The sequence below is a fragment of the Camelus dromedarius genome, chromosome 31, assembly GCF_036321535.1.
Source record: "Camelus dromedarius isolate mCamDro1 chromosome 31, mCamDro1.pat, whole genome shotgun sequence".
NCBI classification, from domain to species: Eukaryota; Metazoa; Chordata; class Mammalia; order Artiodactyla; family Camelidae; genus Camelus; species Camelus dromedarius.
In genome coordinates, this window is record NC_087466.1 from 12698838 (window position 1) to 13782655 (window position 1083818).

Below are 1083818 nucleotides of genomic sequence, written 5' to 3' on the forward strand. Positions count from 1 at the left end.
CTGGAGGCTGGTGGTTCTTGAGTGCCACGTCAGATTTATCTACATCTAATTTGCAAAATACTTTAACGCATTTGACAGTTTTTCTTACCTCATAGAGATTCAGCTGCTGTGGCCAAATTGGTACAGCTAATTTAACAGTGGTTATAAAAACAAAGTTTCTTATATAAATAAATCTAACATTCACTAATTGTTGCATAAAGTGTCATCCACTGTATGAGGACAGAATCCAAGCTAATAAATTGCTTGGAAAAATACCACCTAATCCTGCTTTTTCAGGAGACACAGGAATCATAGGACTGACCTGATTGATTACATCAGGATCTAGGAAATACGTGGTTCTTTAATAATGCTAAATAAAGCAGATTATCAGGAGTGCTAAGAACTATACACAAGACAGTGGTAACTGGACGAGACAGAGGCCAATACTATCTTTTAACAGAAAAATGGCCCCACTTTTCTCAGCCTTCTTCCATAGTACAATAGTAACAACATGGACACGCTCTTTAGTTTGCAGAGCATTTCTCATGGACTCACCCTCCTCCCTCATTTGTGGATGAAGTATCTGAGGTTGAGTAGTCTCAGCTCCAGATCCAGACAATGTCAGATTCAGAACAATGTGCAATTCCGAAGAGTTGGAGGAAGATTTAAAGCAAGGTCTTTCGATTTATTCGAATTTTGACAGTGGGCTCTGCCGCATCCTGGTGTTGACCTAGAGTGGTTTTTCCTACTGAATGGACCAGAAGAGGAGAGAGCAACGAAGTGGGAGCCAGGCAGTCACGAGTGCCTTGCTTGCATGTGGTGTGTTAGGTGGTGTACTGCTGTCACCAGCCTGGGAACTGGGAAAACAGCAGAGAGAGATGGAAGTGTTATTTCTAAGGAACATCAAAAAGAAACTGGCTGGGACCATGAAGAGAAAGGAAGTGGCAAACAGACGGGTAATCTTTTCTAGGGTTGACCACAGTCTTACGAGGTAGGAACACTGTTAGATGTGATCTGCTCAAAACAATTAAGGAACTAAACACCAGGGCTCCAAATTCAATGCCGTGTGTGTGTTCTACAAACTGACCTAGGGATGCACTTGTACCTTGGAGTATGTGAACACCATCTGAGAATACCTATTAGATGTGGTGACTAGGGGAGTGAAATTTTACTCTGAAAGGTCGAGCCTGGCTCCTGGTCAAGGACTGTTCAATCCGTAATACCTAACACCTTTTGAATAGGTGTAGATCATTTTTATTACAAAGGCAGGATGGAAGGGGAAAAAAGCCACTCAACATTTCAGTAATTCAATAATTTATTCCTCTAAAAAAGTGTGTAAAAGTATATAGCTCTCATTCACAAGGTATATATGAATGACATTTAAAATGGAGGCCTTTTAGTATTGTTTCTTTTTATCAAAGTCTTTTAGTGTACTGTACCAGCGCTATACTGTAGTTTTTTTAAATGAACTTCACATATTTTTGTATTCTTTCAAATTGTTTGCTATATATAAAAGAAGCTCACTGCAAAATGCCTGAAGGAAAAAAGGAAACAAAAGAAATTCAGAACTTCCCAGAAATGTACAGCTTTTACATTTAAAAAAGGTTCTGAAATATACATACAAGCATGCTGGACAATCCCACCCCTCTCCCCTCCCCGCTTCCCCTTTTTAGTTCAAACCATGGTAAGAGTTCAGATTTCTGCAGAATTTCCAAAATTAAAAATTAAAAAAAAAAAAATAAAATAAGTTCTCACTCTGTAGCAAATCCAGGGCTTGTACATTTCAGATTAATTCAGTAAAAAACTCACAAGTAAAATAATGCATATTTAAGGGATTATTATACAGACTTTTTCACACAGAAGTACATAATAAGATTTTTTAAAATCTATTGCCATTCATTTATTTTTGCACAAAAACGTATAAATATGTCACCAGCTTTTCTTAACTTAAAAAACTTAAATAAAAGACACCAGATGAAAACTACCCTTTGCTGCCTTTTTTTTTTAAAATTTTTGTAGGGGTTTTTTGTTTTTTTGTGGGTTTTTCTTTTTTTTTTTTTTTTTTTTTTTTGCTGAGAATTGGGTTTCTAGGGAAGAAAAGCCCCTGCATTAAAAACAGCCCATTTAAAAAAAAATTCAAAGTTCTGATGAATTCTGGGGAAAAAAGCAACCCCAAAGTGGTAAAAGATTACAAATATCTACTTTACAATTTGTCTTCTCACCAAGATAATTTTATACAAGTTTACAATCTTCATCATCTTATGCTCTTCAAAAGGCCTTGAGAATTTTTCCTTTCTGATTAAGAAAAAATAGCACTGCAATATTTTTAAAGTCAATTTTACACTGTACATATTAGATACAAATGGTTTGATATATCAGATTTTTTTTTTAACCTATACATTGTGAAAGTCAAACCCACCCCCCCCATCAATTGGTGGTACAGAGAACAAAATTACCCATTTACAAGTTACTTCTCTGCTTTCACATTCCCACCACACAACTTTTTTAATATAATGTTTTAAACGTTAGATTATTTCAAGAAAAATACTTTTACAAAATCATATCAGTTATTACATTTTTCCTTTTTTTTTTTTGTTAATAACCAGGATATGGAAGTCTCTTGGAAGAACTTTAAAAATTTGCATGATTCTCTCCACAGACGACTAGAGCTCAACAGCCTGACCGGAGCGGCTCACAGGAGGGAAGCCCACGCCCGGCGCCCTCACAGACGCACGGCAGCGCGGGGGAGAGACGGAGTCTTAGAGACAACCCTCTCGGGCCTGGAATGAGGAGTCATAAAACACTTCAATTAGCCGTAATGCTTTAAAAAGGCGTGGTTTGTTTTTTTTTTTTTTAAAAGTCCCACCATGAAGGCTCAACTTCAAGTACTAATTTAATGGTTAAGTTGCAATATTTCTTTGAAATAATATTCCTATGGTCCAGAAAAACTTCACCATATTTATAACTGATTTTATGAGCAGACACTTTGGATTGTGATATGTACATGAGTCCCTTTTGATCTAATGAGAGGAGAGACCTGGCTTTCAGTAAGAATTCACTAGAAAATATATTTCCTTTGTGACTATATAAAACTAATGAAGGTACTTGCCTCCATGGCTCTGGGTTAAACTTGACTGCCTTCTGTATAAAAATGTTATCCTTCATGAAACGCTGACCACTTTGAATAAGGAATATGGCAGAATGTTTACCCAGCTTATTCTCAACACCTACTGCTGGGTGGTTTTGAATATATTACTTTGTAGGCATGATCTCCCCCATTTGTTTCCACTCCTTTTCCGGCTTCTAGGACAGAGGTATGTAGTTGAAGAATCCTATGGTGGATCTGAGTTGGGTTTCAGCTACTGTACCTGGTCCTCGTGAATTAAAAAAATTAAAAGAAAGTCACAGAAACCATATGACAAAACAAGTTAAAATAAATAAACAAAATGAAGATGTCTCCAGACCTCTTGTATCTACACACAGGTATGAAGTCAACCCAAGCACTCGTGCCAGCCTAGACGGGAGCACTAGGGAGACAGAAACCCCAGTGTGAAAGCGTGCACTTGAGCTGGTTCTTAGTTTTCACGAGTCCCCGATGATGGAGTTCAGGTAACCCACAGGCCATACACCAGTAACTAGAGGATTTCATCCAGAGGCTAAACTGCCCTTATTAAACAGAGACTGAAAACACAGACTCTTGTGCAAAAGGATACTGTCTCTTCTGGTTCCCTCTTAAAAACCAACAGCAAAAAAAACTTCCTGTGGACCAGTGGTTTGGGGCCACACACACCGTAACACTGGCTGAAAGTCACTGCTTATGGAAGTTTCCAGGTTCCACGAGAGAAGTGTCAGTGAGTCACTCTGGTAATGAACACTGCAGAAATGACACGTGCCTGCTGAGAAGTAATCACAGTGCAGGACTGTGGAGAGTGGTCTCGGAGGAGGATGTGGGGCATTTGCAGAGTGTAGCAGGTTCCTTGGACTGAGATTGCAGGGAGAAGGAACTGAGCCAGAGAGAACAAGTGCTTTTCCAATTAGAGTATATTCATGATGGCATTGTACAACTGAGTGAGCACCACAAAGTGGACGGGAAGGCAGGAGGTACGGTCCTGGGTGGCCGGATTGCACGTGAGCCAGGACAGAGCGTTGTACTGCTCCAAAACAAACCTGCCGGAGAGAACACACGGGTCAGGGCACCAGGCGTGACAGAGGTGGGGCTGCTCCGGAAGTCCTAACATGCCAGATGTCTGCAGGAAGAAAGCCTAAGGGCATTCCTTAGCTTGGCCCGGGCTCTGCCCTTGAGTTTGTTTTCTCAGTTCACCTTCCTGCTAGCCCTGCCCCACCCCCTGCGGCAGCCAGCGGCCACACGTGAATTCAGACAGGCTGTCTGCAGAGAACAGGGGCAGGGATTTCAAAGACTGAGCATTAAAAAAGTATGTAAATAACAGCTCATGACTATTGTTACATTGATTACTGTTGAAATAATATTTTTTTGATATTTTGACATTACTACCACGTATTTTTGATATAAATAAGTTTATTAAAATTAACTTCACTGATTTCTTTTTACTACTATATTGTGGCCACTAGAAAAATTTTAGTTATATATGTGGCTCACATTGTATTTCTACTGGACAGTGTTGCTCTAGAAGTCAAGTTCAGGTTCCTGCTTAACTATAATTTTCAAATCATTTAAGAGTTAGAAAACATTAAAAAAGCCTGCATATTTTCTCAAGGTACAGGAAGAATGTTTGCAACCTGCTGAAGTGCAGGAGCATCAGTACACACTCTGGGAGGTATTTCCCAGGTATGGAATTTGTGTCTGTCTGAATTTCATCTATATAATCTATGTCAGGCAGGGTAGAAAAGGTTTCCAAAGTCGAGTGCTTTAAGTTCCAGACTGTCTTCTACCTACCCACCCCCTAATTCTGTTTTCATCTCCATGAAATGCTCCCTCTGAACAGGACGCAGGGGCGACTGTCCTGGCACATGAGGACCGGAGGTGACGAAGCATGCCCCACCGTCCGGCCTGTGCGCGCACCAGGGACTGTGGCTCTCCCTGGCCAGACAGTGCTCCACTGCACAGAAGGCAGCACCTCGTCCGTGACTACCACAAGTCTGTAATTTCAAACTGCACTGCTACGTTGCTGAGGTCTGAATCTACCTTAAAACATCAGACGTGGTTTTGGAGTCAAGAGGATGTGGAACCCGCTGAGAATTCCTGGCAGGGAGAAGTTCGTCCGTCTGTGCTACAGAAATGTGGTGATGCAGCGAAGCCTGGGGAAAGAATGAAGACAGTTACGTCCTGGTCTAGTCAACCACCGGGCCGAGGTAAGGCAGGACCACGTCTGCCAGACGCAGACGCGTTCTCAAGTCCTTACAAGCCAGGGCTTCTATAAGTCTACGAATTTTAAACTGCTCAGCAACCCCAAGGTGATCCCCACATAACTCCGTATCCTAGAGTTGGGGGAAGAAAAAGCTTAACGACTGCAAATAATTCAATAGTATCTCTCTTCTGGTTTAATCTGCAGAGGCCCCAGGCTGGACACGGCTCACTGTCCTGGTGGCAGGCTCCTCCCTCCCAACCCCTACACTTCAGCGCTGGTGCTGTGCCGGCTCATCGCACCTAAAGGCCCCTGCTGTCAGCTGTCCCCTTGAAGCAGTAAGACGGATCTCTGGATTCAGCAGGTACCAGCATGCTCTATCCACTACTTAGTTCCCCATCAATGTTTAATGTACTGGTTTTAGCACAGTTTTACTTTATTAAATAACTAAAAAATATAGTATGTAAAGAAGAGGCAATATAAATGCTTGATCCTCTATTTTTCAATTTTTAGATTAATGAGTTATGGCTCTGGCCTCTTCAAAAGGAAACTTATAAATGCTTTGTTTTTCAGCAAAATTATGAACCCATGGATTTGTATCAATCTGCTGCTACCACTGTTCATGTTAGTGATCAAATGATGCCATCCCTGGGCCGCGGGAACCCCTCCAAATTGGTTACTGGGTCCTCAGATAGGACTTTAATAACCTTTGGTAACTTCCTTATTTTTAGGCGTGACAAGATGTCTCACGTACATCTTGAACATTTCTTACTTCAGACTGGGATCTGTCATTTCCTCAAAGAACTCTGGTTCTTTTGAATTATAAGTGGTATTTAGGGACCACAGCTGTGTCAAGGGTATTACTGCCGCTAAGCTATCACTGCTCCTCAGTCTTTTCAGGAGGCAGAGCTAAGAAAACAAAAAAAAGTATACTTTTTTAGAGAGGAAAAAATAAATCTAGGTTCATACTGATAATTCTAATTGGAAGTAAAGACTACATGGTTTTTTATATGAATTCTCTGATTTCATAATACTGTGTTAAGTCATCAGGAAAAGAAAATGACTTCAATTGTTTCTGGCTTTAACCTTCCAGATTTGCAGGTATGTCTGTGTGTGTATCTTAGTGATTACTCCATGGCCATCTATTCTCCATAAAACAGTTATATAAAAATATTCCCTATTTTGTTACGAATGACTAATACTCCACCGTGAGGATGTACCATATGGTTTGGTATACATTTGTTCCTAATCTTTTACATACATCATATTTGGTTTTTGCCGAAGTTTCTTTTGAATAGATTTCTAGAAGTGGGATTTCTGCATCAAAGGGAAGTGTGCAGGGCTGTGCTATCTGGCCTTCCCACCCCAAACACCAGGGCCTTCTCCCCGGGGCCCTGCCAGTAGAGTATGTTATCATGCTTTGGCTTTTTGCCAATCTGTGGATGAGAAATGGGTTTTATTTTGTGTTCTTTCACCCAAACTGGAAGTGAGAGAGCTTTTGTTTTTAACCTTTAATTTGGATTAAAAATTCCCAAGAAACATACAGGAAGGCGGGAGCGTAAACGTGGACTCAGTAGCTGGCTCCAGCCCTACTCTAGAAAAGAGCGCCGCCTGCCTGTGGCAGGGGAGGCAGAGGACAACCGGTTATCACCTCCGCCCAGGCTCAGCCTCACTGAGCGCGGTACGATACAGACTTGGAGAAGGACCGTCACGCAGAACCACGTGTCCTCCCTAGATGGACCTTTGGGTCGCAGGACGCCTCCTCCTCGGGTTAATGTGATTCATTTCTTTGTGACATGGTTTAGGGTTCCTCTCCTAAATTCTACTTTCTACCTATAACTGTAAAATATCCTCAGACTGTAAGTAGATGCGAGAGAATCGGGGAACAGAGTAAGACTATAGTGACTAAGACATTTCTTAACAAAATTGATTTTGGTCAGTTTTGGTAAGAAATTTTACTCATCAAAGAAAAGTCACTCATCCCCCACAAACTTCAAAAAATGACACCAAACCACCAACCTTTAGGAAGAGGGGGCACTGGTTCTGAGCCTGGGGACACGATGACCAAAACCACTGGGGGAGATTCTCAGCTTTGGCAGTTGATACAAAGTACCCCAGGGCCAGAGGCTGCTGCTTCAGCTCCTCGGGTGCTTCCCTAGAGAGAAGGCGCTCACCCTGGCTCTGAAAAGTAAAGTTCCAAAAGCATGATCAGCCCCTATCGCCGAAGAAAGCTTTTTTTAAAAATTAACTTTCTTTTTTAAAGAAAGAAGTTGTGTTATAATTTAGATATATTAGTTCTAGGTGTACAACACCATGATTCAAATTATGGGAAATAATCACAAGTCTGGTTAACATCCACCACCATATATAGTTACAGCTTTTTTTCCCTGTGATGAGAACTTTTAAGATCTACTCTATTAGCAACTTTCAAGTATACAAGATAGTAGTATTAACTAGAGTCAACCCGTTGTACATGGTGCATCCCAGGACACTTATAACTGGAAGTTTGTACCTTTTGACCACCTTCATCCAACTTTTTATCAGTTCACCTGGCACCGTGTAGTGACTAATCCCTCTCCTGGCAGCCTCTCACACAAAAATGTCAAGTGACCAAGAAAGGTCAAGAGGGGAGGCAGTCCTTCCTGCACAGATACGCGACTGCGGCTCAGGCAGAAGGTACTGGCAAAAAAAAGTCAGTCAAGTAAGTAGATTTTTTTTCCTGGTTCCTTTTCTGCAGAATGTAAAGTCTGCTCCATAGCACTGTGAGGTAACAAAGTAAAAATGGAAAGAGTGGAAGCTGACAGCAGACGGCACCACCACACCCATGTGTTCTTTCACCAGCAACCAAGCAAAAATACATGAGCGGTGGCACCTGACCATCCACTCTCAACACCTGACCAGTATCTGACCTGCCAGTGGTGTGCGATCTGCTGGTGAGGAAGCCCTGCTTCAAGTCACAGCAACCCTGGTGGTCAGGCTCCTGTGAGAGCCTCACAGTGCGTTTCTGCCACTGACATTTCCCTCATCTGTGACTGCCTTAGCTAGCTTCGAGAGATGAGAGCGTACCTTTTATGCAAGCAATAATAAGTAATCCATTTGTTCCCAAAAGCCTTCTGTTTCAAGGGGGAAAAAAAATCTCAACTACTACACCAAGTTGTATTAATTCTGAGTTGGTTAAAAAAATCAGCACTTCCTGCAACCTGTAATGTCTTATTAATTGGGTATCAAAGAATGGTTAATGGTTCAGAAAGAGGAAATGCAGAAACTCTTAGGGGTCACCTGGCTCCAGGATGCTCAGGACTGGAAAAGGCCACCTGACCAGCTTCAGCAGCGTGCTGTTTCAACTGTGACATTCAATAGCTTGAGGCCCCAGCAAAGGGACAAAATACAGCAGGCCTCTGTTTCTTAAAAAACTAACAAACATTACACTTCAATTACCAATTCTCTGTTAATGGAGAAGCTGAATCACAACAGCTGGTACTGACAGGTCCACTGCTGTTACTTCCATTTCACAGGGAAGGTAACTAAGGCTGAGAAAAGTAAGGTAAGAAAGCTTGTCCACGGTGGTAACGCCAGTAAGACATCAGTCAGGCTGTGATTCAGAGCTGTATTTATCAAGCTTCAGGGCCTGTGTTCTTGGCTGCTATGATATTTACCTCTAGAATTCACATTAATCCTAAAGTAAAACTATTCAGTGTAAAGTTTGCGTTCTTGGTCCCGACCACTCCATCTCCAGTGAACCAATAAATTGTCATTAACTGGCAAATGACTGTGGAGGAAATATAAAGACATTTAAAATCTCTTCCTTCCAGAAGGGAGTAATGTGAGTTGCCCTTCCATAGTGTCATCTGCTCTGTACCTCAAGTTTGCAATCTTTTCTCTTGATTGTTCTTCAGGAAACACAGGGCTGGCAGGAAAAGTCCCACCCGACAGAAACCTGACTCCTCTAAGCACATCTTTGTGTCTAAAAGAGTGTGAGCAGAGTTGCTTATACTTGTCCAGTTTAAGACGTTAGACATAGCTATTTCTCCGTGTCTTAACCCCTCAATCTCTTAACATTTTAAATAAAAAGTATAATACAGCAGGGAGACACGAATCACCTAGCTTTTAAACAAAGTGAACATGAGCGATGGCAGAACCTTTAACTCTTCAATCTCCTGCTAATCCACCTCCACTATCCCTGAGATATTAAAGGATGAAACTAGTTGTAAGCTCTGTTTTTTTCCCTTAATACTCTGGCATTAATCTGGACACTTCTCCGAAATCATCCTCCTGCAGGCTCTTCCCAGTCCTGCAGGCTGGCCACAGGGAAGACCTGACTGCCTAAATGAAGGCTCCCCGACACGGAACAACAGTTAGGCTTCTTTCAGAATAATTAACCAGCAACAATGTGTTCTTCAATTAACACAGTTACATCACGTGTTAAATACGCAGGGTTATTGAACTAGCCTCTGAAAAGCCACCATTTTGGCAAAAAATTTAAAAATAACTGGGAAGCAGCAAGCAAAATTAATTTTTGCTCAGAAAACAATAATTGCACAAAACCCATGCAGCTGTAATAGGACTAGTCTTCTGATTAAACATACAGATCAGGAATAAGAATACATTACTTCAGAACCCCTGACTTTAGTCAAAGTGGAGCCACCACAGCGTCACTTTCCCACTTGCTGTTTCTCTCGTACCAGGGACCGCGACCACCAAGAAGAGAGGTGCGTGTCGTAAAAGATGATCATGCTTCTAGAGGATTTTCTTAAAGGCTGACGGTGCTTTAAACAACCCATTTCAAACTGTCCTTACCCGACTGTGCTGGAAGTGAGAGCCCACGCCAATCCCAGAAGGAGAGCCTGGGGAGGGAACTGGGGAGGAGTTGGGAGAGGAATGGAGGTTCCCAGTCATCAATATGCCAATATCATTGTCCATATCATCTGGGAACGGAAGGTCAACAAACATGTCATCTAGAGGGGAGAGGAAAAAAAAGCACAAAAATTAAAAGGAGACCCCACAGCCCCAACTTAACCAACATACTGCGTGTGGTGGTAACAACTTAGTAAGATTTAATGTGTGCCCACTGGGGATGAGGCGCTGCGACCATTCTTTCACTTTGTACTCTCTGGTGATCTCCGAATGTGAAGTATTAACAGAATGGAGAAACAAAGAACATAAAATTCAACTCCATACTCTGTATTGCCTCCAAAGGCACATAAAAAGATGGCAAAACAGCTAGAGCAGCAACTTGATTATTAAACAAAGTTAAAACTGGCACCATCCAAGAAAACAGCAGACTCCACGTATGTGTCCAATTAACATGCATTAATTCAGCCTTCAGTATTTTAGATGTTAATAGGTACGAACCTGCCCTGAAACTGGAGGCCTATTACACAAGCAGATCAAAGCATGTTTTCGCTGAGAAATCCTCTCCCGTATTATAAAAGTAAGGTGCACACAGAAAATTTGGAAAGAAAAGTGTAATGGGGAAACCCGATCACCACGAACATTTTTGCTAAGATTCAGTGTGATCATACAATGTATGTTATACATACATACATGCAGGATGGTTTCCTTTTACCTCCCCATTTAATGGGCGTAGCTGCTGGCAGCTGTGCAAAATTCTTAAAAAAAGTGCAAATGGCTACATAATAAGCATTTTACAGTTTATAAGTAATCATTTCTTAACAAATGCCTTAAGATATTCAAACCAAAACAAATCTACTCAGAATAATCAAATAAGGAGTTGTTTTAGAGCAGATTAGATTCCCTTCGACTAGCTCAAGGCAGGTGCTATCTTCATACATTTCAAATGAGATCAGGACATATTTATTCCAAGAGTGACACTCATGTACAGGAGACTACCAAGCAGATATGACTTTGCCTTTAATGAAAAACAAGATAAAGTTAATTACCCAAGAGAGGAAAATGTTTACTTGGTCTTGGTAATAGTGTAAATTAAATCTTCAAAACCACACGGGTTTTTCAAACTTTCATATTTCGCCTGTTGTTCACGACAACGCTGAAAACCTGCAGCAGCCCAATGACTGACTCCATGTGCTAGTAGCTCTGTGTCTTGCTGAAGGAGTTAAGCTCAATACAGACAGCGTCTTCCACTCACCATTGTTGGGGCTAAACCCATCTTCGTTGGGATAGTTGGCTGGAGCCACTTGGATGGTTGACGATGTTGGGAACACCAAGATGTGTGTACAAGAAGCATCCTGAGGGGTGTTAAGCTGAGATGACTGCATGTTCAGTGCAGTGCTTCGGCCAAAAACCGAGCCCATCGTGACAGCATCTTAAAAAAGGAAAAAAAACTAATGTATCAATTCCTTTTACACAGCAGTGAACAACTCAGCAATGAAGTTTTAAGAGGACCCGAGCTGGAGCCATGCAGGTCTGACACAGCTACTGTGAGAGATGAACATTGTAAGTTGAGTCCACTTGTTTAAATATTTCCAAGAAACTGACTCAGAGCACAAGCGATGATAACTGAAGCCACATTTCACACTGGGAAGGCTAAGATAAAACTGGACTGAGTCCACCAAATATGTTTTAATTAATTATTGAAAAAGTATCTCTAAAAATAAAACTTTCTTTCCTCCTGTGATTGCTCACAATTTATAAAGGACTGATCTCCTAAATGACACAATTCTACGGAAATGGTACCATTCAACTATTAATTGTTACAGCTAATATTTATTGAATCCTCACTACATGCCAGATTCTGTGCTAAATTCTTTATTCGTAGCATCTCATTCAATCATCGGGGTAGAAAGTACTATCCCCATTTCATGAGGAGGACAGAGCACAAAGAAATGCTGTAATCTGCCCAAGAGGTGCAGACGACAGCTAACTCCAGGTCTGAGGAGCAGGCCGGTACAGGACATCTGTCTCTCTGGACCGATCGTAAGCAACCCCATTCTCTCACCACAACACTATTGACTTTTACAGGGAGTGGACAGGGTCTCTCACTTGATCAAAGAAACATTTAGATAGTAAAAACAGGTTTAAAAAGGATAACAGTGCTTAGTAATAAAATTATAAAATAGCTTAGTTGCTAATTTTTTAAAAATTCTGTGGCCACAATGTTTTGACATTTAACGCTTACTGAGAGTTACTGTGGCTACCAGCCCCCTGTCTGCCTCATGTTCATCCTCAACATGTGTCACAGAGACTCTAAATGTCCTCAGGCTGCTTGGGGAGCCTGTCAAGTACCCAGCATGCCTGCTGCAGTCATTTCTGAAGGGCGATCTTCATGCACTGACAGAGTGGGGTCAGGCAACACTAACGCGGCCCTGACGCTAAGAGCGCTCAGTCATATCCAGGACTTAGGCTCTCTCCCCAGCGATGGTCAACAAAGGTAATAAAATCATAAATCACTCCCCTTGGAAGAAACCAAATGGTTTCCATTTTTGAGTCCTAAGTACAACCTTTTCTCATAAAGATAAAAAGGATACATTCCACACTTGTGTGTGGACTTAAGTCTGAATGCACTGAACTGCTCTGATACCTAATTAATGAAAGTATCAGAAGTTTACCTGGCATCACTACAAAGGACCCCTGGGGTTCCATGGCAACCAGGCAGGCACTAAGGATAGAAGGAGAGTCTGCGGCAGAGATTCCACACATCCGGCACACGTCCTTGAGCCGTTTGCTGATTGTCTGTAGTGAACATTCTCCAAGGAGGATACTCCAATCTGGAATCAAATATCACAGTCACACATACTCTTTAGAAATTCATACTGATGTGAGGTTTGAGCGTTTTACCAGTTCTGCCTAGTAATTGCACTTCCAGGATCGGGCCCTAAAGGGAATACGGCTTTGCACAGGTTCCCCTCTTCGCTACAGAGAGAATGTGACTTGACATCTGTTACACTTCATTAACAAAGAAACACAGGTCTACAACTGTAGAATGAAACTACGTCCGAAATGACCTGTGACTCCAGCACAGACCCAGACAGACTCAGGCACTTCAACAAATGCCTTCTGATGGCGATGCCAGTCTGTTCCAGCCTTTCTCCTCTATCTCCAGGTCTGGTTCTTGCCCTGCCCCTATCAACGCTTCTTGTTAGAAGAGGGCACGGTTGGGGCGAACCTGTACTGTTTACGGCTGTAGGTTGGCTGTTTCACAAGAGGCAAGCAGCGGAAGTGAAGTGGACCCTTCCTTAGCATGCCCGAGAACTGATGAACAGTGGGTGCGAGTAAGGTGCTCCAAGTGACGTCACACTAACTGCTGACTAAAAAATCGGCACAAATTTTCTTCCTATTATTTGTTTACTGCCTCCAAACAAGGGCACTATGTCTACTCAGAGAACCGTTGAGGGTTATGTTACTCCCTGAACTGCAAAGTACTCGTCCTCTATTTTGACCCCGACACACACAGAGCATGTCACATCCCACTGACATGTCACTCCACTGCAGGCTTCCCTACTTTCATACACTTTCTGCAAACAGGCTGCTCTCCCCTTAAAAAGCAGGTGGAAGAAAAAAACGTTTCACATTTCATATGCCTAATGAGCATCAAACTGAAGTGGCTGAAATTAAAGTGGCCGGGAACATGGAGGGTGAATTTTAAAAAACCACAGAAAAATCAGATATGAGTTCTGTATTTAAAATGCTCTCAATCTTTTGATGGAGTCCTCAAACTTATACTCCAACAGATAAGAAGAGTGTGTCTCTTCTAAAAAATACTAACACAGGAAGGCAATGGCCTTAATAATCTTCCAAAACACCAAGTGACTAGACTGCTAGGCTACATTTTTATCCCCTCTTCTTCTTTTCTATTATAGTACAACTTTTCCCAAGGGTTAAGTGTGGCTCAAAGCCTTTAAGAAGTAAGATTGACTAAAAAGGCATACTAGGAGAGAAGATAGGAATTCTGACAGAAATGAAATGAATCCTCTAATGTATTAGACCTCCAGGCTACTGATACAGATTCATTATAAGAATAATATTCTTTAAAAAATGAAAAGGGTAATATTTTCTATTCAGCTACAGTGTAATTCAATACTAAAAAAATTCTGTGTACAACAGATTCCTAACAAAACACTTATTTAATACATATTATATAAGACTCGTATGAACTGCTGTTAAACCCTAATAAATAACTCACTTGGGCACTTGCTACAATGCCAGGTACATCTGTATCAGGGGTTCCACAAATACCTGATAGAACTATGCACACTCTAACGCAAGGGTCAGCAAACTATGGTCTGCAGGCCACGTTCTGCCCACCACCTGTTTGTAAACAAGGTTTTATTGGAACACAGCCACACCCATTCACTGGGGCTGCTTTGACATTACAATGGCAGAGCTGAGTAGTTACAACAGTGAATGGCCAGCCTGCAAAGTCGAAAATATTTACTATCTGGCCCTTTACAAAGAAAGTTTGCCAACTCTGCCCTAATATACTTGGCATTTACAAAACTACCAAGCTAATTTGTGACATATGCTTGCTCTTGTGTAGACCTTAGAAAAAAAACTTCTCACAAATATGCATATATTGAACTTTTTATAATGTGTCATGAATTGCTAGGGCTTAAAAAAAAATAATCTAGGCCTGTTCATACTGCTCATATAAAACTGTACAAGCAGCCAGACTAGGATAATAAATGAGCTGGGCTCGATGCCAGGCAAGGCAGCTGCCAGTGGTCAGCTGGGCTGTGTTGCAGTTACAGTGCTTTGTGACTGTTAGGCGTATGATAAGGAATATAAGCAGTTGGCAGCTACACCGGGGGGTTCAACTTAAAAGAATCTGCCATCTCTTAAGTTTCCAGACTGAAGAAAATCAGACAGTGGCAATGAGAACAAAGACTGCTTCAGTTTGTAACTACTTGTCCTTGTCTGACTGACAAGGGTTCTCCTGCTGTTATGCCACCAAGACAAAAACAGACATAGAACCCATCACCGCCAACCACCCAACACAAATGAAAGACACTGAAGGCTGTTCTCACACGACTTCTACTATCATCCATTGCCTCTGACGTAGAATTTTCCAGTTAAAATGGACTGGTTCTTCTCACTGACTCAATATATACGTAAATGTTAGAAATTCTAATTTAAGTACCACTTTTATATTAATAAGACATTCTTTTCCTGTTGTATATATTGGGGTTCAATATTTAAGATTTTTTGGGGAGCAGATGATTCTGTTGCTAGTGAAAAGTCTAAAAACCACTGGTTTATCCTACACTGTTAAAAGAACCAGAATACATAATCTGCTCTATTCTTACTACCAACTTTACAACTTGCTCCCTCAGCTCGGTTAAGGACACTAGCTCAGCCCTTCTCCTTTGTTCCAGGAATTTCTCACCTTTAAGCTCCCCATGGCCAAGACGCCCAAGTCGCCCGATTACAACTCTCCAGGGTAGAGATGTCATCTGAACAATACCTATGCACCATTCCCATAACTTCTGTAGTCCAATTTTACGTGCAGACACTTTACTCCTCCGTGATCTAAAACAGAAACGGAAATGGGTTCCCCAGATCAAAGTTACCACTTAGTGAGACAAAACCAACAAAATTCCAAAGAACCCACCCACATGGTACCCACTGCATGTAGAGACAAAATTAGGACAATCCACATCTGAGAAGAGGCATAGCATCAATTTACATGCACCAAAAACACCAAGGCTCCTCACCTGTTTGGTAAAGCAATATTTACAATACAAGTTTCTAATAATTCTCCATGGAGGTCAGTGCAGGAAGCCAAAAGCCAGCGCTGGTCGTGAGACAGACAATAGCCCACAAAGAGCACGTTGTATTTCTGGCTCGCTTCACCAAACGTCTCTCCCAGCTCTGTCTGCTTGTCTTTGATTGGGGCCAATATAAAAGGAGGGGAGTAAAGCTGGATTGGGCTGGGCCGCTGAAATCAAAATCAGAATCAGTATCAACACAAAGCCACTCGACCTAACACCTGCAAGAAAACCCAGAACAGCACTGAGTGCAACCAACAGGGATAAATGACAGCAGACTGCGCCTGACCAATGCTATATATATAAATAAGAATGATACAAAAAGATTGTTTAAGGTAGGGAACCCAACCAAGCCAGTATTTCCTTATTAAAAGAAATTACTATTTTAGGAAGTAAATTGACCCAACTTCTTTAGTCATTAGGAAAGTGAATTAAAACCACAGTGAGATACTATTACACAGAAGAATGTCTGAAATAACGAAAACATCAAGTCCTGGTGAGAATACAGAGCAACTAGAACTGTCCAATGATACAGTCCCGTTGGAAAGGTGTCTGACAGCATCTGCTGAACTGAACATACACCCTGTGACCCTACAAAATGCACATACGTGTTCACAGAGGACGGGGATAAGAATGTACACAACATCAATCGTAACAGCTCCAAACAGGAAAAAGCCTAAATACCCATCAACAGTAAAGTGGATAATAAACTGACAGAGTCACACAAGACAAACACTGAACAGCAGAGAGAATTAAAAAACTACCACTACAAGCAACAGAACAGATGATTCTCAGCACCGAGTGTTAGAAGCCAGACACAAAGGACTGTAAATTACATGATTCCATCCATATAAAAATCAAAAACAGGCAAAATTATGTTGTAAGTCAGAATAGTGATTACCACTGGAGTGACTAGAAGGAACATTAGAGAGCTTTCTGGATGCTTTTTATGTTTTGTTTCTTGTGCTTGTTGTTAAGTAATATTTTTATTTAGGGTACAAGCAATATACTTAAGACTGGCTACTTTTAAGTATGTGTATTACACTTTAATGTGTGTGTGTGCGCGCGCGCGCGCATGCGCGCGTGTGTAATTTAAGAAATCAAAGCACTAGCTGTTACCTAAAACAAATATTTTAGATAAACTGTGATGAAATTTAATTCTCATCTTTGTTTACTGCTATTATACACATTTCAATATCTAGTAAACTACAGCAGGGGTCGGCAAATTTAATTAAAGGACCAGATAGTAAATACTTCAGGCTTTATGAGTCTTTGTCATATAATCTTCTCTTTTTAAAACTGTAATAATCATTCTTACCTAGCTGGTCCCACAAATACAGGCTGCAGGCCGGATTTAGCCTGCAGAGTTGCCAACCCCTGAAATACACAGCATGAGAAATAGTAATAATGGAATTAAAGAATTTTAAAGCTAAGAGAGACCTTGGAAATATTTTAATCCAGTTCTTTCATTTTAGAGATACAAAGATACTTAATGATTTGCTCAAGTTTCAAAGTTAACTTCATCACTCATACATTCACTCTCCATAGACCCAGAAATTCCACTCCTAGGTATTTACCAAGAAAACTGAAAACATATATCCACACAAAAATTCATAAATAAAAGTTTAGAGCGCCATTATCCACAATAGCCAAAAAGTGGAAAAACCTGTATGTCTACCCACTAATACATGGATAAACAAAATGTGGTCTATCCATACAGTGAAATATTATTTAGCCACAAAAAGAAATAAAGTACTGATACATGCTATGATGTGAATGAACCCTGAAAACACTATGTTAAGCGAAAGAAGCCAGAGATAAAAGCTTACCTATTGTACGATTCCATTTATATAAAATGTCCAGAACAGGCAACCCCCCAGAGACAGAAAGCAGAGAGTGGTTGTCAGGAATTAAAGGGAGGAAAAAATGATTGACTGCTAACAGGTACAGAGTTTCTTTCTGGATTGATGAAATGTTCTAAAATTAGATAGTGGTGACAGTTGTACAACTCTGTGAATAAACTGAAAACCACTGAACTATACGAGTAAAAGGATTAATTTTATGCTTTGTGAATTACATCTCAGTGAAGCTTAAGGAAAAAAAAAGAGTCCAGATGAGGTTGCCTTAAAATTGTGTGTAAAACAAAATGTTAAATGTCAAATATTTTAGAAGAAATAGACAGCTTTTGATACATCACTCACTAGGTAAAACATTATTCCCAAACTCTGTTCTATGAACAACAAAAGTGATACCAGCAATAGGACTTTTCTTCTAAAATTTGCATGACAAATACTGAAATACACCCTTTCTTATGTGAAATGTGCTTGCAGGAGACTATGCCATCGCAGAGAATGAGAATTCCCGGAGTCAGGGGCCTGGTGTTTTGTTCACTGTTGCACCATCAGCACCAAAAACAGCACCTGGCACCCAGCAGACACTCAGCTCTATTTACTGAATGAAAATGCAAAACTCCAGCTTCAGACTGAGGGAGAGGCAGTATTTAGCAATGCGCCATTACCTTAATGCAAATAAAAATTTATAAACCTCAATAAATATTCATAACATTTGGTTCTTTTGTTTTTAATAAAATCAAATGATAGATTTCTCTCTTCCTGTCCCAAAACAAAAGAAAAAAAGCATAGTTTTGCAATTTATTTTAATCCAAGTCCCACTTTATCTCATGAACTCTCATAGTATTCTGCCAGTATGTTATAATCTTTAAAAATGTTACATAACACCTTGGGCTATCGTAATGCAGGTAGTCAGCCTTTCTTTTCTAGGAAAATGCACACTATTACCAGTTATCATTTGAAATTGTGATAATTTCTTACTATAAGCATAAGGAATGATTGCATCTGCATTGCAGAATAACCACAAGAAGTAAATAAGTAAAAGATTCAAAGTTTATAAAGGCACAAACTCATAATTTCTAGGCACAAATGAACAAGTAGAAACATATTTTGATTCTAGAAAAATCTAGTAGTAGATAAAAGAGATGAACTGCTTACAAAAACAATATGGGAGGGAGGGTAGAGCTCAGTGGTAGAGAGCATGCTTAGCCTGCACGAGTTCCTGGGTTCAATCCCCAGTGCCTCCTCCAAAAATACTTATAAATAAATGAATAAACAAACAAACCTAGTTACCTCCTGCCCCCCCAAAAAACCCCAGAAATAAACAATGCAAACTCAAAAGAATAAACTAACCTAAAATTGCCAAAGACAGAAATTTTCTGTACGCCCAGAATGAATGTAAAGTTGTCAGCTAAGTAGCTCCCTCTCTCGGGGCCAAGCTGACCTGACCCACGTTACAACAAATGCAGTATTAAGTAGTGCATCACGTTTTTTCACTTATAAGCATTTCATAGTTTCCCAGAAAAATTTACATTATTAACTAAAATTAGCAGTTTTTTGTGTTTTTAAGTTTCTCTTATGGTGAGGAGGTGTTTGCTGGCCTTTATTAATAGGTTTCATGCAAAAGTTGTGGGAACTGAGTTTAGAAGGCTTTGAAAATTCTAAACATTGCCCTGTACATCTGTCTTCAGGATAAGGCGACTGGCAAAAGCAACAGTGTACGACTTCTGATTTGGTGTTTTAAATTCCGCTTGAGGTACACAGCTGTGGGAAGTAGGTGTGTGAAGATGGAGCGATTCATTTACATTCAGCAGCACCGGGACAAGCAGAGGAGAAAGCAACTCCCTGTTTGAACGCGCGTCAGAGGACGGGGGGCCCAGGCAGAGCAAGCGCACCTGCAGCGGCCGCTCCTGGCGGGGGGGGGGGGGGGGTTGGCGGCTGGGCAAGTGGAGGGCGACTAGGACGGAGATTCGCTTCAAGGGGCAAAGAATAAAACAAATGTAGGCAAGTCGAGCATTGTAAGTACAAGGGGTAAGGGTATTATTGCCTTAGGTTCTACCTCAAAAAATAGCCAGAGTGTGCCTCTTTTCTCAAAACATTATTCAAGTGCATAGAGGTTGCTCCTCTATTTTAACTTAAGGATTAAAGCAAGCTGCCGCTCTCATGTGAAGGTATGAGGCCACCAAGCAGCCACCTCTCCCGGCGTGCGTCCTTAGTGTGACAGTACTCTCTCTGAAAACTTCTGCTTTGCTGCAACCTACCTCCGGGTTCTTGAGGGTCATCTCGATGCTGGCGGCAGGCCCAAACCCGGTGAGGGACTTAATGTGGATCTGTGTAGGCAGAGGCCGCCTGCACCGGCAGTACACTGAAAACGCCATGGACTTCAAGTATTGAATGTAGAAAACTTGCTCATCCTTCATTGTCTGCAGCATGTACTGGCAAGGCACAATCTACAGACACAAATACAAACACCACTCGAAACAGATCTAATATGCTAACAGGAAAGTTGGGAAATGAAATGGCATGAATTCTTTACTTGCATGGGGAAGGGAACTGTAGTCTTAAAATACAGACATGCCAAACATAATATAATTCCCCTTAACTGCTTTCAGTGACAGAGTCCTATATTCCAAATGTACACCAGCAATTTAAGAAGAGGTGCCCCTTTGCCGGTCAAGTCACACTGTTGCTTAGAAATTACCCTGTTCCCATTTTAGGGATAAATTCTCAATTTATCGTTGCTATGCCCTGAAATTTAAAGACTTGCTTTTTAATATATTTCTCATTTTTATAATGTATACACATAGTATACATAGAATCTTTGGAATTACTGTCTAATCATTTGAGACAAACTTTAAATCAATAAAAAACTATCAACAACCTATACTGGTAACTTTAATTTCAATCTTTTGATTCTGTAAGATGGCTTTAATTAAAGTGACAGTAAAACAAAATCCAAACATTCAAGAATATAATTTTTTACCTATTAATTATAAATTAAAAAAAATTACTACACTATAAAGCTGATGAGGGTTCAGTGACAATGGATATGCTCACTCACTGCTGAAGGAAATGTAAGTAGCTATAGCCTTTTGCAAAAGGAATGTGACATTAGTTATCACTATCTTTATCTAAGAATTCACTTTAAGAAATGACCTGAAATGTGAAAAGAGATTATTCATAAAGATGTTATTACGGTTGTATTTATAATAGCGAAAAGGTAGAAAAAAGTAATCATACCTCACTGTGCAGGAACGGTTAAACATGGGAAAATACACAGTCAGTAAGTACGCTGCTTGTGAGAACTTTAAGTAACATGGAAAAGTGTTCTGAATGACTTTAAATACAAAAATACTACAAGTTACATTAAAACTATGATCTCAACTGTGTAAACAAACACAGAAAAAAGGCTAGAAAAGCATCAAAATGTTAATAATGGCTGACTCTAAAAAACAGAATAATTTTTTCTATTCTGTATACTTCCAATTTATGAAAAAATCATGAACTTGTATTTACTTTCATAAAAACAACAACAATAAAGTAAAAAAAACTTGCAAACAGTTACCTGGAGAATGAAAGAATTTCTCATATGCTCAGGTAAATTATCCAGCATTTCTGTGTAGCAGCGCATCAAACTCAACAGCCAGAAGTTTCCGGAAGTGGAGTCTTCCTCTGCGGTGTAAGTGAAGGGGTCCACCATGTAGACGACCACAGCTGGAGGGTAGGCCTGGCCGTCTGCGGAGTCAGGCTCGGTGGGGATTCCTATCCTCTCCCTTTCTGTGACACTGCAGAGAGAGTCCCTCGTAAGACACTTACACAAAATAAACCCATTCCAGAGCACACTGACTCCCTGGACAATGATTACAGATTAAATGGAACAATAATATGCAGCAAAATGAAGGCAAACCAAACCAGCTGGCACCAAGATCGACGGAAAACGACGATATGCTCCTCCAACATGGGGGATGGCTTTTCCAGCTGTCTTTCCTTCCCCCTGTGGCTAGATTCTACAAAGATGCTTTATAATACTGTTGTGTTAACAGCAAGAGTTTACTGTTACTATCCATATATTATATTTAATATAATAATATTAATAGTAATTAATATAAACTTACTAAGTATATCAATTAGTAAGTATACTGATAGTCCTATTATACTAGGAATAGTTTTAGGCTAAAAAGTTTAACAATACTAATAATAAGTTTCTAAGAAGTCTCAAAGTTCTAAGTTACAGACTGACAGCTGTTACTTTCTCTTGGGAAGGAGAGAAACAGAGCCCTTTACTGGGTTTAGAGACTCGTGTGGCTGAGGGGAAGGGGGCACAGGAAGAGCAGACAGGGGTCCAAGCTGAAGGTGCTTGTCATGGACACTGAGTACCACACCTTTCCTGTCCATCCTGCGAGGGCTGAGAGGAGCTCTGCCCAGGCTCCGTGTCTCCACCACAGCCTATGTTCCCTTGTGTTCTCTCTGCAGAGCTGGCCCCGGAGCTGGGGTTCTGCCCTCCGACACTACCGCTGAATCCTGAGGAGGAGGCAGTGCTTATCTGGTTGACGACGGGAGCAGAGGCAGATGAGGAGGCCGGCGGCACAGAGGAACCAGGTGCAGAGCCGCCTGCTGCCGGGTTCGCAGCGCTGCCGCTAGAGGCGGGATTAAACGCGCTGCCAGCGGAGGGAGCTGCAGGCCCTGAACTTGAAGCTAGAGGCCCGGCGTTCCCAGGTGCAGCTTGTCCCTGCGCTGCTGCTGGTGGGGTCTGGTACTTAGGTGGTATCAACAGGCTGCTGTCGAGCTGCAGAGTGGCTAGATAAGGTGCTGAAAGAGTATGCAGAGAGGCGACGTTAGGCACGTTCTGCAGTGTCTGGCTGAGTCAGAAATTCAGAATGGCCACTTTGTAAAAAATTACGCTTCCATGCTGCGATGCTCTGATTACGACACCCAAAATGCTATCTCCGCACTTGAACATAAGCTTATATGTTCTGCAAACATAGAAGTGAGCATGGAGCTACTCATTATAAATTCTGGAGAAAAGCTTCACTTGAAAAAAAGAAAAGAATATATGTGTGCGTAAAAATTAACATTTAACTACCTAGAACGCAAAAATTCGACCTAAATAAATACAGTGACGGAACGCTACCATCCCCTGACACCAAAGAAGCGTAATGGTGCATCTTGACTGGGGGGCGGGGGCAGTCTGCCATTTGACTTCCCAAATTCGACTTGACCAAATAAATCCCCACTTACCTAGGTGATGGCGGCAAACTTGCGCATAAAGTTTGAGTCTGGAATGATTGTCGTTCTCCTCGCTGCCCCAGGGCTGGTTAAACCACTCACTCACAAGCTCGTCCGGCAGCTTCTGCGCAGCGGTCCTCCCCACACGCAGGATCCCATCGCGCAGCACTTTGCAGATGGGCTTGTGCTGCCCAAGCCTGCACATCTGACAGCACAAACCAGACCACTGTTACAAGAGCTGCTCCTTGTTCAGCAGCATCACTCACTATGGAGATTCTTAACCACACACGGGGAAGCATCTTCCCTGTTCTCTCAGGGCTGCCACAGACGACCAAACCATTGCAAGCTGGTCCTTTCTAGTAACTGTAATGTGCCCTGCAATTGCTGTCTCTCCAAAACCTGGACTAGCCTCTCGAAGGAAAAATAAATGTTTCTTCACTCCAGCCAATTCCTCCTACATAAGGGAAGATTGCTGAGCACTACCTGATTGCTAATGGTCAAATAAAGAATTAACCAGATTCCTGCCTACAAAGGCTGACTGAGACATATGTCCACTAAAACCTCTTAAGTAATCCGTACTCATGATTTTTCCCATAAGACGACATTAAAATTTTATGGGCCATCTGTTACGCTGTTACAGAGATTTGGAGATCACTAATAGCAGAGGCCACTGAAGCAGTAGATATGCTGATCACTTCTTAAAAGTAAGTAGTTTTCTTTAGCACAATGAGATTCTGTTATTAACCTCCAGGACATCAAATGGGTGCTTACGGCAGAGAATTAGCAATACACACCTGCAGAAAGTAAGCTACTTAACTACTTACTGACCAGCAGAAGAGGTCATACTAATGTGGAAGAACGGAAGGCTTAAAACCTCTATAAAATGCTCTAGTGCACACTCACCTGAAGCAGATATGCATTACTGCCAAATGAGCAATCCTAATAAAGTCATTAAGATCTAAAAATCCTGCAATCCTTTTTTGTTTTGTAACTTATGTTGAAAGCTTCATTCAAGAGAATGGCCAACTTTAAAACTGCTTTGACAAGTTTTCTGTCAGGGTAATCATGATTTAATATTATTAACACATTCATGGACCAGGCACTGTTCAGAAATTACTGTATCCAAGAGTCTCCTTTAGTGGTTTAATTAACACCATCATCTGACACATTGGCATCTTCTCACTTCTTTGTAGCAACACATAAGTTCACAACTTCATGTGTACTCACACACACAGTGATGTTCTATTATGAAATATTTTTGAAATTTAACTTGGCATCTGATTTAACAAACACTTTCATATGCTTATAACATGCCTATCACAGTTCTAAATACTTTATAAATACTAATTTCACTGAATCTTGTCAAATAAAAGATACCGTAAGCATAAGGTACAAAAAACTTAGTGTATCTGTACTTTAGCAAAAGATATGTGGCACCTGCTCTTAGACAGGCATGATTCTAATTTTTCAACAGTAACAGGAATTTATGTACTGAATATATAAAATTCTCTAAATGGCTTTTAGACATTGTTAGACATTATCAATATGTATCAAAATTTTACTATTACAATGAATGCAGTGTCAAATATAACATGAGAGACATGATTCATTAAATGTCTTTTGATTCAGAAACTGTCAAGCTAAACATTTTTATACTGTTTTCAGGAACTGCTCCCCGCCCCCTCAAGAGATGTGCTTTCTTTTTGTAAAGTTCATCTTCTGAACAATCACTATCCCCTGATGAGCAATACTTTTAAACTCAAGCACATAAATGGGGAAAAAAAACAGCTGATGGGATATTAAGATGTATGTGGTAAAGCTGGTAGAGGGAATCTTTTAAATCTAATGAAATATAAAGCTAAGATGAGAAAGCAATGTACTTCTACAGACACATGCCAATTTAATTCTTTTCTTCATCCTCCAACTATTTGCAAATGTTCTCTGAGACCTCCTTTGAAGATATTTGTTCTTTAAAATTTAGTCATAAAAACGAGAAACCATCTGAAGACTCGTATGATAAAAACAATCTTCCTATCCTTCTCACCTCGTATACAGCACTCAAGTCCCTGAAAAATGTTTTGGCTCCTTCGAGCAAGGCCTCATTTTCTGGACACACCACAATATAGGCAACATCACGGTGGCCTCCATATGGGTCCAACAACAGCCTCTCCCAAAACGGCAAGGAGAACGGCGAGATGGTGAGGAAGTCCTTGTCGTAGCCGACCAGCAGGGTGGGGATGGGCAACGGCTCAGGGGATTCTTCTGAACCTGAAACAAAACTGCAGTTTAGGAAGCTGCTCGAAAGGCTGTCTCCCACAACCTGGACAGTGTGGAGTTTCCTGGCGCATTAGTCTTAATTATGGCATCAGAAATTTTATTGTAGGTTGACGTGATACTTTTCTTTAAATCCTCTGATTAAATGGCCTCTGATGAAGAAACTTAATTAAATGAGTCAGAACGTGCTTATAAAGGTTCAACAAAATCAGAGGGCAGACTAGAGTAAGTTAAAGTTAGTTTTCCAAACAGTACTATGTCCTTTTTTTAAGATCAGCATTATAATCCTAACTATGAAGAAGCTGACAGAACTGATTCAGAAGTTCATCCAGACAAAAACGCAGTGAGGACTGGAAGGGCGAGGAGACTCTAATGATGACTCTATTTAGGGATTGTTTGTGACCGTGACTGTGCCAAGGATGTTTAGAAACCTTATCTCCAAAACTGACTATCAGAAAACAGAGATTATAAAACTTAATAGTCATGAGGAAAAAGATGCTGTTTTGTCAGGGAAGCAAGGACTTGACAGTAACTAAGCTGCTTTTCATGAACAAAAAACCGGAAGGAATTTTAACAGGGAAAAGATACTACCATAGGTTCCCCGTCCTGCCATTTTGTGGAACTGCTGCCAGGTGAGTGGCCCCTGCACATGCTGGATGTTCTCCCAGGTCCTGCCCGTGCGCTTCTTCTGGATGGCGTCCTGGAGAAAGGGCTGCAGGGACAACAGCATACGGACCACATCTTGGGAGGAGAGCATGCTGATGTCCAGCACTGGAAGAAGAGAAATGAAAAGGACCAGAAATCATAAAGGGGGCTGGCATTCCCCTCTTTCCTGCCGTCATTTTGGACCACAGTTATAGTCCATGACAAAGACATCACTGACAGCAGAGTCTATTTATAGTAGATTCTAAAATACTTGACTTAGGCATCAAGAGGGAAGATATTCTTCTCCTAAAGTGGAGAAAATATAAGTTCTTACTGGAAGTAATAAAAGAAGTTAACTATTGGATTGCCTAAAAGTGGAAAGGTAGATAGGTCTGAGTTTTGGGAACCATACAAACCTGTTTCCAAAGTTGCTAATAAGAAAAGAGAGCTGTAAAAATTTCTTAATTATTGTTTCTTACTTTAAGTTTGTTAATTTGTTTATTTACAAATATCAGTGTTCTGATTATATGATGAAAAGGAACTTAATGGAAACTTTAAAAAACTTTCAAAAATGCTCTTAATGTAAAATATTTTCACAAAATACAAGATGCATAAACAGAGAGACAACCTTCTGCACAGGCAGAAGCCCATGAAAACACGGCAGAGGCAACATCTGTACAGAGAGGAAGGTAGGGGATTCGTCGTTTCAGAACATATATTCTTCCTGCTAGCAGGAGGGGCCCTCACTCTAGAATCTGAAGAGTCTGAAACTCTACCCTAAACTGCACATGCATGCACGAACATATGTGTATTTCTCCCCGGGGAGAAAGTCCATAGTCCTCATCAAATTCTCAAAAAGATCTGAAGAAGGATCTAATTAGGTAGGAGGCGATCAGCTATGAATCTGCACAGCTAGCTTCCTAAAGACCTTTCCTTCCTCTTACTTTTCTAGCTGATTAGGAAAGGGGCACGGATGGAAATCTATGACTTATCTACCAACTAAATCTGAAACACACGGGGCTCAAGGGGGCTCAGATGAGTCCCTAAATTAAACGCAGGTTGCAAATTGATGGCCAACAGAGGTTTTGTTTTTAATTTGGAATGTACCTCTCCAGGAAATTTCATATACAAATCTGAATTTCCAGCTTCTCTTGAAAAACTGGAAGGCTGCCTGACAACCCTGGGGCCGAGAGCATACTCCTGCGCGAACACCGCCTGCTGGAGCCGAGGAGCAGCTGCCGCCTTCAGACAGTTCTGGACGGCGCCCGCTCCGCAGCCTGCCTGAGACTGAAGCAGCATTAATCGCCTCCATCTTCAAGCCTGTGCTTCTTGTTTCGTTACAGTAAAGAAAAAAGTAAAGCACTTCTCGTACCTATGGCTCTAACAAAAGTAGGAAAATGACAGACCAAGAGAACCACAGGTTAGAGAAAAATAAAAGCACACATAATTCTTTGTGAACTCTATTCTTGTGCATACAAAACAAAGTATGTTGCTAAAGGACACAATTTAGGACATAGCTCTTCGCAAACCTGGCTCTGCACATTATTCATTTACGTGATGTGTACTTTTACGAATTTGAATTTGGTATCCCTAGCTCCCCTGCAATAAAATGTGCTATTCTTCATATCCAAAGATGGCACTACTGAGCCACCCACACAATCTGTTTTTCTCTCTGAAGGCCACTATCTAGTAAAAGGAACCACCTGAGATAATCACCCACAATTCTTTAGGGGAAAGACAGCACTTTCTTTAATTCATAAATTCAAGCAGCAGACTAATTAAAGGCCTGCTAAGCATAAGGCACTGAGCTCAAACTCAAGCAGTTATAAAAATGAATACGCCCTTGATATCCTTCCTCAAGAGCCTCCACCTCCAAGAAGCTTCCCCGCCTGGCCTCTGCAGAGAACACTGCTACTCCCTGCTCCACTGACCCCTGTCCTCTGGACATACTTTTAGTATTCCAGATTCCAAACTACGTGTATTTAAGAAGCTTACGGACCCTTCCCCTCTGCAGCACTGAGGACTATTCAAAAGCAGGGTCCATGTTTCACTCATGGAACCCCTCCAGCCTGGCCTCTGTGCCCACCGTTCCACAGAAACAGCTCTCACTATGGTCAGAAGACGTGCTTAATCCTTATCTTAAAAGCTCGGCTGCCTCTGAAGGCCTGATAACCACTCTCTCTTTCGTGAAACCTGGTTACATCGCAGAACTCACCAAGCCCTGTTCCAGGCCCTCCTCCTGCTCTGTGCTTTCTCCTGCTCAGCGAGCTCTCCTCCTCCTCAGTGCCCCTGACCTGAGATACTGTCCGCATGCCGTCTACTCCTTTTCCCCTGAGCCCCAGGCTGTGAAGTCCTAAGTGTCGACCTGACGCCTCTACCTGGACGTCTCAAAAGAGATCTTTAAAACTTCCAAAACTCAATTTATGGCCTTTCTCCCCAGACCTGGTCTTCCTCTAATACGCTTATCTTTGAATGACACCACTGTCGGTCCAGGTATGCAAATCACAAACTGGGACTCTTCCTTAATATCTGGCTCTCCCTGATCCCCGGACTTCAACTCATTACCAAGTCCTGCAGTAATACTGCCCAAACATCTCTTAAATGTTTCCACTTCTTTTCCATCGTCTTTGCTCAGACACTAAGCCAGCCTGTTGCTTCTTATTTCGTCTACTGCAACACCTTCTGTCTCCTCAAGTCCATTCCTGCCATTTTCTAATCCACAGCCCACATTATGGTCAGAGTACATTTTCTTCTTTTTTAACTACACAAAGCTGATGTCAGCCTCTTCAGAAAACCCATCAATGACCTACATGAGGAAGACCCCATCCTCAACATGTCTCAAAAGGCTCTTCACAGCCTAGTCTTGCTGGCCTCTAAGCCTCTGTGAGCTCTCTGAAGGGCCTGTGCTCTACATAATTCTGGGCCTTCACACTTTCCACTCCTGCCTGGGACACAGTTCTTCATGACCCTCCCCCCTTTCCCAGTTAACCTGCACTCACTGTTGCAATCTCAACGTTACTACTTCTTCAGAGTGTCCCTTTACCTCCAGCCTAGGGTGGCCCTCCTACTCCATGGTTTCATCACTTATAATGGTTTGTAATAATATGCTTATTTGTGTAATTTTTTATTCATATCCATTTTCCATAATAGATTAGAAAGTCCCTGAGGGCTGGTACCTTGTCTCTTTCAGTCACCATTTTATTCCCCAGGATACCTCACGGCACAGATAGCGAATGAGTGAGGAAAGGGAAGCTTGGCACTCTTATAGCTCAAGTTTTTAAGACAGTGACATGCCCCAGTAACCACAGCACGAAGTAAAATGTGATCAGTTACCAGAGACACAAAATACTGGGAAACCAGAGGAAGGAGAAAATACTCTGTAAATGGGCAGAAGGCACCATGGGAGAAGCATCACGGAAACTTGACCCAGAAGAACGGGCAGGCTTGAACGTGAAAAGGTGTGCAAAGTATCAGTTTGCATATTCTAGGTGACCTGATACTCAGCAGTCACAGGCTTCCAGTATGAGCTGCTTATGTGAATTAATAATACAAGAGAAAATTTTCATAAAATAATTAGTCTTCTCCAAAGATGTTTCAATATGAAACATTTCCCCATCCTTAAATTTAGGGTGATAACAAGATGGCTCTTAGTTTAGCTCTGTCTTTTTTTTAAAGAAATGAAATTTAAAATTTTGTCATGTTACAAAGCAAAGAAAGTCTGCAAGTTATCCTTGCACCATGATAACTTTCAAAGTACATCTGCCTTCTGGGAAACCTACCGTTGCTATGAGGCCAGGAGTGCACAGTGGCACTTCTCACCAGAGCTTCATCCACTTTGCCGCCTGTGGGATTATCCACGTACTGCCGGCCCTGCTCCAAGGCATTAAAGCATTCCGTCCAGTAATCATTATTATCTGCTTGCACCCGGTCGTAACTCCAGCTCATGCAGGGAAGAGTTTGGCGATTGTTAGAGGAAATGTAGTCCAGGAAGCTCAGTGAAGCAAAAGGTTGTGTATGCTGATTCTGCAGGAGGAGGAGAAGGCTTATTGGTGGCTCCTGGGATTTTCTGGCTCCTTCCATCTGAGGAAGGAAGGTGGTCTGACACATCATTAAGCGCCTCTCCGCAGCCTGACCAATATCAGAATTCTTCCCAAAAATATCCAACTCATCTTCCAGGAAGAGTCCCGAATTGTAGCCAAGTTTGCGATTCATGATCGCACTAAACCCACAGGTACAGCGGTACTGGTCCTCGTTGGAAGAATCAGGGATGTAAAGCCCGACATCCGCCCCTTTGATGTTCATGTTGCAGGCGCAGATGCAACAGCTGTCAAAGTTTCTGTCTTTAAAGATATTCATCACAGAATCGGAGAGAATCAGGGTGACATAGAGACTGTGGGCTTCAGGGATTGGCTGCATGGTGGCAGGCTCCACAGAGTTAAGGGGCCGTGTGGTAGAAGGGGTAGAGGCTGGTGACCCCTGATCGGTGCTGTCATATTTAACAGACCCTTGACCACTGGCAGTGCCCCCACCTCTGGGAGTTCTTGGGGTCCTGGGGGTCCGTGGTGTGGGGACAGAGAAGCGAGGGGTTGCTGGAGATGGCAGAACTCCTGCTCCGCTGTTGCTGGCTGGGGCAGCGCTGTTCAATGTCACCGGGGTGTTCATCTGTGGTGTGTTCAGATAGTCTGGATCAGCTAGGCTCCCGACACTAGGCACGTTACTGCAACAGACAGACGGCACCAAGTGAGACCAGGCGGCAGGACACAGGTGCTGGCAAACACACAAAATCACCCCAACCTGACCGGTGCATTTCTTATTTATGCTTGCTGTCACTGGCATATTCAGTTTTCTCTTAAAAAAAAAGATGAAAAGTGGTCAGTGCAGTGTGTGGAAAATCAAGAAGCGAGCTATGAAGAGGAACTCACTACAGCAATGTCCCTCTGCTTATTCCACATTTAAGCAACTCTCAATCTTTTGAGGGAAGTTTTACTATTTTTACAAGAAAATATGACTCTGGGTTTGGACACTGTAAGTTTGAAAACCTGTAACTACTAAACAGAACTTTAACACTTGAGTTCAGATGCCAAATTAGCTAGAAGACCATAGGATGAAATTTCGATCTAATTTGCAATTACATTTTTGTCATTTTTTGAAATTGAAAGTCTGCCAGTGTACTTGTTCTCTGAGGCTATAATCTATATAGGATTCTAAAATAGTTATACTCAAATGCACATGAAAATTTAACATTTTTTTAATTTTCAAAATGCAGTCCTATCTAGACTTACTAGCATTTTTAAAGTAATGAGTGACCATGAGGGGATTCTATTTTAGGAAACTCATTGGCCAGTACTATACCCACAATTAACACAAATATTACACATGCTGCTAAGAGGCCTTAGTATTAATTAGGCAGTTGCACAGAAGTACACCCTGCATCATAGTTGCCAGACTTCTAACAGATTTCTGTAGGGTGGTAGGCAATTCTAGTTCTTTTTTTGTTTGTTTTTCAACATGCTATAAATTATATAGCACAGTAATTTTTAGATTGATCACACTGTGCTGTTTTCTCATAAGCAGTGACTTCTATTTTGTTTTTTTGGGGGAGAGGTAATTAGAGTTTTTTTTTAGTGGAGGTACTAGGGACTGAACCCAGGATCTCATGCATGTTAAACACGTGCTCTGCCACTGAGCTATATACCCCTACTTCCCCATCATAAGCAGTGACTTCTTGGAATAGCCACATAGAAAACAAAATAGTATCTGCAATGTTCTGCCTTTACATTATTATTATTATTATAAAATTTTCTTGATACACATTCTTAAATGTACATGTAAAACATCATGAGACCATTCTTTCCAATTAGAAGGCAACAAAAGAAACAGATTTTTAATGCTTAAAATTCTTCTGAAATCTACTAATGTTGTGCTTAAACTAATGTTCTTCCAGTAAGCTACATATTCATTCACTTACAATTTAAAAGAATGTCATAAAGTAATGGCTTTTCAAATCATTTTCCTGTAATTTTAATTAGCTATGCCTAAACTATCAACCTGAAAATCCAAATCAGGCACTGTGAAAAAATGTTAAATCTGAGGCACAGTGATATCTTTGAGTACAGATAACAAATGACCCAGAAACTCTGATTAGCAATCACTGATATCTCAGAGACCAAAATACTAAGTATGTAATAATGATCTTTACTCTAATTGGATTCCTTTCAAATCTTCCTGTTCAACAAAACCCAAAAACTATTATGCAGTTCAGATCAGAAAAGGAACTATGGTGATTAACTGAAAACCTAAATAATTAAATTGCTCCCTAGGCAGTAAAAATGGTTTATCTTGTATAGTTAACTTGATTTTTTCCATTCAATAAAAGTGAAGTGAGGACCAATCCCAGGTTAGATGCTGGATATGCAACAGTGAAAAAGAGGAAGAAAAGTTAGCTCACAGCAAAAGTGCCAGGACTCGCAGTGCTAGTGTGCTGTGACAAAGCCAGGGGCCAGGGCGAGGGAGACCACAGCAAGAGGATTTCTAGAACCGTGCTGTCCAGGGAGGTAGCCACCAGCCCCATGTGCTGAATTTAAATTAACCTAAAAAACCCTAAAACTGCAGTCCTGGTCTCAACTAGGCACATTTCAAGTGGCACACAGCTACAACCTGGGGTAGCAGAGGTCACACTGGAAGATGCAGACACATCCCAGCAGGTTCTACTGCCAGTGCCAGTGTAGAATACCAGTAATTGAGGGGCAGTGATAGCAAACGATAGATTTAATAGATCCAAACAATGATCTAAATTACCTGTTACTGATACTATCATATGGCAAAGGTTACAGGTCACTTTTTTGAGGATCTTGTGTGTGCGGGAGATTGAGCTCTGGGAAGGTTCTGAAGCGGCTGCACCGTTTGCTGGTGGCGTGCTAACCCCTGCCTGGCTGTGCTGCACCTGTAAGCCAGGGCACCACCGGCGCAGAGATACGCCAAGCCCTCCCGTCCAGGGCGCTTCCGCGCACACGCGTTCCTGCTGCTGGTGAGCTGTGAGTCCCACCTAATTCCACAGGCATTAGTCCTCAGAGCCTTTCACAGTCTTGCATGGGAGGTGGGGCGACACAGCCCGTTTTAAAGAAGGGAAGACCCAGATAAAACAGCCATTTAAGGTCACAGAGACTAAACAAAAAAGGCAGGTATGACTCTATAGCTGAACGTCCCCAAGTCTAAGGTTCTTTTCAACCATTTCTGTCAGTTTTCTTTCCAATATGGACTTCACATACCCAAGCATAAACCCTGTTTATAATATTCAAGTTGATTTCGTCGAGATGATTTTTATATGAGGTCACAGAAAAGTAGCTACAGACTGGGTCTGGATCACAAACTTGTCTTAGCTCCTAAAATGTAACTCTGGATTAACTATCAACATTTTAAAAGAAAATTTACATTAAAAGCCCGATGTCAGCCTCCCACACTCCTGTCTGAACAATCACCGCGGCTGAGCAGCAAAGGCCCCTTTAAATGGGCGTATGCGACAGCTCATCAGTGACCCTGCCCACCGCACTGTCCCTCACAGTGACCCTGAGCATCAGCAGTGCCAAGTCTTTTGTTCTGTCCCGTCCATTTCATCCACAAATTGCTTACCTGGTCCTGATAGAAATTTGAGTTTGTGGTCTTCCATTTTATAGAATTTAATTATTTTATTAAGAAATTATTAATCAAAGGGGAGACAGATTCTACATCGATGAAATAAGAACTTTTTGGGGGACAGTATGAAATACGTCCAAGCTACGAAAATACATCCTTTTCCTTCCCTTGCTTCACAGCACCATTCTGTGCTGCTTTCTTACGTGGTGTGGGGTCAGTAACAGAGACACTATCATGTGAATACTTAATTTTAGAAGTATTTACCACCATCACCCCCAAAATATTACCCACTCCAATCTAGTGCTTGATTTGGGGACAATGATTTGACATTTAATGAGCACGAACACCATGGTTCTCTATACAAATAACGCCCTTACTTCTTCCACGTACATAAAATTCAGTTTAGAAAAATCATGACATTTTCAACACACAAAAATAAGCACAAAAACATGAATGACCAATAAAGGAAAGTTCCAAATGTGATGCTACTGTCATCATTTAACATGAATATTTAGTTAAGATAAAAGTCATTTTAACATGGCAGGTGACTAGACACAACCCCAGCACGTACTTGTAGCCGTCTCTAACGAAAGTGGCTGCAGGGGGCATGGGCAGTTGTTCGATTTTAGGAGGGATTGCCCACGAAGGCCGAAACAGACAGGCATCAGGAATCTTCAGAGGTAGCAGGCATTGGCTCGGCAACATCTTCAGTGGAGCAAACATGGAGGATCCCACGAAGGGTTGAAAAGTTGGAACTTTGTGCACATATGAAAAGTCCTGTGATGACAAAATGTAATTCAATATACCTCTTGTCCGATCAACAGAAAAATGCCAATGCCAAAATTTTAAACTAATCAAGACAATGTACCGAACATACCGAGTGGCCCACCTCATGATCTAGTTCAGAGAACTCTCAGTAAGTTATGCATACAGATAAAGACGCATATATCTGCCTGGAAACCACCCTGTCTCTGTATAATTAATATACTGGCAATTACCTTTATCTCCTCTGGCTTGGGACTTCCTAATCCGTCTTCCACTTCCATTTTGAATTCAGTGAGCTGTGCTGAAACCATGCTGACCATAGGGCTCTCCATCATGCCTAATGCTGTCACTGTCTCTGAACTGATTCCGTCTTTATAATTCATCACAGGAGAAAATGCAGGATGCTGTTCCAAAGAAGGAGGGGTGGGGAACATCCTTTGCAGGTCTGCAACTGCTAAAAAAAATAAAAATAAAAATAAAAAATTTCTTTTAACAGGCCCGACTTCTTTTAAAAAAAAAAAACACCCCAAAACCCCAGTTCATAGCCAGGTACCTGATTTGGCATCAGAAATAAGTTAACTGAATGGTTGGTCATATCAGTTACATAATAGAATATTAATAATGGAAGTCTCGAGAAGAAGGCCATCGGCAGAAAATTACTCTTTCTGGAACTTTATCACTATCTTCTTGATGCTTTATAATTTGGCTTCACATTAATTAAGTGAATAAAGTCCACATAAGATACTTTTTTTTTCTTTCAACAACTGATTTCCCTGGAAAAATCTAAGGAGATGAACTAAGTAGAAGCTGGAAGCAATTTGATGAAATAATCACTTTATTAAAATAAACTTCTATCCCTGCTTACAAGTATGTATGAAATATTTCAGAATTATGTAACAAATGCTACACAGAAAATTTTAATGGAAAACCCATTAGGCATTTTATATCACAGAAAACAAGAATTGTTCAGAGTCAGAATGCTGGTTTACATGTAGTAGGATTACTCAGCTAGTTTGATAAATCCACTATACTCACTGCTTTTTTGGGAAACAGTCCCATACTCTTTTCAAATTGATATTAAAACGAAACTTCATTGTTAGGATTAATAATCCTATCCAAAACCAGAAGACAATTTAGTGAAAATCAACTGAGGAAAAAAGGTATCTTTTAAGAAATACTCAGAATAGTGATTCTCAACCTTTAAAACAAACACTGTTACATACCTGAGGTTAACCATCATCAACAGGGCTCATTAAGGCACTAATTCTCACAGCAGGAACGGACAGAGTGAAATGCAAGCTGTGACTGTGATTAGGGAACCTGGCCACTAGGAGGTGTCCTGTACAGCAAATTTATTTAAACATTTGGAGCCCAAGTTTAAATCAGTGATTTGGAATCACATCCCTTGTCTCAATTTCCAACTATATTGCTCTTTCTAGCAACTTCAACATTTAAAAAGGTAAACAGTAACCACTAAATGGACTAAGATACGATTTCCAGCTCTGAATCAGAACTCAACAGAGTGCAAGTGCGTCCTGCTCTGACCAGGTCAGAGTAAGGCAAGGCCAAAAGGCAGCAGCAGCGGCCTGGGCTCACAGCCGGGCGCTCCCAGCACAGCGCTGCGGTGGGCGGGCCACTTCCTCCCTCAGGGCCTCAGGGCCTCAGTTCCTTCATCTAAAACGGAAGCCTTGACCAGGACGTGTGATTCCCACCAGGCTCTCTTTCTTTCCTTTGTTTACGGGGGGAGGGGAGAGCCTCTACCATACAGAGGCAGAGAGGTGAGAACCTCTTGGATTAGATGATTTTTTACCTTATATCCTAGTTAAACAATTACATAATCCAGAATACATTGCCCTCTCTTGGCCTCCGGTGTTTATCTGTAAAACAAGGGGAGGACAAGGCCAGCAGACAGGGTTTCAGATCTAAACTTTCATTTCCAATAGAGAAGCTCCGCTTCTATTTATTTCCTATAATTGGATTCTGTGTAAGATGTCGTTAGTAAAAATGGTACCTGCTACTGCTAAGAAAAAGAAAAGAAAAAGAAAAAGAAAAAGAAAAAGAAAAAGAAAACCTAAGCCCCCAAGTTGACCTTCAAGGCACCTTCTTGCTGTGACAGTATTGTACCATTAAGGAGCACAGAGCTAGGGATACAAGCCAAGCCAGAAACTACCACAGAACTACTGGACGTACTACGTAACTGGTACGTCCCGAGGCTGAAAAACAGGTCTTCAGATGTAGCAGCAACTAGATCAGTAAGTTTTCTTCAAAACAAGCTTAAAGACTTCAATATAGTTAGCTTACACTTGAAATACACTCATCACCTTTAACTTTTATAGTCCCTGTTCCTTTTTCCAAGCCAAAGAGCAGCTACTGGTCAATTTTAATATAAAATTAATTTTAAGTGGAGCATTTTAAACTGTAAGTCTGCTTCATAGGATCGGCAAACTCATATCACACTATAGATCTTAACTAACAAAGTAGGTATTTGGAAAATAATGAAACTACATAAATTCACTTTGAATTAACATGATAGTGAACGTAGACTAGCTTTTCCTTCACTTAAGTATTCTGGCTCTGGTACAAAACTTTGCCCTAAAATTAGTTTATTAAATTAGTCTTTAAATTTTCTCTAAGAAATGAAATAAAGGGATTTTTCCACTTAGGGATACTCAACTTTTTTGATGCTACATAACAGTGTTACATTATCTGAGGTTTCAAAGCTTCAGCCACCTTGATCATTTTTATCAAAGGTAAAAAATAACAAAAAAAGTATGGATAAAATGAGATTCCACCTGCCAGAGATTCACATTAAAAAGTGGTCTTCACCATTCTATTATCAGGTATTCTTCAGGAGTTAACCTCTCTAGCTTTAATTCCTTCATCTGCAAAATGGGAATAATATCTACCTCACATTGTTTTGGTGCATGTTAAATGACATAATGTATGCACAGAAGTGAACACTTTGCCAAGTACACCTAAACACTCAGAAACTGATGAGAGTCAGCAATAACCGGGCCTCCCTCCCAATGCTAGTTAGATTAGAAAAAGATGGAAATGCTGTTAAGTCACAGGGAATTTCTGAAGAGATGACCCTAAAGAAATTGTGAGGGAAAAAAACCTGGGAACTGGACTCAAAGTGGGCAAGGCAGAAAGAAAACAGAAACCCACAGAAACATCACGGTCCTCCAGAAAGTAGACTGTTCCACTTACTTGCACCCTGCCTATTCTCAAGACCCACTACACCTGCGCAGGAACTCACCATTAAGGACACTGTTTCCCACCCTGTACTTCGAGTATTTATGCACAACGCTTCCAACAGAAGCATCATCACTTTCTCAGTCAACTTCTTGGTTTTCTTCCCCCCCCAGAGCACCTAGCAAAGTCCCTGACAAACGGTATGTTTTCTTGTAGAATAAAATGAAGCCAACTCAAAAGTCCAACTCATTCATTTTGCCTCCTCAAAGACTCATACTTCAACTGAACATGCTTTTCAAAGACAAAAATTCATAATCAGCTGATTAATAATAAAACCTAAGAGAAACACTTGTGTTTTTATCAATATAACACATATGCCCTTAACACAGTCTTAATGCTGAATTAAACCTCACTGTTATTGTGTGTTGTGGTCTCCATTATTACATTCACAAATGAGTAATTACGGACCTGTGCTATCCAACACAGCATCCCCTAGCCATATGTGGCTGTGGAGCATTCAAAACAGGGCTCATCCAACCTGAGGTGTGCTGCGTGTATACAATATACCCTACATTCCAAACAGTTGGTACGAAAAAGGAATGTAAAGTATCTCAATATTTTTATGCTGCCTACATATAAAAATGACAATGTTTTGGATACACTGAGTTAACTAAAGTATATTCTTATAATTAATTTCACATGGTTCTTTTTACTTTCTTAAACTGTTAGAAAACTTAAAATTACTTATGTGGCTCTCAGTGGTGGCTCACCTTGCACCCCCGTTGGATGGTGCTACTCCAGACATGGAATGTTTATGTCTGTCAGTCCACTTCAGCGTACACTAAGCTACTGCAGAGATGAGAGCTTCCTGCCATGCTACTTTCATTGTCATGTCTTGGGAGGAAATATTACGTATACGTCCCCGTACACACATTTATACACACATACTTAGACACGTTAAAAAGATCCTCTTGAATCCTGTGTATCTGTATTTTCCTCATGTTAATATTTTTGCTGTATTTCAGATTCATTAATTCATATAACCTGTACTTTATAACAAAATTTTGAGTAGCTTCTTTTTGAAAAAATTCCTTTCTGAATAAAATGAGAGAAAGAAGAGAGCACACCATATACTTTACTAGGCAATGACATTAACTAGCAGGATGGCTTCTGAGTGAATAATCTTGGACAAGTTATCAGGACATTCTAACACTTAACATCACTATGTATCACTTAATGTCAAAAAAAAAAAAAAAAAAGCAGGAGTAACTGGTTCAATACAAGGGGAAAATTTATTCATCTGACCTATTCCAAATGACTCTACTTTAATAATGTTTCTTTTAATCTGTGAGTTTCATGTTTGTAAAATTCTGCAGTGCAGAGTAATAAAAAAAGAAAAATGTTTAATTAAAAAAACCACAGAAACTGGCTGGCTATCATTATTCATTTTCATACATGTCATGCTTGAGAAAGCTTTGCATATTTTAAAAAGCTATGGATCCACTAAAGCTGTCAAAATCCAATCTCTGTATACTTCACACTTCTACATTTGAGTAAATCAGTACTACATTTATAGGTTCATAAAACTTTTTGACTCATCCCTATGACATGGTGGTTTTTCCCCTCAATTTGTTCTCATTACCAGCTGAAGTTAATGAGAAGGTATTAAAGAATGATTTGCAATGGAATTATGTTTCTGCTTCAGAGTATCCATATAAGCTACTCTGACTTTCTTTTCTCTTGTAGAATAATGTTTCTTAGGGTAAAGAATAACTAGAAAAAAAAAGTTTCTCCTCTTATCTGCATACATAGTAAAAACTTGTTGCTTTTTTAAGGAAACATAAAAACTTCAGAATGAATTGGAAAAAGGACCATAGAAAACAAATATTCATTATCCTGTGTGAATTAAATTTATGAAAATTGAAACATTTTACACAAGCTCTTACAGCTTTAATATCGCTCTGAAAAACCCCCGTGCAGCATGTATCCTACTAGGAAAGGGTTATTTGAAAAAAAAACCTAAAGCATGTTTTTCCATATTTTAAACCATAAAAATTAATTCTTATTTTGAAAAGGAATTCAAATTTAAATGGTCTCTTAGCTGCCTGCCACCTTAGGAACACTAATTTATATAAGTTTTAATTCATAGTTGGTATTCTGTTAAAAAGATTAAAAAAAAAAAAAAAAAGGAGGGGAATCTCAGTTAAGGCACCACTGAGTATGAGAACATTATATATTAGCTGTAAGTACTGAGCCGAAGCTCAATCTCCCTTTCTTACTTGGTGGGTAAGGAACAGCAGCTCTTCCATCCTTCCCAAGAGGTCGGTCTTCTGTCCCAACCGTAGGCATTTTTGACGAGCGCAGTGCAGGCGACACAGCCTAAGAACAGATTATTATTATTAACACAGAAGAACGCATTTGCATGCAAGTAGGGCAGCAGGCAAGTATGTCTTAGAGTGTATGCCTATTGGTATTTTAAAATAAAGATGCTTCCTTAGTGTTCGCCAGGTGAACTTCTAGAAACACCAGCAGACAGTGACATCAAAGAGACAGTTACAACCTTATTAAGTATGAGAAACTGAGTGACTGAGTCTTTTCAGGGATCTGGTGAGGGCAGACTGTGCCATCAAAGCAGAGCTGGCAGATCCTCCTTCCTTCCCAGGTCATTAGGGAAGCAGTTTTAGGGACACAATAATTACATTAGGGTGGTGCCTCCGAGTAGTAATTGGCTATCAGTCTGGTTTTCCTTCTGTTTGGAAGCAGGCAGCTAAAAGAGATGACCTCAAGTCCTCTCAAGCTAAATATTCTTTTATTTTTCACCACATATATATATGTACATATGTATGTATCTCCTAATTTTATTTCTAAAGTTACTGTTTATCTGCATAAAAAAAACCAAAACCTTGTCTCACACAGGAAAGCTTTTTTCTTTGACTTACTATTCAAAACAAATTAAGACTCTTAATAGGCAAGATTATCTTTAAGAGAGCAAATGAACTGGTGGCAAAACAAAATAAAGTGGAAAAAAAAAGATTCTCAGAAATAGAAAGCCCTTTATTTATGCATAATTATTCAATGTCATAGATCTGAGATGTAAAATTAAATTTAAAGACTTGTGAGATGAACGCTTGGACAACAGCCTCCCAATGCCAGTCACTAATAAGATGAATTAGCAAAATGACCCTACGGGTAAACTGCTCCTTTGATTAAATGTCAGACTAGAAATCAGAGTAAAGTAGAAACAATCATTTCAGAGAAATGAAAATTAGATTAAAAATGTCCAATTCTCCCTGGCACAGTAACATTACTAAGAACATATTCAAAAAAAAAAAGTAAACATTTCTTCTCTTAGTCCACCAGTAATTCACAGCTCACACAGAGAGTAAGCAGAATGACTCAGAGGCTAGACAGCAACCACTAGGGATGACGGCTGTGAACCGTAACTTGCTTTTTCCTTTTCTCACATCTCTACTTCTTTTTGACTCCTTTACCGTCTTCCCACCATCACCAAAGCATCTAAACTACCCTCAAGATCATTAAAACCAATCCTAGGTGATGCATGGCTTTATGGAGACAGTCAAGTTCAAAAAGGATCTCCAGTGCAAATAGTACTCCTGCTTTGTGTGTATCAGACTGATGGGAAACGGCACTCACTTCTACCAGGTCCGTTCCACACTCGCCAGCCTTCAGACGAACACGTGACCAGTGGAGTTTGAAGTTCAAAGCCTTAAGGATGGCCCAGACCCTTCCTAGCCCCATCAATCTTTACTGTTTAGGAAACAGATGCATGGTTTGCTCACTGTCCCTCAAAGCCCATCTAGTTCATTCTTGTTGCTTAACCAAGGCTCATTCCAAGCTCAAACTAACATCCCATCCCTGCGTCTCACTGATCCAGTCTTTCCACATTTAATGTCAGTTCCATTCTTCAAGGCCATTATGATCGCCTCATCTTCTAAGAAATTATAATACTAATGGTGTACAGTATCTGTTAATCAGTTACATTTTATTTAAAATGATAATGAGTTTTAGACGTCTGATTCCTACCTAACTTTCAAGCTATTACTTAAACACTGCTTGCTTGTCACTCTGTCCTAGGTGCAGTGCACCGTCTTTAGAGTCAGGTCAATTAGAGCACTTGCAGGAGGAAGTATACTGCAACAGTGATACCCATCTGCCCATTTAAGTGATTTTTCGTTTGTGTAGCTATGGCAGACTCACCCCAAGTTCGTCATCATCAGAATTATCAAAGATGTTGTCTAAGTCATGAAGGGAAGGTGCCAAATCTGTCACTTGAGTAAGGCTACTGGAGCCAGCTCTGCCAGCAGCATTATCCTGCCGGACATCTGTGGGGAAGGAGGCAAAAGGCACAGAATGAGCAACTTGGTCAAGAGAGAAGGAGTGAGGAGAGGACACAGATCTTTATGAGCAAGCCCTGCCTGTGAATTGTTTCCCTATGTTTTCAGTTAAATTTAGAGACAATTATTGCCAAATATGTTTATCAGTTTTGAAAGGAACTGAAAAACAGACTATGAAAAATATATTAAAGATGAGATCAAATTATTGCTATCACAATAAGAAAATAATTTTAAATAGAGAGGCATCTCCCTTGCATTTTATTTTAGCAACAATCCAAGTGAGGCAAATAATCATGGTACACACCTGTTTTAGTAGAACTGAAAAGGGACATGGCATTTTTCCCTTCAGGCACCGGCGTGGAATGACCTGGTGTAGTGACATCCTTGGTACCAAATCCATCCTCTGACTGTATAATAAATTCAGCCAAACAAAACACATGAACACCAACCCAAAGTGTGGAATATGAGGGAGAACACAAAGAATTAGAGGGTAGAATGGAACTTGTTATGAGCACAAGTATGATAAACCATGGTCTATGCAACCAAAGGAAATAAAAGATATGTCCTTTCCCCTGAATTTAAACTGAACCAAATACTACCACACTTTCCCTTTAATCTGAGTCAGTCAGGGTTTCGTGCCTAAACAGTACTGGTGGTGTTTGATTACAGGCCTGTAATGTGTTAAAAGCTGCCTTTAATATAACATTTTGGATGGTGAACTATGGTTCAAGATTTCTGGGTCTAGACAGAACTTTGTAAAGGAATCTGAGAAGCATTCTCCTAAACTATACTAGCCTCTTGCAACTGTCTTATTTCCTCTATTCTTAAGAATACCTCTTTAAATGGCCCAGTATTTTAGAATGTTTTAAAATTTAAAGCTAAAGACAGCAGACACCCCCAGTACTCATTTTTATGACAATGAAACTAGTAAAATTAATACTGACACAGTCTTGGAGTAGGGCTGACATTAATTCGGAGAGATATATAGGTAAAGCGCTTGGCAAAGTAAACACAGTGAGCGCTCAGTAAACACTAGATATAGTTACCAACATTTTTTCTTTACATTTTGGGCATTTTGGAATAATAATTTAAAAAGAAGTAAGTAGGGAGCATAGGCCAACAAGAATTAGCATATGAGAGGAAACATGCACTGTACAAGCTATAGCCTGGAAAATATGAGGCTTCGCTTATGTTCAGCTGACTTTTAAACAAAGGTGAGCCATGACATAAAAAGGAACAATACGCTGTTCGATACAATAGTACCAAGAGCATGAATATGGGGACAGAGCAATCAGGCAAGACTATCTCAAACAATCTGCCTCCAAGTCTTCCCACGTGTGTTGTACTGACACAGACTGAAACCCACACCAGGCTGGACTCCATCTATGTTTAATGGTACCTTATTCTTTTTCAGGGAATCTTTCTCTGTCCCTTGTTTGCATTTCTTGTTTGCTGTAAAGATGTATTTTATGTCACCGTCCTCAAAGGTATATGGGTCATTGACTTCGCCCAAACTGTCTCCAGGTTGTTGTGATAGAGGCATCGTCGGATCGAGGAAGTGGAGTGGCTGCATCTGGGGCTGCTTGTCTTGCCAGATTTTAAACCGTTTGTTAGGTTGTGCTAAGAGTCTGAAAGGGAAAATAAATGACAATTTAAGCAAGATAAAGTAAAAAGGTTACACTTTTAAAAAAGCAACATTTACAATTTAAAGCACTTGTAAAGCTTAAACTAAACATTAACAAAAAACCCTGAAAATTCACCTACAAGTGAATTTTAGAGATTATAGTCACAATTAAATAAAACTTAGTAGATTCTGTCAAGAACATAGGCTTTTGTCTCTGATTCCATGGATTCCACTTTAGAGCACAGATGGACTCTGAAGACAAACTGTCCAAGTTCAAATTCCATCTGTGTCATTTACTAACTGCATGACCCTAGTTTCTTTCTCAGCTATGAAATTAAGGTAGTAATGCAGTTGTGGTAAAGATTAAACGAGATAATCTATGTAAACTGTTTAGAATAATGGGTAGATCAGAAAGCACTCTGAAACCTTTATATGCCAGCATTTAAATAATGACATGTGTTAAACCTCATGACAAAGCACTTGACTTTTAAACATTTTCCAAATGTAGAGTCTAGAATGGTGAACAAAAGCCTCTTTCATTTTGGATCTGAAGTTGTAGCAGGGACAAAAGACAAGGGAAGCCCCTGACCCTTGGGAACCTACAACCCTGGCCTCCCGGTGGGCGATCAGGTGGATGGTGCAGAGAGTCGCCTTACCTTTGCAACGCAGTGCTCTCTGAGTTTACCTCCATTTTGGCATCACATCTCTCACCCTGGAGCTCTGGAGGCCGGAACTCAGCATCGTCAATGGATGGGAGATGGTAACTATGCCACCACTTCTCTGATGACTCGGGGTTTGAGGGCCTAATCCCACAATATAAGGCGGTCTCACTGACCTCTGCCATCAGAGGCAGTCTTTGGCCTACGAGGACAGTTCTGTCGTCCAGGCTAGACAACTGCTGGAGTTCTAGCCCGTTTCCATAGAGGGCTGGGTTCACAGGGACAGATGGTGGGTCCAGACTCTCTGTTTCCTGACCTCGTGGCTGAGGGCTGAGTGTTGGCGGCAGAGGGGAAATAGGGGAATGAGGTGAATCCATAGGATTCAGATTCATTTGCTTGCTTGTATTTCTGGAAGGCACAGCCATTTGCTTATCATACTTCCTACTGCTAGACACCTCTAAGGAGGAGTCTATCCCTGCCAACCCCAGCTTCTGCCCTGGTGTGTCTTGTTCCATGCATAACTCTTCGGCCACAGAGGGCCTGTGGTGAAATGGTATCAAGGGTCTCTTTTGCAACTTGTCTCCTTTCTCTTGTCTTTCTGTCGTTTTGTGCTTAGAAGAAGCAGGAGGTGGTAAAGATGAAGATGATGATGGTCCTGCACTGAACCCTGGTTGTGATACTGTGGGAGGTCGACTGGGTCCTACTGCACAACGTTTTAAAAGTTTATGCCTGAAATAAGAATTCAAATAAGTCAGTAAATAACTCAGATGAAAATAACCTCATTTTTCTATTACCAAAGAGATGCCTCTGACAAGGTTATGTCTTTTAAAGTACACATTATGTGTGTTAATACATCAAAATGGACTCCAGGTGTTAAATACATTCATCATGACAAAAAATTGCAACACACCCTGAGAGAAAATGATGAACTCATCACACACAAGTTAAGCAGATAAAAGAGCAAATTAAGAAATATCAATTAATATACTGCTAAACTCTACAAACATACTAATTTGAAAAATCCCCAAATCTTTCAAATTTGGGGGGGGGGCCCTCAGGTAATTTCTTCATACTGCATTTTAAAACCAAGAGTAAAGACATCATCTGCCAAGAAGAGAACCCAAAAACACTTCCAATTTCTATTTTACCACACTCTACTAACTCTAGTATACAGTGGTTTATAAACGCTTACAGTGCTATAAATCAAGAGTAAGACAACTATGTAACTCTCCTGCAAAGTGTGAAACTAAGAAAAGAAGGCTCAATCCTAAGAATATTTAACAGGATAAATACACTAGGATCTTTACATGCCACTATTATCTAAGAAAGAAGGGATAAAGGACAATTTTGGATCTTTCAGAAACATGTTAAAATGAGGCAGAAATAAAGAGGCTATAAGTCAATATTAGAACAACACACACACAAATGCATTTGTACTATCTAAGCAGGAACAGCAAGTCTGCTCACGTCCTAACACGCGTCTTGGCAAGCGTGGGTGTGAGAAACTGCTCAGTAAGGCCTACTAGCTTTACTCTGTGCAAAAGAGTTATACAGCAGGTCGGCCAGTTCCTCCCAATATATAAATCATTCCCAGCAAAAAATGTAAGCTCTCCTGCCGGTGTAGCAGTAACTCTCTGAGGCCACTAGGGTGGGATTAAATTACTGCTGCATTGCACTGAACGATGCCCTAGTGGGCAGTAAAACGGATTTGTGTGGCATAATGGGATGGTTTAGTGGGACAGCAGGATGGCCACCCTGCCCCATAAGGCCATTAAATAGTGTGAGGAGTGGACCATTCCACAGTGGGTTTGGTAATCCCGCAGTAGATAATCTGAAAACACTCTTGCCAAAGTCTTCGCCACTCTTTAAAAAAAAAAAAAAGTCCTGACACTGAAGAAGGTTGCCTATGCATAAGGCTATTGTCAATAAAGCAAAAATTGGGCTTTAAATCTCCAGGGCAAAGTACCACAGTAAGAGATGAAATGTCTCATCTGAAACTATCTCAATTATATCTTCTCAGGGTACTTATTTTAAGATCTAAGCTCTAAAAATCTTTACATAAAACTTTTTGATTTGGATTTTCTCAAGAAAGTATTTAACTACACTAGTCCTTTGATGGATATTTTATGGCAGCCTCTTTAGTGTAAGGACCTTTTGCAAAGTGGATAATCTTATGAAGCCACTTTTCTATTGCATTTAATGACTCAGCTACATTGTGGAATGGTTAGAATTAGGGATACACCAGTAAGTAACAGACCATCACTGCATATCTGTGAACAGGTAAGGGACCTTGCTGAAGCAGGCAACAGGCAGATCAGGCTCAGAAGGCTAATTATATGGGAGGCTGGTTGGTGGGAAGGAACCAGAAGCAGGCCCAAATAGCGTAGAAACACATGGTGACCAAACGGATGAGGAAGGCAGAATGACAGACATTTCAAAGGAAGCCACCATGATATACAATGATATAACTGATCTAGAAAATTAAGAAAAAAATTAAAATGATAGTTTCTAGGCTGAGAAGGGAAAAATTGTGACAAAATGACTTCAGTAGGGTACCTGGTTTGTCAGGAAACAAATATGTCAATATTAAGAATATATTTTAAAAGCACTCCCCAAAATACAAGACTAGAAAGTACATGTGAGAGGTCAGGTCTAGAGATAAATATTTACAAGTCAATGGAATGGAAGGCATAGCTACAAAAAAGACCTGAAGGCTCTAAGAATTTCATGAGGAAATAGAGCAGTAACTCCACAGGACAAAAGAAAAAGTGTTATTTATTTATTTACACTTCAGGTAAAAATAATTCAAGGTAGCAAATGAAACAGAAATCAGTTAAACGGTTTTTTTTTTTAAGTGAAAAAAAACCTAGATTAAGGAAAAGAGCAGGAAAAATAAGATGACACAAGTGAAGTTAAATACTCAAATTTTTATCCTATGTACTCCCTTAACAGCTGTAAGCTGTTTAGAAATCAGTATTAATAGGAAAATAGTTTTTGTCACAGAATTTACAATGGTCTAGAGACAAAAGCAAACCATGTGTTCAGCTGTTATACCACACTTATCCTGAGACTAGAGAAAGACTCTCACATGCTAAGAGAAACTTTAATGAGCAAGTAACATTGTCAAAAACATCCTCCTTGAAAGATCAATCAAGAGTTTCATTAGGTACTTACAGCATCTCTCAACAAAAAGCTGACTACCAAGGCAGAGCTTGATAAAAGAGAATAAATTTACTGGGAAGCGGGGGTAGGGGACAGGAAGCAGGTGTCAAACTGTCACCTAAGTGTACACACACACACACACACACACACACACATTTGCAGGGATTCTCAGGGGCACAGTGACCACCTCCTACCCTGAAACCAATTCATTTATGCCACATTAAGAACCCGTTGATCTAAATTAGAGATGTGAATGACCATTTTCTAGATACATGTATCTCAATTTTTTAAAGTACTGAGCAGTATCAAATGGAAGCAGAACTTTTCTAAGCTGCTCATTAAGTGAATAATCATCACCACAGGCTCTAACAGTCAGTTGAACTGGGGGTAAGGCTGGTGTACACTTGAAAAATTTAAGAACCCTAATGAAAATCTGTGACAATAAGATTCTTTACTATCACAAGGAGCAAGTCGAGGGAATCTAAGTGAGGAGTGCAAAAATTTTCTACGGAAGACAATTTGGGTTTCAACTCAAATATCTAAATGAATGAGCAACAATTTTAGCTTTTGGTACGCACTATTACCATCTACCTGCTTCAGTCATCAAAAGACACCAGCACCAACAATTAAACAAATTTTCCATGGAAGGGTCTACTTAATCTAAATTCTATTAACTCAGGCCAGCTTGTTTGATACGTATCCCTATTTTAAAATTAAGAGTAATTAAATAAACTCATTGAAATGGCAAGAGACTGTTTTGTCAAACTGATGCCTTTAGCCTTAAAGTAGTTATCTTGAAGAAATCAGTGGGAGCAATTTCATAACAGGGCCAGTTGTCTAAAAAGGCTTATTCTGAGTCCTGACAATAAAACTGTATCATCTGCACATAAGGAAAGATCAAGCTTTTATTCCCCTTTACTGAAGGGAGAAGAAAATCTAAAACAAAACAAAACTAAACTAAATGATATGGAAGTGATCTGAGAAGCCAGGAGACAGCCAACAAAATGTTCTATCATTCTACCTGACTGCCGTTCTGCCTGGGCCACTACCTACCTAGAGCAAGAACAGCTGACTCTTTGGGTTGGATCCACAAAATCCCAAGTAGCAGGATTGTTAGCAGGTTCTTCTTCAAGAGTTGGAGTTGACATTTGGCTCCTCCTAAAAAAGGTTGAAAAACGAGGCTTGTGTAAATGTAATATTCATACCTCCGAGGGGAAAATACTTAAAAGACATACATACATTTTACACAGTAACGTATCCTGCTGACAGACAGTTCAGAGGAACCCCAGGTGTGTGTGTGTGGCAGGGCCCGGGGGGTGGGGGGCAAACTACTACTTGCATGCACTAGAAGAAGCACTTTTAACACACGTGGTACACACACCAATTAAAACACTATCTGGCAGTATTAGCTGTTTTTTTTTTTTTAAGTCACCTGAATGAAGTCTGTAGAAATAACCTAAAATTTTAAAAATTATCTTTTCACAGTATCTGTGAATCATTTGCCCTCCAATAGACTGTTTAAATCACTCTTAAAATGCCTATATTTACTAGCATTTAGGGGTAGGACTCCACATTTGTGAACTAAAAGACAAGAATCAAAAATATCTTCTATATGTCACTAATAATTGGTGGCAAAAGCAGATGACTGTTATTGCACAAATAAGAACACTCGGCAGCACTTCTGTCCTGCTGATTTTGCTACAGCTGATGCTGCAGTGTTTCACTGACGGCTGTGCAGGGACTTCACTTGCTCTCCATCCTCCTCTATCTTTCTGGGTGTCTCGCTTCCCTGTTCTGTGCTGCTGACAGAAGGGCTCTGCTCTGGTGATGGTGGCAAGGTTAGTGGGGATAAAAATCAAAGATGGTAAATCAAAGGAAAAGGGAAAAAAATGTTAGTCTGGATACTGTCTAGGCATTGCAGGTGGAAATGAAAAGAGCTGTACCAATAATTCTAAAGGAAAGGGTTGTTTTTATGTGACTAGAGATACCTTTTAAATTCTAGAACGTGACATGGTTTTTAATTGCAATTATTTTAGATTCTCTTCTACTGTATCTTCTTTAGTAGCCTATTCTTGAGCCAGTTAATTAGGAAATATATGTATAGTATGAATTTGCTAAAAGCGAGGTCCAAAGGACAGGTTTTAAATCTGTATTTAAAATTTTGAATAGTAGTCACTTAAGAAACATATAATTGGCTTCTAAAAGAGTTCTTAAGAGTTGCTGATAAGAATGTCCATTTTATTCTGCTCTAGAGAGTCAAGACTCATAGGTTTACTTGTATCAGTCAAGAAGGTGGACATCTCAGTCATATCAAAACAGATGCGAATATGTTGAATTTGTTTACATGTAAAACAGAATTTACTAACTACTGTTGTCATTATCACTCACCCAATTAAAATAATCACCAATAGTCTCTTCTTGGAATCAATTCCTCCTCTTTTTTAAGAGACAAAGGAGGGAGGCGGGTGGGAGGGGGTAATGGGGAGGGGTTCAGGGCAAGGAAGGGAAGGAAGGGAAGTTGGGCAGGGGAAGAAAAAAATTTCCCCCAGATCAACAAACAGAAGCACAATAACTACTAAATACTCCTCTAACTGTCATCAGTTCAGTTTAGAAATGTACTGTCAAGTAAAGTATAAGGCCAATGTATAGTAAAAAAACATGACAAAGAAGGGCATTTCCCTCTGTAAACAGGAAACATTCATCGATCGGTATACAGGGAAAAATCAAACCCACAATTATTGTCCTGATACTCAGGGTAAATCGCTGATTCACTTGTGCTTAAAAAAAAAAAAAAACAAAGGTCAGATGAACACCATGACAATCTTGAGATGATCAGGAACTTCAAAATTTTCCTGGATAATCAAATCATTTCAAAATCTCTGTTGTGAATCTGATTCTATTTCGTTCAAAAAGATGAGAGAACAATCCAACGACCGCTCAGGGTTTGATCACACAACAGTGCAATCTGATTGATCCTCTTCATGTAGTTACTAAACCCAATCCAGACATAATGCAAAAAACATACTTGGACTGGGTTCTGTTGAGGATGCATTCCTTCCAGACTCGATGGACCATATGATTGTGGAGTTTTGGAGGAATCTTCCCCGATCTCTTTGGACTGTGCATAGTTATCATCCCCCCGTCTTGGGAGCCTAGGTGACTGACAGCAGTCTGAGTACCTCCACTCTCACCTGGGAAAGAAAGACAATTTGGAATGTCAGAACTTCCTGGAAAGGTCTTCTAGTGGATAGACTGCTGGCTTATTTAACATAAATATTTTAATTGCTGAAACTCATCATGTAGCTTTGCCACTACCTGTGACAATAACACTCTCTGAAGCATCAGTACAGCTTTCGAGCACATGAATATTCACACACTCACATACCCTCAAGGGCATACCAATCCAGAGGCATTCCTACTCCACAGGTACTAGAGACAACTTACATGGGAGGGTTCAAACATGACAATATTAAAGATATAAACATGCATGGATTGTTTCCATTTTTAAATCCCAATGAAATAAATAAGTTTTGAGGCAGAACAAAACAGCAGAGGGAGCCTTGAGCTCATGTAGCTAAATGGCTGTGTAACAACTGCACACAGCGCTCTGGGTAGGATGAAGAATTTAATGGCACAAAGCTTTTAACAAGGTCAATTTTCGAATTTGTGTGTGGAACTGTTTGTCCTTATGCCTGACACTATGAAAGCTTAGTACTAAAACACTGCAAGAGGTAGACTCAGCATTTTGTATCAGAGGATTAAAAATTCACTGGTTTCTAACACCTCCCTTAGTTTTTCCAACTGTACTTGGTATGCAATCCATTTTCTACTGTGTCCACTATAATTGCTGATAATACTGGTTATTAGTTATGAGTATTTTACTTTAACTTCCATCTCATACGAGACAAATACTGAAGCCAATTTCCAGTTTCAAATTCTGATCCAATTACTTTAATCAATTTGATTTCATAAATATTTTATTCTTGACATAACTACAACGCAAAATATCTTGACTGAAATATTTCTGAGCATTCTGAAAGCCTCCACTCTCATCTGGAAAAGAAAGAAGCAAATTTATATCACAAACTAATATTCTTGGTATCACTGCAGACTAACCATCATATAAGTTAAACGGTAGGCTCAACTCTATTTTTTTAAAAAAGAAAAAAAAAAACCAACCCTAATGCTTACATTCTTAGGAACTGAAGATTTCTTTGTTCCCCAGAAAAGTACTGATATATTACAAATGAGATAAATTATGGAGACAAGGAATTTGGTCTTTCATTGCTGCCTTTTATCTTTCAAGTTCCCTGACTTGTTTCATGATGCAAAGTAATTCAATTTTACAATGGATTTTCAAATGTCTATTATAAAATGAGGCAAGGTGAAGAAACAAAGAGAAGTAGGTAACATAGCCCTTTGCCCCCAAACACAATAATTATGACCCAAAACAGGGGAGGGCATGGGGAAAGCAAGTCACAGAATCTTTTCTGATTCAAGTTGGATTAATGCTTTTCCTTTTGATGTTTTAACTAAAATGTGAGTGATGTTTTACATGGAATTAAATGAGACTTGCACTCCATGCTGTTAAATGCATATTGAATACTGTTTCTCACAATTATCTCCACAAACAGAAGAGGCGAGCTGACATACCTATCCACATGAGGCAGAACCATTTGGCCCGCCTAGGTCCCCTGCTACTCTAGGAGACTCTTGGTCATTTTAGGGGGCAAACTAACCCACTCTGTCTATTTCTAGGAAAAGATGGCAATTGTCAACATTAGTCAAATGGAGAATGACAGGGCTGTGCAGGATTCTCGCTGTTAGAACATTAGGAGTCCTAAGCTGTAATTCAACATTATTATGGTGGACAATTTGGACAAATTCATTTTATGACAAAGATACTAGTTGCTTTTATTTAGCTTTTTTTTGTTTGTTTTAGGGAGTGAGGAGGCATCAAGAGATTTATTTACCCAAGGCTTATTAACACCATGGCACACACAGTTAAAGGGGAATAAATGTGAAGACTGTAGTTATGAAGTCCACACTGAAATCCACCATAACAAAACTTTTTTTCTTTGCATTATAAAATTTAGAGTTCTGAACTGATGAGAAGTCAAGGCATCATGCACACACCAAGCCTTCAATTTTAAGTTGAACAGAAATTTCACTAAGTATCAGGCAAAACAAAAACAAATATAAACAAACAAAACCTGATGTTTTTGTGATTTAATTGTTAAACAACAAACTCAACTAAACAGATGTAGTGTAACTGTTACAAATCCAAACTTTGATATGAAACATGATAAAATACTTTTCTAAATACTGGTAATTCTAGACTACCTCTAGAGGCTACGTGGTATATCCACTCATGTCTTCCACACAATATCTGAGTAATTCCTTCCAGATAACTCAATAAGTGTGCTAAAACTGGACTTCTGAGCGCTGCTTTAAGGTTTTACACTACTGCTTGTATTCTGCTTTACTGTTTATAGAGCAAAAGTACGTGATCAGATAAGTGTGACAATCCTGTAAACTATATAGTATTTAACAGAGAAGGGAACTGATGTTCAGAACAGGTATAACAATTAAATAAGGTAACTCACCTAGTAAAATCTATAGCTAGGTTTTAAAATTAGGTGTGTTCAGTCACAAAGGTAATACTTTTCCCCAATATAGTGTTTAACCATGAACATTTATCGAAGACCCACTACATGCCAAGCACTATGCTAGAAACTTTGCAACACTGTCTCATCTAATCCTCAGGAAAATTACCATGTAAGCATATATCACGCTTGATAGTCCGTTTCCAAAGTTTTGCAGCCAAGACTTTATTTATTCTGATGCTACTGCCAACATGGCCCACATTAAATACCTACAAATAATCTCATTTCAGTGCAAGTATGATGACTATCCTTTTCTTAGTGACTAGATTTTCAATTAAAATGAAGTCAACTACAACAACAAAAAAGTTAATATAGGATATATACCACTCAACAAAGAAGGCAAATCCTCCCTATTTAAATATTTTGAATTTTTCCATGAAGGAAGACTGTTTAAATTGACAAAATTTTCAAATGTAGTTAATATGTCATTAATATGGACAGATTATTGAAAGGACAAAGCATTTATTCAGAGCTTCTTATTATTAGACTAACTTTATAATATAATAAGGAAAGAATTGATCCAAGACTTGTCCCTGGCTGGCAACAGTCAACTGGGGAAAGGCTTCAACCATTCTCTCATTTAGTGTTTTCCATTTGATTAAAAAAAAAAATGTGCAACTTACATCTTGCCTCCTGTCTGTGAATGCAAGCGTGCACATCAGTACGAAGGGGCAGATGTGTGTGTGGAACTCAGAAGAAAACAGATAAGCTGTTTAACCGGAGTAACTAATATGAGCACAATGAAAATTCTGAAGCACATCAATTCCGTTTACAATTTCACTTCTCCATTTTGTAAAACCTCCATGTTATTCTACCTCTACCTCGTCTACCAGAAATTTCTCAGTGTGAGTTTCCTCACCTGTTTCATGGCAAAGGGAACATGATTTTCTGGGATCTCTTCCACCCAGGACATTCCTGGATTGTACTCACCTATGACAGCCTGTTCTGGAGACGTGGGAGGGGTAAGAGGCATCCCACAGTTACTTGGGTCCTTCACACTACCAAGGCCCTGCTGCCCGACGGTAACATGACCTCCAGTACCGGCAACATTCTGAGGAACTGGGATGTCGTTCTGAGAGATCAAAACAAAAGCTGAAGGATAAACCATCCGAACACCACCTGTGAGGAAAGAGAGGAAGAGGAACAGGCCTGAGAAAAAGTTCACACTAGACTGCCAGATACGTTGTTCCAGTGGTCAGAGTCAAAGCTCAACGGCGAAAGGAGACGCTCATTAGGTACTGCCGAAAGTGACAGTGATAGGTTTCGTGTTCTCGTAAGTTAATTGCTATTTCAACATGTGTTCCAACATTATCATAATAGCATTTGGAATACAGGGACCATTGGTGCTTCAGGCAAGATAACTACTCAGCAAATACCATTGTGTCAAGAGAATACAAAAAGATGGGGAAATTTTGATGAATCTGAATGATTATCTTTTTAAATTAAGGAAGATGAAGAAGATAGAATAAAGTTCTTCAGGCAAAATATTTTCTCTTACCAACAATTACTTCTACTGCCACAGGGAAATCATCGTCATATCCCAACTCCTCCTCTTCTTTCAATTCTTCTTTCTTTTTCAGCACCATTGGGTAGAAATACTGCCATTCTTCGATCAACTTACGGGTGGCTGGGTCTGACATCTTGTATGCTTGGCCTGTTAGCGTGCCATTTAAGCCGTAAGGACTTACCAGTACTGAAGCAGAGAGGAGAAATACATGTCACATATCGGAGTAATAATTCCTACTAAGTGTAACGTTATATATGTGGTCATTTTAGGTTGAAGCTTAGGATTACTTAATGTATATTGCTCTTTATTTCCTAATTCCCTTTTAAAGTGTGATTTTTTAAAGTTCCTCACTATAGTACTTCTTATTTACATGCCTGTCAACTCAAATCAATTTCTGAAGGAAATCAAATGGAGAAGGTGTAACACTGTCAGGCAGCTATCTCAACGCACAATATACAAACGATCTACACATTAAAGCATATAAGCATCTGTTTGATAATAGCTTATGCGATGTGAATACTGACTCTTCCATGACAGAAGACCATTTAATACATGTACTCCCAAACCAGACTGGAACTTGAACACTCTTCCTATGGTTTCCTGAGACTTCCTAAAGAGTTGAGGTAATTTAAAAATATATCAGTAAACCTTCTACTAGCAGGAAAGTCTTTATGTGCCAAGTCTGAAACATACTGTTACATGTAACTTCAATTATGACTATTCTGGAAGTCTGTTGATGAAACAACTCTAAATAAAATTTATTTTACTCAAAGTGAAGGACTCAAAGTCCCTCTATCTTATTCTGTGACTGTTTGACCTTGATGTCATTTTCACAGACACAAAAATGTAGTTAATGGAATGTTGTATAACCCAGCCAGTTCTTAGTCACACCGTATTTCAGCACTTTTGTGAGGATAAAGGTCACTTTTCCTTAATCCTGATCTTTACCCAAGGAGGGAAAAAAAAATCTCAGCATAAGCAGTAACTGGGAGATCCTTTCTGAGGGGATGGTTTTATTTTTTTAACAGCTGGATGATGTATCACAATAATCAAGACACAGACAGCTATAGACAGCACATATTTTGTGGTGCCTTTCTGCTGTTCCTCACTGATCATAATGGGATAAAAATACTGATTCCAACCAACACAGCTGATCAAGAGTGATTTTTCTGTACTAACACTTCTAAAAACTCCCTACATCAATTCGGTTAATTTTGTTCACTATAATTATCTATAGGCCAACACCTGCCCTGAGAACATACCTTTTCCACACCAGTCATAGAAAATAGGCAGGACAATGCCCCACAAAGTCTTCCATGATTCAAGGCATTAGTAACAAACTAGTAAGATTTAAAACAAGTAATCTATCAGGACCTGGTATGCTAATATTTTTCTCAGCTTAGAAGGTTAGTTTCTTTTTCACATGACTAGTAACTCCTTTTGCTATTAATATAAATAAATGCTTTGATTTTGAGTAACAGAGCTTATAATGAAGTCAGATGATCCTCAGCACTTTCAAAGTCAAGGAAACAGTATTTTTAATAATCTTGACAATCCATAATATGCACATACTGTTCAACTTTAAGTGTACAGTTTGAGAATTACATGGTTTTGAATATTATAGCAGTTCATAATAAAACATCCAAAATTATAGAATTATAAAGTACACAGCTTAAAATGTGTTGCAAGAGGAGTGAAATGTAGGTAATAATCAGGACACAGTTAAATGAGGCTCAATGTCCTTTTTTACCTTAAAACAAGAAAAAGACCTTTGACCTTTAGGGCAAGAAACAGATGCTTTCATCAAGTTAAGTCAGAATCATTTGTAGAAAACCAAAAAGCAATCATAAATATTACTCATATGACAGGCTATTATATCAATAAAAATACTTCAGTCAATTCTATTCAAATATTGGTTTTTTAAAAATTACATTGTGTGATACAGTAGGACTATTTTAACCAGGCATCTCTAGTAATGACAAGTTAGACTGAAAAAAAAACAAAGATTTTTCTAAATGGTTCAATTTAATATCATAATATTAAAAGAGTTATTCATAGAAAATACTGAATTCCAAAGACAAAACCAAAGCTTTAGAACGCACAGCTAGAGGAAAAGGACACGGAGTTATTTTGGTGCTATCTAGGGGATAAGCTGAGAATTAATAAAAATATGAAGGTAAGTTAAATTGCAACCAAATATCTATAACCAGTGTAGTCTATAATTAATAAATAAGAAAGATATTAATATCAATGAAGAAACTATATACAACTCTAGAAATCTGATTTTGGTTGAAATTTCAAATACACTAAGTTTAATAGTAATTTTCTATAAGTCATTACATTCCTAAAACTATGGGACAAACAAAACAATGATTTGTCAATTACTTATTGGACTATATACTTATTGGTCCTCTTTTGATCTAAAGAAAATTCTCCACATTTTATTCCACAATACAGACAAGACTATGTTGCATATGTGAGATGCTTTCATCAGAAAACTAGCAAGCCATTATCACTTAACTGTGAAATGGTGGTCTTCTCTTTGTTCTTCAGAAACTGACTCTTACTGCTTAGCTTAACATGCCCATTTAAGATAACATGCCATTTAAGATAATATCTCATTCTGTAAAATCTCACTGGGCAAGGTGGCTATCCACTTGGTGGGGGCCGGGTGGAGAGCAGGGACACCATCATTTACTTACCTTGAAATGGTGCAGGTGAAGACTGAGCCATGTGTATATGCTCCTCATTGATCAAATAAATTGGCTGGTGTTGGGCAATCTCCACACTTGTGCATACATTACTTTCCCCATGAAGAAAGAATGTGAAAGCACAGGACAAATGCTCACTAAAAAAGAAACAATTAGAATCTCAGCTCTACATTTTGGAAATAGGTGCTAAACACACTCATGTAGAAAACGGGTACTAAACACAGGAACTACAGATGGGATACAGCTTTATCAGTCATCCAGCAAACCTTGCCCCTGATAATATTCATAAATATAAACTTCTAGGTGATTGTGGACAAATAACGTAACAATAACTTGTTAACAAACTAAAGATGCCAGATAAATATGTCTCATGTACTATTTCCTGAACTGGCTTTTAAGTGAGCCTGGGGACAATGACAAAATAATTTTGCTTACGTTCTGTATGACATAAAAGAAACAACAAATTTATAAGTTTACAATATGTATTACAATAAGGTTATACTGTTGATCTAAAAGTAGCAATTAAGGAAAGTGCTGTATGTAAATTGCCAATATGCAATTGCTAAGGTAACACAAGTCTCTAAATGGGCTGGCAATCTGTTACATTTAATTTTTACAATTTACCTCTGATCACAAGATTTTATTAAAGCATTCCACTTCTCCATTTTCCACACAATTAGCTAAAATTTGATAAAAATGATATGTCCTGGAGAAAAATAATTTCAAAATTACTTCAGTGGCACATTCTGTCAAAGTTGTTAACTTGGCTCTAAGCCAGCCATGACATCTCCATTTCTCAAGACAGCTCATAAGAACATTTGCCTTATGAACCAAAATAACTGTATTCCAAGCAACCACCATTTAAAAACCCATTTCCAAGATTTGCTTCTTTTCAGAATTCTCTATTATAAGGTGTATTTTGAGTACTACTCAAAAAATTAAATTTTAAGTATAAAATTATAATGCTTTATGGAAAAATTAAAAAATGATAAAATTTTCACTCTATCCCAGAGTGAAGCATATATATTCTTCCTTGACAAGTATGCTGAGATAACCTGAGAAAATTTTGTGTTTTACTAGAATGTGAAGTTTCATCAATAAGAAGCACCCAGTCTTGATATTTGGGTACTCAGGACAATAGAGTAAACATAAGATAGTAACTAAAATTTTTAAAGAATTTTGAAAATTTAAACATCCCTGTAACACGATACTTCTAAGTTTCAAGCTCACAAAAAGGAAATGATGCATATAATGTAAATGCATACAGGTATAAAACATTCTCAATAGTAAAAATACGCTTCTGTCTTTTATTTATGTAAATGACACTGAAAACATATCATCCTCAAAATATAACATTAGTCCCGGCACATAAGAAGACCAAAATACAGATTAAATGATTATGGAGTTGTAACTTTCCACTTGTAAAGTTCAGTGGAGGAGTGTGAGCCAGCTTATCCCTGTCACGCCGACCATCCCATGCAGTCATCAGAGTATTTATAAGACAACCAGTGAGAGTCACAGACACTGAATGCAGCACAGAACATGTTCTCGATTCCACTGAATTACACCTGTGCGTGAGCACAAATGCAACCAACATTTGTCTATCAACTAGAAAGTGCAAAGAATGGTGCAAGAAGCTTGAAGTGACAATGACTAAAATATGGTCCTTGCCCTCAACGAGCATATAAACTAACAAAAAAATTGGTAAGAGTGCACATCAGTAAAATAAAACCAGGCACAAATACAGAAATAGAAAACCAAAATGCCAAGGGTAGGCTAAGGTGTACTAATTTTTTTCAATTTGGAAGATCCAAACACTTCAAGATAAAAACAAATGAAAATAGAGTTTTAGTGTAAAGGAAAAAGTAAAGGAGGGAACATGAGGCAAGGAGTATCTGTAGTTAAGAATAGGCTATAGCCTAGAAATTCTAAAAGGAGGAGAGACATGACACGATGGGAAGGGAGTATGAAAAAGAAGTCAGAGGTCACCCCTTGAGACAACCAAAAGTCTTGCATGTAAAAAACAGCAGGGGGCCAATTTAAGTTTTGGTTTTTAAAAGTCAGCTAAATCTAAAGAATCCAGATGAAAACCTCAAAATAGTATTCATTTGAATTTGCTATGTCCTAAAAGACACAGAGAAGAAGCACAAATGAAAAAGGTAGGAACAGAATCAATGACCTATTTTTTATATTGCTAACTTTAAAAACAAAATGTCTTCTTTGAAAGAGACAAAACTACGTAAGAAAAATAGCAAGTTATGATGGAAATTAAGAGAAACTGCCAGTAACTGATGTTTGGTAAGTTACTTCACCTTTGTGATCATAGTTTCCTCACATGTAAAATTAGCTGTTAGCACAAGTTGCTGGAGTCCCCAAAGTTCTAACTCAGGAAGTCCAGGATGGGCCCCAAGAATCTGCTTTTCTACCAAGTTCCCAGTGATGCTGTTCCTACTACTAGCCCAAGAACCACACTTTGAGAATCACTGAATTTTATGGTACATAAAATCTTTTCCAGCCATAAAATCCTTTTTTTTTCTTAAATTACAAGAAACAAGAGGGCAGGGAATGACAATATTGACACTAGAAAGTAGAATTCCCCTTTGACCTAATAATACTACTTCTAAGACTTTATTCCATTATACATATACATTTATTATTATACCCATTATACAGTTATTAACCACAGCATTACTTGTAATGTTAAAGACTAAAAACAGCCAAAATGCCCATCAGTAGAGGACTAGCTAACTAAACCATGATACATCCCTACAAAGTAATACCGTGCAACCACTTAAAAGAAGATAATCATACTGATATGTAAAAACCTCCAACATAAACTGATAAAGATGGGGGGGGGGAACGAGGTACAGAACACTTGTGAGTAATATACTCCCATCTGTATACAAACGGGAAAGTGGGGAGGAAAAAACATATGCATACACAATTTGCTTTCACTGGCATGAAATTCCTCTGGAAGGATACACTGTAAAAACCTAATAATTTTGGTTGCCTTTGGGGAATGATTTGGGAACAAAGGGAGAATTCACAATATTCTTTTACACTTTTTGGATGTGGGGCCGTATGTCACAGAGAAAGTAATGGAGTCAAGATCTGAAGGAAGCCCTGCCTCCCATCCTGTGCAGTGTGCTTGCTGGCCCAACTGGAGGAGTGCCCTAGAGGAATCCATGTGTTTCATCTTGTCACATGTGGCTCTTAGTAGAAGCCTGCTGAGATCATCTTTGATTCTGATTCTGTTATCCAACATGGTGGCTATTTAATCAGTAAGCCATCAATATCTTTACCCATGTCATTGCTAAAAGTGGTGAATGAGACTGCACTGAAGATAGAATCCTGTGTCATTTTATCAGGTAATTCCCAAGTTACAAATTCTCCCAAGTGCTGCCAGACATTTACTATTTCTTGTCTATAAATGATCATCTAAAGGGTTACATCAAATGTTTTGATAAAATGCAGATACACAACAACTACCATATTTCTCTGATCTAGAAACCTGCCTAAAAGTAAAATTCAGGTAGTCTGATACAAAGAACAACCCTCCTCATTTTACAGATGAGAAAACAGGGCTAAAAAGTGGGGCTTGAGAATGGCATTTCTGGAATCACAGCTGGAATTAGACTTGAAATTCAGTGAACTTTCCTTCAGCTAGTCTATAAATGAAAATACTAATTTATATCTCTACTAACATTTTTATGTAGGTCAATGAGATCAGATTCATGAATGAAAACAAGGGGCTCTATAAACACATTTATAGATATGTTATATCATGTTACTACAAAGTTAGGAGGTAAAACTTATTACAAGCTTCATCCTTATTCTTGCTGCTTCTCACTTATCATCCACTTTTACCTGAACCTTTAATCACTCAACTCCATCTATTTCATACACTCTCATTGTTTGAAAATTGGAAAGGGCTTTAGAGAGGATCAGGCTCATCCCTTTTCTAATTCAGGGGGAAGGTAAAACTGTGCCCATAGTTACAGCAGTTTAGAGCACAGTTGGAATGAATCCAAGTCCCCTTCTTAACATAGTGTTCACAGCACATTGATGATGCTTCTACATTTGCTGTTTCTACTTTAGGTCAACGCTACCTTCACCCTGTATAATACAGCCCCCCTCAGCAGCAAGATCACACACACGCTATGTAATTTCAGTCACTCTCTGCATCATTTCTATTAACCCCCTACTGCTGTAGACTAGCAGGCACTATTCGAATGAATACACACTGTAATTTCACTTAAACTACAATCAGAGCCTCACCCCTGTTCTTACGGTGCTCCACTTGACAAATATTTCAACCTTCTCAACTCCGTTTATTTTCCCCTCTTTACTTGGTATATCTGGTCTGACTCAGGTAATTATTTAATCTCTTTTTCACCTTAAACATGCCTGCAGTTACACTTATCTCATCCTCCCCCAGAGTCCTGGAGGACTACACAGTTCCTTTTCTCTGTAAAGGTGCTCCCATACTTATTTATGAATAGTTTTTATTTCTACCTCTTTACTTGCTCCAGGTTTCCAAGCCCTGTGATACCTTTACTTGACCATGTTGCTCCTTAAGGGCTACTGTCATATATTTCTCCCTCTACTGACTAAAATCAAATAATCAACAACTTAATAAAATGATTAGTATAAAAGTATTAATATCACTAAACAACCTATCTATAAATATCTTTTATGTTATAAAAGAAATAAACAAGGTACTAAGACATAATGGGGTGCTATTTTAGAAAGGAACAGGCCAGAGAAGAGCTTCTCTGAAAAAAAGCGGGGGGGGGGGAGCATTTAAATAAAAAAAAAAACTGTACGTGTTAAAGATACTGAATTAGAGAAATTGACATTCTAAGGAAAATTTTTTAAAATTTAAAAGGCTGCATCATTGTGAAAATGAAGACAACTGTAAAATGAATTTGGAAATACAGGTATAATTTGTTCACTTTCTGCCTTCAAAAAGATAAAAGATTCTGCCTTCAAAAAGATAAAAGATCATCAGAATGGCTAAAAAATAAAACAAGTCCACCTATTTACTGCTTACACAAGGCACACAAAATTAAACTACAACCCCCCCAAAAAGGAAGAAAATGATACGCCAGGTGAATCTAAATAAAAACAAAGCTGGTACAGAATAGCAACAAATAAAATATTTTTAAAACTTAGGTTCATCATTACAGAATAACAAACAGAGGAATTAAATAAGACATTTAAACAATCTTGAATGTGTATGTACATTCAGGTTATATGGTATGCAATATAACTTAGAAATATATAAATAAAAAATTGGTAGAACTACAAGGAAAAACTGACAAGTCTTTAATAAAGATTTTAACATATTTTCCTCAGTGTTTAATAGAATAAGCAAATTATTCAGAATACAAAAAAAAAAAAACCATGAATGACAAAAGTATACAAACTTAAGTATACATGTAGGGTTTCAAGAAATAAATAATCAATTCTCTTTCCAAAGACACATGGTTGATGTACAAAACAGGACTGGGGACCAGGACACAAGTCCTAAATTTCAAAGAATTAATATTACAGAAACCGCATGTTCTCTAATCACAGTACAACTTAATTAGAAATCAACAGTTAAAAAAAAAAAGGTTAATAAAATCCCTTTGTTTGGAAACTTAAACGTGCACTCCCTAAATAAATCATGGGCTATAGAGGAAATCACAATGGAAATCACAAAATATTTAAAACTGAATGACAACAAAAGTAATACATGTCAAAATCTGAGTGATACAGTGCTTCCAGAGTAATTTATATCCTTATATGCCTAAAATGAAGTCTTAAAATAAATGAGATCAGCATTCAAATCAAAAAGTTATATCCAAAAGGAATAAACTCAATGAAAATAATGACAAAAGCACATATTAATAAAGTAGAGGGGGAAAGAATAGGAAGGATTAACAAAATCAGATCTTGTTCTTTGAGCACACTAAAAGAAGACAAACCCCAAAGCAGACTGATTTGAGGAAGGGAAGTAGAAAAGAGGCCTGTGCAAGGAGGGAATGGCATCACCAAACAATCCTGAAAAACAAAAAGAGGAAGTAAGCACAAGGCACTCCTCTGGCCTCCCATCACCACCGCGTATGCTGTGCTGCCTCATCAGTCTTCCCTACCCTTCCTCTGACTCTTACTCATCTTTTCCAATAAATCAGCCTTAAGGTCCCAGAATAAGAGAAATGCTCCCAAACTACTCTGTGTATAACTCAGTCAAAGCACTTCAAAGTTTCTAAGTTTTACTCCTAGTCCATCTAACTTTTGTGTTAGAGGACAAAAATCATGTTTTTTCTATCATTTTGGACTCCAGTACTTTGCACGGTGTTTGGAGTGGGCAGATACCACACTAATCACTTACTTGAGTTTGTGATGCTTTGTACCTTTCTCTAAAATTTTCTGGCATTTTATTAGGAGAGTCTGAAATAAGCATGGAATTCTGAGTTATGAGACGGGGAGAACACAAGAGTAAAGCTGTGTGTGACACTGCAGCCAAGAATATAGTAGGGGAGACTGACTCCCTAGTCTTGAGAAGTTCTGACTCTCTCTCTATTGGTTCTCATACAGCGAAACTGCTTGGAGTGTATCACAGCTACGAAGTATAGTAAGTTATGACTCTCTTTGGGACTCAAGGTAGTTTATATTCTCTGAACTACAAAGGAGACTAGCACAGAATAACTAAGGACTAGAAATATACACCAACAGGGTATCTCTTCAGTGAGTGCAATTAAGGAATTCTGTTCTTTTATACTCTATTATCTACTCTAAGTAGTATGGTCAAATCAGTCCTCCTAAAACACATTTATAATCAAAATCTATACTACTCCATCTATCCCATGTCATAGTCCCCCACAGCCCAGAGGCAAAAAATCTACACCCCTCTGCATATCAGGCTAGGTCTTCTAGACTCTGCTGCAACTCACTTTTTTTTTAAGGTAGTATTTGAAATCTTACTTCCTTGGACAAACTCTCAACGACAGCCAATTTGGAAGGGTTAATACTCTGTACATCCCACCTACATTCCTGTAACTCCACACATTTTCCACTCCTTCATTCCCCTTAACTCCCATCTTTCAAAGTCCAACATCACTGCTACCTTCTCCATGCAGCCTTCTCGTATTAGTTCTTTTCACAGAGATCTCCTTATTCTTTGCTACCAAGAGTACTTACCTCTTGTTTGGCAGTCATACTATCAGAAGAACTCATTTAATTAACAAGTACTTACTAAGCACACCTATCTATCTTGGACCAGACACTCAGCTACCCTTAGGCATGTGGAAATAAACTAGACTAGAATCAGCCTTAGAAACTATTTTATAGTTTCTTAGACTATTTAAAACTTTTAAAGGAACAAAAGTACTAAAATGGAACTATGGTACCCACCAATCATGTACAGCAAATGTCCCAAAGATTTTAAAAGGGACAGAAATATGAAGATGAAGAAATTCTGGTAGGACATCCTCAGTTAAAATTGGGTACTTTAATATTAAATCTAAAAAAAAAATGCCCTCATCATATAATTATAATATCTTATACTGGTTTGTACCCTATGTAATCTTTAAAAATTATCAGTTTATAAAAGGAATGAAATGAACCATGGGGGGGGGAACTTTCCTATTACTTCTAAAATATCATATATTCTATCTTAAGTGTTATAAATGACTAAAATTTTATCTTCTCAGAGGTCCAGTACGAAAAACTAAACTACATTCCAAAAAATCTGATTTCATTCTATCTTTCCGATGTCATCTTTTGCTCTATTAATTCATGTATCCAATGCTGCCATCCCTCAAATTGTTTCCCTCATAAGGCTTTGTCATAATTTGCAATTATTTACTCTGATAGTCTCCCCCACCACAGTATCTGTCCCACTGCCCTCTGTGTCCTTGCACAGCACATGACACACAACACTTAACAGTTACGGAAGGGATGAACTACTTTTCTTCAGCAAGTTCTATCATGAGGAGAACAAGAACAGTTGATGTGCACAATGAATATTTTCCAAGTGGGAAGAAGATTAATTATTATTAATAGAAGGAGGTGTATGTAATTTCCAGTGATAGAAAAAAGGAAACTTTCAAACTGTTTACTTAGGAAAGAAACACAATGGGTTGGTGCAGGTTGCATCTGTGTAGCTGGGAAAAGACTTGCAAAAATGCAAAGAAGGAAGTAGTGTTCCACATCATTTTATTCTTATAATATTCTAAATCTTAAGAATTTTTTTTTCACTTTTTACATTGAGTTTTCAAGAATGCAAGTAGTACATGTGCTTTCAAAATGTATTATGAATATTAATAAACTCCTGTTCTTTTCACGGTATAAAAGTGTTTTGATAACAGATTCAAAATGTAGAATGCATTTAGATAATTTTATCTAAATGCTTTCTGTGTTATGAACTTATTATCTTAAAAATTTCCAAGTTGTCATTAACTAAATCTCTTGCCAGAAGTAATTTGCCTCACTCTATAGATCCTCATTTGGGAATATTCTCCTAATGTTACTTTATCATTTTCTTTCCTTAAAAATACAGCATTTACTTTGGCAGTCTTCAGAAAGACTACATTAAGATCTGTCGCTCACTAGCATACTGACCTTTCTCTTACTGGACAAGCCTTAACTTTCACCTCCTTTTTAAAAGAGGGTGACATTATAATATTCAAATAACAAGAGTTGATTAAATTATTTCATAAAATCCTGAGATGCTTTCACTATTTCATACATCTTTCCTTTAAATTAGAAGTTAAACCTGATTACAAAGCGAATGAAAATGTCCAGGAAAGCTAACGGCATTTTTTTTTAATATGACAGTATTTGCATTATAACTGTTAAACTACAATTACAATTCTATGGATAATCATCCTTTGAAGAAAAAAGTTACCAATTATATTGTTACAATACAAAATTGCCTCAGTGAACAATTTTTCTTCATAAATAGGTATATACATATGCAATACATACACATATATATATACTTACAAGTATATACACACACATGCACATATATAAGAGAAATCAAACTATCAAGTTCTATGACTGCTCCTTTCTACTCTTCCATCCTCAAAGCTGAGTCGTTCCCTGGCAATAAATTCGGCATAGGGCAATGCATTAATTCTTCCCAGTCACAAGGGTAAATGATCCTGGCACTGTAGTGGTAACAGAATAGCAGTACATCTTACATTAATACAAAAATAGTGCCCTAGTGGCCTAAAGGAATTAATGTTTCTCCCTGGGTACTTCACTTACTAGAAGCAAATGGCAGTGTGTATGTTCTGACTCAGTATGTCCTTGATCCAAAGGCTAAAGAGTGTGAGGATTCCCATCTTGATGGTACAAACTATATAAGATAATTTTCAAGACGCCAAGATAGACATAAGACTGCTCTAGACAGTGATGTGTGCTTGAAAATAAGCAGCAGCTATACACAAAATTTGAGGAGGCTTATGAAAGTCTTTTTATTAAAATCTCTCTTGAGGTTACTAAACTAGGCCAGATTATCTAGTCATTCTCTGGGCAGACTAGAATTTCTTTGAAAATTCAATGGGAGTGTGCCTGCAGAGACTATAAAGTGACATTTATATTAGGTAACTCATCACCACAAAAGTACTTTTATTACTCACTTTAAGACATGCTTGGATTCTTTTTTGAATTTAAATATAAAACAAAACCTTTAATCCAGTTTTTGCTTACTTTAAAAGACAGTAACAAAGTTGAGGGAAGGAGCAGGGAGGATAGATTAATGAAAGGTATAGGGAACCACACAAATTTTCTACCATTTTCTCATTAAATATTAACTAGGCATTATATACTACTAAGAACAAAAAAGGATCAACTGACACTAAAATAGCTAAGACTTTATATATATGCCTGACAACACAAACTACATAAACTAGCTTTTCTCCATTGTTCCTTATTGATAAACTGAAATGCTGTTATCATTCCAGATTTCAAAATACATTTGTATAGTACATCTAAAAATCAATGAATGTTTCAGTATAGTTTACACAAATACCCACTCACTGTAACAGATCCTGCTGCTGGCCGAGGAACCTGAGTGCAGACCTGGCAGAGTTCTTGCCAGCTTCAAAGAAACCCAGGGACAGACCTCTGACATCTGCCTAGGTTCCCACACACAGCTCACAGTGGGGGAAATGACCCCCCCACCAAGAAGCTTAAAGCAGATGGGAATTCATCTGCTTTCATTCATCAGGTGAATGACAGCAAGTATAACTTCACCTGCGTGGCCAAACGACAACAACAACACACAGAAGCAGAAAAGGAACGCCTGTTGACAAACAGGTGCTAACTATGCAGCCTTTTTCGCTTTCACAGAGTGTTACTTCTCCATACTCCATCACTGCACTTTTCATCATGTATGAGTATCAACCCTTCTTATTTCTCCCTGCCTCACTGTATTTATTGTATGCAAACTACCTTAAATACTTCTAGAAAGAGATGAGGCAGGAAAAAGAGGGAAGGACCCATGCTGAGATTTTCTATCTCACTCAAACCCCAATTCTGTTTAAGGAACTGATAGTGTTAACAATGTTAATGGGAACTAATATAAAGTAAACAGTACAGCATCATAAAATTATTTTATGTCTCTACTCACAGTAATGGTTCTAGTTATACCTTTAAAAGACAATGTCTACAATAAACAAAGCAGGAAAAAAATACCTAACTTTTTACACCGCTCTATTTCAGACTAGCAGCTGACACTCAGTGTGGCTTGGCAAGTTCTGCAAAGGCTCCCAACGTCTGGCATCAGCCTGCCAGAGAGCGGGCCTTTTATATTCGGCACTGTTGCAAAACGTCTCACTCACCAGTACTCAAAGGAGGGCACAGTTTTCCTAGCAAAAGGAAAATAAAATTGGAGCTGACACTTACTTGGTAGAGTGCTGTTATTAGCAAGTATTCATCTTCCATACTCTTCCCATGCCAGAGGCCTACAACAGAAGCTAGATTTTTCTTTTTCTTTAATCAAAACACAGTGCAGCCTTTAATCATCAGCATTGCTCATGATCCCAACTTCCCTATCCCTAACATACGAAAAATAAATCTGGTGGCTAAAGCCAACAAAAATAAACATAAGATGCTGCTATACTTTTCATGTAGTCTCCTTAACAATATGAAGTCAAAGATAGTTACATGTTTTGCAATATGCTATACAAATACTAAACAGAATTAACTTTGATTCTTAATATTTAAAAGCAATTTCTCCTAATAAGGTAAAGTTCAGCTGAGAGGATATACAAGAAAAAGGAGCTATTGGAACTAATGGAGTCATTAGTAGCTGAAAATCTAAAAGACAATGTTTATTCAATATAAGGATGGCATTAGCATCTCACTGAAGGGTCCAACAGAAAATACAAGATCCTTCAGGTGATGGCTATAGCACCTAAAAAGTTGGTGTGTACCCTAGAGGTACCAAACAAATACCCACTCTTAAAACACTCTGAAATGTACAGTAGTGAAGCTAACACTTATCTAATGACAATGACATACAGTTAGCTCTGGTCACTACTAAAAAATGTAAATGCTTAAAATTACGAAAGCTTTTTTTTTTTTTGAGAGCGCTAATTTGTAAAAGGTTTAGAGGAAACAGAAGATTCTGACAGAGAACCTCTTTTCATTATCAAGAGTCAGTAGCTTAGGCAACTTTCAGTTTTTTGTTCATTCCACAAATGTGCAAGCACTGCCCTAAAATGCCAGGTGTACCATAGTGAAGAAGGCCCACAGAGTCCTGATTCTCACAGAGCTTGAGGCATCAGACAGTTCAAACGTTTTTTAAAAGATAATTTCAGAGGGGGCAAAACACTCTGAAGAGAACAAAACAAGATGCTGTGTTTGAGTGGCTGTGGAGGGAGGCAGGGGAGAAGAAATGACACATTAGATGCGGGGCAGTGGTGGGTGTGGAAGACTTCTTCGAGGAAGAGCAAATGAGAAGCTAGCCCTGGTGACATGGAGAGGAGTTTAGAAGAGAGGGGAATTTAGACAGAGGGCATGTACAAAAGCTGGAAGTACAGGAACAAGCTTAATGTGTCTGGGTCAAAGAGGTGAACAGGGGCTGGATCACGTAAGCTTTTCAACAATAGGATGGGGCTTAAATTTTATTCTAAACACATGGATAAACCCTGCAGGATTTTAAGCAATGGTATTACCATGGTCTCATATTCTAATAAGACTACTTTTAGTTACTCTCTCAATAATATGTTATGAAGGGGTTAAGAGAAGCAGCAGGAAAAACAACTAGAAGACTATTTTGGAAGCCCAAGTCAGAGAACAGCACGGCATAGAGTAGACTGGTAGCAGTGGAAATTAAGGGGACATGGATTCAAGATGTTTTTCAAAAATAGAGCTGACAGGACATGCCAGAAGACACACCATGAAGGAAGCTGGACACAGTAGGAAGAAAGAGGCAAGGGTGAGAGATCATATTTGGAAGATGTCCACTTAAAGATGGTACTTAAAGCCAACAGAATGAGTGAGAGCACACAGGTCTGAGTCTGAAAGACTCCAGATACTGAAAATGTGTTACAACTCAACCTCTGTTTTAACATTCTCAGGTTCTTTTAAGGGGTGGAGAGGGGGAAATGCTACTGTGTAGCCAGCATGTGAGGCGTATCTTTTAATGATCTTTCTCCAAACAATAGGTAAAAAGAAAAAAGAAAGTTATGGTATATTTTTCTTAATTTTTGTTTGTTTTTGTGACAGAAGCTTCCTTCTTTCTCTCTCTCCCTCCCTCCTCTCTCCCCAAACACAAATACACACACCCCTCTTCATTTGGAGTTTAGTGAATTTAACTGAATCAAACATTCATATTTTTTTCCTTTCAAAATCATCTTTTTAAAATGTAGAATTCACTGAGTAATAAAATTCACTGAAAACAAATAATGAAGTTATAAAATACTATTAGAATCAAATTATCATCTGAATAAATACCAGTTTTTCTAATTAGTAATTATATCTATGAATCTGATTAATATCACAATCTCAAGAACAATAAATGAGGCAATCACACAATCTATTTTACATTAAATTCAGAGATTTCCACTTAAAATAATTTTCCCTTTTCATAACAATGACAAAGGTGGGGGAGAAATGTGGTAGTCATTGCTTTTCTCTGGATCAGGCTGGGTCATCTACTTAAAACAAGAGATACCATTAGCTCTACTGCTTTCTCACTGAATGACTCTGACAAAGTCTTATTTACCAACTTTAAACATATATCAGGACTGAAAACTACCCCAAATCCCATCAATAGTAGAACAGATAAATACACAGAGGTACATTCACATAATGGAATACTATACAGCAACCAGAATAAATGACCTACAACTGCACACAACCTGAATGACTATCACAAACAGTGTTGAACAAGAGAAGCCAGAAACAAAAAATATATATATGTGTGTATGATGCTGTTTACATAAAACAGAAAAATTAAAGTAAAATAAGCTTTACAACACTGCTTATACTTGGGAGGGGAGGTGCAGTGACTTGAAAGGAGAATGAGGGAGGCTTTGGGGTGTTGATAATATTCTATTTCTTGATGAGAGTGCAAGTTACATAAGCATTCTCGATTTGGAAAAACTCACTGAGCTACATACAATTATGATACATGCACTTTTTGTACTATATATTATATACTTCAATAAAAAGTTTTCCCATGCAATCTGAAAGAAATGTGGCAAAATACTAACATTCTGGATTATAAAAAACTTTAGGTTAAAACTTTAGGTTAAGTCTGAGTTGCAAAAGCTGAGTATTTATCTTAGTGACTATGTTAAGCAGAATAATGGTTTCCCAAAGATGCTGTGTTGTAATCCCCGAACCTGAGAATGCTCTGTTCTACGTAGCAAGGGGGAACTGAAGTTAATGACTGATTAAGGTTGCTAATCAAATAACCTTAAGAGGCAAAGAAATAAGATTTGACTCTAGAGTGTTCAAAAAGGAATGCAGCCCTGCCAACATTTTTAGTTTAGCCTGGTGAGGCCCATTTCATACTTCTGATTTCCAGAACTGAAAGAGAATAAATCCGTAAGAGCGCTAATGATCTACTCTGCTCCAGCTGTATGCTAGTCTGGTTTAATTCTGGATACCACACTTTAAAAGGATATTAAGCAAACCTGAACACATTCAAAGGAGAAAGACCACAAGAACTTCAAACCATCCAACATGACAATGAAAGGAAGTGAAGATATTTAACCAAGGGATGAGAATTTAGGGAAGAGACAATCTTTTGTACACAACCCACACTCAAGTACACCATATCATGAAACCTGTTTGTGCTCAGCTTGGTATTTAACAATCATTGTTGCAATGGCATGTGCCATCCTCAACTGTGGCAAATCCCAGTTTTACACACTGACCAAAATGTGGCAAATGTGGTCAAATACTTCATGGTATACCAGAGGACTCAGGCAGACTGATCAAGCACCATGGAGACAGAGACTATAGAAAAACAGATCTAAATTCAATATGATTTTCTAACTGAGTTGTTGTTTAAATAAAAAATGGGCTTACAAGAAGGGTAATATATTTGCTATACCTGAAGCTGTGGTGGAGGAAACTCCAGGAAACTCAAGCATACTGAAAGGGGAACGGGACAGAATGACCTTTAATGGTACCTTCAATCTTGAGATTCCACATTTCGATTCTCAGATCTAAGTTGTGCCTATTTAAAAATATCCCATATGGGCTGATTATTCAGAAGCAGATAGAATACTGAAAGGCAAAACACAGCAAATTATAAGAAAGATGTACTGAGACAGAGTAAAAAAAAAAGTATCTTGAAGATACAATTTTTGAAACTTGGAATGTATACTGCTAGTAAAGTCACAATTACATGAATTCTTAAATCTAGTCAGCCAAACCAAACTTTTCTGCTCTCCTTTTTGCTACCAGGATTACTTTTTGAAAGCAGAGTGTACATGAATACCTATTTATAAAAGCAGCAATATAAAAGAGGTGAAGAAACATGATTTATGCTCCCTGGAAAGGAGACATGAGGCTGACAGCCTTCAACAGCAATATCCTGTCAGACTGAAGTATCAACCTGGGAGTTGGAATGAGAAAAATCAGTATCATTTGGGTAGAAACAGTTATAAAAAGAAGAGAATTTTCCCTGGGTGTGGTGCCTTTACACTGTTTACCCTCAAAAGTTCCTCTCAAGGATAGAGGGTTGTATTTACCCACTGTTAGCTCATGTTCATCTTGAACTTACGAAACGTATACTTTCAAATTTCTTATTCAGTAACACTTAACTTTTGTGCCTGGAGTCATTACTGGTAGGAGTTCTTAGAAATATTCTTTCTCTGGAAATATTTTCAGCTATCCTGGAAGAACTACCACCTTAAAACTCGATGGATGACTCCATCTCTCTATCCCATTTCAACTTTATACACTGAATCCCCTCTGCATCAATTAAGCAAACAACAGAGTGCAGTATATAAAACCACAATAATAAGCAATACAGAAAAAAGGATTAAAGCCATGAAAAATGTATTAATTTATTCTACACAATGCACTTGTAATTCTTCCACTTTCAGTCAAGATCACAGTACAGTTTAATAGTCTGGTTCAGGGACCAATTAATCCTTTTATATTTAAATCAATCACCGACTCCTCTCCGAATAATTTAGCTTCTACATGCTGCCTCCCATTTGATGTCTTTGGGGGAAAGAGCCCAGTTAACACTATGTGGCACATTAATCATGTTTGGTAATAGAAAGAGAAATGCATTATCAGAGAAATCTCTTACAGAAAGTAGTACATGCTCTAAAACATGTTAGTATAATCAGTATGCATGTCGTCATTTTCTTAATTAAACCAGGAGAGTTAAACCTGGAGCCAAGAGTGCACCTTTCATCTGCCTTTTCATAGTATATGTGCATACATGTATCTTATTTGATTCTCTATAAAATATATATCCAGAAACAAAACCACTCTACACAAGCCCCCCAACTGTTGTCAGATTCCTCTCCCCCATCCCAACCAAAAGCAGGACTTTTTGATGCTCAAACAATGGGAAAGGGGAAAAGTAACAGAAAAGCGTGCATTTTATTCAAACTGGCATGTATTTGGCACCTTGCCACAAAGCTGTGTCCTTTTCCTTGAGTAAATCTACAGACTAATTAATAGGGTTGATTCAGTGCAATAGTCACGTGTTGTCTTAAGATCCTTACCCTACATATAAAGCAGTTGTCCATATTTTAAGGATATTTTCTCTAAACAAATTTGTCAAGAAAGCATTAAGAGTTCATGTGACTAAGAATGGCAATGTTATACTAAATACTACTTCTTACTTTGACCAACAGCAAATAAGGGGGTGTTTCTTTTCATTCCTGGATCTTATTCGCCACAGGTCAACTTTGTATTCTAATGGCCACACCATGGATTACAAATGCCAGATTTAGTTTCAGAAATTTCAAAGCAAACATAAGCACTTTTCAAATGGTCCATAAGTAAGTGTTTTCCAAAAAATTTTAACCGATTAACTCTGGATGTAGATCCAGCACTTAAAAAGTGCAGTCTGTATCTTGGCATAACCCAAAGGCACTGCTGACTCAGGAGCTCTGCCAGTTCAAACAATTACAAAGGGAAGAAAGCACAGAGTGAATGTTAGCTCTGTGTTCACTTCACACCAACACAGAGAAATCAAATGGTAAAAGTGTAAGATCAGGTCTATAACACTAGTAGGAAGAACAGTGAAAAAAGAAGCCATGGTATAGGTGATAATCTGAACTCCTAAGAGCACACAGCATCTAAAGACAAAAATTCAAAAGGCTGACTACATTAACTGTCACACTGAAGAAATATTTCTCTGGGTCTATGAGCTGTGACAACCTCTGAGAATTTGTTTGACAACTATGACCTACAAAAAAATCATCAGGTGGGAAAACAGTGTCATTCCTCTCTAGGCCCTAGAATAGTTGCATCAAAGAAACATATAGAAAGAACACAAGTCTTCTGCTTGTTTTTTATCTTGGAATGGAATGGAACACTGCTAATCAAGTTAAACAAGTGAACCAAAGCTCATCATCAAAAATCATCATCTTGTGCCCAGAATATGAAGTCACACCAGCTAACCAGCTACCATCAGCAGGATGTGTCTGCCTTGTGCGCAAGTTCATGGTGGTTGGGATTCATTCACACTCTCCTGTCTAGTTTCCCCTTGCTAAACTAGAATTAGCAGTGCCACACAACGACAAGGAGATGGTAATAGACCCCACAGATCACTAAAAAACAAAAAACAGAAAACAAATCCCAGCAGTTAAATGCAAGGGCAGGTAAATCTCCTGTATGTGTTTGGGTAAAATGCACTCTTCTATTTCCGTGACTGTACCTCTCAGAGGGAGAATCCCAAGGGGAAAATGCTTCATGGATTCAGTTTAGGATAGCATTCAAAAGAAGATCATAAAATGCCAGTCTTTTTTGAGCACTGGTGTATCTTTCCTTTTCCTCTCTGCTTTTAATCTAGCTGTCCTAATTCTGGACCCAGATAGCACTGGCACCCTCTGGCTGAGACAACAAATGAAAACCTTTCCACACCCCCCAAGTGCTCCTCTCTCAGGCTTGGCTCCCACAGGAGTAGCTCGGGACAAGTCCTTCCCATCACCCTGCAGCAGAGGCTGCACAGCTTCTGGATGGGGGTTTCAGGTACTTCTTAAGTGCCCCTGGCTTGGTAGGTTCTTGGTTATCCCTTTCTTTACTAGGCCGTGTGGGCTTATGACCAAGTGTTCTTGTATCTATGGGTAGTTAGTATCGAAAACTATAGTACAAGACAATGTATGAGTCAGAGCATATTTGGTAAAGGTTTATATGAGGGGGAATGCTCTTCTATAAACCTCAAATTTAACATAATTTGATCAACATCAAGACACAGATTTTAAAATAGATAACCCAAGCAACACGATTACCAAAGAGGATCCAATTTAGAGTCACTATCAGCAGCCATCTTTAGACAACTTACAAGTGAAAAGTAAAAGGGGAAAGAAGAGCATTAATGCAACAAAAAACACTAATGCACAAAGACAGGTTTTAACCAGTCTTTCAAAATCACTAATAACAACACATTTTGGGTAATCAATAAAAATTAAATGAATGAATGGTGACATTTCTAAGACAATGGATAAAAGCTACTCTGGAAAGAGACTAATGCTTAAAAAAGGAAAAACAGGCTTATAAACTATCTTATTTGTAAAACTAAAATTAAAATTTAGTCACTGTCCTATATATTCTTTAATACACCATGTCTAAATCAAAATATAATAAGATGGTTTATAGTCACATGAAGGATAGAATTCTTCATTAGTCCCTTACTTTCAAAAGTTGAATCAGTTAATTTTAGACAGTCATTGTGAAAAAACAAAACCAAACACAAACACATTAGTATCTATATGAAAGGCAGTGGAACACCCCTCCACTGACTCATTAAAAACACATGCACACACACACACAAAAGAAATAGTTAATGCTGTAATACAAAATCTAAAGCCAAATGGACGTAAATAATTCTACCTGTCAAAATAATAGCTGGAATGACCATTTAAAAGAAATTTTGTGTATTTAATGCATTTACCTTATATTCTGTTATCTTCTTTGTTACATGGAACTAATTCAACATTCAAACACAACTCCAATAATATTTTATATACATTAGAACATTTTAACAATGAATATATATGTAGTAACACATAAAAACGCAATTAAATATATCTGTTCAATTCATGAGGAAATTTTTAATAGCAGGGGAAATCAGTGTACTTATTTTTTTTTTCATTTCCACCTGTGTAGAATGAATTAAATACTTTTTAAAAAGAAAGAAAAAAAGAAAACACCTCTCTTTACTCAGTATATAAGTAGGCAATCCACCCAAGTTAAGCAACTGATAAGGACATAAAAAAATTAAAGACAAAAACACCCAGCTAGCTGTTTTACAGATTTATAGAAAAACGTTGTTGATAGTGGAAAAATACTATTGCTTTCATTTTTAAGTAGGTTTTCTTTATCCAACAAATCTGCCTAGGTTAGCTACATGGTACAAGTGACATGTTCTTGACAGTCGATATAATTTAACGTAAAATAATGTCAGTGATTAAAAACACAAAATTAGAGAAACTAGATTAAGATGATGGGGAAATAGAAGCTGATAGCAACACCATCCAGAGGCAGCTCCCAAGGATATTCCCCAGGGTCTCCTAGTCAGATCTAGCAGTTCCTGTCCCATTCCTCCTCCCTCCAGCAAGGGTCTCCAGGCCAAATCCCAGTCCTTAATGCTAGAACTCTTGCCCCTGCCCTTCTATCTGAATAACCTGTACATCATATCTGAGACACTAATAGGGTTCTAGTCTTCCCTCTTGCTTCCTTTTTCAATAGTATAGAAAGGCTAGATGGTGTTAAGAAAAAAATAAGAGAAACTTAACTATCACATTTACTGAATGTATTTTTATTCAGTTTAGTTTTTATTTGGTCTTATGAGAAACCTACAGTAAGAGCTGTAAATACAAACATATGTTACTTTTAATTGTTCCACTTAAAAATTCATATACTACTGTCTGAACAATCTGGGAACAAAAACTTGGAAAAGAATAAATAAGTCCATAACTGTCACTAGTCACAAACGGGAGCAGGCACTAATCACCACCCTGAACTGAGAGTGGAAACAGTCATGAGAGCAGCTCCTCAGAAACCACCATTTATCACACTGGGCTGAATCAGGGGCTGAATCAGGCGTGGGAACCTAACCCACCCTGCCAATCGGGGTTCCTTTTCCAGCACTTGAAAGCGCGATAGAGAGAATGAGTTCTAGTCTCTGGCAGATCGTACCTATTAGAACCTATAACCCTGAGATTTATATGTGATCACTTCGAGAAAGTGGTGTGAGGTGGGGAGTTGGGATGAGACACAGGGAAAGGAGTAGAGAGTCAAAGTATTAAAAGGCTAGTGTAGCATCTCAGAGTGAAGTAACAAAACCTTAAGATTAGGACATGGCAGTGAAAATGGAAAGGAAATACATTTTACAGGTAGACAAACCAAAAAGTATAACCTTGTGATACTATCTGGGTGCAGCTGATAATGTTTAAGACATAAACTCATCTATGAATCAGAATGAAGCTTGAGGGGGGTGGTTATTAGGTTTATTATTTATTTTTAGAGGAGGTATTGAGGATTGAACAGAGGACCTAATGTATGCCAAGCATGCACTCTACTACTTAAGCTATACCCTCCCCACGAAGCTTCACTTTTTTAAATATCCAGAAAAATTATTTTTCTGCAGAAAAATGAGCCAAGTTATCCATATCTTATCTGCAGTCTTTTCTTATGCCTTTTAACTGGGAGGTGGGACAGTGCATCAAGTTACAGTCATTATTATTACTGATTTCTGTTTTTTAAATTGCTGTTTTAATAGTTTTATTGAAAACTGAAGAGACAATGATATTCTAGTTCCTGCATTGTCTCCACTTAACCTTGTTCCCAAGGAAACAGCTAACGTCTCAAATCAGACCCTGCATAATTATTGACTACAAAGGAAGTATGCTATAATGAGACATTTGCACTTTAACAGAATGAAAATGACCAGCTTGTTTTTTGCCTTAGCATCAAATTGAAGTCTCTGATTTTCACATAGAGACCAGCGTTTTCTACTAGACATATGCTGACAGGAACAGGTTACATTACTTAACATGTTCTCAAGTGCAGAATGTTACTATTTTCAGTGGCACGCTATTCTAAATTAAAACAAAGACATAACTGAAACCATCTTTATTTTTAGATACTAGTGACTGCCTCTTTTGGAAGAAGCACAGCTTTGAAGTCATTCTGTTAAAGCATAAGTGGAGACATAACTGCTCATAAACTATCATGGATGAACATATTTCCCATGACCAAGAAGCTTGAAATTAAAATGATTTATTTTTAAAAATTGCATACATTTTTTATTACTAAAAAAAAAAGAACTAAGCACAAATCTTGAATATACTACATAATTTCTATAAAACAACTGCAAATCTCCTACCTTTTATAAACAGCCCTTTTCTAAAGAAAGTACTTTTGACACAGTGAAAGAAAGTGATACATGAATCATCTGCAGTTAGAAAAAAAGATAAATGAAATACTGAGAATTCTTTTTCATAATCACTGTCAAAACTTCTAACTTACACTTCTAAATAAATGTTTTTAGTTGAAGATTTACAAATGTTCAAATCAGGCAGTTCTATCATAACTGGAATTGTGTCTAAAAATATAACACGCATGGACATTTTATTTTGCCCAAAATTCCAAATGGTAAAAGGAAGGCTGACTAATTCAAAAACCTAGCCACATTTACCACTACACTTGAACAAACTAAAATAAACATTACGAGAACACCTGGGAGAGAGAACCTTACAGAAAGTGCACCCATTCAGGTCCCTTCCATGTGGGGAGAAATAGTTCTGGGAGAATAATGAATGACTGATGGTATGACTTCAGATGTGATAACTGAGATTCATAATGAAGGCCCCACATCCTTTGGGAACTATTAAAATATATTCTGAATATTCTGATTACAGACAGAATTAGGGAACATATTTGAGAGAGGAAGAAAAGGAAGGAAAGAGAAAAGAAAAAAACAAAAAAAGAAAATACCTGAAGAGTAGAATTCTAGGACAGGGTTTTTCCAATGGTAGGGATCATGAAGCCAATTAAGTGGATTTCAACCAGTATCTTTTAACTAAATAGAATAGCATAAAATAGAATAGAAAACATAACAGAATTTCAGACCTGTTTTAAGAGAGCACATGAGAGTAACACAAAGACCACATACACTGGGTTGCAATGGAAGGCTCATTTCTTTGAATGCAGTTAAGAATAATTTAAAAGTTCTTTGAAAGATCAAATATTGTGGTAAACCTCAATTTAATATCTCATTAACATTAAGGTTTTTCATTATATTGGCCTTTAAAATTTTTGTTAAAGACCCAAACCATAATTCAAACTAGATTCTTTCAGGTGTAACTCCATGAAAGTTAAAGTTTTGACTCTTGAGAGTTCAATTAACTCCTTCATGACATTAGATATAGCACTGCTTTCCCAATACTGGTAACCTAGCAGGCCAGGATAGTATACAGATTTAGAAAATAATTGAGAAGAGACAAAAAAAATCTGAAAATTTTAATGACAATTTCACTAAAACTTTATTAGACAAGTCTGCATGCTATAAATATAAAACTTCTCTGTGCACACACAGGATAGGCACCATCAATACTAAAATTCTCTATAAACTAAATGTATCCACTGAATGGGAAATTAAGAACCAACACCACTGAGACAGTCTAATAACCAGCAACAGGAAGCCAAGCCTGGCTAATAAAAAAAGCAATAAATTTAACTAAAGACTTCTCATTCTGAATTAAAAGCATACCAAACTTAGAAGACGGTAATACTTTATTCTTCATTATATAGTCATACAAGTTCCATTTATAGATACCCAAATTCATTTGTTTAAAGTTTATAGTTGAAGAAATATACATTTCTCAAACAATAAGAATACTCATTTTCAAATATGACAACATACTTTTTAAACATATACTGTACAAAACTGTATGCATAAAACACATAAAAATATCTAAGTTAGGAAGCCAATGTATTATAAAGTCTAACCCTAAAGAAATGGGTTGTTAGTAGATTCTTCTACAGTATAAGCAATTCTCAAAGAATTAAAATATGAAAGACTATCATATAACATTTTACCATCAAGAAACAAAAGAGGTATTTTGCTAAGATGAAATAATAGAATTCAATTAGTATTTCATTGAAATAAATTTTTTAAACTAGGTATACAGTTTTACTCTCCTCATAAGAGGAGTAAACAGTCTGTAGAGTCTCTGGGATTTAAAAATCATAATAGAATAATTAATTCTAATTAACCTAGATAATAACTCTGTCAATGAGGAGTAAAAGTTGGCTATAGGGTCATATGCAGAGAGTAATGATAAATGGCAACCCAGTCTATCAAAAGAGATAGCCACTAAGGAGCCACATCAATTAATATGAAAGTAAGAAACAGGTGAACCACAGCCACATTTCTAGCTTTTAAAGAGAATGTGTATGTTAAGAAATCACATGCCAAAAAGCCACAATCAAATGCAACTTTGCCCCTCAATTTAACAATAGCAGCCAACCCAGTTTTCTGTTTTTGAAGTCTAAAGTTTACTAAATGCTTAACTAACTTTCAAAAGTATACTTCATATGGATGAAAAGCACAGAGTTTCTTAGGGTAAATGTCTTACAAAATGCAAAGAGGTCATTGGGGGCAAGGATTAGAACTCAATGACATGAGTGACTTGTCTTTTGTGAACTCAAAGAGATGACCTGATACACAGGACAGAGAAACAGAAAGGTCAGACTGAAAGGATACTGAAAATCTTTAGGAAATCTAAAGGTTGAGAGAGAGGGAGTGTTGTTACGGCCAATACTATTGGAAGTCGGTCTTACTGGGCCAAAAACTCAATTTCTGATGCCTAAAAGCATCTGTTTGGTTCTGCAAGGGATATAATCTAAAGGCATCAACCAATGGGAAAACTGCTCTGAGATATTACTGAGCTATGGCTTAGAAATGAATTCTTGGTCATCCATTGTGAAAAATGTCTTGGTATCATTCTAAAAGGGTGTTAAATCAATTGTGATCTTTCTGGAAAAACAGCTGGAAAGCATCATTCACTCTTAAATGTCGGCCAGTTAAGAACAAAAATCACTAATCGTGTTGGACTGTGGTTTGCATTACACGGTTTTAACAAATTAACCATTCCAATCTTGTTTTGCTTAAGCTAATATTATATTATAACCTGGTTATATACTATCTCTGAGACATACTGAGAGATTGGGAAGAGGAAGCAGTGGAACATGGTTTTGGGTGATAGGAAAAGATAAGCAACTATGAAAAATTAACAAGGAAGAATTTAAAACAATAATCGATATGTGAATAATTCAGTTTAATGTATTTGGATTCAACGAGGAAGTCAAATACATTTCAACAAAGTGACGGGCATTGCAATGAGTAGGGTAAGGTAAACATCATTAGTATCATAGAAGAGCACTGAAAAAGCCTGACATTTTCTAGGAGATACATATAATCCATTATTCCATGTATTATGCAAATATCTATCTTTCTGAAAGACTTAGAAAAAACATTTTCTCACTGTGTAAGAAATCAAGAAAACCACAGTGCTAATTTTAGAGTTTCTTATTAAAGAATAAAAATCATTTATTATCGGGTGACTTCTAAATTCTTGTAAAGCTGTCACATAATTAGGGAGCCAAAAACATAAATGAAATATAATTTCTGCCCTCAAGGAACTTACACTCTAGGAAAAAATAGAAAATACGGCCACAGATAAGTATAACAGAGGGTATAGATAAGTGTCACAGGAAACGTATGGGTTTGTATAAAACTTCAGAAAAGATTATTCTACCTGGGACAATCAAGAGGCTTTGTGGAGGAGTCAGGACTAAAGTTGACCCTTGAAGGATTCTTGATGGGATAAAAAGCCGAAAGCTTGGAAGGAAGTCACTGCAGGAAAGGAAACACTAACAAGTAGCTAACGTTTATTGGGTGCTCACTTTGCCAGGCACTATTCTAAGTACTTATACACACATATACATATGTAATACTTCTTCATTCCCACAGTAACTGAGGTAGGCATTATGTTATTATCCCTACTTGAAGTGATAAGATACAAAGAGTTAAGATTACTTGCCCATGGTCACATCATTTGTTAAGAGTTGGGCCATGTTTCAAATTCAGATCTGACAAGAGCATTACACTCTCAAAGCACTGAACTTACAACCTTAACTGAACTGGCATGAAAAAAGCTCCTTATAATTTGGTGACTACTGTTAAAAGGATTTTACTATACACCAGCTCATTTAAGCTCTTTCTCCTTTACAGTGCTCATCAGAGGTACATTAGTATGCCCATTTTAGATACCAACACACTTACGGAGGGTCACAGAGCCACAGGTCGAGCAGACAAACCTCACGTTCGGCCAGCAAGTCTAGTGCTTCCTCACACCACCTCTTCTTTCACGTTAGAACGGATGCTTACAAATTGTGTCCCATGAAGCCCAAGGGTTTCCCAGTGATGCCCCACAGTGTGCCACAGGAAGGTGCGGCATTCTCACTCTGCACCCCACTTCAACACAAATGGGAACGAGTCACAGGTTTCATCTGAAAAACAGAGTTCTACTACTAACGGAAAGTTAATAACCATCTCTCTCTCACACATACATCAAAAAAAAAAAAAAAATGTCATTTCCTATCTTCTGCTACTCTAGACTCTGGCATCCAAGTTCTACTCCAGAAAATATCTCCCATTCATTACTTAAACAATCTTTCCCTTGGTTTAAAGTGTGCAATACTTCAATCAAAACCAACATGTATTCATAATAAAAAATTAATCTAAAAGGACAACCGAGTAACAGTAAGAGCTGCCTATGACCCCTCACCAGTCTACCTGCATGCGCTCTGTGTGTACTGTGATACTTCTAGAAATGCTGAGTACTTATCATTTGTGCATAGCTTTATAAAAGCCTAGCTTTCAAGAATAACCAAAAATGAGTAGCTTTCATATAATAAATAGACACTTAAGTCCATAATGCTTCTGTCAAGTTGAAATGTTTTTAAAGTAGCACAACCATTAGTAAAAAGTTCATGGGCACCAAAGTGGTTAAAATAATTAAAACAGACAATTCCAAGTGCTGGCAAGATGTAGGATAACAGAAAATTTCAAACCTTGCTAGTGGGAATCTAAATTGGTACAGCCACTTTGGAAAACGTAAAAGTGTCTATTAAAGCTGAACATGTGTCTACTACTCTATGACTCAGTAACTCTACTCCTAGGAACATACCCAATAGAAAATAATTACAAGAATGTTCTCAGGAGGATTATTCATAGCCCCAAAGTGTCAACAAGTGAATTTCCATCAGCAGTTAACATAAGTTAACTGTGGTATATTCAAAGGATTACACAGCAATAAGAATGAACAAATTGAAACTGCACACAATATAGATGAAATCTCAAGAATGCAATGTTGGGAGCAGCCAGACACAAAACAGTATAAACTGTATGATTCCACCTAAATAAAGTTTAAACACTTGTAAAACTAATCTATGGTGCTTTTGGGATAGGGGTTCCTTTGAGAGGAGGCAGTAACTAAGAGGAGGCACAAAGGGGGCTTCTGGAATATTGGTAATGTTACATTTCTTGATCTGAGTGCTTAGACACAGCGTGTGTTCACTGTAGTGGATGGAGCTAAACTGTTATTATGTACAAACATATTTTTATACGTATATTTCACTTATAAGATTTTTTAAAATTCCATTAGGAATATGATTATTTATAGAAGGCCTACAGCAAGTAGTATAGTTAAAATATGTGCCCCTGAGAAGAATATATTACCATGTAAACGTATGGCTCCACTCTCAGTGAGTGAGTGAGGAAGCATAGCACGTTCACATGAGAAGTTACTTCTTTAAAAAACATTCCCTTGTGTGAAAATGAGTATTTTAACACTGCTTCCAGGTGGCCTTTCAATGGAAGAGTCACAGAACTAGTGGATTTAAGAGTTGGGAAGGCATTCATTAAATATCTGGGATGATAAATATGAGGTCCATGTCCATAAACAATCATAGCAAAGGATTAAAACCAAGATGTGATGGGCAGGTTGGCTGTTGGCAACCCAGAGATAAGCTGGTTAGGATAAGACCCTGACCATACCACCAGCAACACCCTGAGGAATAGAGGAGAGTGGGAGAGCACAGCAGGTACAAACAAGGGTGTCAGAACCAGACCCAAATCTGAGATCTGGTTATATATATAAACAAAATGTATGACCTTGCATAAACAAGTTGGTTTTTATCCCAGTCTGCACAGTTAGCACAAGGAGACCTACTACTAGATTATAACTAGGGTTACTGCTAGGTTTAAAGGCTATGACATATACAAGTACTCATACAGAATACACAGAGGCGATGACGGTGATGACGACGGCGATGACAACATGACTCAATGGCAGCAGTGTTCTGAATAAAGGATGCAAGTTCGACAGAATTGGATCTGGGGAGGAACTGAAGTGGCTTTCTAGGGTCAGAGAGGCCAAGAAAACAGGTAAGTAAGCACAGGTAGGACTGCTCTGAGGACTCTCACAAAGAGAGAACTACAATCTGGCTGCAGTACACCACAGTGACTAAATAATTTTTTACCTGAAAGAGCTTGTACTTCCTGGTTTATAAATAAAATTTCTGTATTCATAATGCCTATATACATCTCTAGGTCCTTAGTTAAGACATCATTATTAAAGTATTAAAGTATGAGAATCAGTTCAACCACTGCTGGTGATGATAAACTCACAATCTAACTACATTTGTTTTCTATGAATTCTCTAAGCAGCAATGAGATGCATAAGGGAATCATCATCAGATGAGATTCTCTAAGATTCTTTAAGAAATTAATTTTATCTAATCTTAAATGATTGCATAATTATAGGATAAGATTAATATCTTGGGTACTAATTCAAATTGCACTTAATGATCCTACAGAAATGAATTACTAGAGATAAAAGATAAATTTTACCTTGGTTTCTGATCTTTATTTCTTTCCTTAAAACTTAATAAACCTCTTTAATTTGTCTTTCTAATGTGGCAGATTTACTAAAATTGGGAATATGCTGCAGTTACTCGCATGTATTTGGTTATTGTATTTCCTGCACAACTGACATAAATAGTAAAAAAAAAAAAAAAAAAAAAAAAAGCCAGATAGTTCTGGTAAAGGAATAAAAACTGTCCTTTTTTACCCCTCCCCAGAAATTATGTGAAACAAAATTAACCTAGAAGCAAAAGTGATCAGCAACAGAATCCCTGGAGAAAAGTACTACATACTAGAATCATTTAACAGAAAATGAAATTGGCTAACACCTGAAGGATTAATTGCAGTAGATTATTTCAAGTTGCTTAAACATACAGCCTATAAAATAAAGCCCTATGAGGCAGACAAGAGTCCAAAAGAGATTACACTTAATAATCCTCCTGAAATGGCAGAGGCACATTCCACATGAAAGGTACAATGTACTCTTGAAGGATGACAAAAATTGCAGAAGAGAGGCCAAATCTCCAGCATCCAAACTCCAAAGCTCTAATAATCCTTATTTTGTACAGGAGTATAGCTAATATTTGCATTATATGAATAGTTCAGTATTCACATGCCATCCAGAGTTGAGTACCATCTGACTGACTGACACCAGAATGCCCTGTCATCAGCACGTAAATTCCAAAGAGTGCTTTCTAGGCAATGAACTAATAAAACTAAGATGTAGCACTCTGTTTATGAGATACTGGTGATTACTATTCTGCTGCTGGATAAGCCTACTTTGTCCCAAACTCAGACTAATGGTCTTTATTACAGTCACTGAAACTGTTTACACATGGAGATAGCCCAAAAGTCAATTTCAATGACTTCACATTCACCTGGTAAAATATGATTATTTCATTCAACCATTAAAGTTGACTCTCAGAGGTCAAAATATGCCCTAATTTTCAAAATTTTGGTATTCAAAGTACCCAAATTTAGGAAAGAGACTTGGTTTTCCTCCCCCCCTTTATTTTTTAAAAGCTGTGATGGTTACAAAAGGAAACTTTACAGGCTTATTTTAAATCAGTGAGCTACCTATAACTAGTACATTTATAAATAGGATTCAGTTCATTAAAATGTATTATGTCCTCTGTATTTTGATCCAATGTCCTCTGCATTCTGAAACAGATTTATCATTTAGCCAAAGATTCAGCCAAAAATTTATCTTTCTTACTTATTTCTGCCAAGGTATATAACAGAAAAAGCTTTAAACTCTCTATATTACTAAAAGAATTCAACTACAGCCAGTGTGCTATCTTGTTAACCATTTATATAGCTATTTTTAACTCCCCAAATATTTTTGAAGGTTATCAAAAGATGAAATGGGAGGCCTTTCTTTCTGAGAAAAGTTGCCAGTAACTGTTTTTAATCAATATTGCTGGAAAGAGAATCCATCCAACAGGGAAAGCTGAATTTAAAACAATCTAGCCAATTGTTAAAACAAGGACAGCATAACAGAGTACACAGTAGTTTACAACTTCCAAATTTAGCATTTATGTACTCTCACATATTATCACATTCCTCCATCCCCTTCAGTAACATTCTAAAACATAAGTAGCTTTTCATGTCTTTTAGTAGACTGACCCATGACCACAAATGTAAAACACAAATACATTAATTAAAGATGGTACAAGTATGTGCAGATGTTACTAATAAAGTAATAAGGTGTTATGCTTATAAAGACACATGAAATAATCATTTCCACTTACAGGCTTATATTATAATAGATGTAACAGAATAAAAATTTACAATTTGTGCATCAAGTCTCCTTAAATAAGCTTGATTTCATAGATAATGCCTCCAAAAAATCATACTCTGCAGAATGATTTTTATACTATGAAGACGTTTTGTGGTATAAAATATATTAAGTAATTGTTTAATACTGGGGGGGAATTTTACAGTAAAGAAACAGAAAAAACATTGAGGAGCAAAAAAGATAAATGAGACACTAAGAAAAATGCTTGAAATTATATTTTATTTCTGATTTACGTGCTATTATTTTTAACATAAATAAGTTAAGTTACAGAGTAACAAATATAAATCAATGTCATAAAGTCCAACATTATCCCCTTAAACAAAATACTTGGAAAGAGTCTGCCTTTTCTCAACTACAGGGCAAAAAAACCCCTTCAAATGTTGGAGTTATACAATTCCAGAGGAAATTCTCACATTGTGAGAGAAAAGCAAAGTAAGTTCAAGATTATTCCTGCAGGTTCCACAGGAAACAGCCCACGATCACCTCTGAATTTGGAGAATTTCTCTGTATCACTCAAGGTATATGGAGTGGTGTCAACTTAGGCAAATTTCTAAAATGCCTCAAAATTTTTTAATTAATTTAATTTTGAAAAGTAAAAACAAACAAAAGAGAAAGACAACAATCAGGCAATTTTTTTCAGATCAGGATTAAGTGGCCAGGAGGTGTCACTTTGCATTGAGAATACCTAGCATTAAAAACTGGAGAAATATTTTAAGGCCTGAGATGCAAAAAGCAACAGTTGTACACCAATAGTTTGATAACTCAACCATAGATTAAAACTATTAGATTGCACTCAGGGATAGATTGTAGATTCAACCATATCTAGGTATACATACACAAATGACACTTGTTTCATGGAGTTTTGACTTTCACAGGATTATTAATTCACTGAAGATAAATGGAAGTGAAAGCACAGAGATGAGAAGAAAAGTTGAAGACATGGAACCATGGTGTCTGTCATCTTTAAGAAGTGGAAGCTGAAGACAGTGGTGTAACAGCATCTATGCCTCCTGTTACTCTACCTTCTGCTTTCCTTCCCCTTCCATCTCTGAAATTCAGCTCACATCTATAAACATGCTAACCACTAATGCAAAGGCTTCTTCTCATCACTAACTTGATAAGAATATAAATGACTCTTTCCATCTTTAATTTTAAAAATTCTAAGTTAGTAATTTGTGGGCAGAGGGGAGGTTTCTTTCTTTCAAGTCATGAGACTCACTTATTTCCAAAACTAAATTTTCACTTTTTGTCTTGACTTTCAAATTCCATCTTCTAGAACTGCCCACATAAGCATTTTTACCCAGATGTATTTTGTATTTAAAAATAAGTTGTTGTTACAAATAACATGCCTATTTTTTACAGCCATGCAATCAATTCTCAATTGTTCAGCACTAAGAAAGGCAATGTCAGAGGATCTTGCAATCAGGCAGACCTGAGTTCAAATGCAATCCTTATTAGCTGCCTTAGGTTAATTAACCTTTCTGTATTTCCGTTTTCAATGCTATAAAATAGAGATAATAATGCCTAACTCACAGAGATACAAACATTAAACAAGATAAGGTGTGATCATGCTCTGGACATAATAGTTATTAAAATTAATGAAAATCCCTACCGCAAATCAGAATGAAATCATCTATTCAACAGCAGACATCTCAAATTACCTAATATGAGTGTGGGGACATAAGTTTAAATCTTACAATTCAAATAAACATACTAGAAAATATACTAGAAAGGAAAATCCATTCCAAAATCCAAATAACCAAGTATTACAAAGCCATACCCAAACACTAATACCGTCAATCAATTCTGTGCTATTGGTTTTCAAACTCTTCTGAACAATACTGACTTCCTTCATACAAAATTTTACACAGTACCCCAATGCATCTTAAAAAGGAAAGACGAGAGTGGCCCTGGCTGGACTGCAGGCTATTTTCACGCAGATTGCCTAACAGTCCTGCACAGTGCACAAGGTCCCAGAGTGCTTCAGACCCCTTCCTGAGAACTGTCTTCTCTCTGCTAACCAAGTCTGTCCGCATGCTGTCCTATACAGAGAAGCAGCCACACTTTGTGCCTTTCCTGCCCTCTTGCAAAATACTGGCTCCTCCTCATTTCTGTCTACTTTATTCCTCAAAATCAGTTCAAGATTGTTTTCAGGGGCTCCATAGGATACAGCCCAGAACAATACCCTGCTCTGAACTTGAGTTCTCTTTCTGTATCACTCATCTGGACCCTCAAGATAGCATCTTGCTTAGTATTATTCAACTTGGGGCATGTCTGTCTTCTCTCCCACCCAGGAGAGCAAGGTACGTGTTAGCCTCTGGACAGCTTGAAGAGGATCCGGTAGACCTCTTTTTGGTATTAGTGGTAGGCACTGAGTATGCTCTGAGAAAGGAAAAAAATTGTCACTTTTAATTAAGCACTGTTTTGGATTATCTTAGCTAGTGGTAGTTTCATATATCTCCAAGACAGAATCTCACTGACCTAGATAAACTAACATCAGTAGAGCCTAAGACTAATCAGGCAAAAGTCTTTTTTAGCCACTACCACAAAAAAAATTTTTAATTGAGATATACAGCTTTAAAATTGTGCGCGCTCTCTCTCTCTCTATATATATATACTTAGTGCTGTTAGCCGTGATACTATTAATACTAACACAAAAATACAAACTATAGTTAGTACTTATTTCTTATGGAGAGAGGTTAATTTGATTCAACTTCTCTGCTCTTAAAAACTTTGGAATCTGGTGCTCCGTACTACTGGAGCATGACTCCCTGAGGAAGAAAACACGACTGGGGAAGTGGGAAAGCAAGAGGCTTTGACAACAGCTTCGCCAAGTCATAGACTGCGAAGGGCATTCCCAGGGTCTCATTAGTACTCAGCATGTCTAACAGAGAGCTGCTTTGGTGCAGGCAGACAAGGAAGACTGTTTAAACACACAACAAAGCAGCCGAGCCCTCTCAGTACTAAGAGCAGATTCCTCTCCTTACAGCTTTTCCATCTGACACTCCTTCGGCGCTAAGTCTCATCACACCAGTACATGGTCAATCTCCGCTCTACAGGGTGTTACTCAATTATAAACAGTGTGAGGACACGGGCCACAGCAGTTTTATCCACTGCTAAACCCTTTGCATCTAGCACGATGTGTGCCACATAGCAGGCTCTTTTCAAAGGGGGTGGGGGTGGGGGGATCTAGCTATATGTAACATACATGCTGAGTAAAATAAACAGATGGAAAGAATAAAAAAAAGCATTTTTACTCTCAACCATCACAATGTTACACTGATTGTTTTTTACAATGACCTGAAGATACAGTTTTTAAATTATGTTAAATATAATATATTACATTAATAAACTTCCCTGTAAGGCAAGACTACGTGTAGGGCATTTAATGTTATTTCTGACCAGATCTGAGCTTTACTTATAGTTTTTAAGAATATGAAGAAAATACGACTGTAACACACTAGAATCTCCTGCATTCTGGCAGCACATCAAAAAACCTGTCCCAACAGGCCTAATGTTGCATGGTCAGCGAAGAGGAAAAGTGAAAGGAGTCTTCTACTTTGCTGCTTCTCTGAAAAGAGAATCACATTAGGCCATTAAGTAGTCAGATACATTATTTTATTGCTTGCAAAACCCTTGGGTAATAAAGAATGAGTACAAATTGCCATAGGCAGTTTTAGAGGAAAAACAGAACTGTGCAAAACAATGACAGCTGCTCTATGCAGCCCTGGACAACTGCAGTCAAGAAAACAGTGCATTAGTTGTAGTTTTTCTGCTCAAGTAGAGTACTCCGCCATGTGTGAGAAGGAGCGACACAAGCACGTAATTCTGCAGAATCTGGGTGTGAATGCATAAGGATGAGAAAGGTGAGGCAAGAGGGCAAATGCATTTTGTAAAAGAGACCAAAAGTCAGATTCAGTCACACACATACGTTTCCATTCTCTCCTAAATAAACTTACGGGCATCCGCCGTGAAAAAACGCACATGCCTCATCGAAGCACAGAAGTAAAAAGGTCAATACTTTTTAGTGGGTGGGGGGGACAACATTAATTTTTTCCATGAAAATAATAAGGAATAAAAACAAAGAAGGATATTTCTTTAACATGGTCTATGATCTAAGAAAACAACTTAATTTCTAAGCCAAAAACCCCACCAATTTGTGTCACATTTTGTATAGGTAAATAGCAAGAGTGAGTATTTTCACAGGATTCAGAGAATAAAATTGGACTCTCCTCTTTAAACTTGCTTGAAAGATGTTATAAAATATCATGTTTTCTTCTAAAGACCATTGCTCCACTTTAACCTCTTTATAGTGCCATTGTAAAGTCCTATGTGAGATCTTTATTTTATATACCAGTATATACCACTTAAATTTTTAGAGAAAATTATAAGAACCCTTCGGTACTATGGTTATAAACAACATAAGAGCTTTATTTTTAATTACATATTAGAATCTCATTACAAAACCATGTAACAATTTCATCCATAAAAAAACCAGAAAACTCCATTTATGAATTTTCAAATTTCACATTGTCTTTGTAAATTTAGAAGAAAGAAATCTCTATAGAGTAAAAGAATCAACTCTACCAGCTACCAACAGGTGGCGCCAGCGGTCACAAGCAGCCACTCCAGCATCTGCTACTTCACCCTCTGTAGTCCACAGGTTCATTCTTAGTTTTAGGGAGTTTTAATAAGATGACTGATCCTGTCATGTTTAACAAAGACAAAAGCAGTCCAAGTAAAAAGTGTGCAGTCAACAAATGAAGTCCAAGACCATTTTAAAAACTAAAAGTGATGAGAAAATGATGTCAGTGGAAATAACTGTGGGGGACACAAAGTGAGGCCTGCAATACCGGAAATAACAATAATCAATAAGAGATGAGGAAGAGGAATAAGATGGGAAAACACCACATGAAGATCAGCACCAGTGTTTGCTTAATGGCGCAGTAATATGGATTCAGGAGAAATAAAAATACAAAACAAAATAAAGAAAAATTTTAAAAAATTTGAATTCAGGAGAACTGAGAAGACAGTCAAAATATTCAGAGGAAGAATTCAATGAATGAGTTCAAGGCCAAAGGAAATCTAGAGCAGCATAGCTCTTTATGACACCTTTGTTGATCATCAGATGGGAGTTTACCTGCCTCAGCATTCCTAAAATGGTCCACAGCAGAATGCGTTGGGAAAAGACACTTGGATAGCACTCATACTGGGAAGAACATACCTAGTCACGCAGATGATGGGAGATCAGAAAATTCTAAGCAGGAGAAATAAAACTCAGAAAAACTATTTTGATTATACACTCCTATCAACTAAAAAATAAGTGAGTACACATCCCCAATATGTATCTATTTGCTTACTTTCTAATTTTCTACTTACTGTAACTCTATATTTCACTGACTGTAAGACTCATAAATTGTAAACACTGTCATTTTATTACTCATTAAGGAAGAAAAAACACTAATTATAATTCTTAACTGAGAAATACCATAATTTGAGATGTTAAAATGTGTATGTGAGGGGATACATCTTAGAGCCAATGAAGCGTATGTAGTTTGTGACTAACAGTAATGTATTTTGTAAACTCTTAAGCATACACAAAGTTGGAATTTTAACAGAAAGGAAAAAAGACACAAAGTTACATTTCTATTCGTGTATTTAACAGTTTGTCTTTTGCACAAGTTTGGAGATTCCTATCAGAATAGAGGATGAAAGAAGGAAACTGGCACAAGATGATGTTAGAGCTCAGTAAATTCTTACTGAATGAAGAAGTAGTTGCTCAAATACATTTATTACACATCACATGAACATGATCTGTGATGAACGCAACAAGGAGAGAAGGCAGACAAAAATACTCCTCGTGAATTACACCCCCTTATCTTTTTCATCAGAGCAATACCACGACGGGGTAAAGAGCACAAATTTCACAGCAGAACAACTCTGGGTCTGTGTCTATTTATATGCCACTCGTTATGAAAAACATTATGTAACTTCAGTGTTCTCACCTATAAAATGAAGATAACAGTTTTTATATCACAAGATTAAAATGGGGGATTAAGTGAGTAAATGCACATAAACCTTTTATCAAACTCTCAGAACACAGCAAGACTCAATAAATGGCAACAAAGGGATCATTCACGGGAATTAACTTCATCTTTTAAATTACTTTAGATTATCTGAGGTGTTAGATGGAAAGATGATATTCAAAAGTATTTGACTTAAAACCAGACTTTTCACCAAGATCACGTCTACATGTGACTCTCACTGACACAAATATTTACGGGATGAACCCTTAAATCAAAATCTACTTTTGCCTATAAATCTGAGTGAAGATCAAATAAGGGAATTACACCAAAAATTACATACTGCCCTCTTCATTTGACATCAGGTTCAGGGTGGTAGGGGTACTTTGTTAAACTAGCACCAGGGAGCTCTTGGGGCCTCAGATGTGTCTGACAGCTGACAATACTAATGGTACAGCGTAGCACACTGTTGACAACACAAAGCCAGAAGACTCTCCAAAACAGCAAAGCCCATTTAAACAGGACACAGTCTCTTTAACTAGTGCCTCTGAAACAAATGCCAGTAAAATAAGAATTCATTGATAATCTGTTCTGTAAGACTGCATTCGACTGATTACCTCTTCAAACATTTTTCAAATATAAACACTCCTGATACATGGTTTAAAATTTCTAAAACGATCAATTAAAGAATTTCACCTTGGCATAAACCCAAATGTGGAGGGCAAAATACTGACAAGATTTGTGGTAAACAGGACAGTAGAATCACTAGCCTATAAATTTGTTCCCTAGCCCCTGATGCCCGTTTGTTGTCTTAGGATTGGCAATAGCTATTCTCAGAATAAGAAATCTGAATTCCATGTACTACCTTGAATTGACTTTCCACATATGCTTTTCACAATGTCAGTTGTTTTGGATTTGAATTCTTAATTTACATTTTAAGGACATTCAGTCTGTGTTCTTTCTGGAACTCTTAAGATGCTAACCTAAAATAATACTTATTGTTGTTGTGCACAACCATATGCTAACACTGGCATCAGCACCCTGTATGTACTCATGGTGGCCCATGTTGAGTTTATGTTTCCAAGACATAAAAAATAATGGAGGTGGGGAAGGCAGGGCCCTAAATTAAGATTCACAACCTGAGAGCTCTGGTTTTAACCTGGGAAATAAACTGGACACAAGAGTCAAGGTACTGAAAAGAATGCAGCACCAATATCATGATCTAATTCATGAGAATGATGAAGGTGCTGCCTCCCAAAAATGACTGAGAAGAAGTCAAGGCCCAAGGAATACAGAGAGTCTATGTCATTTGACTCAGACATCTTCTCCCTGTAACAGCTCACAAGGCAGATGCTTCTTACAAGCCAGAAACTTAGTAGTGGAAATGGAACATAATAATGCCAAAAGAATCCCGAACGGCCCTATTAAAGTTAATACCTGGAACCAGGACTTGTTGACCAAACTCATCCTCCACTTAGAACAATCTTAGCTTTTATCTTTTTCTCTAAAGATGATGCCTATCCTAGCTTCCTTCATTCTTCAAGTCCTGATGAGTTTTTTCAGTTGGTCTGGGTTCCCAATCTCCAATCAGCATGTGAAGTGCCTGGTCTAGTGGTAAAAACCTTCCTGAACCACATTCTTGCCCAGGCTCCCCAGTCTCAACAGATGTCTATCAGAACCCACCCAAGTCAAGGGCAGTGAGGAATGAGCAGTTATGGCAGAGCAGAATGCAGGCTCAAAGTCCAGCCCCCCTTAGCTTGGGTAAGTTACTTAACCTCTCTGCACTTTAGGTTTTACAACCATAAACTGAGGATAATTGTTACTTAATAGGATTGATAGTAAGATTAAACAATCCTTGAAAATGCTTAGAAAAGCAGTATACAGTACTACTTTAATCAACAAATGTTAAGAGGATATTTCATTTCTACAGTTTTATATGAACGAGAGGATTACTGGAAAAGAAATACTGCAAGAGTATCATTTGTTCCTTATTTAACCAGCTTCACAGAAAAAAAAAAATACTAGTTAAGGTCAATTACATCTCAATAAAAGTGGGAAAAAATTAAAAAAAAAAAACTACAAGATAAAAGTCATTGATTCACCTATCCACCTATTATCCATTGACTTATTGAAATCCTACACAAAAGACTGGGCACTACGCTTAACACATTCGTTATCAGTCACGTAGGGGTGGGTAATTATAAGAATCTATCACCTCTTGCCTTGGTTCACAGACTTCATAGAATCAGTGTCAGAGACCATTCTGTCCCACACCTTCATTTTACAATTAAAGTTACTGGTATCCAGAAAGATTTATATAAAATCTTTGTAATTAATTTTATATTAATGTAAGCATCATGTACATTTGGTATTCTTAGAAATACATTTTAGATATTATTAAAGATCTCAACAGTGAAAAATTCGTATTTGAACAAATATTTTTGCTTAACTATTGAAAATTAGGGGGATCCCAGTTATTGGCTAATTATAAGTAATACAACTAGAAACATCTATAAAAAAAGTTTTTCCCACAATACCATTTGTCAAAAATGATATTATTAGGTGAAAGAATAACAGGAAATTTACAGTTCTCATTTTGTGGTACCATATCACTATTTAGAAAGATTGGACTTACTGACATTTTCCACACAGTAACAATGAATAAGTGTATAGGATACTCTTAAATGTCACCAGCTTCGGTTTTGTCCGGTTTATTTATTTTTGCTTCTTTAATATATGTGAACCTGTATTTACCATTTGTTTCCATCTGCATTTCTTTTAAGTAATAGGATGGGTGAACAAAATACTTTTCTTCTAAAGTTTGTTATAAAAATTATTGTAAAGACTGATTGAGGTGTTTTCCAAAACGGCGGCAGCGATGGACCTGGATACCCTGAGCGGCACCAACAGCAGTGCAGGCAAGAAGCACTTTGAAGTGAAAAAGCACACTTCTCACTTCCACTGCATCTGCATCTCTTGCTGGCTCGAAATATGGCAGGTGAGTCTCTGGACAATAGAGTGGGAATTCCAAAAGTATGGGCACTAGAAGAAGAATTCTTCCATCAAGCTCAACTGTTTCGTTACTCATTTAATGACCTGCCCTCCTGTTACTTGATTATAAATTAGAACCATGGTGGGGGAGGGGGAGAAAGATTGACTAAAACTGAGTCTTTGCTTGATAAATAGTGGTTGTTTTTATTGATCAATCATTTATACAGGGGGGAAGGGTCTAATTGATGTGCGCATTTTTAGTATTTTCTGGATATTATACTTGATACATTTATCATGATCAGCCTGTTGCTTTTCTTTTTTTAGTACCGCTGGTTTTCAAGTACTTAATGAAACCATCAAAATGCAGATAAGTTATTATTGCTTCAATGGGGCCTTTTTTTTTTCACAGTTTTAAAGTACAGCCAAGATAAATTCTTCTGGTGTATGTTTTTTAATGAGACTGTTTCATTCCACATTTAACTTTAGTGCATGTATTTTGAATTATCAGTTTCAGGGTTTTTAAAAATATTAACATACATTTTTCTCAGATTATTATATTGTTTCCTTTCCCAATAATGTTGTTTCACCCAAACAGGGATTTGCCATATTCAAATATCGTTGACTCTATTGTAAACTATGTATCTTATTTAACTCCCCGGCCCAGGACCGGAGGCTGGAGGGGGTGGAAGAGGGGGGTTCATGGGTTTTAAGTATCATAAATTTTAGACAACTTTCACTTTTTAATATCTTAGCAATAGGTAAAGCAATCCCACATGTCCTTTTTACCCACTGGAATCATGTCCAATTACTTTTTCACGCATACTTGACTATAATTATGTCATTTTATAAAGCATAAGCATCACTCACTGTTGACATAATACATTAAGGGCTAGACTAGATAAAATAACTGCCAGGAGATATGTCCAAGTGCAAGGGGCTATTATAAGAAGGGCATTTACAATCCCAACACACATTTTTGGAGTCTGACAGCCCAGAACTTAAACTCCAGATCTACATCACCAGCTATGTGACCTTAAGCAAATTACATAATCTCTCTGAGCTTTACTCTCCACATCTATAAAATAATCATCTCTCTCTAAATGTTATTATGAGGATTAAATGAGATGTTCATTTTACTAATAAGCAAACATAAAATATGTCAGGCACTCTTCTAAGCACTCTGTAAATATTAACTTATTTAATTCTTATAATAATCCTATGATGTAGGGATAGTAATTACCTCTCTTTTACAGGTAAACCGAAACAAAGAGGTTAAGTAACTTTTACTTGCCTAAGGTCACATCACTAGCAAGTGGGAAAGCTAGGATTTGAATCCAGGGGCAGTCTGACAAAGTTCACACTCTTGAGCACCATACTGAAGTGCCTCTCAAAATACGTAAAGCACTTGCCTGGCACCCAGTATAACGATAAGGATGGTGATAAACCACGTAGTGCCACACCTAGCATAGAAGCATACAGTACTCCAGAGCCTCAAAGATGGCTGGGGGCCATGATGTTGATTAAGATGACATACAAAACACACAAGTATTTCTAGATTAAACTTACATAGTACAGAAATCTCTAAAAAGACTAAGTGCTTTAGGAATTTCAAAAGAAATCACTAATGAACTATATTTTAAATTACTTTTTCAACACTGAGACCCTGGGTTATCTCTTAACATTGTTAAATGAATCTTATAAATAATTAGAAGTTGATATTTTGGTCATATCTACATTTAGCACTCAATTTCAATTATAAAGTAGAGTTACTACTTTTTAAAAGAGAGTACTAAATGTGCTTTACTATAAAGATTCAGAAGAAAATTAAATGTATTATTTCATGTTTACTTAAAAAAAATAGACCAGTATTTTTTTTTCTGATTAATAGTATATTTTCTTTATAAAAAACTAAGAAATACAGGGGTATGGAGGAGAAAACAAGAACCATCAGTCATTTAATATCATATATAGTTGAAGGCATTTAATTTTCAGATGATGACAACTTCATTTTTTCAATTCTGAAAACAGAATTTCTTAACTTTTTATGCTTAACTGAGTTTATAAACAAAGTCAGTCAACAGACATGACTGACTGAATCCAACTGTTTTTTAAAACAATTTAAACAAATTTTGATGAAATGAGAACTGATTACTAATTAACGACAAACAATGGAATTAAAATTCATTCTCTTGCACAGTACAGATAAGGCCAAATAATTCAATTAGTTTTGCTCAAGTTTAACATGTTTTAGCTTGGTTCCAGATATGCTAACACACTGGAAAAGAAAAGTAACTTTTGTTCTTCTAAATAGAGTACCCTATGAAAATAAACTTTCAAGCAAAATCAATACTACTTAGATGAATACCTACTCAAAAGGCATTTACAATTTCAGTATGAATGGTCCTCAAAGGTCGACCTTCAAAATCCAAGCCCTGTATCAGCCAACAAGCAAGGAAAGTAGTGGTAAAAAATTAGTCAAGTAAATTGTGTTTCTCCTCTCACACTCATATCCCGATATTTATTTACTACGATTTTATCTTACTCTAATTTACAGAACAGATAAAGACTCTACGTACCTTCCAATTTTCCAAACTAGTAACAATTAATACTTAATGTTCAAAATAAAATTTTTAAGTATCTTTTGTGGAGGGGATCATTTAAAATCTGTTAATCAAATCAGTGAGTTCAAATAAATCGGATTAGTAAAGGTGCTCCAACACTGTGGTAATTCAGTGTTCCCATCAGTTTTGGGAAGTGACTCCTTACACTTCAGAAAATTTAACTTGTAAAAGTTTTCAGCTTCTGTACCTGATTTGACTTAACGTTAATGAAGCTAGCACAGGTTTTTATTACATGCTCAAATAGGTTTCTAAGCAAGTTGTTGATTTGCTATTTGAAGAATAAGCAGGCTTATTCTGCAGATACTCTTGTTAATGACCCTTCATGCCCTGTTTTTAATCTTACTGTTTAAACATAAGGAATACTTTCGTTATGTTTCACATATAGTGATGAAATAAAGCAAGAATTCTTTAGATGAGTTTTATGAAAACTTAGAGATCCTTTATTTTTTTTCAACATTTATACTGTTTATTTCATCTTCTTGTCTTTTTTTAAACATTTTTTATTGATTTATAATCATTTTACAATGTTGTGTCAAATTCCAGTGTTCAGCACAATTTTTCAGTCATTCATGGACATACACACACTCATTGTCACGTTTTTTTCTCTGAGTTAGCATAACATTTTGTGTATATTTCCCTGTGCTATATACAGTGTAATCTTGTTTATCTATTCTACAATTTTGAAATCCCAGTCTATCCCTTCCCACCCTCCACCCCCCTGGCAACCACAAGTCTGTATTCTCTGTCTGTGAGTCTATTTCTGTCCTGTATTTACGCTTTGTTTTTGTTTGTTTGTTTGTTTGTTTTTGTTTTTGTTTTTTAGATTCCACATATGAGCGATCTCATATGGTATTTTTCTTTCTTTCTGGCTTACTTCACTTAGAATGACATTCTCCAGGAGCATCCATGTTGCTGCATTAGAGATCCTTTAAACTCCACATACGTCTAGGTACCATAAACTGATTAGACTAGTGCACTACATTATACAGTCTGTCAAGGTAACTAGTAGAGATTCCTACCAAATCTTGGCCAGTAAACATTATTTTACATGGGCCATGCTCTATCCCCCTAAGACTACACCACCACTTAAATTCCAGCCAGCTTTCTGCCCCAAACTTCAAACCCCTATTTCCAGCTATACTCCTGGTATGAGAGGGGACTACTGGCTTATAAATCAGCGCACTGCTGTATGCAGAACAGAGTTGTGATCTGATCCGAAATGTGTGGGATTTGCAGTGGACATTGCCTAATCAATCTTGGTTCCATTTTGCAACTTTCTGCATTTGTGAAATTTCCCTTTAATTGGAACAAGCAACTGGAGGAAAAGGATTAACAGGAAACCTGGCCCTTGAGCGCAGCAAACACTGCAGGGCACAAGGAGATTCATGCCTGCTGGGAAAGGACTAGCCACCCAACACGGTAGCTTCTGACACTGAAGAAAAACAGCCTGATTCTCTGAGGATAAAATGAGACTAAAATATAGACATTTACTGTGGAAAGGTCCTTAAAAATGATCTGGTACAACCTCTCATTTTCTTGACGACTGTAGTGAAAAATAATTTCAGTACAAATATTCAAGTATGTGCTGTGCACTGGGTATTAGCTCATGGATTAGCTTTTGTAAAGAGACTCCTTTAGTACACACATGAAACATGTCTGTTTATGATACATGGTTCACTTTTAAGCCTATAAAATCAATTGAGAGGCAGTATGGATTAGTGGGAATAAAAGAAATCTAAACGCTGGAACATTTAGTGAAATTAAATACTGTGGTGCTCTATGCAAATCACTTCACCTCTTATTTTAAAAAGCTAAGGGACTGTCTTACCTCACAGGTCCTTCCAACTCCGGTAACATAACAAATCAGATTCCCTTGTTAAAAAATAGCATTGAGTAATTTGAAAGTCCACACTTGAAAACTAGGAAATTGGATTAAAATGGAAAATGTTTAATTTTCCTTAATTTAATGGCAGATTAAAGAAAAACTGATAACAGAGGTACAACATTAGAATCTTTTGAATAAAATTCTGAAAGAATACATAAGCGACTATTCATAGGAACTGTCTCGTGAGCTTGGGAGCAAAAGAGGGAGATTTTTGTTGCCTTCAAAACTACCTAATTTTTTCAGGGACATGTATTACTTTTATAATTTTTTTAAAATGCCAATTAAAAAAAACTTACAAGTACTTAAATCATAGAAGGCAATGTAATATAGCAGAAAGTACAATGAACTACAGAAGCAGAGGAAAATTATAAGCCTGGCTCTGTCTAGCTCTGTGACCTCGGAAAGTATATCTGAGTTACAACATTCTAGCTTTCTTATGAAAATAGGAATGAGACTGCTCACTGGGTTACCGTCCTACTGGAGTCAATTTTATACTAACTGGTCTTAGGTTACTTTTCTCTCATGTAGTCATTAAGTATATCCATCAAACACTGAAAGAACAGCAAGAACTAAAAATTAATTACCCTATAATAAAAATAATTAACAGCCAAAAAAGATATCAGAGTTCAGGAAATGTCTGATTTGCTGAAGAAAAAGAGAAGCGGTAAAAGATAAATTTGCTGAAAACCCAAAATCTATTACTGAGAAACGTAAATAAATATATACTCAGACCTTGACCTAAATGTCTTATTAGAACAATTTCCAAATATACGTCAGTAAAGTCATTAAATAAAAAATTACTATCAATCACATAAATTACAACTCTGCTGGGGTTAGGATATCGTCTTCTGTTCTTAATTGACTGATGGCCATCCTTTCCGTCTCTAAATATCAACCCAATTATTGATCTCCCTAACAATGGAGCTTGATGCATGAAATTATTCTTCGTAGCTTAATGTTAATTCACTCTGTATCAGAGAAAAATAAGGTTTGTTATTGCATTTTTCTTCCCAGCTTTACGTGACCAATAACAGGGCCATGTGGTTATCAAAGCAGCTTTCTCATAATTTATTATAAGCATGCATCTCTCTACTGTACTCTTCTCCCATTTCACAGCCCTTGAATAAAACATACTGTTAAACACTAAGTCTTCCAAGCGTTTTAGCTATGCTCAACTTTTGAGCTTCAAAAGAATGCTTTTTCATGTATCTCACCTAATAGATAAATGAATAAAAGACGGAAAAGTAACATATTTCTCCTCTGTAATTCTAAATTTGGCTAAATGCCACAAATAAACTGTATTTTTAAACTTATGATTAAGCACCAGTCACTGAATATTTAGGCAAACTTTGAAGAGACAGGCAGAAACTCACCTCTCCGTACTCCTGATATCTACTCTTCTGACCCAAGGATTCAAATTGATTTGACATACCTGTTACAGTTTGACAGCTATAGGAAAAGATGCAAACCACGTGACTACCGGCAGGGAGTCTGGCATAGAGTAGCTTCCAGCTTAGCCCCTTAGGGCAAGTGCCCAGACCACCTATTAATTGAAAGAAAGCCCAAGGCCAGGAACCTCTCTCTTCCTTCTAAATGTGCATTTAAATACCCTTCTTGGGGCTTTCTTATGCAAGCAAGGTCCATAAAAGAAAAGTGTGATTAGGAATCTCCTTCAAAGCCTTGTACACAGCCAGCTCTGGAGCTCTCTCTTTGTGTCTCCTCTCCACAAATTGTTTTCCCATTGCTCGCAGTTAGACTTTCTAGCCCAGGAGCTAAAAAGTGAATCATTTTGTTTTTTATTTGCTCTTTCTTTACTATTTAATACTTAACATTCAACGTCTACATATTATCTTTCTCTACCTTTTTTCATTTTTTGGAGAAAGACAGTACTTCTCATTTGTTTGCTAAGATTAAGGGCAAGAGGCTTGGACGTAGGCTGATCTAGCTCTGTCCCTCAGAAGCAGTCTTACCTCTCTACAGATGGTCTCTCTCACCATCTCCGTGCCTACCACCTATCTCCCAGCGCTGCTGTGAGGAATACTGCTGTGCATATGATTTATTATGATAAAGACACTCATCTAATCATTTCTTGGGTAATCAGAGAGATTCTAAATGGGAGCCCCTATATAACTTTGTAATTAATTTTATCTTAAAATTTATTTATAATCAATAAACACTCCTATATTAAATCTGTAATCATTAACCTCATTAGTTATGACAGCATGAAGAGCTGAGGAAAAACAGCGGCTGTGAAATTAGGAATGCCTCAATCTGAGTCCTCCACTTTCCAGCGGTGTGGCTTCTCAGCTAGTCACTGAACCTATCCAGGCAGCACTTTTCCTCTTAAGGGCAGAAGTCAGCAAAGTTAGGCACCAGGGCCAGTTTCACTGTGTTACCTATTTTTTGGTAAGTAAAGTTTTATTGGAACAATCTATTTACATATTGTCTATAGCTGTTTTCACAGTGCAATGTCGAACCTGACTAATTTTGATAGAAACCACATGCCCTGCAAAGCTAAAATATTTACTATCTGACCATTCACAGGAAAAGTTTACTTGAACCTGCCTAAGAATAAAATGCAGACAAACCACATCTTCGCTGAAATTTTTAAAATATAGGAATGTAAAGCTCCACTCCGAGCAGGCAAGCAGGTCAAAACTATCTTAAAAATAACATGAAGACATTATTTATCCTTTTCACTCTGATTTATTCCAAGTGCACAATGCAGTTTTCCAGAGGATACATGGTGTGTGATGTCACAGCAGACTACATGCAGAACTAGACACAAGAATGCAGCTGTTTTCCCTTAAGCCAGACATTAAAGGGATTTGCAAAACCAGTGCCACTCTTCTGACTAAATATTGTTTTCTTTTAGAAAAGTGTTATTTTAGTTTAAAAAGGGGTTATTTGTGTTAGCATATAATGGGTTTGTTATTGTTATTTTTCAAAGTCATAAATATTTTAACTTTTCTCAGGTTTTCATCCTTTAGAGTAAATATCAATAAGTACAACCTACATAAACAAAAGCTCTCTTGGGGGCTCAATAATGTTTACAGGTGTTTTGAGCCAAAAAGTTCAAGCATCTGCTATACTGTAGCTCTAGTGATCACAGTGGCATGGTTAACTGGCCTTCTATAGCAGTCTATACACTCTGCACGGTTTGGATAAACACAATGTAGTTTATTGATCAATGGACACTACCAGGATAGTCAATGACACTAACACCACCGCCACCATGTAGCAGGTAAGTTAAGAAGGGAAATTTGACAGTTCTACTTAGAAGCTCCTCGGGGTACTTTTTAAAAAATTTATTCAAAACAATGGAAGGCAGTTTGCCCTTTCAGTGTCACATATGGGAAATTCTTACAGGATTATCTGCTGCCTCAGTTCCCCAACTGTGAGCCAAAACACTCCAGAGCACTACAGCAAATTCACAGGGGTGTGCTGGGATATTTTAAATTTGACGGGGAAATAAAGCAACATCTGTCACACTCTACACGAACTACTAGCTCAAGGTAGTCCAGTTTCCCCATTAGACTGTACTGCATTCCCTGCAAACAAATCAAAGCTTTGTAAAACTGGTTTTTCAAATCAATATGGACAGAAAATAAGAGAAGTGGCATCCAATCTGATTTTAAGGTTGGAGAAGTTGTACAGTGCTCAATAGGCACACATGTCCTATTTATAAGCAATTCTGGTTACTTAAGAAGAAAATAAATTTTATTCAATTTCTGTGCATTATTTGTTCAAACAGCTACTAAGTTGTTGGTACATAAATACTTATTAATTTTCTAGGAAAAAAAATGCTCTGAACTGGTTTTCACATCTTACCTGTTCTTTCACTAGTCAGAGTTGATTAAAATGTCTGGCATTTGTTCCTTCTATATTTGCATTAGAGACTCAATTTTACCTTTTTGTAAATTATAGTACATTGTGCTGAAGTTGTTCTTTTCCAGTGTATCTAGAAATAACTCTATTTTTAAAGGCTAAAATTTAAAGATTTCAGTAACTAATCATCAAGCACTATGGAGGGATGTATGTATAGGAATACATAAAGTATCAAAAAAAAAAAAAAAAAGAAACAACAACCCATGCACAGTCTTGTGTTCAAATAAAGGACATATCTATGTGTTAGAATTCAATTTAAGTGTCTCATAATTCTATGTGGTTTTCTAAAATTTTCAATTTTTAATAAATACATTCAATCCTTTGTTACAGAAAAATACACAAGAGCTTTTTTAATGTTTGGGATGACTTACGAATACATTCTTGAAACAAAGTAGTATTAATGAAAGCTTTAAAAAGTGAATGAGTACTATGGGATTAAATTCCCTCCAAGGAGACATTTCACTATTATTCATTAAACAGAGGGCTAAGCACAAAAGAACAAATGGTCACATTTATATAATTATTAACTTTTAATGTCAGACTATGCCAGTAAACTAATAATACAGATAATAATTTATTTTATCAACCTCTCATTTATTTTCTCTATTATTCTTCAATCCATGTCAAATGTTCTTATCTAGACTATCCTCACTTCAAGCTACAAAAGTGAAAAATGTGTTTAAGGAGGAAAAAGAACAGGAAAAATCCACACCCTCCTCCGTATCTTTATGAGGAATAGTAGGGGAAAAAGCAATGCACAAATATGTTTCTGTATGTGTTGAATGATGCCTACCTCAGTGAGAAGAAAAGTCTGGAAGTGTTCGTTGTTTCTAAGGAGCTTCCCTCCTTCCTCATCTGGTAACTGTGACTGCTGCGTCCATTTGTCTGGGTCGCTTTTCACCTTTACTGCCTCATTTTATTACCCAGAGTAGCTATCTCATCTTACTACTAAAGACACTTGGCTTAACACTACCTAGAACCTGTCTTTTACATATGAAATGCCAAATACAGACTATTACACTTATAGTGAACCTTAATAGTCAAAAGGCCTCTTTATACGTATCTAAGTATCTAAGACCAAAATCAAATCCATGAAAATATTTGGTATAAAGGAGGTGAATTTTATGGAAGTTCTATCATCTGCTTTTAATGCATGGTTTATATAAAATATACAACTTTGATGTATATAAACAACATCAAATGATCTGAAAGAGGAAAAATAAAATGATGCACAATGCTATTCCTGAATTATGATCATTTAATTTTGAAAAGTTCAGTGGTTTCATCTGTAATGGAGTGAACAGTATATAAAGTGCAATAGGAACCTAGGAAGAAACTTATGAAACAGGCTAAATGATTTGCTTATCTGGTCACTGATTTAGTCATTTACATTAATTATCTCATTTAACCCTCAAAACAACCTATATAAAGTAGACATCATTATACCTTTATCATTATTCCTACCAAGAGTTTAGAAAAGAAAACACAGGAATAGAAACACAGGCTGTAGTAAGTGGAACCGTTTGACTATGTACACTAACCGCGTAACTAGAATCGGAGTCAAAATAAAGTCCTAAACTTCTGTCATTTATTTCCAAAGGAGCAGTCTGTTGGGTGGTAGATTCAAGCCCATCATTAATACTTGTAATAATGTATATATGTACCACATACCTGAAAAACTCACAGGTACAAAAAGTTCTAATTCCTAAAGTCAATATTTATAATTCTGACTACTCACATCGTGGGTCAGTACAACTGGCCCCTCACTCATCTATCTCACCTTATCTGATGTCACCCCAGCTTCAGCTCCAACTTGGCTACTCAGTAATTTCAGCTGTTTCTAAAAGCATCTGAGTTGTTCAGAGGAGTTACAGTTGGGATACTGCATGCATCCTTAAAAGAGATCAGATACACAAGTTGCCAGTGGCCCAACTAAAGGCTTCTCCATGATGTACTCAGATTTGAATTAAAAGAGGTCTGAAACTTGGATAGCTTAGTTTATAAAAAATCAAAGCACAAATACAGAATGCTTTGTTCTACAGCATCTACAGAACATACCCTGTATTATACTTCAAACACAGAGCCACATTCAAATATATCAGTGATATCCTTCAACTAAAGAATCCTCTGGTTTGAAATGTACTGAAGAATTTTATCGAGTTTTCAATGGGTATTTTTAACCCCATGTGTTTCTAAAGACTGGGGGGAAAGGAGGCTTTGCCAGTATCAGTGTCCCTTACTAATTTACCTTTCTTAACCTACAAAACATGCTTAAAATGATCGAGGTTGATACAAAACAATACATAGTCAATTTAATACTTGATCATAATCATGTGTCACAAACCAGTACTATACGTTTTTAGAGACTGAGTAAAGGGAGGGCTATAGGATAAAGCTGAAAAGTAAAAACATGTAATCCCAATTTTTCTTTTTTCACACACTGGGTGTTTAAAAGATATCACAATGTCTTCCACTTTCCCTAAGAAACTCCAATGAATTCAAGGCCTGAAAATATTTAAGGACACAACAAACCACTAGCAGAAAAACGTTATTTCAGAAATGCAAACCATACTCTGATATAAAGCTTAAATTCTAGATCTTGAAATTATAAATAAGAAACAAAGAAGGGGGGGTGGCATGCTACACTGAAATGGATATAATACTTTAAAGACCATTAATACAAAGCTTAAAATTCTCCAGCTAATAGTCCAATTTCCTCCTTCAGTGAAACTTAACTTCCCCTTTCTTTTTCTTTAATTCAGCTAACCTAGAAATACTTTCATCGACTGTCTTCAACTATCCTGCTAAGATGTTCCTTTGCTTTTTATGTTCTCAGTACCAGGTAAACTCTATATATAAACAATGCTGGCCAATTTCAGTGAAACATAATAATCCTTCAAATGTTTCCCAACAATGTTGCCTCTAGGCTCTTCTGTGTGCAACTGATCAGAAAGGCCTCCTTCTTTCTATGTGGCCTGTTAAGATCTCAAAATGTGTTGAGGCTGTTTCCACAAAGGAGGATTGCAATTCACAGGCCAGCACTGGGGTACAGAGTCCAATAGTGTAATGTATGTTTTATACTAGGGAATACTTGAACTAAAAAAAAAACATCATAAAGAGCCCAACTGCTCAGACTTGAAACTTGGAATAAACTACTCAAGTAAGAAATCATATGGGGGGAAAACTCATGAAAAAATTGGTAATTATAAGAAACAAAGATTTTAATCCATTATAAAATATAGTATTTTAAAGGATCATCTTTTAAAATAAGAATGGTGAAAAGAATGTTGTTTCTTTTAAATTTTTAAACAATTAAAATTTTATTTTATTTTATTATTTTTTTAATGTAGGTATTGGGGATTGAACCTAGGACCTTGTACATGCTAAGCATGGGCTCTACCACTTAGCTATACCCACTCTCACCCCCAAGAATGTTGTTTTAATGACATAACTTCATATTTTGCTTTATGTTAGATGACTTTTAATATCTCATTTTTTATTTTGCTCCTAGGGCAAACTAGATTTACAACAGAAAGAAGTAAGTTCCATTCAGTTCAACCAAACCTGTAATATCCTTTGTACTAGGAATTGAAAGAGATGTTGAGTCGAATAAAAGGAAGAATGATGACGCACAGTGAACACCAAAATAAGTATGATTTTGTTTTAAAGATTCAGTTTAGGAATAAAGAAGGAATAGGGAAAGGAGGAAGGAGAGTAAATTCTCATCTTTCTTACTACAAATTCAGGAGAAAAATAAAATTTTTAAAGTAATAAAATAAAAACAAGAAACAAGAATAATAATAAAAAACATACCATTGATAAAATTAGAGGTAAAATGCCAGGAAAAAACAGCTAGATAAGTTGCCTCAGGGGAGCAGCTCAAAGAAGAGAGATCAAAGTTAACTTGAGTTGCCAGGGAGGACAGAAAAGGGGGGGGGGGGTAGCAAGAACAAAGGAGAAAAGGAGTTTAGACTATGTGAGGAATTGTGAAGGGCCACTCTGATCGGACAAAAGGCTTCTGCTGGGGAACAGGAATGCCAGATAAAGTTTGGGTAACATCCTAAACACAACTGGCACCACATTATGTTCTTACACAGGAGACTGCCTCACCGAAAGCAGTCTGACACAAGGATACACAGGGCAGAGTGTAACACGAGCAGTTTAAAGTCAGAAGACCCAGACAGGCAGAAGACTGAAACAAAAGACCACGTACCAACGTGATGACAAAGACCAAGCTTCAGTTACATAATTTAATATTTCATCTTGGCACTCACACCTTTCCATATTCTTTAGCCATAAATATGAAGCTACAATACTTCAACTTACATAACTATCAACAAAATCCTTCATGAAGTATATTGTCTCACTCTACCGTCAAGTTCTCAGATAGAAATTTCAATACTTTGTAAGAACCACACTTAATAAAAGCTTTATTTTTATAATATCCTCTAACACTAGAAATATACCACAGAAGTCAACCAAATCCTTCATGTAAATATTTTAGGGGTAAAAATCAAGACACAATATGAGATGCTATAAATAGCATATTGACATAAAGTAGAAATACCTAACTCATTTAATACAAACTATATGTGTATGTATGTGTATATATAAAGCTGATTATTAAATATTTGAGTAGTAAGCTTATTCTAGGACAAGAAATTATCAGGAACACATAAGAAAGGTACGTATCTTTAATTTTTTCCTAAGTATTACTACTATAACCTCCACTCCTGGTGGCAACCAACCACCACTGAACAACCCCCACATGTTGGGTTATGTGCTAGTATTTATGTTATCTTCTGTAACACTCGACAATCTTCAAAACAGTCTCCAATTTCAAAATAAAAGGGCAAACCTAGGCTCTAATTTTAAGTAGAGTAAAATTTATGTAATTTTCTTTCTTTAACAGTGTAAATTATGTTTTATTAAACTGATAAAGGGGAAATGTTAGGAAGAAAATTATATAAAATCAAGCAAAAGTAAAAATCTCAAATAGTATTTTTAACCTTCTTTTAAGAAATGAACATTTGTGTCTAATGGGAAAGGAAAATGTTCTGAAATCTAACTCTAATCTCTAATGCTTCCCCCCTGCTGCCAACATGCTACACAGATGCCACAGTCACATTTTACTGAGACCCTGATCACACCTTTCAAAGAAAGGACCCCATTTGGTCCTTCCCTTGGCCTTGTCACTTCCTGGGCCTGCCTTCCTCTTACTCTCCTGTCTCATTTCTCATCCTACCTCATTCCCTAAAGGAAATTAATAAGGACTGTTTAAGAACATTTTTTATAAAGTGACTTAGGAAAAGGCTTATATAAAAAAGTCAACCCAGAAAAGAAAGACCTTTCATGCCTTTACATTTTAAAAAGCTGTTTAATGTCTATACATTTGGGGGTAAGTCTATAAACATTAATACTTTTGAAAAAATATAAAGCACGAAACTCATTAATTATTTGAATAATTGGGAAAAATTCATATCCCTCAAATATTGGAATTACAGAGAAAACAGGTGTCATTTCTTTAATCAACTAAGTAAAAAATAAAATGGAAGTCTCCCACCACTAGGTGATTCAGCCCCAGAGGCTAAGCAATCCCGTTTTAATAGACAAACAACATTAAGTGTAAGTGAAGCACAAATAAGAGCAGGGTAACAAAGCAACGTCAAGTTTTTTGTCCTGAAATATTCATCAGGCTCCACTTGGGGTAGCAGTCAAGTAGCTCCTTGCAAACAAATATCTGTCTCCCTCCAGAAAATTAAACAGCAAGCATAAATTCTGAAGAAAATATTAAAATCTGCTAAAATAAATTTTACTAAAGTTACCAAATGCAGGCAGGAACTTAGAGAGGGACAAGACTCTACACTTGAAACAAAGGAATGGCACTGAGTTTTCCTTTTTTTTGTTTTTGTGTTTAAACAGCTTTTAGCATGAGGGCAGACTGAACCATATGGGGGGTGGCTAAAACTGATAGAACTCCAGTCTTACTGGTCTGAAGAACCAGAGTACCAAGTTCAAAGAGACCACAGCAAGCTAGGAAATGAGAAAGGAAATCCTGGAAAGAAGAGAGTCATAGATAAAATTGTTCAGATCTCTGGTTGACGCCCTGAATTATGTGCATGGGTCAGATTTAACCCAGCTAAGACTGAAAACAGTGGTTCTTAACCAGAGGAAATCTGGCCTCCCAAGGGACATTTGACACAATCTGGAGACATATTGGGTTCTCAAAACTGAAGGAGGAGGGTGTTAGTGGCATTGTGTAGGTAGAGGCCAGAAAAGCTGCTAAGCATCTTACCATTCACAGGGCAGTGCCCAAAACAATTATCTGGCCCATAATGTCACAGTGCTGAGGCCAAGAAACCCTAGGTCAAATGATTTACAGAGATTTCAGCTGCTTCCTATGATAGGTGAGGCAAGAGCCTGGAGTTTGACTCCAGCTAAAATAAACTGTCAAACAAAATAAAATCAAATAAAAATTTTTTAAAAATAAAAATACAACAACAACATAAACTAAATCAACATTCTCCCGAGAAATATAGCAGAATCTAGAATCTTTGTATCATTTACAATTCCCAAAACACAATTCAAAATTATTCAACAGATGAGGAAACAGCAAAACTAACCCATACTTAAGAGAAAAGACAACCAATGGAGATAATTTTATTTAGTGCCCAAGATTTTACAGCAGTTATTGTAATTATCCTTAAGGAAATAAAGGAAAATGTGCTCATATACATAAAAATACGAAATCTCAGCTGAGAAATAGAAATGATAAAAAAATCAAATCAAAACTGCAGAACTGAAAATTACCATATCAAAATAAAATATACATTAGCCAACTATTTTTACTCTCAGTGCTTATTCCAGAATCTGCCCTCTTTTTTGATACTAGAAAATGAATGGTTCACTTAAGAAATATATTGCAATATTATACCTTTTAGGGTTAATAATCTAGGTAGCAAATATATAGTAGACTTTACATCTTAGTTTTAGTCCTCTAGCAGGAATAAAAAAGATACTCACCCAACCTCTCTAGTATATTAAAAATCCATTATTGATAGTCAGAGTATCCATTTTTATTATGTACTTTTTAGACCACAAATAGAACAAATAAAAAACAAAAACTAACGGTGATAACTTCATCTTAGTTATTAAGAAAATAGGAAATAAACTTTTAAAAAAGTAAATAAGCTATCTGGAAAGCAGACAACTATCATCACCACTGGTTGAGCCGGTCTACATTTTACCACTCTACGCATAATGTTTGTGACAGTACAAAGCAGAGTCCCTGGTACATGAATGACACTTTAAAAATCCAGAGACAGTATCACTCAATTTTATCATAGGCTCTTACTAAATATTTGTCTCCTCCTTCCTGAGATGCAACAGCTTTTCACTTTGCAGCTACTTGTAACAAGATAGAGCAAGAACTCTACATTCCTAGCTATTCAATTCCCATTCATAACTCAGGCTACATAACCTGAAATTCACCACTCCACTGAAACTGTTCATGTTATGGTCACCATGACTGCCCAAATGCCAAATCATTAGTCCTTTTAGAATGTCTTTTACAGGCCTCTCAAGAAGACACAGCTGATTAATCTTGAAACTTTAAAAATCGATGGTTCTGGTGACACCAGTCTTCCTGGTTCTCATTTCTCATTGACCTTTCCCAGTCTCCTTTATGTATTCCTTTCTCCACCCAACCTGTAAATGTTGATGCTCCCTAGGATTCTAACCTTCTTTCTTTTCACACAACTGTCAAATACATTCAAGTGACAAAATACATAGTATCTTTTGATATATCTTCCATCAGACAAACTAGCAGAAAATGACCACAAATTTTATAGAGCCACCAAAAATAAAGATGGTAAAACTACTATCTATGATTAATAAGACCAAATTGTCTCATTAATATTTTTTATGAATTTCCATCAGCTAGTCCTTGTTAAATGCACCACATAATACAAAGTAAATTTATGAGGAAACTAAAAAGTTATCATTGATTAGTTTTTTGGACCCTAGGAAGAGACTCCCTTTATCTTTCACACTGTAAGTAACTGTTTGCATGTCTGCTTATCCTCTCTTTAATGAGAGATCCCTTTCCCTGACTTTTCATCTTTGCATCTGTAGAAGAAAACAGGGATGACTGAGCCGTAACAGGAAAAGGACAGGAAAGAGGAGGATGGGAAGAGAAACAAGAGGTGAAGACACAGGGGACAGTGAGGAAAGAGAGGGAGGGGAAGTTTCAAAGTGCTAAAAAAAATTCTCCATCAAAATATTTCATCTTGTTACATAAAAATCATTTTTGCTACTAAAATCAAGATAAGGGCATTCCTTGTATGTTAGGTCGTGTAAGAGCATAAAAAAGGAATTAAAGCACTCAAAGTAATACTCTACCAATTGTGTTAACAGCACATACAAAAGTAATTAGAGTATTTGAAAACATGTGAGGCTATCTGGAGTATCATCCAAGAGCAGGGCAGGTTTCCCAATAAGGAAGAAAGAGCCAATTAATTCAGAAATCAATTCAATAAAAGCAAAAAATAAAAGTTCAGCTCAGAAAAACTCAACAACTTGTCTAAAAGCAAATCACTTGTAAAGAAAGGTATGAGACGTGACCCCCAACTCTTCCAATTCTAAATGCACTCTTCCCCAAGGTCACTCTGTCCATCCAAAATGATGCTCTATTTTCCACTCAGAGAAATAAAAGTAGAAAAGATGTTACACCTAATAAAGTTTCACTGTAGCAAATTCCAAATTTTTTAATTGAATCTTTGCCTTAAAATGTTTTCTAATTGTAAACAACTTCAAAAAGTTTTTTTATCATTAACATTTATACACTACAAGAAAACAAAGTTCCATGAGATTCAATCTCAAGTACAAAGTCTAAAAATAATAAAATAACTCAATTACATTGCTCCGAAATCAACAGCCCCCCAGTTACACAAATCAAATGGTCAAATACACTACATGCATTATTTACGTCTTATCTGATGAAGTTCAGAAAAAAAGGATTTAGATCTGAAGATCTAAATGAAGTGTAAAGCTATACAAACTGTATGATATAGACTGATAACTACACTTGACTTTTAAACATTGTTTTTTACCATTAAAATACTAATTGCCACTCTTTTGATCCTTATTTTATTTCTATATTTCCTCTAAACTCCCCAAATTCCTGTCACATCATCACACAAACATCTGTACCTACTGATCCAAAGTTTTAGGACTTGTTCAGTTAATTCAATAGCGGCCAGTTCTGAGGACGCACACTAAGCAAGGAGAGGTACACGAAGAATGGTAAAGAAGATCACTGCGCTAAGACAACTCCATATATAACCATTCAGACTCATCAACATAAAAGTCAAAACTTTAACCAGTCAGAAAATCTAAGCCCTCTGTAAATTTAAGGAAAGTGCTAAGATGAATTATGTCCATGAAACATGTTATTAGTTAGACCAAATCAATATAAATAAAAGAAAAAAAATTGTCTCCATCAATCAAAGCACCTGTAAAAAGAATCACACCCATACACACTGGTACCTTTTCCTAAAAGCATTATTATCTTTTTCAGGCAAACTCTGATGCACATAATACCTACTGTCTATTTAAATAAAATTTTTAATAAATCCTTTAAGACTTTTAAACATACTAAAAAGGGAGAAAATATTCCAAGAAAGTTCATGGTGACTTGATCCCTGCCCCCACCAAAAAAAAAGCCAGTCCCAAATTTATGTAATTTGAAAAAAGAAATCCTGATTTTCATAAATTAGGTTTGGTTACTGAGGAGATACCACAACCATTTCGTCAAAGCTTTAAGACATACAGGTAGGAGGGAGGGCTGCTAATTAAATCTCTTGTATGAACAAGAAAGTTAAGAAAGTAAGGGTTCCAAAAAAGGCAGGAGTTGCCAGGTAAAATTCTGGCCAACTACCCAAAAGATCTAACCTTAAGACTACCTAAACCGTATAAGGCTTCGAGAGCTCCTGTCGGCAGCCAGGAGCTGGGACCCTAAACTTTGGGCAAGTTCATGGACAGTAAAATACAATCAAGATTGTGTACCCTTGACCTAGAGAAATGAAATAGGCATCAACTTCCAATTAAGTCCACACTGTGTTCAAAGGAAAGTGAGATAAATATTAGATTCTGAGGGCTTTGTTTTTTGATTCTGGCTTGATTGATCTAAAACTCCACGTTTGTTTAGTATCAAGGACTGCCTTTAAAGCCAGGCATATAATAATGATTAAAAGTTTAGGATTGTTTTAAAAAAGTAATTCCCAGTCCTAGTTTGACAACTCTCATGGATATGTTGACTGATTTTTAAGGGGCGTCAATCAATTCTATAAAAATTGTCACCATTTGAATTCACTTGACAGTTTATTTGGTTTGGGGTTTTTTGTTTTGTTTTGTTTTGTTTTGTTTTTGGCAGGGGGAGGTAATTAAGTTTACTTATTTATTTTTGGAGGAGATGCCAGGGATTGAACCCAGAGTCTCGTGCATGCTAAGCATGTGCTCTACCACTTGAGCTACACCCCCGCCCCACATGACTTTTTTTTTTTAAAGTTATGCCACATAACACTTTAAGGAAGAAAGATAAAGAAGGATAATGAGAACAACACAACAGAGTCATTCAATTCCAAATAGTGTGGTTATAAGAGACTTAGACACTGGTTACTGATAATCATTTTTCTAGTCCAAAATTTAACATTTCACAAAAATTTAATAATAGAGTGTTTTAATAAAGTATGTTCTAGGAATCTAATTCATACATCTAAACTACTAATGTGATTGGAAAATAAATAAATAAGCTGCTTCCTCCATCCACCTCTTTCCTAAAGATTGTTGTGATCAAGCAAAAGAAACCAAAAACCAAAAGTGTTCCAAAGACTCACCTTTTGTTGACCTGCTTTTCATCTTTTTCATAAGGTCGGACAAACCATTTCCCAATCCTAACGAAGTTCTTATCCATTAGGCACCTACAATAATTACATCAAAAATTATAGTTTCAATAACAAATTAGTAAGTCACCAAATCAATAATCACAGATGAGATCCACCACTGAAGAGAAAAACACCACCAGTTAAACTGCAAAAATGTTTTCCTATCACTTAAAATGTTTACACTATACTAATTGAAGGAACGTTCTGACTTTGTGTATAGATTTTTATTATGTATTATTCTTGTACATGTAAAAAAAAAAGCAAAATTAATCAGTTGATGCATTCCTGAAGTATCTTACACTTCTGAATTACTTCAAATCCAATCACAATTCTGTATTACTTTAATTATTGTGTCATCGAGAATGCTGGTATGTAGGCAGCGCTTCTTATAAGCACCTCAGGGATATTCTTCCAAGCCACTGATGCCCTTCTTGGAACTTTTAATGTGGGATCATTTTGCTTGGTGTGTGACAGTCAATTCTTTAGCAGGGATTTCAGTAGCAGAAGCATAGCAGAGCCTCTTCTACTTAGGTATTTTCCTTTTGCAGATATGGTAAAGCACTTGACTATGGCTTTACAAGAAAACGAGGAACTGCAGTCATTTCTTCAGTAATGGATATTTGCTTTCCTTCTATCTAAACTGTGCCCCACTTCTGTTACCATATAGTTCTGTGTACACTGTTTTTCAGTGTCAAATCACAGGGTACTCTTTCTGAAGACACGTTAATGGCAACTGAACTCAACTTGTATAATACCAAAAATGCACACAATTCAACTGACGTGACAACAATACATATAGCTATGACCAAGTTCACTCATATATAGGCAGATGACAACTATATCATAACTGCCATCTGGTCAATTGTGAGACGCCATCATTTGCAAGGAGTATCCCTGATTTTAAAAATATAAAAATGTGGGAGAAAACATGCATTTCAAAATTGATCAAATACAACAGAAATCTCTAACACTATTCAACGAGATGATGCATGTTCTGCAAGAAAGCCTGTCAGAAAGGTGGATGTAATTTTTCTATACGAGGTTCTACCTACCAGCAAAAGAGCTATATAGCAATTCTGTATTGAATATTCAGGCAATTCTGCACGTGGCTTTTGCCTGTGTAATTACCACTCTATCAAGGAGGATGGAAACAATTCAAGCCTTCAATCAACTCATTACAGATTAGATGGGTTAGTAAATGGCAACAGTTCGGCTGACCACAATGTCACTCCCTGTGGGCAGAGCTAATCTGGAGCACTGTTGCATCAAAAAGTCACTGGCTTCAACTTCTTTTATTTTGCAAATGAATTTCTGCAACAATTTTCCTTGTTCACAATGTAAAAAATCATTTTCAAACCCCATCTGTTTTCCTGAAATTATACGTTAATCTGCTTTATAGGGTTAAAGACTATGTGACTCCATTAAAGTTACAATAGAAAATATGGAATATCCAGTAAGGTGGAAGTGCTCAAGAAGCAAAACTGAAAAGTAAAAACTCCACAGATTATTCCCTAGTTAGAAGACTTAATTGTATTGTATTTTTTTAGCTAGACTGCCTATAGATACTTCCTCTGAAAAACTGTAGCTTTTATAATCTGTTTCCTTCCTCCAATAATACTACCAACAACTATTACCAGAACCACTTCTATACCACCACATCTGATTACCAGGCGCAGTATATCACTTAATTATTGTAACAATTATATAAGACAGATGTACAATGTCAATTTTTATATACGAAGAAGCTGGGGTACAGTGAGAATGTCACCTAGACAAGGTCACACAGCTAATCAGCAGCAGAGCTGGGATCAAGCCCAGGTATATCTCATCACAGAGTCAGGACATTTAACTATTACCGAGTACTGATTCTGATGCTGTCTCATTTTCTCAATTCCTTGCTCATTTTTAAAGTCCATATGTATCTTGTAATTGATGGGTCTATTTAATGTTTCTTTATTTTCCAAAAGCTGTTATTAAATTGAAGGTGAATCTTAAAATCAATAATGCTTAGAATGAAAGCAACAGAGCATGTAATAAATACAGAATCACATCAAATACTAAACACTGTCTTCTACTGACACACATCCTCACTTAATAAATACCACTTTTAAATAACATATTCATTCTCTCATATAAGTCTTGAAGGTCAGAATTAAAAAGAAGCATTTATTCAGTAACAGAAAACATGAATTTACAGTTTAAGGATAGAAAAAAATCCAACGGTTAGATAGTATAATATGAAAGAAAAAACAGATAAAATGTCTCATTAAAGAGGATAATATATAAATTTTCTTTCAAAACCCTCGCCCTTCTATGATGTAAAAGCCACAAATTCTATTTACTGATTTCATTCCAGAACAAACGACGGACTGGGGTGGAGCAGCACACAGTGAAGATCACTCAAGGACAAAGGCAAAAGGCAAAAAGCTAATGAAAACGCTGAGAATCTAACTCTCCGTGCTAACATATCTCCTGGAGTTCTCACTAGAGATCATATTTCTTTGTCAGGCAATGTCTACAAAAGGTTATTATCACTAATACACAAAACAGCCATAGAAACTACTGATCCTTCAATCCAAAACCATCTGGTTCCAAATGAGAGTCATAAATGACTTATGCGATTTTCAACTGCTAATCAGTTTCTATGTGATCAGTGATTTCTCTCACACGAAAAGAAACCATGAGAACACGTAACTGCACTGGATGAAGTACTGCTTTCACAAAGCTTTGGATTTGCAACTGACCTAACTCTGCATAAGGGAGCCGTCACAAGTCATGCCGTTAGCAGTGATGAGGCAGAAAGTTGGAGTCACCAAGTACCTCAGAGGAGGTTGGGAGCAAATTAGTGAAGATGCTGAATACTGTGCTCCCGTTCTCTATCCTGACCCCCAGCTCAATAGAGAATTATATAATTGCTGAGTTAGATGCAAGGATGGCTAAGTATGAGGGCAAAGTTTCTTTTTACTCAAGAAACAAGTAAAAAGAACACAGCAATTATCACTACCGATTTTTACACTCCTCCATCTCAACTATGGCTGGTCCAAAAACAAACTTGTCCCTTCCTCCCTCACACACACACAGACAGAGATACAGATACACGTAGCTCCTCCAAGACTAATGAGCAGTACAGAAAGCATTTCCATCTGGTGTTTTGTACTTTAAGTTACGAGAGAAAATGAGAGAAGACAGGATGTGTCTTTGCTAAGAAAGACAATTCCACCACCTGAATGAAAACTGGGACTGTGTTGACTTGACTCAGTAGCAGACAATATACTGAGATATTAATAAGTCCTTGGTTCTCAATCTTTGGGGGTCATGACTTTATGGAAAAGGAAAGGAAAGAAAAAGAAAGAAATTTAATGAAAGTTATTATAAACTTTCCTAAAAAGGCACGGAAAAGCAAAGTACTGCGTATAAATCCACAGGTTTAGTGAACTCCCTGAAGCAGATCCTAGAGTAAGAACTTCCGTACTAAATACTCCCATTAATTGCTACTGACCCTGCTTTGGCCTGGAATCCCTTCCTCATCCCACTCTAGCCCTTCCTCCTCTGATGTAATTCTGTTCATCTTTCCTGTCCCAGATCAGCCTGCACAGCACTCTAATCTACAGATCAGCACTTTCACCACTGAGTGGTAATGACTCATTTCTGTGACTCTTTTCTCCCAAGAAACAATGGGCAATTTGGGGGCAGATACAGTTATCTATCTTATTTACTGGCAATATTCAACAAATATTTAAGTGCCTATTATGCAATATGCTTTATGTTCTGCTCTGCACTAGCAGGTGCTCAATAAATATCTGAGAAATAAATGCTATGCACCGAGTGTTTTACTATTCACAATAAAACACTGTTACTCTTCTTGTTTGTAACCACTAATATGAGCAGCCTCATATTGTTATTTGAATTTTCTTGTGTGTATATGTTCCTACTAGTGAGAAAATCAATGTCTGAAAGAAAAAAAAAGTATTTCATTTCTTTATAGTCCATCACCACATACTCCAGACTAAAACCATAGTAGATACTCAACATGTGGGAAATCATATAAGTGCTAAATAATGTTTAGGAAGCCCAGCAGCTGCCCATTTATTTTAATTATACTTGAAGAATTGAATGAAGCAACTCTTTTTAAGAGAGATAATGTTAAGGTATAAAATCTACAGAACATCAGAAATATAATTTCCCCCTTTTATACTCTATCAACCTTTATTTTATTGGCAAATATATAAACCTAGCAGACATACTTCATCTGCCAAAAACTGCTTCAAATCAACATCATAGTGTTAAATATATATATATATATACACACACACATATACACTCAGATTTATAAAATGTTCTTAAAGCAAAGTTTTTGTAAACTATTTCTCTTTAGAAATAATTCCAAGCCCTCTACTGCTATCCAAAAATCACTGTTTCAAGAAGAAAAGAAACAGCTGCTGAAATATAAAAAAGAAATTAGGCTGTATGTATGTGTACATGTGTGTATACATAACATTTCTGTGTCATGCCAAATGGCTCTAAATAATTAAGTACAAGAACAATTTGACTCTGAAGTTGGTAAACCTTACTCTCTAATCCCAAAGCCAGGAGCAGACTTGATGTAAGATTACAAGAGCCACAGGAGCAGCCACAGCCTCAGCCAGCACACCGTGTCTCAGATGGAACCATTGGGAGGTTTAGAAGGGAGCCACCACCAGCTCTGGCTCCTTCTGTGCCCCTCAAACTATAGAGGTATGACAGTTTTCTAGATGAAAAGGTCCAAGGATAGTGTTTCTCTACCACACCGTCAACTAAACTGCAAGTTAGTGTTATCATCTAACTACAGAGATGCTTAGACTGCATTTTATATAACTTCATACCAGAACACCCTCACCTGCATCACACGTGAAGACTTCATAAACCCTAACATACACCAAACAGGTATGCAAACAAGTCTCCTCCCTAGAAACTGCAGTGCTCCTAATTCCCAGACAAATAAAAGAAACCCATATAATTTAAGGCTGAAGAAGCCTTTTTCAACTGATCCCTTCTACCTTCATTACTTTGGGTTCCTACTGTGTCCTAAAGTAGATGCTGTCACCTCCGGCCAACTAATTCCTATTATTTTCACCCTTTCCAAAATTTCTGTAAGGCTAAGCTCTTTTGTAGGACTAGCCTCACCTGAAACATCCATTTTAATGCAATTTCAAAGAACCACATAGCTCCTCTAATTTCAAACATTTTGTGTCTAATCATCCACTAACAATAAACAAACAAACAAACAAATATTTAAAATAAAAAAGTAAAGTTTTAATCCTTTCCTAGTCCTAAAAACATTAAAGTGATTACTCTTAGTGTGTACATGTTTCTCTAGACATTTACAATTAGATACATGCTCTCATTCACTTGTCAATAACATTTGTAGCATCTCTTCCTTTAAGGCATAAGCCCCTTAGATCTAAACGCTCATTTTTCTACTTCCTTTGGAAAAGTACACACTGTTGCAATTCAATAAAATGGGAATTTACTAACTATTCATTTCCTGCTCCTCTTATCACATTATTTACCCAGGGACCCTCATGTTGCAATGGTATATCATCATTTCTTCAACTAAGGCTGTACAAACACTATGCTCTAGTGAATAGATTTATAATTTTGAAATCCTTGAACCACCACATCTAAGGACATTATTCATTTGCCCTTTGATAATCATCTCCAGTGGATCACAAGACCACAGGGCACTGAAAGCTAGTAATTTACAAATATAATGTTACTGTTATCACAATTATAATTCCAATTTTCTCCATGTTATTTTTACTCTACTTTTCCAAATGAGTATCTTCACTCTAAACACCAACTCTTGGCAAACCAAGAAGCTCCAGGCCAAAGGCAATTTTACAGCTGTGCTATAAACTACCATGGGGTGAATATGCTGACAATCCATTAGGAAAGCAGCACCAGTGGACTACTCTGAAGAGCCATTATGTTTTATAACTGTCAAATACCCACAGATTAAAGTCTCCCTAAGTAAGCATGGACAGGACAGAGCATAACAGCTTCAAAAGACCCATGTAATCTTCCATTGTGCAAAAAGCAATGACCTGCATTTTAGAGGGGGGAAAAATCCTCCCATCAAAATAAGCTGTGTTTAATTCTAAAAACTTAAGAAAGTTAAAGTTAAAGTTAAGGTATAGTACCATACATAATGCCGATTTGACAGCAATACGCCAGACATTTTAAGTGTTTCTACAAAGCTACAAAAGCAAGATTTTCACAAGTCCCATTTGTGGTGCAAATCACTGAGGCAACAATGAATCCCTAGGTGATATGCACTACACACGTTTCCTGGATTTTTAAAAAAGCTTTTCAACCCACTTTTGCTTCATTTAGATAGAGATAGGTGAGAAGATAAGGTGTATCATGAACACTATACAAATAATAACATAATAGTCACTAAATCTGCAGTATTAAAAAGTGCCAAATGAAGACACTACTGAAAAAGGATTGCAGGTTTCTGTTTTCCAAAATCCATTCACAGCTAAGGTACTTTTCTGTTAGTGAAGAAGATGAGACAACCTAAACTTAAAATATGAAATGTAACCTTCGAGAAGCTCATTGTAAGTACATACAGAATCCTACTAAATTACGAAGACTGACAAAGATCAATCTGAACTAGTGCATTATTTTTTAAAAGGAGGGGGCAAAAGGATAGCAGGGTGGGAGGAGAGAAGAGTCATGTCAAATTAGCAGATTCTATTAAAAGTAAAAAACCAAATTAATGGTATTTTATTATTCTGAGCATTTTGCCAAAAACAGATAATCATTAATAGGAAGCACATTACTTTCTCAAAAGAGAGGAAAGATAAGCATGATAGTATGAGCCTAAAACCATAAAACTTAGAAGGCCCACACACTTTCAGATACTGAAATTCAGACTCAGAAATCACAAGTGAAGAATACCAAAAGAAGCCAATAGGGCTCAAAGCTTTTAAAGACATGTATTAATATACTATAGTTGTATTATAGAAACATATCTGTTTGAGTAATATAACCAGCACCAGTTTGAAGGGTAGATTATTAGAAGAAAGAAGACCTCAATTAAGAGGTATGGTAGATTATATCTTTTTCCCAAATATGTGCTATCCTACCCTGACATCAAGCTTGGCCATGTGACTTCCATACCTCCCACTGATGAATACTACTTTCCTGTCCATTTGACTTTAAAAGCTTGGTGGTAAATGTCTTGGTTAATGAAATACACCACTTCTGAACAGAGGCTTCAACAGGCTATTACACATTTTGCCACTGCTCTTTGCTCTCTACCAGGAGCCCAACAAGTCTTTGGCAGGGGGTCCCCCACAGCATAATTCCTGCCTGGAGGGAAGTGGCTAGAGTAATGTTGTAGTAAATGACTCACAATGGACAGGCAGCACGACCAAGAAATACACCTCAACTGCCATAAGTAAGATCTTTCCGGTCTTTTGTTACTGCAGCATAACTGAGCCTAACCTGATTGATTAAAGAGGCCACTGCAATACTTCATGAAATACTTACAATGTCTTAAGTAGGCCAGTGTTGATCAAAATGAAGAGAATTGGACTGACTAGAGGGATTTCTGGAAGTTTGGAGGAAGGGGGAGAGGAGTCAATAATATATGATAAGAAACACAAACAAGGAAAAATAAATAACTCAGGAGACCAACATAATAAACAGGCTACCACATGGAAGTAGAATTAGATAAATTATATATGACCCCCAGTGAACAGAATTAAGATAAGGAAGCTGTGCTCACAGAATCAGAAGTAGTCAAGGAAAGGATGGATCACCACATTAAAAAGGATATTACAGAATGGGATTCCAGAATTAGCTGGGTAAACAGACTAACTGACTTTTACTGTTGTGCCCAACCCTGGAAATAGTAACATCAATACTTCTGTTAGCTAATATTAACAGGTGTTAGCCATTTACTGAGCCTTCACAATGAGAAAGGTACTAAGCTGAAAAAGACAATCCTTCACCATTTTAGAGGTAATGAACAGGGGCTCAGCAAACTTAAGTCATTTTTCCACATCATATAATTATATAATTGGCAGTCAAGACCCAAAATATCTCGTCTCTGCAAGTAGGGAAGAAACGGACGTCTAGAAATGTGTGCCCCCATAAAGATACATAAAATTAAAGCCAGATAATGTCAGCTTCTGTCTGACACCTTGAAAATACTGAGGTAGGCAGCAGAGAGGTGTTTTGGTTTACTTTTCCTTTAACGGTCAGATAACACTAGCCAGATGTATACAACATACTGTATGCAGATACTAAAAAAGTACTGCAGAAATGAGTAAATGAAATATTAATAAACCTCTGCAGTGACCCATCATTCTGCACACACTAGCAACCACCTCCTTTTGTAAAGAAGATCAATTCATATGACTACTGCTGAGCTGCAAGTGAGAGTGTCTCAGAACAGTTAATGGAATACCTTTTTAACGAAACAAATTTGTATGCTCAAAAAAATTAAAAGCAGAAATAATAAATCAATTGTACAGGCTTTGTTCATACGCAAACGAAAGGGGAAAAATGGTTTAGGAAGCACTGACACCTTCAAGTGATATATTCCTTGATGATGTATTTCAGTAACCTCAATTCTGGCTTTCATGCTAGAAATTCAAAACATCCAAACTGGGAAACCAAGTCAATCTTATCTAAATAGAAATGGAAAGACATAACAGAAGAGTGTCAAGGATAAGACGGTAAACTGTATTTCAATAAATTTAGGTTGTAAACAGGTAAGCTACAGTAAGTTGTCTAAACAATGAGAAGAACAAAGGGGCCAGCACATATGAGCCAAACCCAGTTTCTGTTGACAATGAATAAGTATCTTTATATTTTGCTCAAAACAACCATGTAAAATGCTTCCATGCCTCATGAATAGGGTAATTTTTGTTCATAGAACACAATTACTTAAAGTTTGATGAAGAGAGGACATTATTTTAAAGAACAAAAGAATTACTACAATTTTTCAAAAGAATCTCAACTCTCCCATTCTAATTGCAGGAAGGTTGCCGAATAGCTTAATTCTTCTTTTCTAAAGAAACACTGTTTTATTTGTTTCAAAATAAATTCTTATAGAATTCAAATCAAAATATATAAAACAATAAATGGGAAAAGGGAATTAATAACTACTGAATATTAACAATAGGTCAAGTATTACATGGCATGCATCATATACATCATCTAACAAAAACTCAAAATGCATAGTATCCTCTACTTCAAGGGCATCAACTACACCTCAGTGCGGTTAGGGTAACTGCCCAAGTAACAGACCCTGAAATCAAACTGAGGTCTAACCCAAAGTTCTTTAGAACTACCTCAAGCGTAATTGCATGAATACTGAATATGACACAGTTAAGTTTCTTGTGAAATAATAATTCAACTAGACCTAGAATACAGTTTCTATCACAAATTATGAATGCATGAGCACAAAATAATCTGCATTTCTTTTTTTCTCCTAGTTTCCCTGCTTTTCTAATTTTCTCCCCAAAAAGAAACATGATATCACTTAAAATACAAAATACTAAAAAAAAAAAAAAAAAAAAAAAAAAAAAATTCAATCACAAATTCATCAATATTTTTTCTGAAAAGAAGAAATTATAATATAAAAACATTACAGTTAGTTACAATTTTTAAAGATATGTACTTTGTTCCATATACATTAAAAATTTATGTAAAAAGGACTGTGTTTAAAGGTTAAAGAGCTTTATTCTGGCATAGGATTATGGAAGTAGTAAATTATCCACATTTTCCTGAAGGGAATTTTGTGTAACCTTGTTTTGTTTTGTTTTGTTTTGTTTTGTTTTGTTTTGTAAAGAGACAGAGAATTACCAAATATTTGAAATATTTAAGAGTACTCAACTCTTAAAATCAATGCTTCTAAATTATCCTGCCTTGCCAACAGCCTCTAAGTCTGCTCCAAATCATAGAATTAGAAACAAAAATTCAGAATGAAAAAGAAATTTGGTAGGAAAAATCTTTTTGACTGACTTAAATTATGACAACTAATCAACTCTAACTTGAGAATCCTAAACGGTGATACTGTAGTGATGCTACCCTAAATAACAGCTTGGATAAGAACTTGGGGTTGGGTTATGGCTCAGCGGCCGAGTGCCTGCTTAGCATGCGCGAGGTCCTGGGTTCAATTCCTAGTACTCCATTAAAATAGATAAATAAACCTAATTAACTGCCCCCACAAAAAAATAAATAAAATAATTTTAATAGATAAAAAAATAACTTAATGGTACTAGAATGTCCTTTCAAAGGTGTCCTTTTGATCACCCAAGAGGATTATACAAAAACTGAGGAAGAGAAGTAAAAAAAGTTTTTCCTATCGAAGTTCTTAAATAATCCATTGTTTCTCATCTATTTCTCCCCTTAAAGCACCATCCAGAACGTGGGACATATTGTCATCCCAGGAAGTGAAGAGGTGCTCAAACATGATGAGGACAGGTCAAAAAACCACAGGAGCCATCAGAAAGTGCTTTCCCCTAGCCAAAGCTAGAAGAACTTATGCATCAAAATAAATGACAGCAATAAATTATAATTCCTTGGGTAAAACGGGAGTCCCTTTTCCCCAAATTTATAAAGAAAGAGTAAGGGAAGTTAAACAATTCATACATACAGACACATGGGGGAAAATGAAAAGCTCTTTCTCACAAAAGAATGCCAACTAATAAAAATAGAAGGAATGGTGATATTTGAAAATTAAGATTGCAATAACTAATATAGACAAAGACTACCAACAGAGGATAAAACAAGTGATTCAAAATCTGACAACAAGGTGGATAATTACAAATGTCACCAGATCTGGCCGAAGATTAATTATTAATTACAAAGACAGAATTAACAAACAGAATTAACACTGAGAAGGACACCTATAATATTCCTACTAAAAAAGCAAAACTTGAATCCAATAATGATGGAACGATCTCAAATTGAGGGGCATTATGTAAAACATATGGCCTGAACTCATCCAAAATGTCAATGTCAAGAAAGAAAAAGGTTAAGGAACTCTTGTAGATTTAGAGACATGAGAACTAAATATAATGTATGATCACAGACTGATCTTGGGGGTGGGGTGGGGGAGTGGTTAAGCTAAAAAGAACATAACGACGACAGGTAACATCTGAGTTAAACTGCGGACTGGATAATGGCATTTTATCAGTGTTCCATTTCCTAATTCTCATAATTTTACTGGGCTTATATGAGAGGATGTGCTTGTCCTTAGGAAATACTTTGCAGTCATAAAAAGAGAAGAATCTCAAGTGTGCAAATTACTCTCAAGCAGTTCAGGGAATAAACTTAACCACATGCATGCATGCGCACACACATGACACAAGCTGGGGGGGAGAAGGTAGGATGGGTGAGAGAGTGAGGAATTACACAAATTATAAAGCAAACTGGACAAAAGAAAAACTGTTAGTGAATCTGTGTAAAGGGATATATGGAGTTCTCTGTGCTAGTCCTGAAAATTCTCTTAAGTTTGAAATTAAATCAATATAAAAAGAAATCAGATTTACATAATTTTATTTTTATAAAGTTGTATGTAAAGTGTTTTGAGAATTACAGGAAACCATCCGAGTATCTAGCATTATTCTTGTGTGTCTCAAAACCACTGTGATGCTGTTCCTTCTCTTACCTTTCTAACAGATTGTGGATTGCTTTGAAGAGCAGCGTCCGGCATTCATAGGAAAGGCCATTTTCCCAGAGTCCTTCTTCCACAACTGAAAACAAAACAAAACAAAAATGGACCAGTGAGCAGGAAATCCAAATAAAAATAAAAGAAGCTTTTAAAACATTTTTCTAAAGCAAAGTTAATGAGCTAATTTAAGTAGATTAATTCACACTGAAACAAAGAAAATACATTAAATTCTTGCCCAAAGATATAAATATTTATATACAGAAGTGAATGATGTGTTTTAATTTTAACGTCATTGAAATACAGGCATCCCCCTCTCATAAGGTCTTTCAAGCTGCTTCTTCAAAGTTTGAAATCACTCAAAATTCTCAAATTAATCTTTCTACCTAAAAGTGTCACCAGGAATAATTTTGTTAAAGTTCTATTTAAAGTAACAAAATGACACAAATTAATACAAAGGTTATCATAGGTATTTCAGAGAGAAAATCAAAAGGAAAAAACACCCCAAAATGACATTACACAAATTTATTTAAATGTTTTAAAAACAGTATCTGAACAGGATTTTAAGGACATAATTTTAGGGAGATTGTGAGAAAATTAAATCTTAATATAACATCAAATTTATTTCCTGAACTTATAGTTCCACTGATGTTTGACATTTTGGGAAGTATCATATTTGCCTTTGAAATATGCTGTAACATTAAGCCACAAGTAACTCAAACACAAGAGAATCTAACAGATTAACAACGCCTTCTGCATTCCTAATGTTCTTTTCATATGTAAAAAGTATAAAACACCCTAGAGAAAATAGTTTATTTTCTTCGAAATTATATAGTTCATTTCAACACAGCAAAAAATCGAAAGGATGCAAACATTTGCAAAAGAAAATTTCCTCTCCCTTTTAGCTATTGTCTGGACAAAAGCATTCACAAGAGAAAATTATGACAAAGAATTTAGATACATGTTAAATCCACAACGCATTTTTAATGCATTTACCACATCAACTGACATCTCAAAATGCATCTCCAAACTCTCCAATTAGAATTCAAAAAAGTATAATAACATTCAAGAGCTTTATCAACAGGACTTTTCTAAAATGCTAAAACTGGATAAATATTTTTTTCTTAGGATGTCAGGTAGTTTTTTTTTAATCTTCCTGTCTATGTGGCCAATCATGAATTAGCAAATTTTTCCAAATTAACCTCTGTCAGAGACATTTTATATTATTTATAGCTAGAGATACAGAAATAAAGCACAGGAAATGAACAAACATTCCTGCTAGCAATGGATTATCTCTATTCAAGACAAACATCCAAAATTTTTCTACAATCCTCTAAAGAAGGAGTCATGAATCTCTATTCACATACATTTATCTTTTGGGTAGAGCTTTTCTTGAGTGAGAAAGAAAGCTAACATTTCAGTAAAAGGAACACCTCATATTCATTTGCTTTTCTTTCCTAATGTAAGTTTAAAGTTCTTAAAACTGTATCAACCTTCGAAGTCCAACTCTTCTGAATTACTCTTCAACTCAGTCACCAGTTTCAATTTTTTCTACATAATAGTCTTTTGTGCCATAAAGAGTACTGGTGATGCAGCATTTGTGAAACAAGTGTCTTATTCTTTCCAAGATTTTCTTCCAAGTTGGTGACATGTATTCTGTACATTTTAAAAAAACTTTTATAATTAGCATCTTCAAACACACTTTAAAATAGAATAACAGGCAATAACAAGCCTCAAACAACTGTGATCAAAGATTAACCACTATAATAATCACTATCAATTTAAACCACAAACTTAAGGTTAAGGCATTAACATGCTAACTCTTTTAATTACTGTCTATATATAGTAATTAAACTTGTGGAAAGTAACAGTCAGATCATACTTTATTTCTTATTATTTTTCATACAAAATTCCAAGAGTGATATATGTTTCAATGAATGTCTAAATAAGTTAAATCCAGAATGGAATTTTTGGAATGTAATAATAGATATTTGGCCAACATTCACTGGCCAATACTTCTTGGCTGTATTATATCTCAAGCCCCGGGCCAGAAATTAGGAATGCTCTCAAAAAGCAAATAGAGACTTTGAAAACCACTGAGAGGGAAAATTACTTTGAATCATTTGCATAATAGCTATTGAAGACTAAATGTCTTTTATTTTAAAATAATAATAAGAGTAAAATAGCTTACAATCAAGATGAGTTTTCTATCCAGAAAACAATCTTTCTCATTTTCTGAGGCTTTATTCTATATACCAAGTTTCATTCAAGTGCTATATACAAATGGGGGGGGGGCTGCTTTACATCACAACACTATGAGACAGAGCAGGGCATGTGATATTCACTTTAGCCACTCAGTATCTGACTTCTTCCAACTCTGGGAATTGCCTATTTCATAAGTTCTGGTTGGGGACAAAGATGGTCAATCATCCCTAACAGGAACTGAAAATACTGATTCTCCTGCAATAGGGACAAGGATATATAACCTAAACTCTACTGATGCTCCTGCAACACACTTTTGAGTCTGGATCTCGTGACACAAAAAGCAGTGAAATGGAGAGATCTTTCTGTCAGCACTAAAAACAGAGGCCGCAAGATCAAGTTTCCTGATGTTGAAGTAGCAAGAAGTACTGCAGGATCTAGTGCTCGGTGGTAACAGCACCAGTTTTCTCACCAAACCAGTTTTGAGGCACTGATCCTACAAGTGAACACTCGATATTCTCTTAATCAACTTCTTTTCAGTCTGCAACTGAGAACTCTGATCAATACAGGCAGTTTATTCTAATCTCCATTTTATAAACAAGAAAACTAAGGCTTAAAATTCTTAAACTTGCCCAAGGTCACATAACTAATACATTAAAAAATGTATTTATTAGCGTTAAATGTAGTCATACTCAACAGCTAACAACATCAAATGAATTTTATATCTACTTTTACAAATAGTACATATACAAATTATTCTATTAATTATACTCCTCAAGGGGAAGCAATTTATTTTCATAACTGCACTGACTATGACATTTCAGATATTCATAAACATGTTTTGAGTTGACTTGTTATTAAGTGTGCACATACGTTTCAAATTTCACTGGAATTAGCTTCAATCTAAAATCACCTTGTATCTAGTAAAGAGGATTAGCAGCAGAGATGGGATTCAAAGCCACGTTTTCTAACTTTTAACACAACATGCTCTTTCCATTACATCACACTTCTCCCTAAGGTTTCTGTTGTTAACCCAATCCACCCCACTCCTTCTTTTATTCTTAGTATTGCCTAGAAAGGCAATCTTTGACACTTAAGCTAAACTTCCCCTTGGATCCACAATTTGCCCCTTAAATTAATGTTTTCTAAATAGCTGCATATAATCTTTTCAAAGTTTAAACAAAACTGAAATTGCTTCTGCAATCTATTTGTACAACTCCATAGTAAAGTCAAAAAAAATCATGTAACACCTTTTTAAGCTAATTTATCTGAGACACTCTTCCCAAGGTAAAATTTAAACCAACATTTCATTTGCTTGATATTGAGATTCTTCAGAAAGCACTGGAGAAGCAGGGGTATGAGAATCAGCCAGAAAGTAGTTAATCTAGGTTGTTTTCTATCAATGAAATAAGATGCATTTATTGTTTAATTATCTATCTCCCTTCCAAGGTGGACTGAGAAGTAAAGCAGCTGCTAAGAATTTTACAAGAAGGTCAGCAGGTGTTGGGCCCTATCTTTATGAAACCTATAATCTCCCAGGGTACACTGTCTTCATCTTAAAAAAAAGGCCTCTAATTCTTTTGATCTTTCAAGTTTCAACTTAAATGCTTATTAACTCCTTAAGAATATAAATTAGCAAGAAGGCTATCTCTATATTATTTGTAAATCAACTTACATATAATGGAAGAATTTCTCTAAAACTTTATTAATAATCTGGGGGGTGGGGCATCAAGAGAATTAAAATGTATGTACAATACACTGGAAAAATCAACCAAAATAAAGAATACCTAAATTAAAACATTCTGTGGTCTATTATAGCCAGACTGAAACTGAAAAATAAAACTAAGTAGTACCACAGCTGCCTACTTAAAAACTATTCTGGCACTAAAGTTATCTCACTTAAATTGCAAAAGCTATAATCAAAATTTGTTTAAATTGCTGTTATTCAACCATTTTTAATATAGTAATACTCATAATCAAATATTTAAACTGCAAACGTACTATATAAATGTTTTTCTTTGGGGAGAGAGACACTGTTTTAGAAAGGAAATTTTAAATAGCAGTCATTACTACTTGGTGCCCAAGTAATTTTTCAAAATCCTCACAAACTGTAATACAACTTCTTTCAACTTTGAGAAGCACGGCTCCTTGCAGAATTAATAAGCTTCTTTGAAAGAAAAACCATATAAAAGGTTGAAGAAGAAAGTCAATATGGCAAAATATCAAAGCAGCATACACTTCAATGATTTTGTGTTTCCCAGCAGAGATCTTTGGAAAGATCTCTCTTCCAATTGGGCAAATGAAACTGACATACTTTACTTGAAGGGGAAAAAATGGGAGGAGGTAGAATGGAATAGGGTAGGGAGGAGCATTAAGATTGTGAAACCTTGAAGAAATTCAAGCTCATGCTTTTAGAATTCAGGTCACCCTGTCTTACACAGTTTAAAAGTAGAATTACTTTCAAAGAATACATATTTCCTCTGAGCTATGATACATATTTCCTTTTAATGTATCACATTGCAGCAACAGCTGAAATGAACGTCTAGACATCAAAAACACTTCTTACTCCCACCTACTGCTTTTTTACCTCAGGCATCAAAACTAATGAAACCTATTACCCAGAACATTGAGTTCAGTAACCACATTGGCCGTTGCAAACACTGAAGGGGGAGGTACACTCTCACGATGGCACTCCTTATTCAGTCATTAAAATTACTGAAAATCAAATTGTGCTCCAAACTCCAGAAATACAAATAGATTAAAGCAAGGTACATGAAACAAGAAGATTATTTCCAGTTAGATTTCAGTGACAAACTGCTCGAGATAATGCAGCGCTGAATCTAGGATTTATAATTTTCCCACTGCCTTTGTGTTCAAACTTTATCTGCAATATATAAAGCCCACTAGTTTTTTAACTTAAATCTATAAAAGAACTGCACTAAGCAAACATTATAATAAGAAAACAGTTATCAATTTAATTTTAAGGTTTGCAACAAATGAAACACTTTAAATATATAGAGAATGTTGAAGTATCTGCTTTTTAAAAAAAAATGGGGTATAGCTGATTTACAGTATCTACTTTCTTAAAATTGACTTACAAAAAATTAAGTAACAAAGTAGCACAATGCTACATTAATTCTGAAATATAGCATTATACCCACAAAAATCCAATTACATACAACACTATTGATTGATCACAGTTATGTTATTGACTGCCTTGTAAAATCTATACTTGAAGTCATTAATAACTAAATGGACTTATCACTTACATCAAATTTAACCCACTTAGAGCCCTGATTTCCTTGAATTGCTCATGGGTGTAGAATATTTGGTATCACTTAACATATCTATGTTGAAATGGATTTTAACTTTCCCAATGTCAATTCACCAATCAAGTAAGAATTAAGGATAGAAGAGATGTATCGAAATGCTCCATTTGTTTCGACCTGCTTGCCACTTTAAATAACTACCAACACTGATAACGTTCATCAGACAAAATCACAGTTGTGATTCTAAATTTTACCAGTCTAGTGCCTAACTAAGGAATCTCTAACAGCATGAGTTCTCTGCCAGTTGCAGGATAACCAGAATTTTAATGACGGTTTCTACACAGCACTGTAGCAGTTGAGACATGACCCAAGTTAGCATTTCAATGGATCATAGAACTCTGCGTAAAGCCACTAAACTTTCAATTGAAGGAGACCATAAAACTAAATTTCTAGATAAATTGAACAAGAACTTCAAAAGACAATTGCTACAGAAAACAGTCAGGCTGCAATGTTACTGTAATAGCTACACAATGAAAAAGAAATCTTTCTTGCACAATGGCTGTTACTTGACTTCTAAGGACTAAACTTGCCCCCATTTGCTACTCCTTTCAAAGATTTTAGAGTAATTATTACATTTTTAACCTTTCAAGCTATCAATATGTTCTTAACTGTCATATAATACACATAAGTATAAAAAGGGCCAGAAGAACAACCATCAAAATCACGTTATCTTTGATTACTATAATAATTATTTTCTTCTCTGCCTCTTTGTGTATATTAGAGCTTTTCAATGAACATGCACTACCTTTAAAAAGATATATCATATTTGAAACAGATTTTTAAAAATAAGTCTACTATTATTTATTAAACAGCTGTATACTTAAAAAATAGCTCAGAAATTATAAGGAAGATCAACACTCTTAGGACAGGAATCACCACAAGATAAAATTAAACTCCAAAAGAGGAAAACCAGGTATGTGATTCAGTTAGAACATTTATATTTAAATCCATCAATACTACAAAATAAACATTTTATAAACTTCCTCTAAGATAGACTTTCATCAAGATGACTCAGCTAATGATTTCCGCGTGGCACAGTTGAGCAATAAGAATTAAAAATATTTCCTTCCACTCTTCAGACACAACCTGATTTTGCACACACACACACACACACACACACACACACACACACGATTGCTACTAAAATTCTGACAGGGCAAGTCCCCAAATTGCCTTTTACACTAAAGCTCAAACAGCTGTCTGTCACTGCTATTACAGTGAGTAATCCTTGCAGCTGTAACTGTTTGAAATGCAGCTGTCTCGCTGGCATTCTCTCCCCACCCCCACTCATCCAGCATTTCTGTTCTTGCTACAATAATCTTAAAGAGCATTTTACAGGAGGCTTAGCCCTGGCTGAGGGCACTCTACAGCGTGACCGAGAGAACATGGAAACACGATTCATTAGACACGCCTGGAGTGATAACAATGGTGCTGCTTCTTGCTTCCTTTCATTTCGTACATCAGGCTGAGACTAATGCATTCTCGTTACACAACAAGCACATTTACAGACAGGAAAAAACTGTAATCACCTTTGATTAAGAGACAGCATATTTTTCCTATATGAGCCGCCAGCCATACTGACATAGTAATTATTTTTTAACTGACAGGTTAAAACAGCAAATGTAGCAAAAATAACATCTGCCCAAAAGAGAGAGAGAGAGATGACAACTAGTATGAAGACTTCATACACAAAGGTTTCTTAGACGAGGCTCAGTGCCATATCCTTGAGACCTGATGGTTACCTCACTTGTACTTGAGCTAGACAGTCCATGACAAATAGAATAGGCCCTAATTAAGCAATCTCACTCTATATACCCAATTCTTTACAAGTAAAAATTACAGAATCTTTTTCAGTCATTTTAACTGTAACTATTATTGACCTATCTTCTTTTACCATAAGACTACAAAATTCAACAACAGTATTAATCCCTTTTTCTTTTCCATTAGCTTACTTTTATTACAAAATAATTTATCTTCTTTTACGTAAAAATGACACACCAAAACAGAAAATCTGCTTTTTATTTAAAGTAAAACAGCAAAAAAAGGTAACTTTGATTAAGAATGGGAATATAGAATAATTATTTTATATTAGTCTATCATTTCACCCAGCTTCCATCAATCACTGCACCCAGCAAAGGTCTGAATTATAAATATAAAAGACCTAATTTAAACTGAAAAAAAAAAGTCATAAGCCACATTATATTGACAACATGTAAAGTCAATCATCTTACAGGACTTTGAAAAGTGAAGTACTTCTCCACACCCCCATACAATTACCGTCTTTTGTGGGTTCATGCATTATGCTGCTGTGTTATTGTTTATGGGAACTTTGGTAGTCGATAGGAAAAATACATATACTAGGCAGGAACTGAAAGATTATATGTTAAACCAAAATGCTGAAAAGTATTTTTTCAGGTTAGCAGACTCTGTATAGTTAAACATTTTTTTAAAAAAATGGTTAGTATCTTTTTAAACTTTCTACAACACTACTGTATTTTACGCTAGGAATATGCTATAAAACTAACAAAACAATTTGTACATGTGAAGATTTGTTAAAACAGTAAAGAATCAAAAATAAGCAAATAATTGAAAAGGTTAGGTCTGGTTCACAAAAATTTGAGGCCAAATAAACAGCTTTTTTAAAATATGGTTATGCAGAGCAAATGAGTTTTTGTGAAACAGCAAAATGCTTGAGCAACTTTTAGCTGTTGGATTTCAGAGTTTGCTGACCTGTGCTACCACACCAGGTTAGAAACTAGGAAATTCACAGCCTGGTCTGTAAGAGGACCACCAAAACCTAACATGCATTTAAACACTGTGTTTCGAAGAGAAGTCTGACATACACTGTATTATAATTACACATGTCTGAAAATTTTACCATCTAGAATAAAATAACAAGTCTCACTACAAAAGATTACATCTATATAGTTTATATTCCATGAGTGTCCCAAGTCTCATTTTTCTTATTTTAGTCTTTATTTACTGTATAAAAGCTCCCCCAAAACTATTCAAGCTAACTCCATAAGCATTTCCTGCCTGTCTTTTGTTTTGAAAGTACAAAATTAATCCCCAATATCAAATATGTCACCACAAAAAATTACTTTAAAATATTCAGTTTAAATGAATTCTTACTTTAATTAGCAAAGAGGTTAAAATACTTGGCTTACATATGAATTTCCATTATATTAATCTGACTCTTAGAAGAATCACAAAGCATTATTCAAAAGCACACAATGTATAGTTCTCCCCTCAAGTCTTCAAAATTAATTTATGGCTTTAAAAAATTTTTTTTAAACAGTCTATTAGAAAGCAATAAAAGCTTCTCAAAACTTTAAATTGAAACATATCCAGAAAGATGTTGTCTTTATTCTAAAACTTTTAATAAGCTAAGCAGTTTTCAATTCACAATTTATAAATGACCTAAATATTCCAATACTGTCAACGTTTTTACTCCATGTACACGTTTCAACACTAAAAGATACGTTTGCAGTAACACGATTCAATTACGAAAACTGCAAGTGCTTTGGGAAATGAAGACGAGTTATTTATACAGAGGTGTGAGTGAGTTCAATCCTATTTTCTTTCTAAACTTGGCCAGAATGGCATTTTGATTGGAGGGTGCGGTGACCCAGTAATTTTGGATAGGGCACAATCTGGAGCTGGGAAGCGCTGAGTAGGCTCAGTAACACATGGGGCAGTGGTTTTCTCCCTGTGGTCCTGGGAGCACAATGTCCTGAGGAAAAGCCCCAGCAAGTCTCTGGCCCTTTCCATCTCCACATCTCAACTAGTATGGCAGCAATTTTATCAGTTAGAAATAAGGGAGTTCTACTATTGAGGGTTCATTTGAAAACATAAATAAGTACAAAGAGTTTGTAAAGAGGACAGAACTTGCAAACCACTGGAAAAGGGAAAGGAGTAAATAGGACCAGAACCCACAAAGCCGGGGTCGCTCCACACTCCCCAGTGCTGCTGCTTCTTTCAGTTATCTCCACTTTCTATGAGATTCTTTCCAGCTTTCCAACTGTGTGATTCTAACAATGTGCACTAGAATAGGGGAAAGTCTTCCAAGACAGATTGTGAGGACTTCAAATATAGAGTCAATTCCCAGCCAACCCACCGGTTCTCATCACAAAACCAAGTACACAACTCAACACTAAAGTTAAGCATTACTGGTTAAATCAGCTCATATAGGCTAGCCTTAGAATTTATCCACCAGTTAGCATAGGTGTTTCATGGGGAAGGGGAGTGGTGTATGTATTTTGGATTTTCGAGTAATTAACTTATAAATAACCTTTCTGGAAACATGGTATTAATACTTACTTTGTCATCTGGTGTTTGCCCATGTTGAGTCTCCTTTCCAGTTTTTAAAATCGGCTATTATAAAGTATAACAATTAAAAATTACTTTAAGTAGCATTTATCACTTAAAGGGAAAGGAGAGCATTTTGACAGTGAAGAAGTAACTCAGGAAGCTTCCTTTGTGCCTGTAATATTTCTTGGGAGCTATATATTAGATGTCTGTTGTACAATAATGCTCTATTGTAGCTCACAACTTTAAAGTTTATTTTCAACTATGTTTCAGAAACAAAAAATACATATGAAATAATACGAAGTTAAAAGTTCAACTGTATATATACTATAATAACAACATTTAAGATGCATGTTCAAATATCTTATAATGGAATAAACAAAAGTTATAATGATTGCTATAAATTTAAAGTACCTGCATCTTAAAATAACAGTGAATACTCCAACTAAAATATGCATATACTCAAAGGCAATATTATCCTTAAAAATGACTTGGCAATTAAAATGTTTATCAGATAATAAAGGAAAGAGCCTAAAGACAAAATACAGTAAACATGAAACAGATGATGTTTGGACAACACATACAACACTCTGTAAAGTACAGATACTGTTGTTAAGTTTCTTTTACAATCCAGCTTCATCAAGAAGCAAAAGCTTCTAAACTGCTCTCACTGCTTTCACTCCTAGCATCCTAAGCCCATTCTCCATGATAGATACAGCCTAAGTGATCTTTTCAAAACTGGAATCACACCATAGCATCCTTCTGCTTAAAACTCTACTCCAATGGCTTCACATGGCATTAATAATCCATTTAAGCTCCTTACCATGGCCTACAAAGTTCCACATGATCTCATCTCTAGCTATCTCTCCCATCTCCAAAGGGTCTACCAGTTTCAATAGCTTTGGCCTTCTATCTTTTCCTCCAACAAAGTGAGCTCAAAGCTTTTGCCCTTACTCTTCCCTGTGTCTGTATGTCTGGCTGGCTTCAGGCCTCAATCCAAAGATTCGTCATTTCCTCTCAGAGGCTTTCCAAAGCCCTTTATCCAAAGTAACCTTGCCCTTTCCTAGTCATTTACTTTCTCATCATTTGCAATGTGTAGCACATGACCCTAGGAAATTATTTGTTGGCTTATTATCTCTTTTACCCCTACAGAAAAATACCATCTCCATATGCACAAGGGGAATCGCAATAGTTGTGTGCTTACTATATACCACACAGAATTTTCCACAGGAAAACACTGGCCTCAAAAAAAAATTAAAAAAAAAAATTCAAAGGGAACAAAAGGCAATCTATCACCCAAAGACAACTCTTCAGACAAGGGAATTATATATGACATAGCAGCATATGAGTTTGAGGATTCTGACACTATGCAAAACAGACACTTCCATAGAAGGCTTAGCTTTCTTCCTACAGATGATTTAAGGAAAGTTGTACACATTCTCAGAATTGTGATTTTATATGGTTTCCATGGAAACTAAATAGGGTCATAATTAAAGCACAAAAACATTTCTAGAGAAGCAAGTATAAATAAAAGATGTGATGAAAATAAAATCTTATTTGAAGCTATGATTATAAGCAAGATCAGAATGACTAATAAGGATTCTTGAGGGGGGAAAATCAATTAAATTATATTAAATTAAAATGCTTTATAATAATGACAATAAACTATCACAATTTAAAGCAGTTTACGTAAGGAGGTGTGTCTCCTATTGAGTTTTGTGTGCCAAAATCAGATAACTCCAAATAATAAAACTTCTATCCCAATAAGCAATACTTAGAAATATAATTATTAACTTCTGGTCTTCCCTAGGCATAACTGATTCTAGTTATCAACTCTATACATGTTGTTGTTGTTATTATTATAAGGCCTCTTTATCACTATAAGTTCACAATGTCCTCTAATTTTTAATGACGATCAGTCATGTTCATCAAATTTAGAATAACAAAATAAAGTTATACAATTATGGAGTGACATTAAATTGTTAAATTCATACTATACATTGATATAACTGCATATAAATGTGTTACTTGCTCCATTCTATATGATGTTCAGTGAGCCAAAAGTCTCTCTATAGTTATCTGAAGCCACATCTACAAAGAAGACCAGAGGAACTTATTTTCCTGGGCGGGGGGGGGGGGGGGGGGGGCAAAAATTTTTTTGTACAAAAATATTGTAAAATCATTTCTGTGTAAATATTAGCAATTTTATGTGATTTTCTTCCTGGAAAACCACTTTCAATATCATTATTCTTATCTCTTGACTTAATCATGGACATCAAACTTCTGTGATTCTCAAAAAAAATTTTAGTCAGTTGATTCCTTTTAATCAAGTATAACTTGATCAATTTATCAATGATAAATTCTCGATTTGGGAGACAATATTTAAAATATTTATTTTATCTATTCAAGGATAACTCAAGTATTATACTCTGAGCTAGTTACTAAAAATTTCATTTTCAGCAGAGATATTTAAAAATGAAGGTGAATAGAGAAGAAACTGGAACACAACGGCTCTTCACATTCATTTTGTATCCTTCAGTCTGGAAAAAGTAAGGCCTCTTCTAACTTTCAATTAGTCATACATACACTGTCCTTTTTAATTTTTTCACTAACCATTTTGCCCTTTTGAAGGTGAACTCAAATTAAGTCAAAGACATATAATACAAAGACAGTAATTTGGAAGTGGATTTTTGCCTCCCCAAACCAGACATTATGCCTTGCCAAGGGAGAAACTCTATAAATAAGGCTATTCACAAGATAGGAAGCATCAGCACATGCCCATTTACCTCCAGGGTAGTCAGTGAAACTTCAAAGCGCCATTAAGCACAGCATCAATGCTTTTGTCTAAAAGATCTCAGAAACTGTAAGTGATCTTGGTATCATAATTATGTAAGACTTTCCAGGAAACAAACAGGCTTCTTAAACTCACAAGAAACTGCCTAAACATTTCTCATCAACTATTAAAATCACAACCTCCTTCTTTGAAGGTGATCATACTTACACAAGTTTAAGAAAAAAAATCTTGGTTACAATGGAATAACATAAAAATGTTTTATACTTGCTTTACTTTAGTTCAGGTTAAAACAACTATTATAAAAATAAAACTCCAGATTGTGCAGTTTCAATTTTCCACTGCTCATTTTCCATGACAATCTGACCAAGAATTTCCCCGGGTGAGGAGGGGAGATGATACTCTGAAACCTTATTCTCAGAAAAATGTATCTGATAACATAACTAGTTTGCCTGAAAATAACTAATGAAAAGGTAACGATACCATAAACTGAAAGTTGGTTTTAGAAATGAGCAAGTCAAGCTTCTCTAAAGGCCAGAAAGGACTTTCTGGAAAGAATGATAAGCATCTTGGAATCTCACTACTTCTCTCACACACTGAGCTCCAATCTGCAGCCATTTCCCTCTGAGCCAATGCACTTGATGGGTGTGATAACAGATGGATCATTGTATCTGCCAACTTCCTGTGATGTACTGTATGGGGACTGATAATTTAGTGACTACAGAAGTCCCACAACAGACAATGCAAGCAATCCTGGCATTCAGTTAGTAGCTGCATGCAGTCCTTTGACAGTCTGTAGGTGTTGAATATTATGTGGATCATTGTACAATGTAAGCTCTCTGCAGTATCTGTGGCACTTTGAAAAAAATTAAAAGCTGGGCAAGCTAAGAACTAAATGAATGAACAAATATATCTTACACTTAAAGTGACATTTTTCACTTAAAAACATATGAAAAATACATATTGCTCAAATAGTTGTTAGAGTTTTGTGACCAGGTTAACTAGAAATACATGTGTACACTGAAAAAAGCATCTGTGGACTTGCTTTTCAGGTTTCACAACCTGGATAATATTGACATTTTGGGTGAAATAGTTCTTTGTTATAAGAGGCTGTCTTGTGTATTATAGGATGGTTAGCATCAGCCCTAACCTCTACCCATTAGATGGCAATAGCACCCTGCCTCCAGTAGTGATAACCAAAAAATGTATCCAAATACTGCTAAATGTGCTTTGGGTGACAACACCCCCACCCCACCCCCATTCCCACTGAGAATCACTGGATAAGATAGTCTAGAACTGCACTCTTCCAATTTTACTGTTTATTTTGAAGGAGAGGGAGAGTGTACAAGGAAAAGGGAATGTTTATTCATGGAAATTACACACAAAATACTAAAACATAATCTATATAGTGTAGATCAGCTAAGCACACATTACTATGAAGAGAAAAGGCCATCTAAAGATTCAGTGGCTGGAGGGGAGGGTATAGCTCAGTGGTAAAGTGCAAGCTTAGCATGCATAACGTCCTGGGTTCAATCCCCAGTACCTCCATTAAAAAACAATAATAATAATAGAAAGAAATCTAATTATATCTCCCCCCCTCCAATACCCATCCCCGCAAAAAAAAAAAAAAAAAAAAAAAAAAAGACTCAGTGGCTGAATTATTCACCAGGCTGCACAGGGACCTGGAGAGGTAACTTCCATTAACAAACATGATAAGTGTGCTTGAGTCTCTCTGCAAAATAGAAAAAAATTCATAGCTCTGCTACAATACTATATACAAATGATCAAATAAACTGCATTATGCTGGGCACTGATTTACAGAACTGTCAACTTTAACAGATGCTTAAAGATGAAATACTCTAGGTTTTAGGTTCTGGTTTTTTAAAACTTCATATTTATGCATATACATATAAATGTGTGCCTGTATATACTCGAAATCCCAATGTAATCACATTTTAGAAATATGGGTACCAAATTAAGTATGACCATGTTATTTTACTGCACATCTCTGGAACCTGCCAAATGTACTCAAGTTATTGGGGAGAGGATTAATTTGTCATTTTTGCAGCAACTCTAATGTAATGCTCTTCTCTAAGTCTAAAGCACAAAATCTCTTTTAAAATACTATGTTAGATACTACGCAATATTAGCACTTGGAGTAAATGTCCTATAATCAAAGTAAATATGCTATTTGCACATGGAAATGTAGTTCTCTTTCTTTTTATTTTCTTTCTGCCTGCTCTTTTTGCAATTTCACTTCTTGCCAATCCTGGGCTACAAGGCGGATGGGGCTGGTGGACAGACTAACTGGGGGAAGTGAACTTGCTCCACAGTTGCAATTCTTCGATTAGGAAAAATTAAAACTAGAAATTCTTGAAAACCATGAGTGAATGGAATTCACTGATGATAATACAGACATACAGAGAAGAATCCTTGGTGATCTGACAAAGAAGGAACATGAGCAATGGGGCAAAATTTCCCCCAACTAGTAGAGGCCACTAGTACTACTGAACGAAACAAGAACTGATTTCTGGTAGGCCCCACAGATTTTCTTCTTCTTCCTATATTTCTGTCTTCTCCACTACACAATCAGTCTTTATTTTCAAATTCTCAAAGTGCATCCGTAAAACATAGCACTTCACTCTGCAACAATCACCCTGCCAGAAAGTCCATACTGAGCCTCTCTCGTCCAGCCTATAAGACTCCTAACACAAAGGCTCAATCTGATGGTAAGCTCCTAGCAACCTGGGAATTGCCTACACATGGAGGAGAGCTAGAGACAGTGTGGCCGTTGACCAAGCTGGTATTAAGTGCATGCTCTGCTCAAAAACTGGCCTCAACAGGTTCCAAGACCATGGTGACTAATTCGCAGCCTCTGGATACAGGTGGACAGGTCCTCGAAGCATAGCTCACCTAGTCTGACACAGTCTATTTCCAAAGATGGCTGGCACAACATATCCCATCCTACACGTTCTTTTTACATTGTGACAATGTTACACTTCCTATCAAGTGATGAGGTATAAGTCACCTCACCTGACTCTAGGTGGCTCTTTGTGACTGCCTCGAAAATTTGATGAAAGTGACACTATGCCAGTCTCCAGGTTCAAAGCTTCAGAAACTGGCAGTCTCCACGTCCTGCCTCTTGGAATGCTCATTTTTCGAATCCAACCACCCTGCTGTGAGGAAATGCAATCCACATGGAGAGGCCACATGTGGTTGTTCTGGCTGACTGTCACAGCTGAGGTCCCAGCCAACAGTCAGCATCAACCACCAGCTACGTGAGTGAAGATACCTCCAGAAGATGCCAGGCCCTAGTGATATAGTCACTCCCTGCCTTGGAGTCTTGCAAAAGGATATCCTGGAGCACAAACTAGTAGTTCCTGCTGTATTTTAAGTTCTGACCCACAGAATCCATGGGCATAATAAAATAGCTGCTTTTTGCCACTAAGTAACTCATCCAGTACAACCACTGTTCCAGGCAGAGTAGATTCAGTATCTCATTTACAAAAACAAAACCATTATAGTACTTCATACTAGTTTTGCTAGAACATAATCTGGATGACTTATCACCGTGTGACAAATCATTAAGGTAGAGGTGGTATACTGATGGTGAAAATATTCAACTTTAAAGGTACACGATCTCATTACTAACATAATACAAACAAAGATACAGAGATTCAGTGACATCAAATACTAAGTTTGTAATTTGTAACGTTACATATTAATATAAAATTTTATGAGAACTATTATCATATAATAGAGAGGATACTAGAATGGTCTCAGCTCTAACACAAACTGGTTGTATGGCTTTTAACTCATGCATTTATCAACTCTACAAGCATTTACTGAGTGCCTATGATTGGCTAGGTACTACTTTAGGGGCTGAAAATTCAGCAGTGAAAAAAACAGACAGGTTCCTGTTTTCACAAAACTTTCATTTTAGTTGAGAGAGGCACATTAAAAACAATAAAAATTTTATTTCTATAAAAATTTTCTAATCCATGTTAAATACTATGAAGACAGAAAAATATGGTTATGAATGTCAATGGAAGTAGGACTGGGATGCTACTTTATAAAAGATGACATGGCAGTTTTAAAATATGACCCTAAAATTTTTGATACTCTTCCTACTGAGAGTTAGGATCTGTATCTCTTCCCCTTGAAGCTAGGAGGATCTGTGATTGCTTCAACTAATGAGTAGGGTGAAAGTGAAGCCATGTAATCTCTAAGGCTGTGTTATAAAAGGTCATGCAGCTTCCACCTTGTTCACTGGAACGCTAGCTTTGGAAATCCTGATGTATTAAGTCTGACTACCTTGAGGCCACTGTTCCTGAAAGGAAGCTCAAGTAACAGGGAAAGGCTACTTTCAGGAACTCTACTTGGCAATCCTAGCTGAGACCAGCCCTCAGGCCATCCCCATGGTGGAGTCAGACAGATGAGGAAAGAAGCCTCCAGACAACCCGAGCACACAGAGCCATTCAGTTGCTCTAGTTTCCCCAGCTGAGGCCTCAAACATCATGGTGCAGGGACAAAACAGACCTAAAGTGATAAAGAAAAGACCACTACATGGAGGTAGCATCTGTTCCAAGACCAACAGTCAGGCTCTTGAGGATGTAAAGAAAAAACGGTCCAAAAAGGGAGAACTGTAAGGACAAGTCCTTAAAGCAAGAAGGAACTTGAAGGCACGAAATAAGTCAGTCAGGTGGCAAAAAAAGACTAGATGATACAGTGCTTTGTATACCTTAATGAGTTATTCAGAAATTACTTTCAGTGTACGAGAAAGCCAGCCACTGTAATGCAGGCAAGACAGTTTTTTAAAAATCTCTTTGACTTCTGTGTGTTTCTTGACATTAAATGAGGAAACTGAACTAAATGCTACACAGTTCCTTTGGATCTACCATGCATACACTCAGTATTTCTCAAACTGGGTCTCTAGAAAATCTTTAAGCTCCCCACAACACATTTACCTTGTATTTTCACAAATTTAAGTAATTGTTCAAAAGTAATGCTTATTTGGGTTCATCAGGATGACCTCCTCATAACTGAAGGCCCCCACACAATTTCTGTGTGCGTGCATTTACACGTGTTCCCTCACCAAGTGCTAATGAGAAAAAAATACTTTGTATACACATGATGCATTCACATCACATGAGGACTAAATGAAGCTACAGTAAGCTGTGCAAAGGAAAGTTTTACAGCACTTCATATAGGAGGATATGATGGAAGAACTGAGTCATCACACCATCCACCATAGAATAGGCAAGCCATTATTAACAGATCTCTTTCAAAGCACACAGCACCAAATTCTTGCAGAAAGTTACATTCAAGTAAACATCAGGTAGCATAAAATATTATGTTGTTAATCTGTATTTTTATTGGTTATATAATTTTGATCGTTTTTAACCTGTAAAAATGTTTTACAGTTTCAAGTTCTATAATTATATATACTATAAGCATAAGGCATTTATTTCAAATTCGTGGTATCTAAGTCTCTAAAATTGTAATAAAATGTTCTCATATATAATATGAATATATTATACATTGGTGACTTTCACAACATCACATGTTATATGCACATTTTCCTCAACATTTTTTTTCTAAGTAAATTTAAGATTCCAGCCAACCTATATCAATTATTTTAGAAGATAACTGAGGTGAATCAACAGCAAAAAATAAATAACCCAAAGTTAGTTATTTTGAAATAACTCTGTGTTTAATGGAATGGCCTTCTCCTTCCAACTTTGTCTTTACTTGGCTAAATCTTTTTCATTCTTCAAAGTCTAATTCAAGTACCATCTCTCTACATGAACATCCCAGATAACTCCAGCACAAATTCTTTTCAGTACCTCTAAACTCTCAGATCACATCCATGCCATTCCTAGGCATGCTGCCTGACACTGTTAGTTATTTCATTCATTCCTGTCAGTAAGATGGCAAATGATGAGATGAGAACAATGGTGTAGGTGTTGTGATAATGATGACAACAATGACAGAAGCTATCGTTTACTAAGTGATAATTTATGTTCCAAGCACAAAATTAACTCTCCATAATAATCTCCACTGTCCAGATAAGGAAACTAAGGTAACAGGAATTAGTAATTTTCAAGGGCACAAAACTAATACATGAACTAGAATTCAAAAACTTTCAATTGTCTTATAACACTAGTGTTAATTAAAGCCTGGGCTTTGAAAACTCAAATTAGAATCACAGGGCTGTGAAAGTTAGATAGAAATTCCCAGCTACTCCAAATGACATTAAAATCTCAGAGAAATGGGCTTAAGAATCTATTAACAAGCTTCCCAAGTACATTCTTTTATACCTTTAAGATTAAGAAACACACTGTACCTGAACACCCCTGGAGGCCTCTATCTATATTTTTTGAGACTACTAACATTATATAGCTCTTCCTTGTCAAAAGAATTTAGTATTGAACCTGGCAAAACGGTAAGAGCTTAATAAGTGTTGACTGCCCAACTTTTATACATAAATAAATAAAAATAAGCCGTTATTAAAATTTTATAGTTGTTTAAACCTAAAAGGTCTATTTACACTACAAAATAAATTTTATAAAACACAGCCTCCATCCAGTATTTATAGCCTAGACTTTTTAACATATCAGAGTTTGTAGATGTTATTAGGTACAGCAACTGGAGGAGTGGAGCACAGGATAGAGAATGGATGGCAACGACACAGAAGGCTGACAGGGGGATAGACTGTAAAGAAAGTGGAAGAACCAGAGACCTCTTGGGGGGTCCCTGGAATTCTCTGTCAATGCTCTATTCTGTAGAAGAAGCAAAGGCCAGGCTGGAATGGACCCAAAGCTACAGCATCTTTTTACTGGTTCCATCTAGCTCTAGAGTTTTATGATTCAGTGAGGTGGGTGTTGAGTTAAACTGCTGTCTTCCTACACTAGACACTTGTCTGTGGCCATCAGGATAAATTTTGAGAAGCTCAATTAACATGTGTGACCTTGGTCATAATTCCTCAAAATACATCTGCAATATTGTGATCTATCAGAAAATTCCAAGCAAAGCTTACTAGCTGGTGTGAAAAGGTGTGAAAATTCTATTCTGTAGTATCTTCTTTGTTCTGTTTTGCTTAACCAATGATTCTTAGGGCACTACAATCCAAGGTGTTTTAAGACAACTAAAATCTCTGCCTTAGGATGTTACCTAAGAAAAAAGGAAAGAACCAGTATTTTCAAATCAAACCACCTCTACATGCCTATTTTACTAGTAACTGCTGAGATTCATACCAATTAACACATTTGGTTAATGGAGGATACTACAAAACCATAATATAGTTGAGAAATATTTCGGGATTCTCTGAATCCACAATAATTACACCTTAGTGTTAACAAAGGGGTTAAGAAATGACTGGCTACAGATGATAAACTAAAATTTGATCAGAAAAACATAAATGCAATGACACGCCAACCCTTCACACTGCTTAACCAAAGGCCCTCTGAACCAAGAACATCATAGAGCATGTTTCTCCAATTTTAAGTATGCCAACATTTCAAAGTTTGAAAAGGGGAACTTTATATAGTGTCCTAGCTTACTGATTGCATAGACTAAAAGAGTGATTCAATGAGGATTGATGAAAACTTGGTAGGTTTTCCAAATTATACTCAGCAGGAAACAATCATAATGCAGATTCTCCTTTTTTTTTTTCAAAGAGATACCACAATCTCTACAGAAAATGCTGATTTTCAGCAGTCAGTATTAAAATCCCACCAAGGGATCTCAGTTCATAAATGAATTAGTTCATCATAAAAAGTCAAAGCTAAAATGTTTTGTTTCATCCACTTTTTAGTTTTTTTAAGGAAAAAGATAAACAACTCTCCAAATTACCCCTGAAAATATTTTCCCAATCTGATTTTAAACTCCTTAGGGGTAGAGGACAAGCGTTTTTATTCCCTTTGTTTCATAGAGTAAGTAGGACAAGGTGATATGCTTGCTGAGCACTTACTAGATGAACAGATGGATGTAAACAGTTCCAGTGTCCAAGGCAGACAGGACATTTAAAACAATTTTAAGTACACTTTCTTTTTAAAACTCACCTAGGAACAGAACTATCATAAAAAGGAAAATTTGCATAAAGTAAGCAAAAAACATGTTCCCTCCCTTTTTCCAGCATGCTCTATCTTCTTTATCCTGATTTATTTTCCTCCAGAGCACTGACTACCATCTGACTCGCTGTGTGTTTATCGTCTGTCTCCTCACTCCACACCCTATTAGAATGTAAGCTTAAAGAAGACAAAGATTTGCATGCTTCATTTCAAGGCTATATCCTCAGTGCCTAGGGCATTCCCTGGGACACACTAAACATTCAATAAGTAACTGTCAAATCTACCTTCAGGGTTCATTAATGGTGTTTTTATTTCTTCTGGCAGCATCTATGGAGCTCTAGTTTTACACTAATAAATGAGTAAGTCTTACAGACATATATACATGCAAACAAAAATTATTTCATCCCTCATGAAATACTGCTACCTTTGAGTTCCGGTACCTGGAGAAAGGCATGTTTGAGATAGCAAGCCATCACATCCTCATCCAATCACAAAAAAGACCCAGAAAAACAATTACTTAAACTGGTCTAAAACCATAACCTTCAGTAACAGTTGCTCATCCCTCTAAAAGGATAAAGAAGATGTGTAATGCTACTCAGCCATGAAAAAAAAATGAAAATTTGCCATTTGCAGTAACATGGATGAACCCAGAGATTGGAATACTAAGGAAGTAAGTCAGACAGAGAAAGATAAATAGCATATGGTATCACTTACATGTGGAATCTAAAATATGATACAAATGAACTTATTTACAAAACAGAAACAGACTCACAGACAAAGAAAACAAACTTACAGTTACCAAAGGGGAAGAAGGATAAACTAAGAGCTCAAGATTAGCAAATACACCCTACCAAACATAAAATAGATAAACAACAAGGTCCTACTGTGTAGCAAAGGGAACTACATTCAATATCTTGTAATAATCTATAATGAAAAAGAACATACATACACATATATCTAACTGAATCACTGCTGTACACCAGAAACTAACATAACACTGTAAATCAACTGTACTTCAATAATATGTGAAAACAATTGGTCATCCCTCAAGTTAAGTATCTCTCATGCAGCATCAAAAACCCAATTCAGTACTGACTTGGAAACTATCACATTACTAACACCATTCCTGCAACATCTTAAGTTGCTTCAGGGAGGTTTCTAACTAGCTTATTCCAATGCATCAGGAAAAATGGCTAAAATGATACAGTCATAGCATTTTAAATGTTCATCTACCTTTTTCAACTATAAATTCCTGTTCAAAGGGTCTGTACTTATTGCCCAGTTCATTTTCTTCAAATTGTTAATTATTTCATTATTTGTTCACTTAAAAAAACCCACAAAAAACCTGTCCCTTATCCACTAGCACATAATAATCATAAGGGCAGAGAGATGACAGGGCTGAGCATAACAAACAAATATTTGTTGAACTGTATTCAATATAAAGATCAAGATGCCAATATAATTAATCTTCAATCTATAACCTTATTTCTAGACAATTCAATTATTGTACTGAACATCCATACCAGGAACCTAATATGAAAGCAATTAAGTAAGCCTCAATTAATCTGCTAGCATTTTATTCTATTTCAACCCAATATTAAAGCTATGCATAACCAGTTATTCTAATTATATAAATGAAGGGCGATAAACATTAGGTGGCAGCAGCAGTACACTGTACTATAATCCTGAAATTGATTTTTTATATCGTCATATATAGAAATTTGATCCATAAATGGGGCTACATAAATAGTAGCCTCACAAACATAAAATGTGCAAAAAGGAACTGAAAATAAAATAAAACCCACAGATAATATTATCTCTTTGTATCCTGATTTTTCAAATTATTTCTGTAATAAAATAATTGAGCAATATCAAAAAAGCACTGGCAATTTCCTATAAATGTATTCAAATTTTTGCTTTCTATTTGCTCTCTCACAATCCATATCCAACCAGCCAACTCCTGCCCTCAAAATTACATCTACAATATGACCACTTCTCACCACACTGACCGTAGTCCAAGCCACAACCAGCATTCAGTGGGACAGTTACAACAGCTCCCCTGTTCTGTGCTGGTGTCCCCACTCTCAGCTCCACCCAGTCTACTCTCCACATGGCAGCTGCAGGGATCCTTTAAACAAGTTGTTAGTCACCTTATTCCTCTGCTCAGAACCCTTCAATGGCTTCCCAACTCAGAGAAAGGTCCTACTTTGCCTTCAACACCCTTTGTGAACTGTTCCCCCAACACACACCCTACCCCACACCCCACTGTCACCCCAACTAGTCTCCTCCATGCTGGCTCCACTCCAGTCATACTTGGCCTTCGTCATGTTAACAAGCACTCTCCACCTCAAGGGCCTTTGCATTTGCTGTTCTCCCCTCAGTATGCTCTTCTGACAGCCAACCATACAGTTTCCCCCCAACATCTTCAGGTCTCCACGCAAAAGCCACCTTAATCAGTGAGACTTTCTATGACCACTTTATTTTGATAGCACCTGTACTTCTTACTGCTTCATTTTCCTCCATGACACTAATCAGCATCTGACATTGTTTGTATTTTGTGATTACTTCTTTACTATCTCCCCTAGTACAACTTAAAATCCACAACAACCAAGATTTTAGTACATTTTCTTCAGTTTAGTTCCAGTACCTTAAACAGTGCCTGGTAAGTAAGTAGTAGCAGTCAAATATTTGCCAGTAAATGACTCCTACTGTCAAACAAGCATATAGCAATAATTGTACAGCTGTTTCTTAAGACATAAGACTACGCTAAAAGTTCAATACTACTACTGATTTACTTACTACTTTCAAGTTCAAGTATGCACAATTTGTGTGTATATAAAAATGAAGTGGCATTTTTAATGTGAACATTTTAAAGCTCTATGAACTTAAGTCAAATGTGTTATAGTGGCCATTATAATATGTTAGAATTATAGTTTTTAAAAATAAGAACTATTTTCAGTGTCTTAAATATAAGAACTGCATGCAGGCAAGCTCTTCCACTCAAATCAACAGGTGAACTCTGTTTTTTATCTTATCTACTGACAAGCTTTGTGGGTTCAGGCTCTGCTGGCTTCAGAGAGAGAATGAATTACAGGTTTGCTCTCTGCCAAATGACTCTATAATCGGTGTTGATTGCTTAATTCTGAACTACACCAGTAGCTAACCACTGATTATGGAATGCCCAGATTTAGTCTATTTTCATTACTGTTTACATTCTATAGAATAAACATTTGGGCAAGAGATGGAAATACTAAAAAACCTCAAGAAATTTTCAAAACATAGCACACCTTTGGAATTCTCCCATGCCCTTTGTTAGAATGATCAGCATTATAGTTAACCTCCTAAAAAGTGACTTTGAAAACATACAGATGAAAAAGCCATCACTGTCACTCCTTAATTGTAATACACAGTAAGAACTTTTTCACACAGCATACCTGTGCACATTCCAAAGAAAAAGTTACAAAATTGCTTGGAAAAGGTTCTTATTTTTTTTTTTCCTTGTAATGTTTTGTTGTTGTTTGGAGAGAAGAGGCAAGGGGACAGTAGCAGAGCATGAAGAGATATTTTAGAATTTAACAAATACAGAGTATTTTTCTTCCTCCTCTGGTGTCAAACTAAACGAGGCCATGTGCTACTTTGCCACATTGATGTACACAGAAAAGATAATTATCATGCCATATTTTATGCACACAAATAAAATACAACACAAAATTATTTCTCAGTCACAAATTATCAGTTTAACAAAATGTTTACAATTTTCTTACAATTAACAGAAAAAGAAACAATTATAACCAGAGCCATGGAAACTTAGGCATACCCTTGCTTCTTGAAAGTTGGCTTAGAAAGATCTCAATTACCAATGGGTTGTGTTCCAAAATTTCACTTGTAAATCACTGACTTGGAATTCAAACTTTGTTCTCTCCTTAAATACACCAGTTAGGTTCCCAGATTGTCCAAACAGCTGATATTACCTTAAATTATACTTCTTGAAGTTGACTTAACCTCCAACATTCTCTGGAACCTGCTTCTTCTAAAATGTTTTATTTAAATTGTATACTAATTGACTTCTGTGGTCTAAGCTAGATACAGTCACCATGCTTTCTATACACTGCTATGAAAATAAGCAAACTGCATGGCAAGGCAAAAAAAGAAGAGTAATCAAGAATACTTTCTGTTTTCATGTCTCTGGACAGGGCTAGACCCCCATGAGTTGTTCGTGTTCATCAATGGGATATATTAAAGTTACAAATCCTAAACCATGTAAAATGAGTACACAAAACCTATTTTCAAGCAAAAAGAAAACCACAGCAATCTGTACCTTTAAAATCAGGTTACTGAATGGCTAAAAGAGACCACACACATACACCTCCTTTAAATTCCCATTTACTTAGCTAATGCTACAGAACTTAATAAAAGCCAGGAGGCTACACAGAGCCACAGAATAGGCACATATGCAGCTTATCTTTGCTTGGCTTTTCCTTCGCCCCTGGGTCCACATGCCGAACACTAGCAAGGGTCCTGACTGAGCTGAGAAATTCTTGCTATTCCACTGTCCCAAAGGTTTAACTCACCATTTGGAAGTATTCACATCATGATTCCACTTAGAGGAATGTTTGAAAATAAACATTCCTGATTCCTAAATCAAACTTAGCAGCAACAAGGCCACATCCTCATCTAAGGTAAAAAAGCAAAGTTAGGGGAATTCCCGAAAATTCCCCTCGCCTGCCCTCCACTGTTCCAAAGAGCTTGGTTTCCCACAGTTCAACCCCAAGAGTGAGTTCAGATTCCTTTTCTGAAATTTTGGATGATTTTTGTCAGTGACTCCAGTCTAAGAATCTTTGTCCCAACTCTGTTTTCTCACAAAAAATTCCTTTACTGAGAGAGCCTACCCCAAAACATGGAATTTTTGCTCCAAGCTTTCTCAGTATAAATTCTCTATGTTAACAGTTAATCAATTTGGCTAATATAACTAGTAGAGTACCTACTGAACTTTCTAGTATGAATTCATAGCAACTATGAATGTATGAAAGCTCCAACTACTTCACAGAGAGACTTCTAAAGATTAACTTGAGATAACATCTAAAGGTACCCAAAACAGTGTCTCCAGCAGAGAGTAATGTTCCATAAAAGACTGCGGCTGTCTGTGCACATAAGCAGTATGACTGCTGTACACTAATATATCTAAGGGATTTAATCATTTGCTATCTAATAATCAACATCTATGCCACACTGCTTTCAAGCTGCACTTCACCGCATTGCTATAGTGCTTCTGCCCTGTAGTGGCTCCACTTAATTCATCCCATCCCACTTACAAAGGTAATTACATGTGCCCGCGTGTCTAACAAAATAGCATTGCTGGGCACAGTAACTTCATATTAGGATCCCATTACCTTCATATGGCCATTTAAATAAAACTGGCTTATCAACATCATCTCCTACAGATCAAGAAACTAGCATCCATCTGATACCAAATAGGGCAGCCAAACGTCTAAAAGACAAATTGCTCTTTGGAGGAGATGGAAGGAAGTTTAGTTCTTCTATATCTACTGGTACAGTGTTTGATAAGGCAATGCTAATGTCAACCTAATCAATGGCAGGTCTAAATGGCAAATCAAAATCTTTTAAAAGAGAATTCTGATGCTTAACCTCTATGCATATCACTATCTTTGTACATACAAAGAGTTCCTTATCACAGGCTGAAAAACAACTTAGGATGGATTTTCTGGAGCTGAGTCCCAGGGTAGCTGGGTGCTTGGCCTAGCTCATCTTTAAAAGGTTCCTTCCAGACCTGAGAGTCTATGTTTTCTCCTACTACCATATGGTTTTCAAAATAAATAGTGTATAGTAGTTTCAGAGTAACTGCTTCAAGTGCTTCATCAAATTTCTCCACACAATAACATGTTTTAATATCATGTTGCAGGTTTTTTGCAGCATCTGAACAAATCAACAAATAAGAAAAATGGTACCCTTTTCTATTTGTGACAGGAAAGGTTTAAAATTTTTGCTGGCAAGAAAATTACAGCTGATCCTTGAATAATGCAGGTCAGAGGCGCTGACCCTCAGTGCAGCGGAAAATCCACCTTTCTGTGCATCTGTGGTTCCAATCCCCACCCATGCATTCCACCAGCAGAGCACCATGATGTACTGCAGTACTTACTGCTGCACCTGTGCAGTTCAAATTTGTGGTGTTCAAGGGTCAATTGCACTTTAAATTTTGATAAAATTCTCTAAGTAGCCCCAGTCCAAGAAGAGTGGCAACAGTACAGACCAAAATATCAAATATATGTTTACTACAACAAAGACTACTACCTCTCAAATATCTGTGGTGTCCCTTAGATGTGCAAGGAAGTATTACTGGGGCTATGGTAATAATTATTCCCTGGGCCTATGCCTTCAGAGACAGTGAGACGTGTATCCATTCAACTAATATTCACTTCTAGAGAAAAACCAGTTATATCCTATCAGACTCTTCACATCATGAGTAATTTTTATCAGTAGCAATAAATATAAAACAGAGCTGTTTTACTGTTTCTGCTATCCTTGCTGAATACAACCACTGTAAAAGGTATGGGGAAATACGTCCACACCTGTAAACATTCCTCCAGACAACAAAGCACTTTTTGGTTTAAAGGCAGAAGAAGGCAATCTTGCACTGACAACTACGCTACAAAAAGCTTGATAGCAGATTATTAATACTCTGTATGATGGTAACAAAATTTTTCCCTCACCATATGTAAGGATCACCCTTGTCACGATGGCACTGAAATAACAGCAACAAGATCAAAATCAGAGAATGCCAGCATGTCAGGGGAAGGGGGTGTTGAGGTTAAGACAGGCACAGAAAGATAAAAGATTCAGTCTTCCCCTACAAGCTGGGAGAACAGGTGGTTCTTTCTAGGCTTTAAAGTAACTCATCCTTAATATTCCAAACTATACTTTTGTTACTTTATAGGTGGACTGATGTGGACTTTGATTCCTTAATCTAAGAAACTACCCTAGTAATACTACTGGTGTTAGATAACTGGAGATTATTAAACATCCTGCTAAAAGATGAGCTTTCTTCAAGCTGCTAGGAATGATTTAGTGTTAAAGTCACTTATTTCCATTCATTCATATATACCCATACACATATACACACACATTCATTTATTTAATTACATGGAAGTTCAGGACATGAAGAAAAAAGTATTAAAGGAATTCAAGCATTTCCCAAATTTCTCAGTGTGCCAGTACTCTCAACTCTCCACTCTACCATTATATTTTGTTTTAAAAATACATCTATAAAATTCTGTAATTGTTATTGCTGAAACTTAGCAATTCTCAATTTTAGATACTTTGATCATACCTTTGCTCATACACTGTACCATGTACCTGGAACAGGCTACCCAGTGCCTGTCTCTGCCCACTACTACACCATGTTTTCCATACAATTTCCCCAATAGATTATAGGCTTATCAGAAGAAGCTGGCTAGAGTTCAGCAATCATTTCCTATCATTAAAAATACCCTCCAATAACCCTAAAAAAGAATTCCACATGTCTTACACAATAAAAATGTTCGATTCACCTGTCATTCTGTAAATCATCTTCCACATTTTCACTTTTTGATTCTCATCTGACAAAGTGAGCTAGCCTCAAAAAAAGGGGCCAGGATATGTCCAAAAAGTAAAATGGTTTGTGACTGAACAAGCAGGCAACTTAAAGATTGATATCTGGCATTTGTGATAGAAGTTTCTCATAATTTATCTAAATGCCAAATCTTCCACCAATATTTAATCAGAACTTGAAGAAGGTAATAATTGGAATAAGGGAACAGGGAGATTAAGGAGAGATGGGAGAAGAGAGATTATCCAAGCAGAGGAAACAACATGATTAAAGGCACAGAGAGAACTGGCCCTGAGTGTGGTTTGGCTAGAGATGAGTGAGTGGAAAATGTCAGGTTCCTTTCACATGGCCCCATGGAGCCTGGAACTAGTTGTCAATGCAGTATATTTGGTAAGTGAATGATAAAATAACATTTAAGGAGAAAGGGCTGAGGGGAGGGGAGGAAGGGAGAAGAAGGGGAAGAGAACAACAGAAGAAGTATGACATTTCTTTCATTTTGGCCTCTGACAATTCCATAAGGACATAAATGGATGTACTCATTTCCCTTAAACTGAATCATATACCATCCCCGCCAAACTCCTAAGTACATACATTTAATATATGCACACATGGAGAGATTTAGCTGTCAAAAGTACGGCTCTAACTTCAAAAATCTTTCAAAGACCTAACTGGAATCGGAGCTGACGCTGAGATCGCTGCTACACCAACACAGCCCTAAGCCAAAACTCTTGTTCTGGCTGACCATGCAGGCTGTGTCACTAGACATTAACTTCACACAGCATGGAACAAGCCACCAAGTGTCTAGTGCTCTTGTGCCTGCCTAAGGCCAGATCCTACCTTTGCTTCCAATAGAGCTAGATTGTCAATATACTCAAATTATTACAACAAAGTCTTGGAAAGCAATCAAAGAAGACAAAAATAAAAGTCACTTCTACTCTTCTTATGAACATCTAGATATTTTCATCATTTAGTAAATCAAATTTCTATGAGTGAAGTAAGAAAGCCTTAACTGACCAGGTTGGCATTCCAAATCTCCCACGACAAAGCCCAAGCAACCATCCTGGTCTCACCTCCCACTGCTCCTTGAATGCATCTCTATCTCTAGCTAAATTTCACTGTCTGCTTCCTGTACAAGCCCTGCTGACACTCAGAGTCATCTATTGTTTCTCTGACCTCCCCTACAACTCAAGCACATTGCTCTCACATTTGGCATTTCCTAACTTTACTGTTGTCTGTGTAGGACTTTAAAGCTGGGAAGACAGTGAAGACTTACTTTATTAATGGGCATTGTAGAACAATAGAAAAAATACATGTTTTGGAATTTGACAGGTCTTGATTTAAAACCCAGATCTGTTAGTTTTTGGTTGTTTAGACGGGTCATTAAATTCTCTTTCTTTTTCTGTAAATTCAATCTACAGTACATCACTACTAGTTATTCAGATAATTAGAGCTAGCGTATGTAAAGCATCTGGCACTATACTAGGCCTACAAGTAAGAATCTAATACGCAGTAGTTATTACTACTATTCAACTTTGTACCTTCCTTCACCCCACTCCCTACAGGTCTGTCATATCATCTTATTGTTTAAAAAAAAAATGAGGAAACTAAAGTGATAGAGAATATACTGGGCCCACAATTTAAATTTCATCTTAACCAGACTTGCTGCAACCAGGATCACTGTGGGAAAAAAACTGTTTAGTTATAACATTATTATTCAAAAGAAATGTGTGTAAGAGGCCTACATGAAGAAGCCAATTTTCACATATAATTGGTTAAAAGATCAGAGATGTCTTGTTACTATAGAAATGTCAGAACCGTTAAATGCTTTAAGTGAAAATGTTTCTTCACATTCTATCTTTAAATTGGTTCATTGATGAAAAAGAAAATTATTTTAAAAGGTATCATGAAGAGACTCCATTACCAAGGGGCTAGGACAGAGATTTAATAATAAACATATACAATGTAATTTCTTTGTTACACTGATTTTAGAATAAAACAGAGAAACAATGTCATATATGGCCTTTAGGAAAACGTGGGTGTGATGCATCCTAATGGGTGGCTGAACCTGAGCAACAAAAAGTCATGTTACATGAGACCTAACTGCAGGAACAAATCTATAACAAGTTTTGGAAAACCAGAACTAACCTTAATGTCAGAAAGTAAAAATGATGCCTTTGCATGGCAATGGAAACCATGCAAACTCATGTATGTGTATTGTTTACAAGGGTGAAGGTCAGTAAGTACCAAAACACAAAAAAGGGAACAAAAGGTAATGGAGGCTTTTTAGAAAGAAACCTCCTAAATCTAAGTTAGGTATTTATTTCCTAAATTCAAAGGACATGTGAATAATGTATTAACACTCAACTTTTATTCCCTGTTCTTTTCACCTCCATACTTCTGTTTACCTTCTTCAGTTTGTCCACGATGCCTAAATGCCTAATTCTGCCTATTTGGACCAATCAAATAAGATCTCTTCCTGCTTCCCTATACACTCAAACAGAAGTGGTTCCCCTCCCTTCAGTCTCCTAGGCATTTTCACTTACCCTGACTTGTAGTACTTTCATGCTCCATATTATATGGAAACATCTTTTGTCTCACAGTGGTTCTCTCTTCTGCACTGGATTATAAACTCATTGTGGACAGAATGTTCTAATAAAGCCCCAAAAGGGTTGTGAAAAAAGTAAATATTCAGTAAATGTTTCCTGAATGAAAGGGAAATAAAAGTAATTTTTGCAAAGTCTGAAATTATTTTTAGCATAATTATGTTCTAGCATAATTGTATTATTGTCTCCATATCTAAACAAACTTCAACAGCAACAATGGTTCATATACTATTAACAAAAAGATACTACTTTGTGGAATTTTTTTGGGGGGGTGGAAATAGGTGGTTAAAGTGTCAAATTTTGTCTGCAGGTAAAGTTTCTTCAACCTCCAGGATATATCTACTATTCAAAGACTGCAAGCTACAATTTAGTACATTTTATACAATACCTTAGGGGCTTCCTACACACTTGTCCTCTGCTTGCCACCTACCTTGCACTGGGGCCTCAAGAAAGCAGAAGAGGGTTGTGGGTAAGACTTTGGAGCCATAGGACCCAGTCTTTTAAAAAACCCAATGGTATGGGGAAACAGGGGAGTAGGCGATGGGTGAAGGAGGGTTGTTCAACAACCAAAAGCAAATCTAAGAGAAATACCTAAATGAAATGTGTGAACAGTGTAGTGTGGTTATATAAGAAAATATCCTTACTTTTTAAGGATTCATAATAAAATAAAAAATGTCATAATTTATAAGACTTGTTTTAAAACTTTCAAGGAAACGATGAAGCAAAAATGGCAAAACATTTTTAACTTTTAAATAGAGGTGAAATGTATGTGAGGTGTTCAGTATAATATTCTGTCTAGCTTTTAATATATTTCAAATTTTTCATAACAGAAGTTAAAAAGAATGAAAAAATTGAAAGAAAAAAAAAAGAGAGTTTGAGATGTGAATTTCAGTCCCACCTAGGTCACATACTGATGGACAGAGGTAAGTAACTAAACCTCTGTGTTTAGTAAGCTAAACTGTGGGAGAGGGGGTACCTGGAGGAAAAGATGAACCTCCCTTCTCTGGTCAGTATTTGTTAAGACACTACTGTGGCAGCTAAAAGCCACAAAATGGAACAAAGGAAGAAGGAAGCTAAAGTTTCACCAACATGAGCAAGAGAAGACCCAGAGCTCACTACTGATTGACAGCTGCCACAAATTCCCCCACAGCTGCCAACACCACCTCCACCTCCACAAACAAGTAACAGAAAAGAGAACTGGAAGAAATCAGTTTTTACAAGAGCAATAACCTGATACATCATTAACAACAAAAATCAGTTGTTATCTATACAATAAAGAATTAAAGGCAAGGGTTCTGTACACTTAGAGACCCAAAGCAAGTTAAATGCATTCTCCTAGAAGAAATGATGGTCAGTATTCTAATGGCACCTCCACAGGAGAAGCCAACTATTTCTCTTCTCTCGAAAGAAACAGACCGGACACATTTGCTTCTACTTTCACCCATTCCTCTTACTGCAGGAAATTCTGTAACCAAACACAAAAATCTTCTAACTTAAATATGCAAAGACTATATTTAGCTTAGTTCTTCCTCTTGTGCTTAGAATATATTTGCCCATAAGCACACTGAAGACTTACTTACATACACCACAGATAAACAGATTCTTCTGCTCCCCGTTGACAACATTTAGATAAAAGGAAATGCAAATATTTTCATTAAAAATAGAAAAGACCATAATACATATACACACATCAATGTCACTGAAAGGAAAATTAATGAATAGTAGACATAACAGCAATAAGTAGAAAAGCCACTGCTGCCTGGAGCATTGTTCTTGTAGCAGTAGCAGAAATAGTGATGATGTTAACATTAACAGCTTATAGTTAGTTTTTTATGAACTAAGTGCTGTGCTAAGTGATTTTCATGTGTTAACTCGTGTAATCCTCAAATTCAATGAAGTATTACGACTTTAATTCCCCACTATGCAAACGAAGAAAATGAAATTTAGTGGTTTGCCAAAGGTCATACATCTAGCATCCAAGAGAGATGGGATTTGAACTTGGGTCTAACTCTGAAGCCCATGTTGTTAATTACTGAACTACAAAGCCTCTCACGAATGGATTCCCTACATTTGCTATAAGCCTGGAGCTATGACTCTGGTAATGCCAAGGCCAATTAGGGGCACTGACAATGATAAACCAGACTCATCATCCCACTACCCACTTAAAAAAAAAAGTTAAAAGCTAATTCTAGTTAGTATACTTTAAAGGTAAAAGTTCTACTTTTTTTTTTTCTTTCAAGAATTGATTCAATGCAAAACATTTATCTTTCCCATGTGAGTTCAGACTCACCTTATCCAGAAACCTGTCTACAATGATTTACTCTCCCAGGGTTTCAGATCATTAAAGTGTTACTGTACTAAAGAATGGTAAATAGTGCAGATAATGATTAAGAAATGCACCAGAAATTCAACAAAATAACATGTAAAGTACCAACACAGCATAAAATACACACGCTGTTAACTTTCACTCTATAAAGCCTATTAAAAGACAGATGTTTAATCCCATCCACAGAAAATAAATATTCAACTTTTAAAAGTCCTATTTGGGGAGGGAAAAATACTCTTTTTCAGGCTCTGTATACTTCCAAATCCCATATTTACCTTAAATTAATTAAATCTAGTGAAAGAAGGTCAACACAGTAGACAGAGCAAACATGCCACAGTTCAGACGCAATATGTGCATTTCATATTTGCTCACGAAAAACGTTCACAGCCTGAAATAGGACAGACCTGATCTGAGTTTACTAGTACTATGGGCAGTTCTGGGGTTCATGTAACTACTGGGAGTAGCATTTTGCCATACCAGTCTTAAACTAAATAGGTGTCTGGTTCACACTTATCCATAACTAAGATAAACAAACTTGAAACTGTTGACTTATTTAGTATTCTTTATGGATTCTATTCATAGAAACTTTTTTGGCCTTCAAAATAGAAAAACATAAATATATTGATTCCTGGTTCCAAGTATTCATTCTTTCATTTTTAACAAAATAATCAAAGATACATATGTATACATATTTTATGATTACATCATATATATTTTAATGAATAAAATAGCAAGGTAGTAAGCAGAATTTAAAACACTATTTCCACTATTATATATATAAATTTATACTCCAGTAATTTTTTGCTGAACTCAATTGAGGAAAAATTTCTGCACATCAATTATTTCCATGTTTCTATGGACAATTCACTCTAGAATGGTTTTATCTTAAAATTTTTATTTAGCATAAGAATTTTTCTCCATTCTGTTACTGTCATGATTTTATTTCTCAAAAAAATTAAGTGAAATTATTTAAGTCTGTGTTACTATTAGCAATGTTAAGGTTCAAGTTCATTAACTTTATTTTTGAAATGGTCCTAAATATCTCTCCAACTCTATGATGAATGTTCTCCAGCAAAAATAAGATATAACTTGTAACTTTTCACTAAAGCATGTATTATACATAACGCTTGAGTACATCCATTAAGATGCCATTTTTTACCCTAAATTAACTAAAGAATATGAATTAAAGGCAACAGAATATAAATGTGAAGAATATTTAATGCCTAAGAAAAAACTTTAATAGTCCAAAATTAAGTTCAATATATCTGATGTTCATTCCAAGTCAAGCACCAGTGATAAGTTAAGGGAGGGGTGGCTGTGCACTGCAGGCCAGATTTCCAAGTACCAACCTTCTCGTTATACACTAGTATAAAAGTGTCAAAGTATAAACAACAATTTTATGTGTATGTATGCAGAAGCAAGGCAAAGTTAAGTCACATTTGGTGTTATTTAAACTAACGCATAATATTAACTCTGAGAATCTAAACGAAAGAGAAATGGAGAATATATGATGCACTCTGAGAGAACATTCATAGAAGATCTAGCATTTGCAAATAAAACAAAACATTTAACACCAACAAAATGGCAGACATAAATTAGAGATGAAATGGAGTAAGGAGAAGAGAAAGAGATAAGGACCCAAAACTACTTTTCATGTGACTAATTTTGATAATGTTGATGATGATTTAAAGATACTAACCAGTACCTCATTTATTAATTTCTATAATCCTATGAGGGAAGTACTGTTAATATTCTGATATTACAGATGAGGACACTGAGGCAGAGAGAGCTAAAGTAACAATTCCAAGGTCACATGGATAGTGAGTGGTTCATCTGGATTTAAATGTTCTTCTACTCTGCAGCAAATCCAGAAATTTAAGAAGAAATGTTCATGTCAATCAATTAATAGTTCTTAACATCTTATTTCTCTGGGGAAACCAAAAAGCACATTCAATTTCACCTTCCTTCAAAAAGAAAAACAAACCCCCCTCTCCCCCCCCCCCCCAAAAATCAAACCAAAACAAAAACAACACTCCTACCATCATAACTTTCTAGGAAACATTTTTCTTTTTTGAGTTTTTCTAAGTTTTAAATGAAGGGCCACATTAAGAGTTGAGGATCCACAGTATTATACTTATTTAGAAGCTTCTTAAAATAAACAAATGAATTTTCTTTCCTGCATCATTGAATACAATAGGGTCAAAGTAGAGGCTCTTAGATTTTACATGCAACAAATGAAGGTCCCAATCTCAAGAGTTTATGTAGAAATTACAAAAACTGTTTCAATGGTAAGCGTTTATTTTAGTATTGGCTGTCTGCCCAGAGAATGCCAGAGTACATTTTAACTAAGTGGACAGAAAACAAAGTGCGACAGATCTGAACTTCACTTTGAATCTACTAAGGTCTATATAACACCACAATACAATTTCCTCTCATTACTTTTATGTGTAATTAGTCTTAGGAAGTGAATAGGTAATTTTTTTAAAGTTCAATAATTCATTTATCATTTTAACTTAGAGTTCACATTCCTATATATTTTAGAGCTCACATTCCTATATAAAGTTATATTTTAATTGAATTTTGAAGATTTAAAGAAAAAAACACTAAACCACCAACACTAGTATCTTGTTTTGTGAGGTAACATCTTTTGTAAGGTAACAAAAGGATATAAGATTAAAAGAACACACACAGGTTTATTTAACAGCCTGGAAAGAATTAGAAAGGTTGTGTTGCGTTTGTGAATACACATAAATATATAAAGTTATTTATAGATCATATGTGCAGCATCTATATATTTAATTCCATAATAGCAGCTTCTCTTGCTTTTAAATTAAATCTTGAACTTTACACTAACCAATTCTCAAGAGGAAAGAATTATAAATGTGCCACATCCTGTTCTTTATTTCAAAGCATCAGGGTGAAATAATAAAGAGCTAATGTGGTCCTGATGATTACTGTATGTTTCATTAAAATTTCATCTCTTTGTCCCATTTAAGGACTTACTACATGCTTCTGGCCATATGGAATCAGTTATGCAGACTCTGTGATTTCTTCTCCATAAACATTACTTCACTACTTACACAGGAACAAAAATAACATAAACTAAGAAATAATTTACACCATTTTATAGCTGAGTTTTCCAGTGATTCTGTTACAATTCAAATCATCAACATTACCATCAGTTCAAATTTCATGACAATAAAATTCAAAGAAATTTCAAACATTTCACAAAGGAATATGGAAGTATTCTATAATATATATATATATATATATATATAAATAGTAACAACTAATTTTTCAGCAATAAGTTTTTTAATTGCTATGATGCTTTTCAACATATTATTTCAAACCTACTGAATGAAATAAACCTAGTCAACATGGAACAGTTTAAGTGAACCATGAAAGCATCACAAATGTGACCAATTCTTACTCCTCAAAAAGTCTGTGAGCACTGAAACAGTCACCCCAGAAGAACCATGGTGAAGCTGGAAACAGCACAGAGCAAAGCCATGGGAACCGAGATTTCCCTGCCTACTACTACGTCTTTGCGTGAAACTGGACAAGCTGTTTAGCCCCTTTGGGCCTTGGCTCTGATCTGCAGGAGGAAACTCGATTCTTAGTTTGCAAGCTTTTAAGGCAGAATCCTGGCTACAGTTATGTTCCCAGAATAAAACATAAAAGTAGACCTGCACTGAACTCTCCGGCAGCAACTGTTGAAGAGGTTCTGAGCAAGCACTCACAGCCTCAGCAGAGAGCAAGCAGGAATCTGGGAGTTTGTGAGTACCTCCTCCAACAGTGACACCTTCCAGCACTAACCCCCAAATTCTTTGTATTGTGATTAAATTAACATGACCACATGCACTGCCATTCCCCAAAAACATCAGTCAAAAATCAGATAAGGCAATTACACTCAATAAATACTTACTGAGTACCTACCAGGTGCTAGATCCTAGGGACTAACGGCAAATAAGACACAGTCCCTCCCTTAAAAACAGCCTACCAGCTATAGGAGAGGCATATACAACCAATTACAACACAAACAAGCAAAAGTTACTGTGGAAGTAGCAGAAGGTACTACTATGACACAAAGGAGGGGCAGCTTACTCAAACTGGAGGTGTCAGGAAAGGCTAACAAACCAAATATATATTGAAGCTATATGTGCCACGCATTCTGACCTACTCATCCCTAACCTACTGTTCCGAGTAAAACTGACAATTAGTACGTCCATGTGAGTGTTCATATAAAAAAAAAATCCATGTGGATGCGAGTTACTACAAGAAGGCTGAGGAGGGGTAAGACTGCATGGGTATTTATATACACTATATCCATGCATTTCTATTGAGGGTGAGGGTGACTTTATGCTCAATATATCCTTAAGATCCAAAAATACTTTAAATGTTTCAATGTTGTCACATGTCTCAACCCAACATAGGAATTAATTAATGTTCTGAGAAGATCTAAATCAGTACTATACATATTAACTATGAGAGTTCTTCAGAACCAATAAAATCTCCTATCTCTACCTTTTATATGTAATCATACAATTATTTTTTTTTCAATCAGTCTTCCAAAAGCATATTACAATGCATGCTTAAGAATACTAGCCTTCATATACCTGCCTTGGGCTTATGTGTCCATGTTAATAAATGCAAAGAATCCAGCAGTCTTCTGTACTGGTGCTGCAGTAAAACTCTGGGAGAAATAACATCCAGACCCCTGACACAAAAACATGCTAGACTTTGTCTCTGAGAAAGGACAGAGGACCCTTCTGAGAGTCTGCACAAGACTGACAAAGGGCTTAAACATTTATTTTTTAAGGCACCACCATTTCTTTGGACAACTACAAGAGCTCTCTGTCCAGAATGCTCATGTCCCCTTTTGGCCACATCCACTTTTGCCCATTTGCACAATGAAGCCTGCCAGGGTCACACCATTCCTGTCTCATTCCCCCAGCTCCCCCAACCCCAATTCTTACTTACAATATGTAACATGGATTCTGCTTGTTCTTAAGATAAAGATCCAAGTCCTTATCACGTCTGGAAAGCCATCTGTAATCTGGCTATATCTAGTCTACCCCACTGACACTCAGATCTGCCTCATCTGATACCACACTCCCAGGCATTCTCTCCTCTACAGCTACATTGGTCTTCTCTCATTCCTGCAATATACCAAGCCTCCTGCCACCGAGGGCGGCTGTCTTAGAACTACTGTCACTCCTCTCTTCATCTACTTCAAGTCTATTCTACTGTTACATCTCAGTTCAAACACCACTTCTTCAGGTAACTGACTTCCTTTTACTAAGCCCCAAATTATCTACATAGCAGCATACAGTTCACAATTTCTGTACTTACCTTAGTTGCGATTTTTAAAATTTATTTATGTGATTTTATTAATGTCTACCCTTCCCCCACAGTCCAAATTCAAAGACTGCGAAGCCCCAGTTTGTCTATACTCACCACTATATTCCGCAGTGCTTACAGCACAGTGACTGGTACAAACTGAGCACTTAATAAATATCTGTTGAATGAGTGAGTGAGTGAAGAGTTTAAAATCAATATGCATCTTTCAGAAGGAAAATTTATTACCACATTTTCAGTTGCAATCCCACAACAATTTATTTTCATTGAATTGGAAATTAGTGAAAAGTACTCTTTTGGGATCAAATTTTTCATGTTTTGACTTCAAGCATGAAGATTAAATTCTTTATACATGACCCCATGAATTTACATCACAAAAATAATAGACTTAAATCTTTAAAAACCAGCCTGTGAGAAACAAAGGATTAAAGATGAGTCTGTAAAGATAAAGAAATGGATAGAAGAATGGATTAAAAACTCAGACAGTAAAGAAACTCCCTAAGGGGAATAAAATGGTTTATAGCAAAGAATATACTTCAATTTAGACTTAAAATTAAAAAAAAACAAAAACAAAAACAAAAAAACCAGGGTTAAAGTTGTTGGCAAGAAAAGATTAATATAATGTTCTTTATACATAAAAGAATTCCTCAGATGAAGGCAGATTAAACAACTGATGTTTTTAAATTGGGAAGCAACAGACTAGATGCCAGCCTGTTAAGGGCATAATATTGTATTAAAAAAATCAACAGCCCAGCAGATATTGCATAACATTCATTTTCCCTTGTTAGAGCTATGTTGACTTACAGATTTGGAAGTATAATTTTTCCCCATAATATTTACACTTCTAAAAATCTTGTTCTCTAAGTAAAGGCCATCACTTACAAGTACTTATTTTATGTAGAAATCACTTTGAAATGTCACGGGAGTAATTCATCATATTATGTGTATTCCTTTAAGATACAATTTACTGGAGAGACCAAAAGACAAATCAAATGGTAACCATTTAAACGTAACTACCTTAATAAAGATAAGTACCATATAGATATCTCAATGTGTTATATCCTCACCTAGATTTTTGTTTTCTTGACTTCCTTATTCATTATTGCTTCATTGCTAACATTTACTTTTGATGTGTATTGATCATGCTAATAGCTAGAATACTGCTTTTTGTGCTGGAATTGATGGACTGTATCTTCCAAAAATCCATATGAACTGACAAAAAAGCTTATTTAATGATGTTTATTCAAAGGAATGACATTTTCTAGACATTTTCACATTTAAAATATTCAGGATAAAATATGTTAGCTTTTTAAAAAGCATAACTTACAGAATCATTTATCACTTTATAATAAATTCACCACTTGTAATTTTCATAGACCATATAAGCTACATGTACTGAGTTTATCATCACCTGTTAAGCCAACCTAATCTTGTGCTGCCTACCTGCCAGGAATACAAAATAAAAAGCCATATGCAAATGTAGTTCTCAAAGTTCAAAATGAAAAAATTTTCATTCTTACATATAAAAAATGAATGGACAAAAGAATGGCACAAATCTTTGTAACAAAAAGCTACTAGGCTCCTTCCACACTTACTCCCTCACCTCCAATCAGATAGGAGGTGAGAAAACTGAACCTGTCTTAAATGTGAGCAACACAAAAAAGCCTGTAGATTCCAACTAATTCTTCATGTACAACTATTTAATCCTGCCAGACTACTTCTTGGGAGTCTCCCTGTTATATAAACTCCTATGATCTAAAATGCAAACTGCAACAAGGATTTTTTTCTTCAACATCCCTGAAAAGACAGTCCTCTGTTTAAACAATTCCAACAATCACTTCACAAGGAAACACACACACACACACACACACACACACACACACACACAGCCAAAAGAAATTAATTCTGACTAGAAATGGGTACTATAAAAAGAGTAACAACAAAAACTAAAGTACTGAAGAGCAAAAGATAAATTTAAACAACATGCTGAGGAGTTCAAACTTTTTCTAAATACAATGGGGAACAAGAGTTTCTGAATCCACTAACATAACTATTTAAGAAGTCTCAATCCCAGAGAGATAACCAGAGAAGCTATAGGAGTGGAAATGTCTTCTGAAAAATCAAACTGGAAGTGCGGTAGGGGGTGGGGAGTAGGGGTGGGAGCAAGAACAAAAGTGGAAGAACTCACTACCTGTAACAGAATACAGCTAAAGTGAAGAGGACGGCCTCTGAACCCAGACTGTCTTCAATGGGCCCCAGTTCTACCACTTAACCTGTGTAACCTTGGGCAAGTTGTGTTAAATTTTTTGTACTTCAGTTTTTTCACCTGTAAAATGGAGATAATAGATCCTCCTTTGTACTTGAATTATATCATTTTTGTATTCACAAAACTCACGTGTAAAATAAATTTTAGAGAAAACAGTAAAGCTGACATGTAAAGTACATGTAACAGTGTCTGATTCATTCTAAGGCTGAATAAATGTGAGCTGCCATCATCATCATCATCATCAAAAAAAGAATTGTGAGAAGCAGAGAAACAGAAAAAGTACCAAGGAAAGAAAGACAAGAGGATACGAAGATGTTAGCTGAATCTGAGGAAAACTAAGAAGTGACCCTGGGACAAGGCCTTTGGAGCATCCCAGGGAGAATGGGATCAGTAGGGAAAGAAGTAGGATTACAATGGGCTGAAGAGGAGCAGAGGCCACAGAAGAGTTGCCTCTTTGGAGAATTTTGAAAATGAAATGAAAAAAGTATAGACAGAGCCTTAAGGAGCAAAATCAAAAGAAAAAAAACTGGATGAAGGGTTAAAAGGTTTTGGACCAAGAGAAAGAGGCCAGTAGACAAGGAGTAATGGAAAATAAAAGAGAAAACAAATGAAACAAAGCCGTGAAGGAGGTGAGAAAACTTGGGAACACAGCTGGCATTAAAAAGTCTCTGGTACGTTCAAAGGCTGGAGGAGGAGGGGTGGGGACAGAAGAGGATCAATTATCTCAGCAGTTCTGACCTGTGGTATGAATGAGGGATTATGAGCTAAAAACAAAGAGGGCAAGTTTCTTGTTTATTTAATTAAATACCTAGAGTACAAGACAGTCATTCCACCTGTCCCCCTTCGTTCTTCCTCAAATTGTGGAATAACTTGATTAAATTAGCTCCTACTACTTTTTTCTTAATTAGGTAAATTTTATCAAAGTATCAGAAAATGAGAAGTACAGTAAGGGTGCAACTCCTCAATTTTCACAAACTGAACACACTTGTATAATAAGTAACTTCCCTCCCCCAGCCAAACCACCACCATCATCCCAAAATTAGAATATAATCAGCCTTCCAGAACCTTCAGTTCCCACCCCCATCATGGCCTCTCCCAGGCATTACTCCCCACCAAGTGCATCCACTATCAAAGAAATCAGAATACCATGTAATTGGAAAGAAAGCAATTCTCCAGATCATCACAGCAATTGAAAATCTTTCAAATCTGAGGCATCCAGTCTCAGATAAATTCTCAAATAAAGACAAATTTGTATATAATTTACACCCATTTTTATAGTTATTCATCTGTTTTCCCAATGTAATTCTTGTTCTCCCTGTGCCTAAGTACTTAGAAATATCACTTTGCCTCAAATCTCAGTCATTCCATGTGAAAATTTCTCAAGTAATGATACTTAGTATAATTTTAAAATTTCATTTTATACTGATATAATTAACTTTGCTCCCAAGCATACAATTCTTACTTACTTTAATAGGCCTCTTTCATTACTGATTTTATCTCCCTACATATAGTTAATTTTGTGTTATTAAAAACACACAAAAAGATAAATCTCTCATACGAAAAAATTAGTACATTAAAAGAGTACATTATTTTATTTAGAAGGAAGTCAGTGTCAGGAAAGTATTTACTAACACCAACTTAAATTTTATAACATCAATTCTTTCACTGGAATTCCCAAGACAGAATTCTTAATATAGGTCACAGAATTTTCAGAGTTAGTGTCACAGATGTGTGTTATGTTTATGATGGCCAGTTATTACAGTACTCTTTGGTACTCAACCAAAAAGTTTTATAACAGAGTGTTTTGTATTAAAATAGTTGCAGAAACCTCAATTTATATAATTTGACAAATTCTATTTGCTACATAGTTAAGAAGGCCTAGAGTCCTAAACTTGCAGAACAAACTGTTCTTTAAGATTGAGTTGCATTGACATTACATTGTAAAATGACTATAACTCAATAAAAAAAAGTTAAATAAAAAGACTGAGTTGCAAAGCTATATATAATAAATAATTATGAAAATTAATTAAATTCTGAAAATTCAATTCATACATTTAAGAGCTAAATTCAACTACATAACTATAGAAAGCTATGCAGTCATTTGAAAGAAAAAAATCGATTTCCCTAACTCATGTTACAAGTATCCAATACATAAACAGAAGAACATGAATATATGTTTTATTAAGAGCAAAATAAACACTTTAACCCTGTGATACCTTTATACCATTCTTGCAACCTACTTACCTTGTCTTCACCTCATGGTAAAGAATAGCGTCCTTCCTTATTTCCCTATTAGCCCCCTGAAAAAGGGGTGTCTTAATCAACCTGGTAGTAACCAGCACACATTAGGAATTCCAGGCTTTTTTGTTGAATTGAACTCAATATTCACTCCTAAAATAGAATTCTGATTATTTAACATTTGAAAGGCAGTTTGAAAATGAGAAAAAAAAAATCTAACATCTCTTTGTTAAGCAGGTTCTGAATTAATATAAAGAACTTACTCGAGACTATACAGTTGTGCTCTGGTAGGAAAGCAATCTGTATCAGAATGAATCTTTGTGAAGTGAATTAATGTTCTGCACTACCTATTTTAAAGTATACTCTTGTTTCTCCACAAAATTTTGAAAATACATAAATATATTATTTGTATAAAACAAAAGTAAAAGAGGAATACTGAAAACAAAACAGATTTTCAAACTGGAAAGGTAATGAGTAACTATGGTTACTTCTTTAAATGAAGATAAAATTGTTAAAGAAGTTCTCCCAATAAAAGACTGAAAATCTCCAATTTATTTATGTGTATATATGTACACAGTTTTTTAGAAAGAGAATAGCTTGGTGTCAAGAAATATCAGAGATTATCTTTTTCTTAACTCATATTACAATACAGAATTTTAATATAAAACTGATTTCTGCTTACATTTAAATTCAGGGAAATTGTGAACACAGATTTTTTTTTTAAATGTTATGTATACAGGTTAAGGATAACTGGGAAGACTTATCAAGGTCAAATAATTGTGTCTAGTAATGGGGACATTCATGTACCTGAGCAGGGAAATACACTTTTCAAAATGCTACAGGAGAGCAGACTGGAAGAAAGAAAAGGGAGAAGGGAGGAGACACCAAAGAGATCAGGGCAAAGTCTTGAAACACAACCACAGACAATTTGCTCATTTTCCATGGGACTGTCCCTCGTTACAGAATTAGTAGCTATTTACCCAGCTACAACCAGCTATATTCTTAATCTATAACCGTATCTAATAAGAGGAATTTAAGTAATTACCTAAAAGGGTTGTTGTAAAAGAGTCCAATGACTTACCAGTAAGCACCAGTTAAGATGCTGGTCACATTTCATAACTGTTGACGTCCTTTATTTGAGTATCTCTGTAATCTTAGTGACTTACTTCTTGGGTTTTTCCATCTCAAATTGCTAACAGGAGCAAATGAAAGGACTTCACCTCAGTCTTTGTGGCTTGGCCATACCGTCTTGGTCATAAAACTCCAATCTAATGCCCTTTACAACAGAAGACTCTTTATTACTATTATTGGCTATCTGTGCAACGAAGCTCAAGAAAGTGGAGAAGACACAAAGCCAAGAAAGTGAGGCTTAACAGAAGGCAAGGACAAAAATATTTTCTAGGAGGATCAAATGGTTAGATATGCCTAAAGTCAAATAAAAAAGACTGAGGACTTTATTTTTTAATAAGTCCACTGGATATACACAGAAAAATGTGACTTGTCGAGTAAGTCTATAAAGATTACAGCTGTCCATGTCAGGCTGAAGTGCTACTGGGACCGTATCTCGACCAGCCAACATAAATTTCTAAAATTTCAACTACCATGCAACAAAGGCAAAGCTAAAGAAATATTCACCTGGCTGCCACTTCCTCTTTCTTTCATGACCTCACTTCCAACTTCAATAAGAAAAGCAATTGAAAAATAATTTCCTCAGACTCAGAACTCAGCATCTACCGAAATACCAGAACCTTGGTCTCTCTTCCACTACCATAAATCACTGGTACTCAACCTGGTGCAATTTTGACCTCTTAGGTCAAAATTTGATTATCAAGACTGAGGGGAAGGGAGTGTACTACTGGTAAGTAAATCAAGGCCAGAGATGCTGCTAAAATCCTACAGTGCACAGGACAGCCCCCAAAGAAAGAATTATCTAGCCCTAAGTGTCAACAGTGTCAAGACTGAAAAGCCCTGGCATAGATGAATTATCCATGCTCCTATCTAAAGCAAGTCCCTAAGAGGATGCACTAGATTCCAGCCCCCTCAACTACTACAGGACACCAGTCCAGCAATTCTGTCCAATTACATCTATTTGTGTGCAATAAAAGGCACAATCTTAATTAAGGGATCCAACAGAATTTTATTTAAAGTAATATATATTTTAAGATATCTACAGTACTAATCAAATCTAATGGGCTATTCAAAACTGTAGCAGTTCCTCCTTATTATATAATTACATTGTTTATATGTGGAAGGAATTTCTAAAGAACCTGGAAAGGAGGAAATTTAAATACATCATTTATGAACCTTTTCTTTTTGAGAAAAACAAAGTACAATCTAACTTTTAAAAAAATTCTCATTCAAGCATTTGGTCTTCTGTCTGAGAATACACATGACATCAGCTAAACCTGAATTGCCTTTGCACATCATCCAACTGGAATTTGGCACCAGCAACTTAGACAACAGGAACACAAAACACTCTCTCATGTCACTACAAATTACACTGTAAAGCAATCATTTCTTTAAAGTAAATCAAAGGTTTAACTAAAATAATGTTTGTAAGATAGAACAAGGTGGGGGGGTTGTTTTCTACAAGATTATGCTTTTGTTTTTTAATTGGAACACTAGAAAAATCTCAAGCTTTTTTGGGGGGGGGTGGATGCTTAAGCACACTGTTACTATCAATGCTATACCTAATATCATATAACAAATTGGTTATTACCACAGTGAACTTCAGGGAACTGGAAAACTCCTTGTGGAGTTCACAACCCACAGATCCCACCATCTTCCCCTTTTCCCCCTCTGTCATGACTTCTCTTTGTTTAAATTCCACAGTTCTCATTACAATCACTCATGTGCATAAGCCTTCATCTCCCTTGGTCCTCTCTCATTTTCTTGTGTGCTCTGGTAAAACCCTAGTTAAATTCAACTCCCCAACTAATCGGTGCTTCAACCTATACAGGTAAATCTGTCTACAAAAAACCTGAACACGCACAAACCAGTCATACTTTAAACTCAAAACCACAACTCAAGTGGGCCCTTACCATCATGCAGAGAATTAAATCAGGTTTCACTAGGCCCTTCACTTTACTGCTCTCCTTAGAAGACTAACCCTTTTCTTCTTTACTCTCCACAAACCTCTGACATTTCTATCTTTGCTCTCAAGTGACAAGCTTGCTTTCTTTTTCAATTACAGTTAGAAACCACTGAAAGAGAAATTCCACATTTCACATCCACTACCTACCTGCATATGTGCTCAACTCTGCCTTTTCTCTTATTACTATAGATGACATACTGCTCTGATCTAAATCCAACCCCTCACTTCTGCACTTCCCCAATTTCCTATAGCTTACTGAAGAACACTGCTCCAGCAAATTCTACACATCCTCCCTGGTATTGTCAATTTCTCATTCTCCTCCGTATCATTCCCAACATATAAAACAAGTAAAGAACAGAAGGGAGAAGCAGAAAGACATAGATACCTTCTCATAAACTTAGAGACCCACCAAACACAACGTGGGAAGCAATGGATTCTAAACAACAAACATCACATTATCCTCCCCACCCTGAAATCTTGCTTACTATTGTCCCCTTTATAAAGTGTCCTCTCCCCACTCCATCTCTGTCCCTGCCTTGCACTTTCAGAGCACTTTGATCACCCTGCTAATACACTGCTCTTCAAGTACTGCAGAAAGATATGTATGTTTATCTTCTCTCTTGAGATTTTAAGCTCCTTGAGGTGTGGTTTAGTAACCTCACTATTTGGTACATAGTGGGCAGGTTGCGAATGTTCACCAAAGGAAGGAATGAATGAGTTTTTGCATATATGTCCTGTAGTTTACAAATTTGAAAAAGTACAACCAAAAATTTGTTATGAGACAAGCTGATTTAAATGTATTACAAGCACCTTTAAAAAGGATCAGAGAAGGATTTGAATTTAACGGGAATCCAAAAAGTGACAACAGTTTGTAACAGCTACTGGTCTGGGTGTAAATACTGGGGAAAAAAACTCATAGTGGTTAAAGCAGCTGTGCAGATTATAAGTGTGCTAAAACTTCTGAGATTTTCACAAAACTTGCTGTGGGCAAACAAATACTTCAACACAGTTTTTAAGTGCAACATTACCTATGAGCATCTCTGCAGTTCAGTGATACTTAAATATACTTAAAGATTGGTGGGCTAAATTTTTAAATGCGCATTTTAAAATCTCAATCTGTAAAACTGAGTTAATGTATAAAATAGTATTATAAAGCATACGAAATAAAATGACTAAGTATCACCAAGAATGACATCTGATTTAAATATATCAAATTTCTGAACACCACCTTATAAATTCCTGACCTGCCAGTTTATAAATAAACATGTACTTTGGTACTAAGACCCTTTAGGTGAATTCTGTAATACAAGCAAAACATCCATTAAGGTGCAATGTCATCTTTCAACTATAAGACAAATACTCCATATGTTCACAGTCTCTGAAAGTTTACTTTATTCCTGTTTTAAAATTCATAGAATTCAATGAAATTAAACTGTACTACTTTTTTAGTGTAAGAAAGAGGAGCAGGCGATCAACATCAGATTCTTTCCATAAGTGGGTTATAAATTCACCTTGTGTAGAAAAAAGGGTGTGGGTGTGTGTGTGAAGAAGATGAAGAACAACAACAACAAAAAAAACCAATGGCTTCTCTGGAAATAAATGAGAGAACTTTCTTTGAGATAACTGGGTTAGGACAAAATTCCTAAGGTTTGAACATCACACTGAGTGAAGTCAGCAAAGCTCCAAATACAGTTTACAAACCATCATGCCAACTCCCCTTAAGCCTCATTTAAGGATTACTGCCTGCAATCTAACCTCCCTGTGCCACTGCTTCAGTGGTGAGTCCAAAGAACTGATTAAACAAACATGGGGTTTCAGCAAATATACTCTTCATTAGCTACAAAGAACACACTGGAGAAGGCTATTCAACATTCACAAAGTCAGACCCCCTCTGTAAGGTTGCCACAATCTTTAGTTAAACCTGAAACTTTTAGAATAATTACAATCAATCTGCAGTAAATGTGGTAGATGATATTCTGTTGCAATATTAAATTTAAAAACAAACTAACAGAAGTAAATTAGCAGTTATAGTAAATGGATGGTATGCAAAATAGTTTTTAAAAGTGCACAAATGGAAACTGAATACTTTCAGGAAATGTGGAGTTTGTATAACAAAGAAGAGAGGGATGTTTTCAGCTAAGTGGCAACTAGCCAATGTCTCACTTTGAATCAAATCTGTCACTGAAATGAGGTTTTCCAGGAAGCACTAAGAATAATAAAACTTTAGGCTTCAAAGAAACTTAGCTTAAGAAAAAAATTCTATGGCAAATACTCAAAAAGTAACAATAAATCATTTATCCAACCTGAAATCTGAACAATTTCCGGAGATGTCAATTACACCAGACCTCTATTGGAGCTGCAGGTTTGAGCTACTTTTCTGATGCCAAATATTCACACACACAGTCAATAAAAGCCATTATTTTGATTTAAATCACATATCTAAAAATCATTAACTATTTATCATTTGAATTGGCATTCTCAGTTTTATAAGAAGACTAAAAGTCATTCCTATTAAAGTTTCAACACTAGTTAAGGCTTATTTGACAACTACTACCAAATATTTATGACCCATGCCTATTAGATACGGTATTGTACAAAGTGGTGGGATTTCATACATTCAGGAATATCATCATAGGAAGTGTCTCTGGTGTTAGGGAATCACAAAGGGCCTAAGAGAAGCCAGCACATCCAAAAGATTAGTTTCGTATTATCAGCAGGTGGCAATTCACAGAAATTTTCTCCAAAATGTACACCTAAAAATTTTAACACACAAGTGCTTATTCTTGAAGTGTTTCATTTGGTTAAAATAAATAACTGGCAAAGACTGGGATTCAATTTAATCCAACTGTGAAAAACTATAAAATTTGTACTCTCCAACAAAGTAGTCAGTAGAAAGCATTATTACTGAATAACCAACAGGAGCAGTTAAAGACAGCAACAAAAATACAGGAAACCTATATAACTAATTTGAATATCAGTAATAAGACTCACTGTAACAAAAGTTCATTCCTGAAGAGTTATTTCCAACACATATTTTACAAGGACATTTCAAAGATTTTTCCAAGCCTGAAATTGCTCTCAGGTAATACCTTATGATAATCAACAGGATTGTTGATCATGACATTTAATAACATGCAGAGTCCAAAGTACCTGAGCTTACTAACCAAGGTCCTTGATAACCTGGTCCCATCCTACCTTTCTGATCTATTTCCTAGTACTTCTGGCCAAATCCACTTATAAAAATACAAATCTTTGTGGTCACATACTTTCTTTTCTCTGTCCCTTTATTCACTGTATTCTCTTCTCCTAAAATAAATAAATCTCTTCATTTCAGCAACTCAGCACACTTTTCTTTCAGTACTATCTCCTCCTCCACAAAGCCTTCCCATTTCTCCCAAGCAGCAATAATCTCTCTTCTGAATTACCACAGCATAGCTATAATTATTTTGTGAAACATCACTTCATATGTAGTTATATTTAGTTACATGTATTAATATGTTTCTTTCCCCTACTTGACTGAGTGTCCTGTGAATAGAAACCATCAGTGAACCATAAAGCCCAAAGCCAGAAAGATTAGACATCAGGTTTATAGAAAGAAACAAAGTCTTCCCACTCACCTGTATTTTCATGCCCATTCAGGGGCTTCATTGCACAGCAAGTTGGTTCTTTTCTGTTTCTTTTTTGGGGTGGGGAGAACAATTTATATGGATCCAGTAAGTTAAAAGCCTTAGAATATCTCACAGAAATCCCTGTCACAGAAATCCTAAATTATGCATGTGACAGCTGAGGAAATTAAATCTCAAATGATTAGGTAAATCATTACACGGTCACTGCAGTAAGAAAGTAGAAAAGCTGGTACTGGAGTCCAGCTTTGTGGTACTTGGGTTACTGCTTTTGTCTCACCACAGCACCCTGCCTCTGGTTAACTGTAGCAAAACACAGGGTAGGGGCAGACAGATTAACAGCACCTTTACAGTTTTCTCTCACTCTAAGGGTCCATATTTAATGTATCTATGATAGACTTTGTTGTTGTTCCTCTAAACAGCAACCTAGAAAATGTGTTCCCAAGTTTACAGTTTAAAATTCAAAATTCTTAACCCAACTTTTCTACTGCTCTCCCAGACAAACTTCCAGCTCCCAGCAGCTGCGTACTGCTATGCCACACGCAACAATGCTCATTCATACTCAATGCTCCGTGCTCAGGCTGCTGTCACTTTCCTATGCACACTCATCCTAATTTTTTGTCTTCTCTGGGCAAACTGCCTTAATGACTCCAGCCCACAGATTTCACCCTCCTATTACCTATGAAATCACATTTCTTATTATTACATGTGCTCTTGGCTCTCTGCAGAAGTAAGTATAAAGCAGTCGTTAAAGCCAAAGACTCAGAGCCAAATGCCCTTCTCTTCCACTTACGTGTCCTTTGGGAGATTATTTAACTTCCTTATGCCTCAGTTTCCCCATCCATAAATAGGAAATCATAGTATAGTCTCTACTTCACAGTAATGATATTATGATAAAATAAGTTAATATTTAAAAAATGCTTTGAACAGTGCTCAACACATAAATAATGCACCAATGTTCGCAGCTATCGCTGCCATATCTTCCAGTACCATGGTTAGTTTTATTTCCTCAAAACTATCAACTGTCCCACAATGCTAGACACATATTGTTTCATTTTATAAGTTATATTTTAATAATATGCTTTTAAGTCTTTCCAAAAAAGTTCAATTTATCATATTTTCTCTGACATTTTTATTTTATAATGCAAAACAGTATGCTTAAAGTTTATTTCTATAATATAAAAAATATAACTATGTTAATCATAGAGGATGAACAGAGGTAAGTATCTGCTCCATTAAATCTGGAATTTGTACTAATTCAACTGTTCCATTCATTTAATCAAACACCATGCAAACTATTAAAGAGTTCCTTCTGACTTTAACAGCCAATTTCCCAGAAAGAGCAAGTGCCTGCTAAAAGATCTTAATAATCCACAGGGCCTGGAGAGTACTGCCATTTTTCTTTTTCTTTTTTAAGTTAAAAAAGGCTTTTCCTCTCAATAGAAATCAATGAAAAGCCTCTTGAACACAGCAAGAAGATAAGGTTGATTTTAGCTACAATGTAAGTCCCTGTAGAATTTCAGAGTGTCAACAATAGTGTCACTCTTCTCATTCATTGAATTTATTCCTGTCTTTTCAAGACTATAATAATCTGTGCATTACCAATCTTACTAGTATTACATTTTACATAACATAATTAAAAAATTATAAAAATCACTGTCATATCACAGCTATTATTAGTCCTGAAAAGAAATTCTAAACATGAAGGAAAAAATTATATTATGACCAATGAGACAAATTTTATATCCCTAAAACCATGTTTTTTGAGTACGGTGAGGATAGCTAAGTATTCATGTAAAAAAGTAAAGAGGGGAAAATCTGTGCCCAGATTAAAGGATATACTGTTCAAAGATCCTCAATTTTCAACAACCATAAAAGGATGGAAACAGTCATGGAAATAGATATTGATTTGAGTTCAAATTTCATATAGCAAACAAATAATATAGATGCCAAGAAGCTAAGTAAAACAGAAAGTAAGTCCGTATTTAATGAAAGGGAAAAATAATTCACTTATATTAATTTTTAATTAAGCACTTATTTTGAGATAATTGTATATTCATATGCAGTTGTAAGAAAAAATACCAAAAGATCTCATGTACCCTTTTATCCAATGCCCCCCAATGGTAACTGGTTGCAAAACTATAGAACAATATCACAACCAAGATACTAATATTGACACATCAAGATAGAGAATATTTCGTAACTCAGTCACTGTACACCTGTACATCTGAAGCCAACACAACATTATAAATCAACTATAGTTCAGTTAAAAGAAAAAAAGATAGAGGACATTTTCATCACCACAAGAATCCTTTTTATATCCCTTTTTATCTCCCTTTTATAGCCATACTAGGTTTACTCCCCTCCCACTCTGACCTAAACTCCTGGCAACCACTAATCTATTCTTTGTGTCTATAATTAAGTCATTTCAAGAATACTGTATAAATGGAATCAAACAGTATATAACCCCTGGGATTTGCTTTTTCACTCAGCATAATTCTCTGGGGTTCATCCAGGTTGCCGCATGTATCAATAGCTTGTTCTTCTTTATTACCCAGTAGTATTCCATTGTATGGCTGTATCACAGTGTGTTTAACCTTTCCTGTGCTGAGGGACATCTGAGTTGTCTCCAATGTGGAACTTCTATGAATAAAACAGCTATAAACATTGGTGTATAGGTTTTTATGTGAATATACATTCTCATATATCTGGGATAAATGTCCAGGAGTATAACTACTGGGTTGTATGGCAGCTGCATATTTATTAAGTTATTTAAGAAACATAGTTATTTAAGAAACAACCCAACTGTTTTCTACAGTGGCTGTACCATTTTACAATCCCTCCAGAAACATATAAGTGATCCAGTTTCTCCACATCCTCTCCAGCATTTGGTGTTAACACTACTTTTTTTTTTTAATTCTAGCCATTGTGATAGGTATGTAATAATAACTGATTATAGTTTTAATTTGCATTTCTTTAATGGCCAATGATGCTAAGCAGCTTTTAATATATATATGTGCCTTGTGTACTTGTCTCTTCCATGTCTTTTGGCCATTTTCTAATTGGACTATTTGGGTTTTTACAACTGAACTTTGAGAAATCTTTACATACTTTAGATACTAGATCTTTGCCAGATGGTTTGCAAATACTTTCTATCACTCTAGCTTTCTTTCCATCCTTTCAAAGGGTATTTTTAAGTTTAATAATCAATTTTGTCAATTTTTCCTTTTACAAATTATGCTTTTGCTATTGGGTTTAAGAACTCTTAACCCAGTCCTAGATCATAAGACTGTCATACATATCATTTTTTCCAAAAGTTTTCTCATTTTACACTTTACATCCAAAGTCTATGACTCACTTTAAGTTAATTTTTGTATAAGGTGTAAGACCTGGTTCAAGGTACATTTTTTTGGCTTATGGACATTCAATTACTCCACTACCAATGGTTGAAAAAATGTATGAATTTTCAGCATATGAGACATGTAAATATTTTGTTAGATATACACCTAAGTATTTGGGGGGCAATTATAAATACTGATGTCCCCGTGTCCCTCATTTTTAGAAATACAAATGATTTCTGTATGTTATCTTGGATCCTCACTTATTAGTTCTAGACTTGTTTATTTGTTTTTGGTAGATCCCCTGGAATTTTCTACAAAAACCATGTTATCTGAAAATAGGGACAGTTTTCTTTCTTTCTGATCTACCTCTTCTTCTTCTTGCCTTACTACACTGACTAGAACTTCAACATTATACTCAGAAAGAATGGTTAAAGTACTGCCTTGTTCCCAATCTTAGGGGGAATGTATTCAGTCTTTCATTATTTAATATAATGTTAGCTATGGGTTTTTACAGATGTTCCTTATCAAGCTGAGGAAATCCCCGCATTACTGTTTTTCTAAGAGCTTTTATCATGAATGGATACTAATTTTTGGACTTGAGTCTGTCACAATTGGCAAAGGGAATTCAAGAAGCAGCATTGCTCTGAAACAGTTTCCAACTGTTTGTTCTTATGTATGAAGTTTGTGAATACAGAAAAATCATTCATTCCATGAAGTCTGAATTAAAGTACATTCTTCTTTATTATACAACATACGCCTTATATCAACAGCTTCAACTCTAATTTTTTTCAGGAAGCAAACTAAAACAAGATCATTTGGACAACATGTCAACAATCTGATACTTTTTGTTAAGTCAATTCATCAAAACTAAGCATTCCTTTGCATTCCATGTTTTTAAAAGTTCACTTGTTTTAATATCAGCATAAAATGTGTTGTAGTATTCTATTTTAAACACATGAAAACAACACAATTTGACCTTGTAAATGGATATATAAGTGACTTTCTTATCCTGTAATGTTTCTGCTGCTACCCTGAAAATCACAGCTTAGTTCAGTCAAGAAACAGTCATTTCCTGTCAAATACCCCAAACAAAATTCTATCCTCTAATCACTATTTAGCTGGTGTTTAAAAACTGCAGAGGTACTCTCAAGGATTCAGTGGTGAAATACTAATCAAATTCTAAATTTAAACATGCACTTTTTTAAACTCTAAAATACAAAACTGAGAATTTAAGAGTGCAGAAATCTAGGTTTAATTTAAATTTAAACTATAGCATCAAAATTTAAAAGTCTAATTATTTCAAATCACCAATGGAATATGAAAGGCAAGACAAAGGAGAGGTGAAAACATCCAAAGTATTAATAATCTATATCATACCTAATACCTAAAATATTATTATTCATTTTCTTAGTTAACAAGGACAATAAAAAGAAAAAGTAGTTAAAAATGGGTATGCTAAAATAAAATAGTTAGCATTTAAATGCTGGAAAAGCAGAAAAAATAATTAATTTTTTTATGAGGGGGAGGTAATTTTAGGTTTCTTTGTTTGTTTAAAGAGAGGTACTGGGAATTGAACCCAGGACCTTGTGCATGCTAGGCATGCACTCTACCACTGAGCTATACCCTCCCCCTAAAGCAGTATTTCTTTAAAGTTTAATATTCACTAAAACTATTCATGAAAGAACACATAAAACAACAATAACAAACTTACAGGGCTATAAAAAGGCTTGTGGCTATTGCCTTTGTAGAACCAGCACCCTCCATATACTCCTTCCATTGACAAGACCCCACCCCTGATCTTATGCAGCCAGGCACTACTGCATCCCAAATGACAGAGCATAATAAAATACTTTTTTAAATTAAATGCACCAAAATTTGAAAACTCCTAACATAGCTGAAGAAAATTTGACTCTCTAATATCTATGTTAGTTATGTTTGCCTTAAAGATAAATGAAATAAATTAAGATTTCTACCTGCTTAATCTAAAAGAGTAAACAAAGAAAGAGTAAGAAAACAAATACAAATGCAAAAAACAAAGCTGACAAGAATAACAGAAATGAAAATTAGAAGTTAATCTCACTTAATTAACAGTATACTGCTATTAAAGGTTTTACTGTTGTCTATGATATCATAGGACTTACTCTAGAGATGTAGAACTGTTCTTCCTTAAGTTACATAAGATATACTGAGGACCTGATCACATTAGTGTTACTTGTGTTACAAGTCTACTCAGGAAATGGACAGTCCAATACTCATCAATTTCCAGAATAGTGACAAGAACAAGTGAAAGGAGTAAGAAAAACTAACTCTTGTTTCTATACTTCACCCAAATTAAATAGACCTTTTTTTAAAATTGAAGTATAGTCAGTTTACAATGTTGTGTCTATTTCTAGTGTACAGCACAATGTTTCAGTCATACATGTACATACATATATTTGTTTTCATATTCTTTTTCATTATAGGTTACAAGATATTGAATATAGTTTCCTATACTATACAGTATAAACTTGTTTATCTGTTTTATATATAGTAGTCAGTATCTGCAAATCTCGAACTCCCAATTTATTCCTTCCCACCTCCTTCTCCCCCTAGTAAGTGTAAGTTTGTTTTCTATGTCAGTAAGTCTGTTTCTGTTCTGTAATGAGTTCATTTGTGTTTTTTTTAAGATCCCACATATCAGTGATATCATATGGCTTTTTTCAGATCATTTTAAAACTAATTTCTTTTTAAAGTAATCAGAAGTATTTTTCAATGCAATAAAAGTATTATATTGCCAGCGCCTTGTCTTAGTACCTGAACTTAAATAAGCACAAATATCTCTGAAAATAGTCTATGTACTATTATTTTAGAAATAACTTGAAATGTGAGCTAATTGTTTTTCAGTATTTCTACAAAAAAAATCTCAGTGTATTTAAATACATTATCAAAGCTATTCAAGATGAAGATTCAGCATTAAACAGTAATCTCAGGAAAACCCAGCTCCTCAAATTGCCAATACCCCCCCAAAAAATGTAAGTAAGAATTCCTAATTCCTCATAATCAGAGTCCCCAAAATTAAAGGAAAAGGCACAAAGAAACGAAAACCACATGTGTATTCCTCAGGAGTAAATCATCATGGGAATAGTGAGAGTGACAATCAGAAACTGCCTCTAATCCAGAGGAGAACTGCAATTCACCAGGAAACTAATTACTTGACAAGTGTCTCATAAAAAAAAACAAACAACAAAACCAAAACTCTGTAACAGTGAAAAGAGAAGCTATTATTTAAAGCTTACAGATAATTACTTAGAGTAACCAGCAAACAGGTATTAGTTCAATTTCATTATTTAAAAGCTCCAATTAACTTTCTACCAACTTATAAAACTTCAAATAACGAGAGTCTAAATAACATTAAAGCAGACACTTTTCTATATTCCATTTTTTAAGAGAGAGACATAACTGTCAAAAGGAGGGAGAGAGGAGAAAGGAAGGAGAAGGGAAGAAGAAAATCTTGTCTGAATGTACCCACTTTTTTTTAAGGGCAGGGTGATTTCTAATTATTAGAGGGATACTAAAAATCATACATTTTAAGACTACTTCATCTGTAAATTTTCAAACCATCGGATCAAATACACTTTCACCACACTGAAAAGTACTTCAAAAACATAAAGCCCACAAAGTAAAATAAAGTTTGGCTGAATTTACATGTCTTACAGAATGTTAAATGATTCAGAAGATTGTTTAAAAAAAAATTAAAGGAGTGGTAAATGAATATAATAAGCTAGAATCCATTCTAATTTCTTAATGAACTTAGTAATACTTAAAGTTATAAACCTCAGGATTTCCAGTCAAGATAGCAACATAAATTGCTTTGGAAACCCACTCTGCTCCAAATAGATAGCAATGATAGACAAAATATAAAAAGGAGAGGTGTACAAGGCATGACTAGACTTAACAACAACAACAAAAAAAAGACAAATAACATGACACAGAAACACAATAGTAAGGGGAGCTTAAGCTGTGAGACTGCAGGGCTCTGGTTTTAGGATACCCAGTGGAGGTCTAGATTTCAGATCCTGTGAGAAAAGGAATAAAAATGGCCCACCCAAGATGAGAGACAAGCTGAAATTGCTAACAGCTGCCAATGGGGTAAGCAAGCTGTGTGTATGGAAGTGTGGCTTCTAAACTGAGTGCCTACGAGACTGAGAATATACATACAACTTTATAACTAGGACGTGAGTCATACCATCTAGTTGCCTGGCCAATGGAACAAAGATATATCTAGCATGAGTGGGGGGAGGTGCTGTTAATGCGCTGAGAACTACCAATCTAAGACTTGGTTTTGGATTGGGGGTTGAGAGGAGAGAGCAGTAGGGAGAGCCAGTTAAGAACACCTGCAAAACCACCAGATAAGGGACTGTTGCAGGGGAAGGGGGGCGTCTTGGCAGTCAAGTTGTACCATGACACATGAAGAAAACTAATTAAGAAAGACAGTCTACAAATACAGCAACTAAAATGTGAAATCCCTCCTAACAAAAAAGAATCAGAATAATCTGAAAAATATCTGAAAATAATTCCTAAAAGAGAAATGTTAGAAAATTTGTAAAACTTCGTTTGTAAAAGGAAAAAAATAACAAAATGAGCAAACGTGGAATAAGACTAGGTGAAACGGAGAAAAATCAGAAAGCTTGAAAATTATTTTTAAAATTTAAAGTAAGTAATGAAATTAAAAATTCAGTAGACGAGATAAAGTTTAAACTGGAAAAGCTGGAAAGGAATTAGTGAATTAGAAGATGATAATGAAACATGTTAACAGGATATAACAGTTTTTAAAAACACATACAATGAAAGACAGATAATGAGGTTCCAAGATGTACTGCAGCAGTTTCAGAACAAGCAAAGAGGCAACGGTAAGAGATTAAAATAACCTTGTATTAGGAAAGAGAAAAACTGCATTGAATCACATATTATCCACACAGATGAACAGTGTAAGAAATCTCACACAAAGGGAACATTCTAAATTAATGTATAATCTTTCAAAATGCAAGGGAAAAAATACTTTTAACTCACCTAACCTAATTTTTAAACTATATTTTGTAAGTTTTTTAAAGGTGATTTTGTCTTGGAGAGCCAAAATCTGTAGAGTCTACATGCTACTCATGAACACCACAGAGATCTTCTGGGTGTTTGTACAGAGTAAAACTGAAATGGAGAGCCAATAAATGAGATGCAATTAACAAAAAGGCTCTCTACTGGTCCAGTCTTGAGCTGCAACCCAGGAGTCCTTGAAATTCACAGTTTTTATACCTAGAGAAATAAGGCATGAGATGAGAGTACTTTTCTTTTCAAAAGTGGTAATAAAACTTGTGATTGGGGTAGAAGAGTAACAGGATTAACAGATTCTAGAATTGAGTAACAGGATTTCCAGCAAAGAAAAAAATTTCTTGTTTACTAAAATCACATATATAAACAAAAGGCAAAGCTAGTGCTGTCAACAATAAATTATTCAATCAAAACTATCTACTAACTATCCCCTCTAAATTTAAAACAAGTAGGCAGAAAAATAATAATGCTGACAATGAAGTCTGCGTTTATTTACATTAAAGTTTTAACTCTCTTTTTGGTGGTTCAGCTATCTATAAGGCTGAAGAATCTGATGATTTTATCTGAATTGGTTGAGATACAAAACTGATTAAAGTTTTGTGTGTTTTAGCAGGACCACTGCATTAATAAAAGTGAATTAACTTTAGTACTATGCAGACATGCCTTCAAATAATCATCTAATCACCTATTTTGATGGGAATACATATCATTAGGAACTGTTCAAAGATGCAGAGTAGTTTGAAAAGTAACCACACAAGAATGAAACACAAACTACAGATAAAGCATCAGTTCAGGGTCCCTGTCATGACAAAGCATCTTCTTTGCTGCTTTATTCACTTTGGTCTAAATCTCCACCCAAGTGATCCATAAAATTACACTGAATTCCAGTGGATGAAAATATAGCAGCAGACATGCAGCTAACTGCAAAAATGGAACTCTCTATGCAGCAGAAGGTCTGGCCTTGCTAACTAGCACAGTTCAGGCAGCATCTATGTCAGCAGATAAACACTCCCTGTGCTTTTTCAGTTAATCTGTAAATGTCAGTAGGCCTTTGGCTCACTGCCATAAGGAACTCCTATCTCTGTTCTCTGCTTTATCTCTTCGTCCATTCTTCAGTCATTTAGCACAACTACTACTTTATTTTCATCAGTAAAATGTTCTTCTGGGACAAAACTGGGAGCTCCAACTGCTTCAAAAGCAGTTACTCACCAGCTGCTTGCTAAAATCATGAAAATTAGAAAGCAACACTTTATGATTTTTTAATCAAAGGAGAATAACATTTCAAATTGGCATTTAACATCCAGCAATCCATCCTCTTTTATAGAAGGCCAAAAATATATATTACATGTTCACATAAAAGCAATCACTTTGATAAAAATTTTTTTACATAAGAGAACATTTACTTACAGAATGTCTACGAAATCACAAACTCATTAACAATAAGAAACACCACCAAGCATCAACAGTGTTTAAGTATGACAGATAATCAAAATATGAGCTGTTATTTATTACTTCCTTCCACACACCAAGAACTCAACAATTTTTCACTGAAAACAAACAAACAAAAAAAGGGAAAGATTTTTAAGTATTTCATCTTTTCTTCTGCTTAGGTCTGAACTGTACCATCAATTTAACATCACATCCTGGCCTCAATCTGCCTTTTCCTACCCTCCTGACATAAAATTCTATGTTCAAGTTACCCAAGAGTATCCAATGTAAACTGTGCATGCCATATACTCCAAAAAAAAAAAAAAAAAAAAAGCCTTTCTTAAGTTATATTATCTGCTTTGAGTAGCTTTTCCTTCCTCTTCTCCTAGTGAAACCCTACTCTTTTTAAAGACAGTAGCTTCATCTACTTTTGTAAAGTTTTTATCAATAATCAAGTAGAATAAATAGCTTCCTTCGTATGACCCCCACACAGAATTTAGGTCTGTCTCTTTCCACTGAGACCTGTCTGACAACTTCATTCATGGGGTTAAGGACAAGCAGAGTGTTTCAACTGGAAAATATCCTGAAACAGTAGTTACTGTCACCATAACTTATAGAATTATAGTTACCTCTTTTTTGGTGTCTGTCATCCTGCCTCTAACACCTCCTCTAGACTAAGAGCTCCTTAAAGGCATGACCTCAAGAAATGCAGTCATAGCTTTTATCACGTAGAGCTCATAGCTCTCCACGTAATAACCATGCAAAAACTATCTGATGAATAGTGAAAACTGAATGCATGAACACACTTTAAGAAAATTAGTACAATGAATTATAGCTATAATTTTAGATAAAGACACAGATGCTAAGGAACATAAGACTTTAAGAGTACAATGACACAAGGTTAATGTCTCCTACTACTTCTCTCTAAGTCCCCATTTCCACCCTCTCTGCCCCTAGGAACCACAAAAATGTATATATCTATAGCTGACACACTGACTAGGGACTGTAAAATATTCCATTCAGAGAAAAAGCCACCATCTTCTTATCTGCTGTAAGCATCTGGTACTGGCTACCCTCCATGATTCCCTTCCCTCTCCAGTCCCATTTGTCTCTCTCATCTCTTCTATCTTCTCTCATACATCAGCTTTTTACATGAGAGGGCTGACTTATTTTATACAATGCTAATTGGCCAGAGAAACATATTTTCTTCTATGCAGTAAAGCAAATTTTGATTTTAATAGACTTTGTAAACATAATCTCAGCCATTTCTGCACAAGAAAATTGAGAAAAGAGTTTACACAAAAATGATTCAGGCTTCACTTGATGCACACTTTATTTTTATGTCAAGCAGGTTCCTAAACAAATTCCTAAGTCCTTATTTAGGACTACTAAATTGTGTCCCCCTTGAGGCTTACAGAAGCTTATCATCTGACTTTTAAATATTCTCTATCTATTAGAAAACACTTTAATCAAATGCCTAAATTTCTACTTTCAGTGAGTGTATAAAAGTATTAGCACTGATTGCCCTAAGGCACTTTCAGGAAAACAGTTCCCATTTGGTTAAACAGTCATCAGATTCTAAGACTGGGACTCCATACTCACACGCCCTTTTTTGTTGGGGGTAGGGAGGTAAAACTTGTACCAGGAGAAATAATACTTTGATCCAGTATCAAATCCTACTCTTCCCCACATCCCCCCAAATACCCAAATAAAGAAATGTATCTGCCCTAACACCATACTTCCCACATTTAAGCAGCTAATGTCTTTATACATACAGTAAAGGGCCTCGATTAGAAGGACAAATTTTTTTCCCCGGAAAATAATTTCAAGGTCAAGATTACATGAGCATTTTCTACCCTAGACTGCGTTGTCTAGGTAATACAATTTAAATTAGCAGAGAGCCAAAATGCTTTGTTATGTTTGAAATAAAAGAGGAAAAACATATTCTAAGCAGCCTACTTGAAAAAGTCATATTTAATTAAATTCACTTACCAACGTAAGATTTGTTTGATAAAGGGACACCACTCCTCTGCCTTTATTGTCTCATTTGCTTCTTAGACCAGGAAAAAAGCAACGGCCACATGGCAGTCACTCAACATTTCTAAAGCACTTTTATATTTTACAGTGTTAACAATTCAATGTAATTCAGCCACCTTTCTCATCACACGCTGCATAAATGATGCTAAACCAAGACATCAATTATATTCACAATAAATTATCACACTTATTAGAACAACATCATTTGTAGCTCAAAATAATTTGAAAAGTCAAAAGAAACAGGTGAAGAAAAATAATCTTTCCTACCACGTCTAAATTGTAAAGCTCTTGGGAATTCATTCAACTAGCAACTGTTCAACTACTGCTGAATTATTTAGCAGGTGCTATGTTAATAGTGCTGACAATATGTGTGGGGACTGTCCTCAATGAGCCTATAGCCCACTGGGAGGGAGAGGAAGCAAACAGTTCTCATACATGAAGCCTATGATAACACAACTGATATATATACAAAGCACACTTCAAAGACAGTATCCGCACTGAACCTCAATTTTAGATCAATAAACCTGGATTGTTTTAATGATTAAAGATAATTGATAAAATTAGAGAATACTAATCAGCAAATTAAGTTGAAACAAAGGGCTGGATGTAGAGAATATCATAAAAGTTCCTGTCACACAGCAGGCATGTTCGCTACTGCTGTTGTAACTTAGAGGCGGTTGGGGGTGGCACCCAAATGAGCCCATCCTCTGAGTTTAAAATAGACAGAGATCCAGTTTAGACATGAGGTTACAAAAGAAGAACCATCCTCAAAATAAATTAGTAAACATACGTGCTAGCCTTGAAGCAACTGGCAAGATTCCAAACAATAAAAGAAAACTAACTATACCAAGACTACTGGAGCAATAAGTATAATAATACACATTCACTGGTTTGATAAATGAGTGCCCATGGCTTGTCATATGACAGCATCTATCTCCACCTAAGTCTCAGTTTTCTCTAAAGTACTCTATCCCAAATTGAAAACATTACTTGGAAAGATTATACGCAGAAAGCATAAAAGAAAGAACTTCTACAAGACGAAATGGGTTAAGCATCTAACATACAAACTTTGATGATCAAATGCATCCAAATAAGGGCTGTGATAATAAATCAAGAAACCCTGAGATGGCTATGTTTCCTTCACTGAAATAATTGTAAGGATAAGGAAAAAAATTAACATAGACAAAAAGACAGGGAAATAAAAGTGATATATGTGTAGATCAACATGAAACATTTTATTTAAATATTCCATAAATCTAAAATCTGTGTAAAAAGAAGGTTACTTTGGTTCATAGTCAACAGCATTATTAACATACCTAATAACACATGTGAAGCAAAGGACCTCAACCAGGAGGCAATGGACTTCAGGGGATCTGCCCTGAAGAGCTCCACCTCCTCACAACTGTGCACAGTTCTAGGAAGAATGTGCATAGGTGCCTTTCTAGATCATCTAAAGCTTTCTACAGATCTCAAATGGATAAGTGAACTAAAAAAGAGCCACTCACGTTAAGACTGTAAGTTTTCAACATGGCTAATGTTAATTTTCCTTGACAATGAACAATAACAGTAAGAAAACAAGTTATAAGAAGAATTAGCTTAAGAATAAATTTAAAACAAGCTATCATCAAAACTCAGTTGAAATCTTTGTACAGCAGAAAAGAAATACACTTTATTCTATGTGTAAGCTGTAAATTTGAAAATTTAAAGTTTTAGGAAACTAAGCTAGCTTCACAAAACAGATGTTGCTGCCTGTGTCATTTAATCAATTCAAGTCACATTCCTAGAAGACAATACAGCCATCTGATGAGTTCAGCGTCAATGGAATGAGCCAAATCCACACAACAGCATTTTACAAAAATAATCAGTGGTTTAAAGCAGGGCATGTGCAAAATTCCTGAAATAACACATACACAATTCACTGCCAAACTCAGATCAATTCAAAATCTGCAGAGGCAAGAAGCATTATTATGGTTCTGAAATCCATATTCAGTAAGGCTGTGTTCAGAAAAGTTTCGTATCAATTTCAAGAAAATAAATGACTAGAGAAGCTTGATAATGATTTTGGCAGATACCAGTACCCTTCATTCAAAGCAGAATCATTTTACACAGCTCAAGATTCTTTAAAAGATAAAGAAATAAATCAAATTATAGGACCTAAGTCTTGAATTTAAGGATGAAATGTCACCTACTTGAGAAATATAACACTGCATCTTCTCAAATATTATAGCCATCCAGACAACACTTAGGGGCAAAAAAGCACAATGGAATAGGAAAAAAGCACAACTTTATTAGAGATTAGGCTGTAATTCTGGTTCTGCCACTAGCAAACTATATGGCTTTCAGCAAGCTTACTTTACCTCTTTGTGCCTTGGTTTACTCATTTCTAAACTGCCCGAGGCTGTGATGCACAAGGGACCTCTAATCTCCCCTAATATACCATCTACTGGGTTCTTCATAATCAGCATCTTTTCACAGGTTCACTCAAGTCTTCCCCAATAAGGCAATATTAATGCTTTAGGAAAATTAAAATTTCTTCTCGCAAAAAGCCTAGGAGTAAATAGAAAGTTAGAAGATTCTCAAAAATGTAGAAAACATCTTGCAAAAGAAGGACAAAAGAAAGAGAAATTACAAAGTTTTACAAAAGCACTGCTGTTCTTGCCAGAACTCAATGCTACATACCTGGAAACCAGAGGAATGGGCTTGGCTAATATTTTTCAGATTTGTTTCATGATTGCCCTCCACAGTAATCTATGTAGGACTTTTAGGTTTGAGTTTCCTCACCTGTCAGGGGGTGAGGGAGGAGTTGGACTAAAATCAATGGCTTTCAAATCATACTCTTCTGAACTCTGTTTCTGTGAAAGGACCCTACAGGTCTCAGCACCTTCAAACAGAAATAGTAACAGCTGTATTATTTTATATATGATTTGGTTTTACATTAAGGTAAAACCATGTAAGGGTTCCATGTAAGATTTGTTTCTGCTTATAAATGTTTACAAGTGATGCACAAAATAAACAGTTCTTAAAATTCTGACATTCTGTAAGTTGATGACTATCATTTTGAAATGGAATTTAACAGTAAAATGAGATTTGCTTTGCAGAAACTTGCTTTGTAGTAGATACACTGATTGGCTATATCTATTTAAATCTACAAGAGATACCTGGCTACATCCATTTAATACAAGAGATACCTGGCATTACTTTTCAAGTAATAGCATGGTGTGTTACTACCTGTAAAAGTTAATTAAAAGCCTCAATATAATTCAGAGTGGGTAAAATAAAGATGAATTTATTAAACGTTAAAACTCTTACTGAAACTCATTAATTCTATCAATCAGAACTGAGAAAAACAAAAGTTAAAAATGCCAGAAACTTGAAAGCCTGACATTACAACTAAAAGGACCCCATTAGCATAGGGAACCCCAAAAACAAACAAAATGATGGACAGATGAATGGTTAAATAGTAAGCCCCAATAACTGCAGCATCAAAATATTTAGTATTATGGTATATAACATTTAAAACCAAACTTTGAAAGAAACTGTAATTTGAAAATTACCAGACATACTAAAGTATTTGATAGCAAAAGTTAAAAGAAGGTGAGGAAAGAGATAAAGTCCTGGTACTTAATTAAATATTTTATGGTCATAAGTTAATTTTATTTCACCAAAAGAATTTCTAAATGACTGAATTCATTCAACAAAATAGAAAATAAAGATTGTAAATTTCAAAATTCTTCTATATCAAGAATTTTCAATCATACAGTTGAAGTACTAAATATACTTAACCAGGGTTTTCAAATACAGTACCAAAACTGATCTATGTATTCTCAAAGATAATGCAAGAGGTTCACCATACTTTTAAAGATGTGTAAGAAAACCCAATAAACATTTAGCCTTTCCTTAATAACAGATCCAAACAATCATGCGTACTTTCTTCCTCCTATGGGCAGGAAATTAAACTCACTAAATTACTGATAGTTTTTAATGAAAAATGGTGGTGGTAGGATGAAGAGTAGAAAACATGGATAACAAGGGATGCACCAAAATATGACAACAACTATAGTTACTTATAAACTGATGAAATTTCCAAATTAAAAAAAAAAAGGTAAGCAATAATCCAAAGAAACCAAACATACAGTTCCATATACACAGGATGCCAGAAAATAATACCATTACGTTTATCCCCAGAGCTAAACACCCACCTCGGGACAAAGGGACATCTAAGTGGTATCTTCATGAAGTTTTAAAGGGAAACCGTACCAGAAAACTGACAACAAAGTCAGATACAGAAACACATGCTATTCATTTCCTCTATGTCTCTTAAGAACTTTACTTAACATGGTTAGAATCATAAAATCCCTGCAACCTAATTATTGCTAAAATTGTTAATTTACAAATGAATTGCTTTAAATTTTTTCAAAGAAAACCCACATATGGAAGGAAGACCTTCAGCATTGATAGTTTCCAGTTTCGACTACTCAAGATGCAAAGAAAGGGCCAAGGAAATGTAGTAACCTGCAATTTTGCAGGATGTGAACTGCTCGCACAGTGAGGCTGGTGAAAGGGAGAAGTCAGTGCTTGGAAATGAGCACACGTGTGGGTGGTTTGTGATTTTGTTGTTGTTTATTTCTCTACACTTGTTGCCAGAAAAACAGTAACTTTCCAGAAACTATTGTTTTACAAGCATTTTTAAAAATCAGAAATGGGCATAAAAATTATAAACCAGCCAACTGCTAGAGCTAGTGGTAGAAGAAGTGAATAGGTTTTAAGGAATGACTAGTGTTAGCCAAAAATACAAGGGAGGAAAGTCACTGGGGACCACTCTAACTTAAGAACTGAACCAGTGAACCATATGGTTAGTCAGAAACAACAAAAAGCCATCTGCAAAAATATTTTTGGTGAATGGACCAGCCAGGGCAAAAGTTATATTTTATGGAGGAAAATTGTATGTCATAATGGTATCTGTAAAAATGGGACTTTCAGAAGGCTTCAAGATGCACCTCTTCCAAATGTCAATGATGCACTCTAAGAGATCTGCCTCCAAAAGTCAACCTAGCTCAAAGTTTCTGCATATAAACAAATTAAGATTTTATGGGCCACAATCTAGAAACCTGTCTACTTCAAGAGAGAATAGAACTTAACAAAACCTAACTTAGCATAAAGCCCTAGTGATTTGGACCAGCTGCTCAAGAGCCATGAGCTGCCGGATGTAAAGAGCATCGCTGCACTCTGCTATCATCTGGGATAGGGACAACCTCTAGGAACCTTCCTGGCTAGGAAAGACCTCTGAGGAGCCATGCTGCAGATGGCTCAGTTCCAAACAGTTCTCCTGGCAGTCCTCTTTTTCAGTGTAGATGAATGTTCTGATTCCCAAATTAAAACATCTGACAAAAATCATGGCTCTAGTATGTGTCCTGGCGTTTGACTAAAATGCCATGGCTTTATTTAACACAGAACCTTGCCTCATTTCCCACTATATGCTCTCCTAGTCACCACCCATTACTTCTCTATCTTGCTATCCATTATGTGTATCTTCCTTTGGTCTACTCCTACTTTGTTTTGACCCACTGTATTCCCCACACCTGACTCCTGCTCTTAATCCTCAATTTTCCTTGTCTTGTGTGTGGATCCCAGCTTCTTTTCTTACTTTCATAAGCTAACCCAGCCAGAGTCCAAGACAAATTAGTAGAGGATAAGACCTGATTCCTTTCAGAATATATGAAATGGCTTAGATGAAAGAATAGGAATAATGTCATTGCATCACTGGTGGTAATCAGTTGGCACACATTCACAAACATCACTTCTTTACCATCTCCTCTCGTGGCTACCTAGGATAGGATCAGACAGCGGAAAGAGACAGCCCTTACTTCCTATTGCACATGGCCTCCTACAATTACCCAATTACATACCTGGTTTTTGCCTTCTGGAGACACACAGGTTGATTTTCACACTGCTGCCAAAGCCTAACCAAAACTGAAAAAGCAGTGATGGAAAGAGCAAAGGGAGAGAGAAGTCAGATTTTACCTTCATCCATTTGTTCTCGAGTTTGGCCTCACAAGCACTTCAAAATGTCACTTAAACATGTATTCCAATAATGCATGAAAAATGAGATGGCACTTCAAGAAGACATACTATAAAACATTGTTTTCCAAGTCCTTTTTTTACCTTTTTCCCCAGCTGCTTTTCACTCAAGTGACACTCAAAGACGACTAGGCCTCTTCTTATTAGTTACTTGGGACCAAAGACATGGGTTATTACTAGATTCCCTGACACCCAAGAAGAAAGCACAAATGCTCACTCCACTCCCTTTCCACTCCCACCCCCCAAGAATCACTCTCTCAACTGTTCTGTCAGAAAAAAAGAAGAGTCTTTTTAAAAAGAAGAGCTCCTTTTCTTATCCTTTCCATTCTGGGTAGCCCCTTCCCTATTTTCTCTGGCCAGAGTGAGGACACTCTGGGCTACCAGTTCCATTAAAAAGAAACTGGATTACAGACAGAATTATAAAAACAGGTATGTTTTGATAAACTGCCACCAATCTAACCCATTTGAGATTGATCTCAATTATTTCCCTACCCTGTCCTTTCATTCAAAGCCATCTTTTATCATCCCTAGAGCTTGAGAAAGCAGTAACACTTCCTGTTTTTAGAAAATAAAAGCTTCATCACTGGGATAATCATAGTCACACATATTAAATCTCCCATAAAAATATATTTAATACAATTAAATATTTTCCTCTTTGAAAATTTATATTGCATTAACTAAAAATTGAGTTGTTTTGTCTTAGTTGTATAAAGAAAACATGAAACTTAAAACAGCAATGATAAGCTGGACAAAATTAAGAAACCTACCAATCTCAGGGGATTTCCTTCAGCAGATGTAGCAATATTAGGTATTCTCATTTTTCAAAAACTGTCAAAGCACAGGAACATCTAAAGCCTTACCTTAAAATCAAGCTAACAGAGCCAAGGTATACTATTTTTGATACACGGAGAAGGAAAGATGCTTCTTCACATGGGAAACAGAAGTACAGTTATTTATTCGAGTATATTCAAAACTCACCAGTCTCAGAAATGAACATCTAAGAGTGAAGGATGAATATGACTTACAGAAAGGGAAAAAATTATGAGTTTCAAAATTAGTAAGCAAAGGGCCATGGAGACAAAATGGCAAATAGCCTATCCCCCATCCCCCACTTTTGTTAACTTGCACTCATTTCTTTATTATTAATTATCTGGGGATCCAGAACATAAGGAAGTTACAAAAGCATTGATTTGCAACTGTGTATCTGTTCCTATTTAAATATTTCAAAAGAAGACATAACACAAAAATAAGTCTGCATTCTTTATACAAGTCGCTGTTTACCAAGTTAAAAAAAAAAGTGTATTCTTGGTGGGAGGGTAGCAGCTCAGTGGTAGAGCGCATGCTTAACATGGTCGAGGTCCTGGGTTCATTCCCCAGTACCTCCATTAAAAAAAAAAAAGAAAGAAAGAAAGAAAGAAAGAAAGAAAAGGTATATTCTTGCCAGACTTCTTTGAATATGCCTCATTTTAGAGATTTGATTTTGGAATTACATTCTACATATTATAAAACAAGATTAAAATTTTTAAATAAACCCTAAAAAAAAATCAAGACTAAAATGAAACAAACACACCTCTAACCAGGTGGTAATAAAACCACACAGAGAGAAATTATTCTGAGTGACTTCAAAGTACATTCTTAATGAGATATACACAAAGCAAAACAACAAATATATATATGTAAAAACACACACATATCAGTAACAGATCAAACAACAGAAAAGTATTGCTTTCAGTAGTGATACTGTTGATAGTAGTGTGTTATTATTCCAAGACGACTGTATTTAGAGTGGGAGGAAGCAAATGAGAAACTGTGGTAAGCAGAAGCAGTTTTAGCAGAGGAGAAAAAGATACAAAAGTAGGAATGACATCAGTAAAAACCCTATAGTCCTGAACCTGAGTTGCTAATGTAAGTATGAATTACTACGTTCTTTAACTTAAAAAAAACAAAAAACATGCATCTAGGTGTGTTCACTGAAAAATCCTAGAAATAATGACCTAGCTAGTAGCAACAAGAATCCCCAGTGTTCAGACTGTGGTCTCTACACATCATACTCTGATTAAAGGAATCAGAATTCTTTGGCAAAATGGCTGATTCAGATTTGGAGCAAAAAATGTTCAGTGTAAGTCTGGAACATCTTATTATGCCAAAAGCAAGCAAAGTATCAATGACTACTAGGGTCATGTCAAAAGGACCCAGAAACCAACCTGAATAGGCTTCTACAGACCAAAGACAAGACAATTTAAAGATCAAGAAGAATGACAATTGCAATCAATTGAAACAAAGTGTTTAAAGCCATGAGTTCAAAACATTCAAAAATAAAAACGCACAGGTTATTTTTGGAGGAACAGTTGACTATCGCTCCATAAATTATAAAGAGTTTTCTTTAAATACCAGTCATATCACACCTGCTGTTTCAATAATAACTCAAGTAAGATTCAAATGTTCTACTCACAGGGGAAAGGAAACAAAACAAATTCATATATTCTGTATAAAAAGTAAAGCATCAGAAAAGAAAGAAGGGGGGGTGTTATCTGGTCAAAAGTGTGACATAAAGACGGAAATGTTAACATCCTCTCCCAAAAAAAGAGTCATCATATGTATTCTATGCATTCCAATCTACATGTTAGCATATATATGCCCTGGTTAAAAAAAAATCTATGCAAGAATCATCAATGATTAAGGGGAGTGCTCAGAATCTAATGGTTTTTTTCAATTGTCAACATTTTAAATATCCATTACCAATGGACTTTAAATACTGCAGGTATATGACAGAGAAGTAAGGCTCTGAATTTTGATTCCTGAAGAAAAATTACAGACCAAGGAGATATCAATGTTCAACATCCTTTAATAACTTCTACTTTGAACTAAATTAGAACCCTCAGGACACACTGAGAAAATATTTTTAAATTGTCCCCAGGGGGGAGAAAAAAAATCACATAGGCTAGAGGTTACTCCTTTTAAAATTCATGGCTTTGTTTTAAAAAAAAAAAAAAAAAAAGATTACTACTACCGCTTACCGGTCTCTGGTCCCTTCTGATTCCTTGACCAGCGAACCATCCCACACTTTTCTGAAACACTCTAAAATCACTGCTCTTCACTTAGTTTACATACATACTAAAGTATGTAAACCGAACTATCCGCTACCATGCTTTCCTTCCTGAGTATTTTCCCCTACTATTTCTCACTGCTTCCTACCAACTGCTGAGGAAGTGGTCAGATAACTATAAGGGCCAACCTCCTACCACAGTGAGATGTGTTCCAGACCTACTTACAAAATAAAACTCAAACTGTGGTAAGCCCAGATTTTCAAGTGGTTCTGCTATAATCTAGGCTCTTAATGCTAATAACAGTTAACCATGGCTTAACCAAAATTAGGCTTGCTCCTGAATCACTCTTCTAAAAACTCTAAGAAAGTTAACCATTTTCCCCCTAAATTTCTCTAATGTTATGGGCAGTCAGCTACCACAAACTACACTAAGCCAATTTGAGTGAAGACAAATTCAATTGCTTTCTCCTCCTGTTGCAACTTACACACTACATTAGATACAGCATCATGGGAGGGAAGGCAGGCAGGTTTAGTCTAAAGAAAAAGTCTCATAAGTATGGTTAGTTAGCGCAGGCACCTCAAAATGAATTCCAATAACCACAACAGCACACAGACATTCTCTAGACTACATTCAAAGGATTAGAATCTTCAGCAAAATCATTTCAGGATAGAGTAAAAGTTATCAGATTGCACATCTGAATCTTCAGCTACATTCAAGGAAAGCAGACTGCTCTAAAATCCTGCCATATTTTCATTCCTAAAGGAAATCAGAAAAACCACTAAGTAAATGGTATGAAAAGATTCTTACTTCTCCCAAATCTGAGGCCATTTAATAAACGCTTATTGAATTAATTGCCTTATTTCATGGAATACATATCTCATCTCCTAGAATTTCTCTCCATCATTTCCCCAAAATAAAATAAACAATCTAAAATCAATCTTAGAAGGTAACCAACATATACATATATGATGTTTCTGCAGTGGTATCACGGAGTCCTAAAATCCAACCACATGTCCTTCAGGGAAAATGTGTATGTTCGTACAGCACCTAACATTGCACTGCACAAACAGACTACAAAACAACCACCAAGGATTCTAAAACCCAAACCTAGCACAATTAATCTATCACATTTATTTCTGCACACAAGCAGAACTGTACCAAATAAGCCTTCACAAATCCTGCCTGGGTTTAGGAAAAATGTAAATAGTAAATTGGCAAGATAATAAATAAAGAAACCTCTAAATAAAGCTAATGGCAGTGATATTTATAAATGAAAACTCATCAGTGATCAAGATAAATCGTGAAAAGTAGATGCTGAAAAGCACTTTCATGTTTACTACCTAAAGCTGTCAAATTGAAAAGCCTAGGAAAACAATCAAGAAAACTAATTCCCTACACAATAAATAAGATCACCACCATCTCAAAAAGGAAGAAAACGAGGAAAAAAGAAAAGAGGAAGGGGCCAAGGGAGGACTTAAGGAAAACTTCAGGACACACTTATTAAGCCCCCAGCCAGATGAAAAAAACTTTCCACCATATTCCTGTTCAATGGCCTTCTGTTAAAACACTTTAGTGCCTCTTCCTTAAGATGGTGTCAAAAATAGTCTTTCTGAAAACCTTCCTACACTGTTGGTAGGAATATAAATTAGTGCAGCCACTATGGAGGACTTACCATATGATCCAGGAATCCCACTCAGGGTCATATATCTGGAGAAAACTATAATGCAGAAAGACACATGCACCCCAACCCAATGTTCACAGCAGCACTATTTACAAAGGCCAAAACATGGAAATAATCTAAATGCAGATAGACAGATGAATGGATAAAGAAGATGAGGTATGTGTGTATACACACAATGGAATATTACTCAGCCATAAAAAAGAATGAAATGATGCCATTTGTGCAAAGCGGGTGGACCTAGAGGTTATCATATTAAGTGAAGTAAGTCAGACAGAAAAAGACAAATATGATATCCCTTTGATGTGGAATCTTAAAAAAAAAAGGTACAAATCTTATTTACAAACCAGAAATAGACTTGTGGACATAGAAAACAAACTACGGTTACCAAAGGGGAAAGGAGAAGGGAAAAATTAGAAATTTGAAATTAATAGATACACACTACTATATATAAAATAGTTAAACAACAAGGACCTATTATATAGGGAAGTATATTCGATTTCTTATAATAACCTGTACTGGAGAAGAACCCTAAAATACATATATATGTATATACATAACTGAATCACTTTGCTGTACACCTGAATCTAATATTGTAAATCAATTATACTTCAGTTAAAAAAAATAGCCTTTCAGCCATTTCCACCCATTGATGGTTTTGCCCCCTAGACTAGCATACTGCCAATCAAACTTTCTGTGGTAATGGAAAGGTTTTGTATCAGCAGTGTCCAACAGGATAACAATTAAGCACCTGAAATGTGTCCTGTGATTGAGGATCTGAGTTTTTAATTTTACTGAATTTTAATTAATTTAAATTTAAATAGCCACACGTGGTAAGTGGCTACCATAGCAAATAATGCAACTCTAGAGTCAAAGTGAGTAAATCTGTTTTATTGTTGAAGACACTTTTACTGACAAAATGTACCTTTAAGGTAGAAGGATGGCTGGCTGACTTAGAGAGGCATAATCTCAACAGAAACAAGAAACTTTTCTTGAATACTTCCCTAAATATCAGCCATGCAGGCTCCTAAATACTGAAACGCATACCCTGAAACTGCTTTAAGCTATACTTTGAGACAGCTGAATTGTGTAGTCAGAAATAATTTTTATGACATGCAAGAAAGATAAATGACAAAAGATAGGATATAAAAATAAATCTTAAAAGTTCCAAGACTTTTCTTAGTTTAATCTTTTTAAAAATAGAAGTAGCTACTCATCACAGGTCCCAAACTGCCAACTGCTACACTCCTAATTTTAAAAGTTTCCTTCTCTTCTCAGTTATACTCCTGCCTGTCTCACATTTTAATCGTTCATTACCTTCTATTTAAAAACTTTGTTATAGATGGCTCTGTTGGGTAGCATTTTCTGAAAGTAATGTGACATCTTTTTAAGAACACTATAAAGCAACATGAGAATAGGACTACAGTTGTTCAATAACTAACTACTGAAATAAGGTGAAATAATGAAACACAGCTTTTAAAATGCTTACTAAATTAAGTGTATATATAATATTTTCTCTGAGGAAGCCAAATCTACCAGATAATCATATTATACCTCTGTAATTAAATTTTAAAGTTTGCAAATAACATCCTCTTAGAAAAACATGAGATTAAGTTGCTAATTGTTTAATAATGATAATTGAGTTAATTTTTATAAATGATTAAAACTGATACTAGTATTATTTCCCTATCTGAACAAATGTAACTCAAGAAAAATAGATTCCCTCACGTAAAAGCATCAAAACTTCTGAGTACCAGAAAATCTAACCCCACAATTTTCTTTGGTCTTTTCATCCGAGTGAGTATACTATGATGGTATTTCTTCTAATAGGGCCCTTCTACTAGAAAGACTATTTTGAAGGCCAAACAATTACAGATAGTTAAAATTATTCCATAAATATAGCATATAGGGAGCATGTTAAATAAAATCTACCTCTCCAAACTAATATGGTATTCAAAGTCTCCTACAGCTCAGAGAACCAAAATCAAATAAACCAACCCCCCCACACACCCCCACACACAAACGTTAACCTACAGCCTGAGCAAAACACATGTACGGAAAACAAAATCAAGTATTTTCTGCCCCAACAATCAAATTATACAAATAAAAAACCCCAACACATTTTATATAATATCAAATCACAAGTGATTCCTAAAAATACATAGTTTTTACAGATAGCAAAACTACAGCAAAAATGGCACCGAGAGAACTATAACATACATTATCACCTCCCTTCTGAAACTAAATCCCAGTACAATCTCAGAAAGTCAAGAGTAATGCTCAAGGCAGCTCCCTGACATGCTGCCATTAGATCAAGCAGACTGTCTTCTGGGATGTTGCTATGGCAATCAGAGATGGCTATCCTAAAAAGAAAAAAGCAACCACTACTGTCAATTACAGTCTCAATACTAACATCTAAAAACAAATCCAAGTCTGGAAGAAAAACCACTTTACAGATGAAGTATAAAGTCTACTGCTCTGACAATCTGCATGGTCTGATGAAAACTTTTACAGTTTAGACTTCAGTTTTTCACTCTCCTTCAATAAACCAAGCAGGTTTCCTTCCCACCAATTCCCCTTCACAAGGACACAGGGACCAATGAGCTGAGAGTTGGATGGGAAAACAAGGGGAACAGGGAGGGAAGAGAAGACCTCCCAGCTATATAAAAACAAACCAGGAGTTTTTACTGCTTCCAAATCAAAGGCAAAGGCAGGTATGGAAGGGCAAATATTTTAGAATTAAAAAATAAATAAACACTAAAATCATTTGCAAGTTTCTCCTGGAATGCAAGTTATTTTTTTCCCTAACATTTTGCAATTTTTTCTTCCAAATTCCGAAATTTGATACTTCTGATTTACTTGCACATAATGATCACTACCAAATTAGAGTTCCTTTTACTTCAAGGGGCATATTGCTAGTGGAGAGTTAATTTAGCTACAAGGTAGAAAAGTTAGAAATGCTTTCTTAAATCTTTGCTCATAAACCCAGAATTTAAAGTTTTTATCTAGGGAACAAAGCATTATATTCATCTTGTATAGATTCCACTCTGTAACAGCCGCACACACACACCCCTTGAGGAAAAAACAAAAACAAAACACTAGGGTATCTTTAAAAGCACAATTAAGTCACAATTAAGCACAGAGTAAAGTGTAGGATTCCTTAGTGATGTAAACAATTCCACTGGATACAAAATTCTGAAGCTACTTATTTTTTTTCTCATCAACAGGTCAGGTTAAAGAACAACTACAAAATATAATATTCTCCTGCCAATATGTTGTAGCCATGGTAACAACAACAACAAAAAACTAAACTGTTTCTTGGACCATCTGACTCATCTTGTTATGTAATAACTCAGTTCTGAGAGTCGAGTCATTTAATGAAACTGGAATTACTTACCAAGAAACCATCTTTATTCCCTTAGACTGTCAAAAGGTTAATAAAAAAATTTTTAAAAAAAGGAGGAAAGCAAGCAAACAAGCTAACTTTTGCAACACCTATGTCAAAGGTATGGTGCTGGATCAAATATTTTCAAAATACTAACTAAAAACTAAACTAATACAGAATCAAAATGTCAATACTATATTCATATTCATCTCAAATTTAGATGTAATATAAGTAACAGTAAAATTTCCCCCTATTTAGGTACCAGCAATGTCTAAGAAAAATCTGATTTTCAGTAACAGCTTCTCTTGGTCTCCTTCAAACAACCTAGATAGGAATGAGGAAGAATGGCTGGCTCAAAAGCACTTCATTCAACATGTTCAAAAGTAAACAAAACAGCCCAGTCCACACCATACCTAAAAACCTCCTAACTCACTGTAACTTCTATAAAGTGGCCAAAGAGTACATTTGGTTAGCTCTGTACTGCTTTATCACTAAAAAAGATCCTCATACATAATAGTCTTTGCTGCCCCATAGATGTATGCATTTATTGGACTGATAAAAGTAAATTCAAGCTACCTTATTTGAGAATGTATGCCAACAACCAATCTGTTCTCATACAACGGCTATCAAATAGTGTATCCTAATGTTTTTGGAGCACTCTTAATTTACAAATTATCAAAATCTACATAAAAATTTCAAAGGATATCATTATAAATACATATATACAAACTGAACTAATAATAGGTTAATTCTTTAAATGTTTCGATAAAAAGGTTTTTCAGGTGAGGGGAGCAGTTAAAAATACTTTGTTTTTGCCTTAGTTATGCTCAATAATCTAGCATATTATAGTATGATCTTTGTTCTTTTTTACCCACAAATGAAGTTGTGTAAATGATAATCAATACCTCCTTTAAGTGAAGATTGCCTAATATCTTTCTTCCAGAAGTGACAAATGCGTATTTACAAGCTATTTTTCTCAGCAGTCTTAGAGAAACCTGAGACCACCTCGCATTCCATATAACTTTCAAAGGCTTTGTCCACTGTCTAAAGGATAAAGTCAAGGAAGTCTTACACAATCTGATACTCATCTACCTATCTTTTCAGCCTCAACCACTCCCCCCATCCAGTCGCCTCCTCCACCACATATCCAATAAGCCCTGAAACATGGGAGTTAGCTTTAATTCAGCTTCTCGATCCCATTAAAATACAAAAACCAAAAAGTGCTGGGATCATAACTTTCTTACTTTTAGATCCACAATGCCTAACACAGTATTTAGGAAAGACTAATTGTTTGATGTATGCTTAATAGATAAAATGTGGATCCAGCCTCTTTCCCTACACTTCAGGTTGATTAATTTTATTAATAAATTAAAACTTGCACATAAATTCAATATTAAAGATTCAAAAAACAGATGTGATTAAAAATATACAAAACAGCTATTTAAAGGCTCTCATATTTCACCCAGAAAGAGAACAGATTCCTGATACTCTTCTTACCAACAACTCTCTTGCTCCAATTTATTTAACATATTGCAGCCCAGAGTAATCCTTCTAACTGCTCAAGACTCTGACGAATCCCTGCTTATGGTCTACTGAGTGGTGGGAATGCCTTAAACCACCTTTCAAGGTCCCCCATGATCTGATTTGAGCTACCTTTCCAAACTTACTTCTTCCTCTTCTCTTTATCACACCCTTCTCAACACGCAAGCTGAAATTCTATCACCATCACTCCTATTACCACCTAAGCACCTTTAAGAATCAACATTTGGCTCAGGAAAGAAAGGGACAGAGATGCTTCTGGAAAAAGCTATGAAAAGGTCTTAAATCTGTTGGAAAAAGTGAAAACTGTGGCAAAGGCTGCAGAACACCATGTTTAGTTTAAACATGTACTGACTGGTGAGGTAAATACTGGGGGAAAATATGAAAGGTCACTTTACAGGTCAATGTAAGAAGCAGGCAGCCACGCCGAGTACTGAATCCATCCTCCTGTGTGCCATACTCAACAAACATCCTATTCAATGTAAGAGGTACAGCCGGTCAAGAGAAATTTGGTGGTTTGAGAGTCAGTAACTGTAGCAAGACTAACGTGCTATTACTATGATATGACACTGAAAATCCTCAACAAAAATGTATCTAACTAGCAAGGAGATCTGGTATGTGTAATATATAAAAACGCATCAAATAATATATAACAGCAAAGTTGATACTAAAGACAAAAAACTTTGGGCAACATCCACTTGTCTTCCACTCGAAGAATGCTTTAATTTTTTGACAAAACAGATAACTTGGGAAGTCTTAACTTTTAGCTTTATAGAAAATTAATTGAAGACCTTCACTCAATTAGGTTGAAATGACTGCTCTCACCCTCTGAAGGTTATCATGCCCAAGAAAGACAGCACAATACACGAGCATGACTAAGAGGTTGCTTGGGTGCCTATCCACCTAGATGAAAGTAACAACCTATGTAGGAAAGAAGCAAGAGCCTGGTGAGAGAAGTTGAGTTTTTAAAAGCATCTGTCTCTTGTAATAAGTACACAACATGAAAAAGCAAACTTGGGATGCAGGAGAATATAAAAACCTAAGCAATTTTTTTTTTAATTTTATATTTTGGACCTGCAAATTTAGCTGTCTTGAATCATAACTATATGCCCCTTCAGTTTCAAACATAAGACTAGTAAAGTCCTATCATCCTCCTCCCACAAAAAATAAAAAACCAAAAATCATGTCTAGCTCATCATTCTATCATCCCAAGGTAATGGCATCTTACAAAAGGCAAAACTGAAAAAAACCTTAACTGGCTAAACATTTTAAACAGAAAAAACAAATGCCTACTATCACAGCAGGAACAAGAACTTGGAGGAGGAAAAATCATGAAAAGAGTTAAAAGTACTATCCCTATCAGAGCATTTACCACACTGTATTGTGTACTTATCTAACTGTCCTACCAAAGAATAAATCTGAGACATCAAGAACTGAGTTGTTCAATTTACCAGCAAATGTCAAATACCTAGAACATTATCTGGCCCATGTTCAAAGTACCATAATACCTGAGGACTAAATAAAGAAAAAGACACACCAGGACAGAAAAAATTCACTAAAACCTCACAGGCTCCTGAGAACTACATAAAAATACAATTTCCTAAATTCAGGTTTTCATTAATTAAATTTCTGAAAAAATGTAACTGATTATATATTTCAAGCTCCTGGAAGGCAATAACTATGTCATTCCTAGCACACAACATAGCGCCTAACATTCAATAAATGCTTGTTGAAGTGATTTCTATACTTCCCTCTGCCTACAAACATGAAAGATAATATAAAGAGATTTGATAAGATAATTACCTAATCAGTCTTTTTCTAACTAAACCTTTGCCAGGTTATTTTAGGAGGTACTGAATTTTATTTTAACCCAGGGGCATTCAGTGATCAAATTTACCTCAAATAATACTTTTTTAAAGCCAAAACACAGAATAAAAGATGGGGTTTTAATTTTTTCCAATTTTCTTAATAGCTAGCACCTTTAATCTTAACTTTAATCTAGCTCTAGAAGTAAAAAAACTCTCTTTAAATCTATTATTTAATACATTAGGTAATTATTAGCCACTGCCCCCAAATATAACAAAGTGAGGATCAGTTTTTACTCTGTTCAAAACAACAGGCATTTGAAAGCAAATCCTGTAATGCCAACAATTATAATTATGTCCACTAGCCAACATTTACAACAAAAACATACTTTTTATACCCAACATGCCTTTAATCTAACTCTGGAATTCACAGTTCAGTACTCTGTGTACTTTTTGGCATTTTCCAGAAATTCAGCCTTCAGAAAAGTTTCATACTTAAGACACCAGCATTTTTTTTTTATGACATTAAGACTACACTTTTGAGAAAATAATGAAGTTGTGAAAGACTCTCTCCAGTATCAAATTTCTTTTCCAAATAACCCAAGACAAATTCTGTGATTTAACAGAGTACTTATCAGCATTTTACAAAGCACTTAGACTAGCAGTAAAATACTTTAACGCTGATTTTTCCAAAGAACTGACTACATTTAGAATTCATTGGTAGTTTATATTTTCTTCACTCTTTTGAGAAATCCAAAAGCTCACAAAGGATACCCTTAAAGACTTTTTCAATTATAAAAGGAACACAAATGCATTGGATATATACATAATTTCTAAAGGATCTAAACAATGTATACCTTTAGGATTACTGATTAGACTGAAAGTGTCAATGGATATTTAAAGTATAATGGTCAATTCCATACATCATTTTAGTCAGTTCAAAATATTTTGGAAGTAGACAGAATATTAATAATAAAGAGATAGGATTAAAATTTTTTCCTTCCTATATATAATAACTTATTTTTAATTTATATTTAATTTTAAAAGTATATAATCAAGGAAAATGAAATAAAGAAGGTATCTACTCATAAATATAAAGAATTAAATTTAAATTATATTTATGTCATTAGTGTAATACACATTTCTGTCACATTTATAAAAAAATCTAACAAACTGTTAAGGATAAAGGCAGATGTCTATTTTTACCAGTGTTCCAGTATTATGACAAACTATTTAGGGAATAAACTTAAGACAGATCACTATTACAAATATAAAAATGATGAAATAAATTTATTTCAGAAGAAAATACAGACTTCTACACCAACTCATTCATTTTATGAATCTTTAAATCATCTTTAGGACTTCTTTACAAAAAGATGTATAAATATGGAGATTGATTCATTTTTTTATATTCATTATGTGACCCAAATTAAAATCTCTGGATAACCAACAACCACCACCAAACTAAACTTTCATCTACTGCATTGTAAATTAAATTTCTGTAATTTCAAATTTACATCATTTCCAAGGCAAAATAATTTTGAGACTAAAATGTTAACACCAAAATTGAACCACAGTTCTTCAAAAAGTATTCAACCTTTTAATGCCTAGAGAATGAACTCCAGAAATCTCTTCTCAAATTAAGTTCAGCCGTCAAACATCTTTTCATGTGAAATAGTAAATATCTGTAAAGCCACCTTTATAGGCTAAAACTATAATATATCAATTACCCTAGCTTGTTAGTGCTATTATAACTGATGAATTTTTTCACAAAATAAATATTCAATAATCAGAGGATCATTTAAAATCTCCATGAAACAATAATCTGAATTATCATTCCAGTGAATGTTTTTCCCAAACTCTATTTTCTTCCACTCAGAGATTTCCAAGAGCAAACTATGAACTCATTATTTATACAGCTGACATCCATACTCCCCACTTCTTTCAGAAGGCCATCTAAATACATAGACTCACTTTTAAAGGAGGGTATAAACAATGAAAGGGTTTTTTGCTTTGATATATCTAGACTGGCAGAGGTTAAATTTTATAGTCCATACATCTGAGTATTAATCAACCAAGTAAGATACCAGGTAAACTTTTAGGCACAATACTTAAACCTTAGGAAAACTAAAAAAGCTAGGAAAAGCTGTGAGTTCTGCTATTTAAATAAAGCATCTCAACTAATTAACTACTGAACTAAAAAGTCAGTGGCTTTAGTCTGCAGTCTCTCTAGTGTTCAACTAATAAACAGTTTCAAGATGATAAAGACTGCTACTTATTTATTTCGTTACTAAATCTGTTCTATATAGTAAATAAAGATGAATTTAATAATCACAAAATAAGGTGCAAAAACAAATCAGAGAATCTTAAATTTCTCCCTGTAAATGACTTAAGATTCAGAAAGAAAAAAATAAGCCCAGAACTATTTTCCAGCTCAAGCACCCAGCATGATGCCCAGCACATAAGTGAACTATAAATATCTGATTATTGTCTGGTTCCTAGTTCCAACATATAACTATTTCAAACCATCATCCATTCTTAGTTTATGACTACTATAAAATTAGGAACAGTAAGCCTAAATTAAAACTATTCTGCAAATAAAAAACCAAATGTGGAAAGAGAAATAGGCTTATTATGGCATGCAACATGTACTTATAATAATCCTCATTAATCAAATATTCTTTTTTTTTGCATTCATTAACCAAATATTCTTGATAATGCTCTACATGCAATATTCAATAAAAAGTCCAAAGTACTCTGGTCAATTGATTATTAACCATACACTTACTGTAATTTTCAAGGATTAGACCACAATCCCTACTTAAAACAGTAAGGGACACAATTTTAATTTTTTGTTCTAAAATCCCTTCAGCACAGGCATGGATATTATCAGTCATCCTTGTACTGCCAAAGCCAAAAAAATAGTCAGTTATAAGAGACCACTTTTTAAAAAAATCAAATGGCTACATATAATTTAACTAAGATAATACTGACAATGCCAGGTGAAAACGAATTCAAATTTTATCTACAAGTAGAAATTCTGACCAAAACTATGAATTGTATTTTTTTTTAATTGAAGTATAGTCAGTTACAATTGTAAAAATAAGCTCATAAAGATTTAAACATTTTGACAGTGGAGTTCATTAAAGGAAAAGTATGACTATGAAATGCATTTATGTAACATTTATATCTATGAACTTTTCATATTCACTTCATATTGTATCATAAAATGAAGCTGTAATCCCCATATTATATTATAGGCAAGAATAAAAGTCAAAGCAAATTTAAATGACTTGTGTCTAATGACACGTCACAGGTAGAGGCATAGTATGAACACTCTTATTTTTAGTTACTTACCATACTTATGGTCTCTACCTTTCCAAAGGTAAATGGTAACAAAAGAATGGTAAATTTCTTCCTGACCTGTTTCATTTTGTGATATGTGATGGTGAACAGAAGGGAGTAATCGACAATCCATGACCTATACTTCTGCTGAATGCCAGCTGAGCTAAGGTTACAAATGGAAAAAGAGAACGATAGATGTTTCCTAGTCAAGGTGTGATTCACTGATGATGGAAGGATTCTTCAAGCATCCTCTAGGAGACATGGCTGCATTCCATGTGCTGCCAAATGAAATTTCAACCAATACAGGAAATTCAAGTAATTGCGGGTATGTGCGGGAGTGTGTTTTGCAAGCATCTTTGGAGGGGACAGATCAACTTTGTTAACAGTCTTTGAAAAATGCCGTTTTATAATTATAGAACTTACAAAGTACTAACTTGCTATCTTAAATATTTAGAATGTAGATGGAACCAAATGACTATCTTTATAACAAAAGAACAAAAGACGTATACTGACACTAAAAAAAATCTATCAAGGATTTCATTGTAAATGTTTGCCTAAATCACATACTAACTCATTTTATCATGTAGTCTATAGACATGATATTTAAAGAGATTAGCAATTACTTCAAGATTTCAGGGTGAGAAAGCTCAATGAAAGCTTTCAATCAATTTGATTCTATAGTGAAACATGTAGTTTCCAGTGAGAGCTTCAGTCAAGCAATATTGGCTAACCATTTCTACACAGCAAATATGAACTCTACTGTTGGGCTAGCAATTTATAATATATGTAGGATAGCCAAGGTCATTCAATCCATGTTATATTTAAAAAGTTAACAAGACTGCTGACACAGAAGTACCATCAAACACTTTAACCTCGTAAGTAGTTCTCTTTCATAGACCCTGTTCTACACGGCAATTAGAACACAAGCTTTTTGCCAACTGCCTAAACTACCTGCTGTCTACAACTCTAATAAAAATAACTTATAGAAAATAACTCAATTAAGTTTACTAGAACTTTTTAAATTAAACTACAGAATACAAAGTAAATAAAAATTAAAAAATAGGCAGTTACCCAAAAACATGAAGAAAATTATATCACTGTCTTTTTCACATGCAGTTAAAAAGAAATCAATACATCAAGAAAGTCTTTCAGATGTGGTCATGCACTTTACTTAAAACAGTCTTCTATAACAGCATGTTTTCCTATGTGATCCAGAATAGCAGGAGGACTTCGGAATAGTGTGCAATGACGCTAGACTGACAATCTTTATATTCACTTCTCTTACATTCACTCATTTACTAATTAATTTATCCAACAAATACATGCCAGGAATTATGCTGGTCCTGCAATTACAATGATGAGCAAAGTCAGATGCAGGTCCTGCCCCCGGTACAGTTTATATTACAGCGAACTTCTCATCTTATCCTACCTAAAACTCTCAAAACCCCCAACCATCTATTAAGCCCGAATTCCTTAGCCTAGTGTTTAAGCTCCATCACCATCAGGCACAAATAAGCCATTTCAATCAACTTCTCATCTTCAACTCTTCCCTAATAAATACTCCAAACTTTCCCACTCTATCTTTACACATGCAGTTTCTTGAAATGTTCGTACCCTGACATGGTCATATATCCAAATACCCAAATTCTACCCATTCTTTAAGGCTCAGCTCAACAATCAACTCTTCCTCAAAGCTCTGAGTCCTTCCAAATAACTCCAGTAATACTGTGTGCACCTCTCAGGACATGTGTAATAATGCTGTTTGAATTTATGCTATCTCCCCCTATTAGATGGTCAGTTTCTGAAAAACAGAGTATGTTTCTAATTCATTTCAGTGTCTGCACAGCACCTAAAACAACGTAGGCTCAATAAATATCTGCTGAATAAATGCACGGTGGTAATACTAAATATAAAAGATCATTAAACAGTTGTAATACTTTATAAAGCTCAAAGAATGCTTTTAAAACACCCTCTCATACATTACTTTATTGCTGCTACAAACATGATAAATTTAAATGTGTGGGCAACTGAGCTGAATCAGTATTGACTCCAGGACATCCTATGAAAATGTTTTTGCCCCCTGAGTATCCTCTAGCTCACTGCCCCGACCATACTGCCTGTCAAACTGACATCTGTGCATTCTGGGACTTATTGCTGATAATGCTGTATTTAAGTCATCTCATCTTTTTTATAAAATGGTTTCTGCTTACTGAGAATGGGTTAAAGGGGAGAAGTGTGTATTTCAGTATGTTTGAGGGCTATGGCTGAGTTCTGGTTAATGAAACTTTGACTGCAGCAGTGGGGATACTTGCCCCAGCCCCAGATTTGCTACTCAAATCAAGAGTCACTCCTTGTTACACTCTTCATGAAACTAATAAATGGCATGATACATTTTTCCATAATAATGAGTCATTGTCAACAAATGTTATTTCCTCCGTAAACATCAGAGTTCTATGTAATTTGTCCAAGGATGCCAAGGCAGGCATCCTTTTCACTGTTAGTATCTAGCAGGCTACTTCTAAAATAAAAATGTATTGCCTGAAACTGAACTGATATATCTAAATTTTTCTTTTAGACTATATTCCAATATGAATAACATGCCCTCTTATAAACAGCAAATATCAAAACTGCTTACATTTAAACAAGCCCAAGATTATCAGTGGAAAAAAAATCTTAAGAGACCTCATCTTGACGAAGTTGACATTCCTTATTCAGGCAATCACTCCACAAATACTTACTTATTTCCTACTGATGGCAGAGAGAAAGTCTTCAAAAAGATTAGCAAAAAGCCTTATGCCCCCCAAGGCTAGCAAAGCCATAAATAAAAGTAATTTTTTAAATGGAATGTATTTTGCATATGACATTATATTAATAAGAGAAAGAGACTTCTAGTGACAAATTTGTGAATGCTCCATCCTTCACTTTACCACTGTATACACACAATCTTTTTTATTATAAGACACTTATCTTTATTCAATTTTTATCTTATTCTTAAATTTTTTGAAATCAAGCCAGTTTTGCTGCATGACTAACTGCAAAGCACAGGGTATTACTCTACCACAACACCCTGGCAACCAGCTCATATTCAGTTACACTATCACAGCACCAAAAAAAAAAAAGAAAACTAATTGTATGATCATGTGGATATTGCAGAAGCCCTTTAGTTCAATCCTAGATGGGCCTCAAGAGGATAATGCTTATTCTGTCGAACTCACTGCCAAATCACAATATCAAAGAGCCAGGATCAAAACAAGACCCAATTATACAAAGAGTGCATTTTATCAATGTTGGGTTTATATGGGAAATTATTCAAAAATATTTACAAAGATGGAGTGGTAAAGAAAATTATCCAACACTTACTAGTAATAATCATATTCAATGACAGACTCTTCAGGTAGCATCAGGACAGCTTAGGCATGAGATATTTAAAGCAACAGAATCCAATTTCATAATTCTCTAGTGTTTAAATTATTTCTAAACCTTTGGGATCTTTTGGGAGGAGGGAGAAGAAGCGTATTTATGTGTTATTTCTGCCATTAAAATATTTTTCATACAGAATAAAAAATTTCAGCTCCCAGTAAGGCTTATGGCTGAGTACATCTACACCAAGTTCTATTTACCATTTGTTCAAGCATCAGGAAACAAAACAAAACAGAAACATTTGTAAACACTTTTCCAAGCGACTATTCACAAAAGTTAAGATGCCTATAAATTGGTTTAGTCTAGTATAATATCAACAGGTCCAGAAACCATGTAACTTAAATAAATGGTAGTCTATGCAACCATCTCCTGCTTCACATAACAGTCACCCTGTTCTTTTATATTTCTGATTTTTCAAGATCTGGCCCTATGATAAAAAAAAAAAGGAGGGGGGGGAAAGACCTCTAATAAGAACAGATAGGTAATTCTAGCTTTTCAGTTATCTCAGTAAGACTATAAAAGCAAATGCTAATCTCCTATCAAGTCTAAATATTCAGAGGTGTTGTTGTATTTATGTCACATTTCTATGACTCCCAAACTATTTTTATTTATTTTATTTTTACTTCACTTTTATCAATTTGGTGTGCACTCAGTTTAGAGGATCTGGACTAAATGTAGGAGCTGACATTACTGGAATTAACATTTGCCAAGTATCATAGAAAACATTAAAAATTGAAAAAAAAAAAAAAGACTTTTGTCCAGAATTATGCAAGCCAGTGTTCTTTCTGTAAGTTCAGGAAATGGATTTGATTAGATATAAATAGAATTCTAACAGGTACATAGGTTTTATTTTAAATGGTATGGTAAATTTGATTGATTCATTTTATATGGCACAATCACGTAGATTCATGTTATCTACAGCTTTGCAGTCAACAACGGTTTTAATTTTAAAAGGTACAAGAAACGGGTTTGAGTTCCACTACAACTAGAGACATTAGTAAGTCATGGACTTTTTCAAAGCTTCAGTCTTCCTTTGGGTGTGCTGATTTCAACTCTGGGTGTGCTAATTTCAATAAATGGGAGAAGACACTCATTGCATCCTCTCAATGATAACCCACCAAGATTCACTCCCACTTTCTTTTTCCCTTAAAAAAACAAACAAAGAAACAAAAACCCTCCAGTTTCATTTTAGACATTTTATTTCATCGCTTATATAAAATACTCCAAATAGTTAAGACTGACCTGATGCTATCTGAATGTGCCAGCAAAGAATTTGCTTGTAAATTTTGTAGCAAATGGTATAGGTATTGTTCTCTATATATGTAAATTTTTATCTCTATATTATTCAATTTTTGTTTTTTAAAACAACTTTACTGTAGTATAATTTCTGTACAATAAACTACACATATTTCAAGTGTATAATTTGACAAATTTTGATAGATGTATACATCTATGAAATCACCACAATCAAGATTCAAATACATAATTTTTCTCTAATTAATTAGGCCTTTATACTTTATTTGAGTGGGGGTGATTAGGTTTATTTATTCATTTGTTTTTAGAGGAAGGTCCTGGGGACCAGGACCTTGGGTATGCTAAGCATGTGCTCTACCACTTGAGCTATATCCTCCCCCGTTGATTAGGTCTTTAAATTCAACTAATACATTAACTTTTTCTCCAATTTACCACATTCAGATTCTTAGATCAATCTCTCTAAACAAGAGAAAACAAAGAATTTGTTTTACTGGGCAAAGAAATCTTTATACAATCTTATCAAATCTTAAAGTTTTCTATTAAAGAACAACATTTGGGAATATACTCATTACTAACCTAATATCAAGCCCCCCCCCCCCAAAAAAAGCTGTAACATTAAATAACAGTTTACCTACTTTTAGGCCTAATTTTCAACACTACTTGCAGTGGTGACTTTAATATCTCATTACTAGGGGGTTTTTACTCAGGTTTACTTTGGAGTAGGTAGGTGACTTTATTATATCGATGCAAATATTAGACCATAATGCCTATACTTACCAAAACATTAATCTCCAACCCCCAAATGATTAGATTTAACTTTTCCCTAAAGCAATAATCTTTAGATTATAATTTTTTACCAATTGTTTAATTTTCATATCATTAAACATATGCCCTTTTACATGCTATTTCACTACAATCTCAATACAAATGTCTCATTTTTCATAGAAAAAAACTAATTACATGGTTCAGTAAGTTGCCTGTGGTAACACATCAATTTATTATTTACTTTCGAAAGTTAGACTTTAGCTTATTCTCTCAATTTCAAGCACATATAGCTTAATAATTCCATCTAATCAATTAGATCTTTTCTTATCGTTCATATGAAAAAATTCTGAAGTCATTATGATCTTTCCATAATTTTACAATGCAAATTTATTGCTTACCAAAGTCTTAATAAGTATTTTCCCTTTTAAGGATAAAATTTCTAATTTTCTATTAAATCTAATATTTCAGTAATTAAACACTATTTGAATAAGCATCAGACAATGAAAACTATTACTATTTTATAGCATTAGCAAACTAATTCTTTCAAAACTGAACACAGGAAAATATAACATAACATACATAATTATTTTAAAAATCACAAACTTTATATCAAGATTTGAATAATTTAGATTTCAGCAAAAACATGGAATATTACTTTATAAATACTTAGATCTACCATTTAGCACTGGGTACGTTTTTTTCCCTAAAAGTGTGTGGTTCTCTTGAAACACAAATGTATTTTTCTATTATTATCCATGGAATAATAGCAAATATGAAAGTTAAAGTTTACTTTTCAGGTGCATGGTGTTAACAATCTCAAGAATTATTAACCCCATGTAATAAAATCTCCATCTAAGTGTTGATACATAAAATACTACAAATCATCTGTTTTCAAAATCATCAGATTCTTATACTTGAAAAATAAGTAAATGCAAACAATGTAAAAATTATATTTCAATTTAGTCTGAGATTAATTTTAATGAATCATAAATTGACCATCAATAATGAAAAAAAAGGATATAAAAAAAGGGTAGAAAGTCAGTGATCAGATTTTCTCTCCAGAAGAAATTTTCAAACTAGTGACATTTACCTAAAGATAATTTCATTCCTGCTAGTTTTATATATAAAAGGACCATTACTTTCACAGAAAGCAATTCTTTTTTATTTCAATTGAGAATAAATCCATTTATAATGTTAATTAAAATTGATTTAGTCAAAGATAATCAGAATCACCAAAAATCAACTGAAGAGTCAGACTATATGATACATATACACAGTAATATGTTCATACATACTTAACTGTCTATGATTTTTAGATAATTCAATGTCGACATTTCTCTTTTTAGTATGCTAAGCAGTAAGTGGCTATTAATTTTCAGAGTCCGGCTTTATCATCATAATTTGCCTTTGCTATATGTTGAATGCTTTTCTTCCCTTCTCCTCTCTTCTGCCCCCCCCCCACCTTTCCCAGGACTTAAGAACAGTCTTCATCTGATCTTTTAACTGCTTGTGTAAAAGCAGATGATTCAAGAAGTTTTCTGTTGTTTTTAAATAGGATCAAAGTTAAGTTTTTCCTCAAGCTAAAGTTTTTGGAGAAAAGAATCATCACACAGTTTCAAAGCTTTGTCCCAAATTTACTTAATTAATAGTTACAAAAGTAAAGGAGTATTTTTACACTGGAGAAATCTGACAGACAGTACCCTAACCAAGCAATCAAACTTAGTCGGATGAATATTGGGAGAAAATGACATGATGTGCCTCCAGTGTGATGCCACAAAAAGTACCCATCACCTAGTCAATATTCTTGCCAAAAATGTTTAATCTGAACCTAACCATCAGGAAACAAATTTAGAATATAGTACATTTCACAGGACAAATGACCTGCTCCCTTCAAATAACATCAGAATCATTGAAGGGCACCCCCCCACACACACACACACACAAAAAGACAAGTTGGGTAATATTCTAAACTAGGGGAGACTAAAATGATAAGACATCTAAATGCAACATGTGATCCTTGACTGAATCCTAGATCGGACAAGGGGGCTATAAAAGGCCTTTCATATTGGGAAAGCTGAAATGTGGATATAGATCGAATACAAGATAATTTAATTATATTAATGTTAAATTTCTTGAGTATGATGATTATACAATGGTTTTTTTTTAAGTCCCACATTCTTATAGGAGATACATGCTAGAGTATTTAAGGGTAAAGATTCATGAAGTCTACAAATTACCTTAACAGGGTTTAGCCAGAAAAAAAAGGTATATGTATATATATATGTGTGTGTGTGCGTGCGTGTGTGTGTTTGTATCTGTAAATATTTTTCAAAACAAAAAGTTGGGGGGGGGATTAAGCTCCTCCTTGGAGGTATCTAAACAAAGGTTACATTAATCCCATCATTTGAGATTATATATGCAGATCATAATAATAGCAAATTGGCTCTCCATTCTTTCAGTCTTTCTCCATTCCTACAAAATTCCCACTTCTTTCAAAGGCTGCAATCAGCTCAGTGGCATAAACAATAGTATTAGAGTGTCTTAATTTATCTTACACTGGTAAATGTCACAAAACCAAATTCATTTCTCCTAGCTCTCTAAAGTCTAATGCTGCTTTTGCAGTGGCCCACACCTCCTGGCATAGGTAGCAGCACGATAAAAAATGGAAAAAAGCAATACTTATAACTAAATACAACAACAAAAGGTAACAACTGCCAATCTGCCCCTATACTGACAGTAAAGCCAATTCCTAAGATTTCTAATACTGATATTGGGACAATCACTTTTTAGAGGTGGGCAAAGGCATTCCCATTATAATTTACATGTCTATCTGTAATAAGCAAAAGGAAAGGGGACAACACAGATAAGATAAATTTGAAAATTGCAGACAGTGTATATTTACAGTTAAATTTCTTTATAGAACATATATCAAAAAAATGGATATTTATACCTCTTTGAGAATTAAAAATAGAAATAATAATGCCTATTTTAACTAGATTTCAATCTCACATTATCAAATCACTTAAAATTTGATGCCTATTTATTATAAGTCAACCTTATAAGAGTACAAACTATGTCAGAATTATAAAATATAGATTCCATTCGTTCATTCATTCAACAAACATTATTAATCACATATACTACTAAACTATATCTGATACTTCTACTGGATCAGGGACTCAATGTTTTGGGTCAAGCCATCTCCAATCCCTTGAAGTCTGTACTTGTTCTTTGTACCATCTTGGGGTTTCAGGATTGCATGTCTTTCCCATTTCTGACTAATAGGCAATGAAATGGCCAGAAGATTATGTTTAGAAAATGATTTTGTTTGGTAGGTAAGAAGAAGTCAATTTAGCATCCTATATTAATCTCTAAAATTCAAATTGAAAATGTGGGAAAGAATTCAGTCAAACAAAAAGAGAAAAGGTATTAAATTGGCAAAGACTATCAATATAAAGTTCAGTAATAATCACTGATTTTTTTAATTTAAATAACTCTGTATCCTAAACTAAACAGCATGTTTAAGTTCATAGCTCAATTCAGAATAAAACAATATATTACAATATTATGGTCTTCCTGTGCATATTCATCTTGTGTATAATCTTTCTAATTATATCTCTTTCCTGATTAGAACCTACAACTATTCCTCAAAACCTATCAGATTAAGTCCAGATTCCTCACCCTTGCTTCAATGTATCCACACTACTACCCACGTTTCCAGTCTTTCAATCTTTCCCAGCTATCTCAATTATTCGTACCCTACTCTCTGTCTTTCCCACAATTTATTCACTGTCCGCAGGCCCTTTTAGAGGCTACTTCTTCCTCTGACTAGTACAAGTTCCATCCCAACCCAGATAACATATTTATTCTCTATGACTCACCTCAAGTCTCACCAACTTGGGGCTTTACCACTGTCTTCCTATTCTTTGCTCCCTGAGGTTGAATCTGACAGTTCTACAAGATCCCCAACTTAATCATTTGCAGAGTACTCCACTGTTACCATAATTACAGACTCACTTAGCTACCTCGCTGGTAAGACTATAAGCTCCTCAAGGATAAGGACTCATTTTACATATCCAGACTGATCCCAACTCTTGCCTAACAAAGGCTAAATAAATGAACCAGAAACCAAGGTTTCTCACTAGGGCTCACAGTGTTCTTGTTATAAGTTTATAGAACACTTATTTATGCATTAGTCCTGGAACTGAATGTCTGCTCATTTGAAAAGTAGTCCATCTACAATATTTCTCTTAAATACTTACTGTTCTCTGCATTATACATATCTATGAACTTGTCTTATACCCTATTCTCTGTGATGTTCTAAGTACTTTTTTTTTACTTACAACCCAACTGAAGAGAGAGGAAACTGAGGCACAAGAAAGTTAAATAACTTGACCAATGAGACACAGCTAGCAAGTGATCAAACAGGGAATTCAAACCCAAGCCCAATTTCTGAACCACTATGCCATACAATATAAACAGCAATTCCCCAAACATAAGCCCAAAAGTGCTTATCCAAGTGACAGGAACAGGTTAGAAATGTGTCTTAGTCTTCTAGCAGACTATTTCACAGTAATTTTAAGCATTTAAACAAAAGTTTAATTTAAAACTGTGTATCCTATAGGATTATTCTCTTTCTATAGGGATTACTTTATGCATTTAAATATAAGATGGTGCTTTGTGAGGTTTCTCAGTAGTATGCTATTTGGGGTACACTGTAATGACAAAGGGAAAAGTCTAATAACAACTAAAAAGCATTTTAAGGAAGAGAAAGATGTCCCTGTAATATAAAGAATGGTACCACTGTGCTTAATGTTAAAAAGTTTCCATTAAAGTTCATTTTAGCCAAAATGAAATGACTCTTACATATACTAGAGAATGAAACAGATTCCAAAATATCCTGAATTTGTAATACTACCAATTAAAATATTCCCTTTGTATCCTTTTTTCATGATTACTCTACCTGTCATATTCTCTCTCACTGGTAACAAAGTTGTCTTTATGCCACTCATGTTTCTAATTAAGTTTCAAATGTTTTCCTGTATTAGGGTGAAACAAAAAAATTACCCCTTTCAATCACTTTAACCTACAGAAATGGACACTTCATGTGCTTCGATCTAATAACTTTCATAAATTCAACATATTAAAAAGGGTAGAGGTACTTAACAAAGTTATGATTGTTGCCTCACTGTAATATTTCCCTGGTGGCATGCAAAAGAATAAACAGTTTATACCATTTCCAGACTCAATAGGAAAGAAAATTAAAAAGTAATCATTCTTGTGCAAAAACATTCACAAGACACTGTTAAGTGAAAAAGACTGAGTTACAAAACAGCATGATACCACTTCCATTTATACATTACAAACACAAAATATTAAAACTTTGCTTTAGTAAAATGTAGTATTTCTGTATTTATTAAAAGAATTTAAAAGAAGTTAACCTTTGTTTAATTCTTTACCACAAAAACACAATATACAAATTAGTCTGCATATGCAATCTAAAGGAACCATAAAAAAATCTAAATAGCCTACATCTTTTTGTTAACTCAGTAACAAGGTCCATAAAAAATAACAAAACAACTTAAATTATTTCTAGGAACACTGATCATGTGCTTTGTTGGTATGGATAAATAACTTTACTCCACACATCAACTAAATAAGCCTAAATAACAGTTGGGTTTGATTTCATCATCATTATAAAATGATGATTTATGCTGCCAACAAATTAAGACCAGACCAAAAAGTTAAAACACAAGGGATCTGTATGGTATAGAGAAATAGGAGATTAAGAGTCAGAAACAATCATGTAAAATGAAGAAGAAACTAAAGCAAACAAAAATGCCATATTTCTCTACTACATGTGTAAAAAATTTTAAAAGAACAAAAAAAATATGTTTTGGTACTTACATGGACAAATACAAATATTATAAGTATCTTCTAGGAGGTGTTTTATTTTTTAAATTCTGATACAGAAATCAGATGTTTAAAACTAATTTTACCTGAGTTCACTAACTACATGAAATGAGCTTTGAGATGTGTATAATTCTGAGATTTTGCTAATTAGCCAGCTAAGTAAGCAATCTTACCCAGAACAGGTTCTTATACTTATAAACCAAATACTCTAAAAACTATGGGAGAAAGGTTTGAGTTGAACAAATGGAACATAAAGTAAACAGCTCAATTAGTCCACTGTGGTTTACTGCCCTCTGGCTGTTGTGGCAGGAGATATCACAAATTTAAAAAATGGCTGCAAAGAAAAGCTAGGAAGGTGTCAAGCAGAAACTGGCAAGAAATCCTTTAGGCATATTTAGACATTTTAGAATAGACCCTCAACTAAATACATTAGTTAGTTTTACTCTTTCCTTTAAAAAAAAAATTAAGCGTATCAACTAACAAAATATTTCAAACACTATCTGAAATCTTTCAACTACAAATTAACAAAATATAGAGTAATTTAGACACAATAAAAGCTGGCTCTAGGAGACTAAGTCAAAAAGAGTTAATACTCTACCCTAACTAAAGATCAGAATTAGTCCTGATTTAGAAAAATTCTTTAGATGGAAAACGTTTAGGTGAAGAGGTGAAAATTTTTTTACTAGAAATTCAAAGAATATTTATTAAAAATTGCCTCTGGTTATTAATCTGTGGTAAATACAAAAAGCAGCTCAGAATAATGAACCTTACATTAATTCAAAGTTTCCAGGTATCAGACATAACATGAAATTTAAAAATAGGCAACACTGGAGCAAATATTTCCAGGAATCACCTAATTACATAAAAAGCAGGAACAAAGCACAGGAAAACTTGTTATGTCAAAATCAGAGAAGATCCTTTATATTAACGTTTCTTCAAAATACTATCCGATGTCATCTTATAATTATGTCCAATAAGGCTTGCATTAAGTTTCTATTAACACTTCGTAATTTTCCACTGGAATTCAACTGCCAATAAACCAAAACAGCCACAGTCCAAGAAAAAAAAAACTCATTCCACTGACTCACATTTCACTATCATTTTATAACAGTGGATTTTAGCCTCAATTACAACCCAAACACCCAGGAGGACACTATGCTTTTCCTTGAATAAGAGTGGCTCACAAGGTTCCGATTTCAAGCATGACTGGGAAAGGACAAGAGAATTTGGAAAAAACAGGGGTGGGAAGAAGAGGGGTGAGAATGAGGATGTTCCTTTTGACACACACCCATTAAACATTTGGATTTTTCTTCTCAGCAGGTCTCAATCTCTTCAGAATTTATCACTATTCAAAAAGTATACAATGCAAATAAGTTAAAAACAAAAAAGAAAAAACTTACCCTGTAGTTCATGATGTATTACACCCACTAGGTTGGGTTCGTCTCCCCACCAGAATATCCATAACTCTTTGCAATCTGGTTTGACATCACGACGCCATACACACAGCAAGTTGGCTTGCAGACAGCGGATAAAACTTAACAGGATTGGATCATCTTGGGCTGGGGCTGAAATTATGGGTCCACAGTCCCCATGCCCTCCAAAATTGTACCTACGCCATTTGATTCCCGTGAGTTCCGCCTGGAAAAAGACAAGAAAATTACTATAGTTTTGACTGTTCCTTTCACTTAATGAACACTAAAAACAGGCTTCCATACAGATAAACAAATTTGCTAAAATAAATATTTACAGTACACCTCATGTCATAAGATTTCTCCCACTGAAGAATGTATGTCAATCTCTGATTTTAAGGGGGGAAATTTTCATTTCTTTTCATTTTGACATAGTTCTTTAAATTAAACACCAAAAAACAGCAAACAGATAATCATCACTTCCTGTTGAACCACTTACTACCTAAACATTTGCTATAAAGTCCCTAAATATCAAGCTATTTTCTATATTATTATTCCTTATTTAAGTCATAAATTATATTTAGAACTCAGGTAAGAGTTTAAAAAATAAGTTTGTACAATTGAAATAATTTCTTTCAATGAATGTTCACAATTTCTTCCCATTCAGAAGCTACAGTTTAAATCCTTTTTAATCAGGGAAACAGTATGCAGTACCATAGTGCTTCACTATGAAAGCCAAAATAACCTGCTAGTAAAACTGATAGAAAGTTATTGGCAATTTATTCATGTTATTTAACGTGCAGTACACAGAAAAGCTTTACTTCTGTAATAATTCCATAACATAGTTTGGTCTTCGGCTTTTTACACACACTTTAAAACTTGGGAACTTTAAACCAGTGAAGAGCAGATCCTGTATCTTTGTTCCTTTACATACATTTGTATTTTAAATTTGTTTTTAATCTTAAGTTAAAAGGAACTAAACTTCAAAGTTGTTTCAACACAAATGGAGCTGAATTCTTTATGTAACTATAAACTATAACTATGTATTCAAAACTGATAGTAAAACTGATTCACAATATAATTCTGTATCAAAGAGTCCATGTGTCCCTTGCATTTAATCTTTACTCATCTTCCCCCTCTCCAACCTCCCACCACCACTAAGTCAGTAACTTTTGTCAAGAAGTTGTTTTTTCAAAAATAAGTACCACAGGGGAGAAAAATAACCATATTTTCTACTAATAAAACTGAAACAAATTTAAAGTGCTAAAACAATCACTATAATGAACACATTTAAGAAAAATATACCAATTTTCTTCAATCCCCAAAAAAGCTCCATTTAAAAAAAATGATTCCAAAAATAATAATATACAAACTAAAAGTGTCTGAAATTCAGTAACTTTTCCTTTCACATTATGAGAAAATGTAAATTTAATTCTTAATGAATACTCTTAGTTTCTGAAAGCTGATTCTCGGAGCATTTAGGCTTACTCTTTGTGCCATTTGGTTTCCTCTGACTATAAAAGCACAATACAGTCAATGAAAAAGTACAAAAATAAATAGCAAAAGTAAACTAATTATGTCAGAAATAATTATTTTCCATAATCACAGCAGAAATTATTAGCATCTTAAGTATGTACTTCCTATTTTTCTGTACATTTTTAAAGCTAGAATCATATTGCATGCTTTTATATTTTGCTTTTTCACTTACAAATATTTTATATATCACTAATTATTGTTCAAAAACAATTCTTGATGTTTTCATAATATTCTATTCACTGTAGAAAATGATTCATTTCATAATAACTGGACAATCTTCTCTTTTTCACTATTATAATTACTATAATTGATGAACATCCTTGAACATTGTTATTTTCCTGATTATTTCCTTAGGAGAGACTGTTTGACATAGAACTATCAGAGAATATGAATACTTTAGGACTCACAGGTGAGTGCCATCATACTGCTTTTTGTTAGTCTTACCAATATAAATAACCTCCTCCCAAACTGCGTATCATTTAAGATACCTGCCAATTTAATAAAATGCTATACTATTTAGTGGTCTCTTTTCTACTTAAAGGAAATCATTATCATATATTTGATAAATATAACCTGGGGCCAGTCTTCCTGGGTTTGATTCCCAGCTCTATATATACTCACTAGCTCTAAGTAGTAAGTACCTAGCAAATTATTTAATCTTTGTCACTCAGTTGCCTCAGGGTAAAATGAGAATAATGGTATTCATAGAGAGTAGATGAGTTAGTATATATGGAAAGCACTTATGACAGTTCCTGGCACATCACAAAAATTACAGATACTGTTACCATTACTAGCAGTATTAGCAGTACTATTTCCCTTTAGTTGTCTGTTCACATCCTTTGTGTGTTTTTCTATCATACAAGTTCATTTTTTCAAATAAAAGCCATGTGTGTGTATGTTTTAATCAGAAAGCCTAAGATGAATTTTTAAATAAATGCCAAAGAGAAAACTAAATTAAAAGACTAAGAGGGGGCCGTTGAAATCAGAAAAGTTAAGTAGAAAACTAACTTTTCTAATTAACACCTAAGCTTTCTGTGCCTTAGGATCTTGAGGAAGTGAGAGGAGGAAAAGAGGGAGAATTAAAAATATACCAATAAATGTGATCACTAATATTCACATTAACCATATTTAACAGGTTGGAAAATTAAGATATGTCAGAGATATAAACATCAGGTGAGTCAGTCCCCCAGAAAATCTACAAACAGCAATTTACTCACTAGAATACTTTCACCTGTGTAACACCCACCATGGTTCAACAAACAAAATATTTGGCTTTGATTCAGGAAAATGGTTTCCTAATCCTAGCACTTCCACTAACTTCCTATCAGTGCTTCTATGGTCTCAGTGGTAAAAGGAAGCTGCTGCCACCTGCTCTGTATCTTTATAGAGTTGTTCTAGCAAGTGATATAACACAAATGCAAGTGACACACAACATCAAGACTACGAACTTAATCTCTTCACAGCTAATTCAGCCAGAAGAACTAAAAAAAGTCCCATTATTTTAAAACAATTTATCCCTCTACCTTAAAGATAAAATTAAATATCATCATACCAGTCTTCATTGGAAAATTTAACAATGAAACGCCATTCAAGCCTAACAGAGATAACTAAGTATAAAATGAAGGTTCAAAGACTTCGCTTTAAATTTTGAATTAATATTTGATAAGAGGAAAAAAGACTGAAACACTTCATCCAAGAAGAAAAATTCCTATCATGGATGTATATTCAATTAGATATTAAAATGTGTCCTCATACACTATGATCATGTTCATAGTTAAAAATCAAACCCACACAAAGTTATATTGACCCAATTTCTCACAAATGTACATTTCCAAGACTCAAAATTCTTGAAGCAACTCTTTAAAATATTTCTTGATGCAAATTATCCCCCAAGTGCAATTATTTCTCACTGCCAAAGATGAACAATCCATATTTATGTTCAAGTTTAAGATTATATGGTTTTCAAAACATAAAATCAAAAAAGATAAAATATACAAGGAACAAAACCAGTACTGCATATCATTTATTCATCACCTGTTTAATACCAGACACCATACTAGTGTCTTCACATATAATTTCCAATATGAGGCACTATACTAGAGTTTTCATATATTGTTTCTAATCTTCACAAACAGACAGCTAAAGAAATTAGAACTCAAATAGGTTAAGTAAGTCTCCCATAACAACATAGGTAGCAAATGGCAGGTCCCAAATATAACTGGATTTAAAGCATAACTGAATTTCAAGCATAAATTCTTTCCACTCTGCCATGGTGCTTCATATAGCTAAAGGTAAAAATTAGCCCTAGAGGATTATAAAATAGTACAAAGAAATTGTCATCAACTCAGTTTAGCAATGACAAGAGCTCATGGCAACACTTTCTAATTTAGGAAAGTTCATGAATCCTTCTTTACTCTTCCTGAGGTACCAAGAAAACTATTATGAGTCCCACTATACCATCCCATAAACAGAAGAGACTTAAAATTTCACTTCGATCATACGCCTTCTTTTACATGTTACCACTATAAGATTGCATCTGTACAAGCTAATTCTTGGAGAATATGTATAACAAACCAAGAAAATAACTATTCCAATAGCAAGAGAGACTGGAGGGAAATTTTCTCAGCAATGGCTGATATCCAACGTACAGGTAGTCAAGGTCCTCAGGAAACTATACTTAACTGACAGAAACTCCCCTGGCCTAAACAGAAGTTCAATTCAGAATGGTTCTAGTTAACTAAATTACAACAGAATCAGGATAACTGCACTTTCTTATGGTATAAATGTATTTAAAGAAAATTTGTATTGATTCTTAATGTCCTATTCTTTAGCTACTATACGTAGGAAATGAGCTGATAAATTTTCCCAGTGGAGGTCACTTATTTGCACTGACCCATTGCATTCAGATCCCTCGTGACCAATGTGGCTCTCAAAAGTTAAACTGTATTCAGAGGTCATGGAATAGAGTAAAACTAACATGACTTGAGAAGAAGGAATCAAGGATGTAGTATTATGGAAAGACTACTGATTGGAAGCCAGGAGATCAAGTTCAAGTCCTAGCTTTTCAACTATTTACCTGTATGATATTAGGAAATCTCCATCTCAGGCCATCTCAGCTTCCCACCTTGTAAGGGGATATGGTTGACCTAGACATCATAAATGAGTTCAAGTCTCCTGGCCCAGGCTAATTACGTCCCGTCAACAAAGGCAACTTGTAAATTAGACTGAACCCTTATTAAATGCCTTATAATGATCAGCAGGAATAGGAGAGCTGCCAGAAAACATTTAAGTTTTCAAGAAATAGTTGAAAGAAAGATTTCTCAAACTCCAGAACAATTAGCTTAGTATCAGTCTTGGGCAGGAGTCTAGGATGGTGTGCAGAAAAGGCAACTGTGATCATTTGGGACTAACATAAGTATACTAGGAAATTCCAATTCGGCCTCACCTCACTTCCTCCTCTGATACAGTTACTACTCTAGAAGATCAGAGAATACAGTTAACATATTAAGTCACCTCTCAACTCAAGTCACAGAAGGAAAAAAGCCAGGGTAATAGAAAACGTCTGTTAAAACATAACTAATCAGCTCCAGGTAAAGACGGAAGAGTAAACACACACATCTGCTTTTGCTCTCTCTTAAATTCCTCAAAAACAAAAACAAACAAAAAAAAAAAAAACCACACACATACACACATACAAATCCCCCAAAACAACAACAACAAAAAAAACCCAGTAAAGAAGTTTCTTTCTTTGTTTTGTTTTGTTTTTTCCTTAAATCATAAAATCACAATGGTAGGTAGTAGTAGAGATGAGCACATCCAGATTTTGAAAGTTAAAAAGCAGATACTCAAGAGGTCAAGAGACTTATACCAAAGTAAACAATCTTAGCTGTGGAGAAAGTGGAGCTACAATCAAACCTATACAAAATTATAAACACAGGTACAGTCATCCATGGGAAGTTGGTTCTAGAATACCCCATAAATACCAAAACGCATGGATGCTCAAGTCCCTTATATAATACGGAGTAGTATTTTCATCCTATGCACATCCTTTAAGTAATCTCTGGAAAATTTATAATACCTAAAACAATGTAAATACTACATAAATAGTTGCAGGTGCACAGCAATTTCAAGTTTTGCTTTTTGGAACTATCTGGAATTTTTTTCCTATTTTTGGTCCACAGTTGTAAAACCTACAGATATGGAGGGTCTGACTGTATCCTATGGAAGTAGGGTTGAAAGGCAGAGAAGAGGTCAAATAAGGAAAGCTGGTTGAAAGTCTCTTAGAAGGCACTCAGAACCAGGGTACCCTTCCCATTGCCCATCTTTATACCAGCAAATCACTGAAAGGGTATTCTCTGGGACCAGTAAAACACAGGGTATCTGGACTGGGGGACACAGGCAAAAGTGAAGGCAGGAAACCAGAGTGAAAACAGTACATCAGGTGAGCATGTACAGAATGAAGGTCGAAAATCACCCTCTCCAACCTTTTCCCTCTAAGCACCTAGAAAGTTGGCAGCCAGCCTTTCATCACCCAGAAAGGAGTCTGGAAAAGTCTTCTCTGAGAAATCTGACCAGCCCAAGAGAAAGACCTCAAGATATTAACAACAGAGGTTCCCCAACTAAGGAGTCTACCCAGATCAGTGAATTACACAGGAAATAAATGTCACTCACATACTCAGAACTTCCAAGCAGTTTTTTAGTTCATCATTACTAAACATGAACAGACAACCAGGAATTACTAAATAGTTGAGGAAGTCCACCAAGGAATTACAGAAATAAAAACACAGAAAAGCAACCTGGAGGAAAGACTACATTGGAAGAAGAAAACTCTTAAAAAATCTATCATTAATATTCTCAAAGAGATAAATCAGTGCAACCATTACAAAAGAACAGGAATGCTATTTCAGAAAAGAAGCACAAAGAACTAAAAGAGAGATCCTGGAAATTTTAAAACAATGATGACAAAAATGATAAAACTCAATTAGAAAGGCTAGAAGATAAAGTTTCTTCCAGAAAAGAAAGCAAATAAACAAAAATTTAAATTAGAGGAGTGGGGGGAGGTAAAATCAGAGGAGCAGCCAGGAAGTTCAAAACCAAATACAGAGCTTTCAGAAAGAGAAAACACAGAAAATGAAAAAGAGGAAATGACCAATAAAATAATTAATGAAAATTTTTTTGGAAAAAAATGTGAATTTCTAGATTAAAAGGGCATGCTGAGTATTCAGAACAACAGATTCAAAGAGACTCATAGGAGGCATATTATTGTAAACTTTCAACACACTGCAGACACAGAGAAGATCCTCAGAGCTTCCATAAAGTAAAAAGAGGTCACATACAAAGAATCAGAAATCAGAAGGATTTCTGGTTTATCAACAGCAATACCTGAAGCAAGAAGGTAATGGTGCAATAACTCCAAAATTCTAAAGGAAAAATATTCCAAATTAGACATCTATGCCAATCTAAACTATCTATCAGGTGTAAAAGTAGAATGAAGACATTTTAAAATATGCAAAATGTTTAAAGAAAAAACGCACCTTTTCTCAGGAAGCTACTGGAGGTATACCCCACTAAAAGGAGGGAATAAACCAAGAAGTTATGAGATTTAGGAACTAAATTCAACATGGGAGGGAGCAAAATGAATCCCTATGCTTACAGGCAATAATCAGATGACTCAAGGTTGTGAACTGTGCACCAGTGTAGAAGGCAACTAATACAGATTATGAAAGGTCAGATGGCTCTAGGAAAGACTCTTGTTAAGAATTTGAAACTGATAAAAAACACTTGATACACCTGAAAGTCTTAAAAGGAGATTCAAATAATAGGCAAAAAGTTTAGGGATGAGTTAGTTAAAAACACAAAGAAAAGTAAACAATCAAAAAAGGGGGAAAAAAAAACCCAACAGATCATTAACATCTTCAAATTACACAGAAAAGGAAAACTAATCAGGGTTTACTAGATGGCTCACCATACATTAACAGAATCAAGGGAATGTTGACACTGAATATTAAGCTAACCAAAATTACTATACAACTACATGGTAAAATAGAAAGATAGGAAAAGCTTGTTTACTTTGTATAAGGGAGAGAGAATGAGCTTAATCTTTATCTGCAATAGTGGAAGATCCAGAATTTAAAAACTTCACAGTAAATGTAAGCTTTGTATTTAGAAACATTTAAGAACCAAGATAAGCAACAAAAGGGATGAAAGTGTGCATCTCTGGAGAAGGTAAAACAGGGGCCAGGAGAATACTATTCATCTAAACCTTGTAGAACTATTTGATTCTTTAACTAGGTAAGAGTACAATTCCGTTTGTTTGTTTGTTTGTTTTAAACAAAACAAAACTAATCAATTTGAGGTAACAAAATATATTTAATATATACAGAAAGTTACTACTAATGTTGAGAACTCACTTACACAATATTACAGACTGATTCTAAAGAAATTCCTAAGTCTAAGAACAACTTGGTATCCCATAAATTGTGTTGCAAAAGCCGAAAGGTTATTTACCACGTGTTAAAATAGCTGCTGTTGTCTGTTTCTTCTCTCCATTTTTTTGGACTATTAAAAACCTAGGTGGGCAGAGACATACTTCCAGCTACATACTCCCTCCCACTTAGCTCTGCTCAAACTCTTCCTTCTCTGAGCTAAGTGGCTTGCCAGGGAGTCCCTCAACAGAGGAGCTGAGGACAGCAAGACACTGGGCTTTCTATGTGACTCTCATCTAACACAGTATTTTCATACTGTGAGAATGCAATGTAATAATTCTCCACACAATAAAGCTGTGTATCAGAGATGCTTTCTAAATGTATATACTTTTGCTGATTCATAATAATTTCTTTCCTCAATTGTAATTTTCTTTTCAGCCCTCAGTTTACCAACATTAATTCAGAACTATAAAGACAAAAACTGGGAAGCTGGTTTAGCATAAGTGTAAGTAAAAAGGGCTGAGGTTGTATTTGACAATAAATTTAACACAATTAAACAATGTGAAGTAACTGTTTTAAAAGTTACTGCCATCTTAAGCTATATTGATAAAAATATAATATCTAAATCCTACATAACAGATCTTACCTATCAAGTGACAAGTCAATATTGCTTTCAACTCCTGGCTACATATTTTGAGAGTAATCTAGATAAAATGGAACAAATTAACAGATGAAGGACTGGGTTAGTGAGGAAATCTAAATATGTTGTATGACTGGGGGCTTAATACTTTCAAGCAAATAAACATAACAGCAAAAATAAATGAAAGAATAAAGCCACAGCTGAATTAAGTTAAATGAATTTTAATACAAAGTTAGGATTCTGCAGAAATTTGAAGTCTTCAATTATAGAAAAGACTCATATATGTAAGATGAATTCGATTTGCTCAGAACTGGCCCAAATGATAGGAGAGAATCAAACAGAAAAACCAAAACAATAATACTAAGAGCTCCCTCAAGAAAAAATCCCTGACTGAAATTCTTGAGAATCACAGATATGGGAGGTGTGGGAGAAACTGGTCAATACTAGATGTGGCTCCAAACATCAAAGGGTTGGCCGGAGAATATGATTTAGAAGGTTCCTTTCAAGCCTAAAATATGAATCTCAACGATTTCTTCCTTTCCAGAATAAAGTTTCATAACTCTAATATCATTTGTATCCCAGTCAACTAGCTCAGGGGTTGGCAAACTAGGGCCTACAGGCTGGCCATTTGTTTTGTAAATAAAGTTTTATTAGCACACAACTATGCCGCACATTGTGGCTGCTTCCACACTACAATCAGAATTGAGCCTGAAGTAATTAACTCTCTGGTTCTATAAGAAAAAGTCTGCTGACCCTCGACAAGCATGACATACACAGGCAAATATGACATTTAAAATGTAAATAAAAAGCACCAGAATTATCCTCCCACCATAAACAACTTGAAAACTTGATATAAAATATGAAACTATTGTTTTCAGGTACTGGACAGCAGGCAACACAGAGCTGGGATCTCTGACAGAAGGAAAATAAACAGCGTGGGTCCTGTAAAGCCTAAGGCAACTAGAATTTGTGAAAACAGATCACCAGAAAGGAGAGGGTTAGGCAGAAAAAGAGCTCCAGAGACCTGATACAGGTTCCTTTGAGACTGTTCCAAAATACTAAGTTGCATATTCACACAACAAAATTAAATGGTGCCTGGGAAAGAAGTACTAGAGAGCTATCATCATTCTAACAGCTCACACAAAGCTGGGAGATAGTCTGGTTCTGAACAGCCAGAGTAATAAACATCATTAAACACCTTGGACATGATACAGAGACCACAAAGAGTCAGCCTCAAAAGTAGAAAACTGGGCCTAACATAAAGAATGCTCTACCCCACCCTAATAATCAATCTTCAGTCACCATCATATCATCATCTGTAACTTAACTGCCAGGCAAAATAAAATTAATTATTTAAAGAAAAATAAAATAAAATCCAGACTTTCAACAACATAATATTCACAATGCCTAGTATCCATAAAAGAATGTCAGATATTCAAAGAAATAGCAAAATAGGAGACCCATGGTCAGGAGAAAAAAGTCACTAAAGAGAAACAAACCCAGAAATGAAAGTGATGATCAAATTAAAAGTCAGTTTAAAACAGCTATTGCAAGTATGGTCAGGGATTTAAAGAAAAATACAAGCTTAAGGAGTGAAATGGAAGATAACTAAAAAAAAAAAAAAGAAGTAAAATTTCTGGGCCTCAAATATGCAGAATGCAAAATGACAATTTCACTGAATGGATTTAACAGCAGATTAAGCACTGCCACAAAAAAAAAAAAAAAAGGCCAGGGGACTTCAAAGCATACAATATAATTACCTAAGCTTAGGAATAGAGTTTTTAAAGCTCAAAGAGTAATGAGTAAAGCCAAAGCAGTCATAGTATTATCAAGCAGTCTAACATACAAGTGACTAGGGTCCTGGCACACAAAGGAGGAAAGGAAGGACCAAAAAAATCCTCCAATATTATTTAATTATGGCCAAAGTGTCTCAAAATTTCATGAAAACAATAAATCCCAGAACCAAGGAATTCAGTGAACCCAAAGCAGTATTTAAAATAAAAGTACCAAAACACATAGAATTAAATTTCTGAAAACCAGTGATAAAAAGGAAAATCTTAAAAGCTGTCAAGAGGAAAAAAAGACACACTACAGAAGTGGAAGCAAACACAATATTTACAACAGACCTCCCACCAGAAAATATGCAAGCAGGAAACAATGGAACAATCTGAAAGGAAAAATATCTCATCTAGAACTCTAGGTCAAGCAGAAAGATCTTTCTAAAATGAAGGTAAAATACATTTTTTTTTAGATCAAAAAAAGCCAATGGAACCACAATATAATAAATGTAATTAGAATAGATGCTCTTCAAAAATTTCAAGTGCAAGGAAAGTATCAGATGGAAACCTGGATCTACACAAAAGTAACAAACACCAGAAACAGCTAATATATAAATAAATAAATATAAAACATACCTTCTCATTCAAAATTTTTCTTAAAAACTAATTAACTGTTTATGGCAAAAATAATGGACCGTTCTGCATATTAGATACAGAAGAAAATTTTATAACAACAATGTAACAAAGGCCAGAAGGAGAAAATGGATGTATATTGTTCTAAGGTTTTTAACATTATTAGTGAAAAAATTTGTTATTTGAAGGTAAACTGTAATAAGTTGAAGATGTGTATTATAAACCCTTGACCAGTCCTTAAAAAGTAAAACAAAGACATATATCTAAAAAGACAATATTGAAGGCAAAATGGAATCATAAAACAAAACAAAACAAAACAAAAACAAAAACAAAAACAAAAACAAAAACAAAAACAAAACCTCAAATAATCCAAAAGCAAGTAGAAAAAGGAAAAAAAAAAGGGAGGGGGCGACAAAGAACAGATGGGACAGAAGAAAAAAAAGCTAAGCTGAGACAGTAGACTTAAACCCAACCATTATCAATATAATTATATTAAATATAGGCAATCTATTACAATTAAAAGACATCAATTTGCAGAATGGACAAAGTTTTTAAAGGCACAACTACATACTACTGAAAAGAAATGCACTTAAAGACAAGTTAAGAGTAAAATGATAGAAAAAGGTGTATCATGCAAACACAAATTGTAAGACAGCTGAAGTGACTAGATTAATACCAAATAAAGTCCTTTACTAGGAATAAAAAGGGAAATTTTGTTGTGATAAAAATGTCAATTCTTCAAGAAGACATAAATCCCAAATGTATAGGTACCTAATAACAATGCTTCAAAATATATGAAGCAAAAAAGTGATATGTCTAAAAAGAGAAACTGACAAATCCAGAATTATAACTGGAGATTTCAACAGGCCTCCTCTCAGCAACTGATCAAACAAGTAGACAGAAAATCAATAAGGATATAGAAAACATGAGCACTATCAAGCAACATAACCAAACTGCATTTATGAAACATTACAGCTCAAAAGAATACACATTTTTTTCAAATGCACATGGAACATTCATCAAGAGAAACTATATGCTGGGCCATAAACTTTTTAAAAAATGAAATTTCTGAATAGAATTAACTTGGAAATTAACAAAATATCTAAAACACTCCCCTCTCCCACAAAATATGTAAGCAAATAATATTCCTAAATAATGTATATGACTCCCCCTCCAAAAAAATCACAAGGGAAACTAGAAAACATTTTGAACTGAATATGAAAATAAAATATACCAAAATTTGAAGGAGACAAATAAAATAGTGCTCAAAGAGAAATCTGTAGCTTTATTTATATTAAAAAGGAAGAAAAGTGTTAAAATTGCTCTAAGCTTCTTGCTTCAGAAGCTAGAAAAGGTATAAATTAAGCCAAATGTAAATTGATAGAAATAAGAAATAAATGAAATATAAAACAGACTAACAATAGAGAAAATCAATAAAATGAAAAGCTGGTTATTTTAAAAGATCAATAAAATTGACAAACTTCTCACTAGGTTAATCAGGAAAGGGAAAAAAGACAAATTACCAGTATCAGGAATGAAAGATGAGAAATTACTTCACATCCTAGTAACACTGTAAAATAATGGATTATAAACAATGGTATGCCAATAATTAAAACTACTAAGATTAAATGGACTACCTCTTTGAAAGAATTATCAAAATAATACACACACACAAATAAAATATGAATAGCCCTATATGTATTAAAGAAATGGAATACAAAACTTAAAACCTTCCCACAAAGAATTCTCCAAGGCAAGATGGCTTCACTGGTAAATTCCATCAAACATCCAAGGAAGAGATACCACCAGTCCTATACAAACTTTCAGAAAACAGAGGAAGGATTACTTTCCAAATCATTTTATGAGACCAACATCACTAAGACCAGACAGAGACATTACAAGAAAAGAAATCTACATGCCAAAATCCTTCATGAATACAGATTTAAAAATCAGTAACAAAATATTAGCAAATCAAATCCAACAATATATAAAAATGATGACACACTCTCCACATGGAATTTATCTTGAGAATTTAAGCTTAGTTACATTAGTTTGAAAGCCCATCAATTAATTTAAATCAAGCTTAGTTCAAAAACCCATCAATGAAATTTCCATATTAACAAAACAAAAGCTGTGGTCACCTCAGCAGATGCAGAAAAAAATTTTAACAAAATTCAACACCTACCCATGGTTTAAAAAAAAAACAACAAAAAACACTAAGCAAACTAAGAATTAAAAGGAACTTCTCACTTCATTAAGGGGATATTTGAAAGCCTATAGTTAGTATCACAGTTAATTACAGAACATTTTCCACCTAAGACCAGGAACAAAGCAAGGATGTACACTCTTACCACTTCTATTCACCTTTGTACTGTAGGCCCTAACCAATGCAATAAAGAAAGAAAAAGAAATAAAAGGCATTCAGATTGGAAAGGAAGATATAATATCATCTTTACTCACAGACACACAAACAACATTATCGTGCACGTTTACAAAAAATAAAGGACTTCAGGGAAGCTCTAAAACTAATACAGTTGACTCTTGAGTAACATGTGTTTGAACTGTGCAGGTCCACTTATATGCAGATTTTTTTTTAACAGTAAATACTACAGTACTACACAATCCATGGTTGGTTGAATTTGTGGATGCAGTACTGTGGACACAGAGGAACTGCAGGTATGTAGGTTGACTGTAAGTTATACTCGGGTTTTCAACTGTGGAGAAGGTTGGTTCCCATAACCTCCATGTTGTTCAAGGCTCAACTGCAATTGAGTTTAGGAAAGTTACAGTATGTAGAATAAATATACAAAAGTTAAGTATATTCTATAATATAATGAACAATTATGTTTAGTGGTGAACAATTTTAAAATAGAATTTAAAAATCATGCCACTTTTAAAAGCATTTAAAAACATGAAATACTTAGGAATAAATTTGATAACGTATGTTCCAGACCGGTATACCAAAAACTACAAACATTGAGAGAAATTAAAGATCTAAGGAAATGGAGAGCTAGAACATAATTCATGGACTTGGATACCTAAAATTAACATTTCAATTCTCTCCAACTTGATCCACAGATTCAAAAAAAAAAAAAAATCACCATCAAATCTCTGAAGAACTTTTTTTTAAATCAATTGACAAGTTGATTCTAAAACTTACATTGAAATGCAAAGTATCCAGGAGAGCCAAAACAATTTTGAAAAAAACAAAGTTGGAGAATTTACCCTGATTACAAGACATACTATAAAATTTCAGTAATTATGACAGTGTGGTATTGGCATAAGAGGTATGGAGATCAAAGGAAGATAATACAGAATCCAGAAATTAGCCCATGCAAACACATACTCACATACATTCAGTACATTCAATTGATTTTTGACAATGATGGGTAAAACATGGTCTTTCAACAAGTGCTGCTGGAACAACTAGATACTATACGATTTCATTTACAAAAAAATTCTAGAAAAGGCAAAATGAATTTCTAGTAACAGCTGATCAGTGGTTGCCTGAAGGTGAGGGGAGTGTGGTTTCACTTGTCAAAACTGTACTTGCTTAAAATGGGTACATTTTATTGTATGTACATTAAATCTCAATAAAGATAATTAAAAACTTATGTATTAATGGAAGAATCCATGTAAAGAATATCTCAAAGAAAAAAAATCTATTTTTAATATAACCAAAGTAATCATCCCGTGTATCTCCAAGGTAACTGTGAATCTCTTTCTGAAAGTATTCAGTATTTTCAAAAAAAAATTATTTTCATGGCTAACTACATCAGAACTCTAGTTAATGATACATACTTATTAACTTTAAAAGGGAACTCTTCTGAAATTTCTGGGAACTGAACTATTTAATAAAAGTTCATTAGTGACATTAGGATGATTTCTTACCCAACTGCAATAACAAACTATAAAAGCGAATTTGTATTATTTTCGCTGTATAGCAGATATTGTTGGTTGCCTACCCAAACATGAATGGCTCCTTTCTCCACAGTAACATATACTCTATTACGGGGGATAACCATGTGCTCACTTGAAGACCTATATATCCCAGCCTCCCTGAGGTTAAGTATGGCCAGATGTACTGTAAGGAACTTCTTTGAAGTTTCCTTACAAAGGAGGGGTGTGGCCTTCCTACATTTCCTCCTCCTCCCCATATAGAATGTCAACCATGATGACTAGAGTTTGAGCAGCCATCTTGGACAATATGCCTCTTGCGATAAACTAGAGAACGTGGAGTAACCAGAAAGCTGAGCTTGGGTCCCCTGATGACTGAGAAGTAACCAAACCCGTTCTGAAATGCTGCCTCCAGGTTGCTTGTCTACAAAAGAGAAATTTCTATCTTGTTTAAGCTATTTGTCTATTTTTTAATAAGCACATGATCATGTTACTGTAATAAATTATTTCTGATAAGAGCATTTCAGCAACTGGCTTTTTGTTTTTTAAAAACTAGAAGAGACTTAGTGAGGTGATGAACTGATCAAAACAATACTGATAGAAACAATAAACTATCCTAACTTCACTTTCCAACTGATTTCTCAAATTGGAATAGTCTAGGAGAAAAAAAATCTGCCTATCTGTGAGAAGAAATTTTAAGCTGCATTATTACTCCATTAATCTCTGATGAAACTTCTGAAAAAAATGTAAACTGAATTATCACTCCATTAATCTCAGGCAAATCTATATGCTCCAGTGATTTCTACCGTCATGCTTGTGCTAAATTATATGGTCTACACTGTTAATTTTTAAAAGGCTCAGAAAAAGAAAGAGACCAGTAATGTCTGGAATAGCTAGGAGGAGCTTCATAGAAGCCCTAAAAGGATTTAGACAAGAAAATAAAGAAGAGCATACAATACAAAGCACTGGTTGTGTTCAGGCTCTGCAGTCAGTGACTTGGCTCCACCTCTTGCTAGCAGTGTGACCTGGGGAAAGTTACTTTAATCTTGCTTCAGTTTTCTTATCTGAAAAATGGGAACAGTAGTACCTATCTCAGCAGGATCTTGATGAGAAAATGTATGTACCTGGCAAGTAGTCAAGCAATTCCAAGCATTCAGTAAGCATTCTTAGAAAGAGTAAAAGCTGAGATGAGAATGGGCATAACACATAAAAGTCTGACTTGAAATACAGATCCTGCTAGTGAGTGATTGGCAACTTTAAATAGAAAAAGAAAACAAAAGGCTTTTTTGAGATTAAATGCTTTTGAAAAGTAAGAACACTCACAAAATATGTACACCCATTTGCATGAAAAGATGCTCCTAACCTCATGAGAAATAAAGAAACTGAAAATTTAAATACTGAGATATTTGTTGCTCAGAGTGGAAAAAATTAAAATGAGTAAGTGTCATTACAGGCCAGGATAGAAGAATGGGCATTCATATACTGCCCAAAGGAATGTAAACTGACACATCTTTTTTAAAGAATTTATGGTTATAAGTATCAAAATGCATAACTGTACTGTTACAGAAAAAAACTGAATCTTAATGTTTTTCACAGTTGGTTAAATAAAAACACATCCTATCCTATGAAATAAAATACAACTGCTTAAACAAATAATAATAAAAAAGAATGAGGTATATCTAAATTTACTGTCTTAAAAATATTTGGAGACTTTGATTATGTCTTTTATATTTTTTAAATGTTAAGCACAAGACACATCTTGCAGGAAAAGTTGGAGAATTACCCTTACTTGTAATTCCTTAAACAACAAATATGTCCATCATCAATAGGATGCATAAATAAACTGTGGCATGAGTAAATTACAACTGCACATTGTTAGAACATAGTATTAAACTAAAGAAGCAAGCTACAAAAGAATATAGTTCATTTCTTAAACATTCAAAAGAAGAACTATGTATATACAAACACACACACACACAAAATATACATGATTAAAAGTTAAAAAAAAAAAAAAAGGAAATGATAAACACAAAATCCAGAATAACAGTTACCTCTCCAGGGAGAGGAAAGAGAATGGGAAGGAAAGGTACCATAGGACTTCACAAATGATAAATTTTTTTTTCTTACATTGGGTATTGGGTACATGGGTGTTCACTGTATCGTGATTCTTTCTACCGTATATATAGTAGAAATATATGTTATTACCCAATGAAAACAATTTTGAAACTGTAATGTTTATAGGCACAAAAACATACAGAAAAAAAAAATACCTTGTATGATAAAAATTAAACTACTGGTAGTTACCTCCCCATAAGGGAGGAGAATCTTCGTATTTTTTGTCAGATCCTTCAATACTGTTTGAATTTGAGACAAATTTAAATTTTTATTAAATTCATAACATTTTTCTCTTAAAATTATAATTATGAAAATGGTAACCACATGAAAAATGTTAGTGCATACAGCTGAATAAAAAGCTATATTTACACTGTAATTACATCTATTTACAAAAAAATGTGCACATTAACAAGAATAGAAGATCTGGGGTGTGTATCCGACCTAGTGGATCAGCTGGATTGCGGGTAATTTTTTTAATATGTAGTTTTAATTTCTGGGAAGTTTCATTTCTTGGAAATATTTTATATTTCATTAGTACGACCTCACTTGGAGAGAAATTAAAGGAAAATGACAACTGCAAGAAAACCAACTCTCTACCTTCAGGGTAGCCAAGTGAAAAATCTACCCACATGGGAAAGCTGAATGAATTACAGCCAATTGACAATGGATAGCACACGCTGTGCCAGTAAGTGCACTCAAAACAACTGGAGAGGATCCCCACCACACCAAGGAGATTACATCAAAAGGTTCTGAAGTGCATATGTACAATTTAGCGCTTAACTGAGAACCGGTGCTGCCAAGGAAAAGTGCAGCAAGCCAGGGAAGGCTCCAGAGGACAGGGAGCCCAGGAACGTGCTGAAAAAGGAAAGAGGTTTGGAGGGGCGGGCAGAGAAGAGGGGAGGAAGGGAAAACTTCTCCCCATATGTGAGGTAAAAATATGACATGGTATAACAATTTACACTCTCAGTATCTACAAAAATATTGCCTAATCAGAAAGCTAAGTGCTGAGGGAACAAGAATAGAATGACAGTAATAAAAATTTGAAGGAACCCAAAATCAGAAAGAAGAATAGGCATCAAAGATACACACTGAGTATCTACAAATGTCCTTTCCATTCTATCCACTATGCCAATTCCTAAAAATTGACAATTTCCACAAAGGTAAGAAGAAAAAGAGAGGTGAAAGTCTATTTTAACCTTCTATCAAAAATATTACTGATATGACATTAATATAAATAAAACCTTAATTTAAAAAGCTCAATTAAAACATTCTAAAGCAGATTTACAGAGGGAAAAATGTAATCTGCTTTCTGAGCTTACCACTATTAAAAGCAGAGGTTCTATGTAACAAAGGCTGATAGAACCAATTGCTGTCAGGGTACTCCCCCATCTTTTTCTCTTCCTATCACAGTTTCTCCATGCCCATTTCTGATCATCAAGATTTCAAGAGCTCTTCCCCTACCAAAATATTCTCATTCCCACTACCTACCACCACCATCATCATCACCCACACTCTTCAAAGCCCTTCTCCCCTCACCCTACCAGTCTTGCCTTCCCGTTTCTTCCTCACCTTTTTAATCTATCCCTCCTTATAAATCTTATTTTCAATTTAAGAGAGAAATCTGGTTCTAACTGCCTAAAATCTTTTTTGAAAGTAGGCAGATTATAAAGGCTAATGTTTGCTTTTACTTTCTTTTCACTTTCTCCTGCCTTTCTGACCCAGCTCTTGTCCGTAATTAATTTTAAAACTTTGAGTTCCACAGGGTTTAATTTAACTGCAAAAACCCAGGCTCAGTGAATACTTTCATGTATACACACCTGTGATCAAAGCATAGGTCTTCTGCTAACAACTATAGCTCATGGATATTGCCAACTGTTCCTCTTTATTTTGTATACACAAGAATGAAAATCCTGTAAAACCAAGAACATCTGTTTGCCATTTGATTCCTCTCCTATGACATACATAATTGGTCACCAACTCCTGTCAATATTACCTCCAAAATATTACTTAAATCCATTTCTTTTTCTCCATTCCTACTGGTCCTGAATAATTTCTCACATCTAGACTATTCTAAGAGCCTTCTTTCCGCCTTGGGTTTCTCTGCTATTGTAATCAACACTACACAGAGCCCATATGAGTTTTCTCTCTGAAACGTATATCTGATCATGTCATGATCCTTCTCAAAACCCTTCAGGTATTACCCTGTGCATACCGAATAAACTTCCAGCTCCTTCATGTCATCTAATCTGGAATCAAACATCACTTTTCAGGCTTGTCTCCCATCTATTAAAGACTAAGCATTACACCTCAATGTTTATAACAGCACTATTCACAATAACCAAGACATGGAAGCAAACTAACTGTCCGTCGACCAATGACTGGATAAAGAAGTTGTATTATACACATATACAATGGAATGCTACTCAGCCATAAAAAAGAATAAAATAATGCCATCTGCAGCAACATGGATTGACCTGGAGATTGTTATACTAATTGAACTAACCCAGAAAGAGAAGGAAAAATACCATATCACTTACATGTGGGATCTAAAATAATGACACAAATGAGCTTATTTACAAAATAGAAATAGACCCACAGACATAGAAAACAAACTTATGGTTACCAGGGGGGAAGGGGGAGGGTGGAGAGATAAACTAGGAGTTCAGGATTTGCAGATACTATTACATATAAAATAGACAAACAAGGTCCTACTGTATAGCGCAGGGAAATGTATTCAATATCTTGTAATAGCTTATACTGAAAAAGAATATGAAAAGGAATATACATATGTATAACTGAATCACTAGGCTGTACACCAGAAATTAACACAACACTGTAAATCTACTATTATTTAAAAAAAGGACCAAAAAAGGCACCTAAAAAAAAAAAAAGACTAAGCATTAAATAAAAAGTAAATTTAATAAGAGAATTTCCAAGAATGTCTAGAAATGTTGTATGACTTGTTAATGTACTATTTATGCAATTACTTAGGTAACTGATAAACTTATTCATCTCAATCATATATTACTATCTCCAAACTCAAACTTTTACAAAATAGCTAAACAACATTCTATCCACCCAATGTATTAAAACTGGATTAGGCTGTTTAAAATATTTCCATTTTCAAGCCCAATATTTAAATGTAAGCTGGATTGCAAGGATTCTAAATCAATAGTTATTTTTTTAAAAGAATGTTAACATATATATTACCAAATTTCTCACAGTTGTCTGGAAATTGTTAAAGTCAGCTCCTGGAGTTCTTAACAGTGGATCACACTTACTATATGAGAAAGTTTGCCAACAAAAATCAAAGTTATTTTAGGAGACAGGCACCTACCTTAGTGAATCCCATCTGTTTTCTTTGAGTTTACCATTTAAACTACCAAACCAGGCTATTCATCTTAACAGATTCATTAGAAAAGTTTCCTAAGAGCAAGTAAATACTTCTTTTTCAAATCAAATTTATAAAATTTACTAAAGACAGTTTATTAGCTTATACATATCAAAGTATGGGTTCTCAGGAGAATCATTCTGTTGTTTAACTAAATGTTATAGGATCTTGCAGACAGACTCAAGAATAGCACCATCTGTCTGGGTTGCAAAGCTCAGTTTCACTATGATACCACCAAACAGTAATAAAATATTATTTTCATATATATCTCAAGTAATTTATAGAGAACTACAGAATTTAGTCTATCTGGGATCACAACACTTGATTCAATCCATGCAGATGATTACACTTTGTATATAAACCAACACACTCTGAAAAATGTTTTTAGTAACTTGAAGACTTTTTTACCTTCAGAAGGTAAATATTTATGGTCTTCAGTAGCTACGATGTAGATTTATGCTCTGGTATAAATTCTAAATGTTAAATTGCCCAAGTGTTATATAAATCTGTAGAATTTAAAAGTGCCTGTTATTTGTTTAGATTATCATGTAAGTAAATTTTCCTGAAATATCTATAGCTCTAGTATTATACTGCCATACTCTTTGACAGGATTTCAGTTCCCATTTTTTAATGTGAAAAGTACTTAACAAGAAAAATAAATAAATAAATAAAATCATCTATCATAAATAAAATCGTCTATGTAATGTGAAGAACATAGTAACAAAGCTGACTGAGAAAAATCTCATCATATTCCTGAACTCAAAAGTAGGAAATAATAACTGACCACTGCAATTTGTAATCTGAGTAACAAACATAAGCATGCCAGTAAGAGATCCTCTGTACCTCCCATAACACTGAATCCTAAATACACAAGTGCTACTGTGCTCAGCTCAGCCTGTGGAAGAAGCTGCTGGAAGAACATGTATCTGATACTAGATGACTTTTACCAGGCAATATCAAATGAGTAAAGCAACGCTAAGTGGGTGACGGTACTACAGTCTCACAGACCTAACTTTCTGTTAAGACCTTAAGAAATTATCTCAACAGGATACTTTACGTATCTCAAGGCTTTTCTTAGTGATTACTTCAGTCTAATCAAAATGGACAAGATGATACCTGACACTTGCTAGACAGACGTTAAGGATAGAACACAACTTACCGTTCTACTCTTCCCCTTATAATTGCCTTGATCCCCAGAAAGCAAAAATGCGACCCCTACTTATTTTGTCCCCAAATCTACTTTTACCAAACAATGGACCACTAAGTCCACCTCCACTGAAACTGTATGAGAAAAGTACACTAAAGCACTAGACTCAGAACCTGGGAGGCAACCATACAAGCAAGGCAGGAATTCTTGGCACACATGCATAATATATGCATGCCAATACAGTTGACCCTTGAACAACTCGGGGGTTAGGGGCATCCACCCTGCAGAGTCAAAAATCCACATGTAACTTTACAGTCAGCCCTCCTTATCTACAGATTCAATGAACTGCAGATTACATAGCACTGTAGTACACATTTACTGAAAACACTCCACGTGTAACTGGGCCCATGTAGTTCAAACTCATGTTGCTCAGGGGTTAGCTGTATATCCAAAAGCAGGGTTCTTCCTAGGATTTTTGCTTACCATCAGTAAGGCCCCTATCAGATGGTACTAAATTGTTAATTTAAGAGCAAAAAATCAGAACCAAGATAAGAAAGGAAAAAAGACACTGACCAAAGAAGCATTCTTTAAAATAAGATTTTTTCTGAGGTGGCTAACTAAACGTCTCTTAAAGAAATTCCAAGGAAAAAGACCAAAAAGTATTACAGACAATAACATCGATATCTGATCCATTTCAAGGGTCTTAGTTTGAAGAAAACTTCTCATTTGGGCAGATATGTATCAGTTCTGGTGTGACTAACTCAAAATCAGTTTTGTAACTGTGAAGTGTACAACCTGAGGAGGTGACATGTGACCTACTTAAAATAATGATTAAAGGAAAATAAAACAAAGATGGTTGACTGCAACAAGTACATCAATTAAAATGCAACTTTTTTAGCAAAAAATTTTTAAATGTTTATTCAGGCTCAAGCTCAATACCATCTTTGAATTTAAAAAGCAGTCAAGGTACAATTGAAACTGTCCCCACTTCCTTCACACTTACTAATTTCTTATATCCTCACATCTTTTATTACCCAGATGTGTCTTACTCTTTTCCAGTACAAACTCCATCACCTGAGTTCTTGATACCATTTCCAGCTAGACTTCTTTCATCAATGACCAGCTTTTCCTACATTTTTCATCTTTCTTTCTTTCTCTCCACTATTGTTGCTCCTAAGTCTACAAACACAAATGAGGCTTCTGAAAAAACACCTTCAAACTACCTTTCAATCGCTTACCCTCCCCACTTCCACATCAGTGCCTGCTCCGCAATCAACTTTCTTCAAATGGAAAGTGTGCCATTCATTCATTGCACAAGCCACTATAATCCAGATTTTTACCCTCAACAGTCAAATGAAATGATTTCAACTAACTACCAAGCTGCCCAAACAACAAACTTCCTCATCTTTCACTCTTTATCTCTCCCCTTCAAGGTCCACCGCAATTATATTTGAAAATCATCATTATTCTCTTTTTTTCACGTTTACGTCAGATAAAGCAAATTATACTGTCTACTGAAAGTACATGTAACATATACATTCATGACTTAAATGTCTAGGCTTCATGAGAAGGAATTCTGAACCAAAATCTAATGTGTTTTAAAATATACAAAATTTAAAGAATGAAAGGTTACTCAGTTCAACAATTCCAACGTGTCTATGTAAGAGAGCAATCCTAGAAAGGCTTTTAAACATATTATTAAATGTAATACCATTTAACACATTTGTTTTTCCTCAATTCATTTCTCATAATAGTTTCTATATCATCTTGGATTATCTCCCACTTTTAGTTTCATATCCCATCTGCTCATTTAAGATTTCACGTCTGTCCAGTTTCTGAAATATTTGTCACTTTAGTCATTAGCATTCTGTGTAATATAGCACTGTTTTTTTAAAGTTTAGAACTGAATTATTTTAGAAAACTGATTATTTTAACATCACCATTTCTTAATCTAAATCAGCCTGCCTACACTTCAAATTCTCCACCTAACAAAAATTAGATTTCAGTAAGTTTTTGTACTGTTTTTTAAAAAGAAACCAAGAACCAAGATCGTAAATAAGAAGTGCTCTCCTATATCCCACTTCAGGAAATATTCTTAAGGACAGACTCAGAGTTGTCAACTAAGCTTCCAGAGAATGTCTTTTCCATTCCCCTCTAGCAAACCACATCCATACATTCCTTCACGATCCAGTTTAAATCACCTTCTGAGTTTTCCTGACTGCCAGGTACCATGCTATCTGTCCATGGTGCTCTCCTTCTGCACTTACCATACACAATCTTAGAAATTAAATAGTACATGCAAGCCTTTTTCCCACATATCAGACACCTAATCTTTTTGTAAACCCAAGCCAGGTTTTAATCATTTCCAATGTATGTACATTATTTGAAAATGAATTACATATATCATAAATTTCTCAAATATAACATATAAAAAAATTAATGCTTAATACTAACTTATTGGCTACCTCATCCAATCTCACACCCAATTTCCTTTTTCAGTTCACTGAGGCTTGTAAGTCCTCATTTACCACACAAAATAGTACGTAGAAAACTTGTCTCTAAGGGTGAGTGAAGGAGGAAAGGGAAGGGAAGAGCTAAAGGGCAAAGAAATACAAAATCTTTTCCTGATGACATCACAGGACTGAACACTGTTCTCAATGTTTCAATAAAAGCGTATCAGCAAAGAGGAAGCAGCAGCAGATACCTTCAGGAAGGGAAGGGAAAATTTGCTTCAATCCTTGTTCCAAAACTGGCTCTTTCCGTGGAGCCAGGAGGGGCATCCTCACCTCTCAGCACTCTCTTCAAGCCGCTCTTTCAGATAACAACCCTCTCCTAGGCCTAAAAGTGGGCCCAGAGCCTGGGTCGTCCTCACTCCCACTACCTGGAGCCAAGATGGATTTTAGGGAGTGTCTGCTCTGATTGCCAACACTACAGTCAGAGGAAAGGTACTCCTAGCATGCTAAGCAGGAACAATAAATGTAAGTTCATTCCCATAAAAATGCTACCATAAATAGCATTTGAGTTCTATAACACAAGTAATTAAGTACAATACAATAGGCTAACCATCATTTGTACCAACAAAATTCAGGGTGGGTTTTTATGTGAAAGCAAACTTACACACAAATTAACTTTTTCTAATATTTAGAATGCTAGAGACCATCTACATGTAAAATTCTACACTTTGGATATAAACTTAGGACACTATTCATATTCATATTCCATAAGACTAATACAAAAACTATAGACTGGGGGGAGGGGATTTCCTTCAACAAAGTCTAAACAATATTTTTAGATGTTGCCGTATTATTAAATGGAAAACAGAAATTGGCTGGCAGTTGATGATATATACTTTGTTCAAACATAGTAAGGGTTGTGACATGTGTGTCAGACTAAAACATAATTTAGTCTTTAAGAGGAAAAAGATATTTATTAAGTACTATTTCTGACATTCCCTGAGACAAATCTCAAAATGTTAATAGAACTGCTATTTAAAGTTCAAAGAGCACTCTGGAGCTGCCAAGGAATTAATAGCTTAAAGTACCAAACAAGAGCCACAGTTCAATCTCTAGTCTTAGCCAATCAGAGCTCAGGGTTGATACAGCAAAATCACCCAGCTTATTAAAGACACACCACACAACTGTGAATCATATACACAAGTGAAAAGCTGTAACATTTAAAGATGAATTTTAAGTTTTTCTTCTCAATCATGGTTTATGAAGAAAGACACAAGAACAATTTAATCTTCTGCTCCCCCTACAAAAAGCACAAATACAACATAACTGCCATATTAAAACAAGTAATTTTGCCATTCCAACTTCCTCGATAACTGCCTAGGGCTATTCTATAACTTCAGTTGTCATTTGCTAGAACATTCTTCCCATTAAAGAACATTATCTAGTCATCCAAAGTGCTTTACCTAAAAGATACTCAAAATGATTTTTCACACCTCCTGACTTCCATATTTCCATCAAGTTGATAGGAGAAACTGAGGCACAGAACCATTATGCAACCAACAAGATCTAGTCACTAATAAAAAAACAAAGTTTGAATACAACTCAACCTTCCCTATTACCAGCTTACTACCTATTTTACTGATGGAAAATAATCTTATAACTAAAGGTTGAGCAAAAGCCCTCCTGCACAGCTTAGAGAATTAAAAAATGAAGGAATTCTGTATCAAGCCCCAAACAAAATCTCCAACAGGTTCCAAAAGCCACAGATTGCCTACTACACTATACAAAATCTAAATACTAACCAAATTCCTATTCCTCTGAGGTATAAGCATACATCTCTTAAACAGTTGGAATTCTCTTTAATAAAGATTTCCTGGAACTCATCTAAAATATTACCAAGCCACAGTACATACAACCTAGATAATACATATTCAGAATATAGATCTTAACAGCTAAATAAGTTCAAAAAAAAAATAATAACATTGCGATCAGGACCTAAAGAGACAATGAGAACTCCCTTAGGGAGAAGGATGGAGAAGAGAATTGCTGTCGGGTAATTTATTCATTTAACAAATAGTTAATTAGCACTTAACTATGAAGAGAATGCACAGATGACTTAGTCAGGGTCACTGCCCTACAGAAGCTCATATGATTAGCAGAGGCAGAAGGAGGCGGCACACATGAGGAGCAAGAGTGACAAGTTTTATCTGTGGGAGTCAAGGAAAGCTTCACAGAGGTGACATTTGACCTACTTAAAAGATGAGTAGGATTGTGCCATACATATATATACACACGGAAAAAAAAAAGAGGAGCTGGTTCCTGAGTCAGATACATGTATGCTTTTCCTTACTTCTCTTTAGGACATTAAAATTCAATCATGAGAATTGTCAACACAAAATGTTTTTTCACACCAATTATACTCTTTTGAATACCTTATTTATTAACTCTCAAATTAAGGGTAGATGGATTTAATCATCTTTCCTATTTAATGAAACAATGTGTAACTATATGAGGAAGCTTCATCTGTCTTATGCAAAAATGCTTCCTCAGAAATTTATCAATGCTCTTCAGAGGGAAAAAAAAAAAATCACAGTTTTAATGCAGTTTAATACCTTGTAGATAATCAATCTTTGGAATTTCCGCTCAATATTATAGAGAACTCTATGCACAATTAATTGTATATTTTATGTGAAACAAATCATTTCCTCAGATTTAATTTTAATATCAAACATCTTAAATATATCCAATTAATACAGTGATTTAAAATAAATTAAGACTTAATTATTATAGTAAAGAAATCTAGTGAAGACTGAGAAAAAAAGAAACATTTACCTGCAAGTTTACCTAATTCTCTTTACCTTCCCCTTTTCATTTTTTTAAGTAAACTATGCAAAATAAGACACATATGAAAGTTTAATATAATCAACTCAGGAGGTTCCTTTAACAGTAATGGAATTTTACTGTACTGGAAAAAGTACAAAATGCAGAAAGCTGTCAACCAGGGCTCTGTGCTATTTCACAGTAGCAGAAATACGGTTTTAGTAAGATTCTACCACAATTCATCTAGAAAGAAAATAAACACTCAGAAATACACATAATAAACTGGAGTATGGAAATGCCAATGATGTAAACATTCTCCCTTGGACACCACTGATTCTTCTAATTTTCATTTAGAAAGAAAAAAAAAAAACTTCATCCTTTCTTTCAGACTAGAATCCAAATGTACTCTAAGAAGACATTTTATCAGTTTAAAAAAGGAAAACAAATCTACTCCAACAAACATAACTAAAACATGCTATTATAAATGCAAGTAAAACAGGAGTTCCTAAAAGAAGACTATGAGAGCCACTTTATGAGAGTAAAACCCGATCTATATATACTACAGATGATTTTAAAAATTAAGTAACAAAACAATACAGTGGGGTGGGGAGCTGCCTTTGAAACAAACACCAATCACAACATTTTAAGAGAATTTGAAACTTTCTGTAACAGCTAAAGCAAAGATAGAAAACTGTGCAGATGTACATAAGTGATTCTATACTAAACAAAACTTGGGCAAGCATACATATTTCATTCATGCAAATGAATCTGAATTTACAATTCCTCGTTTATGTTAATATTTACCAAGATTAATGGAAAATCATCTCCCCTATGTAATGAAGTGAATTCCCCCAACAGAACAAAGCTAACACCTTCAAATCTTTCAAATAAACAATGAAAGCATATACTATAAAAAGAAATTATCTGAACAGGATCAGCAAGAAGTTAAATGATTCAAGAAGGAAGAAAAGTCCTAAATTTCAAAACACATTACAAATATTGATTCATTAATTCCAAATCTCTAAGCAAGTTCTATGAAACAAATGCGTGTGTGTGCTGTGCGCACACGCGCACATGAAAAAAAATTTTAACTATCCCCCACAGCACATTTTTAGGCTATCTGCCTAATTACCTCACTTTGCAATGCATTAAATGTAATTTCTTGAAATAGGAATGTTTATACAGTGACAAAACAGAAATTCTGGTGGACATTCACAATTTATAAAAGCAGATTAGCACACAATACATTTTAAGTAAATGACACTAAAAGCAATGCTGCAGAAATCCTTTTTCTCCATTTCTAATAAATGATTGCAATGCACAGTTCAGTAGTAATAATACCTAACATTCAACGATATTACTAATTTTCATAAATGTCTAATCTCACTACCTAACTTCGGTGAAATAAATGTATCACCTGCTTTCAAAAAAAAAAAAAGTACTTCTTATTACTATTTCAAAGACTATTACTTTCTTCTGTCCAAAATAAGTCAGATCATTTCAGAACAGTATCTAGTCTATCTCTGAATCAAACTTTGAGAGTTGAATTAACTGCTCATTAAAAAAAATCTAGATAATCTTATAAGTATTTCAATGAATTTCATCTCAAATTTAAATAATTTAACAAATACATACAGAATATGCTTATCTTTTGGAAATAGTTATAATATATAGAATACAGTACAAACTAGTGACAGAGTATTTCCTTATTAATTTTAAAAGCAGAAGAGATCTTTGAAAGTGTTTGATGAATAAATTAACGAGGCTAAATTATCCAGTGAACAAAAAAGATGAATCAATTTTCCCATACCTAATTAATATAATTCACTACTATAACCTAATGTTATTTAATGAAATGCCTTAAGAGATTTTTTTTCCAAATACCTAATACAGCCATGAAAAAAATGACCATAATATTCCAAAGAAAGTGCTAAACTACATAAGCACCTGGCATAAACTCAAAAGACACTCACTGTCCTAATGGTACCCCCTGTCTTTATTCTCACAAAGAAACAGCCCTAACCTAACTTCCTCTCAGTGAGCACTTCAAGCAATAACACAGCAACATACTTTCTAGCATACCAGTCATAGGTACATTATTTTCCCTTTAAAATTATGAACTCATCACACGTACAAATGGCTCCTTAAAACGGTCCAGTAAACTGCTACACTATGCCTTAAATTGCTGTCTATTATGTACTTAAAAATATTTACTAGCAATTGGAGGTTAATATGGCAACTATTACCGGGTGGCAATTATTGCTATTATAAATATATAAATACTTTAACACCACGTGCTACTAACAACAAGATGCTAAACAGAAAACATACATTAGCAAATAATAAATATTTTCATTAAAGACAATGAACCATCATGAAAAAAAGATGCTTTATATGTAAATATTAAAATTGGAAACTGGGATGAGAAAATACCCCGGATACGTACAGGCACTTGAGAAGATTAATCACTCCTCCGTGATCATTTTCAACTGAAAGTCCTCCCCATCTAGTTCTAACTCAAAAGAATAGATTTCAAAGTTTCTACATTTACAACTATCTTCCTTCTCTGCAAAAAAAAAAAAATCTCTAAAGAAAAAAGAAAGCAGGTCAACAACAGATTAGCTCAAAATCTTCAAATATAGAATGAACAGTCCTTAATAGGAATTATGTTCTAATGCATGTTTCAATTCAGGAAGGAAGAATTTTATATCACTCAATTATCCCACAGTCAGGAAGATTATAAGCAAATAAAATAACATGAATGTGGAGCATACATGTCTAAGAATTAGACTGCCTCATGTCAAGAGTATACACTAAAATCTAGCTGAAGGACACAAAATCACTTTTCTCCGTATCATCTCAATTAAGAAACAAAAGAAACAAAACTAAAGATACACTTACATCTGGAAATTATATGTCTTCCCACAAGGGTGAGTTGACATACCATAGGGAACACTGTTACACTTTCCAAAAGGGCAGATTTAACACAGTTAACTGTATTATCACTGAGTGAATATATAACAAGAGCCTCCCAGAAATGTGATGGACAGCATGAGAAAACAGTTTTGAGTCACAAAGGCACAGCCAGGCATGCATTTAATGCAGTAGCTACAAATCTCGTAACAGTAAGAATCAGAGACACAGATAATGGCCCATATCATATATACATAATGGCATTTTTCACATGTTAGGAAAAGGGGGCGGGACTTGACAGAGAATTTAGGAAATGTGACGCCACACAGAAAATCAGGAAGAAAAATAAGAAAAGGACTAACAAAAATCTTAAAGCACCTGGCTGCACAAATCAATTTTTACTAAGCCATATGAACACCTCAAGGTAACAGAAAGTGGGTGGGTTATTAGCGTGGTACAGAACTTTATAATCTCCAGTTTACATTTCAATCCACATTAATATGACTACTTACACAGATTCTCTATAAGCAATACTTTGCTCAAAAAAACTGCAGGCCAAAAAGAAAAATATATGCTATTATTTAGCACAAAGAGTTCTTATAATACGTGCTTTATTTTGAACAAGTGATGATTTTATCTCCTTTGGAATTAACTACTCTATACAATGTACGTTAGGCAACATATTTTTGATATTTTAGGTTGCCGCTATGCCTAATTTTCAGAAAATTCTCAATTTGGAATGATAAAAATTTACAGTATCAGCAGCTTTTTAACTGATTCATAATTTCTTAAAATTAGCACCTATCCACCCTCTACATAAGAGAATGCAGACATTCTATAGTTCTTACAAAAAACAAATCCATGCATTTCTGCACTTCGGCATTTCTAAGTTGCTACCTAAAGAGTAATCAGGTTTTTTGGGGTTTTTTTTTAAAGCATATTCAAAAATCAATTCCTGATTTACAGAAGTTTAGGAGAGAAATACCCAAAGCACAAACCTTTAGTTAGTCATAAAGCACAGAATCCTCTCCTACAAATTGTTTCTCCAAAAGAATCTCAAGCATCTTATCTCTATAACACTATCATCCTTACTTAAGCTTAAAAAAAAAAAAGATAAAAGAAATGATTTATCTTAAAGACTGGCTACACATGTAGCACACTTTCGTTCATCTACAAAACATACTGTATATAAATTAGCCACATATATACAAGCAATTACCAGTCAGCATGATATATGGTAATTTGGGGGGATCTCTCCTCACCAACATTGGTTTACTTGGTTATTTTAATTCCCCGTTGAAGTGTCAACGTGGTCACCAGCTGCTAAACAAAAACCATTTTAAAAACCCCTTAATCAATATGTTTGCTAATCTATGAAAGTCCCTGAATCTGACTGATAGTAAATGATAGACTGAGAGAAGAAAAAAGGAGGCAAAAGGAGTTTTATTCCCATAAATCAAAAGATCAAGAGAAAATTATCACAGCACTGAGAGGAAAATCACAACTTATAACTGAATTTTAAGGTTAAATATCTGAATAAAAGTGTTGGGGAAAAAAATTGACCTGACCTTATTACAGTGTAAGCACAGATACTGTCACTCGGTCTTTGTAGGTAAAAATCTCACGTTTTGATTTTTTTATCTGCATAATGAAATATATTTAAGAAAATAACGCTTCTATTTGAAAAGTTGGCAAGAATCTGTATCTCTCCACCAGTCTCAAAGGAAAAAAAAAAAGAATCTATGCTACCCATAATTAAATGTAACTAATTACAATTTGAACACTAAATTATTTATCCAGTGTAAACAAGGATTAAGAGTAAATAATGCTCCTATCTACAGCAGAGGTTACAGAAAACAATTTCCAAAATGCATGTTCCCCAAAGGCAGTCCCCCCAAAAAGGGTACACAACTTAAAATAAGTTTTTTTTAAGGCTAAATTAAATAAACCGTTCAGCCAATTTTCCAATTATATTCTACGCTTGAAACATAATTGTCTTACATCTGTTTACAAATCTTTGCTCAATATTTAAACAAATTCGTAGTCTCCCGGGCACATAGCTATACATACAGTAAGTCAAGCATAAAGCACATATTTAAAGACCACGCACTGCAATTATTAGCCTAAACGCAAGGTTTAACAACGTGAATGTTTTCAGAGCTAGGTAATACGACCCAATAAAAAGCAAAGATGGCATTTACCACCAAATGTCACTGCCACCGCCAGGAAAGAGTTGCAGGAGCCCTACACATTTTTAATTTCGATGAATCTAGACGCCGTCGTCGGGTGCCAGGCTTCCAGGAGAACAATTGACACCCTAACTGCTTCGAGATTAAGGCAGGCGATTCAAATCCGAAGGAAAAGTTGTCAATTATCAGAGAGAGAGCGCGAGAGAGGCGAAGGCAGATAAAAGCGATGTTATCAAACCGCCCAGCTTGTTGTTTTTGTGTGTGTGTGTGGATTCGTTGTTAGGAAAGAGAAAACAGTTTTTAAAAGACCCAGGAGGAGAGAAAGAAGAAAAAGCTTTCTCCACCTTCCGTCGGCTCGATGCAATGGCTTAGCGGCTCTCCGGCGTAGTAAGCCCCGAGAGGCAGGCGGCTGTCGATGTTTACAATCGCGGGAGCTTCGGGTGCAAGAGTCCTTTACTGACACAATCGCATTCAATCAACTGTTTTCGGGCGAAATTGCAGGTGTCATTATGGAATTTTTTAAAAATTCAAAAGGCGGGCGGGCGGGCAGCCGATCCGACAAGGGGGAAAAGACTGCTTATCGCAGGCGCGGGCAGCACAAGGCAAAGCCTTCCACATTTAGGGGAAAATAAGGGGGGGGAAGGGGAGGGTAAGGGGAGTGCGATTGCAACAGAGGGTGGGCGTTCGAAGTGCGACCCAGAATCCGCAGCTCTGAGACTTCCACATGCAAATTCCACGCCGAGCGCCGCGCTCACAAATGATTTTTAAAGAGCCAAATAAACACTGGATGGGATCCAAGGCGAGGGAGAGACGATCCAAAAGGGGGAGAATCGGCGAGAGGCGAACGGCGGGGAGAGGCGAGGGAGGGGCGAAGTCCCAGCGGCGGGAGGAGAAAGTTGGTCCGCGGCGGAGGTCGGGGACCCCCCCCCGGCACAGCCCCCTCCCGCAGCCCGACTACTCACCAGCGAGAAGAGGTTGGAGTGACAATCCTCCAGGCTCGCCCCGTTCGCCACCCAGTTCGCTGCCGCAGTCATGATCCTCCGCGAGCCCGGCCGCCAGAGCGGGGCATGTCGGAGCGAGGCGTCCGAGGCGAGGCCGGGCCGGGCGGCGGCGCCTCGCCGGGGAGCGCGGGGCGGCCGGGCCGCCGCCGCCGCCGGGGGAGAGCGCGAGGGCCGGCGGGCGGGCGGGAGGCGCCGCGGCGACGCCGCGCCGGGGGCGGCGGGCCCGGGCCGGCGGGGGGGTCCGCGGCGGCCGCGCGGCTCCTTCCTGCTCGGGCGGCGGCGGCGGCTCCCGCGGCTCCGGCGGCGGCGGGGGGCGCTGTCCGCGCGGCCCGGCGCCCTCCCCGCCTCTCAGGGCCGCCGCTGCCTCCCGGGCCGGCGCTGCGGGCCGGCCGCCGCCTCCGCCTTCCCTGTTCCTCAGCCGCCGCCGCCGCCGCCGCCGCCGCCTTGTTTATCTCCAGCCACCGACTCCCCCTCGGCCCCCGCCGGCGAGTGAGGGGAGGCGAGCCCCGAAGCCGCCGCCGCCGCCGCCGCCTCGGAGCCGCCGCCGCCGCGGAGCGCGAACTCGCGAAGGGGGGGGTGCGGACGAAGCCAGCGGGCGACCCCGGCAGCCGAGCGACGTCCCCTCCTTCCTCTTCCTCCCCCACCCCCCCCTCCTCCCCAGTCAGCCTCGCTTCTCTTCCCTCCCCGGGCTCGCTCGCTCTGACAGCAATGGCGGCCGCCGACCGCGGCTCGGCCCGCCATTGGCTCGCACAGCGTCACGTGACGGGCGCCGGCCGCGCGGGGGGGCGGTGGCAGGGCGGAGGGCGGGCGGGGGAGGGGCCGGAGCGGCAGCGGCGGCGCGGCGGCTCGCGGGCGGCGCTGCTGAGCCGAGCGCGGCCGGAATCTCTGGCGGAGAGAGGGAGGGAGATGGAGAGGGAGAGAAAGAAGTGCAGGCGGCGCGGCTCCCGGGCGGGCGGCGGCCGGCCGGCCCGAGGCCGCCGTGGGCTGCCCCGCGTGGGCGCCGCGCTCCGCCCCCTCGGGTGCCCTGATCTTTGCCGGGCGCGACCTCGAGCCCCGGGAACGCCCGTGGCGTCGCCGCGGAGGGCTCGGGGCCCCTCGCTGGGCCCCCGACCGCCCCGGCGGGCCAGTGTGGTGGCGGGGACTCGCTGTCGGCCAAGCAGCAGGTCCAAGTGCTCCCGGGAGTGTTTCTTTGAGATCTCACTCTATCGTTGGCGTTTTTTTGCAGATGACAAATCTGAAGCACAAAGAGGCTGTCACTTGCGCGAGGTCGCACAGCTGGGAAGAGGAGAGTGTGGGATTCGAATCCCTGCACCCAGGCACTGCGAAGCTGAACTCTTGCCCGAAGGTTTACAAACCTCGCCCATGGAGCGCTTACTGTGTACCAGGCACAATGCACTGAATACAGAAACGCCTTCTGAGCCCTTACTACTAGGCACTGTGTGCATTCACTGCATAAATGCTTGCTGATCTCTTGCTTTGTGCCAAAATGTATTTTAACTACCAGGCACTATACTAGGGCTGTGTTGGGAGCAGACTTTCCCACTTGGCTCCATTCAGTCAATAACCAGCACTTCCTGAGAGCATATGGCCTGGGAGTTCAGAAGAGTACCAGTAGAAGGAGGCTCTTCTCTAGTCTTTAAGACGTTTTCTCCTTGCAAAGGTGGGGAGTAGGTGACTACTTCACTAACAAGCCCCCAGATGTGGAAGAGCCAGGTGGACTGGGCTAAGAGAGGAAGAGTGGAAAACAGCAGGAAGATGGAGTGTAATGAAAGAGAAGTCCTGGACATGGGAACTGAACTTTGGAACTACCACAAATAACTGCTAAAGCAAAACCCATGAGCAGCATGTTATAATGTGTATTATCACAGCGGACACTCTGTTTTAACCTACCGATATTATGTTATAATGAATGTACCTACGTTATTTAACGTAGTCCTTACAACAACTACATAAATAAGATATTGTTATTATCCTTAGACTATAGTAAGAGACGGTTCAGAAGTGCAATGACATCCCATGCTCTCCAGTTAGTGAGTGGCTTAAACCCAGGTCTATCTGGCTCCACGGCCCAAGCCTGAATCTAGAAGGCTCTGTGCACAGATGACTACGGATGGCTTTGGCACCTCTGGTTGTGTTTTCTTGGCCACTAGAGCTTAACTCTCGGAGCCTCATTTCCTAATCTGTCAAAAAGGGGTTCTAATTGCTGACCTACTGACCTCAGGCCAATTGTGTGCATTTCTGTTAAGATACTGTTGATGAAAATGTTTAGGGAAAAAAAAGCCAAAGCACTTTATTAGCATGCATGGTGCTACTTGGGCCTGAGCAATCAGTATGGTAGTCCATCATATCCAGGTTCATTCATGTCCCAGGAGGCCTCATCCTACACACCTCGTCACCAAATTCTCATTCTTCTGTAAGATTTTTTTAAAGTCTCTCAAAGCAACTTAATAGAAAAATGAGAAAAGGACATGGACAGTTTAGAGAATAGGAAAGATGTGGCTTTTAAATATACAAAAAGATGCTTAATACTTGTTGCTATGTACAGAATGTTTGTGTCCCCCTAAAATTCATATTCTGAAACCTTAATTCTCAGTGTAATTGTATTTGGAAATAAAGCCTTTGGATGGTTATTTAGGTCATAAGGATGTAGCCCTCATGATTGGATTAGTGCCCTTGTAAGAAGAGACAAGAAGGATTTCAAGCCCTCACACACTCTCTCTCCACACTTCCCCCACCCTTCCCAACCCCTCTGCCCGCTGAAGACATAACCAGGAAGAGGGTTCGAACCAGGAACCAAATTGGCTGGCACCTTGATCTTGGACTTCTCAACCTGCGGAACTGTAAGAAATAAATTTCTCTGGCTTAAGCCACCAAGTCTATGGTAATTTGTTATAGCAGCCTCAGAAATTAAAACCGTAAGAACTATTGACAGTATTTTAAAAGCTGAGGCAACTATAAAGGGAAGCGGAACTCTTAACACACTGTCAGTGGGAATATAAATTAGCACCACAGTTTTGTAGGAGTTATCCTACAGAGATATTTACACACATGTATAAAGATCGTAGTGCAAGGATGTGAACTGTAGTACTGCTTGTGGGGCAAACACAGGAAGCAACTTACCTGTCCATCATTTGGGGAGTAGTTAACAGTATAATCCCATGCAACTATTAAAAATAATGAGTTAGCACTACGTGTACTGGCAGAGAATAATCTCCAAAAGAGACTATTAACTGAGATGTCCCTGGAAACTTACAGGAGACAATGGTAACACCAGTTGCCCCTGGGGATGGAGAGAAATTACTTTTCACTGTATTGTTTGCAATTTTTTTAACCAAATGTGTGTATGACCTATATAATGCAATAAGTTATAAACAACACAAATCAATCAATAAATGGAAAGCAGAATAATCAGTCAAACGGCACTATAAACGTAAATTAAAAAACAAACCACACAGGACAAAAAGGGAAAGAAAAAACCTCATCTGAGGTGATTACCTTGGCTGTCAGAGCCAAGGCCCCAGAGTGGAGGAGAAAAGACCAGAAGTGCAGTGTGCAATTGCCCAGGCAACATGAGTACAGAATGAGGACCCAGGGGAACTGGGTTCTACTCTCAGATGTGCCAATGAGCAACCCTGTTATCTTAGACAAGCCGCTCAACCTCTCTGGGCCTCAGTTTTCTCCTGTGTGAAAAGGCAGCCTGGGTGAGTCTCCAGGTCATTTCTAGCAAAGAAACTCTTTTGACTTGCTGCATTGAGATGACTGATAAAGATCTTCAGAGTTCTTAATAGAGAAAGCAATGGGAGTTGATGGAGAGCCTCAGGAGATAAGATGAAAACAAAACAAAACCCATCACTGGCAACTAGAAAGCAGCGAGGTACCATCCACTAGGACTTCTGAGTCCAGTTCCCCCGGGAACCGGGGCAGAGTGGGGCTGGCGGGGGGTGCTCATCAGATGCATCCTCTCTCATGTCTGAGTTTCCCCATTTGTGAAAATGCCTACTGCCCAGGCAGGAAACAGACGTGCCCCTCTGCCCAAGACTCAGGCCTTATTCTGAGAATGACAAGTTAGTTCCCTTTCATGGTTACCCACTGTAATGGCAGAGAGAAAATGGAAGCAAAAATATGACCAGAGGAGGAACCACCCTGTTAGAAAGACCACAGGAAGCCGCCACAGCTGCAGGGTGGGAGTATTTTGGAGGAGTTAAGAATACTGCTTCAGAGCAAGATATACCTGGGTTCTAATCTCTGCTCTGTCGTGCAGCTTTGAGCAGGTCACTTAGCCCCTGGGACCCCCATTTCTTCCAGTGTGTTGACCTCCCAGAGTGACAATGCGGAGCGAGTTCTTAGCACAGTGCATGGCCCCATCAGCAGTGATCAATAAATTACAGCAATCACAATCACTTGGCTATTCTCATACATTGGGAAACAGCATCAAGTCACATCACTTGGAGGGTTTTTTCCCTTTAACCTCAGCTTTATTGGGTTTATTTTATTGTAAATAACAAAAGTAACAAAATTAACTTGCTAGCTGGAGCAAGTTGAACAACACAGGAGTACGCCAATGCAGAGGGAAAGTCTTCTCTCCACCACTGCGATAACCAAGCTCGTCAAACTGTTGTCATGCTCGCACCAAATCATACAATTTAAACACACGTTTCTATGGGATTTTTTTCTTTTTTCTTTTTCTACTTTTTAAGAAAATGGGATCGTGTCACATATATTACTTCACAAGCTGTTTTTTTCACTTAACCGTTTATCACAAGTGTACCTCTAGGCCTATATATCTAGATCCAACTCAGTCTTTTATTAGTTGTATAGTGTTTCATAGAACACCTGTGCCGTAATTTATCCAATTATTCCCCTACTTCTGAACCTTCGGATGGTTTCCAGTTTTTTCCTACTCTAAATAAGGGTGCAGTAAATATACTTACCCATATATCCTTATGTAGTGACACTTTTATTTCAGTTGAATAAAGTCCCCCAAATAGGATTGCTTTTTTATTGTTAATAAATGTGTATTTTTATTGTTAATAAATACAGCAGGAAGACTTTCCCCAAAGATTGTAGCAATTCACTCTCCCTCAAGCAATACCGGAAGAGTGTCTACTTCCTTTCCACCTTGTCAGCATTTGGATGTTGCCAATCTTTTTAAATTTTTGCCAACCTGATGATGGCAAAATGGTTTCGTTGTTGTTTGAATTTGCTTTCCCAAATTCCAGCGAGGTAGCTCTCCTCTTAGGTCTCTTGACCACTTGCATTTCCTCTTGATGTGTTTTGCTACCCAAGTCAGCAGCTGAGGACGAAAGAGAAACAAAGGCGGTACCAATGAGACCAGTACCGGGTTTGGCACAACAACAAACACCTGTCTTGGGTCCCGCTCACCTGGTGTGGACAAGGTCATTCATTCCGTAATTCCACAAAGATGTTTCCAGACGTTTCCGGGCGGCAGGCCTATTCTTTTCATTCCTTCACTTTCATAATTCAATTTTTTAAGTTGAGGCTTTAAGTTCCCTCTGAGAGAATGGTCTTATACCAATCAAGCTGTGTTGCCTTGGGCAATAACAGCTCTGCTCATAACCACCAAGGATTTCCTAATTGTTCCAACCTCTCCCCTAAGACAGTACAGAGGATGAAGTAGAAACAAGGGCAGTCTTTGTGGGCTCGGAGCACGGCTGGAGGTCTGGGTCAGGGCAAGAACTTGAGAGCTGGACCACACCTGGTCGAGATCCCAACTCTGCCACTTACACTCTTGACCCCTTGGACAGTGATTAACCCTTTCTGTGCCTCAGTTTCCTCATCCCTAAAGCAGGGTCACACTTGTATCTGCCTCCTAGAGCCACTGTGAGCATTCAATGAGTTGACGGAGCACTCAGCACCAGCCCGGCACATAATAAGTGTTCAATAAATGTCAGTGACTATTAGGACACAGGACTTTTTATAAAATGTAGGCGGAAACTGAACCCCAAGAAACAACACCAAAGACATCATGTAAAGAATGGTTTTAGTTTTAAAAAATTTCAATGAGGTTAAATTAACTGTATTCAGTGGCATTTTACCTATATGCCTGCATACGAACGACTCTTTTGCTTCTGGTAATGCTGATTTTTGAATGAATTTAGCAGTCCACGATGAATGGCTTTCAAATAGCCAATAATAAGGAAGTGTGTGAATGATGTCCCCTGATATTCTTCTTTGACTATAAAGAAAGAAACTGCTGCTGGACCAAAGACAAGCGACTATATTCATAAATTCTCAGCCTCCACTAAGGTTGCGTATTGCAGACTACAGCACTGGCAGGTGGTGAAATATATCACAAGAAACTAAATTCTGTTTCCTCTGGATGGACACACATACATACACACACACTTGTATGTTGGAATCGGAACAGCCTTATTTACAACTCTGGTATGAGGGTGAACAAAAAAAATCATCTCTAAGAGAAGAGGGTGTTCACGAGGTGGATTCTGTAACTTTTCCTCTCCAGGGCTGGGCAAGTGTGAAGTCAATGCTCATGAAAGAAATGGCCTGCTCGGATGGCCCAGAGCCAGGCTGTGCTCTGGGAGGGCAGATGCCAACTTCTCTGGCAATTCTGCCAGGACATCTCACCCTCCTCGGCTTTCTGTGCTCTAGACCAGACTCAAGTGTCCAGGGGCTTTGTAAGGAAGACAAATGTCTTTTCACTGGTGCCCTAAATCAGGGACTTCGGCCGAGGTCTGGAGACGTGAGAAGGCAAATGATTAAACCACCCCACCTGTGTGGTACTGCCCTTGGAGAAGTGACATTCAGGTCCTCGCATGTTAGACAAAAGCCACCCTCCTCCAGAGACCATCCCAGTTCCCTGCAAACGGTATGGCATTTTAAGTTCCCAGCCTGAGCTCCCACTTTTCCTGTTCCCGAGCACAGGTATACTGGGTCCCTGCCTGGGGACCAGATTTTGCTTTCTGCAACATAACATTTTATTTAAAAGCAACCCCTGGAAAGAGCACAGTCCTTACTCAGGCAACAATTCGGAGGCAATAAAAAAATGCCACATGTGAAATCTGAGTCATCACTTTATCTTCACCTGGCCCCAGTGACAGGCTCACCGGGCTTCTCAGGTCACCTGGGTTATGTGTTCTCACGCAGGATGAGGCACATAACTCACCACTCCCGCTTGAGTCTCAGTTTTTCCTTTTTAAAATGGGCTGCCAACCTCTTAGGACGCTGGTGAGTTATAATCAATTGGTTTTTTAAATTGCGTACACAATTTCTCAATTTTCAAACGTGCTGACGGCAATAGTCTATTGCGGATGGAAATGAAGTACATCTACAGAGTCACTCTTGTTGCTGTCGGTACAGATCGTTTCCCTGAGGATATAAATTACATTTCATTCTCTATATATTGTTTACTTTATAGTCTCTTGATCTTACTTTGCTGACTTCTTGTTGTAGATTTTTCAGTGGCTTGGTTCCCACTTAATCACAACAGCTTCTGTAAATGTTAGCAAGTTGTGTTATGGGGATTTGCTACTGGCATTTCACAACGGTTACTGAACATAGAAGCCCCATCTTTATTCCACCAGAAATACCTCGGTAAATATTCCCCTCACTTAAAAAAAATAATAGACCCTTAAGATGATTTTCCAACCAGCAGACTTTATTTCATGTTAACCATGCAATAACTCAAAGCACATTTTGCATTGTTCTGTATTTGTGGTTTTATTGAAGGGGTCACTGTTTACATAGCACATGCACCCTGATGAGCTTGTTCATTATAATCTAATCAGTCACTTCTCAAAATCCCAACAGAAAGCAGGCTTTCTTTTCCCTAGCAGAGCTGTGTGATGCAACGAGAAGGAGGCCAGCTGAGACATGCCAACCATATACTTAGTTACATGTCTTCTTACTGTACCATCTTTTCAGGAGGGGGCTGTTTTCTGAATGTGTTTATGGAGTTCATTTTATGCCAGGCATCTAACTGTCATGACTATCCTATGAGGTAGGTCCCATCCCAGGCTCCATTTGAAATGAGACAGCTGAGGCTCAGAGAGGTGCAGTGACTTGCCTGAGGTCACACAGCTTGGAAGTGCCAAGCAAGATCTGAAGCTTGGCTACTCTGTACTAAGATGAGGTTAGAGGGCTCCCTTATGCTGAGACACTCTCTGCCCCTTATTCTGGGCTTCCTGTCTTCACCAACCAAGTGTGCTGCCCCACAGATGTTCCATGGGGGCCTGAAGCAATACAGCTCTGCCTCTGACCGGTCACCTGTCTCGGAGAAGCAGCCTTACTCCTCTGAGCCTCAGTCTTCACATCCATAATGTGGGCATAATTATCCTGGCCTCACAGGGAGGTTGGTAATAATATAATAATAATAAACAGAGGCATATTTAGTGAGCACTTTCCATGTGTCAGATACAGAGTGAGTGAGCTACTTTAACACCCAAAAGCTTATTTAATCCTCTCGTGAGAGGTATTCTATTATCATCCCATTTTGCAAATGGGGAAAGTGAAGGATTAAATGGAAATATCCAGAATGTGCCACCATCCAAGCCTAAGCCCCTGGCCTCTCTGTGGCTGTCACTCCTCCTGCGCTCCCCACCCAAACCCCCCCGAGTATGTTCCCTTTTCCACACAGCAGTCAGAGAGATCCAATCAAACCTAAGTCAGACCATGTCACTCCTCTGCTCTAAACCCTATCATGACTCCCACCTCATTTAAAGTAAAAGCGAAGTGCTTTACCACCGCCTACAGGGCCCTGTGTGACCTGGCCTCGTGGTCACACCAGTGTCCCCCATGGACACTCTGCTGCAGGCCCATGCCCTCCCTGTGGCCCTCCTCACATACTCAGCCTCAGGGCCCTGGCCCTTGCCGGGTCCTCCTCCCCCAGAGTCAGATAGCCTCCACGTTGAAAAGGCGCTCTCAGACCACTTGAAACAGTATGCCCCCTGCCTCCCTCTTGCACCCCTCACTCTATTTAATTATCTCTTATTTCTCTTATCATCTAAAATCCCCTGACATGTATTTGTTTTTAATGTATGTTTGCCTGTCTCTCCCTCCTCCCAACAGAATATAAGGGGATAGAATTCAGGGTTTTTCCCCCCTCTTTGTTCATGACTGTATCCCCAGTGCCTAGAACACTATTGGTGTTTAACAAATGTTTGTTAAATGAAGCAATGTCAAAATAATACCAAGTAAAAAGTCCCTGGCTAGTGCCTGGCACAAAACAAGTGTCAATAAATGTAGGCTGTTAACATCAGAGGTGCTAAACCACCTTGGGCCACAGACAGCACATATCCGTGGCTGGAGGACGAAGGCCATGTCAGCTCTGAGCTGTCAGCTCCACCTCCGTCCAGAAAGATCTGTCCCATGGGAACTACTGAAGGGCCGAATCCCGCCCCCCCCCCCCCAGTAGCAGCTTAGAGGGGACAGCAACACTTCTTTGCCTGGATGGAGTGGGGGGCGGGGGATCCCAAGCCAAGGAGGAGGGAGTCTCCCAGGCTTCTCAAGGGGTCTGCAAAGTCACAGTGCATCTTCAACAGCCCAAGTGGATAACTGCCCTCCAGAGCCAGAAGTGGGGTCAAGTGATGGGGCCTGAGCATCTAAAGTGAGTCTGTGCCACAGCAGCTTGGCCAGCACCGAGGATTAAACTTTGTATCATAATTCGATTTTCCGTGTAATTTTGAAAGTTACACATGCCCTATAAAATATTCAAACATCAAAGAAACGTGTAATTTAGAAAATGAAACATCCCTTTCCCAACCCAGATAATTTACTGTTAACAATATGGCATACGGGATATTCATCTTGATTTTTTTTCCCCTAAGCATATTCTAACATTCATTATTATTCTTATTACTTGCAAAAATGGGATCATACCTACATAAATTTTGCATTATACTTTTTCCCCTTAATCAGGTTTATTGCGGTGTAATCTACATATAGTAAAATTCACTGGTGTTGGTGTAGAGTTCTATGAGCTTTGATGAAACATCTACAGTTGTGTGAGCATCACGACAATAAAGATGTTACAGTTCTAATATCCTCCCAAGTCCCTCTGCCCCTTTGTAATCAACCCCTTCCTTCACCCCTCGCTTCTCTGTCCCTGTATTTTGCCTTTTCCAGAATGCCATATAAATGAAATTACAGGGTACATAGCCCTCCACTCAACTTAATGCATTTGAAGTTCCTCTATTTTGTTGCATGAATTAGTGGCTCATTTCTTTTTATTGGTGTATAATATTTCATTATACGGATGTACCATGTTTTGTTTACCTATTTATCAGCTGAAGGACATTAGGGTTGTTTCCAGTTGAGGGTGATTACAAATAAAGTCCCTATAAACATTCACACGTAAGTTTTGGGGTGAATACAAGTTTTCATTTTTCTTGGGTAAATACCCAGGAGTGGGATGGCTGAGCCATATGGTAAATATATATTTAACTTTATAAGTCACTGCCCGACTGTTTATCCAAGTGGCTTTTCCAGGTTCCTTGCTTTTTATTTTTTTTAACCTAACAGATATGTTATTACCAGAAAATATGTATTTATGTGTTTGCAAAAAACTGTCCCATCAGAATGTGAGCTTCTTGAGGGCAAAGACACTGTCTCCTTTCTTCATGGCTGCATCCCTGCCTGGTACAGTGCCTGGGACGTAGTAGGTACTCAAGAAATACATGTGGGATGAATGAGCCCGCAGACCTCCCTCCATGTGAGGAAATGTAGAACCATGTTATTAACCCGCCAGCATCAGCGTCATGTATGTTGCCGTCCGGCTGTGTCTCACTTTTCTCCGCTAGCCCCCTTACTTTGAGTCCTTGGTACCTGCTAGGTTTGCACGTCAAGACAAGGTTAGATGGATGGGCTTGCATATTTCTTTGCAAACTCATGTGAGTTTTTCATTAAAACAAATTCCTGGAGGTAGAGTTGCTGGGTCAAAGGATACGGAAGATCACAACTTTCACAGATACTGCAAAAAGGTTATACTAATTTATACGTCCACCAAGAGGGGAGGAGATATCTCTGCTACAAGAGATTACCTGCTTGGCTGCAGGCTTACCTGAGTACTACCAGTTGGGATAAACGGTGAATCTTCACTGCTGGAGGTCTCAGAGTCATCAAGACCAGGGCTTCCCTGATTTTTGGACTTTACACATGGGTACACTCTGCAGAAAGAATGATGGAGACTAACATAAGACTGCCAGCTTCTTGTTTTGCTAAGAAAAGACTGGGGAAAAAAATCAAGACTAAAACAAATCTACTCTCTATAAAACATAGTACCTCCTATGGTCTCATAAATAAAAGGACACTTTGCTCCATTGAAAAACTGGAAAGGCAGACTCTGAGAATAAAACCAATCTAATTGTAATCCAGTTGGACTTGGATTTTTGATTTCACTGTGAATTGGGGAAAAAGAATGCAGCCTCCGGTCTTGTGGATGAGTTTGGATGGGAGCCTGGTTGCTACCAGCAGGCCTGCGTGGGTGACCCTGCGAGGGCTTTAAATGAGAACAACAAAAGGTAGTTGGGGGAAAAAAATGAAACCGAATGGGGAAGAAATGAAAGTGTTACAATTAGCTAATTGGGCTCAGTTCTTCTGGTTGTAGCTTTATCTCCCCCACTGTGCGTGGAGTTCTTCTCTACATCAAAGACCCCACTGAATGCCTGGAGAATTGGAACCAATGTTTATGGAGTGCTTTGAAGATGTAAAATACTGTTTAAATGCTAAGTATTATTATTATTATTATTACTTTAAATTTTAAATACCTTTTTTTTTTTTAGGTGGTGGGAATTTTTCATGTTTGCTGTTCTTATTTTATGCTAAAAGGGAGCCTGTCTCTTAAATCATACCTCAATCAGGCTGGGGTGCGGTAAGCAACCCAAGGTACCTTTGGAATATGATCCAAATTCGCCACTCTGTTCTTGTAAATTGTGTTCCCTGCGAAGATGAACACTGTCAATCCAATGCTGTCAGTTTATGTAAGAACATGTCTCAGGATCTAATTGAAATACAGTATCTTTCCAGGCAGAGTTGATAGAGTTATCACATTACAGATTTTATTTGACTCTGCATCTCAATTCATTCCTTTGTATAGTTTCCAGATTTCTTCATAAAACAGAAATTAGACACAGTCTTGACATTAGAATTTCACGAAGAAGCAATCAAATCCAAATTACTTCGAAGAAGGAAAGGACTATAAAAATGAGTAAACAGAATGAAAAGAAAAAATATTCTGGAGGGCCCGAGTTCATGAATTAATTTTCTTATTCGGTCCTTGGGACAAATCCAACTTAATTTAGGAGGCTGCCTGACTTAAAACACAAGCAAAGACTTTTGCATCTGTGGGTACTAAGAGCTTAATGATAAATATTGTAAAGTTTGAAAGTTTTATTTACTTTTCATCCTTTTTGGGGGGGGCATAGGACTCAGACAATGAACATGACTGGTCAGCATCCTTCTCATGTGTTCACCGTGTGCTAATAGATTTTTCTTTTAACATTAATAGGGAATTTTTTAAATTAAAAAATCATCAAAGCTTCAATGAATCACCCGGCATAAAACTTGCATCCAGAATGGAACGCAGTCATTGGGCCTTTGCAATTTCCTATGGTAACCAAAGAACAAACTGTGTTTTAAAAACTCTTCTAGTAATGAGATTCACAAGAGGTCTCAAGTTACTAAGTGGCTTTGAGCCGCTTTTGAAACCGAAGTAAAGGAAAATCTCATTAATTTGAACTGTGCTAATAATGGAATTTGTTATACGTTAGCCTGGCCTAAGCTGCAAGTTTACCTTTTGCTCTACCTGTGAAGAAAACTTCACCACAGTAACCGTGTAAAGAAGACTGTGCGAGGAGTGTTCCATGTCTTTAAAAGAATAAACTGTTTTAAGGCTTCTAGCACCTCATCTTACCCAAAGAAATTCCTGCCAAATCCAGATGAGGTTTAAAGGTTGATTAGAGCAGCGGGGAAGTTAATACTACTTGGGAACTCCTTCTTTGTCAAATTCTCCTCTGTACTCAGAAGAAAGACAAGTTCATTTTGTTTAAGGATTCTGAACAGTCCCTTTAATGCAGACAGATCTCTTAACCTGCCCTTCGTACATATTGTCATGAATGAATGAGGTTTTCTTGAAACAGTAGCAAAGATCCATAATTACGACCACCAACAAAGGAAGGCACTCGATATAATGTTTTTTCTATGACACTTATATGTGTCAGGCTGTGTGCTAAGCACTTTCTGATTTCTTCATGCTGCGCCTGGTAACCGAGAGGTTCTTACTAGATGGTCACATTTACTATGAAAGTAATCTGCGTCTTCTTCCAGCTATAAGAGGACATTAACATCTATTGACCTCACGGGTATCAATGGACAGATAAAGAAAGGTCAAAGGAAAAGGAAGAAAACATACATAAATAAAGAAGTAGATGATAGATGATAGATATGGATGGGGAGGCAGATGGATGGATGGATGAACGGATGGATAGTTGGGTGGGTGGATGGATGGATGGATAGAGAGAGAGAGACAGAGACAGAGACAGAGAGATACAAAAGGCAAAGAAACAAGGAGAGGTGGCACTTTGGACATGCTAACTGGCTGTCAATGAATGGTTTACTCTCCATCCAATCAAGAACTATGGCAGGGTACATTAGAAAGTCAGCCATGAACCAAGAATGATACAGCCCTCCTGGCAACTGCAGCAAGCTGGCTTAGGATTCTGTATTTGGTGCTCCTCTGATGAGGTTCCAAGGTCTTGCTAAACTTAATCATTTCTCTAGAGGCAGACATGTAGGTTGTTATAAGCTTTTGCTATTAAATATAAATGCCATGATGAACTTCCTTACAAAGGTTCACATCTAAAGGGAATGAATAGATAGGTAGATGAATGACAGATGATAGATAGAAAGATAGATAGATAGATAGACAGATAGACAGAATGAAGGGAGGAAATAAACAAACAAGAAACAGATACATAGATAAATGGTGGTAAGTCCATACAGTAGAATACCACTCAGCAATAAAAAGGGATGAAGTATTGATACACACAACAATGTGGATGACTCTAACATTAATTACGCTGAGTGAAAGAAGCCAGACTTCTGTATGTTTCCATTTATATAGTTTGAGATAGAAAGCAGAGCAGCAGTTGCCTGGGTACCGGGATGCGAAGCAGGCAGGAAGGAAGACAAAGAGGGACCAGGAAAAGTTCTTGAGTGAAAATACATTTGTCATCTTTGATTGTGGTGATAGTTTCAGAGGTGAATACATATGTCAGCACTTGTCAAATTGCAAAGTTTAAATACATGCAGATTACTGCATGTCAACTATAATTTAGTACAGCCATAAAGTAGATGGTGATAGACAGACAGACAGACAGACAGTTGGTGGTGGATGGTACACTTGAAGGTGAACAAGAGAAAAGAGATCCAGCAGAAACTGGTTTAGGCTGCTGGGCTGAGGACTGGGGAGGAAGGCAGAGCCAAGGATAACATCGACTGCAGTGGGATACCACAGAGTGGAGGAGCATTTGAGGGGTACCCTTGGCAGGAGGGCTTCTAAGGATGAGGACATGGGAGAGGCAAATGGCCTTATACCTGAGCCCCAAACCATACTAGTTTCCACCCATCAGATGGACTTGTTCTTGGCCCTCGGCCCCAACATAGATTACCCCAGAGCGCAGCACTGTGCCTGGCACATCGTAGCCACTCAGCAAATGTTTGTCCACAGGAACAGACCCCATCTAAGCCCCACCCCAAACACACAGGTGTCCCAGCCGTCCTCCTGGCAAAGGCCTGGACTACCTTCCACTTCTGGCCTCCATTCCCACAATCCCCCAGCCCCTGGCTCTGCCCCCCCATCTTCCACACAAGCTTGTTTATGGGATGCGATGAACAAACAAGCCCGCTTCTCCAGCCCTATCCCCAAAGCTCCTGTTGGAACATGGATCCCGCTGTCTCTCCTGGCTTCCAGCGGTCCCCACAGGTTCTGCGGAAAGCAGGTTAGCTGAGGTCAGGATAGGAGGTTGGGATAGCCCTGAGTTCGCGCCTCAGCTCTGCCTCTCTTTAACATTGTGGCTGTGGGCCGATGAATTCCCCTTTCTGACCCTCAGTTTTCTCATCTGTGAAATTGGCATAGTAAGTAGTATTGGCCACAGAGTGCGTGTGACGATGCGTGAAATGAAGGCATGAAGGGCTTGGCGCACTGCATGGCCCACAGCAGGTGCTGAATAGAAGCTTCTTTTTTGTTTGTTTTGTTTGTCCCCTCTTTTTTGGGGGGAGGTAGTTAGGTTTATTTACATATTTATTTTAATTTAAAAAATTTTAACAGAGGTACTGTGAGTTGAATTCAGGACCTTGTGTATGCTTAGCACATGCTCCACCACTGAGCTCTACCCTCCCCCTATAAAAACTTCTTTATCCTAATTTTTATATAGTAGTTAGCAGGTCAAGAGCTTGGACTCTGGAGTCAGGCTGATCCAAATTCAAATCCCAGATAATTGCCCCTGGGTGAGTGACTTAATTTCTCCAAGCTTCAGTTTCCTCCTCTGTAAACCAGAGATGATATAAATGCCTTGGTTAGCAGCCTGGCGGGAAACAGAGGGCACCCTGAAACAGGTTAATCTGAGGAGCATTGAGTAGATTATTTGCACAGGTGTGGGCAGGGTTTGGGATCAGTAAGGCAGAGTGCAATACCTGGGGCTAGCAGACGGAGGCACTGTTCTTGCCCCGGGTCTGCAGGAGCAAGGAGAAGGGTTAATTCCTGAACCTGGAAAGGGGAGCTGAAGGGAGAGAATCACCCAATGGGAGCTGTGGCTTTTGGAAGAGGCACAGCCACACAGCAAGGAGGAGTCTGGGGGATTCATGTCCTCCCTCGATTCTCCTGCCAGTGCCTCTTCTCTTCTTGGGCAGAACCAACCAGCAGCCAGGGTGCATGGGATCCCACTGATGCCATCGACCCAGGTCAGCCTCCTGGGCTCAGAGCAAACAGTGAAAGGGGCAAGTAGGCCTAGGGGGGCAAAGAGATGAAATCCAATATACAAAAGTCCCACCCCACTGGATCAATAGGATAACTGAGTGCGTGTCCATAAGGCATTTAGCACATAAGAGGGCTTCGCTAAGTGGCAGCCCGTGGTTATCCCAGAACCCACCCTCGCCTGGGTTCTTGAGGTTGGTACCAGGCCAGCTTTGACCCAACCTACAGTGCTGGGAATGGAGCTGAGCTGATCTTCTGCTACATTCTGTGTTTACTTAGAGAAAACTTGGCAGCTGAGAGCAAGAAGAGGTTGACTGTGGTTTTCTGCAACAGCTGGGGGTGGAGGGAAGGCAGAGAGAGGGGAGCTGGAATCTATTAGGACTCCTAAAAGCCAAGAGACCCCAGAGCCCAGGAATCTGAGAAGAGTCCACGTCAAGGGCTGCATTTGCCTGCGTTCTCTTGGCCAAGGGGGCTGTGGATTTCAAGGCTGAGTGATGAGCTCTGGGACCTTGTCCCCAGGAGGCAGGGCCACGGGGCAGCCCCCAGTGCTGGCCACGTGGAATGTGCCACTCTTGGAACCAAGGCTTTTGCTTTTTTAAATTGGCTTGTAAATCTCTGTATAGTTTTCAGGGTTTAGGAATTTTATTTTATCTGGATTAAAGTCATGTTCTGCTTTGGCATCGGAAGGCGTTTATGACTGTTAAAACAAGAAATGAAAAATATAGGCCTGGAATCAGCAAGGCTGCCTCCTGCCAGACTCATAGGGATTTGTCTGGGGAGCCAGGCTAAAGGTTTTCTGCCCCTTCTCCCTGACTGCTCTGGTCTTTCTCGGTAAAGCTGGAGCCGAGCAGCAAATACAATGGGTTGGGAGGGAGGGTCCATTAGGAAGAAAACTTTTATCTTTGCTTAGGTGAACTTTACCACTTTCCCCTCATTCTCTGTCCCTGCCCCCAGCACACCCTCTAGGGCATTGTTTAAAGGGCTTTCTCACTGTCACTGTCACTTGGCTTCACTTGGTCTAAGGGAGCAGATGGCTTAAGACTTTTGCTTCATCATTTTGGGATAACTTTGAACTCCCCAAATTGCCATTTTGGGCAAGATTTAAATAACTGAGATTCCAGCTTCATTGACCTACTTTGCCATCTTCCCTATTCCCTCCTGCTTTTAAAGCACACACGTGTACACACACACACACACACACACACACACACACACACAATTTCTCTCCTAACGGCAAGAGTTACGCACATTTCACGAAGAAACCTGGAAGGCAAAGAAAAGCACCACGGGGGGTGGGGAGGGGGGAGGGGGGAAGAAAAAGATCATGAGAGAAAATCACTCAAGTTTTTGGCAAAGATTGCTCCAGTATTTTTCCTCCTATCTATCTATCACATATCTGTTCTTAATAATATCACAGGCTATGCGCAATCTTATTGCCTGTATTTTCGCTTATATGTTGTGAGCATCTTTGTGTTCCTGCAGATAAGGTGTTGTGTTTTATGATAATAACAATAATGATTGCCGTTTGTTAAGCACTGAGGTTAAGAATTCAGCCTCTGTAGTCAGAGAGATTTGGATTCTAATCTCACCTCGGTCAATTTCTAGCTGTGTCTTCGGGCAAGTGACTTAATCTTGCTGGACCTGAGTTCCCTCATCTGTGAAGTAGGGATTAAATGTGGTCTACCTCAGAGGGATGGTGGCTGGGAAGATCAAATAAAATTCTGGTAAAGAAATAAAAGCCTGGGGAGTGAGAGGTATAGAGTAAGTGTTCAATAAATCCTAGTCTATTCCTACTGCCGTGTTCAGCAGTGATCTATGTGAGACATTTGTCTGTGTTTTTCTTTTCATGAGAGTGTTACATGCGGCATTCTCTCTAAAGCAGAACTTTGCGTTCCACAGCATTTGTTTCATGGTAAGCAGCTAGATGGTTTTAAACTTCTATCTTCCCCCAAGAACACTCGACAAAATTGGCAGTCTGTACTATGCAAAAATTCACCCAGAAATGGAAGAGAGGGACATTTGCACAAGCTGGGTTGTGTCTACAGAATTAGAAGGCACAGTTGGACTAATTTTAGTGCCTAAAAATTGGAAACATTGGAATCATGCTTCACAGGAAAGGCAAGTTCTTGAAAGTGGCAAAAGGAACCGTCAGGATGGGTTGAATTGGGAACCATTCCCTCGAGGCTTGGGCGCTGTCCCAGGCTGTACCCCGACTCGATCGGGCTGGAAGTTAAAAGGCTCAGGCAGGAAAGGGTTAAATGTCCTTCAGGTCTGCAGGTTAGAAGTGGGGGTGGGGACCGCCTTCACATTGCCCCCTCATTGTCTTGGTTTTCCCAGCTATCTGCTTTCCTTTGTCTTGCCAGAGATAATTTTGCTGCTGCGACCGGGCAGTCGGCCGTCTGCTGTGCTGGGGGCTCGCTGGTATTTTGTCCTCTGGGATTTCCGAGAGGCACAGGCCCCTGTGATTGGCCTCACGTGGGCAAAAACTGCACACAACTCACTTTGTATCTGAGGAGCCGAGCGGGGGCCTAGCTCCCTTTCGTCGCGGCCAATCAGGCCGGGGCTGGGAATTTATGAGATGAAGGGGAACCACTTTGAAGAAAGGCGCCCTTGTCTGCCGCCTCACCATTGCTCGGGGGCGCGCGTGGGGCGGTGGGGAGGGGTGGGCACGGCCGGAGGGCCGGCGCCCTGGGGATGGATGGGGAAAGAAAAGAATCTGAGACATCAGGGTCAAAAGTCTTTTCTGTGAACAGGAAAGAAAACCGAGCGGGCCGCTTTCCTCCCTGCAGGTGTGTTCTCACAGGGCGGAGCCGCCGCCTTCCCCAAGGGTCAGGAAGAATGAGAGCATCCCAGCCCCTGCCTGCATTTGCCCCCAGCCCCCAGCCCTCCAAGAGAGCACAACCAGAGAGGGCGAGAGCCAATCACTTCTAGAGGCAATCATGGCAGCCGATATTCTAGAAGCAGCAATATCCCCACCATGGCAGAGAGGTGCAGCCTCACCTCTTGCTAGCCTCATACCTTCCCGCTTCTTGTCTCTGAGCCTCCGTCTCCTTGTCTCTAAAAACATGTGGTTAATCATACTCCCTTGCTCACAGGGCTGTTGGGAGAAACGTGTGTAAAGCACTCAGTGCGGCGCCTGGTATTCAGTAAGCGCTGAATAAGTAGAAGCTATTATTAATGGCAATATATTTGGTTTCAAAAGAGGCATTCCACTTTCATTAAAGCCAGAATTAAAGTCCATTCATTGACTTGTTCTCTCACTCATCCAGGCAAAAAGTAAACATTTATTTAGCAAGGCCTACTATGTGCTGGTTATTTTCCTGGAGACGATGATTACGGTAGCTACCACCTGCTTGGGGCTGACTGTGTGTTAGGCTCTCTTTTATGCCCTTCGTGGGCACTAACTTACATAAGCTTCACAAGCCCACTGTGGGGTGGTAGGTACTGTTTCCCCCACTATCTGAAAGCAGAGCGTTCCTGTGACACGTTTGTAAAACAGACTGGCGTAAAGTGAAGAAGCAATTACCTTAGGACACATCTTGCTAACGGAAGCACAAAATACATCGAGACAAAGCACAGATGCTCGCACAGTTCAAAGCTACGGTGGCTTGATGCTGAGTGTGGATCCCGGGGAAGGAGATTGGCGGTGCCAGTCTTGCTGCCTCGGGCACGCATTTTCTCTGTTGCCTCTGTAAACAACAAAACAGCAAAACAAACCCTGAATGCTATTTTGGCTTTTAGCCTTTTTTTCCGTAAAAGCGAAAATCCTCTTCAGATTCCTTTCGGTTAGCAAAACAGGTACTAACGTAGGTCTTTGAAGTGAAGTGGGATAAAGCGGGCTTCTGATAAGCAGGGACTACCTGTATTGAGAAAATGAACTTGGCCAAGATCACACAGCTCATAAGATTAGGAGCTGGGATTTGAACTAATTCTGCCTGCTTCTCAAGTCTATGTCTTAAACACTCTGCTAGCTCTAAACTAATAAATAACACATGATTCCTGTCCTTCACATCCCCGGTGGGAGTTCTGTCCTCTAGAACTTCCTGCAATGAGAGAAATATTTGCTATCTGTGCTGTCCAATACAGTGGCCACTGAGAATTTGAAATGTGGTAGTGCAAATGAGGGGCTGGATTTTTAAACTTTATTTAATTTGTATTAACTTCAATGTAGATTCAAATGGCCTCACTTGGCTAGGGGCTATTTTATTAAACATCACAGCTCTAGGAATTCAGAGCCTAGGTGAAGAAATTCACATTAATCAAGGCGGTGAGTGTTATCTATTGCTCTGCCCAAGTTCTAAGGGCAGAGAGAGGAGAAGACAGCCTTGGTGTGGGGCGTGGTCCGGGGCGAGGTCACAAGAGGCTTCCTAGAGAAAGCAATTTCTGAGCCAAGTCTTGAGGAAGGAGGAGTTGGGGTTGCGGGGGAAGGGAGAGGCCACGTATCTTAAATACACCCAAATATGCTGGATTTCACAATAGGGACTGTGCTCAGCCCGTACTTTGGTAGATACTGAAACCTATAATCAAGACCCAGGGTCTTCTTTGAGCTACGAGATAACCAGAGCTCACCCACAAAGGATGAAAGAATATTGGATTCAGGAATGCATCCACTGTTGTTTTTCTTTCCCCCTTCAGTTTACAGGTATCTGCTTGTGTTTAGCTTCTAACCATCACCTCTCTGAAGATGTGAAAACACCTGGAAAACAAATTTTAAAAATTCACCGGCTCCTCAGAACGCTTTGTCAGTATCGTGTGAAGCTAAATGTCCAAGAATCGTGAGCCAGCTCCAGGCAGACAAAAGAGCAGTAATAATAATAAGGATAATGATGATAATAATGAAAAACAGTTACCACTTATTAAGACACTTACTTTGTGCCAGACCCAATGTTAAGTGCTTTCGTATATTGATCGTCTCACACAATCTTACAATCCATTCTCTACGTGACAGCAAAGTGGCCTTTTTAAGACATAAACTCTAAATCAGATCATGCTAGTCTGTGGCTAAAAACCCTTAAGTGGCTTCCCATTATATTTAGAGTGAAATCAAAGTTTCTTGCCCTGGTCTACCTCTCCCCATCTGCTCTCACTCTCCACCTACTCACTAAGCTCCAGACACGTAAGACCTCCCTCTGATATAAAGTGCCAAGCTATTGCCTGCCCCAGGACCTTTGCTCTTGCTGTTCCCCCAATAATCAACTCATGTCCCTACCCTAACCCTCCACTAGCATGAAAGTGCTGGAGGACAGGGACCTTGTTTCTTTGACCACTGTTTGCATCTTCAGTCCCTAGGACAGTAGGTACTCAATAAAAATTTGTGATGTATTTGAAAGAATTTCAACCCTATGTACTAGGCGTTATTATTCTCACGTAATAGGTGAAGAAATTGAAGGTCAGAGTGGTTAATTTGCTCAAAGCCACGCAGTTTCTGAGTTTCCGACTACACAGCTGGAGGATTCTGTCCATTTTCTCCTTGTCAGCTGGCTGGGCTGAGGCTGCACAGCTACCTCTGGAGGACAAGCATCCGTCAAGATGCAGTTTTCATCCTTTCACTCTGCAAACGGCCCTGGTTTGCCTCACTTGGTCCTTTATTGCCAGGATCTGTCTATATAATAAGAAACCCTAGCCTGCAAAACTACCCAGTCTTCCTCTGGCTTTAACTTTATGTTTTTCTTTGATCATAAATTAAATGAGTATTGTAGACAGATTGGAAAGTATAGAAAAAAACATAGAAAGAAGCTTGGAGTAGGGGGAGGGCAGGAAACCACTCATGACTTCACTACCCAGAGGCAAGTTGGTTAACGCTTTGGTTTCTTGACGGTCAGTCTTTTCAATCGTCTTTATAACAGAGTTGATACTGTCTCTCTGTGTAATGTTATATCCTGCTTTTGTCCCTTAATGCAGCATTAAATTTTTTTCATAAGCATTACAGCTAATGGTTGCATAATATTCCTTCACTTGGGTACACCCAGTTTACTCAACCAAATTTCTTCTTTTCGGGGGAATTCCCTTTTCTCATTCTGCAAGTCAGCAGGCCAAAAATACGGCTTCACTGTAAGGAGGCACACATTACAATTTCAACTTAATGATAAAGAGATGCTTGGACAATTATGTTTCCCTTTCAAGATCAGAAGAAGGCATGCCTGTATTGCATCAGAATAATTATTGCTGTTATTTTATCATTTTCTGAGATTTCATAGTATCCAAAACTTGTGGCTATTCCAGAGAAAATCCTGAATTATACCTAAAAGTCTTCACCCAAAGCATACGTTTTAGGGCTGTGTTGACTCCCATCAAAATCCCCTTGGTTGCCTTGTCATCTATACCTTCTCAGCCACTGACCATTCCCATGATACAGCAGCTGCCACTGCAGCCAACAGGTAGGGTGAAAAAGGGCCAGGAATCTGGAGGCTAGAAACCAAGGTTTAAGGCCCAGCTTCAGGACCTAACCACTTGCTCTTGGAAGTGGCACTTCTCTTTCTCCTCTGATCATAGTCCGTGCCTCTGAGAACTGTGAAGGTCAAATGAGGGATCAGATGGGGAGGGTGTGTAGTAAACTCAAAAGAGCCATAAAGTTGTTTGGAATTCTTATGATCCAATGAGTTATGACCACAGCGGCTATTTAAAAAGACTTAAAGGTCAGCAGAGCCAATGTTCTCCAGCCCAAATCTTTAAAAGGCTGGCTCTTGTTATAAGACGATATATATAAACCGGATTAGCAGGTCCTCTGTCTGTGATAAATTCATGAGGATTTGAAAGAGTCGGGGTAGCAGGCTTTGCTCATTGCCTACCCAGTATCCACGTCCTGCCTGGCTCTGTCCTAACACATGCTCAGTTAGCGTCAGGCATTCACGCAGTCTCCATTGGGCATGTGACTCAGAGCAAGGTGACTCCACCCCCAGCTGCAGGGGTGGGCCTGATTGGTCAGAGAATAATCTCGCCCTTTGCTAGTGATTGGTCCTGCAGAGGCCATGTGATCTATTCTGGCCATTAAGACAGTGGGTATGTGGAGGGAGATCTCCTTGCTTCTAACAAAGTATCCCAGGAAAGGAGAGTGTTTCTTTTCTTTCTGGATGCCCCACCTTGAACTCTGGCCTCCATCTAGCTTTCAGACTTGGGGATGAAACCAACACGGAAAGGGGAAGAGGGGCAAGAGGAGGATGGTGGATGATGGTAAAATAACAACAACAACAGTAGCAGCAAACATTCATTGCACATTTAGAGCTCGCCAGGTGCTGCTTGAAATGTATCATGTGCTTTAGCTCAGGGGGTGGCCCCACCTATTTTGATGGCCTGTGAACCGAAAATGGTTTTTATAGTTTGTAATGGTTGAAGAAAAATCAAAAGAAGACTATTTCACAACACATGAAAGTGATGTAAAATTCAACTCTAGTACCCATAAATAAAATTTCCCTGTTACACAGCCATGCCCATTCATTGTTGTCTATGGCTGCTTTCATGCTACAATGGTGGAGTTGTGTGGTTGGACAGAAACTACCAGCTACCTTGCCAAGAGCGAAGCATCTAATATTTACTACCTGGCCCTTTTGCCCACTCTTGCTTTAGCACATCAATAACCCTAAGAGTTGGTGTACTCTTACTATCCTGTTTTGCACCAATGAGAAAACTGAAGCTCAGAGAGGTTAAGTAATTTGTTCAAGGTCACACAGCTATGAAGAGGTGGACTTCAGATTCACTACCAAACAGTGTGGCTCCAGAGCCAGTGCTCTTCACCACCACTTTGGGAAAGAACCTGGATTCCCAATGACATTGTTGAGATGCTGAGTCAACTGACGCCAAACCTGCCTCCCCTTGGGATTTCCATGCTGAAGAGGTACATGACATTACTGTATTGGCAAAACCAGTTTGAGACTGTGTTTCTGTTCTTTGAGGGTAAAAGCATCCCAGCTGATTCTATGAGAAAGCACATAAAGGAGGTAAGAGCAGAAAGGGAAGGCAAGCTATCAGCCTCTCGGCCCAACTGCTTTCTTTCCCCAGTCAAGAGAATAAAAGCTTTCCTTCTCCAGATACTTCAGGTCTCCACAAGTTCTTCCCTTTAAAAGGGATTAGGAAGGAAATCCTATTTTAGAATAGCTGCTGCTTTTGGCAATCTGCAATATTAGCCTGATGAGGAATTACACTTGCTAATAAAATATCTCAAGTTGGGTTGAGTCTAATTGTTGCAAGTGCGAGTTGTAATAGCCTGTCGCGGGGACTTCTGTGCCGGCGCATCCCTCGCTTGGCTACAGCCCATGTGGAAAATCAATTTCCTCTAAATGTTTGAAGAATGGCACAGAAGGACCTGATTTCTTTTCCCTCTGCTGGAGTCAATCTGGAGACAGTGAGCCTATAAAATGAATGAAAATAGCTAAGGTTGCAAGATGTTGGGTAGAACGCCGAGCTAAGCAAAGCCTGATCACAAGCTCTGAGTTCTAGCTTCTTTTTTTTTGGTTTGTTTTTTACGTTTTGGGGGGAAGCAATTAGGTTTATTTATTTACTTATTTATTTTAGTGGAGGTACTGGGGATTGAACCCAAGACCTCGCATGCACTCTACCACTGAGCTATATACTCTCCCTCCCCACCAACCCGAGTTCTAGCTTTTTGTCCTAAGGCCACAGACAATACACATTTGTTTCCCAAATAGACACGCTCTTGAAAAGTCACAGAACAGAAAAGATCTGACTTCTACCCAGCAATTTCACTTCTAGGAATCTCTCCCACTGAAAAACTCCCACCACTAGGCAAGATTAGACAAACAGGGTGTTCCTCTTAACCTAGTTTGTGAGGGTGAAAAATTGGAGGTAAGATAATTATCCAACAAGAGGAGACTGGCTAAATAAATGGTGATATTTCCATGCTCTGTAGCCATTAAGAAGAAACAGACAAATCTGTATGTATTCATAGGGAAAGATTTTTGTGATATGGTATTGAGTGAAAAAAAAGCAAGTTGCAGACCAATGTGTACAGTATAGGTTTGTTTTTATAAAAAAAAAAAACACTTCAACAGTGATGTGCACATTTTTATGTAGATGTTTGTACATGAGTAGAGAGAGGTCTGAAAGGATACACACCAGGTTGTAGATGGTGGCAACTTACACTCAGAAGTGGGAATGGTGCAGATGAGAGGGGGAACTTCCCTTCTACACTATTTAGATTATTTTTACAACAAGGGTATATGACTTTGGTAATGAAAAATGAAATAACAAATTGGCTTTCCAGCATGTGTGATTAGCACTGTACTCACCACCATTTCTGAGTTTTACAGAGGATCAGGTCTTGATTCCACAGTGCCACTAGCCAATCAAGCTGCAGATGCAGGTTTGTTACACAGCCTGACCTGAGAGCTTTTCTTAGTCTACAGTTGCCACAAAGAGACTTCAACCTTAGCTATCTGCCTACCAGGTCAGAAGCAAACCAAAATGTCCTTCTGCCAAGGCCAGAATTTAAAGATTGACTTTTAAAAATTGTGGCAAAAAATATGTAACATAAAATGTACTATTTTAACCATTTAAAAGTGTACAGTTCAGTGGTATTGGGTACATTCACAGTGCTAAGAAATCCCCAGCACTGTGTGGTTCCAGAACTTTTTCATCACTCCAAAAGGAAGCCGCCTACCCATTAGCAATCACTCTCCATTCCCCTCTCCCCTGGCCCTGTTAAACCACTAATCTGCTTTCTGTCTCTATGGATTTGCCTATCCTAAACATTTCATAGAAATGAATTCATACCATATGTGGCCTTTTGTGCCTGGCTTCTTTCCCTTAACTTAATGTTTTCAAGGTTCATCCATGTTGGGGCAGGTGTCAGCACTTCATGCCTTTTTATGGCTGCATAATATTCCATTGCATGGATAGAGCACAATTTATGGACTCATCAGTTGATGGACATTTTAATTGTTTTTATCTTTTAGATATTATGAATAATGCTGCTATGACCATTCCTATACACATTTTTGTTGAACACTTGTTTTCTACTCTTTTGGGTGTATACATAGGAATGGAATTGTGGGGTGATATAGTAATTCTGTGTTTATCCTTATCAAGATTTGCTTTTAAAATGCCAGAAGGCTAGTCTCCTGACCATAGTGGGAAAAACTTTCCCTAAGTTTCTCTAGTATGTCCTCTGTGTCTAGGCAGTTAAGTACATACATGGAGATAATTACTGTATAATTACTTTACATACACTTAAAAAACCATCTGCTAAGATCCCACTTCTAGAGTATTCCAAATATTGCTATTACATGAGCAATTGGGGAACTATTATTCAAAGTACATTAATCAAATGATTAATCCAGGATTTCTTGTGTAAGTTTCACTTTCTGTCACACTTGTGGAAATTCAACAATTCTGACTATTCTTAAGCTCAATGGCACTAACCTTGAATTGTCCAAAAGTTAGCCCAGGTGGGCAGGGTCTTGAAATGGGCTTTTGCTGAATGGTAGCTTGCAATAATTAGTGTATTTCAAGGTGGACTTAACTTGGGATCAATAAAACACAGTAGTTATGTGGCTTTGGGATGTAGGTTGTGGGTTCAAGTCCCAACTCTGCCATCAACTAATTTATCTTGGGAAAGTCACTTTCCCCTTCTGAGTCCCCCAGTTTCCTCGTCTGTAATATGGGACTGATTATAGAACATAATTCATGGTTCAGTCATTTAACAAACATTTATTATACACATACTATTTACCAGCCCTGACTAAAACAGACAGGAATCTCTGGCCTTGTGGGGAGAGACAAAAAATAAACATAACAATAAGTGATTTTGAGGTAGTTAGACATACATTTTATGAGGAAAAAATAGAACAGGAGTGCTGAGGAAAGGTCTGCGTTTTAAATAGTGTCATCAGCATAAGCCCCACTAAGAAGGTGATAGGTGAACAAAGATTTCAAAGAAAGAAAGAGGATAAATCATGGGAATATCTGAGAGGAATGGGAACAGACAGTGCAAAGGTCCTGAGGCAGGAGTGTTCCATCATGTTCATGGAAGGGCAAGGAGACTGGTGTGCTGGGACCAAAGTGCACGTGAGGGAGGATAGAAGATGCTGATTTCGTGGGCTACTGTGAGGACTGTGGATTTTACTCTGAGAGAGATAAGGAGCCCTTGTACGTTTTTGACCTGAGCAGACTTACATCTCAGAAGCATCATTTAAGCTGCTGTGTTGAAAGCAGACCACAGACAGACAAGGGCAGCAGTGGGCAGACCAGTTAGGATCACACTGCAGTAACCCAGGTGAGAGACGGTGGGGGCTTGGACCAAGGTGAGGGGCACGGAGGTGCTGAGATACTGTCGAGTTCTGAATACATTATGAAGGCAGAGCCAACACAGTTTCCTGTTGGGACGATTAAATAAGATAACACAGGCAAAGCTCTCATCACAGCATCTGTATGTGTTTAGTACAAAATAAGGGCCACCATTATCATCAGGGTGGGTCCCTTGCAGGGACTGATCAGGAGCCAAAAAGAAAGTAAGCAAGAGAGAACCTACTCAGTTTCCTGTGTGATTTACAGTGAGTTTTAAGGTCACCAAAGGTAATGAGGCTTTAACACAATGAAGACAAGGGCTTCTGCACCTCCCAGAGAACTGGGAAGCCCAAAGCATCAAAACCACATACTTTTGACCAAAATAGAGATTTTAAGGTCAAATTTTTCAGATAATTGCAAAAGCTTTCTTCTCACAATGTATGGAAGGCAATATCAGTTGGGGAAAAATGTTTCTAGATTCCCTGGCTTTGGAAATACTTACCGGCAATAGCATTGCAGCCCAGGTATTTATTTCAGGGTTTTCGACTGAATGCCCGACTCCAGAATTCCTTTCAGAAGGTGAAGCAATGGCCAAGAGACAACTGGATTCTTTTCAACATGCCTTCTTGTCACTCCAAATTCCAGAGACGGGACAAGAGGTCGTTTCAGAGGCTGATCAAGATGGATTTTTCCAAGGGGGATGCCAAAATCACTGCTCGAGCCTCGGGTAAATATGCCTCCCGGAAGCCCTCTGCCAACCTCTTCCCATTGGACATCTGGCCCCAGCAGGGAGAAGCAGACACCGAGGCACTTTTGGTTCTGACGCTGGCAAAGAAAGGCTGACTAAATTCATCATGAGTGCAAATGAAAGTCTACCAAACTGTACCTCTATCTCTGTTGTATCACCTGCCTTTCTAGAGCTGGCAAAGGTCTTGCTTCCACACCACCCCCCCCTTTTTTTTTTTTTTTTTTCATTTTGCTCTGGATTAAGGTGTGATTTTTTTTTTACAGTTAATTAGAAGATAATAATGTCAGTGAGCTTATTGTTAATTATTTGTATCTGTACTTAATACTTATAAGTGTGCTCAGTTTCTTGCAAGCTAATATTTGACTTGTCAGATGTGTTAGTCACTGTAATTAATTGAGCCCATGTACATTTACTGGTGCTGTGGGGAAAGTTACAGGAACAGCGGCAGATAAGAAATGTCTCTGCCACCCTGCACTTACCCCTTGGATGAGAACTTTGGGGAACTGGATCTTTCTTGTGACATTCATTCTTTACCTGTCCAGCTTCTTTCCTCACTTTTCTGTTAGACCTCCCTTGTGTCTGTTAATTTCTTTTGCACCACCAGACCCAGCTGCATTATTTGCGGGATCTAGTGCAAAATTAAAACCTGGACCCTCTTCTCCCTCAGTTATCAAGAATTTCAGAGTATTAAATCCAACGTGGGGTCCCAGTGACTGCATAGGACTCACGCCTGTGAAGCCCACCCTGCATACCATGATCAACTTTTGCCTTTTCCCAAAAGGCATCTCCCCACCAAAAAGCACCCCATCCCTCTTCTCCACAGCAGGAACAGTGCACAGCACCCAAGAAGGTCTCAAGAAATAAGCAAAAGAATTTTCCAAATGCAAGCTTGAAAAATGCAGAGTGTAACCATGGAACTCCCCTGTCCTCCTGTGGATGGGACAGAAGGAACTTTCTGGAGGCACAAAAATGCTCTATATTGATGTAGGAGTGTTAGTCATGGGTGGGCAGGGTAAACATTTGTCAAAACCCATCAAACTGTAGACTCAGAAGAATACATTACACTTTGTATCATTATACATCAATTAAAAAAAAAAGCCTGCCTATAAAAACACGTAGGGCTCCACATTACCCTTCAAATAAAGTCCACTTTTTTTCACATGTCACACAAGGTCCTACCCCAGGGGACTGGTCTTAGTTTTCCAGCCTCACCTCCAGCACCTCTGGGGCTCCCTGTTTTCCAGCCGTGCTGGCTGCTAGCATGCCCCACCTACCTGCCTTCTCACTCAACTGCTTCCCGGTGGCCAGGAGTGAAGAATCAAATACTAACACTGACACCAACTGGAAAGGCCTAAGGAGATGGAACAGAGTCCTGGAGCTTCCTGCCTTCCCGTCAACCTTTTTGTTTCCTCATTCTGGGGAAGTGGGTGGAGTCCCAGTGGAGGGAGGCACTTGGTGGGCTGCAGGCACCGGCTATTTACCAATCAATGTGGAGGTGATCAAATACAGTACGTGGCATTGCCAGATTTGTATGACCCTCCTGAACTTCAATCCACTGCCTACAATTCAGGCCAGCCCTTCCTCCTCTGCCTCACACCCTCCTCCTCCTTCAAATCTTAACTCAAGAGTCTTCTCCTCTTGGAAGCCTTCCCTGATCCCCTCTTCTGTCTTGATCTCGCCTTCCATATCTCTATAATAGCAATCATCACGCTAACCTAGAGTAATTGACACCTGCCTTCCCCATCTCTTCAAGACTGAGATTGTGTCTTCCTATTCCCCAAGTCCAGCAAGATGCCTGATACACACAGACCCGGGTGCACCCGTATGAGTGAAGGGGTTTTCTTGGTGGCTTTCCTGGCACGTGGTGCAGACACAGCTACACACGTGTGGATGAATGAATGAATGTGTGAATGAATGAATGAATGAATGAGTGAGTGAATTTCTTCTTTCTATTTCCTCTGATCGAGGCAGTGGGGAGTCTAGTACTTGGGTTTTGGAGAGGGTACTGCAGCAGCTAAGGTCTCAGACCTCGGACTCAGGCAGCCTGGAGAGATCCTAGCACGTGACCTCCCTGAGTATCAGATCAGGTCAGTGTTGATCTGGCTTCACAAGCTTGTTGTGAAGCTCACATGAGGCAATACCTAAAAAACACTGAGCCACCGGCAGCTCTGACTGAAAGAGAAGTTGGATCTTATTCACCAGAGAGCCTGAATCAGTAGGTGTGGTTGCCAGACAACAGGAAAGAAAGTCATCTGCCATTCACAACTATCCTCAAAAAAGCATCTCTGATTTTGCTTTCCATGATCTACCCAGTCTCCTGGGTCAGAAGATTGCACAACAAAAGTGAAAAATTCTCTGCAATAGGGATATAACTGTTGGCGGATGTCACTGAACTGAAATCTGAAAGACAGCAAACATGGGCATTTTTTCACTGGCCTCCAACTTCCTGTTTCTCTGCAGGAAGACTCTAATTTCAGCCAAGAGAGAGAAGACAGTGGTCCTCAGTCACAAAAATCAAGACAGACACCAACTGGTTAATTGCCTTCCCAATCAAAACGCCTTGTTTTCAGCCTTTCTGGATATTCCGCCCAAGAACAGTTCTTGGCTAAACACGGCATAAATTGTCCCATCGCCCCATGCTTCTACCTCCTTCCAAACCACCGTCTCCCAACCGAGTCCTAAATTTCCAAGAAAAGGCAGTTTTGCATCCTGCCTAAGAACTCAGACTCCAGAGTCAGACAGATTGGAGTTCCAATCCTACCCTTACCAGTTCCTGGCTCTGAAATCTTGGACAAGGCTCTTAATCTTTTCATAGTTTTCTTTTCTTACCCTATCCAGCAAGGGAAGATCAGCGTCTATATGACAGAGTATCTGTGAGGACTAAATGACACTGACTAAGTGGCAGAACTCAGTGAGACCTCATTAAAAGCTGGTTGTTATTATATGCATTGTATTAAAAAGAGGATACAGGATGGTGAAAATATTTTCAAATGTTATAATAAACCCTGCAGACCTGCAAAATCGGAAAGACCCTTTGGATAAATCATCTCGTCATCTCCCGATGTGGGAAGCTAAAAAACACACCCCACCCCCCACCAAAAGATTCAGAATCAAATCCCTGAAATCTGGGAATGTGACCTTATTGGGAAAAAGGATCTTTGCAAATGCAAATGGAGGGAAAGATTGGAGGGATGTGGCCACAAGCCAAGGAAAGCCAGCAACTACCAGAAGCTGGAAATGAGGAAGCATCATTCCCCAGAGCCTTCAGAGGCAGCATGGCTCTGCCAACACCTGGATTTCAGAATTCTGGCCTTTAGAATTGTGTGAGAATAAATCACTGTTTTAAGCCACCCGTTTGCAGGAATTTGTTACAGCTGCCCCCCAAAATTAACACACCCTACGGCATCCTTAATGGGGAATGCAACAACTTGCCTCCGAGGGACGGTTCTCTGAGGATGAAGGAGATAATTCTGCAGCTTTCCTGCCTTGGTCTGTTTTGGGAGAAGCCAGCACGGGACCCTTAGCAGCCTGATCATTAAGAGCAGACAGACTTGGGTTCCTATTCCAGCTTCCCTTTTGATAGTGGTGCAATCTTGGACGAGTGACTCAACCTCTCTGAATTTCAGTTTCTTCATGTAAGAAATAGGAGGAGGAATATACCTACCTCAAGAGATAATGGGATGATTCAGAAAATATATCCAATGTGCCCGGTATGCAGAAAATGGTACGATGACTCTTTTGGGGAAATCCACTTATCTTCTCACACACGTGGCAAGCTGCTGCTGTGGTTATGGGATAGTCTGTGGCCGTGGGGAACCCACAAAGCTAAATGGCATGGGTGGGTTGACCCTGTGGCTGGCTCCTGGTTAGCATGGCTCTTTTTCTTCTGAAGGAAAGGCCCGGCTGTCTCCGGGTGCCTTGTGAAAGAGCCAGCACCCAGGGCTCCTGCTTTACTGTTTCTTGATGAAATCATAGGGGACAGAAAGCCTTGAAAGTCAGCCCTGTGCTCCGAAGGTGTCGCTCTGTGTCTGCCAGGAACCTCGGAAAGGCAGTGACTTCTAAACCAGCAGTACCGACGCCCCGGCCATTCCTGCTTCGGCGTCCCGAGGATGTCTGTGTTCAGAAGGCTCCCGCGCCCATGACCCTCCTACTTACTGCCTAGAAGGGGCACATCCTTTCCACTCAGTTAAAAGGACATTTTTCCAATGAGAGCAGGTCATATTTCAAACTGCATTGCCAAGGTATCAGGAGCCAGTAAAAGGGGGCATTTAACACCGTATTTATTTTGACTGGCAAAACAGGTCATGGCTGTAAAAGAAACAGCTCTTGAGAATGAGGCAGCCTCACCGGCTCTGGGCTCACTCTCTCTACCCACACACACACTGTTTAAAGCATTCCAGGGCTGCTGCCAACTTTCCTGGCAGAGCTCTTATTTCTTTACATGTATGTTGCATTCCATCTGTTTAATGTGCTCTCTGTGCCATTCGTGGATTTTGGCAAGGCCTGGCGAGGTGGCATGGCATGCCGAGGCTTGTTCTAAGCAAAACAGGGCACGAGGCAGATGGAGGCTGGAGGCCGAGGAAGGGGTCCTGTTTCCCCTTTGGCTCAGGGGGGCCTGGAGTTGCAAAGACCGAAGGGGAATGGCAGGGGAGTTTTTCTCCAGATGTGGTTGAATCACGTGCGTGCCACTCCAGCATTTCACCCTTCCCAGGGATTTGGGGGCGCGCTTTTATGGTTTCTGATACATGGCCAGAAGAGTTAAAGTGATGCAGAAAGGTAACAGTGGGGAAATCGACTCATGCTCCTGACTCTGGGGTTTCCCTAGAAACCTTCTAAGGCGAAGGCTAGAAAGCGCCAACACCTGGATCCGATAGGCCCAAGGCCTAAAGAAAACTGAACTCAATCTTTACATTATTCTCAAGAACCATTAAGTACTTGGTGGGAGAAGCTGAGGCAACGTGCTGAGATTTGGATCCTATTTCAACAGCTATGGAGGACAGGAAAGCCAGGTTTATGCACCGCCAAAACATCTGGCGAATTCAGTTGAAAAGAAAACGTACCACTCCAGTTGGGGTGGGGGTGGGGACAAAACCCTATAGGAACAGTTGTTGGGTACTGGGTGACCAAAAACATTCCATTGATTGACTCAAATGTTCGCTTTTCCATTGGTTCCTGCCCAGTCGAGCTCTTCAGAATGGGGAAAGCGACAAAGAGAAAGATTATAGGGTTAAAAAAACACAGAAAGTTTCTCAACTTAAGAGAAAGTTTGAATGCACTTTTTTTTTTTTTTGAGTCCAGCCAAGAGTGTAAACAGAATCCCCTTCTTAAGAAAGGGAATTATTCACCTGAATCAGGAGAAATGACACGGCACAGGAAAAAAATAAGATACAGATCCCTAATAAGAAACAGCCACATGTGGAATAAAATTAGTGCGAGTTGTGTAATCCCAGTTGGCCGGTTGTAAGAACAGGGAGGAGAGAGGAGCATGGGGAACATGTTTCAGATGTGATTCAAAAGGTCCTGGAGCCTGTCCTGACCCTCTGGGTTGGAATTTCTGACTCCCTTCTTTGCCTTGACTCAGAATAGGAAACCGTATCCTGACCGCGCGTTTCTTTTTATAGAATTAAACTTTCTTGCCAACTTCCTCCAGAGCACAAGATCATCCCTCCTCGTCTCTAAACAATACGCCAATCATCAGAATGGAAGTGAGGGGGAGCGCTGACCTGTTTGCACCAAACATAACCCAGGCCCCGAGCAGAAGACAAACAACAGGAACAGAGCTTGGCTTTCGTACCCGACCTGGTAAATACAACGTGTTCTTACAGGTTGGAAAACCGTCTGGCTCATCTTTGTACTTTCTCTTCTTTCTCCCGCTTCTTCTAACTTGGATCTTCCCATCAGGCCTTGACGTGGGCCAAGTTCGCATTTGCCGGTTACCGAGTGGATAATGGATGGTTTGTGAGGTTAGTAATAGGCTAGGGACGAGGAACCAGGCAGCCAAGAGTACACTGCCTATGCAATGAAATGACTTCTCTTGGTCCCGATTTCTCACCCAGCCCTAGTAGGCTGGCCGTGTGCTGATGGGAGTCAAGGAGGACGGGAACAGGATGACTTCATTCCCGTTCATTCGGTTGCCGTATTTGCCCTGGCGACAAAACCCCAGGACACCCCCTTGCCCTGGCAGATCAGCTAGTGGGGGGTGTGTGTCATTTCTTATGAGCAAGATCTACTGGAGCTTGGAGGCCCAAAGGGGACATTAATAGAACGTAAAGTGTTTAGTAGTCCCTCATTAAAAATGGATTTTGTTTTCAATGCTTTGAGGACGGAATGGTGAAGTTGGAAACTGTGCTTGTAATTGGGAGCAGGTCTCCTGCCAGATTCTAACAGCTTTAAGGGATATCCAGTTTTAGGTTTACAGTACTACATTCTGGCTCATTGAAATTGCATCTAAATGTTGCCAGAATGTGTCATAAACTACAAAATCTGTACAAAAATACATCGACATAATGGCTCTGTAGCCTTAAGTCAGAGGGGTCAGGAGCAGCATTTGTCCCCAGCAGCACTGTTCTTGCTCTGTCTCATGGCAGACTTGGGGCACCTGGGACAATTATCATTCATGAGATTCCAACCCTGGTCTGACCAGTCCGTGCAGCTGCTTAGAACACCACGGTAAAGGACTCGACACAAAGCACCTTGTTTCAGAGCCTCCATTGACCAAGCTCCTTCCTGCCTCAGAGCCTTTGCTCATGCTATTCCGCCTGCGAGGAACCCTATTCTCCTAGCTGAGTCCTAATCCAGCCCTCAGTTTACAGGCTGACTTTTCATGGAAGCCTTCCCCGACCCCTCGGACTGGGTTCCTTTGGAGCTGGTTAGTCCACTCAGGCTGCTCGAACAAAAGTACCATAGACTGGGTGGCTTAAACTACAAATATTTATTTCACGCAGTTCTAGAGGCTGGGAAGTCTGAGATCAAGGTAAGTCAGTGTCTGGTGAGGGCTCACTTCTTGGTTCATAGATGGCTGTCTTCTTGCTGTGTCCTCGGATGGTGGAAGGGGCGAGGGTGCTCTCTGAGGTCTCTTTTATAAGAGCACCAAGTCTAGTCATAAGGACTCTGCCTTCATGACCTGATTGCCTCTTAAGGACTCCACCTCCTAATACTTTCACACTGGGGGTTAGGATTTTAGCATTTGAATTTGGGGTGGGGGGACACAAACATTCAGTCCATGGTTAATAGCACTTATGAAAATTATCACTTAAAACTCCTGTTTTATGTCTGATTAGAGCTGTAATTTCTCTAAATGTAATGTCCACAGGAATCACCTGAGATTGTGGTGAAGTGCAGATTCTGATTCAGCTGGTCTGGGGGGGGGGCCTGAGGGTCTGGATTTCTAACAAGCTCCCAGGGGATGCTGATGCCGCTGGTCCACGGGCCGCACCCTGACAGCAGCGGTACCAACCTCTCTCAGTCATGGTTCCATGAGAGAAGAAAGCCTGGCAGAGAATGAGCTGAGCTACTATTTTCTCAGTTCTCCTAAAGATGGTGCTTAACTAGAAGCATTAGCTAGAAGTGAATTCCTTACCCATCTTGAATGCCTTCAGGCAAGGTTTTTCAACCTCCGTACTGTTGACATTTGGGGTTGGATAATTCCTTGTGGTGAGGGACTGCCCTGTATATTGTAGGGTGTTTAGCAGCATGCCTAGCCCCTATTCACTAGATGCCAGTAGCACCATCCCCCAATTGTGACAACTAAAGAAGTCTCCAGACATTGCCCAATGTCCCCTGAGAGGCAACGTCGCCCCTACAAGAACTACTGCCTTAGGACATTAGGGCATCATTCTCTGGCACGCCCAACTGAGAAAAGTGGGAAGTGTTTTGTTCATGGCTATCGTCCCATTGTCAAGCACAGTGCTCTGTATATTATGGACCTTCAATATGTGTTTGTTGATTGACTAAGTGGATGAATGAATGAATGAAAATAAATGAATGAAAATGAACTCCCAAATCCTGTTTGGCTGGTGGTTGAACAGAATTGCCTTCACATAGCCTCCAACCTCCTCCGCCTCTCTCTCCCCCTCAAAAAACTTAGTGGACCAGTTGTCATCCAAGGCACAAGTTTTCTAAATGTAGCATTTTCCAAAGTAAATATCCTTTTGAAAAAAATGCAAAGATCCTCGCTTGAGATCTTTTTTTAAATATCTCCAATGACTAAAATCCTCTTACAGTATGTACCCAGAGAATTGCACTTGCTTTAAGGAGAAAAATGCCATTTTTAGTCTCAAGTGTAGAAAGTACTTGAAAATCATAAACTTTTTTCTTCTTTTGCATCTGACTGGGCAAATTATAAAATCGTAGAATTAATTTTGATTCTAGATTGTTTCTAAAACTCCACCTTAGACTGAGGTTTCATAGACAAAGTAACATCAGAATCTTATTTGAAAAAAAAAAAGAAAACAGGAATTTGAGGAAAAACAGTAGTTGTAGGATTGGGGGGGCATTGATGGGGGAGATAATCTTACAGGATTTCAAGAGGAAAATTGCAAATAAATAAAAATAAATCTGCACCTTGCTCAAAAGCTATGGACCAAGGTTCTATTAAGAAAAAAGGTTCAATTTGCTTGCTTCTACACACTTAGAGACTCTGAGACAAGTTTCCAAACCAAATTGCTATGTAGAAAGCAAAGTTGACTTCTCCCTCGTCTCTTCCAAACCTTTGGGCAAATGGGATTTGGAATGCTGAAGAAGTTTCTGGAAAAGGATATGGGGGGGTAACATTCCAATGCTCTTTTGGGTATATCCTTCTTTACCTAGCAGAGGCAGAAAATCTTTTTTATCTTGGGTGCCTAGTCTGCAATCAATTGGTAGTGGCTGTATGTGTGGTGTTTGGAAGAGTGCTGTGATGGATTGATAATGTCTGCCATAGGCAGAGGAGTGTAGCAGTGGTGAACCAGCTGTGTATTTACCATTCCTGGACCTGGTATAGTCTTTTCTATTGTAGGTATCTTAGGAAAAAGGAGAGCATCAAGGAGAAGGCACTGCACATCTGAGCATAATGTGTCTCACTCCATGTCACACAGACACACCAAGACAACATTTCAAGAAAGCTCCCAAGACCAATACGATGCAGAAACACACTTTGGGGGGAAATTTCCCTTCCTTCTCTGGACATACTGGAAGAGGATATCACATGTGTGACTCCCTCTCGGGGTCAGCATGGCCAGCACCTGCCGTTTCCCCCATCCGTTACCCTACATCTGACTGTGTCACTGTGACACAGTATGCTGCCGAAACGACACATCCTCCTTCCTTGGAATGAAAAGGTCTTTTCATAAGACTTATTTAGTCTGAATATTAATCATATTCATCAATATTCAATCTGCTTGCTGTCCACAATATTTAAATAAAGAGAAATGAAAAAATAGAAAAAAAAAAAAAGACGAGTTTAGGTTTTCAAGATACTGATGAGTAAGTAATGATGGGGAAGAAAGCAACGGTGACCATAAAAAAAGAAACATCTTAAAGTGAAAAAAAAAAAAATAGAATCCACAAATAGACTCAGCTTTCAATATTAGCCTGTATTTCAAAAAATAAGGGGAAGGATGATTAAAGAGATGAATTCACATTTGAGTAGAGTCCAAATGACTTAAGAATTATTTGGATTCAAATATTTCAGTTGGACAAGGAATGATATTAGAGTTATGTGATACATTAGGGGCTGAAATGAAATGGAAATATTTCTTTCATTTAAAAGCAATTTTCTGGCCTTTGTGGTCCTTGAGAATTTCTTAGGTTGTGAGTGCCAGCCACCATCCCCCACCTTTGCTATGGATTCATGGACTTTTATTACAGATCCAGCCTGTTTTAGGGGAAAATGGAGTTTGTATTTGTGAGAGCTCTTTTTTCTCCCCCCTCAATCATGTGGCTGCGAGGGAAGGCTTTCCATGTAGAGTTGAGAGGTCAGTTATTCTAAATCCAAATTAGAAAGTTTTGGTAATAGTGATATAGCAGAATCATATCTGAATTTGGTGCTGGCTTCAGAACCTCCCCCTCGTGGAAGATACCCACATGAGGAGCATCACTGATTAGTGGGGCAAAAGAGGAAGTGCCAGCTTGGGAAGACAGGAAGCAGGTGGCCAAGTTCTTCTCTACCACATCTCAAAAACAGAGTGTTGGGGGTGGGCCCCATAGAAAGAAATTTAACTTTAAATCCAGCAAACATTTATTAAGCACCTACTTTGTGCCGGGCTCTGTACTAAGGGCTTTTACATATGGCATCTCATTCATCACCCGCTGCCGCCCCGACCTCCATGAGAAGCAGAACCATCCAAGTGGACTTCACCCATCTCTCATTCCTAAGTGTGGATTTGACAGTTACCTTACAGCAGGGTTTCTCAACCTCAGCGCTGTTGGCATTTCAGGCTGGATAATTCTTTGTTGTTAGGGACTGGCCTGTGCCTAGTAGGATGTTCAGCAGCGTCCCTGGCCTCTACCCACTAGATGCCAGTAGCATCCCTCATCCTAGTTATGATGACCAAAAATGCCTTCTGGACATTGCCAAATGTCCCCTGGGAGAATGAAACTGCCCCCACTTGAGACCCTCTTCTTTAGAGACAACGGTTTGAATCCTCAGGCAGCTGCAGATAAACATTCTTTTTGTTCTCTCCTGATCTGACTCAGTGGTTCTCAAACCTGAGTGGTTTATATGCAATACCATATCTACCCTACTTTTTGCGCAGGGAATTTTCAAGGGTAACTTGACTCCACCTTTTTTTGCCTCATGTGCTGACATGAGAACCTAACCCTTTCCTTAAATTTAACACCTGTGATGGTCACAAAGGTATTTCCAGCACAGAACCTCTCACATGCCCAAGCTTTTTCCATGAAACCAATGGTGACAACTGCCCTCATTGAACACTTCCCATGGGGTCCCACCATCCCCCCAAATCATTCATGTCGACACTATGAGATAGGTCCTATTTTTGCCCCATTTTAAAAGGAGACACTTAGGGTAAATAACTTGCCACACATCACAAAGCTATGGTGGAACCCATTCGATGCCAAGCTGTATCGCTTTTCAAAAGAAAATATGCACAGCATACACTCAGTAACAATTAGCGACTGTTTACTAGTGGGAAACAAATCTGTCTAATTTGATCATAAGCAGTTATTCAAAAGTATTTCCCTGAACCAAAAAAGCAGGATTGTATTGGCCAATCATCCCATCATGGCTAGCAAGGGATATTCAGGATGTATGTGTATATAAACCCCAAATTGTGTTTCTCTTCTAAAACGCGAAACAGAAGCTACCCAAACATGCATTAACTAACTGTCAAAACAAAACAGATCATTTCCTTTGGAACTACAAAAAGACTGGAGCGTTGGCAGGTACCATAAAATAATCACGATCACACTTGCAACATCATAGTATCGTTGTACACTTGCTACTACATTTTCCCACATGGCTGAGTGCTTCTTGAGGTCAGGGACCAACTTACTCATCATCACTAGATCCTGGTCCCACAGTACAATTGTTGGGTTAGTGAATAATACATGAATATGCTTTTTAACCTAACACGTATGCATACTTTATCTCCATTCTCTCAGTAACTGTGGGTGGTGTATATTTTCAAGAGCCTCTTTTTCATAGGAAGAAACCGAACTTGAGAGAGCTAAAGTGACCAGCAACAAGGTCACCCCGCAGAAAACGATGCACTCCAGTCTCACGCCTTGCACCCCAGATCTCATGCTTTGTACAGTAAGGGCTTCCAAGGTAAAGGTGGGTTGGGGACCCCAGGTGCTAGACTTGGCCCCAACGTCTAACATTTCTGAACTGTCCTATTAAGCAAATTAAATGTAGGGAAATTGCTTCTTACAAGCCTTTTAATGTTCATGGATTCAGCCAAGACTGCTTGTGGAGAGCAAGAGAGAACAATGTAACAAGTACAGGTAGTTCCCACAGCAGGCTATGGGATGTGTGCCTGTGCAGGGTGAGTTCTGGGTGGGACCCGAGGGTGGCTGATCTCTTGCCAGTCTCAGGAATCATCAGCCTCTTCTCATGTGTGGCCTTTGGCTGCCTTGAGTGAGAGTCCAGTGTTTATACATGTTTTTAAAGTGTTGAAGGATCATCATTTCTATTACAATCTGACCCCTAAACACAAGGATATTGCTTCATCTGATACTCAACCAGAGAATAATCTGGGGTAAACTGGCTGGGCAGAAATTATTATATTGAGCAATGATTTCTGAATAATCAATGTGACTGCTTCCTATGGGATTTTTGACGGATATATGTGACTATCACAAAATATGTTGACTTTTGATCCAAAGGTATACCTGAGAATTACTGGGAACACATCAAAACCAGAACTTATGCAAGAGATCTATGAAGACAAAAACAAGAAAGACAACTTTGACTTTTTTTTTTTTTTTTGAGTGCTAAGAGCTGTTCTACGAGGTTCATACATACTAATTCATTTAGTCATCAGACATGCCTATTTGGTAGGTACTATCATTATTATTCCCATTTCACAGATGAAAAGACTAAGGTATAGAGAGATTCAGTAGTTTGCCCAAGGACATAGCTACGAAGTGACAGAACCAGTATTTGAATCCCAGTAGACTGGGCCCTCTACATTAAACCACATTCCTCTTTCCCCAACCAGGCAGTGATCCCCAGGAGTCTTGGTTTAGAGTTCCCCATCTTTCTATCTCCCCCAAAACCTGACCCTGTCCTGTAAACATGGGGAATTCAATAAAGACTTTGTTTTGATGTGAATCAACCTCTTAGATTGTTGACTGTCCTTTAAAACATTTTGACAAGGGAAAAAGAACAACTAGCCAGGAGCTCAGCATTTTCAGGCAATCTATAGCTTGGTAAACACACCAAAAGGAGTGGAAGCAGGGCGATAAAATGAAATTATAAATAGCCCTACCATTATCTACAGAGTACATTCTAATGCGTAACAGTGGCTGGTCTGGATCCCTGTAGAAAACACCACCTCTTTGCAGTGTTTTGTTTGTGTTACTGTTTCTGTTCGTGTGAAAGGATTATAAATAAAGAGCTAAATATTTTACTGAGAATTCTACTAATTGGGGCAGGGGCTGAATGCGAGCTTATATTTGTCCTAACTCTGAAAAATGCTTGACGAAGCCCAATCGCGCCTGCGAGGTAGCAGGGGAAAGGCTTAGACTACTCCAGACAACTGTTTTCAAGCAAGTTGACAACCACTTTGCCAGGGTGCCTTTAATGAGCTAATTACAAAGGGCTCTTAGGTGTTTTCTGCAGCCAGTCCTGGAGGAGCTCTCTCCTTAAGAAACACTGAATGAGTCATTAGCACCTGAAATGCTATTAACACTATGGACTCTTAGAACTTAAAATGAAATGAATGTATCTGCCACTTCAGACTGATCTTCTGTAGTGGTCAGGACTCTTTTAGTTGCAAGCAACAGAAAACCAACTCAAATTGGCTTAAACAGAAAGGAATGTTTGTTAGCATTAAGCAGGGCTGAATCCCTGTGCTTAAAGGATGTCAGCAGGAATCTGACTCTGTCCACTTCCTGGCTTTTCTTCTTTTGTGTCTGCTCCGTGCTCAAGCAGGCTTCTCCTAAATGATGTTAAAAGAGTTCCTGGCAGTTTCAGCCGTATATCCTCCAGCCCAGCATCCCAGTGGAAAGAGAGCATCTATTATATCAATAGTTTTGGCAAAAATCCCAGGGCTAAGATTCTTTGGTTCTGATTGGCCCACCTTGGGTCACATGCCTATCCCTGAGCCAATTCCAGTGGCCAGAACAATGCTGTACTCTTATTAGCCGGGACTGGGTCACGCCTATTTCTAAAGCCAAGACATGGGCAAGTCCACTTGGAATCACAAGGATCAAGGGGGAAAGGAGCATGTTCCCAGAGAACTATCCAGATTCACATGCCAGACAAAGCAGGCAGGGTACAGAGCAGGTGGATGCTGGGCAGGTAAAACCAGTGAATGTTCTCATAACCTTCTCTCTAAATTATCTCCAACAAGCAAGGTGTTATCAAGCGGAGGAATTTTACAAGCATAATTTACATATTTGCTTAGATAGCCAAGGTTTAAAACATGACCTGTATTGGCTACAACATTTTGGAAATATTTTCTGCAAATTGTACTCACCCACATGGCTTGAAGTTTTGGGACTTTTCTTTCTTTTTATCTGTCTGCTTTTTTTTTTTTTTTTTTTTTAATTCTTGGAACAAGTCCTTAAGAAAAAGAGGAACAGAAATGCCACAGAATGATTCAAAACAGACGATTCTGAGAGCAGACAGAGATGGCAAGTTAGTAGACTGTTGACATTCCTCCTGTCCTGATGACATTTCTTATGTTGAATAATATTCTCAGGGTTCCTTTCTGCCTCTCCATTTTTATGTTGATGATTTTGTTCCTAATTACAAAAGCAATATCTACCTAATTCAGGAAGAACTGAATGCATCTGTAAAGCACCACAGTGAGCACAAACACAAACACATACACCATCGCCCACCATTTTAGTTAGAAACATCTATTTAATGAGTACATGCCCTAGATATAGTCCAGGCACCATCCGAGCCCCATTTCACAGATGAGGAAGCTGAGGCTTACAGCATTCAAGCTCATAAGTGGTGGAGCAGGAACTTGAACTCTTATCTTTCTGACCTCCAAGCCCTCTTCCTTATTCCTCCACTCTATCCTATTACTCAAAGATTTCCAAAATTAACCTTACAAAAATGGCATATCATTCACAATGTTTTACAGCCTGCTTTTTCATATCCCACATTTCCCCACATTATTTAATATGTTTCTATGCAATTTTTTGAACTGCACTGAAGCTATCATATGGATGTGCCATAATTTACTTAAATAATCCCCAATTATTGGACATTTAGTTTACTTCTAATTTTTCAGTCTTATATAAATGCTACAGGGAGCCACCTTGGAGGAACATTTTTCACATATATCTCTGATTACATCCTTAGGATAAAATCCTAGAATGGCTGGATCAAAGGGATTGAGTATTTTTAGTGTTTAATACCTATTGCCAAACTGTTCTTTGGAGAGGCAGGCCCAGTGTACAATCCCACAGCAAGTGGGAGTTTCTGTGTCTCACTCTGTCTCATACCTCTTCCTCAGAGATGACTAGTCATTAGCTAATTGTGCCTCCCATCCTCTGCCATGGGGAATGGGGACCTTTTCAAAGTATAGATCATGTAGGGGGGCAGGGTATAGCTCAAACGGTAGAGCGCATGCTTAGCATACACAAGGTCCTGGCTTCACTCTCCAGTACCCCCTCTAAAAATAAATAAATAAGCCTAAATACCTCCCCCCAGAAAAATAAAAAATAAAAATAGACATTAAAAATAAATAAATAATAAAATTAAAGAGTTTTTTTTTTAATTAAAAAAAAGTATAAATCATGTAATAGTGTTCAAATGGTTTAACATAAATGCAGTGGTAAAACTGTGTTAGTAGTAATCTGCATCTCTATATCATTGTTACTGCCTGTGTTGAGAGAGTTCATAAACCTTTTTCCCCAGCCTGTGGGACTGAATCCAGGACTCTGCCCAGTACCATTAGGACAACTCTGGGTACCAGTCAGGAGTTTCGCACTGGCTTCTGTAAAGGAGGATCTGAGGCTGACCTGCTGTAATGATCCTCGCTTACAACTGTAAGTATTAGGTTGACCTGGAGCCCATTATACCCAATTTCCCTTTCTATGGAAGCCCCCATGCTTTGGGGAGCCACTGTCAGCTGTTTTGTGTCCCATGGTGGGTCCTGATTGGACCAGCCCTTGGCCTATAATGTAGCTGGACTCAAAACACAAGAGAATCAGAGGACTTTCAGGGATTTGATCTTGAAGAACTGAAACCACTGAAGGCAAGTGGAGAGTAGCTGAGTCCCAAGAGGGGGGCTTGGGAGGGAAGATTCTGTCGCCTAAGATTCCATGGCTGTATGTCAAGCACAAGCTTGGAACTTCCTAATGGGTCTTCAACACGTATTTGTTGTTGAATGAATGAATGGATTTGCTTACAACGGATCTCTTTTTCAACACTGTTCAGCACTCCTTCCTCCTTTTTCTGGTAGCAGCCCCTCGATGGGTAATTCTAAAATGTAACTGTAGCAGGGGGAAGGCAGGTCTGACTTTGTGTGAGTTGAGGCGTGCACTTGATCCACTTGTAATGAGAGATGAAGTATAAACCCTTCTGCTCTTAGGGCCTCTCCATGGTGTGATACCAACATTCTTAACACCCACACTCCTCCTTGGCTTATTTCCATTCCCTGGAAGTGCCCTGTACTTTCTGTCTTTTGTGCATTTTCTACTATTTCTCAAGACTGGTATGTTCCTCCTTTCATCTGTCTCCATGGAAATCCTACAAGCCTATCACAAAGGCCACCTCCTCCAGGAAATCTTTCCTGCTCTGCCCTATTTTATTTTCTTCAAAGCACTGGTCAAGACCTAAGATTCCCTTACTTGTTTATGGGATTATGGCCTGTCTTCCCCACCAGAAGGCTCCTCAGGTGAGATCCTGTCTCCAGCTCTTAGATCAGAGCCTTGGATGCTGCAGGGGCTCAAAAAAACCTGTCTTGACTGATTTAGACTTGGGGATGTCACCCAGGCAAGGCTGGTGAAAGATTCCACCCAGGAGTTGGGCACCTGCTGAGTCACCTGATGGTCATCTGTCATGAGTCTTCGCAGGTCTGTTTTGGTCCACCCTCTTCCTGGGACCCAGGTGCTCATCTCTGCCTTAATTCCAGAGCTATGCCACAATCTTCTTTGTCCATTTGACTCTGTTTTTGCTCCATGCCATCATGGAACCCTAACCAGATACTGATCTTTATAGCTAATGTTCATTTGCTCATTTGCAGAGGAGGAGACTGGGGCACTGGCTTGCCCCATGTCCCAGAGCTAGCATCACTTCTGGGCTTTGGGAGCTTTTCCTGAGTCTCTGTTGAGCTTGGCTGATTAACAGCTGACTCAGAACAGGATGAAGCCCCTTCACTCTGTATTCCAACTGAATACCCTGTTGTTTGGGTTCCTCCTGGCTCCCACATCCATCACAGACCATGTGATGTTCTGGGTCCACATGCCCTTAGCCCCTCTCCACTCTCCTGTCAACTCTGATTGGACTCAATACAGAATTCTTAACATGGCATTGGAATGATTTCTTGATCTGCCATCTGTTGGGACCCATGTCTTTGCATCGTTCATTTATGCATTCATTCATTTACCAAATATTTACTGAGCACCTACTATGCATGCCCTATTCTGGAAGGCTGGGCTATATCAGATCCCTGCCCTTATTAAGCCTACAGCAGGGGGAATAAATAATAAGTAACAATTCATAATAAATGAGCAAATTATCTAGTATCTTAAAACGTTATAAATCCTCTAGGAGAAAAAGTAGAGCCAGGTAAAGAGATTAGGAAAAAGTAGAGGGGTAGGTTACAGTTCTGAACAGATTACAGGCACACCTCGAGATGTTGTCGGTTCAGTTCCAGACCACCTCAATAAAGTGAATATCTCAATAAGGCAAGTCAACACAATTTTTTTTTGGTTTTCTAGTGCATATATAAGTTATGTTTACACTATACTGTAGTCTATTAAGTGTGCAGTTGCATTATGTCTAAAAAATGTACATACTTTAATTTAAAAATACTTTATTGCTAAAAAAATGCTAACCATCATCTGAGACTTCAGTGAGTGGTGATCTTTTTTGCAATAGTCACATCAAAGATCACTGATCACAGATCGCCATAACAAGTATAATAACAATAATGAGAAAGTTTAAAATATTGTGAGAATTCCGAAAATGTGACACAGAGACGCAAAGTGAGCAAACGCTGTTGGAAAAATGGCGGCAATAGACCTGTTTGAGGGAGAGTTGCCACAAACCTTGAATTTGTAGAAAATGCAGTATCTGTGAAGCTCAGTAAAACGAGGTCTGCCTGACCTCAGGAGTGGCCTGGTTAAGGAGGAACTGGAGGAAAGAATGGCTGGGTCCCACGGGTGCCCGGGGGAAGGGTGTTGCCGGCATAGGGACCACCACATGCAAAGTCCCTAAGTGATGAGCTTTAGAATCCAGCAAATCTGGGTTCCAATCTCTAATTCTCTACTTTATCTCTGTGAGCTTGAGAAAGTTCATTAACCTCTCTGAGCCTCGGTTTCTTTATATGGGAAATGGAAATAAAAATTGGATAATACCCAGAGAGCAGGTAGAACAGAGCTAATGCTCAGGAACTGTTGTTAAAAATGGGTCCTGCCCAACCCCAGAGGTTTGGGAAATAACAGCAGGAAAGCCCGAGGCCGCAGCGGGCAGTACAGGGCGATGATTAAGAGCATCAGCTGTCACTGAGTGGCCCTGTGACCTTGGGCTAGTTTATGTAACCTCAGTCTCCTCACTTTTAAGTGGGATAATAATAGCAAGGACATCAGAGAGTCATTGTGAGGAATCAGTGAGCGAATCCTGGAACGTGCGCAGGAGGGGGGCTTGGCTCTGAAGAAGCACTCAATGAATGGCAGCTATTTTTTGGCTGAAACCGTGGGGAGAGAGGCTTTCTTCTCTTCGTAGGGTTGCTACACTGGTAGAATGTGTGCCGGGAGCTGCTGGGGCCATGTGTGGGAGGTCTGGCCTGTAAAGGAAGCGGCCCCAGAGAAGGCAGAGCTGAGAGGTGGACAGAAAGGGACTTCCGAAGACTTTTTAAAAATATATAACTTTAAAAATTAACCTGAAAAACGTATTACCTGGGGCATGCACCATACCCGCATTTAACTTATGCAGATCCACCTCTATGTGCTTGCCTCTGTGATGAGGCAGCGAGCGCAGTCCCCAGGAAGCAAAGGGCCGGGAAGGAGGTGTTGAGTGCTAGCTGGAAAGGTAAGGATTGAATTTGTCCCTTGGTGGCTTCCGTAACGGAGGGAGGCTCCAAACCAAGCCGCTTCCTTCTCCCCTCTGGTTCCCAACCATCCCAATGTTGAGCACCATCGGATGCCCTTTCAAAACCCTCCCCAAATCTCACCAGCCTGCACATGAAACAGTTGTTTGAGAAAAGGCAGAACAACAAAAAGCCCCTATGAATTATTCTCTGCTTTTTAAAGGGATTTTTTTTTTCATTGCACTAATGCTGAAAAGCTAGTCATATGTCTCTGTGTGGGAGGTATTGTTTATTCATTCTACGGACAATTCCAGCTGCACTCTGGATATGCAGGCCTTCGCTGTGACTCCAGAGCCCAACCGCCCCAGACCTCTGCCGCCTGCAGGTCATAATGGAGCAGTTCTCAGCTTGTGGCCCGCAAACCACCAAGAGGGTCTACAGCTCCCTCCTGAAGCCCCCAACCTGGTCCCGGAAGGCCACACTCTTCCTCTGCTTCTTCTGAGCAAGTAACACATACATCCATGGATTTCCAGCTTTGTGCATGACTAAGCGCCACTTTCTAGGAAACTACTAAGTGAGTTACTACAATTTACTAGTCATAACTAAAATTAGTATGTTACTAGGGTTTACCAGGAACTCAGCTGCAGTGTTCTTCTTGGAAGTCTGGCTCCTGCTCCGTGTTTGCCAACACTGCAAAACTCAACTGCACAAATCAGAAAGTGGGAATTGGTGATGCAGACGGGAGGAAGGGTCTTTGGCTTTGCCTAAGTGAGCCAAAGGTCAAAAGAACTTGAGAGCCACAGTTCTAGGATCTGGATATTCAGAAATGCCCTCTCTGGGGTGCTTTCGGCCCCCCCCCCCAACACACTGCAATAGCCCTGACATTTCCAGCTGCCCCTATGTCAATACTGACTCCACACATTTAAACCACAATGAGTTACTCACACAACACATTTTAGACAAGTATCCATAAATAACATTAAAATTCCAGTTCTGACCTCCAGATGCCTAAGAACTCCTTCATACATTTATAAATATTCATTAAGATTCTAAACTACGTCAAGCATGTGTTAGTTCTGGGGCATACGGTGGCAATGGGGTCTGTCACATTCCCTGTCTGCATTGAGCTTCCAGTCTCGTGTCAGAAAAATACATAAGCAAAGCTTGTATACAATTATTTCAATTCTAGGGGCTTAAAAAACTAAATGATGTATTGAGGTAGAGAATAGGATAGGAGGCCCTATTTAAACACCATGGTCAAGGAAGGTATTATCAGCCAGGGTTCTGTGGTTGCAAGCAACAGAAAATGATGCTGGAATTTGCTTGGTAAGATGTGAGGTGGCTCACAGAAGCAAGGAGAAAACTGGAAAAGGTGCAGGAAGAACAGGAACCAGGGAAATGCTGGGGATGGAGGTAGCAGGAAGGAATACAGTGTCCTAAATATCTCACATGCAGGATATATCAAGGACAACCGTTTCCCATCCCTAGTTCATTTGGGTCAAGGGCCCCTCCCTTGCCGGAGAAGTGGGTGGAAGGGCAGGGCACCTTGATTGGCAGTTGTTCCAAAACCACATGGAATGGGGTTTGGGGAGGGAAATAGGGGTTCTATGGCAGATCCCATTGGCTGGCCAAACCAATACATTTCCACTTCCTTCCCTACTGCCTGTTTCCATTGTCAAGGCCAATAATAGCTAAATTCATGCCTTCCCTGCCTCTGTTGCAGGAAGGAGTGGCCAATGAGACAAGCTCCTGGGGGTGGAGGAAGGGTTCTGGAAAAGCTTTTGCCTCTGAATAAAAGGGACAGATGTTGCGGGTACCACCACTTCCCATTTTTTCCTGTATGAATGTGGGGAAAAAGCTTGGAATGGCAGCCACCAGCTTTCTTACAACCATGAGAGAAAACCCAAGAGAATTCCAGAGATACTGGTCTTGATATTGCTGTGTCACCAAACAAATTCTGGAATCACCTGAGATTTTGTTTTGTGAGAAAAATTAATTGCTTTTTCTAAAGCTATTTTTTTGTCAGGTATTCTCCTGTTACTTGCAGGCAACCATATTCTCAGCGAATTATGGTAGATTGTATTATTGTTCCCAACCATTTGCCCTCTTTCCTATGACAGGATTAAACAACCCTGTTCATTGCCATGTGAAATGCAGTGTCTCCAGGAAGTGGTCTATCCTTCCCCATCCTGACAGACTTGGGCACGTGACTTCTTTTGGCTAATGGAATGTCAGTGGATGCGACTAACATTCATATGCCAAGTCTGAACTAAAAGCTTTAAGAGAGATGGTGGCAATTCAGTTGCCACCTGCTGTTTCTTATCAACCACAAAGGCTACTTGTCCCAAAGAGAGGCTTCTCCTTCAGCCTGTGTCCCAGAATGAGAGATGAATGAGGTGCAGCAGCTGAAATGTACCCAACCTGAAATAAATGTTGTGGTAAGCCACAAAATTTGGGGTTGTTTGTTAACGCAGCAAAACTGACCAATACGTTGAAAATGATGCTGGTGCCCCAAAAATTGGTATGGATGTTGGGCAGGCACAATTAATGGGTATTAATGATTGAAGGCCTTACTGAGAAAGTGGCAAGAAAGCTGAAGTATCCAGCCTGCAAAATAACCAGCCAGTCAAAGAATTAGGTGAAGTGTTCTAAGTCAAAGAACCACATGCTCAAAAATCTGAAGTAGAAAAGTACTTGGCATTTTTTTAGGAATTGAAAGGTCAACATGACTGGAACATCCTCATTCTTACTCCTTACCCTGTTTCCGTTTTCTATTTCTTACAACACATGATGTTCAGACTGGACCACCTGCTTTCAATTTTGCCCACAGCAGTGTTATGCAGTAGAGACCATGAAGTCATTATCTGGAGAAGCGCTGCTCACCCACCCTAAGCTGGCCCTTTGGGAGAAAGTTTGGTTTGAAGTTTTGGCTTTCTTCATAGTGGAGTCAAGGTGAACCCAGGTAAAGAGGAGCTGAGAAAGGACAGGGAAGAGGAGAAACAGAAACATGAAGTTGGAGGTGGATGGAGAGATGGAAAAGGCTGGTGGCTCTTCTGGAATTCATAAGCTGGGATGACTGGGGGCCCAACTTCAGCCTTGCAAATATGTTTGGTTGGGCTGGAACTATGATTTTTAAACATTTGAGTGTAAATGCTTTGGGGCAGGAATGCACTGTTTTGTTCACCATAGTCCTCACCATTCCCTATTGTCTTACATCTAATGGTTTCCTTCACTTCATCATATTACCTGTCTGGCTTCTGCAGCCAATTGAGATTGTCATCTATGCTTTATGTAAAAAATACCTGAAAGAAAGGATTGGAAGGGATCTACAATTAAATTCAATTCTGACTTCACACTTGAAATCTTTCTACCAGAGTCCCTCCCACCTCAGTAGCCTCTATTCATCATTTTAATGCAGCTAATGTGCTAAAGAGTTTGGGGCAAACATATGTTGAAAGTAAAGGGAGCACCTCACATTGTTTTGGACTCAACAACAGATGAAGAACTAATATTTCTCATCAGTTGCTAAAGCTTGAGGAGGAAAATAACATCAAGTGTCCCCCCTGGGAGGAAGAGGGTTCTCAGTGGGAATCGTTTCTGCCTCTGGGACCATCTAATTTCTCATGGGAGGAAAGGCCAAAAACGCCTCTCCCAACCAGAAGAGGGGGAAAAAAGAAAATACACTTGGGGACTGCCATGATGGAGAAGGCTGGTCCAGGGGCAGTGCTGAGGGCAGGGGGCAATGTGTCCAGGGCTGGTAAGAGCCTCTCAGGCCGCATTCCCCAGCTCAGCCTGAACTTTCGACCCCATTGTCTACTCTAATTACTAGAACCAGCAGGATTAATTCCTCGACCTACTTTCCAGTCCTTTTTGCTGCCACAGAGCGATAAGGCCTCACTGGGTTTCTCTCTGTCTTTTTAATGCAGCAGAACTCGCTGAGAAGTTACATGCAAACTCAAATTTGAACCAAAGGAGCATCTCATCTTTGAACTGAAGAAAGGGGCTCAGGAGAGCTCCTCTTCAGCTGATTCTCACTTTTATCCTCTCTAAAGTTACTCAATGAAGAACAATCAAACACATGTGGGAAAAAATCCCCTACTTTGAGAACTATGGGATACAGAAATAAAAACAAGATATTTTCTATTTATAAAATTAGCATAAGATTCAACCTCACAAGTGCTGGTGAGGTTGCAAGAAGCCTGTATGTTCAAAAGTTGCTGGTTGGCACAATTTTACAAAATGGCAATATATATATCAGGGGCCATTAAAAACACTGCTGTCCATTGATCCAGTAATCTCATTCCTGGGAAGTTATCCAAAGGAAGTGGTTCAAAAGAAGGAAAAAGCTGTACACATAGAGACCTTCCCGGCAGCATAAAGACCGGAGTGGCAAAATAACCTGCAGGGTGGCAAACCCATGGGCCAAATCCAGCCTGAGATCTGTTTTTATATGGCCAACAAGCTAAAAAAAAAAATTTTTTAAAGCACTCTGAAGATTGTTAAAGCAAACAAAGGATATGTGAAGTGCTGACCCTGAAGGAAGAGAAAACTGGATGAAGACTATAAAACCACACGGGTAAATGTTTATAATACATTAAGCTTTGCAAAATAAAATGGAATGTTCGCTATGGTATCAACTATGTCAAAATATGTCATGCCATACAGACAGGAAGAGAAGGCAAAAAATGAAATCTGTTGTTTGGGAGTAATTTGAAATTATTAATTTTTCTTAAAAGAATTCCTTCATATTGGTGGATGCTCAAGGGTAGGGAGTTTATTTTGTAAATGCTGCAGCCTTACAATGGAGTACTACACAGCCATCAAAAGTGATGCTGTGGGTCTGTATTTACCAAGATGGAAAGATGTTCATGATGTACTGTTGAGTGAAAAGGCACATTATAGAGCAGCATGCAGCGTGATCTCATTTATATACGGGCAGACCTTGTTTTATTGTGCTTTACAGCTATTGCATTTCTTCCTTCCTTCCTTCCTTTCTTTCTTTCTTTCTTTTTTCTTTCTTTTCTTTCTTTTTTACAAATTCAAGATTTGTGGCAACCCCACATTGAACAAATCTATTTGCACCATTTTTCCAACAGCATTTGCTCATTTTGTGTCTCTGTGTCACATACTGGTAATTCTCACAACATTTTAAGCTCTTTCATTATTACTATATTTGTGGTGGTGATCAGTCATCTTTGATGTTACTGTTGCAAAAAGGTTACGACTCACTGAAGGCTCAGATGATACTTAACATTTTTTAGCAATAAAATATTTTTTAGTTAAGGCACGCACATTGTTTTCTTAGACATAATGGTCTTGCACACTTAATAGACTGTAATATAGCATAAACATAATTTTTACGGTCACCAGGAAAGCAAAAAATTTGTGTGACTTGCTTTACTGTGATAGTCATTTTATCACAGTGGTCTGGAACTGAACCCCAAATTTCTCCGAGGTCTGCCTTTAAACTGAATACGGATCCATCTCTGTGTATAAGATGGAGAACAATCTGGAAGGAGAGATATCAAATATGTTTACAGCAGTTATCTCTGAGTAATGGATTTGGAGTGAACTTTTTTTCTTTCTTCCACTTGAAGGTTTAGAGTTTTGAATGTTTGTTTCGCAAGGGCCATCTATTATTTTTAGAATCGGAAACAAAATATTTTCATAAAAACTTTTAAAATGTTGTTAAAAGTGTTTTTACAATGAAAAAGCAAACTGTGCCATTTACAATGCAGCCAAAGTCATGAGAATCTAAGCAAAAATGTCCCCTCCCAGCTGTTGGCCACCTTGTCAGTCTACCTCCACTTTATTTTTTGTTTTTTTTTCTTATTTTTTTATTTTTTAAACTTTTTTGTGGGGAGGAGGTAATTGGGTTTATTTATTTTTAGAGGAGCTACTGGGTTTTGAACCCAGGACCTTGTGCATGCCAAGCATGTGCTCTACCACTTGAGCTATGCCCTGCCCCCACCTCCACTTTAAGTGCTACTTCCTCCAGCCTGAGGCTCTCTCGCCCAGGCCTGAGCTCACACTGGAGGGGACTGAAGCTCTTCCTTTGGGTTCAAAATTTAAGGCAACACCCAAAACTCAGTAGTCACGATAAATATTTTAATACCATATTTTTTAAAAATTAAAATTAATGGGAAAAATCCATAAGGAACAAAATATTAACATTTTAAATAAAGACGGGATTACTATGACTGATTTTTCCTTTTGCCTGAGGCCACAATATGGCTTGGAACTGCACTGTTACTGATCTTGCCCTCATTTAAAATGCTGATATTTTACTCATCATGGATTTTTTGGGCATTAATTTTTATTTTTAAAAAGTATCATATTAAAATATTACTTATGTTGATCTTGAGTTTCTTTGGCAGCCCCTTAAACGTACTAAAAAGCATTGAACTGTACACTTTCAAAAGACCTTTGTAATATACAAATTACATCTCAATGGAGCTGTTTAAAAACTATTTGTGGCCACTGAAATTTGAATTTTATGTAATTTTTACATACATTCCTGAAATGTATAGGTATATAAAACATTCTTAGCTCATGGATGATACAAAATAGGTGACAGTCCCAATTTGGCCCATGGGCTATAGTTTGCTGACTCCTGAGTTAAACCATGGGAAATGCTTGACACAGTACCTGATAAGCAATGGTTTAAGCTTAAAAGGAGTCAACTGGCCTCTTTGAGGCTGTTTCCACCAACAGATGATGGGCTAATACATACCCATCTCTATAGCATTCGTACGTATAGTACTTGGGGAGATGCCAGAGGAATGCAGGCTGAACAACGAGACAGAATTTCCCTTTGGGGTGTCAATACTTAAGCTTCCCCACATAATCAGGAGCAGGTGCTGAGCCAGGCCCCAGGCAGCTTGCTCTGGAGGCCCCGGGAGCTGCTGGACCGGCTCTGATCACTACTTCTATTCGCATCACTGTTCTGTTCTTGGTCTCGTTCTGCCACCAATAGTCCCACTTCTCACTCATATTTCTCAGCAGAGTTTGTAATGACTGTCCTAGCAGCTTATCAGCTTCATTACTGCATGACAGGGCTGTAAAACTGCAGATAACCCTGGCTCTCCGGGCGGGAGGGCAGCTGCCTTATCAGACACTGACTACAATAATTAACCATGTGGGGAAATAAAAACAAATATTGGACAGCGATGCCTCAGACGTGACCGAAAGCCCCTGACTCAACAAAGCCCCTGGGCTCTGCTGTTTCCTTATCATTTTGCCTGCCTCTGTACTCACTGCGGTTTTCCTGAAATTTCTACCACCTGAGCTCCTGTTTCACCCACCTGTGACCTCTGAGCTGAAAACTCCACGTCTTAACCTTCCATTTTTAAAATCACCCTTACCAAATCTTTCATGCCCTCTAATTCTTCCACTTCAATCTGTCTCAGCAGACCACCAAAAAATAAAATGGACTACTGAGGCCTCCATCTGAGGCTTGCTGGGAGGATTACATGAGGCAGAGCACATGAAGGACCTGGCTTGGTGCCTGACCCAAGGTGGGTCTTGGTCGACAACTGTTAGTATCATTTCAGTAGGTGTGTTGAATAGCAGTGCCCAGGATTTGCGGGCCTGTCCTTATTCCCAGGGGTACAGACTGTCTGTTGGTCAAACTTCATCACCCCAAATGCAACAAATATCTTGCCATACCCAAATGGTTCATAATCAATTCCATTCATTCATTCATGCAACAGTGAGGGGCTTCTGTACAATGTTAAGTGATTCGGACTCTTCTGGAGGCACTGGAGGCACTGGAAGCATTGACAGTCTTTAAAAGTTAAAAAAAAAAAAGGGGGTTAGTAAAACTATGTAACTGAACATCTAAGCTCCAGGCTCTGTTCTAGACAAGAGTGGCATGGCTCCTGTCCTCAAGGGGCTTAATGAAATTGAGAAGAGCAACCAGGCACACAATGCAGGGAGCTTGTAGGAGAGAGGAATCAGTTCAGCCTAAACGTTCAGCCCTAGGGGCTTTCTGTAGGGCAAACAGTGTGAGTTACCCTTGAAGGATAAATGGGGTTGGCCCAGATGCTAAGGGGGCTCAGGCATCCAAATCCCAGCACAAGGGAAAAGTACAGATGGTCCTCATGTTTTTAGCATCTTGTTACACTGGCAGCTGATTCTTAATTTTTTTTTTCATTTCATTTTTTTAATGGAGGGATTGGGGATTAAACCTGGGACTTCCTGCATGCTATGCATGTGCTCTACCATTGAGCTATATCCACTGCCCCCAGAAAGTTTTTTTTTAATTCAAATTTTTTTTTTTTAAATTTTTCATTTTATTTTTGGCAGCTCATTCTTTAGCTTTAATGAGGTACTGGGGATTGAACCAAGGACCTTATGCATGCTAGGCACATACCCTACCACTGAGCTGTACCCTCCCGCTGGCAGCTCATTCTTAAATGTAGTTTGAAAGGCCTGCTAGGCTCCCAACTTTTTTGTTGTTGTTAAACCCACGATGTCTCAGCCTTGGTTGCTGTGGGAGGCAGAGTGAGGTGCTGAAGCTTTCTGTGCTTCAGTTTCCACATCTAAGAAACAGAGATGATGAAGACAGTCCTACAGGGGTGTTATCAGGATAAAATGGAACAACTTAGCAAAACATTTGGAGGCTAGTAAAAGCTAGATGTTGTTATGCATGTTTATCTTTACCAACTTCTCCCACTTGGCTTTTCCCCACCCACAGGCAAAGAAGGTGGGATGAATGCTAGACAGTTACTGAAAAAAAAATTTTTGTATCACCTATAGCACGCAGTGGTTCATTAATATCTCTCAGAGATGAATCTGACTCCTGCCTTTTAGCTGCTTTGACAGTTGTGTGGACTTCTCATTGTTTACCCAATATCCATTCCCTCATTCTTCCTTGCTCACAGAATGCAGTTTTGTTTGTGGTAGCAACGTGCCAGACTCCGAGGTTGGACTGTGATGGGTCTAAGCCACCCTGGCTATATGACCCAGTTTTGGCCAATGAGACCTAAGCAGAAAGTTTTGGCTTTCTTGACAAATGAGGTCCCAGCTGGCATTGCCTCTGCCATTGTCTCCCTGCTTTGAACTGGGAAAGTGATGGCTGGAACTGTGGCAGCCTCAGTGTGATCATGAGCAAGTGGTCAGGAGACTCTCAGAGACTAGTTCTGACATGACTGAACCACTCAACCAACAGCACAATCTTTGACCCAGTGTTTAGCCACCATGATGGTTTTGGTCACAGTGCCAAGATGATCCTGACTGGTTGAGCAGGGTTGACCATAGACAGGTTTTTATTCAGAGCCAAGAGCACTAAACCAAAGCACTAAGTCATGGGTGTCTGGGGCCCAGAGTCAGGTTACCAGGCAATCTCAGCAACCAACTGAGGTCCTGGCAATGAGGCTAGGACTGGAACATAGAGAAGCTGACTGCTCCCCATCCCCCCAGCCTGACTTTGCTAGGCCAGAAACATGGCAGCAGACTGGTTGGAGGAGGAAGCTCCGTCCAACCCAACAGGCTAGGGCATGGGTCTCTAGCTGGGACAAGAAGGGCTCAAACACCCTAACACCTGACTGGATCTGGGGTTCCCACTCACTACATGTCCTGTTTCCTCAATAGATCTGGCACTTTGTTTCTCTGAGGATCTCTCATGAGTTCTCATTTTTACAACCTTCTCCCTTTATTGGCTTGCTGTTCAGAATAAGGTAGAAAGATGATAGGGCAGCGGGCTGAAAACTCCAAGGGGCTGTAGTTCCTTCTCCCCGCTGCCCCTCCCATGCATAAACATTTGCTGAGCGAGTGACTGAATGCACGGATGAGCGGTCCTTCAGGTTCCATCCTGCTACTATCTGCACTAATCCATAATCATTTCTATTTGACTTTGGAATGCATTATGTAATTTGAATTCTGCAAATTTACCTTCCTAATTAGGTTCTTCTTTGGCTAACACAGAAATTACTTTGCACAGATTGAGTGATGGCAGGGGGAAGTTTGCTAGGTGTTGGTATCATTAGGTAGATAATCCATATATTGGCAGTCAAGAGTTGTCTATATCAGGAAGGCCAACGAAACTGATATTTGAAGCATGGTGAGTGCGTGGGCATGGTGGGGTGTGTGTGTGTGTGTGTGCGCACGCATGCGCCTGGTGCCCTGTGTCTACATTAACTAATCCATGGAAACTGGGTCTACTTAAAACCCTACCTTCTAGCTCAGTCTTGGTCTAGACTTTCTGACCTATCCTGTCACTGTTTTGAGGGTTCCAAGGTATCCACAGCTTCAAAGATCCAGGAATTGAGTGCGATTATACCTGGTCCTGTTCAGCCTTCAGGATCTCAATACCAGGGACGAGGTTCCCAGGTGAGAGCAGCAGACACTGGGGTACTGTGTTATCCCCCTGCTTGCCCCAAACAGAAAACATTGAATGAATGAATGAATGAATGAACAAATGGATGGTTGGATGGATGGATGGGTGGATGAACTCTTTATACAACACTTCCCCAGTCTCAAATCTTGGTTCTCCAAGGATAACTACTGATGTATTGACCCCTGTGCCACACATCCACCTGGGTCTCCGCTGACTGACCCTCTGTCTGGGCTGGGGCTGGGGTTCACTTTGACCTTGATTAATAGGTTCTCTGTTCCCCTGGAAAGAATCCCAAGTGCCCAGTCCAGCTGGGGATTCTTCATCCTATGTGCCTGGGTCTAGGATGCCTGCTTCCTGGGCTTGTTTCAATGTTTAGAAATTTGATGGGGTGGGGCCTGGCCTGGCTGGCCACGTGCCTTTTAAGCTGGCAGGTCTCACCCCAGCCACACAGCCAGCATTCAATACAAATGAATCATTGACATTGTCAACTCATTCACAGCCTTTGTCCTGGATCATTCACCTTGACCTAGCTAGCTTGGCTTTATTTCTAATATCCTCTAGGTATCTTGGCTCCAGCCCCTATATTAACCCCCAGATTGATTTATGTTTCCACATTGGCTGTGATCTCATAGTTCCCTCCTGGACAATGGGTCACACTTGACTTCCTACCCCAAATTGTGTCACTGAGCTCTGCCTTCTCTCCTCAATGAAGGTTCATGCCAATCCCTTTTATTACATCACCCTTGGCAGCTTTGGGTTAACACTTGGCCAAATCCAGGACCCTACATCCATAGCATCTTGTAACCTTCTCTCTCCTGGGTCCATCTGGCCTTGGGAACGAGAGCGGGATGTCTATACCCATGGATCTTCTTAGATCCCTAAAGCCAGCCTTTCCTGACCTCCCTTGGCAGCTTTCCTTCATCAAACATTTATCAAATTCCTACTATGTGTCAGGCATTGTGCCAAGCCTGAGGGATTGAATTGCAGCCTGAACGTACATAGTCATTACACGAAAAGGTCTTGGAGAGACAGACATGTAAACAGGCAACTGCAATGCCACGTGCTAAGAGCCAGAACAGAAGGACGAGAGCTCTGTGAACCATCATAGCACCTCCCAACAAGAAGTCAGAACTAGAGTAAAGGAGATGAAAATGGTGCCAGAGGCCAAATGGGTTCCAAATGGAAACCCCAGGGAATTACTGCCCCAGAGTTCCCTACCCTGGAAACCAGAGCCACTTCCTCCTCTGGAGGGGAGCACTGATGATCCAAGGATGGCAACCACCATCACAAGAGCTGATCCGATAACCAGGCTCTGGACGGCCAGCCAGGCACTCCCCGCACAGAGGAAGAATTTATCGAGCCTCTTCTCGATAAAAAAAGTATTGCTCCAAAGCAAATGTGGGGTTTCTGCCTAAAAGGAAAGAGTTGGAGAAATTACTGAAAATACAATGACAGCAAATCCAGCCCCCAGATAAAGGGGACAAGGGCTTTGAAAGAGCGCCGTGATTCTAAGAAAAAATTAGAAGGAAGCTGAGCTGTCTCCGTGAGATGAGGAACCAAGAGACAACGCAGTATGGAAGTCTTGGTGTCAAACCATGACAAAGAAGAGAGCGAAATAAATGCTATAAAAGTAAGGTTTGTCCCGGGCTAATACTCACGGCATGGCACCTGGAAATCTGAACTCACTAATTTGCACTGTGTGAGGAGAGAAAGTCTAAAAGAGTAAGTGATTCAAGTGACAGAATTTACTTGGGCAAGAAATGATTTAATTACTGGGAAGAAAGTATAGTTGACAAAGAAGTAATATCAGGAAGTGGTGGAGGGGTCTTACTTAAACGAATAGAGGAGGTTTCTTTGGTAACAGAACATAACTGTTTTCATGAAATGATGCTTAAAGTCCTCAAGAAAGTGCTTTCCCTTCCTCTTCCTGCCTGGATGGGCTTCCCCTACATCACATGATCTGCTTTCTTGAGATGGCATTCACTCTACTCTTCCTCTTAGAACATAAGATGGACTAGGTGCGGAGGGGAGAGGCTTCTCAATAAAGGAAGGTCCAAAAATGCCATCCCTGTTCTATTTGTGAAGCTATTAATTTCTTTGTCAAAACCTGGTGGGATTTAAAGCAGAAGGATTTTATTAGGGAAAAGGTCTGGGTGAAAATAAACAGAGAGGGAGTCAGAGGAGTGAGGAGGACCATCAGACCTCCAGTGAAGAGGAGAGGGAAGGAAGGTCCTGGGGGAGCATCCTAGACCATGCAGTCTAAGGAAGGTTCGGCAAGGCCCTTGGAGTTACAGCTGCTGTGCTCAGTCACTGCCTGGGAGCGGCAGCCCTGGGGATGTCAGAGCCAGAACTGGGGCCTTTGATCAGTGACAAGCCCTGAGGTAAGAGGTTCTCAAGACACAATGTCATGGTTGCTCCATCTCTCTTCATAGTTAGAGTGGCTCCAGTTTCAAGTTCAGACCTGAGAATGTCTGGACCACAGGTGTCTCCATAGCTTTTGGGTATGAGACGCAATCGAAGAGAGAAAGTTTGGGTGCTAAAATATTTCAGTTGCTGAGATATTTCAATGGTTTGAGAAGACCATTGGGGTAAATACTTAAAAATTAAGGCAGAACTTCTCAAGGGTAGTCCCCTTCTGGCAGAAAACACTTGGGACACCTATTGAAATGTCTTTATTCTGCCCAGATCTTAGGGGCTGAGAACCAGAGCTCAAATAGATGCCATATTAATCAATAGCACAAAGGTAAAGGGAAGCTGGCTTGGTGTTATTAACACTAGATCCAAATTAAATGACACCTAAGTGAAATCTGACTATATTTTAATATCACACTCTTCCTACTTCTTTTTCTTGCTGCTGGTAGCTACATACACCCGTCTGCTTCAAATGCCTTCTATCTTCCAAGCCCTCCTTTCAGACTGCTGGGGGAAAAAAAGTTGCAACATTCTCAAAAAACTGAGCTTCAGAGAAAGCAGTAAGATTACTCAATTGTTTCCCCCTTGTTAATTTGAGGATCTTAAATTATGCATGTTGTTGGGCTCACATTTGCATGTTCAATTCACATGCCTGAGCTACCAGTCAGCAAGATGAAAACCGAGCACAATAATTTAAGTAACCTGTGTCTGATTTCTCCTCACCCAAATTTTAGGGCTGACTGTCTTTGAGACAAAGAATAGATAATCAAATCACGTGGGAAGTGCAGGGGGAGTGCTGGTGAGGTCAAGAAAGGAAAGACGGGGTCACCGAGCCAGCTCCTGCCTCCATCCCTTCTGGATTGCCAACAGTTTCTCCTTCCACGCCCTGCTGGGTTTCATAACCTCCATGAGGCCCCTTTCCCAGAGGAGACTGACTGCCTTGATTCTGATCCTTAAATCTAGCTGGTCAGGAAGGCCAGAAGTGGAGTTTGTCCTCTGCCTGATGTGGGTAACCTTGAATATAAAGACGCCACCACAATACAGATGGTCCTGAAATTTGATCCAATGCGATGGCAACATGCAGATTAGGAAGTTGGAGCCACCCGTCTATTGGCTGATTGCTAATGTGATGTCACAAAGGCCTAGCCCAAACGTGGCTAGAACTGCTGTGGGCAAGTTTCTGGACAAGTTGAAAAGCTTTTATTTATTCATTTATTTAAAAATTTTTTTATTTGTATGTGTGAGCCCTTTTTTAAAAAAAATCGCTGGTGCTGGTTTCCTGAATTTCCTGTGATAGTAAAAAAAAAAAAAAAAAAAAAGTTCATGTACAGCCAGAGCTGAAGGACTCAGGGCTGAGAAGCATTTTGTTCTGTGTGGCAGCTCTGTCCCTTTACTTAGGGTTGACCGGTGTTTTGAACAAAAATGACATGAGAGAAAACTGTGAATTCCAAATGAGCCATGGAGACTTGACGAACCTCTGCAGCTGAGTGGTTTCCGAGAAGCCCCAGTCTGACCCAAACTCTGTGAGTCAGCTAGTGGAAGTCTTTGGCTGTGATCTTGACTCCAAAGCTAAAGAAATGCAGGCATAGGCGGTTGGGGCCTCCCTGACTTTTCCCTACCTCTCTTTGCCTGGTTCAAAGCAAAGACAGAATGAAGTTCCCTGACTTATGAACTTCTGGCAATTGGCCCCTCAATGTGAACTTCCCCATGTCAATACCTTTGAAGAGGTGACGTCTATTAGAACCGAGAGAGAAAGATTACACAGAGATAACCAGATAGATAACTTCAAGCTTCACACACCTTGAAAGCTTGTCTTTCCCAAACAGTTGCCCTTGAAATGTGTGGCAGCTCCTATGACACTGCCTATATGGTCTCCTAAAGCTACTGGGAATTTTTCTAACATCTCTCACCGCAAGGAATCCATCCTCCCCAAGTTGGTGCCGGCAGAGATAGAAGACAGTGGGAATGTTTCATGGGGGTGGGATGTGTCGGGGGGGAGGCGCTCAATGTCGTTTGTTTGGTTTGCCTAGATACCATTTTACCTTCTGGGACTAGCATCCATGTTTCCCTTTGGGAAAACATCCCACACTCACTGTCAGTCTTTGGATGGAGGGGATCCCTGCCCCCCAGCTCTAGAGGTAGGTGTGTGTCCCAGACCCAGCTGAGCTGCATGTTCCATTCTCCTGGCTACAGTGACTGATCAGGACTGGTCAATCCTGGGAATTTGATGAGAACTCTTTGAGACTAGGTGCTCTTATTTCTCACTGAGATTGCTAAACTTTTGGGAGGCAGCCATGAGCTGATGGGCTGGTGGTGACCATTTTTACCCTGACAAAGAAAAAGGTTATTCAACGATGAAGTAAATACCAAAAAAAAAAAAAAAAAAAAAAGAGAGAGAGAGAGAGAGAGAGGGAGAGCTAAGAGAGAGAGAGAAAGATTTCTGATAATGTTTGAGCACCTGGATCCAACTGTGCCTGAAACTAGTGCCCTGCACATTGTAGTTAATGGAGCCAATATATTTTCATTTTGGTATGTCAGATGGGATTGAATGTTAACTTGGTAAAAAAAGAGTCCTCACTTATACATCCTAACCACAGGGCAAGTCTTACTCTTACTCTCAAGGATGGATTTACGGCTGTTAGTCCCCTTCCTGTGTGGTTTCTTACTGGTTCTTTCTGCTTGGTTGGTGGGGGAGGGTTGGTGTGATGGCATATAGGTGACAGGTAGAGGAGATTGGTTATCCTGGAGTGGTACAGCACAGGGATCAAATGAAGGGTACTGGGCTCAGACAGTGCTGGGCAACTAACATCACCTCTCTGAACCCCACTTCTCTCCTCTGTAATGTGGGGAGAATGAAAGCCTCTCTATGTTGTGTGGGCATTTTATGCACAGTGTCTCTGCATAGTAAATGCTCAAGAAACAGCAGCCAGGAGCTGATCTGAGACAACCCCCTACAGAAGATGGGCTCTCTTCTCCTGGCCTCCGGTGCAGCATTGGCACAACGGAGGGGAGGGCTCTGAACGCCTTCGCTGCAGTTCTAACCAACAATTCTGAGCCTCTGTTGACATTGCCAGCCACAAGCACCTGCCAGGCGGGCAGCGTGCACCTGCCACCTGCCACTCCAAGAAGGGATTCCGATCCAGCCAGAGCAGGCGGCCTTCTTTCTAGGCCAGCTCCTGGCTGTGTGCAGAGTCTGCGAGCCCGCCCACCTGTTCTGAAACCCCAGCTGGGCTCATACTTAGCCTCTCCCACCTCCCACCGCCAGCTTCCTTCCTTGATCCCATGCCTTCCACGTCGTAGGCGCAGTGCTAGGATCCACAGTGGATGCAAGGAAGGAAATCTGCATTGGTAAAGCACCTACCACCTGCCACACGATTGTCTATGCTTACCTCTCAGCCTCACAGACCCTGGGAGTTGTGGTAAACAAGCCCATTTCACAGAGACGCGGACTGAGAGCACCGCCCGGGGTGGGGGTGGGGGGTGGAGTTCAAATCCAAATCCTGGTGTGTTTCTTCAAAGCCCGCATTCCTCTCCTCTCACGAGCTGCCTATCACAATAGTGTGTTGTGAAATGATGTCACATTAAAAAACGGAGTGCAGCGTCACACTCATGGGCCTTTATCTCAGAGAAATTAAAAAAAGAACCTATGTTCACACAAAAACCTGTACACAAATGTCCACTGTAGCTTTATTCATAATTACCAAAAACTAGAAGCAACCTCAATGTCCCTCAATTACAGAATGGACTTGGAAAAAAAAAAAACCCAGTATATCCACACCATGGAATATTACTCAGCAATAGAAAGGAACGAGCTATTGATACATGCAACAGCTCCAATGAATCTCCAGGGCTTCAAGAGAAGTGAGTGAAAAAAAGCCAAGCGTGAAAGTTTGCATACTGTATGGCTTCATTTATGGAACGTTTTCAACACAGCAAAATGGAGAATGAATGAATGGTTCCCAGGGACTGGGGAAGCTGCGCGGTAGCTGTAAAAGGGTAGTGTCGGGGAGCTTTGTGGTGATGGAACGGTTTGGTATCTTGATTGTGATGATGTTTATACAAATCTACATGTGTTAAAACTGCACAGAACTGTCCACATACATACAAACGAGTACACCTGAAATGGGCAAAAATCTGCATAATTGATCCATTGTACCAAGGCCAATTGCAGGTTTGGATATTATTCTATAGTTACGAAGGATGTTCTCACTGGGGGAAACTGGGTGGAGGGTATAAGGGACCTCCCTCTTTCTCTTTTTTTTTGGGGGGGGGAACTTCCTGTGAATCTATTATTATTTAAAAACATGTTTTTACGTTAAAAAGAAAGCACAGTTCCTAACACAGAATAAGTCAATAAATAGTTGCCATAAATCCTACTAGGATTCCAACTCTTATACAGCCATGTACACAGAGTAGGGAGACAGATATATTAACAGCTGACTCAAATACTGGAGCTAGAAAGCAGAGATGTGCGACAGAAATATACTCAGAGACACATATACAATTAAAAGTTTTCTAGTAAAGCAACAGATGAAATTAATTTTAATAAGGTATTTTATCTAACCCAATATACCCCAAATAGTATCTATCATTTCAACATGTAATCAATATAAAAATTAATGAGATACTTTACATTCTTTTTTTTTTGTACTATATCTTTGAAATCTGTGTGTAAGTACAACCCATCTCAATTCAGATGCTAAATTTTCATTGAAAATACCTGATCTGTATTTAGACTTCATAATTTATGGTTGAAAAACTAGATTCACATATCTGAGCTGTTCCAAACATAAAGTTTTCCAGTAACTGAATGCAGTATTAGTTTTTCTAGCTTCAATTCAAATTAATGAAATTAAGTTATTTTAATTAAAAGTTCGGTTACTCAGTTGCACTAGCCACACTTCACTGCTCAGTGGACACATTTGGCTACTGTGCTGAGGTAGAAAGGGATGTGTGCTAGATAGAGGATTCCAGATAAGCTTTTAGGGAAGTTGTGGCATTTGAGCCAAGCCTCAGAAGAGCACTATGATTTTAACAGGGAGTGAATATGTCAAGTACACAAAACACCATGGACTAAAAGAAGCAGAGTCTGCTGGTGCCCACCTAATATCTATTCCCCTTTTCCCTAGCAACCTAACTTTGATTTTTTTTGTTGAGTGGCAACAGACCAACTAAGAAACTACATTTCCCAGATTCCTTTGTAGACACTGTAGCCAAGTCATTTCTGATAAAGTATATGTGGGAAGTAAATGGGTGGAGCTTCCAGGAAAGCCTCCTTAAAAATGGGGCTGACTCAGCCAATGTATCCTTTTGCCTTTCCCTCTTCCTCTTTCTGCATGCCTGAAATGAAGACATGATGGCTGGAGTTGCAGCAGCAATTTTGTGACCTTGAAAATGGAAACCATGCACCAAGGATAATCGAGAAAGAAAAAATGAACACTGATGATTTTGAGGACATATTCTGCCAGCCCTGGGCTTCTTTTTAAATGAGAAGAAAATAAACTCCTACCTTGTTTAAACTATTGTTATTTTAGGTCTCTGTTACTAGCACCCAAGCATAATTCCTAACCAATACAAGGTGTAAAAGTGTTAGGAGACAAGAGAATAGTTTGGTATGATTGGTGTTTCATAAAATCATCCTGGGAAAGTTATTTATTTATTGACTACTGCTCATAGGGCATAAAAAGTATAATTTATGTAATCATCGCTGCAATAAAATTTTGTAGATGAGGAAACGGAGACACAGAGAGATTAAGCAACTTACTCAAGGTTACAAAGCTAACAGGTAGTGGATCTGGGCTTCAAGTCCAGGCAGTTTGACCAAAGAGCAGCTGTCTGGGATGAAAGTAAAGGAACTATGGGTGAATAACGTGAAGGAACTTAAATTGGGTTCAAACACACGAACCTGATGTTCAGGCCTTACTTGCTTTGTTGCCTCCAGGCCCATGTGGGTCTCTGAACACCAACCTCAGCTCCTCTACTGGGATTTGCCTGGCCACGTCCCTCCACTTGACTGCACCCAGACTCTGGGTCTTGCTCCTGGGATTTGCCTGCTCCTTTAAAGTGTGCTAACTGACCTCATGGAGATGACCTCTTGGCTGAAGACCATATACTCTAAGCCCTGGTGCCGGGGCCAGCTCCCTGGTCTTCTCCCAAGCTGTCTGACCCAGCAGGGAGCTCCCTCATTTTTCTCTAGGGGGGACCCACAGCATCATGGATTGCAGTCAGCCTCACTGGGGTTGACGTTCAGCTGGTAGGCATAGGAATGCCATGCTAGGTGTTCATAGCTGATGTCTGTTCTGATTGCCCAGTGGCCATGCTGTGCCAGTTATTAAAGATGCAATATTCCCCCTGCTTGGGTTACAAACTCTGTGTCTTCCCAGGTATGGGATCTTGGACAAGTCACATTGCCCCTGAGTTTCAATGTGCTCATCTATGGAATGGGAATATAACACCTCCGCGGTTACTGAGACTGCAAAATCAGCTTATGTTTGTAAAGAATTTAGCCACACACCTAGCTCCTTGACAGTGCTTGGTAGCTGATAGTTACCATTATTCCACTGGCGATATCTCAGCCCAAGAATGGGAAGGTCAGCATTATCACTCCCTGGGTTTTGAACCCGAAGGGTGGATCATCCTTGAGAGTGAACAACCATAACCTCAGTCTGGTAGAATGGAGGAACGCTGGTCTTGGATTTAGGCTATCTGGGGTCTGGTCCCAGCTCAGCTGCTGATGTGGACAAGCTGCCACTGCCATCTCTGGGCAGCCTTCAGTGAGAGCACTGTAGACAAAGGCCGAGGGAGGGGGGTGCAGGTTGGCTGTATAGATCGACAAGTGGGGCTGGGGAAGGGGACTTGGGATTCAGATGCAGGAGAGGGGCAAAGGTAGTGGGCATGAGGCATGGGGGTAGAGAGGGTCCTGTCTTAAAGGAGGCCAGTCCTATCAGCCTGCGGTGTCTCCTAGGAAACTTGTGAAAGGAAGGGAGGTAGAAATGAACATCTGTTAAGCTCCTACTATGTACCAAATTCTCTCTCTCTATTATCTTATGTAAATTTAATAACACAGTTCAAGGAAAGCATTTTAATCTCCCCTTTAGAAAGATGGAGATTAAGGCTAAAAGAGAGAAATGACTTGCCCAAGGGTCACACAGTTGGGAGGCAGTGAGGCGAAATTCAAGCCTGGACCTGACTGTCCAGAGGGATGTCTTTTCAGCTCCGTGAAAAATGCCCTCTGAGGGGTTTCCTCTTGTGTGTGCTGCTCCTCTGGCTGAACTCTGCTTTCCAGGCTGGCTCCTTCTTGTCCTGCAGGCTTCAGTTTAAACATCACCCTCTGGGGAGGCTTTCCCTGGCCACCCACACCCCTGGGCCCTGAACAGGCCACACCTGTCCATGTTATCCTCTCTCACTGAGCCGCTCACCACGTCACAAGCCACAATCACTTATTAACTTTTTGTTTGCTTCCTTTATCTAGACAAAGGCTTTACTTTCAAGAAGCTGACATTTGCATGAAGAAGAAAGACAAGGAACCCAAAAACCAGTAGTTATTCAGGATGGTGACAAGTGCTGAGAATAAAATAAAAATAGGCCATGGGCTGGAAAGTGACAGAGAGGGGAAAGGAAATTTAGATGGGGGTGGTCAGGGAAGACTTCTTGGGGATGTGATGTTTTTGATGAGATTTGAGAGGTGAGAAGGAGAGAGTCATATGAAAATCCAAGAAAGTGCTCCAGGCAGAAGGAACAGCAGGTGCAAAGGCCCTGGGGTGGGAATGAGTTCAGTGTGTTCAAGAAATAAAGGAAAGCCCAGTGGCTAGAGCTGGGTGGTCCAGGAGAGGATGACAAGAGCTGAGACGAGGCCAGGGGCCAGATCATAAAAGGCCTTAGAGGCTGAGATAAGGAGTTGGTTCGTTACTGATGGTTTGTCTGCCACTTAGACTATAAGCTCCATGAGAACAGGGACCTTGTCTTGCTCGTCACTGTATCCCTAGACTCCAGACCAGTGCTTGGCACATGGCAGGTACGCAGAAAATACTGGCTGAATCAATGAATGCATGTGTTACCACCCTGCCTCCTACACTCTCCCTACATGCCCTATATGTTTTCCAGCATCTCCTTCTCCCCAGGCTTCCTGTCTTCCCTTTGGTGTCCCATTCATCCCAGGCCCTACCTTTGAGAATGTACCCCAACTACGTGAAATTATTTACCCCTAAAGGCTCAGGGTGGATCTCCCTTTCAAGGAGAGCTGCATTTGTAGAGTGCATTTCAGAAAGCTCCCCCCAGGCTTTATGATGCCAAATGGTGGGATTTCAGGCCCATGCGTGTCTGGGCTCACATGCACATGTGTATACTTCGAGGTCCTAGTTCCCCGCTCAGATTGGTGCAGAAGGCGACCCCAACCCACCGGCAGCTAGGAAACTCGGTCACATCAATAATTCCTATGCCTTGCTCTACACTGGTGCCCGGGGGAGCAGGGAGTTAATTAGCTTTGCTAGAAAGGGCCTGTGAAATGTTTGGAACTCTGCAGCCTGAGCACCCTGCAGACTCAAGGCGCAGCTCTGCATTCCAGCCCCAGCCTGGGCTCCCCCAGCCAGATCTTACACCTGTTCACAGCACTGGGTGGTATTTACAAACAGTGGACACTCATGGGTCAGCAGGAGGACAGGACTGGGTTGTCGCAGAGTTAACTTAATGATGAAACAATCACCGTTCATCCTCCCTTCTCCAGGGAGTGCAAATGGCTTTATAAACACTAGGCCTAGGGCAAGCGAGGGAGACGGGGTGAGTGGTTTACCTTGGGTGGGGAGTGAGCCTTCAGTCCATTAAGGGGAATCTAAGAGCAGAAGTTAATGGTCCCTCCAGGCCTGGAAGTTAATTCGGCCTTGAAAATAGTTCTCAAAATCCATTTGCCAACCACTTCGTGGGCCCACACTGATCTCCATGCCCTGCCCACACCTCCCTCCACTCGCCGTTCCTTGGCCTGACTTACTCCAAGACGCCGGCCCAGGAAGTCACTGACCTTGGACTGGCTTTTCAAAGTGGGAAGCATGCTCCTTCTGTATGTGACACAGGGCTGCACTAGGGTGGACGCAACACGAGTGAGGCACTTGCCTCTTGTCCAAAACTTAAGGGGCTGCCAAAACACTCTGTCATCAAGATAAAATAAATACCAGCAATAATTTTTTTTAAATGAAGATGAATGAAAAATATTCATAAGGAACAAAACATCAAAATTTATAATAAAGACAGGGATCCTATCCTCCTCTCCCTACCCAGATCCTCACTCAAATGACCTTGACCCTCACTGGTATCACCTTGACCTTCACCTGCATGGTCTTGACCCTCACCTATCTCCCTACATCAGCCTTGCATCAGCCATGATGCAAGATGATTTTAGGTGGTCCACATGTGAGCATTTAAAATGTTAATACTTCGGGTTTTTTGGTTTTTTTTTCAGATTAGGGCAAATGATCTCAGCTTTCTATTCATAGTGGAGATATACCATTTTTCTTTTAAAATACATTAATTTCAGTAAATAATTTGAAGAAATGTATTGAGTAAATGATAGCACACGTGGTCTGTGGATGGGGTCAAGACCTGGAAGGTGGGGATGCTTGGGCAAAGTCTCCACCTGTGACCCCATCAAAGGCAGGCCAAGTTAACCTTCTCTTCTACTCCTTGGATGAAGGTGACTTCTGATTTAAAGCAGGAGCTTGACAAGAAGGGAACAAGGCTTATCAGAAGTGTGGCCTTGACAGTCACTGAACCTCTCTGAGCTTCAAACTCTTCACCTCTAAAGTGGGGCTCACAATGCTTGCCACAGAGGGCTGTGAGGTTTACAGGAGACAATTATAATGTGCTTGGCGGGGACCAACAGAGCCACCACATCCTGACTTCCAGGGGCTCCTTTCCCCACTAAAAATACTAAAAATTATTTTTCATGACTGCATGGTTATGAAGATAAATGCAATCTACCTCAATTATATTCACCTTTATACCAATGCAGTCAAGGTATGCACCTTGCTTATTGCAAGAAGTAAAACATTTGGGGGGGGGTGCTCCTGAAAGTTTCACGACTGCAGGCACTGTGCTTGCTGTGTCCAGGGGCCAGCCCTTGGCACTACAGGCAAGCACTAAATCTTTTCATCTTCACAGTGCCACAAGGCAGGCATTATTAGCTCCATTTGCAAAGAAAGCGCAGAGAGGTTGAGCAATTTGCCCAAGGTCACACAGCCACTTAGTAGCAAGGGCAGAGATTTGACTCCAGATCCCCCTGATTCTGGAGTCTGCCCTCCTGGCATGCCTCAGGAAGTGAGATAATTTGGAGGGCTGCCAACTCTGAGTGATCATGTCCCTTGGTAATGGAAACTATGATTACATTCAGGGCCCGCTCCTGCGGGGCCTGTAAGGTGGAAGTAGTCTACAGGAGGGCCCCTGTGTCCTGGCCTCTTGGTTGTCTACTAATTTGGGAGGGGGCTGGGTGACACACTCAGGCTGGTTGTTTGAGAGTCTCTGGGCATTTGAGCTGCCACCCCCAGGCAGCAAGATGTCCTCAGAGCCTCTGGGACACGGAGCACCAAACTCCAGCAGAGCGGGTTGCTGTTTGCTTCGTGCCTCTGTGTTCTTGAAAAGGACAAAGGAAAAGAGAGAAAAAGAACTTTGGACACAGACCAAAGCCACTCAGGTTTTCGGCTGGGTGTCCCCGTGCCATCTTCTCTATGAGGAGGGTCTGACAAGTGTCACCTGAGCAACGGGTCAGAGCCATTCCCTTCCACGCACGCGACACTGCAATTTTAAACAATTGTGGCTTGAGACAAAGATCCTCCCGGGGAAGGAAAATCTAACCAAGTTTGCAGTTTCCAGCTTCGGTGCTTCTTGAATTATACATGGGCAAAACCCCCTTGAAGGCTGCTTTTTAAGCCGTGAGGGGAAGGCATATAATTTTGGTCTCTGGCGTTCTGCTAGAACACTTGCTGAAAATGGGGCCCCTCCCCAGCCAAGTGGCGTTTGCCTCGAGACCAAATGGGGGACGTTTGACGCCTCAAATAGCTTCAAGCTGCCAGCAGAAAGGGTGCCGAGGGAACTGGTTCTTTTTCTCTTGGCCACAGTCTTGTCTCCTTAAGGCTTCTGTCCATAGGAGGCCCCTGCCTGGCGGTGGCAGCTGTAACACAGGCCACAGGCATTCTGCTCCTGCCTGGCTAGAAGGAGGGAAAAGTACTATGTCCTTTGGGGAGGGGAGGCAGGGGACTGGTTCCGGGCCTGCAAGGTGCAGCAGGTTTCAGCCAGGCCACGCTTCAGCCTGCTCTGGGAGATGGCATCTCCAGGCCCAGACTGCCCCAACTCCATGCTGGGTCCAGAAAAGACAGAGATATTTTTGGCCCCTGTAATCTGTCTCTAGTTGTCTGTAGCTGCAAAATGCTACCCAGAAGGGGCTCGCTGGCACTCTTCTCTCCCACTGGGGTTTGCCCAAGGACAGTGGACAAGGGCATTTGAAGGATCTGAGTCAGCTGGGGTCATTTGGGTCATTGGTGGCTTAAGAATGTGAGCCCTAGTGACTGTTATGGGGGTTGGGATGGAGCTTTGTAACTTATTAGCTGTTGGAACTCCAGGTGGTTACTGTACCTCTGGGACCCTCTGTTTCCCTGTCTGTAGAATGGGCTGATTACCTACTTAAAAGGGTTGCTGTGAAAACGAAGTTCCTGCCGAGTGCCTTTAGCACAGTAACTGGGTAGAGTTTAAAGCACTCCAAAAATGATGGCTATTGTGATCATCTGCACGTTGAAGATGAGGAAATGACCAGTGGTATGACTCTTGGTAACTCAGAGGGGGTGTGTGTGTGCGTGTGCACGCACGCGTATGTGAGCGCCTGTGCCCACGGAGTGTGAATGTGTGTCTGTGCACACGCTCCAACCAAAGGTCTGGGGAAGAGCCCTAGACGCAGAAACCTGAGAAGGGCAAATACTTCATTATTTAGAGTCAAAAGCTACTCATTAGGCGAGACTCACTTAGAAAGAAAAGCTGACCTACAAGTGTAAGATGTTATTATAAGTGATGACAATGATTATAGGATGAGGGTGTGAGCGGAGAGAGGGAGCCAGAGAGGTTAATGTCCATTAACTACCTCAAATTAGGAGATGGGCTTCTGCAGACACTTCGGGGCGAAACCTAACGGTCTGTTTATTTACCTCACGGGGAGCTCTTAGCACATCAAAAAGGTATTTAAAACACAACCCCCCCCCTCAACAATTAGCTTTAGGAAGAAGAGTAAATATGGACGCAATTTATCACTCCAAGAGAGCCCTGCTATCAGAGACAGATGCCGTCAGTTAAATAAAACAGACCCTAAAACCCTCCGGAAAGATCAACCCAGAAGCAGTTTGCTAATTTGCCGATCATCGGAGGACAGTAGGACTTTGGCGGCATATCAACAATTCATACCTTTCTGCTAATTTTTTCTAACCTAAGTTACACGCCACTTTTCTCATCCAGCAGGGGAAGGATGACTCAGGAATGAGTTGATGGTGATTTCACTGGCTTTGTCCATTTTTTTTTTAAAGGAATTCTAGTAGTTTCTTTATTTATTTTAATGCAGGTACTGGGGATTGAGCTCAGGACCTCGTGCATGCTAAGCACACATTCTACCACTGAGCTTTACTCTCCAACCCCCCAAACCTGGCTTTGTCCATTTTTAATTTTAAAAATGTAACAGAAGGAAGTTGAATACTGAAAGAGCCACGGGATTGGGACTTGACTATAGGGGCACCAGTCACCCCAGTTTGCCAGGGACTGAGGGGTTTCAGTGCTACAGCTGGGAGAGTCCCAAGCAAACAGAGATAAGTGGTCACCCTGCTTATGCCCCCCCTTCCCCAGGCCCCAAGTTGAGTATCAGTCAATCTCAGTTGGAGTAATAGTGGGCAGAAGCTGGCTTGCGGCTTCCCTGTTAGAAATTCTACCTCCCCCCATATGGCAAGACAGACTGTGAACCCATTAGCAACAGGAATGTGGGGTCACGTGGGGCCGGTGCCTGAGAGCCACACACACGGAGCTAAGCATCCAGGGAGACCTCTCATAGGTGAAGGCACGGGGGGCCGAAAGCTGATCTTGTACAGATTGCTTTTAACTTCCCAGAGAACTCTTGATGGAAAATTGCAGAGCCTGGCGACTCTCCGCAGACTCCAGAATCTCTGCCCCGCTGCTCGCTGTGTATCCGAGCGTGTTATATAAACCGGGGCAAGAACGCACACGATATACTGGAAATGCACCTCGTCCTACCATTTCAGCTGTTTCCACTGCTTCTGAGATTTCGTATATAAATATCTCTGTGTGTGCGTTTGTGTGTACGTTTCTTGACATATTTACGAAGTCCCAGTTTGCCAACCTTCGGGGCATAATGCAAGAACTATTTTTCATCCTAATCTGCTGTAATGGCATGTTTTATTATACTTTTTCAGCTGTTTCCATTGCTTTTGCTGTTTCATGTTTTATGTATTTTAACAAATGCTTTAATTTTAGGATGTTGTGCCCTAAGATGTTTTCACAAAGGCTCACTTTGGAAAATCGAGGGGATTCACAGTGATGGCCTTGGAGGCTCTACCCACACACAGCCCGGCACAGAGGAAAGAGGGTCCAAATACAGGGTAGGAAGCAGACACCCTTGAAGGCAGACCCAGGAGGCTGATGGCTTAAAGGCCTGGTGTCCATAACATCAAGATGTAGGGGGACTCTGTGTTCACCTGGGGTTTCTGCCCTGTTTTAGCCCTAAAAGTCTGGCACCCTGGAACCCCTTCAGTTCTGGACAAAGCAGGATGGTTGGTCTCCCTACCAAGATGGCGGGTTTGATGCTTGAATAGGCTGGTTCTTAGCAGGTGGGGAGGGCTCTCAGTGTGACACAGAAGAAGCTCCGGGTTTGCAATGCCCTCTTCTTAGTTTAAAACCCCAGCTCTGCCAATGCTATCATCACCGTTTGAATCTGAGGAAGTCACTTAGACCCTAAGTCTCAGTCTCCTCATCTGGAAAATGGGGCTGGGGAAAGCGTATCATCGTGCAGAAGTGCTGTAAGGGAGGGATGGAGGAAGCAACGTGTGTTCTTCACCTGGTACACAGTCTCCCTGTCCCCCAGCCCAACAATGAGGGAGTCACACCGGATGCTTTTGAAGTGCTCAAAAGCCATGTCCTGTGCCAGATTTAGGCACCAACGTGTCCCAGTAGCCTGTTCAGACCCTTTGGTAGTGGGGGCTGAGAGACACAAGTGGTATAATAATAATAATATATTATAAAATATCTTATAAATATGCTACTTTATATTGTAAAGTATTACAGTAATAATGGTAATAATAATAATAATAATAATAGCTTCTGTTTACTAAGTGTTTACTCTGTGCCAGGCAAGCCCTGTGTTAAGCATTGCCCTTCCTCATCCCATGTAATCTCCCAGCAGGACACTTGCTGGGTAGGTGAGATCATGATTCCCATTTTGCAGATGAGGAAATGGAGACTCAGAGAGGTGAAGACATTTACCAAAGACCACACAGCAAGCAAAAGTTCAATGGGGCATTTGCGAGCACATCGGTGTTACTCCAACATCCCTGCTTTTTAGCACGACACCCTGCGGTGTCTGTGCCTGGAAGGAGTGGAGAGTCACCTGGGGCTGTCAGGCATTGAGAAGAAATACAGAGGGAAGGTCAATGGGCAGAGCTGAGAAGCCTTTTGGTTGTTGGGCCTCACACACCTGCTCCAGCCTGGAATGATCCCAAAGTGGGGCAGGGGGTGGGGCCCAATCTTTGATACCTGCCCTTCTCCTTCCCCTTTCTCTCCCACACCCACTCCATACCCACAGCCCACCATGGACCCTCCTGCCTGTGTCTATGCATACATGTATGTTCCCCTGAGCAGGAACATTATTACTTTTCCTTTACGCCCTATAGCCTCTCTCTGAAAACTCCTATTCACACTGCAAAGCCCAGCTCCTCAATGTCCAGGCCCTTATCCCTTTAGACTCCCACTAGTGGCTTCTTTACTAACTTAATTGTAGCGTCTGCCCGTGCCTGACACAAGATGATAAAAGTTGGAATGTTTGTTGGTCAGAGAAGTCTCAGTTGTCTCACTCCCTCCATCTGGAAGACAATCAGCCAATGCGTTTCAGACCCTGACAATGTGCTACATACACCACTGTGTTTAATTTAATTAATGGAGCCTCAGGAGCATCATCATCTCTGTTTTCTAGATCATGGGTAGGCAAACTACAGCCCGCGAGCCGGCTGCCTGTTTTTGTAAATAAAGTTGTATTGCACACAGCTGCGCTCATTCATGTGCGTATGTCCACGGCGGCTTTCACGCTACAGCAGCAAAGTTGAAGAGTTGCCACAGAGACAGCATGGCCTGCGAAGATATTTACTGTCTGATCCTTTGCAGAAAAACTGTGCCAACTCTGTAAACCAAATGAAGACCTGAGGTCAGAGAGGCTGAGCAACTTGCTCCAGTTAACTCAGCCAGCCAAGGACAGCCCTGGGGTTCAAACCTGGAACCCCAGGTTTCCAAAGCAGTGCTCTTTCTGTGTCCCCAGATGCCATCCTTACTTTCTTCCAAGTCCCCGTCTGCAGAGGTTCCCCATTGCTCTGCATAATGCCACACGGAGAAGGCTCCCTCCTGCCTGGCTTGGGGGCCGAGAGCAGTCGCTGCTACAGAGGACCCCCCTGCACTCAGGTGTGAGCTGTTAAGGCACACTGGAGCTCAGAAAAAAGGAAGTGGGCTGGGGAAGATTTGTTTTTTTTTTTTAACAGGATGAAAATGCATTTGATAAAGAATCTCACCTCGCCTGCTGATCTCATTTCCCAAGCACTTTACGGATAAACCAGTGGTGCCAAGTGAATCAGTCCTTACTTAACTGCTCTGCTGTTCCCAGTTTTCAGGGGCCGGATCCAGGACAGCTTGCAGGGGGCAGGGCCTTCCTTCGGCCTTGAGACCGCCCCTCAAAGCAGGAGACAAGACTCCTTCCCATATCCCAGAGCCCAGCTCCTCTGATGCCCCCATGGCGCCCCCAACCAGCGCCCATCTTCCCCATTCCCACCCTGCAGCTCCGCCTGCCCCACTCTCCTGGGGTCTGCTTCCCTAGCCGGCCCTGGGAGCTTGATTTCAAACTGAGATACAATTACAGATCACGTTCCTTTTCTTCCCCACTTTTTCTTTCTAATAAAGCTGTTTTGTGTCTCCAACCCCCCCCCCCTTTTCCTGCATTCCTCCCATTTTAGTCTTCCCGCTCCCCCTCCTGTAGGAAATGTCTTGGATTCTCTCACCGGGGTGTAATGGTTAAATTGCTACCAGCTGATTAAACAGCAGAAGTTGAAGCTGTAATCCTTGGGCGTTCAGGAACCCGGGGATTCAGAGACGAGGGCCCTGACCCGCTTGGCCCCTGCTGACCCCCCTGCGATGTGCTGCCTGGGCTCCACTCTTCTCATTGTCCCAGGCCGCCTGGTAGAATCCGAAGGGAAGGGAAGGGAAGGAGCAAGGGGAGGAAAAGGAGAGGGGAGGAGGGGGTGGATGCCTCCCTGTCCCCTGGCCCAACCTCTGAGGAATGTCTGCTTCCACCCCTGTCCCTTCCCTGCCCCCCTGTAAAGCCACACACACACACACACACACACACACACACATTCTTGCATACACACTCACACTCACACACACCGGGATCCCCAGTCCCACACCCCAGGTTTCTCACTCTGCAGAATGCAAGCCAGAAAAAGACAGGTCCGCCTCCCAGAAACCCTTCCTCCCGCACCTGCCCCCACTCCCCCGGGAAGGGTCGGGAAGATAGAGAGGTGTGAGCTGGGAGAGGCGTCTGGGGACAGGGAGGAGGATGGCTGTAGGGCTGTAGGGATGGCAGACTTAGGTTCAACCCTGGCTCTGACAGCACATCATTGTGCCCAGCCTGGCACAAAGCACGTCTCATTTCAAACGGCCGGCGCTGAGAGCTGGGGGCAGTGAATCATCAAAGCCCCACCCTCCATAAAAGCTGTGTGCCCCTGGGCTCCTTGCTGGACTCCTCTGACCCTCAGCTCCTCCTCTGCAAATGCCATCACCATGCTTTCCCAATGGGCCTGTGACAACTGGACATGACACTCCACAAGCCAGGCTCCCACGAGGGTGTCTCTCCAGTTCTGACTCAGGCTCTGGGTGAAGACTAGCAAGGGGTGGTGAGCCTCCTTGGGAAAGTTAATTCCTATGGAAAGCACAGTTCAGACGAGTGGAGGATCTGGCCTGGATTCCTCCTGTCTCACACTGACTCAGAAACCAAAGAGCAGAGCCTGTGGATGAAGAGGGAACTGGCTACAAGCACAGGGGATGGCTGCGACCTGTCCAAGTACACTGCTCTCAGAAGCATCTTTTCTCTTTCCATAGGGGGAAAGAAAAGCCTCTGTATTAGTCAGGGTTCTCCACAGAAACAAGCAGAACTACCTCTAGGTAGATAGAGATATGAGATAGATATCCTGGATGTAGCATAGGCAGAACACAGATAAATCCATATCTAGATGCAGGTGTACTATCAGCCCTCCTTATCTGCTGATTTCACATCCGCCGATACAGAGGGCTGACTGGATTCATTGTACTAAGCCACTTTGTGTAGGGGACTTGAGCATCTTCGAACTGTGGTATCTGCTGGGGGTCCTGGAACCAGTCTCTACGACACCAAGGGACAACAGATATGCCTATACAGGTATTACACATACCCAAATCTACCTATCTATTGAGAGGAAGAGGCAGAGAAAGAGATTTATTATAAGAAATTGGCTTGCACAAGTATGGAGGCTGTGAAGTCCCACGATCTACCGTCTGTAAGCTGGAGACCCAGCAGAGCCAGTGGTCTAAGTTCCAGTCCAAGGGGAAGACTGACTCCAGCTCAGAAATAATCAGGCAGAGAGAGCGAGCTCCACTTCCTCTGCCTTTTTGTTCCATTCAGGCCCCTCAAGGGATTGGAGGAGGCCCGCCACAGAGGGGAGGGCCATCTGCTTTGTTCTGTCTGCCCATCCAGATGCTAATCTCATCCTTAAACACCCTCACAGACACACCCAGAAATTGTGTTTAACCAAATATCTGGGCACCCTGTGGCCCCGTCAAGCTGACACATAAAACTGAATATCACAGGATCCGAGTCAGGTAGGAGAGGGCAGAGGGGCGGGCTGCTCGAGGGCTGTAGGTCAGGCCGGTCTCTGTGCAGCAAGGTGACTAGTGTTCCCCCAAATCCATGTCCGCCTGGAAACTCAGCGTGTGACCTTGTTGGGAAATGGGGTCTTTGAGGACACAGCCAAGTTGGAATTGAGATGAGATCAGACTGGATTAGGTTGGGCCCTACATCCAAAGAGAATGTCCTTATAAAAGACAGAAGGGGCCACAGACACAGGGAAGAAGGCCATGTGAAGACAGAGGGGGAGACTGCAGGATGCTGCCACAAGCCACGGAATGCCTGGGGCCCCCAGAAGGTGGGAGAAGCAAGGAAGGGTCCTTCCCCCGAGACTTGAGAGGGAGCATGGTCCTGCTGACACCTGGATTTTGAACTTCTGGCTCCAGAATTGTGAGACAATACTTCTTTTTTTTAAGATTGGAGAGATGAGACCTGCAGTCTTAGGCATCCTTTCCTAGGTTTTAAGCCACCCAGTTGGCGGTAACTTGTTAGAGCAGCCACAAGAAACCGATAACACCCTGCAAAGCATACATCATTGGTCCCATTTTACGAAAGAGGCACAGAGGGGGAAAGTCCTCTGTCTCAAATCACATGGCTGGTTGGAAGCGAAGGCAAGATTCAAGTTCAGGTCTAACTCCAGTGCCTGGAGTTGGTTCCAACACTGAGTTCACCCAGATGGGACATTTCTATGGGAGAGAGACATGCTTTTGATGGAAGGGAAGACAAGCACTGGATTTCTCTGCCACCAGCTAACAGGCTGTCAAGGGAGCTGTGGCCAGGGTTCCGAGAGATGGGCCCCACAGTCTCAGGCATCCTTTCCTAGGCTGAGTTCCCAGGAAGGGGTGGGTAGGGGGAGTAGATCTAAAAATTTCAGTGATGGAATTGTGAGAGAAAGAAACTCTGGTCACAGCTGGTTTGACCAGAACATTCTTCTTGTCTGGGAACTGCCCTGACCTTGGTGGGGGGAATAAGCTACTAAAACTGGGTATTTACCTAGAAGTAGGGCTGGGGCAGGTGACTGGAGCATAGAATTCAGGAAGGCATTTGCTCCTGGGGTTGTGCCAGGACCCAGCCCCGGGTGGTGTGAGCCTGAGAGTAAATGCCTCCTTATATTTTGCATGGTGCTTGCCACACCCCTGGCCTGTCCCGTCCCAGGGGAAACTCATCAGAGGAACAGAGGACTTTCTGGGCCGTGGACAGCTAGTGAGCTGTGGAGCCACAGCTTACACAGTTTACATCCTGGCTTTAGCCACTTACTAGCTGAGTGACCATGAATGGGTCTGTTCTCTTATCTGAACTCAGTTTTCTCATCTGTAAAATGGGGATAATAGATTAAAACCACTTGTTGGCTGCGGTGGGGATTAAATGAGAGTCTGCATGTGGAGTGCCCAGCACTCAGTAATGTTAGCTGTGGTTGTCACATCTGCAGCTCAGAAAGAGGAAGTTAGCTGGGGAGCTGCCTCTGGAGGCAGATCAAAGGTGGCCAGCCAAGTTGATGAGCCGGTTGGGTGTATCTTCAGAGTGAACAACAACTGGTCATTTCTTGTTTAAGAAAAAAGCCAAGCTCAGGCTGGAAGGGTGAGGCTGCAGCCTGTGCACACAGCCGTTTAGGAATCTTCCCAGCCCTGTGCAGGGAGCCACAGCTTGCCAGCCTCTTCCTTCTGTCCGGATGGGATCCATGGAGCTCCTGGAGCACCGCCCGGACCATCTCCTGGTGGAGGAGCACTGGAGAGATTTCCGGCTCCCCACTAGTTTCAGCTCCAAATACATGAGCTGGTCACCTCCCAGTGTCCTGGTGTTTCCGGCTGAGCCAGAGAGGACACTGGGTTGGGTCTCTGGTGATAAAGACAGGTTGGGTTGAGCAACAGAATCTGCTCCTTATCCAAGCAACAGATCTTTTCTAAAGTTCAGCTCTGGTCTGATGCCCTGCCTGTGGCAGTGGTTCCTACTCCCACCATCATGAGTTCACAATTCTCCAGGCTGACAGTGGTGGTCCACAACCCTCCCCATAACCACCACCAGCCTGAGGAGGAAGGCAGACTGGACCTTGCATCAGTTCACCTGCTTTTACTCTCAAGCTCATTGACTTTCTCTCCCGACCCTTGTTCCCACCCCAGAGAGAGACACGTACATCCAATGCAAGAGGTAGGTTCAAAGTTCCTATTTGGGTTTGGTTTTTTTTTATTTTAAAGGTGGGGCTGCCCATCTGCCCAAGGCAACCCCTTTCCAATTTTCCAGCTTGAACTATAGCCCCTGCCTGCTTTCTCGCACCTGGCTTGAACCCAGCTCCTTAACCTGTCCCTCTGCCAGGCTCCCAATGCGACATTCACACTTTTCCATTAGCACAATTATCACATCCTCAATGAGAGCATCTACCATTTATTGAGCTGTTACTATGTGCCAGGCACTGTGCTAAAATCTTTCCCCACGTTATCTCATTTAGACCTGGCAATAACCCTAAGAGAAGAAGATTATTTTACAGATGAGCCTAAAGTAATTCTTTTATGTGAGAAGATTACTTTATAGAGAGGATAGACTGCTTGACCAAGTCCACCCATCTCGGGAAGCTGGGTTTGAATACAAGTCTGTTCGATGTCGCATTCGGGGAACCTAAACTTCCCAATAAGCTATCCCGTACTTTAGTTACCTGCAGACTTCTCCCCATGCTCAACCTTGGGTCCCCATGTCCCCCAGGGAATAGAATCTCAGAGAGAGAGGCACAGCTATTATTTTTTAAAAAGAAATTATATAAACTCACAAATGAATTCTATTAAAAACAAAGGAAGTAAGTATTTAAAACTCCTCGCTTCTAAATCAATTGAATGCATTATCCTATTACTTATGCTCTTGAGATGATTTCTGTCTATTACGTCTGTACTGGGAAAATACTATACAGTATTCACTGCTACTGTACACCTGCACAACTCTTCCCAACTCTGTTCAATGACCTCATGCTGGTAGCTTAAAACTGGCCGTGACAGGAATATTTACACCACGGTAATTGGCAAATGCTGCAAATCAGGGTTTTGCTCCAGAGAGCCAATTATTAAACACTTACCCGCACACCTCGGATCCCAACTTTTGTGGTCAGTGTTAGTCATCTCCTTTGAAGAGATGAAGCAACTGAGTCTCAGAAATGCAAGTGATTGGCCCAAGGTCAACTGCTAGAAAGTGGTGGAGCCAGGACAAGCCCCGAGTTCATGCCATTTCCACTGCACTGATACACCTTTATGTCTACTGAAGACAGAAAAATTTTAAAAATTTAGGAGCTCACTCCCTTCCAACCTACCCCAACCTTCAGCTGCTGCCTTGTGTTTGGTGAGTAAAAGCAGAAGGTGGTTGAAGATTCCAGCCATGCAGAAGGCCTCTGGTTCAGAGAGAAGCATGGTAGGTAAATCCTTGGCCTGGGAAGGAGGGGGAGAGAGAGAGAGAAAGAAAAAAAAGACAAGATCAAGTTTTCAACAGACTGAAATCTCATTCCATTCACCTGAGCCTTTAACAGCTAGGGCTATGCTGGCCAATTAAAAGCAGTTTCATCTCTGGCGTCTCTTAGTGGGTTATTTAAAAGACTTAAAAAAATTAATCTTTCATTTATCCCAAGAATAAAACAACATTCCTGCCTCACCTCCTATCCAGCCATTCTTTTCAAAATGACGAGGTACAGTTAAATAAACGTTATTAATCGCAGACCGGAACTGCAATTTTTCTGAACTCTGTGGACCTAGCATGATTTGTTGCTTCTTTCGGTTACACGTGTATTTTTATGTAGATTCAAGGTCCCTCTTCTGAAAGAATCATGAGCTCAGCAAATATCAGAAAAGCCTGAAACTCATCGGTTGGTAAATATCATTAGTTCCGTCTCTAGGAGGGCAGAGAATTTGGCCTGGGTGCCCTAGAGGGACCTGATCCTTGCTCCTGGGAGTTTGATAATCTGGTTGGGGATTTAAAGGCAAGCACAGCTAAATGGCTAAAGAACAGTGAGAAGAGGAAATGCAGGTATTGAATATATCTGCAGGGCGATTCAACAACTATTACTTGAGAGAGGTAACCTCAAACAACACTTAGAAATCATTGGTATAGACTTTCAAACGAGCAAAGTTGAGGGGGGAAGAAAAACCCCAACGGCGTTCAATACTGGTAAGGATCTGCGGGGATTACGCCCTCCACTCCCCATCCATGTAGTTCAGGAGGAGCTGATTCCACCTCTGGCTGGTATGGGTGTGTGGTAGACAGACTTCCAAGGTGGCCCCTGGTGATCCCTGTCTCTCGATGTTCACACCCTTGTATAATCCCCTCCTCCTGAGTGTGGGCTGAACCTAACAACTGGCTTCTAATCAACAGAATATAGCAAAAGTGATGGGAGGTCACCTCTGTGATTTCCGTGATGCTGGCAGACTATCTCTATTTCCATCTCATACTGCTTGCTTTGATGAAGTAAACAACCATGTGGGGGAGCCTATGTGGCAAGGAACTAAGGGCAACCTTCAGCCAAGGCAACTGTCAGTGAGAATCTGAGACCCTTGGTCCAAAATCCTGTGAAACACCGAGTCCTGCCAACAACCACTAAGTAAGTTTGGAAGTGGGTACTTTCCCATTCGAGTCTTCAGATGAGTCTGTGGACCCAGGGCCAACACCTTCATAGCACCCTTATGAGAGGATGTGAAGCAGAGGACCCAGCCAACCTGTGCCTGGATTCCTGACCCACGGAAGATTGTGAGATAATAAATGTGGGCTGTTTTAAATTGCTAAATTTGGGGGTAATTTGTTATATAGTAACAGATGACTAAGACATATGATCCTGGATAGACATATGATCCTGGTCTAACCAACCAGAGCATTGCATTCCCCTACCTACAATGATTAGTTCAGGGCTGTCCATGTGATTCAGGGTTAGGGCCAATCCTGGGACTTTTATAAGATCAGAGGGGGAAGAGACGCTCTGTCCATTGGTCTTGCAGTTGAGAACTGCCAAAGACTACCTTGTGAAGAGGATCTACCAGAGAATGAAACAATATAACACCATAAGACAGAGATTTCAGGGCCCTGACAACATTTTGTGGAGCTCCTAGATCCAGCCTTGCCTGAAACATTCCCTATAGAATTTTTAGTTATATAATCTAATCAATACTGTTTACTACTTAAGTTGTTTGGTGTTGGGTTTCTCTTATTTATTAAAGCCTCTTTTAGTCATTCATTTGATAGGTATTCATTGAGTTTTTACATGTGCTAAGGGCTGTAGGGGTAAAAAGGATTAGAATTAGTTATTGAACTTGGTCTCAATGTGTTTCCTTAAGGGAAAAAGCTATACATGTATCTATAACATCTATTTGAAAACATAAGCTCCTCAATTTTAGGAGTACCATTCTTTTCATGATTTCAGTACAATCATGAAAAGTGAGTTAGATACTCTCACTATCTAACATACAGTAGGTGCTCAATAAATGTTTATTGATCCTAAAATGATCCAAATGCTCTGGAAGAAATCCAGAAAGAGGACAAACCACTTTTAAGGAGGACTGGGAAAGACTTCATGAAGAAGAAATCTGAGGTACTGAGTTTGAAAGGATAGATCGGATAGAACTTGGAGAGATGAGGGAGAGGGTATTCCAGGCAAGGGAGCAGCATGAGCCTAGAAGAGTGTGATGTCTATGGATCAAGTGGGCTGGACTACAGGGTGGATGAAGGACTCTATGGAAGATAAGGCGAGGAACACAGGATGGGATCAGATCTTAGACAGTTTTGGATAACAATGTATTCTTATGAACAACAAACTTAGCAGTTCATAATAATAAACATTAGTGATTTCACAGTTTCTCTGCACCAGTAATTCAGAAGCAGCTTAGGTGGTTCTGGCTCAGGGTCTCTCATGAGGTTGCAGTCAGGATGTCAGCTGGGGCTGTAGCCTCATCTGAAGGCTAGACTGGGGCTGGAGGATCTGCTTCCAAGATGCCGAACTGATGTGTTGGCAAATTGGTGCTCGTTGGCAGAAGACCTCAGTTCCTCAACACGTGGACTTACTCCTAAGGCTGCTTGAGTGTCCTAATGATATAACAGCTGGTTCCCACAAAATGAATGATCCAAGAGAGAGGAGGGATCAGAAGCCACCATGTCACTTATGATCCAGCCTTGGAAGTCATGTTCCATCATGTCTGCAATATGCTATTATGCAGCTCAGCACTTTTCAATGTGGGAAGGAACTACAGAGGTATTCATAGAGGGGTGTGACTACCAGGTGGCAAGGACCGATCATTGGGGTCCACCTTGGAGGCTGGCTGTCACTAGTAATAATCAGTTATGTATTGACTGCCCATCACAGAAAACCCCACTAATAGTGGCTTATGCTATATGAACTTTTACTATTTATTTAACAAACGGTCAAGGTGCACATGGTCCCATTGCTGTCAGGGCTCAACAATGTCATCAGGAACTGCAGGCTATTTCTATTTTTTTACTCTCCCAATCTCAGAATATTAATTATGTCTGTTCTTATGGTTGCAAGACAGCTGCCACAGCACCAGACATTACATCCTCACATAACAGTGTCAAATACAAGATGAGAGAAAAAGGAAGAGAAGGAAAGAGAGGAATTATTCTTAAGCAATTCTTTTTCCCTTGGGAAAGAAAATCTTTCCAAGACTCCTCTGCCCCCCTCCCCGAAGACTTCCTATTACATCTATTTGACCAGAACTAGTTCACCTGCCCACCTCTACACCAATCACTGTCAAAGGGAAACAACACTGCCTTTGTTTTTTTGTTGTTGTTGTTCTTGTTTTCTAATTTAGACCCATTTGCTGGGCCTGGACAGACTGCTGCCCTGAACAACATCAGAGGAATTTATCAAGAAAGAAAAAAGAAAGGGTCATTGGGTGAGCGACCAATAGTGTCCACGATTATAATGATGATTATCCGAGGTCACGTTTCTTTGGACACTTATAACCCACCAGGCTCTGGACCAGGCACTTTACATGTATTACTTCACTGAATCTTTGCAGCCACTATGTGAGACAGGTTCTACCTAGCACCCATTTATTACGGGTTGAATTATGTCCGCCCCACCTCCCACCAAGTACTTCAGAATGTGACCTTATTTAGGTCATTGGAGATATAATTAATTAAGATGAGGTAATTAGGGTGGGCCCTTATCCAATATGACTGGTGTCCTTATACAAAGGGGAAATTTGGACACAGATACAGACACACATAGAAGGAAGACAATGGGAAGAGACCCTGGGGGAGAGGGCCATCTCTACACACTAAGGAGGGAGGCCTGGGGCAGAGCCTTCCCTCCACAGCCCTCAGAAGGAAGCAACCCTGCTGTCACTTTGATTTCCAGCTTCCGCCCTCCAGAATCGTGAGACAACGAGTTTCTGTTGTTGGAGCCACCCAATTTGTAATACTTCGTTACGGCAGCCCTAGCAGACGAGTACGCCATTTTACAGAGTAACAGCTGGAAAGTTAAGTAAATTTTCCAAGTACTGATTTTTAACCCAGGTCTCTCTGACCCCAAAGCCCATGCTCTTAACCACAGGTCTGAGATGGACCGTATCCTGCAGCAGTGGGGAGAAAGTCTGAGTGGCCCATCCGAGCCCTGTTTCAGGTGGAACCTCATCACTGCAGAGATCAAAAAGGTCCTTTTCGTGTCTATCATCCATCTCTTTTATCCCAGGCTCACTGCCTCTGGCCTGGTTTCTAGGAGACAGGCAGAACCCCTCCTAGAGGCCTCCTCGTAAAACCCCACCATGCGGATGAGAAGTAGGTAATTAAGTCCCTTCCTTTCTAGGACCTGTGGTCTCAGACTTTGATCTTTCTTCTCTCTGCCCTGAAGCTCCCCCAGCCACTGAAGGAGGCGTGAGCAGGCTGTGAGAATGGCTGGGTAAGGGCAAGCATCCGAGGGGACCGAGGACACACCTGGAGCCAGTGGGATAAGGAAGGAGCCCGGGCTGGAGACCTGACCCTGCCATGCTCCATGTGGCCATGATAAGAGCCCTGGGCCCCTGTCCACCCAGCGAGGGGCTGACAGTGCCGTCTCTAGGCCCCCTTCTTGGCTCCTGATACCCAAAGCCACTCGATAGCTTGGCGCCTCTATGTCCCCAACTCTAAAGCTTCATTGTCTACATTTATATACTACATTTTTGGTTAAAAAGGAAGAGAGAGGGAGAGCAGGAGAATAAGAAGCTGGCTCTTCTCTCTCGAGTCATTACAGAGCTCCCTCCCATCTCACCCCCAGTCCGTGGCCTCCTCCCTCTCTGTCTCTATTCAGTTTGCAAGGCTGTTATTCCTGCCAAATGAGTCACTGATGTGGGAAAGTTACTTTATTTTGGCAGACTTCACCATTGCTCCGAGAAATGGAGTCTGTGAGCCTACAGTCACAGAAGACACAGGTTATCGTTCATCCCTCTCTGCATTCACTCATTCATTCATTCATGCCCAGAGCACGTGATTAGCTCCTTCACATACACACACGGGCAACTTTACTTACTGCCTTTTATCTCAGGAAGTAAATGGGAAACTTAAACGAGGTAATATATGTAAAAGGCTAATAATAATAATTAATAATAATAATAATAATACCTAAGCCTCATTGAGTACTTATGTGTCAAGCTGCATGGTAAGCTTTTTCCTTAAATAAATAAGGCAATAAATCAAGCAGGCTTCATTTAATGCCTTTAATCCTAATGCTGCCTTCTGGGGCAGGGATGATTATTATCTTTGTTTTGGAGATTCCAAGGCTGAAGCTCAGAGGGGTCAAGGTGACCTGGCCACGGTCATTACACGTCTCGTAAGTGGCATAGGGAAGTCAAGCCCAGCTTCCTCTTCTCGTGACCCACATTTATAAGGTGCTGACCGCACGGCAGGCACTGAACTTACAACTTAGTTCTCCACTCCCAGCCCACTTGTTCTTCACACGAACCTGTGATGTCAGGACTGTGATTAGCATCTCTGTTTTCCAGCTGAGCAAACTGAGTTTTGGAGAAATGGGGCAACTTGCCCGAGGGGGCATGGCTATTACCCAGAAGAGCTGGGTGGAAGGCAGGCCGTCTTGGCTCAGAAGACGCTCTGTCCTCATTGTGAGCAGAGAGCCTGGCACTTAGCACTGAGCGTCCCACTCTTGTCGGCCACGCTCACCATCGGCACCATGGACACTCCTTCTGGTGTCCTCACATGGTCCTGAGGACATAGACCCTGTGACAGAGACAGTGCCGTGCGCTCACCAAACTCCGCGTCCTCATTCTCTGAGACACACAGGTGGACCTGGCAGTTAGGCAGGTTCATGTCACTGAAATCTGACCAATGGGGTCTGAGGATAAGTGAGAATTGTCACTTCCAAGCCTGGCCCTAAAAAAAAAAGCCTGTCATTCTATATCTGCTGGTCAGATGCAGAGGATCCCATGGAAGATTCTGAGACCCTAGGGGAGGGTGGAACCACTGAATTGGAAGATGCCTGGGCCCTGAGTGACTGCATGGAGCCAGGCTCTTCCAACGTGAACGATACTGGACTGTGATGTGGACCTCAGCCTTTATGGGGGTAACCACTGGGATGGGGCTGTTTGTTACAGCAGTCAGCCTATCCTCACTCATACAGATGTTATTGGATGGATTTTTAATATAAATGAGATTCTGGTCTGTTTCCTTGGAAAAGGGCTCACCTCCACCAGAATTCAAGCTCCATAAAGGTAGAGTCTCCTATGTCAAGTGCAGAGCCTGGCACACAGTAGGTCTTCAGGAAATATTTGAGGAAGTGATGGAATGAACCTCCCATCTCAGAAAGCTTCCTGGATGGTGATGCAGGAGGAAGGTCTTTATCATGCCACCTGATTCTCCATCCCTTCCCAACACTCCCACCAAGTAACCAGCATCTACCTCCCTGCATGTCCCTAGTATGGTGCTGGGGCAACAACCCCAGCAGTAATATCTAGAACCTGCTTGTCAAGGCTGATGTCACTGTATAAATATCAAGCTGACTTCATTCCATCCTAACTGGCTGTCAAATCTGGGAAAAGCCAAGTGGAGTGGGCTCCAAGCTGCACACACTATATTCAGATGTTTACAGAAAACCAGCGCACGAGGATTTGCTCGAAAGCTAAATTTCCTCTTAGCCAAAGCCCAGAAATACCTTTTAAACCCTGAGCAAATAAAGCCAGAGAAAAAAAGGCATTTTCCCTCTGACGGAGCCCTCGAAGCCTGGGAGATCTTCAACTCTGGCAGGAAGCGAGCTTGCTGCAAAAAGTGTGCTACATGGTGGAGCCACTCGCTGCCCACAACCAGCCCCTTTGAGAACTTTCCCTCTGGTCCCAAAGCACATGGCACAAACAGCCACGAGCCCTAGCCCTGACTTCAGACTTCAAATAGAAGCCCTGAAATGCACTTGTAGGTCCACTAGAACAGATAATATTGGCTCAGAATAAAGTAAAACTGAGCATTGTTATTTTTTTTTAAGTTAACCAACCCAACAAAACCGTTTCCCTATGGAGTATTGAACAGAGTGGGATGTACGCCAAACAGAAATTTGCTAGAACCATCACTGACGTTGAGAATACTGGCTGACATTTATCGAGTACTTCCTAGGTGCCAAGCGAGGGCTTTCTACAGAAACCTCATTTAATCCTCACAGCTTCTGAGACAGAAATGGTCATTATTATGTCTTTTACAGATGCAGAAATGGAGGAGCAGAGAGGTTCAGTAACAGCTTTGATTTCACAGAACCAGTGAGTCGCTCTGCCAGGATCCTCACCCAGCATGTCTAGAATTAGCCAGGTCCAAGTTCAAAGCCCAGCTCAGTCTGGCTATATGATCTTGGGCAATTTCTTTAACTTCTCAGAGCATCTGAAGACAAGAATAGTAATTGTACCTAGTTCATAAATGTAAGTGAGAGGATCTATGGGAAAGGAGCTAGAATGATCATTTTCTCTTACTGTGTTTCATCTCGTGTGTTGTTTTAGTTATAAGGCATTATTCGGGCTGCTGGCAGCAGGAAGCAGCTGCTGCCCATGTCCCAGTGGGTAAGAGATTCTGGGGCAGTCAAGACCAGGAAGGAGCCAATCAGAAGGGGCCTGAGTGCAACTGGCAGGGGTTGGAGGTGACAGGAAGCAGCCACAGAAGCGGGAAGAGGGCTTGGCAGGACAAGCTATGAGATCATCAAATCCAGCAGCAAAACCAGTGAAAATGGCCCCTTAGGTCAAGTGAAATGTGGCTCCCCTTGGTTATGGCCACAAAGGCACCTCTCCTTTCTATTTGTAGCAGGGGAAATGACTTGTTGGTGCAAGAAGGAAACTGTGGAGCAGAGAAAGGCCATGGACTTCTGGGATGGTCAGATCAGTGCTTGGGAGAAGACAAGGGCCAGCTGAGCAGGAAGAAACAGGCAGTGTATGAGTTCCTGTAGCTGCTGTAACAAGCAACCACAAATTGGTAGCTTAAAACAATAGAAATTTTTTCTCTCACAGTTCTGGAGGCCAGAAGTCAGAAATCAAGGTGTGGTCAGGTCCACACTCTCTCTGAAGGCTCTGTGGGAGGGTCCTGACCTGCCTCTTCCAGGTTCTGGTGGCTCCTGGTGTTCCTTGGCTTATGGCTACACCCCTCCAACCTCAGCCTCTGTCTTCACATGGTCTTCTCCTCTGTGTGTGTCTCTCCGCCTTCTATTTTTCTCTCTTATAAGGACATTTGTTATCAGAGTTAGGGACCATCCTAATCCAGGATAATCTCATCTTGAGATCCTTGACTTTATTACATCTAGAAAGACCCATTTTTCAAACAAGGTCACATCCACAAATGGAAATATCTTTGAGGGGCCACCATTCAACCCACTACAGGCTAAGGAAATAGAAGGGTTCATTTGACCCCTAGAACTTATAATCATTAATGATTTCAAACATTAAAAAGTACAGAACATAAAATAACAGACATCCACGTACCCAGAAGCCCAATCTAACTGATGTTAACATTTTCCTGTAATTGTTCTGATGTCTGTCTTGGAAAGAAAAAGATACATTACAAACGTATCCCTTCCCTTCCTTCTCTCCTTAGGAGAGAACCACAATCCTGAAGTTGGTATTTCACTCTTACATATGTTGTTATATTTTCACTGCATGTGTATGTAACTTTATTTTATTTTTTAAGAAAGAAATGGAAAATTTTATTTGAGCCAAATCTGAGGATTATAACCCAGGAAGAGCATCTCAGAAAGCTCTGAGAACTGCTCCCTGTAACTCGAAATAATTGATAGTATTATGTCCTGTGCGTTTATAAAATTTTACATACATTCCTGTCTATTCCTATACTAGTGCCACACTTGTCTCGATTATGTTAGCTTTGCGGTAAACTTTGAAATTTGGAAGTGTCAGTCCTCCAACTTTGTTCTTCTTTTTCAAGAATTTCGGCTCTTCTGGATTTCTTGCATTTTCATGTAACTAGAGGATCAGCCAGTCAATTTCTGTGAAAAAGGCAGCTGGAATTTTGATGGAGATTGCATTGAACGTGCAGATTACTTTGGGCAGTATTGCCATCTTAACAATATAATGTTTTTTGATCTATAATCTTGGGCTTTATTTCAATTTATTTATATCTTCTTAAATCTGCCAATGGCATTTGATAGTTTTTAATATTCAAGACTTGCACTACTTGTGTTAAATGTACCCATAAGTATTTTATTTTTTTATGCTATTATAAGTGGAACCATTTTCTTAACGTTATCTTCAGATTGTTTACTGCTAATGTATAGAAATACAACTGTTTTTGTATATTGGTCTTGTATCCTACAATCTTGTTTAACTCGTTTTAAGGCTCTAATAGTCCTTTGGTTTTGTTTTTTGCAGTTGTAGATTCCTAAGGATTTTCTACAGACAAGATGATGTCATCTGCACATAGAGACAGTTTTACATCTTCCTTTCCAATCTGGTTGCCTTTTCTTTCTTTTTCTTTCTTTAGTTGCCCGAGCTAAAACCTTCAGTACAATGTTGAATAGAAGTAGTGACAGTGGATATCCTTGTCTTGCTTCTGATCCCAGAGAGAAATTATTTAGTCTTTCATCATTAAGTATGATGTTAGCCGTGGGTTTTTCATAGATGCTATTTATCAGATTGAGGAAGCTCCCTTCTATTCCTAGTTTTTAAGTGCTTTGTGTTTTTTTTTTTTTAATCATGAAAAGATGTTGGATCTTGTCAAATACTCTTTCTGTACGTACTGAAATTACTGAATTTTTCCCTTTTATTCTATGAAGATGGCGTATTATGTTGATTACATTCTTAATATGTTACACCAATCTTCCATTCCTGGGATAAATCCCACTTGGCCATGGTATATAATCCATGTTCTAGGTTGCTGGATTTGGTTCGCTTTGCTGAGAAATTTGGCACCTATATTCACAAGAGACACTGGTCTGTAGTCTTCTTTGGATGTCTTGGTTTTGGTATCATAGTAATACCGGTCACACAGAATGATCAGGGAAGTATTTTCTCCTATTTTGGGGGGAGTGTGTATGAAGGATCCGAGTTAATTATTCTCTAAATGTTAGGCAGGATTCACCAGTGAAGCCATCTGTGCCTGAGCTTTTCTTCATAGGAAGTTTATTGAATTACAGATCAAATCCTTTAAAATTTAATGAGCATTTTTCAATGATCTCCAGGATATGGGCTATCCTGGAGAATGCTCCATGTGCACTTGAGAAGAATGTTTTCTGATGTTGTTGGCTGAAGTGTTCTATGGATGTCTAGAAGCCTTGCACTGTTCAAGCTTTCTATTTCTTTGTGAATCTTCTGCCTGTTGAAAGTACAGTGTCAAAGTACAGTGTCCAACCTTTATTGCTGAATGGTCTCGTTCTCCTTGCAGTTTTGTCAGTTTTCGCTTCATGCAATTCGAGGCTCTGTTGTTATCTCCTAGATTAATATGTCATTATGAAATGTCCTTCTTTGTCTCAAGTAGTTTTTTTCCTTAATGTCCATTTTATCTGATATTTTTATAGTTAATCTACTTCCCTTTTGGCTACCATTTGCATGGTGTATCTCTCTCCATCCTTTTACTTTCAATCTACTTGTATCTTTTCATCTAAACTGTGTCTATTTGTAGACAGCATAGAGTTGGATTTTTAAAATTTATCCTGCTCATTTCTGCCTTTTGATTGGCCTGTTCAGTTCACTTACATTTACTATAAATACTGATATGGTAGAGTTTAATGTAATTATAGACAAGCTATCTATAACTAGGCTTTTTCTATGAGTCTATGTCTTTTTTTTTTTTAAACCTCTATTCCTCTATTATTGCCTCCTTTTGTGTTAAATAGATATTTTCTAGTTAAATTCCACTGTTCTTTCCTTTACTGTATTTTCTGACGTATTTTCTTAGTGGTGCCCTGGAGATTACAGATAACACCTTAATTTAAAGCAATCTAGTTCAGATTAATACAATTTGATTTCAAAAATACACAAAAATTTTGCCTCATATTCCTTACCCCCTCCTTTGTGCTTCTGCTGTCTTATAATACAATACAAAGAAAAATCACATCTTTCACGTTATAAGCCCATCAGCTGAGGTTGGGAGTTAGACTTTATGCAGACGTCTTTTAAATAAGAAAGGAAAAGAAAAATATACGTATGCATTATTTTATATTTACCTGTGTAATTATCTTTACTTGTGCTCTTAATTTCTTTTGTGTGGATTCAAGTTACTGCCTAGAGCCCTTTCATTTTAACCTGAATGACTCCCTTTAATATTCCTTGTAGGGCAGATCTCCTAGCAATAAATATTCTTTTTTTTTTTTTTTGTCAATGTCTTAATTTCATTTTCATTTTTGAAGGATAGATATACTGGATATGGACTCCTTTGTTGGCAGCGTTTTCCTTTCAGCACCTTGAATATGTCAACACCCTGCTTCACAAACTTTGTGATTCCTGATAAGAAATCCACTGTTAATCTTATTGAGGTGATGAGTTACTTTTCTCTGCTTTTTGCTCTTGGTCTTTACTTTTGACAGTTTGACTATCAGTGGCATATCTGTGTCTAGATATGGATCTCTTTGAGTTTACCCTACTTGGAGTTTGTTAAGTTTCTTGGATGGGCAGATGGATTTCTTTTTTTTTTTTTTTTAATCAAATATGTGATATTATTTTTTTTTTAAATATTCCTTCTGCACCTTTCTCTTTCTCCTTTCCTTTTAGGATTCCCATTATGCATAGTTGATATGTTTGATGGTATCCCACAGGTCTCTGAGGCTCTGTTCATTTATCTTCATTCCTTTTTCCTTTCTGTTGCTCAAACTCAATACTCTCAATTGACCTGTCTTCAAGTTTGCTGATTCCTTCTTCTGCCAACTCAATTCTGCTGTTGAGTCCCTTCACTGAATTTTTCACTCCAATTATGGCATTGTATTTATCAACTCCAGAATATCTATTGGGTTCTTCTAAAGTAATTTCTATCTCTTTTTTGATGTCTCTATTTGGTGATATAGCATCTCACACTCGCCTTTCATTCTTTAGACATGGCTTCCTTTAGACTTTTGAACATATTTAAAATAGCTAATTTTAAATCTTTGTCTAGTAAGTCCAATGTCTTGGCTTCCAAAGGGACGGGTTCCTATGTATGAGCCACATATCCCTGTTTTTTTCAATGTCTTTTTTAATTATTGAAAACTGGACAATTTTAGTAACATAATGTGGCAACTCTGGAAATCAGACTTTCTCCCTCCCTAGGGCTTTTGCTTTTGCTGTTTGCTGTTGTTACTGTTTGTTTAGTGACTGTCCTGGACTAATTCTGTCAAGTGTGCATGATTACTGAAATCTCTGCTTGGTTAGCTTAATGGTCAGCTTTTCATTGAACAGAGATTTTCATAAATGCCTTGAACCAGTTAGTTGCCAGCCTTTTCTGAGGGCCTGTGAGTGTTGGGGTATACTTTCTGTGCTGTGGCAGGTGGTTTATAACTGCCTTAACCTTAATTTCCACTTGTACAGATCCTCAAGGTCAGCCAGAGTTGAGACATACGGTTTTGCTAAGGTATTTCTTGAGCATACACCCAGCCTTGCATGTGTGCATGGTCTTCTGGATGCCTAGGTCTATATTAGAGCTTTTTGAAGCCACCTTTGGAGAGCTGACAGCTCCTTTCTTTTTTTTCAGTTGTCTGTCAGCTTCTTTCAGCCCCAAACAGTAAAACTGCCTCAGTGACTGTGATGTTAAAAATTGCCACTGATTGTTTTTGACAAATGCTGTGGGGATAAAACTGGGTGAGCTCTGAGTCAGGTCAGATAAAGACAAGCCCTAAGAATGGAGCTTTCCAGCAAGCCATGAGACAGGTTAAATGTGATAATTCTCTGGGGATGGAGCTTTTGGTGAGCTCTAAACCCATCTGACTCCTCCAGCAGCAGCTAGGCTGCTGGTTTTCATAGCTATCCTACTTGCAAGGCTGTTGGTTTTCAAGGCCACCACAGAGCTGAGGGAGAAGGATGGGATTAGGGTAAGTTAAAACACAGCAAAATTCACTACTGTCACTGAAATTCAGCCATTGAAAAAATTCCTTAGGTTGTTGTAAGTATTCAGTTAATTTCCAGAGTCCTCAAAAAGTTGATTTTGACAATTTTTGATAGTATTCTTGTTGCTTTTATGAAGGAGTAGGGTTTAAGAGGTCCTTTCTCTCTCATTCTAGAAGTGTTTCTATCCATGTACAAAATTTGACAACCTGTTTTGTTCTCTAATAGTTGCCTTTTGTAAAAAAATTGAAGTACCATCTGTTACAATGTGCCAATTTCTGGTGTACAGCACAATGTCCCAGTCATGCATATACATACATATATTCATTTTCATATACTTTTTCATTTAAGATTATTATAAGATATTGAACACAACTCCCTGTGCTATACAGCAGAAACTTTTTAAAAATCTATTTTTATATATAGTGATAGTTGCCTTTTTATATGTGTGTTGAGACCTAATTTATTCATGTTAACTGCTGAATAGTATCCTAATTTATAAGTAAACCACCATTTGTTAATCAGCCTTCTTAGTAAGAGACAGTTATTATCTTCCAATTTTTGTTCTTATCAATAATACTATAATAAACATCTTTGTGCACGTCTGTGCACATGTGTGAGAGCTTCTCTAGGGCATACATCTAGAAACCTGTTTGCTGAGGCATAGTGTCTGTGCCTAAAGGTATCCTTAGGTTTACTTAATATTTCCAAGTTTCTAATCTGCCAGCAACTGCCAACCCATCAGCAATGAAAAAGAGGTTCTTGTTTCATCACATTCTTGCCAACACTTGGAATCATCAGATTTTGTTCAGATAATCCAATGGGTATGAAACAGTATCTCATTGTTTCTTTATTTGCATTTAAAGGAGGATATTTTGGAATCTAAGTCAAGTCTATGAAGACGATAGACATGCTTTCAGCTGGTAAGTTGTCAAAAAACCAATGGGAGTTAGTTTTCCTGGTAAAGAATGTATCTTTGAGCTATTCCCGCTGAGGCCAGACCCTAACGGGCACCTCTGCCCCCTCCTTCTGCAGCTGCCGATCTTTTCCTGGTTGAGCTTCAGATGACATCACAGCCCCAGCTGACCTCTTGACTGCAGTGAGGGGTGTTAAGCAGAAGGCCAAGATAAGCTTTGCCTGGACTCTGAATCTGCAAAAACTATGAGATAGTAAATATATGGTGTTTGAAGCCTCTAGGCTGTGGGAATATTGTTAGGCAGCACCACATAACTGATATGGGAGGGAAGGACAGACTGCCAACCTTCGGGATTCTATGGGTATCCTTTACTGGGTTTGGGCTCCACCCCATGAGAGAGCAGTAGATCTGGGTCCTAAAGACCATCATCTGTTTACTTTTCTGTCACCTGGGGCAGGGACCTGTCTGTAACCTCAGTGCCCGCACAGTGTGTGTGGCACAGCATGGGTGACCCATCGTTATGTGTCAAATGCTAAATTGAAGAGTGGGATGACCCTTCAGAGGACCAGGGAAACCCAGCTGCAAAACACAAAGAGCCAGGCCTGAAGATCCTCAGAAACAAGGTCAGTCTGGGGCTGAAATAACCCATTTGTCTCCTTTTATGAGGACCATCAGAGAGCCCCATCGGAAGTGTGAGCATTACCGAAACCATGATGGTGTGACCATGGGTTTCGGCATTAGGGGCAGTGTAGGGCAGTGGTTAGCACATGGGGGTCTTGGGCCCATGGGATTTGGTCCAAGATGCTGACTCGGCCCCTTCCTGGTTCCCTTTCACTGCTAAACCTCAGTTTCTCATCTGTAAAACGCGGTCAACAGTGGTGCTCATCTTGTAGGTCTGAGGATTCACTACCTAAAATTCGTAGCACATAGTAAATGCTCAGCTAACGCATCTCATGAGAAACAGATTTGAATAGAGCACTGCTGTGTAAGCTGGTGAGCCCCAGGCAGCTAAAATCGTGCAGACTGGAGCCCAGTTTTCCTTTCCAGGGGCCACAGGAAGCTGGCTCCAAACATGTGCCAAGGAGAGGAGAAAGCTTGGAGGGGGACCCACGGAAGCCAGGTGGGACGATGCTATCTAAGAAGTCACTAGTTCCTCTTTCCCTTTCTTAGGGAAAAACTGCTGCCCAGACCCAAAGAGGTACTGGAGACAGGACTAGTCTGACAAGTAAACAGAGAAGTGGTTGTGCGATAGAGATAATTGATGGGGCGTAGAGAATGCCCGCCCTCCCACCCCCTCACCCCAGAATTACCCACAGGCTGGCCAATCACTGCACCTGACATTGCCACCATTCGGTCTGTTGCTAGAGGCCCCGGGAAATGTGGTATGTCAACTTACACTCATCCAGCATCTCCTTAGTGCCTACAGTGTCCAGACCATTGCGGGAGAAAGAGCCACACACATTTGTCTCGTAATTTACGAGGTACTTGAATTGCTAATCTGATCATTGTGACAGTGCTCCCAAGCAGGTATTTATGATTATCCCCATTTTGCAGAGGAGGAAACTGAGGCATCATGAGGTTAAGGGTTAACGGGCTTCTTGCAAGTCAAGCATGCAGTAAGTAGCAGAGACAGAAAGCAAATTGCATCTGGCTCCAAGTTCTTGGTGTTTTGGTTTTTTTTTTTAAGTCCTAGCTGCTGTCAAGAAGTTTACGGAAAACAGGTAAGTCAGCCAATTGAGAAAATGTTCAAGGGGTTTTCAAACTTGGTTCCCTGGTGCTCTAGGGGTCTCCCTGGGTGCTGGGAGGTGGGAGGGTTGACAGGTGGGTGGCACTGGGCCTCCGGCTCCCCAGGCATGGCGACCAGATCTACTCCCCTTTCTTCTGTCTCTGGAGGTACAAACTGTTCGATTTTCCAGGAGAGATAATAAAACAGTAAACCAAACGAGAATTTCTTGAATACCTGTTGTGCATCACACCCGGAGTGGCGGGAAGAGCCACTTCAGGGAGTGTTGAGAGGAGCTTACAAAACAACCCTCTTGTGATAGCTTGAAGAACAATAAAAAATTAAATAACAGCTCAATTTAGCAACAGATGAGCTGTCCCACGGCCGCATCTGGCTCCCTAATTAATTGCTTCAGCAGTGACTTGGGTGGTCAACGGAGAGCGAGGATCTGTTTAGCTGAGTAACCCAGTACCACCCATTATCAGCAACAGGGAGCAGGAGCCTGGAGCGATGAAACCCAGGCCGGGCAAGTTTGGACAGGGAGGAGACAGATGGGAAGGAGGGAGGTGGTAAGGACCGGCAAGGCGCAGGATTATGGCAAGAGGTCTCTCTGAACAGAGGGCGGCACCAAAGGCTGGTATAGCTCGGGGATCACTGCAGGTCTGCACCCCGTTGATGAGGGCTCTCCTCTTAAAAAGCCCTGCCCCACCCCTCTCCCACGCCCTCTAATCCCCCTGCCATATGCTGGCCCTCTGGACCCTGCTGGACAGAGACCAGATGCTGGCCAGGTGGAAACCCCATCCCTGCCTCTCTGTAACGTAAATACACGGGTGATAACGACACCCACCTTATGGGGCTGCCTGGAGAGCAAACTGGATCACGCACCAGAAAGGGCCTGGCACCGTCTGCTGCTGGCACCTGACGTGTTCTCAATAAATGTTATTGGCTACTCTCTGCAGCTACATTCAACATGGGCAGGCTGGGAACAAGCTCTTCTTGGTTTTTATTCACTCATTTAACAAGCATTTAATGGGCACCTACTCTGTGCCAGGCACCACGCTGGGAGCCCAGGCCAGAGACTGAAAAAGTTCATTTTCCTTAAGTAGCTCCCAGTGCACTGGGGAGGCGGAGGGCGGCCAATCCCAGTTCCGGGTAAGTGTTGGAACGCCTTCCTGGTAACAACGAGGTAAGTTCGCATTTACTGCTTGCCATGTGCCAGTGAGGATGAGCTTTATGTGTATTATTATCTCACTTGAGCTTTACAAGGGGGGAAGCTGAGGCTCTGAAAAGCTCTGAGGGCCACGTCTTTGGCCCAAGGGCACGTGACCCATAGGTGGCGTGAAATCTTAGCTATTATTTATTATTAGAGCAGTCCTTGCTTTTGCATGGTTCTGATATGCATGAACTTCAGTTACCAAGTTTAAAAAAATAACACTAACCACTCGCCTCCCCCTTCCCCCCACGACCAACGTGGTTCCAATTTCACCGACCGCGGTATATGAAGTGTGAGTGATTGCACAAAGTACAAACTTTGCTGCCAGCTCTTCAGGCCACAGATCACTATGTAAATAATCGATGTGCGTCACAGTCAGTGACCCATCACGTCGCTTCTTTCCAAGTCTGCTGGCGACTGGTCATTGAGCATCTGCCGTTCAGTTCACACGCAGACAGTGAGTGCTGACTCCCTGTCTCTCAGGGACAACCCGTGTGACATTTTATACAAATAGACAATAAAAGGAATGAACTGGCCAACAGAGATGAAAGAGCAGTGCAGCAAAGAAGCGAAAAAGTGACGCTGGAAGTGAGATCTGAATCAGGCTTCGGTGGGGTTTGTCACTGGAGATAATCAAGGGTCGGGGTTCTCCAGAGAAACAAATTATAGAAGACAATTGTCTATCTATCTATCTAACTACATATATATCAGTTATGATGCACAGAGATGATATATATATATATACTCTAGACAGAAAGACAGACAGATAGATAGGCAGATGGAAGGATGGATGGATGGAAGGATGGATGGGTGGGTGGATGGGTGGATGGATGGATAGGTAGGTAGGTAGGTAAGTAGAAGGATGGATAAATGGATAGATAGATAGATAGATAGATAGATAGATAGACAGACAGACAGATAGAAAGATAGAGAGATAGAGAGAGAGATAGAGAGATGAATGGATAGATAGACAGGTAGATAAAGGAGGTTGCTAAGTCCAAAATCTGTAGGGTAGGCCAGCAGGTTGCAGACACAGTTGATGCTGCAGCTTGGGTTTAAACGCTATCTGTAAGCAGAATTCCCTCTTCCTTGGGGGGAAATCAATCTTTTTCTATGAAAGCCTTCAACTGATTGGATGAGGCCCACTCATACTATGGAGGGTAATCTGCTTTACTCAAAGTCCACCAATTTAAATGTTAATTGCATCTGAAAAGTCTCTTCACAGAAGTTTCCAGAATAACGTTTGACCAAATATCTGGGTACTGCGGCCCAGCCAAGTTGACATAAAATTAACCATGAGAGGATTACAGGCTTACAGAAGAAACAGATGATCGTGGGAACGTTGACACTGTCTCTATTTAAGAGGCTCTAGACCTGCTGCCAGAGGAAGACAGATTTACTGACATAAATGAGGGAAGTGGTTGTGACGAAAAGGATGAAGATATCCCAGAGGAAGTGAGGCCAGCAGGAACGCTCCAAGATATTTCACGACATTGAAAGTACAATGGATAAAATGTTGGAAACTGACCCAGTCTTAGAGAGGAATATGACAGTTTGCTAAGGCCTATAAAAGATGCTCCCTCAATATTACGAGTTAAACAACCAGAAGAAAGCAAGCGCTGTTCAAACTATTTTTGATGGCTTTTACACAAGGAAATACAAGACTTTAATTCTCAATGTTTCCAATGGTCTAAATTAAACTATACTAAACACATGTTAGTTTTACTAGTTTCTCATTTCCTTAAACATTTATAACTGACAGTAAGAGAGTTTTCAATGTTTGGACAGAAAAAAAAAGTTAAAGGTCACAGAATAATCTTATTTTATCCCATTGATTTTTAAGATCGTTTTGCACAATTTGAGCTTGTACGTCCTGAAGGTCTGCATGACCATGCGAAGCAAGGACTGTCTGCTTTATTTGTAACATTAACATCATTATGATCATCACCATCATCAACACCATCATCTCCTCCACTGGCAAATGCCCAGGGTGCGGGGCCAGGCGTCAAGTTCCTTTTGACACCTTTTTCTGACTCTGGACAGGGGGTTTCATGCAAAATCCCCGGCCAAGGCCTTCCCATGCTCTGGCCAACTCTCTCTTCCCTCTGCAGGGGATTCAGGATTCTCTACAGCCTCAGGAAGTTCCCAAGAAGGAAAGCTCGGTTTACACACCAATAAAAATAACCCAGGGGTGATAAACAGCCCCATGTCTCCAGGGCTAGCTGCTCTTACGCAACGTGCCTTGATTTCAAAAGCCCCACATGGCACCAGGACACGACTCAGACTGTGATGTACACCCTGGTTGACAGCACAGGGAGGGGCCCCCTCTGTCCGCAATGTCTGGTGACTTTGGCTGTGACATGAGGTGGTCCATTCACAACAGAAGGCACACAGAAAGAGCACAGCCAGTTGGATTGACTTAAATACGGATATTTCTTTTCAGTTTCTATTTTTGGTAAGATATATAAGGAATGGATGATCTTAGCAGAAAACTCAAAATACACATAGACCAAAAGGAAAAACATCAAAACCACCTATAGTCCAATCACCAGAGAGCATTGCCGCTGACTTCATCCATACAGAGTTTTCTAGAAGCTACATACCAAAAGTACATAGTGCAGAGCATCAGATTGCAGACTCTGGAGTCACTTTGTAAGTCTGTTGCCCAGATAGAGGGTTTCTGTGTTCTCTCCACTGCAAAAGAAGGCAGGAGGAGGTCTCTGTGTGCATCCTTGTTTCTTCAGGATAAATTCTTCAAGGGCAACTTAAGTGTCAAAGAGGATGCACATTTTAATGGATTTGTTCATCCCTTCCCCAGTCAGGAAACTGATTAAAATGGGTTACCTGGAATTTTTGAAGTAGGAATTGGTACCCTAACCAACCACCAGAGAGAGGGGGGTGCCCAGAAGGGCTGAGCCTCCTACCCAGGGCACACAATAATTGTCATCACTGGAATATCAGCTCCGTGAGGGCAGGGACGGTGTCTGCCCTGCTCACTGCTGTGTGCCCGCTCCCCCAGTGATGGAATCAGAAGAAGAACCAGAATTTTCTGGAACCAACTGGAGCCCTGAGGTCTCCACATGGTTCTGCTAACCACTTTTTAAGAGATACCAAGCTGGATTCTTTCACAATGCAGGCTTTGTTAAATTCTATAATGAATAAAATATCAGCCAACTCACTTCAAAGAGAAAAGGAGGGCGCCAGAAAACCCCCAGAAGGAGGACACGGAACAAAGCCAGCCAGCTACGAGAGGTGAAAATAAATAAATGCGTCATTTGTATTGTCATTTGATTGACATGTCTTGAATCATTTATGGCGAGCTCCACCTCTTTCTAATAATATGGAAATCGGAACATGTTGCTTTCAGTCATGATTATGAGTGCGTTTCAGAGTGTGTTCGCAGGTGAGGGAGACGTGTTGGTGGTGGCACGGCCGCTAAGGTACACGGTGATTTATGGGTGTCAGCAGGCGGCCATTCCTGCAGTGTGGTGGCCTTCAACATGTGGTCAGAGAGGGAAATGTCATTTGTCCTTGTACAAGTGATCACCCAGTCACCGCCATGCACCAGGGCTTTGCAGAACTGGTCGTTCACTTCGCTGGGACCGAATGCTGCATGAACGCCTACTGTGTACTGGGCCCCATGTTGGACGTTGTGCCAACAACAAAGTCTGGAGAGCAAGACAGACAGATACAGAAACAAGTAGCCACCTCTCCCACCTGGGTCGGGCTTACTCTTTAAAAATAATGTTTTTTATGCATCAACTACTTGGATTCTCCCAGAAGCCTTAGCTGGGGAGTCTTCTAGACTCAGGCTGACCCAGCTTGAGCTCCTGGCTCTGCCACTCACTGGGGAAAGCGACTCACCCTTCCCAGCCTCCTCTTCCTCCTCTGTAAAACGGGTGCTGGTGATGCCAGATAAAACATGAGATGCTTTGTTAGTGTAAGTATATCCCAACTATTGCACAGGTTATACTTATACCACAAAATATTATTCACTATTCCTCTGAAACTCCAATCGAACTGGGGCCTGCTGTCTCCGTTTGCTAAACCTGGTGATCCTGGAAGGGAAGACTGGGATGCTTTCTGATGGATGCCTCTCAGGGCAGTCAACACTCGCCTGGTGCTCCCAGAGCAGGGGGCAGACGGGCCACAGTGGCCCCATAAAGGGGTTCTAAGCAAGGCACCAACAGCATCCCTGAGCGATTTCTTACTCCCCATCCCCAAACCTTCACATCAGGCAGATTCCCAGGCCCAGCAAAGCTGCAGGTAGATCGTCAAGTTTGCAGCCAAGTATCACAGGCTGTTGACTGAAAAGACAAGACCCTTCACGATCGGTCAGCTAATCCACCTCTGATTTTGCTGAGGAGGCCGGGAGAGGTTTGGTCACTTGCCTAAGGCTGGGGTCACCAACTCCAGTACCGCAGGGGCCAACCAGGAGAGATAGAGGCTTTCTAAGATGGTAAGAAGTGGTGGAGACTGGCAAACTGGAGAGAAGGGGCCCTCTAATGGGGCAGTAGCAGTGGCCTATTTCCCACAGCCATGAGGGAATGAGGACCCAGAGTAGTCAGTGCCTCTGAAATTCCCCTGGGAAGCTGGAAATCTGTGTGTGTGTTTCCTGTGAACTCTCTCAGTTTGGAAATGTTGGCACCTAACTGGAAATTCTTAAGAACACTGTATGGGCCAAGGAAAATATGTCAGCAGGCCAGACTGGGCCCTGGGGTCACCACGTGCAATCTCTGGTCTATGGCCCCACAGGACATCGGAATCACAGCCAGGGTTCCTGGGCCAAGGTACTTTCTATCACGCCAGGAAAAGGCCATGAGAAGAAGCGCCACATGGGAGGAGGGAACTGGGAGTGGAAACATGGGGCGAGGGGTGGGGGGGATGGCCAGCAGCTCCTACCCAGTCTCCAGTGGGGGTTTAGAGAGGGAAATCCTGTGCACTACTTTATTTTAAGAGAGGTGGAATTTATGGAGCATAAAATTAACCACTGTAACATATACAGTTCAGCAGCATTTACTACAATCACAATGTCATGCAACCATCACCCCAATCTAGTTCCAAAACATTCTCATCACCCACAAAAGGAAACTCTGTACCTGTTAAGCAGTCCCTCACCATCCTCCCTTCCCCTCCAGCCCTGGCAACCACTAATCTGCTTTCTATCTCTACAGATTTACCTATTCTGGATATTTCATATAGATGGAATCCTACAATATGTGGCCTTTTACATATGGCTTCTTTCACTTAGCATCATGTCTTTAGGGTTCATCCATGCTGTAGCAGGTGTCAGTATCTTATTCCTTTTTATGGCCATATAATATTCCATCATCTGAATGGGCCACTTTTTGTTTATCCTCCCATTGACAGATATCTGAGTATTTTCACCTTCCAGCTATGGTGAATAGTCCCCAGGCTCACTTTTGAAGGGAAGGTAACCCCACGCTGGTGTTTGTGGTCACAGGGTTGACAGACCCATTTACACACAGCCAGCATAGTGCTAGGGCCCACAGAAATGTCTTAATTCCTTTGAAAATCAGAAATAAGAAACCTGACTTTCAGAGTCGAAGAAAGTGTTTTGATTTTGAATTTGGCCTGGATTATATTTGTCTTTTATACCAAACCAGCCATAAAATACAAGCGTGGAGGAAGGAACTCACAAAGGCAAAAGAGACTAGAGCACACAAAAAAGTGGCCCTGCAGGGACACAGAAAAGCCAAGGACCTGGAGTTAGAGAAACCACAGGGGGACCCCTGTTCTCTGACCCACCGGTCTTGTGAGTGCATGCCCAGGGGTCAGGTTCTTTGTCCTGTTCAACATGGCATCCTCCACGGCAGAACAGGGCCTGGCATGCAGTAGGGACTCAAGAAATACAGAAAGAATGAATGAATCTAAGATGAGTCACCGAGATTCTCTGTGCCTTGATTTCCTCCTCCAAGACATGGGGAAAAAAAATCATCTTTGTCTCTGTGGCTGGCTGAGAGGGTGAAAAGGCTGTGCCTGGTGCCAGGAAGGGAGAAAGCCTTCCAGAATCTCCTTCCTCCCCTTTGTTGTTTCGGCCGGGTGGGGGCGGGGTGAAGTTGACAGCCGACTTACGAGAAGCAAATTTCCATCAAACCCAAGGTGCATTTGCTCCTGTCTTTGAGCAAACACATCAGGTATTTCGACATCTGGGCTGAGGAGCCTGGGGTCTGGGGAGAGGGGGTGATTAGCAGGCAAAACCACAAAGAAAACGGCAAAGAAAATGATGCCAGAGAGAAACAAGTACTAACAGGGAAGGGCCAGTGAGTGAGTGTGTATGTGTGTCTGTAAATGCATTTTGTGTGTCTGTGTGAGAACCGTGTGTGTTTGTCAGTGTCCACATGTGCACGTGGGTGCGTGCACGTGTGCATGTGCACATGGTGGGTAGAAGGGGTGGAGGGGGATGCGGGGGGGGGCGTGGCAGGGTTGGGGGAAGCAGCTCTGTGATCATAGACGTGAATTCTGCTTTGACTTAAGTCAAGTCGAGACTGCACACTTCTAGGGGCGGGCAGCAGGGTGGGGTCTGAAAGCAGGAAATGCCCATATCTGGGTTTTGTCTAGATGAGAAGAAATTCTTTGCCCAAGGCAACAGTCCCCCCCTGGGGTGTGACCTCCTCTGTGGGTGACTGGGAACTCGAGAAAGCCCGGATCCTCTTCAAACTCAATTTGCATTAGAAATCAATGTGGGTCCTTTTTTTTCTTTTTCTCTTTCTTCAGGCCCTGAGACGCCAAGACCCTCAAGCGGGTAATAATGATGCTTTTCAGACCAGGACTTCAAACTGCTGAGCTGTGATTAGTCTCCTTTCAAAATCAGGAAAACTGGGGTGACTTGAAGGAATCCACTGACAGGTCAAAGGGAGGCTCATGGAAACATCGGCCCCACGCAGGGTCCCACTTACGAGGGGCCACAGCACAAGGAGGCCCTGCTGGTTTCTGGACAGAAGTAAACTGAATCTCTTATTGAGGTCTCCAGGGCAAAACTCTGCAGGCCAAGGAGGCAGGCTACTGTTAGAACATTCTGGAAGACCTTTCTGTGATCAGCACTGTCCAGAAACCTCCACGTGTCATGGGAATAAGAGGCAGCTTATTGGTCGGAATAAAGTTTGAGTCCTGTGAAGGGAGCTCAGTTTTCTCATCTGTGAAGTGGGGATCGTGTCCTTCGGTGTAGGGTTCATTGTTTGAGGACTAAACAGATATGGGGAAGTTTAGCACAGTGTATGGCGCAGACCCGAGAAGTGGTAATCATCAGTCATCATCATCTCCCAGAAGGCTACCTCCCTAGCAACGGAGATCCCTGAGAATCTCAAAATTCAAAGACCTGAGGAGGCTAAGAAAACTCAGCCCCCACTCCTGGTCACTGCTGCTGAGGGATGAGATCAACTCCATAAAAACAGTGACAAGATTTCCTGATAGGCGGTCACTGTCCCCTGGCTTCCTGGGGAACCTTGGTGATGTGGGCTGAAGAGGGTCTAAGAAACCTTGTGTCAAGAATGTTGGATTTCAAGTTGGAACTTCCAAAATTTTACTCTCTGGAAGAGCTGGTCTAAGGGTGTGTGTCCACAGACCCCAAACAGATGACTGGCTTTGGGGGAGTAGGTGTCCTGGAAAGGGGCTGGGTTTGGAGGGAACCTCAGAGTTCTGCAGACCTGGGTTCAAAGCCCACCTCTGCTGCATCTCTGCTGTGTGGGCCCGAGCGAATGATGTCGTATTAATATGCTATCTTGGGATGGCAAATAGCAGACAGTAGGCACATCGTAGGAGGTCTAAAATGGTGGTTCTGTTGGTTGGATCAATTCAATTGGTGAATGGACTGGTTTGAGACAATCAAAATGATTCTCTACAGTGAATTGGGTTGTTTTTTTTTTTTTCAGTCCACAGACATTTACAAAGAACCTGTTGTGTGCCAGATCCTGGGGGCTCAACCGGAAATGAGACAGGACCACTGTTCAGGGAAGAAGGATGCCACTGAATGCTAGTAATGTATGTAGTCTGATCACCATGCTTCTCCTGAGAGGCACTCGCTCAAGCAGAGAGTGACATACTCCCCTCAGGTGCTTCCCTGCCAGAGGGGCCTCCTGGGAGGGTAGACCCAACCACAGATCTTTGGAACTGCTACAGTAGTCCCTGGGGACACGAGGTGACAGCAGATGGCTTTCCAATCCCAGACAAACAGAAGAAAAAGGTTGCTGAGCCATCAGTTGGGAGGGTTTCCCTGCAGGTCAAATACTGAGGTGCAGCCCAGTTCCTCAGGAGCCTCTCTGAGATAAAAAGACTCATCCAGCATCAAGCAAAATTGACACGAGGGCATCTGGGCCACCACCTACCAGCCAAGAAGCCCCCAGAGGGTTGTTTACTGACAGAGATGGGCCTTTCCCCGACCCTTGGGTCCAACCTGCAGCTGCAGAGGTCATAGGGTTGGCTGAGGACAGGTTCCCGAGGAAAAGGAAGGGGGAGGGGAATGGGGGTCATTTGGCCTTGGGTCTTCAGGCCCAGTGAGAGCTCTCTTTGGGTTCTCTCTGGTCCCAGGCCGGGAAGCAGCCTGGTCCTCCAGCTTCCCAGGTGTGTGCTGGCCAGGAGGAGAGGAGCATGGATGAAGTTAGAATGCTGGAGGACCAGGTGTGTGCGAGCAGCCTCCCCTGGCATGAAAGCTCATCTTGCTAAAGTACCTGTTCAGTCTCTGAGTGCTGCCGTAACAAAGTACCACAACCTGGATGGCTTAGGACACTAGAACTTGTTCTCAAGTTGCGGAAGCCAGAAGTCTGAAATCAAGGTATCAGCAGAGCCGTGGTCCCTCCAAAGTCTCTCGAGGGGGACCCTTCCTTGCAGCTTCTAGTCTCTGGTGGTTGCCTGATGTCCTTGGTGTTCCTTGCCTTTGTAGACGCATCCCTCCAATCTCAACCACCTACTTCCCATCTCTGCCTCCCCATGGTCTCTGGGTCCAAATCTTCCTCTTCTTACAAGAACACCAGATTGGAAGAGGATCCACCCCACTCCAGTCTGAGCTCACCTTAACTAATCACAAATGCAGGAACTATTTTCAACTAAGGTCACATTCACAGGTTCAGGGTAGACATGAATTGGAGGGATACTGTTCAACTCTGTTCACTACCCAAGCATTGGAACCATAAAGTCCTGGGTTCAAATCCCATCTTTGCACTTGTAGGCTGCGGACGTCAGGTATACCTCTTAATCCCACCAGGCCTCTATTTCAACATCAGAAAAATGGGGATGTAGGGCATGCCCAGTAAGGTCACTGTGAAGATTTGAACTAATGTATGTAGAACGCGTAGTAGGTCTCACAAAATGGAAGAGGTCTTTATCTTTATTTCTGTAGGACTCTGTCTTGGATGTGTCCATTCCCTGCAGCTGGAGCAAAGCTCTGGCTCCAGGTGTTTCCATCCTGACACGCAGTGGCGCTCCCCGGGAGCAGTGGAAGTCGGGCATGGGCGCATGCGCAGCCTCCTGCTGCGGTTGCCGCCAGCATTCCTGGTGCACCTGCCCATCTTCTGGGCGGAGGCCAGGATGTGGCAGTCCTCGCAAGAGGCAAGCACGTGTCCAGGGGAAGCCAGAGGGACTGAGTGATGTAATTCCAGAAGGGAAACGTCCCCAGGATTCCTTCCATTTTTCCCAAGTTCCAGGCTGAGCAGGTGGTAGTGAGGATGTGTCTTCAGACACATCCCAGAACTCTGAGAATGTGGGATCTGGCTGGAGCTGTGCTCAAACAGCTGTGTGGGCATTATAAATCTCTGCTGGAGATGAGGCACCGAGGCTCTCAACGAGTCCTGCTAATGGTAAATCTTTCAGCACCCACAGCGCAAGACCTGGACTCTGAGAACATCAAGGTGAGACTGTCTGCCTCCCTCAGTCTATGCCCCTCCAAATGTGGAGGGTTGTCTCCTTCACTGAAAGCATCAGGGGAGCGTTAACTGCAAAGCAGACGTGCTCCAGATCCAATCTGAATGCCTCGGAACCTAGGCTCTTACCTGCAAACTCTCTACCAGGAAGGAACCCTCTTCTGCAAGATCCTGGGTGATTTGGACGAGTTTAGGCCAGACAGTGTCCCTTGGGTATTGTGGAGTTTTGTGTGGTTTTCGTTGTTTGCTTTTCAGTGCAGCATATCTTTAAATCCTCACTTTCAAAAAAAGTGGTCATTAGCTTTGATTTACAGGATGGGAAATCAGAAGTTCAGGTCCCTGATTTATCACCTCAGAGACATATGACTTTGAGTAATCCCTTCATCTCTCTTAGACTGCTCACTGCAGAAGGATGAGGATAAAATCTTACTGGCTGGATACAAGGGTGAAATGAGATACTCTGTGGCTATCAATCAGAGTTTTAGTTGGAAACAACCTGGGGTACTGCTCATAAATCCATTCCTCAAAAAACAAAAAACTCTGATTTGTAGCACTTGCCAATTTCCATGGTGTAAATACTCCCATCACTGCTGATTTTAAGCTACCGATGTGACGTTGCTAAATGAGGAGTTGGGAAGAGGAGTCAACCATTGGTTCTCCTGAGCTGAGCTGAGCCAGCTCCAGCACAGCCCTGAAGACAACAGACACAAATTCTGGCTAATTGTATCACAGAAGAAATGCACTCAAAGGATATGGGATAGCATGCAGAATTCCCAGCTGGTAAATTAAACTTGGAGTTTGTGCAGGCGGGAGTCACACCCCAAATCACCTGAGAAGCAGTCCAATGGTGAAGATGCTGCTACTGTCCCCTCTGGCACAGATACAGTAATGTGCCCTGTCATCACCAACAATTCTGTACACTGGTCAGTGCCACTAAAACTGCAGCCACTGACGTCTCTGAAAACACCACATAGCTCCTGCGAATGCCATCCTTGCCAGCATGGAAAAGGCACGGAGAGGTGTGGTTCCTGCTTCCTCCCACTCTTAGCTTCCATGTAATCTAGGAAGGTGCATCTGATTGGTTGAGCCAAGTCCCATGTCTGGGCCGAGCTGCAAAGGATGCTGGGAAAGTGAGTGTATTAGTTTCCTGTGGCTGCTATAACAAATCACCACCGACCAGGTGGTTTAAAACCACATAATTTTATTCTCTTACACTTCTGCAGGCCTGAAGTCCAAAGTCCAGGCGTCAGCCGGGCTGCTCTTCCTCCGGAGGTTCTAGGGAAGAATCTTTCCCGGCCTCTTCTGACTTCTGGTGGCTGACAGCATTCCTCGTGGCTACATCACTCTAGTCTCTGCTTCGGTCTTCACATGGCCTTCTCTTCTTCTCTCTCTGTGTCTCTCCTTTGTGTGTCTCTTATAAGGATACTTGCCATTGGATTTAGGGCCCACTTGGATAATCCAGGAAGATCTCATCTTGAGATCCTTAATTACACTGGCAAAGACCCTTTTCCCCAAATAAGGTCACATTCACAGGTCCCACTGCAGTTGAGTATCTATGTTTTCAGTTTCTATTTTAGGCAGTGAGCTCTGTCTCATAGGATAGGAGATTCCTTAATTATAAGAAGGGGGATCAGCAGCTGGGCAGTCAGAAAAACATCCAGTGACTCTAGAACTAGGGTCACAATTTTTTTTCTGTAAAGAGTCACAGGGTAAATATTTTTGGCTTTGAGGGTCACACAGTTACAACTACTCACCTCTGCCCTTGTCAAATGGAAACAGCCATAGACATTCTGTAAACAAATGGGGGAGGCTGTGTTCTCATAAAACTTTATTCACAAAAACAGGTGTCTGTCTAGATTTGGCTCAAGGGCAATAGATTGCCCACCCCTGTTCTAGAACATAAAGGGGCCCAGCATGTTCCAGAACATGAAGGAGAGCTCAGCAGGTGTTGAGTCGTCAATGCTCGGTGTCTTTGAAAGGTATTGAACAGGGCAGACAGAGCTAGGGCAGAAATGAATAAACAATGAAACCTCACCACAATGCCCCGTGACCCATGCTCTGGAATATACAAGGGTGAAGAACGGTGGTGTCTAACAACATCAACAACAGAAAATTCAAGTTTGTGAGATGAGTTTTACCTGTTTTTGAGCCTAGTGCTAAGTGTGGCCCAAATTTTGATTCCTGGTTTTATACCTCACGACAGCACCCCTGAGCCAGCCAGAGACCCGGGCGCCCACAGTCACAAGGAGGATCAGGGAAGAGTGCAGAGGGATTTATACAAATTAACCCCATCAGAGAAGCACTGGGGGCCGAAGCCCAGTCTGTCCTGCTGGCAATTGGGAGGAGCCATCAATAGCCTCCATGTGGGGTGAATCGCATGAAATCCAGATTTCTCCCTCTGGGATGGTAAGAGAGCACAGGAAACAGTGTCTGAAGGGCAAAGGGGCAATGCTGGTGCTTGTAGTTAAAAACAAAACAAAACACCAAAAAAATACATTGGCTTTGAAGGCTGACAGATCCGGGTCCAAGTCTCAACTCCCTAGTGATCCAATACAGCACTCTCTACCTCTCTGAGACTCAGTTTCCTCATCTGTAAAATGAGAAGAGTTAGAGCCATCCCACCAAAAAGTGACCAGGATTAAACGAAATAATTGTCATAAAAATCGTGGCCCCCAGTTACTGAATGCTCAGTAATGCACACTCATCTAGCTCCTGACAAGTCTGACTGTGGAATGAAGAGTGAAAGTCTTCATTTTTGAAAGTCAGCACAGCAGAAAGTAGCTGTCAGGGTCAGCGGGCTCCTTCAAGGGAGGCCCTGGGGAAGCCCGCCCTCAGCCCTCCAGGCTGCCCGGACAGCAGCCCTGGCGCAGGATTTCGGAGCTGGCTGCCGGCTGGCCTTCGCCCACCCCCTGGCCGTTTCTCCTGACTTTCCTCAGCAGGCGGCAGGTCCTCACTCTTGGAGAGGGGACTTGCTTTCTGGATGGAGCCCAAAGTTAAATGGAGCCAGGTCTGATGAACAAGGTAGGAGATGAAGCTGGCTGGGATCGCTTTGAGAAAAGATCCGTGATTGCAAAATAACGAGCAGGGGTCACTTGAATGGCTTAGAGCCTGGCTCTGAAGGAAATCCCCAGAGAGGAGCTCCAAAAGGGCTTTAAGCACGGGGAGCTTGGCTGGAATAAGTAAGTCCCTGGAGAGGTGACTATGGCAGGGGAAACACTTGTTTGGAAGGGCAAGTTCTGGGGTGTTTGTAGTCTCTCTACGCTATAGTCGTATCTTGCACGATTCATTCATTCATTCATTCATTCAACATGTATGAAGCAGTAGGCCCTGAGCTAGGCACTGGGTGTGGTTGCCAATCTTGACTTCATCCTTACCCTCAGATTTACAGCCATAAACAGACATTATTCCAACTCATATACGGGAACATTGAGACAATGTCACTGTGGTCTTTGCAAATGTTGCCTCTAGCGTTGTGCAGTGCACAACCTGTACAAAGGTACGTGGCAGCCTTGCGTGAATGGGAGAAAAAATAAGGGTGTGTGAGTTATATACCTAGGGTCAGGGAGACACTTGATCTGGATCATTAAGGAAGTGAAGTTTTCGAGGAAAGGGAAAACCAGACAGGAACAGTGTGTAACAAAGCACCAGGAGTGCAAGGTGGGTTCAGCAAATGCTGAGACCTTGGGAGGATTTGGAGAGGAGGCAGGCAGGCAGGCTCCAGGCAATGAGGCTGAGGGGACTGGTTTCCTGAGCGTGAGTCAAGATCCCCTGGGGGCTTCTGGGGGAGTCAGAGAGGCCCTAGAATGTCAGACATTCCATTCCTCTGTGTTGGCGGCACAGTCTTTGCCTGAGGGGAAGATGCCGGAAAGCACACTGGCCTTGGCGTAGCACAGATCAGGTCTGGATCTCAGCTCTGCAGCCCTGGGCTGTGTTCTCCAGCCAGTCACTTAACCTCTCTGAGCAGGAGTTTCCTAAGCTGCAAAATGGAGGTCACAGCAATGCTGGGGTTGGGGGACTTGGCAAGATTGGAAGTCAGACATATAACAGGTGTCATAAAAGTTGTTTTCTTTCCTCTCCAAGTTCTGGTCTCAGCCAACCTTTGTGTAGGGGACAGAAACCAATACTTACGGTGCTGACAGCACCAGCCTTCAGTAGGTTGAGCCAGTAGGCGATTATTCTCATTTCAGAAAGTCTTTCTAGATAGTTGGCCCAAGTCTCCTGGTTTCATTCATTAACATAGCATTAGGAGTGCTTTCTCTGTGTTTAGCATCGCCCTTGCTCCTCAGTGGTCTTTTAAAATGCAAATCTGCCCCTATGAGTCCCCAGTGCCTCGGGGTAAATGACTTTTATCAGCGTATTCCATCTACACTGAGGTGGAGGGGTGGGGCACACAGAAATGGGGGGTGTATGTCTCATGTTGAAAGAGAGGAGATGGGGACTCACTCCCCCCGCCCCCGCCCAGAGATAGCCAGGAAGCTCTTGGGATTGGAATCTAAAGAAAGAAGGAAAGGAGCCCCGAGGGCAGACTGAACCCCCAACTCCACTCAGCTACCCGGCCCCTGCGTGGTGTTGTGTGGGGTCCAGCAGACATTCCATGTTCACTGGGGCTGCTCTGTTTGCTAGGCTGGGACTGTAAACACTAGGGAGCCCTTGGGGGACTCACAGTCTGGCTGGGAAACCGAGCATAAATGGAAAAGCAAGGCACAGAGGCCAAGTGCTACTGTAATTGTAACTGCGACGGCTACCTGTCGCCGAGCCTTTACCGAGTCTGGTCCTGTGCTAAAAACCTTGTTACCTGTTATCTCCCCCTGGAGGTGGCGAATAGTAACCACTTTTTGCAGATGAGGAAACTGAGGCTCAGAGCGGTGAAAAATGCCTTGCCCAAGGTCAGAAAGCTAGCAGGTGGCAGAGACTACAAAACCCAAGTTCTCCACTGCTAGGTTATTTGGCCAGAATTGGAAAATTAGCCCACAAGTATGAGTCCAAGCAGGGATTTCCCTCTGTTACCTTTCATTGAATTTCAGTGCAGCATCTTGGAAATAAAACCCTCTGAGCCTCTGTTGTCTCACCAGAGACCCCAGAGGTCCCATCTCAACCACAGGAGTCTTCCCAAGACACCCTTCCTACTACAATGTCTCCCCTTCTATGTACGTGCAGGTCCAACATGGGAGAGACAGAATGTGAAATAAGAAATCCTGCAACATAAAAATATGTATGAAATAAAGCCTCCCCCCATTAGGCGCAAAATATGGAATCATGCAAATCTCCCCAGTTTAAAAAAAAAAAAAAAAGACATCAGTAACTGCATCATTTCAGAGCCAAGTGGCTCCAGTGAAATTTAAATGGTGGTGCACAGTTGCCATGTGCTAGTGACATTTTAATGGATATAAAGAAACAGGCTCACTACCCCTTTCAGGGGTGTGCTGGGATTAGTTGCGGTTCTAATTACGTCAAGATCTTCAAGAATACATTCCTTTTAAAACTGTGACCTCCCTCATGACTGTTTGTGCACGTGTATAAAAATATGTAACCCGTATAAATTACAGGTCTCCAAATGGCCCCTTCTGTGGACTTAGTTGCTTGCAAACAACTGCCGTTTAGCTATCAAATAGGAACTAAATGCTTACTGTATGGAGCCTAAACCCCACAGCAACACTGAATGCAAGTTGTCCCCTCCTCTGCTCCATTCTCTTCTCTTCCATTCCAAACTCTTCAACTCCCAGACTACATTTCCTATTTCATTTTCCCAGCTCTTATTTATGTAGATGAAATAAGTCTCTCTACAAAGTCCTCCTTACTTTTCCCACTTGTCCCATCGCACGTCTGTATTAAATGGAGATTCTACTGAGTCTACAGGGCTAAGGACTTAGACCTGGGCTGGCAAACACTCTAAGGGGAGAAAGGGAAGGAGATAGAAATTCCATCATTGGTACGTAGGTTGGAGATCTAGACTGTCATTACCCCTTGGTCCTATCTCTTTGTACTCTCCCCTGGGCCCCACCATACCTTGCTGACAGCCATTCCTGGCTAGGGGTCATCGCCCCCACCCCCATACCTGCTGCCCACGCCCACCCTAGGCTGCCCCTCTGCCTAGCCTGTCCATCTTCTCCTTCTTTAGGAGTCAGATCCTGCATTGTCTCTTCTGTGTCCCTTCCAGGCCCCCAGGCCCGTTTAGCCACTCCTTCCTCTGGATTCCACCCTCCACACACCCACATTCTTGACAACCTCCTGCAATGGTTTGTTTATAGGTCAATTTTATCTCTAGGCAGTGAGCTCCCAGAGAGTGAGGACTAACTCATTTTCATGTCTCAGTCCTCAGCCCTAAGCCCTGCTTACGTACTAGGTGCTCCATAAACATCACTACCTAACAGTTGCCTAAGAAAGGCTTTTGGAATCGCACAGAACTGAAGAGAGCAAAAACAAAACATTCCAAGCATAGGGATGGATGTTCCTTGGGAAAGGCTGATTGCACAGTTTCTCATCTGAACACTCTGGGTGAGTAAGCAGGCACCTCGGTGTGCTCAATTCCCCAAAATGGCTAAGCAAACAAGTCTCATCTGACATGCTCTTATCCAAAGGCAGGTTATCTCCCCTCTGCTTTAATCAAGGCTGCCCTCAGAATAGAATGCAGCAGAAGTGAGGCTGGTCTAGTTCCAGGCCTCAGCCCTAGGAGATCTTGAGGCTTCTCTTTTCACCACATCAAGAAGCCCAAGCTATCCGGCTGGAAAGGTCACACGGAGGAAAACCAAGCACCCCAGCTGACAGCCCACACCAACTACCAGATAGGTGAGTGAGGACATCTTGGATCTTTTAGCCCCAGCCAAGTTCCCAGCATACTACAGCTACATAAGTGAGTCCAGCTGACAACATGTAAAGAAGAAGAACCACCCAGCTGGGCCCCACCTGAATTCCTGAACCACAGAATCATGAGCAATAAAAGAGCTGTTCTTTGAAGCCACTGTGTTTGGGGATGGTTTGTTACACAGCAATTGATAACTGATACATTGACTTTTTTCTGAATGAGCAAAACAGTTGGTGGTGGGGGTTTATTGTGGCTTCTGAGCTGGGAGTTAGAGAGGATATGGCTAGAATTCGAGCTTCTCTATTTGTGTTTGTTTGCTTGTTTGAACTTTAAAATATATATATTTTTATATGTTTATATAGGAACTTTATTTGTAATTGTCCCAAATTGGATCCAACTCAAATGTCCCTTCCCTGGGGAATGGAAATAGCTACTTTGATTTTGGTGGTGGCTTCACGGGGTGTAGATATCTATCAAAATTCATCAAATTGTACATCTGAAATATGTGACTAGTTTACTGTACAGGAACCAGACCACAATAAAGGTGATAAAAAAAATAAATAAAAGAGGCTGACAGATATGATAACTGAATGCCATATGGGCTCCACCATTTCCTTTTGTTATAAAGGACATTATAGGGACAAATGGCAAGATCTGAAGGAAGTTTGTAGATGAAATAATAATGCTGTATCAGTGCTAATTCCCTGATTTTGGTAATTATATCGTAAGACTGTATTGTAAGAGAATATCATTTGTTTTTAGGAACTACACGCTGAAGTATTTAGAGGCAAGAGAGGTACTATGTCTGCAGCTTACTGTGAAATGGTTCTGAAAAAAAAATACATCTTTCTCTTCTATATGTATCTATCTAGAGAGAAACAGACAAGAATAAAGCAAATGTGATAAAGTGTTTATATTTGGGGAATCCAGGTGAAGGGTATATGGGAATTCTTTGTACTGCTCTTGCAAGTTTTTGGTAAGTCTGAAATTATATTCAAATAAAAAGTAATTGGGGGAAAAAAAAAAAGAAGAAAGAAGCAAATTGTGGTGCATGCACAGTTGCCCCCAGAGAGAAAAGAATGATCAGCTTTGAGGGCGGGACTCTCCCTGGAAATGCCTGACTCAGACCTGCCTTCTGCCCCTTTCTCGTCTCCCTCCGGTGGCATACACGTGACAGGGGCCACTGGCCAGCCTGGGCTGTCTGTTCCGTGTCCCACGGGCAGCCCAGCATCTGGAAACGGATTAACAGCTACGGCTAAACTCACCCCCTCCCCCTTACTCACACCCAGGGTTCTCTGAAGGTAAGGCTGGGTTTTGGATCATTAACTGTTTGGGAAGGTTTTTCCTGGGTGATCCCTGGAGCCCTGGGCCAGGGGCTCAGTTACAGCTCCGCCTTCCTTGCCCGTCTCCATGTGGGGGATTCCTGTTCGGAGCCACAAAGCACTAGCCACAAGGATAACGGAGGTGAGGGGCTCCAGCAGTCCCCACTCTGTTAGGATGCATTGCTGAGAGCACGTACCTGGGGTGGTTTTGCTTTTACCTGCCTGGGCCAGGCAGGGCTGAGAGGAGAGGATCTAGATGGCCCAGAGGAAGGGCGGCACAGGCAGCGTTCACAGGATCCAGGCCACCCGAGGCTACCAGGCTGAGCGATGCCAACTGTGCATGTTTCTGGGCAGAGCTTCCTTCCGGAGGGGAGCTGGCTGGGCAGGAAAGAGCCATGAGGGCAGTCTCTGACTTGCCGCTTCCTGGCTGGGTGACACTGGCCAGGAGACTTCTCCTAGTGCTGGGTGAAGGCCCCCATCTGCAAGGAAAATGATCAAACACACCGGAGACGTGAACGAAGCGTTAGGACAGTGCCTGGCACAAAGTCAGATCACCCATAAAATCGATGTTTCGATTCTACCTATGTTTATGGAGCGCAGACTCAGAGCCAGGCACGGTCGGACCCTAAAGGGGGTGTGCTCTGCCTTCCTCGGCCCCCAAGAATGGACACAAGGCCTTCCCCTCTTGCTCCTTCACCCTGATCATCCCCTTCTCATATGCCGACAGCACCACTGAAGCCCAGGTGCTAGAGCATCTCAGTTCAAATAGGAGCCCCGCCTCCGAGGGAGTGAGGGTGAGTTCCCTGACCGACGCATGCCTAGGTTTCCCCTCCCAGAGCTGGGTATAGTAATAGCATCCATCCCTTAGAGTGTGCTAGAAATCAGCTGAATCCACCCGTGCAAATTAAGAGCAGTGAATGCTTGTATAGCAGTTACTGTGTGCCAGACACGGATCTACACTTTTTACTAGTATCAATCCCATTTTACAGATGAGAAAGCTGAGGCATTGAAAGGCTGCATAATTTGCCCCAAATCATAGAGAGAATAAAAGGCAGAGCTGGAATGTGATATAGGAGTCTGTGTTCCTAACCCCTGATTTTTCCTGTCACGGGCATACAGTAAGTGCTCAATTCTCGTTTGCTGTGACTAGTGCTCAGAACGTGGGCCAGCTTCATGGCTGCCAGACCTGTGCAGTTCCACAGGGCCCAGCTCTACGAGACATCTGTCGATGTGTTGAAATTCTTAATTTTTAACGAAGGGCCCCCACATCTTCATTTTGCACTGGGGCCCTGAAGTACGTAGCTGGTCTTGCTCAGAATCTTACAGGAGGTGATCAACTACTTCTTCTTTCTCCCTCCCTAGACTGTGAGCCCCTTGGAATCTAAGATACAGCTACCTTATCTCTCCATCCACCTGAGTCCATGCCCAGCAGGTAGCAGGTGTTCACGGTCTGGCTGGGGGGGACAGAGGTGGCCAGAGTCACAGCTGTTGTCCCCACCCCGCTATTTCCCCTCAACACCTCGAGAAGAGCTTCCAGCCCAGGGAGCCTCAGGAACTGCCAGAGAAGGAATTTTCCTGAAGTGTGCAGGGCCTCGCCGCCATTCTGGGAAGACCACCCAGACCAGGTCTGTCCAGAGTGGCAAGGAGAGAGAGGTGAGGCCCGGAGACACTGTAGCTTGCTGCACCAGGGGAATCCCAGGCAGGCCCAAGAGACCCTAATAAACACTTAATCATGATGCTGGCTCTGTAAACAATGGCAGTGAGACTGAGCTGGACATGTAATTAGGCTGGCTGGAGCTGGGCAGGGTTTTCTCCGGCGTCGCTGGAGGTAATGCAGTTCCCAAAGTGCCGGCTTGTGGTCAGAGCACAAAGGTAAACAAGACCCTCCCTAAGGGCAGGCATGGCTTAGTCCAAAGGTTCAAGTGCAGCAGTTATGGTGGTTAGAAGGCTTCCCCCCTCCCCATTTCTATAAGGATGGGGGAAGGGTATGGTTCAAGTGGTAGAGTGCATGTTTAGCATGAACAAGGTCCTGGGTTCAATCCCCAGTACCTCCTCTAAAAATAAATAAATAAACCCAATTACCTCCCAATGCCTCCCCCAGTCAAAAAAAGGGGAAAATCCATTAAAAAAAAAAAAAAAGATGATAACCATTTCTGTAGGGAGCAGGTAGTGTCAGGGGAGGGGAGGAACAAACATTTGTTCAGCACCTAGTCTGTATCAGACTCTGTGCTTGATTGATGTTACGAGAAAGGGGTCCGGGGCCAGGCAGGAGCAAGGCGCGGGCATTTCTGGGACTGGATGTCACGCTTCTCCCCTGCCCGCCTGCCCTTCCCTCCTCCACACACATTTCTAATTCCTGATTGAGGTGAAATTCACATAACTTAAAATTAGCCGTGTTAAAAGTGTACAGTTCAGCGGCATTTAGTACATTCTCTTGTGTAACCACCACCTCTATCAAGTTCTGAAACACTTTCTTCACCCCAAAGGAGACCCTCACCTGGTACCCCCTGCCTCCTCAAGTCCTCCCCTTCAGCCCCTGGCAACCACTAATCTGCTTTCTGTCACTACGGATTTGCCTAACTCTGGACATTTTCTAGAAATGGAATCATATCATACGGGACCTTTGGGGACTGGCTTCTTTCATGATGTCTCCTGTTAGCAAGGTTCACTCACCAGCAGCACGCGTCAGTGCTTCATTACTTTTTATTGCTAAATAATATTCCACTGTCTGGATATGCCACATTTTGCTTATCCATTCACCCTCTGGTGGACACGGGGTTGGTTCCGCTTTTTGACTTTTATAAATAGTGCTATGAACATTTGTGTGCAAGTTTTTGTGTGGACATGTTTTCAGTTCTCTTGGGGGTGTATACACCTGGGAGTGGGATGGTGGGGTCACAGGAGAACTCTATATTGAGCTTTTTCCTGGTTTCTATGGCACCTGCACCATTTTTCATTTCCACCAGCAATGTGCAAGGGTTCCCGTCCCTCTATACCCTCGCCAACACTTATTTTCTTTCTTTTTTTAAAAAAATAATTACTGCTTTCTCATGGGGGCCAAGGTAAGCCCCTACCTGCCACTGGGGCTCAAACACAGTGGAATTCTGGAATTACAGGAAAGCCCTATAAAAGCCAGAGTACAGGAGGGCAAATTTGCACTCCCCCCCACCGCCCCTCACCGGCCAAAATAATTCATCACACAGGAGAAGCTGGACAGGAAGAGCAGCTCCAGGCTCTCTACGGGGCTCCTACGGGGCTTGGTGATGATTTGAGCATTGCGAGCTTTCCCCGGGAGCCCTGTGGGTGCCATGGGGGGAAATGGCTGTGTGTGAGCTGAGAGACAGCCTGGACCCTTGGCGCCCAGCTGGCTCTGCCACAGACACCTCTGCCTGAGTGTCACCAAGGGAGGCAGTGTTTCTCCAGCTCTCCCAGGGCACTGATGGCCTGGGGGTCCTGGCACAGGGCAACGCTGATGAAAATGACAAAATGGGAGGTAGTGGGAAGAGGGCCGGCCTGTGTGAACAGTCACATGGCTCCTCCCACCCACAAAGGGACCAAAAAGCTCAGTCATACTCCGTTTCATTGCACTTCGCAGATAGTGCATTTTGTTGTTGTTGTTGTTGTTCTGTTTTGTTTTTTTAAACAAATGGAAGGTTTGTGGCAACCCTGCCTTGAGCAAGTCTATCGGTGCCATCTTCCCAACGGCATTTGCTCACTTCCTGTCCCTGTGTCACATGTTTGTTCATTTTCACAATATTTCACGCTTTGTCATTATATCTGTTATGGCGATCTGTGGTCAGTGATTTTGATGTGACTATAGTAAAAAGATTACGATTCGCTGAAAGCTCAGATGATAGTTAGCATTTTTTAGCAATAACGTATTTTTTAGTTAAGGTATAAACATTGTTTTCTTTAGACACAATGCAGTTGCACACTTAATAGACGACAGTGTAGTGTAAACGTAACTTTCCCATGCCCTGGGAAACCAAAAAGTTCACAGAGCTCCCTTCACTGTGCCAGTCGCTTTACCATGGTGCTCCAGAATGGAGCCTGCAGCATCTCGGAGGTCTGCCTGTACTGTTGCATTATTCTTGCAAGGGAAGAGAACCAGAAATACTTGGCACACAGCGCCAATGATTACCATACAAGACTGGCTGTAAATAATGTATCATCTATGATATTTTGATACATCAGTAATAATTACACTGATGCTTATGAGTGCTTGCTATGTACTAGGCACTGAGCTAAATGCATCCTTTCATGAATTCTTCTGGCAGTCCTGGGCCACAGGCATTATGGTCTCTAATGATTCTTGTCTGTTGTTTAGGAGGCTTTGGGCTACAAGTTATAGACAGCACAACTTAGGCTCGAATGCCTTAAACACTAAGAATGGTCATTATTTCACATAATAAGAAATTGGAGGAAGGGCACACTCAGGGCATCATGCCCATGGCTGAGTGGTATCTTCAACGTGACAGTTCTCCCCATCTCGGATCTGACATCTTCCAGGCTGAATCTGTCTCGGGCTGCAGGATTCGCAGCATCACATTCAGAGACAATGACTGTCCAGTATCATCACTTTCTTAGGAGGGAGGAGGAATTTCCCAGAAGCCCCAGCGCACTTTCCTATGTGTCCCCTTGGCTGTCATTGGATCACGTAACCACTGGGGAACCAATCACAGCAAGAGAAATACGAGCCCCCATGCTGATGTCTTCATCTGGGTAGAATAGATATTAGGGAGGCAGGAGGGGTGGGGTTAAGCACAGTGAACAGATCCAGGGTCTGACCCCCTGGCAAGGGTGGTCCTGAAACCTCCAGTCCAGTCACCTCCCCCTCCACCTCAACTCCTGACTTCCTTTTAAACCATGGTTTCCAGCATCTGGACATCACCCGCCTTCAATTTGCCTTCAGCTGCACCCCACCCCCGGTGTCCAGCCAACCAGTGACCCCACACGTCCATTCCAATCAGCCAGCCCAGCTCAGAGCCAGCCAGAGAACTTTCCGTTCTGCTCCTGGATCATGTGTCTACCCGCATCAGCCTTTCCTGGCTGCCCGCAGGGCCGAGGCCTCTCAGAACTGCTCCTGTGCAGTCAGACATATCCAGCTGATCAGCAGTTCTGGGCAGGGGCGGCAGGGGTAAGGGCCTTTGGATCCTCCGTCCACATGCATCAGCTGTTCCCAGCCACAGCTCCAGCACCGTGGGGCAACACGGCCGGGCCTGGTCCCCATAGGTGGAGGGGGCCACACAATTAGCCTTTCTTGTCAGGAGGCTGAAGCATGAGATTGGGCTTGGAGATGGACAACTGTGGGGAGGGTTTTGGAGGAGTGAGAAGGAGGGATGACAGAGAAAGAAGAAGGGGAGAGAGAGAGAGAGAGAGAGCACAAGGAGATTCTGAGACATTCCCAGCACCTAATAGCATGCCTGGTACAAAGTGGGAAAGAGTTGGTTCAACTGGCCTGAAAAACAGAAGAGAGAGAAGATCCCGAGAGGGAGGAGGGGAAGGAAGAGGAAAGAGATACAGAGGAGAGTGGGTCAGGAGGGGGTGAGTATAACCCTCTTGTCTTTACACCCCATCACTGTCATAGTCCCGGGTACACGGTCGTGGTCCCACAAATGTTTATCTTGTTGAACTAAGAGAAGAGGAGACGGAGCCAAAGTCAGAGAGGAAAGAAGACAGAGGGAAGAAGACCATGGGCCAGGGGGTTCTGGGGGGGGGAGATGGGGAGACAGAGAGAGAGAAAAGGGGGAGGCGAGGTCAGTAATTAAGAAAGAGAACGGGCAGGACCAACTTAGCAAAGAAAGCGGAAGCAAAGAGGTTAGGCAGGTGATGGGAGCTGGAGCTGGCTCAGCCCTTTGATGAAAATGCACATTAGCAAACGTGCTGGGATCTGACAAGTGCCAACAGGCCCATTGCAGAGTTAAAAAGTGCTCCATCTGTCAGGGTTTCAATTTTTAAGTCAGCACTTCCCTTGTCCTTCTCACGCTGAGATTCTCAACTGAGGTCTTCCCCGCGCGTCTCCCACAAGCCCACAGGGCTGGTTGCGGAGCCCTCAGTCTTCCAGGGAGCCTGGGAGGGCAGGGTGAGCGTGTCAGGAGGGGCCCTGGGATTGGGGGGAAAGGGGGTGTGGCCGCCGCCCCAACAGCAGCTGTTGCAGGGGTGTCTGGTGGAGGGAGGGCACGGGAAAGCAGGTAAGGTTTTCAGCAGGCACTGGGAGGACCCAGGGCAATGAACCTCTGTCTGTACTGGGTTGAATAGGGTCCCCCCAAATTCATGTCCATCCGAAACCTCGGAGTGTGACCTTATTTGGAAATAGGGTCAAAGATCTTGAGATGAAATCATCCTGGGTGTATGTTAGGCCCTAAATCCAATGACTGGTGTCTTACAAGAAGAGGAAAGGACACAGAGACAAAAGAGAGGAAGGTGATGTGAAGACAGAAGCAGACATCGGCAGGATGCAGGTACAAGCCAAGGAGCGCCAAGGACTGCCTGGAGCCACCAGAAGCTGGGAGAAAGGCAAGGAACAGACTCCCCCTAAAGCCTCCAGAAGGAACCAAACCCTGCCAACACCTGGGTGTTGGATTCTGGCCTCCAGAACTGTGATAGAATCATTTCCGTTGTTTTAAACCACCCAGTTTGTGGTAACTTGTTACAGCAGCCCCAGAAGATTACTATAACCTGCTGGCTTCAGGGGACCCACTTGCCTGCTTTTGGGACCATGGGATGATGGCATGACTATTAAAGACGAGGGAGGGTTCCAGCCCTCAAACCTGGCCCTGTCCAGTCTCCAGAGTTGGAGAGTGACTTGCTCTCTCCCCACTTGCGAATCATGTTTCTTCTCTTCCTTTCAGAACTGAAGTCCCAGCCCTGCCAGCATCTGTCACTAGGGGGGCAGGCTTCCATCCAGCTCTGCAATCAGGGGCTAAGGGAAGCTCAGGAAACCACCAGACTGTACGGGGCCCAGGGTGCTGGAGAGGGGCTACCTTTGTGTGCTCCTTTAGCAAAGACTGCGACCTCTAACAGTCCTGGGTTCAAATCCTGTGACTTCCTAGGTATGCCAGCTTCCTTTGGCCTTGCCTTCAACTCTGGGCTTTGAAAACAGCCTCACCTATAAAAGGAGAAAGAAAACCCCTACTTTGTGCGGTCACTGGGAGAATCAAAGAAGAGAATGTGTAAGAAGAGCCTAGACAAGGCCTTAGTGAATGGTGATGAGGAAGATGAAGACCTCTCCAAGGTCGCTTCCATCTGTCCTGGAATGGTATAGACGGTTGTAAAGAAAGATGGTCTCTGCCCTCTAGTAACATGGGGAGACTGGCCTGTGTGTGAAAGCATTAGGAAGCCATAAAACACATGACAACACCAAGTGACAGGTATTTAGCGCAGCATGACTGGGGTCAGGTCTTACAGGGGCCACGTGGGTAGTAGGTAGAGCAGAATGACTAACTCGCCTGGGTTTGCCTGGGACTTGCCCAGGTTAAGCCCTGGACGTCTTGCATCATGGGCCAAATGGGACAGTGGTCACCCTAAGTGGAGGAATCATGCATCCATTCATTCTCTGAACAGCTTTTGAGAGCTCACCAGAGGCCAGACTCTTTCAGGCAGTGGGGACACTGGACACAGCCCTTGCCTCCAGAACACTCATATGCAGACTTGCACACATGCATCCATCATTCAAGAAAGCATCTACTGAGCACCTACGGTGTGCCAGGCCCTCAGGTGCAGCGATGGCACAGAGTATCTGATCTCAGGATGCTCACATCTAGTAGGGGAGAGGGAGGCAGGTAAGTCCCTCCAGTGCAGGAGGGGCTTTTGCAGCATCCAGTGGGTGGAGAGGCCTCAAGAGAGAAGAGAGACTCCCAACCCCATTAAGGCAGGGATGGGGTAGTTCAGGGAATCTTCTGGAAAGGGGTGGCGCTGAGCTGACTGAATGGAGAGCTGGCAGGAGCCAGTCAGAGAAACGGGGAAGGGTGCTGAGGCAAAAGGATCAACCTGAACACAGGTAGGGTGCTCATAGGAAACACAAGTATGGCGCTCTGGTGCAGACAGGAGGTGCGGGCCCACAGCAGGGAGGTGGTCAGGATGAAGACAGGCAAGGAAAGGGCAGGGGAAGGAGGGAGTCGGGTTTGCAAAGGCACGGAGGCAGGAGCTGGCAGGACGTGTGGAAGGGTCTTGGCTGAAGGTGTTTAGACCCAGTGCCCACCCTGGCTGGAGGCGGGGCAGCTGTCCTGGCTGCTGGACATTGTGGGAAGGTGCAGGGGAAGGACAACACACATGCTCAGCTTCAGGACCAACAACCGCTGGGAGAAACAAGGAGAAGAAAGAAGAGTCAAGACAGACTGGACAGCATCCTACGCCTGCGCCCCAGTCTAAGGGTGCTGTATGGTGACACTGAGTCTTCCTTGGAGTTTGTGTCAAAGATGCACATTGTCCCTACTTGTCGTGTAACTGTTTCTGTCCAATGAATAAACATCTGTTGAGCATCTTGGAGCTGGCCTCACTGTGGAGAAGACAAACTGGATACTGTGAAGGAGAGAGACCTGGGGGTCTCACCTGGGGGCTTGAGGGGGCGCACGTGGCCAGGGAAGTTCTCCCTGAACTGACCCCCAGTGATCCAGCAGTGCTCGTCTTGGGAAGATGTGGGGAGACGGGCATATCCCAGGCAGAGGGAGAAGCACATATAAATGCTCAGAGGTGGAAACAAGCAGCTTATATGCAGGGAACAGAATAGCCAGGAAGGATGGGGTAGGAGATCAGGGGACATGGGAAGCGATGCAGGTACAGAAGTGGGCCAGGGTCAGATCAAGGCTGGCAGAGGTGAGAGGTGAGTGAAAAGAGTCTCCTTCTCATTGGACCCTGAGACCCAGACAAACAAGCTGCTCATGGTGACACAGCCTGTTAGCATCAGAGCTGGCGTTAGGACCCAGGACCCCGACTTTCTTATTTCCTCTTGATCTGACCCTGCCTCCCCTTCTGGGGGAAGTGAAGACAGAGACTCAGCAGGCACTGTTGGAGGAGACCTGTGTTTCAAGGATCTGTTGTGGCTTCAAGAAAGGCTTGGCTTGTCTGGGCAGTGGGGCACTGCCCCTGGAGCCCGAGAGCCAGCCTGCACTCTGCTGCACAGCCTTTATGTCTGCCCCTTAATTTCCAGGCCTTTCAATTTCCTGATCTAAGAGAATTTTACAGACATGGTGTGGCATGGCTGGCTGTAATAACCGTCTGTTGAATAAATGACCCCTTCTGTCTTGACTCATAGGTAGTTAAACCTCATGCTGAGAGCAAAGGTGAAGCAGTCGGGGCTGGGGGGCAGGGGTGGTTTGCTTTGCCAGTGACCTGCCGGCTGTCTTCACTCTTGGGGGCTTCAATTTATCATTGACAGAACATGACTAACAATGTTTACTTAACTCCTTTGGTGTTTGGTACCGCTTAAGCAAAAATATTTGGCATAAGAAATGCTTCCTGAATTCTGTTCTTGGGTCCCCCTGGTCTAGCTCCCCAATTTTCCACTAGGAACCCACCTCTCCCCTGCCATGTCTAAGCACAGTCCCTGGACTTTGGGTACCATTAAATGCATCCTTCATCTCCAGGGACCATGTGACTCTGGACTGGCCAATCAGAATGCTGCATTCTCCTGGCCAAAGGAACTGAATCAGAAGTGGGCATATGGCCCAATCAGAACCAATGGGACAAAATGATTCTGCTACCGCCTTTGGAAAAGGTTATTCACTCTTCTCTGCTGGACTTGAACCTGGGAAAATATGACAGGAGCTGCTGGCAGCCATTTCATGGAGATGGAGAGTGGAAGCCATACAGAGTTCTGGTGACCTTTGTACCTCCCAGATCCAACAGTGCCTGAAGCCCACCCCTCCTCTAGACTTTTCAGTTGTGTGCATCAAGAAATTCCTCATTTTGCCTAGATCAGCTGGAGCTGGGTCACTGTCTACTTGAAATCTAAAGAATCCTGATATGATCATCATGTAGACTGGGGTCAGCAAACCATGGCTCAGGGGTCAAATCCAATCCACTGCCTATTTTCCCCTCTCCATTAAGGACTTTTGTGAGATATAATTTACATAAATAAATTCACCCTTTTTAAGTGTAAAATTTATGTATTTTTGTGAATATATACAGTCACACAACCAGCACCAAAACCAATTTTTGGAAGGTTTCCAATCACTCCCAAGATTTCCCTCATGCCCCTGCCTTATCGGTAAATGAACTTTCTAAATAGCAGCTTTCTTGAGATACGATTCACCTACCATAAAAGTCACTCATTTAAAGCGTACAATTCAATGGCTTTTAGTATAGTCACAAACACGTGCAAACACCACCACAGTCAATTCTGGAATATTTTCATCACCCCAAAAAGAAACCTCATCCTTTAGTCATCAGCTCACCACCCCCAACCCCTTGACTCTCCCCACTCCAGCCCTAAGCAACCACGAGTCTACTTTCTGTCTCTATGGATTTGCCCATTCGGGACACTTCAAATGAAGGAACTCATACTGTATGTGCTCTGTGTGTCTGGTGTCTTTCACTAAGCATCGTTTGAAGATTCATCTGTGATGTTGCATGTACCAGTACCACATTCCTTTTTATAACCAAATAATATTCCACTGTATGGATAGACCACATTTTGTTTATCTGTTCATCAGCTGGTGGATGTCTGGGTTGTTCCCACTTTTTGACTATTATGAATAATGCTACTGTGGACATGAGTGTATATGTTTTTGCATGGACATATGTTTTCAGTTCTTTGGGGTATACACCTAGGAATGAGGCTGCTGAGTCACATGACAACGCTACCTTTAATCCTCGAGGAACCACTAGACTATTTTCCAAAGTGCTGTACCATTTGACATTCCCATTGGCAGTATATGAGGATTCTGGTTTCTCCAATTCCTCACCAACACTTGTTATTACCTGACTTTTCAATCATTGTCATCCTTGTGGATGTGAAGTGCTGTATCACTTGCGTTTGTAAATAAAGTTTTATTGGAACACAGCCACGCTCATTTGTCATTTCCACATTGTCTATGGCTGCTTTTATGCTACAAGGGCAGAGTTGAACAGTTGAAAAAAAGATGCTGTGACCCACAAAGCTTAAAATATTCACTATCTCACCTTTTACAGTGAACTTTTAGTTCACCAACCCCTGACTAAGACCGATACTTCCATTTTTTTTTTTTTGTAAGAGGAAACTAAGGCCCAGAGACATTACATCTCTACCCTAGGGCACACAGCCTGGACTGGAATCTTTCTGGGCCTCAGTTCCAACATCTATAAAATGGGAAATGATTTCACGAGACATGGTGAGAATTAAATATAGTCCATAAAGTGCTTAGCTCAGGGGTAGATATTCATTAGGTATGACACTTCCCCAGAAGCCAAGGTGCCTGACACCTAGTTTAATGATCCATACCCCTCAATTTCCCATATAGAAGCTTTTTCAACCAGTCACGAATTACTAACCTGTGAACTGAGCCTTCCTGACCCTGATCTGGAAAAGCCTAAATGTGCATCGTATGTACACCTCAGATTCACACATCTGGAGATGCCCCTCGGCAAGCAGAACAGGGTCCTCTTTCCTCTCCCACGTCCTCTCTGCTCTGTTGCCCCATAGGCCTCTGGCACACCACAGCTCCTGCTGACCTACAAGCCGGCTCTCGCAGCCCTGCAGCCTTCTCTCCTTCCTAGCTCCGGGTCAGAGGGTCAGCCCTCTCTGGTCCCCAGTGCCACCCCCTGGGCCAATGCAGCCATGCACCATGGAACAGGCCACGCTTCTGTGGTGGAGAATGTGGGCTCCATTTGAATTCAGGGTAGGTCAGGGGCGGAGTCTGGCCCCAGGACCTTGGGCACATTACTCAACCTCTCTTGGGCACATTACTCTGAGGCCTTATCTGCAAAATGGGAACAGCCATGTCTACCTCTTAGGGCTTCCCTGAGTATTAAAGGAGCTGAATGTATGAGAAGTCCAAGGCACAGTCCCTGGCAGGGTTTAATAAATGTGTTCTTGGAAAAGGAGTAGAAAAGAGTGACTGTTGCAGCTGTGCAAAGTGCTTTCTGACCCTCCTCCCCATTTTATAATGATTATGAGGGCTCAGAGATGTGAAGTGAGCTCCCCAAGGTCACACAGCAAGTGAGGGGCAGAGTTCTATACCTAATTCCCTGTGCCACTTCAGGTCAAGACTTTCCCCTCTCTGGGGCTCCCTGTCCCCATCTGTCCCCATCATTGGACTGATGATCTAGAAGACCTCATCCTGTTCTAGGTCCAGGGTCCCAGCTCCCTCAGTGTCCCTCTCCTGGGAAGGGTGGGAATGCTTTACCCCCCTGTCGCTCCTCTGGCCTCCTTACCAGCTGGCAGTGCCTACATCTGTCCCACGGGCCACCCTCCCTTCCTCTGCCCTTTCCTCTCTCATTTCTGCAGCTTAAGAGTATCACCTGCTTCCTGCACAACTGACTCAGCCAGGGAGAGCGGGCTTGGGCTCCTACAGGTGTTTCTACTTCTGGCTAGGCTGTTTCCACCAAATGCCGAGCTGACAGTTCTGCAACCCTCCCTTCAAGGTGGAAATGGGGTTGTGGTGGCATGGCTGTGGAGGCTGCAAAAAGAGTCTTTACTCAACTCGGATTCACGAAATGACTCCTCTTTTACAAGCCCTCCCCTCTGAGCCAGCAGTCCAGGAAACTATAGAATACGTGGGAAGAGACCCCTGATGGGAACCTAAATCTCGACAGTCAGTCTCCCTGGAGCGGCTGTCCCTGATCACTTCCTGCCACCTGCTCCCACTCTTTGGGGCTGATTCTTCTCTTCCTTTGGGTTTTCTCTAAAATGTCACCTCCTCAGAGAGGCCTTCCCAGATTGCTCCTCTAACTAGCCTCCTCCCTCCATTCTTCTCATCCTCATTTCCTGTTTGCGTCCCTCAGCACACTTCACCCACGTTACAATTTTACACATTCCTGTTGATTTATCTGAGGACTTGTTGAGTTGGCTAGGTTCTGAGAGGGGCAGGCTTGCATCCGTGTTTTTCATCCATCTATAGCCCAGCTCTCAGAGCACCTGGCGCATAGTAGGCACTCAATGCATTATGGATGAATGAATGAAAACCTTGTTTGGGGCAGTGAGAGAAGCCTGGGGAAGCTGCTCTTTGGCAGTGAAAACACGCCAAGCCAGAGGGTCCTCCTGAAGGGCGCCGACTTCATCCCCCTTGTTTCCCTCACCAAACTTGTCCAGAGGCCGCGGGGCTGCAAGGAGAGTACTGTGTGTACAACTATTTTCGCAGCTTTTCAGACTTCCGAACAAGCTGCCTTCCCAAGAAAACACATTACGCAGGGCCCCCCCCCCCCCCGGCCCCCTTCTCCTGCTCAGACAGCCAATGTCCCAAAGATCAGCCTTTTGTTTATGATAATAGAGCAGGGGCCATGGCAACGCACTGTGATGTCATGGAAGTGTGAGGTCATAAATCCTTCCAAAGGAAGAATGGGACGGAGAGGACACAATGGGCTCTGAGCCTCCCCTGGCCTGGCTGGAGCTGCTGCTAGACGTTTTCTTATACCGAGTGGCCTATTTCTTTTTCTCTTTTCCTCCCTTTTTTTCTTTTCCTCTCTCACTTTTTTTTTTTAATCCCTGAAAAAAGGGAAATTAAAATAAATAAATAAAAATTTTAAAAGACTCTGAGTGGAAAGATTTGTCCCAGGAATTTCCTGTTGGCTCACGTCCAGGTAACAGGGAATACCAGCAACGATGTGAACAATGCTTCCTCGTCCCAAACCTGCCACGGGAAAACTTGCCCGAGTCCCCAGTTTCGTGGCTAAAATATGGCAAAGCCTTGGAGAGTTACCGGGCTCGGGACTGTGGGGTTTGCGAGGAAATCTTTCTCTTGTTCCCTCTCCGTCTTCCCTTCCACTCAGTCCTTCTCTCTCTGGCTTTTTCTCATTTTCTCTTTTTTCTTTTCCCTAATCTCAGTCTGTCCTGCCTTCTCTTTGCCTGGTTTTCCCTCTGTTTCTCCCTGACTCTAAATATGTCTCTTTCCACCTCAGTCTCCATCTCTCTCTCTCTCAGTCTTGGTCTCTCTGTGTTTGTCTTTCTCAGGGGTTCCTTCTCCTGTAGAGTCCGTCTGTCTCTCCCAGTCTCTGTCTTGGTCAGCCTCACTGCTTTTGACTCACTATTGCTCTCTCTCTCTCTCTCTCTCACTCACTTTCCTCTCACAGTCCCTCCCCTGTGCTCATGTTACTATAACAAATCAACATTTCTGACTCAGAGGACTGAAGGGTAGGCCCGCTGCCCGGGCTTTGTGATCTGCAGGCTGAACGGCGAGGGGTCCAGGTTTCCGGCTGGGGGCTCCAAGTGGCGAGAGGCGCACGGATGCGGGACATCTGCACCCACTCAAGGAACACGTTGGGCCTGTGATTCGGGAGCTGCGTGCACAACAGGAGAGAGGGTGGCCCACCATCTGTCAGGGCCTGCAGACCTATTGGTGACATGCATCTCCCTCAGCCAGCCCCTTCTCTGATGCTCCTTTGGTAGGGAAGTAGGGCATGAGGGAGGGGGAGACTCTCCCAGTCGTTGGCCACCCCAGGAACCCTTGTCCTGTCCAGAACCTCCTTCTGACAACCTATACTGTGTCCTGCACCATCCTCCATATTTAACCTAAACCCAGGTTTTCCACCTCAAACCTAGTGACATTTGGGCTGGCTCATTCTTTGTACTGGGGGCTGCCCTGTGCACTGTAGGATGTTTAACATCATCCATGGCCTCTACTCACTAGATGCCAGCAGCACCCCTCCCCACAAATTACGACAATCAGAAATGTCACCAGACACAGCAGGCCAATTGTCCCCTGGGGCAGGGGTAAATCAACCCTGGTTGAGAGTCACAGCTCTAAACCATCTCTTGTCTATTCCTTCCACCCAGCTTCCTCACTTTCATTTCCTCCCTTGCTAAACTCATCCATAGCGCCCTATTATTAGTATTACTATTTACTGTCAGTATCAGAGTGAACATCTTTATGGGACTTTCTATGTGGCCAGGGACTGAGCTAAGTGCTCTGTATATGTAAGAACTAATTTCCTAGCACCTATCTCACAGGGCTGTGGTGAGGTTGGTCATGATAAAGCAATGCCCCTTAGCCCAGGATCAGCCGGTAGATATTATTATTATTGCTGTTGTATGTGGGCTTCAGTTTCCCTAAGCCTTTTCACGCTTCTCTGCTCTTGCACGTGCCTTTCCCTCCGCTTGCACCGAACTCGCCCCCTTTCTCCACCTGGCACCCTCCCCCACTTCCCCCAGGACCTAGTTCTGATCTGATTGGTTCTCTAAAGACTGTCTTGGGTTCTGGAGCCCCCTTGGCCTTCTCCTCTGGAGGCTCCTGTCTCTTTTTCAACTTTTCCCACCGTGACCCTTCCAGTGAGAGCTGGGAGCTGGAGTGGGGGTGGGGGGCAGGAGCAACAGCTGACGTATCTCTGCGTCCTTGTGCCAGATGGGGTTGGCACTTGGTGACCACTGAAGGTTCTGATGAGAGTAGGCCAAGTACCTTGGATGGGAAGCCTATGATAGGGACAGAAAGAATAGGAGGAGCCAGCCCAGTTCCAATTCCCCTCAGTCCATCTTGGTCCACGTGGTCCAACCACTCTCTCACTGGCTCTAGGGTGGTCATGTGAACCAGGCCCAGATGATCAGGGGCAGCCCTGCTCCCAGTCTCAGTAATTGGCTCATGGAGGAGTATAGAAGTCAGCTTGATTCAATGACATTTTTGGAACAAAGTGGACTAAAAGGTAAACCAGAGGCTTCCTGCAGCCTCAATGGCACCAGGAGGGGTATCCAAATGAGAGAGGCAGGATTGGGAGATGGGGCAAGAGACTGGATGTCACCATGTGAAACCCTAGGGCAGGTGATGCCTGAAGTTTCCATCTTGAACTCCCCACTTCTGGGGCTAACAATTTGCCTATTTCATTGAAGCTCTTTGGAGTGAACTGGCTGTCCTTCTATGCCATGCCTCTTAACTCCCAAACTAGTGCTCTCTGCCCTGCAGTAACTCCTACACTGCTTTTCCAAGTGGACCTTGCTAGAGAACCCTTCATCCTTCTGATCACAGACCCAGGAGCTCCAGAATTGATGAGGAACACCTGGGGGTCCCCTTAGCTCTGCACAGTTTGCTGCCTGCACTCCCTCAGCAAACTCAAGGTGATACTTAGATCAGGAACTGAAAACACAACCCCGGGTCCCCAGGGAGGCAGACGGGACTGCTGAGTGGCTCTCACCTTGGGGTATGTCTGCTGGGCGTCAGATCAAGACAAGAGGCCTCCCCACAGAAGAACGCAAGGCCAGGCATGGGGGCGAGCTCACCGGGCCCACACCTGCACGTCTCCCCGCAAGAGATGAAGATAGGACTTCCCCCACAGCCCCAATGTATCTGTGCACAGCCCTGCCCCCACCCCACCCCACCCCACGCCGCCGCCAAAAGCTCGGTCAAAGGTAACTCACTAAAAAGCCATGGAGGATGGGGGAAGTGGCACAAAAATCACTACTGCACCTTCTAAAATGAAGTACAGATGGGCAAGTGTGTGCATGTGTTTGCGAACCCTGTGTGAACTACCGCGCACTGCATGCTGCAGATCCCATTTTCATACTGAAGAGCGTGGTTTGGGCGCACTGGGCACAAGCGCGCATGCGCCCGCGCGCAGACACACGTTGTATTAAGCACTTGGAAGTACCGCTCCACGCAGGATTCTGAAATCCGAAATGGGGAACAAACAGGGGGCATGGTGCCGTTAGGCAGTGAGTGCAGGTAAAAGCCAACAGACAGACACCTCCACGGTTCCCAAGGTGTCCTCCTCGCCGTCCAAACGTAACCATCTCGCGGTACCTGGGGTTCTGGGAAGCACCCCAAACTCAACTGCTTTCCTACTCCTTTCTACCCTCCTACCCAGATGGTACCCGTGATATAATCACGGTATAACCCCCCTGAAGGCTGCGAGCCATGGAATAAATTTCGAGCCATGCTATAAACTGTGCTTTTGGATGTCATTGAGCGCTCCCATGCCAATGACATCACTGTTTCCATGGCAACTAATATAATTAACATGAGAGAAAGTGCAAGGAGAAAGAGAAAGAAAAGAGGGAAAACACCAAGTCTAACCCCAAACAGAGCAAATTACATGGTGGGGGAGAGGAGGGGTGCCGAGGGGTCTATAAAATGTTTTACTGCCACTTGTTAGAAAGGCCCGACATAACTCTGTTCATGGCTGCGGGGGTAATGAGATCATTTGCAAACTGTATCTCTTGCAAAACACAGAAAGAGCTTTGTCGCCTTCACAGTTTATGGAGTTGAAACAGAGGAGTCTGCTCCAGGTGAAGCAGGAACACCTCCACCTCCCTCCCTGTTCAAGGTTCTTGTTAAGCCAGAGTCTACTCTACCCAGGGACCAGAGGGACTTAAACAGACGTGGGTTTGGCCCTCTGGGCATTCACGTCCTCAATCAGGCGGTGTGGACACACTGAAACATATCCAAGCATAAAGCAGAAATGGGCAAATTGATGAAGCAAACACTTGTAACTTGGCTGTGCACAGTGATGACACCTCACATCCAAGTCGGGCTTTCCAGCACCTAAAAGTCCTGTGTGCATTATCTCGATCAAGCTTAGTCCTAGGCATGTTTTATGCCCATTCTGCAGATGTGCACATCGGGGCTCAGAGAGGAAAGCGTGCTGAGTTGGCTGAGCTGAGTCTCGAACCCAGCTCTGACCAACTCCTGACACAGCGTTCTCTCCACTGTCTCAGGGTTTTCCCGACTCTTCCACAGCTGTCAGCCAACTGCGTTGAGCTGGGAGAAACCCCTAGTTCAACCCTTGCTTTCATGCTGCATGCAGAGTAGGATAAGTCATTCTTTCTCCCTGACCTCAGTTTCTCCAGTTTTCCATTACTTGATGATGTTGAGCTGGAATGGCCCAGAAAGGCTGTGCCCTCTGGGTCCTTGGCCGGCCTCAGGTCAGAGGCAACTGGGCCCACAAAAGCACCTCATACAGGGCTCCATCCTACGGAGATGTGGGGTTCCTCAGAAAGATCTGGGGTGCAGTGTGGGGTGGAAACACTCAAGACAGTGAGGGCAGGACTGGCTATATAATTTGTGGAGCCCAGTGCAAACCGAACATGTGGGGCTCTGTTCAAAAGCAAGGAACAGTGCTGCTAAAAGTACTAAAATATAAAGAGCTTCTCCTTTCTTCTGCAGACTCTCTCTCCACCCGTCAGGGTGTTTTTATTTGCTATTTAATGTTGTGCTCTCTTGGGCACAGGGATACTTGGGAGCAAGTGCAGACTGTCACAGGTTCCCAGGGCCCTGCCATGACTTAGCATGCATGCCTGCGTGGACAATGACTGCTGGGTCTCCCTCCTGCCAGGCCCCGGGCCAAACTGTCCTGGGAAGGGTGGGGAAATTGATCAGGACACCTACCCTTCCCAGAGGGCTGTCACCCCAATCCATGGTGGACTGGTGACCCCAAGGGGATTGCAACCTCTGTGCCTGGTCGTGCTTAGCACCTGGATTGGAGGTGTGCAAGAGGCTTGCCCCGAGTTGCCTGCTGAAGGCACCATGGCACTGCCAGTCTGGGGTACAGATGGTGGCCACTCTGCCCTCTCTCCGAGATGCTGCAGGACATGGATGCCCAACATCAACTCTCCCTGTCCAGCCCTCAGTCCCCTGCCAGGGACAGGGTGGCAGCAGTCACTGAGTGGGGACGGGGAGCAGGTGGAGAGAATCCATCCTGGTGAGATGGGAAGGCAGTGGGAGCCAGACCCCAAGGTCAATGCTCCAAGCCCCCTGTGCATGTTGCATTATCCCATCCACTTCCATTTATGAAAGAAATACAAAGGTAAACGTATTAAGAATTTCAAGATGGTGACAGCAGAGCCTGAATCCCCAAGTGCATGCCCCGTGTGGTTGCACCTGTCGCCTGCCCATGCAGTCGGCCCCGACTGTGAGCCTTGTCAGCTGTGATTCTAAGCAAGATTTCATATGGTGGAAACAAAGAAAGATTTCCTAGCTAGAAAGAATGTTAACTGTAAATGATAAAAAGATAACCCCCAGAGGGGGAAAAAAAGTAACTTTACAGTGGAAAAACCTGACAAACCCTACCTCAGCCAGGTAGTCAAGGTCAACATCAAGTGTGAATCAAGTTGCTAGTATGCACCCTTGATGGGATGTGAGGAGCATGGTACTTTACCTCTGTGGTCTCCCTCCCCAAAACCTATGACCCCAGGCTAATCAAGAGGAAAACATCAGACAAATTTTAATGGGAGGGAATCCTACAAAATCCCTGACCAGTGCTCCGCAAAACTGCCAAGGTCATCAAAAACAAGGAAAAGTCTGAGAAACTGCCACAGAGCAGAGGAGGCTAAGGAAACACAATGACTAAATGTAATGGGTTTTAGTTAATAATAATGTATTACTATTGGTTCCTTCACTGTGACAAATGTACCAGACTAATGTAAGATACTAATTACAGGGGAAATTGGGTGTGGGGTGTACGGGAACCCTCAGTGCTATAATCATAATTTTTCTGTAAATCTAAAGCTGTTCTTAAAACATGAAGTCTATTAAAAAAGATATCCCCCCAAACGCCCCCACGTTCCCCTGACCTAGGCCAAGGCCTTCCTGTACAGATGAAGGCTGTACAGTGCAGTGGTCACAACCATGGGCTCCGGAGGCAGGAAATCTGGGTTCAAATTCTGACGCTGCCACTCTGCTGTGTGACACTGGGCAACTGACTTCACCTCTCTGAGCCTCAGTTTCCTTGTATGTCAAAAGTGGGTAAGAGAAACAGAGTTTGGGGTTGTTGTAGGGATCAAAGTGGGAACTTCAGGTGAAACTCAAGCATGAAGCCTGGCCAGGCTAGTGGCTGCACCCAGGGGTGGTGACAGACGCGAGCTAGCGAAGCCTTTTCCATCCACATCAGGGCACTCCAGGACAGTACATGTCTTTTGAACAGATCCACATACAGAAAGGGCTTGATTTACATGATGGCCCTCTTGAGTCAAGGCGACCCTTAATTGGAAATGCCAGAGTCTACACCTGGTCACTGGGTTGTTTGCTTGGACTTCAAAAAAAGATGGTGTGATACGATTGCGATCTCTCTATGCTGAATCCACATGCAGAGAGGAATGTGGGTAAATCCAGCCCCAGGAGCCGCAGTATTGACAGGAATAATTCCCCTAGGTTTCTCAAGAATTTCTCAAAAAGGGAACGTTCGTCTCCCCACCCCCACCACCTATGAACTCTTGATAACGATGTCCACATTCAAGGCCGTCATGATGACTCAATGAGACAGGACATAGGGTGAGGCTAGCACAGGACAAGCACTCAGATGATGTGGGCTACTACTTACTGGCCTCCAACTAGGAGCTAGGCCAGGACTTGATGTTATTATCCCCATTTCACAGACAAAGAAACTGAGGCTCAGAGAGGATAAATGACTTTGTCAAGGTCAAATAGGGGGTGAGTAGAGGCTGGACTCAATGGTGTCCTTCTGTAGAATGGGCCTCCTTTCCAAATTCCAACAGTGGGGACAGATGGGCTGGTGGCAGCTCTGTAAGCAGAGAGGGGATTCAAACTCACACTTATGTTTCTCCGGAGCCTCAACTCTTAACTGGATTACTCTACAATAAGGAGGCAATGCTACCTTCAGTATTTTCTATATCCTTGGAGCAATTCACAAAATCATATCCTTGGAGCTGCCTGGGAAAGGGGAGTTATTCAAATCCAAGGTGATAATTTTCCTTTTCATGCATGGTACAAGGTCTGCTGTTCAGGGCACTTGTACAAAGTGTGCAAACACCACTAGCTGTAAATATTAATGTTGAGAGTCATAGCTGGGCCATCATCGGCAGGGCTGTGTTCAGGCTGACTCACAGGTGGCATCTGAAGGATGCATAAGGCACCACTTGCCCCCAGCCGTCCCTCTGCTGCCTTCCCGCTGGCTGGCCCCTTCCCCTATTTGACCTTCATGGGCTCTGAGGCAGCCTGTGACTGTCTCCTACAGGTTGCTGTGAAAATGCGTATTTCCCAGGAAGGATCCGGCACCAACCTGGCTGGCAGCTGGGATTGTTTTAAAAAGCAGTCCCGCCCACATTCCACATCCAGAACCCAAACGCTGGCAGGCTCCATGCTTGGCCAGAGAGTTGTACTTCCCCTGCCCTCCGCCGGAAAGCACTTTGTGCAATTATAGAGCCCCAGAGGAAGAGAAGGAATTGTTACTCCATTTATGTTGGTTGGGGCTGCCTTCTATGATCACGTGTCTCAACTTCTCTGTCCCCCACCCCAGACAGTACGGTTGGGGAGGCACTTACACAGAGTATATGCTTCATCAACATTCAAATCACCATGGGAATAGCGCCCATCCACTCCTCAGCGGCTCTTGCCGCAGCCCGCTTTCCTGTACATTTTCCCCCACCACCCTGGGTCAGATCTCCGGCCCCTGGGAGACCTGGGTGACAAGCAAACTTCACTAGGGTGCACTGGGGATGGGGACAGGGAGAGATCTTTGGCAGCGGTGGTGGTGGGGGGCAACCAGATGACTTTGCAGGATGGAGGGTGCCATAAAGTTGGGAGCAGACCTCCACCAATCCCGGCCAGGATGATTTTTCCCAGGGCTGCCTTGATTGACTGCCCTAACATAGCGGGAGCTCTCCTGGGCAGCGTATGTGACATGCGTTCCTCGGTAAGAAGGGAGGAGTAAACAGCGAGGCATGGAAAGCATTAGCACCTTTCCTGATGCATGGTGTTGTTGTTGTTGTTTTGTTTAAAAATTTATGTCCTAATTTATGCCAGAATGTGTCCTTTCCTCTCCAATGCTCACCATTGCCCACAAACATTTACAAAGCCCCCATCTGGTGCAAACCCATCACGTACCAGATGCAGTGAGTAATATTCAGCTGTGGGAGGGAACTTATTGACTGCTCACCTAGGAGCCACACGCTTGACCTGTATTTCTTTGCTTAACCCGCCAAGAACCGTAACAGGGAGACAGACTGACCCTTATTTTGTAGATTCACAAACTGAGGTGCAGAGACATTAAAGTTTCTAGCATAAAGCGAGAGCCCGTGGGCTTTCCTCTGTGGCACAGAGTCCCTCGTGCAGAAACAGAGTCCCTCCCTTCATGGAGCCACAGTCTGCAGTGGAGCCGAGAAATGAACCCATGGGGAAAAAAGGACCACACGTTGGCTCAGTGACCCAAGTGAGCACCATAGGGGCCATGTGAGCCCAGTGGAGGCAGACTCCCTGTGAACAGAAGGCTTCCAGGAGGCCCTGCCAAGTGGCCGCGGGAGGATTTAGGTAGAAGCCAGTAGACAGGACACAAAGAAAACACAAAGAGAATTCAGGTGCCAGTTGGGCTTGAGTGCAAGAGAGCGGGGGCGGTTCTGATGGAGGACCAAGTGCAAAGACTTTACTAACGAACCGAACGAGCTCAGATTTTGCAGGCAATGGGAAACCTTGTTGGTTTTTAAGGAAGAAAGTGATAAAAAAAAAAAAAAAGCAGTCCTTGGGAAAGTCCATCCAGGTGCACATCATCATAATAAGTACAAATGCTCCTACTATTGCCTTTCATCAGTGCATTTCTTTCTTTATCAGCCAGGCTCTGTGCTAAGCCTGTTAATGACTTATTTTACTGTCCAAATGACACACGCTTTGCGAGAGGTTTTTATAATCAGCCCCATGTTTCAGCATCCATCCCTCCAAATCCAGATTGCTAGGACAGGGTCAAAGTATTTTGCATTATGGGATAGATGTGAATTTGGGGGGTCCAGAGGGTGGACTGTAATGGGTTTAGTAGTGTCCCCTCCAAATTCATGTCTACCTGGCACCTCAGAATGTAACCTTATTTGGAAACAGAATCTTTCCAGATGTAATTAGTTAAGGATCTCAAGATGAAGTCATCCTGGGTTTATGGTGGACCCTAAACCCAATGTCTGGTGTTCTTATAAAAGAGGAGAGGCCACAGAGACAAAAGGAGAGGAAGGCGATGTGACTATGGAGGCAGATTGGAGTGATGTGGTGACAAGCCAAGAAATGCCCAGGACTGCTGGGAGCCACCTGGAGCCAGGGTAGAGGCATGGAACAGATCCTCCCCCAGAGCCTCCAGAAAGAACCCATCCTACTGACACCTTTATTTCAGACTTCTGGTCTCCACAACCATGAGAGAATACATTTCTGCTGTTTTGAGCCACCCAACTTGTGGCAAAAAGACTGGGGGGTGCCCAGTCTTTCTCTGCTTTGGTCTGACAGAGGGGAAGAGGGGACAATGGACTGGATCCCAGTAAAAGCCTGCTGTGGTTGAGAGCTGCAAACAGGGCTTCATCTACAGGACTATGTGCTTGGGCTGTGCACAATGCCCGGCACACAGTAGGGGCTCTAAATATGCCTGCAAGAATGGGAACTGTCCACCCTACTAGGTGCTGACCTATGAATGGGTACGTGACTACCTTGGAGATGGACTGAGTGAAAGGAGGGAAGTGAGAGAAGATAAGGGGTCTGGGTCAAGGCTTGGGAACCAGGAGAAAAGCAAAGACTGCCCCCCTCTTCTCTCCTTCAGCCATCAGACAGGGCTTGGCTAATTTGGAGGCTATGACCTCCACGACACATTTCAGGAGAACTTAAACCTGCCTCTTTCTCCAGCCCAGAGAACCAAGCTAATTCTAAGTGCCAGCCTATGCAGATCAGATTCCCATACCCTCATCACTCACCAAAAAATTCCACACAACTCTCAGAGCACAAAGTCTTAAATGATCCCTGTGACTCTGAATGGCCAGAAAGCATATTTGACTTAAAAAAATTCTCATCTCTCAGCAGAAGGAGAGATAGTAGATACTTTTCAGATAGGCTGATTTTTTTTAATCAAAAGGAAATTAGAGAATAGGGAGCAATGTATATTTCTTAGGGGGAGAGCGGGAGCCTTATTCCTTGCCTGTCTTAAAATAGCCTGACAGAACGCAGCATTTGCATTATGCTCAGGGTCAGCTGCTCTGGGGACTGCAGCCCAGCCCTGCCTGGAGAAGGGAGCGAGGGGCTGAGTTTTGAGATTTACTGCATTAATGCTTCTCCAGTTTCCGTGGAGTGGCCACTGGAGAGACGCTTGGCTGTGGATGTAGTGAAAGAAACACATGCGGAAACGCAGTATCAATAACTAAATATAACTCACATCTGAAATGCCTTTCACTGCACCAGGAGTGCTTTCCAAATATATTATCTCATTAAGTCCATACAAAAGAGGAGGGAGGTAGGGTCCTCTCTCCCTCCTCTTATGAGGGGATGGAGATTCAAAGCCCAGGTCTTGTGATTGCACGAGGTGTATCCTTTCATCTACACCTGTGTTCTTCCATATGGCTTCCCAGAGGCCCAAGAGTGAAAGTGTCCTGCAGGCAAACAGCAGGGATGGGCTAAGGCAATGCCAGCTGCTGTAACAAACTGACTTTCAAATATCTATGATTTAACACAACAGACATTTATTTCTCACCATGTGAAATCCCAGATGGGAGTTGCTGATTGGCAGGCAGCCTTCCACATAATCATATGGGGACCCCAGTTCCTTCCAACTTTTGACTCTGCCCATCTCTCAGCCTCAAAATCCTCTGCATTTAGCCTAGAGATGAGGCAGGGATTTATGGGCCAGGCCTGGATATGCCCCCATCATTGCCACCCTTTTCCATTGGATAGGGCTCAGTCACATAGCTATATCTACTTGCAAAGGAGGTTGGGAAATGTAGTCTAGCTCTGTCACATGGTTACACCCACCTGCAAGGGAGTCTGGGAAATGTAGTCCAGCTCTGTTACAGGAGGAAGAGGTGTGGTGAAGAGCCAGCCAGTCTGGCTTGTGGGACCTTCCACTCCCACTTCTGGCTCCAAGCAGGGTGGTTCCTATTTTATCTATTTTATATACAGCATTCTGCATAAGATTTAGTTTAGAAAAAGGACCACAGGATTTTTTTAAAATATGTCAAGGCTTTTAGATAAGTAGTCCTCAGACAGGGCTGATTATCTGGACCACTAGGGGAGGTTATGAAAAACATAGATTCCTGGACTGCTCCCTTGACGATTCTGATTCAGTAAATACAGGGTCCAGTGTAGTAGGTACCACCAGTGTATATGCTGGGCTTCTCCATTCACCTTTGCAAAGCTATGAACAAAATGGTGAAGGATAGAGATGGCAGATGATCCTGGCGAAGAAAAGACAGGAGATGACAGCAGAAAGTGCTGATGAGGACGTGGAGGAACAGGAGCTCTTGCACAGACACTTATCTAGCAAAGCTGAAGGTACACACAGCCTATGACCCAGCAATTCCACTCCAAGTTAATGTTCTAGAAAAACTCTTACCCATGTGCACTCATGGACGCATGTAGCAACGCATCACTGTCACGACTGCCAAAATCCGGAAGTGACCCAAATGTCCATCAGTAGTAGAAGGGATGGACTGTGACTGTATGGTCATAAATGGGGTACAACATAGCAATGCAAACAGATGAACGACCACTATTGACAAGAGTACGTTTGAAAACTCTCATTTTGTTGAGCACAAAGAAGCAAAGGAAGAAGGAATTTATGAGCATGAGTCCACTTGTATAAAGTTCTAAATCAGGCAAAACTAAACAGAATAGGTTAGGGATGTAAACATGTGTGGCAACACAAAAATGTATTTCTAAAGAGTTGTGATGATGGAGACCTCTAGGAGAGACACCCAAGGGGCCCGGAGACACTGACTGTGTTCTATTTACTTGCCTAGGTGTTTGATATGTGAGTATTTATAACTTATAACTATTTTTATACTGACATGTATGTTTCATGCACTTTTCTGTATGTAGGTTATCCCTCTTAGCAAAAGAAAATGCAAGGAGGGAAGGGGACATCTGTTGGCCCACATGGCTCAGACGGTACAGCACAGGGTGCAGAGAACAGCCTTTGGAATCAGAAAGTCCCAAGCACAAACCCTAGCTCTGCCCCCACCACCTGTGCATGCCTGGACCCACTGCTTAGCCTTTGGGTCTCTTGGTGTCCTCATCTCTTTAGTGGAGATGAAAAGCCTTCCTTATAGGAGAAGAATAGACAATGTGTTTAGTCTTCTTGTTGGAAAAAAATATAGAACATATTCAGCATAGGAATCAACACATAGTAGGTGCTTGATAAATTGTAGGTCACCTCAGCAAATGAACACCTCCTGTTGTGAGCCAACAGGAGGCTGGATCTGACATAGCAAATGATGATGCTATGGTCATTGTCATTGTACCAGCCTCACTTCTGTCTTATTTTGTATCTCTAGAGTTCTGTTCGTCTTGCCTTCCCCCATTCACCTCCTTCCAGCAATGTCACTGGGCTGTATTCTTCAGCTAACTCAGATGACTGTGGAGGAGGCAGGCAGACATACAGACACTAGACATCTATGCTGTCTTGCTGCCTTGATGTAGGTGACATTTGGTTTCTTCCAAGCCAGTAATGCCCATCTGGGGAGCATTTCAGAGGCTCCTCACCTTAGTCCTAACCTAATCAGCACTCCTGGGGGACAACATCACTCCTTGTTTTCTTGGCTCCATCTTCATTCCCTCCTTAGGACCCTCCTCAGTTCAATCCAACACTGGCCCCAAGGTGACTCTTCCATCAATTTCAGTGCCAGGCAACAATTCTACCCTAGTTTAAAAATGGTTGGAAAATACTGACATAAACCAATGGGCTAGGGCATCCTTAAGGTCTGGGGGCTTTCAGGTTCATAGACATAAGGTATTTGTTAGAGGTGGGGAAGGTTCCCCTTTAGCTGTCTTGCTATCTGATCACCAAGCCCATTCTCCAATAATGGCCTCTGCTTCCTTTACCCCTGACTACAGGGCCTCTCTGAAAAAGTTTTTGGGACAACAGAGATTATTTAGATATCTTAAACAGAATTACCAGAGGACATACAGGGGGTGTTAAAGGCTTTTTGCAAGTTTCTGTGGTCAAGTAAGTTTTGGAATGATCTGGTTAATCACAATTTAAAAGATGCCTTTATTACAGGACTTCTCAGAGCCTTTAAAATGCTAATGACTTAAGAAAATCCAATGGAGGACCAGAAATGAAGCATTTTCCAAGCTTACCATAGAGTTTCTTATGACACTAGGGTTCCCTAAACATTACTTTTCCCCAAAAAATCTTAGGGGAAATTCCTCTGTAGCTGCAATTTCAGATTGATGGCATAGAAATAAGATTCCTGCTTTTAGTGAGCCCACTGGACAAGTCTCCCTGCTGAGGGAAGGTGAGCCAGGCTCCTGGTCTCTCTTTGCCTCACTCTACCCTGCAGCAAAATGGGTGCAGGGCCATTAGCACCAAGGCTGTCAAGAGAGTTTATTACACTTTGTTATGTGATCCTGGAAGGACAAGTTATTATTATCATCAAGGGCACATAATAGTGGGCGCTTCACAGCATCATATAATTTCTGGATGACAAAAATGGTTCCCATTAGATCATCTAATTGGTTCCTTTGGTTAGAACAGGAAGGTCCTGGCTGATCTAATCACACCCTTGGTTCTGCAGGCACAAAGGCATTCCTTCCTCCCAGGAGCTCAAAGAGCTTCACTTTTATTAGGGTCAAGAGTCTTTCTGGAGGTGAGGGAAGATGGTAAGGGGTGGCATCCTCAACTGCAAAAATATACTCATTCTTTTACGTTACAAGAGAAGCATCATTCTCAAACGCAAAGTGGTAAGCCTACTGGCGTCAATGGTTAACACAACCCTCCAGTGGAAATGACTCCATCAACACTCAGATTCTCGGGTTTCGAAGCCTTCACTTTGCCCACAGCTCAGGATATGCCAACCTCTGCCCCTTGAAGACAACACAGAGCAAGGAGCCATGGAGGCCACACTTATTACTTGTCTTGGATCAGAATCATGAAGGCAGAAATGTCAATCAACAAGCAAGAGCCAGTTACAGACATTTTCTTTACCCACTAGTGCACGCTTTCTATTGAAAAGCACTACAACTTGGGGTCCCATGGCCTCACCATTCACTAGCTGTGTAATGTGGGGCAGGTTATTTAAGCTTTGTGAGCCTCAGTGTCTCCTCTGTGTGAAATGGGGCAGTAATAGTGCCCACCTCACAGTGTCAACATGAGGATACAGTGGGAGGGCCCCGTGCCAGGGGAAGTGTTCTCACCACTGGCCTCACAGGAGCAACCTGGGCATAAAAGAGGTTCTGGGCTGCAAAGACCTTTGTGACCACTGCAGGGTTCTTCAGGAGACCAGCGGTGTTAGATTTAAGGGAGAAGTTAGGTTCTCATGTCAGCACATAAGGCGAAAAAGGATGGAGTTAAGTTACACTCGAAAATATCCTGCCCATAAAGTGTGGTATATATGCTATTGCGTATAAACCACTCAAGTTTGAGAACCACTGAGTCAGATTAGGAGGGAATAAAATGAGTATTTGTCTAGAACTGTCTGGGCATTCAAACCATCCTGTCTCTGAGGCAGTGGGTTTCTGACTTTGTACCCCTAGAGGACATCTGGCAATGTCTGGTTAAGGACACTCCCATGAACTGCTAATGCAGACCTGCCAGCCAGCTGTTCGGGGAGCACTCTGGCAATAAGGAGCAATAGCCTTAAAAATATGTCTGTCCCTTGACTGGCATTTCCACTCCTAGGAATTCCGCCCAAGGAAATCAGAGTGTTCAATGTGTCACTTAGCTGTAATGATATTCACCACAGTTTTGGCAAAAACAGCAAAAGATGAGGACCTACTTCAATGCCCAACAATAAGGAACTGATTGAAAAGTGTGATACTGACGCACAATGTAGCCACTAAGACTGATGCAAAAGTGCATGTGCTGACATAGAAAGATGTCCTTTTTGCACCGCAAAGAAAAAAAGCAGATTACCACAAAGCAGTGTAATACATTTAAAAACTGTATGTGTCGGCATATGTATAGAAAGGAAGGCTGATGGCCAATAAACATATGAAAAGATGCCTAGCTTCACAGTAATCAGGGAAATGAAGATGACGTACGTACCCCTGAAATTGACCAAAAAAAAAAAAAGATGGATAATTTCCAGTGTTGTCAAGGGCATGGGGGATCAGATTTTCTCGTGCGCTATAAGGAGAGATATAATTTGGTACAGTCTTTTTGGAGAGGCATTTGACAATGTCTATCGAAATTTAAATCAAGTGATCTACAATTTCATTTCTATGACTCTTTTCCCACAAAAATGCTTGCACAAGTGGACAAAGATGTACGCTTTGTATTAGTGACAAACTGGAAGCAACCTAAGTGCCCATAAGTAGGGGACTGGCTCTGTAAACCACAGTCTGTTGATGCAACGGAATGTTATCCAGTTGTCAAAGAGAATCAGGAAGATCTGCATGAGTTGGTACAGAAAGCTCTCCAAGTCACGTGGTTAGGTGAAAAAAAAAAAGCAAATCAAAGAAACATACACACTGCACGATCCTGTGCGTGTTTTTTTTAAAAAATACTACATATTTATCTATATATCCATGCACAGCTACAAAAAAAACAAGAGGTTGGACAAGTCCACACTGAAGAGTTAACAGCAGTTACCTCTGTTGGGAGGGACTGGAGGAGAAGGAAAAGGGGTGCTTTTTTTTTTTATATTCCAACTCTTCTGGAATAGTTTGCATGCATTCATGCAATACTTGGCTGAACTTAGAAAACAAACAAAGAAGAACCATGGAGAGATGTTAACACCGGACCTTTCTGGGTGGAGGGGTTAAGGGTGATTTTTTTTTTTTTTTTTTTTTTTTTTTAGTTTTCTGTGGCTTGTCAGGATTTTTCTGATTTTTCTACAATGAATGTGGGTTATCTGTGCAACTTTAAAACCTTTTTTTTTTTTTATTGTAAGAGGAATGAGATTGAATGAATACCTTACAAAAGTAAGGTATTTTGTAGAGAAAGCTACTGCAAGGTATAGGACACAGCTTCCTACCCTCACAGATACTGTGATCTAGTTGGGACTTTCTCTTTCTCTCCACACACACACACACAAACACACACACACACACACACACACACACACACACACACACACACACGACAGAACAGAGGTAGGGAGTGCTGCTAGAGGTCAAAGGATGGTGAGAATGGTATGCAGTGATGTGGCGGGGAAGGTATCCTGGGGGCTCTGGTAGTTAAACACTGCCTTGTAGAAACAGGAGAGCTTTAACAGACAAGAAACCCTCCCGTAATTGAAATTCTATTATCTGTACTGGTGGCAACCTGCTCTGGGGATTAATGACCCTTGTTATCAATTAATTCTTCCAGGATTCCAAGCTAGATATCATCTACTACAACTTAAGTGGCTTTTTTTTTTTTTTTTTTTTTTGGCTTCTGTCCTTTGCAGACACAGAGACCCTTCTGGACATCTCAACAGGAAAAATAAGTTGTGTGTCTCATCCATCTCCTAGATTAAGACCACAAACAAAGGAGAGGAAACGCTCCCCAATGCGAAAACAGTCCCATCCACCACTGCCCCACGCGGCTGGTTTTCGACAGTGAAGAAATGAGCTCTCCGAATCCTTTTCTTCTGCTGGGTTTGCACGCCTGCTGTCCGACACATGTCTTTATCATGGGCAACTGCTCAGGGTGCATCACCCCCCACTGCCCCCACCCCCGGCCTCAAAGTAACCCTGGGAGGTTTGCTGGGATCATCGCCATTATACAGATGGCAAAACTGAGACTCTCAGAGTTGACTGACTCTGTGGGTCACAGAGATGGAGTTTGAGGCCTGGGGACAGGGCATCTTATCTGCATCATCCCTGCCTCTGACTGATGAGGTCAAGGATGCGGGCGACGTCCCCTGAGCTAATGAGCTTCCCGGCCTCTCTGTGCGGACTACACCCAGGCCAGACACACGGGCTTTCAGTCTCTGAGGATCAGATCCGAGTATGTTCCTACCAGCATGCATTTTTCCACCCCAAACAAAAGCTAAGCATGAACGCAGGTGCTGGGGTTAAAGACCTCAGCCCATTAGGGTTCATAGGCAGGTGCGGGACAGACTCTTAAACACACAACTTCAGTGCGAGGTGGGACATGCTGTGAAAGAAGAGAAACATCCAGGATTTGGGAGAGGTCGAGAAAGGCTCCTTGGAGGAGCTGAAGGGTGAGCTGAATGTTGAAGAACAAACACAAGTGTGCCACCCAAGAGAAGAGGGAGAAAGGTGGCGGCAGGAGAAGCGACCGCAGGAATACGGAACAAAACAGGGCATACAGGCACTGGCCAGCGTTTATTACGTGCTGGCCATGTGGTAATTTTCAGGGATCAGCTCATTTGACCACCAGTCCTACAAGAGAGGCACCATTCTGTCTTCTTCTCAAGTGATTTGCCCAGTGCTGTGTAGCTTGGAGGGCCAAGTGGTGGATCCACGTCTGTCTGGCTTGAGAGCAGGTGGTCCTGACCCTTCTGTCCAGTGGTTCTCAATCAGAGTGATGTGGCCCCCAATCAGAGTGATGTGGCCCCCTGGGGACACCTGGCAATATCTGGAGACATCTCTGGTTGCCACAGCCAGGATGGAAGGTGCTACTGGCATCTAGTAGGTAGAGGCCAGGGACAGTGCTCAACATCCTACAATGCACAGGACGGCCCCCTCCCCAAAGCACAGAGCCGGGAGGGTGTCTGTGGTATGCGGGGCACTTGGCAGGTAGCTGGGGAAGATACTGCAGGAGATGAAGCCCTGGAGATGGGCTGGGTAAGGTCCAAGTGAGGCTTGGAGACAGGAAGGGCTTGGAGGCAGAGCAGATTTGTACTTTAGGATGACTGCCCTAGCACCGCAGGGGAGGACATCTCAGAGGGGAGAGAGAGAGCCCCGTAGCAGGTTGCGGCAACAGACCAGGGTCCAGATAAGGTTTGTGGGCAGAGGTGAAGGGAAAGGAACAGAGGAGACAGAAAAGCAGCTCCTCTGAGCGATGATGGGCTGACATCGCGTGTCCCACTATGAAGGATGGTACATTAAACCCTTTAAATGAGAGTAGCGACCTGATTAGAGATGGAGCCTAGGGGCTCCCCCCTCGGGATGCACACATATTAACACGGTTATTCAAGCAGCCGGGGCTCGGAGCTCAGGGAGAAAGCGTTCAGCCCGGCAGCCACATCTGGCCTGTGGGCACTGATGCTCCCCTCCAAGCCTCTAGTCTCCTGAAGTCTCCCTACGCACTCCCCCGCCCCGCAGGCCCCCACTCACTTGTCCTGCTCTTCCATCCCTTGCACTTGCTTGTCTCCCCCCACCTACCCTGGGCGAGGCAGGGGCTGATGCAGGTGGACCCCGGCCTCCTCCAGGTGAGGACTCACTGTCTGTCTGGCCCTGCACCGGAGCTTGCTGGGGGACCAACTTCTAGGGGTGGGGTGGAATTTATTTGTGCTGGGGGTCCAGATGGAGATGTTTGGGCTGAGCTTAATCTTTTTGCCTAATTCTGAGAACAGGTGGTCCTGGAAATGGATCCCCGAGGACTCCCCAGGCTGGGTTAAGCTACTGGTTGCTTCCTTCAAAAAGGCTGGAGTATCTGAGCCCTGGGACGCCAGCCGCTGCTGCTGCGTGTGTGTGTGTGTGTGTGTGTGTGTGTGTGTTTGTATGTGGTATAAATATTCTGGGCGTAAGGACAGCCTCACTGCATCTTAAATCATGAAATCACGTCAGCCCCCTGTGCAAAAGCCTCTGAATGCACACAGAACTACAAGATGAAATCACGGCCACCCAAAGACCCCCATGATACTACCCTTTCCAGCACTCTGGCCTCATCTATCATTTTTCTCCTATAGTGAACCTGCTGCTCCAGCTGGAAGAGTCTCTTCAACGGCCCCCAAATGCACCCTGGTGACTCCCAGCCCCACACCTTTTCTGGGATGGGCTCCCTGTGGCCCTCCCTCAAGGCCCCACCTCCTGCCCTCTCCCTCACAGGTGAATATGCTAGCTTTTCTTTCGCTCCCACCTGTCTCCAAGGCTTCCTCCAGACCCTCAGCCCACTCCTCCAGTTACCTCCTATAACACTCACAAGTTTGAGGGTGCATATTTCTATTCAATGGTTACTCTTGAGGGTAAATGTCTTAGCAGATGAGTGAGGGCAATGGACATGCAAAATCAATGTTGTTTATTATTATTACTATTATTATTATTTCAATTTTCCAACTTCCAACCGCCCTTCCCTGCCTTCATCTCTAAGCAACCACTAATCTACTTTCTATCTCTATAGATTTCCCTATTCTGGACTTCTGTGTGAACAAAATTATACAATCCCTGATCTTTTGGGACTGCCTTTTTTCACTTAGCATAATATTTTCAAGGTTCATCCATGTGGCAGTATGAGTCAGTACTCCCTGTCCTTTTATGGTTGAATAATATTCCATTGTATGCATAGACCACATTGTTTACCCATCCATCTTCCACCTTTGGGCTACTGTGAATAATGTGAATAATGATGCTATGAACATTTGGGTAACAATTCTAATGTGGACATATATCTTCATCTCTTAACAGTACACACTGTTTTAACTGCTTTCTTTTTTTTTGCTAGCCACGTTTCATTTATTTTGAAATTCCGAATAACATCAGAACATAGGATCCTTGAGTGGAGGAGGAGAAGGCACAGGTTTAAAAAAGTGTCTTCCTGATGCCATCCGGATAGTAACCCTCTTGAAGGGCAGCAACCACATATTTCTTTTGGATCCAAGAAATTGCTCAACAGATTCTTGTTAAGAGATGTGAATGACTGCATGACTAAGTCAGACTCTATAAACGTTCACCACATCGGGTCCCTTCACACTCTCGCCAGGTGTGGGATACTGCAGAGTGCAAACATTCATGCCCATTTTACAGATGAGGAAACTGAGTGAGGGGACGACTGCCACAGCCCTGTGCCTGTGAGGAGTTCTGGAAGACAGCTGTAGGTGTGGCAAATTCCCCTTTGATTTTGCTGGGCTCCCCTGTGGGAGTGAGAAGCTAGGGGCTCTGCTTTCAACAGGAAACTCTGGATTGTCCCAACAGACACGCGATCTGGTGTGACTTGTTTTACAAAAGGATACTTCATTGTACCAAAGAACCAAGGATCCAATGATTTGCTGGGTCCCGGGGGGCGTGTGCTTTGTGGCACCACGGGCCCCAGAACGCATCATCTTACACACCAGCTGGGCTTCGAAAGGAGTTGTAAGTCAGAGTTGTGTAAACTGGATCATATTTTCGAGAATAGATAAAAGAATGAGACTGAATCTTTGGGAAGGATCTGTGCATGAAGTGATAATCAGAACCAGATTTATGATTTCTGTGAAGACAAAAACCATAGATAAATGTCGACACTGCCTGGAATCCTGTGATGATTAATTAAGAGCCTCCTCGGCTAAGAGACACCGTCCGAGCCTTAGAGATATTCTCTCACTTAAATCTGACAAAAGGAAAAAAAAGGGGGGAAAAGAAAACAAAAAAACTTTTCAGTTAGGTGTTATTTGCCTCCAGTTTAAGAGCTGGGGAAACGGAGGCTCGGTGATATTAAGCAACTTGCCTGAAGTCACAGGGCTCAGAGGTTAAGCTGGGATTCCAACCAGGCCCACCCTTTTCTGGAAGCTCTGGCTCCTTACAGGAGGCAGTGCAGGGTTGCATGTCGACTCTGAGGTCACTCTGCCTGGCTGGAGTCCCAGCCCCATCCCTTCCTCAAGGTGCAACTGCTTCCTGGACTGTAAAATGGGCTGCAGAAACCCTCCCTTCACAGGTTACTGTGAACTTTCAATGAGATAATTTATTTAAAGCCAGAGCCCATAAATGATAGCAAGCATCAAGTTGAACTGTCCCCCCCACCTCACCCCATCACGGACTATCATGACCAACAACGGCATAGGTCAAACACCTAAAGTGTCCAGCAGAGCCCAATGGACCCTAAACAACAGGCCTGTGCTTGGATCATCTGTGGCCCATCTCTGCCCTGTCACTCACACGGGATTTTGGCAAACTGCTTAACCTCTCTGGGCTTCAGAGTTGGGGCTACAGACAGCACCACCCCAAAGGGTAATTGTGAGGATTAAATGAGCCCCATAAAGTGCTATAAACCAGGAATCACTCAATCAGTAGCTTTCGGAATTATTACATGCTAGGAGCTTTACAGATGCTGTTTCAAATGGTCCACGATCCCAAACAAGTTTTTATAGAGGAGGCAGCTGAGATCAGAGAGGTTAGTAGCTCTCTGGTCCCACGAGCAATCCAAGTGGAGCTGGGGTCCGTGCTCCTCTGACACTGTGCCCGCCCGGTAGACTCTTCACCCAACAGCCGTTCTTCGGTACCCCTCTCTCCTGATTTTGTTTGGATGTACACCATTCCATGCATAGGGAATGAGGCCTATTCCTAGACCCAGAGGGATATGTAGCAATTTGAGTCCCCTGGGAAGCAGATGCCAAGACAACGGACAGGTTCTTGTGTGAGATTTATTACTGAGCCTCCTGTGAGGGTCAGAGGAAGGGAGCAGGAGGAGGCAGGGAGAGCCTTCAGCTCAACATGCTGGTCTGATGCCTGGGAACGGAGAGGGGGAAGGAAGGAAGAAAGGAGGACTAGGGAGGAGAAACCTCAGATTGCAATGCAGCTCTGAGAAAGTCTATAAATCCCCCAGTTCTAGGATCCCCACCATATACAGTCACTGTTTCAGAGCGGCCTTTGGGAGCAGGAACCTTGCATGAATGTTGCAGATCTGAAGGGGGCAGTGCCTGCAGGCTGTCAGATAACTATCCCCATTGCATCAGGTTCTCTGGAAGGGAGATCTGAATAGCACATCTCCATGGCCACCACTGGTGCTTGGCAAGCCATTCAAAGTGATTCCACTTCCCCCGGCAGTGCCTGGTTTGGGCGGGAGTATGTGATGTGCCTGGACCAGTAAGATGTATGGAGAAGTCTATTGGGGTACTTGTGGGAAAAGTGATTTTTCCTTTTCCACTCAGTGTAGTTGTATAGAGATGTGATGTCTGGAGCTGTGGCAGCCACTCTGAGACTAGGAAGAGACAACCTTGAAGACAAAAGCCAACATGTTCAAGATGGCAGGGTGAGAAGATGGAAAAAATGTGGGTCCTTGATGGCATCAATGTGTCACTGAATTAAGCACCCTGGAATATCCTCCCTCAAGAGGCTTGCTATGTGAGATAATAAATCCTTTATCATTTAAGTCATTTATCGTTATACAACAAATTACTTCCCTAAATGGAGCAGCTTAAAACAACAACAATTTATTATCTCACACAGTTCGGAGAGTCAGAAATCTAGGAGCAGCTTAGCTGGGAGGTTCTGGCTCAAGGTCTTTCATGAGTTCAGTCAAGAGGCTGCCCTGGACTGCAGTCATCTGAGGGTTTGCCTGGGACTGGAGGATCCCTTCCCAAGATGGTTCACTCACAGGGCTATTGGCACAGGGTCTTAGCTCCTCACCACATGGGCCTCTCCACAGGACAGCTTGAGTGTCCTCACAACATGGCAACTGGCCTTCCCCAGATCAGCAATCAAGAGAGAGAGAAAGGAAAAAGCCACAATGCTCTTTATGACCAAGGCTCTAAAATAACCCACTGTCACTTTCGCCTTTTCCTATTCACTATTTGCAAGTCACATTGGCCAGCTCATACTCAAGGGGGAGAGACACTAAGCTCCAGTTCTTAAAGGGAGGAGCAGCAAAGAATTTTTGGACTTCAAGCCACTACAGATACTTGTAGTTGGGTCTTCTCTACTTATAAAGATTTGCAAAGACAGTATTCTTTCTACCACACAACACTGCCAGCTTGGTTGGGGGAAACTGTGTGCTGGGAAGGAGACCCAAACCCTCCAGAGATTTTCCAAGTTGGAAACTCTCCAGTTCCGTAAGATTCTCACTGAGCGGGCCTCCTTAAAGATAGGTGTACCTGTAAAACATGCCCTGTCTAAAAACAAGTGTAAACGTTATACTTTATGAGGAAATATTAAAAATATACAGCAAAGGATAAAGAATAATTCAGCAACTCCCATGAACCTCTACCACCTAGCTTAAGAAATGAAACAATTCCCACGTAAGGAAGCCCCATATGTTCGCATATCCTGATCACACTGTTCTTACCTCCAGTGGGACACATTCTCTATATTTCAGTGTTTTTCATTCCCATGAATTTCTTTATACTTTAACTGCACATAGGGTAGCTCTATGAAATCTATGGTATTGTTTCCCACATTTCAAAACTTTGTAGAAATGGGGTCATACTGAATAGATTCTTCTGTGAGTTGCTTTTTTCTCTACATTATGTCTGTAAGATTCAATCACGTGAGGACATGAAGAGATTGGAACCCTCATTCATTGCTGGTAGGCATGTAAGATGGTGTAGCCACTTTGGAAGACAATCTGGCAGTTTCTCAAAAAGTCCAACACAGAATTGCCATATGACTAGCAATGCTACTCCTAAGCATTCTAAAGAGTATGAAAACAAATGTCCACACAAAATCTTGTAAGTGGATGTACATAGCAGCTTCACTCATAAGAATCACAAGACAGAAACAATACAAATGTCCATCTACCAATGAACTGATAAACAAAAGCAGTCCATCCATACAATGGAATATTATACATCCATAAAAAGGGGAAAGTCCTGATACCTGCTACAAAGTAAAAGAACCTTGAAAACATTATGCTCAGTGAAAAAAAGCCATTCCTCAAAGACCACATGTTGTATGATTCCACTTACATGAAATATCCAGAATACGTAAATCCATGGAGACAGAAAGCAGATTAGGGGTTGCCTGGAGCTGGGGGAGAGAAGGAATAGGGAGTGACTGCTAATGGGTATGGGGTTTCTTTTGGAGGTAATTAAAGTGTTATGGACTTAGATAGTGGTGATGGTTGCCTAGTGTTGTGAATATCCTAAAAACCACTGTACTGTACACTTTGAAGAGTGAATTTTATGATGTGAGAATTATATCTCAATTTAAAAACTCCACCGTGTTAATGCATAGGCCTGGTCATTCATTTTCATGACTATATCATAGTAATCCATTAGTAGGAATATTCTACAGCTATCCATTCTCTCGTTAATGGCCATTTGTGTGGTTTCTCTCTTTGTTGCTATTTCAAGCCACGCTGGCACGATCATCCCCTGTGTACTTAATTGTGCACGTGTGAGGGTTTCTTGGGGGTACCTACCAAGGAGCGTGGTCGCTGGAGGGTAGGGCATAGTCATCTTTAAAGCTACACCACTGCTCTCTCAAACTCCTTATGAGTCTGGGAAGAGGAGGTAAGGAAGCCAGTTCTGCCTCCACCCTTGGCCCCTGCAAACCACCCGAGGTCTCAGAAAATAGGGCAATTGAAATGGAAAACAAATAACAGAAATCAAGTGGTGGGCTGCTTCCCCTGCCGCTGTTCCGAGACCCGCCGGACAGGCAGCAGGGCCTCCCCCACCAGAAAATATTAACAGCATTTAATGAATATTCACAAGGATTCATTAAACATTTCCCCATGTGGCTGAACAAAACAGTGTTCAAACCCCCAAGCCATTAACAAAAAAGGAAGAAGAAATATTACAGGGATGATGTGCACAAGCCAGGAACGCCATGGGCAAGAAACAGCTGCTGCTTTTTTTCTTTTTTTAACTCAACTTCATCTTCTTCATCTTACTAGTGTTTAAAATGGGCCCAGTATCCTAATCTCTGCAACTTCTTTGACTAGGCCAGTCCTGATTGATAGGACGATGATTACAGTTTTCTACTTCATGTACACAGAAAGCTGCCTTTGTCACAGCAGTCATATGTAAACGAGACATTTCTGTTGAAAGGGCTTTTCTCTGAACTATCTCATTGGACCCTCGCAGCTACCCGATGGGTGGTCCAAGTCCTATGATAATCCATCATTCGATGGACAAGGAAACAGGTCCACGTTTATTAGTGGACCCACCCAAGGGCACTACTGAGATAAGACTATTATGGCCCCCGTGCTTTGGCCATCTTCTAAGGAAAGCTGACCTCGTGACCTCATGACCTCGCCACCCTGACCACAGCCCACGGGACCAGGCGCCGGCCTGAGCCACAGACTGAGGCTCAGAGGTGGTCTGGTGTGCCAGCGCTGCCCAGCCGCTAGAGAGCCAGTGAGACCTGCTCTCCGGGGGAATCTGAGGTCAGGCTGGAGAACAGGTGGGAGCTTGGGCAGAGGGTGACAGACCCACAAGTGCACAGTCTGACCTGGTCTTGAAGTCACACACTGTCACTTAACCACATTCCATTCCTTCCAAGTGAGCCATTAAGCCTGGCCCGCACTCGAGAGGAGAGGAATCAGCCTCTCTCTTTGGAAAGGAGGAGTATCAGAGAACTGGTGGGTATTTCAAAACCACTCCAAGACCCAGGTCATATTACCAGGAAACGGTGAAGGTGGGATTTATCAACCCGTTCCTTCTGTAAAGATGGGTGCTTTTGATAGCTTTGCTTGCCAATATGGTAGTCACTAGCCACATGGGCTACGGAGCACTTGAAACATGGCTAATGTGCCTCAGGAACTGTATTTTTTATGTTATTTAATTTTACTTAATTTAAAGTTAAAAGCTGTTCGTCCCCCTACTGCAAAAACTTGTATGTATGTTAGGTACAACTTGGGTATGTGAATCGACGCTCCCTGTGAATTTGATAAAATCCAAATAAGATCAAGTATTTCCAATGAAAATTCAACATGCTGAGATGTGCCATGATATAAAATACACACTGGACTTTGACTACTTAGTGTGAGAAAGAAGAATGTAAAATATCTCATTAGCCTTCTTCGTATTGATCGTATGTTGAAATGATAATATTTTGGATCTATTGGGTTAAATAAAATCTATTATTAAAATTCATTTTGCATGTCTCTTTTTTGCTTATCGAGCTGTTAGGAAATTTTAAATTACAATTGTGGCCCACATTATATTTCTACTGAGGCACCGCATGACATACTAAATACTATGAATTCACAGTTCCTACCTTCCTGGAGCTTACAGTCAAAAGGGAAAGACAGATATTAAGTGATTAATGCAAAGAATAATGAGTGCAAACAAGGCAGAAATCGGGGAGTTGTGTGAGTTTCACAGGGGACCTAACCCAGATCAGTCTGTCTCCAAAGCAAGTTTGTGACTGCAGAGGGAAGGGGAGAGCCCCGAAGCCCAGGGCTGGGAGCAGCGGGTGGGAGGTGAGGGGCTCTGTGCTGGGCGGCACGGTGCCAGCCCCGTGGGTTCAGGGCCAAAGGAAGCGGATGTGCCAGGAGCACTGTCACTTTGATGTGCAGGTGGTGAGGCGGCAGGGAGGGGCCGGGCAGCATCAGCTGTCAGGTTGGCACTTGCTGGCTCTGCCCACACACTGGCCGGGGCTCCAGAGGCCCCCAGGGCTCCCTGGGTGTGGCTTCATGTGGCTGTGCTGGAAAGCACCTGGGCTCTGGGGAAAGCCAGGGCACTGAGCAGGGGGCTGGCCCTGGCTCTGATTCAGGGTCTACCCTGAGCTCTGGTTCGCAGGCTCCTTCCCAAGCACAAGCCGGAAGGTAACTGACACCTAAGCTAGGACTGGACTCAGACAACAAGGACTCATTGGTCCCTGCTCCTGGCCAACGTGATGTTCATGACAGCTCCAGATGATTCAAATTCCATTGCCACCTACCTGGCCCCTTGCCACATCTTTCCTTCCCCAAATCTGCCCTTCGCCTTGTCATCGAAATTCTCACTGTTCCTAAAACCTGCCAAGCATGTTGTTGCCTCAGGGCCTTTGCAATCGCTGTATCCTCTTCCTCGAATCCTCCTCACAGAATTTACACAGTTGGTGTCTTCTTGTCACTTAAGTCTTAGCTCAAAGCTCACCTCTGTCCCTGACCACCCTTTCTAAAGTTACCTCCATGCCAGGCCTCTCTGTACAGTGACTCTGTCGCATTTCCCTATTGGATCTCCTTTCATATCACACTCCTTGCCATCAGAAGTGATCTTGTTCATTTGTTTGTTTGTTGTCGTCTGTCCTCCCAACCAGAAAACAAGCTCCAGGAGAACAGCGGCCTTGTCCAGTGCCTAGAACAGTTCCTGGCATGCACTCAAAAAATATTTGTTGAATGAATTCATTCATCTTCTCAGAACTTGGATCTGAAAACAATTATGGAGACCTCATAGGAATGTGGACAAATGTTTGTGATGAAAGGCTAAGTTTAAAAAGGAACAGAAAATGATACTCTCCAACACTACACATATAAAACCCATAGGTGCAGGAACAAAGAAGGAAATGTGCAGGAAAGAGAATCACCGTCTGTTGGGGGCGGAGGACTAGAGATGATTTCTATTTTTCAAACTTCTACTTAACATGGCTATACTGTTTTTTTTTAATAACAGCATGACTAAGATATAAGTCACATACCATAAAGTTGACCCTTTAAAATCGGACAATTCAGTGATTTCTTTTTCCTTTAGTACATTCTCAAAGTTGTGCATAGATCTAATTTCAGAGCATTTTCATCATCCCAAAAAGAGACCCTACACTCAGCAGCAGTCAGTCTTATTTCCTCCGCCTACCCAGCCCCAGGCAGTTGGTAATCTATTTTCTGTCTCTATGAATTTGCCTATTCTGGACATTTCATGTAAGTGAAATGATATAATATGTGGCCTTTTGTGCCTGACTTCTTTCACTTAGCATCATGTCTTCAAGGTCCATCCATGTGTTAGTACTTCATTCCTTTTTATGGCTGAATTCTATTCCATTGTAGAATCTCCAGTGTGATGTACCACATTTTGTTGATCTAGGCGCTGATAAACACCTGGGTTGTTTCTGATACTGTTTTTACCATGAGCAAAATAAAAAGGGGGTGGGGAGTGAAGTGGGCGCTTCCTTCTGTAGCTCTAGATTATCTTACTCTCCTCCAAAATCTTTGAGGCTTCCTGATGCTTACCAGTTACAGCAATCCAACCTCCTTTGCTTACACCTGGATGTCTTTCCAGCATTTTCTTCAACTCCTTCCCCTGAGCCCCTCTGCACTTTTTGACGCACTAGGCATGCCCTCTCTGCCACTAGGCCTTGGCCAACGCTGCTGCTCGTCCACCTCTTGGAAAAAAATCATTGCACTCCACTCCAATGTTACTTCCTTTGTGAAGACATCCCTCCTCGTGGTCCTCTGTCTACAACCTGCTCCACTCCTAAAGGACTCAGTATTTTGTTCATTCCTCTGCCTGGTCCCGGCCTTGGCCCGTGATAGGAGTTCCCTTGGGCTCTCATTCATCTTTGCCTCCCTGGTATCTGACATGGTCCCTGGCACCATCGGGTACCCACCCAAGTCTGACTGAATGTACAGATGGGGCTGTGATCTGCTGTGATACACTGAAGAGGCATCCTATGACAACACCCTTTGTCAAACAGGACATCAAAATGTCGAGGTTAAGAGAACAGGCTTTGGAGTCAGATGGACTCAGTTCGAATCCTGACTCAGGTCCTTGCTAGCTGGGTGGCTGCTCAAAGATCACGTCCTCATCTTTAAAACGGGGATAATTTCTCCCACCTCTTGGAACTGTTGTGCAGATTAAGTGCAGGCACAACATTTAACAAAAAGCAGTTGCCCCATAAGTGTTATTTTAAATTGAGGCAAAACATACATGACATAAAATGGATCATTTTAACCGTTTTTAAGGGTACAGTTAGATGGCATTAAGTACCTTCACATTATTGCATCAATAAGAATTTTGATGATGATGATGATAATGATGATGTTGGAAGCCTTAATGGTGTTTAGTTTGCTAGAGACTGGAGGTGCTTTTCTGAACCAGTCATGGACTCTAAGTCTTTGCTTTAACTAAATCATTTCACCTTCCCAAGAATGCTAGGAGGTTTTATCATGCCCATTTATAGGGGAAGCTCTGAGAGTTCTAATGACACTTCCAAGGAAGCAGGCGGGAGAGCTGGCACAGCCCCCAGACCCACTGCCTCCCCACCACCTATCTACAGCCGCCCACTGGGTTTTGATGACCCCCTTTTGACAAGCCACTCAAACTGCTTCTCTGAGATTTTGACTTCAGCACTGGCAGGGCTGTAGCTGAACGGGAAAAGAGGTGGTATCTTTTGGGGACAGGGTGAGTGAGTCTGGCATCCACAGCTGGGACCCCGTGTCCCATATGCGGTGACAGTGATGGGGCTCAGCCCCAACAAGCTGCTGATGTCTTTATGCGGCTGGGCTGGACTCTGCCGGGGCAGGCCCAGCGTGCATCGCCCCAGTGACAGATGATAAAGATCTCATTTGGCTATGAGATCCACTCGAGGAACTGAATGGAGACAATTGAAAAGCCCTGCACACCAGCCACCGAAGCTGAAAGCCCGCAGATTCTGCTGATTTAAGGTCTTCTGTGTGGATTTGCTGATCCTGGAGAATCTCAGCTATTTGGGCTTTTTAACAGAGTCTCCGGGCCTCCTCGCAGGGAACCGGAGTGCCAGCACGAAAGGAGGACCTGTGTGGTTGAGTCCGTAGCATCCAGATGGGATGAGCGTCTAACATTCGGCCCATTGCGTTTCATTCTGAAGACTAATTATGATTGCTTTCTAATTCCTCACTGCCTCCTGGGGAAACTCTTAAAGGGACCCCTCTCCCCTTTTCCTTTGCCACAGGGCTGAATATCTGCCCTTGCAATTGGCATGCCTCCTCCCGCCGTCATTGCTATATTTCAGCAACTCCTGAGAGCCCAACAAATGCTAGTTAACCAGCTAATTGCAGCTACAACTGACCCCTTGAGTGTGTGAATGAACGTGACAAGTGGCTGGTGACATGCTCAAGTCACTCATTTGTGACACCGAGTTTACCATTTGACTGTGCTCCTCTAAGTAAAAGGGTCTCACATCAGGTGATGCCAATTCACAGTGCCTTTGGAAACAATCGTGAAATTGGCTAATAGAATTTACAGTCATGGCATTTATGGGGAGAGGATGCTGGATAAAACCCAATAGAGATCTGATCCACTGCCTTCTAGGTGCTGATGCTCTGAACACACCAGACCAGCAACAGTCTAATTGCTCTTACAAAAAGCATTTCAAAATGAATGGGACTGGGTATGTAAACCACGGTTAGTGCTTAGAATGGAATGGCCTTTGGGCAGTCAGAAGGGAGCAGCACATCTCCCTGGCACAGCTCGCCTGACTTCCCACCTGCACACCTTTGCAATCTGCTGTTCCTTCTAAATAACTTTCCATCTTTTCTGATCCCCAAGCATACGTGTGCTTGGCATTCAGTGGCTGTCCAACAAATGAGTGGACGTCTACGGCTTTCCCTTCCTCAGGGGTTCACAAAGCAAGGTACACAAGGGGTGCGTCTGTGGGGGCAGCTGGGAGTGGAGGGAGGATAATCTTGGTGTATTAGAAAGAGGTCTACAATGTATAGCTAAGTGGGAAAAAGTAGGTTACAAGAGGTGTCTTGTGACCCAATTTTTTGTAAAGAGAAAATTTCATATTTACATGTTTGTTTTACGTGCAGTAAAGTCTGGAAGGGTACACAGCACATTAACAGTGATTACTTCTAGGGAGTCAGGGGTGGTGGAATAGGGAGTATGAATAGGAACTTTTTGCTTTTCATTTTATACTTTCTAAAGTGTTTATTTTTTTCCAGTAGGCTTTGTATTAATTTTATAATTAAAAATCTAACGAAGATATTTAAACGTGCTTGGGGAACAGAATAGCTATGTTTCCCAAATATTTGCAACTGGCCTTTGTCCCAGACATACCAAGCTGTTAGTTATCAAGTCGGGTGCATGTGTTTCATTTATTGAACCAGACTATGAGCTCCAAGAGGGCAGGGACTGAGTCTAACAGCAATACGGTTAACAGAAATCCCAGCACCAACTCCACCATTCCTCAGTCCCAAATGTGCTACATACATCGCCTAGTTAATGCCACTTACTTGTAAGTCTTCAGAGCCCCTTAATGCTCTGGGCAGGCAGAAGGGTTCAAGAAATATTTTAGATTAAAGAATGAGGTTGGCGATGCTTTGAAGAAATAGATAATCGGGGCTCCCTCGTTCAACTGTGACCACTTTTCTATCAGAGTGAGACTTTAAAAGCATCTCTGCTAACAAAAGGAGACAGTGGGTAGCAATGCAGAGGTTAAGCTCTACCCTCAATCCAAACCAGAATTCTAAAGGCCTGAGTTCTAGAACACACTCAGTCATGTTTCCCACATTGGGTTCTGTGGAACCTCAGTCCTGTACAATGCTCTGTGAAAAAGAGCTCCATGATTTGGAAAATCCTTCTTCTTACCAACCCTCTTGGTGATTCGCACACCTGTGAGCACGTTAAAGGCTCTGAAAAGTCCTGCAGTAAATAAAGAAGCAGGTTTAAATTTATTCAACCTCAATTTTCCCCAAATCATTTGATCAGAGAGCCTGTGTTTTATGGGCTATTCTGGATATGTTTCATGTAAAATACTTTGTAAAATGCTGCCCTGGAATGTCCTCAATCAGCTGCCACCAAGAAATGTTTGCTTTCCCTTGGAGGCAGATCAAGGCTCTACCCCGGCCTTGAAATGGTCAGTACTGGGTGCTTCCAAATTGCATCCAATCTGGTGAAAGAAGAAAAGAAGAAAGAAAAGAAAGAAAAGAAAAGAGAGAAAAAGAAATTGGGCAAAGGCTTCGTGGCATGGATGGAAGCAAGATATCCTACCTGTCAACTACTAAAAGGGCACAGCACACAATTCTTGGTGCTTTGGGAACAGATGATCTGACCACTGTTTAGCACCACATGCACAGCTCCATGAAAAGGATGAGATATCTGGGGTCAGAGAGTCCTAGGATAGTTCTACCATGGACTCACTGTGTGGCCTTGGGTAAGTCACTGTACTTCTCTGAGCCTGTTTCCACATTTAAAAATGAGAATTAAAGTGCCTCCCTTGAAGAATTTTTTGAGGAGTGGACACACTACACAGGGAAAGTTTGAGAAGGGAGAGTTTCCCTAAGGTTATTCACGTCTGCCACTGCTCTACTCTCCTTTGGAACTGCTGGGCTCTCTCTTTGCTTCCCTTGGTTTCTATCCTCTTTTGCACAGACCTACTGAGCCTGGAGAGGGATAAGACTCCCAAGGGCTGTACGGGGAAATATGGCTGATAAAAATTTCATAGGATAGAGTGAAAACCCGAAATGAAAAACCTGGCAAAGAATTGTCATCTTAAAACTTTATGCATTGTTAAAACCAACACATCTAAGGGTATGTCTAAGGAGAATCTTGCAGGTACTTTTAAAGATAGGTAAGAAAAATTTTTTACCTACATGCACTGTTTGTGGCAGAAACAGATACAGTGATAAACGTCCGTTGTCGCCCAGCCTTGGGTTATTGTGTCAGCTACAAGGTGTCCTCGCTGGACAACCCTGGGTAAGCAACTAAACCTCTCTGTGCTTCGGTTTCCACATGTGTAAGATGGAAAGAAAGAAGTAGCAAACCTCACAGGAGTCACGATGAAAATCCGTGCAACGTGCCGGCAGAGGACCTTGCCCTGGGGTCAGCGCCCAACATCACTCTCATTACGACTATTAATAATTACGTGCCGGGTTCTCGGTTCCTTTTGCTATCTTCCCTCACCTTTCCTTTCCCCTGGCCATCTCCTCCACACCCTTTTATTTTTCCCATCGATACAAACAACAACAAAAAAAGCCAGCCAAGGCGCTGCTCGGCCACTGAGGTGTTTGCAAGGAGCAGGGTCATCATCGGGGCGGGTGCTGAGAGCCGCTGTCCCAACGCCGGGTCCCCAGCGGTGCTGCCGGCCGGGGTTGCGCGATGCGCGTTCCCAGGCCATGTCCGGGTCCTCCGATGGGCGGGGCCGGCCCGCGGGCCGCAGGGGCGGGGAAGGGGGCGTCGCCGGCCGAGGGGTCCCCGCGCGCCCCAGCCTCTCGCCAGCGGGACGCCGCGTCCCCGGGGCGACTGGGCTGCTCCGCCCCAGCGGGCCCGCCGCGCCGCCGCCGCTCTCGCTGCCGCGTGCATGCCAATTAGGCTCTAATTTGATTTCCCTTCTATCTGTGCGAACCCCATTAAAACCCAATTCCGCTTATTACCAACAGCTTTCTTGCATCGCAACGCCTCGCCCTCCCAGGGCCGCTCCCGCGCAGTGAAGAGCGGGGCTCCGTGCGCCCGGCCGGCGGGGGCCCCGTTCCCCGGCGCCGCACCGGCCCCCGCCTCCCCCGGATGCGCGGTGACTTGCGGCGCCACACCCGGGTTCCTCAGGCCCAGGTCCGGGCCCAGGCTCCGCGCCCCCGCCGTCACAGGGCCGTATCTTAGGAAACAATGGAATCGTAGAAAGCTGGAATTGGGCGTTGTTGGGTACTCGGAGGTCATCAAGTCCCGCCTCCCACGCCCTGCAGGAGGAATTCCCTAGACGCCGGGCGATCCTCAGCCCTCCGCCTGTATCTGGGCTGTTCCCAGCACGGGGAGTTAACTCCCTCTCTCGAGGAAGCCTGGCTGGGTTCACGTTCCCCCCACCGCTGTGTGACCTTAAACAAAGCTCTGGACCTCTCTGGTCCGAAGTAGCCTCATCTGTAAAACGGCCGCGATGATAGTACTTGCCTCCTAAAACTGTTGGGAGTATAAAACGAGACAGGCAAAGCAGAAGAGCGCCAGACACAGTGAGCGCTCAATAAAAGACCGCTGTGAGAAGTAGTGCTCCCGGGCCTGTCTAGGTACAAAATGTTAAGTGCGGGCCAAAAATCTCAGTCATCAGGGTTAATATTTTAAAACAATATTTTTAATAGCTGAAAAGTAATGCTAGAAAGTCAATGATGAACAAATCATGAAAATTTTAAGGACAGAACTAGGGTTAGGATGTGTCAAATGAGATCCTCCTGTGAGTTCAGAGTGGAATCCTGTCTTTCTTTAAAATTCGGATGTTTTGTTCATTGTGGAGTTATTGGCATTCGAGTTTTTTTTTTTTAATACCGCATTAAAATATTATTATTCATCTGGATCAGTGAGTTGTTTGGTGCCCTTTTAACTTTTGCAGCCGATAGCCCCCGCCCGAAGTAGCACTCACAATAAAAGTCTCTGAGTCTTAGGTTTCTTATCTACAAACTGGGGCTAAGAATGACTACTTATAGGGGTGCTTTGAGAATTAATAAGCAGGCAGCATAATTAAAAGCATCTGCTCTAGAATCTGGCAAGTTCAAACTCTCCTCTGCCACTTACTAGCTGGGGGAGGTCACAGCCTCTCTGTGCCTCCGTGTCCTCATCTGGATGATGGGGACACTGATAGTGTTTAGCCTGGAGAGGCTGCTGGAAGTTTAACTCCAGTAACACTCACAAAGCACATCAGCACATAACAAGAGGTAACTTGTGTCCTGCAATTATTAGCTGAAAGTATATACTTGAACTTGACTGACTGTCCCTGACATAGCACAAGCCCTCAATAATTCGGGGTAGTGGGGATTATTTGACATCATTTTTGTAAGGGGCCTGGCACATAGTAGCTGCTCAAGTTGACTGAAAGTGTGAGAAGGGCAGATACCACTTCTGACTTGTTCCCTATCTCAGCCCCTAAAGGCTCTGCACAAAGTGGGTTTGCAGAATTTTTTTGCGGAATGAGTTAATGGTTAGCTGACATGTCCCCTCCATTTTTGGTTTCTGGAACAACTGGAAAACGTTGTCCTTTCACGGCCCCCACATCCTCATCCCTGTACAACAGCAGTAATGCTAATGACCAGGGGTTGGCTCCGGCTTACCAGTGGGGCTTGTCCAACTTCAATTCTCGAAAAATACATGGAAGGGCCCCAGAAGCTTTCATGTTTGGCCCCTTGGCCTTGTAGAGGAAACTAAAGGAGGAGAATAGAAATGCACTCCTTATAGGTACCTGCAGCCAATGACCTGACATGTTTGTGAGCCAGAAGCCCTCCCATCACAAAATACTATTGATGCTGCAAGAATCATAGAAATGGCTTTGGGAAGTGTGTTAAGATTGTCCCAATATTAGGCTCAGGAGACTGCTCCACTACTTAACCTGGCTGCCTGGCTCCTGTGGGCATTTGAGTTGACAACCTCTGGTCCCTCTGGAACCTCCCCGACCTGAAGCCAAGATCTGGTCCTGCCTTCTTGCCTGCTGGCTCCAGACCCTGGACTTTCAGCAGAGCACACAGACAGTGGGGATTATAGCCTGGACTTGGCTTCTGACATTTCTTAGATTTTGGCAACTTGCAGGGATGGGCCTAACCATTCTGTTCACTGGTCTGGGTCCCAGAGCTCTCCCCAGTGCTCCCTTTTCAGTGCTCTTGGGGGAACTGGTGATATCTTTGAGGCTACTTTCCAGGTGTGGAGGAGTGATGTGGGCAGACCAGACAGTCCATCATCGCTCGTCTTCCTTGTGCCTAAGGCAGGCACTTTCAAGATGACTAACTGGGGTTAAATAGCTGAGATACACAAGTTCAAAGCCAACCTCTCATTCTCTTGGCACTGAGGTCTAGTCAGTGATGATAGTCAAAGTATGTGACACTCAGGACAGCAGGGACCAGTCAGAACAGATCCTGGCTGTAGCACAGAAGCAGGATCCTGGATGCCCCCTCTGCTATACCAGGGTACCATTATCCCTTTATTGCTGGATTGTAAAGAGGTCCGTGGGGTCCTGCAATGGAAGGGGCTGGCATAGCCAAGGTGGCAGGCGGTACTTAGGGGTTCAGATCAACAGTTCCTTACCAACTGCTACAGACAGAAGTTCCATCATTTCAACAAATGTCACCATGTCAGTACATCCCAGTGACTCAGTGCCGCCTCTAAGCACGGGGGCTGTTATCACTGCTCCCCCATTAGATTCTGAACCCCACAGGGATGGGGCTGTGTTGTACCCTTCTTCAGCGCTCAGCACAGGGCCTCCCAAGGAGCAAGCACGAGAGCACGCGCGCACACACATGTTGTGGAAGAGGAAGGGATGGAGGCATTCTTGGACATTAATGAATAAATCTGGGGTTGATGACACCTTTCTGATGAAGGTGCCTGGAGCAACCTGACTGCTTGTCTCTGTCTAATTACCCCACTGACTTGTCGGCTGCCTTCTTTCAACAGCTGGGAGTTTGAGGTTGGGGGATTCTGTTGCATTTGCTTCAGTGACTTTCACAGAGAACTCGCCTGTGTCATTCTGACAGGGCATGAGAGGGACGGTCTGTTGCACTGAATTTTAATACATGCTACCTGGGTCATCTCACGACCAACACCTTTTTTTTTTTTTTCCTTCATTCTCAAAATGATCCCATTACAGGATATATTCTTTTCTTGGGGCAGACGTAGCAAATGACCACTAACTGGTAATTACTGGCTTAAAACAACAGAAATTGATTCTCTCACAGTTCTGGGGGCCAGAAGTCCAACAGCAAGGCTTTGGTTGGGCCTAGAGATTGTCATACTAAATGCAGTAAGTCAGGCAGAGAAAGATGGTATCATATGATATCACTTATTTGTGGAATCTAAACGAATGATATAAAGGAACTTATTTCCAAAATAGAAACAGATTCACAGACATAGAAAACAATCTTATGGTTACCTTATGGAAGGGTGGAGGGATAAAGTAGGAGTTTGGAATTAGCAGTTACATACCACTATATATATAATAAACAACAAGGTCCTACTGCAGAGCACAGGGAACTATATTCAATACTTTGTAATAACCTGTAATGGAAAAGAACCTGAAAAAGAATATATATATATTCTTTTATATTCATATATATATATATATAGCTAAATCACTTTGCTGTACACCCAAAACTAATACAACATTGTAAATCAACTGTACTTCAATAATTTAAAAAAGGCGGTGAACTCTGAGATATCATTGGGATGACTGCACAGAGAAAGCTATCACCTCGAGAGAGGAAATCAGGTGTGCACAGACCAGCGGGTCTCAAATGGGGGCGATTTTGCCCTTCAGGGACATGTGGGCAATGTCTGGAGACATTTTTGGGTTGTCACGACAGGGTGTAGGATGCTACCGGCCAAGGACACTGCTAAACACCCTACAATGAACAGGACTGACCCTCACAACAAAGAATTACCTGGTCCCAGAGGTTGGTCATGCTGGGTTGAGGATCTCTGGGGTAGACAGATCCCTCGTCCCTCCATGTGGGGCCTGGGATAGCACACAGCCAGCACACCCTGCACAAAGCCTGCAACTGACGGGTGTTCCCATCAGCAGGAGGAACCCCCTAGTGCAGCCCCGACAATGTGAGGTGTTGTCAGCCCTCAGCTAAGACTCCTAGAAGGAAAGACTCCTTCCATTCAAAGCCTGCTCTGCTCCCTGATCTGCTGTGGCCACTTCTCTGCGAACCCTGGGAACTGGGACCAGAAGACGCCAGAACTTCGGCAGGAATTTCCCTAATCAGCCACTGGCTACTTGGGGCACTAGAAGTCAAGGTACTCGTTTCTGACAGCTCTGTGAAAATCGACTCTGGGTGGGAAATCAGTCTTTGGAGTTCCCCAGAATATGTGAATATTTTCACGGGGGAAAAGAATCCATTAGCGGTGAGGGCTTTTCTTGCTGGATGGCAGACAGGAACTGAACACAAACCCTTATCCCTGTGACACACCGAAGATGAGCTCCAAGTATCCATCCTCCAAAGACACATGGCGATCTGCGCTGCACTGGGAGGCCCAGGAGCATGGGGACCAGCTCTTGGCATGGCAGCCACAGTTGTGTCTCTCCAGGCATCTGGCAGGCTAAGACCTGTACCTCTTCTTGCAGAGGACACTGCGGCTCAGCTGGCTTGGTCTCTGGGAGATGTTGTGAGTTCCAGCATCAGCTGGTTCATGAGATGCAATTTCTGTGTGTGCAGTGGCCTCCTTCTGCTCTCTTTCCGTGCTCCCAAAAGGAGCTGGTGTCAGTGGCTGTTGCTGTCTTGCCTTGACCCTAAGCTTTGGAGACAGCTCTCTGGGTAGCATATGGCTTCATTTCCTCACCTCTCCAAGAGGCCAAGAGGGATGTGACATGACACATGCTGGACACAAAGCCAGGACCCCTTGCTCTACCATCAATACAGGGAGGGAGTTTGCACACCTCGTATACTGACTTCCCAGGGCAGCTGTCACGAAGTTCTACAAACCTGGCTGGCTGAAAACAACAGAAATGGAGTCTCTGATAGTTCTGGAGCCTGAAGTCCAAAAGCAAGGTGTTAGCAGGGCCGTACTCTCCCACGAATCCTTCCTGATTCTTCCAGCTTCCGGAGGCTCCCAGCGTTCCTGGGATGGCGGCCGCATCCCTCCAGCCTCTGCCTCTGTTGGTCACATGGTCTCTTCTCCGTGGGTTTGTAAAGATACATGTGATTGCATTTAAGGTCTACCTGGATTATCCAGGGTTATCTCCTCATTTCAAGATCATTAACTTAATCACATCTGCAAAGACCCTTTTTCCAAACAAGATGCCGTTCACAGGTTCCAGGGATTGGACGGGACCATCTTGGCTGGGAAGAGGGGTACATTTTTCAGATTATTGCACTCACTTCCCTTCTTCTGGGCTCTTCTGGAAAATGGCAGGCTATTGAGCCATGAGTTCCCTTCTGGTTCCAAAAATCTGTAGGTGATCCTCAGAGAACAGACTGCGTCTGTCCTGATGTTCACAGCAGCAGCATCACAACAAAACGTCTGATTGTTCCAGAGCACTTTCACATCCGTCTGGCTTTGTGCTGCTGACCTCCTAATGAGGCACACGGGGTGGCTCATGGTGCACCCACTTAAGTGATGAAGCAACCAAGGTCAGGAAACCCCCAACTCTTTCTCTCCTTGCGTTATTCAGCTAATTAATCAGAGCCAGGAGCAGACCTCTCGGTTTCCCTGGGCCATGCTGCTTCCCATGGAACAGCCCCTCACCACCGTGGGCTTTGTTCTGGAGACGGAGGAAGGTGCTGCCACGGAGACCCAAGCCCACCAAGGATCCCTGACTCACACTCTCTGGGCGTGTTGGAGGGGCTTCACTTGAATTCACGGTGGTCCAGGTGGTGGCAGGTTCCCGTGTCTCGGCGCATCACACTGTGAGGGACCCCTTCTTCCCTGTGGGGCCTTCCTAATAAGCAAGGGGGTTTTCTCAGACCTCAGAAACTGAGAGAATATTCTGGGACATTAGCAGAATTAGAAAGATCTGCTTTGCCTCCAAGCAAAAAAAGATTCCCCCAAAAAAGTATCTTCAATGTTCAATTAGAACAGCTCAGATTCAGGGATGGGGACCTGGGGGGCAGGTCCTCATTCCTAGGTCCACCTGCCTCTGACTTGCAGATCGGGCAAAGATTTTCCTGTCCTCGGCCTCAGTTTCCTTGAAATAGCATCAATTTGGTCAGAGGGGTAAGGGGTAGGAAGGAGAGCACCCCAGTCCTGCCTTTTGAACCTAACTCAGAAATGAGGATGAAGAGCTAGTTACAGCCAAGTGTTCCGAGTTTTTGAGAAGAAAGATGTAACATCTACACAAAGTATCATTAACTTTATTACTTCTCGGGAAGAGGCAGGGGAACCAGTTAGGAATCGGCTAGATGAGAGGTGAGTGCACTGCGTTAAGATCCCAGGAGGGTGTGGGGGGTGGATGGGAAATGACCATTACTTATTTATTGCTTTTGTTAAGTGGCTGTAATGTGCTGGGTGCTGTGCTGGATGTGTGTGGAACACAGACATATATAAACCACCCAGGGTCAACCTCCTGTGGGTGGGTGGAAGTTAAAAGCTCTCACATCTCCTCTTCCCGCAAACAGGACCATCTTCCGCACGGGCCGAACCTTGTGCCAGAAATCCCCGCCATTAGCTACCGTTCCCTGGGGGTAGCCGGCAGAGGCTGTGTATCTGGGTTAAGGCATCTTACTACCTGGGAGGAGTATGGCAATGCCCCGCTCACGGATAGCACACACTGATTTAGCTCATTTCCCCTGCCTTCGGCCACTGATGCAGCTGGGACCTGGGCCTCCCGTGTGCATGGCGGGGAGGGACTGGCCCTGGGCTGACGAATTGCTGCTGGGTGGGTCTGTGGGAAGTCAGGGGTCAGCACCACTGGAAGGTGGGGAGGGAAGGGTCAGTGAAGGCAGACTCTTGCCACCAATGGGCGCAAAGACTCTGGACGAAACGACACATTAACAAGCAAATGTTTAACTAGATCTCATAGCAAGGGAACAACTTCAAGGGCCAATAGCAGTTCTAACTGCCAGGTGTAGGATAACTTTCAGTCTCTGATGGATCACGGGTCTCTGAGAAACTGAGGAGTTTTGGATTCTTTTCCTTTGAAAAATGCACTGCCCTGTGTATGCATAAGTGTACACACACACACACACACACACACACGATGCACACTTTGTATGCAATTTCAATGGGTCCACTTATCCTTGAAACCCACCCTAGAACCCCTGTTAGGAACCCTTCTTTAACCACATTCAAACACTGTTCACTGCCTTAGTTTGAAACTTCTCAACAACCCTGGGAGGCTAGTGCAGCACCATCCTCTTTCATGAAATGGAGGCCCAGAGGGAGCACAAGATTTGCCTCAGGTCGTGCAGTTAGTGAGTGTCCAAGTTGGGACCGGGACCCCTGCCTGTACAAATCTAGGAGGCACTATTTCATCCAATTCTACACTCCAAGGAATGCATTTACAATGAGAGTACAATGAGAGTGGTAACTCCTTGGACTCAGCCAATGGGGCTGCCCTGGTAAACCTATGCCTAGATCTTCCCATAGCCATGTCTTTAGAGCTCATTTATAGGTATAGAAGCAAAAGGGCCAATGGAGAGACAGAAAAATGAGTCCTGGGGAAATTTTGATAGGGATTCATTTACTGAAGACTTTGATGCCTAAGGCCCCAGATGGAAGACTATTTCTACATCATCCATTGATCCAATATATTCATATATGGAGCACCTCCCAGGTAAATTTCAGCACCCAACCAACTTGAGTAAAATCCAAACTCTTTACCACAGTCACCATGGCCCCTTGCCTTTCTCCCTCCCCTCCCCTCTTGCAACTCTCTTCCTTACACTCCAGCAGTCCTGACCTTCTGTCAGTTCCTAGCTCTTGCCAAACTTTTCCCACCCCAGGGCCTTTGCACTTGCTGTCCCTGCCACCTGAGAATATTCCTACCCTGGCTCTTCCCACGGCTGACTCAGTCTCATCCCTTAGATCTCAGCTTGAATGTCACTTTCTCAGAGGGATTGTCTTTGACTTTATCTAAGAATATTCCTCCACCATTCTCCAGCCATCTGTTTCTGTCTTCCTAGCACTTATAACAATCTGTAGCTGTTTTATGTCTTTATTTGCTTATGTACTCATTCTCCCTTGACCAAATAAAGCTCCATGAAGGTGGGAGCTGTGCTGTCTTGTTCGTGATTATATTCCCGGCCGCTAGCATGTAATAAAGGCTCAACTGTTGCAGAATGAATGGTTGCAAAGTATATTTGGAATCAGGAGTACTCCTCAGCCACCACTTTACCCTACTTAGTGCAGTAACACAATCAACATTTGGCTCCAGTGTGAGGCTGTCCTCATCTTGAGCTGGTAGGAACGTGACTCTCCCAGATGGTGGCCTCTGGGGCCAAGCGAGAAACCAAGTGGAAAAGAGGAACGTCCTGTGACTTCAGCTTGGAGAAGCAAGAACAAGTGCAGTGTAAGGGGAGGGTCGGGATGCTCCTAACTCAAGAAAGATGAGACCGTGATGCTGGCTCAAAAAAAAAAAAAAAAAAAAAAATATATATATATATATATATATATATATATATATATATATATATCTTGCCAACTGGATCCATCGTCACAGGAAACCATCCTATAGACAGTTTTAGGACATAGTGGCACAGGGAAGGGGGCTGCACGTGGAGTGTCAGGGGACTTTTAGAAGTTGTACTGCTTTCTCAGGGAAATGCTGCTGGCTTCTGGAACTGCAGTTTAATTAAATTCAGTTGGCTGGATACCTTCAAAGGCTGTTCCAGGTTCTTACCAGCCCTTGCAGACACAGACATCTTCCAAGCAAATGTGTGAGCAAGAGAGTGGTGAAGCAATCGCTGGCAAGATAAGGCAGGCGTTCTCCAATCACAGGTCATCCCACCTGGGCTTGCAGAGGGACTCGACTGTCCAGTCCTTCCTCCTCCCACCTCTCCCTGCCTCCATTCGGGACAAAGGAGGTGAGACAGTGCTTTCTCCAGGGAGGGCACCGGGCTATGAGGGAGGCACCAAAAGTTGCAGACAGACCCACATAGACTGCTTTCTCGGGCTTGAACTCTGACCCAGACCCTCCCAGGGTGACTCACCTCTACCCTAGGGGTGGAGCCTGTGGGGCAGGTTTCTCAAAGTTGATCTCCCAAAGAAGAGAGCTTTGGGGGCCCCACAGGCTGCTGCTTTGTGAAATGACCCTTATGACGAGCCCAGGACTGTGCTAGATGCATGCACGCCTTCATCCCATCGTCTTGTGTCAACAATGTTGAGAAAAGGTTTTGCTAAGCCCCTCTTCCAGGGGAGGAAATCAAGACAGAAAGGTCATCATCACTGGCCCAAGATCACTCAGCTTGTAAGTGGCTAGTGGCGTAAGTTGAGAGGCTGAGCTCATGCATTTGGCACTACTTGTTAATGACCCGTCACTGGTGACTAGCAGGCACTGTTTTGGGTGCTATGGATATGAGTATAAATATTCCTCCCACCCCCTGCCAAGAGTGTAACTTTTTTAAAAGCAACCCTTGCCCTCAAAGAGTTTGCTCTCTCTTCTACACTTAAGGTTGCATACTACATATCAATGTGTGTCTCTGTCTCATTCTCTGATTAGGCTGCACACTTTTTAAGAACAGGTGCCTCACCACAGCTTCCCAGGCATGAGCTTTGGACCCCATGGAGAAAGCAGTTTGGTGTAGCCTAGGGACCCTTTTCAGAACCAAGTTTTTCATGAATAAAATTAAGCACATCGGATTGCAGAGGAAACCAATTATACTGTACTCCAGATTTCAAAATATGAAAACCCGAGTTTGTGAAATAGTACTCTGTGAGCATCTTTATTACGTCTTAAGTATCAAGATCTACTACTGCAACTTCCAAGTTGTGAGGAGCACAAACAATACTTGGTATCTGTGCAACTAGTGTTAATGATAGACGAGTCTGCGATTTGCACGTGTGCTGAAGTCACAGGAACTGCTGATGCCACAGTGGTTTGTCACCTGCAGCCCTCATAGAATAAAATGCGCCTTTCTATTAGAAGTTAGTGAAAGTAGAGATGTTGGGCTTTTTTTCCCCGGCTAAATTCATGGATCCCTGAATTCCACCTATGCACCTGCAAGGGTGTCTGAGGACGCCAGGTTTAGGACCCCTGTCAATCAAGTGGCATTTCCACACACTGTGCTACTTTCCACAAGCACCCAGGGCTGCTGAGGGCCTCAATAACCCAGCTGGGAAGGCACTGCCCAGGGTCGCTGTCCTACCCTGTTCTGTGATCGTTCAGTTTATCCACATCATCTAAGTGGGTACGGTGATGTCACATGGGAATGAAGCAATAAGTAAAGGCAAGAGGGCAGGGGGGTCAAGAGCATGGTTGAGGGGGTCGGGGGTGGAAGGGTCACAGGCAATCAGATTGATAACCAGATGCTCCCCTCCCCACTCATTAGCTGTGTGTCCTTGGGTGGGTCAGTAAGGGATCAGGACTCAGCTCTCTCACCTGTGCAGTGGGGCTGAAGCACATGCCTTGGTTGGGGAGGCTGTGAGGACCCAGTGAGGGAAGGGATGGAAAGTTCTGGTACATTGCCGGTGCCTCCACACTCAATAAAAGACAACTGTTTGAGAGCCACCTTGCACTTTCATTGTTTATCAAGGGCCTCTCTCCTAAGCCCGTAGAGTACAGCCGACAGGATTTGAATCAGAACATTCCAGATCACTGCTTCTCTCTGTCTCACCCTGAATCCCACTCTAGGAAGTGGCTGTCCACAGTTGGAAGAGGCTCCCCGTGGGAACCTCGAAAAGTTTGTCTCTTCCTCCTAGCACAGTCCCAGCCGATGAGTTTGGGGAGTGCATGTTTAACCATCAGTTCCAAGGCTTTTCTTTTCTTTCCTTTCTTCTTTCTTTCTTTCTTTTTTCAATTGTCCACCAAAGCCGAGTTGCTGAGTGAATCGTTAAGGGAGCAAATTCCAAGAGCGTGAGCTTCTCTTGTTTCCCAGGACAGGTTTGGGCCAAGACAAACCTCGCTGATGCCAACAGCAGTTGCTTAAACAGTGGAGCTCAGAGCTGGCTTCCCGGCCTGGCTTACGGGACTCTGTTTGAACTTTCTCCTCTCTCCTTCCACCCGGTGATTAAAGGAACCACATGGAACTTTCTCCTTCTGCCTCTTCCCCCTTCCTATCCCACGCGCCCCCTTGGAAAGGCTCTGCAAAGTCCCTGTTTCTCAAAGAGCCGGGAGCTGTGGCCTCTTGATTTATGTTCACTTGGCAACGTGAGGCTGCAATGGCCCGAGCAGCCTGAATAACTGGAAAAGGGAAATGGAGAAGGGTGGGGCTGATGGGAGGGTCTGACTGTGGCTTGTGCTAGGCCCTCCCCTGCCACCCCCACCATCAGGCCAGAGCCAAGGACCCCAGGACCTGTGGCCAAACGAAAACCAAACCAAGTGGCTGGAGTTTGAAAAAGAAGTCAAAGTTGTTCCGAGAAACAAACAACATCTGTCCTTTCTGGGTGCTTGGTGATTCCTTGGGTTTTCTCCTTGCACGGATCCCTCCTCCTGGCCATTTTGGGTTTAAGGTGTAAACATGAGGAAATAGGGGAAACCTGGATCTCCCAATCTGACCCATTGTAGGAGCTCCATAAATGTTATCTGAATTAAGTACTTTATAAAAGAAATGGGGGTTGGCTCTTTTTGGTTTGGTTCTGCTCTGTGTCTTGCCTGAGCCTGCAGGACATGAGTTCACATCTCTATAAAAGCAGGGCTTTAATCCCCCATTCAGGGCTGTGTCTGTTTCCTGAATTAGATCTTATGTGACTTGAGGGCAGGAACGATTCTTTTTTCCTTCTCTCCCTCCCTCTTTCCCTCTCACAAATATTTACTGAGCACCTACTGTGTGCTCCACTCCCACTCTAACACTCAGCATGTCTGTCTCCTAAGAGGTGCTTAGTTAAGTGTTGGATGGATGGATGGACGGACAGGTGAATGAGTGAACAGATGGAGTTTTAGGTGGGACTCCAAAAAGTCAGCCAGGGTCTTTGGTTCTCCTAGAAGGTCATGCATGTGATTAAAATCTCAGAATTGGGACCCCAGTCAGCAAAGAGGTGGGCTCGGATTGGAGCTGGGAATAAGGGTCCCTGGTTGCCAGTCCCAACTTGGCCCCCATCTTGCTGTTTGTCTGGGAACGATTTATTTAACTCTTTGGGCTGCAGTTGTCCTATCTGTAAAATGAAAGCAATCTCAAGACTTCTTTAAAGTTCTGTTATTCTCCATAACCTTTACCCCTAAACCAAGGAAATCAGGTCCTCCCACAAAACAATGATGAGACCACCAGGTTCACTCCCAGCTCATTCACTTCTTGGACTGTCTCTTCTTGGTTTGACTTGGAATTGCCCATGTCTTTTCCTGTTCAGGAATCTACAGTGGGTGTCACTTTCAGCATACTTTCCTTTCTTTGGCTTTCAAAGGATTCACAGTCTGTCCACAACCCACAAATCCACCGCATTTCTCAGCATTCAGCATTTGGAATCTCCCACTGCTTCCTCCCTGACCCTGACTTGCTTCAAGATCTTATATGTCCTTCCTGTTTCATTTATGACTTCTAAATCTTGGGGATTTCATAAAACTTCTATTAGCATCAACCAAATTTAAGTCAGTTTTGAACAGATCATCTAAAAACAAGATCTTACTACAGGAAAGGAAAAAAATGACCCATATTTGCATACCCAAAGACAAATTCTGTGGACATCTTGGTTTATGTCCTTCCAGTCTTTTTTCTTTTTAAATCTGAGCAGGGTATTTTAGGGGATGAACCACATAATGTACTTATCTATCAACCAGCTATGGTTGGTACTGGTGTGGAGACTGTTTCTAGTCTTTCACCAGAGTCTATGTGTTGTGAGGAACATCCTGTCACTAAGTCTTTTTACACGTCTTTAATTATTTCCTTGGGCTAAATTCCTAACAGTACAATCACCAGGATTAAAGGCTTTTTGATGCTGGGGGAGCGGAGCGGGGGCGTGGGAGTAAGGGAAGAGGAACCACATTGAGATCCAAATCCTTTTGTGAGTCCAGGGAACACAATGAGTGAGAAAGTGCCATCCTCACCTTTTCTTTGGGAACTGGCCAGGTTGACAGGCATCCCAGCACCCTTGCTTTCCTGCCTACTCATGTTCTGGCCCAACCTCAAGCTTCTGAGACCTCTAGGGGGCTTTTTAAAAGTAATATGCTAAAGAAAAAACCACCAGTGTGTCCTTAGCTGGGACTGAGGCTTCAGAGCGATGTCTCTCCTGGGTCTCCCTCCCACGTCCCTGCCCATGTCCCTCTACCCCCTTATTGGTTGATGGAACTACGCACTTGGACATGTGTGATTGACTGTGGAATTAAAAAATATGTATGACACAATGTTTTTAGGCTTTTCCCAGAGATATTTATATCACACAAATGGCATGTTGGGTTTTTTTCCTCCTCTCAACCACGAAGAATGGATAAATCAATTGTCTTAATCAAGCTAATGGAGAGGGCATGGACTAGAAAGATGGGTGAGGGGGCTCTTTGCCTGAGCCTGCAGCTTCTTTATCGGGGGTAGAGGGCAGGGGTGCTGGCAAAGTCACTTCATATCTCTGGGTCTCTGTTTCCCTGTCTTTGAGATGGGCGTGGAGATATCTGAACGCTAATGACTTCATGGGATAAAGATCATCTTCTAAGCATTTAGAACTCCTTGGAAGGAAGGAGCTGCATGAATTTTTAATCCTCTATTTTCAGCTCTTTCGAGCTATGTGTAGGAGCAAAGCTGTAAACACAGAGAACTCACCACTACATTCTAGTTTATAAGGTTTTTGTCTCACACAGTCCCATGGATCTGACCTTATGAACGACTCAGAATGTGGGGGAAATGCAGTTTGTTGTGGTGGCTGTTAATACATAAAAATTAATAGCTTGGCAAACACGGGGATCACCCTGTCACGCTGAGGTCATGTTTACACCAAGCAAATATATTTCAAGTCCCTAAACCTTAGGCAGCTCTGCAGGCCAGAATCGGCACAATTCCCATGCAAGACACAGAATCCCGTGCCAGAATCACCATGGCTCTGAAGGGAGATGTTAGTGAGAAAGAATTCTGCAGCCAGAACCCCATCAGCCTCCAAATTCCTTATAGATGAAGCAGGATTTTCAGTTTCTCATTTATTGAGGCCTACCAACTCCAATGAGCAGTGAAAAAAAGAAAAAGGAAATTCATAAAGATCCAAACTGGGAATCTCATTCCTTGTTCATCCATCCATCCACCAAATATTTACTGAGCACCTAGAATCTACCTGGGACTGTGCTAAGTGCTGGGGATCCAGTGGATGGCCAAAGCAGAACTGTCCTTGACAGGGGGGAGGTTGTAATCAAGTCAAGAAGACAGACATTATCAGTCATCACGCAGGAAATGTGCATTTACAGCCAAGTTGGGAGCTGTGAAAGGAAGGCTGTGGGGCTGAGGTGCATCATCACTGGGGGACCCCATCTAGCCTTGGAGATGAGGGAAGGTGGAAGTCACTGTATATGCAAAGCCCCCTTTTAAGAGAGAGTGGTTTGTTTGAGGATGTGAAAGTCCAGAGTAGTAAAAGTGAGGGAGAGAGAACTAAAAGATGGAGTGAGACATGCCCATTGAGATGGCCATTTAAAAAAAAAAAAAAAAAAGGAAAGTAACGAGTGTTGGTAAGGATGTGGAAAAATTGGAACCCTTGTGCTCTGCTAGTGAGAACGTAAGATGGTGCACTCATTGTGGAAAACAGTTTCGGTGGTTACTCAACAAGTTAAACGCAGAATTACCATATGATCCAGCAATTCCACTCCTAAGTATACACTCAAAAGAACTGAAAACAGATGTTCAAACGAAAACTTATATACAAATATTCATAGAGGCACTATTTCCAATAGCCAAAAGTGGGAAACAACCCAAATGTTCATCAATGAATAAACAAAGGGTGGTCTATCCATACAGTGGAATATTATTCAACCATAAAAAGGAATGAAGTTGCTACAACATGGATGGACAATGGAAACGTTGTGCTAAGAGAAAGAAGTCATAAATGACCACTGTTGTAGGATTTCATTTATACGAAATGTCCAGTATAGGCAAATCCACAGAGATAGAAAGCAGATTGGTGGTTGCCAGGGACTGGGAAAGGGTGGGATGGGAAGTGACCTCTTATGAGTAAGGGGTTTCTTTTTGGGGTGATGAAAAAGTTCTGAATTAGGTAGTAGTGATGGCTGCACAACAGTGTGAATCAACTTAATGTCACTGAGTTGCACAGTTTAAAATCATTAAATGGTAAATTTAATGTTATGTAAATTTAATAATAATAAATAATAATAATAACAACAACAACAAAGTTGGAGCTAGGGAGGCAGGCTGAGCCAGTTGGTGAAGGACTTGGATAGTGTTTTCATGCTGAGAACAAGGAACAGATCATCTGTATTGCTGGTGGGAAATGGATGGGAGTGGGCAACAGGGGGACCCACGAGGAGGTGGGAGCCATGGTCTAGGAGCCAGATGGCCAGGACCAGGGGGCACAGTGGTGTTGGAAAGAAGGGGGCAGATTTGAGGTATATGCAGCAGGTAAAAGCAAGAGGGCTTGGTAAAGGATTGCAGACACCATCATTCCAGACAGACTCAACTCTGCTCCCTCATATACATTTGTGCACGTATCATTCACGGGGCTTGAAGGGAGAAAGTATGTATTCTCAGAGGGAGTCTGGAAAGCATGCTGGAAGAAGACCCTTAGATTCAATTTTTTTTATGCTTTTTGCTGCCAGATCTCCAGCAAGTAACTTCATTTCGTGGTGCCTCCATTTCTTCCCCTGTAAAATCGGGACCTTAAGACCTACTTCATAAATTGTTATGTGGAGACGAGAAGAAATAAGCGTATCGGGACAACAGCACCTGCCCTAGCTTTCTTCCGGATTCTTGGGAGACCCAAAGGAGCTGTTAATCTGTCAGAGACAACATAGATCACCCAGGGAAGGCAGCCCGCACTGCTGGGGCTGATGTCACAGCTTTTAGAACGCGGGTCTCTTGAACAGATTCTCCAAAAACGGTGACTTTATAATAATCTCGAAGGTAACCGATTACAGCTGTTACGGCTAGGATAAAGGCGGAGGACTCTAGGAAGCTGTGCTAGACGAGAAGCAAAGTCGCCCACCACGTTACTGTCTTTCTTCTGTACTCACCCCGGCTCCCTCCAGCGCCGGCTCCGCCCCTGGCTAAGCCCCACCCAGGCCCCGCCCCCGACTTTAGCGCGGGCCACGCCCCCTCAGCTCCCAGCTCCCAGGGTTGGAGGCTTCCACCTGCGTTAAACATTTGGTACCCGGGAGGGGACGAGAGGGCATTTGATGGATGAGGATGGAAGGGCTAGAAATTGACAGGGTGAGAACGGGGGAGACGAATCCCTCCCTGTCCCCGTTATTCACTCACTCCCTTGTTGAGGGCTTTGGCTTTTGCATAATGTAAGTACTTATTTAATGCGTGCTCTGGCTCGAGAGCTCTTCATTTGTCTTTCTGTCCTTCATATGCCAATATGCTTCCGCCTCGTGTCTGTCTAGGTTGAAGCGCCTGAAGAGGAGGGTGCTTCCCAACAGCTCTTGTTCGACCCCAGCCCCGGGCCAAGGGCAGAAAGGCTGAGGCTGGGGCGGGGGAGCGGGGGCGAGGGGGACGAGGGAGACGAGGGGGAGGAGTGAGAGCACCATATGACTGGCTTCTGGAACCAGATCCGATGCCAACTTGGATTCTGTCCTTTCCTCCAATAAAAGGAACTTTTCACTTGTTTTTTCCAAACATCCTTTAACAATTTTTATTTAAATAGACTGGTTCCTATCCATCTGATTGAAGGCATCACAGCGCAAAAACGAAGCTAAGTCCTACACACACGCGCGCGCCCGCGCACGCACACACACACACACACACTCCTCTCGAGGTTTTCCCGAACGTATCTACTCCGGTTACAACTAGACGCGGCCCCTCCCCCACCTCGCCTTTCCCCTTCCTCTCCTCAATCTTGGGAGGAGCATTCTCTGTGTCTTCCCAAGTCCCCGAGGGGGACCTCCTATGTTGGAGTGGAGTGGGGGGAGGGTCACATAACGAAGACCAGAAAGAACAAATTAGATAATCAAAAGAATTATAGTAATTGCTTTCACTTTCCCCGAGCCCACTCTGAGGATTCTCTCCCCCGCCCCTTCCCTGGCGTTCTGTCTGTCGGGAATACTCGGTCTTTCCAACCCTCTCCCCTCCCCCAGGCTCCTCCTCTCCTCTCCCTCGCTCCCGCGTTCCCTCTCTTCCTCCGTTTTCTGGTGTGCTGGAACGTTCAGCAGAATATGATGAATGATCACCTGTCACGGCTTGTTTATTATAATGCAGGCAATCAATTACACATCCCCAACGCTGGCCGGCCCGCAGGAAATTTATATGCTCAGCACAAACCAATGTGAAAATGGAATCTCATTTGCCAAATGTCTTTCTCCCCGTACAGCACGATGATTACAGTCTGTGTTTGTTTCAACAGTCGTGTACAACTGACAGTGCCATCATTTACTGCCTGGCTCAGGTCACGTTTCTCTAAGGGTTTATTTATTGTGTTACGAAGGCCAGCACAGGAAAAGGACAAGGGTGTCTGTCAGGGATGCCACCGTGTTAAAAAGTGGGCGGGTTGGACTGCATTCCTGGGCGGTGCTGCAGCCTCGTCAGCCCCTGGGCCCTGCCTCCCCAGGCCACCTCCCCCAGCACCCTGTTGCCCAGACTCCTAGGCCCTCCGTGTGAGGCAGCTTTGGGGACCAGAAGCTCCACAGGTCCCAGTATCAGATAGACCACAGCTGAATTTTGGGTTCTGCTAGTTGTGTGTGGTCAGTGATTCAGCCTCCTCATCTGGAAAATGGGAGTTTCAAGCACCCCACCCCCACAGGAATATTGTGATGTCTGGGATATCAGAGGGGTTAATAAATGTTAGTTCTGGTGACTTGAGATGACGCTCTGGCCAGACTAAAACCTACCCACTGGGAGGCAGAGAGGAAAGGTCCCATTTGAAGAGATGTGAGTTAGAATTCTCGCCCTGTGTCATAATTTCCCTTAATTTCCACTCTCTGAGACTTGCCGGTCTCAAGATCTTCTATTCTCCTTCTGGGTGGAATTTTGCATTTACGTTTCCTTTGCTCCGACACATAGTATGACTTTGGGAAAATAAAGTGGCTACCTCACTCTGCTTCCCTTCCTGTGGTTGTAAAAATAGGCTTGGCACTCCTGGCCTTCCGAGCTGTGTGACCTCAGGCAGGCCAGTCCCTTTATCTCTCGGGGCCTGGGATTCCTCCCATGGGAAGTGGAGAGAATAACTCCTAAACAGCCAGCTCAGTCGTGCTGGCAGGATCCAGAGTGCCCATAGTGTAAAGAGAGCCACGTAAACTGTAAAGCACCATTGTCACCGCTGTCCGGCTTCTTTCTGTCAGGAGTTCTGCTTGGTCCTTGGGCTTCTGCTGCACAAGGCATTGATTCAAATTTGTGAGCCCCACAGCACTTGGCATAAAGTGGGAGATCAGTAAAAGAGGGGGCAGGAAGATTCTCATATGTGTATTCGATTGTTCTTTGTTGTATTGTACATTTCTTTGTCATTTTACACAGGTATTTGTTTAATGGCTGTCTGCCCTGCTAGAGTGGAAACTTTAAAAGGAAAGGCACCAGATTGATTCTGGTCACCTCTGTGTCCCCAGCATATAGCTTCGACTTGGCATATCTTAAAGAAATCAGTAAATATCTGTGGCTTTAATAGATGAATAAATGAATGGCTACATGAATAAATTCATTACTGGGGCAACGTCTGTCATGCAGAGGGTGGGCCCTGACAAATGGATGTTTCCAGGTATCTTCACTAACCCTGAATCTCATAGAATCGGGCTGTTTCACACGTGCCCAGCCTTGTCTGGGTGCCTGGGGTTACGCATACCACATGTGCTCAGTGCCAATCTGCGAGAGATCATGGACGTGTCCACCTGGCTACTCCTACCTACCCCTCAGACTAACATCCCCTGGATATACTCCCAGTTTATCCCTCTCCACCCCATGTTGCCTTGAAATCCCTAAACCTCCCTAAAGTCTCTCCACCTCCATAGAGTATTTGGGTCCCTAAAATGCACAGTGCCTGCCTAAAACAGATGTCTTCAATCAATCAATAAAGATGATCATTTCTAAGCACTGATATATGGAATACAACTTAGAATCCCATTAAAATATGCTGGATCAGGGAAAAAAATGATACGAGTTCTTATTTAAAGAGCAAAAATTTAACAGCTGCATTGTATATTTCAGGCAGTGCTTTGGACTTGTAGAAGGGATTTCTTTCTATAAATACAATTATTAGTTGCCATGACTATACTAATAACCAGGGGGGGTGGCACAGAACGGTACCTCCCCAGCAGGGTGGGCTGGGGAAAGCCCAGTATTCCCTTTGCTGATTTGCTTCACTAGTTGACTAACAGACCTTATTCCCTGGCCCAGTGGATCACATCTTGCCAACGCCAGCTTCCCAACGTGGAGCCGGAGCAAGAGCAGGCGTTGAGGGGTCCTGGGGGAAAAGCAGCCTGTGTTTGCTGCCGCTTTGACAGTTGAGGCTCCGAGAGGGGCTGGCAAACAATGGGAAATGAAACATCTGAGTGGTTGCAAAAAATTCCCTGGGAAATCCCCCCTGGTGGTATTTCTGTGCGACGGCAGTGACAAGGGGGAGCTTGGGGCTTTCGATTTCAAGGGTTCCTGAGCAGACCGCAATAGTGTTCCGAGATGGCAGTCCCCAGAAACAGCTCTTCCTGGACACAAAAGGCCAGCCTGTGTCTGTCCAGGGAAGATTTGGCCACGTGCATGATGTTGACTGTCAATGGCTGTGGCTTGTCGGGGGCTCACCCACCCTTGTAGAACTCATGCCTCTGAACCTTCTGCTCTAAGACAAATTCCTCTCATCTCTTGCCCTGGATTTTCCCCTGGTCTCAAGAGCTTGGGGGGGGGACTTATACAACTGGCGGGGTTTCCCTTGGGCTCAGCCCCACCTGCAGAACTGTGAGAACCTTAGTCCCCTGTGGACCCCTCCCCCACCATCTAATAGAAAAAATCCAAAATTGAGGCCTCATATGCATTCCCCTGGCCTTTTCCCATTAATAGGTAGCCTCCTCCTGTTTTCTCTGTTCCTGTTTATAATGGACATTTATTTGTCTGTTGCTCTCCCCCGGCCTCATTTAGAGAATAAAGTGAACTGATATTAACCAACTCTTGTTTTGCTTCCCTTAGAACTAATAAATATTCAAAGTCCTTGACCACTCTTGCTAGTCTCTTGCTGCCGCTGCCGCTGCTGCCGCTGCTGCCGCTGCTGCTGTGATGGAATGCATGTGTTTATAGATCCACTTAAAGGTGAGGTTCATGGATTTTTAGAGACACTTAGTTGATGAGAGAACCAAAGCTTAAAGGAGATAAATAACTTGCCCATGTGTACTAGTCAGGAAGATTCAGTTGCAAAGTGACAAACTCTTAACTTGAATGGACTCAAGCTAGATCAGAAATGTACTGGAGTTTTTAACTGAGAAGCAGGGGCTGTATTAGCTCAGGCATAGCTGGATCCAGGCTCTCCATTAAGTCTCCAGGGTTTCCTCTCCCCATCTCTTTGGCTCTGCCTTTCTCTGTTTTGTTTTCATTTTGAGATTGGCTTTTTCTACCTGTTTTACATTTTTGCAAAGTCATATCAAGACTTTCTCCTGGTTGCCTCAGTAAAAGTTCCAGGGTCAGGTCTGGTGGGTTCTGATAGGTTCAGATGCCCATTGCTAACCCAATGACTATGGCAAGGGGGATAGAACAGAACAATCTGATTGCCCAAGCCCCAGTCATGTGCTCACTGCTGAAGCCTAGCCAAGCCATACAGGCAGAGTGAAAGTGAGTGGTTCCCCAAAGAATACTGGGGTGCTCTTACCAGAAGGAGGAATGGATGCTGGGAGGGCAGAAAGCCATAGTGTCCTACACTCCCATGTCATGCTGCCAGGAAAGGCCAGGCAGACCTGCACACAGATCCGAGCTCTACCTCCTCCATGCAGCTGGGGACCACCTCCAGGACCCCCTCATACTCTATCTAGATCTGGGACTCTAGTCCCACCCCCCGCCCCATGAATTCATTCATTTGGTGGTTTTCAAAATGTGCATTCTTGGGTGCTGCTGGAGGGAGGAAGACAGTGAATGGGAGCAAGGAAGACGGGTGACAGAAGCTCAGTGGCTGGGACTATAGGACCCCTTACTGCCCCTATTTCAACCAGGTGGCAAATCTCATGTCCATTTGTATATGTACCTTTGCACATTTTTATTTAAACAAACCGCTCCTCATATTTTTAAACCTGAAAATCTGATTTTTCTGCAACCCCTGTCCACTCACACAGTCACAAATGAGGAACAGTAACCAGAAAGAAGCACGAGCCTGACCAAGGCCACATGTGCCGCAACAAAGTGCAGAGTCTGAGAAATCACACCCCTGGGCTCCCGTGTCCTTCCCTTTCCACTCACAGCTTCGCAGGTGGGTTGGAGATCTGTGGACAGAGACCACTACATACAACCCTCCAGCACACATCACTGGTTAACCAAGGACGCAAATCTTAACATTAATAGAGCAGCTTCCCAGAGCAGAGCAGAAAGAGGAAAACTTTGTGTGGCTTTTTGTCTGGTCTCTGGGGACAGGCAGCTACTGGGGACTCTATCTGTAGGAAACATCCTGCCAGAAGGGAGAAAAACAGCCAGATTCTGCTACTCCCGCCTCATACTCTGAGCTTACATCACCATCCCAGAAGAACCTACATGAGTAAGCCATGTGCTTCTGTTTAAGATGTTTACAAACAATTCCTCCGCTCTGTCCTCCCATGTCTGGAAAGCTGGTATCCGTGCACCAGCCCTGCCATGCATTTCAAATCCACCTCTCCTCTGTGCTGGTCACTGTTAATCATCACAGCTAACCTTTCTGAGTGCTTACAATGCTCTCGAAAGTGTGTGCTAAGCACTTGACAGGAACTGTTTGATCGAGTCCTCCCCAGAACCCTGTGCAGTGGGTATTATTTTCATCCTTATTTTAGGAGGAGATGAAGGTGCAGAGAGATGAATTAATTTCTCCAAGCTTCAAACTCAGGCAATCAGAGTCAAGGGCATGAGCTCTTGGTTATATTGCTACGAGAGGTGCACAAGGAGTGCTTTGGACAAGGGAGAAGTAGACTGCAGCCTCACCTGTACGTAGACAGACCAGGAAGTTCTCCACTCCCTTCCACCATCCAGGGGCTTCCAGCTGAGCCTGAGGACCACTGTGTTTTCCTTTTCTCTTCTCTCCTACTATCTTGCCTCCTGCAAACACACACACAGCGGATGCCAGGGGAGGAAAGGCTTACCAGGTGCCGGCGGAACACAGCTAAGTCGGGTAAGGAAACACGTGGTCGCATCACTTAGACTACCTTGCAGCCGCTTATTGAATTAGTGTGATTCCTAACATCTTCAACTTGGATCTCCTCCAGGCCAGCCAGCTGGTGCATTCAGTACGACTCAGCTCGCCTTAACTCAATTAACTAAGCCGGGCTGAGCTGAACTCAACAAGTATTTCTTAAGCACTGAGCTGGCTGCAGGGGGAAAAAAAAAACAAAGGAGGGCAAGACTCAGACTCTGCCAGACTCTGCCCTTAAGGAGATGTCTTGCGCTTTTAATGGATAAGACGGTGCCATGTTTTCTAAGTACCACCTTCGTACTCCCCCTGTGCTATGATTTACTTCATATTTTTCTTTAAATAAAGGAACATTTAAGGAAATTAATTTTCTTCTTTAAACTTAGATAAGTTAATTTTTTCCTTATTGAGGTGAAATTGACATAACTTAAACGCAATCATTTTAAAGTGAAGAGTTTAGCAGCATTTAGTATATTCGCAGTGCTGTGTAACCACCACCTCCATCTAATACCAAAACATTTCTATCACTCCAACATAAAACCTCATACCCACGAAGCCGGCTCTCCCCGTGTTCACCTCCCCTTAACCCCTCATGGCCACTAATCTGTTTTCTGTCTCTATGGATTTGCCAGTTCTGGACATTTTATATAAATGGAATCATACAATACGTGATCTTTTGTGTCTGGCTTCTTTCACTGAGCATCGTTTTCGAGGTTCATCCATGCTATAGCCTGTGTCAGTGCTTCCTTCCTTTTTATGGCTGAATAATACTCCATTGTCAGCATCCACCACAGCATGTTTATCCATTCATCTGTTGATGGATAATTGAGCTGTTTCTACCTTTAGGCTATTATGAATGCTGCTATATAAGTTTACTTCATTCATTCATTCATTCATTTAGATATAATTGACAATAATATAACATTGTAAAAACAAGGAACGCCTCACATATTTGCATATTATCCTTTCGCAGGGGCTAATCTTCTCTGCATTGTTCCAATTTGGGGATTTTTGCTGCCGAAGTGAGCACTGAATGTTATTTCAAAAGGAAAATTTAATCACTACTGTAAATAGAAAACCTGTATTCTTCTAATGGAAAATAGAATGGATATGTAACTATTAGGAGTAAAAATTCCATACTTGTAGCACATAAAATCACCTTGTGCACTATCAGATGCAGTAGTAAAAAGCCTGGACTCTGGATGTGATCAGTCTTGACTCTGAAGCCTGGTTTTGCCATCTGTGGGGACCCTGGCTGATGTCCTGTCCACAGCCTCAATTTCCTCATTTGTAAAATAAGAATACAGTTGACTCCTGAATATCATACGGGTTAAGGACACGGACCCCTCGCACAGTTGAAAAATCCAAATATAATTTTACAGGTGTCCCTCATATCCACAGTTCCGCATGGAGGATTCAACCAACCGATAGCATAATACTCTAGGATTTACTGAAAAAAAATCTGTGTGTACGTGGACCTGTGTAGTTTAAACCCATGCTGGTCAAGGGTCAGCAGTACTTGTAATTGCTTCCTTGAAGTTGTTGCAACAATCAAAATCATGTCAGGTCTCAGCATTGTCAGGCACGTAGTAAGCACTCAGCATGTGGATGCTGGTAGGTGGGCTCACAGGTCATGAACAGGACCAGGAACAGTACAAAGGGAGAATGCGCTCTGTGCCAGGAACCGGGTGAAGCACTTGTGTGTGCATTATCTCACGGAACCCCCACAAGGTGCTACAAGCAAACTTATTACCTCCATTTTACAGATCAGAAAACAGGCTAAGAGAGGTGGAGCTGGTTGTGGAAGGTCACAGAGCAGAGACTTGAGCTCTGGGAATATGAGAAGTGACCCCGAGTCCACTGGATTGTCAGGCTGACCCTGAGCATACATGATTAGTTGCAAAAGGGCTGCGTGAGTCCTCGAGGTCCAGATCTGGCAACTCGCTGCAGCCCAGCCTGGGGGCTCCATCCTTGCTGATCTCCTCCCAGCTGTGTCCCTTTAGCAAGTCACCCTTTCTCGGGACTGCCAAGACGAGGCTCCTCTCATCTTTTCTAGTTGACTTATCTCTAAGAGTTAGTGGGATTCACCTGCCCTCCTTGTACCCCACCACCCCTCAGGGTCCCTCAAACTGCCCCTTTGCTCTGCAACCTCTCCTCTTCCACGCTACATCAGAGCCCTCGGGACTGTCATGCAGCCTCTCACTAATTATCCACTGTTGCTGCAGAAATTAGCAAGTCTCAGGTTCACATGTATCCATCACATTTTCATCGATGGGAGGTGTTTGAGTCACAGTTTCAGGCTGTGTGGGGAGTCCTGTCCCACCTGAGGCTGACACTACCAGCGGGTTGTATTGATTTCCTGGGGCTGCTACACGAATCAATGCCAATTTGGTGGCTCAGAACAACAGACATTTATTCTCCCACAGATCTGGAGGCCAGAAGTCCAAAGTTAGGGTGGCAGCAGGGCTGTGCTCCCTCCGAAGTCTCTGGGGGAGGGTTCTTCCTCATCTCTTCCATTTTCTGGGGGCTCCTGGCGTTCCTTGGCTTGTAACCACATCACTCCAACCTCTGCCTCCATCTTCACAAGGCCTTCTCCCTGCGTGCCTCTTTTCCACCTCTTACACAGACACTTGGTGTTGGATTTAGGGCCCACCCTAATCTAGTATGATCATCACCTTAATTACCTCTGCAAAGACCCTATTTCTGAATAAGGTCACATTTCAAGACTCCAAGTGGACACAAATTTTGGTGGGATGCTAGTCACCCCACTACGGAAGTCCTCAATTAGACTGATGTTCTTTGTGACAGGTTACTGTGTATTTGAGCCCAGTGGGTGTGAACAGAAAAGAGCTGACTTTCCTCCAAAGACAGTTATCAGCCATACTCTTACAGATCTCCCTCTCCCAGCCCTTAGTGGCACCCTGGGCAGGTCCTGTAGTTTTCTAGACAGTTTCCAATAATCGTAAGTCCAGTCCAGGTCTGGCCAGTTGAAAACATCCACTTTAGCCGCCACTCTCCAACTCAGTTTTGCCCCAGGGCCTAAGAAACCCAGGGTCTAGCCACCTCTTGCCCTGCTCCTCCCCTGTGCTTCTGGTTCCCAAGGTGCACCAAACAGGATGATTCTGTGGGCTACCAAATTTGACCACTGCTGCATTAAACCAAGTTGCCCAGATGTCTTTACTTCAGACTCATTTGATGTGAGAATACACATCAAAAAGCAGGTAGTTTCCAACCTTATTCAACCCAGGAAACTCCTTTTCCACAGAACACCCCACCACCCTGGTGTTTCCCAGAGCATGTGTTGGGAAAAGCCACACTACATAAAATAACAGCAAAATGCAAAGTACATTCACAACTATTATGGGTGCAGGGCAGTAGAAGACAATCTTTTGGGTAAATATATCAACTCTGGAGCAATTCTGTGATTTATTCAGAAAGTTGGCTTCTGTATCATGGTGGACAAGACCCAACTTGGCTGGAAGACTGCAATCCCTCAGCAGAGCCACATGGACACCTAAGCGGGCCAAATTCCACTCTGAGAAAGGACAATTCTTATACTGAAAGGCTAGAACTTTCAAGAAATATTTACGTTACAGTATAGTCCTATAATGTATGCAATCAGCAGAATCATAATAATAAGTACACTAATATAATAGTGATAGAAAAGACAGAATAAACACACATACAGGCCAGGCAAGGGTTCACCTGCCTTTCTGCTCCAGGTGTGGATCTGGGGTCCGTGCGGTAGTCTCAGCCCTGAGCACCTCTCAGCCCCCGGGGTTGAGTCCAGTGCTTAAATATCTGCTGTTTTCATATAATACAGCCTCTAAAATCTGGTGTTCAACTGAGCATCAACAACCTTTTCCAACAGCATAGAAAACCCGGCTGTGTTGGACTGACTGGGAGAAACCAATTAAACATCTCTCCAAGGGCCTTCAAGGCTAACTGCTGATCATACTCTGAATTCTAGTAACTGTAGAGCTGCACTGTCACCTCAAAAGTGACTCCCCTGTAGTCTCAAAGATGAAAAGAAACTGGTTTTGTCCATATCGGGAAGGCAAATATTTTCTGAAAGCCAGGACCAACCCTACAACTGGGTTCAGGAGGGGCTATCAAAGTGGTAAGATTTGAAAAGTCAATCACATCACTGCAGTCCCGTTTCCCATTCTATCCTCGCCCCATACTAAAAAAGTCTAGAGGGAAAAAAAAAGGTTTTAATCTGATGGTGTTACCTGAATGGGGTAACTCTTCAATCCTCAGTCGTCTAGCAAGTTTATCAGTCTTTCCATTTAGCCACCAGCCTCTAAGGGCCAGAGAGGGCAGGGATTCAGAAGGTTGAGCAGGCTGGGGAACCCTGAGCTGGTTCTCACTCTTTCTCAATTTCATCCCCTGTGTAAAAACTCCCACAGCCCACAGCCCACAGAGTGATGTCCAGGCTCAAGGACCTTTGTCTGCTGAACCCTGCCCACCTCATGAGCTGAGCCCCCCTGGGGCAGGGTCTGGTTCTCTTTGATCCGCAGGTCTGCCCAGCACCAAGCACAGATTTTGGCAGATGAGCCAGAGCACAGGGAGTAAATGTCAGACGAGTATAAAAGTAACCTAAAACACAGGTACCACACGTGCAAGTCTCAGCACTGTGTCACGTCAAAACTTTTTTTTGAATTTAAACTGGTGAGCAATTTAAATCTTTAACAAATTTCTCGGAGAACACCCCAAAATTCCTACATATAAGGTAAAGCAAAACTCTAGAACTTTTGTATCCCTCCTCCACAGCATCTGGCCCTCAAATTTCAAATTATCTCCAACTCTCCTTCAGATCTAACTTCCCTCGTTTTCCTTCCCATCTCCCTTTCCAAATGCAGCTTCCACTCTTTTCTAGACGCACAGGGTAGCTGGTTAAAAGCATGACCTCTGGGGCTCACCTTGCTGGGTACAAACTGAGGTCTGTCACTCCACTGGCACAGGAACCTGGTAGGTGCTCCCTATGGTAAGGACTCCATAAATGTGAATTGTTATTTAAAACCTATTGGCTTCTCCACTATTTTTTTTTTTTTTAACTTTTCCCCACTTTTCCATTAATGCAGTAAGAAACATGCATGGCTTTCCCAGGGCTGCCAAACAAATTGCCATAAACTTCATGCCTTAAAACAACAAGAACTCATTCTCTCACAGTTCCAAAACCAAGGTGGCAGTGGGTCCATGCTCCCTCCAGAGGCTCCAGGGGAGATCTCTGTCCCTTATCTCTTCCAGCTCCTGGTGGCTGTCAGCATTCCTGAGCTTGTGGCCTCATGACTCCAATTCCTGCCTCTGTCTTCACCTGACATTCCCCTGTTGGTCTCTCCTCTCTGTGTCTCATGAGAATATTTGACATTGGATTTAGGGCCCACCCAGATAAATCCGGGACAATCTCATTTCAAGATTCTTAATTTAATTACATCTGCAAAGACCCTTTTTCTAAATACGGTCACATTCACTGGTTCTGGGGGGTGGGGTGGTCAGGATGTGGACACACCTTCTGCAGAGGCCATAATTCAATCCACTACAAAATGACATTGGGTCCTTCCTCTGGTGGGTAGTTGGTGGGGATAAGGCTGTACACTCCTGTAATTTTTTTTTCAATTTTTGAATTCTTGTCATGATGGATAAATCAAGTCAGCAGCCAGCATCAGGTACTTGGGAATGTGGAAGGTAAGAGACAAACAGCAGAAAGGCACAGGCAACTTCTCCATTTCACTGACATTCATCAACTCTTTTTAAATGATGCAAGTTTGCAGCCACAGCACACCTCATTGCAAGGGCTGCTGCAGCCTTCGGGGGTGAGCTAGGTGCAAGAAGCAGTGAGTTTCAGCCACAGGGTGCGAGCCTCAGGCAGACACATTCTGTTGAAGGACGAGGGACAGAGCATCTCCGGTTTCCCACTGAGAGTGGTGAGCTGCATGCATCGCTGGCTGGGGGGCGGTTCAGGTTAGTTATTTATTGATATCCTGTGTTAAGATTCCTGCCTAGGCTGAACTGAAGGGATCCAGGAGGCAGTGACTTCACGCGACTCAGATTGCAATCAGCCAGCCTCTTGGCGCATGTGTTTATCTACCCAGAACTATTTTTGGTGTGTGTTCATAGACAGCACACACCAAAGTATTTGGTATTTGAGATGCAAGCGTTAAAGATGATTAAAGTTAGCTGCTAATGAGCATGCCTAGAATAGATATACTCTGTGTGTGTGTGTGTCTGTGTGTGTGCGGGTCCCATGTGTGTGCTCTATTGTGTGTCTGCCAAGCAGATGTCTACAAACCTGCCCTTAGGTGACCTCACCAGTGTCCCAGATCAGCTAAGATGTCCATGGACAGAAGACAGAAATGCATGAAAACTGGCTTGTCTCAAAATACTGCCTTAACAGACATCCCATCTCCCCCAGCTATATTCTGCCCATCCTTCAAAGCCTAGCCCATTCTGCCGTATCAAAGAGCCTCGCTTGTACTCTGAACTCCCAGACCAGGGATAACAAATAGGTTTCATCCCCAGTACTAACCTGGATCCACCTGGCAGGGATTACCTGGAGCACCGTGTTGAGCCGAATGCTCAGAACATTCAGACCATACCAATAGCTTCAAGCCTTTGTATGTCCCCGTTGGCTAGCCCAGAATCTGGATGGAGTAGGCACTTAACAAATACTTGTTCAGTAATTAATTTTCATTGTCTGGACTCTGAAATTAGGTCAGAAGAAAGGTTTCTCTCTGTAGTACAATCCCCTAAGGGCTTCCAAGAGAAAAACCTGGATGCCCACTAAAGGGTTGGGTGCCTGGGCTTGCTGGTCTACCCTCTATCTTCCCAGCTCCTCCTTGATTCTGCCAATCTCATTAACCAAATCCTGCATGTGTACTGGGGTGTCCCCCTCCAAGAGAATGACCCTGTAATTGTTGGGCAAAATACTAACGTCAGGCTCATCCATCAAGCCTTCCTCTAATAGTAGTTTTGTTTTCCTAGTGGAATGTAGTATCCTTAAGAAGAGACACACATACTATGAGGCTTTATGTAGGCTGGTTTCTAGCTGTGAGCTATGGACCTGAAATGAGAGTTAAATTGATGGAGAGCCACTAAGCTATTGCCTCTGAATCTGGGTGTCTGTAAAACCCAAGTATTGACAGCCCTGAGTGGATATGTTGCAGGCTGGCTCTTCCAGCCTTGACTGAGGCGTGATCTCTCTCTCTCTCTCCCGAAGCAGCCCAAAAGAATGGAAATAGGATGGCTAGCTGATTGTTTTCACAGTCTGCACGACAGACCGCCCCCACAACAAGACTCTAGGTCAAGTGCTCTTCTCCACTCTGTGGATCGAGTGGGGAGAAATTAGCTCTCGGTGGTATTCCCAATTATGGAGAAAATGATTCCTCCCTGGCCTGGCTGTAATGTGCCTGGCAATGGACCAAGAGGCAGGAAAGCCTGTCTTCTTCCCCTGCCTCTCTCCTCGTCTCTCGGTATGACCTTGGGAGGGGACATAACCGATCAGCTTCTTTGCTGCTTCGTCTATAATGATCCACCTTGTAGCACTTCATAGTCCTGCTCTAGGATAAATGAGACAAGCCTCTAAAAGCCATCTTTTCATCTCCAAGAAAGACCAGAAATAGGTAAATGCTAAGGATAATCATTTCCTTTGTTTATGCTGTATGTGTTACTAACTTGTGGGATTTTTAAATAATGGCAAAAATGAATGGATTACATTTGTTTTGTTTTTTCCCTAGGTGCCTTGAGGCATTTCCAGGGTGTTGTATTATTATCACTCACCTTTTTTATGGAGTGGATATTGTTGGGCCCATTTGTTACTCAGCAAACTAAGGGACTGGCTTTGAAGTGTGGATGGGCTGGAACTCATTTCTACACTTCATCTAGGGTGGTGCTTTGCTGCCGACGCACAGATCCCCAGGGGACCCTCAGGGTTATTGGCTTAGCCAATTATTAAGCCGCATCTCAGACATCTTCCCACCCTCCCTCCACTCCAGCTGACTTTCTGTTACTTCTTTACAAGCACCAAATGCTTTTCCAATCTCCAACTATGCACACTTGTTCTCCTCTACGTGGGAGGCTCTTCCTGCACATGCTTCCTCTGACCAATTCCTACCCATCCTTCAGGCCTCAGCTTCAATGTCACCTTTGCAGTGAGGTCTTCCACGACCCCCAGGCTTTGCCAAGTCCCCCCGTTCTCTGCTCTCAGAGGCACTATATTTGTCCTTTACAGAGCTTATCACACTTGCATCTAAATAATTGTTAGTTTAATGTCTGTCTTCCCCACTAATGATAAGTTCCATGAGGGCAAGGATCTGTTTGTCTTGTTCATTACTGTGACTCCAGAACTGAGCAGGCACTCAGTAAAAATCTGCGGAATGAGCAGATGGATGGATGACGGATAGAGGTATAGATAATGGATGGATGGATGGACTGATGGAGTGTGTTTGTATATGAGAGTGATCCAAATTGCCAGTATTCATCATCTAGAGAAAGTTTTAAGTTCCAAATGTTCCGAGAAGTTTATGGATGCAGACCTAGGATACATGTCCCACAGATTCTCTGGGGAGAACCCTTCTTTGCCTCATCCTAGTTTCTGGTGATGGCTGCCCATCCTTGGCATTCCTTGGCTCGCAGCTGCGTTACTCCCATCCCTGCCTCCATCGTCACATGGTATTCTCCCTGAGAGTCTCTGTCTTCATGCTGTTTTCCCTCTTTCTATAAGAACAACAGTCATACTGGATTAAGGGTCCACCCTAATCCATCATGACCTTATCTTAACTAATTACACCTGCAACAACTTTGTTTCCAAACAAGGTCACATTCTGAGGTACTCCGGGTTAGGACTTCAACATATCCTGGCAGGGGGCACTCAATTCAAGCCATAACAATCTGTGAAACAGCGATGCCTCTCCCAGGTGTGTATTGTAGACACCCCTGCCTAGGATGACAAGGAGACATGTGGGAGGATGCTGGTGGCAGCCAGGTTTGTCACAGCAAGGAGCCAGAGGTGACCTACCCATCCATGTTGGGGGAAATGGATAAACCAAATGTGATAAATGCAGATGATGGGATAATACGCAGTGGGCAGGAAGAATACACTGAATTTGCATCTGTCATCGTGGATAGATCTTAAAATATAGTACGAAATGAAAAAAGTAGGAACTAGACTGAGATTTATGATACAATACCATTGACGTAAATTTAAAACACACCCAAAGAACAACATTATATATGTTTCATAAGCACTGGAAAGCGGGTTGGAAGGATTTATTTTGAATACCCTGGAGTCGCTACCTGTGGGAGGCAGTGAGAAGTGGTAACACTAGATGGAGGCAAGAAATAATATGAGAAGGCACAAGAGGGACTAGAACAGACAAGCGCCAAACCCATGGCGTAAACGGTTGTGTGATTGTGCGAACGGGTCCAAATTGTACAAAGAGGAAAGAAATCATGTAAGGGATTAATTAGTGACAATTGTGCTGAGGATTCGGGGGAGTCCAGGGTCTTACAAGCACACACAGCAGGGATACCTGATCTGCCCTGGGGCATCAGGGAAGACTTTGTGGAGAAAACAGTGTTCACACTAAGACTTGGGGAAGAATTGGAGTTGTGCTGGGTGGTGAAGAGCAGGACGGAAAGTTCCAGGCAGAAGGACCACGTGCCTGGGTGTATCAGCCTGGGGTCAGTGGCACGGTCCCCGCACCTCTGCTCTGCCCTCCTTGCCACCCCTAAGGAAGGAGAGGGGACAGAGCTGGTGGGGGGGTGTGTCGCCCACTCAGACACCCATACGGACCAGGTGGCAGAAATGAGTAAATGATGCAGGCACACTGAAACACTTCCACAAAGAATTAGGGGTCTTCCTCGATTTCAACACCACAGGGCTCCACAAGTCTCCTTTTCCTCACTTTTAATGGAGACACGGGTGCTGGTTTCTTCTATTAAAAAAAACAGTGCTGCAGATTTGCAGATATAGTAAACAATCTTATGGTTACCCGGGTGAGGAGAAGGGATAAATTTGGGAGTTTGAGATTTGCAAATATTAACTACTATATATAAAAATAGATAAAAACCAAATTTCCTCTGTATAGCATGGGGAACTGTATCCAATATCTTGTAATAATCTTTAATGAAAAAGAATATGAAAATGAACACAAGTATGTATATGTATGGCTGGGACACTATGCTGTACACCAGAGATTGACACATTATAACTGACTACACTTCAATAAATAAAAGAGAGAGAGAGAGAAAAGAAAAACAGCAGTGCAGTTTGATAAGAAGCAGCAGGTGACTTGGAGTTGGGGGGATGATAGGGAGAGACGGGGTCTGTGGAAGACCAGGAAGGATCATTTCAGGTAAGGGACCAGCTGCCACTGAGCTTCAGACAAGGCCTGCCCCTCCTGAAGGCGGTCCCAGTCTTGACAGCTCTTTCCTTTTGCAAGAAAAACTGTTGATCTGTATTCGTAAATGAAGTCTTCCTTTTGCCTGTTACCATCTAATCTAACCATAAGGAGGTACCAGTTCACAGCCACTAGGATGCAATCATAAAAGAAAGAAAATGGAAAGTCACAAGCGTTGGGGAGGATGTGGAGAAACTGAAAGTCTCATGCATTGCTGGTGGGAATGAAAAGTGGCTCAGCCGCTGTGGAAAACAATGTGATGCCATCTCAGAAAATTACACCTACAACTACCAGGTGACCCAGCAATTCCACTCCTCGTTATATGCCCAAAAGAATGGAAAGCAGGTATTCAAACTAGCACATCTGGTCTAGTTCATACTAGACTTATTCACCAATAGCTAGAACATGGAAACAGCCCAGAAGTCCATGAACAGCTAAATGGATAAACACAATGTGGTCCAGCCATACAATGGAATATTATTTGGCCTTTAAAAGGAATGAAGTACTGATACCTGCTACAACATGGATGAACCTCGAGTCTATGATGCTGAATCAAAGAAGCAGACACAGTCATGGAGTGTGTGATTCCATTTACATGGAGTGTCATCCATCACAGGCAAATCCAGAGACAGAAAGCAGACTAGTGGTTGCCAGGGGCTGGGGGGAGGAGGGGAATGGGCACGAATGAGTAACGGGTACGGGGCTTCCTTCTGGGGTGATGAACATGTTTCTTCACAAGATTGTGAAGGTACTACCACTGAACTGTTCACTTTAAAATGGTTAATTTTATATTATGTGAATTGCACTTCAATTTTAAAAACTGGGAAAAATGTAGTTCATATATTTAAGGGAAAAAAATGTGGGCCACATGAAACAAGCCCACAGACTGAACCTCAGACCTGTGATGCCCACGTGTGAGTTTGGTGCACAAGCCCCCCCACCCCCGACGATCTTGGGCAGAAGTGCAGGGTTAGGATCCCTGTTTTCCTGGGAAGGAAAATGAGGCTCCAAGAAGTAAAGGGATTGGATGGGGGTCAAGTGCAGGAGCTAGGGCTGGGGGCCAGAGGGTGGTCTCTAAGCAAACTGATCCCACATTCCCTGCAGTTGGGGCCCAGGGGTGGGAGAAGTACAAGAGGGGCGACAACTATTGAAGCAGGTGGTGGTGGGAGGTCCTGTCTGAGCTGCAACCCCCAACAAGAACCGTGTGTGTCGAAATCCCCTCGGAACTGTCACCTCCTCCCTCACAGGGCCCAGAGCACCCTTATGAATTTAAGGCAATTCAGCAAACCCGTGTTGAGCACCAAATATGCACAAGATTTACACTACGTGTGAGAACAATAAAAGTAGCAGGTGCAATGCCTAAGAGTTCCCTCTGTGCAAAGCCCATTCTGCACAGGGGCCTCTGATGCTCGCAGTAATTAATCTGAGGCAGGAGCGGAGCTGGTACACCCTGCATGGGTAACTTACACCAATTCAACCGCATGCCGTTGGCCAAAAAGCAAAGCAGATAATGCTTTTGAAAGGGTGTGGACAAGGCCACCTGTCTTGTCCCTACGTGGACTTGCTACACAGGAAGCACAGAAACAGAGTATGTGGACCTGCTCGTCTGCAGTTTCCAATTCCAGGACCCTTCCCTATGATGAACAGCTGTCTGTGCTAAGTGTGATTCTAGAGCTGTTTCTCAACCCTGCAGGGGGAGGGGAGTCTGAGGGATTTTCATGGATGTTTTTGCCTTCACACTGGCTTTAGTACCTGTACACACTGCAATTCACCTATAGTATTAACATCCCGTTCCACAAGTGAGAAAACAGAGGATCACAGGGAATAAGTTACTTGCCAAGGTCTCTGAGTTAATAAGTGATGAAGAAGAGATTTGAGCTCAATCTGTTTTATTCTAAAACTCTTTTTTTTTTTCTTCACTATATTGCCTCCCTATCTGCAAGAGGGGCCCAAAGGAAATCAGCACGCCAGAAAATACAGACTCTTCACAGACTCTCACTCCCGGAGATGGCACTGAGCAGTCATCTGCCTGCCTCTTGCTTCTGGATGAGGCCACAAGTAAATTCAAATTCAAAAAGCAACGTATTGAGCTGTGTGATTCTTAGGATGCACCTGATTGCAAGAGATGGAACCTAACTCAGATTGACTTAAACCAAAAAGGAAATGTATTGGCTCATAGAACTGGAAAGTTCATGGGGTGATGGCTTCAGGCATGGCTGGGTCAAGGGGCTCAAATAGTCAGAACACAGTCACTCCAAGTTTGTCTTCCTCTGTGTTGGCTTTATTCTCAGACAGATTTTTCCTTCCTTTACATAAAGAGAGCCACTAGCAGCATCAAGGTGAAAATCTGACCACTCAGAAACCCAAAAAGATTTTCTCTATCCCAGTAATTCTGTCAACATCCCTGAAGTTGGCTCTGATTATCTCCACTTGGGTCTCTCATGCATAGCCAGGAACTAATCACTACGGTCAGGGATGTGTGAGACCCTCCATCATCAGGCCTAGGCCACGAACTCACCTCCAGAGTGTGAGAGTAAGGTGAGCCCCAAATCTTTACAGCTAAGAGAGAGGGGCTGCTGTGGCCAGAAGGCAAGGAAATGGGCCTAGGCGGGTGAAACAGATGCCCTGCCCGCCATCCTGGCACATCAAGAACTGAGCGAGGCGTGTTCAATATGTGATGTCACGTCCTGACAGCCTCTTATATCATTACTGCTGTTCCAAGAGGCTCAGAGAGGCTTAAGGTTTTGGCCGACACCTCACTTCCAGGTGAGGACGTGGCCCACCTTGCCCAGAGCACCCTGCCCTTAGGTAGCGGAGCCAGGACTTGAACCCGGATGTGTCTGACATGGAGTCCAGAGCTTGCCCTGGCCCCATAGGAACCTCTGCACACCAGTGAGGCCCATGGAACCTCTTCAGTGCCTCGTTCCAGTCTCTTAACTTGCAAACCCTGTCAGCGAGTTCTTTATTTCCACAAACAGTTGTACTGATGGCTCTGCGATCCACAGGCTGGCCTCAGAACAGCCTTCCCCACGCTCTGCCTTCCAAAGAAACACATCAGAGATTCCAGGAGTCGAGGCCCATGTGGAAACATTTCTCAGCTACCATTTTGTTTCAGGATGTCAAAAGGCACCCTACACCTTGAACTTGAGCTCCTTGTAGCACCTCCAGCTGAGAGCTAAAGGCGGCCAGGGTCAGTCACCTCCTAGAAAGGCCCTCTGTCGAGGGCGGTGGCAGACCTCACCAGGTAGAAAAGCTGACGAGCCAGGGTTGAAACAGAGGCCTCTTTCTGTTTGGTCAATAAGCAGCTGTGAAGGATGCGTAGGATGGAGCTAAATTTATTTGTTCCTTTCTTTCTCGGAACAGCAGCAAAGAGTCTCAGAACGCAGCTGTCTTGCTCTCCCGTGAGCCTTTTGCAGGCACCAGCATGCACAGAGGTCGGCTCTCCAGGACACAGATTTTTTTCCCGTTGGTTCCCTTCCTGCTGTGGGCAGGATTTCCAGTGCCTCTCTCCAGTGGGTAGAACCTCGGAGCTGCCTCCCAGGCCCAGGGTGAAGTCACTACCTTTTAAAAACAGACAGGCTGCGGAACACAGATACCCTGGCCCTTGCGGCCCCACCCTGGAAAACCACATTAGTCCCTCCCGCCCCTGCTTTCACTGCTCAGACCTGTGGGAAACTTGTAAGACCCAAGCCGCTGGGGAAAGGTGGGGCGGGGGGGGCAGCCTGGGAGGGGCCTTCCAAAGGCACAGCCAGGCTGGTTTGGCAGAGTCCTTTCTGGAATCCATCTGCTTTCGGAAAAGCCTAGCCAAGGGCCACCTTCAGCCGGGCCTGGAGCCTACTGGTCAAAGCGGGGGTTCTTTTAGAAGAGCTTTGTTGAGACTTTCAAAAGGTACCCGCGGGTGGGGAAGTGAAAGGAGGGGGGCACGCCGGGGAAGAAACTGCTTCTTTATTTCTAGCCTTGCTTGAACGGCTTCTTGACGGTTACTGCTACAGTTTTGCTGAGTCAGAAGCATCCCCCAGCTGCTCACCGGAAACACAGCTGTTAGGCGAAAATAACCACAGAGCCCAGCATTAAGCATCGTGCACCTTCCAGAAAAGAGGGCAGAAAACCTCAAAACAAAAGAGAAAAACACAAAACAATAAAAGCGGCACCGTCGAAAACCCACCATGGCTCGCTCCCTCAGCCAAGCCTGTGGTTCTCTCCTCAACGGTCCCAGCTCAGAGACGGAGCAAAGTTTGGCAGCCTTTTCACTGCAGTAGGTTAAGTAGTGTTCCACCCTGCCCCATCCCCCACCACCAAAAAAAGAGAGATGTCCATGTCTTAACCCTGGGGACCTGTGAATGTGACCTTACTTGGAAAAAAGATCTTTGCAGATGGAACAAACTTAAGGATCTCAAGATGAGGCCATCCTGGATTTCCTGGGTGGGCCCCACACCTAGTGACAGGTATCCTTACAAAGAGCGGGCAGAGGGAGATTAGGCACACAGAGAACACACACAGACACCAGAGGGGAAGGCCAGGGGAAGATGGAGGAAGACGAGTTATGCAGCCCCAAGCAAAGGGACACCAAGGATTTGTTATGGCAGCCACATGGCTTCCATTTGCCAGGTCTTCTCCCTGCCACCCTTTCCCCCTCATCCAGACTGGAAAAAAGTTCTCAGCATCTTGGGTGCAAGGTGTCTTACATAAACATGGAGGCTTCCTTTCCTCAGGGCTTAGTCATTGCCAGGAAGTAGGATGGTGCCTCGGGGACTTCAAGGTCAAGGAAGGAGCTGGGATCCCTAGTTTGAGATAAGACTATGCCACAGACAGAGACACAGGTGTGTGACCTCATTAACCAGCCACCATTCACTGAGGTAGCTGAGTGTGATGTGTTAGAAAACGGCTCTGGGTTCGAATACTGGCTGTCACTTACTAGGTGTGTGACCTGGGGTGAGCTATTTAACTTCTCTGGGCCTTACTTTCCTCATCTATACAGTGGGGAGATGACCCATTGTACACAGTGGACCCTTGGTGCAATGGAGAGATGACCTGAAAATCATCCTATTAAACATACAGTGATGTTGGAAAGAATTATTACAGTTACTGCATAACAGAGTTTTGAAGGAAATCAGGGTAATTCCCAGGGGCGAAAAACAAAGAAGGAAAGAAAGCCCAGAGCTGATAGGGAAGCTCCTGCGGTGCCTGGGGACAGGAGGCACCTCCTTGAGTCAGACAAGGCTGGGAGCTGAAACTGGAAAACCATCAAAGAGCAGAGTCTTTCATGAGCTTCCACCCTGATACAGTTGTAAAGATTAAGTGAGTGAATGCATGCAAAGCTGTACTTGGATGAGGCTGTATTTGATAGCTCTTACTGTTTGGTGCTTTATACACCATAGTAAATGTCTTTTGTTTTTGAAAGTGCAGCAACCATGACACTGTACTTTGGTGACAGCATCACAACTTACCTTTGGGAGATCATCTCTTTCCCACCCCCTTGTTCTCAGACCTGGCCAATCAGAGTCAGGGATTAGTTCAGGGACGGGCACGTGATCCAAAGTGGGTTAATCAGAGTGAATAAATGCTGAAAATATTGGGAAAGAGGAATTCACTTTCTCTTGGATTTACATATGAGAGGGACATGAGCCTGGAGCTGCTGGAGGCTCTCTCTGCCATGACCTGGGGAGATGCCAAAACCAAGGAAAGAAGACACAAGACAGAGAGAAATTCCCAGTGACACTGTCTGAGTCCCTGGATCCAGCAGAGCCTGAAACCATCCGTACCTCCAAACTTCTGCCCTCCTTCCCTATGGACACTCCAATTACATGTAGGGTCAGCCATCTAATATTATTGCAAAGGTCTTTGATGCTGTGGTCATTTTTCTCTAGTTCTTTTTTTCTCCCTGTGCTACAGTTTGACTGTTATTGTGTCAACATGTCTACTAATTTTTTCCTTCTGCAAATATTGATATGCTGTTATTTAATATGTTAAGAGTATGTTTTATATGCTGTTTAATATGCAAACCTATCCAGTGAATTTTATATTTTAGAATTGTATTTTTCCTCTCTATAAGTTTAATTTGAGTCTTTAAAAATTTTTTTCTTCCACTTCTCATTATGTTCACGTTTTCCTTTAAATCTTTGAATATATTTGTAATGGGTGTTTCAAAGTCCTTGTTTGTTAATTGCACCATCTTTTTCATTTTGAGTCTTGTTTATAGTGACTGATATTTCTCCTGTTAACAGTTCACATTTCTATGCTTCCTTAGATGTGAGAGCTCTGGGAATTATTCAGCTTATACTTCTCCAGTAGTTGTTCTTTGCCATCTTTGGAGCACTTCATCCAAAGCCTGAGCAACTTATTATTCAGCCAATGACTCAACGGAGGTCTCCTTATACAGATTCCTGGCACGTGTATCTATACAGTGCCTTCTCTGGAACTCTGCCTCACAAATTCCTGCTTCTTCAGCCTCTGCATATGACAGTCTATGTCCCTTCAACTCAAAGAGGCCACCATGCTCTGCTTGGGATCCTCCTTCCTGTGCTGCAGTCTGAAGAGTATTTCTGGGCAGAAAGCCAAGGGGATCACAGGGCTCACTCTTTGCTTCCCTTCCTTTAGGGCTCATAGTCCTGCATAGCCTGTTCCCCACTGTCTGAAAACAGTCATTTAATATATTTTGTCCAGTTTTCTAGTTGTGTGCAGCTGGAAAACAAGTCTGGTGCCAGTTACTTCATTATGGCCTGAGGCAGAAGTTGACTCTAGTTTGAGAGAGAAAGAAAAAAAAAAAAGTATGCATTGGAAGGGCCTAGGGGGATTCACAGAATAAATGTAATAGCCAAAGAACAGTCCTCGGAAGGGACAGCGGCCAGAGCAGCTCTGGAGACCCAGGGGAGCTAAGAGATAGTCTCTTCCGGGCACAGACACCTGGATGAATGGGCTCCAACCCTGTCGAATCCTTCAAGACTCAAATTTCTGGGAGAGTATGTCTGGACTAGCCACAGTCATGGGCTTACATCTTGGCCAGAGGAGGGCAAGGCACTCTGAGGAATGATACTACCAAGACAACAGCCAATGGCGGAGGATGGATCGCCCAAACAGAACAGGGTTGCTCCTTCCAGAAGAAAGGAGAATGGCTGATAGGCAAAAACAGCAGACACAGCACCCAATGTCTACCAGAGAGCATCACCTTTAAGAGGTGCTGGCTTTTACACTCACAGCCTGCGGATTTATTTTTGCTTTTTCCCCACTAGACTGCATTGCTGTCCTTCCCTTGACATCCCTGCCTCTCCCTGCAACACAGAAAGGCTTGCTCTGGGACGATTCCACTTTATGGGTAACACATATAGGCAGTATGAACTTCGCATCAGGCCAGAAACACCGGTTTAGGGCTCACTGGTAATGGATTCTCTAAGTCCGCCAATGTTCAAGGACGACTTCCAGAGGATAACACTCAGGGGGTGGGGGTGGGGAGGGCAAGCTTGAACCTGCATCCTGGGAACACAGCAAGAAACAAAACGTGTCCATTCCCCTTCCTCGGCTTGTAACCACCCAGAGTTGGAAGCTCCTTGCCTGAAAGAGAATGCTTTGTGTTTCAAGAGTGAGTATGAGGTGGCTGCAGGCCAGTTTATCAAGCAGCTTAATTCAACCAAACACACAGACAAATGCATCAACAGGTAAGGGAACCAGATGTTCTCTGCTTAGACTGTTCTGAGGAAATTCCGCCGCCCCCACTCTGCCTAGAGGCTAATCAGACAGTGTGTGTGTGTGTGTGTGTGTGTGTGCGCGCGCGCGCGTGTGTGTAAGTTCTACAAAACTCATCACCTGAGGTCCTTAAAATTTCCACAAACGTCACTTTCTTGTATAATCATACCCATTTCAGAGATGTAAAGTCAAAGGAACATTTCGTGGAATGGTGAGTCAGTGATAAAAACCAAGAATCAAGTTAATGACTGAGGGTCAGATTCTGATGTGTCTTGAAAACAGTTCTGAAAACATGAGAAGGGAAGGGGAGGGAAGGGAGAGACGGGGAAAGGAGAGAAAGGAAAAAAAAGGAAAACAGATCTTCACGGGTGCTGGGTTTTCAGAGACTTAGGGTGTTGAGAGATGCGAACAGTCCAGGTTTAAATTGAAATCATAGTCAAGTAAAAGCACATCGCATCACATGGCTACTTTTTTTTTCCCCTCCAGCTTTGTTTATTAGCTCTGTCCATTGTCTGGTTCAACTTAGAAAGAAGCCTTTTCATTCCTTATTGGGGCTTTTTCCTTCCCAAGAAGGAAATCATGAAACGTTCGTGCTGATTGAGCTCGCCTCCCAGGCCAGCGGGAAGAAGGTCCAGGGATGAGGACAGCCTTCTGGGAAAGTGTCTAGAGCCTGTGAGGTCTGTAAAGGGACAAACGATCATGTCCACTGTTGTATTTCTGATGCCAAGCACAATGCCTAATCCATAGTAGGTGTTCACTAAATTATCTGCTGAATGAAAGAATGACTGGCTGAACGTGAACCTCCAGTCTCTTCTATCCTGCGAATTCACCAAAACAGACTCCAGTGCTTCCAGACCTTTGCACATTTTTCCCATTCTTTGTCGTCCTGGCAACTGTTTCCTCACCCTTTTAAGGCAATGGACCTTAACCTTCTGTGGGAACTCTTCTGATGGGAGCAATGGAACCTCTTCTCAAAAAATGCACAGACTCACACACACGGTTCTGCAGACCCTTTCCAGTCGTGAGCAGATGCCCTGAACCCCCACCTACAGTCTCAGGCAAGCAACCCCAACCTTCCTCTCCTCCTTCCCTACAAAGGTATTTGCTCCTTTGCACCAAGTTCCCAGAGCACTTTCTTTTTCCTTTTAGTTCAAAACAATTTATTCGGCTCACACATCTGTCACTTGGGCAGGGCTCAGAGGGGACCTCCACTCTGTTAGCTGGGGAGGCTTGAGACTGGGGCTGGAATCAACCAAAGGCTCCCTCACTCGCATGCCTGAAGGTGGATGCTGGAAAGGCCTGGACAGCCGGGAGCAGTAGCCAGGGTCCTGGGGAAGCTCTGCCCGTCTCTCTCTGTTTCTCTACTCAGTCTCTCTGGCATATCCAGGGCACTTAGCAACATACTTTTCTTATTACTTAACACGCAACGTTGCAGTGATTATTCATGCCTGTTGATTGTGGTAATTTACTTAGTTTGTTTCATCAGCAACAACACTGTGTGTCCCTCAGGGATGAGAAGTACAACATGTTCATCTCTGTTTCCGAGGGCCCTAACAGGTAGCTTGCACACAGTAAGCATTTAATATATTCTAGTCGGAATCTGTATGTAAGGATGCCCCCACTATATTTCAAAAACCTGTTAGAAGGTAGCCTATTTACATACATCAATACAATAAAATAAAAAATTTAAACAAGGAAATGGGGACTAAGTGAAAATAGAGGTAGGAAAATGTGTTGAAATAATGCATAAGATCAGTACCCAAAATATATATCATGGATTTCCATACCATTATTGGCAGTGGCCCAGAAATCTGGTTTGAGCATCCTGGCAGTAAGAGTAAAGAGGGAAATAAAATCAGTTGCAAAATTCATGGTGTTAGATATAAGCAAACTGATTGCTTAGGAAAACACAGCTTTTACTAGTAATAGACTATATAAAATTGCAACCTCCTGGCATTAAAAATGATAGCAAGTTTATACCCAATGCAGGTTAAGGGAAGTTCAACACAAGCTGATCTATAAATGGCCAAAACAAAGGTATTAAAGGCTGCAGTTCTCTGAGACTCTGGCTTTATCTACGGGAAAATGTAAGGCTATCTAGTCCAGCGTTTCCAAAAGTGCATACAATACCAGTCCTGGAGACCGCTCCACCCACAAAGCATTCTGCAGTCAGGAAAGGTGAGAAACCCACCCATGGCTACCCCAGAACTTCATGGTGAACACTAGCATTTTAAAGGCTCTGAGAAGTCCTGCAGCAAAGAAAGCCAGCATTTCCTAAGCTCCTTTGACCACTGTTGTGCAAGAACCTAGGGACACTCTTCAAATTGGACCTAGGTCCACTGATTCTACTTGTAAAGGTTTTTTTTCCCCCTCTAAGAACAGATAAGATTAACAGACTGCTATTCTTAAGCAAAGCATACCAGTATCTCTTTCCTTTGTCCCTTCTTAAAAGGATGTAAGAAGGAAACAAAGTAATATCTGCAAATCTCCTGCCGAAAACACCTTTATTTAAAATCCTATTTGCTCTTTCTCCTAGGTATGACTCCAAATAAATAAATGATTTTTAGAAGAGAAATTGGTTCTTTTGAATTCCAAATAAGGCAGAAAAAAAGTATGACTGAACATCACCAAGGGCTCACAATTTCTGCTCCTGAGAAATTAAAAAGGGGTCAGCACATCCCTTTTCCTTGCTGGTCACCTCTGTAGATGTCAGGCAGGACCCTGCGGTTATCCACAACCACAGCCGTATCCTGGGTTGTCCGTAACTGGCCGCTAAATGAGCAGCACTGGCTCAGGCCAGTCGGAAAACTGAAGAGTCACACCTTCAGCAGATGGCAGAGAGCAGCAAGGGCAATAACTGTCTGTTTGTTTTGGCATCGCTTAGGAAAAGAAATTAAGGGTGTGTGCTACCCTTTGTGCAGTTCCTGTCTCTTGGTACAGTAGCATTTCCATCTCAAAAGAATCCAAGTGTGAGCTAGTTCGAAAAGGGAAAGCGTGTCTCGTTTTGGCAGGCCATAGAACAACCCCACAGTCCTTACTTCACAAAGCACTCATTAATATCCTACCTAATATTCCATGGAACGCATGGCAGAAAACTAACGAAATAAATGGAGGGACTGCAGGGCCTTTAAGGTCAACGATTCTCAAACTAGGTTCCATGGGGCACTAGTGGTTCCCACAGTGTTTCAGGGGCTGCTAGAGAGAGAGGGAAAGAGGCCTCTCTGGCAGGCAGAGATCTGAGCCCCCAGACCCAGTCCAGTCATGGTAGTTTCTCTTCTTTCTACCCAAGAACGTGTCTGGGGGGATAAAAAAGGGGCCGAGGTGGGGTTCAGTTATTTAAAATTAGAAAGCTGTTTGAGAATCAGTGCTTAAACAAAGCTCCCAATTCATTATTTCTCAGAGCTGACATTCTGATAAGAATTGAAAAGCGAACAGTTTTAGTTATATTCTTACCAAGAACCTAGGGGGCAGAAATTTAATTTTTTTTTTAAATCAAAAGCAGAGCCATGGCATAACATATGATGAATGAAGAAAATATTTGCAGCTGTATCATTACTAAAGAGTTAATATACTTAGGTTATAAAATGATCCTACAAATTAATAAGGAAAAGACCAATAACCCAGTAGAAACATGGGCCAAGGCTACAGAATTCACAGAAGCAGAAATGCAAATATTCAATAAACATATGAAAAGATGCTCGGGCTCACTTGTCAGGGAAATGCAAATGAGAACAATGAGATACTATTTTTTACCCATCAGATTGGCAAAAATGGAAAATATGTGTAACATCCAGAGCTGGCAAGGGTGTAAGGAATCTAGTTCTCTCAAATGCCGTCGGGGGAGGACTGTAAATTATTATAAAGTGGTGGAAAATCAACTGTTGGTATTTTTGAAAATTTAAACTGTAGCCCGGCACTCCCACTTCTGGGAATATATCCACCAGAAATGAAAATGCCAGTGTATAAAGACATAAATATATGAAGAAATGTATTGCAGCATCGTTTGTAATAGTTAAAAGAAAAAAACCCAAAAAAACCTGAAAGCAATTTGAATGTACATTAATAGCAAAATAGTTGAATAAATCATGATGTATTTATATTAAGGAATACAGAGCAGATACTAAAAATTATAAAATAAAATTGTACATATTGACTAGGAGATATGCCTGTGACACTTTGTTAAACAGAATAAAAGCAAGTGTGATCCTATTTTTATTAAGAAAAAAAATTGAAAGACTGAAAAAAAAAAGTCATACCCTGTAAGTGAGTTTCTATATGTTTTTATAAATAAAGAAAACAGACAGGATACATTTATACCTAACTGTTAACAGTGATTGCATTAGGGAGCTGGATTGGAGATGAGTGGTGAGGCTATTAATTTTATTTTAGACACTTCTTTATTATTTGAAATGTTACAAAAGATATGTATTACTTTTGTAATTCAGATGATTGGAATTTTTAAAAACAGAATTAGGACAGGAAATTCAAAGCAAATCATATTACTCTGACAATCACCGGAAGGCAGAGTGGGATTAGCCTCCTGGTGTGGAATCTTAAAGCATAGAACCCAAGGGGACATAGAGCTAATAGAAGGCAACCATTACGCCTGGGGGTGGTTGGAAGAGGGAGAGTCTTTTAATGGGGCTGACACTTTCCTTGAAAAACAGTCTTGACTACTCTCTAATATATGCAGAAGGACTGAATGAGACTCCAAAGTAATATATACTTACTACAGAACAGGAGTCAGCAAATTTTTTCTGTAAAAGACCAAATAGTATGTATCTTAGGGTTTGTGGCCCGTTTGGTCTCTGTCACAACTGCTCATCTCTGTCATTGTAGCACATCAACAGCCATAGACAGTGTGTAAATGAAATGGGTGTGGCAGCGTCTCAATAAATCTTTATTTATAAAACAGGTAATAGGTGGATTTGACCCAGGGGCTAGAGTTTGCTGACCTTTGCTACAGAACATGGGCATAACTATTTTTTAAAAGCAAACTTTTTCATTGAAGTATACGTAATATGCAAGGGTGTAAGGTACACCAATAAAAATACACCAATCTGAAGAATTTTTATGAAGTGAACACATCTTTACAATCATCACCCAGATTAAGATGAACATAACCAACCCCTTAAAAGTGTTCCTCATGTCCCTCCTCATTATCCCCATCCCCCACCACCAAAGATAGCCACTAATTTTACTCATTTCTGTCCTCACCATTCATTTTGCTAGGTAGTAGACATTATGTAAATGAAATTATACAGCACTTTCTTTCCCTCAGTGATATGTGAGTGAGATCTCTCTATGCTACTGTGTGGGTTTGTCCAACTTCATTGCTATACAGTGTTCTATATATAGTGTTGCAATTATCACATTGTAAGAATATGCCACAATTTATATGTTAGTTCTACTATTGATGATACTTGGGTGGTTTCCAGTTTGGGGCTTGCTATAGACTGAATGTTTGTGTCCCTCTAAAATTCATACGTGTTGAAACTCAATCTCCATATGATGGTATTAGGAGTTGGGGTTTTGGGAAGGAAAGCAGGTCATAAGGGTGGCCCTCATGAATAGGATTAGTGCCCTTATAAAAGAGACCCTAGAGAGATCCTTGCCCTTTCCACCATGTGAGGACACAGTGAGATGATGGCCATCCATGAACCAGGAAGTGGACCCTCACTGGACACCAATTCTGCCCACACTTTGATCTTAGATTTCCCAGCCTCCACAACTGTGAAAAATAAATATCTGTTGTTTATAAACCATTCCATCTATGGTATTCTGTTATAGCTGCCTGAATGGACTAAGACAGGGCTATTACAAATTATGCCGCTATGAATATTCTTGGCCATGTCTTTTGGTGCATACATTTACTTATTGCTACTGAACATATTCCTAGAGTACATGTGCTACATTCAGCTTTTGTAAAATACCAAGTAATCCTCCAAAATGGATGTCCTGATCTGGCCTCCTATCTTCAGTATAGGAGAGTTCCAGCTGCTCCCAGCACTGTCAACATTTGGTATTGACAGATTTCTTTGTAATTTTAGCCATTCTTGTATGTGTATGTATAAAATTTGTATACAGTACAGTTCAAAAGTCTTAGGTGTCCACTAAGAGCTTTTACATACATAAAAATTCTCACTGTGGCTTGAATCACATTCCCTTAATTACTAATGATGTTGACTCTCTTTTGCAGGTTTATTGGCCCTTTGAACTTTCCTTTGTGAAAAGAGTATTTCTATGTTTTGCCCATTTTTTAAAAATGGGTTGTCTATCTTTTTCTTATTGATTTACAAGAGTTCTTCAACAATTCTGAATATAATTCCTCTGTTGATATCTTTATTCCAACTATCTTCTCCCACTCAGTGGTTTGCATTTTCATTGTCTTAATGGAGTCTTTTGATGAACAGAAGTTCTTAGTTTTAATGAACAATTCATCAATTGTTTTTTCTGGTTAGCTGTGTGTGGGCCCTGTTTCAGAAATATTTGCTAAAAGAAAACTGATTCTCTAATCATAACACTTCTGAACCAAATGTGTCAGATTTCTTCCCCCCGTACCAATCAATTTTCTAACTCTGGGGACACCAACTGGGTGTCCTATTATTTAATTCAATTCTGCATCAGACTCCACAGGTTAATAAGGGCTCAGTCCCACAAGACCGCCCCAACTCAGATGCCTGCCACAAGTAACAGGTTGCCAGGGTGCCCACACTTCTGTCTGACATGGCTAAAAAACCAAGACTTCCCACAACTGCCACTCCCCATATTCAATAATTTGCTGGAATGGCTCATAGAATTTACCAATTTATTATAAAGATAGAAGAACAAGATGAAAGGTACACAGGGCATGATCTGGAAGGGTCCTAATCACAAGAGTTTCTGTCTCCATGGTCAGGATGCATCATTCTCTGGAATGTGGATCTGTTCATCCACTCAGAAGCTCTCCAAACTCCACAGTTTAGGAAGTTTTACGGAGTCTTCATCATATGGGCATGATTGATTTTTAACTCAATCTCCAGTCCCTCTCTTCTCTCCAGAGGATGGGAAGTGGGGCTGAAAGTTCCAAGCCTTTAATCATGGCTTGGGCTTTCTGGGAACCAGCCCCCATCCTGAAGCTTATCAGGAGACCACCAAGAGTTGCTTCAGTCAAACAAAAGATGCTCCTATCACCCAGGAAATTGCAAGGGAGCTCTGTGTCAGGAATCAGATGCAGAGACCAATACATATTTCTTATTATGTCACATTTGCCTATAGATATTCTCCTATGTTATCTCTTAGAAGAGTTCTTGTTTGACTTCACACATTTGAGTCTACAATCATCCTAATAATCTCAACCAGGAATGTTTACGAGTTACCACTACCCACTGCAATATTTTCAGTCCCCCATGGTCCTTGCCATTTGCCATTGACAGGTAGAATCTATTTCCCCTTTCTTTCAATCTTAGCTGGCCTCTCTGACTGCCTCAATCAACAGAATGTAGCATAACTGACAGCACGACTTCCAGGGATAGGTCACAGAAAGTGATAAGGCTTCTACCTGGCTCTCTCTGTCTCAGGACACCTGCTTTGGGTGTCTTGACCACCATGTAAGACGTCCAGCTGCCCTGAAGCCCCTATGCCAGAGAGACCACACTGAGATAAAACATACACCCTAGGATCCCAGCTGTTCCACTGCACAGCTGTACAAGTCTTCCTAATCCAGATGCCAGACATGAGTGTGAAGAAGACTTCTAGGGAGTCCCCTCCCTACCTAGCCACATGAGATACCCTGAGCTAGAAATGCCCAGCCAAGGGACCTGTCTTTCCAGACTCGGACTCAGCATGAGTTTCACTGGGAGAACTAACCTGTGGACCAAGGTAGGCTGGTTTCCACACCTGCTGTTTATTTCAGGGGCGTGTTTTCAAACCCCAAAGGCAAAGGAAGCTTTGACTTTCCTTTTTCAAGGCTCATTTCAATCTACTTAGTATCTATGCAAATGGAAGAGCCCATTCATGAAAGGAGAGACTCCTGGAGATTAAACAGATGGGAAAGATGAGATAAGAAGTCCCCCTTGGAAACCCTTGAAGGGTAGTGAAGTCCTGGTGCTCATCCAGAGACATGAGCTAGGGATCACTTCATGAGCTTTGGTCAGAAAGATAAGACCCAAAGCGGGGCTGGAGGTGGGGCCTTACTGCATCCAACACTGGAATAAGGCTGACTTCACAAAGCAAGACTCCTTGCTCCGGAGTCCCTGTCACTCAGCCTCTGACTCCAGCCATCTAGCAGTTCAGGTTAAAGAAAAAGCTCCTTCCAACTAGTACCTGGGGATTAACCAGGCCTCTGAGATCCAGCCCAAGGGAAACAACCACTTCGACTTCCCGGAGGTTTAAGTGGAGCAGGCAAATCAGGGTGGCTGATTAATTAACACGACTGCATTTTTCACTCTTTAAACACACGCGGGACTTGCTAATAATGGCAATAACACCAACCTCTAGCCACAATCATATGATTTACCTGTTTATTCCCCACCCCCAACCCCAGCCCCCCAGACAAACTACAGGAGATCAGAGACCTGGGTCACCTGCTTCTCACCACATCTCCCCGCCTAGGCCAGTGGCCCTGGAATTACTCCCTGAATGGATGGGTGAATGAGTGAGTGATGAATGGTAATAACAGCCCTGTAGAGGTGCCTACTTCATGCAGACACTGTCCCTTATTTCACGGCCTCCTTTGGCTTCCCTTGAGGCAGGGAATGGTTCTCTTGCTTTTATGGAAGTTAGGAAATTTGTCAAAACCTCGGACTCACTAAGAGGCAGAATCTGATTTCGAAGCCAGCCTGACTCACACACCTTGCTCTTTGATAATAAGCACACTCTTGGCCACAGAGGGGCCTGGCAGGAGACTGCTCACCCTTTTTTCTTTCTTGAGATAAGAGTGTTTTCACAAAGGCCCTGGAGACCAGAGTCTAAAACTCCAAGCTGCTCTGCTGGGCCTGGACCAGGCACCATAACCCTGCCCAGAGCTTCTGGCTTAGGCCAGGGCTCCTGCCCCACTTCTGTGGCCTGGGAACTCAGGGGAAAGGGCAATTAAATTAACGGGGTCACGGAAAGAGGAGGAGGGTGAGAGGCTGGTGGCCGAGTCCAGAGAGGCCAGATTCCAATTTGCATAATAATTTTGTTAGCAACAATAGGCATCCAGGACATCTATTTAAAGGCTGTAATGTTAATTTAATGGGAAAAAAGCTAATACAATTCCCCCAGAATTTTTCAATTAAATTAATGTGATGGGCTTTAATGGATAGCTTAAGTAGAGAGCGCAAATAGGAGAAATATTGCATAAATTATGTATACATTTATATCTATATGCTGCCCATATATATAATCTCTCTGCTCTAAGGTTCTGACGTATGAGAGGCCCTATGCTTAAATCTGGCAACCAGTTATAACGCTATTTCAATTAAAGTGACCCTTTTATCATCCAAAGAAGGGGAGGGCTCCTCCCTGTGGGGTTTCCGCAAACCCTTCCCCTTCAACAACACACTAGGAGATTCAGGTCTTAAAGGAACAGAAGACTCACAGAATCATAAGCCACGATAACACACAGGTGCACAGACAGTCAACAATAGGAGAAATCTAGCAACGCGAAATCCTCTCCCTCAGTCGCTGCTCCCTAAAGACATCTAATGGGACAGTAAATAAAATGGACTGAATTTCATTACTCTCTCGAGCATGAGTTCATCAATGCATCCTGTTCAGTGAGTGGTTACTGAAGAGCCACTAAATACTAGAGACTGTTGCAGGTGCTTCCAGGAATATCACAGTGAACAATCAGACCTGATCCCTGCCTCACAAAAAAAATTCGGGATGTGTTCTTTGCGCTTCCATTCGATCATTTGTAAAATAAAGATAATGACTTGGGGAGCCATGAGTTAGTGTCCAAGGTGGCCCCGAAGAATCTCATCACCTGGTACCCACACCTTCGTGTGGGACTCTTCCACATTGAACAGTGTAACCGACAGTCGACTATTGGAGGAATTGGGGGAGTGTGGCTGCTAAGGCAAGGTCATAAAAGACACTGCAGCCTCCTTTTAATTCTCTCTCTCTCTCTCTCTCTCTCTCTCTCTCTCTCTCTCTCTCAGTCTCTCAGCTCATCTGCTCGAGGGAAGCTGGCCACTATGTTGTGAGGGTGCTCAAGCAACCCTAGGGGGAGGTCCACGTGGTGAGGAACTGGGGCCTCCTGCCACTGGCCAGCATCACCTTGCCAGCAGCTACTGGGCTGGGAGCAGATCCTCCAGCCCCAGCCAAGCCTTCAGATGAGACTGCAGCCCCAGCTGCATCACAACTGCTCCTTCATGAGAGACCCAGAGTCAGAAACACCTTGCTGAGCCATTCTCAGATTCCTGACCCACAGAAACTGTGTGAGATGATAGATGTTTATTGTTGTGTTAAGCTTCTATGTGTCAGAACAATCTGTAATGCACTGATAAATAGCAGGCACAATACTTTCCCTTTCCAGCTGGCCTGGGGCGAAACCACAACCAAGACAAAGTCGGCCCCCTCTTCGGGGTCCACACCGCTTCCTGTTCACCTCTGTGCATCACGTGCCCTTGTCCTAAGGCCACACTCTCTGCTCCTTTGCTTAAGCTCTGAGCTGACGCACAGGCTCAAAGTTCAACATGACCATTCTCAGAGGTATTGTCATTTTAATTAAAGTCTTTGTAAAATCAAAAAGGATTCCAGACCCTGAGAAAGGAAGGTCTCCTGAAGAAATCTCAGGAAACAGGAGATGTTAGGTGATGGGAGTTCTCAGGGCTCCTCAAATCACTTCTCCCAGGGCCCATGCTTTTAACTCAATTTCAGCAGCCAAAACAGAAAGGGCACACAAATGCTAATATTGACCCGTTTCCAGTTTTTAGCATCAGCCTTTGTTTCCGTGGGCAACTTTTCTCCCTCACAGGCTATGATGGTTTATAAATTGCTGATAGAAAAGAGAAATAGCTAAGTGAGGTTTCCATTAATTAAACTCCATAATGGACCAGGAGTGAGCATCAGTGGAGTCCTGGCCGTGCCAGTCCACGGAGGCAGCTGTGAACTTGCAGGGAGCCCTGGATTGAGTCTTGGCTCGTGCATGAACATGAGTGAGTCCACCCATCTCTCAGAGCCCATTTTCTTTTTCGTAAAGTGGGGTTATTAATAGCTGTCTCACGCGGGTAGGAGGGAGCCTGGCACGCAGGAGAGCTGAATGCACGCTGCTCTTGCAGGGCGCCCCGTGGAGAGGATGACAGAGGCAGCGGGAACTAGCCTTTCTGTTCAGCATCCAGTGAACTATTTCACTGAACCTCATAAGAGCTGGCACCTCAGGGAGACGGTGGGTCTGCTGTGCTTGGTGGTGAGTGCTCTCTGGCTGGCCAGCTGGACTCTAGAGGGTTGCCCAGCTACCAATAGCTCTGCTGCCTGCCAGTGCAGGTGGTCCCTCTGGGCTGTTTCCCAAGAGGGTTTCCCTCTGGGACTGACTGCTGAGTTGGCCCCTTTCCCGGGAGGCATGAGGGCGACAGCAAGGGGAGTAGGGAAGCCAGAGTTCCGCAGGGCAGAGTGCGATGCTCTCCCTGTTGGGATCACTCCCATCTGAAGTGGAGGCAGGCTGGGTCGCTAGGACAGCACACTTAGGAAAGTTACAGCAGGACTGTCTCCAGAGCATCAGCCCCAGAAGGCTTGGGTCCTTCTGGTCTGTACAAACCAGGGTAGGAGTGCAGCCTCTCTCCAAGGAGCCGGAAGGATGTGACTTGAGGGTTACCCCACCCGTCTTCACCACCATGTGGATAAAGTCCGTCTGCAGGAAGAGAGAGAGGGGCACACACACTTCTGAACCATTTCCTTCTCTTTTTAAGCAGACAGCTGGATCCTTGTCCTCTGCAGCCTGGTTCATCACTGTCCTTGATGATCAACAGCAGAATCAGAATGGAATTCAGCAGGCAAGTGAGCATTAACACCCTGTCTTGTAAATAAAGGTGAGCGGCTTGTGTTACAAAAATCAGGTAGCCAGACAACAAAAGCATCACTGAGTTGTCTGCCCTTCATAGGAGCTGCTCTTTGCAGTGGAGGCTGTGATGGAGTGATGATCACAATAGCACCTGTCAACTCACTCCTCCATCCATGCATCCATACATCACCTGGTCCACCCATCCACCCATCCACTCATGCATCCACCCATTCATCAGTCCAACAGTCTATTGATCCATCTATCCATCCATCCACCCATCTATTCATCTATCCACCCAGCCATACATGTGTCTCTCCATCCATTCACCCATGTATCCAACCACTCATGCATGCATTCATCCATTCATCCATCCACACATCCATCCATCCAGCCAATCATTCACTCATTCATTCAGGAAAATTTTATGAAGTACCTAGGACATCCTTGGCTCTATGAAAGAGCCCCAGTTCAGTGGACATTTACTGAGCACCTACTCTATGCCTGCTGTGCTAGATGCTGATTTGCAAAGCAGAATACGCCAGGGCCCTCCAAGGAGTTTACACTCTGGCTATGGGTGGGAGACAGAAAAGCAAACATCCACTAGAGTGAAAGGAGAATACAGAAACACAGAGGAGACCCAACAGCCCATGGTTCATACTGGCCCTTCAGTCTCTGCCCAGTCACCAGTGTAAATAACTGTGTATTTGCTGAAGAGTCAGTGAAGGGGCAGCAGAGATAACTCACCACTGTGGACACACGTGTTTCACCTGACTGGCACCTTTTGGGACAATGAGTGCTCTCTCATCCTCAGCCACCATGGTGCAGGTAGAGCTGACCCCACTCACCTACTCCAGGTCTGGCCAAACAGAAAACCATATACTGCTGAATGGGTTCTGGGATGTGGGCAGCAAGCCCTTCTCGGTACCTTGGTGGGAGCCTGGGGAAAGGGAAGAATCTCCTTTGGATGCTGATGAGCCTGGAGCTGCCAGCGGGCAAATGCGTCTGAGAACGATGCCAACACAGGAAGTAGGACCAAGAGGAGGAGATCGGAGGCCAGCATTGCTGGAGCTCCTAGATCCAGCCGTGCCTCCTCTGATCCATGAGCCAGTGAATCCCTCTTTTGACTTCAACCAGTCTATGGTGGTTTCTGTCAAGTACAACCCACAGTCCCAAAGAACACTCTTGGGAACATTCAGAAATAAGACCCGTGTCCACAAAAATAGGAACTGCTCCATCAGGTAGCTCTGCCCACATGTTAGGAGATAAAGTAGTGGGATGGTGGGTGGATGGATGGATGCGTGGGTGAGATGATGGGTTGATGAACGCTATCTTGATCACCAGTCAACTGCAACCTCATATACAAAGAGCAGCTCCTGTCAAGGACAAACAGGGCTCACTGACTCTTCCAGAAGAGAGGTGACCTAGATTTTCAGTTCAGCCCTGCCTCTGATCTGCTGTGTGATCTTGGGCTAGTGACTGTACCCCTCTGGGGCTAAGACACCTCAGTTGCAAAGTGAAGGAACTATAATATGAGATCCATGCTTCTTGGAACATAATCAAGAACGGCAGTCTTTCGAAATGAAATGGAAAAACTATTGACATATGTGTGTGCTTAGGAGTTGTTATGAATTAAACAGTGTCCTCCTCAGCTTCCATCCCAGAAAAGATATGTTGAAGGCTTAACTCCCAGACTTTCAGACTATTTCCTTATTTGGAAATAGAGTCATTGTAATTAGTTACAATAAAGTCATAGCGGAGTAGGGTGGGTCCCTAGTCCAATATGACTGGTGTCCTTAGAAGATGATGGCCGTGTGAAGACAGACATGCAGGAAGAAGGCCGTGTGGTGATGAAGGCGAAGACTACAGGGATGCAGCCACCAGCCAAGCAATGCCAAAGACTGCCAGAGACTTCCAGAAGCTACAAAGAAGCAAGGCAGGACTCCTCCCTAGAGCCTTCAGAGGGAGCACGGCCCTGCTGACACCTTGGTTTCAGACTCCGAGCCTCTAGAACTGTGAGACAACAGATTTATGTTGTTTTAAGCCCCCACTCCTGTGCACAGTGCTCTGTTATGGCGGCCCGAGGACACTGCTAAAGGAGTTAGGACACCTGCTGATTCTGGACCGCACACCCCGTCAGAGACCACCACTCATACTTCTGCATTAAACGCTCTAAGAGGTCCTCCTGAAAACACCCACCGAAATGCATCGAATCCAGCATTTCCACGACCCTTATGATGACTGCTAGGACCTGATGATCTCCAAGATCTGTTCCGACTGTGACTTTGTGGGACTGCTCTTAACCTAATCATCTCAAAGGGAGAAGACATGGCTAGGAAGGGGCCAGGGAGGGAATGTGGGGAGGTCTGGTCAAACTTGCATCCTTTTCCTATTCTAATTTTTTAAAGAATCCATGTAGGTGGTTTAAAAATATTCAAACAGTGGGAAAAAAAAAAAAGCTGTACAGTGAAAATAAATCTTCTACACCTCTCCCCCAGGCCTTCACAAGACACAGCTCCCCACTCTCTTATTTATTCATCCAGAGATAATTCTATGCATATATAAGCACATATATAGATATGCTCCTTGTTTTGCACAAATGGTAGTCTACTATATTTATTGTTTTCCACAGTGCTTTTTTTTTTTTAACTTACACTGTAAAGATTTCTGTATCAGCGAATACAGATCAGAGTTTCTCAGTCTTGGCACCACAGATATCATGTGCTGCGTCGTTCTTCGAGGTGCGGGCTGTGCTGGGCACTGTAGGATGTTTAACAGTATCTCTGGGCCCACCCACTAGATGCCACTAGCACTGCCCCACCCCACTCAATTGTGACAACCAGAAATGTCTCCAGACATTGCCAAATGCCTTCTGGTGGGTAAAGCTGGTCTGAGTGAGAACTACTGATATAAATCTACTTCATTCTTCTGAATGGCTGTCCAGTCTTCCACTGCATAATTTACTTACTCAGTCCCTTCCTGCTGGCCGTTTAAGTCACTTCCAGTCTTTGGTTAGTATAAACAATGTTATAATGAACATTCCTGCACACGTGTCTTTGGCGCATAAACATACGTTTATCTGTTGGCTAAATCTGTAGGATCCTGTCTTGTTCATCACTCAGTAAATATTGGTTAAGTACACATACAAACAGAAGAAGAATGGGCCCTGGGTGCTTCCAAGTCCTATCTTTTCCACCAAGTAGGGGAAATTCTGCCTATGGTTGGAGGAAATGAGGTCAATGCAGGGAGAGAAACAGTGCCAAGAGATGAAGTGTTTCTCTAAGCCCCTTGATCCAGTCATGCCTGAAGCCAGATCCTCCTGGAGTCACCCATTCTGAGTCAGTGTTATTTTCTTTATGGCTTAAGCCTGTTTGAGTCGGGGTTTTGTAACCTACAACTAAAATACTTCTGGGTATCAACAGAAGCGGCGCTCGTCCAAGAAGCCTGTCCTGACCCAACCCTCTTTTCTAGGCTCCTACAGATCCCATGCTGGGTACTCAGTCAAGTACTTCCACCATGAGAGTCACTGTCCCCTCCTTGGTCTCCGTGCCCCTGATTCCACAGCCCTTGCCCAGACTGGAAGCTCAGAAGGCTCTGTTGAATGGGTGAGTGTGAGTACCACATGACTTGCAGCCTCAACGCCTCTGCTATGTGCGGGCTCAATAAAACCCTGCAAGGAGCATTCTGGCAGCAGAAGAATCCTCTTAACTCGATTCGAGAAGCTCTGCCAAAGGAGCAAAACAATACCAGCTCCAGGGCACGAGGCTGTGAAGGGAGGGAGGGGTTTCTGGGGTGAGGGGCTGTCTTCCAGGAATCTCTGCCGTCCTGAGCCGCCCACTGAACGTCACAGGGCAAATGGCCCAATGGCCCTGAGGTCCCTGACTGTGCTGAAACTTTCCACTCACTTCCAGAACAGGTTTGGCTTCGCTGGGAACCATCCTGCCTCAGCGAATCACGCCCCACCTGCCACAAACAAAGCACACCATTTACGTCGTTAATGTTTATAAAGCTCTCTGCGCGCCTTGGACCGGAGCCTCCGCACAAGCACAAAGCTTTACAGGCTAGCAGAAAGGAAAAGAACCTCCCTCAACAGCCTCCAATCTGTAAAGTAGCCCGAAGCCGTGCCACATCATCCAGGAGGACCCCGAGGACGGAAGAAGGCAATAAGCACACATGCACATCCGAGTGCGAGGTGTGTTCACATGCCTTCCACACTGTGAAATGAGCACCTACTGTGTGCCGGGCACTGGTCTAGGCACCAGTCCAGGTATTCAGCAGGGAACCAAAGTTTTCGTTCTAGTAGGGGAGGCCATGAAAGAAAGGCATTTCAAACACAAATAAATGTGATAAAGAAAAGAGAACAGTGAGAGGGGGATAAAGAGGGACTGTGGAGAGATGCTGCTTGAGGCTGGGGAATCAACTCTGTCACCAATTCAATCCTCACAACCATAAGATGTCACTGTCCCTGTTTTGCAGGAGAGGAGGCCACAGGTAAGAGAAGGCAGTGACCTGCCACTGTCACACAGTCAGAAAGAGCAGGCGTCTTAGGGGCACCTGGGATTTGCTCTAAGCAGGTTTGGTAGACACTCAGACACAGGCGTGGCTGTCACGAAGGAGGAGGTTTATCGCACTTATAGACCCCTAGAGACAGGAGGCACGGCCCACCATGCAGGGTCACACGGGGAAGCACCGGGGCAGTCAGGAGGCAGAGGCAGCAACGGAAAAACACAGGCAAGAGCTTTTATGGTGGGTTCTCATGGCAAGAGTGAGTGAGGCAGGTAAGCAGGCTCAGGATGGGCTAGTTTGAATAATCTGTAAGATCCTGGACAGAGGAGCTGTCCCCAAGTTGTGTGCTCAGGGGTCATTAGGGCGGGTAGATAGTGGCTCAGAGTGTGAGAGTTTCATATAGAGGAGGAAGGGAGGTATGAGCTGGGGTTTGGTTGGTTTGCATCTGAAAGGTGTACTTCCCGGCGAGTTGTTCACCCTCTCTAGGAACTGGCTAAGCCTGGGAGGGGCAGCCCCGAATGGGTAGCAGGGTCCCACGATGTTCAAAGCATCAGAATACAGAAACTAAAAGACACAGTTAATACACAGACTTGGCCTGGGGCTCAAGCTGCCCCCTTGGCTACCCATAGTCACTGCAGGGACCAAGACCACGGCTAAGAGGGACTCTCCACCTGTAGGGAGGATGCAACAGGTAAGGTTCAGCTGCATCTGGAAAGAGCAGTGTTGCTCTTGTGTCACTTAAGACACTCTCTTGGCACGGGCTCACTAATCCTCGTAAGCCTACAGACAGAAGGGTAAAACGAGACAGAGACAGGTCCTTAAACTGTGAAGCTGATGAGAAGGAAAACGAGTTTTTGCCGGGATACCCAAGAATTGTTTTATTTCCTTATAAATCCTGCCCCATTTCAATTCAGAGCTTGTTGTCCAGGGCAAAGGACGGAGGAGGTGGTGTCCCTGATTAAAACAACACAAATACTGTTTTCAAAAATGTAGCTGGCTGATGCCCATGTTGTTTTAATTTGCTGGGACCAGATTGTCCAGCCCTCGTGGATTTGATCCCAGACAGGCTCGTTTGACTTATTCAGAGAAAAACTCTGCTTTCAGCCACACGCTGTCCCCCTCACCCTGGCCAAATGTGTTGTAATCCTCACTAAAGGTCCCAACAGTTGTCGTCCAGGAACCCTGAACCCACCTTCTGGTTCCCATCTCCAGATGCTACTCGCATGTCCTCCATGTGCCACTGGCCCCAGGAGGACACCACAGAGCTGGTCTAGGCTTAACCTCCGAGTGAAACAAGACGAGCTACAAGTGTATGGTAGGTACTCCATAATTGTCTCCTGAATGAATGAGTGAGCAATTGGACGGATGGATGGATGGATGGATGGGCGTGTTTTCTTTAGCCTTTCATCTGTTGATGGCTCTGGGCTCTGGGCTGGGTTCAAGTTCTACTGGGCAGGGAAAAAGAATTTTCTGTCTCGTTTCCAATGAAATACTTCCATCCCCATATTGACTAGAAAGCTCCCTTCTTTTTAAAGGGGCCACCTCCTTCCTCAAAAAACTAAAAATAGAACCACCATAGGACCTCAGCAATCCTACTTCTGGGTATATATCCAAAGAAAATGAAATCAGGATCTTGAAGAGATATCTGCATTTCCATGATCACTGAAGCGTTATTCACAACAGCCAAGACATAGAAACAAATGTTCACTGACAAATGAGTGGCTAAAGAAAATGTGCCATATACACACAACGGAGTATTATTGGGCCATAAAAAAGGAGGTCCTGCCCTTTGCAACAACAAGAACCTGGAAGACATTATGCTAAGTGAAATAAGCCAGACACAGAAACAGAAATATTGCATGGTATCACTTATACGTGGAATCTAAAAAAGTCGACCTTGCAGCAGCAGGGGTTGGGTTGCCAGGGGCTGGGTAGGACAAGAAATGGGGAGATGTTGGTCAAAGGGTATAAACTTTTGGTTCGAAGATGAATAAGTTCTGGGGATCGATTTAATAATACTGTTATTAGTACTATTAGTTAACAGTACTGTTTTGTATACTTGAAATTTGTGAAGAATGTAGATCTTAAATGTTCTTACCACAGACACACACAAAATTGTAATCATGAAAAATAAAAATAAAAGGATCCACCTCCATCTCTTTCATTTTATTCTTTTCTCTTACTTTATGCCTCAAAACAAGCTTGGCAGCCTGGAGAACACTGGGAGATTATGAAGACAGTCTCTCCTTTAAAAATGACCATGATCTCACTCCTCCTCCCACCCCCATGGAAACTGGAGCACAGCTCAAGGAGACCCGCTGTCACAGGATCCTGCTTACGGGCACAAAAGCTGGGAAATTTCAGAGCCAATCTGGGCCAAGGGAGGCCGGAGCTCGTGAGCCGGGCTGAAATGGTTCTTCCAGACTGCAGAGAAAAGCGTGGCCTGCCCGCCGGCCAGCCTGCCCAGCGGCAAACAGGAAATCCCAGAATTTATAGATGACCCCGTTACAAGGCAAATGTTTTGGAACAAATTGTTCTTCTTTTTAAATCCTTGTTTTCCACTAGTTTTTCTTTCTGGATTCCCCCCTCCTTTCCACCTTCCCGCTGTCCTTGTTAAACTGGGGCCACAGCGCCACCTGCTGCCTGTTGTGGGCGGCGGGACTCCGCTGGGACGGGCCCTGGGTCCTGTCCCCAGTTCCCCTTCCCTACACTGGGTGGGACAGTGGCTTTCCGGCTCCTGTCCCGAGAGTCTGTGCTTAAGATCACGTACCAAGCTGCGAGAGAACTGCTCCCGTGGTTATTATGTGACCTGAAGATGCGCAGTAAACTCTCTCCCTACCACCCGTCCTCTGGGAGGGCCAAAACGGGTGGAAAAAGCAAATCACGTGGCCACCATCCAAGGCCAGGTCTCCACTCCCTGCACACCAGCTGTACCAGCTCTGGCCAATCCTGTCAACCCAACGAGCCTCAATGTCTTCTGGACCCAACTGTGGCTCAACTCGACCCAGGCGGCGTGGAAAACATAGGTGCGTGTGCCTGGCCCATGGACAACGCTTCATCAACATTTGTCTCCTTTCCTTGCTGTCTGGAGTATTGCTCATGGGCCTCAGAAGATTGGCATGTCTCTCTCCTTATAAGAGTGGGGGCTCCACAGGAACACGGTGCACCAGTGCCCATGATGAACCTCGGCAAAGCCCCCACTTGTGAGCTGATTGACCTGGAAGGGTGGCTTCTCCCTCTTTGGTCTTGGTTTCCTCCCCTGTATCTGGGACAGTAATCATACCCATATTACAAAGCATTGCTGTGAGCACTGAAGTCAAGGCACATCCAGAATTTAGCAGAGGGGCCTGTAGGAGGTGGATCGTCTCCCACCCTAGCTGTTATTATAAGACGAACCGGCACCTGACACATGGTAAGCATTTGATGAATGAATGAAAACATCATAGGACCTAAGTCAGAAGACTGACGAGTTACAGTCCAGCCAAGAGACACCAAACATCACTGTGTCTGATCCTCCTCATCCAGAAACTTTTCCTTACTGACTGTAGGACCTTCTGCCCGGGACCTCAGTTTTCCCACCTGTCAGATGGGCAGGACGCCTATCCTATGCCTGGTGCTCAGAGATACAGATGGATCTGTCCAGGCGTGTGCATGAAACTGCCTTGAAATGTTTAAAGAGTATAGGAAGGAAGGGAGGCTTTATTCTCATGCAGGGTGGTTCCATGTGCCTGGAGGCTTCACCCTCATCCTCCAAGGGTTCCTGGGGCACGTGGGGTTTCTCTTTACACAAAGTGGTAGCCACATCCCCGAGCCCCAACTCACTGGCAGAATGTGGGAGGAGGGTCAGGTGAGTTTCACACTACAGAGTCCAGGCTAATTAACTCGTTTGCTACTGACACAAGTTGAATACATTCCAAGAAGTGGGTTGCCCCTCAAGGAAAGCTCCTCCTCTGACCGCAAGAGAGAATAATGTGTCGTGGCTTAATGCTACCGCCAATATGGCAACTAGTTGGCGTGACTCGTGGCAGGAGAGCAGGGGATAAGGTGACAATGGGAAGCAAGTCCGGGGCCACCTTGAGCACCATGAGGGAGAGTCCCAACCTAGTTCAGCGGGCCCTGGGGAGCCACAGAGGACTTACAGGCAAGGGAGGAACATGTCCAGAAAAAGAACACAGGCAGCTGCAAGAGGGATGAATTACAGCAAGGACGACATAGCTCCTTCCATGCCACGTGGCCTCCAGGTAGGATAACCAACCGCCCTGGTTCACCAGGGACACAGGGAGTTCCCGACACATGGGATCTTCAGTTTTAAAACTAGGAAAGTCCCAGGATGAGCTGGTTACCCTAATTAGTGTCAAAAGTGCCTCCTGGAGTTGTGCAAGACCGACTCTGACTCCTGCCCTATAAGGCATGTTTTTCCTCCACTCTTCATCTGCTCTCAGAAATAACCTATCTCCTGTGCCACTCCCTCTCAGTTCTAGCCTGCTGAGCAACGACTGGCTTCCTGGATGAATACACAGGGATGGACTGCATGCCGATCCCTTCTGGGTATTCTTTGTGCATTTAAACAAAGGCCTCCTGGAGACAGTGTTTAATCCAATGGAGTGACTCTAACAGTAGGCATTCTTAACCTAGGAGAGATGGGGAAGACTTCGGTGGGGGGGGGGGAGGTAAGTGGGGAGTGGCATACCCACATTACATCCCGTCGGCAGCTATCCATTATACCTTGCACAGAGCCGGCTCTGTCTTCCTGGCTCTCCACTAGCCCCCCTGCCCTGCCAAGCAAGCCTGCGGGAGCCTGGGCTGCTTAAATATTCTGTAAATAATGCTGACTACAGAACTTTATAGATAGACTCACAGAATCAGAACAATAGAATCACAGAATGTCAGAGCAGAAACAGATGCGAGGCATTATAGAGTCCAGGGTCAGAAAACACACTGCACTCATGCTGCCACTTCCCCTGCCAGGCTTGTGGCAGACATCACTAATCAATCATGACATGGTCTCGCTGAGCTTGTTTGTAGCCGTAGAATCCTTCGAGGCATTCCAGGAAGCAACTACCAATTATCTTGGGTCTACTAATTAAAGCTAAGGTTTATTGAATGCATTTACTATATTCCCTTTCCCACACCCTTTTTCATTATTACCACTTGAATCACCAACTGTTTGCCATGCCCTTTTTATCAGGGTTTCTCAATCGCGGCACCGCTGACACTTGGGCCGAACAATTCTTGGTTGCGGGGGGTTGTCCGGTGCATTGCAGGATGCTTAGAAGTGTCCCTGGCCTCTACCTTTTAGATGCCAGTAAAGCTGCCCCCCACCCTGCCCCTGCCAATTCATAACAACCCAAACTGTCTCCAGGCATTGCCAAATGACCCCTGGGGTTGGGGGGGAGGCAAAGTCACTCCTGGTTGACAACTATTTGTTTATAGATTTTCTCTAATCTTCATAATACATCTCTAAAGCAGATTTTTCTGGATCCTTTATTTTACAGATGAAGAAACTGAGGCCAAGAAAGGGTCTGAGCCTAGCCGGTGACAAAAGCAGGATGCAGGGCCCAAATTCCCCTCTGAGGGCTCTTCCTCCTCCAGCCATTTGGGAAATTCCGTTCGGTTCATTGTCTGTGGTTGCAAATTCCCAGGGGAAGGCATGGAACCTGGGAGGCTGAGAAAAACCAGATGTCTAATCGATGCTCCCGCGTGGGACCAGGGCGCTGGAGGTGAATGGGGCCTGGTGCCGTGCAGCAAACATCTTGGGCTCTACTCCACCCTGAAAAGGGCTCTGGGCGCAGAGGCAGCCCAGAGGAGAGGCTGTCTGGGACCCTGTGATGCTTGCCACTGGCAAGGAGGCTGTGAGGGAAGCGCTGGCAATAGTATTACTAATACCCAACAATACCCCCCATCTTGTGAACACTGACAAGGCTCTCCCCACTTCACGGGAGGCATATGAAATCTGGCTCTGCCCCCAGAGATTTGGGATTGAAATCCTGACAGTTTGGACATACAGCCCGTGGGCAATGTTTCCCTTCTCCGGGGCTTGTGTCTGTGCCAAGAATTCCTAACAAAGGGTGGGGTGGGGCAGGGGGGATTAATTATTTTTAAAAACCCATATTTTTTTTAAAAAAAGGCTCATGAAACTGACCGGTAAGAAACTGTCCATTTTCCTCCTTGGTAGCGATCAAAATGTCGTGAGTTTCTACACACATATTTTACAGACGTTCCATAAATCCTCTGGTTATGCTTCTTCCATATAAGTAAGGTCCCCTGGGAAGTCATTGAGTTTCCTCACTACATGTATTCAAGAGAAAATTGGATGTAACACTTAGAGAAGGCAGCGGTCAGGGGGGAGGAGGCGGGGGAAGAGGGGAGGGCGTTTGAGGAGAGCGGAGACTGAAAGTTCAGTGCCAAGGACAGCGACACCCCTTGTCTTGGAAATTCCTGACATTTTCGAACCATCTTTGGCTTCGAGTGCACAAATAATCTCTTTGTGCTATCTTTTTATTCCTTTTATGTATTTATTTCCACCCGCAAAAGTAATACTTTCCTCTTTTTTGCACAAAATCTGAAAGGGGAGAGAAAGTAGAAAGAAAGCAGGATTCCTGCCACCCCCCACCATCCCCACCCCCCCCAAAAAAAACCCACCTTGAATATCAAGGTTTCTTGCTTTGTTCTGCTTTGTTTTGAAGATTTTTCCTGGGCAGTGTGATGGCACCATTTCAGCCATGGGGGTCCCACTTTCAGTGTGGGTGACAGTCACCCAGGGAGCTTGCTGAAACTGCAGAATCCCCAAGGCTGTACCCCCTCAGAGTTGGGGGGGTTGTAGGTCAGGGGTGGGTCCCACGGATCTGCGTTTTTAATAAAACCCTTGGGTGACTCTGATGTGGGCGGACATTGGACCACACTTTGAGAAATAATGAGTTTCAGGTTTTTCAGACCCTCAGCAAATCAGAGACGTGAAAATCCAGATTTAAAACAAAAATCGGGGTTGGGGGAAGATGATTTGTTTTCTGCAAGGGCTCGGCTTAAATAGGCATTTCCCTTAGTGCCGTTAACATATGATTCCGTTCACACTCGGTGATTCAGCGACGCAGCCAGGACTTCATCTGCACTCTGGGCCAATACGGCAAAACGCCACCTTTTTACAGAGCAGTGGTGACACCCATCTGCTCAAATAAATTAACGTTTCCATCTCAAATAACTCATTTGGCTGGATCGTAGAGATTGCACACCAACTCAAAGGGAGAGGGGAGGAGGCGATACAGGGGATGGGTGGGGGGCAGGAGAGGCATTTTGCAATGGATAAATTGCAACACTGGCTGCATTTTTATAGCCAAAGGAGGGGGGGTGGATAAACACAGTTATAGTGTAAGTCACATGCGCCCTGTTACTACCTCCTTCCATAATTCCTATTGATGCCTTGGGGTAGGTCATAGGCAGGGCTGCATCAGCTGATGGGTGCAGCGAGCTAGGGCTGACGTTCCTGCTCAAAGACACTGGAGTGTGTGAACATGTGTGTGTGTGTGTGTGTGTGTGTGTGTGTGTGTGTGTGTGTGTGCTTGTGGGGTAGGGGACGGCATCGAGATGTGGGAGGTGTTCTGGACAATAAGATCAAGAAGTGCAGTGAAGGGCACAGAGTACATAGTGGAAAGGGCAGGTATTTCTTTCTTTTTAAAAAATTTTTTTACTTTGAAATAATTTTAGAGTTGAAGAAAAGGTTCGAAAATAGTACGACAATTTCCTGTATACGCCTCACCCCAGCTTTCCCCAATGTTAACATCTCACACAACTATTGCACAATGATCCAAACCAGGAAACTAACATTGGTGCTTTACCGTTAACTAACCTTCAGGTCCTATTCCCATGTCACTGGTTTTTCCACTCATGTCCTTTTCCTGGTGAATAGGTACTTTCAAGTCAGAGAGATCTGGGTAGGAATCCCAGCTCTGTCACTGTGAAACTGCCCAAGCTCTACCCATCTCTCAGAGCCCTAGTCTCTTCTCCATAAAATGGGAGATAACCATCTTCACTAAATAGGATCCTGGTAAAGATTACACGCAAAACTGTGTGTCCAGAGAGATTGGCACACAAGTAGGCACCAATATTGGTTTTCTCCTTCCCACCCTCTTTCAAAGAAAGGAGCACACTCTGTCCTCAAGGACAGATGGACATTTGTGTAAATTCCTGTTAGATCGGCTTGATTTAATCTCAGCTGCTGGATCAACTGGCTCCGTTTTGGGGGGAAAAAAAAAAGACAAGACGGGAGACGAGGAAATTAATTAGGAGCCTATTGCAACAACCCATGTAAGCTAAGTCTGCAGAGGGGCAGCAGAGGGGTAAAGAGAGGAAAGGTTTAATAAACATTTCAAATGCAGAGTCAAGAGAAGCTGATGACGGTCTGTTTGTGGAGAGGGGGAAATAGGAGGAAGCAGAGATTAGCAGATTGTACTTTTGAATGACTGCTGATCCCTTTCACTGAGATGACAAGAGGGAACCAGCTCAAGGGAGGAGAGAAGCCAGAAGCAATAATGATCCTAACCAGTACTTGTTGAGTGCCTGCTGTATGCCTGCCAGGCACCACACTTAGCACTTTCCGAGAACAATGTCATTGAATTCTCTTAATAACCCAAGAAAACTGTGACACATAGAAATTAAGTCACTTGCTCACATAACCTTTTTTTTTGGATATATTAAAACAAGGTACCTACAAGCAGGACTGACTACACAACTTGCAGAGCTCACTGCAAGATGTAAATGAGAACACTTCGTTCAAAATGTGTTAAGAATTTCAAGATGGTGAGCGCAGAACATGGAACCAAGCACAGAGTCCTCCTGAGAGGGGGGCCCTGTGTCACTGCCCCGGTCTCAGGCTCTGCTGCAGGAAATCTGTACGAAGGCAGGCGCAAAGAAGGACTTTGAGACGAGAAGAAAGCTAAGGGAGAGTGCGGGGGGCACACCTGCTCGGGGAGCCACGCTCACTGCAACCAGCAAGAGAAACTCACAAGAAGTAGCCAGCAAGTGGGAGCAGGGACAGGAAGACGCAGTCAGAGGCACCAAGGATGAAGGCGCCCCTCCGTCTGCCAAATGGGACATTGCTGTTGGCCTCAGAAGCCCAGTTTCTCAGGAGTGGAGGAGGCAGAAGCTGGATTGCGTTACCCAGTGGGCTGAACGGAAGTGCAGGCGCTGCTGGGCAGCCCTGGCATTCTTATCTCAAGAAGTTCAGAGGACAAGTGTGTGGCACCACGAAAGTGATTTTTTTTTTTTTTTTTAAATCAAACCGCTGAAAGACGGTTTCTCATTTGGGTCCCCTGGGCACTAAGAAATGCCTTCCTCCTTCTGCTTTTTCTCCTCCCACTTAGGCACACAAATGTTTGGCTGACTCGATCCTTAAATTGTGGCTGGGGACTGGAGCTGAAACGCCTTTGAGGATTCTTGCACGGCAACCACTAAAATCTCTTTCTGGGGACTCAAGTGCTGCCAAGGCTTCAGCGTGGCCGGGAACGGGCTACTTTCCTTTGTTTGGACAATTGCAACCAGGAGGGACAAATCGTCATGGGCCATTTATTTATAGACACTGGCTGGGCTGTTGGTCTCATTCTGAATAAAGATAATAAAGGGTAAGAGGCAGCTCAGGGCTTCCACAGAACCCATCTCACAAAAAGAAACCTGCCTCCCATTTTTCCATTTCACAGCCTCCTGCTTTCAGTGTCGTCCTCCTGAACGTTTTCACTCCCCTTTTCCTTCCTAAGCCATAGAGTCCCCAAACTACTGGAAGCCCCCCTCAAACGACTGGCCTTCAACCCAAGTATGTAGATTGCCCTGGACATTGGCACTGAACACCTAGACTTTCCATGACTGGTTAGTTCCTAAGTCTAAAATAATCGGTATTTTCAGGAATGTGTGTGTTTCTAAAGTCACAGTTTTACGTTTAAAAAATAGACTTCATTTTTGGAGCAGTTTTAAGCAAAACTGAGTGGAGAGTATGGAGTTCCCATGTACCCCTGGTCCTCAACACACACAGCCTCCCCCAACATCAACATCCCCCAACACAGTGGGACATTTGTTACAATCGATGAACCTACCCCAACGTACCATCATTACCTGAGTCCACAGTTCACGTGAGGGTCACTCTTGGTGTTGTACACTCTGGGTTTGGACAAATGTACAGTGACATGCATCCACCATTACTGTGTCATACAGAGTGGTTTCTCTGCCCTACAAGCCCTCTGTGTGCCACAGATTCATCCCTCCCTCAACTCAACTGCTGGCAACCACTCATCTTTTTACTGTCTCCGTAGTTTTGCCTTTTCCACAATGTCATATAGTTGGACTCAGACAGTGTGTAGCCTTTTCAGAGCAAAGTTTAACTTTTAAAATGCGTGCTTAATGTGGAAAAACCCAACTGCACAGAAGTGGATGCCATGTCCATGTGAACTAGTCTGTGTGAACTAGCTATGCAGGGCTGCAGTAACTAGTAAGCCCTGAAATCTCAGTCACTCCTAACTAGTCCACTTCTCACTTGGACAAAGTCTGATGCAGGATACCAGGGACTCCCCTAACCTCAGCACACGGCTTCCAGAGTCACTGCAGCAAAGGAGAGAGAGAAAGAGTTGAAAAATCCCACCTGCTTTTAAAAACCTCCATCCAGAGGGGACACATAGACCTGCTCACCCCGAAGGCCAGACTTAGTCACTCAGCCCCTATCAAACCACACAGAGATGAGGAAACAGATGTGAACACAAGGGTTATGCAGTGAGCATGACTGTTTTGCCACAAAGTGAAAGTTACCTCCACGCTCCGATCCCACCCTGCAGAGGTAACTACCTCCTATTAACAGCTGGGTCAGTATCCTTCCAGGTCGTCCTCTAATACATGCGTATTTATGTACATTGCTCATAATCTATTCCACTACATATTCATGTGTAATACATACAACCTCTTCTTTTACAAAAATGGGACCGTGCTTTGCCTGCGCTCTTGCAATATGTTTTTTTTTTTTTCTTTCACTTGACAGTGTGTCTCGGACATCCATTCCAGTAGGGTTGAGAGTAAATGTGATTTAACAATAAAACAGTGACACTAAACTGTGTTCTCTTCGGTGCTCTCTGCACTGGCTGTAAGCTCTCAGGCCACACATCTCCGGTGTCATTAACTGGGACTTTCCTGTTTACCAGGCATGGTGCTAAGTGACTTATCCCCTCCCAACAATACCATAAGGCCCATGCCATCATTCTCTCTCCCCGGTATTCAGATGACGCACTTGCAGCTCGGAGAGTTGAAGAAATGTCCTGCTCAAAGTCACACGGATGCTGAGTGGCAGGAGGCGATCCACTGGACTCCAGAACTTGGGTTTTCTCCTCCGTCTTGTCTATAGTGCCTTTTCAAAGCCTCAGTGCCGACCTTGGCCTTGGAACATCATAGGTGCTAAGTAGTATTTCTTGAATAAATGGCTCAGAGGTGCCCAAAGACTGAACGGAATCCCCAGCGCTGTATGAAAATGGCTGTAGGCATCTATAGTACTTACTGCCAATACCAGCCTCATTATTATTATTCTACATTCAGAAAAATGTAAACAGCTTTGTAATCCCTGGACACAGAGTGCAAAGGGACAGTGACGGACAACAAGGCTGGCTGGGAGGTAGAGCAGCATTATTTCTGACTAGGAGAGGATACAGAGGCATACAACCTTAGGGCAGAAAAAGAGTATTTGCGATTATTCAGTTCAACGCACTTTACAAGTAAGGAAGTAAAGGTGAAGTATGCAGATGTGGGGAGAAGTGACTTGTCCCAGGTCATGTAGAAAGTGAAGGGCAGGCCTGGCCGGATGGAGCTCAGGCTTCCTGACTCCCAGAGGCGGCTTCTCCATTGCCTTATCTATCACTGATGCATGGACAGAAGGGAAGTAGCTCCTCCCTCGATGTAAACCAAGTCCATGGTCACAGACAGATGTTCCAAAAAACGCTGCTGGTGGAAAATTCAAGTTGACGTATAGTATTTTTAAGGAATGTTTCCATAGAGATGCACAAATAATTGGAACAATAATCCCTTATCCAGACAGAAAAGAACCATTCATTTGAACAGGACGTGTAGAGGGGGTGGGGGTGATTTGCCCGTTCTCCTGGAGCGCTGGACAGAAAGGCCAGGCTGAGCTCTAGAGATCTGGGTTTAAAAGCCAACATTTCAGAAGTGGGGACTGAAGTCTTCTGACAGTCCTGCTCGTGGCTAACCCCTAGCCTGCACATCTTCACTGGACAAGCACATCATGGGTCTTTCTGTAAGCCGGGCCCTGGCTGTGGTGCTGCCCACAGAGTGCCAGCTCCTCTCTGGAAGAGCATCTCCACCTGTATGAGCTTCCTCTTGCTGCTGTAACACGTGACCCAATCCCTAGGGACTTACAGCAACATAAATTTATGTTCTGGATGCCTGAAGTCTAAAATCAAGGTGTTAGCAGGGCTGGTTCCTTTTGCAGACTTCGGGGAAGCATCGATTTCCTTGTCTTTCTCTACTCCTGGATGCCGCCCGCTTTCCTGGGCTCATGGCGCCTTCATTGCATCCTTCCAACTTCTTGTTCCTGTTGTTACATCTCCTACTGCTGACAACACCACAGGTGCAGGCGTGTACAAGCCTGGGGGCCATGGGAAAGGTACTTAACTTCTTCAAGCCCCAGTTTCCTCTGAGAAAGACAGCAGTGATGGGAACACATTAAATGAGGTATGTGTAAATGCTGAGCACGGGGCCCGGCACACGGTAAGGATCCAAGGAAGGCTGCAGTTTTAAGGGTAGCAATGATTCTTATTACCACCGTCAGCATCAGCTGACACTCTCATTTCCACAACAGGGTTCAGAGAACACAGAGGGAGGGTGTGACGTCTGCTGGAGGGCTCAGGAGTCTCCAGAGGAGGAGACCCCTGAGCTGGCCCTGATCGGATGACTGTGATGGAAACCGGCCAACACACAAAGGAGAAAAGGGATGTTCTGGGCAGAGGAACCTGCACAGTGAATGGCATGGGTGTCAGAAAGTACACAGGCGTTTACAGAAATCAGAAGGGCTCAGGTACCAGAGTAGAGGGTCAGGGGTCAGTATCAGGAGGCCGGAGGGATGGTGAAGGGCTCCAGGCGTAGGTCTTGGGCATCAGAGAGACCTGGGCTTGAGTCCCACGGCTCCACCTGAGAGCTCCAGAGCCTGGGCATCTTCTCTGTACCTTCTCTCCCCATCCTCCTTTATAAAAAGTGGGTGATGACAGCGCCTACCTCCCAGGGTTGTTGCAATAAGTGATGGGGGAGCTGCTGGGAGGTCCCTGAGAAAGGGCTTTGCAGACCTGAGGTGTTGGGACTTTCAAGAGCCACTTTCTCCTCTCTCGTTTACCCTTCACTCTACACCCTCCGTCCCTTCTCCTCGGCCAGCAGAAACTCTGAGCACTGACCTTCCTAATCTGGTGTTTCTGTCGCCGTCCTCCTGAACTTAAAAATAACAGATCTTTCACAGGTGGAAAAGATGTTAAGAGAACTCTGCTCGTCTATAAAGTGTGGGTAATGACAGCATTGACCTCTGATGGTCGCTCTGAGGATTCGCAGAGACTGAGCACAAGGTGTTCGGTATCATATTGTGGGAGGTTAAAAGCGTCAGCTCCGGAGTCGGACGGATGGAACCCAGATTCTGGCTGTGTCAGTTACTGGCTCTGTGACTGTGGGCAAACCTCTCTCAGCCACAATCCCTCATCTGCAAGTGAGGATGATAACGCTGGTCACAGAGGTCCCCACAGAGAATGTCTAGAACACGCTCATTAACTATTATTATTATTACGCTCTTTTCATTTACATATGAGAAAAATTAGCCTCAGAGAGGGGAAGTGCCTTGTCCAAGGTCACACAGCAACTTGGTGGCCATCCATCACACAGGAGGCAGCTTCCTGTAGGATCAGAGGTCCAGGGGAATTCTTGGCACGAGTTCCAGGGCTTGGAATCTGATACTCTGCAGAGCACACCCCTTTGAGGCTGTTTTCCTGTGTGAAGGGCAAGGTGGTACCCATCCACCCGCAGCCTACAAATCCACCTTGGTGGCCACCGCATCCTAGGGTTGTGCAGCGCTGCCTGCTGACGAGTCAGATGGCACCAGCAGACGGTCTCTCCATGCTACTGGAGCCTGCATCGCTCCCATCATTTATTTTGGACAGGACACAAGATGGGATATCAAAGGAATCAGCTGCTGGTCAGAGGAAACAGCTAAGGGGCCAGACCTTGTCCTGGGGCTTCCAGGAACAGAGTCAACACCCCATGTGGGTGGGAATTTGCCCCCCCCCCCATTTTAATCTGACTTTATGAATTGAAACAATCCATTCAAAGATATGAGGCAAACTGTTTCTTGGTATACAGCATTTTACTAAAAAAAAAACAACTAGTTATATAGACCTTTTTAAAATTTCTTTTGTATACTTTTTTTGAAAACTGGAGGTATTGGTACTAGAGAGTTTCTGGCAACAGTTGGGGCAAATGAAGGAAAAGAGTCAGGACTCCTGGTTCCCCACGTTCAAAAGAGCCAAAGGATGACCTTACACACAGCAACTCAGGGTTGCCTTTTTCCATCATGCTCTGCCGAATAACTGAGCTTTTCAGACTTCTTGGGAGCAGATACGGGTGTGAGTAATGCCTTCCTTTGCTCAAGGCACAACATAAACACCCGCTAGTGCCCAGTCAGTGGGCCCACAAGATTCCAGCTATGGTCCAGGCCAACAGGCACCACTGCCATTCAGAGGTGACTGCCACCTCCCAGCTTCAACAGCGAGCACACGTGAGGAAGAGGTTCTGGGGAGGGTGGCTCATAGGGGCCACAGACATCAGAGTTCACAGCTTCCATTCTGGGTCTGGGCAACCAGGTCGTGGACGGGTTGATGCTGACATGTCCTTGGCGGGTAAGGCGTGATAGAAAGGACAATGACCTCAAGGTCAGCAGATCTGGAGTCAGATCCCTGATGCAGGCTCAAGTCTACCCTCAGTTTCCCCATCTATAAATTGGGCATCTCCAAGAGATGTACCCTAATTTTTTTTTAAATAACCTTTAATTTTTAGAGCGGTTTTAGGTTCACAGTGATGCTGAGCAGAAGGTACAGAGAGTTGCCATATACCCCCAGCCCCACACATGCACAGCCTCCCCCATTCTCTACAATCCCCCAGCAGAATGGGACGTTTGTTATAATCACTGAACCTACACTGGCACCCAGAGTCACAGTTTACATTCAGTTCAGTCTTGGTGTTGGACATCCAGTGGGTTCTGACAAATATATGATGACATGATCTGCTGTACATGTACCACACGGAACAGTGTTGCTGCCCTAAAAACCCTCTGCGCTCTGCCCAGTCTTCCCTGCTTCCACCCAACCACTGGCAACCACTGGTCTTTTTACTGTCTCCACTCTTCTGCCTTTTCCAGAATGTCATACAGTTGGAATCATACATATGTAGCCTTTTCAGAGGGGTTTCTTTCACTTAACTGATATGCATTTAATTTTCCTCCATGCCTTTTCATGGCTTGACAGCTTATTTCTTTCTAGTGCTAATAATGGTCCACTGTCAGGATGGACTACAGCTTATTCAACCATTCACTGACTGAAGGGCAACTTGGTTGCTTCCAAGTTTTGGCAACTATGGATAAAGCTGCTATAAACATCTGTGTGCAGGGTTTTGTGTGGACCTTTTTAACTCCCTGAGTTTGAAAACCAAACCGGCTGTGCATCCTTTTGATAGTTTGCAGTCTAGAAGTAAGCCCGGAGGAATTTACTGTGTCAGTCACATTCGCCACCAGAATCTGAACAAATGTAGCTGAGAATACCAGGGAAATGGTTGAAGTGGAGATCAGAAGGCATGAATTATCTTTATATCCGTGGGAATATCAACCTTTTGTTCAACCAGGTTTTCATAGCAAAATCAAAATGTTATCAAGGAACCCCCACCACCACCACCAATCAATTACAGGCGTATCTCGTTTTATTATGCTTCACAGATACTGATTTTTTTACAAATAGGTTTGTGGCAACCCAGCGTCGATGAAGTCTATCGGAGCCATTGTTCCAACAGCGTTTGCTCACTTCCTGTCTCTGTGTCACATTTGGATGATTCTCACAATATTTCAAACGTTTGCATTATTATTATATTTGTTACAGTGATCTGTGATCAGTGATCTTTGATAAAGGCTCAGATGATGGTTAGCATTTTTTAGCAATAAAGGATTTTTTTAGAGGGGGACGTAATCAGGTTTATTTATTTGATTATTTTTTAATGGAGGTGCTGGGGATTGAACCTAGGACCTTGTGCACGCTAAGCACGTGTTCTACCACTTGAGCTAAATCCTCCCCTCAGCAATAAAGGATTTTTAAATTAAGGTATGTGCATATTTTTTGAGACATGATGCTATTGCACACTTAACAGACTACAGCAGAGTGTCAACATAACTCTCATTAACACTAGGAAACAGAAAAATCCGTGTGATTCACTTTACTGCGATACTCGCTTTCTTGAGGTGGTCTGGAAACAAACTCGCAGTATCTCCGAGGTCTGCCTGTACTATTGTTAGGAAGAATAACAACAGAATTGCCCTCCACTTTAGCCTGTCAGGGATTCAAAAGTGCTTTTGAATGCTAATCCATTCATCACCGTAGCCCTGGAAGCGTTCCATTAGGTAAAACCTGTATTATTTTTACCACTGCAAAGTATGTAGTGTGGTTCTCTTGATGGAAAAAATGCTCAGAGCTATGATCTGAGAGGAGCAACGGGGAGAAGATGCTCTGGGTGGCCTGAGCACATGAGGACAGTCTGAATAACTCCTGGACGTCAGAGCTGCCCACAGGCCTCTGTCGTGCCTAGGAAGTGCTGCTTCTGAAGGGTCAGGGCCCGGAAACACTTTCCGATGAGCTGAGTACTGTGGGGCCCTGGGAAGCTCACTGACCGTGAGTCTCCTGAAATCATATTATTTATTATTCTTGGCTATGCAGCTCGCTTACTGGGAGACTTGAGGGAACCATGTAACCTCTCCACTTTCCTCACTTGTAAATGGGCTGGTTTGTTGTTTTGCCCACCTCGCAGAAGTGTTGTGTCACTAAAACAATTGACGGCAGAACAGAAAGACCGTTTAACCATTTGGTGCCCTGCCTCAGAAATCCCACCTGCATGCAGTGAAAGAACTTCCCTAGGTGATCACAGTCCTGGCCAGCAGTCACCAACTGGGGAAAGACTCCAGTGCCCAGGCTGGGGGGAGCTGGGGCAGCGCAGGTCTGAGGGAAAGGCACGGGCTTCTGAGCTGGAAAGACCTGGGCTCAAATTCCAGCTCTGCCATTTACTGCCTGTGTGACCTAGCGTAAGTCGATTAACCTCTCTGAGCCTCCATTTCCTACTCCACGAACTGGGAATATCCAGTCTTTGAGGGTTGCTGTAGGGATTAAACGAAGCACCTGACATTTAGTAGGTACTTAATAAAAGGCAGTGGTTACGAGGGCCTGTCATTTTCCACCAGGTCTTACACATGTAATGCAGTGTTTCCAAAAAGTACAGAAATCATTCCACTTACGGGAAACGAGGAGAGAGTTTTAGGTGGAACTCTTAGGAATTCTTAGATATATGGAATTAGTAACAAATAAGGCACATCAGACTTGTGATTTTATGACTATTTCTGATTAGAATGGGGCTAAGTTTTCAAAAAGTGAGTCAACTTAAAAATCATAGTAAATAAGTGATCACATAGTTGGACTTGCAGTAACAAAATCTGAAGGTGGCTGACAGCATAGAAACAAAGGCGCTGGACTAGGGGCAGGCTCTGACCTCAGTTTTACACTCATCAGTCATACAGACTCATCTCTCTGAGCCTCAGTTTTCTCATCTGTAAAAATGGATAATACCTAAGAAGAGTGAAAATAAGGTAACAATAATGAAAGCTCTTAGAAAACTGCAAAAGCACCCTCCAGCATAAGAGGTTTGCCTGTTATTCCTAACGTGTGCTTTGATGGAGAAGTGGTCCACACTTGGCTGCCAGCTGCTAAGACTGCAACAGAGATGAAGTTCAAAACCAAGGATGGTTTCAATCCCCACCCTGTCACTGACGGCCCTGCAGCCTTGAGCAAGCTGTTGAAAGTTTCTATCGCAATCTCTCCATCTGTAAAAAGGCGTTAATAATAACAATACCATTTGCAATTCAACTCAGAGGCCAAAAAAAGGCCAAGAACCCAACAGAAAACGGGCAAAAGATGTGACGGGACAGAGGACCAAAGATGAAATATGAGTGGCTCTTGACATACAAACACATTCTCTATCTCACTCATGAGAGACGTGCTCATTCAAACCACACTGCATATGACTTTTGTTTATCATCAGATTTGCAAAGATCAGTTTGATAAAGCTGCACTGGTAAGGGATGGGAAGCAGGTATGCTGTTAGACTGGTGGTGGGGAGGTAAACTGCTCCAGCTCTGTGGAGGGCAATTTACAATTTGTCCAAAGTGTAAAGTACGCACCCTTTTAGGAGGGCTGAATGCTGGGGTCCACACCCTAAGCTGTGGAATGTGCCAGTGTTCCCTTACACGGCCAAAGGACTTAAGAGCAAGTGAAGAATCCTGAGGTGGGGAAATCATTCTGGGCTTTCCAGGTGTGTCTGATGTAATCACACGGGTCCTTGTAAGAGGGAGACAGGAGATCAGAGAGGAGGAGGCGATGACCTGACAGAGCAGACAGCAGAATAGTGTCCTCTGGAAATGGAGGAAGGGGCCACGAGCCAAGAAAGACAGACAACCACCGGAAGCAGAAAAAGGCAAGGAAACAATTCTTCTAGAGCCTGCAGAAGGAATCTGACCTGCCAACACCTTGATTTTGGCCTGATGAAATAGATTTTGGACCTCTGACCCCCAACAGTGAGGGAATACACGTTGTGTTGTCTTAAGCCACTAGATTGTGACTAAGCGTGACAGGAAACGAACGCACACCCTGCCGCTCAGCCATCCCTCTCCTAGGGCTTCATCCTGCACACACATCCCAATATGCACATGATGAGGAGGCACGAAGTTCTGTGTTGATCTCAGCAGGTCAGCTTTTCTGTGGATGAGCAGCTCGGGCTGTGACTTCACGCCGTCTGTAGGGCTCCGGTGAAACGCAGGCACGCTTCATCCTTCCCACTACACTGAAACTGGCAAGGTGACGCTTCTGCCAATCCCGCGTCCAGTATTCAAACTGCAGGGAGATCGCTGTGGCGGAAGCAGGTTTCCAGCTGAGATCCCCAGGGTCAAGTGCCATGGAAGTCCCTCATTATCTAATCCTTAGAAGCCTGAGGGTGAGCCCAAACGCGGCCCTCCTCTCTCTGCAAACACAGCAACACACAGCTCTTTGTCTTCGCTGCCGAGTGCGTCTCTCTCCTGATACGGGAGAAATACTCCCGCGTGATGGATTAAAATTTCTCAAAGAGGGAGGCAAAATAAACGTATTTCCATGACTTCGAGTACAAATCCCCATGCAGGGTCTCGTGCCATCCTCAGAGCTGGGCTAGAGAGCTATTTTAAAATTAATGCCGTGTGGGAGCCAGACCTACTCGATGGAAAAATCTTCTGCTACAGGATAGAGATGGGCAAGAAATCAGTGCTGGGGCTCCCCGAGTGCTTGACTGTGGTTACAAACGTTCCCGGCTGCATCTGCAGAGCTGCTCGGAGTCAACCGTAAACCTTTTGCCGGGGACTCGGGAGGCAAGGCTGACAAGGCAAGTTGAAAATCTGAGCCCCTTTGACGAGGAGTCTTTCCAGACTGCTAAAAATACCCAAGGATCTGCCTGAAGCGGGGACAGGCCAGGGAAACCTTCCTCCCCTCCCTCCTCCACCTCCCTGTGCCTGGTAAGAAAAGGGGCCAGTGAAGCAGGTGGGGATGATGGAGCAGGAGAACTCAGCAAACATGAGGTGAAGCACCTCTTGCCAGACCTGGTGCTGTGTGCCAGGGATGCAGAGGTGTCTCCCTGGACTAAAGGAGCTTAGATGGAGGTAAGGGTCCAGCGTGGACTTGAGAGCCAGAGGGACCTAAGTTCGAATCCCAGCTCTGCCACTTACACTCATTTGTGTGGCCCTGTGCCCAAAGCATGTGGCTTTATAAGCCTCAGTTTTCCCATCTGAAAAGTGGAGCTAATAATATGAATGTATGGACTGCAAGCTTTAGGCACAGTGTGTAGCGAGTGCCTGGCATGGAGTGGGCCCTTTATAAGTGGTAGCTCTGACAGCCTAGTGAAGAAAGATCCATAAAAGCAATGGGAAATCCAACAAGGAGGAAAATCGCACACAGTGTGGTTCGGGTGGCAAGTGTCAGAAAAATTCTCAAGAAGGAAAGGTTCCTGCTAAGACCTCACCCAGTCTCTAGTCCTTGGAAATCTCTTCCAAGCTTCTGAAGCTGATGAATGCTACATTTCTTCCAGCCTGCCCAGATCTGCCAAAGGTTTGTCCTTCTTTGCAGCACCATTGCAATATTCATCCGTTTGGTATTTGTAGAACTGAATGGTATCATTCCTTCTCTGACACGCAGGGAACTAGAAAATAGCAGATGTGTGACAAATGAGTCGATCAGAGGGTTTGGGAGGATAATGAAGGATACCCTGGGTAGAGAAGGCAGGGAGCGTTCATGGACATGGCACGTGTATCACTCAGAGGTCAATCAGAAAGGCTGAGCCACTATATACACACTTAGCCTCACTTCAGACACCAGCCACCAGTGGGGTCCCCAGGCCACCTGCATGTCTGACCAACTGGCCACAAAACTGAAGGGTTTCCCATGACCCACTTAGGTTTGATAATTCCCTAGGATAGCTCACAGAACCCAGGAAAGCTCTATACTTATGATTTCCGTTTTGTTGTAAAGTTACACAGATCAGGACCAGCCAAAGGAAGAGATGGATAGGGCGAGGTCTGAGAGGGTCCCAAACGTGGAGCTTCCTGGCCCTCTGCCCGGAATCGGGGCATCATCAGTGTGTTTCATCAGCAACTCGAATCCTGGCACATCACCTGTTCACCAACCAGGATGCTCCACCGGGCTTTTTTGTGCAAAGAGTTGAGATTTCATCACATAGGCACGATTGACTGAATCATTGGCCACGTGACTGAACTCAAGGCTCCAGTTCCTGTCCCCTACCCAGAGGTCAGGCTGGCTTAAAGCTCCAATGCTGTTATCACGTAGTTGGTCTTCCTGGCTGACCAACCCCACGCTGGTCAGATGGGGTCAGATGACCCCATCTGGAATCGTCGCACCTCTTAGAATCAACTCAGGTGTGGTCCAAGAGGCTCATGAGTTAACAGACACTCATGTTATGTCGGAAATTGCAAGGATTTAGAGTCTCATTTATAGGAATCGGAGATAAAGGCCAAATTCTTTGTTATACAACAGACGTGAAGTGGGGGAGAGCAAGGATGTGCTGGAACTCCATGAGAATGGTTCAAAACCCAGGACTGATCTTGTTGCTTCCGGCATCAGTGGCGTGGAGGTCTGGAGGAAGCCGGGCCCTTTCTCACAGAGCGGAACGCACACACCTGGCCCAGGAGCTGGAGGAGCTGAAGGTGGGTCCAGGAAAAGGTGGGGCAGTTGCAGGCCTGGCATCATGTCACACCCGTGGATAAGCAACACCAAGCATGAGCTGTGTCACTTCCACCCTCGCAATCTCCCACGGGGATCCATCCCTCTGTGGCCGCCCTTCTCAGAAACATACAGAGATGACAATTCTGGGAAGCATGGGCGAGCCCAGCCAAGGTGTACGTGAGACCAGTGAGAAGCCAACTCCAAAGCAAGAGGTAGTGGGGGAGGGGAGGGGAGGGAACACAAATGTGTGCATTAATGGGTGGTAAGAGGGGTGTTCCTAGAACAACTCTGGAGCCCATCAACTCTGGGATAACACTGACTGTCCCTTTGGTCTTTTTAAAGAATGCAGACACCCTGGGATGAGAAGTCATTAAGACACAAACTTAGACTAACTAGAGTCTAGGTGGTTTCTGGTCCTTTCTCTGCATCTAACTTGTTTTCTTGACCTTGACAAATTCAAACCTCCAATGCCACACCCCCAGCGAGTTATTCTTGGGACTGTGTTTCTATGTGAGCCAAAGGCAGACCCATGAGCCCGAGAGATGATGGCTTTGCATCTCCCTCACAGAATCCACACACTATCCCCACTAAGGGCTAAGTACAAAGGACCCGCCATGCAGCACAGTCTGGGTGCAGCCTGAGTCCTGCTTCCAGCAGGAAGGACCGGGCTTCTCCTGCCACCTCTTCAGCCCGCCTCTCAGCCATTTCACAGCCAGTTAGCACTTCTGTCACAGAGAAGCTGAAACTCAAAACAGTCCATTTCACCGCCTGGAAGCCCATTTAGAGAAAAAGATGGAGGGGAGGGAAGAGACCAGGAGCTAACATGATGACCCGGGTGATCAGTCCCTTCCAGGCGTTCATCACAACGAATCTGGGGATAACTGAGACAGACAAGGAAAGGAGATGCAGAAGGATCTTGGGGATAACAGACACGCTGCTAGGTAGACAGGCCCGGTAACATCCTCAGTTTCCCAGCCATTGCTTCACTTCAAAACTCTGTCCTGTTGTTGAGTGCACTCTCTTTATTTCTGCTTAGAAAAATACCATAGTCAAAATATCTACAGACTAGAAGCTGGCACCTTGGCGGTCGGTCATCCTCGATTTTTCTCTCCCTGTCCCCCCGACATCTGAGCCATCGACGAGTCCTACGGCTGCCACCTCCAAAGGACTTCCCAAGTCCGCTTGCTGCCCCTCCTCTAGCTCCAGGGCACCCTGCTGGTCCGAACTCCATCAGCTCTTGCCTGTGAGACTGTAACCGCCCCCCAGCTGGCTCCGTGTACCCCTCCCTGTTGAGGTAGGCTACTGTTACGCGCTTTCAACATGACATATTCTTGGCTGCCCTCTTGTAATAAAGAATCCCCATCACATGAGTCCTACTTCCTCAATGTTTTAGAAATCAGAATGCAAACTTCCAGGCCCCTGTGGGTGTGTGACCCAGAACCCACACATCAGCAGCTCCCCACGCGGTGAGACTCGAAGGTCCGTGTTCATTGGTGTAGGTGGCAGAGACTCTCGACTGCCTGTGGCCAGAAGAGGGGCAGCGGTGGCCCAGAGGCTGCCAGGTGGAGCAGAGATGCTGGTGCTGGGGCAGCAGCAGTAAGGAAAGCTAGGCTCCGAGCATGTGGTGTTCAGCCTCAGCTGCACAGGGATTTCTGCGTCGGCCCCTCTGCAGGCATCATTTTGGGGGCTGCTTTTTTTTTTTTTTTTTTTTTTTGGTGCTGAAACCCAGGAACAAACTTGGGGGCTACTCTTGGAAGCTTCCTTTCAAGTCTGGTCCTCTCCAATAACTTCTGGAGTGACCTCACATCCTTTAAAAAATAAATCTCTTTTCTGCTTAAAAGCCAGAGTGGATTCCGTTGCTTGTCCTAGGAATTGGCTGAGACACTCCTCTCCAGTCTATTCCCCAGTCGGCAGTCAAAACCAGCTTTTTAAAAACTGAAATCAAATCTCACCCCTTGCCTCCTCGGAAGGCCCCATGTGAAGGGGCTCAGCTCTCCAGCCTCATTCCGTCCCACCCTCCTCCTCTCGCCTGCTCTGCTCCAGCTACACTGGCTCTAACACAAGTTCCTCCCCAGCTCTGGACTCGGTACCAGCGATTCCCTCTGCCGGGCAAGTGTTTCCTTCAGTCCTTCCCATGTGTCATCACAGGTCACTATCACCTCTTCGGAAAGGCTGGCCTGGATCACGCTGTAGCCACCGCACACGCCTTCTTCATTATCCTCCATCTGATCACACTGTTAACTCCTTTAGGGGATCCACCCTGATCTGTCAGTATTTCCCTTGTTCACTCGTTTATGGTCATGTTACTATTTACTGACCATCTCTTTCACTGGATTCCAGATTCCAGGAGGGCAGAGACCATGTTTTCTCATTAACGCAGAGTCCCCAGAGCAATCCAAACAAAGGAATTATAAAGAATTAGCACTGACTGAGCACCTATGTGCTAGAACTCTTACAGAACATGCACTAGATGGCATCCTGGACCTCACACCAACCCTAAGAGGTAGGGACTATCAGTCTTCCTATTTGACAGCTGAGAAAGCTGAGCACAGAAAGGTTGAGTAACTTGCCCAAGGACACAGTAAATGGAGAGCTAGAGCTAGCAAATGGAGAGTGGCGTTTGTACCCAGGTAGCCTAGCTTGGGAATCCACAATCTTGAGTAGATATGTCTCCTAAGAAGGAAGGAAGGAAAAGTAATGAGTGAACAAATGAGTGAAAAGTACGTAAGCCCAGTAATGTCCAGCAGCAGGGCCATCTCTGCAGATTCCTTCGAGTCCTCGGCCTCTGTCCTTCAGGTGGGTAGAAGCTGGCTGGGGCTGCTGTACGTAACAAGCACTTGCACTCACGAGCATGCAGGTGTTTTACCCGCCCCCCGGCCTGACTCTGGTGAGTAGTCTGACATCCATATCTCACAAGGGAACTGGGGTTCCAAACTCAGAGTCACGGATCTTTTACTGTGTGCTGATTCATAGACTCTCCTGTGAAACTCAGAGATCCCCCGGGGGAGAAAAAAGAGTTGAGCTTACCAACGTAAACCCTGTGGAAGTAAGTGCCCTGGTCAACAGGCCTAGACTTCGGCCAAGGAGAGCTCTCCGAGACATCTCATGTCACACCCTGAGCACCGTCAAATTCACACATTCAGGGAAAGATTCTCTTAGTTGACCCTCAACACCCCTGCAACCCAAATACTTTCTGAACTGAATTCTGAACAAGCTAAAGTGCCTTTTTCATTAGCAACGGTAGAAAATCCCACTTTGTCATGATCATCACGTTGCTGTCTATCATTTGTTATGCTGTGATGTTACAATATACTGTTACACATTATGTGATGAACAGCAGCATCTCCATGTCTGGCTCTCTTCTGAGTATCTAGAATAACCAAGATGCAGAGACAGTGGAGACCACAGTCATATTTTCGCCAAGTCCACAGAGAGTGAATGAATGAAACTGGACGTTGACCAGAAGATCTGTGACTTCCTTATTTTAAAGATTAACAAAGGGGTCTGCACAAAGACACAGACAGTGTTTTCCCTGAGAGCTAAGATTCTCTGTTTTGCTCTTCCTATTTATAGTCTCCATATTATTTATAGTCTCTTTATATTTTTCCGTACTTTCTGAGTTTGTTGGTATTCTTTGTTAGTGAGGATGTTCTAGGTGCTTTTATCGCAGGGGGAAAAATAATAGACCTATTGTCGAACAAGCAACCTAGGGAAGGCATTTGATAAGTCACTCTGGACATCCATCAACGTGGCAACCTTGCCATTCTGGAAGTTCTACGGAGCCCTGAGGCTAAAAGATGGGCGGGGTGCGGGGGGGGGGGTGGAGGGCACTGCCAAAGAGAGTTGAGGGGAGACTGAGGCAAATACCTGGAGCCCAAAGGAGGCAGGAAGTGGAAAGAATCAATCTAGAGGGTTTAGGGCTCGCCCAGATAGGACACTGGGCTCTCCCCCTTTTAGCACTGAAAATCCCACGCCCCAGGAAACCCTCAGTCCCCGGCACACACAGACAGCTGGTCATCCTACCAGGGAGCGGGGACAGGGCTGTAAAGAAACAGCACACTTAGAAGGCAGCAGTTATTGCCCTATGACTTGGATCTGTCACCTCTATGAACGCTCAGACTCCTATAATAAATCAGCTCGTCCCGACAGATCTGCTCTCTCTCATTCCCCGAGAGGCTCCCTTCATTTCCTGAGAGATGACTTTATTCTCTGTTTGTTTTCACAGTGGTCTCTTTAAAGTCTCAGCTGTTCCAAGGAGAGTAAATAGGTTTTAAAATTAATTATCAGTTAAAGAGAGGTTAACTAGCACCGGGCTAGCCATCTATTTGGTTTGTGACGGAGGCAGCCCACCCCTCCCCTCTCCAGAACCCAACGACCTACATGAGGACCGATAAACCCCAACAGCAGAGGCTGTTCACGTGTGATCTGTGGACTGATGAAAGTCATCCTTGGTATTCACCTCATCCCTGTTGGAAGGTGAATTCTGTGGTCATTTTGATTTTCCAGCTCATCAGTATGTATGCCAGCCTTCTAGGTAGGCTTACCAAATTAAAAAAAAAAAAAAAAGTGGCTTGCAAATATTCTATTGGCATAAAAATTTGTCACCAGTCCCTGCTGCACTTAGGGTAACTACTATGATAGAGGAAATGAGGGCAGCGAGGCCTAGAGGAACAGCACATTTGTCACCCAGCGTGTGTTTCTCCCTGAAGTTAACATCTGGCACATCTTCTCGTGTCCTGATTTCAGCTGGGCTCAGTCTGATTTCTTAGTCTAAACTCTTGACATGTGATCCCGTGCCTTCCCTGCTCCTATTGGAAGTCCCAGGGTCTCCTCAGGAGGGGACGAGGCTGTGGTTTGTGTTAATAACAATCCTTCTGCTGAATTCCACAGCTTCATCTGATCTCATAGTTAATGAATATTTATAAGAAGCTGACAGCGTTTGCAAAATCGGCTCAGGCCAGGCAGGTGAGCACTTGAAACCAAGACGATTACGTCATTGGTGTTCTGATGGGCACGCACAGGAAAATACACAAAATTACAAACAGGACGCAAGAGGACGGGCGCTGGCTCTCCTCTGTATTCTGTCACTAACCCGGAACTCCTTAGAATGCAGAAAATAGAACTTGCAAAAACCATGCATCATCTGGATGTCCTGGAAACGTCAATTGATGATCTGAAGCCCAGGGAGTCTCTTGGGAGTCAGTGGAGTGAGAGTCGGTAGCGTCAGGAGGAGATGCATTTGGGGACCACAGTCACACCGTCTCCCCACTCTCACCTCCCGCCCCTCTGTGTTAGGCTCAGAAGGCTCGAACATATGCTGGTGGGTGACCTAGCGGTGGTCACAGGCCACGAAGGTCAAGCATGTTCGACTTCTCGAAGCACCTTATGAAGTCACTCTCAGCCATGGGAAGGAGACTGGGCTCACTGAAGAGGCAGGAGAAAAGGGCCCATTCATTTCCTGACCCCCAGGATGCAGGTGTGTCTGCACTCCCTGCGGTGTAAGGATTCACCGCTCTTTCTTTCCCTCCATCCCCTCTTCTCTGGGTCAACATCCATGTCTTTTCCCTCCTCTTCTCTTCTTCCTTGCATCTCTTAAGCCAGAGTTTCTCATCCATGGCACTATGACATTTAAGACCAGGTAATTCTTTGTACTGGGGGGTGCGCTGCACATTGCAGGATGTTTAACAGCACTGGCCCCTACCCACTAGATGCCTGCAGCATCTCCAACCAAGTTGTAACAATCAAACATATCTCCAGACATCACCATGTGCCCCCAGGAGGCAAAAGCTCCCCCCGTTGAGGACCACTACCTGAGACTAACCAGTGACACTGCATTCAGCATCCAGCCTACATCCCACTCCTCATCCCTTGATTCTCCTCAAACTCCGATGGCTACACATTTGGCTGTGGTTTTGGGGATCCCAAATCACCCTCCAAAGTCTCCCCAGGAGGTACCACCTCACTCCTTCAGTTTTACCTCCTCAGATGACACCAGTTTACAACTTTCTCCATAAACAAGGCGACAATATAACTTCTTGTCCAAACCAGCATCCTTTTGAGAGTGAAATGGTGTACCAGGAATAATTACACTGGGACAAGAGATGTAAACTGGGACTATCCTGGGCAAATGGAGATGTATGGTCACCACTACGTAAGCCTCTTCTTACAAGATGCTCTTGCTTGTGTGTCCCAAGTTGGACAATAGGACATAACGCACATCTTCTAAGTCTCTGGCTTTGCATACCTGGGTTGTGTTCACCCCATCATTCTCCTGAGGACTAGCTCACCACGGGAGGTCAAGGAAATAGCTGAGGGCTAGATTTTAATAAAGGAACTGGGCTAACCCGTGTTCACAGCAGCACTCTTCACAATTACCAAAAGGTGGAAGTAACCCAAGTGTCCATCACCAGATGAATGGATAGATAAAATGTGGTCTATCCCTACGACGGAATATTATCCAGCCACTAAAAAGGAAGGAAATCCTGACACATGCTATAACGTGGTTGAACCTTGAGGACATTATGTTAAGTGAAATAAGCCAGTCACAAAAGGACAAATACTTTATGATTCCATTTATAGGAGGTACCTAGAGTCGTCAAACTCACAGAGAGAGAAAGTGGAATGGTGGTTACCAGGGGCTGGAGGGCGTCGGGAAAGGGGAGTTAGTATTTAATGGGTATGGAGTTTCAGTTTTGCAAGATGCAAAGGGTTCTGTGAATGGCTGGTGGTGATGGTCACACTAATGTGAATGTCCTTAAGGCCACCAAACTGTACACTTAAAGGGGGTTAGAATGGTAAATTTTACGTATGCATATCTACCACAACTAAATATAATAGTAAGACAAATAATTTAAAGAAAAAAAGAACTGGAGCCGTGTTCAACAGAGAAATGCCAGGGACAAGGCAAAAGCACTGTGGTAGGATATTTGAGCTTTTGTGCTCATCCAGTGCAAAGGGAGGAGAGCATAAGGCCACAGCTGCACTAGGCCTAAGAAAGAAGTGAAGCCGTCCCAAGCGTGAGGGACCCCCATGATCAGCGAGAGCCTTGGAGAACACGCTCTGTGTCTCAGCTTCTACTGGTCTCCCCTTGCCCCCTCCATTTAAAAAAAAAATCACTCATCACCTTATCCCAAGCAGCAAACAGAAACAGTAACATCCTCCTTGCGTGTCTGTGTAACATTCCCGTGGTTCTCTGGTTTGCAACGATTTTCTTGAGACACAATTTTTAAATCCTCTGTTGGCAAAAAGGGAGACTGCCTCTTCCCCATCGCCAACCTCCCTGATCCGCCCAGCCCAACCCACTGACTCCTCCAAAGATGAAAACTGAGGACAGTCCATTGAAACTGAGTGACGATGGGGAGGCCCCATTGTCACTGTCTCAGTGGGCTTTCTGCAAAGCGCTCCCTCTGAGGCTGTGCAGGTCAGTGGTCAGACTGGCTGCACCCGGGCGCTGAGCGGAATTTGCTGTGAGTGGGGTTAATCTATACGATCCAGAAGACAAACACCAGAGGACTCAAGAGCAACAAGATGCATGTTTGGAAAACCTTGCCGCCGCAGTCTGCGAGAAGCGAAATGGCCCAGGTCAGTAATTAGAAGCCGCTCTGAAGCAGCCTTGCAGGGCAGAGTGTGGTGGGTTACGCAGTGTGTACACAATGGGTATGAAATCAATTAACAAAGTGGAAAGGCGGCGCGTTTTCCCGGTTGCTTCAGCACTCGTTAGTAACCCTGCAGAAGGAAGTGTGAGTGACCTGGACAGCTGATGATTCAGAACAGAACTACATGTGGTATATGTGTGTGTGTGTGTGTGTGTGCGGCGGGGTCTAGAGTCAACTTAAGATTTCAGGCAGAAGTGAGACGCCTTGCTGCTCTCTCTGCTGAGCCATGAAAGTCTGTCTCAAACAGCTGAAGGTCAGAGCTGGTGAGTCTGGGTGACAAATATTGGCGTAGGTTTTTATTTTGAGCAAAGTCAGGCTACTTTATCTTCCACTGTGCTCCTTGGGAAAATATTTTCCAGGAGCCGAACTATTTCCAGACACAAAACAAAACCAGTTCATCTCGTTGGGAGTTAAGTATGGAGGGAAATGGAATTTCGCATGTTTCCGTAAATCTTTTTTTTCATGTGTCCATAAATCTTCATTAATTCAACGAAACAATCTCAGCACAGGCAAGGCGCTATGCTCTACAGCTCTGTGGATATATCAAGATAAGAGCGTTTTAAAATGACGTATGTTTAAGTAAAACTACGTTATGTCTAAACACCAGTGAATCTTCCCCAGTGTAGGACAGGGTAGCCCAATGTGGCAAGCAGGGGACATACCTTTCCCCGGTGACAGGAATAGCCTTCTTGTTTGATGCTACTTCTGCTAACTATGTTTCTCGGAACGAAGGTAAACATGCAGGCCAAGGGAGTTTCACAAATATTTGCTCTTTGGTTAATATTAATGTATGTCCGTGTTTACTTGAATTTTCTAGTATACCCGGCATTGGTACCGACTGGCCATAAACGAACTAGTAGCAAAACCCGTAACAGCAATGAGGGGACAGGCGCGAGCTTCTTCGGAACTATTTTCAGAGCCCTTAAATGGTGTCCCGACGTTTCTTTTTCCTGTTTTTCATCTTTATCGCCAACTTTAAGCCCCGATGTTAAGGAAGAAGAGAAGTTAACATTTTTCTAAGCACTCCTATGGAAGCACTTTAAATTCCTGTCCTGTTTCACAATCCCAGTCCTCAACTAGCCTCCGAGAGGGAATTATTCCCATTTTACAGACTGAGGAAATGGGCACAGAAGTGGAGTCCTTTGCCAAAGGTCAAATGAGCTGAGCCCAAGTCTGTCCAGCTATAAGCTCTCTATAACAACGCAAATAAATCAGAAGATACACTTCTCTTCAAGTAGCATGGAAGTATGGAAAATCAATAAAATCAGAATTTGCTTCCCCTAGTGCATTATAAAAGTTTATTTTTCAGACCATTAATCACTTGATAGAGAATAGGGAAGGGAAGGGGAAACTGAGAATGCAAATGTCCAAAACCACTGGTGGCTGCAGGTGAAGCAGCGCTGAAATTACAATGCTGATCGGTGGGAAAATACAACTCGATTTGGAATGTTCGGTCTATACCCAGCTTTCTGTAAGCTCACTTACAGCGTAAATTAAAAGAGATCAGCAACAAGGGCAGAGAAGCAGGGGGCGTATTACGAAGAGCCGGGGCTTTGGAGTCAGATGATCCGGGATCCTGGATATGAATGCCTCTGCTACTTCTATGCTGTGTAACCTTAGGCAAGCTGCTTACCCTCTCTGACTTTCAGGGTCCTCATTTATGAACTAAAGGTAGTAACACTCACCTCAGCAGGGTTATGGTGAAGCTTAAATTGGATAAAGTGTACAAAGCACCCATCCCACTGGGGATAATCAATAAATGTTAATTTCCTTCTCTTCTCTATTCACTAGATATAAAATTGTTACTGATGTAGGGGGAAGGTATAGCTCTGTGGTAGAGTGCGTGCCTAGCATGCACAAAGTCCTGGATTCAATCCCCAGTACTTCTATTAATAAATAAACAAATAAACAAACAAACAAACCTAATTACTCCCGCTCCACACACAAAAAATTGTTACTGATGTGTCTGAGGCCAGACTGAAAATGGTATTAATAGACTATGAAAAGATTAGGAAATAATCACACTGAGAAATTTATTTGAGGCAGCAAAAATGTTATCTATCTTTGTGACCCAAATGTGGACCTCTATGACCCAGACACATGTACTTGGGACCCAAACGTGAAGACGTGTCCATTTCTAGGTTGGTGCCACCAAGATGCCAACACACATAGACCTGCTTTCCAAGTCAGAGAATTCGTTCAACACAGTCCTTCCCAAAGCGTGTTCCTTAAAGTTCTAATCTCATGAATATTTCTTAAATGGAAAACCAAAATGAGCATTCAACCTCTAAGACTGGAAATCACAACATACTGTATCTCTCCCTCAGAAATTTTAATACAGTCTAATGGCAAAAACTGTTTGACCACAGAACCCTTTTCTACTTAACATCTATTATTCATCTTATGAAACTAGTGTCCCAATAACACATGCCAGAAAAATGCTGTTTTTAGACTAGTCAAAATCTACTGCATTTCAACAGTGTGAAAAGAAAGAAATATAAATTTCTAGTCACTTCTGACTTGACCTCTGTTCCCTCTGGCTTTTTCTTTCAAAGTCATTTCTACTTTCACATGTGCTCGCTGTGGTTTATTTTACTTACTAAAACAAGAGGCAATTTATTCCTGTTTCAGAATGTGAGAGCTAGACTCTTATACATGGGAGGGAAATGACACTGCCAAGAGTGAGGAGCGTTTCCTAAATCTAATGTCCACCAGAAGGAACAAAAATAAAGTGGGGCTTACATCAATAAGGGCAGATACTAATTATCTGTGCTTAAAATTCCTTTAAAGTTCAACTGTCCACATTTGGCACATCAAAGAGGCTTTTATTGGGCACATCAGAAGGGCATTCCTTTCAAAAGAGCCACAGAATCAAGCGAAGACATAAACGTGCTATTTATCACTTTGTCAAGGTTCAGCTAGGTCCTAGTCCCCATGCCAAGAGCCCCTGAAGCCAACAGGAGCCATCAATTCAATAATCAACAAGAGTCAGTAGAGACAGTATCAACGAATTTGCAGAGTATCGTCATATCATACTTGAAAACGGCTGTTGGCCAACGTCAGCTGTAAAGCTGGAACTTGCTGCACGGCTGGTGCATTAAAACATTTTGACACCTGGTCAACAAAAGACCCATTTTAGTGTCTGTGTCAAAAGCCTTGTGGGAAGAAGAATTCTGAGATGGTCCCTCGAGACGCCCAGCTCTTGCTGTTCATACACCTTTCCCAGTTCTTCAAACACTAACCTAGGTACTGCTAAGAAGGGATTCTGCAGAAGTAAGATTATCCAGGTGGGACTCACCTACTCACATGAGCCCTATAAAGCTGAATCTAAATGTCAGAGACTCAAAGAATGAGTATTTTATATGCCACTGCTGGCTTAAAGATGGAGACGGCCACGTGGCAAGGAATGTGGGCAGCCTTTCAGAGCTGCCAGTGGCTGCCAGCTGACAGTCAGCAAGAAATCTAGGACCTCTTGTACTACTGGGTTGCAAAGAAACTAGGTTTTACTAAAATAGTCAATGAGCAGCTTAAGCCTCGGTATGAACAACAGGGTCAAAGAGTCTTCTGAATTAGGTAAGTTAATTAATGCATTAAAATTAATGCTCTAGGCTTATCACCCAGTACAGAGGTGAGAGATAGGGTTCCCGGACTGGGAGGGGCTGCCTGGAGCGCTGGTTTGCCATGACTGGTTAGTGATGTCTGCCACGGCACTGGCTGGGCTCTATTCTGAGTGGACACATTTTGCACATCCAGTCTAGATTTATAAACAGGGCATGAATGCAGAGTAGAGGCCTGTCCAGTCAAAAATCAGTTTTGATAAAGACGTCTAGGTTCTTCCTAAACGTTCTTCACTGTGCCCTACTTTCTCTCCTTGGGGTCATGTTACTGCTCACCTAGGCAACCTCCCACTCACATTCTTCTCCCATCATCCATGCTCTATTACCCAGATGACAGAAACCATGGAAAGTTAACGTGGTGTGATTGCAACAAATTCTAACACACTGATTACGAATGCCCAGAAGCATGAAGAGAATGCTCATCACCGTAAGGCGTAAAACTTCCCTTCCCTTCCCACCTCAACTGGAAACAATTCAGCGTTTCTTCTTGTCCTTCCCTGGAAGTGGCCTCCAGGTATCATTCCTCCAACACGAAGATTTTTTAAAGTATCTACATTGGAACCTTATTCAGCATCTGAAGTGAAGACTCAGCACTCCAAGCCAAGGTGTTGATTACTATGAATATTTTAGCATTTAATTCATGGTACTCAGTTAAGTCATCTCTTCTTTCATATGCAGACTTTCTTTTGAACCCACTCGAGACCAACAATAACCCCTTCCATCTATATAACAATATTTTTCAAAGAATTTTCACCAAAAAAATTCCCTAATTTCATCTGACTTAGATCAGTAAGAGGATTTTGTGATTCTCATTTTACAGATTAAAAACTCAGACACTGAAGTATCTGAGAAACTAAGTGAACTCCCTGCAGTCACATGGGCTGGTCCAGCCTGGTCCAGTACTTCTCCCATGAACATCCTTAGCAGGTGCATAAGAAGTACAGCCAAGAGAGTAAACCTCCCTGAGCCTCAAGCTCCTCATCTGTATAACTTCAAATGTCATAGCTGCCTTTGAGGCTTGATATGAGAGGTGGAAATGTATAAAGTGCCTATCCCCTTGTGGTACGCTGAAAAAGGGCCCTCCGAGGGGAAGAACCTTGAAAACATTATGCAAAGTCAAATAAGTCGGACACAAAAGGCCAAATACTGTATCCATCCGTTGATAAGAAATGCCCAGAACAGGCAAATCCATTGAGCCCTCCGAGGATATATATTTACTTCCTAATTCCCAGAACCTGTGAACAGTAACTCATACGGCAAATGATGTGATTAAGCCGAGGATCTGGAGATGGGAAGGTCAGCCTGGATTGTCCGGGCAGACCCTAAATACAGTCACGTGCATGTAGAAGAGAGAGGCAGAGGGAGATTTGACGCTGACACGCAGAGGAGAGAAAGAGACATGAAGACGGAGGCAGAGACAGAAGTGATGTGGACACAAGCCAAGGAGTGCCGGTGGCCACGAGACACTGGAGGAGGCAAGGAATGGATTCCCGGTAGAACCTCTGGAGGGAACATGACCCTGCCGACCTGTTGGTTCTGGACCCACACGTATGCACACGTATGTACCATATAAACGTGTACACGGTCGCACATACACAGAATAAGGGTAGAGATGGTGCCTGTCCAGTAGCGTCGCTGGGAGGATGCAATGAGAGTGTCTGTCCCAGGCCTGGCACCGTTCCCGGCACGTCATGTGCACTAGTAACTCTGAGCTGCCATCACAATAGGGAAAAGCCCTGGTCTTAGAGTAAAACTCAGACTGAAGGGAGGAACCTGGATGAGCTTCCTAGGGCTGCTGCAGCAGATGACTGCACACTGAGTGGCTTAAAGCAACACAGACGTATTGTCTCTCGCCATTCTAGAGGTCACATGTCTGAAGAGGGTGGGCAGGGCGGCCTTCCTGTTGGAGGCTCCAGGGGAGAATCCGTTTTCTTACCTTTTCTGGCTTCTACGGGCCACTCTTGTTCCTTGGCTCCTGGCCCCATGTCACTCCCACCTCCACTTCCGTGTTCACACCTTCTGTGACTCTGACCCATAAGAACCCTTGTGATGACATGGCGCCCACTTCAATAATCCACCCTAATCCTCCCATCTCCAGATTCTTAACCACATCCGCAAAGTCCCTTCTGCCATCTAAGGTAGCATGTTGACTGGTTCCGGGGATTGGGCTGTGAACATGCTGGGGGGGCCATTATTCGCCCCCCACAGAAAGCCTGAGTGCCCTGCTCTATCCAGCAGAGGGGAGAGAAGTCCTCTAACTCAACCTGCTGGGGTTTTTTTCTTTCTTTCTTTCTAATTGAACTTAGTGGGAAAAGATGGAAATCTGCACTTCGATACAATATTTATACTCAGCGGACATGTTTACAAGTTCAGGAGCCTATTAAACTAAATTCCAACGGGCAGATCACTTACCTCATACGCACAGCAACAGGGGATGGAAAGAGGACCTTGGATAATGCTCATCGCTTTCTTTTAAAACGTCAGGGGACCGATGACGCAGCAGAACTTTTGCTGCAGCTGGTCAGCAGCCCCTGTAATCAAACGGGAACAGTCATCCCAACAATATTCCTAGCCGTCTAATTTCCAGGACATCTTTTGAAACAAAAGAACCCTGCCAAGTTTCCCAAAGGAATACGTTCTGGCTCTCTCTGCATTTTCATCCTTCTTTTCTTCTAAGAATTTCCTAAGCCAGACGGGCCCAGTTTCGTGCATGTCGGCTGCCTCTCTGCCCCAGAGCGTCTGCCCCTTCCTTCCTTCCTCTGTCTCATCCTCTGCCTGGAAAAATCTTCTCACTAATGCAGATGTTCAAACCTGGCATGCCAAGGGGAGGAAGGGTGTCCACTGCTCGGAGTATTTATGACTCAGTCTGAGAAAGGAGAGAAGTGGCTGCCTAGGGCAGGGCAGGGGTAGGGGCATGCGAAGTGACTGCCAACTGGTGTGTGATTCTTTGGGGGGAGTTGCACAACTTTGTGAATAAACTAGAAACCAATGATCTGGACACTTTACATGGGTAAATTATACCTCCATAAAGCTATTTTTTAAGAAAGACTCAGTCTGACAGGCTCAATAAATAAGAGTAGGCCTCATTTCCTTAGGAAGTGTACTGTTTTCAGTATGGGGGGTAGGCTCTGTCTACTAGAGGAGACAGTCGGATTAGCAGACTGTGACACAGTGACGAGAGCTGTGACAGAGAAAAGCAGAGAGAGCTTCCGGAACACAATAGGAACCGGCAGACCTGGGCTGTGTTTAGCCCATCTGTCCCATTAAAGCCAGAAAGCCACCTAGTGAAACTGTCCCTGCCATCCCAACACCATTCACGAGGCCACCGTGCCTCACTGCACCGTACCCTCCACCACCCACCCTGTTCACCAGGGCCTGGGTTCCCGGGTCCACCCCTCACCTCTGCCTGGCTACTCCACCTAAGCCAGCGAGGCATGCCAGCTAGAGAACCCTTCCCAGCAAAGGCAACACTTCATCCCAGTCTTGAGGGACACCTAAGAGGTAGCCAGAGGACAAAGGGACGGAAGAAAGCACTCCAAGCCAAGGGCGCACCAGGGCAAAGACACAGGAGCGGAGGCATAATCAGACTCGTTCCAGGGATGGGAAGCAGTTCTGCGTGGCCAGGCCATGGGCGGCCACACGTCGCGGCCAGGGGAGCAGAAGGGGCCTCACGGTGAGTGTCCTGCTGAGGAGTTAGGACATTGTGCTAAGGGTTGTGGGCAATCTGCAAATGCCTATGAGAGACACGGATATTCACAGTAGCCACAAAGGGGAAGCAACCCAAATGGCCATCAACAGATGAATGGGTAGACAAGATGTGGTATGTCCTTGCAATGGGACATTATCCAGCCAGGAAAAGGAATAAAGTACCGACACACGCTGCAACGTGGAGGAAGCTTGAATACATTATGTGAAGTGAAAGAAGCCAGACACAATGAACAGATATTGTATGACTCCACTCGTATGTATTATCTGGACTCAGCAAGTTCACAGAGGCGGAAAGCACAGTGGAGATTACCAGGGGCGAGGGCAGGGGGCAGAGGGAGTTGCTGCTTCCTGGATATAGGGTTTCCCTTAGGAGTGATGGAAAAGATTGGGAGGTAGACTCTGGGGATGGTTGCACACCATTATGAATGTAATCAGCGCACTTTAAATCAATTGTACACTTGTAAACGGTTAAAATGACATATTTTGTGTACATATATTTTACCACAATTAAAAAAATTTTTAGTATGAGAAACACAAATGTTCATAGAGTATTATTCCCAACAGCCAAAAGGTGGAAGCGACCCAAATGTCCATCAACAGACGGATGGGTAAACAAAATGTGGACCACCCCCACAATGGAATACTATTCAACCATAAAAAGGAATGAAGTAATGACACCTGCTGCAACACGGATGAACCTCCAAAACATATGTAAAAAGCCAGACGAGAAAAGTCACATACTGAATGAGTCCATTTACATGAAATGTCCAGAATAAGCAAATCCATGGAGACAGAAAGTAGATTCATGGTTGTGAGAGGCTGGGGGAGAAGGAACGAAGATTGTTTAATGGATACAGGGTTTCCTTTTGGGGCAACAGAAATATTTTGGAACTAGACGGAGGTGATGGTTGCACAATACTGTGAAGGTATAAACACAAGTGAGTTATATACCCTAAAAGTGGTTAATTTTATGTTATGTGAATTTTACCTCATTTTTTTTAGCAGTGTGAAAGGAAGAGCTTCCTGGTTCAGTAAATATGTGTCCCACAACTTGCAGGGTTTACATCACAGAGCAGAGCCTAAAACCCAAGTCAGGATCTCCACTCCAAGGCAACATTCTCCCAATTCCTCAGGAACGCCTGCCAGTCAGTCAAAAGAAGAGGACCTTAGCACCCCTCCCTAAAACGTGGCAGCTTTCAGACTGAAACCAAGGATAAGAGATGAGAAAAGTAGGCAGATTCAAGGCCACTTCCAAATGGGAAGCCCTGCCTTCTCCCTTCTTCTAGCTGCAAAACAGAATTTACTTAAAAGGGTCACGATCTGGCCTCCCTGGGAGTGAGGGCTGCCAGGTCTGTGCCTGGAAACCGTGGCAGGAAGTACCTCTGGTTCTGGAGAGCTCGGGGCCACCGCCTGCATCCTTTCCCCAGTCCTCCCATCCACGTGTGTACTGTTTTCATGATTTCCACCCCCGATTCTTGGTCTTTCTTCCCAAACCACAATCTTATTCTTCCTAGTTCAGTGGGTTGAGGAGGAACTCAGCAAGGGCTTTGGGAGATTCTGGGGTGAGAGTGAAGGCAACAGGGCTCTGCACACTGGAGCACTGGCTTGGTTTCCCACGTTCCTCGAGTCCTTGAGTCCTTATGAGAAGCAGGGGCATTCATTTCTCCCTCTGCGTGGACAAGGCCACCCACAGGCCCCAGATGTACAGGGGCAGGAGCAAAGGAAAGCCGAGCCGTGCAATTTATTCACGACGTCAGCGAACTCAGGACAGAGCAGCCTTATGGGTGGAGGAGAGTACCAACAAGAAAGCAGAATAAAGGGAAATTTGGATGACTTTTATAATGTTTACATTAAGAATTCCAACTGCTTTATGATATTCTACAGTGGTGAGCTCTCAACTGGAGAGATTCTTGGCTATGTGACAATTTTGGTTGTCACAGTAGGGAGGAAGGTACTACTGGCATCTACTAGGTAGAGGCTGGGATGCTGCTCAACATCCTACAATGCACAGGAGAGCCCCCCACTCACAACAGAATAATCCAGCCCAGAATATCACTGGTGCCAAGGCCGAGAAACTTGGTTATATTGCATTTACCTTACAAGACTATTTTCATTTTATATTTTGAACATATAGGAGTTAGTCAGAAAAAGGAATTTTACATAGGCAGACATTTAAAGGGGACCCCAAATGTTTATCCAGAGTATTTCCTAATGATAACATTCCCAAAATAAAAAAAAATAAATAAATAACACAGAATCTCAAAATCTTCCTCATGTTCTTCAACAATCTACAAAGCTACAGATTAGGGACTGTTTGAATATGTGTGTGAAATGCCCACAGCTGGAATGGCTACGCTGTAGAGGAAATCTAAGTGGGATTCTGGGACTCTGAGCTCTACTCTCAGATAAGTAAGACGGCTCCTGCCCTCAGGTGGTACACAATGTGAGAAACTGTCTAATAGTAATCCAGAAATGCTTATAAAGATAGGCAAAGAGGCGATTCACTTCTTCTGGGGATTCAGGAAAAATAATCAAGAAGGTGAATTTTGAACTGAGTCCTCTAGAAATTCTTCAAGAGAACAAAATAGGTAAGAACACTGGAGACAAAGAAAGAGCTAAGACACTGTTAGGTATTGAATTGTGTTCCCCCAAAGAAATGTTAAAGTCCCAGTCTCCTGAGAATGTAACCTTATTTGGAATTAGGGTCATTACAGATGTAATCATTAGGACCTACTGGAGCATGCGGACCCTTTATCCAATATGACTGGGGTCTTTATAAGTGGAGAAGAAACACAGTCACACACAGGAAGGATGCCATGTGAAGATGGAAGTGGAAACTGAGGTATGCAGTTGCAAGCCAGGGAATGCCAACGATTGCTGAGAACCATCAGAAGCTGAAAGAGGCAAGGAAGGATGCTCCCCTACAGGTGTCAGAGGGAGTGTGGCCCTGCCAACCCCTTGATTTTAGACTGCAGCCTCCAGAACAGTGGGCAAGTAAATTTCTGTTGTTTTAAGCCACCCAGTTTGTGGTACCTTGTTACAGCAGCCCAAGGAAACTAACATACCAGAGTTAAATAACATAAAATTCCTTCATTTTGAACAAACAATTGGTTAATTGTTTCAATCAATGTGGGGGTGAGTAATAGAAGATTTGATGTTGAAAAGATACCAGAGAACCTGTCACATCCTTCTTGAAAGCTGTATGGAGGAGGTGTTATTGTGGGAGCTGTGAAAAAGGAGGAGTGATAGAAGGGAAATGGTTTGATAAGCTGAGAATTATGTTAAGAATAGCTGTAAGTTCTGAGATGAGAGGCAAGATATGGGGTAGCATCAATGCCAATTCCTGAATAAAACATCAACTGAGAAATTGTCAAACCCTGGATATGTGTCGAGGATAAGAAGATGTACTTAAGGCTTTGATATCAGGTTAGAATCAAGAAGGAAGAAATAACTGAAAAAGAAGAAGGAAGAAAAGAAGGAGGAGGGGGCAATGAACAATTTGAAACCAATAAATATAACTTCACATTTATAATACCAAAAAAAAATGAAATAAATGTAACAAAGTATGTACCCAGCCTGTACAATGAAAATTACAAAACACTGCTAAAAGAAATGTTTTAAAGACTAAAATAAATGGAATGATATACCATATCCATGGATGGGTAGAGTCATATTGTTAAGATGTTGATTTTCCCTGTATCAATCAATAGATTCAACATGACCCCAACCAAAATTCTAGCAGAGTGTTTAATAGGAACAAGCTTATCCTAAAATTTATGTGGAAAAACAAATGACTTAGACTACACAAAGTAACTTTTTAAAAAGAAGAACAAAGCTGGAGTACTTATCTGACCAGGTGCTATTGGTTGAAAAGACAGACATATAGATCAATGGAACAGAACAGAGAGCTCAGAAATATATCCACAGGGATACGGCCAAATGATTTTTGATAAAAGCATCAAGGTAATTCAATGAGGAAAGAAAAATTTCACAACAAATAGTGAAGGGACAACTGAATGTCTACACGAAAAAAATAAACTTCAAACTTAAGTACGTAATATACACAAAAACTAACTATTAATGAATCACAGATTTAAAGGTTAAAGATAAAACTACAAAACTTCTAGAAGAAAACATAGGAGAAAATCGTTGTGATCTTGGGGTGGGCAAAGATTTCTAAGGTAGGGCACAAGAGACAAAGACCGTAAAAAATTGAGGAATTAAATTTATCAAAATTTAAAACTTGACTCTGCAAAAGACACAGTTAAGAAGATGAAAGGGGAAAAAAGCCAACCAACAGACTGGTAGAAAATACACATATTTGACAAAGGACTTGTGGAGAGAATCTAAAAAGGACCCTTACAATTTAATCATAAGACAAACAATCTGTTTCTTTTTTTAATCAGCAAAAGATTTAAACAGTACTAAAAGAAGGTATATAATGATCAATAAACACATGGAAAAGTGCTCAACACTAGTCGTCAAGGAAATGCAAACAATAACAATGAGATACCACCACATACCCATTAGAACGGCTAACATTAAAAAGACTGACAATACCAAGTGGTGCCTAGGATGCAGAACTCACACACCCGGAACTCATATGCTGTTGGTGGAAATATAAAAATGACACGTCTACTTTGGATAAAAGGTCTGGCAGTATCTTAAAAAGTAAATATATACCTGCCGTACAACCCGGCTATTCTTAGGTATGTGTCCAAGAGAAATGGAAACATATGTCCACACAATCTTATACACAAATGTTTATAAAAGCCCATAATAATACCCCAAACCTGGAAACAACCCAAGTGGCCATCAACAAGTGAAAGAACAAACAAATTGTGGAATGCTGTTCAACAGTAAAAGGAAATGAACTACTGATATATGCAACGATGTCGCTGAATCTCAAAAACCAGTAAAAGAAGCCAGACACAAGAGTACATACGGCCTGATTCCATTATATGAAATTATACAAACTGTAGAAGTGGAGTGACAGAGAGCAGAGCCGCGGTTGCCTGACGCCAGAGGTGGAAGGGGGACTGGCTTCTAAGAGGCTGCAAGGAATTTGGCGGTGGGGGGGTGTTGAAAACATTCTCTACTTTGATTAAAGTGATGAGTATACACATTTGTCAAAACATCAGTGGGTACACTTAAAACCAGTGCTGTTTGTTGTGTCTAAATTATACTTCAATAAAGTTGATTAAAAGAATAATGAAGGCAGAGGCAAAGATCCCCTTGATATGCTGGGAGCCTAAGGGGGCTTGGCTGGGTGGTGGTTGGGTTCTGCTCTGTGTCATGGCTGACGACATTATTCTGGCGTCTTGTTGATGTGTGGCTGGAGACCAGGACTCTTGAGTTTTTCTCTGCTGACTTATGTGTGTGTCTTTCCAGTACGCGGTAAACGGTGACAGTAAAAGGTTTGAGATCAATTCTCATCTGTGTGCTCTGCAGCAGGGAACTCTGATTGCGATTCAAAACGTTCTCTGTCTGTCAGCCTCTCTTTGAAAATTCAGAGAGAGTGAAAAGTGTGTCATTTACCTAAAAGAGGGAGGCTAGTTTGGGTAAGAACCAGCCCAAATCAGGAGCCATTTGGCACAGGCTCTGGCTGGCAAGAGTTGTGACACCTGGCTCCTCCCTGTCCATCTGCAAACCATGAGCCGTAGTAGGGTCACATGGACCCAGTGTGAGAAATCTGACGTCCTGGGAGGTGCCAGACTCCTAGGGCCCATCAGCACCGTGAGAATCCCTGAAAGCATCACCCCATTCTCAGGGCTGATGTTATATAACCATCCTGGACAGGTGAGAGGATAGTTTGCCCTACACTTTCAGGGAGGATGAGTCCTTGGATAACCAACTGCCGTGCTGGCAGCAAACGACAGTGTGAGATGGTAAAGGAGCAACGGAGATCTGCAGCCCAGGATGTGGACAATCCAAGGGCCAGTGTCAATCCACCTCTCATTCTGGGGTCCAGGCAGCCACCACAGGAGGGCCTAGATGACCAAGGAGAACCCAGCAGGGGCCATGGGACTGGTTCATAAGATAAGGGGTTAGTCTACCCAGTACTGCAGGCAGGGAGGCAGTGTGGACTTCTGCCCGGGCCATCCAGGTGTTCCTTCCACTTCCCCCCATCCCATTGCACTCAATACCTACCCAAGATGCAGAACAGTGTCTTTAAAATCTGCATCATTTCTCTTTCCCAAACCCTTCAAAAGGCTCCTTTTCATTTGGGATAAAATCAACAGCCTCACTCAGAGTAGACTCTGAGGCCCGATTCATACAGTAATGCTCCAGGGCGCTTGCTTGTAAAGCAGATTCCAGGTTCCTTGTCCAGAGGTGCTGATTCCACTAGCCTGAGATGGACCCAAGCATCTGCATTGGCAACAAACCCCTGAGATAATCCTGATGCAGGTGACCCACGAATTGCCCTTCAGAAATCCTGGTCTCCCCGTCTCTCCTCTCAGCCCATGCTGTTCCTCTGGCCCATGATCTCCAAGTGCATGAGCTCCCTTCCCTTCCTTTGAAGTCTTTTCCCAATGGTGGGGCCCAGGAGGGCCCTTGCATTGGCTTCGGCCACCACCCAGAACTCCATTGGCTCCCCCAGCCTTCCCACGTGCCTTCTTTGACTTGGATGTTTTCATTGCCTCGAGAGGCATCAAGTTGGTATTTCAAACTGTTGCTTCGAGACAAGTTATCAATATGTGTCTCTGAGACAGAAAATTCTGGAGCCACCGGTATTCTTTCCTCTTTCAAGACATTCTGACAGCCTGTGTTTCTCTACCTAGAACTTCAGTCTCTGCCCCACTCCACCTCGTCCCATTCTTTGAGTTAAATGTTGAGCTCCCAACAAGACTGAAAGCCCTCTGAGGGCAAGAACTTTCTCTCTCTTCTTCACTGTACACCAGGAACTGAGCACACCACCTGGCGTATCATTAATACTCAACAAGTGTTTGCTATGTGAACATGAAAAAAAGCAGGAGATTTCATGAGTGTCTCTGAGTAAACAAAATGAGTCCAAGACTGGGGAGGCCACCAAGACAGGAGGCAAGAGCCAGGCTAAGAAAAGTGAGCTGATGAACAGCTTCCAGGCCAGAGGGGAACAGTGGCCTGCCCCCCTATACTCCCTGCTGGGGGGCAGTGGGAAGTCTTCCCTGTGTTACTTGGGGAAGTAAGCCCCACACATACCAGCAGCAGAGGGGACTCAGTCCTAATACCAATTAACACTGGCAAATGGCCCCAGGGCTCCTCTTCCTGACCTTTTAAATCCTATCCCAGATGTCACAGCTCAGTTCTGATTCAGGAATCGCCTGCCATGGTGATCCTCCAGGCTCCCCCTGCTCAGCCCACTCCCCAGGGGCAGCAGTGACACAAGCTCAAAGCCCCAGGGACCTTCACCAGCCTCACCCCACCTCGGACCCCTTGGAGACCAGATTCAACTCACCTGGAATCAAAGTTTCCTTATGTGTCTTTTTTGGGAGGGAAAAATCCTAAAGGAGATGCTCTACTGAATGTCTTTTCCTTCATTTTAGGGTTGGGAGTTTGGGGGGTCATTTTAAAGATTCCTTCTCCTTTTTACTAAAGCTTTATTTGTTTATTTCCCCCGCAGGTCTACTATGATAATTCACCGGGATCCCTGGGCTTTTCATAGGAGGGGCATGGTTTTAGTAGGTCACGAACCCCTCGTGGATATTCATAGGTTTTGATCCTGTTTTACAAGACTTTATATCATAAAGGTAGAGAAGCAGCAGCAGCATCTTTGTAAGCAGAACGCTTTTGCTCAAATCCCAGCTCTACACCTGACAAATGAAGTGACTCTGGGCAGACCATTTACATCATGTGGAAGTCCTACAGAGGGCTGCTGGGGGGCTCTCCCTGGATCATCTACATGGAAGTCCTCCTGGGATACCTGGTCAGAATGCACACATGTTCTCTGAGAACCCCAGCCAGGCGCCCCTAGGCAGTGACATTAATGCTATTCACCCACACCTGTGCAGGTGATTCCCATCCTACAGATGAGGAAACTGAGGCCAAGGTAGGTCACTGAACATCCTTGATCAATGATTGGAAGAGGCTGAATCCTGCAAGTAGAAGGGAAGAATTTTAAAAAATGAAAAAAGAAAAAAAAAAGCCCAAAATCAAAATCATGCTTCTTTGTTCGCCTTCTGGAACTCAGACTCCCAACTCCCTGGAGCGAGCATGACGTTGAGTCCTGGAATGTTTTTCAAGACGAAGATAGCTTTCCCATTCTGTCGTGTTTTTCGCTCTCCTCTGATTCCCACCTGCTTGTTGCTGTCTGCTGGTGTCACACCTTCTGCACACTCGGAGCTCAGAGCAGAGTTGGGCTGGGTGAAACCGGGGCTCCATCTGCCCGCATGCTTTCTGGGGGGTGTCTGAAGGTAGTTTTGTGCCGGCACCCTTTGCCAGGAGGCTGAGAAGCCTTCTGCAGTGCCACCCGGCTCCCATCCACTCTCAGCAGAAGAAGCCGGTACCAAATCCAGCCCCTGGTGCCACTCAGCCAGATGGCAGGGGAAGCAAAACAAAAGTGACCTTGTTAGCAGACGATGTCTTCCCCGGGAGAAGCTATTTTTGTTGTGGTTGTGAACTGAAGTTGTCTCGGCTGAGTCTCCTTCTCTGCGAGGGCTGTGGAATGTTAATTTGTTCCAAAGTTCAGTATTTTGATTAGAACCAGGAGTGCCAGATTTTGTCAGAAACATTTTGGAATAGGGTAGGCTCATGCGCGCTCACTCTTGCTGGCTGGCTCCCTCTCCCCCCACCCCCCACCACCACCTCTCTCTCTCTTTCTCTTTTGGCCACTGTACAAAGTAAATGTTGCTGCAGCAGCTGCTCTGGAGGAACAGCCCATCACAAATCAGAGCCGAGGGGTGAACCGGCTCCTCCCTGCATGTGGCTGTGACCTCATGCCCACAGAGGCACCCGGACAGGGGACAGACGTGAGACAGTGCTGTTCACAACACACCCTGCGTTTCTGTGGAAAGAGCTGAGAGCCTGACCCAGAGTCTGGGACATCAGGGTCCCAGACTGAGTGAGCTGGAGAAAAGAGGCTCGAAGCTGTCAGAGATTCTGCAGCCAAGAGGTCAGGTTCAAAGGCAGTTCTGGATTCTGAAAACCTTCCCTCTTTCTTTCTCTTTGGTTCTTTTTCCCTGACCATCTTCACTTCTCTCTCCCTCTCTAATGAGTTATGAACCCAAGTCATGTGCAACTATATTCCGCATTACAAAATAAACACAGGTAAGATGAAAGTGCCCCCGGACCCTAGCCCCAGTCCCAGCCTGCCAGGCCTTCCCAGGCCTAAGTAGGTGCAGACCCCTCACCTGCCTCATTGTCATGCTTGATAGTATCAAACCTATTCTCTGTTGTCTGTCTGGTGGGTGAAAAATGCTTTTAGTTTTGGTTTGGCTTTTTTGTTTGTTTTGTAGCACAGAGCAGTGGTTAAAAGCATGAACCTTGAACCTGGCTTCCCTGCGATCTGACCCAGGCCCAGTAGCAGCAGCGGCGGCGGTGGCAGCCATGTGCACGAGGTACACAACCTGGCTGAGAGTCTGTTCCAGCGTGTGTGCAGCAGGATGGGTTCCGGGGCGAGTTCCAGGGCAGCTGGGGTGCAGAATGAACTTGCATGGGTGGAGCGCTCAGGTCAGGCTGGCCAGCGCGGGGGCTCTGAGGGGCTGGCTTTCATCAGACTGCCATCGTCTCCCCATCACTCGTGATGTTGGACACCCACCGCCCCCCTCCCCGAACCTGCACTTTCCCTTTCAATTCGGAGTAGACAATTTCCCACATTTTCCAGGTTCCACACCACGGCTGGGAAAGAACTCGGGAGCAGAGAATTTTGGGCTTCTCTTCCAGTGGCCAGGCAAAGAGAGGACAAATACTCGGGGTGGAGTAACTTTCCCATTTCTTCCAGCTGGGATAACGAAGGTCCCTAGGGTGGTGGGACTTCTCCAGAGGCACAGAGGCCCCTGAGGCAGAGCCAGGACCCACTCCCTACAAGACAGCTCTCCCTCTGCCTCTCCAGGGCCAAGGCTAACTGGCCAGTGGTAGCTTCCTGAAGAGCTGGGTTGAGGAGGATTCTGAACTACAATAGAGATGCTGATGGGAAGAGATGCTCTGCCGTAAATATAAGAGCGTGGTGGTGCCCACTGTCCCAACACCCACTGCTGGTTTGCCTGTCAGGGAATAATGCCTTCACTGAGAGGAAGGCATGCAAAGTCTGCTGTACCCAGGCTGTTCAGGCTTTGTTTCTGGGCCTCTTTTTCCCTCTGCCTGATCTAAAAGGGCCTGCCTAGTCACAGGGTTCGGAAGGGCAGAGCAGCCTGTGAGCAGTCTTCTCCAGCTGGAAGAGCTGGATGCCCTGGGCCGTAAACTTGCCCACTTGTCGGCCAAAGTGGAGGCTCGGTGGGCCTCTCGGGTGGGTGTTCAGAAACGCAGCAGCACAGCCCCTGGGCAACAATCATTTAGAAGCACTAGTAAGCCTGCAGCTAAGACTAGGTGCTCCGAGATGCCTGTATCCTCTCGGCCTCAGATCAATACTCGGGAGGGGAGGAGCAGAAGTACAGGCTACATACACAGAGGTGGGCACTGCTGCTCCAGGCCGCAGCTCAAGAGGAGGCTGGCCGGCCTCCCCCCGCCTCAATTCCCCTCGCGGGGCCAGGAGGACTATGGAGGGCTCCTCTGCAGGCTGCCATCTGCTGCCGCAAGCATCTGTGCTCACTGCCTCCCGTACAGACGAACTGCCTGTCCCTCTTCCCCACTTCCCTCCAGCTACTTCTCCTCCCCTTTCCCGCAAGAAGGCCTTCTGAACGGGTGTGCAGGCTGCAAGCAGATGTTCAGGATGCTTCCCGGACTATCCAGGTACAGGGCAGCCAGTGCTTCCTCCTCGGTGCCCCAGCAGCCAGATCTGTGAGCCTCTGGATAGCTTACAGGTGAGCCTGCTTTAAGAAAATCCAACAGGAACAAAGCCCACATTTGCACAGCAGACACCTACGGGCAAAGTGTCCCCACACTGCGCAGTGACCCTTCTAATCAATTTCATGATTTCTTTCCTCTGTGGTTCTGTGTTCTCAATCAGAAGAAGAGGGGCCCAGGTATCAGATCACCTGGAGTTTTGTCAGTATTCACCTGGCCAGTCCCCACGTTTCCCACTCCCAGGCAAATTGGGGCGGGGAGTTAGTGGAAAGATGTTTGAGGGCCCAGGTGATGCTAACAGCCCCCTCCTCTACCACCACCACTGCTATTCTTGTGCATTTCAGCTCTGATTTACAGTTCAGTATTTACCTACACGATGGGGAAAGGACGGTCTCTTTGACAAATGATGTTGGAAAAACTGTGTATCTACATGCAAAAGAATGAATTTGGATCCTTAGCTTACACAATAGACAGAAATTAACTCAAAATGGATTAAAGACCTAAATGTAAGACCTTAAACTATAGACTTTCTAGAAGGAAACACAGGGGAGAAGATCCAGGACATTGGGATTTGTGACGACTTCATGGGTATGACACCAAAAGCACAGGCAACAAAAGCAAATACAGACAAACGAGATTACATCAAACTTAAAAGCTTCTGTGCATCAAGGGAAACAGTAAACAGAGTGAAAAGACAACCTACAGAATGAGAAAATATTTACAAATCATACATCTGATAAGCAGTTAATATCCAGGGTATGTAAGGAACTTCTACAGCTCAACAACAGCAAAACACAAAACCCAGTTTAAAATGGGCAAAAGACTTGAATAGACAATTCCCCAAAGAAGATACACAAATGGCCAACAGGCATATGAAGAGATGCTCAACGTCATGAGAAATGCAAATAAAAACCAATGAGGTATCACCTCACAGCCATCAGAATGCTACTATCAAAAGAACAGAAAACAAGTGTTGGCAAGGATGTGGAGAAGCTGGAACCCTTGTGCACTGTTGGTGGAAATGTAAAACGGGGTAGTCATTATGGCAAACAGTAGGTTCCCCCCAAAATTAAAAATAGAACTACCATATGATCTGGTAATCCCACTTCTGGGCATATATCCAAAAGAATTCAAAGCAAGATCTTGAAGAGATATTTGTACACCCATGTTAAGTGCAGCATTATTCGCAATAACCAAGAGGCGGAAGCAACCCAAGTGTCCACTGACACGAGTGGATAAGGAAAATATGCTTTATCTATATTATGAAATATTATGCATCCTTCACAAAGAAGGAGATTCTGTCACATGCTACAACATGGATGAACCTGGAGAACATTACGCTTAGTGAAATAAGCCAGACGCAAAAGGTCAGATAGTGTATGACTTCACTCACATGAAGTATCTATCTAAAATAGTCAAAATTAAAGAAACAAAGTAGAAAGGTGGTTACCAAGGGCTGGAGGAAAGGGGCAAGGTGAGTAAGCATTTAGTGGGTACAAAGTTTTTGTTTTGCAGGGTCAAAAAAATTCTAGAGATTTGTTGCACACAACCTAAATAGACTTAGCCCTACCAAACTGCACACTTAAAAATGGTTAAGTTGGTAAATTTGTTAAGTGTTTTTTTTTTTTAACCACAGTAAAAAAGTTAGCAATTACCTATGGTGGAGGAGGGTGGGCTTTGACACTGAACTGTTCCCATATTGCTATGATCATTAGATCAATTAGAAATGAGGTTTAAACATCTCAGAAAGAATATGTACGTTTATTTGATAGTGAGATTATACATTTAAAATTTTTTTTATTTGTACAAATTAGATCCAGAACACATTGTTTACATAAAATGGGCATCTAAGGCATACTCTTGCCTCCACAGAAATAATTGCATTCCATAGAACAATCCATTTGTGAGCAGGAAAGGGATTTTTAAAGATTCCAACCATCTCCTGTAATTGAAGGATGATGACTCTGGGGTTTGGCTTGCTTCTCCCAATATGTTTTGGGAGACACAGTTCTCTCAGTTCATTTCATTATATCCACATCCACTGCCCAGGCACTATGTCTGGTCCACTCACTATTATATCTATTCTGGCCGCTGGTTCTGAAATGGGCCTTCAGTAAGCGGTTGTTGAATGAATAAACAAGCACGTGAGCAGATCTACCAGTGAATGTTGTGTCGTGGGGTATCAGTGAGAATGCATCGCTACATATATCTGTGTCATTTCAATACCTCCACTTCCGTGCATGTCTGCACTGCTAATGCACGTCTCTGTGGACTGACCATTTATTCTTAGAGACGACCTACATAGACAATCAAGGGCAGCTACAAAAATAACGCTACGGAAGCACCAGGCACTGTTACATTATGTTCTATAAACAAGGATACAAGGTATACAAATTAACCTCTCAAGTCATGGAAGACAAGTTGTGTTCTCTGAGAACAAGAGGTCCAAGGTCAAATGAGTTTGGGAGATCTGGGAGATTAAACAGAGCTAAAGAGGTCTCTAAATGTGGGATGTCTCAGAGTCTTTAAAATGCCAAAGTGCATGGTTACTCCTGAAAAAATAGTAGGTAGCAGTCCTTGAACTTGTTTGATGTTGGGACCCTTCTGCATCCCTCCTCTGAGAAGGACTTTGCAGTAAATACAGGTACATGCTGAACCAGAAGAGTTGTGCTTGGAGTAAGAAGAATTCATTCTGGCTGGGGTTAGAGAGAGCCGGAGGCAGGCAGAGCCATGCAGAGTTAAAGAGTTTCCTCCTTTTCGTTCCTTCATTCACTCAGCGCACATTGGTAAATGTGCGTTAAGAGCCAGGCCTTGTGATAGACAATGAAGATGTGAACATGGATGAGAAATGGGCCACCATCACCCTCACTCAGTCCAGGAAAATCCGAACATCAGGGCTCCCACCTGGCCCACCAAAAGGACTTAGCCCCAAAAGTGGAAATTACGGGCTCAAATATTTGAAACGTCCAGGGAATAGGGAGGAACATGAAATAAGAAATTATTATAAAGGCCCGTGAAACAGATGACAAGGGCCTGGGTGGCAGAGGGCAGGTGGGTTCCAAGAAATACTTCACCTGTGGCATACTAGACCCATCCCATCAACCAACGGGTGACCCTAGAAGGCTATTTTATTCAGGGCACTGCAGGGTTACAGGAGAAACAGACACAAGAGGTGGTCCTGAGTCTGTGGGAGGTTATATCTGATTGATCCTCTATCCATTAACTGTCTTCTCAACAAGGCTAATCAACTTTGTCAGAAGCAAACACATTCCAGGACTGAAGGGACCAAAACGAAAACGGCACTCGGACCCAGGCATGCAGAACGCAGAAAGGGAGGGGAAGGACTGGCCAGCTCCTTCTGTGCCAGTGGTCACAGATGTGCTGCCTCTGGGGACCCAGACAAGCACTGGGTGACAGATGGAAATGCTGTACATTTTCTTCTCCCACGATAACCAGAATAATTCCAGTGAAAGAGAGGAAGGAAATCGAACAGAACAAGAACAAGGGTGGGGTGCAAATGAGCAAGCTAAACAGGACAACAAATTACAAGGCGCAGAGGCAGCCGCCAAGTCGCGCTGTGCCTGGAGAGAACGGCACCAGGAGTCAGGTGTGACCACAGACATTTGGAAGGACTGATGACTCCCGCAATGCACTTTGGGGGCTGCAGCTCCCCAAAATGGCCTTCTGCCCCTTCCCAGTCACCGCCTAACCTCTCCAATCAAACAGCAGCCAACAGTGATGTGAACAACAGTGCAGATCATGGGGGGACACATACCTGGAGAAGAAGGAGGCCAGAGTCAGAGGTGAAATTCAAAGCTGATGTTCTATTACTTTCTCCCTGGAATTTGTGGGTCTTAGGGTCACAAATGCAGACTGAATGGTCCCTTGGAGCATTCTGGGCTGTGTGATGGTTCTTCCCATTTGCGTGGGGATGGGGGAGAGGAGGATACTAGAGAGACCGCGTCCTTTCATGTGGAAGCACTAGGAAGCTTCCTGCAGGCAGCTGTGGAAACCTAGCCCTGTGGAACGCAACGTAGGTTGGGACACTTGCAAGGGCTGCTTCAAACACATGCAAGATGAAAGGGTGAGAAGTGAAGGCAGGGGAGGGAGGGAGGTGGGGGGAGGGGAGGGTTGGTCCCTCCAAAAACAGAAAGAAGAAAGGAAATCGTCTGGTTTGGGTTTGGGTCCCAAGTGACTTTCACACTGTGAAAAACTGCCCAAAATCCTCAACCAACCATGACTCCACTCCCCCTGGTGCATTTTTAGGATGCCACCAGACTCGTCATCAGACACACGCGTCCTCTTTAGACCCATGCATGACCTGGGCCTGAGGGATGGTACTGATGGTGAAATGCACCCATGGTACGTAATATTCTGAAAGCGATTCATGACTGCATTAACAGAGTCTGCCCCTCAACCCCACTCAACCCTCACCTCAGGAGCTTGGGATTTAGAGTTACTCTTATTTTACTGACAAGGAAGCTGAAGGTAGAAGGGAAAGGTCCCCTGTCAACCAGCCTACAGCTGACAACTCAAAGACCAGAGATTCCAACCCCTGTATCTCCTGAATCCCTCTGGGCCAGGGGTGGTCAAACTACAGCCTGCAGGCCAAACCTGGTCCAATGCCTGCAAGCTAAGAATGTTTTTTGCATTCTTAAATGGTTGGGGGGAAAAAGCAAAAGAAGACTACTTTGTGAGACGTGAAAACTATACAAAATTAAAATTTCTGTCCATAGAAAGTTTTATTGGCCAGCAGCCACGCCAACTTACGACGTAGCATCTATGGCTGCTTTTGTGCCTTAATAGCAGAGCTGAGTAGTTGCAACGGAGATTGTATGGCCCAAAAGCCTGAAAATATTTACTAGCAGGCCCTTTATAGAAAAAGTGCATTCCCTAGTGGCCTGTGGGTTGGTTGCTGGAAGTGGAGACCCTCCCCAGGAATCACCCTCAGAGCTGCTTGCCCACTGCCCTCCCTGTGGCAACCTTCATCCAGCAGGTGCAAAGGCCCTTCTCCCCGGCCTCCACTGGTGATGTTTCTAAAGGCCATCACCACTCCAGGGAGCCCTGTGGGAATGCCTGACACATCTGCTGCATCTGCTCAGTCCTGCCCTTCCTTCCTTAGAGATGCTGCTCCCCAGAGCACACCCCCATAAACCTACATGTGAACTGTCTCAGAAGCTATTTCCTGAGGACCCGATCCAGGATGGAGGAGCATCAGGACATTTAGGGGGAAACGCTATCTTTTCTTCTCCAGTAATCCACAGACCAGCAGCCATGTCTCAGTTTCTTCTTAACAGGAGTATCACTGATGCCCAATCAGTTCCAGAGCAGTTCTCCTTCTGTTGATCAGATTTAATAGAGAGAACTGATGGGAGGGGGCATTCTGGTTTTCTAGTCTGCTTTTCCTTTTGATGTCTTTAGAAGACATTCAACCCCACTGCTTAAAACATGTCAGTGATTTCCCACTGCCCTGGGGTAAAGGTCACAATGACCTTCTCGGTCCATACAGTCCTGCCTTCTCTGCAGCTCCATCTTCATCCCTGTGACCCCTTGTTCTCTGCACTACATGGCACTGACATTCTCCAAGTGTTAGTTCCTCTACCACAGGGCCTTTGCACATGCTGTCTCCATTGTCTAGGCCCCCACTTCACACCTGGTTCACTCAATTCACTCTTGATAATTTCTTAGATCTCAACTCAGTTGTCTCTTCCTCAGGACAGCTTTTGCCTTTCCTTGGGCTGGTTTCTCCATGAGACACAGCCGAAGACCACGATACCTTTAGGGGCTAGTGAGAAAAGTGTTTAATTTCTTTTAAATTCAAAAAACAAAGTGACTATAATAATGACTATATATTGATGGACCTAGTGAGGGTTTATAACTAACTCTACTGTAACATGTAATTTTTTTTTTAAAATAAGAAAGGGGCCCATCGAGGCCTGAATAATGCAGCCAGGCCTCTTCTGACCTCCTCTCAACCTCCCAGCACCACTAGGTCAGGTCTTCCCATTAAATGCCTGCAAGGTGCCCTGAACTCTTCCGTTAGAGCACTTACCACAGTTGTCATTTTGCATCTGTCACCTAGACTGTGGGCTTGCTGAGGGCAGGGACCACATTAGACTTATGCTCCATACAGCAACCAGTCTGACACTGCACCTGGCTCATCGTATGGGCTCAAGAGGAACCTGCTGCAGGCATGACTGCGTGAAGCCAATCCATCTGCACAACTGAGCCTACTTTTTAAGCAAGATCTGCTTTTAACTGCCTGCTTGCAGGTCCGCTGGGAGAGGACAGGACGGAAACCAAGAGGAAAGACTCACAATGGACCCGGGAGAATGGACGGTGCCAAACTTCTCCCCTTGGGGAGCTGGCGAGGGGAGGGGATGGCGGAGATGGAGTGTAAACAAACATTTCCTTGTCTGGTAGGTCATTCTGTAATTATACGCAGGTCAAGCACTTTGGACTCCCGGAAGTCAGACAATATCTGCTTCCAGAGGCCATTAATGCTCAAGGGCCCCCCAGAGTGAAGGGGGACTTTCATTAGCAGGTCTTGTCCTGTTCGGGCAGGAAATGTGCTCAGTGACAGTCCGAGTGAAACAACAGAGCAAGCAAAAAGCAATAGGCAGGGGCGCTGACCTCGGAGTTCGGAGAAGTGGGGGGAACAAAACAAATACGTTAGGAACTGGGGGAAGGGGCCGAGCACAGCTGGAAGCCCTGGGCAAGGTACTCTGGAGGAAAGGGGTGAGGATGACTCTGACCTGCGTCTTCCAGGGAGGGACTCAGCAAGAGGCCTGAGGGTGGTGCCTGGCTCCAAGGGCCAGTCTGCACTGCCACAGGTGCTCCCCACTGATGGGAAGTACCTGGAACCAGGTGGAGGACAACAGATCGCTGAGAGAAAGCAGGTGAGGCTGTTGCCAGATGTGGGAACCTGGCTTTTGCCACCCGGCTGCCCTCATTCATTTCCACTCAGCCAAGGTGGCGGGACAGTCTGGTCCCTTCATGGCTGGGCTTACATCGACAGGGCTGGAGGATGGGGGATAAAGGGGAGGCCTGACGGGCTGCCCAAAGAAAAACACACATACACACAACCCCCCACCGGTAGCAAACAGGATGGACGGGTGGCTGTGAGCCAAGATCCCCGGGTTTGCACTTGACTCCAGCTTGGTGGCATGGTGGCCAGGCTTCCCTTTGCCGGAACGAGGCAGATTATGGGAAGAGGCACCGGCATTCTTAAAATTCCCCAGGCCTCACAGATCTAAAATTAACAAGACTGTTTACAGTGCTGGACGTGGACTGGAACATAACATTAGTAAATAACATCGCAATGACCCAGTGATCCAGTGTCCCAACTGCTGTCATCTTCACCTATGACAACTAATGCGTCCGTCACAATTATCAGTAATTACATCACTGTCCTTTGTATTCAAGCCTGACTGATGTTGTCCCTGTATGTGACAAAGAATGAATCATATAATCTTCTTTAAACAGCTTTTGAGATATCAGTCGCATACCATACAATTGAATGGTTTTTGGTATATTTGCAGGGTTGTGCAACCATCACCACAATCTAATTTTAGAACATTTTTGTCTCCTCTAAAAGAAACCCTGTACCAATAGCAGTTAGTCCTGAGTTCTCCCTCTCTCCACCCCCTGAAAACCACTAATTTTCTGTCTCTATGGCTTTGCTTATTCTATATATTTCATACAACTAGAATCACACATTGTGGTCTTTGGGGGACTGGATTCTTTCGCTGAGCATAATGTTTTCAGGGTTCATCCACGTGGTAGCATCTATCTGTGCCATGTTATTCATTTTCATTGCCAAATATTATTCCAGTGTATGGATATGTCCCACTGTGTTTATTGACTCATCACCTGATTGACATTTGGGCTATTTCCACCTTTGGGCTACTGTTCATAATGCTGCTAGGAATGTTGGCACACTCAACCAGGTGACACGTAAACTGCAAGTGCCCTGATGATCCTACAACTTCAAACACTGCGTACCCTTCTTCTGACCCAACGGTGTATGACAACACATTATGCTTTCCACCTCATCTTGTCCCAAAACGCAGTTTTGTGCGAAGGGATCATGGCAGCCTGTGAGGTGGAATAGTGCAATATGTGAAGAGACAACACCTGAATGACTTGGAAAAATAAAACTGCTCAGCTCTGCAATGCTTCTTATGTGACAATACTGCGATGTCTGCTCATTCACACGCCCATATGTTTATAAGAGAGGCCAAATGCAGAAGGTGCAGACCTGGGGCCCAGAGGCCAAATTCATCCCCACAGGCATGCTGTGTTGGGCCAGCATATTATCTTAAAATTACTGTATCTGACATTAAAAAAAAAAAAACGATACAAATCTTGATTTCTGCTTTCTCTTGAAAACGTAGCAGCTCTCGCCTCACAGGTACTTGCTCTTTCAGATGGGGCCACCCCCTCCCAGCTGCCAAGACCCCATGGCTCGCTTTCGTCTCCGTGGTTCTGAAGCCAGGCTCAGCTGTCATTGGTCATTTACAGGCACTGTTGTTTTTCTGATGATGAGAACCACTTGCAGCCAGGCCTCCACCAAACAGGAGAAAATCCAGCTGAGCAAGCCTCAAGGCAAATGGAGAAAGCTTATTTCTTTACGGAGAAAAAGATGACTCCCTTGTGATTTAATGTGCTCAATCACACACACACACGATGCATCCAGTGCACACGCTCCTGAATAATGCCTGTCTGTCCTCTACAGGTGTGAGAGTCTGCAACCTAGGCCTGCGGTCTTTCCACATGTGTGTGTGGCATCTCTCCTATCTGAGTGTATCTCCTAAGTTCTCTGAGGACCATCCTTCTAATCTCTTTCTGTATCTACCACCCATGGTTCCCTGAAGTACCTCCTACGCGACCGCTGACCAGAGATGTATCAATATATAACAGGCGGTCAATTCCAATGAAATCTTTGAGGATGATAATAGATACATTTATCAAGCACTTGCTGTATGCCCGGCTCTGTTCTAAGCTCCTTGCTTAGAACAGGTACTCAGGTACTCAGGTTTTCACCCAACCCACGACAAATAGGTAAATGAGTTGTCCAAAGTCACCCAGTAAACGGTGGAGCTGGAATCTGAAGTTAGGTGGTCAGATTCTGGAACCCATCCTCTCAGCTTCGAGTTTCAACGGCTATTCTAGATTGATTTTTCTTGGGGGTGAGGTCTTTTTTTTTAACCTAGTGGGAGAAACTGAGGCACAGAACAGGACCAAGTCTCACCCAGGATCAACTGAAGCCTGAGTGCCCAGGACTTTCTTCCGAATGAACCGTGGGTGAATTCCCCGCTCTGTGCCCTGTAAGTACCTGATTCTGCTTCACAGAGACCTTCCCATTCGAGCCCACCTTTACTTTGTCAAATGTCAGAGGTCTGGGGATAGCAGTGGACAACATTTTGGGGGTACAAGAGCGCTCTCAGGAAAAAAAATAACTAGAAGCTGCCTTTTCTCATTACAAGTTAAAAAAGAAAAAAGCCGTGTCCCACAAGGAGATGAATTGTAATTTTTACAACTCAATTGATTACAGGCTGGACACATCTGAGACACATGAATAAAGAGCAGCAAAGAGGTGACCAGGAGTTTCAACTTTCCATCCACAGAGCTCACTGGGGTTTGCCAAGTGCAATCACACCCATTTCTCCCTTTTTTCTAGAAACCTCTTGAAATAGCTCCTAGGGGGGTAGATGTTGTGACCACCCATCCTCTCTTCACAGATGGGGACAGTGTGGCTCAGACGTGTGAAGGGATGCACTCAAGGTCCCAAAGTCACACACACCAAATCAGCAGCAGCCTGGGAGTCAAAATTAGTTGACTCCATACAACATGATAATTACCAAGCTTGTGCCAGGGTCTGCGAGCAGCACTGGGAATATACAGAGACAGATAAGATGTGCCTTTCTCCCTATGATGATAGGGTCTCTGTGTTTGGCTCAGTTATGCACCCCAGAGAAGCCCCCATTCCTCCAGGTACCCAGAAACGCTGGTAGCTCTGGGTTCTGGCAGCCTGCTGCCGCCCCAGCCCTCCCTTTGGAAAACTCCCCACCAGTTTCAGCCTCCTGCTAGTGGTTCCCCCAATCCAGTGAAGCCTGGGCACCAAGGAGTTCAAACAGGTTCCCCTCAAAGCCAAAAAATTAAGCTGGACCCCTATAGCACTCCTTACACCAAAATAAATTCCAAAAGGGTTAGCATTCAATTTAAAAATTAAAGTCGTAAAAAGACTAAGGAGAAAAAAATTGGTCATTAAAAATATATATAACCATGGAGAGGAAAAGGCAAACACAAAACCAAAAAGCCATAAAGAAAAGGTTAATATATCTAACTACATAAAAATTAAGATCTCTGTGGTGAAAAAAAATTACAAATGCAAACAATAAACTGGAAAAATATTTGTAGCACATTTCTTTAGTATTCAAAGAGCTCCTATATATCTCTATTAAAAAAAAAGAACAAAGCCAAACACAAAATGTGCAAAGGACACGAAAAAACATTTCATAAAAGAAATATAAATGGCCAAATAAACATATGAAAAAATGCACTCATAATGCATGCACGTTAAAGTGAGCCAATTTTTCAGCAGCAAGACTGTCAGAGATTAACCAGGTTGATAATGCCCAGGTAGGGTGAGGATGTGGGGCCGGTACTTTCAAACATTCTTAGGGAGGGTAAACTGGAGCAGCCATTTGGAGCACAATTTAGCAACATCTACCAAAATGTAAAGTGTGCGTACCCAGTAACTAGCAAGCCCACTTCTCGTCATTTGTGCTCCAGCTATGTTTGCTCCACCACTGCAAGGTGTACATGCAAGGACGTTTCAGCAGCAGCACAATTTACAGGCAAACGTTAGACACAACCCAGACGCCAATCAAACAGGCAAATGATGAAGTTAAGTATCCAGCCACATAAAAGAATGAAGAAGTCTACATGTGCTGATCTGGAAAGATTTCCAAGGTGTGCTGATAGCCCCAAAAAAGCAAGATCTGAACATCATCAGATGCCCTGATGACCACTGGCATCTCCTCTCCCACCTTATTTCAACTCCAGCCCAAGGTCATGGCTAATTTACTAACAGAATGACGGTGCATGGTGAGTCACTCAATCTCTCTGTGTCTCAGTTTCCTCTTGGTGAATGGGGACTGTAAGCACTGCCCCGCCATACAATTCAGTGGGATAATACAGGAAGCACATAGAAGAATTCACGGCACTTGGTAAGCACTACCTAAATGCTGGAATTTTTAAAATTTTCATGAAGCGGAAGAGCAAGGGGTAGAATAGTGTAGGTAGCGTGCTATATAGCTTTTGTACTTACAGGAAAAAGAGACATAACACGTGCAAAGTATGAGCCTGCATTTGCATAAACACAGGAAGATGGTGACACTGGAAGAGAACAGAGAGGCTGGGGACGGCAGCAGAAGAGGGACTTTTCGCTATAAAACCCTTTTGAATGCTGACACACATATATGTATTAGCTGGTTAGAAATAGGTGAAAATAAAATTTTTTAAAGGTTATACATAAATACATATCCTTACACATGAACAGAAAATTTCAGGAAAGCTATACAAGAAATTGTTACCGGTGGTTACATCTAGGGAGTGAGAAGAGCAGGAAGGCGATTTTTATTTTCGCTTCTCTTTTTATATATATATATATATATATTTCTATCTTAGATGCCTGTGTGAGGTTTATAGCAAAAAACAAAAAAAAAGCATACCCAAGCCTAAAAAGACAACGGTCAGTGCTCCCTTTCCACATTACTTGTGAGACCTGCCGTCTCTAAGGCTCTGGTTCTTCCAGCTGAGCGGCCAGCCATCCCGGGGGCCAGGCAAGAAACTGCTGGGTGGGCAGCACTGGAACCTAAAGGGCGGTCAAGGCTCTGGGCCTCAGTCCGGCGTGTGTTATTTCTCCCATCCATCTCCCATCGGTAACAGAATCAATACCCACTTAAAACCCCGTGCTGGCTTCCTCCTGCCTACAGGATAAAGTCCAAACTCCGTAACACAGCATGAAAAGTCCTTTGCAATCTGTCCCCCTACACCTCTCCTGCTTCATCACCTACATTCAAGTCATACTAAGCAGTGCGGAGCTGGGGGAAAGCATGGAGGGGGGTGTGGGGGACAGACAGGCCTGGGGAGAAACCCGAGTGCTCCACTTGTTAGCCTTGACCTCAGCCAAGTAATGCGGTCTCTCCCAGCATCATCTGAAAAACCAGGGATAACCCCACCTACTCCTTGCAGGATGTTGGAGGATTCAGCGAGCAAGCAGTTAGCATACTGATCGGTGTATAACCGAATGATGCTGTTTGATGGTTCTGGCCTTGGGAGTAGCCCTTCTTTCTGTCCCCTCATCTCCTTCCTCCTCTTCTGCCTGGCAAACTTCTCATGAAGCCTTTCCTGAATCCCTCTCTGGTTTCCCTTAGTATCAATGCACTTTCCCATGGTGATACTCAGCACTTCGTATTATAATTACGTTATATAAGGGTCACTGGTGGTGTTGTCTGTTAGTACAGATCTGGGTGGAGCAGGTGTTCAGTAAATATTTTCTGAACGAATATACTTAATCACCTGCCCTCAGTGAACCTCTGGGTACCAACGTTACCATCATGAGAAGGGAATTAACTGAGAAAAGGAAACAATGCTTCCAATTCAAGGAGGCCGACAGGGCTGCAGTCAGCTCCCCAAGACTGGTCTTTTGTCTCAAAGAAAAGTCGCACAGACCTTTGCCATGGGTTTCATAATGCTTTGCCATTTCTCTCTTTCCAGACTTCCCTTTAATGCATACCTGTTTGCATACAATGTAACCCCTGGGCACCATAACGCTGCCTTCTCTTTCAAATAAAATATTGATGACAAATGGAGAGGCAACCCAACCATTCTGCTTTCCAATTACAGGTGCACTAGGGCACCAGCACCTGAGAAATATCAACCTTGTTCTCTTCCTGTCTGTGACCCGGAAAATGTCAGAACAGATGTTTCAAAATGTGTATAAAAATAAACAAAGCCACAATGGAGGGCTCCCTAGCTGGCCCCACGAGGCCAGCATCAGCTTGGAGTGCAGTATGATGGCTGCGGTGCAAACACTAGAAACACACTGGGCACACGTGCTTTGCTGTGTCTGCAACAGCCTGTCGGGTGGAGAGATTGGGGTCGCAGTGCCCTGAGCTGGGGTTGGGGGGCACTCTTCGCTGCCTGCCTTGGAGATGGGAGGGCAGGAGGCTTGGCAGGATTTGGATCTTCTCGTGACTCTGGGATCTGAGTCCCCGCTGTCAAATCGAGCCCTTTCTAGCACAGATTCTAGCGCTGGTGAAAGGAATGGGAGGATGGGGGAGCGGAGGAAGGAGAGGGCCTAGTGCTGCGCTGGGGACTTTTGCATATGTGATCTCATTTCACACTGATGTCCCTTCTGGGAGATGGGTATTCCCATTATTCAGATAAAGAAACTGAGTCCAGAGAGGGGCAGGCAGTCAGCAGCACAGTCAGAATCCGACCCTGCTCTATGGGGCACCAATCCCAGCCCTTGTTACATTCCCCCCATCAACAGCCAAGGTCAGACCCTCACCCTCTGCAAACAGGGGGCACTCTCCCTTCAGGTGCCTGTGACCTTTATTCTGGTGGAAGCCAGGGGCTGGCGCTCTCTCCTCTGCCCAGGCAGCGCTGGCCTTCCTTCCCGCAAGCCAAGCGGAAAACTGTTTCTAGAGAAGCCACACCTAGGGTGGGGGAGGAGGTGATACTGCCCCCTAGTGTTCAATGGACTGCACACACCTCCGCATCTCATGGCGGCCCTTTCCCTTTAAGGCTGCCCTGTGTACCCATTTTACTTAGATGTCGACAATGTAATAATAATGGAGAAGCACTCTTCTTATTCACCTTGTCACCCACCCAGAATTGTAGGGGTAGCCCTGGCCCAGCGTGATAACGCACATAAAGAGGCCATGTGTGGAGGTGTCCTGGGTACTCAGAGTTAGTGGAACTGGACTGCAGGGCTGTCTTTCCTTTAAAAGGCATGTCCACCAACTTCAGTACAGCAGAGGCTCTGATCCCAAGCACGTCTTTGCTGAAACGCAGTGTTCTGGGCAGGTAAACACTGCCTCTACCCCATCTTTAAAGACAGAGTGACGACCCACAAAAGCCAGGTGGAAATCCCATATTTGTTTGGGGGGTGGGGAATGGGCAGTCCTCTGGTGGGGAAAAACCAAGGTTTATGTATAATTGATGCAAGATATCACTTTTTTTGGATCAGATGAAAGATTTTTCTGGTCTTCAGCCTGTTTAAGAGACTTTCTATAAATTTCTTTTTACAGAATAAGTGCTCAGTAATCAGAAAAGGATCCAATTCCAGATAAAGCCCATGCTTTAAAACAGAATCTTGGGCATCTCTTCTCCCCCATCCAACAAGGGATGGATCCCAGTTTCATAACACTCATTTTGGCTCTGCCACTTTTCTGGAAATTTCCCTGACCCTTGTTAGCCTCAGTTTCTCCTACTGTAAAATGGAGCCAGGCTACCTCTCATCTGTGAAGAGATTCAAGGAGATGGAAGGCTCCCGAAGAAGGTTTCAAAGATCCTGGACTTGGAATTCTCATTACAAAAGCTCCTTTCACCTTCAAAGCACCGTAGCATTAACTAGACCTGCCTAATTACATTGCGGAGAAATGCCTTGCATTTATTTCGCCTGAATGTGACAGAAATTGGGGTGGTCATATGTCAAAAATGTTCCTGTGCCCGAGAGACAGATACATAAACTTTCAGTCTTATCTGATTATCAATGAAGGTTCTATGTAGGTTTTTTTTTTTTTCCTTAAGGTCTAAATACTAGGTGCATGATAAAAGAACAGTTCCTTTTTGCAATATGCCGGCTGTCATGGGCTTCCAGGCAAGATATTATTTCTGATAAATAGGTATGGACAATAGATAATGTCTATATTAATATCACTAAAACGTGGTCCTCTCCTGCAGCTCACCCGAGACGGGGACGGTGGTGTATAAAGAGGCAGATGCCAGACAAGAGACTTTTTTCTTGTGACAGTTTGAGCTCCCCTGCCGCAATTAACTTTTTCTCCCCCTCCCTCTCCTCCTTCATCTCATGCAATGCGGTTCAGTGAAAGGGGGCCTGTATTTTCCTCCTGCTGATGGAAGTTGATTAGCAGTCAGGTGGAGTGATGCTCAGGGGACAACACAGCAGATTAATTAAATCACTTCTACTGGCTAAGTGGTGACACTTTGATTTATAGCAGAGCTCACTCAACCAGACAGCAGCTTTTCTTGCATGCCGAAGGAGAGAAGGGCCACACTGGCCACTGGTTGGAGGCCGAGGGCTTTGCAAACTTTAAAGACAAGCATCCTAGTCATTAAAGCAGAGGCTCCCTGCTGGGCTCTTCGCTCAGGGGCAGGAGGACCTGCAGGCTCAGAAGGGATGCTGAAGAGAATGGAGCAGCCCAGGCAGGCCAGCAATCTAACAAAAAGCCAGGGGATCCATTTCAGAGCGTGCAGAACCCGACCACATTTTTTTCAAGCAGAAAAGCAGGCTTGAAAAGGCTCAGCACGGTTTTCTCCAGGTCTGTCTCTACCACGAGATTCGCTGGCATTGTACCTCAGCTAGCCCTAAAGACACAGCCCTAGGATGGTCTCGTTGAATTGATTCAGGGGGGTTTGTGATTATTTTCCATTACCTCACGGGGTCTTCTCAATGAGGAGCCCTCAAAAGAAAATGCACATGATAGCTGTGCTTCTGGCAGTATGTTTCATGTTGAGCTGGGTACATTTTGTGGCTGATCTTATTTCACTCTTTGCTTGGGCTGCTAAGAAGCTCAGAGCTGACTGTGCAGCCAAAACCGCAGTCCCCTCCCCATGCCCCTGTGTATGAACTCCTTATGGATTCTGTGCATAAGTCTCTCCTAACTCTCCGTTTCCCTGGAAAACTTTTGCTTATCTTATCTGAAACTGTCTGGGGGGAAGCGGCCTCCAGTTCCCTTAGGAACAAGGTCATACCGGACAGTAGTCAAAACCTAGGCTCCCCAGCATATTAAGGAAACTCCAGTTATCCAATAAACTGTATTGGAGAAGGGCGCCTGTTAAGACACAAATTCCTGGGTCCCAGTGCAGACTTTCTGAGCCAGAATCAGTCAAGATGGGGCCCAGGCATCTCCTAAGCAATCCTGGAACACTTGAGAACTACAGTTTTACAGTCAGATAGCCCCCAAACCAGATCTCAGTTTCACCAATTAACAGCAGGTTACCTCAAGCAAGGTCCTTCATCTTTCCAGGCTTCCTTTTCTCGACTATAAAATGGCATTGGCGAGAATTATATTAGATGTCTGCATGTAGGCAAACACCTCCCATGGCTGGCTGGAAGCTATAGGAGTCAATAAATAGCAGATAACCCAAATGGCCATCAACAGAGGAATAGGTAAACCAATGAAGTATGTACATAAATGGAATATTATTCAGTTGTAAAAAGAAAGTTCTGACACCTGCCACAACATGGATGCGTCTTGAGGACATTAGGCTAAGTGAAAGAAATCAGACACTGAGGAATAAATATTGTATGATTCCACTTACATGAGGCACCAAAGGAGTCAAAGCCATAGAGACGGGAAATAGAATGGCGGTTGCCAAGGGCTCGGGGGAAGGGGAGTCAGTCCGTGATGGGCACAGTTTCATTTTTAGAAAATGAAAAGAGTTCTGGAGACGGATGCTGGTGACCCTTGCACAATGACATGAACGTACTCCATGCCACTGACCTGTGCACTGAGAAATGTTTAAGGGGGTGGGGGCATAGCTCAGTGGTTAGAGCACATGTTTGGCATGCACATGGTGGGTTCAATCCTCAGTGCTTCCATTAAGGGGGAAAAAAAGAAATGGCTAAAATGATAAATTCTATATTATGTATATTTAATCACAATTGAAAAATAAAATAAATGATCGATACTGTTACCATTACCACCAACAACAAACCAAATTTATTCTGGACTCCCCACCTCCATTTCCCACCTTGCCCCCTCAGAAGCTCTATAATCAATCAAAGCATCTGGTGGAGGTGTGGGAGGAAGAACAGATGAGGAATGGGAGAGAAATGACAGAATCCAGACCTCTCATTGTTTTTCTTTTAACCCAAGAAGTCCAAAAAGTCCCCAAGAAGCCACAGAATGCTTATCCCAACTGTGAAGGAAGCTGACGCGACATCAAATATTAAAAGGGTTGAAAGAACCGGCATAGCTTTCCATATAAATGAATCTACTAACATATATGAAGATTGCTTTTAAAATTCAAATATAATTATTTTTTAAAAGGCATCCTGTGAGCTCTGTCTCTCTCCCAACACTGACACTTCTGGGCCGTTGTCATGCTCCAGTGAGGTGCCTGTTGGCAGCCGGCCCAAAGCACTTTGTAACATGCCCTCCAGATCCTAAGTGAAGACTGATCAAAGAATTGGCACCAGCAAAGACAAGACTGAAATCAGCTCTCAAAGGGGTGGGGCTGGGCTATTGTCCCTCTTTGTGGGAACAGCTGCTTAACGGGGAATTGGAGCGGCGTGATTATAATATGCATACGGACTGCTCTGTTAACAGAAGCCGGCTTAACGTACTCCAGGGGCCTCCACCTTGCGTTTTGGCAAAGGGTTCTGCGAGGATGCTGTGTCAAACGTTTTTGAAAATGTCTCCTTGACACGGAGGGTGAGTAAGGGCGCCGGTGAATCTCATTACAGCCCTACGCCTCCCTCTGTTGCTCCCCAGCTCCCTTTTCTTGGCTGCTGCCAGCGGGGCACAGCACCGGGGGTTCACCCTGCACCCAGTTTTAATCAGGACATAGGGAATGCAAGAGGGGAGAGCTGCATTTACCTGGGTGGACTGGGGAGCCCAGCTCCTGAGTCCAGTGGGGAGGGTCACTTGTTGGTCTGCAGGTCAGAGTACGCAGGTTTGCAGATGCCCCGGGATTAGGGGGGAGGGGCAGGGAAGATGGAGTGAGTTTCACCTAAGTTCTCATAAATGATTAACACATCACTGAACAATTAATTCATCTTCATCGTGCTCACCGCCATCCCGACACTGGGGACCTCAAGGAGCCCCATGGACACCCCTGATCTCTGGTTCCCAGGAGGGGGGAGGGGGAAGCAATCCTTGAGGCGTTAGGCTCTTCCATGTTCATCTTATATAATCCTCCCCGTGATGGCATCCCCTTCACCAGAGGAGGAAACTGCACTTTAAGAAGGTTAAAGAGACTTCACCAAGGTCTCCTAGGAGAAAGTGGCAAGGCTAGGACACACCCCCGGTCTGCCTCACTCCAGGGCCTTTTGTTTGTGGGTTGGTTTTGTTTTTAATTGCACCTGCTTTAAAGAGACGGATGCATTTCTTTTCTTTTTCTATGGGGAAAAGTTGGCTACTCCCCAAATCCTGCCTGCCCCAGTTCGGGACGATCTCACTGCCTCCTCTGCCCATTGGCAACTAAAAGGCCCCCCGGTCCCCATGTCTGCAGTGACTGAGGGGAAGACAGAGTGAGAGGGGGGAGCCACGGAACAGTTTTAAAATGAATATATGCATGTGTCTCTCCTGCTAATCACTGGAATGCATTTTCAGGAGAGGTGAGCAGAGGGATTAGCTGCAGGACTCCCATTAATGTTAACTTTATTTCAGTAATGAGGTGCCAAGGCATGGAACAATCACGGTGGCTAATACGGTGTAATCACAGTGATGAGACACGCACGCTGGGAGAGGAGGGGGAGGGGGTGAGAGTCAGGAGGAGGAAGCCGCTGGCTGGTGGGGACGATGACACCGAGAGGCAACAGGAGCAAAACGCGGGAGGAAGAGAGAGGAGGCAGGTGAACCCTGATGAGGGCTGAGCGGGTTAAAGGAAAGCCCCCGTAGAGGGGAAATAATACTAGCGACGCCTCAGTGAAGCTGCCATTGGCCAGGCCAGGTGAGGAACCCTGCCAATTTCACTGAATCCTCATGAGGAAGCGGGTGTTCGGTATTATCCCCATGGTAGAGATCGGCCAACCGGGTTTTAGGACAGTTAAGTCATTTGCCAAAGTCACGCAGCCAGTGGAAGAGTCTCAGGTTGAAGTCAGATTTCTCCTAACTGCTACTACACTTTACAGTACGCCCCCTCTGCTGTGAATGGGGCGGGGGGAACAATGTGAAAACACCAGGAGCAGCACCAGAAGGAGGAAGAAAGAAGTGGCCGTGCACGTGGGCACCCCCACCCCATGGACTGGTGCAAACTGTGTTCGTAGGGCTCCCCACGCCCAACCTCAGCTGTCCATCTGGATGTCCTGGTGATGCTGGGAGCGGGGGATCAGCCAAGTTCCAGGTACCACCTGTAGCCAGAAAAGAACTCAAAGCACCAGGAGCAGAGGCTAGCATGTTCGCTGGCTCTCCAGACCACCCAAATCCTTTAGTTCAAAAAATGCCTGTTGGCCAGAGACCACTCTCAACAGGGCCTAGTGTCTCTCCACATGTGGTCTGCAGGCTCATGTGGGCGCCTGTGGAAAATGCAGCTGATCCCAGAATAAGGACTTCAGGGGAGCGGCTCTGGAGCTGACCCCTACAGAGCTTGCAGGAGTCCAAGGCACTACATTTCAATGTCCATAACCAGTAAGACACACTCTGCAGGCCAGTCCTGCCCCAAATCCATGACCCCATTGCCCCATGGGTTGCTCTGGAGCACAGAGTTTGTAACATTCAGCACATTTATGGAGGACCTACTGTGTTTGTCCCAAGCCCTACTCTATGCCCTGGGGATACAGAGCTTACACTCCAGTGAAGACAGACAGACAGACAGGACATCCTGTCCGACAGGGAGAGTGCTGTGAACTAAAAAAAAGAAACATTTAGAGGAGAGCAGTGATTCCCAACAGGGATGACACTGCCCTTCAGGGGATAGCGTCTGGAGACATTTCAGTTGTCACAATGGGGTGTGTGGGGTGCCCCTGTCATCTGGGGATGCTCTCACTTACCCTTCCAGAGGGTGCCTCTGGCTGTGGGGCAAAGGGGAGCAGGAGGACCAATTGGGAGGCTGCTGGCATCTTCTAGACCAGAAATATGGGGACTTGAACAGGAGCAGGAGAGGTGGGGTGGCAAGAAGTGGTCTGATGTGGAATGTACTGTCAAGGTGGAGCCTGTGGGACTTGTTAACGGATTAGATAAGGGTGTGACACAGAGAAGGGGCAAGAGTGATGCTTGGAGCCCACTTTCCATTAGGTCCCTGGTCCAAAGGTGTCCCTGAAATATGTGACTCCATGCCCCACTCCTCCCCTTGACCCAGTGGTTCTCAACTAGGAGTGACTGACCCCTCCAGGGAACATGAGGCTGTGTCTGGAGACACTGTGGGCTGTCACCACTGGGAACGAGGGCAGCTACTGGCATCTAGTGGGGAGGGGCCAGGGATGCTGCTCAACACCCTACAGAGCCCAGGACAGCCTCCCACCTTTCCCATCGCAAAGAATCATCTGGCCCCAAATGTCAAGCATGGCAAGGCTGAGGAATCCTGCCCCACCCCTGCCCCCGCTGCCTCCTCTCACACAGGGCCCGGCCCTGCCAATTTAGCCGGACTTCATCAGAGACCAGAGATTCCAAATCAATGCACGTCCATGGCTAAGGTCCATATTAACTACATCTCACTTGCTTCTGACAGTGACACAGATCAGATGCTGCTGCTGTCACCGCTGCCACCACATGAAACAAGAATGTTGGAGAGCAAATTCATTATCCAGCTGTTAAGAGCGACAGAGCATACACACGTCTCTCCCAGACTCGGGTACCTGGGAGCTGGCCCTGCTGTATGATTGAGTGGCTGCCAGCCTCCTCCTCTCCGTAACCTTGACACGCCGGGGCAGGGGCTCCGCTGCACAAGCTAAAGATCCAAAAGGCAACATCGGCGGCAACAAATGGATGGGTTAATGCGTTTCATGCCCCCGTCGCTACCAGACTTTCATGGGGGAAAAAAAAAAACCCTCCGTTTGCAGGGTTTAATATCCCAGCTGCTAGGAATCAGTTTCGGCAGAAGGAAGAAAATGGGACGTCGACATAGAGATCCGTTTGTATTCAGTTATATTTGCTTAAAAACCGGTTTTGGGTCTGCAGGTTATTCTTGCTGGCTTGGACCTCAAGCAACAAGATATCACACTTCCAGGTGGTATCTTTAAGGAAAGCTAATTAGGATTCTTGGCACTTGTAGCATGAAACACTTTACAATTTTCTTCAAAGCAATTTGCCAACATTAGCTAATTAAAACACCCAGCCTTCCGTTGAGGGACAATGAGAAGAGAGCAGAATCCTCATTTCTCGGCATCTGCTGGAGGGCGAAAACTCCAATTCCCGTTGCTTCCACCTGGTGGAGATCTTTCTCTGAAGGTGGCCTTTCACAGGTTTTGGCAACCTTGGGAGCACTGAAGATCCAGCTTTTCTAGCACTTAGTCTCTAAAACAAGGGACATGGCTAAGGAAGGAGTTTGAGCAATTATGACTGGTCCACTAAGCCAAAGGTCGGTACACTATAGCCTGCAGGCTGAACTCGGCCCTCGGCCTGTCTGTGTAAATAAAGTTTTATTGTAACATAGCCATGCCCATTTGTGTACATCATGTCTCTGGCTGTACTCAAGTTACAACAAAGTTAAAAATTTAAGATGTTTGTTGAGGGCAAAATGATGGCTCGGGAGAGGGGCCTGGGTGGACTTCAGTGAGAGCACAATGCTTTAGGGTGACCTGGTGGATGGTGTATTTCTGGTTTTCCAGATGGGGAAATTGAGGCTCTGAGCTAGGAGGTGGGACTGACCCCGTGTCACACAAGCGATCTGGCTTGCCTTCAGACATCTAGAAGCCCAAACTAGGGCTCTAGCAAACTAAGTTATCCAGCTTCTCAGTAACTGATAGTCAGATGATCTCTCTCTTCCTCCCTCCCTCCCTTTCCTTTGCCTTCCCTCTTTTCTTTCCTTCCCCTGTGCTTTCGGTAAAAATAGTAATCAGAAGAGAAGAAAGTGGGAGTAATGAGTATGGAGAATTGAAAAGCAAAGAAATGACTGAGAGAAAAAAAAGCAAAAACATAAAACAAAAACAAACATTAAAAACCGAGCCAGTGTAACACTCAAAGCTGAAAATACTATTGGGCCCTCTTCAGAGAAAGTCTGTTGACCACTGCCCTGAGCTGTCTCCTCACTTCTGCCTTGACTGTGATCTTCCACCTGGGAGGGTCGAACTGCCCCCAGCCCTGACCAGGCTTGTCTCAGCTGACCACCTCCAGGTGTCTGTGTCATCAGTGGGGCTTCTGGGATTCAGCACTCTAGGCTGAAACACGAGAACCAACAACCAATGTGGGGAGAAAACCTTCTCCATACATAACCGGGGGCTCAGCCAGGACTCACGCATGTTGTCAATAGAAGGGCGGAGAGTCAGGAAAGAGCACAGACGGTCTTCATTTTAAGTCACCTCTTGACTTAACAACATCACATCGCGTCGAAATGCAGAGCTGGGTCAGAGCCCCACTTCCTCGCTCCGGGGCCTGGGTAAGCCAAGTCCCTCTCGTGGCTTGTTTCCTCCCATGTAAAGTGGGAAACATTGCCCGCTTTGCAGGGTGGCAGTGCTATTTCACTACATCTTTCGAGACCCTGTTGTCAACACTGTCACACAACACGCCCTCCATCAAGGGCCAGAGAAGGAGACCAAGCGCTCTTTCCCGGTCTTCCCCCCCACCCCCCCATTCAACCCACCACTCGAGGGCCTGGCCTTGCAGCTCCCAGAGTCTCATACGGTTATCAGCATGAGTCCCCAAATGAAGGCCTTTGAGTAAGTGTCTTGGACAGCAGTAGGGTTATGTAATTTTTAAAAGGGAGACTTTGAATTTACTCCCCCAGTGTAAACGAAAGAACTAGGAAAATCCAACAGACTCTCTCCCTTTTATTTCATTCTCGTTAAGACTCGCAGGATCACACTCCCCTGCAATTTATCCCCAACATCCCCCTGCCCCAGACCCCACCATCCAATTTGAAAACGCCACTGTGTTCAGAATTCACTCCTCCCTCTTGAGTGCCGCCTGCTGGGTGAGGCCTCTGTTTGGAGGAAGAGCATGGGCTGGGGCTCACCAGGTCCCCAGAACTGGACGGAGGCATCCGGGGTCACCAATGGAGCTGATGTCCTCTGGTCCTGAGGTGTCTGATGGCAAGACCAATGCGACTTGTTGGCTTGGGGATGGCAGAAAGTCCAGACACCCCCTTTGATTTTCTCCCAGCCTCACTGGTACACGGTCATCTGCCTTTATTCCACATACTATTTGTATGGAGCAGCTTGAAGGGTCCTTACTCATCCAGGACAAAACTGCTCTACAAGGGTGCAGGAAAACTCTGCTGCTGGCCACACTCCCAGTGTCACCCTTATAACAAGGCCCCTCTGCCAATCAGCCCCTCGAAGGAGGAGCTGGTGGAGGCAGGGCTGGAGGTCATTGGCAGACAGAAGGGCACTGCCTACAGAAGCTGCACAGGACTTTCAGTGTAAGTCAGAGGCATGCGCGTGTCCCACAGACTCGCACACAGCCATGTACAGGGACAGTCTTGCTGTGTAGACCAGAGTGGGCTCAAGCAGACCTTTAACCTAGGGTAACTAAATGAGGAAACGGAGACTCCTGCAAGTGGCCAGGCTTTTAGCTTAGTCTCAACGCCTCATTTCACATCTTGGATCCACTCAGTTGCACTGCTCACGAGAAGCTTCTGAAGGCAAAGGGGCTTAAGAGCTGGTTCACCAGCCTGAAAGTCACAGAATCATGGCATCTCAGGGTTGGAAAATGGAAATAAATATTTACAGAGCGTGGTACATGCAAGAAACTTTACAAACGTTATCTATTTAATCCAAAAAGAGCTTGTCATGCTTGTTTCACCAGTAAGGAAACCAAGCTCCAGAGCGACTAAGTATTAGGTCAAGATGACGCTACTAGTCAGGGGCAGAACCAGGGTTAAGCCCAGGTCCTTTTGGCTGAGCCCAGCTCTCCGTGTTGGGCTGCACTTCCTCCATGGGGGTCCCCAGTACAACCCCCTACACACTAGCTCTTTGCAAAGCTTTACTGTAAGCATTTTTTAAAAAGGCTTTATTGGGATATAAATACAAAAGGTACACTCAACTGTATGCTTCATATATTTCTTAGTATATTCAGAGTTGTGCAGCCATCCCTGTCATCAATTTTTGAACACTTTCCTCACCCCAAAGGAAATCCTGTATCTATTAGCTCCTAACTTTCCCCCAAACACTAAACTGCATCTGGTCTCTATAAATTTGCTTATTCTAGACACTTCATGTAAATAGAATTATACGATTTGTGGCCTTTTGGGCTTGGCTTCTCTCATTTAGCATCATGTTTTCAAGGGTCGTGCATGTTGGAGCTGCATCAGCACCTCATTTCTTTTTACGGCCGAATCATATTCCACTGTGTGGCTCGACCACTTTCCTGTTTATCCATTCATCTGCTGGTGGGCACTTGGGTTGTTTCCACTTTTTGGCTGTTGTGAATGACAACATGTGGTATGGCTATTCCTGTAGGTGTTTTTCTTCACATTTCTCACAAATGACATTTTTACTCCTTTTATTAAAGACTGAAAGTTAGAAGCACCTGTTCTCTCCTTGCACAACACTGCAAATATTTGTTGAAATGACTGAGGCACTTACAATAGGAGAAGCAGCTGGGTGTGGTGAAAAGACAGTAGATCAGGAGTCAGGACACAGAATTTCTCTATTTTTTTAATTTATTTATTCAATAAAAACTTACTGAAATAGAGTGTAAGGCATTATACTGGATACTAATGATTTCACACCCTGTTTTATCAGTCATTAAAAACAAAAAAGTTGCCCATTCCGTTCTAGAAAACAAAGGTCAGTCATTCATCTTTCCAGGGCCTCACTCTCCTCATCAGCAGAGTGGGGACAACACATACACCGGGTATACCTGGGAAGGCTGGGAGAAGGAGGCAGAATGATCCACCTGAGAGAGTCCTAGAATATCAGGAACTCAACAAATGTAATAATATTGCCCACACGACATGAAAAACGACCTGCATTCATCAACCTCACCTGAGGTAAAGTACTGGTTCCTACTCAATGATCAAGTTTTTCACACACCTGGAGTTGCCCGTGAAAGAAGAACCACACAAGCTCCTTACTTTGCAGAAAACAGATTCGGCTGTTCTAAGTGGCTGAACATTTAAACACTACCTCCAAAGGTGGAAAGACCTTATAAAGTAGTAGGTCAGAATGAGCAGAATTAGTTGGTACCTGATGATCCACTGTGGAGAAGGGAAACAAGGAAAAAGACCATCCGTAGAATCTTCAAGCTCCTGGCATTGCACTCTCCCATCTTTGCCAGAAGATGGCGATGTGGTCCCACGAGGTTGCATTAGTGCAACGTTGGCGATGAAATGTCAGGGCACCTGAAGTCATGCTACCTGGAGACTTGTGCACCTACCTTGTCTACTGCATTGCAGAGCTCTGGGCATCACTGAACACGTTCATAGGGGAGAAAAAGAGGCACACAGAACAGTGTTTACAAAGGCTACAGGGCTCTGACAAAACTGGCAAATGGCTTGAGGTCTAACTCCAGATGTCACCAGAATAAAGATTTGGAGGGTGCGGGGGGGGGGGGGGAGGCAAATGAATTAAAACAAAGAACATTATGCAAATTAGAATCAAATAATTACCCCTTTACGTTACATCTATTCCAAGGAATAGTATCATTCATTAAAGATCAAGTAGTATTAAATAAGACACCAAAAGTACAAGCAGTCAAAGAAAAATTAGATTAATTGAACTTCATTAACATTAAAACTCTAAGCTTCAAAGAACACCATCAAGAAAGTGAAACGACAACCCACAGAATGGGAGGAAATGTTTGCAAATCATGTATCTGATAAGGGACTTGTATCCAAAATATATAAAGAATTCTAACAATTCAAGAATAAAAAGACAACCAACTCAAAAACGGGCAGAGGACTAGGACAGACATCTCTCCAAAGATGTACAAACGGTTACTAAGTACACGAAAAGATGTTCAACATCATTAGCCATCAGGGATACGCAAGTCAAAAAGCACAATGAGATACCACTTCATCCTCACTAGGATGGCTATAATCCAAAAGGCAGACCATGACAAGCACTGGCAAGGATGTGGAATAACTGGAATCCTCATACATTGCTGGTGGGAATGCAAAATGGTACAACTGCTTTGGAAAACAGTTCGGCAGGACCTCTGAAGGTGAAACGTGGAGTTACCACGTGACCCAGTAATTCCACTTCTAGTATATGCCCAAGAGGACTAAAAACGCATGTTCACACAAAACTCACACACAAATGTTCACAGCAGCATTATTCACAACAGTGAAAAGGTGGAAACAACCCAAATGTTCATCAAGTGATGAATGTGTAAGTAAATATGGTTAATCCATATGAAGGAATATTACTCAACCATAAAGAGGAATGAAATACTGACACAAGCTACAAGAGTGAACTCTGACAACATGCTAAGTAAAAGAAGCCAGTCACAAGAGACCACATGCTGTATGACTCTATATGAAATACCCAGAAAAGGTCGATCCATAGAGACAGAAGGTAAATTAATCATCGCCAGGGACCGATGGGGAGGAGGAATGGGGAATGACTGCCAAAGGGTATGGGGTTTCTTTTGGAGGGATGAAAATGTTCTGAAGTTAGTGGTAGTTGCTGCATAACTTTGTAAACAACTTGAACTACACTTAAAAAGGGTGAACTGTATGGTATATGACTATTTCAAGTAAAAAAAACAGTTTTTTTAAAAAAAGAATGAAGTACTGATAACATGCTACGACTTCAGACAAGCATTGAAAACATGATGCTACGCGAAAGGAATCAGACACAAAAGACCACGTATTGTATGATTCCATGTATATGAAATGTCCAGAACAGGCAAACCTACACAGGCAGAAAATAGACTAGTGGCTCTCAAGGGCTGGACAGATTGGGAGGAATGGGCGCAGGGTCAGGGGTGACAGCTAATGGGTACGAGATTTCTTTCCAACATGATGAAAATGTTCTAAAATTGATTGTGATGATGATCACACAACTCCATGAATAGACTAAAATCACTGAATCGTCCACTTTAAGTGAGTGAATTGCATGGTAAGTGAATTACATCTCAACAAAGCTGCTACAGAAAACACAGTTCCAGGGCTGCTGGGCAGCACAATGCAGGAGAGGCGAGGGGTGGCGGGGAACACACCAATCTCTGTAACCACGTGAACGCCCCCTGGTGCTTTGCAATGAAAAGTGGGCCTTTACCCATCTCCCTGGATCAATGTATTCTTGGTGGGCCATGACCCTGGCTACCTAACTCCACAGCCGACCCGGCACGCAGGCCTCGTGATCTCCCACTCAGATGTCAAAGCCCCATTCAAGGGCCATTCATTTGGTTACAAAACGGAAAACAGGATGGCAATTTCCTTTTTTGTTAAATATATTAATATACGTGTACGTGTATGAAGAGACACACACCAAATAGCGGTTATCTACAGATGGAAGGATTATGACAGCTTTTATTCTCGTTACTTCTCTAATTTTTTTACAATGCAATGTGTCACTCTGTAATTAGAAAAAATCACAAAAATTAGAAAACATGTCATTCTACTCATAGGTCTTTCCCGTCTGCCTCGCTCAGAGTAACACTCCTCTATTCTCACGTGTAAAATCCCAAGTAACAAGTAGTGACATAACTGCCTGTGTCCCCCAACAGACATTGTTATCTGAAATCAGAGACCATTTCTAATTTATCATTCTATCCAACATCCAAAAATGCCTGCTTTTGGTAGGCTTGGTACACACAGTATATGTACTAAATACCAGTCGGTCTCCTCTGTCTAAAGCCCGTATGAAAATTTTATTGTAGACTTTGCATCCTCTGAGGAAAGATCAGTACAATGTCATTAATGCTTTGTATTAACATGAGGGAAGTATTTCCCTTTTTGCCATTGCTGCCAAGAAATTCAATCGCATCAACTGTACTGCTGTCTCATATCTGCATTCTATTTTAGACTGGTTCTAATTTAATTTCTGTTTTGCTAATCAGTATTACATACAAATATGTAGAGTTTCCTCAAATCCTTTTTGGAAAGAAACAAGCTATACTAGTGTAGACCTATGAATGAGGTAGGACTAAATAAATGGTGTCTGTGCTGTCCAGGCATAAAAGACTTTCTCTGGAAACCCAAACTGACAGTTTATCCTCAGGGGGATGGCAGCATCAACACCTCAGGATGTGATTAGGTACCACGTTGCCACAACCTGAGGCTCAGGATCAACTCGATTTTAAATTCCAGGAGGCTGTCTTCCAGTCTGTACGCTCCCCAGCAGAGAGCCGGGCACACAGCAGGTGCCAAGTAAGTACCTGCTGAAGGAACCACTGGGGCCGGCAATTCCGTGTCATCACCATTCAAGGGGCAACAAAGTGTAACCCAGGGTTTCTCCACCTCGGCACTGCTGACACAGGCTGGATAACCCTGGGGGACGTGCGGGGCATCTGCAGTGCACTCTAAGATGCTGAGCCGCATCCGGGGCCTCAACGAGAGGCCAGCAGCCCCTCCACACACACGTTATGACAACCAAAACTCCTCACACATCCCCCGGGAGGCAAAGCAGCCCTCTCCGGGTCTAGTAGCTACCGGCTAGAATCCCAGAAGGCCAGGGCTGGAAGGAACCTGGTGCACACTCCCGTGTACACTGTCGCAGATGGGCAAACAGGCCCAGAAAAGAGGAGACACCCTAGAGCCAGGAAGAACTCCAGCAGCACAACTCAGTGCTTCCCCTGCCCCTGCTGTCCTTTGGGTTTACGTATCAACTCAGCAGCGCTTCCTTCAAGGGCTGTATCAGCCAGTGCAGCTACCGTCACAGAAATACCACAGACCCGGGAGCTCAAACGACAGTTTATTCTCTCACAGTTCTGGAGGCTGAAGTCCAAGATCAAGGTGTCAGTAGGCTTGTTTCTCCTGAGGCTCCCCTCAGCTTGCAGACGGCGGCCTTCTTGAAGCCCTGGTTTGCTCCCTCTTTTTATAAGGACACAGCCCTATTGGATTAGAAGCCACTCTCAAGGCCTCACCTCTTCAAAGACTTTCTCTCTAAATATGCTACATTCTGTGCACTGGGAGGTCGGGACTTCAGCATGCAGATTTCGGGGGCAGTGGGGGGGAACCATTCAGCTCATTATAAGGACTCTGCTTGGTGTTAAAAACAATGTTAAGATAAAGCCTTCTCACCAGGGCTGTGCTGAAAGGCTAAGTTTACCTTCCAGGGCATTCTTCAAAAACCCTTCCTGGAAGGACAAGCAGTGAAAAGGTGAAACATTTCGCTTAAATCAAGGATGATCCAAACCCAGGGCCAAACAGCAAGCTTCGGAACAGATAACCCCGCCTCCTTCTAGGACCCCCTCCTCAGTGCTCAGAGCCCAGTGTGGCACTTACTACATCACAGGGGATAAAAGCACAGGTCCAAGAGCAAAAAAAGATCTGGGTTCAATCACTATCCTGATAGCATTTCCCTATGCAAAGAAATTAACTTCTGACTTTATTTCCTTAGACTGAGGATAAAAAGACCTACTAGCCTTGTAAGGGTGGTTGTTAGAATTTAAATAAGAAGCCTTTTGCACCAGAAATGATGGGAAGACAGTCGCTGCTATCACAACAGGCCGAGGCTGGGCTCACAGGCGCCTTCAAGGGCTCTGAGGCTGGCACATGGCTCCACCACCTGACGGTAAAACCTGGAGCAAAATTTAGCCTGAGCATCAGGTTAAATCCTCTTAAAATGAAGATAAGAACACCTGCCTCGGAAGGTGGTGCCGTGTGAAAGTGATGACGGGTGTGCAGGATGGTACATTGTGAGCACTTTCCAAATGTTTTCCATCTGGGCAGGAGTCCTCCAGAGACTGTCCTATGTTCTGCCTTGGTGAATGGGAGAGCAGGAGGAAGGAGGGGGCTGTCACGCACACTGAGTTAAGCCTCAGGTCTTTGACAGCACCAGCAGCAGACCTATTTCCCTCTCCCTGCAAAGGAGACTCCCCTGAGTCCCTGAGCACAGAATCAATCGACAGGTGCCGGGAAAGAACCATCACCACCAGATGGTTCTCCGTCCGTCCGCAGAAACAGCTTCATTGTCTTGCAGAGAGGGAGCCCGCAAAGGCACGGGCCCCACGGTCTCCTGACAGGAATTATGCTGAGCACAGAAAACCTATGGAATTGGTGCCACCAAGTGGCACAGAGAGCAACTGTTGGTTTTCGTACCACCAGCACCTCATACTTCTCTCCCCTTCCTCTTCTTCCCATCTCTCCATTCTCTCTCCCCTCTCCTGCCTTTGACATAGCGCCCACGAGCATCATCGTTTAAATCGCGTCTGTCCTTGAAAGTCCGAAAAGGCTGCGGTGAAAAGACAGGGCTTTAAGATCACATTGGGCTGGACTCCGTGGTTCCTCCCTGCGCTAAATCAGGTCAATGAGCTTATTTGTGTCAAATAAATGAGCCCAGCCGACTGCTAAGCTGCTGCAAGACTATTTATCTCGGGCTTCCAAGCTGGCACTTAGCAGGCTGCAGACAAAGCTCAGGAAGGGTGCGGGTGCCAGGGGCTGAGCTCTTGGGGCACGCCCTGGACTACTGCCCAGATGAAACCCTCCCTGGAGAAACTGAGTCCAGTGTTGTGGGGGGGGGACTCTGGGCCTCCGAGACTGTGGAGGGGAGCACAGAAGATTCCAGCTCCAAACAGCACCCCATGGAGCAGCTGTGAGAATCCTCAGAAACTGACATCCCTCATGCCCTCAAAAACCATCAGGTGGACCAGACATCTGACAAAGCAGAGCTGGCATTGGGCGGAACGTGGCTGCTCTGAGCTCAGATCATCCTTTCCCTGCACCAGACATCCAGTCTCCACGTGTCCTTCCCAGTCGTTTTATATATATATATATTTTAAATTTCTGTATTTAATGAGTCACTGAAGTGGATGGCCTGCATGGGATATTGTAAGCAGGGTTCCCCATCTTTTCCTCTTAGCTCCCTCAAGAAAGTGGGAGTCTCTTGCGATTGGCTTTGTCCTCTGCATGCTTCATGCAGGTCAACTCCGGCCAAGGTACAATGCCTATTAACTTAGTCATGAGGAACACAAAGATTTGTTTCTCTACTGTAAAAACCAGACAAGGAAAAGGGATGCAGAAACGCAAGGCCAAACTTGTGTGCAGTTCTAAACGGGCTCTCAACCCTACCCAGGCTTTAGTTAAGAGGCCAGATGATTCAAATAAAATGTACACTTTCTCTGCTCTGGAAATGAATTTGCTATAATTGGGTTAAGTTAATCTAACAGGATCTGTTTACTTGTCTGTTTATACTTTAATTTGCGTTTATTTTTTGCTGAATTTATTTCCAGGCCATAAATTTTTATTTCCTCAGTTTCTTCTAGGGTATCTTTTTCTTCTGTGCAAACTCCTCTTCTGGTTTAGGAACAACCTGCTCTTTTTCAGCAGGTATCATCTCCACGCGGCAGGGAGAGCTTGTGTAAGGGTCGATCTGACCATGAGCTCTGTAAGTCCTGTGTCGCATCTTGGAAGCTTTGTCCACCTGGATGTGCTCAGTGACCAGAGAATCTACATCTAAGCCCTTACGTTCAGCATTACTCTCTGTGTTTTTGAGCATGTGCAGTAAAAATTCAGCCCTCTTTTTGGGCCATCGACCCTGCATCCAGCCCCACTGTTCTGCCTGGGCACACCTACTAGCTCCACCACTGTAACGACGGAACGGCACACACTGCTTCTGTGACGTGACATCCTTCAGATACTTGGTGGCTTTTCGGATATGCATACCCTTAATGGCATGGGCAGTATTCACGAGTGTTCTTAAAGTGAACATAAAGGTATGAACCTCTTGATTTGCATGACTTTGTGGGATTTTCTGGGTCAAGTGAATAGCGAACCATTTTTAGAGGTCACCTAACGGAAAAGCTGTTTATTCTTAAATAATATGTACAGCAGGATTATACTTCCATTTATGTACTAATGGAAAATACATGTTTATGTGCAAAATACAGGCAAAACTTTACAGTGAAACTTTCATTAGTGGTTATCTTTGGGAGGATAGGAATCTACTTTGGCACAATTTAATTTCTTTGTAATTTCATACACTTTAAAATGTAATTTTCTACATTGTCAGGTTTCTGCCTAGCAATCACAAAAGAAATGCCATGAAAACCTTTTACTGAGCGATGACTGCAGAAGCCCTTAACGGGAATTCCAAGATGCTCTGAGTATCTCGGGTCAAGCAGGCCTAAATAACTTAGCACTGTTAGGTACAGCCACACAGTCCAGTTCCATGCCTCCCTGCCAAAAGGCAGCTGTTTTTATGATGGAAACCACAGCAGCTGTCTTCACAGGTGCAGAGCAGCAGTACAAGATAAGTTGGTCCCAGCAGAGAATACAGTGTCTATCTAAAATTTGAGGAGAAAGAGGCAGAAAATAGGGAGCCCCAGTTGAAACCCTCAAGAGAGAAGGGGAAGCCCTGGGTTGAGGAAAACAGGCTCCGGATGGCTGGTTTCCACTCCCTGTGAGAATCAAAGCCAACGCCAAGCTGCTAGGCCCTGGCCTTGCTGTAAGACAAAAATCAGAATTTTGGATCTGCAAGATACCTCAGCGATCACCCTCCTCTGACAAATGAGGAAAACCAAAGCCAAAAGAAGTTAATTTACTCAAAGTGACTAACGCCTGTGTTCTTGTCAATAAAATTAGGATGCTACTCACAGCTCAGACTGCTGTTACTAAGGAGTGTGTGTTAACAGTGACATGTGGCCAACACGGTCTGAAATCTTGAATTTCACTGGCAACACCACTTTTCTCTTTTAGCGAACACTTTTGATTTTGTGGTAATCTGGATGCAAGCTGACCCGAGCTTGCCTACTCTATGCTGCATAAAAAACTTACGAATTTAAAAAGTTCAAAGACTGGAGGAGCTATTGACCCTACCAAAAACTCTGGAAGTACCCACTTACAAATAATGCATTTCTAGCAGTGATGTGTTTTGGTTCCTCTGGGTCCACAGAACGCACAGTCCTGAGAAACAGTACAGCTGGACCCCTGTCCAAACGTGTGATTGACTGCTTGGCCCATGGGTGTAATTGGCCAGTTGTTTTGTTTCTTTATGGTAATACTGAAGGCTGTACTTCTGTATGTAACAAGTCCAGCAGTTCAGCTCTGACAGCAGACACGAGGCGAGCTGTGCACAAGCATGAAGATAAGGGGCGAGGGTCTGCGGGGCCGGCAGGCACGACTCCCGCTGTTCGCTCACCGTCCACAGGGTCACCTGTTCCTCTCCGTGTCTGTGAAAGCGGCCTGGACGCGAAACGTCGCAGACATGTGACTGAGCAAAAACAGGGATCCTGGACCCAAAACTGTCCTCAGACCATGAGGACAACCTATGCTAGAAGAATCCGAACAGGAAAAGGGCCTGGAGGGCAGTGCACTGATGCCGCCATCGGGAAAAGTGCTGTGTAGGAAAGAACTCTCATCATCCCACCAGCTACTTTTTTTTTTTAATTATTACTATTTACTTATGTGGTACCTTTTTATAGTAGAGTGACTAGCTTTCCAAATGTAATCTGTAGTGACATTTCTCCTCCCCCGACCCACAAAGTCATTCTGTGCAGAGAGCTGCTGTAGGGCCTGGGGAGAGCCGATCTGCCGGGTGGGGAGGGGGCTGTTTGTAAACCTGTGGGTCGTTCTGCAGACAGGAGGGTGTCTGAACTTGGACTGTGTCGGCGCACGAGGGACGCTGCAGCAGAGTAATGAAGCCACTCCTGGAGACAGCACTGGGCTGGTAGAGACCTGCGAGGAAGCAGCAGGCCCTGTGGGATTTCAGGGTAATTTAATCAGCAGCACTTGGGCACGGCAGAAAGCAAGGGCAGGGATATAATAAAGTCGGCTCTCAGCTCCTGGCAGTTTTTCTATATAACTGAAGGGGGAAATGTGACCCGAGGGTAGGGCCTCTCCACCTCAGCACTGCTAATGTTTGAAGCTAGATGCTGCTGTGTAGTGGGGGCTGCCCCGTGCACCACAGGGTGTTCAGCAGCAGCCTTGGTCTCTGCCCACCACCTGTACTACACCCTCTCTCAGTTGTGACAAAAATGTCTCAGATGTTGCCAACTATTCCCTGGGGGCAAAACTGCCCCTGTTCCCCGTCCTAGATTAACTGGAAAAGTTAGTTTGTTAATACATAAGCCACTTGCTTCTAAGTAATGCAGGCCTGAGGAAGACAAGAGGGGTTTAAGGCCTCCTTCAGTGAAGGCTGTTCTGTAAGAAAAAGACGAAGAGAAAAACCAGCCAAGGTCACAAACAGCACTTCACCACATCTGAAAGATAAATGGCCAGTCAAAACATGGGAAGGGGTTCATCTCACTAGAAATTAAGTAAATATCAAGTATAACATTGAGATCCATTAGCAAGGAGTTGAAAAATGATAACACGGGGTTCTCAGGGATGTGGCAAGAGACACTCCCACAAACTTCAGGTGGGAGTACAAACTGAAAATAGTTCTGAGATAAACATACAAATGTGCACATGAAAGCAAATCTCAGTGCATTATTTGTAGTGGCCAAAAAAAAAAGTAATAAGCTAAATGTCCTCAGCAAGGGATGAATAACATTAATGTCATGAAATTGACACCATGTGGTCATTAAAATTATTAGATAGGCCTATGTGTAACATAGAAAGACATCCACCAGAGGACTGTTTTCAAGAGGAAAAAATTCTCATTTCTGTCTAGAAAATCATGAGGGGGGAAAAAATGTCTGAGGCTGATCTCTAGGTTGTGTGATTTCAGTTATTATTTTCATCTTGATGTACTTCTGAATTACCTGCATTTTTTAAATCTTTAGCATGATTTCTTCTAGAAATAGTAATAAAAATAATACCAAGAGCTCTGTAGTTGCCACCCTCCCACCAGAGGGGCCCACCCATCCCCACCCTGCCAACTACCTGATGTTAGGCCCCCGCTGGGCTGCGGACACGACCTCCTGCCCAGCACTGGGCCCTCACTCACTCTGACACCTCACAACAACCCCACAGGAGCAGATGTGATCCCATGTTACAGAGCAGGGCCTGGGACTCAGAAGAGGAAAGGAAACTGCCCAAGGCCATGCGTTAGTCCACCTTAGGTAGAATTCTCTCCTGCCTGTAAAGAACAGGCCAAATAAGCAACATCTCTGCCCACTTACAATCCCCAACGATGGGAACAGCTTGCCCGGAACCTGCACGCAGCTCCCCCACAGTGCCTCTGCAGGCTCACCCACCTAGGCACTCCCCAGCAGGCCTTCAAGTCAGCTCTAGGAGCAGGCTGAAAGCTGCAAACCCTGCTCTAAAATCCTACCTCCTGCTTTTCCAAGAGCTTGCCAAGCTTGCCCTTCAAAGTCAGCTCCAATGCCACAGGATCCAGGCCACCCCACATCCCAGGTGCCATGGAGGCAGGTATCCACCCTTTGACCATGCTCATCTCAGGGCCCTTTTCTACAGAATGTTTCTTTCCCTGTTAGGACCTATCTTATCTTTATTGCTCCAGCAATGAGCATGGCAATTAAGATTCAGAATCATGGGAAATGCTTTGAATTACCCAATTACCTTTAGCCCTAAACACTTGGGATTAAAAAAAATTTTTTTTCTGAACTGAAGGTGTTTCCATCCCTTCTTTGATCTCTTCCTAAAACCCTAATGTGTATCACACACTTTGCTGAGCTCTAGGCATACAGAACTAATGCAAGGTCCCTAATTCTAGAAACCTTTGGTCAAGGGAACCAGAAACAAACCAGAGAGGGGATCAGGGAGGGCTCTTGGCCTGGAAGCCTGGGGATGCCCATGACGTTCCAGGTCCTTAGGTGGCTTCCTTACAGAGTCTGCAGTGCCGTTAAGTTTCCAGAACAGTGAACACACCTCTTAATTGACTTAAGTACAAAAAAAAACATGCTCTAGGGCCAAGTGAAAATGCCCTTTGTATTATCAACCCAGTTTGGCTACTTATACCACCTCTCCCCTCTCCTGGTCCAAAGCTACACGCCCTCACGGGAGTGTTTACAGTTGAGTCAGCACTGGAGCTGGCAAGGGGTGGTGAGGAGGACAGTGGAACCGGAGCCAGACATGAAGCTCTTGTTTTGGGTCCGTCATGAAATCTCAGTGGGGACCCCAGGAAGTCACTTCATTCTCACTATTTCCCCATCTACGGAGTGGGAACAAGCAAGGCTTAATTCTCTACCTAAGTTATAGAGACTGTAAAAGCAGTGAAAATGCAAAATGTGCTAGCCAATATTCAAATGCACGGCTGACCTTTGATGTAAACTGTTTTCACAGTAATTCTACGTTATTGCTCAAAGATTCAAATAAGCTCCAAGGAGAGGCTGGTCAGTGACAACCACCAGAAGACAGACTGAGTTACCAAAAGGAATGAGATAGTGAAACACCCAGATGTGCCCATTACTTTCACATACGAAGTCTGACTGAGCACCGGTGAAGACCCACAGAATCTGAAAAGCCCGATGCAAATTGAGTAGATTTCCTGGGATCTAACATTAAAAAATAACTGCCAGATAGTTCACCCTCTAAGAATAGCTGATTTAGGGGGACAAACTACTTTAGGAAGATAAGTGTAAGAAGTAGTGGGAGGAGGGGGCGAGGGTATAGCTCAGTGGTAGAGTACATGCTTAGCGTGCCTGAGGGCCTCGGTTCAATACCCAATACCTCTATTTAAAAAATGAACAACTTAATTACCTTCTCCCAAAAAAGATTAAAAAATTAATTAAAACATTTTTGAGTAGTTGGACAAAACAATTAAAAAAATTTTTAAAAAAAAGTTTAAAAAAAGAAGTAGTAACGGTTCCAAAAGTTTAGGGAAATTTCCACTATACAGACTGCAGAAATATACAGAACAGCAAACATGGCCCAAAGAAAAATCTCCACCGAAATAAAAGCGCTGGAAGTTGACTGTAAAACTTGCGCCCTGCTCCAAGGTCAAAAGCTGAACAACCGAAAAAATGACCAAGACCTTGCCTGATCCTGGGGTTAGTCAGGGGCTCCGGTAAAGACGTGTGCATCAATTCCTGAGAGCAAAGAGTCATACTACCCAAGGGGTATGATGCCTCAGCCATGACCAGGAAGGGCTGGTGTCACACCAAAAGCACAGAAGCGCTTCGAGCATATGGACCAGCAGCCTGTGTGTCCAGCTCCACTGAAGGTTGATGTGAGTCTTTTAATAGCACCTTGAGAGTAACGTGGGTTTTCTTCTTCTTAGTAAACCATAGGGAAATCAAATGTCTGTACCTGTTACATTTCCAGAAGCAGAAAGCAATAAAGGATGACCACTTACAGTCCGTTGTGAGACGTATCTCCACTTAAGAAACGCCTTAAGGTAGGATTCCATGACAGGAGAGGAGAGGAGGCTGTCTTGCAGGTGACTTTCCGAGGCTTCCGCTGTACCACCGCTGAGCAGACCAGTCACTTCAATAGTGGTGTAAGAAATGAAAACAAAACCGCCCAGGACAACAAGGCAGAATTTCTGGTTAAAATGGTGCGTGCACAAAGGTAAACAAGCATATCCAAATACCACTGGAAAAAAAACCTGAAAGCACATGGTGCCAGCTGCTAGGAAGCTGGCACAGGATGAGAACGGAACAGCATCTGAGTTTTTAGAACACAGTATTCCGGGCCCACTCCTGAGGATGCTGTTAAAATAAAAATAAAAAATAAACCACCTTGAGGGAACATGCACGTTCTAAGAGGCTATACATTTTATCTGGGTGAAGGGACAATTTCACTCATGAAACCCAAGAACACAATAAAATGAGGACATCAGCAACAATAACATCCTTGAATGTATTCAATTCTCAAGGTGAGGCACGTTTCCTATAGGAAATACTAGAATTTTCCCACAACTCCAAAGAAATCCAATAAATAACTTTACAGCGAGGGGCCCAGGGAGAACAAACGTGGGGACCCACAGGTCCCCAAGCAGCCGCAATGGCAGAGGCACCCAGAGCACTGATGCCTCCGCCAGGTGGCCCACAGTCTTGTCTTGAATGTGAACTGCTGACGTTTTCCAAATGCTTCACAGGACAAGTCCATCTGGTAAACCTGGCGGCCGAGTGAAGCCAAAGAGCACAACACAAGAAGTGGTCAAGGTCAAGTCTTCTCCCCACCACTAGTGAGGGGCTTCAGGCTACAAGTTCTTGAGCAGCGCATCCTGGCTGGCGGGTCGAGTCCCCCCACCATTACGCGGGGAAGAGCTCAGGCGGGCTCTCTCCGTAGCAGTACTTTGCTACGGGATCCCTATAGGTGTTCTCGTGCTGCACGCTCTGTTGGCAAAAGGGGAGAGAAGAGCGTGGTGAGAGCGAGCAGGGCAGCGGCCATCAGACATTCCTTGTGGGAGCCGGGCAAGTCCGTCTCCTCCAAATGTCACCAAAAGGTTCCAAGGCACTTCCTGGAACAGAGGTGGATGCTCATCACAGAATGTCAATGAAGGGCATGAAATGGACACAGTCACTGCATAACCATTTCTTTTCATGCACACTAGTGAGTTTTTGGAACAACCTGGCCATGACTGGGACAACTCGAGACAATGAATTTTTCTCAAATTATTTTAAGTCAGATTAAGATCCAACAGGATCTAACAGCTTCAGAGGAATTCTCCTGCAGAGGCGAAGGAGACGCACCTCAAATCGCTTTCGTCGAGTTTTATGTACCTAAGGGATGATATACAAGCCAAATCCCACAGTACCACACAAGCCTCGTTTGGCTAAGCAGACTCAAAGTGGGATTTAACACAGACAATCATCCTCAATGGCTAATTTTTCAGCAATTTGTTTTCATACAAGCAACTTGAGTTTTTGGCTAATCTAGATTAGCCTAAAACCATTAATTAGCCTAAGACCAAGGCTAAACATCTAAACTGTAAGTATTAATCCAGTTTACAGACCATGCAGCCAAATCTTGTCTGTCTTGGGACACTGTTATAAAGGCAAACTGGCAACTGGGAAATTTCTCTTTACAATGAAAAGACAAAGTCAGAAAGTTTAGCACCTTCACTCAAGTTTGGAAATATCCTGGGTTTTATCAGTTAAGGAAAGAAAACACTTGGCCTATTCTAGTATTTCTCAGAATGGGAGAGAGCCTGAATCAGAATGAATCATGTGTTCAGCCTTCCTCCACATTTCCTTTAAAACCCATTCAAATGGAAAGCTCCTCCAGCAAAACAAGACCATCAGGAATTTCTTCATGTTTTCAAATGCTCATTATAATCCCTGAAACATCTACCCAAGCATGCTGAATGCTCTCAGAGCAGACCAGAGACAAAAAGAACAGCATAAAATCAAAAGGTGGACTACATACAGAAGTCTGGCAAAGGATGCAAGAGTTCCAGACAATGACAAATGAGTCAGTTATCTCAGACGGAGCCAGTACAATCTTGGAGACACCATGAATGGACGCCTGTATAACAAACACGTCTGGTGATTTTACAGAGGGAGCTCCAACAACTGCCCGATTACAGAAGCTGAGAGCAGAGGACGCAGAGTGATGGAAAGACAAAGACGTTCACACGCTTTCAGCAGCTGGTGCTGGTGCCATGTTTAGTGCCCAAAGAGCCAAGCGTTTAATGACAACATGCTAAAAAGAGTTGAGAGCTACAGATTTACCCGAGTTTTTCAACACCCACCTGCCCCATCCCCTTGAATCCTAAAATAAACTGCAACTCTATCCCAGAATAAATTACCACCCACTCTGAACGAGTGGTTGCTGGAAAGCCTTAGTCAAATTTCGGTCAAAGATAGTGGAGAGAACTTCTCTCAGGAATTTGACTATTAAGACTCCAGAGGTGAAAATAACTTCAAGCTTCCACTCAAAATGTAGACAAGCTAATCAAACAGTGGAGATGTAAGGTGGTCAGACCTTGACTTAATATAAATATTTTACATCCCTAACTTGTACAAATCTCACACTTACATTCTAAATACAGGCAGTCCTCCATACCCATGGGTTCTGCCATCTGTGGATTCAACCAGCTAAGGATCAGAAGTATAACCAGAAAGTTCCAAAAAGCAAAACACAGCATTTACATTGTATTGTTATATGTAATCTATAGAGATGATTTAAAGCATCCTGGAGGATGTATGTAGTAGGTTATATGCAAGTATTATGCCATTTTACATAAGGGATTTGAACATTCGGAGATGAGGTCTCAGAACCAATCACCCACGGATACCAAGGGATGACTGTACAATCATTCCACCAAAGCGCCATACAGTTCCATTTAAATCTCGTCTCCATCATCACCCCACCGAAGGCCCCCAGTGCATATTTTTGAGTTTTCTTCTAGACTCTGACCCCTACCCACACATCCCCCAGCTAGAGGCATCACAGCTCCTGACCTGGGATGAGGTTCTGCATTTAGCCAAACATAATTCAAAGTGATCTTCAACTGCCATGAAGAGGTTCTGGAACGCCACGGCTGCCCGGTTGAGGAAGCGCTCCAGGAGAAGTTGCTATGGAAACAAAAGTTAGTACCTGTAATAAATTCCAGACTCAGCAGCACAAGGTAACCTTGGAAATTTCTCCTAAACTAAGAGACTGCTGATACAGGGAAGGGGAGGGGGGAAGAGGGGGGAGAGGTAGAGAAAGAGAGAGGGAGGCTCAAGTGAGCAGGAGGGCTGGTGTCTCATTCATTAGACATCTTACTAGCAAAACAATGGCTCATTCTGCCAAAGTACCACTGGAGTAACCGGGAACCACTTCCTTTCCTGGCAGACAAAGGCTACCTCACAGCAGCCATTTCTGACACCTACAAAGCTCCCTTCTAAGTTCTACTTCCAAAAGAATCTCACATGAAGATCTAGTCCTCATTGTGAAGTGAACGCAGAGAGAACAAAGGAGATGGGGAGCCAGGAGCACCTCTGGTACCTTGCTGGGCTGCAGGCAGCAGGACACGCAGTACTCGTAGGCGCCGCAGCAGCCGTTGGACAAGCAGCCATCACAGCAGTACTGCTTTGTGCCAGGGACGTGGACGTTACAGCAGCCATTCACCAGCAAATCCTTCCTTTCACACACGTAACCTGAAAGTCAGAAACTAGCCTGAGTATAAACCCAGCAGTCCTCCCACCTGTCCACCAGGGGCAATCACGAAGCAGCAATCAAAGTCCTGCACACAAAGAACAGAGAGACGGAGTCCGGAGACAGGGCATCCTAAGGACCACAAGGCCAGGAAACAGGCACAGTGTGATCAGAGCTTGCTTCCTACAAGAGGCAGTTTACAGAAAACATGGACTCCTGTTTTACATGTAGGTTATGCATCCCAATCTATCAAAGACCTTTTAGTCTGCAGCCGTGTGTTTGATTTAATCATCATGTTGCCTGTTTCCTGATCTAACCTATGCAGGCCAATTTTTTCATCTATGCTTGAAAAACATTCTCTTTCAAACAAAAATCTGAAAAGCGGAAAAAACCAAGGCGTTCATTCCTGAAAGCAAGATACTTCTAGATTATTAAAAAACAAAAACAAAACCCAAAAAACCCACCACAACTCCACACATACTCTTTACATTTAATACCTTTTAAGTGCTTGCCAGTTACTTAGTAGTTTGAAGGATATTTTTTTAAGAACAAGTAGTCACACCTAACCTTTAAAAACAGACTCAGGCTATAAGTATACATGTCAGAGATTCAGTTAACCCTCAGCACTAGGGAACGCGAGTACTCTAACACCCAAGGAAGAAAAATCCTCCTAACTCCCTCCGTCTCTCATAAATCCTCATCCTCCTTCAACCCAGTTCACTCACTCATGCTCAACTGTAAGTAAAGAATCTGCTCACAAAAGCTAAATTTATTGTTCAGAGCTGCTAAAGAGACATTTCTCTACATCCTTCTGGGAGTAGGAAAAATGTAGGAATAAGTCCACGAGGGACACCACTTGGCCCCTGGGAAACTGCCAGGTGCACACACAGGCCCACAGGTGCACGCACAGGCCCACAGGTGCAGAGCAGCTGTTCCTCACTTCATTCCATTCCAAATGCCCCAGCTTCCTAATCCTCAGAGAATGAGACCTGGTGAAGCATGAGGTTGTTTTCAGAAACCGGTCTGGAAAACAAAGTCTGTGCAAAAGCAGGAGGCACCAGCACAACAGTGGGAGAGAGCGGAAGGGGCCCCCCTTCGCACTGGGGAAACAGGCCTGGGAGAACCAGATTCCAGTTACCTGGGATCATCTTGTCACATTATCTCTGTGTCAGGAAGATGTAAAATATTATGTGATCTAAACTCCACTCGTTGAATTTACCTTTTTGCCCTTTTCTCTTTTCCATATCATAACTGTCAGCATTTCAGGCCTTCTGTTTTTCCCCAGTACAAACTGCCAGTATTTAGCCTTGAAACCACAGGTTTTTCTAACTTCTGGTGAAAGAAAAGTTCATCAAGATTTCTCCTTCTGCATCAAAAATTACTCCTGCAAACATTATTTCCAACAAGGAGTCCTATGAGATCACAACCTCGAGTGAGCTGCCATTGACTAGGAAACTGACTTGTAACTTTTCAAAAGTTTGTATTTCTAATTGGTTTATTTAATAACATGTCACCCTGGCAATATCTGTGATGGTGACATCTGCTTGCAAAAAGGCAAAAATTTCTCCAAGTTTTCTTTATTACACTGCTTACCTCCTCTCCCACATACCTAGAGGTCAAAAAAAACCCAAAAACAACCCTATGGTTCTCAGATTTTTTGATTGGTTCTTGGAACTTTTTACTTAAGTTTGAGAGTCTCTGTCTCACTTGAATTAATCAGGGGGAAATTCTTTTGTTAGCTACAAAAGAAAAAGACAAATTGCCATTCATAACCCAATAGTAAATTTTAAAGTCAAGGCATAAGGTTTCATGTTTTCTATCATACAAACAAAAGTCTGTAAGAAATCAAGCACTGAACTCCAAGTTCAGTCCCAGTCTTAGTCCTAGGTCTGCCCACTGACTGACTAGCTGTGTCATCTTGTGGAAGTAACTTCCTTTCACTGAACTTTATTCTGTTTAAAAAAAAAAAGTTATTCACAGTATTATCTGCTTTATCAGGGTGATCTTAAAAACAGAGCTTTGCACTGCTGAGTCGCCACTGTATTTTTGTGCAAAATTTTACAGCTCTTCTAACCTAGGTGGGTGGTTTTCCTGGTTCCTGCCTTCAACCGCAAATAATCTCATCTGCTCTGATGCCTTTGAGATCGTTTGGGAAAAGTTTTTTTTTCTTTTTAATTATTTCGCTGGGGATGCAAAATTTTTTTTAAAATTACAACGCGCTATAGTTTTATTTTAAAGATAGCACGTGTCTTCATTTTGTTGGGTTTCATTATGTAGCAATGAAGATTCTAATTCAAGGTTACCTGTATCAATTTCAGTATTGTCATGGTCATAATCCACTTGTTCTGAGACTCTCTGAGAGAAAGTAAAATGTACTCTTGCAAACAAACCATATTATTTGCAAACCACCAGCTGAAAAAAGAAAAACAATCTGTAAAACAATCAGGGAACTCTGATCACCATTTGAATAGCTGACATTAAGGAAAAGTGTTACTCTTGTGGTGTGATAACAGTATCCCACTTATGGTTTATTAAAGAGCCACTGCCATCTTGGGCATGTTCCTGAACCACTTGGCGCCTGTCTTCACCTATAAAGTGAGGGCAGCAACACCTACAGCTCACAGGTCTGCTGCAAAAATCAAATGAGATGTTGTTCAAGGAGAGTTTTTACCCAGTGCCCAGCATACAGTGAGAGCTACATTAATGCAGGCTGAGCATTAGTGGGAGTCTCTCCTTGGGGGACCGAGCCAGTCTTAATAGTAAGGTCCAGCAGTTATCTGATCCAAACTCCTCACGCTGCACTTCCTACACACTTTCATACAGACAAAACGAAAGCGAGAAAACTCTGGAAGAAAGCACTAAGTCAAAGAGACTTTTTTTTTTCTTAATTGAGATAGAGCTGATTTACAATATTATATAAATTTCAGGTGACAACACAGCGACTCACAATTTTGAGGTTATATTCCATTTATAATTATAAAATACTGACTATATTTCCTGTGCTATATAATATATCCTTGTAGCTTATTTATTTTATACATAGTAGTTTTTACCTCTTTGTCCTCTACCCCTATAAAAAAGAATGAAATTTTGCCATTTGCAACAACATGGATGTATTTGGAGGATATTATGCTTAGTAAAATAAGCCAGAAAGAGAAAGACAAATACTTTGATATCATATAATAGCACTTACATGTGGATCTAAAAAAACGAAACTAGCGAATATAACAAAAAGAAACAGACTGATGTTCTAACTGTAACAGTAACACATTTTGAATGTGTTTATAATTCATTTGAGATTGTGCAGTCAGTCAGTCAACAAGCATATTCATTTCCTAAATACCAACACTGTGGATATGACTCAGGTCACCATGCAGGAAAACTGATTATGCTATAGAGTTCACCATCAAGATGAGAAGAAAAGATTGGCAAGATGTGAAAATACTGGGGCTGGGAAGAGACTGGCAGGAAGCAAGCAGCCCAGTGGCTGATGTATGATAAAATGCTAAAACTGTAAGTTATAGGCACCAGAAACTTCACAGTTACAATGATCAAACGTACTTCTCTGATGTTGAGGGGAACCTTTTTCAGACTGTTTTCCTTAATAGATTATTGCAAGGTATTAAATACAGTTCCCTGGGTTATATAATAAATCCTTGTTGCCTACCTATTTTATATAGAATAGTGTGTGCATTTGTTAATCCTATACTCCTAATTTATCCCTCCTCCATCTGCCTTTCCCCTTTGGTAACCGTAAGTTTGTTTTCTATGTCTGTGAGTCTGTTTCTGTTTTGTAAATAAATTCATTTCTGTCATATTTTTTAAAATGTTCCACATATAAGTGATATCATATGATATTTGTCTTTCTCTGACTTACTTCACTTAGTGTGATATACTCTAGGTCCATCCATGTTGCTGCAAATGGCATTCTTTTATTATTTTTTCATGGCTGAGTAGTATTCCATTGTATAAATATACCATGGCTTCTTTACTCAGTTATCTGTCAATGGACATTTATGTTGCTTCCATGTCTTGGCTACTGTAAACCGTGCTGCTATGAACACTGGGGTGCATGTATCTTTTCCAATTAGAATTTCTATCATTTCTGCCCACGAGTGGGATTGCTGAACCACATGGTAATCCTGTTTTCAGTTTTTCAAGGAACCTCCATACTGTTTTCCATAGTGGTTGCACCAAATTACATTCCCACTCTGATCCTGAGGGGGCCCTTGATGAGTACGACATAAAAGACAAAGTTGTAAGAAATGCTGGAATGGGCAAAAAGGGGAAAGGCAGCATATCAAATCTCTATTTAAAAACCTATGAATGGCCGCACAGGCGTATTTCATCAATTGCAGCAGAGGAAGGGAGCCAGCCTTACCTAGTTCATCCGTGATGAGGTGCTTCCCTTGAATGGAGTTCCGGCACTGGTTGCTGGGCCGACTGCTGTTGCCCAAGTTAAACTGCACTTTCCATGGAATGGGCTGATCGTGGTCTTGAACCTGGAGGAGATTCCTATCTCTCACTGCCCTCTCCTCCTGCAAAGAGACCATAAATGAGAAAGTTAAACTAGCATTTCTTGCATTTTCACCAATTTTGCATAGAAATTACAGTAAAAGGACAGAAACAATTTTAAAAAGCTTGCACAAAAGGAATCTGCCTCCCCTGGTATGAGCTAAGTCTAAGCCAATGTCATCAGAAAACAAAAAAAAGCAAAATAAACCTATAGGAAGAAGTAACCAAATGAGGATTACACTTCAAAATTGGCAAACTAGCAACATGGAGGGACCTGGAGATCATCATATACTAAGTGAAGTAAGCCAGAAAGACAAATACCATATGTTATCACTTACATGTGGAATCTAAAAAAAATGACACAAATGAATTTATTTATAAAACAGACACGGACTCACAGACATAGAAAACAAACTTATGGTTACCAGAGGGAAAGGGGGTGGGAAGAGATAAATTAGGAGTTTGAGATCTGCAGATACTAACTACTATATGTAAAATAGATAAACAAGTTTCTACTGTATAGCACAGGGAACTTTATTCAGTATCTTGTAGTAACTTATAATGAAAAAGAACATGAATAGGAATACATGTATGTACATGTATGACTGAAACATGCTGTACATCAGAAACTGACACACTGTAAACTGACTATACTTCAATTCACTTCAATTAAAAAAACATAAATGAGAAGAAAAAATTAAATAACAACAACAACAAAAATATGGCTTGGTATACAATGCAATGGAGTTTTATACGACAGAATAACTCACAAAGCTAAACTACTACAGTACCACAGATCAATTTTCAAGCATGATAGTAAAAATTTTAAGGAAAACAAAAAAAACTGACAAACTTACATAAATGGCCCTTGGATAAAGTGCACATTATAGACCTGTACAAAAGTGTTAATTTTCTGAAAAAAAAATTGGAGGGAAAAGAGTTTTGAACTTTCTTTCTGATGGCAAATTATTTAACATTTTTTTCACTGAAACAACTACACTGTGTAATAGAATGTAAAATCTGAATACATTTTTAAAATAGAAGAGGAGACTTCAAAGAAACTTTCCACTGTCATTTCTGAAAATTCCCAGACACATCTAGGGCACAAGGTCACTTTCATTTGCGGTGAAGAGTACTTCAGTGGTAAACGTACGGGAACACTGCATTAGAAGGTTGATTTTAGGGACAAGAAGCATGTCAACTTGCAAATTTCTTCTATGAAAAAATACTGAGTATGTGACCCTTAGAATACATCTTTCTTTTCAAAAGACACCCATGCCAGCCAGCCCTTTACCTAGTCACTCAAAGTGAGCAGTTGCTCTAGAGGCAAGAGTTTAGACCTTTTCTCCTAGCCTCCAAGCTTTCCAAATCGCCTTTCGTATACTGAGGAAGGTACCCAAGAGCCAGAAAACAAGCCAAGCAGGTAACAGCTATCTTCTGAATTCTCAGCCTACTGTTGGAAAACAAAACAGTGATAAAAGACTCCCACTGAGAGGTTTTTTATAAACTTTAACCATTTTACCATTTTAATTGAGGTCTGTGGCCTTTACCATTAAGAATGATCTGCATTTGTGCCACTGAGCAAAAGGGACTAACCCTGAAAGTTGATAGCAAAGGTTACACTTTAAGACAATGGAAAAGATCTGTACAGTCACTAAGATTTCTTTAAGAAGGGAATCTGGGAAATGTTCTTAATACTCAAGGTGTACATATCCACATGTACTTTGGCACAGCAGACACATTTTTGAGGCCTGTCCTACAGAAACGAGTAAGGACACATCAGGATGTCCACCACAGCACTGCTGATGTGGCAGAAAAACCCGGAACACCAACCACAGGGAAATGACTAGATCAACACTGGTACAACTGTGGCTATTACCAAAAATAATTAGACATAACTGACTGCATTTATCTAGAGCGGTAGTCCTCAAACCTGACTTGCACAGTGGATTACACAAGAACCTTAAATTCTGATCCCTGAGCCCAACCTTAGTCTAAATAAAAATCTCTGTGGATGAGACATGGGAATCAAGATTTTTAAAGCATCCAGATGCTTCTAATACTCAGGGCTGCAGACCACTGGTGCATGTCCATAGTAGATCAAGTGAAAAAACAAGTTACCAAATAACATGTATATTATCACACATTATACTACGATAATAATTATATTAATATACACATACATACAGGTTCTTAAGAGCTGAGATAAAGGTATGGAAAGATATACTACAAACCATTAACACGGAAGGGATATAGGTGGTTAGTAACATCTTTCATCATTTTTGGAATAGTTTCACTTTTAATTTAAAATAAAATGATAAAAAACATTAACGATAGGAGACACTGAGTGAGGGATCTACAGGAACTCTGTACTATCCTTGAAATTTTTCTGTAAACTTCTAATTTTTCCAAAATAAAAAGTTTATTTAAAAAAAACCATGATCACCAATATGAAAGACATAAATTGTCCATGATCCCATCACTTAAATAAAGCTTTATCTATTTTTGCATATTATCTTCCAGCCTTTGACCCCAGCACTTACACGACAAATTAGGACGCTCCACATTCAGCTCCTCTTGACACTAATTGGATGGTAAACCATTCAAGTACCTACATTATCTTGATAATCGCATTTTCAAGGCTCTATAATAATCCATCATGTTGATGTGCCTTAATTTAGTAAACACATCCTCTACAGATCAATGTGTTAAGCCCATCCCAGGTTTCTGTTATCATAGATAGCACTGCAATAAAAATGTAGAGCTTTTGCTTATTCTCTTAAATAATTTGTGGTAGGAATTATTATTAGAAGTAGAGTCAGTGCTATACAGGGCCAAATAATTTCAAGTTATAGATGCCACTTGTAACATTAGCAGCCTTTCAATAACACTGTGCCGCACCAGTACTGGATTTTGTTCTTTAATTTAATAAAGGTAAGCTTGTTCTTCAAGTTGGCTTTAATTTCTGTTCTGCCCCCTCTCTTTTGTTTCTTTTATAGAGGAGAACTGGCACCAGCAGGAACAGGATGGGTTATACAAAAACAACATCTGTATTCCTCAGCTGGGGCAAGGAGAGGAGTTAAATGCAGAAGCCTGGGGAATACGGGACAAACCACGTAGGTGCACACTGCTTAACTACATGTAAACTCCTGCTCCTCTGCTCTGCTGGGACCCACCAGTTAAGGGCATAATCAAGCTATGTGCAAACTAAACTGAGCTTCAAACGCTACACTAGATAAATAACCATAAGGACTATTAAGAGGCTGGTCAAAGTACAGTAAATTGGATCTCATGACAAGATTAAAAGTACTCTTAACATTACTCTCAAACTATCCTGTTATTCTTTCTGAAAGAACACAAGAGTTCATGGACAAGTGCATCCTGGAAGGATTTCTTCCACATAACTGTGTTCCTGCTAAACAGGAAGGCAGTTCTCCCAGCTCTTGAACTTGTTTTCAAACATGAATATTATTCAAGACCTTGCCAAAAGGATTGGGTATGAGTTGTACAACCAGAAAAGATACAAGACATTGTGTAAGACATCATGGCAAACATAATGAATTAGCACATGGTCGCTTGTCTGAAGGTCCAGTCTTGCAAGGGTGAGGTGAAGGGGCACTGAGGGGACTCCTTCGCTGGACAAGTGAAACTTCCCCAAACTGGGCCACCTACCCTATTAGGTTGTCTCAATTTTAAGCTCACCTTCCCAATATGTGTGTATGTGTGTCTATTTTTCATTCAAGATTCATTCAAAAGTTATCAAGTTCTAACAATGTGTTAAGGATATGGAGACAAAGGTAGGTGGGTTCTCTGTTCTCAGAGAGCCTCCAGAGCAGCTCACACAGAGATATGCACAGAAATCAGTGCAATCAACCACAGCCAAAGTCCACACAGGCTATACGGGGATACAGAGAAAAAAGCGAAAACAAAGAAGAGAAAACAAAAAACAAAACAAAAACAAGAACTTTCTTCATAAACTGCAAGGAGCTACAGAAATTTTTATTACTCATGTATATTACTCAACCTGATTTTAAAAGGAGTATTTTAATAACTGTTCTATTTTTCAAGGGTTATCATAAGAGTCAAATGAGATAAATGTCTCATGTTAGTAAAGCACTTAAACACAAGGCATTGTCATTAAAAGATCTGCTCATGATTCTCAAAAGAGAAGAAAAAAAAGGGACAAAGGCCAGAGGGAATCCCAAATGTCTAATATTTGTGGAATGGCTAAATACAGCCTGAACATGGAAAATTTTAGTTATAAAAAATTAAACTTAAAAAAAGCTTTTAAAGATGGGGAAAAATGCATGAATGTTAAGCGAAGAAACAGTATGCCCCAATTATATTTTTAAAATATGAAAAATGAAGAAAGAAAGTATGCCCAAATATCATCAGTGAATCCCTCTGGTTAGTGAGATTAAGGATAATTGTTTTCCTCCTCTACCCTGTGCCATACTCCTCAAACTTTATGAAAGGTATATATACCTTGGTGGTCAGTGAAAAAGAGAACAACAAAAAACATTAGCAACTTTTTCTTATGATTTATTACACTTTAGACAGTGTCTAACTTGGCACCAATTTACATACTTAATTACTTTAAAGCCAAAGATGTTAATATATTTTCAAGGAGTTACACAAATAGCCCTGAGACTTTCAGGAACTACACCACTTGAACAAGTATGAGACTGGTTATTTACATGAGAGGACCTCTAAGGACCCTTTTGACTCCAGGGTTGGGATTTCTCTAATCTCAGCTCAAATGCCCCAAAGAGTTAGGCCCACCTCGCTGTTCTACTTCTGCATCTTGTTTTGTTTCCTTTATAAATTATTTGAAATAATTCTGTTCATTTGCCATTCATTTCCTTCCCTCACCCCCTAACACAATATAGGCTCTCGGAGAATAAGATGGTATCTGCACTGTAACATCTCCATCAACTTGCAGACAGTGTCGAGTGCAGCTGGCGTTCACTAAACACTTGTTAAATCAATGTGCAAGTCACCTAGCACCCAATCCTCTCCCCTGATGGCATCCCCACCAAGCTGGCTAATGTCTCCTGCGCTCCCATCTCTACAATTTAAACTATCCCCCAAAGCATTAATTAACATGAAAACTGAAGAAAAGAGGAATTCACAGCAGTAGAGAATAATCAAGTATTCTCTAGGCAAAAAGTGGCCACATCTGCTCCCTGAGTTCACAGTCTCACTGAAGCAGAGCTAAGGATCACATGGGGCTCTGGAGTTTTTCACAGCCTCTTCTGAGTTAATCCTAATCACCACCACCTCCCTTCCCAACCAGTACATGCCACAGCGCAGCTCCAAGTTATAGATGCAACCTGAGACCAGGTAACACGGAGCAAACTCACCTCAAGTCACTGAGCTCATGGTGGGCGGGCGGGCGGACAACGTGAGCTGCAGCAGAGAGCAGAGCAGGAAGAGCCAACTCAGATCTCTGGAGGGGCATCAGTCAGAATGGGCTCTGAGGTTCTGGTCCCAAGGACCCCTTATACTCTTAAAAACGACTGAGGACTTCAATATGTGGGCTTGTGAGGGTTGTAGCTATTGACATTTATCATATTGGAAATTAAAACAAATTCTTAAAATATCTGTTTAAAAATAACAATAATGAGCCCATTCCATGTCAACATTTTGTGTGGGGACCCATTTTTCAAAATATATATATACGTATTTGGTGAGATGAGAAAATGTTTTTACATTTTTGCAAATGTTTTTAATGTCTAGCTCAAGAGAAAACAGCTGGATTCTCACATCTTCCTCTGCATAGAATTTACTGCAATAGGTTGTTTGGGCGAAGGTTATGAAGAAAATCTACCTCACACAGATACATAGCTGGAAAGAGGAGTTTTTAGTGGCTTTTTGAGATAATTATGGATAATCTTCTTCGATACTATATCGAAACTTGACAAGTATAGTTTCTTAAAAGTTTGTTGCAAATGGTGCAGCCACATTGGAAAACAGTTCATCAGTTCCTCAAAAAGTTAAACAGAGTTACCAAGTGACCAATCAGTTTCACAGGGAGGACTTTACTCAAGAGAAACGAAAACGTTATTTCCAAACAAAACCTGTACACCAACGTTCAAGGCAGCATTGTTCATGACAGCCAAAAGCAAGCCAAGTCTCCATCAACTAATGACGGATGAACAAAATGTGGTAGATGCCTACAACAGAATATTATTCAGACATAAAATGAAGTACTAACACATTCTACAACATGCATAGGCCTTGAAAACACTGGCTTTTAAGAAGCCAGACACAGATGACCACATAGTGTATGATTCCATTTATATGAAATGTCCTGAATAAGCTAAATCCATGGAGACAGAAAGTTGACTGGTGGTTGCCAGAGGCTTGACAGGCAGGGATAGAGAGGTTATAGCAAAAGTGTTTCTTAGGCTGTGGGGAATCAGATCCAGGGAAATCTGTAAGACAAAAATTTTGCCAACAGTTTTAGGGGATTCAAAATCATCCCCCTCACCACAAACCCATATGATTATGGTCATAAATCATAAGTGTAAAAAAAAAAAGCAAAAACAAAAAAAGGCACACTGGGGGGAAAAAAAGAACAAGGTACACCAGAGTGCTTAAAAGGTGGTTGTAGAGAAAGTCACAGAGTACGCAGCATCTGAGTCAATATAGGAAAAATTAGGAGTGTGCTAAGCTGAGAAGGAAAAGTCATCCCAAATAAAAAGACTTGATTCACAGCACTGTTAATCAATTATATGTCAATTAAAAAAAAAAGACTCAATTTTTTTTTTTCAACCAATATATGAATACAGATGAAGTGCCTGCGAGTACTCTAGGGACTGGGATTCTACGAACATCACAGACAAGGTTCCTGTTCTCCAGAATATTACATTCTAGAAAGGAGAATGAGGGGAGACAGATAAACAAGTAAATGATCAGAAATCCTCAGTAAGTGATGCCTACCACAAAGAAGGAAAGCAGGCCTATGGGCCAGGAACTGAAGTCACTGACACTGTGTCACCTCGTGTGGCCTGGAGCAGTAACAGCCTCACCTGAACTGACAAAAGAGACTCACGGTGTGGAGATCCTGGGAAGGGAGTCTGCAATCTTGAGTGCAACAGAAATCCGAAGAATTATACACAAGGAAGCACCGAGACAGTTTTTTTTTCAGATTATCACCCCTCCAGCTGGATAGAGAACAGACTGTAGGACAAGAAAGGAAGCAGAGATCTGTTTGTGGGTGACTACAGAGGTCCAGATGAGGTAGGCTGACTTATGGTGGCAGCAGTGACAACTGGGAGAGATGAACAGGTTCAGGATCCACTCTGGAGGCAGAAGCCATGTTTTGCACATGGGGAGTGAGAGAAAGAAAAGCAGAAAGTATGTGTGGCTTGACTACCTGGTGAACACGAATGCCACACAGTGAGCCTGGGGATGAAGTTTGGTGGTGGAGAATCAAGAATTCTGTTTTGGCCAAGTACGAGAAGTACAATACATTCAAAAAGACAGGTCAAATAGGCAGCTGGATATAAGAATTTGGGGTTTTCTGGATAGGTGTAGGCGGAAGCTACAAATTAGGATAGCAACAGCATACAGCTGGTACTTAATGGTGCCAGGGATCAGCTGGGTCAGGTGGGGAGGAAGGCAGAGGTCTGAGTCCTGGCTCACTACAGCACCCACAGGTCCACTGGACAGAGAAATAACAACATGTGACCATGAAGTGTCTGCAAAGTGGCAGAACACTCAAGCCCGAGAAATACTTAGTTCATGAGAATGTCACCAAACACATCCTGGCCTACAAAAGAGGCCTCCAGCACTCGCCCTTCTCTTTGCGGGAGGCGGGACACAGCTCCCCCACCAATCTGCTGAAACTCGGATGACGATATCGTTTAGCGTTTATTTGGTATTCACTGCTAAATTTTACTTAAGAACTTGACTCTTGAGAACGAAAAGGAGAGCTTTTCTAACTCCGTCGGAGCAGTATCATAAACCAGGGTGGTACGGAGTACACCCCCGAGTATGCTCACGCTATGTGAAAGCCCAAACGTTCAACCTGAACTTCTAAAACAAACTTACCATTCTCTCGGTAACATTTCCCACCTAAGCACCTTGCCTTTTCTCTCAGAAATTCCCACAGGGAACAAACTAAAGGGAAGGGGAGGTGAAAAGAAAATTCCACAGAACGGGCACCCGGTGGGGTCCTGTGGAGTCTCCCTGCGCCCATTAATTAAATGTAAACCAGGAACACCTGCGCTGGCCCCGTAACTCGGCTGCTGAATGACCCAGGCAGCTCCACCTTTCTCAGTCTCGGATTCCCCCGCTGTAACATGGGGACACCACTCCCCACACTGCCGCGAAGATGAAGGGAGAAATGCAGGTAGGAAGCAGGTAGGCGGCCCTCAGGGTGACAAGCACAGCGTTAGGCCCCACAGCACCAGGTTTACGTCCCAGGTCTGCCCCTCCTCAACCCGGGTCAGGAATGCCCACCTCTCCGGACCAGGCGGCCCGGAGCACCGGACATTCGGGCAGCGCAGCTGCAGAGGCAGCTTCCCCCACCCAGGGAGGGGGGCGGCCACTGACCTGCTTGAAGGTGCTGGTGAGGAAGTAGACGAGCGAGAGCCCGAAGACCAGGGCGAGCACCCACCTCTTCCGCAGAAGCCGGCGCCACACCATGGCCGCCAGGTTCACCATCCCGGAGCGGAGCGGGGCAGGCCCGGGGCCCGGGCGGCATGGCCCCTACGCGGCCGGCAGCCCCATAGCTCGCGGCGGGCGCCGGCCCCGTGGCCCCCGGCCCAGCCAGCTCCCGGCAGCCACCCCGCGCCTCCTCACGTGATCTCGCCCCACGCACCGCCTCCACTCTCGCGTCACCAGCCGGCCTCGCTCGGCCCCCTCCTCATTGGTCCCTGCCGAACGGCTGCTCCCTATTGGCTAAAGCCAGGAAAGAGGGGCGGGCAATCGTGTGCGAGCGGCAGGTGCAGCTGTGCTCGGGTCTTAGCGCCGCGCCGGGCAACCTGAGAGACCCTGAGGAGAGGCCGGAAGCACTCGGAAGTCAGGTGCTCCTCGGGCCGCGCGAGTGATTGGCTTGGAAGGACGTGAATGATGCCTCTGTGATTGCTGAATTGTCTGGGCAGGTAAAAAGAGAACGTTATTTTCCCTCTCCGGGCATGGTCAATGTAGTCTCCTGCCCTTGCAGTCCTAGGGCGTTTCGGGCTAAACGTGGGTTGCAGGAATGAAAAACGCTCGCGGCATTGTATCTGAAGTGCACCTGCCTGCTTCCAATGCAAGTGATGCAGGAGATGCTGTCTCGCGTGCATTTCTGTGCAGTCATGTTACGGCCCGGGGATGCAGCTTAAAACATCTCATATACTGTAAACTCTTGGTGAAATCCCTCTTAGAGATATAGTCTGATGTATGGAGCAGAGAGTGAAAAGGCATTTTATTCATTCAGATGCATTCCATGTGCAAAAATTCTATTCCAGAATTCGATATTGGGAATAATTATGTAAGGCCTGCTTCTAACAGAGTCTGAAGCCTCTTCGAAAGTGAGCGTCTGAGAGTGGAATCTTGGGTATTTGACTAAGGAGGCTGTGTCAAATTTGTGGATGGAAACTTGGGATTCTGTATTTTATTTTCCCCAAGGATTTGCAGGTGATGAGAAATCATTGCAAGGAGAGCATTAAGCCGAGATTGCAAGTTCTTGAAAAATATTTACAGGATGAGCTTTCCTTGATAGATGAAGATGGTGCTACTGACCCATTTCTTGGCTGATTTTTTCCAAAAGAGAAAGGAGGCGTAGCTGGTGGGTTTTCTCTCTAATCAGCAGCCCTGGTAACACCAATGCTGTCCCCTGAAGAAAGCTGGTCTCTCAACAGCCGATTATGGTGCTCTGAACTAAGCTTAGATACCATCATTTGTTCTGGTACCAAAAAGTATTCAAGGAAGCTAAACTAATGCATGTAAAGTCTCTGGCCTTTATTTCTCCTCTGGGATGAAAGATTAGGGAGGGAGCAACGGATATAAAAAATGATAAGTGAGAGACCCTTTGATGTTCTACTCATTGAGTAAATACTTGTTGAGTGCTACTCTGTGCCAGGCAGTGTTCTGGATGTGGAGACAGAGGGGCAAACCAGGCAGACAGATTCTTGCTTTTATGGAGTTGACATTCTAATGGGGGACAGATCACCAATAAATAAGAAAACATGTAAATAAATAAGTGTTATGAAGAAGGTAAAACAGGTCAATGTATGTTGGGTCAGGATGGTGAGATGAGATGGCCTCTGGGAAGAGGTGACATTTGACCTGAAGGAGCCAGAAGGAAAAGCATTCTAGGGAGAGGGAGCAGCAAGGACAAAGGCCCTGAGGCAGGGACAAGCTGGCTTGTTTGAAAAACAAAAAGGCCAGTGTGAAGTGAATGAAGGGCTGCAAATGGCAAAATATCTTTCTTATAGGCGAGTTGTATTCCATTACTTGTATATGCTGCATCTTCTTTATCCATTCATCTATTACTGTGCACTTTAGATGTTTCCATATCTTGGCAGTTATAAACAATGTTGCTGTTAATAGCGGGGTATATCTTTTTGAATTAATTCTTATTTTGTGGTTGGCTTTATTCCTTTCTTAAGTTTAAAAAGCTAAAGCTCTAAACATACTTAGAAACCATGAATAGTACATAAATGTAAAATTTAAAAATATGCACAGTATAATGTGTATATGTATTTACGTGCAATATATATTGCATATGTGCAGTCAAATTGTGACAATTCTACCTAATAAAACTGGGGAAAAAATTTTTTAAAGGCCAGTGTAGTTGGAGGAGAGTAGTTATAGGGAGAGTGGAAGAAATGAGGTTGGAAACAGGTGAGGCTACATCAGGCCTAACTTGTAGGCCAGGAGCAGAGCTTGGGTTTTATTCAGATTGCAGTGGGTAGCCTTCAGAGGGCCTAACACATGTTTTTTGTATTCCTTAATCAGGACTCAGGGCTTGACAACAGGATAAGATCCTTTAAAATCATAACCATCCTCAAGGGTCCCAAGGAGGGATCGGTGAGAGGCTAACCAGAGATATGGAGGCAACAGAACCATCTACTGATAGCTACCCATGAAGCTGTAAGGCATAGTCTCAGGTTCCAGGCATCTCGTGGACTTTTCACTTAAGTGTTCTGTTCCTTCCAGGGTTTGGAGGCTTTGGTAAGCTCCTGTGACCTGGGCATCCCTTTAGAGAGGAAGAAGAGGCCTGCTTTCTCTGGAATCCAGTGGTCACACCCTGATCTGGAGCCCCACATACCCACCTCAGGTGTCATCAACATGGCGTTCTAAAGTCCATGTGGTTCCTCACAGTCAGCCAGGTGACCTGTCTCCCTGAGAATTCACATCTTCATTCCCACTTTATTAAATGTGAGAGCTGAAAGGAAGCTTTGAGTTCAGACACTTCACCCACCTTCCATTTAACCATGGGGATTCTGAGGCCACAAAGAGATTACTGATTTGCCTAGGGTCACAAATGAGGGGTTGTATCAGTCCAGAATCCATATCTCCTATCAGTCTGCTGCTCACTTCACCTGCAACATTTCTTTGCTGCCCAGTTCACTGCTTTCTTCTCTCATGTAGCAACTTCCTCTACCTCCGGGCTTCTCCTCCTTATCTGTGAAAAGGGGTGATGACACTTTCCTCATGGGACAGAACGTTGATTTGAGGGTGGAATGGTATAGCAGATCAAAACACGGTGTGCAAAATGTCAGTGAGCTCTAGGGATGTAAGAGACAAATAGTCCTTGTTTACGGTTACCATGGCAATCTGGGAGTGTGGGGAGACTCTGGCTCATGCCATATGTTGACTTTTAGGTCTTAAGGAAAATGCAGAGACGCCACAGCAGCAACACGGATAACATTCCACCCGAAAGGTAGGAATCCCCTCATTCCATCTGAGGGCTCTGGGCTTAGAGTGGTCAGAGGCAACCCAAAGCTGGATTGAATAATACCTGCCCCTCAGGGCTCCTTGTCAGAATTGCAAAGGAGATCTGATGGGAAACTGCTTTGCACAGTGATGGCCCCACCCCTTCAACACATGACAGCTTGCTGTTGCTGTGATGGTAATTCTCAAAGCCTGTGCAACCGGTGAGCCACTTGACTTGTTGTCGCAGTGATTGTGCCCAGGGGATTTTCATTTATCCAGGGGTCTGAGTGGTAACATGGCGAGGCTGATGACATTGAAAGGAGATTTTTATTACTTGCATTTCCCAAGAGGAGAGGGCATGCCAGGCACCACTCAGGGCCACCTGGGAATCACCAGGGTCAGTCAGGAGGCAGAAAGGAGCAAAGGGAAAGCACAGGTCACAGCGTTTATTGTGTTTTCCACACAAAGTAGGGCAAGGCACGGGAAGCAGCTTAGGACTGACTAGTCTGAATGATGTTGGTGGGCTCTAAGCTACAGGAGTGGTCTCTAGTTTTCTGGGACCTGGCCCTGGGTAACTTGGGGCAGAGGATATTTTGGCTGAGGATGTAAGTTAGATTAAGGAGGTGGTTGGGATCTGAGCTCTGGATCATAGGGGAGTTGTACACAATTTTGCCCATTAGTTGGGCCCAAAATGAGTAGATGCCAAATAGACAGATACAGAATCTAAGAAAACACAGTTATAACACTCAGGAGCTAGAATTTCTATCTCGTTAAGCCCAGGAGAGTACAGACCCTGGGGACCTGTTCTCAGGTTGTGATAGTCTTCCAGTCCCAGACCCCCACCATTCTAGTGCCTACATCCAAGGAGGAGGCAGCCAAACTTTCCCTCCCTCACATCATATTCCAGGTCCCCTGCAATACTGAGGTTGGCTACAAAATCACAAAGAGTATCCACCAGCCCCAACATTGGGGCTGAATTTTGCATCAAGCCTGCCTGTTCTTCAGGGAAGAACACTGGCCTTAAGTCAGACAACCCTTGGCCAAAAATCCCAGTTTAGCGACCTCCCACTTCAGTGCCTTTGGCAAGCACCTTCACCTCTAGGCCTCGGTTTCCCCATCCATAAGTGGCAGGTAACAAAACTCAGGGTTGCTTATAAATGAGTGAATGAGTATGAAAAGACACAAACACAGCATCTGGCATATAATAAGCATGGCTCTTGGAGCTTTTCCAGCCTTTGGAGACAGAATTACTGTCTACTCTCAAGTGAATCACGAGATCTTTGGGGGCAGAGACCATGCCAGAAAAAACCAAGGCCACTGTGTCACCTTCACATGAGCCTGCAGAAGTCAGGACTGTTTTTACTACCATTTTACAGATGAGGAAACCGAGGCTCAGAGAGGATAAGTAAGTGACCTGAAGTCACACAGTCAGTAAGTGGCAGGGCTGAGATTTGGGCCCTGGTCCATTTGACCCCACACAGTCTTTTCTCTGAGACACCACATTTCAGCTGCTTGGGTGGATCCTCTCCTTTCCCAGGCTGCCTCACACTCTAACCCTTAAGTGGTTAAGTTAGAAGCACAGCCTCTGCCCTCTAAGGAATGTTCTTTCCCATTTAGGCTGAAATCTCGGCTGGATGCTGGGGAGAGGCCAGGCGAAGGGAGGCTAGCTATAAAAAGGCCCTTGGTGGGTTGAGTCTTCTCTGGTTGTACTGGAGGCACCTGAGCCCAGTGAACGCAGAGTGCTGGCCAGCTCAAGGTGGGAAGGAGGTTTCCAGGGCCCCATGGGGCAGTGAGGGAGAGAGGGTGGGCCACTGTGGGCACCTGCCAGGACTCCTGCTTTCTGAGCTTAGCTTCTTGAAGTACAGAGAAAGCTCAAGGCCCCCTGAGGATAATATCCATGGTGTTAGTTGTTGTTGTCGTTATTAATACTATTGTTATTATTATCCCAGACCCAAGGGAGCAGGACCACACATTTCCTGGACTTCTGGAGCCAGCAGGGATGATGGGCCATGGGAGGTCGGGGAGTGGGTAGGCATCTTCAGGTTCCCTCCCTCGCACCAGCTTTATGTTACCCCCAGGTCAAGTTAGTAAGGCCAATGAAGCCAACCCCAAGATTTCTCCAGACCGACATCTCCCCTGCTGAATTTCACAGGTGTTCTGCAAGATGTGAATAGGTTTTCCATGGAAATAATCCTGTGGTCAAATAAGTTGGGGAAACACTAGGTTTAAACAGAGTTAATTTTTTCACTTGCAGGCCTTCTCAGAGCCTTTAGTACGCTCATTCATTATCTCAAATAATTATTGAGCATATTCTATGTGCCAGGTGCATTGTGCTGGGTAGAGGAGATCCACAGGGGAGCCAGATCATGGCCTTTGACCTCAGGGAGCAGAGCCCAATTTAAAGTGCTGTTCTCAGTGCTGACTGCCTGTTAGAATCACCCCGAGGGCTCTGAAGACAGAGATGCTGGGGTCCACCCCCAAAAATTTTGACTCAGTTGGTCAACACTGGGTCTAGGGCACTGGTGTTTTTCAAAAGTTCCCCCGAGTAATTATAACGTATGCCCAGGGTTGAGAGGCACAGGTAAGCAGTAGAACAATAACTGATCAGTCCCATGCAGAGGAGGTCAGGGTGCAGTGAGGGCAAAGAACAAGGAGACTGTCGTGTGGGTGGTAGGCAAGGCTCCACCCAGCAAGAGAGATTCGAACTGAAGTCTGACTCATGAGCATAGGTTACCCAGGTGGGCAGTGTGGGGTGTGGGTAGACAGCCGGTGAAGGGGCCGGCCTGGGCAAAGGCCCTACAGTAGGAAGCTCTTGGCTAGTGAGAAGAGGGCACATGATGAATTTGAAGTTCAGGCCCAGATAATCCAGGGCATCCAGCAAGTTCATCTCTCTGAGTGTTGGTCTCTCTATCTGTAAAATGGGAATGATATTAGTCCCTATCTCTAGAGTTTATCCAAGACCACAGGAAGGAGTTTCAAATGGGAAGCCCTTTTAGTGGGCTATTGAAATAATCGAACGTATGCTTTTGTTTTTGTTTTTTTAATGCACCCTGGTCTCTGAGTGAATAGATTATATACAGTCGAGTGTGGAAGCAGTGTAAAACCTCCCCTGTAGCCTTCCTCTGGTGTCATTTTGTGCCTGAGTGCTAGCTAGACTTTTTCCTCCCTTCTGGCCCAGAAATCGCAGCCAAGCGCTCAGCTCAGAGGCTAGTGTGGATGAAGGGGGCGTCTTTGAGAGTCTGAAGGCAGAAGCAGCCTCCCCACCAGCACTCTTCTCAGGCTTATCCGGCCTTCCCACTGGCAGCCTCCCTGCCACCCCGTTCCCATCCAGCCTGGTGCTGGGGGCCTCGGCTAGCGGCGGGGACGTGTTCATCCAGATGCCTGCATCCAGGGAGGAAGGCGGGGGTCGCGGCGAGGGGGGCGCCTACCACCACCGCCAGCCCCATCACCACTTCCACCATGGTGGCCACCGTGGGGGCTCCCTACTGCAGCATGTTGGCGGGGACCACCGTGCACACTCCGATGAGGGGGGCGATGAGCAGCCGGGGACGCCTGCCCCAGCCCTGTCCGAACTGAAGGCTGTAATCTGCTGGCTCCAGAAAGGCCTGCCATTCATCCTGATCCTTCTGGCCAAAGTTTGCTTCCAGCATAAGCTTGGTGAGTCCGGGGGGATGCAGAGATTGCAGCCTGTGGCTTTACCTACGGGGTGGGGTGGGGGTTCTCTATCCTAGGTGCCAAGGGAAGGCAGTAGAGGTCTTCATGGTGCAAAGTGCTTGGGAGTCTGGAATTCTGAGTCAGAACTGGGTTCAAATCCTGGCCAGCTAGCTGTGTGACTTCAGGCAAGTCAGTCACCTTCTCTGAGCCTCAGCTTCCTCATCTGCCCAGTAGGGGTTGTGATAGAGACTTCCTCAGCTGGTTGGGTGATGTGAAGGAGTATACTACTTAGTTCAAACTGCTCCAGTCTGGATCCAGGCCCTGCCCCTTCTTAGCTGTGTGACACTGGCTACATTATGTAAACTCTCTGTGCCTCAGTCCCATCATCCATAAAATGGGGATTATAATACTATATATACTACTATATGTATTATATGTACTATTACATATATTGTATACATGCATTATAGCTATACATATACTATAATATAATACATTATGTATACTATTATATACATATAATATAATAGTATGTTATGTATACTGTTACAGTATATGTACAGTTTCTGCTTTTGTGAGATTGCAGTGAGGTGAAATGAGTTAATATCTGTAAAGCATTTGGGACAGTGCCTGGCAGAGAGTAAGTGCTATGTGAGAATAGATGATTATTTTTATCATATTCATTATTAATCCCCGTGAAATACTTAACATAGAACCCTGCACATAGCAAGTGCTCAATAAATATGACCTATTGTTATCAGAAAGTAAGATAATGATTCATAAGGGCTTAGCCTAGTACCTGACACACACTTAACATTCAATAAATGTGATTGCTGGTCAACTGTTATTTAAATTATCTCTGTTACTTACTGTTACTAGATCATGATGCTGCTGTGCCCTGGAGAGTTTTAAGCTCTCGTTTTAGTCTTATGGTAGAAATTTCGGTATGAATTATCTCATGGCCTACTGCATCCCACAGGAAGATATCTAGAGGGGATTAGGCCATCGTGTCTTATTTGCCCCTTTCTGGTGACTTCCAGCTCGCTCAGATCACTCCTTCCTTTTTGGGGTGCTGCTATGTCAGTCCCTCCCTTTCTATTGCTAGAAATGGAAGCCGACCTATTCCCCCTTACCCTGAATTCCAGCAAACTCACAACCAAGCTGTATTCTCGAGTATGGTCATTTTCTTTTTCAGTTGGCAGATTTGTTTGTTTAATCAAAGAGGAGAATATAAGAGAGGACTGTGGGGCTACTAGCTTTGATTTTGTATGTTTTTGGTGAAGAAACACGTCTTTTACAAGGCAGATCTTGGAAAATACCTGGATTACATGTACTATTTTTTTAAAAAAGTAAAAAATAAATAAAAAGTAAAAAATAAAAGTGAAATCCAGTCACGTGGAGTTCTGCATGTTGTGTGGAAGCAGAATCCTGTCCACAGAGAACAAAAAGTAGGATTGGAAAAGCCCTATTCAGGGAGAATTCCAAGATTATAGCTTGGCAAATTGTGGAATAAAATTCAGTTCTTTCCCCGCCTCTGCAAGGGTCATGTTTTCCTGTCAGCCAGGAATTTTTTCCCCTTTAACATGAAACTTTAATTTCTTATGGTGTGGGGGTCTTTTTCTACATGTGCTTTTACTACAGATCACATGCCTTGGATTCTTTATGAAAGTAGAAAGAAAAATAGGCCCCATTTACTAACGGCTGGAGATTGTGCACTCTGAGCAGTATCCCTTCGTGAAGTAAGTCCTGTTATTTTGTCTGTTTTACAGAGGAGGAAACGGGCTCAGAGAGGTGCAGTGACTGAGCCAAGCTTACACAGAGAGGAGGTGGCAGAGCCAAGATTTGAACTCAGGTCTTACCAGACTGCACAGCCCATGCTTCTACCTGGTTCTATAAAATACCCCCACAGTGGCCTCAATCCCATCCCTAAGTCAGAAGCCTGTTCTCAGTGGTTCAGGGTTTCCAGTGATACACCTGGCGGCCCCAGTGCCCCAGAAATGGGATTTTCTCTCTCTCTGTGGTTAGCGTGTCAGCTCCGAGGGGACTCAGGATGTGTCTTTTTAACGTTGCTCACAGCCTGATGGGTCTGAGTGGGTGGTCTCGGCCCCGCCTCTGTCTCGCAGGCATTGCCGTGTGCATCGGGATGGCCAGCACCTTCGCCTATGCCAACTCCACACTCCGAGAACAAGTCTCCCTCAAGGTGAGTCACCTGGCAAATTAGTCTCCTAGGGCTGCTGTAATGAACGACCACAAACTTCATGACTTGAAACAACCGAAGTGTATGACCTCACAGTTCTGTAGATCAGAAGTCTGAAGTGGGGCCCTCTAGCCTAAGATCAAGGTGTCAGCAGGACTCCATTCCTTCTGGAGGGTTCAGAGGTCAGTCTCTTTCCTCGCCCTTTCCAGGTTCTAGAAGTCACCCACGTTCATTGGCTCACATCCCTATCATCCTCCTTCAAGCCAGCACTGTTGCATCTCTGTGACCATCCTTCTACAGACACATCTCCCTCTGATGCACCTCTTCTGTCTCCCTCTTCCACTTTTAGGGACCCCTGTGATAGCATTGCCCCCCACCCCAGATAATCCAGGAGACACTCCCCATTGCACAGTCAGCTGATTAGCAACCTTAATTCCACCTGCAGCCCACATTGCATTTGCCATGTATTCATAAGTTGTAGAGATTAGGACGGTGACATCTTTAGGAGGCCCATCTTCTACCTCCCACCCCGGGCAGATTCCCGGATTTGCCATCCTTCTGCTCCAGCCTTCCAGTAGTAACATCTCTCCCATGAGCCCCTGGCCCAGTCCCATTACCCTCCTGGCATTCAACCAGTTAGCTCACTTCCTACCCACTCTCATGGTTAAGGTCATCCTACTGGCACTGCTGAGTGGCCATGTGGCTTCACCACCATCATCCCGAATGCCCTGTCTGATACCTGCTGAGCACTAACTGTGTCCAGCCCAGTGCTCGGCCCGTTACACAGCTCATCTTGCACATTCATTCCAGCAACCTGGGAGTGAGGCAGAATTATTCTTAACTCATTTTCCCAATGAGGAAACAGTGACCCAGAATTTCTTGACTAAGAACTGAGTTTCTTGCCTAAAGCCACACAGCCAGGACAAAGGGTGGCATCAGGATATGAACCCAGGCATTGAGCCCAGAGCCTGTGCTCCCCGCCAGGTTCAAATCCCAGCTCCTGCAAGTCCTTGGACAGGTTATTTCCGTGATCTCAGCCCCAGGTGCTGTCTCTGGAAGAGGAACTTCCACACCAGCTTCATACACCCATTGTGAGTATTAAATGAGATCATGCATGGAAGGTGTTCAGCGTGGTTCCTGGCTTATAGGAACTGTGTAATTGAGCTATTTTTAACAAGCCTGTGTTTTCTACTGCACGTGTGATCCTGTAACAGTCACCATCCTCTCTGACCCTCCTTCGGGGTCATCTGCTTTCTGAGAGCCACCTGGGCCTCCATGAGGCATGGAGGGCAGCTCAGTCTCCATTGGAGACATGAGCACATTGAAGTCCAGAGTTGGGCATGGAGACAGAGGTTCTTCTTGACCCTTAGTCTCATCTTCTTCATGCAAACCCCTTTCTGCTGCTGTTAGAGCAGTAGGTTGATCAACACCATGGTGGGAGGCTATTGTGACTGGCTCTTCTTGATTGCAGTGACATCTGAATTGAGCCCTGACTTGAATTTTAAGGGTAAGGGCATACCTGTATATGTGGATAGGCTTCGAGGGGTCCTTGAACTCTGTGAAGACACAGGCAATGTTTTGGCTGTCTGCGTGTATTTTTGTTAAAGACAGTCTGTGTGACCTTAGGAATCTCAGCTTACTGCTAGAGAAGTACCCCATTTTTGTCCTTCTGAGTCTGGCTTCTCCCGGCATTGCTAATTCCCTTTCTCTTCACTTTGGGTTTGGATTTACAGGGGACTAAACTGGAATCTATTATTTATTGGGGTAAAAAGGGCTGCCGAGTGGATTAATCACATTGATAAGAGCAGTTGGTTGGTGGGAGGTGGTTTCTCGGGCAGTTAACCTTGACCACTCCTGGAATAATGGATGGATGGAGATGCATTTATTTTGTCTACTCTATGGAAATGTGCATCATAACAGTGTGTGGGGCACTGAGCTATGTCTGGAGACAGTGGATCATTTACTGAAACCATAGGGAAGGTCACGCTGGGAAAGTTATGACCTCATCTTATTCCAGCAATGCAGCTGCCTTGGTCCAAGAAAAGACAAGCTTTTGAGAATCAGGAGTATGAGGGTCCAGTGATGTATCCCAAGCTACACAGGCAGGAGCCTGCCTCCAGAAATCTCCTAGGGTTGCTCTTAGGCTGAGAAACTAAGAAACAGCAAAACGAGACGGTTTCCCGGCTTGTCTTCCTGGGGGCTGATCAGAAACAAGGCTGGAGAAAGAGAAGACAGGGCTGGATTGCAAAGGGCTTTGACAGCCACGTGTATGAGTATGAATTTAATTCTATAAATGTGGCCCTACGTCTAATGGTCAGTCTGGGGCAGTAGCCCAGGGGTTTATGCTAGAAAAAGTGAGAACAGAAGTTTCCAACCTGTCGATCTGAATCTACTGCTGGGTTTAAAGTCAGAATGACAGGTTCTTACCCCTTAGTGAGCCTGAAGTATGCACCCATACCAGACTGAATGTTTACATTTATAAAGTTTACTTAACCCTTAACAAAACAAAATGAGATTTTTTAACAAGGGCAATGAGGCTGAAACATGTGCCCTTGAGCAAGAGTTACTGAATTTCTCTGTGCGTCAGTTCCTAACAGTAAATGTAAACTAATGATTCCTACATACCAGGCACTGTTCTGAGTGTTTTAATGTACATTAATTCTCACAACTCTATAAGAGAGTGCAATATATACCCATTTTACAGATGAGGAAAGAGAAATACAGAAAGTTTAAGTAACTTGCCCAAGCTTGGACAACCCCCAGGTAGCAGACCAAAGATTTGAACCAAGGCCATCCAGCTCCAGAGTCTGTTTTCGCTAACCATGCTGCCCTCCTGCCTTTCTGAATAGTTTTCCAAGCAGATTTCCACATTTTTGTTACCTTATCTGAAACCATCCTCTGGGTTCCAGTGGGATGGAAAGATGCCAATGCCTTTCCTTTCACTGTTAGCCCTGTTTCCTTGGAACCTTTGAAAAAGGGAAAAGTTGCCCCTTGTTGGGGAACATTCTGAACTGTTTTGCCAGGTTCACCTTTGGCAGCTCAGCTTCCCCACAAATCTCTTGCTTTGTCTCTAGGAGAAGAGGTCGGTGCTGGTCATCTTGTGGATCTTGGCCTTTCTGGCAGGGAACACCCTCTATGTGCTCTATACATTCAGTTCCCAGCAGCTGTACAACAGGTGAGCAGGGGAGTCAGACCCCCACAGTGGGAAAGTGGGGGACTTTGTTGGCCTTGACACACAGCCCTTTCACTTCAGAACAATGCAGTGGCTTTGCATTGTAATTACATTGTACATTGTAATTTTCAGATTCCACCCTGTTGTTATATACACACACGCCTAGACCAGAAGTCATATTATAATGCAAGCCACATGTGCAATTTTGCATTTTCTAGTAGCCACATAGTGCATGGTGGGGAGGATTGGCTAGTGAGAGTCTCTAGGATAGGACTGAAACTCAATTCAAGCTTTCAGATCACATCCATCTATTTTGAAAATGGACTTTGAGGAATGAGCAGTTTTCCCACTTTCTGGGGCCACTGGAAGTTGCATAAAAGCAATTTGGGAAGTTAGTTCCAAGACATCGACATGCATCTCACACACTGCATTAGTTGTCTGGCCCAGAAGATCAAAGTCCTGGTGGAGGGTGTAGAAGGTGGAGTTTCCCAGAACCTTGGATGAATTTCCAGCTCATGCCATTCTCTAGGTGTGATCACATTCAGAGGCTCAGACCTCAGTGCCCTCATCAAACCAGGGCTGAGTCAAACTGGCAGCCCACAAAGAGAAACAGTGGCTTGGGAAAAAAGCAACAGAGCTAAGCCTCCTTCCTTCTTGATGTCAGTGGTCTAGAGTGTGTTTGTAAGTGATACCAACAGCTGTTATCTTATTTTGCCCTCCCAGTGACCCAGCAGGATATTACTGGCCCCATTTTACAGGTGAGGAAACTGAGGCCTAATGAAATTCTTTCTAATGGGCCATAGTCCTGGTAGGTACCCACAAGCTTGAATCTCCCCAGGATTTGAAGTCTGATGACCAGCGTCAGAGGGCTTTCATCCTGCCCCTTACCAGCTTTGTGCCCTTTGGCAAATTAAAGGAAACTCTTTGAACCTCCTAGTTTTTGCATTTGTGAAACCAGGACCAAGTTAAGTTTTGCCTTATCCACCTGAACAGGCTAATTATTAGAGAGGCAAATGTTGTAAATACATGAAAAGTACTGGGGAAACTGTGAGACATTTGCTATGTTGTAATCATGCCATAATTAATATAATTCTTTTATGATGAATTACTAAACCTGTTGGTGGTGGTGGTGCCTAATAGGGCATAAAACAGACAATAAAATGTATCCATCCATTAAAGTTCATAGTGTACATTAGAAATAAGTGGACTTAGTGATCAATCCGGAAAAACACTTTGGCATCTTTCCTGCTCCAAAAGCCAAAACAAAAAACACTAAGACGACATTACAACCCAAACAGGTGGATTGAACAGATAGACGTCTCTAAGATAAAATGGAAAGTGAAGGGCAGATCTTCACTTTATTGCCATCAGAGATGAGTATTAAAAAAGCAGGGCATAGACGTCAGCCAGCCAGCCTGGGATATTCCCAGGGAAGGACAAGGGCAGAGGCAAAGAAGGGAGCTCAGGGCTGCCAGCCTCTCCCCGCATCACAATGCGGATGGCAACTCAGACTCAAACTTGGAGACGAGGCATCCCACGGAGACAGAACTCAGATGTGGAAGGACACTGAAGGTATCTTGAGAGATTGCCAAAATAGATTGTTTTCATTGATTTTGCCCTACTCTAGCTCTTCAAAGATTTTTGTTATAAATAGAAATCGATTTTTACAAATAAAAGAGTAGACCACTCAGTTCCTAGGATGCTCTCATCAGGGGACCTCAATGTGCACCGTTTTCCACCAGCCCTGCAGTGTGTGTAGAAAGCATTTAGAAAGCGTTCACTCTGGGTTGTGTGCACTGTTATCTGCTTTTGAGGGGACAGGCAGAACTCCGACTGGCCTTTTCTCAGAGCCTCTAATCCAATGGGAAGAAAAGCAAGAGGACCAGCATGGTTTGGATGCTGGTTCCAATCCTAGCTCCACATTCTAACTGAAATGCCACATGCTAGTTTATCCCACGTCATAGTGCCCCAGATTCCCCAGCCCAAAATGGGATAATCCTAGTGCCTACCACATAGAGCGTTTGGGAAGATGAAATGAGTTAAGACACACACAGCATTCAGAATAGGGTCAGCAAGATGTAAAGAGCCAAGATATTATTACCACAAGTGACATCATCCTTCTCTGAGGTGGTGGAGAGCAGTGCTACTCAACATGTGGTCCGTGGACTTGTGCCAGTGTCAGAATGGCTTGTTGTCTGTCTCCAAGAAGGGAAGTACAGAAATTGAGTGTGAGGTTGACTTACCCACTCACGGATGGGTAAAATGGGTTGACACACTCTGAGTGGCACTGCAGTAGAGTAAGAATTGACAGCAATAACTGTAGCCAGGGTGCCTGGGTTCGAATCCACCACTGTCCCTTCATGGTTGTAGTACTTCATGCATGTTACTTTACCTTCCTGTGCCTCAGTTTTCTCATCTGCAAAGTGGGTGGATAACAGCACCTGCCTCATAGACATGTTATCATCATCCGTACTGCCTGGCAGAGTCTGTAGTAGGTCCGTTATTGAATGCCACCAATAACGCAATGAGGAAGGGAACGATTTCCGTTTTATTGGTGAGGCTTACAGAGAGAACATTATTTGTCTAGGCTCTAATAAATGGAGAAGCCTGGATTCAAATTCAAGTTTGTCTGATATTGATGCCTGTATGCTTATCACGTAGAGTGACCTTGGGCAACTGACTTCACCTCTCCAATCTTCAGTGTCTCATTTATAAAGTGGGGATAAGTAGTGCTCACTGTGCAGGACAATGAGATACAGTGAGTAAAGAGCTTAGCACAGTGTCTGCACATCAGATCCTCCCTCTTTCTCCCCCTCTTTCATAGTATTGTTTGGCTTCCTTCCATCCCTCCTTCCACTTCCTCTTGTAAAGCCTCTTGTGGACACATAAAACTGGAGGGGACCTTAACTAATGATGCTCCAAGTGTATCTCATCGTTTAACTCTCAGGGGAACAGAGGCTTAAAGAGGTCAGGATACCCACCTGAGGTCACACAGCAAGTTAGTAGCAGGTTCAGCAACAGGGCAGAGATGTCTGACTCCCAGCTGAGTGCTCTTTCTACAGGTAATATTTACAAGGTTCCCAGAGTGATTAGAAGGGGCTGACAAGGGCCAGTGATCCTAAGTGAGCATCCTGACTCTCTGAACCCTCCCTCAGCCTCATCTTCCTGAAGCCTAACCTAGAGACCCTGGACTTCTTCGACCTGCTGTGGATCGTGGGGATCGCAGACTTTGTGCTGAAGTATATCACCATCGCCCTCAAGTGCCTCGTCGTGGCCCTGCCGAAGATCATCCTGGCCGTCAAGTCCAAGGTAGGCACAGGCTGGGGCCCCGTCACGCTGATCATGCAGGGGATTCAGGGCACCTTCTGGAGGAGGAAAGAGTGGGCTTGGGCAGAGCTGATGTCAGGACATCAAATGACCAGCTCCTGAGCTGGTGGATCCTTTACCAACCTCTCCTGATTCCTTGAAGCTGAGCATGACTCTTTGTTGTCACCACCCTCCTGTCACGTCTCTGCTCTCCAACTCCATTTCCTAAGTTTCATCGTTCAAAGCTGCCCTTGATGCAGTTTTCATCTAAATTTCACCTGAGAAAGAAAAAAAGCACATTGACATGCACTGTGTGCTGCTTCTCCCAGGGAAGGATGGCTATTATGGGTTTTGACTCTTTGTGGCTTTGAGGATGTGTTTTGTAAAGAGTACCTACCAAGGCTCAAAAGGAAAGAATTCTGATCAGTTAGGGAATGATCAATGATTCTTTACTGTGTACCTTAGGGAAAGGCCTGTGGGCCCGTGTTGGGATGAGGTGGTGTTGGGGAATAACCACTATAATTCAGAGGACTGAGCAGGGCTGGGAAAAGATGCCATCATTAGATCAGAAAGCTCAGAATTTGTCCCAGGTGTTGGTTGGCAGAAGAGAATATTGGAATTGACTGTCCATCTTGACTGACAGTTGATCAGATCATTGGCCAGGCATGTAGGAAAAATGTGTTCCTTTGTTTCTTCTGTCCACACACACACTCAGTACCTCTGCCACCAGACATGTGGGTTTTCCACACATCATCTAATTCTCCAACACCAGCTGAGTATCCTACAATTTCGCTCAATTCTGACACTGTCTACCTAGAGATAGTGTCAGATCCCCAGGTTAAGGGCTCAGTCCCATAAGATGCCAACTGCAAGTCCCAGATTGTCACCTGTACTTCTGTTAGACCAGCTATAAATCAGAGTTACCACGACCCCCTCCTTGGGTTTAGTCATTTGCTAGAGCAGCTCACAGAACTCAGGAAAACTCATAAACACTTAACAGTTTATTCTATAATAAAGGATACAATGAAAGTTATAGATGAAGAGATCTCTAGGGTGATGTCCAGAAGAGTCCCAAGCACAGGAGCTTCTGTGCCCTTGGAGTTGGGGAGCATCACCCTCCCAGCCTATAGATATGTTCACCAACTCAGAAGGTCTCCAGACCCTGTGTTATCACATTGGCATGATTGATTTTTAAGTCCCCCTCCCGCCCCTCTCCACTTTCTGGAATAATGGGGGTATGGCTGAAAGTCTCAAGCTTCTAATTATGGCTTAGTCTTTCTGGTGACCAGCCCCTACCCAGGAGCCCACCAGGATCCCCCTCATCAGAACAAAAGACACTCCAGGGAATGCCAAGGGATTTAGGAGGTCAGCATCAGATGCTTCTATCACTCAGGAAGTTACAAAGATCTTAGGAGCTCTGTGTCAGGAACTTGGAATCAAAGACTAAATGTGAGAATGAAAGATTTTCCTAGCACCCCAGTTTACAAGGGCTTTTAGGAACTCTAGGTCAGGAACCGGGGGCAGAGATCAATAAAAATATCTCTTATTATTGCACCCCAGGGTAATTCTGTCCCCCAACACCTCACCTTTACTCCTCACCCCCACCACAAATTTATCTGGTTGAGCCAAAATGCTAGAAAATTTAGCGGTTTTCTTAGATAAAGCCACAGCTCTGGTGCCCAGAATCAGGAAGTCTCAAATGGCATAAAGACAAAAAAAAGCGACAGAGAAGAAAGGCAAGAGAGGAAACAATAGGTCTAAAGAATTCCTGAGATGCCTCCCTGCTCACTTGTCCCCAAACCATAATAACCATTATCATTTGCCCATTGAGCTCATGCCACATGTCAGGTCAGCACCAGGGAGGTGGCAGTATGGCCTGATGGCTACACACGTGGATGTTAGCATCAGATGTGTCTACATCCTGGTCCCTGCTGTATCCTATCCTAGCTGTGTGACTTTGGGCAGATGATGAAACCTCTATGAGCCTTAGTTTCCTCATCTGTCAACTGATGACAATAATAGCACCTTCTTCCTATGTCCTAACCTCATAAGAACTGTTTCTGGTGGGAAATCTTTGCCTCATGCCCAGCATTATTAGTAAGCGCTCAGTGAATGATTTGCAATACTTCTAAGTTTTATTTAGTCTTCATGATGGCCAGCTCTGCACCAACTAGCTGTGTGACCTTGAATAAGTAACTTAGTTTCTCTGTGTCTCAGTTCCCTCATCTGTAAAATGGGGGTAATAATTGTGCTGAATGTCTTCCTCTTGCCCCTCAAGGGGTACTCTCCACCTTTCTTGCCCTGCTCTCTGCCCTGGAAGCTGAGCTGGGTGAACTATATCAACAGGCTCCTGTGGCCCCTGGCTGCCAGTTGGGTTCAGCCAGTGGGAAGCCTGAAAGAAGCAAGAGGCAGAGGTGTATTAGTCTCCTATGGAAGCCATAACACATTGCCACATTAAGCCACGTTGGTGGTGTAAGGGACCATAAATGTATTACCTTACAGTTATGGAGGTCACAGTTCTAAAATGAGTTTCACTGAGCTAAAGTCAAGGTGTCCACAGGGCTGCATTCCCTCCTCCATCCCTCCTGCCCTCTTGGCACTGGCAGGTTGAGTCCTTCTCTCCTCTCTCTCTGACCTCTGCTTCCATCGTCATATCTCCTCTGACTCCGACCCTCCTGCCTCCGTCTAAGGACCCTTGTGATTACACTGAACACGTCTGGAGAATCTCCCCATCTCAAGCTCTGTAAACTTAGTTACGTCTGCATAGTCCCCTTTGCCGTGTAAGGTAACCTATTCACAGCTTTTGGGGATTAGGATGCGGACAGCTTTAGGGGGGTTATTATTCTACCGGCCATACCTGGTTTTCTCCCTGCTGGGCACCCATGGGTTGGTGCTGTACTTTACACACGTTGACTTGTTAAATCCACACAACAGCCCCATGAAGCAGGTGCCGTTTCCCCATTCCCCTTTCGCAGATGTGGGAGATAAGCGCCAACACACAGTTCCCATCATGGGCAGCACTCCGCAGACAGCTTCCTCTTGAAGTCTGGTAACCTGACCCTCCCCTCTTCCCTTCCGGCTGGGGGATTACAGCTCCCGCCTGTGGAGAGAGCTTCACTACCCCTTGTTCCTTTCCCTAAATCCTGCCACACCTTTGTAAAGAGCAGACGTATTGAACTCTTTACAACCCCATGAATAAATGGTCAAAAGGTTTGAACAAACACCTCACCAAAGAACATATACCGATGGCGTATAAGTACCTGAAAAGATGCTCCACGTCATTAGCCTTTAGAGAAATGAAAGTTAAAACCACAGTTATATATCACCACACATGGGGTACAGTGGCTAAAATTTAAAAGGTTGACCGTACCAAGTGTTGGCAGAAATGGGGAAGATTTGGAGCTCTCAGACAGTGCTAGTGGGAATGCAAAATGTACATCCAAAATAAGCTGTGGGGTGTGTGTGTGTATGGAATACTACTCAGCCTAGAAAAGAATGAAATTTTGCCATTTGCAGCAACATGCATGGACTTGGAGGGCATTTTGCTAAGTGAAATAAGCCAGACATAGAAAGACAAAAACTGTATGATATCACTTATATGTGGAATCTAAAAAATACAACAAACTAGTGAATAAAACAAAAAACAGCAGGCTCACAGATACAGAGAACAAACTAGCAGTTACCAGTGGGGGAGGAGAAAGGATTATTATGGGATTATATGAAATCATGCGTGTGAAACTTTTGAAAATTGTAAAGCACAATAGAATTTAAAGAATCACTTAATAAAAATTAAATTAAATAGTTCCTTTTCAGAAACAAAAAACCAAAAAATAAATCCCAAAATGGTACATCCACTTTGGAAAACAGTTTGACTGTTTCTTGAAAGATGAAGCCTATACCTGCCACACAATCCAGCCACCCTTCCCCTAGGTATTTACCCAAGAGAAATGTTAACATATGTCCACGTAAATCCTTTTGCTTGAATGTTCACACAGCTTGATTTATAATAGCCGTAAACTGGAAATCATCTAAATTTCCATTAATAGGTGAATAGATAAATTGTGACATAGCCATGAAATACAACTCAACGATATAAAGGAATGAACTATTGATATAAACAATATAAATGAATCTCAAAATAATAATTATGCTAAGTGAAGTTAATCATAACCAAAAAAACAGAATACAGTGTATGATTCCATTTATAGAAAGCTCTAGAAAATGTGAAGTCCTCTGTGGTGACAGAAAGCAGATCAGTGGTGGCCTGGAGGGGCCAGAGAGAGGGATTACCAAGGGGCACAAGGAAACTCTAAGGTATTAGAAATGCTTCGTCTTGACGATGGTGGTGGTTTCACAGGTGTACACGTGTAACAGATTTATCAGAGTGCACACTGTGAGGGGGGAATCACTGCCTCATCTCTGCGATGACTTCAGCCCTCTCTCTGCTCCAGCCTGGGCCTCTGTGGTCCTGGCGTGGCTGCAGGACATCCTTGGGACCTCAGCTCCAGGGTCTTATCTACATGCCTTGAACCTTTTCCTTCATAGCGTTTGTGACACTTGACGATTACCTGTCTGTGTGATGATTAGATTCCCTTCTCTCTGTCTTCCCACCATACTGAGTTTTGCCCACCAGTCTCTCCGCAAGACTTAGTGCAGTGGCGGGCACAGAGCAGGGCTCGTCAACAGTGGGTAAGTGGGTGACATGGCTGAGACACTGGAATTAGGATCAAGCCCTGCCGTGGGCCTTCTGGTTCATTATCTACAGGCAGAAATGAGACAGGAAATCTTTTCAGTATCCACTGGGGCAAGAGACGCAAATCGAGACATGCGAGGAAGGTAGCTAGCTCAGCACTGACTGCCTGGAATAATGATGGCTTGCAATTATTAAGCACCGACTGTGTACCTGACACTGTGCTAAGAGCACTTCACATATGAATTACCTTACACAGCCTCTTGCTGGTCCTCTCAGGGAGGTCCCGTTCCTCTTGATGATGGATGAGGAGATGGAAGGTGGAGAGGACCAGTAGCTGTTACATGGCAGAGTTGGGACTCCAGCCCAAGGCTTCAGTGTTGGGGCCCAAGCTCTGTCTCAAAGTGAGTGTGGGCAAAAGAAAACAGGCGGTGAATGGTTACTCATTGCCTGGTGTGTTCCGGTTCTTGCTAGATTCTCTCCCATGTCTTGACTCACAGAAGGCTCTCAGCACCCCTCTGAGAGAGAGAGATTATTATCACCTCTTTCTCGATGAAAAGCTGAGTACAGTCATCCCTCAGTATCTACGAGGGACTGTTTCCAAGATCTTCCTCGGATACCAACATCCAAGGATGCTCAAGCCCCTTACAGTTGGCCCTCCATACCCACAGTTCTGCATCCACAGATTTTCAGTGTGAGGTTGGTTGAATCATCATATGAGGACCCTATGAATATGGAGGACCCACTGTATTGGTTTCTTGTGGCTGCCATGACAAATAACCCCATGCCTGGTGACTGAAAACAGCAGAAGTTTGTTCTCTCACAGTCCTGGAGGTCAGACATCCAAAATTGGTGTCACTGGGACAAAATCTAGGGGTCAGCTGGGAGGGCGCCCCCACTCCCTGGGATGTTAGGGGAGGGTCCCTTCCTGGCTATTCCCACTTCCTGTGGCGGCTGGCATTCCTTAGCTCGCAGCAGCAGCATTCCAGGATCTGCCTCCATGGTCACATGGCCTCCTCTGCTGTGTGCAACGTCTCCCTCTACCTGTCTCTTACATGGAGATGTGTGACTGCATTGGCGGCCCACCCAGAACATCCAGGATACTCTCCCCAAGCCAGGAGCCTTAACTTAATCATGTCCCCAAAGACCCTTTTCCAGGTAAGGTCACATTCATAGCTTCCAGGGGTTGGGCCCTGCTGTCTTTGGGGAGCCATTTTTTCACTTACTCGACACTGAAGCTGTACGAGAAGTGAGATTTTCTGTCCAAAAACACCCAGTTGGTCAGGTATAGAATCAGAGTCAGAATCTAAGTCTTCCATCTCCCAATGCTGTGGCCACCTCAGGTATCATCTGCCCGGCACTGAATGGATGTTGGAACCCCTGGGCTGTTCCCAACCCTGCCACTTATCGGTCACGGGGCCTTGGGTGAATCCCTTCATGTCCCTGAGTTAGTTTCTTCCCATAGAAAATTGAGATGTTAACGAAACCCTGCTTGAGATGCTGCAAACATAAGACTTACTGTATGTAAGTGAAAGGAGGAGTAGAGGGGTCATCACCTGGAGAGGAGGCAGGTGAGACTCTGCAGCCCCCTACCTACCCAGCATCCTTCTTCCCCTCACTGTCTCCTGCACCCCTTCCCTGTGTCCTCTGTGCTTCAGCCGGACCCTGCTTCTTTCACTTCTTTACACACACCACCTAGTCCCAGCTGACACCTAGATTTTGCCCCAGTGGCACCCATTTTCCAGATGAGAAAACTGAGGCACTAGATGCTGAGGCACTAACCCGTGCAGCTTCCAGAGTCATCTGTGTGCTGCCCTGTCTCCTACCCACCGTGCCCGCTGATCCTTCTGCCTCAGAGACTCTTCCCCCTTTCTTGTGTCTTAACCAACTCTTGCTCCTTCTACAGATCATGACCTCTTAGAAACCTTCCCTGCCCCTTTAGGCAAGGGTGGTGCCCCGACTGGGGACTCTTGCAGCACCCTATTCTCCCCCTGTTCCAGCAGTCACCGCCCTGGATGTAATTGCTTGTTTAATTGTCTGCCTCCTCGGCTCACTTGTAACCTGTGTGACAGCAGGAAATGAATGCATCTGCCTTCTTTGTTGATGGATCACCAGCATCTGATAGGCACTCAGAAGTGCTCATTGTCTGTACGTATATATGTTTGGGTGGGTGGTTGGATGGGTGAATGGATATCTAGGTGGATGGATGGGATTGGATGGCTACATGGGAAGGTTGGTGGATAGCTGGACAGTCAAGTGATTGTGTGGATGGATGGATATTTAGATATATGATGGATGGATATTTAGAAGAATGGATGAAGAGACAGGTGGGTAGATGGATAGGTGAGTGGAGGAGTCTAGCCATCGCTAACTCTTACCACCTCCTTTTGTAGCAGCAGTGAGAGCTTAGATTCCATTGTCAGCTCAGCTCAAACCTCTCATGTTTGGTAAGGTGTCCTCTGTCATAAAGACACCAAAATCTGCAAGGCAAGGTAATAATACTTCACTGTGCTAGAAAGGAACATGGAGGGACCTTCAAAGAAATCTGACAACTAAACTAATAGTAATAAATATAACTAAACATTGCTGAGCAGTTCCAAGGCGCCAGGCAGTGTGTTAAGCAATGCCATTTGTTCAGGAAATAGCTGCTCAATGCCAGCTTTGTGCCAGGCGCTATTCCAGGCACTGGGGATACATCCATGAACAAAGTAGACAAAAATCCACGTACCCCTGGAGTTTATAGTCTACTGAAGGCCTCGTCTTGTTTCTTAACAACCCGGGAAGGTAGACACTGTTGATATCTCTTTGCACAGAGCAGAAACTGAAGTAAATAACTTGCCCAAGATTGCAAACCTCAGAGTAACAGCACTGATGGCAATAGGAGTAGCTGTTGTGAAGTCAGCCCCTCATGTGGGCTGGACGCTGCTCTGATTCATTTCCTTCTGACATCTGTCTTACAAGGCAAGTGCTATTGTTTCGTGGGGTTTTTTTTCATTGAGGTAAAATTTACATCACATAAAATCAGCCAGTAATCATTTTAAAGTATACAGTTCAATGGCATTCAGTATAGTCATGGTGTTTGACAGCCATCACCTCTGTCTAGTTTTAAGACATATTTGTCACCCCAAAAGGAAACCCCATACCCATTCAATCAGTCCCCTTTCCCTCTGGCAATTACCAGTCTGCTTTCTACCTCTTGATTTACCTATTCTGGGCATTTCATATAAATGGAATCATATACTATGTGACCTTTTGTGTCTGCTTCTGTCACTTAGCATCATGTTTTCAGGTTTATCCATACTGTGGCAGGTGTCAGCCCTCCATTCCTTTTTATGGCTGCATAATATTCCATTTTGTGCCCAGACCACCATTTGTTCATCCCTTCTTCTGTTGATAGACATTCGGGTTGCTTCCACTTTTTGACTATTGAGAGTAGCAGTGCATTGAACATTCGTGTACAAGTATCTGTTTGAACACAGTTTTTCTGGGTAAATACTTAGGAGTGGAATTTCTGGGTCATATAGTAATTTTATCTTTAACTTTTTGAGGAGCCACCAAACTGTTTCCCACAGCAGCTACACCATTTTATATTCTCAGAAGGTGCTGCTTTGAATCTCTGTTTTCCAGAGGAAAAAAGACACACAGTGAGAGGTTAAGAAGTAGCCCAAGGTCACACAACCTATAAGTGACTCAGTGGGGATTTGAACTCAGGCAGTCTGACTCCAGAACCCCTGCTCTGAGTTACTGACCACACCCCCACCACCACCATGTAAGTTCTCTGGATTTGCTCGGGGAATTCCTCAGAGTTGACTGAGAAGCCGAGTCCCCATACACCATCTCTAAAATTCCCCCAAGTTGAGGCAATGGCCAGCTCACTTCCTTCTTCGATGGGCACTGCTGGGGTCGAAGGGGCGGGGATGGGACGCGGCACCCTTTCCCTGCACTGCCGAGGTGTGGGCGACAGTTATTAATGCCTCCCTGGCAACTGTCCAGCTGCCTTTTTCTGATTATTATTATTTTATTCGGCGAGATTAATGTGCCAGGTCAGAGCATAATCCAGCCTGTAAGAAGTGATGTGAATAGTCTCCTCAAGATAAATTGCGGGCTTGGAAAAGGTTCACAGCCTTTTCTTGCCTGTCTGAGTGCTCTCCCGAATCCTCATCAATCCTTGTCTGGGCAGAAGAAAAGGACAGGTCTTCATTTGCAGCTGGTAGGGGGCGGGGGGAGAAGAGCACATCTGTCAGGGACCCCTAATGGCTCACAGCACAGATGCTCTTTCCTGCGCCTCCACGCATCCACTGAGAGGGTGGGTGGGTTTTTAATCTTACAATCATTATATTGGAAGGGCTTCTGGTATTTGGGTTTGCTTGATGGCCCCACAGTCCCTGACATGGGAGGTGGAGTGAGCCGCTGATTCCCAGGTGCCTCCAGGATCTCCTCACACCTGGGCCTCCCAGGACAGCCATGCTCATTGGCCGGCCAAGATGGGGTGGGGTTAACAGTGAGGACCTCAGCCCCAAACCATCACACTGGCCTGGTGTCCAGAGCAGCCACTTGTCACCACAAATCCAGATAAATTGTACAACTTACACAACTTGTACATCTTGGCCCTGCCTGATCAGACTCCCATCCACCTCTCTGACCTCATCACCATGACCCTCCCCTCTCCCTTGCTCAGTCTGGACAAGCCAGCGCTGCCTTCCTTCTCAGGCCCTTTGTACTTACCATTCCTTCCACCTGGGAAGGTTTCCCCCTATGTTCCTGTGGCTGTCCCCTTCCCATCACTCCAATGTCACTTCCTCTGAGACTGTGTCACCTCCATGACCACCTTGTTTGTAGTGGTGGTCCCCAACATGCATTATCCCATCACCATTTTATTTCCTTCCAGTATCTGAAATGACCAGATTGTTTTGTGTTTGTTTTCTGTCCCCTCTACTTGAGTGTGGACTCAGGCAAACAAGGACCATTAGGTCTGTCTTGATGCACAGGAAATGCACCGTAGATGTGATGGGCTGAATGAAGAGCCTCATGTTAATTACCCGTTAGGAGGTGGAAACCAGTCCTGCTGCTGCCCCACCGGGTAGTGTCCTCCTTGGCCGCATCCCCTTTCTCTCCTCAATCCCAAGGGCGTTATTTGGGACTTACTTGCTTACAGAGTGAGTGCTAGACTCTGAGAATATAAAAATGAGTAAGGTGCCCTCCTCACCTTCATGCACTCCTTTATTCTCTGTGAGTGATGCTAACGCTGGCTAAGAGGGCAAATCTCTTCTCCCAGAAATGTACATATCACACACGGCAGCTCCTAGCATTAACAGTAGTGATCATTTAAAACTTGACTTGTCCACATTGCTCCTTCCTTTTGTTAAAAGGAAATACTCCTGGCCTAGGAATCTGGAGCTGCACTGTCCAGTGTGGCAGCCACAAATTGCAGGTGGCTATTTAAATTTCAATTAAAAATTTAAAATTCACTTCCTCAGTTGTACTAGCCATGTTCCCACTGCTTGATAGGCACATGTGGCTAGTTGCTCCTGGGTGACTGTGCTGGACTGCACAGATAGAGAACAGTCCCATCATCATAGAATGTTCTAGAACAGCATTGTTCTGGAACATTCTTAGGACAGGGTTTATTCAACCTCCCCAGAGCATGGGTGGCAGGCCACTGCCTTTCTGCCCATTTCTCAGATGGAGAAATATAAAAGCGGGTACTTCTCTAAAAACGCTATGGGCATCACTATTAAATTCTGCACAGCAGGACGGATGCTGGCCTTAAGTCAGCAAAACCAGGTTCAGATCCTGGTTCCTGGACTTATTACCCATGTGACTGTGGACAGGTGACCTCACTCTTTGGAACCCTCAGCTTCCTCATCTCTGAAGTGGTCATTTTTATCCCCTTGAGGTTATGAGAAGCTGGAAGGCTGGATATCCAGTTTCTGGGTGGTAAGTAGGATTAGCTGTATCAGAAGCAAGGAGGAGTTTAGCTGCACTGTTTTCTCCAAAGAATGCAGCATTTGACCAACTTCCTGTCTTTTCCCATAAGAACAGGAAGGAGGAAGCCCTCCCCATGTCTGAAATTATCTTAACTGACCTCTAACGCAGCCTGCATAGCCAGCCCCTGGACGAGAGGTTTCCACAGGGCAGGATTCCACAAGCTTTCAGCCCTGGTGGTTTGTCTCTAAGTACAGGGGAGGGCGGACATAAGTTAAAAAGGTGGTTTTCTTGGATGTGAGAGTCAAGAGCATTCATGAGGCTTTATGTGCCATTAAAGTCTCCTCTATTTTCTGGACCCTGAACCCAGCATTTTTGTTTCCCATTGATTGAGTCATCTTCCCTCCTAGAGGTCAGTCATTCCCCTCCCTCCCGCCTCCTCCTGAGCAGACACTGATCTCCACCAGCGCAGGTCTGGGTTTCCTAGGTCTCAGCTGTGGTTCTTACAGTACATCATTCTGGGTATGAAAGGGCAGAACTTCTGGAAAAGCCAGCTGTACTTGCCTCCGTTTCCCACACAGCAGGGCTTGAAGGGGTTAAAACAGTGGTTCCCAACTAGAGAAACATTTGGCCGTTTCTGGAGACATTTTTGACTGTCATAACGGGATCGGGGAGTTGCTCTTGGTAGTTAGTGGGTAGAGACCAGTGATGCTGCTAAATGTCTGACAGCACGCAGGACAGCCCCTGAGCCCAAGAATGATCCAGTTCCAAATGTCAGTAGTGCCAAGGTTGAGAAACCCTGGGTTAAATGTTTGTTTTTTGGGCTGAACTGCACTCCCCCCACCGCCTTCCCCAAAATTCATATGTTGAAGTCCTAGCCCCTAGTATAGTCAGAATGTGGCTGTATTAGGAGAAAGAGTCTTTAAACAGATAATTAAGTTAAAATGAGGTCATTAGGGTGGGCCCTAATCTAATATGATCAGTGTCCTTTTAAAAAGGAAATCGGGACACAGACATACAAAAGGGAAGACCATGTAAAGACACAGGGAGAAGACAGCCCCCTATTAGCCAAGGATAGAGGCGTGGAACAGATCTTTCCCTTAAGGCTCTTAGAAGGAACCAACCCTGCTTACACCCTGACCTCAGACTTCTAGTCTCTAGAACTGTCAGAAAATAAGCTTCTGTTGCTATAAGCTCCCCAGTCTGTGGTACTGCGTTACAGCAGCCCTAGCAAATTAATATACCTACAGACCAGTTTACCCGTAGCTCAGGTCCTTTTCAGAGTGTTTTTTCATCTATTCAGATGTCTCCCAACCTCCCATTCCCCTAATTATTGAAGATACTCCATTTTTAAAATAGGTTATATAGTCACAGGGTTCAGACGTTAAAACACCAAAAACAGTATATTGTGAAAAGCCTCCCTCCCTCTCCTGCCCCCAGACACCCGTTTCCCCTCCTGGGAAATGAACGTATCATCCCCAAGTCTTTTCATAGCTACTGCCTACATAGACCAGCAGGTGCACGTATATGTTCTTCCTACTCATCTTTGTATATTCAAACAGTAATATTCTACACACAGCTCCCACCTTGCTTTTTTTTTTTTTTTTTAACTTAACCATCTATGTTGGAGATTGTAGCAGACAAATACATAGAGAAAACGCAGCGTAATGGTTAAAAGCCAGACTGCCTGGGTTCAACTTCTGTTTGAGAAACCCTTTGCCTTTACCAGCTATGTGACCCTGCACGTTCCTTCACCTCTGTGTGCTTTCACTTCCTCATCTGTAAAATGAGATCATAATAGTACCTTCTGTGTTCCTTTTCAATTGCTGCTTAACAAATTACCACCAACTCTGACTGAAAAACACTCATTTATTCACAATTCTGTAGGTGAGAAGCCAGGCGGGCTTGACTGTGTTCTTTGTGCAGGGTCACATAAGGTCAAAATCAAAGTGTCAGCCAGGCTAGGCTCCTATCAGAGGTCTTGGAGGAGAATCGACTTCCAGGCTTATTCGGGTTGTTGGCAGAATTCAGTTCTGTGTGGTTGTAAGACTGAGATCCCCATTTTCCTGCTGGCTGTTGGGTGGGGGTCAGTCTCAGCTCCCAGAAACCACACTCTGGTCCTTTCACAAAGCCTCTTCCACATTCAAGCCAGGATGGAATCCTTGTGCTTCATATCTCTCTGCTGTCCCCTTCTGCTTTTAAAGGGCTCCTGTGATTACATTGGACCCGCACAGATAATCACCCTTTAGATGAGCTCAGAGTCCACTGATTAGTAACCATAATTACATCTGCAGAATCCCTTTTGCCATATAATGTAACATAATCCAGGTGTGATATTGCATCAAATTCCCAGTCCTGGGGATTAAGGTGGAAATCTGGGGGAGGTGCACCACACGCTGCCTCAAAGGGTGTTGCAGGGATTCAACTGCACATCTCATAGCCTACAATATGTAAAGGTCGGATTTTGTTTTTAACAGCCGGATTTTTGTATTGTGGAAACTACTTAGATTTACTAAGGGTTTTGTTAAAGGGGCTCCTCCAAGGACACTTCGGACAGTTGTGAATTGTTTAGCTCCCTTTGACCCATTGATTCCGTGGTTCTCCAGGGCTCAGGTTAGATGTCACCTCCCCCCAGCCCCCTTAAGGCAATGTTAGTTCCCCTCATTTATTTTCCCACAGCGCCCTCTCTCCCAGCACTTACCACTGCTCTGTCATTATCTGGGCATTGTCTCCTCCACTGGACTGTAAATTCCAAGGGGCAGACATACGTCTGTCTCATTCACTGGTGCAGCCACATCTTAAGAAAAATCCTTACAGTGACCCCACGTGGGTGATGGCCAGTTTGCCTAAACCCATTTTACAGATGAAACTGAGGATCAGGGAGGCTAAACAGTTTGTCAAGGGTCACTGGGCTCATAGGTGGCAAAGCTAGGACACAATCCCAGGTCTTTTGACTTATGACAGGTCCTAAGAACATTGGCTAGTATTTTCAAGTTTTCTCCTTGCTTGTTTATGCCTCCACTATGGGAAGTCTTTCATTTGCATCATTTCCTTTGGTCCCATCAACAATGCTATGAAATAGGTACTACTATTATTTGAGTTTTACAGGTGAGGAAAATGTAGTTTAGAGTCAGGAAAGTCACCCAGCTAGTGAGCAGTAAAAGCAGGGTGTGAGCCCAGAGGGTGCTTTGTCTGCAGCTGTTCTTGAAAATAATGATCCTTTTTTCATCCTGATGTTTCACTGGAACAGAACAGAAAGCCAGCAACAAAGATACTGTGAGCAATACTAATATCCAGTATTACCAAATGTTTAGTGTCCTTTATCCTTAACTCCATCTCTGTAATGCCAAAAAGATTCCAGAGTACATCAAGAAAAAAGACAAGCAAGAAATACCTTTTTCTGGAGGCAGTGTGGGGTCATGGAAAGAACAGAGACTTTGAAATAAAACTTACATTCAAATTCTGGCTCCACCACCTTCTGCCTCTAGGACCCTGATTGACCTCACTGAACCTCAGTATCCCCATCTTTAAAATGGGGATATGAGGACTTGCCTTATAACCCTGTTGTGAGGATTAATTAAGATAGCACAGGTCAAGTGATGGCTGGTTAGTTAATTATTGTTATTCTAAAAGTAGAGAGCGTTCACAGTTACCATTTATAGTTTTAAAGCAAACAAGGAAGTCAGAATTTAACCCTAATCAGATGGACCAAAGTACTACTTACTCAACTGTGATTCTGAGGTCTTAGGGAACTGTTAATAGGCATTTTATTAAAAGGTGTTCTGTGGCCAGATGACTTTGGGAAATGCTTTAAACATTATCTTCCACTTGCATATAGTAAAGGCTCTAAGAAGTCCTGGAGCCAAGAAAATGGTTTCACTTTGTCTTCCCTGACATTTTCCCAAATTACTAACCATAGAACCCTTTTGTTAAGGAGCACAAATGTCGTAAAACCTAGTTCAGAGGTTGGCAGGTGACAGCCTGTAGATCCTGTGCTTGTTTTTACAAATAAAATTTTATTGGAACATAGTCATGCTCATTCATGTATTGTCTGTGGCTGCTTTCATGCTACACTGGTGAGGTTGAATAGTGGTGACGGGATCTCTGTGACCCACAAAACCTAACATATTTATTGCCTGGCCTTTAAGAAAAATTTTGCTAACCCTGGTCAGGAGTTTGAATTTATTTGCATTCTTGATTCTTTCTAGTTTGGCCCTTGCTGGAAAGTTAAGTCAGGGACTCAGTATTCTGCAACACACAGACATTTGGGAAATAGAAGACCCAAAGGAATGAAATATGGCCAGGCGTCTGTGCTAGAAACCATCAGAAATGAGTTTGATCAAATGTCAATTTTGAGGACTTGACTATTTGAAATCACCAGGCTGATTTTAGTTTTTCCCCAAAACAGCAGGTGATCACACTTAACCCTAGGATTTTTTCTTTCTTCTGCTTGGTGTTTGTAGCCCAGGTGCCCACCAATCCCTAGGGCAGTGCTGAAGCCAGAGATGGCAAACACTCTAGGAGCTGCCATTTGCCAGCTTGTACCTGTGCCAGGCATCACTAATCAGTCATGACCCTGCTCCACCCAGTTCAGCTTTCTCAGTGCAGCAATCCAGACAGTCTCTACCAGTCAATGTCAGAACATAAGATAAAACCTAAGCCTTTACTTTCAGTTGTTCCTTATAAAGAAAATAGAACATTCTGGCATCTGCAGAACTCTGTGGCCTCTCAGCTGATTGGATGAGGCTTACCAAGATTATTGAGGATAATGCCCTTTACTTAAAGCCAACTGACTGTAGATGTTCCTCATATGTATAAGATACCTTCACAGCAACACCAAGATTGGTGTTTGGTTGCATAACTGGATACTGTAGCCTAAACTGAAACATGAAACTAACCATCACAATCCCCCATTAAACAAGATATGGAAGTTGGATCTGAGCTTGATGTTTTATTGTTTCCAGGAAGTATCCATGAAGTCTAATTTATTGACATTTTGAAAATAAAAAAATGATTGTTGAATTTGAACAAAAACCATGGGATTTTTCTCCTTAGCTCTGCGAGTATGAAGAACTGCATTATTCAATTTCCTATTAAGCGCTGCATTCTTGGAACGAACCCCACTTGATCACAGTGTATTATCTTCTTGATATGCTACTGAATGCATGCTACCATTTGACTTAGGATTTTTGCATCAGCTGTCTTAAGCGTCCCTCTCCCTTCGTCAGTGACTTCCTGGAAATTGCTCCCATCACTTTCACTTACATCTCATTGGCCACCACTGAGTCACATTCACTGCATGGGGGGCTGGGGAGCATCTTACAGCTGGGGGCCAGTGGACCTAGGCAAAAATCAGGATTCTTATTTTGAAAGAGGAAGGGGAGAATGGACCTTGGGAGGCACCAGCAGTCTCTGTCCCAGTACGATCATCCCTGGTTTGTAGATGAGGGTCCCAAGGTTCAGCAAGGTATGTTCACTTACCCAGGGTCACACAGCTAGTCTGTGGCAGAGCTATGACTTAAGGCTAGGTCTTCCAGAGGCCAAGGGAGATGCCCCAGGGACCAACAATAATAACATAAGCAATGTTCTATGATATGATACAGTGATAACAAATAGCTGATGTGCTTGGTACTGTTCTAAAGGCTTCCTAGACATGAGCTAATTGAATCATCACAACAACTCTATGAGGTAGATACTTATTACCCCCAATTTGCAGATGAGGAAACTGAGGCACAGAGAGGGTAAGTGACTTGCCGAGGGCACACAGTTCGTAAATGGCAAAGCTGGGATTTGAACTTGAGCAGTCTAGCTCCAGAACCCTGGCTCTTCACCACTACACAGTCCTCTCTGCCCATCTTTCCACACCCTGCCCTCCTGACTGAGTTATCCCAGCACAAATGACAGCAGCCGCCGCCACTCTCTTGTGTGGCCAAGGAACAGCCAGAATTGCTCCCCACCAATCTAGGCGCCACGGGCCCTCCTCTCCCAGCCCCTGTGGTCTATAATCTCCTCCCTCAGCTACCCTGCCCCCCTTTCTGTCTCAGAGGCCTGCACATTATATTTTGTTGTTGTTCTTGTTTTATTTTGTTTTCCTTCCCCCCGTTCCCTGGGAGACTCTAAAAGGCTACATTCTGCCTCTGAGGGACATGGTAAGGACAGGGCCCCAGCGAGAGGGCACCTGGGATTTCCTGCACCCCAGCCTCCACCCCTGCCTGGGACAGAGAGGCTTCTCTTGCGTTATTTATTTATTTATCTAGCCCTGCTCAGCTCCACACCCCCCAAGCTGTTGTTCCCCACTGGGGAAGATGAAAAATGGCTTCAGACAATGGAGGACAAGGCTTGCCACATGGCCCCCGCAGTTTAATTTCCTTTAATTCATTTTATATTGAACCAAATGATACTGTTTGTTTTTAATGGCAAACACTCAACACGGAGGAGGGGCGGCCAGGCCTCCTCCTGGGGAAATTAGGAACACAGCTGCTATTTAAACTCTCTTCCACCTCCCCCCTACCCCTCACCCGCCACCCGCCACCCCCAGCACTAGGCCTTTGGAAATCACTTTCCAGGTTGAAAGATGATACCTTTCACCAGCTCAGATGGTCACTGCGCAGGAAGCTGGAGCAGCTCCCCCGCAGCAGTCAACCCCTCTTAGGGTGGCCACCCCATCCCAAGGCCCAGCCTTCTTTGGGAATAACTGGAGAGATACATGGGAAGAGGGCTGGGCTACGGCTGTTGTTGGCACCCCTACTGCCCTGCCTGTTACTGAGAATTTGAGGCAGGCACCTGGCCCGAGCAGGACCCATCCAGTGCCCTTTCCCGGCAAGAGAGGAACACAGAGGTTGGATGCATTCAGTCATTTAGCACCTGGGAGTAGCATCATGCATCAGTCTGTGTTTTAACCTGGTCACCGAGTAATTCACGTGCATGGGAAAGTTGCAAACACACCCGTAAAGAGGAGAGGTCCTTCCACTTCAGCTGGGAGGTGGGCTGGTGAGCCAGCACTCCCTTGAAGTCAGAGAGAACCCAGAATCCCTCCAGAGCCCCTTTTGGCTTAGGTGGGCCAGAGTCAGTTTCAACTCCTTGCAGGCAAAGAGAACTTGACCGTATATACCAGTCCCCTTGGCAGAGGGTGGAGGGCTTCACAGGCTTTGGCCTGTCCGTGGCTTTGGCAGGGGCCAAACCATCATGATTAATGTCCAGTTTGGACATTCTGGAGGCCCCTCTAATTCCTCAGAAGTTGGGCTCTACCTCTGCTCTCTTGTTCACAGACTGTTAGACCCAGGAAGACCTTATTCTACAGAGGAGGAAACCAAGGCCCGGAAGTTACTGCTTCCAGGTCACATGATTTAGCCTCTCATATATTCATTCTACACATAATTATTAGACATCGACAGAGTGCCAGTCACCCTGCTCAGCACGGGAGATACTGAGACCCAGGACTTTCAAGCTCAAAGCTCACAGACTGATGGGGCGGCAGGCAGAGAAGTAGGGCCCTCTTGGAAATTGGGCAGGGGGGCACCTAAACCAGTCCCTAGCAAAGTCTTCCTAGATAAGGTGACCTTGGAACTGAATTTTAAAGGACGGGTAGGGGTTAGCCAGGCAAAGCCAAGCCACGGAGAGGGGACAGCTAGAGCCACAGCACCAAAGTGGGAAGCCGTTTGGCCTGTGCATTTTCCCAGATAACTGGTGAATGTCTCCTCCCTCCCAGACTCTAAGCTCCAGGAGGGCAGGGGTGATGTCTGCCAAGCTCATGCTTAGGCACAGTGATGCATAGTAGGTGTGCAGTGACTCTCAAATGAGCAGATGAGAGATGTAAATGGCTGGTGTGAGTTTGCATTCAGGGCACGGCAGGGAGGCCCCAGTCCCTGGCCCCTAGGCCCACCCTGCTGTAGCTTTCTGGGCCACATTATGGCTGAGCATTGGCAACCCCTACTCTAGGGTGCTGTGGGGATTAATTAGTCAGCTAAGTGGTGATTATTTTGCTCTCCTCCAGCTAAATGATTAGAGAGGCAGCCAGGCTCCCTGAGGTGGCCTCGGAGGCATCCTTTTCACCTCTTCCCTCCGGGTGGGGGCCTGGAGTCTGCCACTCTCTCTGCTGGCTTTCTGGGGTTGGCTTCCAGTGCTGTCGGTGGGTCCCGCACTGTTCTCCATTTCCTCCGATGGTCCTCCTTCCCTGGGGGCAAGGACAGGGGTTAGAACTGAGATCTGGCCTAAGGGAGCCCACCACTTACACTTAACTTTTAGTTTGTCCAAAAACATCCCAGAAACAACTTGGGCCGTGGAGGGAGGCGGATCCCAGTGTGAACCCCAGTTCTGCCATTTCCATCACTATCACTTTTGGCCATTCATCTCCCCACTTGTGCCTCAGTTTCCCCATCAGTAAAAAAGGAGGTAATGCTGTTCACCTCTCAAAGTTTTAGGGAGATTTGAGGTGAGCTAAAAAATAGAGACAATGCAGGTGCAGCTGCTTCCAGCAATTCTGACACGTAGCAGGTGCTCAGTCGTGTGTATATGTTTTTCTTTTGTGCATTCTCCCTCGTGACCCTCACGGGTCAGGACTCTGCTGGAGGTTGGAGGTAAACAAACAGCAGGCCTTGTGACTCAGCGGCTGAGAGCCCACGAAGGCTTGGCAGACCTTTGCCTCTTCTTCTCGGGGCTTAGAAGTGCCAAGATCAGACCCTGAACTGGCAAAGGAGGAGAGAAATGGAACACTCCCCCCCACCCCCCAGCTGGGTCTTGGAGCAGCCTGGGTTTGAATCTGGCTTTGCCACTAGCTGCATAGCCTCAGATAAGTGAGTTCATGGCTTTGAGCTTCCACTGCCTCATCTGTGTATGTATCTGCTGTCACCATCTTGAAATTCTAAATATATGTATATATATTTTTTAACAAGAGGCCCAGCATTTTCATTTTCCACCAGGCATTGCAAATTATGTAGCCAGTCTTGGTAGTAGGAGATAGTCAGAGAGGCATCAGGGGGCCACAGTACCAGAGGCCACTCCCAGCCCCTGCCTTCCCCCATCCTGCCCTAGAGCCAGCCTTTCAGGGAGAGGCCTTAAACTAAGATTCTCTGACCATTTGGTCCTCACACTATCCTCGTGACAGTGGGAACTGTTTCCTTCCTGTATTAATTTCCTCTTGCTACAGTAACAAATTAATGCAAACTTAGTGGCTTAAAATGATACAAATTTATTATCTTACAGTTCTGGAGGTAAGAAGTCCAGACTCAGTCTCATGGGGCTAAAGGCAAGGTGTCAGTAGGGCTGGTTACTTCTGGACGCTCTAGGAGAGAATGTGTCTTCCAACTTCTGGAAGGCTGCCAGTGATCCTTGGCTTGTAGCCCCTTACTCTGTCTTCATAGCATATCTCTCCAACCTCTGTTTCCTTCACGCTGACCTTCCAGCCTCCCTGATAAGGACCTTTGTAATGACATTACCAACCCCCCCCCAACCTTCATAATCCAGGATAATCTCCCCTCTTCAAAATCCTTAAAACTTAATCACATCTGCACATGCACAAAATTCCTTTTGCCATGCAAGGTGACATTTGCAGGTTCTAGGGATTAGGACATGGGCATCTCTGGGGAGCCATTATTCAGCCTGCCACATCTCCCACTTTGCAGATGAGGAAACTGAAGCCTAGAGAGGTGATGTAACTTGGGCAGAATTACCCTCCCAGTAAAGAGACAGATCTGCAGTTGGGGCCCATATCTGTTTAGTTTCTGTCCTAGTCTCTAGACCATAAGGAAGGAGGCACCTTCTGTCCATCTCTGCCTCCCTCTCCCTGTGCACCCAGCCCCCAGTGCTTTAGGAGGTAGACAGGATTGGGCAGTTGAGGCCCAGAGCCTTGGTGTCTAAGGTTGTAGCTGACTTGGGGACAGATAAGCACATCCATCCGCCTGGGACTGGGACGGAGGGAAGAGGCCGCCTTTCCACAGTTAACAGGGTCCCAGGCCACTTCGGGCTTAATTATCAACACCTTATAATTAGGTTTCTCCTGGGTCCCGAGGAGCAGGGCCCTGTTTGTAAAGAAGCTTCTGATACGCGTGTTGCTGGGACACGTGGCCTGGGCCCTTTCTGTTCATGGGGCCAAGGCTTCCAAATCAAGGGAACCACAGCCGATGAAGCTGGGCGCCTGACAACTGCTGCTAAGGGCCAGGTTGCTCCTCGCAGTCTAGCGGCTCCTATGGGGCTTCAGCTGGGCCCCAAGGACTCTGTTAGCTGGCCTCTCAGGCCACAGCACAGAGGCCAATCCCAGCCATTGGCCTCGAAGCCAGAAGAGCAGAGAGAGGACCAGTGTAGGAAACTGGAAGTGGGAGGGAGAAGGTGGCAGGGGTTTTCACCGGCTCTGGTCTTTAATAACGAGTGTCCAGTTATCAGAAGGTAGGAAGTGGTGGCGGGTAAGAGCATCCATGCTGACGTCAGACAGACCTGGACTCAGATCCCACCTCTGCCACTTATTACCTCTGTGACCTTAGGCAAAAACGATGAACTTCTCCAAAACTGAGCCTCAGGTTCCCCTATCTACAAATTGGGAGTACTAACTGGCCCCCTGCCTCATGGAGTTGTTATAGTCAATTTAAAAAGTAAGCAAGCAAATGTTCTGCTTGTGGCTTTTTAAAAAAGATAACACATGTAAGGTATATATTTTTAAAAAATAACAATAAATACTCATGAACCCAGCTTAAAAAGTACAGAATTAATCGTGGCTTAGAAACTCCCTACACCCACCTCCTGGGTTCCATCTACCTCCCTTCTTCCGGTTGCGAATAAGAAACCAGTTTTGTGGTTACCATTTCCTCATTTTCCTTGTGTCTGCTTTTTTGTAGTTTTGATGTCTTCTTCCTTACTGACCTGTTATTAAAGACAGAGCAGGCATAAGCATATATAACCTCCTCCCTTCCGTACCTAATTTCCTACCAGTTTCCTCCCCTGCTCTCTCCTCTGTGTTACCTACCAAGAACACTGCTGGCTGGGAAACCAGAACATCAAGCTAGTCAGTACTATGAGTAAACTTAGAATTAATAGGCTCTGAGTGAGCACCAGAGGGACTTTGCTGTGAATAAAGTACATGTACCAAGAGGCTTAGGCTTCCTAGAAAGTACAAAATACCCAAGCTTTATGCTTAAATGAACCTGGGTTTGAATATCAGCACTGCTCACTAGCCTGAACCACCAATTCTTTGCAGTCACTCTAAAAACATTTCTTGAGTGTCTACTGAATGACAGGCACTACATGGGTATAGGGAGGCAGTGGTGAATGAAACAGACAGGGTCCCTGCTTTCATTGAGTTGAGGAGATCACCATTAAACAAACACAGACATAAAACTTTACATTGCAGTAAGCACACAGAATTTGTGGAGAACTCAGGAATATGGGAAGGGCTTTCTCTGCAGAAATGATTTTGGAGCTGAAACTTGTACTTCCTTGCCATCTGACTTTAGCTAAAATAAATTCATTTTCTCATCCGTGAAATGGAGCTGGAAATTACCCCCTCACAGCTCTGCTCTTAGTAATGGCCCTGACTCAGTGCCTGGCTCAGCACAGCCACTCAGTAAATGTCATCTCCCTGCCTCCCTGTCGGCCTGGGCAGTGTATGTTGCTGGAGTCGAATGAGGAACTATGTTAGTGAGCAGTTAGTAAGTGATGGAAAACCTGCTGTTGGTAAGGAAGTTAGGAAGCCTTCTAAGAAGGTCTCACTGGCCCCTCTTTGACTGCCTTTGATGGATGATGGGGGAGGGGAGGCGGTAAGAGGGTATATTGTCCACTGTCAACAGGAAGGCTTCATCTTTTGCTGGGGAAGGTGGTGTTAAGTAATACAAAGGCTGTGCTGTAGAATCCAATCCCAGCTCTGCGGCAAGTCATTTCACCCCTCTCAGCCTTCTGGTTCTCATCTGCAAACTAGTCCATTTAATACCTCTCCTTTGGCTTTGTCATGTGGAACAGTGACTTTTAAAATAAGTGTATTGCTCAAGTGGTAGAGCACATGCTTAGTATGCAGAAGGCCCTGGGTTCAATCCCCAGTACCTTTCTCTAAAAATAAACGAACAAACCTAATTACCTACCCCCCACCCAAATTAAATAATACAGTAATACACCAGGTGTGGCCATTATGGCTGTTACCACCAGAGCAAGGAGGAACTGGGATAAAGGAGCAGAGGTCTGGGGTGCAGCCTAGAAGAAAAGGGGGAGCCAAAGGGCTAATTTACACTGAAGGACGCGGTTTAAGTCCTTGCTCTACCCTTTCCTAGCTGGGTCCCTGGGGCAGGTCCCATACCCCTCTGAGCCTCAGTTCCCTAGACTGTCAGAGAGCAGAGAGCTAAGAGCCACCTTCACCGGGTGGCTGTGAAATCATGCAGGCAAGTCGCCTCACACGGCTCCTGACCAGTCGGAGGGAGCTGGTGTGGTTACTCCCTGCTAGACACGTGGCCTTAGGGGTGAAATGTTCAAATAAGAGGGCGGGAGTGGGCGGACGAAGATGCAGCAAAAAAGTGGAAAGGGCAGCTCTGCCCTTCACAGTCACCTCCTTTGTCCGCGGAGGCCGAAGAGCCGGAGGCTGGGGGCTTGGTACCGGCGCCGGGCGACCCGAGGTCCCGGCCGGGAGTCCGCAGGCAGACCCGGGCGGCCGGGGGCGCGGGGCTGTGACCTCATCGGCCGGCGCCGTCCCGCGGGGCCATGAGATCATGAGATGCCGGCGCTCGCCGAGGAGTCGATTTGTTGGGAGCGTGGGGACAGCCGGCCGCCCGTCGCGGTGATCTCATCCGGGCCCGGGGGAGGAGGAGGCAAGCGGCCGAGCCCGCCCGCGCCACCGGGAGGGGAATTGATGGCCGCCGCCGGCCGGTGACGTCACCGACAGTGCCGGTTGCCTGGTAACACGCGGCTGCCTGCCTCTGGCCCCGCCCCCAGACCCCGCCTCCCACCTGCCAAGCTCTCAGCCCCTATCCATCCTGGCTCGCTCTTCTCTTTCCTTTTTTATTTATTGAGACATAACTTACATATTGTAAAGTGTCCTAATTACAAGCGTACAAGCTCGATGAATTTTTACATATGTATGTATCCATATGTAAAATATGTATATGTATATCCATATGTTTCGAGATATCACCAGCGTTCTCCAATAGAAATAGAATGCCAGCCACATAGGCAATTTAAACAAGCAAAAGGGAACAGGTGACATTAATGCTAATAATATATTTTATTTATCCCAGTATGCTCAAAGTTTTAACATTTCAACCTGTAATCAATATTTTAAAAGTTTAACGGGTTCTTTTACTTTTTTGTTTTTTTCTAAGACTTTGAAATTTCCTTAAATTTCACTACATCTCAACTGAGATTTAGCCACATTACAAGTTCTCAGTAGCCACAACTGACAAGTGGCTACTGTACTAGGCAGCACAGATATAAAAACGTTTCCAGCACCCGAAAGTCTCCTTGGTTCCCCCTTCTGGTTAGTACCCTGGCCAAGGCTACCTATTATTCTGAATCTAATCATCCCTCTTCAGTTCTTTTCCCCCACTGACGCCTTATATCTTTTCTTTCTCTCTCCCCACATCTCACTTTAACTCCTACTAGTGTCTCACATTCTCTGTTCCTTACAGTGGCTGAAAGCACTAGATGGGAAGTCAGACTGGATTTAAACCTGGCTCTACCCCTATCTAGCACTTGGACAATGTGCTTTGCCTCGTAAAGCCTCCGTTTCCTCACCTGTTAACTAGGGCTCATAAGAACAGTGTCCCTCTCTAGGGTTGTCGGACTTGGGGGCCACATGCAGGTACTAAGTGTTTCACAGAGAAACTTTCATCACCAAACTGTGAGCAGGCCCTAGTTCTGCCCTTTTCCTGCTAGTTTCTTCTCTCTTCCCCGTCGTACTTCGCTCATTAGCTTAGTCTCCCACACTTTATTCCTGTCTCCCATGCCTGTGTTGAGCTTTCTCATCCGAGAAATGGGTCTAGATCATAACTACCTCACCAGGGGAGCATTTGATGTGCCACTCCTGGCTCATGGTAGGGGCTGAAGAATGAGATGACTTTCTCCTCCTCCTTGGCGCACCCTTTGCCTGGCCTCTCACTCCTGCGTGCTTTTTTTCTTTTGGCCTCTAGCTCTGTCATTTCTCCCCTCTTCTGCTCACATCCCCTATTTCCTCTCCTGTGTCTCTCTCCTTCCCCCACCCCCTACTCTTCTCTCTAGCCTCCCTTCTAGTCCCCGCCCCCTCAACACCTCTTGCGCCCAGCACTCCTGGCCAGGCTGTTCTGAAGTCATTTACCACCCCCAGCCTTCTCTAGACAGAGGAGACCTGGATCGGGCCAGCCTGCCCCTCAGCCGAGGGGCTCGGCACCTCGGAGGTCGGTGTTGGGGCTGTTTTGTTCTGAAGGGCTCTTTCAGCCACGGTCCCCCGTGCAGCCTACAATCGTAACAGACCCTCAGGCCGCCTTCCCAAGAAAACAAGTCTTTGTTTTCAGCCCTTTGCGCCGGCCCAGCCCGCCCATTTCGGAACAGGAAACGAGCCCCTGTCCCCTGTGGAGGTCGGGAGCTAACCAGCGGTCCCGGCTAGAAAAGCAAATGAGGGAAACCACCCAGGAGGCTGGACGCAGTTCCTGCTTATTTTTCCCCACATTCAGGAAGGGTTGTGCAAGGAGGCTGCCTTTGGCCCTGTGCTGGCTTTAACTCAGGGAAGCTTTCCGGCCTCCTTTTCCTGCCTGCCCCTTTCTATGGGAGACCTGCCTCTCCCTCTCTCTGTGGTCCCGATGCGGCTGTCTGTCACAGCGCCCGGCCCACCCTCTGCCCCACGTGACCAATCCAGCCAAGGCTCGCAGCTCAGGGAGAAACAGGGTCTCTCTGTTAGAATTAAGCTGTGAGAGTGTTGGCTTGGTGCAGCGAGTGGCTGTCTTCCCTACCAGGTATAGGTACCCAGACCTTTCTAGCTGTGTCCCCTCGGGCAGTTTACCCATCCTCTCCGTCTCACTTTTCTTATCTGTAAAATGGGAGCAGTAACACCTACCTCAAAGTGTTGCACGGAGGGTGGGTGCCTGGCACACATTCAGAGCTACATCATGGTCATCATCATCACCATGATGATTACCTCCTGGAGAGAGGCTGTCCTTGGCAGAAGAGAAGGAAGCTTACACAGGAAGATCAGAGACAAGCTGAGCTGAGGGACAGGGAAGAGGAGGAGAAAGAGTACTACAGAAGCACAGCTCTTTAACTACATTGTTTGAGCTCCTGGATCCAGCTGTACTTGAAGCTAGAGCCATTCCTTGCCATCCCAGATTTGTGACCTAATACATCTCATTCTTGTGTAACCTCTTTCAAGTTAGCTTTCTGTCACTTACTTACAACCGAAAGTGACACTGTCATACAGACTATTATACCAATAGTTCTCGTAATAGTGCTTAGAGGCCCAGAATGTCAGAGTTGGGTTGACACTCCCATTACACGGAACAGAACACTGAGGCCCAGAGAGGAAGAACACCTTGCCCAAGGCCACACAGCTAGGAAGGATGCACACCTGGCTGTCTGACTTCAAACTTTACACTTATAACGCTGTTTTACGTTATAAGTGGCTGCATATAAAAATCAGTTCTTTTCCATTCTGCCTTCCTGGTCCACTGCCATCCTATTTAATCAGGCTTAATTCATTTTGTCTGTAAGATGTTTTATACTTGCCAGGCTGCTGGCAGGGGCTACAGCTAACACTTACTGAGTACTTACCACGTGCTGGGCACTAAACTCAAAGCTTTACACGCGTTAGTTCATTTATCCTCCCAGCAATCCTAGGAGGTGGGTACTAGCATTAGCCCCATTTTACCAATGAGGAAACTGAGACATAGAGGGATGAATTGACTTGTCACTCTGTGAAAGACAGAGTCAGAATTCAGACCCAGCTCATCTGACTCCAAAGCCCATGCTCTTCACCATTTTACTTGCTCAGGCTCCAGGGCCTTCCCACCTTGGAAGAGGCAGAGCTGGGATTTGCACCCAGTGTCACAGTCCATCCCTCCCTCCCTTCCTTCCTACCTTCCTGCTGCATGTCTGTCCTATGGTGCTCTTGTGCCCAATCTGGCAGTCACTGGACAGCCCCTTTTCCTCTCTCCAGGCATCATTTTACAAACACCTCCTTATCCACCGACCCTCAGTTCCTGGCACCTTCAGCATCAGGGTTCTCCATGAGCCACATCTGTGGGAAACCTAGCTATTTGAACCACGTCATTTAGCCCACCCATTCATTGTTTCATTCATTCATTCAACAAACATTTATTGATCATCTACTGAGTGCCAAACCCTTTGTATTAGTTAGAACTGGGATAAGCCAGTAACGGCAAATTCCAAAAACAGAAAAAGAACCCAAAATAATAATAGCTTAAATTTAAAAAGAGTTTACATCTTCCCATGTAAAATCCAAAGGTAAGCAATCCAAACCTGATAGTGTGACATCTTCCAGCTTACTACACCAATCCTGGGGTGTGGGACTCCTCCTCATGGACCAAAATGGCAGCTAGAGCACCAATTATAACATCCAAGTTCCAGCTCGCAAGATAGAGGAAGAGGGTGTGTGGAGAATAAGGTGGAAAAGTTTGCAATATAGAAAATGAAAGCTGAATACAGAGGATGGGGAGTATCAGGGAAAGGTAGGAAGTTCATGGGTGCTATTTTATGTACATTATTCAGTGATACTTCCTGATGAGGTGACATTTGTGCCAAGAGCCAAGGGAAGTGAGGCAGCCAGCTGACTGACATCAGGAGGAAGGATGCTCTAAGGAGAGGGAAGAGCAAATGCAAAGGCCCTGAGATAAGATTGTGCTTGTTTTTTTTTGTTTGTTTATTTTTGTTTTTGTTTTTGTTTTTTAAGAAACAAGCACATCAAACACAAGTCCCATTCATGAGGACACCATCCTTATGACCCAATTATGTCCCAAAGGCTCCCTTCTCCAAATACCATCACATTGAGGGTTAAGGCTTCAACATATGAGTTTAGTGGGGACATATTCAATCCATAGCACCAGCTGAGTAGCCTTAGATGAGTACTTTAGTTCTGTTCCCTCTTTCTTTCTTTCTTTCTTTTTGGCTTATAACAACCACCATTTTATTATTTCCTATGATTTGTGGGTCAGGAGGAGTTCAGCCATGAAACACTGGGGACAGCTGATCTCCATGTGATGTCTGCTGAGGCTGAACCACCCAGGATGCCTTTTTCACTCACAGGTCTAATGCTTCGGCTGACATGCGTGGGATGACTTGCCCAGAGTCTTACATCTGGGGCCTCAGTTCTCCCTGTTGGCTGGGTTCCTTGCTTCTCGCCCATGGAGTCTCACTCTGAGCCTCTCCGTCTCCACGCGGCCTCTTCATGTGGTCTCTCCTGGTCCCTTGGGTTTCTTACAATGTGGTGCTGGAGGAGGAAGGGTAAGTGACAGGGAGGCAGTGACAAATACCAGATCTCCTGGGGCCTGGGCCTGGGCGTCCCAGATAGCACCTCTGCCTCATTCTAGTTCACTCCTGAGCTCTTGTGAAACTGGGGTATCCCATCTCTAAAAAGGTATCCCATCTCTAAAAGAAGCTGTACCCCGGCTCATCGTAAAGTTCTTTACTCACTCTTATCACGAACTGGGTCCTTCCTGGATGCTGTATTTTAGGTTTATTCAATCCTCACAATCTCCTTGGTATGTTGGAGCCAGCTTGCACTGGCTTAAGAGAGCCAATGGTTACATTTTCAGGAAATTTGCCAGCAGTTTTTAAATCTTGAGTGGCTTGAAATTGGCCTTGTGGGAGTATTTACACCACAGAAATTGGAAACACACACATCAGGGCTGTTTTGTTTGTTTGTTTGTTTGTTTTCCAGAGAGCTGATTTGTCTGCACACAACTCTGTGTGTGTGTGTGTGTGTGTGTGTGTGTGTGTGTGTGTGTGTGTGTGTGTTTTCAACCTCGTTTACAGCTGAGGAAACTGTGGCTCAGAGAAGTTAAATTATTGTCCCAAATCAACCAATTTAGTAGATGGCAGATGTGACCTTGGAGCCCCAGATCCCGTGTCCCTAACCACTGTGCTGTCCTGCTTCCGTAGATGAGAAAATGTGTGTGAAAGAGATTCATAAACAGGTAACGCCATACAAATATACATTATTAATTTGGATACATAAAAACATCTATCATCCCTGTCTATCCATTCTTTATATCTTTGTACACTTAAGGCTGCTAACAACTATCTGATTGCGTCTCCCTTCCATTCCCCTTCACCCCCAGAATTCTTCACATCACCTTTCCCAGGTGGGTATGTCCTCCAGAATTTTCCTTCTCTGTTCCTTTCTTCAGCCCCTTAGCATCCCATTCATTTCCCACTGTCTTCCAGAGGCAGCCCTTTGTTGTTTCCTTGCTTCTCACTTCACTTTTGGTCCCTCCCCCATCCTAGCAGGAAGAAAGTCAGAACAGAATCCGCCTTCCCCGCTTCAGTGCTCCCGCCCCCGCCCCCTTGGTCAGGATCCCAGCAGCGAACTCTCTATGCCCAAGTTCTGCAGCAATTGCCACTGTCCCCCTTCACGGGTGGCAGGGAGGCCAGACGGCTCATAATCTGATCACTTTCCTTGTTCTCTGACACCCCGGAGAAACCACACGTTCCATTTGGTGGTCGTCAGAAATAACATGCTTAAGCAACCTGGAATTATAAAACTGCTTAATTAGAGAGAGATGGTTTCACTGGGATATGCCCAGTTTTCCCCGGTGGTTTTCTCTCCTTCTCCAAGTGCCCCCCCCCCACCAGCAGCTAATTGCTACCTTTAGCATGGTGCCACACAGGCTCTCTCTCCCTTTATTTTATTTTCTGTGACATCAGGGCTTGCTTTTAGAGAAGGTCTCTCCTCCATGTTCCAGCTCTCCTTCTCCACCAATTTCCATCAACTCTAGAAATTGACCTGAGTAATAAGGGTAGAAATCTTTCCCTTCAGAGGTCTCTACTTTTTAAATAAGCACCTACTATGTGCTCTGTGCTCGGGATATGACCAGGAACCAAATTATCTTCACGCTTATGGGTCTTGTGGTCCAGAGGAAGAGAGAGATATTAAAATAACTTTTTAGATATTGTGAGAAGTGCTCTAAAGGAGTGATTTAAAAAGTATAATGGGAGCATCTAATTTAATTAAGGAGTCAGGGAGGGCTTCTCATAGGACATGACAGACAACTGAGACCTACCCGGGAGATGGACAGGTGTTCACTTGGCAAAGAGTAGGGGACCAGTACTCCACCTGCAGGGGGAGAGCTTGGCCGACAGAACAAAGCAAGTGAAAGAAGGGCCAAGAAGCTGGTCCCTGAGCCTGCTCTGAAATTCTGGGGGTACGTTGGAGTCCCCACCAAGCCTTGACGTGTCTAGGTTCTGATGTTCTAGACCAGGGGTCAGCAATCCACAGAGCGCAGATCAAATATGCCCCAACACCTGTTTTTGTAAATAAAATTTTATTGGAACACAGCCATGCCTGCGGCCGCACTCTTAACCACCACGCAGGCTGGTTGTGCAAGTTTAGCCTGAGAGGGGACAGCAGGGTCTGTCCCCAGAGTCAGCCAGATGCCGGCACGCAGGGGTTCCGAGAGACACAGGGACATAGGACCTTTCATGAGGTGGCTGTGTCCTCACCCACCGTGAGGCCAGGCAGACAGAGCAGAACACTGACCAGCAAGATGGCAAAAGATTGACCATTCTTTTGGTCACCTCTGGCCGTCTGGAACATCCTTCTTCCCTCATCCTGCCCACATTTCCTTCACCGTCCTTGTTCCTACTTATCCATTAAAATAGTGCTTCTCAAAGTTGAATGTGCACACACTTCACCTGGGAATCTTGTGAAATTGCAGATTCTGATTCAGGAGGTCTAGGGTGAGGCCTGAGATTCTGCATGTCTCACAAGCTCCCGGGAGATGCCTACAGTGTTGGTCCAGGGACCACACGTTGGGCTGCAAGGTTTATAAGATCAGCTTAGATGATACCTTCTCTTAGAAGACTGACCTAATCAGGCCCCCGCCTCCATTTCCACCCCATGCCTCAATTCTGCACTCACCTCTAGCAGAGTTCTACCAGTTCTACCACACTGTATTGTAATAATTTGATTTGTATCTGTCTTCCTCATTGGTTAATGAGCTCCCTGAGGACAGGAATGAGGTCTTGGATATCTTATCACCAGAGCCTAGCACTGTGTCTGGTACGTAGGGTGTTCAATAATGGAAGGAAGGAAGGAGGGAGGAAGGGAGGGAGAGGGAAGAGAGGAGGATACATCAATGAATGGGAGGTAGGGAAGGAAGGAAGGATGGGTGCAAGGATGAGAGAGAAGAAGGAAAGGAAGAAAGAAAAGGAGAGTTCTTTGGAAGTGCACTGAATTCAAGGAGGAGTGACAAAAGCAAGTTAATTAAGGTTGGAAGTTGGGAGAGACTGTGCTGTTGGTCTGGAGTGAGATGGAACACGTGGATTACCGGATGGGCATTCTGCAGATCCTGGGGCCTGCTGTCAGGAAGTGGACAGAGTTGAACAGCCTTGTCACTGAGCTGCTGCACCATTGCTACAGCTTCCATCATGCCATTGGCATATAAAACCAACATGGTGGCCATCTCCCATGTCTCTGCTCCCCAGTGATCACCTTCCCACAGGCTCTGGCAGGAAACCAGCATTTCCCTCCAGAGGATATTTTCAGGGTCAGGGACTGGTAGGAGTCTGGAGCAGGTAGAGGGCCCCTTGGAAAGTGATGACCTCATCATGAGGAGGCAGCCAAACAATCACAAAGGTCAGGCATTAGGGTGAATGGCCAACTGGATGCCCTTCCTTGGTCCTTAGCAGACGTGGGTACATCTGCTCAAGGGGTCCCTTTCCAAGGGTCCTGTGTCCAGCCCATCAAGATGGAATATAATGGGATGGATATAAAGTCTCCATCCACATTCTGCACGTATCCATTTGATGGATACACAACATTTTTATAACCTTTTTCTCCCCCTAATTTAAACAAATCACATGCTCAGTACAAAAAATTGAAAAAGGCAGAAAACCACAACGAAAATGAGTAGTTTCTGCATTCTTTATCTCTTCCACTTGGAGCTATAGTGTGGGCATTTCCCTGAATCAATAGATATCCTTTGCCAGGGTGATTTCTTTTTTTATCTTTTTTTTTTTTTTTTGAAATAATTTTAGACTTAAGGAAAAGTTACAAAAATAGTACAGAGAGTTCCCATATACCCTTTACCGACTGTCCCCTAAAGTTAACATCTAATGTAACCGTAGTGCAGTTAGCAAAGCCAGGAAATCAACGTCAATACCGTTACTATTAACTAAACTGCAGACCTTATCACATTTTGCCAGTTGTTCCTCTAATGTCCTTTTCCTGATCGAGGATCAAATCCAAGATCCCATGTTGCATTTATTTATCGTGTCTCCTTAGTCCTCTTTGATCTAACAATTCCTTCGACTTTTCTTGGTCTCTTGTGACCTTGACACTTTGGAAGAGTGCTGGACGGTTATTTTGTAGAATGTTCCTCAGTTAGGATTTGTCTCCTGTTTTCGTATAATTCAATTGAGGTTATGAGCTTTTGACCAGAATCACAGAAGTGATGCTGTGTCCTTCCTAGTGCATCATATCAGGGTTCAGGCTTCAGTATGACTCACCACTTGGGGTGTTCACCTTGGTCACGTGGCTAACATGGTATGGGCTGGATTTCTTCACTATACAGTCCCTCTTTTTCAGCCATTTGAATGGCTGTATGGCTTTCCATTATAGATCTCTACCATAACCAGACTCTCTTTTTGCACATTCAATTTGTTACCTGCTTTTGTTTGTACTGTTACAAAGATCGCTGCAGTGACCATTCCTACTGGCACGTCTGTTAGCACAGATCTGTGATTATTTTCTTGGGATAAATTCCTAGCAGTAGAAATGCTGGTGCAAAGATTATTCACGTGTATAATAAGGCTATGCATGCCTGGGGCAGGGCTATTTGTTTGTTTCTAGGTTGGTTTGTTTGTTTGTTTTAATCAGCTTCATTGAGGTATAATATTACATATCTGTACAACAAAATGCATAAATTTGAAGCATCTATTTCAATGAGTTTTGGCAAATGTATATACAAGGTAACCACCACACCAATCACTGTATAAACTATAAAATTTTAAATCTAAAATCTAAAATTTCTTTCACTCTGCAAAATTCCTCGATGCCCCCTTGTAATCAGTCCTCCCCTAACTCACCCCAGGCAACCACTGATCTCATTTCCATCACTGCAGTTTGATGTTACTTATCCTAAGACTTCATATAAATCAGAATTATACAATATGTCCTATTTTATAACTGTCTTCTTTGATTGGACAGAATGTCTGTGAGATTCATCCATGTTGTTGTGTATGGTAAACATTTGTTCATTTTTTTTATTGCTGAATGACATCCTTTTGTATAAATATACCCCAATTTGTTTATCCATTCCTCCGTTGATGGACATTTGGGCTGTTTCCAGTTTGGGGGTATTTGAACAAAGCTGCTTTGAGCATTTGCCTACAAATTGACACACATTTTCATTTCTCTCAGGTGCACACCTGGGAGTGGAATTGCTGGGTCCTAAGTAGGTGTCTGTTTAACTTTATCAGATATGACAGGGTGGGTGGTTCTCATGTCCACATTATAGCACAGGCCCCAGAAAGCTTGAGGGGCTTGAACGAAGGCCAGGGGAGGAAGAGAAGTAGAATTTGTTGAGCGCTGCTCTGTGCCAGGCACAAGGATCAGTGCCTTTCCGGTTTATTTCCCTTTCATCTTCATCCCTAGAAGGAAGGGATTGTGATTCCCATCCGGTAGGTGAGGACAGTGAGGCTCATGAACATCCAGCAAGATAAGAGTCTGAGTCTCCATAGTGTGAGACCCCAAGTCCATGTTCTTTCACTGGATGTGAGCCTGCCTCCTTGGAGACGGTAGGCAGTGGAGCTGGGAAGGAGGACACATCCTTCCCCTGTCTCCACTTCTCTGCCTGCCCTTACCTGCATCCTGTGGTCCACCCTGCCTGTGCCACTGAGGGCAGTAACCTGTGATGCCTGGGTCAGCCCTCTAGGGCGATCTGTGTGCGGGGCCGCGGACCAAGCCCCCGTGATTGGCTGTGAGCCCTCAAAGCCACAGCAGGCACCAGGGAGTGACCCACACTCCAACCCTCTACCAAAGGTGTCCAGTTTCTCCCTCCCTGAAATGCGATCCTCAGAGTGTTGATCTCCTGGGCTGGTGGGCAGGGGGCGAGGGCACTGGGCAGGGGCCACGTCTCCCCGGCCATGTCGCAGGCCCATTAGGAGCCAGCCTGAGTGCTTTCCAGGGCTGATTAATGGGCTGCCTGTGACTTGGAATGTCATTACTCCCTGGGCTGAGGGGCCCCCCGGCTGGGTCCTTTGGGTCTTTACTGCTGATAACAATTGATGCTTTGTGCATGGCTGCAGGGAAAGTTCTATCTGGTCATCGAGGAGTTGAGCCAGCTGTTCCGGTCCCTCGTTCCCATCCAGCTGTGGTATAAATACATCATGGGTGACGATGCCTCCAACAGCTACTTCCTAGGAGGGGTCCTCATCATCCTCTACAGCCTCTGCAAGGTGAGGGGCCGTGGGCTGCAGGGCTGGCCTAAGGAGGACCCACTCACTGGCTGCACCTTGGGCGGCAAGTGGGGAGCCCTCTTCTCTTTTTGTTTAGTGGAAAAATCAAATCCACACAACACAAAATTCACCACTAACCACTTTGTGGTGTACATGAACGTGGCATTTAGTGGCTTGTCAGTGTTGTGCTGCCACCACCTCTGTCTGGTTCCAAGACGTTTTCATCCCCCAGAAAGGAACCCTTACCCATGAAGCTGTCACTCTTCTGTCCTCTACCAGACCCTGTACCCATGAAGCTGTCATTCTTTTGTTCTCTACCAGTCCCCTGGTCACCACTGGTCTTCTTTCTGTCTCTATGGATTTCCCTTTTCTGGACATTTCATATAAATGAAATCATACACTATATGAGCTTTGTGTCTGGCTTCTTTCCCTTAGCATCATGTTTCTGAGATTCCTCCACATTGTAACATGTATCAGTCCCTCACTCCTTTTTATGGTTACATCCGCCCTAATTTCTTGCCCACCAAGCTCACCATATGTTGTCCTTTCACGTCGTCTTCTTCACAACAACCTTTCAGGATACATGTTGTTATTATTCCTATATAATGTGCAAGGAACTGAGGCCCAGAGAGAAGTAACTTGCCCAGCGTCATTCAGCTGGAGATCACAGAATGAGCGTCAACCCAGGCAGGCTACCTCCAGAGCCTGGAGCTCATAACCCAGCGATAATACTGCCACGGAATTTGTTTTCTGTTCCTCTTAAATTGCACACCCTCAACTCTGCAAATCAGTATGCATCACTGCTCTTTTCATCATTAGTACGAATCAGGTTTTCCTCCCCTAACGATAAACACGTGCTCTTCATTCTTTTACCTTATCTATTTCTGGCTTCAGAGAATCCTGGGGGAATGCATGTGTTCCCTTTCTTTCCTCCCAGCAGGACTAGTGAGACAGTCCATGCAGTGTCAACTGCTGGGGCTTATTTTACCTGCTGATTCTGATCTGCTGGCAGTGGCTGACTGGAGTGCTAGATGGAGAAGGATGAGCATGCCCTGGCTCAGAAGAAGAGTGCTGTGATCGATTAGCAATGCCTGTCCTGGGCTTGGGATGGGAGAAAGGCAGTAGGCGTGCTATATATTTGCTATCGTGGACCAGTTGGCAGGGGAACCTGCAGATAGAAAACAACAAGATGAAAGCCGAGCAAAACTGATGGGAATGAGGAGTTTCAAATGGGAAGCTGTACCCTGAAAATGTTCAGAGTCTAAGATAAGGGGGGGTCCCTGGGGCTTGTTCAGGCATGGTGAGAGAGATCCTGAACAGCCCCTGGATACCTTTCAGCCATCACCCTGCTCTCCTTTCAGTCATTCGACATCTGTGGCCGTGTGGGTGGAGTTAGGAAAGCCCTGAAGCTTCTCTGCACCTCTCAGGTGAGTTGGCTTCTGATGGTCCTAAGCGAGGTCACAGAAACCAGGAACTGGAAACAGATCTCACAGTGCTTCTGAGGGTGTCTGTCCAGCGAGGGACCTCAGCTGTGTTTGTTCCTCTCTCCCTTCCATCAAACAGAATTACGGGGTCCGGGCCACTGGGCAGCAGTGCACAGAAGCCGGTGATATCTGTGCCATCTGCCAGGCTGAGTTCCGAGAGCCTCTGATCCTTATGTGCCAGGTAAGCGGAGCTGGGCGGGGTCATTGAAGACGGGAGCCAGGGGACCACAGAGCCCTGCCTCATGCAGAAGTCCCAAATGTCTGTCCTGTGACCAAACCTCAGGGCTGTGGGATTGGTCTTTGGGAATAGTGCAGTCATGCCTGGAGTCTGTCAGACCCAGGTTCAAATCTTAGTTCTGCCTTTTACTAGCTGGCTGTCCTTGGGCAGGTTACTTCACTTCTCTGAGCCTCGGTTTCATCAGCAAACTGTAGAAAATGAAAAATTCAGCATAGTGTAGTGTCACAATATCCTGAGCGTGAATCTGAGCAGCACTGTGAAGCCTGAGTGGCTCAGTCCATCTCCCTGAGCCTTGATTGTTCTCATTTATAAAATGGGTATCATAATAATGCCTATTTCATACAGCTATTATTATGATTAAACGAGATCATCTCTGGAAAGAGCTAAGTTTGAATTATTCAGCCCTACAAGTTGCTATTATTACAGTTACTCATGTAATTATAATTATTATTACCGTGTGTTTTTATTGTTAGTTGTTGATCACCAAACCATTGCTGTGTACTGATTGGTCACTCTTAACTGCCTAACTTTATCTCTTCTTCTCCTCTGCCTCCCCCTCTTCCTCCTCCTCTCCCTCCTCCTCCTCCTGACATCAGGGACTAAGATGTCAATTCAGCAAATGTGTATGAGTCAAAGCATCCTATCAAACACCAGGGAGGAGAGGCAGAGGGCACACAGACCCCCTTCTCTAGAAACACACGGTCTCCTTGGGGAAACAGACACATACATAAATAACTATGAAACAAGGCAGGCAGTGATAAGTGCTGTGTAAGAGAGATTCATGCAGCATCCCAGGGGACCAGGACGGAGAGTGACGAGTTGCAGGTTAAGAAGGCTTTTGGGGGAGGCATAGCCTGCAGACCACAAGGAATGGGAGACCATATGGCGCCCTGACCACCACCCACCTTCCAGAGTTAGGACAGGAGGTGGGGCACCTTTTTTTTTTTTGGCATCAACAACATTTTTGGGGGTTTTGCTGTTAGGGAATTTTTAGGGGGTTCATTTTTAATTTTTGATTGTATTTATTTTAAAATCGAGAATAAATTTGCATGACTCAAAATTCAGAAAGGTGACAAAGAAATCATGATGACTAGATGTAGTGGTTGGATTCTGGAACAGAAAGAGGACATGAGAGAAAAACAAGTCTCAGGAAACCCGAAGAAAGTCTGGAGTTTAGTTCATAGTCATGCATCAACGTGGGTTTCTTAGCTTTGACAAACATACCACGGTCATGTAAGTGGCTAATATTAGGGGAGACTGAAACTGGGTGAGGGGTGTATGAGTACGTTCTCTACTACCTCTGCAACTTTTCTGTAAGGCTCAAATCATTCAAAAATAAAAAGTTCATTAAGAAAATACGTTAAAGTTACAAAAAGGGAAGTGATGTCAGGGCTCCTACCCTTGTCCCCAGCTCCCCAGTCCCCTTAATATGCACACAGGCAACCACTGTTGCTAGTTTCCTTTATATCTTTCCAGAGATGCTTTGCAGAATTTAAAACACATACATACACACACGCACATCTTTTCCAAAAAGATATAAGTTGAAGCACGTTCTCCCCAAGCTACATTCTGCATCTTTCCTTTTTGACTTGAAGCTCTACATTTAGAGAGTGCTTCTTACTTGCATAACGCCGCATTTTATGGATAGACCATCATTTGTTTAACCGTTCTCCTATTGACGGGCATCTAGTAGTTCATAATCTGGTTATTACAAACATGGCTGCCACGAGCGATCAGGAATGGGGCGATCTATAGCACTAACTGGGCTCATCGTGTTGATTAAATGAGTTAATTCAGGTAAAGCATTTAGAACTACTCCTGGCATGTGGTCAAGGTTCAATAAATATTAGCTGTTGCTGGCACGTATTCCATGTCACATGCACATGAGCAGGGTAAATTCCTAGCGGTGGAATTATGGGGTCAGAGGGTATACAGTTCTGACAGCTGTTGCTAAATCGCCCTCCGTAAAGAGTGTATCCGTTTACGCTCCCAGTGCAGAGTGCAGCTCGACCTCTTGCTTCCCTCCCTCACCAACACACCGCGTTCTCAAGCCTTTTGTGAGCCTTGCCAACCTGACAGGTGACAAACACTATCTCGGTACAGTGTTAATTTGCATTTGCCTAATTATGAGAGCAGATGATCGTCTTTCCCTGTGCTTCAGAGCCATCTGTATTTCCTTCTCGGTAGCAGAGATTATTTGAACATGATGTCAAGGTGAAAGTCTGTCTTCTTCCTTTCTGGCAATCTCTCCAAGCCTTAGTCTATTTGTCTCTGTCCCATTCTTCTCCCCGTTCCGCTGCGCCTTCCAACAGCTGGACTGGCATTGGTGGGAGGGTTGGACAAGACACCGCCATCCTGGGTCTAGGAGTAGTGGCCACGCCTCGTGCTGGTGGAAGCCCACAAACATGGCAGTCCTAGCACACGGCTCAGTCTCTCTCTGCTGCTGTGAGATGGGCTTGGAATGGCAGAGATGACTTCCACAGTTGAAAGGGCCTCACGTTCATTCCTAAATGCACTGAAAGGATGAACGAATGAATGAATGAGGCAAGTGTTACAACCTCAATAAAGGCTTCACTGATTCTGTCTCCCCAGACTAGTCAGTGCCCCCAGCTATATGGACTCAGTGTTTTTCCTTCATGGAACTTAGCTAGAGAGCTAATTGGGCAACTGGTTGTGTAAGGTCTGTCTCCTCTTTGCCAAATTATAAGCCACATGAGCGTGGTGACAGTGTCTGTCTTGTTTAGTAGTGGAATCACAGTACTGACTCAGTAAATATTAGATGAATGTATGGGTGGATGAGATGAATGGATAGGGGGAATGGATGGATGGACTGATGGGTGGATGGATGGATGGATGGGATGGATGAGTGGTTGGATGGATGGGATAGATGAAATGGGCAGATGATTGGGATGGATATGGATGGTAGCCAAGCAGAGAGGTGGTTGGGTGAGACCCAAGGTGGGTGAATAGACATAAAAAATGTATGGGTGACTGAATGGATGGACAAATGGATTGGCAGATGAGTGAGTGAATAGGTGAGTAGATGAGAACATTCATTGGTCTCAATAACTTTTTTTAACTTTTAAAAAAACATTTTGTTTGGATTTTTATACTATCATTTTATATTATCAATTTTATTTTGAAAAATGTCAAACCTCCAGAAAAGTTGAATGATAGTAGAACCCTTTTATCCTTTATCTAGATTCACTAGTTATTAACATTTTACCACATTTGCTTTTTCTTGATATAAATTTTTCCCCTAAACCGGTTGAAAATAAGTTGCTAACATTTTGATTCTTCATCTCTAAATATTTCAGCAGCCATCTCCCAAAAACAAGGACATTCTCTCCCCTAGCCACAATTCTATTATCACACCCAGGAAATTTTAAATTGATATAAAATACTAATATTTAAATATATATTCAAATGTCTCCAGTCTTCTTCAAAATATCCTTCAGAGCTAGAGTTTTCCACTCCCATCCAGGATCCAGTCAAGAATCATATACTGCATTTGATTGTCATGTGAAAGTGCTTTTAATGTTGATCCTCCTATGAGGGGAGTAGTATCCCCATTTTACAGATGAGGAAATAAAGGCACAGGGAGGTTAAAATCATTTGTCCAAGTTATATAGCCAGAGAGTGGTGGAACCCGTTAATGTTTCCAGTCTCCTCATGTTTCTCTTGACCCCTATGGTCTATTCTCAACCCAGCCACTAGAAGGATCTTTTTAAGATACAACTCCTATCAAATCAGTCCTCTGCTGAAAACCCTGCCATGGCTCCCTATTTCTCTCAGAATAAAAGCCAAAGCCCTCATGGGGCCCACGGGGCCCTACACAACTCTATGACTTCATCCCATCCTCCACCCCCAGGCTCAACCCCACTCTCCTTATTGTCCCTGCATCACAGCAGGCATATTCCTGCCTCAGGGCCTTTGCACATGCTGTTCCCTCTGTTTAGAGCACTCTTTTCTCAGGTATCACCCTCCTGCAAGTTTTGCCTAAAGAGCGGTATCTCAGGGACGTCCTTCCAGGCCACCCTGTTTATCATCTCGGGCCTCCCAGGCCCTCCAATCCCCCCTTTCCTGTTTTTCCATCTTAGTACTTACCACTGGCAGACTTTACCTCTTAAGAGATTCATCTTTCCAGGTGTCTCTCTAGCTAAGAATGCAAGCTCTGTGAGGGCGGGAATTGTCTTTTTGTTTGCTGCTGGTCCCAGCAGTGGGTACATGGTGGATGCCCCATAAAGCGACCCCAGTGGTACTGACCTCTGTCCCCGCAGCACGTGTTCTGTGAGGAGTGCCTCTGCCTTTGGCTGGATCGTGAGCGCACGTGCCCACTCTGCCGCTCGGTTGCCGTGGATACCCTGCGCTGCTGGAAGGACGGGGCCACTTCGGCACACTTCCAAGTGTACTAGGGCTGAAGACTGCAGCCTTGATGCTCCCAGGCACACCAGGGAGAGGATAGCAGGTCAGCTGTATTGGGTCCGACACTGGGGACTTCCTCGACAAAAAGGCCTCAAGCACTAACTATCCTCCTTCCTGCCTCTCTCCATCCCTTCCTCTAAAACCAGGCCCCTGCCCTACCCGTCTTCGCCTTCCTCTCTTGTTGTTCATGGTGTGTGCATCCTTCTCTTATGCGTGGGGAAGCTTCTCACTCAGACTTGGTCTCTGCCCAGGTGTGTCTCCCACATCCCTCCAAGTCAAGGAACTGCTAATAGACCAAGTCCCAGATGTTGGTTGTTTTAACCTGTGGTGACCTAATACCTGATGATGCAAACTGGAAAGAGGCCTGGAGGTACTGCCTTCCCCAAAATGGCCCAGGTCCGCAGATGAGCATCACTGTGAAGTATTTTCCAAATACAAATGCTGTGCCCCACCTTGTACATACAGTAACTTGGTGTCCCAAACAGTGCAAGCCAGGCACAGCACTGAGCTCCCTGCTTGGATGACCTCCTGTAATTCTCACAACAGCCCTATGGTGGAGGTACTATTATTTCTTCTATTTCACGAATGAGAAAACTGAGGCCCGGAGCTCCATGTGGTGACTTTCCCAGAGCCACCCGGCAAGCAGTGATGGACCAGGTTTTCAACCCAGGACTGTCTGGCTTTGGAGCCTGACTCTTAACCACATGCTGACCTGCTGCTCAGACACTGCAGATGTGGGGCCCAGGAAACATGATTTTTTAAAAGCACAAGAGGTGATTTTGATGCCCACCCGTGGCCCTGGTGCATAGCATATTCAATTTGGACTGTATTGAGAACGTGCATAGTGAAAACTCGCTCCTGAAATCTAGTCATGGCTGCATCCATGGAAAGACTTGGTCCTTGAACACTGCTGTTATGCTGGTCTCTGGCTGGGATGTTTAATCAGGAAAGGTCAGTTCTGGTCCAGATGCAGATATCACTGGGTGCCCACTCCCATCTTTATTTCCCTCCTCCTCCTTTTGTCCTGTCACTTAAGTCACAGGCTTGTCAACAGCTCCATTGGTCATTGCCTTCTCCCCTGGTAGCCTTCAGAGCGAAAGGCATGATCAGTGTTACAGATTTTTCCACAAGCCAGGGTGCTGGCATAGAGCAGTCATGATCCGTGTTCCTGGAATCTCTGTATCACTGCTACTAATATCTATACCACGTTTCTCCACCCATGAGACCCTCCCTGCTCTGAAATCTGCCACAGGTGATCCCTTAGAAGCCACTGAAATCTTGCCTACCCTGCCATTCTCCCAACTCTGTTCTTTCATTGTCAGCCTCAGCACAACGGGCTAGCACCATCCACATTACAGAGAAAGCAGTCTGTGTGGCTACTGAGCAAATTAGCAAGAAAGCCCCAGGAGAAATGGTGGGAGCCTTGCTGCCACCTCGCTCTCAGCCAGTGTTCACATGCCCTTCCCGCCCCCAAGAGATTCAGGACTTTTGCCCCTTTGTGCTCTCAAGCCAAGACCTTCTCCTCTGCCTGGTATCCCTGGCTCTTTCCTGGTACCCAGCAAGACATCCCTTCCAGGGCAGCATGGCATCTTTCAAGCTCTGTTACTATGGCAATGGCCACGATGTTACAATCCCACTTGCCTGGATAATCAAGTCGAAAGGGGAAGCAGAGGGAAATAGGGCCGGGTGGATTCAGCTTCTCTGCTCCCCCCGCCTTGAGGAAGAACTGAAAGGAAGCAACAGGAGCTTCTGCAACTGGTTTTTATCAGAAAGATCGCCCTGCCTGCAGATGCCATCAAAGAAGCATGAGAAATTGCAGCTGGAGAAGACTTATTAAAGTGCCAGCGTGTGGTGGAGCAGATAGAGCAGTCTGTTGGGAGTCAGGCATGGATTTCTGATTCCAAACTCTGCATGACTTTGGGAAGTCACTTCACCTCCCTGTAGCCATCTCCAGGGTGACAAAGCCTAGTGTATTATCTACTGGAACCAGGGAAACTAACACTAGATTACTGGCGAATATGCCAACGTTTTTGTCAATTACATTCATGCCACCAAAAGAAATTTTTTTTTCTAACATTCTGCAGATAATGACCCAAGCCTCCAACACTATAAAGACTGTCACATGTTAGGGACCCTCGGGGGCAGGTGGGATGACTTAGTTAAGGATTTTATTTATTCACTTCCTACCCTCTGGGGGAAAGTCACCTCTGGAGATTTTCTTTTGGCTGGGAGGGTTTAACTTCTGCTCTAGGGAGGAACAGTGACCAGTGCAAACATCAGGCTGCGTGTATTCCCCAGGACGAGTTTTTAGTAAAAGCCTCCAAAAGTCACCATTGGAAAGGAAGAACGATGCCATTCTCTTTTACCTGTCTTGGCTCTGCAACTCATTTGTTAGAAGCAGGATTAACTGAGTGTCAGGTCAGAGAATCCTTCTCTTAATATTTTATGATTCACTGACTCAAGTTCCACAAATTCTTGGAAATGGCCCTCTTAATGTAAAAGATCTTGAGCAGAATAAGTATGAGAGCTAAAAAGGCAAGCTTTGGACCCAGACAGAATAGGTTCAACACCTTGGGAGACTTCCAGGGCTGCCAAGACTGAGGGTTGGAAAGAGCTAATGTAAAGCAAGTCCTGGAATCTTTTTAATACTGTTAATACTGGGCCAAACAGAGCTGCTTTTTGGTGTTTTAACATCCCTTGAAGTTGACACTGCCAATAAATATGATCTGTCAATGAAACTTACATCTGTGGTCTTGAGTCTCTGTTCACCCCTTGAAGCCAGTGGACATGTTTTAGGGCAAATGCAAAGAAGCACTTTGTGCAGTGGGTGGTCATCTGATGTCAGGTTTTCCCTAAAGTGGATCCCATGAAGTTGCACGTGATTTATTAAGGAAGTGCTCCCAGGAGAAACCAGGAAGGTAATGAGTGAGACAGGAGAGGGAAGGGTATGAAACCCAACAAGAGGGCGACTGTCAGAGAAGCCACACCTCAGCTTGGTCCCACGGGGAGCTCTGGAGCACCAGCTGCATCTCAGAGTTTGCCCCACCTTGAGGTTTCTGTCCTCCCACACCGTCAGTCCTTAACTGGGGGCTGATAGGGGTGAGTACCTCTCAGGCACTCCATGGAGGAGGCGCCAAGCCTCTGAAGGTGTCAGGTGCCATGAATCACACAGGTGCAGGATGGCCCACAGAACTGGTGGAAGGGATCACAAGGGATCTTGGTGTGGCATCTATAGTGTCCACTGTGGCCGTTAACTATAGGTTGAATGGCCCCAGGATGTGTGGGCTGATTCAAGAAGGGTCTTCGCAGATGCCAGATGATGATATTTAAGATGTAAATTAATGGCATTTGGTGGGAATTCATACTCTTGGTCAACATTATGAAGTTGTCCACAAAAGCGCATCAGGCAGAACTTTCTGCTTGCAGTTACTTGAAAACCAACTCAAATACAGCTTAAATAAAAGAAGTACTTTATTTGACTCGTGTAACAGTATGGGTTTCAGGTACAACTGGATTCAGGGGCTCCAGGAATGATATTAGAACTGTGTCTTTCCATCCTTCAATTCTGTTTTCCTTTGAGATGGTTTGGTTTTCTGGGAGTTGGCTCCCATGTGGTGGTAAGATGGCCCCCAGAAGCTCTGTGTTTATGTTCTACCAGCTTCAGACCCCAGCAAAGTGAGTTCCTGCTTTTCCAAAGCTCCAGTAGGAGTCCTGAGGTTGATTCTCATTATTTTGTCCCCAAACCAGTCACTTCAGCTTTGGGAATGCTGAACGGGCCTAGGTCAGATGTTGAGCTCTGGATGTGGGGACAGAGGTGGGTGGGAGATGGAGTCTACCTCTCCAAGCCACATGGACTGAAAGTGGGGATGGGTGGGTCCCCAAAGAAGAAGAGGATTTATTATCTAGAAAAACAACCTGTCTTCAACCTACCAGTCTTAGGAACAAACTAGAATTTGGCCTTTTGGTACATCTCAGGCCAGGTAAATGCTGGTGAAAGTATCCCATGTAGAGCAGCCTGTTTGCCCACAGTTGGGGACATCAATCTGCAGGCTCATTGGCTTATCTACATGATGTTATGCATAAACGATGGCTTTGTGTACTGACCTTGAACTGTTGGGCAGGTTGCCCCAACCTGTTGCTCAACCCAAGGGTACTACTTAGGCCAACCCTCCCCTTGAGGTGTTCTCAGGAATACGACAAAGACAGGAGGTGAGGGTATGACGTTCTGTCCCACAGAAGGTTGGGGTGTGCAGCCAGAACCTCCCATAGTCTTTGGGGACCAGCCTTCCAAAAGGAAATGAAAACGCAAAGGTCTTTGGCTGGAAGCACACAACCAATTTTTTAATAAAGTCATTACAAATATGTACAAAGCATCTCCAAGGTACGAAATTCCTCTTACGAAAGAGCATGACGAACCGGCAAGGGTAGAACCCAGAACGGAATGTCCCCAAGCTTATTGCCTCTCCAGCTGAGTCAGAGGCCTCACTGAGGTTCCAAACAGCCCCACAGCCATCCCCACCGCACACACGGGCTCCTGGGCACTTATAGTGCAAAAGACCTTGAGGGGAGGAACTTGGGGGTTCAAGTGGGGGATGGGACGGGAAGGAGGTGAGAAAGGCTTCCCATGTCCTAGGAAGTAAGTTGAACAACGCATGTTTGCAAATGAGATGCTTGTCCCAGGGACCTTATAGAAATCAGGAACTCAAAAGGCAGGGAACAGATACATAAAATCCCCAACTAAACCATCCAGCCTGTCCTAGAGTGTCCCCAGATGCAACCTAAGTCAGGCTCCCCTGCTCCTTACTGGGCCCCAGGCTTGGGCTTGCCCTTGAACTAGTAGTGCCGTGGAACCAGCTCAGGAAGGGACCCAGTGTAGCAGGACAGGTAGCTCATGGACTTGGGGGATGTGGAGGGGGAGTCAGGCAAACCTGAATCCGGATCTTGGCTCAGCCTCTTCACATGCAACTTAGGCTAAATTTCATAACCTCTCTGAGCCTCAGCTTTCTCAACTGTAAAATGGGAATCGTAACAGCACTGTCTTCCGGAGTGAGCATGAGGAATAACTAAGGGGGAAACATGAGCACTTAACACAGTGCTTGGGGGTGTGAGCCCGCCATACATGGGTGCTTTCTTTACTGTGAAGCAGCAAGAACCAGTCTTTTCGTGCTGGGAATGAGTTGAGGTTGTCAGCTTTTGAATCACCTTCATGGTAATGTAGCTCTCAGTAAATATAAATACTATAAAATAACCTGCCAGCAAGGCTTAGGGACACAGTGATGACCTGTTAAATCTGTTAAACACCGTGAACCAGACTGGAAAGGGACGTTCAGCATCGTCTGGTTCCAAGCAGGTCTACCCCTCCATCATCAATACATAAGTATCTTTCTAAAGGAGATTCTACAACCTGGCACACTGTAGGTGCTCAATAAACAGGTATTGAAAGAACAAATTCAACTTTTAAAAATAACTTTTGGTTTACGCTTTAAAATGACACTCTTGATATCAACTTCCTCCCTCCATCAGCTCCCATGGGACTAGGCCAGGGTGTCTAGCCTGTCCCCTCACCCCCAAACCTGCTTCTGGCCCTGTGATTGGCCCAGATGGACTTAAGAAGTCATTCAGAAAAGGAACTGGTATCAACATTGAAGAACAAAACCTGTTTTCTGGTCACTGCAGCTTCTAATACCAGATGGACACTCAACAAGTCCACAGCAGCAAGCCAGTGTCCCCAAAAGATACTTGTGCAGGATCAGAGGAGGACTTTGCCAATTTCCCAGTGAGGGGAAGTGATATTTTGTCACTGTCAGAAACATGATAATAAAGCATGAGCTCAGATACATAAATTGTGAAACCAGAGTCACAGCTCCATTGTTCTGTGACAGTATTGTTTAAATCACCTTTTTCCCCCATCAAAATAGAGAAGAATTTTAAAATGAGACCACTGGAAGAAGTGGAAAAGAAGTCTCCAGTATCCCAATGAAAGAGGAACAAAATGGGAATTGAGTTCTAGGAGACACACAGCCTAGGACCATGGACAGCAGCCACAGAGGCACATGGGCTCCCCCAAAGAAACCTGTTACTCAAGCTATATCTATGCCAAAGGGAATGTGAAATGGAACCCCCAAATCTGAAAAGGGGAAAAGAGATCTTATTTGCTCGTGGGGGTTGGGGGTAGAGGAGAGAAGCTTCCAGAAGGGAATGGATCTAAGTTGGAATGTTGATGTCCCAAGAGGTTCCAATCCCTGTGGTTCCTGGACCCCCATCCTCTGAGAACAACCAGGAAGGAGATCTTTCTGTTTTCTCCTCACCTCATTATGCAGCAAGCTACCTAAACGATGATCTCAGAGGCCTCCCTCTGCTCTGCACGGACACACACACACACACACACACACATTGCTGTCTGCTGAAACCCGATATGAGGTCTTTTTTTTAAATTTATTTCAAAGCCTCCCTCCCTCTCTCTCTCTCTTCACAGACGCTCTGCAGTGAAGCTAATCAAAATCAATGACTCCTTGGCAGCCAGAGAAAAGGGAGGGGGAAGAGAAGGAGGGATGGTGCCAGCACTTTGCACACTGTGGAAATATTTTTTTAAAAAAACCACCACCCCACTATCTCATGCAATTCAAGTAATGCAATAGGAGAGACGGTGGAGACAATATATACATATATATCATGCTTCAATTTCCTAATACAAATGTCCATCAAGAAGTCAAATCTCATATAAAAACAAGCATTAAAAACAACCCCTTGTCAAAAATCGGGGCAGTTGAGAAATGCACTCAAATTAATGATGTGCAAGAAAAAAGCCAGGATTAGATAAATACACAGTTTCTAATAATACAAGAGAATATGTACAAGGGACTTGGCTGTAAAGCTCCATCAGGAAGGTCCTGGGTGCCCAGTTCTCTCAGCAGTGTGGCTTCATTGAAATCAGTATTGCCCAAAACCCCAGCATTTGGAGTCTGGATTCTCTAGAGGAAATGTCATAAGCTAATCAGGGTCAAAAAAGGGATCTCCTGACCTTTAACCTGCATCTAGGTGGTCAGCTGTCCCCACTGCAGTCTGGAAGGCGCAGCCTTGAAGGAGCAGAAGAGAGCTGTGATCACGTACAACTACAGTAATGAAAACCCCGGTCCCAGAAAATGGGGTAAGCGGGAAAGACTAGTGTCTGCACGTCGTATCATTCTAATTCATCTGCCTTCTCTAAGTTCTTGGCTTGGTGGGAATGCCACCTGCGGCTCTCTGCCGACCCCTGCCTACACACCGTCCCCTGTAAACGTAACTGTAGGGAGGGCTCCAGCCCTGAAGGGAAACAAGTTCCCCAAAAATCAGCTTTCCTTTTTGTTTTGCTGAGTTCCAGGCTGTCTGGAGGAGAGGGGAAGCTGCCCTCACCTTCAGCAGTTCTGGATTGCATTTTTCTTTAAAGGGCTATTTAGGAAAACATAAGGCATAGTTTTTTGTTTGTTTTTTTTTAAAGAAAGAAAGACAGCTCCCAGCTTGCAGCAGCACTGAAAGCTCCTGCATTCTAAAGGACCTGGTAATTTTCAGCAAAGCCCATGGGGAAGAATGGCTGTTTCAGCCCCATGTCAACCTTAAAATGGCTGATCCCTCTGCTGGCTTCTTAGAACTGGAAGGGTGTGCACTAACCAGCACCGCAGACCCCCTGTCCGTCGGTTCTGGGTGGTGATCTGCAAATCCAGCTTTGAAGAGCGACTGTCTGAACCTGCAGCCTGGTGCCTCACCAACTCAGTTTTGAAAAAGGCAGTGTGTGTCCTGCACAGAGGAATACCTGTTGTTGGATTTATTTTTAATGAAAGCAAAAAAATAATCATCGCTCCCTGAAGAGTCTTTGCAGCCAAGTCTCAGTCCAGCACACATCTTTTTCTTTTTTAGCCCTTCAAGAAACTTCTGAAAATAGTAGCTTATCTTGGAAAAAAAAAAAAAAAATCAGACCCTCTGTCAGTCAGTGAGATGCTGGTGCATTTCATTTAAATGACCCTCTCCCTCCCCCAACCTCCCTTGCTTATAAATCACCCTTGACCACAACGTAGCCATTTCTTGGCTCTTTAATCCATAAAACCTAAGCCCTGAAATCCCCTTGGGGAGTGGGGGAGGCTGTGGACTGAACTCCCAGGATACTTCTGTGGGGGTGGAGGAGACTGCAAGCAAGTCGTATGTGAGGTCAGCTTTCCACCACATAACCAGCAAGCCACTCAGTGCCATCCCCTCCACTTCCTCCCAGACCCCAAGGTTTGCTCCAGAACACCTCTGGATATTCATCCCCACGTAGAGAAAGAGAAAAGACTCTCAAGTGGCACTTTGTGACTGATCCCTTAAAAAAAGAGAATCCAAAACAGCAAAATAGTAATCTCTCTTGTTCCCGGGCCTTGCTGGTCTGGCCGCAGAATACCATGGCAGCACCAGCAAGAACACACTTAGCACCAGCAAAATTTAGGTGAAGCACCAGACACACCAGATTGGTAGGAAAAAAAAAATCCCATTTGTCTTGATGTGACAGTGGGACTAGCCATCTATCTAGGGAGGGAGAGAGATAGATTAGGACTTGTCAAGAGTTAAGAAATGGAGGTATCCCAGACTGCCCCTACAGAATTGGCCCCAAGTCCTCCTCACTTTTTCTTTCTATTTTGCCTTTTGCAGTTTCACCTCGTCCTCCACCAGCATCCCTCCCAGGCGGTTGGTCACCTCTGAGGCTAATCCCCACCAGTCTTTGCAGATTTTCTAGGTACACAGTAACGATCTCTCTTCCAGTGCCCCAGACAGGAAAGAGCATCAAAGTTCACATCGGAAGGTGCAGAAAAGGGAGGGGACCACGTCCTCAACAAGGCATGCACTGAATAGTAATATTCATATTTTCTTTTTATATATATATAGGGCTGTTTGTAAATAGCGTTGGGGTGTCTGTTTCTGCAGCTGGATGTCCAAGGGGCTTCCCCAGTCCCATTCCACGTTGCTACTATTGCTCCAGGCGCCGTCTTTATTCTCCACTTCCTTCTCGAAGTGCCAGCTGCGACCTTTCAAGCTCTGGGCTCCCCCTCAGGAAAACGGGAACCAGCTTTCTCCAAGGACACAGGGTTTTCACCAACCTGCAGAAATAAAGATTTGCAGTTCAGTCAGTAGGCACGTGCATCAGCCACTGAAGATGGTGTCAGTGCACTGGGCTCCTGCACACCCAGCCCCACGTGTCCTGTGTCGGGAGCTAGAGGGGATGGGAGAGAGCTGCTAGGCACCAAAGCTCTGATTATGGAAGACAGGTCCCCCTAAAATTAGTCTTGGTGCTGCCCCACCCCTCAAAGTCCTGTCCATGTAGCAGCTTTCCATAAACATACATTTCCTCATGCACCCCCCCATACACACACCCATCTCTGTTTTCAGACCTAGATGTTTGCATAGACATCTTCTGTGATAGGTAACCGTGCTACTTTTTGGCTCCTCCAAATCAGGAACAGGACCGTCATCTATTCATCTCATAGATCCATATTCAAGGCAGACTTGCAGGACAGTCTCTGCTTGCCTGCATCCATCCATCCATCCATTCACTGCCAAACATGCCAGGCACTATCCTAGATGTTACAGATCCAGTGACAAAGTTCTTACCCTTAACGAGCTCAGAGGCCAAACAGAGGGAGACAGGAAGAAATTGGTAACGACAGTGTCACAAGGAGAGCACGCAATCTGGGTAAACTTGGGCTATAGGAGCCCAGAGGAGAGGCATCTCATGATAGAGCAGGGGAGTCAGAGAAAGCTCCTCAGAGAAAGAGGCAAACCCCTGCTGAGTACTGAAGGATGCCAGGGAATTAGCCAGAATCAGATGAGGTACTCCAGGCAGGACAGAAAAAACAGCATATACCCAAGAGAATGGAAAACATTTGGCCACACAAAAACCTGTACATAAATGGCCCCAAAGTGCAAACAACCCAAATGTCCATCATGTGATGAATGCATAAATTAAATGGGGTACTTCCATACAATGGAATATTATTTGGCCATGAAAAGGAATGAAGCACTGATACATGCTACATGATGAACCTTGAAGACATGATGCTAAATGAAAGAAGCCAGGCATGAAGGGACAAATATTGCATGATTCTGTTTATAGGAAATGTCTAGAACAAGCAAATCTATAGAGACAGAAAGCAGATTCGTGGCTGCCCAGGGCAGGGAAGAGGGGTTAGGGAATGCAAGTAACTGGGGAGTAACTGCTAATGGGTACAGGGCTTCTGCCGGGGAAATGAAAATGCTCTAAAATTGGTTGTGGGGAGGGCTGCACAACTTTGGAAATATAATAAAAACCATTGACTTGTGCACTTTAAAAGGACGGATTTCATGGGATCCAAATTGTATCAGGAAGAGGAAGAGGAGTAGAGGAAGGGGGTGCAGAGAGAGGGGGATGGGAGGGGAGGAAAGGAGAAGAAACGGGACACAGGAATGAATTACCATGACTAGGTCAGGGAGCTTAATGAGGCTCAAGCAAAGACAGGAGGTTGGAGAGTTAGCAGAGGAGGTAAAAACAATTCACACATGACTCTAAAGCAGGTGGTGTGAGAACTGCCGTGTGAGGGATGCAGACCGAGTCTCTCCGGGGGTATGTATAGACGTAGATACGATGTATAAATATGTGCAGGAGAGAAAGGGGGAGAGAGAGCACTTTATGACCTTCAAGTAGGAAAAAGTCCGGGATGTTGACTTGTAGGAACTGCACCAACAGGCTAGCTCCCTTGGCCTCTGGCCTCCTGCCAGGTCTAGTTCGCAGAAGGCAGTAATGGGACAGTGCGATCAGGGCACAGATCAGCCACAGTGCCTGCCAGGAAGCCCTCCGGTGCAGCTCCAGGAGCCTCTCCAGGCTCCGCGTCCTATTCCTTCACCTCACTTTCAGGCCGGGGGTGCTGCAGGGTCCCTCACTGATTTCCTAAACTCTGCCAACCCTTTGCCATCAAACCTTTACTAAACTCTCCTGATGACTCACTTTAGGGGTGCTCTCTGCCTCTTATTTGGATAATGATACAACTGCATGAAAGAGGGAAGTCGTAATCCCACAGACCCCCCACAGCCTACATTAGCTGACAGTCACGAGGATCTGGATCAGTAACTGCAAACCTTTTGCCTTGGAGCTGCACCATCGCCCTCCAGCCTACCATTCCCGCACCAGCCCGTTCCCCTCCTAGCCCATCAGGGCACAAGTGCAGGAGACTGTCTGCTTTACTGTGTAGCTGCCCTAGGTATTCAAGGAATACTGAATCAGAGTCATCCATCAACTCAGTTGAGAAACACACTTGATTTAGTTTATGGAAACCAGCTTCTGTAACCCCTAAAAAAAAAATCTCACTTTATTGTGTAGTTACACTAACCTATAGAATGAAAGTCAGTAGCATCAGCCTGTAGGTTATTATGCTGCCTTAAACACGGCGACAAAATGGAAGGCTGGAGGGAGAGAAAGGAACCACATTTATTAAGCACCTACTGTGTGCTGTTGAGTGTGTTGACTTTGTGCTAAGCATTGTTCTCTGCACGAGATAAAGCCGAGTGCCTGTCTTCAGTCTGCCTCCCGTCTCACTGGGGAAGACATGAAATACGAGAGGCCAGGACTGCAACAGACCATTGTCTGCAGGTGTGTTTATAGCCCAGCAGTCAGGATGCGATTACACTCACCAGGAAAAATTCAGAGTGGAAGCTGGATTTGAACGGGGCCTTGAAGACACACATACATAGTTCGTCCACATTTGGAAGAAGACAGGATTGTTTTGGTGGGGAGAGGACCTGACTGAGAAAGGTGCAAGGGCAGTGACAAAGTACGGCTCAAACAGGGGACCACGATGAGCAGGGAAGTGCACCTGAATGTGGTGACAGCGGAGGTTGTGTCGACACCTGAGTTGAATGGAGATGATGAAGGGAACGTAACCATGGCATCAGGAGAGAAACGGTATCGTTTTCTTGCAAAACTAGGACCAGCAAATGATTTTCACTTTCCCTACCTGTAAATCACTGAGCCTGTATGTAATGAGTCTTTCTAAGGCTTTCCCAGGGCTGCTAAGTGGACAAATTCCTGTGCCTGTGATGTATTGGTTACAGGTTGGTGACCACAGTGAAAGGGGAACATCAGAAGCACACCTCTGCGCGGCATCAGCGAGCCAGTGGACACCATGTCATCACAGTCAGAGGGTGGGCCTGTGCATACGCTGTTGGGGGATTTTTAATTGGACGCCCTAGACCAGGGATCCAGCCCACAGAAGCAGTCACATAAATGTGCTCAAGGATGTTCCCTCCAGCTGTATGTGTAATGAATTTGGAATTTATTACAAATTTGAAAACAATCCCCATGTATTTATCGGTAGGAGACCGAGTTAACAAAGGAAGCTACGTGCATATTAGAAAGAGGCAAATCTAAACATGACTAAGACAGAAAGATAGCTATGATTCTTAACTGAAAAGAGCAAATGGCCAAATAGCAGGATCCCAGATGTTTTTTCCTTTAATGAATGTGTGTGTGTGTGTGTGTGTACACAAATATCTATCTCTGTCTACATATCCATACTGAAAGGTATGGCAGAAGGGCAAAATAGTGTACTGGTTAAGAGCCCAGACTCTGGCACTCAACACTCAACACCTGAATTGGAATCCTAATTCAGGCACGTAAAAGCTGTGTGACCTTGGGCCAGTTATGAACCTCTCTGGGCCTCAGCTGTCTTATATGGAAAAAGCAGACAATAATAGTGAATCTCACTGTGTTGATGTAAGGACTGAAAGTATTAACATATGTGAGGCACTTAGAAGTCTGGCACATAGTAAGGTCTGCCTTTGTTGTCGTTATTATTGTTGTTTTAATGTACTTCAGACTCAAAGTTACCCCAGGGGAGCAGCTTTGGGGGCACAGTAAAAGAGCATTTACAGTACTTTATACACTTTAACTCTGTATCATTTATGTATTTTTTTCTTTTCTTTTTTTGCAAGGAGCAAGGAGTCATTGTACAATTTAAAACTAGTTTAAAAACATAAAGGCCACCGCCCCCTAGGAGCCACTTGTCCTGCCCCTGGGATGTTTTTCCTCAAACTTGGCTCATAAGGAACTTTCTCAAATGCTGACTCACAATCAAAGCTCACAACTGAAGAGACTCATGAAACGCCTTTGTAAAAATGTCCCTTATTTCCACTTTTCACCCACAGAGTGGAAGGGCAGGCGGGCAGAGGGGAGAACAGGAAACCTGGAGACCCTACTTGGGGTGCTGCAGGTGGGAAGTTGTGAGCTGTGGACCTGCTGCAGCGTTAGACAAAGCAGAAGCCTCACTCCCTTGTTCCTACAGCTGAGAAGAGCCTCGTCTTGATGCACAGTAGTTATCTCTATGCCTTGGTTTCCCCGTCTATAAGGTGAAGGAGTTGGGTTAGGCGATTTCTAAAGTCATGTCTACCTCTGGCTACCAGAACGGTGACCTCTTTGGATCATAGATCATTTGAGACTTGGGTCAAAGCTATGGTTTCTCTCTGAAGTTAGGGGAAGGGGATAGAGGAAGATGAAATCAGTCAATTTTGTGTCTCATTTCTGGGGGGTCCTAAATTCCCTGAGTCTCTCCCAGATGCATTCATTCATTTACCCACCCATCCATCCATCTATTCATTCAGTAGTCAGTGAATGCCTGCTCTGTGCTGGTCACTGGGCCAGGTGCTGGGATACAGTGAAAGGCAAAATAACAGGATGAGGGCCCTCCAGGGACCTGGAGGCCAGTGTCCCCCAGGTTGGGGAGTCTCGTCCTAGGGGTTCCCCCAGCCCTGGTGCAGGGGCTTAAGAAGGCTGTTGGTGAGTCACTGCACTGGTGGGCGGGGGGCAGGATTAGCAACCACTTTCAGAAAAGCCCCCTAAGGGTTCCCACCATCCTCTGACTATGGGCCCATGGACTGAAATTTACACCAAATAAGAACAGCACTATCCCACAGTATCATTTACCATTTTCTCCTATTTTCTAAACACCAGTGACATGCCTTATACTGCCAAGAAGGCAGAGGGACATGCCTAAGGTCATACAACTGGTAAATGGCAGATCAGGACCTGATCTGAAAGTCCACCTGACTCCGAAGTCCATGCTGCTTTCCACCAAGCTGTCCTGCCTCACCATAAAATCTGGGTGAACGAGATAAACAGTTACCAGCAGTTAAACTTTCTGAATCCAGAATTAGGCCCCATGGTGTGCCAAGAGGCTAAAACATTTTCAGTATGGGCTATCTTTGAAGGTGGTACCTCTTCTCAAATCTATCCATAGCTCCTGACACATACCCAATCTCTGAAGACCCCTCCAAAAATACTTCATCTATATTTCCCCACCACCAGTATGTTAGTATCCTATGGTATTTATTAAGTCCCATGTGCCAGATCTAAGAATATCAGATGAATGTGGTGCACGGCTGTACCATGGTGACAGGTACAGCCAGGCAGGCAAGGAAGCTCTCCAAACCCTTGGTGACACTGCTGTGACTTGGAATCTTTCCCTGAAGTTGGGATGGGCACGCCAGGGATCATCAGCACTCATCCACTCAAACAATGGCTAGAAGTGTGGTCCACGAAGACTATTCCATAAGAAGACAACATAGATTTAACTGAGGATGGTCACAGCCAGCTCCAAGCCAAGCTGATAATCACATTACGCCAGTGACATAAATGAGAAATGGGAACAAGTGTCAGAGTTTATCTAGAAAGTCCTTCTGGGTCTTTACCACAAGATTTTATATTTTATACTCGTTAAACAACCCTTATAATAAAAGAATGTTTTTATACACTTTGATATCAAACTTCCACTGGTGGGCATTCTTGTGCCCAAAGAGTGATAACCCAGGATGCACTGCGTCACACTGGAAATAATCTAACTGCCCAATAATAGCAGACTGAGAAGGTAAATGATGGAACAGTCAAACAGTGAAATACTAAACAACCTTTAAGAAATGTGTCATAGAAACTGTTATAAAGCACAGAGAAATGTCCGTGATATAATGACTAAGTCAGATTACAGAGAATGTATTCAGAGGGATTCCATTTGTTAAAGTACTGCTCAGTGAATTTTTTAAAATGGAAAGATATCTATCAGAATATTAACAATGGGTAGTGAGATTAAAAACAATCGACTAAAGTTTTCTTTTATTCAGTATTTTCTAAGTTTTTGATAATGAACTTGTAATATTTTTGTAATCAAGAAAGAAGCTATTTTTAAAAAGGAATATTGTATTAAGTTTCCCAAGGCTATTTAATTCCATCTTGCCCAAGTCTGTGGCCTGTGGAGCAGAGGTTCAAAGATGGCAACACTCTGTGGGGCAGCCGATTTTCTCTGCACAGGGGAGTAAAGGAACTTTCTCTTTTCCTGGGTAACCAGCAATACTGAAAGGAGGCATTTCCCTGATGTGGGCTAAAGCATCAGTAGCACAGGCACCAGTTTAGGGCAGGAAGGAGGGAGGAGAGACAATACTGACTTAAATGATGAAATTTCTTAGGTGATAGAAATCCAGCCAGTACCCACAACGTTCTGGAGGGTGCTCAGGGTTGGGCAAGGGTTGGGCATTGGGGAGCTGGTTCGGGGACCAGACCTCTCAGACCTCGGCAGGAGGTGAACTAGTTCATTTCCACTGAGAGGCTGGGGTGGGGGGGTCAGAGCCAGGGTCTCCTGCCCCTGCCCTGAGGTCTAGGAGCATCTGAGGCCAGGCGCTAGGACTAATTTATCTTCACATCCCTGTATCCTGTTGCCTGTCTCTGAGCTGGTGCTCAATTCAAGTTTGCAAACGCATGAGGATAGAACATAGCCCCATTAATTGCACTGCGTCTAATTCCCCTCTTGTCAAGTGCCTCTACATGTGCTGTCGACACCTGTGAATCCCTTTACAACAAAACTCAACCTCCCTACCACGACCTGATCTAGCCCCTCTCTGACTTCCTCTCCACCAAGTTCATGTGATGTTAGCCCACTGCTCATTTTTCTCTTCCTCAAACATACCGTGTAGAAATCTCACCTCCAGGGCACTGGATGTGCTATTATTCTCTCTTCCTAGAACACCTCTCTTCCAAGTGCCCTGTCTGGTTTCTTGTCACTTAAGTCACTAGTCCCTTGGTTCCTCCTCAAAGTGACCATCACCAGGCACTGCAGGTAACGAGTGCCCCAGGCGCTCTCTATGACACGCATACCTCGAAGATATGATATATATATATATATATATATATGTTTTTTTGTTTTGTTTTGTTTTGTTTTTTACTAAATAGAAGGTTGGTGGCAACCCTGCATCAAGCAAGTCTATCGACACCATTTTTCCAACAGCATTGCCTCACTTCGTGTCTCTGTGTCACATTTGGGTAATTCTCACACTATTTCAAACATTTTCATTATTATTATATTTGTTATGGTGACCTGTGATCAGTGATCTTGGACGTGATTATTGCAAAAAGATTATGACTTACAGAAGGATCAGATGGTGGTTAGCACTTTTTAGCAATAAAGTGTTTTTAATTGAGGTTCGTACATTGTTTTTAAAGATGGTGCTTTTGCACAATTAATAGATCACAGTATAGTGTAAACATAACTTTTTTAAAAATTGAAGTATAGTCAGTTACAATGTGTCAATTTCTGGTGTACAGCACAATGTCCCGAGCATATATATATATATATATATATATATATATATATATATACACATTTAATCATTTTCATATTCTTTTTCATTAAAGGTTATTACAAGATATTGAATATAGTTCCCTATGCTACACAGAAGAAATTCATTTTTTATCTATTTGTAAACATAACTTTTATACACACTGGGAAACCAAAACATTCCTGACTCGCTTTATTGCAGTGGTCTGTAACCAAACCCGCATACTTCTGAGGTACATTTCCTTTGTGTAGTCTTCAGAGCTCTCAGCGCTTTCTGAAATTGTCTCTGTTAGAACCGCATAATCCCCAAATGGCCACAACAATATCTCCTCTCCCACCTGGTAGTCTAGAACCTTGCCACTCCCCCATGGGGTGGTGTCTAACTCCACTCCCCTTAAATCTGGGTCAGTTTATGACTTGCTTTTAACCAAAGGGATTTCTAAAGCTGGGTCAGAAAAGGCAAAGCAGCTTCCACTTGCCCCACCCCCGCCCTGGGATGTTTGCTTTTGGAGCGCTAAGACACCAGGTCAGAATCCATTTACTCTGAGGCTGCCATGCTTGCTGTGGGGAAGCCCAGGCCACAACAGAAGGCTGAGTATAGATGCTCTGATTGGCCATCCCAGCCAGCGCCCAGCATCAACAATCTGGAAATGAAGATTCCCCTCCCACGACCCCCACCATGACTCCAGCCCCCAGCCAGCCAGGAATAGAGCCAAGTCGCCCCTGCTATGCCCGGTCTGAATGTCTAACCCACAGAACAGGTGAGCATAATCAAAGAGCTGTTTTAAACCACTGAGTTTTGGAGTAATTAGTTACACAGCAACAGCAACCAGAGCAATCTTTATTGATTCATCATCTGTCTCTTACCATTAAAATGTGGGTTCCATGAAAGCAGGGGCTTCTGTGTCCTTCCTGGGTCCACAGTGCCCTGCACACAGTAGGCACTCAATAAGTAATAGGTGAATAAGGGAAAGAAGCTGAATTTGGGAAACAGTAATAGTCATCTTGTATCGTTTCTGATTGATTCATGTCTTCATCATAGTTATTTTGTATCCACTATGTGACAGGCAAGTTGCCAAGGGTTAGGGATACTGTGGGGCAGCTCTTGGGAAATGCTGTCACACACAGTGATGATCAGAAGGGAAACAGAAGCCCTCACTCCACTCCTCCCTACCCCAAATGTAGGCCTGAAAAGCTGACTTTTCAAAAACCAGAGGTGCAGTTGCTAAATCCACCCAGCCCACATCTGGGGGTATGTTTATCCCCGGGTGTGGCTGTTTTTCCATCCACAGCTCAGTCACTTGTGCTCTGGCCTCTCACTGGGCAAGCAGGTGACTGCAGACAGGGACCACGTGGCAGAAAGGCTGCCATAGTCCTGCACATCTGGCTCCTTCCCAGGAGGGGGGTAGGTTCCTCCCCACCTTCCCCAACCCCCAACAACTGTCTCCCCTTCTGCTCCCTCCTTTCCTTCCTTGCCTAGGCTTTCAAGCTCTAAAAGTAATCCTAGCAGGGGTGCAGCCGGTTGGGAGGGAGGCCTGAGGGATGGGCCTCCAGGTTTAACCACTTAATCCCCAAAGTACCTGCCAAGAACCAGTTAGCATGTCTGGTGGGCAGGCCAGGCCGTCATTAATTCATTAAAGCAGGCTCCTGCTGGCCCATTATCTTCTCTGCAGCTGACCACGTCGCCTCTTGGGCGTGCAGAGTCCCCCTTTCTCCCCTTCTCCTTAGTCTCAAGGCAAGGTTCTACCCACCCCTGGTCCCCTCTCCCAGACAGATTCCTCCTTCTCTCTCCCTCCCCGCCCCCTCCCAAAGCACACTTCTCCCTCCCTCCCACGCCTCCGCCAGCCAGCACTCACCATAAAGCATCTTTTGTTCCTTCTCCTGTATCTTCCAGCAGTGACTGGTTAAATCATACCCATTCTCCTCCCGGCCTCCCCAGCCTCCAAGGAGCCTCCCCCAGGCTCTCTCAGAAAGGGAATCTCTCTAATGCAGGGATTCGAGGCTCACTGCCCCCTCTGCTTGCTGCCTGGTATCTCCTCCTCCCCTGCACCCCTCAAGTCATTGGAGGGGCTGCGTGCTGCTGCAGGCCCTCAAAGACAGAAACTCCAATTCCAGTTCTGACGTTGCCACTGATCCTTTGGGATGAATTAGGTGGACTCTCTCTGCCTCAGTTTCCCCTTTGAAACAGTAAGAATGGCATTAACCATTCCATAACATCCTCTGATGATTCTGCTAAGTGCCAGGCACTGCACTGGGCACTTGAAATGGATGCTCTCCCATCAACCTCCCAACAACCTTGATAGAGATACAGCTCCAGTTTACAGATACAGGCTCAGAGAGGTTATGGTTCTTACCCAAGGTCACACTGCCAGAAAGTTCCTAGGCTGGGACTTAAATCCAGTTCCATCTGACCCTAAAGCCATGCTCTTAACTGCTATACTGTCCTGGTCCACATGGCCCTGATTCCCCAGGTGGCAAGCAGGAATGGTATGGAATCACCAGCAATGACAATGGTAAAATGTTGTCTACTTTGGGAAAGAAAGGTATTAAATGCGTAATCATAGTCATGATAGCTCCCTTTTGTTTTTCTTTTTTATGTACCAGGCACTGTTTTAGAGCTTTCTGCATATGATTTCGTTTTACCCTCTTGACAACATCTATGCATTTAGGTACCACTATTGTCCCCACTTTACATATGGGACAACTGGATCTCAGAGGTTCTTTCTGGATTTTGTTTGTTTGTTTGATGGGACTTCTGAGAAGAGTATTGCCGGCTCACAGTACAGGCTTAAAACAAGTTTGCTGAGACTGCTGTTGTGCATATAGTAAAGCTCAACCCTTAACGCCTAAGAAAATGGTCAGTCCTAGTGGCTGATTCAGGCCTCCCTGGAACACCTTCGGAACCCTGTGAGCATCCCCACTTAACCTCTGGGATAGGAAATGTGGAGAAGACCACAAACAGCACTCAACAAACTCTTTCTCCAGGGGATTTCCTTTCACTTCTTCCTAACTTACCGAAGGCTGGGAGAAGATAGGTTTCCCCCAGTCAAGCCAAAAGCTCAAGAAAGGCCCGGGTTGTAGGTAGCAGGGAGAGGATCCAAGTCCTGAGGATAGGGGCGGAGCTTGGGAGACCCGGAATGGGAAACCCCGGGATGCGGGCACAGTGATCAGAGGGAGCGAGGTGTGACGCTCCAGGAAAATTGTGCTGGGCATCCTGGGGTCTGGGCAGCAGACACGGAAGGACCCTAGAGGGTGTGGTTGCTTGGGAAGTCCGGACGCGACACAGTAGGCGGGAGGAGAACCCAGGGGTGTGCTGAGGGGGTGACCTGGAGTCGGGACGCAGCACAGGACTTTGGGACAGAAGCAGAGTGAGGAGGGAGAAATAAATTCTTCCGTTTCAATTATCTGCTGACACCGCACAAGCGAAATTCCTCCTCGTCCCCTCCCCTTACCCCGTGGGTCCTCCCCCGCGTCCAAGCGCAGAGGGGCGCGCTCCATCCGCTGCTGGCGCCCTAGCAGAGGTCTCGGATCACCTCCCAGCCGACAGCCTTCTCCTGGGGTCCCTGGGAGCAGCCTCAGCCCCGACGCGCACACAGCGCACACACAGCCTTCCTTGGGCTGGGCATTCTCCGCCCTCTGGGTGGGATGCCCAGCATCCCTCACCGCCTAGTCCTGGTAAGGGAGCGCTTCTCCAGCCTTGCCTGGACCCCAAGACATGAGGAAGCCCTCTTCTCCATCTCTACTGAATTCCTCTCGGTCCCCATCTTTGTAATCCACTTTCCCACTATCTTATTCTCCAAGAAGTCTCTTTTTCTCCAGCTCCTCCGACTTTCCTCGTCTTGCCACCGTTTTTCCTCTCCCTCCTCTCCCACCTTCCTTCCGCCTTTCTCTAGATTTCACACTTTGGGCTTCGCGTCTCTTGTTCGACTCCCTTTTTCTCATCCCCCCCGCCCCGCGCCCCATACAAAACGGTCCTGCCCCTAGGATTCAGCAACCCCATCGTGGTCCCCTGCGGTCGAGGGTATACCCGGGCCTCTCTTCCGGGAGCAGTAGATGGGACCTCCAGGACCCGGGCAAAGACTGCCCAGAAGAGCGCACCTCTCTTCGCCAGCGCCCGGGCTGCGCCGGCCCACGCGACATCTGTCGCCCGCGCTCCCGGCTCACACCCCGCGCACCCCCGCAGCTTCCCGGGCGCTGCCACCCCCCACGCTCCGGCTGCCACCTCTCCCTGCGGGCGCTGAGCCAGCTTCCCAGGGTGTCGTTGCACCGTGGGGCTCGGCTGCGACCTGGGCGCTTGGCGTCCGTGGGCCATGGCAACCTGATCCTGGCCTTCTCACCTTCGACCTTCACTTTCCGGGCCTAGACCCACCTATGTTGGGCGCAGCCTGATTCCCTCCATCGCCATTCTCTACGGCTCTCCTCTCTATTTCAGAATCTGAAAAGACAGTCCTTACATGTTCGCTCCCGAAAGCGCCTAGCACAGTGCCAAGCGCACAGCTGGAGCTCAGTAATTCCCCAACCCCAAGGACCTAGCACACAGTAGGTGCTCAATACCATTCTGCCTCTGGTACCAAACATACTAGGTGTTCAATACTCACACCCCACCCCCCCACCACGCATTGCCAAGCATTCTGCAGCCTCTGAAACATTCCCTTCGTCAACGGGGCTGGGCACCCCAGAAGCTCAGTCAATGCTCTTTCATTAAGGCTTCCCCCCTTGGAGTTTCTCGAAGAGCCTCAGATCCCAGCCCACTTCGGGGCATCTCCTTCATCTTAGCTCCCTATTTCGTGAAAAGGAAGCCAAGCTCCTTAAACGGGACACCGCTGCTAAGAAGCAGCGAAGAAGTTGGCAGAGCAGAGGAAAACTGCGAAGTGTGCGGGCTTTACGGAGAAAGAGCCGGCCAGAAACCTGGAGGAGGAGAAATTCGCGAGATGCGCTCGGGGCGCCCGAGGACGTGCAACAGAAAGTGGAGAAGTGACATTTAGGAAGCAGAGGGTCTGGCGCTGAGGTGATGGAGACCGCGGCGACTTAGGACCAGGGAGCGACTTGGAAGAAGACTAGGGACTTGTCTTGAAACCGCGATAGATTATAATTCTTTGGTGTGGCTGGTGACTCTTCTCTCACAGCAAGCACACTTTTTACTTCCACTGTGTTTGCTTGAAAGGCTGGTGGGGCTTATAGAGGCCAAAGTCCTTCCAAAGCCACCCAGCTGGAGGGAGTGGCAAGATGCGCTTAAGGAGTCGGAGACAAGGGGCAGAAACGGTGGACGTGATGCTTGGAAGGAGAGATGGGGACTGCCGAGGAGGGGGACGGAGATCCTTGCGAGAGAAGGGAGCAGAGGAAGGAGATGGGAAGAGAAGAAAGCCGCACTTGGGGCTCTCTCGCTCCCCAGCCAGCCCCGCGTCTCCAGTCCCCAGCCGCCGCGCCCTGGCGCTCGCTCGCGTACCTGTTGCTCGCTCCGGCTGGGTCTCGGCTCCGGCCCCACCAAGAAGCCCCGCGTTCCTACAAGTTCCGCCTGCCGAGCAGCCAGGCCGCCAGCGCCGCCACCTGCGCGGCCGCGCACAGCCAGGGCCAGTAGGTGGGGAGCGCGCTGGGCGCCGGCGCCCTCCGGCTCCGCGCGCGGCGCTGCCACATGGTGCGCTGGTGCAGCTCGTCGCCGAGTGCCTTGAGCCGGGCGGCCGTGAGCTGCGCGGCGGACGAGCGCAGACCCAGGCGGCCCGCGCTGCAGGCGCACACGGCCGGGGGGCCGCGGCCGCGGTGCAGGGGGCACGGGCACATGACCGCTCGCCTCGCTCCCTCCCCGCGTCGGGCCGCCCCTCGCCTCCTCTCCCTCCGGCCTTTGCGCCCGCCTCCGCCGCTCTCCAGCCGCCGGGGGCCTCCCCTGGACACCAAGTTTCTCCTTGTGTTGTGCGTTTGTTGTGCTGACGGCGCTATTATTAATTAAAGTGTCACATGGTGGAGGGGGGCGGGGAGGGCGCGGGGAGGGGGGTTACATCATCCGGCCCCCCGGGGGGGGGGCTGGAGGCAGAAGAAACCGAGAGGTAACTTTTAACCCTAGCAGCGCCGGCAGCGAGGGGGCGCGCGGGTTGGGAGAGGAGGAGCACCCGGCGCTGGGACGCCTGAAGGCACCGGCCGCGGGTGTCCGGGACTTGGGGGGTCGCGGGAGACCCCCGCGGAGGCGTGGAGCGCCAAGCAAGGTTTTTCTCCTTCCTATTTTCCCGAATTCAGTTCCAGTTCCGATTTGGCGAGGGGAGCAATCTTGTTTGCCGTTTTGAGTGAAGCTGTTATCGAATTCGGCTGCCTCATTCAAAAATATTCCGAAGCTATTGTTTCGTTTGGGAGAGATGGGTCGATTCAAAATCTCTTGAGAGGGCCAGATTCAACCCAACTTGCGTACTTTCAGATCTGACTCGGCACCTGTAGGCTGCGAATTTGAGCACAGACGACACACGCCCCCACCCCTGTCTGAGTTACGCCACCAGGCACTAAAGCGCCCCCAGCGCCGCTAGAAGCCTTGATGGAGGCGGGTGGAGGGTTAGGGGGTCGACCCTTAGCATCGGCCCTTCGCGGCGCACCGCGCCTACCTGCCCCCCTCCCCAAAGATCTTCCCAAGGGGTTTTCCAGTAGAAAATTTACTTTTGTCTGCTTCTTTTGTGAATATTACTTTCCCGCCTGGGTTAGTTTCTAGCAGTGATCTAATGCGCAATGGAGACTCTGAGGGGTCTGTGGGGTAGGAGATGGGCGGCATGGGAGACTTGAGCCTCCTTTTTTCCGGTCTGAGAGCTGCCCCTGTGCCCTTCCAGACAAGAAAATCTGCAGTTGTCCCTGCTGGTGGAGGTACAGATGCGCGACAGAGCTCTCAGTATTCTCTGGGGGAGACAGAGACCTTCACCCATCTTAAATCCATTGGGATTCAGAAAACGAGGGAACCTCGAGGTGGCTCCAAGCTGGTCTTCTAAATCCTGGTAAGACAGCTCTTATCTGCCACTTCTCACTGGCAGAGTGTTTCCAAGGCCTGATAAATCCTTCAGTCACTTAGAAAAGATTCTTCAAGACTGTGAACTTAGTTTGGGTCTGGGTTTATCATGGAGAGAGTTCCCCTTGGCCTGGAGCATGGTCAGGGATCAGATCCTAGCTCTGCAATGTGATCTTGGTATCTCTTAGATCTGCCCAGCCCCAATTCTCCTACCCTTAGTAATGGTCAACACTCACTGGGTGCCTTCTGTGTAGGTTACTGGGCTAAGGCCCCTGTCTACACAGCCTAAAGTGAGTTTCCTAACAATTCTAGGGTGGTGAGAGTGTGCTATTACTATCCTATTTTACAGATGAGGAAACTGAGGCACAGGGAGGTAAGGCCTCTTGTCCAAGATCACAGAGTTAGTGAAGAATAAACTTGGATCTAAACTGGGGCAGTCTGCCCCAGGCTCTAAGCTCTTAACCACGGTTTTATACTGCCCCCTGTAATCTGGGAATAATAATACGTTCCTCCCAGGATTGGGGCAGAGATTAAATGAGAGAAATGTGTGCCAAGCACCTGGCATGCAGTGGGCCCTGGATAAACCTTGGTTCCCTTTGCTTCTGGCCAGAACCACTTCCCCATTCTCCTGGGACTCACCTCCTTAATCCCCTCTAGTCTTTGCAGAGGGGACCTGATCCACTGCCCGGTTGAGCGTTCCAAGAATGAAGATACAGTGTCTATTTAAAAAGCCCTTTGGATTTAAATTGAACAATTCCATCCCCCCCTTTTTAATCTGCACGCTTTTAACGGCTCACTTCATGGACATTAATTTTAATGGGACGATTATTACCCTGTTTGGAAGCCTGCCCCTCGAAATGCTGGGCTCGTGAGGTGGCGCTGGGTCGGGTCCCAGCAGCTTGGATGTTTTCTGTAGCAGAGAGAGTGCAGCCTTGGCCATGGAGACGTGTCATTCAGCAGAGGGAGAAGAGGGGGTGATGGATAAGTGGGGGAAAAGAGAAGACTTCTTTCTCTCCCCTCAACTCTCTGCACGTGACAGTCAGCCCCTAATTTGCTCACCTTAGAGCTGTTCTGCCCTATTCGGCCATTCACTAACTGGGGAAACAGGCCTTGCATTGAGGCTTTTTGGAGACTGTTTCCTCAACTGTTAAGTAGGAAAAATAATAGTACCTATCTCACAGCATTTAATAAGATCACACCAGTAAGCCCAGCACACTGTTGGCATTTAATAAATGTTGGCTACTGTTACTATTTTAAAGTAGATCGTGACTCACTAAACAGTGTGCTTTGCAGAATGTTGGAGAGCCCACATCCTCCAATCTATAGGGTTCCTCTGTAATCGCCTCTGGGCGATCCCATCATTGATGTTGAGAATTGTCCAGAAAAAGCAAATTCTTTGGCAGAGTGAAGTAACACTCTCCTTAAACTTCAGTAAAATTGAATTTTTGATTTTAATGTATAGTTTAATGAATATTTATATGTTGTTTACTCTGTGCCAGGCCCTGTTCTAAGTGCCTTAAACATCTTAACTCATTTAACAACCATATGTGATAGGACAGGTACAACTTTTCATCCTGTTTTCTGGATGAGCAAACTGAGGCAGAGCATTTTAAATAATTTGTCCAAGATCATACAGCTGTCTGGCCCCAGAGTTTGTGTTCTCTTAGCATTATGTCACTACTGGGGACTTGGGAAGAGGGAGGGAGGCTGTTATGTAGAGGGAGGCCGTGTCCCCCTAAAATTCTTATGTGGAAGTCCTAAGCTCCAGGACCTTAGAATGTGACTGTATTTGGAGATAAGTTCTTTAAAGAGATAATTAAATTAAAATGAGGTCATCAGAGTGGGGCCCCAATATAATATGACTGGTGTCCTTGTAAGAAGAGAGAGAGACACCAGGCATGTGGAGAGGCGGCCGTCTGCAAGCCAAGGAGGGAGGCCTCAGACGACACTAACCCCGCCAATGCCCTGATCTTGGACTTCTGACCTACCGAACTGTGAGAAAATAACTTTCTGATGTTTAAACCTTCCCACTCTGTCATGGCAGCCCTGCTATACAGGGAGTGAGACAGGGAGAGAGACAGGGAGAATGCCCTAAAAGGGAAGTTAGAAGTAGATACTCAGCAGGCTGTGGCCACTTTGACTGCCAGGCATGTGCTTGGACATTTTCCTGGGTTCTTGAGAAGGGCTGAGTTCTAGGACTGTTCACATGTTCCCCTCCCTCCTTCTTTGTGTCCTGTTGGAGATGTTCAAGGGAGGAGGAGTTTTAGGGAATTATTTTAAGAACTAGTCCATGAAACCCAGTTGATACATTTATTCAGAGAATACTTTCCCTACCAATTGCAAGGATGTGCAACCTCTCTTGTAAAGAAATAAGACAGATTTTTCTAGTCCATGAAGATTTCCTATGGTATTTCCAGTGCTTAAAACTGGGCTTAGCACATAGCCAACGCTCAGTAAATATTTGTAGAAGGAAAAAAGGAAGGTAGGGAGGGAGGGAAAAGGAGGGAGGGAGGGGGAGGGGGAGAGAGAGAAAGGAAGGAAGGAGGAAAGAAAGAAAGAAAAAGGAAGGAGGGAAGGAAGGAAAGAATGAATGAATGGTAAGCATCCTGATTTGTCTCTCCTACTTTCAAACACACATGGTGATGTACGTAGAATTATCATCAATAACATTAAAAAAAATAAAAAAGTCTTGCCCCAAATCATTCCCTTACCTTCTAAAGGAATCAATAGTCAAGTATTTTGAGCAGGAAGTGTGTGTATATTGGGGGTGGGGGGTGTATTTCTTTTCTTTAATTAAAACAATAATTACCTAGCCTGGTGTTTGAGACCAAGTGAGCCTTACCTTATGATGGTTTAATTCACGTGGCTTGGTGAAGTGGTAAATGAATGAACAGCTGTTGCCTCCTCCAAGCAGCTGTGTTTCCTGAAGCCATGTATTAATGCCAGGGCCAGATTTGATGCCAGGAGTTGGCCTGGTGAACAACAGGGTTCTTGAATCAAAATCAGACTAATAGCACAGTGGTTTGACACTCTGTGCCAGGAAGGCCTGGGTTTGAACCCTAGCCCCTCCATGCAATATTGGGCCCTACCTTGGGCATATTTTTCATCTCTCTGAGCCTCTACTTTCCCATCTGTAAAATGGGAATAATAATCAAAGCACCTACCTCTTGGGTTGTTGCGAGGATTAAAAGAGAGAATGTATCAAGTGTTTAGCAAAGTGCTTGGCACTCAATAAATGTTAGTTATGGTCCTTGTTGATGTATCAGGATTATTAAGCATCCACTTAAGAAACAGAACAGGGACCCTGACCCAAACCCACTGGGAAAACAAGTGGATTCATATTTCAGTGAGTCCAATATTCAATTACATCACATTCATTCCCAGGGAAGTCCCCTGCATTCAATAGCCCTGGAGCAGGACAGCGCTCATCTCTCACATTTATCCTACTTAACCCTCTGATACCTGAAAAGATGGGGTAACTCCTCCAGGGATATCCTAATTATTCATTTGCTACTTCTCCCTTAAGATTCTTTTTGTTGTAAGTAAAGAGTGAATAGCAGACAAATGTCCCCAGCAGGAGAGAAAAGATTAACCAGCCCATAATTATAGTCTCATCAATACTTTAAGTGTAAAGGGTAAACCTCACTTAAATAAAACCAAATGCCTTGATTACCAGAGTCACAACAGATAGGGTTGATTAAACTTGCACTCCTGCTGTGAACATTCAGACATATTGTCCTTTGCTCAGGCAATAATCACTTTATTGCAGCCAACGGAGGAGCTTGGTTTAAACAATCGAATCTCTAGACTTGAAATTATACTGCTGAGAGGGTAAATGAGGATAAATACTGGAGAACAATTTGGCAGACCTAGAAAAACTGGACATTCACATGCCCTGTGACCTGGTGATTCCATTTCTAGCCATTTACTCTAGATCAGTGGTTCTCAACTAAGGACAGTTTTGCTCCCCAGGAGACATTTGGCAAAGTCTGGAGATGTTTTTTGGTTGTCAAAACTGAAGGGTGTCGCTAGCCTAATGGGTAGAAGCTTGGGATGCTGCTTAACATCCTACAGTGTACAGACAACAAAGAATTATCTGGCCCAAAATGTCAATAGTGCCAAGTGTGAGAAACCCTGCCCTAGGTATAGCAGGTGGTATGCATTTGATAAATACTTGAGTCATAGGATTTTTATTAGTTACTTGACAATAAGTCCAGAGCAGGGATTGGCAAACTATGGTGTGTGAGCCAGTCGGTCTGCTGCCTGTTTTTGTAATAATTTTACTGGAATACGGTCATGCTTATTCATTTATGTATTGTTTCTGGCTGCATTTCTGCTGCAACAGAAGAGTTGAATAGTTGTAACAGAAATCGTTTGGGCTGCAATGGGTAAACTATTACTCTCTGGCCCTTTACAGAAAAAGTGTGTTGACCCCTGATCTGGAGGAAGACAAGCTCAGGGTTGGGTTTATGGTGCAAATATTTCATTAAGAATCAGGGTATAGTTCAGTGGTGGAGTGCGGGCTTAGCACGCAGGAGGTCCTAGGGTCAATCCTCGGTACCACCATTAAGTAAATAAATAAACTAATCAAACAACCAACCAACCTAATTACCACCACTCCCTGCAAAAAAAAAAAAAAAAAAAAAAGAATAGGGCTATGCCTTTGCTTCTGTTCCACAGTCCTCAGTATTTTGATTTTGGTCCTCAGGTTTATTGCCTCGTGGATGAAGTATGGCTGCCACAGCTCCAGATATTGCAGTGTACTGGGTTGAATAGTGTCCTCCAAGGTTTGTCTCCATCTGGACACCATGAATACGACCTTATTGGAAGATAAGGTCTTTGCAAATGTAAACAAGTTAAGATGAGGTCATACAGGATTAGGGTGTGTCCTAATCCAACGACTGATGTCCTTATAAGAGGAGGAAAATTTGGATACTGACATGCACAGAGAGAATATGGCCATGTAAAGTTGGAGGCAGAGACTGGAGTTATGCTGACGCAAATCAAGGAACAGGTAGGATTGCTGGAAACCACCAGAAGCTAGGAGAGAGGCAAGGAAAGATGCTTCCTTTGAGTCTTTGGAGACATAAGGTACAATCTGGTGATCCAAGATAGCTGTGTGAATTCCCATCACATTCCCAGAATTACCACTTAACACTTTCACTTATATTTTATTGGCCAGAACAACTTAGTTATGTGGCCACACCTAGCTACATGGGATGCTGGGAAATGTAGTCTTATAGGTAAGGAAAGTCTTATAGGTAAGTAGCAATGTGCCTAGCTAATACATATGAGAATCTGTTACCAAGAGGGAAAGGAAGAACAGATGGTTGTTGAAAGTCTCTGCTTCACCATTATTGCCTTAACCCAGGGGTTGGCCCTTGGGCCAAATTCAGCCTTCCATCTATTTTTCTTTTAATTGAATTTTTAAAGATAATGGTTAATTCACGTGCAATTGTAGAAGAAATATACAGCGATCCCTTTTACACTTTGCCCAATATTCCTCAGTGGTAATATTTGGCAAAACTATAGTACAATATCATAATCAGGCTATTGACACTGATCCAATCCACTGATCTTATTCAGATTCCACAGTTTTACTTGCACTGTGTGTGGGTATGTGTTAAGTTCTACACAATTTAATCACCTGTGTAGGTTCGTGTATCCACTGCTGGAAGGATGCTGTTTCCATGATATGGATGTACCATAGTTTATTGAACCATTCACCCATCAAAGAACATCTGGGTTGTTTCCAGTTTGGGGCTATGAGAAATAAAACTGCTGTGAACATTCATACACAGGGTTTTGTGTAAACACAAGTTTCCCTTTTCCTGCGATGAATGCCCAAGAATGCAATTGTTGGGTCACGTGATAGTTGTATGTTTAGTTTTCTAAGAATCTGCCAAACTGTATACCTTTCAACCAGCAATGGATAAGTGATCCCAGTTTCTCTGCATCCTCTCCAGCATTTGGTGGTGTCATTATATTTTATTTTAGCCATTCTGATAGGTGTGTAGTGATATCCCAGTGTGGTTTTGCTTTACTTTTGCCTAATGGCTAGTGATGTTGACCATCTTTACATGTGCTTATTTGCTATCTATATATCTTCTTTGGTGAGTCCATCTGTTTTTGTAAATAAAGCTTTATTGGGGCACACTCACACCCATCATGTGTGTAACATCTCTGTCTGCTTTTACACTATAAGAGCAGAACTGAGCACTTGGGAAAGAAATTCTATGACCTGCGAGCCTAAAATATTTACTCTTTCCCTTTATGGAAAAAATTTGCCAGCGCCTGCCTTAGACAGATTATGATTTATTTCTTGAGGCTGGGCACAAAGATATTCAAACAAAATCAGGGTTTTGGTAGCAAGAAAGGAGGATATGGTGGTATCTCCTACATGGAAATGCTGTTGTATTTCCCCTTCTTATTAAAGAAACCAGTCATTGGATCAGGACCCACTCTCCTCCTGTATGACCTCATCTTAACTTGTTTATAGTTGCAAAGTCTCCCAGTGGTACCCGACTTCTGTTGAAGAAACTGCCTCTCTTCTTGTTTGCATGATTTCTAAGAAATCAGGTGTAATTTTTATCTTTGTCCTCTGTGGGTAAGGTGTTTTCACCCTTCTGACTTCTTTCAGGATTTTTTCCCTTTATTTCTGATTTTGTATAGTTTGAAAATGATATGCCTCAGGATAGATTTTTTTGGCATTTTTCTTGCTTGGAGTCCTCTGAGCTTCCTAAATCTGTGGGTTGGTGTCTGATATTAATTTGGGGGAAATTCTCATTCATTATTGTTTCAAACATTTCTTCTGTTCCTCACCGTCTTTTCTCTCCCTCTGATGTTCCCATAATGCATGTGTTACACCTTTTGGAGTTGTCCCACAGTCTTTGGATATTCTGTTCCATTCTTTTCAATCTTTATTCTCTTTCCTTTTCAGTTTTAGAGCTTTCTGTTGTGATGTCCTCAAGCTCAGAGATTCTTTCCTCAGCCACGTCCAGTCTACTGATGAGTCCATCAAAGGCATTCTTCATTTCTGTTACAGTTTTTGATCTTTAGCATTTGTTTTTGCTTCTGTCTTAGGATTGCCTTCTCTCAGCTTACACTGCTCATGTGTTCTTGCATGCTATCTACTTTATCCATGAGAGCCTTTCACATGTTAATCACAGAGGTTTTAAATTCCTAGTCTGATCTTGCCAACTTCTCTGCCATGTCTGGTTCTGATGCTTGCGTTCTCTCTTTGAATTGTGTTTTTGTTTGTTTGTTTTTGCCTTTTAGTATACCTTGTAATTTTTTTCTTGGTAGCTGGATGTGACGTACCAGGTAAAAGGAACTGCTGAAACCAAGCCTTTAGTAATATGTTGGTGAGGTGTAGTGAGAGGGGAAGACTTCCGTAGTCCTATGATTAGGTCTGTCTTTGAGTGAGCCTGTACCTCTAGACTGTGAACTTCACAAGTGTTTCTCAGTTTTTCTCTCCCCTCTTAGGAGGGACAGGAGGACTGAAATGGGGTATTTCCCTTCTCCCCCGTGGAAGGCTGCAGCTGGCAGGATTTGGACATTTCCCTTCCCCCGGGTGACTTAGGATTTGACAATAACCCCAGCAGATTAGGCTCTGGTTAACTGCTTTTTTCTGCAGGCAGGCCTTGTTGAGACGACGAGCACTGTGGCGTATTTGAAAACGGTTCTTTTCCCCTCTCCCTGCTAGAAGTGTCGGGGGACTCTCTCTCTGATAATTATTGTGAGAACCTGGTTGGGCCCCTGGAGGAAAAACTCATAAAAGTGTGGGGCCCTCTCTGTGACAGGGTCTCCCTGGAACTTTTAGCTCTCAGACTTGGCAAGTTATCCATTACAGTTCAGATTTTCCTAGCCCGGCACTGTTCCGCTTGTGAGACTCTGCTTCAGTAAGCTGGACTCCCTGGATTTGCCTGTTTCTCCAATCTTGGAGGCAGTGGTTTCCTCTGTCACCACCTCTCTTATGGATCCAAGAAGAGTTGATGATTTTTCAGTCTGCTCAGCTTTTTACTTCTTGTTAGGACAGAGTGGAAACTTCCAAGCTCCTTACACGCAGAACCAGACGTCAACCTAAGAATTTAAGTAACACAGAACCCAACCCAGTCTGGAGAAGAAGGAAAGGAAGGCTTCTTGAAGGAGGTGACCTCTAAAGTGAAACCTGGTAGGAGTTAAGCAGATGCTGGTGAGAGGGGATGGGAGCATGATGGGATGGAAAGCTGTAAGTGATTGAAATGATGAGAGCTTAGAGACTAAGAAGGGAAAGTGCTGAGAACTCAGGCTACAGAATGTCTTGCATGGCTCTGACCTTGGGGAAATACGTGAAAAATGGACCTTAAGATTCACAACACTGACACATCACAAAGGAACTCAGGCACATTATAGACATTCCTGACTTCATCCTTATGACAGCTCCCGTGATGTCCATCTGCAAAGTGCTTGGAGGAAATTCGGAGTGGCTTAGGGCACTTTGCTGCTAAGTGCCCATATAAATTGCAACTTATTGGCGCAATTGTTTGATTTCCTATTTTTCTTTCCGTTTGTGTGTCACCTGTAATTAGAGTTCCAAAGTGCTCAGCGCACCAAAGTGCTCAGAGTGATTTTTCTATAAAACAGAAAGGAGAGGAGACTCATGTCTTCATCAGATTGCAAAGAGGAATGGAACAAGCAACTCTACCTCCTGTATGAGCACTTGTGTTGAGATTTATGAGACTTTCAGTGACATTCCCTCACTTCTTTCTTAAAGGAGTGAATTCATCTTTCTCTCTGCTACTCTGTGTGTGTCTGTATGTGTGTAGTTGTGTATATATTTATTGCTTGCAGCCTCATCAGTAACACAAATATTTCTCAAGCATCTCCTGTATGTGGTCACAAACCTCAGAAACACCTGCTTTCTCTTAGCTCCATCATCCATGAGTTCATTTGTTCATTCCTTCATTCATCCAATCAACCAACCATTACTGAGCACATCCTAGGAACCAGGCTCAGAACACAAGGATGAACAGGATAGACCTGGTTCCTACCCTCAGGCAGCCTACATTCTAATGGGGGAGACGCACAAACAAGTAAATAATAAAGAAAACAACTTACCCGTTAAGGAAAGGGTCAGTTTCAGCAGTAGAGAAAATTGCGTGTGGACCCGTTACTTAGATGAGGTACTTAGTAGGGATGGCTTGTCTGAAGAGGTCACATTTAAGCTGAGAGCTGAAGGGTGGAGGCAGATAGCCTCACTAAGGAGCGATGTGGGAAGAGTATTTTAGGATGACAAATGTATGTACAGAGGCCCCTGAGGTAGAAAAGGGCATAGATTCTTCAGACCAGAGATAAGTTTGAATGGGAAGGCGTAAAATACACACTAAGCCCTGATATGCTGTGGGTGGGGATATAAAGCGATACAGCCACTTTGAAAAAAATCGTGGGAAGTTCCTCAAATAATTAAACATGATTCAAAATGATGTAATCCAGAAATTCCACTGCTAAGTATATACCCAAGAGAAATGAAAACGTATGTCTACACAAAAACCCGTACATGAATGTTCATAGCAGCATTATTCATAATAGCCAAAAGGTGGAAATGACCCAAATCCCCACCAGTGGATGAACGGAGAATCAAAATGCATTCTATATACACAATGGAATAGTATTCAGCTATAAAAAGAAATGAACCACTGATGCATACTAGGACATAAATGAACCTTGAAAACACCATGCTAAGAGAAAGAAGCCAGCCACACAGGACCACATATTTTATGATTCCATGCCTATGAAATGTCCAGAATAGAGACGTCTATACAGAAAATAGAATTGTGGTTGCCTAGGAGAGGATTAGGGGAGATGGTTAAAGGGAGTGGGGTTTCTTTTTGGGGTGATGATGTTCTAAATGTGGTGATGGTTATGTGTATCTGTGAATAATTTAAAAGCCATTGAATTACACATTTTTAATGGGTGAATTGTATAGTATGTGAATTATATCTCAATAAAGCTGTTTTTTAAAATGATTTTATTTGTTATTTCAAGAATAGGGGAGGCACCTTTCAATAAAGAAGTGTGCTGATCTGATTCAATTTTTCAAAAGCTCTCTGGCAGCTGTGATCATTGCCAGGAGCCAGAGTGGAGGTGAGGATCCCAGTGGGGGAGATACTCTGGGTGTGCTGATGGTACTTTGGGCTGCCAGATTCAGCAAATAAAAACACAGAGCACGTGGTTAAATTGGAATTTCAGATAAGCAAATAATTTTTTTAAAAATATAAGTATTATTAACAGATACACACCACTATATATAAAATAGATAAACAACGAGGACCTACTGTACAGCACAGGGAACTATATTCAATATCTTGTCATAACTTATAATGGAAAAGAATCTGAAAAAGAATAGATATATATATGTATAATTGAATCACTTTGCTGTACACCTGAAATATTGTAAATCAACTATACTTCAATAAAAAATTAAAAAATTAAATATAAGTATGTCTCACATATTGCACAAGACATACTTATACTAAAAAGTTATTCTTTGCTTATCTGAGACCCAAATTTTGCATGGGCATACTTATACTAAAAAACAAATCGTTGTCTACCTGAAATTCCAATTTAACTAGGTATCTGTATTTTATCTGGCAACCCTACTTGGACTAGGATGGTGGGATGGTGGGCAGGGCAGGTGGAAAGAAATGGACAGTGTCAAGCTATATTGTGAAGGTAGAATTTTCAGGACTTGCTGATGTGAGCCGAAGGGAAGAGGGAGAACCAGGTTCCTGGGGGCAGCGTGAGGGTAGCGGTGTCATTTGCTGAGACAGGAAAAGCTAGGTTGGGGTTGCAAAGAAACAAATTGGGAGGGAGGATTGGGAATTTTAAAAATGATGTCAGGGTTCTTGTCTCATCAGAGTCAGGGTCAAAGTCATGCTAACAAGAATATCTTTACTGCAATGTGAACCCAGATTGGGGTGACTTCAAGACAAACTCATGCTTGCCTTGGTATGTTGCTTTTTAAGTAGGCAGGCGAGGAAATCAGAGCTTGGAGTCTCAAGGTCTGAGCTGGAGTGAGAGCATCCACCCCGCAGACCAAAACCACAGTCTTCTTAACAAAGCATCTCCAATGAGCATCAGGCTGGAGCTGAATTTTCAAGGCAAATAAAAGGGACCCACAGCCAGAACCTGTTCCTTCGCTGGGGGAGAGTAATACTTTCAGGGGGAGGGGCTTTAGAACCAGGCTGGGGAGATGAAAGGGGCGGGGGCTTCAATAAAAGCAGGAGGGGACTGAGGCGAGAGAAAGAGATATGAGGAGCGGTGTCCATATGGGACAACCTCCTTTTGAATGATGAAGTCTGTAACTGGCAGCTGACACTGAATCCCGTCTGTGCAGCATTTAAAAAAATAGAATTATTGATGGGAGAATTCTCAAGAATGAGCAAATTGTTTCTTGTTGCAGACAGTTTTTCTTTAAGACCAAAGTTGTTCCACCACCCGAGGAATTTTATACTTTGCTGATTATGAAGACATAAAACAGCAACAAAGGGCAATAATGCCTGTAGTGGTGAATACATCAGGGTCATGTTGATGTTCGAAATGGCCGCTTGTATCATTGTGATATTTTCGTTCATGTTTCTGAACAGCCTACTCTGAAATCACAATCACTTCCTTCTGTTAGTCTCATATTAGTCTCCTGGTGTTCTTGACACCTTAGTGATCCCAAGTGAGGTGTGGTTCTTCAGTCCTGCCCGAGAGAGCTAAGGAGGTATCTTAACGTTAAATGGAAGGGAGTTTTGTCCTATATCATGGATTGATCAAGAATGAACTACTGTTGGGGGGAGGGTATAGCTCAAACGGTAGAGCTCATGCTTAGCATGCATGAGGTCTTGGGTTCAATCCCCAGTAGTTCCTCTAAAAATAAGTAAACCTAATTACATCCTCCCTCCACCAAAAAAAAAAAAAAAAAAAAAAAAAAAAAAGATTAAAAGAATGAACTAGTGTTGGGTTTGAAGGCTACTGAATGCCATTTATGCTTTTAGTAAAAATCTTCATTCTTTAAAAATCAGAACTTGTTGCTAGTCATTAAAAATTGGGATATTGATTTTTTAGAAGATCTGGACTGAGATCCAACAGCTGGGTGGGACAGAATTTTGGTTTCCCTCTCTAGATGGGCATCCACACTCCATTTGCCACAGTCCACACCTGGCCTCATTTTTGTTTCCTGGAGTCACCTATAGGCATTTGAGTCTGTGGTCATTGAAGGCATTCTGAGATAGGCAGAACATGGCTCCCAAAGAGATCCAGGTCCTAATCCCTGAAACCTGTGGCTATTACCTTAGATGGCAAAAAGGGTTTGGTGATGTGAGTAAATTAAGGATCTTGAGATGGGGAGAGGAGCCTGGATTATCCAGGTGGGCCTTACGTAATCACAAGTACCCTTCTAAGAGGGAGGCAGAGGGAGACCAGAACACAGATAGAAAGCAGCGTGATGACTGAAGGAAGACATGCTGCCGCTGGCTTTGAAGATGGAGGAAGACACCACAGGCCCCAAGGAACCAAGGAGTGCATGTTCTAGAAGCTGGAAAAGGCAAGAAAACAGACTCTCCTCTCAGGGAATCATGGCCTTGCCAGCACCTTGATTTCAGCCCAGTGCAATGGAGTTTGGACTTCTGGCTTCTAGAACTGTAAGAGAATAATTGCGTGTTGTCTTAAGCCACTTAATGTATTACAGCAGCTATGGGAAACTGACAAACCCTCTTACCTCGTACATGGTTTAACTTTTCTTTAACCGAGGATGAGCCAGTGGATAAATGTTCCTTTCAAGCTCTTATTTCTTGGGAGGACAATCTTCAAGTCACCTTAGAAGGTCCCAGTTGGATTGAGGGTGAGCTGCCCACAGCAGGACCAACTCAACAAGGCTCTTTGGTAGCTGTCCTTCCTTCCCTGTTTTACTCTTCTCAGTTCCCCATGCCTGTTCTCTGGAATTACTTCTAGAAATTACTAGCTACCTGCAAGCCCAGGTCTCAGGCTCTGCTTTCTGGGGGAACCCAAGGGAGGACAATTTTGTAGAATACAATTTTCTACAATATTGCAGAAAATTAGAATATACGGATAAAGAACACTAAATCACCCATATCCCTTCCCTCTCTAGCTATCTCTTCTGGTAAGATTTCAGTGTACATTCTTTTTAATGTATGCACTTTTTAAAAGAGATACTACTGGGATCATGCCATGATGTATGGTTATGTATCCTGACTTTGTCTTATGGTGAATCTTTTCATAGGGTTAAATTTTCTTCTCCAATGTAACTTGATGGCCGCACAGTTTTTTCACTTATTCATTCATTATTTGTAGAGCAGCTATTATGTGCCAGATACTGTTCTGAGCACTGAAGGCACAGCAATGAATAAATAGATCAGGTCTCTGCCCTCGTGAAGCTGACAATCCAGTTAAGATCTTTCGTACATTCTAATGCCCTATTAACAACTATTTAGATTGTTTCTGAGTTTCAGTACTATAAACAATGCTTCAGTGAACATCCTTGAAGGTATTCTTTGAATTCCTCAAATGTCTTCTCTTGGATCAATTCCTAGAAGTGGAATTGCTGAGAGAAAGAGTATGTGAGTAAATGAGGGTGCTGGGAATCCCACCTAGATCTGTCTGACTCTGGGGCCCAGGCTGTTAATAACCATGCTGGTAACATCACTGAATTGGAAAACAAATACACAGTAACGAGAGGTGCAGCCAAATGGTTCCTAGCTGGCTTAGGTGTGTGGGCTCTATGATTCTGATAATTAATAGGGCAGGTATGGAGTAAGAAAGAGGGTTAGAATCCTGGGAATTACCAGCTGTGTGATTTGTGGTTCAGTTCATCTGTGAAGTTCTCAATAGTTCTCACTCTACAGGTTGTTAATAAGTACATATTTATTGAGCCCCTACTAATCACTGGCCTCCAAGCCAAGAACTGTCAGTCCAGGAGGGAAAGCAGATGCTAGCCATCACACAAATAGAAAATTACAAATTGTGTTCTGTTCTATAAGTATGCGATGCTGTTAAGAGTGAATTAAGAGGGAGGCCTGATTTGGGGGAGGGGTTTAGGAAAAGTGATTTACAGCTGAGATACAAAAGATGTGGAGGAGTTAACCAGGTCCAGCTGGGAAGAAAAGTTCCCTGAGGAAGGAACCGCAGGTACAAAGCATTTATAAGTTGGTATGGGATTGTGTGCCTCTTTTCAATCTCACAGCCCTCACACTTGTAGTTCCTTCTGGAAAGAGCTGATCTTCCCATGGTTGGTTTCTCTCATTTAGCTTTTAGTTTACATGACATCTCAGGTGGTCGATTCTTTGACCATCCTTCTAAAATTAAGCCTACCATCCCCACCCCTCGCCTTGTTTAATTGCCTTACTTTGTCTTACTGATCCAAATGTTCGTAGTCATTTGAAAGTCTCCTCCTTTCCACCCCATCACTTGAATGCAAATCCCGAGGGGAGGGGTTATCTTTGTTGTGTCTGCAGAGTTAAATGCTGAATTCTCAGCGCCAGGAACCTAGTAGTTGTTCGATGCATGTTTGTTGAATAAAGAAACAGGGCTTGGCGCACAGTCTGCCCTTGGCAAAAGCCACAAACCGGAGAGATGAGAAGCTAGGCGCAAGGTCAGTACACAGACCCGGGCCTGGAATGCCGCGAGCCACCGGCGCCTGGGTCCGCTCGAGGGGCGCGCCGGGGGCGGGGCCCGCCCACCCGGAACCCGAGCGCGCCGGCGGCGGCTGTTTCCGGCGGCGGCGGACACTTCCCGCGGAGGGACTGTTCCGTGGCAGCCGGCGGGGCCGAGGGGGACGCGGCGGGCCGGGAGCGGCGGCGATGGACGACCACAGTCTGGACGAGTTCCGCCGGCGCTGGCAGGAGGAGCTGGCGCAGGCCCAGGCGCTGAGGAAGCGGCGGCGGCCCGAGGCTGCCGAGCGGCGGCCACGGCGGCCCGAGGTGCCCCCCGTGCGCGGCGAGCAGCAGGCCTCGGGGTACCTGGCGCTGGCCCAGGGACTTCTGGAGGGCGCGGGGCGGCCCCCAGCGGCGCGGGCGACCCGGGCTGAGAGGCAGGAGGCGGCGAGCCGTTCCCGCTCCCCTCCGGCCCGCGAGGCTGCCGGGGGCGGGGAGCAGTTGGTGGACCAACTCATACGGGACCTGGTGAGTGGCCGTCGCCTCCCACCGAGGCACGGGCTGGCCCTTGCCCCGGTACAAACCCCCTAATGAGTTGGAAAGTAACTGTGTGCCACCAGTGTGGGGGATGGGGAAATGAATATCGGTACACACACCTATGTTTGCGTGTGCATGGAGTATTCCTGGAAGCTGTGGTTCCCAACTGGGGCGATTTTATTCCCCGGTTTGGCAGCGTGTGCAGACATTTTGGATGCCACAACTGAGGCTAGGGGTGGTTGCTGTTAGCATATAGTGGGTGGAGGCCAGGGGTGCTCAGAACATTCTACAGTGCAATGGATGGCACCCACAAAAAATGATGTGGCCCAAAATGTCAGTAAGTATGAGACTGAGAAATCCTGCTCTGGAAGAGTTCCTAAACTTTTAACAAGATTGCCTTTGGGGAGGAGGACCCACGACGTGGATAGGAAGGAATTTTAACTCTTCTCTATGTACTATTTGCACAATTTAAGCTTTTCTAACTGTGCGTGTGTTAAACTAAAGCAGAAAAAAAGAAGAATCTTTTGGTCAGAACCTCCATGCTAATGATAGTGCCCATTTTGTGGGGCATGAAGCCTTTCCAGAATCTGGAGGAAGCCGGGGACTCCCCCATACCCCGCCAAAAAAAAAAGAGCCCCCTTCCCAAAGTTGGCACAATCAAGATCATCTGAAACACATTCATGGTTAAGAGTTGGAACAAAGCAACAGGTTTTAATGGCTTAATTTAAATTGTTCTCAAGGGCAGCTTCTAGTTCTTCCCAGTTGGGAGTAATTCTGTAATTGCCAAGCTGTTTCCAGAAATAGTGGCTTATTTAGGGTAATATGTAGTTATATTCGAATAACATTACTAGCTATGAGTTTTCATCAAATTTCTGGTTCTGTGCTCTGCCTATCTCTAAGGTTAGAAAACTTTTTTTCTTGGGTGTATGTGTATTATAAACATTGTCATTTAATGTGATAATTCTTACACGAAAATTTCATTTTGGCATCATGCCTGCTTCTGTAAGAAATGGGTCATACTGAAGAAGTCTGACAGATATAAAAATAAATGTTTTTCAGTGCCCTGGGAAGGTGGCTTATCACCTGATAAGTTGCTCAGGCCAGTCCAGATCTATGCAGAAGTTAATCCCATAGAAGTAGATACTTAGGCTGAGGCTAAGTCAGCTCATGGGAGTAGAGAGAAACAGGAACGGGGATTACCAGGACAAAGGCACATTTGGGGCCTCACAGCTGAAATCCTCCCCTCTGAATGTGGCATTGTCTTCAGGAGTCACAACAATCCTGGGAGGCAGGTATTGTTAGTCTCCTTTCACAAAGGAGGAAACACAGGTTTTCTGCGATTTGCCCAGGGTTCCCCAGCTGACAAGTTCTTGGGATTGAATTTGGATCCAGGTCTTTTGAACTTTACATTTCACCAGGTAGGATCTCCGTAAACTTGACTTGTTGTGAGAATCTCCTTAGGCCTTATTGAAATATAGGTTCTGGCCCCTCCCAGACCTGCTGCATCAGTTTCCAGAGGAGGGGCCCAGAAACCTGGTGATTGGGATGATCCGGCAAGTTTGAGACACTGTTCTCAGCTGTAAAGCTTCTTTTGGTTTGAGGTCTTGATTCTCAAGGCTTTCCAGTCCTAGTGCTGCTGAGGCATAGGCATTGATACCAAAAATAGAGGAGCCCTAAATAAGGTGTCCTAAAAAGGGAAGAGGCCTGCCTACTGGAGTCTCTAGGAAACTTCAGAATGTTCATCATATGTAGTTAGAAAAGCCGTCCTGGGAGTATACGCCCATGATCCTTTCCGCTCCTTTTGGAATCACCACACTAGGTTCTGCTAGGCTCTCAACTACTGTGAGTGTTACCCATCCTTTGGGGCACCACTAGAGGTGTTAGTTTTTTTTCTTTTTGTACTTAGCGATCATCACTATAAATAAAGTAATAGCAGTTCACTGTGTGCTTACTTGTTGTCTCGTTGGTATTGTCTTAAATAAGGGTTTAGAGACATTATCTTCTTTGGTTCGCCAATGACCCTCATCAGTGGCAATTATTAGTCCCATTTGGCAAATGAGGATTAGGAGAATAGTTGATTTAAGGGGCAGTAAACCCACCCAGTACCTTCAGTCTGAGAAATGATGGTATCCTTTATAGAAAAGGCTTGGATTCGTATGTCACAGTGGCAGGAAGTGCAAGTGAATGAAGTAGGCTCAGTGCTGCTCATTCCATCCTTTTTTCCTGGTTCATCAGGTGCTGCCTCTTCCAGACTCCAGCTGTACTTTTGTAATGATTTGTTTCATAATGGCTACTGTTCTTTTTGTCACAAAAAATAGTGAACATAATGGCATAGAAATTGTCTTCATGACATCCCTAAAGAATACTTAAATTATTTTTGTTGAAGCACAGCCCTCTTGGTCTTGTTTTCCCACTGTTTAAAATTAAAAAACTCTGTATTGTGTACAGATCATAAATGTACATCTTGATGAGTTTCCAAGTGTGTACATATTCATGTAAATAGCGCCTAGGTTCCAGAACAGCATTACTAGCTTGTCAGAACAGCTACATGTGCCCTTCCACCCAAAAGGTAACCACAGTGATTGACTTCTGACACTTTATTTTAATTTTGTCTGAGTTTGAACTAAATAAGTAGAATCATACAGCATGTACTTTTCTGTGTCTGGGTTCCTATGCATAGCGTTATGTGTGAGATTTATTCTCTGAATGTGTCACACATCTTATTAATTCTGTTGACAGACATTATCGGTAACTAGTTTGTTAATAGCCAGTTTGGGGCTGTCAGGAGTGGTGCTGCTGTGAACACTTTCTACATCTTTTGGAACATGTACACTTTTTTCTTGGGTATTTGCTTAGGAGTGGAATTGCTGGGTTCCAAGTTATGTGTATGTTTGGCCTAAGTAAATAATGACAGTTTTTCAAAGTGGTTGTACTGTTCTTTTCATTTTTCATAGTAACTGGAGTATGTACAATACAGTATTTCACTTTCTTCTTTGCCGTAAATATACCACTACCCAACTGAGATGACCCTAGCATGGATGAAATGATAGTGACAAATTGGGAAACGTATGCTATGGCTGGACTAATAGTGCAAGCCTCTGCCCAGGTCAGCTGGTGTAGTCATGTAGGAATGTGGTCCTAGTGTTGCAGAATCTTTAGGTTTGTTTTTCTTTCCCAAATTGGGATTGCATATTTTTATGTAGACTCTATCAGTTTTTGCTGCACAGAGAACACTACAAAATTTTGGCTTAAGATGATCAACATTTATTTGGGTCCCCATCTTGCAGGGTGGCCGTTTGGGCTGGGCACAGGTGGGCTCATTTACATGTCTGAGGTTAACTCCTCTCAGCTAGGGAGCTCTGCTTCTAGGAGTTAGCTAGCTGTTGGCTATGTGTGTGTGTGTGTGCGTCTGGGATATGTGTCTCTCATTATCCAGCAGGTTAGCCCTGGGTGGGCCTTACCAGAGTTATGGGAGCAGCAAGAGGGCAAGTCCCAGTCCCCAAGTGCTTCTGAAGTCTGCCTAGGTCATGTTTGTTATTGTCATTGACCAAAGCAAGTCATGAGGCGACCGACGCCCAGAATCAGAGATACCCAAATGCTTGAATACAGAGAGGCATGAATGAATTAGGGGTCTGGTTAATGCAGCAATCTATCACAAAAACTCTCTCCACTTTTAATTGTTAAATAATAGAAAACAATACCATTTTAGGCACTAACACTGCAGGTTAAACAACACCTCTCTGTGGCTAGATCTGACTTGGGTCATGAGTTTCTGATTTTTGCTAATATGCCTTCCCAAGAATCCTTTGCTGTGTGGGTGACTGTTGGTAACGAGTCATTTGAGACTCCCCAGAAACCCTGACAGACTCATCTAATTGACATGAAAGGGAAATAAAAAGCTGGTACCACCTCCTAACATCCCCTTCCCCCGCCTTTCTCCCCAGCCTTTGGTGCAGCCTGTGGTGGTTTCGGTGCAGTCTTCAGTATCATCACTAGAGCAAGAACAACTAGGAAGTTAGCAGTCAAGGGTTATGTTGCCTTTTGGTGGATAATGTGAACAGCACTGCCTGTGGTGCATGTGGCCAGTATGAGCCAGACCTTGATGGACAAGCCTAGCTGAAACGAAAACTTAAATGACTCCTTCAGCCTTGTCCTGTGAAACTTTTAGTAATAGTGCTTAGAAACCATCTGTTTAGGTGGTGAGTTAGGAACACCTAAGTTGTCTTCTTGGTATATAGTGAAATTAGTGAAGAAAATGATACACCCCTGGATGGAATTTGAGAGGCAGTAGACAATTTTCCCCCCCTTTCTCAGTAAACTCAGGCTTCTCAGTGGAGCCACTTGAGTATAATTGCAAGCATGCTGCTTCTTCACTGTGGTGGTTGTGAAGTCCAGTTGCTTGGTCCCGTTTCTATTTAGGTGACATATCAGGACTCTGGGCTGCAGACAGTAAGCACCAAACTCAAATGGGCTTAACAAACCCACACAGGATTATGTTGATTCACTTAACTGAAAATTCCAGGTAGTGGTCTTTGTTCTGGGTGCTTTTATAATGTAAGTAGAAATTTCTCCATCTCTCTTTTATCCTCACCACACCCGGGTTTTACTGACATATAATTGACACAGAACACTGTATAAGTTTAATGAATACAACACAGTGATTTGACATATGTATATATTGCAGAATGATTACCACAATGGTTTACTTAACATCCATTACTTCACACGGTTCCAAAAAATTTTTTTTCCTTGTGGAAATCCCTCTCTCTTGGTCCTGCTTTCCTTTTGCTGGCTTTATTCATAGACAGGTGCTCCCCAATTTGGGATGGAATGGTTACCAGCAACTCCAGTCTTACATTCTTTCACCTTAACAGCTCAGGGGAAAGAGAGCCTCTGTTTTGTGCAGCAAAAGCCATAATTTAAGTTCCTGTTGGTCTAGACTGGGTCATGTGTCCATCCTTGAACCAGTTGCTGACTCAGAATGGCCAGGCTTGTATCCATTGCCCATTCCTGAAGATAAGAGTAGGGTCAGCCACACCTAAACCATGTTGACTAAGAGTGGGGTGGTTTCCTAAAGGAAAAGAAGAGGAGATGTTGGGCAGAGACAACAAATGCCCACTTTAGGTGGGTAAATGACGAAGCCCTAACTGTAGGAATGCAGGTGTTTTCTGTTCATCCAGCACATATTCACTGTTCAGCTGGGTATGGGAGAATCAGCAGTAAACAGAATGGACACCGTCCCTGACCTCAGAAGCCTGCAGCCCTGGTTCTTTTAACTAAAAGGGTGACATTAATGGAGCAGGATGGCCCTGGTTACATATCCAGGCTCTGGAATCAGACAGATCCGAGTTCAGATTTGGGCTCTGCTGCTGACTAGTTGTTTGACCTTGGGCAGGTTAATGCACCCTGCTGTACTTATCAAAGGAGGGCAGTGCTAGTGTCGTCTTGCGTAGAGGCGATGAAAGAAGGCATGGGACATTCTTAGCGCCAAGCCTGGCTTACTTACGTAGCCAGTAAATTAAAGCTGGTGCTATGATTATCGTTCGCATTGCAGAAGACTTCACTATACTGCCTCACTTCCTCTGTGCTAAGACTTAGCACTGAGAAGCCCTGTGTTTTCCTCCCCTCTTGGACTGGAATCCCCGGAGGGCAGGGTGTGTTGTCTTCCTTTTGTACCCCCACCTATGGTGCTCAGTGCTGTAGCGGCCCCGCCTGCATGTGTGGAGTTGAAATAACGTGGGCAGAAGTGCTGCTTCCCGCAGCAGCCTAATAAAGAGGCTCTCTGGTGGTTAAATCCCCTGCGAATATTCACAGTGTGAAGATTTGGGTTTTCAGGCCTGATGAAAGTTTTAATACTGCTGACCAATATTTATTGCTCACTGTGTCAATATTTAATTTGTCTGACAGAGCCTGCATCTGTGTTGTCAACAAGATCAATTTGATGATTTAACTTTCCTCTGTTTTTAAGTTAGGAACAAGTAGGGAAACTAACACAAAATGAGAAGGCAGCTGAATCAAATGTGATCTCATGCGTTGGCTTACCTGGAGTCACTTCCCTTCCTCTTTCAGTCCTTGGCCTTCCTTTTGAGGCTTAACTTGATTCTTGTTGCGATGTTGACTCTCCCCAGAACTCTCCAGCCCAAGGTTCTCTTCCTTCTCCCTCCCCGCAACTAAAACGTTCTCTTGTCAATGCTATTCATTTTTTCCTCTTATGAATGAGCAGCTGTCTACTTGGTCATGTTTAAAATGGTCTCTGTGTACACAACTTGTAACTTAGGTCAGGTCTTTGATGGAAGGTTCTGCTGCTGGAATAAGCTCAGGCTTCATTCATTCATTCCACAAATACTCATTAAAGTAGCTTCTTGGTACCAGGCCCTCTTCTAGGCGCTGAGGCTACAAGCAGTGAACAAGACAGAAAAATCCATACTCTTATAAAGCTCACATTCTAAGCCAGAGGGAGATAGTCAATGAACAAGTAATAGTCAGGTAATAGATGCTCTGGAGAATAAGGCAGGTTGAAGGGGTAGAGTGTGTGTGTGTTGGGGAGCAGCTATAATCTTAAACAGTGCTCTCCAAGAAGGCCTTCCTGGGCAGGGCACACCTGTGGAAGAAGGTGAGGGAGCAAGCCTGCAGGGATTTGGGGGAGGGCATTCTAGGCAGAGAACGGCACATGTGAAGGTTCTGTGGCGGCCAGGGCCAGGTGGCCTCAAGGGCCTGTGTGACCTCTGTGATCATACAGGGCTCCAGGCTCAGAAGCTCCCTTACTTGGTTTAATGCTCTGTTGTTTCCATTTTTAAACTCTTACTATTAACTAAGGGGGCTCCACCTTTTAATTTTATACTGGGCTCGATAAGTTATATACCTGAGCCTGGTGGTACAAATGTGCTTAGAGTGTTTGAGACCCTTGATGTGAAACTTTCCACAACTATAGCCACAGGCACCCCTCTGGGACCTGAAGCTTTTGACAAAGGAGTCGTCCCCCCCACCGCAACACACACACACCCCCGACCTCTCTCCTCTCTGGAGAGAAAAGCTCTGATCCCAGTTTAGACTAAAATAGGGCTTTGAACTCAGTGGTCCAGGCTCTTCTGCCTCACTAGCTTCTCCCATTGCCCAGCTTCCTGGGATTGCCACAGCTCTTGCTACCCCAGTCTTTTAGATTGCTGTTTTGTGTCCTTTGCCAGAGCACTCAGGGGAATCATACCAGTAGGTGGTGAATGAGAATGGTTCTTGAAGTTGGAAAGCCCATTAAAAAAAAAAAAAAGATAAAATCCTGTGAACATTTAATGTGCATCTACTGTGTGCAGTGCAGTGTACCTCTTAGATATTGTAGTGTTATTAGTTCAGTTCTGTCATCCATGCATGCTCTCAAAAAAAATGTATGGAATCCCTTTTGCTCTTTCTCATAGTGAGGCAGGGGGATTAGGTTAAATGTTAAAAGATAAATTGGCTTTTTGTGGACTGCTTGGGAGCTTAACCACTCTTTATAGCACTGTTGCTTTGGAGAAATGATTTCCAAGTTCTAAATAGCAGCCTTACTAATGAACTTGAGAATACCTTGGGGGACTATCTCTACTGCCTTTTGTAGACTCCAATTTTTATTCCATTTTACGTGAGGATGACTTATCTCTGTAAAAGATCTTAGCTCTTTGAGTGTTGACATCATTTCTTACCCATTTGCTAACAGCACCTCCCCTACCCCCAGCACCTGGCATGGCCCTGAATTCAGATAGTGTTTTGAACATAAAACACCTTATTTTTAAAATGTATTGCTTTTCTATATGAAAATATCATTTCAAAAATACTGAGGAAATTCAGAAGACTAGAAGGACAAAAACCTCTTGTAATGTTAACTACTCACTACATTTAAGTGGACTTAAGTCGTTTTTTTTCCCCCTTTATATAAATAAGAACTTGTGTTTCAAGACACATTTGGGAATGTAAATGAATGCCTGTTATCTTGACAGTGTTTCAGACCTTTTTTCCCCCTAATCAACCAATTTTACTTTTCTTAAAGACAGTGCAGGTTGAACTGGAATTCATCGATTCCTTCTGACTGAGATTGTGAGAGTCTACTGTTGAGTGGTATGTGGGAAGTTGAGATAAATTTCTGTAGAAAACTATCTCCTTTCAGCCACAGATTTAGCAGAAATGTTGTTGTATATCTATCTTTTGAATTCGAGGTGATTTTCTCAGTTTCTTAAAACACCATCTAGAGAGATCTTTCGTGTTCTGTTTGCCCTGGAGATGCACATTGGGAACAAATCTCAAGTCAGTTTCTTCACTTTTTACTGATTTGGCTCTTAGTAATTATCCCTTCTTCTACTAAACAAGAGAAGACAGATTAAATTTCTAACAGTAAGGCACAAAACCAATCCATTTACAGAATTAGTCTTACATTAGCGCGTAAGAGTACAAATCAGCCTCCCTGGGGTTGGATCTATTTGCAATTTCTCTTAGCATTTTTGGAGTAAGTCCAGTAGACTTTGGGAAAATCTAGTATTCACTGACTTTGAATTAACAAAGTAACATGACCCTTTTGTGGTGGTTTTCTTTTCTTTCTTTTTTTTTTTTGGCTTGATTGGGAAAGGATTGATTTTTTTTTTTTTTAATATCTGTAATTTAGGGTTGTGGTTCTCAACTTTCGGTTTGCATGAGGATCCCTGAGGAAGAGATGCTTGAGCCCCACCCCTGGGAATTTGGGGCAGTAGGTCTGAGTGAGATCCTGGGCATTTGGTTTAAAACAGACACACCCACACACAACTCTGCAGATGATTTTGATGTATAATACAGGACAAGAATCACTAATAGTGGGTAGAGAATCAATATCTGAACCATTAAAAAAAAAAAACCAGGTTGTATGTTGTCAAAAAGATGTTTTTCCTTAAATTTGAAGGAATGTTAATACTTTAAATTTATTGGTTTTCTGTAGCATAAATTTGACCATTCTAAATTATTCTCTAAACATTGTAGTCATACTGACATTTTTATAGTGTGACCAAGTTTCCCTGTAATATTTCCAGTGTCTTTAATCTCTTTTCTTTCTTCTTGGAATATCTTAGTTTCTGAAATGCCAACTTGTCCGTTTCCTTGTTTAAGTCAGTGAAGATACAGAGTTGGTTAATGTAGCCCATGACTTTTTGGGTGGCTGTGTGCTTCAAAATAGCTTGGATGGAAGTCTAATAGCACCTTTCAGATGGCAAAATGTTTCTCTGCACACTAGTAGCAAGTAGAATTTTTTTTAACTTACATTTATGAACGGTGGGAAGTACCAGAGGAGAGTGCTAAGACCTTCTTGCTGCTGCTGTTAAGGTATATGTGGTTACTGGGCTGTGGCCTCTGTCCAGGATGTGGCTCCTTATCCTTGTCAAATCATGCATGCTGAGAAAGGAATTGCAATTTCAACCACATGGTCAAACGTGCTCACAACCTTGTCTTCTGTAAGGTATTTCCCAAGTGATATGTTACTAATAATAACAAAGTGAAGTTTATGAATGATTTACTTAACCTTGAAGCTAGTCTGGGTGTTTTGTTTGTTCTCTGGTATAATAACATCACTCTAACTTACGTGCGTTCCATTTTTGCCTCTTGAGTGGAAAGGAAAGTAGGTTACCTAGACTAATGTCTGGAGTGGTATGTGAGAACCTTTGGGAATGTGCTGAACAGAGGACTATCACGGATCATGTCTGTTGCTTTGGAAATAAAGGGTGGATTTTGTGTGATACAGACTCTGAGGTGGAGATTTGCTCGAAGGTCGTTTCGTGGCTTGGCCTCTCTGAGGGGTCCCAAATTGAGGCCTTCATACCCAGCTATGGAGCAGTCATTGGATGCACACTGCCCTTGAGGGGGGGGTGTAACCTGGGATGAGGTAGCTTGTTTGGCCAAGGGCAGTTCCTGGGCAGGACTCCACCTGAGCCAATGGCAGGCAGCGTTCTGGGCATCTGGGGAGTAAGTGTCGTAGACCCACAGGGGGATCTGAGTGACCCACCACAGCATCCATTCCAAGAGCCAATGATAGACTGTCTTGCCAAAAAGATTCTAAGTGTGCAGCATGAAACTTCAGCATGTGGTCTGACCTTGTGGGCCTACATATTCCTTAAAATGTGGAGATATGGACCTTTCTTTAGTATATTTTTCTTTTTTTCCCTCTGCCATTCCCAACCAGTGGTGGTAACAGGGAAGGTCATTTGCATAAGAGTCTGGGGCTTGATCTGTTTGAAATTGACCATCATTCTGGAGTTTAGGTGTCATTCTAAGAGCATAGCGATAAAAAAAAAAGTTTGGCTTTGTAATGTTGGTGTTTACATAGTTATAATTCAGTGCTTTGAAGCAGTTGTTGCCCTCTAGAACTTAAAGTGACCAAGAACCATCACAAGTGGCACATTAACAGTGAAGCCAGCATGGCATCTCTTGATTGTCCATTGGTGTGGGAGTGCCTGGTCATTCACACCATGGTGGCTGCTGCCTTTTCATCCACTGTGCACTATGGCGGATCCTTCTTTAGTTATTACTGTGGTATAACCTTTTAAAATTGATGGTTCTTTTTTGAAAGCCCTGTTGGAAAAGACCTTGTTGTATGGCCACTTTCAATGTTCAGACTCCTGAGGGACAGGCTTTGCTGTCCCATCCCCTTTCCACTGTCGTCAACTGTCACCCACCTGTCGTATGACAAGGGGAGACAACTTTCTGTGTAAACAGCAAGCTGGTGTGGGGGGTAACATGGAATTTGGACTTAATCAACGAATAGTTGTTGAAGGAAAAAAGGGGGGGACCTGGAATGCTGCTCAAGGAAAGAAAACAGTAATATTAACAGTCAGTTAATTGCATGCTTAGCCTGATACTTGTGCCAAGTCCTTTCCATGTATTATGTCATTTTATTCTTATAACTGCGCTGTGAATAGGTATGTTGATATCTGTTTTACAGATGAGGAAGCTGAGGCTCAGATGTGTTTAGCCTGGTCTCATGGCTAGTCCGATGGCAGAACCAGGATGGTCAGTGTGAGCCTGTGCTGCACCCAGAGATCGTGGGGGTCAGGATCAGGGAGGATGGCAGCAGTCTGGAGTGTGCCAGGGGAGAGGCGTTATTTTCTAGGATAAGAATAGAGAATTGGCCAACTGAATAAGCAAAAGGGAGAAGGCTCCTGCCACTGTAAGTGTGACTTTTCTGCACGAGCAAAACTAAAAACATGATTTCTCACACTTCATCATAGTGTAGTAGTGTCGAGTCCAGAAGCCAGTTTATAGTGAGTCCCAAAGGGACCAACTGAAGGAAGTAATGCCTGGTGCATCTCTAACAGTTGGGGGAAAAAGTTAAATATGAGTTCACTTTGCATGAGTACAGACTTTTCTTTGCCTTTATTCTGCTTGTATGAGAACAAGAAACAGTTTTCTCTTGTTTCTTTACCGAGTGGTAAGGTAGACTTCACCTCACTGTAGTCCAGTAATCCAAGAGACGGCAGAAGGAAGTCCAGGGCTGTGAATGATGGTGTCGGACTGTGTACAGCTCTCCTCCACTCCCCGGGGGGTTATGATAAGGAGTCTCAAGTTGTATCTGGGTGGAGAGAGAAAGTAAGGCCTCTTTTTTTTTTTTTTTTTGATGAGTAAATCCAATTAGCTGTGGGAGGGGACCTAGCCTGACATTAGACCAACAACTTTCCATTATTTTTTTAGGCAAGGACGCCTTTGTCTTCCAATTACACTTGCAGATTTTTTCCTGTTGTTTTCTGTACAGCCAACACTTCTGTCCTGATTTAACATTCTGTTCCTTCTTTACCCATGGAGAACTGTCAACTCTTCCTCTTTTTCCCTCTAGAGATCCTTTTTTGGCCTTCATGCTTAGCCTTGCACTGTCTTTACAGTTGAATACATTTCCTCCTTATGCCCTGGATAATCTTTTAGCTCTGAGACTCTTAGATGAATAGAAACATGATCCCAGAAAAATCTTTACCCTGAATCTTGGTAGGGTCTAAGTCAGTGCTCACAGTCCCTTAAAAATGCTGAGGCTCTTTTCATGCAGCCTTGTAATATACAACTGTCGTATCTGGGTGGTGAATTAATAATTTGCTTGCAACCAGTAAGTCACTGATGTCAGCCAAAGCTTATTAAAAATGAATTTTATTAAGCAAGTTCTGTTGGGACAAAAAGCGCTGCTTTCCCCAGCTTTACAGAAGCACACACCGAAGTGAGCTTTGGCAGGTGGGTTCGGGAACAAGCCATGGGATACATATGCACACTTGGCCTTTTTTTCTTTCACACTCATATTTCTTTGTGCTACGAGGATCGTCATGACAGCCTTATCTCTCAAATAAAGCCTGTTACCTCATCCCTAATTGCTTATCCAAAGGCAGGCAAGCTCTAATTTCTCCACATTAGTAAATGACACCGAAGAAGAACAGCTTTGTTTGCACTGGCTCACTCAGGTTCACCAGCGTACGCCCCCAAGTGCATTAGGAAACCTTGTGCTTCGCCTGTGGCCGGGGGAGGTGTGCTCACCTTACTCAAGAGCAGCACTTCATTTATTTACTTTTTGCTCACGTTCACAGCCCTATTCCCCTCTTCCTGATGAAAACACTTGAGTGACCTAGGTCAGCATTGCACCGCTGTGGGTACTCACTCCCCTTCAAGTTGGGGGGTAGTGGCAGTTGTCCTGGGAGGACCAGTGGCCTCCCTGATTTTAAGGCTCACTTTCTTGGCCACCTGCCACTCACCTTTCCCTCGACGCCAAGAGGCTTTCCACAAACCTTTGCAGTGATGCTGGCAGCTTACCCCAGGTTGTGAGATGGCACCCTTGCTTCTCCTTTCTGAAGCATTACAGGAATAGTCTTGTGGATTTTGTAAGTGAACGTGAGGTGGGTAGGCTTGTGGGGGTTGGAGAATTGAGAGTGGCCGTCAAGTTCTGAATGAGTTCTGTGCCTGTGCTCCACAGAGCAGTGAGCATGCTCGGATCCCCCTGGGAATCAGCATTGTCCCTCCTGTCACCACCAAAGAATGTTATTGGTAATTTAAAGAGCCTGTACATATGAGCATTTTCATATCTCAGGATTGTACGCTTATTTCTTTTCTTTTTCCTCAGAATGAAATGGATGACGTGCCCTTCTTTGATATCCAGCTGCCTTACGAGTTGGCAATCAATATATTTCAGTATCTGGACAGGAAGGAGCTAGGAAGGTGTGCGCAGGTAAGCTGTCGTAACGGATGGTCAGGATTCACCTACACGCGTAGTTCAAGTAGGAAACGCTTCCATGACAGAAATGTACTTCGCAGAATGACAGAGAAGTAGTGAGTTGGGTAGCAGCTTTACTTGAAGGAAAGTCACCTTGAACTGAAACAGTTGTGTTCCACATCGTCACGTGGTATTTATCTTCTTGTGACCGTGGCCCAAGAGTCATATTCTCCCTGCAGTCTGAGTCTCCCTGCCATGGCTGCCCTGCGGCCACATGCTTGAGGCTGACAACTCTGTGCTCGGCCTTTACTGAGCTAGCCAGAGCTGTTAATGTCCTCGCCAGTTTTTAATGCAAAGATGTGAGGTCTCGGTTAAATTAAGCTAGTCATTAGGTTGGGAGCTGAGGGTCAGCCTGGGGACAAAATAGTGAAGTCATGTTTCAGACGTATCATCCAAATTACCCTTTAAACACTGGAATCCCACTCAGGTTCGAGGCATCTGAGGACTGAGACCCTCCCCCACCGACAGAACCATGGACCAGTGTCACCCATCTTGTGCCTGCTCTGGGACACATGCCACTGGAGTGGAATGCTGGGAGAGCTGACCTAGGCCATACTTCACTGTGTGCACGAATCACGGGGGATCTTGATAAAATGCAAATTCAGATTCAAGAGTTCTGGGATGGGGCTTGATAGCCTGCATTACTACCAGCTGATGCCAGTGTTGCTTTGGCTTTGCTTTGAGAGGCAAGTCCTTATGCCATTAAAATTGGTCTTTTATTCTCTACTTTTTAGTGAAGAGTATTTAATTTCTCATAAGTTAAATGTGTATATGATTGCTGACCATTTGGCTTTTCGTGGACAGCTGTGTTCCCCCGAAGACGCTGGAGTATCCATTGCCCATAAGCACCAAATAATTAATTTGTTTAGTAGTTACCATTTCCCATCCATGGATTCTAGAATGCATTTGACACAAGTTTCTGGGCCTTCAGGAGAAAGGGTTTAGTGTAATCAAGTGGTAGGAGAACTATACGCCAAAAATCCAAAGCACCATCATGAATGTGAATTAAAAACACTAAGGCAGTTTGAGAGTGGTGAAAACTGTAACCAAACTTAGACTCTAGAGCTTGCTAACTCTATGGCAGTTCAGTGAAATCACACAAAATACAGAACAGTTTAGAGAGTTTCTGGTTTTACTCTATTGCCCTATTGTGATTTTACCGTTTCCCTATTTTGAAGCATTTTGCTTAAGCAAAATTATTTTTCTACTTAAATACGAATCTGTAAAAGCTTTCAGTGTTGTTGATTGCTACAGTATCACCAGAGGGGGGAGGGTGTTGGCAAACATTTTTTGATGCAGAGTGTAGAAATCTTTAGGAAATGATGGAAGAAATTATTCAAAGGCCAAAATTCACAAAATAAAAATGTTTGAAGTGTAAACCATGCTCGGAGCCTATTGATTGCGTTAAGTAAGAGTACCTATATTGTCTTCTTCTTTCCCTTGGAAATTGGATTTGTTACATTCTAACTTTACATGTTGGCCCTGTTCCCAAGAGTTGAAAACAAGGGTGTAGCTAAATGAGTCCAGCTCCTGGATTTCAGCCTGATGCTGTTAGCCGAAGTCTTGGAACAGGGTCTAATAGCTAGCTTTCTACAAAGTCAGCATTAGATGATAAAATCTTCATTCTTGATAGGGAGCTGCTGTTTAAGGAATCATTTCTTTAACGTTGCTTTTTGCTCTCCTGCTTTGTAGAGGGCCATGTGGCTTTCACATCTGCTGCTGGTTTTCTCTTCCAAAGAGTTTATCAGTGAAAGATAGGATCTAGTGGAAGAAGAGATCCCCCTTTTGGTACAATGGGGCTGCATTCCAGGGTGGATTGGTTATGCTGGTGAGATTATTCTGCAGGTGTGAACAGTCTAATTTGCAACACAGTAGTTCAATTGTCCACCAGAATTCTTCCCTCCTGGGCCAGTTGGATTTGGGTTTTTGTTGTTGTTGTTAAACTTAATTTGTAGAGCACACGTATAAGAATAGAAAGTATCCTTAAAGAGAACCCCTGAGGTGGTTCTGATCCTCAAAGCCAGGATTTTTTTCATAGAGCTTTTGCAGGAAAGTGACAATGGATGTCCAGTCATTTGTAGAATTGGCTTTGTTTTTCCAAACATTAAAATGAAACCGCAGAGTAATAAAAATAAGTATCATTTTCATTTGTTTCTCACGGTGTTTTTATTTTTGAAACAGGGAAAAGAGCCTTCTGTTGACTGAAACGTCCTGCTGCTTTATGATTTTATTTTACAGGGGGTTTGCTCTCTGTCTCATTCTTTGTCTCTCTGGTTCTCTTTTAATCTAGCTGCCTTGGGATTTCAGTGAAATTGGTTGGACCAGTTATGTGGAATTGGCACCATGAACTATCTGTGTGCCCTTGGAGAAAACCTGTTTGCTTAGATCTTTATGCCAAATTGGTAACTGACTAACAGTAAGGAACCCTGATTGGGGAGGACTTCTGAGCTTTCCTTATGCCACAAACTATGCTGGAGAACTGATTTGGCTCTGACTTTGTCTCCTTTCTGCATCCCCCCTTTTTCTGTTTTGTTAGGCTTTATGCTTCAAAACTGAAGTGCTACTATGTTAGCTTGTGATCGTTGTGTACTCTGGATGCTGATCTCTCTAGCTCCTTGCTACCCGTAGCTGCCTCTCGAGGGATTTAGTACCTCTGTGGGAGTTTCATGCTGAAATGTCTCAGTGTGGTTTTTAGTAAGCAGTTATACATGGGGCAGTTCACTGAGCAGTTTATCATTTGGATGTTTGTAACTTTATGTTCATTTTTTGTGTGTACGCCTATAGGATTTCCTGGCACTTTAAAGGATAATGTTTTGAAATGGATAACAATGACAAAACTGTTGATTGCAAAATTGCAAAATTGTTTGGTTTTTATGAGAAAAGTAAGTGCGCTGTTGTATTACAACATGAGTAATTCTAAGGAGTAAAGGTTTTTAAGTATTCACCAATGTTCATTGAAGAAACTTTAAAAATAATTATAAATTCCCAGCTGTTAAAAAAAAATAGTACAGAGAAGTTCTAAGTACTCTTCTCCATTTCCTCTGTTGGTAATGCCTTGCAGAACTATAGAACAGTATCAAAACCAGGAACTGACATTTATAAAGTCCATGAAACTTATTCAGGTTTTACCAGTTTAACATGCACTTATTTGTGTGTGACCACACAGTCAAGATACAGAACTTCCATCACAAGAATCTTTCCTGCTACCCTTCTATAGCCACACCCTTCCGCATCGCTGACTTCTGACAGCTGCTAATTTGTTCTCCGTCTCATAACTCTGTAATTTTGTTTTTTAATTTTCATCCTTAACATATATTTTAGTTATATGTACTTCCTAATGTGTGATTTTAGAAATTTAGCTGCATAAACAACAAGGCCATGTTTTTCAAGTAAAAGGTAGAAAAATGTGCTTAAAGAATGTAATAAAGAAAAAGAGGTAGATGGAGAGGTTAAAAACTTAAGATTTATGATAAAATTGGCACGCAAGAAGGAGGTGTTACCAAAATAAATAAGTAATTCTGGAACGAAAGCCCAGTCTATTAGATTATGATATTTCAAGATTCAGGGAAAATGTGATCTTATGATCTTCCCAGATGTCCAAATAGGAGAAACTAAAATCCGAGTTTTTCTAGCTAAAGATCTTAATGATGTCTTTAAAAGTCGAGAATCCAGAGCCAAGTGTAACTGGGTTAATTCGCATAGCAGAAATGATTCTGAGGACCTGTAGTTGCTGGTGGGGTTCCCTTAGTTCTTAACTTCTGCCTTTGCCCCCAGACTACTCTCAGGGCATGCCCAAGACCCAAGGACCCACAGGAGTTTTCTTTTAATTCACCAGGTTGCAATGGCTGCCTCCTCTGAAAAGGGTTAGGGAAAAGCAAAGCAACTCCAGAAGAAAAGACGGGGAGTTGGATGAAACCAGAATGGCAGAGTAGTGCTAACCCCTTGAACAGAGTGGTGAGGACTTGGGAGTTTTTTATACTGTTTGCTTTACTTTTGTGTGGTTAAAATTTTCCATATTAAATTTTTTAAATATATTTTTATTGAGGTACAGTCAGTTTACAATGTTGTGTCAATTTCTGGTGTACAGCACCATGCTTCAGTCACATGGGAACATACATACATTCGTTCTCGTATTCTTCACCATAGGTTACTACAAGATACTGAATATGGTTCCCTGCGCTATACAATATAAACCTGCTGTTTACCTATTTTATATATATTAGTTAATACATATTAAAATTTAAAAGAGAAAAAAATTAGAAAAGCCAGAGATTGTATTTGAATAAGAAAGTCAGAGCCTCCCGAGGGCAGCATGTGCCAGGAGTTGACCTTTGAAAATAAAAGCAATCTGTTTTTTGTTTTTTTTTTTTAAGCATCGAACTTAGGAACAGTTGGACTTACTCTTCTCATGCAGTTATTTACAGAGGGCCTACTGTGTGCCGTGTGCCATTCTAGACAGTAAATACAGCAGGGAGCAAAACATAAAAACCCCTGCCTTACAGAAAGCTTTACATCATATGCAGTAAATACGTTGTTAAATATAGAACGTGTCAAATGAAGATAAGTGCTGTGCTGAAAAAAAAGACAGCAGAGATGATGTTGGGGTTGCACTTTTAAGTGGCCAGGGACGGCCTCACAGAGAAGGTGACCTTTGATGAGAGGCCTGAAGGAGGGAAGAAGGAAGCTGTGCAAGTCTCAGGCAGCGGCGAATAGCAAGTGCCAGGGCCGTGAAGTGAGCGCACCTGCTGTGTTTGAGGAACAGCAGGAAGGTCACAGTGGCTGATTGTGATAGCCGAGTAATGGCCTCCCCAAAGATGTTCCTGTCCTGATCCTCAGAACCTGTGACTGTGTTACCTGTTATGGTAAAAGGACGTTTGCAGATGTAAGTTGAGGATCTTGAGACGGTGATTATCTTGGATTATCCAGGTGGATTCAAAATAATTACAAAGCTCCTTAGAGGGTGGTAGGAGGTCAGAGAGGAGAGGAGATGCTAGATTGCCAGCTTTGAAAATGGAGGAAGAGGCCACAAGCCATGGAATCTACATGGCCTCTCAAAGCTGGAACAGGAAAGGAAGCAGATTGTCCTCTGAAGCCTCCAGAAGGAATGCAGCCCTGTCACCAACACCTTGATTTTAGACTTCTGGTTTCCAGAGCTGTAAGAGAATAATTGTGTATTATTTTAAGCTGGAAGTTTGTGATAAGTTAGAGTATCGGGAGAAAATTAATAAAGGGGTGTAGTGAGCAGGTAGGGATAAGAGACGGAGAGATGGTCCGAATTCGAAAGGCACTTAATCTGTTAACAGAAACTGAACTTTTATCCTGAATGAGATGGGAAACCATTGAAGTGTTTTAAGCAGACGAGTGACAAGGTCTGACTTAGGTTTTAAAAGGGATCACTCTGGGGAGGAGGTTATAGCTCAGTGGTAGACATGAGGTTATAGCTCAGTGGTAGACATGAGGTCATGGGTTCAATCCCCAGTACCTCCTCTAAAAATGAATAAATTGATAAACTTAATTGCCTCCCCCCTCAAAAACAACAACGACGACAAAAAGGGACACTTTGGGTGCTATGTGAAGAATAGGCTCTCAGGGGTCAAGGACGGCAGCAAGGAGACCAGTTAGGGTGCCAGGAGCACACAGTGGTTTGGACTAGACTGTGCTGGTAGAAGTGGGCAGAGTCAGGATTGCTGATGGGTTGGGTGTGGGGAGAGAAGGGTCAGCAGGACCCTAGGGTGTTTGGCCTGAGCAACCAGATGGATGAGACTGCTGTTACTGACGAGAGGAAAACGGTGGGATGAGCAAGTCTGGGAGAGATTAGTAGTTGGAGGTGAGGCTGGAGATGAGATCCGAGTTGAATTGAGGGCTGAAAAGGTACATTTAGAAGCTCTCAGCACATGGATGGTATTTAAAGCCAGGAAACTGAACGAGATCATCAGGGAAGCAAGTGTAGACGAAGGAGGGAATTCGGGGATTGAGCCCTGGCACAGCACAGTGATTAGAGGAGATGAGGAGATGAGGAGACTGAGAAAGGGAGACCTGTGAGACGGGAAGAAAACCCAGACTACAGAGTCCCCTGAATCAAGGAATAGAAGTCTTCAAGGAGGTGAAGGTGATCACAGGTGGTAAGTGCTGCTGTCAGTCAGGTAAGAGGACTGAGAAATGGCTGTTGGATTTACCAGTTGGAGGCAAGAGGCGTGGTGGGGACAAAAGTGAGGGAGGCCCAAAGCAAATGAGAAGGAAGGAAATTGAGATAATGAGTCTACATACAGCTGTCTGTACACGGTGTGTCCCCTCCAAGTAGATATGGTGTATCAGTGCTGGAGTTGAACAATGACACTTTTTCCCCTGTTATGGGCCTCACTGGTAACCCTAATCCAAGCAGAGTTAATAAAGCTAGTTTTTGAGCCAAGGGCTTTTTTTTTTTTTTTTTTTAAATGCTGCAATTCATAGTGGTGCTATAAAGCAAAATGCTGGAGACACTTTTATGAGCAAATTCTTGCAGCTGAGGCTCACTCAGTGGGGCTTTTACTGGGCAGGGCCCTTTCAATCCTGGTGTGTGAAAGAAAGACCATTAGGCCTTTGGAAAATTCAGGCTTATAAACCTTCTAGATTTAATGTAACTTAAGAAATCAAAATAATCAGATTTCCTTTTGGTGAGACTCTTTAAAATTTACTTGTGAAAGTTTAACTAGGTCTTTTTCTTGTGTGTTTTTTTTTTTCTTCAGTATTAAAAGAAATTCTTAGAACCTGTCATTTTTGTTCTCCTTTAAAAGAAGAGTTAAAAGGCAACCCTTCCTTTATAGTTTACTAAAGAAATTGTTGGCACATTTCTGTGTTTAATACTGAATTGTAGGTATGATCCTGATCCCTTTTTGGAAATAATTCTCATCTCTAGCTTTTATAAATCCCTCAAAGAGCTTTATTGTTTGTTACCCAAGATTTAAACTTTATCCCAAATATTTTCTACAGAAGAAGCCCTTGGTTTAGGGGTTAGCAGTTAGCACTGGGGAGGGCACATTGAAACATCAGCTTTTTGTTTTCAGGTTTTCATCCCATAACCCTGTTGTACAAATTTCAGATTGTGCTATTTAAAATGACTTGGCATTTTCTTTGAAGCTGATATAAAAATGTTTTCAGCTTCTAGGGTTTTTAAGGTCTGACATATTTGAGACCTCTTAAAGTCCCCGAAAAGTTTATCTGTTTTAAAGTAGCTGAAATTTGTACAGTTTAGTTCTCATGAAGACTCGTCCAGAATATTTAATTGGGATTTTCTGGTTTGTAATCACTGAGCATTGAATTTCGATTCTCTTGAAACACCGATGCTTCACTGGCTCCATCTAACGAAGTGCAGCCTTGTAGCTAATTTTGGGATTACAGGATTGAAAAGATAGCCCCGTGTTTAGGGTCAGTCCTGTGATCCAACCTGACTGCAAGGGCAGAGACCAAAACTTCTCCCTTTAGCTCCCTGAGCCATGGGGAGGCAGCCCCCCATCTGAGCACATCCATGGGATGTTGCTCATCTGCAGAGGATATCAGGTTGGCAGGTTAAGGTGGAAAATGGATGAGAATGACTGGCCCTAGTGCCCAGCCTGCAGTTAGTGCCCAGCACACACCTTAAATCGACTGACTGGTAATAACCCATATCACTGTTGTGTGAGGTGTCTTCTGGAGGGCACTAGGCTTTTGAGACACTTCTTGCAAGAAGCAGGAGCCAAGACAGGTTTGAGAAATGCAGCTTCTATTATCTCCTTCTTAGAGCTAGGCAACACAGATTAGCCTATTTAAAGCTCAGACGTTCTGCAGTGAAGACTCTTGCTTAGTTTAGTTTAAACCAGTGTTCTGCGAACTCATGTGACCATGGAATCCTTTTCTAAAGTAACTTATTAACGCCCTGAGGAACTGCTGTTCCACTGAACGTGCTTAGGGAAGTGCTGGTCTGTGTAATGAAATAATGACTTACATTTATATGATCTCTTAGCTACTCTGAGTCTTTCATCCAGTAGTTACATTTCATAATTTCTACAAAATTTTACATTTTATAATTTTTACAAAAAAGGCTCATATATCCCAAGGATCAGAGTAAACTCGCATGTGTTTAGTTAGCACTGTGTGCCTTTGAGAACCCATGAGGGCGTCTGTGTGTTCGCCCTTATCTCATAATTTATTTAACCCTGAATTCCAGGGGCCTGCGGGAGAAGTACTCTGCTCTGGAGCTATTTGGGTTGTAGCCTGGCTCCATCACGGCTGATGTTGGTTGATCCTGATCTGTGCTTCATGATTGCCTAGTGCTGAGACTCACTTTGGCACAGACAGATGGACAGACACCACCCAGTGTCATGGACAGGCTCAGCTGTGGACCAAACATGCCAAAAATAAAACCATGGTGTTCTGTCTAGTCAGAACTGGAACTCCAGTGTTATTGTGTCATTATCCTGTTCTTTATTACCTGACCACTTGTGATCAGATGAGGGTTTGTTTCCCTGGTGCCCTTATGGCTAAGATGGAGAAGTGTGGGATGACAGTGTGGTTAAGTGGATTTGTAACTGATGCTGTGGCCATGCCCAGGGTGGGCTACTTAATGGATCCATGTCAGCCTAAGGGGAGGGCTCTAGTGGTTTGCCATGGGCTCTATCCTCAGCCCCATCCTGGTTAATTTTTTAAAATAATTAAGACACGAAGGTCCACAGACTGTATTTTGCAGATGACTTATGCTAGGGAGAAGTAGCTAATGCAAGGGATGACAGAATTGAGATACAAAGATGATATAAAATGCTGAGGGTGGGTTTGTGCCATGAGCTGGATTTAGAATTGATAGAAAGTTTAGAAAGTTAAGAATTTAAGTGTAAAACATACTAGTGTGAGAGTAAGAAATAAGGACTTTTTTTTTCTTTAATTGCAGTTTGTGTTTAAAAAGACTGGAAATTGGTAAATACCAAATTGAGATTACCCTTGGGGAAAAGGATGTTGATGCTGAGAGATGCACAGGAGTTTTAAGTTTATCAGTGGTATTTCTTAAAGCAGGGTGGCAAGTCCATGCATGTTTGTGATATTCTTTATACCTTTTTGTTTGCCTTAAATATTTAATAAAATAGACTCTGGAAGCTTGGACCATTCATTTAGTAGCCATGATGATGTATCTTCAAGTGAAGTAACAAATTAGTATGTGATAAAATCCTTCTTTTCATGGTACTTGAAAGTCTGTATTTGGGGTATTGTTTAGTCCCAAGTACCAAATTTGAAGAGGGACAGTGTGGATGCATAAATATTCGGGCCCACTTTAGAGATAATGGATATGGGAGCTAGTCCTGTGACAGTTTGTTGAAGGAAACAGGTAGTATTTAGAACTTAAATGTGCCATCAGAGTGTTCTGTTGGTCAGTATTGCCTTGACCTACTTTTGGTTGAGTAAGGCATTGAAATAATGATTATTTTTAGTATAGTTTGAGATGGGAAATCGGGAAATTTGAGACTGAAGTGACCTGAGTTCTTAGATTCTGACTCATTTTTACTTTAAGTTCTAGACTCTTTCTGTTGCCATGGAGCAGGCAGAAAGCCATTAAAGATTTAATGAAAGTTCTTTATTAAAAATCTAAGAAGCTAATGGCTTCCTTATTTAAAGTAATATTTGGAACAGCATAATTTCATAGTAAGGAATTTGTGTATCCTGTGGTACTATCAGTAGTGATCTGTAGGAGTATGTGCCATATATGGAGAGAATTACATTTGTAAAGTACTTTTCTATGAGCTCCTTTAGATACACAACTGTTCTGTTGGTTGGTGGGGTATGTTGCTCACACTTTAAAGATAAGGAAACTAGGGCCAGAGGGTCATAGAATATAGTGTTTTAAGGGACATTTTGGCGTCTGACTCCTCTGTCCCATCCCTCATTTCACAGAGGAGGAAAGAGGTGCAGAGAAGCTTAGTGGCTTTCCCATAGTAACCTAGCTTCTTACTGAAAGACCTGGCACTAGATTGAGTTTTTTCTACAACTGTAACTGGTTTTCTATTACATCACACTGCTTCTTGAATAATGGAGGTGATCATAAAGACATGTTCCTGAAAATATATATACATTCCTATCACTTTAGGTCTCTCTGGAGAAATTACTATGTAAAGGAACTTTGCCATGATTTTTTCTTTTGTACAGTGTAGATTTTTTTTTAAATATAAAGAACTCCATCACTATTTTTAATGATAAGTTTTTAAATGAGAACTTCTGGTTTTTGTCCTTTATTCTAGTAATATATTACATTGATTAAAAAAAAAAAGTAACCAACCTTGCATTCCTGGGATAAATTGCATTTGATTGTAATATATAATCCTTTTTACATATTGCTGGATTCAGTTTGCTAGTGTTTTGTTGAAGATTTTTGTATATATCCATAAGGAATATTATGAAGTCTTTGTCTGGTTTTGGTATCAGGGTAATACTGGCCTCCTAGGATGAGTTGGGATGTGTTCTTTCTTCTGTTTTTTGCAACAGTTTGTGAATGATTGGTGTTAATTCCCTTCTAAACATTTGATAGAATTCACCAGTGAAGCCATTTAGGCTTGGACTTTTCTTTGTGTAAAGTCTTTAAACTGCTCATTCAACCTCTTTACTTGTTTGTTATAGTTCTGTTCAGATTTTCTGTTCCTTCTTGAGTCGGTTTTAGTATTTTGTGCCTTTCTAGGAATGTATTGGGTTATCTAATTTGTTGGCATATAATTGTTCATAGTATACAGTCCTTTTCATTTTAGTAGTGGATAGTGATGGCCTCTCTTTCATTTTTGATTTGAGTAATTTGAATCCTCCCCACCCAGTCAGTCTGACTAAAGGTTTGCCAATTTTGTTGATCTTTTAAAAAGAACCAACTTTTATTTCGTTGATTTTTTCCCCCCTCTATTTCACTTATCTCTGTTGTAATCTTTATTATTTTCTTTGTTCTGCTTAGTTTTCTTTTTCTAGTTTAAGGTGGAAGTGGAGAGTATTGACCTGAGATCTTTTTCAGCTTAGGAGTTTTGGGGTATAACTTTCCCTCAAAGCACTGCTTTCACTGTGTCCCGTAAGTTTTGTATGTTCCATTTTTGTTGTCAGTTATCTCAAATATTTTATAGTTTCTCTTGCAATTTCTTATTTGACCTATTGGTTATTTAGGAGTCCATTGTTTAATTTCCACATGTTTATTTTGCAGATTTTCTTATGTGCTTGATTTCTGATTTCATTCCATTATGGTCAGAGAACATATTTTGTATGATTTCAGTCCTTTTAAATTTACTGAGATTTGTTTTATGGTCCAGCATCTGGTCTGTCCTGGAGAATGTTCCATTGCACTTGAGGAAAATATGCACTCTGTTGTTTGGTAGAGTGTTCTATGAATATCTCTTTGTCTAGTTGATTTGTAGTATTCAGTTGTTATATTTTCTTGATATTCTGCTTAGTTATTCTATCCATTATTAAAAGTGGAATGTTGAAGTCTTCAAGTATTGTTGAAATGTCCAGTTATTCTTCAGTTTTATCAGTTTTTGCTTCATGTATTTTGGGGCTCTGTTACATGCATATGCTTATAATAGTTATATCTTCATGATGGATTGATCCTCGTTATAAAAATATCCTGTCTCCAGTGACAATTTTTGACTTAAAGTTTATTTTATGTGGTATTAGTGTACAAATTCCAGCTCTCCTTTGCATATTGTTTGCATAGTATATCTTGTTCCCTCCTTTTACTTTCAACCTATCTGTGTGTTTGAATCTAAATATGTCTCTTGTAAACAGCATGTAGGTCATTTTTGTTTATTCTGCCTATCTGTCTTTTGATTGGAATATTTAGTCCATTTACATTTAATATAATTACTGATAAGGAAGCATTTATGTCTAACATCTTGCTGTTTGTTTTCAGTATATCATGTCTTTTTTAATTCTCTTTTCCTATAATACTATCTTCTTTGATGTTAAATATTTTTGTAGCATACCATTTTAATTCCCTTGTTTCTTCTACCATATTTTTGGAGTTATTTTCATAATGGTTGCCCTGGGGATTACAATGAACATCATAAAACAATCTAGTTTTGATTAATACCAACCTAATTTCAATAGTATACCAAAACTGCTCCAGTATAACTGTTCCCTCTCCTTTCTTTGTTCTATTATTTCCATACAAATTCTATGAGCCCATCAACACAGTTACAGGCAATGCCTTTTTAATCAGACAGAAGAAAAGAGATGTAAGTAAAAATACGTTTATACTGTCTTTTATATTTACCTATGGAGTGACCTTTACTTGGTGTACTTTATTTCCTCACGTGGATTGAGTTACTGTCTAGTGTCTTCTCATTTCAGCCTAAAAGACTGCCTTTAGTATTTCTTGTAGGCAAATCTGATCTGCTAGTGATGGAGTCTCTTATTTTTTGTCTATCTAGGAATATCTTAGTTTCTCTATTTTTGAAGAATATGGTTTTGCTGGATATAGATTTATTGGTTAGCAACTCTCTTTTGGTGGTTTGAATATGCTATTCCACTGCTCTCTGACCTCATGATTTCTGATGAGAAGTACAGAATCCCTTGTGCCTGAGTCTTTTTCTCTTGATGCTTTCAAGATTCTATCTTTGGCTTTCAGCAGTTTGACCATGATGTGTCTAGGTGTGGGTCTCTGAGTTTATTCTTCATGCAATTTGTTGAGCTTCTTTCATATGCAGATTAATGTTTTTCATTACATTGGGGGAGTTTTTGGCTGTTATTTCTTCAGATAGTCTTTCTACCTTCTTCTCTTACCCCTTCCTTTCTGGGACTCCCATAATGCCTGTGTTGGCCCACTTGGATAGTGTCACATGGATCTCTGAGGCTCTGTTAATTTTGTTCATTTTTCCGGTTTTTTTCTTGGTTCTGTTTCTTTCTCAGTCTGTATAATCTTAATTGACCTTAAGTTTGCTGACTCTTCTGCTAGTTCAAATCTGTTAAGCCCCTCCTATGAATTTTTTTGTTGCAGTTGTACTTTTCAACTCTAAAACTCCTTTTTGGTTCTTTTAAAACATAATTTTAATCTTTTTATTAGTATTCCCTACTTTGTTAGACATTGTGCTCATAAATTTATTTCTTTAGACATGCTTTACTTTAGTGTTTTGAACATATTTATAATGGATGATTTAAAGTCTTTGTTTAGTAAATATATTGTCTAGATTTCTTTGGGACAGTTTCTATTGACTGTTTTTTCTTCCTGTATATGAATCATACCTTCCTGTTTCTTTGCATGTCTCATATTTCTCTGTTAAAAAACTGGACTTTAAAAATAGTATACCGTTGGCCTTTGAACAACACAGGTTTGAACAACATGGGTCCACTTACACACAAATCATTTTCACTAAATACATACTGCAGTACTACAGGCTCAGCAGGGTGAATCCACAGAAGTGGAACCTTGGATATGGAGAGACAACTGTAACGTTACATACGGATTTTCAACAGTGTGGAGGATTGGTGTCCTCAACATTGTTCAGGGTCAGCTGTAATCTGGCAACTCTGGAAATCAGATTCTCTTCCCTCTGGAGGGTTTGTTGTTGTTTGTTTGTTTAGTGACTTTCTTGGACTAATTCTCTAGTTTATATTGTCATGTATGACCACTGAAGTCTCTGCTGAGTTAGCTTAGTGGTTAGCTAGTGATTAGACAGAGACTTCCTTAAATACATCGAACCAGGAAGTCTCCCAGTCCTTGCTGAGGTGCTGTCTGTATGTTGAGAATGTGCCTTCAGTGTGCCAGCAATTTACAGCTATGCCTTAGCCTTTGCTTCCTGCTTGTGTAGAGCCTCAAGATTAGCCAGAGTTGAGAGATCAGGGCCTTTTCAGGTCTTTCCTCATACCCATAGTCTTACACATGCCCACGGCATTCTTGAGTCCCAGAAATATACTGGAGCCTTTTAGCACCCACTATGGACATCCCATTCCCCCGGTTTTCCTAATCTGTCTTGTTATATCTGATCTAAGTCAGATCAGACAAGACAAACCGCGAGAACAGAGCTTTCCAGCAAGTTGGCAGATAGGCCAAATAGTAACAGTTGTCCAGGGATGGTACTTTTGGGGAGCTGTAAGCCCGTTTAGCTTCTCCAGTAGTTGCTAAGCTGCTGGTTTTTACAGCTACTGTAGTTGGATGCTATTAGTTTTCCAGGCTGCCACGGAGCTGGAGGATGAGGATGGGATTAATGCAAGTTACAGCAACACAAAGGTTGCTATTCTTACCAAGACTCAGCTGTTTTTCTTGAATAAATGCTCCTCAGAATGTTGCAAGTCTTTAGTTAATTTCCAGAATTCTGAAAAAGTTGATGTTGACAAATTTTGACAGTATTCTTGTTGCTTCTATGGAGGAGCAGATTTTCGGAGATCTTTATACTTTGTAGTCCTGAAAGTTAACTCCCTATCAGTACTTCATCAAGTGAGGCGCCCTTGTGTAATAAGAGTCTGCCACGCACATGCTGTGTGCTCTCTCTTCCTGTGTCTCATGTTCTCTCTTCTTAGCTGAGTATTTGATGTCTTGAAGTGGCCCAAGGGAGTGTTAAGGAGCACAGGTTACTGTGTACCACTGGTCATGATGTCTTACTTTATTAGAAGTGAATCTCGGCCTTTGGATGGGCAACAAGCAGAACGTGTTGCAGACCCAAGATCATGCTGATCTGCTGGATCGGTTTCTCATTTTGCCAGCAAGAGTCCATCTTCTGCAGTCTGCCCAAATTTGTACATTATCCCATGATGAAGTAAACCCACGCTCCCCAAAGTTAGGGTTGGAAGACAAAGCACCAATAGCTAAGATGGCCTTTTCCTCTGGATACTGTTGGGATTTGAAATTCAGTCCAGACATACCATTAATTTCTCTATATCAGGTCTTACCATCCTGGCTATCAGCTTGACTTTTCTGTTAACTATTTTTTTTAATCTACACATTTAAAATCTAAGTTTTCCCACATAACATAAATTTGAATTTCTCATACAACCAGAAGCTTTGTGTTGTGGATATTTATTTTATTACAGCTCTCTATTTCTGGAGGCCATCAGTCTCCAGCTCTATAAGATGGAAATACAAGTGCCTATTGGTAAAAAGTAAAAGATTCTGTTCTGAAAAGCTGTATATGATTTTGTATCTATTAACATGTTACAGTATTTTTTGTCTTTTATGTATTTATGTATTTTTCTCTTATATTTTACACATACATATGTATAAAATTAAGTAGTCTAAAATGTGATATTAGATGGTAGTACAACAATTTCGAAATCTTGAAAGATAAAACTAGAAACATTTGCTTGTATTTTTTTTCACCTCTGAGTGTTTTGTTAATGAGACATTTTATACTGCCATAAACCCAGGGCAGTAATAAAGGTGTTGATTGATTTTTGGATGACAAGAGGCTTCTCTAATTGCAGAATTTGACATTTGTGTCTCTTCTGCTGTTTTAGGTGAGCAAGATGTGGAAGGTGATTGCAGAAGATGAAGTGCTCTGGTACAGGCTGTGCCAGCAGGAAGGGCACCTGCCCGAGAGCAGCATCTCCGATTATTCTTGCTGGAAGCTCATCTTCCAAGAGTGCCGAGCCAAAGAACACATGTTAAGAACCAACTGGAAGGTAGGCAGTGGCCAATATCATTACCTGTAGGAGAATAACCTACAAGGACTCAGGAATCCAAGCTCAGGAATTAAACACCGAGTCCCTCCAATTACAGCCTGAGGTTAACTGCCAAAAACAGAGAGAGGAGTATGGCGAGCATCCCTTCAGCTGTTGGTCGTTTGTTGCCCATTTTGTTTACCATTAGAGTATCTGCCCCTGTTTTCAACCACACAATTTGGGAGTATCCTTTTGTCCTCCAGGAGAGGAAGGGTGGGTCTGAGGTGCTGGTCACCTCGCCTCCGGTGGTTAGGGTCTTTGGAGTAGTGCTCAATGCAGCCGCCTTTCACTGTCACCGTCTCCCTGGATGGATCAAGAAATCAGAAGCACTACCTGAATACAAAAGAGGAGCTGGAAGTGCTGTTTCCAGTAAATGCAAGAGAGAGATTATCAAACGTCTCCAAATACTGTCTTCTCTTCCCTCACATAACCTATTGGCTTGCTTCCATAACATTTATCACTTCAAAATCTCTACAGAAATATTAGATCACAGCTATGAATTTGCACAGTGAAGTGTTTCTGTAGGAAATAACTGTCAGGAGCAGTGTTACATAAAGCTGTTTGAGGCATGACGGGACAGCAGCGTGCTGGCCGTTTCTTCCTACCTGGGTAGCTAGATATTCTCTTTCCTCTCCTGTAAAGGTCAATCCTAATAGACTTTGAGATTAACAAGCTTTTGCTCATTACTGATGGTGACATATTGCCTGTGTGCATGTCTGTCCCAAGTCACCTCATAACCTGATTAGTGACCGATACTCTTGATCTGGGCAATGTCACAGTTTCCAGCAAAGTTAATAAGAGCAGGTTTTCTCTAACTCAGGAATTCTTAACCCTGGCACTAGCGACATTTGGGGCCAGAGACTTTTTGGTGAGTGAGGGCTGTCCTGGGCCTTCATTGCAGGATGTTCTACAGGCGTCTCTAGCCTTTAACCTGCTAGATGCCAGTAGCAGTCTCTTCCTACCCCCAGTCCTGGCAACCAAAAATGTCTTCAGATATTGTCAAATGTCCCCTGGGGGCAAAATCGCCCTTGATTGAGAACTACCTTCTAAAGAGAATTAGCATAGCCATCCTTAGGCCATTAAGACATCTCCACTAAGTAAAATCTCACTGGCCCCAGGGTTTGCATCCTCCCCAAGTAATAAACTTGCCCCCCTCGCCCCCCTTGCCCTCTGGCTCGTATGCTTGATCAGGTCTGTGTGAGAGACAGAAGTGAGAGCCAGCAGTGAGTTTGTTGAAGCTGCCCAGACAGGCTGGGGCCGGCATGCAAAGGGTCTAACCCTGGCAGGAGAGGCTGTCATTTAAGAAAGCTTGAGAGTTAGGCATTTCCTTGGGTCTTTTTGTCCAGAAAGGAGGGACACTTCTGAGATTTGTAAACATGAGAGCTGGAGATACTCAGTGTACCCTGGCTCGAATTCATAAATGTCAGACCCTGAGAGAGAGAGAGAAGGCAGCAGCTGAGATCTTTGTTTCCTTTTTGGTAATAGAGGAGTCGAGGGAAGGAAGCAGGTACGTCCTCCTCATCCAGGATGGAGGTGGCAGAAGTGAAGGTGTTTGAAGACCCATCTCTTAGTATCTGGTACTTGATTCCCCTATATGGGTTACATACAATTTAACTGAACGTCTTGTTTCTTGTTTTTCTCTAACAAGCACAAAGCCATATGTTTAGTAAGTGCTCAGTAAGTGGCTGTTGATTAAATGAACTGGAATCAAACTGCAGGCAGACTGGAGGGAGGCTTCTCTTTGGAGTGCCTTGGGCCCAGTTCCTGACACGTTACCAATCAGGACTACATGAGTGAAATGTCAGATGATGACTCTCGTGTTATAGCTGTGGTAATGGGATGCTTGTTGTGATTCTAGAATGAAAGGCGCCCTATGAAAACATAAAAATAGTGTTAGAGCAAGTTGCTTTCCCTTTGTGTGCCTTTGTTTTCTCATCTCTAAAGTGGGCTGAGGGTAGACCTGCTCATAGTGCCATGGTGAGGATGACTATCTAATGATACATCTAATGTTCCTCCTGTGGAGCGCGGCCCAAGTCTGCTGCTCAGTGAGTGCTGGCCTGTGCACACAGGTACTGTGGGTGGTGCTGCTTGAGGTCAGCCTCGGTACGGGCTGTGCCGCTGACTTGGTTTGTTATATCCTAGGTCAGTGTCTGGGGAGCCTGAGAAGGGACTCGGGTGTTCTCAGGTACTTCCACATAGGGGATGCCCTGTAAAGGCATGAACTTGATGTGGACCTGCATTCAGAGCCAGCGTGGAAATGGTTTAATAAGCTGGTTGTGGTGGCTGCAGTATTCCTTTTCCTGTTGTTTGCATACATTCTTTTCACTGTGGCATTCTAGGATCTCTCTAAGACAGGAATACCAGTGGAGCCCATGACGGGGGAGCCACATGACAGAAATTACTGGATGCCATAAGCACATGGGCCCTCTCCTTTTCTTTCAGCACCTTGGCCCTCAAAAGAGCTTTGCTATTCTGATCATTTTGGCTGTGGTCCTCACGCAGCTGCTCTGAAGTCCTTCCCTTCCATCCCTATGCCTCCACTAGCGGGACAGCTCCACTTGGATTTATCCAGTTTTATCTCTCAGCCTGGGACATGGTCCTGGAATTAAGTGAGAGCATCATGCAGATCATCTTGCCTGGAGCCTGGAATACAGATACTTCAGAAATACTGGCATTGAAGGAATGGATGTCATCATCTGCCTCCTAATAACATAGATAATAGTAATAGTAACTACCACTTATTGATCACATGCTTGTGCTGAGAAGTGTGCTTGGCACTTACGCACACATTTCTAATCCTTGTGCTGGTACAGCAAAGCTGAAATTCTGGATGACTTGGTATTTTTGAATACCTTTATTCATGCTTGCTTTTTGGCTTAGCTATCTCACTCTTCCCAGCATCCCACGTGTGAATACTTTATATCCCTCCAGATTCCCTGAATTTTTATTTTGAAAATATATATATATATATGTGAGATATATATGGAATCAATAAAAAACAATTATGATACAATAAATCAAAAGTCACAAACAGGCATATAGTGGAAAATACATCTCCCTCTTGCCTCTCTCCGCCTACTACCTAGCTCCCTCCTCAGGAGCAACTGTTATGGTTTTAAGGTTTCCTTTAAATACCATTTCCATGAACCTCTGACCTCTCAATCAGAAATAATGTCTTCTCTTCTTCATTTTCCCATCCTGATTTTTATCTTGTTGTATATACTTTTACATTTTATTCTGAGAGCTTCTATAAGGGCTGTTAATAGGTAAAATATCATTAAATACTTTCTCTCGTCTAAACTGAATGTTTTAGCATACTTTATACGTTTCTTCAGATCCTTGCACCAGCAGCCTCCTGTGGAGTGCAGTGGTTTCCAGCCTGTAATCCCCTTGAGGACCGGGCAATGTCTTGCACATCCCAGGCCCACTGGTTCTGTTCAATGTGTGTGCTAACTCGTAAATACTAATAGCTTAACGTGCTCGTTGTCACCTTTGTCCTTTTGAATGTCTTGGTGACTGTGAACACAGTCCATGCTGTAAAGAACTGCTGTGGAACGTAGGTGAGAGCGGAATGCTTTGTCTCTCAGCCATCCAGAGACTAGTATAAACTGCACCCCCTTTTCTTACGCAGAATCGCAAAGGCGCCGTGAGTGAGCTGGAACACATTCCTGACGCGGTTTTATGTGACGTGCATTCTCACGATGGCGTCGTCATTGCTGGGTAAGCAGAAGCAGTTTTTCACTTAATACTCTTCATCTTAAGGTCTTTCACTTTTCATGGACCGCCGCCTGAGTCCAGCGACCTCATCCTCCCCTCCCACTTCCAGCCCTTGTTGGAGATGGACGTCTCCACGCCTCCGTCCTCCGGTCCAGAGAGCTCTGAAGTTAGCGGTGAGAAGCGATGGGGCGGAGTGACTCTGGAACCTATTTGTCTCAATGTATCTTTCCAGCTTTTAAATCACTCTGTGGCATGTTATGCTAGATTTTCATTAGGGCAAGCAGTTTGTATTTTATGAAGACATAAAAAAGTCAAGCAAGAATAATAAGTGTTGGCACAAACAGGTCCTGTTCACGCTCTCTTGTTCTGAAGTCTTTATTATGAGGAAGGGCTGTGGCCACAGATAATCTTCCTTCCCCACCACACAGTTCGTATTTGCAGTTAACTTTTCCTGAAATAGGCTTTTTATTTGTCTCCGTGGCTGAGAAAATTTAATTTTAGCTTCTGCAAATTCCTTTGGCTTCTGTTTCAAAAACCACTTTCGTGAATCCTTCATATTTTATTGCAGAGATGTTTTTATGTGTTTCTTTAATGTATAAGAAGAAGGTAACTTTCTTTTTAGATTAACAAGAGGCTGAGCTAGAGTTTCACGTTGTGTACTTAATGCCATACAGTAGAGACCAGGACACTCAAACTTCTGAGTCTGGATTGGCTTTGGAGTGAGCCCTCCAGGAGGGGTTCTAATTGGAGGAAGAAACAAAAACAAGCCTTGGACTTAACAGTTCAGTCGTAAGGGAGTCTTTTTCTTTAAACTCTTGCCTTAAGAAATGTTCCCTTAAAGAGTACCATTTGAATTGGAATTTCAAAGAGTCAGATTATTTTAATATTTCGTGGTTTGTGATACTTATGAAAAAGTATTTTGCTTCAAACAAGATATGCCTTAAGAGAAACACTTTCCTTTAGCTTTTGTTTTACTGGCCATGATTTAGGGGTTAATGCCCTTCTTGGGAGTGTTGTAGAACTGTTACTTACCTGCAGGAAGGTTAACGGGCCAGAAATCTAGAATTCCCTCCATCCAGTTATCAGTGTGGCTCTGGGCTTCTGCCCCTCGTTGCTCAAGTGTGGGCCTGAGAGTTAATGCAGGGTAAGATCCTTTCCACCTGCAAATTCTGAGATTCCTCGGTAACTCCCAAAGGAACTTGAGCCACTCTAGCTTAAAGGGGTCCTCTCGTGTGTCAGAAGACCTTTGAGGGCAGAATGTTGAGACTGGGCTGAAAGAGTCAGAAAGGAATTAGAAATAAAAGAGGCTTTAATCTTGAAAGCCAGTTATGAATTTCTTATCTGGACACAGACCTCACAAAAGGCAGCCTGGCCATGAGTCCAGATGCCAGTCCTTCTTTTCCTGCCTCTCCGTTCCCTTAAGGCCTGCTCAGCATTATAGATTATGCCAGCACGAAGCGAAGCCATGGCAGAGTTTTGTGGATCGATAAGATGAAACGTGATCTGCGGGTCAGAGAGGCTCCTCACGGCCCCTCTTTCTAAGAGAACCTTGCGTTTATGGCCTAGCATCAGATACTTCAGTCTTGCTTGTATGTAGAGCATCTTGTGTTTATCATTAAAATTTTATCTGGTGGTTACGAAGCTTGTTTTCTGGGTCAGATCTTGAATCCCTTTTCATTTGAGACAGCGGTGTTTGTGGTTACCTCATTCCCAATCAATGCTGTATTCACCAGGCTTTCGACAGTCATGTATCTCCAAGGAGCTTCTTAAAGAGACAGTGGCCACCTCACCATTTCTTCCTCTTCTTCTTCTCTTGCATTGCTCCAATATTTATTCTTTCTTCCCTTTTTCTCTTATGTTTTACACAAGTAGAATCTGTTCAGAGGCTTGGTTTTGATATAGCTGCAGCTAACCCATGTAACATTTTTGCATTTAAACCTATTAAAATATGTTTATGTAATTGATGAAGATTCTGTTGCAGAATCTTTTCCCAGCTTCTTCCTACTTTTCAGTCCTCTGTGTAAATGCTCCTGGTTTGGAATCGCATTGCTTAGGCTTCGACTAGCTTGTATTACAGTTGACCCGGTCTTGGTTCTGCCTTACTCTTTGCACACAGAACCGGGTAACCTTCGAATGCTCTTTCATTCATCAACTCTGAGGCATTTGAGTCTCTGTCAAGTAAACAAGACCTGGATGCCTCCTACCTGAGGCTTCTTTTTCCAGCAGAGAAAACAGACATGATTCTCAAGGCTTTTGATCTTTCACTCTTGTCCACGAGTGTCTGCTTCCCTTACTGTCTCATGGATGATAATTTCCACTTACCTTTTCGTGATGTTCGGAGCCCTTTGAAATTTGTTTCCAACCTCCTTTTCTCCTCATTACTCTTCTCAGGGTACCTTTAGTTTTTTTTTTCGCCACACTGTTCTAGTTCCCCCTGACCACGTCTTGTTTTAAATTGAGATGCAGTTTACATATCACAAAATTCCCCTTTTTAAATTGTGTGAGTCAGCAATGTTTAGTATATTCACAAGATTGTGTAACTGTCCACCATTATCTAATTCTAGAACATTTTCATCACCCTAAAAAGAAACCCAGTCCCCATTCTTTAAGGTACAACTCAAGTCTTGCCTCCTGCCACAGGTGTCCATAGCTTTGTAGTCCCCACCCCAGCATCTCCCCTTGTTAGAACTCCTGCGGAAGTGATCATCTGAGCTTGTAGGGCAGCTAAACATGTGGCCTTGAGGCTTCACCTAAACATTTTTGTTTTATGTTGTTGTTTTACTTTTTTAACTTTACAGCCATGTATTTTCTTCCCAGTTAATTTGTAAGCATTGTTTAAAGCTAGAGGTGGTATGTAATATTTCATTAAATGCCCTGTAGTGCTTATACATTTTTTTATCTGAAATAAGCATTACCATTTAATAGACTCCCTTCTCCTCACCTGTACACTACATGTTACATGGGGAACTGGAGAAATTCCTAATTTCTTTTACCCGTTCTCTGATTACTTAGTTTTTTCAACTTAGAATCATACAGTTTTAAACCTAGAAGGAACGTTAGAGATTCTGTTCCGAAACACTGACTTTGTGTGAAGGAGCAGAGGCTCAGTGAGGTCCGGTGAGTGGGACTGGCATGCGTGCCCTGCACTACCTGGCCGGCTGTGCTTCTGGGACGTGCGTTTAGAGCTGGCCTTGGTGCTGCTTCTCCAGCCCTCACTTGCTGCTCTGACGGCCCATCTAGCGTAGTGTCATTTTAGTTTCTTTTGTGGCATGTACTTTTCTTTTCTGCTAAAAATGAAAGCAGTAGTAAAACCGTGTTGTTTTTGCAAAACTGTTAGAAAGTGGAGAAGAGAAAGCCAGCATGCTAACATAACTCCCGTTATGGTTTTTGGTGTTTACTGTTTATTTTTCAGTCTTTTTAAAAATACATACTTTAATTGATTCATGGGGATACATTTTTATATTTTCCAGATTATGAAGACATTTTACAAATACTCTCTTAATCTTCAGCTTCTTTCCAGTGTAACTTTTTGCCTTGAGGTTTCTGAACCATCCCTCAAGCCCGCTTTCCAGAGTGCACCTTCCTTTTCGTCAGCGCTGTAAATAACTAGAGAGTTTGATCTCGTTGACGGTACCCCTCTGAAAACGGTGGGGACCACGTATTTAGCATCTTTGTACCCTCAGAGCCTAACACCTGTCCCAGCACCCAGGAAACTTGGGGGAAAGTGGGTATAGAATGAAAATTCCTCACACTTCTGAGACCCTGCACTCTCTCTGAGCCTCCTTGCTGTATCTTTGACTTACTAAGCTCCTACTCTGGCCCTTCCTCTTGCCTCGCTGGTGGCATTCAACCACTTAGCAGTGACAGGCAGCATTTCGGAAAATAACGGAAACATCTGTTTTCTTTGGTCAGGTAGGTGCAAGTTCCTTCAGCTGTGACTAAGTACGTGATTCAAACACAATCTTTACTTTGATTTTCCAGCGAAAATTTTCCACTTTTTTAAATTGAGAAGAATTTGCACTCAGAAGCCACCAGTTTCTCTACAATAAGCCAGTGTTCGCTTTCTCTCAGAATTTGGCCTCTGTCTGCATTTTCTCAGTGATTTGATAGCATTTCTGAAATGGAGTGGGGTTTAGTGTGTGCCTTCTTTATATTTAGAAGAGATGTTATCTAGAAAGTTGGCTGATAAATGACTAGAAAGCATGATTTTTGTTTGTTTGGTTTTGGCTTTTGTTGATGAGTGCTGTGAGAATTTTTAAATGTCTCTCAAATTATGTTTATCATTGAGGAAAAAAGACTTAGACAAGACGGGGATGTGACGGCATCCCGCCCTGTTTTGTGATGCCTGGACTGTTCTTTCTCTGCACTTGCACTCTGGAAGTTAAGAGTGTTGAAAACAGATGACATCATGAGTTCAGAAAGGTCAAATTATCAAGCCTGAGATGTAGGTCTAGGTATGATTCGCCAGAAATACATTTGCTTTACTGCCACCTAGTGAAAGAGAGTGTCTCAGGTACAACTTGCAGGAGAAAGCCAAGCCGGAGGCTTGTAGGAGGCCTCGTGCCAGCTCTGCTAACCATTAAGCTATTAGCTCACCAGAAGCTTTTATCAGATGCCCAGGAGTATGGTGGTGTTTTGCAATAAACTCCCTCCTCACTGTTACTTAAGAGTCGTAAGTCAGAAGTGTTTCAGTTTGCATAAAAAAACACACTTTTCTGTTCACATTAGAGGACCATTCCCTCCCACCCCTTTTGGTTTAAAAAAAAAAAAAAACAAGCACCCTCTTTGTGTCAGGGTTTTCCTTAACACTCCTAAATGTCCCCCCCCCATTTTCTGCTGGTGTGATCTGCCTTTTTAGGGTACAGTTCCTGCCTTTACTGGAAGAAACAGTGACTATATCCATTATTTTTTTCTCTGCCAAGGGCGGTTGGAGGGAAGACTGTATCATTTGGTGTCACAGAGTGTTAGCGGTCTTCTTTTCCTAAAAATTATTCAGTTGTCCCATTTGTCTCCTGCATTTCCTCCATCTCCTTCCCTCGGAGGCCAGCATGCCCTCATAGACACAGAGCAAAACTGTCCATGTGTCTGTAGCAGCCGTGTGGCCGCTGGCTGTGGTTCCAGCTCTTATCATCGTTAAAGCTCTGTCTGTCCACACAGCCTGGACAGTCAGCGTCAAGAGAGTTGCCAGTCTTCTGGAAACATGAAGCAAAATTTTGAGCTTCCAGTTTATATATGTGACATTTGGTGTCCGACTCTCTGGGTGGTTCACTTTGCCTATTGACATTTTCATTGGAATGTTATCGTTGTTTATAATTAAGAACTATTGGAAAATAATAGTTAAAACATAGGCATGTCTCTAAGGTAACTTGACCCACCATCTGGCTTTTAGCCAGTTTTTCCTCCACTTTTCCCAGTAATTAAAAATATGCCTTTGTGTTGACTATGTACCATGCCAGAATATGGCTTTGATCTGAAATAGTGTATATTTGCCCTGAATTTTAAAATACTTTTTCTTCGGGAGCTGAAGAACTCAAGGAGGGTGTTTGCAATACTCTGCTAGCTTCGTTTCAATGTATAAAAAAATGGATAATACCTATGATTATTTTGAGGCTCTTAAGATAACAGATGCTTTGTAAACACAGATTGGGAATAAAAATGGCATTAGATAAATATCACCTCTTATTTATACTCACTAAGGATCTGCTCTCTCTCTTTCTCCTCTTTGAAAAACTCTTTCTCTTGACAGTTTTCCTTTCAACCTTGTGTTCCATAGATTTTGTATTGCTGCTTATGACATTGGACTGTTTCCCATAAGAAATGCGAGCATTACCCATTAGGGACCTCTTTTAAAAAATACTTTTATTTATTTATTTTCTGCTGTGAGGTATACATGCTCTTCTGGTAAATAAGTCTGAGGTAAGATATTGATAAGAGACCAGAGGAGAGCTTTACATTTATTATACCCTTAATGAAGGAGCTCCAGAATATCCTTAATAAATACTGGTGAACTCATGGCTGCATTTATCCATCTCTGATTCTCCAAGGAATAATGGGAAGGGCCACAGCTCCAATAACTCTGCATAATCATCATTGACTCTGACTCTATTGATTGTGATTAACCAAGATGTATGGAAAACAGTTTTAAGTGTGTAGCGCATGGATCTCGTAAGGTCCATTAAGATGTTCATTATTTTTCAATTGATGCATCTTAAGCTGCACTTGATGTTTGTAGTAGTGCATTTCCACAGAAAGACTGCACTGTGGGATTGAGTTCATTTTGTTAATTGCATAATACAACACAGTCATGTTTCATAGAAAACAGTAAATACTCTTGCTCTCATTGATTTGTAATCTTTGGTATTACTAAAGAAAGTCTGCAGCATGTGACTAGTTTCTAAAACCTCTGCATGTTAAGGGTATAAATGTTTCTTGAAATGTGGCCACCGCACTTTTAGGGGCGTCTGCTTAATTGCTTTGTAGGCCTTAAACCACTTCCATCTTCTAAGTTTAAGTCAGTAGATTCATTCATTCAACATTTACTAAGCGCAGATGAATACTACAGACACATCCTTGCTCACAGGCTGAAGGGATCCAGTTGCAGGCAGGGGGTTACAGCACAGTGTGAGAGATGTCAGGGATGTCAGGGTAGGGAAGATCAGGGCACCAGGACACACTGGGGAGAGGCACCTCGTGTGGGCTCTGAGTCAGGCGTGGTTTCTCCTCAGGAGTGACTTCTCAGTTCAGTCTGGAAGGGATGACTGGGAGTTGGCCAGGCACAGTTTTGTATGGACTGGGGATGCAAATAACTTGCACACGTGCTGCCACTCCTCACTCCTAAACCGACGATGGGCATGAAAATCCATTATAGGATTTATTTTTCTGGTGTGCTGGATGGAGGACAGCTTCAGAACCCTTCTCAACACAGGGCCATAGGCAGCCACTACCGGTTTATTGGATTTGACACACAAATGAAACCATTTGTTGTTCCATGGCCTGAGGCCTCATAACAAGGCTCCTTTTGGCTGCTCTGAGCCCCTGATCAGCATAGTCTTGTGGCTTTGTTTGGGGGCGGCTGTATAAGTGTGGCCCTGTAGACGGTGAAGTTTTACCAGCCATCCTGTATGTGCTCCCACGTCACCTGTGAGGCACGTGTAGGAGACACCTTTGCATCTGCTCGGTCCCAAACTCCTTGTTACATACTGAGCTTTTTTTTTGTTGTTGGCTCCTTGCTGTCCACTTGAGCCATCATGGTAGAATTGATGAGTTACGGTCAAGGGCTGTGTCCCACAAGCCTGACTCACAGCACTGAAAACAATAAATTCCTTATATTGCACTTAAGTAGGGATGGTTCTTAAAAGCCGTATTTGTTTAAAGACACTGTCACTGGAGGAGGCAGAGTGGCTTGTTGGCTAAAGCAGCAGTTGGAGAAAAGCCTAGGGATGTGGTTTGATCCCAGCTGTGCCAGTAAGATGTTTCTTGTGACCTTAGGTAAGTCACTCAACCTTACTTCCACATTCTTGAATCAGAACAACCCCCCAGGTTGTTATGAAGAGCCTTGAAAAAAATTCTTTTCAGTAATTAAATGTTGGCACCTGGAAGCACAGTGGAGCCACCCCCCTGCCCTTTTGGCTGTTTAGACAAGAAGAAAGGTTAAAGGTTGTTTTTAGCTGTAAACATTTCTTCCTTTTTCTTTGGGTCCCTCAATCCAAATTGGTAGTCTGCTTATTGGAAACTTACTAGTTAATGAAAGCTCTTCGGTGGCAAATCATTTTAAATTGGCAGTTGCTCTGGCGTGCCGAGCTTGAGAGAGGCTCTCTTCCCATTCTTTCAACAAAAAATCAGCTGTGGTCTCTGACCTATTTATTTGGAGGTAAACACAGCCTTGCCAAGCGTAAAAAAGACGAGGAAAGCATACAGCTTCACTGGTCCGTGCCGTGGGCTGGGACATCCTTACTCGTTTGGAAAAGGCTTCTTTCTTCCTCAGTTTTTCTTTCGTGTTCTTACATCAGCTAATATATTAGTTGCAGTTGTACTTTGCACAGACACTAATTAGAGAGCCATCAACATTGGGGTCCAAAGGCTCACTGACAATGCAACTGTCATAGTGGGGTCTTAATTGGTTGAGTGTAATTGTCATTAGGCAGTGATAAAGACATCTGGAGCCCTGGAGAAAAATCAGCCTTTTTCCCTACCTCCCTTCTGTATCTATTCTTGCTTCTCTTGGCCAATGTTGTTAAGCGCTTTTAGATCACATTTAGGGTTTGGTCCAGGTCCCTCTGCCCTAAGCAATGTTTCACCCTCATGTAAATGTCTGTTTCTTTAGCACAAGTTCATTAATGCAGAGTCTAAACGCCAGCACTGTGGCTGCTTCCACGTGTCCGATTTGACAGCCTATTGCCTAGTCATCACGCAGTACCTGCTGAAATAGGATCTTCCCTGTTCCCGTCATAAAGGAGGCAAGGAGTCTTTTATGTTTGCCTCCTGAGTCATTTTGCAGCAAAACATTTATGCTATTAACATGCTCTTTGGCCGTGAAGAACGGAGTTGATTTAAATGGATGTCTATGGGAAATTTTATGTTTACTGAAATTTAGCTTATCCTATATTTTATAGAGAGATTTTAATCCATTTGGAAGTAAATGCAAGAAGTCTGATGCATCTTGATGTGTGCGTTCTGGGTATTTCACTGATTGTTATACTGGAAGGTGGGCAGTAGAAGTAAAAGGAGGTGCCGCTCAAACGGTCGGGTTATTACCTGGGCTCCCGCCCCCCTTTCAGTTGCCATTTATTATCAGCTGTGTATAAGGCACACAATGGAGGCTGTCATCAAGGTAGGGTCTTCACAGTCCAGTTGAGGAGACATGGAATGAAGCACTGAGCGCCATTCTTCACATCCAGGGGCATAGGAGTTGAGTCAGAGAAGGCTTCACGCAGGAGGAAGGCCTGGGCTAGACCTTGAGATATTGGTAGGCTTGAGCCAGGTGGGTGGTTCTCATTCTCTGTGGCACGCTGGAAACACTGTTGTCTGGTTCCACCCCCAGAGTCAGGTTTCATTGCTCTGGTGTGCTCTTGGGTACTGGGAGTTTTAAAAGCATCCTAGGTAATTCTAATTTGTAGCCAAGGTTGAGACCCACCGGCTGGGTCATGAGGAGGGAGGGCACTCTGGAAAGGTGGGTAGTGGGAGCCAGAGCTTGGGAGCCAGAGCTTGGAAGCCAGTGAGTGGCAGGCCTGGCTGGAGGCCAGCTCATGCTAAGGAAGAGGAGGCAATGAGGCTGGGGAGAGAGGTGGAGGCCAACTTGTGGAGGGTTCTCAGTGCCCTGCTGGTAGTTACAGCTTCATGCAGTGCGGTGTTAAGGCCTAAGTACTTACAGCGGGCTTCCTACGTGTCAAGTGCTATTCTGGTCCAACTGGTCCGGTCACTGGATTGACAGTGGGGAGCAGGAACCAACCCCTGACCTAAGAAGCTTGCGGATCCATAGGGTAGGTGAACAGTCAGATGACCCACCCCAACCCAAACACAGTTGCCACGAGAGAAACGTCAGGCTGCTGTCATGGTGAGACCCGTGGCCTAGTGTGGAGGGTAACGGAGAGTGACCTGTGTAGTCAAGTAGGCTTGAGGGCTTGGCTTGTGCAGGGTTGGCTGAAGGTGGGAGAGGCTCAGGAGGAGGGATGGTACCGTGGTTGGCTAAGAGGTGATGAGGGAGTTGGACCAGGTGGCAGGGCAGGAACGGTGGGGTGACTGCATGTACAGTGGTGCAGGCAGCGGGCAGAGGAGGCGTCAAGGAGACCCTTGGTTTCGCACCGGTGACCTGGGACTGGTGCTGTCACTGACAAAATCAGGAACTCAGACTCGCAGCAGGCAGTTTGGTGCTGAGCTGAGGCATTTTGAAGATAGCATGTATTTAATTTTTTGTGACTGGAGTTGCAGCCCGGGGGGAACAGCCTCCCAGAAAAGGCTGGTCAGGAGCCTTCAGTGTGAATAGAGTGCTCTTCTCTGTGGGATCTCTGCCCCCCCCCCCCCCACTTCCCCCAGGCGGGAGAGACCAACACATTGTATCTCATAGGCCGCGGTTGTGTGGTTCAGCAGTTTTTCAAGTTTGGGGTTGGTGGTGGTTGCCTTTCCTTGGAACTCGTGTAAAGGGAGCTTGTGGGTGATGGGGCTCAGGCCCCCCAAATCCTCTCCTCTCTACCCCTGAGGGGGCACCATAGAGAACCATGTGAAGCTGCTGGTGTGGTCCCATACACAGGTCATAAAAACAGGATGGCCGAGGCTGATGGAAAGGAAGTACTTTCCTGGTTTGTGCACTTTCTTTCAAAAGTTCCTTAGTCTTCTGACCTCCTGAGCTCCCTCTCTCTGTCCTTCTTTCACTGACCTTCTCTGAGTTTCTGAAAGACGTCGCCATCCTTCTTACCCTTATTTTCTGATTGGCCATTTCCTTCCACATAGAATTTAACCTGAAGAATCTAATCATACACAGTTTAGATATTCAAACATGTTATCTCTGAAGTGTCTCTGTAGCTAAGCAAGTGACCTTACTGCAGGGAATGCCCAAGTCATTTTCGAGGTGTCAGGGTGAGCCTGGTAGTTTTGGTGCAGCCGGGGCTGGGGGGTGTTCTAGTGGAGGGTTCCTCGTTAAGGGTGATCGGGAGCGCTGCCTGGAGGGCCTGGGAGCCAGCGGCCATGCTCTGGCTGTGGTGATACCAGTATCTGCCTTTGCTTGTGCATCTTGAGGCTTAATGACACTCACAGGGTGAGCGTTTCTGTTTACTGGAGGGTCAGTGGTCAAAGGCCCAGCAGTCCAATTTTAGAAAGCACGTCTCTCCTTTTTGCTTCTTTACACACACGTGTGTGCGCGCACACACACACACACACACACACTCTCTAGGAGCCATCCTATGGGAGAGGACCCGGTGTTCCAACCTAGAGAATATGTGTGACAGAGTGGCCTTGGAATTGCACAATGTATATATTTGCCATCAATTAATAATTTGGGGGAAATACTGCCTCATTTAGTACATGAAGCATTCCTGGGTCAGAGTATTCTCAGTTTTTTATTAAGAGACCTCAGATGAGAAGTTGATCGGTAATTACTTCATAGGTGTATCATGTCACAGACTTTAGTAATTAAATAAACCCCAGAGTTATCTTGTTCAATTCTCTACTCATAATGTGGGATCAAAGAAACCCTGAAGGAGCTAGGCTTGGCCTCAGGAAGACTGAACCCCCTTACAGATGTCTCCTGTGTTTGCGTGAGTACATCCTGAGACTCACCCCCTTTCTAACACGCCTCCCCACAGTTGCTTTACGTGTTGAATCAAACCCTCTGTAGCAGACGTGAGGAAGTCAGTGTAAATACCTCAGTGGCAGGCAGCGCACCACCTCATCAGCCGGCCATTCCATTATCCGGGGGGCCTGGAGTCTGAGCAGGTTCTGGCTCTGCCTCGGCTTTGATGGAGAGAGTCATTTGTCGGAGTGGCAGGAGTAATAGGAGAGAGTGAGTGCTCCTATTTTCTAAGTGGGCAAAACCGAGGAGTGTCATGCATTTTAGCAAGAGCTTTTCATGAGAAGGCAGCATTGTCTGGCAGCTAAAGGCAAGATTTAATTGTTTCAGCAAATCAATTAGTCTTTAGGGACTTTAATCAGTCAAATCTGATGCATGGATGAGGTATTAGAAAGCTTGTGCCTGTGAGACCATTAGTCCTCAGCAGTTCCCTCTGTCTTTCGTGTGTGCGCGTCTGTGTAAATAGTGTGGCTTCTATGAATTTCTGCTAGTGATCCCTTTCCTGGGAGAACTCAAGGTGGCAGATTGGTTATAATAGTCTAAAGGAAACCCAGGGAGATCTTGCTACCCAATTTTTTATTACAGTGTTCTATTTGGAAATTGTCACCATTGTGCGTGGGAACATGAAATGGTCTTTGTGTTACCTACTTGCCATGTTCTCCCCTTGGAGTGACTCCTGTAAGCAGTGCTGCAGGAGTGCTTCCACACCCACCACATGCCACTCTGTCATTTTAAAGCTCCCCCATTCTCTCCACCGTGGCCCTGCTCTTCAGTCCCCACTTGGAACCAAGTGTGTCCTTCTTTTCCAGATATACATCAGGGGACGTGAGAGTGTGGGACACCCGCACCTGGGACTACATAGCCCCCTTCCTGGAATCAGAGTATGAGGAGGACGAGCCTGGAATGCAGCCATATGTCTCCTTTGTGAGGATAAACAGCTCGCTGGCGGTAGCGGCTTATGAGGATGGTAAGTAACCGCCATCCTCCTCCCTACTAAGAAGAAAAAAAAAGCTTTGCAAAAATTAAGCAGCTGTGGCCGGCTCCCCCCTGTGATCCCTCCATACATACACGTGGTCACACACATGTTAACTCACATATACACTCATTCTTGCCTTTATGTGAAGAAGTTGGCCAGTAACCCTCACTGCATTAGGAGGTATTGGAACACAGCACCCATTAAAACTGGTGTTTAATTCCTACTGGAACTGTCAGGCTGGGTTTTAGTGCCAGACTCAAGGCTGGCCAAGCCATCTTAAGCAAATAACTTGTTTGGTGTAAAATATTAAATATATTTGGCTTACTTTTCCTTTAGTCTCTGCTTGATCCAAAGGGAACAGTGAAAAGAGGAGAGACATAGATAATCTATTGACATATATGGAAATAGAAAAATAAAAGTCAGGGCTTCCCTTTTCCTGGCACTTATATACCAGGCAAGATAATTTATGGTTGTCTCTCTGGGACTGATAGAATTCTTTGTGTATGAACAACTGTGGATTTATAAAACTAGGTAAGGATAGTCTAAAATTGGTGTCAACTAATTAATGAGAGCTTACAGCTAATAGGAGTAATAGTTTTTGATTGCCCTGGTATCCTAAACTACCTCTCATGGTCCTAACTTTCATTACGTTGCAAAGTTTGAATCTTCAGAAGCTTTGTCTCCTCACTTGTCTGCAAGTTGAGCCACAAAATATTTCAGAATGTTAGCATTCACTACACCTTCAGAGATAGTGTAACTATCTATTGACTCAGAGGAACAAAACTATAGTTAAGTAGCTAATGAGGAATTTAATATCCGTATACCATTTAAAAGTAAAAATTAGGGCTAAAATCTTAAATATTTTCATTTTATTACTCTAACAACTGAACTGATATTTTTGATTTGACATTAGCCAACACCATTGATGGATTTTCCTTTCAGCCTCTAGAAATTCAGCTAAGCTGTCTCTGGGGTATGTCATAGGTCATGTATGTTTATTGAGATCCTGATAGATAACATAAGAGCAGCTTGAGTGTGTTTCCTACTTTCCAAATTATCTTAAGATTTTTTCCAAACAACTACGCAAAGGTTGCAGTACTTTTAAGTTAGGATCACAGTTTTAGAACCATCCATTTGCCTCTCCCTGCTACACGCATATTTTTCTTGAGATGGGGTAACAAGTCCAGAGAGGCCAAGTGATTTCTTTGAGGTTGAATCATTCATCAGTAATGAATCCAGAAGAGTGCTCGTGTCTCCTAGTCCGTGCTGGGGTTGTAGTACTACTTATGTAGTAATACCCAACAGACACTCTTGTAGAAAGGTGCAGCCGATTTATTTACATCCCCCACATCCCGTATCTTGCGAGCTCGACAGAACAGCTTGTGGTGATGCGCAAGTGTGCTGCTGGTTTTATGTTGTTGTTTAGAATTGTCTTTGTCACCTTCATCGCTGCCGTTTGCACAGAAATATTGGGGAACCATGTAGGTATGACAGAAAAAGTCCTTTCTTCAGTAAACATTTGGCAAATAATTGCTGTAGTATATTTTAAATGCTTAGTTTTTAAAACAATTTTTTTATGGTTAAAATTCAGAGCACAAAAGTATAAAATGCAAGAGAAAATGTATCCAAAAAGAAGTGAAGTGTTCCCCTACCTCTAGTTCCTCCACATTTTACACGTGGGTCCTGCTCTCCACTTTTGCACGTTGCTTTTTGACCTAATGGCACATCCTGGTATCTTTCTGTATTAGTGCTTACAAGTAAACCCTTTACTTTTTCAGCCTGTGCAGTATTGCATTATGCGGCTGTACTATAATTTATTAGGGCCCTTAGTGATGCACATTTGGGTTTTTTTGTTGTCGTTGTTACTAAAAACAGCGCGACTAGCAATATCCTTGAACAAATATCATGATGGACTTACACAGATGTATCCATGAGGTAAATTACTAGCAATTACTGGGTTGGAGCCTTACAGATACTTTACATTTTGATAACTATTGCCAAACTGCCCTTCAAAAAGATTTTACCAGTTTATAGTCTCACCAAACTGTGAGAGTGACTGCTTCCTCATGCTTGTCTGATAAGTGGAAATGGTATTTCACTGGTGTTTTTATTTGCCTTTCTTTATAAGTGTGTATGTAAACATCTTTTCATTGTGTTATTAGGTGTTTGTATTTTTTTCTCTGCAAATTGTTTGTTCCTGTCTTTCCTCATTTTTCTTTGGGTTGTTTTCTGATGGAAAAGAAGGCGCTAAGGAAATAACCCTTGTCATGTCGATTTCAAATATTTTTCAATTTGCCATTTATTCTCCAGTGGACTTTGTTTATTTTTCTAGATGGTGGTTATGTGTGTGTGATTTTAATTTTTTAACCTCTAAATGAGTAGGTTTTATTTTGTAATTTAGTGTGTTTGACTAAAACATTTTAAGGGATGTAAGGTCAAACCAATATACATAGTTATGCATTGCGAAGTCTTGCTGCTACTCATTTTTGTCCACTTCATTCTAAAGCAGCCAGATGTTTTGGTTTCTTGTCTATCCATTCTGTATTTCTATATCTCAAATAAAAGCAAATATGAATTTCTATTCTTATTCTCTTCCGCCTGTTTTTAAACAAGAGATAACATGCTACTTTATGTTGTTGCACACCTTGGCTTTTTTTTTCATTTAACAGCATATCCTTTTTTTTAATTGAATAAATTTGACATGTAACATGAAAGTTTTTAGGTGTACAGTGCATTACTTTGATACATTTGTATATTGTAATATGATTGCCATTTAGCAATGTTTGTCACATTTCATAATTATAGTATGATATTATTGTCTATATTCATTATACTGTGCAGTAGAACTCTTTGGCTTATTTACTGTTTGTTATAAGTTTGTACCTTTAAACACTGTAAATCTTGTCCCCTCCTTACCCTCTGGTAACCAACATTTCACTCTGTTTTTCTTTTAAACAGGTTTAATTTTTTTTTAGATTCCACATGTAGGTAATCTCGTACAGTACTTGTCTTTTTCTGACTTACTTCATTTAGCATAATAGGCTCAAGGTCCATTGATGTTGTTGCAAATAGCAGAATCTTCTTTCTCATGGCCAGATAATGTTTTATTGTGCATTTATACCACATCTTTTTTATCCTTTCATCCATTGATGGGCATTTGGGTTGTGTCCTTATTTTGGGTATTGTGAATAATGCTGTTATCAACCTGGAAATGCTTACATCTCATTAATGACATATTTTGAAAGATTGTCCATGTCAGGGTATAGAGAAGGTGCTTCTTTTTCACACCTGCATAGTATTCCATTGTGTGCACGTAATGGGTTATTTACACAACTCTTGCTGAGAAGCAGTTGTGGTTTTTCTGATCTTTTGCTATTACAGTGTTAAAGTGAAAAACCTCAACATATGACATTTCATGTGAGTGCAGGAAGGATAGTTTCCTATAAAATTTCTGGGTCAATGGGTAAATGTAAATACGGTTATATTTTTTTACACTTTTAACAGCAAGGTATGAAAGTGTGCCCTTTTCTTCACAGTTTTATCACCAAAGTATGTTTCAAACTGTTAGATATTTGTCGCTTTGATAGATAGAAATTGTATGCAAATGTAGGTTCAATTTACATTTCTGTTAGTGTGAAAGAAGCTGAATTTTTTTCACATGTGTACCTGCTATTTGTTTTTCTTTTTCTCCTTTTCCTGTTATGTCTGATTTTTTATATTTAAATCTTGGCCAGTACAGAGTTCATCCTGGAATTGTATAAGATACGAATCTGATTATACCTTTGTTCCAGCATCTCTCATGAAAAAGCCCATCTTTACCTCAGTGGTTTGAGGTGCTGCATTTACAAGTTTTTACATATGAAATTCTTTTAGTGTTTCAGTCTGTTTCTGGAGAGTACCTTCTGGCCAGGTGGTCTGTCTGGTCGTTTACATTTACATCATCACGTGTATCAGTCTTGTCCTTCTGAGTCTCAGGTCATGCTCTGGGGGATTTTCCCTTCTGTAGGGGAGCTCTGTAGTACTTCTGTGGTGGCATCATTGACATTGAAATCTTTGATTTGTCTCAAACTCCTTTTTATATTAGGATTATTTCTTTTATAAGAGCTCTTGTGTTTTTCTGCTCTTCTCTCTGCATTTGTTTTACAGACTGATTGGGATTGTTACTTTCTGAGATAAACAGTAACTTATCATTTCCCCCCCAGACCTCAGGTGGCAATGTCTTTGGTCTCACTTCAGTTGAACAGATTGACTCTGTGATATTTATACCAACATATTCATGAGTAGCTACTTTTGGGCAAACACATACTGAAATAGTCAAACACACATTTTTGTATCACTCCTTTCTAGCAGCAGCGAACAGGCACTTCATAGGCAGTGCCATCGCACAAAGGAAATTTGCCTCGTGGGGTCTGCTGTGTGAAATTTGTGACTGTGCCCCACAGAAAAGAATAAGATAATAAAATGAGTTAATGAACTTCAGCCCCCTAGTTGTGCCAACGGGAAGCTCTGAAGCCATCCAGACCCCCTTGACGGTCTGCGCACGTCTTCTCCACAGGAGTCAGGTCCAGAGAGGGAGATGAGAACTGCTTTGGGAGAAAGTAAGTCGTCCCTATATCCTTTTTAGCCTCCTTGCCCTGCCGGAACACTGGACACCCACCTGCGGTGCTGAGATTTGGCAAGGTGATCCACAGTTGTGATTTTTTGAATTCCAACCCACTGGCCTCATATTTCTTCTGCCTTGTTTCCGATTGTCAGCACTGGCCATCCTCCAGTTTGATTTTACCACTAATTGTGTTGCACGTTACCGTACTGAAATGAATCAAATCAAAATGCTTTTCCTGGAGCATCAGATAAAGCAGGCGAAGGTTCTGAGTAATGAGCAGATGCTGCTAATGCAGGGACAGTGCAGACCTTGCCAGGACTCCATCTGCTCCATGCTTGCCTGCCTTTGGCCTCAAGCCACAGCATTAGGGGATGGCAGTGTACTCGGAACCCGCTCCCTGTTCACAGAGTTGGTCTCGAAAACTCACTCTTTGGTGAGAAATGAGATGACACACTTCTTAGGTGCAAAGAAGTTATTATTTGTCCCTCTAAGTGGAGAGAGGAGAGGCAAGACCCCAGTGCATATTAGCGTGTGGAAACCTAGATGGGACTGCCAACAGTCATGTTTATATGGTGCCATCGAACAGGGCAAAGTGGCTTATCCATGTCTGCAGCACTCCCAGTGCAATTGTCTGCACACACACATGCTCCATTGTCTAGGAGTGTGCCTGCCCTGGGCCCAAGTGACTGATTTCTCACTTACTGATGTGTATACAATGGATGGGAGTGTTTCTCTCTAGGCTTCTTTTTACCAGTGAATAGTAGGACCATGTTTGTAGTTAGATAGCTACAGAGACCAGGTGCGTCTAAAGTTTTATTTATAAATTTATGTTTAATTAAAAAAAATCAGTTCTTTAGTAATTTTGCTTATGTCTCTCGTTTGTATGTTGATGATGACATTTGAATGTAATGATGCCACCTTTGAATGCACTATTGAGTCTACTACCCTCCCCTGTTCAAAAGTGAGGTTTCAGAAGTGGATTATTAACATACTAACACGTTGATTGGGAGATGGCTAGGACTGCTGGCTGTGGATGGTGGAGAACTTTGGGTTTTTTCAAGACCTGCCTTTTCTGATCATTTTTCTCTTTAAAGTTTCAATAAGTAATTCGTGCCTGAAACCTTTGCCTACTCTTAGGTCTTAGGGATCTTATTCAGATACTCGGCAGACCAAAAAAAAAACGAGAAACAACTTTCTGATAAAAACCAAAAATACCACGTGTGGTCCTTTTCAAAGATAGGATAAATTTAAACAGTTTTCTTAACAGTAGGAATATTCACATTTTAAAGATATTCAGAGTGGAATTAAAAAATTGAAATGCAGAGTTCTGAACTGAGGGGGTTCTTTCAGTGTTGAGGAAGTATTTAACTAGGCCATTAACTTTAAAGCTGCCTGCCATCTAGACTGGTCTAGGATGTTAGATTTGGTTTCATAGACAAGCCATAGAAACTGTATTTATGTTATACAGAAAGCTGCTGAATAAAAATGCCTTTTTTTTTTTTAAAGGTTTTTCTATTCTTCAGTGAGGGGAGTTTGAAATTACAATGTTTTATACTTACATGTGCTTCAGACTCAATATGCATTGTAACTACATAATAGTTCAGTGTTCCTCAAGTGGTAGTCCACAGATGAAATCATGGATGGGAGTTGTGAGATCTCTAGGAAATTTTTTTTAATTTGTATATTTTTAATTTTTAAAAAGAATCTGGATGTTTTGGCCTTATCACTGAACCATTCTGTGGGATCTCATTATTTGAATTTGCATCTTGTAGTCACAGACTGTAGGCACCAGGTGATCGCCTACATGCCATGTAATGCTTTGGTTTTGACACTGACAGGTCCATAGGTGAATTCTTAGAGGTCTGTATGGAACACTAGAGAGGGAAATTCTTATGCTTTAGGCACAGATTTAGCAGATGATCAGTTTCTAGGATAACTACAAATTTTTTAACTTACTAGTGAAAATAACTTGAAATACTTTTTTCTCATGTGGAAAACAGTGGCACATTGCATTTATGATACAAGATTTGGTGTTAATCCTTTGGATTATTGGGAGTGGTTTACTGAACACTGATTTTTAATAAGATACAGTATGATGCATAAATTCATAGTAGCTGTCCTGTCTTAGTATAGTTGAGGTTAAAAATGGAGAGGAGCAATAAATAGCACAGGGTGGCTTTGGGGAGAAAGTTGAGACTAGAGACATAAATTATCTAAGTTCTTAAATGTACCTAATGAAAACCAAGCATAAATTTGGGGGGGGGGAGAATATAAATTGAATGTTAAGTCAGAATTTAATTTCCTCTTTAATACTTTTAATTTAAGTTGTAATGTTTACTCCATTCTAAACCCTAGGCTCTATTAAAGCAAAAATAAATGCATTTGTGGAGTGTACTTAGTATTTTCAGCCAAAAAGCCATTAGGCAGACCCATGGAGTAGGAAGGCAGCCCAGTGCGGCCAGCGACAGGTGGAGCAGGGAGTCTGAGTAGAGCAGTAGCCTGGAGGGTTTGGAAGGTTCGCAACATACAGGGAAATTGAACAGGTAAGTATATTGAGAACAATGGGAGCCAGTTTTTTCATTATTGGTGAAGGGAAGATACAGGTATCGAAACAGGGTAGCCAGAGTGAACTCTGTGAGGCTGGACTGGAATAGGAAGTGTTGGTGTGGAATTCATGTTTTCACTATAGATAGAGAAGTAAATAGAAATGTATATGTTTGTATGCATATATATTCACGTGTGTCCTGGCTTTGTTTGCTGAGAAGGTATAGAAGGAGCAACAGTCTAGTAGCAATAAGTATACCTAGTGCTCAGATGTTGAAAATACCGCTCTTCACTAAAAGGACCCAGGGCTGCTTGGAATAATGGCTGACTCCAGGGGAAATCTCCAAATACTTAAAAACTGTGAAAAACCTGGAGCTAACTTTGTACTTAATGATAACAGGTAATGGTTTCCCTTTAAAATCAGAAACAAGGCAAGAGTGTCCACTTTCACTACTATTGTTCAGCATTGTACTGGAGGTCCTACTTAGGGCAGTAAGGCAAGAAAAAGAAAGAAAAGGCATCCAGATAGGGAGGAAGTAAAGTTATCTATGGGTGAGTTGTCTATGGATACAATCCTAAGCAACCAATAAGAGTGTTACTAGAATAATATGAGGTTAACATGCAAAAATCTGCTGTATTCAAGTTAGCAACAAACAATTAGAAATTAATATTGCATCAAAAATGTAGCATAGTTGGGGATTAATTGAGCAAAATATGTTTAAGACCTGTATACTGAAAACTATAAAATATTGCTGAAAAAAATTTAAGGAAAGCCCAAATGAATGGAGAGTTATTCATGGATTGGCAGATTGGAAGCTTTTAAGATGTCAGCTCTGCCTTAATTGACCTAGGGATTCCATCCAATCAAAATCTCTATAGGCTTTTTAGGTAGAAATTGATAAGCTGATTCTAAAATTTTAGATCTAAAAGAATACGTGAAGCTAAGAATAGCCAAGAACGACCTTGAAAAACAAGTACAAAGCTGGAGGACTTACCCTACCTTTTCAAAAAACGATAAAGGAGGAAAAGTTTGTATTTATAGGACAATGGAACCAAATTGGAGCTTCAAGAGGCCAAATCACGGACAGTTTGAGCAACAAACTATGATGGCAGTAATGGATTATAACCTAGAGAATAAGGTAAATATCCATGAGTCCTTACTGATGTAAATAGTTGAATAAGTTAGGGAGATGGGGCAGCTCTTCCTTACGGTAGCATTTCAATTAATACACGGAGAAGAGATGGTGAAAATAGAAAACGAATATTTGGCAAGTACCACAATAACTGTTGCAGGCAAGAATCACCAATGGATGCTGAAATTAATATGAGAAACAGGATATTTGCAAGATTTCAAATTCTCTCTCCGCAAGAGAAAAATAGTGACTTTACAGTGGAGAAACCTGACGGATACCACCTTAACCAGGTGATGAAGGTTACCATTGCTAGTCATGAGGAACTGACAGCACGTTCCTTCTGATACTGTGTGTTGAAAAGGAACAACAGTTCTGTGCTACTTCTGCTACAAAATGCACAGCCTGATTTAAACATGACTGAGCATCAGACAACTGATAGACCTTTTGCACGATAAGTGGTCAGTGCTGTCCAGGTGTCAAGGGCATGAAGCATATGTCTCAGAGTGGAATAGAAGGAGGAGACATGACAGTTAAAAGCAATGTGGAATCCTGAATTGGATCCTGGACCAGAAAAAGGATGTGGGTGGGAGAGTTGGTGAAATTCAAATAAACTCAATGTTAAGTTCTTGGCTTTGATCATGCTGCTATGGTTTGTAATATGTTAACATTTGGGGAAGCCAGGTAAAGTGTGTACTGTGACTGTATAATTTTTGCAACCTTTTTGTAAGTTGAAATATTTCAAAATGAAAAAAAAGTTAGATTATTAACTAAGGATTAGGTTTTTTTCTCATAACTTGATTCTTTTATAGTTAGATGATTCCTCAGATGAGAATATACCTGTCCCTTTTCTCTTGTCTGGCTGGATTGGGGGCCTGAGGTTAGAAGAGATTCGAACCCGTGTGTTCTTCCGGTGATGGTTGTACAATTAGGGATTCTCAACACACTTTTTGTATCTTGCTTATTTGTCTTTGGGCTATTTCCTCCCTCCTCTTTTTTTTTTTTTTTAAAATGCATGATGGTGAGTATCTATAATCTATGGTGTTTTGTTTCCAAAAAATGCTCTCTAAAGAATGATGTTAGCTATTTTATTTTAAAATGTCAATGTTTAGAAATATGCCAGAAGTTACTTTTTTGCCACTACTGAAAACTTATGATAAATAATTTTTTTTGATTCTATATAGAAAATGTGAAAGGGAGACCTAGTTTTTCAAAATTATTTTAGGAGGTAAACAAAAAAGTCTAAAGATGACAGGTTTCAAAGCCAGGTAGATCGGTGGGTCTGGAGTTCAGGGGAGAAATCTGTATTGGGCTGTTGTGATCCTCCTCTGAGGAACACGGAGCGACATGGAGGAGCCCCGGCCAAATGTTCAGGGTCCTCGTGGCAAAACCTGTCTATGAGCTGAGGAGATTTGCATGTGTAAGTTTCTCTGTTTCCATTTACTTGTTCTCATTTGGTGTTAACTCAAAACTGACTGCAGCTTTGAGGGTTTTTTTCTGTGTTTTGTTTGAGCCATTTATTTACACTTTGATTGAAAGGAAATTGATATTATAGTTTCAAGATCTTTTGAGGATTTGGAATGGGATTTCTAGAAGCTGTAAAATGTCATCACTAGAATTTTCATTGTAAATCTGTTCTAATTGAGAAGTCAGTTTGCAGTGTAGCTACTGAAAATATTTATAAAACATGAGTTAATATTTGTTTTTAGTTTTGTTAGTGATAGCCCTTCAAATTGTTTCTTAAAACCCTTTTATTGCTGAAAACTCAAAATACATAGAAGTGGAGAGAATAATATGATGAACCCCCACCTACCTATCACTCAACCTCAGTAGGTACCAGCGTTGTTTTTAAATTACACAGGTTTCTAAATATTATATAGTCATTGTCACTCAACATATCAGTGGAATTATTTTGAAGATAGACATTTTCCTGTTATCAATAGACAGTAGTTTTCAAAAGAAGAGAAAGAACAAGGAGGCTAACACTTACTGAATGCCGGTCCTCGCCCAGGCCCCGTGCCGGCTGATTTAGGGGAAGTGGTGATGCTGTGGATTCCTTTGCAGTTTAATTCACTTTAACCCATCAATGGGTTGGAGGTAGAATTTGAGTTTTTAATTAAATTTTGTGTATCCAAATTAAGTATTGATTATAAAATCACGAAGATTATGATTGGAAAAAAACAATAAAAACATCCCATCACTGATAAGTATTTATAAAGATATATATACAAAGTATAACAAATTGATGTAGAAAAAACTCAATTAGCACCAAAGGATATACGTATAGTAAAAAGTGTTCTTTCTCTCCCTATCACCACTGAGTCCTTTGATTCCCCAGGTCACCTCTTCTCTTCTCTGGAGGCATTGACCACTCCCAGCATCTGACACACTCTTCCAGATAGATTCTATGTTATGTTCACATCACTCAGTTACTTTGTGGGAAAGAACTGGCTGGAGTTAGTGGCTGTGTGCACAGTGATGTCTCTTTCACACCGTCTGCCTCCTCGCACTTTCCCTTGTAGAAGAGCTGGTCCGATATCTTCCACGTCAACCTGTGTTTCCTTTGACTTTAAATTCTTCCATTTAGTCTCATTGTCATATTCTTACACTATATCATTTGCCTCTTTTTCAGTTTACTGTCTCTTCATTTTTGATTCTCCTTTTCAGAATGTCCTTTCCTTTTGCTTTGGACTTGAGACTACCAAATATATTCATGTTTCCTCCTTCTTGACTCAGTTTCTGCTTTGGTGACCTCGTGTCTCGCTTATGTCCTGACCAGTCACTTCATTGGACCACAAGCCCATTCAGATCCCCTTACTTGTCAGTCTGGAATGCAGCTTCCAGAGCACTCCAGATGTACTGTTTTTCTGCTGTAAGCCATGGAGTTCAACTTTAGAGCTATGTTCACCTGGGATGTCAAGGATGACATGCACAGTGGAGGCAGCATCCAAGTGAAGAATAAATTTCATTCAGCTTTTTTCTTTTTCAGAACCCTCCATTATTTGGCCCTTCATAAAGACTCTTGTTTGCACTGCTTTTAACATCCAACTGACCACCTCTTCTGTGGAAGCAGAACTTGTTTTGTCCTCTCAAAATTTATGCCACCTTGACATCCCTGGCCTACATTTCACAGTGATATTGTGTAAACTTAATGAGTGAAGAGGCACACGTTTAGTGAGTGCTATGGGTGTATTTAAAATTTCTGTTAAAATGCTTGTTGCGAAATTTCCTTTGACTCCCACTTAATATCTTATAGGCAAATGTTTATTTACATGGTGGAAATTGAGATTGCCAGCTGTCTTTATAAATAGCAGCTTCATTCTGTGTCTCTGAACTGCAGTTAATTGATCCTGTCTACTTAACTATTACAAAGCTGAGACCAAGCCTCAGGTGTTTATTGTACGAGCTTAAGCGAACAGGAGCTCATGGCTTAAAATAAGTTCTGATCAAGAAAGCACTGAAGACCACAGGAGATACTCTGCAATTCAAGTAGTGACCAGTCTATGGCTTTCTAAACCATTAACTTATTTTAAATTTTATGGTGCATGAAAAAGATCAATGGGGAGGGGTAATACCAATTGTCTTTTTCCAAAACCAGTTCAGCAGTTATTTACCTTTCAAGCAATTAACATAATTACCATTATGCTAAAAAGTAATTTTGGAAAGTTCTGCCTTGAGCTCTTATGACTCCACCGGGACAGTTTTAGTTGGGACTTATCTTTTTGATGGAAGCCTAATTGCAATTTTGGCTTTGTGCGTGCAAACAGAAGCAGCTAATTGTTTAGGCAAATAGCAGATTAATTTAAATATGCATCCCTAATAAAACAAAAATGGTATCCATTATGGTCCTTGTTCCCATGACGAGGAATATAAATATTCTGTGCAAGTACCATTAGGCAGAGGTCTTAAGGATTGTCGACATTATTTCACAGTGGTAGCACTTTCCTGATATCGAGTAATCTTTACAAAAGCTAACATAAATCAGTTTAAACTCATTTAGATCCCATTTCCACTATGTGCAGTTTCATTACCACACTCTGGCTGGCCTCCTTTGGGAGGTGGGAGGGGTATGCTGCAAACTGGCATGGGTGCCCATCCACAGCTGCTGAGCAGGCTTTATGTCTCCTCAAAAGACTGGCCATCGTTACTCATGTCACCATTAATGACTGTTCCTGGGCTGCTGTGAACTCAGAGTTCCTGCAGCCCTGCTGCCGCTCGTCAAGGTGGAGGGTCCAGGGCCCAGAGAGCAGGTGGGACTGCCAAGCCCTACTCCTATCTACTTTATTGGGCCAGTGTCCCTCACTCATTGTGGTCTTCCAGGTTTTTCAAGAGACCCTTCGTTTTTCTTTTGTCTGCTTCCTTTTCATATTTCTCATGAATGGAACTAGCTCAGGATTAAACATCTTTTATCTGGCGATTGAGGTTTTGTCAGGGAGAGAGACAGACACCTGCTCTCCTTCCAGCTTTCCTGGTATGGGGGCAGACGGGCCGTTAGCTCTGGCTCTCAGCGTTGTGCCTGGTTCAGGGAGTGATGGCGATGACCTGTCTGTTAAGTCACTACCAAGGAACCACACGGAAGCTCCCTCCACATTTGCTAAGAAGTTTTCTCTGGCTTCACCTGGGCCTAGCACGCGGGATGCGGGTAGTAGACACCTTTTGAAGAGTCTCCTTTCTCTAAAGGCCCTCCCCAGTCCCTTTAGAGGTAGGCAGATTCATAGAATTTGAGCTGGCCTTTTGGCCTCAGTTGAATAGATAAGGATACGGGCCCCAGGCCTAAGGGCAGCTGTTTCACGGTCTGGGCTGAGCCACTTGGGCTTCAGACTTTGTCTCAGTTGTGTGCTTGGAACAGAAGACCTTGTGAAGTGGGGAAGAGAGAAAGCTGCTTTGTTTTGAGGAGGAGAGAGAGAGGGATGCCCGGAGCTGCAGAGAGAAGCAGGGGCAAGGTACGTACACTGCCTTGGGGCCAAGTGTTTTCCTAGTTCATGGTCTGAGCTGATCCTTTTTAATGTCCAGCTATACTTCCTGCCCTTGGGTTCCATGAAATAGTCCTCCTCTTCAGTCTGTTTCCTTATGTATTTAAGCCAGTTGATTTATTTCTTACAACCAAATGTTCCCTTGCTAAAACATAAGACAGGCATTCAGTAAACCATGATTGATGTTCAGCTGAATTCACTCCATAGGAGATATAGCAGGGAAAGGACAGAATTCTTCCGCTCCAGAAGTCCACCCAATACCAAGTGTCAAATCTGTATTATTGCTGCATCTACAATATGATAAAACTTGGCCTTTCAAATGAATTTACATCATATTTTTAAAATCATCACCTGCTTAAGAAGGGAATTTATTTGGCTCTGACAGGCATTGGCTACTACTTCTTTAATATCATGTAATGCAGTTCAGCTTGAAATGTCTGCAAAAGTTAGCTGCTCCTTGGGGGGGGGGTGTCTTTAAATAGTGTGACAACAGGACAAAAAGTTAAACTTATCCATTTTCCCACTGCACTTCGTGTGTATATCTGTTATATTTTTGTGACTCTACCTTGTCTCTCTCTCCAGTGTGAATTTTGTGAGCACTGGGATCATATCCCTCCTGAATGCCCCCAAAAGAGATGCTTGGTGATGCCACTACTATGTAAACTCCACGCGGTCAGGGACTTTTTTGTTTATTTTGTGTTGTTCACTGCGGTTTCCCCAGTGCCTAGAACAGTGGCTGGTCCCGAGCAGAGGCTCAAAAAATACTTACTGAGTTGTGTTGTTGCACTGACTCCTTTTTGGCTAAATATTGATTGACGTGGATAATCACTACAATATTACGAAACATTCTTATAATTCAGGTATTTACTGTTCAGGCCCCTGCAGTTTTGAGGTTATAAAAGTAGCCATGATAACAACTCTATTAACTAATAAAATGACCTTTTATAAAATTACCTTTCAGTCAGACAGCCCTCCTGTTAGCTGCTGTGTTTGTTCCTCCTCACCTTGCCCAGGTGTTTTGGGGTTAGATACCCAACAATACAGTTGCAAAGTGTAACCACAAATCTTGCAAAAGCTGCAGGATTTAATAATGTTACAAGTGATACGGGAAGAGCAGTGGAAGTGGTAATTACATGGGTAAATACAAATGGCTTTTAAATTTTTTCTCTTTAAAAGATAATTGCCTGCCTATGTAGAAATAACAATGTTATGTGGGGTTTACAACATATGTAGAGATAAAAAGTGTGGCAACAATAGCAGAGAGGCTGGCTGGGAGGGAGGACATGGAAGTTTGCTGCTGTAAAGTTCTTACACTCTACGTGATGTTGTGTGTTATCGCTTGAAGGTAGGCTGGTAAGTCACAGATGTATGTTAAACTCCTAAAGCAACCACTAAAATAAGAGTTTTGGCTAGTAAACCAATGGAGGAATTAAAATGAAGTAAATGCATAATTAATCCACATATTTAGTCCGGAAGAAGGCAGAAAAAGAGGGGAAAGGGGAGCAAAGAACAAACAGGACAAATAAAAAACAAGCAGCAAAATGGTGGGTTAAACCCACCTTTACCAATAATCACATTAAAGATAAATAGTCTATAAACACCCCAATTAAAAGCAAGACCAATTATATGCTGTCTACAAGAAACCCATGTCAGGTATAAAGACAGGAGGCAAGGTGAAGGCATGCATACTAACACTAACTGAAGGCAAGCTGGAGTGGCTGTAGCAATATCAGACAAAGTAGATTTCAGAGCAAAGAGCATAACCAGGGATTGAGGGACATTGCGTATAATACAGGGTCAGTGCATCAAGCAGACATGACAATCCTAACTGTTAATGCACCTAAAAGTGACCTTGGAGGGCTGTGCAAATGATAGGGGCACTGATGATCTGACTGAGTTGTACACTTAATAGTTGAAGTAGAGAAAATTGACGAAGATCATGACATAACAGGCACCCAGAAGAGAAGGGTGTGCCCCTTAAATGGTTGGCACCCTAAATATATTTTCTAAAAAGCCCCTTCGTAGAATAGCTCTGCAACCTTGCAGTGTAGAGTATTTTATTGCATACAGTTCTGTTGGGGAAATGATGCCAACAAAACCAATACTTGATTAATAATGAAAAATGTGTTTATAGATAAACTCCATGTGTGCTTCGAGTGAGCTGTGGTTGAATAACTTCCACACTTGGCAGAACACAGGTTGAGTTTATGGCGATTACTCATTGAGCTCATAGTTACTTTATGCACTTGTAAATGCAGCCGCTCATCCTGCACTTTCTAGCTAAACTCTAGCCCAGCCTCATCACATACCAAGTGGCTTTGGACCAGTTACTGAACCTCATGGAGTTTCTGCTTCTTTTTTGTCAAACGAAAATAATGCTGATCCCCCAGGATGGAAGTCAGCACTGTAGGAGGGGAGCCAGAGGAGCCAGAAGCTTTATGTAGTAGCAGTTGCTTTGCTGTTGTATTGTGATGCCTGTAAACAAATGCAATGCAGGAATATTAGGAAGAGGCACATCTTGGAATGTGCCTGGCTCCTCTCTAATGTGTAGAGCCATTGCATTTTCTGCAGCATATCTGTTTCTTCTGTGTCAGAATGGAAAGAATTTGCCAAAATATTTGCCAGAGGAACGTGTTGTGGAGCCTTTTGCAATCTGCTTGTCCCCCCAGTTTATCATAATTCTTAGAAGAGTACACTGTGTTTTACATCTGAAGCAACATTTAACTTGAGGAAAGCTCTTCTTTTGTTTGTAGTCACCTCCTTAGCCTACTGACAGTTTGAAAGCCTTGCAAAGCAGCCCAAATGTATTATTTTCTTCTGACTCGCTCTATTTAGTGCTGAATGACGCCTTATAGTAAAATCTAAGTTCGAAGCATTTACTGTTTAAAGACAAAGGACAAGGAAAGAAAGATAGGAAGAGGGGTTGCAAAGAGAAGAAAAGTGAAACTTGATCTGCTTTAGATAATAGGAAGTTATAGGAAATAGGACTGGACTTACGGGTGGGCGATAGCATTATTGATAGATTAAATATGCTCTATAACATAGCAGGCACTATAAAATATATAAAATAACGTCTCTCTCCAGCGTTTTGTATCATTTATCACCTTTAGACTGCCCAACAGTCCTGTGTAGTAGGTAATGTTATCTTCAGTTCTGCAGATGAGAAAACAGGCTCTCAGCAATGAGCAACTTGCCCAAGGCCTTCGGCTAGCAAGCAGTGGAGCTGGATTTGAACTTAAACAACCATAGACTTATCTGTACACAATTTTTTTCAATGACTTTTGAAAAAAGTAGTTCTCTGTTGGTGGACATTTAGCTAACTTCTGATCTTCTGACATAATTTAAAACATTATTATAGTGACTCTCCTGTGTATGTTTGTAATTTGATAAAAGTTGTTGTATTGCCTCCAGAGTTGGGTGAAATAGTTTACATTCTTACCAAAAATTTAAGAGAGAACTTATTTCTCCACATCCTCAACAAAATGTTCTATGAAATTTTTTGCCTTTGTCAATTTGATGAAAAGTAGTACCTTATTATAGTTTTTATTTGTATTTTTCAGATTGTGACTTTTTACATTTGTCAGATGTTTATGTGTCAGTTGCATTTCTTTTTCTGTGAACAGCATTCTTATGTCCTTTGTTCACTTTTCAATTGCCTTTTCTTATTGAATCTTAGAAGCTCTTTATATAGTAAGGAAATCGGCCCTTTGTTATATGTGATGCAAATATATTTTTACCAATTTATTATTTATCTTTTAAACTTTCTTTATATTTCAAGATTAGTTTGTAATTGTGCATATTAAGTGAATTTTTAATTGTTACCTGAATTATTTTTTTCTACATAGGATTTCTTAATATTTGGGATCTAAGGACTGGAAAGTATCCTATTCATCGTTTTGAGCATGATGCGAGAATACAAGCACTAGCTCTCAGCCAGGAAGATGCAACTGTTGCTACAGCTTCTGCTTTTGATGTCGTAATGTTATGCCCCAATGAGGAGGGATATTGGCAAATAACTGCAGAATTTGAAGTTCAGAAACTGGTGAGCAAAATTTTAGTCTGGTCATTTTATTTTTCATTCTTAGAATCTCTGGGTCTGATTAAAACAAATAGTAATGATGTTGGAAGCACCCATTCACCAGGGCTGCTGTGGGCCTCATGTCCATAAATCTCAGCCTTTCGAAATAGGTGGTTTTATTTTCCCCACTTACCAAGAAGCCAGTAGAGGCTTAGATCAGTGAGTTGCTTGCCCCAGGTAAGAAGTTGTGATTTCAACCTTAGGGCTGACTTCAGAGCTAGAGTTTCTCATCACTGTCGTCCTCAGTCTCCTTCACATTAACAGGACATTCACTGCTGGAAATCTGAGATATATAAGTGAAAATGAGTTCAGTGGTACCATCCCAGCCCATGTGGAAAAGAAGCTTTCCATTCTACACTGTCTGCATTCCAAGATTGTCTCAGCTGGCATTAAGAGTAACTCTTGAGTGAAAGTAGATTTAAATCAGTGTCACCTTGGGAGCCGTGTTCCACAACATCCTGTGTGAAGCTAAGTCAGCCTTAAGAGTTCTTTACATAGAGCATATTCCCGAGTTCAGTGGTATCTGAGCCTCTACATTTGTATTGGGCTGGGGGAGTGATTTGTTAGTAAGAAGGAAAGGCTTAAATCTGTCCATGCTGAATTTGGATTTAATTTAAAGCAACCTTGGTTTTGGCCCTAGAATGAGAGTGAACAGAAAAGCCAATGCTGAGTAGTAAATTGATGGCCTGACCTGGAACAAATCCTGTTCGTCTCCCTTGTCCCCTAGTGGAAGTCTTGTTAGACATGAATAACCAAAAAGCCATGGCGTCACTGCTTCACCTGCCATAAGCTGCTTTCCCTTTTAGTGACCAGTCTCTGCAGTTCGGGTGTGGTATTCCCCCCAAACGGCCTGATGCTGTCATCTCCTCCTGGGGTTTTATTAGAAAAAATGTGAAAATACCATATTTCTGTTTGTTCTCAAAACTACCTAGTGCTTGTTATTTGGTCTCCAACTAGAGAATACTGTAGGTCAACAATAACTATCTGAACTCAGTTAAGATCTGAGTCCCTCCAGAAAGTGCAAATCCGGCCTTGGCAGTAAGGTGGCATCCTGGCACAGGCAGGAAGCGTTTTCAGTTCCCAGTAAATGGCACAGCCACAGTCAGTCTGAGCCTCTTGGTCTGTCAGAAATCCAGCAGAAGGTGAAATTAAATGGCTAGACTGATCAGGCTGATTTTAGGAAAGTAAGAGATGGTTTTTAGCACGAGGGAGAGGACACACCAGCTGGTGCTCTAGGCATGTGTTGTGATACTTTCTATTTATGTTTTCTCACCCTGGATGAGGGCTTGCCACAGAACACACTCTCTGGAGAAGGCGCCCCTTCCCAGACTGCTGGGCCATCTTTGTCTTCCCCAGATAGGCTCCCTGAACCACAGTGGCAGCGTTCCCAGGTTTGTAATGCTGGCCTAGAACAGCCGTCCTTTGTGATGGGCCCCGGGCTGGGGACCTGGGGCCGTGGGGCCGCTGCTCACGCTGTCGGGCCTGAGGATTAGCGCAGTCACCCAGATGTTTACTCTCTCTCAGGCGCCTCTGGACGGTTCTCAGGATTCAGGCCTTTGAACTCGTTTGGCTTCTGGTCAGGGCAGTGCTGTCCTTTTACACTGTGGATTTTCATAATCGTGTGGGCGACTCCCCTCTGCTCTTGTACTCTCAGAATTTACTCCGCGAGGCGGACCCTGCGCTCGGGGGGAAGCGTGTCACTTAGGAATACAGAAAAGCAAGTTATTCCTAAAGGGAGCTCCTCACACCTGTGCGGATGAGAGAACGTGTTAGCAGTGATGCAGCTGGGAGGACTGTGGTGGCACAAAAATGCTCGCAGTGGCCTCCCTACCCTCGGATGACACTGAAACCAGGAGAAAGCAGATAACATAGATAGTTCTGACCTTTTAGCAACACATTTTTGGTTTCTGTACAAGTGTTAAAATGTGATTTTTTGTCATTTGGAACTGAGTGAACTTTATTTATTCTGTTTCTTGTGAAAAAAAGTAAAACTAACTTTTATTTTTGAATAGTTACTACAGCTTCATGGTTCAGAATTTAAAAGGCACAATAAGGTTTACAGGGCGAAATCCTCCTTCCACTCCACCCCACAACCTGTTTCCCTCCCCAAAGGCAGTCATTGTTAGATTTGTGCACGTTCCAGCCAAGGTTATCACAGGCTTCCTCTGCCCCACCTTTGCACACAGTAGCACACTGTGAATCCTGTTACCTTGTTTTCTTTTTTCCCCCAAATTTGTCTTAGAGAGGATCCTGTATGTATGAGTTTATAAAGAATGTCTTCAGGCTTTTTTCTATAGCCACGTGGTATAGAAAACGTAGAGATTCTGTAAGTTATTTAATTAGTCCCTTAGTAATGCATGTTTAGGGTTTCTCAGTTTTTAGGTATGACCAAATAGTGCTACAGGAAATAACTTTGTATGTAACTGTTTTGCATAAATGTGAGTTTATTTGTAAATAAATTCCCAAAAGTGGCTTGCTGGGTCAGAGCATATGTGCATTTGACATTGTGATAAATGTTGCCAGATTTTCCTCTGTAGAAGTCAGACCAGATTACATCTCACCAACTGCAAGTGGGATCCATAAATGTGGTTGTTTGTCCCCCCTCCACTTCCAGCCCAGTATCTCATCAGACTGATTAATCTTTACTGATATGACAGATGAAAATGGCATCTTGGTGAATTTTCACTTTGTAGTTCTCCCTTTAGGAGTGTATTGTGTTTCTTTTATGACGAGCATCTTTTCGTATGTGTAAGAACTGTGTTTCACTTCCTGTGAACTGACCCTTGGTCCATTTTTTCTGTTGGGTTGCTGGTCTTCTCATGGATGTGTAGGAAGAATTTTTGACCAAGTCAGGATGAATTGTAGGCGAGATGTGAAGGATTAAACAACTCTTATTCTTTAACAGGTTGACTACCTTGAAATAGTTCCAGATACTGGAAGGTACCCTGTGGCGGTAGCCACTGCTGGAGATCTGGTATACCTGCTAAAAGCCGAAGACTCTGCCAGAACCCTCCATTACGTCTACGGCCAGCCTGTCACATGTCTAGATGTCTCAGCCAGCCAGGCTGCTTTCGGTGTGAAGAGTCTGGGATGGGTGTATGAAGGAAACAAGGTACAAAAATAGCAAGATGCACAATTAACAGAAAAGAACATGAATTTTATTTTTTAGAAGGCAGTTTAAAAATTAAATCTCTGTGATAATATATTTTAAAAGTTGTGTTCAGGCAATATATCAGCATGGTAAAAAAAAAAATCGGGTACTTCAAAATCATATAAAATGAAAAGTAATTGTTTTCTTTCTCTTCCCTTCCTCCAGCCCTACTCCACAGAAGAAACTATTAACAGTTTTTTGGTATCCAAACTGGAAATTTTTAATGCATATGTATAGGTATATTTATACCCTAAAAATGTATCTTTGTAGAAATGAGAGGTATACATCTGTTTTGTGCCCATCGTTTTTTTTCAGCAGTGTACCTCGGAGAGCATTTTATGTCAGCTCCCTTTCCCTAGGATTCCAACAGTGCATACAACCCAGTCTGTTTAACCAGCCCCCTCACCGGTGGGCATTTAGGTTGCTTTCGCTGTTTGAGCTGTTATAGACAGTGCTGCAAAGCATGTTGCACCTTGAAAAAGTCCTTATGTAGTGTATCTCTAGGATAGATTCCTAACAATTATGTTGCTTGGTAGGAGGGTTGATGGACATTGCCAAACTGCCCTCTAAAAAGGTTGCATCAAAATTTACATTTTCATCCACAGTGTGTAAAATTGCCTCCAGTACTCCTTGAGCCAGAAACAAGGAGACAAGTTTTTAATTGAAATTCTTTGCGTGATGACTCAATTTTATCACGACTTAGTGTTTTACTATCCTGACTGTAGGCCAAGTACTTAGTCTTAAAGCTGACTTACAGAACTCTTTCTCTTCCAGTGGAATCAGAGGAGAGAGGGATAAAGTTTTGTTTTGTTTTGATTTTCCTCCAATTTGCCAGCTCTTGACCCTGCTGGCAGTGGGTGTAATCCCTGGGAAGGAACTCCTCTGAGCCAGCGGCTCCTCTGATGACATCCTCCTTCTAAGGAAGGAACCCTTGTCCACATAGCAGTGTTGTGAAACGGAAGAGAGCCAGGCTCTGGACGCACACTGCCAGCATTCCAGCTGCAACCCTACCACCTACTGCCCAATGTGACCTTAAACAGGTTGTGTTTAACCTTCTTTGTGCCTCAGTTTCCTCATTTGTAAAAGGGAGTTCCTAACAGTATCTACTTCATAAAATTGTAGAATTAAGTGAGAACAAATGTGTGAAGCTTTAAGTGTAGTGCCTGGCTCTAGGGTGTTAAAAACCATCACTGTGAGCTCCCTGTTCTTTCCACCACTCACAGTTTGAGTCTGGCCTCTGGTTGTGATTTTTACATCTTGTTTCCCCTATGTATAGACACCTGTAAGGCCAAATCTAGGTGTTCATGGGTTTTGCAACCTGGGTTCCAATTGTGTATTCTTCATCTAGGAAGATAGATAAAACCATAGAAGACACATGTGGCTTATTATAATCTCATTGTGAGAAGGGACTCCCTTTGTGCTCAAGTTGGCCTGCTTTGCTGGAGCGTGTACAGCATATCTTAGCTGGAAAGTCTATGATGATACAAGTCCTATGTTTTGTCTTCCCAGGGAGTGGGGGAAGGGGACAGTATTTGGTTTCCTAAGGCAGTTTCCTTTCTCAGTCTTTGAAAACACTTTTCCAATCCTCGGTGAGCTCAGTTGTTGAGAGAAGAGAGACTGCTTTCTAATTTTTCATCCATCGTACTTCCAAGTTTCAGTTATCTCATTTATTTCTCAAGTTCTCAGTGTAGCAAGATGATGGTTGTATTTAATACTAGCCTGGTTTAAATTTTTCATATTTTTAATACATTTTTCATCTGGCAGTTCCTATTTTGACTTATCTGCATCTGTTTCTATTGTGATACAATTGGAGTGGACATATTTGAGAAACCAGTTAAAGGGATTGCTCAGCACAAAATTCGACTGGGAGCATCCTTTAGCTACAGATATAAGTAGGCACTTTTTTGGATGCCTCTCAAAATTTCCAACCTAATTAAAAAAGCATTAATTATAAGAATCAGCTGATTCATACATTAATTTGATGAAAACTCCTTTGTAAAAAGTTATAGTCTCTCCAACAGCTTGTTAACAGATATTTTTCACTGATGTTTTAAAATTAAGAGTGGAAGTAAATTTGCTACAAGAATGTGTTTAAATATCTTTTTGAAATCTGACAGTAGCGTTTAGTCATCCAGATATTTTGTGAGTACACCCCAAACCTTCAAACACTCGTGTGGGTGGATGGGTTGTTGTTACTAGTGCCGGTGATAACTCTGCATTGACATGTTTCACCAACATGAATGCCACCCACTCGAACGTGAGGGAAGCCAAGCTTTAGCTATGAAACTTTCCTTATTTTTACAGAGGTGAGACTTCCCATCTGATTATGTTTAGTGGATTTCCTGCTTCCTCAGAAAAGCCAACATTTCTGTGTGAATTAAACTGTGTCATGGGTGGCTCTGTGAGATTTTGGTAGCATCCTGCCACCCCATAATGTACTGTCATAATTCTCAAAGCCTCATGTGCAGGCTCAGTGTCACTTTGCTTATGAGTACCGCACTTTGGGTCTGTCTGTCTCCGGCCTGGCAGCTTGTGTTCCAGCACATTTTATTAGCTCAGTGTGAGCCTATTAGCAGTAGAATTTGCCTGAAGCTATGTACCCATGGGGGTTTGTGTCTGTGCCTCTGGCCTGTATGTCTAGGATTCAGATAAAGGCTTTATGAGAACACAGGTTGGGGTTATCTTCGTTTGTGCCTGATACAGAACTGGGGGTTAGCTCTAGTCCAGTAGTGATTAACTGTGATAAAATCAGACACTGAAATCCAAATGTTGATGCAGAATTTTAGTCAGGAACTGAAATTTCCCTGACCAGTAGACGTATTCCAGACGTTCTGTTTTTGTTTAGTTGGAGAATATCCTTGCACCATATGATGATCACATTAGCATTTTATAGGCACCACAGCTGAATGAGCATCAGTAATAATGGTTCACATTCATCTATTCATATATCTACTAGCCAGCCTGTCATGTGTTTGTCATGGGTAGTTACAGACCGCCAGTTGTGTTCTGGCATTGGAGCCTTAAAACAGCATTATGAGGGGAAGGTATAGCTCAAGTGGTAGAGCACATGCTTAGCATGCACGAGGTCCTAGGTTCAATCCCCAGTACCTCTTCTACCTCTTCTAAACGTAAATGAATAAATAAACCTTAATACCTCCCCCTCAAAAAAACAAAACAAAACAAACAAACAAACAAACAGCATTATGCACAGATTCAGCAAACTGGTACTTGTCAAGTAACCTAGCTCTGTTAATAAACAGAGTTTTATAAGGAAATGAACCAAGTAACTTACCTTTAGCGACCATTTGTCTATTTAATCTTAAGGAAAGGCTTCTGAATACAGCTGATTCACTCATTTCCAGCTTAGGTAGTAAGAATCAGAGAAAGAGTTAGTGCTGTGGTACATTTTGGTTTGCCTATGGTGCAGGGATTCCCCAGACTTTTGGAATTTAGAGGCCAGAATTAGGGGCCACCCTTGGGTTTGCCAGCATCTTCTTTGGCCAAATAAAGTCATAGAAAGAAATGGCTATTATCTATTTTCACTCTTTTTTTAAAAGATCAGATGTTTAAACATCTTTTTTTAAAGGTAATTTTTTGACTGGGTAATGCATTCACCTAATTCAGAAATCAAAAGATGGGAAAGGGAGGGTGTGCAGTGGAATGACTCCTGCTACTCTTTTCAACCTGCCACCCGGTTTCTCTGCCTGGAGCCAAATCAGTGTTGCCGGTTTCTCATGCATCCTTATGCTATGTAAGCAGAGTATCCATTCATGCCCTCAATCCCCTCTTTGCAAAAAATATAAATAGTAAAATACTATATTATTGTTCTCCATGTTGCTTTTTCCTGCAACAAAATCTCTTGGAGATCATTTCATCGTTTCTTATGACAAAATAAAGAACTTCCTGATGGTTTTTTGTTTGTTTGTTTTGCAATTTTGTGATGTTGCACCTTGTGCACGTACCTTAAGTAATTCGGCTATCCCCCTACTGATGGGTGTTAGGTTGCTCCCAGTGTTTTGCTGTTGGGAATAATACTTGGTCCACATGAATATGTTTGTAGAATTAGTTCCTCCAAGGACACTTGCTGGGTCAGAGGGGTCTGTGCCTTCATCATTTTTATAGACACGGCCCTCTATAGGGCGTTTCTTGGAAAGTGGTAGATGGCAGTGCATCCCATTTTCCCAGCAGTTCCTTACCATCTTTCCTCTCACGGACTTTACAGAAAGATCACAGCAAAATGAGGCCAGAAGGAATAAACAGATCTGTCTGGCCCTGACCTTCATTTAATTATTTTGTAGTTCTCTGCTTTGAGGATGAATGACCTCATCTAGCATCACAGGGCTTCACCTAGAATCAGTGCCTGGGCAAGTGCACAAGTCTTTTTTTAAAAGAAACATGGTTTACTTGCACAAAACTGATCAGTTCTGAGAGACTACAAATGCCCTTGAAATGGTTTCTGTGAGTGTGAAGCAAATGGTGAGAATTTGAATTGGTCCCTCTTATTATAGTGTGGAAATTGTCCCCCTAATTTATCAAGTCGTGTTCCTGCCCTGATTTTATATGGTTTATCTATCAATAAACATTGTGATACTTGATGGGAAAGAACCTGAGAGCCCTATCAGACCGCTGTTAGGGTGGAAAGAGCTACATACAACCCGCACCGCTAGGGGCCCCTTCTCACTTTGTGTTGTACCACTTGAGGGAAAGCCTGTGGTTCTTTTAAGAGAGTCGTCTGATCTGCCTCTTTTCTGTAAAATGAGGAGGGTTGGACATGTGACTGTCCAGCACCCACACTTCCTTGATTCTTTAAGTGATTAGGTGGTTTAAACTTTCTCCTTTCCCCGTGGAGTCGTGTTGAGCTGACCTACCACTGGAGGCAGACCCGTAGCAGAGGACTTCTGAAACGGGTTGAGGCATCCATTGCTCTACTGTTGCTTCTGTGATGGCATCTCCCAAGGGCCATACCTACTGCTGGCAGGAATGATTGGGCTGGAACTTGTTTAGTACTCCTTCATCAGCTCTTGTGTCTTGCTGGTGAGAAGGGCTGTTTTTGAAGTTCTTTTGCTTTTAGATGAAAATGGATTCTTAAATTTTGACATTGCATCTTGGGTTCTCAGACTTCTGTGGCATAAATGATCTTACAAGTAGTCATTGCTAAACAGCATACAATTGCAGAAGAAAACAAATGTAATAGCAATTACTGTGGCCTCACCTCTTCATCATGCCGCAGAGCAAAAAGATCAGTGTCAACTCTGTTAATGTGGCCCTCTGTGCCCAAATGTCCCTTTAAAATGTCTTTGTTTCATATTTCCTGAATCTGTCAAAAATACTTCCATCCATGAAAACGTTTTTATGATACCATATCATCTTTATTAATTCTTTTGCTGCCTCAATTAAATTTTGCTCTCAGAGGTGGAGGGTTAGAAGATAGAATTGCCTCATTTAAGAGCATTATGTTGGCGATGAGTCTCATACCTCATAAAGGAAGAGAGAGACCCACTTACAGCTCTTAGCATCATTCTATGTATTTGGACATATTTCCTAATTTAGTTCTGAAGTACTTGGCATTCGGTGGCAGATCGTATTAAGCAGCACGCAGCGCGCATCCTAATCAGGGGAACGTGAGTGAAGTAATTCAGAAGGCTGGCGTGTGTTTGACAAGGACGCTTGCTTGGCGCTGCTGCCTCAGCTTACATCACGCTGGAAAATAATTGCTAACGTCTCTTATGATAATCATTCCCTATACACGGACGTGAAAAGACTCTGGGTTGGTTACTTGCACTCGTCACGAGTTGAAATACCTGTCTGGGAGAGACTTTGGAATCAAACGCAGTGCTCGTGGTTTCTGGCCCCATTCTCCCTTACCTACATGAGAATATGAAATCTGTCTTTCCTGTTGTTCAAGGTTCCATTCCGGAGGACAGCTAAAAAGTTAGTGTTCTACAAGCTGGATGAATAATTTAAAATTGAAAGTTCACAAAGCAAATAAATGTCTCATTTCCTTTTCACTTTCACCTTAAACCTTTGACATTTTTCATATTTATTTACTTCCTTCCTGGAGAAGTTTAAGAAAATAGCTCTTGGAGACCGATTTTCTAGGTTACTGAGTGATGTTGATTACCATAAGGGTCCATTTTTTTTTTTCTGAGGTTGCTGGCATTGTTAATGACTGCTTACTGAACACATCCTATATGCTAGATTTCTGATAGGCCCTGGAAATAGAGATGACACACACATGACGTCTGCCTCGGGGCTTACCGCCTTATGGTCTTTAACACAGCTTAGCAATGCAGAGGTGGTTTTCTCCATGTGGAGATGGACGTGAGGTCATTGGGAGACCTTCACAGTGAATTTGCTGAATTCCAGAGTAATGAAAAAATGATACAAGTAAGTATGCAGATCAGGATGGAATATTCATATGCATTTGTACCTGTTTTAGTATTAAAATAGTATCCAAAATTTATATAATTGGTAGTATATTTTTAATAGTGGATAATAATAAATGAAATTCTCCTCACATGTTGTGGAAACCCTGAAGCACCTCCAAAGAGCCCTAGGGTTTCTCAAGACAAATCTCTGACTTAGAGACCTTGGAGGACCCGGCCACTTCTGGTTTTCACTACAACCATGAAGGGTGATTCTGCAGAAAGTATTCTTGGAAGGCTGCTGCTGCTTGTAGAAGCTAAGAGTGCTTTAGGATCTTTTGTGACCCTGAACCACCCCTGGGAGGGAGTGATGAAGTTACAGAAAGTAAATATAAGGAGAAGTATTTTCAGCTAAGTCAGGTAGTGGTACAACCAGTGGGGACTGAACAAAGGTTTTAGAGTCCGATAAACCTTAGGCAAGTTGCCTACATGCCTCAGGTTTCCCATCTGGAAATGGGGTAGCACCTGGAAAAAGTAGGTAATGTGCTTATGGCTGGTGCTCAGGACTTGTTAGGCTTCACCTCCCCATCCCCACCAGTTTTAGGGTCAGGTCAGAGTTGGAGAGCTGGGCAAGGGGGCAGTCTGGTCAGAGGTACCAGGCCTGGAGGAGGGAGTTTCCAGGGCGGGCTGGAGCACAGGGACCGTGGGCTGGTGTGGGAGCTGTGCTCAAGCCATGCTTGCAGTGAGAAGTGTGTTCTTCACAAGATTCATTTTCCTGAGTTATTTTGAAGGAACACATTTAGAATAGGAAGGGGCAGGTGAATTTGGCTTCTTGCACAACGTATGCAGAGAGTTAATGTGAATGCTGAGTCACTTTGTGTACAGTCACTGAGAGATGCGAAGCCTTGTTGGAGAGGGCTGGCACTGTCTCGATCATCATTTCTCTGCACTCACATTTGCATAGTTTTTGTATATCAATGACACTCCTGTCGTTTTCTAATTTCTAAAAACATCCATCAGCATTCTTGAGGCTCTGAGCAAGTTTATAAGCCCATTACATTGGAATATATGATGATCATTGCCTTTTTTTCTCATTTGTCTTTTGAATTAAGCTTAGAATTTTATTTAGGGCCTAATTTTTCTAGTGGCTTTCCTGATTATTTATGTGGAATTTCCATCCTGGTTTACGGCTCCATACCCACGGGAGAGTGTGAACTTGAAGCTGATCTTCACGTTTATTTCACTTTTTGAATACGTATGGCTTTGGTTTCTTTGTGCCAGATGAGTCTCAGAGTAAATACGGCCCAAGTGGCACCTGGGTTTGTTACGGTTAAAAATCAGCTTGTTTTACAGTTAATGAAGATTAAGGAGGCCAACTGGAAATGTTTTCCTTTGCTCTGCGACAAGTAACGGTGACACTGTAGAGCAGGCTGCAGGCTTTCCATACATGTGGGTCCAGACAGTTGGGACAGATGCTGTTGGTTTGGTTTGGTAGCGGGTAGGAGACCAGGGCACACCGGAAATGGCCTGTGTGAGTTTGAATTTCAGAATATTTAAGACATTTTTACTATTTTCAAATGTACATAGCAGCTTAAACTAGACTAATAAAAATATTACAAAGTAGAGGACTTTTTCTTTTTATTCAGTATGTAGGTGAATATGATTTATTAATTCGCCCAGCACTTCAGCCTTCTATAAGGCACTGTGTTAGAGGGTTTATAATTATCAGTTATTGAGTTGCAGATGAGTTCTTCTAATGGACGCAAAGTTACTCTTTTGAGCATTCTCTCAGTGTGTTATTAATTTACAGGGTACACCGGGTTTTGCAGAGAGGCAAAGGATAACTACAGCTCAGTCCCCATTTGAACAATCACATTCTAAATTAAGGGACTTGGGAGGTTTTCAGTGTGTGAGAATGAGGCCAAGAATCGTCTGAACTGTGCCACACACAGACAGCAGCTGTGTCGTGCCCCGGCTTCCAGCCTTGGCTCACCTGTCCTGCTGTGAGCGGTCCACTGATGTGGGACCAACTGACTGGACCTGGACTGAATTCAGTACCTCAATTTCTTTGGATCTTTCTAGGCTAGTACCTCTGGCCCAGGCTCCGTCTGTTCCCCTGGTGGCCTCTCTGCACTGTGACGTTTCCTTAAGGTGTGAGCTCTTATCTCATGCTCACAATAAGTTTTAAAATACATGTTGAAAATGACATGAGAATAAGTCTTCCCTACCCGCCCCCCTTTCCCCACCTATAGGCTCTTGTGCTGCCTGTTGGTGCCCCTCATGGTCCCTTTCAGGTTTTGTCAGAGCAGAGCTGTGTACCAAGGACTGTGGGTGAGGCCCTGGTGCTCACCTGCTGCCTGAACTTCAAGACCCTGGGGATTCAGGCTCAGCAGCACCTGCAAATCAAGCCCCCTTCCTCCAGGCAGGCAGGCACAGTCCAGAATATGCCATGTTTACTCCTGACTGGCAGTACCATTCCCTCTTCCCTCCTGTTTCTCTGTGTCCCCTCAGGAAAGGTCCATCCTGGGTCCCACTTTCTAGAAGAAGCCTCGCCAGCCGTTCCAGCCCTCAGTGTACATCTCCCTTCCCTGCCTCTTACAGTCACCAGGTCTGCACCTCACATTACCGTGTTGTCCTGCCCAGCAAATGTTCTTAACCAGATTGCCATCGGCTGGGAGGCAGGAAGTGAGCATTTAGAGCTGAGGAACACTTCATTAATGTTTGAAATCGGCTTTTTGGCTTGGAAGACAGTGTAGGTTCTCCAAGTGTAGTGCACCTCAGTGTAGGTTCTACAGTGCAGGGGTTCTCACACGCCAGAGGGTGTCAGAAAAATACAGAACTTGGGACTCCACCCTCAAGGCTTCTGATTCAGGTGAGTCTGGGTGGGGCCTGAGGAGCTGCATGTCTAACGAGTGCCCAGTGCTGCTGATGCTGCCGGTCCAGGGGCCACACTTTGGGCTCTGGGTCAGAGGTTGAAAGAACATGGCTTGGGAGCCCACCCACCCGGGTTTGAATTCTGGTTCGAAAACTTCACTACCGTGTAAGTGATTTGACCTCTCTACACCTCCACCTCCTCATATATAAACTGTGTAAAAGCATGACACCCACCCTGTGGAATTGTGGGGATCTGGTGAGAGGACGCATCATCACAGTGTTTGGCGCATGAGAGAACACTAGAAATATTAGCCATTATTAATAACCATTTTTGCCAGGACTCAGGAAAAGGCTTGTGCTGCGGTGGCAGCCGGCAACTTAGGAATAAGATGACTGGGGCTCTGCCTAGTGCGTCCTCAGCTGCTGCTGTTAACCTGAGTAAATGGGGCAAGTTATTTAAACTTATTTTAAGCCTCAGTTTCTTTATGCATAAAATGTGGACAGTAGTATTTGTCTTCCTTTGATGGTTGTGTAAGTCGAATGAAATGATATTTTGAAAGGCTTTGTGTGAAAGGAGTATCATGATTATTATTAATAGCTAACATTTATAGTGTTTTTTATGTGCAAGGTGCTGCTGGGCTGTCTGTGCTGACAGCCGTGAACCATACAGTGTCGGGAAAGGTTGTCGTGCCCTCCGGGGCATGCAGGGGAGCCCACGGGGTGGACTCCTTGCCCTGCACACACCAAAGGCCCTGATTGTTCACTGCGGTTTTTCACGCTCCTCCATCAGCTGTCATTGGTCTCAGGGGATCTGATTGTAGCCACATTCTGCCTGTCTACCCACTTCTAGGCCCTTGTCCAGGCTAACTTGGGGTCAGACGAGAAGTTGCCAGGCTAGTGAGAAGAAAAGCCCCAGCCACGTAATATCCTGAGCTGCACAGTGTTAGGTTTGTGGGCTCACAAGTGTCCTCGTGTTACTAGCATCTCACTTGTAGTCTTCCCATTTAAAAAGTAATGTCCAGATTGTCTTTAATTTCAAAGAGCTCACTTTGTGGTTTGCAGACTCAGTTTTCCTCCCTGTATAACACAGATAGAATAATAACTTTCTTTCTCATGAGAACTGTGATTAGTTACATGTAGTTAATATTTGTGAAGTGCTTTGAAACTGTCCATGAGGCCTGTTGGGAACATGAAAGGAGATTGTGAGGATTTTCAGCTTTCAGTTAAACATTTGCATAATAATTATAGTTTCTTCTTCGCACTCAATGCTCTGACAGTGAACATTTCCTGTTCATTTTATGTCCTGCATTAGTCAGTTTTTTGTAGTCATACCTCTTATCCTTATTCTAGCACTAGGACAGAGACTGTCTACAGAGATTCCCGAAGCAAAGCAGTGAGCCATATTCTGCTCGCCCCACAAAGTACACTTGCCTTCCTTTATTATTTCCAGCACCTGTGGCTGTAGGGGAGCGAGATTGGGATGATGCTGGCCTGCATTTTCACCCGAGCGCACTCTTGCACTCTGGGTTCTTTTCAGGCTTAGGTCACAATAGGTGTCTTGGCCTCACTCTGGTCCTTTGTAGACATCTGCCCACATCACAAAGCCCCCACGTCTGGCACGGTCTGCGAGGATTGGCAGTGCCTTCCCAGGCAGAGTCCAGTCCTGGAACCGTGGGGGTTGCAGGTGCACTGGCACGTGGTGGTGGGGAGCGAACGCGGGCCTTGCCTACCCAGCGCCTGGCGACTCTCAGCAACACCGTTCCATCCCTGAAATATCTTGGCCTCATGGGCTTGTCACTCTAATTAAAACTTAAACATGAAAGCAGCCCAGGCTGCTTCTTTCTTTGTGCTGCATTTGAGTGTGGACTGTGCCAGCAGCACGTCATGAAAACTGTCAAGGGGCTGCTATGTTTCAGGGATCTGTGCTCGTGTCAGGGGTCCATTTCGTCAAGCCTTGCATCTTACTGGCTGCTGTTGCTAAGAGCACCTGAGAGGCAAGTTTTTGTTTGCCAACAGAAAGTCACCTCTGGGACGGTGGTGAAAGTCATTTCCACATGTACACAGAGACACCGAGTTACCAAGCCTCGTGCTCTGACTTATCTCTGGCGAGGACTTACAAAATAGTCTCTCTGGCTGATTGTCAAAAATTACATCATATTGGAGTAAACTGCTTTTAAATCAGACATCCATTATTCATGTATATTAACTGCTTTTTTATTTTTTTATTGGCTGTTTGTGTATGATTTACTCTTTTCTCGCTAGCTCGCCCTCCCTCCCCAATTGTCTGTCTTTCTCATCGTTTTTTTAGATCTTAGCTCATCTGTGAATTTATGGAGGCCGTTCACTTAGCTTTGTATGTGAACATCAATATGCACACCCTGCATTTTTTGTATTAAAATTTTTTAGCACGTTTTGGGGATCATATTTATGTTGGGTCAAAAAAGCAACTTGGGTCATTTACAGGAGTAAATTCTACCCCAGATACTAAGAGGTCTTTTTCTTTTTTGTATCTTTTTTTTTTTTTAAGTGAGCATTACTAGTCTTGTACTTCAAGATCTGTATCAAATGAAACTGTACCTCCCACTTATGAACCAGCTAAATATGTCGCTGTTGGTGGAAAGCAAATTGATTTAATGTGTTCATTTGTATGCGTGGAGCATATCTTTAATGTAAGGCTGGTGTATCATTCGCCTGTAATCAATTACTCATTCTTCCATCAGATATATACCAGGTCTGTCCCGTGTGTCAAACAAACATGGCACAGGTATCCAGGAAAGTAAGTGTTCACTCCAGACCGTAATGCTGGAGGTCCCCTGTGCACCTGGCACCTCTGTGTTCCTGGTAAGTTGCCCTGATCCGTGGACTTGACTGTTTGGAACAGTAAGGACTAGATACAGTTTGTTCTATTTATTTAACCCCAAATCAGCACTGTTGTTGTGTATAGTGAACATTTATGTACTTTCATGCACATTTACCTGAATCTTTGTTCACTGTTCTTTCTAGCATTTCAGACCTCTTTTTCTGGAATAATTTCCCAAATCTTCAAAAAGCATATTCTTCAGTGAGGGTCTCTTGGCCACAGGTGCTCTCTGTATTTTTATCCCAAAACACCTTTATTTCATGCTCATTTTTGAATGGTGGTTTTATTAGTGTTTTATCATTTCTAGGTGGATAGATATTTTCCCTCAGCCCACTGAAGAGATGATGGTTTTGACTTCTGTTGATGCTACTTGGGAAAGCTGTCTAGTTTTCATCCCCTTTGAGGACTCTTTCTCTTCTTTTGGCTACTTTTAAGATCTTTTTCCTTGTCTTTAATTTTCTGTAGTTTCACTCTGTTGTCTCTAGGCGTGGATTTAGCTTATTTTTCCTGTTGGGATTTCTTGTCTTCTTTCCTTTCAGTTGTAGAAAGTTCTCAGCCGCTGTCTTGTTGAAATTTCCCCTCCCTCGTTCTCTCTCTCCTTTCTGTCTAGAGTTTAGGTTCATTCAGTGTGTGTTAGCCCAGCCTGATCTCCCTTGTCTGCTCTCACCCACTCACTCATATTCTCCGTCCCCGTCACTCTGGGATGCACCCTGAATAATTTCTTCACCTCTGTCTTCCAGTTCACAGATTCTCTCTTGGATGCTAATTACCTGTTTAACTCATCCATTGATTTTTAATTTCTAGAAATTCTCTTTGTTTTGTTTTTCAAAGCTGCTTAATCAGTTTTGCTGCTTTTGACCCCTCACACTCTGATTTCTGTAAATATTTCCAGCATGCACAGTTTTCTTTATGTGATAAACAGCTGATGTCCTTGGAAGACTAATTCTTCTGTTTTCTATCGCTCACTTAAGATGAGTTGTTTGTCTTTGGAAAAAAATTTTTTTTAAATTGTGAGCTCATATTTGGCTGATCTTGATTTGTAGATCTCCTGTGGGGCCTGGGTTGAGAGGGTCTCCCTCCTGAGAAGATTTTGCCAGGTACGAGGAAGCATGTTACCAACATGAAAATAATTACTAGGCCTGGGGGTTTTTTGGCCTTGCAGGTAGTATAAATTCAAACTCTTAACCAGCATGAGGGCATATGTGTGGTTGCAGGCCCTCGGGCAAACATTTTCCATCCTGAGCTGAACCTGAGATAGACAAGTTTCCAAGTTTTCTTCACCAATGGATAGATCTTTGTTCCTAGCTTGCTTTTTACTGAGAACAAGGGCCCCAGCTTTAGGCAGACATCTCAGTTCTGGTTCCACTTAGTACTGGCTGGAAGCTTTCCCTCCTATTCCCCCAGTTTTCTGGGCTCCTAACACTGGCAGATGTCCTCAGAGCTGCCCCTGACATGAGTGCTACTTCCATTTCTGGTTTTAGTCTTCTCTTCATTGTTGGCTCCTTGGAATTTCTCTGATTTCTTAAGAGTTAAACAGAATGTTTGCAGGAATGTTTAATAGACTGAATCTTGGGGGGAGGGTATAGCTCAAATGGTAGAGTGCGTGCTTACCACGCACGAGGTCCTGGGTTCAATCCCCAGGACCTGTTACAAATATAAATAAATAAGCCTAGTTACCTCCCCATCGTAAGACAGAACAAAACGGAACAAAAATAGACTGAATGCTAACTAGCCATCTTCAGTGTCTCACACAGGGTGGTTTCCATAGAGAGTCTAGTGTGCCGTGTCATCAGAGGTGGGACCTTGGGCTGGGATGCATTTCGAGAGTTCTAGAATCTGGCTATTGTGGAGAGTGATCTGTGGAATCTTCTATTCTGAGAATGATGAAGGGGTTCCTTTGTACAAGCTCACAGCAAGATTAGACATCCAGAAATGGCGGGTATGTGTGTTTGGGGGGGGGACAGCAGGATGTGTTGAGCCAAAAAAGGATTGTCTAAGTGTTTATTGTGTACCAGACGGTGGGAAGCCTTTGGTTTGCCTGATAGTCGTGTACCAATCAGTTAATCTGCAAGCACTTACTGAGTACCTGGCACATGCTGAGCCCTTAGTCAGTGCTGCAGGGAATGAGTGATAGGATTTCTGCCCCAAGGAATTTACAGTCTAAGGCTAGGACAATGTTTTATAGCACGTGGCGTGGCGCTTGATAACAGAGCCTCAGCTGGCGCGCTAAAATCAGTCTCCTTGGTGACCTTCCCACCCTCTAGTGCTTGAGAACCACAGGTCACGGGAAAGGTCAGAGGAGTAATTGCACAGTTCAAGATGGCACCTGGGGGACACCCAGTGGGGTGTCCAGACAGTAAATCCCTCAGCACCAACAAGAGGGGTAAACTCTGTGAGGGGCACAAAGAGAGCACAGAATAAGCTTAATTGGGATGGAAGAGGAGAGAGCATGAAGATTATTTTCTTTACTCTCTAGAATTTGGCTTCTTATCATGACTTTACCCCCTCAGAAGAGCAAAATATATGTGGTAGTGACAGAGAGGGCTTGTTAAGGATCAGAAAAGAAAGTAGATTGACTTCGTCATCTCCAAGAATTTGTCAGATCTTCCTCCGCATGCCTTCTTTTACTTTGCTTCAGTCCAGTACAGCATCGCCTAACCTTTTGTTCTCTTTGTCACTTCCCTTTTTCAAAATGGTGGCAGGCAAACTATCTTGAGTTCACAAAGCCTTTTTAAAAGTCACAGTCTTGTGAGGAAGCCGCCTGACCACTTCTTACAGTTTCGGAAAGGCAGTGCCTGGGGTCCTGAGTAGGTGAGCCCACTGCTCAGGTTGACGTTGTTGGTGTAATGCCTTTGGCAGATAACATATAGGAGTATTCTGTGAGAATTGTTCCACAGTTGGATGTATTTTGGATGTGTTTGTGGGAGACAGTGAGCTGCTTCTATTCCATCATCTTGAAGCCCCTCCAACAACAATAGAAGTGTGAGGAAGACTCACTATTTTGGTAAGCTTAATCAAAGAAAACACAAATGGAGTTCCTGTCTTCAGTCACATGAGCAAAAGTCTGGGACTGAGAGGCTCTGTCATCTCTGCATAGCTGTTTCTGTATGCAAGTGGTTCCTCTTTAATTAGGAGGGTAATAGCAGCCCCAGATTTAGGAAATGTTCGCAGTGCTAAATCCAGTTCTTGACCGGTGAAGGAGGAAGTTGACCGGCCTTGAGCTCACCCCACTGCAGGGACAATAGCCACTTCTCAGCCCTTCCCTTCATAGTTTGGTTGGAAGGCCTGTCCAAGGCACACTAAGAGGTCCAGGTTGTGCCTGGAAGGGGCAGGGCCTGCCTGCACCAGGGCAGTTGCTGATGTTTCCCAGATGTTGGGCGTGTGGCTGCCACCTCCTTCCTGAGGTGCCCCTAGTCATACCACCACCTGCGAGGGCAGGGCTGTGAGGTGGGTCGCCTCAGGGCGGCAAGTCCTGCAAACGGAGGAGCAGGACGGTTGGTGGCCGAGCAGTGGCTGGTGAAGATGTGGACTGTTTCAGCTGCAGCCGGCTGAGGCTTCTGCATGTCTTCCACCGTCCCCGTTCCTTCCCATGCTGACTGGCTGTTGAAGGGATTACGGCATTATTTATTTGGTTTAAAAAAATTAGAAACAACCCAAATGTCCATCAATATGGAATTATATATCCATAGACAAATTCGATGCAGAACAAGGTCTGTCTGTAGGTACTGATAAGGAAAGAACTCTCATGTTATTTAGTAGGAAACACAAGTTACAGAACAATAGTCCCATTCAGAGAAAAGAACAATTTTATACACACTCAGAGAAGGAGAGAAACAGACAAGACAGCCAAATGTATAGAAAAACTCTTTAACATCACACAGTTGGACCTCCATGTCCACAGGTTCCCAAATCAGGGATTCAACCAACCTCAGATAGAAAATAGTTGGAAAAGAAAATTCTAGAAAGTTCCAAAAAGCAAAACTTGAATTTGCTGAGCACCAGTGACTCTTTACGTAACATTTACATTGTATTAGGTATTGTAAGTAATCTAGAGATGATTTAAAGTGTACAGGAGGATGTAGGTTATATGCCAATACTACAGCATTTATATAAGGAACTTGAGCATCGGTAGATTTTTGTATTTATGGGGTCCCATGGATACCGAGGGACAGCTGTATACACTGATTATTTCTGAGAGATGGTTATATAGAAGGTTACAACTTTTTGTTATGTAATTCTTATGTTAGAACTTGTTACATGATATATTATGTTTGAAATCAGAAAAAAGACAAAGTTCTTTTTAGAAATTTCAGAGAAATCTGAATAATTGACAAAATTGAAAGTTAGGATTCTGTGACTAGGATTTGTGAAAATACTTCAAGATCTCTAAGAAGGAAAAACAGTTCTTTTTAAACAGTGCTTACGTCCACCAGGCGCCCTCTCTAGATCTGGAAGCCAAAGAGAAAGAAGACCCCGCTGTGTCCCAAGTCCGCACACTGCATCTCCTGCAGTTATCTTTACAAAATATATAACATGGTTCAGTCATTCTAGGTAATTCTTAAACATCTAACTCCTATAAAAATTTGCTCTGTAATCACTATTTAAGCCTTTGTGTAATATACACTTGGTACTTTAAAAAAAAAAAAAAACAGCAACATCTCTTGATTTGGCAGTCACATTAGCGCAGAACGTTTTCATCAAGATTTTAGCTACGGGTCGTTTTTTTCCTTCTTTCTGTCCATACACCTCTGAGAGCGGGTCAAGTGGCCATGGGTTGAGACTCACCCAACTAGGGCAATAAAGAGAAAAATTAGTCTAATGCATGGTCTTAACAAGGAGGAGAGTGTGAGCATGAATAATTAATCTCACTAGTCTGTGGCAATCAGATAAAATGAAGTCCCATTTGCTCAACCTTATTAAAAGAGAGAGAGCGCGGGCAGGAGAGAGCCGGTAAAGGTGGTTAAGGGACTCGTAACGTGGCAAGAACCGGCTCTGCGCCGGGTAATGGGTTTTCTGATCCCCACGGTCTTTAACTAAACGTAATGGTCAAGGTACTCTTTGGATCATCCTGATTCATTGGATTATTAAACTTTTTTTTTAAAATGTTTGACTAAACTAAAGTAGACGTCTTGATGATGAATTTGTAGTCTTTTTAGAGAGGGATTAGATTCCACTATATCATTTAGAAATGATCCATCCTCTTGTCAAAAAAGGACTTCTAGAGAAAGTAAAGACGTACGAACAGATTCAGTGTCCAATTTTCATTCTTGTATCTACCATGGACATTTCTTCCTGCTAGAGATGTTGAAGTGTTTTAAAAGCAAGAAGAGACTGAGTGCAGGAACCATACTGAAAGCTCCATAATGATACCTAAGTGCAGAATGTTACTTTTAGGGTATACCGTGGGATTGCTGGTTTTACTTTTCCTCCCTCCAGGAACTGATTTTAATGCACTTTTAGTGTATTCATTGTGGATAGAAGATTTAATTTATTTCTGTGTTCCTACTTGGAAGAATAATCTTATTTTGGATATTTTACAGAAGTTGAAATTTTCTCAGAAACTTTTGTTTTCAACTGCATGAAAATAAAAATAAAATTCAGCTTGCTCTCTACAGTCTTTATGCATCAAGAAGGCAGTTTATGTTTTGTTATTGCCCTCTTTCCTTTCAGATGCTGTTAGCAATAGTGAATTAATATTACAGTGTTGTTTTGACTGTTAGGAGTTTCCAGAGATTCTCTTGGTAGAAATGTATGTTGACAGTGAGATCAGTGATTTTCAAGGTGGGGTCAATTTATTAACCTCTCAATACTAAAATAAGAATCTGTATACTGATAACTGAGAGATGTGTAGAAAAATATAGCACATCATTTTCATGTGTGTGCTGGCTGAGAGGAGAATCTCTCTCTTCAAAGTATTAACATTTAAAACTTTTGAGTTCAGTGATTCATTTTAACCACATGATCAACAGAATAAAATGTATGCTCACAGGTGGGTGTGGGTGTGAATGAGGAAGCTAACAGTGAATTTTGGGGCAAGGACTGTGTCTTCAGTACTTAGAACAGTTACTGCAACCACTTAATGTTAATTAATTGAATTACCAAGTTTTTTAGTAAAAGACTTAATCTTCAGAAAGATTCCATATGAATTATCCTTTTTTTTCTTTTTGCGAGAGAGGGGGCAGCATTCAGATATGATGAATGCATCGTCTAGAGATCAAGGGTACTTTCTTATTTGCCTCCATACCTTATGGAACAGAGCTTCTGGTGATCATTGAGCGGAGAGTGACTGAAGAGAGAAATGTTTGGAATATCAATTATACCTCAATTAAAAAAGTTTTTTTAATGTTTGGGAATAAGAGTTTTGGTTTGTAGTTTAAAGGAATCATCTAGTGGTTAATTGTGCAAGCTTCATCTTCCTGGATGCTTGTACTGTTTGTTCTTTGACCCTCTGTGGTATAAATACTGAGGGGGAGAAAGAACTCACGCTGGCTCATGGGCAGGCGCCCTGACCTCTTGTTAGCCTTCCCCATTAACTCCAGGTCAGAAGCAGTCAGGGACCCTTAGTTTCCAGGCTTTTTCTGCGTTAGGAAGTTGGGATATGTAATTTTCCCATTTGGCATTTTTTTGTGCATCCTGTGAGTTTGTTTGCACCTTGGCCTGGGGAATTCTTTGGGTTTTCTTTTCTTCTGCATTTCCTTTCGTCTCTCTGACAGCCACATCCCTGTGCTGTCGTTACCTGGAAAGGGGCAGGAAATTAAGTGGCAGAGCATCTTGTCTAACGGGCTGGGAGGTGGTGATGGTGCCCTGGGCGATGCTGGGCGGAAGGTGTGTGTGTAGGTCTGCTGCACGTGACTGCACACCCACGTGTTCTCCCTTCTCCTGCAGATCCTGGTGTACAGCCTGGAAGCGGAACGCTGCGTCTCAAAGCTGGGTAATGCGCTTGGTGACTTCACCTGCGTCAACCTCCGCGACAGCCCTCCCAATCTCATGGTCAGTGGCAACATGGACAGGAGGTAAGTCTGAATAAAGAGCTGCGTTTTGTAGCAGCTTCTGCTGAGGCCTGGCTGCTCCGCCTCCACTGAACTCGCTGATTTCCGACTCGGCTCACCCTTCTCACTTCTCTCTCGCAGCTCTGCCCACCTGAGTTCAGCCCTGATCCCATTAATACTATCCCTGTGAACCTGGAGAACAAAGTCTGGTATTAGGTAATAGCTGGATGGAGCTGCGTCTGTGTCTGTGTTTCTGAAACGCCATGGGAAGGTTGTCTTTTAGCCATTTGGTGGATGCAGTTGGTGGAAGGTCTAGTGAGACCCCTTGGAATATCTTTTGTCCCCCTGCTGTAAAATTTGTTTGGCATTTGAAAGCTCACTTTCTAATATTAAAAACAATAACCTAAGGGATGAATCATGTTCAGCAAAATAGGGTTGCCTGCCAAATGATGTCAAGAGTGTATTTCAGAACACTATGGTGTCCCTCTGGTGATGAGGGAAAAAAGAGACTTCATGTGAACAGATTCCAATTTCTATTTAGCTGATTAGCAGTCTTCCCTTTAACATATTGGCTTAGGGAGTCGGATTTTCCCGGTACAGGGTCCAGTGCCAGCTCCGGCCGCTCCAGGACCCATCAGCACAAAAGGATTAAAGTGTTTGAAAAGACTCTCTGAGTCCAAATTTTAGGTTTTTTTCCTTTGTGCCTCCTCTCCCCCTTGTTTTTTCTTTTTCTTTCTTCCTTTTTTTTTTTCCTGGCTGATTATCTGCCATGTCTGATCCAGTGCCCTGGAGAGAGGTAGCATGGCTGGAAGCCAGGTTTGGCCAGCACCCCACCCTGGCCGCCCTGGGCTGCAGGTGGCGGGCCTCTGGGTCGGGATATCAGATCGAGAGGTAGGTACCGCTTTGTGCAGAACCCCAGTCCTCTGTCGTACTTGTGCAGCAGCTTGTAAAAAATGATCATTTTGTCAAATAATATTTCCAACTTCTGACCTTCATACTCCTATCACCCTCCCAATAGAGCAAAAAGATAATGTGAGTGTGCTTCATTGAAAGAAAACACGATCTCTTTTCTCAAGGCCGCTTAAAACAGCAGCTACTTTTCATGCTTGAGAATCAGTGTGTATCCAGGCAGTTTTTCTCTTTGGAAAAAAAAAAATTAGGCTTGATTAGTGGCCCCACTCGTGGCACAGCAAACAAAACAAGTCAGTTTGTAGTTTTACTCTCCCGTTTTCGTTCCCAGCCTGAGCCACACAAAGGCTCCAAGTTTATCTGCTAGGATCTCCCCATGGGGACCTAGCAGCTCCTCGCTTTCCAGGAGAGCAAGTGCAGAGAGCTCTGGGGGACAGCCAGATCCAAGGGTTTGGGATTATAGGTTATCCTTCAGAGTTGACAGCATGAGCATTCAGGTGTTCAACCACAGCTAGGCTCACAGGAAACCAGAGTGGTGTTCCAGAGAAGAGACCTCTGCTTTCTGCAAAACCTAGCCTCATTAGCTCTAGAAGAACAGCTAAAGCCAGACTGTTGGGACCGCTGTCAGCTGTACATCCTGCTGTCAGTTAGGAGACCTGTACAGACTCAGCAAGGCTGGCGTTTTCGCCTGGAGTGGGGCTGCCTGCTGATGTACCCGTTGCCAGAAGAGAAGCTGCCTGCTCAGTGTCAAAGGGCTCTCTGTTCATTCTGAAGGCCAAATCTGACCATGATGAGTCCGTTTTATTAGTCAGCCAACGTTACATATTTTTTTAAACCTTTGTCTTTATGGATGAAAAGAATAGACTCAGGACTTGGAGTTAGGGAGGGGCTGTTCAAAGTGGCATTTCGTCAGGGCCAGTTCTAGATCTGTGTGCCAGCTGTTTGACCACTGCTGGTCTCTCAGAGTCTGTCCATTATACATAAGATGGTTCTTTGTGAATCAGATTAACAGTGTTAGCAATATGACACAGGGGTTAAAAATTTATACATCTAGAAAAAGGGAGGAATAAGGACTCTAACTTCTTCGTGTGGTAGAAGCATGTCTTGTGGGGCTTTTCCAAAGACATAATAGCTATGAGTGGACGGACTTTGTTAGAGATGCACGCCCATGCAGCTTGTGTTTTCTTTCAAAAGTGGGAGTAAGGGGACAGATACCGTGAAGAGAGCTATGTCCTTGGCTCTCATTTAATGGCTGATGCAATTTGAAAACCCTGGAACCTCTTTTTTTTTTTTTTTAATTTAAAAACCTGAATTTCTATTGCATTCTCTTAATACTTTATAAATAACTTGAGAATAAAATAGACTCTAAAGATACATAAAACTATTCAAGATTAGGATGAAAATAATGTTTCATTAAAGCAAGGAAATCAGCTTGTGTTAGTTTGCAGAAACATGGGTGGAATTTTACAAAGAGGGTTTTTTTTTGGTGGGGTGGGGGAGGTGGTGTCGGCTGAAATTAAACATGAAAAAATAGCTCACCTAGCCTGTCACTAGAGGTTAAGTAGAGTCTGATAAAGATTAAGAGAATGACTAGGGAGGGAACTGAGTTATTGTTGGATTGTAATTTTCCCTTGCTGGGAGGGAAGGGTTATAAAGTGGGGTTATAGAGGTGGAGCTCTCTGCATAAGAGTTTCAACACTATAGATCAGTGAGGGTTTTTTTTTAAATGCATATTTTGCCTTTTCCTGCTAAACCAAGAAGAGTAGTAAGTAACGTTGGAGGAGTGGTGTGTGTGCCAGCTGTTAGGACCAGATGCCTGTGTCTTACCACGGGATGTCTAGTGCTCAGGGAGGGCTTACCTCTGCCTGTTTTGTATTCATTCTGAGATGTACTTTTTCCTTTTTTACATTTTCACATGTATGAAATCAAGTTGTCTTTTACAACAACATCTTAAGAATAATTGGCAGCATTTAAAAATGTTACATAAAGTAATGGTGCTTCTTACATTTGATGGTGTTTCCATCAAATGTAAGAAAGTATATTATTTATTTAATGAAGGCAAAAATAACCCATAGCTTAGAAAATTAGAACATTTATGAGAAACTTGAATGGGTTACCAAGATAAAGTCTTCAGGAATAGACCACTGTGGTTTTTAGTTTTTTGTTTGTTTAGTTTAACCTTTGTCTAGGGTTTACTGAACATTTAATCACTGAACTATAAATTTATGTCTTCCACCAAATTTGGGAAATCTTTGATCATTATTTCTTAAAATTTTTTTTTCCACACTGATTCCTTTCCCCTCTCCTTCTGGGACTCCAGTGATGTGAAGGCCGGACCATTTGATGTTATCCCACAGGTCCCTGAAGCTCTGTTCAGTTTCTTTCCTAAACTCTGTATTCCTCAGATTACAGCTACCTGTTGATTTAACGTTGGGTTCACTAACTCTTTCCTCTGTCACCTCCATTCTCCAATTGAGCCCATCCAGTGAATTTTTTATTTCAGATTTTATACTTTTTGGTTCAAAATTTCCATTTAGTTCTTTTTCATTATTTCTATTTATCTGCTCAGAATGTCATTATTTCTTATTATTTTACCTTTTACCTCTTGGAATGTAGTTACAGTAGCTGCTTTAAAGTCATTGATGATTCCTAAAATCTGGGTTACGTTAGGGTTGACATCTGTTCATTGTTTTTTTTCCTTTGATAATGGGTCACATTTTCCCCGGGGTTTTTTTTTTTTTTTTTTTTTTTTTTTTTTTTTTGGAGGGGGAAATGGTATGTCAAGTAATTTGGGGTGTATCCTGGATGCAAAGTGTCCACTTTGCATCCTGTTACATAATCCTCTGGAGAATGCTGAGTTTTTGTTTCTGTTTTTGTTTTAAGCAGGCAGTCCCCCCGGTTAGTTCAGGCTGCAAGCTGTGTTTTGCCTCCTGTGGGTGGTGATTCCAGTGTCAGTTTCCAGAGCCTCTGTGGCTCTTCTCTGGCTCCGTCCTGCACCTGTGCCACGCAGGGGTTCATCTGGGGTGGCAGTCATGTAAATCTCAGTTGAGCCTTTGCTGTGCTGCTTTGGATCTGTCCTGCACAGCTCAGAGCAGTGCCTGGAACGTGTGCGGGGTCACACACAGGATTAGGGGCTCCCCGTCTCCAGTTTCCGCCTCTCTTCATCCCTAAGCTTTTGTAGGTTTCAGGGGCCCCTTCCCCACTGGGCCTTTGATCAGAAGGTGGGGTTTCTCTCAAAGTTTTACTGGCCGGCATCATGGCCACCATGCGGCTCTGTGATTAGACACTACCTTTGGGCAAAGCCACAGAGGCAAGAGAGGGAGAAGAGCCCCCCAAAGGCCCCATACCCACGTTCTTTTGGACCTCAGGGGCCTCTTTCCTTGGTTCTTCAAAAAGGGCATTTCTATTGAAATTTTAGCTCCGGCACCGCCACCCGGCTCTGCTACTGGAGCTCATATATGGGGCAAGGCTCTGAGAGAAAAGAGGGGAAGAATAGGAAATCCTTTCCTCATACAGCCGCTTCCTCCACAGTCCACTGCACTGAGTTAACTGTCCAGAGTCCTCAGGTGTTGCTTTATGTGTATTGTCTAGAGGTTTTGGTTGTAGTCAGCAGAAGACAGAGGTGGTAGTGGGCTTAGTCAGTCTCGGCCAGAATCAGAACTCTAAATAACTTTCTTTAAATTATCTAAATAAACTCTATAGTTGGCAGTGGAGGGCTGTATGAAATGGAGTCTGTTCTGTTGCCCTCAGTCTTCTCATCTGGGATCTGCTCATTCCTCTCCAGTGACTGAAGTCAGGCATACAGACTAGAGAAGCTTTTCTGTGCTCTGCTGGGGAGAATCAGAGTAAGAGTTGCTGGTAAGGGCATATGTCAGGTTGTTAGTGGGTTGCCAAGGCAACACTCAGTAAACCAACAAATCCCACTGCTTTCCCTGCTGTAATCTTAAGTTGATTTTTTTTCATTTTAGCTTTATTGAGATAGAGCTCACTTACCTATAATTCACCAATTTAAATTGTACAATTTAATGTAGAGTTCATAAGGTTGTGCAACCATCACCAAGTCAGATTTAGAACATTTTCATCACCTCAAATAGAAACCTTATACCCATTAGCAGTCACTCTCCATGTCCCCCCAGCCTCTCCAGCTCTAGGCAACCACGGATCGCTTCCTGCCTCTATGCATCTGTCTGTTTTGGATGTTTCCTATAAATGGAGACATATAACATGAGACCTTTTAGGGACTGGCTTCTTCACTTAGCATCATGTTTCCAAGATAAACCTGTGTTGTTGCTTGAATCACTACTTCATTCCTTTTTATGGCCAAATAATATGCCATTGTATGAGTATACCACATTTGCTTATACATTCAGCAGCTTATTTCCACTTTGGGGCTATTATGAATAATGTTGCTGTTACCATTCAACTATAAATTTTTGTATAGACGTATGTTTTCCATTCTCTTAGGTACATACTTAGGAGTGGAATTGCTGGCTTATATAATAACTCTATTGAACTATTTGGGGAACTGCCAGACTCTTTTCCAAAGTGGCTGTACCATCTTCCATTCCTACCAGCAGTGTTTGAGGGTTCCAGTTTCTCCATACCCTCACCAGTACTTGCCATTGTCTCTGATTATCGCTGTCCTAAAGGATGAGAAGTGGTGTGATGTTGAATATCCTTTCATGTCCTTTTTGGCCTCTTTGAATAAATGTCTATTCCTATCCTTTGCCCATTTTTAGATTAGGTTGTCTTTTTATTGGTCACAAGAGTTCTTTATAATACGTAGTCCAGGTACCAATCCCTTATTGGATACGATTTGTAAATACTTTTTCCCATTCTGTGGGTTGTCTTTTCACTGTCTTGATGATGCCCTTTGAAGCACAAGGTTTTAATTTTGATGAAGTTCGATGTATCCATGTTTTCTTTGTCATTAGTGCTGTTGGTGTCATACTGAAGAAGCCATCTCCCAGCCCCAAGTCACAGAGATTTACTCCTATGTCTACTTAAAAGAATTTTTATGGTTTTGGCTCCTACGTTAAGGTCTGCGATGCACTTGGAGTTAATGTCTGTTTATGGTGTGAAGTGGCAGTCCAACCTCATTCTTTTTTGCATGTGGATACCAGCTGTTCTGGCATCATCTGTTGAAAAGACTGCTCTTTCCCCACTGAGTTGTCTTAGCTCCTCTGGAAAACCAGTTGACCACAAAATGGAGGGACTATTCTAGGTGTACTCGTATGACTGTATGATACTCATACTCATTGTCCGCAGGTGGGTATCCTGGGCTGGCCTGTAAGGACTGCATAGTGTTCCATCTAGCAGAGTTCAAGATCATCCAGTGTAGGCCCAGCTAAGGAAACAGGTCCAGAAAGGTTGAGTGATCAGTCCGAGGGACTTATTACTCTTTATGGGCAATATACAAAGAACTCTAAACTTCAGAGGCACAGCTTTACAATATAGAGAGCTCTAAGCATAGCCTCGGTGGATTAAACTGGGCAGGTCCACCTAAACATACATATTTTTCTAGTTGCTATTTAAAATGAGTTATTTGCCAGAAAAGGCCATCATTGATGCTCTCTATATAGATACAGCTATTGATTTGGACATACAAGGTTATATTTAAAATCCTCTTTAATAGCCCAGGTTTGATGAGACAACACAGAATCATGTTATTGATTTCTTTTTTTTTAAAAAAAAAACCCAGTTTTCATGATTAATTTGGCCATTTTTTTTAAAGCCTACGTTTTAATGCCATCTTGCTTGTTCCCTTTATTTTCTGGATAGAAATATAGCTGAAGGTCAGGTCCTTCTTAATGAAACTGCCGAGCCAGAGTCTGAATAGGCTTCATCTTTGCCATCAAATACAGTTTGCCTTGTTATTATTATGGGACTATTTAATCCAAACCAAGAGGAAGCAAGCCCTGAGTTGTGACCCCCAATTAAAGAGTCTCAGAGCTCACTTCTTGCCCTGACAAATACAAAGTTGTGGTGTGCTTCTGGTGCCGCCGCCTGCTGTTAGAGAGAGAGTGAGTGGGGCGTAAATGTTATATGTGCTCCATCTGCAAGTGTTATAATAAGTTATTCAAAGCTCTTAGCACAGGACCAACCAGAGCGTGCCTCCCTCTCAGTTCCAGCACGTTTTCCTGCCCATCAGATGGATGCTCCTCTGTTGGAGTCTTTGGAAGGTTCTGGTGTCTTTTGTTTTAATTGGCGGGCTAGAGCCGACTCCTATGGTGTGATTTTCATTAGAGAGGGGCTGGAGAGGGAGTGTTGGAACAGCCCTCCAAACCCAACCATGAATATTAAACATAATACAATTACAGCTTTCAGACCAATTTTTTTTTTTCTTTTCAACAGGCAAAGTTGATGAAACACTCATGAGATAGGGATTCACAATATCTGTCATTGGCTTCTTTTTGTCCCTGGAATCAGTTGTCTTGGCACATTCGTGCCCGTTTGCCGTGCTACCTGCTTCCCTGCGTCGGGTGTTTGATTTGAGCGCTGAGGGCCCTGGCTCTGCCAAAGTGCGCTGCGGCTCGGGTTGGGGCCGTGCTGTCAGGTGTGCGAGGCAGACATGCATCTCTCCACGTGAACTCGAGCGGTTCATGTGGACTCCGCACCCCGTGCTGCCTGCTGTCTCTGTCCGTCAGCCAGAGACCAGAGTGATGCCTAAAGAGATGTCTTGTAAGTGCTTTTCCCTTTTCCCTGTGGGGAGAGGTTCGAATCTGTTTTGGCCCACTTCTGTTTTCCTTAGTGAGATAAAATACACTAATGCTGTATCTTTCGGTGTGTCTGTGTATTTTGTTTGGAGCCATCCATGCTGGTATCTAAATACAATAGGAAAACAGATGGCAAACTTTGAACTTCTGGACCAAATTTGTGTTTGCCTTTGTCTCCTTAACAGCCAAACTGTAAATTATGGAGTATAAATATTCAACAGAGGAGCTCTTTATGAAAATCACCAGAGCAAAATAGACCCTTATTAACCAAATATGCACTGAAAAGGACTTGGGCTAAAATCGCCCGCCCCCCTTTTCACGTTCCCATCAGTAGGCAGAGCAGCTGTAGCCTCCAGCAGAGTCCTTTCACAGCATCTCTACCTTTCCTCTCTCCTCTTACCCACAAATGCCTACAGATAAGTGTCTTGAAGTGCTGACAGAGGGGCTCTTTATTTTCAAAGTGTTATTGCATGCTCCCTCCGCACCTCTGGTCCCGGGCGCTCACTGGTAAGTGGGGCCCTGAATGGCGTGGCCCTTCTGTAACCCGCGCCCCCTCGTTGGTTACACGTCCCAGCCTGAAAGAAGTAATGGATCTCTCTGTGTGTCCTAAGACTACAGATTTCCAAAACCCTGTTTTATTTGAAATAAAGCATCCATATGGGAGTGTATACAAGGTATGTTGTGTACAATTTAAAGAGTAATGAATACCTGGACATCCATCACCTGACTTAAGACCGTGAGCAGGACTTATGAAGGCCTCTGGGTGCCCCTCCCAGCCACGAATGAGTTCTTGTTTCTTAAACAACATGGCAGTGTCAAGAATAAAGAGTAAGCCGCCTTTATTCCCCTCATTCTTCCACTCACACTCTTCCCCAGGGTAGCTGCTGTTCCCAATGTGAGAATGTCCTCCAGAATTTTTATCTTTAAAATTTTTCAGTTTTACTTAAACAGGTAACCTATATCTTCAAAACTGAAAAGCACAAGAAACTATAAATATAGGGAGACGTTGTCTTCTGGGAGCTTCTCTGTCCTCAGCCAAGGCTGCCTAACAGGTAGCATTCTCCAGAGGCCATGTGCACATGCTCAGCGCAGGTGTGTGTCCCCCGCACCTGTCATGCGGCCGGGCCCATGATTCTGGTGTGGAGTGGTGGTTTGGTGACGGCTGCCTGTGCCTGTGTGCAGCTCTGCCTCATTCTCTAAAGACCACGCAGGGCCCCCTGTGTGGATGTCCCAGCGTGGCCTTTCCGAGCTCCGCTGATGGAGCTGGGCCTTCGTGCCATCCCCACTGAGTCACTCAGCTTCGTGACAATGTAAATGTTGTTTCTCACTTTTCCTGTTGGCCTGCTTATTGTAATGTCTTTCTGTCACAGGCTGCTGGTAAGGGCTCTTCTGTCTTTTGCCAGTTCCTACTTTATGATGATACTCTTTGATATGTGCTTCCTTTAACTTACTCTGATTCGTGCTCACTGTGAGTACGCACGCCTTTCATTCTGGAGAAATACCAGCCATTTAACTCTGAATATTACTTCTTTGCCATATAGTCTCTTTTCTCCTTTTGGAATTTCTTTCGGAGACAAGCAGAACCATCGTCCCCTTCCATCCTTCCTGTCTCTTAACCCTTCATTCACATTGTTCATGTTTGTGCTCCATTCTAGGTACTTTTCAGATCTAGTCTTCACTATCAATTTGATTTTTTTTTTTTTTTTTACAAGAAATTAGCCAGTCCTCTCTGGTGCAGACATTTTTCCCAGTTTACCATTTGCCTTGACTTTGTTTTTCCCACGTGGTAGAAGAAAAATCGTAAGTACTTTTATGTGCAGTTGTCAGTATTTTTCTTGACTTCTGGGGGTTTTTTATGTGTAGAAAGGCCTTCCTATCCTGAATATTTTTAATTGTGTAACTCTGAGCCCTCTATAGTTAATTTTGGTGTGGTATATATGGTAGAGCTCCAAGTTAAGAAAGCTGTTAATAGGGTATTTTGCCTTTAATACCCTAAGTGGGATCTTCAATTACATTTATAAAACTAGAAGTTGTACAAAAGGTAGCTGTTGATTGACATATTAAAATTTGATTCTGAATTATTACTGAATTCTCTTGGATTGTCATCCCTAATGATAAATTTGTCCACTTCTCATTTTCTTCTTTTATCTAATTGTATTTAATTTTTTAAAACAATGTTAAATAATGTTGGTAAAAGTATACCACTATTTTTTAAAGACTTTTCATTAGGAATAAGTGTAACATTTCATCAGATTTCTTTTCAGCATCAATGGGAATGACCCTATGGTTTTAACTGCTTTTTATAGTCATATGGTAGGCTCTATTAACACCTTGATCGCCACATCACCCAAATCTGGGTAACAGTTGTGGTTCCTAAGGGGCACCCCATCCACAGTGGGCAATGAGCGTGTTAAGAGAGCCTAGATGGAGTCCACTTGTCTGTAGCACATTGCTGTGAAGTCTGTTGTACCCTATTTGGGTCTTTGCACAGATGGAGATCTCCAGTTGTCTTCTGCCGTGCTCCTGGTGGCAGGTTTTGGGTGATAAGATGCTGGCTCCCTGGGGAGAGCTGGGAAGCTCTCCCGCCCTCCCTCCCTCCCTCCCTCCCTCCGCTGTGCTGTGGACAGTGCACTGGGGTGGCTGTTCCTTCCAGCTTGCTCTTCATTCCTTGCTCTATATGGATTTTCTGTCTCCTGGGGGTCAAGAAAGTCATTTATTCACCTAGGTCTTCAAATTTGGAGATTTAAAAAATTAACTCAAGAAATAGAGAAACTGAATTACTTTAAAAAGTGGGGGGGGGAACCTACCTACAAAAGAGATTAGGTCCATGTGGGGTTCTTTAACTGAAGTATAGTTGATTTATAATTTTGCTTTTTTTTTTTTTAATATTTTCCCGGCAAGTTTTACCAAACATTTTAGTAAACTGTATGTACCCTTCTCATCCTTAATGAAGTACTCTCTTCTAATGTTTTTTCCTCTGAAATCTACCTTTTCAGGTATTAAAATTGTCACCCCTCGTCCTTGTCACATGCAAATGTGCCTTTCACATGTAGCATGTACTGAGTGTTGCTGTGGGACCCATTTGAAGCTCTTCCTGTTAGGAGGTGGATTTATCCTGTGTGCGTCTGTCCACCAGGCTGACACGTTGGGTCCTTCTGAGCTGTCTGCTCTGTTCTGCGTTTGTTTTATACATCACTCCCTCCTGTGTGTTGGCTCCTCACGGGCCTTCTGATATTTTGCTCCATCACTTTTTTTCAGAGAGTGTCCACAGGTAGTTCACTTTGAATCTTTTTCTGTTTAAAAAAAAAAACAAAACACTTCATTATGCCCTCAAACTTGGTAGGTAAGCTGGTATAGAATTTTTGATTCAAATAATTTCCCCTCAGAACTCTGAAAATACGTGTGTGCACACTCATGTAACTATCAGCGTTTAGGGCCTAGCACCTGTTTCAGGTCATCCCTTCTCCCCACGTTTTTTTGTGTCAGACATGTTCTCAACCACGTTTAGCATATCAGCATTATGTTTGCCCAGCTTCCTGCTCGCTGGCGAGGTCTTTTCAGGGTAGCAGTTGTCTTTTGTGACCTGGAGCAGAGGGGCTGTTAAATTTACCTGTACTGAAATATCACCACACTGAACGTTAGCTCTTGTGGCTTATATCAGCAACTGTGTTGGTGTTTTTAGTGGATAAGAGATTTGTCTCATGGTCTAATTTGCCCTTATGTGGAAATTTGGCATATACTTGTATAAAAAGTAGTTTTTAAAGACATTCTTAAAGAAATTCAGTTTATTACAAGGCAGGTACTTATCTCAAGGCTTTAGTGACTGCCAAGTGTCCACATACTTGTATCACAATTCTGTTTGTTATGCTTTGTCAATTACGATGCGTTCTCTGGCCGGATTTCAACAAGATGGTAGTGAACTTACAAAGTTAAGTTAAATACCTGTGAAGTGGGTATGGGCTTGGGTTGCAGACAAATGTACCTGTTTTACATTTTGCCCTTAACAGAATTTTATATGAACAGAGCAGTGGCCACGTGGGGCCGTACACTTACCCTCTGCCCAGGCTTCTCGGGCCGGCACTCCCATGGAGGCATGATGCTAGGCAAGGCTCAGCTTCCCTCTCCGTGGCCTGCGCCCAGGGCAGGTGTCCCCCCTGTGGAGCACAAAGTGAGTGACAGGGCAGCCGGTTTGTTCGTTCTGAGTCCTCGTTCTGTGCCTTGACTAGCTATGGGTGCTCTAAGCTAGTTCATTCCTAGGGCCTCTGGGCCGCCTACGAGGACACACTAACAAGGAGACAGAGGTCTGGTATCAGTATTTCGATGTTTGTAACTGAAGGGGTTTCGTGTTCTTCGTTTTCATAGGGTTGTTGTGCACAGCCCAGCACAATTGAGGAGGAATTTGTCATTGCGGGCTTTAACGCTGATCTCTGTGCTCACCTTGGGCCCTCCAGGGTGAGGCTCCATGACCTCCGCACTGACACGATCGCCCTGTCCGTCTCTGCCCACCAACTCGGAGTCTCTGCTGTCCAGATGGACGACTGGAAAATCGTCAGTGGAGGCGAAGAAGGCCTGGTCTCCGTGTGGGATTACCGGATGAACCAGAAGCTGTGGGAGGTGCACTCCAGGTGAGGCACCTCAGGCGCTGTTAGTAAGCCCAGCAGCAGGAATGATCTGCGTCGGCCTTGGAGCCGGCGCAGCACCGGGAGCTATCCACATGATACCATGTCACCCTCACTGTAACCGTCAGCCAGCTGCCGTCACCTCCATTTTCAGATGAGGAAAGGGGCTCACAGATGGAGCTGGTCATCGCTACAGTGTTCAAACTGCCTTGACCCCCATCAGTTCAGGTAGAGACCACGGCAGGACCGGCCAGACAGCATGTAGGGCCACTGCCGGCTGCCCGGGCCCCAGCCCCAACTAAGGAGGAATTTGTAACTTTAACCTTTAGCTTTAAAAAATTCAAGAGACAGATAGGCTCCCAGGCACAGGCTGATGGCTTCACAGATGTAGATACATGGCTACTCAGGGGGCCTAACCCCTTAAACATGGTGAGCTTGCTCCTAACCTTTAAAGCAGAGGCAGTCTCTCTTGGAGCAGCGCTCAGCTGGAGCTGACCTGAGGCCATCCCCTCACCCACATCCACCCAGCCCCACATGCCTGTGGAAGACGGACACCAAGCCTCTCCCCGCTGTCCCTCAGCACCGCTGTGCCGACGTGTTCTGGGGCAGGGGGCCCGTGGGTGTGATGAGGGAGAGCATCCAAAGATGCGCGCGAGGCAGGCCCCCACGACCTGCAAAGCAAGGTGACGTGAAGACTGCTCACAGTCTAGTGTAAGTGCGAGCTCAAGCGAGGAATTGGTTTCCTCCTTGGAGGGCAGTGGCCTTCAGATGAGACCCCAGGATGCCATCTGTGCTGCCTGGCTCTGGCCCTCCCTGCCCCCCCTCAGCAAACCCAACGGCCCTTTTTCTGATTTCTCAGTGATGCGCTTAGTTGCCACCAGGTGGTGCCAGAAGGCAGTGAAAACTCCCACACTTTGGAATCCCAGAGCTATCTGCCTTTAAGGAAACCCTATTTGTTTTAAAGAACTGGCTCAATCTGGCTTCTAGGACAGCTCCCACTGCAGTTGAGGCCCCCAGGGACTGTCAGCAGCAGCTCTGTTTAGTTCACTAGGCCCGTACTCCAGCAGATGTCATTTTTCTCTCCCTGAAAAGCTGCACTCCCTCGGATGGGTCATTCAGGTGAAGCCAGGGTAAGTAAGGTCATGCCCAGAATTGTCCTGTCCCAGCCTTCCTGACTTGTTTGTAAATGCACGTCCAGTTCTCACCACTGGTTAGTGGCTTGTCCCAGAAGGAAGTCCCTGTTTCTACCAAAGCAAAGCTGGTGCCTCCCCCGTCTCCTGCCCAGAATTCTACTCACTCAAGTCCTCCAGGCCAGTGCGCACTGCCGACCCCGATTCCCACTCAAGCTCTGGTCCCACTGTGGTGCGCTCACACTGCCACCCTGCCTGCTCCAGCCTCGTCGGCCAAACTCCTCTAGTCCTCCCGCCCCTCCTCAGCCAGCTCTCCCCTGTCCTCCCCTCTCTGGCGCTGGTACCATCAGTCAGGCAGCTGCAAGCCTGGGCCTGAGCCTGGACTCTTCTCTTCCCCCTCCACCTCACCTCACCTTTTTCTTTCCATCCATCCCTCCTGCCTTGGGCTTCCCCTTAACTTTGATTGCTCTGGAGCGAATCCTCTGTCCCTGCCCCCAGCCACCTGCAAAGCAGCCCCAACTCGGCCTGTAGGGACCCCACTCACCCACTCCTGCCACTCTCTGCCCTTCTGAGAGGGCCTGGCTGACCTTTTCAGCCTGTGGTGACGTCTCCTGTTGTTCCTCCCAAGTGCTGAATTCTGTGTCCCATCTTGTGGCTTACAACATCTCTTGTGCTCCAGAAACACTGGCTATCTTTTGTGGGAATGTATCTCACCTGCTTCACAGTTGGGAGTCTCTGATGACAGGCATCTGCTTGCATTAGACGTCTTTTTTATCCTGTCTCCTGGCTCAGTTCTCCACTGGGTAGAACTTCTTACAATGAACAAAAGCCTTTGCTGCTTAGATTTCAAGCAATTTTGTTCCAAAATTTTGTGCTTTCACAACCTCGAGTACACATGTCACTTGTTTGTAGCCCTCTGACTTTAGGAGTAGTGGGCCTTTGTAGGTGACCACCAGCTATGCCCCACAGGTGGGGGACCTGGCTCAGAGAGCTCGAGTGACTCACCCAAGGCCAGCCAGCGGGCGGGCATAGAAATGGGGCTGTTCACCACCACGTGCGTCTGAATTGTTTCAAGCTGAGTTTGTCCTTTATGTCCAAAACCACACCAAGTTTGGGGGGCAGTCAGGCAGAGTGCACAAGGGGCATTCAGACTTGTCTACGGAGGAGGCCTAGCTAGTTTTGGGAAACTGGAAACTGAGGAGAGACATCGCCCCTCTGGGGTCCCAGTTTCCTACTCTGTTAAGGAGGAGCCTGGCTTAGAGGGTTCAGAGTTTCTGGCAGCTCCAAACCTCCGAGACCACGTAGCAAAGGTAGGATGTGCTCAGGTTCCATGGGACTTACCGTGACAAGCCTCCTCTCCCATGTGTTCCAGGCACCCCGTGCGGCACATCTCCTTCAACAGCCACAGCCTCATCACAGCCAATGTGCCCTACGAGAGAGTGGTGTGCAATGCCGACCTGGACCGCTTCACCACGCACAGGAGGTCAGTGTCCGGGCTAGGTTGGGCTGGATTTAGAGGTGTTCAGGAGAAACCATCTTCGCTTGATTTTATAAATAGAACACCCCGGGGCCACACCACTCCCTGCAGGATGTGCCCAGGCGTGGCCGTTCTTTCCAGAGTCGGGAACACACGTGTGGCTGCAGCAGAGTGGCATCAGCCAATAACAGGTGCTGAGTGCCTGTGTTCAGCGCTTCAGCAAGACTCTACATGGGGGAGGGACACAGTCGGAGGGCTGCTGTCTGAGCCCAAGACAGAAGGCTTAGGGACCTGCTGTGTTAGAGGCCCAGGCTTTGCCTATGTCACTAGGATTTGGAGGTGTGCCCTTATGCTCAGTGTGCTGGGTGGCAGCTACCAGACGGGAGAGAGGCCCACACAGGAGGCTCAGGGGCCCTTTCTCATTAGACTGGTGCCCTGGCTGACAAGTGGCCTCTTTGCAAGGCCTTCCCTGAGGCTGACCCTTGCTGCCTCCCAGTACTCACCTCAGTTGCCTCCATCAAACTTGTGGCTTACCTGCTTCTCTCTAGTCCTGGGCTCCAGAGTGTCGATACACTGTGGGCCAGAAGGAGATGTTTGTTAGTGATTTGCTGTCCTGTCTCAAGCAAATGCTGGCTACAAAGACAAGCTATGGGAGGTGAGGGCCAGGAACCCAGGACTGACCCCATCACCACCTCTGCTTTCTCTAGACACCGGGGGCTGATCCAGGCCTATGAGTTTGCAGTGGACCAGCTGGCCTTCCAGAGCACCGTTCCCATCTGCCGTTCGTCCTGTGACACCACGGTGGGCTGCAACTATGACCTTGCCCTTGCTTTTCCCTATGACAGTATTTAGGGTGTTGCCTCATTTGGGAGCAGGGAGAAACGTGGGAAGAACCAATTCTGTGAGTTTTAGAACTACAGGGGAGCACCGCACTGGGTTTAAGTGCTGGGGGATGAAAGCAGCCCCCGGGCGCACGTGTGTGAGCATACAGCCCTCAGCTGCCCACGTGTGTCCCTGGCCAGTTACTGTCCCTGTCTCTCAGTTCCGCACACTGATGACGCCCACTTATTCTTCCCTCCTCTCCCCATCCCCGGAGTGTCACCCCGGCCCAACCCCATGGTTCTGTACACTACACAGGCCCCTGCTACAGCTCAGATGAGGCCCTTCTGCCCCAGCCCGCTGGCCCTCTTCCCATCTCCTAACCCTTTCTGCTTTGGGGGCCTTTGGATATGCTGGTCTCTGAGCCAGAAGGCTGCAGCACTCACCTGGCCCTTGGATCTGAGGTAGCTGGTCACTCTGGATCGTCTTCTCTGACTCCACCCCTGACATGAACCTGGGAGAGCGGTACTTTCTCCTCATAGCTTTTACCACGGTTTATAATTATATATTTATACAATTACTTCATTAATAACTTTTGCTTACTTTTGTGTCTACAACATGTGCTATGAAGTGGACATTTTCTACATTATTCATTGAATAAACCACCATCCTTGATGTGGGATGGAAGATGATTGGTTCTGGAGGAGAGAATGAGTGAGAAGAGGAAGAGACATCTGAGGAAGCAGGGTGTGAAGCCACTAAGACAGGGCAGCGCCTGTCACAAACTCAGTTTGATAAACAGCTTCCATTTCCAAAGGATTAAGAGGGCAGACCGTGGCGTTACTCTTAATTTAGAGTGTTCTCAGCAGCAGCTAATATCCCTTCAAAATATCAAAGCAAAAACCCTGATAGAACTACAAAGGGAAGCAACAATCCACGCTCATGGTGGGTGATCAGATCACATCAGTCAAAATATTTAAGGATTTGGAAGATTTACTTAATTTACAAGCTTGACCCAGTAGATGTAGATAGAATTTTGTACCTTTTCAAATACCCATAGACCATGGACAAAAAATGACCATGTGTGAAGGCCACGAAGAGTAGTTCCTGACACGCCCAATTCAATACAGTTAGAAATCAAACAGCTGAATGAAACAAAAGGTGCTCCTGGATTTCATGACGGAAAGTAAGACCAAAAGTCAGGGAACTGAGCTGTCACCTCAGAAAGCTTAAAGGTAACAGTGATCCCAAAGTAGAAGAAAGGAGTTAAGTAAGGATTAAAAACATACATTAATGAAATAGAGACCCAGATAACAAAAAAACTGCTTTGGGCTTTTTTCCCTAAGACAAAATATACAACTCTTGATAAAGGGGTGGGGAGGCAAAAGGGTCTATCAGAAACAGAAGTAGGGACACAGAACAAGTATTTTCAGTGTGGAGACAGCGTGCCCACACTAATCCAAGAAAATGAAGCTTCTGTACTGTCCATGAGCAGATAAGGCTGGGAAATGCACTATGACTCAGAGACCTAGAACTTTGGAGTCGTGAAGGTTCTGAAAGGTCTTTCAGGCTGTTTAAGATACTCGGTCCAACTGGACAGGACGACAAAGCCAAGTAAAAAGCCGCAACTGGGAACCATCACCTCTCAGTCCAGAGAGGCTGCTTTCCTGGGAGGCAGCTTTGTCAGGACAGTTCTCTGCTTCCTTTCAGAAAACCCAATTACTTCGTAAACGCAGCCAGGCTGCAGTTAGCAAGGGAAGGCTGTATTTTATTCACGCTCCCTGCCGTGTGGCGCTCCGACCCCCAAGCGATCTCGCATGTTCTTTATGCAGCTGGACCACTGGGTCAAGTATAATTTTTTTCTTATAAGCAGCAGCCCCTTCCAGTCTGATTTTACAGGTACATTCTCCCTCCCTAGCTTTGCAGGAATGAAGGATAAGGGAAGAATTCAAAAGAAATTAGATCAGAAAAGTTTACTGAAAGTAAAAAGAGCTTTAAACTGTTTTTATTCCCTGCCAACTGCTGGTCCAGTGTAAGATGTTATAAGCGCTGGGTTTTTCTTCCCAGTCTGTTTATAACATCACCCATTCATGAAAACCAGCTGGGTTATGTGAAGGAAAAGTTCACTGGACCCGAACTATCATCTCCAAACACGCCAAGCTGAGTCAGCGTTTTCTACTGTAAACCTTACCTCCTGGAAGAAATCACCCTGACAGGGAGAGGAGCGAGGTTCCTTATGAGCCAGTATTCACCAGTGGCCCATGTCCACCCCCTTCTGCTCATCCCACCTTACCTCTGACCTCTGTCCCCATCGGCTTTTTTGTGGGACCTTCTTCACAAGCTCTGAGTTCTTTGCCGACGTATCGCCAGCTTTCCTTCTGAAGCTCTTCCGCTGTCTGACCTCCACCTCAACGTCCCCCTAAAGACAGAAGAGACTCAGATATGCCGCTCGGGGAGCCAGAGGACCAGCCTCCAGAGATCTTTGTCTTATCTTAAAATGTTGTACGCCTTTTGCGTTCTACTTTATAACATTATGTCCATGTTAGTTCTAGTATTAAATTGTTTTCAAATTTATTTATTGCTGCAGTTACTTGCACCCTGGCAAGGTGTGTGGTGACAGTCCCCTGGCATATACCACTTTACCAGCTACCCCCCCCCCACCGGAAATCTCACCTGGCTTGTTGCACAGCTTTCCCCAGAACTCCTAAAAGAGGGGTTCCTAGCCCAGGACCCAGGAAACCCTCCCAACTCTGTGAAATTGTGCATAGTTGTGTTTCTGGGAGGAAGTATGGCTCTCTGTGAGATTCTCGAAGGGGACCACAGCCCTCTGAGAATTTCATTTGTGCCACTAGACTGTGCTCTGCATTCCCAGCCATGTGCCACCACTGCCCGGGCAGTAGTTCACTTTAAGAGCCATCCTAGGGCTGGCGTCACCTTCCTCTACCAAGGAGGCATCTTGCCCTGGCCAACTGTGTTCAGCTGATTCAAGGAAAACTGGAATGTCCCTAAGAGTGGCATGTTGGTCCTTTCTGTGCAGGAGAGCTGATGACAGCCAGGGGAAAGTCCTCCGTACCCCTCCTGAGAGCCAGAGGCCCCCTAGTTGAGCAGCTCGCGCATCCCACTCTGCATTTAAATGACAAACACCGGCCACTGCAAACCAACTCTGCTCTTCCTCAAAGAGAAACCGCTTCCCGGTGAGGGCACAGCCTCCTGCTGAAGCCGGCGGCGGCTGTCCTGACAGCAGCTCCCCAGCAGTGGCCCAGCCAGGAGCCAGGGGCTGCCTGGCCCTCGACGTGGGCTTTGGGCAGCAGCTGCGGCAGCCGGGCGCTCCCGGTGCCGAGAGCCACAAAGGCCTGCCCGCCTCACCCCACGTGGCCGGGCCAGATGGCGACCTGGCTGCTGCGGCGCGGCCTGCGGCGATTTGGACGGCAGCTGCCTGTGACGCACGGTGGCAGAGCCCCTCTCGCTGGGCTCCGGCAGGTGCCATGTGCGCTCCAGCCGGCTCTTGGCCTCTCGTGTTGAGCAGGGGCTTCCAAGCAGAGGCTTTTGAGAGCTCTGCGCAGGGACCTTCCCCGACGAGGGGAGGGAAGACTCTCTTACCCCGCTTCTCCTGAGCTGAGCCGGTCAAGGCGGATCCTCTCTCCCCTTGCCCAGGGCTGGGACCAGTGCTGCCTCATCAATTCTCTAAGATGGAGGTGGCAGCAAACTGCCTCTCGGCACATCCTCCGACCCTACTGCTGCCCCGTGAACCACTCCTCGGGCAAAGATGAACCTAGTCCCTCGCTGATCTGGTCAACCAGTGGATTAGAAGGATGAGCAGCCCCCTTGCGCCCGTCAGAGTCCTGAGTCCTCCTGGGGCCAAGTTCATCCACCACTGAACCCCTGCTGGCACTTGGCCACTGATTCTAGAAGAGCCCAGGAACAAAAGCAGCACTAACACCCTGGCTCCACCCACTCAACTCTCCAAGGCCTTCCCAAGGTCACTGTGTGGGAGGACAGCTTGCAAAGCAGGTGTTTGCAGGAGCCTTGCCAAGGCAACTTGTATTTTTAACTCTCCATCAGCCTACGTAAGTGGCTGCGCCGTCTGCAGTGCAGCGGAGCCTGGTGAACAGCAGGCAGTGGGGACAGGTTCAACTGCTCAGTGACAAGGATCGGATCCACACACGACCTGTTCCCATTAGCAAAGCACACAAAGAACTTTCCAGTCCCTTGGATCAGAAAATAATGGAATTGTTTTGCTAAAGTCTAGCAATAATTCATTTCCTGAGAGGGTGCTTGGCCAAAATTGGAAGCTGTTGTCATCTTACTCCGTTCCCTTATCCATAATTCATGTTTAACGTGCCTGCAGAAGGTTTCCCCTGAGCGTCTCGTATCAGATTTCCATTACATAGCCCTTTCGTAAACCTACCCAACTGTCATGTTTGTGTCAAATTGCCGCATTCCTTTAACAGCCAAAAGCTGAGTTCTGGTAGCTTTTCCGCAGGGTAACAGGGCAACAGAGGACTAGATCCCACTTTCGACCTGATTCCTGGGAAATGGGTGGAGCACGTGGGGAGAGGTGACCTCACCCTTCATCCCACAGGCTGCGGACACTGTCCCTGCTCCGTCTCCTCCACCCACAGCCAGAGGCCCTCAAAGCACTGACTTCAAATATTTGACTTAGCACTGACTGCTGCCTCTTCTAGTCACGGATATAATTCCTGATAGAAGGAAAGCTGTAAAACAAGTGCACTCGACGTATCAATTTGCGTATTTTAGAACAAATTCTAAAACACCACCTGTGGGCTGTTTCCGATGAGGTGTCCTGTCCGGGGCGAGGATGCTGCTGCTCTTGCTCTGCAGTTAGGGTCTCTGCAGCTAGAAAGCCCTTCGTGGGCACGCCCGCCAGTCCAGCAGGGAACAGGAGCCCTTTCTGAGCCACCTGCCTTGGTCCTGAGCAGACCGTGCTGCCCAGACGGCTGTCCCGATCCCCGAGCCCAGAGCAATGAGTCGGTCTTTCTAATCAGAGGTCAGCACCCTGGGGAACACCCACCCTTCCTAGGAACAGCTCTGCACCAACCAACAGTTAACCCTGATCACTTCCTGAATGACCGAATGAGTGGAAACACCACCTCGAGCACACGGTGCCCTGGGAGCCGGGAGGAGAGCCCCAGGTGGACTCTGCCACCCTCGCTCTGGCGGAGAGAAGCCCCAACCCTGCCGATCAGAGGACACCCTCAGTGACTGGGAACAAGTCAGCTTTCTTTTGAGCAGCATGGACTGGGCTCATGGTGAATAAATCTCATTTTAATTAGCAGTTTAGGTAAGCCAGGGCCCAAAGCTTCAAAGACATTAGGCCGGCCCTCGGAGGTCTGAACCAGTGCAAATGCTTGCCCAGTGCCTGCAGTAGCCGCACTGCCTAAACGAAGACTCGGCAGGAGGGCCAATGGGAGATCTATTATTTATAAAACACTTTACATTAATGAACTGCCTTTGTTGAAAGCCAAAATGGAAGCAAACTGGGGGACTCCCTGAACATCCAAGCCTCTGGAGGCCATGCCCGCAGTCCTGCTGCCCAGTGACTCCCTGGGCCCCTGGCTGTCCGTGGAGGGCAGGGAAGGCACACGAGGTGGGAGGAGTGGGGGCTGCACTTGCACGCGCAAGGTTGCGGCACCTAAAGAGGACCAGATCTGTGATACCAGGCCTTCTTCGATTCCTCCTGCTGGCAGCCAGGAACCCCAGGGTGTCAGCAACTGATCCCAGCCGCAGGGTGGAGTGGGGGGAGGTCACATCCCACTTTCCCACCAACTGCTGGCGCCTGGAGGTTAGGAAGCTGGGGCCTCCGCCTTCCCCCGACCTACTGCCTTGAAAATGTCAAAATTTTTGTGGAATTAAGTGCTAGTCTAGGAACGAAAAGCAGAGCTCTGGACAGGACCGAAGACAGCTCTGTACTTACCAGAGGTGGGGCCGCACTGCCTCTCACAGCCCATCTGCGCATCGGGTCCCTGGAGGCTGGCCTTCCTCAGGCTGAGCTGGGGTGGGAGGCTGGTCCAGTCCTGCCAGGTGCCCTAGGGACAGGATGCCCGTGTCAGGGTCAGCTCTCACTGACTGCCGCCCTTGGGACGTCTGCTCTTCCACACTGTCCTCTGGGCTATGTGCTCACACTTCCCTTAACTCTCCTCACTGCTCTGTTTTTGCTTTTAATTTAAATACAGACATCAACCTCATCCTAAACAACAAATCTGCCTGTGTGTGCAGGACACAGCGCTGGGGGTGCCAGAGGAAGGGCTGACACGCCTGCCTCAGGGAAAGGGGCCCGGCCTAGGATGGAGGCTCCAGGGTGTGCCTTTTACATTCTGAACCCCAGCATGTGGGTATAAGATGGATAAAGCACACTTAATAGCAAACCCGTGGATTAAAAATTCAAGACTGCAACTTGGTTAATAGCAAGTAGCCAATTATCAGGGAGCCTTGGAAGGCCAGGAACTCGCCTCCCAGCGAGTCGGTGAAAGGAGCTACCAGGAGGAGGCCCGGAACATCAGCGGTGACCAGCCATCGTGGCGATGGCAGCGCTGCCCTGAGTCAGCAGGTCGCCTGGGCACCGCTGAATGCCAGCCCGCTGCCAACTCACGGGCTGCGGCCACCAACCGAGATGAACGACCTTTGTTCCCTTCCCCCCAACATCAGAAGGAGCTGTGGGAGATGCTTACCTGGGGCTGTCACTTTCCCACTGCCACCTCACCGAGGACTGCAGAGCGTGGGGCTGTGTAGCCAGTCCCGTCCTGACCAAGGGCCACAGGGCACACCCAGCCTGATTGTCGGGAGCCAGTGCGCCAGGCTCCGACCGCCGGCATCCCCAGCACTGTGGGGCGAGCTGGGTGGTCTCCGCAGGCACCTGGCCCAGGCTCAGGGCTCCACACGTCTTCTCCTTGGGTCTGAATATCTGGTCATGCCACTGAGGAAGCCCCACCACCCAAGTCCCGGCCCCCGCAGGGCGAGGAGTGGCTCTTCCTTAATTTACTGCCTAGGGTTGAGAAGGCAGATAAATTCCCGGCACTTACGCAGGAAAAACAGCAAAGGAAAAACAGCAAACGTTTCACCCAAAATAAACCAAAAAGGGAGGGGAAAAAAATCCCCTTTCAAATCAGCCTTTGAAAACCAACCAGCCGCTGCTTCCTCCTCGTCAGCCTCGGGCCCCCAGAGAGCCAGGCCTCGTGCACAGACGTGAGGAACAGACAGGAGCCACGTTCTGTAACAAACCCTTTTTCTTTTTTATTAGAAATAAAAACAGCGAAGTCCCACATACCGTATACCCTGTGAGAAAACGAGGAGTGAGGAGTGTTGACTATTTACAAGAGCTGGAGCAGAGGGGCCCCCCGAGCCCCGCAGCCCCGGTCGGGGCCCCGGTCCCGGTGCGGGTTCTGCGTGGGGCGGGGCGCTCAGTGGCACAGGGCGATGGTTTCCATGTTAAGGAAGCGGACGTGCATCTTGGTCTCGATGTCTATCCCTTGCCAGATCTGGAAAGGACGGAGCAGCGTGAGCGGCCGTCCCCCCACCACCCTCTTCCGCCACCGACTGAGATGCTCCCACGGGTGACAGCGGAGCACTGTTTCAAGACTGTGAGCAACGTGTGGAAGAGAAACTTCTATCTGCCTTTTTGTGCTCTGACATTTGGATTCTTTCTGGATTGTCACGGCAAGTTATTATTAAGTACTGAATCCAAGCTCTTAGCTGAAGTCATTTGAATCCCACCCACCACTTCAGGCTCTGATATTCATGCAGATTCCTCAACCCCGTTAAACCTCCTTTGCACCAGTAAAATGTTGAGACCACCACCCCTGCCGCCCACGCACAGGATGTTGTGGGGGCTCCAGTGGAGTCACCCACAGAAGCAGTCTCTGAACTATTAGGGGCCATGCAGTTGTCAGGTTTCACTAAGCCATCAGCATTAATTAAAAGGTGACAACCTATATAGGTCTTTAGAACCTCCCAGGGACGGGACAGGTCACCGTGTTCTAGACGGACAAGCTCATGCCCAGACAAGGGAATTTCTGCCAAAGACCACGTCCGTTGCCACATATCTGGTACTAGCACTGCCGTCATGGCCCATCCTGGCCAGGGCCCTGGGCATTCAGGCTCCCAGACCCTGCCCGCCACACCAGGAAGCCCTAGCGCGCCCAGGACTGTGCTCGCCCGCTCAGAGCCCAGGAGGACCATGGGTGGAGAGATGGAGGGAAGGATGAGAAGAGGAGTAAAGGGATGTAGAGGGTGGTGACTTGTCACTGTCTCCCCGCTTATGTAGCAACTTCAGGCTCGAGCTGTCACCCTCAACATCTCCAGAGATAGCCACAAGGCCAGGGAAAAGCAGAGCCCTCTGGCCACCCAAGCCACAAGGAGGACTCAGCACATTTCTTGCCACAGTCACATGCCCAGGGTCCCAGGTCCCCCAGTGCTTTCCCTGTTAGATGGACAAGACATTCCCAGAAAAAGATACCTGATGCCTGGGGGGGTTTCTGCCAAGTGCCAGGTGGCAAGAGGATGACAGTGGAGTGCAGAGAATGGGAGGGGCCAGCTAGTCAGGAAAAGCCTCCAAGGTCATGGACTTGGGAGCACTAGAGGCATGGCCAGGGGCGGGGGCCAGCCTCCTGGGGAGGAAGCTTGGTTTCTCAGGCCAAAAAAGGAATTCATCCTGTCTTCTGGCTTAAAGCAGCAACCCCTCCTCCCTGGCCTCCCTGGCCTCCCGACTCCTTATCCTGGTTCCTGCTAGAGTGTATCACATTCCCGGAGAGCAGCCTCGACACAAGCCAAGGTGACCTGTGGCACAAACGTCAATTCTGGCTTCACCTGCTCTGCCCGCCCTGCCCAGCCCTGGGGTAGGGCACATCTGAGGGAGGAGGGAGCCTGCCCACCCCGGGCCCAGCAGTCCCTCCAGTCTTCCCCTCGGGCCTGGGCCTGTGCGCCTGGCCCCTTCCTCTTGCTACGACTGGCCATGGTGGTGGTGCAGACTTTGGGGGAGTGCCCAGTGGAGCTGCACCATGGCTCCCTGGGGCTGGGGCCACCTGAGTCCCCGGCCCTGCCCCGGACACAGGCCTGTTTCCCCCAGGGCCACCCAGGAGGTGGGGGTTGGCAGCTGGACCAGGAGCCCCTGGGTGTCGTTCCCATGACTTCCCATCTTCCTCACCTCCTGGAAAGGGCTAGGGGACACTGCTGTTGGGACGCTCTGCGCCGAAGTGTGGGCAGGGCATGGGGGCTCCACTTCCTGCCACGGGGACCTGCCTATCAGGGCAGCGAGAGGCCCCAGTTCCCAGCGGAGAGGCATGTCTGTAGCAGTGAAGGCTGGGCGAAGCCGGAACATCCACTAGCCGGGGTGGGGGTGGGGGTGGGGGGCAGCTGGACAGACAGCACTGTCTACCAGCCCCAGTTAAGGGCACAGCAGGGGCAGAACCGCACGCGGTCAGCACCAGTGTGTGCTTCTGAGAAGAGCTAGTCTCGTGTAGGCATAGAACATTCCAGAACCCCGGTTCCGACCGTCAGCAGAGATGCTTCTGAGAAGGGGGACCAGGGACTCACAGAGGAGACAGGTGGAGTTGTCCTAGTAGGCCCTTTTGTACTTGCTAAGTTGTTTTGACCGTCTGTGACTATCATCACCCTTTCAATGGAAATGATTAAAACCAGTTTAAATTGTTTTAAAGGCCACACCCAGGCTTGACCTCTTTCTAAGAGATGCCTGTCTCTTGACCAGCAGGGTCCCCCTCACACCCGCAGTGCAGCCCACGTGCCCACCCCCACCGCTGGGTACCCACCTTCAGGAAGTCATCAAAGGTGATCCCCTCATACACCTGATCAGGCTCCTGGGGACAGAGCACAGAGGCCGTGAGTGGCTTCTGCCCAGAGACTCCATCCCTCCCCCGACCTCCTCCCCAACCCAGTACAGAAGGTTGGGGCTGGTTAGCAGAATTACAAGAACACGGAAAACGTTCTGCACTGTTCACCTCCAGCTTGAGGCCACTCACCCTGAACTCCAACGTTCCCTGCTCTGGCTTGATGGTGGGATGGAGGGCTTTTCGGGCTCAGCAGGGCTCCACCCATGCCCTCAGGGAGGACAGGGTGGAGGAGGGTGGAAAGGGAAGGGGGACGGGCACAAAGGCAGGTCCCTCCTCCCGGCATCGCCACCTCCAGCCACTTCCCAGAAGCACAGCCACCAACAGACACCTCCTACCATTCCTTGGTCCTGTCTCATCAAACCAGTCTTACCAAGACCAGCTCTAGGCTAATCTGCATTCCAGACCGCTGGGGAGAGGGCCAAGGGAATAAAGGTCTGGCCCGTGCGCTCGCCGTGATGACATCTCGCCCCAGAGCCCCTCACCTGCCGAGTCCCTGGCAGTGCCAGTCCCTGCACATGGGTGCATGATGTAAGTGGGGCTCCTGCTCCTCACGCTGTGACTCTCACGACTGAGTCCCCAAAACCCCTCACCCCTTGCCTGCATGCCCTTTGTGACAGAGAAACCTGAGCTGACACCCCATTGCCCATCGATACAAGCCCAGCCAAATAAATCATGGTCATCTGGGCTATGGATTCCCACGCACCACGAAGAAGGGGTCGATGTAGGTGTGCCGATACGGAAAGGCCCCAGGACACATAACGCAGTGGAAAGAAACAAATGAGGAGTGGAAACGCGTCTGCAGATTCTTCCCTACACCACTAACCAGACGCCACCACCTGCGAGGTGGATGTGAGGCGTCAGCGTGGGGCAGCAGAAGCCGCAGCAGTTCAATTCCATTTTATATGAACCTAAACTCAGAGACACACATGTACACGTTGGTATATGTCAGGAAAAGCCCGACGGAGGGCAGTTCTCTTCAGGGAGAAGGACGAGGGCGGATGGCAGGAGGGCAGTGAGAGATGCCGTTGTTTCTGCACCTCTGAAACCCGCTCCCACGTGCATGTGAGGGAGCACCGGCGGGCACCCGCCGAGTGTTTGCTAAGTGCGCTTTACAAATGTTACTACTAACACCTACCGAGGCAAACCTCACAGCGGCCCCCAGAGCTGGGTTCTGTTCTGAATCCCGTTTTGGATATGCTTCTTAATTTTGTGAAAAATACTAATTCTCGGAAGGCCTGGGCCAGCCCTGTCCCTAGGGCTCCCCACTCTTCCTGCCCACGGGCAGGGATGGAATTGGCAGCCCCCTGTCTGCCGGCAGCCCCCAGTTCCCAGGGCGGCCGAGGAGAGCTAATTACAGACAAGAACCCCCTGGCCACCCAGGGGGTGGGCACCCAGTAGAAGGATGGCGGATGGAAGGGCTGGGCAGAGGGGAAGCACCCCAGGCCAAAACCCCAGCAAAGCCGTCCCACCCTCAAGTCACAAGAAGGCTTTCCAGAGAAGGCGCTGGAAAGAGATCACTGCTCCAGTCAATAGCCTGCAAGTCCATTAACGCGTGGTGATGAATTGTGCGTCTTCCGAGGGCATCGGCAGCAGGATGCTGTGTCCTCCGAGGCCGGACAGTACCGAACAGACATGGCCACCCCTCGCCCTGCGTCTCTGCGCGCACACAGCTCGTCTGTGTCCATCTGGCCAAGGTGACATGTTTTAAGAGCACACAGAGGCTCCGTACGTAAACAGAGGCACACACAGTGAGCGGGTCACACACCCAGGACGCTGCCACGAGCTCTTGAAATGCCTCTGCTTCTGAGGTTGTGCAGGTTTTATGCAGCTCAGCGGCCGCCAGCTGCCACCCAATTTACTACAGCAAATTAAGAAAACTGTCGCCACTCGACACTGGAGTGGGACAGGGAGCAACTCAAAGAAGGAGAGAGCAATTTAATCAAATGGGAGTCTGGCTCGGGTAACCCAGCAGGGATCCCTGCGCTCCCCGCCGCCCATGTCACCAGCCCTTTCTGCGGCAGTTAATTTGCTGAGTGGGGTGGTTTCACCAACGCCGAAGTCTCCCCCGGGCCCCTGAAGCCCACAGGTAAAATACAGGCCAATGAAGTGGCCACAGCCCCTGCCCACAGGGGCCTGCCGTCTCCTGATGACAGGGCTGGGCACAATCAGCAGGTTCCAGCACGAGAACACCCCCTCACCCAGGGCTGGGGCAACCCCACAGCCACTGTAACGACATAGAAGCGCGAAGGGGATGCCTGAGGGGGTCACCCAAAACATCAGGGGACAGAGTCCAAGGAGATGGTCACGGGTCGCCTGCCTGGCCCCTAGGGGCTCAGAGCCCCATGTCGGGGGCTGGCTGGGCTGCACTAGGCCCTATAAGAGTCTACTGAATGCAGCCAAGGTCACTGCCCCCGAACTCCAGAAAATTCTTTAAGTCCCTGAGCCTTGGTCTCCCCACCAGTAAAACAAGGCTACAACTCTATGAAGGATGCACGTGAGGCTCCCAGCATGGTGCCTGCACATGCTCTGTGGTCATCCGACAGGGGAGGAGTTTTGGGGGGTGCCTGGCTGCCTGGAGCCTGCTGGGGCGGTACCTCCCAGGGCCCCCACCCGACAATAGCACCATCTGAGCTCATACAAATCCGTTATACCCCTTCCCTGGCCATTCATTACTGCACCCTCTGCTTCAACGGCTCTGCCCTGGGGGTGACTCTGCCCCCACTCCACCATGAGGGACATTAGGCCATCTCTGGAGACATTTCTGGTTGTCACTAGAAGGTGTGTGTGACTGGCATCTAGAGGATAGAGGCCAGGAACACTGCTCAACACCCCAACGCCCCCAGGACGGCCTCACATGTCAACAGTGCCGGGGGAGACACCCACGCTCACTCACCTGACTTCACCCCAGGCCTGACAGCACGGCTCTGAGAAACCACCTGGCCACTTCTACACCCGTGGGACCGTGACAAGCCTCAGACGTGTCCGGCAGTGGTCCAGCTCATGCTCACACGGTCCTGCCTACCTTCCACCCCCATCATGGCTCGAGTGCAGGCCCCAACCTGGGCCACAGTGGCAGCCTCAAAAGTGCCTCCCTCCTCCTGTCTCGGCCAGATCCTCTCCTCTCCTCTGGGGCCCAGCCGGGCCTCCTACCCTCCTCAAGGCACAAGCCCCGATGGCCGAGTCCTACCCTCTGGTTCATCCACACCCCACGGCTCCCAGCTCCTCACTGGACCCCAGAGCTCCCTGCTAAGCCTGACCTCCAGGTCACAAAGCCCCTCATTACTAGACAAATCAATGAGAGAGAGACCCTGCTGTCCACCCACCCGGCCTGGAGCTATGCCAGGGGCTACCCATGGGCCTGGGCAGGTTACACAGCTGGGTCTACGGCCCCCAAAGCCCAGCCGCCCCTGCCTGGCATGGCCCTCTGGGGGTGGGACCTCCAGTGGGTCTCCTGGGGGAACAGGAAAACAGTGAGAGGCCTCTGAGCACTGCTTTGTGCCAGGCCTGTTGGTCTCTGCCCTCCAGGGCCTTCCAGAAACACAGACTGTAACCAGGGCACCCATGGCAGGCCAGGTCAGCAGAGGGAGGTGGGGATCTGGGGGTCGCGGCCCCGGGAGCCCTCACCATCTGGCCCACACAGACGCTGGCTGCCTCCATCATGGCCCCGTCGGCGATGGAGCGCGCTGACTCCTTCTCGATGTGGGGGTTTCCTGAGAGCAGCTCCTCCACCACCTGCCGGGCGGGGCAGAGAGACCGTGACCTCGGGCCTCCGTCCAGGCCGCAGGGCAGGGAGGCACCGGGGCCCTGGCGGGCGCGGGAGCACACTTTACATTTCGGTACTCTTCCAGGGTGATGCGGCCGTCGCTGTCCGAGTCATACATGTGGAACAGAACTGGGGTGGAAGAGGGGCTGAGTCAGGCGAGGTTGAGGGGAGCCCTGGGTCCCCCGCCCCCCAACCTTCCCCCAACTCCAACTGAGCAAAAGACCCTAGTAATGCAACCTCAGTGCCAAAACCATAGTGGCCAAGGGCAGGAGCCATGTGGCCAGACTGATCGCTTCTTCAGTGGTGACCTTGGGCAAGCGGCCTAACTTCTCTGAGCCTCGGTGTCCCCATCTGTAAGATGGGGTAACGACATGTCTACTGCATGGTGCTGCAAGGTGAGCGAGGCTGGAGCACGGGACACTGTGCGTGCAGACGACGTGACAGTCTCATAACGTGAAGCCATATCAGTGTTACTTCAAAGTGTCATTCCCTACAGACCCAAGAGGGCGGCTGTCACCACAGGCCCGTGGCAGGTCGTGGACCCCGCTGCCTACAACCCGGCCCATGGCTGATCTGGGCCGGCCCCTGATGGCACGAGGGGCACTGGCGCCTCCTCTGGTTATTTCACGCTTAGTGACATCACATGGTTCCTCTACTGACATTGCTCAGCATCCCGCAGCCCAGCAGAGCTACGAGCTGACGGGGAGGTGACCTCTCCACCCCCGGCTGAGCCTCCAGGAGCCTCCAGCTCACGAGGTCCTTGGCCCTGGCATTTATCCAGCCCCGCACTGTGCGAACACCTCCCTTCATCCTCACACGACCCCGTGAGCCCAGCTCACAGGAGGTAAGGCGTCTGCCCACAGCCTCCCCATTAAGGGAGGGGCAGAGATTTGAACCGGAGTCTGTCCCATTCCACAGCCCCCATGAATGACCCCTGACCTGTCCCTTGGAACAATCTGGAAGCTGGGTAGACACCAGGCGCCACCCCCCTGCCCCCAACAGCTCACTACACAACCGGAGCTAAGTATAGCCCAGCCCTGTGTTTACATTCCCTGCAGACGTCGCCGCCTTGGGACGGGTGAAGGAGTCATGGGAAAGTGCATGGCGGCGGGGCAGGAGGAGGTGGGATGGAGGCCACCCTGGTCCGTGACTAAACTTGCTCAGAAGCCCAGGGCCAGCGGAGGCTCCTCTGGGACAGACGGTCCCCACGGAGGCCGCCCAGTGAAGCTGCGTAGGGTGGCGGGGGATGGGCCAGGGAGGCGGAGAAAGGAACTTCTCCAGCATCCCTGACTGCCTGGGTGATCTCATCCAGCCTCAGAACCACCCGTGTCCACAGCTCTCATCCCCACCACCAGGTCCGAGGTCACCCGGCTGCTTAGTGTTGGGACCAGGACTGATGGCTCTTTTCCCATCACCCACACACCCCTTCTAGTCCCAGAAAACCACCAGCTGCTGGGTCAAGTGTGCCCTGGGGAGGGGACCCAGGACACCCACATCGCAGCTTCTCTTTCCGGCAGAGCTGCACCTGCTCCTCGTCCATGGCGATGTCGATGGGCCGGAAGTAGGACATGATGGTCAGGAAGTCCTCGAAGTTGATCTCATCGGCCAGGCCGCTGGGTCCCTTGCGCAGGTTCCTGCGGGAACAACGAGGGGGTGTCAGAGACGCATTAAGAACGGACTCTTGTCCTTTGGCTGCCAACAGCTCTCAAGAACCCAGCCCTTCCGGGCACATGCACCGCCTACGATGGCTGTCCCAGCCTTGGGTTCTGTTTCCCAGCAACCTGCTCAGGGAAAAACCGGGGCCCCCAGAGAGTTTAGTCCCACCCCGCGCTGCCCTCTCCCAAGAACTCACTGGCTGGGGGGCTGGGACAGGGGTACACAGTCAACTGCTACTGGGAAGCTGGGAAGGAGGGCTGCCCAGGTGTGCTTCAATGCACAGAGCCAAGCCCTCACACATGGGACACCGAGGCAGTAATTCACCAAGGTATACCTCTAGACTCTTTCCTTTAGATCAGGGGCCAGCAGCCTGCAGCCTGGGGGCCAAATCCCACCTGCCACCTATGGCCCATGAGCTAAGAAAGGTTTTTACGTTTTTATACAGTTGAAAAAAATGTTTGAAAAGAATTTAAAAAAAAAAAAAAAAAGAATCGTACCTCATGGCAAGTGGAATCTACATGAAATTCAAATTTCAGCCTCCATAAATAAAGTTTTATTGGCACACAGCCAGGCCCATTCATTTACATATGTGGCTGTGTTCAAGCTAGGAAGACAGAGTTGAGCAGTTGTGACGGAGACCATGCGGCCCACAAAGCCTAAAATATTTACTCTCTGGCCTTTTAGAGAAAAAGTTTGCCAATTCCTGCTCTCTCTTGGCTGTCTGAAACTCCAGCACAGTGATCAGTTGCAGGCAGCTCTGAGATCATCTGTTTCCTACCAGAGAGCAATGTTCACCTGTGGCTGCAGGTTTTCTAATATGTCAGGGCAGGTTTGAGGTTGTCTGTATGCAGGTGCTTTTCTGAAGGGGCAGCGCCCCGCAGGCTGGGTCTGCCCCATGCCTAGCACACGGCGGGGACTCAGCCAGTGTGTGAGTGCGTCAAGAGGCCATCGGGCACAGGTCCTGGCGGAGAAGAGTTTTGAGAAAACAACCTGGAGACGACTTGCACCAAACATGGGCTCCTGACCCATCACTGTCAAACCCCCTTCACTGACTGACTCCCGCAGGGCCAGGCTGCCAGCGGGCTGACCGGCTGAGGGCTCCCCCTGCCCTCACTGTGCATCCTCGCAAAGAGATAGCCCCCGGCTGGCCCGGGATGACTCACAGTCAAGGGCTAGTGCTTCTCAAATGCACCTGGGCCCCACCTGGGGTCAGGACCACACATTCGCGGGTCTCTCGTAAGGGGTCCACCTTCTCCTTTTCGAGTACCGCCCCTGAAGTGTGCAGCACACTTCACAGTTTAGAAATCTCACTGCTCCCAATCTGATTTTCCATAAAGAGGTGGCGACCAAGCCTGGAACAGGGAAGGCAGGTTGTGAAACAAGAAATCAGAGAGATGAGGTGAGATCGTCCCTGGACTGAGGAAACCTAGTCTTTGAACGTTTTTCTCCATCTTCCCTGAAAGCTTCTATCTTACAAAGGTTTCCCACTGCTCCTCCAGACAGATGTTCAATAATCTGAGTTCTTGCTGTTAGGGGCACAGACCACACTTACAGGGAGTAAAAATAGCCCTGGGATTTTCCAGACTCCTCTGAGGTACTTTTTGCTGCTGGGTTGCACATCCTTCTCAAGGAGCTCAGACTGTAGTGAGAGGGATGAAGATGAGCTCAGGGGGGACACATGACAGGCCCAGGGGCAGGGAGGCCACATCTGTGTCCTTTTCAGGGCAGGTCGAGACCAGGCTGCTTCAGCATCAGGACCCGATTCAGGGGCGAGGGGTCCCTTCCCCTCCTAGTGTCCCTGGTGGGGGGAGCGGTCCACACGGGCCCACATCATGGGCTTTAAAGGCAACGAGAGTACAGAGGCCGAGGAAACCCAGACATAGCACCTGGAGCCAGACCTACCTGCTCTCCACTCTATTTCCAAAACAGGGCACCCAAGGCCAGGGTTGGCAGATGGAAGAATGGGGGCTACATCCAAATCTGCAGCCCAGCACGAGAGCATTGATTTACAGCAGTGTTTTTGCTTCCTTAACTCCATGACCCAGTAAGGAACAGAGCTCTTGGAGGTAGGGCGGACCCCACCCAAACTGCCCTCTAGGACTAGCTTTTTGGCTTTTCCGATCACTGTCCGGTCCCCAAATCATCTTAGGAAGCAAGGCAGATACTGCTATTTCTTGAAAGGAATATCTCATCTCCAGCCCCTCCCTCCCCTCCTTGTCAGCACTTACAGGGCGAGATGTGGAGGGTGCGAGCGCTCTGAGCTGTTCTGGGTCTGGACGGGAAGCTGTTCCTTAACTTGCCCCTCCTTGGTGACTTCTGGGCTGCCTGACTCACCTGGCGCCTCCCTTTCTCCTCACTGTGTCTCTAAGCAGCTGCCCAAGGCTGAGGTCCCAGGACCTACGGGGGGAGGCCATGCCCTCTTCCCTCCCGCATCACCTTCCGATGGCAACTCCCCACAGCAGGTGCCTCACGAGCTGCCCGTGCTGCAGACCAGGAGGCCCTTGCTCCCTCCCCATCACATCCAGTCAGTCACCAGTTTCACTCCTGAGCTTTGCAAAAAGGACATCAGACTCTGTGGCTCCCCCGCTCGATGCCCTTTGGAAGTTCCTCCAGCTCTCGGAGGGACCCGCCCAGCCCAGCCCAGCCCAGCCCAGCCCCCACTCAGGGGCCCGGAGGCTTGTTTCAATGTCCACCTTCTGGACACTCAACATCCCTGATCGACTAAGGCCTCTTCCCCCATCCCTCAGGGGGCTCTGCGCCTGCACCTGCCCTCAACAGCTCTATCCTAACTTCAGAGGCTCCAAGTAGAGGTCTCTCCTGCCCCCGACTGCGCACTGTGGACTCAGGTTTCAGCTCTGGTCCTGCCCACACCCTGATCCCTCGGCAGAGGCTGCGCTCATGGCCACACCTGAATTCCACCCTAAGAGCTAAAAACAACTCCTGGATCTGTTGCCGGCTCCCACAGGTGACCACTGAGGGCAGATTTGTTTTAAGAAATAATTACATATAGTGAAAGGTACAAATCTCACGTTTGGACCAACGTGTGCACCTGTGAAACCTGGCCCCCAGTTAGGAGACCGGAGGCTCCCCCCTTGCCCCTCTCCAGTCTGACCAAGCTCCCTCCTTAGGGTGGCAGCGAGGACGGGAGGACCAGGCCTGCCAGGCTCTTGGCCCCAGGTGGGCTCCACAGGCTGGGGGAAGCGGGGTTCGCCAGTACCTCCAGGGCTGGCATCCTCTCCACGCCCAGAACCCTGGGAAACACCAGTCCCTCCAGCTCCACCCACAGAAGGCTGGGTCCCCGCCAACGTCACACCTGGCCAAGTGTGCATCCAGTGTTTTGGAAACAAGCCTCGTAGACACGTACGAGCCGGCACACGAACACACAAACACACACGCAGGCACATACACCCTCTTCTCACACCAGGTGCCTGCGAGGCTCTGGTCACTCTTCACGGCCTTCCTGGGAGGCCTCCAGCCCAGACAGCCACATCCTCACCCACCCGGGTACCTCCCGGCTCCGCTACCTCTTCTGCTCTGCCTCCTGCCCTCCAGGCCTCCCTCTGAGATTCCGAAGGCAGAACCAGGATGAACAAGGAGAGAGGGGCACTGGACCCCATCACTGATCTGTCACTGACTGTGTGACTTCAAAGATTCCCCCTTTGGCAAATGTGACAATTTGCTGTAAAGATTCCTCTGGTACAGACTCTCTCACCCCCACCCCTAGACCCCACCTACCTCTGTCCTGTTATCCCCTCTCAGGTGTCTCAAAGCTGCCTACCGCAACCCTCCACTCGGGAGCCCTGGCTCCAGCCTGGCGGACCCTGGCTTCAGTCCCCATCTGTAAGATGCAAACCAGGTTCATGCTCTGCACCCCACCTTAAAGCCCATCAGCACCCCACTGCTGCTCTGAGGTTGAAGTCAAGACCCCTCTTGCTGATTTAAGAGCTGCACAATGCAGTCCTGTCCACCCGACACCTCTCTGTGCTCCAGCCAGGCCTCCTCTCTGCCACTCACAGTCCTATACTCTGTGCCACAGGGCCTTTGCACATGCAGTTCTGTTCTCTCTCTGCTTTGCCTAGTTGACTCTCAGGCACTCTTTCCTCAGGGCTCGCCCTGTGGGCCCTGGAGGAAGGCCTCTGCATTTTCTGGGGCAGCCTGAGGAACCCCTAACCCTACCCCATGAACAGATGAGGCTCAGAGTCTTGCTTGGGGCCCCACAGCTGTGGCAGAACCAGAGCTGGGCAGTTCAGGCTCACACAACTTGAAACCTCTCCGGGAAGTCCCTACCCATTACATGGCCTCAGCAGGTCCTATCCCCTCCTACCTATTTCCTCTTTCCTCTTTCTGCCAGTGCTCTCTGTTTCTTAGTGATCTCTGCGGACACAGGGTGTCAGGCCTGGGGCCCTGGTGTGTTTGTCCACAGGCTGCTGCAGCCTGAGGAGGGTGTGCCCACCTTCCACCTCTCAACCAAGCCTCAGACATGTGATCTCCATCCAATCACATGAGTATTTCAACTCCGACCACACTAGACGTCTGGGGCCATAAACTCTGGTCTCAGCCTCAGCTCTGGGATGCTGTCCTTCTCTGCCTCAGTTTCTCCATCTATAAGCCAGAGTGATGAGCCCAATGACAGCTACCCCAGATCTTCAACAAGCACCATCTCAGCGCAGCCTCAGAGCGACCATGAGAGTCAGGTGCTATCATTACCTCCATTCTGTATATGAGGGAACTGAAGCAGCCTCCAAGAAGCCCCCAGTGACCCCTGCCTCCTGGTATGCATGCACCTGTACAGTGCCCCCTCCAAGTTTGGGGTGACCTAGTGACTCACTTCTGATGAAGAGAATATAGCAAAAGTGATGGGAGGTTTTGCAAGATTAAGTTACCAAAAGATGGTGTCTTCCATCCCAGATGCCCGATCTCTCTCCCTCTCTCTCACTGGAACATCTGACTGGGGGAAGCCAGCTGCCACAAGTGGTATCCCTAGGGACCAGTCCATGAGACGCCTCCAGCCATGTGAGTGAGCTCGGAGGCAGAGCCTCCCCCAGTGGAGCCTTCAAGTGACTGCAGCCCCAGCTGACCCACCCTGAGACCAAGAACCCAGATCCCTGATGCATAGAAATAGTGGGCTAATAAACATGTATTGTTTTAAACTGCTAAGTTTGGGGGGTGATTTGTTACACAGCTATAGCTAACTAATACAGAGGCCTAGAGAGACTGAGTGAGCTGTCCCAAGTCACCCAGCTACGAGTCCAGGCCTGCCAGACCCCGGACCTGTGCTTGTAGCTCCTACCTGACACAGCCCCCTCTTCTCTGTGTCAGCTTAAGGGGCTGTTCTGAGCACACAATTAATGCTAGAACTTACCAAGGCAAAATGCCCCCGCCGAGAACAAAGCCACCCACCATCAGTGGTGCCAGAAGGGCCCACCTGTTGTCGAAGAAGGCACGGATGATTTTGGATCGGATCGGGTTGAGCTCCAGGTCAGGGACGTTGTTGAAGTTCTCCTTGCTTTGTTCCAAGGAGGAGAGGCACCGGGAAAAGAATGAGAAAAGAAAGTGATGTCAGAGGGCGTGTTCATCGCTTATCAACTGTGATTTTTATCCTGAGCAGGTCCCATGAGAACAGAGTTGAGAGATAAGACTGGAGTGTTCTGCGTTGATCTGCCTCCTTGTCTGACCTTCGGGCTGGTGGGAGCAGGGAGGGTCTTTGTGCATCTGATAAAGGTCCTGGACATCCACCCACCCCACCCAGGAAGACACAGCAACACAAGATCAGCACCCCATTCCAAGGTGTCAGAGGTCCCCCCAAGGCCCGTCGCAGACCCCAGGTAGGGAAGCCCCACATTGGGCCTTCTGGAATTGGAGCAGCAGGATGCTGGCTTGGAGACCTGGAAGACAGTCTGGCAGGTCCTCAACGGGTGAAACGTGGAGTTACCATGTGACCCAGTGACTCCACTCCCAGGTATATACCTGGGTATACACCCCAGAGAAATGGAAACATCCATCCACATAAAAACTTGTCCGTGAATGTTCAGAGCAGCATTCCTCCTAACAGCCATAAAGTACAACCATCTCAAGTGTCTACCAACAGGTAACTGAAGAAACATGATCTACTCATACAATGGAGTATTATTCAGCCGTAAAAAGAAATGAACTATGGACGCATGCTACAACACGGGCAGACCTTGGGGACAAGATGCTAAGTGAAAGAAGCCAGACACAAAAAGCCACACAATGTATGATTTCATTTATATGAAATGTTTGAGATAAGTAAATTCACAGAGACTGAAAGGAGATTACTGGTTGCCAGAGGCTGGGGGTTGGGAGTGATGGAGAATGGTGGCTAAATTCTTTGGGGGATGATGAAAATGCTGTGAAACTGATCATGGCGATGGATGCATAACTCTATATAAACACACCAGAAGCCATTGCATTGCACATTTAGTGGGTGAGTGTAAGGTATGTGAACTATGTTTCAGTAAAGCTGTTAAAAAAAAAAAGAGATGTTTGCAGGAGAGGGTGAATTTCAAACCCGACCGACAGCTCTGTTGCCGGCCACAGGTGACCACAGCTGGGTCCTGGAGGCTGCGGGTTTGCAGGCAACCTGACCTGCCCGCAGGAGACCCTTCTTTGTTCTCAGAATCTGCTTCCTGCTTACTTTGTCTTCTGCTCTGTGGACAATGGGCAGGGGCCTTGGAAAGGCCCTCGGGCACCAGCGGTAATCCCCAAGAACAAGGAGGCAGACCCAGAGCGGGGGTGGGGAGGTGGGAGGATTTTAGCTACTTAAAACAAGAATGTCCAGGGATCCTCAGATTCAGAACTTAAAACGAGAAACAGCCCATGCCGGGAAGGAGGAAGTGCCACATGCGGAGAATTAGGTGCCAGCTGAGCTGGAAGGCTCTTTGAGCTCACAGCTGGCCCTTGTCCTGCCCCATCTTACAGATGGGGAGGCTGAGGCTCAGAGAGGAAAAGCAGGACCGAGTCCCAGGGCTCCGTTCCCACCTGCCCCCTGTGTTTTCTCCATCTCAGTGCGGCTGCCCGCCCCTCTCCCCAGTGCTCCTGTGAAGGAAAAACCGGGCTGGTCTAACAAGATAACTCACAAGTCTAGGAATGTGAAGGAGAGGCTGGGCTGGGCTAACAAGATAACTCACAAGTCTAAGTATTGGAATACTGATCTGAGTTCTGCTGGACTAACTTGTAAATCTAAGTTAATTAGTGTTGGTTTGCTGTTTATATTTTTTTGCTAGCCAGCTGGGTTTTCAAAGATACATATCTGGCTTTGGAATGTTGGCTTGCTGCCTCCCGCCTCCACTTTTGTGATAATGATGATGCTAAAGCTGTTCCATGCCTATTGGCCAAATACCCCAAGCTTGTACTTTACCCTATAAAACCTCATGCGCACGTCTTGGAGGTGCTCAGAGCTTCGGAGCAGAAGCCCCTCTGAGCCCGCCGGCGTAATACATCTGAGTGCTCCATCCCTCCGAGTGGTGCTTGTTTCTTGGCTGGCCTGTCGTTTCCGTAACACTCCCAGCCTGGCTTGCTTTCAGCAACTGGCCAAACCCAGGAGCCAGCGTCAGTGGACACCAACACTTTAGATTCCTGGGGGCTCAGTTCTGAAGGAGGCAACACACTCGAGCACCTGGCCTGCACCAACGGAATATTATTTGGCCGAGAAAGGGATGCAGTAGTCAGTAAAAGACGCCAGACACAAAAGGCCACGTATGATACGATTCCATTTACATCCACAGAGACAGAGAGCAGACTGGTGGATGCCTGGGGCAGGGGGACAGTGGACTCAGTCAGCACAGGGTTTCTTTTGGGGCTGATGAAAATGTTCTAAAATTGACTGCAGACTTTAAATGGGTACATTGTACTACATGTGAATTATATCTCAATAGAGCTGTTTTAAAATGCTCCCCAAATATTTTTAAAAACCAAAAAAAGCAGAGAACGCTGCTCTACGGCTCCAATGATATAAAGAACAAAGTGTAGGACACGAATCTTGCGGTTCAAAGTCCAGTTAATGGTCAACTATCTCCGGGGATGGTGACTAGGCAGGAGCAGGAGGGGGCTCTTGGGGCTGAGAAAGTTCCGCTCTTGAGCTGGGTTTGGGGTCCCAGGTGTTTCCGTCTGTGAAAGATCGTCTCACTGGCACGGCACAGTCCACTCTGCCTGAGCACGGACCCCATCCTCCCTCCTTCCTCATCAGTGGGAAGCAACCGCAGGCGGAAACAGATGGAAAACGCAGAGCCCCCAGAATGGGAACAGGTCAGGTCAAAGGGGCCGTGGGGAGCTTGGGAGAACGGAAAGGAAGCAACCAGCTGCTACGTGGGCGTCAGCACGAGACCCCAAGCCCTCTCTGGCTTTCACTGTTCGGCAGTCCTGGCTACTGTTTAACCCTTCCTGAGCCTCCGTCTCCTCATCTGTGAAGTGGGCACACCTCTGGAATCACACCTGGGTTCTACCAGCTCTGCCACCTGAGACAAGTGACTTAGCCTCTCTGAGGCCCCGTGTGCTCCTCTGCAAACAGGAGCCTCACAAGGCTGTCATGTGCTTGCGTGCGAGGAAGTCTGGAACGCACTCAGCACGGGGCCCGGAGAGGAGTGAGGGCTCCACGGACAGAGGCTTCTGGGCACCCCAGGCCATGGGGGTGGGACTCTCATTCCCGCAGCACCGCATCCTCAGGGCCTTGCATGGTCAACACACGGCGTGCGGAACAGACAGCGGAGCGGAAGGGACTGTGGGGGAGGGCAGGGCACCTGGCCTGCGCCAGGCTGGCTCCTTCCCCAGGTGTCCATACCTTCCACCGCCCCCAGGAGCTCTCCATCTGCAGGTCCTTGCAGAGCATCACAAGCCGGCTCTGCCTTGTTAAGCACTGGAAGGGGCTCTCAGGGGAGCTGTCCCCCAGGGTTGCTGGAAGGATCACGTTCAGGGACACAGCTGGGAAGTGGGTCTGGTTAATTCCCCAGGAAGGACAGAGGCCAAACACAGGGAAACTGCAGATTCTGGGGGCCTGGGGGAAACCCCACCCCTACGCGTGTGAAGGCACGAAGGGACCCGCCAGCAGCATCCCCCCCACCAGGCACCAGGAGTCCCCACAAAGGGGCAGAGGGACCCTGGGCTGATGTGGGAAAGAGAAAGAGAGCAGACAGCAGTGGCCCAGGAGGACAGAGGGAGAAAGACCTCAAAGAGCCTGACTGTGTGTCTGGAGAAGATAATTAACAGCTTAAAAGAGGTCTGACCTCCCACTGACAGCAGAGGAGCTGAGGCAGATGCTAGGAATCCAGCTGGGGACACCGTCCCAGGGCCCTGACCTCACAGCCCCTGGCAGGTCTGTGCAGGTGTCTCTGAACCCCAGCCCCCTTTCTCCACAAGCAGCTGCTAGAACCACACTCAAATCTCCTCTCTCCCTCAGCACAGGCACCTCACCGACTCTCCAAACATCAGTTTCTGAATCTGTGAATTGGGTCCAGACCCAGCACCTCCAATATCAAAGGGGATGTGAAGTCAAGCACACCTGGGGGCCAGTCCGGGCTCGGCCCCTGACCAGGCACATGGCCTTAGGTGAGACACTGCATGTCATCTGTAAAATGGGGATCGGGGAATATCTGGGTAGCACCATGGGGTTAATGAGATGACTAAATGAGTAACGCACGTAAGGAACTTAGCGTGCTGCCTGACACACAGTGAGCTCTTCATTTTGAAATGATGATGATGACAGTAGCAGCCGACCTTCTATGTACTCCCAAGATGCCAGGTACTGTTCCGAGAGCTTTACGCTACTATCCTGCAAGGTAGGAGCATACCTGAAAGATGAGGAAACTCACTGCTAAGAGCGATGCCCCCGATGGATGTGGCACATGGAAGCTCCGGCCGGGAGCAGCTTCTCCCAAGAGCTCTGCCTGGCTATCTGGTCCAGGGGGAGCAGTTCCCAGGTATTTGCCAACCTCCCTTTTCAACAAGTTGAGTGCAGGTCTTGAGACCAGAGGCTGGAAAGGCTAACCACAGTTTAAGGCGTTTGCCTGGGGACCGGGGCTTTCCTGCCAGAATCTTTTGTGTGAAGGCACGTGACTAGGAGAAGCACCTGATGGGTGGTGTACAGAATTCTTGGCCCTTCTCAAACATGAACTTGCATGTGGATCCCAGGAATTGTGGTAAAAATGCAGATTCTGCTTCAATAGTCCTATAAAGGCCGGTTTCGGTCTCATTTTCCTTCCTCCCCACCTGCCCCAGGTGCCCACGGGGCTGGTCAAACCAGCTCAGCCGAAGGCCTCTCCCCCACCACCCGTGGGAACAGCTCTGCCTCACCCTGAGCCCAGGACTGGGGGCGGGGCTGATGCTCGGCACCCAGTGGTCCAGTGATGCTGCCTCAGTGACCAGTGGGGAGGGGTTTGCCCACCAGGGCCCTAGGGCAGTCCACCTGCTATGGGGGTTTTTTAATTTACTTTTTTTTTAATGGGGAAGGGGGTAATTAGGTTTTTTATTTAGTTATTTATTTCAGTGGAGGTACTGGGGATTGAACCCAGGACCTCGTGCATGCTACGCACGACGTGCTCTACCACTGAGCTATATCCTCCCCCTTCTCTGGGTTTTAAACTTTCCCCCTCAAGTTTCCCAAGCCAGGCTGAGTGCTCTTGTGAACTCAGCCCCGTTTAATCACTCCCACACCCAATGAGGGACGATGTCAATGACCCCCATTTTATAGGCAAGAAAATGAGGCCCAGAGAGGGGGAGGGACTAAGCCACAGACACACAGCTAGCAGAGGAGCTTTGAATCCGGCTCTACCACCCCGTGCACGTCCTCACACTTACTACTTCCTTTGGGCTGTTCGTTTTTACTTTAAAGAGAACAAGAGAGAGCTTCTTGGGGCATCTGCTCGCACCCAGCCCTGAGATGCCCCATCCGGAACCCTGAACGTGGGCAAGACAAGCGTCCAGCCCACAACGGAAGGAATGACTGAAAACCACGAAGGAGGGTGGGCCGGGCGCTTCCTCCTGCCTCGTGGTGTGGGTTGGTTTCCGGAGGCTTTGAGGCTCAGCTCAACTGCAAAGTTCTCTCTGCTGGTTTGGGACTCAGGCTGCCCCCAACCACTGCCAGGGCTTACCGGCCTCCGAGCTGGGGAGGATTCTCAGCCTGGAACTCGGGCCTCCCTGCTCTCTGGGGGTCCAGGGCTTCCCACATCAAGAAAGGCCACTGGGCTCTCCCCTCCGCAGGCTGCTTGCCCTGCGCTTCCCAACTCCCTCCTTGCGCTTAGGGTTTAGCTTGTGATGTTTAAACAGCGGGGGGGGGGGGGGGGGACTGGGGCTCCCCTCTAGGGGCTGGCGAAGGAGGGAGCACGTCTCATTCAGCACTCCTCTTCCCAGGCAGTGCCGAGCCACTCACGGTGCAGCCCAGACAAGCAGCACCGGGACCACTCAGAAGCTTGTGAGAGATGCAGAGTCTTGGCTGGCCCAAACCCGCTGAATCAGAACCTGCATCCCCAGGATTCCTGTGCAAGTTCGTGTTTGAGAAGCTCCAAGGATTCCTTATACCACCCATCAGGCGGTTCTCCCAGCCATATACCTTTGCACAAAAGATGCTGGCAGGACAGCCCTGGTCCCCCGGCCCCGAGGCAAATGTCTCTTTCAAAAGCTGGGCCAGCACCAACCAGCAAAGCCATTCCTCCCCAGTACACACTTTCTCCATGCCTGGGCCCGGCCAGCCTCCCAACACCTGTCATGTCCTCATCACAGGGACAGTGACCTGCATTCCAGCACCTTCCACGTCCCAGGCACTGTTCGGGTGCTGGCTTCAGCAGCCATGGGACAGACACGATGCCTCCTGGGGTTCTAGCTGGGGAAATGATACAGACAGAAAACGGTATCTCAGGCAGAGAGAAGCACTTCGAAGACAAACCGAGCAGCCTGGGGATGGAGGAGACACAGGGAGCCAGTGAAAGTCTCAGTGGGATGTTCAGGGAAGGCCTCACGGTGAGACATGAGCACAGACCTGAAGGAGGCAAGTTCTCAGTCCCAGGGGACGCTTGGTGACGTCTGCAGACATTTTTGGTCGTCACATTAGGAAAAGGTGCCACTGGCGGCTAGTGGGTAGAGGTCAGGGGCGGTGCTCAGCATCCTACAATATAGATGACGCCCCCCAGCCCTGCCCCAACAAGAATGACCTAGTGCCAGTGGAAACCCTACCCTGGGGAAAAGCATTCTAGAAAGAAGGAACGGTCCATGCTACAGCCCTGAGTCTGGAACAGCAAGAATGTCCACGTGGCTGGAACAGAAGGAGTAAAAGGAAGACGGTCAGGAGGTCAGAGGGGTGGTGAGACCCACCGCACAGGGATGTGCAGGACACGCATGGACCAGGCGGCTGTGACTTCATTTTACCTGGTGAGATGGAGCATAGAGCAGGGAAGAGCCATTTTCGTAGGCTCCCTGTGCATCGCTGTGAGAACAGGAGGAGGAGGTCCAGGGGAGGCTGCTGGATCGTCCGGGGGAGGGACATCTGGGAGGACGAGAGGGTCAACTCGGGACATGTTAAGTGTGAGATGGCCTTGGGACATCAAGTGGATGGGCAGTGGCTACGTGAGCCAAGTTCAGAGGAGGTGTCCCGGCCAGAGATAGGAATTTGGGAGTAAACATCCAGGTGGTATTTCGAGTCAGGGAGGAGTCCTTGCTACAGCCAAGACGGACCTCTGTAATCTGCCCCCAACTCCTCCGTCCTCTCACCACTCAGGCTGACAGAGCTGGGTCCCACCTCTGCCTGGAGCACCCTGCCCGCTTCCCTCTGCACACGGGCTCCTCCTCCCCATTCGGCTCTCAGCCCCAACGCGGCCACCTCCGAGGAGCCTTCACCGACCACCTACCCCAAGGTCCACCTTCTCACAGTGCTCTCAGGGGATTCCCCTCTCTGCCCCATTTCCTTCCTTTGTCACCGTAGATAATGAACTTGCTTGTATGCCAGTTACCTCTGTCTCTTTCTCTCTCTTTCTCTCTCTCTCTCTCACACACACATGCACATCCACCTGAACAGAAGCCACCACGAGGAGCAGAGGGAGCCTCCCTTCTAATTTCATGTCCTTGGAACTATAACCCTCTGTGGAAGGCTGCCTAATGCCTACTTTTGTAAAGCAAGGACTGAGTCAAGTATTAACCATCTTGGGAAGTCTCTCAAAATTTTTTTATTTGAGTCCCCGCTAGTAAATTTAAAACCATTGAGAAAGCGTCTCCCTGCTCCGGGGGACACCTGGGTGCCCTTCCACACCAAGCTGACGTCTCAGGGCTCCCCTTCTCACCTCTGACTTCACACTCTCGCCTGAGCAGGTGGGAGAGCCCTGGGGCTGCTCACACCCTCGTTTCCTGGGCAGTTTTACAAGTGACTGTGGGATTTTCTTTGTAAGCGAGCATGCCTCATCCCAGCTGAGGTTTTACAGGGAGGTCTGGTTAACTCCTGGAGGGCATTAAATACTGACAGCAAAACAGCCTCATGATCTAGGCAGGGCCTCAACTCTTTCACTGTCGTGAACACTTCTTCAAATAAAAAAAAAAAAAAGTGGGCGGAGGGTATAGCTCCGGGTAGAGGGTGTGCTTAGCATGCATGAGGTCCTAGGTTCAATTCCCAGTACCTCCACTTAAAAAAATTAAGTTTAATTTTAAAAAAAAGTAAATATTTAGCTACTTGACAGATGAAAAGCAAAGCAACTGGGTTAAAAAGTGGCTTAATTGGGCAAAAAGCGAGATGATCACAGGGATTCAGGGCTCCAGCTACTCCAAAAGCCAGCCCTGTGGTGGGACCTTGACCGCCATAGCCTCAGCCTCTTCATCTGGACAGTGGGGTGATGGTGGGAAACCTCAGAGAGCCCCCGAGACCCTTGGGACCACATAGGTGCGCGTCCAGCCCAGCCTGGCACACGTGAGCACCCAGCGGAGGGGGGCTGGGCTCCCATGTAGGCTCCTGAGCCTGGCTAACCCCTCACTGGGTAAACGGGAGGCTCTGCTGTGGGACGCAAGACAGGCCCCGGGGGTGGGACTCCTGCTGATGCCCCGGGTCTGGCCCATCAGATCCTGCTCGGCGTGCTGCTGGTGGCACTTGACAGCAAGCGGCCTCATCCTTTTTCTTCCCTGCACACGTCTGTGGTCACGTTCATCCCAGGAGCCACCCCACCTCTGGTGGCTCGGTGAATCTAAAAATATTTCTGCAATGCAGCTCTATCTAATCAGGCGTCCCCCTGACCTGCACCAGTCAGTTTGAAGGATTCCATCGCATCTATTTCTGGGGCTTGGTGAGCCCGCCAGACTGTTATCAGGAAGTAAAAGTTACTATTTAGGGGGGAGGGTACCGCTTAAGTGGTAGAGCGCATGCTTGGCATACACAGGGTCCTGAGTTCAATCCCCAGTACCTCTTCTAAAAACCTAATTGCCTCCCCACATAAAATAAAATATATATTTTTTAAAAAGGTTGCTGTTTAAAACATTCACTGCAGAAGGGGTCCCACGGACGAAAGTAAAAGGAACAGAAGCCATTACTGTATTTTCCTCACTGTCTACAATTGGCATCTTTTTATTTATGCAGGGTCCTCCCTGCTAGAAAAAAAGCTTTGGAGGACAGAAATCTCTACACCATAGGTGCTCAATAAACGAGTCAGAGGAACATTTTCTATCCTAGCATTTTTCACCAAGAGGCCTCGGAACTCAGTGCTTTGAGATCAGGGGGGATTCAGGTTTGAGGGGCCGTCTTAAAGGAAAAGAATGCAGTATTAGGATTTTGTTTGTTTATTAAACCAGGTGCTGGGCCTTGTAAGGAGCCCACACAGAGTGGGGCCCTGACACACTGGCTGTGAAAGCCTCAGGGTAAACTCACCCTTGGATGTCCTTACACGATTTTCAGAAAGAGAGGGGACCTGACCAAACATGGGTAGGAAGTGGTGGGTTAAAAATTAAAATTAATTTTGGCAGGTTTTATCTCATGGGATTTTTTAAAAGCTTTATTGTATTTATTAAAGGGGCACCAGTTTGAAAATCCAATTCTTTGTGAAGTTTTAAATGCAACTTACAAATCTTACTAGGCTGTGTATATAAAGTCTGCAGGTGAATGATCACTTTTAAGGGGTCTTTTGCACTAGAAGTATTGAAAAGTCCCAGTGGGACTCTGACAAGCTCTCAGGCAGCTTCACCCTCTGAGAGGGAGAGAGAGAGCTGCCTCCCACACCCTCCCAGACTAGGGGGCTGGAGGTCTTGCTCAGGGGACTCCGGTCCACGACTTTACAAATCTTAATACTAAAGAAACAAAGCACTTTTCTGTGCACTGAAACTCCATAACATCTCAGGGCCTCCTGGACATGCCCAGGGATCAGAGAGGTTGAAGGTCCAGCCTGGGGTCACACAGGAAACCCTTGGCAGAGTTGGGACCAGCTTACAGCCCAGAGTCGCTCATCCCTTCTGCCCAAGGAGGATGTGCAGGAAAGCCCAAGGGGGCCAGCAAAGCCGCCCCATCACCCTTCCCCAGGCCCTGGAGTGTGGACTCGGATTAGGCAAAGCAGCTCCAGGGCGCTGGGAGGAGGCCCTTGTTCCTGCAGGCCGTTTGCATAAGCACTGCGGTCAGCTGTGTTACCTCCTTCCTGTAGGCCAGGCTGGGCTGTCACCCGGTGTAGCTGACACTACCTGCTGAGCAGAGGCTGCAAGACACCAAAGCAGGCGCTGTGGTGTTGGGAATTATACACCCCACCCAGGATGCTAAGGCCAGAGGGCCTCAGACAGCAGAGCAGGGAGACTGAGGTCCTCACCTGTCACTCGCAAGCCAAAGCCACACCCCCGGCTTCCTTAGAGACGAATCTCCACACTGGGTTCCAATCCCAGCTCCTCCGCTTATGAGCTGTGTGACCAGGGGCCAGGCGCGTGGCCTCTCTGAGCCTTACTTTCCCACATGCAAAGAGGGGAGACGGGGTGCTCCAAACACTACTTCCCGTGGGGCTGTACAAGACAGAAGTAATGTGCCCCAGCTGTGCAGCACAAACCGTGCTGAAGTACTGAGCTTGTGTCTGTGAACAGTCCCTGTGTGCCAGGCCCTCAGGTAAATTCTTTCGCCAGGAATGTGTAAACCCTGTGAGGGAAATGTTATTACTAACAATGGATCTTGTCTATACCGTGCTTGACACATTACAGAGAACTCTTCTAGTCAATGTACTCACCTACTGGTTCCTCACTTCTTTGTTCTCTCATTCACTCATTCATTTGTTCATTCATTCATTCATTCATTCATTCAACCAACCGACTCCTCCCAGAGCATTTACCCTATTACAAGCCCCAGACTCAGCACTAGAGCCAGGGGGAAAAGACCCAGTTCCTGTTCAAGTGGCTGACAGTCTGTTAGGGCAGGTGGCTGGAAGGGGGGCAGTTACAATTCTGTGCTGTGAATGCTGGGATGAGGCACCCCCAGGAGGAAGCTGGGGGGGGTGCAGGAGGCAGGAGGGTATCTTGGAAGAGGTGGTGGCCACACTGGGAGCTCAGCAAAGCAAAAGCTGAAGACCTTGGTGGACCCTCTTCAGCTAGAGCATGGATGTGACCTTGAGGGCACTGGGGAGCCCCCGAGGGCTGGGGAGCAGGGGCTCCTCACTGGGTCCAAGCAGACGCACACAGGGCTTGCTTGAGGGCAGGGGTGGGAAGGGCAATGCACATGGTGGTCCTTGGGGTCAGTGCACAGGAGACAGGTAAGCGGGATACAAGGTTGCAGGCAGAGCCAATGGCTCACCTTCCCAAGCTCTAGCCTGGCCCCAAGAGGAGTAGGAAGCAGGAGGCTGCACGTGGACCCCTCAGGACCTGTGGGGGTACAGCCTCCACCCAATCAAGCCTAGGGTGGAGTATAGCCTCCACCCAATCAAGCCTAGGGTATACCGGATACCATCCGTGGTGCTGAGCGAGGCCAACCTGACCAAGACTGTACATGCTGGTTAGAAATGCAGAGTCCCAGGCACCACATTTTAGCAAGATTCCTGGGTGATCTGCACACACACTCATGCTGGGAAAGAACCAGTGTGGAGCTCACCGTTTCATCACATCCTTGCAAAGGTCCCCAGGACCCCACCAACAGTGGAATGACACCAGTCCTATCTGCCAAACGCCAAAGAACCCAGCTCAGAGCAGAAGCGTCCTGTACATATCTGCTCATCTTTAATGCTCAAATCAAATCCGCATTCACTTTACAGATGAGGAGACAAGCTCAGAGAAACAGAGCAACTAATACAAAGTTCCCCAGCAAGTGATACAGATGATTCAAATATGGTTTGTTTCCCAAGTCTGGGTTTTCGCCTCTGCTTCCCCCAAGTCTGAAAAGTAAACACGTGGAATTTGAACCTGAGGCCTCTCACCAAGCCAAGACCCATGGACCCCAGACCCATAACTGCGAGCTGCGTGGTGGGCCTGGCCACCAGCACAGGTACTGGCCACCTGGCACAGAGCACGTACCCACCAACTTCTAAAGGAATGAAGGGTGCCCTTGATACTTCCATGTTCCAATATCCAGGTGTTCCCACCTGTCCTCACTCCTCAGCCTGTGACCCCAGGAAGCCCACCTTGCCCTGGGAAACCACTCCACCCTCCACCCCTGCCTGCCTTTGGCGGATGGTACCCAGCCCTGCCCCCTCACAGCTCTGGGAAAAAACAGTTTGCATTTCCAGCCCCTGGGCCACAGTGATTGGCTCAGCCCTGGGCATGTGACTCCCAGCAGAGCCAATGAAAAGCCAGGGAACCTTTTGCTGGTCACTGTTCTGGCTCCTTCACTGGGCTTAGTCAATGAAATGTGTACAATTCAAGAAGTCAGTCCTGACTGCATTTACTTCTGCCTTCAATACAATCAGATTGAGACAGGAGGCCACCAGAACCTAGAGACCACCAGACTCTGAGCTCTGGAAATGGATGCTCTGAGAATACGGCGCACTGGACTAACAACATGCCTTTGTTTAGACAGACGAGAGAAAGTGGATAGTATTTACATGTTGGTTTCTATAAAAACTCAGGTCAAACTTAAGTCTGTTTACTAAGAAAAAATACATTTTCCTGGACTATTAAAAGGTTTAAAGTTCCAAGACTGTAACCTTGAGACTCTGAATGTTTATTTTAGGAAACTACATCTGTTAGAAAGTTTGTGGCAGAATGATATTCACCCGATGTTGGAAACACTGCCTGCCATAGTTCAACTTAAAGATTCCTCACCAACTTTGTGATCAGCTCACTGACTAGGACCTCTCACGCACCTGGTTCTAAATAACACAAGTACCACCTAAGACCAAACACACTCTCCTAGAAGAAGGTACACAGTAAGGCATTCTTCCTTATAAAAAAGTAACCCAACCAGCTTCTAAGAGAGTCATGTTAAATACACAATGTAGAAGCGGTGATTTTCCTTGACAGAAACCCGAGGCTGCCAACCACCATCTTGCCTGGGGCTGGAACTACCAACCAGAGGAACCACCAGAGACAAGAGATGTTGTCATGACAACATCCACGCCCCTGAACTGAGCTGCACCACAACCAATTTGTCTCCAGGTGCCCAGCACTGAGCACAATCCTGGCATTCAACAGGTCCACATTCGTGTCTGGGGTTCCAACGAAGTCAGGGTCAGGGAGGGGTGGCTAACCAGCTCTTCATCCGCGCCCCCATCTTTACTTACAATGTTCTGATCTCAGTACAAACAGAGATGTGGCTCTTGCCCTCCCACATGAGAACACCTTGTCTAGAAGGGATCAGCAGAATAGCAACCACTACGGGTTTGCCCCCAGGAGACGGGGCATCCCACACGCCTAGCAGCCAGCCAGGGCTCAGGGGAAGACAGAAATGGAAAGAGACATCCCCCAGGGCCACGGCCCTGCCCAACGCCCACACCCAGCTGCCCCTCTTACCGAATGGTGGGCTGGTCTCCACTCAGCTGCTTAAACCTCCGGTGGAGCTGTTCGATCTGGTCTGAGGAGACTTGAGCAGTAGCAGGAAAGAAAGAAAGAAAGAAAAGTGAGAAAGGCATCACTGACCTCTGAACTCAGAGCTACAGGGGGCAGCCCGGAGCCTCAGCCCCACCCTCCTGCTCCATCCATCCCCTCCCATCCAGGCACAGCTGGAGGCAGAAGCCAAGAAGGGGTCTGCCGCTCTTCCTGGTAACGCAGCCAGGGTCATCAGCCTGCCCCCTTAGCTATGATACAATTACTACCATCAGCAGCTCCAGGGACAGGACACGCGCGAATCAGGTCATTTCTCCTTCCTCAGCACATTAAGGAGATCGCATTGGCTTGCCCGACTTCCTCCCCTCCCACTCCTGAAAACAGGCATTTCCCCTCGCCCCCAACGGAGAAAGGGGCTTCATGTAGTCACATGTGAAGAGACAGAGGAGGAGCAAAGGGTTCAGGCTGGCGCCGGAAGTGATTTGGGAGACTTATAGTGAGAAGTGTACAGAGAACCTGGTAAAGAAAGGGAAGTGGAAGGAAAAGAAACTGAATGTTGACCACTGCTGCTGTGGATCATGTGTTTAGACTCCCCCATCGTTTCATTTTTTTTTTCTTCCAGTTTTACTGAAGTATAACTGGCATACAGGACTGTATCAATTTAAGGTGTACCGCATCATGATTTGACTCACACAGAGCATAAAATGGTGACCACAGGACGTTTAGTGAGCATCCCGCATCTCATATGCAAAATTAAACAGAAAAAAATTTTTTTCCTAGTGACGAGCACTGTTAGGATTTACTCTCTTAACAACTTTCATATACAACATCCTGCAGTATTAATTCTATTTATCATGTTGTATGTTACATCCCCAGTATTGACATAACTGGACGACTGTACCTTTTGAACGTCTTCATCCAATTCCCTCTCCTCCCACCCCTAATTGTTTTAGAAAACCTAAGTACAGTTTTGTTTTGTTTTGTTTTTTTAATTACCATTTGGGGCAGGTGGGCCATGTCTCCCCCACAACTAAGCCTGGACCTGGTGGGTTCCACCCACACGTCAGTGCTGATTTTATGACATGCACAGTACTCAACACTTACAGGGACCTTCTCACTTCCCTCTCATAACCCTGTAAGTGAGTGGATACTTTCTTACTGTGTTTTGTCATTTGAAAAGCACAGCGTGGAGAGTGCTATGATCACACAACGGGTAGAGCGGGGATCTGACCCCAAGTCTGCGCACTCAAAAAGCTCACCCTTAACTGCTACACAGATCACCCTGTTTTCCTGGTGTTCAAGGCCCTCAGGCCTGTGCCTGGGGACTATACAGAGCGCAGGGAAAATGTTCCAAAACAGTGGCTGGGTTGGGGAATGGCTCTCTCCCCACCACCATCCCCTCAGCATTTCCCATCCCTCAAGCATCTTTCTCTTCCTGTTCCACAGGCAGCTCAATTCTGGGACCAACTTCATCTTACTTTTTTTTTAAAGCTTCAGGCTCAAGCTGTGATCTCCTCAAGAATCTGCAACTCAGAATTCTCAAGCCTCTCTAGATGCAGTTGCTGGCTAGAAAATACTCATTGTGACAACCAACCCGTCCCGAAGGCTTGCTCTGTGCTGGTGTTGCGGGGGGACGGGTGCCCGTCTCCACACATTAGCTCATCTGTTTCTCATGACACTCTGGGAGGAGAATGCATCCCCATTTTACAGATGTAGATACTGACACTCAGAAAAGTCAGGTAATCCCTAGGGACAATGACCACCTTTGGGGAGGAAAATACAGCCATTTACATCACGTGTACATTAGCAAGGACACACACATTCTCTGTGGTCTAGCCATTCCACTCTTCAGCATGGAGCCAACAGAAATGCACACCTGTCCTCATCAGAGGACGTGAAGAAGGATTTCACAGCAGGAAGATCTGAAGAAGCCTAAACTGGAAATTCCCCAAACGCCCTGCAATGGCATAGTAAAGTGTGTGGTAGACTCAACAAGGGAACAGTATACAGCAGTGAAAATGAACAAACAAGACGAACAATAATTTGGGTGAGTTTCAAAATGTAACAACAAGCAAAAGCAGCCAGGCACGAAAGAGCACACACGTTAGGATTCCATTTACATAAAACGGGCAAAACTCATCTATAGTGCTGGAAGTCAGGAGAGAAAGGTTACATACTACAGGATTCCATGAACATGACATTCTGGAAAAGCAAAATTCTTAAGACCATTAACAAGATCAGGGGTTACCAGGGGTTGAGGGGGCTGAGGGATGAGCTGGTGGTGCCCAGAGGATTTTTAGGGCAGTGAAACTGCTCCGTGTGATACTGTAATTACGGACACATGTCATTACACATTCCTCCAAACTCACAGAATGTAGGACACCCGGAGAGAACCCTAATGTGAACCACAGGTTCTGGGTGATGATGTGCCAGTGCAGGTCCATCAACGGTAACAAATGTCCCAATCTGGGGGGGAGGGTTGTTGACACTGGGGGAGGCTGTGCATGTGTGGGGAACAGGGGTACATGAGTCATCTCGGTACCTTTCCTGAATTTTGCTGTTAACCTAAAACAGCTCAGAATAATAGTCTTAATTTTTTAAAAAAGTCAGGATAGCAGTTGCCCTTGATGCAGTAGTGATTTGAACGGGGCATGAGGGGGCTTCTGGGCACTGGGAATGTTTTATTTCTTGACCCAGCTGCAGGTTACACAGACGTGTTCTCAGAAAGTTTTTGGAACTCTATGTTTATGAGTGATGCATTTTTCTGTACGTGATCTCACGATAAAACATTTACCCGAGACATTCAGTAATTCTACTTAGAAAGGATTTATCTTGAAAGAATAAATCCAACAGGTACAGAAAGATGAATACATAAGTGTGTTCACTGTTGTGTTCTCCCTAATAGCTTAAAAACTGAACTCAACCTAAGTTCCCACCAAAAGCAGATTACGGGATATTTAGCCAATTAAAAGCAAAATGCTGCCTTTAAAAGTGACAGTTGTGTATTTAACGTGAACATACACTCCTGACATAACGTTGTCTGAAAACAGCATGCTATGAAAACAGCATGACTCCATGTTGGGAAGAAAACATCTATATATACACAAATGTATATAAGTAATGAAAGAAAGTCAACTTGCTTTCCCAAAATAATAGCAATTATCTCTCAATACTGGGATTAGAGACTATGTTTGTTTTGCTTTGATTCATCTATATTTTCCAAATCTTCTCTAACATACAATGTGTATTTATTAGTCATGTAACGAATATTGTAAGCACACAATACAGTCCCATATGGGACAGCCGAGAGACTGCAAAACTATTGTTAACGATGAATCATTCACTGGCAAGCACTACGTCCTGGGGACATGTGTGCTTATTTTATCCTTTCCATGACCCTACAGCCGACAGACAGACTATTCCCATTTTACAGAAGAGCACACTGAGGCTCTGAGGGACAGGTAACTCGCTTAAGGTCACTCAACTTGAAAGAGGCAGACCCAGGATTTGAACTGTCTGGAGGAACGTGGGCGGTTTAGTTTTGTTTTGTTTTTTAACTGACACCCCACACTGTCTCCCTCTGGGTGATCAGATTAGACTGGCCAGTTAAGAGTTCCCAGCTCTGATCGATAGATTAAAAAAAAAAAAATACACTGATCTGCTGCGAAATACTGATCAGAAATTGCAGCCAAAGACGTGCTCCTAAACCCCCTCTATGAAAGATGAGCACATTGTGCTCAGTGAAAGAGGCCAGTCACAAAGCCCACGCATTGTAAGATCCCATTTACGAGAAATTCAAACCCACAGAGACAGAAAGTAGACCAGTGGTTGCCTGGGGCTGGTGAAGGAGAGAGGGAATCACTGCTAATAGCTGTGGAGTTTCTTTGGGTGATTGGGGTGGGGGGAGAAAATGTTCTAAGATTAGATTGTTACACAACCCTGTGATTATACTAAAACCTGAGTACCCTTTAAAGGGGTGAAATGCAGGGTTTGTGAGTTGTATCTCAATAAAGACATTAGACATGGGAACACTGAGACTCGCCCAAGGTAACACAGATAGGACGAAGTGTATAAACCATCGCAGACCAGGTTTCTCTAATGAAGAGTTTCCAGCTAACTGCAACCCAAGTGCATGTATACACGACATACGTGCACTTCTCTGTCCTGCCTGACTGAAAGCAGAAAAATGAGGACACCCGCCCCAACTCTGGTCCCCTTTTTGGCACCCAAATCCCCAAAGCCAAGAGCTCGCCCCTTAGCTAAGCTCCAGGCACCCGCAGCTCCACTCCCCGGGCCCCCCACAGGGTCTGTCCCTCGAGCACCTGATACACGTGTGCCTGTATCACACCCTGGAAGACCCTGTCTGTTGCTCCCCTCAAGGGTTCCCGAGATGGAAGCTTTCCCAGTTTCCCTGCTCCTCACTCTGAGCCCTCTCTCCAGGCCCCCGTGAGGTCACAGTTGCCAAGGGAACAAGAGGAAGAGACAACTCGGTGCCTGGCATTGCAATGTCGTTATTTTAGGTTTTAGATTTCAACCTGAGGGAAATGTACACCCTTCCACGGGGCTGGTGAGAGTTTAATCTGCCCAATTTTGGAGGGGGCGGGAGTGACCTGTCACTTTGTATCAAAAGCTTAAGCAAAAAAACATATGCCTGCCAGGTCCAATACAGAGCCACCAGCCACATGTGGCTACTAAGATGTGCCGAAGTGTAAAAAACACACAGGCCTTCAAAGACTTAGTATGAAAAAAATACAGACTGTCTTAAAAATTTTGATACTAATTACATGCTGAAATAATATTTTAGACATAACGGGTTAAATACAACATATTATTTAAATTGATTTCACCTGTTAACTTTTTTTTTTTTAATGTGGCTACTAGAAAATCTAGAATTATATTACACCTATAGCTTGTTGAAAATTTAGAATTGTTCCACCTCACAATATATTTGTACTGGGCAGTGCTTGGGATATGTGCTCTGAACCAGAAACTTGATTCCTAGGAATGATTCCTGAGGAACCAAGACAAGTGTACAAAGATGAACAAGTAAGAGTAAACATCGTTGCCTGTTTGAAATGGTTAAAAAAAAAAAAGGAGGGGGGGAATGGTGAGCCACGGGAAACTGATCAAATAAATCCTGCTGCATCCCGAAGGCAGAATACTCCACAGTCTTTAAAAAAAAAAATTTTTTTTAAATATTGTGGGACACAGAAAACGTGTTCATGGAATATCATTACAAGGAAAAACCGACAGGCAATAAAGGTCTCGTTTATATGAAAGTTCACACGGATATGCATGTGCGTGCCCAGGAAAAAATCAGGCAAGGGTTATGACCAAACAGTAAATCGTTCCAGATGGTAGAACGTCAGGACATTTCTCTCCTCCAGTTCTTTATTTTTGCTTATCCGTCCTTTAACTTTTCTGCAATTAAGAGGGATTACTTGTGTAGTCTTATTTAAATTTCAGTTTTTCTTTTAACCTTGACGGCTTCATGAAAACTCAAATAGAAAATGCCAAAGTGTTGGTGAGACTGTGGAGAAACTGGAACCGCCCCCCCAGACTGCTGGCGGGAATGCAAAATGGTGCAGCCGATGTGAAAAACAGCTTGGTGATTCCTCAATAAATTAAACATAGATTTACCACACACGATCCAGAAATTCTCCTCCTAAGTATATACCTGAGATAAATGAAAACATATGTCCACACAGACACCTGTAAGTGAATGTTCACAGCAGCACTACCCACAACAGCCAAAAGGCACAAACAACCCCGATGTCCATCGACAGGTAAATAGATTAAAAAATTAAGTGTTCTGTCCGTACAATGGACTAGTATGTGGCCGTAACAAATAGTGAAACACTGATACCTGCCACAACGTGGAGGAACCTTGAACACTGGTTGAGGGGAAGAAATCAGACACAAAAGGCCCCATCGTGTATGGTTCCCTTTACATGAAATGCCCAGAAGAGGCAAATCTGCAGACATAGCAAGTGGACTAGCAGCTGCCGGGGGCTGGGGTAGGGGGAGAGGGGGACTGCTAATGGATACGGGGCCAGTGTGCAGCCCTGTTCTGCGGAGCAAGGGGCCACTGGGGGAAGGAGAGTCGCACAGACTAGACAGTCAGAGACAACACTCAGGAAGGAGGGCAGGAGGAGACCAGGGGCAGGGACACAGGCCCCCAAACCCCTGCAAGGTCCAGCCTCCCTCGCGTGGCTCGGGAGGAAATGGAACATCTGTGCTCACCCACTGCGGGGTGGTCAGGACTATCTGGGCCTGTGTTCCCCGGGACCCAAGTCTAGGGGTGAGGGGCATAAGAAATAGGAGTTGCTCCTTGCTTCCAGATTCTGTGCTGCTCTCAGGGGCCTGGGGGCCTGAGAGACTCCCTCGTGGTGCACCTGTGTCAGCTTAGCCCCCTGACCGGTGCCCCTGCTGCACATTAAGAGATATTGACTGAGCGCCTCTGGTTTGCTGGGCACCTGCCAGATGCCAGAGATGCAGACACAAATGGCAGAGCCCTCACCTCACTGGGATCCAAGATCCTAAGTGCGGTGTCCTCTTGCCAAAGAGCACCAAGGTGGGAGCGAGGCTTCCAGTCCACGGGGATCAGGTGGGAGGCAATGCCCAGTGGGATCCCAGAGGCTGGGGGCCAGATGGGGGAGGCAGGGCTGGTAGAACTCAGGGAGCCCCAAGCCCTTCAGCACAGCTGGAAGGCAGACCAGGAACAGGGGTGCAGGCGGGGCACACATGTCAGGCTAATTCAGACTTCACCCTGAGTTTTCAGAGGATGCTAAGCCGTGGAACAAGATCCCATGTGCCTGGCACAGCATGGAGGGTGGATGCAGACAGTGGGCCTGGGTACCCACTGAGAGGCTGGCAGATGTAGTGGTCCAGGTAGGGAAGGGCATCCAAAACACAGCTGGGAGAAATAAAGGCGGCTGAGAACATGCTGGCTGCTTCCTCCAGGGGCGCCCCAGAGCCACCATGCCTCCCTGCACCCCATTTTCCCCAGCAGTGCCAGCCTGGATGCAGGCACTGAGACACCAACTGGCATCACTGGGGAGATCTTGGTGGCTTCTGAGGCCGCCCAAAGCTCTCCTGCTTGCTGCATCCCAACAGACTGGCCAGGACTCAGTCCAGGCATCAGCCAAAGCCCTGGACCACAGAGGGGCACCAGGCCAGACAGAAAGGTGAGCTGACCACATCCGGCCAAGAGCTGTTGGTTCAACCCCCAGCCTCCTAAACCGCCTCCAGGAGGCTGTTACTTCCTCCACCGTAATACAGAGTATTATAATAATAGCACCGCCGACGCGAGGCTGTTCATACCACAAAAAACAATCAAAATCACATACACAACATGCAAGAACACTGAAATGTGGGAATACCCAAACGTCCACCCAAACGCAGGTGAGCAAAATGCGGTATCTCCACACAACCGAATAAATTCCACCTCGAGACGGAATGAAGTACTGACATCTGCTACAACCTGGATGAACCTTGAAAACATGATGTTAAGTGAAGGAGGCCAGCCACGGGAGGCCACGACTGTATGAAGCACCCACAGTAAGCAAATCCACAGAGATAGAAAGTAGATTAGTGTTTGGTTGCCAGGGGCTGCAAGGTGGACGATTAAAGTGACTGCTGACGGGCGTGAAGTCTGTTTCTGGGGTGACGAAGATGTTCTGGAATAGACCGGGGATGTTGGCACTGCATTGTGAACGCACTTAATACCGTTGACCTGTATGCTTTAAAATGGCTAAGGCGGTAAAAGTTTCTGTGATTTGAATTTTGCAACAGTAGAAAAAAAAAATCACATACACATTCAGCACTGGACCTGGCAGGGGGAGCAGGAGACATCAGAGCTGTCATGATTGTGACTATCACGCCCCCCAAACAATAATCTCGTGGTACCTACTCAGCTCTTCAGCCGGCTCCAGGCTCCCAGGGGAGTGGGAACTGGCTGTGTGCCACCTGGGGCTCCAGCCAAAGCAATGACTAATCCCAGCCCAAGGAGGGAGGCGGGGAGGGTGGAGGGACCGGCCTCACATGCCTGGGGCACACAAGATGCTTCACAGTGCTGGACGCTCTGCTCCTCCCCTCCACCTGCCTTCCCCTTAGAAGCCACATCGTGCTCAGCGTGGACACATCACAGACCATGCCTGGCTGCTGGGAATCTCACCTAAACTGAAGATGCACTGGGGTGCACTTGGCCTTGAGAAAGAAGTTACTGAACCCAATTCTGTTCTCAGAAGCAGAATCAGCAACAAGAAGATTCACTGCCTGTGTTCCACCTGCACCTTCAAACACTTGCAAACTTTCACCTGTTTAGTAAGGAATTCCCGGGAGGGGTGGCCCTGGCCCATGCCAGCCTGGGGACGTGGGTAGTGAGCATTTCATTAGGATGTCCAGGGGTTTTCCTGCACAGAATGCATCCTCCAGTTCTCAGGACCAGAGATGAAGCAGGGACAGAGCGAGGTGATGCGACTTTAGGGATTCTCCTCTTGTGAGCAAAGAGAATTCAGACAGCTGTCAGAGTGGGTGAGCATGACTCTCAAAATCACACAGACTGTCCCTGCTCATCCATACTCACGTTCTGACGGCTGCGCTCTGCTCCTTCCCATTTGCCTCGGAGCAGCAATGACAGCACCACGGGTCAGCACCTACTCAGAGGAAGCCAGGTGTTTGACACACTTGTCTTGCTGAGTCCTCATATCAGTGCTGGCCTCTCTGGGTGGTTATCATGCCCATTTTACAGATAGGGAAACAGTCTCAGAGAGGTGAAGTCACTTGCTGATAAGAGCAGCAGACCTGGGATTTGAACCCCGGATCTGTGACTCCGTGTTCTCCTGCCTGTTTGCTATGCTGTCTGCCAAAATGGAGAAGTGGCTGGGATGCTGAATACACATCATTTATGTCACTAAAGAGACAAAGATGTCTCCACTTTAATTAAAAAAAAAAAAAAGGCTGAAGACAAGGAGAAAAAAGCAAGCTAATCAGTGGAGATTTGGAGAGGGGAACCCTTTCAGAGCCTCTGAGGAACTGGTTTTCACATCCTTCCAGAAGTATCTTCAAGCTCTAGATTTACAGAAAGTACGAGGGCTTGTTATGGGAGGCCATTTAGGTAAAGCACTCCAGTTCCTGCCACTAGGAGCTAACACAGACTCTCCATCCCACTACAAACCCATAAAGCATTGGATCAAATTAGAAAAACATTTAAGATACCACTAAGCTAGAAAGAGAAATCCCCAGGTGCCAGAGGCAAGGAGGGGACTCAGACCCAGCAGGCGAGGTCCCCCAGGGCTGCCAGGATGGTTCCAGGCTCTAACAGCTAAGAATGGGGGGCTTCTAGCCCACTGAGTGACAGCAGTGGCCTTGGGTCCATAGGGGTGAGAAGCTCCTGTGAAAAGCCAGAGCATAAATGGTTGCCCCTCCATATAAGGTGGGACAGAAAACCACCTCCGGCCCCACTGGCCCAGAGAGTCAACAAGGAAACTGACTCTGCTGCAGAGGGGCAGGGAGCAGAGGAGACGGGTAGGACTCACGATGAATCAAAACTCCAGACCTGTGCCATGCATGAGTCAAAATCCCAAACCTCGGTGGTACAGGAAATCCAAATTGAGGAATTAATGTAAAAAATGTTTCTAGACCAGAGAAAACCCTAAGGTACCCAGAACAATAAATGCAAAGCACCGTGCAAGGCACTTCTATAACCCTGGGTCCAGGGCACATGGCACTGTCATGGGGGAGGTACTTCAGCTAAGCCCATCTCCACTTGGTCTGGCTTCAGCCTGAATCTGGAGATGAAGATAGTTCAAAGAATGTGAAAAACCAGGGGGAGATAGTCCAGTCGAAGATGAGCTCATAATCAAAAATGAAACCGCACAAGCAAATGAACTGCCATGTGGGAGAATCAGTAGACACAATTAATACATGGAATGGCATCCCAGGAAGGCAAGACAGCAGAGATTATACAGTAAGGCTCAAACTATTACAAATAAAGTAAGAATCGTGCTCCATTACAAAAGCAGTGAATTTAAAACCATATGGAACTTACAAAATGTTTTTTAAAAGTCACTGGAATTTAAAAAACTAAGGTGGGTTAAAGCAGCAAAGCTGTAGTCACTAAAGAGAGAGTTAGTAAACCAGAAGACAGACCTAAGGAAATGATTCAGAATACAGCACAGAGAAACAGAAAGAAAGAAAATATGAAAGAAAGTGAAGAGGCACTCAGGACAGAATGACATGGTCCAACATTTTTCTAATAGGAATTACCGAGGAAGAAGAGAAAGGGAGGGATAATATTTCCATGATGGAAGACATGAGTTATTTTTAGAAAGAAACAGCATGAAACAGTCCCAGGCAAGATAAATCAAATCCACACCTAGACAAAGCATGGCAAAAACAACCACCAACTAAATTTTTTAAACAGAGGGGGAAAAGCAGATTTCTACAAAGAAATATCACCGAGACAAAAGCGCTGACTTTTTCAACAGCAAAAAGAGACCAAAAACACAGTGCTGAGAGAAAACAAGCAGCAACCTCAAATTTTATACCTAGCCAAATGGTCACTCCTGTACGCTGGCAAAATAAAGGCATTTTCAGACAAAGATGGCAACTCGCAGAGACTTGTTGAAGAAAAAGTTTTGGAAAAGTGTGTTATATAAGAAGAAAACTCAATCTATAAGAAAGAACAGTTGTAAGATTTAATAGAGTCTGCATAAAACAATAATAAAACCAATATGTAGGTTTCAAAAAATACTGGAGTGATACTAATTAAAGCATGCTAAGGTCCCTGATCACCGCACAAGGGCAAGATGATGGGTAACTTGAGATATGTCAAAAATGGTATGAATTACTGAAGGAAGTTACAGAATGCCTTAAAAAGGAGGTATGTGGCCAGCTTCTGAAAGGTTTACGATCAAAATGATTAGCACCTGCCAACAATGTCTGAATACCTATGATGTGTAAAGAGCTTTACTCACATTCTCATTTAATCTTCACAGCAGCCCAGGGACACATTCCCATTTCACAGATGAGGAAACTGAGACTCAGGGAGGCAAAGTTTCTTGCTTAGACAGTACCAGGCAGTGCTGTCATTCGAACCCATATCTGTCTGCTGGTAAAAGCTGAGGTGGTGGGAAGCTAGTCTGTGCCCAAGGGGGACTCTGAGGTCTCAGAGAGGCAGGTGAGGACAAGGGAAGCCACCAGAACTACCAGGTGAGGGAGGCCTGGGAAGTGCTGGGCGCTCACCCGGGGTTCTCTGATCCCTGGGACTCTGGCATGGGTGCTCCGAGGACGGGAGGGAACCCGCCTTTTCTTTCCATCACTCTGTGACTCAGCCACACCAATCGTGTCGATGTCTCCTGCCTGGCCACCTGCCCTCCCTCCCAGAGGCACCTGGGCCCTGGGACCTGACTGCTCCCTCTTATCTCCCAGGGAGCTGTGCCGAGAACAGAAGGCGCACTCTGACAGCCTGCCCGTCCACAAAGGTCACACTGCTGGGACAACCAAGGACCTTTTTGTCCTCTCACTGAAGGTGGTGGCCACCACTACTGGTGGAAATCACCCACTTGGCCTTCTGGTTTTATGAATTAATAACAAAGCTGGAGCCGGCAACAGGATGAACAGAAGGAACAGGGTGCCAGGCTCCTCCCTGTCACCTTGTCCAGCCTCCCCAGCCTGGGAAAAGGAGGCCCTGCCTTATCTTTCCAAAGCCGTGGGCGCTTCTAGGCTGAAAAAAACCTTATTCCCCCGGCTTGAGATAACGGCTATTGAAGTGCTTTGCAAAGGTAGAGAAGCATCTTATCAACACACGAGGTATTATGCCTGTAAGACTGGGCCATACGGCGTTATCTGAGCAGTGATTAAATTCCGCATTATCTGAGCAGTGATTAAATTCCGTGCTGCATTCGGGGACCATTAACTTGCACAAAAAAAAATACCCTGTCAGGGTGGGGGTGGGAGAGGTGAGAAAGAAAGATGCATAAGGGATCTAATTACTCCTAATCCTGGGAGCTGGGAAGTCTCAGAGTGGATTGCCAATTGCTTTCATGCAGAGGAAACACAAATTCTTCTGAAACAGAAGCCATGCAGTAAGACCCAGGAAACGGGTGGCAGGGGGGGTGTCACATTCCTGCCTCTTCTTAGCACTCCCCATGCCCCTCATGCTGCGCACCAGCAAGTCTGCCCGCCGCAGCAGGGGGTAGCTCACGGTTCTAGAACTTTCCACATCTGCCAGAGTCGATCCTATCTGCCTCGAGGTCCGATTTTTCCCTTGCCAGCTGATCACACACGCGTGTGGAACACTGTTAACGAGGCTGTGAGGCAGCAGGCAGCCTCTCCCAGGTAACAGACGCTGGGACTCTTACCGTCTCGGTCTGTATTAAGTCACGTGGGAGGGGCAGCTTTTTACACGCGAGAAAGCAGCAACCATTAAAAGGCCTGGTTTTGGATTTGGGGGCCACACACAGCATCTCAGTGACCCTGAGTGGTCACTTGCACATCTAAGCCTCAGTTTCCTCATCTGTAAAGTGGTCAACAAGTGTCCCACGGGGCTCTTACAAGGATTAGAAGATGAGTGATGTCAGAAAGAGCAGCTGTCACCTCAGTCACAGCCCAAGGCTATCTGGTCAACCAGCCCACTTGCAAAGGGGCGGACGAGCAGCGCAGAGGCCCACGGCCTGGACCAGGAGTCTCAGTGAGGTCGGGCAGGGCAAGCCCGATGATCGCCAGCCTCCAGCCCTTGCTCTGCAGCTACTGCTAACGTGGGATGACCGGGCCAGCTGAACAGAGTACACAGTGTCCATGCGGGCTGGGGAAGGAGGTGGTTTTGGGAGCCCAGGAGTTCGGTTCACCTGCTACCCAGCCTTTTCCTGCACATTTCCACACTGTGAGCACCCAGGGAGGTGGGCAGGGGTCTGGACACCCCACCTGAACAAGGCAGAAAATGTTCCGGAGGCTGGGGACACTTGGGCCTCCCTCCCATGGCCTTAACAACTGTCCTGCCCTGAGGACTCGGTCCTGCAGGGCCTCAGAGACATGTTCGTCCCTCCCCTAGTAGGAAGCCACCATTATTCATTTTTCTAATAATTTAAGTGCCTTTATTATCGTTTTCTTATTGAGGTCTGATTTACATACGATGGAATACACCTTCCCTGCTTTGAGAGCCTCACGAAGGCTGGGAGTCCATGTCTCCCAGAGCCACATGGACACAGTTCTGTACCCCCACTTTATGGGGTTCAGAGACTCCCCAAGGACCCCAGGTTAAAACTGTGGTCCACCCCAGAGGAACTGGAAAGGGAGCCGGGTAGGTTTTGTTGGCCCTTGAGCTTAACAAGCCTTGGTGACAACAGGCAGAGTTCATTGGTACCGGCCGACACTTACCCCTCAAGGCTGAGCTTCTGGAGGGCAGGGGAGGTGTCTGGTGTACCTGGGTATCCAGGGCCTGGAGCACAGTGGGAACGTGGCACATGGTGAAGGGGCCGAGGCCGTGGTCTGGGGCCTCTTGAAGACTCTATAACCGAGGAGTACTGCCCAGTGGAGAGATTCCAGTGGCAAACACAGGGCCACCCCCGCAAGTCAGCCTGGGCCACACAGGCCTCCCCCATCTCTGGTTCCCCCAACAAAGGATGAGCTCCAGGGGTTAGACCAGGAATTGGTAGCCTGTGGCTTCGGGCCATATCATACCATCTCTTGAGCCTCGATGTCCTTGTCTAGAGAATAGGAAAGCCACCGTGTTCCTGGGAGGATTCCACGAGCACTGCGGAGAAACCACAGAGCTCAGCCCACGGTCTGGCAGATGACGGGTGCCCCGTCAACATTAGCCCTCACCATCACGAGGCCTGAACTCTCGATCTGGGAGACTGTTTTTTCTTCTTCCTTCTAGCTGCTTCTTGGCAACAACAGAGACATGCCTGTGAGCTGTTTTGGAGCCTGAAGGAAAAAAAAAAAGACCTCTCCACCTTTCCCAGAATCCTCCTCTTATTTCCTTTCCAACTCCAGGAGCAGACACGGAATCGGGGGGACGGGAAGCGAGGCCCCCTCCAGGCCAGCTCAAGGTGGCAACGGGGAATGCACTCTGGTGAGTGACTCCTAAGGAGCCACTCTTCCTGTCCAGGTCCCAGGTCACACCTAGGGACACACACTAGGCTTGACTCCATTCCCGCCAGGGAGGAAGGCCAGCTCACCCCTCAAACAAGCAGCCAGGATGCTTTCGATTGGGTTCTTAATAGGAATTGTAACAATCTAAGCAGTCAGCTTTCTGGGCGCAGAAGAGATGTCTGAGAATACTTGTTTAATGTTTTAAATCAATCAAGAAGGCTCTCACAGGCGAGGAGAGGTGGGTGTGCAGACCTGAGGATGCCCTGCGTGGGCGAGCTGGCTGGGGCTGGTGTGGCCAGCTGGTGGGGTGGCACTAGGTTTTATACCAGACACACGTTCTGAGGCAATACTCCTTGGGTGATAAAATCCACAGGGCCTTCACCCCTTCAACGTGTACCTCTTGTGCTCCAAGCAAGCAGCACACGCTGAGTATAAAGCTGAACAAGATATCCTCCCCGCTCTCAGGGAGCTCTGAGCTTTGAGGGGGTGGCAGATGACAAACCTGACAATTATAATGCGGTGTAATGCCTGCTATTATGGGAGGGAAGGCAGGGGCTGTGGGAGGGCTGAGGACGGGCATCTAACCCACAAAAGGTTGCAGGGAGGGTAGCTAGGGATGGCTGTGTGGAAGGGAACGACAGCTAAGCAGAGCCCTAAACGATGAAGAGCATGGGTTTCATAAAGAGACAAGGCAAAGAGGAAACGCTAGTGATCTTACACTGGGTGGAGGTTACCGAAGTATTTGCCTTATGCAACCACCGAACTTTGTAAAATGGAAAGAGTGCTCCAGGCACGGGAACAGACTGTGCAAAGGCCTGGAGGTGAGAAAAATACATGGGCAGGCTCTTCCTACCCCTTCTGAGTTCCTAGAAATCTGAGAGGCAACAAAATACAGTGAAAGCATAGTGGTGGCAGCAGGACAGTGAACTTGGGGATCCTGGGACTCCCCGACTCCTCTGCTCATGAGCCATGGGATGGCAGGCTAGTTGCTTTACCCCTCTGAGCCTCAGTTTCCTTATTTGTAAAATGGCCATCGTACCACCTTCCCGGGAGGATTATGATGAGGATTCCATGGGAGTGCATACAAAGAGGCCAGGCTGATTATTCACATCAGGGACCATCTTGGGCACAGCCGATTCTCTGGTGCCCTGGTCACAGGTTCCTCCCCCTTCTCAGAGATGCTTCCTGGGGGTTCTTATACGAACACTCCACTCAGCCTGCAGGATCCTGGGAGCGTGGACATTCCCATACCAAGTCAAACACTGTGGTACATACATACATCATCTGGTTGAATCTATACTGCCACCTCAGGATACAGACAGGGGCACCGACGCTCAAAGAGGTAAAATGACTTGCTTAAGGTCATACAGCTGTGAAGAAGTGGTCCCAAGACTTAACTCTTACCTGTGGCTCAGAGTGACCAGGACCCATAAATGTATTTAGGGCATGGCCAGTAATGCTAAACACTCATGCTTGTTTTAAACACCTTATGTGTATTCACTCACTCAATTCTTCCCAACAACTCCGAGGAAGGTGCCGCCTCTAGCCCCAGGTCAGAACGGATGCAAGTGAGGCGTGTATGACCTATACGTGACTTGCCCAACAAGACCCTTTAAATCAGGCTCCCACCCAAAGCTGAGCCCTGACTATGCCTGTGTCCTCATCTCATATAAATCTCCTTCACTGTCCTCAACTTGTTCCTGCCAAAGGACCTTTGCATTTGATGTGTCCTCTCTCTGCACCAAATACACTTCCCACAGGTCTTCACACACGTGGCTCCTCATTTAGGTCTGTTCCATTCTCACCTCCTCCAAGAAGCCCTCCTGGTCTACCCCTAAAGAAATGTTTCCTTGCCCCTCTCCTAACTTTCATGTTACCAGATTATATCTTGTTCACAGAGCTTGACACCTATGGGTTGATTTATTTATACCATGTCTCTCTCTGAGCCTGAAACGGTAAAAGTGCTCAGACTGCGCCAACCCCTTCACACGACTAGGGGAACTTTCCACCCACTTAAAGCTCAGACAACAGAAAGCATTCATCTTCTACACTAGACTGACCTCAGAACCCCTTCCCTGACCTCCTCCTGTCTCCCCTCCCACTTTGGGATGTGAAAGTCATCATTCCTGGGGGAGGCTGGACCCTGGAAACTGACAAGATTCCCAGCATGCTCTGCAGCCCTGTCACCTGTCAAACCCACAACCAGACGGAATTCCGCTAGACTGCTCCAAGTGGGGACTGAAAAACAGTGGCCAGGGGCCAGCCCACCTTTCCTGCAGAGATCCCAGCTACAGAGAACCCCACTTCTACCCATCCAGATTCAAGGCAGCCAGAGGGCACTCGATAAACAACAAAACAGGGAAAACCCAAGAAAGTCAGGTGAAGGGAATTCTATCTCCTCTCTTACATTAGCCTTGGGGTTGAACTAGACTTTATAAAACTTTTGAAGAAGTAAAATAGTCACATATGGTTCAAAGTGAAAATATAAAAAAGTTTACAGTGAAAAACTCACTCCCCCTTCATCCCTTCTACCAAATCCCCCAACAAGTATTCATTATTCTTACTTCCTTGATGCAAATAAGTTACTTATTCCCCCTCTTTAAAAAAAAAAAAAAAGGTTCCATATTATACATACTGCACCACACCTTTATTTTCTCCAGTTGCAGATAATTCCATATTTGTACACAAGGTGTCTACATACATATGTGTGTGTATGCATGTATACACACACCAGTTATTAAGGGCTTTCTGTAATTTTCACCTGACTCTCCTGGAAAGAGGTGTTTGAGGATAAGGAGGGGTCGTTTTTCAACCCATGGAGAAATGGCTGGGCCAACCCCTGCCGGTGATCAACTATGGATGCTGGTTGTCTGCACTAAACTCAAAGCAGGCACCAGGAGCCAGCTCCTTCCTAGAAATAACATCTGCATCCCATTTCTTGAGCATTTATCTACCAGATACTAGCAGAAATCCCATTCCAGAGAGAAGGAAACCAAGCCTCAGAGAAGTAAAGTGACTAGTCCGAGGTCACACAGCCAGGAAGTGGAGCTGGCATAGTTCACACCCGGTCTTCCCATAGCCAGTCAGTTTGCCCACTCCCCTGGACTCTCGAGGTCTTCAGTCCACATCCCCCTTTACAGCCCGCAAAAGAACCGGGCGCCCCGAGGTCAGGGCCCAGTGTCAAGTTCCCAGCCGGGCTGAGCTTGGGCGAACAGGCGCTTCCGCCATTACTTCCCTGCGGGGCGCGCAGACTCTGCGGGTCCCGGGAGTCCGGGTGAGCTCGAGGAAGGTCGCCGGGCTCCGGCAAAGGGCTCTGCGGGCGCTGCCTCGCTTAAAACTCCCAGCCACCCGAGGAGGGGGACCCTTTTGAACCCATTTTACAGACGGGAGAACGAAAGGAGGCGCAGAGATCTGCTCACCCGCCGGGAAGCGCCAGAGCCGCGCTCCCACCCCGCGCCCGTCTTCAAAACTTTCCTCCTCCTGCGCATCGTGAATCCTAACGACTTTCAGGTGCGGGGCGCGCACACCTGCTGTGCATCCCTGAGCCCTCTTTCTCCCGGGCCCAGGCGTCTGCTCCGCCCCGGGCAGGGAAGCCCGGACCCTGCTCCCTCCCCCGTCCAGTCCCCAGGACCCAGGCTTCCCAGCCAACTCCGAGAGCGCTGAGCGACCGCGGCACTTACTCAGCATCGCCGCAGCCTGCAAAGTGGCTGGCGGGGACCCATTTGAAGGAGGGGGTGACTGAGGAGCAGAGAGAGCCAGCTACTAGCCCAAGGTCACACAGCGCGGCGGCGCGAAGCCGAGTGGGCGGCTGTGGGCTGGGAGCCCCCAGCGCCAGCGGTGGGTAGTCCCTACCCCTGTCCCAGTGCCCCGCGGGATACTCACACCCGGTCTTGCCCACGAGCTCCCGCACCTCCTCGGACGCGGAGTGGGAAGCGCCCATGGTGCCCGCGGCGGGCGCCCCGGGACGCTCGTCGCTCCCAGGCCCCGGGCTGGCGTCGGCTGCGCAGCGGCCGGTCCGGCCTCGGGTCCAACGCGAGTCGGGACGCCGGGGAAGGACCTGAGCCGCGGGTTCCGCGTGGGGCGCGAGCTCGGCCTCTTATATCGGCGGAGGGCGGCGCGCCACGGTCCTAGCGCGCGCCGGTTTCGCTCACCGCGGGGAGGGGGAGCGCCCCGCCCCCGGCCGGAAACCGCGGGGAGTGGGTGGGGAGGGGAAGGAGAATGCCGAGCCCACCGTCCAGGTTCCCCAGCCCCCGCAGCTACGGTAGTGCTCCGGGTACATCACCCCTTCCGCACCCCTACTGGTTCTGGGAAGAAGCAGGTGTGAGCAGAGCTGGGATGTAGGTAGGAGGGGTGAGACCCCAGGGAGGTTCCATGCCCAGCCCACCCTGGCTCCACCTCACATCCTCCCAGATCTCAGGAGGGAAACTCCCTGGCGACAGTGGAGGACAGCGAGCATTAATTAGCTCTATGGTGAACAGCAATAAAGATAATATAATAATAATCTAACTTGAATGCGCACTGGGGACTTTGCTTGGCTTCTTCCAGGAAAGCCCACTCTGATGAAGTGGACACCCCCACGTGCCAGACTGGCCCATCCCAGCTGCACAGCCTAGTTGCTTAGGGTGGGTGCAGTCTCAAATTTGAGGCTCAGAGAGCTCCTCTGGGGATTCTGATTCAAGCAGGACCCAGAAGGCGGCATTTCAAACTGCTAGAGAGAATGCAATTCTCCTCCGAGTTTTGCCTTAAACTGGCTGAAGGAGTTGGGTTCTGTAGCCAGGCTGTGTGACCCTGGCCAGTCCTGCCACCTGTCTAACCATGATTCCTTCTCCATAAGATGGGGATAATAATGAGATATCCATCAAAAGGGCCTGGCCTGGCCTGGCACACAGCACAAGAAGACACTGGAATCATGTCTACTTTACAAGAGAGGAACTGATTCTCAAAAAGGTCACACAGCCAGGGCAGAAATTCAAAGTCAACACTGTCCATATCTCAAGCCCGGACCACTGTGCTGCACAGTGCTTGGTGACGTGGCCATCCAGGGTTGGCATACATTCAGGGTCTGTCCTGGGTGCCAGGCTCTGTAATAGTGCTGGGTGGGGGCTTTGGTGTCCACGGAGACTCGGGTGGGCCCACCTACATCTGCTTCATAGGGTACTGGGGAGGGGGTGCTGAGAACCAAACAGGCTGCAGATCACAGGCCTGAGCTGAGGGTCACAGCTCTTTCCAGGGGCTGGGGTGCCATTCAGAGCCACCAGGAGGCTCCTGAAACGTGCCAGAGCAGCAGAATCAGCCCCCCTCCTGGTTGAAAACCCAGCTCCCCCTCACCCTCTGTCGGGGCAGCACCTGGGATGTGCATTTGCGGAGCTTGCTAGGGCAGTGCTGAGACCCAGCCAAGCTGGGGAAATGTTGGCTGTGGGGCACTGGCTGTTCCAAGCAAACTGGAGAGCCGGCTGGGGGACTGCATTTCGGGTCAGAAGGAATCCAGAAACCAGACTGGCCTCTGGGTCAGAACAGGGGATCCCAGGGCCTCTTGGGAATTACCTACGATGGCTGGACACAACCTTGTTTTGACTTAAAATATCTGTTCCTGGAATTTTATTATATTAAATTATCCAAGGATTAAACAATGGGGCTTTCTGCTGCAGAGGGAGAAAATGACTGCCTTTCCTCCCTCTTGGCATGGTTACTCTCAGAGCTGGTACAGTGCAGGTGGCAGGGTCTGCAGGGGAGGGGGAGCCCTAGGACAGTGCCCTGGGGCAGTGAAGGAGCACATGGCTTTACTCTACCTGCCCCTCCCCCCAGTGATCACTTAGAGACCCCAGAGTATGGGGTGAAGGAAAGTGGTCTTTACCCCATCAATTCTCTACACAGTCAACTTCATCTCAAGCCCCATTGGCTGCTGTCAGCCCGTAGACAAGCCCTGGTGTTTGTCCCTTCTGCCCGGCACTGCCCTCCCCTTCCTCTTTCCTTGGCCCGGGCTCTTCAGATCTTAGGATAAACATCACCTCCTTGAAGAGCCCTTCTCAGGGCCCCCATTCACTTTCCTGAATCTGCTGCCAAACCAGCCACCTTCGCCAGCCAGCGGAAGCTGGAAGGCTGGGGTGTGATGACCATGGGGAGTTTCCTCCTGATGGCAGGACTTGGAGGAATAATCTGGAGCTCCTTGGGGCAGCAGCAAGGCCCAGTGTGCAGGCTGGCTTGCTCATTCATTTATTCACTGCACACTTATCCAGGGCCTGCTGGGTCCAGGGGCCTGCCTGGGTCCTGGAGCCACAACCAGGAATAACCAGGACCCAGACTTCTACTCTTAAGAAAGTTCTGGAAGAGTGGGAGACAGACACACAGGAGGTGACAGTGCAGCAGGGTGGATGAGGGCCCACAGACATCAGGAATGTTCGAGCCAGAATGGCCCCTGGAGACACTCTGTGAGCCCCTAAGCCAAGCTTTGGGGAGTTCATGATCTTCCCCAGCTATGGTTCTGCAGGGACATGCCAAAGGCAAATACCGGGTGGTTCTGAGACAATCTGTGAGGTTCGGGGTCCCTGTGGTCACCCACCCCCTGCCTGGGCTTTGCCTCCCCCTCCAGTGGTGGTGCACGCCCACAGCTGGGCTCTCGCCACACAGAGCCGGCTACCGCCTGTGCCAGGACGCCAGAGCTTTAATTCAATCCTACTGATGGCGTCAGAGCACAGGGAGGTCTGGAGCGTTGCGTGGGGTCTGGCTGGGCTGATTGGATCTGTTGTCTGGGGCCCTGGAAGAAGAGGCACCCTGTGTGGTGATCTTTATCCTCCCCCTCATGCAGCGTGACCTTAGGAGAGGTAGGAAACACTTCAGTCACCAGGCAACTGCCTTTCTTCTCCCCGAGGAGCTGATTAAAAACAGTGGCTGCAGTGAGAATGGCTGATACCTGTGAGGCCACAAAGGGCAGCTGAGCCTGGAGACAGCGAGGATGGTCTTCACGTGTGGAAGGGACGCAGGCTACTGAATCGTGCTTGGGCAAGTGACTTCACCTCCTCATGCCTCAGTTTCCCATCTGTAAAATGGGAATAATCATGTTGACTTCTTCATGATGCTTATGATGGTTAAACATGGATTCGTATATGTAAAGTGCTTAAAACAGTGCCTGAGATAGTAAGTGCTACCCTGTGGTCGGCAGATAAACAGTCTCCGAGACAGCAGAAGGAAAGCTCTACCCTGCGACATTACTGATTTCCTGTTTCCCTGGTGTAAATATTCCCACCATGGTCAATTTCAAGTTACCAGTAACTGAACAATGGGCTTGCAAAATTCCTGGATGTTTGACAGTTTGTTCTTGCAAGCTGGTCTCAGACAAAGCATGCTGTTATACGCTGTTACACTGTTATTATTATTCATATGTTCATTCATTAATTCATTCATTCACTACTGAGTGCCAGAAATTCACACACTACAGTGAGATAAGTCAGTCTCTCTCTTCAGAGTCTGGGAGGAAAGAGATAGGAACACACCATCACTGATGGGTACACTAGTGGGTACCGGCTGCTGCAGGAGCCTGGAGAAGGGGCACCCAATACATGCCTGTTTCATTAATGGGAAAACCAAGGCGTTCGGAATGGGTGGTAAACCAGAATCCGAGTGCCGATAGGAAGTTGTGTAAATGGCGGTTCCTAAAATTCACCTGTACCGCTCTCCTGTCCCTCTTAATCACTTAGGTTGGAGGGACTCCCAAGGCTTGGCAATGTTCTGGGTGTAACAAGGCACTTTTCTTAATTTGGGGGCCACTGACCCTAAAAAATGTTACCACGACTCCAAGTGCCATCTTGCTTGGCCTTTGACTTAGAAACGCCAGACCTTAATCATTTCAAACAAGTAAGGATTAGTGGTGCTCTAGTAAAATATGTCCAGGGAGGGAAACCCCAGAACCGTCTACACCAGGGTCTCGACTGTGAAGTGGTTTTTCCCTCAAGCTCATCCAAAGTCCTTCTGCTGATCTCATAGGTCTTGGTTTCTTGGTTTTAGTGTGCATGGAATCAGAGAAGAATCAGCCCCAATTTGCATTTTGAATTTAAAGTTGTCCTTTTGGTAATCTTCTAAGCAATCCCTTCTCACCCGAGGCACGCTGACCTTTGAAGCTAACTTTGGGCAACAGTGCACTGTAGGAGATGGATTCAGATCTGAGTTGCATCTTGGCTGTATGACTCCCTGGGTTGTGTGGCCTTGGGTTGGTTCCTTTGCCACTCTGAACCTCAATGTCCTCATCTGTATAACGGGTCCACAACCCCATCTTTGGAGAGAGGACTCAGCAAATGTGAAATGGCTGGCATCTCCACTCCACCCCCTACTTCCGGTCTTGGGAGAGTGATCTCTGCAAGGGGGTCTTAGAAGAGTTGTTTCCTGCTCTTCATTTTCTGAGAGCTTTAAATTCCACCCTGAGTGGGAAAATCATAACCTCTCCATGGTCAGGGACAAGGGTCCTTCTCAGTGTTCAACTTCCCCAGATCCGTCAGCTTCCAGTGAGGAGCCGCTTGAGCAGCACTTCAACCCAGGGGCTGCACTTCTGCGGCTGCCCCCAGCATCTCCTCAACCCAGACTGCAGAGGGATGCAGCTCCACGGGAGGGAGCACTGACCGCCTAAAAATAGGAGCTCTTTGGGGGAGGGCAGCTTGAGCATGTTTTTCTATTATTTATGTAATTCTAAATAGTGCCTTATTACTGGAACTTGCAGGGGGCAGATGGAAGCTTGTCCCTGGATGGGCTTCAAACTCTGCCTTGTTGTCCAAGAAACAAACTCACCAGAGAAGCAGAAAGAGGTGGCTGTGGACCAAAATCTATTTTGACTTCGCCACATCGCTTTCCATCGAGCGGTGGGGCAGGCTTTGCAGAGGGTGGGAGCCGTGGAAGGAGGCAGCGGTGATCAGAATTTGGGAGGGTTTGCTAGGATCTCTTCTCTAGACACAAACGCAGCAAGCCCGGGATGGTTGCTTTGCTTTGCTCAGTGTCTGCAATTTGGGGAGAGGCATTTGACACCATTGAATGTAGGACTGTATGGAAGTCAGAATAACAGACCCCAAAGATGCCCACATCCTAATCTCCGGAGCCTGTAACTAACGTTAAGTTACATGCAAGAGAAAATTAAGGCTGTAAATCAGCTGCCCTGGAGATGGAGAGATTACCTTGGATTATCTGGGTGGGCCCAGTGTCATCACAAAGGTCCTTATATGTGAAAGAGGAAGTGGGGGGGGGGGGTCAGAGTCAAGAGTGATGTGACCCGATGTGAGAAAGACCTAACTAGACATTGCTGGCTTTGAACTGGAGAAAGGGGCCACCAGCCAAGGAATGCGGGCAGCCTCTGTCAGTGGGAAAATGCAAGGAAACAGATTATTCCCTAGAGTCTCCGGGAAGGAACACAGTCTTGCTGACACCTTGGTTTTAGCCCAGTGAGACCCATTTTGGACTCCTGACCTTCCAGAACTGCAAGATAATACATTGATGTTGTTTTAAGCCACCAGGTTTGCGGGCACTTGTTACAATAGCCCAGAACTGGGTTTGTACTTGCAAGACCCCAGTGCCAAGGAAACAGCATTGACCAGACTGTCTTCCTGGAGGGACGGTCCTTTAAGTTCTGTGTGCACGCACACCACCTGGGGTGGCGGGGGTCGGGGGGGAGTCTTATTTAAATTCACATTCCTGGGCCCCTCTCCAGAGTTCTGACTCAGGAAGCCCAGGAGTGCTTTTGAAATGAGAACTCCACGTGATTCTAATATAGATTTTTTTTTTTTGGCTGATGGCTGTACTGAGCCATAATTCATATACTATACAACTCTCGCACGTAGACTGTGCAATGCAATGGTTTTTAGTATTAGTATTTTTAGTATTTTCACAGAATGGTGCAATCATCACTACAATCAATTTAGAACCTTTCCATCATCCCATCGTGTTTTCAAGGTTCATCCACATTGCAGAATCAGTACTTCATTCCTTTTAATTGCCAAAGAATATTGCGCTGTATGTGTGGAGCGCATTTTGTTTCTCCACCTATCCATTAGTGGACACGTGGGTGTGTGTGGCTTTCCCTAAAGTCCCTTATTTAGCCGTCATAGCCACCTGAGAGGTGTTGTGGCAATTTAGTGTTCCCATTTGCAGATGTGGAAACTGAGGCTCACAGGGGTACAAATCACCTGCTCAAGCTAACACAGTTTGGAGGTGACGGAGCCCTGATGGGTCCAAGTCCCTGACCCACCAGCCAGTGATAGGTGTTTGTCTCCACTGACGATTACGCAGCTGGCAAAAGGGAAGAAAATGGAAAACCCACTTCTCCCATCGGCTGAATCGGTTTGCCACACTCTCGCTCTGTTACCGAGGGATGACCCAGGAGATGCCCTTCACTGAACGCGAAGCACTTGCTGTATTATGTGACCTCACCAGGCCCTGAGACAACATCGTGGGACGTGCATTCTCCATCTCATCCCCCCACCCCCACTACAAGCACAAGGAACTCCGGGCTTAGAGGAGTCATGCCGGAGTCAGGCTCATGGGTGCCACATGCGGTTCTCAAATGGTTTTGTGCCCAGGGGCCTAGGAATCTGCATTTTGAAGAGCCCAGGTTGTTCCTGATGCAGGTCATCTGAACACCACACATGAAGAAACTGCATACCACCCGAAATGGCTGGGGCAGGTACAGGGGCCGGGTATGCTCACCAGAGACCCCTTCCTTATCTCCCCAAAGTCCTTCCTCAGAAGCTGTTCAGGCTGGTGTCCAGGACTGTGCGGGGGACTTGAGAGGCCCTTTGGACTGAGACGAGGCATCTCCCAGCCTCACTGTCCCCGGGCACCTGTGGGAATAGATTCCACACTTGGGTGCAAGGAGGGAGACCCTTCCCAAAGGGCCACCTCTGTGCCTGAGGAAAACTAGCTTCCAGCACATTCTCCACTATTAGAGACTCTCCCCTCAGCTACTGGCCTTCAGGCAGGCCCCGGCCTCCAGTGCGCCAGGAGGGGACAGGGCTGGGCTTGGAGGCTGAGCTGGCCACCTCAGGGACCATGAGCTGACCGCTAGGGTAGTCCCACTGGCTGTGATCCTGCCACCTGGTTCATTGCCCCCGCCAGGGGGTGGGTGCGGGGAAGGCACAGCCTTCTCCTCCCTCCTTTCCCACCCCCATCCCCACCTTCACTCCCAGGATGGCTTCAAGTACAAGCTGGACCTGGCTAAGAGCCTGGGAGGCAGGAAGATAAATACATGGTGGGGTTCAGAGTCAGTGCAGTCGATAATTTGGGGCTTATTTGGGACAGGACACGGCAGGCACCTACCATCCAGGCCAGCTCGGGCAGATGGAGGGCAGAGGCAGGCCGGGGCGGGGTAGGGTGAGGACGGAGGTAAGAGGTGGGTCCGAGAGCCCTGGCAGCCACCCCGCCCCAGGCCGTGCTGACTCAGCTGAGCCCAGGCCCCGCTCCGCTGACTGGGCACTCTTCCCAGATGTCCACCCTCAGCTCTCTCCTGAAACCCTCCCAGGGCTGGCGGCAGAGAGCAGAGATGGGAACCATATCTGGCTGTTCGCTTCGTGAAGAAAGATGTGGATGTGAAGGAGAGACAGGAGGCTTCCCAGCAGTTCTTTGAAGACCCTTTAAGCAGAGGGAATGTCCCCTCTGCTAGAGAGACTCCAGGGTGGGGTGGTTGGGCTCAGACCCTGCCATGTGCACTTGAGGGCTGAGTAGCCAGGACCCTCCAGGGGTGAGTGGTGAGGCCTGAGGGTTGGATTACAGCAGAGGCCCTCTCCCCTCAGTCTCTGTCCACAAAGTGTGGCAGAACAGGGGACATCTCACACCACGCAGGCCAAGTGTTTACTTCTCATTCAGGAAGGTGCAATCAGGAGACTCCTGGCTTTGGGTCCCTTCTTGACATTCAAAGTCAAGAGCAGAATTTCCCTGAGATGCATAGTTACAGATTTAGATATAGATATATATTTAGAAACAGCAACATGAGACTACCGTCTCTTTGGGGAGGATTTGGAAACTGCAAGGCCGGCCTGTCTGCCCGGGACCAGAGTGGCAGGGGAGCGGGGGTGAGTCCCAGTGCAGAATGAACCAGAGCAATGTTCTCAAACTTGGCCACACATCTGAACCATCTGGGGAGTGTTTAAAACCCCTATTGCTCAGGCCACACCCTGGACCACAATTAAATCAGGCAGGGTGGGGGGCAGAAGATACTGGAATTTTAATCCCCAAGATGATTCCAGCACACTATGAAGTTTGAGGGCCACTGTCTCCATCTGAGCTGCAGCTTAGACCCATCTGGGTAGCTTAAGCACAGAATCAGAATCCCTGGGGGGTGGGGGCCCAGGTGTTGGTGTTTTTAAAAGGCACCTCCAGGAAGGAGTATCTCACAGATCACATCGACGTGGCAGTGTGATTCCTCTGCCACCTGGTATCACCGGCACACAGGTGATACAGGACTCTTCTTGGAGAGTCCTGGTAGTGCGACCTTGGGCTGAGACCAGGTGCTTGGCAGCTGTGCGGGAAGATGCAGCTCATTAACCCTGTGTCCCAAAGACGAGAGAGAGGGGGCGCATCGGCCTTGAGGGCTGTGATGCCAGCGCACCTGGGGGTGGCTCACAGGTGGCATTGCGTTCCTGTTCCTCCAAGGCTGCCTGTAGTCTCCCTTCCGCCTCTTTAACTCAGGGAGCATCTGGGGCTTCACGAGGAGAGCCACTCTCTGCAGGGACAACCCTGGTAAAGGACGCATTAGGAATGCGGGGAGAATGGCAGTGTGACCTCACTCTCTGCTTTAGTGTCTCCTTTGCTTGTTTTTTTTAAAAAAGGATGACTCTCCCTTCGTCCTTCCTTGAAGACAAAGCGTGTGTGTGAAAGCTTCGGACTGTCTGAAAGTCAGGTGCAGTGAGTTTTTAAAAGATGATTTCTCCAGCCCCTCTTAGATGTCAGAAGTCAAAACCACACCACAGCCAGGGGGAATCTGAGCCTTGCGGGGGCTAAGTTTCGTAGAGCCAGGGTACAAGGTCAACATCACGTGCAGCCACGACAGCCCTCAAAAACCCCCTACTGACCATAAAGTATGGTCCTTACAGATTTATGCATACAACTCTGCGCAGTAAATATGCATTTTATATATATATATATATGCAAACGTCCAGCAACAGACCGTGCAAGAGCGCCTGCGTACAGCAAGATGGAACTGTAAAGAGTATTTTAAGTGATCCTGTTTAAACTGTTCCCTTTTCCTTTTCTTTCTCCTCCCCTTCCTCCAACCCCTCTAGTACTTCCAGTAAAAGCTCACAGCTCCTGGCGGGGAACCATAATTTAACCTTGGTGTGTCTTAATCTTTGTACTCTCTCCCCAGAATTTATTAACTGCAGAAAAAGTTAGCAGGTCACCTGCTGGGGCTCTGAGCACGCTGGGGACTGGGCTTCTCCTTCCCTCAGACGGCACGAGGTCCCTAACTCGGGTGTGCATAATAACCCCCAGGGCGCCTGGTGCAGTGGGCTGGGGTGGGGCCCGGGGTCGCGCTTGTTGGAAGCCCCTCAGGTGCCAGTGAGGCAGGGGGAGCAGGATGGAGGCACCTGGGTCTCTCACTGCCTGGGACGCATCTAAACCCAAAGGCTGGCCAGGGACCTGCCCCGTCTCCTCCCCTGCTGACCTCTGCTCTTTGTCCCCATCCTACTGGTCAGGTGGCTGGTGTTCAGCGAACAGTGGGATGGGGAGGAGGTGGAGATGGGACAGATTAGAAACCCTACCTCGGGGGTCACCTGGCCCCGTTCCTACACCTCTGTCAAACCCCGCCTTTCTCAGGGGGAAAGACAGTGAGGCTGTACCGGCAGCTGTTACCAAGCTGGAGAAAACCCACACCCTCTGCCACCGCCCTCCAGCTGCTGCCGCTCCTGCCTGTGAAGGAGGGGCTGCCCTGCTCTGATGTCACCAGAAGCAGCTCCTTTGGGCCTCAGCACCTATTCTGAGTCTTGAGAACACACCTCCGCCTGCTGGAAGTCTCTAGACTTCAGCAGGCTTTTTATAAACCACTGAGAAACTTGGAGCCTGCAGGGCTGCTGGTGAAGTGCTTCTTTCTGGTAGGCAAGGTGTTGGAAGCGTCTCTGTGGTGGGCGCACCCTCCCTCCCCCGGGACCCTCACAGGGAACTGTCAGACTGTGGGGAACGATCGCTTCCGGTGACTGAACTTGCTTGCAGCCCTTCGGTACTAACAGTGAACACGGGGTGGGCTTCGCATGCCAGGGTTGGGCGTGCGGTGGTTGCAGAGCAGCTGGAAGACCGGGGCTCACGTCCTGCCTCTGCTGCCGACTGGTCGTGTGACTGTGGGGGAGTCACTTTGTGTGACTTGGCCTCCATGTACCCAGGACGCCCACAGATGCGAAGGCGCTGGGCTGCTGTGAAGGTGACTAGAGCTTAAACACAGCCTCGGAGCAGCGCAGGCGAGCCCTCAGGGTCGTGCTGCTCCAGACGCAGTGATGAGTAAGCCCTCTCTGGGGGGGTCCTCAGCTCTTCCCACCCACGGGGAACAGAGACCCCGCCTCCAGGTTAAACAACCAGCCCACACTGGTCAGTAAAAGAAGCCGCACTTGAACCTGAGTCTTGTCTACTGCCAAGTGTGGACAGTTATGAAGCTCTGCTGCCCCCTAGGGCATGGGGGGGATCAGACACCATCGAGACCTGTGGGGCTCCCAGCCCCTCTGAAGCCGCGACCAGCCCACAATCAGCCCCACTCCATTCCCCTAGGGAGACATCCTCCACCATCCTTTTTCTTCCCCACTTGAGACCTTGAGCAACTCAGTGCCCCCTCGCTGAGCCTCAGTTTCTTCATCTACAAAGTGGGTTTAGAATAACGGCACCCACTCTGCAGGGTAGCACGAGGATTACGACATGGCTTTTCTGAAGGCACCACCCCCCACTCAGCTTCTCCTACTGCCCCATCAGAGCAGCCTCCTGGATGAGGCAGCCCTCGTCCAAGACCAACTGATCTCCAAGACGTGCCAAGGCTGGGAACGCTCACGTCTTCCCTGGATCTGCCTGCAGACCTCCCGGAACGTCATCCTTGGCACGAGTCCTCTGGGGACACGTGCTGGTTGTCTGTGTGTGTACACGTCTCCCTTGGTAGATGCTGCAGCTCCGCTGATGTCCCCGTGGGGGGCAGGTGTCCAGGACAATCGGAAGGAGGCTGGTCTCCACCTGCTCCCCCGCCCCCCTCCAGCCCCACAGGCATTACGGAGTAACCCACCCAGCGTGGTGAAGCCCCAACTGGGGACGTGATCCAGGAGTTTCCCACATTTTTTCTGCAAGGGAACACCACACCTGGCTGAAGTCATTGCAGGGCCCGTGCCTCTTGCCAGCTCCAGGAGGGAGTCAGGATAGAGAAAGGGCAATGACACGACCCCCCGAGGGCACAGCCTCTTCCCAGCCCCTAAAGCTGGCAGTTCCCAGTTATCAAGGGGCTGGGCACTCCGTGTCTGGCCTTACCACACTCTCTACCAATGATGGAAGAAGAGCATCTCAAATGTGATGCACTCAAGAAGGGGTGAAGCCTGCTCAGAGGGTGGGAGCGGGGAGAGGAAACAGGCAGCTACTTTATTTATAGGACTAGAACGAATTCCCCTCACCTCACAAGTTTTCCCTTCTCTCATTGGCGCATCCTCCAAAGACCAGTCCTGAAGTTTCCTTTCCAGAAAATCCTCCTCCGCTGTCCTCAAGGCCCCCTGCTTCCCCCTCTGGAACGCTGCAGAGTTAAGAGTAACGGGAGCAGGGAGTGAGGAGTCAGCGGCGTGCCCTGAAAGTTCTCTGGGAGAGTCCTGGTGTTGGCAGGTGGGAGGAATCCGGCCTTGGAAGGAAGCCGTGCAGACAGACACAGATCAGGTGCAGCTTGGAAGGTACAGCGGGGCTGGAGATTCAAACTGGGGACGAATTAGACTATCTGTCGTCGGACCCAGGGAATCCAGGCTGAGACCACTGCCCCGTGTGGAGGGTGAAGGGGACCTGGAATCTCCTAGCGGCAGAGTGATGATAATTAGGGTTCAGCTGAGGTCCCTGGAAAAATCAATTCCTCCTTCATGGCCAAAGAGCAATCTGCACCTGGTGGGGAGTGCGGACTTGCCTGGGCTGGGATGGATACTAACCCCAAAGGAATTAGTATTTAGCACCGAGATAATGAAGTGAAGCAACGTCATGGTTTTTTGTTTGTCGGCTTTGATCCTGTGTTACACTAGAAAGTAATCTGTCTATATTTTGTATTTTAAGTCTCTGAAACATTTAAAAGGATTTGGAACCATCTAAGAGAAAGGCTTCGTGATTCTAATTTGACATGAACTGGGTCATCAATTCCTGCCAGATTATTTTTCCAGTTGTGGTAAAACAAACAGAACATGAAATTGACCATCTTAACCATTTTCAAAAGTACCGTTTGGTACTATTAAGTGCATTCTGGTTGTTGTATTGAACAGATTTTTACCTTGAGAGTTGTAAGAGGATTTTACTGAGTTTGCAAACAGTAGGCTACCGCTAAGGAGCACTTAAGGTTGCCACATGTAAAAGTTCACTTTCATAGACGTTCAAGAACTCATGGCATACTTGGGAAGGTTTTGAAAAGTGCTTAAGAAGAAATCAAATATTTCAAATTCATTGGTGCACTTAAAGTACTTAAGGGAATTTAATTGAGTGGCTAAAAAAAAAAAACCTTAAATGTGATTGTAAGATAGAGTCAGTTTATAAGCAAAAGAGTGAGATTCATAAATTCTACACAACCTCTTAGGGAATAGTGTTTCAAATGTGTGTTTGTCATAAATGGAAAGTTAATTGGAAAAAAAAAAAAACAACCAAGAGTTCCCTGAATAATCTTTCACAAAAACCTTTCAGGCACAAAAAAAAAAAAAAAAAAAACCACCTCACTGACAAGTAAGTGCTGTCCAGCCTTCACACCATTTGTACGTAAAAGACCTTATGGCTCAGAGGTCCCCAAATCCAAACACCCAGGCAGCAGAAGCCGGGGGGGCTTATTCCATTGCAGACCACAGGCTCCACCCCAGAGCCCCTGATTCAGTGAGTATGCACCTCTGACAACTTCCCAGGGATGGTGATGCGGCGGGTCCGAGGACCGGACTCTGGGACCAGCTGCACTGGATGTGCATGATGCCCGGAGATGCCAGGTGTCACCATCGTCAGTGGAGAGACCTTAGCTAGTTACCGCCATCCTCTGGGCCTTAATGCCCCTGGCTCCAGCACGAGAACAAGAGGGCAACACCTGCCCTGCAGTGTTGCAGTGAGGGTCAGAGAGACGTGTGTGCGGGGCCGGCATACAACGGGCTCACGATATCTGGCAGAGGTGATAGTATTAGACTGTTTGACGCCTGACATGGCGGCACAGCCTGGGTGCCTCCATCCACCCAGCGTAGGGCTGTGCACGGGGCAGGTGCTCAAGACATCCAGATGGCAACGATGCTGACGGTCCTTTCCCCAGCCCCTTCCCCATTTACTGCGGACAATCACAGGTTGGCTCTAAGGGGCAATGCTTACATTTCTGCTCCAGGCAGCCTCACTGAAAGCACCTGGGGCTCGGGCGTGGCTTTCCCCATGAGGGTGGGAGAACGGGGCTGCTGGTGCCCCCAGCTGCAGCTTGTAGGACCTGAGATGCTCTCTGTTGAGTGTGGCGTGAGGCGAAAGGCAATGAAGGGCTGAGAGCAGAGCCCCCGCTGTGGGAGGGGGAGAGGCAGACGCACCGCACAGGGCAGCCTGCCGTGAGGGGCCGACGGGGTGGGCGTGGCCCTGTGTGTGTGCCAGCCAGAGGGCACCACCCCAAGAGAACACTAGAGTTTTCTTCCTTGTTCTTGTGTGAGAAAGTTCTGTCCCTCCCTGGGGCCGTACTTTGTCCAGCTAGCTCCCAACGTGGAAGGGAGCACGTGGGCCTCTCCAAGACCAGGGTGAGGAGACAGGTGATGCTCCCAGGTACCCGGGTCCCTCGTGTCTAGGTTTGCACCACAAAACTTCTCCTCGAGGGACGCTGCACTTTTGGTTGTAAAGTGAACAGGGAAAGACTCAAGCTTGGGGCACCACGGCAGGTGGAAATGGATTAAGCTGCCTTCTTTTGTGCTACTGAGCATTTATTCATATGATGATGTAATAATGGGGCTTATTTAGGTGATTTAGGGTCTGTTGGACTGCAAGGGAAGACTGCTTGGTGTAAACATCACAGACAGGCATGCTCCCCTTTATCAAGAAGCTGGAGGTGGATATTCCAAAGGCTGGCACAGAAGCTCAGCAAAGTTGAGGTTTGGGCCGGCATATCTGTAATTCTTTGGGCCTTCCCCTCATGGCTGCAATGTGGCTGCAGCAGCACCAGGCATGACTCCTCTCTTGATAGTATTCAGAGCTGAGTAGCTGCTCAGCTACTCAGAGACTCTGAATACAGAGACTCTGGCCTGCAAAATCCAAAATATTTACTATCTGGCTCTTCATAGAAAAAACTTGTCAACCCCTGCCTTACTGTGATAAGTCCCACTATTTAAAAGACAGAGGAGGGCCTGCCCTCAGATTGGCAATACTCTGGCCAGGAAGATGACATGCACAAAAAGAGAAAATGATAGACACACCCCATGGCTAGAGTCTATACGTCTGGAACAGTTTGGGGGCAACTCTTAAAATGGATGGCTACTTCCCTTTTCCTTCTAAAATTATTTCTTCTACCCAATGCTGGCTGCTTTCATAACATCATGAAGGCATTCTCCATTGAGTTTAGCAAATGCCACGTACCACGCTAGGTGCAGGAAATACACATATTACCGTGATCTAGCAGCTAGGTCTGCCCTGAAGCTGCTCAGAGCGTTTCGGGGGACACAGGTAAGCAATGAAAATTCAGAGCAGCAAGTGTTCTGACAGGGTTAAGCTGGAAATGCGAAGGGAGCAGGGTCAGGCTGCAGAAAGAGGTTGAAGCCACCAAAGGCAGGGCTGCACTGTCAGAAGAAGGGTGCTCCCCGCTCCCCAGTGACCTGGAGGTAGGCGCGTGTGACGTCAGGGAGCCTGTAATTCTGGGCTGATGCAGTCTTTGCTCTGGAAGGCGGTAAGCCACCCTCAGGAGTCTGGGCTTTATCCCTGCAACTCCCATCAAGCCAGGGAGTCGCTGGAAGAGATGCATATTTTAGAAAGATTAGGTCGGAAGCAGATGAACTTCCAAGGACCGAAGCAGGGTGATGGTGGCGGGGATATACCTGGGTCTGCATGTTCCTCGCAGCAGGACCCAGTGACGGATGAAACACACGGAGTAAAAGAGGTGGTAAACTCACTCGATTCAGCAGACGGGAGGGCCTCACTGGCCTGCGTGCCTTCCCCTGCACAGGGTGGGAGGCACGTAACCGATTTCCCTCCTAGGTTCCCTCTGATTTACCCAGTGAGTCCCAACGGGGAGGTGGCAGGTTGTTTCCAACACCCAAGGGAGACATGGCCTGCCCTGGGCTGTGGGGACTGCAGGGGAAGGAACCATTCTCTGAGTCACTCACTGGAGCAAAGGAAGACCAGCTCTGCTCGGTAAACACTACCCCAAAGAGAGTATTTTGGGAGGCACAGCCTCTCTCCTGTGACTTTTCCCAGCCTGTTGCGTTCTGGTGGATTTGTGGCACGTTCCATAAGGCAGGGAGTTGCGACTGAAAGCTCCCATCTGAGCCCTCTGAACCCCACAGGTCCCTGGGACCCCGAGGGGCACGGGCACTTCCATTTAAAATAAATGACATCAGAGAGGCAGTGTCTCAGGGCTTCTTAAGGTGGAGAGGGAAGCAGATCACGAAAAGAACTCCGATCAGGAGGTGGAGTGGGGGCGGACAAAGCTCCCCAGCCTTCAATCTGTGCAGCTCAGCAAGACAAACGACAGAAGTAGTGAAACAATCTGGGAACAGATTTTGCTTTCTTCTGAGTCATCCAGGGAAGGAAAATGGAAAATTACCACCCTCCCTCCCTCTCTCTCTTTTTCCCAAATGGGAACATGAGTTCCTTGGAGGGGACAGCAGAGCCTGGGGTGTGTGACCAGCTGGCGGGATCCCTGGGCCATCTTGCACGGCGGCCCACTCCGTCCTGGCGCTCTCAGGGCGCCCGGGCTGCAGCCTTCTCCTGGCACAGCACAGAGGGCTGGAGCTTAACGAGCTTTTAAGGCTGGTGATGCGGTTTGCTTTGGGGAGCTGTGCAGTCTGACCGGGGATGACAGGCTGAATGGACCTTGCCTAGACAGTGACACATAGCAGAGTGTGTCGCTCCCAGAGGAAACTACAAAAAATTTGCTCCCCACCCCCCAACTCCAGAACCATCTGTTTGACTCTATCACTCCACGCACAGTGCTGCTGGGAGGGAGAATTCTGCTTCCCCTCCTATGGGGCTCACTGCAGCTCCACACATGAGAAGTGCCCATCTCAGCCCCGGAACCAGCCCTCTGCCCCCCAACTCCCACCCCCAGCTCCAAGCAGAACGCAAAGCCAAACTAGAATAAGCAACAAATGATAAACGGTGCTTGGACGATTTCTAATTAAGAGAAAAGGCAGGTGGAAGATGTAACACACATGGAGCAAACTGAGCTGTTGATGAATAACATGCCCATATAGATGTGTGACTGAGTCACCATCTTGAGAAACCAAGCAACCAACAGGCGGTCCTCCGGACCCCTTTGGCTGGCAGCGGCTAATCCCTGCACAGGCACGAGGATGGGCAACAAAGAAAATCATGCTTTGACAGAGAATCATAAAGTGGGTGCCCCGCGTCTACCCTTCCGTCTTCCACTAACTCCACCAGCCTGCTCTCGCTGACACTTGGTCACACACAAGGGCACTGAAAGCCGTCCACGTCTTTAAAGGGCGGAGTTTGCCTTATTCCGTTTCCAGGAGGATAAGGAGTTAAACTTCACGGGGAGTTGTTATCTTAGTCAGTCTGGGCTACTACGGCAAAAACACTACAGACTGGGCGGCTTAAACAGCAGTTGCTTCTTTCTCACGGTCCTGGAGGCTGAGAAGGCCAAGATCAAGGCACTGGCAGACCTGATGTCTGGCGAGGGGCTCGTGTCCCAGTTCGTAGGTGGCCAGCTTCTTGCTCACATGATGGAGGGGCTGAGGGGTCCCTTTTATCAGGGCGCTAATCCCATTCACGAGGGCTCCACCCTCATGACCTAATCACCTCCCAAAGGTCCTGCCTCCTAATACCCTGGGGGTTGGGTTTCAACATATGAATGTCCGTGGGGGGGACACAAACACTCAGTCCATAGCAGTTGTAAAGAGCAGCTCAGGTTTTGGAGTCGGGCAGAGCTGGGCTGGGATCGGGGTCTGTTCCTTAGTAGCTGTGTCATCTTGGGCAAGTTACTCAACCTCTCTGAGCTTTAGTTTCCTCCTGTATAAAACTGGCAACATTCCAAGTACCCCCAGGGTTGGCCCAGAATAAAGGTGCAGAAGAACGTGAGCTGTGACACAGGATGGAATGTTTGTGCTTTTGGGCAGTGGGTCCTGTCACAGGACCTCCTGTGACAGGACACACTCCTGTAAAGAGACCTCCTCTAAATTCTAGATGCATTCGCCCGCCTCTTCGGTGCCACTGTGGTCACAGACAGGAGCAGCTGTGAACGCTGACCTTGTGAGGGCTACAAGAAAGGCGCCGGCCCGCCGGGGCTGTGTGTGCTCCTGCTCACGCCAGTGACGTTACACCTGTGGCCTGCTCGGGTCTCAATCACCCATGCGTGGAACCGGGTTCTCCCAGGCTTGAGAGGAGAGTCCTGTTTGGTTCTAAGCCTCCACTGACTGTATTTTCTATTATGAGGTCCAGGTCCTGAAGGCAGAGGGTGAACGGACTGTGAATGAAGAATGCTGCCTGCCAAATCAGCAAACAAAGGATGCTGTGGCCATCAAGCTGCTGCGCTACCCTCCTCCCTCCCCAAGGCAGGAACTCAGGATGGAGACAAGGAGGCTGCCCACTGCGAGCCCTCAGCCTCTGCAGCCACCCTCAGTGGGGCACCCCGAGGGGACTCAGGATGGGAAAGGACAGGAAGCTGGCCCTGGATGGCCAGGTGCCTATCAAAGGAGTGATTTCAATGAGCCCAGACTCTTGCATCTTCCCATACAGAGAAAAGCGCTAAATTCCTTAACTTGTGATTCCCGGTTTTCTTTAATTAACGGTAACCTTTTGATGTTCCAACTGCCTGGTCTCTGCTGCAAAAACTCCTGTATATCCTGGCTTCCCCCTTACTTCTTTGGAGCAGTACCTCAGAGCTACCTGAGAGGCTGCCTCTCGAGCTTGAAGTCTGCCTAGTAAAACATAATTCTCAACTTTTAGGTTGTGTATTTTTTTTCCCCCAGTCCACCAGGACTCACCACGACGGAGAAGAACCTGGGCCCCAGCTGCTAAGAGACAAGTGGCCCAACTTGATTCACACGTGCACAAGCAAAGCTGAGGATTTCAGGAACAGTATCCGCTGAGGCCAAGAGACCCGGCAGAGCCCCAGCTGCCGGATCTCCAGTCCTTACAGGACTTCTCAGAGGCATGCTCTAAAGTCTCTACAAACAGGATGCTCTTTGAGGACAGTGACATGTACATGAGAACATTTCTATTATCCCGTGCTTGGAAAAACAAATACCCCGTGAGTCTGGAAGTAGAGGAGTGGAGAGTCGTTAAAGAGGGAAGTAGCTGTAAAGACGGGGGATGATGGAAGGTGAAACTGGCTGGAAGAGAAGGAAAGAGCCGTCGGTGAAGCTGTACCACTGGCGGTGCATCCTGAGTGGGATGAGACAGGTAGAAGCTTAAAGCACAGGAGAGATCACAGGGCGCGAGCATCAGTACGTCACTGGCTCGTTCACACGGCGGGGCAGGCTCAGAAGAGAGACCCTGAGGCTCTCTGCAGATGCAAACAGAGCTGCTGAGAACCATCCTATCCCGCACAGAAATAAAGCACGGCCTCCAGACCCATCTTATCTAGGTTTATCTTCTATCTCAGCACAAAGCGTTTTCTTAGCCAATGCGGCAGACTGAATTCACATCTTAGACGTAACTAAAAAATCAGGGAACCACAGATTCCCTGTGCATGGGCCTAATTTGTAAGTGAACCCTGCTAGCCCCGGTCTGCACCGCTTTGTAAAGACAGAGGCTCTGGGACCCAGTGTACCAGCTCTGGGGAGATCGGGACATGGTACTAATTCTGTGGGCCCCGCTAAATTTTGATTAGAAAAAGTGAGCAATTCATTCCTTTGAGGGTAGCAAATGCTTAAAAAAATTGTTTCCACTGAATTTTACACCTGCAGGAAAAAAACATTTCAGAAGCTCAGCTTTACCTGAGATAGCAGTTATCCTGTTCTTCGGCAGCTGCAGGGTTCACCTTGGGCAAGTAGATTTTGTGTTGAGTGATTTATAACTGTTTTTCTTTATCAGCTTCTACCCAAATTGATCCAAGCTGTGGGCCAGGGTGTGCTGGAGAACAGTGAAGAGGTCTAAGAGTTTATGATAAAGCTGGTCGTTCTGAAACGGCCAACTTCATCAAATTTAAGATGCGCTTTTTGCTTCACTAGAATTAATTTGCTTAGGTATGACTGGAATTGTGGTTAAGTAGGAAAGTGCCCTTCTTAGGAGATACATGCTGAAGCACGTAGGGAGAAGTCTAAGGCTTCTTGAGACCCTTCCAGATGGTTCAGAAAAAAAGGTCTATACATTGAGAGGGAGACGAAGAAAATACAGAACATGCTGAACACTGGTGCAAGGTATAGGAGTTTCCATTACACTTTTCCATTCTCTCAGCTTTTTGGTTACTTGCGCTTAGATGTCCGTTAAAAGAAAAACGTTCACGTGGACTTTACAGGAGGGGTTAGCAAATACAGCCTAAGGCCCTAACCCAGCCGGCAGCCTGTTTCTGTAAATAAAGTTTTATTGGCACACAGTCAAGCTCACTCATTTTCGTATCGTCCCTGACTGCTTTCCTGCTCCGACGGCAGATGTGAGTAATCCAAAAGCCAAAAATATTTACTGTCTGTCAATTTTTAGGACAAGTTTACCAACCCTTTCTTTAGAAGAAGTAATACTCCAAGTGAGTTATAAAAGATGAGTAAGTTCTGGAGCTCTGCTGTTTAGCACTGTCCCTACAGTGAACAGTAAGGTATTCTGCCCTTACAAATTAAGAGGCTAGCTCTCATGTTGAATGCTCTTACCACAAAACCCAAACCAACCAACCAAACAAAAACCTCAAAGGGACCCACGGGAACTTTTGGAGACGATGGATCTGTTATTGCCTGGATCGTGGTGATGGTAACACAGTGTATGCATGTCTCCAAACTCATCGAATTGTACATATGAATGATGTGCAGTTTAGTATATCAATTACATCTCAATAAAGCTGGGTGTGTGGTGGGGGAAGCAACTTCCTTTAAAAAGTCTTTGCAGCCTTGGGATAGGGTTTCCCCAAACTTCAAGAGCACACGTTGCTGGGATGGGGAGGGAGGGATAACACGTCCTCATTTTCCCCAACAAAGTCAGTGTAAGTGAAATACGGTGACTGACGGTGGCCAGGAGGCTGCCACAGCGCAGTAGTTGATGGAGAAATAACAAAGTTCCGAATCCCAGATAATGAGGGATGATATTATTAGCAAGATATTTTCTGAGATCAAGTCTGAAGGCCCAGGCTGCAGTCTCTGCTCTGAGACACACGCCAGATCAAGTCACTTTAACCTCGATGGGCCTCATTATTTCTCTTTGTAAAATTTCAGGAACGTGTGCTCCAGCACCTGATCCTTAAGGGGCCCTTTAGCTTTCAAATTCTCTATGGAAACAATTTAGGAAATGGTTTCGAATGAAGGTAGCCGGTAACCCAGAAAGTCTTATCACCGCACCTGTTAACAATTCCACTTTTATAAGCGGCAAATAACTCAAACCAATCAGGTTTTTTGTTTTTTTTTTTTAAGAAACAGATTTTAGGAGATTGAGGTCATCAATATACTAAGCAAAGACTATGCGATCCGTATCAAAAAGGGGCTTTGGAACATTCATTTTTAGCAGTTGTAGGTGAAAGAAATGTACTTCTGGATTCACTCCAGCTTCTGGCACAAAAGTGGGAACGTTAAAGGACACTCGGAGATGAGTCAGCAGTGGTCAACCAGCAGGAAGGGGCAGACAGCAGCTCTTCCCAGGGCTTCCTCCCACATGGGGCTTGAATTCTCAGTGGGGCAGTACCGCCCCCAAACCGTAAAACTAATTGTTGGAGGGAGTGAAAAAAAAGATCACTCTTTTAATGTATAAAGCACAGATATATATATGTGATATATAAGTGGATATACAGCGTGGCAGGAAAATTTCACGGCAGGTTGTAGCAGCTCTATTCACAAGGGCTGAATGCTGGAAACAACCAAATGTCCATCGACAGCTGAATGGATAAACAAAATGTGGTCTATCCATAAATATTATTTGGCCATAGTAAGAACTGAGGTATGATTCATGCTACGTGGATGACCCTTGAAAACATGATGCTACACATCAATCAGTCACAAAAACCCATATGTTGTATGATTCCATTTCCATGAAATACCCAGAACAGACAAATCCATAGAGACAGAAAGCAGACTGGGGCTGCGTCGGGCTGGGAGGGGTGGGGAATGGGGAGTGACTGCTTCAGGGAACAGGGTTTTACTGGGGGGCCGTCAAATGTTTCCATTCCACAAAAAGGTGGGGCTTGCACGACACTGTGAATGTGCTGTCACTGATTTGTGCAGCTTAACATGGTTAATTTTATGTTATATGGATAAACCTCTATTTTGAAAAGGTCAAAACAATTTCATGGGGTGAGAGCGATTAAGAAAAAACTATCTCAAAAGCGTCCTGGAGCGGGGGGATTACTGATGGTAAGAGATACTGTGGGAAAAGCCTTCTGCACAGTCACAGCCATGCCTGAGACCATCACCACATCGTGAACTTGAGATGAAAGACTTTTACAACCTTGAGAAGATAGTTTTCTGAAGAAAGGAAACACAACTCTTATTCAAAGTCCTAATTTACCCCGCAATTTGGCATGTATATGAACATTTCCATTCAGAATTCTGTCATCTTAAGAGAAGTAGATGGAAATTCTATCTAACCACCCAAGGATTCTATAATGAACTGGTTCTCCCCTCCAAATTTTTCCTGATTCTGTACTTCTTTTCCTAAGTTCATGAAGCAACTGGCTTTAGCTCTTTCTGTTCCCCAGAATACTTGACATTGTCTTCAGGGTTTTGTTTTGTTTTGTTTTGTTTTTCTGTATAGCCAACCAGGAAATAGAGCTTCCTATGGAAAAACTAGCCCACTTTGAACTTCGAAACAAAACAAAACAAAAAAACCACTTGAAAGAACAGCTGTGCCGAAAACCTAAACTATTTTAACAGTGTCAGCTTAGCAGTCAGGTGGCAGGCTGGGAGGCTGGAGGGCTGTGCTGTGGGTTATACTTGGTTAATTGCCACTTATAATTTGTAAGGTGGAGCTGCTGTCACGAGTGTAGGGGAAGTTGTTAGAGACACAGAATATAGTGTGTTGGTTGCACTTTGCGGCTGATAGCAAGGTATGATGAGGCGGGGGCAAGGGGGAATGCTCAGGCAAAAACAGACTGGTTTATAACTAACACAGAACAGTCGGAAATCCCAGGCCTCTTATGTTGAGAAAGGCAACTGCTCCTGGACACCCAGAACAAGAGATGAGGATGGAAATCACTTTGAGCAATGAATGCTCGTGAAATGCTTGCCCGTGAAACAGAGACTCAGCTTTGGCTAATATCAGAGTAAGGCCGCCACCACTAGGTCAGGAAGAAGGCACAGGCACCAGGCAGAGAAACAAGGAAATAAAGCAAACTTGGAAGTTCTGGAAAATAACTTTGGGCACGATTACTAGCGCTGGTAGCCTGCTAAGTTTCTGAGGGAACTGTTGGCCAGAGGGATCAAAAGGTTGTAAAAACAAATGAAAGTTTCGGACCGGGGCTGTGAAAGCGACACAGCTTGTAGGCAGGTACACCCCCAGCATCCACCTGTGCCCTAACTGGAGAGGACGGGACCCAGAGGGCAGGCAGGACGGGATGCAGGGGGCAGTGGACCAGGGAGCTCCTCCCAGAGAGCGTGGTCACCCTCCACGCACGCCTCCAGGGGAGGGGTCTTCACGATGCCCACCTGCCCCGCAAATATTTCATCACTGCCAGTGCCCGGGGCCTGCTGTGTGTCCCGTTCTTTTTCCAGGTGAGAGTTTCTACTGCAGTTGTCCTGTTTCTACTTGACTAGTGAATAGGACTTGGGAGGGGGGCACGGGGGGAAGGTCAGATAACTTCTTTCAGGTCACAGGGCCTGTCCCTGAGGAGCCAGGCTGGGCTGGCGGAGAAGATGGCACAGCCCCGCAGAGACCGAGCTCTGGGCAGGACGCGGGAAGTGGGTGAGAGGCGCAGACAAGGTGGAGCCCCCAAACCTTTCACTGTCCCCCTTTCCCCACCCTGGGCACACCGGAGGCCACGACCCAGCCTCCTCTGGAGTTAGGCTGGGGGCCGGTGACTTGAGTGCTGGCTCACCCTGCGAGGTCTCCGCTCCCTCCTCCCAGGCCGTCTGGTGCGGGGACTGTGGACTTAAGATGGCAGCGCGGCCGGCAGGAACCCCGCTGCCGGGTGGTCCTGCTGTGGCAGGAGCCGCGGATGCTGTGGTGTCTGGTGGCTCGGCCGGCCTGGCTTCAGAGGCAGGGCATGCCCTGCAGGAGAAGAGGACACCCAGAGCCACCTTCGTTCCCGCTCCTCCATCCCAGCCTCCCTCCAGGAAGGAGAGTGGAAGTGGTAAGCGCCGCTCCCAGCCTACGCCCCGCCCTCCTGGACGTGACCTCCACGCTCACGCGCTTCCGGCTGGACTTCCGGCCGGACGGCACATGGTCCGGGAGGCCACACCTGGTGAGCCGCCGTCTCCGGCGACTGCGTGAGGGCCGCGCGCCAACCCGCCGCCCTGCCCGCTGCTACGTGAGCAAGAAAGTTCTTCTGTGGATGAGCCATCATACAGTTTTTTGTCTATTTATTACAGATTTAGCATTACCCTAATACAATCAGTGCTAAATGGCCATAATACATTTCTTCTATAATTGCACATAATTTTATTCACCGAAGGAATGTTCTTTTCTCTCAAGACTCTCAATTTTCAGAACCGAAACGCTGGGAGTTAAGGGGGCTGCAGCAAGGCAAAGGGTAAAAACATGTGCGAGGTAGTTGCTGGGGTTTTCGGCAGTGTGGTTGTGGGGAGCTGGAGCTCAGAGGTCAGGTCCCCGGGGTCACGGCCAGGTTCCCCACCTACGAGCCATCCGCTCAACAGAATGCTAGGTGAGCTGACACCTCAGCAGGGGGCAGCAGACCTCAGCCCATGGCCTGACCCAGCCTGCGGCCTGTGTCTGCAGTCCTCGAGCTAAAAATGTTTTTCACGTTTTTCAAAACAAAGAAGAATATGTGACAGGGGCCTTGTGGGGCCCATGGAAATATTCACTGCCCGGTCCGCATCTTAAAGGGTTTGCTGTGAGCATTAGAAACAGTTTAGGCTGGTGCCTGGCTTGAAGTAAGCACGCAATACAGAGTAATACATGCAATGCTGTTAATGTCTCCAAAACCAAACTGTCACAGAGCCAAATTCTGCATTTCTTCTAGGTAAACAGCCTCTCCTTCCCTCGAAAAAACAAACAAAAACTTGAAGAACTATAGCTTGATGATTACGGCCACAATTGTTTCCCAGGAAAAGGCTGCTGGTAGTCCAATTTCACTCACTTGGAAAACGGACTAAGGGAAAGAAGCATTTTCCCTTTATAGCAAAGGGACCTGGTGGTAGCAGACGACAGCCTTGGACATAAAAGCATGACTCAGCTTAATACGTTAAGAAAGACTGAGATGTTTTAAAATCAGAACAAGGCTTTAAGTGGAAATCAGAAAACGTAAAACTGACTGAGCAACAGTATTAATGCTGGTTTTCGCAGGGACACGATTTTGCAGCGTAAACACACTTAGAATGGGGAACTATTACGAGGCTCAGGCAGCGACATCACGAAGCCAGCCTTTCAAAAGCCGATTAGATGGGTAATGTTTCCAAACGAGATTCTTGGCAAAACTGGTTTGCTGGTAAGGTGGACTAGCGCTGGACGTAACTGACGTCTCACTGCAACAGCGTTTCCCAAAGCGCGTCTGCGAACACCGGGCCTCGAGGATGCTGTGTGTGTGTGGGTGTGCTGGGGGAGGAAAGTTCCAGAGTCTGAGAAGTTATTAGGAAGACGCCACCCTGCACGCGCCTCTTGGGAGGTCACAAGGTACAACACTATATGAAAGGCTTTGAGAAGCACTGCAGTGCAGGAAACAGGTGACTTGCCACGACCCTTTATTCCTGCATCGGAAGTGTGGCAGCGGGGACAAACAGTGCTCTGCGGGACGCTCTGGGCGAGCCGTGTGTCAGGCGGCCGCGGGGTCATCAGCACTGACACACACCAGGAACCTGAGGTTCCCTCAGAGCATCTGCAGCATGTTTTATAACATGTACCTCCACACGATTAAAAAGCTGCAATCTTTACACTATTAAAACCAGATACTCTCAAGATCACTAGCCAGCTCGTAAAATTGTTTGGTAGGGAAATCATAGTATAAAGAAAGGTAACCTGTTCACTCATCAATGTTAAGAAAAATTCAGGGGAGCAAATTTTTGTGTATTTCAATCAGAATGAGAAGTGACAGAGATTCTGTCTTTGTCACGGCTGGGCTTTCTGTCTGGAACGAAATCTGGCAGGCCATTTGTGTGGTTTCTCTGGATAAGTTCCATTTATTAATCATTGTACAAAAAAATCTTGGCATTCATTTGAAGAGGAAAGAAGTTACTATATCCAAATATTTAATATTTCAACATTGTGAAAGTTCTACTTTTATAACAGGGCTTTTTAAAATGGAGAAAATGTTTGGAAAATTTTTAAAAAGAAACTTATGATTTATTAGAGTACAGGATCCAAAACACGTTTTTAGAAAAATATAAAGTGCCCAAATACCAACTGACACAGGTGACAGAGGCTTCCTGGAGCCAAATGAAGCTTTCATGAAGAAACACATTTAAAAACAGTCTAGATACATATTTACATTGGGTCAGTAAAGGTAAAACCATCTTTCCTGGCTTTGATGTTACTCTAAGAAAAAAGGAAATCAAACGAGAAAACCAACAATTATAACTCTCAGCATGCTCCACAGATTCCTAGTAATGCATTTCATTAATATTAATGCCATAGTATCTAATTTTCACCTTTAAATGAGAGTAGTGTAAAACCCCCTAACCACAGGCAGGCTGGGTGTCGTGAGTGGTCACAATTTCAAATGTTGAGTCCAAATCATCTGACTTTGGATTGGACTGACAGGAACACGGACCCTGGACCACAGCTGATCCGGGCTGGAGGGAGCTGGCTAGCCAAATCCTCATTTCTTTCTAATAACCGCTCAACAGCTGTCACGAGCTAGTAAGTGGTCTTAGGTGGCCGCCCCAGACCTCGGTCAGCCCAGGGTTTCCAAAGGGTAAACAAGAGGCAGTCGTCAAACATGGTGTGAAAATACTGCATGCAAACGGACAGACAGGCAGCGAGGCACGACTGGACCACAGCCCCCAAAAGCCTCATTCACTAGAGCCATTGGACTCTTTTCAGCTTAGAGAGTAAAATAACTAGGTCCTAACTCCACAAGTTAGCTTCTACTGGTTAACTACGAGACCAGCCCTCTGGAGAACTGGCAGGTTGAGAACGGTGGGAGCTCAGAGCCGCACAAGGACTCGGTACCTTCACCCTCGCCAGTGGTACCTGATACGAAGCCGGACCTCCCCGGGGGACTCAGACTTCCTCCTGATGCTTTCGTGGTGACTGGAGAAAGCGAGGCACACGCTTGTCTCCTTTCCCGCTGCTCAAACATTCTTCAAATTGGAGAGATTTCACTTATTTCTACCCTGCCACGTTCAAGAAGGTCTTGAAGTGATTCTAAGGAAGGACAGGGGGCATGAAACTTGCCCTTTTTAAAGATTTTTAAGGTTCATTACTTCTTTTTTTCTGACTATAAATGTGAAACCTCTTTTTTAGGTCTTTGGAGATCACAGAGTATGGTTTCTAAAAGCAGACATTTTAACATCAGATTGTACTTCCTACTATAGAGAACCCACCGCTGACTTAAGATCTATTTATGATACTGGAGTAGATTTTTAAAATTAAAAAAAAAAAACACATACACTTATTTTAAAGGGAGGAATAGATGAATGTGGAAAAGCCCATTCACAAAGGCTATTATTATGCACTTTCTCCAAGAATTTTATGTAATAAAATAGAAAACTAATGATTCGTGGAGATCTGAGCACAAATCCAAGAGATGACTCCAGACAGGGAAACGGTGTCATTCTCTCCATCCAAATAAAGAGACAAAATGCCTGAAATCTGTGTCAAAAGTTAGAAAGAAAGAAATTCAAACGATTCTGATTACCATTAATTTGTTAATGACTCCAGATCCAGGATGCTGCCGAGATCACTTCCAGCCTCCCCTCTGAATAAGCACTCAATTCAGGGCGAGAAGACAGACAACCCTGACTCGGGAGCGAAAACGATCCACAGAGAAATCAGAAAGAAATGATGCAGACGTACAAGCCCACCTGTCTGGCAAACAAAACATCCGAGACGATGCAGACAGACATAATGGAGAGGGGAGGAAAAGAGTGATCAGAAGGGTGTCGACTGTGAGACGTCATGAAGACAGAATGTCACAAACTGTCACCACAGGACGAGCATACAAGCCATGCCACTGCACACAGTGCCTTTCAATGAATCACTAGTGTAGGCGGAGAGCAACATTGTCTTTGCAGCTGGAGGAGAGCACACGTGAGTTGAACGTAGTAGGAGGCAACCAGCACTACTGGTTAAGGGGCTTTCCCGGTGGTGTGAATCCAGAGGGGCCCGTGGGGACGTCTCCGTCCGGGGTCCTGTTCTCCTGGACAATAGCAGCAGCAGCAAAGGTGCAGCGTCCCCACTAGCCTCTACTCCACGTTCTCCTTCTTTGCACTGTAAATATTCTGCACCGTCTCATAGACAGACTCCAGATCCTCTGGGTACCGGATTTCCAGCTCTGCGTTTGGGATGTAGTGCGTGCCGGTAAACTCTGAGAAATAGCGTCCGACATCGGGGTGCGAGATTTCCTGAGGCTCCACGTTATACTCCAAGTTCTCTGTTGGCAGAGAGGCACACAGGCATTCTCATTAAAACTGGTGTTTCTGCAGCACCTTTCACCCAGAGAATTTCCTGTCACCCCCTTTTGAGTGCATTTTTGAGGTGGGGGAAAAGAAGGACAGATGTTGATGGAAGACGGAGGAGGGAACGGGAAAAGGTGGCGAGTGAGTGACCACTGGGGGACGGAGGGAGGAAGCGCTCCACATGGAACACGAGTGTTTTCCTTCTCTCTGACTAAGACATTTGGCTCCAGCAAAACCCACTGCCCCTCAGGGGGTCTGCACACTTGGGACTCAGCGTGTTGCTCTGACTCGATCTAACACACAGCCAAGTGTTTGGGACAAGTGTCCTAGCCTGCTCAGTTCTCACCAGTGGGTAAGCTTCCGAAACCTCCACACCACCCGGCCACAAGTCTTGTACCTACGTGCACCGCCCCCCCACCCCACCTCAAACGCCCCCCAGTACTGGCTGCTGCTTCCCCAGGGCTGCATGGGATCCCACGGGAGAATGGAGAAGTGGCTCGCACCTCCACACCCCACACGGATACAGGCTATGGCATTTGATCACCTCTTAGGAAAACCACGCTACCTCCTTCTCCCTGCTCTCTGTTCTGCCACTAGAGAAAGCAAGAGAAAATCAGACTCCTTTAAAATGGAATGATAAAAAAAAAAGTGGTGATAATACATGCGATGTATTTTAAAGGCCCAAATCCTTTAAGATGGCTTTTCCCTGCAAAACTATTTGAAAAACAGCTCCTCCATGGGTCCAATGGAAGGACGGAGTCTTGGGGGCCCTTCCTCAACTGGCACAGAGGCCTGGTCCTAGACCGGGTGTGGGCCTCCACCCAGGAGAAGCCAACCTCATCCTCCACGACCTGGACCAGAAAGGAGCTGGCCAGGCAGCCCCTCCCTGCTCTGACTGCGTCCCAGGGCATGCTTAGATTCGAGCAACGTGAAGCCACACTGAGCACAGCCGATTGCCAAAATCAACTCAGTGAGTCTCTGCACAAGCCTAGCCGACGGAAATTTGACACAACATTGTAAAATGACTATAACTCAATAAAAATATGTTAAAAAAAAAAAAGGAAAAAAAAGTGAGGAAAAAAAAAAGCCTAGCCGACGGGCTAAAGAACACCAGCGGGCAGCAGGTTACCTCTTAGCTCATTAAACATCTCGAAATGCAAATTCAAGACATTCAGTGCCCTCCACCCGGAGGCCCTGCATCCCAGAGTATAACTCCCACTGGATAAACACGAGCACCTTTCAGGCACTGACAGGCTTGGCTTTCGGGAGACGGAGTCTGTAATTCAATCTGTAACTTTCTCTACCACAAGATGGGAGGACTGAAACTAATTTTGTGCTGACAGTGGTTTTAAGTTGTTTCTTCAGACTATGTATGGTGAGGATCTATCAGTCTGAGAAATACTGCTAAGGGAATCACACACAAATCATGTGCAAAGACAAATGCTCAAAGATTACCTTAGCATCGCTTAGGAACATTGCTTAGGACAGCAAAAAATCCTAACAGTCTAAATGTCCAACTACAGGTCACTGTGTAAATAAATGATGGCATGTTAATTCAGCAAAATACTTGGCAGACAGGATAATGAGCAACCTGTGTTCACGATGCCACAAGGGAGGTGGGGATAAAAACATACACTACTTACAAAAAGCCCGGAAGGCCACATATCTGCGGTGCTACATGGCACAGCGCACCTACACACATTAAACGGATTCTTTTAAACTGGGCATGCCCGGTGCGCCAGACCCTGCGGTCCCCACACGGGCTCAGCTCACGGAACACGCACATCACTCCATCAGAAGCTCCCGTCAGGATGCCCTTCTGCAGCGGAGCAGACGGCAGCACAGAGTGAGGACCCTGCCCAAGGATCCAGCCAGCGCTCAAACCCAGATAGTCCAGGTCCAGATGAAGAGACCCTGACCGGGCGCGGCCAGGAGGGGCAGGGGCAGGAAGGAGGGGCTGGGACAGCCTGGAGGGCACACACTCTGCAAACATGATCCAGGGGTTTTCAAGAGGAAACTGAGGGTCTGCTGACTCTGATTTCTTTCTCTACTGTTTCACTAGGGCTCCAGAGATGATTTCATTTCTTCATGTTTTATATTTTTCTGATGTTTTAATTGGAAAAATCAGTAAGTGTAAAAACAAAACAAAAAACCCTCGGATATTTCAAAATGCCACTGGCTGACAAAATCCCACACTCACTGCCCCCACCCCCCGCAGTGAGCAACCTGTCACAGACATACCTTCCTGGGGGACGCTCAGGGGTTCCACAACCGCGGCCTGGGGCCTTAACCGGCAGCTTTTCTTGCCTTGCTGAGGCACGCAAGGATATTCACAAACATATTCATAAAGATATTGGAGGGAGGGCAGAGAATCTGGGATTACCACCAAGAGATAAAAGTCCCTGTGGCTCTCAACTGGGAGCAGTTCTGCCCTGCAATGTCTGAAGACATTTTTGGTTGTCACAATCAGGGGACTGGTATCACGTGGGCAGAGACCTGGCGGCCCCTAAACCAGTGCCCAGGACACCCTCAACAAAGAGCTGTCTAGACCATAGACCAACATGTGGCCAGCGCCTGCTCTGAAGAGAGTCAGACATGCTCCAGTCCCGCCTCTCTCCCCATCTCTCTCCCCTTCTCTGTATTGTTAAGCAGCAGCTTTGTGTTGGCTAATCCTTGGCGTCTGAGTGTCGCCAGGAGGGCAGAAAGGTCGCAGTCAGGCTGCGATCACGTGCCTGTAAGGACACCATCACGGGGCACCTGCGGCACAGAATTCTGAAGGTGGGCCCAAAACAAGAGGCATGAAAAGTACGGACGGAATGTCAGAGAAACCAGGAAACGGGTAGTGACAGGCCAGCAGGGTGCTCAGGGCCCCGCTCCCGGCTGCTAACGAGGAACAAAGCCTGAATTCAGTGTGTTTATCTGCCTGCGCTCCCGGCAAAATGGGAAAAATGTATTAATAAGAGAAAAAGTTAAAAGGTTGAAGTAAGACACTAAAGTTGGCAACATCATCTTACGAGGGGACAATGATTCCAAATCCACTAAATAAGGTTTAAAAAATGTTTTGCTTGGAGAGGAGTGAGAAATCTAAGTGCTAAAAACCTTAACTGGGCGAAATATTAAACAGGGACTACTTAAAAGTCCTGGAAAAATCCTGAGAAGATTTTCTGATTCCCCGGAAATTTTCTGAGAAATGTGTCTGCTTATTTAAAATTTTCAGCAACCCAAAATATATGAACACATTCCTGTGGGACCCTGGGAACGGTACCCAAGGGTCCTGTGGGGTCACCTGACAACCCCCAAGAGGAAGCCACTGTCAGTGTGAGTTCCTCTCTTTAGTCCTTTGTCTGTGAACACACATGTATGCTGCTAACTACATGCACCCAAGGCTCTGCGTTGTTGATAATGTGTTTATTCATAGAGAAAATACTGTGTTGTTTTATATCTGTTTATTCATACTAACCACACAGGGAGCATTTACCAGCAACTGGTTTATTCAGTTGCAGCTTTGTGTCCACGTTTTGGATATGCCCCTATTTACCAGACAGTCCTATGAATGACACCATTTTGCTGTCATAACAAAAGGACCACAGGCCTCCTGCGTGAGTGTGTCTCCAGTGGAGGGACCGAGGAGAAGCCGAGGAGGGGAGCTGCTGGGTCAGAGAGAATGAGCACCTGAGACTCTGACAATTTAGAAGACAGAACAGAGCTGCCCTGTGAACATGCCTGAAACTGTACACCTCAGCACCGGTGCAGGGAATCCTCCCACGCGCGCCAGCACGTGCGACTGCCACGGACCGTGCGTGTGGGGATGTGTGTGGCAGGAACTTCAGTTTGGAAATGGGAGACAAACTATGGAAAAGGAAGCTAACACTGGGTGAAGGCACCCCACGGCCCATGCAGGCAACCAGATGCTTTCTCATCATACACGAGACACGTGTAAGAACGGGGTTCTCACGTCACAACTGGATTCCTGCCCTTCCAATCCGGGCAGCTGGCTTAGGTTCAGAGCATCAGTGATACCCATTTTCTGCCGTATCTAAGGATCTAAGAAGTAGGCAGGGAAGTTGAGACAGGAGTTGCTGCTCTCTGACCTGGTACCAAGAAAACACTAAAGCCTGCCCCCTAGTGGGAACAAAAATTATAAACACACAAAATGCTGTATATAGCCTGTTAACATATTGAGGGAATATTCCTCTTAATTGTGCACACTAAAACTGTCTGAAGATGGCACACATGGGCATGGTTTATAATTCACTCTGCAACTCTGTGCAGAACAAATAAACAGAAAGCATTCACTAATGGGCCTGACCCAGGTTCCTAGGATCACTGGAGCCAAAGGTTGAAAATTTAAATCAAGAAAAAGTTTAAAAACCAAATAACTTAATGCAAATGTATTAACCAAGAAGTGTTCAAAAACAGAGTTAAATTCGTGCTTTTAAAATTTAGCCTCTCAAGGTCTCCCACTGGCTAAACGTAGGCTAATTTGAGCATAACATTGTTCCCAATGATTATAACACACTAAGCAAAAAACCTGGGATTCTCTGGGAGGGGGAGGTGGGGAAGAAAGGGAGAGAGAGAGAGCAAAGGAGGGAAGGGAGGAGGGAGGGAGGGGAGGGGAGGAATAAGGGAGGGGAGGAGGGAGAGGAGGATGGAGAGGAGGGTGGGAGGGGAGGAGGAGGAAGAGGGGGAGGGAAGAAGGGGAACAAAGCTCGTGTTTTGAGCGGGAGGGTCAACTAGGAGCAGAAAATCACCAGTTAAAATTCTCATGTCATGATTTGGGCAAGAAGAGCCAATAGGTGCTAAAACAAACATGAGGATAAAGGTTAATGGGGAACATGGTATACCCAGGATGTCACAGTTTGATCCCATGGATTTCTTGTTAACTGCAGAGGGACACTGTCCCCTAAGATCACTATCTTAGCCAAGTGACCACACGCCACCTCACTAGTAGTGGGACGTTGACCCGTACAGCCTCTGGCTGTTGCAAGTGAGGCACACAGCCCTTGAGAGCAAGCACTCGGCCCCAAACACTAACCTGACTCCGGCGTAACTTCTGGTTTACAAACGACACACAGATAAAGAAACCGTAAGACAAATCCAGAATGTCAGACAATGTACAAGATATCAGCCTGGACTCTTCAAAAAGTCAAACTCTTGTGAGAAAGAAAAAAAGATGAGAAATGAGGAACTGTCCTTTACCAAGAGAGACTGAAGAGATATAATCACCAAAGGCAGTGCACGAATGCTGGCTGCATCGTGACTTAAAAATGAATAAACACACACTTACAAAGTTATTCTCGTGACAACTGGGAAATCTGAATACCAACTAAATATTAGATATTATGACATAATTTTTATTTGTTAGGTGTAATGATGTAACTGTGGTAAGGCAGAGAAATGGCCTTACTCTCAGAAGATGCAAGATTAAGTAGGTCATGTTGTCTGCAACATTCTTTCAAGTCATTCAGCAAAAAACTAAAATCTCTATATAATTTAGATAGCCTAAAACAATACAGGCAAGAGATATCTGTGGCCCACAGAGGGGCAGGGCGACATGGATGGAAACGTGTGACACAGACATTCAGACACAGAATCAGTGTGGCTTGCTGACTAGCTGGAGGAGGGGAGGGGAGGCACAGAAGGAGCCGGGGCCAGGCAGGGTGCCATGAGAGGAGACTGGCAGGAGCAGGCTGGGGTGCAGACGCGGGAGGGGAACCATGGGTTCAGCTAAGAACACTTCAGATACTGGAAGAACGGCCAAGTGCCTCCATGGGCTGATGCCCAGGGGCTGCTGGAGAGGCGGGCTTGGGCCCAGAAGAGCTGGGGATGGAAATAAGGCTTTGAGAGTCACCAGCAGGTAAACAGTTAACAAGGCCAGAGAAGCGAAGGTGAGCCCCAGGTGTGTGAGCCCCAGGGTGTCGAGGACAGAGCCCAGCACCTGCTGGGCACACAGAGGCCCACAAGACACTGACCCTGTGCAGAAACTGCCAGCAGAAAGAGTGAGTCATCACAGCGTCTCACCCGCTGTCCAGCTCTAAGAATTTTCTACAAGTTTCAGAATTTAAACTTAAGAAAAGGCAATTTGCTGACATTACTCATGATCACTTGGTTCAACCTCCACTTCAGAGGGTGTGAAACCAACAACCACATATTAAAGTGTTTTTAATGAAGTCATTACAGTATTCTGACTACAACTTACATCGCACAGTGACTTAAGACACAATTAGGGGGTATTCCGGAACCTTCAGCGTGGACATCGGACAAATTCAGAACATGTGAAACCAAATACCCAGTTTTACCTACTCTCAAAAGCCCATTTTAAATATAATTTCTGGAAACTCAAATATAAAATACTGAAAGTCTTGATATCAACCCTATGTCGTGGGCAACAAAGGTACAAGAGGAAGCGACAGACACTGGCCTGCCGTGATGACAAGACAGTTCCCTCTGTTCCTGTGATACACTTGCCCAGAACGTGCAGTATGAAATGCTTATCAAGCGGTTAGTGGGGGTGCAAACAGTCCACGGATCATTCAGTAATTTCCAAATAACCTGTTGATTTTTAAAATTTGTTAGTATATTTTTTTAACTTGACACAGCTTCAAGAGTTAAATAAAATCACTGGACGCGCCTTCGTCTGACTCGGGGTGCACACCGACCCCCTCCTGTAACCTTCCCCTGTACTGATGGAGGTTAAGTGATCTGTAGTCTCAATTCAGAGAATTTCTCTGGTGTATCATCCTCTCTCAGCTTCTGATGAATTAACAATAATTAATACAAAACTTTTTCTATTCTTTTTGATACTTCTGAGATTTTTATAAAACTACCATTTCTATTATTGGATTTACCAGAACATAATACTGAGTTAGGTCAAATGTGATGTTTTGGGTCAGACACAAAAAGATGCAGATGACGGTTACGGGGAAGGTTCTTTGCCAAGCTGCCTGGATGACACTCTGTAAGTTAGAATTTAAACGTCTCTGTGTGCCTCAGTTTCCTCATGTATCAAGTGAGTATGATGATGACAGTAATTATAGTTCTCAAGTACAGTTCATAGACACTAGAATGCTGCCTGTCACAGAGCAGCATATGTTAACATTTGTGTTCATTTTTATTAACACAATGAACATAGTGAATGCCCTGACAGGCAGGCATGCAATAAACTCATCCCATTAAATGGAGGGACAAAGAGGCAGACACTGAAGGCATTTGTCTCTAACCTGCCTTCGCAGGCTCCATCCCTCTCTGCCTCAGGAGACCTGTCAGGGCTGGCAGTGACCCCAAACACTTACCAAGCACCTGCTGACTCTCCCAGGTGCTCTTAGAGCCAGTGCTGTGGACTGCAGTTCCCACAGTGGCCACTCGAGGGCGTCTCTAGGGGAGCACAGCCAGCTGCCAGTCCCAGGGTGCTAGGTGCTAGGGTGGCTCCCCCAAGTGCCTTGTCAGTGCCCCGGGTTCAGGCAGGCGGTGTGAGCAGGGCACAAGCCGGCCCTCCTTGTCTGGAGGAAGCCAGCGGCAGTGCCTGCACTTCTGGGAATCTGACTGGCAGGGGCAATGACCAATCAGAACAGAGGTTGGCAGCAGCTCAGAAGGTCCCTGCTGTGGTGGTGGCTGAGGGAGAGGCCCTGAGGTGGCAACTGGTTAACCCGTGGGACAGCCGCACTGAGCATCAGCCCTGATGAGGTTAGCCGTGGGACGACAGCCATCTCTGAATAAACCGGTGACCTGCGTCCACAGCGTCCGAGCGCTCACACGTGTGCTTACAAGTGCACGCAGGACTGACTACTTACCTTGGGCTGCGTATCTACAAGAACCGTCCTCCACCAGAACGTTGTAGAAGGGCTGGTGGTGGCCGTGGGGCAGGCTGTGGACATTCATGTTTCGGATCCACTCGTGTCCCATCATGCAGGTGGGGTCCCAGCCGTAGATGACACAGTTATAGCCGTACCTGAGCAACACGAGAGCAGCAGCAAGTCAGCCCCTGGGACCCGGTCACGGCAGCTGTGAAACGTACAGACGGCGGCCTGGCTTCTCTTAAGCCCGCCTTCTTACAGATTTACCTGCTTTTACTCCTCACTGGATCAATCTTCAGGACGCCCTGGGCCCTTTTAATAAACCCCTCTTCTTATCAATACAACACTTCATTTGGAAAAGAATACACTTTTAACAAGAAAGATGGGACAACTGGTTATCCAAATGGAAAATGATATCAGGACTTGGGCCTGACAGTAATACACAAAATCAGTTAGTAGAACAAAGACTTTGGCGTAAAATGCAGAACTTTAAAAACATCTTCATGACTCAGGAAAGGGAAAGATTTCTTGAACAAGGGATAAAAATACAATCCATAAAGGAAAAAATCGAATAATTTGACATCATTAAAATTAAGCAACTAAAGGATCCTGATTCGAATACAATGTGTGTGTGTGTGTGCGTGTGCGGGCGTGCATATACAAATAAAGTAGAAAAACTGGGGAAACACAGACTCTGACTAGATATTTGACGAGGTTAAGGAACTGTGTATTTTTCTTAGGTATGACAACAGAACGGTAAGCGCGATTTTTAAGAAGGAGCGAGCCTTACCTTTTAGAGTTACACACTGAAATAGCTACACATGAAATGACATCTGGTATTTGCTCCAGGGAGGAGGGGGCGGGTGCGGGTGGAGATGAAACCAAGACTGACCCACGATGCTAACTGTTGAAGCTGCATGTGGGAACGTGGTCTGGTTCACCGCCCTCCTCTCGACTCCCATATATGCTTGAAATTTCCACAACAAAGTTAAAAAAAAAAAAAGAATGCAATAAAAGAATGGAAAACCCTAGCCAAAAACTGAGATAAGATATCTAAAACTTATCTGCTCATAGAGACTAATACACATAATAAAGATACTGCAAATCAGTAAGAAAGACTAACAGCTCAACTGAAAAATAAGCAAAATAATTGAAGCGGCGCTCAATCAAGGGAAACTTGAATGGCCAGTAAATACAAGAAAAGAACCTCAATCTGGGTAGTAACCAGGGAAATGCAAATTAAAACCACAATGAAACGCCATTTGCCATTTACTACATAAGTGCACTTTTAAAGGTCTGGCACTAACACATGTTGGCCAGAATCAAATCTCTCAGCTCCCGGCCTGCTGGTGGGGTGTAAATCAGAACAGCTGCTTTGGAGGCGGTTAAATTCTCCCTCATCAGTTGGCCAGGCCCATACCTCATGGCCCAGCGAGTCCCTACCCACACTCAGATCCAGGGGGAGCGGAACTAGAGGAAGAGATGAGGGACGATGAACAGAGGAGAGGAGAAAGGAGCGCTTCCATCCTCCCACAGAAAAGGTCACTGAAAACACGAGAGGACCTCCCCGTGAGGAGAGCGAGTTGCTTCTTAAAAAATGAAGAGGGTCAGGATGAGGTTCGGCCCTGGGTCCTTGCTGCATTGGGTCGGGTCCCCTTCAGGCATGTCCTGGCTGCTCCTGAGAAGCGGGGCTCACGGCACTGTGTCCTCTGCAGCCAGAGGCGGGGTGGACGTGGGGACACTCACCTCTTGTGTTTCATAATGAGCCCAATGGAGTAGCAGACATCTCTGTGCTTCTCGTGGGAGCGGAGCTTCACCTCCACGCCCACCTCCTCCTTCTTACGCTCAATGTGCTCGAGCGTGTGCTGCACCAGATAGCCCACCGCCCCGTGCTGCCCGGGGTCTAGGGTTTGGATGTGCTGGAGGATGTCAAGCACCTTCAAGACAAGACAGAAAGACTAGGAGATAATATTTTCATTTAGGCCTTTTCTTTTTCCTGGCACGGGATTTAGCCCTACATAACCTGACAAGGACGGCAAGGCGGGCTGGGCTGACGGTCCGAGTCTCCATGACCTCTGTGCCACCCTCTCCCCCAGCTCCCACCCCGTCAGCGCTCTGCGCACCCAGAGTCCACAGACTCGCTTCGCAGGCTAGGGACTGGCCCCGGCGTCCAACTTCAACCAGCGCGGTGGGAGGAGCTATTTAGAAGCACGGGTCACTCAAGTCAGTGTGGGGGGCAGGGGGCTGCCATCTACAAGTACCTTTGGACCAGGTGCCTTCTAGAAGGTTCTAACACTCTTGGTGAGTGTAGGGACTCAATTTTTTTATACACAAAAAGGAAACAACTTTAACCTGCCACTCATGAATTGAGAGGAAAAAGAAACCTAAGCTGCTGCAATCAAGACCAAGATGAAGGGGAGGGTGTAGCTCAAGTGGCAGAGCGCATGCGTAGCTTGCCTGAGGTCCTGGGTTCAATCCCCACTACCTCCTCTGAAAGGAAATAAATAAACCTAATTACCTCCCCACTACCAAAAGGGAAAAAAAGACCAAGAGGACAGGCAGCAGAGCTGCCCCAGGGCTGCAAGAGTGGAGGGGTCACAGAGAGGGCACTGGAACCACTGGAACCTCACAGATCAGGCAGCTTATTTATGATGATGTATTTGAAGAAGGAAGACCTGTGCATCAGGGCTCTGAAATCGTACTGGTCATTTCAATTACGCCAACTCCCACTGGAATTCAGGGTTCAGGTGCACATGGAGACCCCATCCTTGTGGAATCTGTATGACTAGCTGGCAGAAGCAGAACTGTCTGACCCCAAAGTCCTGTTCTCTCTACTGTACCCAGTGCGTCTACAGAGAAATACAAGTTCAAAGACAGCTAACACACAGGGACAGCTAGCTGCTAAGCACCTGCTGTCGCCCAGCGGTTCTCCTCTGGACATGGGACCGCCTCCTACTTACTGACGCTTAGTAGACAGAGCAGCCTGGACTCCAGCCCCAGGTCCGTCAAACTCGCTGTCTACCTCTGAATTAGTTTATTTACTCATCAAATGATGAACACTGCCCTATTTCCTGATACACTGTGAACCTGTAGAAGGGTGGTGAAAACTAATTTTATGCAGTGTAAGACGTTATTTTAAAACCCCACCTTGTCTTCCAGAATGAGACCTGCAGGATCTGAATATTTACTGAATACTTACTCCCCACTGGTCACTGTGCCAAGCCTGTCACATTTTTTTAATTTCATTTAATCCTCCCAACTTGAAGGTCAGCAGTCCAGTCACTGCCAATTTCCAGATGAGGAATCAGGCTTAGTGAAGTAACTGGCCTGAGCTCACAGGGTTATGGAGACACGGAGTGAGGACGTGGACCCAGGGCTGACTCACAGCCCCAGGTCTCAGTTGCCATCACATCAAAGCAGGACTAGGAGTATCTTAATTAACCGCTCTGAAAATTTTCAAATGTAAAAAAATGGACAGGCTCACACAGGCACCTCTCATCTGTGTGGCCCACTGTTGTCTATGGCAACGTAATGTAATAAACTCCTTTCCTATTTTCTCCTTTTTTCAAAAAAAAAGACAGACTGCTATTACCCCAAGCAGCAAACCCAGCTTCACATGGTACCAGCTAGGAGCCAATTCCATCCACTTCCCACCTCTAGCAGTGGCCTTAAAATCCGGGGGACACTAACAACACTGTTCTTTGGAGCTAAAAGCATCAGATTTCACAGTCAGCTTCTTGTGTTCCCCCTCTGAAGTTCCAACGAGTCACTTCTGACAACTCCTGCGCTCGTTTCTACAGACACAGCCTCCCCTCTGTTTCTGGCAGCCCCTCCCCACCAGATAAGTTAAAGAAACGTAACTGGGAATCTTCAAAGCACAAAGGAAGTCTTGAACTCAAGAGTATCAGAGAAGCAGAGAAGATTCGGGGATATTTACCCCGTCCTGCCCCTGGACTTGGAGGAGGGAGAGGGCAGAAACACGGTTGGGCCGGGTGTGCTGCTGAAGGGCATGCTGACAGCTGGGCACCAGGACGGCTCCAGCCCTGTGCCTGGGCCTAGAATCCCAAGAACCCACAACTTTTAGGGTAGAGATCTTGGAACAGGGGGTCTATCATCCACGACTGGCGACCTGCTCTGCAAAGGGCCTGAGAGAAAATATTTCAGGCTTTCCAGGCCGTTCGGTCTCTGACTCAACTACTCCCCTCTGCCACTGTCGCTGGAAAGTAGCCAGGCAGTCGGCAGACAAATGGACTTGGCTGTGTGCTGACAAAATGTGCTTACAAAGCCAGGCGGCTCTGGGCCCACTGGCCGGAGTTTGCAGGCCCTGCTCTCTCCTCCTAACCGCAGGTTCCCCCGCAGAGTTCTCTCTGTAGCTCTCGGCTCCAGCCTTGGGATGTCCACTTGTCTGTGGGCTCTTCTACTCTCGGGGCTTCAGCTACCAGATGCTGATGCTGGGAGCCCCTCCAGATGCTGCAGGATGGCGGCCCCAGGCATACAAATCACACTCAACACACCCCAAACTGAGCGCGGTGTCTCTGACCCCAGAAATCAGGGCGTCCTCTTTGAGTCTCCTCCGTCGTACGTATCTAACAAAGTTCTGTCATTCCTTAATCACTCATTTTAAATAAAAATTTTGTGAGCACCTACTGGATGGCAGGAATTGTGCTGAGAGCAAGGGGAACAGCCCCAGTAAAGGACAGAACAGATGTGGTCCTTGTCCTTAAAGAGCACGGCCTCATGGAGAATGCTCATTAAGCAAGCAGCTGTAATATCCCTGGACAAGTTTTGTGGAAGGGCAAGCAGAGGGCTGGCGCAGCAGAGAACCTGGGGGCAGGGAAAGGGTCTCAGAGGCAAAAGCTTAGGCTGACGTCTTGAAGTCAGAGAACAAAGATGAACAGAGGCCACGGCAGGACAGTGTGGACAGGGAAGCTCAGGCAGGCAGGGCCAGGCCACCAAGAAGCTAGCAGGCCACGGTGAAGAGTATGGGCCTGATCTTCAAGGCACCGAGGGAAACATTCAGAGCAGTGAAGGGACACAAGTGACATTTTATCATGATTACTCTGGCTACAGTGATAGAACAGGCTCGAAGGATCTAAGGAGAAGGAAGGAGACTGCATAGGAGGCTGTGCGATAACCTAGGAGACACAGCCACGGGCAGACGTGCAGTGGACATCCAGACATGCTGGTCTGGAGCCTAGGGTCCCTGTAGGAGAACAAGGATTCACGAGCCGTCCGCCTACGGACGGTAACTGAGGTGAGGAGACCAGGTGAGATCACCAAGGGGAACGTGCAGAGCAGAAAGAAATCTAGAAACTACCCCACAGAGTGGAGCCTGTAAGGGAGAGAGAGAGGAGCCAGCAAGAGCCTGGGAACCAGGGATCAGAGTCAAAGGAACAGAGTGTTCTGAGCGGGGATGACCCAAGTGATCAAGAAAGATAAGGAAAGACAAGCATCCACCAGATTTGGCAGCAAGAATGGTTCGGCAAAGGCCGTTCACGTTCACATGGATGAGGGGTGGGAACACGAGCAGCGAGCAGTCCCAGTCCGCGGGAGGCGAGGTGGGGAGGTGTGGCCGCAGGGGGCAGAGAGATAAGGTGTCGTTGCAGGCAATGCCCAAGGGCAGTCATGACAGTGCTTTTTCTTTTCTTTTTTTTCAAAGATGAGAGAGACCTGAGTATGTTTAATGCTGACAACAGACAGGAGAAACAGGGAGCTGCAGATACGGAAGAAGAAATGAAGGAAAATAAAGGAAAGGCAGGCTGGTTGGATCCAGAACACAAGGATGTCAGGGGGACGTCTGTTCTACTGAAATGTGGAGAACGGAGGGAAGAGGTAACTGGATCAGAATGAGGATGTGGATGCAGGTTTGGCAGCAGGAAGTAGCAAGTGCCTGTCTGCTGGCTTTGGAAACAAGCCGGCTGAGCCCCTAGTCCACAGGCGTGAAGCATGTGGGCAGCTCAGGATCCAAACTGCTGGACGCCTGGTGCCATCACACCTGTGTAGGAGACCTTGCAAATGACTTCACTTCTCTCACTGCCTCAGTTTCATTACTTGTAAAAGGGCAAAAAAACAGTGTCCACCCCAAAGCGCTGGAAGACGGTGCTGGAGAAGCGTCTGCAGCACCGAGCTCTCTCACCTCCGTGCCAGCTCGGGCTGCTCCCGCTGCCGAAGGAGCCTACGTCCCTGTCCTCTGAGACTGTTGCCCAGACTTCCAGGCCCACCACAAACCCTTCCTTAGGAGGAATCTTTCCTAACTGCTTCCGCATCCCCTGGAGTCTCCCTCACTGGGGATCCCAGCGTTCCTCTGCTGTCCCAAGTGTCATTTCCACAGTTAGAGCACAGCTCATTGAAGGAGGGGGTGGCCTCGCACTGGAAAGGGGCCATTTTTTTTTCCTGACCATTTAAGGAGGATACCAGGGTCATTCCCTGGGAGGCAGCACAGGGGCACTGAACTGAGTCAGCCATCAAAGGTAGGGATGCCAGAGCCTCTGCAGATGGTCCTCTGGAAAGAGGATGTCAACCTAACTGCTCCTAAGGCTGACGTGTGATTTAAGTACAGAATTTACTTATAAGGAATCATGATTTGAAAGGATCTCTGTGTTTTACAAACTATCTTGAAATCCCTCAACTAATGTAAAGTAAAAAGTGACAGGAACTAGTTATGTATATCCTGGTATCAAAAATAAATAAAGTAAAATAATGAAAATAAACTGTTCAGCTCTGGACAACAGGGTCTGGGGGTGGGTGGTGACTTCGGTAGCGAGTCTAATTTTCCAGGAGCTCTTCTATGGGGTCACGTGGACGTCCTGGGAGGATACCGGCTGCCCGGGCTACGGACGGCATCTTAAGATAGGAGCCTAGGAGTTTTCCTACTGACGTGTCTTTCCCTAGACCTCTGAAGTTGTGAATAAATGAGACGATGTAAATCTTAGCAATGTCGGGTGGTTGAGACCATGCACTTTCTCAAGGCAGATTTTACTACCCTCTAGTGACGTGGGCTGATTTTACCGTGAGGTTCCTGTGAGAGCTCAGAATTCAATTCTCTCACCAGGCTGTTCTAAACAAACAAAATGGATTATTAACACATTCCCCTGGAGTGGCCAGGGCGTGATGGAAGCGTGCAGCTGCGCCCACGTGTACGGCACAGCTGGACGTGGACATCCGCTGCACCCACAGCAGTGCTGAGCTGGCCGGAAGTGCTTGCTGCTGGCCAAAGGGGACCACCCCAAACCCGAGAAATCCAAGTGGAGTAGTAGCAAAACCCAACATTTTCCAAAGGCATGAGTGGTCCTTAATGCATCCAGCAGCTGGACCTGAACACATCTAAGATTTCCTTTTCAGATGCCACGGAGGAGTGTTTACACGTGGTCAATGTAGCTGTGAGCACAGCTGGAGGATGGACATTTATAGCTAGGCTTCCCCTTGCTGAGAAGGATGACTTAGGGAGAATACCTCTCTGGGCCACTAGTGGGTGAGTGGCAGGGCAGAGGCCTTGTGGCTCCGGGAGTTTAAGGCACTGGCCACAGAGAGAATGGGCAACTCTTGGCAGGATAACCAAGTTTTATGAGAATAAAAGGAGATGAAAAACTAAATTGCTGGGTCAAGACTGGGAGACTTCGAATAAATCTGTGTGTATCCCCCATGTTAACACAGGGATACACTTGTAGGAGCCGCCTTTCAACTAGAATTTCCCTCTCTAAGGCAAGTGCAAAGCATCAAAGTAAAATAATTACCTTCTCTGGCCAGATGCCCAGGTGGAAGTAGAGCCTGGCTTGAAGGAGGAGCAGCTGCACCTGGTCCGGGTACATCGCCAGATACAGGTCCAACGAGTCTCTCAGGAGCTGGTACGACTGGTCGATGCCTTCCCTGGAGGGGAATCAATTCTCGTCTTAACCTCTATGCTTCTGAGCGAAGCCCCTCCTTTCAAGGGCCCATGTTTTAAAAGTAATTGACACAAATCCTACACATTTTCTGCTTCTGATACTTCCTCTCTGTTCAGCAAAGTTACAATGTTCTTAAAAAAAAAAAAACACAAGAAATAAAATCTTACACCCCACTAAGCTAAAATCATAAGCACTTCTGTTATGTGGTCACTTCAGCAACACTGTGCATAACAGAGGACTTAGAGGGCAGTGAGACTGCTCTGTATACTATAATGGTGCGTACAGGTCATTACGTATTTGTCCAAACCCACAAAATGTACACCAAGAGAGAACCCTAACATAAACCATGGACTTTGAGTGATAAGGACATGTCACTGTAGGTTCATCAGCTGTAACAAACGCCTCCCTTTGGTGGAGGACGTTGCCAGTGAGGAAGGCTGTGTGTGTCTCAGAGGCAGGGGGTAAATGGGAACTCTCTGTACTTTATGCTCAGATTTGCTGTGAATCTAAAATTGTTCTAAAAAAATTAAATATATTAAAAACAAATTCTGCCACTGGCAGAAAACTATTACTAAAATGTACAATTTTCTATTGTCCCTATAAGACCAATTTCCTTGGACTCAAAAGCAAGATAGTTTTGTTTGCTTCTTTAAGTGATAGAAAAGTATAAATTAAAAGATGACAAAGCACTTGGACATGAAAACTAATTGTCGTCGGTCTAAAATATTCTTGTTACTGAAGAATGCTTTTAGTATTTATTAAAGAGAACTTGTTCAAGTCCGCTGCAAAGATCTCAAAGGATAGTCACTTAGCATATCTTAAGTCTGGACAGCACTGTGTCACGGAACCATTTCTTCCTGTGGTGGGCAGACAACTGTAGCCTTCCCAACTGTGCACAGCACCGCTGCTTCTCGGCATCACAGGGAGGCTCATTAAATAAAACTCTCTGCAGGGCAACTGGAGCCTCCAGAGACACACACTCCACAGAAGCACTGGACGACCAAGAAAACCTTACCGCTTTCCCAGGCTTAAAAGGTTTCCCACCATTCGCTGCAACACCTTCTTCACGTTCACCACCCCATACAGCGCTGCAGTCACGTGCTGGCCAATCAGGTATTCACATTCTTTCACGGTCAGCTGCTTGCCTTTCCCGAAAGCATCTATGTAAATGTAGTCAAAGATGTCCAGGGTCGCCCTAACCAGAGAGCACATGTAGTTAGCCAAATCTCAGGCTAGAGCTGAACAAGTCAATATTTAAAACTCCCCTAATCAGTAGCTCAAATCAGATGCTGAATGTTAACACAGTGGCATTTCCAGTGAAAATATCAAGGCCTTGTCCAAAGTTTAAAATCTGACCTTTATACCTGCTCTGTTGTGTTGAGACTGCTGTACACTGGCATTTAAGAAACAGCGCTGATTTATGCCATCTAATATAGTTTTTTCTGGAGATTAATCCTAAAAGTCACTACCAGGCGTATCTATCAGAAGTCCAGTGGAGAGAAATATTTATGGACCACCCGAGGTGGCCTGTTACTCCCACAGAGCAGCAATAGTTAGCGTCTGCAGACCCTGGGCCTGGGAGGCACGCGGACAGTGACAGTGCCTGGAACCACAAGTATTCTGGCCTCAGTTCTGTAGACACGCTCGGGTGGTACAGATCTGCTGAGCCCGCCTGTGGCTGAGCTGGGAACCTGCCCCAGACCACAGAGAGCTGTCCTGGCCTCCATCCCACTGCTCCCCTCTGTGGAGCTGCTTTCCATGACCAGCGCTCTCCCACGAGGGGATGGCCCGTGCGCGCGGTGTGGGGTGGCGCTCACACGAAGCAGGTCCTCACCGTGTTACCACACTGAACTCACTTCTGTGAGGACTTCTGAGGGATTGAGGGGGGTCTTTGTTTCAGGGAGAGTTGTGGTTTTCAGCCTGTTGTGAGCAACTGTTTCACTTGCATCTTAAGCCCACTGCAAATCATGTAAGAGATTTTCTCTCGGGCTGCTAAAAAGCCCAGATTTCTTCTGAGTCATATGAATAGCCCACCTTTAGCAAAACAGATATAAATTTTCCAGAAATAAGGAATACTCTTCAGCCCTTTTCTGAGTCTAGGAGAAGGACACAAATGCACACAAATTTACAGGCAAAAATCCTAAATAAAATAAAAGCAAATCAAATACAGCAAATATATTATAAAAATCCACATGATTAAGTTAAATTTGCCTCAAGAATGAAACGGATTCGACCACTAAAAAAAAAAAATCCATTTTAGCACATGCAGACTAAGAGAGAAAAACCGTATCATCCTATCTGTACGCACAGAAAAGAAATTTTGGAAAAAAATCCTAATTAATAAAACTTAGCAAATTAGGAACTTAGCAAGCAGCTTTCACAATCTCATGAAAGGTACGGCCCCCAACAGCACGTCTGAGGTGAAATTTTAGAGTCATACCCAAGGCAGAGTCCCTGCCATCACTGTTTCTATCCACTCTGCACAAAAGGCCCCAGCCAGCAGAGTAAGTAAAAGAAACAAAAACACATTAGGGCTAGAAAAGAAAAGAAGAAACAGAACTGTCCCAGTTCGGACAATATGACTGTCTACACAGAAAAGCTGAAAGAGTCAACCAATTTCTAGCAGTAATAATTTATTCAGTGGAGGCGCTGATGATCAGACCCAGATCTAAGTGTACACCACCACCGTTTAGAAAGCATAATTTAAATGGTCACCATTTACAACAGCAACAAGAAGTTAAAGTACTCAGGAGTAAATCTAACAAGATCTCTAAGAGCTCGATGTAGAAAATGATGAAACCTTTTAAAGAGCATTAAAAACAACTTAAACGTGGAGGGAGACGTGTTTGCAGACAGACACACTCAGCAGTGGCACGCTGGCCACACTCCTCGTGTGAATGCATGAGTCCGAAGGAAGCTCTGGGGCCAGCTAACGTCCGCACAGGGCTTCCAGGGAGCCTGTAAGCAGCTCTAAAGCTACACAGGAACACAAGGCTCAGAGGAGCCAGGGCAATTCTGAGTGGGGGTCCGGCTCTACCACCCACTGGACTAATGACGAATTCACAGTCAGTGTGACGCTACGGTCTTGGTGCAGACACAGAGACCGAGGGCCTGAGGGGCAGAGTCCCAGCGAGGAGGCAGAGGGCCTGCAGTCCAGCTGCTGGCCGAGGGGCTGTGCGCTCTCCCGCACCATCCCCACCTCTTGCCCGCAGGCCAGCCCTTCAGGGGTCTCAGTGCTGGTGTCTGCCAGGGGACGGGGGTGCTAACAAATTATTGCATTGTTTGTCTGGATTGTACTGTATGCGCACTGCAGCCTAAGAAGAGAAAATGCTCCTGCTACCACACACAAATGTGCCCAGCAGTAAGTCACTGGGTAAATAATACGATAATTGGTATTTTAAATGTTCTATATTGTGCAGAAATCCTCAGTGGACTATTATATAAGCATTTAAGAATATTTTATAGATGTTTGGGAAAATTGGTTAGGTTATTCAGGGAGAGGAATGCACTGAAAAAGCAGTTTTCCCATTTAAAATAATGGAAAAGGGGTGTTTGCTATTCAAAAGAGAAACCATCCAGTACATTTTAAGGAACACATTATATTTGGAAAACAAAGGAAGCCTGTACTTACTATTTAAAGAAACATACATATGTAATAAACTATAAAATTTGCATGGAAATAACAAATACCTTCAAACTAACTGGCAGATACCTCTAGAGAGGAGAGGAGGGAGAAAGGGCTAAGTAGGAACACCGAGGAGGCTCACCTTAACACACGTGTTTTATTTCTTCACCTCAGAGGTGGAAAAAGATCAGCATCAGAAATTCCACCAGGTGTGTAAAGCACTAGGTTCTCTCATTTAACCCTCCAAACCACTTTATGAAACACATTAGCCCATTTTACAGAGGAGGAAACTGAGGCTCAGAGGAAGCCGAGGTCTGAACCCAGGCTAACTTCAAAGCTCAGCTACTTTCTGTTATACAGCTCATCACCTCACCAAAGGGTACCACAGCTGGTCATTAGGAAGTAGTTTCAAATAACAGGATGTAATCAAACAGCTTTGTTTCTTTTTTCTCTAGATGGCACTTTAAAAAATATCTTAACCTACATGAGGAACTACTCTTTCAGAAAAGCTAGACTATAGCTAAAAAGGAGTTTCATGTCCAATAGGACACCAGGTTTAAAAAAGAGAACAAAATAGAACTCGCCCTGGTCTACAAAATGCACATCAGTCACCATCCTTCCGTAAAAGGAGCATCTCTGACAACTTGAACATTTGCACACGAATGAAGACCTTGGTTGAAGAACTTGGTTGCCTCGTTCCCTCCCCTCCTCCCTCTCCCTCCCTTCTGTGGGAACGGGGGCTAGGGGAGATTTTATGGAGGATTGGAAAGGAAGTTTCTTCAAGAACTTCCTGTACTGATTTTGCTGTGGAACAAAGGGAGTCTGAGGTTCACATAAGACCTGAACTCTTAGTCCTGTTTTGTAAAATTAAATGTTTCACTCTGAGATAATTGGAGAGTCACATGCAGTTCTAAGAAAGAAGACAGAAAGAATCAGAGAGCCCTTCTCCCACAAGAGATCACTGACATGGATACAGTCAAGAGACAAACCAGCTCCATCACCACCCTGGTCCTCTTTTTACCCTGTTTAGTTACACTTCCTCTCAGCACAGCAGGAGTCAATCCATAGGACAATCACAAGATGTCACAGATGGCTCACCCTTCAGCACCTTGGCACCACCTTAACAAGAAGTGACTGGGGAAGTTGACAGGTTCCAGGGGGACCCCCAACTGCCGGGCAATTGTCAAGTAGAGCAGAGACATGCTGATTGGGATTCCTGTTCTGCGGATCAAAACCTGGAGGAGAAGAAAAGGCTTTAGCTTCACAGAGATGACCCACACCTTCTCATCCCTTCCACACACCTTCTTGACAAGCACCTACTGTCCATCTGCAGGATAGGTTTTGAGCTGAAATGGATAAACATTCTATTTATTTAGATCAGGGCTCTGTGGACTGGAGACCATGGGCCAGATGGGGGGCCACCACCTGTTTTTGGATGGCCTGAGTAAGAAGAGTTTTTTCCTAATGTTTTAAAAAAATTGAAAGAATGCTACTTCATGAAATGTGAAAACTGTATGAAATATAAACATCCACGTCCACATATAAAGTTTACTGGAACACAGCCACACTCCTTTGTTACTGTACGGTCTCGGCCTCCTTTCACACGACAACAGCAGAACCGAGCAGCGAGCACTGAGGGCACAAGGCCTACAGAGCCAGGAGAAATCACTGCCTGGTCCTTCACAGAAGAAGTCTGCAGACTTCTGACTGAGGGCCCGCCTTCTTCCAAGAGGAACTGAAGGCCATTTCAAGGAAAGTGTAGAAGATATGACAAAAGACAATACAAGTCTCATGGAGAGCAACAGGATAGACGTGAAAGTGGAGCCAAGCAGGAAGCAAACAGCAGTTAAGCATCAACAGCGTGGCTGGCCACAGACGTCCTCCCGTCTTCCTAGAGGCCAATGTATAAAGACAGACCTGATTAGCCTCACAGTTCAGTGTTTATAAGACAAACTGATCACACTGAGTCAGAGAAACACCTATTTCTAACCAAGAACTTATCTCAAGGGTTTTCAGACACAGGACGCTCTGTGATAAAGCAGATAAAATCCACAGCGATATCCTCACGGTAGTGGCAACAATGAGTTTCACTGGGCACTGAGAAAAGAACAGATCTAATACTTGCCCTCAAACTGTACTACTTACCAGAGATGAGCTTAACATACATGTATTGTATTTCCTAACATACTCATATTTACCTGATGCATATATAAGTTTAGGGCATTATAGTAATCCATTCGGTTCCCCTTGAACTTCAGCTGGTCGTAAAGGACGTAGTTCATGGCATCCAGCACCTGGCTCTGGAGTTCTATTTCCATTATCATGGAGGACTCACCTGAAACACAGAGACCTACTCTGAGGACACAAGCACAAGTAAGGTTGTGACCCGTGTCCCCAACAGCCCTCAGCATGCAGACCCTGGCAATGTCCCCACAATGCTCCTCAGGTGCTGCCAACCCGGGCTGGAGGAGAGAACATGTACTGGAAGTCTCTTAGATCATCCAGGTGAACATGTGGTTGTCACCCATCCCTTTTCTGAGACACAACGGGAACGCACTGCAGAATTTCCCAAATTAACCAATTACTCTAGGTTTTCTTTTGCAAACACAGGTGGATCCAAAGCAATTCCACACCTGCCTTGAAGGCCAAGCTGGGGTGGCGACTGTTTATGCCCCGGAGGGTTTTGCAAACAAGCTCTACGATGCTGTCAATCTGGGCCTGGATGTCTTTGAGGCTGATGTCGGAGAGAGGATTGCAGTACTGGTCAATATACACTGCACCTGAAAATAAACAAGAATTGCCGAGTAAATTCCTATGTTTACCCTTCTCTTATCAGACTCTTTACGCCATCCCCACCAGATGCGCTTCCAGGCCTGGCTGCTAATATGCTGAGAAGGAGCAACATTCTCACAACAGAGGAGCCTACATTTCATCATTATTATTTTAATAAGCCAAACCTCTCTCAGAGGTCATGGACTCAAAAACCTGTGTGATACACACCATGTTTCCATATTTCTACTACAACGAGAAATAACTGCCATAAAGGAGATCTTTTCGAGCTACTTCTCTCTCCCTTCTCTAATTTTCTTTTAGTTCAAAATCCAACCACTCTAAAAACTTAACATTATAAGACAGCTGTTTGATTTGGGGGGAAAAAAAAGAGCTGAAGGCCCTGAATGACAGATACACCATTTCAACAAATTATTCCTCTCAAAGGTGAGCCAGTAAATGGACTTTGGAGATAACTGGACTTTGAAATTAGATGAGGAGTTACACTCAGGGAACTTGCAGCTAAAAAGCTGTACAGAGCACACGGGAGACTTTATCTCTGGAAAATCACCACTCTTCACCGCCTTAGGTCATTTTTTAACCCGAGACCCAAAGGGCTAACTTGCTCCTCTGGTTATGGGAGGTTTTCACTCGGGAAGCTAGAGAGTCACTTTAAATCCAAGAGTTTCAAACCGCCTCAGGATCTTGACCTCCTACCTACACTGCAATGGGCATCAAGAGACCTGGACCCCAGTCCCAGTTTTGCCACTCGCCAGGGGCTGGCTCCTGGGCCTCCTTGGAAGGAATTTATGCTGCACAAGACGTCTCCGCAGCCCAGTCGACTACTCTTGATTCCTAGGCTTCGTCAATGGCATCAGATAATTCCAGTCACCAAGGATCAAAACTCTGGAGCCAACTTCCACTCACTCAGCTACAAAAAGACCCCAAGTAGCTACCCAACATCCACAGCACTGATCTGGATGGGCTGCTTGACAATGATAATATTACTTTATATTTGAAAGATGAAAGAGAAGTAATCATTTTCACAAATAAAGCCTGTCGAGTTATTCCTGACTGTGGAATAAATGGAAGCTGCTTCTCAACTCCAGGATGCATATGGCAAGATTCCAGGGCGGTAAGGATATTTTATTTTCATGAAGAGGCAGATTCTTCATCTCCTTTAGGATGGTATAGTCAACGAGATCAATGGACAAGAATCTGCACTTGGCATTGTGGAGCATGGTGATCATAAGGACAAGGAACACAAAAAACGTAGTGACTGCTGGAGAAACACCCTGTACACACAGGAAACAGAAAGGATGCAAAAGGGTGCCACCAGCCACTGCTACTATATTAGGTCTGAGGCAGTAAACTCTGCAAGTGTTGCAGGTGTCAGAGAAACTTAGCGAGAGCAAAACCTGAAATGAACTTGGGAGGCGAGCAGGATTTAAGAGGGAACCCTAAGGAAAAAGGGTATCACAAATGAGGAAGTGAAGCCAGGTGCATCTGAAGGGTGCCAGTGAGGACAGCGGCCTGGCTAGAGCAAATGGGACATTTCGGAGAGCAGACGGGAAGGCCCGACCAAATTATGGAGGACGTTGAAAGCAGGCAGAGATTTAATTTAAAAAGGACGTCAGCTGGCCACGTTGCAGGCTCACATGGAGTTGTGAAAAGGCTGTGTTTCAGACTGGGCTGGCACTGTATGTTGACTGACTTGAGGGCCAGAGGGAGTGATGCTCATGAAAACAAGTAGTACTTAGAAAGCTGCTGCCGGGTGGTGACAGCCTGCTCGAGAACAGGGACAGAAGGGACATATGACCAAGGGAAACAATGGAAAGGAAAAAAAAAATCAATGAGCTGGGTAAATCACTGGGAGGAGGAATGAAAGGGAGTGAAGAGCCGTATCTCTGTTTCACAACCACAGTGAATGGAGTGTTTGTGTAATATGCTAAGAATTTAAATGTTTTTGAAAAATGAAGTCCCATTTTGGTCTTGTTCAACTCAGTAGGAAAAGAAAGTTCTTCCCTTCTTCTTGCCTGTCCCCCTGACTTCCCTCCACTCACTTCTCATTGTGGACAAGCAGACTCGCTGACATGCAAGAACACTTTGTCCTCATTAAACTCCAACCAGAGAGGTTAAGGGATTTGCTCGAGGTCACATGGAGACAAAACTGGACACATTTATTTCTAATCTGGAAACGAGGCTTCAAAGCTCAGAAAAACAGGGAATTAACCTTGTTAGCTAAAATATTAGCCTCATGCTTTGAACCGATGGCGCGTCTTTAGAAAACACTGTCTCTTCAGCTGACACAGCTAAAGGTTTTGACAAGATTTTAGCTCTAAACATAGTTGGTCTGCCTACCTAACTGATCAGACAACACAACTCAACCTCCAGAAGCCCACGCAGCATGGTTTACTTCTCCCCTGCTCCTTCATCAGGGACGGTGTCCACTGCTGCCCTTAAGGACAACTTAGCTGCCTTGCAAAGTATCAGTGCTGAAGTCTCACCTTCAAGATACGATTCATAGTCATCGGGCTGCTGAAGAAAAGCCTTAAGATTATTTAAAATCTTCTGTTGTCGTAGGTAATAAAGAATTTTTTTGGCATAGTATTTCCAGGTCAAAGCTTTTCTGGAAAAAGCAAACAATAAGTCAGTAAGAATTAAGATATTAAAGCTTTCAATTATCCCTTTTTTACTCCACACTCATCATGCCACGTTAAGAGGCTACTTAACAGGAAAGGCATAATTGGCTCACGAGCATACAGTACTTATCATCGTGGCACAGTTTAGGACTTGGCATTGGTAACTGCACACTAAATTAGCCATGCAGAAATTCAAGAAACAGTTACCCATTTGGCTTCAGATTTACTAGGAGGAAATGACAGAGAAACCTGAAAAGTTAGGGGAACAGGGTGAGTCTGAGACAGAAGCGAGGGGTTTGGAATCTTTTGCTGGCTGCTCGGCACCTGCCAAGGGTAGCTCAGGCCTCGGGCAGCAGCCTCCCTCCTTCAGCACTTGCTACTATGGTGATCCCACCCAGTCTCAGGGTTTCAGATATCAGCCATACTGATCTATTTTCCAGAACAGGTTTCTCCCCTAAACTCCAGACCTGTATATCCAACTGCTACATCCCATCCCACTTTGGCGTCTGGTGAGAACTTAACCTTCTTCCCCTCGTAGAGCCACGCCCACCTCAAATAAAGCCAACTCCACCATTCCAGCCAGGCCAGACCCTTGGAGTTATCGTTGACTCCTTCCTTTCTCTCATAAGCCACATTCAACCCATCTGCCAATGCTACTAGTCCTATCTTCAAAATGTACCAGAAATGTGAACACATCTCACTAACTCATCTAAACCACCACCCTTTTTTGTCCACATCACAGTAGTTTCCTGCCCCTCAGTCTATGTTCAGCATGGCAGCCAGAGGGCTCCAGCTAACATGTTAAGTCACAGCAAAAAAATCCTCTGCACCAAACTCTCCAACGGTTTTCCACCTTGCTTAAAATAAAAGCCTACACTGAAATGTTGACCTAAAGGGTCCTTTAAATTCTCATCCTGTTACCTGTCTGACCTCAGTTCCTATATCTGACCCCTGCCCCCGAGTCTAGCCACCAGCCAGGCTGGCTTCCTGGCCATTCCTTCCTCACACCTGGCTGGAGGTCACCTTAGGCTTTAGCACTCAGTTCCTCTTGACTGGAACATCCTTTCCCTGGAGATCTGCAATGTGTGCCCTCATCTCCTTGCAGGTTTTGATTGAAGTACCACTTTGAGTAAGGCTTCCTCCCACCGCTCTATTTAAAACTGTGCCCCGTCCCTCACCACTCCCTCACCCTCTTCCCTGATTACTATTTCCCCATAGTACTTCTCAGTTTCTGATCTGGTTTAGCGCCTGTCTTCCCTACTAGAGTGTGAACTCCATGAAGGCAAGGTTTTTAAGTGCTGTTCACTGCTGTACCACCAGGGCCTAGAATGGTGTCTGGCACACAGCAGGTGCACAATAAAGACTTGCTAAGTGGCTGAAATTCTTCACTGGAGCTCCCAGATATACTGCAAGTAGGAGGGAGATGATGATTAACTTTTCTGCCTGGCTTCATGAATAAACAAAGGACTCTCCAATCTTCAGGCAGCAAATGGAAATCACAGAGCTAGGTCTTCCCAGTGTTCTCACCTCAGCTGTAAAGTATGCCAATCCGGAAGATCGCGTGAAACAGCTTACTGAATTATTATAAGGGAAACACCCCTGTGCCCACCACTGAGGCCAACAAACAGCTTTGCAGATACCCCAGGAGCCCTCCATGGGCCTTCTCCTCCCTCCATGACATGATCACAGCCCACACCTCTATGGTCGTCACTACCCTGCTTTTCTCTGCGGTCTTCACAAACGTCATCCCTAAACACTCCAGACGAGTCTGTCAGACGTCCTTCTAAGTCTCTTAGTTTACAGGACCCCCTTCCATCTTTTCTTCCCCTCGTATTTGATTTGTTGAAGAAACCTGGTTGTTTGACCTGTCCACAGTCTGGAATTTGCTGACTGTGTCCAGCTGGTGCAGTTTAACATGCCCTTCTGTCTTCTAAATTCCTGCAGATTGGACGTAGAGGCTTGATCAGATTCAGACTCCTCTTAACTGGCAAGACTGCTCATAGGCGGTGGTGAGCTCTTCCATATGGAGGCAATCAGGCCTTGGTTGCCTTTTTGTGATGCAAGCAGTCACTGCTACTCAAAGGCCCAGGTCCGTTAGTTCATCACAGGTCATAGAGCGAGGATATGCTAATTCAACCACGCCTTTTCATTTATCAGCTAGAATACTTCTACAAAGAGTAATTCCCCCTCATCTACTATCTGGTCCCCCAATGGCACAGTATACAGTAAAGGCAGGATAAGTGCTCACTTCTTTCCTTTTATCATTTTCCAAAATAATTATCTGGGTTCTTATTATCCTCTAAAGGTGACCAATTAGTTGTTAAGTATTATTATGAACTCACGGAGCTAAACATTTCTGATGTGTTTCAACTCATTCTAGTTACTATCCATACTGATGCTCAAATCAACACATCTCTGGCCAAAGGAAGCCTCTTCACATTGGCCCCTGAATACTTCTGACGTTAAATACTGTTACTTTTCCTGCTATCTGGTTCCAGGTTTCCAAGATGCTTCCACGGTCCTCTTTTACATTTCTTGTTCTGGACCTAGAATCAGCCATTCCTCCAAAACCCCTGGCTTCCTGTAATGGGGGGCAGTATGGAGACTGCAATCTAGGTGCTAGGGATGATCATTTCTACTAGGCTGGTTATTGTTTTTAGACCTTTCCAGTGGGCAGAGACAGTATGCCTGGTGTATAAGTGTGTGTACATACACACACACACAGACCTAAATGTCTAAATTTAAATAATACAAAATATCTCATGAGTTCACACTGACACATCTAATTCCAATTCAGAACTATACAGTTTTTACCTTCTTCTCTTTTATGTCTATATCTTTTTTGTTCCAGGAGAATCCCACTTCTTCAGGATACCAGAGATGAATCAAAATATCACATAGGGGAGGGGGGTACAACTCAGTGGTAGAGTGCCTGCCTAGCATGCATGAGGTCCTGGGTTCAATCCCCAGTATCTCCATCAAAAATAAATAAATAAAACCTAATTACCCCTCAAATAAAATTTTTTTAAAGAATATTACATAATCACTCATTTGCTTTATTCCACATCCTGCTCTCTTTCATACACACACCTCTGCCTCAGAAAAACAAGACCAATATTTTCATCAATTTGATGATTCCTGAAAACAGCTAAATATTTTGCTCAGGTTCTCCCAGATTCTCTGCTTTTTTGGGGGGGACAGTTGTACTGTATCTACATTGTCAGGGTTCACGGCCATCACATACAATAGAGGAAGAACCCTGTCAACTGTCATTTGGATTTAATCCTACAATACGTATTTAATGCTCACCACTAGTCCTTTTATCAGTCTCTCTGGTTACTTCAGTTGTTTGAAGCTCATTTCTAGCACATTTCTCAGGAACGGGTCAAAAGTCCCTGAGTTCTTCCAAGTGGGTAAGTTTCTCCGCAGCCCTTATACCTGGAAGTCAGTTTGGCTGGATATAAAAATCCTTGGCTGACATTTTCCATCTCTGAGTTTCTTAAACATGTTCCTCTTTTTCCCTCTGGCACAGAGCATTGCTCTTGAAGTCTGACGATATTCTGGTTTTCTCATAAGTCACTTCATCTTTTCTACTTGGACGCACAAAGGACTTTTCTGTTTTTAAAATCCAGTAGTTTGACTGAAATATGTCTCAGTGCTGGTCATTCTGGGTCAATTTTCTCAGGTGCAGTGTATACCCTTTCAATATGTTGCTTCAAATCTTTGTGGTACGATGTACTCTTTTTTAAGACCACAAAGAACACTATAAATGCAAATTGTTTTCAAGTATCCAGATATTGGTGCTTTAGCATCTACAGAACTACCATTCCTCCTTCTTACTTTTCCATATCCAAACAACAGCATTTGCCAGGAATGACTCACAGAGAGGATCCGCATGAAAACGAGCACCTCAAAACATTTACAAATATTCTGTCAAATACTCTGAGAATATTCTGTCATTAAAAAGCAACCGTTTTAGGTTCAAAATAAGTGGCAGGCCAAAGAGCAAAATATTTATGATAATTATGTCTAAAAAGACATACATTTTTACTGGTTGTCCATATTTAGTCTTTTTTGGCCAATCTGGTAAGTACAAAAGCAACATTTCAATGAAGAGTGCATTTAAAGCTTTTTTTACTTGACTGCCAGCCACTTAAGAGTTGCTCCTCTGGGACTGTCATCCTCCTGTACTCTGTACAGTTTTCAATTTCTTCTTGGAAATTTTAAGGATTCTATTGACTTTGTTAGTGTCTTTGGTCATACAAGTCCTTTTTTATTGCAAAATCATTTGTCTTTACTTTTGTATCGCCTCTGCATCATCAGTCTTAGTTAAGGAGGCATCCCTAGGCTGTACATGAAGTCTCCTATTTTCCTGAAGCATTTTCATTGTGATAATCTTAAAATTCAGGTTGTTTAATCTCTTGGAATTTAATTTCTGCATATGATGCAAGTTTTATTCTTTTCAGTTATGTGCAATACCATTCATTAAGGAATTCATCTTTTCCTCTCTGAGTTTAAATATATTAAATTATCCTTTATGCTAGGACATGTTTTTTAATTATCCTTACCACTGACATAGCAATTTTTATTTAAATACTATATTGCTTTGATATCAGGTAGCTTTATTATATGTTCTAATAGCTAGTGATGCAAGTTTCCCATTGTAATTATTTTTAAATTGTTTTCTCTGGCTCTTCTTGTGAATTTACTCTTCTGTATATATTTTAAAACAATACTATCCATTTAAAACACACAAAGCTCTCCCCTCCCAAAACTCTTGTTGGATCCTAATTGGAATGGCACTAAGTTTATGTATTAATTTTGGAAGAACTGACATTTTTGTGATGGCAAGTCTTCTTATTCAAGGACACGCCATCTCTGAAGTTTTTCAAATAACATTCTGTAGTCTGACCTCGGCAACCCATTCCCAGAAATCCATTCCTTAGACATGAAAGCACTAGAAACATCACCTTCCACATAACACAAAATGAAGGAAGTGGTTACCCATCAATAGGGGGATAGTTAAATAAATCATGGCGTATACTACGAATCAGTACGCAGCTATAAACAAACGTGAATTGGATTTTTACCAGTTGATTACGATAGATTTCCACAACGTTGAATGAGGAAAACAAAGATATAGAAAAGTACCTATTATAGGATCACAATTTTGTAACGCTCCCCCTCCACCCCCATATATATCATATTAGCATGGAAACATACAACCTAGGTTGTCATCATAAATTACAGGAGCAGGGGCAGGGAAGGCCAGTGCAAATGGGGGGAGAAGGGAGGAAGAGAAAAAGAACATGAATGAGAAAAATACAAAGTCTGCACTAAACATCAAACCAAATCCATAACCAATAAACCCAGTGTGTATGATACGTTTATGTATTTAAAAGTCTATGTGTACCTACGTTAAAAAAAACACAGGTCGACTTTTATTTTTAAGGCTGCACAATACTGACTATTAGATCACACTTCAATTCATTTATAGATAAACCAAAATAGAAACGGAAAAATGACCTCTGCATCAGAACTCATCCAAGGCCTAGAATAGTGTCACATCTTACCTCCCCCCACAGTTGTTCCACTGATAGACATTTCTCTCTCCTAAACCTCCTTAAAAACAACAAGAAAAATGTCTTACGTCTTGTTTGTGAGACATTTCACAATGAGCTCCCTTAAGGAAAATGTTAAAACTAACATTCTTATCTTCCATCACTAGTAAAGTTCCCAGCATTTTTAGAGCAGAAAATCTTTTCGTAGGTAAGTTAGGCTCGAAGCCAAGTCCTCTTTCAGGTAAACTGGAAATTAAGCTTCACAGCAGAAAATATGAAGCACAAAAAAAATTTAAGCAACAACCAAGAAATAATGGATTCTTCTTGATTGGGAGAGATAAAAGAAAGGTTCATCCAAATGTGTATAATATTAATGGTCAAAGTAAGATTATTTCTTACCAAAATTCAGGAATTATATAAAAAAAAATCATCCATTAAATTAAGACATGGCCCAGAAATTTTTTTTTTTAATTCAATTCAGGACAGGCCAATCTGGCAGTGGTAGGTGAAGTGACAAGAAAGGATAATTTGTATTACCCAAATGAAATAACAGATACAAGTGCCCAGAGCACAGTATTTGACCCATAGGAAGACTAAATACTAATTCTCCAGAAGAATTTTTGCACCATTTCTTTATCAACTGTCTTGGTGTATTTATCTTATATACACAGAATTTTTCAAAAATACAACTACAGCAAAATGAATGTATCATGAAAATGTCTGGAAACACACATCCCATAGTTCAGCCACGTACAAAATTACAGCAATTAATTCTGGGGTTATTATTAAAACCAACCAACCAACCAACAAATCCTTGCTAAAATGACGACTTACCTTCCTTCCATGTTAAGGATACACACCAGTTCATCCTCGAAAAATATCTCTGGTCCCTCAAGATTCTCAATGTCACTAAAACCATTACAGGGGACCTACGAAGAAGACACATACAAACAGGCCTCAGTAACGAGCAATGGTGTCATCGTCACTCTCACGCACAAACCTGAGTTGCAAACAAAGCTGCTCATTTTTGTGGAAATGGTAACACCTATCCCACACCAACTCGCACCACCGACCATGGGTGGAAAACTAATACACGAAGTGACAATGATTTCTTCAGATCATGTTGTTAGTTGTGAATTAAATATATTTTCATAGACTGGGATTTCTGAAAGCAATAACTTTAAGAGTTCTAATGTGAAGAAAAATAGCTCTGAAACAAGGACCAGAAATACAAGATGGTCACAATTCACAATAACGACTCCATACAGTCTGTGCTGCACTCGACTAGGCGCAGAGGCCCGGAGAGAGAGGTCCGGTGCTTGACGGGATCCCTCAGCCCATTGGGCGTGTTTTCTCCTCTGTAAACTGAGGTGGTGGTACAATGAGAAGTAAGATCCCCTCAGTTTAAAATTCTATTACTCCTCCCACTTTTCTTTTTAAAGTAGCCAGGAAATTTCATGTCAATCTGTGTGCATGCTGAGAACACAGGAATACAAGGGTCCTGAGCCAAAGAAATCATTCACTCACAGATCAGTCTCAAGTATATTCCTATTATGTTCAAAGTCCTTGGCATACTTCTAATTAAGCAGAGGTACAGGGAAAGACGGAGCGGAGGGAAAAACACAACAATTCATTATTATTAGACAAAGGCACAGGCTATTAAAAACACACACAAAACCAGCTGGACTATAAGTAGAGATTGCAAACTAGTAACCCATGTCCAAGTGCATCCAACATATCTAGCACCCAAATATATGGGTATGCAAACACGTTTAAACCAGTACTGAAAATCTGTGATTATGAATGCTCTTAGCCAGGGCATGGCTTATCCAAGGTAGGACACAAACTTTGTCCATTTGAACATTAACATTTATTTAGAAATGAATTACACTAGGGAATATCAAGTTTTATTCTCTATAAGGGAATAAGTTCAAATTTGTTCAAAGTTCAAATTTTCCCTTTCTAAACTTGAAAAGTCTTGAAAACATTTCAATTGTGCGAACTCCCTTAACTAACAGTAATTAAAATTAGAAAATGGGAATTAATCTCCATGAAATCAGATAGTAAAATAAATCAACCTGGCTCCATTTCTAGACCTCGAATCAGAAATAAACTTAAGGGGGAGGGCATAGTTCAAGGGGTAGAGTTCACGCTTAGCATGGATGGGGTCCTGGGTTCAATCCCAGTATCTCCTCTAAAAATAAATAAATAAACAAACCTAATTACCTTCTCCCCTCAACAAAAAACAAAATAATTTTTAAAAAATTAAAGAAATTTAAAAAAAGAAATAAACTTAAAATATTAGTGGGACTATTTTCCACACTAAGAAAGATTTACAAAAACTTAAGAATCTGGACCTCACACAGAAACTTCTGTGAGAGACACTTTGTGGAAAGGAAACAGACAAACACACACATTTCAGCAGTATTTAAAAAAGGAAAAAAAAAAACTTTTCAGGGATAATGAACACAAGACAATGTAATTGAAGGAGTAATAATTCTGATGTACAGACAGCTTTTAATCCTGTTACCTTAACAAATAATGCACTTCACTACTGGTTAGAACCTGCAAAGCCAAAGAGAGGAAGCATATTAATTTTGTCAACCCTTCTGGGAAAAGAACTGGGTGAAATTTGCAGCGTTCCATCACTGATGATTCCCCCCCCCCCCCACTCCATCATGTGGAGGCTGCAAAAAATGTTTAACCCACTTAAAGAGAAATAATGCTGGTCTCGATTCCCTGCACATTGTGCTGTGGGTCCCTCCCTCTCCCTCCCCCTTTCCTCTCTCTGGCTTTAGAAAAAGTAAAGCTGGCAGGGACAAATGGCTTCATGTTGTTGGATAAGAGGAAAAGGACACAATGACTCTTGCAGCCATCTAAGTGAGTAAGGGATTGTGAGAGCATTGAAAAGGGAGACAGCAGAAAGAGCTGGATGAGCTCATGCCTAGAGACCCAGACACATACACCACTACCAGGCAAACGCTTAGAGCTCCACCAACAGATCCTTACGTGTTCTGAAAAGAACCTCTTTGAGAATGAGGCTACAATCTTCCGGGCTTCTAACCCAGCTTTTTGCCGAACTTTATACTCCTCCAACCAATTGACGTAGTCGGTGGGGCTGTAGTGTTTCATAAGGGAAGGCCACCTACAAGGAGAGAAACACCCCCTCAGCTTAACAGACTCAAAGGCAGACAGACACGAATCAAAGGCAGCCTTGGAAAACTAGGAAAGCAGTTGCGTTCAGTGGTCAGCGGTCCTGGCGATGGACCTAGTTCAAATCTCCACCCGGCACGCAGGCACTCGCTCCCGGTGTGACCTTGGCGTAGCAACATGAATACTGTGTTTCCACTCCCCATTTATAAAATGGGGCCAGTTGTAGCAACAACAGTCACAGTGATGACAATCACAGTGAACATTAATTGTGCGCCTCCTAACAGCGGGGCCCTGAGAACTGCTCCCTACACATCATCTCATCTAATAATCGCAGTAAAAGGTAGGTCTAATTCTAATCATCACCGCTTAAAGTCGATGAATGAGGCTAAAAAAGGGAAGTCGCTACCCCCAAGGTCATATGGCGAGTACGCCAGGACCAGATTTTATCCCGAGTCCCACACCGAAATCTGTGCTCTCAGCCTACAGCCAGGGGATGGTGCGCCCGCTTCCTCAAAGGGCTGTTAGGATCACTGCATCACCGGGTCGGTGTAAACATTTTAGCACAGAGTCGGGCACAAAAGAAGCGCGCAGAATGCATCAGCCGTGATACTACGGTCGTCATCCTTTATGGAAGGCCTGGCTGCCCGCCGCTTCCCGATGCGCAATTTGGGCACCGGCGGGTCCGCGCGGCGTGGACCGAGGGGCCGGCGGCCTGGAGGCCTTTGTCTGTCTGTCCGCGGGAAGGGTCCGGGGGTGGGACCCGGGGGTGGGCTCCGCCCGCGGGGAGGGAGGCAGCGGCTCAGGGCGGCCGGGCCGGGGACCCGGGGGGCGCAGAGCGGGGGCGCGGGCGGCCGGGGCGGCTGGCTCACCTCACCCGGAACTGCTCCTTCCACACCTTCCCGCTACTCTGGCACAGCTCGCGCAGCCGCCGGCAGGTGCTGGAGACGCGGCCGATGTCGGCGGCCGTCAGCGAGCCGCTGCACAGGATGTACTCCAGCACCTCGCCGGGTAGGTTAACGAGGCAGCTGAGGCCGGTCGCCTCGGGCGCGGCCTCCTCCGCCTGCGCCGGCACCACCTCCATCGCGCTGTCGACCGCTGCTGCCGCCATCTTGTCCGCGTACCTGAGGCCGCCGCGCGCGCGCGCGCGCCAGGGAACCACTTCGCCCCGCCCACCCGCCTCGAGGGGCGGGCGCCAGGGTCGCCCCGCCCACGCCCATGACCACACCTCCCCGCTCCCAGCTGCTCCCGATGGCTGCGCCGCCGCGGCCAAGGGAAAGAAATGCGGTTTGGAAAACAAATGCTCGGTGGGCCCCGGAGCTGTGAATGGACAATAATAGTAGTATCCATCTTTTTTCTGTATGCTGAATGCTTCCTGTGCATGAGCTCATCAGACCTTCCCAATAACCCTATGAACTGTTATTCTCCCCAAGTTACAGATGGGGTAACTGAGGTTCAGGGAGATGAGTGGACATGTTGAGAGTCCCTTGTCCTAGATTCTAATCCAGATCGGCTTGACTTCTGCTGCACTGTGCTCTGAACCGGTATGCTGTAATATTACCAAACTTAATATACTTGTGTTGGTGTTGTGCCAAGCACTTTACATATGTTCTTCAAGGACTCCTCATTTGAGCTTTCTATGTTAGGTGCTATATTTATACTCATTCTACAGATAAGGACAACAAGGCTCAGAAAGGTGGGAGTCATTGGTTCAAAGTCAGAGACAAAAAGTAACAGAGCCTGGACAGAATCCTCCAAACAGGAGTTCCCACTCAACTGTGGGTGGGCATGCTCTTTCTCCTGTGCCTGCACCTACTAATTTTTTTTTAACTCAGTTTAGTGTCAAGCTTTGCACTGTGTGCTTTGAGGATATAGAGGTGAATAAGACAGTGTCCTTGCCTCTTTGGAGCTCAAAGTCCAATGGGGGTGGGGGTGGGGAGACATAGAGTTACAAAATAATCTGTTGTCAGTCCATGGAGGCTCAATATAGTATTCTCCCCCAACCTGGGAATCAGAATGCTCAGAGTTGAACTAGTCAAGTTATTCTTAATGGATGATGTTAAGCCATCCATGGCTCCCTATTGCCCTTAGAAATAAATCTGAAATCCCTAACATTGTTGCAAAGGGACAGATCTCTGTTTACCTCTCCTTGCTTATCTGAAGCCATTCTTTCCCTCACAAGCCTCCCTGTAACCAAGCTGGTCTCTTTCCTCCCACTTCTGGCCTTCATATGTATGCTATTCCCACTGTCTGGAATGTGCTTTGCACCAGCACATCCTCCTCCTTGCTCCTCCTCCCCTTCCTTCAGGCCTTAGCTTAACCTCTCCAGATGCCCTGCCTTCCCCCACCCCAGCCCCAGTCCCAGATATAACTCCTTCCCAGCATTTTATAGTCTTGCAATTAGTTACTTAAAGACCATTCAGTCTTTCCTGCTGGATCAGAAACAACTTCAGGATCATGACTGTCTTTGATTCACCTATGCATGCCCAGTTACTTGACCCAGGCCCTCCAGAGAAGCAGCTTCTCAGTAATTATCTGTTGATCGCAACTGTCTAACCGTTTAGCTAGAGCAAGTGACTTAGCCTTTCTGATAGCCAGTTTCTCATCCATAAAATGGGGGTAATAAGAATGCCGGCCTCCTGGGACTGTTGCGAGAATTAAATGAGTACATTATGTAAAGTGGATGGAACAGTACCTGACCCAGAGAAAGTGCTTGATAAAAGATGTGTTATGGGGGAACAGGGAGAAACTGTTTAACGGGTACAGGTTTTATTTTGGAGTAATGGAAATGTTTTTTTGCAAATAGAGGTAGTGCTTGCGTAACATTGTGAGTGTACTAGATACCGCTGAATCATTCACTTTAAAATGTTTCTTTATGTTATGTGAATTTCACCTCCATGTTTTTTGTTTGGAAAGTGTGGTACTGCTGTGTTAATTTGCTAGAGCTACCATAACAAAATGCCATAGACCGGTGGCTTAAACAACAGAAATGTACTTTTTCATAGTTCCAGAGGCTAGAAGTCCCAGATCAAGGTGTTGGCAGGGTTGACTTCCTCTGAGGCCTCTCCCCTTAGCTTATAAGTGGCTGTCTTCTCCCTGTGTCTTCACATGGTCTTCCTTCTGGGTGTGTGTCCTAATCTCTTTTTTATAAGGACAACAGTTATACTGGATTCAGATGCTCACTAATGACCTCATTTTACCTTAATTACCTCTTTAAAGACCCTATTTCCAAAGACAGTCACATCTGAGGTCCCGAGGGTCAGGGTTTCAAGGGGATACAGCTTCCGCTGCTTCTGCTACTGCTGTCATTAAAACAGAAAGGGTCAGAGTAGCCCCTGGCATCTGGCAGCTCTGGGATAGAGTCTGGAACTTCCTGCCTCTAAATTCAGTGGAATTTTCCTCGCTTTGTTTCCACCTTCCCTCCAGCAGCAGCAGATACTGGAACGGCGATTCAAACCCAGTTTAAATGTTCACAGTCCTCTCTTCAGCCCAGCCCACTCCTCTGAGATCGAGACTCACTTAACCAGCTGCTCATCTGACATTCCTTTTTGGGCACCTGAAACTCATCTTATCCGGGAGGAACATCATAACCCACCCCTGACTCCCACCCCACCACGATCTACCTTGTCCTCTCTCAGTGGTTCCTGCTTGGAAAGAGCTGCCCATCCCTCCGTTCCTGCAAAACTGGAACTTGTTGCCAACCTTGCCATCTCGCTCTCCCTCCCCATCTGTATCCAAATGCCCAAAAAAGGATACCATCTCCATGCCTCGGTTCCCTCATCCCTCATAAAGTGGGGATAATGATAGATCTTCCTATTAGGTGAAACAGTTCATATGTATCAGTTCCTATTGCTGCATAACAACTAAACCCCAAACCTAGCAGCTGACAACCACTTTGTTTTTGTGCCCTTGATTTTGTAGGCCAGGGAATGGGGAAGGGCTCAGCTGGGCAGCTGGGAACTGGAATCAGGTGGTGGCTCCAAATTCTGTGCTTTCAACTCCTGCACACACTAACCTCTGTTAGATCCCATGGGGCCTGGAGAGAGGGTTGGGCTTTTATCTTAAAGTGTGTTGGAACGCATTCTTTGTGATCAGATGCTTAACCAACAGAGGTTAAGTTCTCTGTACATCAGTTTCTTCAAAGAAACTTTTTTGAGGGGAACAGGGAAGCAATTTTCTTTTCTAAAACATTGATTCTAATCTCTCTCAAATCTGTCTCTTCTCTGTCTCCTCAGCCGCTGTCGCAGTCTGTGTGCCCACTGTGGCTCTTAACAGTTCAGCCCTGGCCCCAAGAATGTGAATATCAGCCTTGATGACATTCAGACCTTGGTAAAGTTTCCAGCCAATTAGGTAGAATGAGACCCCACAACTGTACAGGTGATTGGTAAGCTGTTCTTACGAATGGAGAAAAATTTAAATCACCTGCCAGTCCAGAAAATCCTCTCTACCACTCTAGGAAAGAAGAACAGTTTTGTTGAACAAACATTAAAGCAGATAGCGATGCACATCACAGATAACCTGCTAATGAGATTAGGAGCGAAATCCCCCCCTTCTGCATACAGCCAAACGTGGCATTACGTGCATGCTCCCCAGATTAATGGTGGCTTGTAAGTTACCATCCACTTAACAGGTAAGAGGATCTGATTACACCTTTCCTAGGTCATTCTTTCCCAGTTCATCCTAAGGTCACCTGGCAAGGGGGGTACGCACTGTGCTACCTAACTGCCCTCATCTCAAAGAATAATAAAAATTCTCATTTATGTGATAAGCTGGTGGTTACAGCCTGAAACCAAGTGTGAAAACTCCCACGTCACAGGGAGATAAGGACACCGTTTTCCTTGATATTTACATTTTAAAGAGATGGTTCAAAGGCCCTTAAGAAAAATATTCCTGGGCTGTAAAATGGGCAAGAGGCTTAGGGAGACTTTAAAAAGATTTGCAAAATGTGGCGCAGACATACAACGGAGTAGTATTCAGCCAGAAAAAAGGAGTGAAGCACTGACACAGGCTACAGCATGGATGAGCCCCGACGACAGGGTGCTCAGTGAAAGAAGCCCAACAAAAAAGGACACATATTGTATGATCCCACTCCTGTGAAACATGTGGAATGTGCAAATTCATAGAGACAGAATGTAGATTAGAGGTTCCTGGGGGCTGGGAGCGGGGAGGGAATGGGAGGTTATTGTTGGATGGGTACAGAGGTTCTGCTTAGGGTGATGGAAAAGTTCTGGAAAGAGATCGTGGTAACAGTTACACAACATAATGATGCCCTGAATGCTACTGAATTGTATACTTAAAAATAGTTAAATCTGGAAAAGAATATGAAAATGAATATACATATGTATACGTATGACTAAAGCATTATGCTGTACACCAGAAATTGACACAACATTGTAAACTGATTATACTTTTTTTGACATAAAAATTTTTTTTATAAACTGACTATACTTCAATAAAAAACAATGCAAATTTTTTAAAAACTTAGTAAAATGTTAAGTTTCCTGTTATGTATAGTTTACCATAGTATAAAAAATAAGCGTCCACAAAAAAAGATATACGTCCATATCAAAGAGACAGAGGGAAGATCTACATACACAGAATTCCTTAAAGAAATGCTCTAAGGAAGGAAGGAGGGAATGGATCTCTTTCCATTTGGGCAACAGGGAAAATTCTGTTTTTAATGTCCCCTGCAGTACCCTCTTGCTTAACTGCTGACTGTTTTTAACCCTGAGCAGGTCCCCACTATGTGAGCTCCTGCTTAAAATCACCCAGCACAAGCCTAAATCCTTGACTAATCCCCAGCTGCCCGGAGTTCCTCCAGGGTGCCCCTCTCCCTGCTGCAGCAAGAGAATAAACCTATCTTTGCAGACCATTGGCGAATTTCTGGCTATCTTTGGCTGGAAGACTTCAATATTCCTCTCCCAGGAGATTGCCTCGGTCTAGCTAGGGAGACCATTTCAACCCCTCTCAACATCTTCTATGGCTTTCCTTGCTCTCACAATAAATAAACACATCCTTTCTCTTCTGGACCAACTGCTAGACCCTCCCTCCCGCCTGGTAATCCAGTTCCACTTTCCTGGACCATCTCCAGCTCCCAGTCATCCTTTAGATTTTGACTCAAGAACCTGTCTGCAGAAACACACGTCTGCTGACCACAGGCTAGGTCTGCTTCTTCTGTCTTGTGCCCTCCCAGACCCCTTTTTTCATTCAGGACACACCCCCAAATTGTCCTAAGACACACACTGGTGTGATTATCAGACTCCCCCACCGGCACGGGAAGATTCAGGTTTTGTGGGGTGTGGACCAAGAATGTTGCCACCATCAAGTTATCAGCAGCCTCCAAAGGTGTACCCTGAGGGGGTTCAGGATGGAGAAAAACACAGGATACTGGCCCTACATAGCTAAGATGCGTATCAAAGGAATGATTTCAATGAGCCTAGACTCTTGCATCTTTCCACACATCAAAAAACACTGAAATCATTAACTGGAGATATCTGGGGTTTTTCTATGATTAGCGGTAGTCTTTTGATGTTTGACTACATGGGTTTTTTTTTTTTTTCGAGCAAAACTCCTATATCTCCTGGCTCCTCCTTACCACTTTGGAACAGTTCCTCAGAGCTCTCTGAGAGGTGGCCTTCCAGGCCATAGTCCTCAGAAGGTCCCTGAATGAAACATAACTCACAACCTTAAGGTTGTGTGGTTTTTTTGTTTTGTTTTGTTTTTCAGTCAACAGGGGCCTGAAGCTTATACTGTTTGGAGGCCCTAGTTTAGAAAAGGAATACACAGGCTGAATCACAAGTAAACAGAAGGGCATTTCTGCAGAACGAGGAAAGGAGGGGCCTTGGATGAGGTCTTTTCAAGTGAGGGGCCTGAAGTTTGGTTTCATTAATTCCATGATGAACACATTTCTTCCTATAAAAGGTAACCACCCTGAAACGGGGCCTCTGTCCAATTTTGCTCAAATATTTACTAAATGTCCTGCTAGGGTGTATGAGAGGGTCTCATGCTATATTACAGAGACCCCTCTTCAGACCACCTCCCCCCACCATCCCTGGATGCGTGTGGCTTGCTCCCTCACCCTCCTCAAGGCTCCTCAGAGTCGCCTAATTGATGAAGCCTTACCTGGCCACCTCACTTTAAACCCTCTGTAACTCTGCTTTGTTTTTTTTCCAAAATTACCCATCACTATCCACAAACTTCTTAAAAAAACACTTACTGTCTCTCTCTCCCCTCCTGGTAGAGTGTGAACGCTACTGGTTGGCTTCCAACATCTACAGCAGAGCTTGACACATACTAGGTCCTCGTTATATTTCTACTGAGTAAGTTAAGCCTGTGAGTGCAGTGCCATTGAGCTGAACGCATTTTGCACGTGGGGTGGACATAAACCTTTGAGGGCCAGACAGTGGATTCCGGTGGGCTAAATAATGGTTCCTAAACAGGTTCACATTCTAATCTCTAGAACCTGTGGATACATGGCTATGATGTGTTTCCCCCACACCACCAAGCAATTCTCCAACACCAGCTGGGTATCCTACAATTCGACTCAATTCTGACACCATCTACCTCCCCCTTGCTGCCCTTCGAAAGCCATATTGTAAGCCCACATCGTTGTCACCTGTGCTTCTGACAACTGGCTACAGCTGGGAGGTTCCCATGAGCCACCCTGCCTTGCGTTAGATTAATTTGCTAGAGCAACTCTCAGAACTCAGAAAAACGTTTTGCTTACTGGACTATCAGTGTATCATAAAAGGGTATATCTCAGGTACAGCCAGATAGAAGACGCACAGAGCCGGGTGTGGGGAAATGGTACAGAGTGTCTTTGCGCTCTGAGCCCGGCACTCTCCCCAAATGCCCACCTCTTTACCAACCTGAAAGCTCTCTGAACTCTGTCCTTTTGGGACTTCACGGAGGCCTCTTTACATAGGAATGATTGGTTGAATCATTGGCCCTTGGCGATCAGTTCAACCTCCAGCCTCTCTCCCCTCCCAGGAGGTCAGGGGAAGGACTGAAAGTTCAAATGTTCTAATCACCTGGTAGGTTCCCCTGGCAACCGGCCCCCTTCCTCAGGTGCTTTCCAAAAATCACCACAGTAACATAAAGTCACATGTGGTTGGAAGGGATTTGTTAAGAATAACAGGATACCTTTATTGCTTTCATCACAGGAGATTCTAAGGATTTTAGGGGCTCTGGGGTAGAATTAGGACCAAGACCAAATAGATGTTTCTTATTATAAACCACAATATCACAGGTATCTGACATGGCAGAAGGGACTCTGCAGAAGTAATTAAGTTAGGAATCTTGAGATGCAGAGATTATCCTGGACAATTGTTGTGAGCTCAGTATTATCACAAGGGTCCTTATAAAAGGGGGACAGGAGGGTTAGGGTCAGAGAGAGGAGATGTCACAGTGGAGGCAGAGGTTTGAGTGATGCTGGGCCATAAGCCAAGATTCTAGAAGCTGGCAAACATAAGGAAATGGATTCTTCCCTAGGGCGGGAGTAGTAAGAAACAGATTTAGTATAGATTTTACTTTTCTATTGCTGCTATAACAAACTAGTACAGTTTAGGGGCTTAACACAGCACAGATTTTTCTCTGGCTGCTCTGGATGTCAGAGGTCTCAGTTGGGTCTTATGAGGCTAAAAGCAAGACTCAGTAGAGCTGTGTTCCTCCTGCAGGCTTTGGGTGAACATCTGTTCTTGGCCTTTCCCAGCTGGTAGAGGCTATTTGAATTCCTTGGCTCATAGCAACCTGACTCCAACCTCTGCAGCAATAAAGCAGTGTGCCAGGAAGACTTTTGTGACTGTTTGTTACTCAGCATTATTGTGGCTATAGGTAACCGATACACAGAAGCAGATAAAAACACGGGCACACAACTATTGCAAAGCAGTACCTTCACTATGCCCAGCGATTGGTTCAGGCAGGAAGTGTAGTTGGAGGGTAGAGGAGGGCTTCCCTGCAAAGGCAGTGTTGAATCAAGCCCTCAGCATTTTTCCATGTAAGGGGAGTGTCAGAAGGAAAAGAAAAGCTGTGGTTAGAACCCTTGGGGCGAATCAGCAGCCTGGAAGCTTTGTGTGAAGCAGGGGCCAAAACAGAAACTCACAGGCTGCCCATGGCTGAAGCGGGCACTGAATGCTGGCCGGAGGGGTTGGTCTTCCCGCTCTGGTCCTTGATGGCCCCAAGTGCCTGTGAGCAGAGGCATGACGGGGTGAAAGAGATGTTTCTGGAAGGGCAACCTGGGGGACAGTATGTGCTTTTCAAGGAAGGGGATGCTACCAGCCCCAGCTTGGAGGAATGAGGAACAGATTTTACAGGCGACTTTTCTGCTGATAACTGCATTTCCATTAGCAACTCTTTTCAAATCCTTCAAAACAGAACTGAGTCAATGACTCACTGCCTAATGTTTAATTAATGCCAAAGATACTACACTTCGAGGTGATAGTGTGCTCAGAGACTTTTCTCACACTTAATGGTTTCCCTATGAGACCAGGAATGGGAGAGGAGAGTGGTGCTCATCATGCTTGCAGATCTCAAAATTCTTGGAAATAGTCAGTTAGGGAGGAGAGAGTGGGGCTTCCAACACCGACTTCCAACCTCAACTCTGAGTTTCACTGGAGAAAACCAAGATGCAGAGAAGCCAGGAGACCACCCACTCCTGTCCCCCCAACCCTGCCCCCAGCTCTAATAGTACAAAACATTTGAGTCTTTTTTAAAAAGTCACTTTACTAATTACTCTGGTTTTAATCTTCTGCTATTTGATTAACTTAATCTTATTTTCCTCCAGAGGCTATTGCTAAAGTGATTTCCTTTTACTGATGCAGGTTAATCTCTATAAGTACTTTCCCTGTTTTTGCTCTGTCGGCGATTCTGCCAAGGGTACCATGAAAAAAAGAAGTATACTTTTCCTATTTAACTGACTGAGAAACCCCTCTTCTATACAGATCTGCAGCAACTCAAAAATTCTCCCCCTACCCCCATCTTGTCTTCCACTCCCTTCTCTTTTTGATTTGTGGTTGGAAAGGTTCTGTTTTGGTGTAAACATGGATTTGTCACCTGGTTGCCAGGCAACAGAAGCCACCCTAGTCGGGATGCATATAAATGTTACATTGTCCCCAGCCACCTCTGAGGCTGGGCCTGTCAAAACTCCCGCGTGTGTATGAGTCCTGTGGGGGAGCTGGTTAAAGACGTGAGCGGTGTCAGACCTTATCCCCAGCAAGTGCTAATGAGCAGGTGTGGTGAGAGGCCAGGAACTGGCTTTCAAAACCAGTGGCCCCCATGATGGCAGGAGACCTGAGAAACCCTGTGCCTAAGTATCAAATGGCAAATGGCATCAAGATGGGGCCATCTGAGCTTCGATAAGATAAAAGGGCTGAGAAAGTTGGACGGAACCATAGCTGGACCCTAATTTACTGGTGTACAAGATTATTCTCTTCTGTTCCATTCCATTCCATCATGTTCTGTGTGTGTTGCGTATCTTAACTCATTTAATCCGATCGCAATGCAAGGAAGTTGAAATGATCACCGCCTATTAAATAAAGGGACAGAGGTTAGGCAACTTATCCAAAGTTGCACAGCTAGGAAGTGGAGGGTCCAGGATTTGAACTGTGACTGTCCGGGTTTCTTAGCAGCAGCACTGTGTTGACTGGAAAAAAACAACACAACCTAAAAGTTGAGAATCATGTTGTATTTATTTTATTTATGTTTATAGGGAACATTACTGAAGACCATAGCCCGGGAAGATACCCTCTCAGAGAGCTCTGAGGAGCTGTTCCAAAGAGGTAAGGGAGGAGCCAGGATATATATGCGTTTTTGCTGAAAAAAACAAGTACTCGAACATCAAAAGATTACTATTAGTCACAAAAAACCCTAGACATCTCAAGTTAAGCATTTTAATGCTTTTCTACATATGGGATGATGCAAGAGTCTGGGCTCACTGAAATCATTCCTTTGATGTGCATCTTATCTAGGGCTAGTTCCCTGTTTTTCTCCATCCCAAATTCCCCTTGGGGTGCACCCTCAGGCGCGGCTGCTGGCTTGAAGGCGGCAACATTCTGTTTACTGAAATGGCAGGCAACATGGTTTTTAGACTTTCTTTTAAATTGAAGTATAGTTGATCTTTTTATTTTTTTAATTTAAGTACAGTTGATTTAGGCAACTTTTTTTTTGGGGGGGGAGGGTCCACAATCAGGTGGTAGTTTAAAGTGAAGATGCCATAGCCAGACAGTCCGGGCTCAAACTCGACTTCTAACCTTTGCTCACTGCGCTGACCTGGTACAAGCTCGCTCAGCTGCGTGTGCGTCCGTTTCCCAAGTTTTAAATTGGGGAGAGCGATGATAACGTGTCATTCTTGTGCAGCCTGGCACCGGGTAACTGTTATTTCAATTCAGCTAATTTTGGAGGGCAGCGTAGAGCCGGGTGCTCAGGTTCCCTGCTTCCTCTCTGAGCTGCATTCCATGCTGGAACTTGGGCCTGAGGCTCGTGGATGGGGCAGAGGAGTCAGAAAAGGTGTGAAGGGGGTGCTTGATGTTGGGTAAGTGCCTCTGCAGTTTAGAAGGTATCTAGTGTTGGTGCTTTATGACCAGGAAGTAGGTGTGAAGGTGAAAATGGCCAGAGCATCTAAGTGGCCATGTCCAGAGAGCATGATAAAGCCTTAAGACCCCCTCCCCGAGGTGACCCATTTAGAGTGGCCGCTCTGTCTGGGTGTTTGGGGTCAGCTCCTCTTCATCTGTCCTTTTAGTGCTTTTGAGGACTCTTCCTTTTGAAACTGGGTCTGAAGCCCGCCAGGACTGAGGTTTAGGGTGTCAGGGTGGTGGATACAGGGAGGAAGGGCTGGGGCTGAAGGTGGGACCATTTCTGGCGCCCTTTTTACAGATGCAGCTGTGATGGTGGCAAAGGTGAGCGGAAGGAGGGTGGACCGGGTGCTAAGTGCCACCCAGACCCAGGTCAGGGTTCAAGAACTCTTCCCCCAGCTATGGGAACGACCTCAGCCCTTTGGGGCATGGCTTCTGCTGCAGACTGTGGGGTCTTCTTGTCCCATATGGGACAGCTCTACAAGATCATCTTCAGAATTCCCTGCAGGGTTGGCTGAAGTTTCTGTTGAGACAGTATCGCAGCTCCAGCTCCCCCCTGACAGCCCCTTCCCTTCCAAGGGCGCTCCCCCAGTCAGCCTCCTGCCACCTCTGTCTCAGCATGGGCTTCCTGGGGACGCCGACTGGGCACTGCGACAAGGAGCAAAGGCGTGAGGCATTCCAAGCCAATCAAACAAAAGACCACAGTGAGTCGAGTCGAGTCCACTTTTTAATATTTTGACCATGATGCAAACAGGCATAAGTAGACGTGTGTTGAGTTCCATCCAATTAGAAGATAAGAGCACAGAAGAGGGGCATGCGGCGGGCGTGGCCTGGACAACCTCGCAGAGAGCGTGGGGCGGGCGTCAGTCCTTCGGGGAAGGTGCTGGAGCACACGGGACACTTGGCAGAGATTAGCAGCATCGAGAGCTTAGAGGTAGGGGGGATCCGAGTTTCCGGCAGCATGTGTGTGGTGAGAGGCGACACCCGCTCGGCCCACCTCCCCGGCCCCCCAGCCCCGGAACGGAAACCCACTGGCACAGGGACCCGGGGCCGCCCCCCGGGGCCACCCGGGAAAACCACTGCTGAGCCCGGAGTGGGTCTGACAATCACAACAACACAACGACACAGAAAACGGGGCGGAGGCGAGGCGGGGGGCACGGGAGGGCACGGGCCTCCGTGGGTCTTAATCAGAATGGATGCCAAGGGCACGGTAGCTTACCAAAATGGGGCTCATGCCTTCCGTCTTGGGAGGGAGCTAGTGAAACCACACTTTTTTTTTATTCCCTCTTGAAATCCGTCAACTCTCAATTTGGCAGCAGATAATAGAAAGAAAAGCACTGGGCTGAGAAATGCTCTGATTATTCCAGAAGGTCGATGGTGAGAAGGCCTGGGGCAGCCCGTAGAGATTCTGTTGCCCCGAGGGGACATCTGGCAACGTCCGAAGACATGTTTGGTTGTCACAACTTGGGGGCGGGGGTACTGCTACTGACACCCGGCGGGTGGAAGCCAGGGGTGCCACTCAACACCCTACAATGCCCAGGACGCCCCCACCACAAAGAATTCTCCAGCAACAAACGCCAATAGTGCTCAAACTGATAGAGCCTGGACCAGAGTCTCTCAGAGCCCCCCGGGAGCCCCGTCTGAGCACTCTGATGGCCTGGAGTCATTTGCTAGAACACCATGGAAAGCTGCCTCTTCAGGCAGATTCGTTCCTGCCTGCCAGGGCCACCTGGTTAAGAAAGGGCTCTGCTCTGGACCAGACACACCTGCCCTGCTTGCTCACAACCATGCAGAGATATCCTGGGATGCAACAAACTCAGAAACATACCAAGGCATTTTTACTCCTGATCGCATCCCTTGCATGCGGCTGACAAGTATTGATAGAGAACAGACCCCAAACAGCCCCTTTCCAGGGGTGACAGTTTGTGCAGGTCCTCACATCTGAGACACATCAGTGTTTGGGGTGAGCTGGCTGTGACACCTGGCAGGGACCGGCAGGTGGACCCGGGACGGGGTGGGCGTGGGAGAGAGAGGAGAGGCCAGGCTACTCTTAGTCCCAAAAGGCCAAATTCAGGTGTATGACAACCATCTGTGTTGAGTCCCTAGGGGGCACGGTCACTCCCTCAGCTTTTCAAATCCTTTTTCCTCTATCCCAGCTCTTGGTCTTTAATTCCTGAGCCAAATGGCACATTTGGATGCAGGAGAAGACAGGGAGCGTGGACAGGGCACTTGGGAAACCCAGATTAATATTTCTTTTTCCTTGTCACTGGCAGACAGCCTCAGATGAACACGCGGGTTCAGACAGACGGCTCGGAGGGTAGGGTGGGCTCGGGGAAGAGCTGGAGAAGGGGCAGCAGTGATGGAAACATACAAGTAAACAAAAAGTCCACGCTTTTCTGAATGTCATGAATTCAAAGGGGCCGATGCTGTAGGACTGAGGGGGCCCAGACAGCGGCTTGCCCATCCTGGCAGGAACCATTTGTACCATGATCTGGGTCAGAACATCTCACTTGCTTCTGACTTGGGGCAAAACCTGACCTTCTTTTGGAAACCCAAAGCAGGTGGCTGCTGAGAGTGTGTTTGGCAAGAAGGTCCTGTGTTCTAAGGCCGATGTCTGCCGGCCTGGGGTCTGTTCTCTTTCAGCACATCTAAGCGTGGCTGGACCTTGGAATGATCCACCCTGTTGACTCGGGGAGAAGCTGGCTATTATGTCAACACCCAAGACTTATCTTTCCTCTGAGCCTGTTTTTTCTCTTGAGACCCCTTTCTCAGCCTAGAGGCAAGACTCTTGACTTTCCCTTTGTTCTCATCCTCCACCACAGATCAGTGTCCTGGGAATTCAACCCCTGGAATGCTCTTATCACTACATCTGCCCCTGCCCTCATTTGAGCCCTGGGTTACTGCAATAACCCACTGATAGTTCAAAAGGCCAGCCACCCACTCTCTACGCTGCAGCCAGAACATTCTTTCCCAAGCATAACCCCAATCACCTTATTTTCCCCTTAAAAAAAAACAAAACACTCCTAAGGTGCTATTGCCTACCAAATAAAGCCAAAAATCCCTTGGCATGCGACTCACCGCTCCCTACCTGTCCCTGCCAGTGTACCTCCACCTCCCTCAGCCTTCCAGAGCCAGGCTGCTGTGTCTGGAGCCCTGATTCACCCCACATGCTTCCCATCCATGCCTTTCCGCTCACTCTTCCCACAGCCTGGCCACCTTGTTTTCCCAAACCCGCTGGTGGAAACCCATCAATTTCTCAAGCCCCAGACCTGAGGCAGATTCTAAGACCTGTGTCTCTGCATACAGACCCAAACCTCCTATAAGGAAGGAACTGTGTTCTGATCTGTACATGACACTGTGCCTTCTACATATTGGAGAGGGAAGAAATGATACAGATTAAGTGAAAAAAAAAAGTGATACCTTACACTGGGCCAGGTACTGTAACCGGGCACTTAATGGGCATTATCTCATTTACTCCACCTTGGTATACAGGTGGTTATGTGGACTCAGAAAGGTTAGGTCACCAACTCACAGCTGTCTACAGAAACAGAGGCAGAGTTAGTATCTGGACTCAGGTCTGCTTCTAAAATTCCACTTTGGTGCGTCTGAAGCATCCCCCCCACAGAGCAAAGATACCGGGCTGTCTGACTCCACAGAAACCAAGAGAAAACCCGTTTCCACTCAGGGAGTTTATTTCTGCTGCTTTGGCAACCCAAGGTGCAGGAATAGGACTGTTGTAGGGGACGTCTCCTTCCTCCTGGCCAAACTCACTTCTGTGAAATGGAGCTGGAGCTACTGTTGGCCAATTCAAGAGGCAGAGAGAAACCAGGACAACCCCCCAATGCCCAGTCAACCCTGTTTTTTGCTCACCGACTGCTAAACCAAAACTTGCAGGCTACCAGGACGGAACTAAAAAAACCACCACAAGAGGGCAGCATTTAGCCACCCTGGGTCAGAGTGGAATAGGAAATCAGGGCTCCACTCCTGATAGGCTCCTTACAGCGAGGCTTTTGGTATCAGAGATTTTGGCAACTGTGAGAAACACATCAGACCAGTCTCCTGTCTTCCAGCCAGGAGTTACAAAGCCACTTTGTGTTGGGGGTTGAGAGGCATTTACTTAAAAACAAAATCCTTCTTGGGAAGAAAGATGGATCCTGGTTATATAATAATTTCTTTGGATTCCCTGATAAAACAAGATGATGTTTCCATCTGTCTGCTTGCTACTAGAAGGGGAGGGATTTCTGAAGAAGGTGCCTGGCATGGAGTAAGTGCTCATAAGTGTTTATCTGGCGATGGAAAAGCTTTCATGCATAAAGCTTGATTTGGAGAGGGGAGCGCTGATTAATTCCTCTGTGATGGAGGCTGGACACAGCATTTCAGTCCCTGGGGAGCTAATGACATCTTAAGAGGTATCTCCAAAAGGCTCGAAGGCTTGGAAAGGAAGCCCCTGGGAGGAGAGCTAAGTTAGCAGGAAAGAAAGGGTTTAGAATGGGCTTCCTTCCAGGTCAGAAAGGGTCAACTGGGCATGCCGAGTTCTTGGTCTCTGTGCCCCGGGAGCCTGAGCAGGAGAAAACAGGATTAAAGGCAGGCTGGGGAATCATAACTGGCATGAGGTCGAACCCCGGGTGCCAGGGATGTGACACCAGCGGGGGCTGCCAGGGAGGGTGGAAAAAAGGTGAGATAGATTTACTCTTTGTCTTTAAGAGTCTCTGAGGTTGTCCCCTCCTGGGGACTCCCCTCTGGCACCTCCAATCTAAGGTCCCTCCACCGAGGGCCAGGGCACTCTCCCTTTGGCAGACCCCCAAACTGAGAATCAAGGAAGAAGCGCCATGTGCAGTATACCAAGGGAAGGCCATCTTTCTGTGCAACCAAACCAAACCAAACAAGGCAGAAGACCAGACCTGGCTGCTTGCCTCCCTTTCAGCCCTGGGGAAGGCAGTTCCTGGGGGTCAGTGGGATTTCTTGGCTGTGGTGGGTGCCTCTCACCACTGACTTTTTAGCACTTACATGTAGAAAGGGAACCCTTCCACCCCATTTCATCCAAGAAGATGAACTGAGCTGGGTACCTGCCAGGGAGAAATTGCACCTGCCCAGATTCCTTGCTGCCCGTTTCTGATCTGAGTTGGGGATAATTTATTTGTCCAAATTATTTTATCGGGTTAAAAATGTGGGGGAACTGTCTGTTAGAAGGCCAAAAAGCACGAGGGCAGGCTCTCCCCACCTGGGAAGAAGCCGCGAGGTGCCTCGTGATGGTCTCCCTCTCCAACCTGATCCAATTTCACTGGCTTCGGTTATTTTATCCCCAAGGCTGAAAAAGCAAGCCCCATTTGGGGGTGGGGGATAAAAAAATAACAATGATATTCTTCCTGGTTATTGTTTCCAGTCTCCACAACTTTAAAGTTCCATCCAGTCCTACTTTTTTAGCTTCATAACATCATTGTGACTAGGGAAACGAGGACAGGTGATGTCTGAAGTTATCCAGTGGCAAAGCTGGGGGGGTTCCTATTTCCAGCTCATTCCCTCAGACCACGTTACTCTCAGTCTTGTGGGTGGGACTGCCTGGGGAGGGCCAGTTCAGGTGATCCTGACTGGGGCGGGCAGGCGGGGGTTGCTTGGCAGCAGGTTTGCCCAATCCATTAAATGGGTTAATTTCCCAGTAAGGGCTCTGCTACCTGGTGTATCTAAATCATCCAATGCTGTGATTCCCCCTTTCGTTGCAGATTTCCCCCTTGATCATCATACCCCACCTCCGTGCCCTGATCCTTTAAAACCAGGACAATTACGATGCTTCCAAGGGTTTCAGGGATACCAGCACAGACCCTTAGTTATGGACGCGTGAGGTCCCAGCAGGGGCCGGGGCATATTTCGTGGCACCGAGAGTCTGCAGGCGACATGCTTACACGGGCTAAAGGACAGACGGAGACCCAGGCCCATCACACGCGCGCACACACACACACACACACACGCTTGCACGACCAGAACGTCATCATAAAAAAGGATGGGAGGATTTGAACAGCCGAGGGACTAGCTCAGAAAACTCTTCCGCCTGGTCCCTGCAGCCTCTCCAGGGCAAACCCCAGAAAACACCCTAACACGAGCCACAGCCATGTTCCAGGGGTTTCATGCAGCGGAGATCTGCCCTTGTCGGAAAGAAGGGGGAGGGAGACAGGTTTTGTAAGAGCCACTGCGGATTATAAAGGCATTGCACTGCAGCAGGAAAACTCAAGGAGAAAACCCAAGAGGGCCAAGGAAACCACAGAGAGGTGAGAACTCAGGAGAGGAGGACCAGGACACGGCGACAGGACAAGGCAGAGTGGGGGCCGCGGCGGGGGGGCTGGAGGAAGAGTTCAGCGGTGTCCACGCTTATAGAACCCGCAGCCACCCCCGCCGAGTGCGGGGGCGGCCACCCTGCCATCCGTACGGGCAAGAGGGTCCAGTTAGGAGCTGAAAACCCTGTAGGAGGAGAAGTGGGGAGGGAGTTAGTGGTGCAGGAGCAAGGCTGCTCTGTTTCTCTAGAGAGACCCAGAGACAAGCACCCGAGCCCTGGCCTTTGTCTCTTATCTCCTCGGCAGCCCCAGGGTCTTGGGGCTCCTCCTGACTGGCTGAATGAACGATGAATGAATGCTCACCCACACCCACACAGCCAGCCAGGACGAGGGACATTTCAGGGAGCTCTCTGACAACTAGAGGAGCTGTGACCTCAGCCGGCTGGACCCCAAAGTCTGTTTTTGAGACTTCTGTGTCATTGCAAGGAGGGGAGATGAGGACTCATAAGAAATGGAGTGTGCGTGCCCCACTGAGAACGAAACAGCTGAACTCCCACCAGGTTTAACATAAAGGGCACGCGGGGGTGGGTCGGAGGTATTCTGTGGAAGAGACTGGGGGAGGGACGTTACCATCCGGGGGACACGTCAAGGCAGTAACGTAAGGTTTAAATAGCGAGACTCAATCCCAGTATTCTGGTACCTCAGGCCGTTTCCGGCAATTTCGAGAGGACAAGTGAAATTTTCAAAATAATACCAAAAACGATTGGAGTTTGCATCGCTGAGAATGCCAGCAGCAGTGTGGCGGCGAGGTCGGGGGCGAGGGAGGGGATATAAACGCTAGACGTAGTGAACAGGAATAACGAATCTGCAGTGACGAGAGCCATCTGCACCGGGTGGAAGGTGACATCCAAGGGCGGGGTTCCCACACTTGTGTGTAAACACACAAACGGTTCTGTGCCCGACCCCAGTGTTTCAGACTCAGCAGGGCTGGGGCGGCCTGGGAACCTGCATTGCTAACACATTCCCAGGTGGTGCTGACAGTGCTGGGCTGGGAATGCCACGTGGGAAAACTGTGGACAGTGAAGTCAGACACCCCTGCCCGTCAGGACCCGGAACCCTGCCCATGGGATGGACCCAGCTTACTCGTCAGTATCTTTTTTGCTTTCCTCGATGAAGGCAATGGATTCAGATCTAAGGCGGTTGGTCACTTCATATGTGCGCAGGGTGACCCCAAAAATATCCTCATGGTACCGGTTGTCATCCTAGGGGACAGAAACAGCCAGGAAACAGACCTCAAATGCCAGCCAAAAGCACGGAGACAGGCAAACATGGTGATACCCTGGAATGGAATATCCCTAAAGAAGATGGTTTCTTAAGAAATGAGGTATAACCCTGGGCCCCCCGGGGACCCCTCTGGTCTCCAAGACTCTGTTTTGGCAAGACCCTGTGCCCTCCAGGGCATGGGGCCTTTCTAGCCCAGCTGGCAAAGAACCCTTATGTTACCATCCAGAAACAGTGATGAGGTTCTGTCGAAACCTGTCCATTTCCCCCTTTCCACCCTTCTCCTCGATCCTGCAAGTTCAGATCTGGGCACGGCTGGGTTTAGTTTGAAACATCAGAGCCCAGAGGGGACCAGTGAAAAAGGGAGAAAAGAAAAAGTGCCCGCTTAGCGCTCAGGGGACACCACGGTTGCCAAAGTGGAGATTTCTTGGGACACATGAGTTTATCCGAAGCTCAGCTTTGCCCAGAAACAGACAGCCAAACAAAGAACTCAAGAAACAGCCCAAGTGACGGTGGACTTGTGGCATCTAAGAGTTTCTGTAGCCACTGGAGCTCCTCTGGCAGGACTGACGGATGGGTATTAAGAACATCTCAGAGGATTAAACAAGGGGAAACTGCACCTCCCTGCTGAGGAGAGGTGGTGGTCGGGGAATCACACACTCATCAGAGTTAAGTTCTGGTATCATTGGTCCCAAAGGTTTTGAGGAAAGTTGCCCATCTGTAGAGTGGGTTCATTTTAAGTTGGGGTGGTTTTCCAACCTTATTCCGCAGAGTTCTGCAGAATCTACAAAAGTGTCTCCCAAGGCTCATCCCAAAGAGACCGAGTGATGGAGGTGGAGGGGCTCCACTGCTCCAAAGTTTTTGTTTTTTGTTTTTTTAACCTAATAGGATTGAACATCAGAATCAGAGCAAGGGCTTCTTCTGCAAAAATATTTTGCTTACTGCTCATTCAAGAAGTAGGGAGAAGAATGGGACCACCCCTGGAGCTCTGTGGAGGCCTGGGGCTCAGTTTATTCCCTTCGGGCAGTTGGCCATATAGTTAGCACTTGGCTTGCTGTGCTGTGACTAGCCTTTTGTGCAAATTAGGAAAAAGCACCCCTCCTTCTGGGGTGAACGCAGTTCCATGCCAAGGTGCACTGCCTGGAGAGCCAAGCTTGCGGTGGCTTTCATCCTCCACTTGTCTGCCTTGGACAAATCTTTTTGGGCAGTACCCAACCTGCGCAACTGCACAGGGCAGTGCTGCAGCTTGGTTCCAGGGCAGGAAAAGTTGGGTTAGGAGGGCTTTTGTCTAGCTGCCCAGTGGTCCACCCACTTGTTATTTTCACACATCACAGCTCCCTGCTATATTTACTACATGCAACTGCTCACCCGCCACCCTTCCTTTTCTCTCACTATGGTTTGCGACCACCTGTATCCTCTGTCCCCAGTCATAAATGGGAAAATGGGAGCAGGGATGTCATTGTGGCTCCCCTAATTGTCAAGACAGGTAAGATAAGGAAAAGGAGACAGGAAGCTGGGGGCTGGAAAAGGAATCCTAGAAGCCAGCCCATCACTCACCCTCAGCCTGCTGATAAACACGCCAGCATCCTCTACCGAGAGTTTCCCCTGCTGGGTCATGATGCGCTGGATGGCTTTGAGGACATCAGCGGCCATGGTGACGTCCCCACAGACGTAAATGTGGCCCCCTTGCTCCTTCAGGGCTCGGTACACGGGTTCCGCCAGCTGCTCCTGTAGGATGTCCTGCACGTACTTCTGCGGGGAGCAGGAGGACCAGTGAGAAGGGGCCAGGGCTGCAGGGTGATCCTGGGTGGCTCACGTCCCCCGGGGAGCAGAGCCTGGCCCAGGGGCTCGTGGGCAGGTATATATTTTGTGCAGCGATGCAGGGGACTGGGAAGAGGGAAGCAGGGAAGGAGGGAAGGCTGATCTGAGGGTGTGATGAGCTGCTCCCTACTCTGGAGCTCAGCTCTGCTAAGGACCCTCTAGGGAGTCATGCAGCACCCACCCCAGACCCATCCCCTGGAGGGGCGTTGCCCACCCGCTCCTCTCTCTAATGGCCAGTGGTCACCCACGGGGTGTTAACGCCGGCACACGTCTGGGTGCGGGGCTGGCACTGCAGGCATCCTGTGCCAGGGCGCCAGGGCAGACAGCGAGATGGGGGCCAGGTGAGGGGCCGTCAGGTCCCACCTGGGCAAAGCCAGCTGCTGCAGTAATTGCTGGAATAAGAGAGGCGGGCTATGTGAACATCCGGTGGGCACGGGTGTCCAATCTGGCCTCTAAGGGGATTTGTCTGGTTGGCCCAGGGCATCTTTAACTTGCTCAGGAAACTTCCCCTGGGCGAGCCCAACATTCAGCTGGCACGTCCTGGCATGGCCGTACCCGCTGTTAAAACACTGATGAACTTCCTTGCTGGTTGTCAAGCAGCCGCTGCCCAGACCGTCCGAAGGCCTGCCCGCCTCCCCTGCTGTCCTGGCCCCTTTCCTGGGACGCCCTGGGGGGGTCCAGTTGAGACCCCCCGCCGCAAGATCCACTAGGAGCGAGCTCCAGTCTCGTGTCCTGTGTCCATTCTGACTTGTCGTGTCTCTTGCTTATGGGCTGTTTAATTTTTAAAATTCCTATCTCTAAACATTTTTATTGTGATACAATACGCATAACATAAAACTTATGTGTACTTTAGTATACAATACAATTCAGCGGCATTAAGTATGTTCACAACGTTGTGCAACCATCCCTGCTACCCAGTTCTAGAACCTTTTCATCCCCCCAAAGGAACCCTGTACCCATAAGGAGTCACTCCCCATCTCCCCCACTCCCTACAGCCCCCGGCAACCACAAAGCCGCTTTCTGTCTCCACGGATTTGGCTGTTCTGGATATTTCCTACAAGTGGCATTGTATAATAAGTGCTGTTAAATATTTTAAATCAATATTTTTAGGCTCCTTGCTTCCTGAAGTACAGAGCAATGTCAGTGGAGGAGAACTGAGAAAGGGTGAGGGGGCTTCTGGGAGCAGGATGTGCCTGTGTGTGCGAGCTTGCGTGTATGTTGGGCAGGGGTGGGGGGACCATGAACGGGCTGGGGGTTACCTTTGGTTTGTCGGGCTCCCGGGAGTAGGCTGTGTACAGTTCTCTGAAGACCCCCTTGCTCTTGGCCTGTAGGGTCTCCTCTCTGTAGATGTGGTCTATCTTGGACTGTCGGCACCCGAAGACCAGGACCATGGGGCAGGGACTCATTCCTGGGGACCGGAAAGATCTCATGTCACTGGAAGCTCTGATGCTTGACTCGGAGGGGGTGGCTGGTGGTGCCAGGGGTGCTGGGAACCTTAGCATGTGCCACGTGGGCAGAGGGACACGGACACCGGGGCCGACGGTCTGTGTATTCACGCATACATGCACTCACCGAGGGAAACGGCAAAACCAGGCAAAACCGGGCAAGTGTGTTCAGACTTCGGCAGACTTCTCTTCTCTGGGTTTTAATCCTTCCTTCCACCCCCGGCCACTGAGCAGCTCCCACCACTGGGGAGTGCTAAAAACCTCCAGACTCTGAAGCTGGACTGCTGGGTTCAAATCTCAGCCGTGTGTGATCCTGAGCAATTTACCTAACTTTCTACGTCTCCGTGTCCCAATGTACAAAATGACAGCAATAGTACCATCTAACCTCACTGGGTCATTGGGAGAAATAAATGTAAAATATGAGAACTGTGCCTGGGACACAGCGAATACAGTTGTCCCTTGGTATCCACGGGGATCAGTTCCAGGACCTGCCCTGGATACCAAAACCCAGGGATGCTCAAGTCCCATGGGCGGCTCCCTGCATCTGAGGCTCTGCATTTGCGGGTTTTCAACCAACCCCAAATGGTGCAGTACCAGAAGCATGCATTTAATGAAAAAAGTCTGCATATAAGTGGACCTCTGCAGTTCAAACCCATGTCATTCAAGGGTCAACTACACTTTATACATATTAGCTATTTTATTAGAATGACGGTTTCACTGGGGCAAGCTTTGTTTTTTTTTAAAGTTGTTTCTGTCTTGTTCATTGCTATGCCTCCAGCACCCACAATCGTGTTTGGCATTCATGAGATGCTCAGTAAATCCCTGTTTAAAGCATGTCGAAACAGTGGGTTTCTAATAAGAAAAAAAAACAAAAACAAACAAACCATCTTTTAAAAAGAACCAAAAAACCTCCTGTGGGTTTCTTTCTTTCTTTCTTTTTTTTTTTAAAGAAATGACTATTTCTAACAACAAATTGTATTTAATAGAGGAATTAACTTTAATAAGGACAGAATCTTAAGAGCCTAGAAGTCGCTAGCTACCTGGGGTACCACTGAGGGCAAAATGACTACATGTGATGTCACTGGAGGATCAGAAAGGATAAAGGTAGACAAGTACCCAGTACCGTAACGGCATGAACTCGTCCAAGCAGTGACGGGGCTTAAAAGAGCCTCTTTTACAGGGAGGGTAGAGCTCAGTGGTAGAGCTCATGCTTAGCATGCAGGGGGTCCTGGGTTCAATCCCCAGTACCTCCATTAAAACAGATAAATAATTAAATAAACTTAATTACCCCCCTCCAAAGGCCTGAGGAAAAGAAGCGTCTTACACAGCCTGTGGGTTTCTTTCTCTCCTCTCAAAGCTGACCTGTTGTGTCTCTCACATTGAAGCCTCTGGGACATAAACACACACCTGCTAAGGCTTAATGCTAACCCCTTCTAGGGCTGCTTACGTTTTAAGATGGGGTCCTAGTTTAGCAGTTGAAAAAAATGTCTTCTAGGGTTGGAATTACAGGCCTTGGGACAAGCTGTGTGGATTTGCTTGGGCAGGTCCTTTGAATTATACCAGGAACTTCACCCAGTGGGTCAGGTCACTACTCTGCTCCCCCAGGCCCTCCCCAGGTGGTGACACAAAGGAGAGAGAACATCGTTGTGTCTCCAGGCTGCTGGGATGCAGGCGGGCCACTCCATGGGTGGAGATCCCATGGCTGCTGGACCCACCTTTGTGCTGGATATCAAACTGCCGTTGCTGCCAGAAGCTTCGGAAAGGGGCGATGCCAGTGCCCGGGCCAACCAGGATACAGGGCACTTGGGGGTTTCGGGGCAGGTGGAAGCTGGGCGCTCTGGACAAGGAAGAGAGAGAGTCAGAAGGCTTGTGGAACTCAAATCTGATCAAGAACTGCTGGGTCTTAGGTAAACCAGGTGGCCATCTTGGGTAGCTCACTGGGGATCAAGTGACCCTTACCAGCGTGAAAGGTCTCATAAATTTGGGGAATTCTCCAAACAGGAGGTCCTGAGGGTCTGGTTATCGCTGCATTTCCCAATTATCCCCATTGCTGAGCTAAGCTAAGCAGAGTCCCTACCTTGGCACTGTTGACATTTGGGGCTGCACAATTCTCCGTGGTGGGGGCTGTCCTGTGCGTTACAGGATACTAAGTACCCAGGCCTCTACCTGTTAGATGCCAGGAGCACCTTCCGGCTGTGACAACCAAAACTATCTCTAGACATGGCCAAGCACCCCCTGGGAGGCAAAAATCACCCCTGGTTGAGAATCACTGAATTAACCACCCATGAGATCTTCCCACGTCAGGGAGTCACAGACTTCAGGGTACAAGAGAATCACATGGTGATATTAAAAGGGGTGGCAGAGTCCTGGGCAATGCAGTAAGTCTGGGCTCAGGACTCCGCAGTTTTGAAGCACCCGAGGGGATTCTGATGCTGACCACACCATGACCATCCCACCCTGAACAGCTGAGAAAAATGGCCGGCCGAGTCCACTGCTGAGGTAGGGGAGTTATCGGCGGGCTAAGCAGGTACTTACAGTGGGCTTCGGCGCAGACACACCTCTTGTTTTTTATTTTTTAAAGTTAGATTTTTTAATTTGACTGATTGATTGTGGTAGGACCACCTGACACGAAATTGATCCCTTTAGCACATTTTTAAGTGCAAGACACGAGTAGGCAGAAACCACTTTTAAAACTGAGTCTGGGAGGAAATGCCCAGATTGATGGGGAGAGGGGTTAAATCTTCCTGGTCTCTGAGAAACTGGGAACAGATGGGGTGAGCAGCAGACTCTGGATAGAAATTCCACTAGTCTGCGAATTCCATGAAGGCCGAAGCTGCACTTGCCTGGCGTCTGCTGTAACCCCAGCATCGAGCACAGTACGCGCACTGGGTGAGGATCTGTTGCATTGACCTGAGTTTGGCTCGAGGACTTGCTTAGCTTCTGCAGTGTTACTCTGCGCCCCCCCCCGATCCTGTTTCCTGAACAACCGACCCGGAGTGGTGCAGAATGCGATCTCAATCCCGCCTGACTCCGCCGCCTCCCTAGAACCCTGCAGGCTGGACCACCCAGCCCAGCTAAAGACATCGGGATGCAGATTCGGGATGGCTGCTTATTTGTCCTCATTTGCCACTCACCCTCTCACGAAACAGGGCACCGCTTCATCAGCCTGGATCCGATTCAGCCAGGAGGAGCACACGCCGTGGTGAACTGGTCCTTCTCCATCTAACAGAGCAACCAAGGTGACCGGGCTCACCTTCTGCCGTCCCCCAAGCTTCCCAGTCCCTGACCTAACCCCCTCTCCAGTGCAGAAGGCTCACGGTCCCAACGCCGAAGTCTCTGCCTTAGAGTTCCTTGTCTGGATCCCTTCCTCTGAAGGGCAGGAGGAAATGGTGAAGCTGGGGTGAGCTCGTGGCTACGAAACTGCTGGACAGGTGTGGGTCAGATTCAAGTCCTGTCCACTGAAAGGGTCCTACTCAACATGCTCTCGCTAGCCTGTCGGGGTCCTCTCTCAGGCACCGTGCATTTTAACTGCTTTATCAAAGAGGGAAAACACGGGAGCAGAGGTCAGGTAAGCCGAATCATCTGTAATCAGCTAGGCATCAGGCAGCAGAGAGCTCCCCCCTCGGAGGGGAGGGGTGGTGGCGGCTTGTTCTAGCTGCTGCCTTGGGGGTATGAGGGGAGCAAGGGAGTAAAGGAGGGTCTCCGGCTTTGGGAGCAGAGGTTTCCAAGTGTGCACCTTGTTTCCGTCCTAATTCTGCACAGAGCTGGCTCTGCCTAAGGGGACAGTTTGCTGCTCTGTTTCTTTTCCCGGTTTCCTGGTCTCGGGGGGTGGGGGGTGGGGTGAGTCTCCTCCCAGGGGATTTGGGACTTGGCAGTGGTTTAGACAGATGTGCAGAGACCCCTGGAAGGTGTGTTGGGGGGAGCCGACCCGGGGGCTCGCCCAGCGCCTCTGCCCACCTCGGGTGCGGTAGGAAACGATGGCCACAGTGAGGTGCACCTCGTCAGGGTACATGTCTGGGGAGGAGCTGATGGAGTAGTAGCGTGGCTGCAGCAGGGACAGCTGGGTCAGGAGCAGCGTGGAGGGCATCTGGACGGACGGGAACTCCTCCAGCACCTCCACGATGGTGGGGTTCTTGCCCCACTTCCATTCCTCGTACTCCTGCAGTCCCTGTGCCGAGGAGAGGGACAGAGAAGAACTCGCAGCCAGCCCCTGGAACAAGCTTCCCATGAGGGCTCGAGGAGGTCCAGGGAAGAAGGCAAATAAAAACACAGTAACAGTCAACTCTCAACACAGGAATTATTCTGTGCCGGGTTTTCATTTTTGCAAGGATCTGAGGAAATAAGTCTGATCACCATGCCTATTTTAGTGATTGGGAAACTGAGGTATATAAAAATCCCATGGTGGATACAAGGTGGTGAGTCCAGGTCAGGGGGTGGCAAACTTCAGCCCACAAACCAAATCTGGCTCAGTACTCACTCTGTAAGGCCCATGAGCTAAGAGTAATTTTTACATATTTAAACAGTTGGTGGGAAAACCCAATACTATTTCATGACATAAGAATATGTTATGAAATTCAAATTTCAGTGTCCACAAATAAAGTTTGATTGGAACCCAGCCATGTTCACTCATTTCTGGGTCATCTTTGCTGCTGTGCCATGGCAGAGCTGAATAGTTGTGACAAACGGACTGTGAGTCTAACATACTTACTACTGGGTCCCTTATGGAAAAAACCTTGCAGACCCCTGTTCTGGGCAGTCTGGCCCCAGAATCTATGCTCCTGACCATTACACTCTCCTGCCAGTTGGGGAGGTCAAGAGATACAATGGGGACGGAGTCATGACTCGCAGGTGTATGATTTGTGGGTCTGGAGGTGCCTCCTCGGAGAGTATGGGTCACATTCAAGACGGTAAATGACAACCCCGAAGGAACAGGCTGGAGTGTGGAGGACCACGTTCAGGGGTACACTGACAGCAAAGACAGCTGTTACCAGGGACCAGAGGAACTTTCTAGGGCTCTGGAGCTATTTTTTCCTATATCTTAGAAGCTGCCCTTAGCTTATAGGAAGCTCAGATTTTAAGAAGGGTGAAGCCTACTACAAGTGACTTGTGTACCAAAGCTTCTCCCCATGTTCTTAAAGACCATCCTTGCTTTATTGATAGGGGATGGCATTCTTGAGAATGTGCCTCCCAAGGTCCCCAGCCTTACTGATCTCTAGCTGCAGGGGCGCAACTGGCCAAGAGCCCGAGCAGCTAGTCACTAAACCTGACATCCACCTTATCCCAGATGCCTCCATTCAAACTTTCTGCTCTCTCCCTCACTTGGGGTCAGGCTTGTTTTGAGGTCTGACGGTTCTCTCCACCTTATCTGACTCCTTTCCCATGGTCTCTCACACAGGGGTTTCCCCTGATAAAAATCCTCATTCTTTTAATGGAGTTTGCTCTTTTTGGAAGAAACGGATTCCTACAGTTATATCAAATTCAGCTTTAAATAATCCCATGCAAACAGTGCAAGCTCTGTTCTCTCTTCCTGTTACCCTGCTTTCATTCATTTAAAATTTCAAAGTTGTGCATGAACAGAGTTTAAAGGTTAAATAATTCTGCAAAACTTCTGATGAAAAATAATGCTCTCCAATCTGTGTCTAACCCCTCAGAAGTAACCATGTACCATTTATTAAGTGTTTTTTGTTTTCTGGTGTTTATTTTCATCACTCAAATAATATGCACTCCCTGAATTAAAAAACAAACAAACAAACTTGCTGTACCACCATTCAATCCCCTCTTCTACACATGCTCCACTGATAGCTTGCTTACTGGGGAGGAGACCCGACTGGGGGAAGTCTGAATGGTCCTCCCAGCTAGGATTTTCTGCAGCAGCTTGGTTTCTAAGCAAGGGTGGTAGAAGCTAAGCTTTTTGGTTCACTTTACCATCCGAGGATGCCTAGATCTTGAAGGCATACCTATAGCTCATCAGCACTGAAAAAGGCTGATTTTTAAAACAGGGCACAGTGGGATTCTTCTAAGCATGGACTCCGACAAAACTAATGGAAGCTCAAAGGTTCCAAAGGAAGGAGGAAAAAGAGTTAGAACAGTAATTTCTACTGCAGCCAGAGAACTTGGAGATTCAATGGGGTTACCCTCATCCTGGCCAGGACTAGCCAATGGCGACCTTCTGCAAACTAGCGTGGCAGCCCTTGCTCAAGACTGCCATCTGCTGGACAACCGCTGTAATAACTATACAACGCTCCAACCACAGGGGAGGCGGAAGGCGCCCCCTTGAGGTTGTCCGAGGCCAGGGACCCACCTTGCTAAGGACCAGCAGACGCTGCTTCTCTTTCTCACTGGTGGCCAGGGAGGCAAACTGCTGCAGCTGCAGCGGCGTCGGCGGCGTGGTGATGTCCAGATAGTACTTGAAGGCCTGGAAGATGGTGCAGGGCGGGAGGCGATGCTCATCGGTCCAGTTACTGATAACGCCTGTGGAGGCACAGGAGGTGAGACATGGGCGGGGGGAGGAGAGACTGGGCTCCGAGGACCTGGGTCCAAGTCAGGGGCGCAGCATGGGGCCTGGTGAGCTGGACTGCCCCAGAGCCAAGCAACTCCTCGGCTGTCCACCTCCCACCTCCCACATCTACACCCGGGGCCCTGGGGACTACGTGACACCTCGTGTGTGCAAGAACCATGTCCAAAATCAATTGAGCAAACTAATCCAAAAATTTAAGAATGAACAAATATTAAAATAGCATGAGACAGTCCCCTGACATTCTATGCAGTGAGCCACCAACTTGAGCGTGAGCTGTGAGTCTATTCTGTCTCCATCTGTCCTCTCTTGGTATCAGCCTCTCACCTCTCTGAGTGGGATTCTGGTGTTTAACATGCTCAACACTCACCTAGCACTTTCTATGTGCCACATACTGTTCTCAGCACCTGATATTATTAACTCATTTAATCCTCGCCACAATCCTAGGTCGTGGGTGCTATTATTATTTCCATGTTGCAGTTGAGGAAAATGGAAGCACAAAGAGGTTAAGGAATTTGCCCCAGGTCACACAGCTCAAACGCATAAAGTCAGGCAGTACTGCTCCAGACCATGTATTAACTACTATACAACACTGCCTTTCTGTTCTTTAATCCAGTATATCCCCTAAACACAAGCCTCTCCGTCATCAGGGGCTCAACTCAAGATAAAAAGTACTGTTCCAAAGTGCAGGAGGAACTGGCTGGACTGGATTTATTAAGAGAAAGTGTGTTTCTCTAGAGCAGTACCTTCCAAAGGGATTTTCACCAGAGCTTTGACTACATACTGTTCTCACATTCTGCCCTGACTTTACATCCTGGCTCATTTTTAAAGGGGACAGGTCACTGAATCACTGGGCTACCATGTATGGTCACCACAGTTCCTTGTACCTGTGGCTACTGAGATGAAACACGGAGACATTTACCTTTTGCCTTTAAAAGTTCTTTAACAGGAATGTCAAGGACGGTCACTGAAATGGGTTGGGACTTGGTCTAATGAGATTTGAAATGTGGTTCAATCACAATGGGCCACTGAACTTTATCCAGTGCCTTTCAATTCTAAGAGGAGGCAGGGGCAGACTTCAGCTGCTATTTACTTGGCAGGCAGTGAGGCAGGGGTGATGGAGGAAGTAAGACAAGCAGCCCCTGCTGAGATTGGTGTCCAGCTGATGAAGGAAGGGAGACACCCCTTCTCCTTGATGATAAGCCATCAATGTTGCAGCATCACGGACGTTCACTCAGCCAGCTGGGCCAACGCTGTTTAGCCATGAGAAAGGGGGTGTCCTCTGTCTCATAAACTGGAGGGTGACAGAGACAACCCTCCTAGCTAGATTGGTGATTGGGAAGAAGAACGGGTCTCCTCTTTCCCCAGACACTCCTCTTTCTCCTCTTTCTGGGACTCCCTGGAGATGGGGAGGGCCCTTGGGAGTGGCCGGGTAGGGTACCCAGCCGACCGTAGTTACCCAAAGCCGTGTTCCGTTCCTCCAGCAGCTCCACCTTCACCAGCTGGTTGACAGGGGGCGCGTCCTCCAGCCGCTCGATCAGGGCGTTCACGAGGTCCTCGTGGTTGCCCGGGAAGACGCCCAGGTGGTCCCCAGGCTGGTACTGCAGCTCCTGGTTCCCATTGGTGTGGAGACGCACGAAGATGGTGGATCGGCTGGAGGGAAGGGAGGGGGAATGAAGAGTTAAGGGCCACCGGTTCCTGCCCCCTTTCATTGCTCCTCTGTCTGTCCTTGTGGCTACAACTCCCCTCCTTCCATTCTCCTGGGGCTCATGCCAACCAGGCTTCTGTCCCCATCATACTACACCACCCACGGCTTTTAGCAAGGTCAACCATGAGCTCCTCATTGCAAATCCAGCTGCCAGTTCCCAGTGCTCATTGCGGTCACCCAAGCAGCGGTGGATACAGCTGGTCACCTGCTCCTTCTCAACTCCCTTCTCCTGGATTCTAGCACCCCACACTCTCTCGATCTTCTCTCTGGCTGCTCCTGCTCAGTCTGCTCTGCCTGTTCCTTCTCATCTTCCCTAACTCTGGGCGGTGGAGCACCCCAGGGTTCAGTCCCCGGACCTGACTGCGTTTCTGTCTTCCTGCCCCTGCTCAATTCTCCCCTGTACTTACCATCATCTGACACCCAGCAAAGTTTACTTCGTTATAAGCTCTGTGGTCTGCCTCCTGCCTGCCCCTGCCTTCCTTGGCCCCAAGGACAATGTAAACTCTAGAGGGCAGAGAATTTGTCTCTTTTGTCCCCTACTCTATTCTGGCACCTAGGACAGTGCACAGCATGTAGTAGGTACTCAAGATAGATTTATTGATTAAAGGAACCCGAGACTCCCAGGTTTATCCGGCTGCTGGAATAGGTTCTGCTCTCAATACCAATCGGAGTTCTGCCAGGAACCACTAGCCCATTGGAGCCCCAGGCAGTGATGTCCCCATTCTGTGAAATCCCATCTCTCCTCGGAATCCCAAGCTTCACTCCCTTTTGCAGCCTGGGTCCTCATCTTGTTAGGGACCAGGGAAAAGAACTTGGCCTTAAGCTTGGGTTTTTGTTATGCACAAACCCACTGATATTACAAAGTCCACAGAACTCAGGAGAAAACCCAGAGAGACACTTGTTCAGTCTTCCAGGTCATGCCCTTTCTATTGATTTTTGAATTTCAAGGGCAGGAGCTCTGTGCTAAGTGAATGGCTTCAAGAATGACTCCTCAGACTACAATGATTCTGGCCCTCTTTAGAGTTTCAGTATAGACCTAGTGCATTTTTTTTTTCACCTGAAGACTTTGGGGGTTGATTACTACATCTTAGTGAATCAAATCTTTTGTATTCTTTGAGTTACAGTTGCATTTTCAGATCTGCTTTTTCTTCATTGCCAACTGGTTTTCAGTTGATGGAGACACTTGATATTCAACAAGAAGTTTCTACATTCTTCTCGGTATGTAAATCAGCACTTTGAATAGACCAATGGGACTCGCTATTTAAAGGAGTTTTTGGCACAACCAAGAGCCCTTTTGTGCTGCAAATAGCCACCATTATTAAAAATAGTTGTGCTGGCATATTTGCTTTTTTGGGTGTCAAGTATTTTCTCAAAGCACGGCACCCCTGGTCCTTAGCATGGTGGGCAACTTGGTAACTGAAATTGTGATTGATGGTGGTAGGGTCTGGGGTCCCACCCTCTGTCCCTGGGCTGGTTTTGCCCTCTCTGGGTCACTGATCTTGCCAATGATGCGGACTTGAATGATGGATTCTGCTCTGAGCTCACGGGCATGTTTTGGATCCTGGAGAGTGGAGGCTGCCAGCCAGCAGGTGGCGCTGTGGGGTCGCTAATTTAGGAGCCTCCAGCACCAACCCCGGGAAGCCTTTGAAAGGCCCCGCAAATCAATCCCCACTTTCTCCCAGATCATCACGATTTCTTTCAGAAGCATATTTGCCTCCGTTCATTCGGCCGGTACAAAATAGAAACGCGGAGGACCCGAACTTGCTGAGCTGGCTCACGCTCACAGCCACTTGCCCGGAGGCCTCTTAAACGTGGCAGAAGGTGGTCAGCGGGTAAGAGGCAGGAACGGGAATGTCGCTGGCCGGTTGGCTACCAGGTGGGCCCAGGGATGTGGTCACGGGACATCTTGATGGGCTGGTCCTTGAAGCTTTGCAGGAAGCTGATCCCCCAGTGGATAGCGCTAGCCTGGAGACCCACCGTCTTAGCTCTCAGTTCTGCTGGGGGTTTCTAAGTATAGGATTTTCTAAGCCTTTTTCCTCTAAGCTTGGGACACATATGAGCCATTGAAAAGTATTAGGGGAAGGAGAAAGGGCGGCACTGGGAAGGCAGCAGGCTTTTGGGCCCTTTCCACCCTCTCCCCCAGAGCACCCCCGGCTTGTGACGTACGCATATCCACCTACAGAAGCATAACTACACACACTCATGCGCACACTTGGCAAGGGTTCAATGACAGGTTCGCAGATGAAAGAACAGCCTGCTAATGTCCAGCATTAAATGGAAAAAAAAAACAAACAGCTGTTCGCTCTTCAGTGAAAAGAATAAACATTGTCTGTTGCGGGCAGTTTGAGTTAATCAGGTTCACACACTTAACAAATTCGCAATGAGTGTCAGGCACTGTTCTAGGCACTGGTGAGAGAGTGGTGGGTAAAGACAACAAAGTGCCCGATTCTCACTGAGAAGTGACTTGAAAAGATCTCCAATGGGGCTGGTGATGTGGATGGGTGGGTGGTGACGGGCTGGGGGCCGTGGGCTTAGTGACCAGCAGATAAGGATGGCCAGGGATTTGACATTTGAGCAGAGGCCTGAATAATGAGAAGGAGCGGACATGTCCTCTATTCACCAGCCTCTCTAAAGCCTCTCCTGCACGTCCCTTCCTCCTGACTTCCAGGACTTAACGATCCACACACCACCACTTCATGCTCCATTATACTCTCTTCTGTACTGTTTGCTAATTGGAGTACAGAGAAAATTTATTTCCTGGCCAGGCAGTAACTGCCGGTCACTTTTCTCTTTACAGTGGCAAGGATCACCCTCAAAAGCAGGTTTACTTCCTCTTAAGCACTTTGCTTGCAATTAAGGGTCTCTTGTTGGGGGTGGGGGTGAGGGGTGTGTGTGATTTGTGATTTGTGGTATCTTGCTAGGGCCTCCAGGCACAAACAGCACGACTCTGGCCTTGGAGGGGGGAAAACTGGAGACAGAGTCATGCTTTTTCTTTCAGTTATCCTTAAAAAAAAAAAAAAAACAAAACTCGTAAAGCTGGAAATGGTAGTAAGTCTGTGAATTGGTAGCCCTATAGGGTACGTTTTTAAAGAGCTAAACACCTGGACACAACTTGATCCTTTTTTGTGCTAATCCAGAACTGCTTTTAATGCTATCTTCTAGTTCCTAACCTTGTTGAAATATCCTTTGGTAGTAAGTTACCCAGCATGGAGTCAGCCGTCCTTTCTGGAGGAAGATGAAGGGGACTTTGGTCCAACTTAGCATCCAAACATTTGCAAATGACCTTGCTGTTTGTGTATAACCGTGTAAGGAGTAACTTTTTGTGATCTGGTCTTCCACAGTTTTTTACTGTAAGAAATTTCCAATAGATTCCCAATCCATTCCTCCAGTGTTTGAGGATCTAGGAGACAACACGAGAGCCCTGGGGCTCCATCCCGTTGACAGTGTTGTCAAAGGTTTGACGTCCATGTAGAAAGCATACAGACTAAACCTGCAGGTGTAGGAAGCTGGGATGGAGAAGGGACAGTAACGGGAACGTATGATACACTAGCTGCTTTGTGTGCGTTGTCTTTAATGCCCACAGCAGCCTTGCGATGTTGTTCAGGCCGTAGGAACAGCCATTTGGCATCATGACTTTGGAATCAGAGAACAAAGTCTGTGTAACCTTGAAAAAGTCACTTGTGTTTTCTAATTGTCATTTTTCATATTTAAAATGTAGACGATAATAGTGCCTAATTCCTAGGCTGGTGGAGTTCTGTGAGATTCTACACAGAGAGGACTCAAAACAGCTCTTGGAATGCAGAAAGTACTAAATAAATGTTGGCAATCTTTATAGCCACGATTCTTACTTTAGGTAAGGAGACAGGGGTTCAGAGGACCCAAGGGACTTGCCCAAGGTCACACAGCCGGCACGTGGCAGAACTGGGTCCAGATCCCAGGGCTGTCCAGCTCGAGAGCCCACACTTTGTACTTTGCCATGCAAAAAATTCGAGATCTCAAAAGATCTTCATGGGCTGTAAATGCAAAGTGAAATGGCTTCCATTTGACAGGGATCAATGCAAAGACCTTTATTCCTGCTAAAAATTTTTTTTTACTTATCCAGGTGGAGGGATGCAGAGACCTGATGGGGTCACTCTGAGAAGACATGAAGTCTAAGAGCAGCAAGGACATAAGCTTAACGGGAGAGCAGCATGGCTGTCAGGACGACGCCTGCATCTCGGGCAGCACCAGCGTGTCCTGTCCAGATCCGGGATGGTAATAACAGCCTTAGTGCACTTGGCAGTGATCATGGGACTTCCACTGCACTGTGACCAGGTCTGAGAATGACATCTGCAGCAGGACAGAGTGCGTCCTTTTACTAATGCAAAACGCTTGGGAAACCAGGTCTCGGGAAGAACACTTGGAAGGAACCAGGACCGGGGAGAGACTGGTCGCCGTCCTTGGCTATTTGCAGCTCTCTCATTTGGAAGAAGTCACTTGGTATTGGGTGTCACTGGAGAGTGTAGCTGAGGACCAAAATGAAGTGCTAGGAAGAAATGCTTTGCTGATAAGCAATCATAAGATAACTCCTAACAATTAGGACCTCAAGACACAGAGGGGCTGATGTATGTAATAAACATCTCGCCATCCCAAGGGAATTTAAGCAGAGCCTGGGCAGCTGTTGTTCAGGATGCCAGGGGAGAATTACCTGCGAGGAGGAAAAGTCAGGACTAAGAGATTTCTGACTATGATGAACGTGACAGTGAACGTTAGCAGTTTGACAAGGGTGTGGTCCATATTGAAACTCCTCATAAAACCTTTCTCTTGCCTCTTGCCACAATAATCATCACCATTCACTTTTTTTCAGCCTTGCAGGCTGGAGCTTGGCAAAGGGGAAAGCAGAAAACCAAGATGCTACAAAGTAACAAGGGGTCTTGATGACCCTTAGAGTGGTGAGAGGAAGCCAGTCCTTGGAGTCAACAAGGGCCCCTTCCTTATTGAGGGTGACACCTGGGGCAGAGGCGGGTAACCCCAGGGGACCAAGGTGTTCCTACCTGGATTTGGGGCTCTGAAGGTTTTGACGGCTGAGGAGTCGAGCGGCTGAGACCCGCTTTTTGTGGACACTGGACAGACCTGCAAGGAGGAGAGCAACATTCTTCCTGAGATGGAGTTAAAGAGTTTTCTTTGTCAAGAAAAAGCCTCTAGCTTCTACTGACCCCCTCCTTACGTTCCCCTGTCCTCTGGGGCACAGTGAAGACATAGAAGAAAAGAGGCCAGGCAGGCATTGGTGGGGGCAGTTGCGGACAATGCAGAGCAAAAAGCAAATCCGGCTGAACTCAGCGGAGAAGAGGAGGTTCAGGGTAGCACACCACGCTGCCGGAGGGAGGCACTCTTTCAAGCACGCTGTTTTCCTGCGTGTGGGGCAGGAGCAGCGCGTTTATTTTGGGAGGGTTTCACTAAAGGGAGACCAAAGCGATGAAGCCCACCTTCTCTGAGCACCTTTTGGAGGTGAGAACTCCTGTCTTCCCCTTCCCCACACTGTCAGGAATGTCTCCCCGGGAGGGTGGGGAGTGGTACCTTGTGTAAGTTCCGGAGCTTCAGCCACATAGGTGAGGCGGAACTTGTTCCTCTTCCAGCTTCGGTCATTGCTGATGAGGGAGTTGTTGGCCTTCTCAATGTTGACGTCATCTCCCACGCAGAACACGTCACAGGCTGCCTGTGGCACACACGGGGCTTTCGGTGACCTCTTTCACCCAAGTGGGATTCCCCTCAACAGCTTCAAGTCCCGGCATGTATCCATTCATCCACCCATCCATCATCCCATCCACCCACCCTGCATCCTTCCCTGCCTCCCTCCTCCCTCCATTCCTTCCTTCCATCCATTCATCTACCTATCCATTATCCCTCCGCCCATCTACCCACTCTCCCGTCCATCCATCTATCCATCCACCATCCATCCTCCCTCCCTTCCTTCCTCCCATCCATCCACCCATCCTCCTTTCCTCCCTCCCTCCCTGCCATCCATCTATCCATCCATCCTTCTATCCACCCACCTACCATCCCCTCATCCATCAATTCACCCTATATTTATTTTTTGAGTGCCTTTGATGTGTTGGACATACCACATTTACTACTGACTTTGGGACTAACCTCTATTTAATCTGTAACTCTATTAGGTCATTTATTCCTAAAACCAACTTGTACAGAGGCTTAACATTAAACAATAGAATAAATACCTTAGAATTTCCTATCTTCCTCTAAAGATTTAAAAATTATATTAAAGGCAGAATATATTGAATATTTGGATATCTGCATATAAATTTTTCCTGCTTTTCCTTTTTGCAAGTTCATAAGTTCTTCAACTTTAGTGATTCTAAGAATTCAGGTTTTTGGAGATAAAAACCATGGATAATGCCAAAGGTTTTCAAAGGTAGTTTTTTTTTTTAACCATATTTTGGCCTCATGTTGATTTTTAAATGATCCAAATGTCCATTAACTGATGAATGGATAAACATAATATGGTATAGCCATAAAATGGAATATTATTTGGCCACAAAAAGGAATGAAGTACTGATATATACTATAATGTGGACGAATCAGGGAAGTATTATGCTAAGTGAAAGAAGCAAGTTACAAAGATCTCATAAGATTCCATTCATATGAAATGTCCAGAATAGGCAAAGCTATAGAGTCAGACAGCAGGTTTAGTGGTTGGCAGGGCTGGGCGTGGGCTGGGAGGATGGGAGGGTGAGACGATAGCTTAAAGGATTTGGTGGTTCGTAACAGACTCTGTTTCTGGGACACTCAAAGTTGACTGATTGAAGTCAAGAACCACACAGTTATCTCAGGTATTAAAACAGCCAGGTTATCTTGACTCTCCTCATCTAGGAAGAAATTCAGGAACAGGCTTATCGACACAGTCTCTCCAAATACATATCCTTATTGCTCAGGGGCCTCAGTTTCCCCTTTTGCTCTCTTTGTCTGGATGAAGAGTGTCAACTGGATGACAGAAGGTTGGGGAGTGCCCTTTCTCTTGCGTTGCTGATGACACTGCACCCTGGGGCTAAGGAAGGGGCAGGGACATGTGGGTCCACATTCACTGCTTTCTTGTTTTTTCCAGGATGGCCAATGGCATCACGCCCCACATGCATACAGAAGGCCGTTATTCATTTATTCCCCTGTGACCTCATCTCTAGAACAGCGCTGTCCAATAGGATGTCCTATCATGACAGAAATGTTCTAATTGTCTAATATGGTAACTCCTAGCCACTAGTGGCTACTGAGCATATGTGGCTCATGCAGGTGAGGAATGGAATTTTAAATTATATTTAATTTATATATATATACACACACACACACACACATACACACCCATATATATAAAAAAAGTATGTAGTTACATACATAATGTTGTTATATATAACATTATATATATAATTATATGACATTATAATACATTAAGTATATAACTACATACATTTTATATATATAAATTAATGCTTTATGTTAATTATAATGTTATATATAACATTATATATATAAATACATACAGTATATATATACACATTAAATACATATTTTAAATTATATATGTTGTATATATGTGTTAATATATGTTAAATTATATATATGTTGTTATATATACATATATAACTATATACAAGATTATACATATATTAAATATTATACAGATATGTTATTTACAAGGTTGTGCAACCACCATCACTATCCAGTTTCAGAACATTTCCATCCTCCCAGAAGAAACCCTATAACCTACACACATTAGCAGTCACTTGCCTGAACCCCTGGCAACCACTAATCTACCTTCTGTCTCTACAGATGTGCCTATTCTGGACATTTTGTGCAATGGGATCATACAGTTAAGTTTCCTTCTGTGTCTGGTTTCTTTCACTTGGCACAATGTTTTCAAGGTTCATCCTTGTAGCAGGTATCAGCACTCCCTTCCTTTTTATGGCTAAACAATATTCCGTCATGTGGACACACATACTTTATTTATCCATTCATCATATTTAACGTCCACTAGTTTACATTGAAATTTAAATAGCCACACGTAACAATTAAGATTGTCAAAGCAGACAAAACTGGTGAGATCTGAGATCCAGCCCCAGGCATGGCCCCTGGCTTCATTAACCAAGTCTATGTTTTGTGTTTACCTGTCTACCAAATGTGAGTGAGGGGTGCATTCCTCCCAGCCCCCAAATTTCAAGACTCTATGTTTTTATAGACCAATTCCTTACCCATAATGCAGGAGGCTGAATTCTGGGTAGAGAATATCTTAAGATCACGCCACCTTATCTGAGTTGTTTAAAGCTATCTCCTGGTTGGAGACATGAGAGAAGTACCAAGAGCTCTCTAGTGTCTTCTACCTTTGATGGTTTAGGTACCCTGTCTTGGGGGGTGGTCCTTGGGGGTCATGACTTCTGCCCTGGGTCTCTGAGATCTGGGTGGACGGTTACCTTGAAGACCTTCTTGGCCCAGGTCCTGAAAGCCTCTTCCTGCCCACAGAGCTCGTCCCCCTCCCTCATCTTCAGGATCCTCTCTCCCCCCAGCTCTTCCAGGAGGGTGTCCACGGCGTGTCCAAAGGCGCAGAAATGAGGGTATGCCCGTGAGCCAAGGCCGAACACAGAGAACCTGCCAAGGAGACAAGAGAAGGTCCATGCCAGCAGACCAGGGAGACGTGGGGGTGTCTGGTGTTATGGACATAACAGTCCATATGCCCCCTCAGATCCGTATGTTGAAGCCCTACCCACCCACAATGTGACCGTATTTGGAGATAGGACCTTTAAGGAGGTAACTGAGGTCAATCGAGGTCACAAGGGTGGGGCCCTAATCCAATAGGACTGGTGTCCTTCTAAGAAGAGAGAGAGAGAGAGAGACACCAGACAGGTCTCGATTTGTCTGCACACGCAGAATAAACCATGTGAGGACACAGTGAGAAGGCGGCTGTCTGCAAGCCAGGAAGAGAGGCCTCACCAGAAACCAACCAACCCCACTGACACCTTGATCGAGGGCTTCCAGCCTCCAGAGCTGTGAGAAAATAAACTTCTCTTATTGAAGCCCCCGCGTCTGTAGTATTTTGTGATGGCTGCCCGAGCACACAGAGACATCTGGTATCTCCAGAAGGACAGCGTTTAGCCTTTGGTGGTAAGACAACGCCAAGCCCATCCGGGGAAGGCCACTGTTAAGCCTGGGAGCCCCCGAGCCCTGTGTGCTCTTCCTTCTGGTCTCTGCTAAGCACCACGGTCCTTGGGAGACAAGCCCCAGGCGATCCTTAGGAGGGTGAGCTGGGGACCGTGGTGACCCAGAACTGTTTCTTGTGTGTCCCTTTCTAAGCTGGACTAATTGGGGATAAGAGTCTCTATTACTGGAAAACTTAAACTCTACTGATGATACAACTAGATTAGTTTTAAGTGCAAAGACAATGAAAACTCCAGTGCAGCAGTTCTCCAGGTCCTGTATGAACGACGAGCTCAGAAGGACTTGTCACTAACACATCCAACGTTGGTGGGTAAACAGCTTCTTCTAGAAGGGACTGAAAGACTTATACATATGCTGGCTCCACCCCTTGCAATGCCTGTGAAATTGAGTTGCTTCACAAACCCTCTTCACATAGATATCACTAGAAAACGGTGTTTGAATCGATGGGGGTCAAGTTAATGAGGTTTTCCTGTATGTCAAGGAGGAGCTGCTTTGACTGAAGTCTGAGAAGTGAAGGGCTGGGGCCCAGGGGCCCCTCAGTTGTGCAGAGACTTTACGTCACACTTTCAGGACTTGGTTCTGGCTGTGGGTCTTCACCTCACTGGGACTGGATCGAGAGGTTGACAAGTGGGACACCAGGCCCCCTGACTGACTTCTTCCCCAGGCTGGAATGTTCTGTGGCAGACTGTCATTTCAGACAAGCCAAGGAGGGCAACTGTTTAACTCAGTCCACACAGGGTCTGGCTCTGCCCCAGACTCTCTTTTTTAGAATGATGGTCAAAAGATTGCGATGGAGGATGAGGGAAGGAGTTGGGGAAGTTGGGGAGAAGGGACTCTGTTATTGGACAATGAATTTGAGATGGGATCCAGGGGTCTCAGAGATCAAGTCAAAGTCAACATAGGTTAATATCTACTCTTTCAAACTCGTACTCATGCTTTCTCACCTCATTCTCCACTTCTTTCCTGCCCTTCCTTCCCTGGGGTTCCAGAGCCTTTCCAAGGGAAGGATGTGGGATTAGGCAGCATGTTTCTCCATCCCCTGTGATCCTCCATTAGGTAGAGCCCTCACCTTTTCCTCGCAGGGCAGTGGCCTGGCAGGTGGAGAGGGCTGGTGGCCAGGAGTGGACTGGCTGGAGGACGCCAGGAGCAGCGTTTCTGGCCCCCACCCTCCCCTCCAGCCTAACACAGATTTGGAAACTCTTGGCACTAGTCATGCCTTGTGGTTAAGACGTTGTTCCCCAAACCTCCAATATTGATGACATTTGAGACACCTGACCACCACTGACACTGTTATTTACTGAATAGCGCTGTTTAATTTGCTTTTATTTTGTACTCACTAGCTAGTCAAACCCACTGGTGTTCACTAACAGATGGTCCAGATGATTAATTCATTAATACGTTTGCCGAGGCACCCGAAGGCCTGTGTCACAGTCTCTTCCTAGACTCACATTTCCATCACCATCTTCACCTGATGATTTCAAAATTCCTATTTTAAGCTTCCAAACCAGAAGCTGGTAAACTTATTTACAGGGCCAGACGGTAAATATTTTCAGGCTTGTAGGCCAAGAAGCAAAATCGAAGCTATTACATAGATACTCTCGTATCAAGGAAGAAAATATATTCCTACACATTTTTGGACAAAATTTAAAATACAATAATAATAATAGTTATTGAGTACAATTATAAAGACTGAGTTATATATGTCCAGTAATGCGAAGAATGGAATTTTTTGGCGGGGGGATAGCATTTTGCTTCACTGAGGTTCAAAGATAATATTTTCTGTCATCAAACGAATTGCAAATGTCCATCTGTAAAACCCATTCTAAGCTCACCAGTTGTATAAGAGTACACCATGGCCAGGCTGGATTTGGCCCATGGGCTGTAGTTTGCCAACCCCTGCTCTAAGCCATGAGAGATTTAATAAGGGAAAAATGGGTCTGACTGTCAAACCACGGATGTTTCAATGTCAAGCTGAAAAAAATGAACTGATGTCAGAACCCACAGAACGTACAATACCAAGGGTGAACTCTAATGTAAACTATGGACCCTGGGTGATAATGTGTCAATGTAGGTTTGTCGACTGTATAAATGTAGCACTGTTGGGGGGACGTTGATAATGAAGGAGTCTGTGTGTGTGTGTTGGGGGTGGGCAGGGAATATATGGGAAATCTCTGTATCTTCCCCTCAATTTTGCTGCAAACCTAAAAAAATAAGGTCTATTAAAAAGTGTACCAATGGACACAACACTTCAATATCCAGGAACTCTGTGATTTGTATCATTTATTAAGTGCTGCCCTGAGCATGCGAGGGGAAGTTTCAATGAGTAAAGGTCTAAGAGATTAGTGGCCAGGCCTGAGCTTACATCAGCTTCAACTTGACCAAGATCTGTGAAACCAAGGGTTTGATATTCAGTTTGCTCTCTTTCCAAATACCCATTAAACTGAACACACAACCACTGAGATATGAAATATCTGCCCATGTATTATCTAAAATGCTCTCGTGGGATGTGACTATGCTTTGGGAAGCATGGAGTTAGGACAGCATTTTTTTTTTTTTTACATTTTTTTTTACTGAGTTATAGTCATTTTACAATGTTGTGTCAGGACAGTATTTTTTGAATCTGCGCGTTGGAGTCAATTAGGGAGATTAAAAAAAAAAGCAATGCTTGGGACCAATTCTAGACCAATTACATCAGAATCTCTGGAGGTGGGGCTTGGTTATCTGTATTTTGTAAACCTCTCCAGGTCATCTCGATGAGCTTCCAAGGTTAGGAACCACTGGGTCATAGCAGGGTATCTCCGAAGCTTCTATTAAAGCTTCTATTAAAGCTTCTATTAGGAAGGGAGCTCACTGAGTAATATCCTTCAGCATAACTGATGTGAAACTGATGTGAAACTGAAGGAGTGTGTACAGAAAGAGATCACAGGAAGGGTCCAGGTAGTGTGCTTTAGTGGGAGGGGTATCCCCAAACAGCCAGAGTGCAACTGGTTATGTGAGGGACAAAACGACATGGAAGGGAGACCTCCCTTCCCCTGACAAAGAACCCATTTTGCAACTAAGTCCATTTTCCCAAGAGTCTTCATCACCCCCAACGTCCTGGGTCTCTCGCTCACCTCACATTCGCCAGGGGCCCGGCACTCTCAAAGTTGTCTCTGAGGTCTGGCCCGTCGCCTGATGATTTGCGGGAATCCGAGTATGAGGAAACACTATTGAACCGGACCTTGTAGCTCCTGCCAAAATAAAAGAGAGTCTGTGAGCTCTGGCTTGCAGCCCCCTTCTGGGGTCAATACCTCAATGGCTTTCCAAATTACGAGCCCTGGTTCTAGGACCACTCCTTGAGTGTTGAGTGAGACCACAGCACACCTACGGCGTTGTCTGGAACGTATCAACGTACCCTCGCCCTCCACAATGACAGCTAGCCATCTGCATTTGATGCTACCTGTATTTAAAAGATTTCTAGCCACATCTGACTCAGGAAGAACAGATCACACCTTAACCCATCAGACCACATTTCCTTCCTTCCCAAATTTTAATGGGTACGGGAGACATGCGGGGATCTTGTTAAGATGCAGATCCTGATTCAGATGGGAACAGGGTGGGGCTTGAGATGCTGCATTTCCAACAAGTTCCCAGGAGATGCTGATGCTACTGGTTCCCACACGTCACACTGAGTAGCCAGGAACTACACTTGTGCTGTTCGCAGTGGCCATTGGCCACATGCGGCTATTTAAATTTAAATTCTTTCAAATTGAATACAATGAAAAATTCTGCTCCCCACTGGTACTAGCCCCATGTCAAGTACTCAACAGCCATGTGGGGCTAGGAACTGCCGTACAGGGTGGTACAGGTATAGGACATTTATATGCTCATAGAAAGGTTTATTGGATGGTGCAAGACTGCCCCATTCAGCGTTCTCTTTTTAAAAATTTTTTTCCTTTTTTTGAAATTGAAGTATAGTTGATGTATGATATAATATGTTACAGGTGTATACTATAGTGATTCAGAATTTTTAAAGGTTATCCTTCACTTACAGTTATTATAGAATATTGACCATATTCTGTGTTGTACAATATAACATTGTAGCTTATTTTATACATAATAATTTGTACCTCTTAATTCCCTGCCTCTGTAGTGCCCCTCCCCTTTCCCTCTCCCCACTGGTAACCACTACAGTAGTCTCTTTCAATAAAGTTACGGTCTTTAGACATTTCAAGGGTCTCTCATGTTTCACATTTCAAGTAAATATGAAAAATCTTCAGCACTGACACATAACCTGAAAAGAGATTGGATTTCTTATTAAATTGTTTTGAAGGGGAAGAAAAGATGTCATTGGGACTCAGACCTCAGCATTAGAGGCTCAGGAGCTTCAAGATTTAAAAAAACAAAACCAAAAATGGTTTCCAGTTTTCCTCTAAAAGTGGTAAGTTTTATTCTTAGATTAAGACAAAAACCAAACCAAACCAAACAAAAAAAAACCTCTAAGACCAACCCCCCAACAAACCCCAAACAAAAACCCCTACAAAACCCCCAAATCAAAAACCAAAACAAAACACAAAAAAACAACACACCAATCTGAATGCAAAAGACAAAAAAAGAAATTGCGCACTCTGGCAGCAGGGTTTCTAAGCTGGATGTTCTTCAAAGTTGATGCTCCAGCATCAGGAAAGTTCTAAATATATTTAAGTGTATTTTCTGCCCTAAAATAGTCTCACATTGAGTCACTTCTCCAAATAAGCCTGTAACACATCAGGGGGTGGCTGTGTTGTTAGTGCGGGAGGGGTGGTTGATGGTTGTGGGGTAAAAATAACGGCACATGTATTTGTAGGAGGTTGGAGGTTTTTCCAAATGTGTTGTTTTTTTGTTATTATTCTTTGATCCTGGCAGCAGCTCCCAGAAGTGGTCAGGGCAGATAGTTTCTTCCCATTTGGTGGATGAGAAAGACGGAGGCCCAGAGAGGTCAAGCGACTTGCGCAAGGTTACTCAGCGAGTTAGTGGCACAGCCTAGGGTAGAACGCTGGTCTCCTTGAGACCCGGATGCGGTCTTGGCTGCTGCAGCACCGAGCATGCGTACACACCTACACCTTGACAGGCACGCATGCGCGCACACGCACTCCTCACGCACGAACACAAGGCATACACGAGCGCATATTTGCATGCACGCACATGCACACACGCATGCGCACACACGCGCTCTACCTGTGCTGGCTGTCACGGGCTGCAGCCAGACCGTGGAGTTCTCTGTCACCTCGGGGAAGGGGAGGCCCTTTACGGGGAAAGAAACGCAAGGGTTCCGGGTACCTAGAGGGGAGAATTGATGGTGCCCTATCTCTCCCTGGAGGAGGGGTGAGGAGGACCTGCTGAAGACCACCCGGATGGGGTGGGAAGGAGAGAGGCAGGGAGAGTGAGGACTAAGATACTGGCATTGGGCACGGAATGAGGGCTGAACACAAGGAACTCAGCTGTCCCCTGGAATATGGAATGTATGCAAGTTTGGCAACATGGGCTTGGCTGAAAGAAAACCAGGAGGGATTTTCTGCAGAACGCAGCCTCTAAACACCAGTCAGCGACGGCATGTGATGTTCAACTTAAGACCGGCTCCACGTTGGAGGAAACACGATGTTGATCTCACAGAAAGGCAGCTCTGTCTGCACAGGCCATCTGTTCTCTATTTGGGTGGATTTAAGGTCTTTTCAAGGGTAATTTTGACTACGGGTGTTTGTCACCTGATGAAGTTATCTTTAGAGTCCAATCCCATGTTAGATGCAGTTTCACCAGCAACAGATTTTGACCTCAGGCACGTTTCATCTTATAAGATATCTTATCTTTTTGAGTCAACCTCCACGTTAGTGAATGCAACTCCACTAACATCAGGGGGAAATGTTCCAGGGAAAGAAGCTCACGGATTCTGCATGTAGGTTTCCAAAGGGAGGAGATAGTAAGAACTGGTATTTACACAGCACTCATAACTTTTCACAGGATGCTGACGTCTGTTTTCCAGTTTGATACGTACAGGTTAGACACTTCAAGCAGGGATAATAAACCCAATTTGATGGAAAAAGAAACTGAAGCACAGAGCTGTGAAGTGACCAAAGGGACCACAATCTCCACCCCAGTGGACCACATACACCTACCTACTAAAAAGCAGTTACAAATGGACTTTAGGTCTCAAAACCATCCAGAACTCAGATGTGAACCCCAGATGCCAAAAGACAAGTTTCAGTTACCCCATGGGCTGTCATGTGATACTGGCAGGTCATTCACTTACTTCCTTTCCTCGTGCACAGAGTTGGGGTGCCTCATTTCCATCAAAGCGCAGCCGAACTTCTGGAGGTTGAAAGAGATGAACAAAATGTGAGGCATGTATGATTAAATCTGGAACAAGGTTGGGCAGCACTGAGGGTCTGGGGTCCTGACTGGCAAACGAGGAGCCTGATACCTGGGGGCCAGGGTGTCAGAGATGGTCAGGGGCTCGGGCTGGGCAGCCAGGCTGCAGGTGCACGTGGAGCAGGGTTGTTTACAAAGGGCTACGGAGGTGTGGACTGCCCCCACCACCCCCAGCACACGAATCCCTTTTGTGGCTTTTTACAAAAATATTGTCCCCACTTCTCTCATCTGGAGCAGAGGACCCCAAGCTCTTGATTGGAGCATCCATTTGAAAGAACTAGCTCACTCAGGTGAAAATATTTTCACTAGGGATCAGCTAGTCAGTGGACACCAATAGACTGAGGACTTGGAATTGTCCAATCTTTGCAGAACTTGAATCCAAATCGAGATCACTGGCTCTGAGGTTCTGGGAGAATTTGCTGCTGAATAGCAGGTGTAACTGCTGCCCCTCCTTCCTGCTCATGGAAACACATGCTAGAACAGGAGAAAGCTCATCTCACCTCCCCGTTCTCAGGGGGGTCTCCATTGCCAAAGGTGCTGGTAACCACCAGGACCAGAGTTTCATGTTCCAGGTGCACAATGTCATATTCTTCCATGGACATCACCTAGGTGGGAGAATGATGGGGGGGGGAGGAGGGGAGAAAGTGATGAAGAGAGAAAAAGGGTGGGAGGGAACAAAGTGGTGGGGGGAGAGGAGAGAGGCAAAAACGATGGGTCTTCATGGGCCGTCTCCTTCATAAGAACCAAATTTCTGAGTGCCACTATTTCAGTGGACTCAAGTGGGTAGAATGAAAAGCTTTTTAGTAATATGGAACCTTCCTGTGCTCACTGTGGTCTGCAGGACCACAGAGAGTCTGGGGCAATGGGTTGGCTGCCAGTAAAGACAGATCTTGACTGGGACTCCTTACAACCAACTGATGCTGGAGTCTTCTTGACCAAGTTTAGGCTGGGAATGACCCAGCTGGATCTGACCAATTATCTGCTCAGCTTCCTTTTTAACCCTCCCTCCAACTGTATGGAGGACCTGGGCCAAAAAAGTCTGAGATATCTACCTTTGGGAAAGTTTGTTACCCTGTATCTTAGCGTTACTTGAGCAACATTTCTCAAAGTAGGTTCTAGGGAAGCCTGGTCTCCAAAGATGCTCCTTGAAAGTAAGTGAGCCATAAGCAAACATATTTGGGAAACATTTCCATTCTCTCCTCTCCTCTTTTGGAGATGATAACCCATACTTGCAGGTTAAAGGCTCTGAGAAGTCCTGCAGCAAATAAAGCCACTTAACTGTATTAAATGCCTAGCTTCCCAAACTGACTCCAGAATTGTTTTTCATAAGCTTTCTAACATTTCGCTCTAGAGATGGGGGTGGGGATTCCTGGACTCCTAGAGGGTTCTCAGGGAGAGAAGCATCAGAGTCCCCTGAAATATAAGCAGATGTGTGTGACTGGGCTGATGGGCATCTTCAGATGTGCCTTCACCCATTCTCAAGGGGTGCTTCTCTGCTAACTTCCCTCTCTCCTCTTCCCAACTTCATTTACCAGGAGGGGCTGGAGAGCTGGCCCTGCCCTCTACCCACCTTGGCATCAAAGGCGTGTTTGAAGATCTCACACAAGGTTTTGGCATAAGCCTGCGATTTGCCCGTCTCTGTGGCATAAAGGATGGTAGCCTTGACCCTCTTGGCCATTGCCTGCCCCATCAGCTTGGCTGAGAACTTGACAGCTCTGTGGCGGGGGATAGGATGGAAAGAAAAATGGGAAATGTGGAAAGGAGGGAGGATGCCAGGCTGGGACTTTGGGGCAAGAACCATGATCCATGAAACACAACAGGAGGGAACTTACTCTCCTAATCTCGGGTGGCTTCAGGGACACTCAAAGCCCAAGTGTAGGTGCCATATTTATCCCTTTATAAGTCCCTCCAGAGCAACCAGTCATGAGCTAACACGGTTGGTTAGTTTTGATGGTTTGTTACTTGATTGATTGCCCTCATTCTTGAGAACCTTGGTTCGCCAAGCATTGCCGGAAAGATGACCATTCTTTCACCAAATGTTTATTGAGTGCCTAACTATGTGCCAGGAGTTGTTATAGGGACCGAAAAACATAGAGAAATGGCTGTCATTCGTGTGTGTTGTGTGTGTGTGTGTGTGTGTGTGTGTGTTTGAGAGAAAGAGAGAGAGTGAGAGAGAGTGAGAGGAACGAATCACTAATAAATCACCAGATTAGAAGGGATTTTAGATATTTATAAACCCACAAAGGAAGGACCGGGTGTGGGTGGATCAGCCATGCATGTCTAGGGTCTTGCACAGCCTGATGCTTAATTGGCACTAAATACGTATCCATCAAAAGGAGGAATGGATTTCAATGCTGCTACCACCAAAGCCCTGGAGAGTTTAAGGGGCAAGTCTATGCTCTTTCCATTTAAATGGAGAATTCAAAACCATCTACGAGGGCATGGGGAATGCAGGCAGGCCAGAGGCTCAGGAATGCCTGGGCTCACCTTCCGATCAAGCATCCCTGTTCTAACTAGGAATCTCAGAGCAGGCAAATTGCTAATTACCCCCACCTGCGGATTAGGTGGTAAATTCATCACTTCTTAGAATCAGGGAAACCACCCACGCTGCCAGAGCTAAGAGGGGAGAAACAGAAAAGAATAAAAGGTGCCTGGAGGGTTCCCTCTGAATGATCGGAGCATAAAAAAGTACCTAAAATTAACTCCCACTGTTTCTACCCCAAACTTAATAGTGCAATTAACGCTTTAGATTTCTCCCTCCCTTTTTCCCTTGGGAACATCTGAACTGAACTGGAGCCAAAGGCTGCCATCCCTGAGAATATTCGTGATGCTCTTGTTGTGGGAAGAAGGGCGGCTGATGTACTCTTCCTTGGCTGGAAGACAAAGTTAGGTGGAAGGAGAAGGACAGGGAAGACAGAGGGAGAGATCTCGTGGGCCATATTAGTGGAGCCAGGACCTAGGTTTCAGTCTCTGCAAGATGAGCAGTGTCTCACTTCGGGGGTCCATGGCATGGACAGCACCCATGGTACAACGAGGTACCATATGTAGAGAGTTCTGGACCAAAGGAGCGAAGGAAAGTGAGTTAGTAGCTCGGTACATACCTAGCTCCTCTGCCAGGAAGTTAGCTCCAAGTAGAGGGTCTCTGCCAAGTGGATCAGGGGAGCTCTCTATCTTTAGACAGAAGGCTGGCATCCCCATGAAACCATCTCAGTCAGCCACACCCCACCTGTCAGCTGGCATCCTGGCTGGCCATGTGTTCTTCTGGACAATTACTCTTTAGTAGCCTTTGTCCATAACCCCCTTCCCTCCCTCCTTTGCTCAGGGACATCTTGTTCATTTCATTCTTCAGCTCAACTATCATCTCCGGAAGGAAGCCCCTTCTGACCTCCCAAACTTGGTGAAGTCTCTTTGATGGAGCCATTCCATCAAATGGAATCAGTCCCTGATGGTACTCGCAATGCTTACTGCATTTGTGTGCTTCTTTGACAAATGAATGGCTATGAGCTCCGTGAGGGCAGGGACCACACGATCTGGCTCATTATGGCATCCCCAGAGCCCAGCACAGCGCCTGGCACCGAGCAGGCATTCTGTATCTACTTACTGGCTGAATGAATGAATGAATGAATGAGTAAGTGAAATGAGAGTTCAGCCCTGGGCGAGAGCTCTCCCTAGGCAGGGGTGTGCTGGCACCAGGTCATGCCAGCTCCTCCCTACTCTGGGTTCAGTGACTTCCTATTGGGAGCTGGAAACTGGCCTTAGTGGGAGCATTTACATCATGAAAATGGCCAAATGTTACAAATCTATTATCATCACTATGGCCATCACTATTATTAGGAGAGCTGGTTTACCAACACAACACTGCCTCCAGGACAAGAATTTACGAACCTGGGGTGAAGAAGTGAGGCTGGGAAGGAGGAGAGGTGTGGCAATGTTCATGTCCCAGACTCTGAGACAAAGAAGGCACGAGGGGGTTGGAGAAAGTGGAGAAATTACATCACACGAGAGGTCAGAGGCACAAGTATCTTCCCAGCTTCCCTTTCTGGGGCTCTCTGAATTCTGGGGCATGCTCACTCCCCATCCCCACCTGCTTTAGGAGACTTACTCTGCCAGCTTCTTGAAGCCGATGGCTCGCCGCTTTGTGGGGGTCCCGTTGGTGCCTTTCCAGACATGGGTGTTCCAAGGGTCAGGCTGGGAAGAGAGGACTATGGTCACTCCAGTGAGGGATGCTGGCTCCGCTTGGGAGATGCTCAGGACTCCCTGGGGGCTTGTGGCTGCCCAGCCATGCCCAACCTTTAGCCCTTGAAGGGAGTGATTCTGGTGGTGACCACAGGGGGCCTGGCACAGAGCGGCTGGTCCAGCGTCTCTGCCTCGTCCAGCTAGACCTTCACACTCAGCCCTGAGATACTCTCAAACCCTCTCCTTGTGACCCTAGACTACTCATTTTGTCTCCACTGGTCTTTCAGCTTGAGCTGTGCTGTCCAGTATGGTGGCCACACTTACGTGTCCAAGATGCTAATTTGAACGGAGATGTGCTCTAAGCATAACGTACACACGGGCTATGGAAGACCTAGCATGAAAGAGGCGGGGAGGGGGCAGGACCTGGTATTCGAAGGAGGGGGTGAGCCGGTAGTTGAGCATCTCCTGGTGGAAGACGGGGGTGATGCTGCCAGACATGGGGGGCACAATCCACACCCAGTCGGCGGGGCAGCCCCCCCGGCAGCGGTACTCATTCTCCATGTGCTTAATGAAGGACTCGGTGGCCGAGTGGTGGTCCACGATGGTCACTTTGTCACTCTGTGGGAGGAGAGGGGACAAGGAGTCAGAAGGTAGGAGAAGCTGGGGTTTTTGGGGTTTTGGGACTCCTTCACGCATAGAGCAGTGTTTCCCAAGGGGTGGTTCTGGAGATGATTTTAGGTAAAAAGTGTCAAGTGATTCTCTGTGTTGTATGTTCAATCCTGATTACACCCAGGAGAAAGTCCCCATGTGGCATGAATTCACCTTTAACTTCTCTCTTACCAATCTTCCTCTCTCCGTTTCCCCAACTCCTTTTTTTCTTTTTTAATGAGAGAGGAACCTCAGGCAACTAGAATCTAACAACTCTGTGTTGTTTTCCCCATGTGTATTATATTTATTTAAATTTAAAATTCTCTTCCATTTATGGTAAATGATACTGGCTCTCCATTTATGCTGGTCATACAAAATCCTCTTAAAAAATTTTTAAGTAATAAGGATGAGTTTATCAAAAGGAAAACAAGTCAATCTCGGCAGAGGTGGGTGGACTGAACGTCTGGGTAACCCAGCCCCAGGGCACCCTGCGATTGGCTGGCTTGGAGTCCTGCCTTACCCGGGCAGTGTTTCCTCTCTCTGCCCACAAAACTTTGCCCCTGTTCCTGCACTTTTCTTTTTCAGTCATTCATCTCACTCACATCTCTGCTGTCTCTGGCTCGTCAGTCTGTCCATCAAGCCACACTCCATCATTTTCAACAACTCCCAAGACTTCACTCCTCTGTGGTCGAGAGGGAAAGAAGGGGGCTTCCTTCCCCCTCACCCCATCTCAACTGGTCCCTTCCCTGGGATATATAGTCCTCAGTATACTCAGGATCCCTGCTCCTGACATGGGGACTTATGGTTTATATTCATGTCTATACATGACTTGATATGTTCATTCAGCTCTCTGTGCATGCCTTCTATGTATGTCTATGAGGGTCTGGCTTCCCAGAGTGTCACCCCCAGAGCTCGTCTCTACTCTAGACAGTGACCTCTGTTCTATGGGGTCTCCTGGTTTGCCCAGGAGAATCCCAGCTTATGCACGTATAGTGTCACAATTATTACTGGTGTCCCCCCTGTTGTTCTCCAAAGTGTCACAGTTTAGCTGATAATTTTTAAAGCCATCATACTATACATAATAGCCTCTGCCCGGAAGCCACATGCATTGGCGGGGGCGAAGGGGCTATACACTTCTAATGAAGATGAGTATTTATCTCTGCTATGTAAAAGTCTGAGTGTTTAAGAGGTGGCAAGACATAGAGGATGTTTACCATCTCAATTCTAAAAATCATGAGCAATAAATCACAAAGCCCCTGGGTACTCTTCTTGTCCTCAAATGGTCCCCATCCAAGATCCATCGTGAGAAAGGCATGTGTGATGGGAAGGACACCTCGCTGGTGGACAGGTCCCTGCAAAGACGGTTTCTGCTAGGTAGGCTTAAGACTTGCTCCAAGGCTCTGAAAGGTTTTAGTTCCCCACTGAGGCTTGGCAGCCAGGAGGTGTGCCCAGGTGCTACCTGGAAGCTGTACAGAACTGCAATGTTGATCTCCACCAGCGCCTGGTCCTTCCATAGGGAGGATGTCTTTCTCATATCCAAGTTCATCTTCTTGGCCACTTCCTGAAAGGGGAAGGAAACACAGGCTCACAGGCTGGGGCACCTCTGGATTTCAGACCAAAGAAGGACAGGACTAGTGTCACTAATGAAATTCTTAATTAATTAATCAACTCATATGCAGCCTAATTCACTCACTCACTCAGAAATTTTTTTATCGAGGAGCTGCTGGTGGCAGGACACTAGAGGGACTTCGCTGGTCTTTGATTATTGAGCTTACCTTCTAGTGGGGGAGAGAGACACTTAATATTGTGATGAGGGCGAATTCCTAGGAAGAAAATAAGGCAAGGAAATGGGATGAAGAGAGAGATGGGGGCAGGATGAACTGAACCAGGATAGTCAGGGAAGGCCCACCGTGGAGGTGCGTACAGGTGAGACCCAAATGATGGGAAGAAGCAAGACATTTGCAAATCCTGGGAGGGGATGTTCTAGGCAGAGAGAACAGCATGTGCAAAGACCCTGGGGGTGGGATCAGACTTGCACCCTCTGAGATACAGAAAGAAGGCCAGTGTATTTGGAGGGTTGGGAGCCAGGGGGAATTGGTGAGACAGAGAGAGAAAGAGGCAAGACCGGATCATGCAGGATGTTGAAGGATGTGTAAAGAAGTCAGGAATCTATTCCAAATATGATGAGGAGGGACTTTGGAGGGTTTTAAGGAAAAATGCTGGTCTGGGGAGTGACATCGTCTGTGTTCTAGTAGGAAGAGCTCTCCACCTATCCTGTTCCGTCTCTGGAATGGCCACTGTTGGAATCCAGATCATGGATGGGTATTTTGAGCTCATGAGGACACTTGCCTCCTCCATCTGACAGATGAGGAAACTGAGGCTCAGAGAGGGGCACAGACTTGCTCACAGTCCACAGAGTCAGCTGGCCTCGGGGCTGGAGCCCAGGTAGATGCGTAATGCCCAAGACCTGGGAGCGGCTCCCCCACCAGCTGACTCCTGCGGCAAAACCACTTGGCAAAAACAACTCTTGACATTTCTGTTACAGCTGGAGCTGAAGCCGGAGCTGATGTCAGGAGTTGGGGAGACTCAATAGCAAATTCATTAATTAGAGCCTGGCTTCTCACTTCCTCTGTCAATTCTAGTCACTTGCAGGAACCTAGGTCTCATTATGGGGCTGGAGTGTGACAATTTCTCAGGTTTGGGTAAATTGCCTCCCAGCCCCAGCTGTCAACATTTGTACATAATGGCAGTTAGAATTGGACGGCTGGGGTGGGAGGGAGTCTCATTTAAGTAACCCAGTGACTACTTTTTGCAGTCAAAATGCAAGCAGGGATCATGAATGCAGGCTTATCAACTTACTCTTTTGAGGCTGAGGCGTTAGGTTCTGTTTGGGGTCTTTTAGCGGTGACACAAACGCAGAGAAAAAGAAACGTGCTGCTTTACATAAATATATATATATAAAACCTGAGTTATTTTATGAAAGGGGAGAGTGTGTACAGCCAGTCAAGCTGCTATCGTCACTTTTATAGCACTGTTTTGGTTAAAAGAACACAAATTAGTTGCAGGAAAAAATATATATGGCTCTAAACACTTCCAGATATGACTTGAGCCACAGCTATAGAAATTGCCCGAAATAGCTTTTCCTTTCCTTCCAGAAGTTTGTACCGATCACTGGCTACACAGCAGAATCTTCTGAGGAGCTCTGAGAAGTGCTGGTACCCGGGTTCCACCCTGGAGCAACTTCATCTGAATCCTGGGGAATGAGACCCAGGGCATGAAAAAAAAACTCCCTAGGAAATTCCAGTGTGTGGCAAGGCTGAGGACCCCTGGTTCTGTTTTCCAGGCTAACTAACACCCATGGAGTTCTTTTTAACTAAAGTAAAACTGACTTGTAACATTGTGGGAATTTAAGGTGTACAGAGTGTTGGTTTGATACATTTTTGTATTGCAGTGTGATTGCCACCTTAGCGTTAGTTAACATCTCGATCACATCATGTAATTACCACTTCTTTTTTGTAGTGAGAACAATTAAGATACAGTCTCTTAGCAACTTTGGGATTTATAACACGGTATTATTGTTGACTATAATCATTATGCTGTGAATTAGATCTCCAGGACTCATTTATCTACTAGTTGCTAGTCTGTACATTTAAACAACATCTTCCTTAGTTCCTCTGCCCCCCAGCCCCTGGTAACCCCCACTCTACTTTCTGTTAGTTTTCATATGTAAGTGAAATGACATAGTATTTGTCTTTTTCTGTCTGACACTTCTTACTTAGTATAATGTCGTCAAGGTCCCCCCAGATTTTTAACAATATAAAATCAAATGCTTGGTTCTGAGTTCGAATCTTGCCCTGTACTTTATTTACTGTGTGACTTAGGCGCAGTGCTTAACTTCTCTGTTTCTCAGTGCCTCCTTTTGAAACAAGGCCAACCACAGCAGGCTGTTGTTAGAAACAACATTTGCTGACAGAGCCACAGCAATCCTGACGCTTTCACTGAAGTTGAGCTCCAGGGAGTGGTCCGCCCTAGCACTCTTTGGTAAACGAGGATGACTCAGCCTGGGAGGGAATCAAACCCTCCACCAAGAAACGCATATGGGAATCACTGCCAAGCCTCCTCCCTTATTTTTTCGAAAAGAGACCAAAAATGTCGCAAGTTCATGGGTCATTCTCAAAACCGTCTAGCGAGGTTTGACCCTGACAGGCGGTGAAGCAGTATGGTTATTATGAACTTGGACCAGAAAGCCAGACTGAGTTCACATCCCAGCTCTGCTGCTGGCTAGCTGTGTGACCTTGAGCTTGTCATTTCATTCCTCCAAAAGGACTCAGTTTCCTCATCTGTGAAATGGGGATTATCACACCTGGAGGTCGTGGTGAGGATTAAATGAGCATGTAATCCACACAAAGTGCTCAGTGTAGTGCCGGGCACAGAGGGCATGTACTCTTAATGCCACGAAGCCTCCGGCAAGGCTAGGTGGCTTTCCCAGAACTGCAGGTTGTTTTAACCTCTTCTGGTTTCCAAGCCCCAAAGCTCAGCTGTGGGGAAAGACCGCTGAGCCCACCCCGCTCTGCCTAGTGCTTCCCCGTCATGATGACCAAGGAGAGACTTCACCTCCAGGATGTTGTATCGGGAGCTGTCACAGTAGTCGCGGACACCAATCTCTGTGCCCATGTACCAGCCGCTGAAGGGACAGGCGCTGAACTCCAGGCCACCGATCTCCAGAAGCATGTTGGACACAGCAGGGAGGCCGTACCACTTCAGCCCAAGGTCCTTGAACCACTCAAGCCTGCGGAGAGCAACACAGCCCAGCTCACCATGGGGCAGGAGCCTCAGGGGAAGACGTGGGGGCAGAATATCCTTAGTCTGGGGATGCTCAAATGTCAGCATCTGAGAGGGACTTACTGTGTCAGAACCCAGGGGCTCACTTCGGACCTGTGAGATCACGGCTCCCACAGCTGGGACCTGAGAATATGCACTTTAACATATTTCCCAGGTGATCTGGAGGGACACCAAGGGCTGGGAACCACTGCCCTGGGCTGCTGTTTATCCCTCAAACCCACCCTGAAGGTGAATCCAGGAGAAAGTAAATATTGCTGCCATTCCTCCTGACCTCAGGACATTTGCACAGCAGTTCCTTTCTCCTTGGGATCTTCTTTTTCCTTCTGTGCCCATCCAGCTCTCACTCACATTTTCATTCCCAGTTATAATGCTGCTTCCTCTAGGAAGCCTTCCCTGATGCCCAGTCTCGGTTGGGTCAGGCAGCTTTATGCCTCTAGGCACTATACAATTTATTTTACAGCACTTTATTGGAATTAAGTGGTTCTTTGGGTAATTGATCTCCTCCTTGAGATTGAAAAGCACTGTGGAGGCAGGGACCAAGTCAGCAACAAAAACTAGAACAACTCCTGGCCCAGAGAGGAAATAATAAACAGTACTGAATGAGCAGACGAATGAATGAACCAACGAAGGCCAAGTTTCACCAGGGAGAGACTTGCTCCTTCTCCAGGGCTGGGACTAGGGTAAGGCAAGAAAGTCACTAGCCTTGGGTGAAAAATTTAAGGGGGGAACCAACAAACCCAGTAATCAAGATCAACACTATTATTTATTTATTCACACAATACTCAAAATTAATTTAATGTTTTTAGAAAAATCAAAAAAAGTCCAGGACAAACAAAATACCAAAACTTGAAATAAAGACAGGATCCCACCTTGCACTTGAATGACCCACCTCCTCACTTGCTTCCTTCCCCCTAATCTTGGCCCTGAACTGGATCTGGTCTTTAAAATTTTGATATATTATGCATCATGGATTAAAAAAGTTAATGTTGATTTTTTTTATAATATTACATTGAAATACTATTTGTCTTGATGATTGAGTTTTTTGGGTGCTTCCCCATCAATTTTGGCCCCGAGGCCAGGGTCTCCCTGTGGATTTCCTTCATTCCCACAGTGTACATTCTGTTTGCGCTGCTGGACCCCGCCCTCAAAGCCCCATCCCGGCTCCAAATTCCTTTTGAACTTGACCCATATCAAGTCACGTGGCATCTAAAATGGTGCTTCGGCTCTTCCAGTACTCGGGCCTAGGAAAACGGCAGGTCCTGGCTAATTGCTCAGGAGTGGGGTGAGGAGGGGGAGTTGGATTCAGAAAAGATGGTGGTCCCCAGGCTGGTGAAGGTGGAGTTATTCATTCTTGAGGACAGAATAGGAACCCACAGTGAGGATAAGAACTGAGACCCCCTTTTCAGCCTCTGGGCTGGAGAGAGAGCCAGGGGGTCCAGAGTTGGGCAGGGAGGGGCTCTGGGTAAACCCACTCACCCTTACCCACCCCACGCAGGTCCCTCTTACTTGGGGTGCCTGATGGGCACTTCCAACACCAGCTCTGGAGGGATCTGGAAGAGCTCCGGGTCGTTGCCATTGGCCTGGAGCAGGAGTGGCAGGACATCGAAGCGGCTCCTTGGGGGTTTCCAGCCCTGCTGTATGCAGATCTGCAACCAGACCGGCCAGGTCAGGCCCCCGTGCATGCTTCAGGCCCTCCAGACGCAACAGCAGTGGGGGAGGGGCAGAGGGCCCAGTGCAAACCCGCCAGCAGCCCCTTCCTCTCTCTGGAGGCAGTGGGCTACGCCACCTCCCTTATGAAGTCCTCCCTGATATCATCAGGTTATTCGTGGTCCCTCGGGACAGCAGGGAAACCAATCCTCCAGCACCTCGCTTGGTTATGTTTCCTGCATCTTCCCTGCCCACTGGGAACTCCCAGGGCGAGGACTGAACTGACTGCTGCATCTGCAGCGCCCTTCCGCTTGCTCATGTGCACTTGCTCTGGAAGTGTTTGCACTGGGTGCCCTGAAGAAAATCTACCGTTGACGAGGGACGATCTATCGGAATTACTGCATAAAAGGCATGTGTTAAGAGCAACTGTCCTACTGAAATATAAAGCCAGCCATATAAGTAATTTAAAATTTTCTAGCAGCCATATTGAGAAATTTAAAAAAAAACCAAAGAACAGGCGAAAATAATTTAAATAATACATTCATTTAAACAATGTTTTAATTTCACTAATATTTAATTATTAAATACTTATTAATTGTAGCAGTATATTAATTATATTAATAGCAATTTATTAGTATTGTATTAAATGAAGCATTGATATATCAATATATTAATATTATTACATGTCACTATATTAGTAATATCGACATATATTATAAAATGTATTAATATAAATAAAATATATAAATATACTAAATTATAAAATATAAATATTTTAAAGAAATAAATATAAAATATATCAATACTATATTTGACATTAAAATTAAATAGGCAATATATTTATTAATCTAATAAAATATAAAAAGTATAAAATATATAACAGAATTAAATAACATCATTAACCTATTAATGATGTTATTAAATAAACTAATATTGATCTATTTAAAGATATTTAACAGAAAATTAACGATATTTATTAACACAATAGGTGTATTAATTTACTAATAAATGTAAGAACTAGATCAGCCCAGTATCATCCACAATATTGTTTTCTCAATATGTAATCAGGATACAAATAATTAATGAGATCTTTTCCACTCTTTCTTTGTTCTCTATCTCTGAGACAGTGTATTTCACATGGACATGTCTCAGTTTGGACTTAGCCCATATCAAGTGGTCACTAGTGCCAGGTGGCCAGTGGCTGCCATCCTGGACGGCACAGTGTGAGGTGGTTTCAAAAGTGACAACTGTGTGCTTGTGTCTGGGGTGACTCTTTCTGCTGTGTTAGTAGACAGAGGAAGCACAGAAGCGTGGGTTTAGGAGAATGTGCCATTCTGCCCAGGAGCTTTCTGGAGACAGAAGGAGAGGAAGGGGCCGTGGCGTTTATGTTCCAGTGGCTACAAGGACAAGGTCAGCCAAGTGTACAGTTAGCGCTCAGCCAAGTGGAGCACAGCGTCTGGCTGAGTCTAAAACGGCACAGGTGTGACTCCTGGTCACTTTGGCTACAGCCCCCTCCTCACAATAATAATATTTTAATAGGAGAAGCCACCTGCAAACAAAGTCAGCCGGGATGAGGGTGCGGGGCAGCCCGTGGCCTCGGCAGGCTCCCCTGTGGGGAGGATACCAGGGTGGAGTTTGAGGGGGGTTTGGGGAAAGAACGAAGATGAAGAGGAACTCAGGCGGCTGAGTGGGTGACAAATAAAAGAGGTGCCAGGCCTGTGTGCCTGAGCTCATGCCAGGCGTGGGGTCTGCCTGTGGTGTCTCCTGTGGGCGTATCTGGCAGAAGCTTCCAGGCCCCACCTGTGCTACCTGTCTGCATCACCACCTGGAAGGAAGCCTGGATGAGGAGAGGGTGGTGTTCGTGCTCCTAGTGGCCTTTAGGAATTGACTCGGGCTGCCGGCAATGGTGGCCATGCTGGAGAGTCAAGCCAGAGAGGGGTTGGGTGGCTAGGTTGTATAAAGAAATAAATGAACGAATGAATAGCATAAGTCTGACATAACCCAACTCAAAAAAGATAATGCCAGACATAGCTTCTATATATCAGCTCCTCTCTTCCCAGAGAGGGGAGGCAAGAGATTTGGACTATACTTCTAGCTTTTCCTCTGCCCCTTCAGTAGCCTTGGATAATGTGTTGGCCTTGGTGAGACTCAGTCAACTCATCTGTGAAATGGGGCAATAGACCTCTTCATGAGTATCAGGCGAGGTAACAGCATGCAAATGACCAAATGAACATCTGTAATGGAGCCAGCGGGACTGGAGGCAGACAAATGGAGCAGGAGGTTGTAGATGAGTAAACCTCCCCTCCCCCGACCACTCTCCCTATGATGATAATGTTAAACTAAGAAAAGTCTGTGGATAAAGACAGTTTTGGGGGATGAGAGCCCAGGTTGGGGCGGGGTGGGGGCACACACCTCTGTGAATTCCACGTTGGCTGGATCCCCCAGGACAGAGCCATCGGGCTGCTTGTAGCCGGCGTAGCGGATGAGCTGGGAGTTCCAGACTCGGAAGTCGTGCTTGCCATCGGTCCTCTGGGGAAATATGGTGATGGCAGATCTGCGGTGGAGAGAGGAGGACACTGGGCATCAGGGTGGGCGGGGGGCTTGCACTTTGAGGACATATGGAAAAAGTGTCACTCAGGCCAATGAATGCATAAGGCTCGGGTGGATCACATCTGTCCCAAGGTCCCCAGGGCCCCCCCCCTCTTCTCTCCTTCTCTCCCTTTCTTGGAAGGGGAGGGACCTTGTTGGACCCTCCACTCGACCCCTGGTTGAGGAAGGGTGGAGGATGGGAGGCCCTGTGCCAGCTCACTGAAGGAAAGAGAATGCTTCTTTAACTGGAGACTTTTAAACAATCTTGACTTGGGCCAGTTTTCCAGAAAGTTCTTTTGCAGCACGTAATCTCCAGGGGAAAAACATCCGACCCCATTTCCTTTCAAGACTCATCACTGATTCCCAGTTCTGGTCTTCTTCTCTTACCACCATCATTATTTAGCGCCCCGTTTGCCCACCTCCCGCACCACGCCAAAGTCTACAGACTTATGAATGATAAGAAATCAACTTCCATTTGTACTCATATTTATTTACTTTGAAAGAAAACCAGAAATCATCACTGGCCTTGCCCACCTAAATTAAGCAACTGTGAGACCGTGTACTGTTATTAAATTGTAGAAAGATGTTGTTGCCTGCAGAAGGCAGCTTGCTGGAGCCCTGTTCTCTTTTTGCTAAAAGGGAGATCAGTAGTTCGGAGAGGTGTTAATGATACCTCAACAGCAAACCGAGACTTCCTCTTTGGCACCACCAGAAGGATGGAGAATAACTTTTTCACAAAGTGGTTCGATGTTATCTCATGCCAGGAGCTCCTGTCGCCTGAACTCATCAGTTCCAGCCCTGGACCAAATCCCAGGCTATGGGAACAACATCCTGGCTTGTGTCAGCATGGGGACGACACTGTAGGTCCAACCCATCGCTCACATCTGCTCCCATACACATCCTGCCCCTGGAACTCTGCCCTGCTGCCTCCCTTGCCTGGCGTCCCTTTCTGCTGCCATGTACCCAAATTCAAGGCCCGACTCAAGTTTGCTTTCTCCACACAGCATCCCCGGTCTTGTTTAGTTGCCAGGGCAGGGCCCCCCTTTTTGAGCACATTTAGGTCTTACTGTCCGCACAAGACAGTACCTCATTTAATACTGCAGGGAGTGAGGCATTGCACCTTGGGGGTGAGTCTAGAACTCGGGCCGAAGGTGAAAGTCGCCAAGAGCCAAAGATGTTCTTAAAAATCGCTTAGCAAAGGCGCCATATTGGAGATGAACACAGAATGAGTCAAACCGTCGGCGTTTCCCTCCAGCATTAAAACACACGGCTGTTTCTTTGGTTGAGCGGCAGATACAGCGTGTTTGTGTTCGTTTAAATAGATTTAAAAAGCATGTTTAGAAACACCAGAATCACACACAGTGGGGCAGGCTGCTCACTCTCTGTGCAGGAAAGAGACCGATGGACGACACAGAAGTCCTCTCACCTCCCAAGTGTCCTAAGCATAAGACAGGCTTACGCTACATGGGTCAAATGCCCTGCACTGTTTAAATCCCATCTCTTTCCCTCTCCCTTATCTCCTTTGCCTGCCTTCCTCTCTTATGTTTAGATTATTTCTATACATGCTACACATTTCTCCTACGGCCTCTCAATGTGGGTTAAAACTTACTAAAAAAAAAGATCAGCTGAATATTTTCATTCATAGAAGATCTAATTTAGGACCCCCTTCCCCTACAATAGAGATTGAAAAAACGTAGAGGTGTTCTGCCTTGCTTGGGGCAATCCCCCATATCACCTCATCATAGCATTTGAAAACTACCGAAACAGTCCACCAGCTCTTCGAGGCCAAGAACTTGACCTCCGTTAAGGCTCAGGGTTCTTTGTTGTTCTTTGAGGGGTGAGGTCTTTTAGGGAAAAGATCTGGATACTAATTTTCCCAGAAGGCCCTGGGCTTAAATTACAGGCTCTTTTCCTGCTGGTGGGCTCAGCTGGCAAATACTGTTTCCTTCCCGAGGAAGAGACACATCCAAGAAAACCCATGCTTAATGCCAATAAGCCACGTTGGGGATGAGCTCAGTGTAGCGCAGGGGCTTGTGGGAATACCCTTGCAGTGGTCCTGTCTGGCCCCAAGATGGGGCTGGTCTTCAGCAGCTGGAAACAGATGCTGGGGCAGGACTGAATGAAGGAGCAGGATTAACAAGTGTCTCCGCCTGTCTGCAGGGCCTCAGCTGTTCCCTTCCAGCTGCTCCTTTCCCAGCTGAGACTCGCCAGTGTGGAAGCCACCAGCCCACATTGGCGCTTTTGTGCCTTGGTTTACTCCCTGTGGCTTTATTCTTCATGGGAGGCAAGAGGAGTCCCGGGTGTAGCTTGGCTTGGTGGAACCTGAAGGGACGGTCCCTCCAGCAGCAGGAAGAGAAACCGCCTGGAAACCCAGGGGGCCTCAGAGGCAGCTCCAGGCAACAGAGCAGGAGCTGGTAAAAGCAGGTCATCCCTGGCAATGGGGTTTTCCTACTCCCGGGAATCTGAAACACCCCTCCCTGCCTTCCTCCATGGGTGATATGGAACTGTGGGATGAACATATTTGGGTTGTTACAGTTTTGCAAACCACATGGGGGGATCTGTTTCTCCCAGGAGAGAGAAGGCACTTGGCAGTTAGAACAAGGATGCCAGGCCACCTCTCCCAACTTGGCATATGTCCCTGAGAAAAGAGGCGGAACGTTTCTCTGGTAGGTGAGCCAACTCCAGACCCAAGGGTCAACACCATGGAGACATTAGACTCCCCTTCCCCAAGCCGGTCAGCTCACCTGAGGTTCCCTTTGTTGGTGGCATACTTGATGTGGTTACAGATGTAGTTGAACATCCCATGAGCCGTGGTACAGTCGCGGGCATCAAATACCTGGAAGGGGGTACATCGTGGGATTGGCTGCCTCCGCCTTCCTCCCTCGGCTCCCGCAGGGCAGCCGTCTCATTGGAGGAGCGCCCAGAGCCCACTCTAGCTGCTGCTCCATTGGAATAGTGAGCATTCCATTACTGAGCCACAGACTGGGTTTTATATTATCTTTTTCCCCCCATCCTAATAACCATGGCCAATCAAACCAGGAAAAATCCCCTAAAAGTAGGTATGGGGTGTGAGTGAATGTGGGAAAGGGATGCTGGGCAGAGGAGGGACTTCTGAAGGGCTGGCGGTATCTCCTATGAGGTTACTAGGGATTAGGGATTTAAAAATAAAACAAACAAAAAAATCAAATGACCCCTCCTGAGATTGATAACGATCTACTTCCAAACTGAAACCACTACCCAGAGGAAAAAGGGATCAGGGGACACAGAATCTAATGCTTTCAGGGAGAAGGTAGTTAATACAAATAAGCAAAGAGAGAAGGTGTAAGACAAAAGGGGGTGGTGGGGTCTGCGGTAAACTGGAAAGTAACAGCTCTACCAAGAGACATGCAAATTCAATTTAAAAAACAAACCACTGTGTTGGCTAAATAAGATATGGCTATAAGCCAGATTCAATCATGATTTGAGAATTTGGGGCCCCTTGATTACCATCTGAGAGTTCACCATGGCCACCAAATGCCCTTGGTAGGGGCTGATCCTTTTTAAAGCTCATCCCTTCTCCTGTCACACACACACATCAAAGTGCTCTTCAGGACAGCTGAGCCTTGCTGCCTACCTGCAGCTTGGACCACTGGATCCTGCCGACGCAGCGGGAGGCATTCCGCCAGGCATGCTTGGCCCCGTAGATGAGCTCCGTGTCCTTGAGCTGGTAGGTGCTGGTGGTTTCAATCTCTTTGTTCACCTCTTCCAGCCTCTCCATGTGGGCTTTGGAGCCAAATCTGAGCGAGGAGGGAAGAGACATAGGGGCATCACCTTCTCTCCAAAATTACAGGTTGGTGGAAGGAGTGAGCTATTACAGGAGGCCAGCAGTCACAGCGCGTCTGAATTGATATCTGGACACAATACTTTGAGCATAAAGCAGAGACTGCAAACTCAAATACCCACAAAGGCTGGGCAGTGTACACACGACTGAACTGGCCGGGTGGGGACTGTGGCAAACACATGAGCCATACTTGGTCCAAAGGGGATGACCTCAACTCTGCTCCTGCCAGTGGGTACCTGATAGGAATGGGGGCCCGATCTTCTTTCAAGAGAAACTGGGAATCTGATTTTTAAAGGGAACTTTTCTAATTTTTAAATGGTGGCAACGAATTCAATTTTAGAAAATTAAAAAAATTCTTACGAAAAATTTCAGGCTTACGAAAAGGTACCGGGAATAATACAATGAACACCCATGTCCCAAGCCTGAGACATAATAAATAAGAAAACATTCTAGTTCCTTAGGGACCACTCCCCATCAGACCCACTTTCTTCCCAGAAGTGACTGCTATTTTGAATGTGGCATTTAGCATTCTCATGTGTTTATTTATACTTTTGCTGCCAGTGTATATATCCCCCCAATCATGTACAGTGCTATCTTACATGTTTAAAAAGTTTACATAAATGGTGCTGTCCTGAGTGTATCCTTCTACAACTCATCCGTTCTTTCTTGTGCTCAAAGTTATTTGTGAGCTTCATTTCCATGAACATGCAGCGATTTAACCTGTTCATTTTCACGGCTCTATAATATTCCACGACAGAAACTGCCACAACTTGTACATTCTCTATGAACAAGTGTGAAAATTGCTTTAGGGTATATACCCAGGCATGGAATTGCTTGAAATGTTTTCAATTTTAGCAACACTCTGCAGGCTAAACTGTAACATTTCTAGGGGCCAGGTCTGGCCCTTGGGCCACCAGTTTTCAACCTCTGTGTATGGCAGGCAGAGGCCCTATGCTCAGGTCTTGGTTCAACTGTTGGCAAATCTGGACCTGACGTGTCTGTATCCAGCGCTCGGGGGTTCCCAGAGTTGACATACAACTTGCCTTTTAATTGATGAATAGTACTGATCAATAAACTCTTTGGCGAGAGGGAAGAGCTGTTCTTTTGTGCGGATGTCTTCAGGCCTTCGTATTTGCTGAGAAGGAAGCATGATGGACCCCATACAGATGTGCTCGGTGCATCCCGTTTCCTGGAAGGAAAAGAGATTTGGGCTATAACTTAGTTTCACCCAAGTGTGGCACCTGTAGGGCTGTGGACCAGATCCAACACCTGTGATGGAGTTTACCTGGCCTTTAATTCCCAAAAAGGAATTTCTCATATACCAGCTTCCAATCATCGTTGGACGTGGTCAACAGCCAAGGTAAAGAATAGATTTTTAAGGTTTTGAAGTTTTGCATTTTAAGGTTCTGAAAGTGTCAGCTCTATTCAACTAGAAGAAGGGGGGCTTTGTGATGGCCATTTCCTGGGAATCAGAACCACTGGTGCTGAATCCCTAAATAGATTTTGATCCCATGTTGATCAAGAAGGAGCAAGTAGAGTGATTCTAGTAACTCATTTGAACACATCTATGGGACTCTGATTGCAAAAACAGCCCTGATCTTCTCCTCCCTGTAGTTACATCCTTTGCTCTGTGACTTTACAGCAGGTCCATCAAGAGGTGGGGCCGTTCTTCTCACCCTTTGAATCTGGGCTGGTTTGGGCCAACAGAATATGGCAGAAGTGACGCTTGTGCCCACCCGAGTCAAGGCCTCAAGAGATCTTGTCAGCTTCTGCTCGTTCTCTCAGGACCCTGCAGTCAGCACGTGAAGAAGATCAAGCTAGCTTGCTGGAGGATGAGAGGCCACATGGAGCAGAGTTGAGTTATCCCAGCCAGGGCCATCCCAGACCAGCCTGCCCAAAGCTGACCTCTCAGATGACCACAAAAGCATGAGGTCCACTGAGATCAGCTGAACTACTCAACCAATCTATAGGCTTTGGAAAAATACTTAGTGGTGGTTGTTTTAGGTTACTATGCTTTGGGGGAAGTTTGTTACACAGCAATAGCTAACTGATACAACATTCCTCCAAGAGGCCCATTTTCAACACAAAAATTTAAAACATTAGGTTGACTTGTTGACTGTTAAAAATACAACATAAAAAATGAGAGGACAGGCTATGAGAAAAAAAGAAGAGTTTGTTCAAAACTCCGTTAGTGGTCAGATTGTGAGAGATGAAAGGAATCTACTTAGAACCAGCAACTCCCCTTAGATTCTTTTGGGTTCAAGGTACACAAATAAAAAGTATTTATATAAATAAGTATCCACCAGTGGTTACAAATGGGGGTAAATTTCCCAATAAGGGGACATCTGCTAATATCTGGAGACATTTTTGGGTGTCACAGCTCGGGGGGTGGGGTGCTGACATCTAGTAGGTACAGGTTAGGGGTGATGCTCAACATCCTACAATGCACAGAGTGTTCCCCACAATGAGAATCAGCAGGCCCCATATGCGGGCAGTGCTGAGGCTGAGACACCCTGGTCTACCCCTTGCTGGGAGACTCACCAACGTGCTCTTAAGGTGGAGGGTGTCCGAGAGAACCACGTCCGTCTCCCAGTTCTTGACCTTGAGGAAGCGGGGGCACTTGGAGGGGCTGCCATTCTTTGTGGGGGACTGCTTTCCCGAGGCAGGGGGCTGGAGGAGAAAATGAAGATGGGATATTAGGGTGGGTCTTGAGGGCACTGGAAGATTGCCTCCACTGGGATGAGGAGAGGTGATGCTCTTCCTGGAATCTGCCCCCAGTCACTGACTTTCTGGGGCTGACATGTGCTAGGTGGCAGGGAACCTGGTCCCTCCACCTGTGCAGAAGGAGGTGCCGTGGAAGAACATTTCAGGCTCTGTCCTATGCAGAGGGGTCAGGAACTCACAGGTGGTCTCTCTGGCATCTAGCTCAGGGTCTGGCACATAGCAGGGACTCAATGAATGTTTCTTGAATAAATAAATGACTGAAAGAACACCATCAGTCTCTTTGAATGATAACAGCCCTCAGGCCTGAGGAATCAAACCTTGGATTTACTTGGATTTCTGGGCCTTCTTGCTACAGCCCAGACTCACCATTTCTGGCAAGTACTGGGGAAAGAAATGGTTTGAATTAGGAAGGTTTGAAGCACAGAATATTTTCCCCAAATTTTAGGTTTCTGCTTTTCAAAAAGCCCAAGCACATCCCTGCCTCAGGGCCTTTGCACCTACAGTTCTCTCTGTCTTGAGCATCTTCAGTCCCCTACTTGTCTTCACTTCTGTAAGCAAACTGACCATTAAGTAAGGGGGGATGAGCCTGGGCTGGCCAATGTTGGCCCATCCATTTTAAACCTCACTGATAAGAATCACATTCTGTCTTGGTGTTTCTGACCAGTTGTCTCCCTGCCTGGGCAGAGGTGTGCTTGTGAATCAGACAAGCATCAGCAACTGTAAGGGAGAGGCAGCAGGCACACGCTGAGGCAATGGCTGAGCAACAGAGGGGAGAAAATGAGCCAGTGTTGAGTGACACTCATGCCAAAGAGTAGAGCCCTGGGCAGTGACCTTGAGGAAGGGCATTCACACATTCAAATTGTATTTGCTGAGCAAATACTATGTGCTTGGCACTGTTAGGCACTGGGGTCACTGAGATGAACAAGATAGTCAGGATCCTTGTCCTCTGGGACATTGTTTTGGGAGAAGAGGAGATAAATAATAAGTAAACTAATTTATGGATGATATAATTTCAGGTGGTGATAAGATTATAATACAGAGGGAGGTGATGATGACGAAGTGGAGGGGAGAAAGGCAAGTGCAAAGGCCCTGGGGTAGGGATGAGCTTGCTAAGTTCATAGGACCAGCAAGGAGGCCTGTGTGGCTGGAGTGAGGATGAATATAAGGAGATGAATCAGAAAGGAGGCAGGGTCCCCATCTCATCAGCTTGGAGGTGCTCAGGCTGGTAAGGGAGCTGTGAATTAGGATTAAATCAGCTAAATCCAGGACAAAAATCACAGAAAACTCTGAAGAACTACTACTGAAAAGTAGCATTCAATGAGCACTTGCTGTGGGCCAAGCAACAACTGTATCATCTCCATTTTACAGATGAGGAAACTGAGGCAGAGAGGTTAACCAAGTTATCCAAGATCACAGAACTAGTAAGCTGGAGCCATGAGTCAAATCCTGGCAGACTGGCTTTCAAACCATGCCTTTGGGGCGGGCAGGTGGGAAGTTATAGCTCTGTGGCAGAGTGTGTGCTTGGCATGCACGAGGTCCTGGATTCAATCCTTCCATTAAAAATAAAAAAATAAACCTAATTAACCTCCCAAATACAAATAAAACAAAAAAGTAATAAAATAGAAAAAATAAAAAATTGAATGTAAAAAAAATTACCTTAACTGTTTGACTATCCTGCTTCTTGGCCATAACGCATGATTCACTCATTCAATACATGTTTATTGAGTATCTCATACGTGCCAGGCAAGGCAGTAAGTGCCAGGACTACAGTGACAAACTAGATAAATGTGACCTCTGCCCTCATGCAGTTCACAGTCTAATGGAGGGATGAAAATTGAATGAACCACTTTAACTGAGTGCAATGGGTACCATAACATGGGATGCTGGCAGTGTACAGGGGACTGTGGATGCACACAGAGGAGGTACCTGACCCAGAGTATTTGACTTCTAAGTCAAGATCAGAAAGACAAGTAGGTATTAACCAGGCAAAGAGGAGGGAGCAGGGTCTTGCCAGCAGAGAGCACAGCTTGTGCAAAGGTCCTGGGGTGAGAGGCATATCATAGCCACTTGTCTGGCCAGTGGAATAGGAGCTCTGTGCTAAAGCATCCATGCCGCCATGTTGGAGTGTGGGGAAGAACAGGAGGCAGGTGACAGCATGCAGCTGTTAAAGATAGCTCCAGAACAGTGCAGGGAGCAAGAGCAGAGGACAAAAGGAAGGTGCTAGGACCCATGATCTTCCACCCTTTCCCGCTCTGGCCAGATCCGGTCACCTCCAGTGGTTCCCATCTCAGTGCTGGGTACCGCCATCCATCCACCACCTGTGCAAGCCACAGGTGGGAGCTGTCCTGGACATCTTCCTCTTTATCCCCTAGACCCAATCCATCCCCAATTCCTACCCATTTTAACCTTCTAAATAGCTCTAGAATCCATTTGGTCCTCTTTCTCTCTACCTACTGGCCAGCACCCCATCCAAGCCACCATCATCTTCCATTTGAGTGATTGCAACCACCTCCTAATTGTTAGTCCTGACTCATCACAATTGGTGTTATCATTCTGCCACCAGTACAACGTCTAGTCCCAGTACCATGACCACTGTTACAACTATTACTACTGTACTACCACACTGGTAGCAGGAGGAGGATTTGGATGAATTCTTTCCTTCATTCCCTGTTTGTCCTCTATCCTGCTAAACTCTTAAGTTGTTTTACTTATGTCCCCCTGCAAAGCCAAGTACAAGCAACTCCACTTCCTTTGAAGTCCCGTCCAGACATCCTAAACTTCTTTAGGATTCTATTTCCATTCCTGTCTCTTCTAGCAGATGTGCAGGTGATGGAGGTCACATCCGGGCAGGCCTCTGGGCGACGAATTCCTCTGATCGTGCTAGTGACCTGCATCCTTGATTAAATAAAACCCTACATTGCCCCCGAGGGAGGCACCCCAGCCATCCTCCCTAAATACCGGGCGTCACTCAGCCAGTTTAGAAATTCTTTCCACCAGCAGCTTAACACCCTGGAGGTTGAGAAGCAGCTGGAATCCCAGAGTGGGGATAACAGACATGGTGTTGGCGTTGGGGTCGGGCCCAGTACCCGTGGAGGTGGCAGGAAGGCAGAAGAGTGGGGAGCCTGGAAGAGGTGTGGGGTGTGGTCGGTGGGCGGGCAGCCGGCAGCCTTCACTGGCAGGGGGGAGGGAGTGAGATGCAGGCAATAAAAAAGGCCATCTGTTGAGGTTCCAGATGCACGAGGGGTGGTCATTGTGAGCCAAGTAATTGGGGGCCCGGGCTTGAGCCGTGTCATTCTCCCCCCCGGGCTGCACGCACTGCACACTGGAAACCAGGCATTAGGAGGCCTCTGGCAGGGCTGTTGTACTTGCGCTTTGATGTTTTAATTAGCCAGCAGTAATATTAGATGACTCAGGAGGGGACAAACGGGGAGATTAATATAGCAGTCGGGGCCCCGTACGGGGGATGCAAATGACTTTTCTGAGTGGGGACTGAAGCGCTCACGCTAAAAAATTCAGCGTAGTGGCACCTGTGAGTTAGGACGCCGGGGACAGGGCACAAGTGGGCTCTGGGCTACGGCTACATGTGTTCCTTTCTGGGTTTGTGTCTGGGGTAGCAGGTAACAGAAGCTTTTCAGGTGGCAGGAGACACTAACTCGATTTCAGTGGGCTCTGTGGGAGGGCTCCTGGAATCCTGTTCCTAAATTTGAAAAGGAGTCTCTGAGCTTGTGGGCATTTCAAAGGCTTTGTCAAAACCTCTCTGGAAGCCTGCAGAGGACCCGAGGAAATGGAAGGAAATGGTCTTGTAGCCCAAGAGGAGGTGGCTGGTGAGGTCATGTCAGCCTGATGCCCTGAGCCAGGAACTCAGCTTGTAGGATCCTCGACACCCAGATTCCTTCTCCCATCCTCCCCTCCCTTCTTTTTCTCTCTCAACAAATACACAATGAGTACCTCCTGTGCGCTGATGACTTGTGTTCCAGGCCCCACGGTGGTCCCCACTGTTCTGAGAGAAGCATCTTACGGCTGTGTGCTCTAGAGCAGGGGTTTGCAAACTGTGGCCCGCAGGCCAAATCTGGTCCACCACCTATTCTGGTATAGCCCACGGGCTAAGAACGGTTTTCCCGTTTTAAACTTGCTGAATAAAAATAAACTAAAAGAAGGATAATGTCCTATACACATGAAATTGTATGAAGTTCGAATTTCAGTGTCCGCGAATAAAGTTTTATTGGCACACAGCCACCCTTGTTTGTTTCTGCACTGTCCATGGCTGCTTTCGTGCTGCAACGGCAGGTGCGGGTAGCTGTGATGGAGACGCAGATTAGGTGGCCCACAAAGCCGAAAATATTTCCTATTTTCTCTTTTGCAGAAAAAGTTTGCAGGCTCCTGATCTAAAGGACTGAAATCCAGCGGCTGAACTCTACGCTCACTCACTTATGTCTCCATCCACTTAAACATCGCTGAGCTAGAGACCACTCCTGATAGTTCTTGTAAACAGCACTCCACCCCTGCTACTCTCTGGTCCCTGGTCAGGCCTGATTTTCCTTCACAGCACTTATCTCTGCCTGCAATTTGTGACTGTCTATGTTTTTGCGTGTGAATGTATGCAGTTATATCTATCTCTATATAGATTTATGTATCTCTTTAGAGGTATTTAGATAGAGATAACAGTTTTTAGCCTGTTCACCATTCACTTTGCTTTATCTCCAGCCCTTAGACCAGTGCTCAGCACATAGTACATGTTCAACACACATTTGAGGTCTGCTATGGACTGAATTGTATCCTCCGCAAGTCATATATTGAAGCTCTAACCCCCACTGTGTCATATTTGGAGACAGGGCTTTTAGAAGGTAATTAAGGTTAAATGAGGTCATATGAGTGGGACCCTAATCTGATAGGGTTGGCGGCCTTATAAGAAGAAGAGACATAGAATGCAACTTGTGGTTGCCAGTGGGGAGAAGGGTGGGAAGGGACAGACTGGGAGTTTGAGATTTGTAGATACTGACAGGTGTATATAGAATAGATAAACAAGATTATACTGTATAGCACAGGGAAATATATACAAGATCTTGTGGTAGCTTGTGGTGAAAGAGAATATGAGAATGAATATATGTCTGTTCATGTATGACTGAAGCACTGTGCTGTACACCAGAAACTGACACAACATTGTAAACTGACTATAACTCAATTTAAAAAAAAAGAAAGGTGGAAAAAAAAAAAAGAAGACGAGAGCACAAGCTGTCTCTCTCTGTCCCTCTGTGTGCACAGGCCACGTAAGGACTCAGTGAAGGTGGCTGTCTGCAAACCAGGAAAAGAGCCCTCAGCAGATGTGACCATGCTGACACCCTGACTTTGGACCTTTATTCTCCAGAACTGGGAGAAATAACTTTCTGCTGTTGAAGCTGCCAAGTCTGTGGTGTGCTGTTATGGCATCCTGAGCTGTTTAATATAAGGTCTAAATGCATTTCAAAATCGTGGAGTCCCTTAAATGCTAAGCCAAAGACTTCGCTTAGACAGTGGAGAACAGTGGAGAACCCCTGAAGCTGCCTGATTGAGGGGGTGACCTTATCAAAGCTGAGTTTTAGGAAATCTGTGACTGCGAGGACTGCAGGAGGGAGAGGGTGAAGGCTGAGAGACCCGGAGGGGGCTGCCGTACCAGTGCAGGGGAGGGGCCAAGAGGGTGGGAAATCCAGCCGCACTAGCAGAGGACAGGAAGTGGGGAGATGGAGACTGGGGTGCCGGACGCAGGACCAGAGCCTTGTGGTGTGAGAGGATGTGAGGGAAAAGAATAAAGTCGACTTTGACTTGGACACTTCTGGTGGGTCAGTGGGAGGATGTGAGCCTTTTAGCAGAAGTTGGGAAGTAAGGAGTGGGAGTGAGGGGAACATGGAGGGAGGATTATAAGGCAGGGAGATAGATGCTAGATGTCAGAATCTGGCAGATCTAGAAACAGCCAGGGCACCCCACCCTCCCCCAATCACGGGCTGTCACAGTCAGGAGCCTCACAGTGAAACCGGGACAAGAGCTTGACAGCAGGCGGGAGGTGCCTGGGAGACACAGAACAACCTAGGTAGGGTCTGTTAGGAGTTGAATTGTGTCCCCCCAATTCATTCGTTGATGCCCAAACCCCCAGGACCTCAGAATGTGACCTTATTGGAGTCTTTACAGAGGTAATTAAGTTAGAATGAGGTCATTAGGGTGGCCCTAATCCAATATGACTCGCGTCCTTACAAAAAGAGGAAATTAGAAGGCAGACGCGTATAGAGGGAGAATGCCACGTGAGCATGAAGACCGTCACGACAGGCCACGGAGGGAGGCCCGGGCCAGGTCCTCCCTTCGCAGCCCTCAGAAGGAACTAACCCTGGAGCCACCCTGATCTCAGACTTCTGGCTTCCAGACTCTGAGACAATACAGTCCTATTGTTGAAGCCACCCAGTTTGTGCTGCTCCCTTATGACAGCCCTTAGCAAGCTAATCCAGGAGCTGAGGCCCAAACCTGCACAAAGCCAGTAACTCCTCATTCCTTCCCTGTTGGCACCAGCTCCTCCGTCGTAAGCCTGCAGCAACTTGCCCTGCTTGGCTGGTTCTAAAATGAGGGCAGCACGCTGAGGCTGAGCTGGGCAGCAGGCCACCCACATCAGCGGGCAGATGCCACACACCAGGATGCAGCCCCTTAGCTGTAGCCCCAGGCGGCACTGCTCCATCCAATCTGTGGGTACCACCCTCCTTGGGGCAGCAAGTAGAACCTAGGTAGATGGCTGTGGCAGCTCAGACCCTAGAACCACGGGGCCCGCAAACCAGCAGGTACTCACCCACCCGTGCAATTAAAAAATTGCTACCTTTAAAACTTAACCAACAGTGTTCAGTACCTCGGAGTATAATTTCCTCGTAGTGTATTTAAACCATGACTTCTAAAGTGATTCATTCTTTATAATAACTCCACGGAAGCTTGAAATCACTTATTCTTCCCCTACCCTCTCTCTTCCCCCCTATTCAGTGGTCCACGTTCTGCAGTCCGTGGAGGCTGATTACGGGAGGGGGTGCCTGGGAGTCAGATTCATCACCGTTTGGGCCTCTGGAGATTAGAGATCTTCCCGTGAGATTGTTGATGGTTTTTTCTCCAAACGAGCCGATGCTCATCATCGCAATGATCTCACAAGCTAATCAGATTATTAAACAACTTTCAACTTGATCCCATTACCAGAGCAGAATGTGTACACGTGTGCTACGAATTAATTTTGAGAAATCTTGCAATTATCCTGTGGCCTACCCCGATTACACCACCATCGTAATATGTGTGTTTATTAAAATCATTAACTTGCTAAATGTAAACATTTAAAACGCACAAGAAGCTTTGTGATTATGTTTTGGACTTTTTACCTTTTGAAGCATCCTGGGACCCTCAGAAAATAGACGAGGGTTGGGGCTGTCTGCACCTCTGAAAACGTCCGTGTGAAGGGGGTTCTGGCAACTGATACCCGTTTGTAAAGAGAGGAGGGAAAAATGACTTTGACCCAACTCAGCCTATCTGGGAAAAGAATTTGAATAAGGTTGGATGCAATAAATGAGCGTACAAACTGGTGTCCCTGATTCCCGAACCAGAGTGTCATTGTCCTCCTCAGACAGCTTGCACTGAATCTACTCACTACTAAAACAAACAGTGGGCAAAATACGTGGAAATTCCAGCAGGGCTGAACCCAAACACCCGTCAATTCAGGCCCTACTTTCTGGTTCCACCCTGGCTCTGACCACCCAGGGCAGCGGGACATGGAAGTCTGGCCCCTTAACTAAGTGACCTAGGAAGACCCTGCTAGTCACCGAACAGGTGATGGTCTGGGCGGAGGGAGGTGAAATGTCAGCAAGGTTTGGATTCTGCTGCCACTGGGAACTGAGGGACACCCTGTTCCATAAAAATTCCTGGAAAGCATCCTTTGCCCCCTGTTCTGAGGATATGCCAGGAACACCTGGTAACCCATGGAAGTGGACCTGAGGACTGAACATGCTTTTGGGAAAATCTAATCTGAGTGTCTAACTGTGGTCATGAACCAGATCAAGGCAAAGGGTACCTGGCCCGATATAGCTGGGGGCAGAAATGGGTTTAATCGCAGCTTATCCTAGGAAATTGGGGCACCCTCCCACAGACAGAAAACACGGGAAGTTTGTCAAGTGCTTAGAGATGGGCTTAAGGAAGGGAGCAATCAACAGGCACCCCTAGATGGCAATCTGAACGCAGCCGAGGGAATCTGCTCACGCCAGCCAGGTGGGCTCTGCAGGGAACGTCTGTGCGTGATTCTACGAAACCCCAAATGTCACGGTGTGATGACTACTGTGTGTGTCTGTGTCTGAAGCTTGTCTTGGGGGTGGGAGTTTCCGGATGCTGAGGCAACTATTTGATGAAAAGATGACATTTAGGTTCAAGGGCCATGATCATTTCAAGTAACATTTAGTACATGCTTACTTTGTGCCTCACCCGGGCTAGATCATTGCACATCTACTGATTCACGGAATCTTCACGGTAACCCATTTTTCAGAGGAGGAAATGGAGGCTCTGAGGAGTACAGTGACTATCCCCAAATTACCAACTGACAGCAACAGAGCTGGGCGTGGAATCCAGGCTCTCACAGTCCCCACTGTCCGGTCTAGGTCTCACTGCCTCCCTCGTGCGGACTCCTAGAGCCTGGCCCCAGGAGGTGAACGCCACACGTTATGTTGATTTGAATGACTGACAGGGATGATGACGTCATCATAAAGGGAAAGGGGTGGAGCTGTGTCACCAAGACTCAGCGGGTGGTCGCCTTCCCTTTCCGGACCACAAGGGTGTCATCTGCAAAATGAGGACAGTTCTTCTTGCCCTGTCTGCCTCCCATTGACAACACATCTTTACCTAAATGAGCAACAAAATGCCTAGATCAGCAATATAATGATTAGCGAAACAACAACAACAACAACAACAACAATAATAAACATTTTTGGGAGCACTTATTCTGTGCCAGGACTTGTAGAGTTAAGAGGGGACTCTAGGACTCCATGGCCTGGGTTCAAGTCCCATCTTGCCCACCTACTAACTGTGTGACCTTCATCAAGCCACTAGACCCACTGGGCCTCAGTTTATTCATCTGTAAAATGGGAACAATAATGGTACTTCATTGAGTTGGGCTGGGGATCAAATGAGACTGTGGATCTAAAGGGCTCAGCCCAGTGCCTGCCACAGCTCTACAGATACTAGCTCTTACTGTGACAGTAAATGCTATCATTCTATAATACGGAAAAGCCTTTGTATTCTATTACAAGTTAGTCGCTATAGGGATGCTGCCTGTAAGCTTAAATTATACATAACGGCCCATCACTGGGAACCCTGCCTCCCAGGTAATGAGCATTAAGCTAAAATCCTTTCGTTTAACTCACAGGAAACATCCTGACCAGGCCCTGCTGGGAATGGCTGACTAGAATCAGGAAATGCTTGACTTGACTCCCTCCCCTTTTAGTATAAAAGAGGCCTGAATTCTAACTCAGGCAAGATGGTTCTTTGGGACACTACCATCTTCTACCATCCTCTCTGTCTGCTGGCTTTGCAAATAAAGGCACTTCTCCTGGCCCCAGCAACTCATCTCTCGACTTATTGGCCTGTCGTCTGGCAAGCGGTACCAGCTTGGACTCGGTAACAATCTCAGGCAGGATCTCCTCTCATCCCCCTGGCAACCCCATGGGCCTATAAGCCCCTGTGAGCCTGAGTGCAGATGCTAGTTAGTTGTCTGACCAGGGTCACCAGGAGGAGGAGGCCAAGCCTAGGCTGAGCCCTGAGCCCTGGTGCTGTGGGTAAGTGATCCCAAGGTTAGAATGATACCCACCTCAAGGCGGTATTGTTATCAGCGTTACTGTTATTTTTATCCTGACATCATTAATGTGCGGTGAGTCAGCGCTGACTTAGATGGTCTCCCTGCAGCAGGCTGGGCTGTCGCTGAGAGGCAGAGGGCTGCGCTGCTTTGCCCTCATCCAGACACTGCCCGGCGGGGTCTGGCTGCCCCCTTTTGGGCTTCAGCAAAGCCAGCAGCAGCTGGCCAGTGGGGGCGTGTGCTCAGGTGGAGAGGGGCCCCGAAGACCTCTGAATGCCTGAAGACTGGGGGCCCATAAGCACTCCCCTTTTGCCTCATAATTTGGAGCTCTGCAGAGAGGCTGGGGGATGCTGACACTCACCTGGAAATACTTCTCAACAGATTTTGACATTTTGAAAGCCAGCAAGCCCTATGTCCCCAGGGGTGAGGAACCGCCAGGTTGCTGATGAGGTGGCAGGGATGGGATGGCGTGGGGAGGGAGATTTCAAAATGAGAATCATCTCTCTGACTACCTGGTTGCCTTTGTCAGCAAGAGGCTGGAGAGAGGGGCAGTGGGCTGAATAGGAAGGAAGAACCCCAAATGGAATTGCCAATTCTCCCAGGCCCAGGACCCCTCTCGCACCCACTAAGGACTGGACGGATGCTTAATTAGTATCTGGAAATATACGTGCTGTGTGCAAGTAGGGTGCATTCCCCCTCCCCTTAGGAAAACAAATCAGGCAGGCAAGCCAAATAGATGCTTAATAAGAAGAGAAGCAGAAAAGGGCTTGATTCATATCCTAAGGTTTTACGGGGAGAATGGACAAATAGCCCTTTCTCATGTCATTAATCTAGGGTAGCATTTCCACTTAAGAGGAATATTTTGTGAGGGGCTTTTAGAATAGTGTAAAAACTCAATATGTGTCTCAGGTGGTATGAGCACTAAAGACAACCTCAGAGATCCAATAACGATCCTCAGCAAGACAAACAAAATGCAGTTTCTCAGCTACAGCTGTTCCTTTTACTGTAATGCATTTTCCCACATTCTTCTAGGCAAACTCCTACATGATCTTCAAAACCCAGATCAAATGTCACCTCTTTTGGTAAACCTTTCCTGGTACCTGCTGAGATATTTCTGTTCCCACAGTGTCTCGTGTCCCTCTCTAGTTTAGGATCACCTGCACTGTACACGTGTCTGTCTCCCCACATTTATCTGTGAAGGTCTTGAGGGTGGGAGGATGATGCTTCCTCACTTTTGCTTCCACCCCAGAGCTAGGCATGTGGCAGGTATCGGGGGATCAATTTGGTGTGTGATGGCTGAACTGATCCATTCTATCCACCAGCCCAGGCCAGGTACAATTTGCAAGGGGATGATAAAGACAAGCATCACGAAGTCACTGTGCTCTAATGACCAGGGACTTGGGTCTCACTGGCCCTACCCACTGCTGACCCAGACTATTGGTAAGAGAAATAACCACTAGGTAAAGATGAAGCCTCAGCCTTCTGAGGCTAATTTAAAAGAAGGTGCCTCTAGGGCTAACGGACGGGCCTCGTGGTTCCTTCAGGGAGCTGACCGTCATCTGAGTCAGGAAGTTCCTTCTCACTTCTAGCCTCCATCTTCCCTGCTTCACATGGGCTCTGTTGCCTTTGGCCATTCCTCGGGGAAAAGGCAGACCAACTGTTCCTCCACCAGCTCCTGTCTCTTCCCAACTCAGGAAGGCAGGTAGTGGCTGGGTCTCCCTTTGTGTTATTAACAGTGATACTCCTTCCATGGATGCCTAAAAAAGCAGTAAATGTGAGCTACAACTAGGAGGAAGGGAGCCAGTTCCAGGAGCTCCTGGTATGGTGGCCTTGAGTGGGTAAAGAAGAGGTTAAGCAAAGGAGGCCGTCTTTCAGGTCGGAAAGAAAAACATGGGGTTTTCTATTAATTTGCTCAGCTTGGGCAACATTTCTAAGCCCCGTGGCTACGGAGGTGTTGAGCAGGAGGTAGCTGGGCTATTTCCTTAGCTCTGAAACTCCAACATAATTGAGAGCTTGGGTCTCTGCCTCCTTTCAGCTCTATTTCTGAGAGGCATTTGGAAATTTGAGTCTCAGACAGCAGAGCTGGGATGCTCTCCCAGGCCAGCGATTTTGGTCCTTTTTTGGGTCACAGACTACAGGGAGGACTTGATGATGGTAAAGAAGTGAGTGTAAATCCAAGCACTGCTGGCTATACGTCATGCTTCCAGGAGCTCCCGTGTCTAAAACTGTGGGGCTATTTTAACCTCGGGAAGACACAGTCTCTTCCCCTTCCTCCAGCATCCTTTCTCATTCTCCAAGGAAATGGAATTTCCATTTTAGAGGGGGCCTTAAGGCAAGTTCTCAGCACCTCCCCCTGATTGCTGTAGACTGAACATTCCTGTCCCCCTGCCAAAATTCATATGTTGAAACCTAATCTCCAGTGTGATGGCATTGGGAGGTGGGGCCTTTGGGAGGTGATTAGGTCATGAGGGTGCAGCCCCCATGAATGGGATTAGTGCCCTTATAAAAGAGATTCCACAGACACAGCAAGAAGATGACCATCTATGAACCAGGAAGCAGGCCTGCAACAGACGTTGGATCTACCAGTGCTTTGATCTTGGACTTCTCAGCCTCCAGAACTGTGGAAAATAAATTTCTGTTGTTTATAATCTACCCAGTCTATGGTATTCTGTTATAGCAGCCCAAATGGACCAAGGCATGATCATTTCATCATGATGCCCTACAAAGGTCCTATGAACCCTCCTGTCCTATCCCCAACATTGAGCCCTACTCCTCAGGCTTGAGGTTCAAGGTTATGTTTTTCAAGCTTCACTGTCTAACCAAGATGGATCCTATGAAAGGAAGTAGCCACAATCCTGCTATCACTCAGATTTTAGCAGGACTTAAGGGTCTTTCGGCGGGGGGGGGTAGAGAGTCAAGGCCTCCTCTGCTTCTTCCCTATACCCCAGATCTCAGGGGTAACTGCAGGCCAGTAGTCACACACTCTTACCTAGAGGGGCCAGGTAGGTAAGGCAAATCATTACAGCAAGCTGGGTAATCTCAAGACAAAATACTTGGTTGCATAGTAAACACGTAAGAATATTCTTCATTTACATAGAACATGAAATCTTTCTCATCTTTCCTGAAATGTGTGAACCTCTTGCTGGATCTCTACCTGCCATTTATAATAAAGATAGAGATAGAAAAAGATTTAACTTTCATCTTAACTATTATAAGAAAACCAACAGTACTAAAGTTATGATACATGACAATGGATAGTTGGCTTTAATGAGAGGGACACAATAGGGAGTGGTGGGGATTGTGGCAAACTGGAGAGCCTATACTCTCTTTAGTGAGGGCAGCTATTACTCAGTCCAGGCAGATAATTGCACCCTAAGAATATAGACTCAATGTGGTCAGATTGTCCACATTTTTAAGAGAAGTTGTAAATATGATACATAAAAACTGGAAACACTGCAGTAAATTCAAAGCACAAATATAAATGGTCTCTTAGGACAAAATAGCGCAGATCTAACAAATCATGTCTATGGATTGAATCTGGCCTGAGGCGGCCTCTTTCTGTCCTTCCGTGTCTTAAGAGGGTTTGTATATGGCCAAGCCGTTTACTTTCTTTTGCTATTTTTTTTTTTTTGGATTGAGTTATAGTCAGTTTACAATGTTGTGTCAATTTCCTGTTTACTTTCAATTAAGAAAGAAAATGTAAACAAAATTTAAGCTCTACTTGTTCGTTTAATCATTAATAGATAATAACAGTCCTGATGCTCACAGTATGGCCTTGATTTTGGAGGAGAGCGTAATAGAAGATGACCGTGGTGCTTGTCCACCAAACATTCCCAGGTGTCCCTGCAAGAGGGAGGGTATGTGGCTGGTGGGATCACGCGTCTGGCCTACTGGGGAGTCCCTGATGTCCTTGGTCTTCCTGGCCAGCCAACAGCAGCTAAGGAAAGCAATTCCACTGAGGCTCTGGAATGTCCCATCTTTCCCTGTGAAGCTATGTAGACAGGCTATGAGTCATTGCTTACATGGGTTGGTGGTGAAAGGTACTGTCTGCAGATTAAGCATCAAAAGAAAGAGTTTAGCAACCTGGCCTGTGCCATCCAGGGCATGGGGCAGCTGGAGAAAAGGAAGAAGTTGCCCTGCTAAGCATCCTGGGACCCTCTCCCTATTCTGACCTCCTGTTGGCCATTCCACTTGCAGAGGGGTTTTTGGGAAATTCACATGCTTCACCAGGGTTGCTTTGGCCTGGTCTGTCAGCTGGCTGGGCAGGTGCGGAAAAAAGGCTCAGGTGATCTCCAGCCAAATCTAGCCACTCTCAGGAAACCATATTGACTCAGCTGTTAAAAGACATCTCAGCAAATTGGCAAAGACTGAAAGGTTTGATAGCACACTGAGTTGGCAAGGTTGTGGGGAAATAGTCATTCTCCTACCGAGCCATAGGATTAGTATGACTTCTATGGTGAGCAATTTGGCAATTTCTGCCCAGATCACAAATGTATACGACTTCTGATCCAACAATTCTGCTTCTAGGAATTTATTCTTTCGATAAGCCCACCCAACTGCCAAGGTCATTCATTACAGCAATGTCACGGCAAAATACTAGCAATGGGCCACATGTCCATTTTGGAGGATGAGCTCAATAAATACGGTGACGGCTTATGATGAAATATTATGCAGCTGTGAAAAAAGAATTAAGATTGTCTTTACCAACTAATTAGGACTAATCCCCAAGATACGTTGATAAGAGAAATAACAAGGCACAAAATAATAAAGGCATACTTCAGAGATACCGTGGGTTCAGTTTCAGACACCATAATACAGCAAATACCACAATAAAGAGAGTCACATGAATTTTTTGGTTTTCCAGTGCATATAAAAGTTATGTTTACACTAGACTGTAGCCTATTAAGTGTGCAGTAGCATTGTGTCTAAAAAACAGTGTGTATAATTGAATTAAAAATAATGCAATTGGAAAAAATGGAGCCAATAGACTTGTCTGATGCAGGGTTGCCACAAACCTTCAATTTGTAAAATAAATACAATAACGCGAAGCACAATAAAACAAGGTCTGTCTATAAATGTGATGCGCTCTTATCTGTGTAAAAACATATGAAAATAATGTTTATACACTTGACTATGCATAAAATACTGCTAAAAGGACCACAAAAATGAGGAATATTGCTCTCCTCTAGGAAGGGAAACTTTGTGTCTGGGATTTGAGGAGAGAGGAAAAGTTTTTACCACGTATATTTTGTACCTTTTAAATTTGGAACCACGTGAATGTCTTTTCTGGTAGGAACAGAATGAAAAATTGAAACCTTGCAAAGAAAACCCAACCAAACCAAAGCCAAAATCTGTAGCCCAGGATAAGTGCACCTGGCCTCAGGCCCCCCCACCCAGCTCTGAGCTCGCCAACTATGTTGGCTGGTTTCCTCTCCAGCGTGGTTTGGATTTGGCTTCCCAAGAGGGTTTAGGAAGCCATGGAGTGTGGGTGCCAGGCTGGCACCACCCCTTACCTGCTCCTTCTCTGAATATGGGTTGTTGAGGACGACAGGCACGTTGCCTTTCCCCCACAGGTCACTGAAGACTCGGTCATTCTCCATGCCGAGGGGCAGAGCTTTGTGTGATTTGCCGTCCAGATCTCTGAAAGGCAAGGCAGGGGAGGTGAGGAAGATGCGATGCCTGGAGTGACCGGCTGGTGGCCCTGGTCTGAAAGTCCTGCATCAGTACAGAGCCTTCTGGGATCACTCATGTGACTCTACACGGAGCCAGCTAGCTTTGGGCTTCCAGCCTGAAACTTCATAGGGTCAAGCACAAAGGCGAGCTCATCCAAGCCGGCATAGATGGCTGGCACACACCCAGTGTGCAGACATCATTTCAGGAATGATGACGACATGGAGTTTGTTTCCCCCCTCCCCATTCCCCCATTTCATAATCTAGCAACACAGCAGGCCCATCTCCTAGTAGAATCCCACACAGAACCCCTGGATAACTTAACAGCCATGAAACTTACTGGTTGAAGACCTAGGAAGCTGGAAGGAGAGGGTAGGAAACCAGCCCTGTGGGCCACGGTGATAAGTCATTTCCACACCGACCAGAGCACTGGTCACAAAACTAATGACATCAGCCCAGGATAAAAAGGAATTTTATTCTGAAAACCGGGGGAACATAGCATTACAAAAATAATAATACTATTAATAATGACAGCGTTTACTAAGCACTTGTCATGTGTCAAGCACTTTACATACGTTTTAGTTAAGTTAGTCCTTGTGACAACCCTATCAGGTAGGTATGAATGTTGACCACCACTTTACAGATGGCGTAAGTGAGACAGAAACTAAGTTGCTCACGGTCACAGTATTGCAGCTTACTCTTCACCTTTACTCTGAAGTGGAGGCTCTCAGTCTTACCATCACTTCTCGTCATTGTCATCATCACCATCATCATCACCAGTACCACCACTGCCATCGCCACCACCACCACCAGGACCACCACTGGCATCATCATCACCACCATCACCACCACCAGCATCGTTCTCATGATCATCACCCTTGTCACCATCCAACGTCTCCTTATGAGCAAAACCATCATTATCACCATAGTCATCATCGCCATCCCCAGACACACCAGTGTTATCATCACCCTCATTATCACCAACGTCATTCTCATCATCACCTTCGTTGCATCATAATCTTCACTGCCATCACCACCCTCTTCCACCATCACCATCATCATCATCTTCATTACCACCACCACAATCCTCACAACCATCATCAGATGACGAAGCTGAGGCTCAGAGAGGTTAAATCACCAGCCTAAGTCTCACAGCCAGGGAGGATGGAGCTGGGATTCAAACCCAGGCTTGTTTCTGACTCAAGAGTCTGACCTCTTAACCAGGAAGCTTTCCTGGCTCTCTGCCTGTGAAGTCTGATAGGTTCAGGAGGAGGCCATCTCAGCTCGGTTCCAGAGGTTGACCACCCTCTGAGAGGGAGAGAAGTCATGGCTGAGATGGGACTGACTCTGCACCCAAATCCAGATCTCCCGACCAGCCCTGCCTCACCTCTGTTCTCCTGCCCTTCTGCTTCCTTAACAACCTGCCTCTGTGTAACCCTCCCATCCAGTTTCATTCTATGGCATCCGTCTGTCCCCTAGCTGTGGGCAATGCGACTTGCCCTGTGGTCCATCTCTGTTTGGGCCCCAGGCGCTGAGGCTGGTCCCATCTTGCCTTCTGTTGTTCTATGTTCCCAGCTTTGGGGACTCCTGGTCTTGGTTCCATAATTTCCCCTAATTCCCAATCTGATGCTGACAGTCATTTGGGATGAATCAGAAGCCAGGGTCCAAGCTCTGAGCGCAATGGGGCCCCTCCAGCTGCCACACGGGGACCAACCAGAACCTCCGCCTTGCTTTGTTTCAGTGTCCTGGTGGCCCATGTGGAAGCCACGTCTGCTCATCCTGTTTGAAGAGGTCTGCAGTCATTAGAGGGAACATTCTGTCTTACCCTTTTTAAAATGTCACCAAAAACACACCGGGAGTGGTTCTTGATTACAGACATGTCCCGAGTCAATGGTTTACTTACACGGTGATAAACAACGGAATTGTCTGTTGAGACGGCTGCTCTAAATGTCACTCAGCTCCCTCTCAGCTGTAAAACTCCTGCTTCTAGGCTATCACATGATCATAAGTGGGGATTCAGCAGAGAAGAGAGGAGGTTAGTATTGTTTGAGTGTCGGTAATACCCCAGGTGCTAGCACGGAAGTTGTTTCATTGACTCTCGACAGACACTAAAAGCTCTATTTTACAGATGCAACAACTGAGCCCAGAGAGGGTATGTATCTCCCACGGTCTCAGAGTAAGCCGAGGGGAGAGCTGGGATTTGAATCTAGGTCTGATCGATGCTCGGCCCAGATCTTTCCTTTTTTGAAACAGAGACAGGAAAAACGAATCAGGATGCTTTACTCTAAGCCAGAGGCTAAAAAGCAAGGAATCCAACATCTCTCGCTGAATGAGGCCGGTTTACAGACATTACAGGGTGCAATTACCTAGGCAACTGAAATGGCTCACATGGCTTGTCTTGTGTGCATCTGCAGGGAGAGTTGCTTTCTCACCATCTCACCATCCTTTTCTTTAGTGTTTTTTTTTTTGTTTTTTTTTAAGCCTTCAACACCCTTGTTTAAATAATGCATTTGAAGTGTTTTGTCAACCCAGACTTATTTAAGAGTCTGTGATGCACAGGAGAAGAACATTTTTTTCACGAGACCATGGGGAACATCCGTTAGCATCCAACGTGGAGCTATTTTGCTTCTATGCACCCAGGGACAAAATCAGTGGATTGAGGTAGACTCTTAACCCCCGACAAGTCTGTCAGTGGTAAGTAGGTCTGAAGGAAATACGTGGTTTATTGTCACAAATTTGCTCAGCTTGGGATGTATCGGCTATATGGGTGGTGTAGCACGCTGGTGAAGAACACAGGCTGTGGATTGGGTGGGGCTGGGTTCAACTCACAGCTTTGCTGGTTATAAGCTGCATGACTTTGGATATTTTGGATACTTGACCTTTCTGATTCTCAGTAAATTCATCGGTCAAATAGGGTTAGTAATAATACCCAGTTCACGAGGTTGCTGCAATAGTTAAATGAGGTAAAGCTGACAACCCTTAACCTGTGGCGCCTGCTATTGCATTTACTGCTAATTTGTTTGTGGACTGATCAGACAGAAACAGAGGAAGGAAAACGCTAATTCTTTATGAAACAGTCAAGCTTGCTCTAAGCCAGCATGGTCTGGTAGAACTTTCTGCGTCAGTGGGAACATTCTCATCCATTATCTTCAGCCCTGATCTCCACTCTCCCCTCTTCCTAAGAAGCACACAGTGTCCACTGTTACATTTATGCCTGACTTCTCCAAGTCATCCTTCCATCTTCCCTCTGCTGAGAGCAAACTCCTACTCACCCTTCAAGGCCCACTTCACACGCCACCTCTCTTGGGGGTTAAATAAGGCCATGCTTGTAAAATGCCTAGTTCACAGTCAGCACTAACTCAACATGAGCTATGTTTATCTTTATTTACAACTAAGGAAACTGAAGCCTAGAGAGATGAGGTAACTTGTCAAGGTCACACCACCAGTGAGAAGTGGAGGAAGCCTGGAAATAAAGCATCACCTTCTCACCGTTCTCCTAGATGAGAATTACTGAGAACAGGGCTTATGGGGGAGGGGCAGCCATTTGACTGGGCCTCACCCTCGTGGAGAACCCCAAATTGAGATATCAAATGTCCCCCCAGATGAGGTGGAAGTGGTGAATGTATTTATCCATAAATGTAATTTTGGTAACTCTGATCTATCATTTCTTCATTTACATAAATGCACTGGGACCCCACAGATGGAGGTGGATGGGGTCTGGCTTGACTTCTGAGAAGCCTGGATGGTGACTCTCCTTTGCCCGTACTCTTGAGTCTTGGCCCTGCCCAGCTGCCTGAGGGGGGTCTCAGTTTAGATCAGGATTTCTCAGCCTGGAACTATTGCTGTTTGGGGTGAGACAATTCTTTGTGGTAGGGAGCTGTCCTGCGCATTGTAGATGTTTATTCCAGCTGTATCCCTGGTCTCTATCCACTGGGTACCAGGAGCATGCCCCGCCACCCCCACCACCAGCTGTGACAACCAAAAGTGTCTCCGATGCTCCCTTGGGGAGGGGGAAACATGCTCCTCCCCATTTAGAAGCATGGCTGAGCTGCAGCTGAGGACCCCAATCTCACGCCTCCCACCCATTACCCCTAATCCTTGCTCTATGCTCACCCAAGGGTCTGTGAGGATTTATTCACCAGTTGTCCTTTGTCCCCAGATGGGACTGAGGAACCCGCCTTCACTAAGTGGCTCCCACATCCTCTCAGCATCCTTACCCCTCTAGAAAGACCATCCTCCGGTGGACTTAGCCTTCTGGTGGACCAGCCATGAGGGCAGCGCCATCATATGGTCATGTCTGGTGGTTCCCGGATTTCAGGGCGCATCAGAATTAACCGAGAGGCTTGTTAAAATTCCTCTGAGCTCACCCTCTTGGAGAGTCTAAAATAGTGGATCTAGCTGGGAAGCCTGGAACGTGCATTGCCAAAAGCACCCCTTGGTGGCCAAGGACAGCCTTGAAGATCCATTTCTCTGGGAGGGCTCTGAGCTAGACTTGACAGTGAGCAGCAAGGTCCCCTCCTGCTGAGAAGTGCCGCCCTCCCCCAGCTCTTCTGCGGCCCCTCACTTACCCCCCATGAGACCAGGTGTGAAGCACCACCTCCCACCCGCTGAGCATTTTAAGGACTAGACCTAAGCCCTTTCCTTCCACGTCGCTAGCGGGACCATCATACTCAAGCCAAGAGTCAGTCTAGCATCTCCAAACCTTCTGAGGACCTTGGCCAGATCCTTCCAATGGAGGCCCCCCGGGAGCCGGGGCCCACTGATCTCTCAAGCAGCAGGGATGGAGGTCCTGGGTCTGACTCCCCAGGGAGTTTACACGTGTGTTGGTCGGTGACCACTAACCAACCCCGAGGACCCAGGAAGGGGAGCAGGCGGGCCAGGCCTGTGTGCCCTGGAGGTGGGGGCCGCCTGCTCCCGCCCGACCAGGCAAGGAGGCCGCTGAGGAGCAGCTGGTCCTGGCAGGAAGCCCTGCCCGCGTCTCCCGGCAGACAGCACACTCTCTCTGACCCTCCTCCTTGCCCTCCACACTCCAACAGCCTTTGGTTTCTGCCTCTGCCTGGTTGCGGATGCTGGGGCCTGAGTTGGCAGGAAGACCTGGGGGCTGTGGAAGCAGGTCTGGGGTCTCTGTGCAGCTTTTCTGCAAGATTTCATCACGCTGGAGTGGGGGAAGGTCTCGATAAAGAGAGAAGTACACTCTTAAGAGCAGGAATTCTACCATGAATGCTGTAGCGGAGAAGTGAGGCTCAGGAACGATCATGAAGCCCCTCCTGTATTACAAAAGCTGGGCAGGATTCTTGAACTCATGTCTATGGTGGGACAGCTGATGGCCCCTGCCCACGTGTCTGACCTCACTGCCTGCCTCTCTCCTCCCACTCACTACACTTAAGCCCCACTGGCCTTCTTTCAGCAACTTGAACATTCCAACCTTGTTCCTGCCTCAGGGTCTTTGCTCCTACCACAGCCTCTGTCAGGATCATGCTTCCCTAGATTTCGCACAGTTCACACCTTCTGGCCTCAGTGTAAACATCGCCTCTTCAGAGAGGCCTTCCCTGACCTTTCGATCTAACGTGCTACCCAACCCCAAGCCACTCTTCTCCAAATCACTGTATTATTTCCTTCATCATCATTTCCTTCCGCATCATTATCTCAAATGATTGCATGTGTCTGTTTATTATTCATGTCTTGTCTGCTCTATGACTGCAGAACGATGGAGGTTCGTCAGTGGATTCCCAGCTCTGAGGACAGTATCGGAGGCAGAACAGATGCTTGGTAACTATGCATTGACTAAAAGACGGTGGGGAGCCCTCTGGTTACCTGCAATTTGAGGTGGGTGGGCTGGCTTAGCTGTTTCCCATAAAGAGAGGCTGGGTGCCCGCTGGACGAGGTGGCGGGGACATAGATGGGAAGAGGGCACAGCACAAGACTATAACTGCTATAAATAGGAACTTTCTCCCCTACCCCAGGACAGGATGGGCTGGGGAAGCCACTCGTGTTCGAATGGTCAGAGTGAGAATGAAAATTTGCACCGAGAGTCAGCGTGATGGCCAAGTTATCGAAGTCAGTTGCTTAGGTGAAAAATGCCACCAGGGTGATTCAGAGCTACAAGGCACGCCAAGTACAGCCCAGGTGGAGATTCTCTTAACTCAGACAGTCCTGGAATCAATGCCGTCGTTACTTGGTCTGAGGTCAGTTCCCCAGGGGGCTGTCTTTAGTTGATGGCAACTCAGAGCTGTCTTTAGTTGATGGCAACCTCAGAGCCTCCCTTTCCCTTTAAGACTGAGAAAATATTCTGATGTCCTCAGAAATTTGATGCTTAGTGGCCAAGGGCACTGTGGCCAACAGTGCAATCTACAAAGTCAGTAGAGGGCAAGAGCATGGGTTTAGCGTCAAGTTTTGGCTTTGCCCCTTGCTGGCTGTGTGACCTGGTACAAGTGACTGCACCTCTCTGAGCCTTGGTTTCAGTATCAGGAATGCAGGGTGCTATGAGAAGGAAGTGAATTATCTGATGTAAAGGCCTTAGCCTGGGGCCAGGCCAACCTGGTATGCTCAGCAGAGGCTGATTTGCATGATGATGATAAAACTCAGGCTTGATACAGATGGAGGAACCCTCCCCCAATTAAGCTGATTCTCTAGGGTTGAAACTGACTTCCGTTTCTCCAGCCACATTCTCTTGTCTGGTATCTCTTCAACTCTAGACATTTACCATGAGATTTCTAGGTAGAGCCAATGCTGTGTGACCTTGGGCAAGTTGCTTCACCTCTCTGAGCTTTAGTTCCTTCATCTATAACCAGGGGCTAAAACCACAGATCCTACTCAGGGAGCTGAATTCACGCAAGCTCTGAAGAGGTGACTTGTGAAGTTACTCTCATAAGTAACCGAGTGCCCTGCAAGTGGATGAGAAGTTATCAGAGCGCAGGGCGAGGTTAACCGGCTAGTCCAGATGGATGCTGGACTGAGGACCTTGGCCTCTTTAGAACCCTCCTTCAGGGCAGCAAGCTGAGCAACCTGGATATCCTCTGCCATGCAGCATTTTAAAGTGACCGTTCCCAAGTGCACAAGGTCCCGAATTCACCGCCTTCCTCCCTGACACTCCCTCACCTGCTGCCACCACCTGCCAGGGCCACCTCCCCTGGGGGATGGAGAGATGAGTCTGTGTTTAAGTCAGCATCACTTCTCCCCCCAAATAACAGGAGAGAAAGCAGCACCCCGAACAACAGGACTAGGGGTGCCCTGTGAGGGAAAGGGACTAGGACGGAGCAGGGGAATAAGTCCACGTCCAAGTGGAAAGAAGGATGGCAGGAAGAAAATGAGGCCAAGAGAGCAGAAGAGTCAAGGTCGCTGCTGAGAACCAGTGATGGACCCAGAAGCCACTGACGCCGAGTTCGTGGGGCTCTGGGCCTGGTGGGCAGCTGGCCTCATTGTCACCCAGCATCCAGGATGCCAGTTTCGACCTCACCCCCAAAAGCAGCCTGGCTGGCGAGGCCCCTGGGAGGATGAGTCATTTCCAGGCAGCCCTGTGGTCCAGGGGGCTTGAATCCTCCCAGGCCAGCAGCCCCGAGAGGGGCCCTGAAGAATACCCTGTCCCTGGGCTTCCATTTCCTGACTTGGGACACTGATTCATCATGAGACACTTACTCTCTCAGCCCCAAGCAGACAGTCTGGCAATTTGTGGGGGTGCTTTGGTGGTTATTAACGATGATGACCAGCACTCCCGGCATCACAGTGGGAGGGAGGTGGCATCGGGGGTGGGGGGCATCCTACAACACCAGGGACAAACCCACTCAAGGAAGAAGGGTCCTGACTGCCATGCAAACTTTGGACATCCACGTAGATTAAGAAAAAAAAAAAAGCTTAAATTTCTCAGTCAAGATCTCGGTTCGGACTTAATGTACAAATTTGCCTTTAAGTGATAACTGAATTTGCCATGCATGCAACTATTGGGTAAATCAAAGAAAGATAGGACATCGTTTTGTCAGGAATCATTCATTCGCCATCTCAGAAAATCACATCACCAAGGCGACGCTGCAGGTGGCATTTGAGTTGCCAACACAACACACCTGTGTCAATCTGCATCTGATGCCGTGGCGTCTGCAGCCATTCTCCGTTTAGGCGAAAACATCTGACATTCCAGGGGGGCCGTGCCTGGGCACCGATATATTAAATTATAGGCTCTTTTATTATAAATTAATTTTATGCTCTATCTCCTTTATTTTATAATTAGGGCATTATATTGATGTTAAAAAATGTGAAATGTGGGTAGGTTACATGATCCATGAAAGAGTTCCTCATCAGTAAAGGGGGAATTTAAAAATTTTTGTTTAAAAAATGGGGGTGGGGAGCTTTGGGTCCAGTCACTGGGCTGGGGGAACATGAGCTGATTCAACATTACCCATCCTGAGAACCACTCACCTCAGTGGGTTTCCCAGAGGCATATACCTGCCCCAGGTCATTTTCTCCCGAACTGTACCTCCACCAAAGCAGATTTTTTTCTCCTGCTTTTGGTCAAATAATTATACCACGTGCGAGATTGAAGCGGGGTCCCTGGAGGGAGGGCCCTGAGGGACGAGGGCAGCTGAGAGCTCAGATGTAGCTTCTTGAGTTGGGAAAAAAGTTCTGCGGGAGCAGGGCCCCATGTCAGACCGGCTTGTCCCACCCTCCTCCTCCGGGAAACAAAGGCTCCTTCCCCGAGATGAGGTTTGGAGAGGCCCCCTCGGGGCCTGGCCACCAAGAGGGCTCCCGTAACATTCCTTACACTTGCCGATCTCATCCCAGCCTGGTGGCCTGTCCCCAGCCCTTATGTCCTGGACTGTCGGCTGGGAGAGGGAGTCCCATTGGCTCCTCGGGTGGAGGGCCCAGCTCCCAGCTCCCAGCAATGGGAGGGACTTCTCCGTACCACACACCAGAGTCAGACTCCTGGGGCTGGGGTGGGTTTCTGAAATAGAGCCCCCGGGAATTCTGCAGCGCACACCCCATGCCCGGCCCATGCCCAGCTGATAATCAGAACCAAGTGCGTAGGTCATGAGATACAGGGGTCAGCTGCCGCACCAGGTAAGGGGCCCCGTTCAGGGTCTCACTGCCCCTCTTGGGAGAGGTGGTGCTGGGGATGAGGGAGGCACGGATCGGATTAGGAGGAAGAGGTCATGCTCTGAAGCCTCTGAGGACGGGCACTTCCAATGCCTTCTGGAAAACAAGACCCGTGATAGATTCCAGATTCTACAGCTGTTTTAGAATTTTAAGTCCTCGGAGTGAGACAGGGGCGGGGGGGTGGTTAGTGTGTGCCCAGAAGCTATCTCAAAGCTAATCATGCCATCTCCACTGGGTGTGCCACTGCAGGGACCCCTGGGGGGTGGCAGCTCCCCCGAGTCTGCGGCAGGTGGGGTCCCGTGCTAGTCATGGGAGAATCAGGCTCCAGGTCTCTGCTACCAGGAGAGCCCCAAGGATGGATCCCGGCCCCCAGCTTTGGAAATGGACATCAGGGCACTGGGGGAACCCAGCCATCTGCCCCACCAAAGAGCTCACACCCTGTCCTGTGTATGGGGCCCAAGACTCACCATCTCCCACGGAGACAGGACCAAAGGTGTGGGGGAGACTCCAGAGTGTCTGCAGGGAATTTGCCGAAGCAGGAAGGGCAGGGCTGGAAGGGCAGCAGGTGACCTGTCTCCCCTCTGCCCTGGCACTTCTCACAGAGCCTCCACCTTCCTACTTGGGGTCTGGCTGGGACCGGGTCAATTTTTGCCCAGGTATGAGAAGCTGGAAAAGCCCCAGGATGTAATGGTGGGCCGTGGTGGGCTGCCACCACTGGGGGGCCCACCAGTGGGCAGTCTGGGGGCTGCCCCACCAGGAAGGAGGACTCCATCCCATGCAGTTCCTCAAACACGGCTGGCACACTGGCACCTCAGGACCTTGGCACCTGCCCTTCCCGCTGCCTGGAACGCCCCTCCTCCATGAAGCCCCAGGGCTCCCTCTAGCCCTTCCCTCCGTGTCTTCCAGTGTCGCCTTCCTAGGGAGACCTGCCAACTTCCTATCTGCAATGTCACCCTCCTCAGTACTTCCCAACCCCTCCCCAGTTCTATTTATCTACTTAGCACGTATGACTAGCGGTCTACATAGTTTACATCTGTGTCTTCCCCACTGCACGGTAAGCCCCCCAAGGTCAGGGGGTTTGTCTGTCTCATTCACTCATAGGATCAGAGGACCCGTCTCTTCCATTCACTGCTCTACCCTGAGGTGCCCAGAACAGTGTCCAGCACAAGGTAGGTCCTCAGCGAACATTTGTTAAATGAATAAATGCAGGCGTCTGGGGAGCAACTTTAACCCAGGCGCCCAAGGGGCTTCCTGATGACCTCTAAATGCTCTTGGGACACTCAAGGGTCCTTGAGGAGGGGGTTGGGAAGTCTTGGGTCTGGATTTCTGGGGGGCTCAGACCTGAGCCCCCCTCTGTGGATAAGAAGGGTCTGCCTGGTGGCACTGTGGGCTGAAGGGTCAGTGCCCGACCTATGACGGGAGCGGAAGGCAGAGAGAAACTCCCCTCTGTCTCCCATCTCCTGGCCCACTGCTCCCCGACCCCCTGGCCTAGCTGCTGATTTCTCCCCAGACAAAGAGCTAGAATCACGGACTGTGCTGCCAGCTCTCCTTCCCCGGAGAATCAGAAGATTCCAATCTGGCAAATACAGAGGGGCTGGTCCCCAGTTCTTCAAGTTCTAACCCCGGTTCCCATATAATCTGAGCAAGTCCAGCATTTTGGGGAGTGGGGGCCAATTCTCTGCTTTGACTCCATTTCCTCCCTTCAGAAGCTTCCCAGGCCTGGACTGGCCGTCACCAGGAGACAGCTAGCTTGGTCTAAGGGTCCCCAGCACTCAGCTCTTCCCATCTCTCCCCCCACAGCCTCGGCATCCACCCGCACCTGAGTCTGCTGTGCACACTAGCCTCTCACTCTCCGGGTGACCTCGGGGAATGCCCCTCCTCTCCGAGCCTCAGTCTTCCTACTGTGAGATGTGGATTACAAAAATACCCACCCTGTGGGGTTGCTGGAAGATGTGACCTCGGCTGCCATCATCATGAGCTCTGGGTTTGGCTGGGAGAGAGACGCATGGGACGTTACGCCCATCCCACACTTGCAAAGGCAATTTTCAGGGAAAGAGACAAGGGTGCTTGAGTGGATGCACCTGTGCAGATGTCTGGGCCAGCTCCAGTTGGCTGTTGGGCTGTGAGATTGAATTGCAACACACGCTTGCACACAACACACACACACACACACACCTGTGGGCTTACCTGTCTACCTGGACTCCTGCATCCTTTGTCTCCGCCTTGGCAGGTCCCCCTCCGTTGATCCCTTTGCCCCCATTGGTGAGAAGATTCAGCACAGGCTCTATTTCTTTGAGCAGTTTATTGTTTTCCTCGCTCCCCTGGAGGGCAACCCCGGGACTTTTCTTGGCAGGGTCCTGGCCCGGGGGCCTGGGAGCCAGGCCGTTGGCGTGGGAGAGTGAGCCGGCTTCCTGCCCAATGTCTGGCACGTGCTGTGGCCCATTGCCAGGACCCGTGGCCCCGTCCACTGCCAGTGGCTGCTCTTTGCTGGCTGATGATGGGTGGGACAGATCAACGGCTGCGGTGGGAGCACCCAGGGGCCGTGTCACCCGGATGGTCTTGGGGGTCCCGTCCCCGGTGAAGGTGGTCTCCAGGTGCGTGGTGAAGCCCTCGGGGCCCCTCAGAATGAGGACCACGTGGGTCTCAGAGGCAATTCCCCGGAGCACCTCCAGGGCACTGTCATAGCTCAGGTCCACCAAGGGCTGGCCGTTGACCGCGAGAATGATGTCCCCAGCCTGGATGAGGCCACTCTGCTCTGCAGCACCCCCTCGGATCAGGTCGGAGACGATCACAGGCGGTTTGCTGACCCTCTCTTTCACCAGGAACCCCAGGCCCCCTACCTTGCGCTTGAAGAGGCGGACAGAAATGACGTTGGGTTGGATCTGCTGAACACTGAACATGTGATTCTCCATGGTGTCTAGTGTCCAGGGGTCTGAAGATCTCAAAATACGTCAAGCTGAGACGATTTCCCCAGGAGGAGCCAGGCTTCAGGCTGTGCTGAGAGAAGGAGCCGGGGGCCGACACTGCGGGGCCGAGGAGAGTCTGGAGAGGGAGCTGCTGCTGGGCCTTGGTCTTCTCTGCCTTTGACGTCAACTCCGCATCATTCACTCATTGCTCTTGGGCTGTCGGTGGCATGATTTCCTGCGTCTGCCTCCTTCCTCGTTCTCTAAGGAAACGACGGTTGATCAAGCAGACGTCAGGGGAAGCGGTGGGACGTGTCCCTAAGCAACGGGTCAGGCAGACAGTGGAGGAGAAGTGTCTGGTGGATGTGTCTAGAGGTGACGCATGCTAGCATGGACTATCCTCTGGGCATCACTAGCCCATGAGATGCAGATCCAATCTGGGGCCTCCTGAGCTGAAGAGAAGGAACAAGGGAGGGGATGAAAAGATTTAAAAAGGAGAGATGGATGTGGAGTGCCCAGAACCACCTTTAAAACTAAGATGGGAAATGCAGGCAACCTAGAAGCCTAGCCATAAGATGCTCTGGAGTTTTGAAGCCAACCTAAAAACGAACTCCTTCTTTCTCAAGGGGGATACCTCCCTAGGTAGCTGCATATTGCCTGGTTTCAGTGCCACGATCAAAGCCCTGTGAGACCGAGGGTTTCCTGGGGGAAGCCACTGACAGCCCCAGAAATCAAAAGGGAAGAATCATAAGACCTCTCTTATCTCTTTGCCATTGCAAGAAGCCACCATTCCAACTTTTCACCAGCCTTTGACTCTCAGCATTTTGCAACACTTTCCATCCTCAGGTCAGGAGCTCAGCCGACAAAGATCTCCAGATTCTCCCTTCCAGTTGCTCCAAAGCCCCCACAACAAACCTAACAGACAGGGAACGATGTCCCCTTCCACCGACCAGGGATGTCAACTGGCCTTTAGGACCATTTTTGTAACTATCAACTTATTCCAGGTTCAAAAGGATAGACTTGGCCCCATTCCAAACCATTATAAACCAAAGCTGGCATAATAAATACCAAAGTCATGGGTCCACATAGAACGTGGGAGGACATCTGGGAACCAAAGACCATTCGAGACCCTAACAGAGAAACATTAAGAAGTGTGGACTGGATACCCCTAGGGTTAGATAAAACACAGTAGATGCTCAATGCATATTTGTTGAATGAAAAAGAAAAAGCCCCTTGAGGGGAGGGTATAGCTCAGCGGTAGAGCACATGCTTAGCATGCACGAGGTCCTGGGTTCAAAATCCCAGTGCATTCATTAGAAAAAGAGTAAGAAAAAAAAAAAAAAAAAGGAAAAAGCCCCAAAGACTAACACAGCGATCACTTATTGAGCACGTCTGTTCTTAACGTGTATTTTTTTTCCTCCTTTGATCCTCACAGTAACCCTTCAACAGACAAGAAGACCAAAGCTCGGGAAGGTTCAGTGACTTGTCCAAGGTCACGCAGAGAATGATGATGGATGGAGGATTTGAACTCAAATCAGCTCCACTCTTAAGCCTGAGTTTTAAAATTTATACTCTAGTTTTTAAAAATTTATAATCAAGTTATTTTTGCGAATCCCACCAGCTCCTCCAGGCTGGGAGAAATGGGGTATGGCTGGGGTACCAAAGGCCAACAGGGAGGCCAACTGGGGATGCTGTGGCCCTGGTGAGGTGTGTGCAATTGTGATGCGTCTGCAGCGGGCAGCTGTGTGAGTGTGTTTTCTGTGTCTGGGTTGGGGCAGGTGATCTGTGGGCTGTGGGCAGTGGAGAATGCCTCCCATCTCTTTCCTATCCCCCAGCTCGAGCCTCAGTTTCCTCTCCACCCTGGCATCTCTTGCTGCTGGCATCCTCAACTCCTTAACACAAGGAGGGAGCCCCCATCTGCCACTACTAACAAAGTGACACTCCCTTGTTTCCTTTTTAGCGACTTCCAGGGGTCACCTCAGGGCTGAGGCAGCTGATAAACTCCTGCTGCCTCTGAGCACAGGAGGTGCGTGCAGATAACCCCCTGAGAAGGAAACGCTACCTCCTAGATCCCTTTCGCGGGGTGGAGGGGCGGGCGGGTGGTTAGCAAGTTCAGCCTCTCCCTTTTGCAGCTTGCGTTATGTAAGCCCGCCAGCCCCTCTGTGTGGGTGAGGGAATCTTGAATACCCAGACCCAGCCCGGGCTGCCTTCTCCATCTGGCGTCGCTGTGTGTGTGTTTCTGTGTATTCATGCATCGCCCTCGTGCTGTGTCATTTCTCTGCTGTGTGTGTGACCGTGTGTGGCCCGTGTATTGACAGACTGAGTGTCTTTCAGCATCTTGCTGCTGGGGTTCTGGTTGGCAAAGAAAACCATCCAGAACCACTATGTCCTTCCTCATGGGGGAGGATCGGTCCACCCCATCCACCGCTGCCTTGCTTCCTGCACTCTCCTGGAGCCCCATTTCTCCCGGGTACCAAATCCAGGATGTTCGTTGTTTAGATGGAGGCAGGGACAGCTGGGACCTCCAGATCTCCCTTGAGTGTCCAAGTTTGGCATTGGGCTCCGTTCTTTAATTAAAGAAGGAGCTTGAAGGTGAGCTCTTGGGGAGGTGGGGCCCCCAAGCTCTCTTCTTCCACACCCTGGCTTGGGCCAGAATTTACTAAAGGACAGAGCCAGGGCTTGGCTTCAGAATAAAGCAAGCAAGCAACCCACGAATGTCCCCGACCACTCCCAGCTCTTTCTCTTTCTCTCAGCTGCTGTCTAAATCAGAGAGGGCTGTTGGCTGGTGCTTGGGAAATGGGAATGCTGTTGCTCAGACTTTGGCCTTAGAAAGGCAACTTGATCTTTGGAAGGAACTGGGAAGAGGCAGGACTTGGGAGAGGGAGGGATATTCAGTGTCTGCGGAGAGCGGGAGAGCGGGGGAGGGTGGGTGGGTGTGGGGGAACAAGCTCTCCATCTAAGCAATTCGAAACTTCACCAGGGTCAACCCTAATCTTAATAACAATCCCTCAGTACTATGCCTCTCTCCCCAAAGCACAGCTTCATCTGCTGCCATAGTTTCATCCACACCCTGATGGGGATCAGGTTCAGTATCTCACTTATCTTGCTTTGTGAATGTTCTGCGTCCAGGAGCCCCCTCAACCCTGGAGCACCTGGGATGGCTGGCCACCCTTCTGCCACAGGGAAGATTTTTCAAGGCCCTATCTTGCTCTATTTGTGTGTTTCTGGGTGAGTTCTTTATTTTCTCTGAACCGCAGCTTCCTCATCTGTAAAATGGGCTCATCAGGTAATTACTCCCTCCCTGGGTAACTGGGAGGATTAAATAAAGCAGTAAGTGCAAGGGTTTCAGCAACATCACAGAGTTGAACACTCAGAAGAAGTGGCTGCCTGTTATTGTTACATAAGATGTAAGGATTCGGACTTCCTGGCTTTTAATTCAGGGCACTTTCTCCTCCATCCCAGTCTGTCCAAAGGTACACCAAGGGCCACCTAGAAGGGGGCCCTTTGCTTGAAATCACACAGAGGAATCTCACGCCGGTCATGGTACAAGGCACTGAATACAGGGAGACGGGTGCTGGGTAGCACATCCTGCCAACCCAGCCTCCACCTTTTGGATCTGCGATTTTAAACAAATCACGTGTGTGTGCATGCCGGCGCACATACCATGGAAACAATACTTGGCTCCAGGCCTCACTGGAGTAGTTCCGTGGCTTCGGGTGTATTTATTTCATTTACCTTGCTGCGAGGAAATTTGCGGCTGACTTTCCGGGGATGACTGCCAGGGAGAGGGAGGGAGCCGAAATAGGCCAGCGTCTGCTACTGCTACTACCATCTCGCTGTGTGACCTTGGGCACGCTACTCCCCACCCTGGGCCCACGTCTGCACCAGAGGACTGGTGAGAGCAGCTTCTAGTGATTGTTTACTGTGTGCTAAGCGTGGCGCTGAGCCCTCGGCATGGGCGGCTTAATTTCATCCTGACAGTGACGGTATGAAGCAAGTGTTGTTTTTATCCTCACCTTACAGAAGTTCAAGGTGACTGAGGGTCAGAGAAGGAAAGGGAGAGGGTAGCCCTGGCTCTAAGTGAGTGGTGCTGGGCACTCACCAGGGTCAATGTCAATCCTAGTAACAACAATCCCCTGAGGACGATGCCTTCCCCCTCAAGCACATCTTCATCGCCTGCCACACTTTTCACCCTCACCCTGACTCAGGTCACGTTTGATTGTCTCCATTTTATAGATGTGGAAATTAAGCTACAACAGGGAGGCCCACTTGTCCTGGCTTGCCCAGGGCTTCCCATTTTTAGCACTTAAAGTCCGTGAACCTTAGGATGAAGAGGAGCCGTTAAAATCCAAAAGACTGTCCAGCTCTCCGACTCAAAAATAAGGAAACAGATGCCGGGAGAAGCAAGGAGGGGTGGGGTGTTCATTTGATATGGATCAGTGACAGCTGGGCAGTCTGGAGCTATCTGTTTAACAGGGCAGCCACTAGCCACGTGTGGCCACTGAACCCCTGAACTGTGCCTGGTTCCACTGAGATGTGACGTAACGGTGAAACACACATGGGGTCACAAAGACTAGGAGGAGTAAAAGAACATCAAATATCTTCATAATTTCCCAATATTGACTACATGTTGAAAGGGTAATGTTTGGGGTCTATTGGGTTAAGCAAAATTATTATGAAAATTAATTTCACCTGTGGCTTTTGATGCTTTGGAATGTTACTATGCAGTTAAAAATCACACATGTGCTCACACTGTATTGCCACTGGGCAGTGGAGGTCTAGTGTCTGACCTCCTGGCCCCTGGACGTGAGATCCTCCCTGAACCCCACCGAGCATCTGCTGATAAGTTAACCAGGCAGTGTGATGAGGGTGGAGGTGGGGGAGACAGAAAACCCACCTAGAATCATGTGAAGAGAGAGGCAGTAGCAGAATGTCCCCTAGGCTGACAGTCCAGGATCCAACATCTTGCTGTCTGAACGGCGTCTGAAATCTAACCCATCTGTGCAATGAATGTTTCATTTTTAAAAATGAGGCAGATCTCTATTTCCAGGTAGGGAATGAGCTCCAAGATATACCATTAGGTGAAAAAAGAAAGATGCAGATGGATACATTCTGCACACGTAAATGAAGAGAATATTCTGGAAGGAACGGGTATCATCAGCTGCATCTTAGGAGGAAAATGTGAAGTCAGTAGTAGGAGGGAGACAGACTTTGCACTGACTACTTTTTTTCCTTCTCTTTGAATATCATATAAATTATTATTTTTCAAATCATGTGCATTACCAGTGAACTGTGTATTACCATTAAACATTAAAAACACACACGCACACACCCAGCCTTTGAACTCCTGGCTGTTTTCAGCTCAAACACCCACAAAATCTCCAATGAAGTCACAACTCTCTTTCCCATCTCTCTCCAACCTCATTTTAAAACAAATCCCAAATCCTCCATGTCTTAACAACAAAATACCGCCACCCCCAACACATACAAAAGACCAAAACCGTAAACCAACTGTGCTCTTAAAAAAAAAAAAAAGATGGAAAACAACAAAACACAGCAAAACAACCAACTTCCTTTCATCGCCCGAACTGCTAATTTGCAGTCTTTCCCCAGAGAGAACACCGCCCGGGAATCAAACTGACGTGCTTTCTCCCACGCTGGCAAGTCACAGCTACAAACCTGCCAACCTCCGTGAGCCGGGGGGTACGCTGGCATCGTGTGTCAAAGTTGGGGATCCCAGAGACACGGGAGCCCTGGTGCGGGGGGTCTCCCCAGCCACGTAATTCCCCTAGTGTCACAACTACAGTTTGTCTGCGATGATGTTAATCTTCCCATATCTAAGGCCCACACCTCCGGGGCAGGAACAAGTGCCATTTACAGTTAGGAGTGCAAGGATGAAGGACTGTTTGGCGGTTGACGGTACACCCTGCTGTGAGGCTTTGGGAAACCCACACTCTCTTCTGTTGCCTCTTTGAACAGCGGTTTGACAATATCTACATCAAGAATTGCAAATACACACATCTTTGGCCTGGCAATTCAATTGGTAGGACCTTCTCCTGCAGATAAACTGAAAGGAACATCTTTACACACACACACAGACTCTTATCCTTGCAGGATTGTTCAGAATATCAAGAGACTGGGAAAAATCTGAGTACCCGCTAACAGGGAACTGTTACATAAACTGTGACACATCCACGTGATGGAATACAGGGCAGGCGTTAAATTAGGGGGGATTAGATCTACAAGGACCAACGAGAATGATCTTAAAGACACATTGCTAAATTTAAAAAGCAAGATGGAGCATACCGATATATAAATATATTTACATGTTCACTCTATATATTCATCCGTATTTCCATATAAGCTTGGAGACGCACTGAATCTCTCTGGAAAGGCACCCAACATACATTGCCAACAATGGTTGCTTCTGAGAAAGGGGACTGGGAAGCTAGTTGGATGGGAAAAGGAAGCTGGCTTTCTAGTGTATATTCTTTCATACTGTTTATTTATGTATTTATCACTATGTTTTTGTATCACCTTAAAAAAAAAGACCAAAGTCTTTGAATTCAGACTATCTTGGATTTGAACCCTAGCTTCTCCACTTGGCTTTGTGATGGAGGGCAAGTTACCTAACCTCTCTGAGTCATATCTTCTGCATCTAAAAAATGGGGATGATAACAGGGCCTGTGTTGAGGACGGAAAGAGATGAGTTAATATTTTCTGAGTTCTTACAATGCCGTACCCAATGGCACCCACTACTATTACTAATAATGATAATGCAAGTGTCCATTATACTGCTGGCTGGCTGTAGCGTCAGATGGACATATGTGTTGCTTAAAGTACTTTGTGCTGAAGGACCAGGTAAAAGCTGTGGACACACCAAAAGAGCAGGATTCGGTGTGTTGGGACATGAAACTCAAGAGAAGCAGCCAGAAACGCGGGCCCTGGAACCTGGTGATGAGTCACCACCACTGGGGTGGGGTGTGGGTATCTACTGGCCCAATCTGTCATCAGGAGAGAGCTACAGGGCTATCGTCCCCATGTGGGGCTAGATCTGGGGAATTATGAAAACTTCGCTTCATCTTCATTGTGCAAAGCCCATTTTTATGAGCTAGTTTAGTCAGCTGTGCAGCACTGTACCCATCAAACAGACAGAAAATTCCAGGGTTTGGGGCTAAGGTTCTTAAATCCCTTCCATCCATGAACCCTTCAGTGGCATAAAAGTCCTCATAAATGTACCTCTGCCCTCATCGTTGCTGGACTCGCCCCATTACCGGAAGTGTCATGTGGCGGTGGAAGGCATGCGCGTTGGAGCTGGAAAGACAATGGTCTGTGACCCACCTCCACCACCTATAAACCTCAGGTTCCTCATCTGTAAAATGGGAGCAATAAATTACATGGGATAATTAAATGGGAAAACATTTGATGGGATAATCCATGTAATGCCATGTGGCACTTCTATTACTTTTAGAGTCACTTTAGACCTCAAGGAAAATGAAGTATTTCAGCCCAGATTTTATGGGACCATAAACATGGCCAAGAGGATGGCCTCATTACTATAAAAAGGAAACATATTACCAGTGGTCTCTGAAACATTTCTTAAGAATCATTACAAGAAGATGGCCCATATTTTCTACCCCCAATAAATCTCATCCTCTTTTATTTTCTTTTTCTTCCTCCCCTTCTTTTCTCTCCTTCTTTTCCTCTCTTCTTCCCTTTTTTTTTTTTCATTCATATCATCTAGTCATTCACCAGCTCTTACATAGCTCCCAACTGGGTCAGTGAGGAGGCTGGCACTGGGAATGAAAGACAGACCAGACAGACAAGACATACAGCATCCCTGCCCCCAGATCTCACAAACCAGGCGTGAAGCACGGAGTGGAGAGAGATATTAATGACAAGTACAGCGAGTAGAACAAAGTGGACATACAAGGTGCCAACAGAAGCACTGACAGGACACTTAACATAGTCTGAGTAGTGGTGGTCAGGGAAGGCTTCCTGGAGGAAGAGTCAGGATACAGAGTTGGCCAGATGAAGGGATGGGTGGTGAGAGCAAGGGATGGAGGAGAGAAGGCACTGAGGTGGGAGGGAACAGATTTGAGGCACTGGACAAAGTCCACTATGGTCAGAGAAGAAGGTCTGTATCTTACAAAGCTGAAGAGAGCTTCAGGATCAAGCAGGTCTCTTGAGAGCCAAGTTAAAGATTTTGGACCTTATTCTTATAGCAATGGTAAACACTGGAGGGATTTGAGAAGTTCTGTGGTTGGATTTAGATTTTATAAAGATGCTGGATGGACAATGGATGGGAAAAGCGAGGCTGGCTATGGGGAGCCCAGTTAGGAGGCTGCTGCAGGAGAGCAATGAGAAATGATGATGGTTAGGATTAGAATAGTGGGAGGAAGGAGGAAAGTGAGTAGATTTAAGAGATATTTAGAAGGTTGAGTCAGCAAGATCTGGTGACTGATTGGATGCAGGGGGTTAGGGAGAGGGAGGTGTCCAGGATGACTTTCCAGCTTCTGGTTTCTGCAAATAGGCAAAACATTATGGGTGGAAAAAAAGGGATAAGAATGAATGAAACTCATTTGATAGAATTGTCCTTCTTGAGTAGTAATAAATAATTTAACTGTGGTTTAGTATATTTCAAGAGTCAACATTTCCTGATGCCATTACTTCCATAATTCTGAGAATTAAGGGGGAATACAGCAAATAGACTTGATTTGGCTCATTCCCCATCTGTGCCATTTCCCAGGCATTTGATCTTGGGAAAGTCATTTTTCACATTTTGAAGTCAGTTTCCTTTTGTGAAATTGAAAAGGTAATAACAACTATTTCCAAGGTTTTTTTGTGAAGATTAAATAGGACGGATGCTGGAAAGAGCACCTTGTAAACTGTAAATGTCAACTGCAATGGCAATGTCAAGTCTTTATTTTCAGGAGGACATCAAGTATAGTATTCTCCAACTTGCAGCTCCCTGGTACCTGGAGACTCAACCAAATTTCTCCTGGTGCCTGGCATCCTTGGGGGCCTATGGTGCAGGGAAGCTGGGTCAGCAGGACTGCAAAGGGTGCTCATGAAAGGAAAAGGAAGTAAGAATGATTATTTTAAGGGAGCAGTGATAATATCTGCTCCCTTAACTGGAAAGTTCCTTGTAAATAGATCATAGCATCCACATAGGCTTGAATCAATTACAGATGAATTTCAGCAAAGGGAGAACACATCAAATAGAAAACACAACTACAGTGGCAGGAATAACTCGCATATGTCAGATACATCAGTAATAACAATAAATGTAAGTGGGTTAAACTTATGTAAAAGATCAAGACTCTCAGATTGACTAAGTGCATTTGCAGTTACCCTGTATTAGCATGGATGTAGGGACAAGCTCCAAGGACAGGAGGGAAAATGGTTCACCAAGGGAGGTATGAGCTTGGTGTACATCTGCTGGCCACTTAACTCTAAGGCAGCATAGGTCTGCTTTGATTTGAAAGATGTAATTGACTCTCTTCTTACAGAGTCATCTGTTAGCACCTAGTAAACACAGAATATTTACTGAATAAATAATCAGCTTTCAAAGCAATATTGCTTATTAAATTTTTATTAATTAGCTTAAAATATATGGAATTAGCAGTTTTGCAAATGATCAAATTCACCAATTTCCTATAGTTCATTTTGAATATTTTTATACATAAGGACTTTATTGAACTACCTAATTTTGTTCTTGCAACAACCACACGAAGGGCATGATATTCTCACTCTATAGATGTCGAAACTGAGGCTCACAGATGTTAATTCACAGAAGTTTATCCAGCTAGTGTCAATGGTGGGGATTCAAACCAAGCGTGCCTGAACTCAAAATTTTTGCTTTAAAAAAAAAAACAACTCAATTAAACTCTTTTATTAGCCACAGGAATTTTCAGTCTCAGATTCTTTTAAAGCAATCATATCACCTACAAATAATGACAACTCAAAGTCTTCGCTTTTATCACTTTCCAGGTACTACTGTGTACCTTAATTTCAGCTGGCCTGACCACCACCGATTAATTTTAGTAATTGGAAGTCGAAAGGGACTCTCAGGGTTTTTTACATCACTGGTTCATTATATGGAGTCTATGTGCCTCCTACAGGGCTCAGGAATCCCTGAAAATCCTGGAATTGTGTGCAAAACTTCTGTGACTACATGCATATGTGTATTTATATGGGAAGAAGGTCCACAGCAGTAATACAATTTTCTAAGTACTCCTTGACCTTGACTGGAGTAACCTCACACTTCACAGATGAGGAGTTTGAGGCTCCTAGATGGGGAAGAACTTGCCTAAATTTCTTAGAGACAGAGTCCGAACTAGGATTCAGGAAGTACCTCGAAGACAGAGGTCATGGTTCCCTGGTTTGCTGTTGCACTCCCAGTGCACGGCAAGGTGCTCAGCACGTAGCAGATTCTTGATAAATCAGTCCCCATCTCCAAGTCTACAGCTACTGAATAAAATAGCCCAGATGGGAGGTGGGAAGAGGGAGTGGTGGCGATCGTAGGGAGCTGAAGAGCCCACGCCACGTCTAGAGGGCCATTCCAGCTGGGGGGTGCCATGCAGGAAGGCAGGGCTGGCGTCAGCTTACTTCCTACGTGTTGCAGAGAGGTGATAACATAGCCCACACAAATGAAAGAAGGAATGAACGAGACTTCACATACTTGTGTAACAATGCTTCGAGTCAGAAAAAGGGGGGCTGAGGAGGGGGCGGGTCTCAATGGAGTTTGTAACGTCACCAATGATGGACATTGCCTAATATCTTGCTATGTGAGGTGTGGGCCATGGACCACAGGCTTCGCCTGTGAGCTGGTTAGAAATGCAGACTCTCAGGCCCATCCCAGACCTGTGAATCAGATTCTGCATTTCAAGAAGACCCCTCAGGTGATTGGTGTGTATATTATAGTTTAAGAAACACTGGTCCAGTTTGCTCCTAAATGCCTGAGCTACATTTTTGCAGTTGAATGAAGCTGCAACCAGAATACTTCAATCTAGGGAGTGTGGTAATATGAAGTTGAACCACGTACAATTGCAGATATGCAACTATTTTGTGACCTACAAAAATGGCACTCTCAAATGAAATTTCAATTTCCACCCAGACTATAAACTGTTCTGCACAAAACTGTCTGCTGCAGACTTAGGGTATCATTTGCTTCAGAAACGCTCTGGCCAGATCTTACAAACAACAGCCCACAGGCATGCAGATGAGTTTCACACCTTTTTTTTTTTTCCCCAAACTGGTTACCACCATTTAAAAACTGTAAGTTTCACATGAAACATCAATTTCTGACTTTCTTGGATCATTGGAAGGAGCTTTCCTACTGGGTCTGCACTCCTGAATGTCAGTAAACAGCTGGAGCAGGAGGGGATGCCCCCTTTACGTAGGGCATCAGCTCTCCAGTGTCCCCCAGCCCCCAGACAGCCCCCTCACTCATTCATTTCTTGCCAGGACCCTGCAGGTATTTATTTGACTGTGGGACCCCTGCTAGGTAATGCGTTTTGAAGGGCAACAGGAAGGTCACCTTTAGAAGCTGCTCAGTGAAGGGAAAGATGTGCTTAGTGATTCGGGTCCTGTCACACGTGCTCCCAGTAGGTTCAGGGCTTGGATGGGATGCCCACCTTCCTGAGAGCTCTCTGCATCGGTCCAGCCCATGTCCTCTGGCCGATGTTCCCCCTGCCCTCATTCCCCACGGGTTAAACCTACTAAGAATGGTGCAGCGTTTCACACAATACTCATCCTTAACTCTGTATTTCCTTCTTCTCCTACTGTGGTGTGTTTACAAAAACCCTTCTCGAAGCGACAACTTTCTCAATGGAGCTTTTTCTTTTGATGTCAAGCCACCCTGTGCCTACTCATTCCAACAAAAACTGAATGGAAACCAGCCTCCTTTCTCCTTTCGGAGGGAACACACAGTCCCGGATGCCTTACGTTTTTCTTAGTAACGCTACTAGGGAAACTGAACTGGCGGGGTCTTTACCTCCTGTTGTACCAGCATACCTGGTGACATCCCTTCCTCGACACTGAGTGACACACTCCCACCCAACTCAGCCTTACCGGACAGAGCTCTGCAAATTTCCCCCTGAAATAAAATCCCAGAAAGAAAGAGAATGCCATCATGATAAACAGCATCGAAGCTGTCATCACCGAGGTGGGAAGGAAGGCTTATGGGGGAACGTCATGGTTAAGGCTGTAAGTGCAGGGTTCAAATCCTGACTCTGCCAGTGACTGAGTGTGGTTTCGGGCAGAACGTTTAGCATCTCAGCACCTCTATTTCTTCACCTATAAAACGGCAAATATAAATAATGTCTACTTTGTGGGCTCTTGCGAGGATTCCAGGAAAGAATCTCATGCTTCCCCCACTGGTCTTGCCACCTTCATATCTTTGTGCCAAACCTCTGTCTCACCTATGGAATTTTTATTTACTATTTTTCCTTCAACTTGACTCATTTTTTTCCCCTTAAATACACACTACAGCCTCATCCAAAGGAATAACACCCATGAAATCATGGTACGAAGGTGCCAGCTACATTTTTCTATTATCAAAACAAATATTTAATGAGCAAATTTGAAAAACAGATACCACCTTGCTCCAATCATGAGAAAACACTGAACCATCTCCAACTGAGGGACATTCTAGAAGGTGATGACCAGTAATCTTTGAACGTGTCACATGCATGAGAGGCCAGAAGACACTCACATACGGTCACAGGTCAGAGGAAACTGAAGAAAAATAAGCACTAAAAGTGGTGTGAGAGCCTGGATGAGGCCCTGGAACAGAAAATGGTCATTAGTGGAAAAAGTGATGAATTTCAAATAAGATCTGTTGTTTAATGAATAATCTTATTCCACGGTCAATTTCCTGTTCTTGATCATCGTATTATGACTGCGTATGATGACAACGTGAGAGGATGCTGCATAAGGGATAAAAAAGGAAAATCACTGTCCTATTTCACAACCTATCTGTAAGTCTAAAATTACTTCAAAATAAAAGGTTCTAAAAAGTGGGTAACAGTGCTCATTCAAAAGTCCACGAACAATAAATGCTGGAGAGGGTGTGGAGAAAAGGGAACCCTCCTACACTGTTGGTGGGAATGTAGTTTAGTGCAGCTGTTATGGAAAACAGTATGAAGATTCCTCAAAAAACTAAAAACAGACTTACCCTCTGATCCAGCAATATCACTCCTGGGCATATATCCAGAGGGAACTCTAATGCAAAAAGATACATGCACCCCAGGGTTCACAGCAGCACTACATACAGTAGCCAAGACATGGAAGCAACCTATATGTCCATTGACAGATGACTGGATAAAGAAGCTGTGGTATAATAAACAATGGAATACTACTCTGCCATAAAAAAGAATAAAAGAATGCCATTTGCAGCGACATGGATGAACCTAGAGATTGTCATTCTAAGTGAAGTAAGCCAGAAAGAGAAAGAAAAATACCATAGGATATCACTCATACGTGGAACCTAAAAAAAAAAAAAGAATAAAGAACGCTATGAACTCATCTACAAAACAGAAACAGACTCTCAGACATAGCAAACAATCTTACAGCTACCAGGGAAAGGGGGTGGGAGGGGATACATTTGGGAGTTTGAGATTTACAAATGTTAGCCATTATATATAAAAATAGATTTTAAAAAGTTTCTTCTGTATAGCACAGGGAACTACGTTCAATATCTTGTAATAACTTTCAATGGAAAAAATATGAAAACAAATATATGTATGTATATGCATGACTGGGACATAGTGATGTACACCAGAGATTGACATATTATAACTGACTGTATTTCAATTTAAAAAAAAGAAAAAGAAAAAGAAAAAAAAAGTGGGTAACAGTGAAACAGTCTCCCTCTTTTGCTTCCCCTCTTCAGTGCCTGGCAACCACTAATTTGCCTTTTGTCTCAAGGATTTGCCTGTTCCAGGCATTTCTATAAATGGAATCCCACAATAGGTGGCCATTTGTGACTGGCTTCTTCCACTCAGCATGATGTTTTTGAGGTTCACCCACGTTGTAGCAGGTATCTGTGCTTCCTTCCTTTCTACAGTTGAATAATGTTCCATTGTATGGCTAGACCACATTTTGTTTATCCATTCATCCATTGATGGACATTGGGGTGGTTTCTACCTTTTGACTCTTGTGAACAATGCTGCTATGAACCTTTGTGTTGAAGTTTTTGTTCGAACACTATTTTCAGTTCTTAATGGGTACAGAGTTCCCTACTGGGACGATGAAATGTTTTGGAACCGGATAGAGGTGATGGTTGTAAAATATTGTGAATATTCTGAGTGCCATTCAATTGTACACTTTAAAACGATACATTTTATCTCAATAAAAAGAATGGATACCACTACTGGAGTATCTACCACATTTTGGGAAACCTGTGCTTATGTGAGCCCAGCACTTAGCACAGTACCTGGCCCTGAGCAAAGGTGCAAAGAATACTGGCCAATGTTATCATTGCTGGAGCCATGTTGACACTCCCAGTTCCTACTTCAGAATTCTTTCAACATCACGCTGCTTTCACTAAGAAAGTTCCTCTGCATTTAAGCCAGTACTATCCTTGAAGGTCAGTGATAAAATCTCAGGGTCCCTGAGACACCAGAACTAGAATGCCTTGCTTGGCATCCGTAAATCTCTCTGTTTCCACAACATGCACACCTGGCTGGAATGACCCAGCTGGCCATCATTCCTAGATATGGCTAAGGACGACACAGCATAGACATTCAACAGACACCAAACCAGTTGCTTGTTGACTGAACACCAAACCTATTTCAGCAGCTTATTCAACAAGTCTTATCTCCTTAACAGACCGGATGCTTTACTGACCCAGGACTCTACCCTATCATTTGCTGGTGAAGTCTCAGACGCCCTGGCACTGTTCATTTGAGCTTCTTATGATGCCCACTCCCATTTCCTCAAAGTGCCCCGAGTTAAAGCAAATGCCTGTTTCATTTTGAGGATTTCCTGACGATCCTACAGAAAACTGGAGACACTGCAGCACCTCCCAGATCAGGGAAGCATCTTTCTGCTCAAAGCTAATGAACTGAGCTTGGTTTTACTGACGACTATCAGCAAGCTTTTCCTCTTCTCCTTGCCTGTGCTGGTTATCCTGTGTCCTTTGCCTCCGATCCTCCTTGTCCTCTGGCTTCTGATTGGGTCTGATCAATGGGAGACACAAAAGAGCTATAAAGCAGAGGGAGGAAGAGAGGGGCTGCTGTCTCTTCCTCTCTTGCCTCTTGTCTTGGTGCCGTGGTCTGGAGAGGTCCGCAATCCTGTGTGAGCAAAGCATCTCCTGGGACCACCCCCTGCCTCTGCCACCGCATTCCATGGTCCCAAGGGCCTCAGTAACACTGTTTCCTCCCCCTGCTTCATCAGGCAGGGATGGTCATCACTTCCCTTATTGCAAATCTCTGGATATTTTGCCCTCCCTTGTTGGTGCTTCAAACCATGTCCTTGAATAATTCCTTTATTAAATTATCATGGAATAAAGTGTTGCAGCTGCAGGTACCTTCTGTTTCCTGCTTGGACCCCGAATGACAAATCTTCATCCTCACTGCACTCTGAGTCCAGGGATAAGGAATATAAGAAGCAAGCTTAGGGTGAAGGGCATAGCATGTCTAAACTGCCTCATCTGAATGGCCATCCGCATTCTTACTATAGACGTACAGAGCACCCAGGTATGAACCAAGCATTTAATGGTCCCAGTAACCCAGTGAAGCGCAGTCATCCCTCGTGTTTACAGAAGAGGCAAAGGACGTTTCAAGAGAGATGAAATAACCTGCCCAAGGTTACAGAGTGAATAAGGGGTAGTGGCTGGATTCGAATCCAGCTTGGCCAGAATACTGCCTCCTCTGCATCACCTCATATTTGAGAGGTGATGTCATGGCGAGTCAGACCCCCGTGCCTGGGAGAAAAGCTTGCTGACACTAGAAAGGATGTCAAAGCTGCAATTCTGAGTCACCCTTGGGAGCTCAGACACCTTCAGGCACGCCCTGGCTACCAAGCCAGTGGTGAAAAAGGCAAGTTTGGAAGATATTCCAGGGACGAACCTCCAGCTCATTTCTCAATTCCTCAAGAGGCCCGGAGCCTTTTCTGCTGCTGACAGAGGGAACTGTCGCCGGCTCACTGCTCAGTGCCTGTGATGTAATGAGCACTGTGGAAGAGGGCTCGACTGGGATGCTAAACAGCCGTAAATGACATTGTCACCAGCCTTCATAAAGCACAGTGACTCACAGCCCTAATTAAAATGCTGAGGGGAAAAATGTAAAGAAAGTCTGCCATGGAAAACAGTGACATTCTGCTAAACTGCAGGGTTACTTCTTCCAGGAAAAAAGGTGCTTATGAATATACGTATATGCGTGTGGGGGGAGCGGGGATAGAGATGGGGAGGCTGAAGATTATTCTCTTAAGAAACTTGGGAAATTTTAATTACAGAAGAAAGTCTAACTAATGCTTTTCTTGCCACTCAACTTCTTATTGTGAAATATTTAAACACAGAAAATTTAAAAGAACAATATAATAACACCTATAAACTTCTAAGTATATTCCACAATTATTAGCATTTGCCATATTTGCCCTGTCTGTTCTATCTATCTATCTATCTATCTGTCCATCCATTCATCCATCCATCATCTCTCTCTCTCATTCTATCTACCTAACACCTATCTCTCCATTCATCTGTCTATCATCCATCCATCCATCCTTCCAATGATCTATTCATCCATTCACCCACCCACCTACCTACCTACTTATATATCTGTTATCTATCATCTCTCTCTGACTCTCTCTCATTCTTACATGGAACCATTTGAAAATAAGTTGCAGATGTCATGATGCTTCAGCCCTAAATTCTTAAACATGCACATCCTAGACGAAAGACAATTTCACTCAAAACTCACAGTACCATCATTACACCTAAGAAAATTAATAATACTTGCAAAATCTCGCCAAATATTCACTTAAGGTTGTGTTTTAAACAATGGCAACCAAAGGAGTAAATCTAATTGCCACTGCTCAGGAGAGAAAAGTCAGTCTACTGCACAGAAACAGACTGTCAAGGAATTCTTGAGCGGGAAGATTTTTGGCTTCATGCGGGCTGGTTCCTATCACTAGAGTCTCAAGATGAGGTGTATGGGACACAATGATTGACTCAGGCATGAGTTTAGAACCAGACAAGAAGTCCAATCTGATTACACAGTATTGTTTTTAAAAAGAGCCCTCCTCCAAAGGAAGTCGCCACGTGGTTTCATTCAATGTAACCACCAGTGTTAACCGCAAAAACGTGGCTCCCAATGCATTCTTGCTGTTTCTGAAAAGCAAATGAACTCTTCAAAGTCCGATGAGATAGTACCAGTGGTGAGATTCAGAAAAGAAATATAACTTCTGAAGGCAAGTCTTGAAGAAGGGACGCCCCAAGAAGCCCTGGGCATTGAAGACAGTAGTTAAGGAAACAACATTTATCTGCATGTAGGAGTTTTGCGTGTTTGTTAAAAAATAATCAAAAACAATAAAAATATCAGGCCAAAAAAATCCATCCAGACTCATCCTTTTATAGCATGCATTGTGAGAAATCAAGGGATTTCAGTTCAGTGACTACCATGAGATCAGGGGAGAAATGACAAACCGAAGTCTTTTCAGCTAAGACTGATCTTAATAAACTAGCACATAGATGTTATTGACTCCTCTCATTACCTGAATTCTGATACATGAATATAATTGGTTTTCATTTTCCTTACTGAATATTTCAGAGCGAAGAGACTGCTTCAAAAATCAAAGAGAAAAACCTGCCCAAAATATGTCAGTTGCTCTCGAGTACTGTTCTGATTTATCCCTGTAGGTTACATTTTTAGGCTAAAAATTCCTGGAATGAAATACAGCACAAGGCGATCCACATGGCTATTTCAGCGACCAAATAGGATGGATCTGCTCACATCACCTGCCCCATTGCATTCTAGCTATGGGCAAGTGGATCCCTTTCTCGGACACCAGGAGCTACTAGAGGGCAAGGACAGTGCTTTCCACTTCCTTCTGCCCCAGCCTCTATGCGGGGTCTGGCACAGAACTGGGGGCTCAGGGCTTGCTTGTGAGATGAAGAACTGGCCACCCTGACTTGTTTATGACAAGAAATCCTTTAGCTGAGAGACGCTGGCTGCTTGATACTGTCTGAAGCCAGGCAAGCTTTTTGAGTTCACCAGCTCCCTTCTTCACCTCTACCTGCAAACGGGTCCTAGAATGGCTCACCTCTTTAATCCCCAAGGTAGCAATTTAGCCATCAGGTTCTCAGTAAAGAAGAGATTCCTGAGTATTATTTAATGCTGGTGGGTAAAGGTTCCTGGCAAAAGTTGAGACACTTTTTAGGACATCCCTGAAAAAATCTGTGGAATTTCTTTTAGGTGACTTTAGCTCAAGATTCCAGATGACTAAAAAGAAGGTCCATGTTTTCTGGGGATCCCATTTGAGAAGAGATGATCTTATGAGGTAAGTGACAGAGTACACAAATCGGAGGTGGGGAAAAAGAAAACATTACCCAGGCTGGAAATGGAGATTTTGCCCCTGCAAAGGGCATCTGTTTTCAATCCTAACAGAGCAAGCTTTCTTTTAGGAGCTGTCAGCAGAAATCACGAATGCCACTGATGGATGAGAGTGGGGCGACTGTTTTTCTCAGGCGAGACATAGAATGTAAGATGGAAAAGATCGTGGAGGAAAGTTAGTCCAGAGGTCGTAAACTGAAATGTCTCAAAGCAGGCAAGTGACATAAACAATATTTAATGGTGGGGGGCTGTGATCTAAAGGCAACAAAAACAGACCAGATCAAACCAAACCAAAACACAAACCCTGTACCAGACAGATAGAACGTATCTGCATGCTTCCAAATGCAGTTGTCCTCGAATTCCAGCTCCTTCATTTCATAGATGAGAAGATTGGGGCTGAGTGAGTGGAAGGGGCCTATGTGAGCTGGCTAACTAAAGGGGTCTCTCCTTTTTGCATTTCTTTTCTTTGTTCTGATCACTGACACAGGCCTGATGCTGTCTGTCCCCTTTCCAAAATTACATTTACACTGTCTCACTCAGTCCTTCTAACAACCCCATGCAGTAGCTATAGCCCCCATTTAATGGATGACCTGCCTGAGGTTCAGAGAGGCTAACTCACTCACCCCGAGTCACAGAATCCACAAGTGCCAGAGAGCCTGGCATCAGACGCTTCCCCAAATGACATCCTCATTTGATTTTTGCTGCTTGCTCTGCCTTTCAACCCGGCTGCACTGGACCCAGTTCGGCATTGGAGACCTTGTTGGGCATCGGAGACCCTGTCACTGAGAGGGTGCTACAGATCAGGAGGCTACCAGTTCTGCTGCTGCCTCCTCTGTGAAGTCCTCCCTCATACTGCCAGTCACTTATCCTAGGTGCTGCAGAAACATTTCACCTCTGCCTCTCTCGTGGAAACTTCAAGCCTGGTACAGGGTTTGTTCAGGGACCCCTGCCCAACCAGACTGCAGGCTTTGTCAGAGCAGGGCTCACACCACCTTAATCCCAGCACCTGCCCTTGGGGCCGGGCACTGGGTCTGCCTTTTATCACTCATCATTACACATCTGACAAATGTGCTGACGTCTGCCGCAGAACCACACGTAGCTGCTCCTTGTCTTTGGCTTATCCTCGCTAAATACAACTATGCCAAGATCGACGTCTGCTGCACCCCGTTAGCTGCACTTTCCTTGGGGACTTAAGGGCATTTTCTGTTGCTAGATCCTTTTCATTTAATAGATTCACATGGACTCAATTTTCCAGCATTGCAGAGTCCTGTTCATCATTCTCCTTCACTAGGAACGGGCATGTAAGTGGCATAAACATATGTAGGACTTAACAAAGGTTGGGTGCAGACTGACGTGGCAGCTGAAATGAGCCCAAACCAGTGGTTCTGGTGAAATGAATGATAGGTAGACAGGATTTATTAGCTCCTGTGATTATCTAGCTCCCAAAATTATACCCATAAGGTTATATTTTAAAAAGGAATTTCCTCCCTAAAAAAGACAGATGGATCAACCAATGGAGTTAATGCCCAATGTTAGATGAGGACTCAGGGCTAAAGCACAGCAAGGTCACGGTGGGGGAATCATGCTCATTCTTTCCTAAGTAGTTTGTCCAATCTATGACAACAACTAGGAGAGAGACGAAATTAAACTTCTTTTAAGTACAGAATCTGTGGGGCTTTTTTACACTGAAGCAAACATGCCATTATCATAAATGAGCACCAGGCAAGGAGTCAAGGCACTAAGGTTGTATCCTAGCTTTCTCAGTACGGTGCTGTGTGACTTTCAGCAAGTGATGCCCCTTTTCTGGGCTTTGGGTTCTCCATCTGTAAAATAAGGGTGCTCGACAAAAGCTGAGGGCATTAGACTCTCCTGGAGAAGTCTTGTTAAAAACATAGAAACTTCAAGTCTTCCCTGGGGACACTGATTCATTAGATCTGGGGTGGGATCTCTGCTTTTAACCAACTTCTTGGTGGATTCAGATGTTGATGGCCCCTGGGCTGATGTTTTTGGCATTTGCCAGTTTAGATATGCCCAAATGCTGTTGTGTATTAGAATGAGGAAAATGGCCGTGTTTATAGTTGTTGCAGCCTTTGTGGTGTTAACTACATAAACCCACAATGACCAGTGGTGGGAAGCATGCCCCTTTATTCAAACGACCAGATGAAAATTTCTCCTGGAATGCCAAATTCAACTTTTGCGCATTCTGGTTGCTAGTAGGAAAAAGCCCCAGTTCTAACGGGCACAATTGTTGCCTGAAGCTCTCAACCACATTCCAAGGTTCAATAACGCATGCAAAGACCCCAGAACCTGAGTGACAAGCGACATACTGAGTGTTGTCATAAGACACACCAGAACATACACCCAAGAAGGCAGCACAGCCGGACCTGCATGTGCTCACAACACCCACATGAACTGCTCCCCAAGTCTTCCTGCAGCCTAGGGAATTAGCACCCCCACCAGTGGGAAAGTTTTTGGATCACTGTCCTGGTGGTACCTTGGACAGCTCCCTGCAGCTCGGCTGCAGAGACCCTCAGGGAGCAGCCTACCCCACCATGTCACTCCTAGCCTTGCACCCTTTCCGGGGAGGTCCTTCCCAAAGAAGACAAAGCCTTTGCAACGTGGCAGGTTGCAGGGAGGGCTGGCTTTAGCCATTTGGGGAAAACGAAGACGCAGGAAGAACAAACAACAGGCTGGTCTGGAAAACACATCCACGCTACTGGCCTCAAATGGTGCCACAGGAGACTTCCCTCTGGGGTTCTCTTTCTTCTATAATCACCAATCTTGGCATTAAAGCACTGTTCCAGAACACTCTTCACATACGTTATCACAAAATCTTCAAAACAATCCCTTGTGGAAGTTATTGTCCTCATATGGCAGATAATGGAATTGAAGCTCTGATAGGGGTCACATATGCATAGAGTGAGCTAAGCTTGGCCTCAATCAAGGGTCCTTACCAGATCTCTCTACTATGTGGCCTACTCTTTCCCTTCGTGACTGGGATTTTGGGGTAGCCTCCAGCTGTGCAGGTGTATCAAGAAATGGGTCTGTGGGTGCTAAGGCAGGAGCACAGACTGCTTATGAGTGGCGCCACTTACCAGCTAGGTGATTAGGGGTGGAGCATTTGGCTCGCCCTGCCTCAGTTTCCAAAGCTGCAAAATGGGATTTCAGATCGCTGTGCTGGTGACTTGGGGGAGGTTTTTAGAGTATTCCTGGGATACCTGGTGTGTAACAGCACCTTGGAGACAACACAAAGCTGTGTGCCCTTATGGGGGCTCTTGGAAACTCGTGGAAAGGATGGGTGGGAGGGTGGAAATGGTGGGACAGGATGACTCCCTCTGGACACATGTCAAGGCTTCTCAAATCTGTCTGCTGAGATGCCTGAGAGCAGAGGAGAATGGATGGCAGCCCTGCAGGCTGGGGGCACAAGAGGCTCCTTCTCAGTTTTACCTTAAGTTCAAAATATCAGTGGGGAAAATCAACGCTCCCTTGTACCTTTATGAACTCAGTGTGTTTGCTGCAATCCCAATTAGAGAAATGTGGAAGAAAAGGGGAAGTTTCCCTCATTCCTCTGGGGGACTAGCCTGAGGAGTAAGCTCCCTCCTCCTTTCTTCCAAGGTACTGGGCCACCAGAGGCCAGACGATGGGTCTTGGGTGCCCTCCCAGCATCGCACACATCTCTGCCCAGGGACCCTCCCTCTGTGGCTGCTTGGGCGCTCTTCTGGGGCTGAGCTCAGGGTTTGAGCTGGGTTATGGGCGTAGAGAGGTCTCACCTGCCAGTCTTCCCGGGGCTACTTGGGTCCCGTGCACGCCCAATTCAACGCAGCCTGGGGACCCTAAGGGGCAGACTCCTGGTTCCTACTGGCGGGAAACTCCCGACCCTCTAGTCTCCCAGATCCATTCCGGGGCGTTATAATAATACAATACCAGCAACATTTCCCGCGTGTTGAGCGCTTGCCTCGGGCTTTACATTCACATTTGTGATTTTTAAGGTCCCCACGACAGTCCAGTCGCACGAGAAATGTATTGTTTCCCTCATTTTACAGACAAGAGAACTGAGGCTTGGAGAGGTAAAGGGACTAACTTGAGGCAACACAGCAACTAAAGGGTAAATCTAAGATTAGAACCCAGGGGTGTCACTCTGAAGCTATCTGCTCTCGCTCTGCTGCCTTCTCGGTGCGCGCCTCCTCTCCGGGTGCCCGCCCCAGACAGCGCGGTCCGAGCCAGCCGAGAGCCGCGGGCGCCTCGGCCACAGTACCCTAGGGGTGGAGGCGAGGGGCTCGAGATCTTTCGGGCACAGTCCGGAGAACCCTGTCCGGACTCTCGGGCCCACGGACACCTCGGGTGTCCCTGGAAGTTGGATCTCATGGGGGACCCTGCTCCGACCCTCAGTTACCTGAACGCAAACCCACTGCTCGTGCGCGGTGCACTGCAGAGCCCTGAATCCCAGGGGAGTGAGTCCCTAGCCCGTCCCGGAGCCCTAGAGCCTCATTCGACCAACTTTCCTAGGCTCTGGGAGCCAGTGCTCTTGCACCCGAATCCCGCCCGGACGCAGGAAGTAAGAGGTGCAGGCGGCCCCGCCATTCCCGGGAGCGCGGTAAGAATCCTCGCAAAGTTGGAAGCCAGGCAGGAGCAACAACGTTCCTCAGGAACAGAGCCCTCCCAGACTCAGGCCCCCCGCCGCGGGTGGCGAGCGGGGCCAAGAGTCCGCCATTACGGCGGGCTCGAGGCGGCCGTGCCTCGGGAGAGCCGGGCACCGAGGAAAGCTGAAAGTTGAGGTCGGGCAGGTGCAACAATCCCCCGGGACTGGCGTCCCCCAGCCTCCGGCTGCCCGCGGGGAGTAGCGCGCGGTGCCAAAGGGGCCGCCATTACCGCAGGCGCGCAGCGCGGAGCCGAGCGCGCGGCGGAAGACGGACGCGGGTCCCTGCAAAGTTGGAGCGCGTCAAGCCTCGGGACCGGCGCCCTCGGCCTGGGGCCGCCCGCTGGGAGGAGAATGAGGCCGCCGGGACCAAGTTGGGACGCGTGCAAACCTCGCGCCTCCCCGCGCGCACTGGGGGCTGGCTCGGGAGCCAGGAGCCCTAGGGGACGGCGAAGGGACGCGGGACGCCGGGGCCGAGAACTCACCTGACGCCGAGCCAGGCGGCGCCGAGGCTGCCTCTTCGCGCTGCGCACCCGCCCGCCCGCTGGTCCGCTCGCCAGCCCGCCTCCTCCTCCTCCGTCTCTTCCTCCTCCTCCTTCTCTCGGGCGCACGCAGCCGCGGCGCTCGGGGTTCCGTATCCTCCCGGTCCGCCGCCCCGCGCGGCTAGAAGGCGCCAGTCGCACCCACTCACCTCTGGGTAGGAGCCGCGTGCGTCCCTCCCCCTTCCCCGCCGCTTTGTGCCTCTCCGATCCCTCCCCGCCCCCTCTCGCCGCGCCCCCACCCTTCGCAGGTCCCCTCCCCTCCCTCTGCCCCAGCGAACCCAAGTTCGGGACGGAGGCTGTGGGCTTCCCCGGCGCGCGCCCCGGCTCACCCCGTCCGCCTCTCGCCGCCTGGCAGCCCCGCGGAGGAGCCGCGGCGCTAAGTAGCTCCTCGCCCGGCGGCTGGAAACGCGGCGTAAATATGTAGGGACGGAGCCGTGAGCTCAGCGAGGGTCGTGAGGGGGAATTTATTTCTTAATGTCCCTCCTTTATCCTATCATCGCTGAAACGAATTAGCGGTGACGTCCAACCCGGCTGGTTTATGGGTGTGGGGCGGGAGACGTCGCAACCCTCATTAAAAGAGCCGCTCTGGGCTCCAAAGCATACATCTTTTATATAACCTAATTTCCATTTTTTTCTATCAGGAAACACACACACACACACACACACACACACACACACACACACACAAACACACACACACCCCTTGACAATTTCTGGGAGCCTGGAGGGGTCTAAATGTAGTAGCCACAGGGCAGCTCTCTTTCAGCAGGCAGAGAGGACCTCACGGGAGGAAGGGTTGCTTATTCCTGCCTCTACATCAGGGTTGGGATAACACTCCTTAATGGGACAGTGGAACACACTGGCTTTCATGCCGGACAGGGCTGGAAGCCCCAGGAGCCTGAGTTCTGGGCCTGGCTCTTGGGTGGGAGACAGGGAGAGAGGCAGCCAGTTCTGGAGATGTTGCCTTGAGCTGGTCTTCCCTGGAGGAGCAGCGCTCAGGCCTGGCAGCTGGGGAGGAGGAAGGACGGAGGGGACAGGCTCACCTGTAGCCTGGTAGACCTGCAGGCAGGGAGAGGCCCAGGGCTGGGCTGGGAGGAGGGGCGGATGCAGAGAACCAAGCTTTCCTTTCTTTCTTAGGGGCCCTAACATATGGGTAACCATATAAACCCGGCTCAAAAGCTGTCTTTTCCTGGGCAGATTGCAGAGGATTTTGCATTTCACTGTTGCTGCTGCTCACACGCTCTTGGGGAAATGGGGGAAAACCAAGGAAAGAGAGAATTCAGACAGACACACAGACACACAGACACACTCTCTCTCTCTCTCAGCACCTGGCTCTGGGAGCCTTCATCTTCCCCCTCCCAGCCCTGCTGAAGGGAGCAAGCCCACTCAGGCTCTGAGCTGTGCAGGAAAGCCGCAAAGAGGAATCCCCCACCAGCACCACCCTTTGTCACTAATAAATGCTTTTCAGATCGTCTTGCAAGACAAGCACAGGAGAAAGGGGTGTGACTTTGGAGGCAGGAAGAGGGGTGTGGAGGATGAGGATGGGAGGAGAGAATGGAGAAGTTGGTGGAGGAGGACATGTGTGGAGGTCTGTTCGTCTTCAGCACGCTGGAAAGAAGACACAAGAAATACCCCCTCAGCCCCCAGGGCTCTGCCACCTCCTGACTGTGCCATGCAGCACAAGGTTCAGAGCCTCAGTTTTCCCCAGTGGTGAAATGGGCCTGGGGTTGTTGTGAAGATGTGTACAAGGAGGTGATGCCAGCAAAGCCCTTTGCCCAGTGCCTGACATATAGTAAATGCTCAGTAAACAGGAGCCCAAAATAAGAATAACGGTGATGAGAATAAGAACGGGGACGTAAAGGCTGGATGGAGCATCCCAGGGAAGCGGGGCTGGAGCTGTGTTCTTCCAGCTGGACCCAGCTTCCCCTGCCCGAACCATTTCAAAGTTGAGTGCTGGGCTTCCGTGGTGTCAGAGTCAGACTCAGAACATTGCTCCCCTCAATTACCATGGCAACTGGGGAAAAGCAGGAAGCCAGAGGAAGGGAAGCTGCTCTTCCACTGGGCTGGCCGTTCACCTGCTCAAAACAGCTACTGTGTGTGCCTGCCTGTGTGGGTTCAGCTTGGGGTGGGGGCACCTTCTCTCCCGGAGCACCAGCTGCTCTGATCTGTGGAGAAGGGTGGTTGGTATGGGATCGGCAGCCACGAGACAGTGGGGTCAGGGCCAAGGCTGGACTGTACCCACAGAAGGCAGAGTTGGCTTTGGTTCAGGGAGAGGGGGACAGAAATCCCACTCCTCCAATTGTGTTCTCGCCAGCAGGTGTCCTGGTGCGGTTGAGAGCAAAGTACGGGAATGCAGCTCCAGGACAGCAGTTTGGGAAGATAGGGTTTCCGAGCCCAGGGAGGGAGTCAGTTACCATGAGGGGTCCTGTGTGTGTGTGTGTATGTGTGTGTGTGTGTGTGAAACAGACACAGAGAGATAGGCAGAGAGAGAGAATAAAAGGGGAGAAGAGAGGGAGGGAAGGAGAGGCAGAAAAAGAGGAGGAGAGAGAGACAGAGACAGTCTCTTAGTCAGTCCCTTAGTCTAGTTGGTTCTGGAGGATTAAGGGGACTAGTGACAGCACTGGTTGTCATGGTGGAGAGGACAACGGCTTTCTTGTTTCGAGTCCTCATTTTGCCAGTCTTAAGCCAAGCGTTTTCTAGGCATAGCCCATTGGCTCATTATAGAAATTGTTAAGGGATGATTGCTTTTTTCATTCCCATTTTACAGAAGCGAAAGCAGAGGCTCAGAGAGGCAAAATGACTTGCTCTAGTTAATTGGTGGTAAAAGCAGCCATCAGAACTCAGTCCTACTGACCCCAAGGTGGGGTCTTCTTGCCTCCCCACTGCTGCCTTGTGGAGAAAGACTGAGACGATGTCGGAGCCCTCTTTTGGGGTGGCAGGGGAGTGTCTAGCGTCCGGGCCACCCTGCCTTGCTTGTGCTGGGAAGTGACCCCAAAGGGCTTCAAAAACTGGCACTAAAAGACCAGAGCCTCATAGCCACGTGGTGACCCTCAGACTACTCAGAGGGCCAGTCCCCCAAAAGCTGCTCGGGCGTGGTGCCCTCTCAAGTCTTCCTACCTTCAAGAATGCTTGGGCATTCACTGTAACCTGATTCCACCAGGACCCCCTTGGTGTCCGGGGGAGACACCGATAGTGCCACCTTCTCCAGGAGCACTGTGGGACTCAAGCAGCTAAGAGCCAGCCAGGGGTCAGCACAGAACAAGGTCTCCATAAATGGTCACAGGCTCTTCTCTTGGGCCCACAGCCTCCATCCCTGTGGATGGTAGGTGGGAAAGTGCTTCTCCTAGTTGGAGAAAGGCTGTCCCCTCTCCCTGCTCTCTGCGGCCCTGGACCCTAACTGGTCCCCACTCGGCAGTTGAGAGGTGGGCCCAGGGGAGCCGAACGCTCTGGTGCAGCCAAGTGAAGGAGAGCGAAGGAGGAGGTTGACCGACCTGCCGCCACCGAGGGGGTAATACATTATCCAGGGCTAATGAAAACATAATTATCTTCTTTTGGCTGCAGAGAGGGGCTAATTTAATAGGCTGAGATCGAAAGGCATCTGCTGAATTCACCCAGCAGTGAAAACACTTGAAGGGCTTGGGCGGAGCGGGGCAGGCAGAGTGCGGCTGGCTGGGCCTGCAGCCATGTCAAGGTGGCAGCTCCCCCAGGGGAGTGGGGCATGGGGGTGCAGGGCAGAAGCAGCAGAGGGGGTGTGGCTGCTGACCGCCTCCTCCAGAGAAATGGCAGCTGCTTTCTCACCCTGTGATCTGGGACTGGTCCTTGGCCTCTCTGAGCCTCAGCTTCCCATCTGTAAAATGGGGTGACTCTGGCCTCCCTCTCATTGACTGGCAGGACGAGATGAGAGATGGGAGAGGGGTCCTAGTATATACTCAGTAAGCGTTTAACCAAACGTTCCCCACCCTCTGATGCTTTACTGAGCCAGGTCTACTTAGCCTCAACATCCACTCTTTGGAGAAGCCCCTTCTCTGAGCTCCCACAGCACCCTGCATCTTCTCTTTCATCACACAGCTCCACAAGGGCATGGCAGTTCTGTCTCATTTGTCACTTGAAGCCAGTGCTTCTCAGAGCATGTTTCCTGGACCAGAGGCCTCCGCATCCCCTGGGAACTTATTAGAAATGCCAGTCCTTGGGCCCCTACCCTACACCTGCTGAACCAGACACTCAGGTGGGGGCCCAGGGATCTGTGCTGTGCACAAGCTCTCTACATGGTCTTGTTTCACACTCAAGTTTGAGAACTTCTGTTCTAACCCAAAACCTAATAGATGTTTGTTGAATGAATGAATGAAGATCTTCCTGGGGTCCAGCTATGCGATGATGATAGCTCTTCCTCATTACCCATCAGCTGTGTACAAAACTCTGTGCATGATGTCGTTAAACCCTCCCAGCCATCCCTGATCCATCACTCAGTATCCCCCACACTCCTTCATCCCCGGGTAATGCCCCTTGGCCTCCGTGTCTGTCCTGAGTTGAAGGCCCACAAAGGGTGTTGAAAGACCCAGGGGGTGCCTCTCCTGCTCCCTCTGGGCATAGATCCCCTCCCTTAAATAGCCCCCACCCGACTCCTCCCATCCCCACCCCACGCACCCAGGACCTCTGATTCTGCAAAAGAATTCAGCTTTCCACCCCACCCCTGGATGCTTGGCTGGGGAAGTCACGCAGATGTGCTTATGAGGGATAGTGCCTGTGGGTCAGTTTTGAAAAGTTAGGATAAGAGGCATAGCCCTGTGGGAGGGCCCTTGGAGATGGCTGTCCCCAGGTCAAGGTCCAGGGGTTTGGCACTTCAACCCAGGGCAACTGTCAGTGGCTGATCAGATCCCTGTTGTGGCTCCCAGCTCAGGACCACGGTGGCCCTGGGGGCTCTGGGGGGTGGCAGGCCAATAGGACCAGGCTGAAGGAAACAGGGCTGTCTGAGAGCCTAGAACCCCAGGGAGGGAGGGGGAGCACCATGGATGCTGAGTGGTCATACATCCCACAGGCATTGGAAGGATTCTGACAGGGAAGAAAGGGAGGAGCCCTTTAAGGCTTAAAGAGGCAGCCTGAGCATAAGAAGCACTAGATTTGAAGCTGGAACTTCTGGCTCTCAGACCTGGCTTTGCCCTAATGGGCTATGTGAGCTTGGGCAAACCCTTTGGCATCTCTTAGTCTCAGAAAGTAATCTTAACCAGAGGACGGCCAACTACACGGAATTATATCAAAATCAAGCACAAGTGTATTTTTCTGGAGTAGAGGATTTGTAATCTCTGGTGGCTTTTTAAGAAGGCTGAGACATGGAAAAGGTTAAGAGCAACTGAACCAGATGGTCTCTCAGGGCACTCTAATGGGCAAAAAGGAGGCAACTTCTTGCCTGAGAAACCCTGCGGGCAAGTTTGCTGGTGCGCTTTGCCCTTCGCAGCCAATGCGGCAGAGAGGCAGTTCCCCAAATGACCAACAGATGGCGCTAACCCTTCACTGTAGCCTTCCAGTTTTCCTGAGACCTGCCGGGTAGGTCCCTGCTTCTGTTTACTCAGCTTTGGGTACCTCCAGGCCTGGGTCCCCGCTATGCAGGGCTGACCTGAGTGGGATGACAGTGCTGTGCCACCATGCGGGCTGTTTATATCTTCTGGTTGCCGCCCTGTCTTGTTGCATCTGTCCATAGAGGAGGCATTGAAAAAGATGTGAGGGAAGGGGCATTAGGGTGTGAGGGAGAGGAAGGGTGGGGATCTCCAGCACCAGAGGGAACCAACTGAAAAATAGGAAGGAGTCCTAGGTTTGCTGTTCATCCCCCTGAACCCCATCCCAACTCAAGGCACCATATCTCAGAATCTACTAAACCTAGAGTGTCTGATGACCTGTCCCACTGGGGTGAAATCAAAGTATTTGCATCTTATAACTGAATCACTATGCTGTACACCAAAAAAAAAAAAAAAAAAAAAAAAAGGAGGGGGGATAAAAGCTAAGACATTAATACTGACCTTATAGGAATAAAACAATTCTAAGAAAATGAAAAAAAAAAAAAAAGGATTTGCATCTTGAAGGCAATAGCAGGGAGAAGCCAGTGCTACCAGGGGACAGATGAACTGGGCTGGGTCAGAGACATTAGGGAGTAGTGGGGCCTGTGGCTAACTGGACTGAGTGTCCCGCCTAAAGGCACTGACATGCAAATATTTTCAAAGCAATGTTCCACCAAGCTAAACCACTTTGGCCACCAGGGCAAGAACTCTAACCAAAGGAGTGGATTTCAGCATCTGAGAGTGGAGGTGTTTGAGTGCAAGGGAGGTCTTAATCAGAACCAAAAAAGCAGAGATTCTTAAACTGTCAGATGTGCAAAGATGGCGAGAGGAAAGGACTACTGCTTCTGGACTCCACCTCCACCGATTTTGAATCTGTCTCATGTGGGACTCAAGAGGTTGTATTTTTTAGCAAGTTCCTCAGGGGAAACTGAGGCAGGCGGCCTTTCTGTGCAGTAAGTCTCAGGTTGGCTATTCTGTGCAGTAAGTCCACCCCAGTGAGCTGGGCAGGGTCCTCATCGTCAGCCTGCAGGCACTTGGAGTTCAGTGACACAGCATCTCAGCCACATTGCCACCCCCCTCCCCCATCAAAGCAGCCTTCGCTTACAATCCTCCCATCATACCAGGGACTGCACAGTAACGGTGACACTCCTGGGCTCATTTCTAAGAATTAAGGAAAATTCTGAGACTGGTCCCCAGGAGAAGGTAACGGGGAGGTGGCAGAGTGAGGAGCAGGTACAATTCCAGCTCAGTATTCCAGAAAGCAACCAACACCGGGGTCAAGGGACATGACTTCCCATCTGACTCTGTCCTCCATCCACTGTGTATGTGACCTTGGGCAAAGCCCCTCCCCTCTTGGGGTCTCTTATTTCCCCTACTATAAAAGGAATGGGGCTGGATGGGAGCACAGCTTCCTCTTATGTTCTGGGGTTCTGCGGCAGTATCTTGGGGCTGCCAGTCATGCAGGCGGAGGGCAAAGGATGCTGTGTCTCCCCTTCCATTCTGCTTTGATCTTTTTCTGATCTGACTAGACTATTATCTCCCTTCCTCACTTAGCTTTCATTTGAACAAACTTGAGAACGACAGGTCTGAAAGCTCTCCGTGGCATCTTCCGTTGTCCATTTAATAGACAGTCCCAGCCCCTCTTTTTTGTTGGGCCATGTGCCAGGCACCGTGCCAGGGGTTGGGGCAGCTGAGGCCTGCAGACAGGATTTCTGGCTCCTGGACCACTCAGTCCGGTGGGGAAATCACACAAGCGCCCAGTCCCTGAGCAGTGACAACTCAGCCTGCTAGCGGGTGGGCACTGGGTACCCTGTGCCTCCCTGAACCCCGGGAAGGGATCCTGTTGACCTGACTCTGACTTTTAAAGCCATAATGAGAGAACCCACTTCCTTCTCCCCAGCCTGACAGCCCAGAGTTTCATTAGCTTCATATGTTGTGGCATTTGATTTATTCAAACTGACACTTGAGCAAACTGTCTTATACTCTTCCCTAATTGTGGAGGAGAGGGGAGTGTGCAAGCTTACAGTGTGATTTAAAAGCTTCAGAGTCAGTCCTGGGTTTTGCTACTTCCTAGCTGTGTGACCTTAGGCCAGTTAATGACCCTTTCTGAGCCTCATCTCTGTTTTGAAATTAGAAGTTCTTTGAGGGGTACAGATCATGTCTGAGTCCATTTCAAATATTCTCCAATATGCCTAGCAGTTTCCTGGCACATTCCAGCCACTCAATAGTTAAACTTAATTGCATGGAGGAATCAGGATAATTTCTTACAGTGGTTCTCAAAGTCTGGTCCCCGGACCAGCAGCATCAGCATCACCCAGGAGTGAGTCAGAAACGCAGATTTTCTGGACCCACCCCAGACTTATGAATCAGCAGCTCTGGGGGTGGGGTCTGGCAATGTGTGTTTGGACAAGCCTCCTGGGATTTGGATGCATTTTTTTTTTTAAGTTTGAGAATCATTTCTCTACATCACTGATGTTCAAACTTGTTTTGAAACTTGGCAATATTCTTATAAGTTTTCAAATGGAATTGTATGCAGAAGCCAAGATATAAAATACGTGAAAGAGGAACTGCTTAGGAATCGTGGGGGAGGGGGCACGACCCCCGCTTGCCTGCCCTCCTCCTGGGATCCCCCGAGCACTTAGGACTTCTGGAAATAGAGTTTCAAAAGCACAGCCTTCCTTGCAGTTTTTCATCCTGCGACCCATCTACCTACCCATCCACCCATCCATACGCTCAGGAGCACGTTAGCACTTCCCACGTGTTAGCACATCATATATATTACCTCTCATCCACTTGGTGAGTGGCAGAGCCAGGGTCTGAACCAGGAAGACTGGCTTCGGGGTCTATGTAATTAACTACATGATGGTCGCGGATGTTGAGAAGGAAGTGGGGAGAGGGAGCAGTGTGGGGCACAGAAAGGTGGGGGAGCAACTGACAAGCCAAGCATCCCTTCTTCAAGATCACCATGGTTACCATTTCTAGAGCACTTCCTATGGGCCGTGCTAACCTTCCTTAATCGTCACAGCCACTCGACAAATTGGGTGTTACTGGCCTACTTTCTGGGGAAATGGAGGTCCAGAGAGGTAGAATTACTTGCTCAAGGACGCACAGCTAAGCGGTGGCAACTCCAGAATTTGAACCTAGGTTTATTGGACTCCAAAGTCCACTAATCTTACAGGGAAATTCCAGCTGAGGCAAAGCATTAGAGGGCTGGAGTGACCTCGGGGCAAAGGGGTGTGTTGACTGGACTTGGGGACAAGGCTGGGCTGACTCAGACATGGAGTCAAAAAGAAGAGAGAGACAAAGAGGATGAATGAGAAAAATCTGGGCCCTTCTGGAACTTTCTAGCCCAGAGTATCCACACTACTGTTGAATCCCACCAGCTAACATTATGAAAAAGAGAGAGAGCATGGGTACTGGAGCCAAACACTGGGCCAAATCCAGGCTCTGCCTCTTGCTAGCTGTGTGACCTCGGGCAAGTTACCCAACCTCTCTGAGCCCCACCAACTACCTGCCTTTCAAAAGCTTTGAAAATCACAGTAACAAATGGCTAGTAGGCACCTGGCAGTTAGTAGGGATTCAACCAATGTTCCATTACCAATGTCATTCATTTATTCATTCACTCAATAAATATTTCCTGTAGTGCCTTTGGCAGTGCCCCACCCCTGTGTCCTTGGCACCCACCATTCTCATACATACTGGTCCAACTTCCAGCTGGCAGCACCTACAACTCTTTCGCAGAAGAAATGTTGGGTTGTTAACCTCTCCCCCTTGAAGTGCCTTCAACCAATGCCAGGCAGGAGCTGGAGTCCCCCAACTCCCCAGACCCCCGAGTGGGGGAACTTGGAGACACGTGGTTTACACTGGCTCCCAGAGCGCCCCCACAGAACGCAGCTGCGGTTGCCCACAGTGGTAACTTGCCTGATAACGCAACTTCTTCTGGTTCCTTCCCCTCCCTGTCTGGCCTCCACACTCTCTTCGTGGTGTTTCCTGTTTTTATGTCCCAAAGAAATTCCTTGCACTCTAGTGCCCCAGGGTCTGCCTTGGGGAACTTGAACTCCAACTAAACTAAGACATTAACTAAACTCCTACTATGGGCCCCTACCACCAGATGCCATCCTGTGGCCAGATTGACCAGACAGACATGGACCCTGCTGTCAGCACACGGCCCAGAGTCAAGCCATCAGAGAAACAGACAGTAAACAAAGAAGCCTGTGAAACTTTAACTGCAGTCAGTGTACGAGGCCCTGCCTCCCAGAGAATCTTAAGGCTTCTTTCTTAGAACACAGCCAAGAATTGTAATTATTTTTCCCAAATCTTTCCTTGATCACCCAATGAATAAGCATTTTGAGGCCAGAATCCACATCTTCTTACTCATTTTTTTTTCCCCTGCGAAATGCCTCGCCCAGTACTTTGCATTCATATACCTGATAAATATTCAATGAGCAGCCACGGTTCGTTCTAGGCTGCGGGGACACAGCAGTGAGCAAGAGACCCGGTCCCAGACCTTACGGAGCTGACATTCATGGTTGGGGCGGCTGAACGTAAACCAGTCAAGACACAAATAGTATAAAAATCCCACAAGTAAGGAAATAACATTAAACTGTGACAAATGCCATGACAAAAGCAGCAGGGCAAAGGGGGCAGAGAGGGGACCGGGGGCCAAGGGTAATTTTAGATGACGGGGCAGGGAAGGCATCTGGGAGGATGTGCACACCGCTGGTGTTCAGGAAAGGGTTGGTGAATTTTACAGGAAGTAAAATCTTCAGCTTTCCAGCCAATGAATGATACCACAGATGAGAACAGCATCTCCCACATAAAAGAAAACTTTTCCAAGTACTTCAAACACTGCTGACCCCTCCCTGAGATGATGCTGCCGGAAAGGTATCAATGACTTCATTCAGAAATCTGTTAGGTCCCCAGAGCACACAGTACTTGGGCCAATTAACACCTCCGAGGGGAAGGCATCCTTGATTTTTGATCAATACTAGGAGGAGCACTGCCAGAATCCAGGAGGGGCTGTCTGAGGTCCTGGCAAATCACACAGCACTGGAAATACATGGTCTGGGGGAGATGCTGCAGAAAGAGCTAAAATCAGCAGCAGCTAATACTGCCTGCTTCCTCTGCTGCGGGCACCGTGCTAGGTGCATTGTAAGGGCCACACCATTGAAGGCTCACAGAGTCCCTGTTAGGAAGTCACTATTATAATCCCATTTTCCAGAAGGGAGAACAGAGGCTCAGGTTAAGGAACTTGCTCAAGGACATGCAATTACCTGCAGTGTGTTAAGGGCGATGACAGGAGGATGCGGGGAGAGCACAGAAGAGGCATGCTTACCCAGCCTGGGGCAAAGGAACTCCTACCCTGTGGGTATAATTTCTGAGCTGAGGTCTGGAGAAGATCGGAGTTAACCAGGGAAGGTGTTTGGGGAGGAGGGCGAGCAACTCCTCCAGAAATAAGCAAAGCCCTGCAAGTGAGGGCACATTCAGTACCCCTGGGAGGTTGTATTTTGCCAAAAGTGGAATGATTTCCCCTTTTCCCCTGCTGAATTTTGTGTGGCTCAGGGTTTAGCCGGATGAAGTTCACATTTCTGGAGCCACAGTTTAATTCTGGGCTGCTGGGCACTCCCCAGAAATGCTGTGTGAAGGGTGTTGGCATCTTCTGGGTGATTCTGGGTGATACCCTCTTCCTCCTTCAGGTGGCAAGGTTATCCCTATGCCCCTTTCCCTGTGCCAGGAGAATGGAAGCTCCCTGGAGTCAGGGATTGGGCCTCCATCACACTGGCAGGTAGAGGGCTATTCGGGTTGGTTCATGGGATTAGCTCGGAGAGTCAACAGCCATAATGAATGATTAGAAGTGGCCACAGCATCTGACGAGTTTGCCAGCATTTGCTGTTACTGACACCCCAGGCTGCAGCCCCCGACCCACGCCCACCGATGGGGCTGTAAGCTACGTTTAGCAGCTTGATCAACGGTCGCATGTTTATAGTCTCAAAGGTTCTGACTGTGCCTCCAACCCCCACACTGCTGGATGGAGCCCTGTCTTTCCTGCTCTATGACCACTTTCTAATCTGAGCTGCCGTCTTCCTCACCTGGGACACTCCGTCAGCCCCAGCAGGCTTCCTGCCCCCTGCAATCCAGTCTCTCCACCCAAATTAGAGACACCTCTCCAAAATGCAAATCTGAGCATGTCACCTCCGGAGCTTGAAGCACATGAAATCCCCAGTGCCCTCTGGATAAAGCCCAGATATTCTTTAGCATCCCTTGGTTCATTAACTCTTCCAGCCCACAAATGGTGACTGAGCCCCAGTGGGTCATCTTTCTGAGGTCTGCTGAGGTATTAGCATCTCAACTGCCTTGGCTCTATTTTCCTTTGGTAGGAGTGAGTCTTGGGAGGACAGCTCTCATTTTGAGGATGGATCCAGCATTTGCACCCCTTCTTCTGGTAACAACACCCCAGTTTTCTTTGGGGAGTCCCCCATTCACAGGCTGTCTTGGAGCTCACGTTCCTGCCTCTAAAGCTCAGTTGTTTAGATTTTCCTCTAAATCTTAGAATTATCCTGAATCCCTCCAGTCTGTTCCTTCCTTTGCTGGAGTTTTGCCAGAGCTTGAAACCAAAGAAACCCTGTTGGCTGGGGCCACGTCTCATCCTTCAGCCTGGTAGGGCTGTGGGCTGCCTGTTGTCTGTTTGCCTCTCCAGGTCCACTCACCCGGCCCCTGCACCTGGTTTGGTGCCACTGGAGGCTGACCCAGTCAGCCAAGTCCCTCGTCTTCAGCGTCCGGCTGGATTCAGCCAATGGGAAGCATCACCACAACAATGGGGGTGGGAGGACGGTGAGGTTGGGTTGATTCCTCCTGGGTTCCTCCCTGAGAACTGGAGGGAGGAGCTGTAGACGTGCCCCTCACTTAAAGGCAGTCCTTTCCACCCCGCTCACTCCCCAGGTCCTGCTAGTGGCTCCCTCCTCTTGCTCTTTGAGGGTCCCCATAGCCTTGGGTCCTCCATTGCCCCTTGTTGGTTTCCTTTGACCCTGATCACCCCTTTGTAAACAGACCCTCTATAAATCCTCTATCGCACAGTCTGCACACATATCCCTTTCTTACCCTGACTGTTTCGGGGGAGGTGTCTACCGTGATCTCTGCCCGCTCAGGATCCAGACGAGGTGAGAAGCAGTGGTGAGCGTCCCAGGGCTCTGGAAGGTGCAAGGGGGATGGAAGGTCTGGGAGGAGACAAAGGAAGTCTCCTAGAGTACCCCCAGTGGGAATGCTAAGCAGAGGTCCAGCTAGAACGAGACTTCTGCTGTAGTTTCACCACTTTCTTGCTGTGTGACCTGAGAAAAACCACCTCCTGTCTCCGACCCTCATCTTCTCATCTGTAAAATGGGATGATAATAGAACCTTCTGCATCGGATTGTGCCTGGGAGTCAATGACATCATGTCAATCATTCATTCATTCATCCATTCACTCGACAAATATATATTGAGCCCTTACTATGCGCCTGGCCATGTGCCAGGTGCCAGGGACACCAGTAGCAAGAACAGGTACCGCTCTTACCCTCTGGGAACTGACAGCCCATGTGGGGAAAGGGACGTAGACAAGAAGCCACATAAAAAAATATCCAATTATTCACCGTGAAAGCCCTCCCAGGAGGGGCCCTAATTGGATCAAAAAGTCTTCTCTGAGGAAATGGCTAATGTTTGAGCTGAGTCTTGGAGGATGAGAAAGGTCAGTGACAGGTGATCCAAGGATACAGAATATGTCAAGGGCGGAGGTAGGTGTTGGGGGAAGAACGCGATGAGGTGGAAGAGGCGGCAGGGACCAAGCTAATCAGAGCTCTGTACCCCTCAGTAAGGAGGTCTGTATTTTATTGTGAGCGTGACAAGTGACATGAGTAGTCTGATTCACGGTTTGAAGGACCACTCTGGCTGCTGTGTGAAGAACAGACCAGAGAAGGAAAAAGTATGGAGTCACGAGACTAGAAGGGGACTGTTGCAGTCATCCGAGTGAGACAGGATGGTGGCTTAGGCTGGAGAAGTGGCAGTGAGGGTGAAGGAAATGACCTGAGGCAGAGACGGCTGGCTGCCCCAAAGCTCCACCTCCATAGTGTATCGTTGTGGCTGGGAAGCAGCTGCCCAGCCAGAGACTACATTTCCCAGGGTCCTTTACGTCTGGATGAGGTCACGTGACTTGTTCTCACCAACGACATGGGAGCAGAAGTGATGGCGTCACTCCTGGGTTGACGTGGTCAAGAGCTGGTGTGTCTTCCCTGCCTTCTCTTTCTGTCTGTTGGTTGAAAGCAAAAGCCATAGGGGATTGTGGAGTCATAAGATGGGTGGTCCCTGGGTCCCTGAATCAACATGTGGATCCATAATTAGACTTTATTTGATCTTAAGAACACATTTCTATCCTACTGAGCCACTGAGATTGTAGGATCTGTTAGTAGCAGCTAGTATTACCTTAACTAACCAATGCACAGAGCAGTTAGGAGAAAGAACCAACAAGACTTGGTGATGAATTGGCTGTTGTGGATGAGCAAGAAGGAGGTCTAGGATAACTTTTAAGTTTTTGCTTGAACAACTTTGGAGATGAGGTTGATGTTTCCTGAGCAGGGGAAGCTGTGAAAGAGGGCTTCCTCCCTCCCTCCCTCCCTCCCTCTCTCTCTCTATTTCTTTGTGAGGAGCTGAGATTAGAACATGATGTTTGCAATCTCTGGGAGACATTTGAATGGAGATGTTAAGTAGAAAGTTATATATAAGATTTCAGAAGAGGTCTGAGCTGGTGATGTTGTTTGGGATTTGTTGTCTTATAGACGGCATTTGAAGTGCACAGTAGGTACTCAGTAAACATTCTCTTCTTCAGAATGTGAATCACTTCTTTTTCACGTCTACTCAGTGTTTGGACGTCAGTAAAAGCAAATCATCCAAAAGTGATTAATGACCTCCACCTCTCCCCACCCGGAAGACAAGCCAAAGAACCACCTATTCCTTGTTCTGCTCTCCTGTGCCAATTGAAGAGACTCTCTGAGCTCAGAGAAGCTTGAGAATCAAGCTATTCAAAGGCTGAATGAAGGTAATTCTGGTGATGCTTAAAACCACCTTCCTGCCATGTTGGGTAAAACACTCATCTTTGATGCAATGAAAACCACCTGAATCTCTGCCTCTTATTCCCTCAACTGGCTTCACTTGATGGGCTGGGGTTTGAAAACAGAGTGTGAAAAAGCAAGGCTGGGCTTCACCTGCCTCCAGATGAGGCAACTTGTCTCTCTCCTTGGGCTACAGGTCTTTTACTTCACAGGGTTTTGGAGGCTCTGCTGCAGAGGGAAGGGCTTCTGGGCTGGGTGGGGAGGCAACTTGGCCTCTAATCCAAGGATAGCAAAATCAAATACAATCACATCTTGGTATCCATGGGGGGATTGGTCCAGGACCCCTCTCCTCCAGTGATACCAAAATCCGTGGATGCTCAAGTTCCTTATGTAAAATGGCGTAGTACCGTCAGCTCTCGGTGTTGCACATCTCCCCATCCACAAATTCCACATCCGTGGATTCCACTTACCGAGGATGAAAAATGAAGCACCGGTGGGTACTAAAAGCCAGGACTGGTGGTTGGTGGAATCCATGGATGCGAAACCGGATACTGAGACTGACTGGACCTGCAGGAGCCAGCCAGTTAATGACTCACAAATAGCTCACAGGGGGACTTGGAGAATTGGTGAGCACAGGTCCTGTCTAAATGGGTGGATATAACGTGGTTCCAGCCGATTGTTGCCATGTGGAATGCAAGGCCAGTATCACTGGGTCTTCTGGCTTCTCAACAGAAGCTCCAAATACAGATCTTATATGAAATCTGGGCTTTAAATTCTGGCAACTAATTACATTTAAATAGTGCTCTGTGGGCCAAAGAAAGAACATGTGCATATGCATATGATGCCTGGGCTTGAAACCAGCTTGAAACCCTCAGGGGCCGGTGCAATGGCCATGTGCCTCCTTCCTAAGTAATTGCCCAAGGGAGCAAATATGTAATCATTTTGCAATTGTCATGGAACCAGCCCAAGTTCATTGACTCAGCTACATACACTGTGACCCATAATCCATAATACGGTTCTTTTTATCCCCTATTTGGTGAGAAAAGCCTTTTTGATTTTTCAACAGGTGAGAAAGGAAGTAAAGCTAAATGGTGACTGGGCACAAACTAGACTTTGGGCTGTGTGTGTCTCATTCACTGCTGAATCCTCAGGGCTGAGCAGAGGCTCAGAAATATTGCTGAATAATGCACAGCAACAGAAATCATAAGTAAAACAAAAAGACAACCTACGGAATGGGAGAAAATATTTGCAAAAGATGGACTGACAAGGGCTTCATTTCCAGAATATATAAACAGCTCGTACAACTTAATAATAAAAACCAAACAACCCAATCCAATAATGTGCAGAAGACCTAAAAAAGCAATTCTCCAATGAAGACATACAAATGCCCAATAGGCATATGAAAAAATGCTCAATATCATTATCAGAGAAATGCAAATCAAAACTACCGTGAGGTATCACCTCACACCAGTCAGAATGGCCATCATTCAAAAGTCCACAAATGACAAATGCTGGAGAGGATGTGGAGAAAAGGGAACCCTCCTACACTGTTGGGGGGAATGTAGTTTGGTGTAGCTGTTATGGAAAACAGTATGGAGATTCCTCAAAAGACTAAAAATAGACTTATTGTCTAATCCAGCAATCCCACTCCTGGGCATATATCCAGAGGGAACCTTAATTCAAAAAGACACATGCACCCCAATGTTCATAGCAGCACAATTTACAACAGCCAAGACATGGGAACAACCTAAATGCCCGTCGACAGATGATTGGATAAAGAAGTTGTGGTATATTTATACAATAGAATACTACTCAGCCATAAAAAATAATAAAAATAATGCCATTTGCAGCAACATGGATGGCCCTGGAGATTATCATTCTAAGTGAAGTAAGCCAGAAAGAGAAAAAAAAATACCATATGATATCATTTATATGTAGAATCTAAAAAAAAGACAAACAAACTTATTTACAAAACAGAGACAGGCTCACAGACATAGAAAACAAACTTATGGTCACTAGGAGGTCAGGCGGGGTGGGAAGGGATAAATTGGGGGTTCGAGATTTGCAGATACTAACTAATATATATAAAAATAGATAAATAAGTTCATACCGTATAGCACAGGGAACTATATTCAATATCTTGTAGTAACCTATGGTGAAAAAGAATATGAAAACAAATATATGTATATTCAGGTATGACTGAAGCATTATGCTGTAAACAAGAAATTGATACAACATTGTAAACTGACTATACGTCAATAAAAATATATATATGCACCTCAAAAAAAAAAGAAATATTGTTGAATAAGTCATGAGTGAAAGGGAATGGACGGATCAAAGCAGAAACAACCACAGAACCAGATTTGCATATTTCAGAGCGTGGGACCCCTTGGTGGCCCAGGTGTCCCCCAAGCCCCACATTTTCGTTCTGCTACATTTAAGTTATTGTCGAAAGAGGACACCTCTGGGATGCTGGTGCAGTGCATGATGGTTGGTTCTTTCCTTACTCCTTCCTTCCCATCCCCCTTTTGTAATAAGTATTGAAGATCATCACGGAATCAAGAAGATACAGTCCCACGTCCACACAAGCTTCACCCCACGCAGCCAATCCATTCTTCTCACTGCAGTGAGAGTGATGTTCTAAAACACAGATATCATCCTGTCACACACCCCCCACCCGGACTTCAAGCTCATCAGTGGCCTTCCATTGCCCTCAAAGTAGAACGAGCTAAGGGCCCCAACCTGATGCGGCCGCTGCCCACATCTCCTTCCCTGCCTCTCCCTTCCCCCACCCATGACATATCAGCTGAACACAGACTCCTAGTTGTCAGCATGGGCTAACCCCTGGGCCTTTGCACAAGCTCTTCTTTATGCCTAGAACACCTTCCTCCCACCCATCCCCCTTACCTGGCTAAATCCTCCTTATCCTTCAAATCTCATCTGAGAATTCACAGCCCCTAGGAGACCTCTTCAACCTCCTGACACTGGGTCAACAAGTGCCCCCTTCGGTGTTTTCTGAGTCCCCCGGGCTCACCTCCAACCCAGTAAACTGCTTTTGGCTCCCTGCCTGCCTGCCTGTCTCTGTCTCTGTGGTCATGTTCACGACTGGCTGGCTCTCTGCTGCCTAACAGAACTTCAGGGAAGACTTGTGAATGGATACCATCTCCCCTTTCACCTCTGCCTCCCAACCCCTCGGGGCCTCGTGAATTATAAAGAGAGATCATGGTCCTCTACATGGTGGGGAGGGAGGGGCTGTGGAAGGGGCCCCTGTCCCCACAGGTCTAACCGATGATCGCACTGTGCAGGAACCACCATGACTAGCAAGTTAAGATCAAAAGTAAGCATCACCTGCTTCGGGGGATCCTCGGGTGGAGCCCCCACGGTAAGTCTGTGACGCTTCTGGTGTTAGAGAAGTTTCCAAGGGGACAAAAGACCCAGAAACGCATGTGCGTGTGTTTGTTCCACACCACAGTACTCTGCAAGGGTCTCAAATTCGGACTTGTCAATAGCATTGCCCCCAGGCACTGGGTAGGAGGCTGCTCCCATGAGAAGCATTGTGGGGCAGTGCCTACTTCCTCTGACTCTGGTGGCCAACATCCTGGGTTCGAATATTGCCTCTACTATTACTCAGCTGGGTGCCTATGGCCAAGCCATTGAACTTCTCTGTGCCTCAGTTTTCCCCTCTGTAAAATGGTCTTGATAAGGAAAGTAACAACCTTTGGAGGTCAGGACAGACACTCGGTACTATGATGCCAGGGAGGTGTCCAGCGCTGGGCTAGGGTGTAGTAAGAGCTTGATAAACCTCAGTTTTTATCATTAGTCTGCCTGAAATTGAAGTTGAAATGATTCTGTTTATCCAGAAGACCTGGCCTCTAGTCCCAGCTCTGCTGCTGACTCTCTGGGTGGCCCTGAGTGAGTTCCCCCCAACCCCGCCGCCCCTGGGCCTCCTCCAGCTGGTCTTGGATTCTCCCACCTCGGGTAGATGGGCTCTGCCAGGCAGCTAGGAAACAGCTGTCGCGCCGCCTGGCCCGAGCCTGCCTTTTCAGGGCGGATTAGGAGGCTGGCGGGTGGGAAGTGGGTCTGAATCACCCGGGGGCTGGTTGGCCTACAGAAGCCCTGGATGGCGTGGATAAAGGACCAGCAAACCAAGGGGCCACCCCCTTGGTTTTTCACATACTGGAAACTCCCTCAGTCCTGGGTGAACTAGGACCATTGGTCACTGTAGCGTAGCAGACGTCCCCTGGGTAGGATCACAACACTTCTGGGGACAATGAGGTTGAGAAAGGAACAGGTGTGGCTGCTGGAGGTCTGGGAGGGGCTGCCCCACGCACCTGCTGCTGCTGGCATTGCGGGCAGAGGAATGGGCTCCCAGCAAGGCCCCCCCCAGCACGGTGCTCATGGCAAGTCCTGAAATGCCTCTGTCTCCTTGTCTGTATAACAGAAACGTAAGAGGAGCAACTTCTTGGGGTTATCAGGACAATTGCATGAGATAATGCGTTTCCAGTTCTCAGTCCCCTTCTCCCCTGGCCCCTTTCTCTCACCTACTTAAGAACTGTACCCATGTCTGTATCCATCCCAGGCTGGTATACCTCTCCATACGCTTGTGATGTGTGAACCACAGATTTCAAAACCTCCTTTCAAAGGACGCGAAAGGGCCTCTGGCAAGACAACAGCTAGCACGGCTGCCATCTGCGGAGCACTTACCACGGCCCCGCAATGTTCTAAGCTCCCCGCGGTCCTACTACCGCTTTGAACTCCGAAAAACGACTGCTGGTCTGCTGCAGCCTCCGTCTACCAAGTGTTCACCACATGCCGGGCATGGCACAAAACACCCTGCACAGGGATTCTCCGCGGGGGTGACCCTGATCCCCAGGGTACGTGGGGCAACATCTGGAGACGTTTTGGTGGTCACGGAGGGGGGAGAGGTGCTATTGGCAGGTAGTGGGTGGAGGTCAAGGATGGTGCCTGACACGCTACAAGGCACAGGGCAGCCCCCCACAGCAAAGAATTATCCAGATGGATATGTCAGCAGTGCCAAGGTCAAGAGATCCTGCTTGACATGTGTGATCTCCTGTTTCATCTGCCCAATGACCCTGTGATGTTGGAAAAACAGGAGAAAGTGGAAACTCAAGTCCTGGCAAATGCCCAGAGGAGCCAGGACGTGACCCCTGGTAGATCTGATGCCAAATCCTGTGTTCTTTTAGCCCCAGCTCTGGGGAGCAGACTCCGAGAGGAAAACAGAGGCGGTTACCTTGGCAGGAGCTGATGGGTGGGGCTTGACTGGAAGGAGGCACCCTCCTGATTTGCTGAGCACAGCCCTGTCTGAGGGTCACCTGAGGGTCGGGTTGGGGCAGAGCGACTTGCCAGAGCCCAGAGCTGGCCCGTGGGGAATTCTCCCGGCCAGCCAGAGCAGCCAGCAGATGGCAGGCCGAGGGGAATTGAATATCTGACCATCTGCAGCCAGCAGCCCCCAAACTTCATAGGCAGCCCTCCCAGTGGCTAAGAAGGGTCTTCTGGCAACACTGTGTACTCCACTGCTGCTTCTAGAAGACCTGACCCACGAAGATATAGTGTCTCACACACCATAGACACACGCACACACACACACGGGTCCTTCTCTTGGGTGCCAGGAGATCTGGTGGACCCTGACACCATCCATCTCTCTGTCATATGTCTGCTCCTCTGTCAGTGCCTCTCCTGAGGACACTAGTGGACACTGAGCTACGGTGGAGGGGATCTCTGTCCCCTGTGCCAAGCTGAAGGGAAAACACCAAGATTTCTGTGATCTGAGCCACAATGCATCCAGGGAGGACATTTAGGGGTGGCAAGGGGAGGGTCTCCCTCTCTGGTCCCCAGCCCACCCTAAGTCTTCTGAAAGGACTGGTCCCCCCTCCCTCCTGTGAGCTGCTCCTTTGATCTGTTTCTGGGAAGGAACAACCAACTTCACTCCTTGGGACTAAGGGGTTCTTAGCGGTTACAGAGTCATTCTAAGGAGTCACATATTTTGATAGCAATGGGCTACCAGTAATTGAGGATTTATATCAGGCTCCAGGCACTGCGATTCACGTCACCTTCAAGTCCTGGTGGCAGCTCTGGAGGTGCTGATATGAACCCTGTTTTCTGAAGCTCAGAGAGGTTAAGTCTTCCTGCCCAGATCACACAGCAAGTACGTTATTTCAGGGTTTTCTAGTAGGTCGAGAATTACTGCAGATCATGCAGAGGGGTCTAGGGGAGAGCAGACATATGGCAGGCATCCCAGATCAATCCACGTCCCCGTGGGGTCTTAGGGACCCCTCGGCAATGAGCAGCAGCAAGTTCTCCCAACCCGTCCCGCTCCTGGCTACCTCCCTGGTGTCGGGGCCGCTCTGTCCTTTTGAGGCGGTTGAAACACACACAATTGCCAGGCAAGGAGTTAACATCATTGACTCATTTGACCAAAGCTTTCTTTAGAAATAGGGCCACGACCCACTTCACAGCAATTCCACGTCTAAGAATGGTTCCAGCTCTTGAATTGGCATCTCTCGAGCCCTCGCCCTGTCCAGCAGTTGCATTCTTCCTGGATTGTCTAATTGATTAGCCACGTCTGTGCCAGGCACGAGGAAGACAAGCGTGATGGCGGCACGCCTCTGCCCGGCACGCCCCCAATGCCGAGAAGAGCCGGTGTTTGCTCAGCACCTGCTTTCTGAGGGATGCTTCGCAGGCCCTGCATCTCATCACCCTCTCAGGGGTCCTGTGGGGTTGGATTACCATCATTTCCACTGTACAGGGCTTGCAATGTGCTTACACAGCTTTGTGGCTTGCACAGGGTCCTACCATCAGGTAGGGGCCGTGGTGGGATGAGGAACCAGGCCTGGCTGGGGTGTAAGTCCCCATCCCTCCTGGGTATGAGCTCTGTCACATCTGGAAGGCTGCCCTGCCTGGCTTACTGGGGTCAGGAAGGGACAAGACCATTCTCTTGGCCTCCTGGGCTCTGCTACTCTGCTTTGCCACCTTTGGGAGTTCAAGGCTATTTCTTCCCAATGGGATCGGTTCTGCTCTCCTGATTTTATCCCGAGCAAACGGTGCTGGCTGGTGACAATTCTCCAGTAACTTTCAAGTCTCTAGCGAGACCAAGTCAGACAGGCTAAGCAGCTGGCCTCTCCTGGCCCAGAACACTCAGTCTGCCCCCGGGCAAGGAAATCGTGTTACTGAATTACGGTTCATTTGCAAGTTTCCCTTGACCAGCCAGTAGGCTGCCTTCCTGACCCCATTAATCAGATATGCAACTTCCCAAGTTCAAGGCAGCCCAGACGGTCTGTGGCTGGATCCAAAGGACAGTGGCCTGACCTTTGTGGAGTGAGAGGCCAACAATAAAATACACGATTTGAATTCCAGTAGCTCCTCCTGATTTCTGGGTGAGTTACCTAACTCCTCTGAGCCTCAGCTTTCTCACCCAGAACATAAGGGTAGTGACAGTATTTGGCAGGCTTTTAGTACGCATTTTTCTTTCCTTCCAGCACCTCCATTTTTAAGGGGACAGTTTGTCTTTCTCTGTTGGGTGACCATTTGTTCTGCTCATCCCTTGCCAACAGGTGTAATGCCTGACCCATGAGGCCCCAGTAGGGAATAAATAGGTGATGCTTGCAAAGTATTTAATCCAGTGTCTGGCATCAGTAAGGATGCTAACCGTCCCATTGGGGTAGGCACCCCCCAGGTTGCCCCCGATGACCCCTGCCTCCCAGTAGTCACCCCTGCATCTCTGTGAACCCTCCCCCTATGCGTGTGACTGGGACTCAGTGTTTGCTTCTAATGAAAAGAATACAGCTAAAGTGATGGATGTCACTTTTGAGATTTGGTTCCAAGATGGGAGAGGCTTCTGTCTTCTTGCCTTCTCCCGCCCTTGCCTGAGTGAGGATTCAGTAAGATGATGCCTGCAAAGCATTTAACCCAGTTCCCCGCAGTCTCTTGGAAGCCCTGTCCCGGGGGAAAGCTGGGAGAAAGCTGTGAGCTGACTGTGGAGAGGCCCACGTGGTGAGGAGCTGAGGTCTCCCGGCAACGAGGCCCCCCGGCTGCTGAGAGCCAGTGAGTGAGCTGGGCTGTGGGTCTTCCCACAATGGAGCCATAGGGTGGCTGCTGGTCTGCTTCCTCTTCCCACCCTTCAGGGGATCCGTGTGGACTGTGGTTTCTAAAGCATTCTAGAAGCTCTGACACCCTCTAAGGGATTTGCTATCCTTCTAACTATTACTCTGGCAACTACCAATAGGAACCCCTACCGAGCAAAGTACACTCTGTTGAATCCATTTGTCTACTTAATTTTTTAAATCCCCATTTTGCAGATGTGAAAACTGAGGCTTGGAGAGGTTAAGAGAGTTGTACAGGGTCACACAGCCAATACATAGCCAAGCTGGGACTGGAGCCAGAGCTGGCCTGGCCTCTGAGCATTTGCTTCCTGATCGATTTGGGATGGGTCTTCTGAGAGATGGGCCCCAAGGAGCCCTTTCTTGCTCTAGGAAGCACCCTTAGCCTGTGCCAGGGATGGTGAAGGGCACCGTGGTGTCTTGCCCCAAGGGTCTCCCTTGGCTGAGACAGGTCCCGAGAGAGGCAGATAGAGGTCAGTGGATTTGCAGTACCTTCCTCTTAGGTTGAGGAGGGGGCTGGGGCAGCCTGAGCCCCGGATGACCAGGACCTGAGCCCAGAGGCCCTGGCCACAGGTTTCTGAATCTGGGTTCCTGGTGGCCCTGCGGGGAGAGTGGCCCCCACCTGAACGATTGAAGGGGGAAGGATCCCCACTGTCAGCCCCCTTCCCAGGGAACCTCATCTGAGCCAGAGGTTTACGGCTGCTGTGACCTCATCCCCCCGTGTCCGTCCCTGCTTCCCCATAATTTATGTCCGCGACCACGTTAATTGATGCTGCAGAGGCCGTGAACTGGGCTAATTGTTTCCAAATAGCGAATTGCGAGCTTTCTTGGCCGATTACGGGGCATTAGAGTGGGAAGCGGCATGGTTCTGCTATAGGATAATTAATGAAGGACCCGGGGGATGCCATCTGCCCGGATGGGATTCAGAAGCCTCCGCGTGGCGTGGTCACCTAGCGGTCTCAGATGCCCTCCAACCCCGGACTACAGAAAGGGTGCATCTCCTGGGCGGAGCTGGAGGAATTCTCCGCTGGGGTGGTTTCTTCAACATCCCCCACCTTCATGTGGTGTTGGGGTGACAGAAAGAAGGAAACCTAATGGTGGGGCTTCTAGGCCACAGAGGAAGCAAATGCTTTCCAGATCATCATCATCATCATCATCATAACTGTCATTGTCCTAAGAGTATTTACTACATGCCAGGGACTGTGCCAGTGTTTTCCAGAGCACTCACCTAATGGACACATCAACCCGGGGGGGAAGTTGCCCTTAGCTCTCCCATTCTACAGATGAGAAAACAGAGACACAAGAGATGATGTCACACAACCAGTATGAGAAAGGGCTAGGTTTTAACCCTGTGTGGTCTGGCTGCAAAACTCATGCTCTAAACCACCACTCCCAGCAGCCTCTCCAGGAAGCAACGTGCCAGCCCGACAAGCTTGTATCTCCAGCGGAAGCTTTGGGGTTGGGTTTTTTTAAACTTCCCATTGCTCCCCAGTGATTCCAACTTTAGTTCATTTCCAGGTCAGCCCCGCTGCACATTCCTTAGCAAGTTCTGCCGGGGTCCTTTCCCTCTCCTTTCTGACTTCTCACCTGCTTGGGATGGATGGCCACAGCAGGGAAGGATGAAAAGAAGGGAAGTAGGGCTTACGGAATCATTTTGCATATATGATCCCATTTAATCCTTAAACACTGCTATGAGATAAGAGTGATGTTACTGCTATAATAAAGAGATGAGGAAACTGAGGCTCAGAGAGGTAGGTGAAGTCACGCAGTATACAAATGGTGGAGCCAGGAGAGGTCTGACCTCAGAGTCTGCTCTTTGTTGTGACATGTGACCTTGGGACAATCCCCGTTATTGCTCTGCATTGATTTCTGGCTGGGCATTCTCCTCTAGGATGCACAATGTTGTCCATCTGATCAGGTGTGGTCAGTGTCTGATATGTGTCCCTAGCAGACATTACTAATGGATCACAGCACACTTTCCTGCTGAGCCTGCATCTATCTGTGCTCAACAAGGTGGTCCAGGCAATTACTACCAACCCCTCTGAGATGGCATTTGAGATGAAAGCCAGGGGTTACATTTGTCCCAGATAGTCATCTTGAGGACAAGGCAACATTTCTAACCCTTTGGTCATTAATCTCAGGGCCTCAGATGACTTCCCAGTAACATTGAGGTAACCTGAAAACCCTCCCATGATTGTGGAAAATAAATCCAACCCAAAGCTTGGCCTCCTCCCCAAACACAACCATTTCTGGGAATTGCCTTTTCTGGAGAAAATATTACCTGCAATTCTCAACTCTCACTCTTCTGAGACCCACAAAACAGATAAGGCAATGCACTCTCATGGGCGTACCTGATTTCGAAGCCAGAGAGACATTTTGCAGAGGAGTAAAGCAGTGCCATACAGGTGACCACCAGGACCACCAACTCCCACCAGTCAGGGGCTCATGGCTTCAGGCATCGTGTGGCTGAAATAAGGCAGACCCTCATGCACCTGTGGCGCTTGCAGACCCTCCTCTCCTGCTTGTGAAGGTTTCTCGGGGACCACCTAGAATCTGCTCTGGTTTGTCTTGAGTTGGATACTTACACGCTCAGATGCTCCAGGGTCTCGTGGTTGATCCCGACACACCTCTGTCCCACCCTGGAGGTGAGAAGCACCGCACAGAGGGGTACACAGCCTGGTACTTGGTGTAGGGTCTGCAATCCTGGGTCCTGAGTTTCTGAGCCTGTTCCCCTCAGGGTCTGCGGAGGATATCTCCTGGGTTTGCCTGACTGTCTCCATCACATCCTTTTCTGGGACCATCTCATTATTTCCTCTGTGGAACAACTCTCCCCTTATTCTCATTGCCATGTGTTTGGCTGAGTAGTAAGCACCTCCAGTCAGGGCAATCGAGGCACTGCACATCAACTGAGTTCTCCCCTGCTCACCTCCTGCCCATCACACTCCAACTCTCCCCTCTCCAGCTATCATTGTTTGTTTGTTTTTTTAAAAATTTTTTGGGGGGGAGGTAATTAGATTTATTTATTATTTTATTTCTTAGTGGAGGTACTGGGGAGTGAACCTGGGACCTCGTGCACACTAAGCAGGTGCTCTACCACTGAGCTATACTGTCTCCCCCTGACCCCCGCCCCGGCTATCACGGTTTTAGAGAGCTTTTTATCCTGTCTTGTTTATTGTCTGTCTCCCCCACTACAAAATAAGCTCCAAGAGGTCAAGGACTCTTTACTGATGATTCTTCGATTCTTAGAACAGTACCTGGAACATAGTTAGTGCTCACCCAGTAAAGACTTGTCCAATGAATAATGGTGACTTGAGTCTGGCTGAAGGGATTAGCAAGGAGAGCCTCTTTTCCCAGTGGAGTTACTAAAACCTGTCCTGAGGAGAGATCGCCTGAGAATGAAGACCGCACAGAGGAAAGCAGTTCTAAGTAAATAAAGAATGATTCCTGATGACAACAATCACCTGGATCCAGCTGTGCCTGAAGCCAGAACTGGAATCATTGCATTAGACAGCAGTTTTCTTATTTACTCTACTGTGTGTAATTCATTGTGTTAGGTGCTGGGTAATACGCTGGTAAATAAAACATCCATGGTCCCTGTCTTCATAGTCCACAGGAGGAATTGGGGATAGAATAAAAGCAAGCGAGAGAACAAAAGTTGGAATTATAAGCCATGATAAGGGCTATGAAGAAGTTTCATAAGGTGCAATGAAAAAATGACTGGGGAGACTTCCTCAAGCTAGGTATTCTAGAACATTTACTCTGACTTGAAGGTTAAACTTGAAGGTCAAGAATGAGTCCCCCTGGCCCTGATGTGAAGATAGGGTATTCTGGGCAAAAAAAGAGAGTATGTGCAAAGGCCCTGAGGTTGGAAAAAACATGGTATATTTGAGGATGCCAGAATCCTGATGTATACAGGGCAAGGACCCACCTGGCTTGAGATGAGGCTGGACAGATAGACACTAGCTCATCACTTAGACTAGAACTGGAGATTAAGGAGAGACATTGAGATTTTCCCTAATATGCAGTGAGAAGTTACAGAAGGACCTGGAACAAGGGAATGACAGTCACCTTGTCTCTAGACAGAGTCCTCTGGCTCATGAGATCAACAGACTGGGGGAGGGCAGAGAGAGGAAGGGACAGCAGCAAGATGGTCATTTCAGGGCTCCATGGGAGAGAGCTCAGGGCTTGGATCAGGGTGGAGAAGCTGGACCTCATAAGAAGTGGACAGACACAAGGCTGGGGGGTCTGGCTGAATTTTCTGAGCCCCTCTCATCTGCATCAACTCTTTAGAATCATTCTCGTGGCTCCCCTATGGGACACCCACCCACAGCCTGGACCCGAGACACACTTAGTCATTTCCAGGCACAGCCTTCCAGAACCCTTCCATTACCTGCTTTTCTTTCTGTTTTTTAAGCTCTCCATTACTTCCTAATTGTCCCGATTTCAGTCCTTTCTTGTTCCTGTCAAACACCAATTTAAAATATGAGTCATAATTAACTCCCCATCATTCCTCATTTATAATTAGGCCCATTTCCCCTGCTTTTCCTCTCTCTCTTTTATTTCCACTTTGAAAAACTAGGGGAGGAAAAATATCCTTTTTCGACAGCCCCTTTTTCATCTCTTTTGTCAGCACAAAGGCTATTGGCTCTTTAGCTGTCCCGAGGGTCCCTTCTGCAGCGTGACAGAGTGGCCTTGTGCTGTGGCCGGTTTAAATACCGCACGAGAATCATAGCTGGGGACCCTGAGAGGCAGCAGGATGCCTGGAGAGAGGCAGTGCAGGTGGCTGCAGCCTTTGATGGCTCCTTGGGGGGGTCATTTCTCACTGAGCCCAATCTCCATGTCTGAGGCCTCAGCCTCCCAAACTGGTCAGTTCAAGTGGGAGCCAGGCTGAGGCTGGACCACTGAGGACATGAATCCACTGTTCAACCCACAAGCAAAGCTGGCCTGGCTTTGAGTCCTGGGAAGTAATCCTAGGCTGCTTTTAATGTAGCAATTCCGAAGATCAGCAAAACAGCTGCTTTTGGTGGGGGGTGGGGGTGGGGGGGGGTGGTCACTTCAGTCAATCAACAAATATTGACATGCATGTCTACTGGGTTGTAAGTCTCCATTGGAAGGGAGGCAGGATGGCCTCATGGCTAAAGGCAAGCTCTCAATTCAGACTGCCTGAGGCTGCATCTTACACATTGTGGGATTTGGGACAAATATTTTAACCTCCCTGAACCTCAGTTTTCTCATCTGTAAAATGGCAGGAATAGAAACACCTTCCTTGCAGGGCTGTTTTGAGAATTGGAACAGATGATGCTGAAACCCTTGGCTGGCAATGAAAATCTCAGGTAGGAGGATCTCAAGGAAAATGTGACTTACGCAGAGGAAGAGGCACAGGGAAATTCTGATCAGTGTTGTCACTTGTGCTTCCTTTCAGCATGAGTGAGACATAATAAATAAACTTGTCAAAAAAAAAAAAAAACAAACTATACTTCAATTAAAAAAATAAACTGATCAATTATCAAGAAGGGGCCTCTGGCACAAAAAGACTATCCCATGTGATTGCATTTTATGAAGTCCAAGAGGAAGGACCCCATTCCTTCTTAGAACACCCCCAAGGGCAGGTTACAGGGGCACTGGGGGAGGTTGCCGGGTGCACTGGACATGTTCAGCATCTTGATCCTCTTTGATCCAGGTGGTGGACGCATGGGTGTACATCTGTGTAAAAATCCAACAGGCGTGTGCCTTTAAGATCAGTGCACTTTACTGGGTGTACTTACACCTCCGTTCAAAAAGAGAGAGCCGTAGATAGAGGGCTTGCGGGAGCTTGCAGTAACGGTCGGGCAAAGGGAGAAAAGAGGAAAAGTCCAGGGTCCCAGCTGAGCTCCTGGGCCCCAGCCATGATATGCTCCCTCTTCTTAAGAGAGATGGCCCCCTGTAATGTGAATCAGTTACCTGATCTGAGTGGGAACTTACTAGAAATGCAAATTCCAGGGCCCCTGGGCCCCTGGGCCCAGACCTGACTCAGAGACTCTGGAGCGGGACCCAGGAATCTGAGTTTCACCTGGGGGTGATTCTGACAAACCTCCATGTGGGAACACCCAATCTACATAGAGCCCCTCCTAGAGGAAGCTTTGAGAACTCATGCTTTAAAAGATCCTAATTTGGTTTTTACCCGCTGCGCTGTCCTGGCCTCTCCTTGGCCTCTGTGGATGCCTCTTCCGGTGTCATCCTGCACATGTTTCTTTGCTCATGGTTTCCCCTCAGTCCCCCTTCTTTTCTCTGTCCTGGGCCACCTCTTCCCCATTCTGGTAGCTTCAACCATCACCAACCCTCTGTCACATCCTCAAGGTCTCCCATCAGGTCACACCTCCATCCTGAGCTACCAGCAGGTCCCTAGATCCCTGCCTGGGCGGAGTCTCAGCTCTACTGCACCCAAGGAAGGTGGGGGGGTTACACTCAACTTTATTCTCTGGGGCCTCTGTTGTCTTACCTTAAAATGCAAATAGTGATGCCTACCCCATCAGTCTGTGCTGAGAATTAAAGGAGATGAAGTACGGATTCAGATCCGGGCTCTGCCACACTCTAGCTGTGGGGTCCTCCCTGGACCATTCTGAGCCTCAGTTTCCTCATCTGTAGAATGGGATGTTCAGTGCATGTACTACTGGGAGGACTTCTCAGAGCCCGGCAGGAGATTGCCGTTGGTTCGTCTTTTAATCTAGGATTTTGCCGAGACCTGGGCTATTCAGTTAGCTGGGGGGGGACTCGGCATCCACTTTAAGGTGCTCGGGGAAGAAGCACACTGTTTCTCAGGTGGAGGCCAGCGCCAGACTTCCCCTCCTTTATAAACAAAAGCTCTTCCAGGCCTTCAGGGTCTTCGTGTAACTCCTCTTTTCTTTTCTCAAAACCTACAAGTACCTTGATATCAGCACTAAAACAGGCCGTGGGCCATGGCTAAACATCTACAGCACACTTAGTTACAAGTGCAATTTAAGTTTAATGAGAAGGTTCCTGGACTGTGTAATGAAAATCAAAGAGCATGTTAGCAGGTGAGGTCTGATCTCTATTTAATTAGACACCAGCTTTGTACGGCCTCAGGGACTGGTGAAAGGACCTCTAGGCTAGGGGTTGACTGCTGCAGCAGAGTCTGTCTGTGTTTCTCTCCAGGAGATCTGCTGAAATGACCAATGGAACAGAAAGACCAGGGGAAAGCCATTCCTGGAGCTGGAAACTACCCTGCCCCAAATTTCAGATAATTATGCAAAAGGGCGTGGAGATGGAATTAGATTGGAGGAATGTCTGAACAGGTCCACGGAAATTGTGTAGGAAAGAATAAGTCACTGTCAAGTTGGGGGAAGAGATTCCAGAGCATCCCATTGTCAGGAGTGGGGAGCAACAAGCAGTTGATGTAAATCCAGCTGGAGCCTCCGGGAAGGGCACCGTGTGTGCTGCCATGTTGTGGGGAATCCCAAGTGGGAGCCTGTCGTCTGGGAGACCTGCCACGGCTGAGTGCTGCCGAGGGAAGCCGGGCTTGGCAAGGAGCTAAGGGCATTGCTTTAGCTACCCACCCTGATTCCACGATTAACAGAGACAAGACACCATTTGGCCCAAAGCTGCTTCTGGATAAGGTTGACCATAGTACAGTTCTCCACTCTGCTCTCCTAGGTAGATGGAATTCCAAAACAGAAATGTTCCTCTGTAACGACTTCAGTCTTTCCCTTCTCACTTCCACTGGGCCTGAAAGGTCCCACAGGATGCATAGTCTTAGAAAAACCCAACTCAATATCATACATTGTATCAGCAGACAGCTCCCTTAGGGAAAAAAAGCAGAGGATGAATGTTAAACACAAGAAAAGATGGTGCATCCAAGAGAATGGGATGAAGCATCCTTAGGATGGAGGGAATAAAAGAAATCAGAAAAACAAAACTTTATCAAAACTCTCATTTGTGTTTTTGATACAATTCCAAGGGTTGTTCCACCTAAGAAATCATGGGAAGCATTCACAAAAAAGGCGTATCTGAGGTTAGGGAAGACCCTGAGGGGATGAAAATGTACTCACTTCATTAAAAACCACAATGGAGACAGAAGATTAAGTATAGCGGCAAACTGAATCAGAGAATAAAAGACGGGCTTGAAAAATTCATTCAGAACTCAGAAGAAAAAGTTAAGGAGATTAACACAATGAAAGGAAAGGAAGATACACAGAGGACCAATTCAGGGTTCACAGAGGGAGAAGCGCAGTGCGTACGGAAGAAGTACTCATAAATAATGGAAAACTGTCGTGAGCTTTCAGTCTCTGACTGGCTGGGCTGAGTTTCAGCTAAATCTAACATAGGTCGAAATCAGGAAATTTCAGAGAAAAAAATCCTCTGAAAAAAATTCTACAAGTATTTAAGAAAAAGTGAAGCAAAGTAAACCAAACCAAACCAAAACAAAACCAACCCCCTCCAAACTCTTAAGCAACAGAAACGACAACCCAGGTGGTCTTTCTGAAGGAACAAAAACAGGTTTGCCTTAGATTTCTAACAATCAAAACCAGACATCAAAGAAGTCAATGAACAAAAGAGTTGAACAGGCATCTCACAAAAGATGTCCAAAGAAGAAATAAGCACATGAGAATGTGTTCACCACTAGTCATCAGAGAAGTGTTAAGTTAAAACCACAATGAGGTCTCTTCTCCACACCGATCATAATGGTTAAAACAAAGCAAAACATCAACACAACAATGTTTTAAAACCTTGGCAATTTCAAGCATTGTTAAGGACATGGAGCAAGTGTAAAATTGTCCAACCACATTGGAAAAGTGTTTGATACAAAGCTAAACACCAACTCTTCTGTGATCCAGCAATTCCGCTCCTACATACATACCCAAGGGAAGTGAATGCAATGTTCACAAAAAGACCCGTATGAGAACAACAGTCCCAAACTAGAAATCACCCAAATGTCTGTCTACAGGAGGATGGATAAACCAGCAGTGGGAAATTCATTCAATGTAATACACTCAGATAAAAACAAACAAAAAGGAAGGAACTAATGATATATAAGACAGTGTGGATGAACCTCAAAAAGACATTACGTTGAGTGAGCTAAGCCAAACATAAAGTCCATAGTGTATGATTCCATTTATATGAAGTTCAAGAACAGACAAAACTAAACGATGGTGCTATCAGAACATAGTATCTGGTGGGTGAAAGGATGACTGGAAAGGAGCCCAAGGGAACATTCTGCGCAGTGATGGAAACATTTTATATCTTGAGCTGGTTGATGGTTACATGGGCGGATTATTTGTCAAAATTTTATTGAGCTGCACACTAAAAATGTCTGCATTTTACTATATGTTTATGATAGCTCAATAAAATACTTTTGCATACACATGCGCGCGCACACACACACACACACACAACCCACATGCCCAACCTTGGGTAATGGACTGTGGTCCAAGAATTCCACAACCTTCAAATTGCCTCTCATGTGCTAAGGTGCCAGAAATACACTCTCAGACATGCAAAGACTTAGAAAGTTTGCCACTTATGCTTCCTTAAAAAAGAAAAATGACTCAAATATAAGCCCCAGTTGACCAAATGATAAATCAAAATAAATAATCCATGAATGGAGAGGTCATGGTTTTAATCACTGACATTTAGTGACAAAACCAGGAAAACAAAAAGGTAAAGCTAAATATTTTTTGTTAGTGGTTATTGGCAATGCAAATAAAAACAAATGATCTAAAGCAAGATCTTTTCAATTGAACTATTTTATAATAATAATCATCTGAATCTAAGCCCACAGAATACAGTGACAGAAACAGGGGAGAGGAGGGAAGAAATAAAATCTTAAGGAAATAGATATAGGGAAAAAGACACATGTACAAGGAGGGTCATCAAGTTACTGACTAGAGAGAAGAAACAGTGTAAGGACTGGATAATGGAATATTATGCAGCCCATAAAATGACATACTGTTTCTCATCTGGAGTCTTCTATTCATGGGGTGGGAAACCTCAAGTGAGTCCCTTCACCTCTCTGAGCCTCAGATTCTTCCTCTGTAAATAGGATCATTCATTGTGATCTAAAAGGGCCATTCATTCATTCATTCAACAAATGCTTTTGAGCACTTCCTAAGCGCCAGGTACTGTGCTAGGTCCCAGGGACACAGAATGAACACCCGAGGCCCCGTACTCATGGATATGACATTCTAGTGTGTCGGTGGGTAATGGTGCTTTGGAAAAAACTAAAACAGGGAAGGGAGGTAGACGGAGGCAAGGGATTCTAGGTGGTCAGAATGTGATATGGGGATCTCTGGGAAAGAGGTTTCCAAGCAAAGGGAACAGCCAGTGCAAAGGCCCTGGGGTATTGGCATGCTTAGTGTGCTGGAGAAACAGCAATGTGGCTGGAGTGGAGCCAGCGAGAGGGGAGGGCAGTAGGGAAAAAGAGCCCAGAGACAATGGGGTAGGGGAAAGTCCTTGTGGACCATGGTGAAGAATTTGAACCTTATTCTAAGGGGGCTGGGGAGCCACCGGAAGTTTTGAGGAGGGGAGTGATGTCATCTGACTCGTATTTAATAGAAGCCTTTATGTGGGAGAATAAATGTAGGGTCACTGTAAGGATATGGTGGATTCCTGGGGCCCAGGGGTACACACAGAGCTTGGCACACAGCCATCACTCAATAATGTTTTTAAAACCCTATGTCTCTTGCACCCAAGAGAAAGCAGAGTTCTTTTTTGTTGTAAGGGATGGGGAAGGAGGAGGCATCTTAAGTGTCCATTTGGTCCCTTGTTATTCTAACTGTGCTCCTTCCAGAGGGTTCTGGCTAGGTAGCAACTGTTTGCAAAACCTCCCTTTTGGCTGTGGCTTCTGCCAAGATCTGTGCAACTCCACTGGTAGAAATGAGATCCTACCCACCTCGGGGACGGAGGGGTCAATGCCAAGTTCTCACTAACATAGCATCTGGTGACCTTTCCACAGGCAGAGGATGATGACCTTCCTCCGAAGTCCCCTGCTCTTCCCTGCCCACCAGGAAAGGTGTCAGCACCCCAGGAGCACTGGCCAGCAGAGGCTCCTCCCCAGGGGTTTAGTAAGAAGATGATGCTTTTGTAATGAACAATTCCCAGGGATTCTCTGGCAGCCCCGCCCCTTTCTCCACCTTGGAAACCAGCTGCTCTAGAGCTAAGACTTGAAGGAGACCCCCCCTCCCTCTTGTTGTCTCTGGGGACGGGCACTGGGAGGATGTGCCGGGAAGTGCCCCCTTTTTACTTGTACATTCATTCATTAATCTGTTCCCTCAGTGTCACGTGATGTGCGTAGTCAACAGGTTTAATCCCCACAGCGGGATTGATGGAGCCCAACGAGTAAGACCATGGACCCCAGTCTTAGCCAGCTTTGGGTTCCAATCCTGGCTCTGCCACTTACTATCTGTGTGATCTTGGGGAAGTGACTTCACTTCTCTGTGACTCAGTTTCTTCTTCTGTAAAATGGAGATCAGAATGAGCCCTCCCTCACAGAGGTGATGTGAGGACTCCTGCATGTAAAATGCTTGGCGTATGATGAGAAGTCAAAATGGTAACTGCCATAATGATAATGATGATGGTGACGATGAAATCTGCTGGGGTTTGGATTTCAGTGACACCACTCACTTTTTGATCACTTTGGAAAGTTACAGTATCTTCTTAGTGTTAAGGCTGGAATTACATAATGTAGGGTACTGCATGAAAGAATGCCTGGTAGAAGTAAGGATGTAATAAGTATAAAATCAGTCCGAAAAGGCTAAATTGGTTCTCTTGGCTATGTGCCATGCTGGCACCGGGAGAGAAGGGCAGGGTGCATTTGAATGAAGGAAGGCGGAGAGCAGAGGGGTTTGGGTCCTGCTCCAGGAAGACCCCCCTGGGGCATCTGTCTGCTTTGCATGTTTCTGTTTGGACCCCTCCCACATCTCGCTCACAGGTCTAGTCTTTGGAGCCAGCAGAGTTGAAGGGGCACGGGTGTTGTCATGAGACTATGCACTTCTGAGCCAGACAGAACCAGTCTGAGTCTTGACTCTGCCACCTTCTAGGTGTGTGACTTGGACAAATCCTTTCCATGCCCTGGGCCTCAGTCTCCTCATCTGCAAAATGGGGATGGTAATAATGGTACCCGCTTGTGGGGGTTGTTGGAGGATTAAGTGAGATCATTCCATACCGCCTGTATCTCCTAGACTGGGCCCAGTGCCAGGCAAGGGGGTACAACAGTAAATGGGACAGGATGGTCCTTGACCTTGAGCAGGGGACACTGTCACAAAGTCAACGTTCAATAACTGGGATCAATCAATCATAATAACTAAATTGTGAAGGAAAAGCCCAGCTGGGCTAACAAGCTAAGTCACAAATCTAAGTGTAACAAATGTCGGATTACTGATCTGAGTTCTGCTGGGCTAACTCGTAAATCTAAGTTAATAAGTGTCGGTTTGCTGATTCCCTGTTCATGTTTTTGCTAGCCAGCTGGATTTTCAAAGAGACATATCTGGCCTTGAAATGTTGGTTTGCTGCCTCACTGCCTCTACTTTTGTGATAATGATGCTGCTAAAGCTGTTCCATGCCTATTGGCCTAATACCCCAAGCTTGTACTTTACCCAATAAAACCTCATGCACACGTCTTGGAGGTGCTCAGAGCTTCGGAGCAGAAGCCCCTCTGAGCCCGCCGGCGTAATACATCTGAGTACTCCAACCCTCCGAGTGGTGCTTGTTTCTTGGCTGGCCTGTCATTTCCGTAACAAAATAACTGTGTTCATTCTCTCTCCTCTGCCCCAAACAACCCAAAGACCTCTTACTCCCTCTTAACACCTCTCGTCTCAGTTTCCCCAGGCTTGTGGGATGTTTGGTGGCTGGCTCTGGGGTCCCTTGTGGGAGAGCCACCATGCACTGAGCTGGCCTGATGCTCTTCCACAAACTAGGTCCCATCCAGGAGGACACAGCTCTTTCCTGCCATCTCAGAACCTGTGGCCTACGAGATATCTCAGAGTACACGGGCTGTATCTACTGAATGAGAGAGAGCCTTTCCTGGTGATGGGGTGAACTGAGACCACTTTAGGCCAAGCAATCTCCAAGTTTGCCCTGACATCAAATAACAAAATCATAGAAGGGGCTCCTGGTCAATGCGTAGTACTTGAACCTGAGTGAAAAAGATCCTGAGAGTTTTTGGCAAAACCACTTGGGTTTTCCTTGAGAAACAGACAGAAGAGTTGATATAGAGAATCCACCAGGGGCTTGTCAGGCTTTGGCTACTGATAAATTACAGGCGACTTGGCTCAGGGGGAGAGAGGCTCGTGTCTGGCATGAGCAGCCGGGCCTCCTTCTGTTTCAAGGACAGGTAATAGAGTAATAGCCCCTTCTCCCTCCACTGTCTTATTTGCACTTTATGACAGTCTGCCAGGCAGGGAGGGTGAGGAAACTGAGGCCCAGAGAAGGTAAGTAACTGCCCAAGGCTACATAGCTAAGTAGCTGACAGCTTCGTAGAGCCAGATTGAGTGCTGGTGCCACCTACTATGAAGACTCTACAGGAATACTGACCTCAGCCTGGAAGGGAAATGCCACAGGCTGCTAATACTTTGGGTGGAATCTATTTTCCCACCCGTTAGATCTGCACTGGTCATGTAGTGGCTTTGACCAACAGCATACAGTGGAAGGGACATTCCCCAGTTTCCAAAATAGGATTTAACAGTCCTTACAGCATCTTTCACACACTTAAAATCCTGCCACTGCTGTGCATACAAGCTCAGACTAGTTGGCTAGAGGTTGAATGACCAGGTAGAATAGAGAAGAGTCATCCAGCTAAAGGCCTTTTAAATCAGCCAGTCCCCAGCTGACCTGGGAGTTGACGATAGATCCAAACTACCAACTTGCTGAATTGTAAACTTCAATAGTGACTTAAAATAGCAGGTGTTTACTTTTGGGGTGGATTGTTACACAGCAAAAGCTGACTGATACATCACAAGGAGAGACAGTTTTAAAGGGCCATCCATGACCCAACATCTGTCAGGCTTGGAGCATTTGTGGAGACAGGATCTCACTCTGTCATGAGGCCAGGGGCTCCATCCATGCTGTCTCATGATTGGTCCTCTTGGGGACCTCCAGAGTTGGGAACCCAGTTGCCTCTTGCACAATAAACTGTTTCTCACCGGAAGTAACCATTTTATGAGCTGTCAGTTAGTTGACACAATGTAGCATAGTGGTTAAGAGCATGGGGTTTGGAGAGAAGCCCAGGTTGAACTGTGACACTCCACAGTTACTCTACCTCCCCAAGCCTCATTTTCCTCACCTGTAAAATGGGCAGTTTTTAAAAACCTCATAGGGTTGCTAATAACATAAACTGCTTGCTACAAGCCTAGCACAGAGTAAACATCAACACGTTAGATATTATCATGTCTGGGACTCTCTCTCATTGAAGGCTCCAAATAGCAGGCCACATAGCATCTTGACTGCTCTTCTTGTATTTACAAGAGGAGGATGTGATTCTGACACTGTAACAAAAATTTAAAAGAAGTGGGGAAACACATAGCCCAGGATTTCTCAACCTCAGCCCTACTGACACTTGGGACCGGAATTCTTTGTGGTGCGCAGTGGTGTTGGGCGGGGGGGGGGGGGGGGGTAGGAGTCCTGTGCATTGCAGAACGTTCAGCAGCATTCCTGGTCTCTACCCACTAGATGCCAGTTATGACAGCCAAAAATGTCTCCAGACCCTGCCAAATGCCCCCTGGGGGCAAAATTTTCTCCCATTGAAAACCACTGGCATAGCCATCCTCTGATGCCCAAGAATCAGGGCTGAACTTCCTCCATCACGGAGGACAGCAGAAGGTGGAGAGAGGCAGCTAAAAATAACGGCTGCCCAATCAAGGATCATAAATCACTGCGAAGGGAGCTCTCTTGCCCAGATGATGCCATCTGCTTCCAAGTCGGTGGCGGAGGTGCTGAAGCGAGCTGTCCAGGAGGGGAAGGCAGAGCAAGGAGGAGAGATGGGGAGAGTGAGGAGGAAATGGAATCAGTTGGGAGGGAGGGGCACTTGGGAGGCTGAGATGAAAAGAGATACTGTCTTGGCTTGGGTTGCCCAGAAGTGGACCCTGAGATGAGGATTTGTGTGGCAATGATTAACTGGGAAATGTTTCCATGAAAAATGGTAGGGGAGAGAGGGAAGTAGGACCCAGAAGGGAAGGTGACCAAGAGAGGATGTGATATCAGGAAAGTCCCTGGAGGCACAGTCCTGTAGGGAAGTGCTTCTGACCGTGTAGGTAATAACCCAGAGTTGTCCCCGTTAGGACCCGAGGGCATTGCACCCGTCAGTCAACCCTGAGTAGGGTTACCCGTAGGAGGATGTCAATTCCCAGGCACTCAGATTCTCTCCCAGGCACCAGGCAAAGCAGGTTCTGGCTGTTGGGAGGGAATGTACGTGGGGGCAAGGTGGGTATCTTATAGGATGTGCACGGGGCACTGACCACATCTGCTATAGGTACTCAAAGAAAGAACTGGATGGAAGAAAGAGTAATTCACAGACACAGTTGTCTTTTGTCAAACAACATGCCAGGTACTGTGCCTGCCACTTAATGTGTATGACCCCACCTCATCCCCCAGCGGGGAGTGTGGAGGCTCCAGTTCGGCTAAATTATCCGGTCTTTCACAAGAAGCTGGAAACCTGGAGTATTTCTTTTAAATGTAGAATCTCCTGAATTTTAAATCTGTCAACGAAGCTCCAAGAGCAAACCCAACATGAGCTAACACTGCAGCGTAAATGGAATGTCTCCACCTGAGAGCTGTTCGGGGGTGACAGCTGGCTTATAGGGACGAGGACAGAAGGACTGTGGAGATGGGGAGGCTGTGATGACATACTTTATAGGATTCTAACTAAAAAAAGTCTCCCTTTTTCTTATTTGTTCTTCTCTCTTCTTGCCGCCTCCTCCAGGAAGTCCCCCTGGTTTCCCCAGTTGGGTAAGATACATTCTCCACCCTCCCACTAGGCCCTGCCTCATCCAATCACGTCTCCCAGGTCTCTTCACCGGAAGTCTCACGTGGCTCCCTAATGACCTGCCCACAGGTTTTGTTCCACAGGGAGCAGAAGCCCCAGACTGCACCTGAGGTGGAATGTAGTCATTCACATGGTCACTAAGACACAGCGGTAGGATCTCAAGCAGATGACATTCATTAAATCACTTTTAACTTCTGCCCCCATCCCAGGCCATGCCGCCTTGGTGCACTTTGAATTCATATTTAAAACAAATTCTGTCATTTTCTTCTGCCCAGCATGTTGGTAATTGCCCTGTTGTGGGTGGTGTTCAATGCAGTTTCATTAGTTCATTGCAAGCATTAAAAATAGAGCCGTGAAATTTTGAAACTCTAGCTTTGAAATTTCCTCATTTTCCCACAGACCTGGAGCCTCAGGAAATGAGGGTGGTCTGGATTTTTTCTCAGATGGCCTTGTTTTTGGCTCCTACTGTTGCCACCACGAGGAGGAACGCCTTTCTCATTCTTCTCTGCCCATTCAAACCTGCCCTGGCCCCTCCGGTGCCCATAATGGGCCGTTTCCTGTACGGGATCGAGCCGCGGCCCGGGACAGTACGGGTGGGTGGGGCCGGGGCGGGGCCTCGCCGCGGGGTCTCGGCAGGAGGCCCCGCCCCACCAGGCAGGGCGGCGAGGCTCCTCCCCCGCCCGGAGCTTCGTACCTGTTGAGGCTGCTGAAACCCTTCGGTCTCCTCCTCCGCCTCCTCCTCTTCCTTGTCCTCCTCAGAGCCGGCAGGGCCTGAGGGCACCTCTGTCCTTGCTGTCCCAGAGGCCTGGCCTCCTCAGGCTCCTGGCGCCCTGGCGCTGGCCTCAGCAAGCCCTCCCACCAGGGCTCTGGGCCGTGAGAACCGGCCCAGGTGCGTCCCCGGGGCCCTGTCACCCGGACCCAGCTGTTCCCCTGATGCTGAGACCGCACAGGAGGCTTTGGGGCTGCAGCTGAGGATGGCGGCGTAGGTGGGGCCGAGGCACCGCTCACTCACCCCCGGGCGGCGCCATCAGAAAGGGCGCTTGTTAGACACTCGGCTTCCAGGTCCTGCCTGGGTACCTCCTGGAGGCCTCTTCTATAGACATATACTTTAACATTTTACTTTATTTTATTTTTTAGAGTGGTTTTAGTTAAATGGTAAAACTGAACAGAAAGTACAGAATTCCCATGTGCCTCCAGCCGCCCCCCTTTCCCCAACACACACAGCCTCCCCCACCATCGGTGTCCCTCACCAGAGTAGAACTTTTGTCCAACAGATGAACCCACATTGCCATGTCATGATCGCCCAGAGTCCATGGTTTACATTAGGGTTCACTCTTGGTGGTGTGCATTCTGTGGGTTTGGACCAGTGTGTGACACCTGCACCCACCAGTGCAGTATCAAACAGAGTAGTTCCACTGCCCTGAAATCCTCTGCGCTCCACCCATTCATCCCTCTCTCTCCCCGAATCTCAGGAAACCACTGAGATTTTTTTTAATTGTCTCCATAGTTTTATCTTTTCCAGAAGGTCATATTGTTGGAATCATACAGTAGGTAGCATTTTCAGACTGGCTTCTTTCACTTTGTAACATGCATTTAAGTTTCCTGCTTGTCTTTTTGTGGTTGGATAGCTCATTTCTTTTTAGTGCTGAATAATATTCAATTATCTGGATGTGTCACAGTTTATTTATCCATTCATCTACTGAAAGATACTTTCGTTGCTTCCAAATTTTGGCAATTATGAATAAAGCTGCTAGAAAATCTGTCTGCAGGTTTTTGTGTGGACGTAAGATTTCAACTTGTATCAAGGAGTAGGATTGCTGGATTGTATGCTAAGAGATGTTTAGGTACATACCTCAAAAATTATATTATTTGTGTATGAACATATTGTCCTCTAGAAACACGGCTAACATGTATTGAGCACCTACTGTATGCCAGGGAGTGATTCTATGCATTTTATGCAAATTATTTCATGGCATCCTCACAGTCGCTCTATGACATCGGCATTATTAGCTCCATATTACAAACGAGGCAATCCAGGCCAGAGGAATCAAGTAACTTGCCCAGAGTCACACAACCTTGGGGCCAGGATCTGAAGCCAGGCAGTCTGACTTCAGCGCCCATGCTCTTAGCCACTATGCTGAAAAAAATTAGAACGTTACAGGTAAAGCTGAAGTCCCCTTTGACACCCCTAGCCCTGACCCTGGTCCCTACTAGCCTTCCCTAGCAATGGAGTACCAAGGGTGGGGTTGAGGGGGTGGCCCATCTGAAAGCAGGCAATAATGAGCTGAGCTGTCTGTAGAAAATTTTACAGTATAATAAAACTGACTGATTTGGCCTGCTTTTTAAAAACATCACCATGCACTATCCTAACCAAAGTCGGTGCTCAAATACTCCTCCGTGAGAAAGTATTTTGTTTATCTAAATTCTAAACCATTGCTGCATTACTGTTAAGTTTTAATACTAAGATTCAAATTAGCCCATTTTTATTATTTATTCTTTAATGAACATAGCATTCTACCCAGAAGCTAATTCAGAGAATCCCTCAATTATTCACTGGCCTGACACAGGCAGACTTAGCTACACATGGTTGTTTTGAAAATTCAAATGTTCATGACAGTTTGGAATTGTTCAAAGTTACGCTGGGCTCACTTTGTGTCTCCAGCCTCTGGGATAATATATATGCCGGTGTTTAAACAGTAGCTTCAAAGTAAACAGTGATTACAGACACAAAGCAGCAGCACTAGAGCTACCTCTGTGATTCTTTGCCACCCCTTGGAGTGGTTTTTAAAATTAATTTGTGTGTGAAATGTAAAAGAGTGAAATGGAGTGCAAATCGCTAGATATGATGTTTTATTTTTTTGTTGAGCACAGACTTCTGGTTCATTCATGATCTGTTTGACTGAATTTGAATATATCTTTTACATTGAAATTTATTCTTTAAAAAATTTTGGTTTGAAAACCGAAGAACCAACCATGAAAATAATGCTTATTCTTACAGAATCATTATGAAAATAATTTTGCCCTGTAGAGGTGGGGAGTGTTGCAAAATGACCCACTCTGGGTATCAAATATCCTTAACACTCCTACTTTCCAGAGGAATTTTATGCTGTGAGTTTCCTGTGTATCTTTCCAATCTTGCTTTATACCTATATATACAAATACATGTATTGATAAAGTATATACAGCATTATTTTGTATCTGTACAAATATTTAAATATCTGTAAATGTTAGTACCTTTTACACCTAGTTCTATAAGTTTTTCTCACTCTGCAGGATGTGTTTGAGATCTTGTCATGGAAATACTTTTTAAAAATTTCTTATTTTCTTGCAGCTTTATTGAGATAATTGACCTAGAACTTTGGGTAAGTTTAAGGTTGTGCATTGTGTTGATTTGATACATTTATATATTGCAAAAATGATTATCACCATAGCTAACACGGCTGTCACATCACTTAATTACTGTTTCTTTTTTTGTGGTAAGAACATGTACGATCTACTCTCTTAGCAACTTTCAAGTGTATAATATAGTATCATTAATTGTAGTCACCATGCTGTGCACTACGTCCCCAGAACTTTCACCTTCCAACTGGAAGTTCATAACTGTTGACCAATATCTCCCCATTTTGCTTGCCTTCAAGCCCCTGGTAACCACCGTTCTCTCTCTATTTCTACAAGTTTGGCTTTTTTTGGGTTCCACATGTAAATGATATCATACAATATTTGTCCTTCTGACTTATTTCACTTAGCACAATGCCCTCAAGGTCCTTCCACTCTGTGGCAAATGACAGGATTTCCTTCTTTCTTGTGGAATAATATTCCATTGTGTGGATATATATATATCACATCCTCTGTATCCATGCATCTGTAGATAACGCTTCTCTTTTCTAGACTAGTTCTTTCTTTTAAGTTGCTGTATCCACTAAAGGGACTGAATCTTACTCATGCACTTTTCCCCTCTGCTGGCCATTTATTTAGGCTGTTTCCAGTTTTTCACAATGACGAACAGTGTGCCCTGGGCTGGCGTTTCTCTAGAGGTGACAAGGTCAGAGGTAGGCGGAGTTTTCAGCTGAAACTATCCCGTCAGGTGCCCTCCCGAAGGCTGTCTCCGCCAGCGGCTTCTGACACTGTCGAGGTTATTTTCAACTCTTGCTCTTTCCCACGTGGCCCAGGGCCAGGTGGGGCCCGGGATGCCTTCCTCATCTCAGGGGGCGCCTCCTGCATGGATCCCGTGACCCTGTGGCTGTCACAGACCCTGCACCACCAGCCTCGTGATCTGGGCTATTTCGGCAACCTCTCCTACCCCAGAGAGCGCGCGTGCGCACACCCCCCCACACCCCCCCCCCCCTTGTCCTTTGGTCTCTCCACGCCAACGAGAGATTTCCAGCCCCGATCATATTACCCTGCCCTGTGTTCCCGAGCTGGCAGCTGGGACTGGGGATCCCACGGGCTGTTCTCATTGCCTGTCTACATCCAGATTTTTAACTCTTCCCCCAGATATTCCCCTGCCCACGCCAGCAAGGCACAGCAGGCATGGCGGCCCGCTCTCTTCCTTTCACATAAGTGTCTGCCTCCCTAACCAGTTTGTGACATCCTTGAGGGCAGGGACAGCGCCTTGCTCCCTGGGTCTCCGGAATTTGGCAAAAAGTATGTGCTGGGTCATTGGAGAATTATCAATTGATAAATGAAATTAATTACAGCTACTCTGTGTTGGGTCCTTACTCTGTTGGGCACCATCCTTTAGGCACTTTTCTTGCTTAATCCTCATATGTGAGTAGAAGCTATTCCTGGAGGTAGGCAATTATCCTTACTTTATGGTTGGAGAAACCAAGGCTCAGAGAACTTAAGTGTGTTGCCCGAGGCCACACATTAAGTTCCTCCATGGCAAGGATTTGAACTGGGGTGTGTGGCTGACCTCTGCTGGTGAGACGCTCTAGGCCCTGTCCTCTGACTAGGTCAAGTTCAGGAGTTCAGGAGTTCAAAGTGTCATGGGCGCCATTTTTACCCTCAGGTCCTTAGCTGTATTAGAAGGCCGTAGACCACCGCCATCTCTTGCCAGGATTACTGTGAACAGCTCCTGTCTGGTGTCTTGCCACATCTTCACTCCCAGCCAGTCAGCATGCTCTTCCTGAATTACTAATCGGAATATATTTCTCTTCTTCCTCTTGCTCAAATCCTTTCCTTGCTTCCTCATTGGACAAACTCCTGAAGACATCTGCTAGGCCCTTCTAGACCCAGACTTGCCTCTGTCTCCAGCCTCCATGTCCCAGCCAGACCCGGCTGCCTTCAGTTCTGTGGTCGCAACTCCCTCTTCCTCACCCCAGGATCTTTGCACCTGCTGCTCCCTCTGCCTGGAGCACTCTTCCCGCTCCGTCTCCCTCCTTCTGCTAACTTGACCTTCAAGATCTCAGCTTGAAGAACTTTTCCCGTAAGAAGCCCTTTCCTGGGCTTCCTTAGACTGACATCAGTGCCCCTGGCCCCCCTCCACCCCCATACCTCAAACACCACACCAATCACATTAGATTATAATATCCCACTGTAGTGGAAAGCTGGGCTGAGATAGTCATCATCATAGCTCCTGGCACATGGTAGGTATTCAACTAATGTGTGGTAAATGACTGAGTCAAAAATGAAACTCCTGGGCCAGGGAGGGTGGCCTGACCCCAGGTCAGGGCTACAACTTGATAACAAGGGCCAGACCCTCCCTCCAGCGAGAAAGCCAGCAGCATTTGAGCATTTGTGGGGCAGTTTCCGGTGTACGACATGTTGATTTCATAGTATTTGTGTATTGCCATACAGTTACCACCAGGTGGGTCAGCTAACACCTCTACCACTTCACATAATTTTCTTTCTTTCTTATTTCTTTTCTTTTCTTTTCCTTTCCTCTTTCTTTCTCTTCTCCCTTCCTCCCTTCCTTCCTGCCTTCCTTCCTTCCTTTCCTGTGGCAGAAACAATTAAGATCTAGCCTCTTAGCATCTTTGAGGATTACAATACAGTATTGTTACTATACACGTTCCAGCCAGATCCAGCCAGGCAGGCCTGTGCCCATCACATTTGTGTGAGTTTCCTGGGGCTGCCATAACCAAATGCCACAAACTTGGTGCTTTAGAACAACAGTATTTATTCTCCCTGAGAGTAAATTTATTCTCTCTGGAGTTCTGGAGGCCAGAGGTCCCAAATCCCTGGATTAGCAGTGCCCACGTCCACATCATAGCTTTCTGGCGTGGTTCCCTTTAACTGGTGCTGGGGAGGCCATCTGCCACCTGGGAACGCTGCTTGACCTGACTTTGAGGGGGATGCCAGGAAGACAGCACTGCAAAGTCCAGCTCAAACTTCCTGACATCCTTTTGGGGGTGAACCTTGGACAACGCCACCCACAAATTGTGTTGGGGGCTTACGGGGAGCTGAGAGCCCTGGGCACACACATTTGTCCTTTGGACTCTGTGAAGTTCTCTCCAGACATGGGAGAGGCAGGGGGCCACGCCCTTGGGGTTACCCCTCCCCCCAGCTGTCTCTAGAGTATCTGAAAGGAGGGACCCTCTTCCACAAGCCAGCCCTTCAGAACTCTGAACGTTTTTCCTGCCAGGTAATATTTCCAGAACCATCTTTAAGAGATTGGTGGGGAGTGGGGTAGTCAGAGAGCTACAGCCTAAACCCACATGTCCAGGAAGCTCCTGCAGCTCACCCTCTGGGCCAGGCGTCTCTAAAGATGGTCTACAGCCACCTGCATCACGGTTGCCCAAGGACCTGGTACAATACAGACTCCATGGTCCCACCAGGCCTTCTGAATCAGAATCCTGGGGCTGTGACCTGTGAAGCTACACAGAGCCTTGCTGCTGTGCTCTGCCATCCTGTCTTGAAATTCTTCTTCTTGTGATTTTTTTTTGGGGGGGGAGAATTAGGTTTGTTTATTTATTTTAATGGAGGTACCAGGGATTGAACCCAGGACCTCGTGCACGCTAAGCCTGTGCTCTGCCACTGAGCTATACCCTCCCCCGTGAAATTCTTATTCATTTTTGAACAAGGGGTCCTGCATTTTCATTTTGCATGGGGCCCTGCAAAGTGGAGAGCCAGTCCTGATCAGAACCCCTGGGAGTGGGGCGCAGGAATCTCCTGCTTCTTTTTTAATCAGGTCCCTGGGTGGATTGGATTGAAGCTGAAGTTTAAGAACTGCAGCTCGAGGGAACCTAACATGGGGTGGGGAGGTGGGGGGAACGGTTTCTCAAACCTCTCATTTTTAAAAAAAGGCAAAATACATCAAACACCATTTCTTTTCCAAACTCCCAACAGCTTCCGCTTGCCCACCTGCCTCTGGGCACTCAATTCTCTTGTCCTTTGTCTTCTTTCATAAAAAGGAATCATCCTCCAAGGGCCCAGGTACCTCACTCTTCAGTTATTTGCAGAGGAGGAGGGGGAGGGGAGGGGCAGGCGGAAGACCCACCATCCAGTTCCCGCGCATCGGTCTGTGTCCTTCACACTCAGGGGCTGTGCCTTCAGTGAGCACTGCACTGTCTCTCCCTTCTCCTCCTGCCATCCTTCTCTCTCCTCATCTGAGTATCTATCTGTTGATCTCTTATGGAAAGGGTGACAGATTCCAAGCCATTCTGACACATTCCTGAGTTGCTATGAAGTTCCCTCTTATGATGACTGAATTAGGCTCCCACCCCAAACCCTGCCACCTCCAGTTCATATACTGATGTCCTAACCCCTCATACCTCAGGAGGTGACTTTATTTGGAAATAGGGTTAGCACAGAGATAATCAGTTAAAGCTGAGGTCCTACTGGAGTAAGGGGGGGAATTCAATCTGACTGGTGTCCTTGTAGAAAGAAGTCCACGTGAAGAGACAGACACGCACGGGGAAAGGTGACGTGAAGACCCGCGGGTGGGCGGTGGGGAGAGATGCCACTCACACATCTAGGAGCTCCTGAGGCAGCTCAGAGAGAGGCACGCCACAGATTCTCTCCCACATCCCCAGAAGGAGTCACCCCTGCAGACACCTCAGCCTTGGACTTCCAGCCTCCAGGACTGAGAGATGATACATTTCTACTGGTGACGCCCCCAGCTTGTGGGAGTGTGCTGTGGCAGCCCGTGCCAATAACACATCTCTATTCAAGATGGTGAATGCCCCACAGTCCAACGGCAGAGTGAACTGCTACAGCCCCTCACGTTTCAGAAGTGGGACCGTGGCACCCACAGATGTCAATAACACACCTGGTGTCCCCCAGTGCTTCCGGGCCTCAGCAAGGACATTTCCAGGCTGCCTCTCCCCTCCTTTCTGGTTTGATGTGTCTCCCACATTCCGTGGGTGGAGATGACAGAGGGAGACAAAGGCTGGCAAGGGCTCTAATTGGCATGAGCGAACGCCCTGTGGATGGTGGTCAAGCCCCCAGGAGGGGCCCGGGGCTGAAGCCGCCCACTCGAGGGGGTCTTGCAGCCTTGTGTGTGGGCAGACCTGGCCATCAGGCAGTCAGCCTGGTGCTTCTCTGCCCATCAAAGTCATGGTGGAGAAAGACCCACTTCTGCATCCCTCCCAGGAGACAAAGCCACTGGGAAACCAATTTCCGAAGACTCCATGGCCCAGTGGTTTCCTCTATTATGAGACAGTCTTAGAATTCTAGGACTGAGAAAGGACGCCCACGTGCGGTCGTGAACGAAGCTGTCCCGCGGTTCTGTGCCACTGTGCAAAGAGCAGCCCTCTTATGCTAGGAGCGTAACTATTAGAAGCAAATGGACCCAGGTTCAGATCCTGGCTCTGCCACTTACTGAATGAACCTGGGCGAGTAACTTCACCTCTCTGAGCCTCAGTGTTTTCGTTTATAAGAGAACGTGACTCAGGGTCAGTTATTGCCCACAGATAAGTGTAGTTCAGATGGTGTCTTTGTTGGACTGGAGCTCACAGGGGTAGATCAGCAGCAGCGTGGATGCAGTGGGACACCCTGGTAAGACCTTGGAGGTGTCCATGACCCTGACTGATGTGTGCTGTGCTCCCAGCCTTGGGATGCACCGTGGAGGCTGCATGCTGAGCTGCACCTCCCTGAGCCCTTTGCTCCCGAAGCCCCCTAAGGTTTCCAAGGAAGCCCCCTGCTTTGCAGTCTGTTCATCTGTTCATCCATCCATCCATCTATCCATCCATCCATCCATCCATCTATCTATCCATCCATCCATCCATCCATCTATTCATCCATCTATCCATCCATCCATCTATTCATCCATCTATTCATCCATCTATCCATCCATCCATCTATCCATCCATCCATCCATCCATTCATACATCTATCCACCCATACAGCCATCAAGCAAGTATTTATCGAGCACTTTCCAGCTTCCAAGACACCATGCTGTGCCCCCAAACTGAATAACCTGTGGATCCCACCTTCAAGGAACTTACATTCTAGAGGAAGAGACAAACAATTGAAAGGTAATCTCAGGTTATGATAGGGGTGTGTACAAGAGCCTGTGGGAGGACACAAGACCTAGAGGAGGGTCTGGTGAGACTTTCTGGGAGCGGTGATGTCTGAGTTGAGGCAGGAAGGCCCGGTAGGCGATGCTAGGTGAGGAGGTGGGCCTTCCAGGCAGAAGGAACCACAGATGCAAAGGCAAGGGCAAGAGGAAGCATGCTGAGGGGGGAACTCTCAGTGGTTCTGTCCGGCTCGACCATGGGAAGTGAATCTGGAAGGAGTGAGAGAGTTGGCAAGAGTCCAGGGCCTTGGGTTGAGTTTGGATTTGTCCCAAGACACTGCGAAGCTTTGGATGGATGTCAAGAGGCTTTAGAAAGTTCTTTCTCACAGGAAATGGATTCCCTTTCAAACAGGAATGGCATGTGGGCAGCTAGTCATCAAACTCGGGAATGATACTAAAAAGCTTCTTCCTTCTGAAATTTGGTCTTGCTGTCTCCATTCCCAGAACCATTTTCTGCCTGACTGAAAACCCAGTGATGCTGGCGAGAGGGAAGCTAATGATTTAGACAGTCATTAATATTCTCCTCGAAGAAGCTTCTGCGAAGCTCGAACGGGAAATTCAGGCCCCAAGTCCAGGAGAGAATTTCTATGGAGCATAATTATGGATGACGGTGCCCTTAGTTTAGCCAATAGGATAGGCTCCCATTACATCCGTCCCATTCCCTCCCCCGGCTCTGATGGTGGCTGAGGGCTCATTGCCCAGATAGGCAGCCAGGTTAGGGGGTACGTCCTATAGCCAAGGGGCAGAGCACAGGACACAGACTTACTGCCACCTGCTACGTGCCCAGCGCTGTGCTGGGATACATGAGAAACCAAACGAGGTCTGGTTTGGTTTCTAGAAGCTTGCAATATGAGGTAGCCAGGACCCATACATAAATCGAGTAGGTTATCAACATACATCAGGCAGGAAAAGGGGAGGAAGAAAGGAAGTTGGAACATCAACATCTTATCTGAAATAGCTGTGGAATCAAAATACACCGCCTGTGGTTGATGGAGTAAGTGTGAGGCATGTCTTAAAGTTGCCAAGGTAACCGATGTGGAACTAAAAATAGTGATAGACTTATATTGGGAGGACAGGGCAGGAAATGTCAATAGATGAGGTCTAAGATCTGGCAATCAGTAAATATTGAGTGTAGGCATGGTATTTAGAGATTTGGAGATAACCACAGAGGAAACTGCCAGAAAACTTAAGAACAGCGGCCCTCGGGAAGCAGGCTGAGAAGGAAGGGGTGGGGCAGGACACTGCTTCCCAGTGTAAGGCTTTCTCTCTCATTTGATTTTTTTTTTTAAACCATGTGTCTGTTCTTAGATAAAAGATTCTGAACGTTCAAAGAGAGAAAAATCTTAGCTTAACAGAGTCAGTGGCAAAAGCCAAAGGCATAGCATAGGCAGTTAACATCATTGGATTTGGAGCAAAGGGTCTTTGGATATAATTCAGAGGGGCTGTGAACTTGGATGGGGAAGATAATGACATCTTTATCTTAACCTCTAATTGAAATTGAGCATTTGCTGCCCTTACGAATATAGAGAAAAAGCCATGCTAGTCTTACCAGACCTGTGACTTTTATCACCGACAGAAATCACAGGTACTTGCATCACCTTGCAAATGTTGCAGGTATCTTGAAACATGTACGCTCATCGCTACTTCAGAATCACAGTATTTGTTAGATGCACAGCTCCTCTTGTGAGTTAATACACAAATAAAGAAATGTACGTATTCCCATGTCACATTTGATTTTTTTAAAATACATTTTTGGTAACTATGTCTCCATATAATTGATTCCTTTGCCATCCTGTGTGTGTGTATGTGTGTGTGTGTGTGTGTGGTTTTTTTTTTTTTTTTTAAATGCATTGAACAACATTCTTCTGCAAAGGGGTCTGTAGGCTTCACCAGATGGCCAAGGAGTGTATGGCATGAGATAGGTGGAAACTCTTCTTTAGAGAAAGGAGAGCAGCTGGGGGCGAAGGTGTCTGATAAAGCCCTCACAAGCAGAGAGCAGGATCCACGTGTTGAGGGAAGCTGGGACCTGGGTCGATGGAGAGGTAGGTAGAGGCTGCTGCTGCGGATGGGATGCTGATGATGGTACAACAGTTCAATTATAGTCACAGGAGCAGTAGCAGCTGTAATTTACTAAGCTCATGAGATTCCAAACCTTCCCAAGCGTTATTGTGTCTGACCTTGACAATAACCGTAGGAAGGTATTAATGCAATTACTCTTTTATAGCCAAGGAAACACAGCTGCTGATGTGTTTAGGGGCTAGTCTGAGGTCCCATAGCTGGTAAGTCATGGAACCAGAATCCAGGCTGTGATCCACTGGACTCCTCAGCTCATCCCCCGACTCACTTGTCTATACTGTCAAGTATGTTGGAAGATCTGGTCTTAATCTCATTCGACCAACAAAGAAGTCAAGGATGGGACAAATCAAGGGAAGCCAAGTCCAGCATCCCAGCGAGCTTGGGGAAAACCAACTGAGGCTTTGTCCCTGCCAGCTTCCTGCTAATTCCTTCCTCATCCCTCCAGGAACCACGGCTCGGCTCTGGGAAGGTCACTTCCCTGGGCATCACCATCAGACCTCAAATCCTGCCTCATCTTCCTCCAGCGCCTCACTCAGACCTTCCTTCCCATTTTAGCCTTTGGAGCCCTCCTGGCATCAAATCTTTTTGTTGTTGTTGTTGTAATTTGCTTTCTTTTTTTTTTTTTTAAATTCAGATATTACAGTGAGATTACCATGTTGTGTCAGTTTCTGGTGTACAGCACAATGCTTCAGTCATACATGAATATACATATATTCATTTTCATATTCTTTCCCACTGTAAGCTACTACAGGATATTGAATATACTTCCGTGTGCTATACAGTATAAACTTGGTTATTTATTTTATATATATTAGTCAGTATCTGCAAATCTTGAACTCCCAGTTTATCACTTCCCACCCCTTTCCCCCATGGTAACCATAAGTTTGTTTTGTCTGTCTGTGAGACTGTTTCTGTTTTGTAAATAAGTTCACTTGTCTTTTTTTTAGATTCCACATATAAGTGATATCATATAGTATTTGTCTTTCTCTTTCTGGTTTACTTCACTTAGGATGACATTCTCTACGGCCATCCATGTTGCTGCAAATGGCATTATTTTATCACTTTTTATGGGTGAATAATATTCCATTGTATAAATATACCACAACATCTTTATCCAGTCATCTATCGACGGACATATAGGTTGTTTCCATGTCTTGGCTATTGTAAATAGTGCTGCTGTGAACACTGGGGTGCATGTGTCTTTTTGAATTAAGGTTCCCTCTGGATATATGCCCAGGAGTGGGATTGCTGGGTCATATGGTAAGTCTACTTTTAGTCTTTTGAGGAATCTCCATACTGTTTTCCACAGTGGCTGCACCAAACTGCATTCCCACCAGCAGTGTAGGAGGGTTCACTTTTCTCCACAGCCTCCCCAGCATTTGTCATTTGTGGACTTTTGAATGATGGCCATTCTGACTGGTGTGAGGTGATACCTCATTGTAGTTTTGATTTGCATTTCTCTGTTTAGTAGTGACATTGAGCATTTTTCACATGCCTATTGCTGGCATCAAACCTTCATGCCCCTATAACTTTCTACTTGGGCTCCCCAGCTTGAAAGCATACTGCCCCCCCACCCCCATTAGATGCTTGAACTTGCATTCCTGACACTGCATTCCCACTGGGGGTTCATAAAACACTGTGACTGTTAGAAGGGTTATCATTGTGGGTTTTTTTTTTTTTTTTGGTTTGTTTCTGAGTTTGCATTTTTTTTTTTTAATTGAAGTATAGTTGATTTACAATGTTGTGTTAGTTTCTGGTGTGCAGCTCAGTGATTCAGTTGTAGGACATTGCCATCAGCCTTTCCTGGATTTGCTGATAACTGTCTTCTTGCTAAGAATTGCCACAGGATTCTAGTGACTCTTCTGTTATGATGGCAACTGGGCTGAGCTGTCCTGCTTAAGTGAGTGCAGGGTAACAAGAAGAGGCTGAGGATGTAATACAGAAAGAATCCTCTTCGTGCCTGGTGCAGGCCAAAGGCTGGAATGCCACGCTGAACGGACAGAGGACTCAGAGCAATGAGAGAAGGAGAGAATGAGAGAAAATCAAGCCCTCTCAGGGCCCATCCCAGAGGCTGGCGGACCCCAAAAAGCCCTCTGGGCCGTGCATTGCAAAAATCACTCCAGCCATTACATACTCGTTTTGAATTCAAATTTGAGTTGTTTGGCAGTTGGGATGGTGTTCCACTTGTGGATTTGTTCTGGTTTTAGAGGCATGTAAGCATGAAGAACTCACACCTGATTATTTTGCTGGTACACATTTAAGCAGCATCAAAATAAAAATATTTTATGACAATATTGACAGCGAGCATCTCTAAGAATATGTACCCTTTAAAAGTATTTCAGGTTTGAAAGACACTGATCTATATGCCATCATTTTAAAAAAAAGTCCCTTTCCACTTATTTATTTTTATTGAAGTGCAATTGACTTACAAGTTTGTATTAGCTTCAAATGTACAGTAATGTGATTCAGTTTTATGTATATATGAATATGTGTATGAATATATTCATATATATATATATACACATTCTCTTTCAGATTCTTTTCCATTACAGGTTATTATGAGATATTGAATATAGTTCCCGTGCTCTACACTAGGACCTTGTTGTTTATCTGTTTTATATAGGGTAGTGTGTATCTGTTAATCTCAAACTCCCAATTTATCCCTCCCAACTCTTTCCCCCTTTGGTAACCATAAGTGTGTTTTCTATGTGTGTGAGTCTGTTTTGTAAATAAGTTCACTTGTATCATGTTTAAGATTCCACGTATAAGGGACATCATATGCTATTTGTCTTTCTCTGTCTGACTTACTTCACTTAGAATGATAATCTCTAGGTCCACCCATGTTGCTGCAAATGGCATTATTTCATTCTTTTTTATTTTATGCCATCGTTCTGCAGGCTACACTCACTGCTCAAAAACTGTTGCTCACTTGGAATTAATCTTCCATCTATGATGGTTTCCAGCGATGGCAGGTAAGGGTGGGGTGTGCCAGTGGCTCAAACCAGCACCTAAAAGGCGGATCAGTACCCGACCAATGGTGACCGCTACTAACACTAGCATTGCTGCTACCTCATGGGGCTGATGGAAGAGTGGTATAAAAACATCCTCTCCCGATGTTCCTGTCTCTGTGTCTTACAACCTGGTCAAGAGAATAGAAGGGCAACTGAGGTCAAGGTGTGGAGAGTGGAGAAGAGTGGAGAAACACCTGGGGAGGAGACACGGGAGGCTCCGTAGTGCCGTGGGAAAGCACATTCTGGACTGGGAAACGTACAGTCCTCGGGGGAGGGCCCAGCTCTGTGTGACCTTAGACAAGCCTCCAAACCTCTGGCTCTTAACATGTGAATGAGGACAAAGGGTCACCAGCCTTGCCCGCCATGCAGAGCAGGTGGGACAATGGCGGGAGCAGGGATGGGGAGGGCGGCAGTAACCATGAAAGCCTACTGTTACTGTCACTAGAGTGACGGTGGCAAGGGATAGTCAGAGAGGTGCTCAGAGAGCCAGCGAGGGAGGGAGAGACAGAGACAGAAGGAGACAGAGGAGGAGAGGACTTTGACGGCCCCTACCATCTGTCCCCTCCCTGAGGGTAACTCACACTCCATACCGAGAGATTTCCCTCCCAGGTCCTGCCCTTAACTGGGTCCAGCCCACGCAGGGTCCCTGGGGCTGCCTTGCTGGCCCAGTTGGGAGGCTGGAGGGTCAGATCGCAGCCCGCGTCGGAGAGGAGCCTGGGTGGGGTTGACTGTCCAGAGATGAGATGCCCAAGTCTGGGCTGCTCTAAGCTCAGAACACACTCCTGGGGCCTGGAGCTCAGCACCAAAGCTCAGTTCTTCCGACTGTAATAAGTTTCCACTTTTCATACCTTCAGGGGGCTCCTGGAGGGCCAGCTGTCTGTACAGCCCTCCTGATTGTGGGGATGGGGAGAATTAGCTAATATGCAGGATCAAGTGGGCAGAAGAATGCATTTTGTTTCCTGAATCTGTAGAAACTGCTAGCCGAAGGCACTGCCGGCTTCCTTAAGACTGAATTTGTTTTCTCTGCTTTGGGGTTTGACTGTGTGAAAATATTTGGCTTTTATTCGAGATCGTTTGTTTTTCTTTGTAAGCAGTGAATGTCTCTATACAATGCATTGTTCTGTAAGAATTTGCAAACTGACTTTTTTTCCTAACCGTATTTTCTTGACTAATGAGCTCCACTTTGATTTAAACTTTTTTTAAAAAAATAAGAATTGTCCTCTTAATTGCAGAGAGATTTTTAAAATGCATTTGGCAGAGGGGGGCGGTGAGGGATGTGTTAAAGTTATAGACTCATTCCTCCCTAATGAAGTGGAAGGAAGTGGAACCATGGGAGAAATGGGATTAAAAAAGAACATAATAGAATCAAAGGAGATAAGAAATAATATAATGGATGCATGTGGGCTTTGAATTGGCTTCTTGCTACATTTGTAAGCGCTTGAGCTGGAAAAGATACAGGGAGGAGTAGTGAGAGCCGGTATCCGGCCAAAGACCAAGTCCTGGGACTAAAGACACTGCCACCATCTCTCCCTGGACCTGCAGGCCTCAGTTGCCACATCTGTCGAATGGGATAAAGCTGTCTTCCCAGGGCTGCTGAGAGGGCCCCAGGGGGTAATGAATGAGAAAGTCCAAGCTGTAGGGTGCTGTGCACACGTGAGGGAGGGTTTCCTTTTGGGTGGGGCCTGGGGTTGGACTGAAGGAGCTTCGACTCTAGCTCTCAGAATCTGGAATCTGATGAAAAATCATTGACACAGATACACACTCACAGGTACAGACACACACACACATACACACCCCCTCCCATACTCCTTCATGCCCTCTCACACACCCATCTGTGTACCACACACGTACAAGGGCATGAACACACACCTTCACACCCTCCCCATGCACCATTAAATACACACACTCACATGCACTCCCCCCCCGCCACAGACACTTGCTCATTTACACACCCTCCGCACTCCTCCTCTCACACACGCCCTTAAACACATCCTTGCTGACGTGCAAACCCTCTCCCCGCCACACCCTCATATATACACAAACCCTCACACACACACCACGTTCTTTAAATGAGACAGTGTCTCCCAGCCTTCACGTCACCTTCCCTCCCTGCTGAACTCTGGATGGAAGCAGAGCGTGTCCCCTGTCCTCTCCCCCTGCCGAGCTCACCCTGTCACAGCCCTGCCACCAGCCTCTGCCCACAGCACCCAGAAACTGCTCAATGTTTCCTCGCCCCTTGGCCTGGTTTATATTCCTGGTCCTTTATAACCACCCTCCACCCTGACCATGAAGTCTGAGCCCCATGAGTCCAGGGGTCCTGTCTGTCTTACTCACAAATGCATCCTCAGAGCCTGGCATAGGGTTGGAGTTCCAGAAACACATGTTGAATGAATGAATGGACAAATGAATGGATGGATGAACGGATGGACGGACGGAGGAGGGAGTGATACCTAGAGAAGGAGATGGTCTGTTCAGACCAGGGTCTGGGCTTTGGGAGTGAGGCATGGGGAGAAGATGGAGGGCCTGCCTGCTCCCAGCTGGTTCCAGTGCCCTGTCTTGCGCCAACTCTGCCCAGTTCACACCCCTCCCCCCGAAGGACCCCAAGCACTTGGGACCTGCCACTGGCAGCCATGTCCGCCACCTCTTGGGGCCTCCCAGGTCCCTGTGGGGTCTGCAGGAAAGGACCCGGATTCCTCAGGAACACAGCATCAATAACCCGACCCAGCCTCTGTACGCCAGCACCGCCGCCTGCGACGTCCTGGTACTTACTGTGCACCAGGAGCCGGGCTACTCGATTCATATACAAATCCTACCAGCCGTTCCAGGAGGGAGGCCCACGTAGCATCTGCATCCTATAGCCCACCAAACAGAGGCTCCTGGAGTGAAGTAACCAGCCCAAGGCCAACAGCTGGCGAGGGGCAGTGCTAGGATTTGAACCCAGGCCCCAGACTCTTCGATGTTGCATTTCCCTGACTTCCCATCCTGGCTCTGGCGCCCCTCCTGGGCTCCCTCAGCCCCCTGTGCTTCCCCACTGGGGCGAAGTGCCCTCCATACGGCCCTTATGTCCACTGCCTGCCTTCCCCACTGGACCAGGAATGATTCAGGGGCAGCGAGGGAAGTGATTCTGGTGCCTTGCCCAGGTCCCCTTTGTCCGGCAAGGCACCCACTGCTCAGCTGCTCGTCTCTTTTCCTGGAGCATTACCTTACGTAGGGAAGCTGGCTTGGCGGGGCAATTATGACACCCCTCGTCCCAGCTGGGGACAGCCTGAACCAGTGACTGGCTGACAGGGGGAGACCATAGGTTTGCTGCCTCGCCCCAAGGTGGGGTCAACTCTGTGCACAGCTCACGCTCCAGAACCCTGCCTCCTCCTTACCCCCGGGTGCACGGGATCAGGTAAGCACCTGCAGCTGAGCCCCATGCCTCGTTAAGCCCCTTCTCGGCCCTCTCCTGCTTCCCTCGCTCTCCCTTTCTGGAAAGCACTCCCTCCAGATACCGCAGGCACAGAACTTCAGATCTCAGGCTCTGCTTTTAGAAAACCTGACCTGAGACGGAAGGGACAGCCTGTGAATCATTGTAACCCCAGTCCCAAGGCCAAGCTCAAGTGGACAGTGGGAACTTCAACTTCCCTTATTGAGGAAACGGGCCATTTCTCCTGCCCGCCCTGCAGAGGCTCTACTCCAGTCACCTGCACCTCCTCGGGCAGGCCCCGTGGAGAATCAGTTCTGGCCAAGGGGAGGAGTTTTGGTTTATCATAGTCACGCTGGATCCCTTGTGCCTACACCAACATCAGGCACAGAGGAGCTTAGTGAGTATTTGAGTGAGTGAGTGAATAAATGAATGACTGTCTCATCTGTCCCCTGCCAGATGCCTGCCTTTCTCCAAACCTTCACGGTCACCTGAACCCTCACCTGCCAGGTACCCTCACCTGCCAGGCACCCTCACCTGCCAGGCACCCTCACCTGCCATGTTTACACCAGCTGGCTTTGACTTCATACCAATGTGCTTGGCCAGCTGCCCGCACACAGCAGGGGTTCGCCGGGGGACCTCAGGGCTCCCCCCAGGGTAGGGGGTCAGAGGGAGCCTGGGCTGGGACAGACCCTTTACCCTCGTTTCACCCAGGACAGCTCTGCTCTGATCTGTTCCCGTGAGGCTTTGTTTGGACAGAAGTGCTCTGTGTCTAGACAGACTAGGACACACTTAGCCATCTGGTATTTTCTGTCCCCTCCACCCCCACCGCCTTAATGTGGGGCACCTGTTCCCTCTCGTGGCTCCACCCAAATTTTGTCTTGAGATGTCCTGCCCAAGTCTCCATCACAATGTGAACTCCTTGAGGGCTCTAGCCTAGAGGTTAAAAGCTCCGGCTTTGGAGTCAGAAAGGCCCTGGCAGGTTATGAAGCCCCACCCAACCTCGGTTTCTGTAGCTATAAAATGGGGAGGTAATAAGGCTACCATCTGAGAAGTGGGCAGGAATTAAAAAAGATGAATCATGAAATATGCTAAGCACTGTGCCTGGCTCCTGGCAGGTACTACCTTCCAGGGTGTATTAATTACCTGAGCAATGCCTTGGGCATACTTGGTAATTAATCATCAGCATTATACTTTCCTTTGGAAAAGGAAGTTAAACTTCAGATATGAATGACGCTCATCTTGTTCCGGTGTGGATATTGCCCAGAGACCCAAGAGGGTGCGTCACGGTCAAGGTCACTGGGTTCCAATGAAAGTCACTCATTCCAGGTGGACACTGGGGACATTCCCACATGGCAGCTGCATGGTTAAAGGGGCCCTTCTGCCTGGCTGCAAAAGGACCAGAGGAGGGGCCCCAATTATTCTGCTTCATAGGCATCTGGCTTTCTTCCAGATCCAGGCTCACTGTGTATAGACAGCAAGGAAATTTGGAAGAGATGATGATTTCCCATTTCCCAGATTCGCTGGTGTATCTGCAGCAGCTCACACAGCGCTGGGGGTGCGGGGGATGGTCCATAAATAATGTGGGGTGAATGAAGGAGTAAAGGAATGAATGAATGTGAAACCTACCATGAAATTTCAGCACCTAGTTTAAGTGTATCTCAATCAATGTTTTTGAATGAACGAATGAATTCTAGGTTTACGCTCATAGTCCCAGTTCTGAGCCCAGGTTCTAGCCCGGAGGAGGTCTGTGATAAATATTTATGGAGGAAATGAACTAGATCCAGTATTTCCCAGAAAACAGCTGAGTTTCAGCTATGGTTTCCCCCCATCCTCTGCCCCTCTCACCCGAGACCCACAGACAAATTTCAGGGACCGAGCCTTCAGATCCCAGCCACCAGCCTGGCTTGGCCTCAGTCTGGGACACAGAACAAGCTCCCCGGGGTGCACAGTTGGAAGACTGTCCTGTTGGCTTGCCAGGGAGCTCATGGGTGCTGCCCTCCGGAGACACTCACAATACCCACCCACCCAGGGGGACTGAGCTGGCAAGAGCAGGTTGTAATGACCCAGGGACACTGCCAAGGGGCCCCAGTCTGCACAGCACTGGCATTAACACAACCACACACATACCCACAGATGGGCACACGTCGCTGTGCCCTGCTGGCCACAGGGCTCTCTGCCCGTGCTCCATCCCTCCCCCCCAGCCTACGCATTAGAGCCACTGTCCAGAACGGGCCCCAGCAACCCACGTGGGGGATCCCGCCCATCTCCCAAATGCACCCAGCACGGCACAGGCGTGTGGACACACACACCCTGCATTGCTCCACTTCCCAGGCCCCGCCACCTCGTCCCCAACACACCTCGCCTCCGCCTCAAGCAGGCGGTGGCCACAGACCGCCCAGCGGTACCACCAAGAGACAATGCCACTTCCCATGAATAACAGGACCCCTATCAGCCAGAAAGTGGGGCCAGAGTTCCTAGTGCAGGCCTAGAGGCAAGTCACCTGCCACCGCACTGCTTGGAGGTACTGGAGGTGCTGTCTGTCTCTCTGAGCACCCAGACTGTGCCAAGGGCAGGCAGCTGCCCCCTCCTTTGCCACTGCTGGGACTGACTCCCACTGGGAACCAGGGGGTGGCTCCGACCCTGCAGAGCTGCCCAGCCTGCAAGCTGGACCGACCAATGTCCCCAGAAGCATCTGTGGATCCCAGGCCAGGGCTCCACTTGGCGCCGGCCGCGATCCAGGACACGTGGCGCTCAGAAGCCAGAGGGCTCCCCCTGAGCCCCGGTCTCCGGTGCAGCAGCCTCCCCACGCCTGCTTCCTGCAGGGGTCTCACACCAGCCAGCCCCACGGGGCCACCCCACAGCTCCAGCTGGCGGGTTGCAGGAACAACCTGAGATGCCCAGACAGGCCGGCACAAAGAGCTAGTTCACTGCGGGTGACAAGGGGAGCGTTGGGGCGCTAAAGCCTCAGACTGTGGCGACTGGGCCTTCATTCGCCCCTCAGGGCGCCTTCACACTGCCTGGGGTGGCCCTGCCACGGCACGACCCGGGGAGAAGGACGCTAGGCCGTCCTTTGGTCCCCTTGGGTTCCCTGCAGGTCAGGCCAAGGCGAAGGGGGTTCAGGGATGCTGGGAGGCTCCGTAGCGCCCGGGAGAGCAAGCCACACGGCGAGCCCCGGCCCCGCGATGCCCAGGCTGGGCTCGCCGGGCCCACCTGCCCGGGGAGTGGAGCCCCCGCCCGGGTACTCACCGGCTCCGGCGAGACCTCCCCCTGGCGTGGTGGCGGCCGCCCCCTCTCAGGCTGTGCGCCCCATCTGGACAGGCCGGCGGCACTAATCAGCCGCCTGGCGTGGTGCGGCCGAGTGGCTGGGGTTTAATTGACACCAGGTGGCCCCTCCCCAGGGGCAGGCTGGGAGGCGGCTCTGCCCGGCTGGGAGGCCAAGCCCTGGGCAGGGGGGCTGCACCCAGGCCTGGCCGGTTCAGGCCTCCCCTGGAGAGACCAGGGCAGTCAGGCAGCCGCTGGCCACCCCTCCCCTCCTCTCCTGCCGGCGACCTCCATCGCACACCCAGCCCGGCTTCCCTGGGCTCTGACCTTTCTTTCATTTCAGAGGCAGCAGCGGCAGGGACGGCGTCTGCCCAGGAGGAGGGTGGCTCAGGTTACCCCCCAGCTGGCCAGGGGCAGCCAGGAGTGTGTGTGCGGGTCTGTAGTGGCCAGGCCGGGCCTGCTGGATCCAGAGGGCCACCCACCCTGGTCACCAAGGAGCCCCCAAAACATCTTTTATTGAACACTTACTACGTGCCAAGTCATGCACGGTGCCCACACTGAACCCCCATGAACTCTCTCGGGCCCTTAGAGGTGGGTGTTTAGTTTTCTCACTTAACAGATAAAGAAACCAAGGCTCAGAGAAGCTAAGCCTCTTCCCTAAGGTCACAAAGCAGGAGAGACACCAAAGCAGGGATTTTTAAGCACCACCTACAAAGGAAGGCATCATTGTTTTGATGGGGAAATTCAGGCTCAGAGACAGGAAGCCAGTTCTCAAGGTCACACTGCAAAGTGTGGAATTTGGATTTTCTCACCAGTTGTGTTGGGCCAGCCTGCCTGGAAAAACAAAGTGTGTGTTTATGCTGAAACATAAGCCCTCTCTCCTGACCCACATGAGTCCCTGCTTATATTAGGGCTCCAAATTTGAGCCGTCGCTGGGGTTTAGGGGAAAGAACATTGGACGTAGAGTCAGGAGACCTGTGCCGAATTTGCTGTGTGACTTTGAACAAATTACTCTAACTCTCTGGGCTTTGCTGCAAATGGGACGCCATGTTGAAAGGGCTTTGTGACTGGGACACCCAGGCAGGATTGGGGAGTGATGACACAGTCCCTATTCTGCCCCAGTATCCCTTCCCAGAGGCCCCTGCCCCTGCCTATCCCCTCACTGCCTGGGAGCAGCAGGAGTCAGCAGTTAAGAGCACACACATGCTCTCCAGTCACACAGATGTGGGGTCAAACCCTGGCTCTTCCTCACCGACTGCATAATCTTCAGAGATTACTTCCCTTCTCTGGGGCTCAATTTCTCATCTCTAAGATGTGCCAAAGAGCACCGCCTCCCTGCCTGGGCTGCGTGAGGAGAAACAAGGAAGTACCCAGCACCTGCCTCTTCACTCAGTAACATTTACTGGGCACCTGCTATGTGTGGGTCACCGTGCTGGGGACCTCATGTTGGACAAAGTAGAGTCAGTCTGTGCCCTGGCAGCAGAGACAGACAATACATTTAAAAACACACAAATATATATGTAATTCCTTGTAGAATCTCCTCAAAAAATAGAAGTAGCTACTGTTGTTCACGCACCTATGCAACTAAAGAACCTTTTGAGCACCCACTACATGCCACGTACTGTCACAGGCATGGCATATAGCCATGTGGACAGGACCCTGTCCACCTGGACCTGACGTGTTTTAATAATTAACCCTGGCAATATGTAGGCAATAATAATTATTATAATCCCATTCTCAGGCAGCACAGTTCCCCTCACACTGTGTGCCTTGGTTCCCTCACTGGGGATGGGGAACATGCCTGAGGGCTGGGTCTGCCCCTCGGGGAGCTCCAAGGTGGAGCATGCGATTCTGGAATGTTCTTAGGTCTAATCCTAAGTGAGGCTCATGCGCTCCTGTTGGTCTGACTTATGGGCACGCTGGCAGGCAGCTCGCCCCCGTGGCCCAGACCCATCCCCACCCGCCTGCCGCAGCTTGTCAGGCTGAGAAGGAAGCAGGCAGCTGACTGGGCTGTCAGCCCTGGCGCCCGAGCCAGACATGGGGCAGGTGCCCGGGGTACAGACTGGGGCCTCATGATGACAAGGGAAGGGCCCTGAGCTCACGTGACTGCACCCTAGCCCCGAGCGGCGAGCCTCACTAGTGAAGAGAACATTCTAGTAAGAAGCAGTGAGAACTCAAGAGTGGGGTACCTTGGAAGGGAATGAGTTCACCGTCAGTCAAAGGATTCTAACAGGATGCTGTTAAAGGGGACTCCAGAAATAGGAAGAGTGTTCTAGAAGAGCTAGTTGATTTCTACTCCTCCTCCAGGCCTAATCTGGGACCTCAGCTCCACCTGGAAGCTGTTTTTCTAAGTCCATCTCCCACCCCAGGCAGGTGCTTCCCCTGAGCGCCCCCACCACTTACCGCATGGTGCCAGCATTGCCTCTTCATTGGTCCAATGTGCCCACAAGATGGACCTCCACCTCCTCTGTCTCTCCCACACCATTATACGCCCCATACCGAAGCACAGAGCAAGCCACGTAGTAGGTACTCAGCAGGTGTTTCTTGTATTCGTAAATGTACAGACTGAAACCATCACCTACCATGCTCTTTCTAATGCTGAGCATTGGAGACATAGACCACAGGTAGCCTTGCCATTTTATTCATTCAGTCTTCATTCAACAAATATTTCCTGAGCACCTACTATGTGCTAGGCACTGCGCTAGGCACTGGGGATACAGCAGTGACTGAGACTGATAAAAAAAAATCTCTGCCTTCATGGAGTCTACCATCTTGCAATTGTATTTTTAACTAGGTAATTTTCACAGGTGTTTCTCTTCATAACAACAGCCATTGCCATCTACCAGGGTTTCTCAGCCTCAACGCTAGTGGATAATTCTTTGGGGTTCGGGGTTTGGGGCTGTCCTATACACTGTAGGATGGTTAGCAACATCTCTGGTCTCAGCCCATTAAATGCCAATTGCAACCTCCTCCTGCTTCATGTGACACCCCAAATGTTTCCAGATGTCCTAGGGGAACACACCACCCCTAGTTGCTAACCACAGTCATACATTAAGTATGGGACACGCACTTTGCATCCCCCAATTTACTTCATCTCTAAAATAACACCAGGAGGCAAGAATAATTATTATTTCAATTTTATGACTGAGGAAATAGAAAAGATTACTGTTATATATTAGTATAGAAAATCACTTGCTTACAAACCCAGATCTATGTCCCCAGCCCTGGATATGCAGCTTCCCAGCATCCTTGTGTGAAGTCAGGGCTGGTGGATACTCAGAGCCTGGGTACCGGCTGCAGAGACGAAGTTCAGAGCAGCATGTCCCTCGTCTGGGCTCCCACAGGCATCTGCTGTCAGCCTGGAGCCAAATTCTCTTCTGGTTCTACAGGGACTGGCACCCAGTAGGCCTTTCGAGCAGCAATAGCCTGGAGAAAGACACTGCAAACCGCAGACCTAATCGTTAAGTTTTCCAGAAGCCACATTAAAAAGGTGAAAAGAAACAGGTGAAATTAATTATGGTAATGGATTTTTAACTCAATCTAGTTGAAAATGATCATGTCAGTATATAATCATCAAAAATTATTAAGGAGATAGTTTACATTCTTTCTGTTTCTTTTTTTAAACATCTTAGAAATCCAGTGTGTATTTTACACATACATTTCAACTCAGACTCATTGCATTTCAAGGGCTTAATAACCACACATAGCCTGTGGCTTCTGTTTTGGGCAATGCCATTCCGGAAAGTTTTGTTGATTGAGGGAATGAAGACAGGAGGTAGGATATTCTCAGCTCAACAGGAGAGGTGTCCCTGAGCCCACAGATTCCGGGTTGCCACGTGGTCCTGTCAGTTTTTCATGACTCATCTCTCTGGCCTCCAAGTTCATCTGTCTTTCTGTCCTTGGAGCCCAGCCCAGTGCAGGGCACTTGTAGGAGCCGTGGTGCGGTCTGGTGGTTTGGAATCAGAGGCCCAGTGTCAATCCTGGCTTGACCACACAGCGGCATGACTCCCAAGCCTTAGCTTCCTTATCTGGAAAGTGGGGGTGATGGGTTTCATCTGCTGCAGCACTGCTCGGTAGCATGTTCTGCCATCATGGCCACGAGGGTGCTGAGGTGGTAACCCGTTACCCACATGGTGCTAGCAAGCCTGTGCAATGTGGCTGGTATGAGGGAGCAATTGATTTTCAAATTTTATTTAATTTTAACTAATTAAAAATTTTTTTTGAGAATAATTTTTTTATTGATTTATAATCATTTTATAATGTTGTGTCAAATTCCAGTGTAGAGCACAATTTTTCAGTTATACATGAACATATATATATTCATTGTCACATTTTTTCTCTGTGAGCTACCATAAGATCTTGTGTATATTTCCCTGTGCTATACAGTATAATCTTGTTTATCTATTCTACAATTTTGAAATCCCGTCTATCCCTTCTAACTAATTTTAAATTTAAATAACCACTCATGGCTAGTGACTACTGTATCAGACAGCGTAGCTTCCGAGCGGTATTGGGGGATTAAGTATAAAACCCCTGGCCCAGAGCACGCCTTCACCGCCTGGTGCCTAGTTCATCAGGCTGGAGGGTCTATAAAGATAGCTTGGGGAGGTCCCTCTAGAGTATTCGGGGTACTGATAGTGGGTATGAGGAAACGGCCCCAAAGCCAGGGAAAGAAGCATCTAAGGGGAGTGGGTGGGGCTCTTTGAAATGCCGATACCCCGCTACAGTTTCCTGGGATGCAGAGGGCACTGAAAACCTCCACTCTCAGAAAAGATGTGCTGGGAGGCTGCAAGCTCATTCCAGCAAAAGCCCTGCATCTTGGAAGTTAACCTTTGATGGGAAGGTGAAAAAGAAAGGGAAGGATGGATAGAACCAGGCAGCGCAGACTTGAGGTGGGGGCGGGGGAAGGTGGAGGCCACAGGATTGTTTCAGCTGTGGGAAATGGGGATGGAGGCTGCCTCTTACCTTGACACAGCATTGACCTTTCTCTGGGTGATCTATCATAAAATTAGCAATGGTAGCTATGAGCTACTGAGGGCTTACTGTGTACCTGACATGGTGCTAAATGTTTTAACATGTATTACATCATTTAATCCTCTAAGGCATAGAGACTCGTATTGCCTCTATTATATGAATGGTGAAACTGAGGCTCAGACAGGTTAAGCACCTGCCCAAAGGTCACACAGCAACAGAGCTGGGATTCGACTGCAAGTCTGGCTGACTGTGAAGCCCTTGCTCTTTTTTCCACTGTAGGGTACCATTCCCTTGTGCAACTCCTTATGTTTCCGGAGTTTCTCAGTCATTTTGCATCAATTTTTTTTGTACTAACATTGACATTAATTTCACAAGGTTATGTCATATCACCATTTGGTGATGATGAAAAAATGGGGCCACCAATAGGTTTAACAACTTATAAAATATTAGTGTAAGGACACTGTTAATGAAATGGACTTTGGTTTGTATAATGTTTTTATGTTTAAAAATAAGACCTGTCATCTTTTCTCTGCTCAGGTCTTTCTAACTTACTTAGAGGGTCACTGTCTTCATCCTTTTGGCTCTGGATGCTTTGTGTTACCCCTTTGCAAGAAGAAATGACATTAAGACCTGACATTGTATCACATGAATAATGAGCAGAGGCCTGGGCTAGAGACCAGGACTTCAGGTTTGTTTGGTTTGCAAGCGACAAAAACAATTCTAAATTTGAGGGAAAAGAGGAGGAAATGGGAAGAACCGATTAGAATGCAAAGCATCTGGAGAATCCAAGGAATACAAGGAAATGAAGAAACCAAGTTTGCTCTGGAGATGTCAGCAGCAGAAACTCTTGAACCTTCTCTGAGTCACAGACGTAGCTCCTAATACTACCCAATCCCTCCCCACAAGCCCCAGTTCAGAATTCTAAATTCCCAGGAAAGGACATCTGATTGGCCCAGTCTGGGTCAGATGTCTAGCCCTAAACCAATCAGCTATGGGTGGGTGGAGTCTAATGACACAGTCATGGAGCAGAAAGGACTGCTGGGATATGGACAGTCACCTGGAGCGGGGAGGGGGCCAGCCAGAATAGGAGGACCCTTACATTTGGGAAAGAACTTTCTTCCTCACCTGATCCAGTGTGGGCTGATGTCTTCTCACTGCCCCATCCTGAACAGACCTGTCTCCTCCTTCCCTAGAGAGTGCTGACAATTTAATGCAGGAGCCAGCTACTTCTGTAAAGGATAGTGTTTTGGCTTCACAGACCGTATCATGGGTGTTGCTAATGTCAATGTTCCCATAAAACGTTATTTATGGACACTAAATTTGAATTCCATATAATTTTCATATGTCACAGAATCTTCTGCTGTTTTTCGACCCTTTAAAAAAACAAGAATCATCTTATCTCTAGTGCTGTGCAAAAATCCCAGGTCAGATGGGGTATGGGGGCTGTAGGTTGCCAACCTCTTGCTGTAATGAAAAGTAACATTAAGTCCTTTGATCCAAAATTTTACTTCAAGATACAGAAACTGGCAATGGAGCTACACAACATTTCAAGTATGTTGCAAGTGAAAAACTAAATCAGCCTTAAGGGGTTAATTTAATATGTAATAAAGCAATTGCAAGCCTGGCCTCAGTGAGTGATGCTGGTCAATCCATGTCTGCCCCCAGTTCAGTGTCCAGGGGACGTTACTCAGCTGTGTTTCACATCCGCCTCCTCGTCAAGGTGGTATTAGCAAGTTCCTTTTACTTGAAGAACTTCTAGCCATCATCCTTTGAGTGGGATCTAATTTTCCTTTTTTAAAAAATGTCATTGGGATTGGAAAATGTCACGTAGAGCAAAGACTCAAGATGGTGCTGGACCAGAAAATGACAATCCTGCTCCCCACCCTTTCCCCCCAAGCTGAGCCCTGTAGTCAGGCTGCTGGAATGGAGTCAGGTATTAAAAAAGAGGAAACAATCAAATAAATTGAAATCCTCAGAGGCTTGGTTGGAGGTGTTGAAGCTCCGTTCTTTCTGGATGAACAGGCAGAGGGGAAGGAGCCCAGTGCTGGGGGGATTTCAAGCCGGAGCGTCAAACTTGAGCCCCTGTTGCGGGGGTACGTCCTGGCAGGGAAAGGGGGCCAGGGAGTTAGGTGCTGGGTCTATGGTGTCCAGGCAGGGAGATCACAGGTGCACTGTGACTCAAAGCCGGTCTCTCTTATATGAGACTGACCTCTTGGGTTGGTGGGCTGGAGAGAGCTGCTACAATCCCCAAACACACAGGTTCCAATAACAACCTAAGAGCAATGCCAAGCGTCCGCCCTTCCTGAAGTATGAGCTAGGCTCACCATTCTCAGCAGGGGGCTGCCAGTATCATCCCTGTATGACGCCTGAGGAAACTGAGGCTCAGAGAGTGACATAAGGTTCTCCCAGAAGCAGACCCTAAGGAGCCATCTGCAAGCCATTTATTAAGGGCGTGTTCCCGGTAGAGGTGGGTAAGGGTCGGGGTCGGGGGAGAAGGCAGGCAAGGAGCCTGATCCTGCCGGGGTGCTCTGGAGTGCCAGGTACACCTCGGGGGTCGTCCTCTTTCAAGGCAAGCGCTGCCTGGGTTGGTAATTCTGCGCCAGCCAGTCATGGTTCACAGCCGCGCTGGGCGGGGGTGGGTGGGGGAGATGCAAGAAGGGCTCCGGCAGCTGGAGGATGGTCCTTCTAAGACCACAGGTGCTGCTGTTAGAAGCAAAAGCACACAGAGGAGGGGGAGGGGCACACATACTGGCAGCTCTGCGGGGCCCAAGGTCAGTGAGTGGAGGAGCCGGGGTTCAGAGCCCCAGCATCACACTCCAGAGCTGGGGACTTTCAACACCAAGCAGGTGGCCCCCAAACACTTGTACACAGACTCATGCTGGTCCATGTCAGAGTGTTTACTGGGTCTGGAGAAATGAGAAAAATATAAGGCTATTTTAATTTTTATTTCCCAAATTACAGCTGCCCTAATTTCTAGTCTTTCTTTTATAAAACAATGGTGATAGTACATTGGCGAGATCTTGTTTTGATTTTGCTTTGTTTTTTTGACAAAACAAAATAAAAAGCTGAGATAGTATATCAGTTTCCCTAAATTATTTTTTCCGTTTTCATTTAATGGTCCAGGAAACACAGACTCTTGGTCTACATGGTCTGTAAAAGGTCCAAGAATATACTTTGTATTTTTCCTATGGCTGAGAGCAACATTTCTCAAAGCATCCCATGGAATGTGAATCTTCTAAGATACAGTGAACAAAGACTTCTGGGGCCAAGTAGTTTGGGAAACCTACATACTCTAGCCTCCTCTGGGAGAGTTTATGAGGTACATGAGCTTAAAGGCACTGTCAAGTCCTACAGCAAAGGAGCAACACCTAATTTAGTTTCACCCAGTGCACACTCACTAGCCTGTCATGGACATATTTCAGGAAAACTCTGGGCACTGGCTAAAACCACTGTTCTCAGTGCCTCAGAATGTGTTTACCCTTGTTCACCTTGTTACCGGCCGAGATGGCATTTCACATGTATGTACACCCCCAGGAGAGTTTTCCTGGGTATAAGCGGTGCAGGGAAAACAATGACCCAATTGTCAAATGCTGTGTTAATGTTGAGCCCTTGGAAGGGCAGGGACATACATTTATGCCATCAGGTAAAGCTAGATCAAGGTGAGTTCCAGGCTGCCTGCCTGCAACCCCAGAACCGGCAGCCCAGCCCCAGGAGCTATAATTCTGGATTATTCAGACAAAGCTTCAGGCATGTTTTAGAAACACAAATGTAGATGTTTTACTTGGAGAGGCCTTACTTGGCCTGCAGGTCCCCAGCCCCAACCAGACGGAAGGGGATGTGTGAGGAGGAGGGTGAGTGAGCAGTGGGAATTTGGGCGTTCTGAAAGCGTGCACGTGGGTGTGAATGTGTGCGTGTACATGTGAGCACACAGAGGTCAGCTCCTGGAAGGTAAGGTAGGGGCTTGGGGGTGGGGAACCCAGAGGCCTATGAGAAGATAGTCTGAGCCAGGGGTCAGAGTCCCTCCTTTGCCAGCCCCACCCCTACCTGGAGCTCGAGCCACCTGCCCAGGCCACACCCACTTCCCCCCAACACTGTCCTGCCTGGGCCTCTGGGAGCCTCTTGGAAGATGAAGGACAGGCCCAGAGGGCAGCTTTACCCCAGGACTCATTTCAGGAGGGAGGGAAACACCTCAGTGCTCTGTGGGATCCACACGTCTGACCACTTCACATCAACTGACCGGTGACCCCCAAACTCCCACCACCTGTCAGGCCGAGTCCCCAAACCTTATCTGGTATTTGAAGCCCTCAACAAGACCCAACCAAACCGAAACATGCATGGAGGGCTTACTCTGTGCTAAACACTGTAAGTATTTTACATCACATCATTGAGTACTCACAACAGTGTCAGGAAAGAAATACTCCTATGATCTCCACTTCACAGATGAGCAAGTGGAGGTTCTAAGAGCTGAAATGACTTCCCCAAAGTCATGCGTGGAGCTGCTCTGGAGTTGATGGGCAGGACTGAAACTCATACCCGGGGTGACCCACCTGCTAATGTATACAAGATGCTCCGGGCTGAGGCAGAACTGCTGGGGGCACCAGACTCCCTGAGACGAGAGCCTTTGGTGTGTCGGTCTGAGAGTGTGGCCATGCAAATGATAGGAGACCTGGGTTCCAACGTCAGCTGAGCCCCTTTCTAGCTGTGTAACCTTGAGCACAAGTCACCTCTCTGAGCCTCCGTTTCCCCAACTACAAAATGGAAGTAATAGCTCCTACCTCCGAGGGCCGTGATTGAGAAGGCGATGCATGAATGAATGTTAACTGCATGAACTGGTGGCACCCCTGGCATGCTGCCTGCCACAGAGAAGACTTGTGGTGGCTATTACTTGAGTCCATCCTTCAGCAACTCACATAACTTCTCTTGCCACATCTGTAACATCAAAGGAGATGAATCGCTTTCCTAGTTTGGTCTTTCTTCTTCTAGGAAAGTTTTCTCAATGCTCCTCCCTGTAAACCTGGCTGGGGCTCCCCTTGCTGCCCTGTACTTAGCAATTTCCATAGCACGGTTTCTTAACCTTGGCACCATTGACATTTGGACCGACAATTATTCGTTGTAGCGGGGACTGTCCTGTGCAGTCTGGGGTGTTGAGCCTCTAGCCATTAGAAGCCAATAGCATCCTTCAGTGGGAAACTGCCAAATGTCCTCTGAAGGCAATATTACCCCTGGTTGAGGACCATTGATTTGTTGCAATCGCCTGAATTCCTTGCAATCTGTCTTCCCTGGAGGCTGGCCAGCACTGCAGTTCAGAGCATGGGCCCCAGATTCAAATGGTCTGGGTGTGAATCCTGGCTCTACACTTATCACTGGGTAACTTTGAGCAAGTCACTTAACCTCTCTGAGCCTCAGTTGCTTCCTCTGTATAATGGAGACAAAGGAGTATTTGCTTCATTGGACCATGATGAGGGTTAAGCGAGATGGCAAATGTCACCTTCTTAGCTTTGTGCCTGGGAATAGGCTGATGGGAGATGGGAGATGAGGATGGGCTCTAGAGGGTCTCAATTTGGGCAAAGCTGAGGAGGATCCCAGAGGCCAGAAGGATTTGAGAGGCCTTGTCCCTGCCACTGGGGCAGCAGGGTGACTTCTCCTGTGCTTGTTTCTTGCTCCCAGGCACTTTCCCTGCAGCCTGTGCACGGAGGTTAATGAGCTGTTCAGTTCCGATGACTTGCAAGGTCTCCCTCGCTCAGCTCAACACCTGCTGTGCCTGATTGATGGTGGCCCTGTGGCCACAGAGGACCACAAGCCAGAACCGAGACAATCAATTAGTTCCAGGCCCCAGGGAAGACTGTGTCCTGTTCTCTTCTGCTTGAAATCGGAGAGGTGGGGATGGAAGTTTCTGGTCTGTCTCACACTTTCTCCCATGTCAACACTATCCCAGGGCTAAATGTCAGATATGGGCTTAAAATATCTAATGTTAATTGGTTGTTTATGCCAGGAAGTGGGTTAAGTATTTTACCTGCTTGTAATCCTGCTCACAAATCTCTGGAGTGTGAGCCATTATTAGCCCAATTTTATAGTTAAAGAAACTGAGCTCTGAGAATGGACGTGACCGCCCAGCCAGGGCACGTGGCTAGTCTAAGGAACAGAGCCAGGACTGAAATTCAGATGCTGTAGGAGACTTTCACTTCTTGGAACCTCAGTTTCCCCACCTGTAAAGTGGGGCAATTCATACCACCCATCCCATTTGATTGTGATGAGAGGGAAGAAATCACGCTGTGAAGGTAGGTTGGCAAGTTTAGAGTGTTAGCTACCAGGTGTGCTTTCTGAGTGAGACAGTGGGGGTGGGCTGGGACCTTGGTCAGTTCCCAGCAGAGACGGGGACTTCTGGGGTGCAGAAACTCAGGGTGGAGCTTTCTTTTTAGTCACTAGGGCTGGCCCCACACCACGGCCGGATAAGTAACAAAACTAACGCTAGCAATTAACTAACTAATTCTGTAGAGCATTTACTAGAGGCTGGCACTGCTCCAAGGACTTATGTTAGGCCACAGAAGCCCCACAATACTGGGAAGTAGGGGCTAGAGGTACAATAACTATGCCTGTTTTACAGATAGGGACATGGAGGCTCAGAGAAGCTAAGCGACCAGCCCAAGGCCACACAGCTTGCATGTGGTAGAGCTAGAATCTGACTCGAGGTCCACCATTGCGCTCTTGATCCTGAAGTACGCGCTGGGAAGAACTTACGGGGACAGACGAGGCCAGCTCTTCTTCTGCAGCGCGGTCTCCAGGGAGGCAGCTGGGAATTCGAGTCAGAGTCACCCTGTAGCTTGTTTCTCCGGCTCTCGTGCCTTCTGCTTTGAATGAGTTGAATAGTCCCTGCCTCACTGGCTGGTTTTCTGGATGAGAAATGGTCTTGTTTCATAAAAGCACTTTGTAAAGTCGGCTTTAGTAATCCTTGGTTCAGAGGAGCCCGTCCTGCCACGTGTGTACCTGGGACAGTGTGAGCGTTTGGTTCTCACCTTGGGTCAGGCCAGTTATGTCATCCCTCCGCATCCTTCCTCACCTGTCAAAGGGAATTCAGCGCTTATGGGGATTAAAAAGACAATGCTTAGTACTTTCTGGGTTATGATAGTTTGCATTACTGTTCGGCAAACATTCACTTCCCTCCCCCTCCCACCCTGGGTGGAGTTTACAGCCCCTTCCACTGAAATGCTGGGTCATGTGACATGCTTGGGCTCCTGGAATGTTAGTGGATGTGGCTTGAGAAGATGCCTTGAATGTGTTCCTGCAGTTTGGCTTGGTGCTTCTGTTCTGCTGATCTGCCATAGGCAGAGCATGCCCCAGGGAGCTTCTTCAGCTTGGGTCCTGAAACAGGGAGATGTGTGGAGCAGACATGAACTTGACCTGAAGCTTAAAGAAGACCTTGAATTAAGCCAGCTTAGATCTACAGACCCAGAAACATAAGTCCTAGTTGTTGTCACCCATGGAGTTTGGGGGATATTTGTTACATGGCATTCTTGTGGCGACAGCTGACTGATACACTGGCTGATGTCACCTCTCAAAATTCCTTCTCTACAACAGACAACAACAGAATTCAGACCTGTGTTGGCGGCAGTGTGATGCAGTAGTTCTCAAATTCTTTATTGGCATAAATAATTCAGACATTGGATTCTCACTAAACATTGCACTAAACACAAGAAACAATAGGCTTGCCGGCTCAGAGGCTCACAACCTGTCCAACAGCCCAAGTTAGAAATACTTTTTTGAGAAGTGTAGAAAACTTTATAAATGATTCTGTACAAATATACACAGTGGACCCTCCATCCATCTGGCCTTCCTCTCTTGGATGGCATCTGGATCGACTGTTCTTTCCCAGCAATGAGACATTGGCAATGAGAGAGACAGACAGACAGAGACCAAGACAGACAGAGATAGAAAGGAAAGGAAAGAAGTGGCCCCAACAGGAAAACATGAAACCAACTTCCTACATGAACTCATTCTGTGACAGTCAGTACAAACATGGAGAAAACAATATGGGCCATTGGTCCATGTCGGTCTGTACAAGAATTAGTCTTTATATATATATATATAATATATATATGTATAATATTTATAGGTATATATACTTTGTGTATAGAAAAAAGTAACAGCATAATTTACACCAAGAAAGCCTTTTTTTTTTTTTTTTACAACTGAGAATTTTCCTAAGGTCAATAACTTTGAGAGTAATCAACCGAATAAATCATGCGGTAAGTGTGTGGAGTGGACCCCAGGGCAAAATCAAAGCTCAGGGACACAGAAATGAGAGGCTTGGGGTGGGACTTGACCGCTCAAGTGAGATGTTCTCAGCCTGACCCAGCTGTGGGCGACGGCACTCACCTGGTGCGACCAGACTCACCTGGCGTGACCAGACTCACCTGGCCCCAGTGAATGCCCTTGGCCTCTGTCTTGGCGCCCTTGTAGGGGACAGGTCTTGCCAGAGGCTCCCAGATCCTTAAGGTTGAGCCTCTGCTCTGTGGATGCTGATCCCCACAGCAGCTGGGGGGGGTGTCCTTATGAGATTTGGGCATCCCTCCCCATGTCCATCAGGGCACCAGCATCTAAGAAGATGGGTAACACCCACTACCTCTCTATTCTAGTCCTCCATTTTTTCAGGAACATCTTCAAGGTGGAATTCCTGGGGGTTTCAGTTGGGTCACTGAGAAGAGAAACCACATTTACTGAGCACCTACAGTGTGCCAAAAATTGTGTGACACTATTGACATTCATTATTTCATTAACCCCCTCCAATTACCTTGAGGGTTAGGGACAGACGAAGTACTAGTGGGCTTCATGAAGCTAAGAAAATCCAAGGAATGCTTTGGAGGAACTGCTGGCGCTGAGAAATTGATGTTGAGGTCATTATTCACAAGACAGTGTGGCTTGAGAAATACATGTAGAGTCACAATGAAGCAGGTGAACGAGCCCTGCCAATTTACAGCAGACACACACACACACACACACACACACACACACACACACACACACACACACACACACGGGGAGTCCTGTAGTCAGCAAAGATGCTATGTTTCCAAGCCCTGACATGTATTTAAAGGGGCAACAGCACACACTATCCCACCAAGAGGGTTCATATGTTTTCTCTCACACTTTAGGCTGCATTGCAGACTTGGCCTGTGGCCCACTAAGACCCCTAGGTCTTCTTCAGCCACTCTGTAACAAATCAATCTTTCGCCCATTACACCTGTCATGTTTAGTTGGAGATCCTTACAGCAGGGTCTTTCCATCAATAAATTTCCATGTTCATGCATGTCCTTGACCTCAGTGCTCCAGTGGCTTAAAAATAGGGTGACATAAACTCTCTAGGAAAGAGGCCATAGTGAGACGGCCGAAGGAAGATGTATGGACCTCAGAGAGATCAGAGACACACGTCGCAAGAGGAGGTAGGGGGACAGTGAAGCAGAAGCAAAGACAAGGAGGAAAAATGCCTTAGAGAAAAGGGCTGATGGCCAATCCATCTGTAGAAGTGATATCCATGGATAAGGACCCAATGTGGGCACCAGGAAACAGAGACATTGTGCAGAGGCAGGCCATGACAGGGCCCGAGAGAGAGAGAGAGAGATGCAGAGAGAGTCTAAGGCAGCCTAAGTACTGGCCTGATTCAGCAAGCACAAAACCCACCTGAGAAATCTTCTTCCCCAGGAAAAGGCCAATAGTTTGGGCCAGGTATGATGAGGGGAGAAATTGAGGTTTCCACCTCTGAGCCAGGGTATCTTCTGTTCAGGGATGGAGTTCCCCAGAGTTCAGGATCAGGTTAGGGGAAAGCAGGGGAGGACAGAGCTAGTGCCTAGGGGCAGGTTTTCAATAAATCATGATCTTGCCTCTGAGCCTCCACATGGGCTGTTCCTTCCACCTGGCACACTGTTCCCTGCCACCCACTCCCATTTGACTCAAATCTCAAGACAAGGTTCAGAAGTCCCCTCCTCTGAGAAGAGTTCTTTGAGAGCCCTTGTCAGAGCTGGGGCATCCTTCAGGGCCTCAGGACCCCTATACTTCTCTATCTCGTCCTCTGGACTCAGGCTTCCTGAAGGCAGGGACAACTTCTCTTCCTCATTTTTTCCCCAGGAGCATAGGAAGCACTTGCTGTGCTTCACTGAATGAATACATGAGATAAACTCTTGGGGACTGAAGAGATAAGGGTTGCTTCATGCTGAGCTCTGTTCGGGGTGTAGCCAATGCAACTGGGGACACAAGCTTTTGAAATACAGGGAAGACTTTCTTAGCATCCTTCAGCTGCTCAGCTGGAGGCATTTTAGATCCACCAATGGGCCAGAAAGTAGGAACTACAGAGGTCCTAGAGGACCATGACATGGATGGAACTCCTGTGGGAAGTGGGAGCCCATGGGGAGTAAAGACTTCTAACTGGATGACAGCTTGGAAGGGGGAGTCAGAAAAAGCCGGGTGACACTAAGCCTGACACTGTCTGAGCTTCCGGCCTTTCTGCTCCAAGGCTTGGAGATTTCAGAGGATTTATTCCCGCCAGCGAGGCTGGGATGTGTGCGTGGAGGAAGAGAAAGAACAATCTCCAGCATCCCCTGGGGTAGGGAGCACTGGGGCCTCCACGGAGGGCAGACTGATGGAAAAGAGGAGGGAGGAACTGAGAAAAGACTTCTGGGATCTCACAGTTGTGCTCGGGCCTGGCCCGACCCAGCCAGGCACCGCCCAGCCGGAGGCCCAGGATATGCAGGGGGGCTGCGCGGCGCTCCACGGGAGGCTGGCCAGGAGGGCGAGTGGGCCAGGGTCGGGGGTGGGGGTAGCCTATTGTCTACACTGTAGCTACATAGCAGTTAACTTGAACTTACACGAGTTCACACGTACCCATTTACCCATTTTAGCAGTAGTAGCAGCATAGACACAAAATAAACAGGAAAATGGCTGCAGTCCTGGAGGACCAATGCATTGCATTAACTGTCCAGGATGCACGTAAGCTGCCGCTGCCCCAACCCCGGCAGGACTGGGATGGGGAGAGGTCGACTCAGGATCCTTCTTGGAAGGTGCTTGGCTGAGTATCTCCAATTCTCAACTTTCCCAGCCCCAGTCCTTTGGGATGCCCCACTGCCCCACTCCCCAGTCCTGAGCCCACTGGACCCTGGGGGTCCATGTGTAGGGGTGGAGCCGTGGGACCTACCGAACCTGCCCACACCCACCTCCAGCCCCAAGTCAGCCACATGGGATGGGGTTGGACGGCCGCCTCTTGTCCATACTGTCTGTTTTATTGCTTCATTCCCACCAGACTCAGCACCTCTGACTCTCTTCTCCAGAGTTAACTAGGGAGTGGAAGGAGGGTGGGAGAGCCCCTGGGAGATCTGGGGACCCTCCTTCCTGGGAAAGACAAAGGGGACTTCTCTGAGCAGCCCCCGAGAGCAGCCCTGGGACTGTCTGATGCAAGTGCTAAGATTTCAGTTCAAGAAGATGTGCTTCTGTAAGAGGATGGAGTGGGCTAACACGGAAGGCACGGGGGCGGATGTGGCAGGGGGAGCCAGGCATCGGGTGGGTGACCTGTGGGGCACTTCCCACCTCAGGAGCTGGGATTTCAGACTTTGTCTTGTTCATGCAGGTGGTGATGGGCAAGTCAACTTTCTCCTCCCCTAGGCCACCTTCCAACCACTGAAGATGCTAAATATTGCTTTAAAAACCTATTTCCTTGCCATGGTGACTCAAGAAGCCCCCTCCTTGAGTTTTCCCATTTCCTTCATTTGATTTCCTTTTTCTTTCATGAAAGGCTGCAGATGGCAGGAGGCTGGATTTGGGTCGTAGTGATGTGGCCGGCAGACAGCGTACTCAAGACCTTGTACCTTGGCTCAAACCAATCAGATGGTGACACTGTATCCCTTAAAAGCTCCCAGTGCTTTCCTGGTGCCGTCAGAAGACCTTTGAGATGCTCCCCAGCCTCCAGCCCCAGCCCACTCATCCATTCTGGCCCCCTGCTGTGCCCTGGCCACACCAAGACTGTCTTCTCTGAGGGGTCTTTGTGTTTTGTGTTTCCTCTGCTTGGAATGGTGGTTTCCAATGGAGGGTGATTCTATCCCCCAGGGGACATCTGCAATGCCTGGAGACAGGTTTGGTCGTCACATCTCAGGGGTGGCAGGAAGGGGGCGGTGTTACAGGCATCTAGAGAGTGGAGGCCAGGAATGCTGCTCAACATCCTACAGGCACAGGATGCCCCTCCCCGCCACTAACACAGGACCCTGACTAGAATGATCGTCCCTCCCTCCCTCCATCTCTTTAGACCGCAACTGCAATGTCACCTTCTCAGAAAGTCCTCCGCCAAGTGCTCCCTCCACAGTAGTCTCCCCTTCCCCTGTCCCCCCATCTCAGGTTACTGGTCCCCCCACTGGTTTTCCTGCCACAGGGCTATGTCCGTCATAATTTATATCTTGTGATTGGCCAGCTTCTTGTCTATCTCCTCCTCTGGGCTCTAAGCTTCAGAATGGGGAGATGTTAGCTCATCACTGAATGCCCGGAGCTCTAAGAATGTAGTAGATGCTCGATAAATAATTCATCGAATACACGGCTGATGAAGACACAATCTCACACCAAACTGACTGGGCTGTCAGCATCTGTGTGAGGATGCAAAGGCCCCTTCCACCCTGACCAGCCCACTGCTCACCACTTCCAAACAGGCTTCTTTGCTGTGGTTTTTTCCCTGCTATCCTGGCATCAGTCTTTCCAAAATTCTCACTCTGGGCGATGGAGGTCAGGGTATTTTTAAACTAGAAGAGCTAGCCAAGCTGGTGGGTTTTTTTGTTTGTTTTTTTGTCTTTTGTTTTTTCTTAAGTGGTGGAAAAGAAAACCTAAGATTTATTTTTTATCAGTAGACTTTCAAATCTAAGAAGGCATGATGCAAATAGCACATTGGCATAAACAATGGCTGCCCGCTCAATAGAGGGAGGGAGCCATGCTTCTGAGCTAATTTAAGCTAAATACATGGTAGCGATTTTTCATCTCTACTATTGTGTAACTTTCTCCTCAGCTCAGAGTCCAGGGGAGATGTTATCTGGCAGGAGGTGGTGGTGGTGAAGGATGAGGGGAAGGAGGAAAGGAAGAGGCAGCAGACAGAAAGTACTCTCTGCCACCAAACTGGTTATTAGAGGCATTTCAAGAGCTCAGGAGTAGAGCTGGTGGTCCACTAGGACCCCAGGGAATTTTACCCAGGTGAAAACTTGATTTTGAGCCTTCCACACAGGGAAGAAACCAGAAAGCACCTGGAGCCAGTTTTCTTTTCCGCCCCTCTATAGGCAACATTCCTTACCTTCATAGATGCCCAGACTGAACCACAGAAACTTCTACAAAGTGCCTCAAGTGAAAAACAGCCCTCCCACTCCCACACGCATATACACCATATTTCCTCAAGTTCCCCGGGCCTCGGACCCCAGCTGGTGCGAGGCTAAGGATGGCCTTGAGGGGAAGCCGTTCTCTGGAAGATAAATGATTTCCCTCCCAGCAAGCGCATTACCAAATAGGATCACACGCAAGGTCTTAAGGACAGAAGTTTTCTTTCTGCATTTTCCAAGTTCCCGGACTGAAAATAAAATTCTCCAGGGCCCTTAGAGACCGTCCACCAGCTACAGCCAAGACTTCAAATGACTATGCTTTTGGAAGTTTCTGAGGCCTTTGTTCTAAACCTAACTCTGCCTCTAAGGGACCTAGTTTGGGAGAGTTTACCTTCCTTTCTCTGGGCCCAGTTTCTTTCTTTTGTGAAAGGAGGGGAGGCATGAGATCAGGCTGGCTACTCGTGTCCACATCAAGTGGCAACTCTGATGCCCTGAGGTTGCATCTGTGCTCAGCGGGAAGGCGTGCTGTGATTGATTGGCAATGTCTGCCAAGAGTACAATAGGGGGCAGTGGTGGTAGGAATGTTACATTATTGCACTCCTTGGACTAGATCATCCTTCTAGATCTTCTAGATGTAGATCATTCTAGATCTTCACTGCAATGACCTGGCCAAAGACAAAAAATCAGATCAAGTTCTAGCTGGCCCCTCTGAAGGCATGATGTCCTCTAGCATTGCCACACTGGTCTCCAAACCATGGTGTGCTGAGGAAGTCACCAACACACAGCACATTTGCATTTGCCCCCTCCATTACAAGACATGCTTAACCACAATTTTCCTTGGCAGTGTCCATTCCTGTGCATAGAACCACTGTCCTCATGCAGGGAACTGGTGTCTTCCATCAGCAGGCCTAGGTAGGGAATGTGGGATGGTAGGGGCAAGGTTCAGGTTTTGCGGGCTTAGCTTTTACTAACAGCACTGAATGGAAAATCAGGAGCAGCTGGTGGCCAGTGGTTACCGCCTCCCCACTCTCTCTGCCCAGCGCATCTTGTTCAGCCTCCAGGTTCATTGTCCACAGCGCCAGCCTCCAGGGGAGGTAGGGCTGGATGAGGCCAATCTACCTTTCTGGACTCCTAACAGGTGTTTGGTAAATGCCGGTGGGTCTTTTCTGTGGGCTGGTACCCTGGCACTTGCTCTCAGAATATGTGCAAGGTGTCAAGTTGAATTCATAGATGATGACCTTGTTGGGGATGCAGAAACCAGCCTAGAAAAGCTTGCAAAGAGCAGCCTGCTGTTAGCTTTTTAGAGATTTAACTACACGTAGCGTCTTGAAAGCTCTGCTAAGTCCTGCAATCAAGAACTGAGTTCAATCTTGTTCTGCCTAAGCATTTCCAATGCGTATTTGTCCCAGAACCCTTCCAAAAATGCAATGTCCATCTAGTCTGCCATGGAATTAAAGGTCTATGAGACCCACTTGGTAAACTGGGTCAACCCAGATCAGGCGCGCTCCAGGCAAAGCCCATCTCCTCCAGCCCAGCCCTCAATAGGGAGAAAGGAGCCATCTCAGCCCCATGGTTCTGAGCTACAGATGACATCAGAGGCGGGGATGGCAACATCCCGACGGGCAGCTGGGCAGAGACCACTCACCAGGGTGGGGGTGGGTTCCTGGGAATGAATGAGTCCAAAGAATCATGTTTAAAATGTTGGCTCTCTCACTTCACAGGCTGGTTTACGTCTATATCCCAGTTTCTCTACCCATGAAATGGGGATAATGGTACCTACTTCCTAGGACTGTACTCCACGAGGACTCGGCTACCCTCGCACATAGTGATGAGAGGCTGTTAGATGGGTCATTCTCTGCCTCCCAGGGCCTGGGTCCCCTGGGACACCTGCCCCAAGGGGTCTCTCTCTGAGTCACGACCATTCAATCTGGCAAATTCGTTTGGAGTGACTTGGGATTCACAACTCAGGGAATCCCATACTGCCTGGACCTGCGAGTAGAGCCCGCCGGCTGCAGGGAAGGACCTCTGACCCCTGTGCCAGGGCCTCGCTCTGACCCAGCAACCCCCACCCCCACATTCTGCAAGTGTTTGTCGAGGACCTACTACGTGTCAGGCACTATGCTAGGTGCTGGCGCATAGATAAGTCGAGGAAGTCGGGGGGACTGGAGATCTCCCACCAATGTTCTGCCCCTGCTGGTTAACAGAGAGCAGGCATGGACGTCAGGGCTCCGAGAGCAGGGTCAGGGGTTTAGGGTAATAGTCAGGAGCAGGGACTGGAGAGGAGCGGGGCT

General features: G+C 44.5%; 9 protein-coding genes, 3 long non-coding RNA genes and 1 other non-coding gene across 20 annotated transcripts; 2 read left to right on the forward strand and 11 right to left on the reverse strand.

Moving 5' to 3' along the window:
* Nucleotides 1-1276: 1276 nt before the first annotated feature.
* Nucleotides 1277-255130, reverse strand: MED13L (mediator complex subunit 13L). 2 transcript variants are annotated; one of them, XM_031442848.2, is made up of 31 exons: nucleotides 254955-255130; nucleotides 222047-222284; nucleotides 126717-126801; nucleotides 114998-115081; nucleotides 57248-57393; nucleotides 54537-54731; nucleotides 53969-54157; nucleotides 50398-50563; nucleotides 48426-48530; nucleotides 44208-44939; nucleotides 43327-43555; nucleotides 42232-42334; nucleotides 41791-41915; nucleotides 39852-39951; nucleotides 34611-34828; nucleotides 34184-34389; nucleotides 29760-30697; nucleotides 25927-26106; nucleotides 25106-25329; nucleotides 23074-23266; nucleotides 22218-22644; nucleotides 21401-21620; nucleotides 20097-20285; nucleotides 15932-16155; nucleotides 15604-15746; nucleotides 12830-12988; nucleotides 11410-11586; nucleotides 10101-10258; nucleotides 7323-7484; nucleotides 5144-5256; nucleotides 1277-4146 (listed from the first exon to the last, which is right to left on the reverse strand). In XM_031442848.2, exons 1-31 carry the CDS (start codon nucleotides 255024-255026, stop codon nucleotides 4014-4016), a joined length of 6633 nt encoding a protein of 2210 aa, XP_031298708.1. In that variant the 5' UTR covers nucleotides 255027-255130; the 3' UTR covers nucleotides 1277-4013. The 2 variants fall into 2 exon arrangements, with proteins under 2 accessions (XP_031298708.1, XP_031298707.1); XM_031442847.2 differs by having other exon boundaries at nucleotides 34611-34831.
* Nucleotides 255131-259467: 4337 nt separating this feature from the next.
* On the reverse strand, nucleotides 259468-510438 carry LOC135319774 (uncharacterized). The gene is made up of 6 exons (XR_010378644.1): nucleotides 510323-510438; nucleotides 371214-371495; nucleotides 336007-336121; nucleotides 274466-274628; nucleotides 266029-266134; nucleotides 259468-260286 (listed from the first exon to the last, which is right to left on the reverse strand). It is a non-coding gene; the product is annotated as an uncharacterized LOC135319774 (long non-coding RNA).
* On the reverse strand, nucleotides 441450-441551 carry LOC116150077 (U6 spliceosomal RNA). Its single transcript, XR_004133754.1, has one exon. It is a non-coding gene; the product is annotated as a U6 spliceosomal RNA (small nuclear RNA).
* A 38991-nt stretch (nucleotides 510439-549429) lies between the features above and the next one.
* Nucleotides 549430-560267, reverse strand: LOC105104920 (large ribosomal subunit protein uL22-like). Its single transcript, XM_064481170.1, has one exon. The coding sequence runs from the start codon at nucleotides 554433-554435 to the stop codon at nucleotides 553986-553988; it is 450 nt and encodes a 149-aa protein (XP_064337240.1). The 5' UTR covers nucleotides 554436-560267; the 3' UTR covers nucleotides 549430-553985.
* Nucleotides 560268-560409: 142 nt separating this feature from the next.
* Nucleotides 560410-576982, reverse strand: SPRING1 (SREBF pathway regulator in golgi 1). Its single transcript, XM_031442845.2, has 5 exons — nucleotides 576734-576982; nucleotides 568038-568194; nucleotides 563507-563658; nucleotides 562978-563091; nucleotides 560410-560907 (listed from the first exon to the last, which is right to left on the reverse strand). Exons 1-5 carry the CDS (start codon nucleotides 576842-576844, stop codon nucleotides 560824-560826), a joined length of 618 nt encoding a protein of 205 aa, XP_031298705.1. The 5' UTR covers nucleotides 576845-576982; the 3' UTR covers nucleotides 560410-560823.
* A 136-nt stretch (nucleotides 576983-577118) lies between these two features.
* RNFT2 (ring finger protein, transmembrane 2) lies at nucleotides 577119-633791 on the forward strand. Of its 3 annotated transcripts, XM_010998670.3 has the most exons (11): nucleotides 577119-577284; nucleotides 579326-579498; nucleotides 579994-580052; nucleotides 583224-583702; nucleotides 585823-585899; nucleotides 588971-589071; nucleotides 592224-592377; nucleotides 626408-626557; nucleotides 627919-627984; nucleotides 628121-628222; nucleotides 632560-633791. In XM_010998670.3, exons 2-11 carry the CDS (start codon nucleotides 579475-579477, stop codon nucleotides 632692-632694), a joined length of 1347 nt encoding a protein of 448 aa, XP_010996972.1. In that variant the 5' UTR covers nucleotides 577119-577284; nucleotides 579326-579474; the 3' UTR covers nucleotides 632695-633791. The 3 variants fall into 3 exon arrangements, with proteins under 3 accessions (XP_010996972.1, XP_031298702.1, XP_031298701.2); XM_031442842.2 differs by lacking the exon at nucleotides 579326-579498; XM_031442841.2 differs by lacking the exons at nucleotides 577119-577284; nucleotides 579326-579498 and adding an exon at nucleotides 581995-582073.
* On the reverse strand, nucleotides 607916-615888 carry LOC116150006 (uncharacterized). Its single transcript, XR_004133640.2, has 3 exons — nucleotides 615510-615888; nucleotides 613718-613840; nucleotides 607916-611162 (listed from the first exon to the last, which is right to left on the reverse strand). It is a non-coding gene; the product is annotated as an uncharacterized LOC116150006 (long non-coding RNA).
* Nucleotides 633792-637024: 3233 nt separating the features above from the next.
* On the reverse strand, nucleotides 637025-655234 carry HRK (harakiri, BCL2 interacting protein). The gene is made up of 2 exons (XM_031443285.2): nucleotides 654782-655234; nucleotides 637025-641808 (listed from the first exon to the last, which is right to left on the reverse strand). Exon 1 carries the CDS (start codon nucleotides 655111-655113, stop codon nucleotides 654838-654840), a length of 276 nt encoding a protein of 91 aa, XP_031299145.2. The 5' UTR covers nucleotides 655114-655234; the 3' UTR covers nucleotides 637025-641808; nucleotides 654782-654837.
* A 15868-nt stretch (nucleotides 655235-671102) lies between these two features.
* Nucleotides 671103-774112, forward strand: FBXW8 (F-box and WD repeat domain containing 8). The gene is made up of 11 exons (XM_010998669.3): nucleotides 671103-671475; nucleotides 684557-684661; nucleotides 700124-700288; nucleotides 703959-704047; nucleotides 716135-716292; nucleotides 733397-733593; nucleotides 736535-736741; nucleotides 755765-755892; nucleotides 767945-768118; nucleotides 770615-770725; nucleotides 771427-774112. Exons 1-11 carry the CDS (start codon nucleotides 671155-671157, stop codon nucleotides 771569-771571), a joined length of 1800 nt encoding a protein of 599 aa, XP_010996971.3. The 5' UTR covers nucleotides 671103-671154; the 3' UTR covers nucleotides 771572-774112.
* Nucleotides 765113-772098, reverse strand: LOC135319741 (uncharacterized). Of its 3 annotated transcripts, none has more exons than XR_010378579.1 (6): nucleotides 771985-772098; nucleotides 771254-771292; nucleotides 770584-770671; nucleotides 767931-768098; nucleotides 767547-767647; nucleotides 765113-766786 (listed from the first exon to the last, which is right to left on the reverse strand). It is a non-coding gene; the product is annotated as an uncharacterized LOC135319741 (long non-coding RNA). The 3 variants fall into 3 exon arrangements; XR_010378577.1 differs by lacking the exon at nucleotides 771985-772098 and adding an exon at nucleotides 771401-771461; XR_010378578.1 differs by lacking the exon at nucleotides 771985-772098 and adding an exon at nucleotides 771401-771461 and having other exon boundaries at nucleotides 767931-768783.
* A 4652-nt stretch (nucleotides 774113-778764) lies between the features above and the next one.
* On the reverse strand, nucleotides 778765-825946 carry TESC (tescalcin). Its single transcript, XM_064480951.1, is given in 10 exon segments — nucleotides 778765-779034; nucleotides 781321-781368; nucleotides 785026-785133; nucleotides 785232-785293; nucleotides 786659-786798; nucleotides 792246-792326; nucleotides 805700-805769; nucleotides 823712-823861; nucleotides 823864-823956; nucleotides 825895-825946. Coding segments are annotated over 10 exon segments (882 nt in total). The 3' UTR covers nucleotides 778765-778956.
* Nucleotides 825947-847798: 21852 nt separating this feature from the next.
* Nucleotides 847799-886585, reverse strand: FBXO21 (F-box protein 21). 2 transcript variants are annotated; one of them, XM_031442838.2, is made up of 12 exons: nucleotides 886323-886585; nucleotides 885310-885445; nucleotides 883135-883229; nucleotides 876605-876726; nucleotides 873962-874108; nucleotides 873527-873663; nucleotides 872427-872563; nucleotides 868719-868898; nucleotides 867554-867686; nucleotides 861567-861757; nucleotides 859818-859975; nucleotides 847799-852002 (listed from the first exon to the last, which is right to left on the reverse strand). In XM_031442838.2, the coding sequence occupies exons 1-12, from the start codon at nucleotides 886559-886561 to the stop codon at nucleotides 851815-851817; spliced, it is 1863 nt and encodes a 620-aa protein (XP_031298698.1). In that variant the 5' UTR covers nucleotides 886562-886585; the 3' UTR covers nucleotides 847799-851814. The 2 variants fall into 2 exon arrangements, with proteins under 2 accessions (XP_031298698.1, XP_031298696.1); XM_031442836.2 differs by having other exon boundaries at nucleotides 861567-861778.
* Nucleotides 886586-897726: 11141 nt separating this feature from the next.
* Nucleotides 897727-1003434, reverse strand: NOS1 (nitric oxide synthase 1). Of its 2 annotated transcripts, XM_031442832.2 has the most exons (30): nucleotides 1003242-1003434; nucleotides 978848-980015; nucleotides 967420-967546; nucleotides 951898-952026; nucleotides 950400-950545; nucleotides 949150-949312; nucleotides 948281-948372; nucleotides 945360-945501; nucleotides 942807-942946; nucleotides 941073-941247; nucleotides 937918-938019; nucleotides 936234-936428; nucleotides 935737-935822; nucleotides 933205-933349; nucleotides 932135-932239; nucleotides 931516-931574; nucleotides 930447-930548; nucleotides 928364-928480; nucleotides 924509-924683; nucleotides 921609-921747; nucleotides 921086-921164; nucleotides 915804-915997; nucleotides 914132-914301; nucleotides 911788-911998; nucleotides 910965-911052; nucleotides 909546-909667; nucleotides 907645-907793; nucleotides 906122-906316; nucleotides 904427-904545; nucleotides 897727-903470 (listed from the first exon to the last, which is right to left on the reverse strand). In XM_031442832.2, the coding sequence occupies exons 2-30, from the start codon at nucleotides 979570-979572 to the stop codon at nucleotides 903455-903457; spliced, it is 4407 nt and encodes a 1468-aa protein (XP_031298692.1). In that variant the 5' UTR covers nucleotides 979573-980015; nucleotides 1003242-1003434; the 3' UTR covers nucleotides 897727-903454. The 2 variants fall into 2 exon arrangements, with proteins under 2 accessions (XP_031298692.1, XP_064337242.1); XM_064481172.1 differs by lacking the exon at nucleotides 930447-930548 and having other exon boundaries at nucleotides 1003242-1003433.
* Between the last annotated feature and the right edge of the window lie 80384 nt (nucleotides 1003435-1083818).

What these genes read in the sequence shown, in the direction of transcription:
- MED13L (XM_031442847.2), bottom strand. Translation starts at nt 255,026, where the DNA reads ATGACTGCGGCAGCGAACTGGGTGGCGAACGGGGCGAGCCTGGAGGAT. An exon ending in GAAAAGCAGGTCAACAAAAG is followed by an intron (nt 57,394 to 114,997) that starts GTGAGTCTTTGG and finishes TTTCTTTTTTAG; the next exon opens with TGAGCATTTGTCCTGTGCTT. An exon ending in TTTCAGTTCTACTAAAACAG is followed by an intron (nt 41,916 to 42,231) that starts GTGTGTACCATG and finishes CCTTCCCCACAG; the next exon opens with ATGTCCGGCAGGATAATGCT.
- LOC105104920 (XM_064481170.1), bottom strand. Translation starts at nt 554,435, where the DNA reads ATGTTCACTTTAAGAACACTCGTGAATACTGCCCATGCCATTAAGGGT.
- SPRING1 (XM_031442845.2), bottom strand. Translation starts at nt 576,844, where the DNA reads ATGGTGAACCTGGCGGCCATGGTGTGGCGCCGGCTTCTGCGGAAGAGG. An exon ending in TCACCAGCACCTTCAAGCAG is followed by an intron (nt 568,195 to 576,733) that starts GTCAGTGGCCGC and finishes GTCTCTTTGCAG; the next exon opens with GAGGAGAGGGCAGTGAGAGA. An exon ending in GCTGCCTGCAGCCCAGCAAG is followed by an intron (nt 563,092 to 563,506) that starts GTACCAGAGGTG and finishes TTGTTTCCATAG; the next exon opens with CAACTTCTCCTGGAGCGCTT.
- RNFT2 (XM_010998670.3), top strand. Translation starts at nt 579,475, where the DNA reads ATGTGGTTCCTCACAGTCAGCCAG. An exon ending in GGTTCCTCACAGTCAGCCAG is followed by an intron (nt 579,499 to 579,993) that starts GTGACCTGTCTC and finishes GTTGACTTTTAG; the next exon opens with GTCTTAAGGAAAATGCAGAG. An exon ending in TCCCAGCAGCTGTACAACAG is followed by an intron (nt 589,072 to 592,223) that starts GTGAGCAGGGGA and finishes ACCCTCCCTCAG; the next exon opens with CCTCATCTTCCTGAAGCCTA.
- HRK (XM_031443285.2), bottom strand. Translation starts at nt 655,113, where the DNA reads ATGTGCCCGTGCCCCCTGCACCGCGGCCGCGGCCCCCCGGCCGTGTGC.
- FBXW8 (XM_010998669.3), top strand. Translation starts at nt 671,155, where the DNA reads ATGGACGACCACAGTCTGGACGAGTTCCGCCGGCGCTGGCAGGAGGAG. An exon ending in TGTTAAGAACCAACTGGAAG is followed by an intron (nt 700,289 to 703,958) that starts GTAGGCAGTGGC and finishes TTTCTTACGCAG; the next exon opens with AATCGCAAAGGCGCCGTGAG. An exon ending in GATGGCGTCGTCATTGCTGG is followed by an intron (nt 704,048 to 716,134) that starts GTAAGCAGAAGC and finishes CTTCTTTTCCAG; the next exon opens with ATATACATCAGGGGACGTGA.
- FBXO21 (XM_031442836.2), bottom strand. Translation starts at nt 886,561, where the DNA reads ATGGCGGCAGCAGCGGTCGACAGCGCGATGGAGGTGGTGCCGGCGCAG. An exon ending in CTTTTAAGCCTGGGAAAGCG is followed by an intron (nt 867,687 to 868,718) that starts GTAAGGTTTTCT and finishes ATTCCCCTCCAG; the next exon opens with GGAAGGCATCGACCAGTCGT. An exon ending in TTGTAGATACGCAGCCCAAG is followed by an intron (nt 852,003 to 859,817) that starts GTAAGTAGTCAG and finishes CTCTGCCAACAG; the next exon opens with AGAACTTGGAGTATAACGTG.
- NOS1 (XM_031442832.2), bottom strand. Translation starts at nt 979,572, where the DNA reads ATGGAGAATCACATGTTCAGTGTTCAGCAGATCCAACCCAACGTCATT. An exon ending in GGCTTCAAGAAGCTGGCAGA is followed by an intron (nt 933,350 to 935,736) that starts GTAAGTCTCCTA and finishes CCCCCGCCACAG; the next exon opens with AGCTGTCAAGTTCTCAGCCA. An exon ending in GGGCCAAGAAGGTCTTCAAG is followed by an intron (nt 921,748 to 924,508) that starts GTAACCGTCCAC and finishes TGTGTGCCACAG; the next exon opens with GCAGCCTGTGACGTGTTCTG.